Source organism: Dipodomys spectabilis, unplaced genomic scaffold (genome assembly GCF_019054845.1).
Source record: "Dipodomys spectabilis isolate Male_0828 unplaced genomic scaffold, ASM1905484v1 ptg000140l, whole genome shotgun sequence".
In the NCBI taxonomy this organism is placed as follows: domain Eukaryota; kingdom Metazoa; phylum Chordata; class Mammalia; order Rodentia; family Heteromyidae; genus Dipodomys; species Dipodomys spectabilis.
The window spans coordinates 9328556-10457500 of NW_024870817.1; the positions used below are offsets into that span (position 1 = coordinate 9328556).

The 1128945-nt window shown below is 35.6% G+C and overlaps 4 protein-coding genes, 1 long non-coding RNA gene and 1 other non-coding gene across 25 annotated transcripts in view; 3 read left to right on the plus strand and 3 right to left on the minus strand.

Annotated features, from left to right (window-relative positions):
- The first annotated feature begins 80431 nt into the window (after positions 1-80431).
- Mctp1 (multiple C2 and transmembrane domain containing 1) lies at positions 80432-496243 on the plus strand. Of its 9 annotated transcripts, none has more exons than XM_042690819.1 (22): positions 80432-80506; positions 174352-174466; positions 239045-239187; positions 260409-260488; positions 261689-261800; positions 271932-271970; positions 278777-278836; positions 293646-293816; positions 296675-296805; positions 311394-311580; positions 316325-316418; positions 333731-333833; positions 335538-335640; positions 335990-336091; positions 336493-336567; positions 338504-338623; positions 399181-399300; positions 418464-418517; positions 486495-486604; positions 491469-491578; positions 493101-493198; positions 494390-496243. In XM_042690819.1, exons 2-22 carry the CDS (start codon positions 174406-174408, stop codon positions 494459-494461), a joined length of 2145 nt encoding a protein of 714 aa, XP_042546753.1. In that variant the 5' UTR covers positions 80432-80506; positions 174352-174405; the 3' UTR covers positions 494462-496243. The 9 variants fall into 9 exon arrangements, with proteins under 9 accessions (XP_042546753.1, XP_042546751.1, XP_042546749.1 ...); XM_042690815.1 differs by lacking the exon at positions 80432-80506 and adding an exon at positions 123897-124097; XM_042690817.1 differs by lacking the exons at positions 80432-80506; positions 278777-278836 and adding an exon at positions 123877-124097.
- On the minus strand, positions 360164-360284 carry LOC122117401. Its single transcript, XR_006149148.1, has one exon. It is a non-coding gene; the product is annotated as a small nucleolar RNA SNORA28 (small nucleolar RNA).
- On the minus strand, positions 486656-502266 carry LOC122117161. Of its 3 annotated transcripts, none has more exons than XR_006149102.1 (4): positions 500539-502266; positions 499628-500445; positions 497930-497981; positions 486656-486798 (listed from the first exon to the last, which is right to left on the minus strand). It is a non-coding gene; the product is annotated as an uncharacterized LOC122117161 (long non-coding RNA). The 3 variants fall into 3 exon arrangements; XR_006149101.1 differs by having other exon boundaries at positions 499628-499685; positions 500342-502266; XR_006149100.1 differs by having other exon boundaries at positions 499628-502266.
- A 6615-nt stretch (positions 502267-508881) lies between these two features.
- On the minus strand, positions 508882-571757 carry Slf1 (SMC5-SMC6 complex localization factor 1). Of its 4 annotated transcripts, none has more exons than XM_042690968.1 (21): positions 571660-571757; positions 561809-561922; positions 561570-561645; positions 560219-560459; positions 550961-551123; positions 548061-548204; positions 546273-546419; positions 545377-545517; positions 542911-543033; positions 540093-540146; positions 538820-538978; positions 537437-537600; positions 534370-534498; positions 533711-533876; positions 524021-524168; positions 517597-517742; positions 516327-516490; positions 515166-515296; positions 512996-513088; positions 512417-512599; positions 508882-509826 (listed from the first exon to the last, which is right to left on the minus strand). In XM_042690968.1, exons 2-21 carry the CDS (start codon positions 561920-561922, stop codon positions 509345-509347), a joined length of 3168 nt encoding a protein of 1055 aa, XP_042546902.1. In that variant the 5' UTR covers positions 571660-571757; the 3' UTR covers positions 508882-509344. The 4 variants fall into 4 exon arrangements, with proteins under 4 accessions (XP_042546902.1, XP_042546903.1, XP_042546901.1 ...); XM_042690969.1 differs by having other exon boundaries at positions 561809-561925; positions 571659-571738; XM_042690967.1 differs by lacking the exon at positions 571660-571757 and adding an exon at positions 564649-564668.
- Positions 571758-571863: 106 nt separating this feature from the next.
- Kiaa0825 (KIAA0825 ortholog) lies at positions 571864-974637 on the plus strand. Its single transcript, XM_042691026.1, has 20 exons — positions 571864-571948; positions 618262-618393; positions 631635-631803; positions 635020-635689; positions 672828-672989; positions 682150-682244; positions 685172-685399; positions 686888-687153; positions 688522-688672; positions 692919-693109; positions 695921-696103; positions 717839-717949; positions 729736-729875; positions 747870-748049; positions 760755-760979; positions 767216-767621; positions 771651-771810; positions 776174-776332; positions 778209-778303; positions 972311-974637. Exons 2-20 carry the CDS (start codon positions 618263-618265, stop codon positions 972426-972428), a joined length of 3840 nt encoding a protein of 1279 aa, XP_042546960.1. The 5' UTR covers positions 571864-571948; position 618262; the 3' UTR covers positions 972429-974637.
- Positions 974638-981466: 6829 nt separating this feature from the next.
- The window catches only part of Fam172a (family with sequence similarity 172 member A), a 380050-nt gene continuing 232571 nt past the window's right edge, over positions 981467-1128945 (plus strand). For 5 of the 7 annotated variants that reach the window (XM_042691029.1, XM_042691031.1, XM_042691032.1 and 2 more), the window contains exons 1-6: positions 981473-981610; positions 1003931-1004054; positions 1020440-1020541; positions 1024832-1024932; positions 1070746-1070811; positions 1078659-1078850. In XM_042691029.1, coding sequence (XP_042546963.1) covers positions 1003949-1004054; positions 1020440-1020541; positions 1024832-1024932; positions 1070746-1070811; positions 1078659-1078850 — 567 coding nt within the window. In that variant the 5' untranslated portion in view covers positions 981473-981610; positions 1003931-1003948. Of the gene's footprint in view, positions 981611-1003930; positions 1004055-1020439; positions 1020542-1024831; positions 1024933-1070745; positions 1070812-1078658; positions 1078851-1128945 lie in introns of all 7 variants that reach the window. The other 2 variants (XM_042691028.1, XM_042691030.1) reach the window with 2 other exon arrangements.

A 1128945-nucleotide genomic window follows, 5' to 3' on the forward strand; every position in this document is an offset into this window, starting at 1 on the left:
TCATTTGGCTTTTTTGTTCAAAACTGTCACTTTATCACTTGAGCCACACCTCCAATTCCAAATTTTCACCAGCTAGTTGAAGATAAAAATCTCATGGCTGTTTCTACCTCAACTGATTTCAAACCATGACCCTCCAATCCCAGCCTCCTGAGTGTTGCTATAATTACAGAAGTAAAGCAGTCGCTCCTGGCACTCTTCTATCTTTGAGGTTTTTATCCAGTAGTGTTGGGCAATTCTTTCTTATTTTATTTCATTTTTCTTTTTTCATTGGTTTATCCTTGGCAATCGCTGTCTTTGATTCTGATACTGTGTGTGTATGTGTGTGTGTGTGTGTGTGTGTGTGTGTGTGTGTGTTTTGTGTGTGTCATTATGATGAATATATAAACAGAACTGACTGAGATTACATCCACCTACTTTTCATTGTGATCAGCTATGGAGTTTTGAACTAGAGATAACTTACACCTAATATAAACCCTTGGTATGCTGTTGACACTTGCCATGTATCTTTGCACCATGAAACTGTCAGTTACTTCCAAAGTAATGTGAAATGATGGCAGTTCAGATGTTTGAAATGATGGATGTTTGTGGTGCATCTGGATTCATCATTACACAACATTTTTACCATATATTTCATGAAGAAATTTTCTCCTTAACATGTCACTGATGAATAGAATACATAACTTTGCCAAGAGACATTTGATTCATGCATTTTGACAGTAATTAAATCTTCTGACCCTGAATGTAAGATGTTGTCAAAGGATATATGATACTTTATAAGAAAATTAAATTGTATATTTACATTTTCAACACTAATTCGGAATCAAGATGAAGTAGCGTTCTCCTTTAATCTGGTCAGATAAGTTAAGGGGCACATATGTGTAAAGATAAAAATTAAAAGTCATTTGAATAATGAGGGTTATGTAGATGAAGAGAAAAGAAATCATACTCTTAGATATGTAATTAATGTGGTGAAATTTCAGGTTGTAACTTTACCATGATTCCCTATTAAAAGAAAGGTTAAATTGTGGATGAAATACTATAGTTAAGAAGCATTTGGTTTTTTAAAGCCATAGTAATCAAAACAGCTTGGTATTGGCATAAGAACAGACCTCAGGACCAATGGAATAGAATTGAAAACCCAGAAATGAACCTACAGACCTATAGCCATCTAATCTTTGATAAGGGAGCTAAAAAAACAGAATGGAAGAAAGACAATCTCTTCAGTAAATGGTGCTGGCAAAATTGGTTAACTACATGTCGAAAACTAAAGCTAGATCCTTATATATCACCCTGCACCAGAATCAACTCCAAATGGATCAAAGACCTTGAAGTCAAAGCAGACACTCTGAAAACATTACAGGATGGAATAGGAGAAACCCTAGGTCTCCTTGGCTCAGGCCGAAATTTTTTGAATAGAGACCCGGAAACACAACAAATCAAAGAAAGGTTGGACAAATGGGATTGCATGAAGTTGCAGAGCTTCTGCAGGGCAAATGACATAGCTAGCAAGATCAATAGAACGCCCATGGATTGGGAGATCTTTACTAGCCATACAATGGACAAGGGTCTCATATCTAAAATATACTTGGAACTCAAAAAATTAAACCCCCAAACAACAAATCCTCAAAGAAACAACTGCCCAATAAATAAGTGGGCTAAAGACTTAAAGAGAAACTTCTCTGAAGAAGAAAGAAGGATGGCCAATAGACACATGAAGAAATGTTCAACATCCCTAGCCATAAAAGAAATGCAAATCAAAACAACATTGAGATATCACCTCACTCCAGTTAGAACGGCAAAAATCAAGAACTCTAACAACAACAGATGCTGGAGGGGATGTGGACAGAAAGGAACCTTACTTCATTGTTGGTGGGAATGTAAACTTGTTCAACCACTTTGGAAAGCAGTATGGAGGTTCCTCAAAAGACTTCACATAGAACTCCCCTATGACCCAGCAATCCCACTTTTGGGCATTTACCCTAATGTTTACAAACAAGACCACACTAAAGCTACCAGCACAACTATGTTTATTGCAGCATTATTTACCATAGCTAAGATATGGAACCAACCCAGATGCCCCTCAGTAGATGAATGGATCAAGAAAATGTGGTATAGATACACAATGGAATTCTATGCCTCCATCAGAAAGAATGACATTGCCCCATTTGTTAGGAAATGGAAAGGCTTGGAAAAAATTATATTAAGTGAAGTAAGCCAGGCCCAAAGAAACATAGGTCCCATGGTTTCCCTTATTTGCAATATCTAGTATATATATGAGTCAAGTGGAAAAGGTCAGATAATGTGATGTCAGGAAAATGAACCCTTAGATATGTATTTTAATGTTTTTTTCTTTCATGCATTTGTTTCTAACGCATTTATAAGATTATCTCTTTGTTGCTTTGTATGTCCCTCCCCCACAGTATAACTCCTGCTTTCACTATATTTGATGTCAGTATAACTTGTGGAGGAGATGGGGAAAAACCAGTTGTTTAAGGATACAGGTGGACCTGTTGCAACAATGAGAAGTACAAGTTGTCATGTCCAAAACGAGCTTTACGTCGGTGCGGGGGGGGGGGGGGGGGGAAGGGGGGAAGGGGGAAGAAGGAGAAGGATTGGGATTGGGGGGGAGGGGGGAGGCTGGGAAGGGATGTGAAGGGTAAACCAAAGGAGGAAGCTGCAATGCTTGGTAAGAAATGTACGCATTATCCTGCCCATGTAATTGTAACCCCTCTGTACAGTATGTTCACAAAATAAAATTAAATTAAAAAAAAACAATCATAAGATTTAAAAAAAAAAAGAAGCATTTGGCTTTTTAAATACTAGATGACTGCAGCTATTAAAGTTTCTATTTTCCATCTTCTTGCCAGCTGTAGTTAGCATAACTTTCTCAGTGTAGAATGTCTGGCTTAGAGTTAAGAGCATATATTCTGGAGATGGACTGAGTCTGAAACTCATAATATTCACTTTTTAGGAAGTTGTCATGTGCATTGAAGGGGTTACCACTTGGTACAGTTGGTTCAGTTATGATTTTTATTACCCGTAAGTGAGGACAGTCAGCCTTATAATGATGTACCTATGGATTTTTCTTGCCACAACTTGAGTGAGGAGCCCCCTGTGTAACCCAGGTTTCATCTCAGAATGAATGTGTATTTTAGAATGGATTCAGAGAAGGATTCATCTCTGTGAGCATGGGGTTTAGCAGGGAATTTGCTCAGAATAGCTGGTTCCAAAGACAGAATAAGTGAAAAGGGTATAACATACAGAAAAATCTCAGGGAATAATGGACTCAGTCTTCAAGGAGGCCCTGGAGACAACAGGGGTCACCACCACAGATGTCCCAATTGGGATAGAGTAGCCGGCATGGGTCATATTCCTCCATTTTTAGGTGTTGTTTAAGAGCATTATGGGAAGGCACAGATTCCTAAGCCATTTCTGAAGGTCTTGAATAGGAAGAATTTGTGTGTATCATTCAAGATAACTTGGCATTGTACATGATGTTAGGTTTCCTCATTCATTCTAATCTGTCGGGTTTGCCTTTAAAAATGAATATTTAAATAAAATATAGAGCAAATGATGCCATTCTGTAATTTAACTTAAAACACTCTTACTTGTTTCTCCTTAGTGTATATGGTGATGTTCAGAGTTTTTAATGCAGCCAGGAACCTTGTTGCATAGTGTAGTGAAAAGAGACATGTTTTCAGCTGGGTCACATTATGTGTTAGACATTATATGCTAGGCTATTGAAGAGACTTTGTTTAATCCTTACCACATGCATGTGAGTTAGGCATCATTCTAATTTTAAGACTATGAGCTTATATTTACCCAAAATCAGAGAACTGGGTAATTCAGAGAATGAAGAAGTCAATCCTTTTTTTTTCCTACTAGTTTCTTTTACTCAGGGTCTTATATTCGCTAGTCAGGTGCCCCCATCAAGACATGACTCCAGCCATTTTTAAAAATTATTTTTTGAATAAGACCTTGTTTTTTTTCTGTTTGATCTATCCTGAACTTTTGGTCTTCCTATTTATACTTTCCACATAGCTGAGATGACAAGTTTTCATGCCATCTTTTTGTTGGTTGAGATAGGCTTGCAACAATACATCTTTTTACCTAGGCTGGTCTCTGACTACAATCCTACCAATCTTTGTCTCTTGAGTACCTGGGATAACATGTGTGAGTCATTATGCCCAGCTAAGAACTTGTATATTCTGAATTATAAAGGCATTGTGAAAAGATGCCTTTTGTCTTTGATCCAGTATGGATTTTTAGTGTTTTTGAACTGTGAGACAGGGATTGTGTGTGTGTGTGTGTGTGACTGTGCACGTGTATGTGCAAAAAAGAAAGAAATTGTATAGCTGGTAGTATCCTCTTTCAGCGGGGAAAACTCCAACAAGCTATACTACAACATTGCTTGGAAATTGTCTATGTTTTTTGTTAATTACATGTAAACACACAGATGTTCCTTCTTTCCTGTAAAGGGGCATACTTTTTCTGAACTGAGAAAAAGTAATTCTGGCTGAAGGATAAGAAGAGAAAAGCATGTATCTCATTCTTCTCTATCAGAAGTAGAGCAAGATGTGTTCCTTCTAATAGGCTCAACTGCTTGTACCTAAAGTTTTACTGATTTGGGTCACAGGCTCTGTTGATTGCTTTCATGGCAGTTGTTTAAATGCAGAGAAATTGGGTTGAGGACGTATGTTTCAGTTTCACATGGTGAAGTTGAAGTTGGTGATAGTTGAATCTAACTATCCTTATAGATACTGATCAGGCAAAGCCTTGTTTGAGTTTTGTTTTGTTTTGTTTTTCCTGGCAGAGGAAAGTAGATGTCTGAGAGACTGATTCCCATCCCTGTGGTATCATAAGGAGCTGCTGCTCAATGTGGAAACTTGTTTAGGAGAAGTAATAGCTCACATCCCCCAGGCCTTGGCAGCACTCAGATACTCTGGGCCCACTGTGGCTGTAGAATGAAATTCCATGATGTGTCCTTCATGGTAGCTGCTGCCTGCTTCCCCAGGGCCATGCTACTTCCCATGTTGCTAAGGGCCAGAGTTTCCTCAGCTAAATTTCCCATAGTTGGTATGGTGTTTCCTGTTATTTAGGTACCTGTCTTAGAAACCTTTTTCAGCCTCATTGTTTACTAGGAAAATAACAGCATAAGAAAAAGATGTTTTTACTCAAGCTAATTGTGTTTTTTTGCTATGATTTCTTATAAGAAACTCACAGATAAACAGATCTGGGGTAAGGACATAGCTTAGAGACTTTAGATTCAGGGTGAAGTTCATTTCAAAGAAACAACAATCATTCTGTTACACCCAAGGAAAAATCCTGGGTATCATTGTTCGATTTCTTTCCATTTATGTCTCCTCATTAGTTAACATTTTCAGAATTTATATTTTTTATTGTTTCAGTATTATTTGCAAATATACAGAAGAGATTTAAGGGATTATTATTATTAAAACTTAAATAATGGCTAACAATTATTAGTGTCCTCAACCACAAGCTACTCTTAAGCAAATGTATTTGATTCTTCAAGAGGATGTGATGGTTCATCTGTGTATCAACTTGGAGATATTTTTTTCATGAGACTAGTGAACTTGAAGTAAGTAGATTGTTCTCTCTAATATAAGTGGGCCTCATTCTAATATTTAGAGGTTTGAGTTGAACAAATTTTCCAGAGGACCTTCTTTTGGAATTTGTCAGAACTATTGGATCTCCTAGGTTTCCAGCCTGCCTGCCCACACTATATGTTTTGGATTTGCCATTCTCTTTATTTGAATGATCCCATTCCTTGTGATAAATCTCTTTATACATACATTTTTTCAAGTAGTTCCTGATTAACAGTGGTTCAACTTATCATTTTTCAGCTTTAAGCTGGTACAAAGATGATACATATTCAGTAAAAACCATATTTCAAATTTTGATCTTTTCTCTAACTTGTGATAAGCTACTTTCTCATGATGCTGACAGGGTCAGAGAGCCAGCTACTGGTCAGTCATAAGATAATGAGGGTAAACAACTTAGGCTCTGCAGTGGGCTTTGATGATGAAAGGTTCAATACATTTGATGGATTCTGGACTTACAGTGTTTTGAACTTCACAAAATACTGATCAGTATATAACTCAACATAACTGAGAAGTGTATACATAGTGTTTATTCTGTTTCCCTGAAAAATTTGGACTAATATAATGTTAGAAATATCATTCATTGGCAGTGATGTTCTTTTTTTAATTTTTTTTTAATTTTAATTTTAATTTTTTGTGAACATACTGTACAGAGGGGTTACAATTACATGGGCAAGATAATGCGTACATTTCTTATCAAGCATTGCAGCCTCCTCCTTTGTTTACCCTTCACATCCCTTCCCAGCCTCCCCCGGGCAGTGATGTTCTATATGATATATAATGCATGAATATTAACTATGTTTAAGATGTGAAGTGATATATGCAATTTAATGTGACCAAACTGCTTAAAATATTCTTATCAATGTGATTATTTTAACTTAATCTAAAATTTGGATTTAATGAACAAAAGGAGCACCTTAAAGTTTACTTCTTACAATTTCATAAAAATTTTGCATTATGAGATAGAATAAAAAAATCTCTGAAGTGAAAAAAAAAAAACCAAAAAACCATGAGTGGCAATCTTTAAAGGTTGCGAGAGGGGATAGGACATTTTATGGAGATGTTGAATTTTGAGGAATTATATTGAATAAAGAGAAGAGAATACTTCTTTTATTAACTAAGAACTAATGATAAAAGATTTTTTTTTAAGTTAGCAAGCTTCAAATGTTAAAATAAAACTGAAGCAGGGGACTGCTGTTGTCTCTCATAGTCTACTCTTTTTTCTTATTCAGTAACAGATATAACGGACCCCCCTGATTTTTATCTGACATAAAGGTGCCTGGAATAAAGGCTTTATTTTCCAGTCGCTTGTAACTAGGCAATAAGCTGCAGTGTGGTCACAATTTGGTCTATAGAGCTTTCTGTGAAGATGCCATACTAGAACTGGGCTAATGAACTGCAGTCTATTTATTTTCTTTCTTCTATTTATTTTTTTGACAGAGAAAAAGGAACAATCATGTTTCATCAATTTATTTCCACTTCCTAGATTTAGACCCACTTTCAGAACTAGGTTACAGACATTAACCCCGGCTGATACACCAAAGAATTTTTCTTTTTGTTCACGGTAAAACAATCTTTCTTTGGTGTAAATAACTTCCTTGGAGTGGTTAAAGTTCAATGGCACCTTCTCTAATCAAGAACAGCAAGGGAAATCTGTTTCACAATAAAATATCATGTGTCCTTCAATGACTAGAGAAGTTGATTGAGTAAAACATATGAATGTTTGGTTCCTGGTTCCAGAAAATAAAAGAAATAGCTTATACTGAGTTTATTAAGACCTTATGCCTAGCAGTCATGGTCTGAATAATAACAGTTAGAGAAGACAAGGAAGAGTAAATATGTTTTGAGATTAAGAATGAATGCAGATTTTCTAAAGGTACAGGTTACAAGTACAGAAGATAAAAGCATGGTGGTTGTGATTCCAGTTTCTACTTTATCCTGTTATCATTGTCACAGTGATGATATTTCTAACACATGTCTTATAGGTATCCCATTAGGCATAACATTGGGATGCAGAGGACAAATTCACACAAACTGGAACTTCATGCTTTGGTCCCATAAGGCATTGTTTCTGTTTGGTCCAGACAGAAAAGCCTCAACAGAAAGGCTTTTCCCCAAAGGGAAACAAATATAAGCTTAGAAAACTGCTCAGGATGAAGGAGGTTTACTTGGTACATGGAACTTTGTATAACTTTTTCCAAGTTATAAATAGTCAAACTTGGAATTCTTATTAGCACTTTTAAGTGAAATTATTATGATTTCCTCTGCTTTATAATAAGCTTCATATTTATGTAACTACTACTCCCTTTTCAAAGTTTGTTAGCATGTTAGCTAATTTTCAAGAATCAGAGAAAGTGGAGCTGTGGCTCAAAGAGCTCAGAGCCCAGGCCATGAGTTCAAAGCCTCATGACCAACAAAAAATTGCATTAAAAAGAATTGAAACAATTCTGATTGACATGATTTAACATGCAAAATATTGGATCTATGCTAGACATATATTTTGTCGCATTAAAAATGTCATCCCTCACAATTAATGTCACCATAATTAAAAAGGCCTTAGGTCTTATTTAAAGTGTATTAGGTCCTTTCTGTATATTTTCCTTGCCTTTAGAGATGTCTGCAACACTTCTCAATTTAGTGCCATCTGTGAATCACTCAGCTTGCTATTTACTGTCTTCCTAGATCGTTAAAGGATATGTTATGGTAATAGATCTTTATTTACATGTCACTTTCCCAGAAACTAAAAATATATTTGTATAAATTATTGTATTAAATAAGGACATCCATGTAAAGCAAATAACTTTATATAGAGAACATTTTGACATTATGATTGATTTTAAATAGAAAAATATTCTCATGATTCTGGAGTTTAACTGTCTGTCACACTAGGTATCCTTGTGCTCTGAGACATTAAGGAAACTGTTGTTCTGGCTTCTGAGGGTGGCCTGAGGACATTTTGCTTTTTTCCTAGTTCACTCTCAGCTTTAACACTGGTCTAAATTATTGAGAAATTATTAAAAGTCAATGGAAAGCAATCTTAATTGGACAGTGGCTAACAGCTAATTACATTAAAGAAAGAAGGGGAATCAAAATAATCAGGTAAAGTAAATTATTAGAATGAAATGTACAATGATGGTGAAAATGATAAATGAAAAGTAAATGATAAAGAATTCGACATAATTTTTCTCTTCCTTTTAAATTATGCTCAGTGTTTCTACATGTTTCCAGAGGATTGCAGATTAAGTAATCCTTTTTTAGAAATGACAAAGACCACGATCCATTTTTATTACTGAATGTGCGCTTTTGTTATTATTCATTTAAGTGATGTATTGTGGCACTTAGTCTATGCCCTATTAAGCAGAAAACAGTTGATTTCCTTTCTTCTTCTTTTTTTTTATTTTATTTTATTTGAGAACATACTGTACAGAGGGGTTACAATTACATGGGCAGGACAATGCATACATTTCTAACCAAGCATTGCAGCCTCCTCCTTTATTTACCCTTCACCTCCCTTCCCAGCCTCCCCCCTCCCCCCCACCCAATCCTTTCCCCCCTCCTCCCCCACACCGACATTGTAAAGCTCGTTTTGTTTTTGTTTTTGTTTTTTTCACATCCTGAATCAAAATTTTTTTTTAAAAGAACAAATAGGGAAGGGGTGACATTGTCCAAAAAGAAATATACTCATTATGAAACAGTAACCCCTCTGCATATCACTTTTTTTTTTCTTCTTCTTTTTTTTTAAATTTTATTTTATTTTATTTGAGAACATACTGTACAGAGGGGTTACAATCACATGGGCAGGATAATGCATACATTTCTTACCAAGCATTGCAGCCTCCTCCTTTGTTTACCCTTCACATCCCTTCCCAGCCTCCCCCCTCCTCCCCACCCAATCATACCCCCCCTCCCCCCCCACACCAACATTGTAAAGCTCGTTTTTGACATGACATTTTGTACTTCTCATTGTTGCAACAGATCCACCTGAATCCTTAAACGACTTGTTTGTCCCCATCTCCACATGTTATACTAACATCAAACATAGTGAAAGCGGGGGTTACACTGTGGGGGAGGGACATACAAAGCAACAAAGAAATAATCTTATAAATGTGTTAGAAACACGTGCATGAAAGAAAAAAAACATTAAAATAGATATTTAAGGGTTCGTTTTCCTAATATCACATTATCTGACCTTTTCCGCTTGACTCATACATATACTAGATATTGCAAATAAGGGAAACCATGGGACCTATGTTTCTTTGGGCCTGGCTTACTTCACTTAATATAATTTTTTCCAAGCCTTTCCATTTCCTAACAAATGGGGCAATGTCATTCTTTCTGATGGAGGCATAGAATTCCATTGTGTAGTGTATATATACCACATTTTCTTGATCCATTCATCTACTGAGGGGCATCTGGGTTGGTTCCATATCTTAGCTATGGTAAATAATGCTGCAATAAACATAGTTGTGCTGGTAGCTTTAGTGTGGTCTTGTAAACATTTGGGTAAATGCCCAAAAGTGGGATTGCTGGGTCATAGGGGAGTTCTATGTGAAGTCTTTTGAGGAACCTCCATACTGCTTTCCAAAGTGGTTGAACAAGTTTACATTCCCACCAACAATGAAGTAAGGTTCCTTTCTGTCCACATCCCCTCCAGCATCTGTTGTTGTTAGAGTTCTTGATTTTTGCTGTTCTAACTGGAGTGAGGTGATATCTCAATGTTGTTTTGATTTGCATTTCTTTTATGGCTAGGGATGTTGAACATTTCTTCATGTGTCTATTGGCCATCCTTCTTTCTTCTTCAGAGAAGTTTCTCTTTAAGTCTTTAGCTCACTTATTTATTGGGCAGTTGTTTCTTTGAGGATTTGTTGTTTGGGGGTTTAATTTTTTGAGTTCCAAGTATATTTTAGATATGAGACCCTTGTCCGTTAGGAATTAACTAAAGAAGTGAAGGAACTCTATGACGAAAACTTTAAAATCTTGAAAAAGGAAATCAACACAGAACTTAAAAAATGGCAAAACCTCCCATGCTCCTGGATTGGAAAGATTAACATTGTGAAAATGGCAATACTTCCCAAGGCTATCTACAAATTCAACGCAATACCTATCAAAATTCCAACCTCATTCTTCAAGGAAATAGAAGAGGCAATCCAAAAATTCATATGGAACAATAAAAGACCCCGAATAGCAAAAACGCTCCTCAACAGAAACAACACTGCTGGAGGAATATCAATACCAGATTTCAAACTCTACTATAAAGCCATAGTAATCAAAACAGCTTGGTATTGGCATAAGAACAGACCTCAGGACCAATGGAATAGAATTGAAAACCCAGAAATGAACCTACAGACTTATAGCCATCTAATCTTCGATAAGGGAGCTAACACAATAGAATGGAACAAAGACAGTCTCTTCAGTAAATGGTGCTGGCAAAATTGGTTAACTACATGTCGAAAACTAAAGCTAGATCCTTATATATCACCCTGCACCAGAATCAACTCCAAATGGATCAAAGACCTTGAAGTCAAAGCAGACACTCTGAAAACATTACAGGATGGAATAGGAGAAACCCTAGGTCTCCTTGGCTCAGGCCGAAATTTTTTGAATAGAGACCGGTAAACACAACAAATCAAAGAAAGGTTGGACAAATGGGATTGCATAAAGTTGCAGAGCTTCTGCAGGGCAAATGACATAGCTAGCAAGATCAATAGAAAGCCCACGGATTGGGAGAAGATCCTTTCTTCTTTACAGTCGGTATTTTTACTGACTATTGAATAACATGTGCTACTAGCTGTTGTTTGGGCAACCTTGGCTCCAAGTCCTGTCCTTATTCCTAGTTTTGAAAGTCTGAAATTAAATGCCATTTGTTAACAGCTCATTCTACTTTTGCAAATTAGTTCTTGAAGTTTGGGCCTCTAATGTACATCTAATAGGCTGTTTCTGAATTCCTTTTGAGGTCTATCAGTTGCATATTATGGAGTTAAAATAATGACCATCCAAAAGAATTTATGATACTTAATACAAAGGATTTCGATCAGACTTTTTTTTGTGTGTGTGGTCATACTGGGGCTTGAACTTGGGGTCTGGGCACTGTCCCTGAGCTCTTTTGCTTAAGATTAGTGCTCTACCACTTGAGCTACAGTTCTACTTCTAGCTTGTTGTGGTTATTAGACATAAGAGTCTCTCTGAATGTTCTTGGCCCAGGATAGCCTTGAACTGTGATCCTTAGATGTCAGCTTCCTGAGTAGCCAAGATTACAGGCATGAGCCACCAGCACCAGGCTCCAGCTGATTTTTCACTTCTAACTTTATAATCTTGTACATTTTTGGTCAGATTAATTCAGTAACTTAGCAATTTAGTACTTCTAAATTAGCCTAGCCGGGCGCTGGTGGCTCACGCCTGTAATCCTAGCTACTCAGGAGGCTGAGATCTGAGGATCGTGGTTCAAAGCCAGCCTGGGCAGGAGAGACCGTGAGACTCCTATCTCCAATAAACCACCAGAAAACCGGAAGTGGCACTGTAGCTCAATTGGTAGAGCACTCGCCTTGAGCTGAAGAACTGAGGGACAGCACCCAGGCCCAGAGTTCAAGCCCCACGACCAACAAAAAAATAAAAATAAAATAAAATAAAATAAATTAGCCTAAAAGTAGAAAGTCAAGCGGATAGATAAATAGGGGAGAGTTACAGGCATTTCTCTTGTTAAGAATAAAAAATCTTATGGTAGATTTTGGGAAAGTATGGGTTTTTTTTTTCCACATTTGCAGTTAAATTGCTCACCAAGAAATAGAAGAGTGGATTTTGGTTTGTTTGGTTGACTGTTGCTTTAGCTTGCTGCAGCTGTTGGTGGGGAAGCTGTGACTTCTAGACTTGTGATCTATCTGTCCAGTGTACTAAGAGAGGGTGCTGAGAAGCCTAGACAAAGCAGACAGCTGCACTAGATCTTGTCTGTCTCCACTGAATGCTAACAGGACCTAAAGACCACATATGGCATCAAAGGCAATTAGAAGAGAGTCATGTAACTCAGTTGAATATTATCATCTGATTCTTGCCATATATATGTATAACATTTAATATTTACCACATTTTTCTTTTAAATCAGATCAGTCTTGTGGGAGAAAAGAGGAGAGTTTATATTACTACTGTTTAGAAAAATAAATATTACTTTACAAAGTAGATAATAACTATAAAAGGAAATAATATGAAAAGTACATGAAGTATTGTTTGAACTAGATGGTATTGCCTGGAAACTTTAGTGCCACCAAAGTACCTATCTCCAGTTACACAGAAATGGAGAGATGTCAATGACTATAAGACTTTTCTTCTTGATAGTAGAACATTTCAAACAGAAAACCTTGTTACTATCTGATGTCAGGGTTTTTAATACATTGTACTCACCTAAAATGACATCATAGACTATCTACTGAAGTATTACATACTTTGGGAATATTACAGAAAAGAAATTAAGGGGAAAACACACGATCAAATAACTCAAGTCCCTCCTGCATTCCCTGTCTTGTTCCCTGTCTCATTTTCTACTTCCTTCCCTACTTTGTTATATTTCTGAAACATATGAAGTTTTATTGGGGAGACAACCAAAATTTTTCCTCCATAAATGTAACCTTTCAATCTCTTTAATTACATACTCCGTCTTCTTAATTCTAGCTCTTTCTATCCCAGTTCTCTCATCTCTATCTACGCCAAGTGTAACTTATTTTAGGGACTAGAAACTCCTTACAATTCTTGTTTCTTCCATATCAGAGTAGTCCCTGTGCCTAAGGCTTAGCACGGTGTACCTTGAAGGCTCTGATTCTTGCTCTTATTCTCCAGGTCTCTCTAACAAGTTTGAGTAATATGTCAAGCCTCTTGTGCACTACCTGAATTCCTTGCATTATAAAAGAAGCTGGAGAGCTGGGAATCAAATCCAAGATTAGGCAGTTCAAAATCCTGATATTCTTTCCTTTATGGTGCTATTCAGTGACAAGCTTGGTTTCACCCCCACATGTGTTTTAGAACTTCAAGTACATTATCATACCTAAAATTTACCTGACAAAACCACTTCACTGAGAGTGGGTAATGCAATGTTTTATCACTAAACCAGGCATACCAGTAAGTGCTTTTGGAGGTTTCCCTAATTAAATTTTGTCTACTGTGTTATTATCAAGCATCAGAAGTTGTTCAGCTCATTTGAACTTCCCAGCTCATGACCCAGTATCCCCATCAATCACAGTAGGTTAATCACATCATAGACTATCTGATGTTACGGCAATTTATTATTAGAAATTTGGCCTTACATTCTGTAGTCAGAGGGAAAACAACGGAGGACAAAGGCAGCCTCCCCATATTATTTTTGGAATAAAAATAATTATCTGTGGTTAGAATGTAGAACTCCCAAATTCTATTTGTTGTTCTGACCAAACTTTAGTTAAATTATATAAAATGCTTTAGTAAGGAGTTTTACTTCTTCCATTTACTTCTTCTATATTTAGAATGATAATTTTTGACATCCTCTAGGGGAAGAAAAAATCTTTAAAATTCTGATGAAGGAAAAGTCACGAACAAATTTAAAAGTAGTGTTAAAGTTAAATTCCAGGAAAGAAACTATTTAGAGTATATGTGAGGAATATTTGGAAACAATACTAGGAAATATGATTGTACTAGAATGTATGATTAATAAGTATTTTTAAAGTTTGCAAGTAGCACATCTGTGGTCTCACACAGGAATGAATCTGTCTCTGTCGTCTGAGATCTTCTTGTATGTATCTTCAACTGTGAGTCCCCCTAGTACAGTTTATACTCTTATGCATTGCTAGAGTCATATATACTTTTGGCAGTTGATAAGAATACTGAGAGATGCTGAAGCCCTCTTTTTATTTAGTCATTCTTGTCCCCAGAGACAGCCTCTGGAGAGATGACACTGACTGCAACTCATATTTTACTAATGACAGTAATTTGGACATGAAGTCTTTGAAGAACATGGCATACACGTCAGAAGGGGACAGTTGCACAGTTTAGTGGAAAACGCAATAAGTATATGTTTGCTGCCAGATAACCCATCAACCTAAGGCACCTCTGTAATTTTTCACTGTGATATGACAGCATTTTATAACAAGGGTTTATAATTAGTCCCTTTCACTTGTGTGTGACCTTGTGGGTGACTGCTTCTGAGAGTGTTGTAGCATTGGATTCATTTGACATCTGGTAGAATTCCCTTTGCAAACCTTAGGAGAAACTCTATGACATACCAATGGGGTCAACTTAGCAGGTGCCTATCAGGTTTGGGAACCACATACTCTCTGAGCTGGAGAAATGCCAGTTGCACATTGTATAAAAAAAAAGGTATAGCAAGAGAATATTCTCATTCTGGATAGCTATGAGAGAAAAAAATAACCTATGGGATAGAATAATTTATTCATAATTTTCTAGAAAGGCCGCTGATGGGTTTTTCCAGCTCCAATTCCTTGGACCAAAGCCCAGGTTTCCTATGGATTTATCATAGCAAGAATCATTGGCAACACTGCTAATGTCTCTAATTGTGCCAATAAAATCATCTCTGAATAGAAAGAACATTGACACAAGGGCATTTACAGTGTCATGACTATTTAGTGTATATATTTTTTTCTCACGGGATAAAGGAAATCTATTTTTATAAGTTCTCAAATTATTGTGAGAAAATGTTTATAATAGATGTCACAAGATCCAAGAATTAATTTATTTGTGATGTCTTTCAGTTTACCCAAAGAAACTAAACTTTTGGCTTATCAAATCAAGAAATACGTTAAGCAAATATTTGTTCCAACACGTCTTCCCTTCAGGTAGATAACATTATTTGGGGGAAGGTATTAAAAGTGTATAAAGACCATGATAGTGAAAATTTTGAGGAAATCATATACAGTGTCTTCCTTATTTAAAAGTAAATCTCATAAGCAAGAAGTGATTTAAATTTGGTGAGTGAATATGACAGTTGTTGACTGAATTGCTGTGAAGACTCATACACTCAAATACTCTTGCCGTAGATTCAGAGGAAGGTTGGCCTCAACTTTTCAGTGGGTTAGCCCTGTTGCCTGTCTTAAGTATTTTTCAAAATATCTTTCAATCATTCTTGCGAGCAATCACTGGAGAAGAGAGATTGGCTGAAGAATGAGATAAAGAAGTGAAATCTGAAGTAATATTATTACAAACCAGACTTGGTTATACTGCACTGGGACAGAAGTTGTGCTTTCCATTTTTCTTTATAATATCTGAGTCTTTTGAAGTACAATTAAATCAACAGAGTGTTCACATTGAATTCCAAGGAAAAGCCCAGTGTAAGGCCAAATCTGAAGGAAAGGTGATAGAGAACCTAGCTTGCAATTGAGGTGTCTTATTAACTTGGAAAATAAAGAAGTAAAACATGTTTGTTTGTTTTGCTGTGCTGACTAAATTGAGGGTCTTGCACTTGCTTAAACAAGCACTCTTCCCAACTGAGCTAAATCCCCAACCTATGTGGTGAAACTTTTTTAAAACGTTTCATTCATTTAGGAGGAGACCCTGGGAGTTTGTTCTGAGGGAGTTTGTTCTGATCGAGGCCTGCTCTCTCTTCTAATGATTAAGAGGAAATATGAACTGGTTAGGAATTATTTTCTCTACTTAACAGAAAACTTGCTCGTCATACCAGTGGCTTGAAGGTTTTATTAGAATTTTTTAACTGGAAGTTTGGAGAAAAGGTGGAGGATTTCAGAGCTTATGCCCAACATATCTGTTACCCTTTGCATTGTGGTCTTTCATGGTTAAAAGGTAGCTGATTGATCTCCAATATTACATCTATATTTCAGGCAGAAAAAATGAAGAGATAAAAGCAGAGGGACTTACGATAGCTGAGGTTTTGTGGTTGTTTTTTTTTAAAGCCAACATTAGCTAAAATTGTGCTCCAGGGATTCTCCTTTCTGACAGAAAAACTGGTTATTGTTTTCTAGATCAGAACATTATGATCTCCCATTCACTAATTTACATTCTCTCAAGAGGGAAGAGGGAAAGGGCTAGGAAATTGATCCATTTCAAAATTCTATCATTGATATTACCTCTTAAGCAGTTTTTCAATCTACTTTTTATTTCCTATATATCATGTTGTACAAAAAGTCTGAAGTGTCAGATTAAACTGCCAACTGCCTCTCTGAATGTTCCCCTTTTCTCTCAGACCATCTTAATCAGAGGAAGCTCATTCATGCCAAATGATACAAGGCAAATAAATATTCTGTTGAAAATTAAAGGTTATAATAGACAACAGTGTCACTGGCAGGAACGAAACTACAAAGCCATGTGAAAATGGGGTCACGGCGGCTGACATGGCAAGTAGACCAAAGAGATGAGAGGCAGAGGAGGCCACACTCCAGGAAGATCAGAGGATTTTTTTATATTTAAATTTCACTGTAAAGATGGTGTACAGAGGGGAAATTATTTTGCATGGAGAAATATGTGGGAAAAAAGCCAGTGGGAGGCATCCCCCTAACACAGTTCCCAGAGGTTTGGCTGGATTTTACCTTTCTATGAAAATATGCAGTATCATTTCCAGCCATGTAAATTTTTCTCATCAGTGATCTGTATGTGTTTCTCTTTCTTGCTATCAGCCATGCCTTAAAAAAAGAAATATGATTGAATTCTATTCTTTCAATTTCCTGTAAAAGAAATGAGATTATATTAAATAAGGCAGATAATATACAAGTATGACCAACGATAAGCCAACTGCCTTATTTTGGCTTGATAATGCCTTATTTGAAAATAGAAAAATCATAGTATTGATAGTGAACTATTTTTAAAGATGAAACTTGGTATCATCTCTGAAGTTGATATAGATTGTCTTAATCTACTATTGTTTACTTATTAGTCCCAGTAATGAACTTTGTTCATCCTGTCATGATACTCTAGTAGCAAAGGATAGGAAGGCTATAAAAGATTTTTGTGTTTTTGTTAAGACTAGAACGTTTTCTAGGGGTCACTCAAGTTGATGTCTAGCAAAAAGACCACAATACCATGATTATGTAGCTTCTTGCTGCAGATGCCACAATTGCTTCTGGGTGCTAGTTCTGGGGCTTGAATTAGAGCTTCATTATCTCATCAGCTTCTTTTTCTTTTTCCTTGCCAAGGTGATGTACAGAGGGGATACAGTTACATAAGTAAGGTAATGAGTGGTCAAACTTGTCACTCCTTCCCTCATTTTTCTCCTACTTTCCCTCCCCCCCACTTCCCCTCCCTTAAGTTGTACAGAACATTTCCAACATATTGTCTTGTGTATATCACTATTGGTTGTCTAAGCTTTTTTGCTCAAGGCTAGTTCTCTACCACTTGAGCAACAGCTCCACTTCTAGCCTTTTCTTTTTCTTTATTTCTTTTTTTCTTTTGGTGTTAATTAGAGATAAGAGTCTCATGAACTTTCCTTCCCAGGTATGGGGCATATGTGATGTATTGAGAAGATGGGAATTTAAGAGACAAGGAATATCTTCTTTTCTCACATAGTCCCTTTATGCTCCCCTTCTTTGATTACATTCTGCTTATTTTCACTAAAGGAAGATGAAATAAATCATTGTGTACTGAGTACCAACTACAGTCAGGCTCTCCATGTCCAAATCTAATCAATCAACTCAGTGTCCTGTGAGGACTACATGACTCTGCCTGACAAAATGGTCCTCAGTGGATTGGTGTGAATTCCCAATACACCAGTGAGAATTAATCCTGGGGATTGTGGAATTATCAATACAGTATCCACTAGACAGAGAAATAATATATAGGAGAAAAGTTGCCATTTTCTGTGGTTGAGCACATTTTTGATTTATATTGAATGTATATATGTGTTATATTTATTTTTGATGATTTATATTGAATTTACATATAAATATATAAACATGTTTTTGATTATTTATATTGTGTATATATATTTCATTTCCTAGCATGTTTTTAAAAAGGCAAAAATAGAATGAATTTCTGAAAACCCAATTACTAGGAGAATTAGTACACTAATGAACACTGTTAACTGTCAAATTTGCCATATAAAAATCATCAATTACTTATTACAAGTGGTTTTCTGGTTGGAATTTCAGAATGTTGTACATGAATCCAGTTTGTTTTCTGCATCCCAGATAATAGTAATTAGCTTTATGCTAACATTGCATCAAGATATATGGGCTTTCCTTTACATGTAGTACCAATGAGTTATTTAATTTTAAAATAAAGCAGTTCAATTTAAAATTTAGTTGTTTGCTTTGAGAAGAACCTTACCTTCTCTTTGTAGGGATCGGCTTTTGCCTATATAATATACACTTAGAGACATGGTATATCACAGTACTTAATTTATATTTGGATGTGTTTTTGCAACTTGGACAAATTTTGGGAAGAGTTTCAGAGTTCTGATTTAAGTAAAATTTACAGTAACTTTCTAAGCACAAATTATTTTCTCTATTAAGTATAATATATGAAATTTTATAAATGTTAGCTTGTTATTAACACTGTTTTGTGGTTTTATTTTCCTTAGTTTCAATTAGTTTTCTAAGAATCATGGGAAAAATAACATGCTTTGTTGTGATAGTTAAACATATAAGAAAATCTGTGTTTATATTAGAGAATAAATATTTTAGTCATTAGCAGTGAGATGAATTGGTAAGTGATAATATTAGGTATAGTTGGGATTGTGGATAAGACAATGACATGAGTTTCTACATGAAAACTTAAAAAAGTATTTTATGGAGAAAATTATTATGTGAAACATGGCTTGGTATTCTGTGGGTTATGTAATATTTAAGGAATGGCCAGATACCACATACCACTTCTGGGTTAAAAACCCTAAAAATAAAGGTAACCCTAAATTAATGAAGTCCATGTAAGAATTCAGAGGGAATTCTTGTGACATTTAGATAACCTAACAGAAGTTGCTTTACTGGAGACTAAGCTTCCTCTTTTTGTGATTGTAAAGAGAAAAGATAATCCAGAGTCATTACTTTCAGAGGAAATTTATGTCAGTGATATTTCAGACATTCATAATTTTTAAAGTTTATGATTATGTTGTGCTTTTTGTACTTCTCAATACTATTAAAATATTTGGAGAATTTCCATTTGATTAGCAAAGGATAATCCAAAGGGCTTCACACTAAGAGCAATTAGTGCTTGTAATGCATCTGTCACCTCTTCCAACAACTATTAAGCTAAATATTCTGACATTGCAAGCCAACCATCCCAGAACAGGATGTTTGTGTTTAATATTTGTGCTCTTTTGCAACAGTGACATACACAATACAATATATTGGAAGTGATCTGTACAACTTAGGGGTGGAGCAAAGTAGGGGAAAAATGAGGGAAGGGGTAACAAGTTTGACAAGAAATGTATTACTACTTATGTTACTGTAACCCTTCTATGCATCACCTTGACAATAAAAAAAGAAAAAAGAAAATATATCTCACCTTGACAATTCATATTGTTATTCATTTCATGGCAGGCTTACTATCACTATGATCTACTCAACTCTGTGCAACTGCTGATCACTTCAGTGATCTACTCAACTCTGTGCAACTGCTGATCACTTCAGTGATCTACTCAACTCTGTACAACTGCTGATCACTTCAGTGATCTACTCAACTCTGTACAACTCCTGATCACTTCAGTGATCTACTCAACTCTGTACAACTCCTGATCACTTCAGTGATCTACTCAACTCTGTACAACTGCTGATCACTTCAGTGATCTACTCAACTCTGTGCAACTGCTGATCACTTCAGTGATAACTGAGAAGGGGAGAATAATGAAAGGGTGACACTAAGATTCATCGTCACAGACTGACATGTTTAACACCTTTGTAAAAAACAACAAAAATGAAATAAAACTCTCAGTAGTAAACATAGCTACCCATGTATGGTTTTCATTATTTGAGTAAAGAAAACATTTACCTTGGAGGTAAAATACCATGTTTCACTTCCCTGTATCAGAAACACTCTCCTATTCACTACTCCTGTTGTTAATTAAGGCTTGTGTATTCAGAATCTTCCAGATCCTTCACATGTTTTAGATGGGTTAAGAATACAAATTGAGCAGGGCAACAGTGGCTCACACCTGTATCCTAACTTCTCAGGAGTCTGAGACCTGAGGATCACGGTTCAAAGCCAGCCCAGGCAGGAAAGTCCATGAGACTCTTATCTCCAATAAACCACTCAGAAAACTGGAAGAGGCCTAGTGGCTCAAGGGGTAGAGCACTTGTCTGGAGCTGAAGAGCTGAGGGACAGTGCTCAGGCCCAGAGTTCAAGCCCCATGACCGACCAAAAAAAATACAAATTGAAAAAGACTGAGAAGGTCTGGGCATACATACCCAGTGCTACAATGCTTGCCTAGAATGCTAATGTTACCACAGCAAACACCCTTATATTTATGGTCTATAGGATGGAGGAAATATGACCTGTATGTCGGTGAGGATAAACATACAATTTTACATTCTAAAATTGCAAAATATTAATATTTAATACATATATTTATTAAAATTATGACTTGTCTTCAAATTCTATCACCTAATATAGACCTCTTTGTTTTTTTTAAAGGGGCATAAAATGGGGTGTGTGTGTAAGTATTCTTTTATATCTTCAATTCCTGATTCTGAGTGATGAGGGTCTTTTAAATTTTCTTTGAGATACAATTTATATGTGATACAAGTCACCTATGGCTGTGAAAAGAAATTCTGTTCTTGTTGCCAGCTATCTTCCATTGCCTCTTTGCCCCTTACCTCAGGCAACCACTAATCTGTGTCTTGTCATTATAGACTTTTCTATTTCTGTGTAGATTCTGTATAAACTCAGTTGTACACTACATAGTCTTTTGTATCTGGCTTTTTGTTTTGGCAGTACTGGGGTGGAACTCACTTGCTAGGTAATCATTCTAACTAAGGAAAGCAAAACACACTAGAATTTTTGCTTTTAGTTATTTTTCAAACAAGCCCTCATATTCTTTTACTGGGACCAGTATTAGACAAGGATTCTCCTGCTTATACTTTCTTCATAGATCAGATTACAGTTATGTATTTACCATGCCTGGATAGTTTGCTGATATTCTAATTTTTTTTCCAGGATGGTCCCAAACTGTTACAATTATGATCTCTGTTTTCTGAGTAACTGGATTTCCTGAGTAACAAGGATATAATAGCCAGTCCACTATGCCTGTTTATGTATCTGACTTCTTTAAATTAGCATACTGTTTTTAAGATTCTCCCATATGTATTAGTACTTCCTTTATTTTTATTACCATATAATATTCCATTGAATGGGCATACCATAAGGCCCTTTTACCAATTGGTCTACTTTTATACTCTTACGAACAACATTTCTATGAATATTTGTGTTTATTTTAACATGCTTTTATTGCATTTGAACATATACCTCTAGGTAGAATTTGTAGATAATTTAACTACTTTTAACTTTTAATTGAATTCTAGGCTCTTTTCTTGAAGCAGGCTCCTGCTATATAGCTGAAGCTGGCCTCAAACATGTGATCCTCATGCCTCAGCTTCCTGAAAGATGAAATTACAGGTGCAAGCTTCAACTTCAAACTTTTACATGTAGATATCCAGTTGTTCTGGTATCATATGATTTTTCCTATTGTATTTTCTTGATACTCTGGCTCATTCATGGACACTCAATTCTAATTCATTTATCCATGTTTCTCTCTTCATATCAAACTATCTTTCTTATTGTAGTTTTTCAACAAGTTTTAAGTTTAGGAATTATGCGCCCTTTAAGTATTCTCCTTCTTAAAATAATTTTGAGGTAAATTGATTTCTTTTTAGTTTGGATGTCTTTTATTACTATGATTATTATTTGCTTGTCATTCTGGAAAGAATTGTTAATGCAATGCTAAATTTTGGTAATAAGTGCAGACATCGTTGTCTATTTCCTTGCTTAGGAGAAAATTATACAGTATTTCACTGTCAAGTATAATACTAGGTATATCTTTACATGTGCCCTTAATCATGGTGAGGAGATTCTATTTCCATCCAAACTTCTTAAAAAAATTTTTTTTGCCTTTCTCTACCTAGCATTCTCTTTCTTCTATCTTTAACACCTTGATTTCTTTCTCATTCTTTAATACCAGCTAAAATGTCTACCCTCAACAAAGCTGATACTCTTCTCTTTTCCACTGCTGACCTGCAGGCTCATAGGTCATACAGGAATGAAAGAATTTGCATTACTGTTTAAGGTTTTTTTCCAATTTGGAAAATGTCCAATTATGAATTGAAAACACTAAAATTTCAGAGCACCCACAGATTCTTTCATTTAACCTATGCTGGAATCTATTTTCAAGCACAAAACTCAGTGAATTTACATAGCCAAAAGACAAATGGATCTACTTCTTTTTGCATAGTTAGTAATATATGTACTTGTAAAAATCTAACAAAATGTATCCTGAACATAATAATCTAAATGATAAATATTGACTTGGCAGTAGAGAAGAAACTGAATTATCTGATCCAGCAAAGTGAATCTTATATTAAGGTGACATGATAAGAGTTGAAGATGCATGATTTTTACTTAAGCTATAACTTCTGCTATTTCTCTTATTAGATAATGAAACTATCCAGTTTGATTAGGCAGCTAAGTTTTTAAGTTAATTCTACTGGTTTTCTTTTACTTAGCATTACCTTATTAATTTGTTAATTCCTTTATTGGATTAATTAAAATATATTTATGCTAATTTATATAGGAGATGAATATACTTTGGCTTTTAGATACATTGATCTAATTTCTGTCTAGCTTCAAATGGCCTGCCCCTGCATAGTAGGATATCTATTTGTATTCTAAGAAGAGACTGACCCAAACTCAGAATGATCTTATTTCAAGATCTTTAATTATATACATCAAGACTCTTACTCCAAACAAAGTTTTCCTCTGAAGCTCTGGATAGAAATATTTTGGGGGAGTACATTCAACTCTCTAAAGAAACATACTGAAGGAATGGAACACATGAGAGACCTGGGAGTTGGGAGTTACACTGACATAGCATAGGCATAAATTAAACAAAGTGGAGCTGTCCAGTCAGAATCAGTGTTCATTCAGATTTCGAAGATCAGTCCAGGGTTCCAAAGCTGAGAATAGGGGCAGTAGGAATCAAAGAAAAAAATACAAGAAAAAGATGGCAGGCTTAAGAAGAATTTAATTCTTGATTTTTCTTAAAGAATACAATAAACTCTCAGTATAATAAATAGTTAAAAAAATGAGGAGAAATTAATCTGAAAAATTCTAAAGGAAATTTGCCACTCCAAGAATAAAAGAAAATGTGAAAAGCTTCCAGTGAAAGTGAATTGCTTACAAAAAGATAATCTTATAAATATGGATCAGATTTCTTATTTTAATATCAATTCCTAGAACATGGAGTGTCAGTATTTTTAACCATCAGGGAAATTAGGAAAAACAATAACAATAAGATGAAATAAAGTCCCTATTTATGATTTCTAGGGAGTGAAACTGGGTGGTTGGTGGAATAAAAAAGACAACTTCATTTTATCTTTTTATACATAACAACATGTACATCCATTGTCTCTAAAATTAAAAAATAAACATAACAAAAGGGCAGCATGAGGTAATGCTTCTCACACTTCAATGTGTATATGATTTTTGGTAAAATACAAATTCTGGTTCTTTAGTTCTTGGGTAATAACTGAGGTTCCTGTAACACTAGCTGCCCTCACCAGTTGCTAGTCACAGACCATGCTTTGAGAAATGGAAGTTCAATGAAGGTGCAAAAATGTCTCAGTAGTCCAAATGTCTTGTGTGTGGGGAATCCTCCAGTGGTGTGTACCAAAATGCAATGTCCTGGGCCTCAGCACAGTAAGTAGTCTTGGGATGGAGTTGTGATGTCTGCATTTTCAATGAACTTTTCTATTAACTGGGAAGTCTGTGTGGTTTTAGCTATCTATCTATCTATCTATCTATCTATCTATCTATCTATCTATCTATCTATCTGTCTGTCTGTCTGTCTGTCTGTCTGTCTGTCTGTCTGTCTGTCTGTCTGTCTGTCTGTCTGTCTGTCTATCTATCTATCTGTCTATCTATCTATCTATCTTTGTTGTCGTGGGGCTTGAACTCTGGGGCCTGGGCGCTGTCCCTCAGTTATTCAGCTCAAGGCTAGGTCTCTACCATTTGAGCCACAACTCCATTTCTGCTTTTCTGAGAGGTTATTAAAGATGAGTCTCATGGACTTTCCTGCCCAGGTTGGCTTTGAACTGTGGTCCTCAGATCTCAGCCTCCTGAGTAGCTAGGATTACAGGCATGAGCCACTGGTGACCAGCTTAAATTTTAAATTTATGTTTATATTTAATGACTAGTTAAAGAAGCTGTTCCTAAAATGGCACTTTATGTTAAATAACACTTCTCTGTTCAAATTCTAAGGAAAAATCCAGGGCTAGAAAAGAGGGGGAGGGGGGGGAGCAGAAGGGGGGGAGATGGGAAGGGATGGGAAGAGGAAACAAAGGAGGAGGCAACAAAAGAAATAATTTTTTTATTGTGAAAATACCATATAGAGGGGTTACAATTGCATGGGCAAGATAGAGTACATTTCTTATCAAGCATTGTTGCCTCCATTTTTGTTTCCCCTACCCATCCCTTCCCATCTACCCTCTCCTCCCCCGCCCCAACAAAGTTGTAAAGTTCGTTTTTCAACGTAACAACTTGTACATGTCATTGTTGCAATGGGTCCACCTGTATCCCTATTTAAACGATTTGTTTTTTCCCTTCCCCTCCACAAATTATACCAACATCAAATGCAGTGAAAGCAGGGGTTATACCGTGGGGGAGGGACATACAAAGCAACAAAGAAATCATCTTATAAATATGTTAGAAACAATTGCAAGAAAGAAAAAAAACATTTGAATACTTATCTTGGGGTTCATTTCACCTAACATCAACTTATCTAACCTTTTCTGCTTGTCTCAGACATATACTAGTTATTGCAAATAAGGGAAACCATGGGACCTATGTTTCAAAAGAAATAAATTTTAAAAAAGAAAAGAGAATCCTAACATTAAATAAACCTTAATTTGCATTTGGAGATTCAGTCCTTAGCATCATTAACAAATCAATGAAATAATGCTGCCAATAATAAAAGAGATTTTAAGCTTTTGGTAACTATTTTCAAATGTCATCCAGGTTTTACTTGTTGGCCAGTACTGGAGCACATGAGTATAATACTTAAGGGAGTGCCATTTATTCATGGTTTATTTCTGTCTTAAAGTATTTTTTTAGGTATACACTTTAGCTGTTGGTAGAGGAGAAACTCCTCTTCCACTGACTTATCAGCCTTGCTTGGAGCCCCATTACACTAAATCTACATTAGAATAAGAAAGTTTTATCTTTCTTTTTAAAGGAGAGAAAAACATTGCTAAAATTTCAGGTAGAAAACTCGAATTACTGTTCAAATGAAATGTATTACATTAATTTCTGACACTCTGAAGATATATCTTGTTGTTTCATAATTAAAAACATTGCTTTTATTATACTAAATAATATACAAATGCATTTTACAACAATAAGGTAAATGGGACACATAAAGTCTCTCCTAGATACTATCCTTGGTCCCAGACTATGCATGTATGTATGTGCCTGTACATTTACACCTAAATATGTATATACTTAGAGATCTGTATATAAATATGTATGTGTATGATGTTTTTATATAATTGGTGTGTATGTTCGACTTATTCTTTGCTGTGACAAATAGGTAAGAGAAAAAAGAGGAAAGATCTACATAGGCTCTTGGACGTTTGAGCCATGGTTGGCTAGCTCTGTTGCTCTGGGCGTTGGTCAGACAGAACATCATGATGAAAGACAAAGATGGGCAAAGTTGCTCACATCATTGTATCAGGAGAACAGAGAAGGAGAAAGCCTGTGTTAGTGAGCTTTCTTCTTTTGGTTTTATTCCATCTGGACCTCCAATTTATTAGATTATGCTGCCCTCTAACCCCCTTCTCCACCCCATTGCACCCTAATTTAGTTAATTCCCTTTAGGAATGCTCTCACTATCCTGCTCAGAAGTGTGATTTACTCAAACTCCTAGGAATTTCTGTCAATTTAAGGTTACAATCAAGATTAAATAGCACAATGTCTTACTATATATTTTAATTAGCTTGGTAGTTTTTTTTAACATGTGTTGTAGATTTTCCATATTAGTACATATAGATTGACCTCATTGTTTTCAACTTCTACATGAGAATCATTAACTATTTCCCAACGGATGGTCATTTATATTGCTTCTAATTTTTTTACTGTTATAGCAGTGTTGCCTGCACATCCTTTTGTGTCCACCCATCAGAAGACTTTAATGGGTTAAACACTGAGTGGTCCAATTGCTTTATTAGGTATCACATTTTATGTTAGATACTTCCAAATTGCTAAATTAATTTGGGTAGACATAATCTTATCAATAATATAAAGTATTAAACCTTAACAAGTGGGTGTTATGAAAAATAACTTGTTCCTGCTCAGTTTAATTTTTCTCAGTGACACACTATAGTTCAGCAGCTAGGGGGAAGAAAGGAAATGAATTTGAAGTGAAGCTGTGGATGTGAACTATGTGTGATTCATACTAATGAGCTTGAGAATACTGCTTTGAAATATACAATGAGCCAATGCCCAAAGAGCCAGAATGCCAAATAAAAAAGCCAGTAGTAAATAATTTAATATGAACTTGAATGTCTCTGTCAGAGTTTCTTGAGATTGATAACTTTATTGTTTTTGAGATAGATTTGTGAATTTAATTAAGCAGTCCTCATGCCTCAGCCTCCTGAATGTTTAGTTGACTGGTATATACCACCATACCTGGATGGTTTAACTTCTTAATTTAAAGAAATACATCATCGCCCATGAATAGATTTTTAATGAAGGTTTTTTAAAATTTGAGTGAACATGGGAATAATGGGGACCTTGGGTTTACTTTGAAAAGTGACCATTTAAACTAGAATCTTCCTCATTGGTGATTTTATTCAGTGATGTAGTCCAGTGATGTTTAAAGTAGATTCAGTCAGTAAACAGTTCACCTTAGCTGGATAATATCTCCCACTGACAAACTGCTCCTTATCCTATGACACTTTGCAAAGGTACCCAACCTAACTGATCATGCCCTGGATATTAGTTGCTGAATCTTCATATTCATACATATTCTCTCTGCTTTATATATTTAGCTTTATTTCCCACATGGATTCTACTCTTGAAGAGTGAAGCATGCAATCCTAGCTGCATTTAGAAAGCTAGTGTTAAAGATGTAGTTGCTAGGTAGATCTCTATTCAAATTTAATTTTTGCCACTTTCCAGCTCTGTATCTTCCTGGCCAAGGACTCAGTTTCCTTTTCTGAAAATGCAGTTATGGGCCTTAAAGGATTGTTTGGATTAATATTAATATCTGCATTCTTGGCACATTATAAGCAATGAAATGATGACAGCTACTATAATAAAATTACTACTGCTGAAATAATTTAAGAGGAAACAGTCTTAAGGCTAAGTAAAAGAGGAGTAATACATTATAGAAATGAAACCAAAATATCCCAGTCACTTTTATTTTCCATTGTAGATAGTATATAACTTGATTTTTGTTTCCATCTAGCTGTAGCCCTACTTTAGATAGTTCACTGCAGAATGTAGTCTTGTTTCCAAGATATTTCTCTGCTCAGGCACTTGAAATTTGGCAGAGGACACAGAATTTGCTCTTAATAGTGATAAAAATATCCAGGAATAAGCTTCATACTGAGCTCAGTGGTCTCCTATTTGGACTAGTACAGTGGAGATACACCATATATAAAATAGATAGTTGAATATTTTCAGATACCAGTCATGGCTAGTTTTATTATTTTCCCAAGAATTTTTGCTTATGGAAACAAGTCTTAGAGAACATATAAACATATGTTCTCCAATATATGTATTAGGGAGCGCTCCTTAATACTCCTTGTAAATTAATACATGTTCTTCTGTATATTAAATTTATTTATTCTCACTAAGAGATGTAATGTGTCTCAGGAAATCTGGTTGTAGGAATTATTACTTGCTCCTTAGCTTAGTCATTTATGCTCCCTCTCTGCCATGTTTATTTCACAGATTCTAAGGCGACACAGTGCTTTATTGACTGGGCATTTGTAGCCAAGGCAAACCTTTTATAGCATCTGGCTGTCGGATTGATACTCAGAATCTGTCCTTGAAACTCTTTCTCCTCTCTCCTTTTGTTCTCCAATTTTATGTATCCTTTAATTTCCTCTTTGCTTCTGGAAAAATATACAGACCCTTGTTGTTTAGGATCATACTGTCTAGATAGTTCTGCTGGCAATGCTACTCAACATCACTGAGCTTAGATTTTTTTTTTTCTGACACAATAGTGTTTTTGGTTTGTCTCTCCACTTAGAAATAGATATGAAGGATGTCTTCACTGTTTTTGAAGAGGAAATTTTTATTTTCGCATCTCCTTGGTGCCTCTGTATGTGTCAGTAAATAGAAAGCAGATATTGTGGATCAAAATTGTCATCTAGGGCAATTTTCTCTAGGGCAAAACAGGACTGAGTGCAGAGACTATGTCTGGCTTTTCTGGAATCATTATAAGCCAGTGCATTTTCCCTGCCATTGATCATGCTGGCTCACTGAGGTATATTCTAGAATGTGCTATAGGGCTTGCTCCTGATGGCTCCCCACACAATTTCCTTGCTTGTCACTCCCTATCTGAAAATTTAAGGCCTTTGAGTCTTGATGAGACTCCATGCCATGCATTTCCTACTAGTGCCAAATGAATCAATCTTTTTTATTTCCATATTCCCTGCCTCCCCAGCCCCTCCCGCCCCCGCAGCTTTCCAGCAGTCTTCTGATTTCCTAGGTCTCTTACCCAATCTCAAAACCGCCAAAGCTTGCATTTTGTCTTCTGTCCTACTCATCTGGAGTGACCTATATTATTCCAGCTCCCTCTTTCTATGGGTACTCTCCTATGTGTTTGGAAGGTGCCACTCCATGCTATCCATTTCCTGCCCTGGTCCTCAGCCCAAGTGTGAAGCACTTGTTATCCCCATGATAGGAGTTGAAAATAAAATTGAACAATTCTGTATCTATCTCTGAACACCTGCATTTAATAAGAGGATGTTTGAAAACAAATGATTAAGAATTGAAACTTCTAATAGTAGAAAGTCAATGAAGTCAATGTTATATTTATCTAGCTTGTTTATTTTATTTTTTATCTCAAATCATGCCTGGTAGGTGCAAACTGATCATATGATAAAGCTTGACTTTCCATTTCTTCACACAACAGCTTAACTATCTTGGTTTGAAATTCTACTTTGGTTGCTTACTGAGATGTTGAATGATGCTTCTTAATCTTTGTTCCTTAAGCTAAAATCCATCTTATTATTATCTTGTAATGAAAAAGAAAACAACTCATAAATTCCATAACCTACCATCATGTCAAAATATCTGGGCTTCATATGATATAAGACTAATAGTTACCTTGGTACATACATTAAGCATGCTATTACTTTTACACATATGTTGCTTGTCTGTTGCTATATGAATGACTTACAGTTTATTCTATACAACAGCATTCCATACCAATGTTACCCAGTAAAAGCTTTTCAAAGAACTTTATAATAAAAGGTATTTTCTTGGTTTGTAAGGCCTTAAGAATATTCAAATTCTTACCCTGGTTTAACTCTATTTTAATCTATTTGTTGACTTCTTCCTAGCCTTTTTATGTGACTATATTCTGTTCTTTTAAAATGATGAAGCTTCAGTGAGCAAATCAGTGGGTGAAAATGTTTTGTAAACAGGAAAGTGCTATGAAAATATATGACATCTTGCTAACAAGCAGCCCTGTGGAGTTACTAAATGGTTCATATTTTCAAGTAAAAATAAAACTTCTGGGGTTAGATTCAGTCAGCAGGAAAAAAAACTGAGGACAATTTAAAGTGCATGAGATACTTGCTTCTAACTTGTTGTTCAGTAGCAGATTACTTAATTTGCTTTTTTGATAGCCTTAGGTCTTATTGAATATCAGTCATGCTTCAATGATTTAAAAAATATGTCTAGTGCAAACAGCATAATTGTGCTGCTTAAAATCATCTGTTAGGATAGAACTGTGTACAATATTCAGGAAAAGCAATGATCACTCAGCTTTGACAGGACAAGTGACGTGTTAGGAAATTTTCATATGATGATACTTCATTAGGTAGTTTCCTACCTGGCACCTGGCATAGCCTAGGTTTCCTGTCAGGTCTAAGCATATAGCAGCCATTCCCTCTGGACGTTCCTGCTGATAGGGAAAAACAGGGAGGAAAGTAACTGGAACCCTCATAGGCCTTCATAACTCCTGGCTGTAATATAATATTAATAAAAAACAGTTATTGTGCTCTCAGGTTCTTTGGTATTCTTTGATTAAAACCCCTCAGAAGGTCTGAAATGTGCAAATATGCAAGCTCAAATAAAATCTGTTTTATTTGATGGAATGTGATTTTTAAATGCATTTATATAGCATATTGAAGTATTTATGAACTTCTGGTAATCTGTAAAACAATGACAACAGCAACGAAAAACTACCCCTTTAGTTGTATTCTATCAATTCCCTGAAGGTTCGAAAAGGTTACAATATATAACATATACACAATGAACCTAATGAATTACTAAAACACAGTCCTCTATCACTAGAAGGAAAGGCCAATTTGCTCCAAAAGGCTAATTTAGTTATTCAGTGAGCAGTGGCCTTACTGAACTTTCTGTTTCCTTACAGCTAAGGTAGACAAATGGAAACAGACTGAAATATGTGTGTGTATGTGTATGTGTGTGTATTTTTTTCCAGTCCTGGGGCTTGAACTCAGAGCCTGGGCTTCTTTTGCTAAAGGGCAGAGCTGTACCACTTGAGCCACATCTCCACTTGTGGCTTTTTTTTTTTTAATACCTTAGTGGAGATAAGAGTCTTACAGACTTTCCTGGCCCAGGCTGGCTTCAAGCTGCAATTCTCAGATCTCAGCCTCCTGAATAGCTAGGATTATAGGCTTTAAACTCCAATGCTCAGATAAATTATATATTTTTATTTTAAAAAGCAATATAAAAATGTCAAGATTTTGCTATTACGAAGGTAACATACCAATATATCAAAAGTTGGAATGCTTGCTGACCTTGAATATAATCTATTTTCACTAAATTTAGCTTTTAATCACTTTTTTAGAACAAGATAAAAAGTTTCTTTTTTTCCCTGGGCATGTTTTCTCAATACACAATTTTGAGTAGCAATAGGAGATAGAGAAATCTTACCATAGGAAAAAAATGAACATATAGGTGCTTCTAATGTTTAAAGTATTGACTGCATAGTTAACATTCTGAATTATTGCAAGGTGATTAATGGTCTCAACACTTGAGAATTAAGACTGAAAAAAAAAACTGGTTTTAAAGATTGGCATTTTTTCTAGACTTAAAATTTATATCTATAATATATCTACTAGAATATTCCTGAAGCTCAAATCTCTTCAAAATAGAGGTCAGGAAAGTCGTTTTCTGTAAAAATACAGGGAGACAAATGGCTTAATAAATGGGAATAATACACTTCTGACAAGGCATGAGAGTCAGTTTAGGAAATATATTCTTCTTGGCTGAAATACATATGTTAGCAATATTCTATAAACCACTTGAGAAAGAATAGTAGAGAAAATATTTTCAAGCAATCTAATAAACTTTTACCTTTCTAGAAATGTCTGGAAAAATTCAAAGCAGCTTACTGGAGCTCATAATGTGAGAATCATAAGATGCATAAGATGGGAGTGGGGAGAAAATGAGAAGGAGCTTCTGCTCTGGGTGAGATCATGATGACTTGACAGATGACATCTTAGACCAATAACATTCTTTTCAGATCCACATGCTTTAATGATCAATGTTATGTAAATATTGATAATGCAATATTGAAATATACTCACACTTTCATTAGCATTGTTCAAGCTTTGTATTAGAAATTTGTGAGTATTTTAAAATGGTTTTGTTTCTGCTATTATCACATTTCAGTGTAAACACAGATACTATTTTTTTTAAATATCTTTATTGTAAAGGTGATGAACAGAGGGGTTACAGTCACAAAAGTAAGGTAATGAGTACATTTCTTTTTAAACACTGCTGTTACTCCCTCGTTTTCTTCCAATTACCCCTCCCTACTTCCTTGCCCACCCCCAAGTTTTATAATTCATTTCCAACATAATGTCTAGTGAGTATCGTTGTTGCGTTAGTTCATCCTTTGTTCTGCTGTTTCTGTGATTCCCTTCCATTCCACAGATCAGATAAACTTATATACAAGACAAAGAGTACAGAAAAATAAAACAAAAAATAACTGCATATAGGATATAGAACCTCTTGTTTCCGATTCGTGGCGTTCATTTTGGTATGCTTCATTAGCTTCATTATATATGGCCCTATGCACTTGGGCTGTTGTAAACACAGATACTTTTAATGTAAGCCTTTGAACAGGTACTTGAATAGTTCCCTGTCTATACTAGTAAGTATATTTTTAGGTTTCCATAATTAAAGCAAAATGGGCTTTGATCTTCAGTCTCCAGTAACTTACAGATAAGAATGAAATAAGCACCAGCCTGGTTACTTTGTTGTGTGTGACTTCTTTATGTTTGTCTGACTCAAATTTCATATTCTTAGTGCACCAAATTGTGAAGGTTAATTCTCAATTCCATTGGATAGTAAAGGTTTCAGATTTTAGTTCCATAGAATAAATTTTCATGAGTTATATTATCGAAATGAGTTAATTCTCAAACTTTATTAAGTTCACATCTCATTAAATATCTACCAAATAATACATAATGAAGCATACTTTATGCTTAAGGTTTATTAAGTCATTATTTTCTCTGCCTCATATCTTAATTTCCTCTCCCTCCCTTCCTTGTTCCTTCCCTCTTTCCATTCCTCTCCTTTCATTAATTAAGATGATGAAACCATTCCTAGAACTGACTTCCTGCAGGATAGTTGGAGGTTCCCAGTGCATAGCCATTAGAATTCAATGCTAATTCCAGAAGCTTTAAATGTTATAGGGCTGTTTGAATACCTACTAGACTTCTCTTTTAGGCTCTAGTATATAAGGAACCTTTGCCTTAGAAATGCATTCTATTAGCTTGGCACTAGTGGCTCACCTCTGTAATCTTAGGTACTCAGGAAGTTGAGATCTGAGGATGGTCACTTAAAGCCAGCTTGGGCAGGAAAGTCCTTGATACTCTTATCTCCAATTAACCACCAGGAAAGTGGAAGTGCTGCTGTGGCTCAAGTGGTAGAGCACTCTCCTTGAGCTGAAGACCTCAGGGACAGCACCCAGATGCAGAGTTCAAGCCATATGACCAATAACAAAAAAAGAAAAAAAGAAGGATTCTATTGCTTTATAAAAACAGCAGAGGTGAGGCAGTTAAAGACCATTAATTTCAATTAGCATAATTTTGTCCAGTCATATGATGTGTCTTTCTTTGGTTGTTGACCTTGTTGTCGCCACTGTACTGTATCTAGTTCTTTCTTCTTCTTTTACTTCATTTTTCTTTTTCCATTGTTTATCCCTGGCAATCACTGTCTTTGATTCTGGTACCCTCCACCTTGTATATACATTTATCTGATTTGGGGAAGGGAAAGGGAATAACAAAATGCTGAAACAAGAACAAAGGATAACCCATTGCAGCAACGATACTCACAAGACACTATGTCAGAAATAAACTTTCTGACTTCGGCATGGAGGTGGGGGAATGAAGGAGGGAAGGGTTAGTGGGAGAACAAAAAAGAAAGGGGTAACAATGTTCCACAAGAAATGTACTCATTACCTTATTCATGTAACTGTAACCCCTCTGTACAGAATCTTTACAATAAGATAAAATAATTTTAAAGGCCATTAATAAGCATGATATAACTATGATTTAGTCTCTGCACATTTCTCTCTCTTGCCATGTATGGACATTCATGTCACCAGTCAATATTTTCTAGGTCATTTAATCTCTTGGCCTATCAGTTCATACTCTGAACATGAATGGTAATCAGAAATGTACAGTCAAGGCAGAACATGAGAATTTAGGTCTACTTCTGAATTGGCAAACTTATTTTATTTACTTAAATCTTAACAATAACAACTCTGCATTTGTGGGGAAAATTATAGTCAGTGCAAATTATTTTACCATTAACTTCAGTGGTATCTCACTGAAGAAATTTGGTTCTTACTTCTAATGCATCTTGTGGTGTGGAGACATACTGCCCCACAGAAAGGATTTTTTTTCCTTTTCCTGGATGAATTGGCTTTTTAGTTTATAGCTCCCATGACCTTGATTGCTGTGCCCTGCCCTTAAAGGGCCCTTTGAGAGGAATGACAATTCCTCACTTTCATTCTCAGTTGTCCTCACCTCTTTTCTGACACTTCTAAAGTTTCCCGTAGAAGTATCTTACAAAATTGTAGTAACAGGAGTTTGAGATGTATAAGATTCATTGTTCATATTCAGATTTCCTGGTTTTTACATATATTCATGTGTGTGTGTGTGTGTGGTACATGCACATCTCCCACATTTCTTGTTGGCTGTCTTTTTCTGTAAAGCCAGACTAATATGCATAATATATATGTATTATATAGACATTCTTTTTCTCTTTTGAAATAAAAATACATTGGAGATAAGACTATGTATTGCTCATGATTTTGTGCCTAAGACATAGAGTGAATGGACATATACCAAATACTGGTTAAAAAATGCATTTTGTAGTTGGAAAAACAAAATTCTAACATCCTTTATAACCCACAAGCTTATTTGATCTTCTCAAGTATCCAATACACTTTATGAATAAGAATCAGCAAATTTTACAGAGAACAAAAAAGTAGACCAAGAAACATTTGACCATAGAGCTAGTTTCTTGACTTGTGATGCATGTTTTGTCCCTTTCGTCCTGATGTTCTTACAGCACTCCCGGAAAACAAAAAATAATAGAAGCATCAAGGGATTTTTGGCTTTGGTTTTGAGAAGAATCATTTAAAAATATTCACTTCTCTAAGGCTGAATTAAAGGTGCCAGGATATTGGAGTCTCTAACTTCTGACAGGTACATGGAGTGGGTGCAGCATTTGCAAAGCCCTCATGAAGACCACCTTGTTTATTATGTAGAGGAAATGTCGCTGCAGAAAAGCATTTCCCTTTACACTTAAAATGCAATTGTACTGAAAATGTAGGCCGGACCAGAAGCTATTTCATGTAGTTATTATCAAAAGCAAATGCTGTACTTCATATTTCCTATAATACAGCACTCAGGGTTTTGTTTTGTTTTGGTCTTTCCTATTGCTAGGCAGATTTGTCTTTGGAGAGTCTTCTAGTTCTTTCCACAGGCTAGAATTCTAAATATATTTATATTTTCTCCTGAGTTGGAAAGATAATTTCATGAAGGAGTAGAATTGAAGGGTGCCAATATTTGTGGAAGCAAGTGTTAATCAACCACACCCAAGGAAAAATAAACTGAGTCTAAGAACATGAAATTGGTTTAAAGCTTCTTGTGCTATTTCTTGGTATGTGCTCTACTGAAAGGCAGTGAGTGATCATAGCTATCTGTCATCATTTAAAGCATAATAGACAATAATGAAATGTGCTGGTCTAGATAGTCAGTAAAACCTGGAAACATAGTCAAGCATTTTTTAATACTGATGAATGAATTGCAATCTGATAGGATAATTTTCATTTATAACTTTTAATGTAAAAAAAGGGTCAAAAGCCCAAAGAGTTTATATTGTCTTGCCATAGTACTGTAAGAAAAACTTTAAACATTTTTATAATTTATTTTCCCTTTATATTTATTTTCTTATTTATTTGTACACAGGTTTTCAGTTCAGTATGTCAATTTATGATAACAATGCATCTCAATAAGTACCACCACTTTCATCATTCTCCTTCTTTCCCAAACCCATCAATTCCCTTAAGTTACCTAGTCTATTCTCATATAGATATGTATATATACATACACACATATGTATACTATATGTATACACATATATTCATATATATACATAGAATAAAATAACTATTTCCCCACCCTTCCTCTCTTTCTTTGTAGATCACCTCTCTTGACCTCACCTCTCACTGACCTCTAGTTCCAGCTTCCTGGTATTCATTTTGTTAGACTATAAATTAACAACTGTTTTCTTATAACCTGTCTTTCTGTGGAATTAAAGTTATTTGCCTAAGCATACATCCTCTGCCATTCTCTATACAGTTATTTAAAAAACTAAGTAGTGTCAGGTGCTTGTGTCTCATACCTGTAATCGTAGCTACTCAGGAGGCTGAGATCTGAGGATAGTGGTTTGAACCCAGCCTGGCTCTGTGAGACTCTGATCTTCAGTTTACCACTCAAAAACTAGAAGTAGTGCTGTGACTCTAGTGATAGAGTGCTAGCCTTGAGCAAAAGAGGCTCAGGGATAGCTCCCAGGCCCGGAGTTCAAGCCCCAGAGCTAACAAAACAAAACAGAACAAACAAAAAACAACTAAGTAAGAATGCTAATATTACAATAAATTTTAGGGTAAGGAAGATAAGGCGAAAAGAATTGCAAAAATATAGAGTATGGCTCAAATTATACACATTGGAAAGTAAAAATGGCTTTCTAATAATATGTATTATGTGAAATTCCTAAATACTTAACCATTTTAATCTTAGCATAAAAATTAGTTATCAACAGTTTATTGAGAGCTTGTTGATGTCAGGCTCCATAACTCAGAATTCGAATGGCAACTTCTGAAGTAGACTCCAGCACAGTTCCTATTTTGCATGAGTTTTTGAGGAACAGAGGTGAAGTAATTTGCCTGAGATCACATTGCTAGTCAGTAATGGAACAAAGAATAAAACAGACTCACAACACTTTCTAGATGGAATACTGTTGGCCACATAATTTACCAAATTATTGGCATGATTTTTATTCTTATCATATTGGTACTTTTCATGATGGCAATATATGTAAACAATTATTTTGGTATTGTGCCAAACAATTTCTGGATAAATTTTATAAACCTTTTCAGTTTTTAATCCAATGGATTCTAATTGAATAAAATAAATTGAAAAATATCAGTCAATACCAGTCTGTTAGTTATGATAACATGATATTTGACAAGAAATATATTTATTAGATTTAAACATTATCATCAAAATCCGTGCATACATATTACAAGATAAAGAAGTTGCATGTCTTTTTTTGGGATGTGCAATTGCTTAACAAGCTTTATTAGAAACTTATTTCAGGAATTCAAGCTGTACACCAAGAACTTTCCCTTTGAGTTTTTCTCTTAAGCCATTTTAAGTTAGATGCCTTAAAATCAAAAGCTGTGAACTTTTTTACATACTTATAGAACTAAAACAATGATTCTTAGTACTTATCACCTCAATATATTTTCTCATTAACCTAGATAAAATTTTAATTGATTGAATCTTTACTATTTTTAGTTTTATGACTTTGCAAATATATTTCACAATTGAGCCAAAGTTAATTTCCTTTCATGTGTAACTTGTGTTTCCTGAATATTTTTTTTCTATGTCCTTAGTTTCCCTTGAATCTATCTAGGGCTTCTTACATTCTCCAAGAGCTCTATAATTTTTACATGGTCAAACTTACCAAATCTGCTATTTATATTTTTGTTTTCTTTTTGGAGATATTTGTTCTGGAGCCTTCTATTCTCTAGCTTCCTTCCCTCTGAACTAATTGCTCTTTAGGCTTAACAAACCATTAGCATCCAGCAACTTTTCTCTGCTATCATCCTAGGAGTTCCTATTGCTTCTCTGTTAGGTTAGATCTACTACTTCATCAACCTTTTTCAGATCCCTCTGTTTCTGTTGAAGAATATCCTGCAGTAGTTTTGTGAGAAAAGATAAATTAGAAATATTCAACTACTTTTCACATATAAAGGTATATTTAATGTACTCTACCATTCAACTAATTGTTTTAGGCTAAGAAGTAATTTCTTTTAAAATTGCAGTCTTATTCTTTTAACTTGTAACTTCAAATATTTATTGAGAAGTTCAAATAATTTTGATATGTACTTGGTTTTTATTTGTGGATTTATGATATTTTTTCCTTGATTTGGTATTTCATAATAAAAAGGATATGTTTAGAAGACATTGGACTGGACACTCAGATAATGTTCATATTTAAGAAAATTCTTTTGTAGTTGCTCCCTTTAGTTGCAGGATGAAACTCTATCATCTTTATTCTATAATATGTTTCCAGACTGTTAGTGTACTTTTAGTACTTTTAGTACTTTTACTCTGTTGACCCTGCAATATTCATTGCTAATGTAACTTACTTTCCCAATGTCAAAAACAAGTTATATATATATATATATATATATATATATATGTGTATATATATATATATGTGTGTATATATATATATATATATATAGTTATTTTTATTTAATTCAAGGAGGTCCTGAGTTCTAATATAATGAAATCATTTGTGAATTTCATTGGCCCCAACATGAGTGAGTCAATAATGTGCTTTCCCAAGGTACATTTTTTTGTAATCGTTCTTTTGATAAGTAAACATTATGAGCTTTGGCTTCTATAGGACATCTGGAAAGCAATGCTAAAGAATAGAGGAAATATCACAGCTCTCCTTACTCAACTATTTATCTACTCAGAAAACATCTATTGTGTGTATTATGAAGTGCACACCTCTAAGTGAAAGCAAAATGCATCCCTTAATAAATCTCTTACAGGGCTTCACATAGTGCCAGACATTATACTCACATCAACTGAATGAAATATGAAGGATGTGATCATTCAACTGGCTCTGTGATAAAGTCCAGAGGGAATGTGTTGTCACTTTGATAGTTCAGTAGAGCACAGTACAGTACTTTGTAGATTCTTACTAGTACAGGAAGGTGTCTTAAAAGTAACATGAATTATAAGCTGCTTTTCATAAGAAAGCAAGTTACTGTGACTGCTGTCATAGTGGTATTTTCTAAGAATCTAGCTGTTAAGTGTTTTCATGTAAAACACATTTACCTGCCAATTTATTGCTTTGCTATTGGAGAGGATTATTTTATATAAAAAGCATAATAATGCTTTGGCTTATCTGGAGCATTTAAAGCTCTGAGAGAGAGAATGAGAGAGAGAAAGAGAGACAGAGAGACAGAGATAGAGGAGAAAGAGAGGGAGAGAGAGAGAGAGAGAGAGAGAGATTGAACATCACGAAGGAAAGTAAACACATTAAATCCGCTTCTCCCCAGGGCAGCAAGTGTGGGAAGCCAAGTCTCCCTGAGTCTGAGCAATTTTCACCTCTATATGGGACTGGAGCTCACTGTTAGTGATACAGAAATCAGAGGTGACCTTTTGTCACTTCAAATATGTCAAGAGAATGCTTTATAGTAAGACAACTCAGAGAATGCACCTTATCAATAGTAGCCACAGATTTAATAACAGTCCCCACAGAGACAGAAACTGGTAAATAAAATGTGCACAGTGGGGTTATGGAAACCTTGATCAGGAGCCCAGCTAGAAGGCTGTGTTGCGGGTCATGGGTCATCCTAAATCCTGTGAAGGAGTTAGATCAAACTAGTGTAAAGTTCTGAAAGTCTTTGTTTCAGTTCATCTCAGGCATGAGGAAGCAAAGAGGGAACTGAGGCTCCATTTGGAAGTATAGAATTTGGCAGGCTAGGATAGGTTGTAGCTCATATTTTCTGACTGAGAATCAAGGACCTTCAGAATTAACTGACATCCCAGAATAAGGGAGAATTAGATTTCTGGAGGTCTTTGCAGGAGACAGCCAGATCCTCTGAGGAGTCTCTACTATTAATATGAATTTTTATTTTTTATGAACACATAGTATTTAAGATCCTCAAATCAATTCATAACCATGAGCATGGTCAAGATAAACTTCTGACATATTGGTTTGAATACATTATCAGTTTTTTAGAAACAGTTTTACAGAGGATTACAATTACAGAGGACTAACAATTTTGTGTGACCAAATTGTTTCTACGACTCACTAAATGCAATAATATAAAGACAAGGTCCCACTTAGGTTCAGTGGTTTATCTCACCAAAGTACAAACAAAATGTCCTAAGATGATTATTGTTTTTATTTCCTTTCGTTGCATGCTTAGGCATGAATGAATGAGTTTCACCAAAAATGTCAGTCTTCTTATTTGTTACACTCAGCTGACTCTGAGAAGTTACTCCTTAGCAAGGGATTACATTTTAATCTCTGTTATATCTGTGTGGAGTCATGTGGCTACTTCCTACCAAAGAAGAATCTGCCATTGCTGATCAAGAACATTCAGAAAGTTGGTGTCTTATTTCTTACCAGTTTTCTGTTACTACAACAACTACATACCTGAGGTCACTAACTTACAAACTTCACATATTGGAGGTTTCAGCCTATGACTGGTTGGCCTTGTTGTGAAAAATGTGGCAAAGTAGCATAAGAGGCAAAAGCAAGGGATAAAGCAAAACTGCTTATCTCATGGCTAAGAAATAAAAGTGAGAAAGAGAAAGGACCAGAGTTCCACTTTCTTCTTCTGGGGTACTTCTATTGGCCTAAAGTACCTGCTGTAGTTCCCTTCTTAGGATTCACTCACTACTGAGTGAAAAAGCCTTTAAAATGGTCTTTGTATAAGATTCAAGGCCCAAAATATTTTTTGCATCATTCAACTGGAAGCAGGGGACTCCTTCCAAAGCCCATGGGATGAAAGAGTCACAAAATATGAGGGGTTTGAGTCTTTGGGTAGCACATAAAGACCATCTACTTCTAGAATCACTGATACTACAAAGGGAGAAATAACTTCTTTGTGTTAGATCACTTAGAGTTTGTGTTACAGTGATTAGTGTTGTTACTTTCTCTTATGAATAAGAATTAAGAAGAACTGACAAATTTAGCAAATAAAAATACAAATGTAGCTGGGTGGGGGTGGCTCATGCCTGTAGTGTATACATGTAATCCTAGCTACTCAGGAAGCTGAGATCTGAGGATCACCTTTTGAAGCCAGCTGGAGCAGGAAATTCCATGAGATTCTTACCGCCAATAAAATACTAAAAAGAGCCCTGAGCAAAGGAAGGACAGGGACAGTACCCAGGCCCAGAGTTGAGGCCTTAGACTGGCAAAAAGAAAAAAGAAACCAACAAACAAAACACACAAGAAAGATGCTCAGTTAAATTTGAATTTTTAGATACATAGCAAACAACTGTGATATGTTTAATCATTCAGAATAGAAATAATTTGTTGTTTATATTTATTCCTAATACATTATTATACTAAAACTATTATCTGAAATCCAAATTGCACAGGGCAAACTGTATTTTCTATGACAGCTCTAAAATTCTGAATAAATGAATTAAAGCATTAACGATATAATTTCATTTAGAGCATTTGTTTGAAAGCATTTAATTTGAAAGAGATTAATTTCTGATTAAAATAATTTTAAAAAATCCTACACTCTATGATGAATCACAGTGTAACCCTTTGATATTTATTGTTGCAAACTGTTTTTCACTGTGAGGATACCGTATAGAGGAGTTACAATTACATGGGCAAGATAATGAGTGCATTTCTTATCAGGCATTGTTGCCTCCTCGTTGCTTCTCCTTCCCATCCCTTCCCATACTCCCCCCCTCCTCCACACGATCCTCCCCCACCCCCCACCAAAGTTGTTAAGTTCGTTTTTGGACTTAAGGACTTGTACATCTCATTGTTGGAATGGGTCCACTTGTATCCCTAGTTAAACGATTTGTTTTTTTCCCTTCCCCTCCAAAAATTATACCAACATCAAATACAGTGAAAGTATGGGTTATACTGTGGGTGAGGGACATACAAAGCAACATAGAAATCATCTTATAAATATGATAGAAACAATTGCATGAAAGAAAAAAACAAAAAACATTTAAATACTTATCTTGGGGTTCATTCCATTAACATCAACTTATCTGACCTTTTCTGCTTGACTCAGACATATGTTAGTTATTGTTGCAGACTTTTTGTATGAAGAGAACTAAGGCCTCCCCAAGTTACCAATATGTTCCAAAGCCACAGGGTGCATTGGCCCTACAAATACCCTGTTCTCATTGTATTTGATGTTGTTATAATTTGCAGAGGGGAAGGGAAAAAACAAAATGTTTAAATAGGGATTCAGATGGACCCATTGCAAAAATGAGATGTACAAGACACTATATAGGTTAAAAATGACCTTTACAATTTAGGCTGGGGGGGCATGTAATTGTGGAGGTGGGAAAAACAAAGGATGAGGCAAAAATGTTTGATAAGAAATGTACTCATTACCTTGCTCATGTAACTGTAACCCCTCTGTACAGCATTTTCACAATAAAAAACATTTAAAAAATACCACTTTCATGATTTCCCTTGACAGAGAATTTCTGTGACAGATAATTCTTGTCATGGAAATAAACTGAGGAGGGAGGGGAGACTGAATTCCTTTTCTGCATTAAAACAACAAAGATCATTTTAGTTGTTTTGAAGAAAGCGTTGAACTCCCCAGTGATATATTTCTGATAAGTCAAGCATAATGCGTAAAAAGATTGAAGTGGTTTCTATGTTACCAAATATGCACTATTGTTTAACACCTGCTAAGAAATCCTACTGCTGTATAGAATGATGCAATACATAATGCCTTACAGTCCAATATATTTTCCCCATTTTATTTGGATTTTATCAAAAAGTATTAAAGCATATGTGGGATGCTCTCATAATAAAGGATATATTTTTTAACGTCAAACAAATGCTAACTCAAAAGCATTAGTACCTAGTAATTTTACATCAGGGCTACAGAACATTTAACAAACATTATCTCTCTAACCCAAAAGGTCACAATGTGTATATATGTATCTCATCGTGGCAACTAAGGCCTTGCTCTCAATAGTTATTGATTTCTGACCACTTGGCTGGCAGTATGCCATCCCTTGGCACAAAACATGGCTTAAAAAATTCTCCACTACATTAAATTTTTAGCTGCTTAAAAATAAATACAAACAGGATATTTGAAGTACATAGTAATTAGAGTCAGTTATTTAGATAAATTTATATTCAAAGGAAAGAAATTTTGATGTACATTTTTCAGACTTATAAGTAATTATTTTAAAGAGTCAATCGCAATAGCATTACATTTGAATGAAGGATACATACTTGTTCAAAGAGTAAGAAAGATACCTTTAATGTTCCTTCACATTTAGGCTATCTTTTAATTGGGATGTTTTATTTTATCCTTGTTTCTGCTTATATTGCATGTTTATTAAGCAGACCCATGAAATTGTTTCAAATGATGTCAAGCTTATATGTAAATCTTCAGAGAAAAGCACAAAGTTAAGTAATGTTTATTTTATTTTATTTTGGTCCGGTCATGGGGCCTGAACTCTGGGTCTGGGCGCTATCCCTCAGCTCTTCAGCTCAAGGCTAGCGCTCTACCACTTGAGCCACAATGCCACTTCCAGCTTTTTTCTTTTTTGCTTATGTGGTGCTGAGGAATCGAACCCAGGGCCTCATGCATGCAAGGCAAGTGCTCTACCACTGAGCCACCTTCCCAGCCCTCAAGTAATGTTTATAACTGACAGATTAACAGTGCTTGTGACATGGAATCTTATTGTTACAGAATGAAGTAAGTTCTTATTGTACTTTGGAAGAATGGAAATAATCTCAAATTTTCTTTGGTATCAGAATGAAGTGTTTACAGGTTTTCAGTTTCACATTGGGTCATAGGACTCTATCAATATTTTGGCTGAAATATTTTATAGAAATATGAGTCTCTTGGAATAACTCATTTAAAATATAACTTGAAATTGAGTATATTATTCATACTGTAATACCAGCTGTATAGGAGGCAGAAACAGAGGATCTGTTTTTTGGGGGGAGGGGGAGTACAAGACCCTATCTGAAAAGTAAATAAATGTCAAAAAGAGAAGTCTAGATTTGTAGTTCAAGTTCAACCAAGTTCAGCCCTCAGTTCTGGTAAATAAATAAATAAATAAAATTTAAGTTTGATGATATCTTGCTGAGATAATATATTTTGTAAATGTAGCCATATGTATAGTAGCTTGATTTTACCCAATCATCCATAAATAATCCAAAGGAGGAAGTCACACTGCATTTTTGTCAACAGTCTCTTTCCCTTGGGTTTCCTCTTTAATAATTTAAGGCCAAAATAAGTGTTGCAAGTTGTGTTATGCTTCATCCCAAAACCTGATAGGGACCCATCAAAGAAGGAGAACTAAAGACCTGTCTCTTTAATGAACATGGATGCAAAACTTATCAATAAAATTCTGGCCAATTGACTACAGCATCTAATTTTAAAAGTTATACACTGGGACCAAACAGGATTCATTCCAGGGATGCAAAGCTGGCTCAATATACCCAAGTCAGCTAATGTAATTCAACACATCAATAGGAGCAGGGACAAGAACACGATCTTCTCAATAGATGTAGAAAAAGCATTTGACAAGATCCAACGCCCTTTATGATGAGAGCTCTGGAGAAACTAGGAATCCATGGAATGTTCCTCAATATAATAAAGGCCATATATGACAAACCTACAGCCAGCATTATACTTAATGGTGAAGAGTTAAAACCATTTCCTCTAAAATCAGGAACAAGACAAGGGTATCCACTCTCTCCACTCCTCTTCAATATTGTATTGGAATCCCTAGCCAGAGCAATAAGGCAAGAGACAAACGTTAAAGGGATCCAAATATGGAAAGAAGAAGTAAAACTTCCCCTCTTTGAAGATGATATGATACTGTACTTAAAGAACCCCATAGACTCCTCTCCCAATTTATTTGAGCTGATCCAAAACTTTGGCAAACTAGTGGGGTATAAAATTCACCCATGAAAATCAGTAGCTTTTCTGTATGCTAACAATAAGAAAAGCAAGGCTGAAATTTTAAAAAGCAACTCCTTTTGTAATAGCCTCTAAAAAAATAGAATACCTAGGAATAAACTTAACCAAAGAAGTCAAGGACCTCTATGATGAAAACTTTAAAATTTTTAAAAAGGAAATTAAGCAGATTTAAGGAAGTGGAGAAACCTCCCATGCTCCTGGATTGGGAGAATTTAACATCGTGAAAATGGCAGTACTGTCCAAAGCTATCTACAAATTAAGTGTAATACCTATCAATATCCCAACAACATTCTTTAATGAAATAAAAGAAGCAATCTAAAAATTCACATGGAACAATGGAAGACCCTGAATAGCAAAAACAATCATTAGCAGGAAGAACAGTGCTGCAGAAATATCAATACCAAACTATAAAGCTGTAGTTATAAAAACAGCTTGGTACTGGCACAGGAACAGGCCTGAGGACCAATGGAATAGAATTGAAGATCCAGACATGATTCCACAGACCTATGGCTAACTAATATTCAATAAGGGAGCTAAAATTATATGATGGAAGAAAGACAGCCTCTTCAACAAATGGTGCTGGAAGAATTGGCTATCTACATGTAGAAAACTGAAGTTTTGTCTTTATCTATCACCCTGCACCAGAATCAACTCCAAATGGATCAAAGTCCTTGAGGTAAAAGCAGATTCTGAAAATATTGCAGGATATTGTAGGGGATATGCTAGAGCTCCTTGGTACAGGTTGAAACTTCCTAAATAAAGTTCCAGAAACAACAAATCAAGGAAAGGCTGGATAAATGGGATTGTGTTAAACTGCAGAGCTTCTGCATGGCTAAGGACATAGCTAGCAAGATAAATAAGACCAGAGACTGGGAGAAGATCTTCACTAGCTATACAACACACAAGGGTCTCATATCAAAAATATACCTAGAGCTTAAAAATCTACCCCCCCATAACAAATCCCCAAAGAAACAACAACCCATTAATAAGTGGGCTAAAGAATTAAAAAGAGACTTCTCTAGAAAGGAAATAAGAATAGACAATAGACACATGAAGAAATGATCAACTTCTCTGGCCACAAAAGAAATTCAAATTAAAAACACACTGAGATTCCACCACACCCCAGTTAGAAAACAATAACGATGCTGGAGGGATGTGGCCAAAGGGAACTCTCCTACACTGTTGGTGGGAATGTAAGCTGCTTCAACCACTCTGGAAGGCAGTATGGACGTTCCTCAGAAGACTAAACATAGAACTCTCTTATAACCCAACAATCCCACTCCTGGGCATTTATCCAAGTGGTCATAAACTATGCCACACTAAAGCTATCAATACAACTATGTTCATTGCAGCATTATTTACCATAGCTAAGATATGGAACCAACCCAGATCCCGCTCAATAAATAGATCAAGAAAATGTGGTATATATACACATGGAATTTTATGCTTCCATCAGAAAGAATGGCATTGCCTCTTTTGTAGGGAAATGGAAAGACTTGGAAAAAATCATATTAAGTGAAGTAAACCAGACCCAAAGAGACGTAGGCTCTATGATTTCCCTCATTTGTAATAATTAGTGTATGCCTAGGTTAGTCCTGGTAGAGAATCATAATAGCTCAATAACTATATACATATGACCATACAAAATGATGCTCATTGAACTCTAAGACATGAAAGCAACAGGTCTGTTTTAGGCTGTTGACCTTGTTGTTGCCAATGTCCTGTATCTAGCTCATTGTTCTTATTTTATTTCATTTTTCTCTTTCCATTGGTTTATCCCAGGCAATCACTGTCTTTGATTCTGGTACCTTCTGTCTTGTATATACATTTATCTGATTTGGGGAAGGGAAAGGGAATAACAAAATGCTGAAACAAGGACAAGGGATGACCCATTGCAACAGCGATATTCACAAGACATGTTGGAAATGAACTTTGCAACTTCACGGGGGTCGGGGGAAGGGGAGTAGAGGAGGGAAGGGGTAGAGGGAGGACAACAAAGGAGTGGGTAACAATGTTTGACAAGAAATGTACTCAATACAGTACTAACTGTAACCGCTATGTATAGCATCTTTACAATAAAATAAAAAAGGTTAGTTAAAAAAAAGTTGTTACTTGTTTATTTTTCAAAAATACTGTTTTATTTTCATCTGATAAATGAAGAGGCAACCCTATTTCCCAAAGAAATGAATATCTGTTTGTAATGAGATAGTTGTAATGAAATAGATGTAACTATATAGATATTATGCATACAATATATGATATGTACACATTATGTTATATATAAAGTATATAATATACAATATAAATTTAACATGTTTAATTATATTACTATATTAATATAATCCATATATTAATAATATATTGATATTATTAATAATAATTATATCAATTAAATATGACATATTGCTTATGTATATACAATACATATATATATATATTACACCCACACATAATGTATAAATAACATGGATTGGTTTCCTTATATTAGTAATGTTATTTTAGGTATGGTTCTTCTTACTACAGGCTAATTGTGCATCTCCTCTACACACCTAGTGGGAAGCTGCCTATGTGCCAATGACTTCCAATCCTAATGCCCGTAGCTGACTACAGACTTTCAGGTCCACATTGCCAACTACTCAACACCTCAATGAGCTTCTTAAAGTTAACATCTTCTAAAAGAATCAGTGTTTTTCTTGCAAATAGACCCTAATTCTGAAATTCTCCTATGCCTCTCCATGTTTCTCTGGTATAGTAGAGTATTTTAATAACCTAGGCTGCAAACAAGACTGCTTGGTTCAAATCCTGGCCTTATCAATTTCTAGTTTGTGAATTATGCAAATGTTCTAGAAATTGTAGCTATTGTTATGATTTCCAATGGTAAATAATATCTTCAAATTAGAAATCAATAGATCTCCTTTATAATCTATTTCATTAATATATAGACTATTTCTGCTCATCTTCCAAATGCCAATATTTAATTCATATTCTCATAATTTTTCACCAGGATAAACTATTTCCCTACTGCCATGTAATTCTCCCTATCTGTAATTTGTCTAGTCATGTCACTTCCTTGACCATAAAACTTTAGTAACTCCTTTTAGGCACAAGATAGAATCAAAATTTCTAGCAGAACAAGTTTCTTGCTTCTTAGAGTTTGGCTTCTTCTACCCAACTTTCCTTCTTCTTCTATGTTTCCATCCTCTTCCAGCATTTCCACCTGTATATATTTTATTCATAAATATTTACTAGTCTCCAAACATACCAGGCCCATCTCATGCCTTTACTTCTGCATTATTGCCTCTCTCTACTTGTCTGCAATGAGAATTTCTTATTTATTCAGGCTGTTGTCAAGGCTATCTCTTTAGAGAAGAACTCCCTAATTATAATAATAATTGATGATAATCATAATAATGATGCTTTCTTCCTTTTTTGGATTCTATGCTAAATTTCTTTGCTCTACACTGTATGGTTCATCTTAAACTTCAATGTAACAAAACAATTTTACCAGTGAAACTTGACAAATTCAAATATATGGTCTGATCATCATAAATTCTGATGTGCTAGGTCTGAATGCAACATAACACCTCTGTGCATTAATAAAATCCCAGAAAACAGCTGGTGGATGCTCACACTTGAGAATTATTGTGATGTTTTAGACATTCTTTTACCCTTAGAACCTAGCACAGAATTTAGACCAGCTATTATGGGCATTTCACAATACTTGTAGAAATAAAATATGACATTCGTACAGTATGATTCCTAGCACATTGTAAGATATCAACCAGTGTATAGTGTTTGGTGTATAAAAATTAAGTGAACAAAGGAATAAGTAAAAACACTTAAGGTCAATAGAGAGACACTTATTAACTTACACTCTGAGTCAAATATTTCGAATGCCATGTATGCTATCTGAGCTTTGAGTTAAGGATTTGGCTGATCTCTCTGAAAGCCGATTGGGAAAACTGATATTGTCCTTTAGACTCTAAATAAGTTGACCATCAGTTATAGTTCTGGCAATCTTTATGAAAATCATGTGCTATTGAATCCTTCTCTAGTTGTGTTATTTTAATTCAATAAACTTGCAGATGGAATGATTGCTTATGGACTGCATCAAATATACTTTCAAAAAACAATCTTTTAGGATTTTGATAAACACTCAGGAGAATAACGGAAAAAAAAACCCAAACCATAAAAAAGAAACAGCTGGCATGATAATGCACACTAGTAATCCCTGCTAATTGGAAGGCAGAGATTGTGAAGATCTTGGTTCTAGTCCAGCCTAAGCAAAAAATTTGAAGAACCAGTCTCAACAAATAAGCTGAATGTGGTTTATACTTATAATCCTAGCTTGGCATTGGTAGGAATAGGAGGCATAGAAAGAGAGATTATCTTTAAAATAAATAAAAAGTAAAAAAGGGCTAAGAGTGTTGTGAGTGGGTGGCTCAAATGGTAGTGTGTCTGCCTAGCAGTGTGAGGATCTTAAGTTTAAAACTCTACTAATGGAGAGGGGATAGAGGAGGAGAGGAAAAAATAGGAGAAAGAGGGAGAAGAGGGAGAAGAGGGGAGAGAATGAGAGGGATATGGAATGGGGGATAGAATTCCAGTTATGATGATTCATGCCTGTAGTTCCATATCTACTCAGAAGGCTGAGGCAGCAGTTTTTACTGGGTTCATGAATTTGAAGTTATACTGATTAAATTTGCTTTTGAACTTAATCACTTATTTAAAGTTGCTTATGTTCTTAAACTGTAAAAGCCATTGGGAAATCCTTGGAACACATTTGCTATTCCTTGTGTTGATTTTTTCCTTCTGATTCCTTAATTTGTCAGGAAGACAGATGTCAAGTCCTTGATCTTACTCAGTAAAAATATTCAGGATTAGACACACAGAGGAGTCTTTACACAGGAAAGATTTAAGCAAAAGCTAGACTTCATTAAAGCAGAATTGATCATAAAGTGATAGTAGACTTCCAGAGGAAACTGAAGTTTGGCAGATTGATCAAGCAGTCAAGTATATCAAAGTGCCAGTCTCAAGCAATTTTATCAATAATATTTCACCATTATGTTAAAGATTTGTATATAATTGTGGAGTGTTTTTTTAATAAAGTCAGCAAATAACTGATAAATTATATATTCTGGGTACAGTTCTGTCATTGATGGACATCTCAAACTTTAGAAATATTCAGTGTTTTTTTTTCCTGGAGTTGGTACTAGAATTTGAACTCAGGTCCTGAGCACTGTCCCTTAGCTTTTTCATTCAAGATAAGTGGAATATTCTACCACTTGTGCCACAGTTCCACTTTAAGGGATTCTAGACATCTTGTTTGTATGTTACTCTCTTAGAATATGAGACCAACAGTTGTTGTTTTTTTTTTTTTAAATTGTGTCATGGGCCTTATGTGGGGGCTCAGAGTTAAACAAATTAAGGTGTCAGGCTACAAAAGTTAGATTTTTCAAGTTATTTCCCTCTCCCTCTCCATCACATATATACTGATTAGTTTAAATGTTTAAGGTACTTTTGAAGGAATTTTATTCTTAGATTTTTTAAATTGAGCTCCAGAATTTTGTCAAAAACCTTCCTCAGAGTATAAGAATGTATGTAGCTGGATTTCCCAATAATGATACACTCATTGCTTCCTACCTTTCCCTTACAAGACATACACATCGACAATAGTCATTTAACATCAGCTCCACATCTCTTTGTGTCTGTCTCTATTCTCTACTAATGCAAGCCTTTCCTGTACTTACTACTGTTTTTCTGTATAAACTGTATCAGCTGAGTAGAACTCTAATATTGTTCGGCAACATAGAGACTGAAAAAAATTTTATTTCATAAATAATTGTTTACATTCCTAATGCCATCTGTTTTGTCTTTGTTCATATTCGTTATAAGATTATCTTGGTTTATGCTTTCTATTTATAAAACACAACTACTCAGCATAGTGCCTAAATTGTGACCTTCCCTATAAGTCATACAACCTCTCAAATTTCCAGCATTCTTTTCACATGCTGAAAAAGCACATCCATCAAGGTTCATCCTACAAAATCATGGGAAAAACAAAATTCAAAAATTTATTGCAGACTCTTTTTTTTTTTTTTTGCCAGTTCTGGGCTTGAACTCTGGGCCTGGGCACTGCCCCTGAGCTCTTCAGTTCAAGGCAAGCACTCTACCACTTGACCCACAGTGCCACTTCTGGCTTTTTCTGCTTATGTGGTGCTGAGGAATTGAACCCAGGGCCTTATGCATGCAAGGCAAGCACTCTACCACTGAGCCACCTTCCCAGCCTGAGATAAGGTGATGTTAGGGAAATGAACCCTAAGATATGTATTCAAATGTTTTTTTCATGCGATTGTTTCCAACACATTTATAAGATTATTTCTTTGTTGCTTTGTATGCCCCTCCCCCACAGTATAACCCCTGCTTTTACTGTATTTGATGTCGGTATAATTTGTGGAGGGGAAGGGCAAAAACAAATCGTTTAAATAGGGATACAGGTGGACCCATTGCAACAATGAGATGTACAAGTCATTATGTTGAAAAATGAACTTTACAACTTTGGTGCGAGGGGTGGGGGGGGTGGGGAGGGGAGGGTGTAGCGGAGAGGATTGGGTGGGGTGGGGCGGGGGGAGGATGGGAAGGGATGGGAAAGGGAAACAAAGGAGGAGGCTACAATGCTTGATAAGAAATGTACTCATTATCTTACCCATGTAATTGTAACCCCTCTGTACAGTATTTTCTTTTCTTTCTTTTTTTTTAAACTTTATTTTATTTTATTTGAGAACATACTGTACAGAGGGGTTACAATTACATGGGCAGGATAATGCATACATTTCTTACCAAGCATTGCAGCCTCCTCCTTTGTTTACCCTTCACCTCCCTTCCCAGCCTCCCCCCTCCCCCCCACCCAATCATACCCCCCCCCCCCACACCGACATTGTAAAGCTGGTTTTGACATGACATTTTGTACTTCTCATTGTTGCAACAGGTCCACCTGAATCCTTAAACGACTTGTTTGTCCCCGTCTCCTCCACATGTTATACTGACATCAAATATAGTGAAAGCGGGGGTTACACTGTGGGGGAGGGACATACAAAGCAACAAAGAAATAATATTATAAATGCGTTAGAAACACATGCATGAAAGAAACAAAAACATTAAAATACATATTTGAGGGTTCGTTTTCCTAACATCACATTATCTGACTTTTTCCGCTTGACTCATACCTATACTAGATATTGCAAATAAGGGAAACCATGGGACCTATGTTTCTTTGGGCCTGGCTTACTTCACTTAATATAATTTTTTCCAAGCCTTTCCATTTCCTAACAAATGGGGAAATGTCATTCTTTCTGATGGAGGCATAGAATTCCATTGTGTATATATACCACATTTTCTTGATCCATTCATCTACTGAGGGACATCTGGGTTGGTTCCATATCTTAGCTATGGTAAATAATGCTGCAATAAACATAGTTGTGCTGGTAGCTTTAGTGTGGTCTTTTTTGTAAACATTAGGGTAAATGCCCAAAAGTGGGATTGCTGGGTCATAGGGGAGTTCTATGTGAAGTCTTTTGAGGAACCTCCATACTGCTTTCCAAAGTGGTTGAACAAGTTTACATTCCCACCAACAATGAAGTAAGGTTCCTTTCTGTCCACATCCCCTCCAGCATCTGTTGTTGTTAGAGTTCTTGATTCTGTACAGTATTTTCACAATAAAAAAAATAAAAATAAAAAAATGAGACAAGTAAAAAAAATTTATTGCAGAATATCTCTATTGCTATTACACTACATTCGTAATTTTTAAAAACACAAATATTATTATGAAAGTTAATACTACAGAATCAGCTTTTATGATGCATTGGTTGCTCTAATTTTTCTTAGCTTTCTTTATTGTTGGATTCATTGAAAATACTACTCTATGATAGTATGTTAGCATGTGGTGACAATCTCTACAAAATTTTACTTAGAAGATTGAATAAGAGATGTGAAATAATTATACAAAGCTCTAGAACTTTTGTTTCTGTTGGTTGGTTGTTTAGTTTTGTGTTTGGCTTCTAGATAGATTCTATATAATTTTATTTTGAGGAAGTTCATTTATTAAAGATAAACCATTCTTCATCAATATATAAATGTATTAACAGCTCTTTTGTTCCTAATGTTGGATGCTAGAATTATACAGCTGAAAGGATTCTTATCCATCTCATTCTATTTCTATATTTCACACAGGAGGAAACCAATACTGAGGAAGTCAATATCTAGTAGAAATATGTTCAGAGGTTGAGAATGACTCCCTGGCCTCAAGTTTATGTTCTAGATGAGCATACTACACTTTCAATTATATTTCTCTAAATTCTGTGAGCCTTCTATAAGAAATCCTAAGTTCTGAATTTGCAACCAGGTTCACCACTGAGGGAAAATAATGTCTCAAAACTCTCTTCCTGGCTGAGTGAACACGAGTACATGCAAACAGCAGCAAAGATTTCTTCTGTCTGTAGTATCATTGTTAGGATATCAACTTCCAGGTAGACAAAATGGTAAATGTATTTAATTGATATAAAAAAGAACCTTTTTTGGTGCCAGTACTAGGCTTGAAGTACCTTGAGCTCTTGCTTGGCTTTTTCACTTAATGGTGGCATTCTACTAGAGCCATACCTCCACTGTGCTTTTCCTAGTTAATTGGAGATAGGAGTCTTGAGAATTTGTCTGCCCTGGTAGCTTTGTAGCAGTCTTCAGATCTAAGCCTCCCAAGAAGTCAAGATCACACAAGTATGAAGAACTAGTGCCAGGCACTTTTGGGGTAGGAAGACTAGTTCTGAAAGGCTTAAATTCAAGGGGGCTTAATGCTCTCCCTGGGCACTATTGCTAATGGCTTATGATCTACAACTTGAGCAACACCTTCAGTTCAATTCTTTTATCATAGGAAATTATTATTTCTTCTGGAAACATGATTTTCTGAAATGGAGATCGTTTCTTAGTTTGCAGGGGATAGGTTTATTTTTATTTTAGAAAAATGAGTACAGATAAACTCAAAGACCTCAAATTACTCATTCCCTTTGGAAAGAAAAAAAAGCATCCTTATAAACAAAGCCTGTTCCTAATGAGGCTTCACAGTCCTTCAGACATTCCTGGCAGAAAAAAGCTCCATTTCCTCTTATGGGAAAGCATTCTGGCTCACTGCCTCTTGATCACTCCTCAGAGAGAGTGCCACACAGCAGAAATAAAACTTTAAAACTTGGTGTATCTGTTAATGCTACGCTCAGATTTACAGACTTCTATGGAACTCTCACATTGGGGAGCATTTTCTCTCATTCCTCCTTTGAACTTTGTCAACATACATAGATCTGAGAATCAGATGGAGCAATCTCAGCATGATAGTGCGTGAGGCTATCATCCCAGCACAGTTTATTGTGCATTTAGCCTGATGAGCCTGTTGTTTAAACTGGCAAAGATTCATTTGGGGTTCATTGAACTTACAGTGTGTATGTAATGATTAGCACTATGGCATATTCTGGATATATTCTGCCTTTTTCCTCATCAATTTAAATGATAAATGTATAAGCCCACATACCTACATCCTTACTTCAGACCTATCTCCTCTCTATGATGTGGTGATCAGAAATATGAAAATGTGTTCCCTGTCTAGAAGGTAAAGGCTGTCTGGGACCACTGTTTTCTCTTTGTTGTCCTTAGCAAGTACGTGGGTCATCTCAGCCAACCCACCACAAAACACATGATGACATTTCTTCCCCTATTTGATTAGTTTCCCTTTGGCAAGCTCCACACACAACGCATGAAAAATAAAGCCAAAAGTTATTTTTCCTTGGTTACTCTGCACTTCAGGAATATTTACCAAAGAAGCAAAACAAAGGAGTACGGTTTTAATGGTAATATTAATTAATAAATCTCTCTAAGTCTAGATTTGCTCTCTGAGTCCAGACTTTTTTGATGTTTTTTTTTGTTTTGGTCATGGGCCTTGAACTCTGGGCCTGGGTGCTGTCTCTCAGATCTTCAGCTCAAGGCAAGTGCTCTACCACTTGAACCACAGTGCCACTTCTGCTTTTCTGATGGTTAATTGGAGATAAGAGTCTCATGGATTCTTCATGCCCAGGCTGCCTTTGAACTGCAATCCTCAGATCTCAGCCTCCTGAGTAGCTAGGATTACAGGCATGAGCCACTGGTGCCTGGCTTATTTAAAGTTAATTTGATACGATACCATTTCTCTCATTATTAACAAGGGGAATTGCTATAGATATTATTTACATATCTTTTATCTTTGAATCTACAGCAGCAATAACAACATCAAAAAATAGCTAAGAGCTAGGTCTCAAGGGATAAGCACCCAAACATAGGGTGTGTTTTTCTGGCTTTTGACTTTCAGTTTGATGTATGTAAGGCTTCTTGCCCAAATTAATTTCCATTGCATACTTAATTTGAAGATGCAAAAATAGTGGAGTAGAATCTGGAGTGATCCTGGTATTTTGATCAGTTTTAAATTAGGATAGGATCCAAATCATTTCATCTATTCTTTGTGAATTCCTGCTGACATTTGCCAGAGTAGAAGAGAGCAAGTGACATGATGGTTTTAGGCTTCCAGTTCACCTTTTCTTTAGTTATTGTTTTGACTGCATTACACTTTCTTTTCTTTTTTTTTTCTTGTCAAGGTGATGTACAGAAGGGTTACAGTTACATAAGTAAGGTGATAAGTACATTTCTTGTCAAACTTGTTACCCCTTCCCTCATTTTTCTCCTGCTTTCCCCCCTCCCATCCCCCACCCCCAAATTGTATGGATCATTTCCAACATATTGTCTTGTGTGTATCGCTGTATTGGTTTCCCTCTTGTCCTTTGTCTCGCCATTCTGTTGTTCTCCTTCCCTTCCCTAATTCAATTAAATGTCTGTACAATTTCACTTTATAAGCTGGTTTTTTTTTTTTGTTTTTTTGTTTTGTTTTTTTGTCTGGTCATGGGGCCTGAACTCTGGGCCTGGGTGCTGTCCCTCAGCTCTTCAGCTCAAGGCTAGCGCTCCACCACTTGAGCCACAACCCCCCTTTCTGGCTTTTTGCTTTTTGCTTATGTGGTGCTGAGGAATCGAACAGGGCCTCAGGCCTGCAAGGCAAGCGCTCTACCACTGAGCCACCTTCCCAGCCCAGCTGTTTTTAATTGAACCAAATATCCAAAAAGAAAAAAAAATCCAAAGATTTATTTCCCTTGACTGTTTAATCAACTTAGAGGGAAAATAAATGGCATATAACCTAGAATATTCAGCACTTAAATGTTGACATTTGTAAGTGCTGGCTGTCTCAGAGGAGCCATTTAAAAGTTGCTAGGTGTGTGTGCACTTGCATGTGTATGTGTGTGTGTGTTTGTGTCTGTCTGTGTGTCTTCCTGTCTGTCTGTCTGTCTTTCTGTGTGTGTCCATGTCAAAAGCTGCCCTGGAAGTTCTGGGCTCTTGTTAGAGGGAGGAATTGAGTCAAAAGATGATTGAGAAGATGCCAAGGTAAGAGACCACTTCTTGCCTGTAGAAGAAGGATTTTGTTTAAAAGTTTAAATAAGTGGTAACTGCTGGCCTTTCTAACTAATAATCAAATATCAATAAGCCTGAAGTAGATAAGGAAACAAATGGGTTGTAATCGATATGCAGCACTATAGAGGCCAAGGTGAGATCAATAGAGGGTTGTAGTAGAGGTTGTTTTTAGTACTATGTCCTTCTATTTGCCCAAGCTGTGAAATAATGGCCCTTTCAGAATCTGTAGAATAGTGAGCTTAATAAAATATTATTATATTTAAATATATGTATTATTTCCATGGTATGGTAATATTTTCAGGTGTTATAACCCTTAGATATATGAAACAGAAGTTCAGTGAGGGTTCTTTTTACTTTTTTAAAGGAGAATTGCTAAAAAGTTCTATTTCTGGTAACTTTATGGTATTAAAAATGAAATAATGAAATTTCTTTTAATTTATAACTTGGATTCTTTGTTTCTGTTATTCTTAGTTTTAAGTCTTTATTTTTATTTTTTAAAGAGCCACTAAGACTATTGATGAGAAAATTCAATTGAAGTTCAAGTTTGCGTACAGTTAATTGATTCTTACTTAGGAAAACATGAAGTGAATTTTAATTATCTTTTTCCCAAAGTGGTCAGAACCACCAGTTTGTAAGGAAAGTTTTGTTTCTTTTCCTCCTAGAGGCTTACAGAAGTTATAGTTTTTCAGGAGAAAACAGAACTTAGAAAGCAGACATCATTGGATTATTAACTAATAAAATACACCTCTGGCATTCTAGCCATCAGTAAAAGTTTGAATTATCATTAGCTTGTGCACTTAAACAAAATCACAATATTTTATTTTTAGAAGTTTTCATTAAAAATGTAAGAGCACTTCTTTTGTTACTTGAGGAATTGTTTCTATTTCTAGGAAACCTTATTTCTATGTTACAAATAGTCCATGCCACAACTTCCTACCAAAAGCATTGTTTGAAGATAACTGGGCCAATTTGTGGCCTATAGAATAGAAAAAAAAATTTCTTTAAAACTTCTGAGCTTATTGGTGAGGCTGGAGATTGTTTCCCTTGAAGAATAAGTAAAGAGAAAATGAACTTCATCTTGCTCTGGGTCCTTCTGCCAGGCATGAGTGAGTGGGTGTCCTGCAGAAGGGATTTGCCTGTGACACATGGTAATCATCCTTGTCAGTGGAAAAGATGATGTTTCTTAGAAACCCATATTTTTGTTACTTTTGGCCATTGGCCCTTCAGTATTTCTTGTTAAAATTTTAATTTTCTTGTCATTATGAGAAATAATAACTTTTATTCACACAGTGGCAATGAGCATTGATATATCTCTTCCATATCCATTGTCAGACTTGAAGCAATGCTTTTTAGCTTGAGTTTCTCCATGACTTCAACTATGTAGTTACTGTATCTTACTATGCTGTTGCTCCTTTTCATCTTTTTTTTCCCTTCTGTGCTACCAAGTGCTCCACTACTGAGATGCATCTTTAGCCCCTCTTGTTATTTTTTTTGAAATCTTATTTTGTATTACTGGATAATGTTTTATGCTATCCACACTAAGTTCATGGTGAAAGGATCAGTTCAATTACTGGCCAGTAAGCTCATTTCACTGACATGCAGGATTTTAAGTTTTATACCTTAAACAGAGGTTTAAAGATTAACTTTTCATGCCTATCTTCTGGGTCTATAGTCCCTGCTTATATTGTGTTTCTTTGTTTACCCACAGTGACAGTAATAATAGAAGGGGAAATTACAATTCTCAGTTTTCTGGGAACTGAAGGCTTCACTCACATAGATCTGCAGGGAAATATGACATAAGAATGAAACTTCTAATCCTGATGGGGATTTATCCTTCTGTAGAAATCTTATGTTTTAAGTCCTAATTATAAACTCAAGTACTATTGTAAAACGTTACTATGTTTCCTGTTAGCTTCCTTTCTTGGCAGGCATTCAAACTAGTAATAACAATGGACATACATGCTAGCCATGATTTTTGTTATCTGGAGGCTTGGCAAATTAGGAGAGTCACATGATATCTTTTAGAGACAATGACCAGGCTAAAGTCTGTATTGATAAAAAAAATCTTTCATACTTGAAATTATCCTTATATATAGCTTTCATGAGATCTATATTAAAGACTAGATAATTTGTTATAATGAGGAAATTCTAATGACAGGACAATTTGAGCCAATGATAAAGAAGGAATTTGTGAATATATTTTGAAAGAAATGAAAGTTTTATTCTATTAATTCATTGCTGCAAAATGATTTATAAGCATATAATAAATCACTACCATCATTTTATTACCTAGAAGTAAAAGGTTAATGTATTGATCAGGCTACTTTGATTACAGTCTTTACTAATTCTTTTTAGGGAAAACATTTGATCTAGCAGTGTATTCCTTAACATAGGTATCAGAACTGTTCTAATAAAAATTCTGGCCTAAATCAAGTTGGAAGTCACATTTCTATATAAACACTATCACTGACAAGCCAAAACCAGAAAAAGATGGTAAAGAAAAAACAGATTGTAAGAAAAGGAAGACATGAAGACATTTTCATAGACACTTAGGTTCAGATAGCACAAAATCTTAAACACGATGAGGGCTTTTAGGCCAAACTCTCAGAATGCTAAATGCTTACAGAATGGTCTCTCAACCCTACTTCCATGAAGATGAGGGTGAGACTCTGGGGTGGGGAGAGGTGTTAGCCTGCAAAACAGATTTTTCTTGATTTACTATGCAGATTTAGGTAATTAGTAGGTCTCTAAAATAGCTTTAAAACAGACTTTGGTCTAGAGTAACTACCATATTCCCATTGTAGCCATGTTATAATTTTAAGTTTTGCATGGTCAAATTATTTAAAATGTGCGTAACAAAAGCAAAGGCTAATGTTCCAAAAATGAATTGCAAATTTGTGAAAACTAATGAGATTTTAGTAAAATGTCCAAATTTATGTATCTTAGGTAACAAATTAGAGTCAATGGAAGTGGAAAAATGCTAATGCACATAATTCCGTTGTTAAGGCTTTTAGTAAAGAGAGAATATATGGGTGGCTGTCTCCCTGGTGCAGGGGAGTAGATGGTGCTCTGGACTAAGATAGAGACACCAAGTCCTTGGAGTGGTCTCTGTACTTCCTCTGTTGGAAAATGACTCTATTCTCTGTGGCTGAGATGTTTGAAACAATTTTTCATTTTTACATTTCTAACAAACAAGCAATGCTGTCCACTACAAGATGTTTTCCAAGGACCCTGTGCCTTAACTAATCCAGCTAACTTTTTAACTTTTGAGTTAAATGTATTCTTTCACTACTATAGGATTTTTTTGTTATTTATTTTGTGTCAGTCTGGAAGCTTGACCCTAGGGCTTATGCATTGTCCCTGAGCTTTTTTACTCGACCACTTGAGCCACATCCCTACTTTTTGCTGTCTAATTGAAGATTAGAGTCATATAAACTTTCCTGCCTGGATTGGCTTTGAACAAGGCTCCTCAGATGTCAGCTTCCTGAGTAGCTAGGATTACAGGCATGAGCCACCTGTACCCGGTGTATATGTAAAATAATATCCTATTTGCTTAAAATTTCCTCTTTCCTCTCAAAGTTTTTTTGCAATAAAGAGAAGTCATGAAAGAAGTAATTATTTCCAGTTGCTCTCGTTACTAATGGGTGTGGAAGATTTCAGTGCCATGGGGTAGTTCCAGGTTGCACACAGGACCTCATTAGTACAGGTACTTTGGGAAACAGACTTGAGGCAAAACCATGGCCAAAGCCAAATTTCACAAATAGAATCTTTAAGGGGATAGTGAATGATTACTTTCCTGAAGCAATGTACACTCTAGAAATGATGCACTTCCCTTGAAATTCCCAAAAAATGCTGCCATCTGGGAGCACAGAGGTGAGAGAAAGGTAGAGATGGTCATGCTTCCAGGAAAATGGATTTAGCTTTCAGTGAGGAGATTCCCACATGGAAAGGGATCTAGGCAGATTGTAGAGGTCTCGTTAAATGTGAAGTGTTTAAACATAACGATTAAAAAAAACACTTTTGTTTTCTGGATCATCTATTTAAAAGCGAAGTTGAAAGGGAAGTTGATCGCTTTCCCTTATTCATGCATTGTTCAGCCACTTATTAAGCTGCATGTGTCAGGCTGTGGATTAGATCATAAGGCAAAAATTAGTGACGATTTTCACTCTGAGGAAGTTCAGAAATTGCTAAAGCATGGAGCTAATACCACTTTATGTCCTAGAGGAAACAACGTGTGTGGATCTGCAGTTGTATAGATTTAGACTTGGATTCCTCTGGAGAAGTAGCTAGAAATAGGAATCTTGTCTACAAATTAACCTTTTAAGAGTAGTAAGAATTCTCCAATCTGCTATCAGGCTCAATCTGTCCTTATCAATCTGTCCTTTTTACATCAATTAAAGGTTGATAAAGTAAGGTTGGTTTTCAGACTCCTTTAAAAAGTTCTTCTGGCTAAAGTAATTTCAAACAAAGGACAAAAAGAAGCTCTCTTCTTCAAGTAAAAAGGCAAAGGTACTGCAGCAGGCAAATCTTCCTCTCACCTGCACTCATTTGACATGCTGCAATTTTTAGATCCTTTTATTTCTTTAAAAATTTGCATTTGCCAGAAAGACAGCCATGCAAATACCTGTAAATCTCCAACCTTGTTTGCTTCTGCTAGTTGTGTTCTCACAAAGCCTCCAAGGTTACAGACACTAAAAATAATACAGTTTAGAGCTGTTTGCTTTCTTTTCTACAGCAAATGTTTCTAGCAATTAGCATTCATCTCTATTTTTTCTATTCTTTGTATTTGTATTTTGGGCATTAACATGAGAGCCTAACTTTCTGGTTGCATATATTAAATCAAAATTAACATCTCCATTAGCCTTATATAAATGATTATTTGGAAGGAAAAAAAACAAACATTTCTTACAAGTTCTAAGAATCTCGAAAATATATATTAAAAGATCATACTCTAAGATCATACATGTCTATATGGACTACATACAGATATACGGAATTATAACTTCAGTTATGACTTTCAATACATTAACAAAACCAGTTGGAAACAACTTGTGATGAATCCACATGGTAATTAGCTTTGAACAGCCAAGCCAGGTAGTAGATATGATCTACCTTGTATCTTATAGGGACCATCTGAAATATATATGAGAAAAATATATAAATGATAATGTATTTTTATAACAAGGAATCCAAAATATGTTGTTAATGAAGCAACTAGCAGTGAGGACAGCATGATAGACAACTACGGAAATTGGCTTTCAGAGAAGGTATCTGTGAGGAGGTAATATTTCTTTTGTGATCATTATGGTAGAACTAGAAGGCTGATTCTTTGGTTAGAAACTCTGCTAACCCCTTCAGCAGGTCAGGACAGTTCCACATAGCACTTGCACAAAATTTTCATTCAAATAGTTTGTTGTTGATATAATCAGACATTTTAGAAAGGAAACTTAATCTGAAAGAACACGTTTGTGTTCTGAACATCTGTGTTCTGAAGCTATGATCGTTTGAATCTTGAAAGCCCATGTGGTTGGTGACAGCTAGTCATGCTGTTTGGAGGTGATAGGAGGTGGGACCTCATAGAACAAAGTCAGGTCATTGAAGGTGTACCCTTGGAAAGGAAATTAAAGTCCTTGCCCCTCCTCTTCCTGTCTTTGTTTCCTGTCATGAGAACCAATGTTCTCCCTGTAACAGAGCCCCAGCATGAGATAATGTGCTGCTTGCTCCAAGAACAACAGTGTCATAATCTGAAACACCTGAACTTGGGAGGCAAAATTTTCTTCTTATAATTTAAGCAGAAAGTTATTTTGAAAAAATATTTTGAAACAGAAGAAAAGTCCCAACTAGGTAGCTTAGAAACTACATAAGCTTGTTGACTTAGAAAGTTGGAGGATAGTATCATGAAATGGTCCCAAATAGAAATGGAGGAAGCTATGTTCTCGTTTAGCAAATCTGCTGCTATGTTATAGAAATTATGTGGACCTTGTTTTCTTATCTAAAATGTAACAGAACTGAGTTGAACCCTCTAAATTTCTATATAGATCCAAAGATGTGTTATTATTAAAGGGAAGTCATTTTATCTGTGGCTACATCTTGGTGTATAGATAGTCATGGTGAATTTATCACCAGACACAAATCATTCTTCAGGAGACTTAGGTATACTAATTAATGTTATTGTTCACGAAAATGTGGGAAAGCACTCCTTATTGAAAAATACACTTAAAATAATTTAAAAAGATATAAAATCACACAACTTTTGTAGAGCTGGAATTTTGACATTTTCCCTAGGACTTTCATTAAGTATTATATTCTGTGTAATTCAATATTCTTGTATTGATTTGCTAACCATCTAAGAATACATTTTGTGGAAATTACACAGCACAATTTAGGGGTGAACCAGCACATTCCTCACCTTAGATAAATCATCTTTCTTAATTATTGAGCAGAGATAGAACAGATCATTTATTGTTCTTGCTTCATCTCACAAGTAGTTAAAGCTTACAATGATATATACAACAATGCAAAAGTAATGAGGTTGAATAAGCAGATATCCTTCAAAGAAATGGAATTGCACAAAGATCCTAAGGTCAAGATAAGTATTTGTCTCTGTTCTTACTCACCCAAGCTAGGATAGAAACTTGGCAATTATAAAAAGGGTATGGTAATATTTTAGAAGATGTAAAGTCTCTCCTACAATGTAGAACTGAAAGAAAATTGCATGGAAGTTCTATCCTGGGAGATACTGTATGATGATGACATACTGAGTGATCATTTGAGACAGTACTTTAATGATTCTACCTCTAAGCAACGCTCCTTACCTCTAGCAGGAACCAACATCCTATGTAACAAAAAAGAAATACCTCATTAGATTTTATACAGCTATTGCTTTTTTGTTTGGAAAGTCAGTTGGGGGCATCACAGTGAAAGAATTCAGTGGAAGAATTTCTGCTATAAACTGAGAATGAATAATGAATATTTAATTAGTAATTGTTTTTATTGTTCAGGTTTAAAATGTAATCAGTCTAGGTGAATAGTTGGTATGACTGTACAAATAATCTTAATTAATGGAATTGGTTAATGATAATCTGATAAAATTAATCAGGACAAGAGAATGAAGGTATGTATTCTACTTGATTGAAGGGCAGGTCATAACTAGGCAGGAAGGCTTAATTGCTTATGCTGTGTGTTTGAAGGACACTGGTTAATGGATCACTTGTTAATCTACACATTAGTTAATGCAAAGTATGGATACTCACAGTATTTACCTTACAAGATTATGGTAACCTTAAAATGGTATGCTTTTTAAAACCTGGAGTCAGACATAGGCGCTCCATGAAAGCTTGAACTCCTGCTTTTCATACTTCTCTCTTTTCTTGGTTACCTTCTTTCTCTAATTCCCTCCTCTTTCTCTTCAACCTGCTTTTCTTCTTCCCTGTTTGCAACCCTCCATTCTCCTTTTCTCCCCTTCCTCTCCCCTCTCCTTTTCCCCCTTCCTCTCTAATTTTTCTCTTTCCTCTTTTCACTGAAGATTTTTTCTCCATTCTCTAGTCCCACTTGACCTAACCACCTAACATGTGTCTTTCCTAGATGGATATAGCCATGCTCTAGGAAATCAGCTCAAGCACTAACATGGTTGCCAGAAAATTCAAAGGTGTTGTGGGAATATTTAGGAGAGAGTTCTTTGCTTGGGAGACCTAGGGAAGGATACAAAAGAAATCATGTTTTACTGGGTCTTCAGATATAAAAAGGATGTTTCCAGATGAAAAGGGAAAGGAATGTGGAGGCATGGGAATAGTTATTGTCAAGAAATATACCTGTGAAAGAATCAAATCTTTAAATGCATTTGCAAGTAGGACACTCTTGCTATGGAAGAAATGAGCATAATAAATTGGTTTAGGATTTGATTTTTGAAACTTCTAATTACATTGACATCTACTCTAATTGCAGTCCTCCAAGTAGATGCTAGAGACTGGCTCTCCATATTTAGGTTATCCTCTAAATTATGTAGTGCTTAATGATAAATATATACCAAGCAAATTTTTTCACAGTTTATTGAGCCAGAACATTATGATTTCACTAAGCACCATCATATTTCATTGGCTTTGGGAATTCTTTATATGTGATTTAGAATTCAAACTATAAATAATAATTTTAAATAATAGCCTGAAGTTGCCATCATACTACATTTTTCATTATTGTGACTTTTTTGTGTTTTTCACAGTTACAGAAATTCACTCCATACTTGTTCTGCAAACACATTTTTCCTTAAGTTTTATTCCTCTATACTGGTACTGAAACTATGCTTGATCTAATGAAATATTGATTTTCACATACTTCAATGTCTGAGTCTGACCTTGATTTTTTTCTAATTTTGAAAAAAATTAATGCTACCATTGGCAAAATGAAATGAAAATTCTAGAAAAGAATGTAACACAGAGTTTATAAGGGACAATTGCTGTCCAGATATGGTACACTATTTGGCCAAAGACAGTAATTGCAATAGTATTTTGAAAACTGAGAAGAGGATTTTTTTAATTCATTTTTATACACTAGCAAATTGTCACAAGAGTAAATCCCAGTTAATGAAGCTTTCCCCTATCAGTGTCTCAGTTTAACTTTGAACTTGTCCGTGCAATTTGCCTTGAATAATAGGATATTAAGAAAATGTTGCAAGCTGAACCTTTAGCATTTGAGCCATTCTATTGTTGCTTTTAGAATTCAGCTTTTGTGCAAATAAGCCCAAGCTTACCTGATATGGACTTGTTTCCCAGTAAATAGACAGTACCAACACATATAAAGCAATGTTAGATCATACAGCTTCGCTGAATGTGTGAGTCTACAGTGAAGAACGGCCCAGGTGGACCCAGCCCAAATTTCCAATCCTCTGAAGTTTGAGTAAGGAAGGTAATTTTTAAAATTTTATTTTATTGTAAAAATGCTGTTCAGAGGAGTTACAGTTACATGAGTAAGGTAATGAATATATTTCTTGTTGAACCTTGTTACCCTTCCTTTGTTTTTCCCCCCTCTTTTGTTTTTAAACCACTAAATTTGAGTCACTTGTTACTCAATGATACTGGCACACTGAATGCTGTAGCTTTTTTGGTGGCAGAGGGCAGTCCTCAGGCTTAAACTCAGAGTCTTGGCATTGTTCCTAAGGGTTTTTTGTTGTTTTGTTTTTTTGCTGTAGGCTAGTGCTCTACCACTTGACCACAATTCCACTTTAGGCTTTTTGGTAGGTAGTTGGAGTTAAGAGTCTCAGACTTCTGTCTAGGCTAGCTTCTTTGCTTTGAATTGTGGTCCCATATCTTAGCTGCTTGAGTAGCTAGGATTATGTACATGAGCCACCAGTGCCCAACTGAATGCTATTCTTTTATATAAAGGCTTTCCTGTAATATAAGTTGCTATATATATGTATATATATCAGAATGATATAGATCAGAATGATATATATGTATCAAAATGATATCAGCATGATATGTATGTCAAAAGTATATAATATATATATATAGATATATATATAATATATCTATATATATAGATATATATATAATTAAGGCCAGATGAGATATTCAAATATTTTCAGTAATGTATGTTTAGTAACTCAGGATAGTTTCAAAAAGCAAAAGCTTCCCAAAATATTGGGAAAATACTTATTGTTTCCAATCTCACCTATTTACAGAATGAAATTAAATCATTCAGACCCAATGCCATTAAAAATAAATCAAGGGCTAGGAAGGTGGCTCAGTGGTAGAGTGCTTGCTTTGCATTCATGAGGCCCTAGGTTTGATTCCTCAGCACCACATAAGCATAAAAAGCCAGAAGTGACACTGTGGCTCAAGTGGTAGAGTGCTAGCCTTGAGCTGAAGAGCTGAGGGACAGCACTCAGGCCCAGAGTTCAGGCCCCACGACCAACAACAACAAAAAAAACAGTAAAAATTCTGAAGATTAAAGAAACAGATGAAGTGTCAACTATATACTAATAATGTAAGGAATTCAACTTTGATTCAATCTCATGGCGGCCAAGAAAAAAGTAGAAAATAATATGGGGCTGGTCCAGTTCTTAGTCAAATAGAAAGTACACAAATGCATCTGATATGCAACCATTTTTTTCTTCCCATAGTATACACTTACTACACAGACTTTAATTCCAGACAACAGACTTTTATCTAATGTTAGAAAAGCAATAAAAGTTAGAAAAGCAATATTGCAATGAACATGTCATATTCTTTTCTAATACATATGATAGAATCTTAAGATGGGATTTTCATATAGGGACCAGATAACTAGATGTGATAATTTTCATATACATTTCTCAGGTAAAGTAAGTAGCTTGCTCTAGCACTATTCAGGTCTTACTTCTCAAGCCTCTCATCTGGTTACTAGTAGGTTTCTAGCACTTGGCAAGTGAATAAAAAATAATATTTATTGACTACCTACTTGTGCAGTGCTCAGCAACAGGCACTGGAGATACTGTGATGAGTGAAGTTCTCATTGCCTATGACTTTTTGTTACTTAGAATACTGTAAAACAAGTGGGAACTAAATAGTCACCTGCTGTGATAAATTCCACAAAGCCAAATTTCAAGGTGCCTAGCATACCTTAGTGACAGAAGGCTCCCTGAGGCAGAAATGCTAGAGCTGGGATGTCCTTGGTGCAGCCAAATGAACTGAGGGATGGTGGGGACTGCACAGCTGGCAGAGGACAGAGCCATTTGCAAAGGTTCTGAGACAGAAAGACCAGGGAGCAGAGTAGTGAGGGTTCCAGGAAAAAACCAGTGAGCGTGGTGAGCAGAGCCACGCTGTGGGCAATGAAGCGGAAGCCCTCAGGCCTTCCTCTGGTTCACTTCTTACACACAGGGGCTTTCCATTCAATCACTGCTGTTATTCTAAGTGTCTTTCAAGTTTTCTGCATTTACCACACAACACTTTTGCACTGGAAAGGGAACTGCAAACACAGAGCAAAGAAATATGAAGACGTGTCATTTTATTAATTTTTCATGACTTTGTGCTTCTGGTACTACCCAACCCAGTGCACTTAACTTTTAAATTGTAATTAAATCTGCAAGAGATGACAAAACATACAGGTATAAAAGAACAGACTGTTAAATGTGATTAAGTGCCTCTTGAGAGATAGGAATTACGTTTTCTGCTGCAAATGTTATATGCAGGCTGTACCAGTAATAACAACGTGTGGTTGCTTACTGGTACTCCTTCAGTTCTGGTGATGGTACAGTGAGAGATTTTTTTTTATTGTTGTCAATTCTCTATGGAATCACTACAACTCTTTGTCCTTTCAAAGTCATGTGAAATGCTCTTCTATAGGAAAATAGATTACCACACTAAAAAAGAAAGATGGTTGCCATGAAAAGTAGAATATACACAGAAATAAGACTAGTTGCTTATGTGTCTCTTAAACTGAGGCCTAAGACATTCTAAGTATCTTTCTAATGACAGCATACATAAAATGAAAACAGAGGCCCCTAGGGTGACTTCAAGGGATGGCACAGTTATGTAATAATAAATTCTGTAGCTCACATAGAAAATTCCATTTAGTTAATTTGGTGAGACATTCATTCACTAGCTAATCTTATTTAACATATACTCTGAGACCAGCTCTATTCTAGGTACCTGGGATGTAGCAAAGAATAAAATAGGCAGAGGTTGGGCTGGGAAGTTGGCTCAGTGGTAGAGCGCTTGCCTTGCATGCTCGAGGCCCTGGGTTCGATTCCTCAGCACCACATAAGCAAAAAGAAAAAAGCCGGAAGTGGCGCTGTGGCTCAAGTGGTAGAGTGCTAGCCTTGAGCTGAAGAGCTGAGGGACAGTGCCCAGGCCCAGAGTTCAGGTTCCACGACCGGACCCAAAAAAAAAAAAAAAAAAAAAAAAAAAATAGGCAGAGGTTTTTTGTCCTCAAGGAGTTTATATTTTAGTGTCATATAAGCGGAGTAAGTTAACAAGTAAATAAGTAAATCATATATTGTACTAGAAGTTCTTATTACTATGAAAACAGAATATGGGACAAGGGGAATTACTAGGTTTGTGCACTCAATATTATAAAACCAAAAATGGAGCTGGGTGGCAATAGCTTACATCCGCAATCCTAACTACTCAGGAAGCTGAGATCTCAAGGTTTGTGATTTGAAGCCAGTCCAGGCAGAAAAATGAAAATCCATCTCCAAAAACAGGCTCAAATGGTTGAGTGCCAGCCAAGTGTAAAAGCTGAGCAAATGTACAAGGTGCTGAGACCAAACCCCAGTACCAGAAAAAAAAGTAAAAGGAGGAAACCTAATCATGATGATCATAAGGTCTGATACTTAGAATACCAAGCCCTGTTGAAAGTATTTGTGCAAACTTCAACTTCATGATCAAAACCTTTGCTATTTGTAAGTCTAACTCTTGGATTAAATTAGCAGTACTGAGAATGCTATAATGTAATGAGCAAAGGGAAAGTCTCTAGCATCTAATCTAGTGACTGGATCAGAACTCCATCAAGTAAAATCAAACCCTTCCCCGTTAAATTACGTACTCAGAAACTCTGTATACCTTTATTAATAACTGCTTCTCACATGCTTGCTCTCAATCTTTTGCTCCTGTCCCTTCTTGCGGCACTGTAGATTCAAGAGCTATGTGGAAGTAGTGCAAACAAAGGCAGGGCTTCTTTCCTTTTTCTCAAAGACCACTCTGACAAAACTGACATCTCAAAAAAAAAACCCTGTTTATTCTTACCAGTGCCAAAGAACTCCAATACAATAATTTTAACTTAAGAAAAAAACAAAAAAGTTCTGTAATTTTCCCAAAGCAAACTGTAAGACAAGAAAATATTTTAGAGTGAATGACTATTTTCCTTAAATTCTATTTTCATGTACCTGGCCAGTTGTATCCCACCGAGCTAATATACTGAAATCTTGATCCCAGTGTCTCAGAATGTGACTGTATGTGGTGAATTTTGGCTCGATATGACTGGTATCCTTTTTAGAAGAGGAAATTTGCACACAAGTTTTCACAGAGGGCAGAAAGCATATAAAGGCAGGAAGAAAACAGCTATCTGCATGGCTAGGAGCAAGAGAGAAGGAATAAAATCTGCCAACACCTTTGCTCTCTCAAACTTCCAGCCTCTTGGGTCTATTGAAAAAACAGAATTTTGTTGGTGAAACCACTTAGTCTGTTCCAACTGCTCTAGCAGACTGGTACCCTGAGAAATAGGCTCACTTTAAGATCTCTACATTGTTGGTCATTACAAACCAAAATAACGAGTTCCTTTAATAGACACATAAATGATCATTGTGATCATGCATCCATCTTTTTCATTTTATTTCATCTCCTCTTGTTGGAAAAGAAGCACTAGTTCCTTGAATGAATTTTTATATTAGAAGCCCATCCCACCTCATTTGCCATAATATTTCTTCAGGTGAGGAGAATTTGCTCACTACATTAGAATTTCCCAGAGAAATTGAATCAGTAGGATGTGTAAACCTATATATCAGAGATTTCTCATGAGAACTGGCTAACTTACTATGGAGGCCTATAGTCCCACTGTGAAGAACCATCTACAAATTCTCACCTCATTCATTTGGCTAATTAAGTTATCACTTGGAAGAAATGTTATGTCACAGCAGTAAAGAAATACTGAAAAATACAAGGCCAGGAACTTAACTGGGTCTATATATTTTCTTCTAGTTGTATTTCTCTATTGTAGAATGTTCCCAAGCTGGTAGTTACTAAAATATTGCATGAACTTTAACAAGAATTCTTTAATTCCTCTAAGAAACTAGATGCCTAATTTCCAATTACTTCCTAAATTCAAATATAAACTTCAAAATAAAATAAATTGGAACCATGGATGGTTAGCCATCTTTCATTTCTTTCATTATTCCAAACCTTTCCAACCTTATTTTTTCTGTCTTTTGGCACTGGTGTGTGTGTGTGTGTGTGTGTGTGTGTGTGTGTATGTGTGTGTGTGTGTGTGTGTGTGTGTGTGTGTGTGTGTGTGTGTGTGTGTGTGTGTGTGTGTGTGTGTGTGTGTGTGTGTGTGTGTGTGTGTGTGTTATGTGTGTTATGTGTGTTATATGTGTGTGTTTTGTTATTTTGCCTATTGTTTAAATATTGATAGTTCTCAGATTACCATTATATGGCCACTTAACTATGTTGTTGCTAACAAGACTTGCATCTACTCTTGCTTTAGACAGCTTTGTTGAGATAGAATTTAACATCATGCTTCTTATACATTTAGTGTACAATTCAGTGTTTTAGTGCAGTCATAGATTTCTGCATCTATCATTGAATTTAGAACAGGTCTATTGATCTGAACAGAAATATTGTATCACTCTTCACTTCTAATTTTTTTAAAATTTTGCTTCTACCCAGTCCTAAGCAACCTTTAATCTCTTTGTTTCTGTAGATTTGTAACATGTATTTTTGTATTATTAACTAGAATAGATACTAAGAGACAAATACCATTGATTTTGAAAGTGCCTAGATTAGGAGATAAAACAGTAAAAAAAAACTGCACAATGAACTATTCTTTAATAATACATGGATACTTTTCCTACCCCCTTCTGTACGAGACATAATGATCTACCTTTCAGTGTGTGTAATTTCAGTGTTGAAAACAATTCTTGATATTTGAAGTAGCTTTTTATTTAAGGATTAAATTCTAATGAATTCTAGATCTCGATGGTTGATCACTACTGAGGGATATTCAAAGAAAGATCTAGTGGTTTAAGTGTAATCTACTCAAGAGGAAGTGGTATCTTTGATGTCCAGATGAAAGTACTTTTAGGTTCTCACAAAACAAAATAAAATGGCATGCAGAAGATGAAAGTTATCGAGTAATGTAAGAAAGACTGAGATAAATATCTTTCAAGTCTCTACTATATTGTTTTGAGTAATTTAACTAACTGGTTTAGATATCACAAAGCCCAATAGAATGGAGTCATATACTTGTTACAAATATAGAGTACACATCTAGAAATTATTTTCTATGTTATACAAACAAAGAAATTATGCCTTTGCTTTTCTACACAGACTAGGATACTAGTCCACTTTTAGCACATGTTTCATAAATATATGATGGAAAGAGCAAGGATTGTATATCCTTTTGAATTTACATTTGAAGAGATGGCATTTTAAAACGTACTTCTATGATCTTTCTCATATTGATTAAGCAAGCACTACATGTTACAATTTAATATCTTGCAAATATTTGTATTAGAGTTCTTCAGATAACCAAAATCTAGACACTGAGGAGTTTACAATATATAATGTGTGTGTATGTATAATGGAATTAGTTCTCATGATTATAGAAGTACACTAGTATAAGTGCCTGTGTCTCAAGGCCCAAGAAGCAGGAGCTCTGATGTCTCAAGCCAAGATCAAAAGAAATCCTCCCCTGCCTTTTGGTCGATTCTGATCTGCATCAGGTTGGATGCTACTTTTTCACATAGGTGAAGGAAGTTCTTTCTTCATTCTACTGATTCAGATGCTAATCGTCCCTAGAAACACCCTCAGAAATAATGTTTTACCAGTTATCTGGGCATTTATCAGCCCAGTCAAGTTGAAACATAAAATTAACATTCGCAGCTTCAATCACTGGCATCCTGAAGCACACCATCAGAATGACAATTTATTCCCCCATTCTTTTCACAGCGTAAAGTGTTTCTTCTTGTTATATGCTTTCGTTCACCTTATCTCCTCTCAATTCAGTTCAAGATTGCTGCTCCTACCACTTTGGAATGGCTTCCTCTAAGATCAGTATCTTAGCTAGGTGCCAGTGGTTCTCACCTATCATCGTATCCTTCCATCTTGGGAGGCTGAGTCAGGAGAATGGCAGTTCAGGCTAGCTTGGGAACATATATGAGACCTTCCTCATCCATTAGCTGGAGGGAGTGGCACATACTAGTTATCCTAGCTTTGTGAGATTGGAAGTATCACAGTTCCAGGCTGAACTCAGCAAAACAATTATTGAGACTCCATTTAAAGAACAAAACTGGATACATGGTGACACATGCCAGTCATCCCAGCTATGACAGGAAACAAAATAGGTCGGTCATGGATTAGGCATGGACCTGGACAAAATTCAAGACAGTATCAAGCCTGGCACTGGTGAATCCTGGCCATTCAGGAGGCTAAGGTCAAAGCCAACCTGGGCAGAAGAATAAGAATCTTATCTCCAATTAACCACCAGAAAACTGTAAGTGGTGGTGTGGCTCAAGTGGTTGAGTGCTAGCCTTAAACAAAAAGAGCTCAAGGACAGAGCACAGGCCCTGTGTTCAAGCCCCATAACCAACAACAACAACAAAAAAAGACAGTTTCAAAATAGTACATAAAAGGTGACAGTTTCAAAATAGTACACGAAAAGGCAGGAGTCTTTGTTCAGCGGCAGAGCTTCTGCTTATCGATTATAATACCCTGAGTTCAAACCTTAGTACCACAGAAAGACCAAAAACAACAACATATTGCCAAAGTCAAAGGTAGAAATAATAAGAAAACTTACCATGTGTCAGGTATTATTTTAAGTACTTGATAATATTAGTATAATTCTCACAATGACTGCATAAATACGTACACTTACACCATCCATTTTACAAATGAGGAAACTGGAAGGTTGTCTAAATTGACCCAGGTCTCCAAGAAGATAAGTATTAGAGCTCAGGCAGTCTATCTCAGTATTCTCAGCACATTCTATTTTTTTCAGCAGCATTGAAGATGATCAATAGCCTGCTTCAGGAGCACTTCATTCTAGAGACCTCTGTGAACCATGCAGAGCTTTCAATTTTATTTGAAATAGTTTTATTTTCTTGCATTCTTGGCTATTTTTCTGAGTCTTATTTGCTGGCTGTGAACCTTCATCAGAACTCTCAAAGCTGTAGCTCTCTAGAGCTTTGTCCTCAGCCTTCTTTACTTGCACCATAGACTCCCAGCTTAAAATGCCATCTCTGCCAACTCACCACATTCTCTACTGAATCACTGGTCCCTATGTTGGCCCTCTTCCACAAGATACAGATAGTCACACAGCCAACAGTCCACCTATTTGACTATCTATCTGACTCCTGATGGTCCTCTTAAATGGAACTTAACATTGACCAGCACAAAATTCACTTTTCTTCTACCTAACCTTGAAAACAAAACTAATAATCCCTTTCTACAAGTCTTTTGACTCTGGATTAATGACAGTTATAACAAGTTTTAACTATATCTGTGGAAATTGAAGCAGATGCTCTTCAGAGTGCTTTTTGGATTCTCCTGGTCAGTTTCAGAATAAGTACTAAAATCCTATGGAGGTGTTCTGGCAGGAGAGTTATGAATGACACAGGAACTATCAGTCTACTGCCCATATGCCAACCAATGAATGCTGTAGATACAGTAAAAATACATTTTTGACTACAGTATTACAGCAGAATTTTAGGAGGGGATTGTGAATCACAAGATAAGAGTAGCTTTAAAGGTGATCAGAACATTTAAAAGCATTGACTTGAGTCCTTTGTTGAATCCACACACTTTTTGAGTCAGATTTTCCCACTTTACTAAGTGCTTTTTCCCCATTTATAAAGACAGTCTGACAGATAGTGTGTGCTTTCCCCCACAAAGCTGTCAGTTCACTCATCTTTACCTACTACACCCACCTATGGTTCAGATTTGAAACCTTTATGAAGTAGAGAATACCAGTCAGCTAGAGGCAGTTTGCTGAAAATTCAAAAGTAAAAATTCATCTAAAACTTTATCTGGGATCCTCACTGAGACACATTAGATGCCTCTGAGGGAAATGAAGCTCTTTAGTTTTTCAGGGCCCTTTTACAGCCCTGGGCTCCCTGTTAGGTTAGGTATACAAATGGCATCTTACTCTTAAATTTGTATACATTACCCTTAAATTTTCATTATGGATTGAGATAATCAAGAATGTCTCAGCAAACCCTTATTTGTATGTTACTAACATGGCTTTCTCCTAAAATATCAAATCTTGTTAAAATCGAAATGCTTTCTTGGAAACCAGAAGTATGAATCTTCTTCTGAATGGTGACTTCATGCTCTTTAGCAGAAGCCCTGAGGGGTCTTCCATGAATAAGGACAGATGCAATGTGGAAGTTTTTTTCCTTTCTTTTTTCCTCCCATATTCATGATGGATGTCATCTCTTGATAAAATGCCATCTCTTTTGAAGTAAATTATAGATCCCTGTGTAAACTTGGAGGAAGGCATATAATAATTTATATTCATAATTTTTACAGTAACTTTCCTAATGTAATCAATTAAATCATCCTCTTGCATAATTCTGTTGCCCAAATATTTTAGTTGAGGGATATTTTAATGATTTTATTTTTAAAATTTGAATAATTAATACATGGGGCTAGCACTCAGTTCAGAAGGTATTACTGAGCTGGATGCTGGTGGCTCATGCCTCTATTCCTAGCTACTCAGGCTAAGATCAGAAGATCGCAGATTTAAGACATGCCAGGCAGGAAAGTCCCTGAGATTCTTATCTCCATTTAATCCCAGAAAAAGTAAGATGTGAAGCTGTGGCTCAAATGATAGAGTGCTAGCCTTAAGCAAAAGAGCTCAGGAAGCCCAGAGTTCAAGCCCCAGGATGGGCAAAAAAACAAGGAATTATTGAATAACAACAGTGAAAATTCTCTTTTCTGTACTGTATTCTATTTTAAAATTCCCTCTGGGGAGAAAAGGGATTGCTCATTTGCATGTACATTCACTTATGCATTAAGGTGGTATAATTTAATGAATAAATTTAATTCAAGACTGTAAGTGAACTTCATTAAAAATATCTGCTTTCATACTTATTTATTCTTCTTAACTTACATTTTTATAATATATTTAGGACGTGTTACCTGTTCTCTGCCAAGTGTCACATTTGAGTCAATTCTAAGATAAACATTTTATTTCATATTTCAACATTTCAGAAATTGAAATATTTCTTTAAAAGTTGTTGGAAGTTGTAGTTTTGCCTTTTCATTCTTTTTAATGGGCACATAGTTGCATTTATATGTGTGGGATATAATATGTCACAAAATAATTGTCCTATACTATGTAAAATAGCTGTTTTCTCCTCTATTTCTTTAATAGGAATTAAATAAGGAAGAGGTTTCCATATCTCTACTTAGAACTTCAAGTAAAAATTAAAAACACTTTGAAACTTATCCCCAATCATCTATTGATTTATACTTCAGGCTTCAGTGTGATGGATACAGCTAACATTTTAAAAGTGCAGTATTCCTGCTTTCAAATGTCAGTGCATGATGTAGATAAAAACTGTGGACATGTGTAAGCCCAATGTTTGGGAAGGTAGTCACTCTGTGGACATTCAGCATGCCTGTGTTTGGGTATTTGTTCTATGTGTAGTTATATGGAAGGTAATGTGAGAGCTGTTCTTTAGTGTCATTCAGAGGAGAGCTCAGTTATTGGAGAAGTATCCAGAAGCACTTCCACTCTACTACCTTGTTATACGAGGGACATAAATGGAATTTTACCTATGTTGACATCTGGACACAACTCGCCCCCCCCACACCTATATTATAGATATGAGTCCTGTGGATAGTATTCTGCATGTGCATGTGCTTCGTTAAAATTCTGTTAACTTCTTTTTATATTCATGGCATTACTTTTTGTACTGGAGTACAGTAAAAAAAAAAAAAAAGGTAAATCAGGTAACGATGCTTCCTCAAAACCTTGGTTTATTAATATAGATAAGATAGATGTAGATAATAGATAATATAGAGATTCATATCTAGAAGAACAAAGTAGAGTATAATCAATGTGGTAAAAAATTCATAGATAAGAGAAAGCTTGATGAGTACTGTATTCTCAGAAAATTAAAAGTCAACATGAAGAAATTCATTTGTTACTTGGTTTCAAGTATTAGAAAAAACATTTCATTTCACTGATTTTGAATGTTCAACTCAGTTGAAATAGGCTGTCTTCCAAGATAAGAATGGATCTTACTTGATAAGAATAATGCAAAGTTAAAATGAGTAAAACTTCTTATGAATGTCACAACATGAGCTACATAAGCAACACTTGAGATTTAACAACCATAGTTGTAAGTTGATTTCTATGTGAAGTATAAGGATCTCTTACTTGGATATTTGCTCTGTCACAAACTGTTCAAAACAAAAGAAAAATGGAAAAACTCAGTGAGACTGACTACTTCGCTAATTCATTTCATGTCTTTTTGTGTAAGTGTACCAGAAAGGGAAATAAAACTTCCTAATCACATTTCTCCACTATTCCTAGGTCAACAATTTGCTCTTTCTCTCCTCTTTTCTCTTTTTCATTCCTCCCCCCTTTCCCCTCCCCTCTTCTGTTCCTTTTCTTTTTCTTTTCTTGTGTGTGGTACTAGGGCTTGAACTCTGGGCCTGGGTACTGCCCCCTAGCTTTTTTTGCTCAGTGCTGGCACTACCAGTTTCTGCCTTTTGGGGGTGGTTAGTTGGAGATAAAAGTTTCATTGACTTCCCTGCCTAGGCTGACTTCAAACCTCTGTTGTCATCAGCCTTCTGGGTAGCAAGGATTTCAGGTATGAGCCATTGACATCAGGATAGCTCATCTTTTTCTATTTGTTTTCATTTTAGCAAGGCACCTTTATTACTAGTTACTATTTACAGTTGTAAAATATACAATAAGCTTACCCATTAGAATTTAACCCATCATTTAAAGCAAGTGGTATTTTTGGCCATTACAAAAATTGTGTTTGTATGTGTGTCTGTGTCTTTCTGTCTGCATATGTGTGTACATATATACATCCATCATATCGTATGTATATACAATAAAAACAAATCACATTTATTTTTAGTTAGAATCTTGACACTTGAACATGTTTTTGGATCTTGTTTATTACATATTGTAAACTATCACCAGAAGTACCTGGAGATAGTACCCCTTAAGGTACTATGTCCCTTCACATGGAGCATACTATTGGGAGAGGATTATCTTGCCTGCAATTGCAAGATAACAAGTCCCAAGGAAACACACATGAATTTATTAGACTTAACAGAGATTCCATTTAGTAGAAATATGAAGTCAGATACAGTTGCAGTAAGCTTTGTCATCTACAATATTGATCAAATATAAAGTTCTTGTAAATTCTCAGATCGGTGTTAAGAACTTCTGAATTTGGCTGCACTTAATTATAGCACAACCATGGACTAGGATCTTGGGGGTGTGATAGGGGAGAAATTTAATAATAAATTGATGTATTATGTAATACATTGTTAGCTATTACTATCTAGGTGCCCAGAATATTTTCCCACTAGATATATCTAATAAAATCTATGTGTCAATTGAGGTTTTGCTAATGGCTATAATGGTAAGCCAAAAATACCAAAGTAAGTCTATTTCTGACTAATGTGACATCGAATCTGGGCTTTCCTAGGTTCTTTGCACCTTGAGATTGTGCTGTTTCCTACAGTCTTAAAATTTTCAGTGGTCAGACAGAAAAAGAAAGGCAGAGGATAGAGAAGGCACAGCCTCTTCTCATCCATCTTTTGCAGAACTTAGGTTCCAAGTATGAGAAGCAAGCATATGGCCTTTATTGAAATGCAAGAATTGCTAGACTGGTCAGCTCTTTAGAATATCTCTCTAGAATATCTTTAGAGAGATATTCTAAAGAGCTGACTAGTCACTACTTTCCAGAAAAAGTCTAAAGAAAGTGGATCCATTTTGTAGACTCACAGAATCTGTATGATGACAAGGGATCCATCAATTCTTTTAGAGAGTAAGCTTTCTCTGAACAGTTAAATTAGATCTGAAGTGATGCTGTAAAAAATCCAATTGTAATTTGTTTTGCAAAGCTGTGATGCTTTGTAGAAAATATTCCATGCCTACCAACTGGATGTTTGTAAATTTCTTGAGAGACTTAACTAGGATATATTGCCCATAAATACTCACCAATGTACTACCGTAATTATCTACTTACTATAAGCATAGTCTAGGAATGGACTCTGTTAGCTAATTCTATGGATCCAGCAAACCTACCTACTTTTTAAAAAGACAGTTGCATGTCCCTTCTAAAAGGAAATAGAAATTTATGCAAAAAAAACTTCCGAATTGTTTTGCTTGTCTGCACACATTTAATCTGATGAAGTATTGATATATGGAAATTATCTTCTGACAAAGGGATTAACCTACAGAGAATGTAATGACTGAGATCTGTTGGACTCAGAGACACAAGGTAGGTGTATAAGAAATAGCTGCCTTGTAAAAGTCTGTAGAATTATCCTCTGATTTTATTTTCTGGTTCTATGTATCCCCAGGCTGGTCCTCACTGTTCTCAGCTATAATATTAGACTTGAACTTGATGATCTAAGTCTGGCTCTTTCTGGCATTATAATCTTTATTCAATCTCTAGTTAGATACACTTAGAAGACTAAGAATTTAAATGGACAGATATTCCAAAGAACTGATTGTATATGGAGTAGAATGAAGGATTAATAAAGAGAATATTGATCACATAATGAGCAAAATAAGTTCCTATCTTCTAAGAGCTGATATTCAGATAATTTTTAAATATGTCAGTCTGGGAAGTTTTTGTTCCTCTCAAATTCTGTGTTGACTTCTCTTTACATTATATTCTGCCTTTTATTTACAGGGCATATCTTGCTGCAATGGGAAATACAGTTTTGTTTTTCTGGTGTTAGAGAAAAACCCCAAGTGGACAGGACTGTGTTGAGAATTAAGTCCTTGAACTCTGGACAGTCTGTAGTTTAGTCTTCTGTTAAAAAAACGACAACAACAACCCAAAACATATCATTGACCTTGGCTGGAGACAAGACCAGACTCTAGACTAACTGGTAAATGCATGGAATCCACCCATCAGCTACCTTTGTAGACAGATATTGACTGTCACAATGAAAACAATTGTATTTCTCTTCAGTGCCACATTTCTTTTGTGATTTTGTTGGGAGGCATATTATCATTTTAATTTAAAATATAGCACCTGGTATATAATAGATGCTGAACAATAGGTAGTGATCTATTATTGCCCCATACTTTACTTAATCTTCATCCTTTCAAGTTTATGTTGTTTCTTTGGTGTTTTTTCATGCTAAGATCTCTTTGCAAAAGCATATTGGAATCTGTTGGATATGAATATTGGTAGATATTATGCACTATTGGTTCATAGTATCAGATAATACAAAGGATACCTGGCTATGGATGATTAGTTGTTAGCAAGGCCTGATTTCCAGTATAGTAGTTGGAATAAATGCTATGGAATTGATTGAACTAGAGGAATTCTTTATTGATCTAAATAGTTTAAAAAATAACCACACCTTTGGTATCCATTGTAACATTCCATTCCTTCCACTTTGCAGTTACCTTTTTAAATATGTATACTGGCTCATGTTTGAGCCCATTAAGGTGGTTATTAATCATTAACGTTTTGCGGGAAGTTACTTTGTGTGGTCACAGTGAGGTGCATAAAGGCCTAGAATCAAGCGGGAAGGAGCTTCCCTGACTCCATTTCTGTATAATCCTCCTCATGGGCTGGCTGCTATCCTAGCTTTACCTGGAACAGCAAGGATAGTGACAAAATGTCTTTTTAGAAACTGAGGTAAGCTCTGTTCATGTTGCTAGGAAGATGTGGGGAAAGGAAAGTCTTGGCATATAGGACTGAGGAGATCTATAGAACATAGATTTCTTATCTTAACTATCATCCACAGACAGATTGCTTCATGGGTACCTCACCCTGGTTTAATTTTGGTATTGGTAATTAAATCCCCACATTCCCTTAAGTCACATTGCTATGGAATAGTAAGACTCAATACACTGAAGTGTTCCCATATTACCTAAAGAAAATGACTTTTTAAACTATATGCAAACATATGATTCTTCTACCTACGATTTGTAAGTGGTCAGTACTTGGATAAAAGGAGAGAATTATTTTTAGAATTTGAAAATCATTCCAGATTGATGGGGCTTGGGGACTTTGGGTACCTAAAGAGTGGCAGGATAACAGCAAGAGACTCAGAAAAGTAGGGGCTGAAGCTGAAGTTCATTTACTTCTTGGCCTTACTTCTTCTCTTACTTTACAGACTTAGTATTTTACTAGATTGAATTCTAAAACATCTATATGCAAATACTTATTTCTTTTCTACTAGTGATTTACTTTAGTAGAGTTTGTAATAAGGTGTTACTTTTTAATACTTAATACATTTATTTTCTTTATTAGTTTATTTATATAAACCATAGGTTTTGTATGTCATGACATTTTCGTGTGTGATATCAAGTATTTTGCTCATATTTTTATTACAAATGGTGAATAATGAATAATACCAGTTTGAGACTTGGGGAAAATGTCTCTTTTGGACACATCTTATTTTAGAAAATGTCTTTTTTTTTTGGAGAAAATGTCTTTTTTGACATATCTTGTTTATCAAGGGCATTGCTATGTAATTCTTCACTTATTAAGAGCAAATATCCTGAGGCAGTTTAATTCTGGGTCCTCCAGAGTCCATGATTCATAGTATGAACTAAGTGAATCTACGTGCATTTGGAAAAGTGAGCTGTATCTTGGTGTATTTTTAGATTTAAGATGAGTACTGATAAATCATATCGAGGTAAATTATCCAGAATATAAAACTACCTAGGTATACTCCTAAGTCCTTGTATACTTCTGTTTCATGGTTTCATTCTGTCTCTGGAGTCATTTATCTCCATCATAATTAGTACTACTGCAATTTAGCATTAGTTAATTTTTCCACATTGTTATTTTCAGTATAGTAGGCTTTGAATAAACCATTTACTATTCTGTTCTAGAAACATTCTGCTTCTCAAAGACAATTTTGTTGTTTGCTTCTTGTTCTGAACACATATAGCCAGGTTTATTTTTTTAAGCAGGCTTACTAATTGAGTATTTTTCCCTTGGCTTGCCCTTCAAAATGACTGTTCTGGTCCAGTGAGACAGGGTTGATGTAGACATCCATGAACTGCAACTTCAAAACAGCACATGGCCAGCTAGCCTGAAAGTTTACTGCTGAGCATAGTACTCTCATGAGGTCATCAACTCCATTTCATTCTGTTTGAAAGCTCCAGAACCTAATGCCAGCTTTTGGTAGTCCTCCATCAATCTTTGTTGAAGTAATTGGAAATACAGGCAAGTCAGTCAAAATGCTGTGGTTGTCAAATAATAGGAAAGCTACCACAAGCTAGCATGAGCAAAACAGGAATTCATTGGCTCAATAGCTGAAAAATTTCTGTGATACAACTGGTTTCAGACTCAATAGGAATCAAGGTTCTTTCCATTATCCTAAGAACATTGTGCTTCTCCTTTGTCCTTTCTCTGCTCTGGACTCTGCTGTCCTCGGGCCGGAGGGCTCCATGTGTATAGACACAAAGAATACTGCCAGTCAGTAGCTTCAGACTTTTGTTTTTCTGACAGATGGCCTGCTCCAGAAGAGAAGGGTCTCTGCTGATGGCTTCAGTACAAGTTCTTGTCTGATTCTTTTCATTCCAGTGGCCTATCTCAGGTGACCTCACCATTCCTGAACCTGTACTTTTGAGAAAGAGAGAAGTATATTCCCAGATAGGATCAGCTTATCTGTGGTCAGCTTACCCAGATCATTTGCTCTAAGAATGTGAAGTGCAGGTTCCCCAGAAAGATATTCCCTTAGGGGAATATTATGAAATAACACCTGGCAGCACTTGGCATCAGACAACAAAAGCCAAATTGACTGAAGCTTTGAAAATGAAATTAACTTCCTTCCCTTGAGCTTTTTGTTCCTGTGAGACTGGTGTTTAGGAGCTCAGCAACAGATTAAAGCTTCTTCTTATAGTTTCTTGGCCCCTAAATCTGTAAGAAATGATGAGAAAATTGTATTTTATCTCCTTAGTGTAAAGAATAGTGAAAAGCTTAATTGCATTTGTCCTGTATTATGTGTCCACCAGAGACTAAATTCCTTTCTCTTAATAATGAATCATGCTCTAATGGATACCTTGCAGCAGTCTATCTGGCCTAACGTTCCTTTCTGCTCCTCCTAATGGAGCTCCCCTAGGAATGGATTTTTCCCCTCAACAGTGCTCCCCAGACCCCTGGTGTACTCTTGAAAGATAAGTTCATGAAGCTTCCTAAAAGTTCCATTCCTATCAAGAGGAGTGCCTAAAGTACAGTGATGTTACAAAGATATGACATCATTTTTTTTTTCTGAATCCATTCCTAAGTCTTCTGGAGAGGTGGTAAAAGTTCCTAGGTAAAAGTTCCTTTGCTAAATACTTTTTTGGGTTATGAATGCTCACATGCAAATTGTTCTGTGTGTGTGTGTGTGTGTGTGTGTGTGTGTATGTGTGTGCACGCGCGTGTGTGCATGTGTATGTATGTATGCATGTTCATGCTCATGTGTGTATACAAGACCTGGGACTTGAATTCAGGGCCGGGTGCTATTCATGAACTTTTTGTGCAAGGATAATACTCTACCACTTTTGGCTGTTTGGTTACTAATTGGCATTGAGTCTTATGGATTTTCCTGCCTGCCCTAGATTTCAGTTGTGATGTTCAGATCTCAGCCTCCTGAATAGCTAGAAGTACAGGTGTGAGGCACCAGTGCCTGGTGATCCCATATGATGTCTGTGCATCCCAGAGTTCCCCAAGAGAAGACAAAATCTTAATAATGATTGAAAGTTCTGTGAGAATCTATTACTGAGTTAACACTGTGTATTTCAAGCTACTGATTTATGTTTATAAGATCTGACCCACCAAAAGTTGTACCTTTCAAAACCCTTTAAACAAAACAGCAGGCCTTCCTCCTTACCTCTTAGGTTGTAAATGTAAGATGTCCTGAAAGTTGTCTGGGAACCTCAGTTCCATCTGGGATATTAAATTTTGGTGACATTGATTCTGTGTGCATCTGTAAAAATCTGAAGAAAATACACTGACTAAGAAAACTAGTGAACAGGGTTCTGCTATCGCAAAAGATAATACAATTTCAGTAAATATTCTAATAAACTTAAGAGCTGAGGATGTGGTGACTTAGTGGTACAGCCCTTGTCTAATAAACTTGTTTTTATTGAGATGTTGATTGAATATTGATCATTATTTTTCCATTATTAAATATTATGCATATTTTATTCATTTGGAAGGCTTTTATATCAGTAACTATTTGTGCATGAATTAGCTTTTCCTAAGTACAATATATACAGTGATAACAAAATATATAACAATTTGATTTTTTAACAAAAAAATTAGTTTTCTGAGCAGTCACATACAAATTGAAACAATACTTTGGACAAAAAAGATTTTCACTAGTATATTTTCATATACTAGCCACAGAATTTTGCTATAAATTCTGAATGGTAAACTTTCATTTATCCTTTAAATGCATATATGGATTAAGCAAGACATATATGAGGATATGATGTTAAATATGCAACTCTGAATGGCTGTTAAGGAATGAAGTAGTCTTCTCATCCCTTACTAGTCAGCACTGCTATTACCATTATTTTTTTCCAGATTTCCTAAAGGACACTTGAGTCTACAAAATTTCATCTTAACACAATATTATATTTCTCCATGAAAGATGCAATATAGTATTATCACTTGTGTATTACATTTGCAGTCATCCTATGTCAAATCATCAAAACCAAGTAAATGACAAAAATGTGTCAGAAGTTTTTCTTTTCTTTTAATTTCTTAATATACCTATATTATTTCCTCCTTCTTTGTTGCTTCATTGATAAACCAGCAGCACATTTATAACAAGTATATATGAATCCAGTACTCATAAATATATCATGGATTTAAATATACACACTTGTTTCTATATCTACACACAAAATAATCAATCAATACAAATATTAACCTCTTCCTATGTTGTTCAAGTATCATGGTAATGCCCTCAGAGGTAGTGAGGCATATGACGTGGTGGCTAAGATCACAGATGAGCTAGGCTTCCTGAGTTCAGATTACACATCTATAGTTTAGTAATGTCACAAGCCACTGAAGTAGCTCTCATTTCCTGAGACCTTCCTGAGCATGAGAATTACACTAACTATATACCAGACTGTGGACTGTCATGAGACTACTTTTCGCAGATCTTTTTTTTTATTGTAAGAATACTGTACAGAGGGGTTATAGTTACACGAGTAAGGTAATGAGTACATTTCCTATGGAGCAATGTTACCTCCTCCTTTATATTTCTCCTACCATCCCTTCTCTCTCCACCTCCCCAATTCCTCCTTCCCTCCCCAAGTTATAAAGTTTGTTTTCAACATAGTGTCTTGTACATCTCATTGTTATAATGTTAGCAAATCTTTTAGCATCACCTGGGGTTCCATTAAATAGGCCATTTGACTGTGTAGCGCTATACTTAAAAAAATGTAAGTGATTTCAATCTTTAGGAAAGATTATTTGAAAATTAATCTCACCTGTGGATCTAATCTACCCGTTGGTAGGTTAGAGGCTTTAAAATTCCTGCAAGGAGCATTAGTTGTTGAAGGTGGAAACTTTCCCACATTGTGGTATAAATGCCTGTAAACATAAAAATTATGAAGTGACAGGGAAGTTCTCTGGTAAGAAGTCACTATAACATCATGATGGTTGTTTACAACTGTAGGAGGTCAGAGGTTGCTCTTGTAAAACTGAGTATAAGCATATGTATGGTAGAAAGAACTACTTGACAATTTTCATGTTAAATTTTAACTTTTAAAAGCTTTTACCATAAACTTCCATTTTTCTTAAAATTCACATTTTATAAACTTGGATTCTGAAATATTGAACAAAACTTCAAATCTAGGAAATTGAGAGCAACAAGAGTGCAAAATCAGCCTGGATTTTTGCTAAGCTGTGTAGTTGGTTAACTACTGAGTTTAAAGAGTTACTTTGAGGCCCATTTAGCAATAGAAAAATTTATTAAATTTTACTTCTGGGACTTGGGGAAGGTATGATCAAAGATACAGAGTATAAGATTTAATTTTGCTATGTATGGAATTGTATTATTCCCTTTATAAATGGCACCCAAAGAGTTCATCTTGATAATTATGGGCAATAGGTGGAGGAGTAGAACTGGCACTCTCATATGATGGAGAAGATGTAGGAAACAGTGTGGTATAGAGAAACTGGAGATCACAGGAATGGACAGGCACTAGGTTCTATTTTCTTCAGTGTACCATTCATGTCTTACCTTTTTTTTTTTTTTTTTTTTTTTGCCAGTCCAGGGGCCTGAACTCAGGGTCTGGGCACTGCCCCTAAGCTTATTTTGCTCAAGGCTAGCACTTTACCACTTGAGCCACAGCTCTACTTCTGGCTTTTCCTATTTATGTGGTAGTGAGGAATCGAACCCAGAGCTTCATGCATGCTAGGCAAGCACTCTACCCCTGTCGCCTTCCCAGCCCCATGTCTTACCTTTTTTAAATGTTGTCCTTAACTTTCCTGTTCCTTCCTTTCTCACGGAACAAGTGTTTCTAATAGATTATGCTCATAGAATCGGACCTTTTCCTTTGTTATAACATGGAATATTGAGTTGTAGGAAGTTGCCACCAGGGCTGGCTTGATGACTAGCTTGGAAACCACTGACAGTACGACCTGGGTCTTTTTACTTGGAATCCTAAATAATGGAAAAGTGTTGAGATTTAGAAGGCAATTAAAATATTGTTGAAAAATGAAATAGTGTCATTTCATGCCTACTTAAATATCAAGTTTTAATAGATGGTTTTCTAAGAAGACTTCTAATTCTAAACGAGGTCTAAATGCTAATTCTAAATGCTGTTCCTTCTGCTTAGGAAAAAATATTTATTTATGCATTAAAAAAACTTCCATATGAACCTCATGCCTATAATCCTAGCTACTAGGTCTAGATCTGAAGATTGTGATTAAAAGCCTGGGCAGGAAAGTTTATGAGACTCTGATCTCCAAGTAACTATTGAAAAGATAGAAGTAGAGCTGTGGCTCAAGTGGTAGAATGCTAGCCTTTGAGTGCATAAAATCAGGGACTGCACCTAGGCCCTGACTTCAAGCCCTAGTGGGGGGGGGGGGGGAGAGAGAGAGAGAGAGAGAGAGAGAGATGCTTTCCTTATAAGTATGGCCCTGAGTTCAAACTCTATCACTCCAAAGTAAACAATACAAACAGCAGTAAGACTACTCTAATTTGTTACTGAAACACAGAATATAAAAATTAAAAATTCATTCTTGAAAGCCAGGTGCCAGTGGCTCATACCTATAACCCTAGCTGCTTAGTAGGCTGAGATCTGATGACTTTGGTTCATAGCCATTCTAGGCAGGAAAGGATGTGAGATTTATCTCCAACTAAATACCAAAAGGTGGGAAGTAGAGCTGTGGCCTAGGGCTTAAGTTCAAGCCCAAGCACACCCCCAACCCCTGTTACACAAAGAATTTGTTTTGGGGATGAGGCCATAGCTCCAGAGATACAACAACTTCCTAGCAAGTGTGAGTTCAAACTGCCAATAAACAGATACACAAATAAGTAGAATTTGCTTCTTTTGAAAGTGTGTATATCTATATAGGTTTATGCATATACATCTGTACATTCATGTATTCATATGAATTTATCATGTTAGCAATTGCTATCATTAGGCATTGTTTAAATTCTTATAAATGTGTGTGTGTGTGTGTGTGTGTGTGTGTGTGTGTGTGTGTGTGTGTGTGTGTGTGTGTGTGTGTGTGTGTGTGTGTGTGTGTGTGTGTGTGTGTGTGTGTGTGTGTGGACCTGGGGCTTTAACTCAGGGCTTAAGTGCTATTCTTGAGCTTTTATGCTCACAGTACTCTGCCACTATAGCCACGGCTCTACTTTTCTGGCTTTTTTCTTGTTAATTGGAAATGAGAGTCTCATATACTTTCCTGCCTGGACTGGCTTTGAACCACAACCCTCAGATCTCAGCTTCCTGAGTAGCTAGGATTACAGACAGGCCTGAGCCACTACTGTCCAGCTTTGTTGAAATACTTTTAAATCCAAGGAAACAAAAAAGCAAAAGTCAAAAGACATGCTTATTATTATAGGCATATTAGATGATGGCATATGCTAGCACTTTGCATATATTATTTAGTTCTCAGTGGAACTCTGAACTAAATACTATTCATCTCCTTTTGCTGGTATTTAAGCTAAGACTTAGTGATTTGCTGAGGCTCATATAGGTGGTAAGTATAAGTACAAAGACTCCTAAGTAAAGATAATGCTATCTCCATCCTATTCCAGTCTCATTTTCCCAAGCAATTTCATTGGTAGCACTCCTCCATGTCTATACACACTTTCACCCCCTACTCATCTAGCTGATATTGCTATTTGGGTGGGTAAGGGAAAAACAAAGGAGGAGGTAACAATGCTTGAGGAAATGTACTCATTACCTTGCTCATGTAACTGTAACCCCTCTGTACAGCATTTTTACAATAAAAATATATTTATAAAAAAGATTTTGCCAACCTGTCCCCTCCTGAAGAACTTCCTCTGGCCTTGTTGTGGGTGCTGGGCATCTCTCCCATTATTCTAAACACACCACTCTTACGAATTGTTACCATGCTTTGTGTGAATAGCATCAAATTGTTTTCTCTTGTGCTAGCCCCAGAGCTGCTGTCATCACTCTCAATCCTAGTACACAGCAAGCACTGATATACAAGGGAAATTATATTTGGTGGATTCATCTCTTGTTGACGATTTATCTGGCTTTTGGTTGGAGTATACCTTGTAAATGCCCAGTAGTCACCAGAGATGATGGTGTGTCTGTTCACTTTTGCTATGAAATAAACCACTCCTGAAGTTTGTGGCTTAAAACAACAGCCATTTGTTTAGCCCATAATTCAAGTTGGCATTGTGGCTGGGCTGAGCTGAGTTTGTCCCTGATGTTGGCTTGTGCACTTAGGCATCTGCATTTTGCTGTTGGGTCAGCTGAGGCCTGCTAGATGGGAATGGTTTCTGTCACTTGCCTCTGATGAAAATGGTTTCTTGTGCTCCAGCTGGCCTGCCTGGGCCTTTTCACACCAGAAAATCTGCAAGTGCTTAAAGGCCTCTTGAGACCATGCTTCAAACTAGCACAGCATTAATTGAGATGTGTGCTGTAATTCAAAACCAGTCAGAGAACCGCTTCTGTTCAAAGGGAAGGAAAATTCACTTCTTAACAGGGGCAAATGCAAAGACATACTGCCTATGTGTGAACACTCAGAAGAGTAAAAGGTTGTGTCAGTGTTTACAATTTCCCAAACATCATGAGAAAAAAATAAAGCACACTCCCTGCTTTAAGAGAGTATGTGATCTAGTGATAAAATACCACAAAGAATAGTTTTGTTTTCCATCAATCACCTGACATTAAAAACCACCAAGCTATTTATTTAGTCTTTGACAGAGTATCCTTTTGTTAAGTCCTTACACTGCTGGTAAATAATTCAGGGTCTCCATTTCCTCCTTTCTGTGGCCAGCACAGTGTATTTCCCACAAGGGACTGGAAATGAAAGTCTGACCCATGAAGTTTGAATGGGGCTCTGTACATCCTTTCTCTTTGTCATGTTAACTTCATGTGCAGACTACCTAGCTCTAGGCATACTTACTGCCACCATTATTACAGGTACTGTAGCCCAAATTTTGACTCAGAATCTACACTAGGGTTATTGTACCAAGCACAAAACATTAACATATGAAGGTTGTTGGTTACTGTGGCGGAGAGTAAAGTCTGTTTATATGCCATCTGGTCTTTACCCAACTCAACCAAATAGTAGCAAGATGTTTTTTATCCTGTATATGCTAATTCATATCTCAACAGGAAGTACTATCTATTTTGACCTACTATCTATGGTTTTTGTCTCAATACACACAATTTTTAAAGTCTCATGCAAATATATTAGAAATGGACTTTCTGTTTAATGTTGATTTTTTAAAAATTTGAGCTGAATGCCAGCGGTTCACATGTATAATCTTAGCCACTCAAAAGGCTGAAATCATAGGGTAAATAAATTTGAGAGATTCTTATGTCTAGTTAATTAAAGAACTGAAGGTACGGCTCAAATGGTAGATATCCAGCCACGAGTGAAAAAGCTGAGTGAGAGCATGAGGCCCTGAGTTCAAGACCCCCTACTAGTACATGTAGACAGACACACACACACACGCATGCACACCCACATACACACACAAATAAATAAAACCTGAGTTCTGCTGCTTGCTTTATGTTTATTTAGCAAAATTGTTTTTGCAACATGAAGTGACCTTCTCTCTTTTTTTTCTCTCAAATACCAGTATGGACTCATATAGATATAGATATACATATACATATAGATATGTAAAGAGAGTTTCTAACATATGTCTGTTCAGGCTAGATTATTTATTCTTATTGCTTGTTTGTTTTTCTTTGCTTTATTTTACAATGACAGGAGTGGTGAACCCAGGATCGCACTTGCCATGCAAGTACATCTAACACCAAGCTATATCCCAGCTCTTGATTATATACTCTAATGGCATCATCACTATTGCTTTTTGACATGTCATCTTCAAACACATATATTTCCTTTGCATACAACCTAGAATCAGATATTTACTTAGAAATGCTTGGTTTCTGTTGGTGGAAATACTTGAAATAAGTGTTTTGTCTTTGTGGCTGTGGGAATTATCTGAGAAGCTAAGTTGTTGTTGTTGTTGTTGTTGTTTAAGGATTTGTTTTGGTATCAATTTGAATTCCAGAATGGTTGGTTTTGTTTTGCTTTCACCTCTAATGAGTTGATTTGATATTTTGAATTGATCTGATTTCATTTCCAGACTATGCAGTGGTGAAATGACATTACTGTCTGTGGGAGTTAGAAGCTTCTCAAGTATGTCAGCTGTGTGAGAGCACACAGAAACAGAAGCAGAAGTGTCAGGACTAGTGAGTGCAGATATTCTAAAGAAAGCAGAAGATCAAGTTCCTAGAACTCAGTCCCACAAAAGCTTCATTCAAGGAAGGATGTGGTTTGGATCTTAAATGTGCCTTCGAAAGCTCATGTGTTGAAGCCTTGATTCTTAATACAGCAGTGTTCAGCGGTGTGGCCTTTGGAAAGTGATTGAGTCATGAGTGCTCTCGCCTCACGAACGGATTAATCCATTATGGATTCCGAACTTAAAGGACTGTTGGGAAGTGGTGGAAACAGTACTTTTGTGAGGCCTTGTTGGAAGAAGTAGATATATCCTTGAAGGATATAGTCATCTGTCCCTTGCCTCTTCTTCTTCTCTTTGCTTTCTATATGTGGCAAGGTAAGGAGCTTTATTCCATATGCTTTTGACATGGTCATTTGGACTCAGAACTAAAAGCAACTGGGCATAGTAATTGGGTCTGAACTACCTGAAACTCCAGACCAATAAGCTTCTCTTCTTTTTGGTTGATTTTTCCCATGTATTTTCTCATAGCATTGGAGAGGTGGCAAGCATAAGTAACTATAAATAAATATCTAGCTGAAATACATTTATTAACACAAAAGAGTCATGAAGAAAAATAAATATTTACAAATTTTGATAATGTGAAAATTCAGTAGCTTTATATATACCAGAAAATACTAAAAGAAAAAGTGAAAGAAATGACAAATGTAGGTTGCATACAGATTAAGGATTAATATTCCTAATGTAAAATATAAGTTGGGGAAAATGTCTCAAGAACACATGCATTAAAATGTAGGCAATGGATCAAAGTCAGCTAAAGCAAACAGAGAAAAAGGTAACCAATATGTTTAGGTTTGGGTACCAGAGCTTCTAGGGGTACTTGTAAAAATGATATTACAGGCAATACTTATTTTCTTATCTAAATTTTTATAACTTCTTTAGAATGTACAATTAAGCATTGATTGGTGATGTAATCAAGAAAAGGAGCCATTAAAAAACATTCCTTCTTGCCAGGTATTAGTGGTTCAGACCTGTAATCTTAGCTACGCAGGAAGCTGAGATCTGAGAATTGCAGTTTGAAGCCAGTGCAGGCAGAAAAGTTTGTGAAACTCCAATAAAGTACCCAGAAAAAGACAAAAGTGGCTCTATGGCTCAAGTGGAGAGTGCCAGCCTTGAGCAAAAGAAACACAGGGACTGTGACCAGACCCTGCATTCAAGCCCCAGGACCTGCACAAAAAAAAATTAGAAAAAAGATTAATTCTCATGGTAGGATCCTACATCAGTCTACTGGAGAAGTAATCAAATATAATTCCTTAAAGCACCAGGAAGCTGAATAAACGAAATCACAAAGTTGTGTAACTCTGGCTCCCATTAAGCTATCTAGATCAATATTGCACATTACATATAATGAATATATATATATATATACATACACATACATATATTTCAGCATGGTTTAATACTCACTGTATTAAGACACTATTTTGAAAATTCATCTTATTCTTTCTTTGATCCATTCAATATTCATGAAAAGACTTTACATAATTAAAATGCTGCCCTTTTTAAGAAGAGATATTTCAGGCCTTTTATGGTATCTAGCTTTTGTTCCTGAAGTAACAGCTCCCATTTATATGTAGCTCTGTAAGTTTCAAAAAGCTTCTGTACTTCAGAATACTGTGTGAATTTGAGCTTCTTCCATTTATGGAAAATTTTTTAAGCAGACACATTATCTCGAGCACATTTTGAAGCAACCCTTTGCTTCTCCATTCCTCTTGTTTTGCTCTCATGATTCACGTGCTCTCCGTGTCTTTTTTCCTTTTCCTTCACTACTTTTAAGACTCAGGTTTCTCTCAAGAAAATTTTCTGCAATGAGAATATTGAATAATTTTGTTTTGCTGAAGATGTGATGTTTTGGAATATATCTTTCCCACTAAATCAGGTGGGTGATAAACATCATTTTCTCCATAGTCTTTAGTTGGAATTTCAGGTCCCATTCAGAATATCTTATGCCCCACATGCTTAAGACTTACCACCTTTCCTCACCAACCAACCTTTTCACCCATAGATCTTTCCTCACTGCCCAGGGTGCTTGCCTTTATTTCACCACCACTTACTAGTCCTTCACCTGATACATGAATTAATTTCCTTATTGGGTTTAGATAGAGCTAAATCATTGACTTCATGCAGTCTGAAATCCATAGAATGCTCAAATCTGAAGAATGTACAGTGAACAAGGAGCATTCCTCAATTTTTAGTCACTTATCATCACATAGTTTTAACCAGTTATCAAGAATAAGTCACATCTTACCATATGGGAAGAAGTAGAATAGCCTGAGATAATAGATCTTGAGATCAACCTAGGATTTGAAAGACTAGGACACCATCTTTTCTATGAGGTAGCACAACAGAGTGGAACATGGTGGGTTTTTTTTGTTTTTTGTTTTTTTACAATTTCCAAATTCTCACTGCCTGAAATAAACTAACCCTGCTGACTTCTGCTGCTGTTCCTCTGGTGCTTACTCTCATCTTTTGCTTCTGACTTTGCTCTTGCAATGTGAGGAAGGTGTTTGCTGAAACAAACAGCCCTCCCTTTAAACCTCTTTGTGCTAAGCACCTCAAATTCCTTAGAGAAATGGCTGCTGTAAAAATATAGCACAAATAATAAAAGAGAAAATAGTTGTCTCGGGATAGAAGTAACCTCTAGGAAAATTTAAAACAACACACACACACACACACACACACACACACACACACACAAACCCATCAAGAATATGTTATAGAGGAGTTCAGAAATGGTTGTATATAACAGAAACAATGATGGGATATTCAGGAAAACAATATACCTTATTTTAATAGAAAATTCTAATTGTAATTATAAACCATAATTGCAGTATTATTCTCAGGATATTGGCAATTACTTCTAACTCTATACTTTTATGTGATAAAGCAGAACTATATTTAAATTTATATTTCAATATTAAAATCGTTATTAAAGTTTAGGCAAAACAGTATCTGTTTATGAAGAAATGTGATAGTTTTTCATATTTCCTTAGTCATAGGATGTTTTCAACAGGGTTGTTTACCAATTTGTAAGTACAAATTATTTTAGCATGTAGCAGTTAAAATACTATCTCGGATTTTTTAAAGGGAAATCAGAAGTATTGTTAATTAGGTAATTGACAAAATATACATCTTATAATTAACTGTGATAACAAACTTTAACTATTAGTATAATGTTAAAAAAAACATTTTTACTTCAAAGTGCTTACAATGTCACGGTAGAAATTTAAATGAAAAAATGGAAGGTCTGAAATATGACTGGATCATATTTATCTTCTAAAAATTCCTACATAATGGGGAAAAATGGAAGACAAAATTCAGTGAAAGTACTCTCTCCTGCTACACAGTTGCCCAAAGCTTATTGACGTAAGATGACATGGATCATTTTGCTCATCAGTTTTGGCAGGGTTTGCCATGTATACCTAATCTTGCTCTGTGTACCAGTCAGTTGAGGACTAGACATCCCTCTTGAATATGGTTTAAAATGGGCTGCCCCAGGACCTCATTAATTGGTATTAGCCATTAAGAGAGAGCTGGGTTCTGAGTTTTTTTCCCCAGTGTGATCTTTCTCCATTGGCTGCTTGAGTTTCCTACGGTATGGTGGCTAGATTTTAAGATCACCAAATAGAATCTCTACCAGTTTTTATGACCTTGCTTCAGAAGTTACAGAACTTCACTTCTATTATTGTCATAATCTTATCCATACTTAGGGAAGGAATCTAGATTTTTCCCTTTGGGAAGAATAACCACGTCAAATTGTGAAAGGAGCAAGCTGAATGGGAAAAATATTTGTGGCCTTTGGCAAAGGTAGTCTTCTATACTAACCAAGCATAGGAAAGCAGGAGGCACCTTTAATCTACCCAGGTTCCTGTCCTGAATTTTTTTCAACAGTGTTTTGATCTTCTGCTGAACATTGTTCTTCAGCTTTTGCTTCTACCCTTTGGTTTCTAGGTCTTAGTCAACTTTTGTCTTTCATTTAAAAACAGGAGCACCAAATTCATTGCCCTTGTGTGTTATGTGTCCAAAGTCTACTTTTCATCATGTGTTGTCCCTATCTCTCTTAGCACGCACTAGTGCTTTTTAACGTGATGGGTTTTTCTATGAGTCCATGTCCAACATCCTCAAAGACAGTCCTCTGGTTAAGGCCCATGTGAAGTAAATTGAGATAAATCTTTAAGATAGTTAAAAACATATTGTTTAGAGGAAGGAATTTGTGAGAGTATACTTTTTAGATTCTTCAAGGTTCATTATCTTAAAAGCCTTAAGAGATGCTGACTTAGATTTTTCTGAAGTCTTAATAAAATTTTTTATAATTTCACCCTGGGTTATTATTTTCTTTAGCCTGAATCTCTTTCTTAAATTGAAAGGTTTGCTATTTAGAGAGGCTGAGAATAAGAAACAAATTTTTTTTAATCCAGTAAATTCTAACTTCTTTACTCTTATTATTTTTTCTTTTTTTTTTTTTTTCAGTATTCATGTTTGAACTCAGAGCCTTGTGCTGGTTTGGCATGTGCTGTACTACTTGAGCCATACCTTCAGCATTTCTGGCTTTAGTTAGTGATTTTTAGATAAAGTCTTACATTGTTGTTCGTTGTTGTTATTTGCTTTTTTATTTTGTGGCCTGGAGCGGGCCTTAGACCATGATCCTCCTATCTATGTTGACTTACGTAGCTGTGAACCACAATGCCCAGCTTATTTTTTGAAGTGGGGTCTTGCTAACTTTTTGCCTGGACTGGTTTCAAATTACAATCCTCCTTATATCCACCTCTGGAGTAGCTTAAAAGTACCATTTTCTGTAGTTTTGACTCTGAAGACTCAAGAATGCATGAGTGATTTTCCTGGACGATTCTCATCTGGCCCTCCCCACAGGACCATGCACATACCTAATACCTTATTATTAAGGCCATGTCTTTCCCCTTAAATCTTGGTGTAAGATAACTAATAGAATTTAAAACCCAAAACAAAAACTACATGAAGATATCCTTAACCAGAATTCAAATCTATTTGGTATACTTCTAATTTCTACATTATCACAAGTGAGTGATGCCAGATTTTCTACTTTGATATATTAAGGGATACATTTCTTCCAATGCTCAGCAGCTGGTGATGTCTTTTGAAATTTTTCTTTGAGCCCTTCCTGACAGCTTTCTTGAGGTCTGTAACTGACCCCAGCTAACTTCTGCTGACATTCCTGGAATGCTGGTCAACTTCTCCTTTCTATTTGCTCCAAACTTAATGACACAAGTAATTTAGATTTCTGTTATAGTACTCCTTGATTCTCTTTTGGTTGCTATTGCTATGTAGTAAATTGGCTGTAACTTAGAAGCCTAGCAAGGACATGAATAATTTACCTACAATGTTGTAGTGGAGTCCTTCATGCAGTTGGTATTCATATGAATCCTGAAGCTGGATCATTGTGGGACAAACACATGACAGTCATGAGAAGGTGCTGGTAGGCCAGACAGCCAAGATTCTGAGTCTCTTTGTTAAGGCCAGCTGGACTTCCACAAAGCACAGCAGCTCCCAAGCAGTCAGATAGCTGAAGATTCAAGACAGGCTGTTATAGCAAGCAAGAAAGTGATCATAGAATCTCTTAGGAGCTAATCTTGGAAGTGACATGGGATCACTTCTGTCATTGGACAAAACAGACAAAAGCCAACTCAACTTTAAATGAAGAAGACATAGCCTTCACCTCCTAGGAGCCTCATAAGCAGTTTCAGACATGTTTTTAAACTTCCACAAAAACATGAACTGCAATCACGTATTCAGAAAATTAGCCATATGGCAGAATTGTGTAGGATGAAAAGTAGCCTAAGCCAGAAGAATGAAAGGTATATAGGGGATTGGCTATTAATGACAAAAGACAGGTTCTGAATGAACTCCATTTACCTAGATTGGGCAACAGCCTTTCAATGGCAATAGGAAGGAGGCACAAAAGCAAGTTGGTTTGTAGTAGAGAGGAAGTGAAGCAGGAGAGGCAGGGGTAAATATAATTTCAAACAAGCCCAGTTCAAGATACCAGGAAGAGGGGTTCGGGGAAGATGGCGGAGGAGAAGCTGGAATCTGAACAAGCTCTTGCATAGAAAACAGTTTCAGAGTTCCAGTGAACAGTCCCAAGCCAGAGAATCACACCAAGTGTGCCATCACAGGACAGAGAGTTAGCCAAGAGAGGGGAAGCCAAGCAGACACATCTGAGCGTCTGCCAGCAGCTGCTGCTGCGGCGGCAGGGTCGCAGCGGCGACCGCAGCCGCGGCCATACCTGAGCGCTCACACAGAGAGTCCGGGACGAAGGAGCCAGATGCAGCGGGCGAGCGGATTCTACTCAACACCAGCAAGAACCGACAAGGAGCGGACAACTTCATCCTGCACTTTGCAGACCAGAGACGACCCAGGATCCAAGACTCGGCGTGAGTAGCCCCACTTCCTCACTCCTTCCCAGGGAGCAGAGGAGGGAAGGCCACCCCTCCCCCCCCAGCACCGGTGATCTCCATCTTGGATACCGACAAAGCTCGGAGGAGCGGCTAGCTCCAGCTCAGGCCTTGGAATAAAACGAGTCATTTAGCAGGTCACAAGAACTTAACGGCGAAGTGACCTCACAGACTCAGTTCCATCCAGGGAAAAGTCACCCAGCTCAGGCACCAGCCATTGGAGTGGCTCTCCTCACCGGGTAACCAGAGCCAGAGGCTGCCCCTCCCTCTAGCAGCCACCACAATCAATTGAAAAACAGAAACCCTGAGAATGGCTCCAGGCTGGGTGCTGTGAGTTTTTTTCACAAAATAGCCCCAGGGAAAAGCTACTGTTTGTTGAAAGGCCTCAACTCTACCCAGAACCTAGCCTCATCACTGCATCCCCCTCTTTTGTGATTCTCAAAGCAGATCACCCTCCCAGTAAACTAACCTGGGAGGGGGAATCTCAAAATCTTGGGTAAAGCAGAGCATTTTTCTGCCTGTTCCAACAAACTGACTTAAGAAACCAATCAAGCCACAGGACCTCAAGCTGACCAGAGACTCCAACCACACTCTGGTTACAGACAAAAGGGAGATACAGGACTCTTCCCACCCCTCCCCCCCCCCCAAAAAAAAAATCAAAGACTTTTTTTTTTTTTTCTTCTTCTTCTTTTCTTTTTTTCTTTTTTTTTGTTTTGTTTTTTTTTTCTTCGTTTTTTGTTACCTTATATATATAAAAAAAATTTTTTTGCTTTTCTAAAACTTTTATTAATCTTTAATTTTTGCCTCTTCTGAAAAAATAATTGTTTTCCATTAACTTTTTTTTTTTTTCTTTTCTCCTCTTATAATTTTTATTTTAGGAATATGTGAATGTGTGTTTTCCTTTCTTTTCTTGTCTTCTTTCTCTTTTTCTTTCATTCTTAATTATCTTTTTGTTTTTTGTCTAGCTCTACTGAACTTCTGATCTTTTCTTCTCACTTTCCTATCCTTTCCATCTTTTCCTCTTTGTTCTTCTTTATGTGACTTAACTCTTGTCCTGCACATCCTCAGATAAACCCATAGTTAACCAGTAGACCCTACCCCCCATTGTGTACACACTTAACCCACAAACTTATTACTCAATTCAAAACCTCTGAGACTTAAATTCATTAATAGCAGTACTACCTCTTTATACCTATATAATATTTTAAGCATTTTTTTAAAGTTTTCCACATCTCCTCTATGTCCCTCCCTTTCTCTCAACATATTCATATTCCTCTATAAATAGATGGTCTTTTAATCTCTAAAATAACATTAATTTTTACGTTTCTATTTTTTTTTCTGGTCTCTTTTCATTCCCCTTTCCCTTTCTTCTTTCTCTCTCTCTCTCTACTTGCATCCTACCCAACCTATTTCCTGCACTGTGATTAGGACATAGTTAACTCTCCCTGTGCCTCCCCACACCAATCTATTCCTATTTTTTACCCACATCTCTCCCTAACCCTAATAATTTCTGGTTTTCCAAATTCTTCTCTGCGGTTCGAAGTCCTTTAACATATAGTTGTTTGATGTCGAATAGATGTATCTGTTGAACTAGATTGTATCTGTAGACTATTGACTGTACAAATGCAAACTTTGCTTGATGGTTGCCTTAAGATAGTGTTCTAGCACAAAACTGGTGCTATCTTCATCTCAAATGGGCAGAGTAAGCCGGAAAAACACAAGAAAAATGGCAAATTCGGGTATCTCAATTCCCAATCTTGATAATCAGGGGTTAGAACAGATAATGAATAATCCAGAGGAGAGTTCCCAAACAGCTCTACAAACACTGCTGGCAAACATGATAAATGAAAAGTTTGACAATGTACAAAGGACTCTGTATGAGCGTGACAGGGAGAGAGAGGAGGCATCCCAGAAGTTTATACAGGAATATCATAAGCGTGAGGAAGCTACTCAAAAACTGATACAGGATTTGCGTGAACAACTTGAGAATACTCAAAGAGAAAGGGAGGAATAGCGTGAGCAGGCTGAGAACACTCAAAGAGATCTGCAGGAATCCCACGAACGGGAGGAAGCTAATCAAAGAGTAATACAGGAATTGAAAAACCAGGTAGAGAACACACAAAGATCACTAAAGGCATTCATGGAATCCATTAACAAAGAGCTGAAGGAAGTCAGGGAGACCACAAAGGGAATGCTGAATGGAACCCAACAGAAGGAATGGGAGCCCAAAGAAACCATAACCAATCAACTAAGTGATTTGAGGACAAACACTGAACACCAAATTAAGGAAGTAAAGAAATTCATACAAGACCTAAAACAGAGCTTCAACAAAGAACTTGAAGCCATCAAAACTGACCAACTAGAAGGAAAAGAGATAAAAAACAAAGTAGAGAGTCTTGACAGCAGGTTAGACCATGCAGAAGATCGAATCTCAGGGATTGAAGACAGCCTAGATATTATAGAGAAAGAACATACAACCATCCAAGACAAGTCCAAGAAATATGATAGATCTATCCAACACCTGGAAGACACCATCAGAAGGCCTAATCTAAGGATAATGGGTGTAGAGGAGCACCTAGAAACAGAAGTTAATGGTCTAGGAAATTTGTTTAACAGGATCCTAGCAGAGAACTTCCCAAACATGCAAAAAGATAGGCCTGTCCAGACACAAGAAGCCTTTAGAACCCCAAATAGACCAGACCAGAATAGGACATCCCACCGCCACATTATAATCCACACAGGATCAACTCAGAACAAGGAAAAGATCCTTAAAGCTGTCAGAGAGAAAAGGGTAATCACTTATAAAGGGAAACCAATTAGAATCACCTCAGATTTCTCAGCAGAGACAATCAAAGCAAGAAGAGCCTGGAACGATGTATGCCATGCCCTAAAAACAAACAACTATCAACCAAGAATACTGTACCCAGCTAAACTCTCCTTCATAACCGAAGGCCAAATAAAAACCTTCCATAGCAAAGAAAAATTGAAACAATACATCTCCACCAAACCAGCCCTACAAAAGATTCTTAAAGATGTCCTACACATAGAAAACCAACAAGACCGCAATAAAGGCCAAGAAACTGCACCCAAACTGAGAATCCAAGAACCATAGGAAGAACCCAGTATTCACAGCCCCCAAAAAGGTAGATAACATGGCAGGAACTCCCAAATACCTCTCAGTCCTATCTCTTAATGTTAACGGACTGAACTCTCCAATTAAGCGACATAGACTGTCTAGTTGGATTAAAAAACAAGACCCTTCTATCTGCTGCCTGCAGGAGTCACATCTTGCCCGTAAAAACAAACACATTTTCAATGTTAAAGGCTGGAACAAAATCTACCAAGCAAACGGACCGCATAAACAGGCGGGAGTTGCAATCCTAATATCAGATAAAATAGACTTCAAATTAAAATTCGTGAAAAGAGATAAAGAAGGTCACTACATACTAATTAAAGGATCTCTCCTTCAGGAGGATATTACAATTCTAAATATCTATTCACCAAACAATGGAGCACCCAAATTTATCAAAGAAACACTACTTTCCCTCAAATCCCATATAGACCCAAAGACATTAATAGTTGGGGATTTTAACACACCACTCTCCCCACTAGATAGATCAACTCGGCAAAAACTCAACAGAGAAACCACAGATCTAAACAGCTGCATAGATCAACTAGACTTAACAGACATTTACCGAACATTTCACCCAGCAGCATCAGAATACACGTTTTTCTCAGCAGCACATGGAACGTTTTCTAAAATAGACCACATTTTAGGCCACAAAGCAAACTTGTCTAAATTCAGAAACATTGAAGTTATACCTTGCATTCTCTCTGACCACAAGGGAATAAAATTAGAACTCAACACCAAAAGCCACCAAAGAAAGTCCGGTATCACATGGAGGCTGAACAACACACTGCTGAATCATGAGTGGGTCATGGAAGAGATTAGAAAGGAAATTCAAATGTTCATGCTATTCAACAAAAATGAACACACAAATTACCAGCTCCTCTGGGACACAGCAAAGGCAGTACTCAGAGGCAAGTTTATAGCTCTGAGCTCCTACATCAACAAATTGGAGAGATCTGAAACTAGCAATTTAATGACGCATCTAAACCTCCTTGAAAAAGAGCAGCAAGATAAACCCCAATCCAGTAGACAGAAAGAAATAATCAAAATTAAATCAGAATTAAATGAATTAGAATCCAAAAAAACTATAGAAATAATCAACGAAACAAAGAGTTGGTTCTTCGAAAAACTTAACAAAATTGACAGACCCTTAGCAAATCTTATCAGAAAAAGAAGAGAACACATCCAAATTAATAAACTCAGAGATGAGAATGGAAACATCACCACGGAAACAACCAAGATTCAGAACATTATAAGGGAATACTTCTCAAAACTGTATGCTAATAAGTTTGAGAACTTGACAGAAATGGACCTCTTCCTAGCAAATATTGACATGCCAAAACTAAACCAAGATGAGTTAAACTATCTTAACAGGCCCATATCAAGCATTGAAATAGAAACAGCAATAAGAGACCTCCCAGCTAAGAAAAGTCCAGGACCAGATGGTTTCACAGCGGAATTTTACAAGGCCTTCAAAGCAGAGCTCACACCAATTCTCCTCCAACTCTTCAATGAAATTGAAAGAGAAAGCTCACTACCGAACACATTCTATGAAGCCATCATAACCCTCATCCCAAAACCAGGCAGGGACTCATCAAAGAAAGAGAACTATAGACCCATTTCTTTGATGAACATTGATGCAAAACTTCTCAACAAAATTTTGGCCAACCGACTTCAACAATTCATCCAAAAAATCATACACCACGATCAAACAGGATTCATTTCAGGGATGCAAAGCTGGTTCAATATACGCAAATCAATTAATATTATTCATCACATCAACAGGAGCAAGAATAAGAACCACATGGTTATCTCAATAGACGCAGAAAAAGCATTCGACAAGATCCAACACCCCTTTATGATGAAGGTTTTGGAAAAATTAGGAATCCATGGAACATTCCTCAGTACAATAAAGGCTGTATATGACAAACCTACAGCCAGCATTATACTCAATGGTGAAAAACTAAAGCCATTTCCTCTTAACTCAGGAACAAGACAAGGATGCCCACTCTCTCCACTTCTCTTCAATCTAGTGTTAGAATGCCTAGCTACAGCAATAAGACAAGATGCAGACATAAAGGGGATCCAAATAGGGAAAGAAGAAATAAAACTCTCCCTCTTTGCAGATGACATGATCTTGTATTTAAAGAATCCCATAGACTCCACTCCCAAATTACTCAAGCTGATTCAAAACTTTGGCAAAGTAGCAGGTTATAAAATTAACCCCCAAAAATCCATGGCTTTTCTGTATGCCAACAATGAGAAAAGTGTGGCTGAAATTAGGAAAGCAACTCCATTTGTAATAGCCCCACAAAAAATAAAATACCTAGGAATTAACTTAACTAAAGAAGTGAAGGACCTCTATGATGAAAACTTTAAAATCTTGAAAAAGGAAATCAACACAGAACTTAAAAAATGGCAAAACCTCCCATGCTCCTGGATTGGAAAGATTAACATTGTGAAAATGCCAATACTTCCCAAGGCTATCTACAAATTCAACGCAATACCTATCAAAATTCCACCCTCATTCTTCAAGGAAATAGAAGAGGCAATCCAAAAATTCATATGGAACAATAAAAGACCCCGAATAGCAAAAACGCTCCTCAACGGAAAGAACACTGCTGGAGGAATATCAATACCAAATTTCAAACTCTACTATAAAGCCATAGTAATCAAAACAGCTTGGTATTGGCATAAGAACAGACCTCAGGACCAATGGAATAGAATTGAAAACCCAGAAATGAACCTACAGACCTATAGCCATCTAATCTTCGATAAGGGAGCTAAAACAATAGAATGGAAGACAGACAGCCTCTCCAGTAAATGGTGCTTGCAAAACTGGTTAACTACATGTAGAAAACTAAAGCTAGATCCTTATATATCACCCTGCACCAGAATCAACTCCAAATGGATCAAAGACCTTGAACTCAAAGCAGACACTCTGAAAACATTACAGGATGGAATAGGAGAAACCCTGGGTCTCCTCGGCTCAGGCTGAAATTTTCTGAATAGAGACCCGGAAACACAACAAATCAAAGAAAGGTTGGACAAATGGGATTGTATAAGGTTGCAGAGCTTCTGCAGGGCAAATGACATAGCTAGCAAGATCAATAGAAAGCCCACGGATTGGGAGAAGATCTTTACTAGCCATACAACAGACAAGGGTCTCATATCTAAAATATACTTGGAACTCAAAAAATTAAACCACCCAACAACAAATCCCCAAAGAAACAACTGCCCAATAAGTAAGTGGGCGAAAGACCTAAAGAGAAGCTTCTCTGAAGAAGAAAGAAGGATGGCCAATAGACACATGAAGAAATGTTCAACATCCCTAGCCATAAAAGAAATGCAAATCAAAACAACATTGAGATATCACCTCACTCCAGTTAGAACAGCAAAAATCAAGAACTCTAACAACAACAGATGCTGGAGGGGATGTGGACAGAAAGGAACCTTACTTCATTGTTGGTGGGAATGTAAACTTGTTCAACCACTTTGGAAAGCAGTATGGAGGTTCCTCAAAAGACTCCATATAGAGCTCCCCAATGACCCAGCAATCCCACTTTTGGGCATTTACCCAAAAGACCACAAACCAGGCCACACTAAAGCTACCAGCACAACTATGTTTATTGCAGCATTATTTACCATAGCTAAGATATGGAGCCAACCCAGATGCCCCTCAGTAGATGAATGGATCAAGAAGATGTGGTATATATACACAATGGAATTCTATGCCTCCATCAGAAAGAATGACATTGCCCCATTTGTTAGGAAATGGAAAGGCTTGGAAAAAATTATATTAAGTGAAGTAAGCCAGGCCCAAAGAAACATAGGTCCCATGGTTTCCCTTATTTGCAATATCTAGTATAGGTATGAGTCAAGCGGAAAAAGTCAGAGAATGTGATGTTAGGAAAACGAACCCTCAAATATGTATTTTAATGTTTTTGTTTCATTCATGCATGTGTTTCTAACGCATTTATAATATTATTTCTTTGTTGCTTTGTATGTCCCTCCCCCACAGTGTAACCCCTGCTTTCACTATATTTGATGTCAGTATAACATGTGGAGGAGACGGGGACAAACAAGTCGTTTAAGGATTCAGGTGGACCTGTTGCAACAATGAGAAGTACAAAATGTCATGTCAAAACCAGCTTTACAATGTCGGTGGGGGGGAGGGAGGGGGGGTATGATTGGGTGGGGGGGTGGGGGGAGGCTGGGAAGGGAGGTGAAGGGTAAACAAAGGAGGAGGCTGCAATGCTTGGTAAGAAATGTATGCATTTTCCTGCCCATGTAATTGTAACCCCTCTGTACAGTATGTTTTCAAATAAAATAAAATAAAAAATAAAAAAAAAAAAAAAAAAAAGATACCAGGAATATCTCCAGATAGCGTATGTCTTAGGAAATAATGGCATAGAGTATGTCTTCATTTGTTTGTGTGTGGGGGTGGGGGTGGGGAGCAGAGGGCTCAATGACTTTATTTACGTATGCAATAATATATATTCCCATACATATATAGTGTTATTAATATAATGTATACTTTAACAGACAGACCATGGGAGCACTTTCATGGGAATTATAATTCATGCCAAAAACATAGGCAGGGTTACGCTGAGAACATAGAGAAGCTCCCATCTTAGACTGAACCAAATTTAGACAAAGAATTATGGAAATGTATTTTTAAATGAAATATTTACATGATTTTCAAAATCAGAAAATTAAACTGCACTGATCCTAAAACTCCATATAAGTGCACTAAGTAGAACAGACATCAGAGCATTTTCAGATAGATAAGCAGCTGCGTCCACGTGTGCCACTTGTATGTACGAACACCAGACCTGCTATATTTCATGGACTAGGGGACCCCAGCTTCCTAGCAAGAAGGTGGGAAGCTGAGGCTGATGGCTTTAGGGCACAGCACTGAAGGACAGTAAGAATACATCAAAAGTAATTTTGTTTTAATATACTTTTACTACATGGCAATATTGCCTTAATCATTTAAGATCTCTAAAATTGCTTTTCTTTCTTTTTTTTATTTGGCTTGTCCTGGGGCTTGAACTCAGTGCCTGAGCAGTGTGCCAGAGCTTCTTTACTCAAAGGTAGAGCTCTACCACTTGAGCCACAACACTGCTTCTGGCTTTTTTCTGGTTAATTGGAGATAAGAGTCTCATGGAGTTTTCTGCCTAGGTGGCTTCAAACCACGATCCTCAGATCTTGGCCTCCTAAATAACCAGGATTAGGGCTGGGAAGGTGGCTCAGTGGTAGAACACTTGCCTTGCATGCCTGAGGCCCTGGGTTCGATTCCTCAGCACCACATAAGCAAAAAGAAAAAAGCCGGAAGCGGCGCTGTGGCTCAAGTGGTAGAGCACTAGCCTTGAGCTGAAGAGCTAAGGGACAGCGCCCAGAGTTCAGGCCCACAACCGGACCAAAAAAATAAATAAATAAAAATAACCAGGATTACAGGTGTTGAGCCACCAACACTTGGCTAAAATTGCCTTTTTGATTTGGAGATGAGTATAAAGAAGAGGAAAAGAATGAGAAAATTGGAAGTGGGTGTGATGATGAAGTAGATAGGCTGAAGTTTGAAATCAGAGAAGTCACACTGTTAGTAGAACGAGCTCTGTTTTGATAACCAAACTATATATTCTATTAAACAACAATAATTGAACTATTTACAGACAATAGAAAACTGAAAGTATCATCCCTTGTTCAGTGTCTGCTTATGAGCTAGCTGTGTGGCATTGCTGTATTTCCTAAGAAAATGGTTCTTGGATGGGAACTAAAACCGAGTATTCGTGTGTGTGTGTGTAGTATTCGTGCGTGTGTGTGTGTGTGTGTGTGTGTGTGTGTGTGTGTGTGTGTGTCTGCTGGTACTGAACTCAGGGTCTTACCGTCTAACTTGCCTTTTTCTGCTCAAAGCTAGCTGTCTACCACTTAAGCCACACCTCTACAACTTTTGGCTGGATAATTGAAGAAATGAGTCTCATGGACTTTTTCTGCTAAGATTGTCCTTGAATTGTGATCCTTAAATCTCAGCTTTCAGAGTAGCTAGAATTATATGTATTAGCCACAAGTGTCTTGCCCAAAGTATTATTCTTAATAAAAAGTCAAGTGTTTATAGTTGCCAATGTTTATTTTAAGTATATCAGAAGTTTAGTTTAAAGGAGGAGGTATCTACTTTTTTATTTTTTTTTGGTGGGTCGTGGGGCTTGAACTCTGGGCCTGAGTGTTGTTCCTCAGCTCTTCAGCTCATGGCGAACACGCTACCACTTGAGCTACAGCGCCACTTCCTACTTTTTTATTTTTTAATGTTTCTAATTTTTTATTTTTTATTGGATTCTAAAGGTGATAACAGAGGGGTTATAGTTATATAAGTAATGAGTACATTTCTTTCAAACAGTATTACCCCGCTCTCTCATTTTCTCCCACTGTCCCTTCCCCTCCAAGTTGTAAAGTTCATTTCCAACATGGTGTCAAATGAGTATCACTGTTCCATTGGTTCACCCTTTCTCCCACCATTTTTGTGATTCTCCTTCCCTTTCCTGAATCAAATAAAGTTACATACAAGACAAAGGCACCAAAATCAGAAACTGTAACCACAGGAAATAAACCAGAGGAGAAAAAAAGAAAGACAAAAGAAATAACTGCAAGCAGTACACTAAAAATGAAAAACAAAAGAAAAACAAAATAACCACAAGAAAAACTCTTGTTTTCATTTGGATTAGCATCATTTTCTGTGGTCATATGTACATAGCTATTGGGCTATTGTGAACCCCTGCTAGAACTATTCCTAGGCATATATTAATTATTACAAATGAGGGAAACCACAGATCCTGTGTTTCTTTGGGTTTGGCTTACTTCATTTAATATGATTTTTTCCAAGTCTTTCCAAGGAAATGCAATTTTTTTTTTTACTGTCAAGGTGATGTACAGAGGTTACAGTTACATAAGTAAGGAAATAAGTATAATTCCTCTCAAAGTTGTTACCCCTTCCCTCATTTTTTTCCTACTTTCTCTCCCCCCAACCCTCCCCACTCAAGTTGTACAGATCATTTCCAACATACTGTCTTGTGTGTCGCTGTTGCATTGGTCCCCCCCTTCTCCTTTGTCTTACCATTCTGTTGTTCCCCTTCCCTTCCCTAATTCAGATAAACACATATACAATACCCACATACCAAAATCAAAAACAGGGACTATACCATAGGGAGGGAACATACAAAAGAAACAAAAAAATCACATAGTACATTAAAAACAACAGCAAAGACAAACCTTTTTTTTAAATTTTTTTTTATTTTATTTTTTTGTGAACACACTGTACAGAGGAGTTACAATTACATGGGCAGGTTAATGCGTACATTTCTTATCAAGCATTGCAGCCTCCTCCTTTGTTTAACCTTCACATCCCTTCCCAGCCTCTCCCCCACCCCCCCACCCAATCCTCCCCGTCTCCCCCCCCCCCCACCCTGCACCAACATTGTAAAGCTCGTTTTCGACATGACAACTTGTACTTCTCATTGTTGCAACAGGTCCACCTGTATCCTTAAACGACTTGTTTTTCCCCATCTCCTCTACAAGTTATACTGACATCAAATATAGTGAAAGCAGGAGTTATACTGTGGGGGAGGGACATACAAAGCTACAAAGAGATAATCTTATAAATGCATTAGAAACAAATGCATGAAAGGAAAAAAACATTAAAATACATACCTAAGGGTTCATTTTCCTAACATCACATTATCTGACCTTTTCCGCTTGACTCATACCTATACTAGATATTGCAAATAAGGGAAACCATGGGACCTATGTTTCTTTGGGCCTGGCTTACTTCACTTAATATAATTTTTTCCAAGTTTTTCCATTTCCTAACAAATGGGGCAATGTCATTCTTTCTGATGGAGGCATAGAATTCCATTGTGTATATATACCACATTTTCTTGATCCATTCATCTACTGAGGGGCATCTGGGCTGGTTCCACATCTTAGCTATGGTAAATAATGCTGCAATAAACATAGTTTTGCTGGTAGCTTTAGTGTGGTCTTGTTTGTAAACATTTGAGTAAATGCCCAAAAGTGGGACTGCTGGGTCATAGGGGAGCTCTATGTGAAGTCTTTTGAGGAACCTCCATACTGCTTTCCAAAGTGGTTGAACAAGTTTACATTCCCACCAACAGAAGGTTCCCTTCTGTCCACATCCCCTCCAGCATCTGTTGTTGTTAGAGTTCTTGATTTTTGCCATTGTAACTGGAGTGAGGTGGTATCTCAATGTTGTTTTGATTTGCATTTCGTTTATGGCTAGGGATGTTGAGCATTTCTTCATGTGTCTATTGGCCATCCTTCTTTCCTCTTCAGAGAAGTTTCTCTTTAAGTCTTTAGCCCACTTATTTATTAGGCAGTTGTTTCTTTGAGGATTTGTTGTTGGGGGATTTAATTTTTTGAGTTCCAAGTATATTTTAGATATGAGACCCTTGTCTGTTGTATGGCTAGTGAAGATCTTCTCCCAATCCGTGGGCTTTCTATTGATCTTGCTAGCTATGTCCTTTCCCATGCAGAAGCTCTGCAACTTCATACAATCCCATTTGTCCAACCTTTCTTTGATTTGTTGAGTTTCCGGGCAAAGACAAACCTTTTGTGTCCATGTCTTAGAGGTCATTTTGCTTAGCATCATCTTATTTTTTTTATTGTGAAAATACTGTACAGAGGTGTTACAATTACATGGGCAAGATAATGAGCACATTTCTTATCAAGCATTGTAGCCTCCTCCTTTGTTTCCCCTTCCCATCCCTTCGTATCCTCCCCCCCTCGTCCCCCCCACCAAAATTGTAAAGTTCATTTTTCAACATAAGGACTTGTACATCTCATTGTTGCAATGGGTCCTCCTGTATCCCTGTTTTAACAATTTGTTTTTTCCCTTCCCCTCCACATATACCAACATCATATATAGTGAAAGCAGGGGTTATACCATGGGGGAGGGACATACAAAGCAACAAAGACATAATCTTATAAATATGTTAGAAACAATGCAATGAAAGATCTCTCTCTCTCTCTCTCTCTTTTTTGTCAGTTGTAGGGCTTGAGCTCTAGGCCTGGGAGCTGTCCCTGAGCAATTCAGCTCAAGGCTCATGCTCTACCACTTGAGCCATAGCACCACTGAGTTTATGGAAACAACCCAGATGCCCCACCACAGATGAATGGATCCAAAAATTGTGGTATCTATACACAATGAAATATTATGCAGCCATTAGAAATGACAAAATAATGGCATTTGCAGAGAAATGGATGGAGCTAGAAGAAATCATGTTGAGCGAGGTAAACCAAGAGCAAAAAGACAAACGGTACATGGTCTCCCAGATAAGTGGATGTTAAATCCAAAACGTTAGGTGATATGACAAAATTAACAGGACTTAAGAAACAAAGAACTTCCACTCATCTGGTCGAACCACTACTAAATATCCCCATGCTGCTGATCACATGTATGGTGTATATGTGTATACCGTTATATATTATAGACTGTGATAGACAATTTTCTCCAGGAAAGTTAGAATGAGTTTGTGACTTTAAATGAGCATCATTATCCCACAATACTGTGAAATTTGGGAAATTATGTCATTACTTAATCACAATAAAAAAAAACCACCAGAAAATTAGCATCATCTTATAATGGCATATGTATGTAGCTACTGAGGTATTCTGCTCATCTGATCTCTACTTTTCTCGTATGTATTTATTAACAAATGAACGTGGCTGGCTTTATTGACCTCTGTGCCGCCCATGCCCATCCACACAATGCCCCTGTGAGGCCCAACCAATGTGGCCTCTGATACCCTCTGATAGAGAGGCGGACAGGCAGTGACTCACCCAGGGTCACGGCATGGTGCGGTGCTGCTCTGCCTGTCTCCCGCTCCTGACCTATGTGGCACCTTCCCAGACACCCTCAGCCATATCTGCCTGGCATTTCCTGGTCTTCCTGACCAAGACTCTCCAAACGGCTGGGTGCCAGTGTCTCATGCCTATAATCCTAGCTACTCAGGAGGCTGAGATCTGAGGATCGCGGTTCAAAGCCAGCCCGGGCAGGAAAGTCTGTGAGATTCTTATCTCAACTTCTTTATGTTTAATGCAGTTTTCCTTTTTTTGTCGTGGGACTTGAACTCTGGGCCTGGGCTCTGACTCTGCGCTCTTCAGCTCAAGGTGAGCGCTCTACCACTTGAGCCACAGCACCACTTCCGGTTTTCTAAGGGTTTATTGGAGGTCAGAGTCTCACAGACTTTCCTGCCCAGGCTGGCTTTGAACCTCAGATCTCAGCCTCCTGCGTAGCTAGGATTACAGGCGTGAGCCACTGGCGCCTGGCTTGTTCAATGCATTTTATTATGAAATTAAACTTCCTTGGTTTCTAGAAAAAGATGACTTTTAAATTGAACACTAGGATATGTGCTTTATTTTAGATTTCTCAGAAGTACCCCAATCAGTCTTTACTTTCCAGGATTTATGAATGCAGAAATTAAAAGTTTTTCCTTTAATTCTTCCCCTGGGAATGGAAATAAAAAGATATCTACTTAAATTTGTTGTTCTCTTAGAACTATATCTACTAAACTCAATTATTTCCCAGCATGTACTATTTGATGTTGGTTACTTGTTCCATAGTTTGTAGATACAGAAAGGAAATTTGGGGCTTTCTAATTGGTGTATATATTAAAATGATATTTAATAGATTTCGTTCCCTAGTGTTTCCATCCACACCGATAAAAAGTTGTACTAATAATAGTATGGAAAGTAACATTTAAAAATGGACCCACATCATTTCTCCATGGAGAACTTTGTGTGGAGTAGCACAGGATTTGAGGGCTGTCCTTTGGGACTCATGACCTTGTTCAATCTACTAGCTCTGCAATCATTGGCAAAGAACTTAACTCCTCTTTGCCGCAGTTTACCTACCAGAATGGAGATGTTGTTATGTACCTTTCATAGAGTTTTTATGAGTAATAAATGAGTTAACATTAATAATAGCTAGAACAACATTTGGCAGAAAATTTCAAAATGCATGTTTGATGTAAAAATAAAAACAAGGGAAGAGGTGAAATGTACTCATGACCTGACTTATGTAACTGTAACCCCTCTGTACATCACCTTTAAATAACAAATATAATAAGTAAATAAGCCATAAGCATCTAAATTAAAAAGTATACAAACAATACAAAATAGTGCTTGAAGGCACAGGTTCTAATCCCAACTCCAGTATTTGTTTGATGTGTACATGTCAGATTATTAAACTTCTTCAGACTTTTTTCCTGTTGTTAAAAGGATTAATTGCTTTAAGTAGTACATGTTTCACAGAGGTTCTGTGTGGAGTAAATGGCATGATCTTTGTACATAGGACAGTGCCTGCTCCCTAGTGCCATGAATAAAAATGTGTATTCCAATTTCTGTGAGATTTATGTCCCTGTTTGTGGGGGTTTTGTTTGTTTGGTCAGTTTTCTGTTTTTATTTTTTATTTTTGGTATGTTGGTACTGGAACCTGAACTCAGAGCCTGGATACTAAGCTTTTCTTGCTCAAGGCTGGCAGTCTACCACTTGAAACAAACCTCTCCTTCTGGATTTTTATTGGTTAATTGGAGATAAGAGTCATAGATTTTCTATCCCAGGCAGATCTCAGCCTCCTGAGTAGCAAAGATTACAGGGGTAAGCTACTAGCATCCATCTTATTCAGGGGATTTGTATTTAATTCTTAATTTTACATCAAGAAATCTAGATAAGCACCCTTTGATATTGTTGGACATAGAAGTAGGGTGAAGATAGAAGATATAAGGAAGAGATTTGAATATCCCAGTAGGCCTTGTGGGTGAATTTATGTTATGGACTTTATCTCTATCCAGTCTGACCCAATGCCTTGTGGGCCTAGAAGCCACGTATGTACCAGGTTCCTTCAAAGCTGATTCACACTAGCAAGGATTAGACTAGTCATGTATGAGATCATGATGCCAGTGTTTCCATTTACAGTGGGAAGTGAAACTCTTGGAGTTGGGCAGCTCATGGGCTCACCCAGTCCAGTTGTGGCTGGAGGCAAGATACAGATGGTCAAGTCTCCACCTACTCTGTTAACTTATGATGAAAGGCAGCCAATGAACTGTTCTTCAAGTTGCTCAGTCTCAAGCAAGTGTTCCCTGAAGACATGCAAGAGTAAATACCAAAGTCTAATCAGGCAACAGTTTGCTGAGCATGGAATCAAAAGGACAAGCACGTTGGCCACAATTTGGATGACGATTACCAGTGGTCACTTTTGAGCTGGATTTTTTTTTTTTTTTAATTTTATTTTATTTTATTTGAGAACATACTGTACAGAGGGGTTACAATTACATGGGCAGGATAATGCATACATTTCTTACCAAGCATTGCAGCCTCCTCCTTTGTTTACCCTTCACCTCCCTTCCCAGCCTCCCCCCTCCCTCCCACCCAATCATACCCCCCCACCCCCCCCCCACCGACATTGTAATGCTGATTTTGACATGACATTTTGTACTTCTCATTGTTGCAACAGGTCCACCTGAATCCTTAAAAGACTTGCTTGTCCCCATCTCCTCCACATGTTATACTGACATCAAATATAGTGAAAGCGGGGGTTACACTGTGGGGGAGGGACATACAAAGCAACAAAGAAATAATCTTATAAATGCGTTAGAAACACATGCATGAAAGAAACAAAAACATTAAAATACATACTTGAGGTTTCGTTTTCCTAACATCACATTATCTGACTTTTTCCGCTTGACTCATACCTATACTAGATATTGCAAATAAGGGAAACCATGGGACCTATGTTTCTTTGGGCCTGGCTTACTTCACTTAATATAATTTTTTCCAAGCCTTTCCATTTCCTAACAAATGGGGAAATGTCATTCTTTCTGGTGGAGGCATAGAATTCCATTGTGTATATATACCACATCTTCTTGATCCATTCATCTACTGAGGGGCATCTGGGTTGGTTCCATGTCTTAGCTATGGTAAATAATGCTGCAATAAACATAGTTGTGCTGGTAGCTTTAGTGTGGCCTTGTTTGTGATCATTTGGGTAAATGCCCAAAAGTGGGATTGCTGGGTCATTGGGGAGCTCTATGTGGAGTCTTTTGAGGAACCTCCATACTGCTTTCCAAAGTGGTTGAACAAGTTTACATTCCCACCAACAATGAAGTAAGGTTCCTTTCTGACCACATCCCCTCCAGCATCTGTTGTTGTTAGAGTTCTTGATTTTTGCTGTTCTAACTGGAGTGAGGTGATATCTCAATGTTGTTTTGATTTGCATTTCTTTTATGGCTAGGGATGTTGTTGAGCTGGATTTTTTTAACCTATTTCTTACTCTGCATTTCCTACTGATGCATTATACCTGCTAGACACAATTTTTTCTCTAGGTAGACTACTGTGTTTAATCAGATTATTGTTATGTCTGAGGGTCTGAGACTGATTTATCCAGGGACAGACCTAGTCTTCAAAGGCTTTTGTTTATATCATACCCTGTAGAGGCTACAATTAAAAATCAAACATGTTCTCATGAAAAACCCACATTTATAATGTTTTTAGAAAAATCCAGGGATCTAGCCATTGTCCACATCAGGTTAATCATCTGGAGCTTAGTTGAGGTTGCCCCCTTTAAATGAATCTGAAGCTCTATCCATTCAGCTCCTACAGTAATTTCTATGCAATGTAGAACATTGGTCTCCATTGCCCATTTATAATGTGTGTGTCTCCAGGCATTCAATTTGCAGTCTTCTGGTAATTGAAGTGATTTCCATTTATCTATGATCTGAACTGTCCTATTTTTATGTCAAAATTTACTTCTCAGAAAGCACTCTTATTTTCTCATACTTAGAGTCACTTCGCTGTTACCCCCAAATAGGAAAAACACATTTGAGTGTATAAGTCCTAAAGGGTTACAGTTATATGCAGGCTGAGGTAGAAACGATAGCTTAGGGAAATAGAGTGATCTTAAATTTTTCCCCAGGAAACACATGATGTGGGGCCACCAGCATCACCTTCTTCTACTTCTAGTTCAAGAGTCTTTTCTTCCTGGGTGAAGAATAAGCAATCTCATTTTCTAGACTTTTTAGCACTGAGAGAAACATGTGATTATACTTATAAAAGATAAATTTGGGTGTATTGTTTACAATAAGGGTCTATTTTTAACTTCCATGTTATAAATTATTAATAATCTGATTCAGCAAGATCTGTGCATCATTTGTTATGATTCCTCACAGTTATAAGCTTTTTTTATGTTTTTTTTCCTCTAATGAATGAAGAAACTGATTAGATCACTGATTATTAAATGAGCTTGTCTCCCAAGGAAGCATTTTTCTTGAATATAATGACTTGTCACTCCCTTTAATTCTCTTGATCTCCTAAATAAATCAACATTATTTTCCCAGTGCTCTGAATACATCTCCTTGAAAAATATAATTGTCAGTTGCAAGTTTTACTGTATCTTATGGGTCCTCAAATTTGACCACTTATATCTTGTATGATCTTTGTGATGCTGGCTTATAATATATTCTTTTCTCACTGTAGTCATACAGTCTTGTTTGTATCTCCTGCAATAACATTTGTTTCCTTCCTCTTTAATCTACTGTTAAAATGCCTTAACACAATCAAACGCTGACACATGAATACTTCTCCATCTCTCCATATAAGCTTCATCTTTACTATCAATCTCACAAGAGATTGTGAGACTATAAATTCATTGATTTCATGGACTGCTTTGTGTTTGTTTCCACAAACACAGTATGGGGCTTATGACAGGTGTTCAATAAATGCATGGAACTGTTAATAGGAAATAGGAAGTCTCAGTTCCTTTTAGATATGTAATCTTTTTCAAGAAGTATTGATAACTATTTCTTATTTTAAAAAACCACAAACCTTCAAAAACAGAAAAGGGCACTATAAACAAAATAGGGATACAGGTTGACCCATTGCAACAATGAGATGTACAAGACACAATGTCAAAAAATGAACTTTACAATTTAGGTGGGGTAGGGACTTGGGGGAGGGGGGAATGCAATTGTGGAGGCGGGAGGGAAGGGATGGTAGGGGAAAAACAAAGGAGGAGGCAACAATCCTTGATAAGAAATGTACTCATTACCTTGTTCATGAGTAACCCCTCTGTACAGTATTTTCACAATAAAAAACTTATTTTTTAAAAATAAAGAAGCACATACTGAATGTATTAGACTGTCTCTGTGAGAAACTACCTGACAAAAGCAAGTTACAGGTAGGGAAGGTTTAATTTGGTTCATGTGATCTGAATTTTAGTATGTTGTCAGCTCTGTTGGTTTGAGCTAGGAGCAAAGTTTAACATAATGGAAGTACTAGGAAGCAGAGAGAGAATAAAAGGGTCCAGAAAAAGCATATATCCTTCAAATACATGTTGCAGAGATTCACTTCCACCCAACCAGGTTCTACATTCTAGTTTCTATTATCTCCCCCAAATGCTACCAAATCATGACTCATCAGTGGATTAATCTCTTGATTAGATCAGAACACTATTATCCAGTCACCTCTACCAGTTGGCTACCAAGCCTTCACAATATGAGCCAAACCATAACTCTAAAGTTATTACTATAACTCATAATTGTATAACTCACAAAACAATATGCAGTATAAATACCTCACTACATCTCTGGGTGTACTGGTTCAGGCCTGTAATGCCAGATACAGAAGCAGAGGAGGGGGGAGGGTCAGGGGTTGAGACTAGTCTAGGCAAAAAGGCAAGATTTCAAAAACATGCTTGATGTAAAATCCCAGCTACACGAGAGGTAAGATAATAAAAATTTGAGACTGACTCCAGGCCAAAAAAAATGAGTACTTATATAAAAATATATATAAAGTGGAAACGCCTGGAGGGTTCAGCTTACATGGTAAGGGATTTGCCTAATAATGTTTAAATTCCAGGGTCATGAAAAAAATATCCCCAAAGTATGAATGGGAAGAGTAAACAACCCAGTAGTGGAAAAGCCAATCATAAGTTAAAATGCTAGATTTTAGTATTGAAGATGGAAATCTAAATTAAGACATTTGAGATTATATACTAAACATAGACTGTAACAATGTCTAGATTGGGATGCCTAGACTCTTGATATTTCACCAACTACAATATCAATAGTATGGAGAGGTTTTGTATTAAACTGGCTCAAGAATTCTCATACCCTAATGACTGAATTGAAAAACTATATTTGGATGAAGTTTGGCAATATCAAGAAAAGATGAGGTTGTTCATATCCTAGGACCCTGCAACCCACCTCCTGTGACTGAGTATGCATCTTTAAAGAAATACTTGTACATGTGTGAGAATTAGAGTAATTAGATAGGAGGAATGAGTTGGAAATAATCTAAATATCCAGTAATAGAAGAAAGGATGCATAAATTGGAATGCTATGCAGAAGTTAAAAATAGCAAATTATATAGAACTATGTTTAATTCTCCAGAATAATGCAGAGCCAACTTAATGATCTATGTAAGGTGACATCATAAAATCTAAGTTATGTAAATAAATACCTTACTTAGAAGTAAACATATCTAATAAAGATATAAAAAAGAAATATAGGAATGACAGATGCTAGCCCAGGTGAATTTTTACCTTTCAAGAGAGCGCAAAAAGAGACACAGGGACATATATAGGCTTCAAACATATCTTATTGAGTTTTTTTATTCTTCCAGAAAATCTACACCAAATTTGGTATAATGTTAAGGTTTTAAGTGGAGAAAAAGGAAATATTGATGGACTTGAAATAAATAGGTTTTAAGAATAAAACAGAGAAATATTTGTGCCAGTAGGTCAACTGTAAAAATTCAGTTCTGGTCATTTATATTAAAAGCTGAATGGCCCTTTACTCCTGCCTCAGAATATAGAGTATGTAGTTTAGCTATGTGATTTAAAGGAGAATATGCCATAGAAATAAAGGGATTACCAAAGATTGAGATATTATGACTATATCTAAGATAATGTAAAGATTTTTGAGAATTAGAATAAGCCATTTAGAATTAATTAGGAAAGCAATTGTAATGAATTCATAACCATAAACTTTTCAATGAACAGTTAATACATAAATGCCCTAATTCCAACTCAAGAAAACCTAATATAGGTCATACTAGTATGAACATTGGGTGGTTGACTTGATTGTAGTTGAATAAACAAATCTGAGTTATCTTTTATGAAGCCAGCAAAAGAGGCCAAGTTAAAAATAAAGACCTTAGCCAATGTTAGGAGGTACATTGGCGATTCGATTGTAGCTTGCCTTCTGTTGCTGTTTCTGTCTGTCCTTAATTTCTCTTTATGGTACAGCCTTTAGTCAGACTGGAAAATCAGAGAAAACTTAAGTTGGGTACCAATAAAGAATGGATGAGCCGGAGAAGAGCATTTTCATTTTTGTTATGTTTGAAATGTATAATAAAGTAGTTCAATTAAAGTAAGTATAATGTAGGAAATATGGAAATATAAAACAGCAAATTATTTTTAATGTATTATTTTCTTTTCAAATTACCAATGAATATATTAATTCATTTTTATTTTCTAAGATTCATGAAATAGATAAGAAATGGATCAAATTAATTGACTCTCTCTCTGTTCTATCTCTGTCACCCCTAATCCCCTCCTTCAAATCTGTTTCTCCAACTTTACCACTCACCCACAATTGATAGGCAGCCCCCAGCCTCTGTTTTATAACTTCACACATGAAATTTCATGTACTCAAAGTGGAGTGGTGTATGTTTTGCCAGTCTTTTCATTCCTTTGAACACATTTTAGGGAGCTTCGCATGTAAGTACATAAAGCCTAAAGCTTGATGCTTTAGACTTTTTTGTATTTTTAATTTCTTTCATTTTTTTCTTGATGATGTTGATGATAATGATGATGATGTGGGGGGGACATTATCTATAAAGGGACATATTTTCTAAAGGGACATTATCTTAAGGAACATATTATCTAATGTCTGATGCTTTAGACTTTTGTATTTTTATTTTTTCTTTTATTATTATCTTTAGTAATACAAAGAAGTTGCCATTTAACAAAGCAGTTTATAAAAGATTATATCTTAATCAATGTCAGCCCTAAGGGGTCTTAATTCAACATGTGGGTATTTAAGTATGATGTATCTTGATCAATATCATTCTTTTCATCAGTGACAATTTTAAAAAATAGTTTTACAATATTCTTTTTTTTTTCATTTTGTGTTTTTTTATTGTGAAAATACTGTACAGAGGGGTTACAATTATGTGAGCAAGGTAATGAGTACATTTCTTTTTTTTTTTTACATTTTTTTTATTTTTTATTTTTATTTTATTTGTGAACATACTGTACAGAGGGGTTACAATTACATGGGCAACATAATGAGTACATTTCTTACCATGAATTGCAGCCTCCTCCTTTGTTTACCCTTCCCCTCCCTTCCCAGCCTCCCCCCCCACCCAATCCTTTCCCCCCTTCCCCCCCCACCAACATTGTAAAGCTCGTTTTTGACATGACAACTTGTACTTCTCATTGTTGCAACAGGTCCACCTGAATCCTTAAACGACTTGTTTTTCCCCATCTCCTCCACAAGTTATACTGACATCAAATATAGTGAAAGCAGGGGTTATACTGTGGTGGAGGGACATACAAAGCAACAAAGAAATAATCTTATAAATGCGTTAGAAACACATGCATGAAAGAAAAAAAATTAAAATACATATCTAAGGGTTCATTTTCCTAACATCACATTATCTGACCTTTTCCGCTTGACTCATACCTATACTAGATATTGCAAATAAAGGAAATGGGACCTGTGTTTCTTTGGGCCTGGCTTACTTCACTTAATATAATTTTTTCCAAGTTTTTCCATTTCCTAACAAATGGGGCAATGTCATTCTTTCTGATGGAGGCATAGAATTCCATTGTGTATATATACCACATATTCTTGATCCATTCATCTACTGAAGGGCATCTGGATTGGTTCCATATCTTAGCTATGGTAAATAATGCTGCAATAAACATAGTTGTGCTAGTAGCTTTAGTGTGGTCTTGTTTGTAAACATTTGGGTAAATGCCCAAAAGTGGGATTGCTGGGTCATAGGAGAGCTCTATGTGAAGTCTTTTGAGGAACCTCCATACTGCTTTCCAAAGTGGTTGAACAAGTTTACATTCCCACCAACAATGAAGTAAGGTTCCTTTCTGTCCACATCCCCTCCAGCATCTGTTGTTAGAGTTCTTGATTTTAGCCATTCTAACTGGGGTGAGGTGGTATCTCAATGTTATTTTGATTTGCATTTCTTTTATGGCTAGGGATATTGAACATTTCTTCATGTGTCTATTGGCCATGCTTCTTTCTTCTTCAGAGAAGTTTCTCTTTAAGTCTTTAGCCCACTTATTTATTGTGCAGTTGTTTCTTTGAGGATTTGTTGTTGGGGGATTTAATTTTTTAAGTTCCAAGTATATTTTAGATATGAGACCCTTGTCCATTGTATGGTTAGTAAAGATCTTCTCCCAATCCGTGGGCTTTCTATTGATCTTGCTAGCTATGTCCTTTGCCCTGCAGAAGCTCTGCAATTTTATGCAATCCCATTTGTCCAACCTTTCTTTGATTTGTTGTGTTTCCAGGTCTCTATTCAGAAAATTTCGGTCTGAGCCAAGGAGACCTAGGGTTTCTCCTATTCCATCCTGAAATGTTTTCAGAGTGTCTGCTTTGACTTCGAGGTCTTTGATCCATTTGGAGTTGATTCTGGTGCAGGGTGATATATAAGGATCTAGCTTTAGTTTTTCTACAAGTAGTTAACCAATTTGCCAGCACCATTTACTGAAGAAGCTGTCTTTCTTCCATTCTATTTTTTTAGCTTGCTTATCAAAGATTAGATGGCTATAGGTCTGTAGGTTCATTTCTGGGTTTTCAATTCTATTCCATTGGTCCTGAGGTCTGTTCTTATGCCAATACCAAGCTGTTTTGATTACTAGTATGGTTAATCAGTTATTTAACCTCTTGTTCAAGGTCCATTGAAAAGTTTCCAATTTTTCACTATTTCAAACAGTTCTACAGTGAACATTCTAAGACATCCATTTCTGTGGTAGCTGAAGGTGTGGCTAGTCTGGGCATTACAGTACTGTTGTCACAAATCTACCTCTCATGCCTTTGCCTTTTCTCTTGATTGGCTTCATTTTTAAGCAACCTTATCTCACATGGTAGCAAGTATGACTGTCAGAAATTCTAGGACTACATTCTAGTGCTATTTTATTTCCCAGTATCAGTAAAGTTGGATAAAATGGCTCTTACTGAACACCTTAGAACACACATTCATCTTTGACTCTACTCTTGTAGCTTTGGGGGTGGTATACAAAAATGCACATGCTAATCGTATCTAGATTTGTGTCACAGGGGCCTAAGTGTTCTAAGTATCTTGTAAAGTTTGGGTAATGAAACAAGTATGTTGTTTATGTATACTATTGGAGTGAGCAATGAGGTATGTTATAGATTGAGAATCTTTTATGTTTTTTCTTTTCAGTTTTCTTAACTCAGGTCCTTATGCATGCCAGGCACTTGAGCCTTACTTCCAACCCCTTTTTTGCCTTTGTTATTATGAAGGTAGTATTTCGTGATTTTTTTTTCTGGATGGTCTTAAATTAAGATCTTCTCTGCTATAGTCTCCTGCATAAATGAGCCCACAGTGTGTGCCATCACTTCTGATTATTGATTAAGATAGAATTCCCTAATTTTTCCTGGGTTGGACTCAAACAATGGTCTTCGTGTTCTCCCATCTGTCAACATAGCTGATATTAACAGATATAAAGTACCACAAGCCTGGCCAGTAACAAACTTAAAGGGAAACAAATTTCCAATTCAGTAAAGCCTTGCCCTTGAATATTCAGTAATGTGATCAACATTTTTCTTAGTATTTTTTCATGTGCCAAACCATAGCAGAGCTTAGATATTTTATTTGCTTATTCAATAATGTTTATTAAATTCTGCTGTATGCTAGTCACCATGCCAGTGGCTAGAGATAAAAATATTTAAAACAAAAAGATTCTTGCCTCAGGTTCCTTATATTATTCATTAGTATATATAAGTAAGCAAGTGAAGAAAGAATATTCCAGACTGTGACGAGGTCATCAAATAGAAAGGAATTACCAAAGGCTGTTTTAGGAAAGGTGGTCAGGGAAGATTTTCCTGACAGAGCATTTAAATTACAACCTGAGTAATGAGAATGAATCATAAACTTTATATCTATGTTATCCAATAAACAGACCAATAGCCACTGGTGGCTACTGAGGAGTTGAATATAATTAGTTCAGATGGACTGTAAAATGTACATCAATCTCCAAGGCTAGTACAAAGGTGGTAAACTATTTCATTAATCATGTTTGTGTCAATTAGATTTGAATTGCATTTTATATACACTTAGGTAGACATTATTAAAATTAATTTTTATGTCTCTTGTTTGTTACTAAGCAGGGTTCCCCCAGCAGATTAACTTTGAACTCATGATCTTCAGCTTTTTAAAGCTGAAACTCATGTTTCAGCTTTCTAAGTGATGGAATTATATCTACCATGACTTGATTTGTCTTTTTTTTTAAGTTTTTTTTAATTGTCTTTAAGTAGTTGTACAAAGGGGTTGCCAGTTAATAAAGCAGTTTATAAATATAAAATATCTTCATCAATGCCACACCTTTCCACATTTTCACACATCCTCTCAAGGCACCCCTTCCCTCACAATTCTTAATTTTGTAGAATATATATTGAATTACTAATTTCACTCTCCCTCTCTTCTCCTCTTCATTCATCTGTTTTACTCCTCTTGACCTCATCCTACCTCTTTCAAGTACCAGCTTCCTCGTGTTTATTTTGTTCAACTTTGCCTTTCTAAGAAATTACAGAGTTCTCCTTGAATTTACCAAATTTCAGTTACTATATTTATATATACTTGTATAGTACTAACTTACTTACTTGCAAGTTTTTCACCTAAATCTAGCTTCCATATATGAGGGGAAACATGCAACCTTTGTCTTTCTGGGTCTAACTTACTTTACTCAATATTATTATTTTTCAGCTCTTTCTATTTCTTTACAAATGATTCAATATCATTCTTTCTTACTTTTTTTAATTTTTTATTTTGTTGATCATGGGTCTTGAACTCAGGGCCTGAGCATTGTCCCTGAGCTTTTTCCCTCAAGGTTAGTGCTTGACTACTTTGAGACAGAGCTTTACTTCTGATGTTCAGGTGGTTAATTGGAGATAAGAGTCTCAGGCACTTTCCTGCTGAGGCTGGCTTCAGACTTCCTCAGATACCAGCCCCCTGAGTAACCAGGATTACAGGAATGAGCCAGGAGCAACCAACTTCATTCTTTGTAATGGATTAGTAAAATTCCATTGTTTACACAGTCCACATTTGCCTGGTGTCTTCATCCATTGAGGGGCATCTGGACTGATTTTATACCTTGACTAAGGTAACTAGTGCTGCAGTGAACATGGGTGTGTTGATAGCTTTACTGTATCCTCATTTGTAATCTTTTGGTTAAATGCCCAGCAGTGGAATTGCTGGATCATAGAGTAATTCTATGTTTAGCTTTTTGAGGAATCTCCACTCTGCTTTCTAGATTTTTTTTAATGCGACTTCTAAAATGTTTAAAATTACATGTGTGGTTCACCTTAATATTTCTATTTAGTAGCCCTGCTTTAGTAAGCTTCAGCCCATTTGTTATTGTATGTGTTTTTCGATCTTTTTTATTTATTATGTTGGTAGTAATTGAATTTATGTAGTAGACTTTTAGATCTGTCTGTATTTATTGATTTATTTCATCCAAATATAATAATTCAATATCTGATTAAGCTTAATACAACTCAAAGTTAAGTGCTAATGGGTGAGAGAAGAAACACAGAAAACTGCCACATTTACCAGAGGAGTTTGTCATTAGTCATGTTCCCTTAGAAATCTTCACAGAACAGATAAAGAAGACTCAGAGTTGGAGGAAAGGTAGGCAGAGCAAGCATCATAAGGTAATGACAGCATATGACAGGATTTCATGGGAAAGAAAAGATACCAGCAAGTCCCTAAGATCTATTTCTGTTCTTTGTTTACTGAAGTAGATTTTGTGTTGCATAGAAGTGCCACTCTTGCATGTTAAAATAGAGTTTTATTCTACACATTGTGTACTGATGGGAGTGTTATTGACTTAGTGTGCCTCTTTTATATCTGTCAGGTATTGTTAAGTTTATACACCTTTAAGAGCATTAAAGTAGTCCATTGCAGAGATCCAGCAGAATAGTTTTCTTGTTCAGTGTTACTATTCTCATTTCTGATTGTGACATGCACTGTGGGGAAGAGGTTGACCAGGTAAAATCTATGTTTGGTTGTACAGGTAATTAAAAAAATAGTTGATGAACATTTTAGAACCTCAACTATGATGTTTGTTATGTAATCTGTATTAACAGTTTTGTGAGGGGAAACTCTACCCCTACTGTTTGAGAGTTGAGTCATATCCTGAGAATCTGAAGCACCGGCATGGTATTTAAACATCACGGCTTCCTCTTATTTTCATTCTAAGTCACTGCAGTTCAGAGCAGCAAGTGCTCTCTGCAAAGAGGCTGTTGCTCTCCCTTGGAGGGAATAGACATTCTTGCCGGTATTCAGTGAAGAAAGCCAAGTCTGGATGTGCAGTTCTCTTACTGGTCTGGAAGATGTTTTTCTCATTTCTAAACAGCTATGCTAGATACCTACAAACTGAGAAGTGCCTGCAGTTTGCCATTTGTTTTTGATAAGGTAGGTACCAGATTTGAGTTTACTCACTGGTTTGTGGCAGCATTAGATAAGTGTGGCAATTTCAATACATGATTGTGCTTCAAAAATGCCTTCTCAAAGGGTATTGAATGTGGCACTTGAGATTCTAATGCATGTACAATCTACCTGTGAGATACAGCTTCAATAAATCAAAATTGCTTTCATAGTTAGTGGAAAGTATTGCCAGATAAATTGAAACATGGTTATAGCTTTCTACTGGTTTAGTTTTTCTTAAGGATTAAGTAGTAACAGTTTCTCCCCACCCCCCTTCTCTCCCTTCCTCCCTCTCTCTCTTTCCCTTTTGCTCTTTTGTTATTCTATGATCTCAGTAAAAGGTGACATATACTTGAGAGTCAGAGAATTTTGTTTGAGTTTTATTCTAACTAATTTTATTTCCCAAACTGTGTTTTTCCATTGAAATAAAAATGATATTAGAAAGTTTAAACTCTCTTGCCCTGTCATATTTGGATTTTTGCTTAAGGAGGGAGGATACCATATTTATAAACTTCTGGTTGATCTGTTTGTTTTAAAAATGTGTTTCTTTTAAAACATGTTTAACACAGCCTACATTCTCAGTTGCTGTTGCAGACAGTCATATACAGATTGTGTGCATAGAGAAATCTGAAATGAGAGACTTTATTTTTCAAATTCCTTAGGCAGAATATTGAAATGTTGAGGCTGAGGGAAGACAGGAATGCTGTCTTGGCTTTTTACTCATTAAAGAAATAGCATAAAATCAAAGTTGAAGCGAGATCTTATGTCATATAACTTTGGATGCTCATATTAAGGGCTTCAAATTTATTTGAGGTAATAAATAAGTAAGTTGGCTTTGAGAGGTATTGCTTTGAATTTACAAGATATAAGTGAATTGAGACTTTAAAAATGTACCCAATAGCAGTTGGTGTTATGAATCCTCTTAATTGACTCACTGTCATGCTTAGGAATGTTCCATTGCTATATAAAATTATGTCCACTATCAAATTGCTAGATTCTAAGTAAAACATAGCAGTTAATTTTTATTAGATATGCATTCAATAATAACATTTCTGCAAAGGCTAAGGGTTAATGAACTGACAGAAGGAAAGTGAATTCCCTCTTCTTTGGTGGAAAATTAAATTTTTTCCAGGACCCAAGTATATTTGAAAGCAGCATCCCATATTGGAGAAGTTAGCTCCCAAGAAAATAACTTAGTTCTTAAGAGCCTTTGGGACTGCAAGTGGAATCTTACTTGTCTCCAAAGATTATGAAATAAGCTCTCATATACAATGCTCTACTGCTTGATTATGTGCTATACTCAGCTTTTTGCCTGGGCAAGGAGGAAGCTATTCAAGTTCATCAAACATTTTGCTGGAGAATATTTCCTTCTGTTATCTGAATATAGCTCAGTGTTTATTAAAAACAATGAATAGAATAGAATACACCCACATCAAGATGAAAGCATGTCTTCCTTTTCTTGGTGTTGTTTCTGAGACTTCATCATGGATATAATGGCCATCAAACTGTTGCCATGAATGGCACCTGCAACTGATCTAACATTATCAAATCGAGTTGTTACACTATGCCCTGCCTCAAATAGGAACTGAGTTTTTTTAAGACATTGCAGAGCCCACTGGTGATTGCCTGGTGAGATTACTTAGCATTTTGTTACTTCTTTTTCTTGCCTCCTATGTTGGCTCCTTTCCTGCCTCCTTGTACTTGCAGAAGGATATAGATAATGGGTGGGAAAGAGAAGGGACGATGGGGAAGGAAAGTGAGCACATTCAAATAATATAGCCTGTTTTTTTTACCCTTCATATTGGTTTGATGAAGAAGTCAGAAAGATATAATTGCTAACATGAGTGTAATCTAAAGTCTATCTAAACATAACTAACATGAGGCAGCTGTAGATTTTGATGATCAGAGAATTCTTCAGCCTCTGAGATAAAAAATTATTGGAAACTTGGTAGTGACAGATTTTTCAGACTTTATCTATCTCACAAGATTGTTTCAAAGATGATGTAAAAATATTCTATTTAAGAAATACATCAAATGTGATGTTATATTTTACTATTTAAATAGTTTAGTATTTTAAAAAGGTTAGTTTAATATTTAAATGGTCTAAAGTATTAAAAGAGTTTAAATAGTTTAAAATATTAAAGTATTAGACATATTGTTGAGGAGCTACTTTTGTAAACATAAAAGTATTCAGAATTATACTCGGGATTCAGTTTATTTTATTTTAGGATTAAGGGTCTTATCTTTAGGAATAAGGGTCTTTTTCCTTCTTTGTAAATTACTATTTTTAATGTCCAATTTACATGTAAATACTTTGCACTGATATGTTTCAAATATTTTAAATAACTTTATTTAAGCCCTAGTGAACCTTCATATTTCAAATAGCTTAAGGAAACTCATTCTCAACAAGATAGTTATTGAGTTGCATGAATATTATTTTCAAGCTAAAGTCAATATTTACTTTATCTCATCTAGTGACTATATCATCCGAAGCACTATGTATTTTCTTTTAATTTTTTCTTTTAAAGAGGACTTGAATAGTCCATAATGAAGAAGCACAACATAGGAAGAAATTTTATTGTATTGTTATTATGACTCCTGAAAACTAAGCCTTTGCTTTTATATCCTATTGTCCCCATTGAATACTATTGGATATCAAAAGTAGAAAAGCAATTATGAAGCTCAAATGAGGCAGTTTTTGAAACTTAGTTATTATCACCAAGTAAGACATTAGCAATTGTACTTTGGGGTAGGAATATAGATGTTATCTCAACTCTAATTTCACAAAGAACGGTAAAAAAAGATTAAGATTTAAGGGCCATTTTCATTCAGTAGTTATCTGAGCAAAGAATCAAACTTTAGTCTTTTCTGCTTGTCCAGTTAACTAGAAAATAAGCAGAAACTGGTTGTTTCTCATATAATACTCTTGAGGTGGCCTTTGAAAAACAACTTTTCCAGATGCTAATGAACAAGCTCATAAGAAGCTATGCTATTTTAAGGATTTTTACAGAAGATATATACTTCATTTGCAGATTTCATGGGCTTAGAATTTTCTGCTTGGTCTAGTTCAATGAAGCATAGATTGTGGAATCGTTACCAAAATATACCATATGACTTTTGGCAACTTTTTATGCTGTTGTTACAGTAGAAAAAGTATTCAAGTCCACAATCTGAGAAAGTGAACCATAAACATAAACATGCTTAATGGATAGGGAAATACTTGGAGCTTTTAAAATTTTAGGTGGTAATATTTATTGTTTTGAGATATATGTTAAAAGTGAATCGCCAAAAAAATCTTACCCCAAGCTTTAACTTTTTTTTTTTTTTTTTTGTCGATCATGGGGCCTGAACTCTTTTTTTTTTTTTTAAATTTTATTTTATTTTATTTGAGAACATACTGTACAGAGGGGTTACAATTACATGGGCAGGATAATGCATACATTTCTTACCAAGCATTGCAGCCTCCTCCTTTGTTTACCCTTCACCTCCCTTCCCAGCCTCCCCCCTCCCTCCCACCCAATCATACCCCCCTCCCCTCCCCCCACCGACATTGTAAAGCTGGTTTTGACATGACATTTTGTACTTCTCATTGTTGCAACAGGTCCACCTGAATCCTTAAACGACTTGTTTGTCCCCATCTCCTCCACATGTTATACTGACATCAAATATAGTGAAAGCGGGGGTTACACTGTGGGGGAGGGACATACAAAGCAACAAAGAAATAATCTTATAAATGCGTTAGAAACACATGCATGAAAGAAACAAAAACATTAAAATACATATCTGAGGTTTCGTTTTCCTAACATCACATTATCTGACTTTTTCCGCTTGACTCATACCTATACTAGATATTGCAAATAAGGGAAACCATGGGACCTATGTTTCTTTGGGCCTGGCTTACTTCACTTAATATAATTTTTTCCAAGCCTTTCCATTTCCTAACAAATGGGGAAATGTCATTCTTTCTGATGGAGGCATAGAATTCCATTGTGTATATATACCACATCTTCTTGATCCATTCATCTACTGAGGGGCATCTGGGTTGGTTCCATGTCTTAGCTATGGTAAATAATGCTGCAATAAACATAGTTGTGCTGGTAGCTTTAGTGTGGCCTTGTTTGTGATCATTTGGGTAAATGCCCAAAAGTGGGATTGCTGGGTCGTTGGGGAGCTCTATGTGGAGTCTTTTGAGGAACCTCCATACTGCTTTCCAAAGTGGTGGCCTGAACTCTTGGCCTGGGCACTGTCCCTCAGCTCTTCAGCTCAAGGCTAGTGCTCTGCCACTTGAGCCATAGCATCACTTCCAGCTTTTTCTGCTTATGTGGTGCTGAAGCATCAAACCCAGGGCCTCATGCATGCAAGGCAAGCACTCTACCACTGAGCCACCTTCTCAGCCCCCAAGCTTTATCTTTTATAAGGAAACAATCCCTGAATTTCTAATCGTTTCGGTTATAATTGATCTGTATAGTTCATATTTGTAAAGTTTTACTCATTTTAAGGATAATGAGAAGATGACTTTTCATAGTCATAGAAGTTAATACTATATATCCTATTATACCAGTGAACACAAAAGAACTGAAAAGAAAATTTGGTTGTAATTCAGAGTATAGAGTATTAATAAAGGTAATTTCTTATTCCAAATAATTCAAAATGTTTTCATTATTCCCTTTAATAAGAAAATATCTGGAAAGATTATATGCTATCTTCATATCTTGTCTTAAGACATAGCTTCAATAGATAAGTAATAATTCTAATGAACTTTACATTTTCAGTGATTCCATGAACTATAGAAATAAATATGTTATGTAACCATTAGGAGATAAAGAAAAATAGATGAGATAAATAGATATGGATCAGACAACTTCTTAATGTTAGTACAATGAGATAGTTTGTGTTCTACAAGAATAAAAAAACCCCTTGGAGATGGGAGTTCGAGGATAAATCAATATTTCTTTGTAATATTGAATCTCTCCTCTCATTTGCTAGGTGACAAAGCCCTTACCTCCTCTTGATTTTGTTTCCCTATTTAAACAGTAGAGGAAACACTTATTGCTGGAAAAGAGCTGTACATCCTCCAGGTATAGGGCAAATATTGATTAGTCATCCTGTGAACATCAAGATGTGTGAAGCACTTTGATCCCTGTAGAAGTATCCATCAATATGCCTTTGTTATGAGTGCTGAAATTTGTAATGAATACTTTTTTGATAGAAGCTGGAATATAAAAAGCTCTGGAGATAGTTGGTCAGGTTTGTTGTTGTTGTTGTTGTCCCGCATGGGGCTTGAACTCTGGGCTTGGGCCCTGTCCCTGAGCTCTTCAGCTCAAGGCAAGCTCTCTATAGCTTGAGCCACAGCACCACTTCTGGTTTTCTAGCGGTTAATTGGAGATAAAAGTCTCACGGACTTTCCTGCTCAGCCTCCTGAGTAGCTAAGATTATAGGTATGAGCCACAGGTGCCCAGCTTAGTTGGTTAAGTTTTAATTCTATCTTATTTTAGTTGAGAGTCCTAAATTAATCATTTGGTCTCCTGACTCATTGTACTTGGTTGAATGGGATCAGTAATATTTATCATGGCAATTTACAGCATACCCAAATATAATAGATCAAGTACCAAGTCTATTGCTCTACCAGTGTTTTTCTCCAAAATGAGAATAATAGTGATGTCTACTACTTCACTCAAGCTGCAAATTTTAATAAATTGTCATTATTTTTATAACAACCTGTTACTCTTGACCTTAATATTATTATTGTCATTATTATTCCCTTTTTACAGATGAAGATTCTAAAGTATAGTGACATCAAGTGACTTTTTCCTTGCATCACACAAACAGTAGCAGGAAGACTAGAACATATGTAATCAGGATCTGAAGTGCAGATCCTTAACTTCATTCTATTTATGCTACCTCCACTTGAATCCCTTCATTTTAGGAACTTGAAATGACTGTTCTAAAGTGCTATAAAGGAGAAGAGAAAAAATAATATAACTACATTTAATCATTTTGATCACTGCAGCATTCTTATTCTTTGCAAAAACCCAGGCCTTTATGAACCACAAACTTACTGAAGTTGTTTGGAAATTCATAGAAGATGGGACTAGTATTAGTGAAAATATGTCTGGAATGACCAACCTAACTAAGAGTTTTGCTCGGGGATCATAGTCTGATGATGTAATAAGGTATCTTAATTAAATGAGGGGGCAGAAAATTGAGCAGAAGTTTTCTATAAACAGTATACCACCATCTGACATTGTTTCAAGAGAGAAGAATCTTGATGAAAATAATTATTTGAGTGAAAAAGCATGCTGAGTGAATGGTAAAATGGAAAAAAAATCTATATCTGTTATTCAACCTGGTTCATTGGTGGTGTAGACAATACTGGGATTTGAACTCAGGGTCTTAGGCTTCTTTGGTGTTTTGGCTTGGCTGGCACTTTACCACTTGAGCCAAACTAAAAAGCTCCATTTTTGTGCCTGTTATATTGGAGATAGAATCTAGTGGATTTTTCTACTCAGCTAACCCAGAACCAGGAACTTCCAGGTTTCAGTTTGCTGGAATACAGGATTTCAACTATTAGCCATTTCTACTATGTCCATTTTGATCTGTATTTTCCAGAGATTCCACAAGTTAGGATTGAAAATCTTGGATAGTTTTGAAACATTAAGGACTTCTCATGTCTTGCAAACAAGAAATTGTGTCACATTACTGTACAATCTTAATGTTAGCACAATGCCTACTGCCTAAAAGATCCCCAGTAAAACTTTCTGGCACATTGGTTAACTGAGTATCTTGATGATTGGATCAAGGAATGGATAGATGGATGGTTGGGCGGATGGTTGGTCCAAGACATGACACATGCACTTTGGCATAGGGTTGGGATCAGAACATTACTGAACATGTGATACAGGAGAATGATGTATAATGTGTATCAGATTTTACTGAAATTAATTTTATACTTCATCCTTTGATAGTTTTCAATATGGAGTGAACATAGCTATAAGTCATTTCTTATCTCATGCCTTTCTTACTATTTCATATTTTCTTCACTTCACATATACATACATAATGTATATATACTTTATATATGTATTCAGAAAGGCAGAGGAATTGATTGGATAATCAAGTTTATGGTCAAAATTAAATTTGAATATCTAAATAGAAATTATCAAAATTTTATTATTTTAGAATTTGCTGTGAAAATAAGCAAAATACAAAGGAAACAGTCAAGGCAGACTATCATAAAATTGAAAAGTTTTCAAAAAATACCTTCAGTATTGGAAAAAATATATTACTTTCATTCTGACAATGGAAGTTTTTTTGTTATTTTTTTTTGTAAAAGTCTTTTAGAGAAGTCAGACTCAAATGTCTGGGAATCAGAATTTATTTGGCATAAGTCAATTGTGAACTGTTTTCCAAAATGAAGATGATGACTAATGGCCTGAGTTAGATTCTGTATGTCTCAGAAAAACTATTAGCAATGTTATTGTTTTAAGTTTTCCAAGAGGTGGGGAAATTCCTGATTAAGCACAACTAAACAGGGTCAAATATATCCAAGTTTTAGACAATGGAAAAAACTCTATTGGGGAAATTGCACATTTGGCCTTGAACCAAACAGCCATTATAAACTAAAAGGAAAATCACACCAATAAGCATAGAATCACTGGAGGATTTTCTTTCCTCTGGTTGTAAATACATGGTCACTATTCAAAAATGTTTTACCTGCTATACGTAAATACCTTGTGTTATTGGAACTATATTTGATTTCTCATGGCTTACTGTCTCTGGGACTTATTTTATTATGTTAGTATTTCCAAGTTAAAACCAGGGAAAAACATTTTCCCAAAAGGAAACCTAGATTCTACATAACTGTGGTCCGAGATTCTGTTTCAACAACACTTAATGAAGGACTCATCCTCTTCTGCCTACATTTTCCAATTATTTTATGTCAGAACCTTTTACTTTCTCTCTTTCAACATAATGGATGCTGTGGATTTTGAAATCTATATACTTATTTTGGTATTGATTCTTCTAGAAAAAATTTGGTAAGCATGGAATTTGAGAAATGTTTGTGTTTTATAAAAAGGAATGAATGAATGAATGTCTTGTGGCAAATGTGTACTTTATTTTTTTTCTTTTTTGATTATTTTTTTATTGTGAAAATACTGTACAGAGGGGTTACAATTACATGGGCAAGATAATGAGTACATTTCTTATCAAGCATTGTAGCATCTTCCTTTGTTTCCCCTTCCCATCCCTTCCCATCCTTCCCCTGCTCCCCCCAATCCTCCCCCTCCCCCCCCACCAAAGTTGTAAAGTTCGTTTTCGACATAATGACTTGTACATCTCATTGTTGCAATGGGTCCACCTATATCTCTATTTAAATGATTTGTTTTTCCCCTTCCCCTCCACAAATTATAACAACATCAAATACAGTGAAAGCAGGGGTTATACTGTGGGGGAGGGAAAATGTGTACTTTAAATATATAAATAGTTACATTGAATTGTTAACAGACATAAGAAGACTTTCTTGTCATAATACCTATTTAAAGTTATTAATAAGTTACACAGTACATGAATGCTCAAGTTTTGAAGCTATATTACAGTCTCAAAGAGATCTAGATTACCACAAAGAAGCCTAGCTACTCTTGAGAGAGAATATTAAGAAAGTTTCAAGTTCCAAGGGAAGGAAACAGAAATAATTGTCCCATAAGAAATGCCCAGGGGATGGGAAGGTGGCTCAGTGGTGTCATGCTTGCTTTGTATGCATGAGGCCCTGGGATTGATCCCTCAATACCACATAAGCAGAAAAAGCTGGATGTAGTGCTGTGACTCAAGTGATAGAGCGCTAGCCTCGAGCTGAAAAGCTCAGGGACCACACTCAGGCCCAGAGTTCAGGCCCCACAACTGACAAAAAAAATCATGATCAAACACAAGTAAATAGGGTAAAAATATAGCCACATTTTAGACAATGGAAATAAGTCTGTTAGGAAAATGGACTTGTTCCTATATTATATGTGGTGGCAATAGAGAGTTGCAATTGAAAGTAGAATTCTCACCTAGATCATGTGTGTGTGTGTGCATACATATATGTTTATATGTGTGTATACATATATGCTTATATGAGTATATGCATGTATATGTTAAGAAGCAAGTTGACTAAAAACTAAGCACCAGTTTTATTTTAAAAGTTAATCCATTGGGGCTGGGAAGGTGGCTCAGTGGTAGAGCGCTTGCCTTGCATGCCAAAAGCCCTGGGTTCAATTCCTCAGCACCACATAAGCAAAAAGAAAAAAGCCGGAAGTGGCACTGTGGCTCAAGTGGTAGAGCACTAGCCTTGAGCTGAAGAGCTGAGGGACAGCGCCCAGGCCCAGAGTTCAGGCCCCATGACCGGACCCAAAAAAAAAAAAAAAAAAAAAAGTTAATCCATTAAGTCAATGTGGTTCAAAGTATTGAACCCACTGTAAAAATCCCATAGTCTTTTCCTTGACCCAAATAATATATAACCCCTTCACAAAATTTTAGAGTAAAATGGTGTTTTAGAGATTAGTTAGGTCTACTTTCTCATTATGCAAATGAAAAATTTTCTGCCACGGGCAAATTAAATAACTGGTCCAAGGTTGTAGAACCAGCTTCTGATAGAGCATAGCTGAGTATTTTTGTTTTGCCTTTATTGAGCGAGGGGAGAACTTATTTAATTATAGATCCTACATTGATTAATTTTTTCATATTTGAAAGTTTGCCTTTTAATTTTTTTATTTGGCACTGTAGAATCAAAAAGGATGGGCTCTACTGGGTGCTGGTGGCTCATGCCTGTAATCCTAGCTACTCAGGAGGCAGAGATCTGAGGATCGTGATTCAAAGCTAGCCCAGGCAGGAAAGTCCGTGAGACACTTATTTCCAATAAACCACTCAGAAAACCGGAAATGATGCTGTGGCTTAAGTGGTAGAGCACTAGCCTTGAGCTGAAGAACTGAGGGGCAGTGCCCAGGTCCAGAGTTCAAGCCCTATGACCAACCAAAAAAAGAAAAAGATGGGGTCAGGAGGCTGAGATCTGAGGATCATGGCTCAAAGCCAGCCTGGGTAGGAAAGTCCATGAAACTCTTATCTCCAGTAAACTACTCAGAAAAAGCCAGAAGTGTCACTGTGCTATAAGTGGTAGAGCACTAGCCTTGAGCCCAGAAAGGCCCAAGGACAGAGCCCAGGCCCTAAATTCAAACCCCAGGACCAGCAAAAAAATAAAATAAATAAGAAAAGCTGGGCTCACATTTAACTACTTATGTATATCTAAGACTGCTTGTACTTTTCTACCTCTTCTGGCTTTTCATATCTTAAAAAATGAATGCATATTCAAACTGGTAGAAAGCTTCATTAAGGCAATTAGTCTATGAGGAAACAAGATGATGTACCTAGTCTAATCATTTAACCAAATGAGTAACAACCATAATTAATTGATGCCCTATGGTAATTAATAAACCCCACTTTTGATGTGAAGGTAGTATGACCATACCAGTTGCCACACTGTTGTCCCTCTTGGTGGCTTTTTCAGTTGTTGAGGGGCCACATCCAGGCAGCAGAACTTCAAAGCATTGGAAGGACAGTGCCAAGGAGTTTGATCTTCTCCTCATAGGACAGTGATCTTTCAGCTGTATGGTGCAGCACATTAACCCAGAACCTTGTTTAAACTTCATGTCCTCATATTTGTGCCTGAAAGATTCTGATTCATTAGGTGATAGAGTTTAAGAATGCAAATTTTCAGAAAAGCATCCCACTGATTCCAATGGACATTCTAAATTGAGATCAGTTTGCTTGCCCAGAGAAACATCTAGCATGCCCACAGTGTATAGTACTGTCATCTTCATCCTCATTTTGGGGAAACTTTTTGAGTATGAAAAGTAGCCATTTGAAAAGACAAGATGCTTGAAACAAGGACACGGGAGGATGGAACAATGATACCCACAAGACAGTATATTAGAAATGAACTTTACAACTCTGGGAGGGGGATGGGGAGAATTGTGGGAGATGGAGGAGGGAAGGGATAGTGGGAGAACAACTAAGGAGGGAGTAACAATTCTGCACAAGAAATGTACTCATTAACTTATTCATGTAACTGTATGCCTTCTGTACAGCATTGTTACAATAAAATAAAATTTTTAAAAAAGACACAAGTGAACACACTAAAGCTACCAGCACAACTATATTTATTGCAGCATTATTTACCATGGCTAAGATATGGAACCAACCCAGATGTCCCTTAGTAGATGAATGGATCAAGAAAATGTGGTATATATACACAATGGAATTCTATGCCTCCATCAGAAAGAATGACATTGCCCCATTTGTTAGGAAATGGAAAGACTTGGAAAGAATTATATTAAGTGAAGTAAGCCAGGCCCAAAGAAACATAGGTCCCATGCTTTCCCTTATTTGCAATAACTTGTATATGTCTGAGTCAAGCAGAAAAGGTCAGATAAGTTGATGTTAGGGAAATGAACCCCAAGATAAGTATTCAAATGTTTTTTTCTTTCATGTGATTGTTTCTAACACATTTATAAGATGATTTCTTTGTTGCTTTGTATGTCCCTCCCCCACGGTATAACCCCTGCTTTCACTGTATTTGATGTCGGTATAATTTGTGGAGAGGAAGGGGAAAACAAATGGTTTAAATAGGGGTACAGGTGAACCCATTGCAACAATGAGATGTACAAGTCGTTATGTCAAAAAACGGACGTTACAACTTTGGTAGGGGACGGGGGAGGATATGAGAAGGAATGGGAAGGGGAAACAAAGGAGGAGGCAACAATGTTTGATAAGAAATGTACTTATTACCTTGCCCATGTAATTGTAATCCCTCTGTATGGCATTTTCACAATAAAAAAATAAAATAAAATAAGACACAAGTGAGCAAAAGTCCGTAGAACTCAGAGGACTGAATTCTACATCATAGGATAGTTGCTATGATCAGCTATTTTCCTACTCATTATTCAGGTTGAGGAGGGGTGTGCTGTGAAGGGGTTAGTGGATAAAGAGCTACCACATGCAGCAATGGCTGAGTCCTTGCAGCCCAGCGCCAAAGGCTTCCAATCAGATATCAACATAAAAGGGAAGCATGAATGTAGACGAAGAGAAAACTAATGAGCTAGGATTTTTCTGCAGACTGTATCTTTGGCAAGAGCTCCCATATGAGAATGGTTCCTCTTCTTCCCAAGGCTAAACATTATAATAAACTCTACAAAGGAGGAGGTAAAGCTGTACAAAATAAACAGGGTAGTGAGAGAAAGCCCTAGGAGTTGGAAGGTGGTCACAGAGCATTGTGATGAACTTGAACAAAATATAAACAACCATTTGCAAGAGATGTGGACAGGCTTGCAATAGAGCCTTTCTGGACACATAATGAAAATGGCCAGTAAGAAACTTTCCAGTTTCATAGCAATTGACCTGGATTCAAGTCTAGAGCTACCTGGGAACTTAACAGGTAGAAGACCTTGCTTAGCATGGGTGAGGACCAATTACCAGCACTGCCAATACAGACCTATCACATATTATGTGACTTTAAAACCATCATTTGACATTTCTGGGCTTAGGTACTTTTTATAAACTACCTGCTTTGAAATTATCAAAAGTAGGTCTGGCTTCAGAGGATAATGTAGGTCAATAATGTGCTGCCAATACCAATACACAGTCCCTTTAAACATTACTGTAATTTAAACATACATTAGTCTAATGTATATTGTGCCATCAATTCATATGAGACAGTCTAGGGCAAAAAAAGGAAGAGCTTGTACTACATGGGGTAAGTTTGACTGTAGGAGTGATTTATCAATATCTTAGACTCAAGCTCTTATTTATATTTTCTCTGCTTCTGTAATTTGTTTTCTTCAGTTTTTATCCAAGTAACGTTAGGATTGTACAACTGACAGAAGGCATATTAATCCTGATTTTGCTGAAACACAGGTGTAGTTTGTTGAACTCTGTTCTGGATATGGGGGATGGGGTCTGGAAACAAAGCCAAATATATTTAGTATCATGTGCTAACTAGTCCACCAGCCACCGCACACATGCAAATATGCATGCACGTGCACACACATATGACACACCACCACAAAAACTATAATGAATAGAGTCTCTGAGTCATTTGATAGTTAAAAAACCTGTATAACAGTTACTCTAAAGGAATACTGATTTTTCTCCTTGATCTAATGAAATTTCTCTAGCAGTGTTCCAATATGGGAGCACTGACAAACAACATAAACAGGATGACTTCCACATCTACATATTTACACCTCACCTGGTTTCTTGGAAGGCCAGGCAAAAATACATAAAATGTATAGCTCCCCTCCATTATGTGGAAATTTATGAAATCTAAATCTAGTCAGTGTTAAATTTTCTCTAAGACAATCTCATTTGTGAGATTATGGATATCATTCTGGATTTTAGAAATATTAGTCTGTGCAGAGTCACACTTTTAAGAAGTGAAATTTACCTCAGAGGGCATCTGATTATCTGATCTGTTGAGTACATTTTCTCTCTGTACATTCCAGGTTGTGAAAATATTTTTGAGAGCTAGAAATCGTAGTACTACAGTAGAAGGGACAAAATGGATAGAATGTATGCTAACAAAGAACTCTAATCACATTAATAACCAAATTATAAGCTACCCTGAGCATCAGTAGAAGCTAATATGTAACATCATTTAGGAAGTTAATTTATAGGTCAGAGAAGTCCTCTCTGAAATTGTCATTGTTAAGTAGAAACCAGAAATGTGCAGAGAATAATTTTGTCTTCATTTTTTAAGTTTTGTGAGGATTTCAGGAAATGTATGTGATATATCCAGTACTGTATCTGAAATACACAAAAAATATCCAGGAAATTCGGATCCAGCCTCTCTTTTAAATAATGAATGCCAAGGAGCCTAGCTCAGAGTCCAGCTCTGTGCTAACTCAGGCTGTGGATATGGTATACTATAAATGCACTTCAGGTTAGCCAAGGACCCAGCTGTCCCACAGTTAACATTCACTGAATGTGCTCTGTGTATGAATTTCTGTTCTGCTCTGCTTTGCTCAAACTTTCTCTACAGAGATGAGCATCCTTTCCCTCAATACCCCCATGTTCTGCTCCACTTGGTTTGGCAAATTCCTGTGAATATTAAATACATCTCCTGGCAACCCAATCCCATGGAACTTGTCTTGAACCAAAATGCTGCCACCTCCCTAGTGAGTAATTATCAGTCTCTTCTTCCTCCTCTCCCAACCATCTTAACCTACTGGTCAAGCCCATCACATGTGGTCTAGGTGGACCACAATTAGCTTTTAGGAATTAACTGCTTATAACAATCTGTGATTTCTACTTTTGCATTCCCTCCCAGGAGGTATATCTCATACTGGATGGATTCACCAAGCTGCAGCCCAGGTCTGTCTGCCTGATGTTCTCTCCCACCAGTGTGTCTGCCCTTGGTGACATAGCATCACACACAGCCACAGCCTGGTAGATAATTGATGAACTCTAAAACTGTAGCTTCCTGGATCTGGCAGTACAGGGCACCTTACCAAGGCTGAAAGGGATAGTGGCAGTGTTTGGATTAGTATCAGATCATGCTGGACTTTAGCAGATGGAAAGAGGCCATCATGCAGAATGAGCTTAAAATGGATGTGGCTTGGAATTGTCAGAAAATTGAGCATAATTGCAAAAATAATACACCAGTTACTGTGTATATCAGGAGATTTTGAGCTCCTTTATGGTATCTCCAAATCTTAATTGCAGCTTAGAAGTCACCTAGTAAAGGAATAAATGACCAGAGGCTAGAGCCAGTGTTGACGTGGAGAGTCCCCCATAGGTCAGTATGGCACGACTGCTCTAGCACCTGATTTCCTGCTTCATTCCTCCAAGGATGAGAGGCAAGCAGGGCTCAGGCAGCACAGCCACAGAAGGGACCAGTGGCTGCAGCCACATGGGCCTTTCATGAACCTTATGTCAGGCAAGTAGGTAAGAAGCAATGTATCACCAGATAGCATTTTGATATGAGTGATAGAAAGAACATATAGAGAAGGTTCTCTTTTCTGGAGTTTTGAGGCTTGTGATTTCCAGGCTATTGAGAGCTCTTCAGAGAAAGGATTGATTCTTTGGTTTTCTGTCTGAAACACCCCCGACAGGAAGGAGGCAAAAGACAAGGAAGTCAAATAAAAACATCCTTGGAGAAAAGATACCTTTGTTGTTTTGAATCCTCTCTATTTTCAGATGCATGCATAGGTAAGATACCAGATTCTGCCCCTGCAGGCATGTCACAAAAATGTAGCATATTTCTGCATTTCTATAAGTGTTAACTCTATTTAAAATATTGCTATGCTTTCAAGGAATGGGTTGATGAAGAAAGATGCATATAAGCAGTTTCTGTATTGAGTTTAACCTGATCAGGGTGGTTTCTGTCACAGAAAATACCTTCCCATTCTCCACTGCCAAGCCAGTGAAAATCACAGTCAGCAAAGTTGGGTGTGCCCAAAAATGCTTACACTTTTTAGACTTTTAAAGTTATGATAAGTTTCTCTTATCACAGATTTCATTTGCTGACCTATGAATGATTTGCCAGTGGTCCTTTATTGTTCTATTATGTACTGTCACCTTTTCCTTTTTTAGTAGTCAGAGAAAGTGATGAGAAGTAGGGCACATTTGATAGAAAATAGATGACAGTACAAAATTTTTGGCTGTCAAAATTAGCAATGAAAATTAAGATTTGGAGCATCTGTTTTAATTATGTATGTAACACAGGCTGCTCTGTTGTTTCGCAGTCTCTGTCTGAGAAAAGAGAAAGAAAAAGATACCTGCTAGTTTCTCCCAATCTTCCCCTGAAGCTAAGTCTAATTTCCCTTTCTGTAAGAAAAGCTGTAACTGATACTAAATAATGTCCTATATGTTAGTAACCTGTTTACAATTCCTTTTCTAAGCCACACGTTGTGAAACTGAAGAAGACAGATTAAATGCAGCTGACATAAATGTCAAAATCGAAATGACTGCCAAGTCTGTTAGCTTGGTGTTTAATTAGGCATAGCAGCTTGACTCTTCAATCCAGTCATGGAACCCAGAGCATGGTGTGCATCACTAATGCATCTGACTCTGAAAAATCTGCGGGAAACAGCAAAGCAAGCAAGGTAGAAAATAAATTTTGGCCAGTCAGGCAGCCAGAGACAATATATTTACCAAGTCCCTAAATGTTAGCCACTATAGAAAAATTAACCCACAAAGTTGCAAGGCTTCTTTACATCTGCTGTCAGCACTGAAGATGTTGATATATTAGACTAGGCTCTTCTGTTCTTTTGTTTAAAAGAGAAGAAAAGAAAAAAGCAGAAGCAGCCGCAGCTATGCTTGCAAAAACTGAGTTGCCTAAGAACAGTTCTAAAAGCGGTTTATTATGTTTAATATGATCAGTGTGGCTTCTGCCAGACAATCCCACAGCAGTAGTCAGCACTTAGCAGTACATAAAAATGCTTACATTCTGTTTTTACATTCTGTTTGTTTTCATTTCTCAAACTGTGCTCAAATCCCTATTTTCATTGCCCCTTAGAATTAAATTAAATTTGTATTTCCTTTTCTGTTACATTCTCTCTTCTTTCTTTCTCTCATGCACACAAATATCAAATCCATTTTCTGTACTATTTCTTAGAAGTTTATGTAAGATGTTATCTCTATTTTTGAGAAAATGCAGTCAAATATGCCTCAGTTTTATTCTTTCTATTCTATATTTCTCTGTATTTAATATTAATAGGAGCCAGGTGCTTCTGTAATCCTAGCTGCTAAGGAGAGGATCTGAGGATCATGGTTCAAAGCCAATCTGGGCAGGAAAGTCTGGGAGACTCTTATCTCCAATTAACTACCAGAAAAGCAGAAGTGATGCTGTGGCTCAAAGTGGTAGAGCATTATTCTAGAACAAAAATTGCTCAGGGACATTGCACAGACCCTGAGCTGATGCCCCAGGACTGGCACACACATACACACACAAAAAGTTAATAGGATAAATATCATTTCACTGGAGTAAAGTAATTGCCTGCTTTTTCCCTATCAAATCTAAAAAACTTTCTGGGCACAGCAGCACACAGTTATAATATCAGAAACTCAGGCTGATACAGGAAGATTGTTTAAACACAGGAGTTTGGAGCCAGCCTGGGCAACATAGCAAGACCCCATTCTTTAAAAAAAGAAAAACCTATTGTAAAATAACTTTACAGTTCTAATTTATTTTTAAAATTATAAAGAAATAATTGAAGTTTCTTTTAACAAAATATATACTTCCATATTTGAGGTATATAAATATAATTTATAAGCCAGTAGTAAATGTTATTTTAGTTCTGCATAATATTTTTAGCAAGTTATTATATACGTACATCTCCTTTTAGATTTCCTATAGAGTTAATCTATGACTACAGTCAATTTTTCTTTCTAAATGTTACATTTCCTTTCCTTCTTGGCTGTGGTCATGATCTGTAGAACATCGAGGAAGGGAAGGGGTAACAAGGATCGACAAGTAATGTACCCATTGCCTAACTTATGTAACTGTAACCCCTCTGTTCAACAGCTTAACAATAAAAAATTTTTGAGTGTTGAATTGACGTGATAGAAAGAGGTATCCTGTCCTTTTCTCTATTCCAATGAGAAAGCTTTTTAATGTTTTTTGCCCTTAAATTTTGATTTTGTTTAGTACATTGAGTTCTCTTGATATGATGACTCAGGTTATTTTTTTCTCCACTGATTAAAGAATTAAAAAATAGGAAGTACTTAGTACACAGCAGGTTAATTTGAAAGCTAAAAAGTAGCATGAAATCCCATTTCATGAAGGAGGGAGACTCATTCTCAGGGGAAGCTATATATAGGGTCTTCTATACTCTTGCTAAGGGTATATGCTCAGTCTGATTGGTTAAAGGGTGGACATACTCTGCTTGGAGTTTCATGATTGGTCCTCACCCCCAATTTTGGAGTACAAGCATAGAAGCTGCCATATAATTGGATCACCCATCTCTGTGCATCACTGGGAATACAAAATTTTATCAAATGCTTTCCCTATATCTTCTGAGATTTTCACAGTACATTTTACCTTCAATCTTCTAATTGGAGAATTCTACTTGTTAATATTTTAATACCAGCTTGCCTTCTATTTATGGGCTAGATCTATATTGGTTGTAATTTTTTTTATTTTATTATCTTGTACAGTGGAGTTGTCATTTAACAAAGCAGTTTATGCAATTGATGAATACAATGCCTCTTTCCATAGCATAGGTTGCTGGCTTTAGTTCAATAATATTTTGTTTGAAAGTTTTATATATATCATATATATTTGTAAGTGATCTTGGCCAATATATTACTCTGTCAACTTTTTATGGTCAATTATTGTCCCCAATTAAAGAGTAGATACTATTATTTCATATTCTAGTATAGTTTTTATGGCCATTCATATCTTGTTTAATTTTTTAATTTTTTATTTTCTTTAAGTAGTTGTACAAAGAAGTTCACATTCTTCAGAACAGTATATGAATACAACATTGTCACCCATCGCTCCTAATCCATCCCTTCTCTCACTTTTCTTCTTTTAATTGAGATTAGGTGATTACATAAATTTCACACATTTCACAGTGTTGTGAAATAGTGATAGTTAAAGTCACAAACACATTTTAACCTTCACAAGACAAATTGTCATTATCATGGTCTATAAAGTTTGTGAATTCTATGAGCTTTGACAATACAATGATTTCTTCCACATCAGGTGATATTTACAATTCTTTCCTTTTGCTTAGTGTAAGCTGTTCCCTCTTTCCCTCTCATTCCTCCCTTCCCATCCCTGTCTTTGGGTTGATTAGTTCATTTTCATCTATGTCTAGTGCAGCTGATGGGTCCCTCTATTGTATGTTTTCCCAATTCCCACTGATTCTGCATCCTCCTCCTAGCTTCCCTCTGTTGCGCTCATTATACATACATATATATATATATATATATATGTATATATATATATATATATATATATATACACACACACACATATATATATACCATATATCTATATATAGATATATATACCATATATGTGGTCAAGAACATGTAGTCATTTGGCAATGATATGACAAAGTAAGTGGCTGTCCTTTGCTTCTCGAGTCCTGTTTACTTTGTCATATCTCCTTGCATTTTGGCTTTAGCACCCACATGTCAGGGAGACCATGTGCTGTTTGTCTCTTTGCTCTTGGCTTATCTCACTCAAAATGATTCGCTCTATTTCCATCTATTTCCCTGAAAATGCCATTATTTTGTCCTTTCTAGTGGTTGTATAATATTCCATTGTATATAGGTACCATAATTTTTGGATCCTTTCATTCGTAGTGGGGTATCTGGGTTGTTTCCATATCTTGGCTATTGTGAACAGGGCTGCAATGAACATGGAAGTGCATGTGTCCTTGTGTCCTGCTTCCTGTTGCTCAGGATAGATACCTAGGAGTGGTATGGCTGGGTCATAGGGGAGGTCTATATTTAGCTTTCTGAGGTACTTCCAGACTGCTTTCCAAAGTGATTGTATTAGTGTACATTCCCACCAGCAATGCAGTAGAGTTTCCTCTTTCTCTGCATCTTCTCCAGCATATGCCTTTGGCTGGACTTAGGATGTGGGCCATTCTGACTGGGGTAAGGTGGTATCTCAGTGTTGTTTTTATTTGCATTTCCTTTCCAGCCAGGGATGATAAATATTTCCTCATGTGTTTGCCATTTTTATCTCTTCTTCTGAGAAGTCTCTCTTTAGCTCCCTTGTCCATTTCATGATTGGTTTGTTAGATTTGGGAGGGGTTAGTTTCTTGAGTTCCCTGTATATAATGGATATTAGACCCTTGTCTGATATTTTGCTGGCAAATATTTTTTCCCAATTAGTTAACTTTCTTTCTACTTTGGTTGCTGTTTCTTTAGCTGTGCAAACCCTTTTTATTTTAAGGTGGTCCCATTTATCAAGTCTTTCTCCAATTTGTTGTGATCTTGGGACTGTCCAGAAAGTTACTGCTTGTGCCTGTAAGTTCAAGTGTCTCTCCTACTCTGTCCTGCAGTAGTTTCAGAGTATCAGGTTTGGTGTTAAGGTCTTTAATCCATTTAGAGTTGATGTAAGTGCATGGTGGAGGTTAGGGTTCACTTTTAGTTTTCTGCATGTGGCCACCCAGTTTTCCAGCATCAGGAGTTGAAGAGGCTATGCTTCTTCTACTGTATGTCTTTAGCTCCTTTGTTAAACATCAACTGACTGTACCTATATGGTTTTATTTCTGGGGCCTCTAATCTATTCCTTTGGTCTTCAGGTCTCTTTTTGTGTCAGTATCTGGTATAATTTTTTATAATTCTGAAAAAAAATCCTTAGGTGGAGAAAAATTTTAAGTACAGGTGATATTTCTTAAATACCTTCAATAATGTTTGAAGTTTATGCATGATTCTTAAATTAGATTTTAATATATTATTTAGATATGTATCCTTTTATAAAGTTTTGAATGGATGAACACTTTTCCTTTTTGAGGAAATGTAGAAACACTAAATTTTTTTAGCAAAAAAACTAGACCAATATTCAGGAATGTTATATAAAGTGAAGTGGACCAGGATTAAATACTTACCTTCATTGATTAGCTAATAGAATGGCAGCTGTTGAAATGGGCATATTCAGCTAAATCCAGTAAGAAAATTACTAAATGTTTTCAATTTAATAAATTTGAAAAGTATCAGTTTCCAGGTGGAAGAGTCAGTTCTGTCTTAAAGAAAGAAACGTCTAGGGCTCTTACTATTCCATTCTTTTTCATGTTGTATGATGCGTTCTGTATGTGTGCATGTATAAGAGAGAATATGTGTATGTGTTTGGTTCTAAACCTAATGGCAGAAATATTGCCAGCAAAGAGTTAAGAATCAGAATAAAGTTTAAACCCAAATAATACAAAATAATACAAGGCATTAACTATGATGGTTTTTTTCAGCATCTGGTTATTTTAAACTACTGTATACACACACACACACACACACACACACACACACACACACACACACACTGGCAGTAAGAAATATAAAGAAACATAATGGATGCACAGAGATACTAGAGTTTCTGAGTGCAGTTTCAATTCTATAAACATATCAACAGTGAAAAAGCTAAGTTATTGTAGAGAATTAAATAGTTTTGAATCAATTTTATCATCAAACTCCATTTGCTAATTAAATTATAGAGATGACAGTTCTGGAATTTAAATCTTTTATTGCTGTTTTCTATTTTGAAGTTCAAAGTTGTTAACTAAGAGCTTCAATAACTAATTTAAGGTTCAAAGTTCTTCCAGAAAGCAGTACAGTGAGCTTCAGAGTCAGACAAGATCAAAGCCCCATCCCGCACTTCTCACTTGCAAGTATTTAACCTGAAGTACATTGACCTCTCTGTGACTCAGTGTCCTCATGTGTCAAGTGATCATGGCCATAAAACTGCCTGTGGGTGCTGTTCTCAGCTTAAAAGGAGACAGCTCTTAATAGAGTGCTTCCCACAAAACAAGCATTCAATACAATTTAGTTATTAAAAACAACCTTGAAGACAGTGTGTGACAGTTGGTTTGAAGTATGTTGGATGTGCATTTGAAACATAAAGGCAAAGAGAATCCTTTTACAAATATAACTTTCATTCTTAAGAGCTCTCCTTTGTAGTTATCATGCTTCTGATTTATTTCCTTTTTTTATAAGTTTTTTATTGTGAAAATATTGTACAGAGGGGTTACAGTTACATGAGCAAGGTAATGAGTACATTTCTTATCAAGCATTGTTGCCTCCTCCTTTGTTTTCCCTACCATCCTTTCCCTCCCACTTCCATAACTACACTCCTCACCTCCCCCCCCACCCCTTCACCTAAATTGTAAAGTTCGTTGTTTAACAGTGTCTTCTACATCTCATTGTTACAAAGGGTAGATCTGTATCCCTATTTAAACATTTTGTTTTTTTCCCATCCCCTCCAAAAATTATACCGACATCAAGTACAGTGACAACAGCGGGTATACCACGGGGAAGGTAACAAAAGCAACAAAAAAATCACATGGTACCTTATAAATATGTTAGAAACAATAGCAAGAAAGAAAAGACCACTTGTGCCCCTATCTTGGGGTTCATTTCGCATAACATCATCTTATCCGGTCATACGTACATAGCTTTTGACCTTTTCTGCTTGTCCCAGACATATACTAGTTATTGCAAATAAGGGAAACAATAGGACCTATGTTTCTTTGGGCCTGACTTATTTCACTTATTTGCTGAGTACATTCATTCACACTGCTCTTGCTCCTTAACATTTTTTTTTTTTCTGTTTGGCCTCCAGATTGCCCGTGAGGCTAACTACTTATTAACCCATCTTTCATGGCCAGCCTTGTCCTTGTCATAGGGAAATGGAGTTATCAAACAGAGAAGGGCTAACTAAAGCACAGTGATCTGATGCTGGGAATTAAGAATATAGAAACAAGCTGGGTGCCAGTGGCTCATGCCTGTAATCCTAGCTACTCAGGAGGCAGAGATCTGAGGATCGCGGTTCAATGCCAGCCGAGGCAGGAAAGTCTGTGAGACTCTTATCTCCAATAAACCACCAGAAAACCAGAAGTGGCGCTGTAGCTCAAGTGGTAGAGCACTAGACTTGAGCTGAAGAGCTGAGGGACAGCGCTCAGGCCCAGAGTTCAAGCCCCATGACTGACAAAAAAAAAAAAAAAGGATATAGAAACAGATGCAATATTGCGGTCAATTTTGTTTAAATTCAGTTTTAATATACTACCCGATAGACTCAGCAAAGGCCACAGAAGGTAAATATTTATAAACTGTGATAGAGGCAAAAAAGATATTCATTGGGCCTTTCTTCTTTCACTATACTTTAGTAAACCTGCAGAATAAACAATTTATTATTTTTAATTTTTTTCATTCTTCCAAAGTTTGGGAATAAGTAATTCTTTGAAAGATGGTCTACTAGATGTTTGGCTATATTTTGCATCAGATATAATTTTATGAAAAAATTCACAATCCTGAGAGCTTACAAGTCAGTTGAGCCAACAATTACTAACTATGCTGGTGTTGAGGCTCTCAGAGAACCACTGGAGCCTGCTATTCATAGGTTCGGGGCTGCCCTCTTTACACAGGGCCAAGATCTTCTATTCTTCATTTCCCCTTGCTCTCAGGTGGATTAGGCACCCTGCCAGCTCTAGGTACTTGAAGCAGCTGCCTCAAGGTGACTGCAATCTCATCTTGAAATGAGAGAAGCATGACTGAGGCTCCAGAGAATTGGGATACTAAACACAAGGAGAAATGAGAGAGCAGTTAAGTTAAGCAAAGAACAGTCAAGAGCTTAGTACCTGTGACCTACTAAAAATCACCTCTAATTTCAAGCAATCAGAAGTCAGACTCTGATTCTTTTTTGTCCCACCTATGACCCTTAAGGTTACTGCCTACTGACCTTTCCTGTTTCCCTAATTTATTCCTTCTAAGTTGGGTTTCTCTAACATCTGGGTTCACAGAATAGAAGTGTCACAGTTCCTTTTCTCCCTTGCCTAAAAACTGATAATCCCTTCTGAGAAAGTGTAAGGAATGTTACTCCAAGTGATAGAACAAAGCTGATTAGAAGGGAAATGTGTCCTGACCCTTCCCTTATTCCATCCTGTGTTATCATTATCACCTCATATGCTACCCTTTCCTTTCCTCTTTTATAATTTAGAGCTAGGGAAAATAAAGCTCCTAGGATATAAAATGAGCACAAGAGTTTTCTGCATACATTTCAGAGGATAGTGTTAACTCTGTTATTGCCTATGCTTGATACCAAAATGGCTGATGCTCTTGACCTGGGGGGGGGGGGCATGTGGAGGGGTGATCTTGGACACAAGCATCTGAGATGGAAGCAGCAGACTAGATCAACTAGATTAACTAGATCAACAATGAGGGCAACAAAGTATGGGGTTTAAAAGACTGACAAAAACAAAAACAAAAGCCAAAAACAACTCAGAACCACTGTATTTGATTCCCCGTGCACTGCATCTTGTATATACACTTCTTTAATTTGGGGAGGGGAAGGAAAAAAACAAAATACTTAAATAGGGGTACAGGTTGACCCACTGTAACAATGAGATGTACAAGACACTATGTTGAAAATGGCTTTACAACTTCAGCGGTGGGGGGAGATGGAAGGGAAGGGATGGTAGGGGAAAAACAAAGGAGGAGGCAACAATGCTTGATAGGAAATGTACTCATTACCTTGCTCATGTAACTGTAACCCCTCTGTACAATATTTTTACAATAAAAAAGCGTACCAAAAATAATGCAAAAATTGGAGTGAGGTACAAGGTAAATAATTGTGGATGGAGATCTGAAACAATGAGGTAGGAGGAGACTAGGGAAGCTTTCCACTCTCTTTACTACATAGCCATCTTTACCTTCAGCTTTTCTATTTGCTCTTCATTAAAATCCATGCTGAAGTAGAATATATTAAATTTGTAAACAACTTAGTACTCTCCAAAGTGTTTTCCCATATGGTGTTTCATTTGACCTCATAACAGTAGGGTAAACAGGCAAAAGATTTCTAGGAAGCCTTGTATTCTTGATAAAGAAGACAGGTTCCCGAAAGACTGAATTGCCAAAGGCCACACCTAGTGCAAAGTACAGATCTATGACCGCAATTTAGTTGTTCCTTCATGTTAGAATTCTTCCTTATAATTTAAAACTTGATTCATGAAATTAACAAAAATATACTAATGCAAGTTTAAATATTTTATGTTTGAAAATCGGAGTTATACATGTTTTGACTAAAGAAGGTATGGATTTTCCTTCAGTATTTTTTGAATATTGTAATATTCCATTAAATTCTATTTTTATAAAAATCAAGCATAAATAATTTAAGTATTTGAATTATTTGGAAGAACTATGGTAGTCTAAGAGAAAAAAATGCCTCAACTAACTTATTCTTTACCCCTTTAGAAAATAAATTGCAAGGGCTGGGAAGGTGGCTCAGTGGTAGAGCACTTGCATGCCTGAGGCTCTGGCTTTGATTCCTTGGCACCACATAAGCAAAAAGAGAAAGCCGGAAGTGGCGCTGTGGCTCAAGTGGTAGAGCACTAGCCTTGAGCTGAAGAGCTGAGGGACAGCTCCCAGGCCCAGAGCTCAGGCCCCACGACTGGAACCAAAAGAAAAGAAATAGCAAGTTTAAGACTGCAAATATCTCTAGGTTGAAGATGATTTAGTCAGAACATGGATTCATTCTGAGTAACCTGATCAGTTTTTATACCATAATTTAATTAAAACAGACTCCAAATTGTTCCTCCATTATAAACACACACCTTTAGTTTTAGAGTAAGTCTCATGAATAGAGTTGACAAATACACATTGTTGCTCAGGTAATAATATAGGTATGATTACCTCTGCCCTTCCCTTGTTTTTCCATTAAGACATATTGGTATTCTACCAGAGGCTGATAAAGGAGAAAGCTATCACACAGATAGATCTCAGAGAGCTGAATTTGTCATCACAGTCACTGATTGCTCCCAATAAAAACATGGGGGAGGCTAGGAGCATTTAAAGGTGTATATCAAGGTAAAGTTGGCAAGTATTTGTAAGATGGATCTATTCCTGAGGCAAATTATCAAGTAGTTTGGAGATCATATGCTGAGACAGAAGTTACCATCTTCTCTGAGAGAGTCTCTATCTCTATTTAATAAATACATATTTTCTGAAAACAGCACCTGGTGAGTCCCCTGTGATACCAACAATACAGAAAAAAATGCTTTCTTAAGAAACCTGAAGAGTGAAACAATGGCATGTACAAAATGAATTCTTCATGACTTATTTAAGTTGGAAAATTATATCCACTTTTGAGATTCACTATTTTTTTTTAATTTTGAGGGGAGAGGATTGAGTCATTTTAACAACCTATCCTCGAAACATTTTATAAATTTTAAGATTAAAAAAAATTAAATCTCAGTGGCCCGGAAGTTGGCTCAGTGGTAGAGCGCTTGCCTTGCATGCCTGAAGCCCTGGGTTCAATTCCTCAGCACCACATAAGCAAAAAGAAAAAAGCTGGAAGTGGTGCTGTGGCTCAAGTGGTAGAGCTCTAGCCTTGAGCTGAAGAGCTGAGGGACAGTGCCCAGGCCCAGAGTTCAGGCCCCATGACCGGACCCAAAAATAAATAAATAAATAAATAAATAAAAATTCCTCTTTCTTAAAAAAAAAAATCTCAGGCTGGGACTGTGGCTTAGTGGTAGAGTGCTTACCTAGCATGTATGCAGCCCTGGGTTTGATTGCTCACTATCACATAAACAGAAAAGGCTGGAAGTGACAACGTGGCTCAAGTGGTAGAGTGCTAGCTTGAGCACAGAGAGACTCAGGGACTGAGCCCAAGCCTCAGGACCAGCACACAAAAAAAAATTAAAAAATAAATCTCTGTTCTGATTTTGAAAAAGGTAGTCTTTAAAAATGAAGGAAAAAAATGTAAACATGTTCTGCTTAAAGGTGGAAACCATGGGAAGAGGGAAAGAGAGAAAGGATAGGGATAAGTGAAAGACTGGTATAGAAGAAGTACTTTATATGCATGTGTGAAAATAGAACAATAGTTCAACTTGTTTTAAGAAAGGATAGAAAATATAGGATTCTATGCATTCACAGTGAGACCAAAGGAGGATATTCTTAGGAGAGGATCACAAAGGCACAATACCTCTGTGCATCTGATCATATAATATTTATTGAAATGAACTCCAGGAAATGGAAACAAAAAGATTTTTCTTTATTGCTGTTTTTTTTTCCTTTTCTTTTTACCTTGTTTGTTCATTTATCTGTCTTTGGGAGGGTAAGAGAAGCACAAAAATGGAGGAACAAAGGGTGAACAAATGCAGCAGCAATACTCACTAGACACTATGTTAAAAAAAACCTATTCAGCTTGTGTTGGGGTGACAGGGAAAAAAACCTGGGAGAGAGGGAGGGAAAGGGTCACCTTGTCCAAAAAGAAATGTACTCATTACCTGATTTATGAAACTGTAACCCCTCTGTATATCATGTTTATAATAACAATAAAAAAGAAAAAAGGAGAAGAGAGGCTGAAGGAGAGTGATAGAGGGTTTGAATTGATCAGGATATATTGTTTACAAATATGAAAATATCCCAATAGAATCATTTTGTGATATCCCTTCATATATGCTAAATAGAAATGTTTTTAGGATGATCTTTTATAAAGTGTTCATAACATTGACAAGTATATGTTAAGGCCATTAACTCTTGTGAATTTTTCTTTGACTTTTTTATATATGGTATTTTGCTTGTTTGTTAAAAGCAATGCAGTGAAAAACAGACTCCTTAAGGAATTTGAACTGTACTTACAGAATGAGTGCAGTGAGTGCTGTGTTCAATCCGATAGTTAAGATACTGCACCTTTTTGTGAGGTGTGACATGATGAGACAAAGATTGATATTATTCACCATTTGCAACTGTATTCACAGCACCAAAATAACTATAATGGAGTTTCTCATATGATTAGGTTATAACTCTTGAGCTGTTAAATTATTCACAATATCTACATTGAGTTCCTCAAATTACTTTTTTTCTTTTATCAATTTCTATAATCTTTAAGTTGTGCATTAATCTACCATTACACTTAAGCCTTTATAACCTAAGTGTTGATCACAAGAAGAAATACTTTGAATTTGAAATTAAGCTTATGACATACATTAACAAAAACAAGTATATTGCACCCTGGGAATTCACAAGTACACCAAAGTCTACATCATCTGGAGGTATTAATGCAAGGTAATATTTATCTGGGAAGGAAATAAAGAAGGAACATTTGTTTGAGTTATGAATTCCTGTTTCCTCCTAAAAGCCATCTAAAAGAGCATCTTTTAGAACATCTCACAAATTTAAAATTTAAGTCAAAAAAGACATCCAAGGGAAGTAAGCAGTGGAATAGAAAGAGTGAAAGACAAAGACAGAGGGAGGAGGAAGAGAGAAGGAAGGGAACAAAGGGAAGGAAGAGAAATGGCTCAAGAGTCTGTTGAGCCACTTTGGATTAAGGTGAGTCCTTAATTGTATGTTCCTCTAATGGCTCAGACATGGATTTCACAGTGTCTAGGGCCAAAGAAACTACATTGTCTACTCTGGGCTTAGGCACTATCCCTCAGCTCTTCAGCTCAAGGCAAGTGCTCTACCACTTGAGCCTCAGCACCACTTCTGGTTTTCTGATGGTTTATTGGAGATAAGAGTCTTACAGACTTTCTTGCCTGTGCTGGCTTTGAACCTCCATCCTCAGATCTCAGCCTGAGTAGCTAGTATTATAGGCGTGAGCCACTGGCGCACGGCTACACAGATCTTTGCTTACTACAATACCACTTTTGTGGAGAGGAAGAGGTCTTCTAAAAAGATTATTTTTGACACTTTGAAATGTTGATAGATACATTTTACCTGGATTGTATATTTATATTTCTTATGTAGATAAGAATCTTGTAATATAAAATTTCAACCACATTGATAGTTTAATTTGATTTCCCTCAGCACATGTTTCTAAGGCATGATTCTATCCATCCTATAAAATTTCATGTTAGGAAAATACTATTATGATGAGAAAATTTGAAAAATGCATTAATATGATTTTTAAGTATAAGCAAATTATAGTGGATTTTTAAAGATCTAAAAATTTCCCCTAGGTAGAATATTAAATATGAGGAAATAAAGCCAGTCAACAAAAATCATTACATTCACAATTTTACATGATATTCCAAGTCATATGTAATTTACTTCTACCCTTTTGTTAGGGAATACTGACTTTTAAGTTTTGATTGATGTCAAATAAGTACTAAACAATTATGTAGTGTTCACAGATGGATAAATATTCATATAAAAATTTATGACCATTATTCTTTCACATAATTTATACCATGTTAAAGATTGATATGGCATACGAATCTGAAGTTAAATATAATACTGATTTTCATTCATGATAACATTATTTATTCATTTCTTTTAAGCCAGGCATTGTGGTAGTCTTATTATACATTGTTTCTAATTATCTAACCCACACCAGTATATGTTATTAATTCCACTGTTTTCTAAACTTACAAAACTAGGACTTAAAATTTTTAAGTTACTCAAAGTTTATTGTTTTTAAAATAATACTTTTAAGAACAGTGATATAAACAAGATCTAAGCCTTTATTTGTCAGATTCCAAGGCTCATGCATGATCATTCCTCATTACATAGTAGTACATGAAGGCTCATAGACTGGACGTGAGATGCACTTTCAGTCATATTGTATTTGCTTAGGTACCAACCTGTCTTTGATGTGAACTTGGCCATATAACCTCTTTTTGTCTCTTTTATAAGGATATTTATAAAGATTAAATCAGTTAATATTTTTACATAGTTATGAAAGTGTCTGGAACAAAGCAAATATTCATTAGTGGTACCATCAACAATTCCCCTTACCTTCCAGTAACTCTGGAGTAGTCATGGATTTGTTTTGTGTCAGCTCTCTTATGATCTATGTATGTATTGTTATGTATGTATTATACTGTATATCATGTATACTGAATGTTGTTTTCTGTATAGTGGAAATTTGATCAGTAGTTAATGGCTGTGTACTTTGTAAAGTATGCTACATCAAAAATTAAATCTGAGCTAGGAATGATTCTTTAAGTAATGGGCAAACTTGATTGTGTATGTTAAGTGAGTGATACCTAGTCCTCAGAGATACAAGGAAGAAATATAGCGATTTTTGTTTTATCCATTTTTGTGGGTCTTTTTCAGGATTTAAATACAAAGTCATTCATCAAATATATAATAATTATTAAATTTGATCATAATTGAATCTTTTAAAAATTCTCAGTAAGATAGTATTTTTAATTGTCATCCTCTGTTTCAGATGATTTTGTTTAGTTTTATAGCTATAATGTATTATTTGGTCTCTGACTCTGCTACTATACTATATTGTCTAGCCAGGTCCCTTGAGTTTTGGGACCTTCACAGTTCTCTTCTATTTTATTCTATTGTCTTATACAATACCATGTATATTGTAACATTTATACATATTATCACTAATAAAATATATTAAATGTTAATTATCCAAAAATCCTAAAAATAAAATAGAACCTTAATATTGTCATATATATATATATAACATATATATATATAACATATATATATATATATATATATATATATATATTAGAAGAACTAGCTGAATTGTGTGTTCTGATTGAACATCTCAAGTGTGGCCTTGGGTTTCTCTTACCATATACATCAGTTCATTTTCATGATAGGACCTTTGGAACATTTAATCCTGGTTATAGAACACAACTGATTTATAGCCACTGCTTTTGTAGTTATAAATAATTCAATTTTACTATTACTAGCCAATGAATTCCTTCAAGCTTCCCTTCAAGCTCCTCTTTTCAGTTTTCAGCATTTTTTGTGGATCCTTAATTATTTCCTTCAGTCTTTTGGATTGTAGAGGCCCAAGTTGGCTACACATGTCTGAAAGGATTGTGAGCCACTGCTTGGCAATTATTTCATTTCTCCTCTCTTTTCCTTTCTGACACAATGAATATTAAGTTAGAGCCTTGCTCTTCAAAGTGGACTCTTATGAACAGCTTGGAGGTCAGGCATTGCCCAGACCATGGAATCCAATCTGCACTTCGTGAGTCTCCAGTAAATCCTGTGCATATCAAGGTACAAATTTCAGGTGGTAAAACTCACATTTCTCACCACTAGCCAGCAAGAAGCCTGAAGATCATGACCTGAGTTCAGACTTAGTGTAATAGTCACATGTAAACAGAACATACATTATGATAACTTAATATGTGATTTGGGGTACATGATTTTATAGAAACTGTATGGTTTATCGCATTGATTTAATAAAGTTGGAGAGTTGCTTGTTTAAACCCTCAAAAAATAGCCCATCTGCCTCGTTCTGGTGGCCCATGCCTGTAATCCCTAGCTACTCAGGAGGCTAAGATCTGAGGATCGTGGTTCAAAGCCAGCAGGGGCAGAAAAGTTCCTGTGAGACTCTTAACCACTCAATTAACCACTCAAAAACCAGAAATGACAAAAAGCCCATATTTTATGTGTTTTTAGTAATATTTGGATATAAGTCTGTTATTTTGATCATTGACCTATACTTTGTACTTCTCCATAGTAGTTTTATTGCCTTGATTTCCATGTAAAAATATGGAATATTTATACATATGTGTACATACACACACAGACATATTCTTTTGTGCCTGAAAATAGAACTATTGCTCTTTGAATAACAAATTGACTTGTTAGTACTGGAAGTAATTCTTCGCCATGTTTTACTTTGCAGTGGTAACTTTCCAATGTAAAGAGCTATAAAATTCTTTTCCCTGATGAGATATTGATTTTTTAATTGAATTGTCAGAATCCAGAAATAGATAAAAAATTTTCTGAGTACTAAAACTCATGTTTAACTGGACACATGCCCGTGTCTTCCTTTTAATCAAACTAGCAATTTTTGTGTTTAGAAGTCATACATTAAATCTATAACCACATGATAAATTTAACCCGAGGCCTTTAAAGAAACAGACCAGGAGCATCCTTTACTGATTACAAACCTTGTTTACACCCAACTCCCATCCGAGCCAGAATCCAGAAGCTCCTCATATGCCTACTGTGTCTCCAGACAGAGGACTCGGGAGCTCTATAAGATGGCAAATTTAAAGGCTAAGACTGGGAACCACAATGTAAGAATGACAGAATATTTTGAGATTTAGCCATCTCTAAAATACTTAAAGTCAAATAAAATATAACATACATTATATATATATATATATATATATATATATATCAAATATCTATATATTTTTCCTGAGTCCCATTTCCTAATAGTCTGTATAATTCAGTAACATTAAGGTGGAGCTCAGGATATGGCTGTGGTAACAAGCTGATAAAAATGCCCTTGAGAATTACCTCTTGAATTCATTGTATTCTATAAGGTATAACTTATCTCAAAACTTCATAAGACTGATAGAAAATACCACGTTCCCAAATTTTCAGACAAAACTTCCCTCAACATTACATGCAAATGCTTCACTTATAGGTTATCTTCTTTCAGTTCATATCTTTTTTTCTTTCAATTTCTACTTTATTGAAAATGTACAAAGGCATAATATTTCTCAATTATATATTTTATCCTATTTCAATTTAAAATTCAAGGAAAGGAGATAGCTGAGACTAAGAGTTTACAACTCCCTTTCATAGATGATCAGAAAGTTAGAGATTAAAATTCTTTAACCTCAGGAGAATGTCCTGGTGGTTGAAGGAATGCTAGCATAGAAGACCTACGGTAGTTGGTCAATTCAGAGATGAGTAGCATAGCCATCTCAGGAATGGGGGCTCTCTGAGCCACCCTAGGTAATTGGGTTTATGACGATCTGTAGTTCTGTAACAATTGGGGCTCTTGGAGGATCTTCATATCTGAGGGTATGGAATCTTTGGCCTGTACAGAAGCTGAGACCAGGGTAGGTCTAGATTCTTTTTTAAACCAGGATAAAAGCAAACCAAAAGCAAGCCTTTGTCAAGCTTTGTTAAATCAGCACAGAGCCTAGTTTCTATAATCAGAGGTAAAGTTTAAGTAAATAAATACTAAAAAGGTCAAGACAATAGAGCACTGACTTGGTGCATATATTAATCCCCTAGGACTAGTTTATCATGAATGGAGTCACTTAAGTAATAGAAATTTATTGCCCATACCATTTAATGGTTGGAAATCCCAAACCTGAATGTCTGCAGAAGGCACTGGGAAAGATTTGAGGCCTCCCTCTCCACTTCTGTAGCTCCTTGGCTTGTGGTACACCTTTGGGGTTTGTCTCAGTGGTCACATTATCCCATTTTTCTTAGTCAGGATGCTGATCAGATTGGTTGAGGAATAGCCTATGCCAGTGTGACTTCATTTTACTATTCCATCAGTAACTCTGTTTCCAAATATGACTACATTTGAGGTACCAGGGATTAGGACTTCAACATTTGATTTTTGGCAAGACACAGTTTAACCTGCAATCAAGGACTGTGACCAAGTCCTTTCATAACTACTATTTTTTTCATCTTAACTTTGAAGTTTTTGTGCCCCTGAAGGCAATTTTGTTCACTTTTTGTTTTCCCATCTGGTATTACTTTAATTATTTAAATCTTAGAGTTTTGAAAATCTTTTGGAACATTCCAAATGTTGATTTGTTCATCTGAGCTCTCTACTTCCATTACCTTTGCTCTTATCAATAGGCAGTAAGTCAGAACTCCTCAAAAGAGCTTTGGCACCATGCTGGGAGATTGTTTTCCTTGAATGAGAATGTTGTTTCTTATGACTCAAATATTATGAAAACTTAATAAGAAGTGCTAAGCCATAAGTGCCATTCTGGCATTTTTTGTTTTGTTTTGCAGAGGAATGAGCTAATGTTTAGATCAACATTTTGAGTGCCTCATACTTGAGTTTGGCGAGGCAAATAAGACTCAGGGGGACTCAGATTTTTCATTGTTTAATTAAAGAAGATGTAATTAAATAAATTAGAGGCCTGAGAGCAAAACAACTAATGCCAAAACTTGGAAAGCTTTGCCATCAGTGCCTTTTAGAATTCAATATATCTTAATGTACACAAAGAGTTTCCATTAGTGCAAATTCCTGGCTATGCTTATATCTTCCCTGGTGACTGAAATGGATTTCTGAGGGAGTAGACTCAAGGAATCAAGAGCTCTGTGCTGTGAAGGTTTACTTCCTCCTCCTTTATTGGGAGGAGAAATGTGTTCGCATTATTTTTTGCCTCTCCCTTCCTCTCTCCAAATCCTCTGCCCCTTAAAGATGACACATCAAATTCCAGAAGTCAGTTGGGTGGGATGGTTCTATAAAACTAGTACTTGGAGATAGAAGCAGGTTGTTACAGGACAGATTGCCATACACAAATAAGACTTTGCCCTAAAATGAAAAGAAGTTGTAGAAGTCCATTAGTTATTGTAACTTGTTACAATAAATAATATTAGCTATGAAAACTTAAAATTTGCTTGCACTCAACCAGCCATTGAACAACCACAAAACATCAATGGGCTTCAGGTCTTCAAAGCAATGTCTAACATAGAAGGTTCTCGTTCCTAAATATTTCTTTGATAGCACCTTAGTTTGTTAGTAAATGGACATTAGTGTGTATTTCTTTGGGGGCAAGAATGAGCTCTTTTGACATCAATTTATCCATATTAGTGTCTTCTCATCTCCCCTCAGGGGAGATAGGTGACATTTTGACTAGATTCTGTAACAACAGTTATCACAATTATTTGGTATTCTCAGTATGACAATATTTAGCATATATTCTTAATGAAATAATCTCAGTGACACAGGAATTTTTTTATGATACTCTGTATCTCTTAAGGCTCAAATTCTAGTACATTTTAAGTCAGTCAAAATAATAATTTTCTTGTAAAACTTTCTTATAAACAATATGTTATACTTTTTATCTTTAGTTTATGGCAACAATTATAAGTAATGGTAGACAAAGATTAAAAATACCTCAGTAAATTATTCATATTCTAACTCCCAAATAATCCATTTATTTAAAAAATCTACTTCTTTGATGTTTGAGAAAAAGAAAAGCAATTATTCTGCAGTTATGTTAGTCAGTTTGTGTCATTCAAGCACAACTATGATAAGCTTTCTGTAGTTTAAATTCAGTCATTATGAGAGAGCTTACTTTGAATGATTTAATAATTTTTGTTTAACATCTTTTTTTAGCATTAGATGCATACTAATTTTATGAGCTCCCAAATGAGTAGCAGTCATGTCTTAATCCTCTTTTTAAAAAATCCATTCATTAGCCTATAATACTCTCATGGAGTAGTGGTAGGGGCGAGATGAATGAATTGATAAGTAAGGGATGGAAAAGAGAGCTGGACGTTGGGAGAAAGGGGAAGAGAGGGTAACTATATAGGCTGTTTGAAACTCGGTTTTTTACTTCCCTTAAAAAAAATAGCATCATAATTTCTTCGAGTAGGTGTCATGCTACTAAAATGCCACCAGTTTTAATTCCCCAGGACTAACCAATGCATGTATTCCACAAGGAGCAGTATGAATCTGCGACTTGTGCCTGAGTGATATCCCGTGGGCCATTAATACAGATTATGTGAGGTCCTGGGAGCAGCTGTCACAGAGGCCACATGTACAAACTCAAGAGGCATTTTGCAGCTACGAGGCACCTCTTCTGTCTCTCTAGTTAGTGCTAATTTGATACTGCTATTTAGTATTCTATTCACTTCACACAACATATCTGAATGTAGAAATGTTGACAAGATCACCCCCCCCCCAAAAATCCTAGAAACAAGATATGCGAATTAATCTTAGCTCTCACCTAGCAAATCCTGTGCCTGCTCTATGTCAGAGAAGCTTCCCTAAAAAGTGACACTGTCCAATGAACTCTGGAATTTCCTTTAGAACACTCATATTGTATGCCTTAAGGTAAAAGTCTGGAGACTGTTGATATTGTTTATACTGGCACTCTTATTCACTTATTCTTCAGTCCTTGAATATTTTACCATTTCTTCCTGAAGCTTGTACAAAAAAGAACAGAGTTAAATCAGTAGGGAGGCGATTAGCATAATGAAGTAATATCTAAGATGTTACCGAATATAACAGACACACTTATTTCCAAGAGCTTTCTCTCTAGAGAGATATAAAGGGGCAGTCAAACTGTGAAATTAGCTATTAAAGATAATACAGATTTTACATTCATTTAGTTGACCATAGCTTGGTTCAAGGTTTCTGTGCTTTTTCTAAGGAATTGTACATGTGGCTAATTAGCCTTTCAAATGAATTCTTTTCAGGGTATTAATAGCAATGAATTATGGCATTTTGATCAGTGCAGATTTTCATGAATCCCTTATGGAGTTGATTCATGGAACACTGTACTGCCAAGGGGCCTGTTTTCAGAGTTTATTCTTTCTCAATCAAACTTTCCTGGCATTTCTGGAACTCGAAAACTGATAACATCTTTATAGTGCATACTATGATTTTGACTGTTAGAAGCATTTGATGATTATTAACTCACTCAATTATCACAGCCCAATGAGGCATGACACATTATTACCTCAGTTCACCAAGGGCAAACCTAAGATATAAAGAGGTAATCTACTTGGCCAGGGTAAAACAACTAGAAAACGTTAGAGACAGGATCCAAATTCAAGTAGTCTGGATATTGTTTTATTTCAATAACCACTGTAGTTTTTTAAAAGTACACTTTTTCTGAAATTTAGAATGAGCACTCTACCCATGAGATTGTTTTGAAAACTTTAAATATCAGAAATTACCAGGTAACTGCGTAAGTATGTAAAGAAAACAAGAACGTGGCTCTTTTAACCTATCAAAACAGCAAACATTTTTTAAAAATCCTATGAGAGATGGACGGTGTTGAAGGTGTAAGCGTTCTTGACTCCTAATCACATAATTACAGCATTTTCATGTTCACTTTCTCCCTGTTCTCTACAACCACTGAGGAGGATAAGGGAAAGGAGTGACAAAATCAGGATATTTGTGTTAGGGAGGATCTCCAGCAAAAGGAAACATTGCCTGCTAATCAAGACAAAAGCCCTGGTATTGATGGGAATAATAAATAGATTTTAGGGTTGACCTCTGAGAGGATCAAGGGGGTGAGGATTAGTGCAAAGAAGTTTTGAAGGAAGTGGGAGGCCTTCTTCACAAGTGTTGACATACATTATAAAGTGGATTAAACTTCAAAATTTTTGAGAAGGTGAAATAAATAAGCTTCTGAACTTTTGAACTGGGCATGTTTAAATGTGGTCCTCTTTGAAAGACTGATTGGAAATATCTCATAACATCTATGCTTGGTGCTTGTGTGGGAAAGTCTCAGTCACTGTTAGTGGAAAAGTAAATTGGTTAGATAATTCAGGAGAGAGATTTTTAAAACATAGCAATTCCCTTCTTTGGGATTTACCCATTAGATGCTCCCAAAAGTATAAACCAGGATTTGTGTAAAAAGAATTACTTTGCAAATTGTAATAGTAAAAATAACAGGATATGAGTAGACATCTAAAAAAAAAACTATGTGTGCTATGCACACACTAAGCAGAATACTATGGGTCTTTTGAAAGGATGAAGTAAGACTGAATCTAAAGATTGCCAAGAGGCTGGCAGATTTTAAGAGGCAAAGTGTTTCTAAGTGAATACAGTATATTCACTCTTAAATTTGGTACATTTGAAAAAAGGTGTGTGTGCCCATTTTCTTTCTGGAGAAGACTCAAGGAAATGTTAATGGTGATTGCTTTGGGAGTAGACCACTGGAGTTCAAATAAATGGAAATTTTTACCTTTTACTTTGGATTTCTGATTGGAGCATAACATAGTGCTTTTATGTTGCAGAAATTATACCCTGATATAGACATTACTGGGAAGTCTACATGTGGGACTATTATGTATAGATTTGATTTGCCTTTAATAAGAAGGTTTATCAGGGTATTTTCAGTTCATTTTTTTCTTTGTTTATTTTAACAAATCGCTGTCCATGATCCATGGCACCAAACCAAGCCAAATAACAACAAAAACAAACAAACAAACAGGAAATCTGTGGAGCTTTCACTAGCTTCTGGTAATGATGAAACGTATGTCATTTATTCTGGGAGTAGTTTCATGTAAAACTAGTTGAATTCTCAAACGTTTATACCTTTTTAAAATTTTATTTTACTGTAAGGATGCTGTACTGAGGGGTTACAGTTACAGGAGTAAGGTAATGAGCATTGTAAGGTAATGAGTAAGTAATGAGCATTGTTCCCGTCCTTTGTTGTTCTTCCACTATCTCTTCCCTTCCCACCTCCTTCACTTCTGGGCCCCCCCTCCCCCCGCCAAAGTTGTAAGGTTCATTTCCAACATAGTGTCTTGTGAGTATCATTGTTGCAATGGGTCATCCTGTGTCCTTATTTCAGCATTTTGTTATTCCTCTTCTCCTCCCCAAATTAGATAAATGTATATACAAGATGCAAGGTACCAAAATCAAGTACAGTGACAACAGGGGATATACCATGGGGGAAAGAATATACAAAGGAAACAAAAAATCACAAACAATAACAACAAAGAAAGACCTCTTGTGTTGATATTTTGAGGTTCATTTAACTTAGCATCATCTTATATGGTCATGTGTTTGTAGCTTTTGAGCTTTTCTGCTAGTCTGATAAAATTATCCTAAACATATACTAATTATTGCAAATGACGGAAACTATATTTGTTTGGGTCTGGCTTATTTCATTTAATAAGATTTTTCCAAGTCTTTTCATTTCCTAACAAATGGGGTGGTGTCATTCTTTCTGATGGAAACATAGAATTCATTGTGTTAATATGTTTTTCACCTTCAAAATTGATACTCTCATTATAGCAGTTAGTGATCCAGTATTTAGGCCTAATGGCTATTTGATTTGAGTAATCAAAGTGCCACTTGGAAAACAAGGCTTGCACATGAAAATGACCATATAATTCAATGCATGTGTTCCAATTATATTTTAAAATGTTTTAATTATTTAATTATATATTTTGCTTTCTTAAGGAATATTTTCCTGCAACTTCTGGGAAGGATTTATGCAATATTTCTGTACTGCATAAACTGAAATAAAGTCAATGTGTATGATTGTTTATTTTATTTATTTATTATAAGACTGATTTTATATGTGTTGAAAGGCCTTTATCTAAAACAGTAACTAGTTAAGTAACTAGTTAATTATATCAAACTTATTTAATTAGAAGCTAATTACTGGAAGTAATAAAGAGGCAAAGAAGAAAATTTTTATAAGAAAGATTCCAAGTCTATGATTTAGAAACCCATGGTATTAGAATTTTTACCACTACCTCCCATTTTGATGTGAATTTTTAGATAAGTAAAATTACATAAGTCAGGCAGGGTAGTACATGCCTATAAACCCACTAAGGCAAAGGCAGGAATATCACTAGTTCAATGCCAGCCTGAGCTACATAGCAAGCTACAGGCTAGCCTATGCAATGAAGCTCTATCTCAATAAAATTATATAATTAGGGCCTGAGAAATTCAAATTACCATGTTGGTTCCAATGTATAATTTATCTTTTATTTCGCTGGTGGTGAGGATTCAACTCAGATCTTGGGTGCTGTCCCTGAGGGTTTTTGTTTTTTCTCAAGGTTAGCATTTTACCACTTGAGCCACAGATCCACTTCTGGATTTTTGGTGAATAACTGGAGATACGAGTTTCACAGACTTTCTTGCCTGGGCTGGTTTTGAACAGTGATCCTCAAATCACAGCTAGGATTACAAAAGTAAGCCACCAGCACTGGCTTTACTCTCTCCCACCCCCTCTCCCCTCTACTTCCCCTTCTCTCTCCCCTTCTCACTCTTCCTCTCCCCCTCTCCCTCTCTCCTGAAAGGAAAGCATGGAAATTGAGAACACAGGCTTTGGCATTACACAGTAGTGCGAATTCACTTTCACTTCCTGGATTAAGCAAGTCATACAAATTTTCCAACTTTCCATTTCCATCTATCTGCAAAACTAGGATAACAACAACCATTCTCAGGTTTGTTATACAAAATAAAGTAGGCTGTGTTTTTATTCCATCAGTGTTAACTATTTTATCATTAGGATGCTTTGGGCTGCAAATATAAAGAGCTACCACCCAAACTGACAAAAAGAGAATTTGTTGGCTGAAATAACTAGAAAAAACAGACATGAATCTAGGATAGTTTAAGAATCTAGTATGTTTTTGTCTCTTCACCTGATCTTCACTATTAATATCTTCATCTTACCTTGGTTCTGCCTCATGAACCAAGATTGGCTCTTGCACTGCCAGCTATATGTTTTCTCATCCAGGAGGAAAGACTGAGTCCCAACTAGGTTTACCCTGATTGAAACAGCTGAGGCCACATGCCTGGCCCTGAGTGAATCACTGGTTTATCTCTATGAAATTCTCTATCCTTTGGTTGAGGAGTAAGTCTCTTCCTCATAGCCACACTGGTAATCAATGGAAAGAGGAAATGGTAGAAACACATGCTGGGAATGTAACCAATACAACTTAACTATTTTACCCAGACATTGATTAGAGGATGCTCGATTTCCCAGAACAGGAAGTATCTGCCTAAGTGAATTTGAAAAGCACCTACATCCTAGGCTCTTCTTTTCAATTGATATCAGAGGCAGAACAACTCTACCAGGAGTGTGGGTTGTGGAAAGGCTTTAATGTGTCACCATGAATAGTATTTGTGTTCTGTTCTAAGACAAGGCTTCCTATAATGAATATCCACTGCTAAGAACATTTGGCCATCTATGGTTGGTTTAATGCTTTGCTATGAGGAAGTGACAGAGTTATCATCTTCTCATGTGATAGTAACCACAGAAGATCTCCCATCTTGTAAGAGATTGTGAGCAATTTCTTAGTGGTTATCCACTGTCGCAATGTCTCTAGGACTCTTAAGGAACGTCAGTTAACTGAATAACGCAAGCTCGGCTTCTCTTCTGCAGTCCAATCTATGTTTTGCAGAATTTATGTCATTATCAAAAACAAATCCTGCTTTCACATGTGTTCATCCTATAGATTGTACTTATGTATGGAAAAACCTTATAAAAGAACCTTCTCAGTGACAGACTAATTTACTGGATAAATAAAATTAGTACTCCCAGAATTATATTTAGCCTTTTAAATCTCACAAATGAGCATAAAAGCTGTTTCAAAAGGAAGTTGAATATATTTCTGAGGTCAAGGGGAAGATTTATATATCTGATTTCTTATGATTTAAAAAAAAATTGTCCTTGAACCTATAGCCTTTCTTGATCATTGTATGTATGAATAATTGAAAATTATCTCTTTGCTTAGAAAATCTGCACCCAGGGGAGAGCATTTCAGGGTGAAGACTTCAAAGAGCTGTTCAAATAGAGAAATTTCAATATTTCAGTGTTTTATGGAATGTCCTTGCTCTCTAGTTAGGGCTTGTTTGGCATCATTTCTCAGCCCAGCAGTTATAAGTTCAGTCAGGAAGAGCACAGAGTTAAAAGGCCCCGCTCACTACATCTTGTCAGTGGGGCACACTGTCAGCCTGGACTCTCTCTGGTGATGCTGACCTTTTCCCCTGGCTGTCCTTTCCCTTTCCCAGTCCATACCTGTACTCTTTGGAAGGTAGCTATGTGAACTTAACCAAGGGGAATTACATTCTACTGTCACAAAAGAGTCAATTATTCTGAATTCTTCTGCTCTATAAATCTGTTCATTCTCCTCCATTTCATGTATTTATTCAATCAATTTGCTTATGTTAATATGAAATCATAGATTTTATTTCATACCGTGTGTTATAATCCAATAAATTATTTGTTTTGTCTCTTCAAAACTGTTTAATTGCCAGGCACTGGTGGCTCATGCCTGTAATCCTAGCTACTCAAGAGGCTGAGATCTGAGGATTGAGGTTCAAAGCCAGCCGGGGCAGTAAAAGTCCATGAGACTCTGATCTCCAATAAACCACTCAAAAACTGGAAGTGGCGCTGTGGCCCAAGTGGTAGAGTACTGCCTTGAGCTGAAGAGTTCAGGGACAGCGCCCAGGCCCAAAGTTTAAGCCCCACAACTGAAAAAAAAAAAGTACTTAATAACTTTTTCTCTCAGACTTTGAGAAGATGGTAAATAAAATTCAAATGTTTTTTTTTTTCTTTCATGAGATTGTTTCTAAGATTATTTCTTTGAAATACCTCCCCCAAGGTATAACCCCTGCTTCCACTGTATTTGATGTCGGTATAATTTGTGGAGGGGAAGGGGAAAAACAAATCGTTTAAATAGGGATACAGGTGGCCCCATTGCAACAATGAGATGTACAAATTGTTATGTGGAAAACGAACTTTACAACTCTGGTGGTGGGGGCAGGGAGGATTGGGGGGGCGGGGGGAGGATGGGAAGGGATGGGAAGGGGAAACAAAGGTGGAGGCTACAATGTTTGATAAGAAATGTAGCCATTATCTTGCCCATGTAATTGTAACCCCTCTGTACAGTATTTTCACAATTAAAAAAAAATCAGTATTATCTGAGGGCTACTTTGTTCCAGACTCCATAGGCAGATCTATGTTGAACTTTGTACTTTCTATGTTTGTGAGGAATAGCATGCTATTTACACAGCTGAGTGTGTAAATAGCCCCAACTATAGCTGTGCACCTGTGACCATAAGATTGTTTAAAAGGAATGAAATGCACATGAGCTTCAATTAAACTCATATCTGAGGGAAAATAGCACAATGATGTACTTAACTCACGTGAGTACTTTTGTTGAATCAAATGTATGAGCTAGGGACAGTAGCTTATGCCATTTCAGCTCTCAGGAGGCTGAACTATGTAGAATTATGGTTTGAGGCAACCTGGAACATCAAAATAGCCAAAAACAGAGTTGGTGGCACTAGTGGAGCACTAGTCTAGCAAGGCCAAGGCTCTGAGTTCAAACCCCATATCGTAATATACTGTGTGTATAAGTGTGTATTCATGCATGTACACATATATACACACATATATAAATACAGATATATATGGATATGTATAAATACATATATATCTTTAGCACATTTATCAAAAGGTAGAAGTAGCAGATACTAATATTTGAGAATCCTTAAGGTACGCTGCACATCTGTTGAAAATGTGAAAACTTCTACAAGGTAGGAGTAAAGTCTCCATTAATCTTCCTCACTATATGTATTCTTTCATCTTTGTTCAAGGTACATATGTAATTAGTCTACTTCACACAATTTATATAGTTTTGCAACTGTTTTCACCTTTTCCCGAATATTTACCCATGCCATTACAAATGCTCCAGATTAATTACATTAGTGCTTTTGGAAATAAGAAAATATTACTTTGGCTCTTTTACTTTCCTACAATTTACTTTGAATGAAACAAACAACTTCAAAAAGAAACTTATATGAGGAATACTTTATAATCACTAACTAGGGGAGTAGTTGCATATGTGGAGTTCTGAAAGAAGTGGAATGGGCATTTAAATCTAATAAGCAGGAAGTTTTTGAAATTTCATTGAAGCTGATGAGGCTCTGGATCCCAATGTGACACTTTGTAAGATGTGAATATATAAATATGAATGCATTTTCCTAGCAAAATCTTACATGTTTAGCATCATAGTAAAATATCTGCTACATGTTTCTTCATTTAAGATTCTTATAATCTGAAAAAAATATCAAGCTCTGAGGAATTTTTTCTCATGTGTATCACTCAGATTTTGGAAATTTTCAACTTGTTTTAATTTGTTGAAACATTTTTTGACTCAAACATACATGGCAAGGAAGGCAATATCAATCACTAATTAATGGAGGATGCCATGTGTGTGTGTGTGTGTGTGTGTGTGTGTGTGTGTGTGTGTGTGCGCGTGCTGGTGTTAGGGCTTGAACTCAGGACCTGGGCTCTGTTTTTGAGCTTTGAGCTTCATTTGCTCAAAGCTAGCACTCTGCACTTGAGCCACAGCTCCACTTCCAGCTTGTTTTGTTTGTTGTGGTAGTTTAGTGGAGATAACCTCACAGACTTTCCTGCTCAAGCTGGTTTTGAACTGTGATCCTTGTATTTAAGTCTCTTGAGTAGTTAAGATAACAGGCCTAATTACAGTCAATTTTTTTAAGAAAAAGAAACTTAGGGAAGTGGTGCTGTGGGCGCAAGTGGTTGAGTGCTAGCCTTGAGCTGACAAGTTCAGGGACAGTGCCCAGGCTGAGAGTTCAAGCCCATGACCAACAAAAATTAAAAATTAAAAAATAAATCCTTGGGGCTGGGAAGGTGCTTAGTGGTAGAGTGCTTGCCTTGCATGCATGAGGTCCTGGGTTCGATTCCTTAGGACCACATAAGCAGAAAAAGCTGGAAGTGGCGTGATGGCTCAAGTGATAGAGCGCTCACCTTGAGCTCAAGAGCTGAGGGACAGTGCCCAGTCCCAGAGTTCAGGCCCGATGACCGACAAAAAGAAAAAGAAAAAGAAACTTAGGCCGCCAGAGCTCAATAATCTTTCCTGCTTTATGGAAATTTAACAGTACAGATAGACATATATCTGTACTTTTGTGCTCAAACTCCAGCAATATTTCCTTTGTGATACCATAGCACTCTTCCTCATCGTCTGGATAGCTACATAAATGTGAATAATTTCTAACCCTCAAAGCACTTTCAGGTATTTCCTCTTATAATCGAAACAATCCTTTTTGCAGTACCTATTACCATGTCTCCATAACTAGAAAACTAAAGCACCATCTTTAAGCTGAAGTTAAAGTTGCTTAAAACATGCTTTCATCACAGTTGGAGTCTTGTCAACGCAGCCTGGTTGTGCAAGGGATCAGTCCATGACATTCAGGATGGAGGAAAGAGAATTCTGTTTGCTTGACTCATGTTGGTTCACAAACTGTATGTGGAGGTGGAAAGGTTATCAACAATAATGTAGCAATGTTGCACCCAGTAGTTTATTTAGCAACAAGCCATGGTGAGTAATGAGCATTGTGGGGGGTTCTAGGAAAAGGTATTTTAGGAGTACTGAATTTGTACCTTTGTTTCAACAATGGTAAATGTTGCCAGCTTTGGTCTGAATGTTCATTGGTCCATTTTGCTTGGTTTAGGCTATTGGAAAATCAGAATCATGGGATTGAACTGAGAATTCTAAAACAAACTCCAGTAAGCTTTGATATGATGGGATGGTGTATTTCTGTTTAAATGAAAACATTAATTACTATAACCACGGATCTTAGTTTACCTCAGATAGTTTTATTTATACCTCCTGACTATGCCATACGAGTATTAAAGTTATTTAAAACTTTGAGTTGGTCATTTCTTTTTAAACTTTTAGGTTACCCCTCTCTTCCTTTCCTTATGCCTTTCAAAATATTTTATCAGACCAGTCATTTGGTTTACCAAAGGCTTGTCTGTAGTCGGGCTCTTCATTCTCAGGTAATTAAGTAGCTATTTCACCATCTTCCAGTTTCTGCATCATGTCCTCTATTAGTAACCAGATAATCCAGATGACCACTTCCCTGAAATCTCTTATCTGCATCTATTTCTACTATCAGTCATTAACAGAAGGCTTCTAGGCTGCAGAACATAGAATTTGCTTCAGATCATTTAAAGAGAAAGAAGACCAAAGTTGGATATTAAAGAGGCATAGAAGTATACCAGCCACCTTTGCCACTGGTGCTTGCTGTGCATTATCTGTGGTAGCAGGACTATGACGCCATACTTTGCCACAGCTTTCTTAGACTAGAAGAACCAAATAGTTCCTGAACTAAGCTTTTTAGAAAATTAGTGTTCACATCTATCTTCAGGTATATAACAATTCTAGAAAAGAAGAACAGTACTTTATAGTTTTCCAGTCTTATTACCACAGAGAAATGACACTCAGAGGGGTTTGGAATAATAGACATGGAGCTAGTCAACTTGCACTTCTGCAGTGTTATCAAAACTAGAATACTAAGAAGTGCAAAATTAAAGAGTGATTGACTAAACAACTTTAAAAAAGAAATTAAGTCCATACAGCACATGGTATTGCCTGAGTATATCTCTTGAAACCCTAAATGGTTACTTGATCTACCATTTGGGAGTATAGAACGTTAGGCTCAAAGATCAAAAAAATAAAATAAAATTGGACAGAAAAGGTGGATTTTGATTTGAGTACTAGGAAGAACTTAATAGGAGAGGTATTAATATGGTTTGAATGTTGAAATGTGGTTCAACTCATGTTGCAATTTACTTGCTGATGGGAAGAGGACCTTTAACAGAAATCATGTGAATTCTCACTCTCAGAAGCAGACTGTTGACCCTTATCAGGAGTCAGGCAGATGCCATGCCTTCCTGGCCTCTGGAACTGTGAACCTAAATAAGCCTCCTTCCTTCATAAATTACCACCTTCCATTACTTTGGGTACAGCAATAGAATGTAGCTGATGGGTAACCTATCTACAAAAGAGAATGTTTGATGGATAGATTGATTCTAGTTTCTAGCAATTTTAGCCAAAAGTGACTAGGATGTAAAGTTCTTATCTGGGAATGTCTGAGGTCAAAAGCCACAGTAGAGTAGTAAGCCAAGAGTGTGGCCATGGAAGGTCCCAGAAGTGCCCAGGTATCCTCTCCACCTGCCATTCAATACCTAAGATTCCATATCAGACAATCATCCCTTTACATTGCTGTTCTTTCTCTGATTACCCTCTGAAATTTCCAATGCTGCTCAAAGGAGATTTTAATTTTTGGACTCATCCATTTAGAAATATCCCTTACCAAGAACTCTGCTAAATGTTGGGGATATGTCACAGATATACCAGCAATAAACAGACATGGCCTCAGCCTTCACAGAGCTTACACTTTAGGAGGAAGGAGGAGATGAAAAATAGCTGCACAGATCAGTGAATTACCTCTTTATAATTGTAATAAATTCTGTGGAGTGTTATTTCCTCCATCTCGAAAACAGGCACAAGTAACAAGTTGCAGGTATCATTCAATATAGTTAAAATGGCAAGTAACCATGATTTTGTTAAACCTGTAGGTGTGCCTAGTACTTTGGACACATCTTTTTCAATTCATCTTTGCAAGAACAATTTTTATTATAATTATCTTTAGTTGTACAGGGGTTTCAATTGAACATGTTTGTTTATGAGTACAATGCATCTTAATTTATGTTATCCCTTTCATCATTCTCCCCATCTCTTCCAAAGGATCCTTTACAATAAATTCTACTGCTCTTCCATAATCACATGCTGATTGTCTTCTTTTTTTTGTTTTTTGCCAGTCATGGGCCTTGAACTCTGGGCCTGAGTGCTGTCCCTCAGCTCTTCAGCTCAAGGCTAGCACTCTACCACTTGAGCCACAGCACCACTTCTGGCTTTTTTCTGCTTATGTGGTGCTGAGGAATCGAACCCAGGGCCTCATGCATGCAAGGCAAGCACTCTACCACTGAGCCACCTTCCCAGCCCCTGATTGTCTTCTTGTAACCATTACAGCAAGCCTGAAAGGAGAGATCTTTTCATTTTCGTTGACAAGAATACCTTTGGAGCTTGATACTTCAGTGGCCTGGAACTTGCTCTTTCTCTCATTTGGCTATTGTACTTTCTCCTCCCAGGAGCTCAGCTCAAACTGCTCAAAATGACTCATTCACCCATTTCCTGAATCTGCCACATCTTGTCAGTTGGCAAATTCATCTGATTGCATTGCCTTAATATCTACCAAATCCATCTTTTGTTTCTCGTGCCTTCCACTAGATCATGTTCTTGTGACTAAATTGAATTGTTATAAAAAACTTTTTAAATGATCCCTACATCCACATTCATCCGTCATACAGAGGGGAAATAAAAGGTCCAGTTTTGTTTATCTCCAGATTCTAAGCACTTAGCCCAGAGTCTGAAGCATGAAAGACAGGCAGTGAGTGTTTATTAAATGAAGCTTTGTTGTACTGTGTCTCTCTTCAGAAGTCTGTACTGGTTTCCTAGTGCTCCCAGGCTGAAGCTATCCTCTGTCTGGTGTCACTGTACTTCAACCTTCTTCCTACCTTATTTATCATGCAATTCAGTGATACATGATACATTCTTTTTTAAACTATTCATCACTGGCTTGATGCTCCCTTCCTCCAAACCTTCATTTGTCAAAATTCTACCCATAATTTCAGACCCTGCTTCATATCATCTCTGTGGGACCTCTTCAGGTTATCTATTGTAATAATTGGTCTTTTTGTTCTTAAGCTCATAGTGACTTAATAACTTGATTATAATGAAGTTTTTTTTTTATAATTCCTGAGTGGACAGGATTTCAATTTAAATGCCAGTTTTGTTAACTGCCTGGAGAATTATATAGGGAAAGATTATAAGGATTTTATTCTTAGGGTCCTAGTGATTAGAAAAAAAGAGGAAAGGAACTAAACCCCATTAGATGTCACAAGAGAAGAGAGAACAAAGTACCAATGGCCAAAACAACTTTGTTATAGATCCTTATATACATTTTCACTCAGGTTGATCATGTGTTCTTGAAAACATCTATTCTGTACCCTAATACAGTGCATGTTCAGTTTATGCTTTTGCAAACTATTAACCAGTTTAAAATGGATCCCATATAAAATGATAAGTTTGACATCCATTTACATGCTTGGATATGACTTCTGAAGGTGTGAAAGGATACATCCCAAATTGCCAAGCTGTTTGAAGGTTTGATACAAATTATTATTGTTGATTTTTTTCTTTGTTAGCATTCAAACCTAGGCAGGGCCTTGTGCATCCTAATAGGTGTTTTATTACTGTCTAACTAAAAATCAAAAGCAGTTTACAAATTAATATTAACAAAACTGTAAAAACTATTAAAGTTCAAACTGACAGCAACAATTTATTATAACAAACTAGTTTTATTATATGTGGAGGCAGGTTCTCTATATTATACAACCCAATTTTATAGTTTGACTTCAATGAAGAGTAATGTAAAAAAATGTGCTCTTAATATGAATTTATTTCCTAACTTTATAATAGTCTTCCTATAAAAATCAAAGTTATTTTATTGAATAAGAATGTTAGAATATAACCCCTGCTTTCACTGTATTTGATGTCGGTATAACTTGTGGAGGGGAAGGGGAAAAATAAATCGTTTAACTAGGGATACAGGTGGACCCATTGCAACAATGAGATGTACAAGTCGTTATGTTGAAAACGAATTTTACAACTTTCATGGGGAGGGGCGGGGAGGGGGGGAGTGGGAAGGATTGGGTAGGGGGGCGGGGGGGAGGATGGGAAGGGATGGGAAGGGGAAACAAAGGAGGACTACAATGCTTGATAAGAAATGTACTCATTATCTTGCCCATGTAATTGTAACCCCTCTATACAGTATTTTCACAATAAAAAAAAAATCTTAGAATAGTTTTCATAAAGCCACATCTTTAAGTTGTTTAATATGGTGGCATTTAAAGGATCTGTGTGGGCATTTAATGCAGTTATTAAAATAATGAACACGAGTTGAAGATGTAATACAGAAATGGAATGTATGTGGTTTGGCAGCTATTTGGATGTGAGTGGGAGGAAATGGAGCAGTCAAAGATGGCTCAGCAATTTCCAGCCTGAGTGACTGGTGCTGCGGACTGGCGCTGCCGTTTATAGAAACAAGGGTATTATGAGAGGAGAATGTATCCTTTATTGTACCAGAAGAGAGGTGATGAGTTCAGTTGTCACTCAAAGTTATGTGACTTTTTGTTCTAAGTGATAATTGCTTCACAAGGAAAGCTGCTTATCTTGACATTAAAACCACACAAAATACACTGATTTATTCAAAGGATGAATTTATGATATGTGAATTACATCTCAGGGTTTATACTGCTGCTTTATAATTGTACTTCATGTGAATTAGGGAGCTAAAAGATCTACTGTTGTCTATTTCACCTTATCAATGCATATTTTAAAACAAAAGAACATTCCTTTTTGAATTAAAACATCATAAGAATTTAAAACAACTTCATATATGGGAAGAAAAGCCAGCTTTCCTACTGAGTACAAAGTGGCAGACACTATAAACTATGACCTGTAAAATTTTTACTGAATGTTTCTTCTACGTTACTTAAATTCAATTCTTCCTCTTGCAAATGGGTCTATAACTCTAGGTCTAGCTTATTAAGAGTATATCATTACTTTAAAAAAATCCATACAGGTAGCTTGCAAAGGGTTTGAATCTAGAAATAGCTTGTGCACTTTCTTTCCATAGAAAGCAGCATTAGAAATTTAAATCACTGAGAAATTGTTTCTTGCACATACTGTCACAATGCTGGGAGAATTTATTTCTATATAATTACATCATATTTTACATTGGACCTAAAATAAAAGTGTGTGATCCATTGGTATGAGATCTTTTGCATAGATGAATGAGTCAACGATCTCTTGAATAAATCATTTTCATTTTAACTTACAATTACATGGAATTAACTTATTTATACACCTTTATTTTCCACTCATCTTTGATTGTGATTTTACTTCACAGCTTCTTCCTATGCTAATTTCCTTAAATAAATCCTGTAGTGTCTTGTGTGGGAAACTTATGCCATATCATATTGGTTAGCTTTCAATTGGGTTGAAATAGTATATTTTAGTAACTAGCATGTTTTTGAGTCAAGAATTTCAAAAGCTTTAATGTACTAGGTGATTACAATATTGTCTGAAATCACAAAATGATTAGTTTATTGAACAATTCTTGTAGTTTAGCCTAAATTAAATATGGTTCGTTTTTGGAAAAATTAGAAGATAATAAATTTAATATTTTGTATATTTCTTCCAGAAGATCAATACTGTTGGAACCAGTAATGCAGATGTCCCTTTGGCTGATCCCGGAATGTACCAATTGGATATTACATTAAGAAGGGGTCAAAGTTTAGCTGCCCGAGATCGAGGAGGTAAGAACATAATTTTTTCTATGTTTGTGACAAACTTTGTTTTCCTTAGGAATGCTTAAGTTTAAAAATTAATTGTAATATTTTAATTTTTGAAAGCTTGGGTTCAAAGATATACTTTGATACGTATTTGATCTTCTGACCATGAATGAGAAAGAAGGTTTTGGCTCAGGTTCCACAGTTCTGACTCACATGGCCCATACAGCATGTTCCCACCAAAGTGCTGAAAACGTGGACTCTGCAGCACATGTAACTTTGAAACAATTAGGTACATACACAAGATGGATATTTGAAGTCATACCAGAAATTATCTTTTAGTAGAATCAAGGATATTTTTGGCTACCTAGATTTGTTCCTTTAAATCTAAAATTATATTATCTCATCAAGACTCAAGTTCTTCGCAACTGAGACTAGATTAGACCTGGTAGTAGCTTCTAGGTGAATTAAGTGTTTATACGTTACAAGAAAAGACAAGATAAACCAAATGTTCTTTAATTCCCAGATTCCCAACCCTAAGGCAATCTCCTGATGAGCTAGGCAGAGTCCCGTGAAGGATTCTTTAAGCACAGGCTAGAGGCATAATCAGAGAATAGAGATCCCCAGTAGACTGGGAGAAGTCATTGCAAGATCCCAATACTAGCTGTGTATGCGTTAGAGACCAGGACCGCCTTTAGAGCTGCTGGTCCCTCAGGAATCTGAGCTTGAGGTTCAACTCATTCTAGCAGAAGGTAGGAGACTCCAAAAATCTATGTTAGTCATTGTCAAGACACATGAAGAGGTTTCTGACCTCCCGTAATTCTCTCTCCTCACCCTAATTGATGCTCGTATTTAAGGAGTAGAAGAACCAGATTAGGATTATAGTCTGTCATTTCTGTCTTCTATCTCTAAAGAAATGTAATAATTTAATATAATAGTAGATTTTTTTACCATGTTGAAACTACAAATAATAGGTTTAATTTTAAGAAAAGCTAATAAATAATAGATTATTTTAATTATTTTATTAACATATTAATTATATAAAATGGTTCACTAATATTTTCTCTTTTTTCTATTTTTCTTTCCTTTTTGTTTCTCTGTCATTTTGACATGCTGCCAAGGAGTTTTGAGCACTTCCTCAGTTATTGGCAATGCAAAATATTCTAGACTCATCTTGTGCTTTTCCACCTCAACAATTTTCTCCAAGATCTCTAGTTACTTGTTAAGGAACATTGTGGTATAAATTTTTTTTTGTGTCAGTTGAGGAGCTTGAACTCAAGGCCCAGGTGCTGTCCCTGAGCTTTTTCACTCAAGGCTAACACTCTACCACTTTGACCTACAGCTTCACTTACAGTTTTTTTGGTAGTTAATTGGAGATAAAGAGTATCATGGATTTTCCTGCAGGAATTGGTTCAAACTGGCTTCAAATCCTCCAATCTCAGCTTCCTGAGTAGCTAGGATTATAGGCATGAGCCACCAGTGCCAGGTGCATTCCTGATTTTTATTGCTCTATTTTGACAATATTTCAGTAATTTGTTAATTATTAAATAAAATTGGGAAATGAAAAGAACTAAAAATAGAATACAACTATACCCCTTCAGGAAACCTCTAAGTCATTCTGTAAAATAGTAGTAGAATATATGTCGTTACATTCAAGATGAAAGGAACTATATACATAGATATGCTTTAGGGAAAGATCATGGTATATAAAACTGGTGTAATTGCTAGGAGCTAGCCTATAAGTAAACATATGGTAGACAATGAGAGCCAGTTTTCTCAGGGTTGGAGAATGAAGTTATAAATACCCTGTGTACCTTTATAAGAACAATAATAAAAAAGAACATTAAAAAATTTTAAAGTTACAAATACAGAAAATAAAAAAGGCTAGAATAAATCTTGAGATGTTGCAGGTATCAGTTCAGTTTTAACTGATGCATTTTACTGTCCATCAGAAATATACCAGAAGATCATGTAAATGGATGTGTTTGTGGATGGGTGTTTTCTTTTTCATTTTTTAAGATTTTTTTATTGTAAAGATACTGTACAGAGGGGTTACAGTTACATAAGAAATGAGTACATTTCCTATTGAGCATTGTTACCTCCTCCTTTGTTTTTCTCCTACTATCCCTTCCCTTACCACCTCCCCAACTCCTCCCTCCCCCTACAAGTTGTAAAGTTCATTTTCAACATAGTGTCTTGGACATCCCATGGTTACAATGGGTCAACCTGTATCCTTGTTTCAGCATTTTGTTATTTCCCTTCCCTCCCCAAATTAGAAAAATGTATTTAAAGATGCAGGGCACTGGAATCAAATACAGTGAAAACGGGATATACCATGGGGGAAGAACATATGAAAGAAACAAAAAAAAAATCACATAGTACATTAAAAACAACAGCGACAAAGATAAAACCTTTTGTGTCCCTATCTTGGGGTTCATTTTTCTCAGCATCATCTTGTATGGTCATATATACATTGCTTTTGACCTTTTCTGCTTGTCTTGTAAGATTATCCTAGATGGATACTATTCAGTGTATGTTTTCTACGTGTATGTTTAGAGAAGGCCTGAGAGCTAGCAGCATACCTAAGCTCCTCGTATTTGCTTTTAAATACAATGTTCCTTTTTTTAGGCTTTTTTTTTCTTTTTTGTGAACACACTGTACAGAGGGGTTGCAATTACATGGGCAGGTTAATGCGTACATTTCTTATCAAGCATTGCAGCCTCCTCCTTTGTTTACCCTTCACATCCCTTCCCAGCCTCCCCCCAACCCCCCCACCCAATCCTCCCCACTTCCCCCCCCCCCCCCACCAACATTGTAAAGCTAGTTTTCTACATGACAACTTGTACTTCTCATTGTTGCAACAGGTCCACCTGTATCCTTAAACGACTTGTTTTTCCCCATCTCCTCCACAAGTTATACTGACATCAAATATAGTGAAAGCAGGGGTTATACTGTGGGGGAGGGACATACAAAGCTACAAAGAGATAATCTTATAAATGCGTTAGAAACAAATGCATGAAAGGAAAAAACATTAAAATACATATCTAAGGATTCATTTTCCTAACATCACATTATCTGGCCTTTTCCGCTTGACTCATACATATACTAGATATTGCAAATAAGGGAAACCATGGGACCTATGTTTCTTTGGGCCTGGCTTACTTCACTTAATATAATTTTTTCCAAGTTTTTCCATTTCCTAACAAATGGGGCAATGTTCCTTAACAAGTAAGTAGAAATATTGGAGAAATGGTTGAGATGGAAAAGCATAAGAGCCTAAAACATTTTGCATTGCAAGTAAGTGAGGAAGTACTCAAAACTCCATGGCAGGGTATCAACATGACAGAGAAGCAAACTCAAGTAAATTCCTCATGGCCAAAGATTGTATAATTGTAGCAACAAAACAAGTAATAATTTCAATGAATACTAACACGTGGAATGAATTAAATATCTTCATAGTGATAAGTAAATAATTAAATGGATGAGTATATAGGAGAGAAGATGTATGTTTTCTTTTTAAAATTATTATCTTTAAATACTGTACAAAAATGTTTTTTGGGGAGCGGAAGGCAAAAAACAAATTATTTCTATAGGGATACAGGTGGACCCATTGCAACAATGAGATGTACAAGATGCTATGTCCAAAAACAAACTTTACAATTTAGGTGGGGGTGGGGGTGGGGGGGAATGTAGTTGTGGAGATGGGAGGAAAGGGATGGTAGGGGAAAAACAATGCTTGATAAGAAATATACTCATTACCTTGCTCATGTGATTGTAACTTCTCTGTACAGTATTTTCACAATAAAAAACTTATTAAAAATGTTTTAATTCAACATGTCAATTTATTAGAACAATGTGCACCACCCCTTGATGTCACTTTTGACCAGTGTCATCTGTGCTATCATTCTCCCCACCACCATCTATCTATCACAACCCCATTAATTCCCTCAAGTTTCCTAGTTCCATTTTCACTTGTGTGTGTGTGTGCGCGCGCGCACACATGCGCGCGCACATTGGAGCTTAAGCTCAAGTCCTTGAACTCTTACTTGGCTTTTTAAATTTTATTTTTATTGGATTTAAATGGTTATACAAAGGAGTTGCCATTCAACAAAGCAGTTTAGGAATACAATCTATCTGATCAGTATTACCCCTTTCAACCTTCTCATACATCCCTCTCCTGGCCCTTTCTCTTCCCTCCTTTCCCTTAACTTCAAAGGATATGCATTGGTTTTTTTGACTGCATTTTCCCCTTCTCCTCTTCATTTGTCTATCTTTTTCCTCTTGATGTCACATTCCCCACCTAAGTACCTGGTTCCTGCTGAACTTTGAAAGATCTAGAAAAAAAATTAAGTGAAGTAAGTCAGGTCCAGAAAGAGAAAGGATGCATATTTTCCCTTATATGTGGAAGCTAAATTTAGTTTATTACCTGTAAGTAAATATATTGGATGTTATGCAATTATAAGTAAATATATTGGATGTTATGAAATTATATAAAAATATATTAACTGAAATATGGTAGATTCAAGGAAGAATTCAAATAAGGTCATTCCTTAGAAAGAAAATCACTTGGTGTTTTTTGCTCACAGCTGGTACTCTACCACTTTCGGTTTTTATTTTGTTTTGTTTGTGTTTGTTTTTTGGGTGTTTTTTTTTTTTTTTTGCTGGTTAATTAGTATCAGACTCTTGAGGATTTGTCTGTGAAGGCTGGCTCTGAACATTGATCCTAGATCTCAGCCTCCTGAGTAGCTAGCAATATAAGAATGAACCACCAGAGCCCAGTGTTATAGGTTTTCTTATGGTAGAATTCCAGTGCACAAATGCAGAAGTGAAGATAGAAATAGAAAAAACACTCTTAACAAACACCACAGTCAAAATTATTTTATGAAGAGATCATCAGAAGATGTGAAAACTGTATGTGTTGAAATTATGATAGGGAGTAAGAGTTTCAGCACATTCAAGTATTTCTGTGTACAGTTTACAAAGTGAAAAATAGTGCTCACATGTGGAAAACCATAATCAAAACCACTCTAATGAAATGAACAATTTTGAGGAAGTAATGAAACTTGCAGGTATCATGTGCCTCCTGACAGACACCAAGAACTACATACAATTTTGTAGCACTCTTGTCAAAAATGCATAAGCTCAAATAATCATGAAAAAAACACCATGCCTGCTCTGTTACCAGATGACACCATTCTGAGCTGTGAAGCCTCTACCTCATAGATAGTGTGCAGTCTTGTTCATCTTTCCCTGGGCTCCACAAATCTGAGTCTGAATTTCATTATGTACTTACCACTACCTTTCTTATTGGATTCTCTACAAACATCTCTGCCAAAAAAATATAATACAACTTTCAGAAGAAGGAGATGTCACATACTTTAAAAATAGAGAAAATATTACTTTGTGAGAATGTGAAAGGGTTTGAAATGCTAACTCCAACTCAGTCTAACAAGTTTATTTTACTTTCATATTTGTAAAATTTCTTTTAGATAAAGATAAGAAATACTTAATCTAAGTTAAGTGGGGGTGAATTATCTTCTATCCATCTATGGATAACAGTTGTATTAAATACTGGATTAAATAGATCCTGCTGGGTTGTGAATTTACATACACATATTTTATACATATGAATTTATGTACATACATTCAAATGAGGTTTGTTTATATACATATAATTTGTATGGTAATTCCATGAAAATAGGTAGTTTGAAGTGAGAGGAAAGCCCTATAGTCAGGAAGTAATATGGTTTTGAGGGCTTGGACTGGGATTGTAAGTGTGAAAAGGAGAGTGGGGAAGAATGTGAGAAGATTCAGGAAAATGTCCAGTAGGATGCAGGAGGATTTGGAAAAGGGAACTGGAGCGGGGGAAAAAAAAAAAAAACTACTGAAAATTTAAGGTTGATGGTGCCTAGGATCCACATGAGACACTTGTATAACTAGGAGAATCAGTAGAGATTGCGCTATTGTCATCTATTATATCAATATCTTCACTTGCTGCCCAGCAAGACCAAGATGCTTGTGCCCCCTGTGTCTCAAATCCCAGATGAGTACACATAGTAGCAGAAAAGAAAAACTCAGCTGTCACCACCCCACCCCGTATTTCTGTGTTTATCTCCTCTCCTTTTTTTTTTTTTATAAAGATACCAATCATAGATTTAGGATCCACCCTCAATCTACAATATTCTTATCACAAGGTCCATAATTGTTTATATAAAGACCTTAATTCCAAATGAGGTCACATTCATTGGGACCAGAGACTAAGACTTGGACATATCTTGTGAAGTATCAAAGCTAATCTGTACAAGAGGATAATAATTATTTATTTTCATGTGTTATGAACAAATTTAAATAATCTGAAAGAGGGTGGGGATAAAGCAGTATGGTGGAGGAGTGTGAGCAAGGTACGTTATATGTATACAAGGATGCATCAAAATAAACCCCCTTGTACAACTAACTGATAGTAATAAAAAGAGATCGCTGTGAACTTATTACTGTATTTTTTGTTCAGGTCTTCGGAATTGAACTCAGGGCCAGGCCACACTCTTTGAGCTTATTTTGCTGATGGCTAGTGCTCTACCAGTTGAGCCACAGCTCCACTTTCAGCTTTTTGATAGTTAATTGGAGATAAGAGTCTCACAGACTTTCCTGCCAAGGCTGGCTTTTAAAAATGATCTTAAGATCTCAGCCTCCTGGGTAGCCAGGCTTATAGAACTGAGCCACTGGTGCTTGGCTATTATTACTGTATTTAAAACTGTTAGAAATCCCTGCATTGAGCTAAATTAGAGACTCTCAATAACTGCAGCTGAGACTCTTGGATCTACAGTGAGTCTGATGTCTGTGCTAAAAGAGAGTTTCTAAGTGGTATAAGAATCACATTTTCAGTAAGGATTATAAAAGCTCGGTGAAAGGAGAGAACTTAGATGTTTATCATCAGCAAAGCTTCCCTTGAACTCACCTTTTATATAAAGCTGTCAGATCTAAGAAAACCTAGAAAACACTTTTGTCCAAAGCAAGAAATTTGATTTAAGTAAATTGAAAATTTCTGAATTCTAAGTGTAAACAAGTCATTTTTCAAATTGGAGGGCCTGCCGGAACTTTTATCACTAAAATAGACATTGAGAAAACTTGTAAGATAAAATTATTTTCGAAGTGGCGAAACATGGTGATGTTTCTAGTGTATTTTAGGCGTCGGCAAAGTTCTTGTCACCTACAAATATTTCCTCCAGTCCTCATGCAGACTGGCTAAGAGCACTTCTCCCTGCTACCCCTGTATAAGCATTCACGGTTAATGTACAGATTCTTTGTTCTTCTTCCTTGGAAGGTATTTTTATGATAGAATAGGCATTTATCACAGTTTACCTGGGGGCAGATTGGGTTTTTTTTAACATGTTGATGGACACAATTTTAATTAATAGCACTCCATTTCACTCTCAAAATCTCCCAGTTTCAAACACATAGAATATACTGACGCTCTCTAAAACAAATCTTAATTTCATTAAAGTTCATCAGAAAATTAGGCATTATGTGGGTTGGAGATGTGGCCTAGTGACACAGTATATACCTAGTATGCAGGAGATCCTGAGTTCAGACCCTGGTGCCCAGAAACAAACAGAACGTGACAGACATTCTTTTTTTCCTAGATGAGCAATTTCTTTTTTTTTTTTTTTAAAATAATTTATCTTTTTTTTAATTGTGAAAATACTGTACAGAGGGGTTACAATTACATGGGCAAGATAATGAGTACATTTCTTATCAAGCATTGTAGCCTCCTCCTTTGTTTCCCCTTCCCATCCCTTCCTATCCTCTCCCCGCCCCCCAACCCTCCTCCCCCCCACCACCAAAGTTGTAAAGTTCGTTTTCAACATAACAACTTGTACATCTCATTGTTGCAATGGGTCCACATGTATCCCTATTTAAACGATTTGTTTTTTCCCTTCCCCTCCACAAATTATAACAACATCAAATAGAGTGAAAGCAGGGGTTATACCTTGGGGGAGGGACATACAAAGCAACAAAGAAATAATCTTATAAATGTGTTAGAAACAATCCATGAAAGAAAAAAATAATTGAATACATATTTTAGTGTTTATTTCCCTTACATCAACTTATCTGACCTTTTCTGCTTGACTCAGACATATACTAGTTTTTGCAAGTAAGGGAAACCATGGAACCTATGTTTCTTTGGGCCTAGCTTACTTCACTTAATATAATTTTAAGTGAAGTAAGCTACGTGTATTTCTGAGTAGGAGGAGCTCAATTCTTCTTAGCCCTTTCTTCAGATTTGCTCAGGTTTAAATATACTATGTTGACTAAGAACAGAACTGTTTACGTTGTATTTTGTGCTGATAGTGAAATGAATATGCTCCTAGTCAACTGATTTTTTAAATTTCTTATCAATGATGAGAGACAGACATCAGCTTGTGTACCTGATGGAGACACACTCATTTACACACATGTCACTGTGATTTTCTTAACCTGTCATTGCAGATTTCTTTTAAAAATTACAGTGGCAATGTTCTTAAATAATTTTGATATTTAAGTTGTTTAGGTCTTTAGTCAACTCAGGGTTAAAACATTCCATCTCCTCAGCCATTCATCATTTTTAGCTGTTGGAAATTTCATGCTCTTCTAATCATTTTGATACAGACCATAGGTTGGTTGTGCAAAAATATATAAATGGGGGCTGGGAAGATGGCTCAGTGGTAGGGTGCTTACCTCCCATGCATGAGGCCCTGGGTTCAATTCCTCAGCATCATATAAATAGAAAAAGGCAGAAGTGACACTGTAGCTCAAGTGGTTGAGCACTAACCTTGAGCTGAAGAGCTGAGGGACAGTGCCCAGGCCCAGAGTTCAAGAGCCACACCAACCAAAAAAATATATATATATAAATGCATAGTTGTATATCCACATTATATATAGTGAGTGTGTGTGTATAAAGGGTATGCATATGTGTCACTATGTATAAAACTTAAGATCTCAAGCTATATCCTCTCCTGTCATTTTCAGCAATATAGATGGAACAAGAAGTCATTATATTGAGTGAAACAAGCAAGACACAGAAAGACAAGTATGTGTGTGTGTGTGTGTGTGTGTGTGTATATATACACACACACATATATATATATTTGGTCATGGGGATTGAACTCTAGGCCTGGAAGCTGTCCCTCAGCTCTTCAGCTCAAGGTTAGCACTCTACCACTTGAACCACAGTGCCACTTCTGGTTTTCTGGTGGTTTATTGGAGATAAAGCCTGGGCTGGCTTTGAACCACGATCCTCAGATCTCAGCCTCCTGAGTAACTAGGACTACAGACATGAGCTAACAGCGCCTGTCTGACAAGTATATTTTTGTATCTGCAGAAAGTATATTGCAGTAGGTTGGGTATGCAGTATCCTCCAAAAGGCTCATGATCAGTGCTTAGTTCTCCATGTAATATTCAGAGTCCAGACTTTGGGGGAAGCGACTGGGTGGTGAGTGCTCTGACTTCATCTTTGGATTGTCAGTCGGTTACCTTGGTGAATTTTTTGGCATTATTTGGAGGTGATGGAAACTTTTCAGAGGCCTAGTTGTAGGAAGTAGGTCACTGGGAGGGTGGAGTTCCCTTGAAAACAATAGCTTGTCCTCAACCTCTGCCTCCTCATTTTAGTTCTCTGCCTCCTCACTGCCAGGACATGGGCCACTTTGCTCCACTACATGCTCCTCACCAGCAAAGATGCCAAGCAACCATGGACCAAAACTATGGACTAAAGCCAAAATAAATCCTTTTTCTCTTAAATTGTTTGCTCAGGTATTTCATCACAGCAAGGAAAGCTACCTGACACACATATGGTTTATTCTTTTTCACTGATTTATATTCAAGATGCAAAAAATCATGTGATATATATATATATATATATATATAATATATATATATATATATATGGAGAGAGAGAGAGAGAGAGAGAGAGGTCCTAATTGTGGGTTAATATGTATTCAAGTGTTATTTTTCTTTCATGCGATTGTTTCTAGCACATTTATAAGATTTTTGTTTGTTTGTTTTGTATGTCCCTCCCCCACCATATAACCCCTGCTTTCACTGTATTTGATGTTGGTATAATTTGTGGAGGGGAAGGGAAAAAACAAATCGTTTAAATAGGGATACAGGTGGACCCATTGCAACAATGAGACGTACAAGTCATTATGTCGAAAATGAACTTTACAACTTTGGAGGGGGGCTGGTGGGAGGTAGGATAGGATGGGAAGGGGAAACAAAGGAGGAGGCTACAATGCTTGGTAGGAAATGTACTCATTATCTTGCCTATGTAATTGTAACCCCTCTGTACAGTATTTTCACAATAATTTTTTTAAAAATGTAAAAAAAAGTACATTTTGCTGGTATGTTTATAAGACAGAATCTTAAAATATAACCATAGTATTCAAAATAACTGCTATTACCTATATCTCTTCTCTTTCACAAACTCCTCTTTTTTTCCCACTGGTCCTTTGTTAGTAATCTGTTTTCACAGTCACTTGCTATTGGGTCAAACTTGTTCAAGAAATCCTAATATTTTTAAGTCTGCTGGGCACCACCAGTCAGCTCTTAGATTACATTCTGAAGCCTGCCCCTAGGTTCATAGAGCCTCAATCATCTTTTCTACAAGGTCTGAAACTGCCTTCCTAGTTATTTCTCTTGAAGACACAATCTTTGGCCTGTAGTCAAGACTGGCAGCTGAAAGGCAAGTGTGAGGAGAGAAGAAGGTTGCTATTGGTGAAACACAGAACAACTCTGGTTGATTTATAACAGAAACCAATGATATCAGAATGGCAGCATACAACATCTCTCACTGGAAGGGAGAGCATGCACATGTGCACACGTGCGCGTGTGCATGAGCACACACATACACACACACATACACACACATACACTTGTAACTTAGGTAGTTACAGGAAGAGGGCAATGCACTTTAGATAGAGAGCCATGACAAATCTCCAAAGTCTTACAATCTGTGCTGTAAAACATATGCCAAAGACCTCTCTAATTGATCAAGGAATTTTTTTTTAACATTTTAGAAAAATTATTGTAAAGGTGTTGGGGGGGGTTACAGTTACATAAGTAAGGTAATGAGTATATTTCTTTTTAAACATTCCCTCATTTTCTCCCACTTACCACTCCTCACTCCCCTCCCCCACCAAGTTGTAAAGTTCATTTACAACATAGTGTCTAGTGACTATCATTGTTTTATTAGGTCATCCTTTGTTTCTGTGATTCAAAACTAAAAATCTACCTAGTAATGGTATAATGTCTCACCATTTCATGATGTGAAATGAAGTATACTTCCATTTAGTCCCAGAGAGCACGTAAGATATCAAAAGAATGAGGCTCTCCTATGCAAAATTGACTATGAATAAGTTGAACTTTTCACTTTGTTTTGAAAATGTGTCTATATCCCCAAAACAATATTTCCTGACTACTGTGTCATTTAGGTTCAATGAAACATCAGATTTACAAGACAATCTGGGCATACACTTGACAACAGTCTGTTCAAGGTGACATCGGACAGGAGCCAAAGCTCATTAGCATGAGATATCCTTGCTGTAGCCCATACAGAAGCTGCCACAGACATCTGGACATTTTCTACCTTGGCTCTTTAGGTAACATAGTACAAATACAGAAAGACAAGCTTTACACTGAGCAGTGGTTCCTTTGATGGAAGAACCACCCTGGTATAAAGGCCTGCTTTCTCATAGGATCCAGTATCTCTAATAACTACTCAGTGAGGCTCCACTTGCAACAGTCATTAACACAGGGAAGTCTAAAGATAGGGGCTTCCTATCAGATGTTTCTGCTTGTCCTTATCCAGATGAAATTTACCAGCCAAAGGGTCATTTTTATACAACGTTGCTTAGCAACAGAGTTGATATATTGTCTAATCAGGTTACCAGAGAGAAGGGAATTAACCAAAGGTCATATTGTCTGTTAAGATAGGGGTCAAGGTTTCCCCCCATCAGGGAAAATGCTGGTAAAACAATGAGCAAATGTGGAGCATTCCCAAATTATTCCTAATTGTATCGTGTAGATCCTCAGCCTTTTCATGCCCCAGAAAAGGTTTTATGGTGAGGAAAAGTAACCTTCCATGCCCCTAGCAGCTGTTCAAAAAGCACCAAGTTTTGTTTGTCCATAAAAATGTCCCCTTAGTTTTATTTCATGTTTCCAGATTTATGGTCTGACCTTAAATAACAACAAAATCAAACAAAATTTTCAGACAAGCACATATGCTCAAGGACAAGAAGGGCTACAATCTTGGCTATGTTACTAACCAAAGCAAAAGTACTTTATAGCAACCACAATACAGCTAATGTTATGGCATGTGAATATGTGCTCACTGATTCTAACAAATATGCCCATCTATGAGGATATTGACAGCTGGGGAGGATATGAGCTTGGGGGACATGGAATTCTTTATACTTTGTTCAATTTAATTGGGAAACTAAAACTTACATTAAAACATTATTCAGGGTTTGGAGGTATGACTCAACTCAAGGCAGAGTATTTCCTTGCTCAGCCTTCAAATCTCAGTACCACAGACAAAGAAGCAAAGAGAAATTTTTTTAAAATGCTACTCTGTACTGATCATGTCCTTTGCACTATTACCATTTTTAAGTCTCAGGCAGTAACCATTACACATTAATTACTTTAAGTCTCCAAGTTAATTATGAGTAATAGCATTGTAATTTATATTGATATTACCAAGCAAAATAACCACAGTTGATTGGATTGACATTAAGACTCAGAGAAATACAAAACCCTAAGGGTAAGCTTAATGAAAGCAAATAGAATACTGTATACCCATCTGAAGTGTGAAACAATCACTTTTTCTTAAAAAATAAAGGCGCTAAATTCCTATTTCAGTTTATTTTATACATTTTTGTATCTACACATTCTTAAATTTTAGCTTAATTAGTGGATCTTTTGTCTGGTCTATAAAATAAGTATAAAATTTTTTAGTTAATTAGGCTGTAAGAAAATAAATCTAATTTACCTGAATTAATGTTGACCTCATATCCCACTGAGCTATGTAGGTTGAGAAGACATTTAGCAGTCCTTTAAGCCATTTTAATGAAACCTAATAGATTTATCACTATCTATCATGAGGATAGTTAAGAGTGCTTTAAGTGAACTAAAAGATACTTTTTAATTATTCTTTTTTACTATTTAATAGTTACCTAGGTCAGATAAAGAATACAGTTCCTTTTGAACAAAGTCACCGCTACCCTCCACTCCCCACCTCCCAGTTTTTCTCTCCTGGTTCCCACCCGCAAGTTCATTTTCAACATAGTTTCTAGTGAGAACCACTGCTGCATTTGTTTACTTCTGCATTAGTGGTAGCTAGAATGTGCCTATAAATATGCAAGTAAACACACTGGATGGTAAAAAATAAATAAAGTATCCTTTTTTTAAATAACTTTTTTTATTGTGAAAATACTGTACAGAGGGATCAGAGTTACATAAGCAAGGTAATGAGTACATTTCCTATCAAGCATTGTTCCCTCCTCCTTTGTTTTTTCCCTATCTTCCCTTCCCTCCCCCTCCACAACTACATTTCCCCTTTCCCCACCCACCTAAATGGTAAAGTTCGTTTTTCAACATAGTGTCTTGTACATCTCATTGTTACAGTGGGTCAACCTGTATCCCTATTTAAACATTCTGTTTTTTCGCTTCCCCTCCCCAAATTATACAGACATCAAATACAGTGAAAAGAGAGGTTATACCAGGGGAAGGAACATACAAAGAAACAAAAAAAAAATCACATGGTACCTTATTAATACCTTAGAAACAATAGCAGAAAAGAAAAAAAACCACTTGTGTCCCTATCTTGGGGTTCATTTCACTTAACTTCACCTTATATGGTCATATATACATAACTTTTGACCTTTCTACTTGTCCCAGACATATACTAGTTATTAAAAATAAGAAAAACCACGGGACCTATGTTTCTTTGGGCCAGGCTTACTTCACTTAATATAAGTTTTTCAAAGTCTTTCCATTTCCTAACAAATAGGGCAATGTCATTCTTTCTGGTGGAGGCATGTGTGTGTGTGTGTGTGTGTGTGTGTGTCTGTGTGTGTGTGTGTGTGTGTGTGTGTGTATGTATATATACATATATATACCACATTTCCTTGATCCATTCATCTACTGAGGTGAAGCTGTCTGGGTTGGTTCCATATCTTAGCTATGGTAAATAATGCTGAAGTAAACATAGTTGTTCTGGTACCTTTAGTATGGTCTAGTTTGTGATCATTTGGGTAAATGCCCAAAAGTGGGATTGCTGGGTCATAGGGGAGCTTTATGTGGAGTCTTTTGGGGAATCACCATACCACTTTCCAAAGTGGTTGAACTAGTTTACACTCCCACCAACATTGCAGTAGGGTTCCCTTCTGGCCACATCCCCTCCAGCATCTGTTGTTATTAGAGTTCTTGATTCTAGCCATTCTAACTGGGGTGAGATAGAATCTCAATGTTGTTTTGATTTGCATTTCTTTTAGGGCTAGAGAGGTTGAACATTTCTTCATGTGTCTATTGGTCATTCTTATTTCCTCTTCAGAAAAGTTTCTCTTTAAATCTTTAGTCCACTTATTTATCAGGCAGTTGTTTCTTGTTGGCGGATTTAATTTTTTGAGTTCCAAGTATATTTTAGATATGAAACCCTTGTCCATTGTATGGCTAGTGAAAATCTTCTCCCAATCCGTGGGCTTTCTATTGATCTTGCTAGCTATGTCCTTTGCCATGCAGACTCTCTGCAGATTCATGCAATCCCATTTGTCCAACCTTTCTTTGATTTGTTGTGTTTCTGGGTCTTTATTAATAAAAATTCAGCCTGTGCCAAAGAGACCTAGGATTTCCCCTATTCCATCCTGTAATGTTTTCAGGGTGTCTGCTTTACCTCTGAGGTCTTTCGTCTATTTGGAGTTGATTCTTTTGTGAGGTGATATAAAAGGATGTAGCTTTAGTTTTCCACAGGTGATTAACCAATTTTGCCAGCACCATTTACTGAAGAGGCTGTCTTTCTTCCATTCTATTGTTTTAGCTCCCTTATCAAAGATTAGATGGCTATAGGTCTGTGGGTTCATTTCTGGGTTTTCAGTCCTATTCCATTGGTCCTGAGGTCTGTTCTTATGCCAGTACCAAGCTGTTTTGATTACTATGGCTTGGTAGTAGTTTGAAATTTGGTATTGATATTCCTCCAGCACTGTTCTTTCTGCTAAGGATTGTTTTTGTTTTTTGGGATCTTTTATGGCTCCATATGAATTTTTGGTTTGCTTTTTCTATTTCATTGAAGAATGAGGTTGGAATATTGATAGGTATCACATTGAATTTGTAATATTTTTGGGGGGGTCTGGTTGTGGGGCCTGAACTCTAGGCCTGGGAGCTGTCCCGCAGCTCTTCAGCTCAAGGCTAGCACTCTACCACTTGAGCCACAGTGCCACTTCCAGCTTTTTTCTTTTTGCTTATGTGGTGCTGAGGACTCGAACCCAGGGCCTCAGGCATGCAAGGCAAGCGCTCTACCACTGAGCCACCTTCCCAGCCCCTCACATTGAATTTGTAGATAGCCTTTGGAAGTATTGCCATTTTCATGATGTTGATCCTTCCATCCAGGAGCATGAGGGGTGGGGGGGTTGCACTTTCTAAGTTTTGCTTTGATTTCTTTTTTCAGATTTTTAAAGTTTTCATCATAGAGGTCCTTCACTTCATTGGTGAAGTTAATTACTAGATATTTTATTTTTGTGGTGCTATTACAAAAGGGGCTTTCCTGATTTCAGCCCCACTCTTCTCATTGTTGGCATACAGAAAAGCCATTGATTCTTAAGGGTTAATTTTATACCCTACTACTTTGCCAAAGTTTGGAATCACCTTGAGTAATTTGGGAGTGGAGTCTGTGGGATTCTTTATATACAAGATCATGTCATCTGCAAAGAGGGAGACTTTGACTTCATCTTTCCCTATTTGGATCCCCTTTATTTTGCATCTTGTCTTATTGCTGTAGCTAGGTATTCTAATGCTAAATTGAAGAGAAGTGTAGAGAGTGGACATCCTTGTCTCATTCCTGAGTTTAGAAGAAATGACTTTTAAGTATAATCCTGGCTGTAGGTTTGTCATTTAAAGCCTTTACTTTATTGAGGAATTTTCCATGGATTCCTAGTTTTTCCAGAGCCTTCAATATAAAGGGGTGTTGGATCTTGTCAAATGCTTTTTCTGCATCTATTGAGATAACAATGTGGTTCTTATCCTAACTCTTGTTGATGTGATGAATTATATTAATTGATTTGCATATATTGAAATGCAATCCTGAAATGAATCCTGTTTGATCATAGCTTATGATTTTTTTGGATGAATTGTTAAAGTCAATTGGCGAAAACTTTGTTGAGAAGTTTTACATCGATGTTCATAAAGGAAATGGGTCTATAGTTCTCTTTCTTTGATGAGTTCTTGCCTGGTTTGGGGATGAGGGTTAAGATGTCTTCACAGAAAGAGTTTGTTAGTGAACGTTCTCTTTCAATTTTATTGAAGAGTTCGAGGAGTATTGGTGTGAGCTCTGCTTTGAAGGCCTTGTAGAATTCTGCTGTAAATTCATCCAGTCCTAGGTGGATTCTCAGATGGGAGGTCTCATATTGCTGTTTCTATTTGAATGCTTGATATGGGTCTGTTAAGTTGGTTTAACTCATCTTTGTTTAGTTTTGGCGTGTTATTTGCTAGAAAATCGTCCATTTCTTCCAGATTCTCAAACTTATTAGCATAAAGGTTTGAGAAGTAGTCCCTTATAATGTTCTGAATCTTGGTTGTTTCTGTGGTGATGTTTCCATTCTCATCTCTGAGTTTGTTTATTTGGGTGTGCTCTCTTCTTTTTTGTGATAAGATTTGCTAAGGGTTTGTCAATTTTGTCAATTTCTTTGAAGAACCAACTCTTTGTTTTCTTGATTCTTTCTGTGGATTTTTTAGATTCTAATTCATTTAATTTTGATTTAATTTTTTTTTTTTGGAGGGGCGATCGTGGGGCCTGAACTCTGGGCCTGGGAGCTGTCCCTCAGCTCTTCAGCTCAAGGCCAACGCTCTACCACTTGAGCCACAGTGCCACTTCCGGCTTTTTTCTTTTTGCTTATGTGGTGCTGAGGAATCGAACCCAGATGCATGCAAGGCATGCACTCTACCACTGAGCCACCTTCCCAGCCCCTTGATTTAATTTTTATTTCTTTCCGTCTACTGGATTGGGGTTTAGTTTGCTGCTCTTTTTCAAGGAGGTTCAGATGTCTCATTAAATTGTTGGTTTCAGATCTCTCCAATTAGTTGATGTAGGAACTCAGAGCTATAAACTTGCCTCTGAGTATTGCCTTTGCTGTCTCCTAGAGAAGCTGGTAATTTGTGTGTTCATTTTTGTTGAATATCATGAACATTTGAATTTCCTTTCTAATCTCTTTCATGACCCACTGGTGATCCAACAGTGTGTTGTTCAGCTTCCATGTGTTCAGGACTTTCTTTGGTGGCTTTTGGTGTTGAGTTCTAATTGTATTCCCTTGTGGTCTGAAAGAATGCAGGGCATAGCTTCAATGTTGCTGAAGTTGGACAAGTTTGCTTTGTGATGTAAAATATAGTCTATTTTGGAAAATATTCCATCTGCTGCTGAGAAGAATGTGTATTCTGATGCTGCTTGGTGAAATATTTGGTAGATATCTGTTAAGTATAGTTGATCTATGCAGTTGTTTAGATCTGTGGTTTTTCTGTTGAGTTTTTACCAAGTTGATCTATCTAGTGGAAATAGTGGTGTGTTAAATTCCCCAACAATTAATGACTTTGGATCTATGTGAGCTTTGAGGGAAAGTAATGTTTCTTGGATAAATTTGGGTACTCCATTGTTTGGTGAATCCAAATTTAGAATTGTAATATCCTTCTGAAGGAGAAATCCCTTAATTTGTATGTAGTGACCTTTTTATTTGACCTTCTATTATGAAGGAGAGTTTAGCTGGGTACAATATCTTGGTTGATAGTTGTTTGTCTTTAGGGCATGGCATACATCATTCCAGGCTCGTCTTGCTTTAATTGTCTCTGCTGAGAAATCTGAGGTTCTATCACTTGATTATCATGAGTGGGAGTTGAGATACCTGGGCTTGCCATTTTTCTTGTGTTTGTCTGGCTTGTTCTGCCCATTTGGTATGAAAGTAACACCAATTTTGCACTAGAACACTATTTTAATGCAAGCATCAACCAGAGTCTTGTAGTTGCATAGTCAAAATGGCTGTAGCTACAATCTAATTCAATAGATACAATCTATTCACCATCAAAAAACTGATTAATGGGCTAAGAGCATCAAAGAGAGATTCAACAGATCAGAAATTAATAGGTTTAGGGAGAAATATAGGGGAAAATAGGATTAGAGGGAGAGGTAAAAGGAAAGAGTGAATTTAACCAAGTCTTAATCTCAGAGAGGAAATGGATAGGACAGAATGAAAGGAGAGAGATAAAAAAAACAAGAAAAGATGAAAAAACAAAAATTTAAATTTAAAAAAATGAAACACTTAAAGTTTATGTAAGTATAAAGAAATACTGATAGAAGAAAATGATAGGATGAGAGGAGGAGAAAGATAAGAAGGAAAATGAAAAAAATAGAAAATTAAAAATTAAAAAATGGAATATTTAAAAATTACATAGGTATAATGACATAGTACTACTATTAAAGAAGTTAATCCTAAAAGGTTTTGAATTGAATAATCAGTTTCTGAATTAAGTATGTACATAATGAAGGACAAAGTCTAATAATCGATGATGGGTATATATCTGGGGATGAGCAGAACAGCAATTAAATCATGTAACAAAGAAAAAAATGACCAGAATATTAAAAGAGATTTAAAGAAACACACACACATACACATAAAATAAAAAATTATGAAAAAAATAGAAAACAATTTTTTTAATTTTAAAAAATTAGGTAGAAAAAAGAGTTCTTTGATTTCTTTTTTTTTGGGGGGGGGGGGGCGGGTGGGAAGAGATCTTGTATCTCCCCTGTGTTCATAACCAGTCTCTTGGTAGAGTCTCTGCTCTGCTTGTGGTGTTTGGTTTTCCTGTGGCTTGATTGGTTTCTTAAGTCAGTTTGTTTGAGCAGGCAGAGAGAAGCTCTGCCTTACCCAGGACTTTGTGATCCTCTAAAGTATCCTTTTAAGCAGTATTTCTTTCCCTTTAGTGTTATAGGGAGAGTTTAACAGCTCTATATTCTAAATTTATATGCACCAATTAACTTAGGACTATTCAAAATATGAGCTCTATTCAATTTGAGTACATCATCTTTGCTGATGTTTTCTTTGTAGCCAGACAAAAGTACTTTGTCAAAAAGAAAAATTATCTTTTAAGGTAGTTTAGGGACAGCTCTTTTGCCCCAAGGAGCAAGTCATCTTGTTCAAATATTCTCTCTTGTAAAATTCAAAGCTATGTCTTCGTTCACCCTGAAGATAGTATCCATCTCTCTCAGGTTCTTATGAAATTAGTAATCTGATTTCATCTTATTTCACTTTTAAAGTATCCTTGTTCATTTAATTAGATACATTTATAACATGTTTAGTGTTCCTTAATTTTAAAAGATACATAAAATCAGTTATACATAAAAATAATTTTTCAGAGTTTTGTCCCTGGACCAGCACTATTAGAATCACTTTGTAATTTCCAAATTCTTGGGTTCCACTCCAGGACTACTGAATGGGATTAAGTTCCTTTCATCAATAGTAGGGATTTTTATTTAGTTATAACATCTTAATTGGACAAATTTAAGAGTGTCATTATGACATTTCTATGCATGCATACAATCAACTATATTTTAAAGTACCTCTATATAATTCTAATGTATACTCGACTTTGAGACTCACTTATACAAAATATGTTCAAAGAACCTGCCACCACCACCCCACCACTCCTGGGCATCTACCCATAATACAGGAGCCAAGATACTGTAAAGACACTTGTCTATCCTTATTCATTGCTGCACTATTCACAATAACCAAGTTGTGGAAACAACCCAATTGCCTACCAGATCCAAAAATGGAATTTTACACACCCCTTAGAAAGAATGTTACTATGTCATTTTCAGGGAAAGAGCTGGACTTAGAACAAATCATGTGGAGTAAGGTAAGCCAATTTCAGAGAGACCAACATCACATGTTTTCTCTCCTGTGCAGAAGCTAGATCTAAAATACATGAGGACATGATAACTATACAGGACTCCAAGCATTCACAAACAGTGAGACCAAAGGAGGATATTCTTAGGAGGGGAACACAAAGTACAATGTCTATATGCATCTCATCATATAAAATAATATTTATCAAAATAAACTCCAGGAAATAGAAACAAAAGTGTTTTGTTGTTGCTATTTTTCTTTTATTTCCTTTTTGTGTAGGTTGTTCATATATCTGTCTTTGGGAGGGGAAGGAGGCGAGCAGAAATGAAGGGGCAAAGGCTGAGCAAATACAGCAGTGGTACTCACCAGATACTAGGTTGAAAATTAACTATACTACTTGTGGATGGGAGGGAGAAAATGTGATAGAGACTGAGGGAAGGCATGGCATTGTCCAAAAAGAAATGTATTCTGTAAAGAAATGTATTCTGTACCTGACTTATATAACTGTAACCACTCTGCAAATCACCTTTATAATAACAGTAAAAAAAACTAAAAAAAAAAATCCACCATTTCATTTCACACACACACCTCCAAACACTACAAATAATCACTTGTAGTCGCATATGGACAAGCAGGAAGCCCCTACACCAAATATTACATATAATTTTAACCAGTTAATAAATGGCATATGGAAACTAGATGAACAAAAATGTCCTATAAGAAACTTAAAATACAGCCTAAAGATCGTAGTGAAAGTATTTTTTTGCTCTCTGTAGGCTCTCCTTCTAAGAGTTGCTCACTCTTCTGAAACACAGTAGATAGGTACTCCTCAAATACAAAATAGACTACAGAATTCTTCAGGTATACGCTCTTCAGAAGCTATAGTCACTCAAGGTTTCCCTTCATGGAGCACCTGAGGATGTCTGAATATCAAACTCTTTTTCCAGTTTCACCCAGGCCTAAGGGCCTAGTTCACTTCCACAAGGCCTAGATGAAAAGACATAAACCACAAAGAAGTAAGAGCCATTCAGATGTCCACTAGGCATGATGAAGCTCTGAACTCAAACTCTGAACCAGGTCATTTCACCACTCCATTTGTTAGGAAATGGAAAGACTTAGAAAAAATTATATTAAGTGAAGTAAGCCAGACCCAGAGAAACATAGGTCCCTTGATTTCCCTTACTTGCAATAATTAGTATACACGTAGGATAATCCTACCAGACAAGCAGAAAAATGTCAAAAGCTACGTACATATGACCATATAGGATGTGCTAAGCTATATGAACCCCAAGATATGGACACAGAGGATTTTTTCTTTGTTGCTGGGTTTTATTTATTTATTTATTTATTTTTGTCAGTTGTGGGGCCTGAACTCTGGGCCTGTGTACTGTCCCTCAGCTCTTCAGCTCAAGGTTAGCACTCTACCACTTGAGTCACAGTGCCACTTCCGGCTTTTTCTGCTTTTGTGGTGCTGAGGAATCGAACCCAGGGCCTTATGCATGCAAGGCAAGCACTCTACCACTGAGCCACCATCCCAGCCCTGTTGCTGTTTTTTTTCATGTACTATGTGGGTTTTTGTTTTGTTTTGTTTTGTATGTTCTTCCCCTATGGCATAACCTCTGTAATCACTGTATTTGATTCTGGTACCCTGCATTTTATATATACATTTTTCTAATTTGAGGAGGGGAAGGGAAATAACAAAATGTTGAAACAAGGATACAGGTTGACCCATTGTAACAATGAGATGTACAAGACACTATGTTAAAAATGAACTTTACAACTTTGGTGGGGGGAGGAGGTAAGGACGTGGGCAGGGAAAAGATAGTAGGGGAAAAACAAAGGATAGAAAATGTACTTATTACCTTGCCTATGTAACTGTAACTCCTCTTTACGGTAGCTTTTAAAAAAATACAAAAAACAAAAACAAAACCCAGGTCATTTGCTGATTAGAGGTTCTCTTTAAAGAGAAAGGAATTTCAAATATTCTTGTTTGGGTCCTAACTCAACTGGCTCATACCTACTAGGCTTTGGTATTCCCTATGAAGAAACATATGTTTTTGTTTTTTCCTCCCAGAATTGCAGAGGGCAGGGGCTGGAGAAATCAGTCAAACTTGTGTCAAAATGAAATACAGTCTTTTTTGGTTCTTTTGTAGGTGAAAAGCTAGCCCTCTGTAGGACAATTCTTAAATCCAAGAAAAATTTAAAATTTTTAAATTAAAAAATTTAGATCCAAGAAAAATCTGAAAACAAAGCAAATATATTTTACTCTCTGAATTTCTACTTTATCCTAAAAACCAATGCCAGACTTCTCAATCAGAGGTCAGGCATTAATTTACAACACTGGCCTCCATGTCTGCTCTGTCCTCTTCTACCAGAGGCAGTAAGAAGTCAGATGCACTCCCACAGATTCAGTGTGCTGGAGAGAAACCCCCCAATGTTATATCATTATTATTTTCTATAAAAACTGCTACATATAAGTCCCATTTCCCCACTTTCTTTTTTTTCATTTTTAGCAGTCAAGATACATGTTTGTCTAATTTGGAGAATGGAAGGGGAATAACAAAATTCTGAAACAACTACACAGGATGACCCATTGCAACAATGATACCCACAAGACAGCATATTGGAAATGAGCTTTTCAACCTGGGGGGGGGGGGGAAGAGTAAAGGAGGTGGGGGAGGGAAGAGATAGAAGGGAAGCTGTGACAATGCTGGCAAGAAATGTACTCAGCCTTACTCACGTAACTGTAACCCCTCTGTACAGCATCTTTACAATTAATAAAAGAAAAAGATATGTTGCTATCATTGTGGTTCTGTTAGGGTTAGTGTTAGGAAAAAGAAAAAAATAAGGGTTTGACTGCAATGTATTTTACAAGTGTGGATCTAGACCAAGTTAGAATGCATTAAAAATGAGTGTCTTGTGTTACTTTTAGGGTGTGGATATTTTATTGTAAGGTTAGTATGAGTGGAATGTGGGTATTATTATCATGAAGTTAGCATGAATTGAAACAAGAACTTTTTTCCTAGGGGTCATCATTTCTAGAGTATGGGTTTATTTTCAGGATTGTGTTGGGTTAGGGTTAGCACTTTCATTTCATAATGTATTTGCATGGAAAGTGTATTCATTAATCTTGAGGTAGCAGTCTTTGAATACAACAGGAATAGGAATCAGTTGTCATTCCCAAATGCAAATAAGGATGTAAGTAACATTGAACTGATTCAGAAAAGCCACACTGCTATTGTACAAAGTCTTATAAATCAGCCCAGACAAGAAATCTCATTAACTCTTAAAAGATGGAGTATCTTCATCTGAAGAATAAGATATTAACACAATTAGTATAAACCTTCAGTATTTTTAGCATTCCCTGAAAATTAAAATTTTAGCTTGGAAAAAAACTGTCTTGATAAATTTATGGTAAAGCACTGTTAAAGTAAGTTCATTGAAATATCAAAATAAATGCATATCGTTAGGCTTGGAGGAGACCACTGTTGAAACCTGAGCGTGATTCCGTCACATCCACAGAGCCTGTTCTTGATTCCAGGTGGGAATGCAGCTGAAAGTCAGTGCCTGTCACAGCAGCAAAAAGGAAATAAATTATTTGAGCTTTCTAATTTTTACATACTTTCATGATAAGAATATAATTACATGTGAAAGACCGAGGCGAACTAAATGACTCCATAAAACTGCCTGCATAACACCACACTCAAAACCAAAAGTAATCCAAGGAATCTCAGGAAATGTGAGAGGATTGGCGTTGGAGCTTTCATGAAGCAGGCATTTTCCCTGGTTAAAAATAATGCACTGTCCCCTAAAAACAGTTTATAGAGGTGACCAGTTGGTTTCTGTGCAGTACTCAGGAGGCAGATAAGTTGAAGGAAAGCCTGGTCTATACCTCAAAAGCAATGACAACAAAATTCTTATCTGGCATGAAGCTTGCCCTTCATTAATAAATACCCCACCCTAAATTTTCTACATCAGCCAGTGTGGTATTCAGAGATTTCCTACACATATGGCATGTGAATTGGTTCCTATAAACATAGCTTATTCAGTTCTTCTTGTCTCAGTCTCATTAGTTAGCTAATCTTGATCTTCCTGCCTAATCTTGATCTTCCTGCCTCAGGCTCCCGAGTGCTGGAATTACAGGCATGTCTCAACATGCCTGCATCAGTTCTTCATTTTAAATATTCCTTTGCCAGTTTCCCAAGAGCCTTTCCATGAGGAGTATGTTCTTTGCTGAAAACCAAGGATTCCATAACAAGGAAAAAGCCATCCAGACCATATAACAGAGCAAGGGGCACAAATAGAAAAAATGGGAGAGAGAGATGGAGGGTAGTATGCTGAAAACTTAGGATACTGACAACATGATTCAAATACTGGGAAGACTGGTATTTACCAGAGCAATTCCTCATTCTAGCTCTAGGTCTAAAATCTAGCAATAGGGAAAAGTTGGGAGAGTTTTAACAAAGCTTTTATCTATCTCACTTCCATGCAAGAAATTCATAAGAATTTGAGCAATTCAGTATTCATAACATATTACAAAATATTCTGAGCTCTGTTGGCCAATGGTAGAGAATGCTAGTTGTCCACTGATATCCAATTTCCCTTCCTTTCAGTCTAGCTTCCATGTTTCTGGTAGTTATAAGGTTATTCAGGGAGGGCTGACATTTATAAACTTCCTTGCAGGTAAATTCTAAGTTCTAGCCAATTGGATGTGAATAGGAGTAATATGTACTAGTCAGGGTGGTTCAACTTGTGGGCCATACATGGTTTGTTTGTTTGGAGCCAGCTGGAGGATGAATCTGGAGCCAGCTGGAGGAACAAGAGTAGCAGCCTTAGATCAAGGCACAAACTGAAAATGGTGGAGTTGTTTCTGTTGGTTCAGGGCTACCTAGCCCTTTCATGGTTTTGCAAAGAAATAATGAAATTCTCTCTAAGCCACTATATTTTTTGAATCTCTTTGTTATAGAAACTAGATAGCCTTCTAGCCAAAACATTGATGAGCTCCAATAAAAACTTTTATTAGATTCAAATAAATTTCCTCTGTACTTTTTTTTCTTCCACTATATCGTAACTATCTCTCTTTTTTGGTAGATGAAATTTTGGAGTGTTTATTACATAGTTGACAGGCTGTATGCAGCCAGTTGTTACAAAGGCCTGAAGCCTCCAAATACATATAATGCAGCTAGAACACAGGCAGAGAGGAAAGAAAGAACAAAAACAAAAACCAACAAACCAATTCAGCTCTCTATCAGGATGCCATGATGACTGGAGATGAGCCAGGAGACAAGAGACAGGACACAATCACGGAGGCACACATGGCATGGCTTCCCCATAACTATTTTTCTGGGAAAATTATTCATTTTTTATTCTTTGTAATTAGGTTAAAGCAATGCTTAATAGCTCACAGTTTCTCTGGGTCAAAAACCTGGGCATAGCATAGATCAGTTCTCTGCTTAGGGCTCACAAGACCAAAATCAAGGTGTTGTCTAAGCTGGGGGTTATTGTCTTCTTCCCTGCCCATTTTCACAGTGTCCTTGACAATTGGTCTGAAAACATTGTTTTTGCTGTCTACCATCCAGAGGCAGCTTTCAGAAACTAGAGGTCAGTCACAGGTCCTTTTCATGTGGATTTCTCCATCTTCAAGGGAGCAAAAACATATGAGACCCTGTTGCACATTTCAACTCTTGACTCCCCTTTCATCTAGCAGGCAGAGAATATTCTACTTTTGAAGGAAGTAAGACTACATCACCCTTGCCACCTCCTTACCACCTTAATCAAAAATTAACTCAGACTCCTCTTTGCCATATATATTGCATAGTCACAGACATAGCATCTCATCAAATTTACAGCTAGAGATTAGAATAAGAAATTTCAGGGTTACATTTAAGAATTCTGCCTATTCTAACACATTTATAAGATGATTTCTTTGTTGCTTTGTATGTCCCTCCCCCACACTATAACCCCTGCTTTCACTGTATTTGATGTCGGTATAATTTGTGGAGGGGAAGGGGAAAACAAATAGTTTAAATAGGGATAGAGGTGGACCCATTGCAACAATGAGATGTACAAGTCATTATGTCAAAAACAAACTTTACAACTTTGGTGGGGGGGGGCAGGGAGAGGATGGGAAGGGATGGGAAGGGTAAACAAAGGAGGAGGCTACAATGCTTGATAAGAAATGTACTCATTATCTTGCCCATGTAATTGTAACCCCTCTGTACAGTATTTTCACAGTAAAAAAAAAAAGAATTCTGCCTAGCATAATAGAACATTTGCCTCCAGCTCCAAATAATAGCTATCTCATTATCTGCTTGCTCAACAAATCATATTGTAAAAACTTCTCAGTGCCTTAACTAGGATATTTTGTTTAATAAATGTTGACAAATCTCATTTTATGTTATTCAATATCAGGATACGCAAAATAAATAATATTGACATCAAGAGAAGTGATAGCTTATTTTTTCAATATTTTGTATCCACATTTTTGAGGATATGATGTAGACATAAGCATAAGTACAAAACTCCATAGCTTATTAACCTTTAGGATGGCTGTGTCTAAATACTTCAGGTAAACTAGTCTGAACCTTATTATATTAATGGTCAGAAAACAGTATAGTTGCCCTTTTATAATTGGTCCTTTGAGTATATTCTATTCTTCAGTTGTGGATATATTCCTAAATCATAGAATAAAGTACTAAAAGTTCCATAATTATTCAGTTTCTCTTCTATTTCCATTTCAACTCACCTGAATAAAAATCTCAAGTCTATACTGAAGACCTACTAAGCCTTGCACACATGATGTGTTGTTCCACTAAGCTCTGGCTTCTTTTCCTGACACTCTCCAGGTTACTTGCTCTGTGCTAGAATTCTTCAGGACCTTAGTATCTTCTACTGTCTCCATCTGGAGTGATCCCTCATTGTTTGGGGTTCTTTTTCAAGTATCTGTTTAAGAATCTTCACCGAGCTGACCACAGTCACAGACCATGGGTGGCCTGGAAACCAAGGGAAAGGCATGAGTACCCCACAGACATCCTCACTACTCATGGAGCAGTGGTGGGAAGATAGCCCCTCCCCCACCACCAGAGAAGAACTCCAGCTCTTATACTGATAAAGACTGAGCCAGAGCAGCTAAAATATAACTCAGGCCTTGGAAGAAGGAGCAATTCATCAAGTCAAAGGAACCTGACCTAGGGGCTCAGCTCCACCCCTGGGGAAAGTTGCGCTTCCCAAGCAGAGGCAGTTCTGCAAGGGTGGGTCTACTGTCTTCAGTGGGTAGACAGATCCAGAGACTGCCCCACCCCTCTGCAGCTCTGGGCAGCAAATCTAGCTGCTAGAAGGTAAAAGAAAAACAATTGGAAACTGGTTAAACAGAAATCCTGGGAATGGCTCCAGCCTGGGCTGTCTCTCAGGAGCTAGCCTATCAGCTAGCTGCCTCACAGCAACTCCAAGCTAGAGGGAACAGTCATCTCCCTCTTTTGTGATTCTCAAAGCAGATCTCCCTCCCACTGAACTAGCCTGGGAGGAGAAACCAGTCAAGCCACACAGGATAACCAAACACCACAAATAAACCAGAGACTCCACCAAGAGACTGGTTGTGGACACAGGGGAGACACAAGATCTCCCCTTCTCCAAAAAAAAATAAATAAATTTTTCTACCTAATATTTTTTAATTTTTTAAAAAAATGTTCTCTTTTTCATCATTTTTATTTTAGGATTTTTTTAGTTTTTTCTTTTTTAATTCTCTTTATATTCTTTTCCCTTTTGGTCGTTTTTGGGTTTTTTTGCTTTACTTAGTTGCTGCTCTGTTCATCCCCAGATATATACCCATCTTCAATTATTAGACTCTATCCTTCATTGTGTGCATACTTAATTCAGATATCAATTACTCAATTCACTAACTCTCAGCCTTAACTCCTTTAATTTTAGTATTATTTCTTTATACTTATATAATTTTTTGTTTCATTTTTAATTTTTCATTTTTCTTTATCTCTCTTCTCCTTTCCTTCTATTCCTTTTCTCTCTCTGGATTTAGGTCAAGTATCTGTTTAGGGGTGAGCCTCTACCCCCACACCCTACATCAAATAGCAGGGTCCTTTGACAATTATCCTTCTTCTCTTTGCCTGATTTTATGTTGTTTTGTGCACTTGTCACCATACCAGCTGTTACACACTAATTTATTGGCTCATTACCTGTTTCCCTACATTAGAACAAGAGCTTCTACTAGGCAGGGATTTTGTTTTATGGAATGTTAAATCCCAAGTGCCTACCACATAATTGACATCCAGTAAATATTTTTGAATGCATTCATGTATTTCACAAAAGGAAAATTATACCAGCTAGAGGATTCATTCACTCTTCAAAGCAGCAAATCTTGTAATACACAAGAGCTTTGTCTTCCTTAACCACATAATAAGATGTTAATAGGAATTGAAAAATAGCATATCTGACAGAATCGCAAAGGCAATATAGAGTGGGTTTGTGGGGAAATATAGCATTAAGTCTGTTCTTCATCTTTTATTATACTTACTGATGCAGACCATAGACTTCCCACACTCCACCAGAAAGTTGAAGGAAATACTATGTGGAAGATAAGCAAGGACTCCAAACACCTACTACTAAACTATATCTGTGGTCTTTGCCTCTATCAGTGACGACATGCTGTAGCAGGATAATTGCAAGTTTTGAAGTCACTTGTCACATTAAACACTTATTAACTGTTTTTAGCATAAGGGGTGAAGTGGGTTTTTTTTAAATGTTGTTCTTCAAGTATTTTTGTTTTATTGTAGGTGTTAACATTTTGCTTTGCTTATCCTTTTTTTTTTACTTGTTTGTAAAACTTACATAATCATCAACTGTATCAAATAATAAGATAATTGGTGAAAATTTTGTAATCATTTGGGGCACAGAGGTAACTGGAATTATTCTCTTCAAGTTTTTCTTTTAAAAGAAAAAAATCTTGCTTTTTTACTTTTTATTATTTAATTTGACTTTTTATATATTATAAATGTATAATTTTCATCCATTTTGTACAGTATGCTATTTCAATATACATATACAAACTATCACCACAGACATTTATCATTTTGTTGGTCAACTCTTTTTCTCTTCTTTTTTCCTTTTTGTATGGTTCTGGTGTTCAAACCCCAGGACCTTATACATGCCCTTACTCAAGCAATTTACCATTGATCTACATTCTCAGTCCTATCATTTCTTTGTGTTTAGAATATCCAACCTGCTTTGAAATATATTGTCAGCTATGGTTACACTACTGTGGTACAGAAAATTAGAACTGATTCCTCCTATCTAGTTATACTTCTGAACCTATTAATTATTCTCTCTCAATCCACAGTACCCCAATCTTGAGATCGACTTCTTTAGCTTCCAGTAAAAGTGAATTAATGCAGAGGTTGTCTTGACTTATTTTATTCAATTTAATATTCTCCCCACTCATCCATGTTGCCACATGAGGATGAGAAGGGATGGGAAGGGGAAACAAAAGAGGAGGCTACAATGCTTGATAAGAAATGTACTCATGACCTTGCCCATGTAATTGTAACCCCTCTGTACAGTATTATCACAATAAAAAAAAGCTTTTGCATAGCAAAGGGACAATCACTGGAGAGAAGAGACAACTTATACAGTGGAGGAAATATTTTCAGAACATCAGTGAACATCAGTTAAGATTCCAAATATGTAAATAACTCAGCAGCACAATAATCTGACATTTAAGATGGGCAAATATGCCATTGAGAATAGACATTTCTCAAAAACAAATACACAAATAGCCAAACACATGAAAGAAATCTCTGCAACATTCATCACTGTGAATGATGAATTTAAACCACAGTGGAACTTCTCATTCAATTATATTTTCTATAAAAAAGAGACAAAAAATAACAAACTCTACAGAAGATATATACTGTTATTTTTCATGTAAATATTACTGCAGAAAACTATGGAAGTTTCTAAAAAACCAGCAAAATAGTTCTCCTTTTAATTACTAACATGTATTATTTTAATTGCTAATTGTTAATTTAAAAAATTCCCTTGTGGAATTTTTTTTCACTTGTGGCTTAAACTATAGTCCTAGCTACTTGGGAAACTGAGTCCTGAGGATCATGGTTCAAACTAATGTAGGCAGATATATCTGTGAGAATCTCATCTCCAATTGACCACTAAAAAAGCTGGAAATAGATTTGTGGCTCAAGTGGTAGAGTGTGTGCCTGGAGTAAAAAATAAAATAAAATAAAATAAAAATGCTAAGGGACAGTGACCGGGCCCTGAATTCAAGCCCCAGTACCAGTACCTAACTAAAATAAAATAAATAAATGTTTAAAAAAATTAGAGAAGAATGGACAGGATTAGCTTATTAAGTCTTTCTTTTAAAAAACTTAGTTGTATATTGTGCCATTGAATACATATGTGTAGTCATACATGCTTGAACAGGATGTAGGAAAGAGGACCAGCTATTGTCTTAAAATTCTAAGATTCAAGGAAGACAGATGAGAGATGAGCTCTATAAATTTATATTTTTACGACATACTTGCCAAAACAATTAAAATATAGTATTTAGTACATATGTTCAACAAATACTTAATTTAACTTTGAAGGGCTAAATGGAGAGCCTTCAAACTGCCTGTGTATTCCATCTACATGACTATCTGTCCTATGTCACTGAGTTTTATAGCTGGATGAGTTGTCTCATCAGATGAGTCATCTCTTAATTTTCTCTGTTTCTGTGATTACTTAGATATTACTTAGTTTTAAAAAGATGTTAGCGGTGGCTCACACCTGTAATCCTAGCTACTCAGGAGGCTGAGATCTGAGGATCGAGGTTCAAAGCCAGCCCAAGCAGGAGTCCGTGAGACTCTTATCTTCAATAAACCACTAGAAAACCGGAAGTGGTGCTGTGGCTGAAGCAGTAAAGCACTCGCCTTGAGCTGAAGAGCGCAGGGACAACGCCCAAGCCCAGAGTTCAAGCCCCACGACGGACAAAATAAATAAATAAATAAATAAAAAGAAGATGTTTACAAATGGGAAGGTGAATAATAAGCATAATTTGACTTTTCACTTCATTGCTATTACTAATTAAAGTAAATGAAACAATAAAAATAATCTTCCTGAATAGTCTGATGAAAAGCTAACATCCTAAAGACTTAGAATTAGTATTTATATTTTTAGTACTAACTTCTGGTAAAGTATTATTAGAGAATTATGAATACAAGGTTCATCTGATCACTTGAGAAACTTTACAAATTATCTTCTTCTAAATAAATCCCCTTTTTTGGTTGTACTTGGTTTTGAGATCAAGGCCTCATACTTGCTAGGCAGGTGCTCTACTATTTTATAGTTTGTGGTTTTACATTTAAGACACTAATCTACTTTTCATTTTCACATGTGTTGCCCTAGAGATCCAGTCTTATTATCCTAGATAATCCCAACACCATTTATAGAAGAAGGTATACCTGTTTAAACGTGTGGTCTCCCCATCTTTGTCAAAAAATTGAGGAGGAAATTCTTTGTCAGGTTTGTATATGGCTTCTGGTAGTCCTATGAACTATGAATCTGCCTACCACTTCATTGTACATGTCCAATATGTAATGATAGGAGTGCAAATATGGGAGAAACAGAGAATTTACTTGTCTATGAAAATCCTAAAATCCTCCATAGGCAAGTTTGATGAAGGACTCTTACTTCAATAATAGGGAAAATTTCTTTTTAAAAAAATGTGTGTGTAGGGGCTGGGAAGGTAGCTCAGTGGTAGAGTCTTGCCTTGCATGCATGAGGCCCTGGGTTCGATTCCTCAGCACCACATAAACAGAAAAAGCCAGAAGTGGTTCTATGGCTCAAGGGGTAGAGTCCTAGCCTTGAGCTGAAAAGCTGAGGGACAGTGCCCAGGCCCAGAGTTTAGGACCCATGACCGGCAAAAACAAAAAACAAACAAAACAAAACAAAAAAAAATGTGTGTGTAGGAGCTGGGAAGGAGGCTCAGTGGTAGAGCACTTGCCTTGCATGCCTGAGGCCCTGGGTTCGATTCCTCAGCACCACATAAGCAAAAAGAAAAAAGCTGGAAGTGGTGCTGTGGCTCAAGTGGTAGAGCCCTAGCCTTGAGCTGAAGAGCTGAGGGATAGCGCCTAGGCCCAGAGTTCAGGCCCCACGACCAGACCCCCCCCAAAAAAATGTGTGTGGGGGGTTAAGGGGAGTATGCATGTGGCGTGGGTGTGTGCACCTGTGTGCACATATGCACACATAGGTATCAGTCCTAGGCTGGAACCCAGGGCCTATTTGCTATCCCTTAGCTTTTCTTGCTCAAGACTGGTGTTCCTCCACTTGAGCCACAGCTCTCCTTCTGGCTCTTTGGTGGTTAATTGGAGGTAATAGTCTCATAGACTTTTCTGCCCAGGCTGGCTTTAAATCATGATCCTCAGATCTCAGCCTCCTGAGTAACTAGGATTACAGGTGTGGGCCACTGGTACCTGGCTGGGAAATTTCTTGGTTAGAATTCTGCTTTGCAGGAAGAATCCTTCTTTCACTGTTGCAACTAATAACTAGGACATGTAGTGTGTCTACTGGACATATAAAATAGTGTTAGGTAAAACCTGTCATAAGCATATTTATGCACTTTTATTTGTCATGGTTTCTAGTGATTTATTGTTCTGAATAAACTCCAATCAACCAATTAATTAAATAGACATGCTACTGAAATAAGATTGTTTAAATGCCTTTATAAAACTAGAACAGTTTGTCCATATTTATGAGTTACAATGGATGCCAATTACTATGTTTTCAGAAAATGACAATCACAAATACTTCCAGTTACAGGAATGGTAGCTCAATTATTTAATGATATTAGACTTTATATTTTTCAGATTCAGTATTTGAGAATAAAATTAAAATGAGATTCCTGGAATTATAGGGAAAAGAATGGAGAATACAAGATTGGAACATGAAGGGTATAACTTTAGTAATGGTTATTGCATTGACTTTTGATGCTATTTTGAAATAGTGCATACACTCCTCCATTCAATTATGCATATGCATTTTCAGTCAATGAACATTTGCTGATCACACTTGAGGACCCAGGGATTGGGAGAAAACTGGGAATCAGAAATAGACAAGGCCTTCCTGTGACAAGTGCTACAGCAAAGAGTGTTTGGGAGCATGACAAATGGACTTAATGTCCATGGTCTGGACCAGGGAAGGTGTTACACAACAGAGAGGCTTAAGTGCAATATTGAAAGATGATCAGGATATCTGATGGTGGCAAAGGATATTGGAGAAGAAGGGCCTGAGCACTAGAAAGAGCTGTAAATTTGAGATGCTGCAAGCTATTCTGTAGATGAGACATCTGTTGAGAAATGAGTCTGGAAAAATGAGCAAAGAGGAATTTGTATGATACACTGTTAGTCAGCTCAGCTGCTATAACAAGATGACATAGACTGTGTGGCTTAAACAACAGACGTATATTTCTCACAGGTCTGGATACAGTAAAGTCTAAGATAATGGTGCTGGCAAATTTGTTTCCTGGTTATGATTCCCTTCATAGCTAGTCAATAGCCACCCTTGCTGTGTGATTATTTAGCCTTTGGGCAGGGGGTGGGGGGGAGGTAGGGGGGGGGGGCGGCCAGGAGAGGAGGAGAGAGAAAAGAGTAAGAGGTGACAAGGAGGGAGGCAGAGAGGGAAAAAGAGAGGGGGAGAGAGAGAAAGCAAAGAGTGAGAGACATGGGTAGAGACAGGTGGGAGAGAGAGAAGAGAAAGAAATGAAGGAGGGGAGGGGGAGAATGTTCTGTGTCCTTTCCTTTTCTTAAAAAGCACTAATTCCTTATGGGGAACCTCACCCTCATGCTCTCATCTTAACCTAATTACCTCTCGGAAGCTCCCCCACCCCGTACTGAAAGAGGAGAGGTTAAGCTTTCAACACATGAATTTGACATGAAGTGAAGCCAAAAAGCATTCTGTCTAAATACTTGCTAAAATTGTCAAACTTCATTTTAAAGTCAGTGAGAAAACAATGAAGAATTAAAGTCAAATGCATACAGTCATATTTTTATTTTTGCGCCAGAAAAAATATCTAGGCATAAGATTTTGAAGAATGAATGGAGTGGGGAGATATGTAACAGTGAGACAAATAGACCACTGACATGTCTTTTTTTTTTTTTTTTTTTTCCAAATTCAGTATATGTACCTTTGAAGAAATGGGTTATTCCTCTACTATGGCCATTTTTTATATACTTGAGTGATATTGTAATATAACTGTATTAGAATTAGTTTAGTCAATACTAATTATCAAGACAAAACAAAATTATTTTGCTAATACACTGATTTTTTTATTGATGAATTTTTTTTTATTTTCAGGGACATAATATTGTTTTGTGGGTATGTTATATGGGTTTATTATGTTAATGACATATGTTATGATATTTCTCTATCCTTAGGTTTATTCATACAATGTTTGTAATTAATTAAAAGCTTTGCTCTTGATTAACAATTCCATTAGAATCGCTATCTCTACATAAATAGGATAGAGAAATCCCCTGAAAATAATAATTACTTTTCTACTGTAATTTATGTATTCTTAAATGATTAAAGAAAGTAGTTAAATAGTAACTATCTCAAATGAAAGAAATTATTCAGCATATGAACTCAGATTTGATACCGATTTCATGGGATTGTACTTCTTTTCAATATAATTATATTGATTAAGTGTTTAAAATTGTGATGTAATTATATGTTATTTTGTCTTTGGCTGGGTAAGATTAAGAATAATTCCTGATTAAATGTTCATATTGTACTTGGAACTATACCAAGTATATGATATATAATGAAACCACCACAATGACCTTCATTAAGTGTGTGATCACCTCCATTTGTGTCTAGGTCAGTGCTTTATTCCAGATCCACATGGCTAGGAAATTCTGGAGCCAAATTCTTTTCACCATAGGACTACAGAGCAGAGCTGTGTTAGAGAACCAGGAAGTAAGTTTCAGAGTCAGTGGAGGCAGCTGCTCTCAGTGGCCAAGAGATAAAAGGGGTTGGAGGCTAAAGAAAGGCCTTTGAACTTGGTATTTTTAAAAGAATATGTTTTTTAAAAGTTTGTGGTGACACTTCAAGGAAACCTTTCAAAACTCATTAAGATAGGAAAATAAGTAGAAAAGGGTATCAATTGAAAGTATCATTTGATTAATATTTTGACTTTTAAATAGAAAAGTTTTAAATAGAAAATAGTTTTTTTAAATTTTTTCATATTTGATTTTTTTCTTAGTGGGATGGTTGTATAAACTTATAGACTAAGGGAAACTTGTTTCCCTTTGTTAAAATGATAGTGGTAAAGAATATCTATTGTATTTATAGGTCAAAGCATTCATTACTGACCAAAAAGCAAGTCTGCAGCCTGCAGGAGTAAGGTTCTCTGGGAAGAATGAAATCTACTGCACTGTTATAATTGCTCTAGTGTACATATTGGAATGCAACTTATATTCAAATTGAAGTATTATAAGAAATTTATATACTATCTTCCATATTGTAGCTTATTTAAACTTTGAGAAGTTACCAGGAAATTGATCTGAAGGGAGACTTGAGTTAAGTCATACCCCTAACACATCATGAAAATTCTTTTCCTTAAATAGCCTAGGCTCTGCAACAAGATAAACTTAAGTCTAAACACTACTCACAAAAGTCACATATTTTCCTATTATTTACTCCGTAATATATAGTTTGTATAAAGTGCCTTCTCCTCAAAAAAGAATGGAATGCTTAGATATGTCCTATACTGTATTTTATTATAATATTATTTTTAATCATCCATATGCTCTGTCCCATTAATCTTATTAACTCAATTTTTAAAGAACTGTGGGAGAATGCAGTTGGTAACTCATTGTATCTCACACAATTAGGCAAAGCTAGGGGAGGGGAGCCTGCAAGGGATGGGTGAGAATGTTGAAACGGGAGACATCCATATGCACTGCATTTATAAACTACCTTTTAAATGGTGTCTACTTTGTGCAACTCCTTAAAGATAAAATTTAAATGTATTAGAATATGTTAATTTGATTTTAGTTTACTTTTGTTATCTGAAACTCTATGATACTATAAGCCTATTTAAAATTTAATATATGTAGCTATTTCACCTGATGAAAGGTTTCCAGTGTATAGTATTAATAGTTTTTAACAAAAAAAAAATGAAGGAATTTAACACATGAAGAAAGTACTTGATTTGAGGATTTCAAAATCATCGATGATAAAGATCTTTGATAGCACACTGGATAGGAACTCAGTCATGAGTGGAAATAAATGTGTATAAAATCATAATCTAACTAGACATGTAATCCTAACACTTGGGATTTTTAAAGGAATTTTAAAGGAAGAGAGGCTGCCATCTTGTGTATAGTGTGTTTATTGCCACATGAAAGTAGACTTGTATAAACCAAGATAGCTCTATGTCGAACCTAAATTATATGAAAGACTACACAATTGTATAACATGTTCCAAGTGTCTACTACAGATATAGCATGTATTCCTTTACTACAGATATCATCTAATGCCTCTTTTGCAAACAATTTGGTCATGGTGCTCAGATACAAACAGATGATATTCTCTAAAACTTTTAAAGCCAAGATTTATAATATAAAATAATTCTTTAAAAAAAACTAATTATCAAGTAACGATTTTCTGATGATAGTTAATGGAGTGTTTTTCTTACTTGATATTAATAGCAACAAATCTTAATTTTATTACAAGTTTAATATTTTACTCTTTTGTTATCATCATCTTGAGAAATATTTGTATGATAATGATACAAAAATAATAAAGCATATGTTATTAGAAAATGCCTAGAAACCATAAGCTTCAATAAAGCTGTCCTAACTTGTTTGATTAACAGTAGTATAGGTCATGCAATAATTTGATAAGTATTAGTGCCATCTTGTGGTATGACATATTGTTGCAACAAAATAGGACATGAATTTATTAACCTTTGAGTTAATGAGCAAACTGATTTTGTTTTAATTGCATATTTATTAAAGGGTAAACATCTGTTAGTGGCTTAGATTTATGGGAAATTTTATTACATTATAATAAGTTTACTAGAGAGTCTATTACAATGAAGTCACTTCTCAAATATATTAATATATACTTATATATATCTCAAATATATTTCTACAGAGCCTTGTGGTACATGCCTCTAACCCCAACATTTAGGAAGTTAAAGCAAGAGGACTACTAATTTGAGGCTAGCCTCTGCTGTGTAAAGAGATTCTCTCAAAAAACAAAAATAAGAGTTAAATAAAATAAAAAGGTAGCCTTACTGGGCTGAGAATGTGGCTTACTGGTAGTTTTTGCTCTGGGTTTGATTCCTCAGTACCACATGAAAAGAAAAAGCCAGAAGTGGCACTGTAGCTCAAGTGGTAGAGTGCTAGCCTTGAGCAAATGAAGCTAAGGGCAGTGTTCAGGTCCTGCGTTCAAGCACCAGCACTGGCAAAAAGAAAAAGAAAAAGACTGCATTTTAGGAAATGCAGTCTAAGAACTAATAGTTCTAAAAGTGTGCACCCAATAAAAAAAAATAGGTCCCTTACTCAAAGAGGTTTCACAAATTCTGCATGCCATTCACCTCCTTGGATAGTCAGTGTATGTCCGTCCCATTGAAGGTAAGAGAAATAAAATCAGTTATATTTTCTTCCAAGTAAGCATTTTTCAAAGATTCTGGATCATAGAACTTCTTTTCAAAAGTAACAAATTATGTTGTTATCACCAATAATATCTTGCTGAAATGAAATATGCAAAAAATTTCAAACATCCAAGAATATTAGATATAAATCTCTTCTTGACCCTAACAAAAATTCCAATGCAGCCAGCTGCATTGGAACCACAGTAAGTGAAAACTTTGAACTATTAAAGACTTTCATTAAGGGCACCTAAGTTAAAGACTTGAAAATGATTAGCAACTTATTAAAGAGTGGTTGGCTATTCGATATGATTAGACTTGGGGACAAAGGGTTTCCCTTAGTGGTAGAATACTTATCTAGTATACCTAATGCTCAGGGTTCAATCTCAGCATGGAAAAATAAAGTACTAAATTTTAATAATAATGACAAGAAGCCTTTAAGTGATAGTTAGAAACAAATATAGTGGAGGAGTTTATTTTATAAACTCAAAAAAAAGAACAATAGATGATTTCCCTGAATACATGCTGACATAGGTATCACCTTAAAATTAGGTAGCCCTGTGAAAAAAACCATGCATTTACAAAATAGTACACCATCCTAACATGTTTCAGATACCCACCAAATCCTGACACTAATCCTTGAATATCCGTGCCTATGTCAGACTCAGACATCTGTTCTTTAACCCTCACTGAACTGATAGACCTGTTCTTGTTGTATGGCATTTTCCTTTCTCCCATTCCTGAGTAGATGAGAACTTCCGCATGGATTCTGAAATCTAAATGTGCCTCTAGTCCTGTCACTTCTTCACTTAATAGGCTTGGGAATGGTTTGGGAATAAGTGACACCGAATCTCAGATTGCTTTTCATCTTAAATATAGGATGGTGATGTATGATTTCCCCCCCAACTTCATAGAGTTGTTGTAAAGATTATCTTAGTCTATTTGTCCTCCAATAACAAAACACCTTAGATTTGGGAACTGACAAATAACAACTTACTTCTCTTAATTTTGGAGGCTAGAAGTTCAATGACAATGGGTTGAGTATCTGGAGAGAGCCCAATCTCCTTTTCCATGATGGTGCCGTGTTCTCTGGAGGGAACAAACACCATGACCTTACATGGCAGAGAAGATGGAAGGTGAACTCAACCCTAGTCATTTTATAATATACCTCTCCATTCATGAGAGTGGAGGCTTCTAGGCTTGTCACCTCTGAAATCTCCCCTCTTAATACTGTTGCCTTGAAATTTTAGTTTCAACACAAAAACATTCAAATCGTAACAAGGATGCATCTGATAACTCTCGGTAGATTTACACATTTACTGAATCAGTCATAAATATTGAGACTAAGAAAAGTGACATGAACAAGATGGTAAAATGTGTGGCTTCACCCTACACCTAGCTGCAGAAACACTACTGTACACAAATATCCTCACATATAAAAATACGAGAGTTGTAGCTAGCACATGAGAGATTACAGCTTATTAGAAGAGTCCAGAAGTGGCAATGGCACAGTGAAGCAGGTTGCAAAGAGAGCTTCTCTCTACCCAGGTCATACTTCTCCCAAGCCCATCACAGCACAGGGCCTGTGGGGGACCTTTGTCTCATCCTGTTAGAGGTCTAACTTCCCTACAGACTCAGGTCCACCATGCATGACTGGTCCCACAGAAAGGAAAAACAGGAGAAACACTTTGCTGACACCTGTGAGGATAAAGTTGCACTTCAGTGATGAACGAGAAATACAGACATTCTGAGACAAGATAGAGCTAAAGGAGTTCATGACCACTATGCCTTCCTTATAAGAAATATTAAAGGGATTTTAGGATATAAATAAAAAATGCTTAGTAGTAACATGAAACTTGAAATTATAAAAGTTACTATCAAAGCTATGGGTTTTGCCAAATACAGAATAATATGATACTGGTATGTAAATAATTATATTGTAATACAAAAGTCCAAAATAGCAAATATAACTAGGAGCTACAAAATAAATTGAAAATGACAACATGGCAGTAGTAAATACTTACCAAAACATTTCTTAAATATAAATAGATTAATTTTTCCAATCAAAGAAACAGAATGGCTAAAATATTAATTAACCCTAACTATATGCTCCTATAAGAGACTTACTTCACCTTTAAGAATATGCATAGATTGAAAGTAAGAAATGGAAAAAAAGCATTTCATGGAAATGGAAAACAAAAGCAAAGGTAGCTATACTCACATCAGACACAACTGGCTCTCAGTAAAACTGCAAAGATAGGAAAAGGAAAGGAAATATTTTATCATTATATAATGATAAAGGGGTCAATTTTGTCAAAAAGACAATAATGATCATATATATATATATATATATATATATCATATATTAGCCCCTCTAACTTATAATGAAACAACAGTAAAGGATTTTTTATCACCTCACTTCTGACAATGGATTGTTATCAAGACAATCCATTGTTATCAAGACAATATATTGTTATCAAGAAAATACATAAGGAAATATCTGTATTAAACTCTACTCCAGACCAACTAAACCTGACAGCCACTCAGGACATAATTTGTCCAATGCTGAGGTACAGTATTAAAGTCCAGTATTATTACTGTTTTTCAATCTATCTTGATGACATTGGTCAAATAATATAAAGTTTCAATTTGGCAAGAGGAATAAGTTTAAGAATCCATGGTACAACACAGTAAGTTCACCTTGAAAGTTGCTGCTAGAGTTGCCTTTAAGTCAAATGTAATTGTAAGGTAGTACATGTGTGAATTAGCTTCATTTAGCCATTCCATATATACCATTCAAAACATGATGTTTTACGCTATGAACATATACAAATTGTTACTTCTCAATGAAAATGAAGAATGAACATAATATACTTAGAGAATATTATGATAAATGAAATAGTCTAGACACAGATAGACAAATACTACATTTCTCATATTCAAAGTGTAATAGTCAGAATCAGAGAAGTGGAGAGGAAATGGATCATCACCAGGGCTAATGTCGGAAGATGGAGGGAGATGACTGAATTTTCTGGAGTTCCATACAACATTGTGTGCATATCCTAATAGCGCTGTGCTGGATTTTAAATTTTACAAAGAGAATAGATTTGAGGTTAACTATTCTTACCATAAGTAATCATGCAATGAAGGCAAAAGGAGAAACGTTTGAAGACAATGGGTATATCTCTGGCTTGTATGCTGATGGTTTCACTGAGTTTTATACATTACATAAGAACAATGTCTTACGTGCCAATCATACTTTCAAAACTAGCTTTTAAAATAATGAACTATAAATAGCTGATGTTAAAATGGAAAAGCAAGATACACTTTCAAGCACCTGTTGTACCTAGACACTGTACCAAGTGGCAGAACCTTGGTCCTCATGGGGTTACACCCAGTGAAGAACAGCACATATAGACATGTAAATTACAAAAGTAGACACTCATAAAACTCATAAACCATCGGTCTTCTTGAAGAAAAGAACACATGCCATAGAGATAATACCAGAGATACCCTCCCCTTTAGATTGGGAGGTTGAAGAAGGCATCCTTGAAAAAATTCCTTGAACAAATTTAATGGGGGTTACAAATCATCTGTCAGGAAAATGGGAAGACAGCTTTTTGAGCAGAGAGGCTCCTTTACATGTACAAGACCAGAAGCAGAAGATAACATTACATGCTATGGGAAATGGAAGGGCATCAAGATAAAGCTGCAGAGGTGGCAATTCCTGTGGTTCATCATAATTTTATTACAGATGCCCCGTGGTGTGACTATTCTATGTCACCTCAGACCTTACATTTTGTAAATTAATCCCCATGAAGATGGTATTAAGGGATGGGTCTTCTGGGGATGGAGATGTACCTCAGTGGTAAGTGCTTGTCTGGCATACACAGGCCCTGTGTTTGATCTGCAGCAGGAACAGAAAGGGAGGGGAGACAGAGAGACAGAGAGGGCAAGAGAGAAGGAGATGCTTTCAAAGATTACTGGTTCATGAAAGGAGAGTCCCCATAAATAAAGAAACCTCATACAGGAAGGCCCAGAGAGCTGCCTTGAACCTGTCACATGAAGGCACATATCATTGGGCCCTTACCAGACAAAAACCCTGTGGCAGCTTGATCTTAGACTTCACTTTAAAAACTGTAAGAAATAAAGTCCTGTTGTTTATTTGTCACCCAGTTTGCTATATTTTACTAGAGTAGCCATAATAGATTAATAAATGGTATAGCTGAAAGTCATCGAAATATGTTAAGGAAAAAAAGATAGAAATTGATGGCTTTACAAGGTCAGTCTGGCCTCTGTACAAACAATTAACAGACAATACCTAAAGAGGGTCGGAAAGCAAGATATGAGATCACTATGGTAGTACAGGGAAGAATTTATGGTCACTTCACAGAGTAGAAGCAGAGAAGATAGATCCATATTGTGTTTTAAGGAAGAATTTAACTAGATGTGGTAGTGTTATGGATACAAATTATGGAGCAAAAAAAGATAATGGCTTCTAGTTTCACACTTGAGCAAATATTGAACCGCAATTGAGACATGGGATTGAGAATTATGTTTGAGAAGGTAGAGATTGGTTCAAGGCTAGTGAAGACAAAAATGTTCACAAGACTCTGTATCATACAATAAAAAGCTAGGCAGGAAGTATAAATAGGATGCTTGTGGCCCAGGCTGCCTAGGGCATAAACATGAAATCTTATTTGAAGAACAAGAAGAGGGCATGGCTCCGGTGTAGGTCCTAGCAAGCTTAACAATATAAAAAGAAAACAAAAAGGTTTTGGATGTGTTATCGTTGGGAAATCTATTTGACATCCAAGTGAAGGTCTTATAAAGCTACAGGAAAAAAGATTAGATATGAACACATAATTGATATTTAAAGCATGGGAATAGGTGAGTGCCTTGAAGAAGAAGTCAGAGGAGAAAGTGTTCAACATGTTGAATGCTGCAGATAGATTGTTGGACAGTCCCTTTGAAAGCATGGAAAACATGCCAAAAGCTATTCAGAGAAACAGACATTTAAATGGAATGCCTTCAAAGGTGAAAGGGAAATGAAAATTGAACAAGCACAGGGAAGACATTCATCAATAGTTTGATGGATGATCAACATGAGTCATACTTGGAGCTTGTTTGACTGCCCAGGAGGAAAAAAAAAAAGAGAAAAAAAAAAAGCCAAATGGAAAAGTGCAGAATTTGAACCCAGTACATCTGATTCCAAAATCTGGGCTCTGCAGTCAGCTGTGGTTGTACAGGTTGCATAAACAGATATGATCAACTGAAGATCAAAAATATTTGGAAAAAGGAGTTCCATGCGTTACAGAAAATGACAATGTCTACGTTAATATACTGGAACTGTAAGCAGAGTCAAGTCAACAATTAAAGGGAAATATTAAGTCAAAGCTGGGTAAAAGACAGAGTTGAGGCATGGGCTTGTGTCTGGTATAGAATCTGGTATCCTAAGAGAAACTGAAATGTGAAAGAGGGGAATGGAGTCAACTGTGTAGGATCAGAGCCAGAATCTGACTGGCAGCATGAGAGACAGCAGGGCAGGGAACAGATGCAGAATTATAAGAAGCATCCAAGACTACACAAATGAAAGCTTGGGCAAATAAATAATCCAAAAGAGTGTTAGAAGTCATGCTAAAGTAACACTGTCACAAGGAACAAGGACCTTATTCTAGCTTGAGGATGACAACCTTGTAGTCTTTTTAAATGGTTCTTAGAGAAGCATGAACCAATCCAAGCACAGCCATCCCATCAGTAGAACACTTAATCAGGAGAATCTTGCCTTTGGATGTCAGGCTTGAAGTCTGATGGTAAAGGGAACCCCATATGGCACTGATTAGACAGGTTTTGCCAAAGCTCTGACTCTGTGTATCTGCTCTTGTAGCTTTGCAAATTGGCTTATTGGTTTGATTAGCCTGCCTGCCTGCCTGCCTTCCTCCCTCTCTGCCTCCATCCCTTCCTTTATCCTTTCCCTTCCCTCCTTCCCCTAGTCCTTTTCTTCCTTTTCATTTTTGTTTCATGTTTTCTTTATTTTCTGCCTCTTATTTTCTTTTCCTCCCTTTTGTTAAATATATTTTTATTATCTTTAAAAGTTATCTTGAAATAGTCTCAGTTCAATATGTTGGCTGCTGAATACATTGCATCTTGTACAGACATCATATTTTCTGGTCTATGCAAGGGTTGCGTGAGTTGTTTTTTTTTTTTTTTATCTTCCTTCATATGAGGCTTATCAATCCAGTTGCCCTCAGCCACATAGATGACCACACTAATACACATACTATATATCCTTGACTTATATGTGACCTTGTGGAATATAAACCATTTTATATGATGGTATTTTTTGCATACCTGATATGCCATATATGTTTTCTTAAATATTTAGCATTCATCACTTTGCTATTTAGTTTTTATTGACAATGCTGTCTGATGAATGGATCCATTGTTTCTGTTTCCTAGCACTTAGTGTATCTACCATATTTTACTTTTCCCTCCCATGTAATAGACACCAGGTAGAAATAACCACAAATAGTACTGAATTATAAAGGTATGTATAAAAATATATGTTGGGTAGTGTATATAGAGAGGTAATTATTTAGCTTATATGTGTAACATAATATAGGTTATGTTTTTTATAGGTAATTCCCCTTTGTGCACATGAACATTACCAAAAAAAGATCCCAGAAAAAGGAATTGCTGGGTCATAATTTCATAATTTCATAAGAAGTTGTCAGATTGCTTTCCAAAATTACTAAAACAGTCTGTCCTTCGATCAACAGAACACACGGTTTCCCATCTGCCCCCATACTTACCAATGCAAGATAACATCCACTGTTTCACTTAGAGGTTGTGGCTATAAGCAGAACCTCCTCTAGGAATAAAAAAAAAAAAGAGGCATATTCAAATCTGTGTATAACATTTCAAGGCAAGAAATTAAGCTATCACACTTGCGTATTTGTGAGCTCCTAACACAATTTGTTGCCTAATAGGTAATTACAAAGACTTAGTTTAACAGCAATAATTTTTATTGTTGTTGTTGTTGTTCATAAGTTGAGGCATTAGGCAAACACCTCTGCTTCAAGCTGAAATAATTCCCTAGTCCACAAGACAGTGATTCTTGAGTTGTTAAACTGGCCAGATATTGAAAGACGAATTGCATGTCAGAACAACTGCAAGTTTTCTGAAGTAAATGTTCTAAAGAAAAGGAGGACAGAAATCTGCATTAGGAAGAAAACTATATAGAATTTAGTCAGGCTATGTAGAATGTTGGCTGGTATGTAAGACATAACCACAGGGAAGGGGACATAATTGCCACTGTTGAGTGAGCCTAAATTAATGGGGTTTCAACCACTGCCCTTGATATCTTTTCCCAACGTATTCCTCCACTGGCCCTCCATCATCACATCAGTCTGCTCCCTATTGAAGGGACATAGCTATCATTTCCCAAAGAATATTTCTCCTTCCACACGTTCTTCTTAAAATGTGACCTTAGCGTTTCTTATGTCAGGTAATAAGATTTGTGTCCCATTTCCTGTAATCTGAGCAGGATTATTGTTTAGTGTAAATCATTAAAATGGATATATCCTTAAAATGCCATACACTTCTCCCTTGCTACTTTGAAATGCTTGGTCTTGGAATCCAGCTGTCATGAGCCAAGGAAGCTAAAGCATAAGAAGAACACATGGACAGAGGCCATGTGCAGGTATTTAAGCAACAGATCACAGCTAACACCCTATAGCCAGTATATGAGTGCTACCTGTCTGTTTTCTATTGCTAATTGCATAGGGTAGGTAAAAATTAGATATATTTATTTGTTTTGTTTTGGCTCTTATTCCTCCTCTGGTTTAATGTCAAAGACCAACATTTGGAAAAGGCATTCCTGTTGGCAAAGCCTCAAGGTGACATGGGGCATAACAGAGTAGCAGACAAGAAGCTGATGTGTATATCCTCTGGCCTTACTTTCTCTTAAAAAGCCATCAGTATATGGTCATGGGGTCCCTACCCTGAAGAACTTATTCAACCAAAAGAAGGCCACAACTTAAAAATCCTAGTAAGAATTAATTTCTGCTCTTTTAATATCTCACAATGCCCATAAATTGGTACATAAGCCTCTAACACCTAGTTGTCTAAATTTTGTTCTTTTGCTTAATAATCATTTTTGTGATGCCCCTCAGTAGATGAATGGATCAAGAAAATGTGATATATAATTATATATATATATATATATATACATATATATAGTGGAATTCTATGCCTCCATCAGATATATATAGATATATGTATATATATGTATATAGTGGACTTCTATGTCTCCATCAGAAAGAATGACACCATCCCATTTGTTAGGAAATGGAAAGACTTGGAAGAAATTATATTAAACGAAGTAAGCCAGACCCAAAGAAACATAGGTCCCATGGTTTCCCTTATTTGCAATAACTAGTACACATCTAGAATAATATTACCAGACAAACACAAAAGGTCAAAAGCTATGTACATATGACCATATAAGATGATGCTAAGCAAAATGAACCTTGAGATAAGGACACAAGAGGTTTTTATTGTTGTTGTTGCTGTTGTTTTTAATGTACTATGTGATTTTTTTTGTTTCTTTTGTATGTACTTCCCCCATGGTATTACCTCTGTTGTCACTGTATTCGATTCTGGCACCCTGCATCTTGTATATACATTTTTCTAATTTGTGGAGGGGAAAGGAAATAACAAAATGCTGAAACAAGGATACAGGTTGACCCATTGTAACAATGAGATGTATAAAACACTATGTTAAAAATGAACTTTAGAACTTGGGCAGGCATGGGCGGGGAGGAGTTGGGGAGGGGGAAGGGAAGATACAGTAGGGGAAAAACAAAGGAGGGGCTAACAATGCTCGATAGCAAATTTACTCATTACCTTACTCATGTAACTGTAACCCCTTTATACAGTATCTTTACAATAAAAATACTTTAAAATATATTTTTAAAAAGCATTGTTTAACATAGCTAAGATATGGAACCAACCCAGATGCCCCTCAGTAGATGAATGGATCAAGAAAATGTGGTATATATACACAATGGAATTCTATGCCTCCGTCAGAAAGAATGACATTGCCCCATTTGTTAGGTAAAGGAAAGACTTGGAAAAAATTACCTTAAGTGAAGTAAGCCAGGCGCAAAGAAACATAGGTCCCATGGTTTCCCTTATTTGCAATGACTAGTCTATGTCTGGGACAAGCAGAAAAGATCAGATAAGATGATATTAAGGAAAATGAATCCCAAGATAGGGACACAAGTGGTTTTTTTCTTCCTTGATATTGTTTCTAATGTATTTATAAGGTACCATATGATTTCTTTGTTGCTTTATATGTCCCTCCCCCACAGTATAACCCCTGTTTTCACTGTATTTGATGTTGGTATAATTTGGGGAGGGGAAGGCAAAAAAACAATTGTTTAAATAGGGATACAGATTGACCCATTGCAAAAATGAGATGTATAAAATGCTATGTGGAAAAACAAACTTTACAATTTGGGGGGTAGAGGGGCCGGGGAGACGGGGTAGAGGGGTTAGGGGGGTTATAGCAGAGGAGTTGGGAGGGAAGGGGATGGTAGGGGAAAAACAAAGGAGGAAGCAACAATGCTGGATAAAAAATGTACTCATTACCTTGCTCATGTAACTGTAACCCTGTTGTACAGTATTTTCACAATAAAAAGCTTAATTTTAAAAAAAGAATAATTTTTCATTGTTTTAATTATTTGTATTTTTCGGGTTACTAGTGTGGTCATTTCTGTGTTTGATTATTACTTTCATTTTCCTCTTGTGAATTACCATAAAACATCCATTTCCCTATTGGATTTCCTGTTTTTTGTTTGTTTGTTTGTTTGTTTGTTTGTTTTGGTCAGTCATGGTGCCTGAACTCTGGGCTTCGGCACTGTCCCTCAGCAGTTCAGCTCAAGGCTAGTGCTCTACCACTTGAGCCACAGTGCCACTTCTGACTTTTTCTGCTTATGTGGTGCTGAGGAATTGAACCAATGGCCTTATGCATAGGGGGCAAGCACTCTACCACTGAGCCAATTTCGCAGCCCCTGGGTTTTTTTTAAGTTCTTTTTTTTTTGGGGGGGGGGGTCCGGTCGTGGGGCCTGAACTCTGGGCCTGGGCACTGTCCCTCAGCTCTTCAGCTCAAGGCTAGCGCTCCACCACTTGAGCCACAGCACCACTTCCGGGTTTTTTCTTTTTGTTTATGTGGTGCTGAGGAATCGAACCCAGGGCCTCAGGCATGCAAGGCAAGCACTCTACCACTGAGCCAACTTCCCAGCCCTTTAAGTTCTTATGTATTCAAGATAATAATCTCCTGTCAGTCCCAGCACTGCAAATATTTTCAGTGTAGCATCTGCTGGTTAACTTTTCCATGGTATACTCAGTGGAAATATATACAGTTTCTTTCTCTGTCTCTGTCTCTGTGTTTCCCTCTCCCTCTACCCCCCCTACACCCCTCTCTTTCTCTGTCTCCCTCCTCCCTTCCTCTTCCCTCCTTCCTGTCCCCCCACTCTTCATTGTTTTGCACCTTTAAATTTTTGATTATTTAAGAAATCTTTCACTGGACACTGGTGACTCACGTTGGCAAACCCAGAAACTCAGAATGCTGAAATCTATAGAGAATAGTGGTTTAAAGCCAGCCTTAAGAAGACAAGTTGGTTGGTCTGGAGGAAGATGGCAGAGGAGAAGCTAGAAGGTAAACAAGTTCTTGCATAGAAATCAGATTTAGTGTTCTGTTCCAGTGAACAGTCCTAGGCTAGAGAATCACACCAAGTGTGCCATCACAGTACAGAGAGTTTGGCTACAGAGAGAAAATCCAGGCAGCTTGGTCAAGGAGACAGATGTGAGCACTTTCTAGTGTCCATGGCGGCGGCGGCGGTGATGGCGGTGGTGGCGGTGATGGCGGTGGTGATGGCTGCTGCTGCCTTGGCCGTCATATCAACAGAGAGCCTGGGACAAAGGTGCCAGACAAGGTGTATGAGCGGATTCTACTCACTATCAGCAAGAACTGACAAGGAGCAGAAATCTTCATTCTGATATTTGCAGACTGTGGACAGCCGAGAAATCAAGAGGCTGCCCTATGAACCCCCAAGATATCCTCACTCCTTCTCAAGGAGCAGTGGTGGAAAAGTCGCCCCTCCCCCACCACCGGAGAAGAACTCCATCTTTGATACTGACAAAGGCCCAGCTTGAGCAGCTAGCTCCCACTCAGGCCTTGGAAGAAAACAATAGGAGCCATTCAACAGGTCACAGGAACCTAACCTGACCTGCCAGGTTCAGCTACACCCAAGGGAAGGTTGCCCATCCCAGGCAGAGGAATCTTTGCCATCATAGGAGTGACTTTCTTCACTAGGTAAACAGAGCCAGAAGTGGCTCCTCCTCACTGCAGCCTATGCAGCATGCCCAACAGTAGAAGGGGTAAAAACAAACAATTGAAATTCAGCAAACATAAATCCTGAGAATGGCTCCAGGCTGGGCTCTGTGAGTATCTCAGGAGCTAGCCCCTCATGGAAAAGCTACTCATTGCTGATAGGCCTCAAGCCTACCAAGAATCTAGCCTCATCACAGCAACTCCAAGCTAGAGGAAACAGCCATCTCCCTCTTTTGTGATACTCAAAGCAGATCTCCCTCCCACTGAACTAGCCAGGAAGGAGGATCACAAAGTCCTGGGTAAGGCAGAACTTTTTTCTGCCTAGTCAAACAAACTGACTTAAGAAACCAACCAAGCCACAGGAAAACCAAACACCACAATCAAACCAGAGACTCCACCAAGAGAATGGTTATGGACACAGGGGAGATACAAGATTTTCCCCCTCCCCCACCAAAAAAAATCAAAGAACTCTTTTTTCTACCTATTTTTTTAAAAAAAAATTTAGGTAGAGTGCAAGCCTTGAGCTGAAGAGCTGAGGGACAGCGCCCAGGCCCAGAGTTCAGGCCCCATGACCGGACCCCCCCAAAAAAAATTTTTTTTATTTTTTTCTATTTTTTCCTTTCATATTTTTTATTTTAGGTGTGTAGGTGTGTTTTAAGTCACTTTTAACCTTTTGGTCCTTTTATTTTTACTTTTTATTTTTTGCATGACTTAATTGCTCTTCTGCTCATCCCCAGATATATACCCATCATCAATTATTACACCTTGTCTTTTATTGTGTACATAATTTCTTTAATAGTAGTATTATTTCTTTATACCTATATAATTTTTAAATATTCCATTAAAAAGGTTTTTTTCATTTTTCATTTTTATCTCTCTCCTCCTCTCATCCTATCATTTTCTTCTATCAGTATTATTTCTTTATACTTATACAATTTTAAGTGTTTCATTTTTTAAACTTAAATTTTTGTTTTTCATCTTTTCTTGTTTTTTTTTTTTAATCTCTCTCCTTTCATTCTGTTCTATCCATTTCTTCTCTGAGATTACCACTTGGTTAAATTCACTCTTTCCTTTTACCTCTCCACATCACTCTAATCCTATCTTTCCCCACAATTCTCACTAAACCTATTAATTTCTGGTCTGCTGAATCGATCTTTGATGTTCTTAGCCCATTAATCCATAGTTGTTTGATGTTGAATAGATTGTATCTGTTGAATTAGATTGTAGCTACAGCCATTTTGACTGTGCAACTACAGGACTCTGGTTGATGCTTGCATTAAAATAGTGTTCTAGCATGAAATTGGTGTTATTTTCATACCAAATGGGCAGAACAAGCCAGAGAAACAAGAAAAATGGCAAGTCCAGGTATCTCAACTCCCACTCGTGATAATCATGTGACAGAACAGTTAATGAATAATCCAGAGGAGAGTTCTCAAAAAGCTCTACAAACACTACTGGTAAACGTGGTGAATAAAAAGACTGAAAACCTGCAAAGGGCTCAGTGATCTTGATAGGGAGCAAGATGAGGCAACCAAAGATTAATACAGGAACTTCATGAGCATGAGGAAGGTACTCAAAGATTAATACAGTTATTACATGAGCAGGCTGAGAAAAATCAGAGTAATAAAGGGATTGTGTGAGCAGGCTGAGAACAGTCAAAGAGTAATACAGGAATTGCATGAGCAGGAAAAGAATAGACAAAGATCAACAGAGCCATTAATGGAATTCATAAACAGACAGCTGAAGGAATCCAGGGAGACCATAAAGGGAATGCTGAATGGAGCCCGTCAGAAGGAAAGGGAGTCCAATGAAACCATAAACAATCAACTAAGAGATTTGAGAAGAAACATTAATACCAGATTAAGGAAGTAAAGAAGGCCATAGAAGATCTAAAACAAAGCTCCAACGAAGAATTTGAAGCCTTCAAAGCCGACCAATTAGAAGGAAAGGAAATAAAACAGTAGAAAGACTTGACAGTAGTTTAGACCATCTAGGCTTTAAAGAAAGCTGAGATATTATAGAGAAAGAACATACAATTATCTGAGACAAATCCAAGAAATATGAGATCTATACCACATTTAGAAGGCACCATCAGAAGGCCTACTCTGAGAATAATGGGAGTAGAGGAGCACCTAGTGACAGAAGCGAATGGTCTAGGAAATTTATTTAACCGGATCCTAGCAGAGAACTTCCCAAACATGCAAAAAGATAGGTCAATTCACATACAAGAAGCTTTTAGAACCCCAAATAGACCAGACCAGAACAGGACATCCCACTGTCACATTATAATCCGCACAGGATCAATTCAGGCCAAGGAAAGGATCCTTAAAGCTGTCAAGGAGAAAAGATCAATCACCTACAAAGGGAAATAGAATAACCTCATATTTCTCAGCAGAGACAATTAAAGCAAGAAGAGCCTAGAATGATGTATGCCACGCCTTAAAGACAAACAATTATCAACCAAAAATACTGTACCCAGCTAAACTCTCCTTCATAATGGACATCAAATAAAAACCTTCCACAGCAAAGAAAAACTGCAACAATATATCTCCACCAAACCAGCCCTACAAAAGATACTTAAAGATGTCCTACACAAAGAAAACAAACAAGAGCACAATAAAGGCCAAGAAACCGCACCCAAACTGAGAATCCAAGAACCATAGGAAGAACCTAGTTATCACAGCCCCAAGGAGGTGGATAACATGGCAGGAACTACCAAACACCTCTCAGTTCTAACTCTCAACATTAATGGATTTAACTCTCCAGTCTAATTGAACTAAAAAGCAAGATCCTTCTATCTGCTGCCTTCCAGACTCAAACCTTTCCCATAAATATAAACATAGTCTGAAAGTGAAAGGCTGAAATAAAATCTACTAAGCAAATGGCCCCCATAAACATGCAAGAGTTGCAATCCTAATATCAGATAAAATAGATTTCAAGTTAAAATTAGGGAGAAGAGATAAAGAAGGTCACTACATACAAATTAAGGGATCTCTCCTTCAGAAGGATATAACAATTCTAAATATCTATTCACCAAACAACAGAGCACCCAAATTTATCCAAGAAACGCTACTTTCCCTCAAATCTCACATAGATACAAAATCATTAATTGTTGGGGACTTTAACACACCACTATCCCCACTAGATAGATCAACTCGGCAAAAACTCAACAGAGAAACCACAGGTCTAAACAACTGCATAGAACAACTATACTTAACAAAACTCTACCAAATATTCACCAAGCAGCATCAGAATACATGTTCTTCTCAGCAGCACATGGAACATTTTTCAAAATAAACCACATTTTAGGTCACAAAGCTAATTTGTCCAAATTCAGCAAAAATGAACACACAAATTAACAGCTTCTCTGGGAGACAGCAAAGGTAGTACTCAGAGACAAGTTTATAGCTCTGAGTTCCTACATCAACAAATTGGAGAGATCTGAAACCAACAATTTAATGAGACATCTGAACCTCCTTAAAAAAGAGCAGCAAGCTAAACCCCAATCCAGTAGACAGAAAGAAATAATAAAATTAAACGAATTCAAATCTAAAAAATCCACAGGAAGAATCAAGAAAACAAAGAGTTGGTTCTTCAGAGAAATTGACAAAATTGACAAACCCTTAGCAAATCATATCAGAAAAAGAAGAGAGCACACCCAAATAAAAAAAAACTCAGAGATGAGAATGGAAACATCACCACAGAAACAACCAAGATTCAGAACATTATAAGGGAATACTTCTCAAACCTTTATGCTAATAAGTTTTAGAATCTGGAAGAAAGGGATGATTTCCTAGCAAATATCGACATGCCAAAACTAAACAAAGATGAGTTAAACCAACTTAACAGACCCATATCAAGCATTAAAATAGAGCAATAAGAGACCTCCCATCTAAGAAAAGCCCAGGACTGGATGGATTTACAGCAGAATTCTACAAGGCCTTCAAAGTAGAGCTTTGAAAGAAATTAAAAGAGAAAGTCCACTAGCGAACTCTTTCTATGAATCCATCTTAACTTTCATCCGAAAACCAGACAGGGACTCATCAAAGAAAGAGAATTATAGGGGCATGGGAAGGTGGCTCAGTGGTAGAGCACTTGCCTTGCATGCGTGAGGCCCTGGATTCAATTCTCAGCACCACATAAGCAGAAAAAAAGCCGGAAGTGGCATTGTGACTCAAGTGGTAGGGTGCTAGCCTTGAGTTGAAGAGCTGAGGGACAGCATCCAGGCCCAGAGTTCAGGCCCCACAAGTGAAACCCCCCTGCCCCAGAAAAGAAAGAAACTATAGACCCATTTCCTTGATGAGCATCGATGCAAAACTTCTCAACAAAGTTTTCACCAATCGACTTCAACAATTCATCCAAAAAATCATACACCACGATCAAACAGGATTCATTTCAGGGATGCAAAACTGTTTTAATATATGCAAACCAATTAATATAATTCATCACATCAATAAGAGCAAGGAAAAGAACCACATGGTTATCTCAATAGATGCAGAAAAAGCATTTGACAAGATCCAACACCCCTTTATGCTGAAGGCTCTGGAAAACTGGGAATCTATGGAATATTCCTCAATACAGTAAAGGCTTTATATGACAAACGTACAGCCAGCATTATACTTAAAAGTCATGTCCTCTAAACTCAGGAACGAGATAAGGATGTCCACTCTCTACACTTCTCTTGAATTTAGCATTAGAATGCCTAGCTACAGCAATAAGATAAGATGCAAAATAAAGGGGATCCAAATAGGGAAAGATGAAGTCAAAGACTCCCTCTTTGCAGTTGACATGATCTCTCCCTCTTTGCAGTTGACATGATCTTGTATTTAAAGAATCCCACAGACTCCACTCCCAAATTACTCAAGCTGATTCGAAATTTTGGCAAAGTAGCAGGGAATAAAATTAACCCTCAAAAATCAATGGCTTTTCTGAATGTCAACAATGAGAAGAGCATGGCTGAAATCAAGAAACGAACTCCTTTTGTAATAGCCCCACAAAAAATAAAATACCTAGGAGTTAGTGAAGGAGCTCTAAGATGAAAACTTTAAAAACCTGAAAAAGGAAATCAAAACAGAACTTAGGAAGTGGAAGAATCTGCCATGCTCCTGGATTGGAAGGATCAACATCGTGAAAATGGCAATACTGGCAAAGCTATCTACAAATTCAATGTGATATCTATCAATATTCCAACCTCATTCTTCAATGAAATAGAAGAAGCAATCCAAAAATTAATGTGGACCAATAAAAGATCCCGAACAGCAAAAACAATCGTTAACAGAAAGAATAGTGCTGGATGAATATCAATAACAAATTTCAAACTCCACTACAAAGTCATAGTAATCAAAACAGCTTGGTACTGGCATAAGAACAGACCTCAGGACCAAGGGAATAGGACTGAAGACCCAGAAATGAACCCATAGACCTATAGCCACCTAATCGTTGATAATGGAGCTAAAAAAAATAGAATGGAAGAAAGACAGCTTCTTCAGTAAATGATGCTGGCAAAACTGGTTAATCACCTGTAGAAAACTAAAGCTAAATCCTTACATATCATCCTGTACCAGAATCAATTCCAAATAGATCAAAAACCTCGGAATCAAAGCATACACCCTGAAAACATTGCAGGACAGAATAGGAGAAACCCTAGGTCTCCTTGGCACAAGCTGAAATGTTCTTAATAAAGACCCAGAAACACTAATCAAAGAAAGGTTGGACAAATGGGATTGCATGAAGCTGCAGAGATTCTGCATGGCAAAGGACATTGCTAGAAATATCAATAGAAAGCCCTCGGATTGGGAGAAGATCTTCACTAGCCATACAATGGACATATCTAAATATCTAATGGTCTCATATCTAAAATATACTTAGAACTCAAAAAATTAAATCCCCCAATAACAAATTCTCAAAGAAACAACTGCCCAATAAACAACTGGGCTAAAGACTTAAAGAGACACTTCTCTGAAGAGGAAATAAGAATAGCCAATAGACACCTGAAGAAATGTTCTACCTCTCTAGCCATAAAAGAAATGCAAATCAAAACAACATTGAGATTCCACCTCGCCTCAATTAGAATGGCTAGAATCAAGAACTCTAATAACAACAGATGCTGGAGGGAATGTGGCCAGAAGGGAACCCTAATGCATTGTTGGTGGGAGTGTAAAGTTGTTCATCCACTCTGGAAAGCAGTATGGTGATTCCTCAAAAGACTCCACATAGAACTCCCCTATGACCCAGCAATCCCACTGTTGGGCATTTACCCAAATGATCACAAACAAGACCATACTAAAGCTACCAGCACAACTATGTTTATTGCAGCATTTTTTACAATAGCTAAGATATGAAATCAACCCAGATGCCCCTCAATAGACCAATGGATCAAGAAAATGTAGTGTGTGTATATGTATGTATGTATGTATATATATATGTATATGTATATATTCTAATCCTCCATCAGAAAGAATGACATCACCCGCATTTGTTAGGAAATGGAAAGACTTGGAAAAAAATTACATTAAGTGAAGTAAGCCAGGCCCAAAGAAACACTGGTCCCATGGTTTCCTTTATTTGCAATAACTAGTATATAAGCAGAAAAAGTCAAAAGCTATGTACGTATGACCAGATAAGATGATGTTAAGCAAAATGAACCCCAAGATAGGGACACAAGTGGTTTTTTCTTTCTTGGTATTGTTTCTAACGTATTTATAATGTACCATGCAATTTTTTTGTTGCTTTGTATGTTCCGCCCACATGGTATAACTCCTGTTTTCACTGTATTTGATGTCGGTGCCCTGCATCTTGTAAAACACTTCTCTAATTTGGGGAGGGGAAGGGAAAAAACAAAATGCTTAAATGGGGATACAGGTTGACCGATTGTAGCAAAGACACTATGTTGAAAAACAAACTTTACAGTTTAGGTGGGTGTGTGGAGAGTGCAGTTGTAGAAGTGAGAGTGAAGGGATGGTAGGGGAAAAACAAAGGAGGAGGCAACAATGCTTGATAGGAAATGTACTCATCACCTTGCTCGTGCCACTCTAATCCTTCTGTACAGTATTTTTACAATAAAAAATATACTAAAATTGAAAAAAAAAAAAGATAAGTCCCTGAGACTCTGTCTCCAAAATATCAGCAAAAAGCTAGACTGGAGTTGTTGCTGAAGTGGTAATAATCCAGCCATAAACAAGCAAGCACTATTTTCAGTCTTCTCTGTTGTTTATTTTTCTAGATATTAATTCACATTTATTTGAGTAAGGAATCCATCTAAGCATATTGGCACAGGATTGGAATCTGGTCCCATCTCTTTTCCTTAGTTCAATTTCCCACCACCATGTTTTAACAATTTATCTTTGTCCCATTGGTGTGTGTTACCTTTATTGAATAAAATGTTCCTGCTAGTCTATTTCTGAAATTTGTAATCTAAATCAACAACCACTTGTTTTCATGCTCACATCATGTTCTTTTTATCCTCAGGGTCCATCTCTTTTTTGCTGTCATCTGTCATCTATGAGCTCCAACTATGTTTGGTCCATTTGCCCCCATTCCAAAATATTCTGGAAAACAAAACCTTTTGTAACAATTGTAACTTCTCTGTGAACATTAAGATTTTTTTCCCTTGATTTAAATCATTATTTCTTGCTGTTTTCTCACTGGCATCCTCTTGCTGCCTCATATTCTAATATACTTTATGCCAAAAATCTGTTACAATTGTTATGATTTTTGCCTCATCAGAATAAAAAGCAATAACAACAAGAAAAGGGCAGATACTTTGCACTTACTCTTTGAGACATCTGCTCCAGACACTTAGAAGACTTTCCTTTTCTCCTCCATTAGCCTCACATGGTACTCCAAGGGCAAAGGCTTTGTTGTGCAATGGACAGAATTTGAAGCTTGGGAACTCATCTCTGTAAGGTGATACCATAATGTTATTCCTAGGAACACCACAGATATTGAGTTACAGAAACTAACCTACAGCAGAGATTCCTTAATTTTATTTGCATCAAGTAACTTTCACATACTTATTTCTTAGTCTCATATCATTAAGTTGCTCATTCATTCATTCATTTATTCAAATTTGTACTGATAATCTTTAATTTCTCTCATTCTATATGAAGTGGTAGATATATTTTTAAATTGATGCAACGGAGCTTTAGTCTCATGAAAATTATTATAGCTAAGCAGGTGATAGTAATTTCATAGATCATTCTCAAAATCAATGACTATCTTTGTGTAGGGCATAACTGCAAAAATTAAATGGAAACATAGCTTTTAATGTGTATTGCTGCTACTTTCCATTCTAAGGTCTTCAATTCATAGTTGGAAACAATTATGTAAAAATAGCTATTTTAACTTAAATATTTTAGTTATATTGACTCCTATAAACAATTCACTGCGTTAGTTTTCCATGTGCTAGGCCACATTTGTACTTTTACAGTAAAATCAAGCTATCTAAATGAAATGTAGTTCAGCAAGGGAAAATAGAATCATTGTTTTATTAGGCCTAAGCATTCAAAAATAAGGGATTATATTTGAGGAGGGTCTGTGGAGAGCTTTGAGAAATCCCTCAAGGGGCTAAGTAAGGAAAGACAATTGTACAAGATAGTCTTTCTATAGCATGGATGTTTATGTATCATGGAGGGGAGAAGAATATTAAATGACATGGAGGATAAGTTTGATTATATCAGCTTCATAATTTTACTACCTAGCACTAAAAATATGCTTTACAAGTTTCAGAATACCACTCTTACTTTCTAAAACTAATATAGGCCACAGTTGTCAACTGAAGCTTCAATTTGGACAAAGCAGGAAGAAGTAAACCAAACTATTATAAGAGTCGGGCCTCATATAAAGAATCATTTCCTGGATGGAAGTGGAAAAAAATCATATCAAATGAAATAAAGCTCAGAATTATTTACTGTATCTAAGATATGGAATCAACCCAGATTCCCCTCAGTAGAGGAATGGATTAAGAAAAGGTAGTGTATATACACATCATGGAATTCTTTTCTTACATCAGAAAGAATGACATCACCCCATCTGTAAGGAAATGGAAAGACTTGGAATAAATCTAATTAAATGAAGTAATCCAGACCCAAAGAAACATAGATCCCATGGTTTCCCTCATTCATAATAATTAGTATATGTCTAGGATAGTCCTAGCAGAGGTTCACAATAGCCCAATAGCTATGTACATATGACCATATAAAATGATGCTAATTGAGATCATCTTCATGATATGGGAGCAAGAGATTTTTTTTCTTTATAGTGTAGTGTTTACACTTATTTCTTTTGTCTTTCAATTTTTTTCTCCTCTGGTTTGTTTCCCATGGTCACTGTTTCTAATTTTGATACCCTTTATCTTGTATATAATTTTATCTGATTTGGGGAAGGGAAGGGCAATCATAGAAATGGTGGGACAAAGGATTAACCAATGCAACAGGGATCCTCAGTAAACAAACACTATGCTGGAAATGAGCTTTACAACTTGAGGGGAGAGGTGTCTGGGGGAGGAGGGAATGTGGGAGAAAATGAGGGAGGGAGTAATACTGTTCTACAAGAAATGTACTCGTTTGTTATGTCAAAAAAGGAACTTTACAACTTTGGCTGGGGGAGGGATATGGGAGGTGGGGAGGGAGATGCGAAGTGATAGGAAGAGGAAACAAAGGAGGAGGCAATAATGCTTGATAAGAAATGCACTCATTATCTTGCCCATGTAATTGTAACTCTTCTGTATGTTATTTTCACAATAAATAAAAGAGAAAAAAGAAATGTACTCATTACCTTACTTATGTAACTGTAACCCTTCTGTGCATCAGCTTTATAATAAAATAAAGTTAAAATAAAAGAACACATATATGAAAAAAACACTTAAAGCTTAAGAGAAAGAAGTACGTATTTCCTCTCATGTGGAAATTAGATTAAATTATAAGCATAATTTAAAATGGGGGTAATACGCATATATACACAAATTGACTTAAAGTATGTTATACACAGAAAAAGATTCCAATGATGTAAGTCTTTCAAACAACAAACAGTTTAAGAAAATGAATACCTGGAAACTTAAATACGTTTTGTCTGGGGATTGGATTCAAAAGGAGAGAGGACAGGTAAATGGCAAGGAAGGGTGAGCTAATACAGTCATAATATTCAATGTACATATGTGAAAAAGGAACCAGATAACTTGGGATAAGTGGAGTTAGGAAAGGTGGGGGAGACTGATAGAAGAGTTGATATTAAGATACCCTGTACTTATAAACTGACATATGAAATGAAACCCCTTTTACAGGTACTAAAAGATAACTAAAATATTTTTAAGGGAATCATTTCCTGATGGTGAAGGTTGTTATATATTGGAACAATAACTTGGGATTATCACTTATTTAGCTTTTCTAACAATCTTTAATAATTCCATAAACAAGTCAAAATTGATCTTATCAACCTTTTGACTAAATGAAAAAATAGCATAAACATATATGTAGGTATGTAAATGAAAAATAGCATAAACATATATGTAGGTATGTAAAAGCTTTCCTTTTGGGCACAGTAGAAAAACTTCAAGCAATCAGAATCCAACAGCATTAGTTAGAACCCCCTCCGTCTCTCTTGCTAGATGTGTATTCATAAACAACTGATTTGATGTCCATGATTTTCTTTATCATCATAGGGAAGTTGGGAGGGGTTAAGGAATAATACAAAAGTATCAAGATCATTTAAGAGACATTTTCCCCTAGCCTTCCATAGGTGTAACTTTTCATTGATGAAGAAGAAACTTAAAGGGGGGAAATATTTATTTTAGTTTGTGGTTTTCGAGGATTCAGTCCATGGTCAGCTGGCTCCATTACTCTTCAGCCTGTGTCAGGGAAGAATATCACTGGGAAAGGACCTCACAGAGGAAAGCTATGGATCTCATGAGAGCCAACAAGCTAAGACAGGAAGGCACCATGTATTCATCTTTGAGAAGCATTGTCCATAAATGGACATATTAAAATCAAACACCATTGTACATCTACTTGATGCTAATTATATATGTGTGTGTGTGTGTGTGTGTGTGTGTGTGTGTGTGTGTGTGTGTATTATTTATTTCCATATTGGTATCCTTTGAAGGCCCATCTCAGTTGGCTTTCTTCATTCAAGCCCCACCATCTTTTTCTTTTAATACATTTTTTATTGTAAAGATACTGTACAAAGGGGTTACAGTTACATAAGTAAGGTGATAAGTACATTTCCTATAGAGCATTGTTACCCCCCCTTTGTTTTTCCCCTACCATCCCTTTCCTCCCCACCTCCCCAACTTCCCCCTCCCCCTCTCAAGCTGTAAAGTTCATTTGCAACATAGTGTCTTGTACACCTCATTGTTACAATGGGTCAACCTGTATCCTTATTTTAGCATTTTATTATTTCCCTTCCCCTCCCTAATTAGAAAAAAAATGTATATACAAGATGCAGGGCACCAGAATCAAATGCAGTGAAAGCAGGGGTTATACCATGGGGGAAAAACACACAAAAGAAACAAAAAAAATCACACAGTACATTATAAGTACATTAAAAACAACAGCAACAAAGATAAAACCTCTTGTGTCCCTATCTTGGGGTTCATTTTGCTTAGCATCATTTTATATGGTCATATGTACATAGTTTTTGAACTTTTCTGCTTGACCTAGACATATACTGGTTATTGAAAAATAAGGAAAATCATGGGACCTCTGTTTGTGTAGGCCTGGCTTACTTCACATAATGTAATTTTTTCCAAGTCTATTTCCTAACAAATGAGGCAATGTCATTCTTTCTGATGGAGTCATAGCATTCCATTGTGTGTGTGTGTGTGTGTGTGTGTGTGTGTGTGTGTGTGTGTGTATACATATACATATACATTTACATATATATATATACATATATATATATATATATATATGCCACATTTTCTTGATCCATTCAGCTACTGAGGGCCATCTGGGTTGATTCCATATTTTAGCTATGGTGAATAATGCTGCAATAAACATGGTTGTGGTGGTAGCTTTGGTATGACCTTGTTTGTGATCATTTGGGTAAATGCCCAAAAGTGGGATTGCTGGGTCATAGGGAAACTCTATGTGGAGTCTTTTGAGAAACCTCCATACTGCTTTCCAGAATGGTTGAATGGGTTTACACTTCCACCAACAATGCAGAGAGATCCCTTTTGGCTACATTCCCCTCCTCTCCCCCCCCCCCCACATCTGTTATTAGATTTCTTGATTCTAGCCATTCTAACTGGGGTGAGGTGGTATCTCAATGTTGTTTTGATTTGCATTTCTTTTATGGCTAGAGAAGATGAGCATTTTTTTTGTAATCCTAACTATGGCTAGGATTATATATGTGAGCCAGAAGCACCAAGCAGTTCATCATTTTGAAAATGACTATTTGAAGCCAGGTGCCAGTGGCTCATGTCTATAATCCCAGCTACTGAGGAGGCTGAGATCTGAGAATCACAGTTCAAAGCCAGCCCTGGAAGAAAAGTCCCCATAAGACTATTTTTTTTATTTTGAAAATACCATACAGAAGGGTTACAATTACATAGGCAAGGTAATGAGTGCATTTCTTACCAAGCATTGTGGCTTCCTCATTTGTCTTCTGGCCATTCTTATGTCCTTATGGCCATTCTTATTTGTGGTTGGGGGATTTACTTTTTTGAGTTCTAAGTATATTTTAGATATGAGACCCTTGTCCATTGTATAGCTAGTGAAGATCTTTTCCCAAACTGTGGGCTTTCTATTGATCTTGCTAGCTATGTCCATTGCCATGCAGAAGCTCTGCAGTTTCATGCAATCCCATTGTCCAGTCTTTCTTTGATTTGTTGTGTTTCTGGGTCTTTATTAAGAACATTTCAGCCTGTGTCAAGGAGACCTGAAGTTTCTCCTATTCCTTTCTGTAATGTTTTCAGGGTATCTGCTTTTACTTCGAGATCTTTCATCCATTTGGAGTTGATTCTAGTGCAGGGTGATATATAAGGATCTAGGTTTCATTTTCTACAGGTGGTTAATCAATTTTGCCAGCATCATTTACTGAAGAAGCTGTCTTTCTTCCATTTTATTTTTTTAGCTCCCTTATCAAAGATTAGGTGGCTATAGGTTTGTGGGTTCATTTCTGGGTTTTCAATTCTATTCCCTTGGTCCTGAGGTCTGTTCTTGTGCCTGTACCAAGCTGTTTTGATTACTATGGCTTTGTAATAGAATTTGAAATTTGTTATTGATATTCATCCAGCACTATTCTTTCTGTTAAGGATTGTTTTTGCTCTTCGAGGTCTTTTACTCTTCCATATGAATTTTTGGATTGCCTCTTCTATTCCCTTGAAGAATGAGGTTGGGATATTGATGCATTGAATTTATAGATAACCTTTGGCAGTATTGCCATTTTCACGATGTTGATCCTTCCAATACAGGAGCATGGTAGATTTTTCCACTTCTTTAGTTCTGCTTTAATTTCCTTTGTCAGGTTTTTAAAGTTTTCATCATAGAAGTCCTTCATTTCTTTAGTTAACTCCTAGGTATTTTATTTTTTGTGGGGCTATTACAAAAGTAGTTGCTTTCCTGATTTCAGCCACACTCTTCTCGTTATTGGCATACAGAAAAGCCATTGATTTTTGAGGGTTAATTTTATACCCTGCTACTTTGCCAAAGTTTGGGATCAGCTTGAGTAACTTGGGAGTGGAGACCATGGGGTTCTTTAAATACAAGATCATGTCATTTGCAAAGAGGGAAACTTCATCTTTCCCTATTTAGATCCCCTTTATGTTTGCATCTTATTGTTGTAGCTAGGCACTCTAATGCTAAATTAAAGAGAAGTGGAGAGAGTGAACATCCTTGTCTCTTTCCTGAATTTAGAGGAAATGGCTTTCGCTTTTCACAATTAAGTATAATGCTGACTGTATGTTTGTCATACATAGCCTTTATTATATTGAGGAATGTTCCGTGGATTCCTAGTTTTCCAGAGTTTTCATCATAAAGGGGTGATGGATTTTGTCAAATGCTTTTCTGCATCTATTGAGATAATCATATGGTTTTTATCCTTGTTCTTGTTGATGTGATCAATTACATTGATTTGCGTATATTGAACCAGTTTTGCATCCCTGAAATGAATCCTGCTTGATCATGGCATATGATATTTTTAAGAGTTGTTGAATTTGATTGGCCAAGATTTGGTTGAGAAGTTTTACATCGATGTTCATCAAAGATATGGGTCAAAAGTTCTCTTGCTTTGATGAGTCCCTGCCTGATTTGGGGATGAGGGTTATGATGGCTTAGTAGAAAGAGTTTGGTAGTGAACTTTCAGTTTCATTGAAGAGTTGGAGGAGTATTGGTGTGAGTTCTGCTTTGAAGGCCTTGTAGAATTCCACCTTGTAGAATTCCAGCTGGCCCAGGGTTTTTCTTTGGTGGGAGGTCTGTTATTGCTCTTTCTATTTCGATGTCAAGCCCCACCTTCTAATAATCAGTAAAAACTCATAAATGACTCACTGGAAAAATTAGCACCATCACAATGTAATTACTTTTCAATTCCACCACCAGTTTGAACCAAGCAGTTCATATCCAAACCATACTACCCCCTAATAATTCCTTTGCTTGAAACCTCCATCCCTTAATATTGTAAACTGAAACACTGAGCAAGAAAATATAGGACCAAAGATGAAATTAATCCACTTTAAAACAACTTTCCCTAACCTCATTAGAACAACATAAAACTTGAACAGATATATGTCTTTAAACCTAGTTACATGAACAGTCAACATCATTGATCATCCTTTTTAAAGTTGGTTGGATAATGCAAAGAGAAATGTCAAATTAGCTCTCTGACATGTAACTGGAACTAAATTTGTATATTCATTGTGCACTCAAGTTTTCTTAAATACCTGGACAGGGTTAAAAGATTAAGATTAGAAGATAAAATGATGATGATGATGATGATAATGATGATGATGATGATGAAACTTTGAGAGATACTTCAAATGATATATGACATATAAATACCTCTCTTCAATGTATAAGGAAAGATGTAGCAAAAGCACAACTTTATCTTCCTATATCATGTCATAATTAATTTGTCTCCCTTTGAATTTTTTTTTTTGTCAGTCATGGGGCTTGAAGTCTGGGCCTGGGCACAGTCCCTCAGCTCTTCATCTCAAGGCTAGCACTCTACCACTTGAGCCACAGCACCACTTCCAGTTTTCTGGTAGTTTAGTGGAGATAAAAGCCTCACGGACTTTCCTGCCTGGGCTGGCTTTGAACCACTATCCTCAGATCTTAGCCTCCTGAATAGTTAAGATTACAGGCATGAGCCATGGATGCCCAACTTCCCTTTGAATTCTTTCTGGTGGTCTCACTGAGCAATTATCTTGCTAATACAGAAAGGCATGATTAATTATTAATGTGACTCAATCTGTATCTGTTCAACAGGAACAAGTGATCCATACGTGAAATTTAAAATTGGAAGAAAAGAAGTTTTTAGAAGTAAAATAATACATAAGAACCTCAATCCTGTATGGGAAGAAAAAGCTTGCATTCTTGTTGATCATCTTAGGGAGCCCTTGTATATAAAGGTGAGCCATTTGTTTGCTTTTCCCTAATGGAATCTGACGTAGAAATCCTTGTTTAATGATTTTTTAACATGTCTCTCTGCCTGATGCAATTTTTTGACCAAAAATGTATTCTGCTACTCACAAATACAATCTATTGATGATGGATAGTAATGAGATAGAAGGAAGAGAAGCCAGCAAGAATATTTTTCTCCAGTAAGTCTGTTGTCTATCATTTAGGAGGATCATAAAGTGTATTTTCTCCTACCTTATACTGTCTGTCAATTTAATCTGTTTTAAAAGCATATGAAAACAAGTTTCTAAAAATAAAAAAAAAACAAGTTTCTAAATAATGGAGGAAAAGAAATGCTTAACCCCAAACTAACCTTTCTATTTAAAAGCAAACATTTTATTTAAACTTTTCTATAGGAGCTGCCAGGTTAGGAGATGACTATCTTCTTTCTACCATGACATGTTCTCATCCACTCCAAAGAGAAAAAGACTCCTCACCAAAATGCCACTTGGCTTGCTGTGTTCAAGGCTCCATTTGATCAGATATTATGACCATTGTTCACAGCAACCTGCACAAAGAAAATAACCCTGTGCTGTCAATGAATTAGTCAACAAATCAGACATTGTGATGTCTTAGCATCTAGCGAATCTGTGCTTCACACTGCCAGAGCTCACAGAGGGGAGACTCACTACTCAGCTTTCTGGCCAGGGTACCTTTGGAAATATGTATATTGAGGCCATGTGTTTGCACCAGCTAAAACCTAGTGGTGTTGCCATCAGTCATCCCAAAAGCCACATGCCCTGCCTTGCCTACTATGGTCTTACCAGCTCTGGTCATATCCAAAAGTCATTGAATGGAAAAAGTTCCAGAGGCTTATTTGGAAGTGGAAGATAAAGTCAAAGGCTATCCAAAGACCAAGGAAGGTTTCTTAGAAAATAAGTTTTTAGAAGTGAAATGAAAACTGTAATTATTTCAAAAAGGTCTATGCCCCTCAGTGACTAAGAGCTGGCAAGGGCAAAATCAGAAGCTAGCATTATATGTAGCCCTAAGGACAATGTACTAGGTATAATTCTATCACCAATACTTTTAGGAACATTCTGAATCTGTTCTTCACGAGTATGCAGGGCCATTCTGTGTTTGGACTGAAAGTGCTTTCTATCAATTAGATGAATTGCATGGCATTTAGCATAAAGTTGCTTCCCTCAAGAATAACTACAGCCTTCCCTTGAATATGATGATTGATACAGACATTAGAGTTTTTTTCTTTTGCTGGTCCTGGGGCTTAAACATAGGGCCTGAGTATTGCTCCTGAGTTTTGTTACTCAAAACAGCACTCTACCACTTGGATTCACAACTCTACTTCTGGCTATGAGCACATTTCCTATCGAGCATTGTTACCTCCTCCTTTGTTTTTCCCCTACCATCCCTTCCCTCCGCTCCTGCCCAACTCCTTCCCCCCACTCTGGCCAAAGTTGTAAAGTTTGCTTTCAACATAGTGTCTTGTACATATCATTTTACAATGGAGTTTCTTGCAGCTGGCTTTGAATAACACTCCTCAGATATCAGCCTCCTGAGTAGTTAGGATTTCAGGCAAGAGCTACCAGTGCCCAACTCAAACCTTAGAATTTTTAAAAGCAAAAGCTAAAAGTCCTCTGAAGATCACACAAGTTCATCAGAGTCCTAAAGAAGAATCCTAAAAATCAAGTTGAACCTTGATCTATGTACAAAAATCAAACACTGGAATATCATTCTTCACCAGACTAGGAATTAAGTGGATAAGACAGGAGCAGTACTGGAAGCCAAATCAGATAAGAAAGAAATTGCAGACAAGAAGCTTGTGGTAGGAAGAAAAATAATATTCTTGGTATTGAATAGCCTCAGTGAATCAGTATAGAGGTTTCCTTAGAAAACTAAAATAGACCAACTAATGACCCTCTTATAACACTATTGGGCATAGATCCAAAAGAGAGTAAATCAATGTACAAGAAAGTTACCTGCATACTTATATTTGTCACAGAACTATTCACAATGGCCAATTTGTGAAAACCAAGGTGCCCTACAATTGATAAAGAAAATATATTACATATATACTATGGAATATTACTCAAGCATAAAGAGAAATGAAATCATGTCATTTTCAGGAAAATGGGTTGATCAATAAGGGATTGGAGGGCAGGGAATGAGACAGTATTGGATAGGGTTGTTCTAACTGAAATATAAATATAATATATGTATATCTGAAGTATGATACGTGATACAATAAATACACACTAAAAGAAAATGCCAGGAAAGTAAAAACAGGTTGTGTTGCAGCAGGAAGAGAGAGGTCTAATGGAAAGGGTAAATGAGGATGAATATAATCAACATAGATCATTTGCATGAATGAAAATAGAACAATGAAATGTCTTGAAATTATTTTATCAATTAGGGAGGAGGGTTAGGGGAAAGAGGTAGAGGGAGTAAGTTTGAGTATGATACATTGTATGCATCTGTGGAAATGTCACAATTTATGCTAATAAAAATTGTGAAATATAAAAAGACAAAGAACTTAAATTCATAAGGAACTTAAGAAATCATACAATTTCTTGTAAAGATTCCATTTTATTTTTATTTGTATATCTGATTTCTATTTAATTCTATCTTTTAACATACAACTTTTTGTGCTTTTAATATCCAGTCAATTTCCCAATCTTTCTTTTTTTTTAACTTTTAATTTAATTTAATTAATTTATTTTTGGGGGGATCTGGTCGTGGGGCCTGAACTCTGGGCCTAGGCACTGTCCCTCAGCTCTTCAGCTCAAGGCTAGCGCTCTGCCACTTAGCCACAACGCCACTTCTGGCTTTTTTTCTTATGAGGTGCTGAGGAATCGAACCTAGGGCCTCAGGCATACAAGGCAAGCACTATACCACTGAGCCACCTTCCCAGCCCTTCCCAATCTTTCTCTAGTTTTCTACTATAGGACATAGCCCACCATTTTTTCTAAGTTGTCTCTGTTGACACAGGTCTTCAAAATCACATATAGTCACTCTCAACAAATTGGGCACCCTCAAACCTTCATTGTATTACTAATAGTTTTTCCTATATCTAAAGAAAGAACAGAGAAATAATCAAGGTGTTATTAAAATACAAGTAATACAGTTTATAACATTGAGGAAAAGAGTATCTTCTACATGCAGTTTTATATGTTTCTAGAAGGTATTATATTGAGAATATCCTATATTTTCATAATAAATTGTCTCAAATTACATTGGTAGACTGAGTGTGGTGGCTTATGCCTGTAATCCTATTTGGGAGGTAGGTATGGTTGGGGGAATCACAACTCAAGAACAGCCCAGGCAAACAGTTCATGAGTGAGGGCTCTATATCAACAAAGAGTTGTCTGACATGATGGTTTAGATTATGATAAGAAGACCATCATAGACAGGTCATGAAACCAGAAAGTAAAGCATAATATAATAGACCTTTTTGGGCAATACTGGAATTTGAACTCAGGGCCTCATAATTGCTAGGCAGATGCCCTACCACATGAGCTACACTCCCACAAATATCTTTTTTTTTCTTGCTGTTGTTTCTAACATATTTATAATGTACCATGTGATTTTTTGGTTTCTTTGTATGTTCCTCCTCCATGGTATAACCCCTCTTTTCACTGTATTTGATGTCAGTGCCCTGCATCTTGTATATACACTTCTCTAATTTGGGGAGGAGAATGGAAAAAAGAAAATGTTTAACTAAGGATACCCATTGTAACAATGAGATGTACAAGACACTATGTTGAAAACGAACTTTACAACTTCGGTAGGGGTGGGAGGGTAGTTGTGGAGGTGGGAAGGAAAAATAGGGGGAAAAGTAGGGGGAAAAATTAAAACGATTTTAAAAAACCAAAGAATTGGTGGGGTGACATGCATTTGTTACATGAGCACTGTGATCACAGTCCAAGTCTTGTGTGAAAAAACAATACAAAATTCTTTCTGGAAAAATAAAACAACAAAAACAAAAACAAAACACTCATGACAAAACAGTGGTGGAAGTAGATCAAGTTGTAGAACAAAAATTGAGCCCTGAGTTTAAAACCTAGTATTACTTGGGTAGGAAGTATATATTGGCTAAGAAAAATCAATTAGTTATGTCTTTTATTGTTTAGTGTGTGATGGCACTGTAATTATTAATGAGTACATGTCTATAACTAATTCCTCTCCACCTGTAGGGAAACATTATATGGTAATAAACATCTTTTCTCTTCTCCTGGCCTCTAGAGAGAAAGAAATGTCCACCTAAGAAAAGGGAGTTATCTCATTATAAAGAGCTGGGGCAGAGGATTATCAAAGGAAATATAAAAGACAAATGGGCTGTTAAGGAAGTTTCTTTCCAAAGGGGCAGTAAGAAGAGATGAGCTATGGCAGATACAGTGGTAAAGAAAACTGTGTGAACAAGAAAAGAAAGGAAAATAGTCTTCATACAAGAGTGATATGACTGTGCTGTCTCTTTAATATTACTGGAGAGAAAAATCATGTAAAAGAGAGACATTTCTTTTCAATTACTTCTGCTGTGAATCTTTACTGTTTCTTCAAAGGGATATTATTGCATAAAATTCTTTATAGATATCTAGTCTAAAAGACCACAAGTGAACTAACCAAAAGTGTATGATATTGTCTAGGTACTCTGCTAGTCTCTTGTGCTCAAGAATGAGTATTCATCTGTGTGGAAATTCTATTGTCAAAAACCCCTATTTAAAAATGAATATCTTACTAGTCTCAAAACAAAAACAAAAACAAAAAAAAACAAAGCAAAAAGCTCAAGTATGCAGAAAAGAGTAGTGGAAAATGAATGTGCTTTGGTTTGAGAGAGCAAAAATTATATATATACATATATATATATATATACAGATCTTTATATACTCTACTTTTGCATGTGGTTTGAGTCTTGTGTTTTTTAATAGAACTAACCTTAGGTCACAATAATTTTACCTCTGGATCCAAGTAGCTGGGATGACATGATTTTACTGACTTGCCCAGCTAATTTTTTGCTTATGTTTCTGTATAAGAAAAAATGATTAGGTTAATTAGAAATTTCCCCGGTTCCTCAGATACTAGTACAAACATTAGTTTATTTTATCTAATACATGTATTTTCCAAAAAACTTTCATATTTTCTAATTGCTTTTCATTTTCTATAAAATTTCTTTTTAGAAAATCTCAAACTTTAATAAGCTTATTTTTGTGTTATCTTTGCTTAACCTTGAGAACTCAATAAAAACTAAATGAAATCCATTGGTGGAAATATTACTTTTTCTATAATTTCATGAACATTACATCATTTTTATAATCTGCACACTATTGTGTGATTGACTTATTCAATTCTGAGATGTCTACCTTTCCCTGATGGATGATTAATCTTGCCCAAAAGATTTTTTTGAGAACTAATTTGATACATCATGGCAACTGATACATAAAAATGTAACTGTAACTATATGGTTAGAAAATACTAAGCCTTCAATCTTTCCATCTGTGGCCAAAGGATCAAGATGTCAATGTGTATCCTATAATCTTCTTTCTATCAAAATAACATTTACTGAGGAAAACAAAATTCATTCTGAGCAAAAAGCGTAAATACATTATACTTGCTTATACTATTTGCAGGATTTTTTCAAAAAGTTTTTACAGAACTTGGAAGTATCCTATTTTGTCATTCAATGCACAAAATGACAAAAATATATACTTTCCAGTTAGTTGAAGTTCATAAAGCTTTTTATTTTAATAAAAACATATTACTCCTTTGATTCTGAGTGGCTTGTAATAAGGCAACAGTGAAAGCAGGCTGCTAAAATGAAGAACTAAATAAGGCAAGGGCCACAAGAGCCAGCTGTGTACACACCGATGTTCCTGTACCTACTTTAGAGTGCATTCAGCACCTATTTCAGTTGAATTTATTGAATTTCTCCAGTGTCATCCATGGACAGTGCTATTTAGAACTCAGTGATATTTAGGATTATGCAAGATGTGAGAGTTATATAAACAGAAAAATTGGTGCTTATTTGTCTATGAATTGATGATGGGAATTTTTTCATTAATATTAAATTTATCTTAAATTACTATAGCAAACTTTATTTTCCTGTGTTATACTTTTTATTTAGAATATGCTAATTGTACAAAGAAATTTCACCATAGTAATCCACATGGGTCATCTTTTGTGTTTTAACACACTCATTATTTTGTGTGTGTACATATACAGTGCAGGTACTAGAGGTTGAACTAGAGCCTTTTGCACTTGCTTTGCTTTTCTGTTCAATTTTGACTCATTTAACACTTCTAGGTTTTTGCTAGTTAACTGGAAAAAAAGAACCTCATGGACTTTTCTGCCCAGGCCAGCTTCTAACTCTGATCCTCAGCTCTCAGCATCCTGAGTAGCTAGAATTATAAGCATGAGTTACCAGTGCCTAGCTTCAAAATCTTTTCTTACAACTTTTTAAAATAGTATTACATAATTTTCTCTGTAGTCACTATATGTGCCATAGCACATCAGAATGCCTTACTTTGATCCAGCACTCACCCTTTCTGTATTCCTCCTTTCTCTACTCTCCCAACCTCTGGTTATCTATCATTTATCTCAATTTCCATGAAATTTACTTTTTCAGATGAATAGGAAAAGTCATGTGGTACTTTCCTTTATGTGCCTTGGCTTATTTCACTTAACATAAATACTGGGAATATTTTGATATAGTTGGAAAGTTAGACTGTTTGAGGACTGTATTACTGTCACTTTAACAAATAACATTTTCCTTTTGCTTTGTTATAGAACACACTTTCTCTATCATGGGCCAACATTTCAGTCATAGACCTCCCGCCCTCAATTTCCCCTTCCTCCATCATAATCTTTCTCAAATATCATATATAACTAGCAGTTCTCATCACTCTTGTCTCATGACATATTTTCCCAAAGCAATCTACCACTTGAGCCACAGCACCACTTCCAGTCTTTTCTGCTTATGTGATGCTGAAGAATTGAACCCAGGGACCCATGCATGCAAGGCAAGCACTCTACCACTGAGCCACCTTCTCAGCACCCTCACCACCATTTAATCTGCAAATAATTGCAGATTTATCCATTTCTCAAGTATCTAGAATAGTACCTAGACTACTGATAAGAATTTACTCAATACTTTTCAAATCAATGAGTGAATAGATGGGCATAAATAGTTCCGTGTACAATCTCCCTTGAAGCCATATGCACACTTGAATTAGAAAATTCTTATTGATGCTCAGTCCGGTGCACTGACGTTTTCTGTAATTTCCACCAACCAAAAGCACTTTTACTGCTATCTTCCTCAAGCAATTGAATAGGTAATTGATCAAGATTCCAAATAAATCCATTGTTGAATAAAATATTTACTGTTTTAAATTCACTTGGAAATAAACAAAGATACTACCAAGTAAAGGAGCTTCTACCTAAAGATATCTAATGTTCCAGTTCACTGTATGGAGACACAAAAATGCAAAGATCTCAGGCTACTAATTCATGTGTCAGTTCCTGCTGCCTCTCCCACAGTAGGTGCCCAAGTTACATTTGCTAAATTTAAACATGCTCTGTTTTAAATTCAAGGCAAGATCTGAATGTTGTCTCTTCCTAGCTCTAGGATTTGAAGAAAACCGGCATAAAAGTTTACAGCTTTAGTTTTTTTATCCAGAAAATAACAGAGTACTTTGTTAAGTGAGCTATTTACACACACACACACACACACACACACACACACACACACACATGCTCATTTTTATAATCTACTCATTGTATAGTTTTAAAATATTCCTTATCATGGTCCAATATTTCAGTCACAGGCCTCTCTCCCTCATTACCTTGAGGACATGAGGCTAGCATAGTAAATATTAAATATTAACAAGCCTTATCTGTGCTAGTTATTACTGTACCAGTCTTCTGTGCCAATGCCAAGCTCAAAAAAAAAGTACATTATATAAAAAGTTCATCTGGGCAGCTGGGCCAGAACCCAGACCTGTGCACTGACACATATCAACATGAGATTGTGACATCCAGATATAGAAAACCTTCACTGCACTGCCTGTCAGCTCAAAACCAAAGCCACCAACTGACTTAAATGACATCTTGATGCTGGAATGCAGCTCTCAGCCCCTCTGAAAATTGACTCCAGTCCAGGACTCAGGGCAGAATGTCCTTCCTACTACAACTAGCAGAAATCTGCCAACCCCAGACACAGATCCTAGCTAAGAGATTAGACTGCTATGTAATGGAAACCCACTACTGGATCCAAACCAAGGTGAGGACACCAGACCACCCCACAAATCACAGAGTTCTCACAACTGACTAGGACACATTACACTATTGGCATCACTCAGTTCTGAAAATTGCCTAATGTCAAGTCTGATAGAGATTTGTCCAGCTAAATACATTCCACTAAAACTGAGTGGCCCTAACAGTCCTTGCACCCAAATGTCTAAATTGCATGGGAAGATTAAAAAATTCATGAACAATCAAGACAACAAACCACATCCAAAAGCCAATAACAATCCAAGAAAGGTCCCTATAATGAAAATGAAAAAGAGATGGAGGCCAAAAGAACCATCAAAGAAATGATGAGATAATTGGCCAATGAAATAGAAGAGGATATCCAAAAACAAATAGAAGAATGGAAAGAGAAAAGGAATGTACACTTCACCAAAAAAGATATGGAGAGAAAGAAACACTCACACACCTCATTAAAATATGAAAATAAGGCCAGGAGAATGACCTCAACAAACAACTTGGGAGCATAAAAGATACAATTTCCATATTGCAAACCACAGTTGAAAGCTTACGCAATAGAATGGGTGAAATAGAAAACAAAATATCAAGATTTGAGGATAAAATGGGATTTAGAACAAAAAAATCCAAGGAATGGGGAAAAAAACCCACTAGGAATGTGCCAAAGGGAAATCCAAAAATTAGCAGATTCAGCCAAAAGATCAAATTTATACATAGCTGGGATTGATGAAGGGGAAGAATTAAAAACTAAAGACATTGAAAACCTATTCAGCAAAATAATAACAGAAAACTTCCCCAATCTTAAGAGAGAAAATCTCACCCACCTGACATATAGAACTCCTAGTAGACAGGATCCAAGAAGAAATACTTCTAAACACATCAAACTCTGGACTTGAAAAATGACGAATTAATTTTAAATGCAGCAAAGTCAAAGAAGGTACTATATTATAATGGAAAGAAGATCAAAATCACTGCAAACTTTCAGTGCAAGGAGAGCTTGGAATGGTATAACTCAAGTCCTGAAGATCAACAACTGCCAACCCTAATTGGTATACCCAGCTAAGCTATCATTCACAATTGACAGTTAAACCAAACCTTCCATGACAAACAAAACTTAAAGGAATTCAAGAACACTAAAGCAGCATTACTGAGAATACTAAACGGGAGCATACAATCCAAAGAAAATAAAGTCAAGGAACACATTAGACAAAAGTCACTAAAAGACTAGTTTAATAAGCACAGGAAGAGAAAAGAAACAAAATATAGGAAATCTAGAAAATGGTAGGAAACATGACATATCTCTCCACAATAAATATTAACAGATTAAATTCCCCAACCAAAAGGAGTAGAACAGCAGATTGGATCAAGAAACAAGGTCAATCCATCTGTTGTCTCCAAGAGATCTATATCACAAAGATAAAAACAAATTGAAGTAAAGTGATAGAAAAAGATCTTTCAAGCAAATGCATCCTGCAAGAAAGTAGGAAAGGGTTTATTGGTATCTGATAACATAGATTTTTCACTAAAGGGAGTACAAAGAGACAAGAAAAGGTCATAACGTATTACTAAAGGGAATGATCCATGAAGAGAAAATCAGAGAGGTCAGTATTTATGCACTAAAGAAAGGAGCACCTGGGACTGGGAAGGTGGCTTAGTGGTAGAGTGCTTGCCTTGCATGCATAAAGCCCTGGGTTCGATTCCTCAGCACCACATAAGCAGAAAAAGCCAGAAGTGTCACTCTGGCTCGAGCGCTAGCCTGGAGCTGAAGAGCTGAGGGACAGCACCCAGGCCCAGAGTTCAGGCCCCACGACCATCAAACACACACCCACACACCAAGAATGGAGCACGTAAGCTCATTAAACCAACACTTCTGGACTTACAGAACATGATGGACCCCAAAAATAGTGGGAGATTTTAATACTCTACTCTCACCAAAGGATAGGTCAACCAAACAAAAGGTAAGTAAAGAAGCACCTGAAATAAATGATACTATAATTCAAATCGACTTAACAGATATCTACAGAGTATTCCACTCACCAAAGATCCAGTTCACATTCTTCTCAGCAGCTCATGGAACATTCTCCAAAATTGATCAGATCATTGGACAAAGAACCTAAGCAAAAACAAGAGGATTGAGATAACTCCTTGCATCCTATCTAACTACTGTGGAATCAAACTAGTTCTCAACAACAAAACATATTGCAAAAAACACCCAAACACATGGAGACTGAATAACACACTACTGAATAACACATGAGTCACAGAAAAAGTAAAGGAAGAAATTAGAAACTTTTTGCAATTCAATGAAAATGCATCATAGTAGCACCTCTGCGATACAGCTAAAACAGTGCTGAGAGGAAAATTGATAGCTCTAAGTACACACATAAAGAATGCAAAAAACTCCAGTAAAAAACTTCTAGAAACACAGCAACAATCCAAACCCAAACTACTAGAGGGGAAAAACAAAGGAGGAGGTAACAATACTTGATAGGAAATGTACGCATTACCTTACTCATGTAACTGTACCCCTCTGTATAGTATCTTTACATAAAAAATATGTATTTAATAAAAATAGATTCAAAAGAAGAAAAGAAAAGATCAGGGCAGAAATTAATGAAATAGAGACTTTAAAAAAAGCTATACATTAAAAAAATCAATGAAACAAAACTAATAAAATTGACAAATCACTAGCAAGATTGACAAGAGAGAAAAATCAGACATACCACAGGAAACATTACAACACATATCCAAGAAACTATAAAGGACTACTTTCAAAATCTACACCCAAAAATGAAGGAAATCCTGGCAAACATGGACAGATTTCTAGACATACAAACTGCCTAAGCTGAACCAAGAAAATATAAACCAGTTAGACAGGACAATAACACACAAGATTAAGGAAGTAATCAGAAGTCATCCAACAAGAAAAAACCAAGGCCCAGATGGATTTACAGGTGAATTCTATAAGACTTTTAAAGATGAACTAATACCAATACTCTTCTAACTTTTCTATAAAATAGAAACAGAAAGATCAATTCCAAACTCATTCTATGAAGCCACTTTAGAGATCACACTGATCTCCAAACCAGGTAAAGATCCAACAAAAGAGAACTACAGACCAGTTTCTCACATGAGCACAGATACAAAGCTCTTCAAAAAAATACTCATCAGTAGAATCCAGAAACTAATGACAAAATTCATACATTATGACAAAGTAGGCTTCAGCCCACAGAAGCAAGGCTTGTTTAGCATACACAAATATAATTCACCACATCAGCAGAGCCAAAAACAAGAACCAAACTGCCATCTCAATAGATGTAGAAAAAACCAACAACCATTCATGTTAAAAGCTTTGTAGAAACCAGGAATAAAAGGACTATTCATAAAAGCTCTATATGGCAGATGGATAGCCAGCATCATACTGAAAGGGGAAAGACTAAAAGCATTTCCCCTAAAATTAAGAACAAGGGAAGAATGTCTGCTTGCTCCACTCTTCTTCAATATAGTTCTGGAAATCCTACCCAGTGCAATAAGGCAAGAAAGGAACTTAAAAGGGATTCATATAGGGAAAGAAGTCAAATTATCCCTATTTGCAGATAACATGATCTTATACCTAAAGGACCCAAAAAACTCCATCCCCAAGCTCCTAGAGCTGATCAACCACTTTAGCAAAGTAGAAGGATACAAAGTTAATGCACAAAAATCAGTAGCCTTTCTGTATACCAACATTGTACAAGCAGAATGGGAAATCAGGAAAACAAACTCCATTTGCAATAAATAGCCTCAAAAAAAATGAACCCTAGCAATAAATCTAACAAAAGATGTAAAAAGCCTTTATAGATATATAAACTATAAAAAACTGAAGAATGAAATCAAATAGGACACCAGAAAATGGAAAGATCTTCCATGTTCATGGATAGGTAGAATCAATATTGTGGAAATAGCATGCTGCCAAAAATTATATACAAGTTCAATGGAATCTCCATCAAAATCCCCAGCATGATAGACAAAACAATGCAAAAATTCATTTGAAACAACAAAAGACTTAGAATAGTTAAAGCAATTCTAGACAAAAATTTTAAAAAAGCAATGCAGTCTGATATCACAATACCAACCTCAAGCTCTACTACAGAGACATAATAACAAAACTGGCACAAAAATAGACTCGAAGATCAATGGAATAGAATAGAAAACCCAGAAGTAAAATGATACAGTTACTTGATACTTGATAAGGGAGTCAGAGACATACAGTGGGAGAGCAACTAGCCTTTTCAATAGTTGGTGTTGGGAAAACTGGGCTTTCATATGCAGAAAACTAAAAGTGGATCTGTGTTTGATCAATTCAAAGTGGACCAAGACCTCAATGTCAGACCCAAAACTTTGAAACTACTATGAGAGAGTAGAAAAACAATAGAACTTATAGGTATATGTAGAAACTTCTTGAAAAGAGTCCCAGCGGCACAACAGGAGAGAGACTTAACAAGTGGAACTGTATCAAAATAATAAGTTTCTGCACAGCTAAGGACATAGTTACTAACCTAGAAAGACAGCCAACAGACTGGGAGAAGATCTTTATAGCAATAACCAGAAAAAGACCTAATACCTAATATATATGAGGAGTTCAAGAAACTAAGCCCCTCAAACTTAATAACCCAATCAGTAAATGGGTGAGGGAGCTAAGGAGAGACTTCTCTGAAGAAGAGGTAATAATGGCAAAGAAACACATGAATAACTGCTCATCATCCCTGGCCATAGAGAAAATGAAAAAACAACTCTGAAATTCCATCCCACCCCAGTTAGATTAGCCAACATTATGTATTTGAACAAAAACAAATATTGACAGGGATGTGGGAGAAAAGGAATCCTACTGCACTGTTGGTGTAAATGTAAACTAATACAACCACTCTGGGTAGCAATATGGAGATTGTTCAAAACACTAAACTTAGACCTTCCCTATCATCCAGCCATACCACTCCTGGGAAGCTACCCTGAATATCATGAGCCAGGATATGATAAGGACATCTGTACATCCATGTTCATTGCCACACTATTCACAATAGCCAAGACATGGAAATAGCCCAGATGCCCCACAATAGATGAGTGGATCCAAAAACTGTTGTACATATATACAATGGAATTTTACATAGCAATTAGAATAAAATAATGTCATTTGCAGAGAAATGGATAGAACTAGAACAGATCATGTTAAGTGAGGTAAGTCAAGCTTATATGGAGCATAATATCTCTGAGATGTGGGAATTAGATCTAGAATACACTGGGATATGATAAACACTACAGGATTCTAGATGTGTGTGCATAGTGGACCAAAGGAGGATACTCTTAGGAGAGAAACAAATCCCTAACTGCCTTATCATATTTATATAAAATAATATTTATATTGAAACAAACTCTAGGATATGGAAATGAGAGTTTTCTTTTTTCATTTTTTTTAGTTTATAATTTTGATTTTTTGACGATTCTGTCTTTATGTATGGTGTATTGAAGAGTATATCTTCAGAAAGGTTGAGGGAAGGGTACAGAACTCAAGGGGAAAAGGGTGAAAAAGTGCAGCAGTGGAGCTCACTGGACACTGATCAAAGTGAACTACTCATGGGTGGAGATGGGAGGGAGGAATTGGGAAAGAGTGAGGGAACAGAAGACACTGTGTAAAAGGAATTGTATTCATTACCTGGCTCATATAATTATAATCCCTCTGTATTGGGTCTTCATCCGTCTTTCGTGGGTCTGAGAAAAGGTAAGTGCACCACTCTCCCGTTCCCCGGCCTTCCTCAGCCTGGGAGACAATCAGACACAGTGGGGAGTCGTCTCAATCAGGAAGAAACTTGTTTATTAACACAGAGCAGCCCTTTTTAAAGCAAAAAAGAACGGGTGGCATGGCAGGGGAGGAAGAGGAACCAATCACTGTGAAGGTCACACCCTATCATGCACCTAAGCTTCCACGGGCTGGTTACACACTGAACATAAGGCAAATCGGGCTCTGCCCACTAACCTCCCTCTCAGCGCCATCTTTGCTGCCCATATGCTCTACAGTAAATTGGGCTCTGCCCACTCAACTCCCTCTCAGCGCCATTTTTGCTGCCCATGTGCTCTACAGTGTCCCCCCCCCCTTTTTTTTTAATGGCAGACCCACCTCCCAGTTAGTTATCCTTTTCCCTCCTCTGTAAAGGTTGCTTTAACAGGATTACATTGGTAAGGATAGCATTGGCTATTCAGGGGGTTTGAGACAAGTCTGGGGGTCGAGATTCGCCAGACAAGGATAGGGAGGGCCCTTGTTCATGATCTAAGAGCCCGTCCCAATTACCTCACATCCCCACCTAGCACAGTAATAAACATCAGTCCCATCACAGTTAGAAATGTCCGAAGCAGTTCAATTAATTCCTTGGCATATATAAAAGTCAGTATCTCATAAGGTTGTCCTCTTCAGAACATGAGAGCAGCCGGGGTATTGGGAGTTCCACACATGCTGCTCGGTGCATCCTCGTAGGCCCCCACACTTAGGCCATTCTATTATAGTCCAAAAAACAAGGAAAATTTAAAACAAACTGCAGACATAGCAAAGCAATTCTGGTGTCTTTTAAGTAAGCCAGTTCCTTGTATGTGCCTTTAAGCTAGCACAGGGGTCAAAATGACCTTTGAGCTTTACTGAGAGCTCCCAATGGCTCCCAGCATCTCCCCTGTCTTTGTTTAAAGAAGCAAACCGCCTGTCTTAGGTTGGGTGGATTGCCTTGTCTACCTTACCCGTCATCGGGAACTTCTTCAGAGCGAAGCTGAAGACCCTTTCTTAGGTTGGTCAGACTGACACCCCCTCTTACCCGTCTCTGGCTGCGATTCCTCTCTTGGAAAGTTCATTCACTTGGAGCTTGATCTTATGTAAGGCTGGCTAAGCTCGTAAGAATTTTGCAGTTTACGTATAATGCAAGGAAGTCATAGAAAAACCATCAGCAAAAGCATTACCAGACCAGGAAATGTCATTACCAGGCCTTTAACATTAGTCAAGGATGGGATAGCAGTCTTTGCCACTTCAGAGTCCAGAGGTGGGGCTTGTTCTAATCCAGCTATTTGCCTTGGGGTTGAAAAAGATCTAAACTGGAAGCATAACCAAAGGTGGTTGTTTAACAATAAGTGTGGATTCAATAATGCCACTATGTAAGAAATTAGTAAAAGAACAATTAGAGCAGGTAACATTAAAATAATTAGCGCCTACGAAATATTAAACAGTCCATACATAATGACATAGGGTGGTGATCAAAATGAAGGTCAGGCCACCAGGTTGAAGGGACAGTTTCTCTTGTGGTGCTATTGATGATTTCTGCATTGCCAGCATTGATCATTGCCCAGGTCACCCGTTGAGGTTGATGCAGATTCCGTAGGGCCATTGCTGGGACTAGGAGGGTCAGGACAGCCAACAGCTGGAGTATCGCCATCTGCAATTGTTAGAGAACACAAGAGCTTCTCAAGGGCTGGTTGCCCTTGGGGATGGTTAATAGTTATCTTTCTGGCTTTTCTCTTTTAAACACAAGCCTCAGCCACCATAGCCATTTTTCTTTCCTTGTTGGTTAGCTTATCCTTGGACATCCTCCTGTATAGAGGAGATGGGTAAAAACTTAAGGTTCCTGGCAGGAATCCAAATGGGGGGCTGTCTCCCCTATGGGAAAAACCGCATCCAAATCCCATGCCCATAACAACTAGGGGGTCAAGTCCTCTCCAATATTGTGTCAGGGGGTCCTTCCACCTGACTTTCACTTGGGGCTTAGGGTTTAGTTGTCCCCAGTGCTTCTGAAATCTGGATTCAATTGCCCCTTTTGAAAAATTTAAAATGTTAATGGTAAACAAAGCTATCTGTAACTGTATATGGGGGCTAACTCCCCATTTTTTTGTTTTATAGGCTATCAGAATACAAATTAAAGGGTTTTTTAATGTCCTGAAGGGCCATAATTATGGCTAGCATTTCTTTATATTGTGCTGACCCTTGCCAAGGTTGAAATCTTTGTTGGCTCGGGGTCTTGTGTTGCTCCTCAAAGGCTACATACGCAGAGCCTGCTTTACCTCCGTCAGTAAAAACATGAAGGGCGCCAGGAATAGGCGCAGGAGAAAATAGAGATGGCATTTGGAGGGGAAGTCACCATAACATGACAGTCCATTTGGATGGCCCATAATGACAGTCAATTTGGCCTAGAAACCCCTCCAAGGAGAGAGCAAGATGAGCATTGGCTCGAGTGAGCCACTCAACGTCTGCCATCCGAAAAGGAAAAATAATGGAGTGAGGGTCAAGGCCATAATGCCTTTGGGCTTGGGTCCTTCCCTTGGCAATAGCATATGCAAATTGGTTTGCTTGAAAGTACACCCGAGGTGTGCCCCCCAGGGGAGTGTGAACCTACTCTAATGGCTCCCCACTTTGAGTTAAAACTGCAGAAATTAATGTGACACCTGCAAACAACCAAAGAAAAATGGGCTCAAAAATAGAATACCTCTTTAGGGAAACTTCATCCAAGGCTTTTTGGAACTGCAAAAATATTACCCTATGGTTGTCTGTAATTGTAATAACTTCTTGTGGCATCCTGTCTTTTAGTAGGGCAAATAAGGGCACAAGCCTATCTTTAGGGACAGAAACTCATGGCAACAGCCAATTGATTTCCCCTAAAAGACTCTGAAGTTGGGTTAAGGTTAGAGAGGCTGGAACATCCAGCAAAGGCTTAAGGGGGCTGGCCTGAGTCAAGGAAAGGTGGGTCCCGAGCACCTTAAATGGAGCTACCTTTTGAATTTTATTAAGGGCTATGGTAAAACCCCCCTTTTTTAATATGGCGAGAACCTGGGCCAGAAGGCCCTCCAGGCAGCTCAGGTCTTGGTGCCCCAGAATTATATCATCCATGTAGGCATAGGCAAGGGAGGTATCTGAACCCAGCACAGGCCCTAAAAGTGTGGCCAAGTATTGTTGGCAAAAGGCTGGGCTATTGGCCATTCCCTGTGGCGGCACCGTCCATTCAAACCTCTGATCAGGCTGGCAAAAATTAAGAGAAGGTATGGAGAAAGCAAACTTCTCGCAGTCATCTGGATGCAGGGGGATAGAAAAAAAAATCTTTAATATCAATCACAACCAAGGTATGTTCTGAAGGAATAGCGGGAGTCCAGGGCATGCCTCTTAGGGGCGTTCCTACTAGCTCCAACCTTTCATTTACCTTACATAGATCTTGAAGCATATGCCAAGCCCTGGAGGCTTTTTGAATAACAAATACGGGTGTGTTCCAAGGACTCATAGAAGGGCGCATATGCCCACGGTTTATCTGTTCCTCCACCAGAAGGTGGAGAGCTACAAGTTTAGATTTGGTCAATGGCCACTGCTTCACCCAGATTGGGCTTCCTGGCTTCCACCTAATGGGAGGTACTGGGGGGGGGCAGTGGTCTTTAGGATTGGGGGTGCACTTGAGCAGGTCCCCTATGTTCTTCTCTGTAATTATGAAAGTTTAAAAAATCATTTTCCTTAACTCCCTCTAGCTCCTGTTTGAGCCTTTGTGCTTCTTCTCCATCCAGGATATCATTATAGGATGCTTGATGGTCTGTAGTGACCATGGCATCCATTTGTCTTAGCATGTCTTGCCCTAGTAAATTGGAAGTAAGGTTCTTTGCCACTAAAGGGCGTATCTTTCCCTGTTCTCCATCTGGGCTAGTCCATTTCATAAGGGCAACCGTCTCTTTGGGCTGGGAGTTGCCCCTACCCCCAATATAGGGGGCCCAGGTGCAAGCTTCCAGTCCAAGGGCACTTCCTCCTCCCTGAGTATGGTTCGATCTGCCCCAGTGTCAATTAAGCAGTGAAACCTCTTTCTGCTTATAGGGCAGAGTCCTTCCAGCAGGGGGACGGTCCAATGGGCCTGGGTCGCCCTGCTGCGAGGCTGCCTGGGCCTCACAGCAGAGGGGGTTCCTCCTTGAGTTAACGGGGCTGGAGGATGCCCCTCCCCTAGTTTAAAGGCTTCCCATCTAAATCAAACTTGGATTGACAATCCTTTTTCCAATGGTATCCCTTCCTGCACCTAGGGCAGGGTGTAGGGGGCGGTTTGGTCCCCCGGGCCGGTTATTCTCTGTTCGCACTCTGCATTCCTCCTTAAAGAAAGCACACCATTTAATAAACTGAGAACTAGTAAGGACGGCTTTGGCTACATCCAGCCAGTCCTTAGGGTCACACGGGTGATAAGCAGTGTCCTATAATAGGGTCTGGGCCCAAGGAGAGTTCGGGCCATCCTCTGCCACCACCTTGCGGAGCTCTTTAAGATCCTTATCTTCCCATGGATACCATTCCAAGGGCCTGTTAGCTCCTGGTAACAGATTGACTGGATACACTTGGGGAAACAAAGCCTGTGGCCTAGGGCCCAGGCTCTCAGGTGGCCCTTCCCTTCCAAGGTAGGCCCCAGGCCTCGGTCCCTCCATGGAAGGTTTGTAGGGGTCTGGGTCTTACAAGTCCCTCTTGCAGGTCGAGTAGGGCACCGTACCTCCCCTCCAATCAGGGGAATAGGGAGGGGGCCTACAACCGTCAGGGGCACCTGAGTCAGAGGGGGTAACTTTCACCCTCATTTTGACTTCCACTGTGCATGTTTCAGTGCATTCTCGGTTGAATTTGACCCATTCCTTTTCCTTCTCACTTCCCAAGTCCTCCTGTACTCTAGGCCTAATGTTGCCTCCTCCTCCTTCCTCTGTGAGATAGCATTACCCATACTAAGTGTTTCACTTATCCTGAGAGACCGCTTAGCCTCAGCCGGTATCTTTTCTTTTCATGCCCCACGTTGGGCACCATCCTGTGTAAGACAGACGGGGTCTGGGGAAAAGTAAGTGTGCCACTCTCCCGTTCCCCAGCCTCCCTCAGCCTGGGAGACAATCAGATGCAATGGGGAGTCAACTCAAGCAGGAAGAAACTTGTTTATTAACACAGAGCAGCCCTTTTTAAAGCAAAAAAGAGCGGGTGGCATGGCAGGGGAGGAAGAGGAACCAATCACTGTGAAGGTCACACCCTATCATGCACCTAAGCCTCCACGGGCTGGTTACGCACTAAATATAAAACAAATGGGCTCTGCCCACTCAACTCCCTCTCAGTGCCATCTTTGCTGCCCATGTGCTCTATACCTCTGTATCTCACCTCTCTAGTAACAATAAAGTTAATTAATAATTAAAAATAAATTATGCAATTTGGAACCAACAACTAATGATTTTATTAATCATTAGTGATCTGATTCTGATGTTTCCATTTTCCCCATATTTATGTTTTCCTTATGAATAGGAATTGAGAATTAAAGCAAATATCTACCAATAGAACTCTCAGAAGACTCTCATCATGAGCATAAAGCGAATTTGGATGTTGAATCACATAGTTGGGTTATCTTTAATAATTCACTAGATTTACAGATTTTTTTGTCTTATGTGTGGGTATGCTACAGGTATGCTCAATGATTTTATGCCATCTTATTTTCTCTCTACTCTAACAAAGACATGATTGGAAGACTGTATAAGGACTCTATGTTTTGGCATGGATTTTATATGTAAGATAAACTACTCCAACCACCTGAAAGTACAGAGATATCAGCTGCCTAAGATGTGCAGTGTGTGCATGTGAAATGCCACAGAGCAGGTGACAAAGAAGTCTAATTGATCAAAGAGAATATTTATTGCACAAGTGCTGAGCTTTCTACAATAAATGTATGCCGAAAGGTTGTATGTAAATCAAATGACTGAAAAATGAATAATATAAAAGGCATTAGGGAAGCTAACTACTTAAATAAATTCCCTCAAGACTCTTCAAGTCTAAGAATCCTTTTGTAATGTCAAGTATTTGTCTTTTTACTTAAAATCAATTTTTTGCATATGCAGTTTTTTTAATTGAAGTACACCTGTACTAGAGAAAAAACACTAGTTTAGGGAAACTGTATATAATATTGACTCTGCATTGTACTTTCTAACTGTTGTGCCAAGAACTTAGTACAGAAATGCTGGCCTATTGGCTCTCTTGGGCTTGTGGAATCTCTTATACTAGAGAGTCTAGTTGACTGGTTATCTATCCAGAAGCAGACCTATCCCATCATGCTGTGTTCAAACCCCAGTATCCTCAAAGAAGTAGCTCTACCTCCAGCTTTTTGTTGGTTAATGGGAGACAAGAGTCTCACAGACTTTCTTGCCCTGGCTGGCTTTCACCCACATACCTCAGATATCAGTCATTTGAGTAGCTAGGATTATGGGCATGAGCCACTGGTACCCAGCTAGTCAATATTCTCACTACTTGTCACCCAATATGGAAGGAATATTTGTTGAGTTTCATATTAACTCTCGTTGGTTCCATTAATGCCAATACATTTTCTATGATATAAGAAAAAATAATCTACACCTGTATTTTCTACATTTTTTGAAGATTAACAGTAGTTTTTTTATTTGGATTTATCTTCCTTAAAAGTTATTTGATATAGGGCTGGGAAGGTGGCTCAGTGGTAGAGCGCTTGCCTTGTATGCCTGAAGCCCTGGGTTCGATTCCTCAGCACCACATAAGCAAAAAGAAAAAAGCCAGAAGTGGCTCTGTGGCTCAAGTGGTAGAGCGCTAGCCTTGAGCTGAAGAGCTGAGGGACAGCGCCCAGGCCCAGAGTTCAGGCCTCATGACCGGATCCCCCAAAAAAGTTATTTGATATAAATCAATTGTATTAATAATGTAATTAATATAATTAATAAATGTAATATAATTAATAAATATAAAATGTGATTTACTTTGAATATTTCATGAGGCCCTAATATTTCATGAATATTTCATGAGGCCCTAATATTTCAAAGAACAGATAGATGAATTTTTAAAACCAACTATCAGCAAATGTCACGGTTTTGCTGTCATCAGTAACCAATATTTAATAGTCAAGAGGTTTTCAGTTAAAAGTTATATTGACTTACTTAAAGAATGCCTTTCTCTGTGGTTTTCTAGGTGTTTGACTATGATTTTGGCCTGCAAGATGACTTTATGGGCTCAGCCTTTCTAGATCTCACTCAACTGGAGTTAAACAGGTAACTTCAGTTATCATATTACCTTGCTATATAGCTGGGCCTGTAAAATAGGAAATAGTCTAGATTTTATCTACGAGTGTGTCACTTATATCTGGGAGGCTTCAGGCTAGCCAATCTTCTTGAAGTACATCTTTTTCACCTGACCGATGAGAATCCTAGCTTTTTCCTTGACTGCCTCATTCTTAGAATACTGCTCTATCCCTCCGAACTGTGCTCTAGAAAAATAGAGATTAAAGGTATATTTCTCAATCTCATGTTGCTCAGATGAATGAGATAAGGCATAAAGAAGATTAAGTTTGTCATCATAATTATTCAAGGGTCAAGCTGCTATCTATGAAAAAAACACATGCACTTTGCTTTAGAATAGCTTCTCTAAGATGTGTTCTAAAAGCAGAAACATACTGGTTGTGTTTCCTGTTACATTATTTGTTACTTCTTGACTGGTTGTAAACGTATATCATTTTTACTAGTATTAATCATTTCTTATACCTGAAAATGGTTTTCCACACGCATTTCAGCATAGAAACTGTAAATTGAATGTAGTGATGAAATAAACAACATGGTTCAATGAAGCTATAGTGCCAAACTGGGTTACGGGGAAGCTGTGAAATCTGTGATGGCTGTGAGAAGGAATTCCTGTTTGGGATCATCATGTTATATCCTGTGACAGAGATAGTGGTTGGGAAAACTGTGATAAACCAGACTATGATTTCTTTTTCTCTAATGTGGGTAAATAAAAAATAAGAGAACCCCCTTGTGAGCCACATGTACAACACGCATAGAGATGGCTTATTGATCTTCCAGTGATCAGATTTTGCTGTCCTTCATACACATTCTTCATTCCAACATAAAGCCTAAAAACTAGCTTATAGAACTTAGTTGACTGATGGCTTACCACCTTTGGAGAAAGTGTCCTAAGATCTGGTATAAATGATGCAGCCATTATCATGAAGACAGCTCAAACTAGAAAGACCACGTTCTTCTACAAAAGCTACAATTGCTTTCTCTACCAACTCTGCATTAGGATATACAGATTGTAAGATTTAATACTACCTATTAACAACTAGATCCTGTTTCATGGTCCTTATCTCAAATACTGAGGATGCTTGATTCATTTTTTTCTGTAATGCTCTCCTTCTGTAAAAGACTTTTGGCTTATTCGTTGAATACCATTAAAAATCTAAATATTTTCTATCACAGGTCCACAGATGTGACCCTGCCTCTGAAAGATCCCCATTATCCTGACCATGATCTTGGAGTCATCTTGCTTTCTGTCATACTTAGCCCTAAAGAAGGAGAACCTAGGGATGTGGTAAGTTCCTCTACTACCTAATAACAGCTCTTTCTTGTGCTCATTTTTCAAATATTGTGAGCCTTGTTTGACCCAGAAGTCATAATAAAGAAAAGCTACATAGGGCCATTTGGCCTGTTCTTTGTCTCGTGAGCATACCGATTATTGCTAGTCCATGCTTTTTTGTTTCCAACTCAAATTTCCTATTCCACACTCCAGATCAGAACCTCTTGTTATAAAATTGATTTATATTGTTTTACAATTTTATTTCTCAATCTTAGACTTGTTATATGTAGGCACAGATTGTGTTCAATCAGGGAATACAGTTAGAGTGAACTGAATAGTTGGTTTTCCAACTGAAGTACCCAGACCCTACTAGTTTGATTCTATTATCAGGTGTGGCATGTCAAAGAAAAAATGAAAATGGAATTATAACAGAGTTTCTGCTTTCTGGTATTTGTTTACTGAATGAGAAGCGAGTACCTTTCATTTTCTTGATGGATTTCCATATTGATTTTACCCATTCTTTAGCACTAACTCTTTACACTTCCTTGCATACCATGCTGCTGGGAGAAATTAACAAGGGATGCACAGGAGCCAATTACTCCACACCACTGAAGTGGCATTGAACTATTTCAGGTTTCACCCAGAGCAGTATGCTTGCCACTGCATTTTCTGCCACAATTTACCAAAGATTATTTATTGGACTCTGTGTGTATTTATGGACCTGGGAACTATACTAGCCCTAATTGTAACATGTTTTTGTAGTAGACATAATACCTTAAGCAAGTTCAAATACTCGATTTCAGCAATATGTGCATTTCTGTCTGAAAATGATGTGTGATAAAAGTTGGTATATATTGCCACTCCCCAATTGTAAGTAAAACTACTGAAATCCAACTTTAAATTTGGAAGCATTTTAAATTAATTGAAGCAATTCAAACCTTGAAAGCGATTTTTCTATTATTTTTTTAAAAAGAGTGAGTCCACAAAGTCATCTGTAATCTTTTCTAAGGATGAGTGAAATATTTATACTTTACTCACTGAGAAAGAAAAGTTTCTTTTTCAACAAGTATTGCCAAATATTCCCTACTGTGCTTGCTTGGTGAATCATATAGATGGAAGAATAGATAGAAAAACTTTGACAATGAGTATTGAGAAAAAGAAGTCCATCATTCCAAAGTCACCAGATCCAAAGATGTGACTTCACTCTGCACAAACCAGGAAGTAAATTCTATCTGGCTAGTTCAAACATATGAATAAATTGTAAATACTCATATTGTGCATTATTCAAACAATCCTCATATTCACTAGGAGCCTACTGAACACCAATTTCCCATGCTGGATACTTAGGCTATCATATATTTATACTCAATGCAGACATCAAGAATCAGATAATTACTGAAAGAAGCATAAAGTAATCACTGTATCTATATAACAGTGAACAGGAAAATTTTTAGTAAAGGGACAGGGATTCTCTAAAAAATTCAAATGCAAACTGTAGTTAAAAAGATGAAGTTAAGAAACAATCTAGAAGAGAAATGGTTCAAACAGTGGAAAGTACACATGAAAAATCCTGTGACTAGAAAAGCCATATTGCATTTGAAGAATTGAGAAGGTATTGAAGCTTTGAGAAGGCAGAATCAAAGAGAGTATGGGTGATCCTGCTGCTTAGTTCACCATGCATAATACACTGGAGGGGAAGGGAGATGGTCAGAGTATGGTGGGGGGGGGGGGAGCCTATTGTCCAGTTTAAGATTTCTGATCTTTTCCCAAAAAACTTCAGTTAACCATTGACCAGTCTGCAAATAGGAAGGGATTGTATTTGTCTGTTGAAAATATCACTGTGCTTACATTGTACAAAACAGATTGAAGAACTAAGAATGGATGCTTGGAGACCAATTAAGTGGCTTTTGCAAAAATCTAGTTGAGAGATGATAAAGATTTGGATTAGAACTCTCAGAGGTAGATATGGAGGAAAATTGGCAAGTTTACCTGTAGGAGGTTAAAAAAATATCAGCAAGACTTGGTGAAATAACATTACAGTTAGTCTTCTTTGTTATTTTAATGAAGGATATACTTCAGAAACAAACCAAGTACTTAAGGTCCTTTATATTCCCAAAACATGTACACTTGCAGGTGAATATTGGAATAGTAAGGCAGCTACCATAGTTATCTGGGTGATTTGATGACAATGGATAGTCTGTTGAGTTTTTACATTACAGAAATCTTTATTAAATTGGCTAACTCAAGCTGAGTGGTTGAAGGATCAAGTTAGTATAAAGAGACTTTACACTGAAATTGTTGAGTTACTCAGAACTAGACAAAAATATATTGAAGCATAAAAGCAATTAATTCTCAACTTTATCTTTTCTTCTAAAATATTCACAAAAATTCTTCAATCTCCATGGCTGCTCAAAGCTATATGTAAACATTAAAGAAGTATTTCTGATTAGAAAAAAATCTAAAAATATTACAGTAACCAGGATTTGTTTATTGAGTTTTCAAATGTAAATATGAAAAAGATGGGCTATATGAAAACTTTAAAAATCTGATTTAATTCGTCTTTTAATCCTTTTTTTCTCCTACTCATCTCTCTTCAGCCACCTTCACCTTTCACACAGATTTCTCCCTAAAATCCTTATGCCATTTCTTTGATTTAGATCCATTTAATGACACTAGACTTTTAAAAATCTTTCCTGAATGTTCGTAGTTTCCATTCACAGACCTACTTTCAGAGAATCAGATGGCACTGGATTTATTCTGCTCACAAACAGGAAATAGGATCTTTTTCCCTAACACCTTGTTTGTAACTCTCCCCTAGTTCTTCTTTAGAGAAGGATGTAGCTCAGCCAAGACTCAGCAATGTTCTAAACCAGGATCAGCCTCATCCTGGGAACACCCAATCACTGTCCTCCTGACACTGGTCACACACAAGGAGGCAGAGAGAAAAACTTTCTGTGTGGCTGTGCTGGCTCATCCTCATGTATGTGATCAATGACCAGAGCATGGGCCTGGCTATAGAGAAGCAAGCTGGGTGGCAGAAGAAAGTGTTTAAAAAGTGCTCAATAGGACATCCTACTGGGATCCAATTTCCTTGTCGTTCTAACATGCAAGATTGGAATCTGTGTTTCTAAGTTTATGTTTTACATTGTGAAAATTACAAGAACTGCGTAGCTTTTAAATTTTTATCTCTGTTTATTTGGCCTAAGCTGTTATTCAATTGCAACTTATATAAGATACTGGAAATGACTTATTTTATTTAACAACCCTGGTTATTAGATTTTGAAAACTTGAACAAGAAACATAAAGAAGTTTGTCTCATAGACATTTATCTCAGAGAAGTTAAAATGTACTGCATATGCCAAGAGCCAGAAGAAAAGGTTTTAAAGGATTTTGCTAAGACAAATGATTTGAGGAAGTAGGAAAAATTGCCCTGGTTTGAACAATAAACCATGTTTCCCTGTATAAAATTATCTCATAGTACCTACAAATAGTTCAATTTATATGTCAATTAAACCTAAAACATTACTCTTCTACTAAGCATTGTGTTAGGCTCAGTAAAATCCTCTTTCTTCTACTTGTTCAGTAACTTGTGACTTTCTCTAATTAAATGGAACTCCTAATGAGAGGATTTCAAGGTTCTCTAACAAATAACATATGTTTCCTCACTTGTAACTTCTGTTCTAAACACACAGACTTATTCATGGATCATCGTCTCTCAAATCCAAACCATCTTCATTGTCATCTGTGCTTAAGGATGCCAGTATTTCACCTACATCCTACATACTATCATTTGGGGTATATGTATATAAATACATATGTACATATATGTGTCATATATAGTATTATATAATATACAGAACTTTTTCTCTTTATTTTTTATTTTTTTATTTTTTAATTTTAATTTTATTGTCAAGGTGATGTACAGCAGGGTTACAGTTACATAAGTAAGGTAGTGAGTACATTTCTCGTCCAATTTGTTATTTCTCCCTTATTTTCTCCCTCTTTCTCTCTTCCCAACCCCCGCCCCCCCAAGTTGTGCGAGATCATTTCCAACATATTGTCATGTGAGTAGCACTGTTGCATTGGTTCCCCCTTTGTCCTTTGTCTCACCATTTTGTTGTTCCCCTTCCCTTCTCTAATTCAGATAAACGTATATACAATACCCAGAGTACCAAACTCACATACAGTGACAACAGGGGATATACCATAGGGGGAAAAACACAAAAGAAAAAATCAATCATGTAGTACATTAAAAACAACAGCCAAGAAAAACCTCTTGTGACCGTGTCTTGGATGATAATACCATTTTTAATTTAGTAATGTATATTCTCACTGAATTTACCACTTTTGTAAACTTTTTCAGTACTGTTTTTAACTGTTTTTATTGCATTTTTGTGTTTTATTTAATGATCCCAATTATTATTTTCATCATTTACACATGACTAAATATGTAATAATTGTACATATTTATGTATAATATGATGTTAAACATTTTAGGTAATGATAGAATTAAGGTAATTAGCATATGTCACTTAAATATTTGTCATTTCTTTGTGGTTTTCCATTTCCTCTTTTCTTTTTTTTTTCTTTTATTTTATTTGTGAACATACTGTACAGAGGGGTTACAATTACATGGGCAGGATAATGCGTACATTTCTTACCAAGCATTGCAGCCTCCTCCTTTGTTTACCCTTCACATCCCTTCCCAGCTTCCCCCCTTCCCCCCTTTTCTCTTTATTTTTTATTATTGTCATTATCATCTTTAAGTAGTTGTACAAAAGAGTTTCAATTCAACCTGTAAATTTATGAGTACAATGCATTTTGATCAATGTCACCCTTTTCATTATTCTTTCCTACCTCTCCCAACTCCATCCATCCCGTCATTTTTCCTAGTTCTATGAAAATATATGGATATATACGCATATATATGCATATGTGTACATGCATACATGTGTATATATGTATATACTTATATTTTGTATATATGTATATATTTATATTATGACTGCATTCTTCCACCCTTCCTCTTTTCATTCATCTACTCCTCCCCTTGGCCTCACTCCCTCTGACATCTCATCTTCCAACTTCATTTATTTTGTTAGACTGTAAGTTGGTTTATAGAACCCATTCATTGCCAGGTGCCAGTGGCTCAAGCCTGTAATCCTAGCTACTCAGGAGGCTGAGATCTGAGGATTGAGGTTCAAAGCCAGCCCGGGCAAGAAAGTCCATGAGACTCTTATCTCCAATAAACCACTAGAAAACCGGAAGTGGCGCTGTGGCTCAAGCGGTAGAGCGCTCGCCTTGCTGCAGAGACAGCGCCCAAGCCCAGACTTCAAGCCCCACAACCGACCAAAAAAAAAAAAAAAAGAACCCACTCATTATGACTTCTCTCAAAACTTAGTCTAGTGTTCTGTACCTACTGGTTGTTCAATGTGTTTTGGATGTATCTTTTTGAGTATTTAAAAGGCTTCAATGGACCAGGGAAGGTATTTTAAAGATACTTTATTCTTCTAAATTAATATCCCTAAGGTTGTCATAAATAACATTAAGTTGTGGTTAAATAATGATTTAATTTCATTTTGTAAGTTTTTAAAATTGCTATGTTAATGATAATGTTCTTCAAATCAAGCTACATTGTTCTTCTAAGGAATTCTAATGATTAGTAAATATATATTAGTAAATATGTCATTCTATGCATTTTCATAGTAATGCATTTGCATGCATTTTCTATGTATATGCCACAGTAAATATGTCACTCTATGCATTTTCTTCATTTTGTAACATGTATATTACTAGCCAAATATATTTTTCTGTGAAACATTTGAAATTTTTGGTTAAGACAATTATAGAGTTAATATTTCTTTGAATTAATTTTTTCTTGTGCCTTAAATGCAGAATAAACTGCTTCAGTGAAAATAGCATACTAACCTCTCACACTCAAAATTCAGCAAACCAGAAATCAACTACTGAATATTTCATAGTCCCATATAATATGAATGATGTACAGAAGATAGGTATGAAGAATAGTTTTGCATTAAGCTCTACACAGGAAAATGATAAGGGTGCCATTTTCTTTTGTTATTAGCTCAAAAATAACTTAGAAACAGAAGACTTTAGTTCCAAAACCACATTTATTTTTAATCCCTATGTTTATAAAACTTGGCAAAAAATATTTTACATGTATTAAAAGAGAGAATGAAAAAGCAGAGTCTCAAGAGCTTTTCATAAAAATTTCCCAATATTTAAACAGGAAGTAGAATATTAACATTAAGTGGGAAGGAAACAACTGGAAATATCAAGCACTAAGATTACAAAATGCTAAGATTTCTAAATCAGTTGTTTTGTGAGTTTTTAATGCACTGTTAAATACTAACAATATATTCCATGAATAATGCAGTTGCGATGATTTCTTCTTATTTGGATTGCACTTCTGGAAATCAGTAAAATGAAAGAATAAGTTGAAAAAAATCTATCAATCTACTGAACCTACTACAGCTCTGAAAACATGTAATGTCTAATTACAGTGATTTAAGGAATGTAGTATGAATAATAGCAGATGTATTTCATAGATGCCAATCTACTCCATTGAGCTCATGATTGATACTAAAAAAAAATTCCAGATGTGAATAGACATGTACCTCTATTTTTAAGTCTCCAGCATCATGTGTACAAGAAACCAAAACCTTCCTAGGCAGCATGCTGATGCATTGCATGGCACAGCTCTCATTTCTGCTTTGATCGCATGTCCTGTTTCAAAATCTGTCAAAATATGTAGTGCATATTTGTCTATCTATACGTGGTATTTGCGTCTGATAGTGTGTTTGAGTTCTTTCTGGCTCTTTTTCTAGCAGAGTTCAATCCACAGCTTTCTTCATTGGAGAATTTGTGAAATAAAAGTGAGTTATTTGCATTACACACTCTCTTAGATAACCTAGAAGTACAAATTGTATAACTAAGGCTAAAGAAACAGAAAACCTAAGAAACATACAAATTGATCTTAGTTCATCCTTGATGAACTATTTTTTTTTTTTACTTTGGCTTAATTTGCACCCATTTCAGAATTATTATACAACCAAAAGTTGAAGAGGAATTGCTGATAAAGGTGGAATATGAATGTTTTATAAGATGTATGTCCTAATCATTCTGTGATATGTTGGTATGTACATAAGCAGTACAGTTGCCTAAAATTACTATTGTGTAAAAAATAATTTTTATAGCTCTATTACTTTTTTATATCACTCATTCTTTTTATTGGCCTCAAAGACAGTTGAATTGCTAATAAATAGTTTATATTATAAAAATATTAGATACTGACACCTTCAAAAATTAATTCATATGTTTCTCACCTGAAGTTAAAAGCATAAAGCAAAAATTAAATCTTATTTTTCTAGAATTTGCTTCATCGCCTATCTCTAATGATCATCTAACTTCTATCACACATATCACACATTGCAAAAATACCAGTGTTAATGCCATATCAAATTGATTTGCTTTTTAACTTTTCTACTATTCCCCATTTTATTGAGTCTCCTTTAACTTAACTGCCTAAAAACTGAAAAATAAATAATCAAAAATAGGAATTTGGGTATTAAGTATGGAGTATTTAACCCATTGCTTAGCTGGTAGGTTTGGTTAAAAGAGGAAGAAATCTTGTTACAAAACTTAGCAGTGCCAGGCGCTGATGGCTCATGCCTGTAATCCTAGCTAATTAAGAGGCTGAGATCTGAAGGTTGTGGTTCAAAGCCAGCCTGGCAGGAAAGTCCGTGAGACTCTTATCTCCAATAAACAACCAGAAAACCAGAAGTGGCGCTGAGGCTGAAGTGGTAGAGCACTAACCTTGAGCTGAAGAGCTGAGGGACAGAGTGCTCAGGCTCAGAGTTCAAGCCCCATGACTGAAAAAAAGAAAGAAAGAAAGAAAAGAACATCTTGAGAATCACTGGATCTAGCTTTTGATGCTTAGTCAGGAAAATAATGAACTGATTCTCATAGCTCTCCAATCCTTCATATTTGTACTTAAATACATACCTAAATCACTAACATTTTGTTTGTGTCCTTTTCCCAATCTGAAAGACAGAGCCATACAACCTGCTTCTAAAAGTCTGTTTTTGAAAGACAGGAAAAATACAAGACCTGTATTTCATCTCACTTATAAAAGGCTAATAGTCTGTAGTTCTGAGTTGATCATCAGTAGTACTTCTAATAACGTCAGGGGTTGCTATAAGATTCTACTCTTCTGAATGACCTAAGCTCCTCTTTACAGCATAGTGTTTCTCATAGGCTGGAATTTATAAGGTTTTTAGATTGCAAACAATGGTGACAAAAGATCAGGGGTTATGAGATTTCACATTTTTGCTTATCTGAATTGTTCTTAGATGATTTGTTCCAAATGCTGTTTCTAGTAATTACCATGCTACAAATTTCCATTGAAATTCAGCTTTTTGAGAAAGTTGAATTTTATCATGTTGTATAAATGTGGACGATCACTAAATAATTTGGTTTCCAGTTGTCTGTTGGTGATGCTGAAGGAAGTGATGGTAGTGCTAGCATGGTGGTGGTGGTGGTGGTGGTGGTGGTGGTGGTGGTGGTGGTGGTGGTGGTGGTGGTGGTGGTGGTGGTGGTGGTGGTGGCGGTGGTGGCGCATTTGACACTGACTTAACCATATCTATTACATGTCCACTATATGTCCATATCTACAGCCAAGTATTTGGATTTTTTGTTTCAAAATGAGTTATACCTTAGTACTTAGAAAGTATAAAATGTGGCTATATTCGTTGATAATAATTCTTTGCAGTTTCCTAGCAGAAATAGAGGTGGAATTGTTAGAACCTTAGGGTACCTATTAATCTTCCTTGTTTCAATCACTATTTAGTATGCAGTGTATGGAGACAAAGTATAAACCAGAAATTAACTATCTTCAGAAAAAAGAAATGTATTAGTCTTTGATAATTTATGATTTTTTTTGTATTTACTATCCTGGAACCCCTATGTAATTCCGTTGTCTTGGTTCTGGCCTTAGTCTTATATGAAAATTTATTTCTTTTTTGTGCTTTTATAATCCATGAAGTTTCTGAAGGATCCTTCTTTAGAGTGAAATTCGTTGAGGGAGATAGAGTTCCTTTTTTTGGGGGGGGGGAGGGTAATGGGCCTGAATTCTGGGCCTGGGCACTGTCCCTCAGCTCTTAGACTAGCACTCTACCCACTTGAGCCAAAGCGCCACTTTCTGGCTTTTTTTCCTATTTATATGGTGCTGAGGAATCGAACCCAGAGCCTCATGCATGCAAGGCAAGCGCTCTACCACTGAGCCACCTTCCCAGCCCAGAGATAGAGTTCTTAAAGACCACCCTAATATGTTTCCTGCATGTATAAACATGACAAGAATTTCTATAAAAATTTCTCAAATATTTTATACTCCTTACTGCAACTTTTCAGAGGTAGTGTTAAAACAGACAGTATAAATAGGCTAATCAAGGCTAAGAACACAGTGGTCATTGAGATGTTTTAACAACAAAGAGATTTTTTTTAATCTTAAGGCTTTCTCATTGACATTACCAAAACCAAACAGAAATAAATTTCTCCAGGAATTTATTTGCCATAACTACCTCTTACTAGAACAAAGTAATTCAAAGGGAATGTTTTGGTAAAGGTTTAGTGGAAAGATGCATTAATATCCATCAATCTACTAATATGTAGCATTGTTCTCAGCTGAAAGTACTTGTGTACCATGATATAAAGATTAATTGGAAGCAGGGACAATTTTAAGATGCTACCAAACCTAGACTGTAAATGTGTTTGAAGAAAAAGTTTTTCATAAACTCAGTAAAGCCAAGTGTACACCCTTAACCCCCATTCCATGTATTTCTTCTAGTCAATAAAGTATTTCAAATTTTCCTTCCAATTTAAAATATACTGTCTCATTTCTTCATATAAATGATAAAGCAAGTGAACTCACAAGAAAGACTGTCTGGATGTTAAAGATGTTTCTCTAGCGGTGTGTATGTGAGAAACAATTTTTGTCTTGTGTAGCTGTTGGTGAAAGCAGTTTGCTATTTAAACAGCTAATAAATGTTATGTCTCCTCTAGAAAACAATGGCTGCCCTATTCTGTACTTTAGTGAGAAGATAATGAACTGCTTTATTTCATTTACAGACAATGCTAATGAGGAAGAGTTGGAAAAGATCAAGTAAGGTAATTCTTAGCATGTGATCTTTCAGCTTTTCTTGTTGAGAAGACTATCAGCTGCTTTCCCAAACCCTTCTCATCCTTTTTCAAGTTCTGCCACAGATTCTCATCCCTCCAATTGTTATTTTTTTCTCCATAAATTCTAAGCAAATCATGCAATGCTTTCTTGATAAGTAGAAATCACAGCAATTCAGAACACTCAAATCATCTTCTTGCTAAGCTCTGGTCATTTCTTGACCTCATTCTCAGCATCTGGCCTCTATAATGTGTAAACAGGGTCTAGAAAACCTCCCTCCCCAATGAACTGACAGGAGTAGGCAGGAACAAGTACTCCGGACAGAAGTAGTCACTGAATTTCCTATTTTGTTCACAGGAAATTGAGTATAAGGTTTTTCCATGTTCAGAATCCCCCACATTGGTATAACTGAGAACGATCTCCCTCCATGCCTCTTCTCACACCTGGAAATGCATTGGTCTTGGGAGTCAGAAATTTATGGTACCTATAATAGACTAGTCTGAGTTCTTCTTGTTACTTACAACACATATAAAACATAAACTAAGTGGAAGTATTGTTCTTGGACATAGATGAATAGATAATACTAAAATTTATAGCAAGCCTTGAAAAAATTCAGAAGATTTTATTTGTAAAAAAAACCCATGCTTGCTCAAATTTCTACTGAAAAAAAAATCAGTATTTCTTTTACAGAGTGATGAATTTTTTTAGACCCTGGAACATGACAATCCTTTTTTCTTCCATTCTGATCAAATCATGCTATTACTTAAGTTTGTTCTTTAATTTTGTCATCTTTATTTATTGTGAATTAGGGAATTACTCATACTAAAGTGTTTTTTATATTTGTGGTAATATTTTAATTAACAAATATTTCTTATGTACAGTTCCTTCCTAATTTTTACAGCAGTAATAACCAAAAGATAACTCGTCAAAAGGTCAGATCCCTAAATCACTTGCTTAGGATTCCTGAGTGTACACAGTGTTTTTATAAAACAAGTTTTAAAGAAATGTTTACACATTAGTTTTTGTATTACTTTCTTCTTTGTACTCTAAAGTTAGTGTTACACTAAAATTATTGTTAAATTTGTATGACTTGACTTTCCTTCATACTGTATCAATTATTATATAATTGCATAAAATACAATAATCCATAGTGTTGCAATAGTCTATCTTCCAGATAAATTTGACATGTAGTGCTAGAATAGTATATTATATAGTTTGGTATTAATGGGGATTATGTATTTTAATATAAAAGAAAGAAGTATATTTTAATATAAAAGAATATATTTTATATATTATATATGTTATATATAATATAAAAGAATACATATTTTAATATAAAAGAAAGAACCTAAAATAACAATAACAAAAAATGTTCTTAAAAGTACATCTAATGTAAGCCAGACAGCAGTGGCTCCTGCCTGTAATCCTAGCTTCTCAGGAGGCTGAGATATGAAGATTTAGGTTCGAAGCCAAACCAGGCAGGAAACTCTGGGAGACTTTTTTTTTTTTTTTTTGGGTCCGGTCGTGGGGCCTGAACTCTGGGCCTGGGCACTGTCCCTCAGCTCTTCAGCTCAAGGCTAGCACTCTACCACTTGAGCCACAGCGCCACTTCCGGCTTTTTTCTTTTTGCTTATGTGGTGCTGAGGAATCAAACTCAGGGCCTCAGGCATGCAAGGCAAGGCTCTACCACTGAGCCACCTTCCCAGCCCCTCTGGGAGACTTTTATCTCTCATAAACTAGTCAAAAAAGCTAGAAGTGGCACTGTGGCTAAAGTGGTAGAGTATTCAGCTTAAGCAAAAGAAGCTCAGGGACAGTGCCCAAGTCTGGAGTTCAAACCCTAGGACCGGTCAAAAAAATCATATTAATGTTTAAATTTAATCTTAATTATATGTTAAGTAGAAGTAAATTCACATATTTTCCTTGAGTCTTAAATGAATAATAAACATCTTATTTTGACTATTTATGTGTAAAATTCTTTGAGTTATTACCATTAAAAATCCATTTAATCATAAAAAGTGTTACATTGGTACAAGCATGCCTCTGAAGATACAGAAGCTCTGCATTCTAACACGCTACGTATTTGAGAACTTGGCAGCTTTTTACATTGAATACGTGTGTTCATATTACTTTGGGGTTTTAGTCTGAGGGATTTGGATAAAATTTAATGAGGATATTAAATGCAGAGTCAATTAAACTCAGCTCATTCATTTTATTCTTTTTCACAAGAACATAATGAACACCTCCTAATTCACTCAGATGTTCACTATGCCCTGAAACATTTGCAATATCCTGCCATATTAGTATTACAAGAGTACAGTGCTCAATGTTAAGAAGGGCAAGTTCGACATTTCAATGTGTACCTACCTCACCATGCTTCACACACACTACCAGGTAGAAACTGCTCTCTGGATCCTTTCCTCCAGTGCATTACACTTCCTGGGAAACTGGAGGATAAATGATGAGATTGTGGTTTCATACATTTTAACAGTGATATGTACATATGTCACTTTGCTCAAAATCAAAGATAAATTTTACATACAAACACAAGTCACTTTCTTCTTGGGAACTTTAATTTATAAAATGAAGTCTCTTGAATTCTGAGGCCAGGACGCTGGCATGCAGCCTTGGAGCACCAGTTGGTGAATGTAAAATTAGAGTGGTAGTGTGCCTGTCTTGCAAGAGAGGCTCTAAGTTCTAACCCACTTCTATGCAGGGACATAGATGAAACAGGGGAGGAGGGCAAAGCAGAGGAGAGAGACAGGGAAGCCATCTTGAAGTCAGGAAAATAAATCATAATTGCTGTTCAGAACCAAGTCATCTTATTTGCAGTAAGTGTGCTATCAAACGTAATAAAAGGTGGGAAAATGTACTTACCCCTATGTCTGAAGAGCAAGAATATGTAAAATACATGCTATATTCAGCAAGAAGTTATAAATTCTATATTTCATTTCCTCAGGATTGAAGCATTCTTTAAAACTCTGGTTTTCCCCAGACACATTTCAAATTCTCCCCCTTACACAGAAAAGGTAGAAAAATGTTGTATTGAGAAAAAAACATTAAATCAATGTCTCCACCAAATTGGGCAATTAGATAATTATACTGGTCAAAGAGTTACACTCATGCTATAAAATGAATTTTGATGGAGAAAGAGTAATATTTTGAGTTACTATAATATCATACTCTTTAGATGTAACATATCATTGATAATATCTCCTAAGTTCAAATTATTCATCAGGAAAAGTTTCATACGCTCAAAAAAAAGATTTGTATGTATTTTGAGAATAAATTTTGTTGTGTCAAATCAAAAATAGAGAAAAAGTGAAATAATTGGTTCTGTCAGATATCACATGGTAAGATTAAACAGTTTTATGCAATATTGTGTGAATGTGTGTGTTTGCATGAGTGTACATGTCTGCTAACCTAGAAGAATGAGTTTGCTACTAAAGTGGGATAATAATGTGTTTGCACATGTAAGAAATATTGTGATGATATACATGTTACGATTCATAGCCTCACAGTTTAGAAGTTTTATGAGAAGTTTATGTTTTATGAGAAGTTCATCTTTTTTTTTGGGGGGGGGGGGTCCGGTCGTGGGGCCTGAACTCTGGGCCTGGGCACTGTCCCTCAGCTCTTCAGCTCAAGGCTAGCACTCTACCACTTGAGCCACAGCGCCACTTCCGGCTTTTTTCTTTTTGCTTATGTGGTGCTGAGGAATCGAACTCAGGGCCTCAGGCATGCAAGGCAAGCGCTCTACCACTGAGCCACCTTCCCAGCCTGAGAAGTTCATCTTTTGAGTAATTACTAGGTCTTCTGTTACATGACAGCTTACATCATTTTTAATGCATCTTATTATAAAGATTTTATATAAACACAGCATAATTTTAATGAATAAAAAACAATTTATGCATTGGCTGAATGAAGCAGTGAACTTGGTTAGACTTTTGGGAAAAAAAAAGTTGTATCATTAATTTAAAGCAGAAAACTCTTGAATGTGCAAGTTACAGAGCATAGTTAAGCTTAATATTTTGGATGACAGATTAGTTAGTGAAAACTTGTAATTGCTTGAAGCAATGTGGGAGAAATAAAACCTTTTAAAGAATCTCATATAGTTAGACATAGTTATCAGATCCTTTCTACAAATGTCATCTCCTAAAAAGTCGGTGGTATTTTTAAGCTATAAAATTTGAAAACTTTTATATAAACTGATAAGTTGAATTAAAACCCCTTTGTACAATTACTTAATGATAATAATAAAAGAAATTCAAAACATTTTTGTTAAGAGCCTTCTCAACTGTAATGGACAAAATGATTTTTTTTCATATACCACATCTAGTTATTATATAATGTGTGTTTTTCACATCTAGTTATTATATATGTGTGTTTAAAAAATGTTATGTTTACATGTTTTGAAGATGACACATAATTTCATTTAGAAATCCTTACTTTGCCATTATTTTTGCTCTCATATTTATGTTTGGAAATGCCATAAGGTCATCTTCATAATTCAGATTAGAGATTCTACGATGAAGTAATGTCATTCTGTTAGAAAAGTGTATATTTTGACCCCAGTAACCAAACTTCTGAAATCTGTTACTTTAAAATGGATATATTTTCATAATTACAGTAGATATTTGATCACTGATTGGCCTTCACATTTAAGATATGTTAACTGATATGCTTACCATTTTCCCAAATGTCTTAATCTCTTTTCTTTTTGCACACAATTAGATCAATACCCTCTGCCTTTAACTGTGAAAGATTAGAAAGAATAAAATTTTAGTACAGTTAAATATGATCTATAAATTTTTTCACATGTAGATGCACATCCTGATTAATAAAAAATATTTGTAAATCACAGTGAGAGAAGTTTACAATTGAAAAGGAAAGCATGCAAATGTTCTAAAAGCTAGAAGAGGATTCTTTCAGTCAAAAATGTAGTAGCTGGGCGCTGGTGGCTCACTCCTGTAATCCTAGCTACTCAGGAGACGAGGCTGAGATCTGAGATCTGAGGTTCACAGTTCAAAGCCAGCCTAGGCAGGAAAGGCCGTGAGACTCTTATTTCCAATAAACTACTAGTAAACTAGAAGTGGCGCTGTGGTTCAAGTGGTAGAGTGCTAGCCTTGAGCTGAAGAGTGGAGATACAGCGCCCAGGCCCCACAACCAAAAAAAAACCAAACATGTTGCAGTCAACCCACTTATGATCTGTGCCCAGAATCCAAATGTATGTGTATCACTTTTTGTTATTAATGTGTAGAATCTGATGTGATGCTATGTCAAATTAAAACCATATGTGTAAATGTGAATAATAATAGCTAAGTGGTGCTGCTATACTACTATGTGAAATGCAAGAGTCCTAATGACCCAGAGGTCATTAGTAAGGCTACCCTCTCCCCCAACAAAAGAGCCTAAAACTCTAAGTAAGCAACTTGGAAAATATGATTAGTTTGTTTCATTGAGAAATGGATTTCAAAAGCACAAATAGGTTGCACAGATAAACTCTAATGTAATTTCAAGCCCACTCTTAAATTAACCAAATGGCTTAGCAGTTTAGTTTGTTTTTATTTTCTACTATAATTTTTGTTCTTGGTGGTGGTGGTTGTGGAGGCTGAACTCTGGGCCTTGGCGCTGTCCCTCAGCTCTTCAGAACAAGGCTAGTGCCCTACCACTTTAGCCACAGTGCCACTTCAGCTTTTTACTGCTTATGTGATGTTGAGGAATCGAACCCAGGGCCTCATGCATGCGTGACAAGCACTCTACCACTGAGCCAACTTCCTAGCCCTCTATTATGATTTTTTAAATCATGTTTGCTAGAGATCTATGGCCTTGTACAAATATTACTTTTTTTTCTTTTTTTGCTTATGTGGTGCTGAGGAATTCGAACCCAGGGCCTCAGGCATGCAAGGCAAGCGCTCTACCACTGAGCCACCTTCCCAGCCCCTACAAATATCACTTTAAGTGACGTTCAGTAATAGTCAACTAAAATTTACTGTGCACTTTCTATGCCTTGGATCCAACATGAGATTCTAGACCACTACTGTGAACACAAAAACCATAGATAAGAACATTGAACAATCAGTTCCTGTTCATCAGCATCGAACACTGAACTTTCCTATAAGTCTCATAAGTTTCCCATAATGTTATCATAACTGATACCTAGAGAGAGGATACAAAACTTTAAAAGCTCAAATGAAGCAAATTTAAATGTTCAGTTTAAAATTAGCTAACTAAAGTTTTATTCTCCCTAGTTTATAAAGGATTAAGTAATAAAATATCAAATTTGTATCTATTGTTTTATTTTAAGCCCAACAGCCACCTTTCTCAGTAGTAATTTCCTTAAAAATTTGTAAAAGAGCTATGATAATGAAGTAATTATATCAGGAAATTTGTAATTTTTGTAAGGAATTGACTAAGAGTTCTGCAATTATTTTTAATGTTCCCAGGGTCTGTGGTTAACATAATTTTCTGCTAAAAGGAACAAATATCTTGTATTCTATTTTTAAAATCCTAAAATATGCTTAAACAATTCTACTTTCTATAATGAAACAACAAACTCCAAGACATCTTAGTGATTAATGAAGAAGGTGGAGGTAAGTAGATTCCAAGCATCTGCTTTCAACTTTATTATGTGTCATCAGAGCATTTTATTCAAGAGAAGAAACTTCAAACATTCGAAGTCTCTTTTATTTATATTTTTTCTTGTTTTTTGTTTTTCTTTGATTATATTTTTTAATTTTGAATACCAATTAAGTATTCTCAATGCATCTTAAAATTTAGGTAACTGTTTGTTTGTTTTTAGGACCTCTCAGAAAATGAAGTGGTTGGATCTTATTTCTCTGTGAAGTCTTTCTTTTGGAGGGTAATGTCTACATCCTTTAATATGAATATTCTTAATTTTGGGTTCCAAAGAACCATTTTGAAAGTTCATCGTGATTTTAGAAATTCACTTTTCAAAACAGGTTCCCAGATTGATGTATTCATTTGCTTTCTTTATTAAATTCATTCTATATCATCTATTTAACTAACTTAAACATTTCTTCACTTGAAAACATAAAGAACTTCATATAATTAAAAGCATTGGTCTTTGAACAGACTCATTTTTTGTGATCATAAACAAAAGGATTCATTGTTACTACACTTACTATTTTGTCATTAGGAAAGTTCCTCTTTCTTTGAAAACCTTTCACATTGCAGTGACAATGCTAGACTCTTAGGGCTTTGCTATTTTCCTGTTTCTGCTCTCAAATTTCCCATGAATACTGAAAAATCAATTACCTTTGCCTTGAGGATACAGATTGCCAGGTTCCAGGTTAAGTCAGACACTGACCAGTGACCCAGTCTTTGAACACGTACTCATCCCTGCCTGTTGCAACACACACATGTTTGGCAGCCTTTTCTTGTTTTGAGGTTGTCTGAAGGAGTAGCCTTCTCACTGCCTTTCAGACCACTGCCTTCACTGCAAGCTTCCTTGCTAGAGTTATACTATGTCTTTGCTAAAATAATCGTTCCTTTTATATGATCCAATAGTATCCATGAACACACAGGCTACCTATTTTTGAATCCTTCCATGACCTTAGGTGGAAAATGGCTTTTTGTGCAAAAAAATTGTCTTACTGTTTTCTCACTTGAGAGAATTTAGGGATTTTCTGCGAGATTTGCCACCATGATCAACTCTAATTACTATGCTCCCCCCACTTTATTTTTAGGTTTCCCTTTCTCTTTCAACATCTTTCTGCTTTGCTCTTTCCAAATTAGACCCTTCCACTTACTCATGCTTCCAGTTTGATTGCATTTATCTTGCAGCATTCTCTAATAACTTTCTCAATCTTTTGAACTGTCTAACTTTAGAACAACAAATATGCAGGCTTAAGAGATGGCTTTCTTTGTATCCAAAGTATAGTGGTAATGTCTTTTTCTGAGCATACACAGGGGAACAGCAAATGAATTGAGTCAAGGGCAGAAACTTTACAGAAGCCATTCTTATTACCAAGGAGGAAATTAAGGCCCAGAGAAGTGATATCATTGTCCTAAAGTACCTAGATAATAGGATCTGCACAGTTACTTCCCCAGATGCCACAGAAATAAATGTTTTAAAGGACGTAGACCATTAAAATATCTCTTTGGGTTGCTTTTAGATATAAAAAACCATATTTTACAGCTTTTTCTCTCTTGCAGACTTGCTGAGTTGGTTGTTTCATTTACAAATCAAATAACTAGTGACCAATTCTTTTTTTTTTTTGGATGAGTATTATCTTGCATATTCATGTATATGTCACTTTGGTAAATTATCTCTTGGCTCTTTACCCAAGCTATATTGTCATAAGTATGTTGGATGCATATATAAAAGGAGGTTTCTTATGGGTCTCATTTACATTTTCAGTATTTTTTTTAAAAACTAGTTCAAATAGAATCTTGGATCAAGAGTTTATGAGTTAAACAAGATGTGGTTTGAAAAGAAATTATCAGCTTAATTTAGAAGGATCAATACACATGTTCAGGAGACACTAAGTGTTATAATGAAGAAAATGAAATCCTAGCAGAACTTTCTTAGTAAAAATGCCAGTACTATTTACTATATTCATAAAATCATAATAATGGGTAAAAAGATTTAAAAATTCTAATTTTCCAAATGCATAACTTTTATAATTCATCAAAATATCATATCTTAAGACACACAGCATTAAACAGTAAATAGGACAATCGCCATTTTGCTCATGAAATGGGAAATCACATTGGTTTACTCTAATTAGGTTAGCAATTCATTAAAGATTTTTAGCTTCTCATTAATGAGTCATTTAGAACAGTACTTCCAAATATTTGGCATATTTAAATTCTAAATCTAGTGATCTCTACTAAACAAATATCTAGACTCTCATAATAGAGTTGATTAAATAATACTGCAAGATCACATAGTGAATTGAAGAAAATGTTTAACTTTTTAAGTGAAAAGGGCTGTCAAATGCCAAAAGAACTCATAAAAATAAAGGAAAATACTATGACAAGAAGAGTACATAGAAAACACAGAAAATGGGGCTTATGTCAGATCACCCAGTATAGTTGGAACAGATGGACAAATGGTTGAAGGAAGTTTGCAAACTAAATAAGAGTTATTTATTTTGTGTATAAAAAATATAATCCGGTGCCAAAACTCATTTTGAACAAATTTACTATGTATAATATATCCTACCCCAATAGTCAGGTATTTTATTTTGGCACATGAACATAATCTCAAAAGTATTTGTAAATTTTAATTAAAAGTATACAAAGAAAATAACTGTAAGTCAAACAAAGCAGTATCATTCCTTATCTGTATCAGTGGTAGAAATCTGTAGATTAACAATCCAACAATATTACAATACGAATGGTGACTTTACATTAGCATATGCTTTGAAGAATACAGTTTAAGCTAAAGAAATTTTGTTTGCCCACAGTTAAAAAGGAGAAAGTTAAAACACCTTCAGTAAATACAAATACCTTCCTGGCACCACAAATTCTATCAAAAGCAATACAAATATGAAAAAAATAAGAAGAAAAGCCAAGAGAAATTTTCTAAGGATTACAGTGCCAGTGAATCATCTTCTAAGAAGAAAAGGGATTGAGGCTTCATTCTTAGAAAAGACACTTCACAGTAGGCTGCACAAAGCACTGGCAGGCTTTCTGTAAGGCAATCCTTCTTTGAGAGAGTGGATAGCTGCAGAACAAATCTACTTGTTGGACTTCATCATCCAACTGCAATTCACCAGAATAAACTCTGCAGGAAAAGGAAAAGATAGAACCTGCCTGTGCCTGGGATTGAGCTAATAATTGCCCCACACACTAGTTTGGGCTGCACAAAACACCCATTCAAAGCTGTCATTATCTTTCCATTGTAGTGGCCTGTGAATCATTTGATTAAATAAAAGCACATGCCACCTCTGTGTTGAAAATAGAGAAAAGAGCTGACTCCACACATGGCTTATTGTAAACACACAAGCAATGTCTTTCACTCCAGCTTAGCAGTATCTGAGGCTCATTTGAAAGGATTAGGTTTTGTACAGATACTACAATCCAGGGTAAGAAAAGCCAAGGATTCTTTGTATACATTAAGGAGAGGAGTGGTATACCATACCTGTATTCCCTTAGCCACATATTGATTTTAAATAGTTTTTTGCTTACATTTTTTAAATCAAGGATCTAGACTAATAGAAAATTCTGTCCTTAGTTATCCAGTTTTACTAAGAATAGTTGTAATATATTTTATTATTTAGAATGAGAATGTAGACATACTCTCAACCCATATGCTAGATTCCACAATTTCATCACCACCATATTGACAGACATTAGATAGATGGATAATTGAGTATAGAATACAATTATCTAATAAACTTTAATGAATAATATATGACAGTTATTAACTCCTGGCTCTTTTTGCTTCCTTGCCTGCCACTAAGTATCTTTCCTCAGTAATCTATAACCAGGATATATTTCATCTTTAAGGCAAATCAATTAAAAAAACTTGTGCCAATTAATTCCATTTTATATCAGAAAAATCACAGATTAGATAAGTAGCTCTAGATTTAATTCTTTCCCTGGTCAATCTCTAGACTTTTGGCTTTGAGTAGGGTATTTAATCTTCTCTGTGGTTCAATTTCTTTACCTTAAAAAGAGATGCTTCTCATCAAAACCACTAGAATGTGAATGTCTGGTCATACTCTAACTGCTTAATGAACATTGATGGATATTTTCACCTAACCCATCTTTCAGAGTGGCCTAATCCAATCTTTCCTATTTATGTTATTAAAGCTAATTCTTCTTATCCCTTCATCCCTTTTGTTTAAAAATGTTTTCTAGCAACCCTTGAAATCATTAATACAAACTTTGAGCTCCATCATGATTATTTCCTTCCAGGATCTCTTATTTGGCTACATATACCTTAATCCATCACATTCTACTCTTTGGTTTTAGTAGAGAAGAGATATTGGAGGGGGAGGGGTGGCTTTGGTTTGGTATATATTTATAATCACTCATTACTTTTATGTTTATAAAAATCGAGATTCTGATGAGCTCATTGAAGGGATGGTAAAGAGAAGAATTCAATGACCAGAAAAGCACTGAAAATCACTTATTCTGATGTTCTTTAAATCATGTGATACTGTGTTTCAAAGGTTTGCTTCTGCTGTATAGCAAATACATGAATGTCTAGTCCACAGATGAGTGGCGTCAATGCCACCTGAGAAACTTGTTCAAAATTCAGATTCCTTGGCCTTTTCCTCTAGATCAGTAGCTTCAGAGTGGAGCCCAGTACTGTAGTTTAATCTCCTCTCCAGGTGTCTTCCCTTCTGTTCTAATGCTGATTATGTAACAAAATTGCCCATTCTCAGACATGGATATTATTTATCCTATTGCAAGCCCTTCTTTAGTCCTACTTTTCTATTTACTAATCAAGAATGCAAAGTTTATTACTTTTCTTTATTGTTTTTTCTCATAGAATGTATGTTAAATAAATATTTATTGAAGCACTGATAATTAGTCAACCAAAAACTACTCCTGAGACTGTAACATTATCCCTCTGTAAAACCAGCATAACCCTACCAGTGTTTTGTTATCTAAGGCAATGTTCTCAACTAAGTCTTTGTTGGACTGGAATTCTACTTTGGGGATGGGGAGAAGAAAGAATAAAAGGAAAAATCCAATCCAAATTGAAAGTAGAAAAACGCACTTTGAAAAGACAGAATATTGAACCTTCAAGACAGTCTATAAATTTTAGCTGTCAACTTTTTTGTTGCAATTAGTGGGTTTGCTGCTTTCTGGATGTGATTAAGTTCTTGAGTAGAGTCACAATTTCATTTCAACCTGTACCCAGGTGATTCTCATATACACCAAAGCCTGAGATTCCTTCTCATAAGAAACATTTACCCACATTTAGAATTAGTAAAGAGTAACTAGATACCAGGTAAAACAGATATTAACGTATGAAGCAGTAGTCAGTGATATGTAGCTATAGGAAGATCTTAGACTAGTTAGCTAGTCCTTTAAGGAGAATATTAGTTTACTAATAAATTATTCCCTGAAAACAAGAATTCAAGACCTGAATTCTATTTCATATGTGTAAAATAGGTTTTCAGTACAAAAAGCTCTCAGAATTCACAGTTCATGCAAACTCAGAAAGGACAATAATAAATGAATGGAATACTTGAACTTACTTTCACATTTTGCCATCAAGGACTGTAAAGTTGTATTCTGTGGCAGCCCTGGACAGGAGGAACCAGCCTGCCACACATATGCATGGAAATGAATGATCAGAGCTCTATGGGAAAGCTTTGTGCTACTTGTTTCAGCAATCATAATTAATTTTAAAAATAAACTACTTGAAAATAATTGCTTTTCAAGTTACTGTCAGATGATGTCATGTAGCACAATAAAGTCAAATGCAATGGAACTCTATAGTTTCCAGCCATTTTTTTCAAAAGTAGAACAATGCTTCAATGGTCAAGAAAGTATAATCAAAAGATTATATAATGAAGGATTCTGTGTATATGGCTTCTTAAGAGATAATGTCAGAGAAAATAAATATAGCTAGAGACATAGCCAGAATTATTTTTTCAAGTCTTATGGTACAAATTGGTTTTTTTTTAGGATTTTTTCTGATATCAGAACAGTGAAAGGAATTAAAAAGAAGGTTAAGTGGAGAAGTAATAATTATTGTCACAGTAATTTTACATCCTACATGTGAATGCTTTATAATTAAAAAAATACTCCCGAGTAACAGAAATATAACATTTCTCTGCTGTCTTTGTGTGTGTGTGTGTGTGTGTGTGTGTGTGTGTGTGTGTGTGTGTGTTATAAGCTGCACACAGAAAAGTGTTTTCAATATACTTGAGACCTTGGAGAATAGTGTTGAAAACCAGTAGTAAGTTCCAGGAAGCAGCATTTCCAAATCCTGGAGAAATTTCTAGAAAGATATGAGTGAATATGGTCTTCATATCATGGTGCTGGGATGAGAGATCTCTCCAAACTTTTCCTCCCGTGGGCATCCAGATCTGCAGATGCTGAAGTCCTTTCATAAAGTGGCATAGTATTTATCTACAACCTATGTAGGAATCCTGTATATTTTAAATCATTGATAAAATACTTAAACTATCTAATTCAATGAAAACTGGCTGTTTTTCTGTATTGTTTAGGGATCGATGACAAGACAAAAATAGCTGTCCATGTTCAGCACAGAATCCATGCATATAAAACCAACAGAGGTGGACCAATTCTATTTACATGCCTGTCTTTTCTAATAATGGTAGCCTGCATTTATATCTTCTATCTTTATCTTATGATTTTATTTCAGTTTTCTATTCTTCATGACCTAAACTAAGTATGTTTAATGATTATGCAGTTACTTGAGATCATGTAGTCAATAAAATCTACAGCTGAATTAGGTTATAGAATTTTTTTAGAAATCTGACATTTTTGAGAGAAAAAAAGATTACTAGAAAATAAATCACCTTGAAATATGAATAGAATGGTCTGGAAACCTTTATTCTTCATTCTAGTCCTTTCAAGAGACCATCTTAATACCTAAATCCAGTAACTATCTTTTTGTGAAGAATTACTTTTTTTCCTTTTCTCCTTTTGTTTCCCAAACTATTTGAGAAATGTCCTTCCAGGTAATAGAAAAGCATCTCATGACAACTAAGAGCAATAGACAGGCTCCATTGTGTCCTTTTTTTCTGTGGAAGTATGAAAAATCCCATAGGAAGTATTCATTTCCTCTTTGCCTTGTTTGTGTTCTTGTGTAAAATATTGTGACAGAGCACCAATGGCTCTCGCCCATAATCCTAGCTACTCAGGAGGCTGAGATCTGACTATTGAAGTTTGAAGCCAGCCTGGGTATGAAAGTCTATGAGACGCTTTATTTAAAAAAAAAAAAAAAAAAACTACAAACAAATGGAAGTGGATCTGTGGTTCAAGTGATAGAGACCTAGCCTTGAGCAAAAGAAACAGGGAAAGTGCTCTGGCACTGAGTTCAAGCCCCAGGACTGGCACAAAAAAATTATTGGGAAGAAGAGCAAATAAGTGAAGGTTTCAGTCATGGTACTTATAAAAAGACCAGCAGCTTTCAGCACATATTAAATTGTACATAGTAAGAAGTTTTGTTGTGACAGTCATATTGTTCACTAATACCATTGAGCAACTTAGACTAGTCTCAGTACTAAGTATGACTTCTGCTTCTAGATAATATGTTGCAGAATTGAGAAAATTCTTCAGTAAGCTAAAATATTGCAAGCAAACTCTTATCTCTGAGGAAAGTAGGAGGTGATTCATAAATTAGTCATATAGGAAAATCTATATTGAAATGACATTCCAAATATAATCAATCCACTTAACTGGAAAGTTAGAGAGTACTATTTGTCAACATTATAATTCTACTTTAATTAACTATAAGCCTGTAAGAGAGTCTCTATCCTAAACACTCCTACTGGGATAAGCTTAGAAATAAATGACAGGAATTCTGGAGTTCTAATCATTCATCCACTTATTTATTAGTCTAACCACTCAGCCTCAAATTCCTCATTAGTAAAATGAAGCTAGGTAAGCCTTGCGTTTCTACTAAGTGTTTTTGTGGAAATCAAAGGCTATGATGCACATATATATGCTTTGAAAATTTAAAGTTCTACCTGAATGGTTGCTTTTAACTCTCTTCCCTTTGCTAAAACATTATTTGACTTGCCACAATGTTTGTGTTCCTTCTTTCCTTCCTTTGCCAATCATATTCCTTAACAAAACTTTCTGAAATGAAGTTGGGAGTCTGTCTGTTAGAGGCAGACGCCATAGCAGCAAATGTGGTTAAATCAACCACCAAAATCAACTTCTGTATTATATAATGATAAGTAGCATGAAGTCTTTGAACTAAAACAAAAGCCTTATTGCTTTGCGCAATAAATTCTAAGCAATTATTTTAACCTGAGAAACTCTTCATTCAAAAAAATTCAGTGTGGAAAACAAATACCTTTATATAAAACAAATGGGAGCAGAGGAACTGTTGTGCAGATGCTCCATGAACCATTTCTTGTCTTCCCTTGTAACTCAGAGGTGAAGATTGTGTGTTGATGATAATGTTCTGTGTTGATACTAATAAGCAATATTCAAAATTTGCTGTTTAGATGGATGCTAGTATCTCATGCCTCTAATCCTCCATACTTTGGAAAATGGCATCAGGAGGATCATGGTTTAAGGCCAGCACAGCACGTACTTGAAATCCCTTTTCAACCAATAGCTGGAAGAGTTGGTGCACCTGTAATCTTATCAATATGAGAGGATACCATGGTAGGATCACAGTTCCAGGCTGTGAGACTCCATTTCACCAGAAGAAGCTGGGCGTAGGGGCCTATAAATCTCATCCTAGCTACACTGAGAAGTGAAAAAATAGGAATGTAGCTCCTGTTACCCAGGCAGGAAACAAGACCACATCTAAAACAAATTCAAAACAAGGGCTGGATGCATGGGTCAGTGATATAGTACCTAAATGGCAAGTGTGAATCTCTGAACTCAAACCCCAGTTCTGAAAAAATTGCTATGCAAAAATTTGGGAAAATATCATTTAAAAATAATTGCATACAGGGCTGGGAAGGTGGCTCAATTGTAGAGTGCTTGCCTCACATGCATGAGGCCATGGGTTTGATTGCTCAGCACCACATAAACAGAAAAAGCCAGAAGTGGCTCTGTGACTCAAGTGGTAGAGCACTAGCCTTGAGCTGAAGAGCTCAAGGATAGTGCCCAGGCCCAGAGTTCAAGCCCCACAATTGACAAAAAAAATAAAAAATAAAAATAATTGTATTCAAATATTTAAATATTAGAACTATTGTCTGTTGATGAGTATTTTTCTAGTAGAGGCACTTTGAAATCTTATAATTGTTGATGACATACAAAAATGGTATGGCCCACTATGGTTTACACATAAGAATAAGTTCAAATGGGAGGAGTTGTATAGGCTGTAACTTTTTAATAATGAAGGAACTAGATAGCAAATAGAGCTTATCCATCATTTAGAAATGAAAGGACATTCAAATATTCCTGTAATGACTATAAGTGGAACAGGTGCTTCACAATATAAAAATAATAATTTTACAGTAGTACATGATGCTGAGTCCAGACTGAAAATTTTTATTTTACTATTCTGCTACTTCCCTGGTTTTGGTAATATGCTATTTAGTTAAAAGAAACTATGTGAATATTTTAGTAGACTTACTAATTTAGAAGATTCTAAAATTTTGTTCACTGACTTGAACATTATGATATAGAATTTGATCAAAATGAAACTCACTAAAGAAAAATATTCAAATCAATACTAAGCTACAATCTCTATCACACATCTGTCGTAATAAGAACAGCTTGGTACTGACACAAGAACAGGCCTGAGAACCAATGGAATAGAATTGAAGACCCAGAAATAAACCCACAGACCTATGGCCACCTAATCTTTGATAAGGGAGCCAGGATGGAAGAAAGACAGCCTCTTCAACAAATGGTGCTGGCAGAATTGGTGAAGAAAATTGAAGTTGGATCCATATATATCACCCTGCACCAGAATCAACTCCAAATGATCAAACACTTCAATATAAGATAGATAAACTGAAAATACTACAGGAAGTAATAGGGGAAACACTTAGGCTCCTTGGCACAGGTCAAACTTTCTTAATAAAGACCAAGAAACACAACAAATCAAAGAAAGGTTGGATAAATTAGATTACATTAAACTTCAGAGCTTTTGCATAGCAAAGAACAAAGCTAGCAATATAAATAGAAAACTCACAGATTGGAAATAGATCTTCACTAGCCATACAATAGACAAGGTCTTCATGTCTAAAATATACTCAGAACTCAATAAAATTAAATCCCCCCAAAAAAAAACAAATCCTCAAAGAAACAATCACCCAAATAATAAGGAATTTTCTGAAGTCTTTCTGGCCATAAAGAAATGCAAATCAAAACAACATTGAGATCCCACCCCACCTCAATTAGAATGGCCATCAAGAAATTTTATAACAGATGCTGGTGGGGATGTGCCAAAAGGGAATGCTGCTACACTGTCAAATGGAGTGTAAATTTGTTCAATCACTTTGGAAAGCATATGAGCGTTCCTTAAAAGACTAAACATAGAGCTCCCCTATGACCCAGCAATCCCACTCTTAGGCATTTACCCAAAAGACCATACACAAGACCCTACTAAAGCTACCAGCACAACTATGTTCATTGCAGCATTATTTACTATAGTTAAGATATGGAACCAACCCAAATGTCCCTCATTAGATGAATGGATCAAGAAAATGTGGCATGCATATTCAACGGAATTCTATGCTTCCATCAGAAAGAATGACATTGTTCCATTTGTTTTTTGGTTTTTTTAATTTTTTTATTGTGAAAATACCATACAAAGGGGTTACAATTACATGAGCAAGGTAATGAGTACACTTCTTATCTAGCATTGTTGCCTCCTCCTTTGTTTCAGCTTACTATCTTCCCCCCAACCCCCGCGCCAAAGTTGTAAAGTTTTTCGACATAACATCTTGTACATCTCATTGTTGCAATGGGTCCACCTGTATCCCTATTTAAACAATTTGGTTTTCCCTTGCCCTCCCCGAATTATATCAACATTAAATACAGTGAAAACAGGGGTTATACTGTGGGGGAGGGACATACAAACAACAAAGAAATCATCTTATAAATATGTTAGAAACAATAGCAAGAAAGAACAACCATGAGTCCTTATCTTGGGGTTCATTTCACCTAATACCAACTTATCTGACCGTTTCTGTTTGTCTCAGACATATACTAGTAATTGCAAATAAGGGAAACCATGGGACCTGTTTCTTTGGGCCTGGCTTATTTTACTTAATATATCCATTCATCTACTGAGGGACATCTGGGTTGGGGATGTGGCCAGAAGGGAACCCTATTGCATTGTTGGTGGGAGTGTAATCTTGTTCAACCACTTTGGAAAATAGTATGGAGGTTCTTTAAAAGACTCCACATAGACCTCCCCTATGACCTAGCAATCCCACTTTTGGGCATTTACCCGAATAATCACAAACAAGACCGTACTAAAGCTACCAGCACAACTATGTTTATTGCAGTACTATTTACCATAGCTAAGATATGGAACATTGCCCCATTTGTAAGGAAATGGAAAGACTTGAAAAAAAATTACAATAAACAAAGCAAGCCAGGCCTAAAGAAGTGTAGGTTGCATGGTTTCATTCATTGTAGTAACTAAAATTTATCTATGACATTCTTAGCAAAGGATCACAATAGCCCAATCACTAGGTAGATTTGACCATATATAATGAAGTGTATCAAAATGAACTCCAAGAATTGGAAATGAAGTTTTATTAGGTACTATCTGCAGTTATTTATAGTTTTTTTTTCAGTTTTCTGTACCCTTTGTCTTGTATATAAGTTTAACTGATCTGTGGAAGGGAAAAGGAATCACAGAAATAGCAGGACAAAGGATGAACTAATATAAACAATGATACTCACCAGACACTATGTTGGAAATGAACTTTACAACTTGGTGGGGGCAGGGAGTGTGGGAAGAGGAAAGTGTGAGAAAATGATGGGATAACAGTGTTCAAAAAGAAACATACTCATTACCTTTACAATATTTTTTAAAAGAAAAATATTCAAATACTAGAATGAGGAGAAAGTCCACCACCAGAATAGAAGACTCAGAAATAAGTCCACAAACATATAACCACCTAGTATTGATAAGAGAGCTTAAAAACACAGGTTGGAAGAAAGATGGCCTCTTCAACAAATGACAATGGAAAAAATGGCTATCCGCACGCAGAAAACTGAAGTTGGATCCTCATGTGTCACCCTGCAACAGAATCTATTCTAAATGGATCAAAGACCTCAATGTAAGGCCAGATAACATGAAAGATTACAGGGGCAAGAGAAGGGCTTCTAAGCACAGGTCAAAACTTCCCGAGTAGCTGGGTGCCGGTGGCTCACACCTGTAATCCTAGCTACTCAGGAGGCTGAGATCTGAGGATCGTGGTTCAAAGTCAGCCCAGGCAGGAAAATCTGTGAGACACTTAATCTCCAATAAACCACTAGAAAACCGGAAGTGGCCCTGTGGTTCAAATGGTAGAGCACTAGCCTTGAGCTGAAGAGCTGAGGGACAGCTCCCAGACCCAGAGTTCAAGCCCCATGACCGACCAAAAAAAAAAAAAAAAACTTCGCAAGTAAAGATACAGAATCACAAAGAAGGGAATCAAATCAAAGAAAGACTGAATAAATGAGATTTCATCACACTGAAGAATTTCTGCATAGCAAAGGACATAGATAACAAGATAATAGCCCAAAGAATGGGACAAGATTTTTACCAGCTATGCATCAGACATATCTCATATCTAAAATGTACTTAGAACTCAAAAAATTAACCCCTCCCCCAAAATAAACCCTCAACAACCCAATTAATAAATTGACCAAACACTTAAAAAAAGACTTCTCAAATGAAGAAGTAAGAGTGGGGCTGGGAAGGTGGCTCAGTGATAGAGTGCTTGCCTTGCATGATGAGGTTCTGGGTTCGATTCCTCAGCACCACATATGCAGAAAAATCCAGAAGTCGTGCTGTGACTCAAATGGTAAAGTGCTAGCCTTGAGCTAAAGAGTTGAGGGACAGCACCCAGGCACAGAGATCAGGCCCCCCAACCAACAACAAAAAAAAAAGAGTGGTCAACATCTTTGGACATAAATGCAAATCAAAAACACATTGAGACTCCATCTTATCCCAGTTAAAATGACCAATATCAAGAAAATTTACAACAGATGCAGGAAGGCATGTGGCCAAAAGGAAACACTACTACACTGTTGATGGGGAATGTAAAGTTGTTCCACCTCTCTGAAAAACATATGGAGATTCTTCAAAAGACTAAACATAGAGCTGCCATAAGACCCAGCAATTCAACTCCTGGGCATTTATGCAATAGAACACAAACAAGGCTGCACTAAAGCAAACAGCACAACCATATTCATTGTGGTATTGTTTGCCATACTCAAAATATGTAATCAACCCAGATGCTCTTTAGTGGACAAATAGATCAAGAAAATGTAATATATACACATATATATTATACACACACAATGGAATTCTCATCCATCAGAAAGAATGATATACCAGCACCATTTGTAGGGAAATTGAAAGACCTGGAAAACATTATATTAAGTGAAGTAAGCCAGACTCAAAGAAATACAGGTTGCATGTTTCCCTCATTTGTGGTAACTAGAATGTACCTATAAAGTAAACATACTGAATGGTTAAAAAAATACACTAGGACATGATAAATTATATAGGTCTTTAGACATTCACACAGTGAAATCAAAAAAGGATATGCATAGGAGTGGATCACAAAAGCTCAATAGCTATGCACATATGATCATGTAAAATAATATTTCATGGAATTTACTCCAAGAAAAGGAAACAAAAGATTTGTTGCTGTTATTGTCTTTTCCTTTTGTCTTGTTAGTTTATTTGTCTTTGGGCGGCGAAAAGAGGTACCTAAAAGGTACAACAAAGGGTGAACAAATAACAACAGTGGTACTCACTAGACCCTATGTGGAAAATGAACTATATATCTTGTGGATGAGGGACAGGAGGGAAAAGCTGAAAGAGAGCAATGGAAGGGGAGGCATGATTCAAAAAGAAATGTACTCAATACCTGACTCATGTAACTGTAATTCCTCTGCATATGACCTCCACAATGACAATAAAATGTATGTATGTGTGTGTGTGTATATATATGTTAAAAAAGAACATATCCAGCAACACACTTTCCAATGTAAATCACATTTAGTATTTTTAAATGGTTTACAGTATTTGTGTTGCATATTTCAGGCATAAGCAAAGGCATCTTGAGTGGATATAGTGGTTTTGTTGTTGCTATTCTGAGGTTCCTTAAAATAATTCTCTAGTGCTGAGCACCAGAGGCTCACTCCTGTAATCCTAGCTACTCAGGAGGCTGAGATCTGGGGATCACAGTTCAAAGCCAGCCCAGGTAGGAAAGTCCATTAGACTCTTACCTCCAATTAACCACTAGAAAACTGGAAATGATGCTGTGGTTCAAGTGGTAGAGTGCTAGCCTTGAGCTGAAGAGCTGAGAGACAGCACCCAGGCCCAGAGTTCTAGCCCCACAACTGACAAAATAATGATAATAATAATAATAATTCTCTAGTGAGCTGAAATTCAGTTGTCTTCTAATGTAGCAAAATTTCTGTCTTAATATAACTTGCAACTAATCTACTAGCTTAAAATTCTGTAAAAATCTATTTCTAACATGAGAAATGCTTTCAAAACCATAAACAATTAAAAATTAAATATCACTGTAAACATGGTCTTCAATATTTTAATAGTTATTTACGTGAGTATACTTAATACAAATGCAAACAATTCTCTAAAAGTATACACATAAGAGTTGAGAACTCTATAGATTATATTTGACTGTTATCTCTTTAAACAGAATATGTTTATCATAAGATGATAACCTCATAATTTATTAATGTAATAAATAATACATAAATTATAATTAATGTTAACTACCTATTTTTATTCTTTGGAAAACTGTAACAAGGGGGAGGGAAAGGACAAATGAGATGCTTAGGTTTAAATATGATAACATAACTTCCTTTCTTTACCAAAGTTTCAGACCCAAAGTTTACGTCTGTCAGACCAACACAGAAAATCTCATCTGTGGAGAGGAATAGTCAGTATTACCTTGATCGAGGGCCGAGACCTTAAAGCAATGGACTCTAATGGACTGAGTGATCCCTATGTGAAGTTCCGACTGGGACATCAGAAGTACAAGAGCAAGGTAGCTCTCTATCATCTCTCTTTTCTTTCTTCAATATTGGGAAGATATTGGCTAGTTAATATATGTGCTTCAGGAAATGACAACACTGTATAGTTTTAAATGCTTATGGATCCTTTGAACAAAGTCACCAATGCTGTGGTATTTCTTATCTTGGGTAAGCATGTAACTTCTCTGTCTCAGTTTCTTCACGAGTAACACAGGAATAATGTAAGAAACTATCTCTTACCATGCTAGTGCAGATTTAAAAGAAAAATAAAAGAACAGCACAAGGTGCACAGGGTTGGTTACCATTATTAAGTAGTGCTAGCATCCATTCTAAAAACACAGTTATTTTACATGCCATAAAATATTTATGAATTGCTGAGTCATTTTATTCAACCTGACTTGGACCAATGCACACTGCAAGATTTTGTGTTGATTTTATTTATATTGCAGACAAAAGATAAAATTCTGTGTGAGTGATGTGCCACTGAACACGTGGCTAAGTGTGCGCATGTATTAGTTTCCTCAACTGTAAATATGAGAATTAAAATAATCTTTAGAAATAAATAATAATAAGATAATATTAAGAAAGTTATTGAGAAGAGAAAATGAATGCATAGTCTGCATCTAAAGGGCTTACAGTATTGCCTTGGTCATAATAGTACCCAGTAAATGCTAAGAGCAGTAGTAAAAATTGTGGAGTACCAATGATATGCTTAGGAATACTCTATGAAAATATTAATATTCTATTATTGATAGCAGCAGTAGCAATTAGTAAAAGTCATTGTAGTCATAGCTATATTTTTGGCCCAGTTTTCTCTGCATTAAATCTAACTTCTAACTTCTCTATGATCAGTTTTCATAGTTGGTATTCATTGACAGTTGGGTCAAATGATCATCTCCATCTGTATTAAATAACTTATTCCACTTTGGTGGGAATTCTTTTACCTGATGGCATCACAGATGTTTTGATAAACAACATCAATAGTTTACATCTAGACAATAGATGGAAAGCTTAAAAAAATAATACATAAGGAATTAGAGATATCACAGAACTCGTTTGTTAACAGACAGCAAGAACAGCAATCTGTTTGCTTATCTAATGGGGTGCCTACATGGGAAGGGAAAGAATAATTTCTGACCTCAAGAAAATCATACAAGCAAGGCAATCCCAAAAATGAGAATGGAAAAGAAAGTCGGTTCGTGCCCAACTAAATAAAACAGATGATACCCTAAAAGACCATAAGAGTTCCTCTGAACCTGGCTTAAGAAATTGTGATTATCGGGCTGGGAAGGTGGCTCAGTGGTAGAGCACTTGCCTTGCATGCATCAGGCCCTGGGTTCAATTTCTCAGCACCACATAAGCAAAAAAGAAAAAAGCTGGAAGTGGCTCTGTGGCTCAAGTGGTAGAGCGCTAGCCTTGAGCTGAAGAGCTGAGGGACAGCGCCCAGGCACAGAGTTCAGGCCCCATGACCGGACCACCCCCCTCCAAAAAAAAGAAATTGTGATTATCAAGCATACATCCATTGCTACCCATAGCTCTTTTTTAATATTAATACGTTTTTTATTGTGAAAAATACTGTACAGAGGGGTTACAATTACATGAGCAAGGTAATGAATGCATTTCTTATTATTCACTGTTGCCTCCTCCTTTGTTTCCCCTTCCCATCCCTGCCCTCCCATCACCCCCCCACACACACACCCATAGCTCTTAAGAACAAATTTTAAAGCAGTTTCCAAAAGTGTCCATACTTCTGTCTTACCCTCTTTCAATTAACACCATTTCCATCTTCTACCAACCTTATAACATTACTTACTTTTATAGTTCTGCTCTTTAGGTATGAAATATGAAAGTCAGCTATGGACACATGTCTTTCTTTGCTCTTTCCATCCATGATCTATTGCTGGTTAATTTCAGATTATGAACTTTAAAAATTGTGATTCATTTGCATTACCTTTGCACATAACATACTTCATTGCTTTCAAACTCTTTACACCTGAAGACCTGTCTACATATATTAAAAAGAGAAAAGGCCACTACATATATTCTTGCTTTAAAAAGCGGGGGGGGGGGGGGGGGGGGCAGAGAAACAATAAGCATTATTTAACCAAATGGTGAGTAGAATTTTAAAACACATTGATAGCAGGAACTTTGTTTATTGCTTCTGCCAGATGTCTTATCTTAATACTTGAAGTCACAGAATTGCACTTTAGATATCTTTCTTGTATAGACAACATGAAGAATATACATTTCTTCTCAGCGTCTCCATGGTTATAAATGGGTGTACTGTCAAAAACAATGATATGTACTTATTTTACAATTACAATGCTGCAATTGTAAAATCAAAGTTCACCTGGCTAGCCTAAAGCTTCTGGCTTTTTTCTCCTGACCCCACAGAATGCTATTGTTTGCTTTTCATGTGCTAGGATTTAAAAAAAGACACAATATCTTATCGAGGGGAGAAAGATGTAAGGAGAAAAAAGAAACGTAGGGAATCTTCATCTTCGTTTTTTGTGAAATGATGAGTTATGCCTTCATCCCTCAACTGTGATTATGTAGAATGAATGTTAGCTTCTGAGTGATTTATTGTGTCTATCAGTGATCTTTTTGGTGTAATTCCTGTTTCTTATCTGATGTGTAAGATAATCAAGGAGTATCTTTTCATTTTTTGGGACATGTTCTTTAGGGTCTATCCTACAGTAAAGATACTATTTTTCTTTGAAATCTTAATGTCAACAATGCAATTACTTGATTAACTTAAATGATACCTAAAGTCTGATTTAGAGTCTCAAATTAATCTGTAAAGGCGTCTTTAAAAGCTAACAGTGAGGGGTTGTTTTTCTGTGTGTTTGTATGTGTGTGTGTTTATTTCCAGATTATGCCAAAAACGTTGAATCCTCAATGGAGGGAACAGTTTGATTTTCATCTCTATGAAGAAAGAGGAGGAATCATTGATATTACTGCATGGGACAAAGATGCAGGGAAAAGAGATGATTTTATTGGAAGGTTTGTACAATTTTATATTCTTGGTTTGCCTTAGAAGAAAAGTTTTGTTGAAAGAATGTTTGGTTATAGATAAAGTATCTTTACAGTTTGGAAGGGAGCGATGTTCTCACTGGAAAGCAGAGCTTGGATGAACTGAGAAATATATTCTAAGACTTACCAGTAGATGGCACTTTTGACTTATCGATGGACACAGGCGATTCCAATTTAATGTTCAGAAATTCTCTCCAGATGTCAGAATTATTGTGCAGAAAAGTTATGGGAGTTGAAAAAGAGGAATTCCATCTGATATGGGTTACCTAAATGAACAAAGAACATATTCACAGTGTGCAAAGTGATCTGAGATAATATTTGTTTTCATAAAGCATATTGTGACCGTAAAATGCATTATTTCCTATAACTCCCTACAAGGTAGAGAATCTTTATAATCTCTTAGGATTTCATAAATCTGTAAAGAGTTCCCACATTTTAGGGAAGGAAGCATGTAAGTGAGGCAGAGCCATGTTAATCTGATAATGCAGCAAAAAATGTATTCTGAGGTTTACTTGAAATGTTTCTACAAGGTCAAGGTTATTCTGAATGGCTAGTTCAACCATGTGAATTATTTGCTTCTTATAAAGTCTATTTTTACATTTTCAATAGTTATATATGTGTTTGTAATGGAACATATGGATACTAGCCAAGGCTGAAATAAAGCATGGTATACAGACTAAGTCATTAAAAAAAATAAATAACTTAATAAATAAATGAAACCTCCTTCACTTCAGCTCAAATGAATTCATATGAATTTCAAGATATCAAATTCACAATCCAGAAAAAAATGCACATTCAAATGATGAAAAGAATTTTCCTCTAGAAAACAATAAGAACAGAAACCAAGTCTAACATACTTATCTCTTAATTTTAATATTATTGTATATTTGTTTTAATCAGTATTTTTTACTATACACATAAAAAGAAAGGCCAAAGGACCACAATTAGATTCAATTAAGCTATTTTTGTAATAATGATACATGGACTTGAACTCAGGGCCTGGGCACTGTTCTTTAGCTTTCTCTGCTCAAGGCTAGCACTCTACCATTTGAGCCATAGTTCTACTTCTGGGTTTTTGAAGGTTCTATTTGGAGGTAAGAGTCTTACAGAATATCCTGGCTGTCCTGGCTGGTTTCGAACAGGGATTCACTTAACCTTTATATCAATTAACCTTTATGCCAATTAACCTTTAATATTCTGCTTATGATATGAATTTGAGGAAATACCAGTATAATCTAATACTATATATTTAAATATTTTTAAACAAAGATCCTATATGTTTTCCCTTTGGGATGAATTTCCCAATTTGGAAAATAAGAGAATTTCTCAGCCTATTTGGTGTTGGCCTTGCCCTTTCCACACCTAACAATATTATGATGTCAAAACCAAAAATGGATAACGGGCCATGGACCAATTTTTTCACCTCACTTTCTCGGGGTTTGTCCATATTCAGGCAAATTTTGAGAGAACAGTGGTAAATGGCTGACTAAAAGGCCACAACTATAATTCCAACTACCTTTTCATAAAGTCTAGAAAAGGAAAAAGAATCTATTTTTGGTATGTGCACATAACTGCTTCTGAAATTAACTTGAAACCTAAAATTTTAGAATACAGAAACAAGAGCACAGGTGTAGGAAAAGACAGCTCTCGAGTATCAGTTTAACTGATTTCCACAATGATGGGAATTCAGGTTGCATTTGTATGTAAACAAAGGTAAGCAATAGAAACATGTTGCCCACTCTGCTAGGGTAACAAATATGCCTTTGGCAGAAAAATCAAATGACTGTGGCGAATCATTATTTCAAATCCGTTTGACATGCAGATAGCACAGAAACCTGTAGTTATCAAACTTTATCTTTATTAAGTTGTGCTTTAAACACATACAAACACTGTTCAACAGTGCATTGCCTCTATGACAAATAAGTTGTGTTTGTTTATTTGAAAGCTGTATGGAAACAGCGGATATAATGCAGACGATAATAGACTTTCTAAATTCCTAAAATAGCTTAGACGAGAACTTACCTTTCAATTAAATTTGAGTTCTTGGAGTAATGTAACAGGAGTGAAACTGTCATTATGCTCTCTAAAGAGAGAGCCAGCTATCCTTGCAGTATCCAATGTCTGTGTTAACTTGAAAATTAGAGGCTCTTCTGGGAGTTGATGGGTGGCTGGTGAATGAATTTAAAGTTGGTCATGGAAGATAACCATCCCTTTAATGGTTGATAGCTCTTTTAAAGGATACTATCTAAGTCCCAGATGTGAGAATACTTACGTAGATTAAAGGATCTTGTAGGCTTGTTTATTATGTGATAATTTCATTACTACTCACTAATTTTCCATTTTAGATCACACATACTATTTTTTGACATTTTTTGTGAATGAAAATTGAATAAAGAGTCTTATTTGTTGATAACAAAAACAAGACTGAAGGAAAGAGCCGTGTTCACTTCTGCAGTGTTGAAATAGAAGTGCTTTAACAGAGAACATTAGCTTTTTTTTTTTTTGTCAGTCATGGGGCTTGAACTCTGGGCCTGGCACTGTCCATCAGCTCTTCAGCTCCAGGTGAGCACTCTACCACTTGAGCCACAGCACCACTTGCCATTTTCTGGTAGTTAACAAGAGATAAGAGTCTCACAGAATTTCCTGCCTGGGCTGGCTTTGAACTGCGATCCTCAGCCTCCTGAGTAGCTAGGGTTACAGGCGTGAGTCACCTGTGCCTGGTGAAAACATTAACCTTTTTCATCTCACTTAAACTCATGCAGCCAAGCTTCTGCCCTCAGCAGTCATCAGAACTGCTCCCATCCTGTAACTGTGAAAACAAAGCCATTTAATCCAATGGCCAGTTTTCAAACCTTCATTTTACCCAATGCACAAGTAGAATTGGACTTGGTTGATAGCTTTCTTGCCTTGAATCATGATTTTTACTTGGTTTCCAGGATACCAAATCTCCTGGTTTTCTCTTACCTTATGAATGCTCCTTCTTTGATTCTTTTGAAGAGTATTTTCTCATTTTGGTCATATTGTAATTCTGGAGAGCCTCAGAGTGGATGCCTGAGGCTTAAGCTTATACAGCTTATGCTTACATATATACAGACATTTCTGTACCTGCTCCTGCGGTGACTCTATCTCTGTTATAGCTACCAATGTGCACATCCAGACCACTGTTCATCTCTTGACTCAATATTCAAGATCTGATTCCCAGTTAATGTCTAATAGATTTCTCCACTTTATCGCTGACCTTTATTAGGTTGTAGAACATTCCTTTCATACATAATTTGTTCACTTTTTTCATTATAATTATATCTAGGAGCTACTGCCATTTACACAAAGACTTTTGCTATAAATAACTATCTGCATCAATAATAATGATTTGCAACTTGTTACTGTTTTATAAATTAGCTCAGTATTAGAGAATAACAAGAATGATTGGCATTATATCAATTTTACCAATGCAAAGAATGAGGCCAAAGTTGGCTAAAAGTTTGTTTACCTATTACGCAACTAGAGTAACCTGAGACTCAAATTTTGATCCCCTGGTTCTAACATGTAACCTCAATTCGCCACCATTTTAGTATATTTTCTTAAATCTTTAAATATTCAGAAAAATACCAAATGGCAAATATGCTAATCTAGGTAATGTATACCACATTGCAAAGTTGAACAGCAAATATTCCCTGTTGCTGATCTACAAATTTCAAGTGAAGGTGAAATAATATTAATCTGCATGTAATTATTTAACTTTCTGATCACCTGCATTTGGCAGGCAAGACGAACTGCCATCTTTACGATAACCAGCTAATAAATCCTCATGATGGTTGCACTTTTATGCAGAGCAGTAATCTCAACAAATTGGCTGCTGACAGCTGAGGTAAATTGCCAAGAATGAGTGCTGTCAGAGAACAAGTTGTTTTCATAACTATACAGAATAAGTAAATTCTCTGTCATGCAATTATATTCAGTTGGAGTTACTTGCAATTTAATATAGCAAGATTTATAGTATTATTTATTAATGTGCAAAATGCTTGTTTATCTTTACAGTAGCATTGATTAAAGGTGCATATATTTTAAGTTGGTGGATTGCTAGTGACTATTTGTTGTGTTGTTATCAGAGCCTGGGCATTAGTGCTTCCCAGCACAAAAAAAGAAAGTACTACATTGATAAGAAATGTACTCCTTATCTTGCCCATGTAATTGTAACCCCTCTGTACAGTATTTTCACAATAAAAAAAGAAAGTACTACAAATGTACTTAAATGAAGAGTTTAATTTCCAATAAAATTATTATTAAGTGATGTATGATTAGAAAAAGTAACCCTAAGTTAGCAAGTACTGATTAAAGAGTAAATGCCTCCCAATTCTACCTACCCATAAAAATGAGTCTATGTGTGTAAAGAGAATGTGAAGGAGAATGTAAGATGTATAAGTATACACATTTATATGTATATAGATTTAGTGTTAGTACTGAAGACAAGTCTTTGGCTTTGAATATTTACCCAATAAATGTTTTTGAGATTAAAGTTGAATATAGTTGATCATTTGACACTCTGTGACACATTTCTTGTTTGTGAAACCAAAACTACAATGATTTTATTATTTTCCATGTAAATAAGAACAAGTGAAATCTGGATGCATTATTCATTTGAAAGCACCAAGGCAAGTAGTGAGAAAATCCCAAACTGAAGAGTATTTAGTGTATGAAATCATTATATTTACTATTTTTATTTCTAAGAATTAAGTGGAATATTTCATTAGGAAGATAGACAACCTTTAAAGAATAGTGTCATGGATTTTATCTTGGTTTTTCATAAACACATCATGAATCAAATTTATTTTCATCTCTTGTTGCATGAGTTACTGTTTTGTTCTGAAGATTTTCTCAGAAAATTTATGTTCATTGAAATATTTCTTAAATAACAGGAAAAGTTTCCAGGATAATGTTCATTTGCCGCTTTGTATAGATTTTATAGTGTAGCTTGAAGTCAATGAATCGGGAATATTACAAGCATACAGAAATATGTCCTAAAAAAGGAATCTCTCCAAAAGTAACAACTTTGGACACCAGGAAGGCAGTCACTGCTTTTATCACTGCTTTTTATGTAATGTCAGAGACATGGAAAACTTCTACATTATCATGAACTGAAGACACACAAGTTTTCAATTTCAGAAAATACGTGTTGAATTCCTTCAAATGCAAACATTCCAAAGAATTATGAGTTAAATTGATTTATAAGATTGCATATTAAACTGATTTATGTTATAAGATTGCATAGTGTGCTATTAGTTATATATTAGTTATATTAATGTGAAGTAGTTCTCATATATTAAGAAATTTCAAAAGGCTCCATAAAATTTGTTGTTAAATTTGGTTAAACATTATATAAAATGGTAGTTTTGAAAATCTTTTCCTCCCCAAAAGAAATCCATAGAGGCTTTTCTTTATGTTTTGCAGGTTTCAGTGTTAAAAATATCTTGCTAATCGTACTCAACATAGCTGTGCCTCCACTGGCTCATGCCTGTAAACCTAGCTAGTCAGTAGGTTGAAATCTTAGGATTGTGGTCCGAAGCCAGCCTGGGTAGGAAAGTCCATGAGACTATTATTTTTAATTAACCATCAAAAAGCCAGAAGTGGCTTTTTGTAGTAGAGCTCTAGCTTTGGGGAGGCTGGGCAGTGGGGGTAATTTGCGGGGACAGCACCCAGACCCTGAGTTCAAGCCCCAGGACCAGCACACATACTCACAAAAATCATTAGCTAATACTTTAAGGCATAAGATACATTTAAAACTTTTCTTTTTTAAAGAGAATAGGTATAAATTTCCACTGGCTATTGTTTTGGCTAAGTTCTTTATTTTATTTTATTTTATTTTATTTTTTTATTGTGAAAATACTGTACAGAGGGGTTACAATTACATGAGCAAGGTAATGAGTACATTTTTAATCCAGCATTGTTGCCTCCTCCTTTGTTTCCCCTTCCCATCCCTTCCCATCCTCTGTCCCCCCAACCCCCGCGCCAAAGTTGTAAAGTTCATTTTTCCACATAATGTCTTGTACATCTCCTTGTTGCAATGGGTCCACCTTTATCCCTATTTAAACAATTTGGTTTTTCCCTTCCCCTCCCCAAATTATACCAACATCAAATACAGTGAAAGCAGGGGTTATACCGTGGGGGAGGGACATACAAAGCAGCAAAGAAATCATCATATAAATATATTAGAAACAATAACAAGAAAGAAAAACCATTTGAGTCCTTATCTTGGGGTTCATTTCACCAAACATCAACTTATCTGACCGTTTCTGCTTGTCTCAGACATATACTAGTTATTGGAAATAAGGGAAACCATGGGATCTATGTTTCTTTGGGCCTGGCTTACTTCACTTGCTAGGTCTGATTATAACTCCAATGGTTTATAAATCATAATGTGGCTGACACAGATCTCAAGGAGAAGTGTCAGCTCTGCAGGTTCTCATTTATCCTTGCTGTTCACTTGTGAATGTTCAGTTTTTATTATCTTCAGTCCACAATTCTTTTGCTGGGATCTTTTAAAGTCAATTGTCCATTTTGTGAGGATTAGTTTAAGTTAAAACTAGATTCTAAATCCGCAAAGCTACTTAACAAGACATGTACAAACTGCAATTCAGTGAACACAAACATTCAGAAACTGGTATCACTATCAACCCCGCGGTGCTGGCAATTCCTGATCTTTTCTTGAGATGCTTGTAGGTCACATGTGACACATTCAGTATAGGGTTATCTGTATTAAAACATATGTTAACTATGAACAAAACAGAAGCTCTGTCTTTTAAATGAGAACTAATGCCAAATATTTCAAACACTTCTTATACCCCAGGGAATCACTCAGGTACACTCAGGTTGCTAATCATAAGGCTATTTTATGTGGGAAAAAAATGTTACCAGCTATTGGTTCAAGGATGACAGAGGAAGAGTAGAGAAAGAGAAAAGGTGACCAGAACTCAGAATCCTCTCCTTTAACTCTTAGGGGAAAATGCCACTTACTAGACATGAGTAATATTCAACTCATGTGGCTAACTAGGACAACTATATGTACATGTATTTAAGGCACAAAAAATTCCAGTCATGACCTCCAAGTCAGGAAGCATTGTTCAAGCCCTTGCCATCCCTTCATTTCTCTTCATCTTAATTTCCAAATGGATGGAAGAAGAATAAATAAATCTCCTTCAGTGTTGAGTCTGTTTTGATTATTGTATTGGTTAACGGACTAATTGATAAGTTGGGCTTTGGTATAGAGAGTTTAACTTTTATATCAAGCAGGCACTGGTGACTCCTGCCCATACTCTAAGACACTCAGGAGACTGATATCTGAGGATTGTGGTTCAAAACCAACCTGGGCAGGAAAGGCTGGCTATAAGACTCTTATCTCCAGTTAATCACCAGAAAATGGGAAGTGGTGCTGTGACTTAAAGTAAAAGAACATTAGCCTTGAGCAAAAGAGCTCAAGGATAGTGCCCAGGCCCAAAAATTAAAGTAAGTAAGTAAGTAATTAAATAAATAAATAAATAAATAAATGGGGTTGTATAACTAGATATTTCTTAGCAATTTCAATTTATCAAAGAACTTTTTATCTATTATTCCTATGATCTTACAACTCTGTAAAACAAGGAGCCATATTTGTTTGGGTTTGTTTTATTTGTTGTTTTGGTCAGTCTTGAGGCTTGAACTCTGGGTCTGTTTCTCAGATCTTTCACTAAAGATTAGCATTCTACCACTTTGAGCCACAGCACCACTCCAGTTTTCTGGTGGTTGACTAGAGATAGGAGTCTTGCAGACTTTTCTGCCTGGGCTGCCTTTGAATCACAATCCTCAGAGCTCAGCCTCCCAAGTAGTAGCTAGGATTACAGGAGTAAGCCACTGGCGCCTGTCCCAAACATTATTAACACTTTCATTTGGCAAGTGAAGAAAGCTGAAACACAAGGATTTTAAGTAATTTTTATAATATCACAATACAAGCAATTGAATCTCACTAAAATTTCAGTGTCCCAAAAGCTTGGCCATGTTCTCTGATGCCAAAAAATTGTATTCAAAGCAGCACAGTCTCTGGTGGTTCTAGAAAAGAGACCTGAAAAGCTAGAAGGTTTGGTGGATCCCAAAAACCTAAGCAGATCTGACAGATGAATACTGAATGAATTAATAGGTGAGTGACATGAGTGTTGAAAAGAAATCAGACCACTCTCTAGGGAGACAATATAGAAGGGACGGGATGGTCTCATTACACACTAGTCCTAGCTCTGCCATTGTCAGGTATTGACACCTTTATTAAACTTCAGATCTTTCCAAGCCTCCATATCTCCATAAGTACTTTAATACTTACAAAGTACGAACTATATTCTAGGTGCTGTGCTAGATGTCAAGAATATGATATTGTCCCTGACCTCAAGCATATCAGGATATTGAGAAAGATACTTGAAAGTTTTTAAATTAGAATTGGTAGAAGAAAAAAAATTAACCAAACAAAGATAGGAAGATTCATCATCTCAGGCAGAGGGGGTGTCTCATCCAAACATAAAAATAGGCAAACCCTTGTGTAGATAAAAATTATAAGTCATCTGAAATGACGAGTAATACAAATGTATCAGCAAATGATACACAAGCTGACGGTTGATTGTGGAGGGCACTGTTGATTTGCTGAAGATATTTCATAGTTGGCAGAAAGCCAAAGGACAGCCAGGGGCAACCTTGTCATCTCCATAACAGAGAATCAATTGTATCAAAAGGTTTTTACCTCAACTCAGTTTCTCTAGAAACAGATCTTGAGTCCACATTTAGGTACTGTTAAAATTCCAGGCAGCAGGATGAGAGATAAATGGCACTAGTGATTCAAGCTTGTAATTTTTGCTACTCAGGAGGTTGAAGCTTAGAAGATTGTGGTTTGAAGCAAGCCCAGGCAAAAAAAAGTCTATGATACTCCATCTCAGTTGGAGAGATAGAGCAAAAAAATGGACTGGCAGATTGTCTCATGTGGTAGAGCACTAGTTGAGAGCAAAAAAAAAAAAAGCCAAGAAAATGTGGTAGACCTTGAATTCAAGTCCCATTACCAACACCACACACACAGACACACAAGAACACCAAGTAAAGAACAGAAAGCAATAGAAGGTAATATGTTACTGTCATAGTAAAGTTCCTCTAAGTTTCAGAGACATAACTGGTTGCTTAGTGGACACACTCAGTAACAATACACAGTCAAGAACTATAGAACAATCTTTTGGACTATGGGAGGGAAGAAGGTGTCTATGGGAGCGAAGAAGGCTTAGGGAGGTTCTCTTCTCATCTCCTATCCCACTGACCTAAGTTGATCCCTGAAAAAGACAATGTCATTTTCTCATCTACTTTCCTTAATAAGTGATCTGAGAGCCAGATCCCCTTCCAAAGTGGGGCTTTGCATCCATATGCAGTAGTGACCTTGGAACTCAGAAAGTCCATTTATATGGCAGCCAAGAAGAAGACCCAACCCCTTTGGGCAAAAAAAGATTGGTCACCTGTCATAAAAGACCTGTGAGAACCCAAGCTCAGTCAATTGCTCTTGGTGTTGGAATAAAGAACAGCTCACTGTAGAGACCAAATGAACCAGGGACCAGGGCTTCAGCAGATCAGGTATCTAGGACAAGTTTTCAAACCATACCCTGTCATTAAAAAAATATAGGAAGAATTGGTTTTTTAAAAAAAAAAAAAAGAAAAGGAGCATCTTGTTCTTCTTACTGTGTTTATGTACTGTGCGATTTTTTTTTTGTTTCTTTTATATGTTCTTCCCCCATGGTACAACCCTTGTTGTTACTGTATTTGATTCTGGTGCCCTGCATCTTGTATATACATTTTTCTAATTTGGGGAGGGGAAGGGAAATAACAAAATGCTGAAATAAGGATACAGGTTGACCCATTGTAACAATGAGATGCTCAAGACACTATGTTGAAAACGAACTTTACAACTTTGTTGGGGCGAGTGAAGGAGGGAGGAGTTGGGAGGTGGGGAGGAAAGGGATGGTAGGGGAATTGTAAAGGAGGTGTAACAAGGCTTAATAGGAAATGGACTCATTACCTTGCCCATGTAACTGTAACCCCTCTGTACAATATCTTTACAATAAAAAATATATTTAAAAAAAGAAGAAAAAAAGGAGCATCTACATCCCCTTTTCATATTCCCTCTGTGCTGATGTTAGAGGCATACCCTAATGCTCCATGCAATGAAATTTCAAATTAGATCTTGTCTTAAACTGTCTTTGATATATTTTTCGTATTACCTCTGAGAAACAATCATTTTCTATAAGATAAACTTCTCTTAGTTTCCATGTTTGTGGAATTGCAAAGCAAGGAGGAAGTAGCAAGTACGTACATGGATACAGTTATAACAAATGATAGGATTTGGGAATTTTAAAAATTTCACATTCAAGTTCAATTAGCTCATGGTTGCAGATAAGGAAAATGAAATTCAAGAGAACATGTTGTTATGCAACTAATTACTGGAAAACCAGTGATGAGGACTGTGACTCTGGCTGGACTTATTTCTCTGTGAACATTTATGAATTTGTACCAGTGCTTTTTCAAATGTTTGTACTTTTCTTCTGACAACAATGTAAAGACACTAATAATATATTCCTGTATGTACTGCATCAAAATAACCTCTTGTTACTTCTGAATTGAAACAGTGGTGAATCCCTCCTTTGTATCGAGCACCACAGTACAGGTGAGCCAAATGCAGACAAGGCTGCTCCAATGCAGGGAGCACCATACTTGCACTACAATAGTCTACATGACAGAATTCTATCTTCATAGATATTTGTTCTAAACCAGCAAATTTTGTTTGTTTGTTTGTTTTGTTCTGGTCTTGGGTCTTGAACTCAGGGCCTAGGTACTGTCCCTGAGCTTCTTTAGCTCAAAGCCAGCACTCTACTATTTGAGTTACAACACCACTACCAGCTTTCTTGGTTTCACAGACTTTTCTACCCAGGCTGGCTCCAAACCATGATCCTTAGATCTCATCCTCCTGAGTAGCTAGGTTTACAGGTATGAGCCATCAGTGCCCAGCTGCAAGTGGTTTTTTTATTCATTCATTCTCAGCAATAATTTGATACCCACACAGGCTACAATGCAAGCTTTATCCTCAAATTCACGGGACAATTTTGCTTAATTGTAAGTGATACTACATTTAAAATGTCTTATTCCTAATCAGAATATTTAGATAAATAAGAGCCTAAATAACCCAGCTGGGACCTTGAATTCATTTAATACTCTTGTGCCCAACATGTTTATGTAAGTGATATTCTTTACAATAGAATCATTAAAGCCAAATTTCTGAAACACTAAGTATAGGATAAAACCTGAGATTAACAGTGCCTGAGTATACTCACTATTAAACTTTAGTTGGTGTAAAAAATATAATTTTCCTTATGAATGTATATTGTTCATTTAAATATTATTAGATTCATGCTCTAAAATTTTTAATTTGCAAAATTTTTCTTGTCTCAATAACATAACTTATAGCCCATTTCCCTAGTTTATAGGTATTTTAAAGAAACATTAATATGAATATAAAATGCAAACAAGGTAATTTTATTCTTGGAAATTGTGATACTTTTTCCTACTGGCAAAAAGGCTTGGTATCACCACCTAGAGAACCAGTGGATGCAGACAGCACACTTCCTCCATGGGCACTCCACCGCTGAGAGACAGGCTAGTCTAGTGGAAGGAAAGGCGCAGGATTTCAATTCCAGAATCCCAGGTTCAAATTCTGGTTTTGCTAATAATTACTTGTGTCCATTAAGTCATGTATTCTCTGTCCCTCCTGTTTTGTTTTATTTTATTTTCATTGACAAATTCAGGATGAAGGAATTCCAAATCCTTCTGCTTATTGGAACCAGGTAGAGAGTAATTAAACAAAATAAACCATCTGTAACTATTGGTGACAGAAACTAATTTAAAGAACATTTATCTAGTACCAAAAAAAAACCCACTGTGAAACTTTTATTTAGCACTATAGGCAAAAACAGCAGATCTGTGGATTCAATTCCATCTGGAAGTTGCCCATTTGTGGTTTCTAGAGCAAATAATCTTTGTTGCACCTTTCCTAAGTCTAATACATTACTTGTACTGACTCTTTTATAAATGAAGTATAAGCCGCAGCTATACACCAGTGCAAAGTGGCAGTAGAAACAGGAGGAAATCCTCCAGAAGGCTTCAGTATGTTTCAGTATTTTAAGACTGATGCAGTATCATATGCAAGAAAAAGGCAAAGAGGAGCCTGCGCAATGTATGAACTAAGTAAGTGAGGGTAAAACAAAGCAAGCTAGAGATTCCTCTTTGTCCCAACTGATGCAACCCAAGGTTCTGTCTAGCTTGAAATTCCTGTTTAATTCTCTAGCATTACATTTCTCATCCAAGCCAGAGATTCATTCACATCCAACAAAACCACCATGGGCTAGGCATTGTGCCCAGTACTGGAAAGAACTCTAAAACCATACTCATTTCTTTCCTTTTCAGTAGGGAATACTTTTGAATGCTTGTTTTTCATTGTTATATAGTTTTTGCCCTCAATTTGTTCCAGGTGTTATTGATAAGAAGTTAATTCCAATTACAAGTGGAATATTAGATAAGGTGTTTGTTTTCCCCCCCACCTCTGTTGAGCGTTTGACAAGAAAGCATGTAATGTTTTTGAAACAGATGCTGTCTTCACAGAAACGATGCAGTTTCTGATGTGTACTCTAACTTTAGGAGGGTGTGTTCTAGTCTGTTACAAATTAATTTCTGACTTTCTGAAGAATAGTTTGCATTTAGCACAGAGACTTTCTGCCACTGATCAGAGTATTGCTTTTTATGGTCATTCTTTGTTTCTACACTTGTGTGGTCTTGTTCATGATAGGCACAAATAAAAGTTAATTTCAGGGAATAAGCCACAGGGGGGAAAAAGAAAAATAAATAACTGCAAACAGTACACTAAAAAAAAGCTCTTGTTTCCATTTCTTAGAGTTCATCTCGATAAGCATCATTTTATATGTTCATATGCACATAGCTGTTGAGCTACTGTGATCCTCTGCTAAGAATATCCTAGACGTATTTTAGTTATTACAAATGAGGAAAAACATACAGTTACTGTTTTTGATTTCTGTGCCCTTTATCTTGCATATAAGTTTATCTGAGTTGGGGAAGGGAAGCAGAAGCAGACTCACAGAAATGGTGGGACAAAGGGTGAAGCCATGCAACACTGATACTAGACATTATGTTGGAAATGAACTCTACAGCTTGAGGGGGAAGGGAGCTGGGTGGCGAGAAAGTGAGAGAAATGAGGGAGGGTGTAACATTATTCAACAAGAAAAGTCCTCTCATTACTTATGTAATTGTAACCCCCCTTTACAATATTTTTTTTAAAATAACTGTCAGCCAGTCACTGGTGGCTCACGCCTATAATTCTAGCTATTCAGCAAGCTGAGAGCTGATGATCGCAGCATCTTGAAGCCAGGTGTATCTCAAGGAGTAGAATGCTAGCCTTGAGGAAACAAAAAAGGCTTATAAACAGTACCCAGGCCTTGAGTTCAAGCCTGAGTTACTTGAGTGCCCATGTGCTTGCATGCACACATACACACACAAAGTAAATGTCAAACTTTGGTTCCATTTCTAAACTCACTCACTATAGATGTTTGTATTAACCTACAAGCTTCGAGGTATTTAATTAATAGATACTTAATTTTATACATATTTTCAAACATAATTTGAAAATAACAAATGAGAAATAAAAAGGAAGAAGAAGTTAGGCTGTCCCTGATAGCTAGCTGGTCATCCCATTTATGGTATATTAATCACATTTTTTCTTGTAATTGGCTGCTTCCTATTTTAAATGTATTTTGTTCATGGCTGCCTCCTTTTTCTCAGCTTATTAGCCTTGTAGTCACCACATTCTCTGTGACTTCAAAATCAATTGTTATTTTTATCAAAAGAGTTTGTGAAGTGTTTAGTTGTGAGAGTGTCAAATAGAGTATGGACTGGCCATGCTATGAATCCATGTGGACAGAACACTTGGGTTATATGTTTTTGAGAGATTTATGTTTATAGAGATTTAAATTTATAGAGTGTACTCTGAATGGATTGGCATGATTTTTAAAGGTAAAACTTTGAACATCACCATAGCACTATATAATAACATTTGCTATTTAATAACATTTATGATTGAGGGAAAAGGCCCTTCATTTTAAAAGTGACACAAAAACTCATACACCTCCCATCAGTCTTTGTGTTGACAAAGCCCTGTTGACCTAATTCTGAGCCCATCAAGTCTTGGGAAACCCCACCAATTCATGAGTGCAGTGACAGTGGTTAATGCTGACTAACTTCAGCTAAGTATGAGACTTTTGTATCTTACAGGAAGTAAGCAATTGCTGACGTTTGTGAAGAAATTCTTCCAGTGGCCCAAATAGTATTTCTATTGATTTATTTTTCACCTAGCACTAAGCAGCCCTTACTCTGTTTGATGTGGCCAAAAAGAAAAAAAAAAGGAAGAAAGAAAGAAAAGCCACTTGCTGATTCAAAACATTTGTTTCTAGGTGCCAGGTCGACCTGTCATCCCTCAGTAGGGAACAGACGCACAAGCTGGAGCTGCAGCTGGAAGAGGGTGAGGGACACCTGGTGTTGCTCGTCACGCTGACAGCCTCTGCCACAGTCAGTATCTCTGACCTCTCGGTCAACTCTCTGGAGGACCAGAAAGAACGGGAGGAGATATTAAAGAGATATGTACGTATGTAATTCTCCTTCCGGAGTCCTGTGTGACTAGATGAGGTTGTACGCGTGTAACGAGAGTGAAAGATGTGCTTCTGAGGAGAGATCTGAGAGAGGGGCGCAGAAGCAAAGCCGCTGGGCACACGTTCTAACCTTTTCAGCAGTCCTGGCCTTATCACTGAAGTCTAGGCATTCTTTCTTCCCCATAATCCATTCCAGAGCAAGTTCTGGGTTCTGAAATCCTACTCACTGAGATTGTACTCAGTGGTGTTTTGTTTTGTTTTGTTTTTTAATCATGGGGTGAAACTGTTCCCTAAAGAAAAAAATCAAATTCACATACCACTTTAAAATTACCTTTATGACTTTATATACTTGCAATGAATGTTTCTTTGTCTTTCCCAATTTGAAATGGGGTTAATTTGATACTTGATAACTAAAGATTGTTCAGAAAAGTGATTTTTTTTGTTTCATTTGCCCAGGAAAGGCCTTCATTCCCTTAATTTTTAAAATTGAATGTGAAGGGCGACTAAAAGGAACATTCTTCCTTCTGATTAAATGTGGGGTGAGGGGGTACAGTGGGGATCCACTTAAATAACTACCCTTCTCTAATTTTACCAACTCCTTCTCCCTATTTCCCAGTGTCCTCCCAGGTTTCCATGTAGTTACCATGCAGTTTTCTTGAATCAACAGAGAGGGGAGCTCTTACTCCACCATTTTCTCTCTGTGGAGTCTTGGAAAAAGTAAATGCCTGGGTACCCATGAAGCTGAGGAAAAAAGCTTTTCCACTTAAAATTACAAAGCTTGTATTGTACAATGCTGCCAGGTGTTTAGAAGACTCCTCTAGACACTCAGCCATGAAACCAAGCTCTGACTAACAAAGAACGGCTTTAAAAAAATTCCTATTTGCTGACTGACATGCTTTCAATAACTGAATTTAATAAAGATGTACCTTATCAGGCTGTGCAGATAACATGAAGTGCTAGTACTAATGCTCTACAATATTCTTCAAACAGATTAGCAGGATGTGGGCTTCAGCAAATTTATTCTGGCTATCTCCACTGAATCAGCTGTCTGCTAATGCTTGTACAACTTATCCACCAAGAGTGTTATCATAAACAGTTTAATAGAGGTGACTTAGCAAGGCTAAATAGTATATATTTTTAAACCAGCTAAGAGCCGAAGGTATTGTATGACATCTTCTAATATATAATTGCGATTATGAAAATTATTTCACATATTGGTAACCCTACCAAAATGTATTCTCCAGGTACCAGAATTGAGCACCATGAATTAAAACTATTGTAAAGGAATTAATTGGTCTATTAACATAAAAATTAGTCTAGATACTATAATACTGTGGTTAATGGATTACTGTTTTGATATTATTCCACATGTGAAGATAATCCTGAAACCTAGGTAATTAGAAGTAATACATCCATTATTGAATTTTTTATTGCTAGATGGACTTTCCTGAATTGGCCATTTCTATTTAAAAGTTGAATGAATGTTTCTTACCTTTTTTTCAAATATTAGTTATTTCAATAAAAATGTAAGATATTATATAGATGTCCCAGTTACTTTTCAGATTCTGTTCTACTCATTATATTAAAAGGAAGCTTATTGTAATATGCACTGAATTTCAGACATAAGCTTGTACCTCCCTCTAGAGATGTACCAAGAAGTTACAATATGTAAAGTAGCATTGTGTTATAATACAAGAACAATCAGTAATAGTAATTCAAGGGCAAGAAGCTAGAGTTTAGGGCTTCAGTGTGTGTCTTTATTACAGGTAATGTAAAATGAATGCATGTTGTATCATGTTTGAAATAGCAATTGTTTCAAAGAAACATATAAGGGAGGTTACTTGTTCAGAAAATTATTTATATATTTTCCTGTAAGAAAATATGTATTTCTTAAAGTTGTGGTTAAACTAAGGAATTTGATTTGGCGCTGGTCATGGTCAGGAAAGTAGATGTTGTGCCCTACTCTGATAGGAAACAGTACTGAAAACTCCTCATTGCTGTTGCTGAAGCCCCACAAATTTAAACAGACATTCTATGTGAGCCATTATTTGATCACCACATTCTGAAAAGATGGCTAATTCCATTTTTCTTTTTCTTTTTCCTTCTTTTTTTTTTCTTTTTTGGAGGGAGGGAAAGAGGGAAGGTCAATAGGGGGCGGGTAGTAATGGGTAGTAGACCAAGAGCGATTGTATGACCTTTCAGAACGGGTATGCTGAACCCTTGCTCCCCCTTGTCACAGTTTAAAAACCAGAGGAGCTAGTTTAGAGAAGAAGTTGTTAGCATTCCATTTTTATTATGACATTTCACAGTCATCTGATTTAATGTCCCTTGACCGGATTGTCCACCGTGAGACGATGGGCTTGAAATGTTATTTAGAGCATTGATAAAAGGTGAGCGGTTCTAAGATGACAGCGAGTCATAAGGCTGGTGGTGTGACATTAATTTTCTCCATAACAGAGATGGAATAAGACGTCATGGTGACAAGCTGTCAATCAGCTCTGGCCCCTCTGAGCATCACGATACCATAGGACGGGGTATTGCTTCGCCCGTAATAGAGCTGAACTCAGATGCTCGCCCTGACAGCTGCTGCAGCCATAGAGAAAATATATTATACAGGCTTTCATTAAAAAAATAAAGAGGACTCCTCTCCAGAGCATTTCAATCTTTTCCCATCTATTGAGGGCTGAAAGGATTCACAGCAAATCATGGATTCCTCTGCTATGGAAATTTCTGGCTTCAGAAGCCCATCCGGGTTTCGAGGCCTTCTAAAATAACCATAAATAACAAGACGGGAATACCTCTTGAAAAATCATTATGTAAACTTCTATTTTTAAGCCGATACATTTATTTTCTTTTTCTTTGAATTCTTATTATAATCTCCATGTCATTGACCTAACCAGTTGAAATTTGCCATAAATTGCTGAGTGTCAGCTGACTTGGAGAAATGAAACCTTCAAACAATAATTACTCTTCCAAATGAGAAACAGAGCAGCAGAGCTGATGCCCCAGAAGACGGTGTGTCTGTAGAATGAGCTTACCGGGATAAAATGATTCTCAGACTGATGAGATTTGTTTTACTCACAATGAAACTTAGTTTAAATTGCTTCTGGAAAATTAAAGTACTAGAATCTTTTGATAAAAGTATTCCTCATCATTAGGATAGAGAACGTTTCTAGTTTATTACACTGGGTATGCTCTGAGATAAGTCACCTCCCATACTGTATCGATACTGTAGAAACACAACACGCCTGCAAACCTCAGGATTATAATACTGTCATGTACAGCCACCAACATGAAAGCCTTAACTTACAGGAATGTAAGTGGAAAGAGAAGTGCATTTTCACTAAAGCCTGTCATTTGAGTATTTTAAACAGATTTTTACTGATAAATGACTGTTTAAAGACAATAACAGATTAAGAGTTAATCCTTGTGCTGAGAACTATTTTTTTTAAGTTAGGCTGAGATTACATATATCTGTATTTCCTCAGTATACTGAAATCACAGTTTCAGTGTAAACAATGTGTCATCATATGGGACTGACAAGGCCCTGTGCAGGAAGCTCTGTCTCCTCAGTGTTCGCTCATTAGTAATACAAGGATGCGAGTGCTGGAGTACCATTAAGTTTAGTATGTAAATGTGTACTATACTCTCTAGCCATAAAACACTTTAAAGGTGAGGATAAAGGTGGCTTTGATTTTTCTAAGTAGCCGCCCAGATTTCACCTTAAGAAAAACATTGTAATGTGTCAATAAACAAATGCTTATCAGTATCCTACAGTTTCATTTTTACTTTCAAGATATTTGTGCCCATTAATTACGTTGATGCAAAGTTATATAGGTTTTCCTATTCCAAGTCTTTCAAGACCTACATTTATTAAGATATCACAATTAATAATTTATGAAGTAAAGTTGCTTTTTAAATCTGATTCTTCTACCCAAATCTCTATAGGTCTATAGATCCAAAAATACCAAACACTACTATAAAGTAAGAAAAATTAGTGCTTTTGAATTTTACTTTAGTTGCCAAATTGACTTATTTTAAAAGATCATATATTTTAGCCTAAAAGGTTTACAAAATAAGAAGTCCTTTGAATTAATTATTAGCAAATAGTCTTCAGAGGCATCAGCCCTGTCTTAAACTATTAGTAAATAATCTGTAAATAATTTATCTCTTCTCAAGCATATGTACTTTCCAAATCTCATTAAAAAATAGAAAAAAGTAATTAGTTCTGTTTTGATGCCCCATACCCAACAACTTTTGTTTGTCTCTAAATTATCATACATACAGATGAAAGATTTCTTGGAATACTTTTATTAGAGATATTGAAAGACACAAACAGACATATCTACTTTATGCTTTTTATCCTTTATGTAGTATTCATACATATCTATTATTTATGGGAGAATAAATGTGGTAATTTTTATTCTTAGATTTGAAATCATTGATGATTCTCTGTGCTAAGCCAAGAATATTTTCCTAGAAGGGACAAATGAAGCTATTGTTACATTTGACTTGTGAATACCTTTTTTCTAGACAAGTCTAACAAGGCAAACTCATCTACATAATTATGCGTGTACATACATTCACGGTGATGGATGTGTAATCTTTATTGAAGAAACATAAATGATCCTTTGACCCCCCCCCTTAAGCAGCATAAAACTTAGTATTTCCTTAGCACACTCTTTGATATTTCTTAAGAGCTTTCTTTTCTCATACCCATGTTGGGATCTTTTCAGAGCCCATTACGGATATTTCACAACCTAAAAGATGTGGGATTTCTTCAGGTGAAAGTCATTAGAGCAGAAGGCTTGATGGCAGCTGACATGACAGGTAAGAAATTATAAGATTCACCTGTTGTACTTAACAAACAGCATGCAAGGCCTACATCATTGAATAATCCAACTCAGCCTTTCACGTGAGTGAATCATTGAATAATAAATTAAAAATTAAGTCATTAAATTAATTCATTCATTGAAGTAATCTATATCTGTATCTATATATTATATATACTAATATATATTGATAAAGATAGATATTGATTTAAAAAGATATAGACATGGGCATAGGTATATGTTCAGGGTTGAACTCACGAAGATTTTTTTTAGCCTCAGATTTTTGTATTAGATTTTCTTTTTAAGGCAGAGGTAAGATATTTAAGGTAATATATTTAAAATAAAAACAAAAGAATTGCCTAATAATTGCCCTTCCAAAAGTTTAATAAATGTAGTGGGAATAATTTTTTCAGATATTCTCAGTATGGCATATTGAAGCAATGCTGAACCACCTTCTGTCACCAATTTCTCCATAATACAAGCACTTGTAATTCAGATTTCAATGAAATCTGTTGCACAATTCACTGAGAAACTTATATGTATAGTACTCAATAGTTAGTATGAAGTCTTTGTATTAGGTTACTGTTTCAGTTTACTAGTTGTACAAATTCTTCAGCATATCCTGGAGATAATTCTGGGACTAAACTAAAAATCTAGATTATTAGAAATATTTCAGTCAGGAAATAGTCTTGTAAAAGATGCCATAACTTCATCCAAGTTAGTCTTGTCTCTTAAAGCTTCCTGATTTTTGGTACTGTTGTTTCTGTCACATATTAACAGATGGACTAATGGTTATTATCCATTCATGTCTAGAATTAAATAATTGCTTTAAGTTTGCTACTGTGACCATTCATTTATTGTTGAATTTCTTAAGTATTGGGGGGAATGTATGTTAAAGTTATCTACATCTCTAGGCCTGACTTGACCTGTTTGTACAAATTTCACTGTTCTGGAAAATGTCCACTTACTGCTTGTAGAAATATACCTGATATTGTAAATGTTAAGCAAGATGATCCTAAAGAAGTAGCACACATATTGGAAGAAATATACCATCCCATTAGACTCTGGGAAGATAGGAAAACCAAAGTTAACTGCCTTCAAACTAAAATACAGATATCATAATATTCTATGTATAGATGTGAAAATGGAACTAGGAAAATTGAAGGTGATGGAGAATAGATGGGGAGAAAAAGGAAAAGGGTGACATTGGTCAAGATACATTGTACTCAAAAATTGACATGCTAAATTGAAATTCCTGTGTACACATAATTAAAGATAAATAGTAGACGTCTGCCCCCTAAAAGCAATATTTTAAATTTTAGCATTTGCATATTGTCAAATGAGTATATGTGATACAAATAAAACCATTGGATACTTATACTTTTCTTGAAGAAGTAAATATCAACTCATTTGTAGCCAGGAAGATAACAACTGTCAACGTTTTTTTCAAATAGCAATACTTGAAAATCCTGCAAAAGAAGGTAATATGCAATCTCTTTGCATAGTGCTGATTTAGCTTCTTGTATTAAGATATTAATGAACATTGAATTTATCCATTTCTTTTTGGTGAATTTTCTTCCCTGTATGGCTATAATCAAATTAATTTGGGAATGATAATTTCTTGTAGAAAAATTCAAGAACCATCTACTTAGAAAGCTTAGCTACCTGCCCATTATTCAAGCTGACTGCAATTGTATAAGTTTGTCTTTTCTTAGAAAAAGCTGTCCTTGGTTTTAACACTTCATGAATATGCAAACTACGTTAACCTAGTTGGCCTGCATGCCACTAAGGAAGTTAAAGTATATGTTCTTTCAAAGCTGGAAGAAATAGAGATATTTCTTTCTTAGTGGTTCTATGCAAATTGATGTGAATAAAAATAGTCTTTCCCCTAAGGATTCAATGAGACATAATTTTGATTCGATAAAATGAACATTGATTTGGGTAATGCTAAAGAACAGTCTCATTTTTTTCCCTCTAGTTTTAGGGATATAAATCTAATAATTCCTCTCTCTGTGCTGACCTTATAATCTAATGGGCTCTGAATTGAACAAGAACTATTCAGGAGCAAGAGGATAATTCAGACTTGGACCTTGTTCACTCTTAGACCTTTTGTGGTCTTTATGACATTTGTGATGGTGGTAAAAATTGAAGACCATGTATTTAAGTCAGAAATGTCTGAAGATACTACCAATTTTTAAAATATGCTCTACTTCTGAAAAGGATAAATGCTTAGATACATACCAGTGCTGCTAGGTTCATGCTCGTTAATCTGGGACACAAAGAAGCTCTTTATATACTTCATCTCTTACTCATTGAAAGAAGAACTTAGAAGATAAGATATACATCTCAGTAGATAATAACAGTCAACCTCTACATAATATTAATCAATAGTCTGAAGACAGGGAATTGAATGCACAGTGCTGTCTTCAAATAAGCATCACTTAAGGAGTGTTGTGAATGGAGAGGGAGATTTTAAATCACTGATAATCCTTAGAGCTAAGCCAAGAATATTTCTGATCCAGTACAAATGGAGTTTATGGTAAGATATTTCATACTTCCAAATGGCTTTTACTAGACAAGTCTAGCAAGGCAACTCATATTTGACCAACTTTGGTCTATTTTAAAATACATTTAATGATGTCAACATGAAGTTGCACTTTCATGTTTTAAACAAAAATTTTAAATTTCTAATATTCTACTCTTAACCATAAGCAGAAGAGGGAAAGATTCTGTAAATCTTTTAAGTAGCCATCAATCTTACTGCAGTCACAAAGAATTTTTCCCTTTCAAAATGTAAAATTTTTCTTTTGTTACAACACATTCATTGAGAAACATTGTGATACTGTATTAACTCTGTGTGAATAAAGAGCAATTGAGACTCTCTTTGAATGAGTGAGTATAAAGCACAAATTACTTTTTAATGAAACCCTCAATTCTTTCCCTTTCCACAAAAAGCCTATAGCCTTGTTCAGCTGAACACTACTACAGTAGGTCACTTCAGTTAAGCCCCTAATAAACTGTTGATAGTCGAGGGTAGTTTTTTCTTCGGTCTCAATAGCCCAGTGTTGGACGGTGCACTTCAAATCATTAAGGTTAATACAGATTTAAAAAAGAGATTAACTCTGGTGGTTAAGGCCTCAATTTACAACTCCCACACATACACATGCATTGAGCAAAGCACCAGAGTGGATTGAAATTTCAGTCAAACTGTGGGTAGCTTTTCACAGCCTGAGAAAGTGGCTGGAAAAGTTGGTTGGCTAAATTCTTCGCAAGGGAAAAGTTGGAGTCACTAAGAAATATACTCCGTACAACTTACTTACCTTTTAGCTAACCACTGAAAAGGTTAATGTTTTTCTGCACCACCAGAGCAAAACCTAGAGATTGTCTCCCCCTATGTTTACTGGGTTAGAGTCTCTCAAACGTTAAATTGCATGTTCCTTAAAACTGGACAGATTGTGAGAAAAGAAAGGCCAATGGGATTTTTTTTTCTTTTTTCTTTTCTTTTTTTTTTTTTTTTGGGGGGGGGGTGCTGTGGTGGGAAACGGTTGGTCTTGTAATTTGTCTTTTCTAGCTTCTAATTATTCCTTTTCCTTGAGCAAGGCCTAATTTCTGTTTTCAACAGAACATTTCAAGCCTTCTATATTGAGTGGGGCTTTCTTTGCAGAGTTATTTAGACCTGGCCTATTGGGTCTTTCAAGTTCTAAGAGAAGAAAAAGAAAAGAGTTCTTCTCCTCAGCCCCTCCCCTTCATTTTCCCCTGGGTTGTATTTTTTTTCTCCCTTCTCCCCAGGAAGAGGTCGTAGCCTCCCCAGGGAGCCCAGACACTCAGCCACTCAGTTTCAGAAACAGTGATATGGGAAGACTTCAAAAGAGACCCTACCTTTCCACTGTATTAAAAGATACACCAATATAAAACTGGTTCACCCCAGGTGAATTGATTTCACAAATTAATGCCCCATCCCTTTTCAGGAAACAATAGAGGGAGAGGGAGAGGAAGAGGAAAAGGAAGAGAATTTTACACTTAATAGAACCTGTCATTGAAATTGTCCCATTAAAGGATCATATTATTTTTTCCCTCTAAAACAATCCCATGAAGACTTCCACCTAATCAGCGCTATAGTCTGGAAGTTATTAAGAGAGATGTTTACTACGCCTTTATTTGCATAGGCTTTTCCCATGTTTTCCTTTTGGAAAACTGTCTTCATTGTTGGAAAATATTTAAGTAACAAAACAGTAGAAAAAGACATGCTACAGTTTTGTGGGTTTTTTTTTTTTTATCAGCTTCCGTGAAAGTCTTATTATCTTAAGAAATAACAGTTAGCAGCTCAGATTCATTAGCAGAGCTAAATTTAAGCCCCATTTGACAGGCTGCCTAGAAAACATTTTGTTTTGCTGTCTGTGGGCTTTAATTAAGATGTGTTCAATTTCAGTCCTCTTCAGTCTGGCCCCCACCCCCAACTTGCTGTGTCACAGACCGGCGATCAGACACTTTCAGATGGTCCAGCCCATGACTTTGACCTTCTGCGCAGTCCGGCGTTCCCTGGGGAACCGTTCAACTCATGAGGTCTGATTTCACACTTCCAGGATGCCTCAGCTCTCTTAACAATGACAGGGAGACAAAGCCCTTTAGAGCAGGCCGCATGGGGACTTGTTTAAATTGGAAACCAGAGAGGAGTCAAGGAACAAGGTTAGGGGCTAGAGAATAGTGCTTTTAATAAAGAGCTCACAGCTCTGGCTCAGCTCAAAGAGGTCTACCTCTGTACAATTAATTGAGCCATTTATCTGGAGCATCTTAGGCCTCTACTTTCTCACAGAATTGCGTGGTAAATATCAGCTAAGAAGCAAATGAGATATGCATGAAATGAATTTTAACACTTTGATTACTGTGCCTCCAGTCTTCATTAAAAGTAAATTTATTTGTATTTCTGACCTCATTATCAGTAGGCTGTCTGCATTTTTATTGGTTCCTATGATTTCCAGCTTGAGTGTGTCATGAAGGTATATTTTATACAGAGATTGGAATTTATTATTCTTAGTATTTTTTCCAAATATTATGGATCTGTTCAGAGAAGTAAAGTTAAAAAAGAAGCTGTACAGAAAAAGGCAAATATGCTCTTGGAAAGACTTATATAAAGTAGGAGAAATATCAAGTTCGTGTGCATAGACAAGGTACTGTTCTTGAGCTGGGCACTGGTTGCCCACACCTGCAATCCTTGCTACTCAGGAGGCTGAGATCTGAGGATCATTGTTTGAATCCAGACCAAGAGAAAAATGAAAATTCATGAGACTCTTACCTCCAATCAACAACCAAAAAAGCTGAAAATAGAGTTGTGGCTCAAGTGGTACTACACTAACCTTGAGCAGAAACCTCCTGGACCAATGCCCTGAGTTTAAGACTCAGGCATGCTACACACACACACACATACACACACACACATACACACACACACACACACACACACACACACACACACACACACACACAATATTGACCTTTAAAAAGAAAAAAAAAATTTTTGTGGGTTCTTTCAGCAAAAAAAAAAAAAATCCATAAGATATATGTAATTGTTTCTCCAAGTGGCCCACAAAATACAATTGTTCTTTTGGAAAAAGTGCTAAATACTTCTTTCTAATAAGTGAGAATATTCTTTTCTCCCCTAAAACAAGGCTTTACGTGAAGTCTTTCAACTAATCAGCTCTACAGTCTGGGAAACTACTAGTTGTTAAGAGAAATGTTGACTATTCCTTTTTAGGATTATAGCAATCAGAACTTTTAATACCATCTGTTTGTTTTTTAGCTATTTTTTTTTCATTGTAAAAATACTGTACAGAGGGGTAACAGTTACATGAGCAAGGTAATGAGTACATTTTCTATCAAGCATTGTTATTTCCTCCTTTGCTTTTTCTCTACCATCCCTTCCCTCCCACCTCCTCAACTACACCCCCTCCTTCCTCTCCCCTCATCCCCACCTAAATTGTAAAGTTCGTTTTTCAACATAGTGTCTTGTATATCTCATTGTTACAATGGGTCAACCTGTATTCCTATTTAAGCATTTGGGGGTTTTTTGCACTATCATATTCAACAATATTAATGAATCTGATACATTCTGCCTTACATTTTATGTCTCTTACTTAAAAGCTATGTTAAAAGGAAAGAAATGATACCACTTTAAATTCTACACAGTTCTACTGGATAGACCATATGAAAGATAGTGGGAATCCTTCATATTTGTGGGCTATCAAGGGTAAAATAATTTGCCAAATTGAAGAGATATTCTTAATTCTTAATGTTTTGCTTTTTTAACATCTTAAACTTGTTACATTGCTTAAAGCAAAAACTCAGTTAACCCAAAATATATTGAAAATATCTAAAATTATATTTAATTTCCATTATATACACTTATATTGTTTCTCTTTAAATAATTACATTACAGAATGTGCATAAGCAGTTAGTACACTATAAGAAGACATTTTATCCAATTTATAATGCATTAATAATGACCAACAATCTTATCATAAGATTCTCACTTTAGAATACCATATTAACCATACATATGCACAGACTTACATGTGTGATAAGTGTACTGATACGTTGTAAGTCTCTTCATTAAGGATAAGACTAATCAGTAAAGCTCCACAAAGAAAGGAAAGATTATGACTTTTTCTTCCTTTAGGTCATGTCTTACCTAGAAATAAGTTACTTTCCTTTAATAATTACATTTTTAACTATTAACATGTTTTGATTAAAGACATGCATAAATGTTCTAAAAACGAACAGTTGATATTAAATATTTGTGAAAAGGGGAATGGAAATTCTTATTTAGAATAGGAGCTGGGGAGGCCCTGAGTCTGAACCCGTGTTTTCAAGGGAATTAGAGAAATCATCTGTGATTCATATGCAGGTCACGTGGCTAGAAGATAGAGGCTCTGTAAGGATGGGTGGATGACAAAAGAGATTAATAATTGGGTTTGATATGGTCTAGAGGTGAAGGACTATAAGCTGAGAAAGCAGTGGTCCCACTATCAGTATGAAATAAGGGGAAGAAAAATACTATAAAATAATTAATCAGGTTCTGTGGAACTAAGATTACAAAGTGATCCTATGAGTAAAAACATAGGGAATTGCAGATTTGCCTAGTAGGGGCAACCTTCAGGATTTCACTTGTGGCTTCACAAAATGCTTTCAGATGTTTCAATCATTTTAAATATAACTAGTATTACATATTTCTATATTACAATATAGTTTCATAAATAAACAAGACAGTTCTTAAAATAACAGGTCAGACAAATTCTGCAAATATCTAAATTTAAATGTTTTTAGTGAGAGAAGCTTTCTACAGTAATATTTGGGTTATTTAGTATCATTAGAATCATCATAATCCCAAAGAATGATTAAAAGATTGAAGTCAATGTGGATCCAGAATAGACAAACACAGGGTTCTGTCTTGGTCCAAATTGTTTATTTACTAATGACTTTGAGAAGATAATTGCTTCCTTGTCAAACTTGCCAAGAAGGCTAGCTAATTCATTTTTAATGAGACTAATATATGGACACAATATTACACATTCTTTTATATATCTGTGCATATATGTATGGATACAAATGTAAATTTAATCTGTTAGGGAATATATGTGTGTACAGACTGAAATAATTGGCTTCATTCAACAGAGTGAACATAAAAAAGTTTAAATCTTAACTCTTACCTGGGCTAAAAATAGGAATATAGATAAGGAAAGAGGCATTGAACCTATATATTGGCATACTGAATTGAAACTCCTTTGTACAGTTCTTTAAAGATAATTTCTGAGCTTTAAAAATTTGCCAAAAAGGTAAAAATGCAAATGTCTTATGTTAATCATAGGAAAGATTTTAAGCTGAGTTTAAGCTTTATGGAAGTCAGTTATACAAGTACTAATTCTGTTCCATTTTTTAAAAAAGTGGAATGTCGCTAATACTTCATTGTGGACCGACTGTCAGACATACTGCTGGAGTCGGAATCTAGCCCTGGGAGCTACTTCTGAAGACAGATACAAAGAAAGCAACAAAAACATATTTTCTACTGGGATATCTGAGGTTTTGAAATCATGGCCATTGAGAATAACTTGAAGATAATTGAAGATAATTATAATAAGAGAAATATTGCGTGAAACATTTTCCAAGCCCCTACCACATGTCAAAACTGTGATTTCTTTTTTCTTTTTCTTTTTTTTAAATTTTATTTTATTGTAAAGATGCTGTACAGAGGGGTTACAGTTACACGAGTAAGGCAATGAGTCCTGTCAAGCATTGTTACCCCCTCCTTTTGTTTTTTTTTTTTTTTCCCTCTATGGTTTATCCTCTGTTGTCGCTGTATTTGATTTTGGTACCCTGGATATTGTATAGACATTTATTGGAATTAGGGAAGGGAAGAGAAACAAGAAAATGGTGAGACAAAGGACAAAAGGTGAACCAGTGCAACAGCGATACTCACAAGACACCATGTTGGAAATGAGCTGCACAACTTTCCAGAAGGGGAGGATTAAGGTGAGGGAAAGTGGGAGAAAAATGACAGAGGAGGTAACAAGTTCGACAGGAAGTGTACTCACTACCTTATATATGTGACTGGAACCCCTCTGTATATCCCCTTGACAATAAAACTATTTTTTTTTAAAAAAAGAACCTATTCTGAGCTTGGCTCAAGGACTATCACAATCATATAACAACTGGATAAATACTATTATTATCTCCACTTTATAACTTAGAATCTTTCTAAGGTTTAGAAAGATGGACTATTTTATCCAGTCAAGATAATATAAACATACAAACACACACACACACACACCAACTCACAAATGGCAGACTAGGCATACAGATTCAGATCTTATTCTGTAGCCACTGACTTACTTATACTGCAGAAAAGAAGTTATAATGGGACATGGTTTATTTTGCCAGTTATGTAAAGCTCTGCTATGTGTACAGTATCCATAGGAACTGGCAAGGGAAGTAATGGATAAGGTTCAGTCCAGAAAGCCAACTTCCTTCTAGAAAAGTTAATCAAAAAGGGACTTATTATTGAATATTAAGTGGATCACAGAATCTTTAGGGATAGGAAGAATCTAAGAAGTCTAAGAGTCTAAAAATAGGGACTCTAACCTCAGTCTCCAGCAGTTAATTTTATTTTCATTTTTTTATTTTGTATATTTTTATTGAAAGATACTGTACAGAGGGGTTACAGTTACATGAGTAAGGTAACGAGTACATTTCCTATCGAGCAGTTTTACCTCCTTTGTTTTTCCCCTACCTTCCCTTCCCTACCTCCCCAACTCTTCCCTCTCCTCCAGTTAATTTTAAGGCCACATGGTAGAATAAATAGTTGCTCCTTCCTCACTAGCAATTTGTGAAGACTGTGATGACAACATACACAAGTTGCACTTATACAAGTCTGCATCAGCAAGATGAACATGTTCTCAGTCACTAATTTCTAATACTAAATCTTAGCAAAGTATACCTAATTCATACAACCCAATCCACATGTGTATCCCTAGCTGCAAGGGAGTCTGGAAGTGTGTCAGGATGTCTAACCTCTAAGGTTCAGAAAGACATTTTAGAAGGTAGTTAGAATCATATCCAGCACAGAAGGGAAGGAAGGAGCACCAATCACATACTACGGGATGGATGGTGCACCTTTATTTTATACCTATCATCTCAGTTAGATTTCAAAATTACTCCAGAAAGCAAATAAAAAATAAAAACAATGAATAGTTTTATGTTCATTATAAAAACTTTTTTCAAAAACTGTAACTGCCAAAAATAAATCCAAATATCTCTGTGAAGGAGGATCAGAGCCTCACTACTACTTCATTGCATAGGGGAAGGTAAGCTCTAGATGAAGTTTTAAATTTGGTCTTAAAACTTATTTCCAAGCCTTCAGACTCTCAGATACTGTAGTAGGTGTCAAGGTGGATAATACACTCCTGAATGAAATATTTTGCAGACAAGAAATAAAAGAGAGATGTCATTTTAAAGGCAAAGACTTCAATACAGCTTTCCATTATGTTTCTTTGATTATATGCTTATGTTTAATCACCTACTACAGTATTTAAGTTTTAAGTCTAAAAGGTTTAATTTGATCACAAGAGATCTCTCTAGGTAATTTACTTATACAAAAGTTAATCTGAAATCTTATGTTTTTCTGCAGGAAAATATAACTAAATACTATATATAGGTCTTTAAATACCCAGAAAGTTTTGTAAAAACAAAGGTACTTCAATACTTCTACTCATTTTTGGCCAAATACATCTATGTTTCTAATCTTGGTTACAAGTTACTTGCAAATATTTTTTATGTTAAAATGAATTGACAATGAAGATTTTCTATGTCTTTAAATTCTTAGGAGCTCAGACATTATTTTTCTCATGGCCTCTCCTCGTTTTATGTACCCACAGTTTTCCTCTTCTTTCTTTTCTAAGTTCTTATCTGTCTAATTTCTTCTCCTGTCATTTGCCATAAATTTAGACAAGATGCTTCCATTCTGTTACTCAAGAATACATCTAGTTACATGCAATCCCATCAATATTATTTTGCACTTAGTTCTAGACTCCAATAGAAAAAAACTTGCCAGTGCCTGAAACTCAGGCCTGCAATCTTAATTACTCAGGAGGCTGATATCTGAGGATCTGAGAATCAGAGATCTGAGGATCTAAGCCAGCCAGGGCAAGAAAGTCTATGCGACGCTTATCTCCCATTAACCACCAGAAAACTAGAAGTAGTTCTGTAGCTCAAAGTAGTAAAGCACTAGCCTTAAGCAAGAAAGCTCAGGGATATTACCCAGGTCCAGGGTTCAACAAAAAAGAAAAAGAAAGAAACATCAGCCCTTAAACTCATAGAACTCTATTTCTTTTGCTCCTATTTATTGTTCTAAAAGTTTAGGGTCAACTTCTCTGGATATCCCAAGATACTTTCAGTAGTGTGTGAAGATAAACTATGCCATTTATATGTTTACTTTCATTCTTTCAGTGTAGTTTCCTAAAGGCTATATGCTTTATCATTTGGGTAAAAATACTGTTGATTAATATTGTGAATTAATAACATTGTGTGTGTGTGTGTGTGTGTGTGTGTGTGTGTGTGTGTGTGTGTGTGTGTGTGTGTGTGAGTGGGGCGGGGGATATGTCTTTTTGGTGGCTAATTGGAAATAAGAGTCTCCCAGAATTTCATACCTGGACTGGCTCAAACTACTATCCTCAGAAGAGCTCAGATTACATTTGTGAGCCACCCACAACTAAAATGTTTAATGTGCCCTTAACAAATTCTAAAGTGTTCATTTTAACAGATACATCCCACATGAACAAAACTCTTTTGAAATCTTCAAATGTTTTTGAGTTTCTTCAACCAAAGCATATTAAGAACTGTTGCTTTAGCGCACTGATTCTCACCTGAGTTGAGACTGTATTGCCCCTTGAATGTTTCAGACAGTTTTTAGGGCATTATAATTGCCACAATGATTGGGAAGCACTATTGGTGCTGAAAATATAATATGCTATACAAAGTATTAGATAGTCTTAAATAATGAAAACTAAATATAGACATTGATTAGTTAAAATCTATTTCATAATTCTGTTTCATCTTGAAATGTGTATTATTTATTCAAGATTTAGGGATGCCTGCCATTTTGCAAGGTCCATCACTGGTATCCTAGGTAGTTTATGATCTGGTTCCCATTACTTTTCTGATTAAAAAAAAATCTCCCTATTGCTTACTGTGTCCCAAGCTCACCAGCCTTTTGGTCTAGCAGTTTGTGCAAGCAGTTTGGGCTTTCTGGATCACTCTTCCTCAGATATACTCTTCCTCTCTTCATTACTTCCTTTGATTCTTTTCCTAGATCTCATTTTCACAATGAGGCCTTCTCCAGCTACCTTAATCTATAAACTATGATGTTCCCCTATATTCTTCAAATTCTTTATCCTATTCTATTTTTTGGTTTGGTTTTCTTTTCTTTTTTTATATTCATATATATATATATTTTTTTTTTTTTGTTGAACATACTGTACAGAGGGGTTACAATTACATGGGCAGGATAATGCGTACATTCCTCTCTAGTATATCATGCAGTTTTTAACTAATTAATTATGGTCAAAATTTATTCTCCTCTCTCCTCCCCTCTACAAGTAAATCCCCATCCGTAGAGACTTTTCTATGTCCTGCTCATATAGCCCTTTAAATATTTGCTTAATAAATGAATATATGATTTTATTGCAAAGGAACATTTAATTTAGTTCTCCATCATAATAGAATTCAGGTATTACACCAGATTTTAAAATCATGTATATGTCAGTTTTACTTTCTTTTGAGGTAGTAAAGAGGTCATTACAGAATTTTTAATATGAAAGAAAGAAAAAGTATGTTAGCTTTACTGGATTGAGAGCCATGAAACTAGAGTATTAGCTGTACTCCACATTGGAACATTCCTCATGACTTAGGAAAGAGAAGCCCAATTTTTATTACTCCACCCCAGAATCAAATCTAATGGGGACCTAGTGAAGACTGTTAGTTAATGTAATTCTACCAGTCAGATGTTTAAAATATGCTTAGATAACTTGATAAGAAAGCCTTAGATCAAACCCCATCACCAGTGTTAAGGGAAATATTGGACAACCTTTTCCACCTGCATTGCTTTTTTCCAGTGTGCCCTATGGAATTCCCTCAGCTTTAGCAACACTCCCTGTCATAACTGAAAGTGGCAGTTTGCAGAAATGACAGGTGGCAACTCTGATTATATTTTTAATATTAAATATTAAAATATAGCCATTTCAAACTTTGTCAAATGAGGAAATTAAGATAAACCATGAAAACAGGTAGTAAGCAAGCAAAGGATGTACGGAGCAGATTTTCCCACAGATCTTTATCAATATGTCAATGTCAATGTCATGACCAGAAATAGCAAGGACTATGAGTGCGAATTAGCTAGTCAGCACACCCCCAGTGAATCTTTAGTTCTGTTTTGAAGATTGTCAGAGAAGATGCCCACTTGTGTCAGTCCTGATGTTTGTTCTTTTGTTGTAGGAATGACTTTTTACCGAAAGAAGAATTGGAGTAATAGAGCATATACTTTAAAATTTGTTATAGATTTAGTTTCATGATGTAGGGTAAAAGATTCCCTATTATTGATTCCTTTGAGAGATTTACTTCTTATTTTTTAAACCCATAGAAGAAGAAATAGCCTTTAATATTTAACTAGATTATGGATAGATGCTTCCATTTTAATGTAATAATTTTAAGGATCTGTTTTATAGTGATTATATTAAAGCCCACTTTTCTTTGTGGTTCTTCACTTTTCAAAATGCTGGCGGTAGAGATGTACAATCATCACATATCATGAGGGTCACCTCCACTGAGAAATATTCTCTATTTCCTTTTCTCATTCCTGTTTTAGAATTAGAGAATGATGTGCTTCCATCTCATTTCTCCCTTTACACTCTGCACTTACCTTTAATATAGTACTTAAAATCCTGTATTATAATTGTGTATTTACACGTCTATCATGCCTACTAAATTGTACATTCCTTAAGAGCTCAACTATGTCTTAATCATACTTATAATTCTGGGGTGAGCAGAGCAGCACTCAATAAGTAATGAATGCTTCAAAAGGCATTCCTAGTTCCCTCTAGAAAATTGCCAACATGCAAAATTTCCATGTTCTCAAAGATGGCTAAAATTCTCATCTAGCTGTCTTTGCCATTAAAGTAATCAACTCCATAGCTACTACCCTCACCCTGAAGCACTGCTGCAATTTCTGTCTTCCAGCCAAACCAAATTCTCTAGTTTCTTGCTTTGCTATGGACAGGGAAGGGCACTTTCTATCCAAAGTGATGAGAGTTAAGGGGAAAAAAAACTGTTGGTACCTGTAACTTTGCTTTAGTCTTAAAGGTGAGTGCAAGGAAGATAAAAGATTGTGTTCTCTGCTGGTCAGTGAAGATACACTCCTATAAACCTAGCTTACTCAGTGGGCTGAGTTCTGAGGATTTTTGTTCAAACCCAGCCTAAGCAGGAAAGTTCATGAGACTCTTACCTCACATTAACCACCAAAGCTCTGGAAGTGGAGCTGTGACTTGAGTGGTAGAAGGGTAACCTTGAGTGGAAATAGCTAAGGGAGAGTACCCTGGCCCTGCGTTAAGTACCAGTAAAGCAAGCACCAAAAAAGAAAAAGGAAAAAAAAGATGTGTAATTTATATTCTCATACATTTAAATTCTTAAAGTAGACAAAAATTACCAGACATAAAATGTACTTCAACCTTGGAAGCTTCCTTCAATTATTGTACTTTAGTCAAATGATGGTACTGAATAAAAACATGACAGGGGACCACTGTGTATCACTCCCTGGAGATTTGCAGAGTATAATACATCAAGACCCCATCCTAGAGTTAACCAGTTCAGGTACTCTCAGCAGCATATCACAATCTAAGTAGGATGATAAAAAAATGAAAGGAAGGAATAATTAAGAGATAATTAATGGCTAGTCCATTACTAGTATTTCTCTGATTGTTTTGATCTCTCTAAGTGGCAGATAATCAAGCACACAAAATTTACAAACTGAAAAGCCAGTCATTTAAGTCATTAGTTGGCAAGCTGAATAAGTACATTAACTATGTGTAGCCACTTCTTAAAACAAAACTGCAGTGTATGTTTGTAAATGCTAAGTTCAGATTTGGTATTATACATTTTTATTATTTTAGTTGGAAATCACTATTAGTTCTTAATTGCCCTCATTTGTACAGTGGCTGATGTGATGGATACTTTCTAAATTAGTGAAAAATAACATACTATTTAAAGACCTGGTATCTATTGCTTCTATTGTCAGGAAATAACATTTTAAGATGAATAAAAATTAAACATAAAATTATTCTCTTCTTTCCTAAATGTTCCTCTTTTTCAGATTTTTTAAATATGTCCATTCTATTTTTTCTCCTAGGGAGAGGGAGAATAAAAGGGACTAAGATAACTAAGTCCAATGAATTATTTTCCTTTCTGAAAGAATGACAGCGGGCATATGCTATTGTTCAATGTTGACATCTGTAAATCCTGATAGTTCTACCTTCAAGATACATTCGGAATCCAAATGTAGTAGCTCTAATCCTTCTCCTGACCTCTTCCATTGCCCCTTCTCTCTATCTCATTCTCCAAGTAGCCATCAGATCTTATTGCCCCTCGACTCAAATACCCCCCAAAAGCTTTATCTCTCATCTAAAAGTGAAAGGCAAGGACTTCCACTGCCACTTTCCTTATAGCTCCTTGTCACTCCCACACTGCCACCCTCAGTCCACCTCTTCACTTACACTGTCTTCCTGAGTATTTGTGGAAATACCAGGCACAGCCGCTCCTCTGGCCTTTGCAGCATCTGTTCCTCTGCAGAGCCCAAGGTTCATCATTTCACTGCCTACATATCTTTGGCTACAGTTAGTTTCTCAGCAAGACCACTCCTGTAGCCCTTTGGAAAACTGTATATATATCTATTCCACTTCATCCTTCCCTTTGTTATATTTATTTTTCCTGAAACACTATGAAATGTACTCATTATCATTTCCCTCCCTGTAAACTGCATGAGATCAGGGATTAAAAATATACTCTAAATAATGCTATCTCTCCAAAACGTAGATCACATAGAAGCATGCATATAAGCGTACTTCAAAATAAGTTCTTTCTGCCTTTTTATGCTGGTACAGAATTCTGTGGACGAAAATAAAGTTATGGGTGTGCTGAACAAAGCAAGTAACAATTTCTTTATTGATGGGCTAGAGACTTGAACACAGCGCTTGACTCATGCTAGCGTGCTCTACCACTGAGATATAGCCCCAGCTCTACAATATGTTTTCTCAAACCAAATTTTTTTTAACAATCTCCCATAGTATGTGTGAGTTAGAAGTGTGGCAGGTAAAGATAAGTAAAGGCAAGAAGAATGAATAAAGTTGGGAAGGGGAAAGATAACACAGATCCTGAACCAGCCTTGAAATGTTCAGTTCTCTATCTTTATTGAAAAAGATTCCCCAAGACCCAAAATTATAAAGGAAGTCACACTGTTAAATTATACAATTATGCAGGGATATATGATTACACTGAGCCAGCACATACATATTAAATTTGTTTTAATATAAAATTACTAAATTAAAGGTGAGTTAAAGTTTGCACAGCTTATGTTAAGAATTACAATATGGAAAGTAAACACACTACTATGCAGGAATTTGTAGCTTAGCTGTCACTGATAGCTAATAAATTCCTTCCCATTAAAATTTAATTGAAAATCTACAATGATATTTAAGCTTTCACACAAGTGTAAACTACTGTGACTACAAATCACAATGCATTTAAAACAATTATTCTTTATCATTAAAGTTAATAATATGCACATTAACCTCTTATGTAGTGTAAATCAATATTGTAGTTTGAAAGATATGACCTCTGGACAGCTTTGTCTAAATATTGATTTCATTGTCATTTGTATAAGGTATCAAACAAATTACATGCTGCACTAATATCATTAATGCTGCCCCCAAAGAGCCTATGACTTTATAGGTTCTTTTTAATACAGGATATGACATTACAGAAACATTGAGAACATCGCAAAGGATTATTGTTCAGTAGATGAGATTTGACTATGGCAGAGCAGAGGTGCTGTAAACAGATAACTTCCAAACCCAGTGGACAGAAAGGGGCGGGGGAGGGGGGAAGGGAAGCTCTTTACCATGCAGAGTGTTTGTTGATGTGAAGTTTGAAATGACAGAATTTTTTTTCTATCTCAGAGGGTCTAATTTACTTTGTTGCGATTACATACATATCTCAGAATAAAGTGGCTCGGCCTTAGATTTAAACTGTTATAATTCTGAAATAGACCAGAATTCTCAAATTTAATTTGCTTAGCAATTCCTGTAACACGTTACTAGCAAATCAAATGCGCTGAAAAATATATGTGCATAAGATTAAAGCAGGTGAACATTTCATATGGCCATTATAGACCTAAACAAACTGATTTAGGGATGGATCTATGCCATTTTCTCTTTGAAAATTGTTAGTTACAGTATTACTTTTGTTTAAAAAAAATTGTGAATTGAAATTCCGGCTATATTGGTTTCTCACTTTTTGCGGGTTCTAAATTCCTTTAAATCATAATAATTGCTAACCTCATCTAGTTGTATCTAACTTTGTTTTAATAGGATTTTAATATTTTTTAATGTTACACTTCATTTATTATAAATTTTGTGGGAAAGATTTATGATGTTGATTAGTACCATGAAATGGTAGGGTTCTGTTTATATTAACAGTGTTCCCCAAAATCACTTGTAGGTAAAAGTGACCCATTTTGTGTAGTAGAATTGAACAACGATAGACTGTTAACACACACTGTCTACAAAAATCTCAGTCCTGAATGGAACAAAGTCTTCACATTGTAAGTAGTTACTACCTTGATTTTGGGGCTCATTTCAGAATTGGTGTGAAATGACTTTTTTAAAAAAGATCTATGCATTTATTCTTCACTAATCCTCACAACTCAACACAATCTTCCCTGCTTTTACTTATAACCTTGTTTTATCACAAGGTTCAACCTTCCAAAGAGTGAAACCTTGGGAAGAAGGCGTACCATTTTTCTTTGTTTTTCACAGCCATTTTCTTTTTAGCTGCTTTTTCTATGATTTGGCTAAGGGTTTTGCTCCCATCAACAGATTCTCCATACTGCCTCTTCCTTTTATACTTTCTATTGAAATTCTTCCCAATTGCATTGCCACCAAGGAGGACAAAGCTCTATTTGTTCTATTGCTGAAATCAGCAAACAATCCTGTCTCGACTCCAGCAGATGCTTTAGTTTTGGTTTGTTTCATTTTAGCACAAGAAGAATATTAAGTATTTTCCTAGATAGCAAAACAACCTTTGAGTTAATTTTTCTTTGTTTTAAAAAGTTGGTAGATCTTTCAATCATGCCACTTTAAAAGCTGCTGATGCTACATCTTAGTACCTCCTAAGTCCACTTTTTGAAAACTGAGCTTTAGAATTGAACTCTGAACAAAGGAGAACTCTCCAAACAGAAGTACTTAAAAGTTTTCTAACACAGTTTTATTTTTGTACATGGAAAACTGCTAAATTCCTCATTAATTCCTTATAATGTCTCTGCCTAAGAACCAGTATCTAATCAGCTTTAATTATCTGACCAATTTATTTTTGAGGAATTCCACATTTTTATAAGAGATGAAAGCCTGGGTAGGCGACTTGCACTCCTAAGAAGGTTGAAGAGAATGTTTTTCTTTGGAATGCATAATTGAATGAATAGGTTTGATTATTATAAAAGCCATTAATTGATTGTGCCCTGATAAAGCCTCTTCTCACACGTGGTCGTGGGTTTTCAGTGATGAATATATTCTTTTGTTTTGTTTTCGCTTATTCATGTTTTCTTGGTAAACAATTTGATCAAAGAATACATGCTGTCAATAATTTGCATTTACTTTTCCAGAAACAAAAATATGAAGCACACACACACACACAGTTGTTTGTTCTCATATATTGTCTTTGGAACATTACTTGATTTCTCAATTCCAGGGTGGTACAAAGGCTATAAATGTTACATTTTTCTCTATTCTGTTTTTTTCTGTTTGTTCATTTTTACTATATACCTAACAACTAAGTTGACATTTTGGTGAAAGAAAATGGTCTTTATTATTGAAAATAATAATTGCCCCCCCAAAAATATACTGTGATTCTTTCTGATATCAAATCTGATGGTGAGTCATATGAAGATTATGGGAAGATGATGCTTTATTGTTATAATGAGAAGTTATCATCTAAAATTACCAGTATTACTTACTTATTTTTTTTACCTGCTTATTCTTTGTTCATCCAAAGGGGAAGCTATATTTCATTTAAAAAATTCTAACTTGAAATTATAATGGGCTTGAAAGTTTTAGGTAATAGAACCATCAATGTAGTCAAGTAGAGAGCATTCTGGGAAATTGTGTCACATACTAAGCTCTATAGGTGTATATGCAATCGACACATAAAAATAGAAAATCAGCAGGAGGTATCTAAATTGTCAAAAACATTCTCGGTGCTGTTTGCTACTGATGAAATCTCTTTCTTCCCCCCTTATACATGGATTATACAGCAACATAAAAGATATCCATTCAGTTCTTGAAGTGACAGTTTATGATGAAGATCGGGATCGAAGTGCTGACTTTCTGGGCAAAGTTGCCATACCATTGCTGTCTGTAAGTTTTATTCACCTGACACACTCTTCTGTGTTGCTTTTGCTCAAGTTTAAAAAAGAAAAAAGAGAAAGAAAAAAAAACCTTCAGCTCTATGTCTGTCATTTCTCACCCAAGGTCTGTAATAAGAACACTAAAATTTTTAACATACTCAATTCACGGCCATGTTGAATCCCATGATAGTTAATTTTTCCTGACAGACTTGATCCTGGTAATGAACAGGTACTTGTCAGAATTGCCACAGTTGTTTTGGGTTCTCTGTCAGTTTTAGCAGCTGGGGGTCAAAGGTCACCGAGGGAGTGTATTCAGTGGAGACCGCGAGACAGACGGCTGTCATGTCCTTTTCCCGCAGATTCAAAATGGTGAACAGAAAGCCTACGTCTTGAAAAACAAGCAGCTGACAGGGCCAACAAAGGGGGTCATCTATCTTGAAATAGATGTGATTTTTAATGCTGTAAGTCTTAACTTTGGCTTTTTTGTACTGCTAAAGAGTTCAGTTTCATGAAAGCTTTTGTTCCTGATTTGTAGAGAATTTCTGTCATTCCTCATTTTCTCTAAACCTTGATGTCTCCTGGAGAATGCGCTTCTGCCACTGCCTGGCACACCCACACTCTCTGTGATAGTTGGCGACTGCTCTGTGCTGTGCGCGGCCGCTGCCTGCCTGCCTGCCTGCCTGCCTGCCTGAGAAAGGGAAGAAAGCCCATGCATGTGCAACTGTATACATTTATATTTTATGAGCACAGCCACCAGGACTTTGAAACTTTCTAAATGATTGCAAATCGAACTGCGTGAAAAAAAAACTGGTAAACATTTGTAATCTATGAATCCATAACAGACACATATGTTGATATATAGGTGAAAGCCAGCTTACGAACATTAATACCCAAAGAACAGAAGTACATTGAAGAGGAAAACAGACTCTCTAAACAGGTAAAAAAAAAAAAAAAAAAAAAAGGCAAGGAAAGATTCCTCCCTCTGGGAAGACCTGATTGTATCTGTAAAACATCTTAGTAAATTCAAATAAATTTTGGAGGTCTGGAGGGGAGGGGAAGATGATGGGAAATTGTGGATCACCTACTAATTGAAAATGGCTCTTTTCTTTCCTTTACTCTTCTCCTTTCTGGAAAATCTCAAACAAGGACAATACCAAAGTAATAAATTGGATGGGGGTGGTCAGAAAGGAAAGGGGATACTGTAGGTGCTGTCTCTAATGGATATGTACTCATGCATTAGCAAAAGAGTGATCTTTTTGAACATAAAATACAGTTTGATTGTCATGGAGTGTGTAAATGAGAATGCTAAAAGCTGAGGTTCACATATATGTGCAGACCACCCACAGGTATGATGCAGGTGTGTGTAAATGGAGCCCCCAATAAAGATCTTTCCTCTAATCCACTGGTGGGTGGAGGATTTCCATCTTTTAAGGCAAACCTTCCTGTTAATTAGATTTTAACGATGATCTTTTAGAGGTGAACTTTCATTGACATTTTCACCAAAAAAAAGCAGGAAATCTGATTTTTTTATGATAAAGGAGTTTTAAATTAAGCTTGGAATCTATCAATTATAATTTTAACTTTAGTTTGATGTCAAGAAAGAATACTACACTACCTTATTTTTTTTTAAGATTCTATCCAATTAGCAGAGCTAAAAGAAAAAGTAGTTATTATGGCTGTAAAGTTTACTGAACTTATTTGTGCTCTGAAATATTTGACCGGTTTGGGGCTATTAAAATCTAAGAACATTTTAACTTACACTTTAATAAATTCACCATCAACAATAGGATCTCGGGTGTTTAAAGATAGCATATGTAAAGCAATTATCTAGTTAAATAGAAATAGAGATTATATTTCTCTACAATTGCAGATGAAAATAATAAAAAAAATGCTCTGGAAGAAAGGTGATAGGGGCCAAGGATGAAACACACAAGAAGATTCTTTGTGTGAATGGAATTTCAGTTTTAGCCACTTGTTATAACTGGTATACGCATATTTTGTATCTGTATTGACACATTATACATTTTGCCATAGTATTTCATTAAGCTTTACATAGCTACTTCTTTAAAATACCAGATCAGCATTGAAGTATATTTGGAGTGGCAAAACAATAACCTACAGACAAATGATTATTCTGTTAATATTCCTGTATGTCATCATTGTAACCATTACCAAGTACATAAGCTAATCTTTTTATTATTTAAGTTGTGGTAAAAAAAATTAAATTTATTTCAATTCTCATTTACTTTTCTAACAAAAAGATTTTTGTAAAGCATTTTGTCACTATAATTTTTTTCTCTAATTCTAAAATTATGGAAACAGTGAGGATATGTAGGTTAAACATAATGTGTGTGAAAAAGAGACCAAAGTGACAGGAGAGTAGAGAATATGATAGTAAGAAAGGAAGAAATCCTACAAAATTAATATCCTGTTTTCTATAATAAGCTATACTTTTTAGCTCTTTCCTTGAAATCTTGCAAGCTATTGATCTCACTTTGAAATCTATTGGAATTAAAACATTTAATTCATCTTAAAGTCACACACACACACACAAAAATGAAGTTTAAAATTAATCAAGGTCCATCATCTATAAATAGCAGAAAAATGGACAAAGGATTCCAACCAACATGATAGCATTGTTTTTAAAAATATGTTTAGCTAAGAGCCTGCTTTTATAAATCAGTGCTTTTTCTACTTTCTCCAGAAATAGTTCTTTCTCTTTAACTTGTAAGCCAAATTGCTTGGTATGTCCTTGCAACTTTTTTTTTTAACTTTTGAAGTCTCTTTTAAATGACAATAAGCTTGAAGAATTATGCGGTGTATCTGATTGTTTTCTCCTCTTGCCAACTCTGATGTTTCCATTTTCTTTACAGTTGCTACTAAGAAACTTTATCCGGATGAAACGCTGTGTCATGGTGCTCATAAATGCTGCGTACTACATTAATAGTTGCTTTGATTGGGATTCACCTCCAAGGAGCCTTGCTGCTTTTGTGGTATGATCATGCTATATTACTTACATTGTTATTCATTAAATTCAGTACTCATAGATGCATGTTTCTGTGGCTATAGTAACAGTTATGTCGATGTGGCCATTTAAAAACTCCTATTTTAAGACTTGACTGGACAGATTTGCTGTGGGCAGGAACCTGATGGATTGTTCAAGGTCTGAGTCCAAGAATATACCTCCCCCCCGCACCCCCCGAGATTTCCAAAACGCAAGACATCACAGCCAATGTATAATTTTCTCTGTTACACTTAAAAAGTAAAAATTCTGCATGTTGCATAATTCCAAATTGCAATAAGAGAGCCAAGAACAAGTCCTCCTTGTGAAAAATAATGATAGTAATAGTCTGGGCCAGTCTTCCTTTGATTTGATTCATTCTTGAATTTGGAATTTGTTTCTGCCAAAATATGAATATTATGGGTAGTAAAATTCTGGTTGGTAATACCTTAATATGTGAATCAATTGGAAGTGGATATGACCTATTTAACAGATATTTTATTATTTCTGAAATCTCCAGTTTTTAAAAAGTCACAAGTGAGAATTCAATCGATCTGAACAGTTCTACCAGTGTTCATCATGTAACCTTTTACTTTTGATTATTTAAAAACTGCTGATGAGACCAACTGGCAGAGGCAGAAAAATCCAAGAATATTATTTCCTTTGAGCTTTATCTGGGATTTTCTACTCTCAAGTATTTTCGCTTATTTATAGTATTTTAGTTTGAAGTGATGTTCATGTTTGTTAGCATTTAAGTACCTAAGCAGTTGCAGTTGCACAAAAAAATATGACTTTATTTCAAGGGCTTACAAGAAATGCCTTAATTATAGTAACAAACCAACATTTTAGTATTACCATTCGAATGAATGTCTGCATATCTGTTTAATACTTTGAGTTCTACCCTCCTCTCAGGCCTTGCAGTAGACTTGCATTAATGTCTGAGCACACAAACAAAGAATGTGTATGTCTCTTTGTGTTTTAAGTTACCAGAAAGTTAGGCAACCTGCTTCCCATATACATGTTTTCTCATTTAAAAAAGTAAGTCTTATCTTCATTAAGTTTTAGAGGAGGAAAATTTTTTTTTTACATCTCTCAGTACTTGTTTTAGTGGCTGCTTCACATAATAAATATATCAGAATACTGTTAAACAAACTTTAGCCTGATTTTTCACTAGCATAGAGGAGGTTTGTCAATGTTAATAAGAAAAAAATGACGCTGAGTTTCTAGGTCTACTTTATATCCTTCTTTCCAGGTTCTAGGAGGCCTTAGAGCAGCAATAAAATTCTACTAGAAAGGTCATGCTGCCATTTTTATTCACTTCTTCTGAAGCCATTTTCCACAGCTGTTTGTGAAATTTGAAAACAGAGAAATGTATAAAATTATATCATTTGTTCAGGTACATTCATTCTGAATCCCTGCGTAGCACAATGTGTTGTGTATGGCCTCACAAACTTCTTCCAGCTGCAGGAGTCTCTCAGGTAAAATGAATTCAAGATGGCAGCCCTTTTCACAATGTCTTTCTCATTGTAAGAAGAAATAATTTGAAAAAAAATAGTCACATGCACATATTACTTGACTGTTTTCACTGGAAGAGAGCAGATTTCACTAGAGGAAAAAATGTAATAATAATCTGTTCTATCTGGGGACCAATTTGTAGCAGATTCAGTCCCACAAAGTAAGCTGAATGCAAGAGGCTTGCAGAGAAAGAGAATAGATACAATGAAGATAGGGCAAGGCCTGCGGACACACAGGGTAACAAAGAGGTCACAGACCACAATGTGAGCACACACTGAGAGTACTTTCAAGAAGAAACAATAATGTTAGCTGCTTCATTTTTTAAAAAAAAAATCAAGAAGCATTCAATGATATTCATAGAAGCAAACTGCCTTTATGTGGACTTGAGCTGAGTTCCAGGAGAACAGAACCACGCCTTTTTCATCCTGCACTATAGCATCTCTACACTAGAGCAGCTGGCAGTCTATACACTCCTAGGAAAATATACTTCTAAATTAGTGGACCTACCATTGAACCAGCAGTCCATCTGAAAATTATTTCTGTATGGAGAACCTCATTCTTCAGTGATACCTGATAAATAAGGGCTGGGTGGGTTCATTGTTATATCATGACAGACACGCTTGATCCATTGTAGCAATTTTGCCTCTTGATTCCACTTGAATCTTAAATTATTTGGTAATCCTGTGTCAACTATCTATTTAACCTCAGATTAAACTATGATACACAAAATTTATGTGTAAATAGCCAACTAGTATTTATTAAGCATGTATTATATGATAAAGAACTATTTCTCACATGAAAAACACTTAGATACATTAATGTATTTAAGAGTCCTAACAATTTTATAGAGTGGATAGTACTATTTTCCCAGTATTTAAAGGAAGAAACTGATACACAGAAAAGTTAATAAGTGTACCGTAGGCAACACAGTAGATATTATTTCTTTTCTAAAGAGTCTTCTGAATATATGTCTTCCTATTTTAATATCATAACAATTCAGAAAAAAATCCCTGTTATATGACTCTTCTTCACCTTGTTGAAATTAAAAGTGATCAGTATTTAAAAACAACATCTTTCAAAGATCTCCTTGCATGACTAGAGCCTTACTAGGTCAGTTTATTGAAAAGAACTGCTTTCCACTAGGAGAATATAAGCAGCACCCATTGTTACAAACATATTGTTCCCACCATGCCCTGTTGATGGATCATGGGTCTATTATTATAATATTGGTTCCACTTGGCCCACTTTTTCATAAATGCAGCTGCCTTGTGGAACACACACATTTGTAGCATTATGTAGCTTGGTTGTAGGCCCAAATCAGTATACTTCATAATGTTTAAAGGTCCTTTTTCCTATTACATGTTAGTTTTCTTTTCTAATTTTCTTCCTCCAAATTAAAAAAAAAAAACCCACAAATAATCTTTTTTGTCTCACTGTCAATGAACATGAAAGCAGGAGAAATTCTGAGTGAGAGCAGCTGCCATTTCTGAAAGCTCTACCTGAGTGTGTTTGGGGGAGGGGTGGGGGGAAGATGAGGATTCAAAGTCAGCTGATGGCAGCAGAGGCTGAAACTGGCCAGAAAGGGGACAGTAAAAAATAAGCAAATGCATTTCTGGGAAAGGCTTTGTTTTTGAGTGAATTCAGTGTTTAATTTCGTTATGAATATTGTCTGCCTAAGAGCGAATGTAGACGTGGATGGTACAGAAGGCTCTACTTGTCTTGGTTATCATCTATTGTAGATGTGGAATGTCTCATAAATTGGACCTAATTTTCATCAGGCTCTTGACCAGACATTTGTGTTCTTGTGGATGTCAGTGGGTACAAAATGGGGAGGGGGAAGGAGTGCACATTCTCTTTTCAGTACTGTCATTTCTCACTGTAATGAGCACAAAAATAATTGGACAACTGAGCTATCAGTAAAAGGACACACTTCAGTGTGTGTCAAAGAATTATTTTACAGGACAAACTTTAATCTTTAAATGTGATTGTAGATAATTTGTGGTACCATCTGTCCATTTGGAATTGTTTTAGCCTTTTCTGTCGTTATACAGTAAGTGCCGCTGTGTTTAACATTAACATTTGATATTTTACACATTTAATTTCTGTTCTGCTGTGTGGTCCTTAGGGAATGGAGCGCTAGTGCTACATGAGAGAGACAAAGTATTGATCAGTTAACATTTCAGCTACATTTATGTATGTCGCAAAATTAATGAAAATGCCAGACAAAAATGTCAGAGTGCACAAAAAGGTAGAATTTAAATTTGGTACTTTAATGAAAAGTCTTAAGATGTGCATTATCACAAATGTCCTCTTGCTTTAATGTACAATTCCTAGCAGAACAACTAAAGGGAGACACATATTTTACTTAGAGGAACAATGAACATGAATTATGAAGCGATGTCAACTCCTCAAAGTACCTCGTGTTCCAAAACGGCATGTTTGAATGCTTTCACTGTTAAATCATAAAATGCTGTTTCTGTTCATATGTTTCTGTTCATATCTGGAGGGCTACTGGCTTCAGTCCCCTGGCCTAGCCAGTCTGAAACAGACTTCCTTCTGAGACTGTCTCCTTAGGTTTACTCTGTGTGTGTATGTATGTGTGTGTGTGAATTCTCTATGCGAAAATAGAGAATTCCCTCTATAGCAATTCATTTTGGTTTGTTACTCGTTCTTTCTGGGTCCTTTACAAATGCCTGGTTTTCCTTTGCATCCAGATAATTTGTGTTCTACCGATCTTTATTTTAGTAAAGGATCACACATGGAACAACAGATACCTTTTTAAAAAAAAAAAGAAGAAGAAGAAGAAGCTGGGTCATTATACAGGAAGGCACAGAGAAAGCAGGAGTGATCTATTCAAAGAATGACATGAGAGAGCTCTTTGTAGCCAAATGATTCTTTATTAAAAAATGGAGGAAGCCACAGGAAAAGAGTAGGACCTGGACTTGCAGAAGCTCAGGCAATGACACTGTGATATGATGATTGAAGACAATAGGCCCTTCGGTTTAAGGGTCCTTTACTTTGTACTTCCTCCTCCCTAGAAAGTCCACAACTACCAAACAACTTATGGATTTTTCTAAAAGTTATTATAAACCACAAGGACATTTTTTTAAGTTACCTTCACCATCAAGGTCTAAAAGTAGAGCATTGCTTAGGAAGAAATACCAATGTGAATACAAAGGCTTCTCTGCTTCACCTCTAGTTAAATCTGGGTGTTCATATTACTATACATTGAAATGCAGCATAATTGTACTGGACATATTGAAGATTACTTTCCATCTATTACAGAAATTTCTATTTAGCATAAGTCAGTAATACCACACCAAAAAATTAAGCTTCTAGTCCATGGCAATTTTCGTATTATTTTTATAGGTACTTTTTTTCGTTGGTGCTATTTTTGGAGATAAAATTACTTTCCAGAATTAGCAGAAAAATTGAAAATGTCCCATATATAATTTTTGATACTTTCTTTACAACAGCAAATCAGACGTGTCCCTAAAAATAAAATACAAAAGGAAAACAATCTGATTGATGATGCTATCCTTGTACTCATGAATTTTCCTAAAATTATATAGGTCTGAATGCCCAAGCTCTTTTGCTTACCTTTCTTCATTTGTGTTTCTGCCATACATAAATACTAAAGCTGCTAAAAATTTCAGTTTAGTGCATACACATTTAAACTATATTAAACATTTTCTTCACAGATGTGCATGGAAAGAAAAAACTTGCATAGAATTTTATTGATTTAGGGTATTATATGCTGTCAGAGTTGCCTAAAATTCATTTTACAGAGTCAAAAACTATTGACTTCCCATGTTTCTAGCACTACAATTTTCTTTTCAGTAGATTGTATGTCCAATTCATATGGACATTCTGGCACATCAAGCTGATCCTCAAAATACACATTTTTCTCAGATTTATCTGAATCCCAAGGAAGATTTTTTTTTCAAATGTTGCCCTGAATTCCAGGAAAAGTTATAAATTAGGTTTCCTTAAACATTGCCTTTCACAAAATGTTGCATATAAATTCTTTCAATTGTATTTATTAAAAAAAGGTGGCCAAAAGATCGTAATCCATCATTTATAAGTGAATAGGTTTTAGGACTGATCACTTTTAGCTGAAATCAAACCTAATTCTTAGGAAACATAGCAAAGTAAATAAAAATGAAGTAAAACGTTTTCTTCTGATCCTTCCTGAGGAGTGACGGATGCTATAGAATGCTACTGATCCTGGCAGTGTGCAGACCTACGTAGATGAAGTCATTTTGCCTTTTGTACCTATTGTATATACAACACAGCAGTTCCTCAGAACAGTGTTTCCCTCTCTTTAAACGATGCTAATGCCCTTTTTCGTTTATTTTAATAGATGTTGCAAAGGGGCTTTCAGGTCTTTGGAGGAAGATAATCACATAAGCTTCAGGGTCTGCTACTCTATGAAAAGCTTAGTCCTCTGAAATTTTGTTTCATATTTACAGTAAAAAGAAATTAATCCCAGTAGCAGATCCCACTCATGCATGCTCTCTATGATCTCTGCTTTACCTCCTTTTCCTCTAACATGGTAGGTAATAGGATGCTATAAGCTAGGTGAGATTTCTTTGGTGGATGATTGGGGAAAAAGAAAACAAACTCATTTGTTCCAAGGTGTGAATATTGTTGTGCAATATTATAATCAAACATAAACCACAAATATTACCAGCATTACCATAGTACCACATTGGATTCAAGAATTTCCCGTGGGAGTTAAGATGATGGAGTATGTCAAGGCCTCAGTGCACTCTCCCCTAGCTGTAAGAATATTGTCTGATTTCATCTCACACTGTTGCTTTGCACTGATTTATCAGATAGTTTAAGACCCCAAATCTTGGGGCTGGGAAGGTGGCTCAGTGGTAGAGTGCTTGCCTTGCATGCATGAAGCCCTGGGTTCAATTCCTCAGCACCACATAAGCAGAAGAAGCCAGAAGTGGCACTGTGGCTCAAATGGTAGAGGGCTAGCCTCAAGCTGAAGAGCTGAGGGACAGTGCTCAGGCCCAGAGGTTCAAGCCCCCATGACCAACAATAACAACAACAAAAAGATTCCACACCTTGGGAAATACATTGTGTGGTCCATATTTAACAACTGAATTGCCTAAGTATCAAAAAGTTATGAAATGATGAATTTGAGATGTCTACCTATCCCAAGATTCCTGTGTTTGAAGTTTTTTTGGTATTCTAAAGGATTTTCTACTTTCTAATTTCAATACAAATCAGAAGGGATATATTTGTTGAGGAAAATTGTATAAAGCATTTTTTGCAAAGGCAGAACTTTAGAAAAATGGTAGTAGTGGAGTTGGAGGTGTGGCTCAGTTGGTAGAGCATTAATCAATGAGTGAAAGTGACTAGAACTGAATTCAAATCTCAGTCTAAAAAATGATAGTAGTAAGGCTCAAATGGTTATAATTAATAAAAGGCTGGTATTAATAGGTTTAAGTCATTATATCCACTTTCTGTAAATACATGTGTTTGGATCAAGAGAACATTAAGCAATAGTGGCAGAATGATTTCTGGTATCTCATTTTATTTTGACTAGTTATGAAGATGTGCCTTAGAATTAAGAACAAACTAGACTTAATTTATTTACCAAAAGAGAAGGAAACATGAAATGTTGCTAATGAAGGTGTTTTCTTTGCTCCTTTTCTTGCCATCATTTTAGCACACCTGAACATTATGGTACGAACAGGCTAGACAGGCAGTGGCCAACCTTAGCCACAGCCAGTTCTTTGAGTTATGACAGTGCATGACACCTCCTGCTTTTGTTGTGATAACAGAGGTTCAGCACTCAGCAAGTGGTCATATTTAGAGATCAATAACAGAGGAAAGATGTTCACAGCAGTCGTTAGCTTCAGGCTCATATGGGGATGATGCAGAGAAGAGGAAAGAAGCAAGGAAAGGCAGAAAGCATATCAACGTGTAAACAGATATTTGGGTCTAAAAGAAAGCACTGATTTTAATGGAAGTAATAAAATATTATAGTGGAAAACCTTGGATTTTATTTTATACTAAATCAGAGTTCTTAATTTATTTTCATTTTCCCCTAAAGGAGAAATTTAATCTAATGACAGAAATGAAGTCTGAAGGGATAAAAATTGTCAGAGAGTACTGACTTTGGGAGTACCAAAATTCATTAAACTTTTGCAATATCCAAGTTTTAGCTCCCACAAGAACAAATTTCCACCCCATTGGGATTCATTTTCCCCCCACTGAGAATGCACACTCTAAATGGAGCATAATATAAGTCTGATGTTATTTTCATACTTCTGATGATAAAGTCTAGCTTGGAACTTCCATAGTTTATATATGATGCAAACCAGTCTGTATAAAGAGAATTTTGATCATTATACAAAATTATTGACTACTTTGAGTCTGTTTCAAAGAAAGATTTTATTTAGTTCTGCAGACATTGAGGAATCTCGTCTTCTCCTTATGAAAAGTCACATAAGTGTTTCCTGTGGACCCAGATTCTGCATTTCATCAAAATCTAGAAGTGAGTGAACATAAATTCTGGTCTAAGTATTGAAGCCCTCTTATCATAAGGGTGTGGTAGGGCTTGCCCATAAAGGTTGTATTTACGAGCAATAGCTAATCATTGTGTATAATATGTCAGAGTTCTAAAAGTATACTTCATTAGGCATACTTACCATTTTGATACCCATTAGAAAGTTTATAGTGTAGGAAAGTCATTTAAAATAGTTAAACACTTGTTTGTTAGACAAGATATCCTGCTTACCAATTGGAATAAAAACTTTATTGTTGCAATGATTACTCATATGTATATGATATTTTATACCCATCTTACCATAAACAATTCTGCATTTTCTCTCATTGATATTCTGTACATGAACAATCTTTAAACAAACTATAAACAAACTTCAGGTATGTTTCATCCAGTTTTGTCATAAAATATTGAATTAAATATTTCCTTTAATCAATTAAAGAAGTTTTTGGATGAAATATAAAATAGTAGATCACAGCTGGACACTAGTGGCTCACACCTGTATTCCTAGCTACTCAGGAGCTGAGATCTGATGATTGAGGTTCAGAGCCAGCCAAGGCAGAAAAGTCTGTGAGACTCTTATATCTAATAAACTGCTCAGAAAAAGCTAAAGTAATGTTGTGTCCCAAGTAATATAACGCTAGCCTTGAGCACAAAGAAGCTCTCAGAGACAGCACCCAGGCCCAAAGTTCAATCCCCAGGAACTGAACAAAAAAAATACAAATACAAATAGCAGACTACCAAGGATAAATGTAATCAACTAATTACCCACAAATTAGTACAAGGTTGTATCAGAGAGGTATAATATTTCAAAATATAACACCTCTATAATACTTGGTTGTAGAAGTTCCTAACCAAGTTCACTATGTCCATCTAGGCATCAAGATTGAAATTTAGAGCCAGGTACCAGGGGCTCATGCCCATAATCCCAGCTACTCAGGAGGCTGAGATCTGAGAATCACAGTTTGAAGCCAGCCTGGACAGGAAAGTCCCTGAGACTCTTATCTCCAATTAACCCACAGAAAACCAGAAGTGGAGCTGTGGCTTAAAGTGGTAGAGCACTACTCTTGAGCAAAAGAGCTCAGGGACAGTGCCCAGGCCCTACAACCGACAAAAACAAAAGAAAGGAAAGGAAAAGGAAAAGGAAAAGGAAAGGGAAGGGAAGGGAAGGGAAGGGAAGGGAAGGGAAGGGAAGGAACAAAAAGAAATTTAGGCATCAGTATATTTCTGGTTTTGTTTAATTTTTAAATGGAGTTTGGTTCCTCCATAGAAGAGCCTACTCTATACCTCAGTCAACAGACTAGTATTTTTATGACAGCTTTTTAGCCCGTGTTCCCTACTAACCTGGCTGTTTCCTATATTTTTATATACTCAGAACATTAACTTCCTGCCATAATTTAATTTTTCAGCCCTTAATCTTGGTTAATGCATATTTTAAAATTGAATGCTTTTCATACAGGCTTTCTACCTCCAAATAAGATGGAAAAGTTTGTTTGGTGAGACAGTTGTTTAGCCCTTGGAACACACTTTTTTGTAGAGGTGATATCATAGATAATGGCTTAGAACCACTTACCAAGTCTAATCCTAGAGTACCAAGTATAGAATGAGAAAGCACATCACATGGAGATGTAGAGTACATGGAGTCATGGCTTCTTAGAATGCTAGAAGCATATCTATGTCAACCCCAGCTTCAGGGTAGGACAGATTTCTCATACATATGAACTCATAGATTATTACAACTGAAACAGGGCTTAAAGATAATTTTGTAATCGTTTAAATAGGGATACAGGTGGACCCATTGCAACAAGGAGATGTACAAGTCCTATGTCCGTAACAAACTTTACAACTTTGGTGGGGGCGGGGGGGGGGGGGGGGAGGGAGGAGCGGGGAGGATTGGGTGGGGGGACAGGGGGAGGATGGGAAGGGATGGAAAGGGGAAACAAAGGAGGAGGCTACAATACTTGATAAGAAATGTACTCATTATCTTGCCCATGTAATTGTAACCCCTCTGTACTGTATTTTCACAATAAAAATAAATAAATAAATGAATAAAGATAATTTTGTAAAACAGGAGACTAAGATGAAATGAGGCAAATACTTAAGAATTATTGATAATAGAAGTCACAAACACAGCAACAATGAGAAGAAAGGCAAAGCTGTTTTAAGTTAAAATGTTATCTTTAATTAATGAACAGCAAATGTTTGACATTGTCCTATAAAGTTCTGAGAATAAACTCAAAACTAGACTCCTGATCTTAATATTTCCTGTTGAAGAATATACTGCAGGGGAGTATGTTGAAATTGTCTTTGTTTTCTTTCTTTCTTGCTATTTTTTCCTTTTTTTATTGTGAAAATACTGTACAGAGGGGGTTACAATTACATGGGCAAGATAATGAGTACATTTCTTATCAAGCATTGTAGCCTCCTCCTTTGTTTCCCCTTCCCATCCGGTCCACCCTGACCCCCCCCCCCCAACCCTCCCCCCCCCCCACCAGGGAAAAAACAAATCTTTAAATAGGGATAGAGGTGGACCCATTGCAACAATGAGACATACAAGTCGTTATGTCGAAATTGTCTTTTTGATACAGTAAATCAGTGTTCTGTTTAGCATTATTTCTTCAACTTAAGTCATATGAATGTAACTCATACTTTAGTGAATTTTCTGATAGTCAAGATTATTGTGCAGAGATGTTTATAAAGAAGACATAGAGTTTACTGTATATTTAAGGCAGAATTTAGACAAAAAATATTATTTTGCCTCTAAGAAATAAAAATAACATTTTTCTCCAAAGCACATGTTGATTGACTAAGAATATATTTCCTATGTTTCAAATACACATTTTCATTGAGTTGCTTAAACAACTTAAACTGTCTTTATTGATCCACATTGATTTAATGGAAGCTAAAATGAACTTCTCCACAGCCTAAATTTCTATCACACTAAAGAAAACCCAAGGGAAAAGTATGTGTATCTTAATTATTTTTTTTTAAAAAGGCAGAAAGAAACCTAGTAAGCCCACTTTATTGTAAGATTGTCTTCCTAGATTTCTTTAAAAGTATATAAATCCAAATTATTCCAGCATAACGTTAAAAGGCATAATGTAATATTATATTCTTTGTACAGTAGTGGCAATACTGAGACAATAATTAGGGCATATTTCAAGAAACTACTTGAATTTATAGGATGTTTTCCCCTTAGTTATATAGATTATTTAAGGCATAGTTGTAAACTTGGTGAACCATCTTTCTACCATTTAATTATTAGAGTGAAAAAGACAAATCAAATCATCAGTATGAAATGCCTGCAAGTTCTTAGGTAGAAGGGTGTATGGATAATTTACCCTTGAGTGATATATGTGTGTGTGTGTGTGTGTGTGTGTGTGTGTGTTTCTGAGATTGTCTTAAAATTTGTGTCAGTATGCAAAGGTATTTAAAGTTATAAACGAAACATATTCTATACTGGACTGAAAAATGGAGTTGCAATTCCTAGGGGAGAAAAAAAAAAAGTTCTATCAGTGTCTGTTACAAATGCATGGCTTGTTCTAAAATATAAACCAGCAACGTAGTTAATAATACTTGAGTTCTATTTCTAATTGACTAGAATGTTTAACTTAAGTTTAAGGAGCTAGGACATAAAATAGACTGTAAACTGAAAAATGCCATTTGTCAGTATTTTTAATCCATTACCAGAGCCAGTGACAGGAAATAAATTCAGGCTGTTCTGCTTGAGATGCATTTCAGTTGCCATTAACAGGTCTTCCCCTGTTTTCATGCACACTCAATAAAGCTGTGTGGAATGACTGACTCAGATGCCTTCCACAGCAAAACTCGAAGTTAACGCTGTGATATCGTAAGCAAAACCCTTAGCAGTTGTATCAGATGAAGCTGAGAATAAATGTAGTCTAGCAGGCATCATAAAAGGGCTGAATGGAGGATACATCTCTGCCCTCCTCTATCTGCTATGAGATTCATATGTAAGATTCCTGCTAATTATGTCTCATGATCATATTGAGATTGGTGTGAGAACATTTCTTCCCCTTCACTGTTGACCATCAGGAAGGGGTACTCCATTATTCCTCTCTCTTCCTTCCTCTGCTTCCTTTGTATTTTATTGGAAGGCCACAAATGTTAAATCAGTATGGCAAGTAGCCCAGAGTATCACATGTAAAGGTTTAAGGATGTTAGGTAGAGACCAATAAGCTCTCTCTCCCTCCCTCCTTCTCTCTCTCCCTCTCTCTCTCCCTCCCTCCCTCCCTCCCTCTCTCTCTCCCCCCCTGTCTCTCTCCCTCTCCCTCCCTCTCCCTCCTTCTCTCACTTTCTCCCTCTCTCTTTCTCTCCCTTAGACTTACAGACTTTTATCATCTCCTGTATTTCCCAAGGGGATTGATTCCACAGGATGGAAAATAGGGTACCTGAATGTTTCCTCTAATTGCTATCCTCCTTCTTGCCGAATCCACTGCCCAATTAATTTTGCACACAACCTTCCTAAGTCTGAATGCGAGTGGTTCTTGTATTCAGGCCAGACACGTGTCTGGCCTTGAACTCAAAGAGGTGAAATGGGCAGGTGACCAAATTCTAATGCATCTTATCCACACATACACTTTCAAATCTGTTGTGAAACAATCCCTATTTATAATTAAAGTTGCTAGAGAGATTTGTATCACATTTTAGATCACAGATTCCCTTCAACCTTAATCATAACCAAAAATTATGGAAATACTGAAATGATCCTAATGATGATGAATTTATGTTGTAGTCACACTGGTTTTCAGTTTTGCATTTCTTCAGAGGAATTCATGTGATAGAAGATTCCCTTTAACATGATTGAAGAATTTTTAAATAGGCATTTTTAATATTTGCCGCCCTCTTAATTATTACTTGTTTAATACACCACTGTTAGCACAGGGATTATGAGTTAATAAAAGTGTCATAGTATTAATGTATAAAACACTATATAATTTTCCCCAGGTAATGGTTAACAGCATAAGGCTATATTAACAGTACTCTTAGTGTATAGTCCCTAAATGTATTTGATTCTCATCCTTTGGAAAGTAATTTTATTCTGATATATGGTACAGAAATATTGGAGGGATTTAATTAAACTGCTTAATGTGACCTTATCAGGTACATGAATTGTTTTCCAATGGTTTATATTTTATTACTATGTAAACTATATCTTAAAACTCAATCTGGAAAATTTTAAATGTTGTATTGATATTTGTCAAAGCAACCTTACTGAGATTCATAGATAGGTTATTCATCTCACTGTACTATTAAAACAGCTGAAAAGTAAAATTAATAAGCCAATAGATCATTATTATGTAATGGTTTTGTTCAGATAGATAAATGGTTTTCCTTTTCCCTTTCTTTCAAAATAATCTTTCTGGCTTTGTTCATGGGTGCAGCAGGCTGTTAGTGTGTATCTTTATACCATCAGAATGAATGAGATATATCTGTATAAATTATTGATTCATTTGAGCTTACCTTGGTAATTCAGAGCTGAAAACTCTGGCAGCTTATCTAATAGAATGATATAACTTGCAGACTGAAGTTACCTACCACAGCAACAATTGCCAGTTGGGGGGTCAAATGCCCTTTTACCTTTCTACCTGAACATCTGCAAATTGAGCTGTATCCCATTCAGAATTTAAGAACAGGGCCATTGTCACAGGAAGTAGAGTTTGTTTCTTGGAGAAAATTATGCCAGTTCTAGCTTTGAATGAAAGACAAGGCTTTTATTACTCAAGGGATATTAGGGCTGACTGCTTTTTTGAGAAAACAAATTTGCTGTAACTTTATCTGTAATTTAGTCCTGAATGGGTGCAAATAGACTGCACATTGTATGGAACAGAAAGGAGAAAATAGGGGTTTGTTAAACTATACAAGGGCTATGTAACCATTATATTTCCGAGGGAAGTCTTATCAGAATATTTTGGTTACAGCCTTAGCACCTAACACCTGTTTTGAAATTTTGTTTAGAATAACATTGGAAAAGAAAGACTTTTTTTGTCTAAAGTTGTGGATAATGGAACACCCATCTGCTGAAATTTATCATCTAGACTATTAGATAGAGGCTGGCCCCATCCAAAACCTACAGAAATCAATACATATGTATGTATATATGTATCTATAATCTCTCTCTATATATAGCTTTATACCCTTCTCAAAAATGAATTCTATGCAACATTATTCTCAGAAGAGTCTGATTTAAGCTTTGCAAGGGTTCCTATTCAAACACTCAAAGACAAGATAAACATTTCGGTTAATGAGCCTCCGGGTCACACATTGTAGAGACTGTGGATCATATATTATTCCATATATTATTTGGGGAAACTCTTATCTCCAGTTGTTCTCCCACTCCTCAGTCAGCAAGCTCAATAGTTGTCATAGAAATGCTCAACTTCACAGTATTGTTGTTGACCAGAAAAATGGAACCAAACTTAGGTAATCCAACATCTTAGCACTACTCTTGTACTAAACTCCAACCCTGTCAATTAGCACATTTTCTATTTACTCAGTGCACCAGGTCTTTGTTAGCCAGCAGTTTCTGTAATTGAGTAGATGCATCCCCCAACTCTCTCTTCATTTCAGAGTCCAGGTATGAACTCTTACCCCTCAAACAAGCTGTTGGAGATTGATTCGGGGTTTAATATTTAATCTTCCTAATGATGCTTTGGCATATATAATTTGGCCCTTGGGGCTTCTTTTTTTCTGTTTATTACATAATGACTGTAAAAAGAGAGAGAAGACTTCTATAGGAAAGGAGCATTGTGTAAGCCATGATGTGTCTTTAAATGTGACTAGCTTTCTGCCCTTAAAACACATTCTTCTTGCACTGTTCCTAGTCTCACACCAGATACCCATTTGGGTATGATCCATTATCTGTGCTAGGATCTCTGCTGCTCTCTACCTGCATCTGCCATATTTTATGTCACTGTGACTCATCTGTACCCAGTACCATCCCTTAGGATTTGTTTTCTATAACTTCAGAATGTCTAACAGATCATCTAATGATCAAATCTGTGATCTAGAGGAGGAAATATGTCTGCCCCTAAATAATACACTCACTGACTTGTGACCAATACACTTCAGACTTTTTTAGGCATTCAAGTCCTGCTATACAAGTAAACATAAAAGGCTTTATATATTTGAGATATTTGAGAGCAGGCAGAGCATTGGATTGGCCACATAGGAAGTTTCTGGTCTACACTCCAAGGAGTACCCTTCTTCCCGAGGGGAAGTATACCTCTTCCTTTGCTATTATGAAAATAATAAATACAAAACAACCAGGAAGAGAATTTGTCAGAAAGGTTTCCTGGGCTCAGTAAGTTGTGCTTTTCTGTGTGTAAATCCTAAGCAAGCAAAAGCTGCTATCTTCATAAGAAGTATAACAGACTGCACTCAGAAACACAGCGTTTAACCTTCTCTGTATAATGAGGGCATTAAAGCTGCAAATTTTTAGTCAGCAGAATGGCACATGAAAAGAATGAACAGAGTCAAAGCCATTCCGTTCCATGGATCAGAGTAGAGTGCTTTTCTTAGTGCCTCCATCTTTGCTGGTCAACTCTCTGTGATTTAGATTTGGAAGCTGGATGTAATGTAAGAATATAAATTGTTTCAAGGAAGACAGATTACATATAGTTTCTCCCCCACATACTCACAACCTCCGTGTTCACCTTTATAGCAATTTTTTTTTCAAAAAGTAATGTGGTTTAAAAATCATTTTAAGTTGCCCAACGTAAATGATAAAATCAAATATTGGATTCACAAACAATAGCCTTTATTGGTTTGTGACAAGTGATCCATCTTTGTACATTAGTGCAGCTTTCTGAACCAGATTATTTTTCATAATTGATAATTTGTGAGTCATATATTTGTTATCTGTTCTTTTATGGCTTTGAAAATAGTGAATGATGTCAAAGATCACTAAGCTTTTATAAAGAAAATTATTTTAGTGTAGTTTATTGGCTGGCATTTTCTAAAAGTATGTTACAAGTAAGTTTTGCAGATAGAAGCTAAAGGTATCATCCGTTGCTAAAAAGGACAGTTCTGAAATTTTGATAATGTGGGTTCAGTTTTAACCATGCTATGAAAATACACACATAACAAAAAATAGGGCTAAATATTTGCATGCTAAAAAAATAACTTTATTTCATATATGAGCAATTTTCCCAGTACCTAATTCACAGTAGGGCAACATACACATTTAGTAGGCTACCTGGGTGTCAGCATTGTATCTATACGCATAGAATAATAACACTATTTCACATGATTGATGATTTTACTGATTTTCGTAGCCTTAGAAGTATCTACCAATTATAATACAATTTTTATTATTCAATTTTACATTTTCTTGCTAAAACCTTCTAAAATCTGATAGGAAAGCTCATCCCTTTTATTATGGTTCATAATTATGTTATAGTAGACATAAAGCTCTACATATAAATTTGAGACAGGCAAATAATAATAACTTTAAAATCTAGTTTGCCTAAGAAGGAAATATTAAAATCCTCTTTTTTAACAACTAATAATTCTCTCACATATCCTGAACTTTCTCACTAATTCTGTTCACAATTGTACTCACTAAACAATGTATAACTCAGTTTTTAAAAATGAATCTAATTTAGAGAAGTATATAACGAACGAAAGTATTTTAAATGAATTAAATATACATTTCATGGAAGATTTGTTACAAATCTGCTCTTAGATAGTATGTGCTTCTAGCTTCAATTTTATAAAATATCTCCTGAACAAATGAATTATAGAGAACTATTTCTAATAAAAAGATTACCTACTTAATTAAAATAAAACTGAGATCGTTTAATCATTATGTGATTAAATACCACATAGGAAACATTTTCTCTTTAGAGGTTTCTAGTGTAGGGAAAAGAAACCTGCAGGTTAACTACTTCCACAGCTAACATTATGGATTCTGTTACATATTGATTATACCTCCTCCTGGCTTAGAATTCATACTCAAAGAGGAAACACTGAACAATATACAGCTGTCTCTAAATCAGAATAGATTAGCACATTTATTTCTAGTAAGTGCTTTTTTGTAATCATTTTATTTGAACTCTTTAATTCATTGACTTTTGTTGAATATTACTACTTTTAAAGGTTTCAAAGCTATGTGATTTAAATTTTGTATCATTCAAAACCAAAATCAAGTATAAGAATAGTTCACTATTAAGGTTTTTCCACAAACCTGAATTTGCCCTAAATTCTGTTTAGAATTAAAAACATAAGAAATATCTTCATTGGATAGGCAAGCAGAATGTTAGATCATGTAAACAGCAGTATAAAAGATGGATAAATTTTTTTGTGTATCAGTTGACAATGTTATATAGCATCTAAAACACAATGAGATTTTAAAACACCTTGTTCTACCTTTTCAAATGTTTCTCAGGCCTCGTCTATGGCATGCACAGTAATAATATGATATGTTTACTTTTACATATGGAATGACAGATTGTTGATGTGTTTTATCCATAGCATATTATTCAGCTTTGAAGTCTAGTCTCCTCGGAATCAGAATTTTTTCTAATTGAAGGGAAATGCATTTCTAATGACTAGCCATTATAGATCTGCATTTTGAGAGTCATTTTCATATTTTAGAAAAATGTTATATAACATTTTTGGAAAATGTTATATAAATTACTGAAAATTTGGTAATTTTACCAGCGGAAATCAGATTTTTGTCTTGTAAAGGAAGGACAAGACTATTACCTGAGCTTTATTTTGTATTTTTCTAAGGAAATATCATTTAAAAATAACTATTTAAAAATATTCTAAATTTAAAAACATTTAAAAAACATCCTAAATATTTATGCAATTTTGCATAAATTTATCCTAAATGCTATATAGAATCACAGAGTATGTAATATACTCTACCTCCTTCCTTCTCAAATTTGTTCAAACCTTGGAACATGAACTCCAAATTTTATGATTAATCAGCCTACCAAAGTATTAAATTATCAACATAAATTCTATGGAGTCTCACAGAGAACAAATATAGGTTTAGGAATATTGTATACTTATTAGGAAGTAAGAGAACTTTTGCCCCACTAAGAAAACAATTCACATTTGCCAACAGATAAAGAAACCTCCACCGATGGTGGAAAAGGGGGAAATATGGTTCAAAAACTCTAAAATTCAACTATAGAATTAAATTAAAAACTATCGCAGCATACTTCAGTGTGGATCATAAGATGTTTACATCTTCCTGTACTTCTGTGGGTAAATAACATGCCATAAGTAAAATTGTTCCTTTCTCCCCCTCCGCACCAATTGTCTTGCTTGTCATTTTGAAGTATGGCCTGTAGGTGGCAATCTTGCACCACACAAACTTTTCATTTATTCATTGCTTTTAGCTGGAAAAGCTTGCACCATTAACAGATCTGTTCAATGTAAGCCGTGTTATTTGCATAAATTCCAGACTTTGATGATGGTCTGTAGTCTTAAAACAGTGGCCTACAGATTATTTATGCAGTTGTTTGGCCTTAAAGTTCACAATTTTGCTCAGGGGTGACTTTACTTTGCATTGTGACCTCGTGTAGGTGGCAGACAGCAGAATGGTTGAGTACATAACCTGGAATCATGAAAATCATGAGGCCTCTTGTATGAAAGATAATACTTAGGTTCTCATACAACCCTTCAGCTGAAAAGAAATTCATAAATCACCTAAATTATAGCACATTTTAGTACTTATATAGCAAAGATTACAAAAGAACATTCTTGAATTCAGGCATTCTCTCTCCCATGCAATGAAATAAATCTGTCAGCATCTCAAGACCTTATCAGCTTAGCCCTGTTTAATCCTATTTTTATGAAGAATAGTTAAAAGCCAAGGGTACCTGCATTAATATTGTGCCTAGTTATTTTTAAATAAATACTGCTATTGACTATATATTGTTCAAATGGCAAAAGAAGCTAATTCCCTTCTTTGCAGGAGTCTTTGGGATAACTGACAGCAGTGTATTAATTCAAACAGTTGCAGAGCATGTGTTCCATACCAAAATGTACCTTTATTTCTAATTCATGAATTGCAAATAGTACACGATGTTTTTAGAATTTAAACTTTTGGGTTATTATCAAAATGATAATCCCATTATGTTAGGACTGTTTGTCCATATTTTATCTACTTTTGTTCTTTTATTTCTCCTTTCCCTATTCTTCTCAGGTGCTCACTGGGTTGACAGGTACTGGACTGCAATTCCATATTGAGGATGGCCTGACCCCTGTGAAGCAAACATGGAGGCAGGCTGCAGAGAAATGAAGGTTATTTGAGCTAGGTCTTGAAGGATGAATAGGAGTTTGGTTTCAAATAAGGTCAAGAAAATAATTTCAGGCAGAAGGAACAGTACAAATTTATAGTTACCCCAGGAAAAAAAAAGTTTAAAAAATCGTTAAATTTAATAGTTACATGCCACTTTTAATTAATAGTTAAATTAAATAGCTAAATGCTATCACTTCCAGAATAAAATGTTTATTTTGTTCCATTATTGCTATGCAAGTAGAATAAAGTGCCCATGGAAAGTTCATGTTTTGTTATTAGTCATAATGAGGAGGAAAATAGAATTCATTTACACTAAATTCTCATCAAAAAAAAGTCTGCTGTAATACCTATGAATGTCTAATACACCTTCATTTCTGTATACATACCTTTGTTACCAAGGAATCCATTGGGTTTTATAAAATAGAGCCAGGTTTATTTCAGTGATTCTTTTTTTTTAAATGAAAAAGTTTCTGAATGACTGTATTTCTTGCCATGGAAAATTATATTCAGAAAGGACAGGCGCTAATTTTTGACCATCAAAAGCATGATAACACTTTTCATATTGCCCAAATTTTAAGTCTCAGGTGTTAATCAATAAAAACAATACGGCATATCTCACTTCGGCTTCCTGGAAGTTGTCCTGCATTCAGTTACCACCTTTGCTGATAAAATCCTCACCCACTTTTCTGAAGTTAGAAATTAATTCAATCACAATAAGAGCCTTATGGCTGGGATTGTATTTGGTCCTCGCCTTGCCTACTTTTTGATATTACCTTCGAAGGTCACAGAGCACAGCTCCAGGAACAAGAAGAGCTCCTTGTTTGTGAGGAGCAGCCTTTGATTCCATGGATCAGTGGTTATTAGAGCTGCAGCTGGTTCACAACAAATATTCACATCTTAAGTAGTTAGAGAAGGCATTTTCTCCCAGGGTGACCCCCATGGCGCGGAGAGCTCAAAAAGAAGTGATGAGAATAACTAAGGAGTCTTGAACAGTGTCACAACATACTGGGAAGAAGACTTCTTCATGTCTTAGTTTTACACTTTCGAATTTTAGACTTTATTTTTCAAAGACTGTGGCTGTAAGATTCAGTGATGTGTTCCTTTATTAAATATGGCTGGTTTCTGTATTGGTTGTAATCATATGCAGGCATAGTTTTAAAATCATTAGCTTTCAGCGTTCTCTTTATAACTTTGAAAATAATCTTCCTCTTTGTTACAAATATAGACCATCTGACAGCCCTTGCTTTGGTCTGCTCCCCCACCCTTCCCACCAGCAAGGCTTAGGCTAGGGTAGCAAACAGGTGAAAGACTGGCCTGTTCAAGCGATCAGTCTTATCTGAGCTCAATGAAGCTGAAGTAGCAGATGAAAATAACAGGGTGGAAAACAGGTGTTTGAGCAGGTGGGTTTGTGATCTTTAGCCATCACACTGGCCCTCCTGGTCTTAGAATAATCACAAGAAGTAACAGAGCTCCCTCTGTTACAGAGACATCTGGGGTATCCTCAAATCAGTGATTGACCCTGAGGGGTGATGAACTTGACTTGGTAAGGATGATATTTCCCTCTTTAATTTACTCAGCCCCAACATATATAAATACACACACACACATACATGTGTGTGTATATATATATATATATATATATACGTATATGTCTATATGCAAACATACACCTTGCTGTCTTAATTGTAGTCAATAAGGACATTTTTCTACCTCCAGAAACCCTTTCCTTTGTGTGGGAAAGAAGCAAAGGGCAAAGAATCCATCTTTGTTTTCTGACAAGCCTCTGAGGTCCCATTTCCAAAGGAATAACATGGATACATCTCTGAGCTAAAGAAAACATGAGGAATTTGACCTTTTAAGTCTTCATTTTCTCTAGAGATGTGAAAATACAATTAGAACAGAAACAAAGGCATTGAATATATACCTAGACCTGGGAACACATAGGGAAATCAACTTTGTTTATCTTTTAACAGCTGAAAGAATGAATGAGTTCCACTTTTGAGAAGTAAAGAAAAACTGCATGGGTTCATAAAAATCATAAAGGCCAGTTAGTGCATAGAACTTGGAATAAGTTTTGAGAAGAGTACTCCTCAGCATTGGGTGCACATGTAGTTCACTGAAGAATCTTGTGAAAATCCAAGATGTAACTCAGCAGGTTAAGTGTGCATTTTCCAGGCAATGGCAATGCTGCTTGGTAGGAGATTATTTTTAATACAGTTTAAGGCTATAAAATGGCTTATCTTGTGGAAGAGCGAACACTGGATTAGGTTAGACTTTCTTACTATAGCAAACACAAATTGTGGTAGAAGTTTTATATTAACAAAGGTATTGGTGGCCTTTGTTTTCAAATTCCAGTGTGTTTCAAAATGATGGAGGAGGTTCCTAAAAACCTAGAAACTTGGCCCCAGCTCCCAAGTTTTCTGATACAGTAGGAAGGGAGTAAGGATCAAGAAGTTGCTTTCCACAGGACACTGGTGGCTCACATCTGCAATCCTAACTACTCAGGCTGAGATCTGTGGATCCTGGTTCAAGGTCAGCCTGGACAGAAAACTTCCTGGAGGACTCTTGTCTCCAATTAACCACACAAAAAAAGAAAGAAAGAAAGAAAGGAAGGAAGGAAGGAAGGAAGGAAGGAAGGAAGGAAGGAAGAAAGAAAGAAAGAAAGAAAGAAAGAAAGAAAGAAAGAAAGAAAGAAAGAAAGAAAGAAAGAAAGAAAGAAAGAAAGAAAGAAAGAAAAAAAGAAAGAAAGAAAGTAGAGCTATGGTTCAAAGTTGTAGAGTGCTTGCCTTGAGCCAAAAGAGCTGAGGGACAGCACCCTTGTCCCAAGTTCAAGCCCCACAACTGACAAAAAAAAAAACCCAACAACAACAAAAGAAGCTGCTTTCCTAATACATTTACAGGTGATATTATGGGTGGTGATAAAGGGACCACATCTAGAACAACACATTTTATTTCTTTTCCACTTATACAGGTCCAAAGAACAAAATACAGTTGTCAGCAGGGATAGGGCTTCTGGGGGCTAAGGGAAAAAATAATTTCCTTACCTTTTCTAGAAACAGGCTGCATGCCTTGCACATGGTCCCTTCCTCCATTTTGAAAATTACTGATTTCCTTCAGTCCACACTACTGGATATGCATTAGAATTACCAAGAGTCTTGGTAACACACACACACCACCACCACCACCACCATCATCATCACCATCATCACCATCATCACCTTGCACGCATACATGCACGCCCGCATGCCCTCAAGCCTGCACACACTTTAGTTTTTGTCCTTCGGTGATTCTAATTTTGTTGATGTCCAATAGAGGCAGAGGTACAAGAGTAAAATCACAATCCTGTCAGGTTATTCGACTGTAAAATGGGGCCAAAGGGCCCAACCAGGTTCCTTCCACAAAAGGGCATAGAATAAATTAGAAAATGTAAAACTGAATCAAGGAAGGAGAGTTTGAAATGATGGCGGGGTGGGCGGGGAGAGAAACCGGAAGTCAGGTGCCAGTACTTGAGATCTGGGCAGAAAAATCTGTTAGACTCTTCTTTCCAATTAACCAACAAAAAAAGGCACTCGAAACACCACTTCAAGCAAGAAAACCAAGCAAGAGTGCTCAGCCCTGAGTGCAAGTCCTGGTACCAGTATCAAAAAGAAAAAAACCTACAAGATGCAGAGAGGGAGAAAATCTTTTGTTTGACATCATCAGTATAAACCAATTCCTGTAATCCTAGATTCTTGGAAGGCTCAGAGTGAGATTGAGAAGGTATGGTTCAATGACAGCCCTAGAAGAAAAGCTCTCAAGACCCCTTCTTAACCCATAGCTGGACACAGTGGCACATGCCAGGCCAGCCTAGGCAGAAAATTCTGAGAGACTGCATCTCCACAGTCAGAATCTGGGTGTAGGGGCACAGGCTTATGATCCTTTGATGGGAAGGCAAATCCCAGCTCAGATGCCCATCCGGATGGGAAGGGACACTGTACCCTAAGAACAACCAGTGAAAACCTAGACTGGAGGCATGACTCATGGGTATCACACCAGCCTAAGCAAGCATGAAACCCTGAGTTCAAACCTGAACTCACCAAAAAAAAAAAAAAAAAGTCACTATAAAGTAAAACTTGTGAGGGAAGGCAGTTGAGAAAAGTTTCTACAACTGACAGTTGGGGTGCTGCCAGGAATTCATCCAGGATGACATCCTGACACCTTTCAATCTGTCTTCCTCCTTCAATGCTATCCTGGAGACTTTTGTGGGCTCAGAGGGAAAAGCAGCTCTCTGGGTGGCCCTTTCCCCTTCACGGCACTTGGATGGGAGGAGGGTAGCTGGAGCAGTAAATTAATGAAGAAATTTTAAAAAAGATATCTTCACTTTTGCTTCCAATTTTTTTTTCTTGAAGATTTAAAACGTTTATCTCCCCATTGCCTTCTTTGAAAGAATGGGAAACAAAGAGCATGCTGTCCGTGGCCGTGTTGATGGAGAAATATCTAAAATGCAGATAAAGCGAAATATAGGAGAGTGATGCTTTGCAGTACTTGCTGGAACTTTTTATGTGTTGTATTTGAAATAGACTGAGCAGCTGCTTCTAGCTCTTTTATTTTCCAGGGCCATGACCTTTGTCTCTACCTCACAAATCAATCTCTTTGCCTCATTTAAATGGGGTGGGCAGGGCTCATGGTGGCAATTTCCAAAATGTTGCTCTCCTCTGGTGCCCACTATGAAACAATCTCTTACTTGTGCAGGGGTGGAAGTGCCAAGCTTTTGTACCTTCAGCTTTAGGATGGAGTATTTTCTTGGTGCTCTTATCTGAGCCACCTTCCCAGCCCTGCAACTCTTTTATCAGAGCAATTCTAACTATTACTTTACAAAGTCTGTCTTAATCAAGTTTTTTGTATTATTATTTTATAAATGTTCCTAAGCCCTTCTAGTTATTGGATATATTTTTATATTTTATTTTGTGAATGTGCTGGCCCTGGGGCTTGAACTCAGGGCCTAGGCCTTATCCCTGAGCTTTTCTACTCAAGACAAACATTCTACCACTGGAGCACAGCTCCACTAATGGCTCTTTTGGGTAATCAATTGAAGATAAAAGTCTCACGGACTTTTCTGCCTGGTGTAGCTTTGAACTGTGATCCTCAGATCTCAGCCTTCTGAGATTACAGCTAGGATTACAGCCATGAGCCACCAGTTCCTGGCTAAGGAAGAACATTATTAAATTGAATTTTTTTCCTTGTTTTCACCATTTGCAAAGGTATTTTAAGTGGAATATTTTGTGACTATTCCTTAGATTTTCCTGAAACTTATTATCAATGATTAAATTTGCTGAAAAATCTAAATAAATCAGAAAGTTGAAGTAAAATGAGAAATCAACATAAAATGATCTTTTTTTTTTTTTTTAGTGATTATCCAATCCATATGGTATCATTTAACGGAGAACTTGTTTGCTTCTAAAGTAAAGCACGCCTTTTACCAAGTCACAGTCTTAGACCTTGCATGAGAGTGTGTGTAATTTCATTATGGTCGGAAACAGAAAATCAAGACATTTTCTTACTAGAATAGTAAGAGTTTTTCAATAAATCCCCCTCATATCTTCTGGGGGTGGGAGCTGAGGGGGAGAGACCCTTGCACCTTTTAATTTTGCAGCTGTTTCTACACTTTTATTTCCTTTCGTTTCCTCCCACATTTACAAAAACCTTCTCAAGTCTCTTTTAAGCAGTGCAGCAACTAAATCAATCCTAAGTGGCAACCACTTCTCACAGCGTTGTGTACGACTGTGTGTTAATTAGCTCTAGTAGATTATCCCCTGGTGTGTGGTGGGGTGTGGGTGGGAACTTTTCAATGTGCTGAGAGTACTGAGGATTTCATGTTTATTTTCATGTATTGAGGCAAATTCTCAGTATGTCTTCAAATTATCTCCTTGGGGGTGTTTTTTCTGAGCTAATCCTGACAGAATCTTCCTGTCAGATATGCCCATCATCAAGAACAGTAGAACAGTACACATACAGGAACCTCTGTGCTCGGGGCTGTATGCAAATTTAATGCCCAGCTCATTTCTGTTTCTCTTACATGGATGACAGACATTTTAACAATGTGTTGCACCGTTCCCTCTGGGAATCCAGTTGGATTCCTATATGCATATGAGTGTACATATATATCATTTGGGATGTGTCTTTGAATATAATATAAGGAACATATATGCATAAAAATGTGTTTATATATGTACATCTGAGCACATTTATTATCAGTAATGTGGATAGCAAATGCATGTCTGAGGATAGGAAAGAATGGAGCAGCTCTTGATAAGAGTGTGTCTACATCCCAGGGAGACTAATCAGCTGCTGAAAAATAGATAGGGTGGAAGAACTGATAAACAAATCTATACTGAATATAATTCTACAACATGTGGGGTGGGAGTTGTGCCCGGTATGAGAGAGTGGGTAGCAACAGCATAGAAAATCAGCCTTGTTTGTCAGCTAATTTTAATAGAAAAAAATATATCCTGAGTTTTTCCCAACCTAGGAACCAATCTTTGTCATTTACCATAGGCTGATTACTCATGGCTACCATTTGCCATTATTGTCTGTGAAGTTGCCAGCATTTTAAATACATACTTCCCAATGCCATTGTTTTATTTTCCCCATTCTTGGCTTTGTCTTTGAATTTCTGTCTCCATTTCCTGGTGATCTGGGCGGGTAACTCTAGGAGGACACAGGAAGAGCCCATATACTTCGGGCCATTAAGTCTAGGATAAATGCCAAACAGCCAGCCTAGACTTTTCTGCCTCCTATGGCACTCCAATGTCAAAGATGCTTCCCATAATGAAAATCTGCCAAGTACTTAGGTGTTTCATCCAAAATGAAATGACTGAAGCTAAGGGTGGTACCCTCCACCATTTTTACAGACTTAAGGACATACTTGTCTATACTATATTTCAAATAGGCTATTTTGTACTTACAAAAGTAGTGGAATCCATCATTGAATCTTTGTCAGGAGTGGAAACTGAATCCAGTATATTGAAATCAATTGCTAACACGCCTAACTCTTGATAAATCCAGGTGTTTGAATACTTAGAGTGATGCTGTTTTCCTCTCCTAACCCAAAATAAGAAACAAGAGAAAGCAACAATGCTACATAAAAAGAAAGAGGGCCTTAGTAAACTAAGACCTTTCTTTGTTTGACTGGACTTGATGGTAGAAGCTTGTTATCCAGAATAACCTAAAAAGCAGAGATAGAATCACAGTCCAAAGTGAGGCCTGGGTAAAAACAAAGGACCTATCTGAAAAATAACTAAAGGGAAGGAAGGACTGGTGAGTAGGTGTTGTGGCAAAGTACCTATCTAGCACACTCAAAGCCTAAACTTAAATCTTGTACCACAAAAAAAGAGAGAAAGAGACAGAAAAAGACAGAGTAGAGCCATGAGAAGGGATCACAGTATATTATAATATCACCAAAGCCCCCTAACACTACAACTAAGGAATGAGAAAAGATAAGGGGAAGCTATTTGCCATCTCTCTCTTTCCCACAGCATATCTCATTATTCTTGATTTTGTCGCACTTCACTTAATATAGATTTGAACTCTGAGAGGAAGTAGTCTGTTCCTGTTCCTTCCATGTCAGCCTTGCTTATAAGGCTCCTTGAATCTCCCTGAGAGCTGGAGAAGAAGGAATCTCTCAGCTATATTTTCCAAGTTTAGGATGGATGTCAATTTGAACCTTAGCTTATAGGATCCATTCATGTTAATTCCAGGTCAATTCAAAGGCTGGGGGGAGGGGGGCTTTGGGTCCCCTGTGGTGTCACATGAAGCCATAATTCCAGTGCTTGCCGGAGGTCCTCGCTCTAGATCTCTAATTATCACCAGAGGATATAATTAAATACAGAACCGAGGGTCTAGGAACCTGAGAATTTGATTTGTGAATTTGTTTCTTTCAGTTAAGGAGATGAATATTTATTGAACATATATTATAGGTGAGGCAGTATGCAAATGTCATCATGTGATCATTTGAATTACCTTTCCAAAAGGTGCTATTATTTTCACATTTCATAGAGGCAAAAATCAAAGCTCTCAAGGAGAGACTGATTTGCTTGAGAGATACCAAGCAATTGGGAGATACCAAACCGGTCTTCAAGCCCATGGTGTGGCTGCTTCCCGACGCTTTGTACACACACCTCCTCCTCCTGTCAACTACCCATCCTATGAAGGAAGCCCAGCCTGAAAGGAATTATAGTGAGCAAGATGTTTATTTTGAAGTCTTGTATTGTTTTTAAATCTATATGACCTAGTCATTCCCTTCTGAAACTTTCTCATGCTTCTTTTGCAATTGTTTAAAAAATATTACCCCCCCAAAATGTTCCTATGTTGCTTAGTATTATCTCTATATATACTCAGCAAACTGCTATGGAAACCGTAGAGAGTTTTAATATTTCATTGTGAAATCTCCTGGAAAATACCATACATTATCTTGTAATCCTGCTGCTATGGGTCAGTGGGCTTCGGTAGTAATGTGATATTTACCTAAGGACATGGTTGCAGGGTTACAGTTGACTATAAAATTTTGAGGATTTCACTATGATGGCTTCACCTTGGCAATGATAGTAAGAGACAAGGACTGGGTATATACTAGAACATGTTTCAAATGATGGCATTTTGAGCATTTACATTTCTCTGGGAGTATATATTGGCTGTTGGAATGCCATCTAAAGGGAGTATTTTTCTGTCTCCTTGCACCTAGCACTTGGCCTAGTTGATCACTCATTGCTTGGTTGGTTAGTAAACTAGAAAGCATAGATCTTAGGCTTGGGAATTTGTTGGCTCATTTTTTTAATCGTAGCACTCAGGAGACATAGGCAGGAGAATTATGGGTCTGAGGCTAGCCTCAAACTGTTTTTATGAGACAGGATTTCATATAAAAATAAATAAGAATTTTTTTTAAAAAAAGAAAGGTTCTCCTCCTCCTACTCTTTCTCCTCTCCCTTTGTCTCTTCTTTCTCCTCTTCATTTTTCTCCTCCTATGCCTTCCCTTCCCATTTCCCTTCTTTTTCTTCTTCCTTCATAATATTTCAGTGGTATTAAATACTAGGAAAGATTATGCTGCAGTCTTTGCTGTAATTATACCATACTACTTGGAAAAATTTAACAGCTGAGCATCTTAGGATCCCTTTCGTCAAACTAGTCCTAGTCTGAAACCCATCATCACCTTTCTGGCCCAGCATCATTTTATTGTCTTTCCCATTCCTGAGCTTATCACATCTATGCTAAGTGCAAACTGTAGCACCCTATTATTTAGTAACAGGATATCCAAATATATTATGTATTTTTCCACTTGGCATTGATTTATGGAGAACTTCCATAATGCTAAGAAATAGGTCTGGTAATTGGAAGAGAATGTCAAGTTTAGGGGTGTGGAAGCAATGCTCAGGGACATCCTCACTGCCTGGACTTTTCTAATGCCTTTTACAGAATGTTATTGGAAATGACATCCAAGCCATTGTCCTCTAACTCTAGTGTTAGGGAGGCTAATAGCTTAGGTAATCATCTTTCAGAGACCCAAGATCATGATATTGGTCCTATGCGTCCCACCTGCCTTTAACATCATTAAGCTTCTCCATTTAGACATCCTTGGTTATTAGACCACTGACAGTATGAGACTATACTGATTTTGAGGAACTCAAATACAGCACTTCTCACAATGAAACAGAGCTAAGCCAAAACACAGCAGTCAAGTGACTGCCCTTTTGGCATTAGGGTTAACACCTCCGCCTTAATGAAACTTTTATAACTTACATAATATTCTGGCATGGTTGATGCTGGGTAAGTGTAAAGTCTGATGATGGCTGCTGCTGTTGCTTCTGTGACATTTGGACAACTTAAACCATATGGCCTAAATGTAACTCTAGATAAGTGTATAATTTTAGGTTGATTTTGTTTCAGAGCACTTGGAGGTCTGTTTGAATTAGGAGCCAAATCAAATCTCAGAAACAGGTGTATTTCCAAAAAAAGGAAGGGATATGTGTTACAGATGACCCAGTTAACAAATCACTGCCTTACATCAAGTGGGGGTATGTGAAGGAATGTTTAAATATCATTGCCAAAAGTCCTGTCCAAGAGCTGTGCTTTGGGATGGCTGTCTTTCTGACTCCTTGCAAGTGTAATGTTACATATATAAATGGATACTTTACCCTTCCAGAAGCACAAAGACTAGTCTGATTCGGGAGTTTTATTAAGGTTCATGCTACTCAAAGAATGAACAACTGCCCCAGATGCTCGTCTCTACCCCAAACCCAGATATTTACTTTCTCATCCTGCTGACAACAGAGTTGTTTAAAGAAAACTACTTCCAGAAATGGGCAAGGAACCACAACTGTTAGAACTGGTTTAATCTACATTTAATCTATGCTTCCCTTGTGCCAGGCTTTGTTCTACAGACCACAAATAGTAACTCATTTAACCCACATAACATTCATAAGTGATAGCTACTCTATTAACTTCACACATGGAAAAAAACCAACAAGGGATGGAGAATGAATTAATGTGCCCAGAGACACATTGCTTCTAAAGGATAGGTCAGAAATTGCTACCTGAATATTCTATGCTACACTCCTGCATCTTTAACAGTGGCACTCTGGTTTTCTGCCCAGCCTTCATCCAGACTTAATTTTGCTTCAAACTAATAGAACTTCTCTGTAAAGATGTTAGCAAGAAAGTTTGCTTTTTGGGAAAAAGGGATGACTAGCCTTACTACTGATTGTATATACAAGAGAACATATCAAAATCTCTTTGCTTTTCGGGACTCAAATGATCTCATTTTTTTTTAGTCTTAACTGAAGAGTAGGATCCAATAATTACCTTCCTTATCTTGTCCCTTTGTCTATGAAAAACGAAGATGTTATAAGTAGGAAATTGCAAATTTTATCAGCTGCGTTTTATATAAGAAACTGAGGTTGCTGCTTAGGACAAAACCATGAGCAATCAGGTGGGTCTTTTAAATCTGCTCCTAAGACAAAGGCTTAGACTGTGAAATCATAAAATCACTAGGGACAGGGAATTTCACAGTATAAACCTTCCAGCATTAAATCTCAACCCTGAGTGTCTTTATAAAGAGTCTGAGTTGATTTCAGCCTCCATGGTAACCAGAAAAGCACAGGAGACTGGAGAAGGTGAGAAATATAGTAATGAAAACCCCTCAACTCCTAAAGTGCTTTCTGTCTTTACCATTTATTCTGCTGCCTTACAATACTGTATCATGTTTTATGTATTATATTGGTCCTCAGTGTGTGTTTTCTCTCCCCAGCTGGATAGTGAACCCTTGAGGACTGGTTAGCATTTTGTATACCTTTGGCAACTCTCACTGACACAGTACAGACCGACAATGGGTTTGTATTTTTTCACTAGCCTCTTCCTACAATCCTCTTTGAAAATCTGTATTTAAAAAGTCAGTAAGAGCATTGACACAGGACAGGCCCCAGGTACAAAGTAAGACTCTGCCAAGAAAGACCATGATGCTCTGGGATCGTAGCCCTGGAGGAGGAACCTGTTAAGAAAGAGTTTGTATCAGGCCTCAGCCCAATCAAATTAGTGCATATAGTATCTCTGCTTTTGACAAGCAACAACTCTAGAGATAATGAAAATGGAGCCCAGAGATGTGAAGTCACTTGCCCACTGTCACCAGTCACTCACTAATAGGACAAAGTCAGATCATATCCTCCTTTTTGTACTATTTCTGACCTTGAACAAGTTATCTGATCTTGTTCTTCCTTTTTTTGCGAATGGGAAAGTCCTATCTACCTAACAGGTTTTGGAGGGAATAAAGTAAGAAATAGGTGTGACCCTAAGCCATTCCCATAAAAGACATTTGATTTCAAAAAAAAAAATCCTTTAGCCTTCCCTTTAAAATTCTCCACTCCCCCCCCCAGCACCCAAATTCTTAAACCTATCACTCTTAAATGCTGAGAAAATTAACTGCTCCTAGTGCAGTTACTAGACCACAAACTGTTGTATTTTTATTTTTATTTTTGTCTTTTGCTGGTCCTCAGGCTTGATCTAAGGGCCTGAGCAGCACCCCTGAGCTTTTGTTCTCAAGGCTAGCACTGTACCATTTTGAGCCACAAAACCATTTCTGACTTTTTGTTACTCAGTTGGAGATAAGAGTCTCATGGACTTTCTGTCCTGCCTGAGCTGACTTTGAAATATGATCCTCAAATCTCAGCCTCCTCAGTAACTAGGATTATAGGCCCAAGCCACTGGTGCCCAGCTCCAAATGACATTTCGTTTGTGGATAAGTTATTTGGAATTGAATTGTTTCTGGAAAAACTGAAAGTAACTGAAAGAAGTGTCCAGCCAGTCAGAAATGACTACTGCACGAGGGAATGTTAATGATCTGGGAGCAGGCCCCACACTGTTCACGGGTTTTACTCTGTAAACCCTCTGTGGGCTGCCATAGGATGTCTTTTTTGCATCATGCCCACCTTTCCTAGTCATTGTCTCCCAATTTAAAATATTCTAAATCTTAAAGTCTCAGTATATTAAAGCCTTTGTAAACCTTGCAATAAGGTTTCCCTTAAAACTCAAATGTCCAGTGATGAGTGAATATTATAAAAAGAGATAGATAGATAGATGATAGATAGATGATAGATAATGCGAAAAACAGATCTTGAGGTTAACCCTACAATATACTTGCATATTTGAAAAAGATAGCTAGTTATGAAAATGTGATCTGGGTGATACAAAATGACTTTCTAACTCTCGTGGAAGTGACTAACTTCCTATTTTCTGTTTTTGCACTGTGTGGTTTCTTTGATGTGAACATATAAAATAATCCACATTAAGGAAAGCATGCATCATTTCACAGTGGTAAAGTTCCCCTGCCTCAAGCCTGCATTTCTTACTTTTACCAACTTGTCACAAACTTCCACCATAATGTCCAAATCTCCCCTGAAGATTGTGCAAAACGAAAATCAAAATTCTTACACAGCTTTAATGATGACATCAGTGGTGAGAAAAAGATTATGCACGCACATACACAAATCCAGCTGGTCCATGAGCATAAATAACAGTCTGGTGACAGCGGAAAAGTATTGATGTCTTTCAAATTTGATGTCTTTCCCTGAAGAAATTTGCTGATTTGCTGTGTTGAATTTAGGAGAGTTCTCTCTTTTCTTGATAAAATCTATTTTTTTCTCACTTTCTTAAGTTATTATGCATTCGTAAACTGCATCTTGAAAGATCATAGTTGTCATCACCCACCCCAATTTTTCTTCTGTAGATAATCTCAGGAACTTTTTTAACCTTTATTTTGGCACTTGATGAACAGCAAGATATTAATACACTTACGCAAATGGGAAAAATAACTTGAATAACCAATATGAGTACTTCAGAGAGAAAAGTTTTGATAGAGCAAACAAAGTAATAATACTGGTGATAATTTATTATAAACTCGCCTCTAATTTAATAGCTAATTATCTTTTTGTTTTCATTCCTAAAAACAAATTTGTGGTTTCCATTAAAAATAAAAATGGTTACACCTTCTAGCAACCCCTTTGTTAAGCCTATACAAATAATTAAAATAAAGTAATTACCACATAATTGGGCCATATTACACATAATATATTATGCCTTTCAGTCTTCAGATAATAGTTTATTTGTATAAATAATTACTATAGTGCTTTGGTATTGTGAAGAGAAGATACATCATCTAGAATCAGAGAAACAATGTGAGTAGTTATGAGGTATTGACATTGCCTTTATTTTATCATAGCTACACAGGTTGATTATCATCATAACATTAGAACAAATCTGCATACAGTTTAAATGAAACATATTGCAAAAGAAAAAAAAGCACACAAAACCATTGGCCTGATTCAGGGAGTTCTGGTTTAACTGAAATTTTGCTTTAAAAATGTTCGTAACTCTTTTCTTGTGTATATTTTTGTGAGATTTGTTTTCTTTGACTGTGTCTCTTTACCTTTCTGAAAGATATTTATATCTCCCTGGGGTGCACCATCCTACTGAGATAACTGTGTTCTTGCACACTTAAAGACAAAGATGAACAACTCACTGGTGGTGTGTGGTTATCTCATTATCTCTACCCACTCCTTGTAGGGTATTGCTGGAGCTACAGTGAACTGTTTGCCCTGCTGGCAAACAAGCCCCTTGCAGCTCATGACACGTGTTTTAACCGTTATTTAGGCGCTCTAGTCACAGTGAGCCTGAATATGCCCTTAGGCTCCCAATGAAAAGGGAGCTTAATGATGTGTCAAAAATTGCACTGCAAAGGCCCACAATAAATTCAGACTTTGTAAGTGCAGGAGATAACAGGGCAGCTGAAATTTAAGGTAGTGTTCTGAACCAGACCACTTGTCATGAAGACATTCTAAAGGAGAGAGAGAGAAAGAGAGAGAGAGAGAGAGTTAACTCAGCCCAAAGAAAGAAAACAACCAATGTCAAAATAGCTAAGGCAAGAAGTCAAAGGATAAATTGTGAGCTATGAGTCAAAGAAGCCAAATGCACTTTTTCAAAGTACGTTGTAGAGGGAGATCTAAATGTTTAAGTTGTCAGTCAAAGGAATTATGATATATTTCCCCAGCACAAATAAAGTTAGGTAGAAATGAAGCTTTGAAAGTCAGGGTATGAATGCTCTTTCTTCATGGGGAGAGTGTAGTGATTGTTTGCAAACTTTCTTACACTGAAGAAAGCAAAGGTAAAACTGGCTAATTTTTCTCACTCCCTTAGCAATGGAAGTAACTTCTCATTGTATCATCTCTTAATCTAGTTTAGAGCAAATGGCTTGTGCAAGAAGGAACTGCATTATAAAAATAACACTCAAACATTTGTGTAGAGAGATGCAGACCTTTTATTTTCCTAAAGCAGCTGTTGAATAATGAACTCAAAACAGAATTAATTAAGGATACCACAGAAACTGAGGAACCCTTGGGATTGCCCCATTTTTTCAGAAGTCTCTAATACTCTAATCAAGCATCAGTGGGTTCATTAAAGAAGCTTGTCCTGTGATCAGTAAAGAATCTCATAAAGGTATTTCTCTTTCAGAATTTTCCTTTCTTCGTGCTAGCCTGATAATTGCTGACATTTTCAAATTCCTCCTTTTCATTGTTATTTGAAAGAAAGGAATGACATCAGAAAATCTATATATTCAGACTCAGTGACTATTATAAATACTTATAGTACGTTTGCCTCAGAAATGCACAAATACTGTGTTCTCACAAAATTGTTGTCGATATTTGTGTTCCTCGGTATGTTTATGTGAGTTTAATTTGTAAAGAGTATCTCAGAGAAAATTCATTAAATTTTAGGTGAATAACTTTATATAAGGGATTCTTATTTAATTACCTTTAGGAAAATATGTGCCCTGTCAACAGAATGAAATACCATGCTCAATGGGCAAAATGTCAGGTGTCTGTCAGCTGCAAGAAGGAAATTTTCAGTGTGTCCTTAAAGAACTTCCAAGGATTCCTTCTGACATTTACATTTGAGAGTCTAAAACCTGCAATGTGATCTTATATAATGATGTCTAGTAAACCTAATTGTATTTGTGTATTGTTACAAAAGGGGAGCATACGTTTCATGATTTGTTGCAATTTGGAAATAAGTTGCAGTGACTATACTAGATCATTGGCCAAGGCATATATGTAGCCCCAGTTGGCCCTTTGCAGGAGTATCCTTGGTGTGATGTCATCAGTTCTGAACTTTGTTAGCTGATAAGCATATGACGGCCTTTCTATCTGGAATTCCTGCTTCCAAGTTAACTCTCAGTATCCATTCTGCTGGCAGCTTAGTTGTTGAACTAATATTGGTGTTGAGTTCTTGATGTGACCTTGCCCTCCAGTAGTCCATACTTTTAAGGGAAGGTTGGGGCACCATGTGTTCTGATAATCTAATAGTATTCAATATATGTTAACTAATTGGCAGCAGAAGAATGAAAATTTGGTCTTTTATGTATATCTAGGTATGGACCTGGATCTGGATCTAATTATCTCCAACTTGTTAATGTTTTACCATTTGCAAAGCATGTTCACATCCATTACCTTCAAAATGATCTTGTATGGTTGGTTGAGCCATAGTTCACCCAAAGTGGCCTGCATGATGAGTTGCTAACCCAGGAGCAAAAAAAATGTTCATTACACCATTCCTCTCAGTGTGCTAAGAAAATTAGGTGAGATTTTTCAAATGTCTGATCTTGTCTATATTTAGAAATCTATCCCATGGAGAAAAGGAACAACTAAGGAGAGAAGCTAAGTATGAGCATAAAGTAGTGTCCCCGCATGGAAACCTGAATGTTCACCCCAAATATGCATTTCCTCCATGAAGTACAAGCTTGGTTTAAAAAAAAAAAAAAGAAATCTGGGTTTTATTTTAAAACTAAAAAGTCAGAGAATTCTTATATTTGGAATGCTGTGTTAAAAATAGGACTTCCATAAACAATTACATAACAAAGATATTTGAAGCTGGTAAACTTGATAATTCTAATATAAACTTTTTCTTTTTTCTTTCTGTCTTTCTTTTTTGTCAGTTATGGGGCTTGAACACAGGACCTGCACCTCTCTGTGCTCAAGGCTAGCACTTTACCACTTGAGCCACAGTGCCACTTCTGAGTTGATGAGTGGTTAATTGGAGATAAGAGTCTCATAGGGACTTTTCTGCCCAGGCTGACTTTGAACTATAATCCTCAGATCTCAGCCTCCTTAATAACTAGGGTTACAGATGTGGGCCACCGACACCTGGCTCTAAGATAAACTTTTAAAACCCAAGTCATCCTTTACTTCATAGCAGATCCTTAAAAGGTGAAGAGACATTTATTTTTTATGACAAACAGTAAATCCGAGGCTACTTAAACATTTTTGAGAGCTAATTACAAATTAAATGTTAAAGATAGCCAGGCACTGGTGGCTCACACCTGTAATCCTAGCTACTCAGAAAGCCAAGATCTGAGGATCATAGTTCAAAGCCAACCCAGGCAAAAAAGTCTTATCTCCAATTAACCACTATAAAACCAAAAGTGGCACTGTGGCTCAAAGTGATAGAGCACTAGCCTTGAGCAAAAGAGCTCAGGGACAGTGCCCAGGCCCTGAGTTCAAGCCCCATGGCTGACAAAAAAAAAGTTAAAAGATAATTTATTCTGAGAAATACATGATTGTGTAAACAGCTGTACTTGAGAGGGTGGATTTCATTTTTTCATGACCCCATCTGTGGAAAAACATTAAAAGATGTTGTTTGCTTGATATGACATTAAAAAATGTTGGTTTTCTTTTCTGATATCAGAAAAACAAAGGAAGTTGTCTTTATCATAATCTTTATGCTTCTATAGCTAGCAACAGATTTGAGATGAATACACAACACACATACACACACACACACACACACACACACACACACACACACACACACACACAGCAGGGTTTTTCCTGGAAGTTAAAATTTATCGTGGTGAATGGCCATCTCTGCCAAGTTACATATACAGAGTAGACCCATTGTCTGTCAGATAGTAGATACTACTCAGACATAACACAAAACAGAATGAAACATGATGCAGAGTAACATAACCTTGTGCAAAGGAATGGTTCAGGGAAGAAGAGAGCTCACAGTTTATAGTAAAGAGCTAGTGTTTGTGTATTGATAATGCTAAAAACTGTATACCTCCCTCCAAAAAAAAATCTTTCTAGAAACTTCAATTATATACTTTTAAGGCAGTGTTGGGAACACATTTTCTCTGTGTTCTGTGTTGATTTTCTACCTATTTTTTTAATTATTGTATTTTTATTTTACTCTATTTTTACTGCAAAGGGTATGTACAGATGGATTGCAGTTATATAAGTCAGACAATGAGTGCATTTCTTTTTGAATAGTGTCACCTCATTTTCTCAGTTTTTTTCCCTCCAGGAACCCTCTTTCCCACACATTGATTGTACAGTTCATTTTCAACATAGTGTCTAGTATCACTGATAATTTTTTATTTACTTTTGTTTGCTCCCTTTCTCTTGTTGAGTCCATCTTTTCACCATCTTTTCTTTTCCCTTTTACCAATCTCTCTTTTTATTTCCATCTATTGTATCCATCTGTTCCCCTGAACTGACCATAATTTGGAGCAGAAGAGACACAGCCATATAGTTAAGTGTTCAGCTTCTGGAGTCCACTGCACTGTGTGACCTTGGATATTTACCTGATGCCCCAAGTTTCTCTGATTCTCATTTTTCTCATCTGAAATAGGGCTATGATAGCCTAATTCACTGTTCTACAATCTATAGGTTGCAAAAGAAAACACAGTATGGCACTAGGCACAGTTTCTCACACATTCAACAATAAGTGTAGATGTCTTATTTCTAGTAGAAAATATGAACATAATGGAAATGGGTTATAAAATTAAATATGGTATAATGACTTAATTATATAAGTGATTACTCTGATCGTTAAGATGGTGGGAGAATAAATAAAATAATCTAGTGGTGAATGCATGTGGCTTGTAAAATAATAGCTTGAACACTGGACAAAAAGTAAAAACTTTGGGATCTGGGGGTCCCAGAGAATAAATGAAGGAAAACCCTATTGGTGACATGATTCACAATCTTTTTAATGTTTGTATATTAAGCCTGTTAGCTACTCAGTATAAACCCAACTATTTCCAGTCCTAAGATCTCAAAAGCTCTCATTTAAGAGGCTCCATAAATTGACACTGTATAATGTGAACAAAAAGTCTCCAGAGTTTAATGCAATGCCGTTTCATAGAAGTCTTTCTTCTGACTTCCCTCAGTAGAGGCTGCTGCTGTAACACCAAAAGGCAGCTCAGTGAAAGCAACTCTAGCTCTGTACCCAGGGCATGAAATTTGGAGCCAGACAGACTGTAGTTTGAATTGTATAAAAGGCAATTTGCTTGCTGGGTGGCCTTGGGCAAACGATTTGATGGTGCTTGGAAGTGTTCTGATCTGGAAAACATAGACATTAACCCCTACTGTGCATGGTCGTTTTAAAGATTATTACTAATGTATGAAAAGCACCTATCCCTGTGTATATACATGGTCACAAATACCTATTATGTTGAGGTGACATAGCCATGGGATACAAGTATGTTACTCTCCAATGGTTTGGCTAAGTCCAAAAATAAAGTGGAGAAGATCTAAAAGAGAGCGTATGTCCTTCAGGCAACCTTCCATAAATACAATTTCTCTCAACTGGTTTTTGATGGGCACTGGGCAGCAAGCATTCAGTGTTCGCCTCTTTTGACAAGTACTTGGAGTGCAAATATTCTGTTGCCAATTAGGGACAGACCAGGCTCTAAGCCTCAGCTGAGATGGGAATATAGTTGACAACTTTTTTAAAAAGTTGAGACGCCTAACCAAAACATAAGTCTGTAAAATGCCACCTCGCCTCCACATGGACATGGACTGAGAATGAGACCAAGATTTTTCTCACAAACCTCAGAATTCTATGCCAAAGAGCATGACTGTGATTATTTTAGCCTGCAAAATGTTCAAGAGGATGCTATGAAACTTCCACTACAATAGGCATAAAGAACCTTCTTTATGCCGATCTGGTGGTGGAGTGCCTGCCTAGCATGAGTTCTGGTACCAATAGAGTATCAACTAAACTTGCGGTCTCCTGAGAGTCCATCAGAACATGTTACCTTCAGGTGACAGTTATTCTCTTCAGATTGGTTAGTGAATTGAACATTTCAGAGCATCCAACAAAATTAATTATTTCAGCTTTGGAGTGAATAGGCTTAAGATTTTTTTCAGTACTCATTAAATAGTAAGGTATTTGTGTGTTAAGCTCACATCCATTTTTGTGACACTAAAGCCATGATGGAAAAGCATTAAGAAATGTTTTGTCTGTACTCTCTTTTGCTCTATATCCAGCTTGTTTAAAAGTGACAAGTTTTTAAGGTACAAATTCAAAACCCGAAGATGGGAGGTGGTGTGAGAGAGGATAGAAAGTATCTTTTTGCATCTCTATGGGAATTTCTGTCCATCAAGACAACTTCACTTTAAAACTTAAGATGAGGGCAGGCACTGGTGACTCATGCCTGTAATCTGGCTACTTAGGAGGCTAAGATCTGAGGATCACGGTTCAAAGCCAGCCTGGGCAGGAAAGTCCATGAGACTCTTATTTCCAGTTAATCACCAGAAAACCAGAAGCAGTGCTGTGGCTCAAGTGGTAGAGCACTTGCTTTAAGCTGAAGAGCTCAGGGACAGCACCCAGGCCCAGGGTTCAAGCCCCACCACCAACCAAAAAAACAAAAAACAAAAACAAATCTCAAAATGAAACTAAGGGACAGGTTCTAATTACACATAGAAGACCTCATGCTAACAGACTCATGCAATTCCTCTGTAAATCACCTTTACAATAACAATAATTAATAATTTTTAAAGACCTCATGCAATTTCTGTGTAAAGAATTCTTGTCTATTTTGAATTACCTGGGATGAACTATAAAAGGCATATTATTTGTGACTGTTTTCCCAAAAGGAAAACACTATACCAATACCTTAGGTATAATTTTGGTTTGGGAAGGTCAACTTCTTATGGGAAAAACTAGCTTAGATTGTCCAATAATATGAAAAGCTTGAAAATTTAGAGGATTAACAATCATATCTTTTGTATAGAATGGCCACACTGAGCTTACTATCTACACCTAGAGTTTACAGTACATGAATACATATATAAGAGTAGAATCCATCCTTAGGTAAATCTGAAAGCAGAAAATCATTCCTGAGCATTGTTGTTTATTACAACCTTTCTAAACAACTGCACCCTGATAAAGAACGTTCATGGAAGCTGAGTGCAAACACAGGAGGGGGAAATTAGAGTAGTTTCTAGAAATGAGAAGAGAGGGCTGATCATGGTATGGTGGTTTATATTTGTAATCCTAGGTACTTAGAAGACAAAGATAGTCCAAAGCCAGCAGAAGAGAAGAATTAGTGAGACCCTCATCTCAACCACTAGCTAGACACTGAGACTCCTGCTTGTCATCCCAGGTATGCAGAAAGAATAAATAGGAGAATTATGGCCCAGGTTGGCCTGGACAAAAATGAAAGACCCTATGATAAAAATAACTAAAGCAAAAAAGGCTATGGCTTCAGCTATGCCTGAAATAACCATGCAAGTATGGGGTTGTCAGTACAAATCTATTACTGCCAAAAACAACAAAAATCCTGGGGTAAGAAACTTACCCAGTTGATTGAAAGTTAGGAATCCATACTTTATTCACTTGACTCACTAGACTTTTATTGTTCTGTTCTCATACATGTGAACAAACTACTGTGACTATGTTCAGGTAGTACCCATCTCTTGCACAGCGCCAGTTTCTCTTTATCCACTGTCTACAAAACTTTCATAAACCATGTCCCCAGAATAACCCTTTGTTCTAAGTTTTAAGATACAACGAAATCAATTCCTTCTACGCAGTTTCCCTCAATATCCTAAAACAATGAGAAAATTGAAGTTAGAGATTTTTAGGTATTCTCTTCCAAATGAAACATTATCTTGGTCCTTGTATTTTGCTGACGAGTCCTAGTCAAAACAGGTAACCGAGAAAGTAAGATCCCATTTTCCAGAACACGGATGGGATTAGAAACAGTTTTAAATTGCCAGAAAATTATTGAAAGGAGGGAAGAACGAATACCTTTTTTCATTAAGAAGTTTCTCCTTAATAATTGCAACCTTTCCCTTTCTGGACTGGGAGAGGAGGGAGGGATGCTGGTATGGCTGCCAGAATGACAATTGCCTTGACTCCCTGTCTCCCAACTTGATAGTATGCTCTGCAGCAAGCCTCTGGGGGCCATGTGACCTGCTGATCATGTTGGAAACAGTGAGAAGCTTTGTGGATATGTATAACGATCCCCTACATTGGTGGAGCACCAGAAATAACTACAGAAAGTAAAAATCTAAACTTTCAGGTACCACTGCCCATGATTCTAAGTATATCTGGTGAAGGCCCAGAGTGTATAATGAATTTCACATTTTTTTCCCCAAGTGTTAAGAATTACATTGAAATTTTCTTTTTTTTCTTTTTTCTTCTTCTTCTTCTTTTTTTTTTTTTTTCCATCGGTTGTGGGGCTTGAACTCTGGGCCTGGGCACTGTTCCTGAGCTCTTCAAACTAGCGCTCTACCACTTGAGCCACAGCACCACTTCCAGTTTTCTGAGTGGTTTATTGGAGATAAAGTCTCACGGACTTTCCTGGCTGCGCTGGCTTTGAACCACGACCCTCAGATCTCAGCCTCCTGAGTAGCTAGGATTACAGGTGTGAGCCTGTAATGTACGTGGCTCATTGAAATTTTCTAATGGTCTTTTTAAAATTGTTTTTCTTTTGGATATGTACACATGGAAAGCTACATTATAGATTGAGACCTGTCAGGATAGGAGGCCCAACCATTCCATCAGAATTGATTCCTGTGCTTTGTCAGGTCTTTTCCTTCTATGTTAACATTGACCTTAGGTAGGATTTCCTTATGTAGCAATTAATAGTCCAAGGTTTACGTTCTTCAGGGGGGAAATAAAAAGCAGGTTTACACTGTTTACGCAGTTCTCTTTAGTCAGGGTAGTAATTCCATCCAGAGACACATAGTTGAGGCTTATTTGTTCTGACAGGTCCATTATTGAACCTATTGCTAGAACCAGAAGTAGGTGATGCCATTGGGTCTGAGTCTCAGGTCCATTTGGCAGTAGCCAGAGGTGGAACTGAGTCTGTAAAACCGTCAAAGGAAAGGAGAGAGAATTTCCCCCAATGAAAGCCAAGATGTTGAGTGAAAAAATGAGAGCTGTCAATCAGAGATAGATGGTAGATAGGCCACTAGATAGGATAGTAACTGTATGTTTGACTCAACAGCTGGATGAAAAAAGGAAATACCACAAATGGATAATGAACTGGTCACCTGATTTTTGAAGGTGCATGCGGCTCTTTCTCTCCTGCTATTAACTTTGCTACTTTCCTGTATGGCAGATCAACTCTGACTGCAACTAGAAGTTGCCTAGAATTGAGGTTTAAAAGTAATGAAAGAAACAATGAAAGCAATAATCTAAAACCACTCAAACACCAACATTATACATTTTGAACGGTAGTAAGTGAGGTATAAGATTTCTCTCTTACAGGTTTGCAGTCTCCATTATCAAGAACATTTCTTATCTTTGACACCTTTTATCTTTAACATGGGCTTTTAAGAGGGAAGGGAAAAGTTCTTAGAGCAGATTAATAAAACAATGCTCTTAAACCATAAAAAATAAGAATATTCTTTAACACCTAACAATCCTTAAAATATATATCTAGGATCTTCTCATACAATCTTCCAGAAAGGCCACAAAGGTTGTTTAAAATGCTGCTAATATTTGCTACCTTATTTTTGGAAATTTAGATTATAAAATAGAAAATTTTAATTCTGGCCACTGTAACGTGTTCAAAAATCCTTGATTCATCCTAAACTCAACTTTTCTATCTGCAATATCGGAATTAAAATATAAAAATATAATTTAAAATGAGACAGGAACATAAAATTATATGGTCTCTCCAGACATGCAAATACTTATAGTTATTTCTCCATGGCAATCACATTATTTAATTGAGGTTATATAAATTCAGCTTCATGTTTAATTCCTATTTATGTTTAAAAATAATAGAATTCCTTAAATATATTAACAGTGCTACTGTACTGATCCCATCTAAAAATTATTTCCTTGAGAGTAAGGGAAGTGACAGCAATAATAGAATATAATGGCATTGGATATTGTAACTAAAGTGATATTTTCATTCCACAATTTGAGAGATAGTGGCCCATGAAAAATTGCTTACTATTTATTGATATACATTTTCAGTGGTAAGACTAAAAGTAATGTAGGCATAGATATGGTATAAATTTATGTTACATGTATCATAACAAACATATCCAGATATATACTTGGTAAACATATTTAATTATACCTATTTTAGTAGGTTTTATCCTCTCCATTTCTGTCAAATACATTTTATTTTGCATAAACTAAGCTCAATCAATTTACACTTTTGCTCTCACTGCCAACAAGACCAAGATCAAGACAGGATCTTGAGCCAGGACCTTTCTAACTGAGATTCAAAAGCCACACACCTCTCTCTGCCCTCCCCTCGGCTGATCTAAAGCTAGAAAGGAGGGAATGTATCACTACCTCTTTATTGCTCTAGTAAACACTGAACTCAGAGTTGCCACTGAGTCGATGTCTTTATTAGAGTGAGAAACACAACGAACACTTCTGGACAGAAGAGCGGTCAAACATGTCTGAAAGGCAAAGACGGAAATGAAAGCAATGCCATGTTGCCACAACAGTGAGCTCTGAAAGAGGAGCTGGATTCTGCCCAGGGTCCTGCACTTTGAGGACAAAGCAACACCTGTCTCCCTGGGAGCTGGAATAGCTCTGTGGAAGCTGACAACAGAATAGAGAGCCAGTTTAGATTGCAGCAATTGATAGTGAGAATGTCTGTAAAAACAATGGGAAATCTGCCAGCGCTCACCTGCTTTGCCATGCTTGAGATAGTTTAGTGAACTTACATACTCATGTATTAAGATTTCTCAGGGAAAAAAAGTAAGAAGAAATGTTTTGTAGCAGTTAGAGGAAGATACAGGATTATCTTCGAGTGTTAGAAGTGCTCACATAAAAAAAAAAACAGTTGGAAGTGCTTTTCAGATTTATTTCACTCATCCTGCTGTGTTCAGCAGTTTTCATTTCTATTTTCTTGATATAATATACTGCGGAAAACAAAGCCATCCAGCCAAAGGGAGTTGCTGACTGTTACTGACCAAAAAAATAAAACCAATCCCCTTAACATGTATTCCGTGTAGTTTTGTGCATGAATGTGGAGGTGAGGAGTTTTATTTCCTGATAGGTGGTACTAAGGGTGTTGATGATAGAGATCATGGAGGAATGCAATGAAAACCTAACTCTAGGTTCAAATTAAAAAAGCTTCTTAGCATGATTACCGAATAAGAAAGCATCCTCAAATTCATCCAGTGGTGACCACTTCTGGACAGGGAAGATGACCTTGCTGCTCTATCCCCATTCTCTTGTGCAATGTTCATTTTTGTTTTGTTTGATTTCCTTCTCACGTGTTCTGGATGGGGAACATGCAGCCTATAGGCCCGGCAGGTGCAAGAAATCATTTAGTACGTGATGTGGCCGACACCTGTGCTTCTCCTCGGCTTCTCCATGGCTGCTGTGGCCCCCTGCTTATACTGATAATTTTGCATGGCCTAAAAATGATATTATAAATGTCCAAATGGTCTTTGTCAGGAAAAGTCTTCCCCATTGTTTTGATTTTTCTTGTTCAAATTCTAGACCAGTTCAGAGGGTGAGAAAATTCCATAATTAAAAATTTAACCAAGCCAAGTGCCAATAGCTCACACCTGTAAACCTGGCTACTCAGGAGACTGAGATCTGAGGATCGGGGATGGATAATAACATGGTCAGGAAAGTCTGTGGGACTCTTAATCTCCAATAATGTAAGAAAACTGGAAGTGGCGCTGTGACTCTAATTGGTAGAGTGCTATCCTTGAACGGTAAAACTCAGGGACAGCACCCAACTTCTGAATTCAAGCCCCACAACTCATACACACACACACACACACACACACACACACACACACACACACTTTCACAAGAGTCTGGATCTACTTTTATAATCGTCTTACCTTAGAGGGATGGCATTGTAATGACACTTTTCATCACCTGCTTCTAGGACTTCGCGTGTCCAGTTATAATTAGCAATGATGGATGTTGATATTTGATTTTGCTATTTCTCAGAAGCCTAAGTGGAAAGTCTCTGGACCCAAATGAGGAGCAATTATCTGAAGAATCATCACAAGCATAGTCATCTAAGAGCATTTTAAATTTTTGGGAGTGAGAAACATTCATTGTCTCATTCTACTTTCTCTCAGTAGAATGATGTAACATACATGATAGCATCTACCAGCATCAAAGTATGTCACTTTAAGAGGACCCCTCTTGCCCCTCTCTCTTCCCATATCCAGCCCCTGGCAACCCCTACCTGCTTTCTATCTCTAGTGATTGTCTTTTACATTGTATGGACAGAATCATATGTCTTTTATATCTGATTTCTTTTACTCACCACGATGATTTTGAATCCATGATATAGAAGGTGTCAGTAGGATCTTCTTTTTTTAATCACAATAATATTTCACTCTATGGATATGGCACAATTTTATTATCCATTCACCAGTTGATATATACTTTTTATTGTTTTCATTTGGAGGCATCGTGACTAATATTCTGTGAACATTCATGTGGAAGTCTTTATGCGGGCCTAGTCTTCATTTCTGATGTATAACAGAAGTGGAATTGTTTACTATGGAAAGTGCACACTAGCCTTTTAAAGAAACTACTAGCATGTTTTCCAGAGTGGCTATACTTTTATTCATTTCCACCAACAATGTCTAAAGGTTCTGATTTCTCCACATTATCACTAACACTTTGGTTTTTGTTTGGGGGGGGGTTCGAAATTATGTTTTTATGATCTTTAAGTAGTTGCACCAATGAGTTACCATTCAACAAATAACATTTAGTTTTGACTGTAGTCTCTTTTGTGTAGATGAAATGGTACTTCCTTAGGTTTAGTTTATATTTCCCTAGTGACTATTGACATTGAGCATCTTTTCATGTGCTTATTAAACATTTATATGCTTTCCATGGTGATTTTTTTTACTTTTGTGTGCTGTTTATATAATCTAATTTAAATTCTTTATATATGATTAGGAATTACTTTTGCCCAACATATGATAGACTTTTATTTACTTAAGGGTATATTTGGGAGCAGAAAGTTTTAAACTTTCATGAAGTTCAAATACATACATTATACATACATGTGTATATGTACACATATAATATATACACACATATCATATATATATACATACATAAAGAATGCTTTCAATGTTATGTCTGAATTGTTTGTTCACCAAAAGAGCATGATATTTGTTCTAATGGTTTTGTGTATTAACTTTTGTATATAGTACTTTTTTTTACTTCTAAAGATTAATTTAGGGGCTGGGAAGGTGGCTCAGTGGTAGAGCGCTTGCCTTGAATGCATGAGGCCCTGGGTTCGATTCCTCAGCACCACATAAGCAAAAAGAAAAAAAAAAGGATTTACTTTGAGGTAAAGTTAGAGGGCTTAAAAAAGGATATCTTACTCCTAGTTCATTAAAAACTTCATTAAAAAAAAAAAGATTAATTTATTCTATACTGCTCATTCCAACAAGCACAATGGGACATATCTCAAACTGCACCACTTTTGGACTGGTCTTAAACTTACTTTTTGAAATAATCACCAATGAGTCTATATTTTTTTTCAGGAGTATATTAATAATTTAAGAGACTGAGCAAAGTTTCCAGGAGCTGATGGCTCTCACCTATTATTTTAACTACTCAGGAGGCTAAAATCCGAGAATCCTAGTTCAAAGCCAACCCAGGCAGAAGAGACCATGAGATTCTTAGCTCCAGTTAACTAGCAAAAAGCTAAAAGTGGAGCTGTTGCTCAAGTGTGCCAACTTTGAGCAAAAAAAGCCAAGCAGCAGCAACACGAGGTGCTGATTTCAAGACTCAGTACCAGAATGAAAAAAAAAAATTGAACAACATCATCCTTTGCATCACCTTTCTGATAATGAGTATTAAATTAAATTACCAATATGAAACTGAAGAGCATTATGGGAGACCTCTGTGACCTCCATAGTATCACATCTGAACCCATACTTGGCATCTGCTTAATATCCAGTTGTTTAAAGGAAAATGCACTATTATTCTAGAAATTTATCATAATATACTGAGAAAAGTCTAGAATTTTTATTGTAAAAATACTTAAAGAGCATAAAATATTTGTTAACAGTCATACATGTCAGCATCTTGTGGCCCAATAAAATATACCCATTCCTGACAGGTCATTTTTAGAAATGAGATTTTATATGCAATCAAATACAGCAACAAAAATGCTTGAAAGATAATCCGTTCCTGCACCTCCGTGTCAGTGCAGGGAAAGATTTTCTGAAAATGAAATGGCCTTCTTTTAGAACTCTGGAATCCTAAATTACAAGACATTTCAGGAATTATTTTGGCTGAAAAATGATATGAGAGACTTGTCTTTTTCATAATTTTTATTACAGTGGAAATGGGTTTTGTATTTCTAACAGTTTGACAAGAGCTAATTACAATGCACTCATCTGTTTTGCGGACTAATTTGAGCCATCGGGCATCAACACCACAGACACGCAGCAGCACTGCAAATGATACGCATGCTTCCCTTGCTCCAAGAATTTGTACTTGCTATAAAAGAAAACAGATTTGGACAGCCCTGAAAAAGTTGGGTTTGGTTTGAAGAAAACATTTCAGAATTACATTAGAGCTGGCCTACAAGTGAACTAAAAATACCTGCTCATCTCAGTGGTCTTGGCCGTGGGCCTTTCCTTTTACTGTAAAAGTCAGGCTGTTTGAACAGTTGGAGTTCAGCTTGCTTGCTGTCTAAACTAGTGTTCTCTGATAAATTCTGTTACCATTGAAACACAAGCCCTGCTACATTTAAGAGAATGTTTAGAGGTGTGGAAAATAGCCAAAAGAAATGTATACTTAGTGCTCAAACCTTTAGGCTTCCAGTGCAGTAATGAGACCACTTAGATCTGTTAAGAAATGGGAGAAAGACATTCATCAGTAAACATTACACAGCAAGGGTAAAAGATGGAATGGAGTAAAGAAGGCTGTTAAAATCAGCTTAAGATGATTATTTGAATTGCAAAGAGAAATGTTCAGACATAGCTAGAGCTGCTAAACATAACTCTTGAAGTTTTTCCAGGACAGAGGGATTGGGGGAATGAGACCAGTGAAGGAGAAAATTAGAAAATTATAAGACAGAATGGGAGATGAAGCTTCAGAAGCTGGTAGGGTAGCTGAAATATATGATATTATTAGGTCTTAAATCTATTTATGAGGGTGAAAATTTTAAAACACTCTGCCTTTGGCTTTTTCCTTTTAAGAGTGAAATGAAGATGTTAAATCTGGACAAAGAATAATCAAAGAATAATCATGGAGGATTAAAAAGAGCAGAACTCAGAGTGCAGGAAGGATATTCGTGATATGTTGTATAAAGCTGAATGAGATAATTTGTGTGAAAATGACTCAGAATGGATCCAGATAGCCCCACAATGGGCAGAGTGTACCCTCTGCACATCAGGAATGACCAAAATGGATGGTGTGCTTTTTCAAAAGCATTCTTATTCAGCGAGTTAGAATGGAGAATACAAAGTCTGCAGGTCTCATTTTTAAAGTAACTTGTATCACAGACTTCACTAACATGTGTTTGGCTTGCTAGATGGCTGGGTATCCTATTTTCTGGCACAGAATATAGAACAGAGGGAGTTTCCCTCCATGAGCAACTGAAGTGCCAGCTGTTGCCCTAAATATTGTACCTGTTCATGATGGATATAGGTTTAAAGCCAAATTTCAAACTTAGGAAAATTTTAACATTTTGTACATCCACAAACATCGGTGTAAAATTTCTGTCTACCTAGATACAGCGTTTACATACACAAGGAGGCAAATTGACTAGGAATCTATTTCAAAAACAGTGGCAGTAACAGATTTATTACTTTAAAAGTTTAAAAGATAAATTTATGTAATATGGTTGGTACATCCTTATAGCACTTCTACTATCCTAAAAAATATATATAGATAGAAATAGTCATTTAAAAGAAAAGCTCCCTAAATAAGCAATTACACTTACTAGAGCCATTGTGTTTACTACTAGTTTAAGAACTTGGAAGGTAGAATCTTGCTTAAGGACTTGAATATCATGAAATGATATTCAATGGCTTTTTCATTGGCACTGGAGCATAAGGGGACAATTAACAATCACTAAAAATTATTGAGGAACTACAACATAGAAATACTTAAGAATCAGTTATGGTGATAAAGCTCGTTGAAGCTTGTCATTCTCTTAAGACTCTGTTTTCTTCAGGGTCCGACTCTTTCAGAAAAGACCCCTGGCTCTGTCACTAGCATATAAAGAACATTTCATGCTTTTGTTATTTCTAGGTAAGGAATAAAAAGTTCTGGTTCTCAATTTGTTTTCAGTTTTAGACAGATACTTAATATTCACAATCTTTTCATGGGCAAATCGTATCAATTTCCCACTAGATGTCCATATTTGATGATGAAAAACAATACACATGTGTGGCTCTGGATTCTGGAGAATGATTTTGCATGCAGCCTGGTTTTGAGTAACTCAAATAAACTCAAATAAAACTATTGAAATTAAAACATGAGCACTGTTTGATACCCATAGCAAACATTAAAAACCAGGAGGAAAAGGACTAATTTCTAGTGAAAGAGTCCCCTTACAAACTCAAGGCATCTATAAGCATTTGTTACTTTCATTCCATATCCAAACTTTGACTACCATTAATCTCACAACTTTGTCAGTTATTCATGTATAGTTAACATGATGTTCACGTTGGATATACCCTGGCTTTACATTTTGGAGTTGTCAGTTGTTCTTATAGCAAAACTAGACCCTTTCATCTCTGACTTTGATAAAAATAGCACAAAATGACAGTACAACTTGTAAGCTGAAAAGAAATCTAAATAAATAAATAGCCTCTCAAGTCTTTGGGCTGGCAGGTTCTACTGATACTTTATCTCCATCAAGAAAAGTAGTGTGCCTTATAACTAAGGTTATTTTGATTTGTTTTATTGTGGAGATTCTTCAGTAGGTATTTCCATGGATTATAGGAAGCAGGTCTTCAAATGAGTCCTATCCTGTTGTCATACTTGCTGCTTTCATAGACAGAGTCAAGCTATGCTTTTCAGAAAATATACATCTAATACATCAAGACACAACAAAACTCTAGTTACCTTGATATCTAGTTGATATTAGACAAAAGGAAGAAGTGTTCATTTAAATGGTAAAGAGAAATGAATTCCCCCCCCCAAAAAAAAATGAATTTCACTACATGGGCATGATAATGGGAAACAGCAAAAGAAAATGGAGAGATTCTGTGGGGCCAGAGGGGTCACCAAATTCTTGCTATTCTTCAAGTTAGAGAATTGTAAAACAAAAAACAACAACAATAAAAAAAACACCTATCTTCCAAAAGCAATACATTGCATAAACTAAACTAACTGCCCTGGATTGTCTACTGTTATTCTAGGCATTAACTAGGCTCCCTCTGCCTGTCCACTAACCCTTGATGCATGGAGGCAGTGGAAGATGCTTCAGTGGAACCTCCTAGAACTAAGAAAATCCTCAACACAGGTTGTGATGCCATCTGGCTACTTAAAGCAAAAACCACCTCCACTTCCCAGCAGGTTATGTTTTGAAGACTCTGATGTTGTAGTGGAGACTTGCCTTCAAGAAGAGTGAGCACAGGGTTTCACCTCCAGGTTTTCCACAGGCATGGCTGAAAGAAGTATTAAATATTACTAAGTGGCGAGACCATCTAATGTAAATGCTTATGAGTGTGTGCAATGTTTTCTTTGCTACTGATCTCTTCTCAATCTCTAAATCCCTAAATTATGCTATCCTCTTGGAAACATATCTAATCATATGTATATATACAGAGGTTTCTGTATATGTTACATATAATATTATATAATATATATCATATATATTAATTATAATAATTAGTATAATTATAACTGTTCTCTCCTTGGAAAACTAGCAGTGGTTCTCAAAGGGGAATACTGTTAGCATTGTGGGCAAGAAAATTTCTCATAAACTAAGAATGTATGTACTACAGTTTTCACAGTGATCCACAGGCTGGGATCTACCATCTAAATGCTGGTACAGTAGCTACCTTCTTTCCACCTAATCATTGTGGCTACTAAAGAGTCTCTACTTGTTTCCATATGTGGCCTGGGGAAGGAAGTGGCAGCGAGCACCTAATGAAAATGACCCCTCCTTTTTTCCCTCCCTTCCTTTTTTTTTTCCTCTAGTGCCAAGAAGGATCAAAGAAAGCAACTGGTGGATTAATACATTGGCTTTCATTGGATTATTTTCCCCACTGGAAATTTTCTGTACTCTTCAATCACATTTTTGATCCAAAAGTTTTATCTATTTTTCCTACTCTTATTAAGGCCTTCTTAAAAAAAGAAAACCTAAATGTTTTACGTCTCCACGTTCATTCCCTAGTTTTCTTGTTTGAGCTTCGTCTTATGGAGAAAGGTGAAACAGTTTCCTTTTTAGTATTCATTACCATAGCTACTTTTTAGATATTGCTAAGGACCTTGAAGGTCTTTTTCATTTTACATCATTGCCTTAAAAAATATATCCTCTGTATTTATCTTTCTAAATTGAAGCTTTTCTCATATGAGGGAAAAGCCTCATACAAAATGTTCTGTTACGACCAAAAAGTCCTTTTGGGTGAATTCTTGTAAGTATACATGTACCTTTGACACATTTCCTTCCTTCGTTTTACCTGAACTAGATATTATTGAAGGATGAAACAAACAGGGAAACGCTAGGGGGTGAAGATTAGGTGGAAAATGGGTTAATACTGTGAAGGCCCGAGTGTAACTGTGTGTTAAGTTCAAGAAATTAAAAAAAATGAATTGAAATTAGGAAGGAAAAAAGATTTTCTAAAAGGACCCTGAAATAATTAATTGTTTTGTAGGAGATGGCCTTTCCATGTAGGCAGCAAATTTTTTCTTCACTTCTTTCTGAAGAGACAGTCAAATAGAGAATCTCATCTCTTAATTAGAAAGAAAAATACTCATCAAACACATCTCATCACTGGAGAGCTAATGATCCACAGCTGTTAGTCTGAAAGGGCAGGCTTTTTTTCTTGAACAGTAGGAAGTGTTAATCATTTTGGATGAGATTTCTTTTTAAAACATACTGTAGTTTGCAAAAGAATAGGATATTCAATATTCCAACTTAAATGATTTTTTTGAAGTGGGCTCCCCCTGGGATACTGTCGCGTGTGGCCCTGAATGATCATTGAATGCCGGCATCTTCCAGGGCACTTCAATGAAAGCATCAATTGATGGGATGATGTGAATGACTGGGTCCTGTCTGAGACTTTTAAGCCCCCCAAACTCAAAGAAATAAAAATCACGTATATCTTGTACTTCCTAAGAAATGGCATTGCTATAAAATCTTAATATTTTAAAGCATTCACTTAACTTTTAGGTAATTTGCCTTGTATCTCCTTCACTTACGTTCTGAGTAAGACAGAAAGTTTTGTTTGCTTAATATTCATTTAAAACACTGGAATGCTTTTTGTCCAGAAAAATGTAATTGGCTCATTGCCATTACATCCTCCTGGCTAACCTCTTCTAAACATTTTGGACAGAGGAAAACTCTCTTTAATAGAAACCTTGTGACTGGCCAACTTTTGATTATTCAGAACCACACAACAGAGTAAGAGAAAGTAAGAACGACTTGGACTCCACAAACCTCGTTTCCACCATTAGTTCTTGACCTCTTTGCCATTCTAAACTTTTGTCACAGCACTCAAGAAGTATCTTTCTCTTCCATTATGTAATGCAAAAGTAGTGACCTCACAGAAAGGAAAGAAAGAAGAATTAGAGACATAGAAAACCTACAACCAGTCCAAATACAGGTATAGACCATCTAATATCATTTTCTAAATAATTGATACCTTCAAAGCACTAAAAGTCACTAGGAATTGTTCATCCTAGAGGCAGTGAAGTTTTGTTCAGAAAGCACTGGGTTACGAATCAGAAGGTCTGATTCTGCCACTCAGTAGAGAGTAGCTCTTGACAAATCTCAAGCTCCCCGAGCCTTCATTTCCTCATTTGTGAACAATGAAGTAATCTTGTGGTGACAGTGTCCAAGAAATGTTGTACTCAGTACCTGACATGGAATTGTAACCCCTTTTCAAAACTCCTTAATAATAACAATATAAATGTAAATTAAATTTTTTAAATGAAGTATTCTGCTTCACCTTTCATAGTCTCTCTTGGGAACATTCCCCCTACTTATTCCATGCAATGACATAAAATATTTGCCAGAACAAATTGTATTATTTTTCAGTTAGTAATTTTTAAAATTCTGAATATTAATTACTAAAATTTAAAATGATTTTAATATATGACCCAAATAGATACTTAAGTATTACACATTTGTGATGTTGGTACTCATTTTATGGACAAGACAGCAGTAATTTAGATAAATTGTATTTGGATTTACAAATATAAAGGATATGGACAGAAATTTATATTCATGAAATTTCTATTTCAAAGCAAGCTTTCCTTTTATAAGTAGGGGCATGGGATTGTTAAAAATTGTTTAAAACTTAAAATCTACTAGTTTTTACTCAGCGTTCCAAAATCTTCAATGTATGTGTGTGCCACTTACTAGTAATAATGAGTTTCTGTAAATAAATAACTTTTCCTTTTTTCCTTTGCTAATAAAACTTTTAACTGCAACTCCCTGTTTAACATAACTTCTACCTTTCAAGCAAGCACCTGTTTTCAGCAATCCAGATCCCACTGGAGAACACAGCCCAGCTTTTGTAACTACTCAAACATAGTTATCACAGTGGCTTACTTTAGAGCATTAGTTTATAAAGTCTTCACAATCTTTTAGAAAAAATTAAGTAAATATAAAAAAACCTTACATTAACAATATGCCTACATAATACTTTGTGATAAATCACTTTCATCTGCATTAAGTGAACAGTTAACTTGTGATATTCAAAGCCATATAAGAAAGTAAGAAAAATGAAAAATGAAATTGTTGCCACAAACTACAACTTCACCACTAGGTTTTGTTTTGTTTTGTAGTACTAGGATTTGAAGTATGAGAGCCTCATACTTACTAGACAAGTTTTCTGCCACTGGAGCCATGTCCCCATTAATTTTTTTTATCTTTTTCTCATATCAAATGGTGACCAAAATATTTATTTTGGGTTTCTCTGCACAGGCAAGCCACTATTAAAAATACAATATAAGCATTATTTAAAAAAAATAACAAAATAACCAATGAGCTTAGGCCCTATAAGGATCAGGTTTCTGGTATGATCCATGTCTTTCCATATCACAGTATCATCTTCTAGAGTGAATTATATACATCAGTTATATATTATATAATAAGCTACTCCAGAAGTAGTATGTCAGAACAGCATAATTTTGTTGGTCAGCCATCTAAAGCAAGTTGAACTGGGCATTTCTTCTGTCCTCATCTGGGCTCACATGTGTTTCCATTCAGGTTGGTAGCTTTGCTTCTGGATGCTCTCTGACTTTTCACTGAGATGGAGTTGACTCTGTCAAAAGGTTTTCAAACTTATATGTTTATCATATTTGCTACTCTGCTCTTGAATAAGTGGAGTAATATATCCAATCACAGTGTCAGTGTGGGACACCATGATAAAGGGAGACATGAATGCCCCCAAATGAAATATAAAAACACTGAAAACGGCATTCCTTTCATCATCCCTTCTTGTTCTTGTGGGCATGGCTCCACATAGCTCTTATTCTAGCAACAGTTATTAGCTACAGATCCTGGGGTAGCATAGAAAAGACAAGAAGCTGCAAGAAGGACCAAAACGTTGTGTGTTAATTGAGCCAATACATTCCTGCTTGCTGAGCACCTTTTGGTAACAAGCATTAGACTAGTTCCATCTCCTTCCACAAGTAGTATTGTTCCTACTCTTCAGATGATAAAACAAAGAAATCTAGTCACGTTCCTCTGGCCACATGGCAAGTGGCTGGGGAGGCTGGATGCCTCTGGGCCTGATGTGAGCACCTATGCTTTTCCCATTCTACTTGACTAGGACAGTTTCTTAAGAGATCCAATAGCCATGGCTGCCAGGCCAAAGCAGTTGAAAAAGAGCTTCAGGATAATGAAGACAAGGATAATATGTACAACCCTCAGTATCCTCTTCTAATGACAGAAGTTGTATGTGCCTACTCTCATTTAAATAACGTACTATGAATAAGGAAAGGATGAGAGGCTGATGGCGACGAATGAAATGAAGTATGGTATAACTTTGTGAGAGTCCTTATCACCTCATACAATATTGTATCACCTCATACAATATTATTATAACAATATTACAATATTGTTAGCTCTCCCTAGCTAACAAAAATCACAATCTTCACTATACCATAATGAGTAACTGATCCCGTGTTCAAAAGTAATTCTGAGCAATCTGAATCCAGAAAACATTTTGTCCTACTTTTGAACATCTAATATTGCATACCACATGGTAAATGTTCAAAAGTATTTTTACTGATAAAATGTATGTTTGTGTTCTTTCAAGAGTTTTTGTCATTTTTGAGTGTTAAAATATATGAACATAAGTGCTCTAGGTAATAGAACTTATTTCATAGAGCTTTATTTAATAGAACTTATTCAAAGCTCTGTTGTTCCTTCCATGCTTCCTCCTTTTTTCTTTTTTTCCTTCCTTCTCCTTCTTTTTCCTTCCTTTGTTGGTACTTTCAACTGTGGAAGCTCAATTATACAAGTAATAGGAGACTGTTTCCTATTGTTAGAGCTTCCCCAAAAGCTGGTGTCATTTTTTACATTGTTTCTCTTTTCTGTGTTTTTGCTGAAATATTTTTTGAAGACCATGTAGATAGTGTGTATGAACACGCAGGTATTCATGAAAAATGTGTTGGTTCTGAGTCCTATATTTTGAAAGAGCCTTTGGGATGTTGATTTGGATGTAGTGAGAAGATGGCTAAATTCCCAGAAATTGGATCTTGTTTCTGCTGCTTGAAGCAACTAGTTATGTCAAAAAGATATGATGATATCTTGATTACTAATAGGCTTATTAGCTAGAAAATGTTTTCTGTGTAGTTCTAGGGCTATAACAGACACCAATGCAAGGATATAGTAAGTGTATTTTGGGTAGCACGATGCTTCTAACACCACTGTGTAGACCTTACAAGGAGACTATATTTGTTCAACAACTTAAAAATGCTTACACTTGGTTATATTTAGCAGTAGGATAAACTAAGTCCTACTATCAGAGCAGAACACAACAAAATCAAGTAAAATGGCTGACTGCTGGTGGCTTACACCCATAATCCTAGCTACTCAAAAGCCTGAGATCTGAGGGTTGTGATTTGAAGGCAACCTGACAAGGAAAGTCTGTGAGACTCCCATCTCCACTGAACAATAATAAAAGCCAGAAGTGGATCTGTGGCTCAAATAGTAGAATACTATCCTTGAGCCAAAGAAGCTTTGGGACAGCAACAGGCTATGAGTTCAAATCCCAGGACTAACTCACACACAGACACACACACACACAGACACACACACACACAGACACACACACACACAGACACACAGACACACACACACACACACACACACCAAGTAAATGCAAGTATATGAGAAGGACCAAAAGGAAAGAATATGATCAGACCCTAATACATAAAACAATTCATGAGTATATAGCCAAGATGGAAAGAGAAGCTAATCTGAAAGCAGTACCTAAAGAAGACTTACTTGTTAGAAGGAGAAATTTGCTCATTGCATCTCAGATTATAACTCTACAAGCAGTTTCCTGAAATCAGGTGTTTTTGTTTTCATTTCTTTTAATTATTTTTGAGAGGTTTTATACTACTTTTACTAATATAAATAGTTAATCAACTTTTATTTAATGATTTTGGAATCCAGTGTTTATTCCAATGAACAGTAAATTTATTGATTACTTATTATACCCCAACTACTGTTCTAAGCTCTAAAAGCAACAAGAAAGAAGTCTGAGGATTTGTTGTTGGGGGATTTAATTTTTTGAGTTCGAGTATATTTTAGATATGAAACCCTTGTCTGTTGTATGGCTAGTGAAGATCTTCTCCCAATCCGTGGGCTTTCTATTGATCTTGCAAGCTATGTCTTTTGCCATGAAGAAGCTCTGCAGCTTCATGCAATCCCATTTGTCCAACCTTTCTTTGATTTGTTGTGTTTCCGGGTCTCTATTCAGAAAATTTTGGCCTGTGCCAAGGAGACCTATGGTTTCTCCTATTCCGTCCTGTAATGTTTTCAGAGTGTCTGCTCTGACTCCAAGGTCTTTGATCCATTTGGAGTTGATTCTGGTGCAGGGTGATATGTAAGGATCTAGCTTTAGTTTTCTACAGGTGATTAACCAATTTTGCCAGCACCATTTACTGAAGAAGCTGTCTTTCTTCCATTCTATTTTTTTTAACTCCCTTATCAAAGATTATATGGCTATAGGTCTATGGGTTCATTTCTGGGTTTTCAGTTCTATTCCATTGGTCCTGAGGTCTGTTCGTGTGCCAGTACCAAGCTGTTTTGATTACTATGGCTTTGTAGTAGAGTTTAAAATTTGGTATTGATATTCCTCCAGCACTGTTTTTTGTGGTAAGGATCGTTTTTGCTATTCGGGGTCTTTTATTGTTCTATATGAATGTTTGGATTGCTCCTTCTATTTCACTGAAGAATGAGGGTGGAATATTGATAGGTATAACGAATTTGTAGATAGCCTTGCCATTTTCACGATGTTGATCCTTCCAATCCAGGAGCATGGCAGATTCTTCCACATACAATGGAATTCTATGCCTCCATCAGAAAGAATGATATTACCCCATTTGTTAGGAAATGAAAAGGCTTGGAAAAAATTATATTAAGTGAAGTAAGCCAAGCCCAAAGAAACATAGGTCCCATGACTTCCCTTATTTGTAATAACTAGTACATGTGTAGGGCAAGCAGAAAAGGTCAAAAGCTATGTACACGTGACCATATAAGATGATGTTAAGCAAAATGAACCCCAAATATCTTTTTTCTTTCTTGCTATTGTTTCTAACATATTATAATGTACCATGTGATTTTTTTTGTTTCTTTGTATGTTCCTCCCCCATGGTGGAACCCCTATTTTCACTGTATTTGATGTTGGTGCACTGCATCTTGTATATATACTTCTCTAATTCAGGGAGAGGAAGGGAAAAACAAAATGCTTAAATAAAGATACAGGTTGACCCATTGTAACAATGATATATACAAAACACTATGTTGAAAACAAACTTTACAACTTGTGGGGGAAGGGGAGGAAATGGGAGGGGAGGTAGTTGTGGAGGTGGGAGGGAAGGGATGGTAGGAGGAAAACAAAAGAGGAGGCAACAATGCTTAATAGGAAATGTACTCATTACCTTGCTCGTGTAACTGCAACCCCTCTGTACAGCATTTTTACAATAAAAAATGTACAAAAAAAGTCTTTACCCTTAACGAGCATGCATTTTAGTGATTGATTAAAATAAATTAATTACAAATAAATGTGTAAAGAACTTATATGGACTCAAAACATTCTTATATGTTTTGATGCTATCAAATTTACCTTAACTCATTTCCTGAAAAAGTATATATTTTTTATTTTTTTTATTGTAAAGGTGATGTACAGAGGGTTTACAGTTACATAAGACAGGTAATGAGTACATTTCTTTTTGAACAGTGCCACCCCTCCTACATTTTCTCCCATTTTTGAAAAGTATCTTTATAAAAATACATGTTAATTATCATAATCATCACTAATTTATATAATTATTATGTAACTAATAAGGAAAATATTTTCTTTTTCACAAATTGCATTAATTAGAACTTTTTTTCAGGAACTTAGTTGTTTCTATGTATTTCTGTCCAAAATTCATTTCTTGGTTTACTAAACCATTCTTTATACTCTTTGGTATCCATTTAGAATGATGAATATCAGAAAAATTCAGTAAAATTCACATTTCTCAAATTTTAATGTTAAAATATCAAATGGTACAGTAATGTCATGAAGCCATTTTAGTAGAGTAGTGATGTTAGAAATGATCAAGTTTGTAGACCTCAGTCTAGATAGGAAAACACTGAGGCCAGGTGACTTCCTAAATCCCAGAACTATCTCTCTGTCCCTTAATCAAAGAGTCTCTCTGGCACTCCACAGTGTAATTTTCTCTGCTACTTGAGTAGCCTCCAGGCTTGATTGAGATTTTCTGAGAAGGCTGTAGATTGCTAACATTGCCTGACATATTTATCCTTAGGACCCTTCTCTCCTGACCTGTCAAATGTAAGATACTTATGTTCTCCTAGCTAGCTAGCAGAAATTCACAGTTGAGCTACTGTTCATCTAAATCTTGGTGGGCTGATAAATTTCAGATTTTTAACATTAGATTTTGAGGATCATAGGCAATAATTAATGTTCAATAACATTGGCATCATAAAAAACTTTGGTGTTTCTTTTTGTTTTGTTCATTACCTTACTGGCTACTGGTAATATCGTAATGTAGTTAAACTACATTTAGCTATTTTGTTACCACAACTATGAAGTGATACTTCCATTGTTTCCATAATATAGAGGAAGCAATTAAAGATAGGATATTGTAGAAGGTTACTCTTAGAGTCGGGTGTAGAATCCAGCTCTTATAATCCACCTGACTTAACATTACCTGAGTCTGACAGCAGAAGCCACAGGCCCAAGAAAAATAGATTATCAGTCCAGTATTACGTCTGGTGGGGGGGGAGGGGGTCACATTTTACATCTTAAGTCCTTTGCTTTACCATGTAAATGCTTTTAGAATGGCTCCATCTGCCACCCTGTGCTCATAGACTGATATTTGTGTTTTACCACAGAAATAGTTAATATACTTAGAGGAATAAATGATGTTCATAGGCATCTTAAATTTGTATTTGACAGAATTATGTTTGTGTTTCATAGTTGCTTGATTTGTATGTAATACTGAATATAAGACAGACTTTTTTTATACTTGTTGGTGGCAGGGTTGTTTTCTTTTTGTCCTCATATTGTGAAATCTTTGGGGCTCTCTGCTGTAGACTTAGCATTTTTGTCTGCCTATTATAATGTGTTCATTGTGTTATCCAAGTGAGATTAAAAGAAGAAGGAAATCCTTGATGTTTAATAGTGATTCATTCTTTGTCATTAAGGCAGATAGACCAGGCTATTCTGACAATGCAAAGGAAGCACATTTTGTTGCTTTAAAAAAAAAAAAAAAAAACTTTGTCTAACCTAACAATAATTGCAGTGGTGGAGAAAAATTAAAATTACCTCTTTGACAATGTAATGATAGCAGGGTTTCTTCCTTAATAGAAATTAAACAAAGTAAAATCTTCACACTAGTTTCCAGGGGTCAGTTGTGCTTTTAGAAAATACTTAAGTTCTCAAGGATTCGTTTTCAAGATAAATCTTCCAGATTTGAAGCATTTAGTTTTGTGGGTTTTGAAGTAGAGTATGAATAAGAGAGCCTGTCTAATGAAATTCAGAGTTGACTCATCTCTTTCTCTTTCCCCTCTCCTCAGCTCTTTCTCTTTGTTGTCTGGAACTTTGAGCTCTACATGATACCACTGGTTTTGTTGTTACTATTGACATGGAACTACTTCTTGATAATATCAGGGAAAGATAACAGGCAACGTGATACAGTAAGTCTCTACTTTCTTACTTGTGTGTGTTTTTGTACTTAGTTCTACTCTGTCTGACAAGATCAACATTGAATTTGGTTTTCCAAACCAGAGATTCTGTCTATGAATACTCAAGTTTGGAGAAAGTTTTACTAGCAGCTCTTTAGTCTTAACACAACAGAAAGTATTCACGTATTTCTGGCATCACTCCTGTTGGTAGGAACTAAAGCAGAGAGTACACCAAGGAATGAACTATGGGGGGGGGGGGGGGGGGAGGTTATAATTATAAAAGACTGTTAATCCAAAGAGTTGTCTCTTTTATTCTTTAGATTTGTTCTGTTCCTCAATTAATCCTGAAATAAGATGTACTATCACAAAGTTATTAATAAACAAACCAAATGAATGTATTTTATTTAAGGTAATTCTCTGTAGACTACCATTGGAACGAAGGAAGAGGTGATGGTTGTTGCCTAGGGAAGAATATTGAAGTATCTTAATTCAATAGATGTTCACTGAGCAATGGGGAAAAAATGCCCTCTCTGGCATTTTTGAAAGTCTTTAAAATGTGTGAGACAACCATTGCTTTCTCAGAAAGAATTTTACATTAGAAAGTGGAGCTAGCCGGGCGCTGGTGGCTCACGCCTGTAATCCTAGCTACTCAGGAGGCTGAGATCTGAGGATCGGGGTTCAAAGCCAGCCCAGGCAGGAGAGACCGTGAGACTCCTATCTCCAATAAACCACTAGAAAACCGGAAGTGGTGCTGTAGCTCAAGTGGTAGAGCGCTCGCCTTGAGCTGAAGAGCTGAGGGACAGCGCCCAGGCCCAGAGTTCAAGCCCCACAACCGCCAAAAAAAAAAAAAAAGAAAAGAAAGAAAGTGGACCTATCACACTATAATCACTTTTGTTATTCTTCTGCCAGGTATTATTTACCTTAAATTATTTCCATACTCCTAGAAAATACATTTCCAAAGGTTTTCCCACATATAAATAAATGAAGATAAGGGTTTCTTTTCCAAACATGACATTTGCAATTGGATGATTCAATGAACAACTGTTGAGAAGAATTTAATGGATTGTCAAACATAAGAATCTACTTAAGGGCTGAAAAGGTGGCTCAGTGGTAGAATGCTTGCCTTGTATGCATGAAACCCTGGGTTCGATTCCTCAGCACCACATAAGCAGAAAAAGTTGGAAATGATGCTGTGGCTCAAGTGGTAGAGCACTAGCCTTGAGCTGAAGAGCTGAGGGATAGTGCCCAGGCCCAGAGTTCAAGTCCCACGACTGACAAAAAAAAATTACCTCTTCAAAGTAATTTTTATGAATACAATGCATCTTTTAAAAAAATATTATATTGAAGATTTGTACAAAGGAGTTGCCATTCAACAAAGCAGGTTATGAATACAGTGCGTCTTGATTATTGTTATTCCTTTCATCTCATCCAACCCTGGCCACTCACTCCTTCCCTTACTTTTCTTAATTTTGTAGGATACATATTGAATTTTTTTGCCATTTAACAAAGCAGTTTATGTATACAATACACCTTGATCTGTGTGATCTCTTCAACATATTCACCCTCCTTCAACCCACCCCTTCAAAATAATTTAATCATTAAAACAAGAGAGAAAATGCTGATGCATACCCACCAAATTCATGACGACAACACACCATATTCATTTCCATCTTTCTCACTAAGTTCTGAGCTTAAAGGAAGAAATTCTGTTGTTGTTTTTAATTTACAACTTTCTCTGGCATGCGCTTTGAAAATTAAGAGTGTTCAAAACATTTTTTAGTAAACTATACAAATCAAATATGAGATTGCTAAGAGATTTTAATGGTTAGGCAGCATCAATAGAAGTTATTACCATTGGCAAAGATTTTATAGATACATAGTTTATTGTACACTGAGAGACAAACCCCCAAATACCTTAAGCACTGGTGTCATGGAAACTAATAGGTACTTATGTCAATTAATACAGAATATTCTCTCTAAGAAAATAGAACTCTTTCAGACAAGTGCTTTCTCGTCTCATTTATTGCAAGAAGATTTGTGTGAGAGAAGACTATGTTTCATTCAGTTGCCTTGAGACAAATTTGCAAACAAGATTATTTGCAAATAGGAAAAAGTAGTAATTTCGTTTTAGCTTCTTAATTCTATGAGGGAGAATGTCTTCAACATTTAGTCAACGATTTGAGAATTCTTAGTGAAAAATTCTGAAACCATGGAATTTGCTTGTTATATAATAGTATAGCTGTCCTGGCTGTAAAAGTCCACTTTTAAAGTGGAGGTTAAAATATATAATATATTCTCGATCGCATTTTTCTACTGGCTTGTAAAGTGAACTTTAAAATTCTCAAATACTTTATAAGTCTGTAGAAAAATTGAATAATGCATAATTAAAATTATATGACACATATTTTTTCTACTTCCCTTTATCTTTTACAAAACAAAACTCTGATAGAATTTACCTTTTTTTTCCCTTTAAGTCACATGTCTTCTAACAAATGCCCCCCTTTTAGCCCTGGAGAACATTTTATCTCCCAGTACAGCCCACTGTGAACCATTCTATAGTCTAACTCTCATAGAATGCCAACTACGCTCCATAACTCTCAGTAATTGCCTTCTATTTGTCCCAAACACACATATCCACATATTCTGTTCTTCCCAGGCACCAGAGCAGCAATCACAACGTTTCATTCAGCTTCTCATTCACTGGCTCAGTAGAGGCCTTACGTAACTCTTAAATCCAATTTGTTTAATTATGTGTTTTCTGGCATACCCAGCTGTGCATTTGAACTGGTTACTCCTTTTCAAAAGAAACCTGGATTATACTTTGCTGCTTGCAGATTGTGTATGTGTGGATTTGTATGTGCATGTGTGTGCAAATTAAGGGACAATGTTGTAGGGGTTGCTGTGTTGTGACTAAGTAACTCTTCTGCTTGGTACATAGCCCTGGAAGAAAGGTAGTTTGCCCTAAGCCCTTACTGGTATCCCCAAAATGTTGCAGAATCTTTCAGCATGTATAAAACTTTACAGAGTCTCTAAGGTACATTAATCACACAACAGCTAACAAGGGAAACCAGGAAGACTTGCTGTTTTAGAAAAGAAAAAGGAAGAGAAGAGCAGGGGGTGGTAGATAGGGAAGAGAAGAGGAGGAGACTGCTCCTATTCTGCCATTAAAATAATAAATACTGTTCATTCAGCTAAGAAAATTGATTAGGATGAAAAGTATAAAGGAAAAAATGTAAATGACCTTCAGGACTATACCGAAAAGAGACAAAAGGAAATAATAGTTCCATGATACAGATGTTGAGAGGAGAAAGCAAATAAATACTGTGAAAGAGGAAATGTGGGTGAAAATTCTGTCTTCAACAGACTGATTGATAGTTAGATTAATAGGAAAGGGTGGATGGTGTGTTGTTTATTAAGGAAAGCCTTGTCTACCTTGGAGATCCTCAAAATTTCAGGAGAATTTACCTTCTATAGTGACTCTTAATAAGAAAAATGATAATAATCCTTTCCAAATACATTTTTTTACATTTTATGACTAGAACACGTTAAAGATAGAGTAAGGAAGCACAGCCATTTGTGAGGCTGAAAATGTAGACTCCTGAGAAATGAGGAGCTCCTGAGGAAGAGGTGTGGTTAGAAATGTTATTTGACCTCCACTGTTAGACTTGTTAAAAATAAGAAATCCTAGGCCTGAATCTACCTAGTCTGGGATAGTGGCATTAACATTTCTAGCATGCGGATTGTTAGATTTTTCCAGAGGAACCTGTTTAATGCATGCTTTATTCAGCAATGTCCCCGGTATAAAAGGGATATAGATAGAAATGTCATCCTTCTCTTGGTTTCAGCTGTCACTCCAAACACTGAGGAAAATTCTCCCATGAACTGCCTATTAGGATGCTACCAACTCTACAGGTTACAGACACTGGAAGACAAAAATACCTTACATTGAAGGGTAGATACCTAAGAAATGATGTCTATTTAATTACTGAACCCTTATTAAACCCAGGTGCTCTGTGAAGTATTTAATGTTCATCCTATCAGCCTCTCTCAGGAGAGAAAAGGCCAATTGTGTTACCCCAGCCAGTGGACTGACTCCTTCTATGCCAGCTGACCCCTGGCCCTTTCATCTGTGGCAATTAAGGAACACACTTATATGGAGAAAAAAATTAAAAAGCTTCAGGAAGCTGTTCTTAAGAAAAGGGACCCAAGGAAATGGGTGAGCAGGCAAACAAGGGTCCTGTTGCACGCTCTGTGGTTGTCACTATATACCTATGGACAAACTTTCCCAAAAGGCCACAGTCTAAAGTTTGTACTGCTCCATCAATTTCATCTCCTCTTGGGGCTCTATTTTGCTATATCCCATCTTTCCCTGCGCAACTTTCACCCACAAATGACAGAGGGGAGGGGAGAGAAGTCACATTGACTCTACCTTATTAAGTAAGATCTCATTAAGTATGTTGTTTGTATCAGATATCTTGCTAAGCCTTCCAGAGACATCTTATTATATTTTACAATAACTCTATCGAGCAAATAATTCTAAATAGTTTTATCTTGATTTTATAAATGAAGAAAGTACAAATGAAAGAGGATAAACTAAATTCCACAGGGAAAATGTGATTTAATCTCTAAGTTTGCCCCTTCTTGAAACCTCGGGCTATTCTGTAGTATGCACTTGGAATGTTTTTCATATTAAGACACATTTTTAGCATCCAGGGCTTTTACACAAATCTCAAATGTCCTCAGATTCCTTCAAGGGTGCCTACTGATTTCTCTAGAAATAGTGCTGGATATCCATTCCTCAAATGCTTTTGCATTTGATGGTCTGGGAAACGATCCCCCCTCCCCAAAGAGGAGCATGGAAAGGGTTAATCAAAGCTGAGGCTCTTCCACATGAGTAAAGAAAGTCTTTGAATTTTGTTAACATACAGAAATTCTTCAAGCTGGGTTTTTTAATTATGCTTTAAAAGAACATTCATTCCTACTATCATGATATGCCTCCTACACAACAATCTCAGTTGTCTAATCAATGGTGGCATTAAAAGACTGAAGAGTGGAGCAGATCGATGAAATCACTCTCTGACTCATGATATGACTATGACACAAATTGAGACAAAGTCTGCCTTGCAGTAATGCTTTAGTAAACACTGAAATATTTAGTTAGCTCCCTCTGATGACAAAGCACTCAGTTCTTACTTTCCCCTGTAGAATAAAACTGAATATTGTTTCTGGTTGGGCTTGGTCCAATTAGGAACAGAACACTCATCTTTAGAAATGAAGATATAAAGAAAAAATTTCCTTACATCATAAATACTATTGTTGGAAAATTTAAGAATGTCTACCAAACATCTGGTGTTCGAGCTGAATTCCTGTCAATCAAACACATGTAGTATATTTTTTCCGTCACTGCTGTTGGTTACAAAGCAAACCACAATGGGATATTTGAAAAGGTGGAATAGTAACCAGTAAACTATTTCTAACAGGATCTAAAAGGCTAGCCAAGATAGATAGACTAGAGGACTTGTTTACAAAAGCACTTTGAATGTAAGTTAGATCCTCTCTACTTCAATAGAGTTTTATCACTCACTGCAAGTAGCATAGACCACAAGTCTCCATTTGCATCTCTGAACCAAAAAAGGCCACATACTCAATGCTCTTAACAGAAGCAGCATTGACTCATACAGCCTATAAACACATCTAAAAATGGATGATTACTCTTTTCTCCTTCATGCTTACTTCAACAGCAGTTTTCTCAATTTTTTCAGAAGGTCAACAGCTTGCAAAAATCTAAGGAGGACCATGAAAAAGCCAGACCTTTAGTTTTCCAACACAATCACTAGAGCAAAGAAATCGAAAATAGTCCCTCCCCCCACTCCAATGTGACCCTTGTCAAAGCTGTTAGACTTGTTAGCTAGTCACTCACTGTACAGAGTTGTGCCCAACTCATCTCAAAACCATATCAGGATCTGGACATGGACCAAATGGATTTCCACATTTTCTCCACTCATGTCCCCAACCACATTATTACCATGCTCTTATCCCCTTCCCAGATGACTGAGCCTTCTATTTAAGGTTTCTCTCCAATTGCATCTACAAAGTCTGAATTGAGCCCCAAGTTAGTATTTCCTAAAATAACAAATAAATGGACTGATGATAAATTAAGTTGGAATTTTAGATAACCATGTGATTTTGCAATTCCAATTTTATATTTATTTGGCAAGTTTATCACAATGACACCTTATATTCTTGCCTGTAGAACCATAGAGAAAAGATGACCCTGAAATAAAATTCTAATTGTAACATTGTGCTATTTTGCTGGTTCCCTAACATCTTTCAACATGGATGAGCCTATCCAAACCAAAGCTTAATAAGCTCTATTTCCCCATTGTTATAGGAAGATTCTTCCTGTAGAATTTAATGTTTTGGTTTTTAGTTGTTTGCATTTGTTTTCTTGCCTGTTTTGGTCTTTGCAATGTTTATTGATCAAAAGGGTGGGGATATCGGATCAAAGAGGGGATAAACACATGAGCCAGATATTCTCATGTTCTTCTTTTCATTTGATTCAACTAAACCATAATTTCTTACCATTTGGGAGAGAAGGAAACCAAGGCATAAAGAGGTCAAAACACTTTCAAATGGTTCATCAGCATAGCTAGACAAAATTCTAATTCTGACAGACTTTCAGTCCTACATCCTCTGCCTCTCTTCCTGTATGTCCATCCCACATACCCAGCAAAGGCAATTATTTTAACACAGTCAGCAAGAAGGGATGATGTTTATGTCTTTGGAAAAATAGGGAAACTGAATCCAAGACAGTCACTTTAGCAGAATCAATATATTTGAGTAGGAATGCTCTAGGTGAAACAGATGTGTCCCAGAGATGGGCAATGTCTAGTCTTGGACCATAGTAGGGCACCATAATAGAGATATACATGCTATGCCAAATCTGTGGAGTCTTGGGAGTCTTAGGAGCCAGGTAGAAGTTATGGATTGATATGTGGCATGGTTGTAGCACTGGACATCCTTAAAGCAAGGCACTTGAAAGACTTGATCCAAATGTGGTGCACTGTGCCTCTGTAGCCACAGAGGGCTTCATAAAGACTAAATGTGGTGTTCAGGGCAGTTTAGGCTAGACTACTCTGGGACTCCTCCAACTGTGACCTGTGTAGGATTTGTAGGGGATTCATTTTTCAGCAGTAAGAAGGGGGTGGGACTACACTGATGAAGAAGAGTTTGAATGAGAGTCTTCTACCTTGAGAAAAGAGGAACCTTGAGATGGGATGGATCCACAGCATCTGTGAAGAAGACCAGGGATGGTTTGGCCTCTGCTACAGTAAGAGCAGTAGGAGCAGAAGGTACCCCAAGATTCTATATATCCTAACTTGCTTTTCTACTCCTTAAAATATATTCACAAATGTTTGGGTTTTTTTATCATGTACTTTAAAATTAATCATAGTGAATCCATGGTGAGGTTACCTACATTTATATTCTATAATGGGGCTGGGTGGTAAGTGGTAGAGCATTAGCCAAGTGTTCAGGAGGTCCTGGGTTCAATTCCCAGCACCACAAGCAAACAACAACAACAAAATCTTCTGTATTTTATAATGGAGTTATGGTATTCTGGTATATTGCTGGAAAAACTTTGCTTTATAATGGTGGCATAATTTTCATTATACAAATACTATTTTTCCTTATTAAATAATTTTCTTTAAAAATGTTTCTTTTTGCCGGGCACCGGTGGCTCACGCCTGTAATCCTAGCTACTCAGGAGGCTGAGATCTGAGGATCACGGTTCAAAGCCAGCCCAGCGGGAAAGTCCATGAGACTCTTATCTCCAATAAACCACTAGAAAACAGGAAGTGGTGTTGTGGCTCAAGCAGTAGAGCATTTGCCTTGACTAAAGAGCTGAAGCACAGTGCCCAAGCCCAGAGTTCAAGCCCCACCCACAAAAAAAGTTTCTTTTCTTTTCTTTCCTTTTTTTTTTTTTTTTTGTGCCCCAAGGAAAAGAATCTTAAATCTTTAGGCATTTTGGCAAACTCTAGGAAGACATTTTGGACCAAAGTATATGCCTTTTGAAGATCTTTAAAAAAAAATGGTAACTAATAAAAAATTGCAATCTGCTAAACTTCAGCGTTTTATGTATATGTGCCTCTCTAATCATTAACTATTTCTTCTAGAAAAGCATTTCTTACTTCTTTTTTCCCTTTCCTCCCAGTTCTCCACCAATTGGTACTCTCAGAAATTAAGTCTTACAGTTGCTGCCTAGGCATCCATTTTCTGATCTAAGTTCTTAAGTTACTTGAAACCCACTGGTACCTGATCATCTCTGGCTAGTTAAAAATCTCCCTTCTTTGGGATTGTTTGTAATATAGCCTATTTTTACTTATCACACTAATCACAAATCCACACCCCTCACAGCTGCTGCCTACGATTAAACTTTATGGTTCACACCAGAGTCCTGTAAATAAATTCTTTGCACGTGCTTTCTTTAATTAGCCAGGGGATAATGCCTGCAGGCCCTAATAAAGGCATAGTCCCACAAGTCCCTGCTTCCTCCCAAATGCCCTGCCCCCTGGTGGAGCTCCTCACTGTCTCTGAATCCCCTCTGCTTCTCCCTGGTGACTCTAACCATTCCGGGACCTGTAAGTAAGATATTTCTTCTGTTTTACACACTTTTAGTGTCTCATTGTGTCTTACTTGGCCAACATGACTGAACCTCCCATATGTCTTTATCATATCTATGTCTGGTATCCGTATTTTCCCAGCAGAGCTCTCTTAGAAAGGGGTGGTCATGGCCTATGGCCTCATTTGAGGGAACCTCAAGACTAAATTAGAAAGAAACCATAATGATAAGAACTTAACTCTCTCACTGTGCTGAAATATTTAGCTGTCAGTCTTCCTTAGTAGCCTATAACTATTATACTTGAATTTAACTCCAACACAGAACAAGTTTCAGTTATAACTGCATAGTAATTGTTCAAAATATTTGATGAATGAGCAAATGTTTTAATCTGATCTTCTTATACAAATCAGAGACTTTATTTTTTGTCAGTCGTGGGGCTTGAACTCTGGACTTGGGCACTTTCCCTGAGCTCTTCAGTTCAAGGTGAGCACTCTTCCACTTGAGCCACAATACCACTTCCAGTTTTCTAGTGGTTTATTGGAGATGAGAGTGTCATGGACTTTTCTGCCTGGGTTGGCTTTGAACCGTGATCCTCAGATCTTAGCCTCCTGAGTAGCTAGGATTACAGGCATGAGCCACTGGCACCAGGATAAGACTAACTTTTTAATGCACAATTGTTTCCAGTCAACACATTAAAAAAATCTTATAAGTACTATCAGGGTTAGCTGTTTCAAGATAACAAAGGCCTATTCTTTACCCCCCTCTCCCCTCCCCAGTTTGTAACCTAGTAAGTAAAAAATAAATAGCTGGATGCAATAGGTACAAAGTGTACCTAGTTGTACAGAATGTATGAATGTGTGGTATGTAGAGAAAAAAATGCTAAATATCTAAACATCCATAGTCCTTACTTCCCTCCTCAATCTCCCTCCCTTCTCCCCCCTCTCTCTCTCCTTCTCCCCTTACCCTGTCTCCCTCCCTTCCCCCTCCCTCCTCCCTCCTCCCTCCAAACCCCCTCTCTCATGTTTGCCTTTAATACTTCTTGGGTTCACAGACTGTCCTTTTACTCTCTTCTCCAATTGCAGCTACACCTAAAATTGCAAAGATAAAAACTCTAGAGTGGAAGATGATGAGTGTTACCTGTACGTGACATGTTCAAACAGAAAAAGATGTAAAGGAAGGAAAACACTTCTATTTTTAAAAGGCAATTTTCTGAAGATCTCCTCACTAGAAAGCACAAATCTTAGTTTAGATCTATCAAGATTCAGAGAAGAAACTTCTGTTTTAAAGTTAGTGGTAGTGGCCCTAGAAGGCACTTTTAGTTACCTTCATGTATTAGCCCCTGCGTCTTTCTGAACCCTTCACATTTTGCTCAGATTGTCTAGAGAGGCATTTGAGAATGTCCCATAGAAAAGAGATACTATGAGTATTTATAATGGATTTCTCCCTGAAACCCAGCTCTTTTCCATCAGATGAATGCTTAGTCATGGTGAAGGGAACATGAAGATGTTGGTTGCATAAATGCTGACTTATTGAAAGGATTAATGTAGTTCTTTCAGGATCTGTTTAATTCTTGAGAGAGTAGATGGTTATAAAGAAAAGCTTACCCATGTGTGTTTACCTTGTTGTGCTCTGAGGCCGGTTCCCTTTCTCCTAAATCCTCTTGTGATGCAGCAAACAAAACTCTTGCTCCAAAATTGTGAATTAATGAACTTTTCTTTTAACCTGTACAAAGTACCCAAATGAGCATCAGCAAGTGTTGCCACCTGCACCTTTCCAAGTGGTAGAAGGTGATTTATGGGCTTAACTTCAACACCTCCTAGTTATTCACTATACAAATTCGTTCCTCTAGATCTCAATATCCTCTCCAATGCAATGGATCAACAGCTACTTTCTTGGAGATGTTTACCTAGGGATTTAAAAGACAACACAATGTATCAAGCATATAATGAATAAGTGTTCAATAAATGACAGATACCTCCTTGTGGGGATAGGTCAGTATGGATAGGATGGGGGCTTACACATTGTAAGCTGCTAACTCTGAAAGCATTGTCTTCTATTATTAAAAACTATTATTAAAGAGAATGGTTTTCCACAGCCTTAGTAGTTGTTTTTAGTTTTACTCATATAGGCAAAGATAATAGCAATGCCACAGTAAGATTTCCTGTGTCCATAATCCCCCTCGTGTATATATATATATATACATACCAGTCCAATATAAATCTCTGTATCATCTGAAAAAGCATATGAAGAAATTTGAGAAAAAAATCCTTTACAGATTAAAGCTTCAAAGAAACTGAAATATTCAGAAATACTATAAATGTATGTCTTTTTATACTATATACATGTATCTGTGAGAAAATAAAAATATTTTCCTGATTATTATACAACATACTTCTCCACCATGTACAGTGGATAGAGACAAAGGCAGGCAGCACCAGAAGTGAAGGACAACTCAGTAGAGCTGTCATGAAGCAAAATACTCTATTCAAATAGCCTCACTTAGGGAAAGGGAAAGGTAAACCTACAAGAGCTACCAAGCCTGGAGACAGGAACTAATGTTAATAAATCAGAATGAAACATGAAAATGTCAACTTAATCAAGCATTTAAATTTTATTAATCAAGCCTAATTTTTATGAGAGCAAATAATCACTGAAGCTGGACAAATTTGTTCTCGATTGCATCAGAAACATAATTTTAATATTTAATGGACTGATGAATTTAAATGGAGAATTATCTTTATGAAACATGCTCTTCATAATTTGCCATTAAGTGAGAAATAAAAAATCAGCATAAATCTTACATAAAGGTTATTTAACTAAATGTTGGTACTATAAATACTATAAATGCACAATGCAGTAATTTAACAATCATACGATATACCATATAGCAGAAATTGGACATGGACCGGGAAGGCTTTTTGCTAAGTGGGAAGATATAACTGTTAGCTGGATTTGTTTGAGGTTTCCTGGATATTCTTTTCATTCAGTCTTCTGAGCTACAATGTACTACTTACCACAAGCATTCTTTCAGGTCCAAATCCACCAGGGCTGTCTTTTGTGAATATCATTCTTTGTAAAATATTAATAATAATAATTTTATTGTTACTTATAGAAAAAGATAAAAACAAAGAACGGGTGTCTTCTAGCTATGTGTTTTGGTATTTAAAACATGCTCCTTTTATAAAGTTAAATGTCCCTAATACAATATTCTCCAAGGCCTTAAAGCATTGTAGGTGAAAAAAGACAAAACTCTCACGCATGCCAGATTTTGTTCTCTGCAAATGTATACCCATTCTACTCCTTCTCTCCATGACCCCCAGCATATTGCTTAAGTAGGAAATTCCTGTGAATTTTCGTAGAAGTAAAATAATATCTTAACCAGTCACCACAGTCCAAAGGCTTGCTAACATGAAGCTCTAAAATAAGTTTTTTTGTTTTCAAGTGTTTTTTTTAAAGATTTCCCACTGTTCCAAAAGTGTCATATTGACCTGTAATGCATTGCTAAATTATACATTTATCAGAAAAGAACTCGCCTATTGCAGTGTTAATGTTCCTGAGCAACTCTGATGAGGTTAGAGCCAGGCACCTTCTGAGCAGATGGCAGGACACTTGCTCTAACAAAAGTCACAGCAGTTTCCTCTTCTTGCTTTGCAGAAAATGTGTTAAATAAATAATAATGCAAAGCCTTCATTAGACAGACTAAAAAACACAAATTCCTTAGGTGGTTTTCAAAACGTCAAACATTTGAAATTGTGCCATGTTTTTAAAAATAGAAAGTTGTTTTGGAATGGAGCTGTGACTTTAAATAGAGAGGCTTAAAGAAATAACTTCCATTTTATTTGAACTTTATCATTTAAGCCAAAAATGTTTTGCTTTGAAAATATTAAATTTTATAAAACATTAGTAATGAGTCTAGTTATCTTTTCAACTTGCTTTCAAAGCACATTAAATAACTCATTGGGTGGGATGAATTTTTTAATATTTTTCAACCTGATAAGTAATACATGTTCACGAAAGCATTTTCTAGAAGAACATTAAAGGTTAATAGTTGACCTATTTTTCCCCACTCAACTGAATTAATATGCAATATCCTAAAGACTCCACGATTAGAATTTTCCTCTAAGCAAAATATACAATACATTGTGAAGCCTTTAGGTGGAGACATCACTCAAGTAAACACTAGAATTCTGTTCACAGTGCTTTGTGTAAGTCTAAGAATACTGAGAAGGAAATAGACAGGAAAAAATCATTTAAGATGTTTATGATTATTATAGAATTCAAACTATTTATTGTTTATAGTCTTTCTTAGTAAAAGAATATTTTTGCATATTAAGCTGACTCTTAAGAAAATAAAACATTGCATACTCCTGGCCAGTAAATTTTCTGTCTTCACACCTTATGGCAAAGCATAATATACTGCAAATCAGAATGCAGTTCTTGATGCAGAATACAGGCTGTATGTAATCAGTGGCATGAATCAAAAGTCATCTGATAGCCACATTAAAGCCACATTTTCTATTAAGAATCAGACAAAATTACAACATGGCACTTCCCAGAAAGAGCCAAGGAAATGCACTCTGCAAGAAATAATTGTATTTGAGTGTGTCTTTAAAAATCAGGAAGTCTTTTAGCAATAAGAACTAATGCGTTTCTCTTTTTGTCTGCCTTCTTTTGTATTGCAATATATTCAGCCTCACTTGCAAGCCTATCACACTAATTATTATTACATCTAGTGGCTCAGCTATCTCGATAACTACTGTAGCTGAAATATTTCAAGGTCAAATCCTTAATAGCGTGAATCAAACCAAGCCGCCATCATACATGCTTTCGAACTATACTCTATGAGACCTCACATTATCCCATTTGTGTCTTGGTATTCTTACAAATATGGAATAAATTGTATGTGCGTGTAATTCTACCATTCATTTTGCAAAAGTTTCTTCTCAGAAGTCTTGTGAGAAGCCTAACAGGTCTGCCCAAGCATGCATGTAATTATCTTACTGACGACAAAAGTCTTCGGCCAAACTCTGATAACTTCCAAGTAGTCCAAAATCACTTAAATGGTTATATGCATTATTCTCAATCATAGGCATTCCATAACTTCATATTATACTTACACGTGTACTGAATACATGAGCATGCAATTGCATGCTCTGCCTGGTTATGCACACACATGATATTAATGGACTGCTATTTAAAATTGCGGAAGAATACCATCCTGTCCTAATTCTTCCATTATCTTGGGTAGAAATAAGCATTTAGTATGTGATGTGTCCCATTATGAGCATCTGTACACATTTGATGTTCTGTGAATAGAAATTAAAACTGAATCTTCTTTTGTGCCACTTTTCTTTAATATTTTAACATTGCAGTTGCACAATCTAAACAGCAGTGATTTCTTCTTTAAATATGTAGCTTTTTTTATAGACTGCTTGAGTAAAGCAATTTGAATTGTGCAACTGTTTGTTCCACACATATCAAAACATCCATTTAATTCAAAGATTATTTTCAAGGAAATAAACATACAAAAGAAAGTAGTTTATGTCAGCATTGGCTTTCAAGGGGTATATTTTCACAAGATCTAGTATTTACAAGCTTAACATCACAATTTTTTCAGTGTTTTAGAGAAATGGAAGACATAGAAAATTATAATGCTAAGTGCCTTAAGAATTATTTGAAGTCTCCTTTTGTTACCTTAGGATTATACCTGCACTATCTATCCATTGGGATTAAAAAGCAGTAATTAATATTCACTGTCCTGTGATGATTTTAGAAATGCAATATACCTGAATCTACTATTCATTCTTATACTGGGTTGGTCTTCTTTCTTTTGTTGCATCCTTCCAGTCACTTCTGTGCTCCATCTTTGGTCAAGTAAAATTTTATTTCCTTGCAAATTACAAAATGTTCCATGGTATTGGGTTATATTGAAAATGTCTTAAAATATTGAAAGCAATGCTTTTACATGTATAGAGGATATATAGATACTATAGATGGGATTTGTTCCATTTTATAAATTGATTTTTAAAATGTACAGCCACATATTGCATTTTATATGTTAATGAAAAATGTTCAGCAAATATTGAATATGGAAGAAGAAATATTATCCTTTTTAAAATAATGTTATCTGCTTATCCTTTGGCTGTAATGTAGCTGGCACACTGCATTTGGGACTGTCTGTGTGTGTTTCTTAAAATGTCATCTTTATTAGTATTACATTCAAGGAATAGTAGCAAGAATCCGTTTCTTTCAAGACCTTCCTCCAGTGTGTGGCATATAAGTCTGTGACGAGCGACATTACAGAAGGTCATGTCACTTTTAACTGCTTGCATTACATCTTTCTGATTTCCCTAGTGTCCTTCCTTTGTTTGATTAATACTACTTGCTTTCAAGTAAGGTATCAGAAAGTGTAATTTGGAAAAAGAATTCTGGAGCCAACCTGAAAGATCTTCTCTTAAGAAAGAAAAAAAAAGAAACTTTGTAAATGTATCTTTTCTAACATGCATTTATGTCACTCTTTTCCTTTTTTTCCCTTTAAGGAAGGGTGTGTGTGTGTGTGTGTGTGTGTGTGTGTGTGTGTGTGTGTGTGTGTGTGTGTGTGTGTGTGTGTGTGTGTGTGTGTGTGTGTGTGTGTGTGTGTGTGTGTGTGTGTGTGTGTGTGTGTGTGTGTGTGTGTGTTATTGCTGACAAATGTTTGGGCAACTGGACTTTGAATACCTGAAAACAAAACTGTTGTGCTTATTTGGATTTATTTGAAGAGGAAAGGGCTGGAATTTGACACTAGGACTCCTGTATTTTATTTGTTTTCTTTAGTTAAGTGTTAAACTCCACCCGTCTACTTTTAAATAGCAGGTGTTGTTTGAGTTCTCTGGGAAAGGTTGCAATTTTGTGCAGTCATTAAATGCACTTCAGTGATATATGTGGTTTGTTTTTAAAAGCTCAGTTTGCAGTTTGAGTTCATTGAGTCTGGCTGAAGCTTGTGTCTAAAAGCACAGCTCAGCTTCTAACACAATCCTGTCTTCAGAGCCATTCATTTCACTGGACCACTAAAGCCTGAAGACTAATTGTGAAAGCATCACCATTTTAATTTAAAGTCCTTATGCACATCTGTTACTACACTTCTATGTGTTTCTTAGTGTCAGTGAAAGCATGAATCAGAATTTTGTGTGCCATTAAGAACATAGAGTATTTGGTCCAAGGAAAAAAGACACAATTTAATTTCCAAAAATTAATGTTGAATGCTCTACTGATGTTCTTTTTTATTACAAGACAACATTTTTGAGAACTTAGTTGGATACAAGAACTATGCTAAGCACTTTATATACATGCTCTTATTGGATCCTTAATCAGTACTATGAGATATAAGGGCTATTATCATCTCCATTTTCCATGGCACCTTAAGCTTCACCTGAACAAAATGTAATAGCACAGATACATTGCAGAGCAGTATGGAGGCACCAGGAAGAAACCATCTGTATTATAAATCCTCACTTGTAGATGTTTATGATGTAACATTAAAAAGCCACTAGAGAAAGGAAAAGCCCTCACTAGAGCGCTAACACACAACACAGCGGCCCTCACTAACACAACACTTTGCTGCCAAATGTAAAAGCAAATGGTTGTATTGGGTGGTTCTGGCTGCACATTTGTGGAGTAATTGTGCGTAGCCAATTGCCCACTTGAGTAGGGTAAGAACAGTTTGGGTTTTTCAAATGAAGAGCCTGATTTTATAGACTTCTTTGAGTCATACTTGAACATAAGATTCACAGATGATTTGTAGGATGTGTAGATGAACATAGTGCTTTCTCTTTTCTTTTCCTTTCTGTGTGTTTGCCTGTGTGTGTGTGTTGTGTGTGTACATGCCAGTACCGTGGCTTGAACTGAGTTCCTGCATACTGACTCTACAATTTTGCTGAAGGCTAGAAGTCTATCACTTGAGCCACAGCTCCACTTCACCCTTTTTGGTGGCTAGTTGTCAATAAGAGTCTCAAGGACTTTTCTATCTGGGCTGGATTCAGTCCCTGGTCCTCAGGTACCTAAGTTCTCAGTCTCCTGAGCAGCTCACAGGTGCGAGCCACTAGTGCCCAGCAATGTAGTATTTGCTTTTATGGTTGAAATTAATTTTATAAATTCCTAAATCTTAAAGATTAAATATTCCCAGGCTCCTTTCCAGGCTAATGTTTAAGGGCATTTTGAATACTTGCCTTTATTAATCTGTGCCATTGACTAGGTGTAAATCTTTTCATAGAATCTGAGTCAGGTCTATGGAATAAAGAAGAGGCACTAAAAGATTGTGTTCAAGCATATGAAGAATAGGAGCATTTGCCTACAATTAGTGTTTAGGAAGCTGAGACATGAGAAGTGTGAGTTCAAGACCAGTCTGGGCTTTCACAGAAAGACCCTGTCTCAATAAAACAAATAGAAAGATACAAAGGATAGATAATACATGTATCTATTCAACAAAAAATTTTTTTTCTTGAACTCTTGCTATGTATCTAGCAATCTTCTAGGCACAACCTGATGCCATAGTGCCTTTTTAACACAATACAATGGTATGCCATGGACAGGAAATTTATAATACATTTTTAGTGACAACTACCTTCAATGTGGTTTTAGTTTATTCATGCGAATAAAAGTGTAATATTTCATTTTCATTGACATACTTGGTATGAATGCATAGGGAGTTTTAGCAAAAAATACTATATAACTGAAATTTTGAATGATTTAAAATAATCATTTAAAAGTCTTCATAAGGTTGGGGGAATCGCTTTGATGCATTCCAATGTATTGAAACATTGTGGCTGATTTCCTTTTTAAAACTCTGTCATAAATAGTCCCATTTGGAATAGCCTGTGATAGCACAGCAATGAAACTTTGTCATTATGGTTTTGTGCGTATCTGTAGTATGATGCTTCAAGTTGGAGAAAACTGGATGTCAACACAAAGGCTTACCTGAGAGTCCCTCTTCACCTTCTGGAGAGTTGATATGAGTATCCATGAAGTACTTCAGTGATAATCATCTTAGAATTCCCACATTGCCTAGTATTGTGTGCCTTGGACAAGGGAATTTATTAGTGATTGTGGAGTAGCTGAATATAGTTAGAGAAAATATTAAGAGTTGTTCTTGTTAGGTTGAATTTCTGTATGTAGAGTAGTATAAATTATGTTAAGTTAATTGGAAACTAGATATTATGTTACTGGTATTTTTTTTTTCAAATGCTGAGTGTCCTAGTGAAAGGCCTTAAACTTCTATCATTTACTAGAACATGGAAAATGTGACATTAACTTAGAAATGATTTCACACATTTCACATGCCTTTGATTATATATTGGTTCATGTGACCTCGAAGTTTATATTAGGTTTATGTTTAAATCATATAAAGCTTTTAGAATATTTTAACTTGTAACTGAAAATCCTAACATACTGTATCAGTTTACACAATTCATGGCACAATATATTCAAGTTTTTACTTATAGGTTATTCCTGTTTATATTCAGGAGACACATAAAAGGGCTAAAGTATCCCTAAAGTTGTGAGCTTTGAGGGGATTCAAGCTATTTGATCACCATGGTTCTACTGAGTCTGCTTAGAGATATTCAGACTGAATTTAAAAAAGGCATACGCATTTACAAATTATATTAATATAAATGTAGTAAATGAGGACAAACCTAAATGACAAGCCCTCACCTTGGTTTTATTTTTACATTTGATTTTCAAGGGATGCAATTTTTGTGCCTGTAACAATTAAAAATACCCCATCTGAACTGAATTTCGATTCTTAATGCTTGAGGTAAAGCAGTATTACCTGGCAAATCCAAAATCATTAGCCCATTCCATTTATTACCTAATTCTAGGTAAACTAGAATATATTAAAAACATGCATGGCATATCCATGTACATAGAGCTCATATATGTGATATATATATGATTTTAGAATTCATTTTATTAACGATATCCATTCTCATAATCCTTATGTGAAAATCACAGCAAATTAAAATGAGTTTCAGGTAATCTACAAAATTCCAAAAATACAAAAATAGTCAAGTTGATTTTTATTCATAAAAATTAAAATTTGAGCCATGAAAGATGTGTTAATTTTGTGACATAGGCCAACAGAATGAATCAATTAAGAATGATAGCTTTTTTTAAAAAAAAATCCTTAGCGTCTAGAAAAAAAGTAAATTAGAAATAACAGAGCTGTTTCATGCTTCGTTATTTAACTCTAAATTTAGAGTGCATGATTCATTTAGACAGCAGCATAGGAAATTTCCTGATTTACAGGATTCCTAAATGAATGTTTACCTTACACATATTTCAAATTCTTTGCCACAAAACAGTTCTCATGTATGAGATTCCTTAATGGGGCTTCAGTTGCCTAATGTTTAATCAGTTAAAAGCAGAATCTTGTCCTGATCCTCATTCCTAGATCAAACATCCTCTCCCAGTGCAGGCATTTCAAATGTTAATAAAGTTTTTATTTCCAAAAGATTCAAAATGACAGAATAAAATTCTCTCCTTTAAGAGCACAAAAACGACTTCTGTTTTCTGTCTGCAGGTAGTGGAGGACATGTTAGAGGACGAGGAAGAAGAAGATGACAAAGATGACAAGGTAATTATCTTTCCCAGCACTTGGGTGCCTGGGGATGAGGGAATGGAGACATGACACTGTTTTCACAGACAGTTAAAAAAGGAGTTGAAGTGTTTGAGTTCAGAAAATTGGACAGTGCTGTTTATCATCCTAACAATGTCACTGCATGTTGCAAAGAGGGAGAGAGGGCTATAAATTCTCTTCGCTTTTGTCCAGAGCTGGGTCAAATATTTTTCTGCTAGGAAATATATATATATATATATATATATATATATATATATATATATATGTGTGTGTGTGTATATATATATATATATATATATATATAATTTTAGCTTGTCTGGAACTTGATAGCTCTCATGAAGATAACTGCAGTGACAACTGTTTTTGAAGGGCAAAATATGTGTCCTATCTTGAGTATTACAAATTGGTCTATACTTTGAAGGAAGAGGGGAGTGAAAAGGTAGCCGTCTGCATGAGTTGAACCATGGATACTGTCATGAGTAATTTTTGAAGAACAGCCCAGTGAAAGAACATGAGTATGGGGGCATTTAAATAACCCCAATGCTCATTGTCCCTGCCTACCTTGGGAGTGGCCCCAGGTACCTCATCAGGAAGGTCCTTGTTCAGAGAAGCTTATATTTTGATTGCTTCTTGGTTTAGGGGTGGTGACCACAGTAAATAACAGCCCATTTCTGTGGCTATTTGGATTGGTTGTCCCTGGGGAAAGAAGGCAAGGAAGATGAATTAGAAGGACTTTGTATCAGGGCAGCAGTGGGTGGTGGTGACAGAGCTGCTTTCTGTGGCAAGGAGGGCTGAAATGCTGTGACATCATGACTTCTGAGCATTTATAGAACTAAAATCTAAACATTCCTAAGGTGTCATCAGGAAGCAGAGGAGAGGATATTAATTATTTGCACATTGTTCGATATATTAAACCCGATTTCGACCTTCCCTACAATCTGACATTTTGTTATACTAAAGCAATGAAAAAAAAATGTTGAAGAGAACAACAGTATATCTGTTATATCCCAGAGTAAGAATTCATATTGCATTCAAATTTTTAAAAAATCACAATGACTAGTTAACCTCATAAACAATTTTTTCCTAAAAATAAGTTCTTGAAGGCAAAATGCAAACACACTTTTTCCTTCTAATGCTATTTCAAACACTTTTTAAATTGATAGAGCTCTTATGTGAATTTTTTCTTCTGTATATTATTTAGTCATTAGCAACATCATCAAATATAAAACTAAAAAAATGTCCTTCCTGCAAAAAAACACATATGTGCTTGTTTTTTAATGTTAAATAACATGAGCATACTCTTCTGGCAATAAATGATATGATTTATTGTTAAGGTCAGTTGTAGAGCTGTAGAGAGCTTGTATTTTAACTCAACATGTCAGTTTTGAATCATCATTTCTCTGCTGATAAACACTGAGCTGCCATCCATTTATGGCCATTTTCCCATGCTTGTTGCTGCTTTATTATTAAAGCTACCATAAAGATCCATCCCAGCAGCAGGCATTTGCCCAGAAATGTTAATAAATGGAAACCCTTGGTGAAGTCTACTACTTCAATGTCCCTGCCTCAAGTAAACCTCTATTTTAGAGCCAGTTTGTTGATGCTATTCTATTCCTTTCATCTTCCCTTTTTTTTTGGTCAGTTTTGTTTTAATAGAAAGGATGTTAGGCATGGGAATCAAATACATGCCTAGATAACCAGCTCACCATAACATAGACATCAAGTGAACATGCCAAAATGGAAATACCACCAAATCTCTAGAGTAGCATCTATTGTAATCAAGTGTTTGTTTGTCTGAAATTGAAACCCTGGTTCTAACACATTGTCAGATCTAGTTACCAAAGTTGACTGAAGGTAGATGCTTAAATTACTGTGTGAATTCAACTGGATTCATCTATACAGGATGCTGACTATGAAAGAATTGTGAAAGAACTGCAAGCTGATTCTGCATAAATCCAACTCTGTATTTGAATGCTATATATATTATAAACATATACATTAAATAAATATATAATATATATTGAACTCATAATGGAATTGATAGCATGAAAATGTCTGAACAAAAAATCTCAAATGCAACAAAATACAATAGATTTTTAAATTCTTGCATAATAGTGGAAAAGATAGAGTAGATGTCTTGAAATGCAGTTTTCACTCAAGAGATGGAAATATGCCTGTTTCCATTTACCAGCTTGTGTCTCTGGGCTGCCTCTCACAGCAGTAAAAGCTGTAAGCCTTAGCTATCAGTGTGTCTAAATGCAAGAAGGGTAATTTCCTACTTTAAAAAAATTCATTGGTTCCTCTATTTAAAGTTTGTGTGTAGAGTCATGCATAATGGAATTTCATGAGAAAACAAATGTGTTTTCTTGCCATATGAACAGGTACTAACCTCTAGCTCTCATTATTTCTCTGTTTTCTCATATGGTATAATAGTAGGGTCAGGTCAGTGGGTCTTCTTATAGGATAAAAGTAAAAAAGATTAATAAATGTGCCAAAGCCTCACTTTAATTGAACCTGAAGCACATGTTGCAAGTATGTAAAATATGTCCCAGATGTTTCACCAGGGCTAGTGTCTTGGCTTTCCCTGATTACCACCAGGCAGCTATTAGTCCTATAACCTTTGGACTTGGGGGTAAATGGGGTATTACGTGGCACAGAATGAGAGCACCTGTTTTCCATTCAGCAAAGACCCCTGGCAGGCTTTGCCTAAGCCCATCCATATGTTTTCACTTAGCAGATTGTTGGGCGATTATGAAAAGTGTCTTTCTTTAGAGCCAGCATTGATATTAGTCACTCACAATGAAAGGGCAGGTCATTGGCTACTTGACAAGGTCTGTGTGGGCATAAACCTTTATTTCATTTGAGCTTGAAGTGTTTTTGATAATTATATGCATGGAAAAGATGAAGATCATAATTACTTCACAGAATAACTTGGTAATAGGTTTTCTTTATGGACCTTAGCAGCTGGGAAGACTGGTTTTAAAGTTGGTAAAGGCTAAATCATACATGGGTCTACCTCGTTCTTGTATCTTTTCATATTATGGCTTTGTATTTTTTTTTTGTAATTGAGTTCCACATTTTATTAAAAGAGCTTATCAATACTCAGGTGAGAGTTTGTGAGGCCATAGATTTGTATTTCATTCTAAAACATATTGCTCACATTTTCTATAAAATAAAATTAGGTGGATTCTCTCTTAATCCAATCCCATGGGTTTTACAAAGGCAGAGAATGAGTTTTAAGTAAGGAGTTCTGGTTATGATTCATCAACTTGTTAATATTTTCGTTTGCCTGCATTATATAGTAGCACTATGTTAATTTAGGTTGGCGATGACATTCTTTTTTCTGAGTTAAGTGTTGGAAAGACATCATACTGTGTTCTCCATTCCCTTTGTTGTAAAGCATTCTCTCAGTCATCAACCACAAAGTCACAGTTTGACCTGATTTTTTGACCTGACATCAAATTCCACCTTTGTGGCTAATGGAATGTCTAAGCAAATAAAGCTTAACTAAATTGCCTAGGTGCAGTTATCAACAAGCCATATAACAGTGTTTTTCACCATGTTATATATCATAATAAGGTGGTTAATCTGCATAATCTTGACATCTAATTAATGAAGATCAGTCTTCCTTTTGTGGTTTAAAAAGTTTAGGCATGCTTCCCATGGTGTGTCCTACCCTACCCTTGTAATAAGATCCAGCTGCAGTCTCAGGAAGCAGAAACAGAATGCAGGTTTCCCTCAGGACAAGCAGGAATTCAAATGCATGGCATTCTAGTAATGTTTATTGATAAAAGATATTAAAATGTTCAGGCATTTATGCTTACATTGCTTCTCCTTTTTTTTCAACTGTTATGTCAAGGTTACTGTGTTTCAAGATAACCAAATGCAATGAATAGAACATATCTGAGTAACTTCAAAATCTACACATTGTTTGCTTTAATTCTTAAAATCTGTACTTTCTGGTTTCTGTGAACCAAACATGTACCTAAGATTCATACATCTCTACGTCTTAAATCAACTGTAGGAGTTGGCACAGAGAAAGATAATTCTAAGTGTTACAAGAGATGTTAATCTGACCAAATTGCCTTTTCCAGTTCCTCTCAGTGAAATCAGTGTATGATCAGGAAATAGATAAAGGCTTTGGAGAAAGGTGAGGTTAAAGGAAACAAAAATGTGTGTGTGTGTGTGTGTGTGTGTGTGTGTGTGTGTGTGTGTGTGTGTTAGTACTAGGCTTGAACTTATGGCTTCTTGTTCTTTCTTGGCTCTTTTGCTCAAGGCTAGAGCTCTGCCAGGTTTTTTATTGTTGTTGTTTTTGGTTTTCCTCCACTTCTAGATTTTTGCTGGTTAATTGGAAATAAGAGTCTCCAAGTAGCCGGGTGCTGATGACTTACACCTGTAATCCTAGCTATTCAGGAGGCTGAGATCTGAGGATCACAGTTCAAAGCCAGCCAAGGCAGGAAAGTCCATGAGACTCTTATCTCCAATTAACCACCAAAAAACTGGCAATGGTGCTGTGGCTCAAGTGGTAGAGCGCTTGCCTTGAGCTGAAGAGCTCAGGGACAGTGCCCAGGCCCAGAATTCAAGCCCCATGACCACCACCACCAACAACCAAAAAAAAGTCTCCAGGTTCTAGCTGCTTCCACTAGCCTCAGACCATGGTGCTCAGATCTCAGCCTCCTAAATAGTTAGGATTACAATCATGAGCCACCAGCATCCAGACCATATATATCAATCTGAGGCTACTTTTAACTGGAATACCCCTGTGTTCATTTATACATTTCCTAGCACTATATAACACAACTTACCACAAACCTAGAGATGTAAAATTCACTAGTTGATTTCAGCTGTCTTTCAGTAGGTAAGAAGTATGGGCATAGTGAGCTGTGTTCTCTGCTCCCCCTAAAGAATTAGTCAGGTTGAGTTTTCATCTAGAGGCCTAAGAGAAAAACTGTTTTCAAGTTCATTAAGGTTGTTAGTAGAATTCAGTTTCAGCCCTCAATAGTTGGAAGACTGGCTAGGAGCTGGTGGCTCATGCCTGTAATCCTAGCTACTCAGGAAGCTGAGATCTGAGGATCACAGTTCAAAGCCAGCCATGGCAGGAAAGTCCATGAGACTCTTATCTCCAATAAACCACCAGAAAACTAGAAGTGGCACTGTGGCTCAAGTGGTAGAGTGCTCACCTTGAGCTGAAGAGCTCAGGGACAGCAGTCAGGCCCAGAGTTCAAGCCCCATGACCCACAAAAAAAGTTGGAAGACTGATGCATTTCCTGATGGTTTTCTGCACTTCATGGCCACTTTGCATGTGCCCCTCCATCTTTCAAATGAGCATTCAAAAATGTCTCTTTGTGGGGCTGGGAAGGTGGCTCAGTGGTAGAGCGCTTGCCTTGAATGCATGAGGCCCTGGGTTCAATTCCTCAGCACCACATAAGAAAAAAGAAAAAAGCTGGAAGTGGTTCTGTGGCTCAAGTGGTAGAGCACTAGCCTCGAGCTGAAGAGCTGAGGGACAGTGCCCAGGCCCAGAGTTCAGGCCCCATGACCGGCCCCCCCCCCAAAAAAAGAATGTCTCTTTGTTAGAATCTATGACACATGTCAATTTACCGTTTTCAGGGAAAGGCTAGTATTATTTAAGGGCTCACCTGGTTAAGGTGCCAGAAAATGTGCCCTAATTGTGGGAACAACTAACTATACCATCATATTCCTAAACCCACTCCTAATACAGGGATTATACATGTTATATAGACCAGAGGTAGGAATCTTAGCCTCTATCTTCTGCATACCACAGCCATTTATACCCACTGATATTCTAGAAGTGAAAATGTAATAATTTTTGTGTTTCTTGAATATATCTATCCCTAGACTATGTCCTAATTATCCTACAATAAATAAGGAAGACCTGTCTATCTACATAGATCTTCAATAATTATAGGAACATCTCATACTAGAGATACAAAATAAACAATGTAAGATAGATTGATAGCTGACGACTGTAAAATCAATCATAGCATGCTATATTCCACTTACCAGTTATTTAATTCTGATTAGGCAACCTGACATCTGATAGATCATTTCTTTCCTTTTGTTTTGTCTTTCTGCCAAAAAGCAAGTAATAAAGTGAATGAACAGCAGGAAAGGCTACATTTGTCTTTTGGATCTTTTTTGGAGCTTAAACCCATTGGGCTGATGACCTCAAGTCTATAGGAATTTTCCACTTTTCTTAGAATTAGTGATAATTAATATTTGAAAGTACTGAAGAAATCTAACTCAACTACCTTCTTTAAAATGAAACTTAGGCTGTATGGTTTCCCTCATCTTCAATAATTAAAATGTGCCTATAAAGCTGGGCACCAGTGGCTCATGCCTATAATCCTCAGTATTCTGGAGGCTGAGATCTGAGGATTGCAGTTCAAAGCCAGCCTGGGCAGGAAAGTCTGTAAGATTCTCATCTCTAGTTAATCACCAGAAAACCAGAAGTAGCATTGTGGCTCAAGTAGTAAAGCACTAGCCTTGAGTTGAAGAGCTCAGGGACAGCGCCCAGGCCCAGAGTTTCAAACCCCATGACTGACCAAAAAAAAAAAAAAAAAAGAATATGCCTATAAATCTACAAGTAGGGAAGGTGGCTCAGTGATAGAGTGCTTGCCTTGCACACATGAGGCCCTAGGTTCAATTCCTCAGCACCACATAAGCAGAAAAAGCTAGAAGTAGCACTGTGGCTCAAGTGGTAGAGCTCTCACCTTGAGCTGAAGAGCTGAGGGACAGCACCCAGGCCCAGAGTACAGTTCCACTACTGACCAAAAAAAAAAAATCTACTAGTAAACCTAATGGACAGTAAAAGACAAAAAAAAATTACATTTTGTCATGATTAATTAAACAGAACTCTGAACACAGACCAAAGGAGGATATTCTTAGGAGAGGATCACAAGGGCTCAATAGCTATGTGCAAATGATCACATAAAATGATGCTTATTAAAATGAACTCCAAGAAATGCAAACAAGAAGTTTTTTTTTGTGTGTGTGTGTGTTTTTTTGTCGGTTGTGGGGCTTGAACTCTGGGCCTGGGCGTTGTCCCTCTGCTCTTCAGCTCAAGGAGAGCGCTCTACCACTTGAGCTATAGCGCCACTTCCAAACAAGAGGCTTTTTACTTTACTTGTTATGGTGCTTTTTTCTTCTTCCCTTTTGTTGCTGTTTTATTTATGTACCCTTTGTTTTGTATGCAAGTTTGTCTGATTTGGGGAGGAAAGGGAAAAGCACAGAAATGGTAGGACATAAGGTGAACTAATTCAGCAGTGATACTCACTAGAAACTATGTTGGAAATGAACTATACAACTTGGTAGGGAAGAGGTATGGAGGGAAAAAAGACTAGGAGAAAATGAGGGAGGGTGACACTGTTCAAAAAAAATGTACTCATTACCCTACTTACATAACTGCAACCCCTCTGTACATCACCTTTACAATAAAATGTTTTAAAAAATATATGAGGCTGCTTGGAACTGGGAATGTAGCTCAGTGGAGAGTATTTGCCTACCATGTGTAGGCCCTCAAATTCAACCTGCAGTATTACAAAAACAATAAAATGAGGGAAATAGTTGAGCAAACTTGAGTGCCATAGGGAGAGAAACAATAAATAATGCTGAGTTTCTGACTCCAAGTCTGGCATCTTTTCCTTTCCCTTAAGACAAGGTTTTCCTAGGGGAGAGTCAGGATCAAAGTACAGCTGCCGATTACTTTGGATATGACCTTTAAGTATTTAGGGAGTATAATAGGATATTTTTCCATCTAGGGGTTGATTTCCTTCTAGGTTTCCACAGCTCACTGTTGCACATCTAGCCCTTTCCCACTCTACTGGCTAAGGCAGTAAAGGGTAGGTGAAATTAGACTGTTCGTTCCCTAGTCCCTAGAAACAGAATATGTTGTGCTATATGCCAAAGAAGAAATTAAAATAGCAGATAGGATGAAGGTTACCCACTAGCTGACATTAAATAGGGGGATTATGCTGGATTATCTAATGGTCCCAATATCACAAGTATTTGTAAAAGTGGAAGAGGCCGTCAGAGCAGCTGGAGCCACCTCTTTGGCCCTAGCTAAGATCAAGGCTCAGGAAGAAGAGGGAAGAGCTGCTGAACAGCTGGACACCTGAAAACAGAGTTCTACCAGCTGTGTGTCACCGAAAGCCATAGGTGGCATGGGATCCAAAGTGCCCACAGCCTGTTGCTTTTTCTACATTAATTAACCAGGTGCTGAAAAATCTCAGGATATTTCACAAAAAATAGAAGTACAAGCCCTTGATTCCATAGCCAAATAAAACACGTGCCTGCACCACAGGACCGTGGAGCTGAAAAGACTCTGAAGACTGAGAAACAGCTGCGGAAGGACAGCTCTACCAAAGGAGGAAGCAAGTGGTCAAGACCTGAGCAGCATCACATCAATAAAACACAAGGTGGCTGGGACAGGGAGAAGGGACACACTGCTATGGCTTGGCAATGAAAATGGAAAAGGCCAAGAAAATATGGGCAATCTCTTGATACTGAAAAGGACAGGAAAAGAATTCTGCCTTGCAGCCTTGCCTAAGTCCTGACTGTAGCCAAGGGAGACCCATTTTGGTCTCCTGAACTACTGAGCTGTAAGATCGTAGAATGGAGCTCAAACACTAGGTTTATGGTCATTTCATTACAGAGGTAATTCTAAACTACTTTAGGTACCTTCCACCAGTATTTATACTTCTCCAAGAACACTATATTTTCAAGCACTAGACATGAGCTCCTAATTTTTCTTAACTTGATCCTTTTCTATTGTATGCACAATCTACAGCCATTCTTCCTTCAATAAGGAAACTAAAAGCAGTATTAGCAAAGTGAATATTTTTATCCAAATTTCCTTACTTTGTATTTCAGAAAATTTTCTTTTTTGGGGGGGGGAGGTCAGGTCGTGGGGCCTGAACTCTGGGCCTGGGCACTGTCCCTCAGCTCTTCAGCTCAAGACTAGTGCTCTACCACTCAAGCCACAGTACCACTTCCGGCTTTTTTCTTTTTGCTTATGTGGTGCTGAGGAATCGAACTCAGGGCCTCAGGCATGCAAGGCAAGCGCTCTACCACTGAGCCACCTTCCCAGCCCTCAGAAAATTTTCATCTAAAAATAGGAATGAGTGGTAGACCATCTCTGTACAGCTGTATGGTTTCCAGGTCAAGGATCCTAGAGTATGAGTTGATAAACAAGGAACAAGTCATGCTGAGAGTTGGTTTTCAATGGAAGAATTGCATTTCCTCCCATGATTTATTCCATTCCTTAAAATATGTACTGCACCAACTCCCAGTATGGGTAACAGACATATTAAGGTAACAAATCCTTTGAGAATTTTAAGAAAGATAATAGAGTTTTCCCCCAGAAGAACACAAACATTTTCATAGAAATTGTAAGTTACATAAATTTGTATCTCTTATATACTTAACATCTTTCTCTTGACATTAATTTCAATTTCCTCAAAGATTGGAGCTAATGCAAACTTTTTATTTACAAATAATGATTTTGTTCAAAAATAAGTAACTAGACCTTATTCTCCTGAGTAGGAAGCTTAGACCTAAGGATCATCATTCAAAGACAGCCTGGGCTTGAAATTGTAAGAATCTTATTTCCAATCAACCAGCAAAAAATCAGAAGTGGAGATGTGGTATAGTACCAGCCTTGAGCAAAAATGTCAAGGAAGAGCATGAAGTCTTGAATGCAAACCCTAGTGTACACACACACACACACACACACACACACACACACACACACACACACACACACACACACACACACACACACACACACACACACACACACACACACACACACACACACACACACACACACCCCATACAGAGAGAGAGAGAATGTGAGGGGGGGGACAGAGACAGATTCAAACAAAGGTCTGATTGAGGTGGGGGGACAGAGACAGATTCAAACAAAGGTCTGATTTTGATAGTCTGGAGTAGTTTTTGTTATACCCACAAGCTGGTTGACTTGCCTATTTGATTTGTCCACTCTTGAAGATTGAACCTAGGGCTTTGTACCCGATAAGTGTTGAGCTACTTATTCAGCCCTGTTGTATTTTGTTCTAAGATAGTACTTCACTAACTTTGCCTGGCCTGGCTTCAAACCCAAAATTCTCCTACCTCCATCTCTTGAGCCATGCCCAGCTTTTAATATTTGTTTGACTAACTTGTGACATCATGGGTCTTAGTGCTGGAATCACTGACTTGACAAAAGAAAATAATAGTAACCAAGTGGGACTTTATTAGATGAAGGTTAGAAATAGCAAAGGTTGATAAAAAAAATCTCCAAAATCCTTGTTCAATTCATATGTCAATGAGATCTGCTTCTGAAAAGTCTGCATCATTCATGCCTTATCATTTTAAAAAAGAAAGTTTAAATATTCATGGCTCTATCTTGAGCTTCTGAGAGACAGAATTAGGTTCTGAAAAGTTATCTAGTCATTCCAGTGGCCTCTGTCTCTATCTGTAAATATATTGACAACTTTGTCACTCCTGTTCCACATTGCAGAAATCCTGAAATATTTTGGTAGATATCTACCCCCTGAGGTGCCTTTCTAGAGTGGCAGTTGAACTGAAAATAATTGAAAGAGAAAGATTTATCTAGACCATTTGGCAAGAATCATCTACCAAGTAAAGCAAACTGTGAATGAAACTCTTTACAGTTGGTTTATTCTGATCGTTGGATTTCTCTTGCCCCAGGAAACAAAGTTTTCTTTTTTTTTAATATATATATTTTTTATTGTAAAGATACTGTACAGAGGGGTTACAGTTACATGAGTAAGGTAATGAGTACATTTGCTATTGAGTATTGTTACCCTCTCCTTTGTTTCCCCCTACCATCCCTTCCCTCCACTCCTCCCCAACTCCTCCCCGTCCAACCCCGAAGTTGTAAAGTTCTTTTTCAACAGTGTCTTTTTTTTGTTTTTGTTTTGTTGGTCGTGGGGCTTGAACTCAAGAGCCTGGGTGCTGTCCCTCAGCTCTTCAGCTCAAGGCTAGTGTTCTACCACTTGAGCCACAGCACCACTTCCGGTTTTCTGGTGATTTACTGGAGATAAGAATCTCATAGACTTTCCTGTCCTGGCTGGCTTTGAACCAAGATCCTCAGATTTCAGCCTCCTGAGTAGCTAGAATTACAGGCATGAGCCACCATCACCTGGCCCAACATAGTGTCTTATACATCTCATTGTTACAATCGATCAACCTGTGTCCTTATTTCAGCATTTTGTTATTTCCCTTCCCCTCCCCAAATTGGAAAAATGTATAAACAAGATGCAGGGCACCAGAATCAAATACAGTGAAAACAGGGGTTATACCATGGGGAAAGAACATACAAAAGAAACAAAAATCACATAGTACATTATAAGTACATTAAAAACAATAGCAAGAAAGATAAAACCTCTTGTGTCCCTATTTTGGGGTTCATTTCACTTAGCATCATCTTATATGGTCATATATGCATAGCCTTTGAACTTTTCTCCTTGTCTAAAGCATATAATAGTTATTGCAAAATAAGGGAAACCATGGGACCTATGTTTCTTTGGGCCTTGCTTCACTTACTATAATTTTTTTCAAGTGTTTCCATTTCCTAACAAATGGGGTGGTGTCATTCTTCCTAATGCCAGCACAACCATGTTTATTCACCATAGCTAAGATATGGAACCAACCCAGATGCCCCTCAGTAGATGAATGGATCAAGAAAATGTGATATATATATATATATATATTGTGTGTACAGATATAAAATATATACATATATATGAATATATATTATATATACATATATATAATGGAATTCTATGCCTCCATCAGAAAGAACTTTCTTTTGAAGACCAATCAGTGCCTTGGGACAAGTTCTCTGGGAAGTAGTTAACTTCTCTCTTGCAGCAGGGAACTTCCTCTTCCACTCCCATATCTTGACAAAAAAAAAAATCTTGAAATAGCAGCATGTCAACCCTGGCTCTCAGGAGGTTGACAACGTATGGAGAAAGAGACACGATTTTTTCAGGATTGTTGGCAGATCCGTTGACACCGGCTGACACCACTGCATGTTGAGAGGAGAAAAATGTTTCTTCACCAAAGCAGCAGAACCAGATGTGTTGCCAAGCATCACAGATGCTCCAACTGTACCCTGAGTGCCAAGATTTTCATTCTGCCTGAAAGTTTGTTTGGCAAAGAAATTCTTCACCATGCTAAAGACATTGACTCTGCAGATTCTAGAGTTCATGAAGTGAAAATTCCTCGTTGATTGTTAAGACCTTGCCAGCAGGGGTTGACTATAAATAGCAAACAAAAATAGACAAACAAAATTATCAGTTTATCAATTTAAGTGCAAAAGGTAAATATTCAAACAATATTCAAAATGTTGGAGGGTTGGCATCATTTGATGAGCATACAACTTCAGGAAATGTCTGGCTTTACCAAAATATTTTCTATTACCTGTAAATTATTGTTTATTGATGGTAGAGTTCATTATTTAAAAAATTCTTCAATAGAACTGCTTTTCTTGGGACAAATCCAAAGCCAGGTAAAGTCTCTAGGCTTAAAAATGAAGATTTTTTATATACATATAAAAATGTATATAAAATACATATATAATGGGTATATTTTTATATGTATATAAAATATATTTTTATATATTATATATAAATATAAATATATATTATATATAATATATGTTAAAAAATACATATAAAAATATATTTTTATATGTATATATATATAAAAATATACTCATTGTCTAATAGATTTTCAGAGTACATAGAGTAATTATTCAATAAGCTTTCATTAGCCAGCATTCTGTCACACAAAAAGTACTGTAGTTTTTGTATTCTATCACACTCCATAATTAATATGCAATCTAAATAAAAATTTCATAGTACTGATTTTTTTCTTTTGAAATTTTCCAACTTTTTAAGTCATATTCAAAGTAAACAAAGATGCGTGATTTATAATCAGTTGAGAAAGGAGTGTTTCTTAGATTCTCACCAAGAACTTGTCTAGCATTGTATTAGGATGGGGACAATAGAATCTGTTTTCTTAGGCATGATTATATTATATTCAGAACATACCTCCCTGCCCACTGATGTCAAGTTCGGCCACTTTGGCAGACATGCCACTTCCATGCAGAAGGTTCAGCAACCATCCTTGGTTCTGCCACCTCCTTTTTTTCTTTTCCTTCAGTGAAGCTAGAACTATCCTTTAGCCTAAATCCTGGTATGAAAATAACATAAAGCCAGCCCGTATGGACATGTAATGTGAGTGGAAAATACACGTTTGATTTCATAAGCCTAGAAGATTTTGAGATCTTCACTACAACTTTCCCTAGGCTGATAGATCCAGTATCCTATACAATTCTTTGTTGATCAGTAACAATGTAATTTGAAACAGAACATGGATTTTTTTTTTTTTGCAAAAGTAATAAAAAAAAAATCTCAGAAAAAAAGTCAAGAAATAGGTTGTATTCCTTGTAAATCACCCTTCTCACCCTTCGCATCCTGAAATTTCAATCTCAGATAAAGACTGAAATGAGATTTTGTGTGTGTGCATTTTGTTTTTTGTGTTTTTGTTTTGGTATTGGGGTTTGTTTGTTTGTTGCTTTTTTTACATAGAGTCCTTCTGTGATGCCCAGGTAGGCCTGCGCCTCTAAATTTTCCTGGATAGCCTCCTGGATGCTAAAATTAAAGGTTGAACTATTTTGCTATTGTGTATCTCTCATTGAAAAATGATTCTTTTGTTCCATGAATACATACGGAAAAACAAGTCACTATCGATAAAGATAAGATACTACATGAGTCTTTAAAGAGTCACTGTCTGTGTAAGCCAATAATTGTAATAGCATGAGGAAAATGTTACAAAGTTAAGAACACTTTTGGTGAGAAAGCATGAGGGTAACCATCTTCTCAGATTTGTTAGCAAATGTTCCATAAAGGAAGTGGCATGTAGTCTGGCTCTTGAAGTATGAATAAAAATGTACCAGGAATGTGGTATCGAAAATCGAGGATGGTGCCCGGTGCCAGTGGCTCAAGTCTGTAATCCTTGTTACTCAGGAGGATGAGATCTGAGGATTGTGGTTCAAAGCCAGCCGAGCAGGAAAGTCCTTGAGACTATTATCTCCAATTAACCACCAGAAAACTGGAAGTGGCACTGTGGCTCAAGTGGTAGAGTGCTCACCTTGAGCTAAAGAACTCAGGGACAGTGCCCAGGCCCAGAGTTCAAGCCCCGAGACCGACAAAGAGATCTGAGGATTGCAGTTCAAAGCCAGCCTGGGCAAGAAACTCCGTGAGACTCTTATCTCCAGTAAGCCACTCAGAAAACTGGAAGTGGTGCTGCGGCTCAAGTGATAGAGTGCTAGCCTTGAGCTGAAGAGCCAGGCCCAGAGTTCAAGCCCCACACCGACAAAAAAAAAAAGAAAGAAAGAAAATCAAGGATGGTGTGGTAAAATAGGAACATAAAATACAATAAGACCACTAGAGGAAAGGGACTCTGGTGATGGAATTAAAGAAACGCACTGGGATATAATAAATTATACAGGATTCTAGATAACAGTGAGTCCAAAAGAGGATAATCTAAGGAGAGAATCACAAAGGTTCAATGCCTAAGTGCCTCTTCATACTTTAAAATATATATACTGAAACTCCAAAGACACGGAAACAAGACTTTTTAAAAATTCGTTTCCTTTTTCTGATTATCCTTTATTCTTTACCTTATAAAGGGTGTATCATGTGTATCATGTGTATCTGTGGGAGAGTAGAGGGGAGTACACAGAATCAGAGAAAAAGGATGAAAAAGTACAGCAGTGCAGTATACTGGACATTGACGAAAGTGAACTATATAACTCGTGGATAGAGATGGAAGGGAGGGAATAGGTCAGAATGAGCGAACAGATACATGTACATGTAACCCTTCTGTAACTTTTTTTAAAAAAATGTGGAGGCTTCAATCACCATCAGAGGAGTCTCAGTTATATTCTCCAACTTATGAGGGATAAAAAACAATTTTAAAGCAATTTGAAGTGGGTATGATGGGTCACAGTTGTAATTCTAGATATTTAGGAGGCAAAGATTGTGAGGATTAAAGTTTAAGGCCAATCTGGGCAAAATGTCAGTCAGATTCCATCTCAGCTAGCAAGCCAGAGCAAGGCAGTTTGTACCTGCAGTTACAGCCATGTGGGGTATATTGGTAGGGGGACTGAAGTTGCAGTTGAATCCAGGGCAAAACGTAATACCCCATCTGAAAAATAACTAAAGGAAAACAACTTGGGATATGGTTCAAATAGTAGAGCCCTGCCTTGCAAGTACAAGACTTTAAGTTCAAAATCTAGTACCACCAAACAAATGTTGTAGTGTTCATGATGAAATTTGTACTCTAGAAAGCCTTTTTTTTTTTTTTTTTGGTCGGTCCTGGGGCTTGAACTCTGGGCCTGGGCACTGTTCCTGCACTCTTCACCTCAAAGCAAGCCGTTCTGCTGCTTGAGCCCCAGTGCCACTTCTGGTTTTCTAGTGGTTCATTGGAGATATGAGTCTCATGGACTTTCCTGCCCAGGCTGGCTTTGAACCTCGATCCTCAGATCTCAGCCTCCTGGGTAGCTAGGATTACAGGCATGAGCCACCAGCACCTGGCTTTAGAAAGCCATTTTAACCACTATTCCTATCTCCCATTTCCTACCTTCCCAGCCAATTAGAAGGGATAAATTGTGATGTCCTGTTACGCAAGAGTAATTATAGCTAACAATATTATATGATTCAAAATAGAAGAGGCAATTTTTGAGTGTTCTCAACACAAAGAGATGTTAAATATTTGAGTTGATAAGTATAGAGATGCCAGAAAAGTTACATGGTGCCCCATAAAGATGTAGAATCAATTTTCAAAATTAAAAGTTGATCATTGCTATAAGAAATGACTTTAGCAATAGGGCAGACCATGTGATAAGAAGGAAAGAGGGACTTGAAGTAGGAAAATATGCTATGAGGCATCACAGTAGCTTTTAATAAGAAAGGCATCTTTAGCAGGGTCTGGTCATTCACACCTGTAATCCCAGCATATGAGAGTCTGGGGTAGGAGGATTATGAGTTCAAGGTCAACCTGGGCTTCATAGAGAGACAAGAAAGGGAGAGACTTTAAACAGTAATTGTGATAAAAGAAAACATTTTTGAGAGAACGTTAAGATCAGGTTATAATACGTGTTGAAGACAGGGAAATGTTAGGATTGTGAGAGACTAAGAATTATGGCTGAAATATATTGGTGTGGCCCTTTCACATTCCAAAATACTTCCCCTTCTCACCCATTTATACTATTCATAGCAACTGTGTACTAGCCTATCAAGTGTCATTCCCATGCTCTAATATTCCTAGCAGTGGGGTAGTAGCTAGAAACCAAGTAATATGGAAGAACTTGAGACTGGAATCTAACAATTAACAATAAAACTAGGGATTTCACTTTTCTAGTGATGAAGAAACAGATCAGAGAACAACTCTTCTAACTTTCCTTCTCAACCACTTGGAAATGAGGGCAGTAGGTCCCCACCCACCGTTGTTTCCCTCTGTATTTTCAATATGCTGCACAGATTCAGTGTGGAAACAAGGGGCCAAATACAAAAGGGGGCAGAATAGTATCATTGTCTTCAAAGTTAGTTCTGAGGGAGCCGTGTCTGGCAATGTTTATTCTGGCTTCGATTTCACAGTCATTGGGACAATACCGTGTTAGCAGTCACTGCTGCTGCTGGTTCACAGATGTGAAGACAGGAATCTCTGAGACACAACTCACTAGAAATTCCTAACAAAGTGAAATACCCAAATTTAACCTACAAAATCCCCTCCTTTTTTTCTTTTTTCTTTTTTTGCATGAGATCAACTCTTTTCAGTCCTACCCCCAAACCCTTAGTAAACCTAAAGACATTGACCATTCTCTTCCATCATTCCAGGAGGTGACAGGGTTCATTCCCCTGGCTCATCTCCAGGTCAGACTCCTTAGGCTCTTGCCATCTGAAGGCTCACCCACACTGGATATTCAAGGTAGCTCAGGCAGATGACAGTGATTGTTGCTGACTTCTTATGCTATATGAGAGAGAATTCAAAAGCGAGTATTCTAGGAGACCCAGGTAGAAACTTCCTCCAAAATCCCAGCAGGTCACTCTGCCACATCCTATGTAAGTCAAGTGAGGCCTTAAGACTGGATTCTCCTTTAGTTTAGAAATCATAAAGGCCATGTTGAATAAGAACCTATGGGGTGAGCGAGATTGTAAGGCCCTCTTTGGAAAATGAAATTGGCAATGATTTTTAAAAGGCAGAAAAGGTCCTACTAAATATCATATAACATTAAAAAAAACCTATTGCTTACCACAAGACTCTCTTTATTCAAGGTAGGTAGGTTATCTCAAAAATAAACGTGCCACTTTCAAGTGACCTAGTAGGTTCAGGTTTTATCTTCCTATGCATATTTAGTTTTTGGCTTACAAGATTAGAAGCATCAAAGACTGAATTAAGATTTTCTACTTCCTTACTGAAGTTAAAAAAAAAAAAAGGATTATGTAATTCTTTTATCTAGCTTTCAGATAATGATTCCAACCAAACATGTCACCTTTTGTTAAACTGTACCTACATGTTGGTTGGGAATTAGGAAGGAATTACAAAGAACTAGTTTTTTAATTCCCATATGAATTGTAGTGACATTGTCCTGTGATAAAAGAGGAGAAAATATTAACGTTGTTCCTCATTGATCAAAGAGGACAAAATGTCCATGGCCTGTTGGGCTTTTCTTACCAGGGTTGGCTTCCAAAGATAAAAAGTCAAGAATAGAGGGAAGAAGATTGCGAAATACTTCCTTCTTAAAACATAATCGTTTCTACTTTATAGAAAAAGTAATTTGAAATTGCTAACATTTCACACCTGGCATTTTATTAATTTGCTCAAGGACATTCCTCACAGGCTTTAAAAGATCACTAATATCTTTGAAAATTTTGCTCTCAGAATGGTAAGAAACTCTGGAGACTCTTGCTATCACTGAAGCTAGTACTACTCTTCTGTAGTAAGAGCAGGAGGCAGATATGAAAATCAATACCTCACATGTTATGCACATAAATGCTTTTACTAGCTTCTGGTATCTCAGCCATGATTTGGGAGTAAAGACAGCATCTGTATGCTCTTTGTGATGCCATACTTGAATATTTTAGAGACTTATAAGGCAGTATGATAAACGAATACACAGCTGGGACAGTCTGAAAATGTAAGATTTTATTGATTATCCCAGAGTAACTACCCTGGGTGTTAAGCTGACTTGTCACAAACTTCAATGCTTGGGGTAGTTGAACAAGATCTTTTTTTTTTTCCCATGGAGCTAACCTCAAAGTCACATAGTTCTTGAATGAAGGTCCTCAGATTTCATACTTTGGCAATTTCTTTTCCCTCTAATGGGGTATATTAGAGAAAATGTGTCACCTTTTGCACCATGTAATACCAAATCAGATCAGAATTCATGCACAGTTATGTCAGTGGAAATCTAATAGTACAGTCTGGCTTATCTCTAGATAACACATGGAAAAATAAACTTCCACAGCTGACAGATATACCTGATTTTTTTTCCAGATAAGTTATTTGTAAGCAACCAAGCTAAAGAATATAACTGGATTATTTTTCATATCACCAAAAAAAATCAAACTCTCAACAGTAAAATGATTGCTAAGTATTAAATCTCTGTCACTGCTTTATTTCCTTCTTTTTTTCTTTGAAAAATTCTTGGCTAATAAATGCAAAAAAAAGAATAAAAGACATTTTGCATCAGCAATGTTTATTAGAACTAACAACTTTCAGAAAACATAACTTACATAAAGCACTTCTGTGAGCATAATAGTCCCTGGTAGCTAAAGGCATTTAAGAAGCACAGGTTATATATGGTAGCCTACCTCGGATGATATTAATTAGACTATCTAAAAAGCATTCATTGGTTCTGCTTTTCTCTTTTGTAATCAGAAAAAGTCAAAACCCATCAGTAATCTGAAGCATTCCTGAAGCCAATTAAAATAATTTAAGATAAGTTGTTCTCCAAATGTGCTTTTTAAGTGTTTTAGACTTTAGGATGTCTTAGGGATGTTGTAACCCCTTTTAACATGACTATTTATATATAACAACCATGTGTATAGTATTACACGTTTAATGCACTATATTAGCTGTCACTTGAAATTAAGTGCAGGCATGTTCTTTTCTGGCCTTCAGTTTCTCCTACATTAAACGTTTAAATAATGACACTAGCAATAAAAGGGTAGGTGGAATTCCCAGTGGAAAGCAGCTTCTGCATCTGGTGAAGTTGTGTTCGGGTTTCTATGCGAAATACATTGTAATATCAGAATCTTGGAGTGTTTACACACCTGGTGTCCAGAACCCTACCTGATGTCTTTTCTCAAGGTCTTAGTGGAATCAAAGCTTAGGGTAGGCATGTTTGATCGGTAGGTCCTGTCTGTGGAGATCTGGTGATAATTCCATCAAAATTTGTCCTTGTTGATTTTACACACACACACTTATGTCCTTGTACATCTTTGTTTCTTCACCAAATCTGTGCTCAAATCAGCATCTGTACTAGAAGATCAAGTTTTGAGGATTTAATAATTTACTTTCAAGATGTACTATAACTTGATTGTACCAGATATGGGTTTTCCCCCATGCATCATGAATTTTATAGCATTATGAAGAGAAATGCATACCTAAATTTATTAATGTCTGTCTTTAGATACTCAAGTGATTTCAAGAGCTTTTTCCTTATTTCCACAAATCATGTTGGCTTTTTGTGTTATAATAGTATTGTACAGACTTTTCTCCATGATTATAAAATAGTGTGTTTTCCAAACAAATTATCTAGATGAAAGTGACTTGGAGTCAAATAATTGAAATTTTTATATAATAATATAAAAATTAATTTTTACATTTATAAAATAGTAATGACAAATATCTAAATTATGATATATCTGTTTGTGTGTTTTTTCTTTTTTAATTTTTTTTATTTTTTGGTTGGTCGTGGGGTTTGAACTCAGGGTCTGGGCACTGTCCCTGAGCTTCTTTCAATCAAGGCTAGCACTCTACCACTTGAGCCACAGCACCACTTCCAGCTTTTATCTGTTTATGTGGTACACAGGAATTGAACCTAGGGCTTCATGCATGCTAGGCAAGCATCTACCACTAAGTCACATTCCCAGCCCTTTGTATGCTTTTTTATAACAGGTGATAATAGTAATGTTTTAGAAAGCTCAGTTTTTGCCTTAGAATTGATTAACTATCAACTTCAAAAACTTGTTATATACACACATCATAGACATGAGGGTAGAAATGTTTTCTTCTCTCTTTTCTTGTCCAACCTGTATACAACTTATCCCAATCAAAATTATTCCTTCATTCTCTCTTACCCCATACTCCCTTCTTTCGAAACATTTCAGCAAGTTTTATTGTTCTATTTTTAGACAAAAATAAAACTATTTTGAACATATTCATCCTCTTCATTAGCCTTCCTCCAACCCACCAATACCTCCTACATTTTTAGGGGGTGCTAAGGGATATCACCATGGTATTTCAGATATGCTTCTGTTTTATCAGAATAATGCTGTCTATTGATTTCTTTCTCCAGTTTATCAACCCTAGCTGATCAGCAATTTTGTCATTTCTTATGCCATTCTCATATGTAAGATGCAATGTGTTTTCAAATTATTCATCTTCTATCTTTCTTTTTCCCTTTCTCCTTCTCCTCATCTGCTAAACAGACCCATAGTTAGAATCTTAGAATCATATTTGATCTATGTGTATTTATATATGTGTGTATATATAGTTATATATATATGTCAACTCTATGCATCATACATTGACACAAGTTTACAGAATGTGTGACATTTTTTCAGTCATCATCAATCTCAGACATGTTCTACAACTATTGCTTTCATTTACTTCACAATTTTTGCTTAATTTTCATCTCTTCTTTCATGACTTTGAGACATTAATAACTTCCCTTGGCCCACTCCCTTTCTGAAACATGTAGTCTGATGCCTCCTTGATCACTATGTGCTATTCCCTTCTGTTTCCCTGTGTGCTCAGGATATTATTCCTCTAACACTTCACTTTCCTTCTTTGCTTCCAATCTGAGTACCTCCCACTTTTCTTTTTCCTTAGAATAAGCTTGAACTATGACATTAATGAAGATAAAGCAAAATTCTTTTGTTGATTTATTTATCAATACATCAAGTATTGAACACTAGGGCAGATTGATTGGAGAAAGAAACTTACCTCTGAAAGGAACTAAGCATCTTCTGCTTTTGCCTTTCATCTCAAGTCTGTTGTGACTTTCCATCCTCTTGGACATTGGAAGTTGTCCTATCATAATATGACATTCAGGATATTTCTACCTGAACTTGTATTCCTCCTCCAAGACTAGCTTCCTTTCATGGCTAATGGGCTTCTGCCAGTAGCATGGCCATTTTACTCCTAAAGACTTATTCAAATCATCTTTGATGGTCTCTCTGTCAAATGCATGATCAAAATTCTATACTTTTGCTTCTATAATATTCCTTACTTCGCAGTTTCCTCTTTGATTCTGTTGAGCATAATATTATGTACAATATTAAACAAAAAAGAAGCATTCAGTTGCCTATTTCATGAATGGAAGGATAGATATTAATGGAGAATAGCCATTCAGACATTAGGGTCCCAAACAGCCTTGCTGTTTGCTGGTTATTACTTCGTAAAAAGAAAGCTGGCTACCAAATTACCTTCATTTTGCCAATGCCTTTTTGTTCTCCTGTCTGAAATGTACAGCTGCTATAACTGCCATTGCACCTTCCATTGCCAGTCAGTAGAAAAAAGAACTTCTGATTCCCTGAAGATATCATTCATTTTTGTCCCCATTCACCAGTCTCTGAGACCAGTACTATTTGTGCTGCTACTAATGTCAGAGCTAAGAGCAGTTTGTGTACTCCCAGAGCTCCATTGTCTCCTTTCAGTCACAGCCTTTCCATTCCTACAACCCCACCTAGTTTTATTTATTTGTTTATTTTGGTCAGTTGTGGGGCTTGAACTCGCACTCTTCAGCACAAGGCGAGTGCTCTACCGCTTGCGCCACAGCACCACTTCTGGTTTTCTAGTGCTTTATTGGAGATAAGAGTCTCTCGGACTTTCCTGCCCAGGCTGGCTTCGAACAGCAATCCTCAGATCTCAGCCCCCTGAGTAGCTAGGATTACAGGCGTGACCCACTGGCACCCGGCTCCCACCGAGTTTTAAATGTCCCAAATACTAAATTATCCAGCTTCTAGCCACCATCAATACTAAATTACTAAAAATTTCTTGAGGCTGTGTCACAAATTACTAAAACTTTCTGAGTTAAGGATACTGGTTTCTAAAATAATACTGGTTTCTAAGCCAATAATGTTAGACAGGGAAATTCACCACAATCCCTCAGTTTCCTCATCTATAGAGTGGGTTTCATAGTAATCTCTCTAGAATTGTTATAAGCATGTAAAAATTAAATATATGTAAAGCTTAGAGCAATGTCTGGCATGTACTATGAATTCTGTATAATAGTATCTCTGCCATAGTTATCATTAGCAACAGCATTATCATCATGGATGTCTGGGAAAATTGTCGTATTATTAAATGGAAGAACAGTTCTGAGTAGCTATAGATTTTAGAGGGGAAGAAAATTATTACTTCTGTTTCTAACATGTTGAGTTCAAAATGTCACCAGACCGTCAAATTGGGTATTCTAGCAGATATTAGGAATAGAATCTGGAGTTCGAGGAAAGGTTATAGGCAGAGACTTAAATTTGAGAAATACCTGTTAAAGATCAAAAGTAATTACTGAAGCAGGGAATGCTGAGAGTAAAAGCAAGAGGGCCAAGGGCAATTCTGTGGAGAATGTCTTCATGTAAGAGAGGGTGAAGACAGGGCACTCAGCTGACACAGAATCATCAGGGTGATTGAATAGCAATCAGAAAGATCCCTATCATGAAAACCCAAGAGGTTTGAAATGAAAAATGTATCACTAGAATTAAATATGGCAAATGGTCATGGAAGATGATACTAGTGATTTCATTAGTCATAGCCTTGATGCTTGTCATTTCTCTGGATTGGTGAGAGCAAAATACAAAGGGCAAATCCAAAGTAACTATTCAGTACTGCCATTAGAATAGCTTGTCTCTGCACAGGTAAAATAGATAAGGATGTGGGAGAGAAAAAGAGTTGACAAGACTAGGAGTTTGTTTTAGTAGTAAAGAACTCACACTCTTTACAATATAGAAGTGAAGAAGGAGGAATCAGGAGCTGGAAGAATGAGGCATCAAGGTATCAGAAGTGGTGAGAGGGAGAGCAAGGGAGGACTCTGTTGGGATGTTCTGGGTAAGAATATGGGTGCACAGCCTTGCCCATACCAAGAATGTGGGAGAAATGGTCGCCTGCTGACTGAAAGTTAGGATTGAAAGCTCAAGAGAAGATCACTGGGGAGAAAGGAGAGCATGATGAATGAACAAACCAGCAAGTGACTGTGAGAAAGCCCAATAGGGGCTGCCAATATAACAGAAGGATAGTGTTACCCAAACCATCCAGCATGCCACAATGGCCTGTGCAGAACAAGTTCATAAGAAAAAAAATAGAGGCAGGTACAATAAAACATATATCCATTGGGAGAGGAGGTAGAATGCTCTGTAAACTTTAGAAGAGTTGAAATTGAATGTTTCTTTGGTAACTTTTCTATCTGGATGATCTAGCCATTCTTAAAACTGTTTACTAATAAATTAATAAACAGTTACTATATTGGCATCCATTTCACCCTTTGGATCTAATATTCGCTTTATATATTTAGGTGCTCTGCTATTGGGTACATAGACTTACTGCAGTTGAAGTGATCTCTTCATCATTACAAAACACCCTTTTGTCTCTTTTTATACACTGACTTAATGTCTATTTTATCTCTCTTTTGGTTTCCATTTGTACAAAATATCTTTCTCCATCCATTCACTTTCAATTCATGTGTGTCCTTAGAGAAATAAGTCTCTCTCATATAGTTGCCAATAACTGAAGCATGTCATTGAAGTAAAACCAAAATTAAATGAATGAGCTCAGAGAATGGTAAGGTATTGGGCAGAGGCAGCCTTAAAATCAGAGTGTTAGGGAAGACTCCCTTCCAAACCAAATTATAAATGACAGAACTATATATTTACATTACTATAGACCTTTAAGTTCTATTTCTTTGTGTCTGTGTGTCTGTCTTATTCTTCTTTCTTATTTGGTTATAGTAGAAAATTCTACCAGGATAATGATATTGTTTTACAGTTATAGCAACATAGTTAATTGTACTTTGACATATCAGAAAGCAATCAGACCAAGAAGGCAAGCTGAATTTTGTTTCTCCATCTTTAACTTTCCACCTATGGCTATAGATGATGTCTGCGTTAAAATAAAATGAAAGGGGGTGGGGAGGGGAAGATGTTAAAGCGAGTTGTAAATTGCAGAATGACATCTGCCATGCGGTTCTTCTGTCGCTCTCACTAATATTGCTTAGCACTCCAAGCTTCAAAAATAAAGCAGTTGTTAAGATTTAAAACTCTGTGGATGCTGAATATGCTTTTGAAAGTAAGACTTTTTACTATGCATAGCCAATTATAGTCCACTGAGAAAATGATGCATTTTTTTCAATACATTTTTATTATGTGCTTAACGGACGGACCTTCCCAGCTTCTTCATAGACATCCCACTCCATCAGCCACTGTACATAATATGCTTCTTAGGAATCTACTTAAATTTGTATTTACCTGTGAGGCTAGATTGGCTCCAGAGGACACAGTCCTTTTTTTTCCTTGAGTAAATTATACATATTTTAGGAAACTATCTAAAAATATATTTATCTCATATGGAGTTCTGTTCTCTGGGGTAATTAAGACCTGTTTTTTAAAAAGCCTAGCCAATACACTTTAACTCTCTCAGGTAAATAAGATATATTTTATAATCATCTAAGACCAATTTCTCTCCTCCTTCCCTTCTCTAGCCTTTCTCCTGTAACTATCACTTTGCTCCTTTCGTACACCTATTTAGTAATTATTTCAATGTTTCCTCTGATACTGCTCTACCCTAGAGGGCTTGCACACCAGTTAGGCTTTTCCTTTCCTTCCATTCTGTGCATGGTCAACGGCTCAGAATAGGTGTACTCTACTTTATCTATAACTTCCATAGGAGAAGTTACCTTGTGAAGATCCAAATTCTTCTGTATACATGTTTTTATTGGTCTTTTTGTTTTAAGAAGGCATTTCCAGTGTTGAGGATTTCACGGAGCTAAAAGTAGAATTTTATGTTGCTTAATTGAATGAAAATTATATTTTGAGATTATTAAAAATGGAAGTGATACATGAAGTAAACATGCAATAGTATTACTGTAATTATGTGCAAATACAGTAATATTATACTATGATTATTAAAACCAAAGAAATAAATGAAATTTTTAAGAAACATGTGCTTTTCCATTTACCTATATTGAACTCCTAAAATACCCTTTGCACATCAGTTTGTTTGCATATACTTACCGTAAAAATTCACAATCCATTCTTCCTTTGCCCTGCAACCAAGTTTGCAGTATTTTCCCCCAGGAAGAAAGCAGTAAACCAGTGAGCAACAATAACTGTTGGAGATTTGTGCAAATTCTGTAAGACTAGAATGAGAGATGTAGGGAAAGGATGTTTTCTAGAAACTAGAAGACAAGCATAAGATAATGCCTGGTTTGTTCCCCTTGTCTCTGCCTCTGAAGACCAATCTTTTACATTTCATGAGAAGGAGTCCTGAAGTTCCTATTGGAAAAAAAAGTCACTGCTCTGCACTCTAATACTGTGAGGTCAAAGTTCCTATTGGTCTCTTCCTTCTCAGGGTAATTCAGCCTGAGAGTTCATTCAGCTCTACCCTGCACACAGAGAGCCTCTGAACTAGATCCTCTGAGTTCAAGTTCATAGGACACTTTCTATTAAAATATTCACAGTGATTGCAAAGCTTTGAGATTTGGATAAGAACTTTCTGTTGGACTGATGGTTTAAATATTGAATAATTTAGGTGACTACAAGTTCTGGTTTAGATAGTCCTAGATTTTGCCTGTTATCTTGTATAATTAATAGTGTCTTCATTTCACTTTCTGAAGTATCCCAATTTAAATGATAAATGATATGACCTCTGCTTATAGGAGGTTATTGAACTGTGTTATTTCCTTAGGTGATTTTTGTGTTTGTGTGGTTTATGTTTATGAGAGGTTACATTCTTCTCTATTTAGGTAAATTTAAGAAGATTTTTTAAAATGTAAGCTCCAGTTTTTAAAATAATCTAGGAACCATGTTGAAACACAGATTCTCTATACGACCCCATGAGATTCCAATTCAATAAGGACAAAATAGGACCAGGGAATCGTTTTAACTTGATGGTGGTTAAGCACTTGAATTTTAGAATTTTAGTTTAGATAACTATAAACTTCTGAAGTATTTGATCCTTAACCTGAGAACTTTTGTACATGTAAAGACCATGACTATTCCAAAGTACTATGAGCATTTGGTTAAGTTGATCAGCTTCACTCTGGATAATGAAGACAGGTTTGAATGACCTAATATTTCTGCAGCTAGCTCATTCTAGATAAAATTCATTTAGCACAATTCTTTACCAACTCTTCTGCCAGAAGCACAGGACATTGCTTCAACCAGGTAAATAATAGACATTAATAATAGACTTCCTGGGGAAAGTTTTTTTGAATATTATTCCAAGGAGAGTTGTATGCATAGATTGAACAGTGGCTTGTTTTTATCTGGAAGGTTGATCCTAGAATATAAAGACAAGTCATTAAGTGATTCAGTTCGTCCTCCTCTATTCCTTCCTGCAGCGTGTGCACCATCAAGGACACATGACATTCAACAGCAGCACTCTGCCGACACTGTGAAAGTCCTTCTTTCATAGCTGTCAGTGCTCTACACACGTTATACATTCCTTTTGGGCACTTGATCTTCACATTCCACCATGCAGGAGAAGCAGGCACCTGAACAAAAGGAACAAGGACTCTTGGCCTTGCAAAGCTCAGGGCTCTAGGCCTTGCACATATTAACAAACTGTCATTTACATTCTCCAAGTCACTTCTATTAGTCTTTCAAGGGCATGTGCCTTTCAGCGGCCTTAATTTTTTCCCCCTCTCATTCAGCCTCACCCCCTCCCTCCATCCCATCTTGCCCCTTCTCCTGCACACTCTCTAGCATGCCTGGGCTTTGTAGAAAGAAATTAAACTGTGATTTGGTATGCTAAATTACCTGAACTAAAAACTGTAATTTGCAATATTATTAAGTCATCACTGTCACAGATTTCAATTTCTTTCTAAGTTCCCAACACACCGCATCACTCTCTTTGATTATTACTAAAAGGAAAAAGAAAAGCCCTTGGTTGCTCCATTGACTTATGCCACCTATCAGCAAAGTTAAAATATTATGCTTCTGAGTGGTGATTTCATCTTGGCCAAACTGGTTTAAAGCTCCAGATTGCATTGAAGGTGGACATGTTCATGACTTAGCACCTATAGGAAAGACACCGCACGTTGGGGGTGCTTTGAACAGTTTGGGTCAGTTGCAGAAATTGGAAATCTCACACTTTTCTTTCCAGAGAAATTCTAACCAGGTTTCACTTTTGGATAATGAGGACTTTTTCTTTCTATACTTTTTCTTTCTAGTTCTTTTGGAAACTTGGATATTTCTTGTTAGTTGGCAGCCTTGACAGAAGTCAAAACTGCCAGAAATCTAATCCCCTTCTGCCATATTTACCACGCTGCTGCTTTAAATCAACATCTTCTGTAAAAGCAGACCCTTTAGCATAGGCTCTGTCTGTCCATTGTAATAACTCCACATTTCAGGTGCTTAAAACTGCAGTGCATTTTTCTTCTTAACTACATGTTTGCCACAAGTGGGCAGGGACTTCTTTTACACTTTCACCTAGGCCCACATATTCTACTTTGGGGAATATTACCAATCACCAAGTCAGAAAAAAAAAATTAAAATGTTGGCCCTTGGAGTTATCTCCTGGAAGAAGCACAAACCCTTCTGTTTACCTTTCTTTGGACAAAGCAAATTGTTTCCAAGGGGTAGAAATAAAAAAGTGTAGGGGCTGGGAAGTTGGCTCAGTGGTAGAGTGCTTGCCTTGCATGCCTGAGGCCCTGGGTTCGATTCCTCAGCACCACATAAGCAAAAAAGAAAAAAACCCGGAAGTGGCGCTGTGACCCAAGTGGTAGAGCACTAGCCTTGAGCTGAAGAGCTAAGGGACAGCGCCCAGGCCCAGAGTTCAGGCCCCACGACCGGACCCAAAAAAAAAAAAAAAGTGCATTGCTTCCTCAGAATCAGAAAGAAAGAGCTAGAATATTGGTGCTTGGCCTTCATGATTATTAAAAGGACCAAGTGGTCTAAAATAAGGAAGGAAAGACTGCATATGAAATCATTTCATTTACCCGAAAATAAATAATTCCCATTATCAACATCACACTTCTGCTTACCCTAGTAGTATTAAAAGGAGCAGAGTAGCAGTAGGAAAGCAATGAGGAGAGCTGGCTGTGGGTCCTTGTGAACGCTGTGTCCTTCTGTGACTGCCTCAGCATGCATAGCAGTAGCTCAGGGTAGGATTTCCTTTGTAATAGCAAGGAGCTAGGAACTGGGACTGGAGCATGATATTTCCTCTGTGTCTCATGTAACACCTTCTCCACTCAAAGATCTAGATTCTACTAAATGGTCATACAGACTGGCGCAATGGTCCATTTGGACTCCGGAGTCAGACTTCTTCAATTTGGATCCCAGCTTTCATGATTTACTAGCCAAATGACTGTAGATACTTTTAACTACTAGATAACTCACAGTTTTCTTTAGCTGTATGATATATACAATAATGGTACTTACCACATAGGATTACATATATATACATAATATATATACATACATACAATCATACATACATTCAATACACACACACACACACACACACACACACACACACACACACACACACTTAACAGCCTTTTGTCCAAAGCTCTTTGGTATTATGCCAGGAATCATTGATAATTTTCTTACTTTAATACCAATATACAAAGACAAGGATACTAGCTCTTCTTTCACTGGAGAAAATATTTTACATGATTTTTCTTCTTTTAAAAGCAATATTTGAGGCAATGGCCTGCATGTAAAAGTTCTAGGACCCCCCTATGACCCAGCAATCCCACTTTTGGGCATTTACCCAAATGATCACAAACAAGACCATACTAAAGCTACCAGCACAACTATGTTTATTGCAGCATTATTTACCATAGCTAAGATATGGAACCAACTCAGATATCCCTCAGTAGATGAATGGATCAAGGAAATGTGGTATATATACAGAATGGAATTCTATGCCTCCATGAGAAAGAATGACACTGCCCCATTTGTTAGGAAATGGAAAGACTTGGAAAAAATTATATTAAGTGAAGTAAGCCAGTTGCAAAGACACATAGGTCCCATGGTTTCCATTATTTGCAATAACTAGTATATGTCTGAGACAAGCAGAAAAGGTCAGATAAAGATGATATTAAGCAAAATGAACCCCAAGATACGGACACAAGTGGTTTTTTCTTTCTTGCTATTGTTTCTAACGTATTTATAAAGTACCACATGATTTTTTTTTTGTTGCTTTGTATGTCCCTCCCCGATAATATAACCCCTGTTTTCACTGTATTTGATGTTGCTATAATTTGGAGAACGGAAGGGAAAAAAATTGTTTAAATAGGGATACAGGTGGACCCATTACAACAATGAGATATACAAGATGCTATGTTGAAAAAAGAACTTTACAATTTAGGCGGGGGTTGGGGGCATAGAGCAGGGATGTAGTTGTGGAGATGGGAGGGAAGAGATGGTAGGGAGAAAAAGGAAGAGAGAGACAACAATGCTTGATAAGAAATGTACTCATTACCTTGCTCATGTGATTGTTACCTCTCTGTACAGTATTTCCCCAATAAAAAACTTATTTAAAAAGATAAAAGTTCTAGGAAGCACCACATATAAGACACCTCGTCACCCACAGCAAATAGTATTTAGATCTATCAGGAAAATAATTATTTTTCTTTAATCTCCCTGATGATAGATTAATTAGTAAACGTTATATAGGCAAGTGAGTATTCTGAACTTCTTTTAAGGTTAATCGAAGTATTTAAATATGATGCACATAACCTAATAAGATATGGATGTGCAGAATCAAACCATAAATCCCAGTCATGACCTAACTCAATGACAAGAATTCTCTCAGGCTACAATTATAGCAGGAGCATGAAAAATAGATATTTTTATTGATCTTCTAGAGTCAGATCATCTCCTGTTCCTCTGTGTGGAGTGCTGATGTTGAGGCTAACCAGGCTTCTGTGGTTTGTCCACTATGTACAAAGTAATAGCATCTTGTCTTACCCATGAGAGTAATGTATGTAATATTTAATTTGTCTCTCTGATTTTCTACAGTTTCAGGACCTATGAAGAGCTGGGAGGGTGGTTACTAGTTCTTCTAACTTAAGCCTTTTGTCAGGCTGTTGGTATCAACAGGGATTCTTGAGACAATCAGAGAGCAACGTAGAGTTTAGTCAATAGTAACGCTGAAGAAGTAAATATTCAGGAGACTATTGGCCACATTTTCCATGGCATGCAGTGGTTATTAATAGAAGGAACAAAGTTCATAGAGTGACAGCTTTTCCTGCAGAAGTTTTATTTCTGTTCAAAGATTTCAGTCAATAATGCAAAGCTGTTTCATTGTAGAGTATGGAGCTAAAGAGGTCAAATAATCACAGACTTTTGTTCTGAAGACACAAAGGAGTGACCTACCCTTTAACCATGTCAAAATACCTCCTGGTAACATAGGAGGCCAACTTAGAAAGTTGGCAGGAAGCTATGTGTATTCTGTACCACCCCCAAGGAATTCTGTCCAGGTAATACTGTCCTGATAAAGTGTTGGCAATTCCATAATCACCAACCAATGCTGTTTTTTAAGGGCACTGAGTCCTAATTAAACATTCAAATATGGCATGTATTTATATAAATGCTCTTATCAAAAATAAATAAATGCTCTTATCAGAAAATATAAACAAGGAATGGAATTAAAAGTCTATTTGCCTTCAAATCCACAAAATGGAATAAAAGCACATCAAATAATGTGAATCTAATCTTCTGAGTCAAAATAGTCTAATTTTTCAAGAGAGCAGGTTTATCTTATAATGTCCAAAGCTTGATTAGTACAGAATAACTATTCCAGTTCGGTAGTTTAAAAGCATATTCAATCAATTAAGCCTGAATTCAAGATTGGCCTCTTTCATTGAGATGGCCTTACCTCTCTTGGCCTTATATTTGAAATGGGGAATTTGAACTAGAACAAAAATAAGCAAACACAGGAACCAAACACAGCTGGCTAAGCTTATGTCTGTGTAAAACTCTACTGGAAAACAACTACAATCATTTTCTAAACTCAGTATCTGTGATTGCTTTCATACTTTTAGTAACAGAGTTAAGTAATTGCAACAGAACTATAAGGAATATAAGGCCTAAAACATAATCATTTATAGAAAATAAAATGACAGACCCTTGGATATGAACCTGTCTTGTCTTTCTGCTATTTCTTCAGGCAGAACCTATTATATATATTATTGTAAAGATACTGTACAGAGGTGTTACATTTGCATGAGCTCTTTTTTTTTGTCGGTTGTGGGGCTTGAACGCTGGGCCTGAGCAATGTCCCTCAGCTCTTTGGCTCAAGGCTAGCGCTCTACCACTTGAGCCACATGCCACTCTGCTGTTTTTTCATAGAGTAAGAATACAAATATCACTTACTACAAATTATTATAAGGATTGTGTGACATTGCTGAATTCCTGTGTGGCAAGAGCTATATCATTATAAAATTGTTAATTCAATGATAAGCCTGATGACTATGTCCAGCTCTCAGCTTCCCAATGACAGGACTAGTTGCTGCTGCACTGCTCTGCTGTGGGGGGAAGGGGCGGGGGTGGGTGGTGGATGGACAGGATAGCAGTTAACACATGTGACTCCTGAGCAACTGAAATAACAACACTTGATACTGACAAACATACCAAAGGCAAACTGTGTTTCCATCCTAAAGGATGTTGGTAACCCCACTCTGTAGTTACCAATTTCATACTTGAATTAGCCTTTGAAAACGAAGTCAAATTCAAAGAAGCCAAATGCAGAGTTGAAGGGACTTAAGGTCAAGGGAATTGGGATGCCCAAGAAACATTGACAGGACAATGAACATAGAAGAAATTGTCCAAAGGAAAATATTCTGATTCTAGAATTTTGAGTGACAGAAGTAAATATGTTGGTTGGGACCCATTTATAGGATTTTGAGCACTAGTGCAAAGAACGTGGCAAGTTCCTTAGGCCAAATTAGCTCCACAAGTCTTTTATGCTTAGAGAATTAGTATTACTAAAATAATTTCCCTGTCTTTATAGAACAGGTGCATTAGAGAAAAAAGAAACAGGAAAATTAGCTCCATTTTATAGAGAGAATTTCAGTTTTGACTACACTGTTGTTACATTATAAAAATGTTTTCTATTTGTTGTTTATTCCCTCTTGCTCTCCTTGAAACTTCATCTTAGTTTTTACCCAAAGTGCTTAAAATGAAGTAGTAGCTAATGCACAAATCTAAGGACAGACTTGTAGGTTATTTTCTTTCTATAACTACTTTGAAAGCATCATTTACAGTATTTTCAACAATATTCATCAATATTTATTTGGAACCTTGTATTTAGAGAATATGAAGAAAGGAACCTTCACTCTGGAAAGAAAATACATGAAAAATGAATTAATACAAGGCTACAGATAATTTGGGTTTACAGAGAGTGAAAGAAAGGCCTCCAACAAAGTGGCTTATATTATTAATTGCCTCTCCAATTCATACTTTTCCTTTCTCTCTCTGCTAATGGAGGACTTACTAGAAATCTTTGTTATATATTATTTTATTGCCTGTATATAGTCATCTAATCAAAGTTCTGACCAAAACAAAAAAGATGGAAGAAAACATTTTCCACAGAATCTTGGAAACACCTTTTATTAATAAAAGAAGACAGATATTGCTGGCCTCATTCTTCCCCCTTTCATCTGACCTTGAATGTGGATATAATACTTACAGCTAGGGTAGCCAGAAGGCAATAAGCACAAGGACAATGGAAAGATAGAGAGTTCTTAGAGCTCCCATGATACTATTGAACACCTATTATAGGAAGAAAATTGCTTTATTACCTAAATGATTGGTAATGGATTTTCTATCATTTTGCAGCAAAATGTTAAAATATTATTTGAATTTATGTTTACTCACCTGTACAAATAGACATTTCTTTCTTTTTTTTTTATTGTGAAAATACTCTACAGAGGGGTTATAATTACATGGGCAAGATAATGAGCACATTTCTTATCAAGCATTGTAGCCTCCTCCTTTGTTTCCCCTTCCCATCCCTTCCCATCCTACCCCGCCCCACCCCACGCAATCCTCCCCGCCCCCCCCCACCAAAGTTGTAAAGTTCATTTTCGACATAATGACTTGTACATCTCATTGTTGCAATGGGTCCACCTGTATCCCTATTTAAATGATTTGTCTTTCCCCTTCCCCTCCACAAATTATACCGACATCAAATACAGTGAAAGCAGGGGTTATACTGTGGGGGAGGGACATACAAAGCAACAAAGAAATAATCTTATAAATGTGTTAGAAACAATTGCATGAAGACATTTATTTCTTAAACAACTATTCAACACATTTATTTCCTCAACAAAGATTATGAAACACCTACTATGTGTCACACACTGGTATAGGTGCTGGGAATACAAATATAATTACTGTACCTTTTTTTCCTGCAAGAAAAATCTGATCATTTGTTCACCAATTTTTAAATTTTAATGAACACATAATAATTGTACTTAGTTATAACGTACGCTGAGATATTTTAGAACATGTATACAATGTGTAATAATCTGATCAGGATAATTGGCATATCAGTCACCTCAAATGTCATCTCTTTGTGTTGGGAACATTCAAAATCCTCTCTACTAGTTATTTTGAAATATACAATTAGAAGTTAAAAATAACCGACAATTGTATTGAAGATACTCTGGTGGAGAACAGTATGCTTCTTTTCTCTCCACTTCTATCTTTCGTATCACCCTAACTTACCTTTATCATCTACTTATTTGATCCTTGATGACACAATAAAAGCAAAGCCAAGAGGAGCTGTAGTGTATGAATGTATGCGTGTGTGTGTGTGTGTGTGTGTGTGTGTGTGTGTGTTATACATGACCCCTTCCCATTAAAAGGAAGATAGTAGGAAAATTAAAAAAACTAGTTCAACTCTATTACCCCTCCTTATTTGCAAGAGAAGGCATTCTCTGAGCTCTAGAACATTATAGTGCACCTGTTAAGGAAGAGGCTAAACATCTCTTAGTAAACTTCTCACCAACAGACAGGCAGCCATTAAAGTAGTCCTCAATTTCAAGCCCCAACTTTCTCTCATCCCATGGTATTTTGGGGGCTAAGATTCTACAGTGATGGAACTATAACAGATCGATGTGTCATTTACCAAAACACTGCTAGGATAAACTCAAATCATCTTTCTCACCAACAAATGGGTATTTCCTCTCACTTTTCTTGTTTCTGTCACTCCAACTCAAAAACCTGAGTCCTGCCAATGGCATATGTTGCTTCTCTCTCCTATTGTCTAGTGATTTCATATTTTGACTCATCATCTTCTTGACCATCCCATTACTAATGCCTGAAATCAGACTTTCACTGTCTCTTGCTGGAAACTAGTGATAGCCTATTCAGTCTTCAATCTCTTCAACTCTAGACTCCTACAAGTCAATCCATATCTGTGGCCTAACGCTTTTAGCATATAAGTTCCATAGAGTAAGGACCTTGGTTGTCAGCTTACTATCTACCAGGACAAATTATAGTGAGTGGCACATAGTAAGCCCTTGATAAAGACGGATTGGATGACAGCATCAAAAATAAGAAGTACTTGAAAGGGATGCAATTGACATTAAAGGGAGAGAGTTAGATGAATGAATAGCGGAAGGAGGAGAATAAAGTCACTAATTCAATGTATATCACAAAATTAGAAAAAAGCAAGGGAAGAGGTAGGTTGGGAGAGATGGGTGGGGATGTTGAAAGGGATGACATCGATCAAGACGCATTGTATCCCCAAACTGCTTTGTTAGATGGCAGCTCCTTTGTACAGCTACTTAAAGATAAAAAAAATAGTGGAAAAAGACAGCGAACTCTTTCACACACAAAAAAAGAGCTCTGATCTGACACTCTCTCAAACACCTCCTTTTCTCCAATGTAGAGTTCAAGCATCTCTAAGACTGCACCCAAGGAGCCTGAGCGCTTGGGCCCCAGTCTGTGATTGTAACACTGACTCTTTCACACTCCATGTGCTGCGCTCTGTTCCAGCCAAACAAGGCAGCATTATCTTTCCAAGGCAGGATCTTTGGTTTCCTTTTGTGGTTGGCACCTTTCCTTTCCTCTCCCTGAAACATCTACATGCCCTCCAGGTCATCTGTGCCAGTCAAAATCCTATTTCTCAAAAACCTGCTTTCATCCCTCTTTTTTCTTGAAGGTTTCTGAAGATAAAAATAAACCTGCCATTTGTGAGTAACTTCCTACAAGCTAGCTCACATTTTCTGCTCAGCAAACCCTTGTGAGGCAAGGTTTTTTATCCTCAGTTAAAATTCAGAGCCATTTCAACGATTCAAACCAGTTTGCCTGGCAGAAGCAAAGCAGGACTTGAACCCAATGTTCAAGCCGTGGTCCTTCACCCTGCCTCAGGTTGAGTTGCCCCATGATCCACCCAAAGGACTCTGTGAATACTTTGAAAACACAAAGTGCAAACTGATAGCCAAGGGAACAAATTTATCTGTGGACATAATTTTAGAACAATTTTCAAAAATGAGGAGAATTTGGGGGTGGGGGAGGATTGACTTGATCTTCTCTTGAAAAATGGGAAGGTCTGACAACATTGCAATTGGAGTTCCACATAGCCATGATCTGGGGAACTGAGCCATGAATGCTGCCCCTCCATGGGGCCTGTGTTCTCTTCCCAGCCTGGCCTATGCAGGTGTTTGTATCTCTGATAGCCCTTGTTGGCACCCTGTCATAAAAAATTTGTCATATCCTCTTTTATCTCGCCTCATCTTCCAGAGCCTGTCTTTCTGTCTTCCCTGCTGTCAGTGTTTGGTAGGCTCTTCCATTATAAATATATTTTTAATTGAATATTGGTAGGTTTGTAGATTTGCTAATGAGCCCACTATCTCATACTTCTCCAAATAGAGCTTTAGGATTAATTTTAGTACAGTGAATCCTTTATTGAAGTCCTATTTGTACAAATATATGAGTGGAAAACCAGGAAATAATCCTCCAGATTTTCTTTTGACATTAGATTGCATTAATGTTTTCATTATATTTTCATTTGATCCTTGTTCTTGATTGTTCTGTTTTGAAGATGTGAAAATCATTTTACTCTCCTTGTGAAGTCTTCTGGCTCCTGCTAATTAGGCGTTTCCCCACCTCTCCCTACCTCTACGATGGGATTTATCAGATAGCATCCTAAGGATTTATTCACTAGCCTAATCCCCTTATGGGCATTATTAATCTTTACATCTCTCCCATTCTGCCTACTGCCTAGTTGATACTAGATGTTTGATATGGTTTCAATGACTAAGTTATTGCCTGAAGTAGATATACAATAAACAGAAAGATGATCATTATTGAAGTTTCTTTAGTCTGACACAAAGAAACAAACACTTCCTCAAGTTAAACAATGGTATTGATAGTTTAATACAGTTTTATTACCTTATATTTCTTTTCAGTTAAGAGAAATGATAAGCCAAAGATGGATGTAGTCATGTGAGATTGCAATCCCACCCCCTTGAGAAACATAAACAAGAATCTGAGGTTGTTGTGAGCAAAGTTAGGGATACTGTACTTCAAAAATAAAAACAAAGCCACGCTCTGGTGGCTCACTCCTGTAAGCCTAGATACTCAGGAGGTTGAGATCTGAGAATGGCAGTCTAAAGCCAGCTCAGGCAGGGAAATCCCTGAGACTCATCTCCAATTAACCACCAGAAAACTGAAAATGGCACTGTGGCTCAAAGTGGTAGAATGCTAGCCTTGAACAAAAGAGCTCAAGGACAGCACCCAGGCCGTGAGTTCAAGCTCCATAATCACCAAAAAAAAGAGCAAGGGGTATAGGTTAAGTGATAGAATGTGTGCCTACCAAACAAAGGCCCTTGATTCAATATTCAAAACCAAAACAATAAAAACCCCAGTGTTAAATTATAAAACTATAAAAGAATTGTTATGCTAAATGTTTGACAAAATCGAGAGGCTTCATAAGTTTCATCTGCTTTCTTCTAATGAACCAGTTTGATAGATAGGACCAAAGGTCATACTTTGCAAGCAAGCTTTCTTCAGTTTGATCTAAGCCTATGAAGCACTGCAGTTCTTGCATCACTCTGGCTTCTTGACCAAAACAAGCCCAAAGTGGAAAAAGATCAGTAAGATAGGCTTTCTATTTTTTCCCCTGCTGTTGGGTTATCATAGAGTAATTTTTTTTATAATTTTTTACTTTCTAGGGATTTTCTTCTGAATAGTGTGTTGTCATAATTATATTCAAGATTTTACCTTTAACTTCACAGTTCATGCAATATCATTTGACATCCTAAAAAAAAAGCACTACTATTTATAAAGATTTGGACATTATAATTGGGCCATAGCATGTGATGCTTACAATAACTGAGCAAGAAGTACAACTATTAACCCTGATCTTACATGGAGAGCGCAGATATTTAGAAGGAATCATGCTATCAGAGCCAGTAAACCACAGAGTGGAATTCAAATCAAGCCCTTCTGTCTCCAAATTCTGCTTTTATAGGTAAGGATTGGAGAAATTCCTTCATCCAAAAGTTCCTTCATCAGTTGCTTGAGCTGCTAATATTTACCAAATTATAAGGCATCTGAGAAGAAGCTAAACAAAGTTAAGTCACTTCTTAGATAATGGACTTAGTAGCATTAGAATCTTCCAAAGGGGTATCAAGTCTGAGTCTTTGAGCTTATATGAGTCCTCTCTTTGCCGCATTAGGTTGATGTCTTACATACTATCTTGAATACAAAAAGAGAATACACTCATTAGTACAAAAAAGAAGTAAAGGCATTTTATTGGCCAAAAGCAGATATAAATGTTCGAAGCAAAAATGTCTTTGTCTAAGGAAGAAGGGTAGTACGAATGCCTAAATCATGTTCCATCTTTATACTTCTATTTTAAGAGTGCATTATTTCTTTTTTGAATTCAGATTTTTATTTAGGATTATGTGACTTATGTAAGAGTACCCACAGAAGTCACGTATTGTCAGTAACATATCCGAAATTCTATGTTTTTCACAGCAGAGTTGTGAATAAGACTCTAATTACTTCTTGAGCTTCTCTGATATCACACATAGCCTGAATATGAACATGGAACATTTCTTAGTTTAAGGAGGAAAGAGGTGCTTCCTAGTCCAGGTTCCCACAGAACCTTCATGTAGGTTCTGTTCAGCAATTTGGGGACATGAAACTCCAGTGTCTTCTCAAAAGCTTGGCCAACTACATTCTGTGCACAGAGGGTACTTAGACTGAGTGGTTAAGGAAACAGAGGCAGGACCTCTCTCACAATGAAGTCCCACGTGCTTTACACAAAATTGTTAAGGTATCTCGAAGAATGTCTCCATTCTTATTAAAATTATGAAATCCAACAGTTTCTACCACTTACAATGCACCAGATTTATTCCCAAGGGGGCAGTTTGTTCACTGGGAAAACCTGACTCAGCAGGTTTAAATTATTCTTTTGAGCCACTTAACTTCTAAATTTCCTCATTCAGTGGCTTCAACTCGACTTTAATACTGCATGCACTCAACACATTTGCATTTAATTGCAGTAGTTGTATGTTTCCCCCGTTGGCATCTGAAACATATTCATTATCAGTGTCAGGCTTACGCTGAGAGAGTTTGGTTATTTATATCTAAAAATCAAATTCAACAAAGATAACTGAAGGCATGTAAGTAGATTTTTCTACTTTTTTTATTGTAAGAATATGCAGCCTGTAGCTACACAAATTCAAATCCTTGGCTAATCCTGTTTTCAATGACTGTTTGTCTAGAGATAAATGGATGTGTGTAGAGAAAGTTATTAAGAATGATAAGCCAACATGAAATTTTATTTTTGAAATGTAGACATACAGATATATTTTAAAATATGTGAAGAATTCAATAAAATATTGTCTGGCAAAGTCACTGTGGTAGCACTGCTTGTGTGAAGAGGTCTGAGCTTTATAAAAAATTATCTTAAAACTATCTTAAACTTTTCTGTTAGGTTAAAGAGCATTCAGAGTTACAACTAAAGGGCTAAAATTGAAGTTTGAGAGACCAAGTGGCTGAGTGTGCACTCCTTGCATTATCTGTTTTATTAAGACCAACATGTCTTCCTATTCAAATTCTGTACCATTAGGGAAACATGGGCAAGCTAAATATCTTTTGCTATTTCAGGTTGGACTTAAATTAACTTCAGCAATGCTGACTTATTGTTTGTGTACTAGGTTTTTATGTATTTATTATCTTTAAATAGTTATACAAAGGGGTTTCAATCCTACATGTCAGTTTATGTGTGCCAATGCATCTTGATGAATGTTGGTGCAGTCATTTTAATCAGAACCAGAAAGGTGCTGCCTCCTACATGAATAAATGTTGATCTCCTGAGTTCTATGATCTGTTGATCAAACCACATTCTTGACTAATGTGTTTGTAAAATAGTACAAGTTTCTCTCTTAAAAGATGGAAGGTAGCCTCCTTAGGATTGATGCATTTCGAAGATAGATAGTGACCTTTGAAAGGTATTCATTCATCACTCGCAACTGGCCTGCAGATACAAAGTGAAATGAATAAATGAGACAAACCTTGCCAAAATGTAACCCCAAGTTTTACCCAAAATGTCCAGGTAGTCAAAGAAGAACTATGCTCTTGTCCTCTATTATTGAGAAGGTTCATGCCAATTTATGGACATTTGTGGATTATGCAGACACATGGACATGTAGCTACTCCTGCTGTTGAAAAGATCACATATGTTTCAACTAGTAAAGGATGACAAGGTGATCTGAAGCCACACCTGCAAGACAGCTGCACCGTAAAAGATCAGAATAATGATAAGCTATTAAGGACTGGTGGGTGTAATCCTCAAGTATATATTGAGTTTGGGGTTCCTTCTGAGCTACAAACAATATGGAAGTTTTTTTCCTTAACACATAAGGACAACCATCCTCAAAGGGTGCAGAAATCCTTTTACCATCAGACAAACCATCTACTAGTCTGCAGACCTAATAGAGCCTAACAGAGGGGCAACAAGGATAAATCAGTGGTCTATCTCGAACCAATTCTTAAAGTTCAGAATGTGGAAAGATGAGTCATCTGCTTTGAGTGAAGCTTTAGAGTTGGTGGAAGTACCCAGGTAGAGGAGAGGCAGAAAAGATACTTCAGATAGGGCATGCAGTATGCAAAGCCTTGCAAGTATGCTGTGTGCTCATGGTAATCATTCAACTTTCTTGTTAGAATTCAGATTGTTGCACAAATTCAACAATCAACAATGCAACTGGATACATTGCAAATATCTATACTTCAAATCTCTTACGTATACAAAAAACATGAAATGTCATGTTCTAGAAGTGGATGGATAATCTAGTCAGAAGGCTTGTACAACTGTGCCAAGATGAGCTGAGGCTACTTGATCTAGATAGCACAGTAGAAATTGAAATGGAGAAGAAGATAACTTGTCCTGATAAACTTTCATGTGCTTTTTAAAAAAATCTCATAAATTATCTAAACCATGGGCATTTACCATAAAGCTCCTGACGTTATCCATGAGTTGGGTGATCAATGTACTGAGTGCAATACACTGCAGTTTGCTACAAGTGCCACTAGGTGGTGAACGTGCATTATTCATGGCTCAAGATTAGCAGCTTCTGCTGGATGGGATTTAACTAATTCTCAGAGTCAAGTTCTAATTAAATCAAATTAGATTTTCTATTAGTGAAATATAAATTTATAGTTTGTGTGACCAGTTTTTAATAGAAGAAACTAAAATATTTCTCAACAGTAGCTATTTCTAACATAAAATAACTTGTTTCCAAAATTGGAGCTATCTAAAACTCCTTTGGGAATGTGTGCATGTGTGTGTGTGTGTGTGTGTGTGTGTGTGTGTGTGTGTGTTTATCATTTCCTATTCAATTTCTCTATCAAGACACATCGTTACTTTATATTTAAATGGTGACAATAAGTGACACCAAACCATTTGGGTGCTTAGATTTGGGAATTGTATTACATTCTAATATCTAAGCTAACTGTGTGGGATAAATAAAGCCTATTTTTCTAATTAGCTGGTTTCCCTAATAGATTAGAGAATTAGATACAGCTTTCCCTTGTCCAACAATGCTGCTTCTATTTCTACCCTGGACGTTCAGTGAAAGTATATTACTGGTTCTATCTCTCCCAGCATGTTTTACCACACTTTAAGCATCATAAAGGCAGAGTCTATGTCTGCTGGACATAGCATTCATTCTAGTTCCTGGTGTAGTACAAATCTAGAGTGGACCCTCAGTGGGTTAAGGAACTTTTTAGTCTACTCTGAAAGTACAGCAGTGTCCTTCCTGTGTGAACTCAGTAAATATGACTGTGTATTTTTGCTAATGAGGTGATCAGAGTTTACTCCTATTATTTTCCAAGACTGATTCAAAGGAAGTTCATATAAAATTTTCAATATACACTTTGTTTCTTGTGTTCTTTCACTTTGAATAAGCATGGGGAAAGCGAATATGGGTCTGCATGTGTGCATATATGTAGTTAGAGGCCTAGCACTTTGGTATTTATCTCTCCATTTAGCAAGATGGTGATCTGCACAACAGGTGAAGGTGGCTTACACTTGTAATCCTAGGCACTAAGAGACTATTGGAGTATCTGAGTTCAGAACCAGCCTGGGCAGATGCTTACCTCCAATTAGTCAGCAAAAGCTACAGTACAGATGTGGCTCAAGTAGTAGACAGCCAGCCTTGAGGCAGGGAGGAGGGAAGGCTAAGCAAGAGTACAAGGTCCTGAGTTCAGGCACCAGTACCAGCATGCCTTACCCCACAAAAAAAGATTATGTTTTGGATTGTGCTAAATTATAGGGTTAACTTCTATTCGTATTACTTACTTTATATATGCATATATATGGTGCATCTATATTACAGTAAGTCAGATAGGATATTTGGAGTTGAGATTGGGCTGCAGTAGTGACATTACTACAAGAGTCAGTAGCAATTCATACATGTAATTTAATCCTTAACCAAGAACTACAAATCCTATTTTATTGATAAAGAAGATGAAATTTAGGGCTGGGAAATAGCTCAGTGGTATAGCCCTTGCCAGGCACTTGCAAAGGCCAGGGTTTAATGCCTTGCAATGAGAGAGAGAGAGAGAGAGAGAGAGAGAGAGAGAGAGAGAGAGAGAGAGAGAGAGAGAGAGAGAGAGTTAAGATATAATAAAGAAGTTTGGCACACAAATCCAAACTTAAGGCAACAAATTGAACTTTGTCCAAATACAGGGCTATTTGGTCTGGGCACTTCACTGGAATACCATATTGTCTGGACAACTATGTTTAATTTTCCTGCTTGAAAATCCACCAGAAGCAATAAAGTAAGAGCATTGTATCAGGCATACTCATAGGATCATCCCTTAAGATTTAAATCACAAATGATATTTTAAAATTTTTTTCAGGCTGCATTGGCGGCTCAACACCTGTAATCATAGCAACTCAAGAGGCTGAGATCTGAGTACTGCAGTTCAAAGACACCCCAGGGAAGGAAAGTTTGAGACTCTTATCTCCACTTACCCACCAGAAAAACAGAAGCCGAGCTGTGGCTCAAAGTGTTAGAGTGCTAGACTTGAATAAAAGAGCTCAGGGACAGTGCCTAGGTACTGAGTTCAAACATCACTACCCACAAAAAAAAAAAAAAAAACTTTCTATATTACAGCCACTGAACAAGGAAAATGCTACTCTTTTAGTTTAGATGCTATTCATGATCTACTTTCTGTTACTAAATACTCCCTAGCCATTTTTATAGCCAGAAAAGAACTTTTTTGTCTAATGTATATTATATACTCAATCCTATAAGCTAAAGTCAGTACCATTACTTCAAAACACAATGTAGATAAATACAGCTAAACATGTACAAACTGACCCATAGGATGCACCCTAGCAACGAATGTGGGTCTTCAAATATTCTTGCAGCCTGGAAGAAAGGAGGAGCATCCATGCTGCAGGCTGGCATGGAAATCAATCTCTCCATGTCCTCCCCGCGGGAGTGGAAACTGTACAATCTCTTTTGGAAGGTAATTTGCCAGTAGATGCCAACATTACAAAAACACAAATCCTTTGGCCAAACAATTTCACTTCTAGGAGCTTATCCTACAGATACACTTACACATGGGTGAACTATTACCTATACAGAGTAATTTTTATTGCTTCCTTTTTTTAGCAAAAAAATTAATAAAGACCTTAAGTGTCATTAAGAGAAAAACTGAGTGCATAAATTATGGTACATCTATACCATGAGCCATTATGCAGTTATAAGACGGAACAAGCTTTTACCACTAATATGAAGCAGTCTCCAAGGAAATACAAAGTAGGATTTTAAAACATGGAGATATTATGATATGATAACTATTTGCACCGTAAAAGAAAAAAAGGAAATAACCCCAACATATACAGAGTGTGCATCTGTATTTGCTTGCCTATGCACAGACTAATCTCTGGAAGAATGTAAAGAAATTGGTGACAATTTTATCCAGGGAAAGAAACAAATTGGTTAGAAGCCAGGAAGTGAAGAAAGAGTTTTCCATCCCAAATGAAGCATGTATTATCTTTTTTTAAAGGTTTTGTTTGTCTGTTTGTTGTTTTGCTTTTCAACACCTTTTAAAAGATATATTTTTCAATAATGAATTTCAGCCAGGCACTAGGGCCTCACATCTGTAATCCTAGCTGCTCAGGAGACTGAGATGTGATGATTGTGGTTCAAAGCCAGCTGGGACAGTAAAGTCCATGAGACTCCTTAGTTCTAATTAAGCACAAAAAAGCCAGAAGTGGAGGTATGGCTCAAGTTGTAGAACACCAGCCTTAAGCAAAAAGGCCAGACTAGTACAAGGCCCAGATTTTAAGCCACAGGACTGGCACTCACACACACACACACACACATAATCAAACCTTTACATTCAAAGATATTCTTTACATCATTATTTAGAATACTAGAAAGAGAAATCACTGAACTGGCATTCAGAAGTTAAACACAATAACTGTGTTTATATATATTTGTACTATACATCTTTTAAATGCAGCAAATATATAAACCAATCAGAGTTTGAGCTCACAGCATCTGACACTATGCTTGCCATACTATAATCATGTGATTGAAAATTAGCAAAGAGAAAAGACTGAAAGGATACATACAAAAATGTTAACAATCTACCATTGATTTTTACTTCTACATTTACAGTAGACCCTTAGTGTCTGTAGGTATATATTGCTCTTGAGAAAAAGCCATGACTACTTAGGATGCATAGAGTTTATTACTGTACTGCAGATCCTTGATACTTTTTTTTTCACAGTGTCATCAACTTCCACTAAAGACATTCTGTCTTTCATCAAATCTCAAACCTACCTTATTATTTAAACACATGAAATTGTTGTTGTTGGTGGTGGTGGTGGTGGTGGTGGGTCTTGAACTCAGGGTCTGGACACTGTCCCTGAGTCTTTGTGCTAAAGGCTAATGCTTTACCATTTGAACTACAATGCCACTTCTGGTTTTTGAGTGGTTAATTGGAGATATGAGTCTCATGGGGACCACAATCTTCAGATCTCAGCCTCCTGAGTAGCTAGTATTACAGGCCTGAAGCTACCAGCACCCAGCTAACACATGGTTTTGGAGTACCTTGGTTTTGGGGCACGATTTGTCTGTTGGGAAGTATACTTTCCTGAAATTAAGGGCAGAGAAACACTCGGTAGGTCAGATTAATTTAAACACATCAATACTGTGAGGCTGAGAGTTTTTCCATGTGGATGGAGCTGCGTAATGCAGGAATTGGGAAAAAATGTTTGCTTCTGAAATTCTTTTTTGTAGTTTTAAAAATGTTTTGTATTTTTGTCTGTCCTTGCTCCACACCACGGGTAATAATTTTGTCTAAGGTGGGCTTATTGTGTTGTCTATACAGGAAAATAGTACATTAAGTATTATAAGAGCACATCCTAAAAACATCCACATTTTCCACACTATGTCTGTCTGCAGAGGAATGAATAGCTATTTTAATGAGTGTGTCTTTGCTCAGCATGGCTCACTGAAACCCTGAAGAGGAGTAGTGTACATTTAGCGAGCACTGGAAAAGTATATGGGGGAGAATTTGAATGTTGCTTACAATTGCACTCTATACTTACAAGACATTGCAGGACTAGAACTGGAGCTACTTTATGAACATGGTTCAGTAAACACTGAGAGATTTTTCCTCTCAAACAGTAGACTTAATTTTTGCTTCTTCCAAGTCTTTGCCTATAGATAGATCTAAGGTTTTGTCCTCACTTGGCCCCTTCCTCACACACTCTGTAACCTTCTGAAGAATATATTTTTCTATTTGTGAAATGCAGGTAGTAGTATAGTCTTTGCAATACTACTTAGGGAATGTACCCCTAATATAAAAGGTATAGCACAGTACCTGCCATATAGTACACATGGCTCATAGGATGATTTCCCCACCATTTTTTTTTTTGGTGGCACTAAGGTTTGAACTCAGGGCCTCACAGTTGCTAGGGTGGTGCTCTAACACTTCAGGTATGCCTCCATCCTTACTTTGCACTTGTTATTTTGCAAATGGGGTCTACCAAAATATACTAGGCTGGCTCAGGCCTCAGACAGCAATCCTCCAGATCCCAGCCTCCTAAGTGACTAGAATTACAATCTGAGCCACACCCACCTGACAATCTTCTCTCCTTTCTCTTTCTCCCATAGTTACCACTGTGTCTTTAGTATAAATCCAGCAAGTATAAATTGGCTTATAGATGGAGAAAGGAGATTATTTTCTAATTGACCATTTGACTTAATCCTAGTAATGTTCCATAAAGGTATGACACTCTCACTTTATTGATGTGGATGGGAATATTTCCCAGATGCACAATCACCTTGCTACTCCATGATAGTCCTCTGCTGTGTTGATGCAAAACATGTACAAACCTGCTTGGGGCTCTGAAATTTTGTTCTAAGGGAAGAAGATGGAGCCTCTCTGTCAGTTGTATCGTTATACCTAAGGATGCTGGTGAGTTTCTTACATTAGTATGGGTTTCGGATGTTTGCCTAAAGCTACACACTTTTTGATGTCTACTCTCTAGTTCTGAGAATTTTTCATTATTCATCCTTCTTACAAATATGATAAAACGGGACTTACAACAGAAAATTTTGTTCTTCTTTGCTCTGACTTCAATAGCATCAAACATTTTTTGAAATCCAAATTTCATGAAATGCTTTTTCCAGTGTTGTTCCAATTTTTTTAACTCTGCCTAGCACCACTAGCCTCTTTAAAGAATGAAGATGTAAATGGTCAAATTTGTCATATTTGGAAAAGATGAATCTACCCTGTAAGTAACTAGGCAAAGTTTAACTTTAAGCTGGGTGTTGGTGACTCAAGCCTATAACCCTGTAAAGACTCAGGAGGCTAAGCTCTAGAGAAGCAAGATTCACAGTCAGCTTAGGCAAAAAGTCTATGAAGCTCCATCTCCAGATAACAAGCCAAAAGTTGAACTAAGAGAATGACTCCATGGTAGAGCACTAGCGCAGTAAACGAGATAAGCAAAGTGTAAAACATGGAGCTTAAGTGTTGGAACTGGGGGAAAAAAAACAACTTTAAACTATATATAACACTTTAATACATAAAAACAATATTGTAGCTAAGCATTGTGTCACAAGTCTGTCCTTGAGCTTTTTGTACTCAACACTAGCACACTACCACTTGAGCCACAGCTCCACTTCTGGCTTTTTGGTATTTAATTGGAGATAGGAGTTTCATTGGACTTTCCTACCCAGGCTGGTTTCAAACTGTGATCCTCAGATCTGAATCTCCTGAGAAGCTAGGATTTCGAGCATGAGGCCCAGCTCCCAGCTCCAAAATGTTCATTTTTAAGAAAGGAATACAAATATTTGGTCTACAACATCATACTTAGGTGATCTGACTGATTTTTCTTTTTAAGCAACTAAAGCCAACTGCATTTCCAAAGCCAATAAGACACGAAGAAAAAATACAAACCTCCAGATGGGTGAGAATTTTATCCTAGAAGAATAAAGCAATAGCAGTCATCTATACTAAAGAACACTGGTTCTTTGACAGAAATCCTCTCTCTATGTAGTATACTTTTCAAAAATATTTCTAAGAAAATGTTTTTGTGGCCTCTCACTCTCTTTCTCGCCCATACTGATGAAAATCAGAGATTTTTACTAATAGGGATGTTCATTCACAATGACCTTACAGGAGAGAAGCTACCTACTATCAATGACTTCATTTGTAACTGAATTATGTCCATCATGTCTGCCAAATTAAAAGAGTAAATGTCCATTTGCCAAAGGAAGGTATTTAAATGATTCTCAAAGAAAAAAAAAAAAAGGTAACAATGCAGAAACTGCAAGGTCAATTTTACCACTGTATTCGTAAAGTGAGTAATAGAATTTTTAATATTAATTTATAACATTCTTTATTCTTAAAGCCATCTATCTGTCTGGAGAATGCTATTTCTATTTGTATTTCTGCATAGCAGCAGTTTGGCTCCGAAAAACATATCTAATTCATAATACTGGTATATGTGCCAAAAAGTCATACAAACCAGAAGGTTCAAAATAATTTCTATCAACTCTGCACAGTGTGTTTGAGGAAGAGCAGATTGTTGTAACTTTCATGCTTACAATCAGGGAGCATTCATAAACAGAGGCATTTAAACATTTGTGTATATCTGATATCATAGACACAGCAAAAATCAGGTAAAAAAAGTCAACATTTTTTTGGAATCAACTCCTAACACTTAATGGTTATAGTCACAACAGTAATCACATGATAACAACATTTTGGGAAATATAAACTGAGCAGTGACCTAAGCATTTTACAAACTTGATTAATCTATGCTAGTAGATTTTAAAGCAATTCTAAGTGGCTCCAAGTACAGAGAGTTTTTCAGTTACTCAGTTCTTGCTGTACTTAGTTTTTCTTTGTTGCCTAGAATGTATTTTCACAGAGAATAAGAAGAAGTAAGATCACCTTCCCTTGCAGTAGCAGAATAGCCCAGTGCCTGTCTTCTTTTCCTTTCCTTTTTTTTTTTGTCAGTTGTGGGGCTTGAACTCTGGGCCTGGGCTCTGTCCCTCAGCTCTTCAGCTCAAGGCAAGCGCTCTACCCTTGAGACACAACGCCACTTCTGGTTTTCTGAGTGGTTTACTGGAGTTAAGAGTCTCATAGCCTTTCTTGCCTGGGCTGGCTTTGAACAGAGATCCTCAGATCTCAGCCTCCTGAGTAGCTAGGATAACAGTCGTGAGCCACTGGCGCCTTGCCTAATGCTTGTCATTTAAACCATAACCTAGGCTCTTTTTGCTTTGGTTACTTTTCAAGTAGAGTGTCATATTTTTTTTCCTAGTCTGCCCTCAGAGCATACCTGGGATTATTGTATCTGCCACCGTGCTTGACTTATTGGATGAGAAGGGGAGGGGGTTCACAAATGTTTTGTCTTGGCTGGCCCCAAACCATCAACCTCCCAATCTCACCCTCCCAAGTAGCATGCCATATCTGCCTTTCTTCTTATACTTTTAACACAGGTACTGGACTTGTTGGTCAAGGTCTCTTGAAATTTGTGCATGAGTGCATGCATATGTGTATGTCTTTGACTATAGGTGCTGACATCAACTGCCATCCAGATCCCAAAGTATTATGTTTCTAGGAGACATTCCCAAATAGTGATATTTCTATTTCAGATCCCCCCTGAAACACCTGGCATGGAGAGTTAACAGGTAAGAAGGGTGTCACAGGATGAGAGGAGTGAGAGTTATAGGCACTTCACAGTGAGACTTGCATGGTGTCCAGGGAGCTGTGCTGTCTATAAGACATGGCTTTAATTTTGAAACTTAAAAGAAAATTTTTGCGGGGCTGGGAAGGTGGCTCAGTGGTAGAGCACTTGCCTTGCATGCTCGAGGCCCTGGATTCGATTCCTCAGCACCACATAAGAAAAAAGCCGGAAGTGGCGCTGTGGCTCAAGTGGTAGAGTGCTAGCCTTGAGCTGAAGAGCTGAGGGACAGCGCCCAGGCCCAGAGTTCAGGCCCCACGACTGAACCAAAAAAAAAAAAGAAAATTTTTGCCAATCCTGGGGCTTGTGAACTCAGGGCCTAGGCAACATCCCCAAGCTTCTTTTGCTCAAGGCTAGCACTCTACCACTTGAGCCACAGCATCACTTCCAGCCTTTTCTGTTTATGTGGTACTGAGGAATAAACTCAGGGCTTTGTGCATGCAAGGCAAGCACTCTACCACTGAGCAACCTTCCTAGGCCTAAAACTTAAAGAGAACTTTGAAGTTTGGGGTGGCTCCTAACCTAGGATTTTCTCTGTCACTAACTAGTTCTAATGGCATAGAAAAGAAAATCATCCTCTTACTTGATGCCAGAGTATCCCTCACAAATAAGATGGGGAAAGGGGGTGAAGGTCCACTTGGTCCATATTCTTGACCAAAGTAACATTTCCCTCCTTTTTGTGACCAGTTAAATGCAAATGATTGCAAAAATTAATGAAGTCCCTTTATAACAGCAGCAGATAAATTCCCAGATAGACAAAATATCATTCCAGCCAGCTGTTCATTTACTTTAGAGACTAATTCTCCCTGACTAGATTAGTAAAATGAAACAAATCACTGATGATATCATTAAGTTCGATATTGTTTATCAAGTTATTTATCCATTTTTTTGGGGGGGGGTCGGTTGTGGGGCTTGAACTCTGGGCCTGGGCACTGTCCCTCAGCTCTTCAGAGCAAGGCTAGTGCTCTACCACTTGAGCCACAGCACCACTTCCAGTTTTCTGAGTAGTTTATGGGAGATATTTCACAGACTTTCTTGCCTGGGCTGGCTTTGAACCGAGATCCTCAGATCTCAGCCTCCTAAGTAGCTAGGATTACAGGTGTGAGCCACTGGCGCCTGGCTTTATGTATTGTTTTATTGTTCTTGTTTGGGATTATGTGGCTCGAACTCAGGGCCTGGGCTCTGTCCCTGAGCTTTTGTGCTCAAGACTGGCACTCTACCACTTGGAGCCACAGCTATACTTCCAGCTTTCTGCTGGTTAATTGGAGATAGGAGTCTTGCATCACAGCTTTTCCTGAAAGGTCCAGCTTCAAACCAGCCTCCTGACTAGCTGGGATTATAAGAATGAGTGCCCAGTGCCCAACTACTATCTTCTTAGAAAGAGCCAGGAATTGATGAGTAAACAAAATAGCAGAAGGTATTTTCTTGTTATTTTATGATAAGTACCAGGTTCCACTCTGCTGCAGGGTAGATGGCCTCCCTTCTGCTGTGGAAGAGCCTAGAGAGGCAGGGAGGCTTTCTCTTTCAAGAGAAGAAGAAATCATTTGCTATTGAACACAAAACTAACATGAACCTAAAGTGTGTGATGTCTCCTTAAACTTTATACAAGGAGGCTAAATAACAGAGTCCATAAGATGGATAGAACTTAATTTTAGCAAGGTAGTGGAAAATATATATGCAAATTCATAGCCAGTCATTAGTGGCCAATGTCTTCAATCCTTGCTGCTCAGGGGGCTGAGATCCGATTATCTAAATTCCAAGACAGTCCAAGCCAAAAAAAAAAAATCCCTAAGATTCTTACCTGCAATTAACTACCAAAAAGCCAGACATGGAGCTGTGGCTTAAGTGGTAGATTACTACCTTGAGCAAAAAGCTCAGGGAGAGCACCCAGGCTCTGAGTTCAAACCTCTGAACCAGCACATGCGTGTGCACACACACATACATGCGCGTGCACACATATGCAAATTCAGTAACTAATAACGTAGTGCCATATTGATACAAATCACTCCCCCGAGTCTGTGAACAGCCCAGAGGTGGAAGATGATATTTCACAGCAAACAATCTCACATCTGCTGCTGTCTCCACCAACCTCCTCATCAGCCTCAATCCCAATGGCTCTGCTTTTTACATCATGGAGAATAGCAGCAATCAGAACTCCAAGATTTCTGCATCTTCTCCTCACCAAAGCTAAGCGCTATCTTACCTACACCACTGTTTTTCCTTCCTGCTGGCCACTTCCTGCTTCTTTCTGCTGTCTTAACCCTTTCCAAGCACATCCCATCTCAAGCCACAATTGTCCTCTGCTACATCCTTTCTCCTCTCTGCAGATCATCCAAACACAAGGAAATATGCTCCAGGGTAGCCCTTTGGGAAAGAAAATGTAGATCCAAATTAGATTCAATTTGTTAGACTCGAACTTGAGAGCCCCCCCCCCCCCCCCAGAGACCATGATCAATGCAAACAGCAAAAGAGTCGATCGAGCCTGGACTCACAATCATTACCGACACAGTGGGTCAGAGTTGTGAGCCCTGACCACGTGTTCAGCAGGGTTCTTATAGGGTTTCCAGCAAATAGGTGGGGTTTAAGTTTCGCTGGCTTCTACATAATTGGTCAGCATTTCATGGGCAAATTTTGGGTCACCCTAACCCTGCAGCTGCTTCTACAACCCTGCAGCTGCTTCTACCAGCTGACCATCCCATCCATTTTCCAGTACCTGGAGTTGTGTTTCTCAACCCTTATCTAACTGGCAGTTGCTAAGGGTATAATGGGTATAATTGCAGTTTAGATTGCGGGCTGAGAACCTTCCAAGAACTGTTTTTTCCAATAATTGTTTTGTCCCTTAAGTTTAACCTGAGGTCAGTTTTACAGGAGATGATGGCTTGCTTTTAGAATGAGGTTAGCTTAGTCCTTCATTCCCTCCTCTTCTAGACACGCAGGGGCCAATCATGGTCCCTGGGCTCTCAACCCTAGATGGGTTTCATTCATCTCTTCAGAGTGTAAAGGGTGATATTGACTCCTAGGTACCATTAGTTCGATGGTATTTACCTGGTCCTTTACGAAAGTTATGAGTCTATTTATCACACAGGGGCCTATGGTAAGCACAAATAAAAGTACAATAAGTGGGCCTAATAGAGTAGAAATTAAGGTTGTTAACCATGGGGAGTAGTTAAAACATGATTCAAACCATCCTTGAGATTGCTCTCACTCTCGCTTTCTCTTGGGGTTACTCTGAGGGCAGCCTAGCACAAGATGGCAGGGTTAATCTCAAAATGGAGTTACTTTGGCTCTTTAAGTAGAGTATTCTTCACCTCAACAAAGAAAAGAAAGTTCTGCCTTGATTCTATATGTGTATTCTCTAGATCTTTCTCTGTTTTGGGTTTTTTTGTTTGTTTTTGGTTGGTTGTGGGACTTGAACTCTGCCTTGAGCTGTCCTTGAGCTCTTCAGCTCAAGGCCAGTGCTCTACCACTTAAGCTTCAGGGGTTCTGGTGGTTAATTGGAGATAAGAATTTCACCAACTTTCCGACTTCCCAGCCTGGGCTGGCTTTAAACTGAGATTCTCAGATCTCAGCCTCCTGAGTAGCTAAGATTACAGGCATGAGCTACCAGCACCTGGCCCTATCCCTGTTTTTAAGCCACTTTCCTTTTTTAACCTCTCAATTGAGTTTGAAAGGTTTCTTCTTTTTTTCTCCTTGAAACCTTTTCTTTCTTTGACTCCTTTGGTGGTGCCTCCAAATTTTTCTCCCACCTTAGTGTTTATCTTGTTTGTTGGCTCCTTCTGTCCTAAGTTTGTCTGACCTTAAGGCTCTGCTCTGGCTGTATCCATCCATATTCTTTTCCTGGAGACTCCTTCCATTCCTACAACATTAAAGGGCCTAGTTTATACCAAGGACTTTCAAATCTGCATCTCTTATCCCTCTCATCCCCAGCTATTCTGGCATTTCACATCTTTTCATAGCCCAAATGCAACTTTTTCCCCCTAGTCCTGGGGCTTGAACTCAGGACCTGCGTGTTGTCCTTTTGCTCAAGACTAGGGTACTACAGCACCACTTCCAGCTTTGACTGAGTAGTTCAATGGAGATTAGAGTCTGACAGACTTTAATACCCAGGATGGCTTTGAATAGTGATCCTTAGATCTCAGCCTCCTGAGTAGCTAAGATTTACAGGTATAAGCCACCAGAGCCCAGCTCAAATACAACTTTTTATCTGCTCTTTTCCTAAGCATGTCCTTTCTCTATTCTTCAACTAAACAAAATCTGGCTCATTTACTTAATTTCTGAAGCTAAAAAATGTAGGTTAATTCCTGGAGTTTTCTCTTTTATCACCTTCTAAATCCAATCTAATAACAGGTCTGTACTTTTACAGTACTTGGAATACCACCCTGCTCTAAGCTGTCTTCCCTTCCAAGAATAGTACAATAGCCTTGTTTTTTCCTGTAAACCTTCTGCCTAAATAGTCTTTTTAAAATACAAATTAGATCTTAGCTCACTGTCCCTTGGTAGAAACATTCCAATTGTTTCCCATTACACTGAGAATTAAACCCTCACTCCTACCTGGTTTACATCACCCCTCTGTGGTGTGGCTTGCTTCTCTGATTATGTTCCATTCTTCCTTCACTGACCACTATGCTCTAGTGGACATGTTTTGTTTTCTCCAGGCAAGCTCAATTTGCTTTGAGGTTAATCCCTACCTATCCTTCTTCTGTAATTTCCATCCCCACACAGCCTGACAGTTGGCTAATGGGAGGCATTGGAAGGAAGAAAAAAGAAAAATGGCACCTCTTAGTATATCTCCTTGCTTCTGGGGACATTTTTCAGTAGTGACTAGGTGGTTGGATCTCCTCTGTATTTTAGCCTCCCACCAGGTGGATCCTCTATAATTGCAAATGCTGCCAAACCCTACATGTCTTTGACTCCTGCCAATAGATAGTCTCTGTGATTTAACATCTGCCTTCAGTGGCTTCCTGCATGAACAAAGTCTGCCATTCTGTATTTGATTCTCCATTCTTCCACCACCTGGGTAGCTACTTTCTTGGAAATACCTAGAGTAGTTTGTGTTTCCTAGACAAAATAGTTCTCAACTATCAAGTGTATCCTCAGAACATCCCTCCCTGACCATTAGAGCCCTCTCCAGATTGGGGATCTTTATTTTACTTTTCCACTTTCTAAGGAACACTACTACGTTTCTTTTTTTGTTTATATATTTGTTTGGTGCTGCAGTAAGAAGACCCCTACTCAGACAGGCAAGCCTGCCTAGTCGTCCAGAGTGACAGAGCCCACCACAACAAAGTTGTTTAACAAAAGCAACTTTATTGAGAGAGTTCTTTTTTTTTAAATTTAATTTGATTTTATTTGTGAACATACTGTACAGAGGGATTACAATTACATGGGCAGGATAATGCATACATTTCTTACCAAGCATTGCAGCCTCCTCCTTTGGTTTACCCTTCACCTCCCTTCCCAGCCTCCCCCCTCCCCCCCAATCCCAATACTTCTCCTTCTCCCCCCTTCCCCCCCCCCCCCCCCCCGCACCGATGTTGTAAAGCTCGTTTTGGACATGACAACTTGTACTTCTCATTGTTGCAACAGGTCCACCTGTATCCTTAAACAACTGGTTTTCCCCGTCTCCTCCACAAGTTATACTGACATCAAATATAGTGAAAGCAGGGGTTATACTGTGGGGGAGGGACATACAAAGCAACAAAGAGATAATCTTATAAATGCATTAGAAACACATGCGTGAAAGAAAAAAACATTAAAATACATATCTAAGGGTTCATTTTCCTGAGATCACATTATCTGACCTTTTCCGCTTGACTCATACATATACTAGATATTGCAAATAAGGGAAACCATGGGACCTATGTTTCTTTGGGCCTGGCTTACTTCACTTAATATAATTTTTTCCAAGCCTTTCCATTTCCTAACAAATGGGGAAATGTCATTCTTTCTGATGGAGGCATAGAATTCCATTGTGTATATATACCACATTTTCTTGATCCATTCATCTACTGAAAGGCATCTGGGTTGGTTCCATATCTTAGCTATGGTAAATAATGCTGCAATAAACATTGTTGTGCTGGTAGCTTTAGTGTGGTCTTGTTTGTAAACATTTGGGTAAATGCCCAAAAGTGGGATTGCTGGGTCATAGGGGAGTTCTATGTGAAGTCTTTTGAGGAACCTCCATACTGCTTTCCAAAGTGGTTGAACAAGTTTACATTCCCACCAACAATGAAGTAAGGTTCCTTTCTGTCCACATCCCCTCCAGCATCTGTTGTTGTTAGAGTTCTTGATTTTTGCCGTTCTAACTGGGGTGAGGTGATATCTCAATGTTGTTTTGATTTGCATTTCTTTTATGGCTAGGGATGTTGAACATTTCTTCATGTGTCTATTGGCCATCCTTCTTTCTTCTTCAGAGAAGTTTCTCTTTAAGTCTTTCGCCCACTTATTTATTGGGCAGTTGTTTCTTTGAGGATTTGTTGTTGGGGGGTTTAATTTTTTGAGTTCCAAGTATATTTTAGATATGAGACCCTTGTCCGTTGTATGGCTAGTAAAGATCTTCTCCCAATCCGTGGGCTTTCTATTGATCTTGCTAGCTATGTCATTTGCCCTGCAGAAGCTCTGCAACTTTATGCAATCCCATTTGTCCAACCTTTCTTTGATTTGTTGTGTTTCTAGGTCTCTATTCAGAAAATTTCGGCCTGAGCCAAGGAGACCTAGGGTTTCTCCTATTCCATCCTGTAATGTTTTCAGAGTGTCTGCTTTGACTTCAATGTCTTTGATCCATTTGGAGTTGATTCTGGTGCAGGGTGATATATAAGGACCTAGCGTTAGTTTTCTACATGTAGTTAACCAATTTTGTCAGCACCATTTACTGAAGAGGCTGTCTTTCTTCCATTCTATTGTTTTAGCTCCCTTATCGAAGATTAGATGGCTATAGGTCTGTAGGTTCATTTCTGGGTTTTCAATTCTATTCCATTGGTCCTGAGGTCTGTTCTTATGCCAATACCAAGCTGTTTTGATTACTATGGCTTTATAGTAGAGTTTGAAATTTGGTATTGATATTCCTCCAGCAGTGTTCTTTCCGTTGAGGAGCGTTTTTGCTATTCGGGGTCTTTTATTGTTCCATGTGAATTTTTGGATTGCCTCTACTATTTCCTTGAAGAATGAGGTTGGAATTTTGATAGGTATTGCGTTGAATTTGTAGATAGCCTTGGGAAGTATTGCCATTTTCACGATGTTAATCTTTCCAATCCAGGAGCATGGGAGGCTTTGCCATTTTTTTAGTTCTGTGTTGATTTCCTTTTTCAAGATTTTAAAGTTTTCATCATAGAGGTCCTTCACTTCTTTAGTTAAGTTAATTCCTAGCTATTTTATTTTTTGTGGGGCTATTACAAATGGAGTTGCTTTCCTAATTTCAGCCACACTTTTCTCATTGTTGGCATACAGAAAAGCCATTGATTTTTGGGGGTTAATTTTATAACCTGCTACTTTGCCAAAGTTTTGAATCAGCTTGAGTAATTTGGGAGTGGAGTCTATGGGATTCTTTAAATACAAGATCATGTCATCTGCAAAGAGGGAGAGTTTTATTTCTTCTTTCCCTATTTGGATCCCCTTTATGTCTGCATCTTGTCTTATTGCTGTAGCTAGGCATTCTAATACTAGATTGAAGAGAAGTGGAGAGAGTGGGCATCCTTGTCTTGTTCCTGAGTTAAGAGGAAATGGCTTTAGTTTTTCACCATTGAGTATAATGCTGGCTGTAGGTTTGTCGTATACAGCCTTTATTGTATTGAGGAATGTTCCATGGATTCCTAATTTTTCCAAAACCTTCATCATGAAGGGGTGTTGGATCTTGTCAAATGCTTTTTCTGCATCTATTGAGATAACCGTGTGGTTCTTATTCTTGCTCCTGTTGATGTGATGAATAATATTAATTGATTTGCGTATATTGAACCAGCTTTGCATCCCTGAAATGAATCCTGTTTGATCGTGGTGTATGATTTTTTGGATGAATTGTTGAAGTCGATTGGCCAAAATTTTGTTGAGAAGTTTTGCATCAATATTCATCAAAGAAATGGGGAGAGAGTTCTTATACTGACCAGTCAGAGCCGCAGCTGTGACCCAGAGCTACCCACATACTTTGGTTTATAAAGGCAAAATTCATGAGGTTGAGCCTGTTCACACGCAGGTGACCAATGGGATTGTTACACACACAAAAGATTGTACAGTCAAACCAGACCACATGCAGGTAGCCAATGAGATTACAGTTTGTCTGTAATGGCTATTTAAACCAGCCTATCACTTTGGTTTAAAATGGCATGCAGATTTAGCGAGTAAGGCAGGGTTTACCTGTTGGTGGGCAAAAGGAGGAATTTACCCTAACCACATGCAAAAGGCAGAGTTTACCATAAGCAAGTGGTGTCACCAGTTTGAGCCCGATTGTAGCCTATCAGTTTTATCGTTCAGTCTTTATCTGAACAATCAAGGGGTGGGGGACCAGATGCATTTTTTTCATTCCAGGAACTAGGCCCATCAAGTCTAAAGTCCCTAAAACAAAGGCAAAGCTCAAAATGGAGTCATACCAGCTTTGGCTCCATCTCAGGTTCCACTTCAGTGCAATCTCATCTATGTATCCTGAAGTTTAGTATTATCCTCAGAACCTATGAAAGTGCCTCAAACTATTAATATTCAGTATTTATTAAATAAATGAACAAGGTATTTGTGATGTGAATTAAAAGAATGAAAAGCAGAGCTCTATGTACAGATTCTAGGCAAAGAAAGAAGAGGGAGAGGCAGAAATGAGACAAGGAAGAAGCAAAAAATAAAAAGGGGGAAATATTACCCTTTGGGAAGAAAACATTAGTGAGTACACAGAAAGAAATAATTACATAATCTAATATGTCAGTGCTTTGCACAATACTTAGTGATTGACATTGCTAGCTAGACATTGTCTCTGATGGGAAAATTGAATATTTGTAGGTTGAGTAAACTATCTAAATTCCCATAGTTTGTAATAAGACCATGTAGGATTCAAGTTCACAACATTTAGCTGTCTGATTAAAACAAGCCCAGAAAACTATACTGTAGCCTCAACCCAGGTCCATCCTACTTTTATTTTATTTTATTTATTTATTTATTTTTTGTCGGTCGTGGGGCTTGAACTCTGGGTCTGGGCGCTGTCCCTCAGCTCTTCAGCTCAAGGCGAGCGCTCTACCACTTGAGCTACAGCGCCACTTCCCCATCCTACTTTTAATATAGGAACTCTAAATGTAGATACATAAAATACCATTTTGGTGTTAGCTCTTCATCAGTATGGTAAACATCTACAATGACCTAGAAGAAGAATGATTTTAGCCCATGATATCAGAGATCATGGTTGGCTGGCTCTATTGTTTCTGGGTCATGTGAAGGAGAACATCATGGAAGGATGTGAGACCAAGAAGAAAGGAGGGGATGATCAGAGAGTGAGCACCAGGTACAGGAGTTTCTTCAACACCACTGCTAGGGAACTACTTCCCCCAACCAAAATGTCATGCATGGAAGTTGGAATCCATCAGTGGACTGGTGAAGTCATAGTTCTCATGGTCCAATTATCTCTCAGTGATTGGTTTTTACCAGCTGGTGACCAAGCCTACAACACTTGAGCATTTTAGATACTAGTCATTCAAATTACAGTAATTTAAAATCATTTATTTTTATCTTACCATAACCACAAGGTCACATCGTGAGACTTTGGGACCCTTTTTCGGATTCCCTTGCTTTTTTTCAGATTCGTCTTGCTTTTTTCATCTTTTCCTTGACCTGCCCCAAAATTCATTGAAAAGCCATCATTCACACAGCTAAGTAAACTAATGTTGGCCTTAGACAAAATAATCATTTGGTGTTTTTTTGCATGCCGACCTTAGAATGAGCCTGTTTTAGTGATTTAGTCTGCAATAAGGAAGAAGTGTAGGGGATAGACCTGCCCATATATCAAAAGCATCTCTTAAGAATGCTCAGTTGTTATTCAAGTATGTGCTACATATGGCATCAATAGAGAAAGATGGCCTAGCTCCCTCCAGATTTGCCAAGCCCTTTATTTGTACTGACACCATCTCTATTTTAGTAAATTTCATTGAGGAATTATCTTCTAAGGAGGTTCATTGAGTTTAGTTCATAAATATGGTTTTCTATTTTTATGCCAAGGTCTAAGAATTGCAAATGATAACTGCTATGCTGTTTATAGAAAAATTAGGAGAGAAAAACCATAAAAGGTGGAGCAAATACTTTTTTCCATAATAATCCCTTTGTTTAGTGGATTCAATTCAGGCCATTAACAAGACTTCAAGATTGCTTTTTTCCTGATTTGTTCTCAAGATTTTTCCCTATCCTCAAACATCATGTTCTGAGAATACTGATATCTACAGCAAACAAATCATGGAAATTAAATAGCAATAAAACTGTTGTTGGCTTCATATAAAAAATATTATCCAGTATTTAGATGGCGATTATTTCCAGAAACTTGGCAATTGTAACCATACAAATGATGAAATTGATTCCAGTCACAGTCCATCTTTGTTTGGAAAGGAAATACTAGTAGTGTTTGAAAAATGGATTATTAAAGACCTTGGTTTGCTGAAGGTGGCTCATATGTTCTATTTGCTAACACAGCATCTTGTTGGGGAAAAAAATAAGTGCAGCTTTTCCCTACCCCAGATTATTTTCACTACAGATCTTTAGAGCAGGAAATAAAAAACAGCTAATGGTTCATGGGGCATGTGGAATTAGTTTAAGCAAAGCCGAACCCTGGTCCTGCTGACCGCCTCCTCTTTCCTGTGCTTGTTTTGTCTATGCTGGCCGTAGAATATGTCAACAAATCTCTTTCAAGCTCTGTTGGGAGAAGGGATGGTGATTCTGTCTCTTCTGTAAGGGAGTAATTTACAACAGATGTGCTTTTCTAGAAAGGTACAAGTTTGTCCTATAACTTATTTGTAAAGAAAAACAGCCTAAGGGTTTTACAAAATAATTCTTGTTTTTGGAGATGTCACAAAAGAGCATTTTTTTTTTTTTTACAATACTAATATGATTCTTTTCACACACAATTTAATTATAACTAAGATTACTCTTTGGGAAGAGCCAAGTTCAAATGGCTAAGGCAATGTAGGGGGGAACACAAACCATATTTGACTCAATTTTTTTAGCAATGACCCCAAAGAAGCCCAATTTTGATCATAAGTGATAAGTTACAGTGCTAGAAATTCTTTTTACCTAATAATATCTTAGCTTTCTCCAATCTTCTTTTCTCTTAACTTCTAAAGTAGGGCAACCACCTTCCCCTGCCATCTCAAGTGGGAAGATAAATATAAAATGCCTTATAAAACATGTCCTTAAAAAGGAAATGGTTAAGAAAAAATTGAGGGTCTCATACCATGTATGCATGCATGTATGTATATATATATTTATATATGTATCATCTATCTTTGGAAACTGTGCCCATTAGCTGAGAATGTACCTCAGTGGTAAGAGTCTGCTGAGCAAAACTGTGCCAAGTAAAATTAGAAAGTAGATTGGCAACAGAGCTTGTGTTGTGTTAGATTAATTCTGGCCTTGAATCATCTATGAAGTTCATTGAGCAAATCACTGATTCTAAGGGGCAGCTTTACTTGCATAAGCATTGACAGGTAAAATCATGTGATGCACATGATAAATGCATATGTCTTGCATGAATATGATCAGTGGCCTGTGGAGGACATAAAACTTTCAATGGGTGAGGAATACTGGGAATAGACGATCTTTCTTCTCAGATGCCATTTTTACAATTCCACATCCAGGTGGGAACAAATACCAAGAAACACCAAGAATGTGGAGCAGATTGAGATAGAAGTGTTGGGAAAAACTTAGGCAATGGGTCAAATAGAGAATGAGAACAGCTGCTGTTGAATCTGATTGACTGTAGAAAGAGAACATGAAATAGATGACAAGAAGTAAACATGAAATAATATTCATGAGTATATAAAAAAGAAAATTCTATCCTTCTCATGTAGATTTAATGCAAACAGCATTTAAGTTTTATAGTATTCCTTTTTGCAGACTCTGAAATGGTTGATATTGACTAATATTTACTGCACGTACTTACATTACAGATGTTTATAGTAAATGCTTTAAATGGATTAATTTTATAACCATTACAGAGGTATGTTCCCTTATCATCTCTGTTTACAGAGGAACTCAAATTTCTCAAAATCATGTAGCCAAGGAAATCATATGGGAAGCTTTTGAGCCATGCTTAACAATAGCCAGTTATTAAGTAGTCTCATAATTTTTTATGGTACTGCTCTCCCACTTGTCTCCTCTGATCTTCCAAATAAATTACAACTATCTAGGTCATAGACTGTCCACAGCCTTCTCTAACTCTTGGCTGCTCTCTTAGTTCTTCATCTGATTTCATCCATATCTATCATAATTCTCTAAAATGAGTTACCATTAAGTCATCAAGAGCAAAACTAAACAAACATAAAATGTTCTAGAGTGTTGGCCATTCCAACTAATGTTTCAAATAATAAGAATAAAATATAAATAAAATAATAACTTTAATTCTCTTTACTAAATAATTATACCCATACTTTTCATTGCTACTGTAGCTTACAGTTCATTTGTACCAGGCATCATAGTAGAATTATTTTAGTTCTGAAATTCAGATGTTATGGAGAATTATTGTTTTAAGGGAAAAATATACTTTTAAAATATATCCTTCTAACTTTAAATATCTCTCTGAATATTTTAGTGTCTCAATAGAGGGTCCCTATTTTTTAGGGCTAGTATTAGGAAAAGAGCCAAGCTAACCAGCAAACTGGATAAGATTGGATACATATAATTGGGTGAGGCATGTAGATAAGATTCAGTAGCCAAGGGATTCTGAGTTGCCAAGCTGCTCTCCGAAAATTTCACTATTCTAGATTTCAGGCTAAAATGCACTTTTCTATATCTGAAAAAGAAGGAATGTTGGTATAGAAAACATTTGATCACTTTGTGTGCCTTTATTCAGCCTATATGTTATATCTAATATATTTTTTTTATGTTAGAGGTATAGGACTTAATGTACTAAAAAAAAAAAAATGGGAGTGGACCCAAAAATCATAGGAAACAATTTGCAAACACAATTATAGACTTCATGGCATGTGAAGTTATACTTATCCATGGAAGAACTGTATGTAGTCAATAGTAATTATATCTCAGTGAATATCAATCTTATCAATGATCTTTGGGTAGAGGTTATGTAGCAAGATTTTAAGGAAGCAAAAATAGGATTTAGATTAGCTCTTTGCAATAGAGTATATCTCACATTGGAATACTTCTTCCAGGAAATAATGTGACCACATACTCTAATTTTTTGGCACAGTCTGTTTTATATTACTATCTTGGTATAAAATAGCTCCCCTTTTCATTCTTAAGTCACACTCAAGCATGAAAAGGAAACTATAATTTTATAAAATAGCAATATTTGTACAAGAATATACTAAATACCTGCTAACTATGACCAATACAGCACAGATGTTCAGCAGATTACTTTCCATGATGCCAGCAGGGCTGACAATTAATGACAGTGGCAGAATGGAGTAGGGCATGCGAAACCAATCCCAAAGTACACATTGAGCATATCTATTATTTCCTTTTTATTTTTCTAGTTAGAACATAGTCAATGAAGTGGTGCATGTGTCATTTTGTCTTGACAGCTAATGAACAACTAAACATATAGGGCACATATTTAGTACCTATATTTTAGTATGTCTTCAGATTTTTCTAAATATCTCAATATACAAAGTAGCTGCAATTTTGAAGAGAATCTTAATTTTAATAGGTGATAATAAAATAGGCAAATATTACGTAATCATAGTTGTAGTTGATGTTTTGTGAACTATTTAAATCTACAGAAGCAAGCTTTAAAAATAGTGTAGAATTAGCTGGGTGCTGATGGCTCACAGCAGTAAGCCTATTCACTAGGCTGGGATCCATAGGATAGTGGTTCAAGGCCAGCCAGGCCAAAAAAGTTCACAGGACTCCATCTTCAAAATAACTAACAAAAAGTTGGGCTGGATTAGTGGCTCAAATGGTAGGGCACCAACCAAGAAAACTTGAGGCCTTTAGTTCAAGCCTGGGTACTTGAAAAAAAAAAATACTGTAGAATGGGTTTTTTTTTTTGGGGGGGGGGGGTTGGTCATGGGGCCTGAACTCTGGGCCTGGGCGCTATCCTCAAGGCTAGCTCTCTACCGCTTGAGCCACAGTGCCACTTCTGGCTTTTTCTGCTTATGTGGTGGTTAGGATTCGAACCTAGGGCATACACTCTGCCACTAAGCCACCTTCCTGGCTCCAGAATGGCTATATTTTATGGTAGTTCTACCTTTAGTTTTTTAAGGACCCTCCATGCTGACTTCCCTAGTGGTTGAACTAGTGGGAAAGTTCTTTTCCTGCCTTCTCACATCCTTATCAACATTTATTCTTTGTGTTCTTGTCTCTGGCCATTTTGATTGGCGTGAAATGAAATCTCAGTGCAGTTTTATCTTGCATATCCTTTATTGCCAGAGATGAAAAGCATTTCTTCATGTATTTCTTAAACATCTGTCCTGCTTTTGAGAATTAAACATGGAGCAATGAAGTTTATTGAGATTGGCTGGCACAGGGGTAGATGTGGGAGAATGAGAGAGGGGTCAGTGATCAAGGTACATTGTACATATATATGGACATATGATAAGTCAAAGTAATCCTCCCTTGTCTATGTACTCATATGTACTAATAAAATGTAGGAAAACGGCATAGAATAATTTGTAGTTGTGCAATATAAATATATTGTCATAAGATCTCAGATTTACAGTTACAGCTATTTTGGGGGGCAGTAGTTTTTTTCATGTTCAAGAGAAAACATAATAATGCTTTTTTATTTTTTTCAAAGAAACTAGTGTCACTACCTAGCCTTTGGATGATTAACTACCCTAAGCTATTTCTTTCATCCATGCTGGTTTATAAAGGAAAGCAAAAATGACAATAAAAGAAATGTACCAATTTATTCTCTACTAATAAAGTATTGAACATTAGGAGAAAAGTATGAAATATTGGAATGCAACACAGAGCAATTCCATTACCCACTGTAGTTCTGGGTCATATACTGTATATAAAGAGTAATTACTACATTTGTTGGAGACCACAGTAGAGGAGTATAGATCTGATGAAAGGTTTTAAAGTAAAATTTATGCTTTGCTCCCCCAAATTTTAACATCACAGACATACCATCCCCTGGTGGCTAAAGATATAGGAGGGGCATCTGGGCTGGAACAGCAAGAAAGCTGAATAAAATTAAGGGTAATCTGACTTTAAAAGAATTTTAGCCAATAATCTTATACAGCAACACTTGGAATTTTATAGTGCTACTAAAATCCTTTGTACTTGGCTTAAATGACACATTCTAATAATGAAGGCCAATTTTTAATGCCTGTGCATCACATTGTTGACATTAAACAGTGTGTTCCGAGTCAGGGTCTTGTTGCTTATGCCTGTAATCCTAGTTGCAGGGGAGACTGAGATTTGAGGACCAAGGTTCAAAGTCAGTCTGGGGAGATAAATCTGAGACTCTTATCTCCACTTAGCCAGTAAAAATCCACAAGTGGAGTGGTGGCTCAATTGGTAGTGTGACAGCATTGAGTGAAAAAGCAGGAAGTCCTGAGTTGAAGCCCCAGTATCAGCATAAAAACAAAACAAACTGCCACCGTCAACAAGAAAAACAAAACCATACCTTTCAGTTTCCACCAATGAATCAAATTTTTAGATGTCATTTTCTTGCTGCTTGATGAGCTTCAAGACTAGATCATGCTGTCTACACATTTCTAAATACTGTATTTCCAGCTTTTTTTTTTTCTTCTTTATCTTGCTGTGCTTCTGGTGGAAGAACTGAAGCTGTCTTGGATAGGAGAGAGAAATAACAATATTGTGGATAGACTCTAAAGTGGATCAGTTACAAACTCAGTCAAATGTTTCTAGAGAAAAATAGTGAAGCAGTTGCCAATGAGCTATGTGAAAAGCACTTTACAGTGTGTGTGTGTGTGTGATGGTTAGCTTGCAGATGGATGGAGTGTTGAGGATGTATCTGCCCAGACTGGCTCTAAACCATGATCCTTTGTATTTACGTCCCCTGAGTACCTAGAATTACAAGTCTGAGTCACTGGCATCCTGTTAAATGTTTTGGTTTTATAATTAATTCCACTCAGTATGTTAATGATTTTGTTAAAAATTAAAAACAATTCACATCTGAAAATGCATGTTTACATCCATAATTTTGAATGTAATTATTAACTACACTAGAAATAACATCCCATCATTTGTGTTAATTTCTTATAAATTGCTTCCCACTTAGCCTTTTTAAAAAATCCAAGTGATTTGCACATTGTAATCCTGAGCTACATCCCAACTCCAGCTGTGGTTAGTTTATACCTTTGACATAGTTTTTAATGTAACCACTGCTATCAAAATATTTAAGTGCTCAAGATGCTTTCCTAGTATGAAGTTAGTAAAACACCTGTACTTTATGATTCATTTTTCTTAGGGTATTTTTGGAGATATCTGAGGTAATCTAGGTAGAGTTTTGGTTATCTCAAGTAGTTTTTAACATAATATTCTTCAAGTAGTTAATACAATTGCTGAGTAATATACTTGAAACCAAATTATTCATATTTATCTATATTTAACTGAAAAAAACTTTTCTATTCAGTACTGTAATATAGAAATACAGTATCCATTTTCATAGATTTTGTAAATTTCTTGATTATGCTTAAGTATGTTATACATTTTGTCACTGTGAAAGAGTAACACAATTTTGAACTAGAAATACCTTATTCACAATGGACTTTAATTGAAGAACCAGAATGGTTGACTTCATTTTTTGTTTCTTCCTTTTTTTTTTTTTGTTCTAAAGATTGAACCCAGGGCCTTGTACATTCCAAGCATGTATTTTACCACCACTGACACCCTTCTCCCAAGTCTGCTAGTTCACTTTACTATGTACAGAATAAATCGTTAGAAGAGTACCTTGCCTAAAAGACAAAGAACTTAGCTGTGCTTAAGAACAGAGGAACTGGGTAGTTAAGAATCAGCCAGACCCAGTAGTTAGCCATTTTATTCCAAAGTGTGCAATCAATCACATAAGTAAAAGTAATGTTTGATTAAACGAAAAGGAAGTAAACAAAATGGATGCATCTAGTTTTATCATGGTCATGTGATTTTGGAGATAATAAAAACACTGATGAGTAGCTAGTTGTTTCCTACACTGTTAAAACAAAACACAAAAAACCTTTGTGCCAGGTGCCAGTGGCTCACGCCTGTAATCCTAGCTACTCAGGAGACTACACGGTTCAAGGCCAACCCAGGCAGGAAAGTAGATGAGACTATCATCTCCAATAAAACACTAGAAAACTGGAAGTGCGCTGTGGCTCAAGCAGTAGAGCGTTCACCTTGAGCTGAAGAGCTGATAGCACCCAAGCCCAGAGTTCAAGCCCCACGACAAAACAAAACAAAACAAAACCTTTGTGTCTCATGTGCTTCACTGACAAACTGTTTTGGTAATCCCCTTGGCAATTAAATTTGAACTGCTCAAAGTAACTGATGTACTAGGTTTGGTCCATATGCCGTTGGTCCAGTGTACCACTTGTTCCTTGGAAGATATCTGTATATCCATGCTTCATTCTTGCTTGGTTTTTAGGTGGCCAAGTGTTCAGAGTGTAAAAAGTGCTCTCAACTCTTCTGAAATAAAAGTATGTAAATGTGCAACATGACATTATTATTCTAGCTTCCTGGCTGCTTTCAGCAAGCACTGACTGCCACATGAGGTCTCAAGTGTTCTGGCATAGTATACAAGTTTTCAAAAGATGTAATGAAATTGGATCTACATTTCCATAGATGTTCAAGTTGGCAAGGAGGAATGGAGTCATGGAATCAGGGTTGGATGGTCTCCATCAAACAGCCTAGGCAAGCGCCTGTGATGCCAGGCTACTAAGCAGAATTTTCAATTGTGAAAGGCCACCACTAGTTCTTCCTCTGGGTCTAAAAGTACAAAATATGTGCACATTTTAGGCTCATACCACTTTTCTGGATGCTTCAGGCTTAATCCCAACTCCCCCATTCCCTGAAGCTCTGTTTAAATTGGGCAGAGTTGTAAAATGAACCAAGTACAAAAGGAGGGGAAATGCTTAGACTCCTGACTAATGTATAGGCTACTATGTAACAGATGAAAGTATTAAAGAGGGAGATCAGGCTGGGTATGTCAGAGGGTCTCAGTTGATTTTAGATGCCCTTGTAATTGTTTTGTTTAAATTGCTCACAGGTACTCTTAACAGCAACCAGCATTTTCTGCTGTTGAAATATCTGGAGCCACAAACCAAATTTACGACTCTGGGTCATGGGCTAAAAAATTTAGGATTGCTGAGTAGAGTCATGGTGCGTCCCGGCTCAGTGCAACAAATACCAGCTTCTCAGACCTTCCCTCTCACACCTGGCCCTCCAACTCCCATGATGCTTCTGCTCACCAAACAGAATTCAAGTTCAATATTGTGTGGGTCCATAATGCTGATTATCCTTTTTCATGATCTTTCTTTTGAAAATTTTATAAGCTCCAATCATCTATTTATCTATCCACAGATAAAAAACCCAAAGAATCCAAGCACTTTATAAAGAATACCTTTTACTCATACAGAATTTCTTATTTAATTTTAGGACAGTGAAAAAAAGGGATTTATAAATAAAATCTATGCCATCCAAGAGGTATGTGTTAGTGTCCAGAACATCCTAGATGAAGTGGCTTCCTTTGGCGAAAGGATAAAAAAGTAAGTGATGCTGACATGTAAGCCTTGGCCTTCTATGGGACAGGATTTCCATTTGTTTCTCAGAGAGTGAAATGCCACAGTTTTTTTTTTTTGGAAGGAGATACTTCTTCTGGGTGATCTGTAGCTTAGTTTCATCATTATTTACTTTGTTTCTGCCAGTCTTTGGTTTTATGGAAGTTCTGTCAATTTCCTTCCTGAAATGGAGAACATATTGGTTGGAAAGAAGTTAGTTTTGAAGAAATAACACTGTCCTAAATTTTAGCACATTTTTCACAGTGAAAGACTGTTCTTAAATACAAAATCCTGATATAAGGAAAAAGCAAACAAAACAAGGATTCAGGTAATCAGATACCTGCATTTTATTATTATTCTAGTTATTCTGATCAGGATTTTCTAAATTACAGAATTGGTACTAATTGTAATAATCCTTAATTTTTTAAACAGCTGAAATTAATAAGCCAATGTTTTATCATTTAGAAATCATCAAATTTTTAAAATAAAAATAGAATCCCTTTAATTTTTAAAAATATTGAAATTAAGACACTTTCTTAATTTTACATTGTGCTCTATTTTAAGTTTTATTTATACATTTTAGTTTCTAACAGAGCAGTTTATGAATACAATGCATCTTGATCAATGAAAACCATTGTTTACTTACAAAAAGGTAGATTTATAATTGATTATGAGTTAAAGATATGTGAAAAGTGGCCTATATAACAATTCCTAATGACCTATTCAAAAAATGGTGTTGTATATCTGGAAAAACCACGTTTTGTTTTAGTTTCATATATCTATGCATTGTTTATCATCCAAACCAAAAGTTTCCTGCATATTTAAATGTAAGACATACACAGAATTTGAAAGGAGTAAATTATTTAAACTAAAGGTAGAGTCATTCATCTGGTGCCTTTCACATTGCAAGGGATAATGCATTTTATGTTGGATAATTTTTTTATTTAATATGTTTTCACATATGCATGTGTGCTGAGTTTCCACTTTCTTCTATTATTACCTTAGAGAAAACAGCCTTCCTCTCATTCTCAAATGTGCCTCTAAGCAACTTAGTCTGACTTGTAAAGAAAGATACATTCCTATGTCTTTTCTCTCTTCTTTTGTGTTATTTGTATCCCTAAGAATGTTCCCTTGCCCCACATACTTTATTATTAAGTATTAGGTATGAAGCCCTAACTTTTGGACAATTCTCTGGGACTACAATATATGCTAATGAATGCTTGAATGAGAAAAGACAAATTTGTAATTGTGTGTGGTTGGAGAGTTCTGAACAGATGTTTGGCTACAAAATCTGATGGTCAGAAGAAGGATTAAGACTGGATGCTTGTGGTTAGAACAGTCTTGGGGAAATCCTGATGTTGTAGAATTTGCCATGCTAAGATACAAGTATAGTAATAACAGCTAGTGAGTCCTGTAGGCACCATCTTTTCTGCATAACAATAATAAAACTGTAATTCCAAAACACATCAAGAAAGCAGATTCAGATGCAATCTTTAAGCACAAAAATCAAGTCTCTATTATAAATACCACATCTTGTTACTAAATAATCATTCCAGAACTATCTTGGGAAAAGAGCGTTTTCTTGATTTAGATTTCATAATGCAGAGTGTGGAAAAGAAAAAGGGCAAGCCTTTTCCACCTACCCACCTTTAGCTACATGGTGAGAATTCTTTACCATTTGTCCTTCCAATACGGAGTCCTTCAGTGGCTCTGCCCAAAAAGAAGGTTTTCTGATTGAAATGCCTTCACACATGGAGTAGTGTGATGGGTATCTCTGAACTGAGCCACAGGAAAGCAAGCGGACTCTCAGCCTTCTATTTTCACAAAAATCAAGGAAAGAACCAGTGTCCATCAAGGAGAGAGGTCATGATCCTTCACTTGCTGACAGTTACTAGGTACTGATGTTGACCATAAGAGAAAGATCAAATACAGAGAAGCCAGCCTCTAGCTGGGTATGGTGACAAATATCTGTAATCCCTTCACATAGGAGGGAGAGGCAGAGGCAGAAGGATTGAGAGTTTGAGGCCAGCTTAAACTTCAGTATGAGACCATCTCAAAGAAAGGAAGGAAGCAAAGAAAAAAGCCTGACTTCTAAGGGTTACTGAAATCATGCAAATCAGAGACTCAACTATGGATCTGTACTAAAAAAAATTTTTTTCTAGTAAAACAGGTGATGAGCCACAAAACCTGGAATAAGCACTTTACCATAAAGCTAAGGAACAACTCTTTTTTTTTTTTTTTTGCCGGTTTTGGAGCCTTAACTTTGGGCCTGGGCGCTGTCCTTTAGCTCTGCAGCTCAAGGCTAGTTCCCTACCACTAGGGTCACAGCACCACTTCTGGCTTTTTCTGCTATATGTGGTGCTGAGGAATTGAACATAGGGCCTCATGCATGCAAGGCAAGCACTCTACCACTGAGCACCTTCCCAGCCCAGGAACAACTCTTAAGTGTTAGTTTGTGAATGAAATTTCTTAGAGGTTTTTTTTTTTTTGGTTGGTCATGGGGCTTGAACTTAGGTTGGGCACTGTCCCTGCACTCTTCAGCTCAAGGCAAGAGCTCTACTGCTTGAGCCACAGCGGCATTCTGGTTTTCTAGTGGTTTATTGGAGATTCACAGACTTTTCTGCCCAGGGTTGGCTTTGAAAAGTGATCCTCAGATCTCAGCCTCCTCTGTAGCTAGGATTACAAGTATGCGCCACTAGTGCCTGGCTAGCAGTTTTTTGTTTTTTTTTTAAATAAAACTTAATCAGAACATCCTACTCCAAGTGACAAATAGGAAAGCAAAATTAAACATGAACATTTATCTGCATCATGTACAATTTCCTATTATTCTGAAGTGTCTTTGGAGCCCTTCTTAATGCCTTGAAAGAAATATCATACTTCAGAATCCTACTAGAGTTGATTATTTCTAACAGTAACACTGTTGTTGCCCTTTTTTCATGTAGACTTGGGACTGAATCAAGTGCTTTCAAGTGCTCATCACTTGAGCAATGTCTTCAGCCTTTCTTTTGTTCTAAGATAAGGTCTCTGGAACTTAGCCAAGAATGGCCTCAAATTTTGCCAGGGCTGGCCTCAAAATTTGTGTTCTCCTACCTCTGCCTTCTTCTGTAACTAGAATTACAAGCCTGGCTATAATATGACCTTTAAGTATGCAACTCTAGATGGAAAGCTCTTCTTATGTTATACAGGAAGAAACTGAGGAGTAGGGGTTGATGCAACTAAAATCATATAATGGAATCTAGTCTTTGAAACTGTGCTCAAAACCTGCAAGCTTTTTGTTAAATTGTCATGCTAAGTCAATGAACATAATGTTAGTTTCTTTCTGGTAGTTAACATTAAGATTTCAAAGAATGCCATAGTGTGCCATGATTTATGTATTCACCCATTGCAGGCTCCACAGTCATTTCTTTTTCTTTTTTTTTCTGGGGGGGGGGGGGAGGTTACAGTCGTGAGGCCTGAATTCTGGGCCTGGGCGCTGTCCCTCAGCTCTTCAGCTCAAGGCTAGCGCTCTACCACTTGAGCCACAGCGCCACTTCTGGCTTTTTTCTTTTTGCTTATGTGGTGCTGAGGAATCGAACCCAGGACAAGGCAAGGGGTCTACCACTGAGCCACCTTCCCAGCCCCTCCATAGTCAATTCTATTCATATGTGATTTTGTTACTCACTCTTAAAAATTATCAGATTAACCACAGAAATTTTACAAAAAAAGTTTTGTCTTTCCATTCTCCATATTCCTGATTCTCTACCTCATTTTTATTGCTTCCATTTTACTTTTTGTTCCATTAAATTATTTTGCATTTCCATTTCCTTAATCATCTTATTGTAACTCCACTGCTTCTGGTCCTTGACCTTGGTTCTGTGCTTGTTACAAAGTTACTGCCAATACTAGCCTTCTCTTGTCCAGCCCTTCACAATTTCAATTACCAGCAGTACAGCAACACTGCCTACTATTAGTCACACTTTTCTGGCTTGAACTCCTTTACAGTTTTCTCACAAAAATCACTATATACTATAGCCCTCCTATGCCAGACATATACATGCAAAAGAGTAAGCAATGCTGACTTCATTTTTAATTATCCATATACTTCTGGGGAAAAAGGCAATGTTAGCAAGTTTAGTTGTACTAAACTAACTCCTTTGTCCTCTTTTTCTTTCTCTCTCTTTTTTTTTGGGGGGGGGTCTGGTCATGGGACCTGAACTCTGGGCCTGGGCACTGTCCCTCAGCTCTTCAGCTCAAGGCTAGCGCTCTACCACTTGAGCCACAGCGCCACTTCTGGCTTTTTTTTTCTGCTTATGTGGTACTGAGGAATCGAACCCAGGGCCTCATGCATGCAAGGCAAGCGTTCTACCACTGAGCCACCTTCCCAGCCCCTTTGTCCTCTTTTTCTGATTTCCAGTTTCATGTGAAACATAGCTAAGTAGGAAGTGAGTCCTTAAATGACATCTAAAATTCAGAGGGTTTACACAAACCTGTAAGAAATGCATGCTCGATAATTACTGGAAGCATTCCCAGTATTGGGGGATACTGAGAATGTGTAGGGGATACTGAAAATGGTAGGCCTTGAAGCATTCCATTGTACACAATTTTAATGCTAGATACTCATTTTAGCAGTAGAAAAACAATTTTAACCATTTGGAAGGCATCAAAGTAGTGTAATGCCATCAGATGCTATACTTGGGAGTAGAAGAGCTTACGAGTAACCTGCGTCCTCTGACAGTATACTATAATTGGCTTTTACTCCATAGAGAAATGCAAATTAACTAGATCCCAAGTCAGTCAGAATCAGTTATTTTAATTTTTGTTTGAAAAAAGGTGTGAAGTGCTCAGATCCCTGATGTGTTAATTTTTCATTCAGTACTTTCAACTGGACTGTCCCATTCTTAAGTTGGCTGGCCATTGTAGCCCTCTGTATGTTCACAGTCATCCTGTACTTCATCCCACTGAGATACATTGTCCTTGTCTGGGGTAAGTAAGACCTTTCTTTTTCTTTTCTAAAAACTGTTGTAGCTGCTAAGAATAAACTATTTTTAAGGTATGAGTTATACTGCCAGCACTTTCTTGTATTTATGGTCATGTAGCTATTCCATGATGAAAAGAGACAAGTCAGTTAAAAATCACATCAGTATAAAGATTTAGATCTACTTTCAAGATGCATTTTTCTTATCCATCACCCTAGGCTCCATCATACTACAAACACGCAGTTGTGCAGATTCTTCATATATAAAAGTGTGACTTTTGTCTAGATATCACTCTGATTTATTTTCACCACTTATACACTAACAGAGGCATTTTGATCCATATAGTGTGTTTAAGAAAGTATTGTTTGTGCTATGGTACTTTATCTTGTGGAAGTCTATGTAAACATGGTACTTATCCAGAACTCCTTACTTAAGAGGTCACCTTTAGGATTCAGGAAAAGGACTGTTGATACTTAGGAGCTCAGGGACCAACAAACTAACAAAAAAAACCCCAAACAAACCCAAAATAAACACACATACATGCAAACCTGCTAAATAAGAACGCTTCTACAAAAACCTACCTTTAAAGGTAATTTTTAATGCAATTTTGCTGTGTGCCAACAATTCTTATGCACATAGGCTCCGTTTAGGAGGAAGTGTGTTCCAGCATCCTTCTCAAATGGTTTTATTTCCATTTCTCTGAAACTGTAGACTTTCACTCACTTTCATTCCTTTTTCTGATATTTAAAGCAACACTGTTTTGTTAGTATCACCTAAATACTTATGGTTAGACTTGCTGTATCTCTTGTGATAAGTAAGACTTTCCCTTTCCAGATTTTTAGAAACTGCAGCTCACTGGAGACATCTGGCCATGTAATCTGCAGTGGCCTTATTTGGTAGTTGTCTTAAAAGTATGTGTTTCATCGGATGAAATAAGAATTAAACAGTATTACTTCAGTGGTAGGTGACTGCTGAAATACTGTCCAGAAATCGAAGACCTAAGTTTTGATGAACTACATCAAGGGCCAAGATGCTCTGGCTTATGCCTCAGTTTCTTCAACCAGTGTTATCTTTTCTAAGAGCTGCAGCAATCCATCTTTCATTACAGGCTTGAAAATAATCAAGGTTATGCATTTTCTAGATGTTTGTATTATAATAAGCATTTATATATAACATCCCACCCCCAAAATTAGATGGTCTTGACTAAACAATCTGAAGCCAAACTTCATCACAGATAAAACAAGAAAGAAAATGTGTTTTCTAAACCCTAACAAAGAGAGAAAAAGCACAATATTGCTCAGTTCTTCCATCCAAATAGCCTTGCCTGATGGGAAGGAGCTACTAAAATGCAGAGAGAAAAAGCAGCCACTGGAAGAAGGGGAGAGAATGAGGAAAATGGTAGGAGAAAGGGTGGAGCTAGATGGAGAAAGAAGCCTTGGTTTCTCAATAAGCCTATATACAAGCTAGATCTTCAGAGCAGTCACAAACTATGGATCTCAGTAATATTTGACCTATCACTTTTTTTTTAGGCATCAATAAATTTACAAAAAAGCTTCGGAGCCCATATGCAATTGATAACAATGAACTACTTGACTTCCTTTCCAGAGTTCCTTCAGATGTACAAGTGGTATGTAGGTTTCATTATTATTACTGCTATTTAATGTAGTGTGGCACTGGATTTTAACTTTTAAATCCTTTTAATGTGAAAGGCTTTAATCAGGTAAGTTAATAAATCCTACAGCAGATTTTACCAATCAGAAAAAAAACTTTCAAATAACCAATAACTTTCAAATGCTAGTAGATTTTTCATATAATCTACTCTTATTCTGTTTATCTGTTCCTCTGGGAAACTGACTAAATATATTTAGGTTCCAAAAAAACCTACCAATAATCTTGGGGAGAATCCTCCTCCAAGCTAAGGTCAACTGAAAAGGACATCATCATGACCTGAGGGGAGAATAGGAATATATAATATACATATATATTATATATATATATATATATATATTTTTTTTTTCAATTATGAGGCTTGAACTTAGGGCCTGGCCACGTCCTTGAGCTCTTTTGCTCAAGGCTAGTGCTTTACCACTTTGAGTCATTTCTGGTGATTAACTGGAGATAAGGCTGGCTTTGAACTGTGATCCTCAGATCTCAGCCTCGTAGGTAACTAGGATTACAGGCGTGAGCCACTAGCTCCCACTGAGCATAGGAATATTTTTAGACGGTAAGTGACATCTGGTAGGTTTGGGTTTTTATAAAAGAAACCATTTTTCCACAAACTATTTGTCCATATCACACAAACAAAAGATGCATGCTGACCCATAATTTCAAAATCAGATAGATGAGGAAGAAGTTGACTACCTTTTGAATACTAAGGCATATCCTAGAGGAGTTAGAGCCTACTACCATCAACTGAGTAAAAAATACTTTATAAAAAAAATCCAGGAAGTTATGTATATCCAACGAAAGTGGTATTACTGCAACTAAACAGTGGGCTGAAAAGATATGATTATTCAACAAAGTGTAGAATCATTGTCTAATCTTTCAAAATTAGATTGAGATGATTTTTCTTTTAATGTAATGTTATGGTTATTGAAGACTCTAACACTAAGTTCACATAAGGATTCATGAAATCGCTGGCAGGTTTTTCCTTCTGATTCTAGCTCTAACACTGTACTGTTTTCTGTATCCTAGCTGGAGATCCCATTCAGCCTCGAGAGAGTACTTTCCCCTCCAAGCAGTCTCTCATTCCTTTGCTTGTCAACTTCCTCAGAAAGTGGCCACCTGACCAGTCTTTCTCTGAACTCTGTTTAAACAGGTGCAATACCAAGAGCTGAAACCAGATCCTTCTCATAGCCCATATAAAAGGAAGAAAAACAATCTTGGCTAGCCAGCTCACAGAACTGAGGAGACCAGCATCTGTTTGGGAAGATAAAAGAAAAAGCTTTCAGCCTCAGCAGAATTTCCTTTCTGCTTCGTATTTATTTTGCCTTTTTATCATGATTGAAAATTTATAAATAGTGTATAAAGGCGTATGTTTTTGAAAATATACTTCCATTGTACGGAATTGATAAAGGTATTGCTAGTAGTCTTTGAAAGCCTTGTTAGCTATGGGTAATTAATATGTCAGAGAAAACTGTAAGGGTGATAACACTGGAAGATACACATTATTGTGTTCTGATTAAATCTACATAAAATAGTTTGATTTTAGAATTTTTTTTAAATGTCACTATTTTTTATCTGAAAATCCATTACCATTTTCTATGTTTTATATTCAAAAAGGGGAAATCCCAAAGCTGTAATCATAGATACAATTCGAATTAACTTAGATCCTGACTTTCACTCCTGTGCAAATTACTAACATATGATTAGGTTGGTTTTAAGCTAATAAATTCAGGTATATTTACCCTCAAGACAATCTTAGATCCTGTAAAGCAAACTTAATAAACTTAATGAGCCTTCTATCATTCCATCTAAAACCTTAAAATCTCTCCAGAACTATGTAACGTAAATACTGCCAGGTTTATAAGTGATTGCCTATCTAAAGTTTTATATTTACCACTGCTTTAATTTATACCGAGTTAGTCACCAACCAATTCAGTTGTTATACATAGTAGCAAATGAAACTCATACTGCTTTTGGTAAATTATACTTTTGTGCATCTAAATGTTCAATCTCAAATGTTCAATGAAAAAAAGTATCTGCTGTCTTATTAGGTTACTAAAATGCTTTAATGCATACTTCGATTTTTGTGTTTTTTTTTGTGTAAAAAGAATGCAGTGTGCTATGACAACATTTCATTACATTCATTTAAGAAAAAAGGCCATCATTCTTGATAATATGAATGCATGAAATATTGTTTTGTAAGATAAACTGCTTATGTGGGGTTATGTTAAAAACATTTCAGTACTTACCACAGAATCTATACTTAAAACACTGCAATCCCAAGACTTATCATAGCTTTTATACTTAACTAACTCCCTGATGTATTAAGGAACATAACCTCTGGAGGAAGAAATAATTCGATGTGTAACAATGTCTTACTTCACTGACTTGCTCGGGGATTAATCTCAGTTGAGATTGCTGCAGATAATGTTTTGCACTACTTTATTAATAAAGAGGTCAGGGTAATGATGGAAAACAGAAAAGTAGAAAGCAAGAAATATATTTCAATCTAAGAAGATTCTTTAAATCTCATCGAAGCTGATTTTTAAAGTATTTTTATTTTAGAGATATGTTGTTAAATAGTATTTCTTAAAATAGAACTATTTTGATCTATTTATACTATGCTGGAAAGAATGTCAATTAAATTCCCTTTCTACAGATAGAGCATATTGAGGTCAAAAACAATTATTTAGTGCATCATGTTTAAAAATGTCATGCTTACATCTGCATATTATCACTGTTTGTTGCAAAAACATACTACTATTTTATGCAGCTGTTACTAAAGTTTACTGAGACAATGTGTTTTGGATTAACCTTTGATTATATCTTGTGTGAGATTTGTGTTGACAATGTCTACTCAGATATTATAAGGCTGATATTCTACAACCTCAGATGTGAATAGTAACCATTAACAGTCAACTAATTTGTTTCCTTGTATTGGATTTCAGATGTTTAGTTCAATGGAAATGTTGTGTACACATTCACTGCATTAAATACAAAAGAAAAATTTATAATCAGTACTGTTTTTTTTTTCACCTGGGGGAGGTTAAGATGGGGAACTGTACGCATTAAATTTTTTTTTAAGATATAAAAATATAGAGAGCTTATTTAAAAAATATTTTCATCTCTAAATAGTTGTACAAAGGAGTTGCTATTCAACAAAGCAGTTTATGAATAGAGTGTGTCTTGATCAATGTGACCACCCCTTCAACATTCCTTCTTACCCACCCCTCCCAGCTTACCTCTCTCCCTCACTTTTCTTAATTTTTAAGGTATTTACTTTTTTCTTTACTATCTAACAACTGCATATTTTTATAAAGAACACAGAGAAATGTGTATTTGGTTTGAAAAAGACAAGGCTTTTCCTGAAAGCCTGCCTATTATATAAAACTGGAGTAGTGAGGTATCCATTGAAGTCGCGATACAAAAATAGCTTGAAGCATGCATATCAGGCAAAAATCACTGCTTTTATAAATTGCTGCATTCACAGCCTGAGAACAGACTACATCTGGTAAAATTCTAATTTTTTCATATAGGTGCATTTTTGTTTTAAGAAATGCTTAATTTGTTTTGGGTTTTGAGAAACTGATCTTGAGATAAGATGAATTTAGTCACTAAATTCAAAGTCATCACCTATATATATTCCAAATTTTTATAACTATTGTGTTAATACAGAAGCTATCCATAGCTATTCATATTTTAACTTTTTCCTCACCTACAAAAAAACAATTTGAATATAGGATAGAACTGAAAAAAAACCCCAAAGTACCACGTTGAGTTCTGGGAATTCAAAGTTATTTTTGAAACACCATTCTAAGACAATATGAGTAAGAAGTTTTTTTTAATGACTTTGCTTTGTGGTATTATTTATTGAGGACCTATTATATTAATTGTCAAAAGCAATGGCCAAAACAGCCATTAAATATTAAAACCAAACCTGGAGTTTAAGAACTTAATTATGTTTCTGATAACAACTTTTATAGGATTTTTTTCTGCATTTAAAATGAAGAAAAGCTCATTAGTATACTTTTTATCCAGAGACAGGAGTTTTTGGTTTTGTTTTTATTTTTTTATTTTTGGGTCCGGTCGTGGGGCCTGAACTCTGGGGGGCCTGGGCACTGTCCATCAGCTCTTCAGCTCAAGGCTAGCGCTCTACCACTTGAGCCACAGCACCACTCCGGCTTTTTTCTTTTTGCTTATGTGGTGCTGAGGAATTGAACCCAGGGCCTCATGCATGCAAGGCAAGTGCTCTACCACTAAGCCACCTTCCCAGCCCCTTGGTTTTGTTTTTAATACTTGAATTTCAACATCTAAAAATCTCTAAAGTTGACAAGAGCCCACTTTTGTATTAGCAAATCTTATCCAAGCTATACAGTTTGTAAACTTATCATATGATGCTTAATGTTTTTTTACGCTATAAATTTTGTACTTAGCAATAAACACAAAATGTGAGGTACTTGATGCTATAGAAATACATGGAAAGAAACACCATTACAATTCGTGGGAAGGCTGGAGGTGTTGTTAAATTAGTATGAATTTAATTGGGGCTTTAAATGTCTAATACTGTGTGTAAATATACAGATAACTGATTTGCTTTATTAACTGGTTTGATTAGAGCATGTAGTCAGACTTTTGTAACAGCTTGGTTGAGTATGAATTAAAATCACATAAAAATAATGTAACGAATACTTACAATACTGTCACTTCTTTCTTTTGTAGTTTTTTCCCCAGGATAATAAGTAGACCTCAAAAAAGAAAAAAAATTGTCAATTTCTTCTGGTAAAACTATTACTCTTATATCATAGTTTCTACATTCACATGGTGGTGGTAATTTATACAGTGGCAATCACAGATCAGGATTTAGTCCAGCTGAATTTCTGAGGTTCAAAAATTTGAAGAAAAATATCTTATTATGGAAAACACTACACAAATAAATAAATATCCAAATTATTTACATAATGTAGAAATGAGCAATGCAATTTTTGTATTTGTACTATCCTAAGGGGATCTGGGTTAAGAACCAAAAAGAAAATGTTACAAAAAATCAAACTAAATATGTAATTGGTCACATCCTTCTTTTACATTTTAAGCCAACAAAACCCTCCAAAGTGAACAACAAATGCATACAAAAAATATTAGTTTTAAAGACACAGTTCTAAGTTTTTTTGTTTTGCCAGTCCTAGAGCTTGAACTCTGGCACTGTCCCTGAGTTCCTTTTTGCTGAAGGCTACACTCTACCATTTGAGACACAATGCCACTCTTGGCCTTTTCGGAATAGTTTATTGGAGATAAGAGTCTCACAGACTTTCCCAACCTATCTGGCTTTGAATCTCAATCCTCAGATCTCAGCCTCATGAGTAGTTAGGATTACAGGTATGAGCCACTGGCACCCAGCTTAGTTTTAAGGTTTTACAGGTTAGTTTTGTCTTCAAATGTCACCGAGAAATTATGACTCCTTTTCCTTAAAAAGTAACAAATGGCACTGCTATTCTGCACTAGTCAATGAACAATTTTAAAGTGCCTTAGGCAGGGTTAGGAAGGTGGCTCAGTGGTAGAGTGCTTGCCTTGCATGCATGAGGTCCTGGGTTTGATTCCTCAGCACCATATAAGCAGAAAAAGCTGGTAGAGCGCTAGCCTTGAGCTGAAGAGCTGAGGGACAGTGCCTAGGCCCAGAGTTCCGGCCCCACCACCACCACCAAAAAAAGAAAAAAAAAAAGTGTCTTAGGCAGAGAGCTTTACAGGTATTTTAGGTGAGTAGCTATGCTATAGTTTCAGTAGGCACTTAGTACCCTTGTAGACTTTTCACTGTTTATTCAAGAAAAGGAGTGGTAAACTTGAGTTTATGAGCAACAAAAAAATCTCAATTTCCCAGGAGGACTGAATTTGGGGAGATCCTGAAACCCAAGGATGAAAGCTCCCACTACTAGTGAGGAAAGATAATATAAGCACAATCTGGTCAAAGACAAGCTTCAAAATTGTTTGAATCAAGTTGTATTTTTATTTTGCCAGGACTCAAATGATGACAGGTTTGGAGGAAAAGCTAAATTCATATAGAAAGAAGCACACTTGGCTCCAGCCATTCTTAATGTCTTCGCATTACTGGAGACACCTGAGACAACAGTCACGACCACAGAAGAGAAGCAAATGGAAGGAAATGCCAGTATCTGTCCCAATTCCAGAAATCCTTTTTAAAGCTATTACCAAACTGGAACCACATAATTATATTTCTTATAATTGTAATCACTACTGTATTAAGAAAAAATGTAAGTCAAAATCTGTGTAGAAGTTTCTAGTTCCTATTATATGGGGAGGATATGTTTATTTTATAAATTCTGTTATATAACAGGAGACATAGCTAACACTAATTTCTGACCATCTACCTATCTCTTACCTTGTCCTGGTATAATTACAAACATATGTTTCTCTTCACAGAAAGACCTTGCAAGAACCTATGCAGAAAAGTCAAATATTATGCATCAGTTGAAGTTTTAAAATAGAATAATGAGATGTCCATTTTATTTGAAATGTGTGATTGTTTAAAATTTCCTTCTAGGGCGTATAAGGGAAAAAGTAAACATTTTTGGGGCGTGGACCACGAAACATTTTGTACTTAGTAATTTAACTAAGATCCAAACACATCTACTCTAATGGGATGACCAGCATATACCAACCACTGGTTCCTATGCACTATGATGCTAGCTCAAAATTACACATGTACTTGGGCTCTGTGACAACCCTAACAGCTGAGAAATCATTCCACCTAAACAGACTGATATTTGTTAGTGTATTGTACTTACAATGTGGTATCCAGTGTATGTATATACCACTTTGAGCTACACTACATTAAAACAGTACCTAACACAGGAAGCCACTTTTCTGGTATTCACATGAGAGTTGCAGAACAGCATGTCCTAGAGAGCAATGCTAATTCTCTCACTAGACAGCTGTTTCTATCCGCATTTATGTTGTAAATAGTAAGTCATACAGTAAAAATTTCCCCCCAAGATCAATGATGAAGAAAAAAAAATTCCTAATATCACAGTAGTGAACTCCCTTCAAAGGCAGTTAGGCACAACCTTTGAAAAATATAGTTATTTAATCATACCATTTCTCCTTGTTTGAATTAAATATGAAAAGACTTCTCAGACAATATATATAATTCTTAAGCTGAACCACAGTTCCACTTCTCTTAAGCTTCCTTCAGTATTTCTAAAATCAGAAAAGTAAAAATAAGTGATACCATGATTTCACATGAAAAGCTCAATCTTTAGCAAATTAAGAATATTACTAAAGAGTACTGACTTGCAAATTGTCACCCAAACATGAGAAGAGTTCCAATGTAGCTGAAAATGAAATCTAGAGAAAGCTTATTATGAAGTGATTATGATTAGTCATATTTACTTTCTAAGCAGTAGATAGTACAAGTGAATTTGAAATGCATATTACATATTAATTGTATTTTAATTACATTCCACATTGAAGAAAAATTGAGTATTTTAAAGCTTTGTCTTAAAAATAAATTCATTACTATTGTAAGTAAATACAAATCACTAACAAAAAAAACCTTGTAGCTAGCTGTGAGAATCCCAGCACTTAAGAGGCAGAGGCATGAGAAAAGTGAGTTTTATGCCATCTGGAGCTACAGGTTAAAGTTCAAGGTCAGCTGTACAATGAGACATTTAACCAAAAAACAAGAGTTGAAAAGAAACATCCAAAGCAAAAGTTATATAGAAAAGTTATATGAAATCTACTACTAGCGTATTTACTAATTTAGAACAATTTTAATTGCATTTAGATAATGGGTGTTTTTAGTGATTATTTAGGGAATTGTTAATAAATGGTTTTCAACCTGTTTAAAAGTCCACCTCTTTCAAAAACATGTTTGAGTAGTAAATAAAAGTATTTTTTAAAAGTTTAAAAGAACTAAAATGGTGGGAAAGAAATAAGACAAATAGACCTACCTAATTTAGGGTACTAAGTATTTTTCTTTTTTACAAAACAGCCTGTTTCTATGATACCACTGAAACTGTATATTTTCATTCATTTAATTAAAAGAATGAATCTTACCTAATAGTAGCTAGACTCTTCCTTTACTAAAATTATTCAAATTTTCAAAAAAAAAGTTCATTCTTGATACCATACTGGGCTGTATGCGTTCAGATATTAATATATTAAATAGCATTTGGAAATTTTTCTACCATAATTTCTTTTTTAAATTTAAATTTTTATTGTGAAAATACCATACAGAGGGGTTACAATTACATGGACAAGATAATGAGTACATTTCTTATCAAGATTGTAGCCCCCTTCTTTACCATAATTTCTTTATTATTGACAGTATTGGGTTTAAATTTAGGATCTTCCTCTGTCCTTTTTTCATGTTTCCAGTCAGGCCTTAATTTTTGTCTGGGCCAGGCTGGATCTTTTTATTTCCACTTCTCAAGTTGCTGGGATGACAGGCACACACCACCAAAACCCAAGTCTTGAGAACTTTTGTGTGGGCTACTCTTGAATCTCAACCTTATTCCCTGGACTAGCTAGAATTATAGAACTGCACCATCATGTTCACCTCCTTGAGCCTAGCAATATCCAGTTTCCTTATCCGTTTGCCCAGTTTTCTTCTTTACAATTTTGTTATTATGTTTACACAGAAAGTCCTTTAAAACACATTATAACTTGCTCAGTAATTCTGTTGTAAAAGACAATACAAAGCAAAAAATGCATCTTTAAGGCAAAGCTACATACCTAAGGTGTACCTTCTCTAAAATAAAAACAAGCCTATTGCATATCAGACCATTCTGGCAATTAGAAAAAATTACCAAGGGTTCTATCATAAACCACTGTGGACCTGATCTTGAAAATCAGAACCATTGACAACAAACTAAAATCTTTTATCTTCAACTAGACTGTTACATTTAAGGACAGAGGAATGGAGAAGCAATGCTAATTTTAATCAATCTACTCACAAGACAAATGACAGTAGGATAGGTGTGAATTCCAAGCTGGATTTCAGATTTTTCAGTTCAGAGCAACTTGTCTTCTGGATATGCTAAACAGTTTAACCTCTACTATTTGAGAGAATAAGTTCATGTATTCCAAAATAGGGAGTCATTCTCTATTGACATGAATAATGCAGTTATGCTCACTTGATATTTGGGAAGGATGATGATTAACTGTGCTAAAGCTGGGTTTAACATCCCCAAAAGAACTAGGAAACAAACACACAAAAATTTTGAGAAAATTTTCAATTCTAATTGAAGACAGTTATTTGAGTTCTATGCATTTATTAAGGTCTATGTGTTATATATATACACACACAAAACTATTTTATTAGGATTAGTTTTTGTAATAAATCACTGGTCATTCTGATGACTTAAATATTTGATTTTAATTCAGCAGTAGCTTTAAAACCTACATAAATATCCAAGTATACATAACGTATTAACTGAAATGATAGATTTAAGGGAGAACTCAATGTAATTCCTTTGGAAGACTAACAGTCCAACAAAATACATAAAATACAATCAGATACTCAAAAGTGTGCATGCACAGAATCAACTCCAAATGGATCAAAGACCTCAAAGTAAGCACAGATACCCTGAAAATATTACAGGAAGAGATAGGGGATACACTAGGGCTCCTTGACACAAGTTGAAACTTCCTAAATGAAGATCCAGAAATGCAACAAATCAAAGAAAGGCTGGATAAATAGGATTGCATTAAATTGCAGACCTTCTGCATGGCAAAGGTCATAGCTAGCAAGATAACTAGCCCACAGATTGTGAGATCTTCATTAGCAATACAACAGACAAGGGCTTCATATAAAAAATATGCCTAGAGCTCAAAAAATTAACTCCTCCCCCCCAAACACAATCCTCAAGAAAACAACCACCCCATTAATGAATGGGCTAAGGAATTAAAGAGACTTACCTGAAGAAGAAATATGAATAGCCAATAGACACATGAAGAAATGCTCAACATCTCTCGTGAACCAAAGAAATGCAAATCAAAATTATATTGAGATTCCACCTCACGTCAGTTAGAATGGCCATTATCAGGAAAACAAATAACAGATGCCATTGGGGATGTGGCCAAAAGAGAATGCTACTACACTCCTACATTGTTGGTGGGAATGTTAACTGGTTCAACCACTCTGGAAAGCAGTATAGAGGTTCCTCAAAAGACTCAACATAGAGCTCCCCTATGATCCAGCAATCTCACTCCTGGGCATTTACCCAAAGGATCACAAACAAGGTCACCCTAAAACGACCAGCACCAACTATGTTCATTGACTCTATGACCATATAAAATGCTAATCAGAATTAACTCCAAGATATGGAAACAAGAGGCTTTTTATTGTTTCTGTTTTTGCTTTTTTAATGTACTATGTGAAGTTATTTCTTCCCTCTCCCCCTATGGCTTATCCCCTGTTGTCACTATTTTTGATTTTGGTAGCCTGTGTCTTGTATATAGAATTGTCTAATTTGGGGAAAGAAAGGGGAATAAAAATGATGAGACAAAGGACAAAGGGTGAACCAATGCAATGGGGATACTCACAAGACACTATGTTGGAAGTGAACTTTACAACGTTGGGGGAGAGGGGAGTTAGGGGGGAGGAAAGATGGGAGAAAATGAGGGAGTAAAGACAGTTAAACAAGGTATGTACTCATTACCTTATGTAAATGTAACCCCTCTGATATCATCCTTACAATAAAAAAAATAGGTGTGCAGGAAATCAATGGAAAGGTGTTAGACAAATGAAGGGGAGCAGGAATGCATTTATAAAATTCAATGCATATTCTACAAGGTTTTTCTTTCTTGCTATTGTTTCTAACATATTTATAAGGTGATTTTGTTGCTTTGTATGTCCCTCCCCCAACATCACTGTATATGATGTTGGTATAATTTGGGAAGGGGAAGGGAAAAAACAAATTGGGATACAGGTGGACCCACTGCAACAATGAGATGTACAAGATGCTATGATGAAAAACAAATTTTACAACTTTGGCACAGGGGGTTGGGGAGTGTAGTCATGGAGATGGGAGGGCAGGGATGGGCAGGGGAAAAACAAAGAATGAGGCAACAATGCTTGATAAGAAATGTACTTATTACCTTGCTCATGTAATTGTAACCCTTCTGTAGGGTATTTTCACAATAAAAAAAAACTTATTAAAAAAATCTGAGGGAAGGGGTCAGGTTGGAAGAGATGGGGAAGAATGAAGGGGTTACATTAATCAAGATTCATTGTATTCATATACTACTCTGTTGAATGGGAACTCCTTTTGTACATACAGCTACTTATAGAAAAACAAGTTAAAAATAACAGCAAAAAGTTCACTGTACTTCTATCATAGATTATATATAAAGTGTACATGTGTCCATATTTTAAAATGTTCTTTATTTAAAAAATATACTTAATCTTATGTTTGTCACTTGTATCTAGTGATGAGGGTTATTGCTTAGGCTTTAAAAACATTTTAAAATAATTTGTTGTTGCTGGGCACCAGTGGCTCCCACATATAATCCTAGCTACTCAGGAGGCTGAGATCTGAGAATCGTGGTTTCAAACCTGTCTGGCCAGAAAAGTCTCTGAAACTCTTTATCTCCAAAATTTACTCAGAAAAAGCCACAGTGGCGGTGTGGCTCAAGTGGTAGGGTGCCAGCCTTGAACACAAAGAAGCTTAGGGACAGTACCCAGACCCTGAGTCCAAGCCTCAGGACCAGTAATAAATAAAAAATAATTTGTAATAAAAACTATACACCTGGTTGTAGGAGCTTATAACATAAAATATTCTCAAAGAAAAAAAATCTGGATGTTATCAGAGGCTAACAAGCCTATCTGGAGTAACTCTAGAGAAATGCTTTCTCTTCTCCAACAATTAACATAATTACGTGTCTCTAGAAACAAAACTAGATATGGATCTATGCAGTTTGGTGTTTTTATAAGCTGTAAAGTATGCTATAATCATTCGGGATGTTCTGTAAAATTCAAATTTACCATAAGAGGGAGAATTCTATACAATATGAAATTCTTTTAACCTCTGAAAATGTCGTCTTTGAATAGAACCTAAAAATGTATGCTCAGAACCAAGTAAAACAATACAACTTTTCTAATTCATTTATAGCCTAGTGATTTCTACATCTTTACCAGAGCAAATAACCAACAAAATACATCCTCTTACTGCAATTTATTTTAACATACAAAGTGAATTTCTTGATAATATAATCTGACTTATAAGGAATAGTTAATTATGTCTCCAGTTTTGACATTACCAGGCACAGCCTCATTCCAGTAGTATCATCATTGGTCTTTCTAACTCAGTACAAATTATAAAAAAATTATTATTCTGAGTTTTGTAAGTTCCAGGAGGAACTTAAGCAGGCAACCATTCCTCATGTCCCTCTAATAAGATCCCTCTCCCCTGATCAAGGACAATGACAGTCTCTCATCAAGTTTATCGCTAAACTACAAAGTTCTACAAAGGTATGAGGACTTTACATTCCTCCTATCTTCTTTTAAAATTTGTCGATTCTTTTTAGCCAGTCCTGGGGCTTGAACTCAGGGGCTTGTCACTGTCCCTGAGTTTCTTTGCTCAAGGCTAGCACTCTACCACTTGAACTACAACAGCACTCCAGCTTTTTCTGTTTATGCGGTACTGAGGAATCAAACCCAGGGCTTCATGCATACAAGGCAAACACTCTACCATATATTCATCTGACTTTCTCTAATAAGGAGAAGGACAAGTATTTTCTGCAGCTTATGTAAAATAGTCTACTGTCAATACTAATATATTCCTAAGAATAAGGAGTAATTCTTAAAACTGCAAAACCATACCTTACCTGCTATCTATACTAAAATGAATCTGCTAAAATAATATTGATCAAAGAATTACACATGACTATTTCATATTTCAAAAGTACAGCAGAGTACTGTTGCTGAGAATTTTAGAAACATATAAAATGAATTTTATTTTTAAAAGAATATATACAACACATCTCACAATACTTACTCCTAATTTACCTTCCCAGATGGTAAGCCTTTTCTTCTTTGTAGAGTTAGCTTCTGTCATGCATGCCACCTGGTACATGGTAGGTGTTCAAGAAATGTTGAATTCAAAATAATAATTTTACATTTGACTTACATAGAATAAACACATTTCTGGTCATCTTGAGGTGAGTGAACTATAAAAATACATATATGGACCACTTTATTTAGCTCAGTGAAATTAAGAATTAAGGACCCAGAATACCACAGAAAGATATTTTCTACAGAAATGATAATAAATATTGCATGGGGGAAAGCTGAATCTTAACAGCTCAAAAATCTCCTCCCAGGGTTTATTTATTTATTTTTATGGTGTGGTAAGGATTCTTAATAGGGTTTTATTTTGTTTTTGTTCTTTTAAAATCCTATGGAACTATGATATCAAACCTGTCAGGGTATAAGGAAGAATAATAGCATTACTCTACTTTTTCTTCAGTTATAAATTTGAGACATCTCCAACTGAAAGGCTAGGGCTCAGAAGTACTATTCTAGCTTTAAGAATTTATTTCCTCTACTCCTCAAACAGATTTAAGGCAATTATGTATTTAAGGCAAATCATATATATAGTATATATTGTGTGTGTGTGTACACAAAGAACAAACAAAATTGGGCAAGCACAGAGGCTCACATTTATAAACACAATTATTTGGGAAGTAGAGATTAGATGAACCATGGTTGGAGGCCAGATCTAGCAAACAAACAAACAAACAAAAAACTGATCTAGTGAAACCCCATCTCAACAAACAAGGCAGGTACAGTTAGTTCACGCCTGTAATGACAGCTATGTGGGAGGCACAGTTAGGAAAATCACAGTGACCTGTGTCAACAAAAATGTCAAGACACTCCCTGAAAAACAGCAAACAAAAAAGAACTGGGACATGGCTCAAGCTATAGAGTGCTTACCTGGTAAGTGCTTACCAAGATCCTATTCTTAGAGGCAGAGAACTCATTAGCATTTGAGTATTTCAAAGCATATCATCAAGGCTTTTAGTTGGCAGATATTACAAAATGCTAATGATAATTTCAACCAAATGAGTATTTCTTAAGGAACATCAAAATTTGAAAATTAATTAAAACTAATGTTAGGGTTAGCAGTCACCAACTTAAACTATTACCATCTTTCTTTCTGTTTTAGGTGATTCATTACAACCAAAACAGCAGGTAAGAACTAGAAAGACAGCAATTTTTATTGTCAGATAATGGCAGTCTAAATTCTATAATGACAAGGTTACTTGTTATTTGCAAGGATACCTAAGAAAAACAAAGCTCACTTAGACTGCTGCTTCTAATTTAGTTATTAACAAACTAGACCAAGATTTGAAAATACATCTGATATCAAGCTGATGGTATCTGTTTATCAAAGAAATCTAATCCTAGGTAGTTACTTTACTAGTAAAGTAATAAAAGCACTTTTTTTTTTTTGGGTTGGTCGTGGAGTTTGCTTGAAGTCAGGGCTTGGGCACCGTCCTTGAGCTGCTTTTGCTCAAGGCTAGTAGTGCTTTACCACCTGAGCCACAGTGCCACCTGTGGATTTTTCTGAGTAGTTTATTGGAGGTAAGACTTTCCTGCCCAGGCTGGCTTTGAGTCATTAACCTCAAATCTCAATCTCCTTAGTAGCTAGGATTACAGACATTGAGCCACTGCTGCCTGCTTCCACTTCTGTTTTTTAAGTGGTTAATTGGAGATAAATCTTATATCATAGACTTTCCTGACTTGGCTGGCTTAGAATTGCCAGATCTCAGCCTTCTGAGTAGCTAGGATTACAGACATGAGCCACTAGCACCAGGGAATAAAAGCACTCTTATTACATGGGGAACTACAATTAAGATCTTGTAAGGATTTTAACACTTTTAGTCTATGATAGGTAATATCTTCTGTGAAACTTTGGCAGACTAGATAAATAATAGTTAAAAAAGGTTTGTGTGATGTCATACTTGAAGGCTAAATAAATATTTATTTTTATTTATTTATTTATTTTTGTTTATGTGGTGCTGAGGAATTGAACCCAGGGCCTCATGCATGCGAGGCAAGCACTCTAAATAAGTATTTATGTAAAAATGTAGAAAAAAAAATCTGGTATTTTATTTAGCTAATATAATGTAGCAGTTTTCACTTTAGATATAAGCCCAGTAAAAAGATACAAAATATTTCCTTATTAAAAGATATATTTTAAACATAAAATAGAAGAATGCCTCCTGAGCAGATTAAATACTGCAAGAACACCTAGTTACATAAAGGCAAAATGGAAGTTGGATGTTTCTTTTCCAATTGTATTACAATGTATCTTATTCCCACTAGTAAGCATTCCAATTTCAAAAGTGGTTATTATCCATGGCCCTTCTTTTAGTTTTTACTATCAAGTGGCTGTTAGGAAAAAAAAAAGAAACCTGCAAATGGAAACATTATTACTCTGTAATTCCTACTGCATAAAATTTTAGATAATCTTAAGTCTATTACTTATATGTCAGTTGTTAGCTTAATAGTTAATAAAATCTATTATGCAGCAAAATAACACATTGTAGTGAACTGTTAAAATGGAACAGATTAAGGGACTCAATTGTCAGATTAATTAACTACATTTAAAACCCAAATAATAAATATTAAAGTTTAGAAATGTTTATTTTAGAAATACACAAAACTATAATTCCTGCAAAGAAATGGAGTTAACAGGTTAGTAGTTGAATATTTACATGAATATCCTGCCATGATTATATGACCTAAAACATCTATAAGAGGACATTACATTTTGTTTTGAAAAAAATATTTAAGTTATTTCTTTTACACATACAATATAAATAAATATCATTTTTCAGAACAAAAATTCTTGAAAATTAATGAAAGTTGTTTGTACTTAAAACTTCTGACCCCAATTCTACACATTGGAAAAAGTTCCATCCTTTATTTATGCAGATGTTTAATAAGTGCTTTTAAAATTCAGCCAGATTAGAAGGTCAATAAATAAGTCAAAATTAGTATTTGCCAGTAAGCTATGACACTTATGATGCCTATACAAAATGACAAAACAAGCTGGCATCATCATGCCTGGCATAATGCCTGGCATCATCATGAAAGCTCTGTGACTGACCGACACATTATGTCCAATGTTACCAGTAAGGCCTCAGTATGTACTCCTGGACACAGTTTCATGTTCTCAGGCAGATCCTTAAGAATACCTGGGAGCTTCTGTAATGTCTTAATATTTCTAGCATAAAGATCCAATAACCAGTCGGTACGAGAACTAGTGGTTTCTTTATAACTAATACAAGCCATAAGCAGCTCATTTAGATGAGTTAACCCTTTGAAAGCTAAAATGAATTCTGAGGATAAATTAAAAATAGAACAAAAATTCAGCAACATTCTACTAAGTAAAAATGAACCAAATTCAAGTTGCTGGTGATAGATGTGTTTCTCTGTTTGAGCATGGAAGTTCTCCACTGTATCTTCTATTTTTGTAATAGCAAATAATTCTTCCTTGATTTGAGGCGATACTACATAATCCAAGGGCAATTCTCCTTTAGAGTCTCTCTGCTGTAAAAGCACTGCGCCTATGAAAATAATAAAATACACAGTGTTAATCGTAAAACTTTATTTTGGCAAGTTAACAGCTGTTTTCTCACCTTTTTTACCCAAATGATGCAGTGCTTTTTCCAATCATGTTTGCTATTAATTCATGTTGACATAATTAATTGGCTACACATGTTGATTGTTTAGTAAAGTGTATTTTTTAAAAGTGAAATTCTAGTCATTTGCCCAAAATTTACCTAAAAGCCTGTATCTTAAATAACTGAAATTAAAAACTTTCATCTTCAATATCATCTTAAAATAAGAAATTCAGTATTCCCAGAACAAATTAACTAAATTCATTATCCTAAATTCTATATAAGAATCAAAGCTATATCATGAACAAGAGGAGTAAATTCCCCTTTCCACTGCTGATAAATTATTCTGGCAGTGAAAAATGACAAGCTTTGAAGACAAATAACACATTACTTATTGTTTGCTTATGTTTAACGTTAGTATGGATAACTTACAAAAACGGAAGTGTCAAACTCAGAGTAAACCATTTATTCAAGCTATATCTAACAACAAAATACTGAAGCTAGAGTTTATCCCCTAGAGAATGAAGGATGTGAGGAGCAAAACAACATTGACACAATATCTAATAACATGGCAAAACACTCCAGTATTTTGTACCTTAGTCAATCAGATTTTATAATTTTTATGTATTTGGCCATAAAAATGTTACAAAGGATATAGATATACTATCTGAAACAGGATAGATTTTAAAAGCTTAAACTTTTTTTTGTTGTTGTTGGCCGTGGGGCTTGAACTTTGGGCTTGGGTGCTGTCCCTCTTTAGCTCAAGGCACACGCTCTACTGCTTGAGCCACAGTGCCACTTCTGATTTTCTAGAGGTTTATTGAAGATAAGGGTCTCCTGGACTTTCCGGTCTGGGTTGACTTTAAACCGTGATCCTGAGATCTCAGCCTTCTGAGTAGGTAGGATTATAGGAGTGAGCTACCTGTGCTTGGCTAAGAGCCTAAACGCTTAATGATGACTTTGACCTGATGGATATAAAGAACTAGGTAAAGTGTATTTAAAATAAAAGATCAACTGTTGATGATCTATAATCAATGTGTAATTTATGGAAAAAGAATTTTAAAATCAAACTTTATTTTTCCTTGTGTTGTCAAAACAAAAAATATGTTCCAATTATTCATATGCAATAAAAGTTTTACTGACATTAAAAAGTGGAACAATATGAATACTAACAATGATAATATCAACTTGTGATAGGCTCAAACTCTGAATCTGACTAAGGCAAAAATAAGCATAATTGCAAAAGGATCTTGATAAATACAAGTAGACTTCCTCTCTCACATCAAGGAATGTACTACAGTTCCCTAGTAAAATTGCATCGATTGGTGCAATACTGTATTTTACTAGGAGCTACACTTACTACAAAAATGGCTATTATATTACTTACATTATTCAAATCAAGACCAAATACTAGCTTGAATGTCAGATACACAATTGAGCAGAAAAATAGTTAAAGAGGAAAAACACTGTATTTTGTAAACAAACCATACTAGAAAAGAAGACAGAAGAAAGGAAGTATATATTGATTGTGAAATGGTAACAGTAAAACAGATATACTAAGGCCTTTAGGGGGCAGGAGAAGACTATAAATAACCAAATATCTTTAAGCTATCTTGCTGTACAATCTTTCTTACATATATATCTGGCAAAACAGATATCTAGCCTTTTTGTCTTTATACAGATTTAGATGATTTAATTGCAAAATAAAATTACGTTACACTCTAAGTTGAAAATAGCACAAATAAAAGCAATACAAGATTTATACAAATCTTTGATTTCATATTACAAGCTTATCAACAGCTTTTTTCTTTTGAAAAACACAAATCAGTGATTTAAGATTTATAACATTCAGTTCAGATTTAAGAATATCCGTAAAAAGGAAAGGGCTTGCTAGAAACAAAGATTAAAAAATCAGCAGAAAAAGCAGATGAGTATCAAGCTTAATTTGCCTTCTTAACAACATCCCTGCATGTCAATTACTACTATTTGCAAACCCTCCTACTTCTCTTAATTGACTGTAAAATGTGAATAGAGATAAATATTCTTAGGTTATCTTTTCATAGCCTATAATGAAATGACATAGTGTGTAATGAAATGCCTTATAAAAATAACACCAAGTTATTAGGTAGATATACAAAATAAAATGAATGGAAAATCCAAATAATCACAATAAACAAATATCCATTTATTAATAAGCTTATAGAAATGACAATTTACTAAGATGCTACATATATTAAGTAAAAAGACTAATATTAAATTCAACATATTCAAATAAAAATATACTCACATGAAACTCAACATACAAGCACACATTCATACATATGTACATATACACACATATATAAAGTATGAAAGAGTTCTTATTATCAAGTACTAAGTCTAAAGATTTTTCTTCCTTATTCACTAGTATGCAATAAAAATCATTTTTCTGTAGATTTTAAAAATAAAATGCTATCTAGCTTCAAGGCTTCCATCAACCCCCCACAAAACAAAACTGGGTAATTTATCAAAACCCATTTAGCATAAATGCACTCACCCCCATGTTGTAGTAGCAGCTTGCCAATTTCTACATGTCCGTTTGACAGTGCATCATGCAAAGGAGTCACTCCGTCCACTTGAGTGAGCAGATCTACCTCTGGACAACGTTGCAAAATTTCCTGGACACATACTGTGTTGCCATAGTTACAAGCTTCATGCAAAGGCGTCCAGCCAGCATTGTCTAAATTAGAAATCAAGGCAAGTTTTAAAACAGTAGTAGTACTTTTGGCTATAAAGTATTGATGCTGTACTTCTTTCAGTATTACTCTGTGTTTCATCTACAAAAAAAGAGCTTTGATAAAAACGACCAAATTGCAACCATATTTCTATTTTTAAGAACATTTAAGTTAAACAATAATTTAAAAATGTTAATGTTGGGATGACAAAAATATAAACATTAATTCTTATACTATTAGTTACAAATCATTATACAGTGAAATTTATTTTGTTTTGCTAATGGTAGTTAAGTAAAAATAAAATTCTCACAAATTTACTTGGACTATTTTTCTTAATGTGACATATAACTATTCTATACCAGAAATTCTAAGACATGACACCACAAAGATATAGACCTTACCTTTAACATTGATGTCTACTCCTGGCAAAGAGAGAAGAAGAATCAATTTTTCCACTTGGTTATTTATGCAAGCTCTATGCAGGGCTGTTTCTCCTGCCATAAAAAATTAATAGATTATTCCAGAGAAGACAAGATATCAACTAAAGAAAATAATCAAAGGGCATGAACTAGAAGGTCTGGCCTCTTGCCAGAAAATTATTTATTGAGTTTTTCTTTTGACTGTTTTAAACATCTCTTGCATTAGAAAAGAGGGAAGGCAGAAGAACCTCACCAATCCACAGAGCTTCCTGTGCTATCAGCAATTCAGCAAGGAAATTCTACAGCAAAAGGTTTAACACAGGCATTGTCTCCCCGCAGTTCAAGGTTTAAAGCTTCAATCCTGCTATAAAAACCCCAAATGATCACAGAACACTGAAAATACTCGATTTTGCAGCAATAAAAGTTTAGAGTGCAATTGCCCCCTCTTAAATTTATTCACGAACCTACGTTAAATGTACGGCTCTTTTTATACAGCATTTATAGCTTAATTCAAACGACTGTTTCTGGCTAAGCACGAGTGCCTCTACACACTCAAGTATAATTCAGAACTTCAAATCCATTAACAGATGGTTTGCTGCTTCTCAATAGGCTGTCTGGCGTGGCTACAGCAGCACAGAGAGGAAGAAATGGAAGAATCTTAATATAAATAACACACACACACACACACACACACACACACACACACACACACACACACACACACACACACACACACACACACACACCCTACCTCTAAGTCATGAACACATTAAAAAAAAATCCCTAGTACCATTTAAAGCTGTCACACACACACACACACACACACACACACACACACACACACACACACACACACACACACACACACACACACACACACACACACACACACACACACACACACACACACACACACCCTACCGCTAAGTCATGAACACATTAAAAAAAAATCCCTAGTACCATTTAAAGCTGTATAGAGTAACAAAGAGAATGGTTAATGTTTATCCTAGGAGCAATTAGTAGCTGCTGGTTAAAATTATCAATATCTATCTCTGTTATAGACAAGATAAATAAAATACAAGTGATACTTTATGGAAAATTATTAGAAACTTATAAAAAGTAATTGCTTAGGAAATAAATTCTGAATCACATTTGCTCTTGCTATAAAATATTAAGTAGCACATTTTTACAGTGTTTTGTTTTTTAGATCATCTCCAACGTCTAGCAAAACATTTCCTTTATATGTTTAGAAAAGCTTTTCAAATTTTCTCTATTTCGCAGTTCTCTTCTAGTTCCTTCTGCTTATCAGCTTAAAGTCATTCATATTCATTTTGCTTTCTGAAACAGTAAAACAAAGAACTGATTCATGAAGTTAATATCAGGTTTTCATCTAATACACTTTTCCTATTTTCGGCCAAATGGGCAGTTATTTTGACTCAGTTATAAGCCAATTATGAACTTACTCATATTGAAAGAGTGAGAAATTCATCACCACTATTATTACTACTTATAATACAAAATGGCTTATAAGCAATGAAATTCAGTAATTAATTTTGGACATGTATGACTCTTCAAGTATAATTTGTATTTTTCAAATTAAGATGTATTTAAGTAAAAGAAATGCCAGAGTGACTTATTACAACTCTATTCTTGTTATTTCATCCTGAGGGTACTTAAGTTCCAGTACAGTTAGAACCAAAAGCCAAACACATTTCATAGTCTGGGCTCTGCGCCTAGAAGAAAAGAGCCCATATGCTTAACACAGCTATGTAACATAGCCTACTCCTCATTCTTTGTTCACAAAATGTCTAGGACTGAAAGAGATGAAGCTCTGAATTATACTTTCAAATCAGATGACACTGATCCTGAGCAGCAGAGTTGAAGTGGAATAGAAAAGTAAGGCGGGCAAGTCTAGAATGACTTTAGTATCTGGAAAGGCAGGGGGAAAAAGATATTACACCAGGTATTAAATGATCACTTTTTTTGTGTAGATGACAGTTCAAGAAAATAACATGCTATCCAAGAAGGTATTTCTTGGACCTAGTCCAATATTTAAGTTCTAGTATTCATCAGGGCAAATAGATGATTTTGCAAGAACTGACTACAAGCACAAAAAGTTCTTGGCATAAATTAATTTAAATGCTTGGAATACCTTTTAAATTAGTCTTGCGGAAATTCATCTTCGTAACTATGGAGGGGCAATTCTCTTTAGAGCATGATAATTGTCCTTCTGACTTCTTTTTCAACTTTTTAAATGAGGAACATTTAGTAAGGGTCAGCTCTCTAAAAGCAAAGAAATAATGAAATCTTATTTTTCAGTAAGGTACATAAACACAGATGATCAGTTTTATTGTTTTGTAGTTAGACTCCTTTATAAGCCACCTTACTCATACAGAACCTTTTCTGCTTTCTAACTTTAAACTGATAATGAATTGATAGGAAACATTCGTGTTGTGTGTGTGTGTGTGTGTGTGTGTGTGTGTGCGCGTGCGTGCATGAGCTGGTACCAAGGCTTGAACTCAAGGACTCAAGTTCTTTCAGCCTTCTTGCCCATAGTAGGCATTATGCCATTTGAGCTATACTGCCAGCTGGGCATTTTACTGGTTAACTGGAGATTGAAACTCACAAACTTTTCTGCCCAGGATGACTTCACACTGTGGAGTTCCAGGTTTCAGTAGCTAGGATTAAAGGCATGACACACCAGCGCCAAGCTATACAAACAATTTTTAGGCATACTTTTTTGTGTGCCTGTATGGGGGCTTGACCTTTGGACCTTGAGCTCTTGCTTGGCTTTTCACACAAGGCTAGCTCTACTGGCTTTTTGGTGGTTAATTAGAGATTAGCGTCTCCGGTATGTTTGCCTGAGCTTGGCTTTGAATGTGATCCTCAGATCTCAGCCTCCTTAATAGCTAGCATTACATACACAAGCCACCACTGCTTGACTTTGTACAGTATACTTTTAGGGGAAGTTTCTCCTTTTGGAGAAATAATAATTTCAAGTATTTCCCATGGCCATTAAAGGGTCTACATTATAGAAAAGTTAACAATTTAAATCACAGACCAAAATTTACATAATATAATTTAAGGAATAGTTTTCAATGGGTGGGGGGGAGAATAAACATTTAATGTTCTTGTGGTACAGAAAGAGGAAATGTTGATTGTGTGCATTCATAAATCTAAATTGAATTTTGTTTGTATGAATATAATTTAGATAGCATTTCAGAAAATAGAAAAGTTCAAGAAAGGTGTCAGAAAAAAAAAAAAAAGCTGTACTCCCAAAACACAGTAGAGCTCAGATAACAACATCACTTACGGTAACTCTGGCAGCCCTTCAACTTGTTTCTGTTTAGCACCATTCAACATTAGTAAGGCTCTCTGAGATTCAAGGCAAGGCCGCTGTCCTATTTTCTTTAATATCTGTATCTTTCCAACTCCATGAGCACCAGTTTTCCCCAAAGCCGGCAAATAGGAACATACCTGTTGTAAAATGGTATTATATGTCTTTTTCAATTACAAAGAAGTAAAAAGAAACTACTTGATCCATTTAACCATTAAGTGAGTGATATTTTCTTGATTTTACTAATAAATATAGTAAATATAGTTGCTGTTTCTATGCCATTCAATCATTACCATCTACACAAGAAAGGAAATGCCTTTTTGAAAATCTTTTTATAGCTCTGATACTCATTTATGAAAGTTCTTTTGATCAGTCTTTTATGTCCAACTAATGATTCATGTGTATATTTTTAGACTTAGGACTTATGTTCAACAAGCATTTTGTTATTTCCATTTTTATAATGGTTTTATTCCACAAAATGCCTGGAATTAAGTAGAATAAAAAGCTAAAATATCCTTAAAGGCAAATATTGGTGCCAATTTATCTAATCTGATCAAGAAACTTGTTACTCATTTGCTGAAGAAAACATTACATCCTAATAATACCTACACATAGCCAGAACAAAATAGAAAGCCTAGTATTAAATATAGCTTACATGTTGATGTACCTAACACATATTATTTGTAAATTTTGCTTTATAAACACCATTAAATACCACATAAGATTTTTCAGGCTTTAGTTCCAAAACAATATTAAGTACTATAACAAGTAGGAAGCAAATATTCTTCTATCATTTTTCTCTTATTAACCTTTACTCACAAAAAATAATCAAAATGTCTATTAATTTGTCTTATTTTTGATGTAGTAGTTTTTTAATGGGTTCAAAAGATTAATGAATTATGCTGTCTACCTATTAAACCAAGATAGTTAGCTGGGCTCATGCCTACCTATTCAAGGAGCTGAGATTTGAGGATCACTTTTCAAAGCCTGTGCAGAAAAGTTCAAGTTCCAGAAGTGGAGCTGTGGCTCAAGTGATAGAGCACTAGACTTGAACAAAAAAACTCTCGTCATCCAGGTCTTGAGTTCAAACCCAGAAAAGGAAGGAAGGAAGGAAGGAAGGAAGAAAGGAAGAAAACAAATGAAGGAAGGAAGGAAGGAAGGAAGGAAGAAAGGAAGGAAGGAAGGAAGGAAGGAAGGAAGAAAGGAAGGAAGGAAGGATGAAAAACTAGAATAAAGCATTACTTACCATTTTCTGAAGAGTGAGTGGCTCAGAGGCAACATTGCTGGAGTTTTGTAAGCACAACTTTTTAAAGACTGCCTCTGCAACAAACATTTGAAGCCATGAAGAGGAAAAGGAGCAAATGAAAACTTCTAATTCCTGTGAAGAAAAGTCTATAGAAAACAAGAGAAGTAAATAGTTATTGCTAATACTGTATTGTTTTTCTCTACATGCTATTTCCTCTGTGGACTTAATTCTTTGCCTTCAAGAAAAAAAATTTTTCTGGTGAATGTTTAAACATTAAAAAAAATCATTTTTATTTTGCCAAATCAAAGTCTCAAAATTACATCCATAAATACAAAAAATACATAGAATAGCTAACATTATAACATTGTGATTGTATTAATATATGAAATATACTTCCTTTAATAAGGTTGCTTTTTTGGAAAACAAGTATAGTTCTTTTCCCTTCTTTCCGTTCCTCATCTATCTACCCATCCATCTATTAGCCACCCATCCATCCATCTGTCCATCCATCATGTAGCTCAATTTGTCTCTGAACTCCTGTCTCCATTTTCTGAGTGCTGGAATTACATGCATACACCACAAAACTTGGCTCTAGAATACTTAATTTTAAAATAAACAGCTATGTTTTTAATTTGCAAAGATCAGTCTTAAGTTGATTAAAAAACTATACTGTATTCTCTGATAACAACCACAAATCTTAGAATAGAAGAAAAGATATAAGATAAAAATTGTAAGCAAGAGACTGTGTAAAGTTTTCAATGGATGTTTGCATCCATTCTATTACTGAAGTAAATTTAAATGATGTAATTTAAACAAAAACAATATTCCAAAAGCCTCAAAACTCCTGTATAGAAAAACTTCAAGTGCTCCAGTAAGATGGAAATGCATTAATACATACATATATTGATATGAGGTCATTCATCTAAAAAAGGAGCCCATCTGGTAGGTTTACAGAAGATAATAAACTATTATACAGAGCATGAACAAAAAGATCAACATGAGAATATGAGAAATAGTCCAGGGCTAAGTTTGTTTTTTGGAAGTACTGTGATCAGAACTCAGGGCGTCATGTTTGCTAAATGGAGCGCTACTACTAGAGGAACTCTGTCAACTCCTTTTCATGTTATTTTTGAAAAGTTTCCCAACTGTGCTTCCTAAGTAGCTGGGATTTCAGGCTAGAGCCACCACACTTGACTTGGAATGTAAGATTTAGAAGGGCAGTCAATTTTTGAACCCCTTATGTTTATTACTAACCTATGTACAATGAACATTTAGTAAATGACAAGTAACAATAATTCATAATAGAAAGCCACAGCAGGAAATCATTTTAAAAAAGCTGATCAGAACTTTTAATTCCCACTGTAGCTTATAAATTTCTTATTCCTTTCTTTGGCCTTATTCCAATCACTCTTACTGATGTTACAATTATCCAGGTACCAAAAGGCTTCACAGAGTCCTAGTGCTTTTCCACTTTAGAATTTTGATAAATATCTGCAGCTAGAACACTTGCTCATGATTCTACTAAACTTCTACTTATTCTTTAGATCCTGTGTTCCATGATAATATAAAGTAAGTTCACCAATCTCAATAGTTACCTTTTCCGAATTTATTTATATATTTATTGTTTTTCCTGGGACTTGAACTCAGGGCCTGGGCACTGTCCCTGAGCTCTTTTGCTCAAGGCTAGTGCTCTACCATTTTGAATTACAGCACTACATTCTGTTACTTGGAAATGCCCAGGCTGGCTTTGAACCTTGATCCTTAAATCTCAGCCTCCTGAGTCACTAGGATTATAGGTGTAAACCACCAGCACCTGGCCCTTGAGCCTTTTTTTTGGGGGGGGGGGGCTAAATTAATAAATAAATAAGTAAATATATATATATATATACATATATATATATATGGTAAAGATACTGTACAGAGGGGTTACAGTTACATGAATAAGGTAACGAGTACATTTCCTATCCAGCATTGTTATCCCCTTCTTTGATTTCCCCCTACCATCCCTCCCCACCTCCCCCGGCCTTTTAAGGCCAGTACTATACTACTTGAGCTACACTTCTAGCTTTTTGGTGATTAATTGGAGTTAAGAGTTTCAAAAACTTTCCTGCCCTGGCTGGCTTCAAGCCTTAATCCTCAAATAAAAGCCTTCACATCAAGCTAAGATTACTGGTGAAAGTCACTGATACCAGGCTGAAGTTTTTATTTTTAAATGTTGTACAGTGATATATTTACATTAAATAAAGACTAAAAGCTAAGGATCATGTTTTACTTACCTCTTTCACCAGAAACTGTTTAGCTGAATGCCTGTTACAATGCCAATAAAAATTAATTGAATAAAGGAGTAGAAAAGAAACACTGTCACTGAGATAATCAGTAAAATAATAAAAAAGTACTTGTTGAAAAGGACTGAGCGAAGATTAAAAAAAAAGCAAAATTGACGGGGCTGGAAAGGTGGCTCAGTGGTAGAGCACTTGCCTTCCATGTATTAGGCCCTGGGTTCGATTCCTCAGCACCACATAAGCAAAAAGAAAAAAGCCGGAAGTGACACTGTGGCTCAAATGGTAGAGTGCTAGCCGTGAGCTGAAGAGCTGAGGGACAATGCCCAGGCCCAGAGTTCAGGCCCACAAAAAAAAAAAAAAAAGGCAAAATTGAATGCAACTTAGAAAAATATCAGGAAAAGATAATCATGCAATCCAGGAAAGTTAAAGTTTATTAAATGTCTTTTTAAGATGCAAAAATACACTAAATTTTAATATTTTCTTTTCAATTAAAACAAGAGAAATAGTAGTTGAAAGTAAAGGATTAGCAAAGTATACATTGCTGTCTGTTTTTATGAATAAAGTTTTACTGGAAGACATGTTCAGTTATTTATTACTTGTAATTACTTTCCTATTATAACTGCTACATAGTTGAGAAAGGCATTCCCTACCCTCTGAAATATTTTACAACCTGGTACTTTACTTTTTTTTTTTGTCTGGTTGTGGGGCCTGAACTTTGGGTCTGGGCGCTGTCCCTCAGCTCTTCAGCTCAAGGCTAGCGCTCTACCGCTTGAGGCACAGGGCCACTTCCAGCTTTTTTCTTTTTTCTTATGTGATGCTGAGGAATCGAACCCAGGGGCTCATGCATTCAAGGCACGCGCTCTACCACTAAGCCACCGTCCCAGCCCCTGGTACTTCATTTTTAAAAAAAATTTGTTAGACCTAAATTAAGCCAAAACATCAAGAATTTCAATTAGGTAAAACATAAATTTTAGATAGTTTGATGCTTTAACATATAGAAAGGAAATTCTATCTAGTGTTCTGAAAGGAAAGAACATGGTATCTATATGGAATTGAGGAGCATTAGATCTCATGGAAAAGAGAATGGTTTTTGTTACTTGTCCTCTCAAACACTTACCTCTTTAATCTTTGAAACAAGTATAAACTAAGAGCCACTACATTAAAGTTAAAATGAGAAAGAATAAATTTGTTACTATAATTTTACTTTGCTTATTAGCTACAGCGAAGGTATTTTATACTCTTAAGGTTATTTACTTATTTCTGTCTCTTGACAAAGTTAACAATCAAGCTTGTACTAACTACAGAACTAAAAGATATTAAACTGAACTAATTTTACAACTATATAAAAGGGGTGACATTGATCCAGATACATTGTTCTCATAAACTGACATGTTGAAATGAAACCCTTTTACTTGAGGATAATAAGAAAAATATGTGAGAAAAATTTAAAGAGCATTCCTATTAGCTAATTTGAAATCTATGAAATCAACCATCTAGGTAGGCATAAATGTATAATGTTTTCACAAGAGTAAGGCTTAAAAATACTTATCAGTGACATAAAATATACATCATCTAGTTTTAAATATGAGTGATTACAAAGATCCTTGACACCAAAGTAATCATGTGTCAACAGGACTGTACAGTAACATTAAGGTTGTAATTTTGACTCATTACTTTCAGGGTTTAAAACTCTGGATAACAATGCATTGCTTCAGAGTGAAGGGAAATTCAGAGAATGAGTAAAGCAAACATTGAAATGGAGGTATAACACATAATAGTTAATACAAGATTCATTATTTCACACATTAGGCTAAAGTATAACATTTCATTAAAGGCAATCACATAATAAGCCAAATATTTAGTCTTTATTTTAGCCAATAATACCAGAATTCCATTATTTCTTAAAGGATAAATAACACCAAACTACTAGTATGAATAGTGGAAAAGAAATGGTAAGGGTTCTGAAAAAAGACTGAATTTGAACTAAGAAATGTTAAAAATGTACTTCACAATGGATAGATAGTCCACAAAAGAAACAGTAATCATTCCCTCAGCTCAAGGAAAAAGAAAAAAAGGAAGGAGATAAAATGCTTTAGATAAAAATCTTCTAACTTTGGTAGCATAAAAAAAGACCTCTCTTTGCAGAGGGCATCATTGAATAACTTCTGAACCCACTTGTAACCTGGATTCCTATTTTAGAATCTTTCTTTCAAAGTATTATAGGAACTGAAAGAAGATTTAAGAACTTTTTAAAAAGAATTTAAAAAATTAATCATGTCTCTCATTTGAAGCCCATAGAAGTCTCATTTGTTTTAAAAAAAAATGTCCATTTCCAGAATGTGGGGTTACAGAAACAAAAGAAAGGGAGGACGAAGGGATGAAGGTTAGAGGAGACACAATTTTCCTTAAACTGTGAAGTTAGAGAATGTATATAAGGTCTTAAGGAAGCCTCCCTCTACCTGTAGACCTAAAAAATTGAGAACTTTTCAAGGAGTGACAGAAAAAGAGTTCTGTCATTGTATTTCTTAAATACTACTCTTTCCAATCAGCTTAAGAGGAAACTTTAATAACAAGTAGGTACTGTGGTGGAGTGGAGGAACAATACATGTAAGCAAGTTATGTTTATTTCTTGTTAGAGAACATTAAGTGCTGGGCACTGGTGGCTCACACCTGTAATCCTAGCTACTCAGGAGGCTGAGATTTGAGGATCATGGTTCAAAACCAGCCTGGGCAGGAAAGACTGTGAGACTCTTTTTTTTTTTTTTTTTTATTGTGAGAATACCATACAGAGGAGTTACAATTACAAGGGCAAGATAACAAGTACATTTCTTATCAAGCATTGTTGCCTCTTCTTTGTTTCCCCTTCCCATCCCTTCCCATATGATTTTTTTTTTCCCTTCCCCTCCACAAATTATACCAAATTATCTCCAATAAACCACCAGAAAACTGGAAGTGGCGCTGTAGCTCAAGTGGTAGAGTGCTAACCTTGAGCTGAAGAGCTGAGGGACAGTGCCCAGGCCCAGAGTTCAAGCTCCACAACCGACAAAAAAAAAAAAAAAAAAGTTTTCAACAGTAGAACTTGTTATACAGCAACAGATACTAGGGGAAAATGTTATAAGTCATAATATAAATGGAATACATACAAAAGTCTTAATAATGAGCATTCTGATTTCAATGAGTTTTATTCTTTACCCTCACCTAACTGTTATTAGAGGAAAAGACCTCAGAATTGTTCTCATGTCACTGATAGGATTAGAGACTGGTAATACTTTCAACTTAACTTGATTATAAGTGTTAAGGCATTGAAAACAGTTCTTACCCTGATTCTCATACATTAAAAAAAAAATCTGACATTGTCCAAAAAGAAATGTACTTTTTACCGTATATAACTGTAACTCCTCTGTCCACCACTTTTATAATAATTAAAAAACGATAATGGGGGAAAAACTATCTTTACAGTGAAATAGAAAAATATCTGTTTATTATAGAAGATGGTACATAATTTTTAGCTACAGAATGAGGGAAATATTTACTAATATTATATACATTTTTTTCAAGCAGTACTTTATTTTCCTTTTTGGTTTGACTGGGACAAGATCCTGAAAATATAATCTAGGCTGGCAGTACTTTACTATATAGGCTAGGCTGACTTTGAACCCATAATCCTCCTACCTCAGGCTCCCAAGTGCTGACATGCCTCACTTCCAGATAATATTTTCTATACTATCTAGTCAATTTATATGAAAATCTTCAAAACAGTAATTTTGGATCATCAATTATATATATATATAATTATATATATATATAATTATATATATATATATATATATATATATATATATATATGAGGAAAGGATTCTGCAATGTTTATAGGACAAGAAAAACACAAAACTGAAAAGACAGTGACTTCAATTACATAAAAATATTTATAAATATCAGGAAGACATTTTTGTTATGGGTAATTATTATGGGTACATTGGGGTAACTTTTATCTTTTTTCTTAATTCTGTCCTTGATATATATATCTATGTGTTTACGGTTCTATACCTACTTTAAGGTAAGCTTCACATAAACACAGAATTAAGATTAGGCTGCTTAAAGGAAAATTTCAAGAATGAGTCTTATAAAATCGGTATACTTACCATCACAAGAAAGGGAAATATAACTTCCTAAATCATCAGACATGTGTCGCATCACATTTCTGCCCATCTTCAGACCAGAGAAGATCCAGTAATCTATTGCTACTCCAAGAATTCCAGTCAATAAATAAGCCAGTTCATGTTTGAAGACCTAACATTAAGATGAGAAAAATGTTTACTAATATCTATGAAAACATAGGCTCAATTTTATTAGCATATTTTATTAGAATATACATACTGCACAAAGATATCATTGTAATAATTGTATATATGCATATTAGTCTCTTTTTTTCTTTCTTAGCCTCCATCCTCCATTTTCACAACAAAATACAGGCTTTAGGTAAGTTTACTTTCAAAAATTGTTGAGAAGCAAAATGCAACTGATTTCAAACACAGGGAATGCTAATGCTAAAAGAACTCTAGCAAATCAACTCCCTTTGCTTTTCCTTTCCTTTCTACACAGACACAGACACACATACATACACAGAGTTTAGATATCTCCAATATTTAAAATGGCAAACTAAATAAAGCAGGATAATGATGGCCCATTTCTCTAATCCTACCTACTGAAGCTGAGGTCTGAGGAAAGTAGTTTGAAGGAAGCCTGAGAAGACAATCAGAGAAACTAGTATCTCCAATTAATCAGCAAATCAGAAGTAGAGGTGTGGTTCAAGTGGTAGTTCATCAATCTTGAACAAAAAAGCTAAGCAAGAGTACAAGACGGAGTTCAAGTCACAGAACCAGTACACACACACACACACACACACACACACACACACACACACACACACACTCACACACAGTAAGACTACGAAGGTTTCCGAATTTAAATACATACACACAGTAAAACTTTGCAGTGATTTTGGAGAAAAGATCCAAGTCTAAGTATAGTCTAATCACTATTTTATACACACCTTATACATATAATTTGAAGGTAACTATAAACAACTGTAGTGGGCCTACATTTTGTGACCTATCACATGAACACAGGTGTGCATTTTTCACTTGTAGCATATGTTGGTGTTCAATAAATTTTGTATTTTAAGGTATTTAGGATTAGGATTACCCAATTTGTATTTGGCAAAGTAGTTAAAAAACAAGTATGTATGATAGTATACAATGAAACAAGATGCTTTTATCAGGTAGTATTTTTATTAAGTATTAATTATTAAGTAAGTGGCTGTTGTGGATTTCTATTAAAGTTATATGGCTACAAAGGACAGATCTGTCATCCTTACCATTCAAATACAGAACTATTCTTTAAATGGCATTTTCAAAAAACGTGACTTGAAAAACATAATAAAAAGTTGAGCATCATTCACTTACACACTCCTCCTTGTCCTTTCTCTTCCCCTTCCATCTCCTTATATTTTCACTTTTAGAATAAGTATTGTTAAATTCTTCTAAGAAATATAGCAATGCTTAAAACATTTTCAGTATGTTTTACCCTGCTACTTAAAACTATTTTTCTAATCTACAAAATCAGAATAAACTATGAAACTGAGAAGTATAAAAATATTTTTAAACACCTTGAAATATAAACTCTTTATCAAAGTGACAGTTAATTTTGTTGAAATTCCTATATTATTGCTATATGCTGTCTAGGTATGTTATATATGAAAAAACTTGTTAAATTAACAACAAACAAATTTAAAATATATGAAAAGATTTTAATAAGTATTATAGCATCCAAATACTATAACTGTATGTTCTAATAACATATATGGGATTAGTGAGAGAAATACCTAGCAATATGAATCCTCTGGCTACTGTTCTTTTTCCTGCTCCCACCAAACAAGTTTTTAATAAGTATATGTAACATTTAATTATAAAATTATTCCTTACGATGCCATTATACAAATGACTTCAAAATGGATATTTTATTTCAGTTCTGATGTACCAATACAAATAGTTAAACAGCACATGTATCAGGCTTGCCTAAACAAAGGATCAGTAGCAGATGCTCAGGTCCTCCAGCACCCTATCACTCTGGAACACTAGGCTGAATTCTGGCAGGGCTGATGTTATAACCTAGGATATTAAAGCATGGAGCTTACAAGATTTAAGCTGCATTTTAGAACTTACAGAAGCAATACCCTTGTTTAGATGTGTTCTAAGACCACAGTAAATGGGCTGGTCCCATGAGGTCTGAATTCATGCGTGGACAACTATACCACTCTCTCCCAACTTGATTAACAAGCCTAGTTTAAGTCTGGCATTTCAGTTGTGTGTCATGGGAGGTAGAAAATGAATGTCCCATCCCATCAGCAGCACCAATATTTCCTAGGTATGATCTGGAATACTAGGGTCCAATGCCAGTCTAGATAACTTTGCAGGAAAGCAATACCAATCTTTATAATGCCAACAGGTATTATCAGTCTGAGCCAGTTAGTACTTATCTTCACACATGTTATCAAAAGAACATAATACAAAACAGTAAAAATAAACTAATTAAATTCATTCTGTTTTTATATATACTACAAAGTATTCTTCCCAATACAATGTGTATATCAGCAGTTGCATTACTCGGGAAAGAAGAGAATGGTAAATTTTGATTTCTGAGAGTGATCCCCATCAAATATATAGTAAATGAGTATCACTTGATATCAAGTCCTAAATCTCTTGAGTCAGGAATCAAAGACATTAGCCTATAGATATAAGGCTCATATAAAAAAAAGAGGATGCACTGAAGTGTCTAAGAAAGCAGGTGTGAGCCACATGAGGCTATCTCAGACTGAAGCCAGCCTGGGCAGAAAAATCTTTGAGAACCTAGACTGCAAGTGGCTCAAGCAGCAAAGCACCAGCCACAAGCAAGAAACCAAGAAAGCTGAGTGAAAACTTGAGGTCCTGAGTTCAAGCCTTGGTACTGGAATAAAAATAAGATGAAATAAAAATAAATAAATCTAGGTTTACTTAGACCTGAAACTGCAATTCAATATGACTATTACTGTGATATTAAAGTTACCAAGCAGTTAGAGATGATAAAAGGTTTTCTTTAATGATTTTGAAGAGTAACTAGACCTAGATAAGGAACAGCCTGCCAAAGTTACTCTTATCTGTGTATCACCACCTAAACATGCACATCTACATTAGTAAATTTCTACCTACAAAGACACTTTCAAGTCTAGTTTTTAATCCTTTCATTATATAGATGCATACATAGGTATGTACATATATACATATTCATTGGAGCACTAAAAGATAGAATGCAAAGGCTTAAGCTTATGAGGCAAGCACTCTACTTGAGCTATATTCTTAGTTTTTGAGATAGTGTTTCAAACCTGGGCTAATTTTGCTCAGGCTGACGTCAAACTTATATTCGCCTGTCTGCCTCCTAAGCAGCTAGGTTTGGGTGTGCCCAACCACACCCAAACCTTCACACTATATTTTTAGCTAAAACACTATAGCCACAGGACTAAGACACTGTACTACAGATTTTATTTACTGTCACTTTTACAGTTTATAAACAATGCTATTATTTTCTAGTTTGGTAAATATGTATGCTCCAGAAGTCTATTAGTAAGAAAATAGCAAATAAATCATCAAGGGAAATAAAGCTTCTTGGAATCCTGAAGTGCTGAAATGTTTGTTTGCTATAGATCAAAGAGGAGAAAATGAATTAACAAAAAAATAACTAAAGACAATTTACAAATGCCAATTTACCTTAGAGCATCTAACATGTTAAATTCTATTATCAGACTTTCTGTCAATACCATTCTCTGTTATTTGCCAGTACAAGCAATCTCTAGTTTGTAAACTTGGCAATTATTCACAAATTGACTACTTTATAATATACAACAAAATTTGCCTCCTAACTCTTAGGTTAGGGATTTCTACGATGTTTCCCTGTGAGACAAGACAAACTATTCTGTTGGAAAGATGCAAACATAATGCACACAATGTACCTCTTCATGTTTTAAAGCTTGGCATTTGAAAATGAGAAAGTATGTAGCAAACTTGGCCTCTAGTCATGGGCTGTGACACCTTAAATAAGTTACTTAAACTTTAGTTTCAATTTCCTTATCTTTAAATTCAATCTAGCCTCCATTTCCACCTATAATTATAGAGTTATGCTTAAATAGCACTTGAGGGCATTTCAAGGGAAAAAAATGGGACTAGCCACTAAAGCTTCATAAAATTCGTACCTCTTCCATAACCCATACCTCTGTTCTTTGCCAAGGAGAGCCCAAAGCTTTCTCTGATTAATGACAATGAAATTCACTGCCATCGTGTCACTCTGTAATATGTTCTGATTGACATTATGACAAAACAATATTAGCATAAACTGAGGACTTCTGTTTAGCTAATGACTTAAATTGAATGCTTCAACTCTGCAAATCAAGAAACAAATGCTTTACAGTACAGAAAATGATGTCTGTGAACATGCATGGAATTCTGAAACTAAAAACTGCCAAAAAAGATTTAATTAAGTACAAGAATGAATTCTAGGAGAAAGGTATTATAATAAAAAAAGCAGTTTATGTAAATTTAAACAATTCAAATGTTAAATATTAATTTACAAAATTTAAAACCAGTTTTCATATTAAACTGATGCTACAATTTATTGCAGATTGCTTCTCAAATGGCTTTATTTATAAATCTCCAAAAAAACTTCAAATATGTGTAAATCTGTTATTATTTACATTACTATTTCCAGAGTTATCTTTGTTGTCCTCTAATGATTTAGCAACTGTGAAACTGGTAGTTTCATTACTGATTTCAGTATAGATGAGCAACTTCATTTATATAATGGTTCAATAACAAATAGCTTTGAATGACTATTGTATAAAAAGAAAATAATTTATAGAGAAACTATAGGTTTTAGATTAGAAGTATTATACTGCAGTGACAATGCTGTATATTCTAGCAATGGGCTCTATTCTGGTTGAGTATTATAATTTTTCTGCCTACTTGCACATTCATACAGGTTTTCAAAGCCAAACAAAGCCCACAAAGCTAACAAATCTTGCCCTAATTCCTTAGGCTGCTACTATCAAAACACCTAATATACAGAATTTTGCTTTTTGGCTTTTAGAGGAAAGGAATAGAAAATTTTCTGAGATAAGGGCATATGTGTGTGTGTGTGTGTGTGTGTGTGTGTATCCATTGTATAATAGTAAGGTTGAATTAATTAACATTTGTATTATGCCACATACTTTCTCTTGTATTGAGAATTTTTAAAATATGTTTTTAGCTACTTTTTATTTTTGTGTGTGTGTGTTACTTCCTGGGGCTTGAATTCAGAGTCTGTATTTTAGCTATTTCCACTCAAGGCTAGAATTGTACCACTTAAGCCATAGTTCCACTTCCAGTTTTTTTTGTTTTTTTTTTCTTTTTTGGGTCCGGTCGTGGGGGGCCTGAACTCTGGGCCTGGGTGCTGTCCCTCAGCTCTTCAGCTTGAGGCTAGCACCCTGCCACTTGAGCCACAGAGCCACTTCCGGCTTTTTTCTTTTTGCTTATGTGGTGCTGAGGAATCAAAACCAGGGCCTCATGCATGCAAGGCAAGTGCTCTACCACTGAGCCACCTTCCCAGCCCCGCACTTCCAGTTTTTTGATGGCTTAATTAGATAAGAGTCTCATGAACTTTTCCTGCTCAGACTGCTTTGAACCACACTCCTCAAATCTCAGCCTCCAGAATGGTCAGGATTACAACCATGAGCCACCAGTGCCTGACCAAGTCCTAATTCTTACTTAATAAGATACTAATAGACTTCACACTTGAGTAAATCAAAAGCAAAACTCCATGTATTTGTAGTCTTTAAACTCATTTGGACTGTAGAGGGTTGCTCAGACATAAACATTGGATGAGAAGTCTGGTTGGGAAAAGATTATTAGATTTTTTTTGCCAAAAATTGTTTCAACAAATATTTCTTCAAATGCAATTTATAGCACATAATAAAAGAGAAATAGTAGAAACAATAATAAGAACAGATCAACACAAGACCTTGGATGTAGAAATAATTGGACAGATTAAAAAGAAAACTGAAAATTCTTTAAGTACTAGAAACGATAAAAGTCACAGAGGAAAACAAACACCTCTACACAACTACTTAAAGATAATAATTTAAAAGAATCCTCAATGGTCATGTTAAAAAACATTAGATAACAAAGAAGAAAACTAGTAAAGTTTGATGAGTCAGACGCTGGTGCTCATAACTGTAATTCTAGCTCAACAGATCCAAGATCCAAAGATGGTGGTTCGAGGACAGTCTTGGCCAAAAACTTTACAGAACTCCACCTTCAAAATAAACATCAAAAAGCCAGACTAAAAGTTAAGCTCAAGTGGCAAAGTGGTAGAGTGCAGAGCAAGCACCTCTAGCAAGTGCAAGGCTTTGAGTTCAAACTCCAGTACTATAGAGGATGGGGGACAGGGTTCAAACACTTACATACAATGCTGCACGAATAGAAAATACACACACACACACACCCATGGAAGCATGACATGTAGAGGAAGTATAAGTTCAGTCAAAATTTAAATAGTACAGGAAAAAAACAAAACTGAAGAAATATTTGAGGAAGACGTTATTCTTTCTTACAACCTAGTCAACTTTATTGGCAGTCTGATACCAGACTGATACCTAAGTACTGTTCACTGTTTTTGAAGAAAATATGGCCTAACTGCTGATTATGGGATTATAACTACCATTTACATGACCACCAGTTAGAATTACCATACACAAAGAATAAACTGTTAAATAAAATACATCTATAAATTAGATTCAGAAGAGGTGATTGAAACAATTGTTAAACTTAATCTAGTAGGTGACCAAAAGCACTGGAAACTAGAGAAAACACATTGTGGTGCCTACAGTTCATTAATTTCCAGAAGTCAGAAATCATATAAAGCATTCTTTAACTGTAACTTAACAGTTAGGAAAACACACTTAACTTTCATTCACAAAACAAGAATCCATCCATTTAGGAACTTTAAAACACCTCTTTAAAATATGTCTTTATAGCAAAGGAAAAATCAAACTTAACAGAAACAGAAGTAAACACATCCTACAAATAAAGCACCAAAATCAATAGAATGAAGGTCAAACTGAATTGCAAAGGTAACAAATAAAAAAGACTAAAAAGAAAAAAGAGCCAACCATTGGAAAGACAGAAGTAAAAGAATTAAAGAGAGGGGAGCAGAAATTAATGATACAACATGCACGTGCACACACACAAATCGACAGTAGAACCTCAAAGACTACTTTCAGAGGAGAAAGGTCACAAGTATTTACTAGGTACTCATTCAAAATGTACCACAAAGTATAGACTGGTTTGGGTGGATGATAAATAACTATTTCAGAATATATTTAAAATGCTGTATGTTTTACATGTTTTCTTTATTTGCCAGAGTTTGAATTTTTGAACCAAGAGCTTTGTATTTTCTAGGAAGACACCCAACCACTTTGTGCTATAGTGTCCAGCCCTTTCTGGTTTGATTATTTTCAGTTAGGATCTGACTTATATTTGATGTCAGACATGGCCATGAACTGTGCTCTTTCTACCTATACCTCCCCACTGAGTGAAGATTACAGACATGATTCACATACAATTTGTTAGTTGAGATGGGGGTCTCATTAACTTTATGCTTGGATTGGCCTCAAACCACAATATTCTTTGGAATTCCTCCCAAGTAGCTAGGATTAAAAGCATGAACCAACACACCTAGCTCCATTTTTCTCTTTATACACTAAGATTTTATTGCACAAAATTTTTCCATTTTATTCCCCAGCTAACATGTAATAGATTTTTCTTATCAAACTGTCTAAATAGAACAGAGATTTGAATATAATTTAATAATGTCACAGTCAACTAAAATTTAGTACTTCAAAACTCTCTTTCTATAGACAAGAATAAACTCTTCCCATTGGATTCTAAGCAACCTAATATATTTTAAATTACAGGTTTAAAAAGCAGAGAAAAAAATTATACTCTAATTTATTTAACAATAAACACAGTATCATAAAGACTAGATTGCATTGTCTAGTGAGTCTTAAAAATAAAATTCAATTGCCTTGCAAACTTACAATATTTATTTTAACCTTTTTGATTTTTTTTTTTAGTTTTACTACTTATAAAATCAAATTATCAGTATTCTCATAGGCTACTGTAAGAAATGACTGTTAGGATACAATGAGTCTTACTATAAAACTGTTATATATTTTACAATTTTCATATTCTCTTCATGGAGTGATTATTTTATATTTGTGAATTGACTTAAAAACTCATGTATACTTTTAATTGGGGTTACTGTCTTGTTAGTAGAAGACAGCTTAAATTTTGGTACCCTATTTTTCCAAAATGTCTTTCTTCATGTAACTCAAATTTACATAAATATTTATATTTATGTTGAGATCCAGCTTAACACTTTACAAACTGTCTTATTGCATTTACTTTTCCAATTCAGGCAAGAACAAAATACATTGAAAACATTTTGGTTAAATTTCTATGACAGGCAAAATCTTTGAAGAAAGAGTTCAGAATATAACTTACCAAACAGCAAAGGTTAAAAAACAATCAAAATTTTGATTATAGCCGGTACAGTGGCTTGTATTTATAATTCTATCTACTTGAAAGACTGAGAGGGCCACAACTGCCAGGCCAGCCTGAGCAAAAAGCTTGCAAGACTCCATATTGCAATCATTAAAAAATTGGGTGCAATTGTTAGCACTTGTCATCTCAATTATGAGTAAAGAATAAACAGGATGATCACGGTCCAGGACATCCTATTAAAGAAGTAATGAAAGCAAAAATGCCTGGCAAACAAGGTAAGCTTAAACCCACCAAAGGACCAAAACACTAAACCAAATAAAAACCAAGTCTACTTTTTACTGTACTACCACTCCAAGAATTGTATGGATTGATTCTTCTGTTCTTCCTTTAATATCCTTATAAAATGAAATACACTGTACTAAAGGACTTAAAACTAATTATAAATTTAGACACGATGATCAAATAATTATAGATCTAAATAAGAGATAAAGAAGGACCTGAAGGACAGACACACTAAATATAAAACAATGACATAGCCAGGAGCCAGTGGCTCATGCCTATAATCCTAGCTACTCAGAAGGCTGAGTAGCTTGAAGCCTGACCAGGCAGAAAAGTCCATGAGACACTTACCTCCAATCAACTACTCAGAAGAAGCTGGAAATGGAGGTATGGCTCAAGTAGTATAGCACTAGCCTTGAGCACAAAGAGGCTCGAGGACAGTGTCTAGGCACTTAGCTCTCAAGCCTCAGAACTAGCAAAAAACCCAAAACACACTAACAAAAAAAAAACAACCACAAACCAAAACCAAAACCCCCAATGATTGGATTTATTTTAACTTTTTCAAATAATTATTCTGTAATGGGAGAAGGTACTGCAATCCTTCAGAGGACTGGTTCTAGGACTCAGCTCATGGCTGTTCAAACCCCTAACAGTAAATAACAGTAAATAGTATATCCTTCCAAACACTTCAAATCATCTCTAAATTACTTATAATACCTAATCTGATCAAACATTGCATAAATAGTTTAACAATATACTGTTTGAGGATGTCAAGAAATAGTCTGTACATGTTCAATACAGAGCATTTTTTCCAAATATTTTATGTATTATGGTTGAATCCATGGATGTGGGACCTACAGATTAAAAAAAAGAACCAAATACAGTTTATCTATGGACCAATATTTATTTGTAAATTAATCTACTTACATCATTTGACTTGCATTTTTCCTTGTGAGAATATATAGTCCATTCCAAAAGCAGATTTACTGGCTTGGTCAAAAGCCCTGAGGTCTCACTTCCTGACCAGAAGATTTCAAGAGGAATTGCCTTTCCTGTTATTTTCAGACTCTGAGAATCTGACCAGTCATACAACCTAATAAAAATCCGAACAAAAAGTGAACCTTTATGTCCAGTTTAATTGTGAGTGTTAATAATATCATTTGTAAGATTGAAAAAAATGTTAGCAATTTTTGGACAAAGGTGATAATGTATCAACATTAGACATACAAAAAATGGTCTAAGCTTAAAAAGCCCAGTAATTTATTTTGTAGTTTAAAACTACAAAACTTACTGGCATTATAAATAGTTGTTTAGGATAACTTCTCACTTGGGTACTGAGTTACTAAAAAATTAAAAAATATATTAATCATGAAAGACAACAATACTAATCCAAATAAAATGTAATAAAAAATATGAAATAAAGAAAATAAAGAAGGGTACTGGGGTTTACCCGAAAATGTTCTTTAAAATAAATCTACTTGAAGACAAAAACAGGTGACTTTCTAGAAGTATGATTTCGAATGATTATAAAAACATAAATAAAACAAAGATACACAAAACTGTTGTTTCTTGTTATTAAAACTTACTTTTGACTCAAATTCCGGACCTCAGTTTCAATTAAATTGAAGAAAAATTTGAGCAGTGTAAGGTAGAGTACCTTAGAGCCAATACTTTCTGGAATTTGATGACAAAAACTTTCATTGAAAAGGCAAGACCTGAAAAATATGAATCCAACAATCCATAATACAGAAACAAAATCACTAAGCAATATGTGGACAAAATATTTTTTAAAATGTTGGAACTGTAATAAAATTCCTTCTGTTAAAATATAAAGCTGGGCACTGTAGGCTCATGCACAGAACCCTAACAACTCAGTAGGTTAAGATCTGAGGATTGTGGTAAAAAGCCAGCTGGGCAGTAAAGTCCGTGAGACTCTGATATCCAATTAACTAGGTAAAAGTAGAGGTATGCCTTCTAGTATTTCTGAAAAGGGACAACATAGATACTAAAGTTCTTTTCTTTCTTGCTTTAAATATTATAGTATATTAAAATACATACAGGGCTGGGAGTTGGCTCAGTGGTAGAGCGCTTGCCTTGCATGCATGAGACCCTGGGTTCGATTCCTCAGCACCACATAAGCAGAAAAAAAGCCGGAAGTGGCGCTGTGGCTCAAGTGGTAGAGCGCTAGCCTTGAGCTGAAGAGCTGAGGGACAGTGCCCAGGCCCAGAGTCCAGGCCCCACAACTGGACCAAAAAAAAAAAAAAAAAAAATACATACAAAAGCAGAAGGAACATTATGCAGCTCATTTATGTTCTCATCACTTCTCTGAAGTACCATCCTGCCCCAAACACCCTAAATCACAACTACTTTTTTACAAAACCTGGGTATTTCTGCTTTTTAAGAAGTCTACTTTTAAACTGCCCTAATTCCCTCTCCTGTAGCATCTATTAATTCATCCGAGCAATTCTAGGAGCTTTTATGTTATTTTTAAGCATTATTATGATCTAGTCACTAGATCAATGTGTGAAACAGCACCTGCGTTTAAGATGTGTGAAACAGCACCTGCGTTTAAGACTGATGTGAGTAACAACTCAGGAACAGGTAGACAGGAGATAGGAAATGATATGTGACATGTTAAAATGGTAATTAAGAGTAGCTACATGTTTGTAAGGTGGCAGCAATGTAGGTATATTCTTTAGCAGATAAAACATAAGGGTAAAGGGAAAAGAAATGGCACTAGTTAACGTACATATTTGGGGAAGTAAAGATGAGAATGGAGGTGTATGTAACAGTTTTACATGATTTGGTATTTGTTCATGCTTTTTTTTTGTTTGTTTGTTTATTTGTTTTTTAAAAGTGTCTTGGCTAAAGAAGAAAGGCTGGCAATTTTCCTGCATCATGAATGCTGGAATTAGAGGCATGTTAACATCACACTGTTTGGTGTTATATGTTTTCCTAAGAAATGGAAACAGTCTTCTAGATGTAAGTCAATAAAGGGCCTTTAATCTGAAATATGACAAAATCATTTTGGAAAGCGCATACTGGGGCACTTGAAGACAAAGAATCAAGATCACTAGATCAAGTGATAGAATATAGATGCCTAGTAAGTGTGAGATGTGAGACCTTGTTTACGCGCGCGCACACACACACACACACACACACACAAAGACCAAGTAGCTATTACAGTGTGAGAAGACATTGAAACTTTAAAATCAAGGCAATGGCAGTTAAAAAAAAAAACACAGAAATTAAAAAGGATTCTACCCATCAAAACCATATTGTCTCTACCTATGGGCTAATACTGTTGTGATGGTATTCTGTTATATCTTGGTTACATTTCAAACATAGAAATTTTAATTTTATCTTTTTATTCCTACAGTGTGTAGTGTCTGGTGAACATTTGCTGAAATAACAAATGCAGGGTAGGTAATGGATTCATTCACTTCAAATATATTACAACTAAGTTTATATAAAGTGAATTACAATGATCTCAAGAAGCTAGCTTTCAGCTGGTTAATTAAATACCCTTTTTTTTCTCTACTATAGAGTTGTTCAGACACTTAGACAAAAAGAAAGATCTTTGCAGACATAAGAGAGATAGTAAGTAGAGCACTGAGTAGAAATGGAAAAATGATTAGGTCTTATAGGAAAAGAAGAAAAAAACATTAAGGGTTTTTGGAATCAGTAATATTTAGAAAAGGGAAGTCTACGCAGATGACAGTTTGTACTGAGGCATGAAAGATGTAATGTATTCAGGATAAACTGAATCCTGTTTCAAAATTTAAATTTCTAGCTGAAAAAATATTAAAAAATACTTCAAAGCAATACTGTATTACTGTAGTTACAAAATGTGATGCATATTCTTAAAAAAAATATACTCATTAAGTGACTTATGTAACTGTAACACCTCTGTACATCATCTTTATAACAAAAAACTAAAAACATAAAAATATGCACATTTATAATTTTGTTAAAAAATAACATTGGGCTCTACAATTAAGTCTATTTCATGATTTTGTTATACTCTTTTTTAAACATGATTGACAAACATAACCTATGTAGACTCAAACTTGCCTTTTTTATAAGTTATAAGCAGAATTTTTTTTCTAAAAATACAAATATACATCTTTCAGTATCTAATAAAAATACACAGTATAAGAACTATTCGGGGCTGGGAAGGTGGCTCAGTGGTAGAGTATTGCTTTGCATGCATGAGGCGCTGGGTTCGATTCCTCAGCACCACATAAACAGAAAAAGCCGGAAGTGGTGCTAGGTAGAGAGCTAGCCTTGAGCTGAAGACCTGAGGGATAACTCCTAGGCCCAGAGTTCAAGCCCCATCACCAACCAAACCAAACCAAACCAAACCAAACAAAAACCAACAAAAGAACTATTCAGATTACAGTGCTGAAAAAATCCCATTTGTTTTTCTTTTTTTAAACTGTGATTAATAATTTAATTTTTATTTTTATGGCCTGTAGGTCAGCAGCACAATTAAAGCTAACAAAATGGAAGGCAGGTAGCTGGATGCTTTGGAATAGAATATTAGAAACATGTTATCTATTTTTACTTCAACTAATTTCTATAAACCAGAAAAACAAAACAACAAAAGAATACTCAACAAAATTTAACATCTTCATGTGTGAAATTCCTTACCTGATAAGTACTTCTACTAGAGACCAGGATCCTTTCATACATGTTGGACACTGAAACAACTGTAAGTAATATCTTGACATGGCTGGTGACTCCCAAGGAGGATGTAAGTGAAGAAGAGCTGACAATATATGAAAGTATCGACCAGAAAACGTATCTATATTATCCTATTATTTAAAAATAAACAAACAAATAAAACACTATACTAGAAGTACAATTTGCCAGCTAATTCAGCCCCAAAACTGAAGAATTAACTGTGGCCTAACATTGTTTTCCCATATATAGATAGATAGATAGATCTATCTATATATACATATATATATATATTTTTTTTTTTTTGGACAAAGGAGGTCAGATGGAAATGTCATGAGGCATACTTATAAACTACAAGACTATGAGTTGAGTGCCGGTGGCTCTTGCCTGTAACCCTAATTATTGACAAGACTGAGATCAAGGATCATAGTTCAACCGATGAAGGGAAGCTCTGAGATTTTTTTAAAAAAAAATAAGATTCTATCTTATTTATAGATTTAATCAGTTTTATCATTCTATCTTTTAAAAATTTTATTGTCAAGGTGATGTACAGAGAGGTTACATAAGGTAGTATGTACATTTCTTGTTGAACTTGTCACCCCCTCCCTCACTTTTCTCCCACTTTCCTTCTCCTTCAACCCCCACTTCAAGTTGCACAGATCATTTCCAACATATTGTCTTGTACTGCCTCTCCCTTTGTCTCTGTCTTATTTCTAATTCACTACCAAAACAAAAGCCCAAAGTAAAGCCATGACTCAAGTGGAAGTGCTAGCCTTGAGCAGTGACAGTGACCAGGACTGGAGTTCCAGCTCCAGGACTAGCACCAAAAAACAAAAGAAAACAAAAACAAAACAACAACTAGTATATATGGAATATCCAGTTTTTATTTCATAATATTGAGAATAATAGTTCTGAAAAGTCACTTAAGAAGCAGCAAAGGTACGAATATTTTTAGCAATATTCTAACTTACTTTGAGTCTGATATATTTTGTTTGTCTTATTTTCAAATCAATAGGTACCTCTCAACAGCCCTTCACATGGTTTACTAAGGACTATGCTCATTCTCTCTGCATAACCATGAGTGAAGTGATTACTATCAGGGTCTAATGAAGTAATTTACCAAACAGCATACTAGATCATTGAAATCTGATTTTTGTATTAAACTCTTTACTGCCATGAGAAATATCAGATTTCTTGGGTTCTGAGAAAATAGTAACAATCTTTCAGAATAGTGCCTAGATATATTTCAGAAGTAGGAAAAAAGTGGTAACATTTCCTAGTAAAATGAGAAGGAAAAATTGCTATCTTCTCTTTTTTGATAAAACATGAGCAACCCTTAAAGACTGTTCTTACTTGCAGAATGTTCTCTAGAAGAGCATGAAGAAGGCATACAGGAGGGATGTAATGTGCTTGCAAAGAAGAAAGTTCTTCAATTGCTTCATTAAAAAACTGTCCTTCTATGAGGCTTTCAATTAAATTTAATACACCTCTGGGAAATTCAGCATTCTTAATCTAAAAGAAAAACAACTGCATGATTCATAAAGGTAAAATTCTGAGATCAACTCTTGAATTATTGAGGAACTTTAATTTCCTCATCAGTAACATGAAGATAATTGCCCTTGTTACTTGATAAAGTTATGTAATTCAAAAGGCAGATGTAGCCAGGCACCAGTATTTTATGTCTGTAATCCTAGCTACTAAGAAGGCTGAGATCTGAGGATCATGGTTCAAAGCCAGCCCAGGCAAGAAAGTCTGTGAGACTCTTATCTCCAATTAACCACCAGAAAACCAGAAATGTGGCCGTGGTTCAAGTGGTAAGAGTGTTAGCCTTGAGCTGAAGAGCTCAGGGACAGTGTCCAGGCCCAGAGTTCAAGCCCCACCACCAATCCCCCCCCACCCCCAAAAAGGTTGATGTATATGATTATTTTACAAGTAGAAAGCAATGCAAAAATGTTGTTATATTTATAATTTTCAATGATCTAAAATAAGAAATATCCATCTCAAACTAAAGCATAAAAGAAATATGCAGAAATATGAGAACTATAGCTACATAGCGTTTAGGCATAAACTTATATTGTTTTTTTCCTCTGTTTATTAGAATAATCTAAATATATTAAGAGTATCAATATTTGTGAAAATTGTTAGAGAAATATAAAATCATTATTAATGATACACATTAATGTAAGTAACTCTAAAACTTTCAAAAAATTCGTCTCTGGTCAAATTACTTTTATCAATAAAAGTGACAACTATGAATTAACTGAGAAATAAAAAATATTCAGAAAGACAACATAAAATAACACCAAGTTTGAAATAATAAATAACAGAGAATAATATACTTTGGAAATACATGAAAATTGCAATCTGATAAACAAATTTCACCTGTCAAAAACACAAAGTAAAAAATTTCAATTTTTATCCTGTTTATGACTATAGAGAATTTTTGTTTTTTAGATTTGAAAGAACTATACTTTTCTTTTACATTTTTGGTTAGAGACACGTTTCAAATTAAATAGGAAATTTTGTCATGCAAGTAATACATTCCTTTAAAAATTAAAAAAATTTACTAAAAATAACCAAAGACAAAGTTTTCATCACCATCAGCATGCTACTCCAATTCCCTTACCTCTCCATTGCATACTGGCTGTTTATCTACTCTAATGCAGTTGTATCTGACAGCCTACAAAACAGTAACCATATAATTAAAAGTTAGCATGTAGAAAAATACAGTTCAGTTTAAAAGCACAAAAACTTAGCCAAACATACAAAACAGAATCAGGAATACATTAATAGCTATAATTAATCTGATACACCCACATTTGTTCAAATTAGTAACTTTCACCATTTTATGGTAATAGCACTTTTATGAGTATGAACACTTGTTTTCTCCTAAACTAGAATAACTTAAGGTCAGTTTCACTTTGAAGATATGAAAAGGTGTACTGTCCTTATTACTTTAATAATTATTACTTTTAACACTAGTTTATGTTGAGCATGATGATAATGCATGGTTTTAATCCTGGAAGCTCAGGAGATCAGGAGGATGGAGTTTCCAGGCCAGACTGGGCTAAAAATAGCAAGAATCCCTTCTCAACCAACAAACTATGTGCCAGAAATAGGTAGCAGGATAATAGTTTGAGGTTGATCTAGGCAAAAAATGTGAGACCTTATCCAAAAATATTTAAAACAAAAAAGGCTCAAGTGTTAAGTTCCTTAGGAACTTAGCAAATGTGAGGCCAAGTCCAAATCTTGGTACTGCTAAAAACAACTATAAAGAACCCTAAACAAGGGGGGGAAGGTGGCTCAGTGGTAGAGCGCTTGCCTTGCATGCATGAGGCCCTGGGTTCGATTCCTCAGCACCACATAAGCAAAAAGAAAAAAGCCGGAAGTGGCACTGTGGCTCAAGTGGTAGAGCGCTAGCTTTGAGCTGAAGAGCTGAGGGACAGCGCCCAGGCCCAGAGTTCAGGCCCCATGACCAGACCCCCACCCCCAAAAATAGAACCCTAAACAAACAAAAATCTTGGGGGTGGGGGAGGAAGGGAGAACAGTCATGTTCTCTATACAATCATAAATAAAACTTCTGTTATGTAATTGCAACCCCTCTGACAACAAATTAAAAGAAGAAATTAAAAAGAAAGGGTACTGGGGCTGGGAAGGTGGCTCAGTGGTAGAGGCTTGCCTTGCAAGCCTGAGGCCCTGGGTTCGACTCCTCAGCACCACATAAGCATAAAAGAAAAAAGCCACAAGTGGTGCTGTGGCTCAAGTGGTAGAGCGCTAGCCTTGAGCTGAAGAGCTGAGGGACAGCACCCAGGCCCAGAGTTCAGGCCCCAACCGGACCCCAAAATTAAAAAAAAAAAAAAAAAAAGGGTACTGTAAATGGGTGAATCTGATCAAAGCATAATATTCGAATGTATGTAACACCACAATAAAATCCTCTTTAAAAATTAATTTGTGTTACTAAGTAATATTAAAGCTGAGCAATATAAATCATGCTTGTACTCCTAGCTACTTGGAAGCTCACATCAGGACTGCAGTTCAAAATTAGTCTATGACAATTGTTTGTAAGATTCCACTTTAGCTAATAAAAAGCTGGGCATGCTGGGTGTGGTGGCTCATGCTTGTAATCCTAGCTACTCAGGAGGCTGAGGATCGTGGTTCAAAGCCAGTCAGGGCAGGAAAGGCTGTGAGACTCTTATCTCCAATAAACCACTCAGAAAACCGGAAGTGGTGCTATGGCTCAAGTGGTAGAGCTTGAGTCTTGAGCTGAAGAACAGTGCCCAAGCCCAGAGTTCAAGCCCCACGACCAACGGGGGGGGGGGGGGGGGGGGGGGGGGGAAGGTTGGCATTGTGGTATACTCTGTCGTCCCAGCTATGCATAAGTATAAACAAGAGGATCATGGTTCAAGCTGGCCCAAACAAAAAGTTTTATTTGAACATGTACAAGAGCAGAAGGAGCTGGGGTATGGCTCAAGTGGTAGAGTACCTACTTAGGAAGTACTAGGTCTTAAATTCAAAATCCCAGCACAATAATAATAATAATAAATAATTAACAGCAACAACATTAAAACATTTAAAAACATTCTTAGAAAATTATCTGCTAATATGATTAAGAAAAGATTCTGATTTCAGAAATTTCTAGAAACAAAGCTTTAAAAACAAGCAATCCAATGAAAAAAACCGGGAAAGATGAGTAAGCAACTGGCAGAAGAAAATCATAAATGTCCAAGAACAATAGAAAATGTGGTCTATCTTGTTACTAAGAAAAAAACAGAAGACTGATAATTCTTTGGCTTCTATTTTTTTTTTTTTTTCAGTTGTGGGGCTTGAATTCTGGGGTCTGGGCGCTGTCTCTGAGCTCTAGGCGAATGCTCTACCACTTGAGCCACAGCGCCACTTCTGGTTTTCCTAGTGGTTTATTGGAGATAAGAGTCTCAGGGGCTTTCCTGGCTAGGCTGGCTTTGAACCGCAATCCTCAGATCTCAGCCTCCTGAATAGGTAGGATTACAGGCTTGAGCCACTGGTGCCTGGCTTTGGCTTCTATTTTCAATGCATAAAACTGCTAAAAGTAATCTTACATTAACAAAAAAAACCTGAATGATCTATAAAACCATAATTTTTCTTAAGCTTATCACAGATTAAAGGTTGTGGTGTAACCAGTTAAATGGAACTATAAGACCATCAGGTATCTAGGAATATTATAGCAGTCTTTAAAAACAATTTATCTGTGACATTACAACGATATAAACAGCAGAAAACTTAACAATATGCAAAATGTCTTCACACATTACTGTTCATAATAGAAAATTAACCAAGAAATTATTTTGATATTATTATACATACTTTGGAATAACATACTGTATTTAAATATATTAAAATATAATTATAATTTGGTATACTAGAGACATGTAAGAGCATAAAAACGTTTAGTGTGCTCTAAGTTTTACCTGAGTTCTATATATATGCCTCTTTAAGGCATTTTTCATTTCAATGATATCCACATCTGTCCTGATATCCTTGGTTTTTGATTCACTGGCATAATCAGCAAAAACAGAAATCTTCATTTCTTTCTGTATACATGTAAGAAAACTTTAAAACACTGCACTGAAGATCATTGCCAATACAGATAATAATAAAAAAGAGTAGAACACATTCATACAATGTTAGCTACAGCACAAGTGCTCATAATTATTTATCAAGGTTTTATGAGAAAAACCTTAAAAAGTAAACACTTCAACTTTGTGACTTTTTATCTGATATTTACACTTCTTAAAGTCCTTCTCTTCCTTTTAAAGTGCCAGATAAAACCAAGAGCCAAATAAACACTAGATAACTGAACTATGATCTCTGCTCTTTCAAGTACTTTTTGTTTTTTCTCAGTTGTGGAGCTTGAACTCAGGGCCTGGGTGCTGTCCCTGAGTTCTTTTGTTGAAGGCTAGTGATTCTACCACTTTGAGCCACAGCTCCACTTTTGGTTTTTGAGTAGTTAATTGGCCATAAGAGTCTTATGAGACTTCTCTGCCTTCCATGGGTTCAAACCTTGATCCTTACATCTTGATCCTCACATCTTGATCCTCACATCTTAGCCTCCTAAGTATCTAGGATTACAGTTGCCTAGCTTTCTTTCAAATACTTTTCTTTTTTTTTTGGCTAGTCCTGGGGCTTGAGCTCAGGGCCTGGGCACTGTCCCTAAGCCTCTCTGTGCTCAAGGCTAGAACTGTACCACTTAAGCCACAGTACCACTTCTGGCTTTTTCTGTTTATGTGGTACTGAGGAATGGAACCCAGGGTTTCATGCATGCAAGGCAAGTACTCTACCCCTAAACCACATTCCCAGCCCTCAAATACTTTTTTTAAACTCTACTAAATCTTTTCTAATACCTCTTTTTTGTTATTGTTCCTATGTTTACCATAAATAAAACTTTTATTTAAATTTATCATTTTCTGAACTTCCTTTATTTGCTCAAATTTTTTTTTTAATTTAGAGCCTTGTGCTTTAACTGGGGATTTTACATTCATGGCTCTGTTATACCACTTGAGTCAAGTCTCTAGTTCTCAGTTTTTGCTGGTTAACTGAAGAGTTTCACAGGTTTGTCTGCCTAGGCTTGCTTTACCACGATCCTCAGATCTCAGCCTCCAGAATACCTAGGTTTGTAAGTATAAACCACCAACACCCAGTTCTGAATGTCCTTTTAAATATCTATGTCTGTCTCTGTCTGTCTGTCTGCCTGCCTGCCTGCCTGCCTGCCTGCCTGCCTACCTGCCTACCTTACCTTCTACCTACCTACCTACCTACCTACCTACCTACCTTTATATGCAGATTCCTTATCTGAAATACTTGGGACCATAAATATTCCACATTTTGAATTTTTTCAGTTTTGGAATATCTGAATATTTATAATAAAATTTCTGGAACAGGACCCAAGTCTAAACACAAATTCATTTATGTTTTATGTATATTTCACACACATACACAAATATATACAGAAACAGTTTTTTTGTGTGTGTTGGTTTTGGGGCTTGAACTCAGGATCTGGGCACTGTCTCTGAGCTTCTTTTCTTTGTTCAAGTGCAGTGTTCTACCACTTGAGCCACAGCTCAACTTAAGGCATTTTTAGTACTTAACTAGAGACCCTCAATGGACTTTCTTGTGTGAGCTCACCTTGAAGCATAATCTGCAGATCTCAGCCTCTTTGAGTACCTAGGATTATAGACCACGAGTCACTGTGCCTATGTGAGTGTAAGTGTGAGTGTGTGTGTGTGTGTGCTTGTGTAATTTTATACAATATTTTTATGCCTAGGTCCTAATTTTTATTGCAATCTATGAGTTCATGTGTTATTTTCTGCTTCATGCCACAAAATTACAGCACTGAATCCATTACAGAGTGTTGGATCATAAAACATTTTAGGGCTTGTGATATATAGATTAGGAATGCTTAACTTATAGAAACATGTTGCAGCTTAGAACATAAAGTTAAATTATATTTTCGGAATAATTTATCTAAGAAGAATCCAATTTAAAAGATAAACTTTTATTATGAGTGGTATGTACACTAGGAAAGAGCATGATTAATGACCAAATTTCTAATAGAATGCATTATTCAAATTACGTACCAAATTTTAAAATGTTTTTGATTTTTAAGAATTCAATCTGCCTTCCAAAATTTTTGTTGTTATATTCATGAAAAACAAAATTAAAATGAATATATTAATTACTAACTGAAATTTTTTTTGTATTCATTTAAAATATTTCTACTAGTGACCATGTTAATTATAACATTAATGTTAGATTAATTAAAAGAGATCCTTTCATAAGTCATATGAGTGATATTTAATGCATTAACAAAACGTAAAACTATGTTTATCTGTCTAGGTTAGATTAGGAAAAAGAAAGAGATGAATCTAAAATTTTACCTGATCTCTGTAATATATGTGCTTTTTAAAGGAACTTTTGATTGTATCATGTCCAACATCATTCTTGCCCTCAGTTTCTTTTCTGCGTTTTCTCCTCAAAGTATAATTTCTTTGAATATCTTCTTTTTTCTTTGTTTCCTTCTACACATATTTTTACAATTATATAAATTACAATATGAATTATACATGCTACAAACCAAACAAACTCAAAAATAGTAAGTTACAATACAATAAAAAAGCCTTAAAAATAGGAAATTTACTGTTGTAATGTTTATTTTTAAGAACATTTAGGTGAAGAGTTGAGCTTTACCTAGTATAGATGAACATGCCCCATATTTTCTATCCTAGGAGTAAACCTTAAGCTAGAGAAATGCCCAAACATGCATATCAAGATTCACATGAGAATGTGCATTGTTCATAATTTCATAAACCAATCAACCAACAAAAGAATCTCAAATTCTTATCAGTAATCGAGGACATAATTGTGATACTGTCAAACAATGAAATAAAGATAACAGCAAAAAATGTCTATAAATTGTATGAAACAAAATATTCATATATGTAAATAACATGATATATTGTTTGGAATAAACTCAACTGGTAAAATTATAATGAAAAACAAGAAAATTATTAACACAAATTCTAAAATACAGAATAATTTGGGTAAAAAGAAGGGAAGGACAGAAAACATTCTTCAAACTCTAGTAATGCTATTTTTTTAACAGTGGGTACAAAAACAGTCATTTTAATCTATGTTTTTGAAAGTCTACAAGACATCTTATAAATATATTTGCATATATAATTCTCAAGTAATTTGATCACTCACTATATTTGATAAATATAGAAAACAGTTGGGGAATATACATATATTTATTTTAAATTTGTAGAATTTTTACCTGATTTCCATATGTATGCCTTTTGAAGGTATTTCTCATTTTAACAAATTTCAAATCTTTACTGGATTCTCTGAATTTTTCTTTTTTATGATGTTCATGTAAAACAGAACTACTATTAACGTCTTCATCATGATTTTGTATTTCTTTCTGCATGTTTATAAAATTACTTTTAATTAGACTGGATTAAACAGACCCTCAACAAAAACAATGCAAATCACAACAAAAAAAGTCAAAAAGATAAATGCTGTGAAACACATATACAAGAATATAAAAAGCAAAAGTGTCCTGTGAGTTACAGTACACATTATACCAGATGAAGCAGAAAGATTCACTAGGGCTTTTACTAAATTTATATCCTCACTTAATTTTTGTTTACCTGTATGCATAATACAGAGAGAGTAAGGAGTATTTCAAACCATTTTGCTTATTCACTAAGAAATTTAATTTAGAAATAAAAATTCTGAAGTTTTATATACATCGCAGAGGCACTTTAATAAATTCATCAGTTTATAGTTCTTTCTATATCTAAACATGTCAGCCAACAAAAAATTAATAAAAATGTCAACTCAAAAATCCTTTTGTTAAAACATGTTCATGAGATCATAGAATAGTCTGTGCTTTGGAATAGTCAGGAAAAAAATATAAGAAGTATTTTCTGCCTCGAAAGTTCTAGAAAATCTTACCATATATGATTTCTTAAAGAATTATGCAATTTAAAAGGTTCTAAATTATTCCTAATTTTTTTTCAGAAGTAATTTTGGGGCTGGGAATGTGGCTTAGTGGTAGTGCTTGCCTAGCACGAATGATGCCCTGGGTTTTATTCCTCAGCACCACATACACAGAAAAAGCCACAAGTGGTGCTGTAGCTCAAGTGGTAGAATGCTAGCCTTGAGTAAAAGAAGTTGTAGGAGTACCCAGTCCCTGAGTTTTTAAATTTTCTTTCTTGTTACAATGAAGTATTTTATTTTAGACTAATGTAAGTTAGTGATCATTTTTAATGATTGAATAAATTAACTACAGTACATTTATAAATCAAGGTATGAAACTAAACATAAACTAGTAATAGCTCTTCTATGAGTACAACCAATAATGCCATTTCTTTGCATATTGCAAATGAAAAATGTATTTGATAATTACTGTGTCCTCTGTTCTTTTTGTTTATCTTCTTTTTTAATATATATTTTTATTGTAAAGATACTGTACAAAGGAATTATAGTTATATGAGTAAGGTATTGAGTACACTTCCTATCAAGCATTATTACCCCCTCCTTTGTTTTTCCCTACCGTCCCTTCCCTCCCCACCTTCTTCCCCCTCCCCCAATTTATTTTCAATGGTAACAAAAATTCAGTTTTTTCAAAGTTTGTTTCTACATAATGTAAATACTTGAATTTAGGTGTTGAATTATGAGTACACAGAAGGTTAAAAAAAAGCTTTATAGAACATCACAGTAAAACATACAGGGGAGTTTTAAGTAATTACTTTGTGCTGAGAATATAGTACATATGAGGGATTTTGTTTCTTTATATGATATATATGTATATATGTATGTGTATGTGTATATATATATACATATATATATATATATATATATATATATATACACAACAAAAGTTCCTACAGATATTTTCTATAGTAATTTTCTAGTATGCTCAAGTCAGACTAAAGATACAGGGTTCAAATATTAAGCTTCTAGATGACCATTAATATTATTTTCATCAAGTATAGACTCTCAAACAATTCTGTATGAAAAACCAGAAAGGTACACTATTGGACCTATGAGATTTTACCTGGGTTCTAGACATGGTCTCTCTTAAAGCACTATTTATTTCAAGAAACCTCATATCATTCCCAAAATCTTTGCTTTTTTCTTGATTGCCATGTTCAGTCCAAAGAGATTTGGTTTGGGAATCTTCATTATTCTGAATTTCTTTCTGTATGTATGTATAAATGTTTAAAACAATTAATTAAGTATAATTTCAACATTATAAACACCTTACAGTATTCACCTTAAATAATAATATAATACTTAAATAAACAAGTATATATGACATACCCATCCAAAACAGATTTATTGAACACTGGTAAAAATCTTTCAAGGAACCAATTACTATAGAAAAAGTTCTGAATAACAAATTAATTTTTGTATGTTTCAAGGTTAAGTTTTGTCTAGTAATAAGTATTTTTAATAATGAAGATAAAAATATTTTATGTAGTCATTATGCAAGCTAAAGTCATAATCTACTTTAAATTTTTTTTAGATGTATGAACTGAAATTTGGTAGATTCAAGGGAAAACTCAAATAGTCTAATCACTTAGAAAGACAAAGTTAAAGTTAAGCAAAATCAAACACCAGGAAGTAGTATTTGAAAGGATAACGGACAGGGGTTGATAAATGAAAAGGCAAAGAGAAGAAGAAGGCAGTCAGGAACCCAATGCATATCCTACAAGATTAAGAAGAGTAAGGAAGAGGTAGTTAGGGGGATGAGAATGTTGAAAAGGGTGAAACTGATCAAGTATACTGTATTCATAAACTGATTTGTTAAATGGCAACTCCTTTGTACAACTATTTAAATTTAAAAAAACAAACAGAAAAACTGTCAGATTATTGATAGAATTATAGACAGATTGTTTCTTGGATTACTTTTCTCAGTTGTTAATGACAAGAATTACCACTTGTAAGATAGCAATTCTCTTGAAAGAAAAAACATAAATAATTTTATCTATACATCTGCTGTCTATAGTGTTGACTTAATACTATAGGTAGTAAAACTCATGGTCAAAGAATGGCAACTACTAAGACTTTAAATTATTTTGATCTGTGTTGACATCTCACAGAACAAGCTTGTCAATGGTTCTCTTTTTTGAATGAGGAACACTCTCAGCTCTTACATACTTCTTTCCATGTCTAATTGACTGAAATGATTCAGTTCGTTCCTAGACAAATTGCTGTGAAGGAAAATGACATTATCCATAGTCCAAGTAGATCCATTCCTTGAACTAAGGTAAAATTCCCAATCTACATAGAAGATACTCACTAGAGAAAGGTAATTATAGAATGATATATTACACATATCCTTTGAAGACTCAAAAGGCTTTTACAATTTCTCTCTTAATCTAACAATTAAATGAGAACCCATTTTCCAGGCTCTATGTAAAGTGATTATGATATATTAAAGATAGATGTTATCTTTCATGTTGAGAAGCTTTAAGTAGGGAAATAATAGTTAATTAGTTAATCACATGTTAATTTTAAGTATTATGAAACAAAAAAGCTATAAAAAAGGCTACGTAGATGAATCAAAAGTATCAAAAATACTGATCAAGGGGTCAACTGGATTTCTTTAAAAGGCCTCAACAGAAATATGAACAATGAAGAAAAAGCAGAAAGCAAAGGGAGTAAAATAGTAGGAAAGACTTTTTAGGCAGAGAAAATACATTTGGGAACATACCTAAGTAAGAAGTGGCTTTTCTGTTAAGAAACTGACAGGGAATTTTTGTTACAGCACAATGAACAGAAAAAAGCAGTGGACCAGGGGAATAGTTGAAAAGGTAGGAGGAAGAGAAATTCTGTAGAAGTTGTAAATGTTAAAATATTTAAGAACTGAGGGTTATGGAAAGTTATTGAAGGGTTTTAACTAGGGAAATGACAGATAAGAACTACTTCATAAAAATTTTTGAATAAACTAGCAAAGAAAAAGGCAGGTGTAATTAATAAAAATGTAGAGTATTTGGTATATGCCAGGAGCAAAACATTATGAATTTAGTATGTTGTTGATACAGAAAGGTCAAAATGGTCTGATTCAAGAGACATAGGGTTTAGTAGTTGATAAGATGTGAGGAGTTATGGAAAGAAAGGCTTCAAGAGTTACTTCAGGTCTCTAACATAAAGTATTAAGTAAAAAAATGAAGTATCTATTGAAAAAAACATAGTGAATAAAATTGTTCTGAATTAAGGTTGGTTTTAGACATACTAGAGATGTCTTCTAGAGTTTGATTCATTATCCAAAAACTTGAAAATTGGTATTTGTATCAAGTAGGGAGATGGAGATAGATGGAAAAGGTAGAAAAATATAAGCCCTTAAAATACCTTTCCTTTCCAAAGGGAGGGGAAAAAAAACTTTTGAAATAATATTTTGCTGCTATTTTATTATATTCTGATATTAAAATGCTCAAAATTATTTTGATGTATATACCACTAAAGCACTAAAAACAGAAGTAGAAACTCAAGATAAGCTTCTTTCAAATCTGCAAGAGGTATTCTTGAATGTTTAAGTAACTTAAAAATTATTTTACTTCTAATTATGATTGTTTTCAAAATTTGGAACTTAGCTTCCTTCTTGTTATGGCTCCATAAAGAACACAGTGTAGTACCTATTTACATAGCATCTACAATCTCTTAGTCTTTACAGTAATCTAGAGGTGGTTTAAAATATACAAGAAGATATATATATATATATATCTTCATGTATATATATTTAGAGAGAGAGAGAGAGACAGAGAGAGAGAGACTATATGCAAATATTGGGCCATTTTATATCTAAGGGACTTGAGATATGAACATTTATGGTTTTTGCTATATGAAGGGTATCCCTGAAATCAGTCCCTTGGCAAAACAGAGGGATGACTGTATTTTACTATATTACTACTTTATAAACATTTAACAATGTCTACTATTTAGTTTACTCACCTCTAAAAGAAAATCCCCTAGATACTGAATTGGATAAAATGGAGCCTTAAAGTTATCTTTTTCTTTCTCAGCATTGATTCTTGCATTACTGGCAATCACATGAGTTATTCCACTTGGTGAACTTTTTGGTAAAATAATATTTGCTTTTCCCGCCTCCAAAACCCTAAATAAAAATGTAAAAAGTGTTTTAGAAAAATTGTCTATTAGTCAAATTATCTGTATCAATGACTTCCTAAGGGACTAGGATCTAATTCTTTAAAGTATTAGATTCTTCAGCACAGATGTTATTTTTACTTACCCATATTGATACAGGAAAGGATTTAAAAAATCAAGAATATTAACTTACTTCCCACTGAAATAGCAGTAAGTCAGAAGAAAAACAAAGGAAGTTCAAGGAAGCAGCTTACCCAGGAAGGCAACGTATCTTCACAAACTCATTCTGGACCACAGAAGATAAAACCAATCAGCAAAATCCTCTAAAAAGCTTAAAAACTTTAACTCTTAAAATATTTGGGCTGGGGAAGTGGGGTTGTAGCTCAAGTGGTAGAGCGCTAGCCTTGAGGTGAAGAGCTGAATGACTGCGCTCAGGCCCAGAGTTCAAGCCCCACGACCGACAAAAAAAAAAAAAAAAAAAAAAATATTTGGGCTGGATCTAAAATATACTTGGAACTCAAAAAATTAAATTCCCCAACAACAAATCCTCAAAGAAACAACTGCCCAATAAAGACTTAAAGAGAAACTTCTCTGAAGAGGAAAGAAGGATGGCCAATAGACACATGAAGAAATGCTCAACCTCCCTAGCCATAAAAGAAATGCAAATCAAAACAACATTGAGATACCACCTCACCCCAGTTAGAATGGCTAAAATCAAGAACTCTAACAACAACAGATGCTGGAGGGGATGTGGTCAGAAGGGAACCTTACTGCATTGTTGGTGGGAGTGTAAACTTGTTCAACCACTTTGGAAAGCAGTATGGAGGTTCCTCAAAAGACTCCACATAGGCTCAAAAGACTCCCCTATGACCCAGCAATCCACTTTTGGGCATTTACCCAAATGTTTACAAACAAGACCACACTAAAGCTACCAGCAGCACAACTATGTTTATTGCAGCATTATTTACCATAGCTAAGATATGGAACCAACCCAGATGCCTCTCAGTAGATGAATGGATCAAGAAAATGTGGTATATATACACAATGAATTCTATGCCTCCATCAGAAAGAATGACATTGCCCATTTGTTAGGAAATGGAAAGGCTTGGAAAAAATTATATTAAGTGAAGTAAGCCAGGCCCAAAGAAACATAGGTCCCATGGTTTCCCTTATTTGCAATATCTAGTATATCTCTGAATCAAGCAGAAAAGGTCAGATAAGTTGATGTTAGGGAAATGAACCCTAAGATATGTATTCAAATGTTTTTGTTCTTTCATCCCTCCCCCACAGTATAGCCCCTGCTTTCACTGTATTTGATGTCGGTATAATTTGTGGAGGGGAAGGGGAAAAAAAATCGTTTAAATAGGGATACAGGTGGACCCATTGCAACAATGAGATGTACAAGTCGTTACGTCGAAAACGAACTTTACAACTTTGGTGCGGGGGGGGGGGGGGGGGGGGGGGGGGGGGAGGGAGGGCAGGAAGGGTGGGGGGGAAGGATGGGAAGGGGAAACAAAGGAAGAAGCTACAATGCTTGATAAGAAATGTACTTATTATCTTGCCCATGTAATTGTAACCCCTCTGTACAGTATTTTCACAATAAAAAACAAATATTTGGGCTGGAGACATGGCTCAAGTGATACATCACCAGCCATGTAAGCAAGCTGGTCAGCATGAAGCATTGAGTTTAAGTCCAAGAATCAGCCAAAAATAAATAAATACATAAATAGTAACCTTTAGTTTTTCTTTAGACTTAGAAGACAAAAACACACATATCAAGAAGATTTCAAGAAGTTCTGCTGCTGTTTAAGCTTTACACTACTATCTAACAATAAGAAAAAGCCAAATGATCTTCAAAGTCATTATTTTCCTGGCATTCACAAGATAACCAAGATAAGAAGTCAATCAAGTAAGCTGATTTCCAAAGAGTAATGAGCCCCTTTATGAAAAAGACTGGCTATCCAAATGATTTCACTTTTAGCAGAAAGAAGTAGCTGTCACTACAGTACATGAGAATTTGGTAAAACTTTTAAAACATTTAAAGGCAGAGTATAGCTAATATGACAGGTTAGAAAACTGACACAGACCTTCCCTCCCCCACTCCCTGGCATCATTCACAAACTCTGCAACAAGCCTCAATTAAATGCTCATGAAAAAAAATGGGGGCAGCCGGATGCCAGTGGCTCATGCCTGTAAGCCTAGCTATGCAGGAGGCTGAGATCTGAGGACTGTGGTTCAAAGCCAGCCTGGACAGACAAGTCCGTGAGACTCCTATCCCCAGTAAACCACCAGAAAACCGCAAGTGGTGATATGGCTCAAGTGGTAGATCACTAGCCTTGAGCTCAAGAGCTGAAGGAGAACATCTAGGCACCACAACCGACAGACAATAAAATAAAATAAAATAAAATAAAATAAATTGGGGCAGTTAAAAGAGAACCTGCTAGGTAGGTACAGGTGGCTAGTGAGAACTGGATATAACTGAAATATAGACACAAGAGCATTTTCCTTTTCTTCTCTCATACAAAGCAAAAGCCTTTAGATATTTGGAGAATAAGATTCTTCCCTCCTCATACCACAGCAGGGAAAACACATTGCTTTTCTTGGAATGATAGAAGGTATAGGAAAACCTCCTGCTTCCCAGTCTAGAAAAAGACCCCATTGTTCTTAAACAACAAAAAGCCAAAATTATTTATACCAAAAAAGTGATAAAACTGCCACTTAGGGCTAGGACCTCCTAATCAACAAACAGCAGAGGTCTAATATTGGGGGCAAGGACCCTCTGAAACAAGGCAGTATTTGACTAGGTGGGGGGGGGGGGGGAATGAATTGCACAAATAAAAACGCAAATGCTAACATGGCCTGAACCTCATGGACCAATAAATAATAGAGAATGCTTATGACTGAAGAACTGAAAATATAACAATCTAAACCCTTGGCAGAAAAATGATCACAAGGCAAAGAGCATTGAGAGTCCATATGTAATCAAGTATTATGTAAAAGATTGTTGAAAGGGGAAGGTAAAACATAGACAGATGGTAGATCCGAAGTCCACATTAAGCACAAAGAAACTAGAGTCTGCTACTGTAAGGTAAAGTCATTCACCAAATGAAATTGTACCAATAGCAAAACTCAAACCCACCCCAACCACTGATAAGATTAGATAAACAGCCTTACAAAAGAAGTAGGCTAACTTTGGATATGAATATTATTCACTCCAGCCTGTATTACTGTACATTCTTAAGATGTCTGGTATACAACAAAATGTAGGACCAAACATGTTGACAAATGCCTAGAATCTCAGCTATTTGAGCAGTAGAAATCAGGAAGACCACAGTTCGAAGCAAGCCCAGGCACAAATATGGGCAAGACTCCTAGCTTACAAACACAGTGGGTATGATTGTGTACAACTATATCCAAGTTCTAATGGAGGCACAGAAATATCAAAGGAAGATCACAGTCCAAGGCTGGTCCCAAGCAAAATAATGTGAGACCCTATCTTCCTTCTCACCCCACCCAAAAATAACTAAAGCAAAAAAGACTGGTTTGAGGTAGAATGTCTGCCTAACAAGGCTTTGAGATCAAACCCATGAAAAAAAATAGTAGTAAAAAGTATAAGACATACACAATGGGGCAAGTAAACCCCAAAATCATTATTAAGAAGAAATCATAGTACACACTAACACATGATGCAGATGTTACACCCAGCTTGAAGGGCTGTGTGTAGAAGTCAAGTCATAGAGTGGTTGTTTGGCATTTAGAAGGCCACGAATTTTCCCATGCACCAAACATTAAAAATGTTTGGCTCTCTAGAAGGTTTCCTAAACCTGCCTTTTCAATTTCTTTATGGAAGTTTAATTACATAGGCATTAGTAAATTCTTAACTTACTTTCTGAATAGACTGTTTTCCAATCAAAAGACATAAAATAGCCAATGCAAAACAACAAAAACCAAAATATTTTTAACCAAAGTATATGTTACCTATTAGGGTAACATTCAACATTTAAGACCACACTTTGAAAACAAAGGAATACAAAAGGATAATTAATACAAATAGAAAACAAGAGTAAATATACTCATTATCAGACAAGAGAGACTTCAAGTAAAAAACTACACAAAAAGACAAAGATCATTATACAATAATTAAGGGGTCAATTAAGAGTCTGTAAGAAAATATATGTATTGAATCTTAGAGCATCTAAATACCTAAAACATATAGTGAAAGATCTAAAGAGAGAGAGAAATTATAATTATAATACAGTATTACAGTAGAAAACTTCAATGTACCATTTGCAACCATGGACACATAATTCAGACAACTTTAAACAGCTGAACTTCAATTATACTTTAGACCATATTTACCTAAAAAAAATATTAAGAACATTTCATTCAAAAGCAAAAAAATCGTTCTTCTCAATGTAAACAGAACATTTTCTCATACAGATCTTATTATGCAACAAAAGAAGTTTGAATAAACCTTAGAAGACTAAAATCATATCAACCAACTTTTCTGACTACATCAATTTAAAAAATTAGAAAATCCACAAATAAGGAAATTAAACAACATAAGCCAGATCAATGGATTAAATCCGAAATAAAGAAATTAAAAAAAACAACATTAAAGACAAAGGGCTAGGGATAGATATTATGTGAGGCCCTAAGGTCAATACCAAGCATTACAAAACAAGAACAACAACAACAAAACTTTTGAGACACATCATAGTGGAAACAATACACAGAACTTACAAATTTTCCAGTTAACCTAATGCTACCCCTTAAGAAAGAGCCTATTAAATCCAAAATTAGCAAAACAAAATGAATTATGAAGACCAGAGCATAAACACTAAAACTGGATAAAAGAGATTAGCATTGTGAAAACTTGTAACCTCAGCTTTCTGAGTCAGAAGGGTCATGAGTTATAGGTGAGCCTGAGACCATTAAAAGATCCTCTGTCAAAATCAAAGAAATAAACAACAAAACAGAGACCAGAAAAGAAAAAATGAAACCTGGTCTTTCAGTTTATGAAAAGTTAAAAATGATAATTATGCATATTAAGAAAAAGAGAGTAAAGAAAAAAAGGACCAAGTTCAGATGAAATAAAAACTACAAAAATATGAGAGACTATAGTGAATTTAGAACACCAAACAATATGTGTACATTTTATATAGATAAAACCTACCAAGACCAATTCATAAAAAATTGGAACACCTAAACAGACTAGTAACTAAAAATGAGATTTAATCAATAATAAAATAAGTCTCCCATCAAAGAAAAGCCTGGATCTAACAGCTTCACACTTGTATCCTACTAGTCACAAAATGAATATTACTTCTTTTCAATCTCTTTCATAAATATTGACAGGGAGAAAATTTTCAAGCATTCCACAAGGTCATTATTATCTTGATGCCCTATCAGAAAAGAACACAATGAAAAAAAAACAAACTATGGGCCAGCATCCTTATTGAACACCAATGCAAAATCTTCCAGAAAGCTCTAGGAAACTGAATTCAACTGAAGATTATAAAGATCATTTACCATGATTAAGTAGGAGTCATCCTGGGACTTCAAGGATGGCTCACCAATTGCAAATCAAATCAATAAACATGTTATGTCCTGTCAACAGAATAAAGGACAAAATCATACGATCATTTAAATGGATTTTAGAAAGAATAGTTTAAAACATTTGATATCTTTCATGATAAAAATTCTCAATAAACTAGATAGAGTGGGAACATACCTCAACACATAAAGGCTAACATTATACTAAACAGAATGAAACAATGGTTTTCTTCTGTGATCTGGAACAAGACCCACTACTTTCATTCAACATGGTACTAGAAATCACGATCAGATCAATGAGGTAGGAGAAACAGCATTTAAGCTGGAAAGAACACAAACTTCCAGCTTGCAGAGAAAATGACCTTATATAGAGGAAACTTTAAGGATACCATCTAAAACTTACTAGAAATAGTAAATTAACTCGTTAAGGTTGCAGAATAAAAAAATCAGCATACAAAAATCAGTAGTGTATGTATGTGCTAATAGGGAATTAAATGAAAAAATTATCCCACTTATAAGTTACAAAAAAAGAAGACAAAATAAACTTAACCAAGGTGGTGGAATAGAAACAATGATAAAAGAAATTAAAGAAGAGTCAAGATTCAAGTAAACAGAAATATCTTCTTGTTCCTAAATTGGAAGAGTACTATTAAAATGTCTATACTACCCATGTACACATTCAATAAAATCTCTTTCAAAATACCAATGACATTGTTCACAGAAATTAAAAATAAATCCTAAAACTAATGAAACCACAAAAGATCCTGAATATCCAAAGTACTCTTGACTACAAAGCACAAAGCTGAAAAGTATACTACTTGATTTCAAAATATACTACAAAGGAACAGTTACATACTGTACCTTTGGCATTAAAATATACACTTGTATTAAAACCAACACACAGACTAGTGGATCATGTTAGAGCCTGGAAACAGATACATTTATGGCCAAGTCATTTTCAACAAAGGTGCCAAGAAAATTCAATAGGAAGAGGACAAGCTCTTCAATAAAAGAAGGAAAACTCAATATCCAAATACAGAGAAATGCAATAAATCCTATGCTATATTAAAAAATAACAAAACCAATCCAAAATGAATCAAAGACTAAACTATTAGAAGAATACATAAGAAATGCTTCATGACATTGAGCTGGACAGTGATTCTTTTGGATATGACCTCTAAAACACAATAAGTTAAAAGCAAAAAACTAGACAAATCAGATTCCATCGAACAGTAACTTCTTCACAGCAAAGGAAATTAACAAAGGGAACAGACAATACATAGGAATGTTAAGTATAATCTGGGTTAATGACTGGAATTAAATGAACAAACATTTCTCAAAAAACCAATGGCCAAAGATGTTTAACATCACTCCTCAGGGAAATGTGAATCAAAACTACAATGAGGTATAGCCAAAGATGTTTAACATCACTAATTAGGGAAATGTGAATCAAAACTACAATGACAGGTGCTTTAACACCTGTTAAAACACTATCCAAAAAAAAAAAAAAGTAAATGCTCACACTCTGTTTGGGGGAATATAAATTAGTGCAGCCATTATGAAAAAGAACATGAATATTATAACTACAATATAATAAAAATCCCATCACTGGCTATATATCCATATGATATGAAATTGTCGAAGAGCTATCTACAGTCCCATGTTTATTACTCTATGATTCACAATAGCTAAGACACAGAATAAACTCAAATGTCCTTCAAATGATGAATGGACAAAGAAAATGTGGTATATAAACTCAGTGGAATTCTAATCAGCCAAGCCATAAAAAGAATTCCTTCACTTGGATGAAACTAGAGAATGTTAAATGAAATAATACACAGAAAGACAAAGACTGCATTGTTTTAGTCACATATTGATCACCTAGAAATAAAGCAAGACAGTAGTTACTTGAGATTTGGGTTATAGAAAGGTAGAAGGATATGAGGATATTTTAGTGAAAGGATTGAGAATGCAGATGAGTGATTGATTGCCAGGTCCATCACAGCAGATGATTTTCAAGGTAAGGAGAGTAGGGAGGGGAGTAAAGAATGAATAACCATTGATTGTTATGTACCTTTTGCATAATGACAGTGTGCTTGCTCTGGCAGCAGATATGTTAAAACTGGAATAATAATGTTCAAATAGTAGGTTGATTATAGAATAAAACTTTAATGATAAAAGCCAAAATACTTGGAAAGACACATGGTCCACAGATAGGAATGCTCAATAAGGTTGTTTTCTCCACTGTGAACAGTATAGGAAAAAAAAAAAAAATCACAAAATCTAAACTTCCCTGTTAATAACTGGCAAGGTGATTCTAAAATATGTATGGAAACACAAAGGACCCAGAATTATCAAAATAGTGATTTCATGACTTACTACAGCGTGACCGAATCAGTGTGGTGATGTATCAGTATCAGGTGGGCATAACAGAAAAATCATATAGAACAGAACATAAAATCAAGAAAAATATTACACATATATGGTTAAATGATTTTTCTCTCCTATACTACTATTGGAAATGGAAAACAGTGCAACTGCTTTGGACAATAATTTGGTATTTTCTTACAATGTTAAATATACAATTACCATCTGAAATAATAATTTCATTTCTAGGGGCTGGGAAGGTGGCTCAGTGGTAGAGTGCTTGCCTTGCATGCATGAGGCCCTGGGTTCAATTCCTCAGCACCACATAAGCAAAAAGAAAAAAGCTGGAAGTGGCGCTGTGGCTCAAGTGGTAGAGCGCTAGCCTTGAGCTGAAGAGCTGAGGGACAGCGCCCAGGCCCAGAGTTTAGGATCCAGGACCAGGCCCCCCCCCCCCCCCCCCCCCCCCCCCCCCCCGCCCAAAAAAAAAATTTATTTCTAGATTTCCTAAGACAAATGAAACCAAGTCCACATGAATACCTGCAATCAAAAGCTTCCAAATGACCACCAAACAGCCTATCAACAGTGATATTTCTATATGGTGGAATACTACTAGCAACAAGAAATTAACTATTGAAACATTCAACAACATGGCTAAATCTCTATTATGTAAGGCAAGTGATGCTATATCAAAGGAATATATTCACTTTGTTCCTATATGTATAAATCTCAGGGGAAAAATAGACAAATGTAATCTGTAGTGACAAGAAGGAAACCATTATTGTTGGTCCAAAACTTGTATTGTTGGTCCAAAATTAAGGGAACATAGGATACAAGTATATTGATATAGTGAGGCTAATATGGATGTATAAATTTGTCCAAACATCAAAATGTACACTTAAAATGGAAGCTTTTCACTATCTATAAATTATACTTGTGTAAAGGAGTTGGCCAAAAGAAATAACATGTACACTAAAATAGTGAACACCCAAATATTCTAAATACTAGAAGATAGATTTTGTTCTATTAGATACATATGTTTACATAAAGGATTGCCTAAGAGATCAAAGAATAAATCACTATAGTTCATTCTGACTGTTAATTGAAAAAAAAAGTCAAAGGGCAATTTTGTGCCAACACCGTTTTTCCATTCATTTCCCTGGAATTAATGAGATTTCATCCTACCTTACAAGAGAATCACTGCGTTTATCAGCTCTCACAAGGAGGACAACTTTCCATCTGTGGAAAGCTCCTGGAGCACCAGTGCGCTTTAGCTCTTCACGCCATCTTTTAGGGGCAGACTGCATTTGAGGTGAAAAATGAGAATCCTTTTCAATTTTATATCCCCATTCATAAGTCGTCTCATCAAGCCACCTGCCACTTCTGGCACTATGAATTATGTAGTCCTTAGTCAGAACCCACTTTCCTGAAAAGAAATGAACAGTTCATCACAGAAAGAATTTTGGTTCTGATAAATAATAAACAATAAAGATCAAATCAAATCAAAGCCAACATTTTCAACATGTAACAATTATGCTGCCAACATTACCTCTGAACTACATTTTGAGAATGAGGCTTTTTATCATCACTGAACATTGTATGTAATTGTTTCTTTTTCAAATAATTACAAGTGTTACTAAGTGAATATAAATCTAAAGCTTTAAAATCCAAAAATATAGTAGTATCTGAATCATTACTCATTTGCTATTTGTATTACATTTATATTTTTCCTCCTATGCTAAGAATTTTTTCAATAATGTCCACAGCATCATTACGGATGTTAAATTTGTTTATAATTTTCATAGAACAACATTCTGTAGTTTGAGTATCAATAATATTTTATTAATCAGGGAAATGCATGCTATCATTTGTGAAGTTAACAATAAATCCACATAGTTTATTTGACAAATTAATTTTTAAAAAGTAAGCTTTCCTAGTTATATACACTTAAAAACTTGTTTTGGAAATCAGTAGACTACAACATCAACCATAGTAGAGAAAGACATAGTAATATTAATGATGACAAAGGAGACAGTAGGACTACGTCCTAAACAAACTTAGTATATAGTAAACTAAGAATGACTATTGCTTCATATCAAAGAAAGGAGAGGAACAGCAGAAGGAGAACAAAAACACCGATTCCTTGCAATGACAAGATGAAGGAAAAGGAACATGAGAATAACTAAGTCATCAAAAGAAGCTTATTCTTTTGTCTTTTATGTCAATCTTTCCGTTAAAGTGTTTTCTTCTTAGATGTACACACTAAATCTCTGGCAAATTATTATTTCTATTTACTATATTTTTATGAGTTTTATAATTTTATAAATTTATTTATTTTATAAATTCATAATTACAAAATTTTACTCAGAGGAAAAATAAAGCAAAAATGCATCAAATTTTCATTAAAACAAATTTACAGAAAACAAATTTACATTTGCTATAATAAACATGCTAACTTTCTAGGAACTAAGGCACTTTATCTTTAGCATTTAACATGAAGTTTTTTTCAGGGGCTAGAGAAAGGTGGTTTACCTACCTGCTGCACAAGCTGCTAAAAATTTTTCACTCTTGCACAGGCGTTCAGCTATAAGATGTGTACAATTTTTATATTTCTGAAGGGGAAAAATTCATGTGAAGAATATTACTAATGTGATATTTACTTAATAACACATACTATTCTTACAATTATCAAGTGACACTATATCATTCTTAAGGCAATATTTTAATTCTATTTTTTCAGCTACAATGAACATTTTGAAAGATTTTAGTACTTACCTCACTCTTAATAAAAGTGCAATCTAGCTTTAAAAGCAATTTTCCTAGAGCTTCCTTTTCTTCCATCTTAAATCCTGTCATTTGGATGATATGCTTTGGGGCACCATCTTCCATCTAACATAAACCCATGCAAAAGACAACAAATGTTAAAGTTCACTAAGTTGAATTATTTTTCTTAAATTTCTTAAATTTGAGTGTCTTAAATAGGGATTAAAATTAAATGTATAACAAATTGAACATGTAAAGCTTAACTGTGTGAAAGAAGAAATAGTTTTAAAAAGTGATCTTTGTAGGACACTGGTAGTTCATGTATGTAATCCTAGTTACTCAAGAAGCTGAGATATCTGAGGATGACAGTTCAAAGAACTTGGGCAAGAAAGCATGTGATACTCTTATCTCCAAGTGAATGTCCAAAAAAACTCAAAAGTGCAGCTGTGGTTCAAGTGCTTCACCTTGAGCTCAGGACAATGCTCAGGTCCCGAGTTCAAGCTCTAGAATTAAAAAAAAAAAAAAAGAAGAAGAAGAAGAAAGAAAAGAAAAAGAAAAAAAAAGTGATCTTCTCAGAATGTGACCTTAAAATGAAATTTTCTTCTGGACACTGAAAGCTTGCATTACTCTATTGCCTGTCACTACAATAATAAGATAATTCTTGGGGGGAAACAAAACAAAACCCAGCTAGTTATTAGCCTGATACCAGCCTTACTTTTAAAGACTTTTGTATGTATGAGTGCATGCGTCTGTGTGTGTTTTCATGTGAGGATATTTGAATTCAGGACCTCAAGCTTGCTAAACAGATAGTTAAAGTTGATTCATATCTCAAGCTTTGATTTTTTTGCTCGATATTTTTGAGACTGGTATACCAGGGCAGAAATCTATCTATGGTCTAACAATCCAGTTGTTAGACTTCCCAGTAGCTAGGACAACAGGTGTTCTCTACCACGTCTAATTCCCCTCTCAGAAAGAATCTGGTTAACTGTTCTTCCAAGCTATCCTTAAATCACAACCCTAGCTTCCCAAATAGTTAGGATTATAGGGTGAGCCACTAGAGTATTATTTTTTTGTTAAGAGCTTTTGAAACATACAGACTGTGGAAAAGAATCTTATGCTGATTTTTAAACAGTCTGTAGGCACATGTTTATTTTTATTAGCATAAATTGTAAAAACGAGCTTCATTGTAACTTTTACAGCATGCATATAATGTCCTCTGATCAAATTCTATCCATATTACATTCTTAATTTCTCTTATGTTCCCCTTCTCTAGTTTTTGATGGATTTTATTATAATGTCCTCTGATCAAATTCTATCCGTATTACATTCTTAATTTCTCTCACGTTCCCCTCCTTTAGTTTTTGATGATTTATTTTGGTACTTACACACACACACACACACACACACACACACACACACACACACACAGAACAATGTACAATGTATTCCTATTACATGCACCCTCTTCTAGCTCCTTCCCTCCTACTCATAAATCCTTTTCCCAAACAGTCTCCTTTTGCAATCATGGCATATTATTTTTAGGCCTACTTTTTTATGTACAAGCCACTGGAGAAGTTGATAGCACTAATTCTATAATACTTCTAAATAATATAGTTTTATTTCTAATTTACATTTCTTAACTTTGCTACAAATACACACACAAAAACTTACATATATAAATCATCAATTACAAGGTATACTGAAAAGCTACATAGCCTTTTCTAGAGGAACCCTAATCCATACTTAAATATACATGTAATTTGTTTTAATATAACACAAAGTGTTTCTAATTAGAAAGTCAACTTTAGTAATTTGAAACTATTTGAGCCCAATACTAATAGCACAAAATGGGTAAAATGAAGAATGTTCTTCATAGTCTAAATACAGACAATAGATTTGGGTTCTACATCTGCAGATTCAATAAAAAATTGAATTGGGGGCTGGGAAGGTAGCTCAGTGGTAGAGTGCTTGCCTTGCATTCTTGAGGCCCTGGGTTCGATTCCCCAGCACCACATAAGCAAAAAGAAAAAAGCTGGAAGTGGCACTGTGGCTCAAGTGGTAGAGCGCTAACTTGAGCTGAAGAGCTGAGGGACAGCGCCCAGGCCGAGTTCAGGCCCCACGACCAGACCCCCCCTCCCCCAAAAAAAAATTGAATTAGACACTATGTTGAAAATGATCTATACAAACTGTGGGTGGGGACAAGAGGGAAAAACTGGGAGACAGGGAAGGGGTAAAACTGTCCATAAAGACTTGCACCCATTACTTATGAAACTGTACACATGACCTTTAAATAAAAATGAATTTGTAAACCATATAAAGATATTTCCTTTCATCACAATTCCCTAAACAATACAGAATAGCATTATCTGTATAACATTTATACTGTATTATTGTTTTAAGAACTTTATCTAGAGGATGTACGTAGCTTGCATATAAATATTACCATTCAGACACTACAGATTTTGGTGCCTGATGAGGTTGTAGAACCAAACCCTCTAAGATACTTTGGGAAAACTATTTGAATGTCTGTTAATATATTTGTGCGTGTGTACTTAAAGACTGAGATTCTATATAGAATAAGACTTTAAAGAAATTTTCATTATAAACCATTGAAGGCATTACTAAAAGTTAGGAGTGAACTTTCTTTTCTTTATTTGAAATATCTAAGAAGAACTTCAGTTTATGGTAAAGAATTGATTCTCTAACCCTTCATGTTGTCCCTTTCAGAGGAGAAACTCCTTGAGAGCTACATGAATATGCTTTGCTCAGCATATCTGCAAATTTGCAAAGAAGGTTTATATTAATGCTTTCTGACACATCTAAGGAGTTGCCAGTAGTAGTCTTGCACTCACTGTGTGTGGGCAGATCAATTCAGAGGTCATGTGTTAAGCAGCACACTGGAGTTTCACATCAAAGCCATTTCCTTCAAACCTTTTACTCGGTACAAAAGCTGAAATTTTCAGTTCACCTGGAAATCTTATTAAAATGCAGACTTTTTTTCATAATAAAAGCTGTTATTTTGATCTCAATTATTCAATTTCAAGTATTTACAAGTTGGCTCCAAAGAGCCCAAAAATTGCAATATATGAAACTTCTAAAATTCTAAAACTTAGAAAGTATCTTTAAAAATAAATCTCTTCAATGACACAAATGCTTCTTCAAGAAGTTATGAAATACATACATACAGTAAGATAGGATAGCTTATGAATTAATGATACATGTAAAATATTATCATCAGTAAAGTAGCTTCTTGCCTAAGGAACGTTTAACTAATATACTTTTTGTTTTTTTGAACCCATTTAGATGAGCTAAATGATACAGTTAAGTGAAAACACATATCAAGATGGACTGGGAATACATACAAACTTTGAAAAGAATAGGATCTGCTGCAAGAAATTGAGTCAGTCTGATTCGGAACACATATAAACATTAAAGCAGCATGCATTATGCAGCAAAATTTTATAAAGAAAATGTTTTTGTTAATTCAAGAGATTTATCCAATGTCCTTTAGAAAATGATACTTCTGGGCTGGGAAGGTGGCTCAGTGGTAGAGTGCTTGCCTTGCATGCATGAGGCCCTTGGTTCGATTCCTTAGTACCACATAAACAGAAAAAGCCAGAACTAGCGCTGTGGCTCAAGTGGTAGAACACTAGCCTTGAGCTGAAGAGCTGAGGGACAGTGCCCAGGCCCCACAGTTCAGGCTCCATGAACCAAAAAGAAAATGATACTTCTAAGTTCTTCCAAGAATTCTTAAAATTCAACATATATTAAGTATTAATTATATATTTAATCCATCATTGTTTTTAGAGTTCTCAAAAGTTAGTTTGATCAGAGGAACATGATGTATTCTTTTTCGACTTCAGGAAATGCTGTCAAAGAATAGAAGTTGGATTAGTTATTTAAAACCAAAATCTTATCCTGCAATTCTAAAATATTAATACATTCAAAATACTATTAGTCAAATTATTTAAACAGCAATAAAATTTTGTTGACACTATTATCAACAAATTTTATTTAAAAAATTGTTTTGTTATGACTTCTGAAACTAAATGTTATATAGAAACACAAGGAAGAAATCTATCTCATTGTTCTTACTATCATGTTAATAGCTATTTAACAATTTTAATGTCTATCAAACAATTATCACTAACCAAATGACATATTTATGATAAATCACTGAATTATTTGGATTTACTAGAGTCAGTACATAAAGCAAAGTTTTCGCCTCAAACCACATTGTCTTTGTAATAGAATAGGTTAGGATGGAAATAATCTCTGTATAGTTAGCAGCCATTTCTTTAAAGCAAGATCCCACAGTGAGGTGAAAATAGGTCCAACTGTGTCTAACATACATAACAAAAATCTTTTGAAGCCAATTTCTTTTCTTTGAAAACGACTAACTATGAAACTGAAACTAATCATGTAGAAGAGGAATAGGAAGTAAACAAATGAAAAGTAGGATGTCTTAATTCAAACATTATGAAAATATGAATGTGCTTTAACGACTAATCATAATACAGGACACTTACTCATAAATTTATCAAACAAAATGGGCTATAAGCTATACTCAAGACCCTGGTAATGCCAACGAACTCAAACACAACACTATAAAATGTTTCTTAATGCATATTAATAACCTCCAAATTCTTAAACCAATAGGGTCAAGTTTTATACATGTAATATATCCAGTAATATGATGTTCCAACAGTTAACTTTTAGAAATTTACTAATACAAGAAAGAAAAGTAATATGTCATCATGTAATTGTATCAAGGCTTTTTAGAACTTAGGCTGTTAAAAGATACACATATATACACATACATACACACACAGGAAGAGAAGGAAAGAAAGCATCTATTTTTGACAGCTAAACTTATAGTATATTACTAGTTAATATGCTTTTGTAGTAATTTTTTAAATTTCATATCAATTTAAGCATTTTTACTCACTTTACTCACCTTAAACCATATAACACACAACTAAGGAGATAACAGTTGCAACCAGGGCTGGCCTTTATATGCATAGATAGCAACTGTTTCTGTGGTGTGGCTTTCCCAAAATATCTCCCACTTGGGCCTCTCCCCAATGCCTAAAATTCTTTTGCAGTTGGTGTCAGTCAGAAGTACAAGTAAACCAATAACATTTGTTGTGAATATATTTTAGTATATATTATTATTTGAATATTTTGATCAATTTTGAAGAATGACATAACTAAAATATGATAGAACAAGAGAGGCAAGAATGCAGTTTAAAATGTACTCATTACCTCATTTATGTAAATGTAACCCCTCTGTACAGCATCTTTACAATAAAATGAAATTTAAAAAAAAGAATACATAGGCTGAAAAACACCCCCAAAAAACACAAATATAAAAGTCTGATAGAGAGTTAGAAGGATCCTTAGTTAGAATTTGATAGGATATATAGTGAGATCCTTGGGGGAAGGAAGACTACAATAGTTAGACCTAGAAAACAGGATGAAACGGTATAAAAGCTGAGTTAAAAGGAAAAGAACAGCAGAAAAGAAAAAAAAGAGACAGTGATGCTTAATGAGATCTTTGTAAGGAAGTAATGATGAATATTTCTTGTTTGCCATTAAGAATTTCTTCTGCAATAAGCCTGCTATATGTACTTAAGAACTATTTTTTAACTCCTTCCTCAATTTTTTTTTTTTTTTAAAGAAAGTCCTTTATTTATTTAATTTATTTTTGCACATTGTGGGGCCTGAACTCTGGGTCTGGGCGCTGTCCCTCACCTCTTCAGCTCAAGCTAGTGCTCTAACACCTGAGCCATAGCGCCACTTCCGGCTTTTTTCTTTTTGCATATGTGGTGCTGAGGAATCGAACCCAGGGCCTCAGGCATGCAAGGCAAGCGCTGTACCACTGAGCCACCTTCCCAGCCCCCTTCCTCAATTTTTTTAATGATCATTTTTAATATTTCAACCAGTGCACTATTATTTTGGAAAATCTAAATACTATAAAAATAAGCATTAAAATCTCTAAGTTCTTCACCATGGGGCGGGGAGCTGGAACTCTGGGCTTGGGTGCTATCCCTCAGCAATTCAGCTCAAGACTAGCACTCTATTGCTTGAGCCACAGTGCCACTTCCGGTTTTCTAGTGGTTTATTGGAGATAAGAGTCTCATGAACTTTCCTTGCCGGGGCTGGCTTTGAACCGTGATCCTCAGATCTTAGCCTCCTCAATAGCTAGGATTACAGGCGTGAGCCACTGGCGCCTGGCCCCATATAACCTTCTACTATGAGCATGTAAAGGAGGGATGACTTTCAGGTTTTATATGTATGTGAATTTATGTAATGTATAACAAAATTTAGTTATGTGTTATGTAAACTAAAATTGCTTTATTAACTGATTACATAAATTCATGGTATTGTGGGATGATACTTAAGTAAAGTCACAAACACATTTTAACCTTTATAAGGTGAATTGTCATTATCATGGACTATAAAGGTTATGAACTCTACAAACTTTGACAATACACTATTTCTTCCAAATCAGGTAATAAGTACATTTCTTTCCTTTTGCTTAGGGTAAGCTGTTCCCTCTTCCTCTCTCCTTTTTCATTCCCTCCCTCCCATTACTGCCCTTGAGTTGCTTAGTTTATGTTCATCAATGTCCAGTGCAGCTGGGCCCCTCTGTTGTATTTTGTCACTTGTTTCCTTCTGATTCTGTGTTCTCCTCCTAGCTTCCCTCAGATATGCACATATATATATATGTGTGTGTATATATATATATATGTATATATATATATATATATGTATATCTATACACACACACCATATGTGGGGTCAAGAATTTACAGTCATCTAAAAATGATGTGACAAATTAAGAAGAGGTCCTTTGAAAATTTTGGTTTTAAAGCCACATGATGAATACTTGTGTTCTCTTGGTTTCAATTATTGTTTTAATTTTAAACTTATTTCTAGGGAAAGAGGGAAAATCAGCTGAAATTCTTAGCATATACCAAGGCTTAAATACAATTCTATAGTTGCTTTAAATGCAAGAGTTTGAAAGCATGGCATGATTTCTTATTGAAAACACCTGAAAATTAAACAAATGTACTAAAACTGGAATGGGTTAAATGTTGGATCTCAGCTTAATCAATATTGCAAAAGGTACACTCACATCACAGTGCTCAAACTGTGTTGAGTGAAATATTATTTGGCTCTTAATACTGTACCTTCATGTGGAGTTTTCCTGTCCCATCCTTCAAAGATACGATAGAAGTATTTATTTGACAGAGATCTCCAGTGATGAAGACTTGAAAGGTATTTGTGTCCTCCAATGGCATTGAGAAAGGAGTAGTCATTAGTCCCTCTGACTGTAACTTTAGCAGTATAAGTGAAAAAAATACAGAACTGGTATCTACATTTTGTGGTGAGGAAGAAATAAGAGGCTAAGAGAACATGTGGGGATATCTTATCCATCCAGTATATGGCACAGATTGAACTGGAGATATAAGTTTAGGGATAAAGGTCCTTAAGGAAGAAGCAAGTTAGACATGAAGGATGAGGTTCCAGGTGGGAAAATGGATGGATAATAGATACTGGTTACAAACCTGCTTTGTTGTCTTAAAAACTTTGAATTACCTCCTATGAGGAACACAAGTCTAAAGTTGAAGAAGCAGGATTTAATTTTCATTCAGAACCTACTGTGTTCTACAAACAATAGTTCATTTCCTTCTTCACAACATCTGTGCTGTTATCCTTCATACAAAAGAGAGCACTGATAAATAGGATGGATTTAAAAAACTAGCCAGAGGGCTAGTGGTATAGATCAATGATAGAGTGTGTGCTTAGCAGGAGTAAGGCACTAGTTTCCATCCCAAGCAGAAAAGGAGGGCAGATAGTCTTAAACTAGTGCTAGCTGACCCTATCTACTAAAACCAAGATCGAAAGGTGTCTGTTTCTAAAAAATAACATGCCTACTTAACCAAACCAATTAGATAAATTTCAGAATTTAGTCTAATACTCTTAAATGTATTATACTTTTACAAAGCAATTTATTTCCGATTGTTTCAGAAAAAGTACATTGCATATGAAAAAATCTATGGGGTAACAAGACAGGTAAGAAAGACTGAGAAGATTTAAGCAAATTATTTTAAGAAAATGACACCAATGTTTAAAATTTCAATGCATTTTTACAACTCATGTAGAGTTTCACTCTGTTTCTTAGGTGAAAACAGTTTTGATTATTTTCCTCTCACCAGGCTTGGGATCAATTAACCGTTAGTGTAATCCATGCTTTCTTAGCAAAAATAACAAAATAAAGTATTTTTAATATCAGTGTAATTTTGCTAGAAAGTAAAACCTGAATGATTTAAAAGTTTGAGATGTTTTACTTTCAATAAATACGTTTTTAATGAGGTATGAAACATTTGACGTGTTTTCTATCAATGTAGAATCAATTATAAGGGTAACAGATTATGCTCCCTTTATATTTTTGAAAAAGAGAATCTGGTGCTTGCTTTGGTGGCACATATACTAAAATTGGAACAATACAGAGAAAAAGAGGGTCAGTCCATTTCTTCAAGTTTTATAAGATAGCACTTGCATAGAATTTTCTTATTTAAAAATTTTTTTTTTAAGCAGAGAAAAGACATGTAAAATAATATCCTCAAGCGACATATAATAATGAAAATATTGCCTACGTAAAGCCATACTATCCGTTTCTTACAAACCAGTGTGTCGGAGCATCAGTGGAAAGTGTGGATGCCTAAAATGAAATCTTAAGAGTTCTTAACCTTCATTATGAATAAGCAGATGAAAAACAAGAATGCCCCGAGTTAACTTAGAAATAATCACGTGTTGGCTCTTCCACAAACCCACTCCAAACTATTAGGTAACATGCTGAATACCTGTAATAACGGTTAGACAAACTTCCTCTACAACACACCTTGCCCGAATGTCTAGCAACTGAGGCACTAAAGGGTAACAAATTAAAAGTCCACAAGATGCAGTGCCCATTACACACACACACACACACACACACACACACACACACACACACACGTCAATCCAGTATAAATGTTCATTCCCAACGGAACTTTTTTTTTTAAGCAGAGTACATTTTTTTTTTTAAGCCTTAGTAAATCAAGCTCCATCTACCTCCGAGGTCATAGACCGATATGTAATCATTTTTCTCCAACATTTAATCGGGGATTTTGGAAGTGGAAAAAATCTTCAGGTAAGCGCTCGGTCTTGTCTCCCGCCTTCAGGTAGCTGAGATACAATTCCAAGGGCCACAGACCTTCCCTTTATGGAAAACCTGTATTTATGTTCGGGTTTAAAGGCCTACAGCATCCGCGGAGGGACGCTCTGGCTATTTAGTGTTACCATTGTTTTATTTTTAATTGACCGGGGGAGGGAAGGAGAGGAGAGAGCACGATACCATTTTTCCTCGCCACAGGAACCGAGGCCTGGGAGATCCCTGCCACCTTCACTGACCCTAAATTACGGAAAGCAGCCAAGGGTCGGGGCAGCTGGGTGAGGCGTCCTAGTGGGTTCTATGGAAACAAGAGACGCGGGCGGCCTGGAGCCTTAGGGACAGCGGGCCAGGACGCGGCCGCAGGACCGCGCCGGGGGGGGGGGGGGGGGGGGGGCGGAGCGAGGACCCGGGGAGGGCGGGCGAGGACGCCGGGGCACCGATCGCCCCGGGCTGCAAAGCTGCAGCCGTGACGGAGGGAACGGACACCTGCGGTGGACGGTGCCCGAGTCCGGGCCCGCCGCCCCCAGCTGGGGGCGGTGCAAACTTCGAAGGAACGTCCGGAGGGGTTGGAGGGGATTAGCGGGGTGAGAAACACCCCCAGAATAGGGTAGACTATGTCTTTCAAGCTGAGGCCCTTTACCTTCCCGGCGGCACCTGTCCGGGCTGCTTCCCCTCGGGCGGCGGCGGTGGAGGCGGCGACTAGGGGTGACGACTGCCGCGGCAGCGCTAGCTTCCTCACTAAAGCGGGCTCCGGGAAATAATTTCCCGCCGCGCGCTCTGGGCAGCTCCGGAAGTGATCGGATCATTTCCGGGTGGTTGTCAGTGACGCTCTCGCAGCCGTCGCCAAGGTGGTCAGAGCTGGGGTCGGAGCTTGGCTCTGGCCGGCGTGGAGGGCTTTCCGCTGCGTCCCCGTCGCAAGTGAGATCCTGGTAAGTGACTTTTTTCCTCCCTTTTTCTTTTGGTGGGTTGTCTCCTGGACTTAGTGTAGTTCGGACTAATTGCGGCATCTTGACCGAGACCGGGCGAGCGGGAAAGGACTGAACTAGAAGTCCCCCTCCGTCCCCGAGGCGCTCTTCCCTCCCTGGGGCTGGCGAGGGCCCCGGGATGCCGGTCCGCCGTCTTCTCCTCTGCAACCAGCAGCCTCAGCTGGCAATCCGCGCTTGGCTCTCCAGACTAAACAGTTGAGCCTAGTTCATTCTTCTCTCTACCAATGTACACGTGTCGTCCTTACTATCTTTTACTATAGTGACAGGATTTGATCACCCTCCGTTCTTAAAATTACTTCCCCCACTCCCCCCCCTCTCCCTCTCCTCCTTTCGCTACCCCTCTCCCTCTCTCCTCCTCCCTCTCCCTCTCCCTGACTCCCTACCCGCTTTTTTTTTTTTTTTTTTTTTTCTGGAGTAGTTGAAATAGTTTTGGACTTCCATGCCTAGGAGTCAGGCCTTCGGTTGAAGACTACACCTTTGAAAAACACTGGGCAAGTGGAGTATCTGAGGTCGTTCCCGAACTGGAATTACTGTAATTTCACCTTTCCCCGCAGTTTTGAGTGGAGAGAATGGTCACCCCTTCACCTGGCTTTTATGAACTAATGAGGTCGATAAGTAGCAGGCTTATAATTTCAAACATAGGCTTCAGGCGCATGTTTTATCTTCTGAAAAACCAGTGATCGGAATCAGGTATACTTTCACAAAGGAATTTTCTCGCTTTGCTTCAGGCTTTTCTAATAATGAAGGATTTAGGAGAATTTGGGCGGAGATCTGACATAGCCAGAATAGTTATAAAAGGAAATTGCTTCTGATGAATGATGTGAGGAAAAGTAATTATTTATTCAGAGATTTGAAACATAATGTAGTGAATTTGGCAACCTATCCTTGCTTGGGTAAAGCTGTTTCTCCAGGTAAGTAGTTTTCATTCATCACCTTATATTTCAGTATCAACTTTTTCTCTTATGAAAAGCAGCTGATTGATTTTTTTGTGAAACAGCCCTTTATACAAGCAGTTCTAAGGATTAATCTACCATAATAAAGAGGTGATATGTTAAAGCTTAGCCAAGTGCCTTTTAAGAGCAAAGAAAACATATTTAGGACATCTTTTTTTAATATAATTTCTCCATTGAAATATTCTGATGTTATCAAATCACATGGTATTCTTTTCCATTATTTCTTCAGTTGAAAAGATTGAAATTTATTTTAGAAAGATTATATGTTATTTCCATATAGTAACTAGTTTTGAGACAGCAGTTTTTCTTAAAACATTGCTCTTAATTTGTAATTTCCCCATTAAAATGAATAAGCCAACCCTTAATATATACCACAGTATCTACTGTACACTAGGCAATTTGCATTATTTTACTTAATGCTTACCTTAAAAAGAAAAATGTTTATCTGTTTATACTTTTATACTGTTTCGTCGACTCTGATTTCTCACACATTATACTTAAGTGACATAACTAATACTTGAATCTAGTAGTGTGTTCTGTACTACTTCTTACACCACAAAATCATTCTTTTTGCTCAATGACAAAATGGAATAAATAGAACATTACATTTAGAAGTCACTATGTAGTAAAACATGAGGAAAAGGGAATTAAGAAATATGTTCATTAGCATAGGTAATTTTCACATGTCAATTATAAAATGTCTTTTCTGTATTGACCATTTTAATAATCATAACTCCTGAGCATAACAATACCAGCAACTACAGAAAAAAGATACAATATAAAAAGATACAATTGTCCATATACAGCTAACTTAAAATACTGATGTCTATTTGTGTACTTTGTATTGACTTAACTACAGGAAACATATTTGTTTCTGCATATCACATGGAAAGATCTCAGGGGTATTTTGCTTTGTATCAAATTTCATTGCTTATAGTACTGTTTAAGGAGATAGTATAAATTTTAGGAGGTGGAGTCTAGCTTGAAAAAGTGAGTTACTGGAGTTGTGTCTTTGAAGATTATATGTGGTCTTCCCTCCACCTCTGCCTATCCTATACTCTGCATCAAGTTAAGAATCTCCTCCACAATATGCTCCTGTTACCAAAGTGCTCTGTCCAAGGTCATGGTATCAAGTACCCAGGGACTGAATTCTGAAATGCAAGCCAAAATAAATCCTTTCTCCTTTAAGATGTTCTCAGGTGCTAATACACCCAGCATCTAGCACTGTGGCTGATAGAAGCTTAAGAAACAACATCTATTGGATAAATGATTATTTTCAAAAATACTGTTTACCCATCAAGAAGTATTTGTACGTGTGTTTAAAAAGACTTACCATATAAATAAATGAGTGTTTGCTTATTGTTACTTACCTTGGCCTTGCAATCACTTGTTGGTAAAAAGAAGCAAGTATTCTATAAAGAGTGGACTGACAGGAAGTGGTGCTGTGGCTCAAGTGGTAGAACACTTGCCTTGAGTTGAAATGCTCAGGGACAGCGCCCAGGCCCAGAGTTCAAGCCCCACCACCAAAACACAAAACAAACAAACAAAAAAGAGTGGACTAACAGCAGTATAATTGTGAATCCTCACTCTATGCATATTGTCATAGTTGACATATAATCATTACTGGCTTATCACACTTATGACTTGAACCAGTTTGAATCTGACTCTAAGGACTAATTTATTGTGGTGGTGATACTGGGGTTTCAACTCAGTGCCTTCCACTTGTTAGCCAGACATTCTACCACTTGAACCAAATTCCCAGTCCTTTTTTGCTTTAGTTATTTTTCACATAGGCTGGTATTTTTCATATCAGGCTTATTGTCTAGGTCCATTGTCAGACCACAATGCTGCTCCTACGTATGTCTCTTACATAGCTAGGATTACAGGTGCATACCATCATGCCTAGTTTATTGCTTAAGACGGTCTGGGGTTTCTCACTATTTGCCCAAGCTGATTTCTAACTGTAGTACTCTTGATCTCTGCCTCCCATATCGCTAAAGTGTACAGGCACTGACATACCACCATGTTTGGCCTCAAAAGGCCATAATCTTAACCAAATTTCTATACTTCTTACAATTCAACTACTATGTTTGAAGGGAAATTTATCTAAGGATCTAAGTCACAGAGTCTTTGGAAGCTTGTGTCATATGTAAAATGGATCCATAGAACTACTATAAAAGTGCATTTATATGGATAAATGCTTTATATGCTTATGATAGATAAGAAAATGCTTTATAAATTAAAGAAGAGCCTAATAGGAGAGATAAAGTTATTATACAAATAGTTATTACCTAAGGGTCAAGTAACAAACATCATTAAACAGAAAACATAATGGAATGCAGAGAACAGATATTGTGATTCCAGGAGGGTAGATGAGAAAAAATTTGATGAAGAAGGTATTAGTTAACATGGATCCAAAAGGATCCTGAGGATTTGAGCAATGGGACAAAGGAAAGAATGTTCCCTTTGGAGATATAGGTGACAGGAAAGAGAATAGTGACTTAAGTCACTCTGGATATGTAGGATCTTGAAGACTAATAATAAATCAAGATCAAAAGCTGAGTTCATGACAAATTGTAGGTAAGAGATGGTAGGCTAGCCGGGAGCCTAGAAGACTGAGATCTGAGGATTGCAGTTCAAAGCCAGCCTGGGCAGGAAAGACCACGAGACCTTTATCTCCAATAAACTACCAGAAAACCGGAAGTGGCACTGTAGCTCAAGTGGTAGAGCACTAGCCTTGAGCTGAAGAGCTGAGGGACAGCACCCAGGCCCAGAGTTCAAGCCTCAATTGACAAAAAAAAATTAAATAAAAACATTATAGGCTAGGGTTGGGAATGTGGCTTAGTGGTAGAGTACTTGCATAAAGCCCTGGGTTCAATTCCTCAGTACTACAAAAACAGAAAAAGTGGCGCTGTGACTGAAGTGGTAAGAGTGCTAGCCTTGAGCAAAAGAAGCTCAATGACAGTGCCCAGCCCCTAAATTCAAGCCCCAGGACTAGCAAACACCACCACCACCACCAACTTTAAAAGATGGTAGGCTAGCTGGGAAACCTGTGGCTACATGTTAGCCTTTTCACAATAAACAGTGATTTATAAGGATTGGATGGAGGATGGAATTGGCATTTGTCTTTTTGTTGTAGTAAAATACCATTTGTTACAGAAATACTAGAGTTTAAGAATATACAATAAAGAAAAATATTAAAAATTGTCCAGAATCCCACTAAGAAATTTCTATTTTTTCTTTGCATTCTTAGATTTGTATATTTTTAATAAAAATGATTTAATACTCTACATTTTATTTTGTGATCTGCTTTTTTTTATTTGATATACCATGAATTTTTCTGTATCAATAAATTTGTTTCTATAAAACGACCTTTTGGGTCCTGTATACTATTCAGTTTTATGAATGTTTTATCACTTTTATACAGACATCCTATTTTAAATAATAGTATAATTATGTAATAAAATATTTTAAAACATTTAGTTACAAATTATGAGAGAAATGAGAGTGGGTCATGTACACATGTTATGCTTCTCAAGTATATTTTATATTGTTATTTTTACTGAGTATATTTAAACCTGATGCCAAATTCAGAAAATATGAAGGGGCATATAATGAGATATCAGCCTCCCAGTCTCCCCTCTTTGTCCTCTTGAATTCCAGCTTGTCCAAATAGCACCTTGTTTGAACTGGAGAAGAGAATTCCCTTCTGGAGATTTCTTGTGGACATGTTACAGAACAGATGACACTTTTCTAAGGACTAAGAGAAAGCTTCTTTGCACTCTTAGGTGACAGTTATGTGACCAAATTCTGAACTACATTTCAGACTCTATTCACACTGATATTTGGGGGGCACTTTAATGAAGAAGAAGTTTGCTTATCCCATGATATAGCCTGGTGATTGTTTCCTTTTCCAAAGATAACCACATGTGACCAGTTTCATTTGAACTCTTCAGAGGATGAAGAACTGGCTTTGCATGAGGTGTATAGCTTTATGTATGCATCTTTGATTTATCTGTGTGTGTGTGTGTGTGTGTGTGTGTGTGTGTGTGTGTGTGTGTGTTTGTGTAACATCTTGGGCAAATTATTAGCATGTTCTAGAGAGCATTGAATCAAGGAGTCTGAAGTCAAGCAAGATTACTTCAAGCATACAGTGGGCCTCTCTTTATATATACAACTGGGATAGCTATCCTGGAATGCTCATCTTTATCCTAGTGTCTCTTCTTAAACATTACAGTGGGCTGACAGGAAATAGAACATGTACACATTGTACTTGTTAGTGAGGTAAATCATTGGCCACACAACAGGTTAAAGGAATAATTTTCAAGTAGCTGCTTTATTATTTATTTTGTAAAAGCCAACACAAGTGCCAAATAAGGATTTTGTTCCAATAGAGACTAAGGGCAAAGGTTAAGGGCATCCCTACCCCTATCCCTATGTATACAATCATATACATCTCATATAAAAACATGTAATAGCAGCTGGGTGTGGATGGCTCACATCTATAATCTTGGCTACCCAGGAGGCTGAGGTTTGAAGTGAGTCTCCACATGGAAGTCTGTGAGACTTATCTCCAATAAACTACTAGAACAATAAACTACTAAAAAGTCAGAGCTTTGAGCACAAAAGCTCAGGAACCATACCTAGGCCCTAAATTCAAGCCCCAGAAAAGGCACAAAAAGAAAAGAAAAGAAAGATATAATATTAATAAAGCTAGAAGGGACAATTGGCACTTAGATTAATTAGGCAATGCTGTTTAATATAAACCACTGAATTCATAATGGAATGCTGGTAGGTTGTGTGCTCAAAAACATTCAGGTAATGATCTTGAAGAGGTTACTTAAATGCTCTAAGCCACAATGTATCTGTAAAATGACAATATCTATGTAGCTACTAGATTAAATGTGACTGTATAAAATTTGCAGACAAATCAAAGGCTATATTGGGGGCTATCTACTTGTTTTGGTAGTAGGTTCACTTTGTGTTTGCTAGGCAGGTTCTTTATAGCTTGACCCTCACCTCCAGCTCTTTTACTGATTTTATTATTTTTGTATGTGTGTCAGTACTGGGGTTTGAACTCAGAGGTTGGGCACTGTCCCTGAACTTTGTTTCTCAAGACTGGCACTCTACCACATGAACCATACCTCCTCTCTGGCTTTTTTTTTTAATGGAACTTTATTATTAAGGTGTCATACAGAGAAGTTACTATTTCATAAGTGAGGTAATGAGTACACTACTCTTTTGGGACAATATTACCCCTTCCTTTGCTTTCCCCTTGTTTTCCCCTCACATCTCTGTCCACAAATTAGGAAGCTCATTTTCCACATAGTGTATACTGAATAGCATGACAGCATTTGTTCACTCTTCCTCCCTCCCTTTTTGTGTTCATTTTCCCCCTAGAAGAAAAAAAAAATCCAAAGGAAAAACAAACACCACTACCATCACCACCACCACCAATAATAACAACAACAAAAACCCCATGTTTCCATTTCTTGAAGTTTGTGTCAATAAATAATATTTTATATGTTGAGAGGTTATATCTTTGTGTTCCTCCCCGAAGGGTATCCTCCTTTAGTCTGACTGTGAGTGACTAACTGCCTAGAGTCCTATATAGGTTATCATGTCCAGTTTCCACTCTGGTTTTTTGGTGGTTAATCAGAGATACAAGTCTCATGGACTTTTCTGCCTGGGCTGGCTTCGAACTCTGATCCTCAGGTCTGAGCCCCCTGAGTAGCTAGGATTATAGGCATGAGCCACTGGCGCCTATCATGCTGTGGTTATTTTTGAGAAAGTGTACTTTTCACCCCAGCGAGCTTGGCCTTCCATCCTATTTACAGTTTCACATGGTAGCTGGAATGACAGGCACTTAACATCACAACTGAACTTTTTTTTTTTTTTTTCCAGATAAGGGGTAGGTTTATTCCTCGCTCTGGCTGGCACCAGGCCATCTTGGCCCTCCACGTGGTGGGGAAAGGCCTGAGAAGGAGAGCTGGGAAAGAGAGAGAGCTGGGAAAGAAGGCATTTGGGCCTGCGCTAGGGTATGGGGGGAGAAAGGTGTGGCCACATCAAATTCAGTTGTGACCTCAGTGGATGCAGATGTGACCTCTTCCAGGTGTGCCAGTTGCCTAGGTAATGCAGGTACTGGGTGGAGACTTTGCTGTGAGGAGGGTGGAGTCTGCTCGCCATCCAGGAGAGGACCTTACATTCCAGCCTTTTAATAATCATGAAATAGGGTGCCGATTCTCTCTGGCTACTTCCTGCTGAAAAGGGGCGTTGACATTAGGGTTAAAGGCTGGAATTTGGTCCCCTCCCAGAGAAGGCAGCGAGCTGCAGCTGTCCCTTGGTGGCATGAGTCCTTAGATGAAGTCTGGAGAAGTCTCATGAGCATTGAGGGGCTGGAAAAAAAATACTAGAGAGCAAATAAATGGCAAGAGGAAGGACTTGGGGCCAAAAATGTTGGTAGAAATGTCCCTAGCTACTTATGATATCTATCTGGAGACTAGGTAGAGGAGAAGTCAGGTGATAAAGGCAAGAATATAAATTCCTGTTCAGTTAATAGGTAGTTAGGTATAGACATTAGATGGGCAGGCTTCTTACTTCTATTGATCTCCTGGCTCTGGCTAATTTTGAAAGGGCAGGTACAGAGAGGCTGATGTGACATCATCTCCTCTTACTCCTCTCCATGTTCCCTTGTTCCTCAGACTGACTGAGTCTAGGTGCTTGTTGCTGGGATGGCTTGTCCCAGTTGGTATTCAAGGAGGTTTGAACTCAAGGCCTGGGCACTATCTCTAAGCACTTCTGCTCAAGTGCTCTACCATGTTGAGTTATAGTACCACTTCCAGTGTTTGGCTGGTTAGATATAAGAATCTTGAGCCATGCTTCCAGCCTGGCTCTTTGCAGGTTAGTTGGGAAATGGAGTCTTAGGGATTTTTTGGCCCGGGCTGGCTTTCAACTACAATCTTTGCCACAAAAGCCCTTTATTATTTCCAATTAAAGCAACAAGGAGATCAAATAGAATAAGTAGAGCTTACCTGCTCCTTATCAAGAACTAACCAAAAATATTGTGAAATGACAAAACTCATTAGATGTGATGAGAATTTTAGCACAGATATGCCCAGTATTTTAGAACCACAGTCACTAGTAGAATACACAACACAAAACAAAAAAGGCAAAACTCAAAACCTAAAATTTTTGACAACAATGTTTAGACATCTTTGCTAACAAAGAGCATCAAATGGTTGGGCCTCAGTTACCGGGGCCTGTGAAAAGATCAACTTGTTAGCAAGGCACCTTAGAATAGATGAATGGAGTAGTAAGCTCGGTGGAAGGTTAAGGGTCAGATGATACCAAACCCTTAACCCACAATGTGGCCAAGATGGCAAACTCAAGATGGCGAATTTCTGAAAAAATACGAAGAAACCCTGAACAAATAGATCAACCTACATTGGCTAGCCTTTGAGAGGGAACCTAGAGGGGGATCCCCGGGACCTAGCCCGTGTCACACTCTTCAGGGCACAAGCCGAAATGTAGAAAAGCGAAAGGGAGAGATAGGGAAAGTTGGACATGACTGGCAGAGAGAGAGCAAAGAGAGCCTGAAAGTAAACAGACTTCTGACCATTTACCATTGCAGTGGCAAAAACTGTCTACATCTGAGAATGGCATAAAAATTAGTCACTCTGGCTTTCCAAGGAGTGCAGGAGGCATTTCAAAGGGGTTTCACAACTTGGGCGTGATTTGCAGCACCCCATTAAATGTGTAGGAGAGTCAGTCTGGTGAGTGAAGGAGAGCTGACCAGGCAGAAGTGGTGTCTGGACTTCCCCCAGAGCCCTCTAGAGAGAAATGGTCAAGCCCCCAAAACCAAGTGTCCTCAGCTTCAGAAGTGACCGGCCTTTCAGCTAAAGGCCGTAGGAGCTCTCTGGCGTGGTGCCATGTCTGGACAGAGACTGAGCAACAAAGAACCATAGAGAGTAGTTTCACTCACCAGAGTAGAGAAGTGGTGTGGACGTGGATGTGAAGGCCAGCAATGGTATCGATGCGCTGTGTCCGCAGCAGACAGATGGGTTTGCAAAAGGCCGTCAGAACAGTGGGTATTCCTCAGAGCAAAAAGGGGAAAAAAAAAGAAAAAAAATGGAGAGGAATCCCATCTATCCTGACTTTAAGCCCTTCCCGCATTTCGGACCATTTATGTTAGGTTTTAAAAAGAGGTAGCTGAGTAAGAATAGTATTCAGGTAAGGGGTAGGTTTATTCATCGTTCTGGCTAGCACCAGGCCTTGTTGGCCCTCCACGCGGCTGGGAAAGGCCTGGGAAAGACCTGGGAACGAGCTGGGAAAAGAGATGGGAAAGGGAACAGGGAAAGAGAGAGAGCTGGGAAAAAGAGCTAAGACAGCTGGGAAAGAGCTGAGAAGGAAAGAGCTGAGGAAGAGCTGAGAGAGAGCAACTGAACTTTTTTTGTTATGTATCTAGTGAACTTTTTTGCTGGAATCCTCAATTCCTTTGACTTCAACCTCCCACATAGCTGAGGTGCAGCCATATGTCACTGGTTGAGATGGAGGTTTTTATTAACTATGCCAGAGGACGGATCTGATCTTTTCAGTCTCCATTTCTAAATTAGGATTGTTTTGTTTTCTAATCAAGGTCATTGTTTCAAAATAAGGTCTGTGACTTCATCTAAAGTCAGTCTTCCATTCAAGTCCTAACTGTCACTAGTTGTATGATGTTAGAAATATTTCCTTTTGACTTTCAGCGTTTTGTCCTTTATAAAGTAGGACCAGTAATGATTTCTTCTGTGCACATTTGTGAAGGTTACATGAAATGCACACATAGTATGTGAGTGATGGCTGGGAGTGCAAGCATTTTGTTTATTTGAATGCCCCAAGGAGCTGATGCCAAGAGACTATGTGATTATGTACAAGAGATTTTGGGGGAAAACAGCATAAAAGAGGGAGAAGGAACAGGAGTAAAGTATCTCCAGGCCTCAGTACAGACTTCACAAACTGAAGAAAAGGAGAGAGGGAGAATATAATTTCTGCTCAATTCTAAGGAATTTTCAGTGAGAGTTGGGAAATTGTTTTCCATCAAGTTGTTCCTTAGAGGAATTCCATGTCTCCAGAGTACTCAATATATGATCTACTAATAAGCATAATCAGTGGTGTCATTTTTACAAGTCTCTTTGTATTTCAATTGTTTAATTTTCTTGCTTATCCCTATCCCTTCTATCCCCAAGAAAAGTACAGTCCTCACTGCTGACATTAACATTTGGGGCATGTGTTCATACACTGCTTATGTTTTACAGTACAATTTTGTTAGCCCGAAGCACAGTTTAAAAATCAAAAGATCTGTTCCAAATAACCATTAAAGAACAAAAACATTAGTTAAGCAACTGATTCTTTAAGTGATTAAACACAAACTGCTGCCTAAATTTCTGAATTCAGGTGGCCAAGAAATGAAACAGCAGCCAGATATGGTAGCAATTACCTATAATCCAAGCACATTAGAAGCCGAGGCAGGATAGCAAATTCAAGGCAGATCTGGGCCATCTCCATCCCTTTCACTCCCCTGCCCATGTCCCCCCCCCCAAAAAAAAAAAAAAAAACCCAAGGAAAACAACAGAAGTTTTAACTGAATAAATACCACCAATCTTTTTTTTTTTTTTTTTTTTTTTTTTGGGTCCGGTCGTGGGACCTGAACTCTGGTGGGCCTGGGCACTGTCCCGCAGCTCTTCAGCTCAAGGCTAGCGCTCTACCACTTGAGCCACAGCACCACTTCTGGCTTTTTTCTTTTTGCTTATGTGGTGCTGAGGAATCGAACCCAGGGCCTCGAGCATGCAAGGCAAGCGCTCTACCACTGAGCCACGTTCCCAGCACCAATACCACCAATCTTCAAATAGTTAAGTACTGTTAATATTTATAGATTCATAGCTTGGATATTAGCCATTTGATTCTCTCTCTTTTTTTTTCTGCTTATATGGTGCTGAGGAATCAAACCCAGGGCCTCATGCATGCAAGGCAAGCACTCTACCACTGAGCCACCTTCCCAGCCCAGCCATTTGCTTCTCTAACTGGCTCAAAAGACCAAAATTGTAGCTCCCATTACTTTAAATGAGATAGTATATAGACCTTGAACTATGTGCAATGCATTCCCAATGGCAAGTTATGCTCACAATTATTTGGTGAGTGGTAGCCTGCATTTGTATTTCAGACAAGTGTTTTCAGTATATAAATTGTATTTGTTAAGGGGAATCACAGTTAGATTAGCTTTTTTCCTTAAATAAGGAATGAAGACTAAAGAGGTGATTCACTATTACTTGAACTAGATGCTAGGCCTTAAAGAATCTAAATCAGGGCTCTTTTACATCATGCTTCCAGAAAAAGCTTCTTATTTGCCATTCCTATGTCTCCCCAAATGGTTGATATGATCTTTTCTATCAATCATTATTTGTTTGCTGAATTTTATTGAAAGAAGGGTTCCTGCAACTCTGGCCATTATGTATAAGAGAGATTAAGTAGGTGATGCTGTTTCTAGCAGTCAGCTCCATAACACCCCATGTGAGTTTCTCACTGATTTCTTGCTGGGGGCATGTAATTCAACAGTTTAAGTCTGGAGTGTGCCTAATTTAAATGAAGAGTGATAAAAACAGTTTTTGAGGGGCAGTATACTGATAAGGTCTTAATGTTTTGTGGAACAAGTAAATATTACAGCATGCTTCATTGTTTCCTGACCCATCCTGCTTTTTTATTTTAAATAAAGAAACCTCAGCTCACCAAATATTTTCAGTATTAAGCTGTAGAGCTTGTGTATTAATCACTTGATATATGTGTGTATGTCAATGTTGATAAGTGTATATATATTTCTTTATTTTTTTAATCTATTCCTACTTGCCCTCAGAAATATCTAGTTGCGCTACTATTTAGAATTTTGTCTGGGAAAGAATTTAGCGTGGGCTGTTTGTACAGAAGGCTCTGTACAGGTACCCTCTGTACCCTAGCTGCCTGTGCTCATTATTTTGATTAACTTTATTTGATCATTATCTTTCTGAGCCTGCTTTTCAGCAGTTGTCAAGGTTTTGTTTCAGGACTCTTTTATAGTATTAAGAACTACTGAAGAATTCAAAGCTTTTTATTTATATAATTTTGTCTACTTATGTTTATTGAATCACAAGTTTAAGTATTTAAAAATATTTTTCAGTATTAAATCACTACAGGTTAGTATAAGGAACATTTTTAAAGTGTTTTTTCTTCTCAAACATAGAAAATCTGGGATAATAGTGGTGTTGTTTTTACATTGCCAATTTCTTTAAAAAGTCCAGCATGATAGAAGAGAGCTGAATTTCAGATCTTGTGTTTTCAGGAAGCAAGTAAACAAAGTACAACCTTACATTTACAGGTAGTTGAAAAAAAAGATGTGCTTGAATGACTATTACACATCTCTGTGTTCCTCTTTGATCTTACACTGAGACATAAGTGTCTATGGTTTCCTAAAGTATATATTCAATATATGATATCACATCAATTTACCTTTTCTATTCAGATATTTTAAAATTCTTTGATTTATCTTTTTTTTTTTTTTTGGCGGGTCATGGGGCCTGATCTCTGGGCCTGTGTGCTGCCCCTCAGCTCTTCAGCTCAAGGCTAGTGTTCTACCACTTGAGCCACAGTGCCACTTCCAGCTTTTTCTGCTTATGTGGTGCTGAGGAATCGAACCCAGGGCCTCATGCATGCAAAGCAAACACTCTACCACTAAGCCATCTTCCCAGTCCTCTTTGGTGTATCTTATAGGCTGGATGACTCTTGTGTATGTTTGTGTGCGTGTGTGAGTCCTAGGGCTTGAACTCAGTGTTTTGTGCTCTTTTTTTTTAAAATTCAGATTTTTTTTTTTTATTGTGAAAATACCGTACACAGGGTTACAATTACATGGGCAAAATAACGAGTACATTTCTTATCAAGCATTGTTGCCTCCTCCTTTGTTTCCCCTTCCCCCCTTCCTATTAATCCCCTCCATTCTCTCCCCCCGCCGCAAAGTTGTAAAGTTTTTTTTCGACATAAAGTTTGTTTTTACATCTCATTGTTGCAATGGGTCCACTTGTATCCCTATTTAAACAATTTGTTTTTACTTGACTTCATTCCTTAAGACTGATGTGCTACCACTTGAGCCACACCTCCACTTCCAGCTTTTTACTCATTAATTGACGATTAGTCAGTAATTATGATTAATCAGAGTTTTCTGCCTGGCTAGTTTTGAACCACAATTTTCATATATCATCTCCATGAGTAAATAGGATTACAGGCATAAGCCACTAGTGCCAGCCATGGAATAAATCTTTTACAAACACATGATGCTATTACATAATATACTAGTCTTTTGGTAGTGTATCAATTAGTAGTCTGATCTTCCAGATCAAAAGTTACATTTCACTACATTATATATATATATATATATATTTAATATTACATATCAAAAACATATATTTCATACACATTAGAAAATTTCACTTTACAGAAATAAAAACTTTGTTTCAGAGGATACCAAGAAAACAAAAAGGCTCAATACAGTAGAAGGAATTGTGAATCCTATGTCTTGGGAACTGGTACAACTCAATAGTAAAAAGACATTTGTATTAATAATGACTAAGGATTTGAATAAACATTTTTCTAAAGATCTACAAAGGACCAACACATATCATTTATCATTAGAGAAATGAAAATCAAGGTCCTATGATTAGCATGTTAGGAAAGGCTCTAGTTCAATCCAAAGTACCACACAAATGAAAATAGAACACATGAGCTATCAGCTGTTTTTTGAGTAAAGGTTGCATTCAATGTACAGATCAATTTAAGAAGTTTTGCTACTCTACAGCTCACTAAAATGACAAAAGATAACCATAATAGAGTGTTAGGAAAGATGGAAAAATTCTGTACAATTTGCCCTGTCAGTAAGCATACTTCTTTCATTTTACTTTGTACTTTATGAGTATTTATGTGATTTCCTCTGACTTGAAAGCACATGAAAACAAGGATTGGGTCTCTTTTCCTCTCCAATGTATAGTTAGTTTTATCAACACAGCCTGAATTGGGCACTTGCCACTTTGTGCTGCCTTTCATCATTGACTTCCTTACCTTCTCAACTACTATATCATTTTTTTTAAAGTGTCTTCTTGGAAGTGGTGCAGTGGCAAAGTGGTAGACCACAAGCCTTGAGCAAAAGAGGTTAGGGACAGCATACAGGATCCAAGTTCAAGCCTCATGATTAACAACAAATAGTATCTACTTTCTTTATATTCGTTTTTTTTTTTTTTTCCTTCATGAGTATCATTCTGACTGAGGTGTGTTGGAATTTCAGTATTATTTTGATATTCATCTCATTAATAGTTAAAAATGTGAACATTTCCTTATGTATCTGCCATTTTTTCTTCTTTTGAGAATTAATTTGCTTCCTTTTTGAATTTAATTGTTAATTTGATATTTAATTTTAAAGCTCTTTAATATATTCTAAATATAATCTTTAATGAATAGCAGGCAAATTTTCTTACCCATTTTGGAGGTTAACTTTTGATTTAGATAATTGTTTGCTTAGTTATGCAGAGACTTTAATACTATCCTAAGTGTCAATGTTTGCTTTTATTTTCCTAGCAATTGGAATGCTATTCAGAAGGGCCTTTCCCATACCAATATGTTCAAGGGTTTTAACCAGTTTTTCTTTAGCAGTTTAACACTATCAGATCTTGGATTAAGATTTTGGATAAATTTTGAATTAATTCTTATATAGGAGATAGGGGATTATTATTATAAATGTGGATAATTTAGTTTAGTCTACAACATTTGTGGAAGAAGCTACTTACCTTGAACATGTATTTTTTGTGTTGTTGCGAAAAAACAGTTGGATATAGCCATGTAGGCCTGTTTCTTGATCTTCTATATTATTTCATTGGTCTGTATGTTTAGTTGTTGTTTGTTTTGGAGTTTTCACATTTGCAGCAAATACCATACTGTTTTGTTATTTTTGTCTCTGTGGTCTTATTTGAAATCAGATTTTGCGGTAGCTACAACATTACTCTTTTTGCTCAGGAATGCTTAATTTATTTGAGGGTCTTTTATGATTTTATATTAATTTCTGGACTCAAGTTTTCTCTCCAAAATAATGATACTGGAATTTCTATGGAGATCACATCAAATCTGTCCTTATCGCTCAGTAGTATATACAATATTAATTGTACTGATCCCTGAACATGGGGCATTTTCCTTTTTTTTTTTTTTTTTTGGGTCCGGTAGTGGGGCCTGAACTCTGGGCCTGGGCACTGTCCCTCAGCTCTTCAGCTCAAGGCTAGAGCCCTACCACTTGAGCCACAGTGCCAATTCCGGCTTTTTTTCTTTTTGCTTATGTGGTACTGAGGAATCGAACCCAGGGCCTTGAGCATGCAAGGCAAGCGCTCTACCACTGAGCCACCTTCCCAGCCCAAATGGGGCATTTTCCTATGTTCTATTGTCATTATCTTTTTCTAGATGCATTAGAGTGTTCAGTATGGATATCTTATGTCTCCTTTGTTCAGGTTATTCCTAGGTCTTTAATTTTTTTCTTAAAATGTCTATTGTTTTTTTTTCTGATTTTTTCACAGCCTATTTATTATTGGCATGAAAAACTATTGATATTAGCTGTTTTTGCTGGGAGTGTTTATCTGAGCTAACTGTTTTCTGGTAGAGTCTTTAGGAATATCTTCTTTGCCAATAAGGGTAATTTAATTTTTCCTTTTTTATTTATATCCCTTTTGTTTCTGTTATTTTATTACTGTGGCTAAGAATTCAGGTGCCATATTGAATAATAGTGGAGAGAGGTGACAATCTTGTATCACTCCTGACTTTAGAGGAAATCATTTCCGTTTTCCCCCATTTACCATACTAATAGTTATAAATTTTGTTGTATATACCCTTTATTATGTTGAGATAGTTTTTTTCATTTTTTGGGAAGATTTTGCCATGAAGTAATGTTGAATTTTGTTAAAGGCTTTTTCTTCATCTACTGAAACTATCATGTGATTTTGCCCCCTTTTGTCTGTTTATAGTTGTATTTATTTGTATGCGTTGAACTCTTCTGTTTTTCTGGAAGTAAGCCAACTTAATCGTATGTATAATCTTATTTGTTTTTGAGTTCACTTTTCAAATTTATTTAAAATTTCAGCATATGTGTTCATCAATGAAACTGATCTATTATTTCTTTTCTTCATGCCCTTCATATTAAGTAATATATGCTTCATAGAATGACTTTATAATATTCTTTACCTTTGTATTTCATGGAATAATTTGAGGAATATTTCACTTAGGTTTCTTTTTTTTTTTGGTTGGTCGTGGGGCTTGAACTCTGGGCCTGGGCTCTGTCCTGAGCTCTTCAGCCTAAGGCGAGCGCTCTACCACTTGAGCCTCAGCGACACCTCCGGTTTTCTGGTGGTTAAATGGAGGTGAGTCTCATGGACTTTTCTGCCTGGGCTGGCTTTGAACCCTAATCCTCAGGTCTCAGTCTCCTGAGTAGTTTAGAATTACAGGCATGAGACACTGACACCCAGGTTTCACTTAGTTCTTATTTAAAGGTTTGCTAAAATTTGTCACTGAATCCATCTGGTTCTGTGCCTTTCTTTGTTGGGAGACTCTTCATCACCACTTCAATTCCATTGCTTCTTACAGGTTTGTTTTGATGGTTTATATCCTCTTGATTTAATTTTAGCACATTGTATGCATCTAGAAATTTACTTCTTCTAAATTTATCTTTTTATTAGCATATAAAACTTTAAGATATTCACTAATGATACCCTGTTTCTCATGTCTAGTTTTTTGTTGTTGTTTGTTTTTGCCAGTCCTGGAGCCTCAGCACTGTCCCCGAGCTTCTTTTGCTCAAGGTTAGCACACCACCATAGTGCAACTTCCAGCTTTCTCTGTTTAATGTGGTACTGAGTAACAGAACCCAGGGCTTCATGCATGCTAGGCAAGCACTCTACCACTAAGCTACATTCCCAGCCCTCTAGTTTTATTAATTTAGGTCTTCTTCCTCTTTCTTTGGGTTTGGCTAAGGGTTTGGTAGGGTTTTTCTTTTTTAATTTTTAAGTAGTTGTACCAAGAGATTTACAATTCCGTAAGTTAGGTTATGAGTACAATGCAATTTTTTTGTGTGTCCAAGACTGGGACTTGAACTCATGGACACTTTACTCTATTTGAGAGCTGCCCTATCACCTGAGCCATGCTTCCAACCCTGTACAATTTTGATCAATATTATTGATTTTTTTCAAATAAACAACCTTTTGGAAGTTTTTTCTTTCATTGTCCTTTTATTCTCCATTAATTTCTGCCATGATCTTTAATTATTTCTTTCTGTCTACTACTTTGGGTATTGGCTTATTTTTTTCTTCTCTAAGAACTTGAAGTGTATCACTATGTTATTTGTCATGTCTCCAATTTTTTAAATGTACATACTCATAGCTATATGAGCCACAGTACAACAGTCTTTACTGCTAAACGCAGTTTTTCAAATTAAAAAAAATTAGATTTATGTTCATGTGGTCATTTCTATACTTAAAATGTTTGTCACTTTGCCTAACTTTACAGTTTTTGGGGGAAAATATTTTGTGGGTTACACTCAACCACTGTTGGAGTCCTACTTATGGTCTTTTTTCATGCATGCAATTATTTCTTGTCTTGACTCCTTCTAACTTGATGGAAAAAATATACATGTTCTTTTAAGTGATTTATTCTGTTTTCTTTGAAGTACATTTTTGTTTTAGCTAGGTCTCAAGTGTGATTTTTCCCCTTTTACCTGTTTAGTGGGTTTTTGATTTTGTATTCATATTAGAAAAAAGAAAACAAAAATACTGTATAGAAATTCTATTTAGATGCCACTGATTTTACTGGCACAGTGCTTTGGAGCGAATAGATAGGAAATCATTAATATGCTTGAAGTCAACTTTAAGGCCAGAACAAGGAAGATTTTTCCTTGGGGCACCAATACCCACAGTGCCTTTCCTGGTTTTCAAGATAGTTAATTCTCTTCTTTAATCACAGAACTTTATTTACTTATTTTTATCAATTTTCAGATATTTAACTCTAGATAGGAAATATAGTTATTACTTATACAAAAGGTGGAGAGGAGAGATTGTGTTTCTTGGCTAAACATTTACCTGATTTTTTTTTTCACATACCTGTCAAGGATAGCACGTCATTCCATTAATTTCAACCCTCTCTATTTGTTCATTTCTTTATTTTTATTTTTTTATTTTTATTTTTTTGTCAGTTGTGGGGTTTGAACTCTGGGCCTGGGCGCTGTCCCTCAGCTCTTCAGCTCAAGGCTAGCACTCTACCACTTGAGGTACAGAACCACTTCGGGTTTCTGGTGGTTTATTGGAGATAAGAGTTTCACAGACTTTTCTGCCCGGGCTGGCTTTGAACCGCGATCCTCAGATCTCAGCCTCCTGAGTACCTAGGATTACAGGCATGTTCATTTTTTAGATCAACATTTATTATTTAAATTACATTTTTTATTACCTTTGAGTAGTTACACAAAGGATTTGCCATTCAACAAGGAAGTTTATGAATACAATGCCTCTTGATGGATGGCACCCCTTACATTATTCTCCTCCATCCTGCCCCTCCCCTCAATTTTCTTAATTTTGTAGAATATTTATTGGATTTTATGACTGTATTCTTCTCCTTTCCTCTCTTCATTCATCTAGCCACACCCTCTCTGCTTGACCCCACCTCCTACCCTTCAACTATGGGTCTCTTCATGCTTATTTTGTTGGACTGTGAGTTCACCTTTGTAAGGAATTAATCCATTTGAATTCTTCCCTGCACCTACCATAGTTTGCTTAATATATGTACATATGCTTGCATACTAAGTGAAAGATTTTTCATGTGTTTTACTTTTTAAAACTGATTCCTGTGAGTTTATCTCTTTCTTCCCTCAGCATACCCTTTTGTGTTACTAAGGGAATATCTATCAGGAATAAGGATGTCCAGCTTATAGGCTGAATTCAGCCTGCACAATTACTTGGTATATGATGGGATAGACCTGTGTGCTTCCCACCAGCTGCCCTTGGCTCTCTGTCTGTATTGAAAATTTTGCATAGCTCCCAAATTATGTTATAAATATCAAAATGGTCCATGGCAGATAAAAGATTTTTGACCCTGAACAAAAGAAAAACATACTCTGTTTTACCTTCCTTTCTGCTATTATTTCAATACAGTTTGTTCCACCCAAATCTTTCTGAGACATGTAACATAGTACAGCATGTAAGCAATATTTTCAATTATGTTGAATATCTTCAATGGAGAAAAAGATATTTTTAAAGAATACATATAAATAACATTAAAGTTGTGACATAAGCACCAAATGACAGAATCTAGGAATCTATTTTCAACAAAATTTCCCAGAACAGTGGGAAAAAGATGGTCTTAATAAACAATCTGGGGCAATTGGTAACTATACAGGAAAATAATTGGATTGAACAGCAATGCTTGTTTCACAAGATAAAACCATGCCTTACCTCTGAACTACATTTCTTTAGAAATGATCAATTTTTAGTGAAAATAAAGCATTTTACTAGGTGCCATACTTAGTATCTGTCTATATGCTGTGGAGCATCTTGTTAATAATATATTTTAGGTACTCTATCTTCAGCAGGTTTTCATGATTTCCAATATATCTTGTTCATGGCACAAGTTTATGTGTTATAACTTAATGACTGAACTTTAATTGCCAGTGTAGACAACTATAATGTTGAGAATGTCTCCTTCTTTCAATGTGACAGTGATAAAGCTTTGTCAAATTATTTTTTAGGAACATTTTGTAGGTTTTGCCAAAAACCTGCTAAAGATACTGAAGATGTGACAATTATTAACAACTCATAAAGGTTTTTTTTTTACCTGCTTAAGATTAGAAAGCTAAAATTAAGTAAGAAATATTTGTCTTCATATTTTGAATAATTTGCACTCAGCTTCCTTCAAGGATTCCTTAATTCTATTCCTTTAGCCTCTGAGAGAATACAGTTAGGATTTTCCTTTAGGAAAGTCGGTGTGCCAGCCAGCTGTCACCTTTATGATATACCTGATCTCCCATGTCAGGGGAAGCACAATTCAATTTTCAACCAAGTTTTCTGCATGACAGTGCAGCAGGGCTGCCAGTATCTCTCTTAATGTTGCGTTCTTTGAAATTCTCCATTCTGCACAAACAGTATACATTTATTTTAAAATCCTTTGTGCAACATGAAACCACTATTAACTGACTTTTCTTGTTTTTAGTTAAAAATCAATGGATGGAATGAAATAATTCGTATTTTGGTTACCCCTTTTTATTTCTAGAATATAAAATACCACTGCTTATTTAACTTGTGACTTGTCTAAACATGTTGAAAGCATTGACTCTAAGGCATAACACTCAGGCTCTGAAAGGGAACTGTGACAAGTTCAGTCAAACGGGAAAAGAGGAATAATTTATAAAAGGCACTACAGATAATGATGCCAGCCAGTTATTTTAAAAATGCATCCATCTCACCTTTTAATGAATTAGATTTGTCAACACCAAATGTTTTATGCACTACTTCTAATAAAGTGGCACACTTGGAATGCAATGCTTTGAGGTTGACTTCTTCAAAGCTTTAGAGTATCTTCAAATCAAAGATATTTTTTAAATAATAGATATTAAAAATATATTTAAATAATATTAAGGTTGTGACACAAACACCAAATGACAAAATTCAGCAGTTCAAAGCAACGGCTGACATGCCTTCACTATACCACATAGTAATGGCTTTTTAAATTAGGTGAGTAATAGACTGACTTGGGGATTTTGTGTCAGTTTAACTTTTAAATTCTCTTGTTGTTTTGGTTTGTGTCACAACCTTAATGTCAAAGTTTCAAATAGGTTTCTACATTTCCTTTGGTTCGGGGTCATTAAAAAACGGATATGATAAATCTAAGAGGCATAAATAGGTCATATTCAAGGAATTTTTTTCTTCCCTGGTGTCTAGACTACTTGTAAGTAGAAAAACTTATCTCAACCATTTCCAGTATATGTTCCTTTTTCAGATATTTGATTTAAAAAGTGTGAACCCAAATAATATGTAATACTGATAGAATTCTGTTTGGTCTGTTCTTCATTTATTCTGATTTCTAATGATTTAATCATAGTGGTTATTACCTTTAAAAAGACTAAGAACCACAGACCCCAAAACTGATTTTTTTCCCTGAAAGCCCAATGTTATTTTGTTTGACAGAACTTTATTTGATATAGTTGAGTCCTACTTTATAAACTTCCAAATATAGTATTTGTATGCAAATATTTTGATTAAAATTTTATTTTTTAAAGTAATTTGTTTTAAAAAGTACATTATAAAGTAAAAACAGATGAGTGTGAATTACAAATAAATTCTAGTACCATACCAGTTATTAAGGAAGCTGAGAGAGAGGAGGGAAAAAATAAATAATGACCCATACAAATTCCTCCTTTTCGCTTGGCACTTATCTATCATCATCTTTGGGCAAGTTTGTATTACCTGTGTTGAATCTAGCTTTAATTTAGAAAAATGAATGTAATAGACTGGTTCCACAAATTTTAAAATCACCTGTTAGAAAAATAAAAGATAACAAGATAAGCAAATCACTTACTGATCTTTTCTTTCAGACTCTTTAATAAAGATATCCATCAACCAAAACACTTCATAGCTCTCATTTCCTCATCAATTAAATCAGTGTTTTACCTCTTCTGGTTATGCCAAGGAAAACATTAGTCTTTATTTTGCAACCCCACTCCTCCTATGTTTTTACTTTATAACCACTGTTAAATTTGATTACATTTCTTACAGTGTTCATTTAAGAAGGTGCTGTGTAATTTTGTCTTTATTTCTGATCCTAACTACTTTTTCTGCTCATTGGTTCCTTTCATATAACATGATTCTTAAATCACAAATAAAGGAATGGAAACCGTGTTTCCACAAAAGTATACAAAAACTATCCTAGCATTGAAACAAATATACTTTTAAAATCGCTCATGCTTCCTCCAAATTTATCTAGCACAGTTTCAGATTTATGTATTTAATAAACCTAGGTGGTGGATCTAGCTGCTTGGTGACTGCTTGGGAAAGAATGATATTTGATTTAGTGTTCCTGATAGATCAATTCTACAAAACTGCTTGCTAATGAGATACAATGCATGTGTTTAATATTTCTCAATAATACCAAGAGATGACATTTATTGAGTTTTTTTTTTTCTTATACCAAGATCTGTCTACCTGTACATTCACTCATGTAGTCTTAATAATAATCGTTTACTTACCCTCCTGATTTACAGTTGTGGTAGAACTAATGAGCAATAGAACTGGTATTCAAACACAAGCAGTTCGTTGCCAGGGTTCAAGTTCTGAACCTGTACTACTGAAAATATAATCCTAAGCCAGTTGTTAAACTATCACATGGGAAGTTGTGGAAATGCATAAACTCAAACCTACTGAAATCTGAAATTTTATCAAGCCAGTACATTAAAATTTGAGTAATACAGTTCTAAACCACTATGTTGCTGTTATACATAAAAATAAATATCTTTTAAAATAAATTCTTAGTTTTATGAGGTACTTTATAATAATTTGGGGATGTTCATCATATTTCAAATGCAATATCCTGAGATCTAATGGCTAAACGTAAGTAGATATAAGTTAGACCCAAGGTCTTGAAAGCAATTGTATAAAGAGTAGCAAACATTTCTTGCTACAGAGACAGATAAGTGTTTCAGCATCTAAGACCTTGATATAGCAGTGTAGAATACTGACTTTGATTATATAGACTAGAGATGTGTTACCTGTGTTTGAATTTCTCCTCCTATTTCTACTTGTAGGATCTCAGAAAAGTTATATGACTATATTTCAGCCTTTCCCTCTGGAAAACAAGGTCTTAAGCCATACTTTACCTGCTAAAAGGACTAATGAGTCCTTTTAGCTGGGAAGGTGGCTCAGTGGTAGAGTGCTTGTCTTGCATGCATGAGGCTCTGGGTTCGATTCCTCAGCACCATATAAGCAGAAAAGGCCAGAAGTGGAACTATGACTCTAGTGGTAGAGCGCTAGCCTTGAGTTGAAGAGCCAAGGGACAGTGCCCAGGCCAGAGTTCAGACTCCACAACCAACCAAAAAAAAAAGGAGAGGACTAGTGAGTGAATGCATGCAAAGATTCCCTTCTTTGAATAGAATAAATTTATACCCACACTTCTTGGTTTTTCCTTAGTTGACAAATAAGTTTATGTTAACAGAACTCACCTCATAAGATATATTTCCTATCAGAGTCCAAAGCACAAACTTCAGCTTTTGTATGTTCTGAAAATGTTTTCCTGTGGTACTTTCTGCTTTTGAGTTCTGCTGAATGTCAATTTGACTATGATGGTTACCCAGTTAAGTCCAATGTAATCAGCTCAAAATATAAGTGAAATATGCCGTACAATACACTGTAGTTTTGGATATGTGCTTCTAACCTGAATAAAGCCCCTTGGCCAACCTCTTAACAACTAATACATAAAAAAATGGATGGATAAAGAATGTTTGTTTAGAGACAGGGTGCTACAGAACCTGGCTTGTTTCACTTGGGTGACCATAACTGAAATAATCTTGGTAGACAAATAATGATTTAACATGCAAATACTCAACAACTTTTTGAACACACATCTAACACATCAAGTGAGACTGCATGTTCTTGGAAGGTAACTGTGTGAAAGATTATTTGTGGAAGACATTGGAATAAAAATGTTTGGGTAGAAGAAAGTCCTAGGAGATTTCCAATTTGACACTTTGGGTATCCACACCCACATAGTTTAATTTATTATACCCAGGCAGTGGGTATAGTAATTTCCTATATAGTATAGTAATTTACTATATAATTTACTATATTTGGGTATTTACTATACCCAGGCATTCCAATTTTTAAGAAGTGTCTAGTTCAGTTTCAATATGTTTTACTGAATTCATTTTGCTATTACTTTTTTCTAGCCTCTAATTCTTTCTGTACATTCTTCTGGAATTTTGTGTGTACATATGCTGGTACTAGGGCTTAAATTCAGGGCCTTGTGCTCTTACTTGGATGTTTAGCTCAAGACTAGAGCTTTACCACTTCTGTTCCACTTCCACTTCCAGTTTTTTAAATTGGAAATTAAGGAGGATAGCGAATTAGTATTGATGAAGGCAATGATGATCAGGAAGAGAATGTGGTCCTCAGGGGAGAAAGGGCAGATTCTAAATGAATTTTCAGGATATGAATAAGTATATTGGAGCCAATTAACTACCCAAGTTAATTGGAAATAATTCTCATGGACTTTTTTTTGCCCTAATTAGCTTCAGATCTCATCCTCCTGAATAGCTGGGATAATAGATATGAGTCACCAGTACCTTGTGTTTATCAATTTTATCTCCACTATAGTTCTACAGAATGATCACAAGTCTCTTTTAAATCTAGAAATTTCTTAAACCATACCATAGGTACTGAAATCAACTTAGAATCTGTAGCAGCACTTAAAGAAGTAAAGAAAAGGAATAAAAGTGAAGTAGAAGGAAGAAAACAGTTTCCTTGGTTGTAGTATTTTGTAGACCTTTGATCCAAGATAAATACACACATGATTACTTGGCTATGCATTTTTTAACCTATAAGTCATTTTTCATAAAGTTAGAGCAATATTGTCTGTATGTTAGTCTTCTATACTGCAGTGTAACATAAGCACATCCTTTTGTCATGCATCCCTCTTGTACATATCCTCTATTTCTGTTCTAGCGATTTCCATTTGTATGGTGCACTCAAAATCATCATGTCTAATACTGAATTTGCCTTGCCTTTTTTCCCCTCCTAGGGATTAACTGAGGACCTCTAAGGAAGCACACTACCCTCTGAGTCATGGTCCCAATCCTCTGAATTTTTCATGCTTTGCTGTCACCATTTTCTACCTAAAAAAAATATTTTTGGTTGGCTTAAATTTATTTGATCTTAATTTCCTTTTTGGAATGCAATTTTTAGTATGTTGTTTCTTCCTCCTTTTCCTTTTCCCTCTTCCTCCTCCTCCTGTTCCTTTTCCTCTTCCTCTTCCAGTTTCTCCTCTTCTTTCTTTTTTTTTTTTTTTGCTTGGTCACAGGGCTTGAACTCTGGGCTTGGGCGCTACTCCTCAGCTCTTCAGCTCAAGGCTAGCACTCTACTGCTTGAGCCACAGTGCCACTTCCAGTTTTCTAGTGGTTTATTGGAGATAAGAGTCTCATGGACTTTCCTGTCTGGGCTGGCTTTGAACCGTGATCCTCAGATCTCAGCCTCCTGAGTAGCTAGGATTATAGGTGTGAGCCACCGGCTCCCAGCTCCTCTTCTTTCTTTTTATACTGGGGCTTGAACTCGGGGCTTCCTGCTGGACTACTTCAGAGCTCTACCACTTGAAGCACACTTCTATATTTGGCTTTTTGCTGCTTATTTGGAGATAAGAGTCTGAAGGACTTGTCTGCCTTTGAACCTCAATTCTCAGATCTTATCCTTCTGGTGGCCTGAGTCACTAGGGCCTGCCTGGTACTTTCTTTTTTTAATTTTTTTTTTATTGTAAAGATACTGTACAGAGGGGTGATAGTTACAAGAGTAACGTAATGAGTACATTTCCTATCTAGCATTGTTACCCCTCCTTTGTTTTTCCCCTCATCCCTTCTCTCCCCACCTCCATAACTCCTCCCTCCCCCTCCAAGTTGTAAAGTTTGTTTTCAATATAGTGTCTTGTACATCTCATTTTATTATTTCCCTTCCCCTCCCCAAATTAGAAAAATGTATATACAAGATGCAGGGCACTGGAATCAAATACAGTGAAAACAGGGGTTATGCAATGGGGGAAGAACATACAAGAGAAACAAAAAAAATCACATACTACATTATATGTATATTAAAAACAGCAGCAAGAAAGATAAAACCTCTTATGTCCCTATTGGGGTTCATTTAGCTCAGTATCATCTTATATAACTACCTAATTTTTTTAAATCATTTCATAAACTACCATTTTCTCATTTTGATTAAAAATTTAGAATTTTATTTTCCCTTTTTGCATAAACTTTGCAAAACCTCATCTCTATATCCTAGCCTATCTTGAGACTTCATTTACAGAAAACTATATGGACACCCATGATATTCACTCCTTCTTGATCCATCTTCAGTCCCAGTTTATGCAACAAAGTTTTCTAAGTCTGCTTTGAGAAAGTCTGCCAAAGCTTTTTTTTCTTTTTCTTTTTCTTTTTTTGTTGGTCATAGGGCCTCTTGAACTCTGGGCCTAGGCGCTGTCCCTAAGCTCTTCAGTTCAAGGCGAGCATTCTACTACTTGAGCCACAGCACCACTTCCAGTTTTCTGGTTGGCTTTGAACCGTGATCCTCAGATCTCAGTCTCCTGAGAAGCTAGGGTTACAGGTGTGAGCCACCAGCACCCTGCTTGCCAAAACTTTTGAAAACAAGTTTTCTCCGCCTTGGAATTATACTTTATTTAGTCAGTTTATTTTATGTTATTTATTTTATTTAGTCATTTCTGTCTTAATTTGTCTCTTTCTACACTGACTTTTCTGGTTGAGAAGAATTTTACACTTACTAGTTTCATCACTGACAATGAACTTTCTGCTTCTTAATATGCTTAATATGCCTTTATAATTTTTAGAGTAGCCTATTTGTTTTTTATCTGATGAATTGAGACTCAAGCCCAAACTTGTCAATGCATGGAACATGTACCAACTTCCTAGTTTTCTCTCAGTTATAATTGGTTGCCTTACACAATAGCTCCAACATACCTATTCTTATCCTGAAAATCCATTTCAAAAGCTGTCCTTTCTCCCCTGAGGACCACATTTTCTTCCTGATCATCATTGCCTTCATCAACACTAGTTCACTATCCTCCTAATTAATCTTCCTAACCCTGTATCTCACTTCACACCAACTACCTCAATATCGTGTTTTGTAAATATTTGTAAACCATAGATTATGTACTTTCTATAACTCCCTAATAAACATGACAATGCCCAAATATTCTTTTCTTCTGGCTTAAAAACTTCTAACCATAGCATAGCACTGCCATTTTATCTTTTACTGTTCTCATCCATGAATTTTTTTTTTTTTTGGTCGGTCGTGGAGCCTGAACTCTGGCCTGGGCACTGTCCCTCAGCTCTTCAGCTCAAGGCTAGCGCTCTACCGCTTGAGCCACAGCCTCACTTCTTCCATGAGTTTTTAGTTCATAGTTTCACAGAAATTTTATGCAAAGATATATATATATATACATACACATATATGTTTTAGATGTGTAACATTGTGAAATATAACACTGAGAATTAGATATCAAACATATCACATCATAAAATGGTTTTAGTAAAATTAGTCTATAGAGATAACTATATTTGAAATGTGTTTTAATATATATGATAATTTGCAGTTACATCCAAGAAATATGTCTTATTCCTGTTAAAAAAGAAATGTACTCTATACCTGACTTATGTAACTATGACCCATGTACATCACTTTTACAATAACATTTTTTAAAAAATGAAATATTTTGATATTCTACCAATGTAGTAGAAGACATAGGTAAAAAAATCAAATTTTTTTTTCTTTTTTTATTGTGAAAGTACTGTACAGAGGAGTTACAATTACATGGGCAAGATAATGAGTACATTTCTTATCAAGCATTGTAGCCTCCTCCTTTGTTTCCCCTTCCCAGCCTCCCCCGGCCCCCCACCCAATCCTCCCCGCTTCCTCCCCCCCCCCCAAGAAAGTTGTAAAGTTCGTTTTCAACATAACGACTTGTACATCTCATTGTTGCAATGGGTCCACCTGTAGCCCTATTTAAAGGATTTGTTTTTCCCCTTCCCCTCCACAAATTATACGGATATCAAATACAGTGAAAGCAGGAGTTATACTGTGGGGGAGGGACATACAAAACAACAAAGAAATAATCTTATAAATGTGTTAGAAACAATGGCATGAAAAAAATATTTAAATACATATCTTAGGGTTCATTTCCCTAACATCACCTTATCTGACCTTTTCTGCTTAAAAATTCAAATGGTTATACAGAAAATAAACAGTCAAATTTTATGATGAATTATAGTTGAACAAAACCACTCCAAAATCATGTTAGTGTATTTTCATCTTTTTGTAGTTTACAAAGATTTGAAACGATGCAAATTGACTAAAGTGAGCCAATATGATTTTTTTTTTTTGCAAAAATTCTGTCTAAATTTGTCCTGCAGTTTACTTAGAAACCACTAGAAAGCTGGGCGCCAGTGGCTCAAGCCTGTAATCTTAGCTACTTAGGAGGCTGAGATCTGAGGATGAGGGTTCAAAGCCAGCGTGGGCAGGAAAGTCCATGAGACTCCTATCTCCAATAAACAACTAGAAAACTGGAAGTGGAGTTGTGGCTCAAGAGGTAGAGAGCTCGCCTTGGGCTGAAGAGCTGAGGGACAGTGCTCAGGCCCAGAGTTCAAGCCCATGACCGACAAAAATGAAAAACAAAACAAAACACTAGATATAATCAGCCAAAGCTTCAATAAATGAGAGCAAAACTTTATGTGAAGATTTCAGGAAGTTGCTAATATTGGGTTAAAAAACACAATAAGCATGAAGAAAACTTAAGAAATATAGTCTTCTGAAAATATTAATGAGAGATAGATGTACCTTAAAAAAGATGGAAATGTGTGAAAATGAGGATGGGAATATAATTTGTGACAGAGACATTACATAGCATGTGCAAGGGCCTGGGTTCAATCTCCAGCACTGCAAACCTGTAGATGATAAATTATGAAGATGCATAAAAAACATTTGTGTATGCTGTTATTCAAATAGTATAAGTATCTTTTCTGACAGTCAACTTTTGAAAATATTTTTAAAGCAATTCTCAATGCAATTATTGTACAAATCCACAAAATATAATAAAACCATTTAAGTGGTCTTAATGTGAAATATATACATTTCAGAATTTTTCCATGTGTTTAATTATTTTTATTAAAAAGACAATTCTTGGTTTGGGATGTAAATTATAAAGTCTTTCTAAATATATCTGTGTTATTCATTGTTTCCCAAAGTCCATTGCCTCTTTTCCAAATGTTTACTAAATATTTATACCTAATTGTATTTCTTGTGCTTCAAATTCCTTAACCTGAATTGAACACTTTCCTGAGCATTCATCAATAGATGAATGGACAGTGGTTTTACATACTCACTACTCAGTAAAATGTTCATCAGCCTTACAATAAGAAAATGTCATTTGTATAAATCCATAGTAATCAAAACAGCTTGGTACTGGCACAAGAATAGACCTCAGGACCAATGGAATAGAATTGAAAACCCAGAAATGAACCTACAGACCTATAGCCATCTAATCTTCGATAAGGGAGCTAAAAAAATAGAATGGAAGAAAGACAGCCTCTTCAGTAAATGGTGCTGGCAAAATTGGTTAACTACATGTAGAAAACTAAAGCTAGATCCTTATATATCACCCTGCACCAGAATCAACTCCAAATGGATCAAAGACCTCGGAGTCAAAGCAGACACTCTGAAAACATTACAGGATGGAATGGGAGAAACCTTAGGTCTCCTTGGCGCAGGGCGAAATTTTCTTAATAGAGACCCAGAAACACAACAAATCAAAGAAAGGATGGACAAATGGGATTGCATGAGGTTGCAGAGCTTCTGCATGGCAAAGGACATAGATCAATAGAAAGCCCACGGATTGGGAGATCTTCACTAGCCATACAATGGACAAGGGTCTCATATCTAAAATATACTTGGAACTCAAAAAATTAAATCCCCCAACAACAAATCCTCAAAGAAACAACTGCCCAATAAATAAGTGGGCTAAAGACTTAAAGAGAAACTTCTCTGAAGAAAGAAGGATGGCCAATAGACACATGAAGAAATGCTCAACCTCCCTAGCCATAAAAGAAATGCAAATCAAAACAACATTAAGATACCACCTCACCACAGTTAGAATGGCAAAAATCAAGAACTCTAATAACAACAGATGCTGGAGGGGATGTGGTCAGAAGGGAACCTTACTGCATTGTTGGTGGGAGTGTAAACTTGTTCAACCATTTTGGAAAGCAGTATGGAGGTTCCTCAAAAGACTCTACATAGAGCTCCCCTATGACCCAGCAATCCCACTTTTGGGCATTTACCCAAATGTTCATAAATAAGACCACACTAAAGCTACCAGCGCAATGATGTTTATTGCAGCATTATTTACCATAGCTAAGATATGGAACCAACCCAGATGCCCCTCAGTAGATGAATGGATCAAGAAAATGTGGTATATATACACAATGGAATTCTATGCCTCCCTCAGAAAGAATGGCATTGCCCCATTTGTTAGGAAATGGAAAGACTTGGAAAAAATTATATTAAGTGAAGTAAGCCAGGCCCAAAGAAACATAGGTCCCATGGTTTCCCTTATTTGCAATATCTAGTATATGTATGAGTGAAGCAGAAAAGGTCAGATAAGGTGATGTTAGGAAAATGAACCCTAAGATATGTATTCAAATGTTTTTTCTTTCATGCATGTGTTGTTTCTAACACATTTATAAGATTATTTCTTTGTTGCTTTGTATGTCCCTCCCCCACAGTATAACCCCTGCTCTCACTGTATTTGATGTTGGTATAATTTGTGGAGGGGAAGGGGAAAAACAAGTGGTTTAAATAAGAATACAGGTGGACCCATTGCAACAATGAGAAGTACAAGTCGTCATGTTGAAAACGAACTTTACAACTTTGGTGGGGGGGGGGAGGCTGGGAAGGGATGGGAAGGGAGAAAACAAAGGAGGAGGCTACAATGCTTGATAAGAAATGTACTCATTATCTTGCCCATGTAATTGTAACCCCTCTGTACAGTATTTTCACAATAAAAAATAAATAAAAATTAAAAAAAAGAAAATGTCATTTGTGATAACTTGGATGAAACTGGCAGACATATTAAGTGAAATAAGCCAGACCCCCAAAAAAGACAAATGCCACATGTTCTGAGAAGTGGGATGTAAATGATTGGAATCATTGAGATACACAATAAGTAGATCACTGATGTTCAGGTGCTTGGGAAATGTTAAAATGGGGAGGTGCTTTGCAAAATACTAAGTTTCAGTTAGGCAGGAGGTATAAACGATAAGAATTTAAGGCAAGGGCATGATAATTAACTTGATTGAATCATTTTACTGTGTGTACATATATCACATTACTTTGTATTATACAATTACAATTTTTCAAGTAAAAAATTAAAATTTAAAAATAAGTTCACCAGCCGGGTGCAGGTGGCTCTTGCCTAGCTACTCAGGAGGCTGACATCTGAGGAGTGCAGGTCACAACCAGCAAGGCAGAAAAGTCTGTGAGACTCGTATTTTCAGTAAACTGTTCAGAAAAAAACAGAAGTTGTGCTGTGGCTCAAGTTGTAGGCACTGGCCTTGAGCACAAAGAGGCTCAGGGACAGCTCCGAGGCATTGAGTTCAAGCCCCAGGATTTGTGAAAATAATATTAATAATAATAATAAAAATAATTTTCCTACAAACTAACTTCACCTGATTTTTATAGATACAATTATATTCATGTAATTCTTAGTTACTAAGACTTAAAATCTAGTTTTTTAAAATGTAATTTAATATTGTAAAGATGATGTACAGAGAGTGGTTGGTTACATAAGTAATGAGTACATTTCTTGTCAGTGTTACCCCCTCCCTCCTTATCTCCCATTTTCCCTCTGCCAACTCATTTTCCCTGCCCCCAATTCCCCTGAATTCATTGTAAAGTTCATTTCCAACATAGTATCTTCTGAGTATCACTGCTGTTGCATTGGTTCACACTTTTTCTTTTGTCTCATCATTTATTTATCCATTGGGCATCCACTGGCCCAAGTCAAGAGTCAGTGCTTAAAGCAAAATCAGCATCTAAGTCCCTATTTCAGTGTCAAAGATGGAGGTGAAAAAGAAACATTGCTCTAAGAGCCAATTGATTTACTTTAAGGAAAGCACTTAAGACTAGGGTCAAGTGTAGTATGTTGGAGGGAAAAACTGTCTTTAGGGAGAGTTTGGATCTAGCTTAGAAAGAAAATGTTGCTAGAAATATTTTGCAATTTGAAATCTTTTAGATATATCTAATAAACTTTAAAGAGATAATACTTCATAAAGCTTTGTATACTAGCTTTTATTCCTCACATTTTTATTTTGAATATTTTGAAAATTTCACTGTATATGAAGGGCATATTGTTCAGTATGTAGAATTTTTTTTTTGCAAAATAGAATTTTTAGAAATCTGAGTTTGAAACTGAGTCATTCCAATCAATTTAAAAATTCTCCTTAAATTTTATTATTAAAACCTGTTTCTCAATGATACCTATAAGTAAATTTTAAATTACTTTATAGTTTGACATATTAGTTATTTTCAAATTATAAAAGAAGTGAATTATATAGAGTTCATCTTCAATAATGAAAGTACCCAATATTAGTAGTTTTTCCCTTACCATCAATACCTACACATTGCCTGGTTTATATTCATTTTGATCCCTCAGCTTTGGTATGTGATGCATCTTTTAGTAGATAAATGCTGGGTTCTCTCATCACAATTACAGTCATTGGTCTGGTAATCCTGTGAGTCAATCTACACAAAACAAGAAGCTCATATCAAACTCCTGGCAGGTTTAGTTAAAATTAAAATGCATGCTCAACTGTAGAGATTGTCAAGTGTGGAAATAATATTTGTCCAGCTGGACAGCTTTCTTTTGTAGTTGCTAAATGAAAGTTGAGATTCTGTCTGCTCCTTGAAAGCTTATGTGTCATGAAGGTAATTTGGACTGTTTGTGGTTTGACAGGGATTATTAAAATCAGATGAAGTGAAGGGAAGCAAGTGTGAGAAAGCAAAATTGACACTGACACTCTCTATTATTTGCAGCTTGCATCATGATGACTATGTGGATATGATAGATTCACTGCTGAGATATGTTAAGCAGCACATAAAGTAGAGAGCAAGTATAGTGATAGATTTTTAGATTTAACATAAAGAATTCAATATTTGCTTTCACTGATTGCTTTTAAAAACAGATTTTCAAGTTGTTTTATATGAGTTTGTCTAACCCTTGACAAATCATCTTTCTATTAAACTGTAGGATTAAAAATTATACTGGAAAGGCTACGTCATAAAAAACATTAAACACTATTTTTCTTTTTGTATTGGGAACTTACAAACCATTTCAAGGCACATATTGTAATTTTATTTGAGGGCTTAAATGTTAAATCCCAATTATTTTATCACAGATATATTTTCTTACCTTTCCATTTACTCAAAATTATTTTGTTTTTTAAAAGCACTTTAAAATGATTTTAGCCACAATATGTGAAACTTCTTTCTGTTTAAAGATAATATATAACTTACATTATTATAGATGTGTTGCATTTATATAGCATCATCTACATGAAATGTATAGCTTCATATAATATAAATAATACAAATATAATATTCATATGTACAAATATAATCTACCCTAAAATTTTTTAGTTAAGGGAACTGAAATAGGCTGTTTCAAAATTTCAGTCAAGGAAAGTTACAGTAAATAATATTGTTTATATATACACATATGTATATCATATCATATATTTATCATATATATGTGTATAGATACAAATATATAATAATGTGTATATAAACACATATAATAGAAAGAGATGGGGGAGAGAGACAGACAAATCAGAGTAAAGAGCTTGGTATTATACCATGCATTGTAGAAACTTTGGGTGTTATTTAAATCAAGTAGTGAAATGACAAGTTTTAGTTTGTAAAATGAAAAGTCAAGTGCCCATATGCAAGGCAGACACCAACTGGGTTTCCCGCAATTGAATGCATTTTAATTTAGACACAGACTGCTGGAGGCATACTCCACAAGACTGCCCTTACTTTGGATGCCAGCTGTATGTGGTTTCCCTAGATGACCCACACATTTCAGTCTAGCTTAGTAACAACTGAACACCAGGTTAAATAATTCATTAGCATGTCTCACAGAAATCAGTAAAGTTCTGTACTTCCAGCTATATTTACAAGAAAGGAGGCAAGTGAGAAACAGCTAAATGGAGGAAACACATAGGACCAAATAAGGATAGATATTGTAGCAGTTTTCCTCTGGCTCTGCTAGACTCTAGAGACATGAGTGTGTTTGACAATGGAGAAGCTCCCTGAACCTCTGCTCAAATATTTGTTCATTTATTATGAAGGCATGATTTATGAAATCATTTGATTCAACAGTCAAACCCGTTATCCCTCTTTGGAGGTTTCGGCAAATGGGAAAACAAGGAAGCTTAAAGTTCCAACCCTCTGGTCAGCTGATTGGTTCTTTTGGTGACTTGTTCCCATCTTGAAGCCTTCTGAAGACCCTGAAAGAATAATTTATGGCCAGGTGCTGGTAGCTCATGCTAATAATCTTAGCTACACAGGAAGCCAAGCTCTGAGGATCAAGGATCAAAGGTAGCCAAGGAAAGACAAATCCTAGAAACTCTTATCTCTAACTTTTGTGGTAAGGTGAATCAGCCAAGAAGCCACATTTTGGAATATGAAATACTAGAGTCTTTATTATAATTAGCAGGCTGCAGGCAGCCCATTGTTACAAAGGCCTGCAGTCCCCCAAATACACATAACACAGCTAAGAAACATGCTAGAGAGGAGGAAAGAACAAAAACAATACCAACCATCTAATACAGGTCCAATGGAGATCTGAATTGGGACTCCATGACTGGAGACGAGCCAGGAGACAGGACACAGGATACGATCATGGAGACACACGTGGCTTAGACTCCTGGCTGCTGGGCTGGTCCTGGCCTCAATAGGTCCGTGCAGGGGGCAGATCCACAGGAAATTCCCAGTCCTAGGCACTGGACTGACAGATCCAGTAACCTATCAGCCAAGTGCCCACCCCTGCCTCCAGGGATCCGGGCACGCCCATCCCCTGGGAGGCAGGTAAAGGTCAGGAGGTTTCCTTCCCCCAGCATGAAGACAAGATGCCAGACCCTAACAATCCACTATGTGGCCAATATGGCGCCAGCCAGACCTGATCTCTTTACTTCAAACTAAATACCCAAAAGCCAGAAGTAAAGTTGTGGCTCAAGTGGTAGGGTATCAGCATTGAGGGGAAAAGCTAGGCAAAAGGCAAGGTTTCTGAGACCAAGCTCATTACTGGTGTGTGCGTGCGCACGCACCCACCCACACACACACACACACACACACACACACACACACACACACACACACACACACACATGTAGAAGGTCAGACATGAATAACGAAGGACACAGCATACCCGGGAATTCAAAAGGTTTTTGGCATTCTGTTCCAGAAAAGAGGAAGATAAAACTCCAGTAAATATACGTTATGTACTGGACACTATGTTGAAAATGACCTATATAATTTGTGGATGGAGATGGGAGGGAAAAACTGGGAGAGCATGAGGGAACAGGTGACATTGTTAAAAAAGAAATGTACTCTTTATCTGACTTATGTAACTATAACCTCTCTGTATATTTCCTTGATAATCACAATAAAAAGTAAAATATTTGTTATACCAGGACATGTGTGTGTCTGGGAAGCCAGTAGGAGTTATTCCCATCATTTTCAGCAAAACATATCTAAATTTAGGACACTAGAAGCAGAGAGATGAAAAAGGCAAATTTGAAAGCATTTGGTGACCACTTAAGACAGGACTCAGAAAACCTTTTCTGTTACAACTAACCAGATAGCAAATGTTATAAATATTTGTGGCCCAGATATGACACCAGGAATATATTCCATTTTTACTTTTTATGTTTGTAGCACCCTAGAAATGTAAATATGGTTCTTAGCTGACAGATCATACAAAAAGAAGCTGATACTGATTTAACATACAAGGGCAAAGGACAAAAAGATAGGTAGCTGTTCAGACTCTTATGTAGAAAAAGAAGTTAAAGAAAGGGTTTGAATTAAATTTTGGGTACGTGTGATTGCCTGGAAGTATGTGTTGAGGTTTTGAAGGAAGGACTAGATGTAGAAATACAGACTTTGGAGTTTCCGCAGAGTGGCAGTAGAGGAAAAGAAAGGGACACATGTAGAATGAAAAGAGGACATCAACTCCAGCATAAAAAGTATAGGAAAGAGAAGGAAGTGCCATGGGGTTGGAGGCATGGCTCAGTTGGTAGAAAGCTAGCCAATGAGCAAAAACAGCAGGTACTGAATTTGAGTCCACATCTCAGACTAAAACAAAAGCAAAAACAAGAAAAAAGAAAAACAACCCTTTAAAAAAAGTTGAGGTTTGATGCATGGCTTAGTTGATAGAGTGCTAGCCAATGAGTGAAAGCAGCAGGTAACTGAGTTCAAGTATAGATCTCAGACAAAAAAAAACAAAAACAAAACAAAAACTAAATGAAATGTCATAGAAGGAGAATAATAATAATAACAACAATAAACCCCTGAGGAATTCTATACAATGGGAACTATTAGGGAGAAATTTTATGAAGTCTGAGCAAAAAGTTGATGAATAAGAATAGAATAAAAACATTTCAAAAAATGAAGTATTAAGAAAAAACAATCTATTATAAAATTGCAGAAAAGAAGAATAATTTGCATGAAGAAATGTTTACAATAAAAAGCAGTTATGTACCTTTCCTCTATGTTCATGTCTGAGGCCCCTATAACAAAACAAAAAAAAAACAAACCCAGATTTTTAATAGGAAAATGTAGAGTAGTGTAATAGAAATTTTACATAGCACAAGAACCTTCAGAAATGAATATCACAAATAACAGGGAAATTTGTGTGTTTTATGAGACAACTATACAAATGTATGATAGGAGTATGAGCAGAATGATTCATTTGTCAATGAATAGCATCCATTTGTAAAAATGTGCTCATTCAGATTCTTCATTGTGTCTTCAGACAGCTCTTTCCTTTCCTTATGGTACAGGGAGGGTACTTCTAGAATGAAAGTTTTAGGTTGTCTTCAGCCCTTTTGGGGAGAGGATAGGAAGAAAATAGGAGAGGCTTTTCTGCTTTAACTGTATTCTCAAGGACTAAAGGCATATTTGGGGATAACATTCTCTGAAGTCACTCATAAGTCTAGAGACTTATGTGGTAAGTATCAGCATTTAATGCAGGGATTGTCCTTGAGGCAACCAAGATTAGTTTATTAGCTTAATAAAAAAAAAAATAACCACTTTGTTTAAAAAAGTGGGCAGTAGATTCGTAAAAGTATATATTTTATACATCTCACGGAGCCAAAACAAAACTATGCAAGCAGTCAGTACAGAGTCCTCAATCAACAGAATCCATTTGTGTCCTTCTCTTGGGAGGCTAGAATTAGGTTGGTTGGATTATTAGTAGCAATTCTCTGTCCCAGCCTTTGTTCTAAACCTTCAAATTCATTTAGTGTGGTTCGACCATCTGGCTGGCCTAACCCTGAAGCAATTGGTTATGAGTAGGAAAGATGCGTAATATAGCACAGATATGGACACCATTTTATCTCTGCATTTTGTATATCAGATTTAAAAAAGAAAAGAAATGAAATGTCAGGAGCTGGCCAAGTTACACAAAGTGATGTCTCCTACCAGGAACCTGTGACCAAATAGTGTGTGAGACTAGAAGAAAACAAGGAAGACATAATACTTAGGAAGATTGTTCAAGATGACACAATTTCAAGAAAGGAGTAACTATCAGTGACATAGTGCAAAGAGACTAAGGATGTTGGAAGTGAAAAATGTCAGCTTCATTGTTTGTCAGATGGCTGAGTTGAGAAATAGTAAAAATCACAGAATTGTGAAATATAGGCTACTATTTTGAGAAAAGGATATGAAAAAGAAGTAGGCTGTAGACAGAGTCTGTCAGTTTCCAGCCAGCCAGAAACTTAAACATGTTTATAATCAGCAGAAATGGGTATTAGTGAAATATAAAACCAGTGACAATTCATGGAGCAAACTCTAGAAATCACCAGAGTATCACAATGTGTAGCATTTTTCATAAAATAAATGTTAAGCTAATTTATCATCATTCTAAATGACTAATTTGGTTTACCTTTTAGGACAAATTTTTAAACCCCTGGAATATACCTTAAGAACATAAATCCTTTAGATTTACACCAATTTTGATAGAATGTGTCTTAAGTTTAAATAATTATTATCTATTTAATTAGAGAAGCCAGGAGCTGGTGGCTTACACCTGTAATCCTAGCTGCTCAGGAGGCTGAAATCTTAGGATAAGAGTTTGAAGCCAGCCTGGGCAAGAAAGTTCCTGTGACTCTTATCTCCAATAAATTACTTGAAAAAAAAACTGGAAGTGGAGCTGTGGCCCAAGGGGTAGAGCACTAGCCTTGAACACTAACGGTCAGGGACAGAGCCTAAGCTACTGAGTTTAAACTCCAGGACACACACACACACACACACACACACACACACACAATTAAAGACGAAGTTAGCATCTCATAAGCTATATTTATTATTTCCCTTGGATACATAATATAACTTCCTTTAAAAAATGGCTCCATGATTAAACATTCTGCTAATGTAGATATGCTCTCTTAAATTAATATGCTTTTACTCTAAAACTTTATTAGTTATCTGTTAACACCATGACTTGAGAAATGATTTCTTCTAATTTCAAAATATATAACTATGACTGTGAAATCATGTGAAATATATTAACATAATTATGGAAATATCAAATTAAAATTTATTTTCACTTGGTTTGACTGTTCTTTTAAAACTTTAGTAACTAGGACTAAATATTGGAGATTAGAGAATTATTAAAATGAAAATATTTTTGAGAAAATAAGTGCATTGGAAAATAAAGCCATGTCAGATTTGGCAAGTAAATCATATGACAATTATTCTGTTTGCTTTTCAAACTACAGTAGTATATTTTCACTGATCCTGTCAATTTCTACTTCTTTCACACACATATATAAATCATTAATAGAAGAGTTAGGATGAAGTATTTTATTTTAAAAGGATGACTGTTAATGGCTATAGTATGTTAATATGAATATTTATGGGATTTATATTTTAAATCACATAATAAGCAGAACTTCTGTAATTATTAGCAGAAAATATAGCAGTCCATGAAGGAAAACATAATATGGAAAACTGTTGAACAATAATTTGAATGAAATAACAAATTCTGTCCTTCCTGCTATAAAGTCTCAATGTGGATTTTTTGTTTTTACTTTTTATTTTTATTATTTTTTATTATCTTTAGTTGTACAAAGACGTTCCCATTCTAATGTAGAAAATGTTTTAAATAACTATCAACAACTTGAAATCCACTTGAATCTTGTTCAATCTTTTGGGAAAGCTAAAACATTAAAATATAAAATATTAATGAAAAGAAAGATGCTTGTGACACTTATGCAATATTGTAGGGGAATAGCTTGCCTTAAAAAGAATTTTTGTTTTTGCTTTCTTGTCATTACATAAACTTTGTAATAAGCAGCATTTATAATTGTTCTAGAGGAATCTGTCAAATGTATGTGACAGAAAATAACTTAGTATATATAAGAAGGAAATATTTTTTAAAGTATTTGTCTGAACGGAGAGGTTGTTTCTAGCATTGTGATTCAAAGACAGCCTTTGAAGTAGTCTGAGTCCCAGCTTTTCACTTTCTATGTAAATGACTGATCAAGTCCTGAATTTTTCTGTATCTCCTTTTCTACATCTTCAACATGCAAATTCTAAGAGTATCTTTCCCATAAGAATATGTTAAGATTTAAATGAGTCCATCTCTATTAAGTAGTTATCACAATGCTTTGACCCACCTAAAGTGCTATGTAAAATATAGCTGTTATCATCATTATTTTGCCATCATAACTTGAATCTATATTTCAGTGAACGGGTTCACTAAACTCCATAAGTTTCAAGGCCTAGCAAAAATTAATTTAGGAATGGAATATATAACTTGAAATATAATGCAGAAAGGGTGTTGTGAATGATGTAGGAAGAATACTTATGACTATACATGAATGGGAAAGTAGAAAAGAGCCAGACCGGAAGAAAAGGCTGGTCTGGGTTTAAGAATGAAAACATTGTTCAGTTATCTTTGTGGTTTTTCCAACCAGCAATACAAACAATGCCAGAAATACAAAGAATAATACAAGTATATATAACACACAAAATAGTATATCAAGGATACATAATGACTTGTGCCAGTATGATTCCTGTTGTTTTTCTTTTCCTTGTGTAGGAATGTAAAATGTCAGTTGGCTCCATACATGTTGAGTGAGGAGTTTGCCAAGTTAGAGGAGCTCAGGCACATGAGTTAGCTGCTGCTTTGAATTTTTTAGGGCACCAAAGGGTAGGTGGTAGTGTAAGGAATCTGTTACTATAAGAGGAGATCCTGCTGCCTCACATTTCCCCTTTTTGGATTATTTCTTCCTTTAGCTATAGATTCTATTTAATCTTTCTGTGTGGCAGGTGTGGGAAGGAAAAAGATGACAATACCAAAAATAGCATGATGCTGGCCCCCAAATAGACACAAAGATTAATACAACATAATGGGAGATGCAGAAATTCATGCAGCTATAGCCATCTGACTTTTGACAGAATATCTCAAAATGTATAGTGGAGAAAAACTAATTCTTCAATGTATACTCAGAAAATTGGACAACTACATGCAGAAGAATGAAACTACATACCCATTTGTCTTTCTCTATACTAATAACAATAACAGTTAAAGTGGGTCAAATTTTTAATGTAAGACCAGAAACTTTAAAACTACTATAGGGAAGAATAGAGAAAACACTACAACATATAGGCATAGATAATAACTTCCTGAACCGAATTCCAATAGCTCAGCAAAAAAGAATAGGAATTAACAAATGGGATTGTATCTAACTAAAAAGCTTCTGTGCAGCAAAGGAAATGGCCTGTAGAATGAGGAGAAGAAGGTTTTTAAAACAGGAGAAAATCTTTGCTGTCTATATATTTAATAAGATTCAAGCAATTAATAACCAGAATATGTATGGAACTTACCAGACTGCTAAAGAACCAGCAGTTTAATAAATGGGCAAATGAATTAAACAGACAATTCTCCAAAGAAAGACAAATGGCCAGTAAATATATGAAGGAATGCTCAATATCTCTAATCATCAAGGAAATGTAAATAAAGTGACTTTAAGATTTCAGCTCACTCTAGTCAGTCTGACCATTGTCAAGAACACAAAAAATACTGATTTAAAAAAATGGGCAAAAGGAAAATTTATGCAATGTTGGTGGGAATGTAAACTAGTGCAACCATTATGTAAATTAGTGTGGAGTTTCCTCAGATGAAGGTAAAACTACTCAAAGATGAAAGTAGATCCAGTGATACCATTTTGGACATATATGCAAAGAGATGTAAGCCAGGCTATAATAGAGGCATTCACATATCCATGTTCACTGCAGCACTGTTGACAATAGCTAGGCATTTTTTAATCATATGGATGCTAGTCTTAGAAGAGAAATAGATACATGAACACAAGAGGATCAGATAAATAGATAGATAGATAGATAGATAATGTTTGTAATTGTGGGAATGTTAGAGGGAAATAAAGAGAATGGGGAAAGGGAAAGAGAAAAAGTGAACAATGCTGTGTGAACATACAGAACACCTATGAATGTAGATAGCAAAATTAGACTCACTGAAAGTTCTTGAATGGCGAAATGGAGATGGGGAAAGTAAAAGTAAAGGAATCAATTTAATTGAAGTACAGTCTTTCCATGTGGAAAATATATAATGACCAAATAGTACACACCTTAAAGACTGACAGGAATGCGAAACATCCTGTAGTGTGGGTGCTAATAAGAGGAGGGGAGAATGAATGGGGATGGTATAGAAGGGGGAATATGGTTAATATACTTTATGTACATGTGTGAAAATAATAATAAAACTGGCTGGGATTTATTTGGAAAGAAGAGGGGGATGAAGGAGAGTGAAAGAGGGGTAAGTCTCATCAAGGTACATTATATGCATACAGTATATGGTCCAGATAAAGTCCCTGTATATCTAATTGAGTGCTGATAAAAAATTACAAAGCTAACCATGGCTTCTTATAAATACTGGAAAGTGAGACGTATCTCGCATTTCCTGAGAAAGGCTGAGCTAAGTCTAAGCATGTCTTATGTTCTCTAAATATTGAAGTTTGTCATTTAATAGAATAAATCAAATTTTTCTATGAAAAGTTAACTCTTGTTTTAAAAAGAAATCATTTGACATATTAAACTTCGCAGCCAGACAGAGCCTGGAGAGGTTAAAATGTTTTTAAATGAATTTAAAATGTTTACTATAGAATAATATGAGCCAGATGCCAGGTGCCTCTAATCCTAGCTACTTTGGAGGCTGAGAACATAAGATCATGATTCAAAGCCAGCCAGAGCAGACAAATCCTAGAGACTCTCTAACCAGCAAAACCTCAGAATTAGAGGTGTGGCTCAACTAGTAAAATACCAGCTGAAAATCAAAGAGCTATGTGAACACACAAAGACCCGAGTTCAAGCCCTAGTACCAGCACACCACATGCAGACATACCCAACACCCACCCATACACACACGCACACACACACACACACACACACACACACACACACACACACACACACACACACACACACTATGTAATTTTAAAAAGCTCAAAAAACTCTGTAGCAGGCATGAGTGGTGCATGCTTGGAGCCTCAACTACTCAAGAGACTACGGCAGGAGGGTAGCCTAGGAGCTCAAATCCAACTTAGGTAATATGAGACCCTTTTTAAAAAGTTTTGAGAATACAAAGGAAAAATGATAGTATTTAACAAAATAGGTCCATTGTGGCTCTTAGAAATGTGTCCTCTTACCACCACCCCTTACAGAATACAACAAATTAATAACTAGCAGAATCATTAAAGCATAATAAATCTACCCACTTCATTCTAGAGATAAGGAACATGATGGCTTTTCTTCTAAAGAGATTTGAGTTATCTTTCCAAGGTTACTTATATTAGCAGAACCAAGAGCAAGCCTTATATCTCCTGATTATTAATTGAATGCTGTTACTGTTAATTCATCACAATATACCATTTCATTGTTATGCATATTAACAGTGTTCTGAATTAGACACTGATAATGAATGCAGGACTTCATAGGGCTAGGGCTAGTAGACACATTGATGTCATTTGTTTGCAAATCTAAGGAGGCATGTGAAGTTTCTCACCAGGCTTTTCCAAAGAGATTACATTACTTCCTCCTAATGTTTCTCTTTTTATTTACTCCATTTCAGGGTGGAGTTCTTCCCAGTGTTGTTTTTGTTGTTATTGTTTGTCTTTTTAATTGATTTTTGTTTGTTTCCTTCCTTCATCTTTTATTCCTTTTTAAGAAAGTATTGGTTTGGCATATAGAAGTGGAACTTGTAAGTTTATTACTGAAGAAACAACAAAAAAAGTAAAATAAGAATTCTTGATATTGTGTAAGTTTAAATAAAATGACTGAAGGATCTCTGTTCTTTTTTTTTTTTTAAGGATTTCTGTCCTTATTTCAAAATATTGACTGGGGACTGAGAATGTGGCTTTGTGGTAGAGTACTTGCCTAGCATGCATGAAGTCTTGGGTTCGATTCTTCAGTATCACTTAAACAGAAAAAGCTGGCAGTGGCACTGTGGCTCAAGTGGTAGAGTGCTAGCCCTGAGCAAAAAGAAGCTCAGGGACAGTGCCCAGGCCCTCAGTTCAAGCCTCAGGATTGGTAAAAATAAATTAATTACAATATTGACTGGTGCTAGTGGCTCAGCCTTGTAATTCTAGCTATTCAGGGGGCTGAGGTCTGAGGATTGTGGTAAAAAGCCAGCTCAGGCAGGAACGTCTGTGGGACTCCTATGTCCAGTTAACCACCAGAAAGCCTGAATAGATCTGTAGTTAAAATGTTAGAGCACTGGCCTTGAGTACAGAAGTTCAGGGACAGTGGCCAGGCCCTGAGTTCAAATCACAGCACCAGTATAAATAAATACACATAAAAAATATGGCAAAGGGCAAGTAAGCTTTCAGACTTTTAAAAATCACATATGGCATTTTAAAACTGTTATTATAATGTTTTTTGGTAGTGTTTATAGTATATTCATTTTTTCTTGCAGTCACTGTTTTGGGGAATTTATAACTCAGTGGTTATAAATTTTATAATGTAATTTTTCCCAGAGCTAAAATGTGCTTTACAAATGTTTGTCTTTGATATAACTTTTCAAGCAAAACTCTTTAATCATTTTAGAAAGCAATATTTATTATTAGATTGGCTGTTAATACTAGATTGAAAACTTTTTTACATCTTACAGAAAAAACTGATTAAAAACACAGAAAGTTTTAAAGCTTTTTTGTGTTGTTGTGTTTTTTTTCTCACTGTTGTTACTATCTCTACTCAGACAAGAGTGGTGATTGAACGCTGGGTCCCCTCTAGTGCATGTTGAATCACTGTCCTGGTAACACAAAAATCTCTCTCCAAACATTGGCATCAACTGTTGCATCAGCCACTGCCCTTCTTTTTCTGCCATTTTAGTCATATGCCTTCCTATTTAACTCAGGCTTATTTGCTTATCTTTTTAGTGATTTTTGTGGGGTTTTTTTCTTTTTAATAGCACTGGAGATAGAATTCAAAGCCTTTGTCAGGCAGGTGTTCTACTACCAGGTCCCTTTCAGCTTCAGTTTTTCAGACAGTGTCTCCCATTTTACCTGGGTCTGACCTCAGACTATGATTCTCCTACCTCTGCCTTCTGGATAGCTGGGATTATAGGCATGTATCACCAAACTCTATTTTGCTGGCAGGTTTTACCTTAGCTTATGATAAAGCATCATAATCTAGCTGGCACTAGATGACTTTAGTTTCATCTATAAAATTAATCATAGATATGGAAGTATTCACAGATTTAGTCAGCTCACATTAAAACTCTGAAACGTCATCATTTGAATACTTTAGTACTATTGTCAGCTGACATTTCTTACAGTTTTGGTGTTTGTTGATTATTTTCCATACCGAAGTTAGACTTAAAAAGTTATATACTGCCGAGCGCCAGTGGCTCACGCCTATAATCCTAGCTACTCAGAAGGCTGAGATCTGAGGATCACAGTTCAAAGCCAGCTTAGGCAGGAAAGTCTCTGAGACTCTTATCTCCAATAAGCCACCAGAAAACTGGAAGTGGCGCTGTGGCTCAAGTGGTAGAGCGCTCACTTTGAGCTGAAGAGCTCAAGGACAGTACCCAGGCCCAGAGTTCAAGTCCCACAACCACCACCAACAGCAACAAAAAAGTCATATACCATGTTAGATAGGGAAACTAAAATCATGATCATCAGCCTTATCAGAATGCTAAATAATGTTTCAGTCATTATTGTTTCACCCCAGAACCAATATCAATAAAAAGTATAAATATACATTCAACATAAAAATATCACAGAATAATCGCAGAATAACTGTGTGTGTGTGTGTGTGTGTGTGTGTATGTGTGCGCGCGTGTGCGTGCGTGTGCATCCGTGCGCATGCTGGTCCTGGGGCTTGAGCTTTAGTGCTCAAGACTAATGCAAATGCCACTTGAGCCACAGCTCTACTTCTGACTTTTTGGGTAGTTAATTGGACATAAATGTCTCCCAAACTTTTCCTGCTTCAGTCTGGCTTCAAATCATGAGTTAAAAGTCCTTCCTCCCTCTGGAGCAAAAACTAAATAAAAGCAAGGGTTTTTGGCTTTCTGCAGCTGTATCTGAGCTTTTAGAGTAGTGCCTGTTACTAAGCAAACATTAAATAAATACTGAATGAATGAATTTGAAACATTGACACTGAGAGCCTTAGGTCTATGCCTTAAGGAGAAGTATACACTGAGGTTTTCAAGGCATTGCTAGGGGAACCTTTATATGATTTTCCCCTTTTACATTAAAATAGGCCCAAGGAGAATGGGCTTAGAAAATTTAAGTCTACAATTTCCAGATGAGAATATTGAGAAGGATGGAGAAAAGTGTGAGTTTCTGCTGCATTCAGCTGTGTTTACAGTGATTTCCTCTGTCATTCTTGCTTACAGTAAGCAGCAAGATGCTTACTGATACTCTTGGATGAGGTGGCTGGTTTGTTGTTCAGCTTTCATACCGCAGAGAAGTGTGAAACTTAAGTCACACCTCATGACAATTATATAACAAAATACTCCAATCTTTAATGATACTTTGATTTTTTTACATCTATAATTCATTGTGTCTGTAAATGGAAATTATTATTTGTATTATTTACTGTCACAACTTGAGATGATTTTCCTTTTCTCCTCCCCTATTTGGGGGGAACTGACATGTTTTATTATTTATTCTTTCCTCAGAATGGATTGGGTAGATGAATATTCCCATAATTCCTTTGACCTACAATGTTTGTTAGACTCATTCCCTGGAGACTTGGAGTTTAAGCAGATTTTCAGTGACATTGATGAACAGATCGAACAAAATGCTGCAAGGTAAATACTACTATTTATTTAAAACAAGTACTTTTCACATTTCATCCATGGGAAATTTACCTAATGTGTTTTAAAGGTTGCCTGCTCTAATATAATTTTGGGATTTAATTATCATTTCCTTTTATGAAAAATACTGTTTATCATTCTTTTCTTAAAATTTAACATACTTGCTTTATCTGATTAATATTTTTAAGGAGTAAAAAATATGAGCATCATCATAAAGTAGATACATTATAGTTGATTACATGAAATACTGTCATCCTAGATTTTCATTAATTTGTTTAGAGATAAGCATTGTGGCTTAAATGATAACCACAGAAATTAAAATGAAATTAAGGTATTAAAATGGTAGTATAAGGTCACCATTGCTGAGTTGCTGAAAACAGAACATTAAAAATGAACGATTTTAGAGCCAGGTATTAGTGGCAAAAGTCTATAATTCTATAATTCAGGAGATCAAAGCAGGTTGTTTGTAAGTTCCAGGTTATCATTGGCTAAATAATAATCAAGACGGTTCAAATCTCAACAACAAAAACCTTATTTTGAAAAAACACATGGGTACATGATAAACTAAACATGTCTCTAGGCATTCACACAGTGAGACCAAAGGAGGATATTCTTCGAAGAGGATCACACAGGGGCAATAGCTATGTGTATATGATCATATAAAATAATATTTATAGAAATGAATTCCAAGAAATGGAACTAGAGGGTTTTTTCCATTCTTTGTTGCTGTTTTTGTTTTCATTGCCTGTCGTCTTTTTGTTTTTTTTTTTTTAATCTGTCTTGGGAAGGTAAAAGAAGGCACAGAAATATTGGGACAAAGGGTGAACAAACACAATTGTAATACTATACACTATGTTGAAAATGAACTATATAACTTGTGGTTAGTGACGGGAGGGAAAAATAGAAAGAGAGCCAGGGAAGGGGTGACATTGCTCAAAAATAAATGTACTCTTTACTGAATTATGTAACCATAATCCTCTGTACATCACTTTTACAATAAAAGTAAATTTAAAATAAAACAAAAACTGTTTTGCATGACATTTTTCATTTTGAGTTCTTTTCTCTCACTAAAATAAGAGTCTGACTTCATGAATTGTACCCCAAAAATTATGTCACAAAATACTCCGAATTATATATAACATGGTGGTTTTCCATTTATTCCATGTTCTTAAATAGAAAAGATGTTGTCTTTATAATCAAGCTATTCACTTATTTGATCATTTTGTTCAAAAGTTCTAATCTACTGGATCAGGGTTACATATGTGCAAACCACATTAAAAATTCTATTGTTTAATGATGCATTTACTCTTTAAAGTGTATTATTTCCTTCTTTAAGGTATGCTTAATTGGTTCAAAGAAAGTGAATCAAGTGTGTGAAATGTTCCCACAGTAGTTTTCTTCCAGATTACATGAGAAAACTGTTGGATTCTTTATCATGAGTGGGCACAAATACATTAGAAAGAGAGCAAATTATTAAGAGTTAAAATTAAACACAAAAACATATGCATTCTCAGAAGTCTTCTTCATGTAATTAGTAGAGAAGGAAAGCAATTATTTTATTGAGCACCCTAGAATAGAATGTGTATGACAGGCAATCAGAACTTTAGACCAAGCTGAGAGATCTTACCACCTTAGAGAGCCAAGCTGACAAATATTCCAGGACAAACAATTTGATACTCAAGTAAGAAGACTTGATTGTGCATTTTGTCACACATAGAACATTCTAACTTAACCGTGGATTTGGGGAGACAACTTGTGTTAGCTAACATGAGAAACAAACTTCTCATATCCTATTGCAGTAGGGAGTTTGGTAAATTGGAACAAAGTGCTCACTGAAGATAGGCTCCTATCATTTCAACTGGAACTGAGGGAGCTATTGCTATTGCTATTTATTTCTATTTCAAAAATCTTAGCTGCCAGATTCTTGAGAAGGACACTTCTGGGCCACATAGCTGACAAGGCATATCTACTTTTCTAAGGCATACATGCCAAAGAGAGGAAAATACTTGCAATTAAGTTTTTTCTAAGGCAAATGCTTTATGAGAAAGGAGAAGAGGAAAATATTTACTCTGAATATTAGTAGGAGAATTGAACTCCTTATTTTTGTTTCATTTTCTTGTTTAGCATGCATACATAAAATTGTATATATGTGTATATGTATAATGCTATGTATGTTTGCATATGTTTAGCATACATACATATGCATATATATACAATTTAAAGATAGCATATAAGTGACTTTACCCTATACTGTTGTGAGTATATATTTGATATTAAAGGACATTACACATAAATATAAAATGACTGTATGACTTTACTGTAATGATGTATTTATAGAATTTTGTGTTATATAGATAAAACAGAATTTCCTAACTAAAGACCTTAGAAATACAAATACTATTCACTTAAATAGATTATCAAATCACTTACTTTGTTGGATGTTAGTGGCTTACATCTGGAATGCTGTCTATTCAGTAGACTGATATCTGAGGATTGTGGTTTGAAGCCAGCCTGAGCAAGAAAGTCCATGAGACTCTTATCTCTAATTAACTACCAAAAAGCCAGAGGTGGAGCTGTAGCTCAAGTGTGGTAGAATGTTAGCCTTTAGCAATAAAACTTAGACCTGAGTTGAAGCCCTAGAACTAGCTCACTCGCGTGCGCGCACGCACACACACACACACACACACACACACACACATCACTTATCTCAATTTGAGAGATGGTGTTTTATATACACACATACATGTGCACATATATACATACACGTACACACCACCATCTCTCAGGGTCTCATTAGACCCATACTTCCAATTTTTTTTACTTTTATTTTTCAAATTAGGGCTTGTTTTTGCTTGGGGCTAACCTTGAATACAGTCCTCATACCTATGCCTCTTGCTTAACTGGGATCACAACTGTGCACATGCCTTGTTTATTGAGATGGAGCTTCATTTTTGCCTAGGCTGGGAATAAACTGCAATCTGATTGATCTGATCTCCACCTCCTGAGTAGCTGGAATTACACAGGTTTACACAACTGGTACAACTGTACCCACTGGAAATTCTTTTAAAAAATTAATTTCTCTCTTCACAATGGCCTTTAGGCTATATCAGAACAAAGGGAATCACTGAACTATTGTTTTTACTTTGTTTTTATTCGCTAAACTTAATTTCCTACTCTACTCGATCAATAAAAAAATCATATTTAAAAATATAACAATGATTAAAATATTGTATTTTACATTCATGAATTATGCTTTAGGTTGAAATTCAGGCATTATTATTAAAAATAAAATTCAGTATGGAATAGAAGGATATAATTTCTAAATTAAAAATATTTTATTGCCCATATATTAAAAGAAACCTGCAGCCAGAACCACCTCAAGTGACCATTGATCTTCACAAGGGATATAATAAGAGGGTCTCTGTATGTGCTATACACCACATTTAGAATAAAGTCTATTTTTCATCAAATTCAATTATGTTTTTATTATACTCTAGAGAATAAACATAATAGTATAGGGTGTATATATATTTTTAAAAATAAAATACTGAATAATAACCATGGTCCAAAAGAGTGTAAATCATTTATTACTCATTTATTGCCTTCTAACAGAATAGCTTTTAGAAAATTGTATGTCACGGCGAATCAGTTATACCACACTTAGACTGCAGTGGTTGAATTACCCTTGGCACTTTCGTATTCTAACAGTTCTATTTATCTCCCAGTTGTGTACATTGAATAAGTAATGAACATCTGTATGATATGGGTTTTCCACAATACTTTTTAAAAGAAGAAAACATTAGCAATTCATTTTTAAATATAGTATTTTTTTCTCACACTTGAATTTTTAAAACTGTATTTCTTCCAGTGACCCTGACACCTCAAGTGTGAATTCTTTCCCTCTTCTTAATATCATCAAGTTTTATGAGCCACAGGGTCTTTCACCTCCCCAAAGCAGTGATTCACAAGAATGAACCAATGTGCCCACAGGTCACTGAACCCTCACCTGCCCTTCAGGAGAGGCAGTCATTCTTTCAAACCACTTTCACTTTTACATCTTCCTTTCCAGTCAAGTCAGAAGTGAGTGACTTGTAGTTCTGATTATAGAAATCAGTAATGATGAAGCACACATAAAACCTGATAACAAGAGTAAATCTCCTGCTATGAATGCATAGACTAACTAACTGAAAGCACAGATTTTTTTTTAGCTGACTGGAACTTATTACTGTAATAAAATACTGAGATTCAGAAGTTCTTTTGAGCTCAGAATCTAATATGAAATGATATTTGTTCTCTTAATATTTATTTGGGTGGTATTATTGCATGTTAAGAGCTTATTTTATTTTATTGACTAATTATAGACAACCTCTGTGTGTACCTCAGGAAGCAAATTTATCAGGTAATTATGGAAGATATCTACTTTTAGTTTTTTAATCTAAAGAACAAGTGGATAGGAGGGTAAAGGTTCATGGGAAAGATGGGAAAAATGGTAAACAAATACAGCAGTTATACTCACTAGACACTATATGGAAAATGAACTATACAACCTGTGGGTGGAGATGGGAGGAAAAAATTGTGAGAAAGCAAAGGAAGGGGTGACATGGTTCAAAAAGAAATGTCATCAATACATGACTTATGTAACTGTACCCCTCTGTACATTACTTCTACAATAATAATAAAATACGTTAAAAAAATAAAGAACAAAGTGCTACCAGGAAAAAAATACCATGTCTTAATCTCAGGTCTGGGGAGAAGAGGAAGTATATTGTGAGAGCATATTGGATAAGTAATCACTGTAAATTTATCCATTAGTATTAATAAGATGATAATTCAAGTGAACTAATAGATTTACTTATTTTTCACAAGTGCTTAAATATTTGGTATATCTAAAAGTTTTCTTCAAGGTTTTTACTATGGCAGCTTAAAGGTTTCAAAGAGGAAACTAAAAAACATCTTTAAGCTTGATGTCACATGGTTCACACCTGTAATCCCAGCTACTCTAGAGTTAGAGATCAATAGGATCAGAGTTCAAGTGATCCTGAGTTCAAAAAGAAAACCTTAAATAATCTACCAAACTTGGACTTCCCATGACAGAGCAAGCCATAAGTCTGTTTTTGGACACACACACCATAAGTCTGCTTTTGGATAGACACACACACACACATCCTGTTTTTAATTATTTTTTATATTGTATACCTATGGAAATTATGTAAAATGAAAATTTTTACACAGACTGTATATTTATTTCAAGTTGTTTGGGAGAAGTATAACTAATAATAATAATACTTAATTATACCAAGAAGATATAATTTAATATGTACTTGAGGTTTTTTTCCTACTTTATGTAATTCCCATCTCTTTTACCCATACACATCCTAAAGTGTGATAAAGATTAACCATCACAGTTTTCACACCACAGTCGTTGCTAATCATAATCCTAAATTTAGATTGTTGGGACCAAGAGTATCCTCCTCTGGGATCTAGGATGAGAGCTGAGAAGAGGGTGGAAGCTGGTATCTTGCTACTTTACTTTCAAGGCTTTTTTTTTTCATCTCCACTTTAAAGACGTATTGTTTATCATCATATAACCACTGCCTAAAGTAATAATTAAAAGATAGCCAATAATCATGCATTAGGTATCTTGTTAAGCCTCTCGTGTTTGACTCATTTTAAGTTACAGTAAAGCTGGATGAGTAGAATATGATAGATGAGGCTGTCTTCATATGATAGTTTTTTTTCTTTAAGTGTTTTTGATTGTACATTATAATATTTTTGGTAAATTTTCTAATGCTAGAGAAGAGCACAGATAAGGAAGCTGCTGTTCTTCTCTGTCCCTCTTAGTCTTATTCTTCAGAAGATACCTGCCATGGTTAATTATCACTTAACTCTTTAGAAACATTCTCTACTTCTACATGTATATACACAAAATTATACTGATTTGTGTATGTGTGGGTGCTGGTCCTGGGTCTTGAACTCAGGGCTAGGTGCTGTCCCTGAGCTTTTGTGCTCAAGGTTAGCACTTTATCACTTGAGCTACAGCTCCATTATTGGCTCTTTGATGATTAATGGGGAAAAAAGACTCTCATGATCTTTCCTGCCTGGGTTGACTTTGAATGGTGAGTCTCAGATCTCAGCCTCCTGGGTAGCTAGGATTACATGCATGAGCTACCATTGCCTGGGAAACCCTTTCCTTATATCTTTTCATTCTTATTCAGAGTTTCATCTCTGAGATAGTTTGTTAGAAGTTGCACCATAGCTAATACAAATTTGTTCTTCAGTAAGGCTGCAAGTGGCTTCTTTCCCATGGCAGCATGAGAGAATATCTGCTATGTGTTTTACCTCTTCATACCCTGATCATGTGACTTATTTTAATATTAGATAGAAAGATGTAGGCTACATGCAGGTCTTAGATCTCTTCTGATCTCATAGTTACATAGGTTCTCCTCTTTATTTTTTATTCCATCTCTCTTACTGTCTCAGATGGATTCAATACAGACTAAGTACTGGTTCAGATTCACTACATTTTTCTCTATTTTTAATTTATAGAGTTACCTTTAGGCAGATCACATTCTTATTTTAGTAGTTGTGCTAAAATTATAGGGCAAGTCTTCATAGATTAAGAAAAAATCAATTATTTACTTATGCTTGCATAAGTAAATAAATAAATTAGCGTGACCTTATATACCCATAAATTTTTGACACTTGTGAAAATTTTGTACTGGTAACTAGGCTTGTTCCTCTTCTGTCTTGTTCCTACCATCCTACCACTACAGTCTATGAAAATGGGTCCAAACAAGGGCTGGGAAGGTGGCTCAGTGGTAGAGAGCTTGCCTTGCATGCATGAGGCCCTGGGTTTGACTCTTCAGCACCATATGAGCAAAAAGAAAAAAAGCTGGAAGTGGCGCTGTGGCTCAAGTGGTAGAGCGCGAGCCTTGAGCTGAAGAGCTGAGGGACAGCGCCCAGGCCCAGAGTTTAGGCCCCATGACCGGACCAAAAAAAAAAAAAAAAAAGGAAAAGAAAGTGGGTCCAAACAAACAAACAAAAAAAGAAAATGGGTACAAATAAGATGTAAATTGAGGAAGCAAAATACAACATGTCACTGTATGTCTTCCTACAGATATAATACAGGCTGTCTGTTGTCAGTCCCCATTGGGAATTTTGGTACTAGCAGTACTACTTTTCCATTAACTGGACTTTGAGTATGCTGTGATGTATGTATATATGTTGTGATTGTTTAACTTTTTACAAAGAATTTTAGATATTTTAGGTTGACCCAGGTATTCCAAGGATCTGAATTTTCTCCAAGCCACCTGGGGCATTCTAGAGCCTCTTGGAACTTTTTTTTTTGTCAGTTGTGGAGATTAAACACAGGCCTGGGTACTGTCCCTGACCTTCTATGTGCTCAAGGCTAGTGCTCTACTAGCGCCACTTCTGGTTTTTGAGTGGTTAAATGGAGATGAAAATCTCACAGGGACTTTCCCTGGGCTGGGCTGGCTTTGACCTGTGATCCTCAGATCTCACCCTCCTGAGTAGCTAGAATTACAAGTATGAACCACTGGCACCATTGAACTTTTATTGTAAGAGATACGAAGCAACAAATCAATAGAAGGCCTTAATTCTAAGGATTCTTTCATACTGTGCTTTTTATAGTAAACTCTTAATGAAAGATGGGCTATCAATAGAAGGGCACTTCAGATAGCTATTAATATATAGTCCAAATGAGAGATGATTAGAGTTTTTCAGAAAATGAGTAGGAAAGGAAAGATACATAGGAGAAAGATTTTTAAAATATTGTGCTAATAGAATTTGGTATCAAGTGTTTTTTTCCTTAAAATGAAGTTATAACTTCATTTTAACAGAATACAGTTCAGCATAAATGCTTAGTTTCTTACATGTTATAGCTATGAAAGTAGTTGTTTGAAGAGTCTTTTCCTTGACCTTAAAAAATGTTATCTACAGAAAATAAGTTTTTGTCCATGTCTGAATTACAGTTTAATTACACACTAGTTTTTATAAATTAGCTCACTTTCCTACAAATTACCTGTTGATCTCAAGCAGTTTTAATGATCTTATTAGATAAACCTAGCTAATCCAAATACTATAAAGTTCTATTTACTTCACACAACTATTTGTGCTTTTAAGTATATGTGATAAAATTGAAATACTTTTCTTTAAACTGAACTAATTTTGTGGATAAGAAATATAATAAATAATATCAAAAATGTAAAAGCTTGCCAGGTTCAGTAGCTCACACCTGTCATCCTAGCTACTGAGCAGACTGAGATTGTGGTTCAAAGCCAGCCCAGGCAGAAAAGTCTCTGTGAGGCACTTTTTTTTTTTTTTGCCAGTCCTGGGGCTTTGAGATGAATTGCTCAAGGCTAAAACTCTACCACTTGTGCCATACTGCCACTTCTAACCTTATTTGTTTATGCAGTAATGAAAAATCAAACCCAGGGCTTCATGCATGCTAGGCAAGCACTCTGCCAGTAAGCCACATTCCCAGCCTCTGTGAGATTAAATAGTAAAGAGTATTCTGAATCTTGCAGGAGCTTTTACAGTAAGTCTGTGTTTCAAAATTATATGTCATAATTTTTATCCCTTTTTCTTAATTTCTCTCCCTACCCCCCAACTATACCTGCCCCAAACCAATAGGCTTTTATGCTGTTGTTACTGTTCAATGCCAACTTTTTATTTTCAGGGCATCAATCATTTTGGAGGTAAGAATGCATCTTTCTGTGCATGCAGATGCATGTATATGCTTAAATGTAGTTGTGACCTTAAAATAAATTTGCATTTTTAATATCCCAAAATAGAGTTATAAAGTGAGACATCATTGAAGTTATAGGATCAATAATGGATTCTTTTAAGGCCAGATGTTAGGAATTTTATGTTTTATGTTCAGTGATTCTTCTATACAATCTCTATACAATCTCTTTCTAAAAAGCAATATTTATACCCCTCACAGGCATATTATCTCCTTTCTGTATACTCCTTCAGCCTACTGTATATACTTCTTAAAGTCTTAATGCATTATTATTTGTTCACAAGTCTGTCTCGCTCACTATACACAATCTTTTAGGGATATGATGATGACTATGTTTGGTCCCCAATATATGACACTGTGCCCACCACATAGTCATCATTCAGTTTATGTTTATCAAATAATGCCTTCAATTCAATATGCAGGTTTTATAGAAATGAAAGAGAACCATTGGGAAAATCACCACAAATATTCTTTAAAAAGCATACTCAACATTTTAAATGATTTATAAATTGATTTATACGCAGCACCTCAGAAATGCATCTACTTGTACACACCATTAACTTGGATAATTTAGACTCATTATAATTAAAGCACATTGGAGTTAAAATTTATTAAGAAGTTTTGAGTCACAGGAAAAAGGATAGAGTATTCTGGTAAGTACTCATGTGCTCACTGTCCAGTTTAAGGGATAAAATATTACTAGTCCAGCTAAGTCTCTTTAGGATCCCCTCCCAAACCGCATGTCACTTCCATCCCACCCTGCCAGAAAGTGGGGTAGGATCATTCCAGTGCATTTCTCACATTTCCACTGCCTGTGTTTATAATCCTGTGATGAATGTGGATTATATGGCATATTCTCAAATTATTATAGGATTGATACCATACTGTGTACTTTCTCCTGATTCGCATTGTATTTTATACATGTATTTACATTTTACCATCCATTTATATTTACATATATTTCAACATACATGTTGATAAATACGATTCTACTTTCTTTTCATGATTAGATTCTACCAAGTGAACTGCTGGTTCATTTAGTCACTCTGTTGATGTCAGGTTTATTCTAGTAGGTTTAATGTTAGAAATAGAGCAAAGAACTTGTTTCAAGAAGTCCTTGCTAAATAAAATCGTTCTTAACTTGTAAAGTTAGACTATTGGGGAAGCGAGCCTACTGCAGTCATTACCATAATGTTTGGGATTTTACAATATGCAGGTTGGTTATATTTTCATGACTGACCTTGGTTCTAAAAAATTAGAAGCAATTTGCAGTTAAATAGAAAACAATGCAAAATAAAGGCAGGTGTTTTTATTTAATTTTTAATTTTTTTTTGCTTGTCTTGGGGCTTGACCTCAGGGCCCAGGTCCTGTCCTTGAGCTTCTCTGTGCTCAAGGCTAGTGCTCTACCACTTGAGCTGCAATGCCACTTCTAGCTTTTTCTGAGTAGTTTATTGGAGATAAGAGTCTCACAGACTTTCCTACCTTGGCTGTCTTTGAACTGCGATCCTCCTATCTCCATCTCCTGAATAGCTAGGATAACAGGTGTGAGCCACCAGGGCCCAGCTAGATGTGTTATTTTAAGAAAACCTAGATTAAGATCTTACATCTATGAATCCAAGAATACATCCTTCCCCAGATTACCCTCTCCATGAATTCCTATGCATACGTGAATATAATATTTGAAATGTGACACTTGAAAACATTGCCATAAATATTGAATGTTAATTTAATTTTGACCTCAAGATAAATTATTAGACTGCATATTAAAATGACATTCATCTTTTTTATTTGTTTGAGGAAAGGTCTCACTCTACAATACATGTTTGTCTGGAAATCTCTAGGTAATCTAGGCTGGCTCTTGAGTTTGAGATTCTTCTCTTTTAACCCTTTAATTGCTAGGATGATAGGCATGACATTCATTTTAAATATTAAAAATATCCCTTTGTTTAAAAATTAGACAAGCAATAAAATGAGTTTTAAAAAAGAGATTATGGACAATGTTGAATGACATATTGACAAGATATTCAGCCATTTAATTGTCAAAATAATTTTTATTTTTATTATATATATTATTGTAAAAATACTGTACAGAGGTATTACAGTTAAACGAATAAGGTAATGAGTACATTTCCTATTAAGTATTGTTACCCCTCCTTTGTTTTTCCCCTACCGTCCCTTCTCTCCCCACCTCCTCAACTTCTCCCTCCCTGGCTCTTCCCCAACCCAAGTTGTAAAGTTTGTTTTCAACATAGTGTCTTGTACATCACATTGTTACAATGGGTCAACCTGTATTCTTATTTAAACCTTTTGTTATTTCCCTTCCCCTCCCCAAATTAGAAAAATGTTTATACAAAATTCAGGGCACCAGGATCAAATACAGTGAAAACGGGTTATTCCGTGGGGGAAGAATATACAAAAGAAACAAAAAAAATCATATAGGACATTATAAATACGTTAAAACCAATAGCAAGAAAGAAAAAAAAAACACTTGTGTCCTTATCTTGGGGTTCATTTCACTTAATCATTTTATGTGGTCATATGTACATAGCTTTTGACCTTTTCTGCTTGTCCTACACATATACTAATTATTGCAAATAAGGGAAACCATAGACCTATGTTTCTTTGGGCTGGGCTTACTTCACTTAATATAATTTTCAAAATAATTTTTAACAAGAAGCCCAAGTGTCTTAATTTATCTCAATGAGGGGGTCTCTTGAAATGCAATAACTTAATCCCTTTATCAGTGTTTAGACAAATTACTAAAATATCTAGCTCTCCTGAAGGCTTTACCCTATTTGTACATTGTCATTTTTGGCCTCTATCCAGATTCAGATGTTAGAGATTAGCCTAAAAGCTGAGTCCTGATTGAAGCAGATTTAGGTAGACTAACTGCGGAGCCTTTCCAATTCACATTGCTGCAGTCTATTAGGTTTCCTTGAGTGAGACACATGAGGATGCTATAATGCAAACCTTTGATAAAGGATCCTGGAATCAAGATGTATGCCTAGGGCATTGTGTTTCTTGGTCCATGGAAGTGCTTATGTAAGTTGGAAAGCACATGCCAATCTCTTGTCGGATTGAACTGGTATTCCTGAATACCTAAACTCTTCCATCAGGAAATTAGGTGGCCTGTGGCCAGAGGAGGTATTATTTTTCTTCTAAGTTCTTGTTTTCATGAAAAGGCTCTTTGATTCTCTATTTTTTCCAAGGTAATTTAGTTTGAATTCACTCATGCTCAGAAGTCTCTCAAAAAACTTTAGTATATAATATTTACACTATATGTTTTAGAGGCAACCCATACCTGATGAATAGTATCAAAAGATGCTTTCATTTAACATGAGCTTTAATAATCAGAGCTTGGTTTATAAAACTATGCGGTTGCATCATATGGAACCTGCAATTAAAAGCAATTGTCCTTTCAAAACGGTAATTTTAACTTGTTATAACAATGCTTTCTTTAATACTATTAAGCTGCTGTCAATTTTATAGCTGTCAATTTTGGATGAAGGGATTCAGGTTCAAAGCCACTCACTTTTGTACAAAAGCTTTCTTGCAGTTTAGATGTGCTGCCATCAGGTGGTGGTAATATATCACTTCCGTACTGCTCCATAGATGGCACGATGTGAAAGGTCACCAGTTTACCTCGCAAAAGTTTATAATTATGAATGTATCTACCCTCGCAAAAGTTTATAATTATGAATGTATCTAATTACATGTGGGAAATTACATAATATATATCTTTTTTATCATACCAATGGTTTAATGGAATTTAATACATAATTCAAGATTCTGTTCAATAATTTTTTCCTCAATTTAGTTTTTGGTAAAGAAACAGGAAATACAGAAAAGTAAAATCTAAACCTCATGTAATTTTCTCATAAAAATATACTTATTATTAGTGTTTCACTTCATTTACTTTCAGTTTTTCATGAAATTTTCAGTATATGTTTCGTTTTTTGGGATAGAGTTGGTTGGCAACAAAATATTTAGTGATAGTAACATTTTATACTGCTTGTATCCTTTACAACACTTAAAACTAAAATCCCTTTAGAACTGTTCCTGAACTCCTAATATTCCTTTGATTAAGCTTTTCCACAACTTACGCTGTAATTCACTTGTTAGTACATAATGTATAGTCTGATGTTCACAATATTTTTTTCTATGCCCCTTACCCATTGCCTTGTTAAGAATGCTAATGTTCTATTATGCTTGGTATTAGTGTTAGCACAAAAGAATTTCTAACTCATCTCTAAGTTATTAAATATTTAATACTTCTGCTATTGTATTTTCTTCAGCCAGAAAATCAGAACTTTCACATTTCAACCAAGCAATAATATTTTCCCTTATTATTGTTACATCATAGAATTTTAAAATAATTTTATAGATGTTCAACAAGATACGACATGTAAACATTTTATAATATGAAGTTGTTACCTACTTCCAACCAAAATAATTGTTTGTTTTTTTATAGCATAGAACATTGCATTAAAGAGATACAGGCCAAAGTTAGCAAGCAGTATTCAGATGTGCAGCTGCAAACAACTACTGACTGCTTGGAATGGCTAACTGATTTTGACTATAATACAGCTAAGGCACCTTCCATCTTCCATGGAGATTTAATAAAATTCCTCAAGACACTGGTAAAAATATTGTCATTGTTTTATAATAGAGTGGGGTGGGTAAATGAGGTACAGCTCATTTCATTTATCTATGTAAATGTCAGTGAAAATATTAGCCTGCCAAGTGTAGAGCTATTGTTTTAGTTTTGTTCCTATATATCCAATAGAATCCAGTGAACGATTTAGTTTTTCACTGTGATTTTTATGAATACACTCATAGTAAAAATAAAAGGGAAGTTAAATACTATAATCCCTAGATGATTTATATTGTGATACATAGCATATCAATAACACAAAATGTATCATTGTGTATTGCAGTTGTTTCCAGAGTTCATATTCATTATATTTCTTCCTCCTTCATAACACCACTTTTCTCGATGCTCGGTATTAAGCATAATAAGATCTCCATCAATTATATCTAATAGGTGATCTTGTCTCATTCTCTGCATTCCCAACCTACTTCTCAATCAAGACAGCAGTGTATACCCAACCATTTTTAATTGATTAAAAATTATTACATTATACATTCTTTGATGCTGGCCACTGTCTATAACCTTGCACAGCACAGCTATTTTATTACACCTACACCTACCAGGGTGACTAGCCTACAAAAACAGATTCCCAAAGGCATGGCACAATTGTTAGAAAGCAGTGTTTCTGGAGCCATGGTTTTAATTTAATTTAGGGGGAAAAAGGCACCATTTTTGTCTGAACATCAGACACTAACTAAGGCAGATGTGGAAAATATCTTGAGGTTATAGATGGCTTAGGAAGAAAGATCAGATGAAAATAGTTCTTGGCTGTTGCTATTATTACAGATGTCCTTTAATGTTTACAAAGTAATAAAAGGAAGAGAAAGGAAGACTACATGCCCTGAAGCCTTAATCTTTTAAGAAAATCTTCTCACCCATTATCTCTTGAAGGTGGAGCCTTGAAGAATAAATATGGAAATAGTTATTCCTTTAATTTCTATTAAGAGCCATGTGTATTGAATTTCATTAATATTGATGTAATAATGCTTTCTCATTTAATTAAAAGCAAAAGCATTTAATTATCTTTTAATCTGTCACACATAAGTCACTCTCTATTCACTTCAGGGCAAAGGCCGCCTTAGTTTTGTTCAAACTCATTATGCTGATAGGCTACTGCCAGACCTAGAATTTTGTTACTGTTGTTGTTGTTTTTTAACATAATTGTTGATATTGCTTTAAGGAACAAACCACATTATGAAAACAGATCCAGATTAAAATGACCTTATTATCAAGTTTCTGTTGGCTAAAAGTGTCAATCTTTTCATTTTTCTTATACCTATTTTTTATAGAAGATTTGTATTATTTCTGTATTTAAAGTAGAAACAGCTTCTCATTCTGACAATTATACTGCAGCAAGTTTTCAAAATATAAATGCAGAAAAAATATAAATGCAGAAAACATGTGTTTTTTGTCTCTGTAATTAATTATTCTTTGATCAAATATTTATAGTTATTAAGTGACTTAAACCCAAGGCTGAATCACTAATATAATTCATTTACCTCACAAAATTGACCTTAGTGCTGACATGTCCTACCCTCTCTTTATGGACATTTCTTTTCCAGAAGTATCAAAAGAACTGAAAATGAGGAGAAAAGAGAGAAAAAAATGGTACAGAAAAGTTACACGTTCTTTGGTTCTGTAGTGTGAAAGAAGGCAAATATGCCGGGTGTTTGTAGTTCATGCCTGCAATCCTGCCTACTCAGGCCGAGTGTTGGAGGATGGTGATTTGAGGTCAGCCCAGGCATTAAAATTCACTAGGCTCCATCTCTAAAAATAACCAATGAAAAGCAGGGCTGGAGGTATGGCTCAAGTGATAGAACAACCTATTGAGTATGAAGTCATGAATTTAAACCCCAGGACTACTTGCCTCCAAATCCCTGCTTTACCCCCCCCCACCCCCCAATAAAAAGAGAAGAGAATGAGCTTGAGGTCTATTCTTCCTTCTGTGCCTTATTGTATATGATGTTTGAAAATTCACTTAAGCGTGTTTCAAATTATGTGTAAATTGGCTTTTTCTAAGCCACAGAGTTTTCATTATGAATAAACCAGTGAACCTTGTGGAAAATACTTTTTATATAATAAAACATAGAGATTTGGAGTATAATTATTACCAATAGAACATTAAATTTGGTATGCTGTGCTTACAGTGACTGAGAGCAAATTCCAAGAATCAGTCTTGGAACTGTTTGTTATTCTCAATCACACATAGTACCTGTGGCATCAGTAAGAAATTTCAAAGACAGACTCACTTTTATTCACTTGGGCTTTGCTTCCATTTCTTTTGTAATCAGCTTGTTTCTGCTTCAAGATATAAACTAATTTTAGTATTAGCTGAAATAGATATAAGTATGAAAGTCAGCATGTAAAGAATATGTGTAATTCTAAGTCCAAAAAGAAAACCATTTTGTCCTTTTATTATTTATAATTTTACTCACCATTGTTTTCTATCACCACAGAACGTATAAAGGAATAATTTTATATCATCTTTTGGGGAGCGATTCTGAGAGAATCTTTATCCTTTTTGAGTCAGTCATTTCTTTGGAGAGAACAGAAATATTCTCAGATTAATTTTCAAAGTAAAATCTTTCTTAACATGGTTCTCAGAAAGGAATTTAAATGAAAGGTGACATTTTTCAATGTATTAAATTTTACTTCTCAGAATGGTAGCTATTAGTAGCCCCAAATCACATCCCGTATTTAAAGATTTCTGCCTTATTCAGAGTGATTTTAAACAGTATATATTCATTTGGGGTTTTTATAATAACAAGTACATTGATTTGTGCATAAAAATTATCTACCAGGAATTTATTATGAGTATCTTGAATTTATTTTGTCTTGGGAATACAATTCAATGAATGTTGTACTCAAGGTTTTTATTTAGAATTTTTAAGTTATACCTTTCATCCAGCTCAGGTTATATTAGAGGTAGGTAACACTGAAAGCTATTGAAAGCCTATATGTCTAAAAGTCTAATTGACTGAATAGTTAATCAACTGAGCTTTACAAAATTAAAAAAAATCATAAAATATAACATTCTAAAATATTGCATTGACCCAATTCCAAATGCAAAAAAAATCTTGAAGCGTATCAGAATATTGATTCTCAATTGAAATAAATGGTGAAATTGTGCATGCCTATGGAAGTAATTTTTTATTGTATGCTTAGATTTGATCACATTTCTAATGGTATAATTTACTTTTATTAGCAAGATTTGTTGACAAAAGAACAAAATCAAGAAGAAATGATACTGGATTTCCTTTGTGACCTCTCCTGCCAGAGCAATGTTTGCTTCCCATCGACTCTAAGCGGAATATCTTTCCATACCCTCTCTAGGAATTCCCTTCATTCAGTTGAAGATCACTCTTCTGTGGAAGTAAAGTCTATATGGGATGATGTAAGACTGCATCTTCGACGGTTCTTAGTGTGCAAATTAGAAAGACATAATGAAATAAATAACCCACAGCAAAAAATTTTATTGAAAAATCAATGCATACAAAAACTATTGTTTCTTTATCCAGAAAATGAAGTTATTGTCAAGTACCAAAACATACAGAATAAACAGCTAACAAAATTTCTGCAGGACTACTTTCCTTCTTATAACAGAGATTCGAATTTAGACGTAATAGTGCATGAATATGAAAGTACCATGCTTAAGTTATACTCAGTGATAAAAGAGGATTTTAATACGATATGTGAAATTTTAGCGCCATCCTCAACAGTGAAATTTATTAAAGAAACATACCTGGATACGATTACAGAAGAAATGGCAAAATTTCTACAAAATTTCTGTGAGCTGCTGTTCAAAGAAAATGCTGTTCGTGTGGTTAAGACCAGCAAGAGCTCCAGCAAGCATAGAGGAACAGTGCATGCTTTGGGTTAGTGACATTTCAATTTTGTTTGGTTTCATTTAATCCTTTGATACTTTTAAACTTTCTGGGCTGCTATTGTTGTTGTTTAGCTAACTATCATGACAAAATTGAAAATAAATGATAGAAAATGAATGTAATGAAATTTTGTAGCATGCATTTTTCTGATGCTTTCGTTTTTCTGTAAGTATAGTCATAGAAGCCTTTGCTCTCTAATCCAATTTTTAATGATATTGAAAATGTAAGCCAAAACATTTGCAAATAAGAATTTCTTTCCTCTTGATTGCATATGACAAGTGGTAATATAATGGTTGAAGCTATGTTACACATGTACAACACCAAAGAGTAAGTTTTAATCAAAACCTCATCAGGTAAAGATGAGTTGTTGAAAATTTCCTGAAATGTACATGAATTTAAATTAGAGGCTGAGAAATTGTAACACTTTAATCAATTCTAATAAAGAGCAGTTATAAAATATTTAATGTAAAATGACACATTTTAATTGCTAAGGAAGATACAACATTTTAATTGGAGCTAATTTTGTTTCCTCTAATATTTTTCTGAGAATGTACACTAATAGGTAGTTTAAAATTTTCTAATATTATTCAAAAGAAAAATAAGACATTATTATTCTATAATATACTTAACCATAGTTCCAATTTTCCATTAGTGGAGAAAATCAAGGTGAACTTATGATTATTTTAAAAATGATCATTAATCATGAAATTGAACTATATTTCTAAATTGGATTTCTAAACTATATGATTTAAGTATTTGAAATTATCATTTGGTGAATTATTATAGATCTTTTAAGTTACAGTCATTTCATATTACTAGTTACATAATGTTTTACTTATTTTCATTAATCAAATAGCTGAAGGCTGAATTATGATAGATGGTTTTCCAAATAAGCTAGTATTTCTCTTGAAGCTTTGTTTTCTGAGATCTAAATCCCATTGCAGAATAAAGTGCCACAGACAATCTGGGTCAGTTAATTCAGAAAAGTTGCAATTTTCTTCAAAGCAAATACTTTCATTTTTAACTTTTCACTCAGAGCAAGGTATATATGTCCACTTTAACACTAGAATTGGAAACATGTCCCCCAACTCATTACTGTAGATAACAGGGGTTGAAAAGATCAGCTCTGTATGCTTAAGAAGACCTATTCCTTATTATCCCAATTCTCTGGACAAGGAAAGAAGCTTGTTAAGTTGATTTGCCCTGGATTATGTTTTATTGAGTCAGGATTTGTACACAAGTCTTTATGTCTCTTATACCTATATTCTCAACCATCATCATCATTGGATCTTGACTCAAAAGTACAGGACTAAAATCCTCAGTCACTCATGAAAAAAATTGCAAAATTTTTTCAGTTCAGGATAACTACCGACAGGGAAATTCAGCTATATTGACTGTCTCTACTACAACCAAGACATTTAATATGTTTAAGATTCTGAGCTAACCATAGAATTGGGAGGAAAATGAGTGTCACTCCTACTATGGAAGAAATGCCCAAGAAGCTCAAAAGACCAATCATGTTTTTCACTAATATTTGGCCCAATGACCAAATTTTATTAAAGAGATACAGTTTTGAAATGAGCAAAAAATAATTTATATTGCTATTAGAAAAAAACTACATTTGCTTGAATTTGTTGTTATTTTCTTGTTTGTTTTTTCAGTAGTGGGATTTGAATGTAGGGCTTTGTACTTGCTGGGAATGCATTCTATCTCTTGAGCCACTCTTTTTACCTGCTATTTTTCAAATAGAGTATCTGTCTGTTTACCTCTTTGTTTTTGTTGCCTCACTTTCTCTCTCTCTCTCTCTCTCTCTCTCTCTCTCTCTCTCTCTCTCTCTGCCAAAAAGAGTCAGGACAATGGCCTCCTCTTTAACACTTTGTCTTTCTGTGCCACAGCAAGGATGACAAACACGCAACACTGTGCTCAACTTTTTATTGGTTGAGATAGGTTCTCATTAACTGTTTTTCCTGGGTTGTCTTTGAACTTCAGTCTTTCTGATCTCTACCTCCAGATTAGTTAGGATTGTAAGTTCAAGTCACTAGGTTCAGCTATATTATCATTAACAGTTCTGCATGTTTATTCTTTTTTTCTCACAGTTCATTTTTTTTTATTGTGAAAATACCGTACAGAGGAGTTACAATTACATGGGCAAGGTAATGGGTGCATATCAAGCATTGTTGCCTCCTGCTTTGTTTCCCCTTCCTATCTACCCCCTTCCCACCCCCACCCCCCCCTGCCCCGGCCAAAGTTGTAAAGTTCGTTTTTGGACATAAAGACTTGTACATCTTGTTGTTGCAATGGGTCAACCTGTATCCTTATTTAAACGGTTTATTTTTGCCCTTCCCTTCCACAAATTATACCAACATCAGAAATAATGAAAGCAGGTTTATACCATGGGGGAGGGACATACAAAACAACAAAGAAATCATAAATATGTTAGAAACAATCTCAAGAAAGAAAAAACATTTGAATACTTACCTAGGAGTTCATTTCACCTAACATCAACTTATCTGACCTTTTCTGCTTATCTCAGACATATGCTAGTTATTGCAAATAAGGGAAACCATGGGACCTGTTTCTTTGGGCCTGGCTTACTTCACTTAATATAATTTTTTCCAAGTCTTTCCATTTCCTAACAAATGGGGTAATGCCATTCTTTCTGATGGAGGCATAGAATTCCATTGTGTATATATACCACATTTTCTTGATCCATTCATTTCTTGAGGGGCATCTAGATTGGTTCCATATCTTAGCTATGGTAAATAATGCTGCAATAAACATAGTTGTGCTGGTAGCTTTAGTATGGTCTTGTGATCATTTGGGTAAATGCCCAAAAGTGGGATTGCTGGGTCATAGGGGAGCTCTATGTGGAGTCTTTTGAGGAACCTCCATACTGCTTTCCAAAGTGGTTGAACAAGTTTACATTCCCACCAACAATGCAGTAGGGTTCCCTTCTGTCCACATCCCCTCCAACATCTGTTGTTATTAGAGTTCTTGATTAAAGCCATTCTAACTGGGGTGAGGTGGTATCACAATGTTGTTTTGATTTGCATTTCTTTTATGGCTAGGGAGGTTGAGCATTTCTTCATGTGTCTATTGGCCATCCTTTCCTCTTTAGAGAAATTTCTCCTTAAATCTTTAGCCCACTTATTTATTGGGCAGTTGTTTCTTTGAGGATTTGTTGTTGGGGATTTAATTTTTTGAGTTCCAGGTATATTTTAGATATGAGATCCTTGTTCATTGTATGACTAGTAAAGATCTTCTTCCAATCTGTGGACTTTCTATTGATCTTGCTAGCTATGTCCTTTGTCATTCAGAAGCTCTGCAATTTTATGCAATCCCATGTGTCCAACTTTTCTTTAATTTGTTGTGTTTCTGGGTCTCTATTAAGAAAATTTCAGCCTGTGCCAACAAGACCTACGATTTCTCCTATTCCATCCTGTAATGTTTTCAGAGTGTCTGCTTTGACTCCGAGGTCTTTGATCCATTTGGAGTTGATTCTGGTGCAGGGTGATATATAGGGATCTAGCTTTAGTTTTCTACAAGTGATTAACCAATTTTGCCAGCACCATTTACTGAAGAGGCTGTCTTTCTTTCATTCTATTTTTTTAGCTACCTTATCGAAGATTAGATGGCTATATATCTGTAGGTTCATTTCTGGGCTTTCAATTCTATTCCATTGGTCCTGAGATCTGTTCTTGTGCCAGTACCAAGCTGTTTTGATTACTATGGCTTTGTAGTAGAGTTTGAGATTTGGTATTGATATTCCTCCAGCACTATTCTTTCTATTAAGGATCGTTTTTTATATTTGGGGTCTTGTATGTTTATTCTTAAAACTGGAGTTTTTAGATCCCAAGCTTCCAATCCAGGAGTCCAGTCTTTTTTTTATGAATTGGATTAATTTTAAGATGATACAGAATTCAAGAGTCGAACAAAAAGCAGAATATGGGAGGAATCTAGGCTGGATTTACTTTAAATTTACAGCTGAGGTAGGTATGGCTGACAAATGAGGATTTTTGTTTTAAAGGTGGTTCTTAATGTTTAGAGTCCTAGACAAAACTCCATTCTATCTATAGTTGTAGAGATATTATGGCAGGAAATTCAGATGTTGAATGGGAATGGAATCAAGGATCACCATCATCTCAGGGACAAGGAATAGCATACTTTTTGCAGATTTCTTACACCTACGACCAGGGGCCTTCGTTTCCAGCTCCTGGAGTTTCTTCTCTCCTCATTCTGTTTCTGCTTGCAGGCGTTGTTTTCCACATCATTGTCTTAGCTTGCTTCTTGGATGCTTTAAGGGATTTATCTTGCCACCCTCAGGAATGGACAGGATGCCAGCTGTGCCTTTGTCCAGACTCTGATCCAAAGGAAACTGGAAGCAGGCCGCCCTGTGCTTGGCTCCCTAGGCTGTGAGGTGTGCTCACTGATTGGCCCCCTCAGTCTTAATACTATAGAAGGAACATACATTAACTAACAGCAGTTAACATATATTGGTTCAGACTGGAATATGCTTTATCTTATTTAATCCTCTAACTTCCCTACAAGGGAGATGCCATTATTATACAGGGAGAAAGCAAAGATTTTTAAGTGATATCCTCAAAGAGAAAGAGTAAAGTCAAGACTCAAATTCAGGTCTGCCTGAATGTAGTCCTTAGTTTATGATGATGTTATATTGACAAAAACTCAGTATAGGAATCACATATCTAATTTAAAGATAATTCTCTAAATTTTCTCTGTTGCATCCTCCATGACCGCGTTTTAGCTGTGTTCCTCCTCCAAACTATACCCTAACCTGCATTGCTGTCATTTGAAAGCTACTTTTGCTTACAGTTCCTCTTTAGTGGTCAATTAACATACCTTAAGCAAGATTTCTATGTGTAGTATAATTCTAGCAAGCTGATTTTTATCTACTTGTGTGTATACTGCCTGTATTCTTGATGAGCTAAGACAGTTGAAACTGACTAAGCTTTAATTGCCTCTGGTTTTATATTTAGATTGAAGATTGATTGTTCTTTCCTGAATGGTCTGTAAATTATCTGTATTACTTGAACATCAAAGAAAATGATTGCATATCATTGTGTATGAGACATTGCAAGACTTAATATATATTAGTTCATTTAATCTTCTGAACAACTCTTCATATTCTTCACATATTATATATGGGAAAACTGACACTCATGTAAATATTTTCCAAGGTCATACATCTAATTAGCCAAATAAAGGGGCTTCCTCTGTTTTCAATGATTTAGTATATTATTGTTACTTCCTCCCCCAACCTCACCTCCCAGTACTGGGTATTGATTGAACTCAGGGTCTCTTGTGGGTTAGGCAAGGGCTGAATCCTCAGTCCTGGTCAATTACCTAGATATGCCACAAAACCCTGTGTCAAAAACAGAGATTGGTGCTGCATCTTAATATTAAAAATAATTGACCAAACATTTTCTCCTGTATTCTATGCTAAATTCATTAAATGTTTTTGCTTTTCTTTTTATTGACAATGACTCATAACTATGATTCATAGCTGACCTTCTCATTCACTTGGGATTATTACCTTAGAAACTGAGTAGGGTAGTTTTTATCCTCTTAGCCTAGCCTAGCCTAGCCAATCCCATCTCATCCTATCCTGACAGTTGGCCCTTTGATATTAATGCTTACCTGGGTACCCTCCAGTGATTTCTGCCTGCAATCCTGCCTCTCCTGGGCAGATATTTAAAATATGGTGAGAGTTCTCTGACTATTTTATTTGTGATAAGGTACTAGTTAGTTATCCATAGACTTCATTTCTTCACCTTGAAATTGTACACTTTTTTCTCCTTTATATTCATATGAGTTTGAATGTTTTGAGAGCATGTACTAGGTTTGTATCATAATAGATTTAGAATTGTATACCTTGTATTTTTTGTTCTTTGAATGAAATGATGAAATAATGCTTCCAAGATTATTATAGTCTTTATAATTTGGTGATCATATTTAGAAGAGAACAATATTGTTTTAGAAGATGGTTTTGTTTTGCGGTTGGTTTGCTTTTGAGACAAGGTGTCTCTGTGTACCCCAAGCTAGATTGGGTCTTCCCATGTCAGCATACCAAATGTGGCTGGAAATGTGCATGTGTGCTGTCACACCTGGGGTTTTTGCACAGTTCCAAGAGTTATTGAAAACTATAACTTTCTCAATAACTAATTTACTAATCTGCATACTTTCATTTGTCTTCTAATATTTTTGAGGAAAATTAGAAATTATTTTCTCAAGATTTATGATATAGTATTTTTTTCATAACTTTCGGGAAGCTAGAGACTTACAGTGGGCATTTTGACTATCACTTGATTTTTTTTTAAACTGAAGGCATGTATCATATTTAACTATATGTATATGTATATACATATACATATTATATATGTTTATACAGATGTCATCCTCATTTCAGAAAAACTATTGTCATTGTTACAGTGTAACATTTTTCTATATCTACATTTGGAATGTGCAGTTGATCAAATTAGTTTTAATTATAAAATTCTATTTCCTTTTGATGTAAGTGCTACTTTTCTCAGTCTGAAAAAAGAAAAGTGTGAGTAGTAAATTTCAGTTAAATACTCTATAATTTAACATGAAGGTGCAGTTTGGAGATTTTGATTCTAAAATAAATTTCATAGTTTCTTTTTTTTTTTTTTTTTGGTCAGTCGTGGGGCTTGAACAATATCACTGCCTCTTCAGCTCAAGGCGCGCACTCTACCGCTTGAGCCACAGCGCCACTTCCGGTTTTCTAGTGGTTTATTGGAGATAAGAGTGTCAAGGACTTTCCTGCCCGTGCTGGTTTTGAATCGCGATCCTAAGATCTCAGCCTCCTGAGTAGCTAGGATTACAGGCGTGAGCTACCGGACCCGGTTTTCCATGATTTCTTGTATATCTAATACTGGGCTCTTTTTGACGTAATTGTTAACTTAAAAAAGAAAGTCTTCAGAGAATATGATACATGTTTTGAATATTTGTGAGGTTTCTAAAAATCCTCAGTGGATGAGATTTTGAACTGAAGACCTTCTAAAAGCCTCTTCCTTTTTTCTTTTCTTTTCTTTCTTTTTTTTTTCCCCCTCTTGGAAGACTTTGGCCCTTTTAGCCAAGATGCTTGAGAAGGAGTTAGGGAGAAATCCCTCAGGTTGCCAAGTTCTTACGTTTAAGGAAGCCCTTAAACCAAAAATAAGATACACTTCTTGACTAGGGAGATACATAACAAAATTTGAAAGGAGACTGGTGGAAAGCTACCTTACTTCCTAAGCCACTCTGTGCCTCCAGTGGCTGTGGCCATTTAGTGGTGGTATTGGGAAAGAGTTCTGTATGTGTGCAGACAGACATGCACATAGCATGCAAGAGAAAAATCATGTGAGCAGTTACAACAGCATCCAATCCTCTTCTGTTCACTCAGGCAGAAGTAAACACCTCCTCTTGTTTTCTGATGACATCTATTTTCTAATACCAGACTAGTAGAAGGTAGAGTTTTAAGCAATACCAAATAGTACATAGCATAATATCAACTTGGTTGTCATCAATTTCTTTACAACAAGAATATAATTTTAGGTTTTTGTTTTAATTTGTACTGTACCTCAGGTGAGAACACTAACATGTTATTGTTAGCCCGCTTTTCTCTATTGTTGTCTCTGTTTTCCATGGAAACACTGGGACATCCTTGGTTTAAAATTACTTTGGTCTAAGTGGAAAGTACAAAGTCAGTCTGATTGTGAGTTAAATGTGCTTGTCCTGACTGATTTATTTACCAGTTGGCTTGTGACTGCAGATGAATCACTGAACAGTTTTGAACCTTCCTATTCAATAAAAGGAAAGAGTTTCGCTAGGATTCTTTTAAGTTTATACTTTTACCATCATTGATTACAACCAGAAATTAGGCCTGTCATTTGACATTGAAAACTACCACAATAGTTCTTCTCCCAATTGACAAGCTTATATATCAACTGGATAAGCAAGTGGCATGTATGCAACCATGAAAGATAGAAAAGCTCCTGTAAGAGGTCTATATGAATTTTCCTCCCCTTTGTTAATCTTGCAGACAACAACATTAAAAAAAAAACCCTCTCTTCAGTCCTTGAATATGAAGGGCTGAGGAGGCTGTGGGTGATCAAGCAAAAATATGATGTTCAGTTTTTCCTTCTAAAAGCTGTTGCTAGTATTTTTTTTCCTTTGCATTTTATCTCACAATCAAGTGTGTTTTGTTTTTAGTTTCCAATCTTTATTTTTTATTGGAGGATTTTTAAACAGGTAATTGAAAACTAAGATCATATGAATTAGAAAATTACTCTATATTGTTGATTGAAAAGAAACCCATATCTTTTTTCTGGCATATATTTAAAGTAGTAGGGATTTAGTAATGGTTTGAATTGGTTTTGTTTGTTTGTATGTTTGTTTTTTAAGGGAAGAGACACAACTCATTTCTTCAGGCCAGAGTCAGGAAGCAAGGACAAAACTTTTACACCAAAAGCATTTCAGATCCATACATATTAGGCTTTAGAAAAATCTTGAGATGCTTATCTCCAATGAACAACTCAGAAAAGATACAAATGGTGCTGTAGCTCAAGTGGTAGAGTGCTAGCCTTGAGCACAAAGTGGCTCATGCACAGCACCCAAGCCCTGAGCCCAAGCCCCAGGACCAGCAAAACAAACAACTAGGCTTTGTAAAGAACAAAAAAGGGATCTAGTCATGCAAGGTAAGAATTTTTATAAATTTAACGAGTACACTGAACTTATTAAATGTTTACAAATAATCTTAAAATACTTTTCAGCCAAGTTACCCAAGTGAGAACTTGAGTTTTAGAAGAATTGATCATTATGTATTTCTTTTATCTGTTGCCTTTTTCAATTTTCTAGAATATTCTGGGATGACCAGGCCATGCTCAAGAAAAGGAAGCTTCTTTTCTTCTAGTCAAGGAATGCATTCTCCCTTCTACCTGATTCCCTTCTGAAGTATTGAACTTTCTATAGTAGAAGTTCACAAGGTACTTTACTAGAGTAAGGGTAGAACTTAGAACTGTTTATTTGTTTAATTGATTGTTTGCTGCTATCCAGCATCACATTTGCTCAGGTCACTTGCCCAGCTGGCGCTCTTCCACTTGAGCCATACCTCCCAACTGGCCTTTTGCTGGTTATTTTTAGAGATGAAGTCTCATAGATGTTTGTGCCTGGACTGACTAAACCACAATTCTCTGGATTGAATCTCCTTAGTAGCGAAGATGACAGGAGTGAGCCACCAGCACCTAGCCTGAATTGATTTTTTTCCCTTGTAAAATGGTTTGAGTATATCTGAGCAAGGTAATAAGTATATTTCCTATCAAGCATTGTTACCCCCTCCTTTGTTTTTCCCCTACCATCCCTACTGCATTGTTGGTGGGAATGTAAACTTGTTCAGCCACTTTGGAAAGCAGTATGGAGGTTCCTCAAAAGACTATACATGGAGCTCCCCTATGGCCCAGCAATCCCTCTTTTAGGGATCACAAACACGAGGCCATACTAAAGCTACCAGCACAACTATGTTTATCACAGCATTATTTACTGTAGCTAAGATATGGAACCAACCCAGATGCCCCTCAGTAGATGAATGGATCAAGAAAATGTGGTATATTTACACAATAGAATTCTATGCCTCCATCAGAAAGAATGACATTACCCCATTTGTTAGGAAATGGAAAGACTTGGAAAAAATTATATTAAGTGAAGTAAGCCAGGCCCAAAGAAACATAGGTCTCATGGTTTCCCTTATTTGCAATAACTAGTATTTATCTGAGACAAGCAGAAGAGGTCCAAAGCTATGTACGTATGACCATATAAGCTGATGCTAAGTGAATGAACCCCAAGATAGGGACACAAAATATTTTATTTTTCTTGCTGTTCTTTTTAATGTACTTATAACGTGCTATGTGATTTTTTTTTGTTTCTTTGTATGTACTTCCCTCATGGTATAACCCCTGTTTTCACTGTATTTGATTCCACTGTCCTAAGTTGATTTTTAATACAAAGTCTCCTGTAGTTTGAAGAGTGAGTCTCATTTTAGCCAGTTTTTAGAGTCAGATTTAGATTTTTCTAGAATTATGACACAATTTATTTCTCTACATAGAAAATTAAACTTAACATTTTATACTGTGATAGCAATAGACTTCAAAGTTCTATCTCTGTGCATTTTCTATTTTGAATAGATTTGGAAATAAAAAGTCAAGCTTTGCATATTCATACAGGGAAAGGGAAATGATACTGTAAACTTTATTTTTTGCCGGATCCAGGCAACTAGTGCTTTACACTTGAGCCACACCTCTACCCTGACTTTTTGTTTGTTAATTGGAGATAAAGTACCTTAGACTTTTCTGCCCTGGCACACCTTGTTGATCTTCCAGAACTCTGGCTCCTGAGTAGCTAGGATTATATGCATGAGCCACTAGAGCCTAGTTCATTCTGTCAGTTTTCTAATTTATTATTTAAGAAGTATCTAGATGGAGAATCTCCTTTTATCCCCAGAAATGTGAATAAATTTGCTACACCTCAATTTTAAACCACAGTTAATAATACTGTTACTGAAATGCTTGAGCCAATTGTTGCCTGGTTTCAGATCATTCATTCATTAATAACATCAGTTGCCATTATGTTTGTATGATATTTCCACATTTTTGGATTATATTTTCTTTGCTAGCTCACCAACTAGAAATTAGAATGTGCAGCAATTCTGGACATTGTTTCATGGAAGAAAAAAGGCAGTTTGACTGATTTAGAAGCAATCATATTTGCAACAGAATTAAGGTCAGAAAAGATTCTGTCTAGAATGTCTCAATACCTCCTAAGAATGTAAGTCAACAATCACACTCAAAGGTTTTCTTCTTAAGAAAATTCTTATGTTCATGTTTTTGCTGTGAAAGTTTGTTTCATGTCTGAAAATTATATGTCGGATTTTAAAGCCATGAGAACTACATGGCTGTTCACACCCGTAATCTGAGTTAAGGAGGATCATGGTTGAAGGTCAGCCCTGGGAAAAATTAAGAGACCTCCATCTAACAAATAAGCCACCTTCATAGCAAACATGAGGCCCTGTGTTCAAACCGAAGACATAAAACAAAAAACCAAAAGCAAATGGGCCGGGCATGATAATACATGCCTTGAGCCTCAACCACGTGGAAAATATAGGTGGAGGCTACCCCTGCAAAAATATGAGGTCCTATGTTATGAACATAACTAATGCAAAACAAGGGCTGGGGGTCTGGCTCAAGTGGTACAGCACCTGCCTAGCATGTTCAAAATCCAGTAGTTCCAGTAGACAACCCCTGCCAAGGTAAATTAACAGTGGAAAGAAATGACTGGATGTATGTGCAATGCAGGGAGGTGTTATGTGTTTGGGCAGAGGGGTGTGTGTGTGTGTGTGTGTGTGTGTGTGTGTGTGTGTGTGTGTGTGTACGAGAGGGGTGTGTGTGTGTGTGTGTGTGTGTGTGTGTGTGTGTGTGTACGAGCGCTGGGTATGCCTACGCATTTATATGTGTGTGCATATTGTCCCTTGCTCAGACTTTGCTTTCTGCTGCATGTTCTCCAATTTCTGGCCTTATTTAGAGGCTTCTCATTTTCTGCAGCTTCTCAATCATTTTCCTTGAATAGAGAGGCGACAATGACTAAAAGTATATTCAGGGAGAGGGAATATAGATGTAAAGTTAATTTTAGTGACATTGTAGCTAATATGCACTAAATGTATTGACATGAACTTGCTCTTGGTTATCCATCGGTTATCCATCTACTTCCTCCTTTGGAGGAGTAGAAGGAAGACTTTCCTTGCTACACTTCACTATGACATTCACATGCTATAGATGAAAGATTAAAATAACATTGCTTTGGTTTCTTCAGAAGGTCTAAGATTTGTATACCATGTTATCCATCTAATAACATTCTTAAAAACTGGAAAAGGCAAAGGAGGAGGCAACAATGCTTGATAAGAAATGTACTCATTGCCTTGCCCATGTAATTATAACCCCTCTGTATGGTATTTTCACAATAAACAAAAAAAAGAAAAGAAAAAAACTAGAAAAGGCTTAAAAAATTAATGTACTGAAAATGTTTTTTTTCTTTTGGTGCTAGAGCCTCACACATATGAACATATTTGACCATAGCATCACACCTACGAAGTCAAACATTTGATCCAAAACAAATCTGCCTCAAAGTTGTTGTCATTTGATATCTCAATCTACTTTTTTTAATCTTATAGGATAGCATAGTCTATTCAAACAAAATAATAAAATTACTCTTGGTTAAGCGGACATAAATAACAACAGTTGTTTTCCTGAGACAGAAGCTTTCACATTCAGAGGTTAACATACCAGCAGAAGTGATGTGTGGTGAGGTTTTTCTTTCTGATCTACAGAGGCAGACCTTGGTGTTCTCAAATGGCAGAAGTGGTAATGGAGCTCTCTGAAGTCTTTTCTTAAATAAGAGCATTGATTCTATTTATAATGGATTAATACTGGTGATCTAATCACCTTCCAAAGACCCAGTCTCCAAACACTATTACCTTCTCAGAATTTCATCCTATCAATTGTGGCCAGAGAGAGTAGAGGTACACACATTCAGATCATAACAGGCAAAATCTGTCTTTTATACCTGGTATAATTTCCAAGCACTTTTTGAGTATGGACTGATCTTTACATGAATAGAATTTTATAAGGGAGAAAATAGTAGTGGCATTGAGAACTAAACCAATCAATTCCCTTCCTGCCAACAGTGGGAATGAGAAACTAATCCTTAGCTTTAAGTAAAATGTTCAAAACTCAGTGCAGTTTTCAGTAAGAAATTCTTTTGCTTCTGTCATTGTTAAAAAATTGAAATTTTACTCTTTTGCTTATAAAATTTTAAAATTTGCTTAACCAGGCTTTCATAAGAACTTTAATGATTGCTGTATCTAAATGGATATCTAAAATACATGTAAGGAAGTAGAAAGTTATTTTAAGTGGTGCAAGAGAGTATGCTGCCTCAATCAAATGCAAAACCTACCAGTGTTTTCTTTGACAACTTCTTTTAAACACTGAATAATAATAGAAAATCCTTGTCTATTATATAGAGAAGTATGATTTACCCTCTTACCAGTTGAATCTCTTTTCTAACATGTAGACAGGAAGTAGCCAGGATAGCAGGCAAGACAAAGTCATATATAAAAACTTAATAAAGTCTTTGTAATTATATGATGCCATTGAAGTATAAAAGATTAAATAACTTGAAGGTTTAATATTTAACTTTCATCACATGCTCATACTGAGCTAATTTTTACAATAAATGCCATTTTGTTGCCCAAATCATACTGAAATCAATTATCATCATCATTGCTAATTCTCTTTTGTGATGCAATAAAACAGTAATCCTTTAGCCATTTGAGAAGGGTGTATTTTTCTTGGTCATGATCACCAAAGCTATTAAGTATACAGTTGTCATGTTTGGTGCGATTTAGTGGAAACTGAATCCTGAAAAGTATTAGGATGATGCAGCAGTTATAATCCCATTAAGATTTAATAGCTAAACTCTCATGTATAATTAGAATGGAAAAACGAGGAAAACCTTATTTTGGATTTATGTTAAAGGTATTACTATACTACACAGTTTGGGTTCAAGCTTTACATTTTATGAGCGCTCTTTATTGAGCTTAAGCATTTGGCCTTAATATCTCATTATTCAGACATATGCAAATTAATACAAGTCTTCTATGTTTAATGGTAGGTAGTAGTCTTGGATTCTGCCTTATTTCTATAACCGAGACCAAAATGCAAAGTGTAAGGCCTTTATATTTTTTAAGAAACTTATTTGTGGTGATTTTACTTGCAGAAAATGTTTACTCTGACATTGATGTCTGCATTTAAAAACAGGGTTGCTAAATTTGAAATTTTTCTTTTAATATTGTGTTAGCTTTGTCATGTGCCACGGTATCTGAGACATGAAAAGCAGAACAGAAATCAGATAGGTGCTAAAAAACATTAAACACCCTGATATGGTTTGTATCCTTGTGGTTTTTGTTGCTGCCCCATGAGTTCTTTAAGGTTCTGTCATTTTCAATCAACAGAGGGAACATGTGATCAGTATATCTGATAAACTTGTCAATGCCTCTTTAAAGCAGGATTCCCCACCCTATTCAATTCATTTCAAGTATCATTGTGATAAGACAGAGCTGTGTCACAGGCAGCTGTGTATAGCCAGCTCTGTCTACAACTAATTTGTGCAGGAAAAAATTAAATCAGGAGGTAAATTATTTCATGATTGCTCATTCCCAACAGAGTTGGGCATCATTCTGAAGAAAATATCAAATAATTGATTTCAGGCTGTGTCAGACACATGCAATTCCCTTCTCTAATGGCTGTGTGTGGTAGTACCAGGCCTCAGGGGTCAGCAAGGAACTGGAAATAGCTTAGTGCCAGGCACGGCAATAGAGAGACGGAGCACATAGGAAATGAAGTGGCAATAAGTGCAATCCATAGGGGAAATGTGCTTCACTTGGAGTTTAATATATTGGTTCAGAATCTGGCAGGAAGCCATGCAACAATTGTTTACCTTTTTGTCAGCATCTGCATCTGTTCTGTTTTGTAAACAGCACTTAACTCTCAGTGGGTAAATGCTGGAATCAATAACAACTGTTAAGGGATTTCCATAAACCCCCCCAACCCCCCGCTTTTCATATTTTATAACAAATGCACACTACAAACAATGTTTGCCTTAGATTAACAAGGAACAGACATTAACAGGGTCAAAGGGAATTGGTTGGGAACATTTTATGGCTTCTTGGGCCTACAGTAATTATATCTGTGTGATTTGGACGTATTTTGTAACCTATCCAAATTAAACTATTAGAAAAAAGCTCTAACATGCAGTAATGAAGATGATTTTTTATAATTATCTTAAATACTGTGTATAGAAAACTGCTGGCACTGTAATAATTTAGTTCTGTGAAATATTGTGTGTTACATCTGGTCTGAAGAAATATTAAGTTGCCTTTTGCAGTTTTAGGAAATTAGTTATTATATCCAGTAGTACTAATTATTTTAAACAAACAGTTAAAAGAAAATACACACCACAGTGAGATATAAGAAAGGCCAATTTGTGACTTGTCTCTATAAAACTATTTCATTAGGAAACGCAAAAGAAAGAAAAACTAGCACTACTTTTCTGTTTCCTGTCTTAAGGATTTAGTAGATGAGTAGTACTATGATAAATGCAGGATTGTTTGAATAGTTGTGGAGCCACATAAAGAGAATAGTGCAGAGATCAGAAGACACTGTTAGTGCTGCAGCTAGTTATGATGCATACATTTCCTCTAATTTGGAAGTTCATTCCTTAAAATGTCTACATTTGTCATTTCTTTTATTTTCTGTTTTTTACTGTCAAGGTGTTTTACAGAGGGGTTACAGTTCTGTAACTAAGGTAATGAGTACATTTCTTGTCAAATTTGTTATCTCTCATTTTACATTTGTAATTTCTAAGTCACCTTTTTTTTAATATAAGTTCATATATAATTTTAATTTAAGCCTCATTCTGATCACAGAATATTTTTGTTTTTGATTTTCATATGACGAACATTCAATTTAATCTTTTTACAATTATTTTAAAAATGTATGTCTTTCTTAAATTTTTGGTTGGATTACCATATATCACAAATTAGGCTTTGAAGTTACCTGATTGATTCACTAAGTTCAGATTTGCCATTTTCCCCCTGTCTTTTCATTTATTTTTACATGTCTAAATATTCAGTGAATTTTTCAAAATTGGGGGATGAGGGCAGTGTTAAAGGTCAAACCCAGGGCCTCCAATGCTCTAACACTGAACTACATACTTAGCCCTTTTCAGTTGTTTTTAGAACAGTGTTTCACTTATCTAAATTATTTTGGCCTAGACTTCAAAAAGTAATTTGTCATTGCTTTATGAAATAGATTTAGTCATAAATAAGAATTTCACAATTTGGTAAAAATAACTTATTTTACATTTATTGAGACTATAAAATACTTAGGAATCATTTTCTAAATATTCATTTATTTGGTATTCTCTTCTTGTGTATATTATTTATTTTATGATAGTTACATGCAACTATAAAATCTACACATTGTAAATTCATTGTTATCTAGATATCATGTCTTTCATCATCACAAGAACTGTAATTCATATCATATAAGTTTATACTTCAAATTTTTATTGATGTATTTTAATAAAATATAGCATGTTTTCAGGCTTAGAGACTAGGTAAGCACTGCCATTTGTAAGTACATTCTAACCCCTTTGTACAGCTACCTATAATAAGTACAGTCTATACAAATAATAGCAATATACTTTATTAATAAGTCTGTAATGACATTTCCATGATTCTGTAAAAATAAAATGACATTTATATTTATGTTTATTATATTTATATTTATGTTATATTCTTTTATGTGTAAATAGGAAGAAAAGATATCTCTAGATTAGAAGCTTTTATGAAATTCATGGACAAAATATAGAAGCCAACTTTAATCTTCTGTAATCTTCTGTAATTTCTTTGCTAAAAGAAATATGACCACATGCTTCCAAATATCTCTTGAAAATTTAATATAAAAGTGAAATAGTTTAGCCCTCAATAATTATACTTTACCTCTTTTACATGCATTTGATAGAAATGAACATCTCATTATTTTCAATTCATGTTAAATATTTTAAATTGAATCCTAATCATTTAGCATGTTAGTTTCAGGCTATAGATTATAATTTTTGTAATCCCAAAGTGTTCAAAGTTTTGGGGCTCTTAAGAATAATCAAAGTATATCTCCTGCATTTTGTATTCGAATTAAATTTATGTATGTGTAAAAGGGTTTGAATAATTATAGTTATTATTTTTTTGTTTGTTGGTCATGGGGCTTGAACTCAGGGTCTGGGTGCTATCCCTGAGCTCTTTGCTCAAGTTCGGTGCTCTACTTTGAGCCACAGCACCACTTCCGGTTTGCTGGTAGTTAATTGAAGATAGGAGTCTCATGGACTTTCCTTCCAGAGTTGGCTTTGAACTGTGATCCTCCAATCTCAGCCTCCTAAGAAGCTAGGATTACAGGCCTGAGCCACCAGTGCCTGTCAAAGTATCTCTTAGTTGACTGTGTAAGGTATTTCCTGTGTTGTGTGGATATTGTCCATGGGTTATTAGTTAAGTTTTAAAAACTGAATTGCTTAAGGTAGCCTGGTGGGAAACATCTGGCCTGTGGGCCATATATAGTCCTTTGGTACAGGATAGGGGAGACACATGTTTTTCTTCAGCTGCTTGCATCCATCTGCCTGTATTGATAATTTTTGTATGGCCCATAATGATGTTACAAGTATCTGGTGGCCCTTGGTAGAAAAAAGTTTCCTGAGCCCTCAGCTGCAAAGGGAAATATAAGTGCTAATTAGCAAATTATGAAGTGCGCAATGGTACTTAGAGCATAATGAACATTTTCCCACTAGTAGCATACATTCATTAGAGACAATAGAGTCAACAAATTGTTGCTATGTTTTTCACCCCTACCTTCCCCCAGTAAGTAAAATATAGTGATTATTCACCATCACGGCAAAGATTTCTGTGTTAAAATCATAACCTGAATAAAATTAGAATTTGGGGAAAAACTATTATTAGTTAAAACTTACCCTGTTTGCGACTACATGTAGTATGCTTGTCGTTAATTTGGTCCTTTCTTTTAAGAACTTGAAGCCTCTGTTAAATTTGGTTTTCTTTCCTTAATTTTCTTCCTTCTCCTGGTGTTTAGGATGAACCTTTCAAAAGAAGACAGATATAGCCATCTTCATTTTAATTTTAGAATAATTTGAATGCAATTACTTTTCGTAGTCATCCATGGAGAATGACTTCATTATCTGTTTTCACAATTTGAATATCTATTTTTTTTTCTGGTGATATGGTAGAACTAACATTTTATGCTCTTAGTTTTTAAGGTATACTATTGAATCAGCCTTGAAAATTCACCCATAAGTCTTAATACTCTCTTCTTCTCTCTCTCTCTCCCTCCTTCTCTCTTCCTTTCTCTTTATATCTCTCCCTCTCCCTCCTTTCTGGTGCTGGGGATCAAACCCAGGATCTCATTGTGTACTAGTTATATGCTCTATCATGAAGCTATATCTGCAGCCCCATTTAACATATTTAAAGGCTCAATGGATATACTCCTGTTTGCTCCACAGATTTGTAAGCTAATCTAGTAAGACACTCTCTTCTTTTAGGTACATGCCTGTGATCATTTTCCTTGATACATAGGCTGGCATAGTAATCTTCTTCTGCATGCATCTGTAGTACCCTGCCATTATTAACTAGAGGTGAAAGTGTTTGGGATGTAGCACAATGGTGTTACTTAGTATGCCTGAGGCTTTGGGTTCAATATTCAACCTGAAAAAAGGAAAACAGAAAAAAACAAACAAAAGAAACAAACAACAAAAAAAGTAGCTCTTCTTTCTTAGGAAGATAATATTTGCTTTCCAAATAAAGACATTCCTTTTAAATTCTTAGGAGAGTTTCTTTCCTTGGTCTTCTCTAAAGTTAACCAAGAAGGGAAGAATACTTAAGATATGAACACAAGCTTAAAAGTGGGAATGATAATTACCAAGTGATGGAGAAGTAGTACTCTTAGTGCTATAGAAAGAGCTGAAATGGAATGAAACATTCCTGTTATCAACTGTAAAACCAGAGCCATCTGCAGCCTGACTTGTAAGACAGTGCAGCGTCTACCTGGGCCTTCTCAGTCAAAGTAGAAAAAGAAAAGCAGAAACAACCCAACAAGTTGTGTGTTCATGAGAAAATTAATAGAACCAGATTATATGGATGCCTTCCAAAATGTACAATGAAGCATTTCTGGAGCCATAGTTTATTTTTTCTTTGCTCAGAAATAATACAAATTGATGAAAATGAAAATTTGAAGAAAATCTTAGTACTATCAAAGGGAAAAGTAATAAATTGAGATTGTTTAGATTTTTCTAAGAAATGCTATTTCATTTATTCATTAGCTAGGAAATTATGTGAAAAAGGCCAGAGTTACATTATGGGAGTGAGAAGAAAGAGAAAAAATAGGAATTCTGAAAGTACATTCAAGTACCTTTTTGGTACAGTTATTACCATTAATAATGCAATGTTATGATAAGCTATAAATTTCATAAAGTTTATGAATCTGAAATTTTTTTCTTAGATACATTTATAGGATCCATGATGTTAGATACTTACAAAAATCTCTTATTTGTTTATTTAACTTTTGTACTAGTACTGGGGTTTGAACTCAGACCCTTGCACTCTTACGTGGCTTTTTTGCTCACAGTGCTTTACCGTTTGAGCCATAGCTTCACTTCTGGCTTTTTGTCGGTTATTTGGAGATAAGAATCTCAGGGTTTTTCTGCCTGAATTGGCTTTGAATTGCATTCCTCAGAACTCAGCCTCCTGAGTAGCTAAGAATATAACTAAGAATATAAGCATGAGCCACTAATATCTGATTCTAAACCCCTTATTTAAAACTCTGTGTGTGTGTGTGTGTGTGTGTGTGTGTGTGTTGCTGGGTTTTGAATTCAGGCTTCAAGTGCAAGGGAAGTGCTGAACTTCTAAGCTGCATCCCAAGCAGATACTTAAAATCTGATAAAAGTGATCCATTAATAAAATATATTATTAGGAATGTTTTCTTATTAATTTAAAGAAATTATGAATGCGTTATTATTTTTAAAATTGAGCCAATAAAATATATATTAAAAAAGAAGATCTTCTGATTGTTGACCCTGGAGTGACCACTGTTTTTATACTTCATTGAATAGTCTAGAAAATTTTTTGTCCATGTAAGAATTAATGCACATTCTTTTAATTTTTAAAAATAAGATCAAGGAGCTGAGAAGAGTGGTAGAATGCTTGCCTTGCATGCATGAGGCCCTGGGTTCGATTCCTCAGAACCAAATAAGCAAAAAAAAAAATGGAAGTGGCACTGTGGTTCAAGTGGTAGAGCGCTAGCCTTGAGCTGAAGAGCTGAGGGACAGCGCCCAGGCTGAGTTCAGGCCCAACTACCAACAAAAAAAAAAAAGAAAGAAAAAAAGAAAAAGATCAAACTAGACATACTGTTCACCACTCTTTCATGACTTCCTCCCACTTCAGTGCAATTGGGTCTGACTTCTGGGACTTCATGGGACTTCTGACTTCATAGGACTCTATAATGTAGGTGTAACATGATGCATTTGCAAATAGCTAATTTTAAATTGACATGATGAGATTTTAACTCACTGGAATAGAAAAAATATTTTTTCTTTAAAATGTATAACCATTTCTGTCTGCTACATAACTACAATGACACTTACAGGTATGTAAATATACATACATGTGTTTATATATATAATTTTTATAGTTTGTACAGCAACAAGTGTTACATGTTTCTCCTTTAGTATTCTGAAGTAATCCTTGTTATGTTTGTTCTGTGTCCTTCCACACATGAACATGTACATTCTATACATTCCTATATAATATTTTTATAACTTACTATATCATGGATCCATTCTGTATTAATAATAAAATATTTAATAAATAATGATTTGCATTCTTTTTTCAGGCTGCAAATTACGTATTACACCTTTATTCAGTGATTTAATTAACTACCTACATAGGTAGTTTTCCTAATTTCTTTTCCTTAAATACTGTGTAACTTAAATTTTATAACAGGGAGGAATATTACTGGGTCAGAGAATAGGCTAATGTGTAATGTAATGTATAATGTGTAAGTGTGTATAAGTGTGTGTGTGTGTGTGTGTGTGTGTGTGTGTGTGTGTGTGTTGGTGGGGAGAGGGCAACCTTCAAGTTGTCCTGTGAATATACCTATAGATTTTAACTACAATTACTCAAAAGAATTAATGGATTTATTCATTTACATATTGATTCATTAGTTATGATTTTAAAATAAATACTGAAATCCCTGTGCTTGCCTGCCTCCTTCTGGATAATCAAGGTTATTGCTGTCTTGCCAGCTGTCCTGTCTTTGCTGCAGAGACCTGAGAGAAGGATTGGCAGTGATGGAAATGTACTGAATGTATAAAGTCCTGTAGCTCTTAGGAGCTTTGGAGCCAGGCTTTGCATTCCAGCTTTGGCAGGTAGCAGCAATAAGACCTTGCATAGAGTTTTCCTATGTGTGCCCATCATCGAATTTAGAAGATGGAGTCAATTTAAAAGATAATTTAAAATATCTTGCTTCCTGGGGTAGGGGGGAGGTAGGGAAGGGATGTGAAGGGTAAACAAAGGAGGAGGCTGCAATGCTTGATAAGAAATGTACGCATTATCCTGCCCATGTAATTGTAACCCCTCTGTACAGTATGTTCACAAAAAAAATTAAATTAAAAAAATGAAAAAAAGAAAAAAAATATCTTGCTTCCTATTGGCTTGGTATTAATAGATTTCATATCTGACACATACTCAAAACTTTTTATTATATTTATTTAAAACCTGAATACAGCCGGACACCGGTGGCTCATTCCTGTAATCCTAGCTACTCAGGAGGCTGAGATCTGAGGATCACGGTTCAAAGCCAGCCAGGGCAGGAAAAGTCTGTGAAACCACCAGAAAACCGTAAGTGGTGCTGTGGCTCAAGTGGTAGCATACTTTCCTTGACCTGAAGAGCTTAGTGACAGTGCCCAGATGCAGCGTTCAAGCCCCACAACCAAAAAAAAAAAAAAACAACAATAACAAAAAACAAAAAAAACCCAACCTGAATACATATATGCATATATATACATACACACTTGAATATATTACCTAAATTATATATAGTGAATAAAATTGTATTCACATATTAATTTGCTGTGATATAGTAATGAGTTGCTTCCAAATACAATTACGTGACAAAAGGCTGAATATTTGATATTTAAAAAAAATCTTACGTATGACTTTTTTGCAGCATTGAGGAAGCATTATATAACAGTTTTCAATTTAAAAATAAACACTAGTCATAAAATAAAATAATTAAATATGATAAATATAGCCAGACATTTCACTTGCTTGTCCTCATGATTCTGACCACATATTAGACTCACTATATATGAATGATGGCCACATGGAGCTCAGCACTGATCTCACCCAGGAATATCAGACTCCTGTAGTTAAAAGCTTGCTGATTTGCTCCTTTTTTGGCTCCACAGGTCCTTCAAACATAGCAGGGGTACACCAGAATTTACCATTCCCTGATCCTGCTTCTTTTTCTCAATCCAAAAATGTCACTACTGATAATCTCTCAATACAAACTACACTCAGTGTTTTGTGTCTTTGCCATCAAAAATATCACTAAGATGTGTGTGTACATGTGTGTGTGTGTATTGCTGAGCAATCAAGATTCTTAGTTTTACCTTATCACATAAGTCTTTTTTTATTAGTAAGTTTATTGTGAAAATACCGTACAGAAGGGTTACCATTACATGAGCAAGGTAAGGAGTACATTTCTTAGCAAGCATTGTTGCCTCTTCCTTTGTCTTACCATCCCTGTCCTCCCATCTGCCTATTCCCCAATTCCCGCCAAAGTTGTAAAGTTCGTTTTTCAACTTAACGACTTGTACATGTCATTGTTGCAATGGGTCCACCAGTATCCCTATTTAAACAATTTGTTTTTTTTCCCTTCCCCTCCACAAATTATACCAACATCAAATACAGTGAAAACGGGTTATACCATGGGGGAGGGACATACAAAGCAACAAAGAAATCATCTTATGAATATGTTAGAAACAATCGCATGAAAGAAAAAAAACATTTGAATACTTATCTTGGGGTTCATTTCCCTAACATCAACTTATCTGACCTTTTCTGCTTGACTCAGACATATACTAGTTATTTGCAAATAAAGGAAACCATGGAACCTATGTTTTTTGGGGTCTGGCTTACTTCACTTAATATAATTTTTTCCAAGTCTTTCTATTTCCTAACAAATGGGGCAATGCCATTCATTCTGATGGAGGCATAGAATTCCATTGTGTTTATATACCACACTTTCTTGATCCATTCATCTACTGAGGGGCATCTGGGTTGGTTCCATATCTTAGCTATGGTAAATAATGCTGCAATAAACATAGTTGTGCTGGTAGCTTTAGTATGGTCTTGTTTGTGATCATTTGGGTAAATGCCCAAAAGTGCGATTACTGGGTCATAGAGAATCTCTATGTGGAGTTGGTTGAGGAACCTCCATACTACTTTCCAGGTAGTTTTATTTGAACAAGTTTATATACTCCCACCAACAATGCAGTAGGGTTCCCTTCTGTCCACATCCCCTCCAGCATCTGTTGTTATTAGAGTTCTTGATCTTATCACCTAAGTCTTTACAAATCTCTCTGTTCCTCCTCAGTCCTTTTAGGACCAATTTTGCTCTTTATCATCCTTCATTTAGGCTGTTAAAAATGGTTATGTTTTGACTTTTAATTGGATTCCCTGTGCTTATTCTTATTTTCCTCTATGGCATCTGCCAAGCACACTTTACTCCAGGGTTTATAGCCCTTCAGTGGCTCCTCATCACTGTCATCATAAAGCCTTAGCATTCGGTGTTGGAGAGCTAACCTTCCTTGACCTCGTGCTTGCCTCCTCAGCCTCATTTCATGCCTGTCTCCACCTCATATTTTTCATTCCAGCAAAACACTGAACTGACAGAAAGTCTTGCTGCCAGTGTGCTATGTATGAGTTCCTATCCTTTTCCTCCCCTTCTTTGCCTAATTCCCATTCATGCTTTCTGACTGCTCATGTGTCATTTCTTCAAGGAAGCTTTCTCAGAGCCAGAGCGCCTAATCCATGCATGCTCCCGCAGCATCTCCATATGCCTTTCTCAAGGCTCTTAGCATATTCTATTAAAATATCTAATTAGGGGTCTGTCCTCCCATATGGACTCTAAACACCTCAAGGGCAAGTATTATTTATTTTCTCCAGCACCCAATCCACTGACTAACACATGCCAGGAGTTCAATGCATACTATTTTAACTGAACCATTTTCTTAAAATAAATCAGTATCTGGAGGTATAATGGTCTATATTGTTAGCTAACTAATCAACTAATTAGTTGAGCCCCTACTACTAAAAAATATTTCACTAAGATTAATGGAAATTGCAAAAACGAATAATATATTTGCCTCCTATCTAGATCAATCAATAAAATGTAAATATATAAAAAGCTCCTGGGAGTCATGCAGACAAGCATTTTCTGAGTTCTGAAAAGAAAGTGATTGCAGAATAGGGGCTCCTTTTGATTTCAGTCTGGGGTCATCAACATAAAATGAAGCTGTGTTGGTTATGGGGTGAGCAAGACCTGGAGATACAGGCAGCAGGAAGTGATAAGACATTTGCTGTCTGATGTTTTCCTGTCCTCAAGGAAAAATATTATCTCTGAAATAGAATTCCAGCTGAGGATGTATACAGAAGATAGGGTTTATTGGAAAACAAAAAGAAAAGCAGAGCCTGTTTCTCAGGTCTTCTGGTTTTCTTCCATCTCATCACTCAGAGACCTGAAAGTTGCATCTGATACCTCGTTCTGAAGCACAGTCCCACTTTTTATCTTCTCTTCCCACCAGCCTTGGAGCTATCATTTAAGGAAACTGACCCACAAAGCAACAGGAGTGGGAAAGCATAGGAGACCATATCAAATTAGTACCAAGTCATTTGTTTGTGATTTCAAATGTATGAGGAAGTCAAAAATTGAGCTGAAGAACTGAGGGACAGTGTCCAGGCCCAGAGTTCAGGCCCCACGACTGGACCAAAAAAAAGGGGGGTAAGGGACATTTTAGTATAAAAAGAGAACAAGCCAGAAAAACTTCATGAAGATTTGGACTTGAAGTTTGGCAATGAGTAGACCCCACATAGGCAGAAGGAAAGGGAAAAGACCATTTTCCTTTTCTTTTCTTTCTTTTTTTTTGAATCTAGACACATAGCAGAGGCAGTTGCTTGTTGGAGGCAAGAGAAATATGACTGACACTTATGAGCTATTCTATAAATAATTGATGAAGACATTAATTAGAATTCTATAAAGTTACAAGTAGCATCTTTGCTTTTCCTCATCTCTGATTCTGATGCAAAAAAGAAAGGACAATTATTGAAATAAGAATATAGAGTAGTTCATACAATAGAAAGAAAACTTAAACAACTTCTAGAAGGAAAGAATGTCTCAAGATCCAAGCAGCAGAAATAATAGCTTTGTAGCTATAGTTCATTTTTAAACTTTGTTTTCTCCTATGTAGAATAGATTTTTTTCCACTTTTCAGGGGTATATGGTTCTGTCAACTTCATGCTGACATCCTGTTGCCTTGTTCAGAAAGTTTCAAAGAATACTTCATATTGTCCAAGGGATAAACTTGTTATTGCAAGAAGAAAGAAAGAAGTACTGGCCAGAAAAACTAAGGTATCACATAAATGGGCAAATAAATGAATGGTGTGATATCACTAAGAGTCTTGAAGCTACTCTTTGCTGCTTAAATTACATATTGTTACAGGGTTTTGAGTAGAAAGGTAACTAGAGCAAACTGTTTAAGAAGTAGAATTGATGTGTAAGATTGCCTAAACAAGGAGAAGGATATAAAGCAATATTGCTAAACATTTTTTCCCTTCAGAAATCCAACCGTGAAGTTTAGTTAAAGTTTATTCAGGGGACAAACCATAAAAGACTGGGAAGCCTATGTGGGAATACTAAGAAATAATGGAAAGATAGTAAAGCAATGGTGTTCAGAGGGTGGTCCTCAACTAAGCAGCAGCAGCCTCTGGAACAAGTCAGAAAATATCTCGGTCTCCATTCCAGGCTCATTGAACAAAAAATCTTGGTGAAGGGTTAAGGAATCTGTCTTACAAAACTCTCCATGTGATTCTGATGAATGCCAATGCTATTGTTTGGTAGCTGTTATAGAGTTTGGGGCTACAATGTCTTCATTCAAGTCCTGGTTGCTACTTAAGAGCTTTGTGACCTTGTGCCTTAGAAATAAATGCTATCATGCTTTTCTCACTGAGGTTGGAGAATTAAATTAGTCTTAATATGTGGGAAATGCTTATTACAGTACTTTGCACATAGTAGCCATTACATAATTTTCTATTATTATCATCTCAGTATTTGAAACATGTATTTGTATAAATGATAATGTGGGTTGATACATACATTGTCTTTTAGTGACTACCAAAAGGTAGTGACTGAGAACTCTGAATTCAAAATTCAATCTAAGTTGATTTTAAAATATTTGAACTACACATTTTTTTTTAGCCAGTCCTGGGGCTGGGCGCTTTCCTGAGCTTCATTTGCTCAAGGCTAGCACTTTACCACTTGAGCTACAGTGCCACTTCTGGCTTTTTCTGTTTATGTGGTAATGAGGAATCAAACCCAGGGCTTCATGCATGCTAGGCAAGCACTTTACCACTAGGCCACATTCCCAGCTCCTTAAAATATTTGTACTCATTAACAAAGCTTGTTATAATATAAAAATCAAGTAAGCCTAACATTTGACTGTATGGTAAAAAATGTTAGCTTACATAATTTTGCATGTGTTTTCTAGTTAGCTTTTCAATTAAAAAATGTTTCCCTGAAATGAATCACAACACAACAATAGGAATAATATTGACTATTTCTATCAAAACAGCATGACAATCAACTACTGTTGTTTTTTTTTCCTTTTAGTTTCTTATCCATAGAAGAATTGGCAGTGAAATTTTCTTATATGTTGAGTATAAAAATCTTTCTTCTTGGCTGAGCTAGAACAGATAGAGAAGTGAATTTACTATACAAGACAGGCAAGAACACAGCAACTGATGGGGACTTGTACAAGTCACCACTCTCACATCCACTTTGTGCCTCTCTCCTGCCATCACATAAAGCACCAATCACATGGTTCTTCTACACATCTCAGGGACAAGGCCAGTCTCTGTTGAATTAAGAATTAAAATCTGCTTAAAAATGCTTCCTGTAAGGTCAGCTCTACTTTGATGATGTAAAAGATGTGTGAAAGATAATAGCTGCTTCTATCACTGCCTAATCTGATGTAAAGGTTTCTGCTTCCAAAGATGTTCGGTCATATTTGAAGTTTGAAGAAATATGACTCTGTTTTTATGATTGCATAACTATTTTTTCTTTTCTATTTTTGTGCTGATACTGGGTCTTGAACTTGGGCACTGGGGTTGGAATTTAGGAGCCTGAGTGCTGTTCCTTACCGTTTTTTCATTCAAGACTGGTTCTCTACTACTTGAGTGATTGCTCTACTTCCAGCCTTTGGGTAGTTAATTGGAGATAAGAGTGTTGCAGCTTTTCCTGCCCAGCATGGCTTTGAGCTTTGGTCTTCCAATCTCATCTTCTGGAGTGGCTAGGATTACAGGAGTGAGGCACTGGCATCCAGCTTTGCATAAGTATTTTTTAAGTGAGGAAGACAACTAAGAAGGAAAGATTAAGTATCACACCTGGAAAATGTCTATTTGAAAGGCCTACAATGTCTTCTAATAGAATAATATGCTCATTAGGATAACTTTGCAGGTAGGTACAGGATATTTCTATTATCACCAAAGCTACCTCTTTTTAGAGTAATTTTAACATACATTCACAGGCATTATAATTTTCTCCGTGGCAAGAAGAAAGTATGAAAAGAATCTTATACTTTAAAAGGAAAAATGTGTAATCTCCTTTAAAAGGTTATGATTCAATTAGAAAATATATTAGAAAGCACTCTCAGCAGGTGTCTTAACTTAAATCCATCTTTTTGATGATGGCATTATTTTTATTCCTGTGCTAAATTTTTAAAAATTAATTTTTAGCATGTTATATTAGGAGCTGATAATGTAACTTGACTGTCATGGCATATTCCTTTAAAAATGAAATATCAGTTCTCAGATACAACCTGAGGCTATAGTAAAAATGAATTCTTAGCTTAGTTTAAGTTTTCCTATAGGTTAATTTTTACTCTTGATAAGATAAAGTAACACATATGATAAAGATATAATTGACTGAACTCCAGTAGAATTTGAGACTGAGAAAAGGATATTAGGAAGATATTTCATTAATAATGTACCATTAGCATACAGTGCTTAAAATTTAAAACTCATTTCATTACACTAGAGCTGTCTTTTTATTGAGATGTACCCTGAAAGGGTCAGCACGTCTAAGTATTTACAACTTGGAGTCTAACCAGCATAAAGCAAAAGAAAAGACAGCTGAGAAACTATTCAAGATTTTGTTCTGGGTCCAGTTCTCTATTCTGGCTACATTTGGATATGGCCCAATCTTTGATTAGTATCTTCAATTAACTGTGATCCTACCAACAGTCAGATATTCTTGCTCATGTTCTCTGTCAAAAATACAAACACCAAAAAATAACAACAAAAAAGAATATAGGAGACGGGCAAAACTATAATGCCCGTGATAATTGTGAAAGAAGTCAAATCTCTTGCTAATGAATACAGACAACTTCAGGCAGAAAAGATGGAATAGAATATGAGAGAATGTTATCATTCAACAGCAAGTTTAGGTAACATCCTACTGAGCCAGTGTTGGCCCATGGAACCAGTGTTCACCTGGGAACAAGAGTGATTATATAAGCAGTTTCTCTTCAGTTTTTCTCACTGACACAGAAGAATGTCTTCAGGTGACCCTATCTTTACTCTTTGCAGCCACTTAGGTTTCTCTTGGCATGTGAAACAAAAAGATATTTGCTTTCCTGGCCCTTCAGAGGGAATAGCAAACCTTCCTTGTCACATGGGTTTGAGAATGTATTATAAACCCTGTCCATGCATCATCTTTTTAGATCACAATCACTAATCACCTGGTAGCAAAACAACTACTTGATTCAAAAACAGTTATAGAAGGGATGTATAGAAAGCACAGAGATAATATAGAGTAGCAATTCAATTTCTTCTGTCATTGGAGTTATCATATGCTACTATGAAATCATTAGACACTTTCTATTAATCTCTGTGTTTGTTAAATTGCTCAACCAGTTGAGACTATTAATTATTCCTTACTATATCATCAACACCTTACTCAGAGCCTATGTTGTATTAGACTAAATGCAGTATGTAAAGAATTTACTTTTATAATATGAGAAAAGCCATAGGAGTATATGTAGTAGAAGCTGGACTGGTTCCCTGCTACTTTGTCAAAGTTTCGAATCAGCTCGAATAATTTGGGAGTGGAGTCCATGAGGTTCTTTAAATACAAAATCATGTCGTCCGCAAAGAAGGAGACCTTTACTTCAGCTTTCCTTATTCGGATCCCCTTTATGTTTGCATCTTGTCTTATTGCTCTAGCTAGGCATTCTAATACTAAATTGAAGAGGAGAGGAGAGAGGGGACATCCTTGTCTTGTTCCTGAGTTTAAAGGAAACGGTTTTAGTTTTTTGCCATTAAGTATAATGCTGGCTGTAGGTTTTTCATACATGGCCATTATTGTATTGAGAAATGATCCCTGGATTCCTAGCTTCTCCAGAACTTTCATCATAAAGGGGTGCTGTCAAATGCTTATTCTGCATCTATTGAGATAATCATGTGGCTTTTATCCTTGCTCTTGTTGATAATGAATTACATTAATTTATTTGCATATATTGAACTAACTTTGAATCCCTGGAATGAATCCTGTTTGATCATGATGTATGATTTTTTTTGATAATTTGTTGAAGTCAATTGGCCAAAATTTTGTTGAGAAGTTTGCATAGATGGCCATCAAAGAAATGGGTCTATAGTTCTCTTTCTTTGATGTGTCCCTGTCTGATTTTGGGATGAGGGTTATGATGGCTTCATAGAAGGAGTTTGATAGTGAACTTTCATTTTCAATTTCATTGAAGAGTTGGAGCTTCTCTATGACCCAGAAATCCCACTTTTGGGCATTTACCCAAATGATCACAAACAAGGGTATACTAAAGCTACCAGCACAACTATGTTTATCACAGCATTATTCACCATAGCTAAGATATGGAACCAACCCAGATGCCCTTCAGTTGATGAGTAGATCAAGAAAATGTGATATATATAATGGAATTCTATGATTCCATCAGAAAGAACAACACTGCCCCATTTGTTAGGAAATGGAAGACTTGGAAAAAATCATATGAAGTGAAGCTGGACTGGTCCTATTCTTGCAAAGGAAACGCTTGTCAGGAATACATGTGGGATCTGATATTTCTGATAAATTCAGACAAGTCAAGATCATTTAACCAAATGATCAGTACAACCCTAAGACTATCACCTATTAGGATATGTGCAAAACATTGTTTTTATGGGTATAAATGCAGAGTTTATGGTAGACTCTAACAAAGATTGTGCACACACACGTACATACACAAATACAGAAAGCCAAAGAATTGACATAGTAGAGATGAAATGGAAGGTCTTGCAAGAGGGTAACTACTCAAGTTTATGAATATTAATTAACCTTGTAGATAAAATCTATTAACTAAAATAATATGTAAAGTACTTATGATAAAACTGATCTCTAATATAGCACTTATGGGTATTTCCAATTCTTTCCTATTTAAGGTAGTATATAGACATTAACATGAAATAGAAGTTATTTAAAGATAAACAGATAATTTAACATGAAATAAAGAGATCTTCACACTGAACACATTAATAAAATGTTAATGAATAAAGCTAAATGTAATGAGCTGAAAACCACTAGTTTTATTTCTGACACCAACATGAATCGTTCATCTAGGCAATCTGATCGATAATGGGAAAACAATAATGATGGAAAAATATAACCACCTGTGCTTATCAAGAACTTAAAGTTTTAGGAAACAACTCCCAACTTAACAACTATAATATGACACAATATATGCTAAAGTGAGGGTATGTGAGAGTCAAAATATTCAGGAGTATGAAGATTACGAGTCTAACCTGGCCTGGGGTCTGGACAGACTTCTCAGAGGAGATGGTAATATCTGCCACTTACACAACAATTCCTGCCTCCCTGGCACTCCACCCTTGCACTATTGAGGTTTAAACAAACTAAACAACCTATCCAAAATCATGAGGTTAGTAAGGAGCTGTGACTGGACTTGAATCCACGATTCCATGTGTTAGCTATTCCATAAACTATCTCTGATACTCCTGATTGTGGCACTAGAGGAAGCACTCACTTACACCCATTGTAAAATGGATGGTGGGTGGTGGTGGTGGAGCAAGGCAGAAAAAGAGGGAGGAATTCAGTTTTTTATTTCAAATAGTTAAATGATTGCTGAATTTAAATTCAGAGTCATCAACTTCTAAATGCTTGGATTCCCTAATGATCACTGTTCTTTCTCTACTTTCTCACCATTTACAGGAAGGGTTTTGGCACCCGTGGGAGATCTGAATTTTCCATGTATTGGACTTTTGTCAGATTCTGTTGCTATACAACTTCATAGGTATTTCATAGATAACTACATCTTTTAATCATTTATTTACTCATTCACTATTTCCTTGTACCTTATGTACATTGGTTGATACTTACAAAATCCTCTTCAGAAGAGATAAAATGTAATGTATCCATTTCTGAAAAATAAAGAAATGCTTTCTTAGTCATATAAATTTGCAAAACAAGTAAAGGTTACAAAGATAATGCTGGAGAAAAAGGGAAAGACAGTTTCAATTTCTTCTTAGTGCATGTGGTGAAAACATTGCTTGTAGATCTGCCAAGATTTTTTTTGCTACCTATTAGGCTTTCATGACAAAGAAGTTCTGTACAGACTCAGGGTTGTGGTGTTTACATTTTGCTCCCTCCCTGCTGGGATCCCATGGAATCAAGCATTCAGGGAGGCCCAGCCTTCTTCCAGGCCTCTCATAGCCCCTTAGTGAGTTCCAAGTTCCACCTGCTCTCAGGAAGTGACTTGGATCCTGAGAAAAGAACTGCTTATTATTTGTACCTAATGCGGCTCCTGCTGACTTCATATTATAATGCTGTTTAAAAGTTTTCTTTACTGGAACAAATATATTCCATTTGGATTATGTCATGAATTTCATCTGAAATAATAAGACTTTCAAAAGCATTTGTGTGTCACCTCTTTTTGCATCACTTGTCTGGCAGCACTGAGAATACCTCCTCACTGAAAATGGATCCATTTACAGTCAATAGCAGGGAGGCTAATGTTCTTTTTCTTGGAAAAAGTGAAATATGTGCTCTTTATCCTATTATTCTCATCCACCAGCTTCAGATTATCTGATTTTTGTAGATTCTCATTTTCTCCAGTATCTTAATGCTATTATTAACAAGAATTATGTTGCTAATGGTTTTAGAAAATTATATGTGTACTTTCCATTGCTACCTGGATTTTTTCATAGTTCATCTGAATTAGCTGGAGTTGGATATGTATTCAGAATCGTGTTTTGTTGCATAGCAAATGAAAGGAGCTTTAATATTTCTCTAGATTTATGCTCAATATGCTAAATTTTACTAGAAGACAATGAAGCTAATATTTTTTTCAATCAGCCTCTAGGTGAAAAACACTTAAATATATGTCAGTAATCTGTATTCATTATGAGGAATATATCTCTATATATGAATATAGACACACAAAAATATATTTCATCTTAGGACTAGCTGCATATGAATAGGTGGATATGAATCTATGGTGAAATTTTTCCTAAAGTATACTTTTTAACACCCCCAAACCATATCTTAGATTGAATTTCAGCAATATGCTTCATTAGGTTCTTAGCCAGTAATCTTCGAATTTATCTTGTCAAACTCTTTATAGGATACTGTTATTTTCTTCATTTCCAAGCTTAAATATTTATTATTTTCAATAATACATTTTAGGGTTAGGTATAAAAATCTTGGTTTGGGGCCAAATCTAGCCATTTCTAGGTCTTAGATGATTTTATTTATTTTTTTTATTATGCCAATTTAAGTGCCTACCTTGTGAGAACTGATTTTGGACCCTGAAAACCTGCATATAAATGAAAACAACAATAGCAACAAAAATAGGATATAGTCTCTGGCTTTATGGGAATAAATTTTGATGGTATGTGTGTAAACAAATTTGATTATTTTTTTTCTGAGTAGTTCTTATGCTCAGATCAAACATATATAATAATATGTTTTAAAGACTTCTTCCAGACTTCTTTTGTGAACAGGTGGCTCTTACCTGTCATCCTAGCTACTTGAAAGGCAGAGAATGGGAAGACTGTCATTCTCCACTGGCCCAGGCAGAAAGCTTCCATGACACTTTTTTCCCATAGCTGAGCACAATGGCATGTGCCTGTCATCTCAAGGTGAAAGAGAGGTGAAAGTGGGAGAATCATAGTGCCAGGACAGCTGAGCAAAAAGATCCACGTGTCTCCATAGACAGTGGTATGCACCTGTGATCCCAGTGATGAAAGGAAGTTATATAGAAGGAAAAAAAACAAACTCCTCAACTATGTAGCTGTTATTTATTTTCATTGATAGTCAATAGTAAATTTTTCTTTTATAATGTTAATGAGATTTAAGTGACATTTGTATTTTGCAAGAATCAGCACTCAATGTACAAACACCAATCATTTATTCAGATGTTTTACAGCAATGATTGGCAGGCAGACCAAACATAGTTTTCTGTCTAAAAACATGTGTGTCCAAACCTTTTTGGAAGCAAGATGATTCCCTAGTGATTTATTTAGATAAATTAGATGGATAGATAATTTAATGATAAAGAAATAAAGGCCATGTTGATAGATGAGAAAGTTGTTTGTTGGATTGACATGATCCTGATGAAGTTTTCTAGGGATAAGTTTTTCTGATTGAAAGTGATGTGGGAGTAAACAGAAGTCATGTTGAAAAAGAAGAGGGAAAGAAATTAATTTAATGAAGGAAGATGTAAAAGAGAATTTCTGCTGGGAAAAATCCTTTTTTAATTTGGTTAGGTGTGAAGAGTCTAAGGGACAGAAAAATAGATGTGCTTCAGCAAATAGGAATTGTGAGCTAAGGTGTAATGATTAGGGCTCTAGTCCTATGAGATACTGAGGGGAAATAAGTCAAATAAGTTTGGGAAATGCCATCCCATCCTTTGTGTTTAATTTTGCTTTAATTGGCCTTTCATGAAATGAACTTATCACTGAATTATTTTCCCATAAATTAAGAATCCTTATAAAACCCCTGGGGAAAATACTGAGCTAATAGTGATAGGAAATAAGGACTACTAATTAATGGGCTTCTACCATAGTCATTGCTTCTTTGGGGAAAAATGATTAGATTTAGGTCATACATATTATTTTGTCTCTTTTATTAATAAGTTAGAAAGAGTCATTGAATTAAAAAGGATTTGCTTTTCAATATTGGCATTTTTCTGGAATACAAGGCCCTTCTAATTCCAGGTTATGAAGGTAAGGCCTCTCTCTTCATGTAGATAGCTCCAGACTCTACATATAAACAAGTAACATTCAGGCTGTAGTATTTTGACTCAAAGGTTTTTCTTGGAGTACCTCTTTGTTTATTCTATAAATACAGTATTTTCAAAAGAAATGAGCTAATAAAGGTTTCATGAGTGATAAGGGAGTGATTTGCTTAATAAAGAATAATGAAACATTCTTATAGTCATTGGAAATTGCTTTCAAAATGTTTGGTACAATAGGCATTTTTAGATTTGGAAAGTTAAGCTAGTCTCTTATCTCCATAAACAAAGCTTAAAATAAATCAATAAACTAAGCAGGCCCAGTGGGAATCAAGTAATGACTAAATAGAATACAATTTTTTTTTCATTTTTCCTTTTTATGTGGTGGATAAAACCTCTGACAAAATCTTAGTTATGTTTCTAGCTGTATATTTTATGTGCTTTGGCATCCGTTTGGAAGAGTGATAGGTAGGGCTGTTTATGGAAATAGGTTTCAATAAATGTAAGATTATGGTTAATGGGGCTGGGAAGATGGCTCAGTGGTAGAGCGCTTGCCTTGCATGCATGAGGCCCTGGGTTTGATTCCTCAGCACCACATAAGCAAAATGAAAATAAGCAGGAAGTGGCGCTGTGGCTCAAGTAGTAGAGCACTAGGCTTGAGCTGAAGAGCTGAGGGACAGCGCCCAGGCCCAGAGTTCAGGACCCACGACTGGACCCCCCCCCCCAAAAAAAAAAAAGATTATGGTTAATGAAGAGATGAAATTGAGTTTTTGTAGATTTATTAAAGCTTTAAAAAACTAAGAACACGATTTAATGATTGAAGTTAGTACATACCTTTATATTATCTGTAAGATATCATTATATTTTTGGTCCTCAGTGAAAGGCTGTGCCATAATGACATTTGTTTGATGCCAGTAATTAAATGTTTCAATGAAGTGGATTGCCTATAAAATCGTTACATTTCTGGAACTTTCCTTCTGTATCTATGTAATAAAGTAATCTTTTTTCACATGTAGTCATCATACAATTTTTGATGGCACTCAATGTTTCTAACAACATTTTATTGCTTACTTTGTAAAAGCTCACAAATTTTTCAATTTATAATTAGTTCTCAAGACATTCTTTGAATACCTATTATAAGAAGTGTTAATCATAAGAGAAAGATTCCTTAACCATGACATCATGGCTAAAACTACCATTAGGTAATATCAATATAAACTGGAAGCAACAAAATGGATATTTTAATAATTGAATTGTTCCTTGTACTCTTAATGTATTTTCTATTGAAATGAAACAGTAGGATGACAAGAGGTAAAAGTACATCTTAGTTTTACATTGTATTATTCTCATATAGATAATAGATATCATGATTATTTAGACAGGAGTGATTTTTGAAACATGATTTCATGAATTATGTAGTTTATGTCTAACTAATAAATTTATTTATTTATTTATTTTGTGATCATGAGGCCTGAACTCTGGGCCTTGGCTCTGTCCCTCAGCTCTTCAGCTCAAGGCTAGCACTCTACCACTAGAGCCACAGCACCACTTCCAGCTGTTTCTGCTTATGTGGTGCTGAGGAATCAAACCCAGGGCCTCATGCATATGAGGCAAACACTCTACCACTGAACCACCTTCCCAGCCCCTATTTGTTATTTTTTAAACACATAGACACAGTACATATTAAAATTTGGAGAGTTAGGATGTCATCTGATACTCCTTTCAGTTTTTCGTTTAAGATCTACTTTTTTTATATAAAAAACTGCCAAAATAATACCAATAATTCCTAATTTTCCTTCTTAACCGGATTTTCTAAGTGTTAATAATTTACCACAATTCTACCTCTTAGGGTTTCTCTCTTCTCCTAACAATTATTTTTCTTGAACTGAAAGAAGGTTGCAAACATTTATTCATATATATTTTAATGTGTTTTATGAATTCCCTAAAAACAGAAATGTTCTTTTCGTAACTACATGCATGCAAGGCAAGCGCTCTACCACTGAGCCACCTTCCCAGCCCCTTGGAGAATATTCTTGTTTTGAGTTTTTGTGATATTTTCACATAATTAGATTCATATGGTAGACTTAAAAAAATCAAAATTGTGTAGGGTGTGATCTTTTTTTTACAACAAAAATTACATTGCTGTTTATGACTCAGAAAATGAAGCTTATGGGCTGGGAAAGTGGCTCAGTGGGAGAGCGCTTGCCTTGCATGCCTGAGTACCTGGGTTCGATTCCTCAGCACCACATAAGCAAAAAGAAAAAAACCGGAAGTGGTGCTGTGGCTCAAGCCTTGAGCTAAAGAGCTGAGGGACAGCGCCCAGGCCCAGAGTTCAGGCCCCACGACTGGACCAAAAAAAAAGAAAAAGAAAATGAAGCTTATTATTTTTCATAATTTCACTAGACATAAATTTTATCTCCAGTTTCTCAGAAGGAAATATTTTCCTATGTGCTGGTTAATGAATCAACTTGCTGTAATTTTTTTGTGTGTATGCCAGTTTTAGAGCTTGAACTCAGAAGCCTGAGGGCTGTCTCTAAACTTCTATGCATTTTCTAGCTAAGGGTAGCATTCTACTACTTGATCCATAGCTCCATTTCTGGCTTTTGTTTGTTTACTTGCTTAGTGGGGAGAAGAGTCTTACACACCTTCCTGCCAGGCTTCAACCTGTCATCCTTAGATCTCAACCTCTTGAGTAGCTAAGATTAGAGCGCTCAGCCTCCTGAGTAGTTAGGATTGCAGACATGAGTCACTGGTGCACACTGGTGTTAGTTTGATGTTTTTTTTTGCAGTCATATAGATCATCCTAATACTTATTAGAAAAACACTAAAATAAAAAGCATTACTGATCTCTTCACAGTTACTCCAGAAGGCCCAGAGAAAGGAAGAGACTTATCTCTTTCCTTCGATGAACTCCAGTTCTTGTCACACCTCGTAAAATCCTTGTTGAAGCTGGAAAATGATGTTCAGGAATTGTTTCAAGGAATGTTTTCATCACTTTTAGTTCCAAGGAAGTCTTCAGGTAATATACTAATTTATAAATCTACCATTTATCTGTTTGGCTTTATGCTACTTTGAATCTATGCCATTATTTGAAAACAAATTACAAAATAAAATTCTTTAGATAAATTTAGTGTACATTTCATTTTTGTCTATCTTTTGTATAACTTTTTTCTCTTTTACACTTGTCTGACTCCTTAAATCAAATTAGCAAATCAACTATTTAATAAAATCAGATCTTTTTTGCTGGTCCTATGGCTTGAAGTCGGGGCCTGGGTCCATGAATTTTTGTGCTCAAAGCTAGTGCTCTACCACTTTGAGCTCCTTTTCCAGTTTTTGGGTAGGTAATTGGATATTAGTCTCATCGATTTTAGTGCCTGGGCTGGCTTTGAATCATAATCCTCAGATCTCAGCCTTCTGAGTAGCTATGATTACAGGTGTGGGCCACTGGGGCCCCAATCAGATCAATTTTTTTTAAAAAAGAACAAAACTGATCTATGGAGAGATTAAGCACACTGGATGATGTACTGGTACTTCCTTCAACAGATGATCTTGAGCAGAATTTTTTTTTAATTTTTATTTTATTGTAAAGATTCTGTACAGAGGGGTTAAGGTTATATGAGTAAGGTAATGAGTACATTTCTTGTCAAGCATTGTTACCCCCTCCTTTGTTGTTCTCCCACTACCCCTCCCTGCCCCCCCTTTCTGCCTTGAGCAGAAAAATCTTATTCAGTGTCAGATTTTAAGTAATCATGGAGGATTGCTTTAGTTTTCTTTTTGTATGGCTGTTTAAGATTAATTGCTTCTGATTCCAATATTATGTAAAATTGTGACAATTGAATGATTTAATATATATAAGTAGAAGTCTTGCATATCATGAACAGTAAAAGTGAGTTGTTAAAATTATACTGTAACTATTTTAATATGCTAACCTAAGTTTAGTTAGTCTTTACAAAACATTGAAGAAAGCTTTGCCATGTGGGCAAATTCTACCTAAATGGTAGAATTCCAAGGCATAGTGCTATCTGTTTAATGTTTACTGTATATTATGTTGTGATAACCATATTTAATAAGGATTTTTATTGTAAATCTTTATAAAAAAATTATAGAGTGCTTTTTTTACAAGGTATCATTCCAATGGAGAATACTTCATCTGAAAAAGGAAGTAAAAGAGGCAAGAAATTAAAAAATAATTGAAAATTTCAACCCCCAAACCCAATGTCTTAGTAAAACTTACATGGAGCTTTCTCAGCATATATGTTTTTATATTGCTTTATTTTTACCTTGCCTCACAAAAATATTGCTATTACAGTTCTAGGGTTGGAGTTTATTTTATATTAAGCATAGTTCACTAGTATTCTATGTTTCAGGTTAAGTTTGGGTTGGGATTATTAGAAAATAAATTCTGTAGAACAAAATATTAGGCATTATCTGTTGCTGTGACAAAATGCCTGAACATGTGTACTTTGTAAAGGAGAAGGGCTTATTTAGCCATAATTTGAGATGGTGAAAGTCCAAATGTATGATGGTGGCTCTGATGAGGGTTCTCCTGAGAGCATTTCTTCCAACGATTTCCACTTTTATACTATAACACTTATGACAGAGCTTACAACACATGAAACTTTATGGAGCTTATTTAAACTATACCCAAGCCATAACAATTCTTCTTCCAGTCCTGGAGCTAATTTGAAGAATACAAAAGGTAGATTATAGATTTTTAAATCTGAAAAAATAAGATAGTACAGAAAGTATAATAATTATTTAAATGAAAGAATGAAAAATGGATTCAATTAGGAAATGACTTCAAACCTACTAAGTTTCCTAGATGGAGCTAATATATGGTCACAAAGCTCTGTATAGAGCAATAGGGCATCCTATTGATGACATTTGGTGCTTCCAAAAGTTGACGTTTGGTCATTCATACTGCCTAGCTAAAATAGACATCTCTCATCCAGCTCTTTAGTAGATGTTTTCTGAAGATCAAGAAACAGAATGAGCTGCAAGACATCTAAGACTCTACCTATCTGGAATTATCTTATCTTGATACTGAACCAGGCCATTGGAAATCTATATCAATTCTAAAACATAATTTTAACATTAAAATTCCACTAGAAAACAATTACAAAGTTAAAAACTGAAGTGATCAAGAATTGAAGCAAAGATATAACTTGTTGATTTAAGGAAACAAGAGATAAAAGGAAGAGCTTCTTCAATCACATGAGATTAAGATCAGTCAGTGTGGAGAATTGCAAATGCTGTATAGTTGAGAGCAACAGTTACTATTCTTGCAAAAAATCAACAAAACAAATATATAATTATGCTACAAATAGTGTCTTACCTCATGTTTGTCAGCTGTGTGGCAGATAAAAGCAACTTCACTATGACATTAATAATAGTGTAGACGCAAACATATTTGTTGATGATTACAAATGTGATCATCTACAAAAGGAGTTTTGAGTAGCAGGTATAAGAAATGTCTCAGTACTAGACGTCCCCTAGTAATATCTATATATCTATATGTATATATAGTTTTTGAAAAGAATATTTGTGTAAGAAAGCTGAGTCATTTAATCTGACATAAATTTATATAAGTGGATTATATAAATTTATATAAATGGATCTCTGCAAAGAACTATCTTGAAAGAAATTGTCAAGAAAAATCTTAAATATTTTATTCAGCATACCTAAATTAATTACTTAATATCAAAGGCATTGGTTTCTTAAATAAGGAAGAAAAAGAAATGGATCCCTCATTATCATTGAAATGGATAATGGAAGAAACCAAATTAATCTTAAACTAACTATGGAATATTCCTGATTGTTAATGTTTACTTAAAAAATCTTTTGTGGGAGAAAATGAGAAAAAAAGAACAAGTCATTTAGTTTCTAGTTTGTTTTGAATGGAGCACATTTTGTTAACTAGGAAAAAGTTGCGCACTATATCTATCAAACCCAAACAATATGGCAAAAGTAAAGATTTTATTTTTAAATATCCAGAAGATTTTAAAACATTCAAATGCTTAACATCAGGTAGATAAAATATAAAAATGATTAGCTACATTTATTATTTCCTCTTTTGATATTTTCTACTGTATTGTCAACCAGATTGGAAGTTCTCATAATAATTTGAATTTGAAGAAGAGGTTTTGTAGAGACCAAAAAATATTTTCTGAGAAAATAAAGGATATTTAATACTTTTATTTGTTTGATCTTGTTTGATTGTGACTTACAGTTTTCTAATTTCATTATTTCAGAGAACGATAGGATGTTATTTGATGTTATAATGTCTTACTGTGTTTGTTTTAGGTGATGATATTTTATGGATTGGCCTTGGGTTTGATTTGTGGTGCATTTCTAATACTCCTTCAAAATAAAGTTGTCCTCCGAGCAGTTCCTCGATTTTTCCAAAGGTGGCATCTGAGATTTATCTAAACCAGGATATGTCTTGGCCCTCCTTTTTCTTTAGCCCCAGCAATGACAAAGCGCAATGGCTGCTTCAATTGGATGTAAGAAGAACACTTAGGGTTTGTCTCAGAAGAATCAAAGATTTCAGATCTTCTAAAAGATTGTTTGTACTCTTAGGGGGTCTTAAGAGGGGTCAAATGGCTTCTAAGAGTTCCTTAGCTAGATGGTTAAGGGATTGTATTAGGGAGGCGTATGTAGTTAAGGTAAAGAGGCTCCTAGGGTTTGTAAAGCTCATTACTCTAGGACTTTAGCTGTTTCTTGGGCAGAGAGGTCGAAGGCTTCCACATTGGAAATTTGCAAGGTGGCCACCTGGGCTTCTCTTCATACTTTTTCATGGTATTATCTCTTGGATGTAGTCTCTTCTACAGATTCAGCTTTTGGTGGGAGGTTGCGTGTGAGCCAGAAAAAAACAGTGAAGAAAAGAAAGACTAGTAGTTCCCACTTAGAGCTGCCAACAAGGCAAGTTGCTTTGAAGTGCACACAATGGGAATCTATGAAGACCAATTTGGGTGTGAAAGTGGATGTCACAGGGAAGTACTGCCAACCTCCACTCCCTATGAAAGAAAGCAGCAGTGTGGAAACTAACCAGAAGTGTAAAATGAACCAAAGAGAACTCTGTAGGGGAAGCTGTTGAGCAGCTGCCATTCTTGTGACCCTCTGCACTCTCCTGAGGTTCTTAATCTAGGCATGCTCTTAGAGAAACCATTGTTGATCGCATGTAGATAACTATATTTTACAGTGGTGAGCCAAAAATTGACAATATTAAGTGTATTGAAATTTCAATATGTTTTAAAACATGTGCAGTAATTTCTCAAGTGTTCATGGAATCATAACATTTTACATTGCCAAAATTTGAAGTTGGCCATTTTTTAATCCTAAAGAAATATAAAAAGGACACAATTAAATCACAAAATATTTATTGGTGTAGGCTTAGTGTTACTACTAATCTTACCTTACTTCTCCACTCCATTTGTCTATGGTATATAAATTAAGCTTTTTAAAAAAAAATATTTTAAATTTAGGGGAGGGGAAAATTGTATTTTAAAGGTTATCATAATTACCTGATAATTTTCTCATTCTAGAAGTAGGCACCAGGAAAAAGAAAGAAAAAAAAGTGTTTAAAAGTTTATAATTTTTCTTACTCATCTTGAAAATAGGCAGATGGTTTATATAAACATCAGAGCACATTACATTTAATGAATAAACATAATGTATTTGGGAATGAAATGATAAATAGAAGATAATTAACTTTTTTCCAAAGATACAAACTACCCAATGGCAGGCAGTTATTTCCATAAAATGATCTAGGACAATTTTACTTCAAACTCATGTTATTCTTCCAGAGTAAATACCTTCTAAATTAGCTAGTTTTATAAGCTTTCTACAGAAATAGTAAAATGATATTAGGAATCCAAGTCATTTTACGTGTCATTAACAACTTGAGCTTTATGATTTTTTTCTTCTTTCAAATTGTTTTGAATACGACTATATGAATATTATAGAGCTTTTGAACAGGACAAATGACATATGGTAAAATTGTGATTTATTTTTCTACTTTACTCTTCTACATTCCAGGAGGAACTACCTCCACATATATTCCTATATAACACTAACATTTTATGAAGATATTCTTTATGAACTATGCAGAAAATGAACATAATTCCTTCTACTAGCTGAATAATTTTCCATTGGTACATACAGTTGTCAATTAAATCTATTCATGTATGTAAATTTTAGGTTTTCTTTTTCTTTTTCTTTCCTTTTTATTTTTGTCTGTTATGGGGCTTGAACTCAGGGCTTGGGTGTTGTCCCTGAGCTTCCTTATGCTCAGGACTATCATTCTACCACTTGAGTCACAGTACCACTTCCAGGTTTTGAGTGGTCAATTAAAGATAAGAGTCTCAGGGGACTTTCCTGCCCTGGCTTCAAACTGTGATTCTCAGATCTCAGTCTCCTAAGTATCTAGGATTACAGATGTGAGCCAGCAGCACTTAGCTGGTTTTATTTTTCTTTATTGCTATCACAGTAATAATATGAGAGACTCCTTTAAACTGTGTCTTTAAACTGGAAGGTAAATTTCTCAAGTGATCAAGCAAAAAGGTTTGGTCACAAAGAAGATGGAAATCTCCAGACTTAAAAAAGAGAACTGCAAAACACATATATGATAAAGAATTTGTACCCAAATTATACAAAGACTTTTAAAAACTCAACACGAGAACAACGTGATTTTAAAATATCTGAATAGAAAGCTCACCAGAGACAATATACAGATGGTGAATAAGCATATGAAAAGATATTCAGTGTGATATGTCATTAAGAAAATGTGGATTTAAACAAGATACTACTACACATCTACTAGAGTGGCTAAAATCCACCATCAGAGTAACTAAATCCACCTATTAGAATGGCTAAAATGCTTAAATGGCTAACGTGTTAGCAAAAGGATTTCTCATTCATTGCTGTGAAGAATGCAAATGGCATAGCCTCTTTGGAATAGAGTTTGACAATATCTTATAAAACTGAATGATATGATCTAGCAATTTACAATCTTATATTTATCCAAATGAGGTTAACAATCTGTCCACATTAAAACCTATATATAAATATTTACATTAGCTTCATTCACAATCGCAGCTCAATTGTTTTTTTCCGTAGATGAATGCGTTGTATATCAATGCAATGGAATAGTATTCATTAGTATAAAGAAATAAGATATCAAGCCATGAAAAGACATGAAGAACCTTAAAAATTTATTGTTAAGTGAAAGAAGGCAATCTTAAAAAGACTACATACTGTATGAAAGCAAAACTATAGAGACCATGAATAGATCTTATTTTCTAAAAGTGGAGGTGAAGGAATGGGAAATGAGGGGGGAGGAAAGGGAAAAGAGGAAGGGAGTATGAGAAACAGATACGTGATATACAGGGGATTTTTAGAGCAATGAAATTATTCCATGCAATACAGTAGTGGTGGATATACGATACCATATATTTAACAAAACCCACAGAATTTCACATCACAAAAAGTTAGGAGGCAAAGTATAACACAAAAATGGGTGATCATAGAAGTATATTAAATATATTTTAAAAATAGCCTAATGAAATCCACAAAAATGGTTAAAAAGAAGGGAGTAGGAGACAGAGGGGTTAAGAAGGAATAACATAGATAGGGTGACTTTGATCAAGGTACATTATGTATGTGTGTTGTAAATATAATAACAAAGCCCCTTTGTACAATTAGTTTGTGCTAATAATTTTAAACTAATGAACCAGAATGAAAACCATAAACATCAGTTTGTAACATTAGAATGGCATTTCAACTTAGGTTCATCGATTGTGACGAATAGACTCCATCATTGTAAGACGCTAATGACAGGAACACTGAGGGTAAGAAGAAGTTTATGGGAACAGCTTATTTTTCTGCTCAACCTTTTGTAAACTTAAATTGTACATTTTTTGTACAATTTTAATTGTAAAAATGCTGTACAAAGGGGTTACAGTTACATGAGCAAGTTAATAAGTACATTTCCTATTGAGCATTGTTGCCTCCTCCTTTGTTTTCCCCCTACCATCCCTTCTCTCCCACCTCCATAACTCCCCCCCCCACCAAAGTTGTATAGTTTGTTTTCAACATAGTGTTTTGTACATCTCATTGTTACAATGGGTCAATCTGTAATCTTATTTAAGCACTTTGTTTTTTCCTTTCCCCTCCCCAAATTAGAGAAGTGTATATACAAGATACAGGGCACTGTCATCAAAATGAAGATTTTTACAGAGTCTGATTATTAAGTTTAGTAAATTTATTTGGACTGCTGATAGTGTCTTTGTTGTGCAGAATTACTTTATGAGACCTACTCTTTGTGCCTGGAAACCTTCTTTTAAAAATATTGCAAATTTTACTTTAATAGATGTCTAGTTTTATTTTTTACCTTTAAAATATGTGGTCAGTTTGGATTTTAGCTCAGTGTTAGAATTGATCTTATTTATAACTCTCACCTTAAAAGGACATTATAAACTATGTCATAAAGAACTTTTCTATATTGTGAAGTATCTTGAGAAATACAACAGGATTCTTAAATTGAAATCCACGGGCTCCTGGAGATGATGAATAAGGTTGAAGGGGAGCCGAGAGTTCTCACATGTGTGTGTATGTGTGTATATATGTGATTGTGTGCGCATGTGTCTATGAGCCAGCCATATTGTATATTTTGTATGGAATGTCTCATCACTTTAAACAAATTCTAGATTGTGTTAAAAATCCATAAAAGTTATGAAATATAAAAATTGAAGAGACTTTTCTTATGAGAAACACTAATAAAACTTCCCTTATGGGTGGTTATGTTAGTCAGCTCTGCATCATTGAAGAAAAGCTTCTTTGGGCTTATGATGCTTCACATTTTATTCTGTAGTCCTTTGCCCTGGCAGCAAAGTACATCATGATGGGACGCGCAAGGTAGACAAGATTGCTCACCTCATGGCATCCAGGAGGAAGAGAGATGGATGGAACTGAAGTTTATACAACTCAAGGGCCTTCCCTCAAGGATCTAACTTGATTCCATGATTCTGCCACGACTCCATGGCTCTACAGGCTGGCGACCAAGACTATAACACATAAGCCTGTCAGTGACACTAATACAAACCATAGCACTGATATTATTGTCTGCCAGATAGAATATTTACCTTTAGTACACTCTAGGCACAAGAGTATTGAAACTAACTTGAGAATTAGAATGTAGTATTTTTATTTCTGTGATCAGAATCCCTACTGCTAAAATCAGCCAAATTTGAAATTTGCTTAGCTTAAGGAAAACAGAAAATCTCATTATTAAAATTCCTGATAAATTTAAAAATAAAATGAAATTTAGAACATTGAGTATAATTTATCATCTCATCTAAACAACAAAAAGGTAAATATTAAATTATTCATGGAATCAACCTGAGATTAACTTTAATGGAAATGTGGAAGGATTTCTTTTTATAATATTAAGTTTTTCTAGATTTAATTTTTTCCAGGGAAAAGAGTACCTTAATTATTAAAAATATAAGTAAAAGTTGGACAAATTTTTCTGCTTTTGGAGTTTCTGATTATTTCATGTTTGTTTCAGAGTTTTCTTTCTTCGAATTAAAATTGATATAATTTAGTTTATATTTTTCCTTAAATTCTTATATCTATTGATGTTCTTTTGTTTATGGTTCTTTCATAAAAGGAAGTGTTAATGTGCTATGAATAACCACAATGTAGAAACCTTTTTTTTTAAATCAAGGTGTCATTCTGTAGCATACTTTGTCCTTAACCTTGCTATCTCACTTCCTCAAGCTGTCCAGTGTGTAGATTATAGACATAAACCACTATGTCAGGCTACAATTTAACTTTTTAAAAGGACAAGGAAATTAATGTTTATTTTCTACTTGTAATTCATTCAACGTTGTCAGCATGTAAGTGACCTAATGACAAACAATCTATATTTTACAGGTTTTTTATGCATGTTGTTCATTATAAATATGAGTAGCATATAGATTTCATCAAATTGTATATAAAAATTTTAATGTTATTGTGGGCATGACTCTACATCTTCTTGCCTGTGTTCCTTACATATTGCAATGTATGCGTATTTGTATCTACTGTGCATAAAGCATTCCTACAACATTTTAACCTGTGTTAACATTTAATATTTTTCTTTGTAAAGATTTGTTTATGTTTGCTTTCTTCTCACTTAGGAGTTTTTGAAAAATCTAATAGAAAAGTTATGATAGAGAAAACAAGAGCAAATGAACCCAGTATTCTTTCAGAGCAATTGCTACCAGTAAAAGAGGTGAGGATTTAAAAAATTTGTATGTCTTGAAGTTTACTCTTCATCACTTTAGGGAGTTTCTTGTGTGTGACACTGAGGTTTGAACTCAAAGCTAGGCTTGCGCTTTACCTTTTGAGCCCTGTCTCTAGGCCTTTTTACTTTATTTTTCAGATAGGGTCTGTTTAAGGCCAGCAACCTTGGATCAACTATGCCCTTGTATAGTTGGTTTTATAGGTGTGTGTCGCCATAAGTGGCTTATTGGTGGAGAGGGAGGTCTCTAATTTTTTGCCTATGCTGACCTTGAATCATGATCCTCTCAATCTCTGCTTCTTCAGTAAAATTCTTGATTACAAATTGACCTACATGTTTTGGACAAAGTGATTTAGTCAGGACACTGTTCTCTTGCATAATGAGTCTTATGAGAGGAGTAGAGAGATATGTCGAACTCAAGAAAATTTTGTTTCTATCTTGACTTAGGATCTTCATTTTAAGAATGTGAACTGTAGATAGTTGTTGAAAAGTGACATTTAAACTGGCACATTTCCTTTTCTTTGTTCTTCCAACCATAAAGAGGATTATGGTTTCCTGTCATATTAATATTTGTTATGCTTCATAGCTCTGTTTAGTCTCTTAAATATAAAGTCAAGGTAACCAATACTCTATATTAAATTATTTCATTTGGAATAACTTGAATATGTCTATTGGTTAATGGATCTTGACATATACTAGGCAAATATTTTAAAAGGCAAAAGAAGTTTTAACAGTTTTAGGCTTTAAGCAAGGGAAATAATCAGGAAAATTTTCAAAACTATATATCTTGATATAACCAGAAGTAAAAATGAGAACTCAGAAATTATTGGTAGGTGATAGAATATCAGATTCAATAGATACCTGCTTGTTGCACCAAGGAGAAAATCACACAATTCCCTCTTTTTGTTCTTAGATCAACTAGTAAGTGTTGTCTAACTAGAACGTGTGATGCCACATACTAGATGAGAAGAGAAGTAACATCTTTCAAAATAGATTTTTATAAGACTTTTAAGCAAAGATTTTTTGAAGGGCTACTATTAAGGTACTTTTTCCATAGTTGGAAACAGTACAGGTGGGCCAACATTTTACATTTATCCATAAATTATCATTGGACAAAGTAATCACCATTGTAACAGAATGGTGAGACAAAGGACAAGAGGGGGAACCAATGCAACAATGATATTCACAAGGCAATACGTTAGAAATGATCTGTACATGGGGGGCTGGGGGAGGGAAAGTTGTAGAGTAATGAGGGAAGGAGTAACAAGTTTGACAAGAAATGTAGTTATTACTTTACTTATGTAACTGTAACCCCTCTGTATATCACCTTGACAATAAAAAAACAAAACTAAACAAATAAAAGCCTTATTAACTGCAACTATATCACTTAACAGAAAATTTTACCAAATTATTTTTTGAATGAATGGAAAATTTTAATAAATACAGGCATCCAAAGGTAGAATAAAAAATCAAGATTAAAAAATATTTTGTGGAGATATGTTTCTTTTTATATTCTTATCATAAATCTAAGATGATTAGTTAGTATTTCACATCAAAAGTTTCACTTGTAAGAAAGCAGAGTCCACCTTTGTACAACTACCTAAAGAAAATAAAAATATATTTAAAAATAAAATAAAATAATTTTCAAGAAAAAAGGAGAGTCTATACTCTTACTTGATTTGACTACTAGTTAATTTTATGAAAATATAAGAGAAACATGCTTGAGTTCCTAGAATGTTAAGGATTCAACTAAGCTTTACATATAAAAGTTTAGTAATATTAGCATAGTGAAGCTAAGAGCCCCTTTTATAGAATTATGTAACCATAGAACTCTAGATCTAGAAAAGGAATCATTTTTATTACTTTCTATTATATATAAAAAGCATTAATGCTGAATGGAGTGTGCGTACAAGAAAACTAGGCTAATGTTCATAATCTCAAATAATTTTATACTGAATAATCATCAAATTTAGCTCTTATTTTTGTATTAAAAGGCTCAAGACCAAGAAAAATATGTAATTTAATCAGACATACCAAGCTCACAGTAGAAGTGACACATTAAGTGGCAAATTACCAAGAACAAAGAAAGTTAGACTAAAATAAGAGGAGTGCTTCCTTAGCAGAGATTTTAACCCTATTCATAGCGTTCTTTAGAGAACAGTAGGGATTTTTAGGAAAATATATGTTTAAAGATACATTGCCATAAGAGAAAACAACCAAATAAAAACAAAAAGAAAAACAGAATAAAAAAAATAGTGCTCCAAACACACCAAGAGTACATGTAGGTCAATTTTTCATCATTGCCTAGAAGAAAAATGATAGTGCCTGACACTTTGTGCATGGAGAAATTCAGTAAAATTCTAAGCAAGTCTAAATCCAGAAAGGTGCAATGGTTGTGCTTTCTCAGAGAAATTTATTTTGTATTGCTCTTTTGGGGGAAGTTGACTGGAATTCTGAAACTGAAAAAGAAATCAAAGATTGAATATTAAATGCAGTCTTATGTTGCAATACTTGTTAACAATAAACTATAAAATGATAAAATCTAATTTAGACTTTATTAAATATATTGAATTTAAAGGTTACTTTATGTGATAGATTGTAAGTGCAGCTTTCGGCTCTCATAAAGATGGCCTTATTGAACTAGATTTAAGAGATCAAATTTTGAAAGAAGTTTTTTTTATTAAATTCACTGATGATGTAAAGTGAAATGTCAGTATATTACTGTGTGTAAAGAATGCACATTTTGTATATTGTTTCATCTACTTGGTAATATTTTTCAGGTTGGAAAATGGTTTTTAAAGAATATCACAGAATATTTATATTCAATATATTGAATGAAAATAATAATTTTATGTGTAAGACAATAGAAACCAGTTGTTGCTAGTGTTGATATGACTTTATGTACATTTACATTTCAGGCTACATTATTAGATTTTGGCTGGAGAAATGCATTTAAGGAACTATCTCTTCCCATGGCATATTGCATAACAACTACAGTTGAAAATTTTTCCACAAGAATACTCCAACAGGAACAGAAAGAAAGATCTTCAGTTATGAGCTATGCTATGAACCTTGTAAGTGCTCAGGGAGTTTGGCAAGATTGCCACATGTTTCCTGAGGAAGAACAACCAAAGAAAATTGCAAAGGCATGTATCAAATGAAACCCTTTCGGACTGCTGATGAGTACAGTGAGATTTCTTTTCTTTCCTTAGTTTTTTATATAAGGCATTGCAAGAACAACCTAAAGGTCTAATGGTAAAGTCTGTTGACTAATGCTTGGATATAGTTTTGTTCTCTGGTGTCCATGGGCCAGTACTACCAATAAGAACGTATCCTCTTCACAGCTCTTTACCCTATGACTTTAAGGCAATTCAGAAGGCTTTTGTGTTATCATAGAGAGCTAATAATCACTGGAAACTCTGCCTGTTCAGTTCTATACCTTGGAATGATTTCAAGAGAAATTTAGATGGTTAAAGAAGATCCTGTCTGGTGTGGGCAATTTAAAAATCTTTTATATACTTAAATTAACATTTCATTAATCTGACCTCTTTGCCTCTATCCTGAAAAATCACAAAACAGGGAGAAAGAAAGAGAGAGAGAGACAGAGACAGACAGAGAAAGACAGAGACAGAGAGACAGAGAGAGAAGAGAAAAGGAGAAGAGAAGAGAGGAGAGGGAGAGAGAAAGCTAATACAGACAGCTACTTGGCATTAAGTCCACAATACTTTAGGAATCAATGTTAGAGAAGTTTTTTTAATGAAGTTTTTTTATTGTGAAAATACTGTACAGAGGAGTTACAAGTTACATGAGCAAGGTAATGAGTATATTTTTTATTTAAATTTTTATTGTGAAAATACTGTACAGAGGGGTTACAATTACATGGGCAAGATAATGAGTATATTGCTTATCAATTAGTACATTTTTTTATCTAGCATTGTTGCCTCCTCCTCTGTTTTTCCCCTACCATCCCTTTAAAGAGTTAGAGAGATAGCCTCATTCAACTTGTCACCTGAGGTTCTAGAATTTTTTTTTTAGGCAACTCTGCTGGCTGATTTGATATGGAAGTAGATTTTTGCCTTCCCGTCCACCACATCTCCCTCTGCAATTAGAAGGAGTAGATACATAATAAATAGTGAAAAGCGAGACAAACCATATCTAAAGACTGCCAACTCCTTACCAATAAGAAGGTGCTGTATGAGATTGTTTCTATTGCTCCTTAATTTAATCTGATATTTATATGTGACATTTAATTTAAAAAAATCTATGGACATCGAGCAAAAGAAAATAGTAAGTTTAAAAATAATGTCAAAATTAGTTTCAAGGATACATTTTTAATATTTATGAACTAGAAATAAAGGAATTGTCATGGGAAAGTGGTTTGTGAGGTTTTTAATGGTATTTTTCCTGTGAGCATAAGATTTGAAGGGTTATATATAGAGAGGCATCATTTTGGTATTTCCTTACTTGACGTGAGACATTTAACTTTCTACAACTGAGAAATTGATTATTATAAAGCTGCATCATTATATTTATGTTTAATGCCAAATTCATTTTTTAGGAATTTGGTTCCACTGTACATAAATTACCCTGTGTCATGGAACAAATAATTCAGCGCCACATTTATTTCTCCCTAGTTTTGTTCTAACATCATGGAAAAACTTGACACAATACTTCCACTGGCTCTGGCATGCAGAGATGATTCTTTTCAGGAAATTAGAGCAAACTTGGTGGAGGCCTGTTGTAAAGTGGCAACAGCTGTCCTGGCAAGACTGCAAGAGAGAAGCAAAGAGGTTCCTTCCAAAGCACCCCTGAAAAATGTGCACATCCTACTCTCCACAGCGGTCTATGTCCTCCAGCACTTCATGCAGTATGATCGTTTTATGAAAGAAACTACTAATAAGTGAGTATCATGTGAATTACCTTGGCCCATGCTTTAAAGAAACATGTAATCTTTAAAAAATCACAATAATAACGTTTTGGTGATTGTATTTGAGAGGAAGAAAATAGTATTTAATATGGCAAATTCTTTTCATTTTTCTTGAGTAGAGTAGGTCATATTTAAAGGAATATATAGATCAATCCTTAGAGCAAATTATGTAGATAGTTGCAAATGTAATCTCTAAAGACACATTCAATGGAGCAAGTATGCTCAAGATGGTGTTATGACAGAACCAAATTTCCCCTTCTCTTTTATAAGGCATATTATCCTGACCACACTGAAAAGGAAGGATAAACTTTTTTGTCCCATGTATAAACATGTCTTGTCTTTTGTTTCTAAGCCAAACAGCCTTTTGGACTTGCTATAATGAATAAATGCATTTTAATCTATTCTAGTGACTAGTATAAACACATCACAGGACATCTATGTGGTAATAAAATACCCGTAATATTTGAAGAGGAAGCATCTGCCAATCTTATTTCTTGTTATTAGCAATCCAAAAATATGGAATTCTTTCTATATAGCGATAAAATTGCAGCAGCTTTTAACAAATGGTCTTTTGGGTTAGATTTATGCTGTGCAGAATTTAACATGGCCCCTCAGAAAGGAATGTGTGGCTATAGCATCCCAGAGTGATTTCGAGAATCTATTCTATATTCTTAATTCAGCCTTCAGAGTCCTTTGGTTATGAGAAAAAGCAGTGCAATATAAAGAGCTAAAGAAATAAAAAATGAAATTAATTTGGCTAGATGTACAGCAATGATATTTCTTTAATTTTCATAAGTAGTCAGATGTTGTGATTCATCCTTGAATTTATAAACAAAATGTGCTGAAGTCTTTATTTCTGTAGAATATTTTAAAACAGTTTAGAGGATAATTGACAGCTACAAAATTGCAATTTCTTTTTTAAAGAAGCTGTGTTTGTGGGATGTATGATTGCTTTATTAAAGTCGTTTGTGACAAGTATATGTTGTTCCCTAGTAATAACAGCAACTAATGCCTAAATAACACTCTGATCTCTAATAATAGACCTACAAAGAATACTTTAGTTTTGAATGATGCATTAACAACCAAGTTTATATCAAGTTTGAAATGCATATTTAGAGAACAGCAGATGTATGTTTTCAAAGGACATGCTAAACAAAAACCAGCTTTAGTTATTTATTTATTTTTACCTTTTTGGAAAGTGAATGTGGATGCAGACTTTAGTATTAAGAGGAAATGAATGATTGATATCTAATAATCAAAACCATTTGTAGTGCTGGAGATTGTTACCTCCTACTGCACAGGCTTTAAATCTCTGTCTCTTTGATCATTCCCTCTGAACAGACCCATGTTCCTGGTGCCTGTCCAGAGATATCAGGAATTCATCAACGCGCTACAGTTTCAGGTTACGAACTACTGCGTCAGAGTTTGTGCTACAAGCATTTTACAGGATGCTGAGAGCCACCACTGGGATGACTACAAAGCTTTTTATGAGGTGTGAAGTTAAGTTTACTATCCCTCCTTTTTACACAAATATGTTTTACTGCCTACCTGCTTTCTGGCTAATTAGAAACATGAGCCTGGCATTACTAACACATGAAGACTGTTAGGATAATATTTTTTAAATATTGAATTTGTACTTTGGAAAAACACTGTTGTTTTTTTTTTAAATGAAATAAATTAGACATCAGAACTCTCCTTCTGCTGTAAAGTAAAAATAACTTAATTTGAGCTGCAATGCTGCAGTGCTATGCAAGTTGGAATATAATGAGATACAATGAGAACTCAATAAGATCACAATATCAAAGTGTTGTGAACTCTTCTTCCAGAGGTACCAGTTAAGAATATTTGTACTTTTCCTTATTATTTATTTTCATCTGGTTTAATACTTTACTAAGCAGCTTTGTTCTTTATACTCTTTGTCCCCTTCTTAATGTCCCTATGAGTATACATACTGTAAGACCCAATTAATCATTTATAGCTTACCTATTTTCATTGGCCCTGCATTTTGAAATTGAATTTTTTTTCTACATTAAAGCCAGGGCAATCAAATTGAGTATCAGTTAAACTATTCATGATTGGGTTTTACATATTTATCCCAAATCCCATAGATTATATGTAGACTACAATATTTGAAATTCCTTGAAGTGGATTCCATGAACAATGAATATATCTTCATAAAGATACTTGAAGATTTACAAAGAATTGAAAAGCCACACTCAGCTTAATTAGCATTTCCGTTGCACCCTTTCTTCATTAAGTGAATGACTTTTTTTTTTTTTTTGACTATCCTAACCACTATGGAGTATTTAGAAAAACAAGAAGTAGTTTTATGGTCACTCTTGTCATTTCTTTGTGCTCAAACTTCCTGTGGCTTTGTTTATGTCAACTTAGTCAATGTTGCCAGGACACAGAAAAACAGCTAATAAGAAGATCTTTTAAAGGACTTTCCACTTTTCCTAGGGCCATTTCATCTCTCCTTTAGAGTCCCTTCCAGAGAGTTTTTCTTTTTGCAAGAGCATCTATATAGGGCTTTCCAAATCCGACATACTTACTTCAAACAGGAGTGGTTGAAGTGAGCAGAATGAGAAAGTGGTATAGTACAGCTGGTAGCTTGAGATAAGAATGAAAGTATTGGTCTCCCCTCTCCTGGCAGTATCCTTCTTATTTGCCTTGAGGTAAACAGAGAGGTGGAAAATAAATCCATCTAATGTTTCAAACTCTTCCAAAATGTCAGGGTAATAATGAACAATTTCATGTGATATTTTTAGTGAAGGACAGGTATCATCTCAGTATATGTTCAACACAGGGACATTTTGTTTTCTCTTATACAAATTGGGAAGTAGTGTAATTGTACAGTATAAATAATAAGTAGATGCACTAAGAAGCTGTTATTGAAGTTACCAAGTATTAAAAAAAAAAAACAAATTACCATGTAACACACAGCTTAGGACAAAGCTATGGCTTCAAAGACAGGAATAACGAGATAGTTACCCTGTGATTACATGGTACTGTAGCTTCCATATACTTACATGGTCAGTAGTTAGGATTTAATTGCAGAGTTAGCAGGTGTTATTTATGCTCAGGAAAATAAAATGATATTGATTTTCTATTTACAAAAGCTAAAATCCTTCTAAAAATAGCAAAGATTTTAAACTATTTTGACAAGTAGTGTACCTGACATGGATCTTGTTCATTGTACCCCTTTCTCCTCCTCTTCCAATTATTCCAAATGACTTGTGAAACAAAGTCAGTATGTTTTTGGCAAGCCTGTTTTGAGAGGAAAGGAGATGACAGTCCTGACTGGAGACAAATGGTAGGATAGTGATCTCAGAGGAACCTATCATCATGTAGAGAGCATAGTACAGGTAGATTAAAAGAAGTTTACTTATGTTTCATAAAAGCAAGTTAGTCTTACATGTGTTATTCCCATTTCCTAAACTCTCACTTTGCACCAGTCAAAGAGTTGAGCATCTGATGTGGTACTGGTCAGATGGCACAGTGGCTGTTCAGATAACATGTTTAAAATTAAATGTTTAGTATGGTTGACATCTGCTCAATTTCAGGAACTTGTGTTTTTCAATAGTTGAAGAATAAAGAATTGTCTGTTCAAAAATAATATTGATTGGCTTCTATAATAAAGACCAACTGCTTGTTTCTAGGTATATAATCTAAATAAAAGCTCACATCTGTTTATATTATAGTTGGTCTGCAAGAATAACAGATGTTTACTAGCATAATACTTTTGAAATGACAACAAGTAGGGAAACAGTTCAGAAAAAAAAATAAATGAATCAAATTTGGTTTCATGAAAACCCACGCACATACTGATAGTGTATTCATTTTAAAGAGAATAGTTAGAACAAAACCCTGTTCAGAATATTTTTAAGGAAGCATGAGGTTAAAAAAGTCCTTACATGAGTATGTGGATAAAGTTGTTTTTGTTTTCTTATTTATTACTAGAAGGTATATTAAGGAAACTTGATTTTTGTATTTTGAAAATCATAGAAATCCTGTTGATCACATTATTATAAGTACTCAGCCATTGCTATAGAAAAGGTTAAGTAATTTACACTTACTGTATTGGTTGGCACTGCATTGGTTGGGCTCAGATTTGACTTATATACAACACATAAAATTTGAAAGAATCATGCTTTAAATTTCCTTTCTTGGTTTGAAAAGGAATAGTCACAAAAAATGTAAGAAACTGGAATTATGTTGCATCATCATTAAATAAATATATACATACACATTTGTTAACAGTTTAGGTAGGAAGTCAGATATCACTAGGCAAAGTCCCCTCTCTGTGTGTGTGTGTGTGTGTGTGTGTGTGTGTGTGTGTGTGTGTGTCTGTCTGTCTGTCTGTCTGTCTGTCTGTCCTGGAGTTTGAACTCAATGGCTGGGCGCTTGTCCTTCACTTCACCACTTGAACCACAGCTCCACTTCCGGCTTTTTGGGTCCTTAATTGGAATAGAGAGTCTCACAGACTTTCCTTCAAGGGCTGGCTTCAAACTATGATCCTTAGATCTCAGCCTCCTGAATAAGTAGGATAACAGGAAAAAGTTACTAGTACTAATCTGGTTTACATTTTGATGCCCTTGCTTCTTATCCAAGGAATAATAATTTTGCTAATTTATGAATGTCACTTGAAAGTCAATAGAGCATACCTATTTAGAAATCAAAGAAACTGTCAGGTAAATAATATGTGAAGAAAATACAGGAGGATCTACATGAGAAGCTGTCAACTTTTGGTTTAACAGAACAGTAGCTATTTTTAAGATAACATTTATTTGGAGATCTAATAGTGGATAAAAAATTTTAACAAAGAGGATTACTTAGAGATGAAAATAGGAAATCATACTAGTTTAAATTTTAATGTTCTGATATCACAAATGATTCTGTTTGAAGAGTACATTCTACTCTTCATATTTTTAATAATTTTTTAACTCTGGCTTGAGGAAAATGAAGTCAAATAACTAGAAAACCTTCCTTAGAGCATCAATGCTTACAAATCACCTGAGGCTACCCCATCCTTTCTGCCTGTACTGCTTGGCCTGAATTACTGTTATGTTACCCTCTGCGGTCAAAGCAAGTTTAGTGCACATAGAGATCTATATAAGAGTGGCAAAGAATGAGAATCTGGCCCCAGGCTTTACAAAGTCATAAAATTAGACTGCTGTGGTATCTGATGCTAGTACCGTACTGTTACCAAAATACTATCAATGACTAGTGCAATGTAATAATCTTCAACAGTTCCATACCCCCTGGCCACTACAACATTACTCCATGAATGCTTGATAAGATGACAGTAAGTTTATTTCACTCCTTCACTTCATTATAATATGAATCTGAAGGATTTATTTATAAAGTTAATTCAATGATGCTAATAGTCTAGAAAAATATACCTATTTAAATGTACCCATTTTAAATAAATTTCAATTTTAAAAGAATCAGTCATATTTTAAAGTTGCTAGCATGACTTGTTTAGCAACTAAGAAAGAGGATTGTTTAAAAGTAAAGATGCTAGGTTGAATGCTTGTGGTCTGGTTTTGAGCTAAAAATTCTGATCTCATAACAGAAATAAAACATATGTTCCTATGTCAATAAGAATGTTCAACATCTTGTCAAAAATCTTTCTTGGTCATCTAGTATGTCAGACTTTCCAGCTATTTCCTTTCAGCCTGAACTAATTAGATTTGGAAGATGAGATTCTATTGTTTAATGTGTATTGGTTTTGCCAGGGGGAAAGATGCTCCTTCTCACTCCAGATGTGGCATTATTTCTACTGGGCTCTTCAGCATGATCTCTGGACCATACTTCCCCCTAAGTTAGCCCAGGAGATTCTCACAGAAGTGCTGGAGGAATCTTTGGGTCTGTTGGCCTCCAGATATGCTCGGGCCAATCCCAGTTATAAGAGGACTCCACAGATACGGTAATTGAAGTTCTGAATACGATTGATATTCAAGAAAGCATTTGCATCACATGATATAAAGCAGAGTGTAATTCTGAATCTCATGATAAAACTCTTTGTATATTTAACATGTTTCTAACATCTGAAAGGAAATTGTATTCAACTCTCCATGGGTATTTAAATGGAAATGTGCAACTCAAATTAAAATAACTTTGCTCTTTTTTTTCTCCTTATAATTGTATATAGAACCCACTTGTTTCTAGAAAATTATTCAATATGTCTTGTAATCTAGGACATATACACAAAGGTTAATAAGATAAAGAGAGAAACTTAAGATCCTGAATAGAGAAAAAAGCAACCGTGCTGTGATAGAGCAGTTAATTTGACTTCGAACTTCTAAGCAACCAAGGTTTTTTGTTTTGTTTTGTTTTGTTTTAAAGCCTAAAAATGTGTAGCTTATCTTTATTAGGAAACTGGTTTGTGTACTCATTTTTGTTCAAAATATATTTTAATTTCCTGTTCTTGCTTTTCTTTTTCTTTTACTATATATTATCAAAATCCAGTTTAAGAAAATGTGACATTATAGAAATGAGCAGCAACTGTCACTAGGTAAATCAAAGGCAAAATTATAGTACAATTATATGAGGTTTTTAGGCACTGAATAATACACAAATTAGCTTACATGACAAAATAATCAATATGAAAAGGCTTTTGTTTTATAAATACTCTGTCTAATAAGATTAAAACCTGCCTTTTAGGTATATAACAGGTTTCTTAATACACATCAGGAAGACCTTACAGACATCAGAGACATTATTCTCCTCCTTTTGGCTGGAGAAATTATTTCCTGCTCATGTCCTGTAAAGTATGCTGCAATTTGAAGGGCATTTAGGTCCTGCCACAGTGTTTCATAAATATGGTACTTTAGCATAGCCTGTTTCAAAAAAACCTGAACTCTGAAGAATAGATGGAGAATCGTCACTCTTTTTCCTATATAGCATGAATCACCTTTGACAATGAAGTAGCAAGTCATTATGACATATTTGTGAAATCAGATTTACTATAGCTCATGAATTAGGTAATATATTTAATTAATAAACTTCACTATGGAGACTTAGGTTTATTTTCTGGATAGTTGCACACAAAATGTCATGCAAACTTAGAACTATTGTTTCTAGCTGTTATAAGTATATATATATATATATATATATATATATATGTTTTATATATGTGTATTGTATAGATAGAGAGATACAGCTTTGAATGGTTAATCTTAAACTACTACTGTTAAAGTCAAAATCAGATTATATGGATTTTAGATTAATAATTGTTTCTTAAACAGAAAAGAAGTGAGTGAAAACTATAAACCTTCCTAAGATGATTATTGATGTTTTAGTATTCTGATCATCTGTAGCAACAACCATATATATGGCTTGCATATATGTTTATATTATTATACATAAAATTTATATTATATAATAAATTAGAGTCCTAAGTGGCATTTTTGGGTTTTTTTTTTGGTGGGTTGTGGGGTTTAAACTCTGGGCCTGGGTGCTGTCCCTCAGTTCGTCAGCTGAAGGCAAGCACTCTACCACTTGAGCCACAGTGCCACTTCTAGTTTTCTAGTCGTTTATTGGAGATAAGAGACTCACGGACTTTCCTGCCCTGGCTGGCTTTGAACTGTGATCCTCAGATCTCAACCTCCTGAGTAGCTAGGATTACAGGCATGAACCACAGATTCCCGGCACACTGAGTGCCTGGGTTCTGTCCCTGAGCTTTTTTTTGCTCAAGGCTAGCACTCTACAGTTTAAGCCACAGCTCCCCTTCAGTTTTTGAGTAGTTAATTGGAGATAAGGGATTTTTTCTGCCTGGGCTGGCTTCAAACTGTGATTCTCAGATATCAAACTTCTGACTAGCTAGGATTACAGGTGTGAGCCACCAGCACCCAGATGTCCAAGCATTTTTCATTACTTTAAACTTTAGGAGGGGGGTCAGGAGGGAAAAAAACTGGGAGAAAATGAGGGAGGAGGTGACGCTGTTCAAAAAGAAATGTACTCATTGCTTGACTTACGTAACTATAATCCCTGTATATATCACCTTTACAATAAAAATTATATAAATAAAGTTTAACCTCTCTACTTTCAATTTCTTTAAGTCTTAATTTAAGAGAGAGAATTAATAGTCTGTTCAACTTAGTCATATACCAAAAAGCTTTAAAATATCTTCAAGTTTCTATTAATATGTAAGAAAAGGAAAGAAATTGATGAACAGATAATTTATGGATTTGGGGGTACAGTTGGATCAGAAGTATAAATTTTATTTCTCTGTAGCATATTAAGGTAATGATGATTAATAAAATTAATTAAACATTTCAGAGTAATGAGTAGATTTTGAACATTCTCAATGCAAAGAAGTGACATATGTCTTAAGATTATCACCAATATGCCAGTTATCCTGACTTGATTATTATATATTGCATTCATAAGTTCAAATGTAGCAGTATACTCCATAAATGAAAAAAATTAAGAGACATTATTTTAAAATATAAATATTAAATTATAAAATAAAAACTCAAAAAAGATGGAAACAAAGAAATGGTTATGACTAAAATAAATAATGTAGCAGATTTTATACAAGATAAAGGAATTGTAAATTAGCTTTTACCTGGAATCTCAAAAGATATCTCATACTTTTTTTTTCTGGGCTCTATAGATATGATACCTAATCAAAAATTTCTGTTCTTACATATCCTTAGTACAAGAAGTGTGGATGAAAGTGTTCATGCTAGAAGATTACTTGTTTCATATGAATTTTTCTTTTTCTTTCCAATAGACTTGATGTCACAACAATTTTCACATGTACGGAGAATATGTTATGGTCAATTTGTTCATCTGTACAGGAACTTCTGAATCCTCATGTACATAAAAATGATAAAATTTTAAAAATTCATTCCCACTGTAATAATCTATTTACAACATTAGCCATTTTGACTTCACCATTAACAGAATTATATAAGTAAGTATCCAATACACTTTATTTTTAACTTTGGTAATATGTACAAAAATTAGCAGTTATTTTCATACTACTGTTGAATTGTGGTAAGTACCAAGTGGAATTTTTAAAGTGACTTTTAAATATTGTGGCATTATAAAACTACTACCAATCAATTGGAGTTTCTTAATTCTCAAAGAAGTTGAACTTCCTCAAATATTACTTTACTCTAGGTCAATCCATTCAGCTGATAAGCATCAAATCCAATTGGGAACATTTTTAAGTCTTACTTTTTTAGGTTAAATGATCCATTCAGTTGATAAGCATCAAATGCAGTTGGAAACATTTTACGTCTTTTTAGGTTAAATGATCAGGTTATTTTAATGGATTAGTAATATTAGTCATTGCTTTTTATCCTATAAAAAAGAAAATCACATCTAGTTGCTTTTTGCAATTTAAAAAAGTGTATTTTACTGTCTTCAATTTTATATAATGTAATTTGCTCTAATTAAAAAAATATTTTAACTGAGGTGCTGGTGATTTAGATCAATATTCCTAGCAATTTAGGAGGCTGAGATTGCGAACGCCATGGCTTTTGGCTAGCCCAGGCATAACATGTGACCCTTCTCCACCAATAGCTGGGCATGGTGGTGTATGCCTGTCCTCTCAGCTGTATAGGAAGAGTCTGATATTGGGGGAATCATGGTTTTAAGCCACCCCAGGCAGAAAAGTTCACAAGACTCATTCTAATGGAAAGAAGTTGAGCATGTGGTGCTCCCATGTCATCCCAACTATGACAGGAAGCTTAAAACTTGTGGATCAAGGTACAAGCATAGGTGCAGGAAGGATATAAGGCCATATCTCAAAAATAACAGTTGTGGCTCAAGTGGTAGAGTGCCTGTCTGGCAAGCATAAGGTCCTGAGTTAAACCCTAGTCTTGCCAAAAGAATTTTTTTATTTTAAATTGTTTTACCTATTGCACTGTTGGTGTGAATGTAAACTAGTACAACCACTCAAGAATGCAGTCTGGAAGTTCCTCAAAAAAACTAAACATAGACCTTCCATATGACTCAGCCATACCACTCCTGAGCATCTACCCTGAATATCATGAGCCAGGGTATGATAAGGACACCTGTACATCCATGTGGCTGTATTATTTACAATAGCCAAGATATGGAAACAGCCCAGATACCCCACAATAGATGAATGGATCCACAAAATGTGGTACCTAGATAGCCATTAGAAAGAATAAAATAATGTCATTTGCAGGGAAGTGGGTGGAACTAGAACAAATCATGTTAAGTGAGGTAAGTCAACCTCAGAGAGACAAACGCATGGCCTCTCTGATATGTGAAAATTAGAGCTAAAATTCAATGGAATATGATAAATTATACTAGATTCAAGAAACTCACATCAAAAAGACACAATGCCTGAGTTCTTCATATTTATATAAAATAATATACATACTGAAATGACCTCCAAAATATGGAAACAAGAGACCTCTTTTGTTTGTTCTTTCTTTCTTGCTTTCTTGCTTGCTTTCTCTCTCTTTCTTTCTCTCTCTCTTTTTCTTTCTTTCTTTCTGATTTTTAGTTTTTGATGGTTCTGTCTTCTTTACCATATATACGGTGAATTCAAGTGTACATCTTTTGTAAGGATTGGGGGAAGGGTACAGAACTTGAGGGAAAAAGGGTGACAAAGTGCAGCAGTAGAGCTCACTGGACACAGATGAAAGTGAACTATACAACCTGTGGGTAGAGACAGGAGGGAGGGACTGGGAGAGAGGGTGGGAACAGAAAACACTGTACAAAAGGATATGTACTCATTACCTGATTCATGTAATTGTAATCCCTCTCTGCATCACCCCTATAATGAGAATAAAGTAAATTAATAAAAAAAAACAGAAGAAAAAAAATTTTCTAAAATATACCTAGCTCTGAAAGAGACTGATGGCTACACCTTTCAGTAAATATTCTTTAGACTTGCACTTTTGACAGTAGCCTTTAGTGTCTCAAATAATGAGGAATAGAAATTTGTAATTATATTGGAAAAGTTATTAGAACATTTTAGGTAAATAAGCTTTGGAGAAATCTACAGTTTTTCAACTTTATTTCTAGTTAATTTGATTAAAACTTGTAATATTATGGAAGCTGGATTAGTATAATTCAAACATTAAATATAATTTTATTTATTTCTTCCTCCAAAATTGTTTTTTTTTAATATTGAATGACTACATAGGTATTGAACAGCACACAAGATAAAATTCACATAATTTGTCTATTATATCTATTTCTTTTTTATTGTCAAGGTGATGTACAGAGGGATTTCAGTTACATAAGGTAATGAGTACATTTCATCTATTTATTATTCTGAAGTTATGCTATAGTGTTTTGGTAATTTATTTTTATTTTTCAATAAATTTTTGAACTTTCATGTTAGGTATTCTAAAAGTAATTAACAACTTAAAACATTCACTTACTTCTTGACTTTTAACAATCCTATCATTAACAGATGGCAACCCTTGAGAACTGACTTTAGAGATGGAGAATTCTTTCATAAAAGGGAAGGAGCAGAGATGAATCACCATAAGGTTGAGATTATGTACATAATGGTTCATGATCATAAAAAGCTTAAATCTGAAGCCCATAATAAATCCTAGTAAATGAAACTGATTTACCATAGATGAAAAAATTGCTATGCTCTCCATTCAGTGGGTCATTTCATCTAAGAAGAAGGCCCTGTGAAAATCAGGAACAAAGTAGACAAATTTCATGGATTGGTCATGGTTAGCAATATTGAATTTCATGGTCTGTCACAGATGAATTGAAATTTTTTAGCCCCCCAACACATTTGTAAAACAAATAAATTATTACCACAGATTGGATATTTTAATAATAGCAAATATAGCATATATTCATTACTATTAACCTATAGCTTTTTGATACATTTAAAAATAAGTATGCACATACTCACATATTTATGATTTGTGTATTTGATATTGCAGTGTAACCACCTTTGGCAAATTTAAATTGCTAATGTTAGCCAGGATTATAGAACATTTTGTACCAAGCACTGCCTCCAGCTTTTCTTAATAAAAAAACATAGACAGCTATATTATTTTGAAACATGAGGAAATTCTAGATATATTTTCATTCTTTAAAAAAATTATTGTTATTATAAAGGTGATGTACAGAAGGGTTATCAAGTAATGTGTACATTTCTTTTTTTTCTTTTTCTGGCACTTCTGGGCACTTCCCTGAACTTCTTTTGCTTAAGGCTAGCACTCTACCCCTTAGCCACAGTGCCACTTCAAGCTTTTTCTGTTTATGTGGTACTGAGGAATTGAACCCAGGGCTTCATACATGCTAAGCAAGCACTCTACCACTAAGCCACATTCCCATGTGATATTTCTTTTGAACAGTGCCACCCCTTCCCTTGCTACCTCCAAGTTTTACCTTTCATATTTACCCAGAAGTTGTACAGTTCATTTTCAACATGGTTCTAGTAAGTACCACTGTTGCATTTGTTCACCCTGTGTCCCTCCATTTCTTTACCCCACACACACACTCTGAAACACAGATAAACAAACAAGACAAAAAAAAAAAACTACCAAAAATAACGAAGCCAAAACCATTTGTTTCCATTTCCTAGAATTCATTTCAATAAATATTACTTTATATTTCAAAGGCACATAGCGTTATGCTTGGTGTTCCTCCCTTAAGAGTATATTTTCATTTTTAAAAAACATTTTCAACTAAAAATATTACAATTCATCTTGATTATAATATTATTGCTGTGTTTCTGAACAATGAACTTAATCTTTTTGAAATATATTTTGCTTTTTGATGACAAAGGAAATCTTACAGGGCAATATGATCTTTACCAGCTAGGGAGAATTCTATATGTTTTGAAAGAATCCTGTTGACTTACTGAACCTCACTTCCCAGCTGGGAGAAGAAGTTGTTGTATAATTAGTATTTTAGAAAACGATTTTCCCTATCTCATGTTAAAAAATAAAATCATATGCTTTGGGAATTGGTGAAAAGTAACAATCACATGTTGACAGTGTTGAATTTTCATAAACTATACCTGCCATTTGTCATTATGTAAGATATACCTTCTAGCCTTTCTGGAAGGTGACTGCTTTTGTTTGAAGTATTTCTGACAGATAAGCTGAATGTGTTTTTTATTCAAAGCTTAGTATAGGACCACTAAATCCCAGGGCAGGAATATGTGATTTTAGAAGTCTTTTCAGGAAGAATGGAAACTGTTTGTAAAAGTGTGTGTTCTTTTTTAACTTGCCTTTGTAGATTTCTGTTAGAATGCTAAATGGAGTATTTTAGATTTGTCCTCTATTGAAAAAAATTTGCTGAAACATAAAATATTCACCATGTATTTTCCAAAATGCTTATCATTTGTAGGCTTTTGTAAAGGCAGTGAAACTATGTTCAGAAGAATACATGCATGAACATTCACATGCATATGATTTTTATGCATCATTTTGCTTGCATAGAGTATTAGTTTTGCTTTGTATATAGTAAGCTAAAATTAATTCCTAAAGGGGTTAGGGATATGGCCTAGTGGTATGAGTGAGGTTCTGGCTCCAACCCCTAGAGCCTTGAAACCTTAGCACGTAAAACTGAATTCTTAGGTATTTAGGTAAATGTAATTTGATTTCAATTCCTATAAATAAACACAAGGTATATAGCAGTAGGCAAGATATGAAGCTGTCTTCAAGGAATTTAGGAAGGCTGATAAAGTTTAAATAAATAAAACAATATTTTGCATAAATAATCATTGGAAATCATCATGTAAAGTGAAATAAGACAGTCTACAAAAACCAAATATAGATTTTCTCTCTCATAAGAAATACGTAGCATTAATAAATTGATGGGTGAAAATGGGTGGACTACCTAGAGGTGGAATTCAGTAGGTGAGGAGAGAGCCAGAGAAATGGGTAACAAAGCATAAATGTGGAGTGAAGTACTTCATATGAATGTATGAACATAGAATAATGAAATCTGTTAAAATTCTTAAAAGTCAGGGTAAAGGAAGTAAGAGAGGGTGTGAATTTGATCAAAATACATCGTATCTTATATTTGGAAACCTCACAGTTTGGAAACATTGTACGTTTGGAACCTCCCTTATGCAACTAATATATGTTAATAAAATAATAGAAAAGTTAGTTTACCCTTTCAAAAAATATTTCTTTCTTCTTTCTCTCCTTCTCTCTCTTTCTTTTCTTTCTTTCTTTCTTTCTTTTCTTTCTTTCTTTCTTTCTTTCTTTCTCTCTCTCTTTTTCTTTTAAATCAATCATGGCTTGAACTCAAGGCCTGGGCAGTATCTCTGAGCTCTTTTGCTCAAGGCTAGAATTCTACCATTTTGAATCATAGCTCTACTTCCAGTGTTTTGATTGTTAAGTGGAGACAAGAGTCTTATGAACTTTACTGCCTGGACTGGCTTTGAATCACGATTCTCAGATCTCAACCTCCTTGACTGGTTCAAACAGGCTTGAGCCACTAGCACCCAACTCAAAAAAAGTTTTGATGTATTCTAAGTGTAGAATTTTGAAAGTTGACTGTTCTACCACTTAGTAATAGAGAAGACTGAGATTTCAGTACAAGGACCAACATACAAGGCAAAAGCTAGAGTCATCACAGTATTGATTACTAAGCCAAAGAATAGCACATTTACTTTGGGGTTAACTGGAGGTTCATTGTTCCTCAGAAAACAAAATATATTGATTTATAAGGTAGCTTTTCATGTCTCAAGAATGGCTGGCATCATTTCATAAAGACACAGTTTCTCAAAATATTAAGTCTCTGGAAATACAAGGTATGTTTATATAAAATGTCAATCATATGGTGTCATGACCCAACGATGAAAGCATATATCCATGCAGAGACATGTACAGGAATGATTATAGCAGAATTTTTCAGAAGCACAAAGCAGGAGCTACTCAAATGACCTTCAAGTGGTAAATTGATAAACAAAATGTGTCATTTGAATAAAGGGGAATGTTATTCAACAATAAACATAAATTACATAATGGAACATGCCATGATATATTGATATAGAAATAAGCCACACTATCCAAATTGTGAAAGAATCCAGACAAAAGACAAATTTTTTTATTTCAATGATTAGGAATACCAGAATAGACAGATCCATTCAGACAAAAATTATGCCAGTGGTTGCTAGGAACTGAGGAGAAGGGAAGGGGGAGAGATTGCTAACAGATACAAGATTTCTTTAAGTGATAAAGAAATGTTCCAAAATTAGATAGTAATGAAGGCTATGTAACAGAGAGTATTAAATATGTCATTATGTCATTTAATTCTACTTTAAATTCATCTTTGATATGTGACTTATATGTCATAAAGCTGCTAAAAATGAATATAGCTTGGCCTGTCATGATGACACATACCTTAATCCCAGCACAAAAGAATCTGAGGCAGGATTGTGAGTTCAAGGCCATAGTAAGACTCTATTTTGAAAAATAAACTAAATATAAACTGAATGGAAATAAAAAAAATTATTTAAAACATCCAAATTACATGTTTTGTTGAATATAAAATGATCTAAAAATTGAAGCTTTTTTATTCTTAGTGCTTTGCTTAAAGAGAAGTTGATTTCTTTATGTCCCTCCTTCTAAATGTTACTTTTATAGGGAAATATCATTAAAAAGAAACAGACACATCAGAACAATCAAGCGAATCAGGTTGGGGGTAGGAGGCAGTGATGTTGGGTGCCCATGGCTCACAGTGGTAAGTCTAGCTACTCCGAAGGCTAAACTCTGAAGGTCAAAGTGTGAAAGCCATCTCAGGTTGACAAATCTGTGAGAGTCTTATGACGAATTAACATGAAAAATTTTAGCCAGAAGTGGGGATGTGGCTCAAGTACTAGAGAACCCATCAGCCTTGAGAAGAAAACACTAAGCAAGACTCTGAGGCTCTGAGTTCAGAGAAAAGTAACGGGCAGTCATTAGATTTGGAGGTTGCATACTCTGGGTTTTGGACTCACTGTTTTCTACTTTTATTGTGTGATCTTCACATGTCTCCCCTAATTCATCTTTTTTTCTTCTAAGCAAGGTCTGAAAATGTAAAATGCTCTCATAATTTCCCTCTCTCTGTCCCTGTATCTGTTTCTGTCTCTCTGTTTCTGGCTCTCTCTTTCCCTGTCCCTCTTTCCATTTGTATCTGCTATGGGCCTATGGACCAGTGCCCTAACCATTTTCCAATTCAAAATCATCTCTTTCTAAGAATATTAACTTAACTAGAATTGCACAGGGAAAGTATAAACCCAGCTAAGTCTTTTTTGCTTTCTGTTGTTCTCATTTTTGATATGCCTTGGATATATTTTCTCTTAGTAGTTGGCTACATAAGTAGCTCAAGTACTCAAGAACCAATCAGTTTGTTAAGGAAAAACAGAAAGAAAGAGGTGAGGAAGGAAGGAAGGAAAGAAGGAAGGAAGAAAAGGAGGGAAGGAAAGAAGGAAGAAGAGGGAAGGAAGGAAAGAAGGAATAACAAAAAAAGCAAAGAAAAAGGAAGAAAGCATACAAGTATATCAGAGAACCAAAAGCAAATAACTTTAGGATAAAGTGCTAAAGTGATGCTGTGAGCAGCCCAGAGAGACAATGTGGGGTTAAGAGAAGAGAAGTGACTGGTTTACTGATGTCATCTCAGAAACGACTAAGGCAAGGAATTTTCCCTCAAGTTATTTCTCTCCTTAAGCAAAGCTACCTTTATTCACAGTATGCTAATTTTGGAAGAAGAAATGTGCTATTTCAACCTATGAGCAACAAGTATTTATTTCAAAGTGATATTGTATATCAAAATTCTTTTATGTTCTAGTAGAAAATACAATGCTGTGGTACTTACGATTGTATTTTACTCTCTGCTATAAATTATTCAGAGCATCCTCTCTTTTAACTGTATACCAAAACATCATTAGAGTTTATCTAATAGCTTGCTCATAATTTCATTCCCCCATTGAGGCTTGTGGGCCAATTTTCACCCTGTTATACTCTCCAGAATAGTGAAACTAATTTGGGATCGTGCTGTGGAATTAAATGCTCATACAGATTCCACCCCCTTTGAGACCATAAACATCTGTCATAACATCTCTTATAGCCAAATACCTTTCTTATTTCTAGTACAATTGAGAAATCATGGTGGAGTGCACGACTATTTCCTGGCAGAACTGTTCAAGTAAATACTGTTTCATTTGGTATCAATGAATCATTCTGTTATATCTGATCTTCCATTGTTTTTGTTTCTTTCTAATTTTGAGAATAAAACTCAACCAGACAACCATTTAGAACATTTGGAATCTCATCTCTGTTTTGAGATAGTCATAGACCTTCTTAAGAAGTCTGTAAACCTGTTACCATACATCTAACCTCTGCTTAGCCTTTATTGTATTTAAGGCATTTTGCTAAATCCTTTTTATGTGTCATCTCACAGAATCCTCCCATTCAACTGTTCATTTTTATTTTATAATTGAGAATATTGATACTAAATAAATTGCCAACTAATATTACATAAAAACTAACAAATAGCACAACTAGAATACACCCAGGCTGTCAGGCTCTATTGTGCCCATACATTGCTTCTAAATATTCATAGTAACCCTACCCTTATGGAGCAGTCAAAAAAGTTAAAAAGTAGAAGGATTAAAGTACAGTACAGTCAAAAACCATAGAGAGGCTATGAGAAGGGACTTGGATTAAACAAAGTAGACAGTAGGATTGTTACAGCAGAGTTTACATAAAGTGATAAGGGGAACTAGCTAACCATGACCAAGAGTGCATTCCAAACAAAATTTCCTTCTAGAAGAGATTGCTGGGAGGGCGGGAAGAGGATGGGATGGGAAGGGGAAACAAAGGAGGAGGCTACAATGCTTGATAAGAAATGTACTCATTATCTTGCCCATGTAATTGTAACCCCTCTGTACAGTATTTCACAAGTAAAAAAAAAAAAGATATATATTGCCCTACATAACAAATAGGAATGTATGCAAAGAGCTCAAGGAAGTAGTGGAAAACTAGGCATAGGCTATGTTACTATGTGTCTTGATCCATCCATTTTGATCCTTAACTCCATTTCTGGTTTTCAGGTGGTTAGTTGGAGAATCTCATGAACTTTTCTTCCAAGCTGGCTTTGAATTTAAATCCTCAGATGTCAGCCTCCTGAGTAATTAGGATTACAGGAATAAGCCACCAGTGCCCAGCCTTTTTTTGTTTTGTTTTCAAGTCCTGGGGCTTGAACTCAGGGCCTGGGTGCTGTCCCTGAACTTTTGTGCTCTAGGCTAGCACACAACCACTTGAGCCACAATTCTACTTCCAGCTTTTTAGGTGGTTAATTGGAGATAAGATTCTCATGGACTTTCCTACTCAGGCTGGCATTGAACCACATCATCTGATTTCAGCCTCTTAAATAGTTAGGATTACAGGTGTGAGCCACCAGCACCTGGTTCATATTGATTCTGAATAATTGTTCTGATTTTACCTCCACATTCCTTAATTAGCATCTCATAAATGTGTTTCCTTTCCCAGTCAAAGTATATCCTATTACATGAGCTCCAGATAACATTTATATCCTACTCCTCAGTCTTTTAAGCATTGTTTCTTTCTCCTGGCTCATTTGCCTGGGTGTCTCTTGTATTTAAACCATTCTTCCTTTACCATTTTGTTTGCATTCATTGTTTTTACTTTTTTTTTTAATTGTGAAAATACCATACAGAAGGGTTATAAATACATGGCAAGGTAATGAGTACATTTCTTATCAAGCATTGTTGCCTCTTCCTTTGTTTCCTCAAATAAACAAACTCAGAGATGAGAATGGAAACATCACAGAAACAACGAAGATTCAGAACATTATAAGGGAATACTCCTCAAACCTTTATGCTAATAAGTTTGAAAACTTGGCAGAAATGCACCTTTTCCTAGCAAATATGGACATGCCGAAACTAAACCAAGATGTGTTAAAACATCTTAACAGGCCCATATCAAACATTGAAATAGAAACAGCAATAAGAGCCCTCCCATCTAAGAAAAGCCAGGACCAGATGGATTTACAGCGGAATTCTACAAGATCTTCAAAGGGGAGTTCACACCAATACTCCTCCAACTCTTCAATGAAATTGAAAGAGAAAGTTCACTATGGAACTCCTTTTAGGAAGCTATCATAACCCTCATCCCAAAACCAGGCAGGGACACCTCAAATAAAGGGAACTATAGACCTATTTCTTTGATGAACATTGATGCAAAACTTCTCAACAAAATTTTGACCAATCAACTTCAACAATTCATCCAAAAAAATCATACACCACAATCAAACCGGATTCATTTCAGCGATGCAAAGCTGGTTCAATATACGCAAATCAATTAATATAATTCATCACATCAACAAGAGAAAGGATAAGAACCACATGGTTATCTCAATAGATGCAGAAAAAGCATTTGACAAGATCCAACAACCCTTTTTGATGAAGGTTCTGGAAAAATTCGGAATCCAGGGAACATTCCTCAATACAATAAAGGCTGTATATGACAAACCTACAGCCCGCATTATACTTAATGGTGAAAAACTAAAGCCCTTTCCTCTTAACTCAGGAATAAGAAAAGGATGTCTACTCTCTCCACTTCTCTTCAATTTAGTATTAGAATGCCTAGCTACAGCAATAAGACAAGATGCAAACATAAAAAGGATCCAAATAGGGAAAGATGAAGTAAAACTCACCCTCTTTGCAGATGACATGATCTTGTATTTAAAGAATCCCATGGGCTCCACTCCCAAATTACTCAAGCTGATTCAAAGTTTTGGCAAAGTAGCTGGGTATAAAATTAACCCTCAAAAATCAATGGCTTTTCTGTATGCCAACGATGAGAAAAGCAACTCCATTCGTAATAGCCCCACAAAAAATATAATACTAGGAATTAACCAAAGAAGTGAAGGACCTCTATGATGAAAAATTTAAAAACCTGAAAAAGGAAATCAAAACAGAACTTAGAAAGTGGAAAAACCTCCCATGCTCCTGGAATGGAAGGAGCAACATCGTGAAAATTGCAATACTTCCCAAGGCTATCTACAAATTCAATGTGACACCTATCAATATTCCAGCCTCATTCTGCAATGAAATAAAAGAGGCAATCTAAAAATTCATATGGAACAATAAAAGACCCTGAATATCAAAAACGATCCTCAACAGAAAGAACAGTGCTGGAGGAATATCAATACCAAATTTCAAACTCTACTACAAAGCCATAGTAATCAAAACAGCTTGGTACTGGCACAAGAACAGACCTTAGGACCAATGAATAGAATTGAAAACCCAGAAATGAACCTACAGACCTATAGCCATCTTCAATAAGGGAGCTAAAGAAAATAGAATGTAAGAAAGACAGCCTCTTCAGTAAATGGTGCTGGCAAAATTGGTTAACTACTTGTAGAAAACTAAAGCTAGATCCTTATATATCACCCTGCACCAGAATCAACTCCAACTGGATCAAAGATCTCGGAATCAAAGCAGACACTCTGAAAACATTACAGGACGGAATAGAAACACTGGGTCTTGTTGGCACAGGCTGAAATTTTAATAGTGACCCAGAAACACAACAAGTCAAAAAAATACTTTTACTTTTATACCTATCATTCACTCACTGTACTGTAAGTGGATGCAACCTTCATCAGGCCTCACAAACAGGGCAATATCATCTATGCATTTGTAATCAGTAACTCCAGTAATCTTTTTCTCTGTACAAATCTCTCTGCAGCTTTTACACTATTGTTCATTTCTTTTCTCTTGGTTTTGCCAATATAATTTTCTCTTGTCCCTTTGCCTACTCCTCTGATTGTTTCTTCTCATTTTTCCTTTGAGTGCCTCTTTTTATTTATTTCATCCTTAAATGCTGGCATGTTGCATAGAACTTTTTATTTATTTCATCCTTAACTGTTGGTATGTTGGGTGAATTTATCCACTCCTATGGCTTCATATTATATTGATGACTTTCACATTGATATCTTCAAACCAGATAAAACTTGTATGTACTAGATCAGCAAAGTGAAATTCCTATTTGGTGTACCTCTTTGGGTGGATCTGAAATGTCTAAAGTCCCTTCAACAGACCTAATATGAAACAACATACCTGAAAATACCTTGGACTATTATTCCTTTTCTTCAACTCTTACTTTCTATCTTCACCCTCATATATCTTGAATCCCAATTTCATTGCGGAATAAATAGATTTAATTCTATTATTTTAGTATTTATTCTATTTGCTTCCTAATTACTATGCTCTCTTCCTCTTCCCTTCATTTAGGTTCTTACCCTCTGACTGGTCTGTGCAATACCATCTTCATTATCCTTGATTTCCTTCTAATCCATTCTTACTCTAATCCTCACTACTACTGAAATGATTCTTCTAAGATGCAAAAATGTTAATTTCACTCTCTTGCTATAAATACTTTAGTGATTCCTCACTGCTGGCATTAAATTCAAACTCTTTAGAGAAGCAAATCCTGGTACCTGCCTACTTCTGTAGCTCATGCATTGGATTGTGTGGGATGGATGTATTACAGCCTGTGAGGGATATGTAAGGAATTTTGTCCTACTCTGAAATTTAGTGAGACAAAATAGGACTTTCAAAGAAACGATGATATATTAAAGGTCTAAAGAAATTCTAAGTAAATTTAGTTGACCAGCAGGACAGGAGAAGTAAAGGGTCAAATGTGACGGGTGGGGATACAAGAAGCCTGGATGTGGAATTAAGACATGGGGCTTCAAAGTGGAATTCTATTCAATTTTGAACATTTGTGATAAAAAAGACATTGTTGCTTCTAAACTAAATGGAGAGATTGGGCTATTTTAAGTAATTCCATTTCTAAAGTATTCTCAGACATCACTTTTAACTATATGTGGGAATATAGTCTACAATTGTACAGTTTTAATTAGTCCAATTAGCTACAATAATTTTTTGTAACAAATTTTTCTTCTTGAGATTTACAGTTGTATTTCAGGCCAAACATTGCAAGCACTTCTACAAATGGTTGTAGAACTAATACTCTGTAAAAATATCCTAAATGTTAAGTCGCACTAATGTATAATTTAACTAAGTTGTTTTTATGGGGGGGCGGGGTCTTCGTGGGGCCTGAACTCTGGGCCTGGGCACTAACCCTCAGCTCTTCAGCTCAAGGCTAGCACTCTACCACTTGAGCCACAGCGCCACTTCCATCTTTTTTCTTTTTGCTTATATGGTGCTAAGGAATCAAACCCAGGGCCTCAGGCATGCAAGGCAAGCACTCTACCACTGAGCTACCTTCCCAGCCCTAAGTTCTTCTTACAGACACCTTTTAGATCCATAGAAGTATATACAATTAATTGTGAATCCTATTGATTGTTTAGAATACATAAATCACTTTAGCAATTAAAAAGGGCTACCTCATGTTAAACGTTTTTATATTGGTGAAGCAAATGTGTCAAACTATTAGCATTAATTGGATGCAGGTTCAGGATTCAGGATGAGTAGCGAAGAATGCTACTTGTTAGAGACACAGACAGAGTTCATTGTGCTTCCTGCAGGCATCTAACTTTGACAAATATGTGGTTTAAAAAAATTAAATAATAATATTGTCACACATGCAAGTTTAAAGTTCATTCATTTTTAGTTTTATAAAAAGCCTTTCTTACCTTGCTAGTATTTTTCCTAGCTAGTTTGATTGGTCTTTGTGGACCCTGAGCACATACTAATGTAAAACCCAGATGTGAAGAGCAGGAACATTGTCCAAATAAAGATAATACAGTTTTATATTAAAATATTTAGTGAGAGAGTTCCGGGAAGATGGCGGAGGAGAAGCTGGAATCTGAACAAGCTCTTGCATAGAAAACAGTTTCAGAGTTCCAGTGAACAGTCCCAAGCCAGAGAATCACACCAAGCGTGCCATCACAGGACAGAGAGTTAGTCAAGAGAGGGGAAGCCAAGCAGACACATCTGAGCAGCTGCCGCTGCGGCGGCAGGGTCGCAGCGGCGACCACCGCCGCGGACGCATACCTGAGACGCAGTCCGGGACGAAGGAGCCAGACGCAGCAGACGAGCGGATTCTACTCAACACCAGCAAGAACCGACAAGGAGCGGACAACTTCATCCTGCACTTTGCAGACCAGAGACGACCCGAGATCCATAACTCCGCGTGAGTAGAAGCCCCACTTCCTCACTCCTCTGGGAGCAGAGGAGGGAAGGCCACCCCACCCCCCCAGCACCGGTGATCTCCATCTTGGATACCGACAAAGCTCGGAGGAGCGGCTAGCTCCAGCTCAGGCCTTGGAATAGAGCTAGACATTTGGCAGGTCACAGGAACTTGGCGGTGAGGTGACCTCACAGACTCAGTTCCATCCAGGGAGGGGTCGCCCAGCTCAGGCACCAGCCATTGGAGTGGCTCTCCTCGCTGGGTGGCCAGAGCCAGAGGCTGCCCCTCCCTCTAGCAGCCACCACAATCAATTGAAAAACAGAAACCCTGAGAATGGCTCCAGGCTGGGTGCTGTGAGTTTTTTTTCACAAAATAGCCCCAGGGAAAAGCTACTGTTCTTTGAAAGGCCTCAACTCTACCCAGAACCTAGCCTCATCACTGCATCACCCTCTTTTGTGATTCTCAAAGCAAATCACCCTCCCAGTAAACTAACCTGGGAGGGGGATCTCAAAATCTTGGGTAAAGCAGAGCATTTTTCTGCCTGTTCCAACAAACTGACTTAAGAAACCAATCAAGCCACAGGACCTCAAGCTGACCAGAGACTCCAACCAGACTCTGGTTACAGACAAAAGGGAGATACAGGACTCTTCCCACCCCTCCCAAAAAAAAAAAAAAAAAAATCAAAGAACTTTTTTTTTTCTTCTTCTTCTTCTTTTCTTTTTTTCTTTTTCTTGTTTTGTTTTTTTTTCATTTTTTGTTACCTTATATATATATAAAAAATTTTTTTTGCTTTTCTAAAACTTTTATTAATCTTTAATTTTTGCCTCTTCTGAAAAAATAATTGTTTTCCATTAACTTTTTTTTTTTTTCTTCTCCTCTTATAATTTTTATTTTAGGAATACGTGAATGTGTGTTTTCTTTTCTTTTCTTGTCTTCTTTCTCTTTTTCTTTCATTCTTAATTATCTTTTTGTTTTTTTTTTCTAGCTCTACTGAACTTCTGATCTTTTCTTCTCACTTTCCTATCCTTTCCATCTTTTCCTCTTTGTTCATCTTTATGTGACTTAACTCTCGTCCTGCACATCCTCAGATAAACCCGTAGTTAACCAGTAGACCCTATCCCCCATTGTGTACACACTTAATCCACAAACTTATTACTCAATTCAAAACCTCTGAGACTTAAATTCACTAATAGCAGTACTTTATACCTATACAATATTTTAAGCATTTTTTTAAAGTTTTTCTCATCTCCTCTATGTCCCTCCCTTTCTCTCAACATATTCATATTCCTCTATAAATAGATGGTCTTTTAATCTCTAAAATAACATTAATTTTTACGTTTCTATTTTTTTTCTGGTCTCTTTTCATTCCCCTTTCCCTTTCTTCTTTTTCTCTCTCTCTCTACTTACATCCTACCCAACCTATTTCCTGCATTGTGATTAGGACATAGTTAACTCTCCCTGTGCCTCCCCACACCAATCTATTCCTATTTTTTACCCACATCTCTTCCTAACCCTAATAATTTCTGGCTTTCCAAATTCTTCTCTGCGGTTCGAAGTCCTTTAACATATAGTTGTTTGATGTCGAATAGATGTATCTGTTGAACTAGATTGTATCTGTAGACTATTGACTGTACAAATGCAAACTTTGGTTGATGGTTGCCTTAAGATAGTGTTCTAGCACAAAACTGGTGCTATCTTCATCTCAAATGGGCAGAGTAAGCCGGAAAAACACAAGAAAAATGGCAAATTCGGGTATCTCAATTCCCAATCCTGATAATCAGGGGTTAGAACAGATAATGAATAATCCAGAGGAGAGTTCCCAAACAGCTCTACAAACACTGGTGGCAAACATGATAAATGAAAAGTTTGACAACGTACAAAGGACTCTGTATGAGCGTGATAGGGAGAGAGAGGAGGCATCCCAGAAGTTTATACAGGAATATCATAAGCGTGAGGAAGCTACTCAAAAACTGATACAGGATTTGCGTGAACAACTTGAGAATACTCAAAGAGAAAGGGAGGAATGGCGTGAGCAGGCTGAGAACACTCAAAGAGATCTGCAGGAATCCCACGAATGGGAGGAAGCAAATCAAAGAGTAATACAGGAATTGAGAGACCAGGTAGAGAACACACAAAGATCACTAAAGGCATTCATGGAATCCATTAACAAAGAGCTGAAGGAAGTCAGGGAGACCACAAAGGGAATGCTGAATGGAACCCAACAGAAGGAATGGGAGCCCAAAGAAACCATAACCAATCAACTAAGCGATTTGAGGACAAACACTGAACACCAAATTAAAGAAGTAAAGAAATTCATACAAGACCTAAAACAGAGCTTCAACAAAGAACTTGAAGCCATCAAAGCTGACCAACTAGAAGGAAAAGAGATAAAAAACAAAGTAGAGAGTCTTGACAGCAGGTTAGACCATGCAGAAGATCGAATCTCAGGGATTGAAGACAGCCTAGATATTATAGAGAAAGAACATACAACCATACAAGACAAGTCCAAGAAATATGATAGATCTATCCAACACCTGGAAGACACCATCAGAAGGCCTAATCTAAAGATAATGGGTGTAGAGGAAAACCTAGAAACAGAAGTTAATGGTCTAGGAAATCTGTTTAACAGGATCCTAGTAGAGAACTTCCCAAACATGCAAAAAGATAGGCCTGTCCAGATACAAGAAGCCTTAGAACCCCAAATAGACCAGACCAGAATAGGACATCCCACCGTCACATTATAATCCACACAGGATCAACTCAGAACAAGGAAAAGATCCTTAAAGCTGTCAGGGAGAAAAGGGTAATCACTTATAAAGGGAAACCAATTAGAATCACCTCAGATTTCTCAGCAGAGACAATCAAAGCAAGAAGAGCCTGGAATGATGTATGCCATGCCCTAAAAACAAACAACTATCAACCAAGAATACTGTACCCAGCTAAACTCTCCTTCATAACTGAAGGCCAAATAAAAACCTTCCATAGCAAAGAAAAATTGAAACAATACATCTCCACCAAACCAGCCCTACAAAAGATTCTTAAAGATGTCCTACACATAGAAAACCAACAAGACCGCAATAAAGGCCAAGAAACTGCACCCAAACTGAGAATCCAAGAACCATAGGAAGAACCCAGTTTTCGCAGCCCCCAAGAAGGTAGATAACATGGCAGGAACTCCCAAATACCTCTCAGTCCTATCTCTTAATGTTAACGGACTGAACTCTCCAATCAAGCGACATAGACTGTCTAGTTGGATTAAAAAACAAGACCCTTCTATCTGCTGCCTGCAGGAGTCACATCTTGCCCATAAAAACAAACACATTTTCAATGTTAAAGGCTGGAACAAAAATCTACCAAGCAAACGGACCGCATAAACAGGCGGGAGTTGCAATCCTAATATCAGATAAAATAGACTTCAAATTAAAATTCATGAAAAGAGACAAAGAAGGTCGCTACATACTAATTAAAGGATCTCTCCTTCAGGAGGATATTACAATTCTAAATATCTATTCGCCAAACAATGGAGCACCCAAATTTATCAAAGAAACACTACTTTCCCTCAAATCCCATATAGATCCAAAGACATTAATCGTTGGGGATTTTAACACACCACTCTCCCCACTAGATAGATCAACTCGGCAAAAACTCAACAGAGAAACCGCATATCTAAACAGCTGTATAGATCAACTAGACTTAACAGACATTTACCGAACATTTCACCCAGCAGCATCAGAATACACGTTTTTCTCAGCAGCACATGGAACGTTTTCTAAAATAGACCACATTTTAGGCCACAAAGCAAACTTGTCTAAATTCAGAAACATTGAAGTTATACCTTGCATTCTCTCTGACCACAAGGGAATAAAGTTAGAACTCAACATCAAAAGCCACCAAAGAAAGTCCGGTATCACATGGAGGCTGAACAACACACTGCTGAATCATGAGTGGGTCATGGAAGAGATTAGAAAGGAAATTCAAATGTTCATGCTATTCAACAAAAATGAACACACAAAATACCAGCTCCTCTGGGACACAGCAAAGGCAGTACTCAGAGGCAAGTTTATAGCTCTGAGCTCCTACATCAACAAATTGGAGAGATCTGAAACTAACAATTTAATGACACATCTAAACCTCCTTGAAAAAGAGCAGCAAGATAAACCCCAATCCAGTAGACGGAAAGAAATAATCAAAATTAAATCAGAATTAAATGAATTAGAATCCAAAAAAACTATAGAAAGAATCAACAAAACAAAGAGTTGGTTCTTCTAAAAACTTAACAAAATTGACAGACCCTTAGCAAATCTTATCAGAAAAAGAAGAGAACACACCCAAATTAATAAACTCAGAGATGAGAATGGAAACATCACCACGGAAACAAGCAAGATTCAGAACATTATAAGGGAATACTTCTCAAAACTTTATGCTAATAAGTTTGAGAACTTGACAGAAATGGACCTCTTCCTAGCAAATATTGACATGCCAAAACTAAACCAAGATGAGGTAAACTATCTTACCAGGCCCATATCAAGCATTGAAATAGAAACAGCAATAAGAGACCTCCCAGCTAAGAAAAGTCCAGGACCAGATGGTTTTACAGCGGAATTTTACAAGGCCTTCAAAGCAGAGCTCACACCAATTCTCCTCCAACTGTTCAATGAAATTGAAAGAGAAAGCTCACTACCGAACACATTCTATGAAGCCATCATAACCCTCATCCCAAAACCAGGCAGGGACTCATCAAAGAAAGAGAACTATAGACCCATTTCTTTGATGAACATTGATGCGAAACTTCTCAACAAAATTTTGGCCAATCGACTTCAACAATTCATCCAAAAAATCATACACCACGATCAAACAGGATTCATTTCAGGGATGCAAAGCTGGTTCAATATACGCAAATCAATTAATATTATTCATCACATCAACAGGAGCAAGAATAAGAACCACATGGTTATCTCAATAGACGCAGAAAAAGCATTCGACAAGATCCAACACCCCTTTATGATGAAGGTTTTGGAAAAATTAGGAATCCATGGAACATTCCTCAATACAATAAAGGCTGTATATGACAAACCTACAGCCAGCATTATACTCAATGGTGAAAAACTAAAGCCATTTCCTCTTAACTCAGGAACAAGACAAGGATGCCCACTCTCTCCACTTCTCTTCAATCTAGTATTAGAATGCCTAGCTACAGCAATAAGACAAGATGCAGACATAAAGGGGATCCAAATAGGGAAAGAAGAAATAAAACTCTCCCTCTTTGCAGATGACATGATCTTGTATTTAAAGAATCCCATAGACTCCACTCCCAAATTACTCAAGCTGATTCAAAACTTCGGCAAAGTAGCAGGTTATAAAATTAACCCCCAAAAATCAATGGCTTTTCTGTATGCCAACAATGAGAAAAGTGTGGCTGAAATCAGGAAAGCAACTCCATTTGTAATAGCCCCACAAAAAATAAAATACCTAGGAATTAACTTAACTAAAGAAGTGAAGGACCTCTATGATGAAAACTTTAAAATCTTGAAAAAGGAAATCAACATAGAACTTAAAAAATGGCAAAACCTCCCATGCTCCTGGATTGGAAAGATTAACATCGTGAAAATCCAATACTTCCCAAGGCTATCTACAAATTCAACGCAATACCTATCAAAATTCCAACCTCATTCTTCAAGGAAATAGAAGAGGCAATCCAAAAATTCATATGGAACAATAAAAGACCCCGAATAGCAAAAACGCTCCTCAACGGAAAGAACACTGCTGGAGGAATATCAATACCAAATTTCAAACTCTACTATAAAGCCATAGTAATCAAAACAGCTTGGTATTGGCATAAGAACAGACCTCAGGACCAATGGAATAGAATTGAAAACCCAGAAATGAACCTACAGACCTATAGCCATCTAATCTTCGATAAGGGAGCTAAAACAATAGAATGGAAGACAGACAGCCTCTTCAGTAAATGGTGCTGGCAAAACTGGTTAACTACATGTAGAAAACTAAAGCTAGATCCTTATATATCACCCTGCACCAGAATCAACTCCAAATGGATCAAAGACCTTGAACTCAAAGCAGACACTCTGAAAACATTACAGGATGGAATAGGAGAAACCCTAGGTCTCCTTGGCTCAGGCCGAAATTTTCTGAATAGAGACCCGGAAACACAACAAATCAAAGAAAGGCTGGACAAATGGGATTGTATAAGGTTGCAGAGCTTCTGCAGGGCAAATGACATAGCTAGCAAGATCAATAGAAAGCCCACGGACTGGGAGAAAATCTTTACTAGCCATACAACGGACAAGGGTCTCATATCTAAAATATACTTGGAACTCAAAAAATTAAACCACCCAACAACAAATCCTCAAAGAAACAACTGCCCAATAAGTAAGTGGGCGAAAGACTTAAAGAGAAGCTTCTCTGAAGAAGAAAGAAGGATGGCCAATAGACACATGAAGAAATGTTCAACATCCCTAGCCATAAAAGAAATGCAAATCAAAACAACATTGAGATATCACCTCACTCCAGTTAGAACAGCAAAAATCAAGAACTCTAACAACAACAGATGCTGGAGGGGATGTGGACAGAAAGGAACCTTACTTCATTGTTGGTGGGAATGTAAACTTGTTCAACCACTTTGGAAAGCAGTATGGAGGTTCCTCAAAAGACTCCACATAGAGCTCCCCAACGACCCAGCAATCCCACTTTTGGGCATTTACCCAAATGATCACAAACAAGGCCACACTAAAGCTACCAGCACAACTATGTTTATTGCAGCATTATTTACCATAGCTAAGACATGGAACCAACCCAGATGCCCCTCAGTAGATGAATGGATCAAGAAGATGTGGTATATATACACAATGGAATTCTATGCCTCCATCAGAAAGAATGACATTTCCCCATTTGTTAGGAAATGGAAAGGCTTGGAAAAAATTATATTAAGTGAAGTAAGCCAGGCCCAAAGAAACATAGGTCCCATGGTTTCCCTTATTTGCAATATCTAGTATAGGTATGAGTCAAGCGGAAAAAGTCAGATAATGTGATGTTAGGAAAACAAAACCTCAAATATGTATTTTAATGTTTTTGTTTCTTTCATGCATGTGTTTCTAACGCATTTATAAGATTATTTCCTTGTTGCTTTGTATGTCCCTCCCCCACAGTGTAACCCCCGCTTTCACTATATTTGATGTCAGTATAACATGTGGAGGAGATGGGGACAAACAAGTCGTTTAAGGATTCAGGTGGACCTGTTGCAACAATGAGAAGTACAAAATGTCATGTCAAAACCAGCTTTACAATGTCGGGAGGGGGGGGGGGAGGGGGGGTACGATTGGTTGGGAGGGAGGGGGGAGGCCGGGAAGGGAGGTGAAGGGTAAACAAAGGAGGAGGCTGCAATGCTTGGTAAGAAATGTATGCATTATCCTGCCCATGTAATTGTAACCCCTCTGTACAGTATGTTCTCAAATAAAATAAAATAAAATTTAAAAAAAAAATATTTAGTGAATTCTAATAAAAATATTTCATAATCAATGCTTCCCTCATATTCTGAAGTCTTTTGTATGTTTTCCTAGAGCCTTTCAGCATGGTATGGATGAGTCAGCTTCAGGCTCCTTGCAAACCTTTTTCAACCAACCATTACATTGGCTTTCCTGCATATCACATTTCTACCCTTCTCTACTCAGGTAAGAACTCTGCCACAGTTCTTGATATAAATTCATTTTTTACAAAGGGAAATTACAACTTTTTACAATAAGTTAGTTAATTAAAGAACTATGCTCTTTCTCTAAGCTCAAGAATTCAAGTTGCAGCTCTCATAGTCATATGTAACTCATAGCTTTAGTGATGTCAGTCAAAACAGTGAAATTTTGGAAGTTGATTCCATTTTAGTTAATTGCCTAGCCATTTAAAAGTCCTTCCTTCTTGATCTATGACAGGATTTGATAATTCCCCAGCTAATTATCACACATGGATATCAACAGTTGATAATCCATTTGATGTAACTCAAAAGCCTTAGATAGAATTTAAGAGAAAGATAACTTTTATAACTTTGAACAGTTCATTTTTATTATTTAATTAACAGCATTTGAAAACAAAATAAAGATCACAGAAAGTGAAATATACTTCCAGAACAATCTGATGACATTTTGTGGCATTATGAAGAGTGGCAATTTGATTCTTGTGTGGAATACTTCACTAGGAAATGCCTTTTTCTCTGGTATCTGAGAAGAAAAATATCATGAATAGCTAAAGGAGATATTGTTAATCTCAAAGCATTCTTGGTTCATCTTGGAAATATGTTGTCAGCGATTTCAGCATCAAAGATGACTATTTCTTGCTCTTGAAGAGCAAGATTTCCACCCAGAAATAGATGGTATCTCTGGGTTGAGGCCTTCATCTGAATTTTCCAAATTTTTTACAAAAAGTACAATTTAATTTTATTAAAATAAAAATAAATTCCAAGCAATGCTTTAACTAACCTATATTATCTTTACAGATTATTTTCATTTCAGTATTTCCAGTTTGGTGCTTACCTTTCCTCTAGCATTATTTGTTCAGTTTTCTGTATTCCTTTTTTGATCTACTATACTAATATAAAAGTCAAGTTAATGGCTTCCATGGCTTTTTCCTCCATTCAGCCTTACCTACCAGGAGTGTCAGTGTTCATAAAGGCTTCCAAGATAGAGACATTTGAGTTTTTCTTTGCTTTTCCCAGTTTATCATCATGCTTAATTGATTCTTTCTCTGAAGTCCTTAAAGTCACCTTCTCCATGACTGACCAAAAAAAAAAAAAAGGAGGCCGAGAGCTGAGAGAAGAGATGACTGAGATAGTTAATATGATGGAAGAGCTTAACAATATATATTCCTCTGTGGATTCCTTTTTGTTTTTCAGAAAAGATTTGAGTCAGCTTTCAGCAATATTAGATAAACATAATTAAATGTACATGAGAAATAAAAAAGAGAGCAAAGAGAAGGACATCCAATTCAGACTTAAAATGAGTTAAAAATATATAAATAGCTACATGCAATGTAAATTTGTCTTTAAACTTATTGGAGAAACCTTGGAAGTATTTCAACAAACAAAACTAGAATATTTTCATGCTCTCCAAGAACCCTGGGAATATGGATAAGAAGAGCTTGTCTTATGAAAAACAATTTTTTTAAGTAGGAAGTAAAATATACTGTATTCAATGTCCTTAGCAGTGGGCAGTGGTATACGCTAATAATATGAGTTGATTTAGAAAGAGTAATCGGTTTCAAACAAAATTAAACTAAGGCATTTGGAGACTATATCAAACTCAACATTAACAGTTTGACACCACACTATGCTTTTATATAAATGTTCAGGAAGGAATACTATCATTGTAATTTAGAGTATTTTTCATTATAATTCTTCTTAGTATTTTATAATTTGGGGCTGGGAATGTGGCTTAGTGGGACAGTGCTTGACTAATATGCATGAAACTCTAGTATGCATGAAACTCAGTACCACATATATAGAAAAAGCTGGAAGTGGTGCTATGGCTCAAGTGGCAGAGCACTAGCCTGGAGCAGAGAGATGCTCAGGGACAGAGCTCAGGCCCCGAGTTCATGCCCCAAGACCAGGAAAAAAAAGGTAAGTGTTTTACAAATTTTCATCTTCTTGTAGTTCTTTAAATATTTCCAAGGTTTTTCATGTCTTCCTATGCTAAGTAGACAATAATTGTGCTAGGCAGCCAAGTAACCTAACCAGTTTGAGTAAACAGTGCATTCATTTTACACTGTTCATTTTTGTTTATAAGAACAACATTTTGATTCAAGGCCAGTCCATCCTCAACTTTAAATATTTCTATTAAGTTTTTGTTTCTCATTGTGTTTTTATATAAGGTAAGCCTGGTTTAGATTTATATATCCATTTTCTCCTTAAACATATTAAGCTACCTTTGGCTTCATTATAATGGTATGCCATGAAGGTTTTTTTTAATTCCTTGTCTTGGTCAATATAATATAATATAATTCCTGGAATAAATGTGTTTTATAAACTTTTTCTATAGAAAGTTTTGTGCTGGTTCTTCATGGAAAAAGGAAGGCATGAGGTTTGAGATAAAATCCCTTTCCTCAAAGTCTTACATATTGCTGAAGAACAGAACTGAAATTACCTAGTCGACCACAGCATATACTACCATCATGTATTTCCTCCACCTTGAAATATTCTACTGGGAGATGCTCTCACATTTTTTTTTTTCCTTTCCCGTTGGCTGCTTCTATCTCCTTTGTGGCTCATCTGCTCTAAATTGTCCTTGAAATACTGAATATCTTGAGTCATCAATCCCTCTCTTAAGTCAATCCCTCTCTTAAGAGTCATCAATACCCTCTCAGTATATCCATCCAGTTGTATGTTAGAGCCTAGATGCTTCCTTTTTCTCCCTTTCTCCTATATATATATTGTCTGTTACTAAGTCTTGTTTATTTTATTAAAATTTTCATTGTAAAGGGTTACAGTTACATAAGTCAGGTATTAAGTACACTTCTTTTTGAACAGTGTCATCCCCTCCCTCGTTTTCTCCCAGTTTTTCCCCTCCCTTCCCCCACAAGTTGTATAGTTCATTTCCAACATAGTGTCTAGTATCATTGCTGACTTAGTTCACCCTCTGTTCTACTATTTCTTAATATCTGATGCCCATAATATTTCACATTCACCTAATCCAAACCACTATTATCTCTCTTAAAACTATTGAAATGACTTGTTGGCCTTTTTCATATTTATATATTGACTTCTATTTCCAATATTCTTCAAATCACACCCAGAATTTTCTCAAACCCAAATCCATTTTGATAACTTTGTTATGCCAACAGTTAATCCTCTTTATTTTAATTTGTATGCAAAAAATAAGCTAGGAGTGCCCTATATAATCTATGTAAATGTGGCCTTGCCTGCTTCTCCAAAATCCTCTCACACCCACTATCCCGAAACCCTGTTTTCCACATTTTGTTTTTAACATTTCCTTGACATACCATGTTCCTTTCTGCCAAAGAATCTTTGAATATGCTTTTCCCTTTCCCTAAAACGTGTTCCTTCTTCACCAGATGAATGCTGATTTATACTCATGTATCAGTTCAATATGACTTCTATGAGGAAGCCTTTCATTAATCCCAAAGACTTGCTTTCCTCAGCTGCGTTTTCAATTATTTTTGTTTTTATTTGTATGATCATTTAAACTATATATGTATCCTTTATTTCATTCTATAAGAATAAGGACTTTCTGGGGTGGATTTTTGTTGTGGTAGGTTTTTGTTGTTGTTGTTGATTGTTTTGCTTGTTGCAAATTGTCTTCACAATTGTCTTCACAATTTAGTATATAGAAACCAGCTAGCAAGTATTAGCTGATGAATTACAACTTGGGGGGGGGGGATGGGAATAGGGAAGAATGAGGGATGAGGTAACAGTGATTAAAAACAAATGGATTTATTACCTTACTTATGTAATTGTAACCCCTCTGCTCATCACCTTTTCAATAAAAATAAAATAAAAACAAAAGAAATAGTGAGTGAATAAGTAAGTTCACAGTAGATGAGTGCTATATTAAATAGTTCAAGCATTTGATTTTGGTGGTAAGCTCCAGCACGGGAAGTGCCATCTTGATGAGGAGCTGACTTCTAGTTTTCTTAGGAGAGACCATGTAGACTGGGGGAAAAGAGTCTTTCTGACAGGCTGCAGCATAGAACTGAACAAAAAAGCCCATAGAACTTCTGCTTTGATAAGATTTCAAGTGTTATATACAGCCTACACCCACAGGAGAAGTAATGAGAGGCATTTGTTTAACAATACTGAAGTTTGAATTCAAGGTTTCATGCTTACTAAACAGGGTTCTCTACTGCTTGAACCACACCTCATCTCTTTAGCTCTCGATATTTTTGAGATAGAATCTCACTTTTTGCTTGGGGGTGATCCTCTTATTTATGTTTCCTGTTTTAGATTTAATGCCAGCTTTTATTAGTAAGATCAGTTCTTACTAACCTTTTGTCCACTCTGGCCTCCAACTATGACTCTACCCATATCAGCATCCAAAGTTGTGATTACAGGTTTGAGCTACCATGCCCAACTACTACAAAGCTCTTCATGGCTCTTTCAGAATATGGGTGTTAAGACGTTGGATCTTTGTGTGTTTTTTGTTTTGTTTTGTTTTTTAAGATTTTCAGAGGGCAATTAGTGTCCATAAGATATTTACTAAAAAAGTGAAAATCTCAGTTGAGCCAGATAGTTCATTTTATATAGGTATTTTAAGAATATACTTTTCCTTTTCTATTTTAATTTAAAGATACTATGTAATTAGTACAGAAATAGAGCCAGTTTACTTTCTTTTCTTTTCTTTTTTCCAGTCCTGGAACTTGAACTCAGGGCCTGGGCGCTGTCCCTCGGCTCTTCAGCTCAAGGAGAGCGCTCTATCACTTGAGCCACAGTGCCACTTCCAGTTTTCTGGTCATTTGTTGGAGATAAAAGTCTCATGGACTTTCCTGCCCAGGCTGGCTTTGAACCATGATCCTCAGATCTCAGCCTCATGAGTAGCTAGGATTACACGCGTGAACCACCAGCACCTGGCCAGCCTACCTTCTAAGTTTTTATTTAGAAAAGATGTGGTTTGGAGATTTGTTTAGTTTCTCAACCTTGTAAAATAAGTTAACCTGTGTGAGTTTCGATTTTATTTTATATATTAGAGATTTATGAGACAAAATTTCTATACATTCTTACTGATATACATAGAAATACCATGCAGTATCATTGTCTACTTCCTCCATCTTGAAACATCTTCTACCCTCTACTTCTGGAATGTTCTCAAGGGAGGATCAGGAGGATTACATGAGCTAAAGTGCCTCCAAGGCATGTACCACAGAAGTGCTTACTACACAGTCATTGTAATTGCTGGCTTAGTAATGATCCATGTTTCAGAAGCTGGAAATTTTTATCAATTAGCTACACTTGCTAAAAAGGACTTAGTAGAAATGATAAAGTGGAAAGAATACTAAGCTACTTTCTCACTGGCTGTCTACATTCATCTAAAGTGTATCGCTAAAGGAGATCTTTCTTAAACTTCCAACAGCAGGGCATTATTTGGTAGATAGGGACAGATGATACTCCACAGCTCCAGAAGGGAGCTGTTCCTCAGAAGGGATTGCTGAGGGGTTCAGTGGTGTCTAGTATCATACTGATTCAGATGCTACACTAAGGTGTCAAAGAGAGCCCCAGAGGCTCAAATGTTATTTTGCTTTAAAAATTAAAAAAGGGACACCTTTAATACTTTTAGAAATGAAATATACTATTTTCTTCTACCATTGGAGTGTTTATAAATTTTAATGCTATCTTGGGGTGATTATTTTTTTATTGTGAAAATACCATACAGAGGGATTACAATTACATGGGCAAGATAATGAGTACATTTCTTATCAAGCATTTTTGCCTCCTCCTTTGTTTCCACTTCCCATTCCTTCCCATTCCCCCCTGCACCTCCTACCCAATCCTCCCTCCCCCCACCAAAGTTCTAAAGTTCGTTTTCCAACATAACAACTTGTACATCTCATTGTTGCAATGGGTCCACCTGTATCCCTATTTCAACGGTTTGTTTTTTCCCTTCCCCTCCACAAATTATACCAACATCAAATACAGTGAAACTATATTTGAATTTAGAAATAAATTTAAATTAAAAAAATACAGTGAAAGCAGGGGTTATACCGTGAGGGAGGAACATACAAAGCAACAAAGAAATCATCTTATGAATATGTTAGAAACAATCGCATGAAAGAAAAAAAACATTTGAATACTTATCTTGGGGTTCATTTCCCTAACATCAACTTATCTGACCTTTTCTGCTTGACTCAGACATATACTAGTTATTTGCAAATAAAGGAAACCATGGAACCTATGTTTTTTGGGGTCTGGCTTACTTCACTTAATATAATTTTTTCCAAGTCTTTCTATTTCCTAACAAATGGGGCAATGCCATTCATTCTGATGGAGGCATAGAATTCCATTGTGTTTATATACCACACTTTCTTGATCCATTCATCTACTGAGGGGCATCTGGGTTGGTTCCATATCTTAACTATGGTAAATAATGCTGCAATAAACATAGTTGTGCTGGTAGCTCTAGTATGGTCTTGTTTGTGGTCATTTGGGTAAATGCCCAAAAGTGGGATTGCTGGGTAATAGGGGAGCTCTGTGTGGAGTCTTTTGAGGTACCTCCATACTGCTTTCCAAAGTGGTTGAACAAGTTTACATTCCCACCAACAATGCAATAGGGTTCCCTTCTGTTCACGTCCCCTCCAGCATCTGTTGTTATTAGAGTTCTTGATTATAGCCATTCTAACTGGGGTTAGGTGTCATCTCAATGTTGTTTTGATATGCATTTCTTTTATAGCTAGAGAGGTTGAGCATTTCTTCATGTGTCTATTGGCCATCCTTCTTTCCTCTTCAGAGAAGTTTCTCTTTAAGTCTTTAGTCCACTTATTTATTGGGCAATTGTTTCTTTGAAGATTTGTTGTTGGGGGATTTAATTTTTTGAGTTCCAGGTATATTTTAGATATGAGACCCTTGTCTGTTGTAAGGCTAGTGAAGATCTTCTCCCAATCGGTGGGCTTTCTATTGATCTTACTAGCTATGTCTTTTTGCCATGCAGAAGCTCTACAATTTTATGCAATCCCATTTGTCCAACCTTTCTTTGATTTGTTGTGTTTCTGGGTCTCTATTAAGAAAAGTTTGCCTGTGCCAAAGAGACCTAGGGTTTCTCCTATTCCATCCTGTAATTTTTTCAGGGTGTCTGCTTTGACTCCGAGGTCTTTGATCCATTTGGAGTTGATTCTGGTGTAGGGTGATATATAAGGATCTACCTTTAGTTTTCTATGAGTAGTTAACCAATTTTGCCGGCAACATTAACTGAAGAGACTGTCTTTCTTCCATTCTACTTTTTTAGCTCCCTTATCGAAGATTAGATGGCTGTATGTCTGTAGGCTCATTTTGGGTTTTCAATTCTATTCCATTGGTCCTGAGGTCTGTTCTTGTGCCAGTACCAAGCTGTTTTGATTATTATGGCTTTGTAGTAGAGTTTGAAATTTGGTATTGATATTCCTCCAGCACTGTTCTTTCTATTGAGGGTCATTTTTGCTATTTGGGGTCTTTTATTGTTCCATATGAATTTTTAGATTGCCTCTTCTATTTCATTGCAGAATGAGGCTGGAATATTGATAGGTGTCGCACTGAATTTGTAGATAGCCTTATGAAATATTGCCATTTTCACGATGTTGATCTACTTGGGGTGATTTTTATGAAATGGGATCATTCACTAAAATTAAGAAATTAGCATAAGTTTTCCTAAGTGGAATGCCTACACTCACCAGGTAAGAGTTGTTTTTAAAAAGTAATCCTCAAAACATAAGACTCCTTAAAAATTTCAATGTGTATGAATGGACAAAGCTGTTTTTAAAATTAGGGCAAATACCCTATGCAAATATAGATAGGTAAACTTTGACTGATTTATACTTAATCATCTCTAATCATAATGATCTCAGAGATTTTTGGCTATACCCATTGCAGAGATTAAATACATGCAAATATTTTCATGGCAAAAGCACATATAATTTTCACACTGTGGGATAAAGTGATGCAGAAAATATTTTGAGTTTCTTTCACCTCAACTTTTTCCTCAGATATTAAAATTGTCTTCTTGGAGAAAAATAACAATTTTTGAAAGAGAAAATTTGAAAGATAAGTTGGAAGAGACAAGAGTGAAGCTATAATGTAGAGGCTCTTCTGCTTTTGTTTTCCCACATCAAGGATTTACCTTTTGTTTCTCTTGATATGCCTTTGCCCTTGTTTTCTGAAACCTGGCCTTTGGTATAAATTCAGCCTAGGAGTCTATACCAGGAATCATCTAGTTGAAATCAATTCTTGCCTTGAATAACATGACTCTAAAATAGAAAGCAGCCCTGAGATCATAATACAGCTTACCCACCAAATATTCAGGTGTTTGAATTGGGTGGAAAGCTCAAAGTAATGTAATGGAAGTGGCTTTGAAAGTCAGAAAGACCTAGTTTGAAGTTTACCAGCCACATTCAAAATCTAAATCACTTGGGACTATTTTCTCAATATTCCTGAAACTGAAATAGGGAGTTAGGGTCTGGCTGGCGCCATCTTGGCCACATGGTGGATGGTAGAGTCTGTCACTTTGTCTTCATGGTGGGGGAAGTTGAAGCCCCTGCTTCCCAGGTGATGGGCATACCTGAATACTTAGAGGCAGAGGTGGGACTTGGCTGATAGGTTACTAAACCTGTGAGTCTATTGCCAGGGTCTGGGAGTTTCCTGTGACCCTACCCCTTGACCTGACCATATTTAGGCTCAGACAAGCTCAGGTGCCATTTCACCATGCCATGTGTCTCCTTGTTCCTGTACTATCTCTTGTCTCCTGGCTCTTCTCTATAACCATGGTATCCCACTTCAGCTCTCCATTGGAGCTGAATTAGCTTGTTGGTATTGGTTTTGTTCTTTTTTTTCTCTCTGGTCTTCATGGCTTAGTTTCCTAACAGTGTTAAGTGTATTTACTGGCTGCTTGTCTTTGAGACAGGGGTCCACCATGAAGTTGCTGGCCTTTTAATAAAGACTCCAAGATTCAACCTCTCAAAATGTGGCTTCTTCATTTTCTCACCTTATAGCTAAACAAGTATTGAGTTGAACTGTAGGTTCCTATCTGCATGTTTCATTTTGAAACGGACCCTGAAACAAAGATTCAAGTGAACATAATTCACTTCTAATAGGAGGAATGTTGTAAAGGGAATAGGTAAGCAAAACACAGGGACATCATCTCAAGCCTATTATCCAAGCAGTGAGTGGAACTTATACCTTTGAGGAAAATTCTGAAAACTAGTGTAAAGTGTCTATTTCAAGGCATTCTACCAAGATGCTGCAGTTTTTATATACTAAATCCCTTTCAACATTGGTTGAGGGATACTTAGGAGTTATAATTTCTTGGCAGGTTATAATTTCTTGTCTTGCTGGAAAATAGAGAAATAAAGGTTCTAAGCATTCTTGCTTCTTTGTGTCATCTGCATCAGTGAGATCTATCCTCTCTTTCCTGCAAAGTTCTCTGAATGTTACCATCCATCCTTCAATGTGATGACTTGTTAGACTTTCTTTTTTGTCTAAATTTAATTGTGATATAACCTCAGATACTCCCTGTTACAGTTACTTCTGAGTCTGTAAATGTTATTAGGATCATCAAGAACTTTGGTGAGAGGGCCCTTTTTTGCTTTCACCTGCTGGTATCCAGACCCATATGGCTAGCCAACAGTTTTGCTGTTTGTTCAAAGTAAATATCAAATCGTATTCCAACACTACTGAATGCTCTTCCCAAGCTGTACATTTCAGACTCCATTCCAATATTCTACTAGACTAGATGCTTCCATACCATACATATAGGAGAACATATAGTAAAGTATAAATGAATCCCATTATCATATAGCCTGAGCAGACGTACAGTAGGGGGAACCTACTGTAGAGCCTTCTCTTGGCCTAGGCATAACCAACAGAGTTGCAAGTCAGGACATTGTACACTGGTATATCTGAGATTAAGAAAAAGAACCTTTCTATTGAAATGAAAATTGTAGATGACATACTCAGCAAATAGAACTAAACTTTTTCATGATAGTTCTATAAAAATAATTCAATACTTTCATAAACTAACCAGTTGAAATTACTACCTGAATTTGAAAAAGTCTTGTGCCAAGCCATGCCCTCAGAAAATATAGCATATACATTTAATGGCGGCCTTTAGTCTGGGTCAACAAAGAGTTTTAAAAGAAAAAGTACCATGTGATGTTCCACAGCCTGGTCCTGGGGAGGGACTTAGTACAACACATATATATGTATGCTTATACATATATATGTATAACATTTCCCTTTTTGTCATTTCTTTTGAGGCTAAACTTACTTTCACAGCTCCACCAGCTCAAAGTGTGAGGGAACATATGTGTATCCATACGTGCAACACAGGCTCCTCCATGCATTTATTACCCAGAGACTGGTGATTGAGGAATATTTGTACTATATTCTTTTTACTCATGGTGAGTCATTTTACTGTACATTTCAAAATCTGTGATAAATTGAAAGTTCCAAGAATATTGGTAATTTTCAACAAACAGCTTCCCATCTAGAAAAAGAGGGGTTTTATTTATAACCAGTATTCAGTTACAGTGGCAAAAAATTTGTCATTCAAATTATTTTGTTTCATTACATAACTGAAGGGCTAAGTAAAAACACTCAATACCTCCACCTTAAAAAATATTCTTCAATTATTTCAAAATCTGCACTTTGTGATAGTGGTCTGGCTTCTGTTTCTTCCTTTGGACTCTCTCTCTTTAAAAAATATTATCTTTAAGTACCAATTTCTCAGTTTTATTTTGTTGAACTGTGATTTTTGTCTGTCTAAGGAATTACACTGTTTGAGTCTCCCCTACATCCACCATATTTCAATTAAGGCATTTATGTACACTTGCATACCACCCAAGGTTTTTACTTACATATTTGTAAACTAATTCTACCTTCCACATATGAGGGAGCGTATTGAACCTTCTTCTCTTGGGGCCTGACTTACTTCACATTACATAACTTTTCCAGATTTTTCCATTTCTTTGCAAGTAATGCAATATCATTTTTTCTAATGGTGAGTAAAATTCCATTCATCCAGTGAGGAGCATCTCTTCTTATTCCAAATTTTGGCTATGGTTGTGCTGGTGGTTTTACTACATCCTAGTTTGTAATTTTTTAGATAAATGCCCAGGAGTGGTATTATTAGATCATAGGGTAGAACTAAATGAAGAAACATTTAGTTTTTTTGAGGAACCTCCATGCTACTTTCCAAAGTGGTTGTACTTCCCATTCCCAACAGTGACCTCTGGCTTATAAACAGGTAATGAAAGTGCTAGGGACCTGATTCTGATTTTCTGTTTAACACATGACAGTTTTGCAAGTAGAAGTTTGTTTACCTTGGAATTATTTCTCTTTGATGAAGTGATCACTTAACTCAGTAGAAAGGTGACTGTTAGTCTTAGTTCAGATAATTGCATGTTGTGACTGAAAGTTAAATGTACATAGTAGGCACTCCTTATGTGTTGATGTTTGAATAAATGAAGACCTTCAAAATAAATGTATAAATGATATTTCTCCATGAAACAAAAATAGACATGGTCCTGTGAAATATAGGCATGATTATTTTGTATCACTTTAAAATTTGGCAGGCTACCAAATGTTAATTTGCTTTTAGCTAGTTGAGATTAAATGTAATTCCTTCCCAGAGCAACCCTAACATAAGTAAGCATGAAAGCATTTTCAGAGTAATCTGGGAGGAATTGACATTTAAAGGAGTTAGCATTACATTTGTACTTTAAGGCTATTAATTTCATAGATAAATTAACTTCATTATTCCATCTTTATCTTGCATTTTGAAAGGACTTCATCAGCTGGAGGACTGAAAGTGGAAGGTCAATTGAAACTGCTCTTATCCCAGCCCGGTTGTAACTGGAACCTGCTTCTTGAAACCCTGCTGTGTAATGATGGCCTTTTACCAAGAATCTTGTTGAGAAGCTCAAGTGAGTATTTGTAGTTAATAAGAATGTCCTCAAAAAACCTAGTCCTTGCTCTTGAGTTGGATGAAACTTTTTTCCTTCTTGAATATTAGCCAAAGGACATTAACTAACTACATGAATTAACAGTGTATGTAGTGACCAACAGGCAAACTTCTGAATTACTTTACCAAAATATATGATTATACTGGAGGTGAGACTCTCAATGAGGCAAAGTAATATTTTTATATGACATAATTCTATGAGAGCTGCCATTATATGGATGTATATCAATATTCAGGGTTTGAAATACCTGAAAAAACTGGAAGAAGAGCATTATACTTCAAAAGCATAAGTCTAAATTAGACAGGCAATAAATAAAGAGATAGAGAAAGATTGCATAGAGCAAGACTGGAAATTTTAGTATATCCAGAGAAGTGCTTATGCAATTTATAAGCTAGCAAGCTGTGGCTGACAATCATATCCATTGGGGCATGGAGAAGTAAATTCCTGAGAAAATGATGAAAGGAAAATTGAGGAGTAAAGGAAATCCATACTTCTCTTAATTCTTTTTTTTCTCTGTAAATGCTACTTTTGAAAATTATAAGTAAGGTTATGACAGTATATATTCCATTTCTCTACCACTTCTGTTAAGTCTTCTAACCTTTCTCACATACTCCCATGCATTAATTTCACTCTGTACCACACACAAATTCAGATTATTTTCATCTATTACTAGTTTCACTGCAGATTTCCCAGATCAGAATGTTTTTGTTTCCACCATTCAAATATGAACCTAGACTAGTTTTCTGTCATTTCTCTCAGGATTCCCTCATATACATCTTCTACTGATCCAGCTCTTTTCCAGACATTTCCACTGAAGCTCATGTATGTCCATCCTCTATATCATGGCTCACCTATTTTCCTACTTAGAGTCCCACCCCAGACATCTTGGCCTTTACCAATCCTCCAGAACCAGTGGAGGCTACAGATCTGTGAACATTCTGCCTCACATTGATTTTATTCTCCCTAGAACTTCTCAGTGCCCTTTATCTTGACCACTTTATTTGCCCCTACATGCTATTATAATTATAATTATCTATAACTGAGACCCTATAAGCTTGCTGGTACACAAACAAAGTTCATGGCATTCCTGTCCCCTTTCCCTCCCATTCAAATTGCTCTGGACATTTCTGATATTTTTTGTTTTTCACATCTGCACAGGACTTGTTTCCTAACTTTTTTCTCTTTTTAACTTTCATGTTTGTTTCCAAGAGGCCAGTAAAAGAAGGTACCTCTGTGAGATTATTGCTTTTTCTCTGATATTCTCAAAACCATAAAACCATTCAGTGCCAGAGGTCAACAGAACTCCCCAGGCCTCAGTGTGCTGACTCATAAGTTGCAGATTGCCCCACTCCTGAACTCTGAACCTGATATCCACCTGGTCTCTAAGCAGTACTGTTTTAGTGTCCAGTCTCACAAAGTTCACCTAAGGGCCTTTTTTTGGCTCCACACTGTAATTTCATTCTCATAAGGAGTAATTAGAAATAAGGAAACCAATTCCTCAAATAACTAGCATTTTGTGTACTTATTAGAAGGGAAGAAATATGCTAGCCACTTTGTATTTATTATATAATTTAATCCTTCTTATAGCCATATGAAGTATATACTTTTACTGTTTAGATCTTAAATGTCTCATAAAAGCTCATATATTCAAGGGTTAGTGCTCAATTCAGCAATGTTCAGAGGTAAGAATCTGGGTACTGATTTGTATTGTTGGTGCTCTGACTTATTCACTGAAAGGTGGAATTCTGATGGGCTATTGGGAGATGAAGGAAACTTGGGAGATGAGACTTTGTTGAAGAGAGTGAGTTCCTAGGAGTTGTATCTTCCCCTTGCCTCCTTCTTTCCTCAGGCTTTCTTAAGCTCTCTTAGCTTTCTTGCTGCCATGAGATTAAACATGGTTCCACCACACACTCAACTGTGTTTGTTCCACCACGTGCTCTCTGCCATACTGTTCTGCTTCCTCACAGCCCAGAAACCATGGAGGCAAGTAAGCAGGAACTGAAATCCCTGTGGAACTGTGAGCTAAAACAAATCCGTCCTGAAGTTGATTTTCTTAAGTATTTTGTTACAGCAACAGAAAGCTGACTGACACAACACTATTACTATCTTTAAGTTAAAAACAAGGCAGGCACTCAACCACTGAGCCACACAACCAACCCTGTGTGAAAAATAAAGACAATGGAATTTGAGATACATGTTGCTGATCTTCTGTATCTGTAGGTTCTGCATTTATGGATTCAATCAAATCAAGACAAGAAAATGTTTGGAAAGAATTGAACTTACACTAATATGTTCAGACTTTTCTTATTAGTCATTATTCTTTTAACACTATGACAATAGTTCACATGGCATTTTCATTGTGTTAGGTATTATGAATACTCTAGAACTGATTGAAAGTATAGAGCAGATACACATAGTTTCTATGCAGATAATATGCTGTTTTATGTAAGTATCTGGGTCACCCATGGATTTTTATCATGAAGGTTAAAGGGCTGTATGACATGGATAGTATCTGACACAAATGAGACAAATTTCTCTGATATAATTACTAACACTCACAGACATCAGGCCCTAAGAGAAATGGTCTCCAATTGATAGAGTTATGTATAGCAGTCTGGGCAATCAGTTATGATCTAACCTTTTGATTCTATTGATATAAGCCACTAAGTGCAGTGAAAGCACACTTGTGAATATTTAACATTCATACTTCCTTATCAAAACTGTGGTAAAACTGTTTTCTCATCTCTGTGACATGATGCTACTTTGAAGGGAATGCCACTTGAGTTGTTTTATTGTATGATCTCTAGTTACAGTTCCTGTCTAATACAATATTGTATTTATCTAACTGTTCAAATACCTATATTATTTTCCAAGAAATTTTTTGTTGTTGTTGGTCATGGGGCCTGAGTTCTGGGCCTGGGCGCTGTCCCTCAGCTTTTTAGCTCAAGGCTAGTGCTCTACCACTTGAGCCACAGCTCCACTTCCTGTTTTTTCTGCTTATTTGGTGCTGAGGAATCGAACCCAGGGCCTCATGAATACAAAGCAAGCACTCTACCACTGAGCCACCTTCCCAGCACCATGAAGATGAAGTGACAGCTCAAGTGGAGTACTAATAGAAACACTATGCTTACAGAATTTGATTAACTATGAAAATTGGGTTTATAAGAATAAGTTTGTAATATTTTGACTGAACTTTTCATTTTTTTATAAGCTTTACAGTATCTCAGAAAATCATTTGATAACTTAGAAGTCTGTCATTTTTATTTATTTATTTACTTTTAGTTCAGGTTTTTAGTTTATTCCTGTATGGAAAAAAATAGGAATATTGAAATGAAGTGGGTTTTTTTTTGTTTTTTTGTTATTATTATTATTATTGTTGTTGTTGTTGTTGTTGTCATGGGGCTTGAACTCTGGTCCTGGGTGCTGTCCCTGAGCTCTTCAACTTAAGGCCAGTGCTCTACCACTTGAGCCACAGCACCACTTCTGTTTTTCTGAGTGTTTTATTGGAGATAAAGTCTCAGAGACTTTCCTGCCTGGACTGGCTTTGAACCGTGATCCTCAGATCTTAGCCTCCTAAGTAGCTAGGATGATAGGTATGAGCCACTGGTGCCCAGCTGAAATATTTTTTTAGATTACAGTTATATTGTAAAGGTGATAAGCAGAGTGGTGACATAAGTAAGATAATGAATAGATTTCTTTTAAACAGCAGCCTCATTTTCTCCCAGTTTTCCTCCCTGACCTCCACCCCGCTCAAGTTGTAAAGTTCATTTCCAGCATAGTGTCTAGTGAGTATCCCTGTTGAATTTTTTCACCCTTTGTCCCACTGTTTCTGTGATTCCCTTTCCATTCCCCAAATCAGATAAACTTATATACAAGATAAAGGATACAGAAATTAAAAAACAGTGATAACAGAAAATAAACCAAAGGAGAAAAAGAAAAGAAAAAAGAAGTGCCTGAAAACAGTTCAATAAAAAACCTCTTGTTTCCTTTTCTTGGAGTTCATTTTGATAAGCATAATATTATGTGGTCATATACGCATAGCTATTGAGCCATTGTGATCCTCTCCTAAGAATATGCTCCTTTGTTATCAGTGTGCAGATGCATAGAGTGCTGTTTAATCGTGTTCATGTGTAATTTTTTGTCTCTTACTATCCATTGGATTAACTTGTAGATTCATAGGCATATTATAGTTATTAAAAATGAGGGAAAGCAAGCAGCCTAATTTTCTTTGGGTCTGGCTTACTTTGCTTAGGTCTTTTTTAGGTTTTTTCTATTTCCTTAGGGCAATGCCATTCTTTCTGATGGAAGCTTAGAATTCCATTGTGTATATATGCCACATTTTATTTCATCTACAGAGAGGTATCTGGGTTGATTCCCTATCTTAGTTATGGATGCCTAATCTCTCTGTTCCTCTTCAATATAGTATTGGAATTCCTAACTAGAAAAATAAGAAACAAACATAAAGGGGATCCAAACAGGGAAAGAAGTAAAACTTTACCTCTTTTGAGGTGATATGATCATGTTTTTAAAAAACCCCAGAGTCTTTCCCTCAGTTACTTGAGCTGATCTTAAAAACTTTGGCAGAGTAGCAGGGTATAAAATAAACCCACAATAGCTTTTCTGTATGCCAGCAATCAGAAGAATGAGGCTGAACTCAAGAAAGCAACTCCTTTGCAATAGCATACATATAAATATATATATATATATATATATATATATATATATATATACACACACACACACCTAGGAGTTAATTGAAGATATGAAGGACATCTATGATGAAAACTTTAAAAACCTGAAAAAGAAATTAATACAAGAAGTGGAAAAACTTCCCATGCTCCTGATTTGGGAGGATTAGCATTGTGAAAATGGCAGTACTGCCCTAAGCTATCTATCATATTTTTAGGAAGCAAAATTTTTGAGTAAAATACTTTGAATTAACAATTTTAAGCAATATAAAAATCATTTTATGAGTATTTGTCTAACAAATAATAAGCTTATCTTTACTGACAAAATGTAACATTTGCTAAATTAGATTAGGAAAGAGGGAACTGATAATGTAAACACATATTTTTATACATAGGATAAAAATAGGATGATCTTCATTCAATAAGCAATTTTGAATTATGTTTGACATCATTTTTCTTGATAATCACATTATAAAGATGAAAATTATTTCATAAAGAGAATGACATCTTTTGGTCTATAAAAAATTATTTATCAGCCAGTAGCTGGTGGATCACGCCTGTAATCCTAGCTACTCAGGAGGCTGAGTACTGAGGATCAAGGTTCAAAAAGCCAGCCTATGCAGAAAAGACCATGAGACTCTTATCTCCCGTAAACCACCAGAAAACTGGAAGTGGCACTGTGACAAGCATGCTAGACTTGAGTCTAGCGGAGCAATGGTGCCCAGGCCCAGAGTTCAAGCCTCATGACCAAAAAAAAACCATTTATCAGAATGTTTAATGGCTTACTCTTATTATATACTCAGGAATCTGAGATATGAGAATCATGGCAGCCCAGGCAAAAAAAGTTATCTAGACTTTATCTCCAATTAACAAACAAAAAGCATAGTTCACATGGTAAAGTACCAGTCAAATTAGTATGAGAGCCTTGGTTCAAACCTCAGTACTAAAAATAAAAGAATTACAAGAACAAAATGCAAATGACTATTTTCTCCAAAGGTAATAAGACAGAAAAATTTAATAAGTGAATGCTACATTTTAATTTATAATAATTGTACATATAATTTAGAATAAATTTATAACAAACATTGTAATTTATAACATTTTAATTATAATAAATATTTTATAATAATACAGCTTCATATGATGTAAACTTCTAGACACAACCATGGTTATGTTGTAGATAAAAATTTCTCTTATATAAAAAGAAATGTATAATAACATCTTCAGGGAATGATTATAATCCTAAAATCGGATAAAAATCAAATGATTTCCATCATATGTGTCTGGTTGATTTTTAAGTAGGCCATGTTGAATTCAAAAGTAAAGAAATCAACTTTTGATAGAGGACCTTAGGACATTATTTGGGATTACTGAGTTTAAAATCTGAGAGAGGAGTCTTGTTGATTATCATGCTGAGGCCACTTGTCCTTAACAGGTTTCTTTACGTGTACCTTCAAAGGAACAAATATTTGGTGATTTCCTCAGCAAGGGGCTCTTCCTGATAATGATATTTGAAGAAAGTATGATTAACATCCTTTCCTTTATCCCATCGTTCTACGAATGATTTCCAGTGAAACTTCTTGCTTTCTGGTGATATTCAGCTCAGCACACTGGCAAATACATATTTGCCATTGTTCTAGCCATTGTCTTTGAGTACTTTAATTGTGTTCATTCAGAGTCTTCATAACATCATTCTGTAGTTAGTACAATTACCACCTTTATGTAAGAGTTGAGGAAACCAAGACACAGAAAAATACAAGTTACTCACCTAGTAGGAGCATGGTTGTATCCAGATAGCTGGCCTCCACCTCCAATAGCACATGACATCTTAGCAGAGCCAAGGAATGTTTACCTAATAGCAGTGTTCCACAACTCAAGGAGCACTTGCCACAGTGGATACTTTTGATAGTGTGTGTTGTACTTTTCAACTTTGTTACAGAGTAGCTAAGGATAATCAGGAAAAATGTTGTTGAAAATGGTGCATGTGTTTGTATATGTGTTTATATGCCATTTTCTAGGTATATAGAGGGTCATTTTATGGCAGCCTTAAAGGTAATGACCTAAAGTAAAACTATGCTACTTTAGCTCACCTAACACCAATGATATCTTTGCTTATTTCAATAATAACATCTACACTATAGGATTCAGATTTGATTTTTTTTTCTCTGCAATCTAATCACTTGGAAAATGACTATGTATATGTACGTGTGTGTGTGTGTGTGTGTGTGTGTGTGTGTGTGTGTGTGTGTGTGTGTGTGTGTGTGTGTGTGTGTGTGTGTGTGTGTATCTTCCTAGCCTGGCATTTTTCCCCTCTCTCCCAAGGTCTGTACACGCCCACTGGGCAGATGGTTTGGTATCTACCCTGAGAAATAATTTCCCCTTGAAATAGGTGTAAGTATCAATTTATATGAAATTCTAATGACTTTGAATTTAGTGGAGGAGCACAGTAAGAACAGAAGAGACACTCTCGAGGACCAAAGAATACAGGCCAATTAGTACATAGTTGTGGGCAGTTATTCCACCTTACTTATCTGTGGTATCATGACCTTTTCTGTATTAAGGGATATTGTCCACTTAAGAGGCAATACCTTTGAAATCTATTCTTTTACAAATTTTTATATATTTTTTTATTGTAAAGGTACTGTACAGAGAGGTTACACTTACATGAGTAAGTGAGGACATTTGCTATCCAGCATTGTTACCCCCTCCTTTTTTCCCCCCTGCCATCCCTTCCCTCTCCACCTCCCCTACTCCTCCCTCCCTCCACCCGAAAAGTGGTAAAGTTCATTTTCAACACAGTGTCTTGTAAATCTCATTGTTACAATGGGTCGACCTGTATCCTTGTTTCAGCATTTTGTTATTTCCCTTCCCTTCCCCAAATTAGAAAAATGTATAAACAAGATGCAGGACACCAGAATCAAATACAGTGAAAACAGGGGTTATTATCATGGGGGAAGAACATACAAAAGAAAGAAAAAAAATAACATAGTACATTAAAAACAACAGCGACAAAGGTAAAACCTCTTGTGTCCCTATCTTGGGGTTCATTTCTCTTAACATCATCTTATATGGTCATATGTACATAGCTTTTGAGCTTTTCTGCCTGTCTGGTAAGATTGTCCTAGACATATACTAGTTATTGCAAATAAAGGAAACCATGGGACCTACATTCTTTGGGTCTGGCTTAAATTTTTCACTGTCTTTCCATTTCCTAACAAATGGGTTGGTGTCATTCTTTCTGATGGAAGCATAGAATTCAATTATATATATATATATATATATATATATATATATATATATCACATTTTCTAGATCCATTCATCTACTGAGGGTTCCATATCTTAGCTGCGATGAATTTTGCTGTGATAAACATAATTGTGCTGGTATCTTTAGTATGGCCTTTGAAGTACATGGCACAATGCATTATGTATTATAGTTAATATGATGTAAAATAGAAAACTAAAGCTTACGTCTGTGTAACTGACACTTGTGACAATCGATTGTTAATTGGCTCCACTAAAGCATTATACATTGTGAACTTATAGCAAAATATCCCCTTATCACCTATACATATGCAAAATTGTAAACTAAAAAAAAGTGTGTCAAAACAGAGAAAAGCAGTAAAGATGCTAAATAAACATCAGGCCATACTATGTTTACATAAACTGAATGGTGTCATAGGTTTCAGCGCCTTGGTAAGGTAGGATGGGTAAACTGGAAAGAGCCAAGATAGATAAGTAGGAATGGTAAGCAGTTTATTAGCACTGGGCTGCTGAACTATTTGTGTGTCACCCACAGCCAGTGGAAGGCTGGACGCAGGCATTGTGAGGTTACTGGGAATTTAATATCCATCATGTGAGATCTACTTTTTCAATTTTCAAATTTCATCAAAACAACAAAAAAGTCTGAGAAAAGAAAATTTCAAATTGTCATAGAGGTGTGGGGGGGGGTATAATGCTTTTATTTCTTTTTTTAATACTTTTTATTGTAAAAATACTGTACAGAGGAGTTACAGTTACATGAGCAAGGTAATGAGTACATCTATCAAACATTGTTACATCCTCCTTTAAGTTTTTCATGCTTCAGATTTACAAGAGAATTTACTGAGACAAAGTAAGAAAAAGCAGACATCTATTAGAGGCTCTTATTAGACTGACACAGCAGGCAGCTAGAGTAAGGAGTATTGTATGCTAAGATAGTGTTGGGATTATACCTTGATTTAGCCTACTTTTTGATAGACTCCTTTTCTTTCTGTAGACTTCACTGAATATTTATCTCTTTCTCAGAAGGATCATCATTCAAATTTCTCAGGCTGAGAGAATCTCAAGAGCTCAGGGTTTTGTTTTTTAATCCAAATTCTATCTGTTCCATTTTGAGTGCTTGTCTTATTTTTGCTTTTAATTTGGAACACTTTGCATAGTTGACTCACTTCTGTGTTTCACCTGGCCTTTGGTGTTTTTCTTTTCTTTTCTTTTCTTTTTTTTTGTCGGTTGTGGGGCCTGAACTCTGGGCCTCCTTGGACACTGTCCCTCAGCTCCTCAGCTCAAGGCTAGCACTCTACCACTTGAGCCACAGTGCCACTTTCGGCTTTTTCTGCTTATGTTATGCTGAAGAATCGAACCCAGGGCCTCCTTTGGAGGGCCTCCTCCACAATCATCACTTATCAACAATGGAAACTTGTAGAGACAATGTCTTTATAATTAATATTAGCCTTTTATACAACTAAGTAAAATATTACTAAACTATTTCTCCATTTCTGTTACTTTTCGTAGTGAATTAGATGTAGCATTCACATTACCTTGAAATTGTGTTTTATGTGATATATCTTTTTCCTAAGATTAATTTATTTTTTAGGGTGTTCTGGGTTCTGTCTTTGTTTTCTATACTATGTTTCTTATTCACATTCCTCCTGGTCCTGGGCTTGAATTCACTGTCCCTGGGCTTTTTTGTTCAAGGCTAGTTCTCTATCATTGGGCCACAGATCTATTTCTGCCTTTTGTATGGTTAATAGGAAATAATGATGTCAGAGTTTCCTGCCCAGGCTGGCTTCGAGTCATGCTCCTTAGATCTCAGTCTCCTGAATAGCTAGGATTTACAGCTATGAACCTCTAGTTCCTGGTTATACTTCTTATTCTTGCTTTTTATTAAATGCCTTTGTGAAAAGTGAGTCTTTCAGCGTCTTCTCTTTAGATAATATGCTGTTTGCATCTGGCTACCTTAGCACTTCTAAGCTCATGGCACACTCTTTCACAATATTGCTGCCAAACCCATCTTAGCCACTCAGTGGGAGCTTGTCATTAACAACATTCTTGTAGAAGGTAAAAATTAAACAGACTTGGAAAGTGGAGTGCTTGTGTTCCATGCAGGAGTAAATCTTTTTATCCATAAAACCAATCTTCTGGTGGGTAGGTCCTTTGTCTGACACCTACTCTCATTATAAGTTTGAATTCTCAAAAGGAGTTTAAAAGAGTCTCTAGTATAAAGGACACTTTAGTGGTATTGAATCTTGTATTTGTTTATATTCTACAAAACATTGATAAAAGAGAAGGCAGATTAAATTTAAAATAGCAGCTTTGCTACTGGTATTATTACTGTTAAAGCATAGGTCAAGTAATAAGGATTTAAATATGCCAACTCCACCCTCCATAATTAAGTTGATCCTCATTTTTGCTGACACCCCAAGCTTCCAACTTACTATTCCCCAAACCACCAACAGAGTTTAAAAACCAGGATGTCCTTTACTTGGCAAAAGTCTGACTTAGTGGAGGGGTCCATCAGGCCAGAGGGTAAAACTTAGCAGTCAGATAGGCCTCAAGGTGAGATTTTTGGGCTAAAGTTAGCCATCTTTTCCCAGAGACTAGTTGCTTCCCCTTCCTTAGTGTAGCGAGGGGTGGGGAGAGTCTAGTACTGTGATTCACATTACTGAGGACAATGACATTTCAGGTTTGGCTTTGATGTTCTGATGGGAAGGTACTTATGGGGTTAGATCATTTATTGAAGAAGGCAAAGCAGATGGTGCTTGTTTAAACAATGGATACTTTAGATTTATCTGGAGCTCATTGATTCATATCTCTTTCGATATTATAAGAAATCTTATATACACACCTGGAAAATCTTATTTTTTGTACATTTTTATTGTAAAAATACTGTACATAGGGGTTGCAGTTACATGAGCAAGGTAATGAGTACATTTCCTATGGAACATTGTTGCCTTCTCCTTTGTTTTTTCCCCTACCATCCCTTCCCTCCCATCTCCACAAGTGGAAAATCTTAGTTTTGAAAAACCAAGCCAATGTCTGATTCAGAAGGCACAGGGAAAGGAAAATGATAGGACTAGACCTACATTTGGAATAGAAGGGAATATACTGTCCTTCAGCACCCATTGTAAGATTCATGGGTAAGAATGCCACTTATAAAAGGCAGATTGACCAAGGTATAGACTTTTATTTAATGTAATTTTTTTCTTTTACAGTACTGGGTTTTGAACTCAGGGCCTTCATTGTAGTCTTCAACTTTTTTACTTAAGGCTGACCCTCTGACATTTGAGCACAGCCATACTGGCTTTTTGCTGGTTAACTAAGAATCACTCAGACTTTCCTACTCTGGCTGGCTTTGAACCTTGATCTTTTGATTTAAACCTTTTGAGTAGTTCAGATTACAAGTGTGAGCTACCAGTACCTGGGATAATGTAATTTTATTTTAGATGGGAACAATCAGAAATAAGACACAAAGAAATAAGGAAACCTGCATAGGCTTGGCTTTCCTGCAGTGGAGTACAAGAGTATGATTGGACGAAGACATTATGAACTAATGAAAAAAAATAAAAAAAAAACAGTGAGAACTTAGCAAGGATTGTTTGTTAGATTTCTCTCTGTGTTTGTTCCTTAGAGATAGGACTTCTTTTCCTCCTAGCACAGGAGAGCTTCCAGAAGTGTTCTGGAATGAGCTCCTTACCATCTTACTTTAGAGGAAAGTCAGAATTCTTTTATGACATGCTTCCAGGGAGAAGTACAGGAAAAGGTCAAAGAGTTGCCTCTTCTGTTTCCTAAATGTCAAGATGCCATTCTTTAAAATAGTGTGTTGTGACCTCATCAGGACTACCTTAAAAAGCAATTTGAAATAATACTGAAAAACATGGCTAGTTTTCCTGAAAGCAACATGGGACTATCAGAATGAGAGACAGCAAAAGAATATCCCAATAGCCTAAGAAATTTCAAAGTTAATAGAAAACCTGTCAAAGGTTTTGGGTTTCACCAGTTTTCTAGCTATTAGAACACCTAATATCTATTAAGGGTATCCCTATGAAGAAGAGGAGGAAGGCAGGCATGTATTTTTATCTTAGTATAGCTAAAAATTCAGAGTAGGACTAAATACTGCCAAATCCTGGGGCCTGGGGATAAGCAAGTGATAGTGATGTCCTTGTTAGAAATACTGAGAAAGGAGTATGCAAGGGCAAGATCAGAGCTAGAATGAACAACTGGAATGTTGTATATAAAAGGAATCGTTGGAGTCAAAGGATAACAGAATTGCTGGGACATATAAACAGTAAAGCTAGAAGCAGGAAAGGCCAGAGTTTCAGGAAATACCATGAACAACTGACCCTCACCTCACCCACTTTTTTAAATTTTATTTTTATTTGTATTGTGAAAATACTGTACAGAGGGGTTACAATTACATGGGCAAGATAATGAGTACATTTCTCATCAAGCATTGCAGCCTCCTCCTTTGTTTCCCCTTCCCCACCCAATCCTTCTCCCCCCGCAAAGTTGTAAAGTTCGTTTTTCCACATAACGACTTGTACATCTCATTGTTGCAATGGATCCACCTGTATTCCTATTTAAACAATTTGTTTTTTCCCTTCCCCTCCACAAATTATACCAACCTCAAATACAGTAAAAGCAGGGTTATACCATGGGGGGAGGGACATACAAAGCAACAGAGAAATAATCTTATAAATGTGTTAGAAACAATCACCTGAAAGAAAAAAACATTTGAACACATATCTTAGGGTTCATTTCCCTAACATCAACTTATCTGACCTTTTCTGCTTGATTCAGACATATACTAGTTATTGAAAATAAGGGAAACCATGGGACCTATGTTTCTTTGAGCCTGGCTTACTTCACTTAATATAATTTTTTTTCCAAGTCTTAACATTTCCCAACAAATGGGGCAATGTCATTCTTTCTGATGGAGGCATAGAATTCCATTATGTATCTATACCACATTTTCTTGATCCATTCATCTACTGAGGGGCATCTGGGTTGGTTCTATATCTTAGCTATGGTAAATAATGCTGCAATAAACATAGTTGTGCTGGTAGCTTTAGTGTGGTCTTGTTTGTAAACATTTGGGTAAATGCCCAAAAGTGGGATTGCTGGGTCATAGGGGAGCTCTATGTGGAGTCTTTTGAGAAACCTCCATACTGCTTTCCAAAGTGGTTGAACAAGTTTACATTCCCACCAACAATGCAATAGGGTTCCCTTCTGTCCACATCCCCTCCAGCATCTGTTGTTATTAGTGTTCTTGATTATAGCCATTCTAACTGGGGTGAGGTGGTATCTCAATGTTGTTTTGATTTGCATTTCTTTTATGGCTAGGGAGGTTGAGCATTTCTTCATGTGTCTATTGACCATCCTTCTTTCCTCTTCAGAGAAGTTTCTCTTTAAGTCTTTAGCCCACTTATTTATTGGGCAGTTGTTTCTTTGAAGATTTGTTGTTGGGGGATTTAATTTTTTGAGTTCCAGGTATATTTTAGATATGAGACCCTTGTCTGTTGTAAGGCTAGTGAAGATCTTCTCCCAATCCGTGGGCTTTCTATTGATCTTGCTAGCTATGTCCTTTGCCAGGCAGAAGCTCTGCAATTTCATGCAGTCCCATTTGTCCAACATTTCTTTGATTTGTTGTGATGTCGGCCTGTGCCAAGGAGTCCTAGGGTTTCTCCTATTCCATCCTGTAATTTTTTCAGGGTGTCTGATTTGACTCCGAGGTCTTTGATCCATTTGGAGTTGATTCTGGTGCAGGCTCACCCACTTTTTTAAAGTCAGTTTTATCCCAACATCATCTTGACCCTTCACTTACACATTGTCTGTGTCTGGTTATGTACTACAGGGTAGAACAGAGTTGAGATAAAGTCCAAATGACTTCTCAAAGGTAAAGTATTTAATATCTGTCCTGTATAGGGAAAGTTTGCTAACCCCAATTCTAGATGGTAAGTAAGGAATAGCTTACCAAAATAGATATGGAGTAAATCAAGTAATAATAGAATAGATATGTAGTAAATCAAGAGATAATAGAATTTCAAAAGAGTGGGTGGAAATTTAGGGCACCTATTCAGGACATGAGGTAAAGTCAATGCAATTCCATATAACCAATTTTTAGGTGGATCCAACCCTAGGAAAACAATACTCAAAAGATAATTTTTTGTTGCTTGCTTCTTTCCTTCTTTTAAAGCCCTCTCTTCAAAAATATTAGTTAGCCTGTAATACTAAGCAGGTACTCTTAGAAGACATCTAAAGACACTTAACACATAAAAAATATACATAATAAAAATCATAATAAAATAGTACTAGAAATGTAAGAATTATGTATATGAAGATTTGGAATGCTACATGAAATTATTTTGCCATAAGACAACACATTTCCATAATGTGAAGGCACACTATGAAAAATGTGAGATTATAGTATAATGCAAACAGTAAAAGCAAACATTTACTATCTTTGTGACCTTGGTTTAAGTTACTTAATTCCTCTCAATTTTACTTTATTCATTTCTAAAAGTGGGATAATTGACATAGATAGAGCATTTTGAATATAAAATAAAATGTAAAGCAGCTTATGTGATGTTTGGCATATATTAAGTACTTTGGTAGATAGTAGCTTCACTTTTTAGGGAGCAGATATGAATATCAATTTCTAAATTCAGATTGCAAGAATTGTCAAAGTAACTTATTGTATTCATGTCAACTTTATGAGGGTGCTGAGACCTATCTTATTTGGCATTTAACCCTAGATATTCTTAGGGCTTCCATTCGTCCCCAGAGAGGCTTTAGTGAGCCTCAGTTATATGATCTCCCTAAAGGGCTAAGATCCTCTCTTCATGGTTTCTCAGAGTACAGCAGTCCCCTTGGCTGAAACCTTTGATGTGGTTAAGGATCTAATTTCCCTAGGTGCCTCCCTTACCCAGGTAAGCCTTCCTAAGCAACCCAGACAACCAAGGCAGGTGCTTTCATCTTCTAGACCCAGAGGTTTCTGTCCTGTCTCAGAGCATCTCTTCTCTCTGACTCATCCAAATTCTTTTGTCTGCCCTCTGGATGGGACACATACTTCCCCATGGTAGTCAATGTTTTACCTTTGGAGGCCTATAGCTACTTTATGACATTAAAGCTAATAACTATTCAATAGAGTTGGCTTTTCTTTCTTGTTTCTCCACTTCAGTCTACAAAGACAACTAACTTCACAAATTTGATGTTTTCAAAAAGTGGAAATCTCTGAAGGAAACAAATAGAATAGTCTGGGACAAAGGAGAGAGAGAGAAAAATTATTAAAACTGTATAGAAATATCTTCCATTTATTCTTCCATTTATTCATCCCCTCCCCCTGCGCATTGTTACTTGTTTTTACTCACATATTGTTGATCATCTAGCTCTACTTCCCTCCGTGCTCAACAGTCACATAATGGAGTGCCTTTTTCTCTTCATTACATCAACTCTTCTTCCTATCTCACTTCATCATAATAATAATTTCCTACTTTTTACAGACTTGGCTAAAATATGAACTTCTCTGTGACTTCCTTGTGATTCGTCAAAATAATGCAAACAATCATTCTGCACATTTCTGTGTATCTCATACTTATAGCACTTAGTATTAGGTAGTAACAATATCATCCAATTTGGGCTGCTTCTAAGAAAGATGATAATAGAATTTTATGCCAGAACTGCTGACATAGCCAAGACTCTTCCAAGCTAAGCAGAAGGCAGTTACTTCATCTGTTTGTAACCTTGCTATAGTGATTATTTAGCAGTCTACATACTCTTTCTAGAAAAGCACACACACACACACACACACACACACACACACACACACACACACACGTACAGTCAGTGAGTTCTGGGAAGGTAAAGACTTCAAAATTTTGTCCAATGACAGGTAAATTGTTAGCAGGCAACCAGTAAATCCATTATTGATACTTTAGAGGATATTACGTTAGAGGAGATATTACCATAGGCAACAAAATTAAGACAGAAGAACATATTTTAAAGCAACAGCAAATAAACCATTCTATGTAGAACACATTTTGGGGGTGGAATCAAAATTTTAAACAACAACAACAAAAACAACATTGTGGCAATTCTGGATCATCAATTCAGTAGAGTATTGAGAAGATTTAGACATGGAGATGATATGAGGGATAATTGGCTAGTATAATTTTTTTTAATGAACTTACAGGTAACATGGGGGATTTAATTGTTACATTTTTATATGTGTTTACAATATATTCCAATTAATCTCACCCCCTTTACCATGCTCCTTTTCCCATTTCCCCCTTCCCAAACCAATTTCAACAGGTTTTATTGTTCTATTTTTATAGATGTAAAAACATTTCCTTTGAGGATATTTTTCTTCTTACATCATCCTATTAGCCCAACCTCCTCCCACTAGTACCCAACCACAGAACCTATTTCTCGTTCCCCAGACCTTCCAACTCCCATTAAGTAGTATTTTTCATTGTAGTTCTTTTTTTTTTTCTGGTCATGGGGCTTGAACTCATGGCCTGAGCACTGTCCCTGAGCAATTTTGCTCAAGGCTAGCACTCTACCACTTTGAGACACAGCACCACTTCGTATTTTTGACTGGTTAATTGGAGATAAGAGTCTCATGGGGAACGTATCCGTCCAGTCTGGCTTTGAACTATGATCCTTGGATCTCAGACTCCTAAGAGCTAGGATTATAGCTGTGAGCCACCAGCACCTATCTCATTGAGGTTCTTCATGCTGCTTTTGTAAATCATTGAAATTTATTTCAAAATTGTTATTCTCTTTCCCCTCCTTCTCCTGGGTAATTAATTATTATATGTAACATGAATTAGAGAAACGGAAAGTATATCTTCAGATTGTTTAGATTTAAAAAATGAAATTGTGGGTGCCTGACTTACTTAAAAATATATTTGCCATTTAATTCTTGATTTAAGGAAAACATTAGGATCCTTTTGAAGGTAAGTGACAGAAATCTAAATTAACTTGATTTATCCAAATAAGTTCAGCTAACATATATCTATAGGCAGTTCTGAACCCACATTTTCCAATAATGCTATCTCTTCAAGGATCCTCTTTTCATCTTTTGAACTTGATTTTTCCTGCAGCACATTCATTCTTAGGCAAGATTTTTTTCAGAGTGGCTATAACAACAGCTTCCAGTTTAGCTATGTACATATGATTATATAATAATCATTTATGAAATGAATTCCAAGAAAACAAAATGAGATAGTTTCTAGTTGCCATTGTTGCTGTTTTTGTTTTCTTTTCCTTTTGTCTTGTTAGTTAGATTGTATTTGGGAGGGTAAGGAGGTCACAGAAAACGTGGAACATAGGGTAAACAAATACAATAGTAGTAGACACTATGTGGAAAATGAACTGTATTTGTGGGAGGGTACAGGAAGAAAAAAGTAGGAGAGAGCAAGGGAAGGGTTCAAAAATAATTGTAATTACTTGATTCATGTAACTGTAACCCCACTGTATATTAACTCTACAATAATAATAAAAATTCCAATAAAAGACAAAAAATAGCCCTTATTATATGGTCTTGCTTATATAGTTTTATTGACAAATCAATGGGAAAAAAAATCTTCATTGTGAAATAACAGTGTCAATGAGTTTGAGAAATGTCCATAAATTTATTTTACAGAATTGTCATATTCATAAAATGTTATAAATATATACTACTCCTTGATACAATTTTTAAAATAATTCCTAGAGTGAATGTGAATAACATTTAAGTGAGAACCAGTTCTTAAATTTTTTTCTTAAGAGAAAGAACAATTCTGAATACAGGAAGCTAGCATTGCCCTTGGTGGCTATTTGTTTTTGTCAATAAATATCCATGAGTATCCCAGACATAATATTAGACTAGATAAACTGAAAGAAAGTAGTATTTGTCTTTTTATCCAAATACTGATCACACACATTTCACAGTGTCAATGATAGGCTAACAGAAGAATTTAATCACATTCACTGATGCTTGCTTTATTATCATCTGTATTCCTTTCAAGAATGCAACTTTCAAGAACAAGCTTCTGAGACAGAAAATAATCTGAACCAAGCACCCAGTGTGGTAGAAGCCACCTTTAAAGTACTATACCACTGCAGTCTTTCTCCACAAACATTTGGAAATGTTTTTGTGACCTACATGGAAGAAGAGCAATTATGGGAGTTTTTGTATAACATTCCAGGTATGAGAAATTTATTAATTATAAAATAAGTACTTTGTAGATACTTAAAATGTCTGAAAGATATTTTTAAAAGTTTTGTTGTTGGTTTGGCTGAATCTCTTATTAGCAAAAGTTTAGCTTCCATCTTTTCATTGTAAAGGCTCCTGTTGGAAACCATTAGCCATTAGATTCTGCTAAACATGATATACTCAAAATAACGTGAGAATGGCATACATTGGAGCAGGAAGTGTTAGAATGCCCATCTTCGAGCCACATACAGATTCTTACAGTTTTGTCTTTAATAGTCTGCTTTTAATTCTCCAAATTTACTACTTTGGGGAAACAAATGATAAGAACTTAGAGATCATTCTCATTATCCTGTTACATATAGATTTTTTTACAAACCAAATTGGAGCCAGCATTTTAACAAAATATTTCCTAGGCTCTGACTGGGAATTATATTTTTATTCATCCTGGACTTCTGACTATCTACCACATATTACTTGAATTTTAGCATCATTATGTTTCATTTTTCTCTAGGTTATTATTACTCCAAAGAAGTAATAGTGAACCTTAGATAAGAGTTTCAGAAATCCACATCTATCACTTAATAATTTTATCCCTCTCCTTCCTACCTACCCAAATGAATGGCAGATTTCTAGGTACAAACATTGACTTACCAAGTTCTTTGCTTCTCATGTCTTTCCTGAGAAAAGAAAAGCAACCTGGCCCAAAGAAACATAGGTCCCATGGTTTCCTTTATTTGCAATAACTAGTATATGTCTGAGACAAGCAGAAAAGTTGATGTTAGGTGAAATGAATCTCAAGATAAATATTCAAATGTTTTTTTCTTTCATGCGATTGTTTCTAACATATTTATAAGATAATTTCTTTGTTGCTTTGTATGTCCCTCTTCCACGGTATAACCCCTGCTTTCACTGGATTTGATGTTGGTATAATGTGGAGGGGAAGGGCAAAAACAAATCGTTTAACTAGGGATACAGGTGGACCCATTGCAACAATGAGATGTACAAGTTGTTATGTCGAAAAACGAACTTTACAACTTTGCGGGGGGAGGGCGGTTCAGAGGGGGGAGGGGCGGTCAGCAGGGGGAAGTGGGCTCTGAGGGAGATGGGAAGGGATGGGAAGGGGAAACAAAGGAGGAGGCAAGGACGCTTGATAAGAAATGTACTCATTAGCTTGCCCATGTAATGGTAACCCCTCTACGTTATTTTCACAATAAAAAAAAAGAAAGAAAGAAAAGCAACCTGGAAATCCCATCTGTTGTTTCTAGTCATTTTGGGGAAAAATTGGATTTTCTCAAAAGATTAACAAAAATCAGTGATTCTCCTTCTTCAATCACAATTTGTCCTTTAAATATTCTATGCCCAAGCCACTTTTGACAGCATAAAACTCTATTGAAAGTGACCTAGAAGAGATCAGTGGTCTTTAGGAGCTGAGAAGAGAGAATAAAATGGCTACTTGATTATAATTTTTCTTCTAATCACCTATATACTGGACAAAAGTCTCCTGTAGCAAGTCCAACAAATATGCAGAAAAAATATATTACACAGATTCACAGAGCCTAAACTGAGTGTAGAAGCTCAAAGGGGTAGAATTTCAGATTGGTTAAACATCTTTGGCTTTTGTACAAAAAAAAAAGTCTCCATAAATAATATTAGATATTCTCTAGATCTGGAATAGTCTCTGGAGCCTGAGATTTGTCCTTGTTAAAGTTTGTACCATTATGCTTTTCCCTTCTGAAAGTTTCAGAAATTTACCTTTCCTTCTGTAGCCACCTCACCCCAGTTAGAATGGCTTTAATCAAGAAATCGAATAAGGACAGATGCTGGAGGGGATGTGGCCAAAAGGGAACCTACTGCACTGTTGGTGGAAATGTAAACTTCTTCAACCACTCTGGAAAGCAGTATGGAGGTTCCTCAAAAGTCTACACATAGAGCTCCCCTATGACCCAGCAATCCCTTTGGGGCATTTACCCAAATGATCACAAACAAGGCCAAACTAAAGCTACCAACACAACTATGTTTATCACAGCATTATTCACCATAGCTAAGATAGGGAACCAACTCAGATGAATAGATGAATGGATCTAGAAAATGTGGAACATACATATATATATATATATATATATATATATATATATATATGTATGTATGTATACACACACACACACATACTGGAATTATATGCTTCCATCAGACAAAATGATACCACCCCATTTGTTAGGAAATGGAAAGACTTGGAAAAAAATTATATTCAATGAAGTAAGCCAAACCCAAAGAAACATAGGTTTCATGGTTTCCCTTATTTGCAATAATTAGTATCCATCTAGGATAATCTTAGCAGATGAACAGAACAGCTTAATAGCTATGTACATATGACCATATAAGATGATGCTAAGTAAAATAAACTCCAAGACATGAACACAAGAGGTTTTTCTCTGTTGTTGCTTTTAATGTACTATGTGATTGTTTTTGTTTCTTTTATATGTTCTTCCCCCTATGGAACATCCCCTGTTGTCACTGTATTTGATTTTGGTATCCTGATTATGTATATATGTTTATTTGAATTAGGGAAGGGGAAGGGGAACAACAGAATGGTGAGACAAAGGACAAGGGGGAACCAATGCAACAGTGGCATACACAAGACAGTATATTGGAAATGATATATACAACTTGGGGCAGGGGTTGGGGAAGGAAAAGTAGGAAAAAATGAGGGAAGGGGTAATAAGTTTGACAAGAAATGTACTTACTACCTTACTTATGTAACTGTAACCCTTCTGTACATCACCTTGACAATAAAATAAATGTACTCAAAAAGAGAATAAAAATTGTTTGATTCCTTATAAAAAAAGAAACAAGCTATTATACCATACTAACTCATAAGAAAATAATACTTGTCTATGATTTCTGTTTCATTTGAGAATATAACATGTTAAAAGACCATATGGCTGAAACGCATACACATAATTCCACAATTTTTACTTTACTATTAATTCAACCATGCTCCAGTAAATACAATTTACCTAGATCAATTTAGTACATTATATTAGATTTCATTAATGTATTTTCTTCCTGCTAAAATAAGTGCCAAAGATCTTAGCCTAGTTTACCTGTAAAAACACACACAAAAAAACCCGGGTCTTATCATTTTAAGGTAGAATGGCAAAAGATGAAATAGAAAGTATTTTCATGGTATTGCTAAGTAAACTGAGGCTGAAGATATTGAAAAACTTACCTAAGAATAGAATCCAAGAAAGAACCCAGATCTTAGGCTGATAACATGGGCCAAATTATGGAGCACCTGTCTAATAAGTGCTAAGCCCTTACTTCAAGCCTCAGATCAAAAAAAGAAGAAAGAAACCGGGCACTGGTGATTCATGCCTGTAATCCTAGCTACTCATGAGGCTGAGATCTAAGGATCATGGTTCAAAGCCAGCCCAGGCAGGAAAGTCCATGAGACTCTTATCTCCAATAAACCACTAGAAAACCAGAAGTGGCACTGTAGTTCAAGTGGTAGAGTGCTCTCCTTGAGCTGAAGAGCTGAGGGACAGCGCCCAGGCTCAGAGTTCAAGCTCCATGACAAAAAGAACAAGGAGGAGGAGGAAGAAGAGGAGGAGGGGTAGGGAGAGGCGGGGAAGAAGACGAAGAAGAAGAAAAGAAGCAGGAGGAGGAGGAGGAGGAAAGAAAAGAAACAATATTTCATAACTTTTAGCCCATGGTATTTCTCTTTGCTTTTTTGCAACTAAACTTTGAGATGCTTGCTTAATGAGCACATAAATAATGAACTATAAAATCATATTTTATAATTATTAATCTTAAAAAAATGAGCCAGATCAAAAAATAAAAGAAACATCCACCATATTAATAAATGGGCTAAAGAATTAAAAAGAGACTTCTCTGAAGGGGAAATAAGAATAGCCAATAGACACATGAAGAAATGATCATAAAAGAAATGCAAATCAAAACTACACTGAGATTCCACCTCACCCTAGTTCGAATGGCCATTATCAAGGAAACAAATAATAACAAATAATATCAGGGATGTGGCCAAAAGGGAATGCTACTACACTATTGATGGGAATGTAAGTTGGTTCAACTGCTCTGGAAAGCAGTATGAGGGTTCTTCATAAAATTAAACATAAGCCACCCTATAACCCAGCTATCCCACTCCTGGATATTTACTCAAAGGATCACACACAAGACCATACTAAAGCTACCAGCACAACTATGCTTATTGCAGCATTATTTACCATAGCTAAGTTATGGAACCAACCCAGATGCCCCTCAGTAGATAACTGGGTCAAGAAAATGTGGTATATATACACAATGGAATTCTATGCTTCCATTAAAAAGAATGACCTCACCCCATTTGTATGGAAATGTAAAGACTTGGAAAAAAAGCCAGACCCAGTTCTTTTCCTCATTTGTAATAATTAGCGTATGTCTAAGATAGTCATAGCAGAGGATTACAATAGTTCAATAGCTATGTACATATGACTATATAAAATGATGCTAATCGAAATGAACTCCAAGATATAGAAACAATAGGTTTGTTGTTGTGTTGAATGTACTGTGTGAATCTATTTCTTTTTTCCTTTGGCTTATCCCCTGATGTCACTGTTTTTGATTTTGGTACTCTCTATCTTGTATATACATTCATCTGATTTGGGAAAAGGAAGAGGAATAACAGAATAGTGAAACAATAGCAATACTCACAAGACACTATGTTGGAAATGAACTTTTCAGCTTGGGGGGAGGTGGGGTAGGTAAGGGAAAGTGGGAGAAAAACAAGAGAAGGGTTAATAATGTTCGATAATAAATGACCATTCTTATTTCTTCTTCAGAGAAGTCTCTTTAAGTCTAGCTCATTTATTAATTGGGTTGTTGTTTTCTTTGAGTATTTGTTTTAGGGAAGTTAATTTTTTTTAACTCTGAGTATATGTTAGATTAGAGGCCCTTGTCTGACGCATAGCTATTAAAGATCTCCCGTTCTATGGGCTTTCTATTATCTTGCTAGCTATATCCTTTGCCATGCAGAAACTCTGCAGTTTGTTATTTTCCATTTATCTCATCTTTCTTTGATTTCTTGTGATTCTGGATCCTTTACTTAGGAAGTTTCAACCTGTGCCAAGGAGCCCTCATCTACCCCTTATCCTTTCCTGTAAATACTTTTAGTGTATCTAGTCTTTCACTGAGGTCTCTGATTAATGTGGAGTTGATTTCAATGCAGTGATATATAAGGATCTAACATCAGTTTTCTGCATGTCTTTAGCCAATTTTGCAAGCACCATTTGTTGAAGAGGCTGTCTTTCTTCCATCTTGTGTTTTTGGCTCCCTTATCAAATATTAGGTGGCTCTAGGTCTGTGGGTTCATTTCTGGATCTTCTATTCTATTGGTCCTCATGCCTATTCGTGTGCCAGTCCCAAGCTGGTTTTCTTTTATTACTACAGCTTTGTAATAGAGTTTGAAATTTGGTATTGATATTCCTCCAGCACTGTTCTTTCTGCTAAGAATTGCTATACAGGGTCTTCTATTATTCCATGTGAATTTTTGGATTGCTTCTTCTATGTCATTGAAGAATGTTGTTGGGATTTTGATGGATAGGGTATTGAATTTGTAGATAGCTTTGGGTAGTATTGCCATTTTCATGATGTTAATCCTCCCAATCCAGGAGCATGGGAGAATTTTCCACTTCATCAAATCTGCTTTAATTCCTTTTTCAGGTTTTTAAAGTTTTCAACATAGAGGTCCTTGCACACCGTTGGTTAAGTTAATTCCTAGGTGGTTGATTTGCTTTTCTGATTTCAGCTTTGTGTTCTCATGTTGGCATGCAGAAAAGCTACTGATTTCTGTGGATTAATTTTATACCCTGCTACTTAGACAAAGTTTCAGATCAGCTTAAGTAACTTGGTAGGTTCTTTAAAAATAGCATCATGTCATCTGTAAAGAGGGAGAGTTTTTCTTCTTCTTTCCTTATGGATCCCCATTATGTTTGTCTCTTTCCTTATTGCTCTAGCTAGGAATTCCAGTACTATGATGAAGAGCAGTGGAGAGAGCAGACATCCTTTTCTCATTCCTGATTTTAGAATAAACGATTTTAACTTTTCACTCTTGAGTATAATGCTGGCTGTATGTTAATAGTACCCATTTTAAAAGATTATAAAATATAGAAACTAAAATATAAGGAATATGTAATGGACATCTGAAAGCTCAAGTACTGTGTGGGAAAATGATTTGGTAACAGTCATTGCAAGCTATGTCTTCACAGTAGATCAAGTCCTCGGACAAATGAGAATATCAGAGCATAAATTACCATTGCTGATTTTTAAGCCAATGCCAAAAATGGTGTATAAATGAGGAAAATATTGCATAAAGTGTTTTGTGTGACATTATAGCAATATACCTAATAAGTACAGTTAAATTGGCACTTCAAGATTGCATTGCATTGGCCTTTATATAGCTTTTAGGAAGAAAGATTTCAAAGACGTGGCAAATATTCCCAAGTAATATTTGAAACCAAAGTCTCCACTTTGGTTCTGTTCCCATCCACCTCAACCTCAATAAGCCTTTAAGAAGATCTCTTTAGGATGGCTTTAAGATAAGTTGTTTTCTTGTGGCTAGTCTACAGAAGTTTACCAATATATCAGGCACTATGAATTTTTCTGTTGCCTATATAAATTCTTACATGTGTGGGCAAATGGTGTACATAAAGTTTTAGAAACTGGAAGAGTGTCTTTTTTTCTACATTGTAACCATTTATCCTGAGCTTTTTAAGTTCAGTCATCTATCCAGTGTCTCTAATTGTAAACCACATATTAAAAACTGAAAAAAAGTTGGGAATATTTTACATATGGCAAAATTCACTATTTCAAAGTAAAAGTTCATTAACTGATAAATTTAGAAACCTGTGTGACAACTACCAAAATAAAGGTATATAGACAATTTCCATTGTCTCCAACAATCTTTTCATTCCCCTTTTATAATCAGTTCTTTCTTTAAGAAGCAAACTCAGAAGGATTCTGATAAGCTTTCTGTCATAATAGGTTAATTTTGACTACAAACTTGCATAAGTAGAGATCTATCTATTCTTTGATTCTGTTTCTTTTGCTTAGATTACATGATTTCTTTTCATGGTGAATAGCTCATCAGTGAGTATTATTGCACTGATTAGTATGTCTCTGAGTAGAATTTTCTATTGACTTTAGTAAATGGCATTCTGGGTTATTTCTGCAATCAGCACTGTTGGACAAGTTGTCATGTGACTATGTTTTAATTTCCCTTTGGTAACTACTTAGAAGTAGAAATCCTTGGTCATATGGTAGACTATACATTTACCTTCAAAAGAAACATCTAAATTGCTTTTCAAAGCTGTGAGACCTTTTCACATTCCTACCAATATATGAAAACTTCATCCATATCCTTGCCAACACTTGAAATTGTCTTTTCTATTTTGGTTATTTGAAGGAGTATATAATATTATCTCAAACAGTTTTAGTTTACATGATTAATGACATTTAACACCTCTTCCTGTTCTTATTAGCTATAACCCCTCTGTATAGTATGTTCACAAATAAAATAAAATTATATTAAAAAAATAAAATAATTGGACCTGTAAAAAAATAAAATAAAATAAAATAAAAATATTCTTTTGTAAAATATCTGTTTAAAACTTTTGACTATTTGAATTGCTTATCTAATTGACTTGTTAGAATATATATATACATATATATTTACACACAATATTTTTACACACATATATATCTGCACATATATCTGTCTATATTATATAATATGTTAAATATATATATATTACATAATTATATCACACATTAATAATATACTAATATAACAATGTAACATACACATATTTTATATTTGCATATATCTTTACATCTATAATCTGGATATATGTTCTTATCAAAATAAAAAATATATACATTTATAAATATATATGAGAACCTATATCTTTACACATATATCTAAATACCTATATTCTGGATATTTTTTCTCATTAATAAATGTCCTTTGTCAAATACATATATTGATAAATTTCCTTCCTGCCTATATCATACTTTATTGTCTTTTAAAGAATTTATTCTTTTCTTTTTAATGATCCCAATAATTGTATAAAATAACCTTTCATCATAACATTTTCACACCCATTTTACATACTTCGATCATGTTCACCAACTCCATTCCCCTCTCTTATTCTTCCTTTCATTTTCTTTACAAGATCTGCTGGACAGAAACAGCATATCCTTGTGTGGTTACTTAGTAGCTGTTTGTCACTATCTGTTTCATTAGTTTCTTTATCTAAAAAATGAGATCAACATGCATTGTATATTTGCAACATGGCTGAAGTTCCTCAAAAGACTCCACATAGAGCTCCCCTATGACCCAGCAATACCACTTTTGGGCATTTACCCAAATGTTTACAAACAAGACCACACTAAAGCTACCAGCACAACGATGTTTATTGCAGCATTATTTACCATAGCTAAGATATGGAACCAACCCAGATGCCCCTCAGTAGATGAATGGATCAAGAAAATGTGGTATATATACACAATGGAATTCTATGCCTCCATCACAAAGAATGACATTGCCCCATTTGTTAGGAAATGGAAAGACTTGGAAAAAAAATTATATTAAGTGAAGTAAGCCAGGCCCAAAGAAACATAGGTCCCATGGTTTCCCTTATTTGCAATAACTAGTGTATGTCTGAGTCAAGCAGAAAAGGGCAGATAAGGTGATGTTAAGGAAAATGAACCCTAAGATATGTATTCAAATGTTTTTTTTTCTTTCATGCGATTGTTTCTAACGTATTTATAAGATGATTTCTTTGTTGTTTGTATGTCCCTCCCCCACAGTATAACCCCTGCTTTGACTGTATTTGATGTCGGTATAATTTGTGGAGGGAAAGGGGAAAAACAATGTCGAAAACGAACTTTGCAACTTTGGTGTGGGGGAGGAGGGTTGAGTGGGGAGTGGGGGAGGGAGGAGGGTTGGGTGGGTGGTGGAGGAGGATGGGATGGGAAGGGGAAACAAAGGAGGAGGCTACAATGCTTGATAAGAAATGTACTCATTATCTTGCCCATGTAATTGTAACCTCTCTGTACAGTATTTTCACAATAAAAAAATAAATAAAAACATAGCTGAAAAATTCAATACATAGCCTAAAATTAAGTAAAAGAAGGAAGAGTGTGTTGAGAGGGTTGAGAGAGAATGTTGAAAAGGGGTAACAATGATCAAGATGCACTGTATTCATACACTGTTTTGGTTAATGGCAACTCCTTTGTATAACTACTTAAAGATAATAAAAATATTTAAAATATCAAGATCCAATTATGCCCAAACTTAATTTTTTGTTTCTATCATCTATAGTCTTGAAGTGTCAAAGAAAATCTTTAGTCAAAAATCAAGAAAATGTGATATGTTTTGTAAGGATTTTCAATGCTATTTTATTACTTTGACAGCCTAATTACATATGTTACGGAAAACCCTATATCTCATGCCCCCTGTTTAGTAAATTTTTAATAGGATACTTTCTGTATCAAAAATTTTACTCATAAACACAGTCAGATTTAGTTCCCATTGCTTTTATAAAGCAAGTTAAGTTATTATTTATTGCTTAAAACATCTTTCTTACAGGTATCTTGGAAAGCTCTCACTCAATTTTCTATGTTCAGATTTTTTGAAATTATAGAATTTTAAAAATAATAAAGTTTCATTTTTTATGCCCTGCCAGATCTGTTATTATCAAACTTTCAAAGTATGTTGATGAAAGTAAAAGTTTATATTTTAAACAAATTAACTGATTTTGTTTTATCAATCTTCAAATTGCTGCTGCATAAACTCTGCGCTCAGTTTTGACTTAGACTATCATTCACCTTCTTTCTAGGGACTCCTGATTACTTGCTGTGAAAGAAAAAGTATAGTCACAGATCTTATTGATTTTGTATGTACTTGACTGTGAAGTATTTTCTTTTTAGTAATCTGAAAGACACAGTAAATGTAAACCAAGAACACCCATAAATAACTTCATGTTCTCTCTCTTTTATAGGTAATAACACTGATGTCCCTCTTAGATTAAGTAAAGTTTCTTAATGTTGATTTGAAATATTACCAAAGTAGATACTGGATGAGCAGAGTTTATAAATTGCATGTTACAGCTTGAACTTTTTGTTTATTTACCTCTGTTTCAGTTAATATATAACAGAAAATCATCCATTTAGGAGGATACCTTGTTTGCTTTTCTTCTTTATGTTGGTAATCTAGAATTAAGATTTGGGTTCACAGCAGCTGGACTTTATATACTCTCTATGCAAATATCTTGGAAATCCATACCCACTGTAACTTTTAACTGATGAAGAAATTCATGGTAAAGCTATGAAGCCAGATGGCCTGACCATGTGTCCATCCTATCTTTTACTTACTTTTCCCTGTTCCCTCTGTCTCTTTATTTTGCCTTTTTTCATTCTTTATCTGTATCTTATTTCTACCATAAGCATCACTTAAAATTCCATAGAGGATCTATTGTTCAAAAGATCTCAGGACCTCATAGCAAATGACTGTTGGCTATTTCTAAACTGTAACATTTTTATTTTCAAAACAATGCTTGCAGATCTTAATATGAATATCTTACATAGACTATGTATCAGTTATTGTTCCAAATATTTTACATCAGTCTACTCATTTAAGTTTTAAGTAATTCTTAGAAAACTATTTTTCCTATCATTTCCAATACCTTGATTTTATTTGATAACTTTTTTAAACAAAAGGCAAACATAATTTTTAATAAAAGGAAATAGGTGTTTCTGGGTTCCTAGAATTTTCAGATTTACATGTAACTAAGATATAATACATTTAATCCACAGCTATAAAAGCTCAACCAATTGAATACTAATTATTGATATAGGATAAAAGCTTCATTATACCATTTAATGAATAATGGCAGGAAACCATATAAAGATAAATTATATGAATGTTCAATAGAAGTATAGGAGAAATGAAAGGAAGTAAATGAGAAAGAATGAAACAAAGAAGGAAGAAAAGAAGAAAGGAAGAAAGAGCAAAAGACAAAGGAAAGCCAGGAGCTGGTGGCTCGCCTGTAATCCTAGCTACTCAGGAGGCTGAGATCTGAGGATCGCAGTTCAGAGACAGCCCAGGCAGAAAAGTCCATGAGACTCTTATCTCCAATAAACCACTAGAAAACCGGAAGTGGCGCTGTGGCTCAAAAGGTAGAGCACTCGCCTTGAGCTGAAGAGCGCAGGGACAGTGCCCAAGCCCAGAGTTCAAGCCCCACGACCCACCAAAAAAAAAAAAAAACGACAAAAGAAAAAGACTACTCAATAATCACAATTAACCTTGACATTAGAAGGTAAACTATATATATATATATATATATATATATATATATATATCATATAAAAGTTAAAATAGTACATTGTACCCTTTCCTAACTTATTTTAACTCATTTAACTACAAGATTTATAACTTACTGTACAAATGACTACTGTATGAGGTGTGTGTGAGTGTGTGTGTGTGTGTGTGTGTGTGTATGTTGGGGGGGGCGGGTATGTGGCAGTTCGGGGTCTGAACTAAGGGCCTTGCACTTTGAAGGCAAGCATTCTACCACTTGAGTTACTCTACCAGCCTTGATGTGTGGGTTGTTCTTTTGCAATAAGGTTATTCTTTATGCCCTTGCTTGCCTAGACTTTGATCTTCCTATTTACACTTTTCTACATAGCTGGGATGACAGGCACCTACTCCAGTGTACAGTGTACAAACAGTGTATAGTGTAAGACAGTGGCTGAAACTGAATCCCTATCTAGAATTTTCAGTCTTTGAGACTTTTCTCCTGCTGGACTTGAACCAAGATCTGCTGTTCATTACTTCTGATATAGTATTTTAGGCTTGAGGCCCCAAGCCTGGCTTATGAGAACTAATTTTAGAAATCATCAATTATTCTACATTCATAGAGCTTCTAATCTTCATGATTTACATATATTAATTTCTTCAGGAATAGATTTAGTCCTACAGAAAGGAATAAATGAGTCAATCCATTGGGTAAATAAAATGTTATTTTTTTTCTCTCATTACATGTTTTCTTTTTATAGTTCTAGGGATTAAATTCAGGGCCTTGTATTATACCTCCAGCATAACATTTCAAAATATTGCCAAAAACTTGAAATTTTTAGTATTCTGCAAATCTAAAGAAAGTCATACAAGGGCTGGGAAGGTGGCTCAGTGGTAGAGTGCTTGCCTTGCATGCATGAGGCCCTGGGTTTGATTCCTCAGCACCACATAAGCAAAAAGAAAAAAGCCGGAAGTGGCGCTATGGCTCAAGTGGTAGAGTGCTAGCCTTGAGCTGAAGAGCTGAGGGACAACGCCCAGGCCCAGAGTTCAGGCCCCACGACCGGACCCAAAAAAAAAAAAAAGTCATACAATTTATATTCTACCACCAGGGTCCAAAACTACCAGTAAATATTGTTATTTACTATTTTTGAATTGTCATTTCTTTACTACCAAGATGTAGGAGCTTTACTAGATTATGAACTGAGTACCAATTATGTAATTTCTCAGTTTAAATCAGCTGTCCTTTCTTACAGCTTTAAGATTATTGTGAATACCATTCCCAGGTAAAGAATGCATAGCTGATTGCTGAATTCTGCTAACCATAATGCCCGTCTCATTTTAAAGATTCAACAAACATGGAGTCTGAGCCAGAGGTCGTCCAATGCTTGAGACTGGTACTGACGGATGCTGTCAAAGACACTGTGCGTCTGATAATATCTGTGATGAACCCTGGGAGAAACTGTGAAACAAGCCTAAGCAAACCCAGAGTTCCCAGTTGCTTGCTTGAAAGCATTCCACAGGAATGGAATTATATTCCAAAAGAAACAAAAAGGAAAGAGCCAAACAAAGGTAAATTCATTTGTCTCTAAGGAAACAACCCCTAAGAAAAAAATTTTCTAGATTATTCAGGAATATTCTAGGATAATCAATAAAAATTATAAGATTGGTAATTTTTATTCTATCAAGTACATTTAGGATCCTTAATTTTTCTGTTTTACTTTGAGCCATATGAACAAGGAAACCAGAAATTACAATGACGGAAATATTAATCTTTTAAAACTATCAGTTCAGAGTCCTCTGTGATATTTTTTTCCAATATTCACATATTTGTTTCATGATTTTGACTAATTTCCTTTGACTGTAGTGAATAACATTTCTACCCTCAAAGTTGCTATTTGGCTTATTCTTTCCTGTAAGTTTTTCCCTTGCATGCACTAATTATTACTCTCTTTTAGCACACCTACTTGTGCAGCTTTCAGGTCCAAAATAGCACTCATTTTGGAACTACATGTATTTTTTTCTGACAGAACCTATGGTTCTAAATTTAATGCATTGATACTGTTCAGAACAGTGTCTCTCTACCAAGTTTATTTTAAAGCTATTAGCTGTTTACATTAGTCATTTATTCTACTGATAAAGACCTCCCTTTTAAAAAGATTTTCTCCTTCCTAGATGTTTCATTTTAATAGAATTTTAAGGAAATTTATTTGACTACATACTCTGTATTTGAAGTAAAACGATTTCTCTTTCACATTCCTCTTAACAAAGATGAATAAGGAAACTTTCAACAATAAAATACTCCAGCTGAACTCACAAAAGTCAATTGAAGGGACTAGCCTTTCTTTTCCATGGAGATCCTAAATAATGTGGCTTTTATCCAGCGACCTTATATTACAAACTCAAATCAATTATCTATCTGTGACCTTTCATAGTAATGCCTTAATTCTGTCCAAGCCTTATTAAACTGCCTTTGAAACTAGTAAAGCCATTTAATTGAAATTGTAAAATGTCACCTTCTCATTACTTAAGTTCTTTATGTAAGAGTTGTTGCCATCCCTCCTTCATTCTAGCTTTTGGATATTTCATTCATTTTGAGCGTCTCAGGAGGAATGGTCTATAGTGAGCACATCATGACACATGTGTAGCATTCTTTAGGTTGTGGCTTTCAAGAAATTCTACTCGTGAAGAGTTTTGCTTTCTAAAGAGCAGTTTGGAATTTCTCCATGTTCTTGCATACCGCCTCTGGTTTCAAAAATTACTTACCTTTTAGATGCCAGTTCTTAAGGTTCTTTTTACTTAATAGTGTTTTCTATAAAATTCTCACGAGGCGTAGAAACATATACAATATGTAGACAACTACAGATGGGTGTCAGGTCACATAAATGTATAAAAGAAATTAATGGATGAAAATGACTTTATGAACCTATTTGTGTATCCTAAATAGATACATTAATAAAGACTTCTATTGTTCTTCTTTTCCACCCTCTGAAATGCTAGATTTTAGATTGCCACTTTTCACCTTGATTTTCACTCTTCACCTATGGTTTTGTTTCCTGCAGTTTCAGTTACCATCAGTTGTTTGTACTCTTTCAAGAGAAAGAATAACAAAAATTAGTCCTTATATATGATTTTATTATAGTAGATTATTATAATACTTATGATTAATTTATCACTATGTTTAATTTATAAGTTAACTTCATTTTGTAGGTATCTACATATAAGAAAAAATATAGAGAATCCAGTACTATCTGTGGTTTCCTGCATCTACTATGGGCTTTGAACTCTCCTTTAAGATAAAGGAGAAACTGTTGTACAAGCCAGATAATATTTATATTGTGGCCACTAAAGCATTTATTCATTCAATAGATATTTGCTAATGAGTAACTGTTACATCCAAGCACTGTATTTAAGGTTAGACATAAACTAAATAAGCATACAGTGTCTTCATTTGGTGGTTGGAAACTATTTCAAAGTGAGTGGATATATTTCAAGGCAAGTGCAGTTCTTTGGTATGTGGTAAGAAAGGAAGGAGTTACATTTTTTTATATCTCACATGGAGATTATCACTGGAGCCTCCCTAAGTAGGTAAGTAAGATAGTTGTTCGTTGGGGATAGCCTGAGAGGAGGCTCAAGGTGCAGGAGAACCATAATGTTAGGCAAGAGGCAATAGGTACATGACCTTACAACTTCTTTAGCTTTCTGAATTTAGCAATGCATTGAAGCTGTCTTTTGTATTGTGTTGTAGAATCCAGTTTCAACAAAACAATCCTCCCAAAACATACTAGTAATAAATTAACAAACCATAATACTAGCAATTCAGTGAAGTGTATACAATGAGAATATGAAAATATTCACACTTATTTCTGTTGCTAGTTTGTACTTTTCCTCAGCCATAAGGTACAACAGTGATGATTTGATCAGATTTAGGCGGGAAAAGTATAAGAAAACTATTTGAAATATTGTTTCTGAGCATTATGCTTTGAGATACTAGCTAACAATAGTTTGAAGTTGTCCTGATTAGGAAAACATTTCACAAGTAGGTATCTCAAACATGAAGATAATCCTGTATAATTTTTTCTCACAATATTTTAAGTCAAGTTATACATAATCATGTTCTTTGTAAAAGATGCCTAAACAGTGATACATTGTAAAGTCTCCCTTTTTAAAACAAAACTAACTTATTGAAAGACAAATAACCAGAACCTAGGGAAACATTTGTCCTTGACATATTGAAAGTGGCAAAACATAGGAAATACTATGGTGACAAACTAAAATGAATTTATTTAGTTGTCAGCAAATACTACTCTATGAAAAACACTGAAGATTAAAAGAAATAAATATTACAATAAATTATACAGGGTAGGAGGTTTGCCATACAGTTGGGTAGAAATTCAGGTGTTTCATACAAAGGTTAGCCATTACTGTGCTCCATTACATTTCAAAGAGCAAATGCACAAGGAACTAGTTTTGTTTTGTTACTTTAACAGCAATTAAATGAAAGATATGCTTGAGATGGTATTCTCTCAATAGAAAATTATGCTTTAATGAAAAGAATGCTTTATATGAAAACTGTTTGGAAGAATTACATTAACAGAAACAATGAATCCTGGAGAGGGCAAAGAGAGATAGCAGCCCAAAGAAAATACACCTGTGAAAAATTGTGAAAAAGAGTAGGAACCAAAATACACAAAGTACTATAGGAAGTCATTAACAGAGCTTATTTTATAAAAGCTAATATAACCTGAAAAACTACTATCCAGACTTTGGTAAAGATTTCTCTAAGGTTTAAAAACAGTCTAAGTGCCTGGGTGATGGTGGCTCATGACTGTAATCCTAGCTTCTCAGGAGGCTGAAATCTGAGGATTGCAGTTCAAAGCCAGCTCAGAAAAGAAAGTCCATGAAACTCTTACCTCCAATAAACTACTCTGAAGAAGCCAAAAGTGGCACTGTGGCTCAAGTGGTAGAGAGCACTAGCCTTGAGCAAAAAGGGAGCTCAGGGAGAGTGCCCAGGCCCTGAGTTCAAGCTCCAGGATTGGCACACACACATACTCAAATAGTCCAAGTGAAATTTCAGCGATCCTTAAACATTTTCCTTAAAAATATAAAAATGAAATGTTAAATCAGTTTGTAAGAACAACTGTTATCATGGATGAATAGTAGATTTGTCTCGATAAGATTGAATATATATACATGCTACCGTTGTATAAGCACAATTAATAATATACTTGTTCTGTGTATAATAATACTCTGTTCTGTGTTTGTGTGGTGACTTTCTCCCCTGTGAGAGCTGTTACAATATGGTATTGAAACATGACCTGTATATGATAAAGTATGAAGACTAGATTTTAATCAACATAAAGCATAATACAGAAGCAGTACTGTGGCTCAAGTGGTAGAGTGGTCCCCTTGAGCCGAAGAGCACAGGGACAGTGCCCAGGCCCAGAGTTCAAGCCCATGTCCAACATTAAAAAAAAAAAAAAGAAGAATTGATAAGCATATTAAGTCACATTACCATCATTTAACATATTCTTGATATTTTCTTATGTTAACAAATAAAAAATTTAGAATTAATTTTAAAACTATTTTTATTTATTGTAAATTTTCTTTTTTCATGTTCTATAATCCATAGATGTTATGAAACTAATATACAATGAAGAAATGATAAAACTTGAGTAATTGGAATCCTTGGAGTTTATATATAAAATATCAGTAGCAGGCCAATTATAAAGAGTATTGGTAATCTTTACCTGCTATCTCTTTAGGTTGTGGCACGTTTGCTTATATCTATGCTTAGGCCCTCTTTAGGACACAGGGAAGATAAACTACAATATTTTAAATAAAATACCTGACAGTAAAGGAGAGTATATGAATCATAAACATATAAAGAACAAGACATTTAAAATAATTTTCAAATGCAAAGAAGTCAGAAGAGAGTTTTAAAGTTTGTTTTTTCAACTTTTTAAACTTCCTCTATAGCTATTCACGTGAATAAAAAGAAAAAGATATAGCCTTATACTCTTGAAACCTTACAAAGACATAAATAATAAGATTGTGATATTTAATCCTTTTTTTTTTTTTTTTTTTTTGGTCGTGGAGCTTGAACTCTGGGCCTGGGCACTGTCCCTCAACTCTTCGGCTCAAGGCGAGCACTCTACCACTTGAGCCACAGCACCACTTCCGGTTTTCTGGTGGTGTTCTGGTGGTTTATTGGAGATAAGAGTCTCACAGCCTTTCCTGCCCGGGCTGGCTTTGAACTGCGATCCTCAGATCTCAGCCTCCCGAGTAGCTAGGATTACAGGAGTGAGCCACCAGCGCCCAGCTTGATGTTTAATCTTGATTGGCAACTAGATTGGTTATAGAAGTGTCTAGAAGATTAGCGAAACACACTTATAGGTATGTTTGTTAGCAAATTTCCAAAGAAGATTACTTGGGGGGAAGATCCACCTGAAATGTGGGCAGCACCATCCCATAGAATAGAGGCCCAACCTGAATAAACGGAGCAGAGGAAGTTAGCTAGTGCTAACTCTCCAGGCTTCCTGGCTGCATTATGTGAGCTTCTGTGCTCTAGTATCCTCTCCCTGATGTGATGATCTGAAACCATAGCCAAAACAAAGTCTTCTTTCCTTAAAGTTGTCTATGTCAGACATTCTATCATAGCCATGGAAAGTCTAACACAATGATATATATATAACAAAGACACACAAAAGATTACCTAGCATGGTGCATTATGATTCTGATTACCAACATGGTCATGTAGATCATATTATTCAAACAAAGATAGTCAAATACATTTATTAGAGTTATCACAATTGAAGGGTATGTTACTGATGTTTAGTGGGTAGAAATCAGGGATACTGCTAATCATCCTTCAGTGTGCAGGACAGCTCCTCAAAACCAAGAACTACCCAGTCCAAATGAAAAACCCTAATATAAAGAAGGAAGATTGATACATCCTTTAGAGAAACAGACCAAGCAGAGAAAAACTACAGAATCATCAACCAAAGGGCCAAGGACTGCTAAACATGCATGTACATTTAAGAGGTATTAGGAAAATGTGGAACTAGTTTCAGACACAAAGACAAGTAATAGAGTTGAACAGAAACCAGATTATTGACTTATTTATTCAACAGATGTTCATTGAACAACTCCTCTATATGAGGTACTCAATGATGGTATTCCAGTACTGCTCTCCTAGAGGTGGTATTCTAGTGGAGGTTGACAGATAATGAGCAAAGAAAATTTTAATTAGGTGATGGTGAGGAAACCAAACAAGTTATATGATAGAAAAGGACTGAGGGCTGGGATGGGAAGAGCATGATGGGCAAGCAAAGTTCTCTGGGGAGATGTTTAGGTTATAAATGAAAAGAAGTTGATCCAGACCTGAGAAGAGCTGGGGTGATTGTGTCACAGATTCCAGAGAAAGAGGAGAAAGGTATAAAGGGGGTTCAGTGCTATTGAAAGTTATAAAGAGAGAGAGAGATTGAGCAGGGATGCCTTTGCATTAGTTAGTGAGGCATCTAGGTCCTTCAAAGCTGCAGTCTGAGATAAAACTACAAATTATAATTCTGAATTTTCTAATTGCCATTTGTGGAGAGGAGGAAAAAAAATACTAATCTTGGAATCTGGGGGAATTTAGAAAAGCCAGCAGGAAACCCCAATTGTGTTCTGTCAGAATATGTCAAGAACTTTTTCTTCTCAACAATTTTCTCCACAAAAATTAGACATCCCTGTACAGCACAAAACTATGCAGTGATGGAACTTAAATGCTAATATTAATCATACCTTTTCTGTCTTTTCTTCCACAGGCTTCACAAGGTTTGCTGCTCAGGCAATATCTATTGTAATCAGCAAGCTACCTACAGTGATTGCATGTTTGCCTCCCTCAATTAAATACTTCTTTTTTCTGTCTGAGAGAAAAATGTCAAAAAACTTTGTGGAATTGAAGAAAGTTGGCCTGCTTGTCTGGAACTTGGTTATAATTACATGTCGGATATTTGAAGATGGAAACACTGTGGAACTCTTAACAGGTGCCTCCCTTGACAGATGGAGTAAAGAGAAACTCAGTTTAATTTGTGCATGTTTGGAAAGCATCATTCAAGGGCACAGTAGCCCTAACCAAAAGATTCAGAAGGTCACACAGAGCATCGAGCAACAAAATCCCAACTGGATAGAACGCCAACTGTTGAAAGCAAGGAAACTTAGCACTGAATGGTAAAGTCATATTTTTTCTACCACTGAATTTCATCAGCTACTTTCACAGTAACAAAATCACCAATATACAACAGCACCAAACTATTGTCAGATGGGTGTCTGTGATCATTTGGCCTAAAATCATGGGAGCTTTGATGAATACAAAAAAAAAGATTAGTATCCCAACTAAACACTGGGGGTTTTAGACACTCCTTGTTTTCTTAAAATTCAAACCCTCTTGATATAATGGAACACTATACTTTATTTAGTCACCATATTAAGGTTTCTGATTAAAAGGGTGTTGTTAAACCCAAGGGAATTTAGTTTCACTTCTTTTCAGTGTGCAAACAAGTATCTAGTGGATAGCCTAGAGCATTTTGTAAATGGAGTGGGCATGGAGATTAAATTAAGAAGGAATTAATGGATATAAAAGGCTTTTTATTGCTTTCTGTGTACTCGATTGTCAAAAAGGTACACATTTTTCATCTGGTAATGTAAGAATCCCAGAGGGCAATTGGGGCATATCACACTGGAGCCATAAACACACCCAGCTGTTTCAGTATGAAAATGTCAGCCCTCTCATAGCTTTGTCATCAAGAGCTAAGTGATTTGTAGTACTGCAAAGATTTTTAAGGGTCCCTGGTGAATTTAAATATGTACATGGAGTTCTCCTGTCTTAAAGTTAGTTTTCAGATATAGAATTACATGATATTGATCAAGTAATTCCGGTTCAGGTGGTCTAACTCTGCCTATTTTATAAAAACCTTGCCCCAATGCCCTCCACTCTTCTAAATTATATTCCTGTCACTAGCATATTCTAGTATAACTTTCTGCCTGAAACAACTAAAAGTCATTTGAAAGATGGTTATAATTATTTGTAGATTATAGGTTGTAGAGTTAGATGGACAAGTATAAATCGCTTGTAGATGGGCATCTTGTTCAAGTTAGTGACTTTCTCAAAACCTCAATTTCATTGTGATACCCGAATGATGAAATTTTTTGAAAAATTGAGTGGCATAAAGTTGTTTGCATCAGGCTTAGAACTAGTAAGCAACTGTTATATACTAATATTCTTGTTTATGTTAGTATGTAAGACTATATTAATCTAAATAATGAAAGTAGGCTATCCTAATTGTCATGCGGACTTCTAGAAATTTACTTCTGAGAGGTTCCTTGGGTAGGAATACTAACAGCAACAGTCAGGGAAATGCTTAGTAGCATTGACAGTGACCTTCTTATTCTTTATATTTGCATTCAATACTAATATATAGGCTTTGATCAATGACTAAAAGATTAAGGTCGGATGTCATCATATGTGGCAGTGGTTATTAAAAGAGAGGAAGAAATAAATGGAAAAATAGTTGTCTGATTAGTTATAAAGTTGATTATATCTACTGCTGACTTAGGAATATATATATATATATCAAATAAAATTTATTTAAGGCAATAGCTAAATAATATGCTTAGACCTATATACAGTAATTAGTAGGCTAGTTAGTTTTTTCCTAAAAAGGTGTTTTTAATTTAACACATATTATCTCTTATAGTATTGTCAACATAATGTTTAACTGGTTAGTTAATATTCAAAAGTGGTACTTAGCTATCACTTACAATATGTACTAAAATGTGGAATTGTTAATTTTTTTTAAATGTGCTATAGCATTCCAAGATTCTGAATAAGTATCACAATACTATGTCTTTTGTAATTTCATAACTTATAGTAATACACAAAGTTGCAAAAAAAGTTATTTATATGTGTGTAAAAATTTCAACTTGATTTTAACTTACTTTAGGTAACATTCTCATAGGCTTTGGGTGCTATAGAAATGTTTATTCTTGTCCTTGATTTCAAATTGATTACCTGATATAGATATAAACTTCTACAGCTAAGTCTTTCTCATAAATTGATAATAATTTAGTTCGTACTTCTACACTATGAGGAAAAATGTATTTCAAATTATGATGTCTATGTTAGATAGAAGGTTGCCTTGGCTTTATCCTCGTTTTTTTTTTTTTTTTAAATAACACCAGCACAGAAATTAAATTGTTTCTTCTGGTAAGATAAATGAAGCCTTAATTCCTCATGAAGATTATCTTGGAACCAATATCATTTAGCTAGCTTTATTTTACTAGAATTCTGATTTAGCTTTGATTTTATGGAAATGGTGAAAATAACTAGTTAAAAAGGTGGCAGCTATAAGCCTTGCCTGTCTTGCATACTGCCTGAAATCATTACTATTCATTAAAATAACCTTCACTTTGTACTAACTCTCAAGCTGTAAACAGTCAACTTAGATTTTTGAGAACACACAGCCCCAAAAGTAAAGAAATGTCTGTCTTTGCAAAGTAATTTGTCGAGTTGAAGATTATTGTTTTTCATCATGGTGACCCTGACTTGGCTGGCTGGGTGCATATACAGATTAAGATTAATGCAGTTATTCCTTGGCTAAGGTCTGCGTCTTTCAGGGCACATTCTCCCTAATGACATGATTGATAGGCAGTCCCAAATCCAGAGAGGAACTCATTAATCATAGCATTGACTGAATCCAATCATTTGCTTCACCTGCACAGTGATGGGCAGGAAAGGATACAATTCAGGAACGGGCATGAAGGTACTCCTTTGTCAGAGGGCCCCAACTTTTTCAATGTCAGCCTCTACAAAACCTTAACAAGAAATTTTGCTTGCATCTTGTATGTAGCTTACAGAAGATATGCAAAAATTCCCATTACTGTAACACATGTCTTTTGTTTAAAAAATAGTTTGCTCTAAGTAAATCAGAATTGGCTTTATTTTTTTCTTTTAGCAAGGCTTATATGATCTTAAAGTTACCATTTTTTTCGAAAAGGATTTCTGAAGCTACATGTGGAAGCAATATCATAGTTAATGTCCAGCAGCTGGGTATCATTTGGTTCAGTCTTCAGGTCAGCAACACTGACTCTTAGCAGAACTAATTTTATAATCATGGCAAAATCTCAGTAATGAGCTGCAGTATACAGCTGATTACACCATGAAAAATTTCATTTAGTCTGGGAAATAGTGAAAAACTAGGAATATTCCTAAAGTACTTACATTGAGGACCCTTATATGATCTAAATAGCAATTACATGAAGGAAATTAGTGTGGCATACATATATGATGTTTGATACATTGTTTTACACAGCTATAGACTGAGATGTTTAAAATGTATATGTCATCCATTATTAGCATGGGAACAATGTTCAAAACAAGAATAAGTAAGTAGATGATCATTCAGGAAGAAATGTTTCAGAGATGGAATTGTTGCTCAGGAGTAGAGCACTTGTGTAAAATGGACAAGGTCCTGGGTTTGATTCCAGTACTGCAACAAACAACTCAATGTTTCAGAACTGTATTTTCAATGTTTTGGTAGGGTAAAAATAGACCCTTGTACTGAAAGAATGACCTGACTTTTCTTAACTGTCTGTTATAGGAAAGAAGCAGGAGAGAGAGCATATAGTTTTAAAAAGCAACAAGTGTCAAAGGCCAATTAAAAATATCCAATGATAAGCACAATGCTTAGAAAGACCCAATTTATATTTAGCTTACCAGGCTCTCCCTCTGACACTTTAATTAGTTTTTAATGTGTTCTATGACAGGTGTAAAGAGAAATCTACAGAAGACAGAAAACCAAAGCTATTTCTGGCATCAAAGATACTTTTTAATTCTCCTAGAAAAAATACCAATTATTTCTTACCTATTCTTAAAAAGAAAAAGAAATGTTTTGTTTTTATCCCATGATTATAGCAATTTCAGCAATTGTAGTGATGTGGAAGTGTTTTGTAGAAAGGAGTGTAAATGTAATAAAGAAATGGTTTAAAAGAAATGATTCAATTTTAATAAAATGCTTTCAGAAACTTCATTCTTCCACCATTTGTATAGCAGCAGTGATTTGGGAAGACTTACCTACTTGAGTGAAATTTTCATGGGTACTCTGAGTATGAAATTTACATCTCTCTCCACACTCAATCTCTGGTTATTTTCCAGCTCCAGTTCTTTTATCACAGATACATATTTGCTTCCTTTGTATTTAGTGCACTTATGACAATGGAGAAAAGCACAGTTTTAGAAGAAGGAGATGCTCCTCTTGAACTGACTGAGCAGAAAATAAACACGATGGTCCTGGATCTCTGCCACAAACCAGGTGGCAGCGAATACCTGAGGCAAATTTATCACATCATGCGGCTCAATGAGGTAGGGAAACGGCCTTTTTACCGAGCAATTAGGTGTGTACTGGCCTGAGGCAGCGTCTGCTGGCAGCTAAGGGTTAGTCAAGGAGGTGATAATACTTCTTAAAGTCAATACCAAACTCAATATTGCATTATTAATAGAATCTATTCAGCCCCGGCTGTTCTGCATTTGTATAGAAATAGCACCACGGAAACAGTGTAAGTTTTATTTATATGATTTAAACAATAACACGGCTCATAAATTCAGTTCAGTTCTGCATTGTAGAGACTAAAGGTGTAGTTTGGGAATTGTGTGTTTGTGGCTGTTAAGTTGATACTAAAATCTAGCATTATGGAAATGAAACATTTTTTGAGGGGAGACAGTTATTTTCCTGAAAGCATCATGCATATATGTTGGTAAAATTAGCAGTTTTTAAAAAATGTAATGGAAAAAGAAAACCTTCAGAAAAATATTCAACCATATTTGGGGCCAATCAGATGAGCCCAACAAAATTCATTTTAATACACTGGTTGGGAAAAAAATGTTATACTTGTCCATATCTTTGCGCTGTTAAATCTCTGACCCCACATATTTTGGACTATTCAGAAAAATGTAAATAGAGGCGTTGGAAGCTATTCATTTGAACCAATGTAAGTTTGCTAACTCAGTTTTTATTTTGATTTGTGTCTAAATTAGAATGTGGCATCTTCAATTATGTTCATATTCATAAATGCATGAAAATATTTTTTGAAAAGTAAAGATTGCGTAATATGAATAAGGTTAACATATAGAATTTTATTTTTATAATACATAGGCCTTAAAAACCATAAGGGCTGGGAAGGTGGGTCAGTGGTAGAGTCCTTGCCTTGCATGCATGAGTCCCTGGGTTCGATTCCTCAGTGCCACATAAGCAGAAAAAGTCAGAAGTAGTGCTGTGGCTCAAGTGGTAGAGCACTAGCCTTGAGCTGAAGAACTGAGGGAGAGCACCCAGGCCCAGAGTTCAGGCCCCCTGACTGGCGAAATACAAAAACAAAAACATATGTAACTAAGGAATTAACTTCTATAACATTTTACAAATCAGTCCTCTAAAAGTTCTTTCAGCCAGTATCTGTCTGAGAATTACTTTGTCATTCTTATTTCCTGGATTTCATAGAGTTAATCAACCAGTCAATAAACAGGTGGCATGACAATACATTCAATGTTGTCCCAATACAGGAAATTTGGTGCTGTCAGAAATGACCCTGTTCCTAAGACACCAAAAATCAGTAGAAATTGCAGCAAAGTAATACAGCCTACTTCCTCTCGTCAATGACTTGCCATAGCCTGCTTTGTGTTTGTATTTGGGGAACTCTGGAACTCCTGGCCTTGGCTAAATGAAATATTGTTTCAAAGCCAGGCTCCTCAGTAGTAGGTCTACTTGGTTTCCCAAAGTGGCCAAAGTAATTGCAGTTACTACTGAGAAAAAAAGGTTGCAGAATGATTGCACTGGTAACCTTCGTAAAGTGGCATTGCAACAGTTCAGAGGATACTAATAACTGGTATAGATTGCAAAATGGATAGAAAACTCAGAAATGACCAGTAAACAAAAGCACCTGATACATTCTTCCTGCATTAATCTTGTGTAGCTTTGAACAAGTATGCAATAAGGTCTTCATTGAGGTACCAGTAAATTTTGACCAAAGAAAATCAAAATTCTGATTTTTCTTTTGTTACATGTGAATAAATTTGCCACCATGGCACTATCTAGCTTAAGGTTGTTGAGCTAAGTATTTACAGTTGTACTATACTGGGTGAGGCGTGTGCATTAAAGTAAAAGGTGTAATGTTAGCTAAACCCAAAGGCATAGCAGGTAGGAGATATGTACCTTCTGGATATTACAAAAGCATAGGCCCCAAACTCAAATAACAGAAGTTGACGAACTGACTTGCATAGTATTTGTTATTGCTTTCAACATTGGGCTCATAGTGCTGTAGGTGAAATTGAATTAGTGGTGCTTTACATACACCACTAGATGTTACTAGAAAATGTAGATGTAGAAAAGCCTTTGTGGATATATACCTACAGAGAAGTTATGCAGGGAAATTAAGTTAGAGATTTATTTTTTAAGTGAAAAGTAACATGTCTGAGCAAGAACTTAAAATTGTAGCTGAGGTTCTGGGCATGAGCACTGACAAGAGAGGTAATGGTTGTAGGTTTGATGGTCTTCAGTAAATGTGGTAGTTGAGTTCATCTGAAAGGAAAAACACTTAAGTGGTGCTTAAGTGGTGAGAAGAGAAAATGTGAAAGGTAGAGAAAGAAGCTTTGATGTATATATTTTGTTAATTTATTATTGATGTTGAATAAATTTATAATTGGTAATTTGATTATAGGTAAAATGAATATTTTAAATATTGCTACAAGAAATGATTGGTTCTTTTACCATAAAAATGTACATGTCTGTGTACTCTTCAAGTTTCAGCTTTAGTTTTCTACTCTGGAAGAATATGTAGTTTAAAAATGTCAACTGAAACTTAATTTTCTTGGTTTCTTTAAAAAAAATTTTTTGTTTTTGTTGGTCATGGGGCTTGAACTCTGGGCCTGGGCACTGTCCCTCAGCTCTTCAGCTCAAGGCTAGCGCACTACCACTTGAGCCACAGTTCCACTTCCGGTTTTCTGGTGTTTTATTGGAGATAAGTGTCTCATGGACTTTCCTGCCCAAGCTGGCTTTGAACTGTGATCCTCATATCTCAGCCTCCTGGTTAGCTAGGATTACAGGCACCAGACTAAAATATTTTTTAAAATATATTTTTATTATCTTGAAGTAGTTATAGATAAGACATTGACAGGATAATTATTACCTAGTGACAAATTGTTGAATATTAAATCATGACAAACAAAGCTTTTGGTTAGATCTGGTTACCTAAATTTAGGTATAAAATTCTTTTTGGATGGCTTCATCATATCAGATAGTATTTAGGAGATGCCTATGTGTATTCTACACTACAGAATTTATCTTTCTTTTTTCTTTTTCCTATTTTCAAGGTGATATACAGAGGGGTTACAGTTACATAAGTAAGGTAATAAGTACATTTCTTGTCAAACCTGTTACCCCTTCCCTCATTTTTCTCCTACAGAATTTATCTTTCTAAAGAGATATTCTCCACAATGAATAAGTTTAAGATATAGCTAACATTGCTACGTTTACCAATGGTTTCACTAGACTTTTAGGGCTATTAACTTCTGAAATTTGCCTTCCACAAATGATACAGTGAACATTTCTAAAACTATAGAAGAACAAGGGGAAACACACACACACACACACACACACACACACACACACACAGTGAACTGAGACTAGACATGTGACCCTAGCCTCAGTAATTATCCCTCACAGGTCTCTGGCCTCAGGCTTGACTTTTGCTCTTTCAGAGCCAAGAATTGAGTGTGATACTGAGCTAGATTTTCTCAGTTTTTCATATTCTTCCTCATCTCTTGGGAATTCCTGTTACCAGACAGAGTCTGATTTGGTAGGGAATACAATTTTGTTTTCTAACAAGCTCCCAAGTGAGGCTGACTCTGCTGATCTATGTACCAGATTCTCAGTAGTAAGAGTTTACAGATGATCCCTGAATTTCTTTTAGCTCCAACATTCTGAACCTTATTCTAAAGGAAAAAATCCATTGTTACATATAATCTTTATTTTTATTCATTAAATAAGCATTTGTTAGTTGATGGTAGACTTCTTAGTCATTTTAATTTGTTGTCTTACAAAAATAGTCCTACAAACTACATTCACATTATTCACCACATGTATTTAGAGGAGGGAAATGAGGTATAATGCAATAAGTTTACCTAGAACTGCATTGGAACTTGGAATATTTGAGTGATGTATTTTGAGCTTTTATTGAACCTTGATAGCTTTCAGTCCAGAGCAAGGAAATGGTGGTTGCATTATGAATAATTCTGCATAGAATAACATTACTTGGAATAAAATATCAACATACATAGTGATGTGCTAAGCCTGGAGGAGGGAGCAAGTACACATGATCACATGGTGAAAGGAGAAGCAATCCTTGTCAGGCTCTGGGATCAAGTTTTGGTAACCAGCATGGCAAAACTCACGAACCAATGATAAGACAATGCCTAGGGAGAAGATGCTGAAATATCCAGCATTCACTCAAGTATAAAAGAGTTTATTAATTTTTTAAAATCTGTACCCTACATTAAATAAACCTACTTTTGGTAAGTTTATTGCAATACTGATTGATACTCTACTATGTTTCTTCCTAGGCAAGTCAGACACTATAATCTCACAAATTGAGGGTCAAATGTGGGTTTGGATCAGTTAAAAAAAAGAGTGTATTCTTTTTAACATCCTGACTTGTACTTTCTTTTTCCCCCCATGAAGGAATATTTAAAAGAACAGCTGTTTTCTATGAAGGGTTCAGAGGAAAAGCCATTGCCCATCCAGCCTTTAAAGATGCCCTTAAGGAATGTGGAAGATGCGCCTTCTGCCTTTAACCCTTTCCATGTGAATAAGGTGTTCAGTGAACACATGGTAGATCAAGTATGTGTCCATTAAGTGGAAAATTTAATTTAAATGTATGTTTTTTTCTGCATGGGCAAAACAATGCTTTGTCTGTGAATATTTGCTCATAAATTGTATTTGTTAGGAAGCATTAGGTCATGTGCTTATTTATATGACCAGCCCAGATTAACTTTTGAAAGTTATTTTGCTTCTTTTTTTTTCTCCTTTAAAATGACTTATTATTTCAGAGTATCATAGTATATAATGCACTTAAAAACTAGTAATTTTTTCTTTTTTATGAAAGTAATTGTACAAATGGGTTTAGGGTGATATTTCCATACATGTACATAACGAACCCTTTGGTTAAATTCACTTGCTCTATATTTTACCTTCTATTTGTGAAACTGATTTATAGATCTAGAAAACTTAACTTCTGACTTGGTCAGTTGGCCGTGGGCAAGGGAATATTTGCTAGGCTGTAGCTAGAGAAAGCCTGAAGAAGCAGACATTTTATATAATGTCCTTCTCTATTTGGTATCCTAAATTTCCCACTGCCAATATACACAGTCACTACAGACATTGAATCGCCCAAAAATGTATCAGATAAATGTATATATTCCTTACATTTAAAGTGAATATTCTCATCACCATAGAGCCAAGATATTTAGAATACACTAACTTTGATGAACACAGTGAGTCTTTAAATGACAAATTATGAAATTGTTTAAGCTCTATGTTTCACTAGTTTCAATAAAAAGATCACTCCTCCACCAAAGTGTTTGAAATATGAAGTTGCTTTAGCTTTATTTATCTCTGGCTGGCTTTTTCCCAGAAACTTCTTGACAGAGAATTTGAAATAACAGGGGAAAAGAGAAGGATTGCTTGACCTAGAGCTCTGATGAAAATGAGAATTAAAACAATGGCCTAATTCAGCATGCAGATAATATTTTTACCATGCCTGTTACAGCTCGTGCCTGCATTCATCAATACTGTGGTAGAATAAGACCTTCAAAGGCTGACAACCTGGGGCAGAATTCTCCTGCTCTATGACAGCATTGTAGTGCTCAATTAATCAGCAGGTGACAAGGGATAGCTCTTGTTGGATTTTAAGCATCAGACTGGACTCTTATTATCCAAACTATTTAGTTTTAAGGAACAGAAACATCAATAATACTTTAAAACAAAATATGTTATACACTTAGAGTTGATTGCCTGCCTTCCTACATTGTACATTACTTTTCTCCAAACCATAAATAATTATTGTAGCTGTTAAATTATCCTTACTTCATTTAAATAAATGGCATGTTTTGTTCAGTTCTGAATTACGAGATTATTTTTCACAGTAATTTTTCCCTTTACTTCTCTGTGAAATTATCTATTAATGAGAAAAAATCATTTATGTTATTTATATTTGATGGTATTTATGATGTTCCTTTTAAAGCATTTCCTTAACCAAAAGGTAATATTGATATTGTACTCTCACTAGGCTGTTTCTTGTATTTTCAATCTTAGCACTTCTTAGCTTTTTAAATAGAAAATTTAGGTGTTAACAAAGAATCTACAAAGTGATATGATACATGAAAAACTTGCCAATTATTTTTCTTTGTTTCTCAAAAAAGCACTCTCCCAAAGAAACTTGTTGAGTAAATGCCATTAACACTCAGAAGAATAATGACTCAAGAAACTGATTTATATTTTTATAAATAATGACTACATCCCAAATGGATTTATAAATTAATTGCTGTCTTATTGGAATAAAAACCTTTTTCTATGGACATGATTGATGTTATCTGTCTAAGTCCTTGTTCTAGACCCCCCTCCTTCTTAGTTAGTCTATCACAGCTGGAGCTTTAATTTACTGATCATATTAACTCTGATTAATAACTAACAATAGTGTCTTCTCATTTATCAACAGTCAGCCATCACAAAATGGAGCTGGAATTGGTCAAACTTACTGCCAAATTATCTGGGACTGGATAAGATGACCTTCAGTGTACTGCTCAAAAACAGGTAATAAGATTGTTGATATAGAGTGGTGGTAATGTGTGGTGTGGATATATGTGTGTTTGTGTGTATGTGTGTGTGTGTGAGTATTTGAGTGTATGTCATATTTTTGGAAAGTGAAACATTGTATAAGTAGGGGAATCTCTTTTGTTTTCTTCCTCTTTAGTCTTTCACCTTTAAAAGAAAGTATGACAAAAAGTATATAACTAAAACTTCTAAATTCTGTTATCCATAACAAGCATGTGCAAATTTTGGTTTCAGAATGAAGTTAAGTTTAGTATTAATTTGAAGCAGCTTTGATTTTGTGAATTTAATAGTTCACTATTATTAACATTAAAAGTTATTGATTTGAACATCTTTATCATACTTGGTCTTTGCCTCTAACAACTTAATGAGTACTCACAAGATGCCAGACAAAATCAACTCACCTCATCAGGGAAACATATAAGGAAAACTGCCATGAATGATTTTTTTTACCTTTTAGTCAGTTATTTTAGCATTTTGCTATAGCTTCAGTTGCATATTATTTTGTACACATGCAAACTAACTGGTATCATCCCATAAACTAGTAATATGAATATAGATCTAGATCTTATACTTAAAATATATATAAACTTCTTTATATTTTGCATCAATTGTTTAAAATACCTTAAAAGCTTTTAGTGAAAACTCTAAGACATAAACCTTCAAAACTGAATTTTACATTTTCAATCATTACATTTTCAAATCACACACACACATTTGTATAAAGCTGGTTTTATTTTCACACATCATCTCTTTACTTGTAGCTGAAAATTATTTTCTGTTCAGTCTTTGTAATATATTTCCATATCTTTTTGCAAAAATGTTGACTACCATTTTTCCTGAAAGAGAAAATAATGACAATGACGTAGTAAAATTATCAAATCATCCTGGCAAAACCTGTGTACATGTAAGAAAACATCATAAAAGAGGAGCAATAGAAGTACTTTACAAATGGAGTATTTACAGAACAATTGTTAGCTTGCCAATGAAAATTGTGGCTTAGATATGTGGTCATAATGGTTTTCTTAATCTGAATTAACATCATCCACCCACTATGGGCCAACTTGAACAATGCAGAACTTCCACAAGAAAGGCAGAGATGCCCCAACTATAGACTTCTACCTGGCAGTGCTCTAGAGAGCACCAAATCCATGTACCATGCACTTCAGTGGTGCTCAGGCTGTGCCCCAGAGTTGTTTGGAGAAGTAAGACTTGGAGTTGATGAAGGAGAGAACTCTGCTGAAACTCTAGTTTCATGATATATACAAAACATTATAGGCCTGTCTGGAAATAAAGAGTAGATGATACGTTTTTCCCCTGCTATTTGAAATGTTTGAAGTTCATTTAGAAGTGTATTATAGTCTACTATTTTTTTCTTCAGCTGTGAATCATTGCTTCTAATACAGTAAATGATAGTCTAAAGGCAAGACATCCTTCAAAACTTAAAGCATTTGCAATTATGTAAGAATCCACTTCTAAGGGAATTTGTGTTTTAACCAGAATTATATATTGTTATTTTCATTTAATAATTAATAATAGATATATTTTAATTAGATAGTAATCATTAAAATCTCTATCCCTGAAATATATATAGGAGGGAGTGAAAGAGCTCCCATGACGGTAGCCAGCAGTATCAGGTCAAAATGGTTCTCCTGGAAAAGGGTCATGAATTTTTAATAAAAGCAGCTAGAATCTCATCTTAATAAGTGCCTTAGATTTTTCAAGAATGGTATGAAAAGTATTCTGCCACCAACTACCACTTACCACAAGCCACAATGAACCTAATTGATCTCCTTTAGAAAGAGGAAGACACCTGAGAGGATTTAATCTCTTCTCTCACTTGCCCATTTTTTTTCCAGAATCTTACTCATGAGTTTGGATTGCTATTGAACCAGTAAGGAAATTCTATTCTCATTCTCTTTTCCTTTTTTTTGGAATTTCCTGAAAATATTTTTTAAATGGATCTTTAAATTTTGGGCCAATATAGTAATCTGAAAATCAAACCCCAAGAACACTGAACTTTTACAATGAGAGTTAAATATGCCATTCAGCATCTAGTAGATGTAGCATTTATCCATGATCTTTGGTGTTAAGCCAAGCTGCAAGAGAAGTCTAGAGCAGCTCAGCTAAATAAATGTCCTTACTTCTTTCTCTTCATTTCACTAAAAAATAGCAACATCTTCTTTTTTACCTTCTTCCTTAATAGTATACATGTATTAATCTATCTCCACATTATGGCTATGTATATGAATGAACTTGTGAGTTTTGTCTCATATCATAATGTTGCAAAAAGAAATGTACTCAAATACATAACAATGAATAAGTTTGAGAAAAGTAAGCCCATTGGATTTACCTTTTATATTCCACTGTGCCTATATATAATAAGCAGACCACTGTGAATTTAACTATTTTGAGATACTAGGAGTGAACCAGGCCTCCTTCAACACACACACACAAAATGGAGATGGGAAAGGTTCCGTGGGTTTTCAGGAACTTATATTTGACTATAGATTTCCTTAAAAAAAATAAGAATAACTTTATAGCTACTTCAGGTCAATCGTTGAGACAACCAAGAGTGTTAAAGCTTAAAGGAGTATTTTGAAAAGTTGAAAGCATAAAACATTTTTTAAAAATAGTAACATCAGTGTTTGTTCTGGTCAAGTAAGGAAATAGTAAAGCTCATTAAGGATTTGTTGTGAAATCAAGCCCTCAGACCACCAAGCTTATGGAAATTCAAGATCTAAATTAATAATGAGGGTTAGAACAAGAATCGGGCCAGGCCAGACCAGGAAGTGGGCCCATAGGTCTGGAAAGCCAAGTGAGAAAATGAGCAAAAAAAGGAAAACAGTTTAAAAGGCCAAGAGTCCATCCAAAGATAAAGGCTAAAGAAGTGAATAGTTCAATCCATGAAACAGTAAATATGGGGAGACCAGCAATATTTCTATCTGAGACAATGCTGACCTTTGTTTCCCAGGCTGGTCCTGTGCTGATTCCAAAAGCAGAACAAACCTTTATGTAGCTGCCTGAGTCTGGGCAGAAATATGTTCTTTATTCATTGTATGGCCTCTTCTATAAAATATTTTCCTTCAATTCATGATGCGCTAAGTAGGTTGCCCTTCTCCATGTTCTTTGGGTTCTTTAATTCTTTCCCATTTTTATGGTCTTAGAACTTGTCATTTACTTAGCAATTCACATCATCTTCACCATCTACATCAGGGGCTAAAAAAAAAGTGATATTTTCTTCTTATCTAAAATGATTCTCCTAGTCACTCTATTTTATACTCTACTTTGAGCTCTACTGAGTTAAGAAACTCAGTTCTTAATAAGCTCAAGAAATCATAGATTATATGAGGTTGCTACATAGATATCTGTAATACTGCAGTTAACTCAGGGGTATGGCTTAAGGACTACAGTGCTTCCTTAATAAGCATAAAACCTCCAGTTCAAACTCAAATTTTATCAAAGAAAAAAGTATCCAACCTAGCCTATGTAAATTAATTAAGTGATTGTTTTTGTCCTGTTTCTGGGGATTGAACTCATGGCCTGGACACTGTCTCTGAGCTTTATTGCTCAAGTTTGGCACTCTACCACTTGAACCACAGCTCTACTTCTGTCTGCTTGGTGGTTGATTGGAGAAAAGAGTCTTACAGACTTTCCTGCCTGGTATGGCTTCAAACAGTAATCCTCAGATCTCAGCCTACTGAGTAGTTAGGATCACAGTCATGAGCTGCTGACATCCCACTTGATTTTGAGCCATTAGAAGACACATATAGTGGCCGAGACTTTAGTAAGAGACTCTGAATACATATTAATGATATATGTGTTTCAATTTAGAATGTTTGCCATTGTAGGAAATAAAAACTCCTTAGAGGTTCAGAAAATCAACATATATATCAGCTCTACAGTTTTACCTTTAATGCTCTATAAGAATAAATACAGAGATTGTACATTGATCTTTTGGAGTAATAAAAGTACTTTTCATAGTTTCTGGTTGTTCGTTCTTAGCCTTCATTCTCACTCACTTCAAAATAAATTGAGACTAGCAAATGAGATGGTGATTGCATTTTCAGGAGAGGAACCAAAGAAACCTTCTATTCCTTCATTCATGGCGGATCTCCAGATTGCCATTTTGATATTGTTTTCCTTGTCACTGAAACAAATTTATGGTGCTTCTTTTTTTCTTTATTTATTCCAGATTAATTCCCAAGAATTTTGGTATTGAAAATAATCTGTGAATACAGTGTAATGCTATGCTATTTTAACCATCTAAATATACTGCATATGAGTTTGGCTTCAAGTTGAGCAAACACAATTAAATATGATGGCAGGAACAGCAGAAGGGGTGGTGGTGGCAGATTTCTGGCTATCACATTGGGACTTTTCCAGGTGGACAATAACCATGCATCTGAGAGGAAACAGAGATTAGAAAACACGTTGGAAAAGAGCCATTGATCTGTGGAGTTGATTGTTTGCTTTTAATAATAATTATTATTCAAGTGCCTTTCCCCTATATCAGATGATAATGTAACCCTGTGGTGTGCAGAAAGTAGAAAATATTGTCTCTGGCCTCAAACTGCACTCACTGTACTCTCCAGTGACCATTCTCAGCCTGTGTTTCCATTAGCACAATGTTTATGGTTGCTTGTAGCTGTAAATTCCTGGAGCAGCAGCAGGCTTCCTGGTGATGGAAGGGTGGGTTTAAGCAAAAGGGGAGGCTTGATTTTATGAGTGCACACCTCACAGCCATTACATGCATTACATATGTCATCACATTCAAATTTGGTTGTTTTTTATTTTATTTCATGCTCCACTTCCCTAAAGAAACATTTCCACTTCCACTCAAAGGCTGAGAGTAAGTGATTCCCTACCAGTACAGAATGCATGCCCATCCCTAAGTCCTACAGCAACATGGCTTTGCCTAGAGATAGCTAGATGTGTAGTAGTTAGAATACATAAATTTAGCCTCAGACCTCTTAGAGCTAAAGGGTTTGGCATCTGAATCAAACAGACTCATAAATATATATTTTATTATTCTGGCAGAAAACTTGGGATATGTCTGTGATCCTTTGTAGTGTGTAAAATGTTTTCCCATGAAGCTCCTTTGACCCTCACTACAACCATGTAATGAAAGACAGGTATGAGCAAGGTTGGAAAATATGAAACTACAGGCTCCAGGTCACAGGTACCAAGTCTGTGCAACTGGTAGTTAAAAGGAAGACTCTGACTCTGTATCTAGTGTTTCATCTACTATGCCATACTAATAGCTGTCATAATTCTGATGACAATGAAGATAACAGCGATAATACTTTGGCACATGCCTGGCATAATTTACATGAAATATATAGAGATATTCAACCATAATCCTACAGTAACCTTGTAAAGTACATGTATAGTATCATTCTTTCTGCTGAAGGAACAATGGCTCAGAGAGCAGAGCTCTGAGTGAAAGTGCTCAGATTCTGGCTCAATTCTGGCTACTAACCATTTCTCTGCAATGCCTCTATAGGGCTTTGCTTGCTTCACTCACTCAACCAACACTTTGGAGCACCTCCTGTATTGAAGCCATGTATTTCAAATGAAATTAGTATTTACTATATGTTATGCTGTATGTTGGGCAACCAAGGGACCACATATCTGATGGCCATATTAGTTTGTGTAACTCTATGATGTTTGCGAAGTGACAACACATTTATCAGAACATGTTCCCAACATGGAATAACACATGAATTCTTTAACACTAATCCACAGTTTTCCATCCATTTGAATTTTTACTGTTTGCTTCCCTATTCTGACATGTACATCTCTCTCAGAAACTAGCTTGCTACTACCTACTTTAACAGGAAGTGACTCTCCCAGACTTCTTTCCTCAATTTCAATTTTGCTTCTGTCATATCCAATCATTTGGAGAAAGAGAGCTCTCTTCTATTAAAAACCTGAGAGTGTCAGTGGTTACTGAGGTCGGAGAGCTCTTCAGTTTGGACTTGCACTGTTATACAAGAGAGCACCATCTTGAGGCAGCAGAGTGACAGGAACAGGAACTTTAAGACAGTGTGATCACCCAGGTAGATAACCAAAAGGAGGATGGCTGTGTTAGAAACTGTGGCTAGGGACTGAGGGAGTGATAATCCATTACAGAAAGAATACTTACTAGGCAAACACTATACCACTTCAGTTCCTTTTTCTTTCTGCTTCCGCTCCTCTTTTTGTCAACTCTCCCATAACCTGCCCTAATGCTCCCTCTCCTTCTGTATCCTCTTCTCACCTTTCCTCTTCCCTCTCTTTCCTTTTCTTCCCTTCCCCTTCCCTCCTACTTCTGCCTCCCATATAACTGGGATTTTAATTGTTGCCAACACTTCTAGTTGGTCTTTTTAGATGAGATTTATTAACACTTTTGCCTAGACTAGCCTCCAATTACTATCCTCCCACGTAGTTGAGATTACAGGCTTGAGCCACTACACCTGGTTTAGAAAAACAAAACAAAACAAACACCATTTTGTATTGCCAAAAAGTAGATGTGATATAGTTCCTCTTTGATACAATGTGGTTCAAGGGTTCTTAAGATAGAGAGACGCTGTGCTTCCTATTCATCAGACTATGTCCCTTGCTTTTATTCTAGCTGCAAAGAACTTCACACACTTCACAATGTTGTTACAAATGCCATAGAAGATGTACAAGCATGAGATCTGGGCCATTAGTCAGCTATGTTACCTGCAGGGAAGAGATTCCCTAGTAGAAAGAGAGACCAATTCTCTTATATTTGAAGAGATTTTGTGAATACATATTATTTAAGGTAATAGATACAATTAAATAAAAATACCTATATTTCTTTGATAAGAAAGCAATCTAAATAAATACGTTAAATACTATTGGTAGAAATGTAGAATTGGCAGTATTTTGAAAAAGAAGTTGTAATATTTTTCTTAAATACAGGCATGGGAGAATTTTATGCTTGTCTAAATGAACCAAAATTCACTTTGCAATGAATTTCTTCTACCTAATTATTCATTAACATGGATTCTTGTCATAAATCAAAGCTATTTAAAACATGCTTGTGTAGAACACATTCTTTGTTTCACTGATGATTCTTTAAGCATTTCCCGTGTCAAATACTTTTCAGATCCCAAAGTCACTGTTTCCTACAAAATGTTTTAGCATAGGTTCTTATGAGCAGGTCTACTGGTTTAGACCGCAAATGAAGAGTATTGAAGGCTTTAGGGATTATTGATCATCATTAAAGATGTTTATTATGTTGCTGTGTCAACACAAGATGAGGAAATGTTCTTTCAAAGTATTTTTACTGTGGCATAATTATGAGAGAAATTTAATGTCTGCAACTAAATTAGAGCCACAACTAATAATAATGTTCATATTATTATGTATAACATAGTATTATTAATATTTTGCAAGTAATTATGTATAACAGTGTTATTAATTTTCAGATATACCATAGTACCTTTGTACCTATAGTGCTTTCTTGTACTATAAGCGAAATTCACAGGATGTATTTAGGGATTGAGCTCTAAAGATGGCCTTGTTTTTTCAAAATTTGAGATCTTTAAGTTTTATAATTTAAATATTTTAAGATCCAGACTATTCATATTAATATTGAAATCTGTTTTACAGTAAAACATTATCTTATTATGTAGTTTCAAATGGTACAAAAAGATATGAACTATAAATGATTCTCCTCTAGCCCTTCATACATCTCCTGCCTTAGTTGTAACTACGCAAAGCATTTCTGCTTTTATTTAATTTGGTTAAGTTTAAGGAGATGGTACATTACTATTTTTTATAAATTTGTCTACCTAAAATTATATCATTGATTTCATGCAGGGGGAGAAAACAATTTAACTTGTACTACCAACATTTTTCTCCTCTTTTGAAAACCTTCAATAATAATATTAACTTCAGTTCCTTTCCAAGTCACCTTTATGTGATATGATAAAACCAAGACAACATACTCTTTCTTTCAGAGACAGGATTACTCATCATTTGCTAGCAGGACTAAGGGTTCCTTCAACTGAGAGACTGAGTGGAGGCTACAGCTGGGAAGACTACAGCTAAAGTAAAATGACTCACTAATTAGAAGTTAAACACTTGCCTGCATTTTGGAGTGATAGTTTCTTCATTGCATTTCACTTTTAAATCACTTCTATTTGCATCATATAGGCACAGTGAATGAATGTTAAGCTGCTTAGGATCACGTTAGAAAATGAACTGACTGATGGGGGGATGGGGGAGAAAGGGACCATGCCCTATTTAGACCTATGAATAGAGTATTGAGTTAGTTATAGATAGTTTCATATTCTCTCTGAAGGCTCTCAGGCATGTGTAAGCAATTGCAGAGCCTGTGTAATTCATGGATCAAATGGCTTTGTAGTTTATCACTAAAATGCTATTTGCCTTAATTTTATAGGGCTTCAATGAGAAGTTCTTCATGGGGCACTCATTGTGTGATTGATGGCTCTTCCACCAAGATGTGCTAGTTTAACAGTGGCCTTGGTCAGGCAGGAGAGGTATACCTGATCTGTCTTGCTCTTCATCACTACATGCTCTTGCAGCCTGTTCTGGAATTGCACAGGCTGTTCTTTAGGGCTCAAGTATGTCTCTTACTCATATCAGTAACTTGATAGAATTAGAAGATCCTGGGACACTTCCACATTGTATGTTTATGTCTGCTGCTTTGAACTGGCTTATGTGGGATAAACTTAAACTGAACTTACTGGTTCCCAGGGGTTTCTGAAGAACAAACCAAGTGAAGTTGTTTCCTAATTAATTGTCTATTTTTAACTTTTAGCCCACAATGTAACAAGCATTTTAGGATGAAATTTGACTTCAGCCAAATAGTGTATACTTTTACATGTCTTTTTTATGACAACTCTGAAAATGTGCATTATATGTGTGATTTTAATGCATTTCTTAGAAATAATGTTGCTACAAGGAAGAATATTTGCTTCCTCTCACACACATTTTATTTAATAATTTTACTTCTCTACAAGCAAAACAGCACACAATTTGAAAATGAAATTTCCTCAAAGTATTCAGTTTGCTAATATGGTTTTCATTTTCTTCATTATGCTATGGTGGAATGTTGCCATACTCTGAAATGTGCAGTTTATCTCCCCGGAGGCAGCAGATGGTGTGATGAATCTGTCTTTTGGTATAGTATTTACCACTGGAGATGGTATCTAGGACTGCATGAGACAGAAGCCTTGCCCTCACAGAATATTGACTATCTTGTCTTAATGACACTATATTTATTATTTTTAAATATTAAAAAAGGAAAAATTTAGAGGTCCTTGTACTTCTTAAAAACATCTTTTTTCTTAGTTTATATAGGAAAATATAGATACTATTTTATTATGTATTACTTAGTTTTCTGTTACTATAAGAAAATAACTGAGAAAATCAACCTAAAAAGAAGAAAGGTTTGTTTTGGCTCATAGTTTAATGGTTTCCATCCACAGTCAGTTGGACCTTTTGCTTTGGGACCTGTAGCAGCATGTGGCAGAGAAGAATATTCACCTCATCACTAGGAACACACAAAAAAAGCTAGTGAGACCAGAGTCTACCATTCCCTATGAGATGACAGCCCCTAATGACCTAACAGAGGCTGCCTAAGAATAAGGTAGTTAGGACTTCTGGAAATACATAGCTTTGTATATAAAGGAGAGTTCGAACTTCTTGATTATACAAAGAAAATATTTGCTAACAGACAATAGTATTGTGTAATCTACAAAATATATTGTGCTGAGGGGAGGTTGGGTCAAGGGGAGGCAGGCAGACCAATGAAGGAGAAAGGTAGGGAGAACACAGGCATAACATTCAATGCAAATCCTACAAAGTGAAGAAGATCGAGGGAAAAGATGGGGTTAGGAGGGATGGGTGAGAACGTTGAAAGAGATGACATTGATTAAGAAGCACTGTATTCATAAACTGGTTTGTTAGATGGTAACTTTGTGTGTGTGTGTGTGGACATGGGGCTTGAACTCTGGCCCTGGGCACTGTCGCTCAGCTCTTCAGCTCAAAGAGAGCATTCTATCACTTGAGCCACAGCACCACCACTTCCGAGATGGCAACTCTTTTTTATAGCTACTTAAAGATAATAAAATAAAAATTTTAAGTGGGGAAAAAGGAACACCTCCATCACATTATTGAGTCCAGCATGACTTTGAATAAATACACTCACAATCCATCAGATATTCACTGGGTACAGCAGGTAAAGAGATAGGACAAATACAGGCCAGGCTGTCCATTAACTCAGAGGATAGCAAAGTACAGTGGGTTATTCTTAATGGAGGCTCATGCAAGTTTCCATAGAATTACAATGAAAGAGCACAAAGGAGAGAAAGGAGATCCAAGCCTAGAGTTTCTGACTTTTGGTCCAAGATATAAACAACAACAATAGATCTAAGTATTCCAAAGAAGATCCACAATTTTATTTTCTAGTTCAACTTGAGAGATATTGGTCTGTACTATAGGATTAAGTGTTCTATTCTTTTTGGTAAGCAAAATAACCATAAAGATATCCTGTAGGCTTAGGACACTGAAATAATATAGAAGAGTATTTAAAAAAAACTCACAAGCCTCTTTCTGATCAATTAGATCAGAATCTCTAGGTAAAGCTTCAATCGTTATTTTTAATTTATTTTCATGTCATTCATATTTTTCAGTCATTTGTAGAGTTTAGGCCTAAAATGATGATGATGACGATGATGATGATGATGATGATGGTGGTGATGATGTTGACGACTAAGCCGACAACAGTGAGGATAATAGAATGAGTATGTAAAGGAGAGACAGTCAGGGAGAAAAGGAAGTAAGAAAAAGGAAAAGAGGAGAGGATACTGTGGGGCTAACATGTATGTTAGGTGTACATGTATATATAAAGTGTATATATGTGTATGTATGTATATCTTGTAATGAAACCCATCAAACATTGAAAATGGGGGGGACAAGGGAGGGAGAAGTATAAATATAATGATAAATTTGTTCAAAGTACACTATACTCAGTTATAAATTGTCAATGACATCATCCCATATTACTTATGCTAATGAAAACATTAAGTCATGATATAACATTGAATATTTGTTGAAATCATAGAATACTTTATGAATGCTTGAGTAACCATTGTTAACACTATCCAGTAAAGTTCTTAAAGGAATCAATATTTTTTTCAGCCAAAAATTAACCCTTCCAACTATTTTCAAATAAAAGAATTACAAATTGAGTTTAATAGATAATACAATCTTATTGATTCTACAGTTCTTACTGTAGCCTCAAGAAGGAAATTGGGTAGCAATGATTATGATGATATTTAAGAAGTTTCATAAGACTAAGCCATGATAAAATAAAGGCAAATATTTATTTTTATAGTGTTGGTATATGTATGGGAATATTATTTTTATTCAATCAATTTCAATTATCAATGAATGGAAACTTGGTAATAGAGGAATGGAAACTTAGTAATAGAGAGCTGAATAATTACATCACAATGCCATATAAGGCTGACCCAGGTTGGTCTTGAACTGTGATGCTCCTGTCTTGGTGGTAGAGATCTGAATAATTGCATCACCGTACCATACAAGTGGTCTAGTCACTGGTAGCATGAGTACTGATACAGTACAGTATCTTTACAATAAAAAATATACAAAAAAAGATTTCTTAGTCTAATGGCTTAGAAGATGAAAACTGCTAGAATAGAATAGTTATTTGCTACTCATTTATTGATAGCACTTAGAGTATTGTGATTCCGTCTGCCATTTAAATATAGTTTATACTGTATATGTAGCTAGCTGAGTTTCAAATCTAAAATAAAGAGTAAAAGGTATTTATATTTAAAATGAATTTTAGGGCTTCAGGTATTGTAGCTTGTGCTGGCAATCTCTGCTATGTGTGAAACAAAGATGGAAGTTCAAAAACTAAAACAAAAGCAAAAGTGGGGGAGGTGTGTATAGGATTTAGAGCCAGCTGTGGTGGCTCACATCTGTAAGCCTAACTACTTGGGAGATAGAGACAGTATACTCATGAAACCCTATTTGAAAAATAACTTATGCAAGAAAAAAAAGAAAAGAAAAGAAAAATGGCAACAAAGGAAAAAAACCTCTGGCTTCTATTTCCTAGAGTTCATTTTGGTAAATATTATTTTATATGATCACATGCATATAGGTATTGCACCTTTTTATTCCTCTCCTATGAATATCCTCCTTTGGTTCAACGGTCTGTGAATGCTCAGAGACCTGTATAATTCATCATGTCCTGGTGTATTTTTTTTAACCATCCAGTGTGTTTACTTGTAGATTTGTAGGTACATTCTAACTATCTCACATGAGGGAAACCATGTACCCTATGTTTCTTTGGGTCGAGCTTACTCTGCTGAATATAATTTTTTTCAAGTCTTTCCATTTCCTTACAAATAGTATGGTATCATTCTTTGTGATGGATGTTTGTTTATCGGTCTTTGGGAGAATAAGGGGGCACAGAAATGGAGGGACAAGGGGTAAACAAATGTAGCAATGCTACTTAATAAACGCTAAGTTGAAAATATACTCTACCTGATATATGTAACTGTAACCCCTCTGAACATCACCTTTATAATAACAATAAAAATGTTTAAAAAAAAGGGGGGGGCTGGGAAGGTGGCTCAGTGGTAGAGCGCTTGCCTTGCATGCATGAGGCCCTGGGTTCGATTCCTCAGCATCACATAAGCAGAAAAAACAAAAAAGCCAGAAGTGACACTGTGGCTCAAATGGTAGAGCGCTAGCCTTGAGCTGAAGAGCTGAGGGACAGTGCCCAGGCCCAGAGTTCAGGCCACATGACCAGCCCCCCCCCCAAAAAAAAATGTTAAAAAAAATACCAGTGCAAAATAGGCAACAGGTATGGCTCAAGAGATCCCTTAGCTAGCGTTCAAGCACAGGCCCTGAGTTAAAACTTCAGTACTATTAAAAGAAAGAAATAGAGGAAAAGAGCGGGGGAGAAAGGAAGAACAAAAAGAAAGAAAGGAAGGAAGGAAGGAAGGAAAGAAGGAAGGAACAAGCAAACAGAAAAGGGGCTAGCTGTCATAGTGCATGCATATAATCCTAGCTATGTGGAAATTATCATCTGAGGCTTTTGCCCTGGTAAAAAAAAATATGAATCTTTATTTGCAAAAATACAGTAAAGCAAAAATGATTTGGGTTGGGGATAAAGTGGTAAGTTGCTTGCCTAGAATGTGCAAGGCTCCAAGTTTAAAACTGAGAACTGCCAAAATAAATAAAATATAATGAATTTCAGTATGTATTTGATTATTGTTGGTGTTAGAAATACAAAAATGCTTCGACAATAAAACTATAGTGCAGATCCTTGAAGGGAAACAGATTCCTATCATCTCAAGCTTCATTTCCCCCTACCGTGGCCTGTCCTAGACTGTACTTTAGCTTTAAACTCTGGTTTAGTCCCTTCTCTTTGTCCCCTCTTACTTTCTTCTCTAGTTCACACTTTAAGAAGAAGGGAGTTAAATGTATATTTTCAAAAGCTTTTAAATTTCTAGAGCAAGATTGGAGAAAGTCAGTCGCACTGCTTTCTTGAGCTTGAGAGAACATTCTAAGAATGTCAGCCACACTTTCTGTGGACCATGTGAAGGTAAGCAATGTGAAAAATTAAGCTGAAAAATTTCCCCAATTAGATCAATCATTTATAGATACTAAAAGCTAAATGACTGTCTCATCATGAATTAGAACCATCCTACTTCTGAAAACATACACTCCATATAGCGAAAGAGCAGTAGTGTAGAAGTTCTCCTAAAGCACAGAGAATTCAGTTACTACTCTAAAAGTTGACACTATGAAGTATGTCATTGAGGAAGCTTTTTTTCATGTTATTCTTTGAATTGCCAGGTCATGAAAAAACTACCTTCATATTACTTGAATATATCTTGTGTCTAGTTTTACATGCTTTTTGACTTGTCTAGAAAATGACATATTGAGGTTTTCATTAGTTTTAACCAGGTGTGATTTTCTTATGGAAGATACACGGGCAGGACTGCAGTTTAAGACGAAGAAACCAGTGAAGCTCAGAAAGGCCACAGCCCTCCTTCAGATGGTAGCAATGAGCTGAAGGACTCATTAATCAACCACAGAGTCACAGGTGTGATGGCTTGCCTTCAAGCTGCCTGCGACAGACTGTGAAAGTCACATCGACAGGCTAAATTGTCAAGCTAGACCCATCCATAAACATTTTCACACAGCAAAATTCCAACTCTTTTGTCTTTTCAGATGTGATTTGGAAATGTTAAATTTCTTCCAAACCATCTTCGAAGTGTTATTTTGTCATAAACTTCAAATTTTTGAAAAAGAATCAGATTTAGCATTCTTTTCTTCCATAAATTTTTATTTTATCTTATCTTAATTGTTATTTTATTTTATCTTTCTTTTATTATTTTTCCTAATGGTTATTTGTTCTTTTACTTTAGAAATCCATCCTACATTATGTGAAAAGTGGGAAGATGGATTTGCCTGTATCAAAGTCTTACCAAGAGGGAAATTCATTTTTAACATGTGTGTGTTACCTTAACATGTTCTACTCAGAAGGCTTTCATTCATAAGAAAATGTCTGTAGATTTAATAGAAAAAAAAACAGATTGTAAACTGCCTTTTAAATTTTTTTAAAACTAAAATTATCAACTTCAATTAAGGTACATGTATTTGGAGCCTTTAAAAGAAAGTTCTTTTGAACTTTTCAAGGAATCAAAATTTTGTTCTAATGTAGTTTACAAAGAAATGGTGCATTACGGAAGTGGTGCTGTGGCTCAAGTGGTAGAGCACTTGCCTTGAGCTTAAGAGCTAAGGGACAGCACCCAGACCCAGAGTTTAAGACTATGACAAAAAAAAAAAAAGGCACATTACTAAAACATCCAATAAAGTTCCATTTTGATATGTGGTTTTGCCTGGAGTTTTACAATAAAATTGCAGCTAGTCAGTTTTCAGATTAATATGTAATTTATGTTCCTGCAAGGTTTTTTCATGAAATCCAGTAAAATACTTGTGATAGTCTCAAATAAATCATATCTTTCCATATGTACTTGATGTAAATTCTTTACAATGGGAGTTCTCATAGGTAAACTATATCCAAACCCTATTTAGTTGTTTAGCCATTTTAAGCAATATCAAGAAAAGAAACATCTACTTCTTTTAATGGAGTTAAAGAACCTCAATAAAATTGTTTGAGGTAAAGCTTGATCTCCTAAACCCAGCTAACAGAACATTATATAAACAAATACCAATAATACTAGACCAAAACATCTACTCTATATATAGTTAATTCTAAATATATAATACATGTATAGGAAAAGACAGATTGTTTTTTAAGTACATCTTTGTTCATTTGCCTTACAAATGTAAGGCATTTTGATGATAAATTCCTAAAGTTTTATTTTGTTCTTTAATATTTTGATATTGAAAAGAACAGAAACATTCTTCAAATTAGCAAGAATTTACAATATCCATCTTGAAGTTCATTACTTGAATTAAATGCTTGCCTTCATAGTTAATTCTGATTACAAAATAAGGTGAGTGAAGTATATTATGTTTTTCTTTTCTAAGTTGTTTCTCTTTCCATGGGGAAAAAACTGAATAAGTATTTGGACTAAATAGACTGTGGAATGCAAAAAGGGAAATTGAGTGTACTCTGCCATACTGCCATTAATGTGGGTTGTGTCTGGTCTCCAAAGTTAAGCAAGGTAGGGCCTAGGTTGTACTGGTATGAGAGTTTGTCTGGGAATACCAGGTGCTACAGGGTGGGGTTGGAGGAATGGCTAGAGTGGTAGAATGCCTGGCTAGCAAGTAGGAGGACCTGAGTTTAAATCCCAGTGCCCCCCCCCACACAAAGGAAATTGAAATCATCCTTAAGGGGTGCGCATACTGTACCTCAAATTATTGTCCATTTTTGTCTTACCAAAGTACTGCTAAATTAGAAGCAGTAAATGAAGGAGCCTTGACATCCATCCCAGGGGACCACACAGAGTCAGGAAGACACAGGAGAAAGATTATTACAAGGTTTATCAGAGAAGCCATATATAACCCCTGGAGAGAGATCACATGGCACCCTCCACTATCTAGGTAGCAGCAGGGTCTGGGGCAGGAAGTGAGGTAGATGGGAGCTCAGGTGGGTTTGGGCGGAGAGAGGGAGGGACCAGCTGTTGTATGGCAGGAACTCCAGGGTTGAGAGGAGGAAGCTCAGGTCTGGGTGGAGCTGAGGACCAAAGGTGGGCATAATGCTTACAGTAAATTTCATTCAACATGAATGATGGCTCTATATTGACCTTAAATTGATATGAGAGGATTACTTTCAAGGAGATCTTTGTAACTGAAAATTAATAAGAATGTAATTTGTAGCCTATTTTATGGTAACTGAATTGCACAAGCCAATATCTTCACAATCTTGGTTATTGGTTTGTTTCCTAAGAAGTTTTGGGAGGAAAGCATCAGGCTGTTTTTCTCTGCCATGAAAATGGAGTCCTGCACAGAGGAAGTCCTCAGTAATCACTTGTGTTGACTATGGAGACTTAGCAGGGTGCCTGGAGTGTAAGCCTGTAATCCTAGTTACTCAGGAGATCTGAGGATCACAGTTTGAAGCCAGCCTGGATAGCAAAATCTATGAGCTGGAAGTGGAGCTGTAGCTCAAGTGATACTGTACCAGCTTTGAGAATATCACACAAGCCCTGAGGAAAGAAAGAGAGAGAAAGAGAGAGAGAGACAGAGAGAGGAAGGAAGGAAGGAAGGAAACAAGGAAGGAAGGAAGGAAGGAAAGAAAGAAGGAAGGAAGGAAGGATGAAGGAAAGAAGGAAGGAAGGAAGGAAGGAAAGAAGGAAGGAAGGAAGAAAGGGAAGGAAGAAAGAGGAGACTCAACAGTGGTATGATTTCAACAGAAAAGGAATGACTTAATTCCAAAATTTGTATCTATAGTCTTTATTTAATAAGTTTGATGGAGAAAAACAACTGATTTGATGTAAAATCGTGGAAACAAATAGTACTATATAATAAAGGATAAATTTCTAATAAATGTTTGACATTTCCATTTATTTATTCCCATGTTACTTTCAAAACATTGGTTTCAAGAGTCCTGTGACTGCTCCTTCGCCACTTTGCTGCCTATATACCACCCCCCAAAAATAATGTTTAGTGACTGTTGTTTTTTGTTGGCAATGCCTACAAGAAACAGCTGTCACTTCACAGTTTCAGATAAAATATGTAACTGTATTAACATTAGTTGTCATTGAAATAATTGATAAGTATACCTTGAAGTAAATTAGCCAATTTTTGTTTATATTGTTAATAGCTAATAATTTTATGTTTTAATTGTGATTATATACTCTCCCTCAATAATATGGAAATGCTCCCTTTAATTGTCACAATAAAATCCTAAGCAATGTATTTAAATACATCTACACTCCTACCAGTAAAGTGTTAATGAAATTAATGATAAAAAGGTATAATGATTTCTACTGGGATAATTACATGGGCAGTTTAACAGTAGATTTGGGTAAAACTAGAAGCATTTGTATGATACAGAGTTAAAGTCCCATAAATGGCACATAGAATATCAAAGACTCTCTCATTGTCTTTTGGGTACAAAGGGAGTCTTTATAATGTTAAGTGAAAGTAATTTTGGAAAGGTAAATTTTAACCTATCATTGTTCAAATAAATAGCTCTTTAAAAATATTTCACTAATTGTTTTTCATTACTTCATTGTCTTTTTTAAATATGTAATTTGACATAACTTTAGACTCTTACAGCCAAGTTAATAATCTAGCCTGATTGTTGTTTAAATTGATCAATTAAAATGAGAGAATAAAATGCAACTTCTCTCAAGTAACTGACTTGGGGGCAGTTTTAATTTGATTTGTATTCTGTAGGTGACTTCCATAAAAGAATATTCTCAACTAGCGAATAATAACAAACTCAAAAGTGAGAAGAAATTGTTTCTAACAGAAAGAAAGCAGAGCCTATTATGTTTAGAGTACTACTTATTTGATTGGTAATACGCTGTACATTTTTTGGTACAACATTTTAATCCTTAAAACAACAAAACACTTAGCATATTCTCAGTTAGGAAAAAAAGATTCAAAAAAGTAGGGATTTAAGTTCAAGGTAGCAATTGATCCCAACGTCTATGTTTTTCCTACTCAAGAGTGGCAGCAAAATAAAAGTTGTAATGACATATGATGAGGATTATTTCATTTTCTGAAAACATGCATTCAAAGTATTTAATGTTATATTTTTCAAGGTCCTATCTGATAATATGATAGATAATGTCATAAAACTTGAATGTGACAGTACAGGCCCAAAAAACATAGGTTCCATGGTTTCCCTTATTTGCAATAACCAGTGTATGTCTGAGACAAGCAGAAAAGGTCAGATAAGTTGATGTTAGGGAAATGAATCCCAAGATAAGTATTCAAATGTTTTTTTTTTCTTTCATACAATTGTTTCAAACATATTTATAAGATGATTTCTATGTTGTTTTGTATGTCCCTCCCCCATAGTATAACCCCTGCTTTCACTGTATTTGACGTTGGTGTAATTGTGGAGGGGAAGGACAAAAACGAATCGTTTAACTAGGGATACAGGTGGACCCATTGCAACAATGAGATGTACAAGTCGTTATGTCGAAAACGAACTTTACAAATTTGGTAGGAGGGGGGAGGATCGGGTAGGGGGGAGTATGGGAAGGGATGGGAAGGGGAAACAAAGAGGAGGAAATAATGCTTGACAAGAAATGTAATCGTTTTCTTGCCCATGTAAGTGTAACTCCTCTGTACGGTATTTTCACAATAAAATAAATAAATAAATAAATAAAAATATCATAAAGCAAATATTAATTCAATCACCTCTGATAATCTATGCACAGGAATGGAACCTGGCCACCATCTTTTAAACTCCTCCCAACTCTTCAAACACCAAACACCATCCTTTACCTTCTCCTGTCTAATTACCAATCTTTGTTTTCAACATTTCAGTTTTCTTGCGCGAGGGGGTGGGGGGGGGGGTGGGGGGGGGGGGAGGTCTGGTCATGGGGCCTGAACTCTGGGCCTGGGTGCTATCCCTCAGCTCTTAAGCTCAAGGTTAGCACTCTACTGCTTGAGCCACAGCGCCACTTCTGGCTTTTGTTCTTTTTGCTTTATGTGGTGTTGAGGAATTGAACCCAAGGCCTCATGCATGCAAGGCAAGCGCTCTACCACTGAGCCACCTTCCCAGCCCCAACACTTCAGTTTTTTATGGTAAACTATGGTTTAAAAATGTTACCATTTAATCATTTTAAGTGTACATTTCACTGACATAAAGAACAATCACAGTTTAGTTTTCACAGAATTGTTTTCAAACTGTAATGTTGTACCCATTAAACAATAGTGCTTGCGATCCTCTGTCTTCCCAAACACTTGAAAGAACCCTTCTATTTTCTGTCCCTATGAGTTTGACTATCTGAGGTATCACATATAACTGCACAATATTCTTCTTGGATGAGTTGAGCTCATTTAACACAATGTCTTCAAAGTATGCTCATGCTGAAATGAAGAATCAGAATGAAGTGTCAGAAGAAAGTGTCCTTTCTTTTAAAGGGCAAGCAATTTTCCTAGTATATGTGTACCACAATTCTTTTGTCCATGTAGGTCAATGTACAACTTGTAGCACTTAGGTTTCTTTTGTCTTTGACTATTGAATAATATAGCCATTACATGGCCACACATAATGGAGTTACTTCAAATCCTATTTTTATTCCTTGGGCAGCATATCAAGGAGTAGAATTGCTAGATCATATGATTAATTTTAAGCAAGATGCCATATTGCTTTCCAAAGAAGTCAACACTATTTTATATTTACATCAGATAGAGAAAAGTTTTGATTTCTCCATATCCCTGCCAACAATTATTATTTTCTCTGATGTTTATGTAATTTACTTTTTTAAAAACTATAAAATCATACATATTTTCTTTTCGTATGTCTTTTTGTATTCATTCATGAAGTTAACTGTAGTTAGAATAGTAGGGTTTGTTACTGTATAATATTCCATTGTACCTATAAATTTATTATACATTCTATGGTTAAATGTTTGGATTTTTATACTTTTTTGGAAGGGGGTTGTTACTGGTGTATAAACTCAGGGCTTCTTACTTACAAAAGAAAGTTTCAGAAGATTTTATAAATGGCTTTTTATTATTACTGGGACTTTAACTTAGGGCCTTCCATTGGTTAGGCAAGTTCTCTATTACTTGAGCCATGCCTCAGCACTAGGATATTTTAAGGTTCTTAATTATTAAGAATAATGTCTTTGGGAATATTAGTCAATGGGAATCTCAGTGGCTGTATGGAAATTTTGTTATGTACTAAATGTAAAATTGTTGGGCATAGCATATACCTATGTTCAACTTTATATTGGGCCAAATTATTTCCTAAATATTATATTTCTTCTAGAAATACAGAGGAATTCTTCTTACTTCATATCTTCACTAACACAAATATGGTTTCTCCATTTTGTTGCATAACAATAATACTGAATATTTTAATATGTATAATTAGTAATATTTGACACTTTAGTATACTCCTTAAGTGAGTGAAATACCTTTAAAGAATCCTATTTTTCTATTAATTTCTGGGTCTTTATTGATTTGTATTAAAAGAAAACAATAAGAAAGATGATAATTGGCTGAGAGGATTGATGGATGGATGGGTTATACAAAAATATATCTTTGACAAATACCTTTTCTACTTCTTGGTTACCTCTTATCTTTTTTAATGGTGTCTTTCAATAAATAGAAGTTGTTAATGTTAATATAGATAAAAATGTATGCAACTATTTTCCTTTATGGATGGTGGCTCTTTTGCCCTTCTAAATAATCCTTTCTACCACACAATCATAAAAATTTTAATAGTTGTCAATTAAAAAAGATAACTATTGAGAATATGATTGAATTATGTATTAATTAATTAATGTAGGCAGTACCAGTGCTTATTATACTCAAGGCCTTACACTTGGTTGGCTAGTGCTCTACATTTGAGCCACACCTCCAGCCTGGCTTTTACTGGTTAATTTTTGGTTATGCAGTCCCATAAACTTTTCAAGATCCTTATTTCCAATTAAGGTTTATGAGACACTTATTTCCTATTAACCAATTAACCACATGAGCTCTACCATATAGTTCATGTGGTAGAGTGCTAGCTTTGAGCAAAAAACCAAAGGGACAATCTCAGGTCCTGACTTCAATCCCCAAGACTGACAGGGGAAAAAAAAAAAAAAGAGGATCTGGACACCCATGGCTTAGTCCTGTCTATCCTAGCTACTAAGGAGGCTGAGATCTGAGGATCACAGTTCAAAGCCAGCCTAATCAGAAAAGTCCAGAGACTTTTTTTAAAAATAAGTTTTTTATTGTGAAAATGCCTGTACAAAGGGGTTACAGTTACATGAGCAAGGTAATAAGTACATTTTTTATCCAGCATTGTTGCCTCCTCCTTTGTTTTTCCCCTACCATCCCGTCCCTCCCACCTTCTCAACTACCCACCCCCAAATTATAAAGGTCATTTTTCAACATAGCATCTTGTACATCTCATTGTTGCAATGAATCGATCCGTATCCTTATTTAAACACTTGGTTTTTTCCCTTCCCCTCCCCAAATTATACCAATATCAAATACAGTGAAAATAGGGGTTATACCATGGGAGAAGGATATACAAAGCAACAAAAAAATCACATGGTACCTTATAAATACATTAGAAACAATAGCAAAGAAGAAAAAAACCACTTGTGTCCCTATCTTGGAGTTCATTTTGCTTAACATCATCTTATCTGAGCTTTTCTGCTTGTCCCAGACATACACTAGTTATTACAAATAAGGGAAACCATGGGACCTATGTGTCTTTGGGCCTGGTTTACTTCACTTAATATAAAGTTGCAGAGCTTCTGCAGGGTAAATGACATAGCTAGCAAGATCAATAGAAAACCCACGGATTGGGAGAAGATCTTTACTAGCCATACAATGGACAAGGGTCTCATATCTAAAATATACTTGGAACTCAAAAAATTAAACCCCCCAACAACAAATCCTCAAAGAAACAACTGCCCAATAAATAAGTGGGCGAAAGACTTAAAGAGAAACTTCTCTGAAGAAGAAAGAAGGATGGCCAATAGACACATGAAAAAATGTTCAACATCCCTAGCCATAAAAGAAATGCAAATCAAAACAACATTGAGATATCACCTCACTCCAGTTAGAACGGCAAAAATCAAGAACTCTAACAACAACAGATGCTGGAGGGGATGTGGACAGAAAGGAACCTTACTTCATTGTTGGTGGGAATGTAAACTTGTTCAACCACTTTGGAAAGCAGTATGGAGGTTCCTCAAAAGACTACACATAGAACTCCCCTATGACCCAGCAATCCCACTTTTGGGCATTTACCCAAATGTTTACAAACAAGACCACACTAAAGCTACCAGCACAACTATGTTTATTGCAGCATTAATTACCATAGCGAAGATATGGAACCAACCCAGATGCCCCTCAGTAGATGAATGGGTCAAGAAAATGTGGTATAGATACACAATGGAATTCTATGCCTCCATCAGAAAGAATGACATTTCCCCATTTGTTAGGAAATGGAAAGGCTTGGAAAAAATTATATTAAGTGAAGTAAGCCAGGCCCAAAGAAACATAGGTCCCATGGTTTCCCTTATATGCAATATCTAGTATATGTATGAGTCAAGCGGAAAAGGTCAGATAATGTGATGTTAGGAAAACGATCCCTTAAATATGTATTTTAATGTTTTTTTTCTTTCATGCATGTGTTTCTAACGCATTTATAAGATTATTTCTTTGTTGCTTTGTATGTCCCTCCCCCACAGTGTAACCCCCGCTTTCACTATATTTGATGTCAGTATAACTTGTGGAGGAGATGGGGACAAACAAGTCGTTTAAGGATTCAGGTGGACCTGTTGCAACAATGAGAAGTACAAAATGTCATGTCAAAAACGAGCTTTACAATGTCGGCTTTTGGGGGAGAGGGGGGGAAGGATTGGGTGGGGGGGAGAGGGGAGGCTGGGAAGGGAGGTGAAGGGTAAACAAAGGAGGAGGCTGCAATGCTTGGTAAGAAATGTATGCATTATCCTGCCCATGTAATTTTAACCCCTCTGTACAGTATGTTCTCAAATAAAATAAAATTAAATTAAAAAAAAAAAGAAAATAACCAATCCCCTGAAAAGAGGTTGAGTCCCTGGCTCAAATACTAGAGTACCAGCCTAGGAAGTGTGAGGCCCTGTGTTCATTCCTCAGAAAGCAAACATCAGTACAGTCAGAGTTCACTGATACAAATGATTGTTTTAAAGTTGCACTTTAAATGTTATAAGGTTTGTGTAGTAGTTCTAAGCATAGAGACCACTTACTTTTAGAAGAACACAAGTTTTGTTCTGCTAAAATTACACTATGCTAAAATAAATTTAATATTTTGGGTCTCATAAAGTTTATGTTAGGACACCAAAAGTCTTAAACAAAACTTACTAAACTAGTACATTTTGATTCTATCATGAAAAATAGAATTGAAACTAATTCCATGAACTTGGAGACAAAGACTTCCTCACACTTATCTCCCAAGCTCCTGGCAAATCACCAGATTTCATGGTGATCTGTTGCATAAATGTATGAGATGAAGCATGAAGAAAAAAAATCCACTGATGCTAAAAGAAGAAATACATAAGACATTCAGTCTGACTGAACTTTTGAGTTTGCAAAAATTATTTTCTGACACTTAGATTTTAAATATATTTTATACTTTTTATTGTGAAAATACTGTACAGAGGGGTTACAGTTATATGAGCAAGGTAATGAGTACATTTCTTTTTCTTTAATTTAAATTTTTATTTTTTTTTGTGAACATACTGTTCAGAGGGGTTACAATTACATGGGAAAGATAATGAGTACATTTCTTATCAAGCATTGCAGCCTCCTCCTTTGTTTACCCAAGCATTTTGTTACCTCCTCGTTTGTTTTTCCCCTACCATCCCTTCTCTCCCACCTCCACAACTACACTCCCCCCCCCCCCCCCCCGCCTAAACTGTAAAATTCATTTTTCCACATAGTGTCTTGTGCATCTCATTGTTACGATGGGTCAACCTGTATCCCTATTTGATCATTTTGTTATTTCCCTTCCCCTCCCCAAATTAGAAATGTATATACAAGATGCAGGGCACTGGAATCAAATACAGTGAAAACAGGGGTCATACCATGGGGGAAGAACATACAAAAGAAACAAAATCACATAGAACATTATAAGTGCATTAAAAACAACAGCAAGAAAGATAAAACTTCTTGTTTCCCTATCTTGGGGTTCATTTCTCTTAGCATCATCTTATATGGTCATACCTACATAATCTTCGACCTTTTCTGCTTGGCCTACACATATACTAGTTATTGCAGATAAGGGAAACCATGAGACTTATGTTTCTTTAGAACTGGCTCAATTCACTTAATATAATTTTTTTCCAAGTCTTTCCATTTCCTAACAAATGGGATGGTATCATTCTGTCTGATGGAAACATAGAATTCATAGATAGATAGATAGATAGATAGATAGATAGATAGATAGATAGATAGATAGATAGATAGATAGATCTCACATTTTCTTGATCCATTCATCTATCTTAGCTGTGGTAAATAAGGCTGTGATAAACAGTTATGCTGGTAGTTTTAGTATGGTCTTTTTTGTGATCGTTTGTGTAAATGCCCCAAAGTAGGATTGTGGGGTCATAGGGGAGCTCTATGTGGAGTCTTTTGAGGAACTCCATACTGCTTTCCAGAGTGGTTGAACAAGTTTACACTCCCACCAACAATTCAGTAGGGTTCCCTTTTGGCCACATCCCCTCCAGCATCTATTGTTACTAGATTTCTTGATTATAGCCATTCTAACTGGGGTGAGATGGAATCTCAATGTTGTTTTGATTTGCATTTCTTTTATGGCTAGAGAATTTGAGCATTTCTTTATGTGACTCTTGGATTTTTAAGAGAACCACAACCCTCAAGTCAATGAGAAAATAATCTGCTTCCATTATTCTCTCTTTTCCATTAACAAATAATAATAGGTATAATTGGGAGATTACAGTGATTTTTTTCTTTGTAGACATTATAAAACATTCTCTCTGCTAACTAATACATTTATCACTTACCTATTTATGATTATTAACATGATTAGAATGTTTAAAATGTATTTGAACAACTTTGAAATATACATCACTACCAACTGTGGTCAGTCTGGAGTACAGATAGATTGCTAAATTTCATGCCTCTAATCTACCTGAAACTTTGTATTCCTTAAACAATGTCTTCCCATTTTCTAAACCCCACCATTCAGCCTCCACTTTCCCATCCTTGGCTAACCACCATTCTATTTTCAAGTTTATATTTTTTCAAAATGAAATTCCGCATATAAAAGGGAGATCATGTAGTATTTGTCTTCCTGTGTTTGGCTTATTTCACTTAGCATATCATTCTTTAGTTCTGTCCATGTTGTTGCTGATTATATAATTTCCTTCTTTCTAAAAACTATGTAGTATTTATTTCAATGTGTGTGTATTTATACATATATTATCTTTTCTTTATGAATTCATGTGCTGATGCATACTCAGGTTGCTTTCATATCTTGGATACTATGGATAATACTATGGATAGTGCTAGTAATCTCTATGTATACTGATTTCAGTTCTTTCAGATACATAACAAGTAGTGGGGTTTAATTGATCACATAGTTATATTGCTTGTTTTTCAAAGAACCTCCATTCTATTTTATAATAGCTGCATTAATTTAATATCTCACCAACAATGTGGAATGAATTGCTTTTCTCTATGTCCTTACCAAAGCTTGTTACCATTTGACTTCTTGAAAAACAGCTGTTTTGTCATGCTGCAGGTAATGTCATTGTGCTTTGAATTCATGTGTTCATGGTGATTAGAGACATTGAGTTTTTTTTTCATGTATTCATTGGTCATTTGTGTCTTTTCTTTTGAGAAATGTCTATTTAGTTCATTTGCCCATTTTTAATTTATTTCTTTTTTTTTTCATGGAGCTGAGTTCCTTATATATCTTGCATATTAGCTCCCTATCAGATAGATTGTTTGAAATTATGAGAAAGCTGCTTTTAATCAGCCACAAAAATCTTATGAAATTACAAATGCCAGAGATATAAAAATCTACCTCCAATTTTTAACAGCTCATCATACTAAAAGTCATCCAGGGAAAATATTTGTAAGAATTAAGGCACTATAGTCATAAAGTGGCACTGTTAAGAAGCTAGTCATTTTTAGGGATTAGTTTATTTCCCTCAAGTCAATTATAGAATTTTCTGGCTTTCACAACATCATGATAGTAAGCCACTAAGTTCAGAAGGAAATGCTACATAGCTTCGAATGTATTATTTTTCCAGGATGGTATAAATAATAGTGCTTTAATAGTGCTTTTGTGAAAGAGTACTGTTGAGATTTTTAAGAAAAGAAGTCAAGATATGATTTAAGTATCTACTAACATGCTTTGACATCTTTATATATTTGACAACATGTGACTATTTGAATGACACTGATTTGTTACTCTGTATAAATGAATAGACTGTTATAGTTCTGTTTATGATGATAAAATGAAGACATTTTCTAACTCAAATTTTATGCCTCTAGTAAACCTTTACATTCATATAAAGAGAGTTATGGAATTATAAATGCATATACATATATACTCATGTATAAATTAAATGGAAGCATGAAGGTATGGTATTTTATACCTTAAAAACTCAAAATTAAATTAAAATAATTATATTTTGCATAAAAGTACAGTTTTTTTACATAATGAACATTTAGATAACTATGTGAGTAAAAGAGATGCCATCATGAAAGATGTCAAATTGTGGAGCTTGTCAGCTTTATGGCTCATCAGTGGGTCCAAAATTTGATAAGAGAACCATATTGCATCTAGTCACACCAGCCAGAAACCTAGGCTTTATAATGAAGCCTGTCATCTATGTCTCTTACTTCTTCTTTTTCTTTTCTTAGTGGTTTTGGGGCTTGAACTTGGAGCTTCAAGCTTGTTAATCTGGCACTTTATCACTTGAGGTACATTTCAATCTGTTTTTTGTCAGTTTTATTGTTTATTTTATTTATTAAAAATTTTTTAATTGTCAATTCGTTTTCATGATGAGGTCTTGTAAACATTTTTCTCTGGCGTTACCTTTAACAGTGATCCTCCAAGTCTCAATCTCCCATAACTTCTGTCAAGTTTGGTTTTTTGTTGTTGTTTTTTTTTTTTATTATAGATTTTCTTTCTCCCCCAGGTCTTCTCACATAACAATTTTGAGTCAATCTCTACTCCTACCCTGAGTGTTCAGAAACTAGAAATGAATAATCTATTTGCCTTTTCTGGACATTTATAAAAAAAAAATCATAAAGTCATCTGTACTTTTACTGTACAGTAATAAGTAGCTCATTATTGTTAAAGAGTAATTTTAAAATATTTATTGACATGTAATGACCCAGCATATATTGTGTCTTAGAGAAATTCCATGTGTACTTAAAATGAAGTATACTTTACCATCATTAGGTGCTTAACTCTATAGATGTAAATTAAGTCAAATTAATGGATAATTTTGTTCAGGTATTCTACATAGTTGCTGATTTTCTATCTTTTTCTATCAATTACTAAGAATTGCTTATTCAAGTCTCAAGTAATTATTCTTTTCTCTTCATTCCTGTCACTTTTTACCCCATTTATTCTAGAGCCCTGTTTTTAAGTGTATATACATTTAAAATTGCTGCTATTGTTATATCTTTATCAGGAACTGATTCTTGTGAAATGTTAGTTTTTGTCTCTAGGAATATCTTTTTTAAAAACTTTAAAAAACTTTAATAAACCATTCCAGCTCTCCTATAATCTCTGCTCACATAGTCTATACTTTCTCAACCTTTTACTTTCAGTCTCTGAGTGTCTTTGAAACTAAAGCAGATCTCTTGTAGGCAGCCTATAGCTGATTCTTCTTGCTATTGCCGTTTGGCCAGTGTCATAATGAATTACTTTTGTTTGGATGTTTAATAAATTCACAATGATGGCAATTAATTTATTCTTCAGTGTAATTCTGCTGTTCAGTGTTTTTTACTTCGTGTATCTCTCCCATATATTTAAATTGTCCTGTTATTAACATATTTTTCATTATATTTCTTAGTATAACATTGAACGTAGTCACTCAATTGGATATTTATATTTTTGAGTATTTTAATAGTTACTGTGGATGTTTAAACAAACATTTTTTTCAAGTTTTTCCAGATTAATTTTACTTTTTGTAAAATTAGAAACTTTAGTAAACATTTAGTAGAAATAAGGAAATTAATTTGGCTTCTAGAAGACCAATCATTTTCTTTATTCACAAAACCTTTTAAAATTATATTTTTATCAAGTGGTCTGTTTTTCCCCTGGTCATAATTTTCAAAATTCTTTTAAATCTTAGTTCTATATTTAAATGAATTGTCAGTCGTGGGGTATGAAGTCAGAGTCTGGGTATTGTTCCTGAGCTTTCTCACTCAAGGCTAGCACTCTACTACTTTGAGCCACAGCACCACTTCTGGTTTTTTGGTGGTTAATTGGAGATGAGAGTTTCACAGATTTTTTTTTCTGTCTAGGCTGGCTTTGAATGGTTATCCTCAGATTTCAGCCTCCTGGGTAGCTAGGATTACAGGTATGAGTCAATGGCACCCGGCCATAAATTTATTGTCATCTTTTCACTATGGTTTTCTATTTATCTCTCAACTGAAATTCAGGCTTTAGTAGTTTACACAAGATGAGATTATGACAGTTGTCTTCCTTTAACAGTGTACATATATACAGTATATACTATATAAATATAGTATACAGTATCTCATATATAACCTTTTATCCTTATTTATTTATTTATTTAGTCAGTTATTGGGCCTGAACTCTGAGTGCTGCCCTTTAGCTCTTCAGCTCAAGGCTAGAGCTCTACCACTTGAGCCACAGTGCCACTTCTGGCTTTTTTTGCTTATGTGATGTTGAGGAATCGAACCCAGGCCTCATACATGCAAGGCAAATGTTTACCACTGAGCCATCTTCCCACTACATAGCCTAGACTGGTCTCTTAACTCAGGAATATTCCTGAGTGTTGGGATTATAGTAGTGTGATACAATGCCCAGCATATATGTTGCTTTCATACTTGAATAGTTGTACAGCTTTTGAGTAATACTTTAATTTCCAGGAGACTTTGCACCATAGCTTTGTTTGTATAGATAGCTCTAGAGCCCAGCCCATCTTTCTTCCTCTGTTAACCTGTTGTTTTCATTAAAAGTTTTAAGATGTATTTTGTTACCTAAATTAGTTATTTCACCAGCATTTGTCTTGGTTTTTATCATTTTCTATGCAAGTGCTATGCATTCTCAATGTATGTATTCAGAGCTTACATTATTTTTTGGAAAGTTTTCTTAAATTATATCATTGTATATTTTCTCTATTATGTTTAGTTGGTTCTCTTCTTTTTTAAACTCTTAAAAAATTATTATTATTACAAAGGTGATGTTCAGCGGGCTATTACAGTTATGGGTCTTTTCTTTAAAAAAACCAATTATGCTTATGTTCGATCTCCATCAGTGTCTTTCATACCTTAAATATCTCATCTTTAGCTGTTGGTTCAATACTATTACTCAATTTTCTTAATCCTTCTGTATCTTTTCCCCTTTTTGTTGCTTCCAGAACATGGCCTTCACAAAATAAACATCTCTCAAATGCTTAGACATTATGATAAAATTTCTAGTTTATCTGTGTGTTAGGAGTTGAAGAAAGGATGCATTTTGATAATTCTTGGCATGAATCCTGAAAACGTCATAGTATTTATTTCTCATAGCCCTTCAAAATATTGTTTCTTACAGAAACACTCAAGATAAAGTTTTTTAGGGTTCTAACTATATTTCTTTAAAAAATACATGTACAGTGATTTTAAACATCTTTTTAGTTTAATACCATAGAAGGATTGTGTATTTGGTATTATTCTTAATCAAAATAATTGCTTAAATTTTTGAAATGATTTGATATTATTTTAAATGTGTACCTGTGATCATTTTATTTAAGTTTTATTGTAATGTTTATTTTACTAAGTGCTATTACTTCACTCAGTATGTTTCATTATTATGTGGAGTTTATTATTTATCAAACCATGTATTATTATTCACAATATTATAAAATGAGACAGTGATGATAGATCATTATATTTATTCTTCATATTTCTTTAAAAACAATGCACAGGAGCTGAGCACTCCTGGCTCATGACTGTAATCCTAGCTACTCAGGAGACTGAAATCAGAGAATCACAGTTTGAAGCCATCAGGGGCAATAAAGTTCCTGGGATTCTTAGCTCCAATTATCTACCAAAAAAGAAAAAGCTGTGGCTCAAGTGCTAGAATACTAGCCTTGGTTAAAAAAAAAAAAGTTCATGGATATCACTTAGGCCCTGATTTCAAGCCCTAGTACCAACATGTGCTTGCACACACACACACACACACACACACACACACACACAAACACCACACACATGCACACAAATAATAATAATAATATAATGTGCATTAAGCTTTTTAGAATATCTTACTACTTTCTGAATCAAAATTTTTTAATGGTAGTAAGAGAAGGCAACATCAACCAGTAGTAACTTTATGGTAGTATATGGTCCTGTATAATTTAAGTGGAAATAATGGAATAATTTTTAAAGATAATTGTATTCATTGCAAATTTTAGTGTAAAAATACTATCAAAGGGATTTATTGCCACCATAAAAGCTATATATATCCAATGGAAGACAACCGAGAACTTTCTAATGTATACAACATTTCTACAATTGCAAATAAATTATCAACACTTTATAAGGGGTTCATTGTTGACATAAGATCTCACTCTGTTGTTCAGCCCATCTCAGCCTGCTACACTCAATGATACACCAGCCTCAGCTTCCTGAATGCAGACATGATAGGCACATGTCACCATGCCTAGTTCAAAGTTAGTGTTTATTGTTGGTTACACATGAAAATAAATCAATTATGACACATTAAATTTATTTGAACACAAATTAGAAATGTATGCTTAAGTACAACAAATAATGGTACTGTGGCAGAAGGTATCCTCTACTATCAGTTACAGTGACTGCATATAAACTATTCACTTGAAAAAACTCAGAAATAAGATAGATGGTTAAATATTGGTGATAGCCATGTGTCCATGGCTCACACCTGAAACCCTGGCTACTCAGGAAGCTGAGATATGAGGATCACAGTTTGAAGTCTGCCAGGCAGGAAAGTTTGTGATACTCTCATCTCCAATTAATCAGTAGCAAGCTGAAAATGAAGATATAGCTCAAATGGTAGACACTGACCTTAAACACAAAATCAATTCAGCGGTAGCATGAATTCAAGCCCCTCAATCTGGGCGCACATGCGCTGGTGTGAGGGCACACACACACACACACACACACACACACACACACACAATATTGGTTATAAAATTGATATCTAGCCAGGCTTCAGTGGCTTAGGCCTATAATCTTAACTACTCAAGAGGCTGAGATCTTAAGATCATAGTATGTGCCAATATGGTCAGACAAAACAGAGATTATCTCCATTTAACCAACAAATGCTGAGACTGAAGGTGTGTCTCAAGTGATAGAACACCAACTGTGAGAGAAAAAAACACCATAAGCATATAAGAGCACAAGGCCCTGTGTTCCATTCCCAGTGCTAGCACATGCACATAAAAAGTGATTAGGTCTTTTCTTTGGAAAAAAAATTGGAATTATTAGCTGATAGGTTATAATAAATATTTAAGGTGATGGTTAAAATTAGGGCATCAACATTGTATATTTGTATTTGGTCTTATCGCTGTCAAGTGTGCTACTGCACCCAGACTCAGAATGAATGAAATATCAACTATATAACACAAATAATTTTCTTCTAAAAGGCAAAGAATTAGCAAAGTCATGATTTTTCATTGTGGATCACAAAAAGGCCTGTACAGGGTGATGAAAAGATGAAAATGGGTTTTTATTCCCTTTCCTCATACTGAATTGCCTACAGAACAAGAATAGGAGTCTGAAGGACAATTTCTTTCTTCTGCATAAGTAATATTCAAGTTCTGTGCTTTTCTGAAAATATAAATAAAGGTAGAGAGCAAGGTTCAGTATGGCTGGATTAATCATTTAAAAAGCAACTAAGAGTGCATGGAGACACACACCCTGTGATTCAGCCACTTCTCTCCCCTTGTTAACATTTGCTGAGCATCAACTTACAGCATAATAAAACAGAGCTCTCAGATCATTGAAAGCAATCTCGTTGGAAATAGCTATGTAGTATCCCTTAAATGTGAGTACTATAGGTACCCTATACATCAGTGGGCAGTTTCTGCATGGAGCACTTAGCATATTTCTTTCTTCTCTATAGTTTTAACTGTGTGGGAACATGTGATCAAGGTCCTTTTTATATTCAAAATGGGTCAGCTTCTGTCTAGAAAGTGTTTTATTGTCATGATGTCACCACATCTCAAGATTTGTGACCTTTTGCACCATATGGATTCATGGTAGTCCACATCTTAGTTTACAGGCCAGAGTGCTTTTGTGCCCCCACTAGGGGGTATCAAAGGCTTTGCACTGGAATTTCAAGTACCGATAGATTTGGAAAGACAAAAAGTAATTTTTATATATTCTAAGGACCGCCAGATGTCGCAAAGGCATCATTGAAGAAGAGGTTTTTATCCAAAATGTGGCACTTATATAAGGAATACTAGTATTGTGTTTGAGAGTTGCAGAGGCCATAACAGGTCAGTGAAATGTCCTTCAAACATCTGATTTTTACATTCAAGAATGGGCCAAGATGAAAAGATAACCACATATCTGACATTGATGTTGCTACCATTTAGACAACCGATTCAATTGCCTTCGTGGGATCAATCAGGGCTTTTCTTTGAGAAACCGAAGAAATGATAGAATTTTTCTTTTTCTTTTTCTTTTTTTTTAAGGTGATGGTTTGGAGCTAGATCCCACCACTATATATTATCTGTAACTTTAACTGCTTTGTAGAAGTACAGGAAAACTTTGGTAACTCTCTCTTTCCCCCTAAGTGTAAAGCATTTTATGAGATGTACAAAATTATAATAATGAAAGAAATGGTGCTGAGTGAATTTCTGCTGAGCCAAACTGTATGCATAAATTGGCAGTTTAACAAGTAAAACTTGGAAGCAAGCATTTGATGATTGATTTTTTTATTGAGACAGAATAAGCATGATAGTGGGTAAAGTGATTTTCCTTATTGAGAGAAAATATAGTGTTTTTCAACATGTCTCTAGCATGAATAGAAATCTTGTCAAAAAATGGAGCAACACCTAATATCTTTAAAAAGGCAAATTAACATAAGTATATCACTTATTTTATGGATCAAATTTTGTACTTGTCAGTTTTATTCATAGTACCATAAAGTTTATATTATAAAGGTGTTATTATTACTTTTGTTATGTCCTCTAAAAAACTCTGATATTAACTGCTTTGTAAGTAGATTATAAAATATATTTATATATTCAATGCAGTAATAAAAATTAAGGCCAAAATATGTATTTATGTTTAGTTCTTATGCAACTCCCCAGTAATTTTAAGTACTTGAAATACATTATTCAACAAGTAACCTGCTATATATTTGTGTATAAAGGGTTTAGTTTGAGAATACAAAAACTGTCAAGGTAAAAATAAGAAACATATATATACATATATATACATATATTTGTGTGTAAAGGGTTGAGTTTGAGAATACAAAAATTGTCAAGATAAAATAAGAAACATATATCATTCTACTTATAATTCACCAAAAAAATCCCTTTCTTGTAGATACTCCAAGGAGATACGTAAACTTGCTAATATGAATAATTGTATACTAAATTTAATTGAGATTTGCTGTTTAAATTTTTATGTAGATTTCTATTGCTTAAAGATTGTATGCACATGCATGCATTCAGACATAAACATGCATGTTTACATATGGAATATTTGATTTGTGTATATTTTTCTTTTACTTATTTGAAATTTTAAATAAATACTCATTTATATATGTAATCATGCTTAGATGTGAATATATTATTTCCATTTGAAGTAAAATACATTACCACCTAAGAAGGACATGCTGATGTGTGGTTTGGGTTATTTTTGGGCTTAATTAGTGGGCAACCTATGAATCCATTATATGTGAGTATGTATATCATGGGTCTATGGTCTATGTGAAAGATTATCTTTATTTTATTCTAAGAATTTATGTATATTTAACCTTTAATTTGACTAGCAGGTTGTATGATTTACATAAAAAATAGATCAGCTTTGAATTCACTGAATGTTATTGGTATAACATAATCAATCATCTCTAAATGTTAATGGTGTTAAAGAGCAATGAGAGCATATGTCTCATATTTGCAATCCTGTGGATTTATGAAATGATTTGGGATGTCTAAGTGCATTAGATCATGGCATTTCTATGTGGCTAACAATTGAAATTTTTAAATGGTAGATATCATTCTATTAAAGTAGAGAATCACCCGAATAATAAGTATTTCTTTTAACCTTGCAAGTACCTGGATAACTAGAGCACTCATTCTTATGATGCAAGTATAGGTAAACCACACCACAGTGCTTAAAATGCAGTGTGACTTTGCCTTTCTCTTTTCCCTATCTTTTAATAAAATATGACTTTCATATTGGTGTTATCCTAATTACATCGTGCTCACAATTCCTCAATGAAATAAAAAGTCAATATATGAATGACAGTAGTAAGGGGAAAAAAATAGGAATTCAGATGGTAAAACGCCTGTGTTGGTAACAAAGACTGAATCATTCCCTGTGTTGTGTAGCAGCTTGATCATATCTTTAAAACTGATAGTAACAAAGAATATTTATTTGTTGCTCTGCTGTTGTAGGATTTATTTTTATAAACTCAAATCCCAATTACCAGGAAAATTGTATCCTCTTTATCTCACAGAAGGGCTTGCTGAATCATAGCATATTTGGTTATTGGAACTATAATATTGTTACCTTGCTTGAAACACATGGTCTCTCTTGATATACAAGAAAAAAAACTGAATCCATTTCAATAAATTAATAGGGATGAGAATCCCAATCCATCCCTTTTTTTCAGAGGTTCACATACATTGTAATGAAATGCATTAGGAGTTTTCTTCACTTGAAATCCAAATGAGACTCATTTTGGCTCACACCCTTGACAGTCTCTTTTATAAGCATTGCTGTCTCCTGTTCTTGTGTGGGCCTAGTAAAATGCTTCCTTTGTAAGATGCACAGAGACAATATAATGCCACGAAAGACGAAGGTGTCAAAACACAAAGTTAGAGGCAATCTAATCAATGCCTCCTGATTTAGCCTTTGAAGGCTCTCTTCATTAAAACTCTTTAATGGTGAGGCTTATCTTGAGGTAGAGCTGTTACTTAATATTTTTCAGTGTCATTCTTTGGACAATCATTTGTACCTTTTAAATGTATTTTCAGTATTCATTGTTTAGTAAATTGGATGTCTTGTTAGCATGGTGGTGGTATGAATGACTTGCATCAAAATGATTGAAGGTAATAGAGTGTAAATTCTTAGTAGATTTTTTTTCCTATATCCTAATCCCCATCTTTCCCTCCAACAAAAAATCTTAATTTATTTTCTTTCTAAATATTAGGTATGGATGTCATTAGATGCTTTCCAAAAAAACAGACGTATAGCTGTTTTCCATCCCCAAGAATTTGACTGGAATTCTAAAAATCATTCAAGGCAATTAAAATTTCTATTTAAAAGAATTTCCTTGTCACTACCCTCTTTTTTTACACTAAATGCAGTCATCAAATTAATTTTCTTTTTGTCTGGAAAAGCAATGTCAACCTTCTTGCTAAAGTGATAGTAAAAAATCCTAAATGTCTCTTCTCTTCTGAGTATTTAATTTGGGGTGAATAGATTGGGAATACTGAGAGATTGGACAAATAATACTAACCAATTCTACACTTAGGGATTGTGTCCATATGAGAGTTTTAAAGATTATATTTTCTTAGGTGTAAATGCAAGTATATAAAATGTTTTCATCGGTACTGTACAATAAATGGAAAACACATTTTTGTGAATTCTTTTGACATGTGGATCATATGGCATCATGACTTGAAAAAATATATAGAAGAATATTTTATAAATGTATATGTATCTTTATTTAGACTCATGGAAAATCGTACACATAGAATAGTAAGTAGGCTTTAATTTTGTTTGCTTATTGATTCACAGAACATGCAATCTTTCCTGTAACAGATTTATCAAATGCATATGCTTTGGGATCAGCACATTTATTTAAGCCATTAAAAAAAACCTGAGACATTGAAATATTAATTTCTTTTAATATGTTTAACTTAAAAAGAATAAGAAATCCAAGAAGCCCTTACTACCCTCTCCACCTCAATTTATAATTATCAATATAAATAATTCCTAGGATGAAGAAAATGGAAAAAGATAAATGCCACAGAATTTATGCACTGGGTATCTTAAAAATGGAAGAGAATTCAAGCAACTTTGACCTGATTTTTAAATGACTCTGTGGTGACTACAGCTGCTCTAGCTTAGTAATTATTTGTGATAGGTTGTTTTTGAGTCCCATATGTATAGGAGCTCCAGGCCCAGTTACCTCATTTGCTGGCTCACAAACAGATTCTTCCAGGTGCTGAAAATTAAATTTTAATATATTATTTAAATATTAAGAGAATTACCGTTTCAGTAATTTTACTACTACAGCTGGAGTACAAAGCATGCCTATAGAATGCAGATAATTGGCCAATTTAGTGTATATAGAAGTCTAAGGTGATTTTTAATAAATTAATCATTTGTGTATTTAGTGCATATTAATGGATATTGGGCAGTTAACTATATATAGGCAACTTTGGTTCTGTTATTTGGTTCTAGTTATTTGGGCATCCATTCATTATTGCAAATGATTATTCATTGGTCTTTTTAGATTACAATGACAAAGATATTTAAAATATTTAAAATATGAATAAGAAATCAATACCTAATGTAACTTAGCACATCTCTATTATTCTGTTCTGAAAAGAGTTTTAAAAACTGAATATTATTTTTGTCTTTCATTTCTACTTTCCAATGAGATTGAATTCAAAGCTGTTGGAAATCAGAAAAGCTTTAAAATTTTTTACTCTTGAAGACCCTGAAGGCAGGATTCATTTTTAGCATTCCTCTTGATTTTTTTTCTTTTTGGTATGCCTTTTGACCTGTTCAAATTATGTAAAACCAACTTACATAATGTTTGTGTGGTAAGCTACATTTTATAAGTTACATGCATTCATAACAATTTTCTGTAATAAAAGTTTTCCTTTCCTAGGAAGTGTGTTTGGTACAACCCCATGGCAGTGTACTTTACATTCTCTAGAGCCAAAATTGCTTAGATTCAAATCTCAGTTCTACTACATTTGAGCTGTGTGACCTTGAATAGCCAACCTTTCAGTTTCTTGGTTGATGATGATGTGCATTTGAAATGGAACTAGTTTGTATTGTTGTTTCAATGGTTAAAAACTTACCAATGAATTAAAATAATACCTAGTCAAAGAAAACATTCTGTAGGTATCAGTTAATTAATAGTATTCCCCTTCCACCACCACCCCCAAAAAATTCTGAAGCTGGATACAGATGTCTCATTCCTATAATCCTAGCTACTCTGGAATACTGATGCTCCCATGATCGAGAGAATCATGGGTTAAGGTCTGCCTGGGCAGAAAAAGTTCACAAGACCACCCTCTCAATAGAGAATAGTGGATATGCCTGCTATCTTACCTGTGATAGAAGGCCTAACTTAAGGAGATTGTGCCCAGATACTTTCTGGGGAAATAGCAAAACCCTATCTTAAAATTAATCAGCAAAATTTACAGCTGGACTTGTGGCTCATCACTAAGAGCCCTTGCATAGTAACAGCATATGAGTTCAAACCCTAGTATTACCAAAAGACAAATAATATGTTTGTTTAAATATTTAAAAATATTTTAACAATCCTTAATTTCAAATACATGTTATAAGCAAATAAAAATTCACTTTTATAACTCTTTGAAGACTAGCATTTTTTTCAAAAATACTTGTATAAAATAGACAATTGGGATATTTAACTCATTCATACAAATATACTCGTTAGCCTTGGATTTACTACTTTAGATCATAATAGTAGGCCTATTATAGTTAAGTTCATAACTCCACATATAGTGTGAAAAACTGTGACACACACTGTCAAATAGTAAAACATTAAACAAAGTCTTACTAAGAAGAGTTACATAATTACTTCTTAAATCACAGAGCACAGTTTAAAAATAGGAGTAAAGAATTTGTCAGGCTTTTCATTTCTTGTCTCCTGTAGTGTAATTCTAGAAAAGTACCTCCTTTGAAGTCTTCTTTTAAAAACCCAACTAAAAATCACTAACTGAAAAATAATCATGCAAATTATATTACAAAGGATGAACTAAAGTACATGTGAAATACAATTTTCCTTTGTAATACATGGTTTCTATGTGTCCATGTGAACAACCAATACTTTCCCAAGGTAAGGTTCAGGGTGTCAGAGTAAAGGAATTAAAATGTTTGCTGAGTATCTACTACTTTGGGTCGGGAATGGGTGTGTTGAGAGCAAGTTGGATAAAATTTTTACCTTCATAAAGTTTACATCCTCACAGACAGCAGACAATAAACTGATGAATAAAGCTGTTAACATTCTATCATAAAGGCTATGAAGTAAACTTAAAACACATAAGGCCAAACAGAGAATGGCAACACAAAATCTTATTCAAAGAGATTAAAAAATAATAACAACAACCTCTTTTCCATAGCCCAGGAAGAACAATACAGAGTGAGGAGAGAGGAGAAAGGGAGGTGACTTGAGGCTAGGTTGAATGTAAGGCTGATTTTGTATGATAACACATCTGTGGAGTGGGTTAATCTTCCAGGGATGAAATAAAAAAAAAATATCTTGCAAACACTATTCTGACTGCTATGAGTAGACTTTTAGGGTGAAAAAAGTGGAAACAGAAATTAGGAAACTACTGTAGTTCCTGCTGGAGTAGGTGAGTAGAAGTGCTTGGACTTTGGCATCTCCTTTGAAGATACTGAGCTACACAATATGAAAAATAGAGCTTGAAGGATTGCTGGCAGATTGAGTGTGATGTATGAAGCCACAAATCAGTGAGGTGTCCCAAGATTTTGGCTTGATCAACTATATGAATGAGAGCATGATTTATTGAGATGAAGAAACACAGAGAACTGAGGATGTCTTCTTGTTGTTGTTATTGGGAGGGAGGGAGTAAAGGGTTCTCTTTTAGAACTATTATGCTTGATATGGAATCAAGACATCAAGGAGGAGTAGGAGATTGACAAAATACTAGGGAACTCAGATGAAAGATTGGGATTGGAATTAGTGTAGCACTAATCAACATCCAGATGGTATATAAGAGCTATAATGGAACTGATTAGGATCTTCTTGATTAGCATCTTCCTGAATTGAGAGCTGAAATCTAGAGACTCTAGCATCCAGATGTTGACATGATGAGAATCCATTCAGAGGAATAAGAGTGGCTAGTGACATTGGAGGAAACATGGTGTTTTTCCCTTTGGCAGAGAGTTGATTTATAGCTGACCCAGGAGTAGCTTTTTGAGAACAAGACAGCCAAGTGTTAGGAAGAAAACATCCTTCTCCTGTTTTCCCACAAACCATGCTGCCATATTGCCACTGTTCCTGAGCCTGTCCAGGCTCTCCAACCTCTTCTCATTTTCTCCAAGTCCCAGCCTGCTCAGTTCTTGTATGTAATGTTATGTACTCTAATAATTAGTGACACTCATTTCTACACCAAAAAAAGTAGCAGAGGTGATCCCTGTATTCTGTATTTGTTACTGATCTGTTGATTCTGTATCTTTCCTCTGAAAGTGAAAAAATTTACATCTGCTCTCTCAGAGCTCAGACCATTGTGCCACCCTCCCTTTCCAATTCTTCAATAAGGGAAGAAGAGGGGGAAGGGAGTGGGGAAGTCTGGCTTTAGCAAGGGCTGAATTCCTTGTCTCTCTGTGGTTAATAACTCCATGGAAATCAGGGGTCAGATGGAATTTTTTCTGAGGTAGTCATAGCCCACCATGTTGTTTCTCTGATAAAAAGGTATCTCAACTTCTTAATAAGCAATTTACTAATAAACTTTTAGAATACATTCAAGTTAAGGACTGCTTTGTGTCTTACATTCATCTTTCCTAATTTTGTATCTATCACATATAGATATTTATAGCTATTTCTATCTATCTATATTACATATAAAATTAGGAATAATGACAAATCTGTTTAAATTTATGGGAGCATGTAAGCTAGAAGTTTTGTGTCAAGATAATTTATTCTATAGTCCTTTATAGTTTTAAATCCAATGTATAAAAATGTTTGCCTTTGATTAATCCTATCTACGATATTATATATATATATATATTCCAGACATGTTTCGATCCAGGAAAAAGTGGTGTATAGGAATTAGACAGTTAGGCATTGTTAAACTTAAATATTTTATTAAAAAAAACAACAACAAAGACCATACCATAAAGGAGTAATTTTTTAAAACTAGTACTTCAGGTTTAATGTGATGTGTTATTAGGCTAAATTAGTTAGCCATGACTGAAAATGTAAATTTGATAGATTTTATGGAGAAATGTAACATATAGCAAAATCAATATATTCATTGTAGTTTTTAAAATGCAGATAATGCATGCTCAAATGCAACCTTGTTTTAAAAGCACATTTGAATCTGTTCTCTCATTTTTGCTGCACAATAACTATGAAGAAGGCTGGCATTATGATCCCTATTTTGCAGATTAAGACTTATGGTTCAGAAGAGGTCACCTAAGGTCTAGGTGGTAGTGAGAAATGTCTGACCCTGTCATTCTGATTCCAAATCTAGATCTCTTTCCAATGTTCCATGTTGCCTTATATTTTCTGTGGCAAATTGTCTTTAGGTTATATCCCTGCAGACGGGAATGCTGCATAGCCTTCAGTAACCACGTGATTAGCTTTTATTTTGGCTTGCTGGATGCCGTGGAGCTGATTTAAGCCTTGAGCACCAGGGTCAATGAGCTACTCTGTGTTTAGAGCAGATCTGTGCAGTGCAGAGCACGCAAAGGCACCATCAGACTTTGTATTTCCAACATATTTTAAACATTTAAGAGCAAGGCTTTCTTTTTAGGCCATCCAACATGGTAATATGATACTCTGCTGAGTAGTGTGTACCATCACTTTTCCATCATTACTTTAGGGCAGTAGCTCAAACAGACCTTGGAAGAAAGGGAGAATTGTCAGGGTTGTGACATAGTGGTATAAGTAGCCATCTGAACTCACTTCCTCTAGACTCCAGGAATATGACTTTTGTCGATTAAGAGGTAAAATTGTTCTTCCTGTTTTCTTACTATCTAATTTTGGCATAGGAAAAACATAAGCATCTCTGTTTTCTCTTTTTTGGCATACCACTTTTCATCAAAGATCACAAGGGAGGGGGATAATGAAAAGTGCCATGCTTTCAAAAAATGACTTAACAGGAAGATCTAAAAGAATGTATAATCCATTGTGGGCTTTCAGATGTTTTTATTCTAAACATATATTGAAATTTCTCCCTAAGGCAACACTTTTCAATATTTTTTTAGCATTTGTTCAATTTATATTTTTGAAAACAATTAAACAATTTTAAATAGAAAGCAAAGACGATATATTGCTCCAATAAGGAGGCATAAGCAAGTGATCACTGAGAAGGTACAGTGTAGAGTTCAATCAGAGGGACCTTTTCTGTGACTCTCAGGACACCAGATGGGGTAGCCCTACCTCCAGGCTGTGTGCTTCCAGAGGGAGCTTCAGGAGGCCTCTGCCCTCAATAAGCTCTGAAGTAGATTTGAATTTTCTGTCTTCCCTGTAGTGAAGTTGGTTGGAAAGAAAAGTGTTTACTTTCCAATAGAAACTGAGATGTTTTTGACTAGTCCCCTGCAGTGTTTCCCCTAAATGTATTTCTGAGAGTTTACAAAGTGTGTGTGTGTATGTATGTATGTGTATGTGTGTGTCTGTGTATGTGTGTGCTTGAGTTTACTGAGGTATATGGGTATGTGTGTGTGTGTGGTGCCTGCCTGCTCCCGCATGTGTGTGTATTTTAGAAAACATTGTATTTCCCTTTTTATGGAAAAGCATATTGTTTCATGTAGTTTTACAACACCACCTAGAATAAAACTTAGACTTATTTTACTTAGACTCTAGTAACAGAACCATTATATAAAAGTAACATAAAATATAGAAATTCATGACTTTTTTTTTACTATCTTTCCCCTTCCACACAAAGTTTTTAATATGTACCATGTAAAAGCCAAATTTAACACAGGAAGAAGTGTATTATGGATACTCACTACCACGGGGATTTAATTTAATCTCCCTTCCCATCAGTGTATGTTCTGACATTCTAAGAATTAAGCACAATTTCCTTTAGACAAACAACAAATACACTTGGAGTAGCTTGATTTTATTATATTGACCATTTTTGCTCAAAATTAAAGAAGTAGCATCATTTGCTAGTTAGTATCAAAAACTCAAGTGTTGAACTCTTGTCATATGACACAATGAGTAAGATATCAGAAAAATGAATAATACTAAAGATAAAGTTTAAAGAATAGCAAAATTTATCTTGTTTTTAATGACCTTCATAATGTGATTATAGATTGTAATATCAGATCTTTGAAGCTATCCAACTGTACAGTGATTGTCATTGTTCGCTGAGCCCACATGGTGTGTCTGAGGGGAAACAATAATTAATATAACTGAAATTGTAAAGTCATGAATAAATTAAGTTTTAAAATACAATGGTAATTTATATCACATATAGAAGTATTTATTTAGTGTTTTCTTTATATTTCAAATAACAAGAATTTGAAACCCTGACCATTCTAAAATAATAGTGGTCTGTAAAACTTATGTTCACTATCCATCCCTTTTTCTCAGGCTCAGTAATTAAAAATGGCTATGGGCATTTTTTTATCCACTGAGATTTACCAACTGGTACAGCACTCAACATTTATAGAAGGATTTCTACACCTGCTTTAAAAAATGAAATAGCCAAATATCACAGCAGCTTTAAGTGTTTTCCTTACCAAAAAAAAAAAGAAAAAGAAGAAGTAGTTTACCTCTAGGCCTCTGGTTTTCAGCAGATAGAAAGCGCTATCATTAGCTTACCATCCGTTTTAATTTGAAATCCTCAGAACAAAAGTCATTTATAAGTCCTTTGTCATGGATTTTAAAAAAGAAGATGCCTTTTTAGTATTTGTATGTCATCATGCCAGGCCTAGAAAATTAGACTAATTTATTATTTAAAACACTGGTGGGATTCCTAATTGCATTCATCATTAGATATGACACATTTAGAACTGAGAACTATATCCAGTGAGAATTTTCCAGTTTGAATTTTGAAATAAAAATATTTTTCAAGAGATCCCTAGCTATTGCCTGTTACCATGGCAACAGTCCTATTTGTCTGAGAGCTCTGTCCGCTGCCAATGAGAGAGAGAGCAACGTCAACTAAACATACGAATACATCAAAGACAAATTCATATGCTCAATCTGATCAGCTCAATTAATGTAAGAACAGAAGCTGAAGGGGGTTAAAAGAGGGCACCCATTCAGGAGAGATGAAGCCCCTTTTAGCAGAATATACATATGCCGGCCTTTTGGGGGAGGAATTTAGCACACTGTCAAAAACATTATCAGAAAAAGAAAGTAGTAGGCCTCCTACACCTAACAGATATGAAGCTGTCAGACAAAGAATAGCACTATTCATTAAATGACACTTATTTTCTCCCACTTTACAAGAATACAGGGAACAAAACAAGCAGCGGAGCAGCTGAGAGAGACACTTTTTTCTTTTGCTAGTGATGACAGACATGCAGCAATTATGGTGATAACTAAGGAATACTAAACAAGAAGCCAGCCTCCATTCTGTTTATCACCTTAAATTTTATGTTACTAAATTTGCATGCAACTCCTGTTTTGTTTTATTATTTATGTCAGAGAGAAATTAGATGCCTTTGTTTTTAACATCGTGAGCGCCTTGAGTTTGGTGTAGCATACCTCTGCAGTCTATGAATCCTTACACTTTCTTGTTAAATGGCCATATCAGGTTGATATGCTTTTGAAGTAAGACATTGCCAACACACAACAAAACTGCCGTTCTTCACGTGAGCTGTATGTTGGCCTTGGGAGATTGGTTCATTAGTGCAAAGGGAGATATTGTATATTACTTCTGCGCATTTTTTTCAAGAGATAGAGACAAAAGTTCTACTAATTGCTACCCTTGCTTTCATGTTTCATTTTATATGATGAAATGTTATAGTGCTTGTCTGTCTGGGTTTAACAGATCCATTTTTCCCCCTTCACAGAAGTTATAGGTGGTAGGTAGTAGGAAACCCAGCATGTAGAGTTTGTAACAGGTACAGATTAGTAGGAGTTCCCCTGAGATTACTGCCCTTTAAGAATCTTATGCTTAAACCATGATGATCTGATTTAAGTCCCATTATCAATAGCCTGCTACTTATATCTGCATGATCGTGGACTGATTGATACTGACTTAGTAGCCATGTGCTCCATAATGTGCTGTCAGGAAATGCTGACAGATGCAATGAAAGAACAATAAATGTGGGGCAGCCGTAATGTAAAGGTCCAGCTAGGCTGTATGAAAACTGATAGCTAGGATATTGGCTCCTATGTTACCATATACGCCAGTCCCTCTGAGAGTTTAGCTGGTGAGTGAATTAAAATGGTCTCCTGATACCTAGAAGGGGGAGGAAAAAAAAATCTTCATTTAAGGAATTGCCGACTTTGCCAAAACATTGCTTCATAAGGACAGGGCCAAGATTTTTTTTAAAAAAGAAAGAAAGAAAGAAAGAAAGAAAGAAAGGAAGGAAGGAAGGAAGGAAGGAAGGAAGGAAGGAAGGAAGGAAGGAAGGAAGGAAGGAAGGTAGGAAGGAAGGAAGGAAGGAAGGAAAAAGAACTCTTATACTTGAACATCTAAGCATGTCTGACACATCTGAGAAAGTATTTCTTAAAAATCAATATACAAAAAGAGCCCTGTATCCACCTTTTGTAATACCTAATACATTTGTATTAAATTACAAGAAGACACATTTTACTAGAATTCCTGCATTAAGTGTATGGTATTTGATACTATTTTTTTTTAAATCTTGATCTTCAACTTGGTGCATGAATATCTCTGGCATTTTGCCAGTGCTGGTTTTTAACAAATGACTAAGAGGAAAAGTCAATTTATTCATAGCAAACCAAAGAGGTTACTCTCTTTTTCTTGACTTAAATGTAGCTTTAAAAGAGTTAGATTGAACTATAGTTTATTATTTCACCATACCATTCTTCCTTGCATATTATTTTATTAGATACTTTCTGTGTTAATAGGCACCACTTGGTTGCTTAGTAATTAAAGGTGCAATCCACAGTCCAAGATTCATGTCTTAAATAATGTAGAATTCTAATGCATTTTAACAAAATATTAGTTACAAAATAACATTGTCATTTATTTTAATGTCTTTGAAATCAATATAACATATGATACATAACCTCTTAATTTTTTTCTCTCCTTTGGGTAGGAAATGTAAAGTATGATGGAAACTTAACATATTTTCAGCTTGATCCCCTTGTGGTATCTGCATGTATTGATGTGAATTAAGGTCAAAACTGCCTTAATAATTTTGATTTGCGCCCTTCAGGAAAGACAGAAAAGGGTATTTTCTTTATTTATGAAGTTATCTAAAATGTTTTTTGGGGACTTTGGAAAATCTAGTTTGACTTTAAATAGTTTATGAAAATAATATAATCAGATGAATTTAATTTTTGCTTCAGATCTTATGGTATTAATTTGCTACATATAAAATAGCATTCACAATACATTTTTAGAATTAAAAAATTATAGTAATATTTGAAGTATGCTATCTGATGAGACTGCTAAGAGTGTCGAAACTGATCATTTGGTTAAAAAAATACCTGATACCATAATGGTATAAATTCTGAAGAATGAGTTTTATACCACATTATTGTCATAACAGATCGAGTCATCATTACTGTCTGATATGCAAAGGCCTGGTTTAGAAGTCTTCTGTGGGTCCTCTTTAGCACACAAAATATTGACACAATAGACAATAATGGCTCCTTTGGAGCTATTAGGGACGATCATGTCAGGGCCTGTTCAGGCATTTCTTAGCAGGTAGCAAACAGACTTTTGACATGATAGATCATAACAAGTCCAGAGAAATAATTATCATTTCTCAGATTGTACCATACTTGGGAATTTCATAATTTATAATTTATTGAAATTAAAATATATTGTCACTAATGTGAACTTTAAATAACACATTAATTATATTCTTAATATTAAACATGTTATGTATTCATGCCTATACCATGTACATTATAAGCTGTACAAACAAGCTAGGTCACATGTGGTTATTTACACTGATCCCTGCCTAGAAACTTAAGTCCACCCTGATTGTTATGAATATTCATAAAAAAATTCATTCTAAGCTTTTTACCTTTTATGCTGAGAGTCAGCCTGGAGCAGATTTTTAATGTCCATAGCATAAACCTTTGAAAGTAGACATGCTAAACTGAGAAGAGTGGGGCTGACTGATGGGCAGGAGTACTGGTGGGCACCCACCTAATTAGACCTTTTGTGTGGTCCGCTTCGCTAAAGCAGAACTGGGTTTTTTTTTTTATAAATGAAACCTTTTGAAAAGAAACCTCATTCCCCTCAAACTTTCACATGTTTGCTAAGTACAGAGATAAAAGTATAATCTGCAGAGAAAAATTCCCTGGTAGTTTGATTTATATTATCTAGAATAAAAAAAAAAAAGATTAAGGACATGATGTTGGATTGTGTTATTTTTTTCTGTGTAGTTCTATTATGTTGAGATGAGAGACAAATAGAATTTTTAAAATAAAATGTCGCAAGCCATTAGCTTTTTATTAAAACAAGAAATTCTATCCATAGGGAAAAACCTTTTAAACTTGAAGACCTTCTAAAATTGTGTGTTCCGTTTTGTGTAGTGTTTATTTGATGTATGTGTCAGTTAATTTTATCATATGTGAGGTATTTAAAGAATGTCCCTTAGATTATTCATCTCAAAAAATGTAAATTCAGCTTTGTCTTAAATGTGTTAATGAATACAAATGCTAACCAGACCACATACAAGAAAAGTGGTTTTCGAACTGATACTAGTCACAGGCTCTATTCCCATGGCCTTTGGTGTTTTCAGATTCCAAACTTCAAAACAAACAAATAAACAAAAATTAAAGGCAAAACAAAACAAATGTTTTGAATGCAAAACTTTATTTCGACATAAAAATTTCCGCTTATTGTTAGTACTCTTAGAGAACTGGAATGGGTCAGTGCAGTTTCTGTGAGCGAAAACTGCAATGGCATAAACCTATTGCACACTGGAGGTCACCCTTGCTATTTACAAATTTTCCACAGTTTTACAAGACAAAACTAGACCCTGCCTACTTTCAATATGCACTACAGTCTTGATACTTGGTATAAATACATGGATATTATGTGTCTCCCATGTATAGTTAGTCATATTAAGTGCAATTAAGGAACCCATTATGAAAATCTTATGGTTGTCTGATTTTTCTGATGAAATAAGCAAATGACAAGAAGCTTTTCAAAATGAACCTAGAAGTTTTCATTATGTATTCCTTTAATAGGTTTTCAAAATCCTTCTAAATGGTTACAACAGAATTCTAGAGTAGACTTCATATGTTTTGCTAATTTAGTGATTTGTCAGATATAATTTTACCACCTCAATTCCAGGGAATAAATTTACCCTAGTTAATACTACCTATAGATAAAATTATTTCTGTACTAACTTTATTTTCACAAGATTTATTCATAAACAATTGGCCTGATTTTTCCTACCACTTTATTTTCATTTTTTCAAAATCATCTATAATAAGAATCTTAAGTATAAGAATTATTTATTAATAAGGCTTTCTTTTTAAAGAATTAAACTCACAAATAAGTCTCTGGCTTTTGTAATTGTATGAATGACAACACATGAAACTATGGATTAAAACACTTTATAATGAAGAGATGCAAAATGGGATAGATTGATAGTATCTGATTCAATTTGATTGTGATCTAAAAAATGGGAGGTTTTCTCATCTGCGAACTGTCACAACCAAACTGCAGAGCTTCAGGTGGAGCCCGTCACCTACAAAAAAAGAGAGTAAGATTAAATACTAGCAAAAACATTATTTCGGGAACTTTTTTTTTTCCTAATGAAAGAATAGGCATACCACTTTTTTGGTATATACATAGTCAATTTTTTCAAAATTATTTCATAGCACTTTTCTTAATGTTTCATTAAAAATTCTTATACCTAATTTATACATGTTCAGTATAATAGGTCAGTTTTGTGGCACAGAGGTCAGAGATCAGGTGTGAGTTACAATGTGAAAGATGGCCTTAACGGATTCATATGAGGTAACAAGTTCAAGAGAGCAGAGAACAGATGATCATATTTCCCATTTAAACAAAGTCTGCCAATATTAAGGGATATTTGTCCGCTAATAACATCTGAACCCCTCTTTGCTGTTTATACCATGTGAGGCCTCATCCACTGTCCTTGTCATTGTTTAGGGTTCATTGGAGGAAATTGACAAGCCATCCTGCAGGATCCAGATGGTTGATATTTTACAAAGAGAAGCAACTACACAGCCTTTTTTCTCACCTTCCTTTTTGAGACATTGCTGGTGTCATACCTTATGCCTGTAATCTCCCTTTTCAACCTAGTCATTCTGTCTTGTGTGGAAGGCTCACCACTGTTCCTGTGAAGCCTGTTCCAAACAGTCTTGACATTGATGGCTTCTCTAGAACAACCTTGGGTATATCATTTGTTTTGGAATTAATGCCTGTATCTTTGAGATTTTAATTGAAATTGTGTGTGCATCACTTTCATCAGCCAGTGAGCTTTGTATATCCAGCTGCAGCAAGGACTCTTTTTTTCCTGTAATCCCTTCTTGTGAGAGCACATCAGTGGATGCTGAATTGTTAGAAGTAATCTCTCCCTCCTCTGAACCTTCAGAACATTTCTTTTGTATCACTTCTGTAATGGTTATTACTCCATATTTTGTATTACAGTTACTAGAGAATGTGTTTTATCTCTCTGCTAGGATGAAAATGTTGGGTAGCAGAAGTATGTGTTATGCATTCAGCATTATCATTGCTGCAACTATGTTTAGCGCCATACTTTCAATGACGATTTTCAAAAAGTTAACTGGTATTTATCAAGTACCTTGGTACAGAGCAATTGCCAAGAATGGTACAGCACAGATTATCATTGTTCATAAGATCAAGGAGGCTACAATACAGTGAATGAGAGAGAAATGAATAGGAATAATACCAGAACATGACCAGGGCAGAGTGAATGGAGGGAGCATTGAGCTGTGGCTGGGAAGGGAAATAGCCAGTTTCAAGCTTCCTAACAGAAAGTTGGCAATGAGGTATATGTCTTCTTTAAATCTAATTTAAATGGCATAGTCTAGGGCAAAGAGTTCTCCCTCTGGGGATAAGAAAAAAAAACTTGAATGGAAAGGATTTTCATTCACTCTCATCCTTCCCAAAAGCAAAATAGCTGAAAGACCTCTTACGCTTGAGTGCCAGAAGAAGTCTGGCATTATACAAAGTCAGCCTTCAAATACTTGTTAAACAAGCGAATGAATGAATGAATGAGTGCAGATACTCACTGTGATTTTTCTTGACCTATCAGTCCCATCTGAAAGCATAAACATTCTTTGTATTCAGATGAGAGGTCTCTACCTCTTCTCTAGAAAACCTAATTTCTCGAGGCTAATTTATGTTTACAGTTTTCTTCATGAGTGGTGATACTATTATGCATTAATATGACTGTAATGAATTCCATTTTGCTCTGGAATTGTACTATTTTGTCTTTAATTTTTCAGTCTAGTAACTGCAGTCCTAGAATCAAAGTTCCTTAACAGAAGAGGCTGCATGTCCTCATTTTCTGTCTTAGACTTTTTAAATTTGTTTTAGATCAGAAAAAAATTTCCAGAGGAAAGATTATTCCTTTGATTCTGTGTGTTTGGCGATCCATAAACATGGAAAACAACCATTAAAAATGTAAGTTATCAAAATGATTGAAGGAAGATTATATAAAAGTTCATGAAAAGGGTTTGGTTGGGGTACTTTAAAAAAGAGCCAAGACCACAGTGGGAAAAAAAAAAGGGCAAGGAAATATTGAGCTGGAGGCATGATTCAAGTGGTAGAAAGAGAAAGCTAATCAAGAACACAAGGCTCTGAGCACAAATCTTGTGTGTGTCCTTGGTACTAACATGCGTTCCCCACCCTTCCCACTCCCAGAAGATAGCTGAAGTCTGGTACAGAAAGATAACATGTTTATAAGAATATAATATTTTAGGTGGAGTATTTTAAATAATTCTCAACATTTTCAAAATCTACAACTCTCCACACCTACCTTTGTATTTTATGAAAAGGAAAGTTGGTTTATGACTCTCAATAGTGATTAGAGAAATACAGACTGAAAGTTTGGAGAAAACCTAACTGAGAGGATGTGACGCAGTCTCGTGTTAAATTCCTCATCCATATCATAGGGAATGAGCAGCAAGTATTGGCTTTGTAATAATCACCGGTAGAAGGAAATATGATTCATAAACCCAAACTTCATTCATGTTATACCTAGTTTAGAATGAAACCCAGATAGCTTTGTATTTAATCAGCTCTGTAAACAATTGTTTCACTGCAATTTGTTCTTTCTATTTTGTTTTCTTCACATAGTATCATGATCAACCCCATAAACTATGGGAAAGACTACTGAGTATAAATTCATACTTAAATAATGATATCAGTATTGTTAATGGTATCTTTGTTAATTTCCCTTAATGTCTAGTGATCAATTAAGTCTTAGAAGGAAGTAATTTACATATGTATTACTGAGTTTACCTGAGAACTTAATGAAACGATGGTAAAATTTGGTAAGAAACTAAGCTATCTGATCAGATCAAGATAGTCTTAGAATTCTGTCAAAGTGAAGTATTTTACATCCATCAAAAATTCCATTTTCCCCTGGAAAACACAAATGGGATCTTTAAGTATACCTCTTCCCCAATTTGGAGAAGAAAGGACTTAGTTTGCACCCTTTTTGGATATTAAAAAAAAATGCCTTACGTTTCATGGCTAAAAAAAAAAAAAGTTCCCATTCCTCTATGCGAAGAAATAGAACATTTTTTTATATGGTTCTGGAGTTTTTCAGACAGTTTAATCCACTCAATCATTTTTTTTTTATCAATTTTAAATGGGATATCAAAATGGAATATCAAAAAAGGGAATATCAAAATGGAGCAAATTCTTTTTCAAAGCATTTATCATCTTCTGAGTTCAAGATCTTCCATTGTAGTAAAGATTTTATTATTATAATTTAATTTTAACATTTATTTATTTACTTACTTATGTATTTGTTTATTTACTGGTTCTGGGGCTTGAACTCAATGCCTGGGCTTCATTTGCTCTCAGTTAGTGCTCTACTACTTAAGCCGCAGCTCCACTTGCCACTTTTTTTTTTTTTTGGTAGTTTTACTGGAGATAAGAATCTCACCAACTTCCTGCTTGGGCTGGCTTTGAACCATGATGTTCAGACCTCAATTTCCTGAGTAGCTAGGATTACAGATGTGAGCCATGAATGCCCAGCTATAAAGTTGTTTTCTATGTTATACTTTGTTAGTATGGACAATTCTCAAAGACAATAAGATGAAATATATTTTTTTATTTTGAATAATTAGTGATGTCATTATTTTTTTAGAAAATTAGCTCTCCAATTAATCTCACATTGCCTCCACTTATTTCTAAATGTAAATCAGCATACATAAAACCATGTGATAAAGCCATGTGATCATATGGCTATTTTACATGAATTATTCAAAACGTCATTGTTTTGCTTTCTTTTTATTTTGTTTTCTCTTCCAGCAATTTTTTTTAAGCATTGGGATCTTGAGGCCTTGGGAAAAGAGGAGGTTGATTTAGGGAGATGTAAAGATGCTATGTTCTCCAACAGACTGAAGATAACTAAGCAGGCTTAAATATAGTAATATCTATTATAAATTTTCTATGACTTATTAAAATTAAGATGATTACCATTAGACTTTAGCTTAGTTTTAGCACAATTGGAATCTCTTGATATCTTTAGACCCTTTTATTTGGTATTTGCATAATCACCTTTTATATTGACAAATAAGTTACTGAATCTCTCCAATGGTAGTCATGAAAACAAATTTTAATTGAGTTTGGCATGTCAAAACCCTTTCTTGGGTTTTATGTTTGATGTACCATGCCACATTTTCAATGAATAGAAAACTGCCTTCTTGCATATTTATTACACATTCTCAGTTACTGAGATTTTGTTACACAAGCAGTTGCCTTATTATTTTTTACACCTGCACTTTGATATCACAGTGGTTCATTGTCAATCGATGTAATGTATCAGAAGTGGCACAGCTAATGAGCACACAGTTGCCTTTAGTTCATTTTACATTGTGAAAGCCTACTGGGGAATAGGCTATAAAAATTGAGGGAGGGGTTCTGACATTTTATAAATGTCATATGTCAATCCTACATTGTGGTGGCTGTGAAACATTGCATTCTGATGATAGCACAATCATGTGATGGGCCATTCTCACTAGCAGGCAACCAGAGCTTTTTAGCACTAAAAAGAAAATGATGTGTATGTGAGGGAGAGAGAGAAAGGGAGGAAAGGAGAAGAGATAAAGAGAAGGAGTAGAAAAGGGAAAGAAGATACATAGAGATTTGGTTTATGAGTTAACTCTAAACCTTTTGTATACATGAATCTGTTCAGATCTAATATTTCTATAAATGGGCAGAGACAAAGTTTTGGTGACTGTAAAAATTACTGATGTGGAAATTGCAGTTTAACTTATTCATATTGGATAAATGAAAACATCAAGGAACATAGTTTAAAGTTAGCATATTTTAAGGAATGTTTCAAACTGGTTCAAGTTATGGGATAGTAATAGGAAATTTTGCACAAGGACTTGGACTTTATAAAGAAAATCACATTCTCAACTGCAAAACAAAAAATCTGTTTTCATTTTCCTGCTGTTGAGCATTTATAGACCATCCCTTGTTTTGTTTCAACTGTAGAGCTATGAACTCAGGATCTGATAGCAGAGTAGGCAGAGTCTTTTCCATTCCAAATGTTTTTATTTTTAATTTTTGAGCTACTCAATTTTGTATCTGAATGGTTTTATTTTGAATTGAAGATTTTGTTCCTTCAAGATAATTTGTATGTGTCTGTGTTTAATGTTGTCAGGGAAGTCCTTGAATGGCTCACTATGTCCTTCTTCTGTCCAACCAGAAAGCAAAGAGAGGGCAAAAGGGGATCACATCTAAAGATTGAGGCCAGGAAACTATGGCAAAAGGAAAATAATAACACAGTTAAACGAGAGTCAGCAAGCCTTCAGATCTACAAAGGCTTTTATTAGAAACCTTTGTTAACCAGGTCAACCTCCTCTAGTGTTGCCTTTCCTGTGATTGACTTGGGCCACCCCCCTCCCAAGTGATCCCCTTTTTTCAGGCTAAAAGCTGAAGCACACTACCTGGCAATTTTGCGATGTCTTATCATCATCAGAGCACCTTGACTTACAATAGTCCTTACCACACACTGCAGGGAGGCAGGCATTTTTTTTCTATTTCAGAGAAATGACTTGTTTTCATTTCATGTAACTAATAAAAAGCAGTGCCAGGAATGTAGCATGACTTACCATTTCTAGTCCAGTAGTCTTCCCACTACACCAAGGCTTTGTCTAGAAATATATTCAGATTTCTTCCCATGCTGTACATTTCTATATTCATATATTCTATATTCTAAAATTTGTAAAAAAAAAAAAGTTTTATTGGTTATCTTTTAGACCAACTATAGTGCATGACTTGGGCTCTGATTGTTTTGCTTTCTGGGCATGATCTAATTTTGTAATATTCAGTGATTATCATCCAATATGGTTTAAAAAATCATCTGAATGGTATGAGAATACTAGCCTACAACTTATATAACAAATGTCTTTGTACTCTGGCTTCACTGTGGTGTCAGGGTGAGTCAGTTCAGCTTGGGAATTCAGGGTCTATTTTATTAGACAAGAGTTAAGTAAGAATGCAAAAGAACCTCATCATAAATGAATTACCACCTCTCCCTCCATCTTCTCCTAGCACCAGCATAATGCTTTTACTTTACTTAAAATAAAGTAGAACTGGGAGATGTATTGCAATGAACTATTTTTTAGTTCTAATTATCACTTTAGCTTACAAATTTGAATATAAACATTCCACTTTATAGGCCTCAACCCTTCTTTATAATAAAATGAATACATATTTCTAATTTTTTAAAATGGCACTCTAAAATGAAAACTGACCTAAAATGAAAACATACTAAAAGGTTACTTTGAATGGAAATACTAGAATTATATTTATTAGCAAACATTGTCATTAGAGCTAGAATTGTCTGTCTACTTTGTCTGTTGTTTTAAGAGGGCTGTTTGTTCCTCCTTTATTGCAATTAAAGATTTTTCTAACACAGGGACTGGTATCCATCACTAAATAGTTATATATTTTCTATTCCTTAGATTTCCTTTTTTTATTTTAGGGTTCTTCATTTCATATTTTAAATGTAAGGTTCTATGTTGGTTTTGAGACATTGCTGAAAAAAGTTTAGATATAACTTGAAGATTTAGAAAATTTCTATTTGAAGTAAAAAATGGATATTTATGTTAAAACAATGGAATATAAGCATCTACATATTTCGTGTGGTGGAAATTAAGCCTCCATTGCCTTCCTTATTTTCTGTTATCAAGTTGTCTCTTTGGCAAATATGTGTATATATAACATACATTAGCTGAACTTATAAACAATTTTAACTTTGTCTAGCATTGAAATACTTTATGTGAATGACTTCGTTTAGAAGGAAGACTAATATTAGTTTTACTCTTGAAAGTATTTGTTAGTCACCAGCGCTTGTTGCTAGTCTATCAGTAAATAATTGTAAGTTATAACTTCCATTTACTTTAAATGAAGGAGGCAACAATTTGAAAATATATTTTTCTCTTGAAGCTGAAAATAAGAACTGTATTTTTGGCAGTATTGTTATAAATAATCTGCCTAAACTATTAACTGTAAATACATTGTTAGAGACATGCCAAGAGTAGACAACCCATTAAATTTCCTTTGTTTAAAACTATCCAGTTCTGTTGTTGGGCAAGAAAATTTATTCATGCAATCATATAAAAATCATATTTAATAAAGAACAATCCAAGGCAAAGAGAAAAAAATGTCTTTATCCATAACCAACCAGATGAGAAATGGATTTTTATTCAGTCAGATCCTTTTAGTCAATGAAACAGCATTTTCATGCATATTGCACTCAAGTGATAATTAATATAGTCTAATTCAGGACATGATGCTTGAATTGATGTACTGTCATTGATACCCAATGTTAAAATCAAACCTTGACAGGGATTTAACACCCTGGAACAGGTCATCATATGATAATACTTTTTGCCTCTCAGTATTTGTCTTCAACCAAGCAAAGTATTACAAGATGGAGTAAAGGGGGGAAAAAAGGAAATAATTACAAATGAAGAGTGACGCGGGCTGTGAATAGAACATATGTTAGGCTAGGCAGAGGCATCAGTGAATTATATCATTTCATGATGAAGCGGCACTGGGGCTGAACGGGCCTATTTTAAACCTTGATGTATTTTATCTCTACTGTATTTCGACTGTCATCTTTGGAGAAAGACTTGGTATAATTGAGAGTCAACTCCAATCTGCATGACTCGAGCCTGAAGTGGGGGCCAGATGAGGACTGCGAAGGGTCCAGGGAAGTTTCTAATAAGATAAAATGAACAATCACCTTTTATGCGTTGCCGTTACAAATGCATTCGGTGAGTTCAGTTTTTAGAGTTATGGCTTCCAAATGTCATTCATCTTACAAAGTTCAAGGAATAGTCTAATAATTACAGTAGAAAGAAGTCCAGTTCATTCTGATATTCATTTTAGAATAGGATCAAAACTTGTTTTATATTAGATTTTTCTTATGCAGACTTATTAGATATAATCAGCATAATTTGTTCATAATGAGTTCTCATTAAGTTTGATTTTATTTGGCTTTAAAAAAAAAAACTAAATCCTTGTCATTGTTCCATAATATTAAGCTAACTACCCTCACATCCTCTTTTAGGTACATTCTTTCTTGGAATTTATCCTGATAGTTTTCTGATGGAATAAAGTTCTCCCTTCTTTGAGAGGTACTTTAAGCACTTAGTCCCATGACTGTTTTCCTTATTTCATAATGCTCGCTCTCTGTTTAGCACATGCGTGTACAAGTTTTATCTCCTCAAGGCACAAGTCACAAATCACAGCATGTATCTACCACAGTGCTAGGAACACCACCTTGTCCACTAGTGATTAGCAAATTTTGATAGCTGAGTGAATCATTTGGATCTCTACGTAAATTTACTAGATCTATAAAGTCTATTCAATTTGGGAATAGTTTAGTTTTTTTTATTCTAATTTCTTTCCAATTAACAATGCCACATTATTTTGTTGGAAAAAAATCAAATGTCTATTTGACACTCCTTTGAGGGCTACAAGGCTAGCAGTTTGAAATGCATGAACAGTTATCACTAAGGTCTATATAGAATTTACTTTTTACTTATGAACAATGGACTATCAGTAGGAAATAGCAGTAACTCAATTTCAGATCTCAAGGGGAATGGCTCAAAAGTGGAATATATTGTGCCACATTGGCAGTGATGATGATGGTCAGAAAAGCTCCCATATCCATATGAAGTCTCCCCAAGCCATGTTTCTTATATATGTTTTACCATTTGCTTTTTCTTTTTTTGTCATTCTGGGCTTTGAATTCAAGGTCTTGCTTTTGCCAGGCAAACATTGTGTACTACCATTGGGCTGGACTTCCAGCCCTCTCCTCTGCTGTCTATTTTTAAAAATCATTTTAAAATTATTATTATAAGGTGATATACTGAGAGTAATAAGCCAGGAAAAGAGTACATTTCATTTTGGACAATGTCACTCTTTCCTTTGCTCTTTCCCAGTTTTTCCCTCCAGTCCCCACCCACAAGTTGTATAGTTTATTTTCAATATAATTTCTACTGAATACCACTGCTGCATTTGTTCACCCTTTGTCCCTCCATTTCTGTGTCGACTGTCTATTTTTGACATAGGGTCTTGCTTTCAGCTGAGACACATGTTTGGATATCAATCAGCCTCTCTTTGCCTTTCTGTTATAGTTGGAATGACAAGCATGTGCTTACCACACTCACACTATTGTCCCCAACACTCCTAATCTCAGCTTCCTAAGTAGGTAGGATCACAGGTGTGAGGCGCTGGCACCTGGCCCATCATTCACTTTTTAATCCTTTGTCATGAGAAAAATGTGCAGACTCACCCCATCAAAATAGATAACCCTGGTGCCTCAGTCAGCTTTTCACCCTACATTCATCTTTCCTGCCCCCTAACAATTGTTTACTTGGCCATTTGCAAAGAAACTTTACTGATTTTACCTAAAATGCTGGAAGAAGATAGCAAATTCAAAAGTTTTTGGATAATACCTAGTCAAAAACTTTGTTCAGCCATGGCCTTTGAGTTTCGTCCTTTGTACTGGCAAATGCAAGCAGATGTTGCTCTTTTCATTTTCTTGGAAGTTTTATATAAACTTTAGTTTGACTGATAAAATGTTCCTCTTTCCTGTGCAAGCATTCCATCTGGCAGGAGTGTATATGTGCTGTTGCCATCAAATATAACTGAGTTATATCAATTGCTATCTTACTTCAAAAACATTCCACAGCCCCGATGTTTAAATTTCTTAATATTTTTTTGTCAATCCACTTACTTCAGAAAAATTAACATTAATGAGGAGACAATTTACTATTTAAAATATGCATGAATTTACAATTTAAAATATGCATAATATTAGAGCTATTTGCCATTGCTAACAAAATGCCTAATATAAAAATAAATAAATAGATTTCATTATCATTCTGGCATAATTTAAACCAAAGTTAGGTATATTTACCTTTACAAGAGAATTAATCTTTACAAAGAAAGACAGATTCTGCAATCTTAGTGTATACTATTGTTTTTTTATCTCAACACATTATTTGGGAATATATATCTTGAATATATGATCTCTTAATAAGTGTAAATTTATTGAAATGTTTTTATTAGGTGAGAAATTATTTATCCTATATTTTGGTAGCAATTTGTCACTTAAATTTTCAGTAATATGGTTATTCACTTGAAAATTTATAAGGAATGTCCCTGAGGCATGCTCCCTCTTTCTCTTTCTCTCTGAGGTATACATTCTCTCTCTCTCTCTCTCTAAATATATATACAGTCTCTTTTTATATATATTGCCCATAATTATTTGTTACTTTATAATTTTTATTGATCAGTTTGTACACAAAAATTAAAGATTTTTTTTTAATTTTTAGGTATGTACTCATATTTAGATGTGAAACAGATACAAATATTTAATAATTTTCATCATAACAACTGAAATAGTTAATGGCTCCAGCAAAGGAACTAATGAATGCTGACACCTTGTTCCTTGTTCTAATACATTTCAAAAATAAATTATCTCCTTTTACTTAAGCTCCCCAAAGTCATTTAACTTTTGTAATTATTATTAGCACTATATCTCTGCCTTTGGTATTAAACTTTTAAGTGTTAAAATAAAATCCATATTAGAAATTCTAAATAAGGAGGGTAGAATTCATCTTAATTTAATAGTTGTGGATTTGAGTAATGCTATATATAAAGCTGAAACAAAATGCATTTACATACAGATATATTCCCATGGAAAATTGAATCTAGTTTGCCCAATTCTTAGGAAATTTTACATCTTAGTTTATATAGATCTTAATTTGTCAACTAGGGAAAATACATTTATAAATCAATGGAAACAAAAATGAATTATTCTACTTTCTATGTGATGTGTAGCATGTTGAAGAGTGGGTCATGAAGCTAAGAGCAGTAGCTTATATTTTTAATCCTAGCCTCAAGAGGCTGTGATTGTGAGGATTATGATTTGAGGCATGCCTAGACAAAAAGTTTATGAGAATCCTATTTACTGTTATTACAGATACACAGGAAGAGTAAATAGGATTATGGTCCAGGCTGGCCTAGGAATAAAATATTAAAAAATAACTACAGCAATAAAAGGGCTGGGAGTATTGCTCAAGTGATAGAGTGTCTGCCAAGCAAGCAAATCTAGTACTGACAAAAGAAGAAGGAAGAAGAGAGAGGAAAAAAGGGAGATAAGGAGGAGGAGCACGAAGATGAAGTGGAGGAAATAAAGGAGAAAGAAGCAAAAGAAAAGGAGGAAGAAAAAGAGGACGAAGAGGAGGGAGGAGTAGAGGAAGGAGGAGGGAGGACATGAGTGTATACAATTTGAATTATTGCACATATACAAAGTGTCATCTATTCCACAGCTGAGACGAGGAAAGCTTAGGTCTTGCCAAATATTTCTCTATGGTAAAATATTTTAATCTCTTCATAACCTTACCAGTCGATTCTCTAGCTGATTAAATTTTTTTTAATGACCTTAGAGGAATGTTACTGCTGGTGCTTTTTGGAAAGAGACAGAACATCCATGGAAAAACTAAAATATTCAGAAGAATATTTTAGCCCCTCTGTAGTTCATTCTCCTAACTTCTTTTAATGCAGAAGGACAGAAAGCTACTTGATGGTGGGGAGTAAAGGAAAAGTAGTAGTAAATGAATCTAACAAGTAAGTAGACTCTTCATAATTAACTACAAATATTCCCTAGGGATAGTTCAAATTAGTTTGTCCTGTTCCGAAGTGAAGAGTATTTAAGCTTTGTGTAAATAATTTAGGTAGTCTTAATCTTGGCCTCCTCTGAGCTGATAGCAAGTTGAAGTTGAAGAGATTCAGAATCCTGTCAGTCATCTAAATTGTGTATTTTTCTTATATCCACATGTTCTAAGAGAGAAGAAAGTACTGACACCAGTTAGATATTCAAAGCTTATACATGTCAGTGGTGCACCAAACACATTTCATACCTGAAGCACTTGGAATTCTATACAAAAAATTATTATTACTATTATTATTATCAACATCAACAATAATATCGTTATTAATATAGAATATATTAATATATTCTATATTAATATTATTTTATTGGTCATGGGGCTTGAACTCATGGTCTGTGCTCTTTCCTTCAGCTCTTTTGTTCAAGACTACTACTCTACCACTTTGAGCCACAGCTTCACTTCTGGTTTTCTGGTGGTTAATTGGAAATGAATCTCATTGGGACTTTTCTGCCCAGGCTGGCTTGGAAACATCATCCTCAGATCTCAGCTTCCTGAGGAGCTAGGATTTCAGGCATGAGCCACTAGTACCAAGCCAAAATTATTTTTATCAATTTTCAAACAATGAAACTAATGATAGCAATGATAATGGTGTCTTGGGATGAACAGGCATATTGAATCTTTTCTGTTACTTATAATGTCACTTGTTCCATTTATTAAGCCACAATGTCAGTAAAGCTTTGAATGTCAATTAAAAATAATATTTCATAACGAGAAAAAGAAACACTTTTTAATTAACTCCTTTATTTACATTGGTATACTTTTAGAAAAAAACTTTAAAATGTTGAACACAAAACCTTTTTTGAAGCTTATATCTATATTATTAAAATTCAATTCCCACTGTAAAGAATGTTTTATTATTGGTATTTAGAATTCCCAGTACACTGTGATAGGAAAATACACCTTTTTCAGGTGTTTTCTTATATTAAAATTCTCTACCAACAATATACCCAATTCCTGCCTGATCCTAAGGAATATTGCTCCCCTCTCCTTGCCTTTCCTCTGCATGGGCTTGAGGGATTAATTTGTTGGTTTTACTAATGTAAAATGACTAATGTCAAAAAAGAGAATGGCTTTTATCTTCCTGTACAGTGTTGAGGGTTTTTTTTTGTATTTTTAAATTGTTATATTAAAGGTGATATGTAGAGAGGTTACAGTTACCTAAGTCAATGTAATAAGTGCATTTCTTTTTGGACAGTGTCACCCTTTCCTTTACCCTCTGTTAGCACCCAAAAAGTTGTGTACTTTATTTTCAATGCAGTGTCTAGTGAGTATCACTGCTGCATTTGTTCATCCTTTGAGTCTATGGATGAATAAATATAAAATAATGAGTGCCTTTTTTGAGTAGTTTTTAACAATAGTTATATTGCATTGGTTATTTCATTCATTCATTCATTTTAAGACTTCCATCAATTTGTTTTTTGGGTTTTTTTGTTTTGTTTTGTCTCTTTGGGGGCTTGAACTCAAGGCCTAAACACTGTCCCTGAGCTCTTCTGCTGAAGGCTAGCATTTTACCATTGTGAGCCACAGCTCCAGTTCTGGTTTTCTGATGGTTAACTGGAGATTAGAGTCTCAAAGGGACTTTGCTTCCCAGGCTGTCTTGGAGCTATATTCTCAGATCTCAGCCTCCTGAGTAGCTAGGCTTACAGGCATGAGCCACTGGCATCTGGCATCAACTTTATTTCCACCAAATTTTAAAAGACAATTAATCTTCCTGTCTTTAGGATGGTTTTTTTTCATTATCATCTCCTAAAAGTGTGTTTGCATCATTAGAGTCATCTAAGAAATAAGGGATACTTTTCTGTCTTCTATAATATTACATTCAGCAGACAACTGAAAGCATCTGAAAGGATGGTTATAGAAAATAACTCCAGGATGAGTAATCTCGTTCTCAGCCAAAGACTTTTTCCAACATGTGATTATTCAGAGGAGACAAAGATAGAATAACAGGTGTGGGCTTCACATGACAACCCAAAGCAACAGGAGTTTCCTAGCATGGGTGGATCAAGAAAAGGATGGGATCAGCACATAGCTCCCATAATTGGGGACCATCATAGTAAGTGTCCTATGGTCCAGTTGCAGTTCATGTGGCCTAATGTGGAAGCTTTAATGTAATTTTAAGAAGTAACTGATCAAACTGTAATTATTCTTATATTTAAATAACCTCTCATGATTGCCAGAATATTCCAGTTGCAGCTTTCACAGAATTTGCACAATATTATACTTGACAAGTAGAGTGTTTTAAGCTGTTTTTGCAAAATTTTTCATTATTTTTGCAAAACTTGCCACAGATTTCAAGTACCTCCCCCTACATTCCAAATGTATGTGTCTGTTTATGGACAGATAAAATCAAAAGAAAAATAGAGAAGCATCCCAGGTTTTATGCTAAATTGTACCCAAATAAATATGAAATATATACTGAAAATTCTTGCAATTAGAGTTGTAGATACACATGTATATTTGATGTAGCCAGACTGACCTCTGATTTCCCTAACTAAAAATTTTCCTCCACAGTTATGCTTTTTGTCTCTCTCCATACAGGCATCTTGTAAGTCAAAGGAATTTCTATTTGACAATGAACCCAATAAGAGATTTATTTTTATTTCATAACTTTTTCCTTAAAAATGATACTTTTTAAAAACACATTTACCTTTAGTTGGTCAATGGCTGCCGATCAATGCTGGGGAAAAAAAATCTGGATTGATATTTCTTAGTTAGGGGATGGTGAGCACTTGCAAACTTACAGAGATACTCATCTACTTCCTTCCAGCAAAATTGGCTGAAAGTAAGGTTAGAAGTTAGTCTCAAGAAGTTTTATCATCTTCTCTAGAAGATGACTTATAAAGAAACACAAGGAAAAGGCATGGCTGGTGATCTTAATTAAAATCGATAAGGTGGCTCATTCCATAGGAGCTTCCATAGGAAGCTCAGTGATGCTCAAGGGTATCAAGATGAAGAGGAAGTCAGGGAGGTTGGAATCTCTAGAGCACCAGCTCTAGAAAAAAACATGACAGACTGAGTTACTGCTTGGCCTTCCCAAACAGTCTGGCACTACCAATCAATAATTTTATAAATGCAGCATTTATTGGCAGCCACTAAATGTTTAGCATGCATTTCTTGCACTTCAAAAATTCTTTTATTGAGATGGTCAGAAGGAAGGTGTCCCTAATATCATATTTTCATTGGTTTCTAAATATACTTTCCAGAATTAATAATGAAAAAAGCTTTAGTTTAGCTCATAGTTTCTCAGGCATTTGTGGTTTTAACTGAGAATATAGAGAATGCTTTTATGAATAGCTAGTAATTTCTTTAGAAGTACTGGTTTGACAAGGTATCTCAGTTCCTGGAATAATTATATTTGCTTTCTAAATAGAAGGATGATACAGCAGCTGACTGGTTGCCCATTTTTACTCATAAATAATAATTACTGCAAGACATGGTGAGTAAGGAAGGGTTCAGGAAAGAATACTTGCTTGCTTTTAAGCATTTAGTAAAATACTGATTTTTACATGTCAAGATAATATTGCAGACCTTTGGATGTACCTGAGAAGATTCATTTTTAATTACGTTTCTAGTTAAAGTCATTAGCTATCATTCTAAAGACTGACCCATATAATGTGTATCACTATAGATAATGCTAGTAGATGTAATTTAATCATCATTTAATTATCATTTATTAACCTAGTAGAGATTATATAGATTATCTTGACCTTTTGAGGAATGGGCATTATTATTCCATTCAACAAATGAAGATACTTTTTTCCATAGTACATAAGCTATTCAAAACTGAGCAAATTCCTACTAATATTCTAGACAAATGGAAGTTTGGATCTGGATTTCAGATTACATAGAAGTATGTGGGACTGGCCTTACATAACTTACAGCAGTTAGAACTTAGAATTACCCTAGAAAATAAGTAGAAGGTGAAGGGGCAAACCCTGAATACCACATACACACACTGAGCCATGGCCTCCATGGTTGGAGCCAGAATTTCAATACACTGTCTTGCTTGAAAGCTGCCTTTATTCCTTCCATGACTTGTGAGTCACTAGATGGCAAGCACTATGGAATCCAGAGATGCGTATTTGAATGCCCTCAAAGAGCCTGTAGTCCAAAGGAAGATACTGATACATAAACCCATAATAAAATGAATCATTCATGATAAGTGGTTAGAATGGGCTTCGATGGGATTGTCAAGGACCAAGACGTAGCAACCAATGAAAGGTTTCTGGAAGATTTATATGAACTGAATTTTAAATAATTGTTACACACACTTTATTGTTACACAAACACTTTATTTTGCTATGCTACTTTGTCTGAGTCTCCTAACCAGAGGGAAATAGAAGAAACAAGAAGTCAGATTTTTTTGCTTGGTTTGACTTTGAAGCCATGTTGACATTACATTGATCTATCCTTATCCTAAACAACATGCTGACTTCTTGATTAGAGGTTTCTGTTTTGTTATCAGTGCATTAAGCAATGTGCCACTCAGGTAGCAGAATTTGATTATAGTTTTCATCTTTGCTTTCCGAGTTGCTGTAGGTTTTCTGTAGCATTGGATGATATATGACCTTTGCAGTTTTTTATTTAGAAAAGTTTCTTCAAGAACTAAGCAGGATAGACTAAACCCCACCTTAGCCCCCGCTTCTGGTTTGTTCTTTCTGGTCGTAGCTGCATGGACTGTGTTTAAGAAGGCTAAGCCTATGATTACATGTTTCATCTAAGAGCTGTAGGTGGATCAAAAGCAATACCATCAGCCTTCACATTACCAGTCATTATCTAATGGACTCTTCACTCTTCAGAACGTTCTCAGCCCTGTTGAAGCTGGAGAATGCCCAAGGGAGTTTAAATCTGGTGATGAACCTTACTTAAATGTGCTCACAAGCCTAACATATAGACAATAGCTCCCTTCACCACTGGCAGCCTAACATCATATATCTTTTCAAGAAAGTTCAATTACAAAGATATTTCAGTAGGCAAAACTCGTACTAAATTTAGGCAGTTTGTATTTTTCCTATATCTCTTTAGAGATATTATCAGAGGTATATCTAATAAAATGAGATTGAAGTAGCTATCTTTAACTGAAAGAAATCAGTGAAGAAATTGAGGGTCAGATAAAAATCTAAAGACTAAAAGGCAGAGCATGTTCTAATGTGAATGTTTTTTGAAATACTTTTTAACTTAAATATTTATTATTGCATAACTAGCCTTCCTTTAGGGACTTGGGAATATTTCAATGAAAACAAAATAGATAAAATTTCATGCCTTGAATGCATCCATATTTTAGAATTATCTTCTAATTTTTGAGGTTAATATTTCAATTTGAGACTAAGCTATGAGTAAATAAAATTATGTATGTAGCTTTTGGCTTTATTTCACCAATTTGAGACTCTTACATAATATCTCTACTTCTTTGTCTTCTACACTTATTATTTCATTTAATAATTATATACTGAGTACCCATGCAAACACTAGTCCATAAACAGGATAAAGATTTGCCTGAAGGGATGGGAAGGGTAAACAAAGGAGGAGGCTACAATGCTTGATAAGAAATGTACTCACTATATCTTGCCCATGTAATTGTAACCCCTCTGTACAGTATTTTCACAATAAAAAAAAATTTTAAAAAAAAGGCTCAATCCAAAGGCAAAACTTGAGATTTGCATACAAATAACCATATAGAGATTGGTGATTGATACCTTTAGTAAAAGTGATACAATATTTTTACATAATTAAGAGAAGACTGGGCAGGGGAACTGCATGAGTGGAGAAATGAAAGAGGTTATCAAGGGACTTTACACAAAGAGGGTGATACTTAAAGGACCATATCAAACTAGATCTATTATTGTCAGACCACCTTGATAAAAAAAGAGACAAGGGGAAATGGGCCTGATGTATTTAAGGATCAGCAAAGAATACAACTTGACCAGTTTGTAACAGCACCAGCAAGTTTTATCAAATCCAGATTGGGAAATAATTTGATGATGTGAGCAAGTTTGTACTTTTTGAACAAAAGTGAGGAGAAGAAGTTCCTTGAGTTTGGGCTATAGAAAAGATACTAAATCCAGTAGCTTGTCTGCAGAAAGGTTGGTACAGCCCCAGTCACCTTGCAGTAGAAGTTAGAATGGAGAGGATCTCTGTTCAATGGCAGTTTCTTGTACTACATTTTTTTAGGCTAGTCCTAGGACTTGAACTCTGGACCTGTGCACTGTCCCTGAGCTTTTATGCTCAAGGCTAGCACTCTACCAGTTAAGCCATAGCTTCACCTCCAGCTCTTTTATATTTTTTTTATTGTAAAGATACTGTACAGAGGGGTTACACTTACATGAACAAGGTAATGAGTATATTTCCTATCAAGCATTGTTACCCCCCTCCTTTGTTTTTCCCCTACCATCCCTTTCCTCCCCATCTCCCCAACTCCTGCCTCCCCCTCCCAAAGTTGTAAAGTTTGTTTTCAACATACTGTCTTGTACATCTCATTGTTATAATGGGTCATCCTGTATCCTTATTTTAACATTTTGTTATTTTCCTTCCCCTCCCCAAATTAGGAAGATGCATTTACAAGATGCATGGCACCAGAATCAAATACAGTGAAAACAGGGGTTATATTATGGGGGAAGAACATACGAAAAAAACAAAATCACATAGTACATTATAAGTACATTTAAAAACAACAGCAAGAAAGATAAAACTTCTTGTTTCCCTATCTTGGGGTTCATTTCGCTTAGCATCATCTTATTTGGTCATATGTACATAGCTTTTGATCTTTTCTGCTTGTCCTAGACATACACTGGATATGGCAGATAAGGGAAACAATGGGACCTGTGGTTACTTGGAGATAAAATTCTCACAGGCTTTCTTGCCCTTGTTGGCTTCAAACTACGAGTCTCAGATCTCAGCTTTCTGAGGATTACAGGCTTATGCCACCTGGGCCTGGTTTCTTGTACGGTATTTTAAGGTATAATTGATTATTATTTGGACCAATTCACAGTGGAGTGAAATAGGCAAGCCTGTTCTTATACTTTCAGAGTATAATTCTGTCAAAATGACACCTTTAATAAAGAAAAGGCAGTTACAATTAGATATTGAGAAACTATAGAAAATTTGACAACATGAAAGGGTTAAGAAAAGAAAAATAGAGATGTAGAAGACGTTATGTCAAAAAACGAACTTTCAACTTTGGCGGGGTGGGGGTGGAGGGGTGGAGAGGGGAAGGGATGGTATGGGGAAACAAAGGAGGAGGCAACAATGCTTGATAAGAAATGTACTCACTATCTTGCCCATGTAATTGTAACCCCTCTGTATGTTATTTCCACAATAATAATAAAAAAAGAAAAATAGCAAATGGGAAAGTTACACGTTATTTATGCTATCCTCATTGTGGTTAGGCAATTCAGCCCAAATATATAATTTTTATATATATTTTTATGATATCTATTTAAGAGGGCAGTATTGAATGTCACCATTTTTATGCTTATGTCAAACCCAATGGACACCTATTCCTTAATATTCTTTTTTTTAGAATCTGTTCAATAGTTCTACTCCCAATGTTACATAACATTATGTGATAATTGGAAACATTGATTCACCAGTCACCTGAGGCACAAATCTTGGCTCCTCCATTTTAAATCCTTGTAATACAGGACAGCATTATCTCTTAATGCCTCAGTTTCCTTATTTATAAATGAAGACTTAAAATATCAACCACACTGAAAGGTAGACTAAATATGGTCCTGAATAGCACCTTAATATTCTTTTTTATCAAGAAATGATCACCAAATTCTATTCAGTAAATAATTTAAAAACAGTTGGGTTCCTATTTAAAAATATATTAACATTACATCCAATTCATACAGAAAGTCTGTAATTGTTTAACTCTATAATTGTAAAATTAGGCATTCAGCAGTCAATTTGTGTCTAATTGGTAGCAACCCTCTTATGAGTATTTAGACATAAAAAATACTGTTGAGTGAAAAGCCATAAAATGTATATGTTTATTTTTTGTTTGAAAGTAGTTGCTTCCAAATACTAGTTCAAATTGTATGTATGCAGCAATGTAATGTTTATATATATATATATATATTATACATATATATTGGAGTAATTATCCCACTAAAATAAAAAAGAAGACAGTTAAATCATTATGTAATAAATTGAGTTTTAAAATTTAAGGTTAAATTTTGCCTCCTAATTTGTTGATTGATACTGAAATTTTGTCATGTCTACATTTATCTTGTTTATATAATAAGCTCATTTTTTCTGAAAGTATTTCAGTATTCTGTTAACTTTAAATTATCTTGTCAGTTATATAACATGAGCATGACCTTAACTGAGGTATGATTTTTATAATTATTCTTGAAGAATCTACTTTATGCCTGTGGTTGGTTAATTATAGATCATTTAGCCTGAGAAAGAAAACAGTCCCTGCCCTTAATAGCTAAGAACTTTAAATTCTATTTTGAGCACTACTACTGATTAATTATGACAATAAACTACTCACTTAAGTTCTACACATCTCAATTTCTCCATGTGTTAGAAGGAAATAATATCTGTCACAAGATATTTCAGAGTACTTTGGAATCACTTGTACAAAAAAATCAATAAATCAAGTGTAGTATTGTTATTACTCATCCAATATTAAATAAAAAATTTTAAATGTTGTAACCATTCAGATTAGTGTTAAAGATGAAGTATCTGAATTTAGAACTCCTACCTCCTCCTACCTTTTGGTTCTGAAGGTTTCCATTATTTCCTTCAAGCTTCAATCCTCTAAAGGTAATTATTGCATTCTTCTGCTTTGTTGAGAATCATTTTATTTTATAGCTTCCCTTGGCTTCTATTTTAGGTACTTTCTTCTTCATTATCCACGCCCTCTCTCCACCCCCAGAATTTTTACACCTGTGTCTCTTTTATACATTGTGCTTTTTATATTTTCACTTGAAAATATTCCCTGTGATTTTTTCCCTTTTAATAGACAGTCATATACCTTGAATCAACTTTCTGTACTTTTGAAAATTAAATTCAGAGTTATTTTCCTGTCACTGGTCATACCTATAAATGCTCTTTTCTTCAGCATCCAGCTCTAAGTCAACTTGGTGTTTAGAATGATGGGGGAGGGGGAACAGTTGAAATTATTTAAGAAGAACAGTCACTATGAAATTTCATCTTTTATATCAAGAAGTTAAGCTGTCCATGATTTCTTAGTCACCTCTTCTTTCTAATAAAACTGATTTGCTGTGCTACTTTCTCTTCCCATCCCTGTCTGGTACGAGATGCCATATACAAAAACGTCAAATCTATCATCTAGGAGTTTCTATGAATACATAACATTGTGTGATTCAAACTCATGTCAAGAAACAACATAATCGTCACTTTAGAAAGTCTCCTTGTGTTCCTTCCCAAGATTAAATTCATGGGTTAGTATTTGAGTCTTCTAAGTTGTTTCATTCATCAGCTTGTCTGTCATTGTATCAATTCAATATGATTTTTAATGTTATGGTTTCATTGTGTGTCTTAAAAGGAGTCAAGATACATACTTTACATGTATTCAGTTTTTTATGGCTCTATTCCTCAAAGTAAACTTTAAAGTAACTCTGAATTCTTCAAAAAACCCAACTGGAGTTTGGGTTGGAAAATTGATGTAGTATTAGGTTGTACCTAAAGCTACCATATATTGCCTAGTGAAGTAAAGAACTTCAATAGGATAGTATTCTAAATTATTTAAAATGGAAACAAAACTTCTCACATTAAAAGCTTTTATGGGTAGCTCAAACCTATAATCCTAGCTACTCAGGAGACTGAGATCTGAGAACAGTGGTTCAAAGCCAGTCCAGGCAGGAAAGTCCCATGAGCCACTTATCTCCAATTACTTCCCCACAGCCAGAGGTGGAGCTGTGGCTCCAGTGGTAGAGAGCTAGCTTTGAGCAAACGACCTCAGAAACAGTGCCAACACACAGAGTCAAGCCCAGGACCAGCACAAAAACAAAAGAGAAAAATTTCTATGGTTTTGAAATACTCAAAGGACATAGTTCCTTCATTCTATCAATGAGTTTACACTCTAACTGAAAACAACTTCCAAAGAAGAGACAAGAATATTTACAAAGCTAACCTCTTGTGGCAGGCATCTTGACTTGACAGAAGGAAGGGGAAGTCAGATGGGATGGGATCAGAGAGAGACTTGTTTGCAGAATACTTGATTAAATCATATCCAGAAGGTAGCGGAAAAATGAAACAAGGAATGGGCAGTTTGGAAGAGAACAACAGCAAAACAGGGAGGACACAGGTAGGCTTGCATACAGCAGCTCTGAGAGTCAGCGAAGAGGGAAAGAAGGACATTATTCTCTTAGGACGGTGTTCTCAATCTATGTCTACTTAACCTCCTCCAGGGGACAAATGTTAGTGTTACTACAATGAAAGTATGAGGTGTAGCTACTGACATGTCCTGGGTAAGGCCAGAGAGGCTGCCAAACTTTCTACCATGGACAGGACATCCTCATTATAAAGCCAAAATGTGAGTAGTATGGAGGGGAGAAACCCTGCTTTTAAAGTAACTTTACATCCTGGCTGTACCTCAGAACTTCCTGAGAAAATTAAAAAGGCAGCAACACCAAGGCTTTACTCCCAGAGGTTCTCACTTCATTGCCTCACAGTCTTCTTGATCATCAGTGGTTTTAAAAGCCTTCTAGGGCCACTGCTGTAAAACCTTGTAGTTGAAAAAGAGAAAATTATATTTAAGGATTTAAAAAAAATTGTGCTTTTTCATGCTACTTTTTTATTCTCATGTCTATACTCCAAATAATGCAAAATGAAAGAAAATTGCTTTTAGGCATGATGTGTGTATGAATCACTTAACTACTTGAGTTTATATTTTGATTCAAGAAGAATGCATGAATATAGTTAAAATATCATATTCTCCCATATCTCCCATGTCTCCAAATGTCTCTTCTGTTCATGCTGGTCTATTTTAAGTCTATTTATTAATTCACTAAAGCATCCAAAATATTTCTGTATACAAAGATATTAGAAGTATAATATGAACACAAACTGAAGTGCCAATACTTTTTTCTCAAGGTATTCTGCTATTTAAATATGATTTGAACAGTATCTTCTTGCTCAAAACAGTGACACAATTTGGTTTCTTATATCCTGGTGTTATGTTGTTGATTTTCAAACAGGCTTCTTTTTCCAAACTCCAAATCTATGGAGCAGCTGGTAGTGTTTAGTGACCGTCTGCACCAGCAGTCTCATCTTTTTAGCATTTAAAATTAATTTTTCTCATCTTGGCACATGAAGAACTCAAGTGTGCCCCTTACCTCATTACCTGAAATGTTATAGTGGCACCAGCAGTGGGGAATGTGATGGAGAAACTATTTGAGCATCAGCAGTAGCTACATTGAGATGTAATGCAGGAAGAGATTATGCCAGGGAGGCATAATCATCCTACACTGTGGATTCAAAATATCCTATAACCATGAATGTAACACCATGGGGTCTGTAAGAGAATCCTCCCTTGCCCCAAATGGCACATCTCTATATGCAAAAGATGAGTATGACATGCCAAGTTTTCATGATGAGTGAATATTGAATTGACTTACATTTAAAACAACAACAACAAAAAATGGAGATGAACTCTAATCTGGTCAAATGATCTATCCTTCTTGCATCTGTCTATATTTACATCTATGTCTATATGATGCCACAACAGATAAGTTGTAATTTTACCATAGAGCACTCAATTGTATTTCTGGTATTCTGAGAGAGCTTGGGACTGGGAGTGAAGAAAACGGGTTTGGTTCTGGATCTATTGAGCATGTTGTTTAATGTTCTCTATTTTATGATCACCACATATTAATTATCTCACCTCCAGAATCTGGTAGAAAAATATTACCAACTGATCTTCCAAACTCATTTCATTCTTCTTTTATCCATCTACCTCTCTTCTGCCATCATGAACCTTCCCAAATATAAAACAAATCCTGTCACTCTCCTGGATGACAAGTGTAGGTGTATAGAACATGTGTATAGCTATCATTTGATGCTTTCATCTTTTTCTTTTTTTATTTTTAATATATATTTTTATTGTAAAGATACTTGATAGAGGGGTTACAGTTACATAAGCAAGGTATGAATCCATTTCCTATCGAGCATTGTTACTCTCTCCTTTGTTTTTCCCCTATCATCCCTTTCCTCCCCACCATAATTCTTAAACTGCAGAAAAATCTTGCAATTAATGAAACTTTTACAAAGTCAGCAGAGTACCAGAGGCTCATGCTTGTAATCGTAACTACTCAGGAGGCTGAAATGTAAGAATCACAGTTCAAACCCAGACCAGGTAGGAAAGTCTATGAAATTTCTTATCCCTAATTCACCAGTTAATAAACAGAAGTAGAGGTAGAGCTCAAGAGGTGGTGTACCTAATGTGAGCAAAAACCACTAAGGGAGAATGGCCTGGGCCCTGCTTTCCAGCTCCTGTACCATTCCCCCATCCAGGCATCAGACCCAAATACACAAAAAATACATAGAAATCTCCCAAGGGTCTCCTGACTCTTATGACTGTTGCCTACCTCAAGAATTTGCTGATTGAATTTTATTTCTTCTGTTCTAGACTTCCATTCTTAAGTAACTCTCTCTTGATCCTAACCCTTGTATCTTCTCACTTCAGGACTCTGTGACTAGCACTCCAGCTATTCCTGGACACTTTCCATTAAAGATGGGAATCAGCTTTCATCTTTTTCTTAATTAATCCTATATATGTTTTAAGATACATTTCAGGAATTCCCTCAGCCAGTGAGTCAGCTGATTTCAGGTGCCCTTCCTCAAATTTCCTGTTACTCCTGATATAATTATCATTTTTGTTTGTATTTTTTAAAGTTTTATTGTAAAAGTGATGTACAGAGGGGTTACAGTTATATAAGTAAGGTAGTAAAGATATTTCTTGTCAAACTTGTTACTCCCTCTCTCATTTTTCTCTCCCCCCATCTTCCCCCCACAGTTGTATAGATCATTTCCAACATATTGTCTTGTGAGTATTGCTGTTGCTTTCTTTTCCCCTTTATCTTGCCATTTTGCCATTCCCCTTCCCTTCCCTAATTCAGATAAATGCACATACAATAGAATGAAAAATTATCTGGTCCTTCTGTAAAGATGCTGATGTTCTCTTTGGTGAAAGGTATCTGATCCTAATTATCTTCCCTTGATATCTAGCATAATGCCTAGCAAAATCATTAAGTAGAGAGCAGTAAGTATAGGAAGGAGAAAAGAAAAAAGAAAAGATAAAGAAAGAGTGAGGAGGGAGAAAGAAGGGAAGATATAAGATGGGGAATAAAGAGATGAGTGAATAGGATAGGAAGGAAGGAGGAAAATGGATGATGTAGTGGGTCTATCCTTTCCAAGAAGCGATCCATTTTAAATGAGTTTTTGATCTGTATTATTACTGTAATCGGTTCTTGCCATGATTTTTTTCTATATTGTGCAGTCGTTATGCATCATTCTTGGGCTTTGAATGAATTTTCTATCAATAGATTTATAGTAGAGGGATAATATCAGGACCATGAAAATGACCAAGCCTACACAAACCTTATAACAATTCAAGCAAGTTTTGAAATGTTACAACCAAAAATGTTCTAATATACCTATTCTTCTTAAACCATTAGGATTAGGGCAGTTTAACTTATACTAGTAATTGCAAATAAGGGAAACCATGGGACCTATGTTTCTTTAGGCCTGGCTTACTTCACTTAATATAATTTTTTCCAAGTCTTTCCATTTCCTAACAAATGGGGCAAAGACCTTGGAGTCAAAGCAGACACCCTGAAAACATTACAGGATGGAATAGGAGAAACTCTAGGCCTCCTTGGCACAGGCTGAAATTTTCTTAATAGAGACCCAGAAACACAACAAATTAAAGAAAGGTTGGACAAATGAGATTGCATGAAATTGCAGAGCTTCTGCCTGGCAAAGGACATGGCTAGCCCAGGGATTGGGAGAAGATCTTCACTAGTCATACAACGGACAAGGGTCTCATATCTAAAATATACCTGGAGCTCAAAAAATTAAATCCCGCAACAACAAATCCTCAAAGAAACAACTGCCCAATAAATAAGTGGGCTAAAGACTTACAGAGAAACTTCTCTGAAGAGGAACGAAGGATGGCCAATAGACACAGGAAGAAATGCTCAACCTCCCTAGCCATAAAAGAAATGCAAATCAAAACCACATTGAGATGCTACCTCACCCCAGTTAGATTGGCTATAATCAAAAACTCTAATAACAACAGATGCTGGAGGGGATGTGGACAGAAGGGAACCCAACTGCATTGTTGGTGGGAGTGTAAACTTGTTCAACCACTTTGGAAAGTAGTATGGAGGCTCCTCAAAATATTCCACATAGCACTCTCCTATGACCCAGCAATCCCACTTTTGGGCATTTACCCGAATGATCACAAACAAGACCATACTAAAGCTACCAGCACAACTTTTTATTTCAGCATTATTTACCATAGCTAAGATTGGAACCAACCCAGATGCCCCTCAGTAGATGAATGGATCTAGAATATTTGTGTGTGTGTGTGTGTGTGTGTGTGTGTGTGTGTGTGTGTATGTGTGTGTGTTTCCAAAACTGAAATTCTTAATTCTCTTGTCTGAGTTTTTTTTTTTAACAATTAATAAGTTCAGTTACTACTCTAAAGTACATAAATTAAAACAAAAGTAACACAGTCAAACTCATAGATGGTTGTATGAAAAAGGATTGGAAGAATAAAGACCAAATAAGGAGAAATAAAAAATGTGAGCGAACAAAGATTACATACAAAGTGTTCCCTACAAATACCTCCATACAACAAATTCTTTCTAAATTATTAATCTCTATAGAATTCCTGTGTCTTTAAGTTGATATGGTAAACAAAAACTATTTAATATTCAATAATATTTAATAGTGCATGTCTAGCATGTCTATGTATTTCTCTTCAGCATCTTCTTTCCTCTTAAATTGATATATTTCTATTTATGCTAATATTAATTTTCTGAATCTGTCAACTGCATCTTCAAATTTACAAATAAGTTGTGTGGTGGTATTATTATAATGTTATAGTAACTGATTCTCAAATCAATCCATAAAACCCAACTTGGCCCATATTCAGTTACACAGTCATGTGAGCATGACTGGTCCATTTGTGGCACTTGAATTGCAAAGTCTGTAGAGAATTTCTCCCTTAATGAACCACAGCCATCACAATGGTGAAGAAAACCTTGCCTTTTTTATGTTTTCTTTCTTGAACAAACAAACTAAACTTTCTCTAAGTTCAACTCCTCTTTGGCCTAGTGTTTGTTTCCTTTATTTAATGTCCCTTTGTTTTCCTTTGTTATCAACCTTTCTTACAGCATGTTTTTACATAAATAATTATGATTGATGCTCAGTAGGGCTCCACTTGTGTCTACGATGTATCCCAACACTAGAATAATGAGTAACATAACTTTCCTTTATAATTTTTCATATTGGCTACCTACTTTATTATGATAAATATGTATAAGACTGTGTTTATGTCTGCATAAGCTGCCACTCAGTCATCATTTCTTCCTCTTTAAGTCCTTTCTTATACATGTAAGTAAGAAATTTCTCCTCTCCTCTTTTGAATGAACCTCCTCACATGTGATTTAGTAGAGGCCAAGGCTGACAGCCTGTTGGTCCCTGTATTTCTGGTAGCTTGCCCTCCATTCTGTATTCTACACTTCATTTTCAAGCATAGACCTGATAATGTGCTTCTAACTCAAATTGTTGTCAGGATCAATTCTGACTTCTTCATAATACAGCGCATTAGTGCATTAGTGCAGCTAACCCTAGAGTCATGTTTAGGGTCTTTGTTTATTTTTTGTTTAATCTTCCACGTTTGACTCTTCTTAAACTAGAAAATGAAATACTTGGCACATGGTTTGCCCTGGTTTTTCTTTCCTGAAGTTCAATTTACATCGGAGCTCCAGCACTACTCCACCAAAGACAAGCACCCACCCTACCCCCAAAGCTTTTGGCCTTCCTCCACAGATTGCCTATTTGGGCTTCTATCTTGATAGAAACTTGTATTTGCTGCGATTTTTTTCTCCAGAAAAGGAACTATTCATCACTGGTTCTTTCAGATCTAGCACCATATCTGGCACATCATGCTAACCAAAGTCATTTAAAAATATTCATCTACTTCTTATCATCTAACAATAATGATCACGCAGACATTTCCCAGTTAGTCATTGTCAAGTGAAAAGAGCCTCACCAGTTACTAATTGTGGCTTAAAAATATTCCCCTACACTACTATGATAAGTAGCAGAACAAAAACATATCATCTAAGCTTGTCAATCCCTAAACTTGCCTATAACCTCTAACTTCCTGCAACATATGACCTGCAACGTCCCTTTACAGCTAAAGGGGACTTTTTCATATTCCACGTAGAAACATCATCCCTATTTTTAACAATTCTCCTTTCTCAGGAAATCAGTCTGTGTTAGTTGAAAAAAAAAAAAACCACACACAAAACTGGTCAATTGGAAAGCCCAACAGGTAAATATTTAAGGAAACAGCTATAAAGTCAAATGTAACTTTAAAACAATAAATAACACAAAACAGGATATTGAACAATATTTGCCATGTCTGTAACTACTCACGTTCTTAGTCCAATTTTCTTTCATCAGACTCTGAGTTAGACTTCTATACATTACTACACACTTAATAAAGATATTTCATTTTTCCTGGTGTGCTTCCAGAGACCTTGCATGCAGTGAAGGTTTTATAGTCCTGTGCAGTGCAGCAGATGTCATTCCATTTGCCTAAGTCCTGCTGACATTTGGAGATGTGGATTAATTGAGCTACAGAATGAAATTTAATTAAAATTAAATACAGATTTGGCCATTGTATCTGTTCATTTCCTGCACTCTAGTGTGTGTGTATGTGTGTGTATGTGCAGGCAGTGCCATCGTTAATTTGTTTAATCAGGATGTTCTGTGGGGGAAGCTGCACTTTGTTTTATACTGAAAGACTGAGGGTGTGGTGGATGCCAGGTTGGGTTTCATTCCACATAATGTGAGCTGTGTAAATGATGCTACTGAGGGCTACCTGAGGGAGCAACATGGCCCCACCGAACCCATACAGACACAACGTTCAATCATATCTCTCAATTTGACATTACACGACCATAGGAATCACATCAATTACCAAGTAACATGTTGTCATAATATTTGTCCATTCATCCACTCATTCAACCATATTTTTTTCAGTTACTAAAAAAAATAGTTACTGAAAAAAATCATGGTGAATGAATTAATGGTCTTTAATTTAAGGAAAATAGTATTAATAATAGTAATCATCTTCTTTCTGCCAATAATCCTAGTTAGGGAAGTTTGTTACTTAGTTAAGATACATTCTTTAGGCAACAATGTTGCTCATGTATAGTATTTTTACAATAAAAATGTACAGAAAAAAGATGAAACAATTTTTAAAGTGCATATCTGGAATGAGGAGAAATTATCTTATTTTTTGCTAGGATGAAAATTGCAAGGAAGATGGACTATACCTTTCCTTTGATATCTACTTGAAAAGTCACTTTGTAGAGAGAATGATAGAAGAGGCAACAGTGATAAAAAAAAATCATTATGCTAATAAACTAATATGTTGAATTGAAATACTTTGTACAAACACATAGGATAGTATAGAAAAAATTTAAGTCACTTCATCTTAGTGGGGAGAGATCCTGATACTGGCAGTGAAAAATTAACTCTGGTCCAACAAGTCTTAAAGTATATAGGAGTTCTTCTTTGTGTTTGTCTATATTCCTATCTCCCGTTCTAGCTTTTAAGTTTTAATTTAAAAGAAAGATTAAACTACTGCATCATCTCCAGAATTTGTCCATAACTGGATATATAATCAAACATGTGTGTTCCTGGATAGCCGGCATTTGCTGCTTCTGTCAATTTTGCCTCCCTCCTTCCTTTTTTTTTCTTTTAAAAAGTTTTAAAATTTTATTGTTAAGATGTTGTACAGAGGGGTTACAGTTACATGAGTAAGGCAGCGAGTACATTACTTTTCTATCATCGTTACCCCTTCCCTTACTTGTTATTGTCCCACTATCCCTTCCCTCCCCTACCACCCACACTCCTATTCCCCCTCCCCGCCTGGCTGCCTGAAGTTGTAAAGTTCATTTCCAATATACTGTCCTGTGGGCATCCTTGTTGCAATGGGTCATCCTGTGTCCTTGTTTCAGCATTTTGTTAGTCTATCTTCCCCTCCCCAGATTAGACGTTTGTATATACAAGATGCAGGATACCAAAATCGAGTGCAGTGACAACAGGGGATAGGCCATACCTCCCTCCTTTTTGACACAACAGTATTAGGACTTTGCTTTAGAGAACCATATTTCCCACTCCTGTGTACCTCAGCTAAAGGTGAGTGAGCTAGATTCTGAACCAATCAGCGTATTCTACCTCATCAACCTCTGAAGGCCGAACCAGTGATTAGTTCAAAAGTGGCCATGTGACCCAAATGCAGCCAATAGTTCTATACTCTAAAGCATTGATTTCTCCATGAAAGCATGCAAAACTCATAGAAAAGGGGTAATTGTCTAAAAATGGAGCCAGCCCACAAGTATGGGTTGACTGAAATGAAAATATTACCTCACCCCCCTCCCCATTCTTCTAATACTGATCCATTCTCAGGCAATTGACTTGCTTAATTTGATTTCAGTGTCCTTTTGGCAGCATAGAAAAAAAAAGAAAAACATGATCAGTTTCATTATAGTAGTCCTAGATTGCTGTAACTGCTCATACTAAACTCCCTAGGCTACATTCCTTAAAACAAGGAGTTCATCTCTCATCTACTGACTCAGTACCTGGACCGTGTGCCCTCAGTAATTATTTGGTTAAAATGAAAGGATAAATGGAATTCAGATGACTATGTAACAATGCCAATGAATACTTTTTTGTGTGAACCTTGTAAAATTAACATATTACTAACAAACCCCACTTCTACTTTCTTTTACACTATTATCCATATGAAAGGAATCCTATAAGGTGATTCAATCACTTCTTGAGAGGGAGAGAGATAGTTTAACCATCTCCTGTTGATACAGACTCCTATCAAACTCCCCCAGAGAAAGAAATATCTTGACCCCATTCTGTTATAAATGCCAATGTTAACTATATGGCTGTGTTAACTATCTTAGCACCTGGAAATTGCTCTTTATATTCCCTACAAGGTACATAAAAATTGTGAGTTCCTGTAAATTCCAAAGTAAGCTTTTTCTCAGTTGAGCTACATTGCTTCTAGCTATGGATTCAAATTGGCTCAATAAATAGGCCCAGCATGTTTTTCTTTCCTGGTACATATTTCCCATTCAATACCAACTATACCTATTTTATATGAACAATATCCTCCTAATCCTTAAAATTTGGCAAAACCTACATATTTGCTCCCTTGTGTATATCCTTTGTAAATTCAATGTGTCTCTTTCTAGCTCTCTTTATTTTCCATAGACATTTATGTTTTGATAAATATAACCACTGCAATTATATATAACACATTATGATTTTTTACCTGCCCACCATCACATCAGACCTTATAATAACAATAGAAAGCAAATATTCTCATCCCTATTTTTAGTAAAAGAAATATTAGAGTGTAAACATTTAAACTCTTCATACCTTTAAGAAATTTGCTGAACTATAGGATATACAGAACCTTAGAAGAACCTTTAAACAACTATGATTTGAACATAAACATCAAAATTCCAGGGCCACATTGCATATCCATTTAGGAAAATATCTAGTAAGTATCCTATAAAATATGCCCCTGTGTTAGTTTTTGTTCTCTTTTTTCAGTCAAAGGAGATCCTGTTCTGTTACTAGCATTTTTTTTTCTGTTAGTGACTATGATTTCTGGGAGTACTACAGTGAACAGGTAGGAATGGGCCTTTCTTCTTGATTATATGACAACGTACAGTAAGCCGATCAGGATATTCCATCCCTTTGGCCTCTATGACTGATTCAGAAATCACACCAAGCCACATACAAGAAATGCAAATGTTTCTTTGTAGTAATCATTATATCATGTATTGAATCTAAGTTTTAAGCTATCACAGGTTTGTCATTTGGTTTCCAAATCTGAGATGACTTTATTAGTTTAAAAAAAAATCTATTATAAATGAAAACAGATAAGTAACTGATTCGAGAAAGAAGCATTGGTTTTCATAACTTACTGATCTGTTGATCACCTTTGTAACACAACAAATATTGTCAAAAGAAAAAAATATTAGGATGTTTATTATAACTTAGTTAGCTCTCAGTACAAAAATTGAAATTCTAATATTAATTACTGAGTCACTAGAGGAAGTTTGAATGTCTAAAAACACCTAGAAAAGTACCTTGTATGTGTGGTAGAGGCTGGATAAACCAAGACATGAATAAAGCCATGACAGCAAGGTTTTTGACAGTTTTGTTGATTTTATATTTCATAAATTCAATGGTCAATAAGTAGCAGCTACAATGTGCTACAGACTTAGAGGAATCAAGAAGCTATAATAGCTTTACATAAGAATAACTAGAAATACTGGTTGTAAACAACTCATTTTATAAGACACGCAAGTAAAATATCAGTGGGAATTCTCAGAAAAGGACGTATACTGCATCTGAATGTCACTCACTCACCCAAGTACTTCATTTTCAATATTGGGCTTCTGATGACTCCTGTGCATGTGTGACTGAATAGAGAAGTAGAGTATGACCAACAATCCTTATACCTTAGGCTACGTGACCTTTGATTTGGAATTACAGCTGCTATTCTCTTAGTGTCATTTGGCTTAATGCCTTTGCTGAAAAAGAGCTACCCTGTTTCTGTTTGTAGCCTCACAATCCAGTCTGTGAGGCTACTTTGAAGTGCTGCTGCTGTGCTTCCCTTGTAGTTATCTCTCTGCTTCCCCTGCTTGCCTGCATTGCCACTGCCCTTCTGCACAGCAATCCCACAGCCCTCCCACCCATAGGAGCTGTGTGACAACACAGTTTGGATAGGTGTTTGTAAAATGACTGATTTCCAGTAGTATGCACTTGGTGAACAAAACTCTCAGAAATTATCCCATGAAAGTCAAACTCATAACTTACGGTTTTAAAGCCAATTGAAAGGAAGGCCAAGAAGTCCAAAGGCGGTCTTAATAATCTTGCCTGATACTTAAAGAGAGGTTACAGATGCAAACACCATGTCTTTTATTATTATTATTATTATTCAGAACTTTGAAAGTCTACTCTTCTATTTAACAGCAAGCTTAAGCTTCAGATTCGTCTCTGCTGGAAGACTTCACTGCTCTCTGAGTAGCAGTTAATTATTACACATTTCTCAGTGTAGTGACAGCCAGATGTATTAGGCAATGTAAATGCAAAACTGAGCTCCATTCACACAACTAAATTTGTATAGGGACAGCCTTACATGGCTTTGTTGATTGACTAAGTTGCTGGATGTTTATTAAGCTTTTACGGCACTTGGTTTCAAATCTTTGGTCTCCAGACTTCTACATTCTTAAAAATGACCAAGGACTACAAAGAACTTTTATTTAAGTAGAGCACACCTATCAGTGTTTGCCATATCAGAAATGAAAATTTAGAAGCGTTCAAAGTATTTAATTCAATAGAAAATAACCAGTATGGATGCTGGTTTTGAACCACAAATGTCCTGATCTTCACCTTCTGTATAGCTGAGATTATAGGTGAGTATATGTGTTTCCCAACAAAAACAAATAATGAGAAGGATGGCATTGTTTTACATTTTCAGAAATCTCTTTAGTGTCTGACTTAATAGAGTTGGACTTCTTTTCCTCTGCTGCTGCATTGAACTGTTTCATTTTTTGCCTTGGGTAAAATATATGATAAAAATCTTCTAGCATTTATGCACATAGTTGGAATAAAAAGGAATATTTTTATTACCACTTCAAATAATTTTGATTGTTCTTTTATAGTAGTGTGCCAAATTTCTTAATGTTTTCTTGCATTGTAAGCTTTGAAGCTGTGTCTTGCCTTTTTAATACATATGTTAACATATAACAGCCCATGTCCATCGTACAGAAGGTATTGAAACAGTAAGTCATATATTTCTTCAAATATTACTGTATTTAATTGCATAATATAAAAATTATAACTTCAGACATCATTGATGTAATCTAAAAATATTTAAATAGTCAGAAGTTTTGAGTATATGATGGCAGATTCAAATATTCTGAAGTTTGCTAGGACACTTAAATTTTATTCCTGGCAACAAGTTTAGTCAGTAGATGTGTGTTAACTATCTTTCCATTACTCTTTCATTGAAAACTAGTCTTCCATGGCAAATGTGGCAAGTTCAGACTACACCTACCACATGAGTGCTTTTCCCCTCAGCCACCACTGTACTTCAGAACTTAGCTGAAGTGTTTCATGCGTACTTCCCATTTCATCATGCAAAGTATCAAAAAGATTCATACTCAGGATACAGAGTCAATAAAATTGATTTTTTTACTACTTTATCAAGGGCATTCCTAAATTGCATTGGCTTAGAAAGCAATAAGCACAGGGCAGTGAAGAGCACAGAGTGCTCACAGAGACTGTCGACATGCACAGGCCACGCACCTGCATGCAGGCTTTTATTCGCCACTGGTTTATGCCATCGGGGCTTATTGGAATACAATGTTTTCTTGCCATTATCAAAATGGTTCTGATTTCTTGAACAGCTGAAAAGGTTTGGGGACCCACAGATATCCATAAACCTCACTTTAAAAACCACATAAGAGCTGTGCACCGGTGGCTCATACCTGTAATCCTAGCTACTCAGAAGGCTGAAATCTGAGGATCACAGTTCAATGCCAGCCCGGGCAAGAAAGTCTGTGAGACTCTTATCTACAGTTAACCACCAGAAAACTGGAAGTGTTGCTGTGACTCAAGTGGTAGAGTGCTTCAGCCTTGAGCTGAAATATTGAGGGACAGCCCCAGGCCCAGAGTTTAAGCCCCATAACCAACAAAAAATGAATAAATAAAAATTCTCTGTGTAGCATTCTGTCATGAATAAAATTTAGGGCAAGTAAACACAATCTATAACACTATCATAAAAATTACATGTATCCATTTCCTGGAGTTCATTTCAATAAATTCATTTTACATGATCATAGCTATTGAGCCTTTCAATCCTATCCTAAGAATATCCTCCTTTGGTCTCATTGTGTTTATGTCTGGAGTCCTATATAATTTATCATATCCACATGTATATTTTTGTCTTTTACCATCTAGTCTGTTTACTTGTAGATTTATGGGTATATTCTAGTACAACAAATGAAGGACACCATACAACATATTTCTTTGGGTCTGGCTAACTTCACTTAATATAATTTTTTTCCAAGTCTGTTTGTTCCCTTATGAATGGTACGATATCATTTTTTCTGATGGAAATGTAGAATTCCATTGTGTATGGATACCACATTTTCTTGGTCCATTTGTCCATTGAGGGGCATCTGGATTGATGCCATATCTTGGCTATGGTTGTGCTGATAGCTTTAGTTTGTCCTCATTTGTGGTTTACTGCCTAAATGACCAGGAATGGAATTGCTGTGTCATAGGGAAGCTCTATGTTTAGTTGTTTGAGAAAACTTCATACTGCTTTCCAGAGTGGTTGAACAAGTTTACATTACAAGCAACAGTGAAATAGCACTCCCTTTTGGCCACATCCCTGCCAGCACCTTTGTACTAGTTTCCTTGATAATGGCCATAGTAACTGGAGTGAGGTGGAATTCCAATGTTGTTTTGATTTCCATTTCTTTCATGGACAGAGATGATTTTTGTTTTGCTTTGATTTGTTCTGGGGAGCTTTTGCTTTTTGTTGTTGTTGTTCTCCTTTGTTGCTGTTTCATTTTTCTGTACTTTTTTTTATTATTATTTGGTTGTGGGGCATGAACTCTGGGCTAGGGTGCTGTTCCTCAGCATTTCAGCTCAAGGCTAGCGCTCTACCATGTGAGCCACAGTGCCACTTTGGTTTTTTGGTGGTTTATTGGAGATCAGAGTCTCACAGACTTTCCTGCCCAGTCTGGCTTTGAACCATGATCCTGAGATCCTCAGATCTCAGCCTTCTGCGTAGCTAGCACTTGACAATTTTCTGTACCTTTTGTTTGTAAGTTTATCTGATTTGGGAGGGGTAAGGGACGAGCACAGAAATGGTGGGAAAAAGCGTAAACAAATGCAGTGATGTTCACTGGACACTACGTTGAAAATGATCTATACAACTTGTGTAGAGGAATGGGAGGGGAAAATTGGGAGAAAGTGAGAGAAAGGGTGGCGCTGTTAAAAAGAAATGTACTCATTACCCGACTTATGTAACTGTAATTCTTTTTTTTTTTTTTATTGTGAAAATACCATACAGAGGGGTTACAATTACATGGGCAAGATAGTGAGCACATTTCTTATCAAGCATTGTTGCCTCCTCCTTTGTTTCCCCATACCATCCCTTCCGCTCTCCACTCCCATCCCCACACCCCCCTACTACCTTGTCACCCCCCCTACCCTCCACCCCACCAAAGTTGTAAAGTTCTTTTTTTGACATAACATCTTGTATATCTCATTGTTGTAATGGGTCCACCTGTGTCCCTATTTAAACAGCTTGTTTTTTCCCTTCCCCTCCAATTATATAAACATCAAATACAGTGAAAGCAGGGCTTATACCCTGCTTATACATACAAAGCAACAAAGAAATCATCTTATAAATATGTTGGAAACAATAGCAAGAAAGAATAAAACATTTGAACCCTTATCTTGGGGTTCATTTGTAGCTGTAATTCTTCTGTACATCACATTTACAATAACAATTTTAACAAGAAAACAAATATATGAAGTATGGAGGTTGAACTACATGAGATCTCCATTTTTCTTGGCAATATTGGCAATTTCTCATGGTTGAACCTATACAATGTATGTGTATGTATATGTAACGATCCATATCACACAAATGACATAAATCTAAGAATGAAAAATTAGTACACTACAGCATGAAATGTTGAGAATGTTTCTAAGTTGAAGAAATGTTTTTACTTAAAATATTATACAGGTGGAAGAGATAAAACATTTTCTAAGTAGGGGCTGGGAAGGTGGCTCAATGTTAGAGCGCTTGCCTTGCATGCCTGAGGCCCTGGGTTCGATTCCTCAGCACCACATAAGCAAAAACAAAAAAGCCGGAAGTGGTGCTGTGGCTCAAGTGGTAGAGTGCTAGCCTTGAGCTGAAGAGCTGAGGGACAGTGCCCAGGCCCAGAGTTCAGGCCCCACGACCGGACCCCCCCCCCAAAAAAAACAAAAACAAAAACATTTTCTAAGTAAAAGTAATAGTACAAGTGAAAGTTCAGAAATGGAGATCTATATTTTTTTTTAGAAAAGGCACAAAGTATATTTTAGATATGAGACCCTTGTCCATTGTATGGCTAGTGAAGATCTCCCAATCCGTGGGCTTTCTATTGATCTTGCTAGCTATGTCCTTTGCTATGCAGAAGCTCTGCAACTTCATGCAATCCCATTTGTCCAACCTTTCTTGATTTGTTGTGTTTCTGGGTCTTTATTAAGAAAATTTCAGCCTGTGCCAAGGAGCCCTAGAGTTTCTCCAATTCCTTCCTGTAATGTTGTTTGCTTTGATTTTGGGGTCTTTGATCCATTTGGAGTTGATTCTGGTACAGGGTGATATATAAGGACCTAGCTTTAGTTTTCTACAAGTGTTTAACCAGTTTTGCCAGCACCATTTACTGAAGAGGCTGTCTTTATTCCAGAACTCCCCTTTGACCCACCAATCCCACTTTTGTGCATTTACACAAATAATCACAAACAAGGCCATAGTAAAGCTACAGCAATATTCACCTTAGCTAAGATATGGAACCAACCCAGATCCCCCTCAGTAGATGAATGGACCTAGAAAATGAGGTATGTATATACAGTGGAATTCTATGCCTCCATCAGACAGAATGACACTGCACCATTTGTTAGGAAATGGAAAGACTCGGAAAAAATTATATTAAGTGAAGTAAGCCAGCCCCAAAGAAACCGGTCCCATGGTTTCACTTATTTGCAATAACTAGTATATATCTAGGACATACAGAAAAGGTCAAAAGCTATGTACATATGACCATATAAGATGATTTTAAGTGAAATGTACCCCAAAATAGAGACACAAGAAGTTTTATCTTTGTTGCTGTTGTTTTTAATATACTATGTTATTTTTTTCCTTTGTATGTTCTTCCCTCATGGTAAAACCACTGTTTTCACTGTATTTCATTCCAGTGTCCTGCATCTTGTATATACATTTTTCTAATTTGGGGAGGGGAAGGGAAATAACAAATGCTAAAACAAGGATACAGGTTGACCCATTATACAATGAGATGTACAAGATATCATGTTGAAAATGAACTTTACAAATCGGGGGGGGGGGGGGAGGGAGGATTTGGGGAGGAGGAGAGGGAAGGGATGGTAGGGGAAAAACAAAGGAGGGGGTAACAATGCTTGATAGGAAATGTACTCATTACCTTACTCAGGTAACTAACCCCTCTACAGTATCTCTCTCTCTCTCTCTCTCTCTCTCTCTTTCTCTCTCTCTCTCTCTCTCTCTCTCTCTCTCTCTCTATATATATATATATATACATATATATACATATATATATATATATGTATATATATACATGGCACAAAGTCCTGTTTCTGAAGTTTAAAAGATAAAGAAAAATATGGCATCAGGGAAATGAATTTGAACATTCTTTGATTTCCGGTCAACAAGAAAATATAAATCATAGAAATTTGTTTATTAATCCAATAAATCCACATAGGTGTTTACTATGTATCAATCACTGTACTCAGCTAAACTCATGGTTTAGCTACTGATGTCAACATTTAGCCATTAAAACAGCTTAGTAGGACCTGTCCTGAAAAAAAAACAAACAAAAAATTGATCAGAATACATGGTTATATGTGTGCTAAATATATTATTAGAATACAGATGAGAGGCCATCTAGCTTATCTTGGGGGCAGAGAGAAAATATTTCATATAAGAGATGACTTGTGAGATTAAATGAAAGGAGAAATAGGAGCTGGCCAGATGGAAAGGGGGGAGGCATATGCTGGGCTGAGGAAATTGCATTGGCAAAGACACAGAAGTGTGGGAAAAAACTTGGCACTGTTTGAAAATAGAGCATGGTTCATTGTGGTGAGAAGGTAGGAAACATGGAAAATGTGGTTGGAACAAGCTTGGAAACATCATCTGGATTCTGTTAAAAAGAAACCCAATACACTATACTTTGATAATTCATTAGAAATTTCATTCATCTGTGTGGATATAGAGATACTTATTAGAGAAGATGGTCTTGACAAAAGACAACATGTCTTTTTTGGAAACAGGAGAAAACTCAGGACTGAAACATGAATTTGGAAGTCATTAGTGTGTGAGTGTTGAACAAATGGGAGAAAATGATCACCAATGGAGAAAGACTATGAAATGGAAAAGAAGACAGTGATAAGGTACAGGAATTTTAATCTGGCAGATGTGAAGAAAAAGGGATCCTATATAAGAAAGAAGGAAGTCAATGGTCAAGTACTTTTCTAGAAAGGAAGTGACAGAACTGAGATTCAAAATTGTCATGGAGGTAATGGGAAAGGGCAGATATGACACACCATTTGGGGGAAAGTAATTGAACTTAGGTTCTGGAAAATGAACCAGAGACTATTAATGGTGTTGCAACTAGATGAAAAAGAGCAGAACTTTCCTACATTAATTTTCTGTGATTAGAAAGCTTGCTTTTATATTGTTTTAAGATTTGGCAAGTATATACTGGCCTAGAACAAAACTCTCCTCTGAAAGTTAGAAAGTTAGAGCATCGTGCAGTGCTCAGCACTAAGGTTTTTGTCCCAAAGCTCATAAAGAACAGTGGGATACACCTTTAGTTTGCATCAAAGGATCCACTTCTTGGAGAGCAGAGTAACACTGGACTGGGTCTGACATAAAGTTGCAGGGGTAACTTCCCTTCTAGCAGAAGAAAAACAAACATTGTCAGGACACAACACCACCACTTCACAGAGCTCCTTGCCTCTGCTTAGAAAGTCTCTCAGTTCCTAGTCCCATCTGTCAGCCTTATATCAGGAAGAAAGCAAAGATCAAGTTTAATGCTTCACGTTCATCAAGAAATCTACCCTTACCCATGATGGCCATTTGGTTCCTTCTCATATTCCACACTTTATCTTTACCTTTTGATCAGGTTTTAAATATTCATGTCCCATTTATTTACATGTTTGTAGATATTTTGGAGTTTTTGCCTCCTGAAATACCTACTGTCAGCTCATTCATTACTTAATCTTTTACTTCCAAAGGATTTGCTATAGATGCTGAGACCTGAGTCCTTTATTTATATACATCTACATATTCAAGGGCTACTAAGAGAGTACTTACTAACATTATATTATCACTGTGGTTAAATTATTAATGTGATGTGATACCTGTTTTCATGGAGCTGATAGTCTAGTAGATGGAAAGATGTACAATTAAATATGAGATATGATACATGCTTTTAAAAAGAGAGAGAAGAATATTGAAAAAGACTTCCTGGTTTCTATCAAGCCGAGACTTGAAGCATGAAGAGTTAACAGGCAAAGATAAAGGACTTCACTGACACTAGAGGTCAAATCTGAGAGAGGGTGTGATACATAATTTCACTGTGAGGCTAGGACAGAGTCTTCTAAGCGGAAACACTTTCTCAAGTCAGGGATGAAATAGCAGTATTTGTAAGTTTATAGCTAGCTATTTTCAAAGAACAAAAATGACAAAGCTTCAAAGAGCTCCCCAAAGGCAATTTCTGTGAGTACTTCTTATGTGTGTTTTCAGAAAATATCGCTCTGTTCATACACGTGTATATATGTGTGTGTATTATTTTTATACAAATAATATATTTTAGAAACTTTTTTTCTATTTTACATTAAGACATTTCTATATGTCTATGTGAAGATCCATCCTATTCTTCTTAACTTATTCTTAGTACTCAAGATATGGATTTTCATGAATTATTTAACCAAGAACCAATTTATGAATATTTAAGCAATCTTCCATTTTTTCTTCTTATAAAATTTGCTGCCATATGCATTTTTACTTATCTTTCTATGGGTATGCTAGTATTTCTGAATATATATTTACATGTATGACCACCTGGTTTAAAGCAACTAGTATGTAAATATATAAGTTGAGTTTTAAAATTTTAATAAATATTCCAAATTTCCCTCTGAAAAGTTATGCTAATTTGCATACCATTAATAGTATATGATAGCTCTTCTTTACGACACATGCTCAAGCTTTTAAATCTTTCTCATTCTGATAAGTGAAAATATCTAACTTTAATTTGTGTTATCTTTTTTAGACATGCTAGTCATCTTTTTATTCTGATAATCTATTTTTTGAATATAGATTAGCTCCTTAATTCCTTTATATTTTTTACATAATGACTTGTATAAGTTCTTTATTGATTAGCAACATTAACTCTTTGCTATATGCATTACAAGTATTTTTTCTAGCTTTGTTATTTGTGTTTTTATTTTTTCCTAAGGAAATTTTAAAAAGAAATTTTACAGAAAGATGATGGTGGCCTGGGTCAGGAGGATGGGACAAGATTTCATTGACAAAAACAAGTTTGTAAAATAGGAAGTAGAAACATCTGATCTTGAAGATTGATTGGATAAGGGGGAGGGAAAAGGAGTGCTAGGGTTGCTCCATGGGTTTCTGATTGGGCAGATGAGTAGATGGTTCACAAAGACAAAGAACATCTGGGAAAATGTCTTTGATGTAGAGGAGAATGTAGTTAATTTATTCCATGTGGAGGAAATTTTGAAATGCTCATGGATTGTCTGAAGATAAACACTTGGTAACCAGATAGTTATCAGGCCCAGAGTTCAGTAAAAAACTAGATTTGAAGGATTGGCACCTAGATGCTACCTGAAACCATGGAAATGGAGGAAAACACTCAGTGTTGGAAAGAGGGAACAGAGGAGGAGAAGGAGGAAGGGGAAGAGTAGGAGGAGGTAAAAGAAGAGGAGAAGGAAGAGGGGGAAAGAGCAGGAGGAAGAAAAAGGAGACCACAATATTAAAATACTATTGCCCACTAAGACTGAGAAATAGGAGAAAACCTGATGAGAATTCTGTCTTTGAAGTGAAGGAAAGGGAGAATGGTGTATTTAAGATCAATTGAATATTTTCAGAGCTGGACCTATATATTGCCTATCTGTAATCCCTTTACTGGACTCCAGTAGATTAAAGCTGTACTCAAGTTTTAAAACAAAGGTGGCAGCTTGGAGCAGTGGCTCACACCTGCAATCCTAGCCACTCAGGAAGCTGGGATCTGAGATTGCAGTTTGAAGCCAGTCTGGTCAGAAAAGTTCGTGAGACTCTTTATTTCCAATAAAAAAAAAACAAAACTGGAAGAGGCATTGTGGCTCAAGGCTCAAGTGGTAGAGAGCTAGCCTTGAATACCCAGGCCCTGAGTTCAAGCCCCAAGACTGGGAAAAACAAAAAAATGGCAATAGGTGGTCAAAGAAGAAAAACAAAATAATATTGTATGATACTGTAATATTAATTGTTATTATAGCAGTTAATTTGGATAATTATACATTGTTTTCTTTGTAATTTCTTTGGACTATAACTACTCTATGCTATATAGAAACTTTATTTTGAAGATGACCATTATCTGTTTGTTTTTGCAGTCTTATATCTCTACCAACACCATTTTTTTTCTATAAAGTTAACCTTTCCCAATTAAACTCAGTATTTTGTTTCTTTGCACAGATAAATACTTAAGTGGAACATTTAAGATAAATCTTATATTTAATATTTCTTATTACATTGGTATCTTTATGTTTCCAGTCAATTAAGTGGATATATTGCATGAGATTTCAACAGGAAATTAAGCCATAATCTACTGGATATTATTTAAACACTAGTAAAATGAATTATAAATACAACAAAAATGCTAGCTTCTAGTTAACTTAAAAATGAAAGGTGGTATTTGGGGTGTTTTGATTTTGATTCCTTGCTGTTGATTTCCTTTGCAAACACCCCAATTGCAACTCCTTTTTCTTTAGGTGAGTGTTGATCACATTTGTTTAACTCCATGAGCTTTCTTACCTGTTTGCAATAAGAGGCAGAGACCATATTAATCCGGACTTCCTTGTTCTATATTGTGTTTCTGTAACTAAAAAATGCACTGCCTGGTAGGAGTGACTCATGCCTGTAATTCTAGTCATTCAGGAGGCCCAATGCAGGGGAATCACTACACAAGGTCAGTGCAGGTGAAATTCCTATCTTGAAAGTAACTGGTAAAACTAGGGCTGAATGTGTGGGTCAAATAGTGGAGGGCCAGCCTGGCAAAGCCTTGAGTTCAAACCCCAGTTCCACCAAAAACAAAAAAGAAAGCAGTGTCGTGATATTGAATGTATATTGGTTTAAGAAACATAATTTAAAACTGAAGACCCCTAGAACTATTTATAGGAAAACTTTTAAATCTGGACAACTTCCTGTTGTTATGAAGACTGACCGGGCTGCTGAACTGTAACAAGGTTTTATATAAGACTGTTTTTACTAGAACCTGTTTGATATAAGAACATACTTAAAAAGCTAATTTCTTTTCTTCTTTTTTGCACTGCAATCCACAAAGTGTGACTAATAATAGATTTAAATTTGCTAAGTGCATTCACTCCTTTGTGCCATCATAAAGAGAATCTATTACTGTAAAATTGAGGCTTAGTTCCAAATTGCACCATTATGAAGTTTTCTTCCAGCAATGTTTTGTCTCTAATACACTTCCCTCATTGTAATTCTATTGCAAACCTGATGTCTAGCATCAAGTCTCACAATAATTATTTTAAATTGCTACTAGGAGCAGTAGTCCTGGTGGGATATATTACTACCATTCTAACAAGATGAATTTCAATGCACTTGTAACCATATTATAGTATACTATGATGGAAAAAGATTCCTTGAGTTTTATATCTACAGACATGTATGTAACATAAGAAAGCAATTCTTATAAACTTCATACTACTTTATATTGAACTCTACTTAGTCAACCAGGACAAATTAGGTTTTCTATCTACATTAATAGCATTAATGGCAGGCTGTGTAATTTGACATAAATAAATAATATTACAATAATAGTAATGCTACTTTTTAGAATAATTATGCTTGACAATATGTTTATATGGTGTATTTTAAAGATGATATAAGTCAGATTACTGCAGGAGAAAGACACAAAAAACATGAAGCTAGCATGAAACTTAATTCTTGATTTGATCTTCCCCAAGGCTTAGAGAGCAATTAAATAAATGGTCTATCCAAAAAGTACAGTTAAAAGAAATATGTTATAGAAACTTCAAAAAATGTAATATTTGAGAGTTAAAACACTGAATCAGATATTTTTGTTAAACTTCTGTAGATGGGAGATTAATGTGAAAAGCACTGGAAAAAAATCTTAAATCTTATGGAACCTCAGGTGATTGGTGATGTTAAATGACACTGTGTATCATAAGTTTACTGTATGTCTTTACTAACATTATAAATTCCCTTTATTCATAAGTTTGTCTACCAGCTTACAAACAAATTTTTTTAATGATCACTTTAAGCTCACTAAAAATAATGAATCTTGAATTTGGAGCACAACAAGATTATTATAAAGAAATGGTAGAATCAAGCTGCTTGGTCATAGATAAAATGATTATAAAGTGGTGGTTTGAGATCAAAAGCCATTTCAATCTTAATAATTTAAATAAATTGGTATCTTAAACTGTAGAAGAGATTCTAAGTAAGAATTCTGTATCTGCAAGAATTCTTTTTTAAAAAATGTTCACATACACCCCAAATGAAAATCACTTAGTTACCTAACGAAATCGAAAGTTACTCCCTGGAGTTGGTCAAATGGGAAAAGTTAATCTGCATACTCTACAAAAAGGAAAAGCTGAAGTTACATTAACAATTCAGCATTTTACCTTCAATAATAATTGAATGAACAACATTACATACCAGGCAGAGTGGAATTACCAGTTGAGTAGCTGAATGGCCTTCTATTTTTAATGAACTGCTCCTCAGGCAATAACAAACATCTTGTAAAATTTCTAACATATAGGATAATCTAGAATTATATCAAACCTACCTGGTCTTTGCCTTTTAGAAATCTAAGAAAGGGATCTTCTTACCATTAATTCATCTCTAAAAATGTTGAACTGTTTTGTAGATTAATTGCATTCTCTTTCAATGACCTAGATTTTAAATTGCATATTATTGTTTCTGAAACACAAGTACTTGTCAATTAAAAAGAAGTGTTATTTGTGAATTGTTATCTTTACATTTACTTCTATATTCATGTATATCCTTTATGTTTAAGTTTATCTTTACTATTACTGTTTCTGGAAATACCCATTGATAGCAATGTTTTGGGGCATAAATCGCTTCTCCAAGTGGTCAAATATAATTTCATAGTGTGTTAGCAAATGCATCCATATAGCTAAGTAAACAAATTTCACTTCCCATTTTCAGACTATGGGAGAAAAGTCCAAATGAATACAAAATGAATAGAGGCAGAAGGTGTCTTAGCTCTCAATTTTGTTAATAAAATCCCCTCATAAACCTCTTATATTTTTCAAACACTGCCTTCCCCTTTTCTTTTGAATTAAAAGCTTTTTGGATAGTCAAGAGCATGCATGACTAAAAAAATTATGTTTACCCTGTGCTTATCAATACCTTTTGAAATCAGCACTAATCTTTAAAGGACAATAAAGAAAGCTGTTATTTTTAATATCATGTACAGATTCCCATTGCTTACTTTTCTTGGCAATAGAATTTGAGTTAACTCTTCGAATTCTATGTTGCACACTCACCAATAATTAATTTCCTGATTGGCAATGTATTCTCCCAGTCTTTAGGTAACATTGTGTAATATATTAAAACTATAGTAATTAATATAATTAATTAATATCAGATAATTTATTATAGCATTATATTCATTATATTAATATCTTATATAAAGTTATATAATCTTATGTATTATAACCTAATATATTATACATGATATATTATATAGCTTTATATAATATAGTAAAAAGCTTCAGAAGAATGGAACTATATAACACTACTCTAAAATCCCCAAATTCTAAGAGATTAAAATTTTCACATTGTTTTCAGATTGCACAAATGCGTGAGTCTCCTGAGTCACTGGTTATACTCTGTATTCACACAGCCATTCCCTAACAATTGCATTTGCAGAGACCCTGGATGCATCTTAACACATCTTAAATGTGTTGAGAAATATTTGCACTTTTTGTATTTAAGAAATTTAGAGTAACTAGTAGTTAAATAAAACTTTCAGAATTGGGGTAAGGTCAATATGCTGTAGAGAATATAATAAATTGATGTCACAAATATAAACAAATGAATTCTCCAACATCTCATTCTCAGTGTATGTATTTCTATACGTGTGTGTTCAAGGGTTTTTTTGCTTCAAATATGTTTCATTTTTATATTTTTGTGAGTCACTAGGATTTAAACTCGGTGCCTTACACTTGTTGAGCTACTCTGCTGGCTTCAAGTTTTTCTTAAAAAGCTAGCTTAAGTTCATTTCCAGCATAGGGTTTTATGAGTATCACTGCTGCATTGGTTCCCTCTTTGTTCTTTGTTCTGACATTTCTGTCATTCCCTTTCCCATCCCCAAATTAGTCAAACTTGTTTCCTTACTTATTTAACTGTAATCCCTCTGTACATCACCTTTACAATAAAAAGCTATGTTACTTAAGCATACATTGGGTCTTAAGAGGTGTACAAGCTAGTTCCATCCATTTCCCTGCAATGACACTATTTTATTCTCTCTAATGGCTGTTTTGATGATTCTTCTTTACCTTAGGTATGGTATATACCTAAGTATATATCTTAGGAAGGGTTAGGGGAAGGAAAAAGGGTGAAAACGTGCAGCAGTGGAGTTCACTGGACACTGATGAAAGTGAACTATACAACTTGTGGGTGGAGATGGGAGGGAGGGACTGGGAGAGAGCAAAGGGACAGAAGATACTGTACAAAAGGAAATGTACTCATTATCTGACCCATGTAATTGTAATCCCTCTGTATAACACCTCTCTAATAACAATAAAATAAATGTTTAAAAAGAGATGTATGTGATTGACAAAGAAGTTATTTATTTGACATCTTTGAAAGCAAAAAGAAGAGATTTTAAGCCCTGTAAAGACCTTATGAGTTCTAGACTAGCATACCACCCACATCCTAGTAAAAATTTCTTACAAAAAATACTGCCTATATCTTAAAAAGAGGATTTATTTTTTCTTAAATCTTAAGGAAAGGCAAATTTAACTGTGCCTGTTCATTTTTCCAGTGAATATATAAATATTATAATTAACACAAATTTTGGTTAACATTTATTCCCCCCTTTTTAATTACACTTGGTTATCTTTATTTTCTTCTTATATTTTTATTGTTCTTATAAAGGTGATGTACAGAGGAGTTACAGCTATATAGGTCAGATAAAAAGTACATTTCTTTTTGAACAATGTGTAAAACTAAATATATGGGGTATGATGCAAGTGTATACAGACATGCAAATTATACCCTCACTCTCTCCCCATTTTTCCCTTTCATCCCCACTCACAAGTTGTGTAGTGCATTTCAACATGGTGTCTAATGAGTACCAATGCTGCATTTATTTACCTTTCCCATCATTTTTGTGCTCCCCTTTACCCTCCGAAAGACAGATAAAAGAACAATTATGACAAAAGGAAAAGAAAACGAAAACAACATTTTTGTTTTCCTGGAGTTGATTTCAATAAATATTTAATGTGATCAGATGCACATAGGTATTGCACCTTTGTGTTGTATCTTAACATTGTTTCACAAATCAGTTTGTAAGTTCAGTGCATATTGATCCATACCACCCTTTCACCACTCTGCTCCATCCTTTCAATCCACCCTTCTCAATTTTCTTAGCTTCACAGGATATGCATTGAACAGTATGACTATATTCTTTCCCCTACTCTTCCTCTCTTTATTTCTCTGCTCCCTCCTCCTGAGCCACCCCGAACATTTTTATTTTATTTTATTTTTTATTACTAATAAGTTTTTTATTGAGAAAATACCGTACCGAGGGGTTACAATTACATGAGCAACGTAATGAGTACATTTCTTATCAAGCATTGTTGCCTCCTCCTTTGTTTCCCCTGACCATCCCTACCCTCCCATTCCCCACCTATCCTCACCCCCCCGCCCCCCCTCCCCCCCCCCCCTCGCGCCAAAGTTGTAAAGTTCATTTTTCGACATAATGTCTTGTATATCTCATTTTTGTAGTGGGTCCACCTGTATCCCTAGTTAAACAATTTGTTTTTTCCCTTCCCCTCCACAAATTATACCAGTATCAAATACAGTAAAAACAGGGGTTATACCATGGGGGAGGGACATACAAAGCAACAAAAAAATCATCTTATAAATATGTTAAATCGCAAGAAAAAAAAACCATTTGAGTCCTTATCTTGGGGTTCATTTCACCTAACATAAATTTATCTGACCATTTCTGCTTGTCTCAGACTTATACTAGTTATTGCAAATAAGGGAAACCATGGACCTATGTTTCTTTGGACCTGGCTTACTTCACTTAATACAATTTTTTCCAAGTCTTTCCATTTCCTAACAAATGGGGCAATGTCATTCTTTCTGATGGAGGCATAGAATTCCATTGTTTATATATACCACATTTTCTTGATACATTCATCTACTGAGGGGGATCTGGGTTGGTTCCAATCTTAGCTATGGTAAATAATGCTGCAATAAACATATTTGTGCTGGTAGCTTTAGTATGGTCTTGTTTGTGACCATTCGGGTAACTACCCAAAAGTGGGATTGCTGGGTCATAGGGGAGCTCTATGTGGAGTCTTTTGAGGATCCTCCATACTACTTTCCAAAGTGGTTGAGCAAGTTTACACTCCCACCAACGATGCAGTAGGGTTCCCTTCTGACCACATCCCCTCCAGCATCTGTTGTTATTAGAGTTTTTGATTATAGCCATTCTAACTGGGGTGAGGTGGTATTTCAATGTTTTTTAATTGTGAAAATAGCGTACAAAGGGGTTACAATTACATGGGCAAGGTAATGAGTACATTTCTTATCAATGTTGTTTACATTTGCATTTCTTTTATGGCTAGGGAGGTTGAACATTTCTTCATGTGTCTATTGGCCATTGTTTCCTCTTCAGAGAAGTTTCTCTGTAAGTCTTTATCCCACTTATTTATTGGGCAGTTGTTTCTTTGAGGATTCCCAACATCTTTTAAGTACCAGTTTCCTAATATTCCATTTGTTGGACTATGAGTTATTTTTCTAAGGAATTACACCATTTGAATTATCTCCTGCAAATATCATTCTTTCATTAATGAGTTTGTGTACACTTGCATCTTAGCCCATATGATGAGTTGTATACTTATAAAGTAGATCTAGCTTCCACATCTGAGAAAAATCGTGCATCCTTTCCAGGTCCACCCATGTCTTTGCAAATGATGTAATATCATTCCACCTAATGGATGAGTAAAATTCCATTGTATAGAGATACCATATTTTTTTATTCATTTATCTACCAAGGGGCACATCATTAGCATACTTTTATTTATCGTATGTGTATCTTTCTTTTCCTGTTTGAATAACAATATGCATATTCATTTAATTTAGTACCCAACAAATTCATTGAAAAAATTAAGTTGAACTTGGAAGAATTTTTCCATTTTTTTTATTTATTGGGGTATGAACTCAAGACTTTGTGCTTGCTGGGCAAGGATTGTACCGCTTTGAGCCGGTCTGTGTTGTTCTTGTTTTGAGATAGGATCTCACCTTTTGCCTGGGCCAGCCTGGACTTTGTCCACTATTTCAGTGTTCCCAGTGAATCTGCGATGACAAGCACATGCAACCAGGCTTTAGTTTTTCTGTTAAGATATAATCTTGTAAGGTTTCTTTTGCCTGCAGTAATCTGAATCTTCCTGATCTCTGCATCCTAAGTAATAATGTGTGTATGTGTGTGCGGGCGTGCGTGTGTGCCCAGCCAACATGTCTTAAATTATTATAGCTAATTGACTATTAACTTTTTACATGCAAACATAAGCTGATGATCAGCAATAATAGTTCTTAACTTTTTGAAACCAGTACTGCTTTGATGTTCTCGGAGTTCTCTAACTAGACACATGTGACATTTATATAACTCCAAAAGGTGCCTGGGCCATGGCTGTCACTAGGATAATGAGCACTAATCTGCTAGGAAGAAGCCACCCCTGGAATACAGTGAATTTTTATATTGTTCCTGCAGGTAATTGGACTTGCATTCAGTGCTTCAGTTTACAGACTCATGGCTGGTTCTCTGCCACTTATATCAACCTAGATTTTTGCTAACATCAAACTATAATCCTCCACTTCTCAGTCTTCTGAGTAGCTAGTATTATACGTGTGAACCATTGACACCTAATGTATTTGTGTGTGTGTGTATATATGAATATATACACTTTATATATACTGTATATACAATATATGTGTATATATATTTTAAGAAGGGAAATCAAAGCTGAAATAATATAGTGTTTATTTGTTAATATTTACCTTTTTAACTAGAAGATAAAAATTAAACAATATTGCCCATATCATTATATTGTAAATCTGTATAGCATGAAAATGAGTGCTCTATTTTACCTGAGAATAAACATTAGGTGGTTTTAATTGTTCTAGCTTTTATCAAGTAGATTTGAGACATGAATTCACATGTTCTAAGAACGATTTCCAGAATAGTGATATGTAAGGAAAGTAGTGTTTTTCTAGAATAGTTGGTGGTAAGACAAGTCCATAGAATTCAGGTGGAAATTTCTTGAGGCATACCTGCCCAAAGGTTTAATGATGGAGATGAGTAGAGAGAATATGTCTCTATTGAAATGAAAAGCTTGTGATGAAGTATTTCTGAGAAGCAGGCACATACTGCTCAAATTTGCTGCTAAGGCTATTTCCTTCTTAGATATAATTGGGGTTAGGACCTATTTGCAAAGCAGCTCATTTTACAAAGCAACCCCAATATTTCTTGACTTCCTCCTTCACTGAGGAAATTCAAATCAATTTCCAGGGAGAAATTCTACACATGTTCACTTTAACTCACAAAATTGTCATATTTCTGAAAAGTTCTAGGTAAATCAATCTTATCCCAAATAAGATCACTTCAGGCATGAGAAAAGCAAACGACTTTAAAATACCTTATGAATAATAGTTTTATAAAATGAAAATGTATTTCTTGCTCTCAATATCATGTGTTTCTCTTCTGTAATACTGAGCAACGAATTTCCCCACAACACCAATCCACACCGATCATCTTCCCTTTCACAGTACAGCAGACAGCCTTCTCCTGCCCTGCTCTTATTCGCCTCACCAATATAGGCCCTCCTCATACTTGGAATCCAGAGTATGTCCTAAGTAGGTACTCTTATAAATCTTTTCACACAGTATATCACACTAGAATTGCTAATAAGAGGAAATCTACTTTTTCCCAAATCCATGAAGATTATCTCATCTGCTCTGTTGCCATTTCTATATAGGATATCTCTTCTAATGAGATGACATTATTGTGACCATTTATCAACACCTTCTGTGGATTCAGAAAGATATGTGTGTGACATAGTCTCTGTGCTCACTATCTACTTGGGAAGTTAGGACATGCAAAACAATGATTAATAACACAGTGAAATAGATGAAATAGCACAGACACGCAACACTCTCTAATATATCTGTTCAGCACATCCAAATTTTCTGGCATTTATGTTGCTTAAAGGGAAGTACATCTGTAATCCTTGCCTCACTGTGCCTTTTCACTAATCCGGGTCTTCTAATATAATGAAAAATAATATGATAATATACTGACACATTTCTGTGATTTCAGGCTGTTTTCATGAAGGCAGAGGGGTGGTCTCCCGGTACCACAGTAGAAGGAGATTGCGAAGACAGGGATTCTAATCTGAGAAATGCCCCTAACATTTTATATGACCTCAGACAAGTGACTTAACCTCTCACTTTGAGCTTTTTCATCCGGAAAGTTAGCTTAATTAAACTTGCCAACACTGTAGAGATATTATGAAGTCTAGCTAATTAAAGCCCACAAAATGTTTTGAAGCAACATAATATTTGCCTTATAGCCATAAACAGTAAGTGAATGTGGCAGCATTTTCTAAAACGTAGTAATATTATAGGGATGCCCTCTAGTTTAGAGATGAGTTTGTGATGATCTGTCCATACTCTCTAATTTGGTTATTTTGATTGCCAACTTAAGACGTCCTGGTAGGATTTAGTATAGTATCTGTCTGTGACCACAGAACAAAGTCAGGCTAACTGGGACACCCAGAATTAAACCAATGACCTAGATTATGTCTCTTTATCTGTCCGTCTGTCTATCTCTATCTGTCTGTCTGTCTGTCTGCCTGCCTGCCTGCCTGTCTTCCTGTCTAATCTATCTGCGAACTGCCTAACCTAAGTTTTTATATTCATAATAATGTACTAGAACATGGTTTGGGTTATTTTTTCCAATTTTAATAGCTATAAAAGTGGTTTGAATAATTAGAGTCAATGACAATAGGCTACATACTATGAGATGCAACTAACCACTAAGGTAATAATTCTATGGGCTCTTCCCCAGGGCCTATAGTCCTGCTCAGGCTCTCAAACGTTCTAACAGTGAAGTTTCAGTATGGCAAGGTCATCAAAGCCAAGTTCCTTTATGATGAGACCAGCAATGGCTCTAAGCTATCTCTTGTTCACCAAAAATCTATTGGCAAGAATTAGAACTCTGTGAGTTCTGTGGAGGCTATTAACAATGAACATACAATAACAATGAACATACAGTAACAATGAAGATACACTATGCTCTAGAAACAATCCTAAATACTGAATTAAAAAAGAAAAAACAGCTGGGAAGGTAGCTCAGTGGTAGAGTGCATGCCTTGCAAGCAAGAGGCCCTGGGTTCAATTCCTCAGCACCACATAAACAGAAAAAGCCGGAAGTGGCGCTGTGGCTCCAGTGGGAGAAAGCTAGCCTTGGGCTGAAGAGCTGAGGGACAGTGCCCAGACCCAGAGTTCAGGCCGCATGACCTGCAAAAAACAAAACAAAACCAAAAAAGAGTCTCAAGGACTCAAAGTCCTCAAGGACTTTGAACCTCAATCCTCAAAAAAGAAAAAACACTGAACACTGAACTCATAACTTCACCTTGTGGGATTGATTATATCTTTGGGCTGAGAACCTTAATGAAGAACTAGTACTAGGTGGGACTGTTTCAGTAACTCTTAGTTGCTTAGAATTTCAGGCAAGGTTAGTGTACATGCTATTTTGAAGAATAAAGCAAAATACATAATATTGAAATATTCCCTTTCTAGAAATACAAGAGTAATAGAACCCTGCAGTGCTAGCAAAGTAGCATGTAAATCTTAAGGCATATACTTCAGATTTCAAGTGGAATGAATGGCTTATTTGGCCCAAATTAAGGTAAACTTGCATTCTACAGAGCTGAAGTGCTAGAAATTGGCCTCATGATGTATTAACACATATAATCACGTTCCTGACGTAAAAAAAAGATGGAAATTAACCATGTAGTTATGAATACCGCGTCTGCACAATGTGCTGCATGCGCCGCATGTGTTAGAATTTCTTCTCAGTTCTTTTTTTTTAATCTTTTATTCATAGCATTGCAGGTGATGAAAAATTTATGCCTTGAGTCTGGCATTGAAATTAAATGCAAAATGAAAACAGAAGCAGTTTATACTGACAGCTTAAATATCTTTATCTAGCATACGGTTGCACTATAAAAAAAATCACTGGGTGACTTTTTAAATCTCCCATATGTAAAAAACCGAGAGTTGTACAATAATGAATAAAGTTATATATCGAAGGTATCAACAGAAAAGTTGTATTTTATTAGCACTCTTTGTTAATTTTGTTTTGCTCGGTTTTGCTGTTTTTGTTTAATGAGTACAGACAGATGAATGTAAGCTTTTTAAAAAAACTGCACAACTTAATCATCGATATTAATTCCTCACAGTGGCAGGAAATAATCGATTTTTTGCAGTATATTTAATGAGTGTGATTTCCCTGGTAGGTTTATGTCTTCAACTGAATGGAAAACATTAATCTGTATGTACGGTAGTAAAGGTTAATTATTCAGGTGAATCAATTTGTTCATCACTCTATTACTATGAGGGATGCTTTGGAATTATGACAATAATTACAATAAATTCATAGTTACTAGGAATGTTAGTTTTCAGGTGTATTTCTTTCCTTAGAATAGTTGAATGTAATTTTGTACACATTATTTTATTAGTCACAACTCTATTCAACAAATGAGTTTCCCGGTGAATGGTTACTATTTTCTGGATATGTTGAGTCTTTTGTCCTAGGCAGATCTGTATATGCTATGCTACATTAAAGTTCATCGCCACTATTGTTGATGAACTAATGCTGAATTTCAAATAGTTAGCTCCGGAAGTAAATTAATTGAGGAAAATAATTGCCTCTTGCATTTGTGAATAATGTATATGGCTTTAAAATACATTCTACGTGTTTTAAATAGTTCTTTTTTTTAAAGAACTATTTAGTTATTTAGCATTTAAATAAGTAAAGCATTTTAAAACAGTTTGCAGTTATGTAAAGCATCAATAACAAAACAATCACTGAGATTTCCATATTTAGAAGACTTCAGCTAACTGTTTCAAATATTTTATACTCAGTCTCTGGTTTATAGCTCTTTGCTGGCTGTTTTATGTAAACACACCGTGTATAATTATGCAGATAATTTTATACAATACTAATTGTGCTAAGAGTGCAGGGAAAGTGTGTTTAATTCAGTAATTCATTTACATGTTAATGATTTTAATAGCATAAGATTACCAAATCAAATTGAAATATCTCTGACCATTATATATTGTTGTGTAGAGAGTTCAATGGTGTTATGTCATATTATTCAGAATTTATTTATCACATCTTGTCAGAGAGGACCAAAGATAATTTTAAATGCTCATATTATAATTTGAAAAATACTTTCAATTCATTTCAAAATGCAATATTCAATATACTAAAATAATGATACCCAAAAGCTGTGCCATATCAGATATTAGATTTTAAGGCACATTTAGTGTCTTTTTTAGCACATAGATTATCAAGTAGTCTGTATGTTTGAAACACAGATGAGGGAAGCTAATACATATTTTTGAAGGCAACCTGTACAAGAAGCCAAATACACTTAATTTATTCTCTTTTAATGGAGGAAGAAGGATTTCAGGTATTTATTGTGGAAGCAAGTGAATTACTAACTTTTACACATAAAGAGAGCATCTGGAACCGCTCTCCAAACCAACAAATTTCAGGTTAGCATTTCTTCTACATTTCTTTCATCATGTACAGATTTAATATCATCAGGAATAAATCTAAATTGTTTTCTTCTTTCCTCCTAATTCCTGAAGCAATGTAAAAGTCTAGAGAGGTTTGAAGTGACAGGATTACAAGCAGTCTTTTGCATACATGGCCTTTAGGGATAAGCGGCTACCTTGCATCTAATAAACAAGAAAGTGAATTCGTTGAATAATGAATTAAGTGGCATAAGTTGTGATAACAAGGAGCAAATGTAACTTCAGACAAATAGTATTTGCTTTGTGGTGGGGTTATCTGAAAGGGCCGATGCTCTGCCAGGGGAGACTGAAAAAAGGCTCATTATATTAAGATGTTCTTTTCAGAACACAGTCTAAAATGATCTTGCAGGGTTTTGTTTTGTTTTGTTTTTTTTCCCTCCACCATTTGCTGAACCCCTTTGTGTGCTTCTATCAAATCAACCAACTCCACCAGGGGGATAGCTAGGATTCTTTCAGACTGTTGAGTGTTGTTTAAAATGAAAATTCCTAGTGAGATTCAGATGGGTCACCCAACAATTAAATAGAGATGTTTAATTGGTTCATCCATATTAGGGTCAGCAGCTGGTTACAGAATAAAAGGTTGCAGTGCCCTATTGCACAGTTCTGAGCCAAATTAAATTATTAATCTACTCTTTGCTTCAATGTAGCTTCACGGGGATTCCTAACCTGCCATGCCAAATAAAACAGAACGACTGCTTTACATTTTCATTATGGAGAATTATATTTTAAATTGCAAATGTTCTTCTGTTTAGTTTGCATTACATATCTCATTGGATATGTGAAATGTCTTCAATAGTCAGAACTTAAAACTTGTTTTGTTAGTTTCTAATTGTAGCTAGAAAATTCTGAGACCACTAAAACAGGATCTGTGTTTAGCACTAACTTAGACCAGAAGTAGTTGAGCCAGCAAAAGCAGTGAAGTCTTAAGGAATCATTACCCTTGACACCTAAATTCAGAAGAAATAACTACCAAGTATGTTTCAGGAGGCTTTATAATCTACTTTGAGCTCCCAGTTAACTGAACAAAGGTCATTCTCATGATAAGGGGTCAAAGCTTTGTGACCTTGTGTAATTATTTGAACATTTTTTTGTCTCTTTAACCAAGCTAAAGTGAGTATTAAATTTGTGGGAAATTATAACTGTATTTTGTGATAGTATTTACTTGTATCTTGATAATTATAGTCTGTTATCAATGGTAGATATGGTTGTTACAAAAACATTCACTGTAATTTCTTAGAAAATCTTTAATGAGATTTTTTTCTACCAACATTAATATGAAATTAGTTGTACTCTTACTTTCAAAAAATTTATATTGTGAGATCCATAGCAGAATTTAGTTTAAAACATGGTAGAGCTTTAGAATGTAGTATGATATTTTAATAGATAAGTTCACATAATAACTGAATGAGGACTCTGTTTCTATAGATTGTATTTCTTTTTTCTTTTTTTTGCTCAGTCATAGGGCTTGAATTCTGGGCCTTGGTGCTGTCCCTGAGCTCTTCAGCTCAAGGTCAGCACTCTAGCCACAGTGCTACTTCCTATAGATTGTATTTCTTAAGAAATCTTTAATACAATCTTTAAATTTCATTTGTTGGCTCATTTGTATGTTTATATGCATGAATCTTACATTAACTAAGTTTCTTAGAATATAAAAACCTGATGACCAGTGAAGTTCTACTGTTTGTAAATTAGAATATAAAGCTAATCTAGTTTTTTCATGTATTCATCAAAAACCTACATGTATCAGGTACTATTAGAGAGTTCATGTGAGCCAGAAGAAATGAATAAGAAATAATTATTCTGTTGAGGACCTTACATTCCAGTTGAGAAGAATTAGATAACAAATATGTCTCGAAATAAATTAACAAGAAAACAAAAGTCAGATATTGGGGGTAAAGCAAAATAACATGATGTTACAGAACGTACACTAAAGTACTTTCTTCAAATAGGGTTGTCACAGAAGGCCACTATGAGGACAGAGTATTTGAGTTAAGACCTTAGCTATATGAGAAAGGCATTACAAAATGAAAGAATACCAGAGGCCAGTTTGCTGGGTGCTCAATGAGCGTACAAGAAACAGAAATGGCTTCATCGACATGCACCCTGGTGGTTACACAGCAACCCATGCATAGAAAGGCTCTTGATGGCATAATCTTGAAATTTTTTATTTTTATCAAGAAACATCATGTTGGCACTGTAAATTACGTAGTTAGTCTCAATAGAGCTCCCCTATGACCCAGCAATCTCACTTTGGGGCATTTACTCAAATGATTACAAACAAGACCACACTAAAGCTACCAGCACAACTATGTTTATTGCAGTATTATTTACCATAGCTAAGATATGGAACCAATCCAGATGCCCCTCAGTAGATGAATGGATCAAGAAAATGTGGTATATATACACAATGGAATTCTATGCCTCCATCACAAAGAATGACATTGCCCCATTTGTTAGGAAATGGAAAGACTTGGGAAAAAATTATATTAAGTGAAGTAAGCCAGGTCCAAAGAAACATAGGTCCCATGGTTTCCCTTATTTGCAATAGCTAGTATATGTCTGAGTCAAGCAGAAAAGGTCAGGTAAGTTGATGTCAGGGGAATGAACCTCAAGATAAATATTCAAAATTTTTTTTGTCTTTCTGCAATTGTTTCTAACATATTTATGATTTTTTTGTTACTTTGTATGTCCCTCCCCCAGGGTATAACCCCTGCTTTCACTGTATTTGATGTTGGTATAATTGAGGAGAGGAAGGTCAAAAACAAATCGTTTAACTAGGGATACAGGTGGTCCCACTGCAACAATGAGATGTACAAGTCGTTATTTCGAAAAACGAACTTTACAACTTTGGTGGGTGGGTGGAGTATGGGAAGGGATAGGAAGGGGAAACAAAGAAGAAGAAACGATGCTTGATAAGAAATGTACTCATTATCTTGCCCATGTAATTGTAACCCCTCTGTACGGTATTCTCACACACACACACACACACACACACACACACACACACACACACACAAAACCCAGAGCAATCAGAAGAAAGGAAATAATAAATATCATAGTGGAAACAAAAAAAAAGAAAATATTAATAGCTAAAGTATAGTAGAAAGGGCAGAGAGAAAAGGGGAGAGATGAGGGAAAACATGAAATGAAATAAATCAAGCCAAGAAGTAACACCCCTGAGTACTTGTGGCAATGGCCCCAAATTATGAAAGATTACTTAGACTTTACAATGCCTCCATTTTTTCTTTTATGTAGAAAATTAGAACTACTTTTCTTCTATATCTAGAAAAAGATAATAAACAGATAATAAACTCCTCAGGGGTAATGTTGGTCTTTTCTCTATATTGTAGACACTTCATGGCAGCACATAACTATTCTTTTTTTTTTTTGATTTTTATTGTAAAGATGCCGTATAGAGGGGTTGTAGTTGCATGAGGAAGGCAATGGCTACATTTCTTGTCGAGCATTTTACCCCTTCCCTTGTTGTTCTCCCACTATTTCTCCCCCCCCCCCCTCACTCTCTCCCTACCTCCCACCTGAAGTTGTAAAGCTGATTTCCAATATACTGTCCTGTGGGTATCATTGTTGTACAAATACTAATTGTAACTGAAAGGAATTAGTCTTCTCTTTCTTGAAAATAGAGTTTACACTTTAATTCTTGCTTTCTTCCCATATTATAATACAGAAACTGTAAAACCATTTAAAAATTAAGTTCAGTTCCATGAAATTGCTTATTTTTAACCATGTTTTAACATAGGCAATGGGAATTTCAAAGGTTCACACTAATTGAAATCACAGATTTAAGGAAGTAAAGTAGAAATCTTATAAGTAGGTTTGCAAGCTTGACATATTTCCCTCAAGGTGTGAGGAGGGGGAGACACAACAAAAAGCAGTTGAGGGTGGTTCATTAGAGCACCACAGTGCACAGTGCTGAAGGGTTGATGGTGATTATATCCTTAAAGACAAATCCACATTACAGCAAGATATTCTGCTAGTCAGCTCCTCCTCCTCCCCAGTCTCCTAAGGAATAGCAACCATTATGTACTACATTCTGTGTTATAGCAAGAAAGTCATTGCTAGGAATTACTCTGTGTGGTTCAAATCCACAACACAGCTCAGAATTGCAACAGGTGACTGAGCTTTGACTAGAAGCTGTGATTTATTAGTGACCTTTCCTGTAAGCATATCTATTTCCATTTGTTGATGACCATAATGATTACAAAGTGAATGAATTATGGGGTTATGTGACATAGTCTAGCCAGCAGAAGTTTAATTGTAGAAAATCATGATACAATTTCTCCAATCAGGACAAAAAAATGATCTGATCACTCAAAACAGGCATTAAACTGACAAGTTCTCAAAACAAAACAACAACAAAAAGCCCTCCCATTTCTTTTGGAAAAGTTGTCAAGTTATTTCTTAACTGGCATTCTTCTGCATTTTAACAAAAGTCAAAAATCCATGTGTTTATCATTCTTCTGTTCACAAACATGCTTCACTTCGCATGCTTTCCTGAGGTTTTCCACACTTTGAACCATACATCTCTCTGTACTTGTTTTGAGTCACTAGTGGAATTAAGTATTCCATTCATTCATAAACAGCCCAAATGAAAAGCTTCTGTGAAGTTTTCATCTTATTCAAAAATATTTTTTATGAATGGATTAGCTAGTTAATGGCAGGAAAACTGCACCCTGCACAAAACATTTAACAAACTCCATTAATTTACCAAGTCTAAGGTTTCCTGTTCTTTTACATTCAGTCAAAATTGGCCAGTGTATTTTGCTTGATTCATATTCAAATGAAATAAATCTCCCATTAAAAACTTTTAATATATTTTAATATATAACATAAGTATATTTTAAATACATTACAAATATATATGTTATCTAGTCAAGTCTAGGTAGCAAAGAATATGCTTGCCTCTTTTTATCCACGCTCAAGCCACCAAGCCTTCCAAATTAAAAGTGAAACAAGGTTAGCCAGGGTTTATTCACACAGAAACCACAAGACACTGTGGAAGCAGGCCTCTGGGATATGACTAAATGTGCATGGTTCCAGTGGAGCTGGTCTGATTCTTGAGGATCCCAGGTTAAGTATTACAATCCTGCCTCCTATTCTGCTCTTTCACACTCCCATAGTGCCTGTCCTTCTGGGCATTTAGCTCACCTCTTTGAGTTAAAATCCTAGGATGTATCATTATTTGAAGGTTCAGGGAATTACTCATAATACCATTATGATATTACATAATAGTTACATGATAGAAAAGAATTCTTAGTAATTCTTTGAAAATAATATCAGAAAGAAGAGGGAAAAACACAATAACATTTGATGTCTTAATCTGTATATTCCTCCTAAACCTTATGCTAGCAATAAAAATATTTCTTAAATGAATAAATGCTCTCAAGGAATTTACTGTCTGGTGCTAAAATTGCCAGATAATGAAAGAAGAGCAAAAAGGTTTTGTAATAAGGATTTAAGAATGCACAAATGCTCAGAGTAAAGGCTCACTACCTCATCTTAAGATGTCAGAGAATGTTTATTAATCTCTGAGCTAAAATTAAGACTGTTTTAAAGTCTGTTCATGGCTCACTTTTCCTTGCTCCATTCAAATCTAAACCAAGGCTGAACTTCAGGATGACATTCCAGGTCCACAGAGAACAATGACAAGTATTCTCCTTCCTGGCTGCTCTGTTCTATGGCTACAAAGGCTTTAAAACCACTTGTGCTTCTTTATTAATAACTCAAAGTGGTACGTTTGTCTGATTTTTGTGTATGTGGGATACATAAATCTTGGAAAAAGTTTTTAATGAAATAAAGTGTCTCATATCAACATTTAGAGACAAGTTCTAATGAGACTCTCACGTACAATGGCAGGTGGATGGGAATGAGTGTTTTAGTCAGGAGCCATTGAGGAGCTTACTTGGTATTCCACCAGGTAGGAAGGTGCATAACTTTATCACCATTTTCTACATCAGGAACCAATTTTCTTATATATCTTCATGATGGAAATGGGAAAAATAAAGGTGGAAAGAAAGAGGAGGATGAGAACAATACAAAGCTATAAGAGAGACAGAAATATGATTAAGAAGAAATGATCAAATTCCATTTTGTTCAAATCTGTTTCTGCCATTTCTTAGAATAAGTTGCATCTTTATTTTATGCAGTAGAGACATGGCATGTCATTGCATGAAAGGAGAATAGACTTTATAGTAATGGAAATTTGGCTTCATATTTGGTTTTGCGACTTACTAATCATGTAATAATGGACAAGTCACTTGATCTCTCAGACTTTCAGTTTCATTCAGATACTAGAATATCAATACTCTTTCACAAAACAGACATGAAAATGAGATGACCAATGTCTGTCCTATAAACGCCTGATTGGTATGGAGTAATTGTCATCATCAGAAAATTGCCATAAAAGCGTATATGGAAAAGAGGACCATTATTGTAAAACTGAAGAAGATAACAAGTATGAACACTTTTCATTTTGGGGGAAATTCCTTGGCGTCTTCATTGCTCATTTAATACACACTGTCCCAGGTAACCCATGTCATCCCTAAGGCCACATACACTCTTTCAAACTTAGTAAACAGACAGGAGAAAGAAGAGAAGACTGTTGATTTGCTATAATAAGCTTGTCAGTATTAATCCTCCAAGACAAACTATATATTATTCACTTCTTTCACAATATGTAAAGGAGACGATTGCTCTGGGAACACCACTTCTAATGCTAGACACTGTACCCAGAACAGAGAAGAGCTTTTCCATTTAAAAAAGTATTTTCCTTTACAGTACTTTCCTTCCAGAAGGAAAGTAACTCACTGTTATAATGATAACCTCATATTTTACTGTCTCATCAAAACAATAAAATGCTCCTGAAAATTTTTCTAAGGTTCTGTTTTATATATCTATATATCTATGGATAAATATATAAATATATCTGTAGATATAGATATATATATAGAGAGAGAGAGAGGAGAAAAACTCATTGTTGAACTGAAATATCATTATTGTGATATTATTGACTCTTTTTTCTTTAAGGATTAGGCATTCCAAACTGGAAGTGGATTATGATTCCCTGTTGTGCAGTGCTGGGGTCACGCTTAAATCTTTTAAAAGGACTAAAAGGGCTATGTAACTTGGAAAGTTGCTGAGTCAGAATCTCTCAACAGCCCTGGTAGGATTTTAAAGAAGAAAGAAGGAATGAAAAGCCTCCCACCTCCGCATCTCTTAGAAGTCAAGGGGTCCACACTGAGTTTGCTCAAGGCATACTCAAAGACCATTCCAGGCTGGGCACTGGTGACTCACGCCTGTAATCCTATCTATTTAAGAGGCTGAGATCTGAGAATCGCAATTCAAAGCCAGCCCGAGCTAGGAAAGTCTGCAAGACTCTTTATCTCCAATTAACCATGAGAAAACAGGAAGTGGCGCTGTGGCTCAAGTGGTAGAGCATTCACCTGGAGCTGAAGAGCTGAGGGACAGCGCCTAGGCCGAGAGTTCAAGCCCCACGCCTGACCAGAACAAAAAAAAAAAGGAAAAAAAATGACCATTCCATGAAAGCAGAAGCCATCGCTACACCATGTAATAGATTGTGGCTGAAGGTGTCGGTGGTCAAACACTACGGGCTAGCTAAAGAGCTTATGTTGCTCACTGAGAAGGTGACTTCCTTATAAATGGATGACTTAAAATCTGGCTAATTCAGACCACTATCAGGGAAAGAGAAGAAAGAAAGAGGGGAGGGACAGAGAGAGGAAGAGAGAGGGAAAGAGAAGACTGAGAAGTCAAACTTGTTTTTCTAATTTATATATAAGAATGAGATACTTTATTATTTTTCCTACTCAGAAATCCAGGTTTTATTTTTAAACCATGCACCTCTCATTTCTTGAGTAAATTCTGAATATACTCAACCAGAGCAAGCATATTCTGAGGGACTTACTAAAAATTTGGAGGCAATTTCTGTTAAGCATTTCATTTTAGCATAGTTGTGACTGCACTAGAGGAAAGTTTCATTAGATACCTTACAAAATCCTGTCTCACTATCTTGACTATGCTTCCAAAATTCAAAAATTAGAAGGGAAGTCAGAAGCTTAGTGGTTTCATCAATCTCATTTTATCCTACCAAGGGATTTTTTTTTTTTTTTAGCCTCTGACTTTCAGTTTCCTCAATTAGATCAGTGTTTTGTTTAAAACATAATTTCCAATATTAACTAGCACTGAACAAATAGTATGTTTGCTTTCTATAATAGTTCATGGCAAAGCACTTCATTGAGTTTGCAAATATTAAGATTACTAAGTATGCTACTTTTAAAGATTAATTATTTGATTAGGGATGTTGAATGAGTACATAAATATTCAACATAAAAACATAAATATATGGAGTATTCATGATTATATCAATGTGTATATTCATGAAGGCTAGACTACAGATGTTATTAACATGTTTTTCATAGTCATTGGAGGGGCAAATTATCCAATTTATTCCACAATATATGTTGAGCACTTTGTGTTAGTTATATCTGTTCTGTGAACTGAGTGTCAGTATTTTTGTACTTGAGTAAAACATAAGCTCAGAGAAGTTACTTGTTAGAGAACATACAGAAAAAAACAAGATTTGAATTCCAAACCCTTAAATCTATACATGTTCAATACAACACAGTGTTACCTAAATCAGATAGGGCAGAATGTAGAACACAATGCCATTTATACTAAGAAGTAAGCTAAATACAGTTTGGAAGGAAAGAAAATTATTTCTAGTATATAAAAACAGACTTGGCTAATTGGGTGGGGATTTTTTTTTCATGAAAGATCTTTTCTGTATAGTTGGGTAGGTAAAGCTGAGAATATTGGCAGGTGCCAGGACCCTATGGATAGTTCCAGAAGGACAAGTAGCATAATTACTATGACAGACCTGGAAGTTTACCCACAGGTTCTGTGAATTGGTCTAGGAAGAAAACTAGGAAGTAGTAAAAGTAGTGTCATATCTCCTGAGAGGCAAGCAAGCACCAAATATCATAAGCCAATTTATAATTAAAAACTGTTAGGTAGTAAAATTTGTAAATGCTTTGGATGTTTAGATAATAGAAAGATCTTTTAGGGCCAGATTAGTCAGAAAGTCGGCATTAGGGACAGGCTTCTTAAATTCATAAAGATGGATGCAGACAGAGTAGATGTTTCTAGATATTTGGTTCAGGCAATGGGATAATTAGTGTGAGGGAAGATCAAAGACAGGAAAAAGCCTCTTTGAAACACTGAAAGTTTATAGACCTACAAAGATAGTAACTAAAGTATCAGAGGATAAGTAATACTTTCTAAGGAGAAAATGAGTAAAACATTTCAGGGGCAGGGAAACCATCAGGAAGTACTCTAAACGCTGAGAAGAGGATTGATGATGTCCTGGTGAATAAAGAATATGGAACCCTAATTTGGGGAGTGATTAAATGGAAAATATCATTATCCTGGGAGATACAAGATAGCCTAAGGTTGGGAGGCATGCTATGCAGCAGAGTCCTTTAGAAGGACGTGACAGTAGTCGAGGGCATTGTGAGTTCATTACATGGACCTTTCTTGCCACCTAGAGTTAGATTGAGTTACGTTTTGAACCCCTCCAGTGTAATGAATGACAAGCTGCATTTATGGAGGTCTTACTATGGGCCAAGCACTCTTCTAAGCACTTTTCTTTCCTCTAATCTTAATGACTACCTGTGAGAATAGAAACTTTTAAACTGCCTGACTTCCCACCTTTAAAAGAAAGTATTAAGCTTGCAAATGATAAGGGCCAGGAGATGAAGCCAGGCAGTGTGGCTCCAAGGTGTTCAACACCTGGCTCACCACCCAGGATCATGAGTATTGAAACACCAATGGCAATTATAATTGTTCTTTCAATATCTGAATGCTAAAACATATTTCAATTCATTTCTGTGGAAAGTAATATAATAAGCAAAGACCTGATGAATGTTCACTGTTCATCAGACATTGCTCTGAGTGCCTTACAAGGCTCATTTAATAATCATACTCTATGAAGTAATGATAATCCTGATTTTAGAGAAGAAACAGGATTCCTTGCCCACAATCAAACAGAGTAAGTGGCAAAGATAGAATTTCTCTCATGTTGTGATAAGGCAAATAGAAAATTGCTCAAGAGACTTGAAGAGAATACTAGTGGAAATGTATGAGGAAATGACATTTGAACTGAGATTTGGAGGAAGAGAAGGATGGTGAAGGGCATTTCAGAATGTGGGCTGAGGGACCAGAGTAGAAGGATTATCGGAAAGACTGGAAGCAAAGTGGCCACTCATGTTGCACTTTGAAAGAATTGTTGATAAATGACATGGTACAGGCACTCCCTTTCATGGTAATTGAAAGGAGAATAACAGAATAACACAAGAGTTGTCATACGGGTAGACTCTACAAGATTTAGCAATTGATTGCAATTTTGAAAAAGGGAACCAGTGGAAGGGAATATTTCAGTTTGGGCAAGGTGGATCTGAAACGGCATCAAACATATTTTGAAATGTTTATTGAAAGGGGGAAATAGCATTTGAAATTTGGAAGCAGGACTATCAAATACAGTTAACTCAGTTTCTAGTGTTGCAAAGTATTGCTTAAAAAAAGAAAGGCTTGGAAAAGCCTTTTAGACCATGTCAAATTTTGTGCAGTGCTACCTTCCCATATAATTGAGCTATTTGCTTAAAAGAGGAAGAAGGAATGAGAGACAAGATAAAACAATCAATTAACTGGTAACAAGAAAACTGCCTTATTTGAAGAGAAGGTTCACTGTTTGCACATTTTAAATAGCTGTCTTCCATAAGGCAGTCTTGGGATTATATACAAAGTGAACAAGATTCAGCAAAGGTGAGTTGTAGCCAGGCCAATTAGTGCATTTCTTTTTGATGCTGAAGTTCTGGGAACCTGATTTCCAGTGAGAAATTTGAGTTAATGTTCTCTGTGATAAGCATTTTAAATCTGTCTCCATTTAGACAATAATAATAATTTAAAAATAACAGTAGGCAGCTGTTTCAGGGAGGGGGGTGGGGGAGCTGTACCTGGAATTTTGTTATTAACATGACCTCCTTGGAACTCCACAAATGTAGGCAGAGCTTTTGAGTTTTGTTATTTAAATGCTTAAAAGTCTCTACATAGACTGGAAAAAGAAGAACAGATGATTCATTCAAAGGTTGATCGTCATCAAGTTCAACATAGGCATTTTCCATTGGATCGCTTTCTGAAAATTACTCACCACCCCACAGTCTATGTAGGAGAGTTGTCTGCAATAGGTAATTGCTGGCAAAATTAAGTTATCCGTTGATACAGATTGGGGAGCTTTGATCTTGCCTCGATGCTAAGGCTTCAGATGTTAACGATGACTATGTAAAACAGTCCAGTATGGAAGCATCTAAGATAACATTCTTGTAAATCTTTGGCAAAAAACCTAAAACTTGCTTCAGTCTGTGGCTGCAATTTTGGTGCCAAATTAGAAGGCACTTTGCTGGCTCCATTTTTATAGAAGGGCCAAATGAGAGAGATTGGAAATATGTACTTTGAACAGGCAGGCAGAGTCTCAGGAAGTTTGCCAAACAAGATTTCCAAATAAAATGTTTGGGAAAGAAAACAGGAATGGACTTTGCAGATGCTGGATGGGTTCCACCAGCCATCTGTGAAAAGCATTACTTGGTGTATCATATCAGCTGATAGCTAAGAAGAGGCACAAAACTATCAGCAATAACTTCATTGATAGATAGGTCCATCCATTTACCAGGCAAACCCATCTTTACCAAGACAAAGCATCTCAATGTATCTGCGTTTCCTGTGAGCAACAATGAAGATGACCAAAATTATTTAAACATAAGGGAATTTCAGCAAACTATTACCTCGGTGCTAATGCATTAGCCATTGAGGAAGGCAGATTAATTTACTTACGGTGAGCTAAGTGCATTCTTGGCTCACAGAGGGGAATCATTTGCTCACTTAAGCCAGAGATCCCATTTTTGACGGCAAATGTCACTGCCTGGATTTCCCTTTGACAGTCTGGCAACCCCACACCCCTGTTATAGTATCCATTTATTTGTCTTATTTTCAGCCAGATTAATCCATTCTGTTTTGACAAGAAGACTGATGGGTAATTGATAACTGTGATAGACACAAACAGAAGAGTTGGATGCTGAATAATTCAGCACTTTTCAGTATCAATAAGAGAACAGGTTGAAGAATTTGTGTCTCTATTTACACTTAAACTAAACTAAGTCAGCCCAGACATTTATGCTGCCAGTCTATCAGAAAACCAAACAGTGTACATTCGGTTTCCACCCGACAAAATGTTTTATAAGCTTGTAACAATATGTGTGAAGCTGCCAGAATAATAAATAGGTACAGCAGCCCATGCATGCTAATGTTATGTTGTAAGCAGTTTTGTTGACAAGTGCTAATACTTCTTTCATACTATCATCAAAAGCAGCTAATACAACAGCCATTATTTGCTGGCTTTCCAAGCAAGACATGATGGATTGTGACCTTAATATGGGTTAGCCGAGTTTTGAAAGTTAAACAACTTGCAATAAATCATAGAATTATTACAATGCAGTTTAATTGGTTAAGGACTGTTTATTTCCTAAACAGGGTGAAAAATTTCTGTTTCGGCACTTTTAATTTGCAAAGTGCATTTTCATTATGAATGGCAGTTTAATATTCTGCTCTTTTGTCATGCAAAATATGCAACACACAGGCAATCTATTAATTGGACAAAAAATGCATTGCAAGCGTAAATTATCCTTTATATCATCACTTGTGAGCTTTTACATCTATTAAATGTGTTAAATGGGACATAGTTAAAGACTACACAACTTGTGGACTACTTCTGAAATTTAAGTCCAGCTTCAAGATGATTTTAATGACCTTTATTTTCAGCAAAGTAAAGTAATTAAGTAATTGTAAATAGAGAGGGCAAGTGAAAGAGTTACTCTTTCCTTAAGACATTAGTGAATGTGTTTTCTTGATTCAGCAGTCTCAGGAAACAGATAGTAGCACTGTTTCACATTGGTAATGTCTTAAGAAATGGAATCCAGTCCTATATACTTACTTATCTCTTTGTTTATACTATAAATTCTAGAGCAAAACATGTCATTGGCAAATGTGTAGAAACAGGTGAGTAAGTGAGAAGCAAAATGATATTATTCAGTGTTGTGCCTTTCCATGGGCTACTTGGAATATAGGATGTGTAATCAGATACTTGTACTAAGAATGCTGATATGAAATATGGTTGACTTGAAAAACACCACATCTCTCAATGTGTTCCTGTAAGAGTACCTTAAAATATATGTAACTATTCATTTACACACAACTCTGGGCCCATTTCTCATATTTGTTGATATCTGTGTAGACCTTCAAATTGGCTCAGATGAAGCATGGACACTGGTGTTATCATTCCAAGACCCCTTCAAACATATCAGTGGTCAGAAATAGAAAGTTAGTAGGGCTCCAATGGCTTACACCTGTAATCCTAGCTATTCAGGAGGCTGAGGTCTGAGGATCGTGGTTCAAAGCCAGTCTGGGCAGAAAAGTCTGTGAGACTCTTATCTCTAATAAACCACTAGAAAACCAGAAGTGGTGCTGTGGTTCAAGCGGTAGAGCGCTCACCTTGAGCTGAAGAGCACAGGGACAGCACCCAAGCCCAGAGTTCAAGCCCCACGACCGACTAAAACAACAACAACTACAACAAAAGAAATAAAAAGTTAAGTCTGTGTTTTGGGTAGGTATTCCATTCCACTCATTATTTTTTAGAGTGAAATGTTAGTGAAATAAGACTGTATTTATTGCTTTAAAAGAAAAACAAAAGAGCAATTGATCATTCATACAAGGAATGCATTATGAAATAAGCTGCCTAGGGTTTACATGAAAAAAAAGTAGAAACCAAATGTTGGGCAAATTGAGAAAAATCTCTCATCTTTATTTACATTACACAGAAGCACAATTATGTTTATGCTTAGACATTCATTCTAATTCTAAATTCATTCTCTTAATTTTTATCTTGCATGAATAGTTGATCATTTCCTCTCCATTTAAATGCTCAGCTGTATAGTTTTCTATGAGAGTGAAAGAGAAAAAGAGAGACAGTGGAAAGAAAGATGGAGGTTAGGGATAGAGAGACAGGAAATGACTGGCTCTTTTCTGTTGATGGTACTTACTGGTGTCATTAATGATAAAATGTGAATGTAAGGATGTACTACTCAATATATAATACATGATTTTAAAATCAATTGTTATTAAGCACTATGCACTGTAATTTTAATGATTTAATTCTTAACTATATTTTCTGAATTTTATAGAAAATAAAATTTTATCCTCTGTTAAAAGTTATGAACATAACCAAAATGTTTAACTTTCTATTGCAATAGTTTAATTGGTTACACTAATCTAACATCTTTTTCAATTCATAAATTGAGTAAGTCTGTATCCTATGTAAGGATTTAAATATTTCCTAAAAACTCAAATATATAATATTGAATGTTCAGTGGCTATGAACTAAATCATTTCATTAATATAGATTATTGACCCTCCCAAGTAACTTTTTCCCATAGTTTATTGTGAAAAGTTTCAAATACACAGAAGAGTTGACACAATTTTATATTACACGGCCAGTTCCATCACTTTGATTCTTCCATTTTCTGTACCTACTTTATGACATATTTCTTCCTCTATCTTTTTATCTATCTACTAATCTTATTCTTGTTGCATTTTAAAGTAAGTTGCAGTATTCAATATACTTTTCCAAATTTGTTTACACTTTTTTAAAATTTTTTGTGAAGATACTGTACAGGGGCGTTACAGTTACACGAGTAAGGTAATGAGTCCATTTCTTGTCAAACATTGTTAACCCCCTCCTTTGTTTTTCTCCTACTATCCCTTCCTTTCTCCACCTCCCCCACTTTCTAACAGTGTCTTGTGAGTATCATGAGTCATCTTGTGTCCTTGTTTCAGCATTCGTTATTCCCCTTCCTCTCCCTAAATTAGATAAATGTGTGTACAAGATGCAGGGTACCAAAATCAAATATGGTGACAACAGAGGATATACCACAGAGGGAAGAACATACAAAAGAAACAACAAAAATCACATAGGAAATAAGACTGGCCAATAGACACACAAAGAAATTCTCAACTTCTCTGGCCATAAAAGAAATGTAAATCAAAACAACATTGAGATTCCATCTCACCCCAGTTAGAATGACCATAATCAAGAAATCTAATAATAGCAGATTCTGGAGGGGATGTGGCCAAAAGGGAACCCTACTGCACTGTTGATGAGAGTGTAAACTTGTTCAACCACTCTGGAAAACAGTATGGAGGTTCTTCAAAAGACTCCACATAGAGCTCCCCTATGACCCAGCAATACCACTTCTGGGCATTTACACAATGATCACAAACAAGGCCAAACTAAAGCTATGAGCATCACTATGCTTCTTGCAGCATTATTCACCATAGCTAAGATATGGAACAATCCAGATGCCCCTCAGTAGATGAATGGATCAAAAAAATGTGTGTGTGTGTGTGTGTGTGTGTGTGTGTGTGCGTGTGTGTGTGTGTGTGTACATCCATCAGACAGAATGACATCACCCCATTTGTTAGGAAATGGAAAGACTTGGAAAAAAATTACATTAAATGAAGTAAGCTAGACCCAAAGAAACGTATAAGATGATGCTAAGTGAAATGAACCCCAAAATAGGGAGGCTTTCTTTGTCATTGTTTTTAATGTACTAAACACTTTTTTTCTTTTGAGGAGGAATTTGCCTGCAATGGCATGTTCAGTTCTGAAGTATACCATCTGATGCTTTTCCATAAACTTTTCATGAACTCCAGCCATGTTAATGAATCTATTCCTTATCAATACAAGGAAACCCAAGGTTTAATTAATAAGGAAACCCAAAATTCCTGTATTTAAACTACTCAACATTACTTATATGAGATAATTTATAGAGTCACTCCCCATTTGGGACAAGTTTCTTTTAAAGGGCACAAATTTACTCTATTTGGTAGGAAGGACAGTTGATATTGATGGACTCCATCCATATACTTCTGTGTGCCTGTTAATTGAAAAGCATTTTTTCTAAGATCCCAAGAGAGTACAAAGAGGTCTTAGGAGTCCAAGATGTAGAATTCATTGAAAATCACTTGATAAAAATAAGTAGAACTGCCAAGCAATTACTGAGTTCTTCATATTCCTCCACTTCCTCTTCATCACTCTTGGCCTGCTGCAACAACTCCTCTGAATTACATTAGCCTTGTAACTATCATGAAAATTATACTCAGCCTTGTGGGAAGGAAGGTATAGCCTCGAAACTAAAGAAAACAGAGTTTTCAAAAATATTACCTGCTTACTGACATCTTCATAAACATGAAAGATTCTTGTGGTACCATGTAGACTAATACACAAACACTCAAAGAATGCCAAAATCAAGGGATAAAAAGAAAAATGACTAATTTGTATTTTGTAGCTGTTAACTACTTCTTTGAAAAGGTCATTTCAGTCTCTCAAATGTTGATTACTGTTTTTCATTCTAAAATGTTTGTTAATGACTCCTTCATTCTTCTGCAGTTGTCTCAATATTTCTCTTAGGGAACTATGTCAATTTGAGTTATGATACATAATACTTAGAGTCAGTAGAAATAAGTTTAAATAGGAAATTGGATCTTTTCAAAGCTGTTCTTAGATGAAATGAAATAGAGTCATCATAACACACGAATTTGTACCTTTATAGTCTTATATTACTTCTTTTATATATTGTTCTTATATATTGTTATATCCCTTGTTCTTCTATATTGTTAAAACAGTATATAACTTCCTAGGCAGGATTTGAATCCAACATGCTATAGATTGCTTTTTAATAATATATTTTTAAAATACCCATTACTCTTTGGTCCCTAATAACTTTACAAAGAAAGTCAAACAAAGTTATTAAGATAAAGAAAAATATACACTTTTGAATTGATGCAGAAATGATGTGTCTATAGAGCAAGAAGTGTATTTGTATGATTTTTTCCACTGCAACTATGGATTCTTTCACAATATTTTAGTAAATTGTAATATTGTTACTTTTATTCCCCAAGGATGAAAAGAATGCACTTGCTTTTTGGCAAAGCAAAAGAAAAACAGGAGTTAGTAAAAAATATTAATTACAAGGATGTCTACCCTCAAAGTCACATTCATTTTTGTTTGTTATTGCAAGTTATTAAAAGGCTTCCAGGCATGCATATAAAACCTGAAACACAACAGTTGAATTTATCATATTAAATTAAAATCCCTCCATAAAAATATAAGCCCAAGTAGTTGATCAGTTAGGGAATGCCTTACTGCCCCAGAAGTCAACACAATAAGACTTTATTAAAACACAACTAAAATGAAGTTCCACAGGAACTCGCCATGGGAATGATCCTGCCTCCATTTCAGATATGAAGGATAAAAATACATCTTCTGACCTTAATTCCCCTAAGGTAACAAAGGTAGAAAAGAAAAGCGAATTCCATGGTTAACAGCTGAACTTATACTTGAGAAAGAAAGCACAGTCTTGGAAAGACTATGTGAAATCACTGCACCTTCAGTTAAGCAGTTTTCTGCTTTCAGAGTAGACCACTCACAGTCTAATATTTGTCCTAGAGATAAAGTTTTTTGAATATTTGTGTAGCACTTAATGTTCTCCTACACTAATGCTTACAATTTACATAGTTGTAGATCTAATCAGGTGAACATTATCACTGTCCTTCTGAAAGCTGATGTTCTGTTTTATGTTAAATGGCTACAATTCATGGAATAGATATCCCAAAATATATAATATGAATCACTTATAATTGGACATTTACCTACTCTGTACTATTTTGTATAAAAAATTGCCTTGATAAAAAAAACTCTTGATATAAAAACTCTTAAACTTAGACCTGGTGTTATAATACATGACTGTCATCCCAGCCACACTGAAAGTGGAAATCAGAAGGACTCCAGCTCAAGTCAAGCCTAGGAAAAAGTTAGTAAGACCTCCATCTCAACAAATAAGCCAGGCTTGGTGATCATGCCTATTTTCCCAGCTATGCAGGTGACAAAAGTAAGAGGGTCATAGTCCAAGGCCAACCCTGGGAAAAATATGCAAGATTTTATCTAAAAATAACTGAAGCAAAAGAGGACTGGGGATGTGGCTCATATGGTAGAGCAAGAACAAGGCACTGAATTCAAAACCCTGGTATTATTAAAAGAAAGAAAAGGAAAAGTCATGGACAGCCACTGTGGCAGGCACTGGTCTAACACTAGGAAGCCCTTCACAACCCCCTTTACTTTTGAGTTCTTTGATGTAGAAGTCTGAAATTTTTAACTGTTCATTTTCCTAAGTATCGTGAGGTCTATAAATGGCCCTGTGACTTCTCTAGGACAAGGGAGATACAGGAAGAACTGAAGAGAATCTCTTGAAAAAGCAGGTATTCCTACTAATCATGAGGATAAGACCCACACCTTAAAATGGAAAAAAGCCTGGGCTCTCAGTAATACTGAGTGTCCTAAACTTATTGAATAAATAGTTATACCTGAACAAGGAGTCAATAGACAATATCTAAAGTTAATTGATTGGCAGATACCTACAATAGCAATATTAACAGCTTATAAAATATGGAGACAAATACTAAAAGAAATAGTTTTATTTCTGAGGTATAGAAACAGATGAGAAAATGATCTGTTTGGTATTCTGCATTATTTGGGATATTACATCAATGGAATGTATCAATTTGAAAAAAAATTATTGGTAATTTAAAGTACTCAAAGGTACAAACTAATCCTGAGAGGATAGTATTGAAATGGTATCCTGAGGTTAAAGACTTAAAAACAGTCCTTGGAACTTATACATAGAGTTAAGCCAGTCTATTTTTCAAAAATTAAACCTTCCTAAAACATATTGGCTTAAAAAATAAAAGCTTATTTCTTAGACCAACTAAGACATAATTTGTTCCTCCTTGTTTCTGTAAAACTTGTTAGAATTAATTTTTGCTATGAAATTTAATTGTTTTCCCACTTGGATAAGCCCTAGATGGGTGGCTTAAACAAAAATGTATTTCTCACAGGTCTACAAGATAGGAAATCTAAGATGAAGTGTCACTAATCTGACATCTATTGAAGGCCTGTTTTCTGATTCACAGGATATTAGATCCTCACATGGTAGAGAACATAGCAAAGAGAACAAACTTTAAAGACATGAATCCATTTACGAGGGCTCCACCCCTGTGAATAATTCCCAAAAGTTCTACTTCCTAACGCTCACACTGGAAGTTAGTTTTGTAACATGGGAATTTAGAGGACAGAAATACTTATCTGTAATGGGGTGAGAGGATCAAGGTCAAAAGTTTTAAAGGTGAATAAGATGATGTCTAGTTATATTGAAAACAAAGCCATTTACTTTCTTCCAGCAATAATTTCAGCATGTTCTAGATTTATAATTTTCTATTCTTGTCTTTGGATCACAGAAGTATCTGTCATTTATAATGATTCTTTTGTTTATTTTTCTAACATACATCTATAACTTTAATCATGTCTGTTAATTTGAATCTAATTGAACTGGTTGTGTCACATAGAATTGGAATTTCAATGTACTTCATTTAGGAGGATTTGTAAACTTAAGGCAACTAATAATAAAAGTAAAACTTGGCGATACAGGGCAAATACGGGTTATTTTAGGCAGAAGAACAGGTAATCCTCTCAGAGAAATGGCAGCTGTGTCTTCATAATAATCAAAGTAAAGCAAAGTGGAGAAATGAGTCAGGCAAAAGGTTAGAGACTAGGCTAGGGTTTCCTGAGTCAGATAAAAAGAGACAGGTGCTGTTTCTTGAAGAGTAGGAGCAGGACTAAGACAATCTCAAGTAAATGAGGGTTAGCTATTAGCAGGACCCAAATGAGAACCTATAAAGTAGCATAGATCACATAAAATATGTATCTGGATGCCCAAGGTTTGGTGTTAGTCCATAGCCACGGTTAAGCCTTATTGGTATGTTACTCTTTGTTAAGAATATAGCAGATGACTTAAGCCAGAATAGTCAATAAAACTAATCCATAGTAATTATCAAAAACATTAGTAGTCACCACTTCAGAGGTTAGTTTGCCCTTCTTTAGTCCAAATTAATTGAAGCAGGGAATCATGGGACCTTTGCTGGTGGAGAAAGAGTTTAATGCTATTTAAAGAAAATTAAAAATATATTCTTTTCTGAAATTTGCATTCTGATATTTTATTTGTATATTTTTAATGTCATGGCAAGAAATGGATTTGATTTTGAAAAGAAATCATTTTGAATAATTAACCATAAATTACTCTAATTAGCAGAAAAATAATTATATGTTGGACATAAGCTCTTTTGAATGCAAAGGAGAGTAAAAGACTTGGGAAAATAATGCCACCTGATAGATGTTGAGATGAATGTAAACGCGAGCTTTTCTTTGAATAAATCTTCAACTAAGGCATTTTAAATGCCTCCCATTAGAAAACATTCATGTTTCTGTAAGAGAAAAATTATTAGTAAGCATGTGTTGTTGGTTAGAGTCTTTAGAGTAATAATTAAAGAAGACATCTTTCTAATACTTTCTAAAAGAGAAAATATATTTTCCCTTGTTATTTTCATAACACTTTCTGGTTCAGAATAACAATCTCAGCTACATTCTGAATATTCGTCTGTTATAAAAATGTGTAGAAAAATTTGTGTGTAGTTTTACATGCTTTCCTTGGAAAGTGTCATGTGTTTGTAACATAACAAAGTTGCACCTGGGACTGCTATTTCCTGTAGGGATAGACATGAGGCAAACTGATAAGAAGCAGTAATGGATAGATGCCATTTTGACCAGTTTCTGTTCTATAAAGATCAAGGGAAGGGAAGGGGAAACAGGAGGAGGCAACAATGCTTGATAAGAAATGTACTCATTACCTTGCCCATGTAATTGTAACCCCTCTGAATGGTATTTTCACAATAAAAAAAAATTAAAAAAAGATAATCAGTTCTAAATTCAAGCCCACAAAAAAGGCACATTCCACTTACTGTCAAACCTCAGGACCAGGGAGAAAAGAAGACACTATACTTTTTATTTATCTAAACACCAAAGGCCTACTCTCTCTATTGGCTAAGCAAGCCACTATCCCAAAGAATTAGTGAGGACCCAAGAAACTGGTTGTGACTTGGGCTCAGATTCATGAACACAGATTTATTTTAGTGGGAAGTTTGAGCCATGCTGAAGGGCATATACATGTGAGGTGCTGAGCTATGCCTCAGAATCAGAGAGGGAGACCAGATATGTGTGAGTACAGGTTGTGATGCTAAGATAAGTCAAAGGTAAGGCACCAAAATCAATCAGAGCTCTGCACTCATCCTTTGCACTAGCTGCTGTGGTGTCACTACTTTGTGCACTCTCAGCAGGACAGAGATGTCAGTAGAAACAGCCACTGCTCAGAAATTTCCCATGATCAGACAGAGTACCTGTGGTATAAGGAAGCTTCCAACAGGGCATCTTTGGGATCTTTGGGCTCTGCTGGCCTGACCTGTTTGAGGAAGGCTTTTGCACAAGAATTCAACCCAGCAAGGCAGGGCTCTTTTCAGCCAGCACAGAACTCTTTCTGATCTAACATGTTTGGATTTCAGAGAGATAAAAAAGTCTCCCACTCTCCCAGAAGGTAAACTAGAAAGGATAAATCTGGTGGGGGGCAGGGAGCAGAGGATCTATATTTTTCTCCAGAAGAAATAATAGTCAAAGAAGAAGTGTGTGTGTGTGTGTGTGTGTGTGTGTGTGTGTGTGTGTGTGTATGTGTGTGTGCTTGGGCTTGCACTTAGGGCCTCATGCTCTCACTTGGCTTTTCACTCAAAGCTAGTGCTCTGCCACTAGCTTGAGCCACAGCTCCATTTCAACTTTTTGGTGCTTAATTGGAAATGAGAATCTCATGGACTTTCCTGCCTAGTCTGGCTTCGAATTGCAATCCTCAAATCGCAGCCCCTGAGGAACTAGTACAACAAGCATGAACCACCTGCATCTAGCTCTTCACGTACTCTCGAAATTTTCTTTTCATTTTGACTGTTCTTTCACTATGCTTATTGTATTTCCCCCACGATTATTTCTGTACTTTTCTCTTTCCTATCTTCCTTATTATCTTTTGTTCTTTACCCATGTCCTCCTTTTGCCATTTAATGTTTAATATCACTTGTGTTGTTAATAATGTTTGAACTGCTAGTGTTTTCTATAAATATTTTAGTTTCTTTCTTTTCTAACTTTATTAATGGTATAGTTGGTATTCCCATGTATTTTATAACATTTAAACATCTGACTCATTGTTAAAAAATTGTTACTGTTGTCTGCTTTCTCACCTCTGAGTAGTGGGAACTGTAAGCCCAACAGAAACCTCTCAACTTAGAAGACCCCCAGAAAAAATCTGAAAGAGACATCTATACTATTAGATATGCAATAGTATAGATACTATTAGATATGCAAATTATAATGTAGAAACACAAGAAATATGAAAATTAAGGCAATATGATTCTGCATACAGCCCTTAGCCATCCTCCAGAGCCAAGCTCATGCATACTGAAATGGTTTAATTGCTAGACAAAGATTAGTGACATCAAAGAAGAGACAAATAAACTGATGAATTAAGCCAGTTTAAGACCTAGACCAGAAAGTCAGCAAAACTGCAGGAAATTTGCAATTCCAAAAATAGCATAAATAAAACTAGCCAGGTGCCAGTGGCTCATGGCTTTAATCCTAACTACTCCAGAAACTGAGATCTGAGGATCATGGTTCCAAGCCAGCCCAGGGAAAGGCCATGAGACTCTTAAATCCAATTAGCATCAGAAAACTAGAAGTGACACTATGGCAGAAGAGTTCAGGGACAGTGCCCAGCCCTAAATTCAAGCCCCACAACTGACGAAATCCAAAACAAAACATAAACAAATAAATACCTAGAATGTTGCAAATAAAAATCTCAATAAATCAAATAAAAATACAATGGAAAGCTTTATTGGTAGAATAGATCAAACAGAAGAAAGAATATCATGTTTTGATTACAAAATTAAGGAAATATTATGTTCAAACGGCAATAAAGAATAAAAGAAAAACAAACATGAAAGCATGACCACAACTTTTTAGGAACCTTAAAATATGATCAAGAAGCCAAACATAAAAATCTATGGAGTAAAACAAGGAGTTTACATAACAACTAAAGTCACAGGAAACCTATCTAAGGAAATTATAGCAGAAGTTTCCAAAATCTAGGAAATGCTATTGATATCTAAGTACAGAAGGCATTTAGAAACACAAGTAGGCATGATTGGAAGCAAACATCACAGTCAAAATGCAGACTATAAAACAAAGCAAGAGTATTAAAATATGCCACAGAAACTTGACAGAAGTATATCACATGTCTCAGCAGAAACCTTAAAAGCCAGAAAATCATGATAGGATATAGCTCAAGCCCTAACAGTAAATAACTGACAATCAATATGACTAATTTTCAGTAAATTTATCTATTAAAATGATTAAAGAAATAAAGTCCTTTCAAGATAAGCACAAACTGAGCCATTCATCACAATGAAGCTAGCATTAGAGAGGATAAATGAATGAATTCTATACAGTGAAATTAGGAGGAAAAAGACAGTTACAAACACAAGAGCTCAGAAAAGGAACAATTTTTACAATGAGAAGAAATAAATGAGAATTAGTAAAAATCAAATATGTTCAATTTAGTAAATCAGTAAATTCCTAGATGAATAAGAAGGAAATAATAGTACTTGAATCAACCAGGAAAAACAAAATAAAATTACAGGAATCAGAAAACACTTCTCAAATCCAAAACGTCAGGTGATACGACAAAGTTAACAAGACTTAAGAAACAAAGGACTTCCACTCATCTGGTTGAATAACCACTAAATAACCCCATGCTGCTGATCACATATGTGGTATATGTGTGCACATGGAGGGAAACCAGGAGGATGACACAGAACTAGAGGGAATCAGGGAAAAACATACAACAGTGGGACCCATCAGCTGCATTGGACATTGATCAAAACGAACTAAGCAACTCAATGGCAGTGATGGGAGGGTGGGAACGAGTGGGAAAAAGGGAACAGCTGATGCTATGCAAAATGAAAGAAATGTACATATCACCCGATGTGGAAGAAGTAACTGTATTGTCAAAGCTCATAGAACTCATAAATGTTATAGACCACGATAGACAATTTGTCCCATGAAAGTGAGAATGTGTTTGTGACTTTAACTAAGCATTACTCTACCACAATACTGTGAAATTTGGGAATTAATGTAATCACTTAATCATAATAAAGAATTTTTAAAAAGATGTAAAAAAAAGAAAACAGCTCTCAATAATAACTTGAAACCTAAGTAGTCTTAAGTCTCCAATTAAAAATATGTGGAAGGGTTTATTGGATTGTTAAAAACTGAATATTGTCTGCAAGAAACACTTTGTTGGCAAAAGCACAGACTGAACTAAATATGACAGAATGAAAAATTATAATACACACAAGTAGATTTGGGGCCAAAATTTTTCGAAGAGATAGACATTAATTATTGTTAACATTAACTATTGCTAACAAAGTTAACAATCCAACAAGAAGATACAAAAATTATTTATTTATGAAATTGGCACACCCAGTTTCATAAATTTTACTGGACATAAAAAATCAGATACATGCATTAATAGTGTATACAGAAATAGTCAACTCTCATCAATAAATAGATCATCCAGACAAAAACAAACTCTAAAGATAAACTGCACCATAGATCAAATGGACTTAACAGAAATTTAAAAAACATTCCATCTCAAAGCTGCAGAACACATACACTTCTCAGAAGCCCATGAACTTTCTGCAAAATCAGTCACATTTTTTAGCATAAAAAAGTCTTAAAAATAAAAAGGAAATAATGTATTGTATCTTATCAGATTAAAAAATGAGATAAAATCAGAAGTCAATACAAAACCAAAAGAAAGAAAAGGAGAGAAAGAGAAAGGGAGAAAGGGAGAGAGAGAAAGGGAATGAAAAGAAAGGACCTCCTTGCTTTATTCCTGTTTTTAGAGGAAATTATTTCAGTTTTCTTCCATTTAGTAGTTAGCTATATTACATATATATATTATATTAAAGATTTTTTTATTCCTAATTTCCTGAAAATTTGTATCATAAAGAGATGTTGAGTTTTGTTGAAAGCTTTTTATACAGCTACTAAAATGGTTACTTTATTTTAGTTCAATATACCAGTATATCGACTCCTGTATTACATTTATTGATTTGCATATTTTGAACTAACCTTGTACATCTGGAATTAAAGTAACTTGATTATTGTGTATTTAATGTGCTGTTGAATTGTTTGTAAATATTTTACTCAAAGTTAGTGCTCTATCACTGAGCTAGAGTCCCACTTCTTAGTTTGTAAACATTTTATTGAAAATGTTTGCATCTATGTTCACCAGGGGAATTGATCTATAATTTTTGTTATCATTTGTTTATATCAGCTGTTTATATGTGTCTCTCAGACCCAACGGTTTTCTGGAGGAACCTTTTGAGTTCTTAAAGAATTATACCACTTGCAAATTGAGATACTTTGATTTCTTTCTTTGGTATTTATATTTCTTCTTCTTTCCTGTATCTTCTTTCTCTGCCTAACAATTCAAGCACATATTGAACAAGAGTGGAAAAGGGGGCAAGGCGTGGTGAGTCATACCTCCACATGCTATGTAAAGATAGGCAGATTGAAGTTCAAGGCCTGTCAGGACAATAAGTTAGCAAGACTTTGTCTCAGAATCAAGTGGGATTGGTAGCTCACACTTTTTAATCACAATTACTTGAGATGGGGATTTAGAGGAAGAGCAGGATACTCAATTTTAAAACAAACCAATGCAAAAGTTTTATTTTGTTATATTTATTTATTTAGGAAAATAGAACTGGAAATTATTGTTTAACAAAATAAACCAAATTCAGAAAGAAAAACTACTGTATATGTCTCATATGTGAAATCTAAGCACCGCTTTCCTACATTAAAAAAATAAAACATTAAAGTAGATGGAGTACTATTCTGGGTGGCACATCAAAGGGTGAGGGTTTGGGGATAAGAGGGTAATTGGGATAAATATGACTGAAGCACATTGTATACATGTATAAAAATGTCCTGATGAAGCCTATTATCTTGTACATTTAATATACACTTTAAAAAAACCACAAAGAAGACTTCATTGCTTATCGATATGATCTGGTCAGACTACTGTCCAAGCTGCGACTGTAAGTAGATAATTACATATCTACAATAAAACTGTACATGCAAAAACTCTATAGCATTGTCCACTCAAAGTATGTTTTAGTCTAAAAACAGCTTATCATGAGGCCTGAGAGACATATGCCCAGATGTGGCATCACAGGTAATTAGCTGGTCCCTGACTAACTCGCTGACTTGAGAAAGTCTCGCCACACTTCATTAACTGATTCTTTATGAGTAGAACCATTTATCTGACAAGACAGTAACATGTTAATAATGGCATGTAAAATCAACTTTTGAAAGTTAAAACTGAGAGTTAAAGAAGTTAAAGACTGTTTGGCCAAGCATAGATTTTCTGTAAGTATGGGGAAGAAATAAAATTTTAAAATGTAGGTCAAAAAACACATCACCCATTGCCCCATTTGTTAGGAAATGGAAAGACTTGGAAAAAATTATATTAAATGAAGTAAGCCAGGCGCAAAGAAACATAGGTCCCATGGTTTCCCTTATTTGCAATAACTAGTATATGTCTGAGACAAGCAGAAAAGGTCAGATAAGTTGATGTTAGGTGAAATGAACCCCAAGATAAGGACTCAAATGGTTTTTCTTTCTTGCTATTGTTTCTAACATATTTATAAGATGATTTCTTTGTTGCTTTATAGGTCCCTCCCCCACGGTATAACCCCTGTGTTTTTTTTTTTAACTGTATTTGATGTTGGTATAATTTGTGGAGGGGAAGGGAAAAAACAAATTGTTTAACTAGGGATACAGGTGGACCCATTGCAACAATGAGAGGTACAAGTCATTGTGTCGAAAAATGAACTTTACAACTTTGGTGCAAGGGGTGGGGGGGTTGGGGATGGGAAGGGAAACAAAGGAGGAGGTAACAATGCTTGATAAGAAATGTACTCATTTCCTTGCTCATGTAATTGTAACCCCTCTGTACAGTATATTCACAATTAAAAAAACATAACCACAGATACATAGTATAAAGAAATCTACAAATCTAATATAAAGTACGAAGGTTATATTCAGTATTATGATACTGTATTAGTCAATTTTGCTGAATAGATTTTAAATGCTTTTGCATGTTTGTTTGACATTACTAACCACTTTACTGTGTTTATCAGCATATTATGTTGGCTGGATATGATGAGAGGTGTATGTAACCCACCATTCAGAAGTCTAAGGTAGAGATCATATGTTTGAAGCGAGTTTGAGCAAAACTAGCTCATAAAACTCAGAAAAAACTAAATCAAGCAAATAAACATCCTGTTGTGCATCATAAATGTATTCAATAAAAATTAAGTTTTAATGTTTTGATTTTTTACTAAAAATATATTAATAGTGTTAGAAATGAGAATGATCCACACATGGCTAAACTATAACTGTTTTTACTGTGAAAATACTGTACAGAGGGGTTACAATTACATGGGCAAGATAATGAGTACATTTCTTATCAAGCATTGAAGCCTCCTCCTTTGTTTCCCCTTCCCACCCTCCCCCCGCCACCCAATCCTCCTGTTACCTCCCCTCCCCCCCCACACCAAAGTTGTAAAGTTCATTTTTCGACATAACGACTTGTACATCTCATTGTTGCAATGGGTCCACCTGTATCCCTATTTAATAGGGATACTATAACTTATTTTTATATGAATAATAGAAAAAATTGCTTTCTAACACAGGAGCATTTTGTGATTAAGAATTTGGCAAAGAAATGCATGCTATGTTTGCAAAGAGATCCACAGGTATGTTTCTCTTATTGATCACAGTCACTTGTAATAGTTCATCACAATTTCCCAAGTAGGTTCCATTTTAGAGAACAATGCTATTTCAACTTATATCACCTTTTAATGTATATTATTCTTCTGATACCATCAAGAAATTCTCTTATCTTGTTATGAACATGGATGTAGCCCCATGGTAGAGCACTTGCCTAGCATATGAAAAGCCCAGATTCAATCCCAGCACTGCAAAAAAATTCATAATAACAATAATAATGATGGGGTAAAACCTTTGTAAAGAACAAACAAATGGTCTCACTTGCTGAAAAACTTACAGTCACTCTTTTTCAAACCACCTTCTCCCCTCTTTTATCTACCCTCCTTGCCTGAAATATTGAACGAAAACATCTTCAGTGATTCATAAGTAAGATGTACTATGTGAAGTTCTTTCTTTTTTTTCTTTCTTTTTTTCCCTTTGTTTTATCCCCTTTTGTCACTGTTTTTTATTTTGGTACCCTGTGTCTTCTATATATGATTATCTGATTTGGGGAAGGGAAGGGGAATCACAAAAGGTGAGACAAAGATAAAGGGTGAACCAATGCAACAGCAATACTCACATGACAATATGTTGGAAATGAACTTTACCACTCCGGGGGGGAAAGGAGTTGGGGGAGAGGGAAAGTGGAAGAAAACAAGGGAGGGAGTAACACTGACAAGAAATTCACTCATTACCTTATTTATGTAACTGTCACCCTTCTGTACATCACCTTTTCAATAAAATAAAATTTAAACAGATAAAAAGATGTATTAGTTTCTTGGGAGATGAGAGAAAAGCCAAGACTTCCCATAATCTTTGATTGTCTGTTGACACAGATTCTTTTATGTAATTTTCTGAGCTTTTAAATTTGGGCAAGTGAATTTCAATAGACTATGTCTAGTAGTTATAAGTGACTTTTGAGGCAGAGTGTTACTATGTAGGCCAGGCCAGCATCAAACTTATTACTGAAATTACAGTCATGCACCACCATACCTGGCTAAAATGAGTGATTTTTTTTAAGCTTCCTTTTCTCTGAAAATGTTTTATTACAAGTAGTCCTGTGTAGCCTAGGGATGTAAGGATTATTACTAAATGGGAGCAATAAGAAAAGATCCTAAAGGAGAACTGTGCACTTCACAAGTTTATCTGGAAGTAGAAGGAAAAGGCATGTACAACACAATATCTAGAAGGCCATATACATTCTACCTTCCCAACTTTTATGCTGATTCTTACAGGGAAGGGTAATAGGAGTCAGATGTTTCATTCTTTTAATTTGCTTTTCCACAACCTAAAACTCTTGGGTACAGAGTAGATTCTGACTGGAGTAAGCAGAGGCTATAATATTTTCCATTTCTCTTACCCACTGGGCATGTTACCTCATTCTGATTTCTTGGGGTAGATTCCTGTGGTGAGGGTAGTAGGGAGAGCACTTCTTGCATTTTCTCATACCTCTCACACTGCTGAGGGCCCTGAGGCACTTACTGACTATGTAGGATTTCTCAGCCTAGTTACAAACCTAGTTTGGTGGAGTTCATAGCCATCTGTAAGAACACCACAGAAATACATACCATTTAGTTAGAGGCTATAATAGTTTTGTGGATTGTATAGGAATGACTTAAGTGGTATTTCCACCTGTACCTATGAGTAAACCCCTCAACATCATAGGGATTGACATTTTCAACATCCTCTCAAGATGGGTTTGGAACAACTCAACACTCCTCTTGAAAGAGAGAAAATGAAAGAAAATTCTAATAACTAACATTGATTTCTTTTTATTCAAAATTAGTAAATAATCAAAATTTTAAGGAGCATATAAAACATCATGCAACTGGATCAACAAAATCAATCCAAATTGTTTGTCACCCTAATGCATATGCACTAAAAAGTCTAGTTTAATGTTTAGAGTGGGTTGATATTTACAGCTCTCATTCCCAATTTAAATTAGACCTAATACTTGATGTATAGATTACCTTCTTACATTTTATTATTTACATATAATGAATAAAAGAAGATCAAATTATTAAAAATTCTTAATAAAAACTAGGTTCACAAGATTTATTTGTTAGTCATCTCTGATATACATTTATATGCTTTAATTTGTGAACATGTGTATAATTTTATAATCTATTCATATTGCTAATTTTATTATACTTATTGTGATTGTGGAGGTGATGTACAGAGAGATTGCAGGTACATAAGTGAGGCGAGGAGCACACTTCTTTTTGAACTATGTCACCCCTCCCTCATTGTCTCCCACGTTTTAAAATCTGTTCATATAGCTCATGTTCATGTTTTTAAAAGAAAGCTTTTTTCTTATAGCTCATAATCTACTCATCTTAACTTTATAATCAGTTTTCAACCTATCATTGCCAAGTTACAAATTATTTTGCCTTCAGTTAGTTGCATTTAATTCAAGAATTATTTCCGGAATATTTTCTGAGTTCTTTTAAGCTTAGAGATAGCTAAACTACTAAGTAAGACAGGAGTTAAACCTCTGTGTGTGTATGTGTGTGTGTGTGTGTGTGTGTGTACCAAGAAGCAAATAAGGTAAATATCATGAACAAAAATGAATTCATGGACTGTTTTCCAGTTGGAAAATAAATAATTACATGGAGAACTAGGATTTGGAATCATAGGTAGGATTCTAGTAGATGGTGTTGAGAAAAATATTCAGTAAGGAAGAAATAGCATAAATCCACACTTGGGGACAGGACCTATGCAGTAATTCATTGAAGAACACTCTAATTTAATCACAGCACTAACTATATACTAGCACAGGACTAACTATATACTAGCTTGGCCATCTCTCATTTCATCTATCTTTTTCTGTCATAGTTACTTCTGACAATTGTCATTCCAGTCATTCCTTGGATGTTCACTGGGTGACATCTGAAGATGTCTTAAAACAGAGGAATTTGTCCTCAAATCCATAAAAGTGGGGGCAAAACCTTGCAAGTCTTATGATTAAGGAAGTTTACTTAGAATACTGTTGGAAGGAAAGGATACCCAAATCTGCCTTCAGAGTCAGAATAGACTTTTCTCAAAGAGGACTGGTCAAAAATTGAAAAAGCAGAAAGTTGGTTTAAAAAAAAAGAGGTTTAAAAGTTTTAATATACCACGTTTTCTTGATCCATTCATCTACTGAGGGGCATCTGGGTTGGTTCCATATCTTAGCTATGGTGAATAATGCTGCGATAAACATAGTTGTGCTGATAGCCTTAGTATGGCCTTGTTTGTGATCATTTGGGTAAATGCTCAAAAAATGGGATTGCTGGATCATAGGGGAGCTCTATGTGGAGTCTTTTGAGGAACCTCCATATTGTTGTCCAAAGTGGTTAAGCAAGTTTACTCCCATCAACAATGCAGTAGGGTTCCCTTTTGGCCACATCCCCTCCAGCATCTGTTGTTATTAGAGTTCTTGATTATAGCCATTCTAAATGGGGTGAGGTGGAATCTCAATGTGATATATATATATATATGTATGTATGTATGTATGTATCACACACATACACACACACACAATGGAATTCTATGCGTCCATCAGAAAGAATGGCATCGACCCATTTGTTAGGAAATGGAAAGACTTGGAAAAAATTATATTAAGTGAAGTAAGCCAGGCCCAAAGAAACATAGGTCCCATGTTTTCCCTCATTTGCAATAACTAGTACGTGTGTAGGACAAGCAGAAAAGGTCGAAAGCTATATGTGATGATGTTAAGCGAAAGGAACCCCAAGAGAGGGACACAAATAATTTTTTTCTTGCTATTGTTTCTAACGTATTTATAATGTACCATGTGATTTTTTTGTTTCTATGTGTATTCCTCCCTTATGGTATAACCCCTGTTTTCACTGTATTTGATGTCAGTGTCCTGCATGGGAGGGGAAGGGAAAAAAACAAAATGCTTAAATAGGGACACAGGTTGACCCATTGTAACAATGATATACACAAGACACTATATTGAAAACGGACTGTACAACTTTGGTGGGGACGAGGATTGGGGGGTAGCTGTGGGAGGGAAGGATGGTAGGGGAAAAACAGAGGGGGAGGCAACAATGCTCGATAAGAAATGTACTCATTACCTTGCTCATGTAACTGTAACCCCTCTGTACAGTATTCTTACAATAAAAAACTACAAAAAAACTTTAAAAGGTTTACAAGAAGTTTAAAAAGTTGGTTTAAAAAAGAGAAAAGCCAAATATATTCAAGACACAGGGAAAAAACATAAAATGAAACCACGAGTATAAAGCAGCACTTAGGTCCAGGAAACTCTAGATCAGGATTCAGGAAGCATTCATCTCTGCTGTTTCTGAAGAATGTCATTACAGTGATAATGTGGTACTGGTTGGAGTATAATTTTATGGCTTCCCTTATAAACTCCATACTCTGCTTTTTGGAGCTACTAATAGAAGGTCTATGTATTTATATTAACATAATTGCTAATATTTTACTATGTGGTACATTTGTAACCATAGAATGCATTCAGTATTCTTTGAATTTCATTGCCTTGACTTAGTGAGCCCATGATTATATATTATTCATCAAGATACCTAACAGTTATTAGAATGCCCAGCAATGAGAGCCTTGCAGCATTCCTACCTTTGTTTTGATAAGAAAATATATTGCTTTATATGAGACTCTGAGAACAATTGATCCAACCCCTTTATTATCAGGCACTTCCCAATCTCATGTATATTCTTATGTTCTTACTACCAACACCTTTAATCCCATAAGAAAGTATTCACACCTTTAAAAAAAATACTGATATCTACATATATGAAGAGCAAGTGTTCTCCCCCAGTGTATAGTTCTGTCTTGCATATTCTGGTCTAGCTTCAAAATAAGTTTAAAAAAATGAAATTTAAATTAACATTGTCATTTAAAATATAGGTCTATCTAAAGTCTAACTATGGCTGACCAAATATGCTATTCACAGACGGCCGCTTTACCACCTGTGTATCCTGTGTAGGTAAATAGCATGTGCCTGCCAGGCTTAGTAGCTCATGCTTTATAATCCCAGCTAGGAAGGAGGATCACAATCCATATAAACTAAAACAGAAAAAGACTGAGGATATATATCAAGTAGTAAAACACCAAACTAGGAAGCTTGAAGCTTCAGTTCAAATCCCACTAATGAAAAAAAGAAAAAAGAAAAAAGCACCACATCATGGTTTTGTAGATTGCTCTGTTTTATGGCAACTGGGGATCACTTGGAACCTCTGCTTTCATGGAGGCTTCTTAATGGAGCAACCTGTTAGTCAACAATAATGGAAAAGATGCACAATCATACATCACTGAGAATGTGCACTCTTCATGGTGAAGAATTTCATTCTCTTCTTTCATTATATTAGTCAATTTTAAGATGATTTAAAAAATGACATGTAAGTCATTTAATACTGGCTCACCAAATAAAATATGAAATTAAAATGTATGAATAATTTAAATGTGAAAAGTTTCCTTCAGTTATTGAGATATTTGAGCTCTGAAATGTTTGAATAATTGCCTCATACGCCTACATGTATATATAGTAAAAGAAAAAAAAGCCTCTGAAATGTTCTTATTTTCTTCTTATGTCAACATGGATATGTCATAATATTTTTTGTTTTATGGGACTCATTTCTAGTTGATGCAGAATTTTAAAGCGGAGATAATCACAATAATTAAGGAGTAAATGTGTAAATGAGAGCTGATTTGAGTTATTTAATTAACACAGATTCATGGAAATTTGGCAACTGGAGGATTAAAATATGGATTTTAATTTAATCTGTTTTTGTACTTTTCAGTCCTCCTAAACTATCACCAAATAAAGGGCAATTGTAGAGAATTAGAAATGTGTACAAAAACATCAGCAAGCTAATTTCTTGCTCCTTTGTGGCTAGACTAACCTAATACTCCAGCATAGGGAAGCTGCTAGAGGTAATTCTTATTAGTCTTTTCTATGTAAGGGAAGTGAGGGGCTACAGAAAAATATTTCTCGTCCCTAAATGAAGGGCTAATGGGGATGATATTAATCTGCTCAGGACAGATCAAGGACTCTAGTGTGAGGAGGAACCTGGCAAGCTTGACCCAAGGTCTCTAAAAACTAGAAAATCACTGCCTTCTATTTCCTGTTACCACACATCAATTACTTCCTTCTTTCTGACTAATGTAACAAGCCAAGTTTTTTTTTTTAAAGCCTAAAAACAACTAAATCTAACCCCCCCTCTAATCAAACTGGATAGGTTTCTGCCAAGGATTTTCCCAGAGTATCGTTATGTGTTCTCTATTTTTCCAGTTCCCCCAACCCTTGTTACCTCATAGAGTCTCTAACTATATTTCTAGAATCAAGCCTAATCCCTGTAATGACTTCCACAATGATCTTGCTGAAATGTTGATTTTAATGTATTCTTACCCTGCTCTCTGCTCCCCACAATCCAAGAGTGATACCTACTTAAGATCAGATGAATCAGCTGGCCTTTATGTCCAGGCTGACAGAATATTGTTAAGTTGATAGTGGGAGAGCCTCTTTCAGATGGTGTACACTGACTTGCCTTACCTAAGTACAACAAACTCACAGTAGAGAAGGCCCTTGGGATCAAGAGAAGGAAATGAGGCAGTGAGATCATTTGGACATTAAATCTGAAATGTCAGAAGTTCATCTTGGTGAAAATGTCTAGTTTTATATGGCTGTAGATTACTTGGGAGTTCAAGGTGTGAGAGTCCTGAAGGATGCTTAAAGATTGATATGCGAAGGTGCTGAGAAAGCCAAAAAAGTGTTGTTAAGCTGAGAAATGAGGCCTAGATGTAGACGAGAAAGTACTCAGGGGAGTTTTGTTTTTTCAAGACCAGGAGGACAAACAGGAGAAAACAGCACAAGGAGTCAGGCTCAATGGGAGTTTCAGCCAAGAAAGAACGTGCATCATTTTAGATTCCAGAGAGGTCAAGTTGCACTAGGGCTGAAAAGTAATTGTTATGCCAACTACCTTGCTATGATCACAAGAAATTTCAACTCTTCATAAAACTTGTTAGAGAAGAAAAATCATCAAAACACTACAGAACAGAAGATAAGACAGAGACCCAGAAAAGATAAGTAGGATGATGAAAACAAATGGCTTTTAGAAAGATTAATCAGAGAGAAAAATTAATCATGGAGAATTAGAGGAGAATGAGGTACAAAAGCAGGTAGACTACTTAGGCAAATGAGTGTAGCAATAAATAAATATAGGAGACTTTAATTCCTAAATCTTCCCATCTTCATATTTATTTCCAAATAAAAACATGTCTGTATATTCTTTGTCAGTATTTTAATTTATCATTTTAATAAAAATATTTGACCTACTCCAGTGGAGCCACCAGGATCCAGTAAGACATTGTCTAGTGTTCTCTTTGGGGAAAAAAAACAGACGAGGAAGGAAATGAAGTTTGATTAAGGCCAAAGCAAAGAAGCCTAGGAAGATTTCTCCAATAGAGGAGGCCCTCAAGCCAGTAGAGTAGAGCGCTTGGAGCAACTAGACTCAGCAGTAATACTCCAGGCATCTAATTAGGGAAAGGAGAAGGTGCTGTTAACATCAGGAAAATATTTTGGAGTAATGAGAGGCTAGAATGAAAAGTAACTTCGTGTTGACCATCACTTTACTCAATGAAAAATTCATTTTTAAGGTTTTTTTAAATTGTCTTTCTTTTTGATCATTTATCCCCATTTTCTTTCATATACATTATTTCCTCAATTACTTGGTAAAAGGGAAAATCTTCATAGAAACTGCCTCAATCCTGCATCATATTAATTGCAGAGGGAAACTATAGGAGACATTGTTTACTGCTTCATACCCATTTATTCAAAATTCATTGGGGCTGGGAAGGTGGCTCAGTAGTAGACTGTTTGCCTTGCATGCATGAGGCCCTGGGTTTGATTCCTTAGCACCACAGAAGCAGAAAAAACTGGAAATGGCTCTGTGGCTCAAGTGGTAGAGCACTAGACTTGAGCTGAAGAGCTGAGGGACAGTGTCCAGCCCCAGACTTCAGGGCCCACAACCGACAAAATATAAATAGCTAGCTAGATAACTAGATAATAAAATAAAATAATCCAGGAACCTGGCTCTAACTAGATATTTTGGCACTTTGAAGAGAAACATAGTTTCTATCTTCTTGGAGTTGAATGTATGTGGATAGACAAATAGGAAGGCAGTTACAGTCTAACTTGCTAAATGCCATGATCAGAGAAGTACAGATTGTGCCTGAAACACTGAAATTTAAAAAAAGTGGCCTCCACTCAGATCAGGAACCACAACAAAGACTTCCTATCAGGAACAAGTGTAAGAAAATTACCCAGGATTTCCAGAAATGTCTATGATACATTTGGATCACTGGTAGCAAGCAGAGGTGTTTTAGTGTTTTAAACCATAGCTGATAATTTCAGTGGCAAAAGTGAAATTCTAAATGATCATGAGAGGCTGGGAAGGTGGCTCAGTGGTAGAGTGCTTGCCTTGCATGCATGAGGCCCTGGGTTTGATTCCCCTGCACCACATAAGCAAAAAAGAAAAAAACCGGAAGTGGCGCTGTGGCTCAAGTGGTAGAGCGCTAGCCTTGAGCTGAAGAGCTGAGGGACAGCGCCTAGGCCCAGAGTTCAGGCCCCACGACTGAACCGCCCCCCTCCAAAAAAAACTAAATGATCATGAAACTGTGCTGAGAGTAATTGTAAACTGTGCATAATTTGAAAGTTTAGTTGCGTACTTTAGGGATATCTCTGGACTAAAAAATAAAGACAATAAATGAAAAATAATCCACAAAGAAGGTCAGAAAGAATGGAAGCCAAAACATTCAGGTGTTCATCTTTCTTATTAGTATTTTTCCATCTCTTATTCCTGGATGGTAATAGAAAAAGAAAAGGCAATAATAAAAATGGCTTACAGGGCTGGGAAGGTGGCTCTGTGGTAGAGTGCTTGCCTTGCATGCATGACATGGCCCTAGGTTCAATTCCTCAGCACCATATAAGCAGAAAAAGCCAGAAGTGGTGCTGTGGCTCAAGTGGTAGAGCATTAGCCTTGAGCTTAAGGGCTGAGGGACAGTGACTCAGAGTTCATGTCCCACGACTGACTCCCCCCCCCCAAAAAAGGCTTACAAACCCAAAGAAAAGCCAGTCACATGATCTCCCTCATTTGTAAGAACTAGAATATGTAGAAGATACTCTTAACAGGGGATCTCAAGATCCCAAATGCTTAGTGCAAAGGACAATCTATAATGAGGCATATTAACATGAACTCCAACTTATGGAAATAAGAGGCTCTCACTAAACCCTATATATAGTCCCTTCTTTTTTCTCTATTGTTTTTTTTTTCTTTTTCATTTCTCTGAGCTTTTTGTACCTTGTGTTTTGCATAATAGACAATGCAATATATGAAAGGGAAAGGGAATCACTGAAGCAGCACGTGAACCACAGCAACACTGATACTCACTTGACACTATGTGGGATGTGGAACATTAGAACTTGTGGGGGGATTGGGAGGAGTAAGTGGGAGATAAAGAGGGATTGAATAATGATGATTAAAAACAAATTTACTTATTGTTTTACCTATGTAACTGTAACCCCCCCCAGCTCATCACCTTTTCAATTAAAAAATGAAAAAAATGGCTTAGATTTGGAAACATGTCCAAAATAAGAACATCAAAACAAAACCCTATCATATTTAAGAAGTAAAGTATCAAGCACTTTTTACTTGCACATTATGCCTTTGTTTTTTGTTCTTATAGGCAAATCCTCTTGCCATTATGTATAATGTATTATGTATATAGGCAAACTCAAATCCACACCATTTTTAACAGTTTTCTCTTTGATCTAGTGCATCTCTGAATCTAATTATGGATCCTGACTTGATACCTGCCATTGTATTGTTTGTTCTTCTTGCTCTTTCTGTGTTTTGTAAATGAAAAATAAAATCTATTTTAAAAAACAAGGTCATTTTTAGTTCATCGAAAGATGTCAACTTCTACTTCTTGGGTCCTTTTCATTCTTTGTCTCAGGAACAGATACAACTACTGCTGCTACATTCTGTAAATACAATTTATAGAGCAGAGTCTCCTAGGCATGATGAGTACTCCATTACATCTCCTCATTTGCCTCCTTCCCAAAGAGATTTCTGATATTTCTCAGAACATGCCTTTCAATATAAAGCCACGCAACATCATTATGTTATGAAGATTTTCTCGTGCAGCAGCAAGTGCACTAACCTTGAGTGAAGCTATTGCTAATCATGTTGCACTAAGCAAATAAAAGTCAGAGCTGACCTAATCTTGCTTGCCTAATATCAGGTTCTGCAGACTTCAAATGTAATGTTCTAATCACTGGCACAAAACAGCCAATTAATTTGATTTCCCTACGTGTTTTTACTGGCCAGGATGCATAGGGGAGCAGTGCATTCGGTCATAATCATGCTCCACAAAGATGGGAAATGTTCCCTTTGAGCTTCCAATCATTAGGCCAGCTGAAGTGAAGACAAGCCCATTGACAAGTGAGAATGGCAATAATTTATTTTCTATTGATGGCTTGTGACAAATCATGGAGAAGCAGGGGCTGCATACTGGGGGGCTGCGCAAAGGAAGGCTGTGATGGGCAAAGATGAAACCCTTCACAGCTCATTTAGTCCAAATGTAGCCACCTGGGTGGCGAATCGGTTCAACATACCAGCCCAGGCATTCCAGCACAAAATTAGATCGCTAACAGGCAGGCCATATAGGGGTTCCTAGAAGGCATTAATCAACAGGGTTGAGCTGTCAAAAATGCAGAGTCTGAAATTAAGAAACACCAAAAGAATGAAAATGGGGAGACGCTGTCAAAAAAATCAAGAATGTGATTCCTGCCACAGGGTTCCAGCCACCATTAGAAAAACTTAGAAGAAAAATGAGTTATAAAGGGAGCAAAGAAAGAAATTAGCCTGCTGGATTTTTTTTCTCCAAAGATTTTTACACATGTTAATTAGGGAAAGCAGTATGAAGATTTATGAAGGCATGAGCACACCCTTTTCAACTCAACACTGACAGGTCACATTGTACATTAGCTCGCCTCACCACCCCACAGCAGAGTTCATCTCTTATTTAAATTTCCCTTTTACCGAGACCGACTGAGGTGCCAAACATTTGATGTTTTAGCTGCTGCTGAACACTGACACTTCATAATGTAGAATTCTTGGGCTTGCATAGCTTATTTTCTGAACACTTTCTTAGTAGAAACAGATTTCTTGAGTCTAGTTTGTGTGTGTGTTTGTGTGTGTGTTGATTATGTGATTAAATGTGATCAGTATATTGTTGTTTTAAAGCTCATTATTTCATGAGCCCTTCTGCTATAAAAAAGGCCCTCCTTGTGTTATAAAAAGTGTTTAATGTAATAAGCAAATCCAAACTTAAGCAAATGTAAAGATTCTTCTGTCTAGAAACACAAAGGCTAAACCCAGAATTGTTTTCCAAGCCCCATTTGTGTACCTCTGAAAGTATGGTCTGTGGACAACACAGAGAAATCAGAAGTTAGAGAAATCTAGAGCACTGAGGCTAGGAATGTGGCTTAGTGGTAGAGTGCTTGCCTAGCATGCATGAAGCCCTGGGTTTGATTCCTAAGTAGCACATAAACAGAAAAAGCTGGAAGTGTCACTGTGGCTCAAGTAGTAGAGTGCTAGCCTTGAGCATAAGCTTAGAGACAGTGCTCATGCCCTGGGTTCAAGCCCCAGGACTGGTAAAAAAAAAAAAAAAATCTGTGCCAATGCACAGACCCACTTCATAATCTGGGATGAGTCTTAGAACTAGAAGCTTAACAGGATTCTCAAAGCAATTTTGAACATATAATGACATTTGAAGATTATAAAAGCTTTGGTCCATTTTCAAGTTCAAACACTTCACCACCGTCTAACACAATTACTTTCTTGGACAATTTGTAGTTCACACTCTTTCTTTGTTTGTTTGGTGGTGTTTTGGATTTTTTTGGTCAGTTGTGAGGCTTGAACTCAGGACCTAGGTGCTATCCCTGAGATTTTTTTTTTTTTTGTATTTGTTTTTGTTTTTCTTCAAGGCTAGTACTCTACCACTTTGGGTCGCAGCTCTACTTCAAGTTTTCTAGTAGCTTAATTGGAAGTAAGATTCTCAGGAGGACTTTTCTGCCTGGGCTGGCATCCAATCACAACCCTCAGATCTCAGCCTCCTACATCTAAGACAACAGGTGTAAGCCACCAACACCCATCTACCCAGACACTCTTAATACAATCACAGTCCTTTGCCGTTGATGTTGTTGTACCCTCTTCATCTAGAATGCCTTCCCAACTTGCAGCCCGGACTTCACCATTCTCCTCCCAACATTCCCTTCCAAATTCAACTCAAATACTACCCCCTAGCACAGGAAGCTGCTTTTGTGTCTCCATTTGATAGAAAGACTGTTTTGTGCTTTTGTTTGTGCATTTCATGACACTGAATTTTAGTTATCTGTGTATCTTATCTCCTAGTCACCAAGTGGTTCACTCCAGGAGGCTCATCTCATATGTCTTTTAATATGCCCTTGGACCTAATTCATTGTCTTTTATAGTGAATGTCTGTAAAATTGCACATAGTCAAATAGGTATCAGTTCATTAAAATGTTTTACCTGTATGGTAGCACATGCCTATAATCCCAAAACTCAGGAGGCAGGAGTATTAACAATTTCAGGTCAGTCTGGGCAATATAGTGAGACAGAGTTTCAGGGAAGTGTCGGGTAGGGCAGAGCAGGGAAGGAGAGGGAGAGAAGGGAAGAAGAAACAAAGTTTAACCTTTATACTTTGAGTCTTTTGTGGATGTAAGTATTCCCACTTGCTTTATGCTCAGAATTCTCATTAGAATCCTGAATTAGAGTGAAAAGTATGTGGACCCATTTTGTTTGTTTTACTTAGCTGCAGTTTGTTTGTGAAATGTTGTTCTGCTTTATACATTCTAAATCAGCTTTAATAGATTTCCCCTGAAAGAATATTTGTTAATATTTTAAGTCTTTGCCTGAAACAGATTTGTGAAATGAATTAATTATACTAGGAAAAATAAAGACCATTACTGTGTACTACTACAACCTATTTGTTTTGTAAACATTTCAAATATGCCCAATAAGAGAAAAAATTGGGGACTATATGCCTTAATATATTCAGTAGCTTAGAATGATGATTAACTGGCATTCTATGGCTATAACTGTTTCTGAGTTGACTAATATCATAGATCATAATGAAGCAAAGCACCATATCTGTTTCTTTTAGAACATGAGAAGCCAGGTTGGCCTGCTTACAAGCAAAAATTACTTTAAGTTCTACTATATTCTAGAAGTGCATGACACATTATGAAAAGAAATGAGCAAATAATCAGTTTTATTGTTCTTAAAGGTAATATGTCATGATGTGTTATAGTGCACACCTGTGATCCCAGCTACATGGAAAGCACAGGTTCAGAGGATCATAGCCTAAAGGTGGCCCTTGTCAAAAAGTATGAGGCCCTATCTGAAAGCAGCAAACCAGGGTAACCATTATGGGCTCATCAGAAAACCGAAACTCTGTGACTCTGTGACTCTGCTATACAATTATTGAGCATTCATAAAGAATGAATTTTGTTACTTGTGAGAACGTGGATAGAACTATAGACATCATGTTGAGTGAGAAAAGCCAAGCTCAAACAGCCAAATATCAGATGTGTTCACTCACATGGGAATTTAGGTAGACCTAAAATAGTGATGATGATGAAGATGATGATGACGTTGACGACAAATGACAATGATGATGATGATGATAATGATAACAGGACATGATGTAAAAGGGGGACTGAAAGATGTTACATATTAGATGTATATGTAGAGAACATAATGAAACCTACCAGACACTGTTTGGAAAAGAGTGGGAAAAAGGAAATACAATCGAATGGATGAAATGGTCCAAAGTACACTGCATCTATCTATAGGATCACCACAGAAGAACCTCCTTGAACAATTAATGTACCTTAGTAAAAACACACATGGCAGCGGAGAACAGGTGTGAGGACTAGAGACTTTCCGTGTGAATTTAAAAAACTATTTCCACAAAAAATGCAGATTGCTTTTAATAATTTATATTTGTTTTATAAAGAAAAATATCTACAGCAAAAAATTGATGAAAGTAAGGTTCAAGCATGAAAGCACCTGCCTAACAAGCTCAGACCCTGAGTTCACACCCCCGTCTCACCAGAAAAGTATTAATATGTCTCTTTAATTACTCTTGAGGCACAGCAGCTGAGATGCTTCCCACTTCGACTGCCAAAGGTGATGCTGGCAGACTAGAACTGGAGTGAAGTTGTCTGGAAAAGTTTAGGGAGAAGAGTGTTGGGAGACTACTCTTTTTCAAATCTTGAGTTATTTAGAATTGATATGAAAAGTGATTTCTAGGGACCACATGTTTCATCAATGTTTTTGTCACCATTTCATAACCATCTCAGTGGGTTTTGCTTTGACTCAGTTGATAATTAGCATAGAGTATGATATTGCGTTTTTATTGGTATTAGAGTTCCTGATCACAGGCACCTAAAGAGCCTCTAGGTATAGCTGAAACCTAATTACAAGAAAGGAACATTGCTGTCTCAATTTCTGACTTGAAGAATAAAAGAATCACAATTATCTCTGAGATTAGCAGCCAAGATCATTTCAAAATAAATAACTAAAACTAAGCTCTTTAGTACTCCAATCAATCCTCAAAAAGAATGTCAATGTTTTGTAGAACTGATTTGATCCTCTGCCAATTCAATGCCATCTCCATTCCAGAGGTATATAATTTCTAAAACTATTTCCATAAACATGAGATATCTTTTGAGAATGAGAAAAGGGTACTGTTCCACAAATAGTCTGGGAAAGAAGAAGAGTGTGAAGACATAGGGAAAACTCTGGAAGATATAAACACAGCTAATTATTTTCTGACTAGGACTTCAATCATTCAGCACATAAGAGCAACAACAGATAAATAGGACTGCATCAAATTAAAAAGGTCTACACATCAAAAGTAATAACTACTAGAATTAAGAGACAACCCACAGAAAGGGGAAAATCATTGCCAGCTATGCAATGAATAAAGGATTGATACTCAGGATGTACAAATAATTAAGACAGCAAAAGAACAAATAATCCAATTAATAAATGAGAACATGAACTGAACTGATAGTTAACAGAAGAAATACAAATGGCCAGTTAATGTATGAAGAAATGTTTAACATTCTCAGCTAGTAAAAATGCAGGAAAAGAAATTCTAATACACTATTAAGGTGAATATAAATTAGTAAAACCATTATGGAATTAGTAGGGGGGGTTCCTATTTTCTTAATTGACCTATATTATGATACTACCATAGCATTGTTGCATGTATGTCAAAAGAAGAATAACCCACACACCCATGTTTAGTGAAGTTCTGTTTACAATAGCTGAACTGTGGAACCAACCAAGGTACCCAACAACTGCTGAATGCATAAAGTATATAATAATATAATAATATATGTGTGCACATGTGCATAAATATGACTCACATATATAACACATAGACATCATGGTATATTATTCAGTACAAATAAAAATGAAATAAAATTTGTAGGAAAATAGATAAATCTGGAGATCCTCAGGTTGAGCCAGATAAGCCAAACTTAAAAGAACAAATATCACATGTTCTTGCTCGTTTGTAGAGTATATACCTAAAATGATGATGATATTGATCACAATGATGATAGTATGATTAATGGTAGTAACACTATAACAGGTAGACTGTCTAGGAGATGTTTATGGGAGGGGGAAGGAAAAAGGATGGAATGCTAAGAAGATTGAAGGACATTGCGTGCGTGTATGTGTGTGTGTGTGTGTGTGTGTGTGTGTGTGTGTACAGCATAATGAAACCCACCAAATGCAATTTTAAAAGGAGTAGGAAGGAATGGCAATGTGGAAGAAGGGGTATATTTGCAAAAAGTACATAGTGTACATGATTGAAAATCACAATAAAACTTTCTCACATAAGAAAGAAAAACAGTAATAAAAAAATCAAAGGAATTCATGAAAAACATACAAAAAAGAATGTGATACATAAGCACCGAAAAAGGAAAAAGATAAAAAGAAACCATTGTGAATTTTTTAAAAATCTGTGATGTGTGAGAAATATTTATGTTCATAACAGTTACCTCATGCTATTCATGACACAATAATTAGAATAATGAGAAACAAAATTATAGTAACAAATATATCCAGAGCCACAGAGCACATGTAAGCAAATGAAACCTGTCTGTATATAACAGGTATTCTCATCCCACTTCCCTATCAGCAAAAGTAAATCTACTTTGACCTATGCATAAAACCTGGGAGAAAAAGAAGGCATAAATAATGACAATTAAGGAATAAACTTATTAATAAGATTGACATAGAGGAACACACAAGTGTTCAAGACAATAGCTCTCCAGAAGCAACAAAGGGATTACAGAAAACGACACTAGAAATCAATTAAGACAAGTTCAGAGAGTGACACAGTAAAAGAAGACAAAACTGATCTGGAAGTGTTAGAGGAAAAGTGGAAAAACTATAAATCATTACAGATATGAGGTACTCATTAAAATCACTAAAAATAAGTCTGGCGCTGGTGACTCACACCTGTAATCCTAGCTACTTGGGAGGCTGAGATCTGAGGATTGCAGTTTGAAGCCAGCCAGGCCAGGAAACTCTTATCTCTAATAAAATTACCACCACCCCCAACTCCTCTCCTATCTCTCCACTGCCACTCCACTCCCGCCAAGCCTGAAATGGTGCTGTAACTCAATTGGTAGAACATCTTGAGCAAGAGAAGTTCATGGACACTGCCAGGCCCAGAGTTCAAGCCCCAGGACCAGCAAAAATAAAAAAATAAGTCACTAAAAATAGAATATTTTTAAAACTCTTAAAAACAAAATTATCTGGGTTAGTTCCTATCTTAGCTATGGTGAATAATGCTGCAGTAAACATAGTTGTGCTGGTAACTTTAGTATGGCCTTGTTTGTGATCTTTTGGGTAAATGCCCAGAAGTGGGATTGCTGGGTCATAGGGGAGCTTTTGAGGAACTTGAGGAACTTCTAGTGTAGTCTTTTGAAGAACTTCCATACTGTTTACCAGAGTGATTGAACAAGTTTACACTCCCACCAACAGTGCAGTAGATTTCCCTTTGGCCACATCCCTTCTAGCATCTGTTGTTATTAGAGTTCTTAATTATAGCCATTCCAACTGGGGTGAGTTAGAATCTCAATGTTGTTTTGATTTGTATTTCTTTTATGGCCAGAGAAGTAGACATTTCTTCATGTGTGGATTGGCGACTCTTATTTCCTCTTCAGAGAAGTTTCTCTTTAACTCTTTAGCCCACGTATTAATGGGGTGGTTGTTTCTTTGAGGATTTGTTTTTTGGGGATTTAATTTTTTGAGGTCTAAGTGTATTTTAGATATGAGGTCCTTGTCTGTTGTATGGCTAGTGAAGATCTTCTCCCAATCTGTGGACTTTTTGTTGATCTTGCTAGCTATGTCCTTTGCCAAGCAGAAGTTCTGCAGTTTCATGCAATCCCATTTGTCCAACCTTTCTTTGATTTGTTGTGTTTCTGGGTCTTTATTAAGAAAATTTCAGCCTGTGCAAAAGAGCCCTAGAGTTTCTTCTATTCCTTCCTATAATGTTTTCAGGAAGTCTACTTTTACTTTGAGGTTTTTGATCCATTTGGAGATATGAACCAACCCAGATGCCCCTCAGTGGATGAGTAGATTAAGAAAATGTGACACCACCTCATTTGTTTAGGAAATGGAAAGACTTGGAAAAAAATCATATTAAGTGAAGTAAGCCAGACCCAAACAAATATAGGTCCTATGGTTTCCCTTATTTGCAATAATTAGTATACGTTTAGGATAATCTTATCAGATGAACAGAAAAGGTCAAAAGCTATGAATATATGACCATATAAGATAATGCTAAGCAAAATGAACCCCAAGATATGGACACAAGAGGCTTTCTTTGCTGTTATTTTTAATGTACTATGTGACTTTTTTTTGTTTCTTTTGTATGTTCTTCCCCCTATTGTATATACCTCTTGTCACTGCATTTGATTTTGGTACCTTGCATCTTGTACATACATTTATGTAATTAGGGAGGGGAAGGGGAAATAACAAAATGCTGAAACAAGGACACAGGATGACCCATTCCAACTATGATATTCACAAGACACTATGTTGGAAATGAACTTTACAACATTGAAGGGGAAGAGTGGGGGAGGAGGGGAGGGAAGGAATAGTAGGAGATAAACAAAGGAGCAGATAACAATGCTCAACAAGAAATGCACTCATCCTTGCTATTGTTTCTAACGTATTTATAAGGTACCATGTGATTTTTTTGTTGTTGTTGCTTTGTGTGTCCCTCCCCCACAGTATAACCCCTGTTTTCACTGTATTTGATCTTGGTATAATTTGGAGAGGGAAAAAACAAATTGTTTAATTAGGGATACAGATTGAGGCATTGCAACAATGAGATGTACAAGATGCTATGTGAAAAATGAACTTTATAATTTAGTCAGGGTGGGGGAATGTGGTTGGGGGAAAGGGAGGAAGCAGGAGGGAAGGGACGGTAAGAGGAAAAGCAAAGAAGGAGGCAACAATGCTTGATAAGAAATGTATTCATTACCTTGCCCATGTAAATAACCCCTCTGTACAGTATTTTCACAATAAAAAAACTTAATTAAAAAAATAAATGCACTCATTACCTTGCTTATGTAACTATAGCCCCTCTGTACAGCATCTTTACAAGAAAATAAAATTAAAATAAATAAATAAAGCTCAGTTTGAAAAACAAAGTTATCGAGGCTAAAATTGAAAAGTAAATATAGAGAGAATGAATCTTACAAACCAAATTAGCAAAAAAGAATCCAGCTGGGTGCCAGTGGCTCAGGCCTGTAATCCTAACTACTCAGGAGGCTGAGATGTGAGGATCACAGTTCAAAGCCAGCCTGGGCAGGAAAGTCTGTGAGACTCTGATCTCCAATAAACCACTAGAAAACTGGAAGTGGCCTTGTGGCTCAAGTGGTAGAGTGCTCTCCTTGAGTTGAAGAGCTGAGGGACAGCGCCCAGGTCTGAGTTCAAGCCCCACAACGGACAAAAAAAGAAAAAAAGAATCCGTAAATAGTGTCACAGCATAGGATTTATGTGGCAGATAGTTGCACAATTCAACAGTCACAAAATTATTTTCTGAAGAAAAGAGCAAAAAGGAAAAATACAACCCACAAGAAAACTTTCCTAGGAAAGATAGGCTCTGTATCTTGCAAGAGCCTTTTGTATCTGAAAGACCTTAATACAAACTAATAGGTACATTACATGAGCAAGGTAATGAGTACATTTCTTACCAAGCATTGTTGCCTCCTTCTTTGCTTTTCCTCCTACCATCCCTACCCTCTTGCTTCCTCCCTTCCCCCCAACCACCTTCCCCCGCCCTGCCTAAATTATAAATTTCATTTTTCACATATTTTAATAACTTTGAGTCTCTAAGAATAAAATTATAGGGGCATTTTAGCTGGGAAAGCAATCACAAATGGAAGGAAATGTGAATTAAACTTTTTCAAAGTAACATTTAATGCCAAAGAACAATGAGTACATAGGAACTAAGTTCCCAGACCAATAAAGTATCATTCTACATATACACACAACTATGGTGACACAGGTAAGTGTTTAGCAATTTTAGTATGTATGATAGAGATTTTAGTATCTATAATTAGAGATAAATCAAAGTAAAAAACAGTACCTAAAATATCCAAGATTAAACAAGCATGATTAAATAGTAAATACAAATCTTAAGTGTAAATATACACACACACACACACACACACACACATACACATATGCACATTCTTACATATCAAATATTGATAAGTGGAGAAACATAGAATCTGAAAAAAGTACCAAAAATGTGTTTGCACATATTTGACAATTGACTCCCAAATCCTATTTTAAGAACTGAGTTCAGCTATTTAAAATTTTCCAAAGTGTTTTTAAAAGACGTGTGTGTGTGTGTGTGTGTGTGTGTGTGTGTGTGTGTGTGTGTGTGTGTTTGTTTCTTTGTACTGGTCTGGGACTTGCATTCAGGACCTCAATGTTGTTGCTGATCTGTTTTGATCAAGGCTAGTACTGTACCATTTGGGCCACAACTTCACTTCTGACTTTGGGGGGAGAAGGGAGGGTAATTAATTGGAGGTAAGAGTCTCATGAACTTTCCTGCCTAGGCTGTCTTTGAACTATAATCTTTAGAACTCAGCCTCCTAAGTAGGTAGGATTATAGGCATGAGCCACCAATGTCTGGCTAAAGGACTTTTTAAAGAATCTGATATAACATAGTGAAGAAACAGTTTCTCTAAAGTCCAATTTTTGTTCACTTCTTTTTTTCTTTGACTTTTTGCTTGTTATTAAAAATCAACATTTATAAAAGCTTTCTATTTCTAATTATTTATTTCTCTAGTTTCTGTAGTTCCATTAGGAATAATGAACCCTTTACATGTTTCTTTGTGCACACATGAGTGACATCATTAAAATTAGAGCCTTTGTGTGGTCATAGATGCCTAGAAAGACATTCAACCAACATTGCGATTATTGGATGTATGATTTTTAGTGATGCTTAACTGCTATCTATCCATAATGTATTTTATGACAGAATAGTTTCAAATACTCAGAAAAAAATGAGTGCATGTTTGTGATATTTTCCTTTGTGTATTCTTCTTTTTTGTTTCATTCTGAAGAAAAAAAAAGAGAGAGGTAAAAGCATTCAGAACAATGTATGGAGGATAGACATAATTTGGAGGTACTATAAAGAAAGCTAAAGACATTTATTTTTCAATAAAGAACGTAGAATATAACTTGGTTGAATATGTTTTTCGCATTTACTTGAATGTGATGGTAACTTTGTACAACAGATAAACATTTTGCAAAGAATCAGTGTGACAGTTTTTAGGTAGATCTCTTCTTCCTCATTCACACACACACACCACCATTCTCTTGTCCAAGTCGCTGGTAATATTATATTTGGGGATTTGAGATATAATACAATGTGATTGTAAGTTTCTTGAATATGAACCTAAATTCTGAAAGTACAAATGTTGTTCTATGTGATTAGATTTTACGAATTTAGTCTGATATATAGCTCAAGTCACTATTTTGGTTTAAAAGAAATCTCTGAATTGACAATGACCAAAGTACATCATGGTCATAAACAACAATACTCTAAAATCTGAATGGTTTTACTTATTTACTGTGGCCTACATATTAAATCATTTGTTATTGCTCTGGTGAACATTTTAAAATGAATTTGTTGTTCACAGATTAAATTGTCTATCTAAATGTTTCCTTACAATGTCATAGAATTTGGTTGTTTTTTTCTTTCCTAAATAGACTGTCATGTTTCTGAGATTCTTTTTGCATTGTCATAATGGAGTTAACTTCCTTTACATTGTTGTCCCCTTGATAGAGGCTGAAATTTTGAAGATTATGATATCATTTCAGGGTTGTCAATGCTTTCAGCATGACATATGATTTCTGAAAGCTTTCAAAAGATAGGATAGAAAAAGGAATCAGAAATTCTGTAATAAAGAGATAAAGAACTATACTTAATATGATAGATAATTTACAATATCTGTGAAAATCAAGTGAAATGCTCAAGTAACTAATGGGTAGCTTTCCATTCAATTACACCTGCTTTATGATCCAGTTTACTTCTTTCTTTTCTTTTGTCCTTTCTTTTTTTTCTTGTTACTTTAAACATCTGGTTATCACCATGTGAGACATCTTTACGTAGGATGTAATCTTTAATTTCAGAATGGAAATGCTTTTGTAAATTAGTAAGTTTTTTGAAGTTGATCATGATATAATCATAAAGCTGATCAGTCACACTGAGGACAACTAATACCTTTTAAACATGCAGTAACAAATTGCCCACTGTGGTTGCTTTTGCAACTTTTAGGTTTGTATATTATCTTGTCCTCCAAGGCAAAATGACAGAGTGAGCATATTGCATAAAAACCAAGATCATCACTCTTTCACTGCCTATCACTCTCTTTCTGCTTAACCAAGCATTTATTTATTAGTTCTTAATGGTAAGGGCTACAAGGTTACTACACCTGAGAGAAAAATCTGTAAGACAGGCTTCCTAATTAATCACTGGGAGGGTTCAGGAAGGTCTAGCTTTTTCTGTAAACCGAAGCATTTATGCACTCTATGGCAAGTGTTGATCATGAAAGCAGCAGGTAATGCTTTATTTCTCTACTTTCTGTAGTTCCATTAGGAATAATGAACTCTTTACATGTTTCTGTGCGCACACATGGGTGACATCATTAAAATTAGAGCCTTTGTTCACCTGAGGATGGATATCGGGACTGATCTAAGAAAATCATTTTAGTTAAATGCCACCCTCGGTGCTCTGAATTGAAGACCCGCGTTGTCTCGCAACACAAGATTCAGAGACAAGGAAACCATTATCAAGAAACTTTGCTACTGAAGACTTACATATCTAGAACTATGTGTGGCTAGAGTACATGCCACTGCAGTTAATTAAACTATGTTCACCAACAAAAACTGCAGTGCCATTATCAGCCATGTGCAGGTGAAGTTGTAACTTAATTGATAGTGCCTAGGCGCCTTCCTAGGTTGGCTCCAGGTCACTGGATATACAAAATGTATTTGTAAGTCTATTCAGTAACTCATACTTTTCTCTCCAGCCTCTGGCATCTGCTTTGGTTCATTGCCTGGGGCAGTCAGAAGAGGAATGTACAACAGATCTTAGATGTCTGTGCTCCAGCCTGGTTCCAGACATTGGCAGAAGTCACCACAAAACCTACATTGCTGATACTTTTTATCTTTTACACAGTATGAGATCTCGATTAAGTAATGTTGATTGCCTAAGTTCAACCTATGTAAACAGCATGCCAAATCGCATTCTCCCTGATCTTAGATTCATGGCTGGATTCATCCATGACATTCAATCCTCCTCCCAAATTATCCTTGTGATGGTTATCCTTTCTCTCCTCTCCTCATTTTTATTATTTGTACATTTTTATTTCACTTTCATAAGATGCAACAAATACTGTCTTTTAAATGTTGGACAGCTGTGTACATGCTAGCCCACTCCTGGCAAGACTAAGCCGATGGTAAGACCAAAGCTATGTCCCTGAAGAGTTACTTTGTATTATTAAAGAAAGGCCTCTTACCTGAGGGTCATGCATCCTGTGTTCATATCAGCCAAGAATTCTGAGTCATCCATAGAGTCTCTAGCACCTGTGCTTTTACTTCAACCAAAACCACTTCATTTCTTTTTGCTTTACACATGATTCTCCCATGAAATATTGTTGTGCACTTACTGCTCTAGTTTAGCAAAAAGAATTTGCTCTAAAAATTCAAAGAAATAGTTTCTTAAGGGATGGCAGGGGAAAAACAAAGGAGGAGTTAACAATGCTCGAAAGGAAATAGACTCATTACCTTACTCGTGTAACTGTAACCCCTCTGTACAGTGTTTTTACAATAAAAAAATATATAAAAAAAGAAAAAATACCAGCTTTAAGGAGTAAAAGTATATACTCTAAACAAGGAATAGAGTAAATAAGAAGAAATCAAAGAGAAAATACTTTTATATAAAAGGAAACATAAAGATAAGAAACAGGAGTTGAAGATAATATTTATATTGGTATAAGATGGCTTTTTTCCTTGTTAGTTTTAGTTTGCTTTTAGCAAAAATAAGGGTAAATTCCACCATGAGATATATACAATTTCATGAAAAGTGCATGTTCTTCAGTTTTAGTGTTGGTTCTGTTTTATTTGGACTATTACTTTCCTACTTCCTTTTCCCTAGTCCCATAAGAACATACCAGTAGCAACATCAGAAATTTCAGCACTAGGAAGTAAAGCAGCAATGAAGGTTGTAGATCTTCAGAAAAACACCTATAGAAAAATAAGAGTGTGCTGATTTAAATATTTTGACATTTGGTGCTATTGTGGTTGCTAACTTAGTTAGCTTCTGCCAGAGACAGAATGAGAGATGAGGAATAAATGCATATGGTTATTTAGCAGTGTAGATACATCATCAAGGGCATGTTTAGCTAATCCAGCTAGCCAATGAACAAATAAAATTTCCTCTTTGGATTAAAGCCTAATAAACCACACATAAAAATTAATCTGGCCAAGAATGTATTTCTGTTTCTTCAACCTTCATTCTTGGTAAAGGCCACTTTACCAAGAGACTGTAAATCCCATGGCATTGGCAAAGATCTGGAGAAAGCCAGTTTGCTCCATGTCATTGAGTAGTTCTCTTCCTCCTCCTCCTCCTCCTCCTTCTCCTCCTCCTCCTTCTCCTCCTTCTCCTCCTCCTCCTCTTCCTCCTCCTCCTTCTCCTCCTTCTCCTCCTCCTCCTCCTCCTTCTCCTCCTCCTCCTCCTCCTTCTCCTCCTCCTCCTCCTCCTCCTTCTTCTTTTTCTTCTTCTTCTCCTTCTTTTCCTTCTTCTTTTCTTCTTCCTTTCTCTCTTTTGGAGAGTACTGAGGTTTGAATTTAAAATGCCATGCTTTCTAGGCAGGTCTCTGTCTCTGTCTCTGTCTCTCTATCCCTGTCCCTGTCCCTGTCTCTCTCTCTCTCTCTCTCTCTCTCTCTCTCTCTCTCTCTCTCTCTCTCTCTCTCTCTCTCTCTCTCTCTCTCTTTTTCTGAGGGTACTGGGGTTTGAGATAGTGTCTGATTTTTTTAACCTGGATAGCTAGGGCTGTATATCCTATTTATGCTTCCTACCAACTGGGAATAACAGGTATACACCACCAAGCCTAGGTTTTACTGTTGAGATTTCTTTGAACATTGATTCTCCTGATATAAATCTCCAGAGTAGCTGAGATCACAGGTGTGAGTTACCATTTCCAGTTTCCTTTATCCCTGTTAATGTCAACATCTTTAATCTGAGGAATATAAGGAAATCTTGAAGAATCATCATAAGGATTTGGTGAAGTGATGTAGGGACAGTATTTTAGTACCTGACATGCAGATTGTACTTTACTTACCATCGCTGATGGTCAGGTTGCAGGGCACAGAAAGACTAGGTGCTCTGAGGGAACATAGGTAACTCAACTGTTCAAAAGCATCTGTCACTATTGTCATCTCAATTTATGAGTAAGACTATGGAGTAATATAGCCAATACTATTTTTGTTTAATGAAATAAAGGAGACAATTCAAATGCATGATAGGTTTCTTTTTGAATAATGATTATGGTAACAAAACTTGTCTTGGTTTTCAGTCATTGATAATATAATACTTGGTTTTGTATATAATAGAGTTTTTGTTAATTTTATACAACTTATACACAATTATTATACATTACATTTATTTGGTGACTGCTTAAATATTTCAAAAGGGCAAATTCACTTAAAATTTGTAATAAGAATTTTTGTGTTCAGTTTTGATGATGCAAGTGTATATAGCACTTATTTGATTGGATTTGTTTATACAAGTCCTAAGTACACAATTTATATAGTCATTCTTTTGGGTCTTGCCTTGTTCAAAATAGGATTTAAGGTGAATAGCGTGTATGTGTGTGTGTGTGTGTGTGTGTGTGTGTGTGTGTGTGTGTGTGTGTGTGTGTCTATTATCACTCAGATTCCTTCACAAGGAAAAAAATCAAACCAATGAATTTGAAATTTTAAATTTAAGTAGTAGGACCCAGCACAACATGGGAGTGGAAAAAAAATAGTGATTTGTAATCAGAGAAGATTATGTATAAAATTCACCTTGCCATTTTGCCTGTGACATTGATTAGGTCTATTTTGTCACTTAATCTCAGCACCTTTTTCTCTAAAATAGAGGATATAAGGAAACACCCCAGTGTTATAGTATTTAGAGAAATGATGTCACAACAGTACTCTAGTATATATAATATATACTCAGTTAAGGTTAACTAAGGATTTGGATGAATACTTGTTTAAAATACAAGATTAGTGGTGATTAAATGGCATACTTTGTGACATAGGCATTAAATGTGAAGGAGATGAGAAGTCTTCAAGAGCTGAAATAACCTGGAAAGGTTTGCTTGCAAGTAAATGAGGCAGGATTTAGTTTAGGGGTAAAGATGAAATTTGAGGTTCATCAGCTCCAGGTTATCCTACTGCAGCCTAATGTCTCCTCTGGCAGAGAAAAAAGAGAATATGATTAGCTAGTAAACAGAAAACTTACTCCATTTTGGCTTTCTAGATTTTAGGTAATGGAAGAATGGCTGAATTCACCTCACATAGCTGTAAATGGGGTTAAGCATTCTGGAAAAGCTACAGGGTTAGAGACATCTGTTGGTAATAAATGCAGTGAATTCTTGTGAGAGAGAGGAAAGAAAACCTAGCATGGACTGAAATTTACAGAGATACTATAGGTCGTAGGGTCAGAAGCAAAAGAAGCACAATCAAAACTGAAAGACTGATCAGGAAAACAGCTAGGACAGTGATGTGGAGGCCAGTTGAAGGCTAGCCTTCATCTGGAAGCCTGAGGAAGACACAGAGGGAAGAGACAGTCTGCAACTGCTTTCTCTCTTAGAAAGATGAAACCAGGAAAGTCCTGGAAAGAGAACCTTGCCCATGGGGAAAAAAGAACTCCTCTGCTTCTGTTAGGTTCACCTTTTCCCCTGCTTTCATTCACTAGATGATGTCTGTTGTATGTTTGCCTATTTCTTATCTTCATGTCCCTCTACCCACCCCGCTCTCCCCTACAAGCACACTGTGTAGTACTTTGGTACCAGTGGGACAAACAATCCCCTTATAACAAGTGGAGCAGGCCAAATACGTAAGAAGAGACTGCACAGAGTTTAAGAAACAACAACAGATGAAGAAAAAACCCAAATAGGAGGTAATATGGTGTGTCAACTCCAAAAGTGGACCACTTTGGTTCGCCAATACTCCCTTTTACTAGTTTTGTAATCATCAAGTTACTCAACCTCTCTATGTCTCAATTTTCTAGGCTGGAAAGTAGAAACAGTAACAGTACATACTTCCTAGATAAAGCTCTTACATGAATGTATGGCACATTTTGAAAGTATTTGCTATTATATAAGCATAGAGCACCAAAAAAAAAGAAAAAAGAAAAAAAAAAGAACAGTATACGGGATTAAAAGAATAGATATTGTAGCCAGTCTAAGATCAAGCTGCTTTCTAGCTCTGTTACCATGAGCAAATTATTTAACCTCTCTCTTCCTCAGTTTCTAAAATGTAAAAAAATGAGTATTTCCTATATGTGAGAACTAAGAGAATCAATGCAAGAAAGGTGTTCAATATGCACTTCAATAATTAATGTCCACTTTTATTTGCCAAGTTGCTTATCAATGAAAAATTCTAGTTGCTAGGGGTCACAAATGCTGACCCACTGCAAACCCAGTAGCAGAGAAAAAGAAACCTCCCCAGGGAGACAGGCACCAGAGATGTAGCTTCTTTCTCGTCCTTAACTCTACATAATTAGGCAGAAGATGCATGGACCATCCATTCTCTCACCTATGTAAAGGTGCTCAAATTTCCTTTTTGAGTCCTATTCTTTTCTATAGTGCTTATGTGTTGATCTCAGCCTTGAAATGAGCCTTTAAATCAACTAACAGAAGTTTTTCTTAGAATAGATAACATTTTAATGTAATCTATGAGACTTGATTCTCATGTAATATAATTTAAACATAATAAAAAAATGAAGATAAGCTGGGTACCAGACAAGTTAGGCACCAGTGGCTCATACTTGTAATCCTACATGCATGGGAAGCTGATATTACAGGCCAAGGACAGCCTGGGCAGAAAAGTTTGTGAGAACTCTTTCTCAACCAATAACTGGGCAAAATGGTGAGTGCCTGACATCCTAGCTATAATAGAAAGCCGAAAATTAGCAGATCATGGGTCTGCAGTGCACACAGGCAGGAAGTGAGACCTATCTCAAAAATAACCAGAACAGCAAGAAAAAAGGGAGTAGAAAGTGAGACTAAAGAGGTAGAGTGCCTGCCTACCAAGCACAAGGCCCTGGGTTTAAACCTTATTATTTCTACTGAAAAAAAAAGAAGTTCAGTCATAGGTATAGGTGGGTGAGAAAGAAATATAACATTGCTCAAGGAATTTTAGCGATATAATCTCTAAAAATCCCTTTTCTGTTTTCACATCTAAGAAACCTGTGAATGGTTTTATGGCAACGAGCTGGGGTTTTTTTGTTTTTTGTTTTTAAAGCTGGGAGCTTTTCAAACCAGGGAGAATACACCTGAGGAGAAGGAAACCTTGCATTAGTAAGATCCTATGCTCCGCTCCATCCTCCCAGAGCACCCTTTCGTCATTTGCAATGTGTATAGCAGATAGGGCCAGTCTGATTTACTATCACCAAACAGCCATTCTGCCATCAGCACAGACAACTCTAGATCAAAGAAAGCTCTTGTGAACTGAGTAGAGAACTATCCTTAGGTCCCAATCATTTGGATGCTTCCACTTCCAGATGCCTTACAATCAGCAAGTATCCATTTGACAAGACACTTTAGTCATTTCCTCAAAACAACAATCGATAAAACATAAATACTAAATTCCTTTTTACCATAAAGGAAAATTAGATTATCATAAATAGAGGCTATAAATCATATGTGATATGTCTGAACATTTTATGTGCTACAATAACTAATCACTTGGATATCAGAGCCCTGGGGAAATTACAATAAATTATATCTTGTGGGATATGTACCACATGAATGAAGCCAAGACTATTATAGAAGTGACCTTCACCTGGTGTGATGTCATAGAAAAAAAGCTGATGCTGCCCTAATAACTTCATAGAGTTCATTTGTTTCAGAGAACACACAAGAGGCAGCGATGTCACAGAGCTTTTTTATTTTCTTTCCCGTGGGAAGTTGGGCTAATAAAAATGAGAAACATTTCAAGTAGCTAAGTAAGAAAGAAAAGTTGCACACAGCTAGAGGAAAATGCCTTAGCGCTGTTCCCCTCCGTAGGCCCAGTTTTCTTTCTCTGTAAGTTGCAAATCTTGTTCTTTTCTCGGACAGCTTTTCTCATCATGTGGGAATCTGAAATAACCATTGTTTGCCAAAACCTACTCCAATGATGGATTTTTTTTTTTTTTTTAGTTTGCAGATGAACATGAATCCATTTAATCAGATAGGGAATTCTGCAGATAAGGAGACATGTATCTGTATAAAAATATGCCCCTTTGTTTGCTCTCTCTGCTTGGATCCCCAGTGTGGTAGGGAGGTAAAGTTTCCACAGTCATGCTGATTTCAGATGAATAGGTTTGCTGCAGCACTCCGCTGGCATCTGGGGTACAGAAGGCTAATTCTTCTCAATAGCACCATTGATGATTACATTTTGGGGAAACTTAATCATACAGTAATTAGGCTTTAATTCTTACAAAAACTTACAATTAATTGAGTCTTTTATACAACTTTTTTGTTTGATTTAAAGTATCATGTAGGTTAGTTATAGAAACTTAATTTCAATATGCATTTAATTAGAATTGTTTTGTGATTTTAATGAGTCTTAAAAGTCTTTTGATAGGCAGATTGTATAATTATGGTATTTTAAATGATTGGCTAAATGCATACTTTTATAATTTACCTTTCAGGAAACTATTTTTATGGAGGGTTTTTTTATGATTGTTTCATTTAGTGTTCAATTTTAGTGGAGCTGTGTCTTAGATCTTCTGCTAATCACCCAAATGTTTTCTTTCGTAGACTCAAAAGCATCAGGCTGTAACCCATTACAACAGTGAAATTTAATCACAGAAATTGTTTTGTTTTAGTATAAAAGTGTCTGAAGCACTGCTAAAAATTTAGCTACAAATTCAATTATTCTACATAACTAGGCACAAACAAGTTGTCTGAATACAAGTTCTTTTTCTGTAGGAAAAGTAGGTGATTTTTAGGCAAATAATTTGGAGAATTTTTTAATAGAATTCAGTATTGAGTTGTCAACAACAACTAGAACTGAGTGCTTTCAATAAATGTGAGAGATTATTTTAGAAGAAAGGAAAATATTAGAAATCTCCCATTTGAGTGTGTTCCTTTCCTGTCCATAGTAAGTCAGATGATCAGTATTTGGTATTTTTCTGATATTTTTAAACTTAGGTAAGAAAAAATGACATATGCTTTTATTTTCCATTTTTTAGTGATAGTATTACATTCTACCCTGTTATGTGCTATCTTGCACTTTTTCCAGCTTGGGTCAAATTATTTACATGTGCCTGCAAATCAATTAGTACAATTCACTATATTAGAAGAGTACAGGGAGAATGGAGAGAACCATATGGTCATTGGCAGAGTAAAACCTCTCAGCAAACTAGGAATAAGAAAATGATTATTGAAAGGTATGTAATTAACAAAAATCAGGAAATAAGCAAGGATATCTTTCTCACTGCTTTTACTTAATAATATACTGAGTGTCCCATTCAATGCAATAAGACAAAAAGGAAGATAAAAGTCATGCAAATGGGAAACAAAAAAGTGCAGCTGTCCGTATTTACAAGATGCCATGATTAGATACATGGACAACACCAAGGAATCTATAAGTTAACTATCAGGTTTAATAAATTTAGCAAAGCCTCAGGATACACAATCAATGTGAACACTTCGTTTTTACATTTCCATTTCCCAATCTCCACTTCCAGAGTAGTTTGATTACAGGCATTAGCCACCAAACTGGGCCCTGATATTCAGTATTTTAAAAATAAAAATCTGCCACCAATTGTTCTGTAATTTTTATATAATTACAATCAAGACCCAAAATTATTTAAAAAAATGAGTTAAAATTTATATTTTAAAAAGAATTCAGAATACCCAGAGCAATCTTGAAAAAGAAAAATTAGCTTGGAGAAGTTACCTTAACTTCAACTAAGAACAAAATTGCAGAGTAAAAATTCGTACAAGAAAAGTTGTATAGGATCTTAGTAGCAAGTTCCAGAATAGCTCCACAATTAAATGATCAATTTATTTTTGATAAAAGTGTCCAAATATTTCAATAGTGACAAAAATAGTCTTTTTAATAGATGTTACTGGAACAATCAGATGTCTATTTGGGAGAACAATGAACCCTGATCCTTCTGGATACTGTATTAGTTTTTCTATTACTATATCAAAATTGTGGTACCTGAGTAACTTTGTAAAGGAAAGGTATTTATTTAGCTCATAGTTCTAGAGGTTTAAAACTATGAGCCAGCATCAGTTTGGTTGTATTGAAGACTTCATGACAGATGGTACCACAATGACAGGGACATGTGAGTGGGAACAATCACATAGCCAGTCAGAAAGCCAGAGACTGATCCAGGTTTGTATTACAACTTGCTCTGGTGAGAACTAATTTAGGGTCCCACAAGAACTACCTCAACCTCTACTGAAGGCAAGGCCTTCAGTGAGCCTCCCAGTAGACCAATAAGCATAGTAAAGATATGCTATACCAATAGTTTAGGGAAGTGCGATGATAACCACAGTTGGAAACTGCTGCATGCTTGTAAGAATGACTATAATTAAAAGGACTGACAGAGCTGTGGAGTAACTGGAACTTCTACACAGTTCTAGAAGGGATAAAAACAATACAACTGCTTTGGAAAAATAGTTTTAATGATGTTAAATATTTAACAGTTCCACTCGGGTAATTTACCTGAGTAAAATAAAAACAGATGTCCATGAAAACCTGTGGTTGCAATTGTTCATAGCTGTATTATTCATAATAGTCCAAATGAGAAACAACCCATTTAATTGCCCATCAACTATTAAATGAACAAATATAGATGACTAAACCTTAAAAGCATGTTAAATGAAGCCAGGAGCTGGTGTCTCACACCTGTAATACTAGCTACTCAGGAATCTGAGATCCAGAAGATCTCTATTCAAGGACAGCCTGGGCACAAAAGTTTGCTGTACTCATCACTGAAGTAACCAACAAAATTTCAGGGGTGGAGAAGTAGCTCAAGTGATAGAGTACCAGTTGAGCAAGCAGGAACACCTGAACTCAAACTGCAGCATAATATATGTCACTTTAATATAAAATTTCAGGGAACAAAATTACACAAGAAAGCAGAGCAATGGTCTCCTGGAGCCAAGACTGAGCAAGGCTACTGAATACAAATCTGTGAGAAAACTTTTTTAGTGGATGTAAATTAAAGAGATATCAATATAAAGAAGAATCTAGCAATTAGCTATTAACTGCTTATTGAGTAAAGTGGTCTAAATATTTGCAAATGAAATAAATGCCTTGAAGATACTTTCTAGACAAAGGTTTATGATTCCTCTATGTGCTCTGAAATATCATGTTCTAATTAATTTCATTTTCCCATGTTCACTGTGGATAACTCTTCAGGTTTTTGTTCCATATTTAGTCAAAAAAGAAATCTTTATAAAAATGTGCTCCAATTTTTCTAGTGTACTGTCTTGTTTAAGTTGCACATTAGCTCTTCTCTGTCTCTGAACACATGTTTTTCACATGAAGTTTTATCTGGATGGTGCTCAGTCATCTTTTCCTATCCAAACTGGAGTCATCCTTTAATTCTACTTCCTTCACAAAACTTACTGTCCTGTCTCACAAAACCTTTGCCCCCATCTATAGCCACCTGTGTCCATTGCAATTTCCAATAAATAGAAACCACTGCTCTCCTAATTGCTCTTGCACTGTTACATAGTAAGTCAATCTTTGAATGAGACCATGAGCTCTCTAAAAGGAAGGACTAGATATTACATTGTATGTTTTTGTCCAAAGTGTCAAACATGATACTAGAGGCATCAAATACAGTATCCTTCACTTTGCAGAACATTTTAATATGTATTTTCTAATCTAAATTATATCCTATAAATAACCTAGTTAAATACTGATTTTTTTTACTGCTTATCATTTGTCTCCTTGTACATCAATTCATTCACTATCATTTGTTGACCTGGAAATATCCTCTTCCTTCTTTTCTTCTTTCCAATGGAAATATTATCCACTGATTTATGAAAGTCAATAAATTCTGACATTGGTATACCAGTAAAGAAATAAAGCCACAAAAATGCAAGGGTGAATAAACTGCAATACACTGTATAAATCTGTTACAATATCTATTAAGGGTGTGTGTGTGTGTGTGTGTGTGTGTGTGTGTGTGTGTGTGTGTGTGTGTGTGTGTGTGTGTGTGTATTGGGTCATTACAGTTTTATAGAATGAAAAATCTTTGATTTCCTATATTCTAAGAAGATTATGAAGCATTGAGTGAACTGAGGGAGCTTTAAATTCTGGTTTGGCACTGTTCAGCTTTGTGACCTGGTAAAGATTATATAAACACTTCCAGGATCCTTGGTTATAAAAATTAAGATTCTAACATTTACTTGAAATAGTTCTTGTAGGATTAAATGTAATAACAGTTATGGAAGAGAAAACACCTCACCCATTGCACTACTAATGCTGTTGTTGGATCTTGAAAAATCAGCCAGAAACCCATATGTCTTGGTCCTCAGCTTGGTGCTATTGGAAACCTTTAAGAAGTGGGACCTAGTGTGACATTTCAAGCCTTGGGTGGGTGGATCCTCAAAAATCATATAATACAGGGTTCTGGTATCTTTCTTTCTTTCTCTTTCACACATAGCTAGGAAGTGAATGGTCCTCTTCACTGTATACTTTCACCAAGATGTATTGTGTTACCACAGGCCCAAAGCAATGTGGCCAATAAGCCATATGGACCAAACCTCTGAAACTCAGCCAAACAACCCTTTTCTCCTTCAAAGTTGATTAATCTCAGTTACTATTATAGCAATGGACAGCTAAGCAACACAGACTATTTGTTTTTCTTGCTTCCTCTCTCCCTTCTTTTTATCCTTGATATTTCTAGGAAAACTATTTTTCTACTCACTACAATTCTGAGCTAAATATTTGAGCTTAAACACCAAGCAGTTCTCCAACTCTCTGCAGACACCAGCTGGGTGTCCTACAATTTAATTTCACTCTGATACTATCAAAACCTAATGCAGATCCCCCAATAAGAGCTCAGTCACATAAGTGTGCCAGCTCAACGTCAGATGCCAATCACAGGTAGTGGGTCCCCAGGTTATGACAGTTCTAACCAACTTGACTATAAATCCAGGGTTTCCACAGCCCCCCCTTAGGTTTCATAATTCTTGAGACTCTTCCACAGAACTCAGGAAGATACATTATTTATGTTAATCACTTTATTAGAAAGGGATATTGTAAAGGATGAAAACGAATACTGGATGAAGAAGTTCAGAGCACGAGATCCAGCTGGGTCCTGAGCATAGGAACTTCTGTCCGGGATCTGGACTGGGCCACTCCTCAGCACATGGGTGTGTTTAGCTACCAGAAGCTTCTTGTTGTTTTATGATTTTCATGACAGAAAGTGCCTTGTCATTTAGGAGTTTTAATTGAGGTTTTATTGCATATGTATGATTGATGAAACCAGTGGTTATTGGCAATTGATTTGATTTTTAGTTGGTTTCTGCTCCCTGTAGTTTACAGGTCAAACTGGAATTTTCAATCCTCTAATTAGAGCCTTGTAGGGAACCCCAACCATCAGTCATTTCATTAGCATACAAAAAGACGCCTTTATTACTTTGGATACTATGAGGCTCTTAGAAGAACCTATGTTTGAAGCAAAGGACTAAAAATCAAGTAAGACAAAAGATGTTTTCGTATTTCTTATCACTGAGAAATAATAAGAGTTTTCAAAGTTTTATGTCTGCATCCTGGGCAGACATGTTTACCATGGCATCAATAACAATTTTCCTAAAGAGCAAGCCTGGCTATTCAAGTTGGGGTCAGAAAAAAAGAAAAGCAAAGATATACAACCTGTCCTCATTGCTCTTCTGTGTGCCCATGTGAACAAGAACTCATGGAGCAGGATATGGAAGGTGGTGAGCATAGGAAAGCCCTTAACTACTCAACTCCTGTCCCTTGCTTTCTCAGAGATATGGCTATACAATCTGCCTATATAAGTGAATAAACATTCATTTACTCCCCAAATACTTGTTGAGCTGTGTTATTAAGTATTTCACTAGCTTCTGAAATTACTGATTCACTCCTACCCTTGAAAGGGAAGCGAACATTAGAAATTTAAAAATTAATTCCAAATAATCTCTCAAAATATGTAATCTTAGAAGTAAGCAATAGCATACTTGAAATTTGCTGAAGGAAAGCAGAGGAGACAAGAGAGCACAATGAACAGACAAAACTTGGCAAAAGAAATGACATTCAAGTTAGTCTTGAAAGATGTCTACCTCACAGGAAGTAATCAATCCTTCTTCTCAGTGAGTAGCTACAGAGTGAATGGGAGCCATCAGAGGCTATAGAAAGAAGTGGAGGTCTTACCCAGGGATTGGTTAGAAGAAGCATGAAGGAAGGTAAGTCTGAACGGGTGAGCAGGAAGCCCGTTATCAAGATGGTTGTATATGTTGACAGAGTTCAAGTCTATGTCAGCAGTGACAAGTCACCAAAGAGGAATCATTAAAGAAATGCAACAAGTTTAGATTGCAGCTAGTACCCAAAAGGCAGAGAGAAGCCAAGTTACACATAACCTGGAGACATAATTTGTTCTACATTAAGTCTTGTTTAAGTCAATTAATGCTTTTTAAATCTGTTAGGATTATCCATCTTCAGCTATTGTGATATTGCAAAGAATGAAACTGATGCAGCCCACTTATAGTCAGTGTTTTGTTTCTCTCTTCAGAGCAAGTTTTTACAATATGCGTGGCTCCGTCCTCTTTACCATGATGTACAGTAGTCCTACTGTCTCCTACTCCTCCTCATGGTTGGATGTGCTACGGATATGCTACTGTAGTGTATTAGGTTAATAAAGCAATTATTTAATTGATTCTAATTTTATTGGCATTCTGATTAGCTAAAGGAAAGTGGTTCAATCACTGTTTACATTTGAAAAGCCAATATTGTGGTTTAAATTATGGCCTTTGGATGAATTTGAAAATTGAAGCCTGATAATCCTTAAAGCAATATTTACAGAAGAGTCCTTGTCTTTGTAAAGAATGAAGACAATGGAGGGCTTCAGGGCTTTTAAATATGCATTTTGCAGTCAGCTTTGCTGCTTTTCTGGTCATTATCTAAACTTCATAATTCTTACCATGCCAAAAAAACCACAAATTTCTTGTTCTAGTTTTCCTGTGAAACTCTTTTGCAACTGTAAAGCACAGAAGTCCAAGATATAATGCCCCACTGCAAATGTTCTTCAATAGAAACTTTGCTAAAATTCAAATTTTTTAAATTATATGTTTTGAATAGCTTCTAATTTCAAACAACTCCTTTATCACACACATTTTAATAAACTCTTCCAATCACCCAGTGAAATATGTATAAAAACATTGGAGTTGACTTCACAATTGTGAAAGTACCCTATAAGGAGACCTGTTGTGAGTCATTTTTTAGAAATCCACAAGATGGTGAAAGTGGTATAGAAAGCATACTCTCTCTCTGACAATGAGTAGCTAGCGCTGTTGTATTTAAAAGATATTATAATTCAAAGTGTCCAAATGATGCATGAGAAATCATGCTGGTGCAGTTTAAAACAAAGCAAAATAACTCTGGGGAAAAAAAGACTACTGAAACATGCGTTATATGAGGATCAGACAAAATATAATAAACAATACTATTAGAATCTTCATTTCAATAAAATCAGATTAACAATATATAACACCTAGTTAATTTCAAGAAAGAAAAGAAACAGATTTAAGGTATCTAGGCAAGTACAAAACAAAGTAGAGCACCTAAAAGGGACAATTGGAATGGCTTTAACCTTCGTTGGCGCATTAAGTTCCACAAGATGGGGGCATGACATCTACTGTATAATTTAGTACCATGTTTTCTTGTTTGATTGACAGAACACTACCTAGTTTCCCATGTATCCTTCCCTGATTTCCCTTTTGCTATTGATTCACATAACCAAAGAACATTTATCAGAACTAAAAAAAAATTCACCTTGGTGTTGACAGTGCTATTACATAAGCACAGAACTTTTTCAGATTTCATTGGTGTTTCCATTAATGACCTTTGTTGCTTAGGATTCCATTTAATTTCCCTATCTCCTTAGTCATCTTCAGTATATAACATTCTTGAATCTGGCTTTGTTTCTAGACTTTGACACTTAAAAAAAAATTTTTTTTAGTGCTGGTTCAAGAGTGTGAACTCATGGCCCGACCGCTGCCCCTGAGTTTTTGTGCTCAAAGCTAACTTTCTACCACTTGAGTCACAGTTCCCATCTGGCTTTTCTTGGTGATTAATTGAAGATAAGAATCTCACAAATATTCCTACCAGTGTTGGCTACAAACAATAATCCTCACATCTCAGTGACTATCTTCATGGCCACTTTTATGTACTTTTAAATGAGTAGAACAAGGTAATATATGTGTGATTACCAGTTAATGCACATGTATACATGTGCAACCATACACATTAAAACCAGTGTTTGGGATTACCTCTTTTGCTCTTCTTAAAGAATCTAGTTAACAATATGTTAAAGAATCTAGTTAACAATATCTCTTCCAAGTTTATTAGGTCAGTTTCTTTCTCCCATCCTCTTCAGTGTAATTGTTTTGTTTATTTGCCATACATTCAGCTTCCCTTAATACACTCAGCATTGTATTCATTCCATCCTTTCCTCTATATCATGGTAGAGTTTGTTTTTGTTCTTTTCACTTAATAAGTTTTATTCTTTTGTGTATGCTGTTTTAGTTAAACTTTAGCACTGCAACATCATAACCTGAACAAAATGATTCACAGATTCCAAGGTGTCAGTTCATTATAGAGTGAGTACATGGTGGAGTAGAAGAGAACGGTTCATATCATGACAGCCTGAAAGGAGAGAAAGAGGGGTGGGGGGAGGAGAGAAAAGGAGAAAGAGAGAGAGGGAGAGAGAGAGAAGATAATTATTATGACTTTACTAACTGCTTTCCTCTTTCTGAGTCTTCAGCCTATGGGTTGATGTTGCCTGAATTCAAAGTCTTTCCTCTTTCATTAATCCTCTATGTAAATTCCCTCATGGATACACCAGAATTGTGCTTTACTAACCTCCTAAACACCTCCCAATCAGTTCCAGTTGCTATCATGATCAATGATCCTGTGTGTTTTGGTTCCTTTTGTTGTTCTCATTTGTTTTTTGTTTGTTTCTTTGTTTTGCTGGTACCAGGGCTTGAACTCAGGTCCTCACACTCATGCTTCATTTTTTTTTAATTTCTCTTTTTTCTTATTTTATTTTATTGTAAAGGTGATGTACAGAGAGGTTACAGTTACCTAAATAAGATAATGAGTTACATTTCTTTGTGAACAGTATTACTCCCTCCCTTGTTTTCTCCCATTCCACTTCTTCCCCAAAGTGTGAAGTTCATTTCCACCATAGGGTTTTGTGAGTATCATTGTTGTATTGTTTTACCCTTTGTCCTTTATCTCACCATTTTGTTATAGATGATGGCACTCTATCACTTGAGCCATGCCTCCAGCCAGGAATTTGGTTTGTTAATTGAAGATAGTCTCATGGACTTTTCCACCTGATTGGCTTCAAACCTCTATCTTCAGATTTCAGCCTCTTGAGAAGCTAGGTTTATAGATGTAAAAGAGCAGTACCTGGTTACTTCTGTTTTGACACATTTGTAGAGTCTTGTTTCTACCACTATGACTCACTATTATCATCCACAGAACATCCACAGAACATTAACCTCTCATGGAAAATCTTTCCTTCCACTCTTAATTCCTAGCAATCAGTTGCTTTCCTGCTTATAGTGTAATATAGGCTAGAGGGGACATGGCTCAAATAGTAAAGCATATGCTTACCAAATATAAGGAGCTGAGCTCAAACCACAATACCACCAAAAGAAAGTCTCATTTAAAATCAAGTCATAGAACATGTAGCTGCATTACCCTGTTTTCTTTCATTTAGAAAAACACACTCATATTTGACTCAATAATTTTATTAACATGTTCCTTTTTAGGACTTTTGATATTTGTATAGAATGACTTTAGAATATCAGTGCTAGTTTGGGGTTATGGTGAATAACTCACTGATGTTTATAAGATTCTGAAACTAAATTTCCATTTCTTTTAGGTAGCTAAGTAGGAGTAGTATAACTGAGTTACATGATAGGTGTATATTTAACTTTTTAATAAACTGCCTAAACACATCGGGAAGTGGGTGTGCCATTTTGCATTCATATCTGCATTTTAAGGGAAAAACTTACAACCTAATTTTGTTTGCTCTCTTATATGCTATTTATATTTTATGGCAGCAGAATTCTATTATTCAACAATTCAAAATTGTAGTTTTTCTTTTTAAAAGCAACTTCTTGATGAGATATTCTACCTGAGAGACAGGGAAATAATTTCCAAACTCATAAAAATCACCCTTGACAAAATTTGAAGGGAAAAATATACTTCTATTTTTAAAAAGTATACACACAAAGAGAAATCTTGTAATAGTAAGAGGAAATCCAAAGCCTAGAAGTACTATTTTGCTCAGTTACTTGTTCTGTGTAGTTTTAAATAATTAATAATATTCATTCACAAGTAACTTATCATTTTTAGATGGAAGTCTAGACTATATAATTTCCATTGCCTTGCAAACTGTAATTCACACTGATTTAACTACACACAGAATCATGACTCTTAGCTTGACATGTGTATACCACAGTCACCATGTTCATTTTTTTATGTTCAAAATTAATAGTCTTCACACAATGGGAATTGCAAATGTAGAAAAATTTAGATTTGGAAAAAAACTGCATTAAGTAAGTCAGACTGGTAGAGGCAAAGGATGCATGCTTCCTCTTATATGTAGAAGTTAGATTTAACTTATAAACTCATAAATAAATAAGTTGGGTGGTAAGAAAGTGTATACAAATGTATTAACTGAAATACAGTAGATTGAAGGGAGATCACAAATAGTGTAATTCCACATAAAGACAAAAATCAAAGTTTAGCAAAATAAAATAACAGGAAAGGAAGACTGAAAGGGGTTGGTAGGGTGGGGTAGGGTCAAGGGAAAAAGGGTAGACAAATGAAGAGAAGAGCAGGGAAATGCAGACGTGTAAATGTATATCCTACAAAATTAAGAAGAGTGAGGAGTAGGAGAGGAAGAGGGAAGGGATAGATGACATTGATCAAGGTATAGTGTATTCATAAACTACTCTGTCAAACGGCAACTCTTTTGTACAACTACTTCAACATAATGAATTTTTTTAATTTAAAGAAGAATTTAGAGTTTTAAAAATGTTTCTGCTCTATGAAAATGACCATATTTCTATTATTTCCATTTTTATATCCTTAAAGCAATCCTATATGTTAGCAGCAAATAACTGGAACTAGATTATAAATTTTAGTTAACACAGAAGAGGAAAAATTTAGAATAGAAAGCCACCAAACCTGAATCTTGAAGAGTTCTAAAGTTAGCTAATTGACAATGAGTGATCTGTCAGTCTTGATGGCTTGCTCCCAGGTACCATAGACTTTAAGATGACTAATGGTTCCCAGTATCCATTATTTGACAGCTAGTTTTATTTCATAATTAGTTTTGTTTCTCATAAATTGAGTGGTAATATTTTCCTAGGCTTTAAAAACAAATAAATATCAGAACCTTGTAGCTGAAAATAATATTTTATTGATTAATCATTTCCTAGTGTTTTATTGTCTATGAGTGTATATACGTTTGCAGAGCATGAGGATTTTGTATAGTAATTTCTCAGTTGTGCTTTTAAACAGTGACTTCTTTTTTTTTTATTGTCGGTCGTGGGGCTTGAACTCTGGGTCTGGGCGCTGTCCCTCAGCTCTTCAGCTCAAGGTGAGTGCTCTACCACTTGAGCTACAGCGCCACTTCCGGTTTTCTGGTGGTTTATTGGAGATAGGAGTCTCACGGTCTCTCCTGCCCGGGCTGGCCTTGAACCGCGATCCTCAGATCTCAGCCTCCTGAGTAGCTAGGATTACAGGCGTGAGCCACCAGCGCCCGGCTAAACAGTGACTTCTTAAAAATAATAGTAATGTTAATGCCGTCGCTACTTACCGAGAGAACTAATCTACATTCTATGGAGGTGCATTGAAGTTTTCTGAAATTGAAATTAGACTTGCAGCAAGTTTCAGCAGTAATGAAGTTGTTTATGTTGTGTAAAACAGCATAAGGTTAAGGTAAAGCAATTTTTCAAAGTCAGTACTTTTTGATGGTCAAGTATTCCACTGGGTCATTAATGAGCTATATTCCCAAAGTATTCTTTAGGTATAGTTTATCTTCTTGCTGGCGCTAAAGAAGAATTTGTCTATGAGAGAATTTCTGTATGTTTTCATGATAATTCTGAATTGTTAAACAAGACCCTCTTGAATGTATCTTATTGCGTCTAAGTGAAAGAACCAACAAAATCCTTGTTGTTAATCACTGGATTTTCAGCGAAGTTACACATTAAATATCAGTAGATACTATCAACTTATCCATGTATTCCTGAACAAAGAAAAGGTTATAGCAACAAAGATAATTTAATATTTATATAGAAATTGGAATTATAATACTACATCAAGAATTCAAAACATAAATTTAGGTATTTATAAGGATAGTAGTTGCTTAAAATTAAGCTTTCATTTTGGCTAAATGTTTAGGTTATAATTGTTTGTTAATGCTTCCTGGGTGTTTTATTCAACAATGACAGTTATTCAAACTTAAATTTGTATAGATGAGTATAGAAGTATATTTTCTTGGGAGTCATAGAAGATCATAACATGGTACTTGATTTTTTCTGGTGCCCCAAACTGTGGAGTTGTCAATGAGAATTTTCTGTTTATGGTAATACTTACAGTATCCCTCACTGCAAAAATAGGACATTCTTAGAGGTAATCGTTTTTTTCTTTTCAGTTTATTTTAATGTCAAGGTGTTGTACAGAGGGGTTACAGTTACATATGTAAGGTACTAAGTACATTTCTTGTGGAACTTGTTAGCCCCTCCCTCATTTTTCTCTTACTTTCTCTCCCCGACAATCCCCACCCCCACCAAGCTGTACAGATCATTTCCAACATATTGTCTTGTAAGTGTCCCTGTTGCATTGATTCCTCCCTTGTCCTCTGTCTCACCATTCTGTTGTTCCCCTTCTCTTCTCTAAGTCAGCTAAATGTATATGCAATACCAGGGTACCAAAATCAAATGCAGTGACAACGGTATAAAGGAAAGGAGGAAGAATACACAAAAGAAACAAAAAATCACATAGTACATTAAAAACAACAACAACAAAGAAAACCCTCTTGTTTCCATGTCTTGGAGTTCATTTTGCTATAGCTATTGAGCTATTCATCTGATAAGATTGTCCTAGACCTATACTATTTCAAATAAGGGAAACCAGGGGACCTATATTTCTTTGGGTCTGACTTACTTCACTTAATATGATTTTTTTAAGTCTTTCCATTTTCTTTTTCTTTTTTTTTTTTTTTTGTGTGGGGTGGTCCGGTCGTGGGGCCTGAACTCTGGGCCTGGGCAATGTCCCTCAGCGCTTCAGCTCAAAGCTAGCGCTCTACCACTTAAGCCACAGTGCCACTTCCGGCTTTTTTTCTTTTTGCTTATGTGGTGCTGAGGAATCAAACCCAGAGCATCAGGCATGCAAGGCAAGCGCTCTACCACTGAGCCACCTTCCCAATCCCCCATTTTCTTACAAATAGAGCAATGTCATTCTTTTTGATGGAAGCATAGAATTCATATATTATATATGCATATATATGTATATATCACATGTTTTTTAATCCATCATCTACTGAGAGGCATCTGGGTTGGTTCCATACTTAGCTGAATACTTAGGTGAATAATGCTGCAGTAAACATAGTTGTCCTGGTAGCTTTAGTGTAGCCTTGTTTGTGATTATTTGGGTAAATGCCCAGAAGTGGGATTGCCGGGTCATAGGGGAGCTCTATATGTAGTCTTTTGATGAACCTTCCTACTGCTTTCCAGAGTGGTGGAACAAGTTTACCCTCCCACCAAGTAGTGTTCCCTTTTGGCCACATCCCCTCCAGCATCTGTTGTTATTAGATTTCTTGATTATAGCCATTCTAACTGGGGTGAGGTGGAATCTCAATGTTCTTATTTGCATTTCTTTTATGGCTGGAGAAGTTGAGCATTTCTTCATGTGTCTATTGGCTATTCTTATTTCCTCTTCAGAAAAGTCTCTCTTTAAGTCTTTAGCCCACTTATTAATCAGACAGTTGAGGATTTGTTTTGGGGGGATTTAATTTTTTTAGTTCTAACTATATTCTAAGTATATTTTAGATATGAAGCCCTTGTCTGAGGTATGGCTAGTGAAGATCTTCTCCCAATCCATGGGCTTTCTATTGATCTTGCTAGTTATGTCTTTTGCCATGCAAAAACTCTGCAGTCTCATTATTTGTTGTGTTTCTGGGTCTTTATTAAAAAAATGTTGGCCTGTGCCAAGGATCCCTAGAGCTTCTCCTATTCCTTTCTGTAATGTTTTCAGGGTATCTGCTTAACTTTGAGTTCTTTGATCCATTTGGAGTTGATTCTGGTGCCAGGTGATATATAACTATCTAACTTTAGTTTTCTACAGGTGTTTATCCAATTTTGCCAGCACCATTTACTGAAGAGGCTGTCTTTCTTCTGCCCTATAAGTTTGGCTCCCTCATCAAAGATTAGTTGGTTATAAATCTGCGGTTTCACTTCTGGGTCATCAGTTCTATTCCTTTTATCCTCAGGTCTATTTTTGTGCCAGTACCAAAATGTTTTGATTACTATGACTTTGTAATAGAGTTTGAAGTTTGGTATTGATATTCCTCCAGCACTGTTTTTCTGCTAAGGACTGTTTTTGCTATTTGGGCTCTTTTATTGTCCCATATGAATTTTTGGATTGCTGCTTCTATTTCATTAAAGAATGAGGTTGTGATATTGATGGATATTGCATTGAATTTGTAGGTAGCCTTTGGCAGTATTACTGTTTTCATGATGTTATCTTAGAGGTCCTTACTTCTTTGGTTAAGTTAATCCTTAGGGTTTTTTTGGTGGGGGGAGGCTATTACAAAAATAGTTGCTTTCCTGAATTCACCCATGCTCTTCTCATAATTGACATACTGAAAAGCCATTGATTTTTGAGGGTTAATTTTATACCCTGCTACTTTGCCAAAGTTTCAGATCCCTCTAACTTGGGAGTGGAGCACATGAGGTTCTTTAAATGCAAGATCATATCATCTGCAAAGAGAGTTTTACTTCACCTTTCCCTATTTGGGAAAGATGTTTGCATCTTGCCTTATTGCTCTAGCTAGGCATTTTATGTGTGTGTGCTGGTTCTGGAACTTGAACTCAGGGCCTGGGAACTGTCTCTGACCTTTTTTACTCCACCTGAGCCACAGCTCCACTTTTGGATTTCTGATCATTAATTGGAGATAAGAGTTTCAGAGACTTTCATGCCTGGGCTGGATTCTAACCATGATTTTCAGGTCTCAGCCTCTTGAATAGCTAAGATTACAAATGTCAGTCACCTACATCTATCGGTAATCACAACTTTAAGCTGTGATGACAGATGTTGGAATGACTATAAGCCATTGAAGGGGAAACGGTCACAGATGGAAGCAAGGAGACAAGACTATTTGGGAAAATAATCTGTTCTCTGTAAATTATAGGTTTTTAAAGAACAAAAGATAATGGGTGAGACAATTAGAAGGAGTTAGCGTGGGGCTAGTGTCTAATTAAATTGATAGCATGTGAAGGATTTTATTCAGGGAAAATGCCATTAGTCTCAGTTGGGCAACCCTTTGGTGCTTTCAACTCCACAATGAGAACCCTGCTGGAAGATACCTCATAAACAAAGGCTAGAAGGATAGCACTACTTTGGGGAACAAGTCTACTTTTAAAGTATCTATCAAAATAAATGCCATACCAACTGATAACGTGTTCTTCCATAACGGAATGAAATAGAACAGTGAAAGAAGAAATAAGAATTAAATGGGAAAATAATACAATCAGAAAATGGATTTGGGGTGCTAACTATGGGAGCATAGAAAGATGATGTTTAGACATAAAATTCCTTTAAGAATTAAAGGACATCCATGCTATATAATTACACCCATTTGTCAGAAGACAAAATAAAGGGAATAGCCCCAAAGGCTGAAAAAAGGCAGAATAAATGAGAAAAGTATAGAATATTTTTATTTCAAAAGAATAATTTTCAGATGTCATTTGACCACTTAAGACAGAATAGGGTTGATAGCTTTTCTAGCAATTCTCATATCTGAAATAGAATCACGTACATTTTTAGCTAGTGCTCAAGCAAGTTCCATATTCTATACAAATGGGGAAATGTAATCCATAATTGACAAGGTATGAATTTTTTATATTTTAAACCATGAGACTGCCACATCAACAAATGTAATTCCTTAGCAAATATGTCTTATGTTTATATTTATGAAATGTACACAATTGACACAGAACCCAACAGGGAATAAGTAAGCATTTTAAATATACTTTGATTTACAAACGCCATTCTGGGAAACATTTATTAAATTAGAAACAAGGAAAGGATGCAAGCAAAATGTTCTTAGAATTTCAATTTGTCTTGAACCTGCTCTTAGTTTTATGGATTTTTACCAAAGCTTGGACTTCCATTGACTGAAGGGTTGGCCTTTCTTTGTTTGGTTTATTGTTTTTCTTTTTTAATGCATAGTAGTTTCTTTCAAAAATGAAAGGGATAAATTATTAAAATTTAAAGGCTCTAAAATGCAAACCAGCAAGTTGTGATGGGTCACAAAGGAACATGTGTACACGTGTTCAAATAGTTTCTATGCTCACCTTTCTTTTTTATATATTTTTCAATGTAAAAATACTGTATAGAGGGGTTACAGTTGTATGAGTAAGGTAATGAGTACATTTCCTACAGAGCATTGTTACCTCCTCCTTTGATTTTTGTTTTTTTTTTTACCTCCTCCTTTGTTATTCCCCTACCATCCCTTCCCTCCTCTCCTCCCCAACTCCTCCATCCCCCACCCCCTGAAGTTGTAAAGTTCTTTTTCAATATAGTGTCTTGTACATCTCATTGTTACAATGGGTCAACCTGTATTCTTATTTCAGCATTTTGTTATTATGCTCACCTTTCTTATTCAAAGGTCTCTTCTTCCCTTCTCTAAGCGTGATTAGTTGTATTTTTCAAAAATGATGACAGCAGTATCATCTGTGCCACTTTTATTCTGCAGACTTGACACTCCCCCAGTAAGAGGTAGAGCAAAGTTTTTCCCCTTGAATCTGGGAGTTTGTGACTCCTTTTGTAATCAATAACATCCTATGACAACAATGCCAATGTGAATTTCAAGGCTAGGCTATAAAAAACAATTCAACTTCTGAACTGAATCACTGTTGTTGGAACCTGAGCTATGCAATAGAAGTCCTACAATCCAAAGTCTGCCATGTTGCCCAGAAGCTAGAACCACATGAAAAGACCAAGCATAGACTAGATATATGACTAAATGTGCCTCACATTGAGTGTCCCTCAATCTCTTCCTAAATCTCTCAAGTCTTCCCACCAGACATCATAGTTAAGACATAATCATCCTTACTATGATCCTTCCAATTATTTTATTGTGCAATAAGGGTACACTAGAACTAGAGAACACTAGAATTATTAAGCAAGATCCTGAGAGACTCCTAGTATCTTTTATACTTCACTAGTTTCTCGTATTTTTTATAATAACTGAAGTGTTGCTATTTTTTTACATCTGTTTAAGTTGTTTAATAACATTTTGTAACTTAATTTTACTGTTAAAATAGCAACTAAAGCACACAAATGTTGGGTGAGGTAACAAATGCTTACTCTTTTACCCTACTGAGTATTGAAGTGATAAATGGTACTGAAATGAATAGCTAATATGTGGACTTCTGAAGAATTTCTGCAGTTAATTCTGTAGCCAGTCAACGGTTTTGCTTTCTGAAATTTTATTGTTTAACCTGCTTTCCAGCCATGTTGCAAAAATGATAGCCCTTTTCTTGAGCCTCAGGAGAATCAATGTATTATTGCCGCTAGTAAGGTATAGTTACAATGAATTCCAAAGAGTCAACAATGCTGACTTTAAGTCCCAGAGTGAATGACAACCTTATATAGGTAGAATCCCAAGATCTCCAAGTTCCTTTTCAAACTAGAATATGCTTCAATCTATAATTGTTATTTTTCCATATAAATTGTTTTCATGTTTCTATTATGTACGTGGTTTTTCTTAACTCTGTGGCAAAATATTTCCCTAAAGTCTGAGAATTGCATCTCTTCATCTTCAGTATAGAATTCTGACGAGACAGTCACTGTTGGAATATACTGAGTTGTATTATTGGTGTCTCTTTTGTCTTTTCTTCTAAATAGATTGTGATGTATGGAATATCCTTCTGCTTTACTCTCTCTTCGCATCCTCTACAAAAGAAGTATAAATACATTTCCTTCCACCTATTTCCATTGGCTGAATTAAGTTATCATATAAGTACATTTAACTGTAATAGGATTGAAAAGAGTTCAAAAAGAAAACATCCCAAATAACTACTCTGGCTAAGGAAACCTATAATTTAGTAACTTTATACATGGACTGGGAACTGGTGGTTTATGCTTGTAATCCTAGCTACTCATTAGTCTGAGATCTGAGGATTATAACTCGAGGCCAGCCCAGGCATGAAAAGCCATGAGACTGACTACCCACTAGACTATCAAAAATAGCCAGAAGTGGAGCTCTGGCTCAAATGGTAGAGCTCTCTCTCTTTGAGCAAAAGAAGCTCAGGGACAGAGCCTGGCCACGAGTTCAAGCCCCAGTACTGGCACACACACACACACACAAACTGTATACATTGTAAGCTGAGATTTGTTTTAGAGAAAATTTACTTCTGCTAACATTTTTCTGAAGGTGGATCATTCATTAAACAAATATTTACTCAGTACCTGTTATTTTTCAAACCATATTCTAGGAAACTATTTACCCTTATAGAACTTACATCCAAACAGGTATCAAAGTTATGTACAGAAATTTTAGTGATGTTTTCAAGGTTTCAAAGTCTATTAACATTGGTGCTACTTTTGAATGATTCAAAAGTTCTTTTTATGTAGTTACTGATTCTATTTACCAAATCTTTTTACCTTCCTGATTGATTAATCACAACACAATGAAAGGGACACAGGATACAAAATATGAACAAATGCTCCATGTAAAACTCAGATTTCTTGTTTGAGGATGTTCTCTCAATTCCTTGGAGCAGTTTGAAAGGGGAAAAGGTTACTTTCTAGGCCCTAGTTATATTTTATAATTTTGGAAAGTTACTATATTTAGACCTCAGTTCTTCATAACCATCCATTCTCTCCTTGAAGGGGTTTTATAAGCATCGAAGAAAATAATAGTTTTAAACTTCTTATTATTGAACTTACTGTGACAATAGTCACAGGAAGGCATTCCATCCTCACCAGGTGAAATAATGACAATTATTTGAGAGATAGCTAATCTTCCACTGGTTTGAAAGTAATGGTAACTCAACACTAGTGTGTCTGAAACATACTCACATGAGTTCTTCTGGCATTGTACATGGAGTGCAAAGTGACTGATTTTTTTGCATCAGTTCAGTTTCTTACATGAGCAAATTTATGATTTCCACAAGAGCAGTGTGCATTTCATTTGATAGTCTTGGAAACCTAGGTTGTTTGAATGACACAGATTGTAGTGGTAGATTCAACACACTGAATAAAAACATGGACTCCAGAGCAAGCCTTTTGGATTCAAATTCTAGCTGTGTCAGTGAACCTGTAGATGGCATTGGTCTATATCAATAATAACCTAATAAAGTTATGGGAACTGACATAGATAATATATATAAAATTCTTATAAGAGTGCCTAGTATATTGAAAGTGCTAAGAAATAGTTGTTATTATTGTCAATATTATTTACTTCAAAGTCCCATAGTACCCAAAGCAGGGTATTATTCAGTTAATACTCTGGATGAAAAGCCTTTGGAATCTACATAACTGAACATAGGCAGTAATTCAATAAAAAATGATGGCAAACCTGCTATTTTCTCCTGGGTTCCAGATCAGCTTTAAGTTTGTAAATTTTTAGCAAATTTCAAGCAAAATTTGAACCAAGTCTATATTTTCATTCCTTTTCTAAACACAATATTACTATTAATTTGAATAACAGAGTTTCCAACAGGCTCTTCATCTGATGGACCATGTGTTTCTAAGTGGTGCTTTCATTCACACTCATCACTGGAAGTGGTTACTGCATGGCCTGGAGCCAGTGACGTTGACAAACAATTGGCTTGCTTTTCATGGACTATTAAACACAATTTTAATTTTTGATAATTTTGGATCTGTAAATATGTAATTATTTTCTTCTTGATGCAAAAGAGATCTTTTTGTCAATACTTCACACCGTTTAACTACATTTTAACATTTAATCATTTAAAGTATGGAGTAGACACTGAGTGTTTACGGAACACAACCAGTGGAAGTTTGAAGTATGAAGTTTAAAAGAAAGAAAGACTTGTTTTGATGCATCGGATTATCTATTACTCTAAGGAAAACCAGTAATATACTTCTGGCAGCATAGAATGGTCTTGACACTTTTCTTCATAAAGGGCAATTTTCTACCTCAGCATTAAATGCTAGCCAAGCAGTATGACCTTGACCTTCTATCTAAACTCTTGCAATTTTTAAAAATCTGCTGGTGAAAATGAAGTCTCTGTGGAGATATGGATGATTTACTAATAACAGAAAAGTTCAAGTTTCATTACTACTGATGGCTGTGTTTCTGTTTATGTTCTTCTTAAGCCGTAACTATTTAAAATGTTACCATTAGCATTCTAAGTTCCCCATTTGTTAGTATAGAACTCTCATACTTAAACACATAGAACAAATCATATTAATTAAAATAAATTGCTTGGACAGTTGAGTTGTGCTCCAGATTGTCTCTGAAGGCTATAAATTCAAATTAAGGGTTTTTCTGCTTATTCCTGAGCTTGGAACAATTCCTTTTAGTGCATTAGTAGTAGCTTAAGAAGTCAACTACCTTGCAAAAGAACATTTATTTAAAATTTTGCAGAAATAGTTAGATAACCTACAAATCTGGCTATTTATAATAATCATGCAATGAAATCTTGGCTGAAGCAGGCAACAAATAGTTAATTCATGATAACAAATACTGATATTTTATAGAATTGAGTGTGGATTTTCATATACATAGCTGTGTTTATTCCTACATATCTTAAATACATACTTGTATGTATTTGCATTTATTACATTTATTTCTATGTATTTGTTTTATATTAACTATGTATAGGGAGTTCAGAAGTTATATGTAGTATTTCTATTACAAATTATATTTTTATAAAACAAAGGGATTCTTTTTATGGATATTAAAGAGTTCTGTTATTCAAAGTAACTTGAGAGTTGGAACAACTCATTACCTATGTTAAGAAATGTCTATGTTTTGTAACTCTAAAAAGCAAAGACCATCTGCAATATTCTGTAAAGTAAATTTAATGTCCTCTACATTTCATGGAAAACTCCATTACATTAAAAAAAATCAAGAGACTGGAGGCACAACTCAGTGGTAGAACACCAGCCTTGAATGACAAAGAAAAACAAAAAGCAAGAGTGTGAGGTCCTGAGTTCAAGCCTCAGTACTGGCATCAACATCCAAAAATTAAACCAAAACAAACTTACCATCATTAGATTAAGGAGATAACTACATTGAGTTAGAAAGAGGTTTATGAAGATTTATAGTTGTTTATAGAAATGAGATTTTGCCTTCCACTCATTTCTAAATTCCCCAACTGAAAAACATTATGTAAGACCTTATAACTTTCTTCTTGTAGGAACCATATTATTTACATACATCCTCTTTATGTAACAGACTGAGTAAAAGATCAGAGGAAAACAAAGAGTATAAAGTATTAAAAATAGCATATAAGAGATCTTTAAGTGATTCCAATTTAGTGAGAATAAGATTGAGCGATAAATCCATTGATTTAAGTTACATACAAAGAATAATATCTATTTCCTCTTTTTAAAAAATATCAATGTATGCTACAGAGGATAGTCTAAAAATACACACATTTCTTAAAACTTAGGTCTTAAAACAATGACCTCGTTGTTTTCATTATCTACACAACATACTAAAGGATAGGTTTTCATTTAGTAAATTTCATTAAGTAAAAATTGTTGCTATTTATAATAGATTTGCCACAACCCTTCATAATCACAAAGTATAGGGCCACCTTATATCTATCCCTTCCCTAAAGTTGGCCTTTAAGACTATGCAAGTTGAAGTCACTTTCCTAAAGAAATATATTTGAAAACAATTATGCAGTTCTATAGTTTCCAGTTCCATTATAATTTAGTAATGACTATCCAAAAATTCTGGATTCATTCTGTTATTTTCCCTTTCCAATAAACAAAGATAGCCATGAATTATTCTCTTTTTTTTATTGTGAAAATACCATATAGAGGGGTTTCAATTACATGGGCAAGAAAATGAGTACATTTCTTATCAAGCATTGTAGCCTCCTCCTTTGTTTCCATTGCTTTATGAATTAACGAAGAAATGCTTGAATTATATCAACCTCATAAACAATTCTAAATTGAAACCTGAGGAAGTGACACCAGTTCCTTTTATTACCTATTGACATTTCATCCTTAAACTGAAATACTGCACAAAATTGTAAAGTATTCTGAAGACAGATTTGGAATAACTATCCAGTCCAGCCCATATGATGAGCTCTTTCAGTCTGATAAGCTTCCTGCGGACAAGGGCCCATTCAGCACTAGCTGCTCAATAAATGTTTGCTGGATGAATAAGCAAATTAATTACATGCAAAAAACTGTCTAAATGTGGCTCATTGTGATACATTTTAAACAAGACTACAAATAATCAGATCTCTCACTACATATGCTATATGTTCTAATGTGTACAACTCTCTCATTGCAGTTTTTTCCCTGGGCTCACTACATTTATTTCTTACCACTACTATACATTAAGACAGAAATTAACACTTAGATATTTGATAGTCTATATGAGGCTTAAACATTTTGTTAACCAAAATTTGCTATCAAATTTTTTCATCGATAAAAATACTAGTCAATGGCCAAATGAAATTATATTTAATTTATCAACTCATTCTAAAAAAAGGAAATGATATGGTTAGATTTAAGTAAATTTTCAAGAAGTTGTTTTAATATGATCAATGAATTTAGCCTTAAGAAGGAATAGTGTTATAGAAAGCGAGCAAGGAGGATGACTTTTGAAGTTGTAAGAGCCATCATTCTATGACTCATGTAATTAAGAATTAAATCATATTTATATAAAGTAATACACATACTGAATGAATGCCAAGACATGGGTTTTTGGTTTTGGTTTTGGTTTTGGTTCCGGTCGTGGGGCCTGAACTCTGGGCCTGGGCGCTGTCTCAGCTCTTCAGCTCAAGGCTAGTGCTCTACCACTTGAGCCACAGCGCCACTTCCTGCTTTTTTCTTTTTTGCTTATGTGGTGTGAGGAATCGAACCCAGAGCCTCAGGCATGCAAGGCAAGCGCTCTACCACTGAGCCACCTTCCCAGCCCCGAATGCCAAGATATGGAAACAAAAGCATTTTTCTTTTATTCCTTCCTTCCTTTCTTCCTTTCCTCCTCCTGCTCCTTCTCCTGCTCCTCTTCCTTCTTCTATTTCGTCTTTTTTCTTTTTTCCCCTTTTTTCTTCTTTGTTTTTAGTTTTTGAAGATTCCCTCTCCTTTGCCTTATATCTTCACAGGAAGAAGGGCACAGAACTCAAGGGAGAAAAGGTAAAAAAAATACAGCAGTAGAACTCACTGGACGTTGATGAAAGTGAACTATACAACTTGTGGGTGAATATGGGAAGGAGGGTCTTGGAGAGAATGAGGTAGCAGAAGATTGTACAAAAGGAAATACACTCCTTACCTGACTCATCCTTCTGTATGTCACTTCTATAATAACAATAAAGTAAATTAATTTAAAAATAAAATAGAATTATTTGAGATGCCATATTCTACTGGTAATGATAGTACTAGTTGCAGGCTATTTCTATAATCTGTCTAAAAATAACATAGAGACACCTAAACTTCTGACAAATACAAACAGATATGGGTTTTGTTTTTGTTTCTGTTTTTTTTGTTTTTGTTTTTGTCGGTTGTGGGGCCTGAACTCTTGGCCTGGGCACTGTCCCATAGCTCTTCAGCTCAAGGCTAGCGCTCTACCTCTTGAGCCACAGTTCCACTTCTGGCTTTTTCTGCTTATGTGGTGCTGAGAAATTGAACCCAGGGCCTCATGCATGCAAGCCAAGCACTCTACCACTGAGCCACCTTCCTAGCCCATTTTATGGGTTCTTAAATTGTGCCTGTTACTCCACTGTTAACTGGTCTAAATGAAAATTAGTTATACCTTAATATATAAGAAGCCAGGAGCTAGTTGCTCACGCCTGTAATCATGGCTACCTAGAAGGCTGAGATCTGAAAGTCATGGTTCAAAGCCAGTCTGGGCAGGAAAGTCCATGAGATTCTTATCTCCAATTAACCACCAGAAAACTAGAAGTGGAATTGTGGCTCAAATTGGTAGAATACCAGCCTTGAGCAAAAGAGCTCAAAGACTGGTCCTGAGATCAAGCCTGAAGACTGACCCAAAGAAGTATGCAGACTATAGAGAGCTACATAATTTGAAATATATCATTTGAACTAGCCTAAGATATTTGGTCATATTTAGGAGTGACCTCTGAAGTGGAGGTTAGGACAGGTTTATATTTGCTTGCTTGTTTGTTTTGGAAAAATGATGCGCTAGAGCTTGAATTTTATTTATTTTCCAGCATCTATCTATCATCTATTATTTATTTGAGGTAGTATTAAGGCTTTTTTTTAAAATTCAGCATGTTACATCTGCTAGGAAGTTGCTCTATCACTTGAGGCATACCCAGGGAGGTTTTTTTGGGGGGGCTTTACTAAAGTTTTGGATAAGGTCTTGTGCTTTTGATTATGGCCAGCCTTTGACTGTGATCTTCCTAATTATTCTTCCCATATAGCAGGGGATACTGATATAAACTACCTGTCAGCTATTTTTTGAGGTGCGGTCTTACTAACTTTTAGCTTAGTCTGTCTTCAAACCATGACCCTCCTGATCTTTAATTCTCAAGTATCTGTGATTACAAGTACTACTATGCCTAGCCCTTTTGCTTATATTTTAGAAAAATAAAACAATAGAAAATTTCCTTGAATAATGGATAGACAAATAATATCCTTACTTTGTGGCAATTAAAAAGCATAATCAAGGGCTGGGAAGATGTCTCAGTGGTAGAGTGCTTGCCTTGCATGCATGAGGCTCTAGGTTCCATTCCTCAGCACCCCATAAGCAGAAATAGCCAAAAGTTGCTCTGTGGCTCAAGTGGTAGAGCACTAGCCTTGAGCTGAAGCACTGAGGGACAGTGTCCAGGCCCAGAGTTCAGGCCCCACAACCAACAAAAAAAATGCATAATCAAGCTAGGTACAAATGTCTCACACTTGTAGTCTTAAATAATCAGGAGACTGAGATCTGAGGATTGTGCTTCAAAGCCACTCCTAGAAGGAAATTACTTGAGACTATTTTCTTAAAATAACCACCAAAAAGCCATAGCTAGAGCTGAGGCTCAAGTGGTAGAACACTATAGCCTTGAATCCAAAAGCTCAGAAACAAGCCCTGAGTTCAAGCACCAGGACCAGCACACAGATTTAGACAGTTGAGAAGGACAGCATGGAAGTGGCTGGTGGGCCAAATATGAGGAAGAATGAGCAGATTTTGCATTGATGGAAAGGCATTTCAGGTGGCTAGAATAGCAAATGCAGAAATAGTGATATATGGGAAAACAAAAGGTAGGAAACATAAGGAAAATAATTTTCTCCCTAGAAAGGTGGTAGCCACTAAACAGAACATCTACTATGCTAGCTAGGCATGTGACTCATGCTTATAACCTTAGCTACATGAGGCAAAGTTGGGAGAATCATAGTCCAAGGCTGGACTGTGCAAAATGTGAGACCCTATCTGAAAAATAACTAAGAGTAAAACAGGCTAGGGATGTGGCCCAAGTGGCGCAGCAGTTGTAAGGTAAATATGAGGCCTTGAGTTCAAATACAGTGATACAACCAAAAGAGAAAGAAAAGAAGGGAAGGAAAGAAGGAAGGAAGGAAAGAAAGAAGGAAGGAAGGGAGGGAGGGAAAGAGGGAGGGAGGGAGGAAGAGAAAGAAAACAAAACTACGCCAAGCTAAACCATTACAAACTTTAAATTATCTAGACAAAGTAGTCATTGCTACTTTAATGCCAGCAGTGGCATGGGGTTTGAGAGGTTAATAGCTGGAGACTGTTGCACTTTTCAGGCCCTGAAATTATGAGCATTCCAACTGTGGACTAGTGGCAGAGGAGTATATATGAATGTGACCATGATTGCAGAGTCCCTTGTCCCTTCACATAGAGACAAGGTTGGGAAAGAAGACATAAAAGCATGTTGTGAAATATAGACCCCTGTGGTGTTATTGAGGGAAATGTGGGGGTCATGGTCAGTTTGAATCATTCATTTATATACATAAATACATTCATTTATATACATAAATATATATACATATATCTCTATTTAATAGAATTGGAGTGAGAGTGAAAATGACTCTCATGAAGCAGAATTTAGAGAGCTTGGGACAAAAATTTAATTTAAAGATAATTACAGATGTTGAGATAATGTTTATATACATGGGCATAGATGTGTGCATTCAGAGGGAGAAGAGAGTATGATCTAAGACTGACCCTGAGAGGCACAGAGCAGCAGGAACAGAAAAACAGAAGATCTTATTCACTGATCTGAACCTCCCTCTCATCCTGTCTGCACTGTGCTGGGCAGAAGAGGAGAGGACAAATAAATCCAATACAGCTTTACTTTTTGCTGCTCCACTACCAACTGGTAGGACAAATTGCAATAATTAATTTGGCCAGATGGTTAATGTTGTTTAGCAGTACAAGCAACTGATAAATAACTATAAAGCACTTTGTAAATACAGAGTTTTACATAAATGTTTAATAATCATATTAAATCAGGAGGCTCATTTCAAGTTATATTTTATGTGAGTATTTTATTGGTGTTTCAGAAGAAATGCCAATAATATGGTCAGATGCCATCAGTATAGACTGCTTTTGAAAACCACAGCAAAGGGAGTACAGAAAACAAAAACAACTTTGGCTATGCTGGGATGAATAAGGCAAACCAGCATGAAACCTGTCCTCATGAAAGAAAAGAGGGAAAGATGACACAGTTGTAGATACGTATAACAGAATACCGAGTGAAAGCCTTGTAATATTTACCTCCCCTGCCTACATACAAGGAAGAGACAGTGTCAGAAATAAACAATATAAAGGACACAGAGCAGGACAAAGAATATCAAAACAGGAATTCTAAGGAAACGACTCAGTACAAATAGAATATAGCACAATAACATGTTTTGTAAAGCACTTGGCATTCACAGCACATCTACTCTTTCCAACAACATATTGATAGGTGCACTGGATATTTTGCAAATGAAAAAATTGTTGCTCAGAGAGATTAAGAAACTTGTCCACTCTCATATAGCCAGTAAGCAGTAAAGTCAGCATTCACATATAAACAGCATGACTTCAGTACTACTGGGAAGACTCTAGGGAAGGTTATGTCATCCTGATGAAATGAAACTAATGCAGCCTTCTTCTTGCTGCAGAACTTGCATGAAATGGCTAAAGTTGCGATTTCTCAGACCAAAGAGACATCTCTTCTGCTGTGAGTTTACTTACACAATGCGGACACTTCCTCAAACTTTATGATTTCTTGTTACATGAGGAAACCCTCACTACAGTTAGATTTACCACATGGAATCTTAACCAATGTGCAATACATATCTGATAATAGTAAGAATAGTTATGACTCATTAAGTACTGACAATTACCCAGGCTTTATTTTGTTCTGTGTGTTTTTAGTCATTTTATCCTCATCATATCTCTGTGAAGAAGACACTATTAGGATTCCCATTTTATTGCTTAAGTATTGATGCATAGTTATCTGGCTTTCCCAAGACCACCTTTCCTCCTTCAGCAAATAATAGCATTTTAAGCAGCAAGACACTAAAATCAGAAATTTAAGTTAAAAATTAAACTAAAATCAGGAATTAGATATCTATCCTTATAATTTATTAATATGGATGTTACTATTCAATATGATTTGGAAATCCCAGAGCTAAATAGCAGGCATACTGTTGAATAACAGCTTCTCATTGTGGGGGATTGTTGCAAGAACCAGTTTCCAGCTCTGTTTCTGGATCCCAGGAGAAGCACTCTATGGACACAGTATCAGCTGAAAATGCCTACCGTATTTCCCTAAAGGAAGGCAGGACCACCTACTAACTTTCTAGGGTAGAGATTTCGACAGATTTTGTTTAAGTCTAAGTAGTAAATATTTTAGGTTTTGTGAATTATGAGAGTCTTGTTTCATCTCAATCACAACTAGTAACTCTAACATTATTGAGAGGATCAGCCATAAATTATGCACAACCCAGTGAGTGTGCTTCTATTTCAATCCAACTATTCTGACCCTATATTGTACATATGACTGCTGTTCATTGATCCTTCTTACACTAGAGCGCCACAAGACTTGACTCATTCAGAGCCTGGCCTGGTGCATCATACTTGACCACATTCTTAATCATGGCTCCTCTGATTGATAGGCTGTGAAATACAGCCATCCACAAACAGCAGCATCCTCATTCACCAGTCTATAAAACTGATCACTACAGCATTTATTCATTGATCCATGATTGTTTTTATTTAGCACATTTCAAAACCTCATTGTAGGGAATTGTTGCTCATTTTAGTGGGAAGAATATAATGTTCCTACCCAATGTTTGGCACATGAAGAGCTTGACAGTGAGTTCATAGGACATTCAGAGTCACAAGCAGATACCTTAGTCCAGCCATGAGTATGTGTATAAATCCAGAAAAAAAGATCAAGGCTGAGAACATGAAAGTCAGGCATGGAGATGCAAGTTGTGGGTTCTGAGAGTGAATATCTCAGTCCAAGTTTTGGAGTCTGTGCTGTGTTTATATAGGAAAATGACATAAAGTTTAAAATGTCTGTGACCTTAATTCCACTCACCTAAGAGCCATGTGATCGATATTTGGGATATCTGAGATATTTGGAATACTGATCAGTGGGTTTGCATTGGCTTTCCTTGCTTGTCAGAATCTAAAGAGACATCATTGTCACTGCCACCAAATGGAATCCAGGTTGAATTTCTTATACTGTCATAGGCAGGTGGGGATTTTACCAATAGTGCTAGAAATAGGCTACCGAAATCAGGAAACACAAAATTATAACCACCCTCATAATGTTTTTTAGGAAGAACTAAAATATGATGGTTATAATATTATTTTATGGGTTTTATAGGGACACACTTCTATCACTGATACTAAATGTGTTAGGTGAAAGTACAGATATTACCTTAACATATTTGCAATTATGTTTAAGAGTGGGTTAGTTTTTCTTCCAAAAGCTTTTTTAATAACACAGTTGGGGGCTGGGAAGGTGTCTCAGTGGTAGAGTGCTTGCCTTGCATGCATGAGGTCCTGAGTTTGATTCTTCAGCACCACATAAGCAGAAAAAGACGGAGGTGGCACTGTGGCTCAAGTGGTAGATCACTAGCCTTGAGCTGAAGAGCTAAAGAACAGTGCCCGGCCCAGAGTTCAAGCCCCATGACTGACCAAAAAAAAAAAAAGCATAATTGAGTTGATCTTCTATTGTGTAAACCATTAGAGAGAAACTTTTCTTGACACATGGTGTCTGTGAAATGTAACAATGCTTGTGATTAACATACATTTCCGAAAATCTAATGCTTTAATTTAATAAGAATAAAATTATACAGGTAAAGAGTGCATTATTTTTACACCTATTTTTCTATATTTCTTATCCTGTTATGAAATGATTTATTCTTAATAAGCACAAAGAAAATATGAGAAAGCTGTGGTACATAAATAACTGCATAATATCATTAATTACTAAGCTCAATTATACTGTGAAGTACCTACAATTGTATGACGCTGCAAAATCCTTATCATGTATTATATTATGTATATAATTCATTTAAATTACATTAATTATACAGATTTTAATGAAGCAGAGACTGCTTTCAATTTTCACAAGTAGAGACAATGATCAAAATATTTATATGTATATTATATGTTTTGTTCTACTGACTTTCTTAAAATAACTCATTTACTCAATATTATTGGCACCTTTACATTAGAGGGGAAAAGTAACACTTTTTTGTAAAAGTATATAATCTTAAATGGTTATTTTATTTAATATCTACATGATTCATGAACCAATTTTGGGAAAATGAAAATTTATCTTATTTTTGTAGTAAAAAACAGTACTTATAAAATTATCTTAAGGTCATTATTCTTATCAGTTTTCTAAGTCCATACTGTGAAGTTCAAATCATAAGGTATTTGGGCAAGTGACTTTTAACATTATATGCCTCGGTTTACCCATCAATAGAACTAGAATAGTGATATTTAAAGAACTATATAACAAGTATTTAAAACAATGCCTAACCCAGAGTTAGTGTTATGGAAGTATTTTTGATTATTTATTTCCTGCTTGGGAGCTCAATGTAGCAGGTTCAATAACAAAGTCCACGTTAACATATATAAAATGGGTTGGGTGCATTTCAAACTTTTTTATGGTTTCATTCACATTAATTAGTTGTGCAAGTATGTTTCATTTTGACATTTCCATAAATGCAAACAATATATCCAGATCAGACTCACCCCCTCCATCACTCTCCTGATCTTCCTTTCTCCTTCCCAAAACAGTTTCCATAAGATTCATCATTCCAGTTTCACACATACTTTATTTTGACCATATTCTTCCTCCTTCACATTGTTTGCCTGGCCCCAAGCACCCCCTTTCTAATAAAAACCTATTTTATATTCCTGTCCTCATATTTTGTGTACCTGCTACTTGCTCAAAGGGGTATTTCACACATTCATTTATAGCAGTTTAATCAAACTCAACCACGCACTTACTCTCTCCCCATCCTCACCATTCCCTTATTCTACAGCTTTCAATGAGCTTCATCTTCATTCACAGATGTAGTGTATTTCTATATTGTTCAACCTCTAACGTCTCTTTGACTCAGTAGTGGGAAGATTTGTAACATTAAAATTCCATAAATGCAGTACAATGGAATCTTGTGGGCTAATTTGTAAATTCCAAAGTGCTAATATAAGAAATTTTTTCTCACATGATGTAGATATTGAACAGTGTAACAGTGAAAATTCTCTTTATCCTTAAAGTTATTAATAAAACCTGTATGACCCATGAGTTAACTCCAACCATATGGGAAAATACAGAAGAACCAAAAAGGTCAGAAGTAACAGATTCAGATCCAGAAAAGTTTGGATGTAGGAAGAGAGGAGAATCCAGGCAGGGATTAAAAAAGAAAGGTAAATTAATGCCTTGCTATCTCTTACCAATTCCTTCTTCTCTTTTGGATACCATTGCTCAGGTCTGGCCCATGTTAATGAAGCTAGCACTCCAACAAGGAAATCTGTGTAGGAACAGGCATTATAGGAAGAGGTTTCTGCTTTCTTTTCACAGCTCAGGTGAAACCAGGAACCCCACCTAAGCTCAGCATGCTTTCCTTCATGTAAGACAGGCTATTTTTTATCCAGGGGTTCTGGCTCCAATAAAATACGGGCTTCTGGAGGACACTCATGGAGTACTTGCTAATGACTTTGTAACAGAGCCTTTTAAGATATATGTCCGCATTGGAATTAAAATCCCTGTTCATATCACAGTGAATGATATGAGAGCTAGTAGAAGATAAATGAGGAAAATGGAAAGGACATATCTTCAAAAGATTCCTTGTTGGAATTTCTGTGGTCTGTAAACCTTGAAATCCTAGGGAGAGAGAGAAAAGATAGAGAGGCAGAGTTAAGTATATATCTAGATTCTAACATCCTGTTTCCTTTCTCCTCATTGATCAGAATTAGACCTTTAATTCTTTTTTTAAAATTTTTTTATTTTTTAAAAAAAAATTGTGAAAATACCATACAGAGGGGTTACAATTACATGGGCATGATAATGAGTACATTTCTTTTTTTGGGGGGGGGGGGCCCGGTCATGGGGCCTGAACTCTGGGCTTGGGCGCTGTCCCTCAGCTCTTCAGCTCAAGGCTAGCGCTCTACCACTTGAGCCACAGCGCCACTTCTGGCTTTTTTTCTTTTTTGCTTATGTGGTGCTGAGGAATCAAACCCAGGGCCTCATGCATGCAAGGCAAGCGCTCTACCACTGAGCTACCTTTCCAGCCCATCAAGCATTTTTGCCTCCTCCTTTGTTTTCCCTTCCCATCTCCCCCTCTCTCCCCACGCCCCCCCCCCCACCAGCCAAAGTGGTAAAGTTTGTCTTTTTTTAAAAAAGTAAATGTTTCACTTAGGATCATCTTGTATGGTCATATTGCTATTGACCTGTTCATCTGCTAGGACTATCTTAGACATATGTAAACAAGAGGTTCTTCTTGTTGTTGTTTTTAAGGTACTATGTGATTTATTTTTTCTTTTGTGATTTTTTTTCCTATTATTCCCTGTTGTCACTGTATTTGATTTTGGTACCCTGGGTATTATATATATGTTTACATGAATTAGGGAGAGGAAGGGAAACAGCAAAATGGTGAGACAAAGGACAAAGGGCAAACCAATGCAACTGCAATACAAAACAATATGTTGAAAATGAACTGAATAACTTGGGGGAGGGATGGGGGGAGGGAAAACGGGAGAAAAGTGAGGGAGGGGGTAACAAGTTTGACAAGGAATGTAGTCACTACCTTCCATATGTAACTGTAACCCCTTTGTACATCACCTTGTCAATAATATTAGATTTTTTAAAAAGTAAATGTTTATGGAATCTTGCTAATCATTGGCAACTTGGATGGGGTGATTTAAGTTTACTGCACCAAAACTGATCACATTACTAGGAACAGATCAATCTACCTTTAAAATATATTCCATTTAGCTTGATGGTTTTCATGTTGCCAAGGTCTTTCTAGCAAAACCCTCCCTGAAACTTAGAGCCACTGATATGTTGTTCAGTGAGAGAAAAATACCAAATATACTTTTTAAATCTAGGAAATACAGAAATCTCATTTGACACAATTCTTTAAAGCTTCATCTGAAAGTGGACTCTAGAGTTGGATTCTATTTTCTTTGCCCATTCTGCTGGCCTAACTTTCAGTTGTTCCAGTGAATTGTGTTGCCCAGAAGACTGTCCATAAAGAGTAAATAAGGAAAACAGATGCCTTAATAAACTCGTGACTGTATATTCAAGCTTTCAATAACTGACTAGTGGTTGGAAGTTATAGAAGTACTTAGATGTGATTTTTCTTTCAGGTGGGAAATGAACAAGGAAGAAATGCTAGAAGAGGAAGAAAAGGCAATGCTGGAGCATTTAAAACAAATTTGCATCCTACAGACCTCTTCGGTCTCAGATAACACAGAGGAACAGTAACCTGCAGGAAACAGAAGCAACCTTATTTTGGGAAACAATTCCATATAATAGAGTAGGATTTTTTTTTTTTTAACAATAGTCAGGATGCACCTTAGATGTGCTGCGAAGCATGAAACCAATGATGGAACAATCCCTGTACTGAAAAAGAATACAGCACATAAACAATAAGGTGCTTCATACTTAGATTTTAAAAATAATTTAAAATGTTTTCTTTCTTCAGTCTTTTTCTTTATTTGATAAAACTGCTGCCATCTCGTGTTCCCTTAGAATTATTTTTTTCCTTCCTTTCAGTCTCGAAGTATCTATGACAACAGGCAAAATGTTTGGAAATCATTTCCCTATGGATTTCTTAATACAACATTTGGATGTTACATTGAATGGAGTCATCTGAAAGTTTCCATTTAATCTTGTTGCTTAGCCCAGGTCTAGGCCTTAATTGCTTTTACTACCCGCTATTGGACTAGCCTCCCTTCCCACATAACGTCTTCTTCATTCAATTTACCTTAATCACAGCCACAAAAAACATTATTCTTGAGCTAGTAGTTTTAGTCACATCACTGTTTATGGTAGTGTTCAGGCCTCCTCCTAAGTCTGATTCAGACTTCTACTCACAATGTTTACAGGCTCCTATCTGAGATGGCTCCCATTCAGGAAAATGCCTGCCATCCTTTAGTCTCAAGTCACATGCTTGCTATGTTTTCCAACCAGAAATCTTTATCTGAAAATTATACTTAAAAGTCATCCCAACATTCTCCACCCAGCAGTTCATAATTTTGGTTACTTATATCCATTGTATTAATACACACACACAAATAAAAAGGTAGAATGTATTTAAATACTCTCTACCAAGAACAATTATAGGTTTTTTAAATTATCCTTTGTATCAGTGTCTGATATTATAAAGACCTGGAAGGCCTTAGATATAATATAAAGTCTCTCTTTATACATCACCATATGCCACTGCAGTGTTATTTATCAAACAGGCAGTTAATAAACACATTGATTAAATGACTGCATTGAGAGAAGACTGCAAAAATGTAACCTTCAGTACATCTAAGAGAAGCCATATATTGGACTATTTTAGACCATATGACATCAAACATCATGCTTTCTGATGTTCTCAGATATATAATAAACTGTCCATGCTCCCACATTCTGTGATTTTTATAAAATATGTGTAGGCTACATAGTTTCCAAAGTAAAGTACTCATGCATTTTCAAAGAAATAAAAGTTTGGAGTGCAGAGGAGGCCACCTAGAGAAATGTCTTGCATTTTTACTTGAAATAAAACTCATAAATGGCCATGTAGCCAGATGCCTGCTAAATAACACATTTTATTTTTAAGAAATGTACTTTACTTGGCCAGTATAATCACGAACCAAGTGTTTTAAGATATGGCTGAAACACTTTCTAAAAACTCTATCAAGGCCATTTGAAAAATTATAAGACAATTTTATGAAAATTGGACATTTCATCTAATCTAATCTATAAGCAGCTAGCCTGACAATGGACAGAAATAAAACGAGTTGACTATTCCTTTGGCCAATTAGTATTCTATAACTGAATATGCATCATTATACTAGACTAGGCATTAAAATGAAAAGTCAAGATAAAAATAAATTAATCTAATAAATGAAACAAAACAATCTTGTAAAGTTACAAACTTTCCCATTTGGATTGTCTTCTAATGTATTTAAAGGTCATCCATTAAAGCTATTTTTTATTGAATCTATATATTTCTATACTAATCCTAGGAATTGAGTCAGTTCCTTAAGAAAAGTAAACTTCCATGGCATCATTTTGAAAGGAAAGAAATATAGAGCAATCAAAGTTGAATTCTCTTCTGTACTTGTTCAGAAACATTACAATAGCCATAATACAAAAAAAAACCAAGAATAATAATAACCAAGAAAAATAACCAAGAGAAGTCATTGAATGAATAAATTATTTTGACTTCATACTTAATATGATTTTTAAAGTATGATGAATAGTATTGCCAAACAGTTGTTGTTTCTCATATTTAGTTTGCACTTATATAAATAAATAAAAGTAACAAAGTTTCTAAGTCTTCAAATGCTTAGTACAAAATTTCTTCTTCTGTATTACAGGTAACTGTATTTTATGTAATTATAAAGAGATATTTATTTTATTATTGGTTTATCAGTTACTATGTAGAAATATAAATTTTAATAGAATAAAAATATGTCTATTTCAGATGTTTTGTATTGTATTATCTCCATGATTCTTTAGAACAGACTATTGAAAGAGGTGACATTGAACAAGAAGTATTGTATTTATAATCTGCTTTGTTACAGCATTTTGTTATGATATTCACTAGACACTATGTTGGAAATTATCTTTACAACTTTGGAGGGGAGAAGTGAAGGTGGGAGAGGGAAGGGATAGTAAGAAAAAAAGGAGGGGGGTAACAATATTCAACAAGAAATGTACACATTACCTTACTCATGTAACCATAACCACTCTGTATAGCATCTTTACAATAAAATAAAGTTAATAAACTGCTTTGTTAAATGTCAACTCTTTTGTACAACTAAAGATAGTAATAAAATAATTAAAAATAAAAACAAAAAAAGATTCTTGTAGAACAAACCAAAGCCACAAAAACTCACTTGTTTTTATCCTTAATATGTGCACACATATTGTCTTATCATCCAGTTCTCATATTGCTGAGTCACAAGGAAGTTCAGAAATTTTGTAAGTATCTTTCCCAGCTAAGAAGAGTTTCAAGTATACCTTCTTTTAAAGTATTTCATAATACAAGCAGCCTTAAAATGGCTGTACTATGAGACAAAATAGACAAAGTGAATAGACCAATCAGGAAAAACAAACATGATATGATTCCATTATGTAAGCCATCTAAATGAGTCAAATTTATAGAAACAGAAAAAAAGTAAATGGAAAGAATGGTGTTTACCAGAACCCATTGGTAGAAGGCAGAGTTTTTGTTTAATGGGTGGAAAATCTTCTATTTTTAAGTTCACTATTACAATCTTATGTAACATCATCACATGTGCCATCACCTTTACCTAATTCCATTGATTAAAAGTAAGTCACTGAGTTGAGCAACAGTGGCTCTTGCCTATTGCAGTTCTAACTCAGAGCCAGCCCAGGCAGGAAAGTCTGCTAGACTATTATCTAATTAACCACAAAAAACCACACACACACACCCCTGCCCCTCCCCAAACCAGAAGTGGAGCTGTGGCTCCAGTGATAGAGCATTGGCTTTGAGCAATGAAGCTCAGGAACAGCACCCAGGCCCTGCATTCAAGCTCTAGTATTGGGCATAAACACACACACACACACACACACACACACACACACACACACACACACACACACACACACACACACGTATGCACGCAAGCACGCATCCCTAATTCTCACTTATTCCATTCATGGAATCACAAAAAGGGAGGGAATCACAAAAAGCATGAATGTGGAGGTATCATGGGAGCTCCCATCCCCATTAATAGAATAGTCTTTGGGTATGGTACCCCAAGATTTGGACCCTGATCATCCCTGGGCTGTCTCAAGAGGTATGTCAAGAAAGGCAATTTGTTGTACTCATTATCTTGCCATGTAATTGTAACCCCTCTGTACAGTATGTTCACAATAAAAAAAAAAGAAAGGCAATTTGTATGAAGCCTAATTTGCTACTTTTATTTTTCTGTTGATACTTTTTTATCTTAAGCAACTTTTGTTTATTCTGAATTCATAGTTACCGTTTTGTTTTTTTTTCTTTTAAGGCCTATGACCCGTATTGAACTTTTTGTATATAAGGAGAAATAAAAGGTATATGGTGGAAGCTTCAGAGTCTCTTCTGCAGGAGCCTGTGGATGAAGTTGCTGTTCCTCAGTCTTGTCAGCTACTTTTCTGCTTCACTTTTGGGCTTTCCTGTTTGTCTTTTACCATTCTTGTTGTTCTTCCTTAGTTTATCTGCATAGGGTCTCTTCTTTGTTACTCAGATTTCTATTGACAGAATCCAACGAACTTCTACTCTACTGTCTTGCCTGGCATCCTCTAGAATAAATGAATTAAAAATAAATAATCTGCCAAATAGAAGCAATTATGTTTGGCTCGGATACATTATGGCTGGATTTTTTGCTCTTGGCTGGCATGCTGAAATGAATGACTCCCTAGTCATACTGAAAATTCTGGGAAAGAATAAATCTGCCCAGGAAATATCTTCCTGGAAATAATGTAGGGTTGAGTTCTAAAACAACAAAAACTAGTTGTAGTCGCACAATGATCTATTTTTCTTAGTCCTCAGCAGCATGGTAGCTATGAGTGGCATTGTATCTAAGTATTGACCAGTGAGATGTAAACAAAAATGCATTTTACAACTTCAGGGAAATTCTGAAAAGGCATTCTTCTTCTCCTTTTGCTTCCAGCTAGAAAGTGAGCGCCTAGGTGAAAACTCCTGTCTTGTTCAAATCACTATTATTTGGAGTGCAGTGTCACAACAGGCAAATCTTCCCATCTTACAAATACATAATGCAAGAGGAAAATAATATAGAGCAGAGCTTGATGTTACATTGTGTCTCTGAAAAAGATAGAGAGTTAGGAGGCAGGCAAGAGCAGTGAAGACAGACCAGAAGGGAAATTATCCTTGACGAGAATAAAACCCTTAATTTGACAACTGTGGGAGAGACCAACTGGCATATCTATTTTCCACCTTTATCTCCTAAAGAAAATTATGACTACTGAGAAGCCCAATTCTCTGTCTGAGGCACTCATGCTATGCTGGTTGCTGGGCCTCCTTAGAAATGCATGCCAATGTAAGAGGAGAGAGTGTACATTGCCAAATGAGAAGTTATAGAGGTCAGGTCCGTGAGTTCAAGCCCTACTGCTGCCAGACAAACTGGAAGCCATAGATTTATTCCTCCTGTTGATACTCCTATCATCTGACATGGGAATCTTCATCGAGTAGATGTTACCGTTATTGGACTTTCAACATTCCAAACTGGGAGCTAAAATAAAGCCTCTTTTCTTTATAAAGTTAATCTATTCCATGGATCTCATTATACTGACAAAAATATAGAATATTTCCAATTCCTGCTTTCCTTTTCTCATAATATGATTGTCCTTCATTTTCCTATCCATAATCTATAATTATAGAATACATCATTGTTTTTATTATTCCGAATAAACCATGTGTTATATTATTTAAGAATAAAAAACACCCACGGTTTTTTTATCCTCATTTAATCATTTCCTAAAATGGATACACACACACACACACACACACACACACACACACACACACACACAAATTTAAAATAACTCACGCTGAGTGCCAGTGTCTGACTGACACATGTAATCCTAGCTACTTGGAATTTTGAGAATGGGAGGACTGGAGTTCCAGACTGGCTTGGACAGATACACTGTCTCAGTGGAAGTTAGACAAGGTGATATGTTTGTGATTCCAGGCTTATTTTACCATGCTGAGGCAGAATAACTAAAGGCCTCATGCATGGTAAGCAAGTACTCTACCACTGAGTTACATTCCCACACTCCAAATCACTAACTCAAATCAACTAAGAAGTAAAGCTAGAAGGTTCAAATGAACTTCTATGTTTGAGAGATCCATTATGAAGGAGCTGAATTCTTCTCTGACAGACTGCCTGCCATCTGAGTTGGTCACAGGGACTTACCCAGGGCATGTCTTACAATGAATGAGATTTTTTTCTTGGTATCACTATATTTTCACTGTTGAATATAAAATGAATCTAAAAAAGAAACCTTGCCATTATTATGCCACACATCGTACATACCTACTTGAAGTTGGCCAAAGGCAGGAATGTTAGGTAATTGTCCAACTTTAACTCAGGAATCAGACCTCACTCCAGTAGAGTTGGTTAATGTAAACAGAACTCTGCCCTCAGCAATTCACATCTAATAAAATTGTTTCCTTTAATGAATTTGTCTGAGCTGCCAAAATATTGAACCTGGGTTCTTAATCAAGGCAAGTGGGTTTTAATTTATTTTTAATTTAAATGAAGATGTAATTTGATAACGTTTGTCTATTGTGGTTATTGAGATAATTTGAAGTGAAGGGTATGGTGGATTGATAAGAAGATGGATGCCTAAGGTGGTGGCCTGGAACAGGAGGAAGAAATGCCAAGTATGGTATAGGGTATTTCTTTGATCACCCCAGTGATCAAAGATAGGCCAGCTGTTAGCCAGGAGGGAACAGATCTCCTTTCCTTTTCCTTTATCTCTGTCATATCTTGATGTGCAAAAGAAGAGAGGTGGGGAAACAAACCAGAGTTTCTGGTGTCCCTAGAGATGTATAAATTAAAACTATAAATAAGCTAGCTTGTAAAAAGTAGATAGCTGCTGTTGAAAAGATTGGACCATTTGTACCATATACAAAAAAGAGAATTTACACTAAATATGTGCTCTTATCGTAATAGTTTTTGCTAAGCCATACACAGGGTGTTGTAATTCTAACAACACATTTACTCCCACACAGAGTTTTGAGGCTTTTTCTTTCTCCTCACAAATCTGTAGAAGACAGTTTTATCACTGGGTGAAGCAAGAGTCTATGCCACCATTTAATGCAGACAGGAGTAAGGGCTCATTTGGTTTCAACACATAATCACTCTTTGTTGTGACTCCACTAAATAAATAAAGTTTCCCATTCATTGTTATAACAACATATTTATTTCTTTTCTTGAACAACAAATCATTTATAATAAATCAACGCTATATTCTTCATTATCTCTAATTTTCAGAATAGGATGCAGGTTTGGCTTGTTGTTGCTTTACAAAATTTGGGATACCTGCTGAAAGGCTAAGGGAAAGGCTAAAAGAGTCATGCAAGGCTCATTCATTTCTGTGTGAGTCTAGCTGACCTATTGGCAGAAACACCCACAGGATCAATAATAAATAAAAGTATGAAATTCATTTTTCTAATCTTTGAATGGACCTCCATCCTGCATTAACACTGAAAGGTCATGTTACCCTTTTATTAAATAATTTTTATTGAGATTAAGTGATTATATAAATTACACAGTATTGTGGGATAGTGATACTTAAAGTTACAAACACATTTTAAACTTCACAAGGAAAATCATCATTCTCATGGTCTCTAAAGTTTGTGAATTCTACAAGCTTTAACAATACAACTGTTTCTTCTCAAACTGGGTGATGAATACATTTCTTTCCTTTTGCTTAGTGAAAGGTGTTCCCTCTTTCTTGCTAATTCCCTCTCCCATCACTGCCCTTGAGTTGCTTAGTTCATTTTTATCAATGTCTAACTCAGCTGATGGGCCCCTCAGTTGCATTTTTTCCTGTTTCCCTCTTATTCTGTGCTCTCCTCTTAGCTTCCCTCAGATGCATGTCATCTATCTTCTGAATTAGTTCCATGTTTTATATAAACATTGATACATTATGACTAACTAAACTTTATATTTTTGTCCTGACTGGATGTCAATTGAAGTTAGTCTCAATAGTCACCACTTGGAGCTGAAGGTTTCTCAGACTTTTCTCTTGGTGATCTTGACTGGAGGAGTACTAGTCAGCTATTTTGCCTGCTATCTTTCTCATAATTAACAACGATTATGAAATTTTAATATTTTTTTCAGTTTCCAGAATCTACCAAATTAAACATGTGTTGTATTTCCTCATCTTTTAAAAAATTCTTTACTTTCCTTGTGAAAGGAAATTGTGCAGCACAATTGAAATTATATCACATGGCATACAATACCTTTTAAAATTTGTCTTCTTCAGTTGAAAATACTACCCTATATACTATTAGAGCTTTGGCTACAAATTAGTCTTAATAGTCTTGAAATCCCCTGGCTCCACAGTCAGTCTTGGCTTATTCTGGTCGAGTTCATCTTTCTGTAATTATGTTCATTTACACTGCTCTTCTTGTACCTCCAAAATCCTCACCTCCAACCCAATTTTCAACACTCTTCTTCTACATACTACCAAATTTTTCTAATCTAGCATTTAAGATTCATTCAGTGAACATTTATTGTGTATTTCTTGAAGGCATGTGGATAGTTGAGAATATGTTAAATAAAAGAAGATAAGGTCATTGCTCTCACTGAGTTTCATTTTAGTGGGGTGGATAATATAGCAAAGAGATCAAATTGTCCTTTGTTATGAAAGAAAGAAGGAGCTACAAGTAAGTCCAAATATTGTGGGAGTACAGTGTTCTCAAAGAAGCCTGGGATCTCCTCTGAAGAAATTGTAAATGTTTCTAGCTGACAGCCTTTCCTTCCGCTTAGCTGAGGAAAGAAACATTCTCATTCAGTTTTATGTCTAATCAGCCTTAGTTTGTAAATTACCAATTGTGGAATAAAGTGGTTTTTAAAAAATATTATTTTTCTTTCAAGGAGAGTAACATCTAAAAGGCACTCACAAGTTTCCCATCAGCAGTTTCTGAAAAGAGTGATTTTTGACAGCGTTGATCTCATTACATTTCCCTGTTGTTTATTCTGGATCTACCTTTAAGACAGACAACTTTCAAACCTATGCTTTAGTAAAACAACACAGACAGCCCTAAAATTTCCACTTGCTCAAGTATGGTAAATTCCAACGGTCATTAGGACAGTCCTACTTTACACAAAATTTAGAGGGAAATTTATTTTTCCAAAACTAGTCCTGTTCTATTTTTATTTTATTTTTCTGGGGTTGAATGGACCAGGGAAAACCAGATAATCCATGAGCAAGGGTGTAGAGAATTTACTGTAAGGATATTGAATGAGTTTTGAAATTCTGCTTGCAGAACAAGGGCTGGGGGTGGTTTATCTTTTAAGGATACCCATGCAGTCTTCAGAAGGAAGGCTGAGCACAGCCCTTGTACAGAAAGAAAAAGATGGAGAGAGAAGACATTGAGGAAGGGAGAAGGCAAATCAAGGACATGGCCCTCAATAGTTTCTACTGCTTTCCTTCTACTAATCCACTCAGCTCCCCAGGAACCAAACTAAGGGCCAGGCCCCGCCCACTTCCGAGTTGTCCTTGCTGCCGTCGCATGCGTGATGACGTTTTAGCCTCTCTCAGACCCCGGAAGTGCAACTCGAACTTGGTCGCGGCACGGATCCCGTGAAGGAAAGTCCTCCCCGCCGCCCGGAGTTGCACTCGCGAGCTGGACGGCCAGGCCTCCCCGACCCTTCCCCCTCAGTCCTGCAGCTGGGGGCAGAGCTCAGGTAGGAGCTGGGTGGGCGAAGAGGAGCGCTCCGGAGGAGGCCTGGGTTCAAACCCGCGCCGGGGGCTGGGCTGGTCTGTCTGGGAAGGGGAAGGAGACACCCCCAGGGCCCAGCTGTCAGAAATCACGCTCGTTGCCAGGGCATAGCCCTGCCTGGGGCCTGCTCCCGGGCCCCTCGACGGACAGCCCCCCCCTGCCATTCTACTCCCCAATATGGGGGTGACATGTGTATTCCTGGGGCGCTTCACGGTCTAAACGAGCACTCGATGTTCTGGGAGCGCTGAGGACGCCCAAGAGTCCTGGGCCTTGACTTTCTCACGGGGGGGGGGGGGGGCGGGAGCTATTGAAAAATCTCTCGTACACGTGTTTGATGTTGTTCGTGCAAAAATGTGTTAACTGCCAAAAGCTGTATCAGGAAATCTGTTCCCTGCAGAGAGATGAAAGCGCCGTTAGAAAACGCTCTCTGACCCTCGAACAGGCGTGCACATTGGTGGGGAGTTTTAACGGGATGCCATAAGGAGTCTTAGAGGAACACTTTTGTCTTTGAAATAAAGTCACGTGTGTTTTGGAAGCAGTCTTTTCTCATCCAGGTTCTTAACATGCTCTCTTAAGTATTCCAAGGGTTGTGTATCTGTTGGACTTAGTTACTGGTTTTGGCCCTGTTGAAGGACAAGCAGTATTGTGTGCTTCTCCATTTTCCCAAGTCCTCAAAAAAGCTGTGGAGCGAAACGTGTGTGTGTGTGTGTGTGTGTGTGTGTGTGTGTGTGTGTGTGTGTGAGTGTGAGAGAGAGAGAGGGGGGAGAGAGGGGTCTGCAAAGCCCTTCTAATGTTTTTTAAAACGCGTGCAATGAGATGGTGGTTACCCAGTTCATAGTTTTTGCCTCGAAGATGAGTCAAAGCTATATTGCTTGTTCTTATTTTCTATCCCTTCTGGTGAAGGACAAGTATACTGTATTTGTTTAGAATATTTAGAAACTGAATCTTAAAGCACTTTTTGAAGTGGCAAATTGCATCTTGCTTTCAGTACTAGTACTAGGCTTCTTTCTTTTTTTGGTGAGAGTCCTGGGGCCCGACTCAGGACCTGTGCGCTGTCCCGGAGGTTTTGTGCTCAAGGCTAGTACACTACCACTTGAGCCACAGATCCACTTCCAATGTTTTGGTGATTATTCAGAGGAAATAAGAGTTTCAATGGACTTTTCTGCCCTGAACTGGCGATTCTCATATCTCAGTCTCCTGATATGACAGGAGGATTGCAGACATGAGCCACTGGTTCCCAGCCTTTCTGGCTTTTAATTTACGTATATTTCTTATCCAATAAAGTCCACCTTGCAGAGCCAGGGTAACCGTGGGTGGCTTTTAGGCTGTGGATGCTGTAGTACTTGTAAATAATTGCCAGTACTCAGGTAAATGTCTGTGAAACTGTAAGCATCCATCTATTCATTCATTCAAGATTTTTTGAACATCTTCAATATGCATGGTAATGTTCAAAGCACTGAGAAAACCTTAGAGAAGAAAATAGGATGTCCTTATGCACTTGGAGTTTTCATTCTGATGGGTGAAGGACCATCAATAAGTAATGTAAGTAAAGTAATAAGTAATGTAAGTAATGTAAAAAAAAGTGGCAAAAAGATCTATAAAAAGAAAAAGAAAGCAAAAGGAAGAGAGAATGAAGAAAATGCTATTTTAGATAGGATGGGCAGGCTTAGCATCTTTAAAGGAGACATTTGTATAGAGACCAGAACGAAGTGTGGGAGTGATCTCTGTTGGTATGTCAGTGTGTATTAGGCTAGCACAAACCTTACACATCCTTACTGCTTAAAAATCTTGTGAATATTGCCAGGCACTGGTGGCTCACACCTGTAATACTAGCTATTCAGGAGGATGAGATCTGAGGATCATGGTTCAAAGCCAGCAGGCAGGAAACTCCGTGAGACTCCTGTCTCCAATAAACCACTAGAAAACTGGAAGCTCACCTTGAGCTGAAGAGCTGAGGGATAGCGCCCAAGCCGACTTCAAGCCCCATGACTGACAAAAAAAAAATCTTGTGAATATGATTTGTAGTGTGCATTATTCTGTGTGTGCGTGCACACACAGTAGGAACTGTCATTCCTGTTCATCTTCAGACCGTTCTCATCTTCCCTAGCTGAAACTGTATCAATTAAACTTTAATGCACTGTTCTCAACTCCCTTCTGTTCATGGAACAACAAGTGTGCTATCTTTATCTGTGAATTTGAATACTGTGGGTACCTCTTTAAGGCCAATATTGTAGGCATGCAACACTGTCCTTTTGACTTCGTTTAGAATGTCTTCAAGTTTCAGCTGTGTTAGGGCTTGTGACACAATGCATTTTCTTTTTAAGGCTGGATATAATTATATATTACTTTTTATTTATCCATTTGTTTATCTGTGCATATGTGGAATTTCTTCCGCTTTGGTTATTGTAAATAATTCTTTCTGATATGTGTGTTAAGTATCTGTTCTCAGCTTTCCATTTTTTGGTGTATCTATTCAGAAATGAAATTGCTAGATTATATGGTAATTTGCTATACTTAGAATCTTAAATGTTCCCCCAAAGGCTCATATTTTAAAGGCTTGGTCTCCAGAGAGGCACTATTGGGAATTGGTGAAACTGTTAGGAAGTACAACCTAGCTAAGTGAGGGTCTGGCTCAAATGATAGAGCACATACTTGCCAAGCTCCAGGTCCTGAGTCCAAACCACAGTAACACATACGTATGCGTGTGTGTGCACGCACACACAGAATAAGAAGAGTCTAGTAGGATTTTAGTTTATTGAAGTTATATCCTTGAAGTGGATAGTAGAATCTTTCAGGCCACTATGCTTTGCTACCTGGCTATCAGCTAGTGGTTTGCTCTGTAACCTGCTCCATTCTTACCATAGGTCAAAGGCAATGTGTCCAACATCACATACTGAAACCTATAAAACTGTGAGGCAAAGAGTCTGTTCTCATTGAAGATTATCTTAGTATTTGATGTAGCAATTGAAAACTGAATAATGCAAATTTTGTTGAATTTATTTTAGGAATTGATACCACAGTAGCTACTCCACCAGCAATATCCAGGGATTACAATTTCTCTCAAACGTTACCAGCATTTTTCCACATTCTCACCGAGGCCTTGGGCCTTGAACTAACGGTGCTGTCTCTGAGCAGCTTTTGCTCAAGGGTAGCACTCTAACACTTGAGCCACAGCTCCACTTCTATCAGTTTTTTAGTAATTTATTGGAAATAGGAGTCTCATGGCCTTTCCTTTCCAGGGTAGCTTTGAACTGTGATCCTTAGCCTGAGTCACAACACTTGGCCGACACACACACACACACACACACACTCACACACACACACACATATACACACACACAAACTCATCTATATCTATATCCATATCTCTCTCTTTCTCTCTCTATATATAAATGTCCATTCACATGGGTATTATTAGGTCAGGAGTATCTGTTTTTTATTTGATGAATGGGATGTTAAGCTTCTTTGGTTAACAGATATTATTTGGTTCTGTTAATTTTTTGTTTTTGAGACAGGCTCTCACTAGATAGCTTTAGTTGGCCTGGAACTCTGTGTAGCACATAATCCTCTTGCATAAGTGCTCTACCATAAGATCAGGTTTTAATAACAGATTTTTAAGATTTATCCACCAAGTTTTTAGAGTTGGGTTGCCTTTTAAGATAGCAGCTATCCTGTATCTTGTTGCTTTTTAAACCCTGAAGTAAATATAATTGTAAAAACTCTCAATTGTATAGACATACTACTTGCAATAATGCCAGACCTATAAATAATTAAAAAAAAAACAAAACCTAAAATCCTTAAGGCATTTTTTATACAATGAGCAAACTTTGTAACACCAGATTGTGATGAAAATAGTTCAGGAAAGCCAAAGGTCATCCTGACCTGCTTCGGTTTATTCTTTTTAATTGGAAGAAAGGAGATATATAGATAGGATAGCTATATCTATGAAATAGACTTCTTTTGTTGGCCTCTTGAGAGGCAGGAAGAATAAACAGAAAAGTCAACATATTGTGAAAAACCAGAGAAAAGATAGGTTGGATAGAAACCTAGCAGGAGGATATGACTTGATGGGCAGTGGCAAAGGAGATCAGTCTCAGTGATAAACAATGAGCACTGTAACTGACAGCAGAGGAGAGGGGAGCCAACCACAAAGTGATAGAAATGAATACAGATCCACTAACTGGAGTGGGATGGAGAATAAATGAAAGTAGGCAAAATGCATACTCAGAATGTGTGCTGCAGGGGAACATTTGCCCTGAGTAATCCAATAAAGTCTACTGTATATCACGTAGAACTTGACAAGTCCTATGGTCAACAGTCATAATTTGGAAGATACACAGTGTTATATAGCCCTACAAAAACAAACTTAAGTTCTTCAGACAATTGGAGTTAATCCTAGATAGTACAGATTAATAATCTCTAATGCACATGTTCTGAAATTAAAAAAAAATTGAGCATCTACAATGTTACCTAAGCATTTCAAATTTTGTATTTGGGTTAGGGATGCTTATTCTGTAAAATGAAAATATTCCAAAATTTGAAACACTCTAATGTCTGTAACACTCTGGTCCCAAACATTTTGGAGAAGAAATATGAAGCCTGTAATGTTATACCCCTTTATTTATCTGAGTGTAAATATGGTATTTTATGAGTTTTTTATTATTTATAAGTTTTTTAGTGTGAAAATACTGTACAGAGAGGTTACAATTACAGGAGCAAGGTAATAAGTACATTTCTTATCAAGCATTGTTGCCTCCTCCTTTGTTTTTCCCCTACCATCCCTGCCCTCCCATCTCCACAACTGCACTCCCCGCTCTCCCCCCGCCCCAAGGCCACGCCAAAGTTGTAAAGTTTGCTTTTCAACATAGCATTTTGTTCATCTCATTCTTGTAAAGGATCCATCTGTATACCTATTTAAACAATTTGTTTTTTTTTCCTTCCCCTCCCCAAACTATCCCAACATCAAATACAGTGAAAACAGGGGTTATACTGTGGGGGAGGGACATACAAAGCAACAAAACAATCACCTTATAAATAGCAAGAAAGAAAAAACCACTTGTGTCCTTATCTTGGAGTTCATTTCACCTAACATCATCTTATCTGACCTTTTCTGCTTGTCTCAGACATATATTAGTTATTGCAAATAAGGGAAACCATGGGACCTAAGTTTCTTTGGGCCTGGCTTACTTCACTTAGTATAATTTTTTTCCAAGTCTTTCCATTTCCTAATAAATGGGGCAATGTCATTCTTTCTGATGGAGACATAGAATTCCATTGTGTATATATACCACATTTTCTTGATCCATTCATCTACTGAGGGGCATCTGGGTTGGTTTCATATCTTAGCTATGGTAAATAGTGCTGCAATAAACATAGTTGTGCTGGTAGCATTAGTGTGGTCTTGTTTGTGACCATTTGGGTAAATCCCAAAAGTGGGATTGCTGGGTCCAAAAATTCATATGGAACAGTAAAAGACCTGAATAGCAAAAATGATCCTTAACAGAAAGAACACTGCTGGAGGAATATCAATACCAAATTTCAAATTCTACTACAAAGCCATAGTAATCAAAACACCTTGGTACTGGCACAAGAAGAGACCTCAGGACCAATGGAATAGAATTGAAAACCCAGAAATGAACTTACAGACCTATAGCCACCTAATCTTTGATGAGGGAGCTAAAAACATAGAATGGTGGAAAGCCTCTTCAGTAAATGGTGCTGACAAAATTGGTTAACCACTTGTAGAAAACTAAAGCTAGATCCTTATATATCACCCTGCACCAGAATCAACTCCAAATTTTATGAGTTTTAAATGAAGAAATTTCAGGTATAAGCATGCATATATAGACAGTAAAGATCTAAGAGCTGAGGAATATAATATTATATTTGAAAGTTTATTCTTTTATGCCAAGTAGTGTGACCAGTAGTTTGCTTATACTAATGTAAGAAAGGGATGTAGTTCAGTTTTTGCAATAATGGGAGTAATTATGTAAGTTTGATTTTGGAAAATAATTTTTATCTTAGACTTTCTGAGGAATTATCAATCGAGTCATTGGAGTGTTTTGTTTTTATTACTGATATATCTCTTTTTAGGTTAGGTGTTTGTGAGCCATAAAGGAGACTATTAGAATATTATACTCTATAATACTGTATAGAACCGGTTGTGGTGGTGCACACCAGGCATCTCAACAGTCTGAGGGACTGAGACAGGAAGGTCACAAGTTTGAACCCAGCCTGGCAATTTAGCAAGATTCTTTCTTAAGATGAACTGATTTTTTAAAAAAAGGTTGGGGGATATTGATCAGTGGTAGAACATTTCTCTAGTATGCATAAAGTTCTGGCCTCACTGTACAGACATTTCTAAGAACTCCAAAGCCCTGAGCTCAGTTCCCAAGACTGAAAAAAACAAAAACAAAAAACAAGTACTGACAAAAACAAATAAGCCCGGCAGAGTTTTCAGTTTGAGGCTAACAAGCCTGAACAATTTTAAAATTAAAAGATTAGTTTCCATCTAATTTAGCAAAAGTCTATTTTTGTTTTCTGTGAAAAATGTAAAGTTCCTGTCACACTAGACTCTCATGCTGTATGGCAGCAATAGGACAAGTCGTCCCTCTGGTTTTCCACTGCTCCTACTGTGTGATCTCATGACAACAGAAACTCACTTCCTTTTTAACTTTCTGAAGCCTGTAGGCATTCAGTGTTTTGATCCCTACATTATGCAAACTTTAGTAAGAGTACTGTACAGTTTGTCTTTTCCCTTCTATAACTTTCTGCCTCCCCTAACCCCCTTATTTTTTAAGTACCTTCTTTATTTGGAGTATGGTGTTGAGAGTAGACTTCCTCTCTGAGTAGTAGCTTATAGTCTAAATTAGATTCTTGCCCCTTTGTTTTCCAGTGTTTTCCTCTTAGCTGCTGACAGGTGATGGTTTGTTCTTTCAGTTAGGTTCTAACCGAAATTTTAAACAGATGTCCCTAGGTTTTGTTCTAGGATCAACAAAATTCATTTTTTTAAAAAACTGGAGTCCATTTGGAACTTTTTACTTCATCATTAAGCACTTTGATCTGTACCCTGCTTGTAAAGATTCTTTTGCTATTTTTTTCTAGTTTGTCAAAATATAAAGTCAATTTGTGTTAATGTATTTGACAGGAAATTGTGATGAACATTTATTGTTTAGAAGTAATGGTTAATTATGTTGGAGCAGTGCAAGTGATTGTGATGATAAAACTTATCTGCATTTGAAGTACTACGAAGACTGCTAAGAAATTGGATATTTTAGTCTCATCATTGAAAACAAGTTGTTTAAAATAACCATATTTATTCTGGATATTTTTTGAACAAGAAACATGTACAATTATTTATATCAAAACAAGCATATGCGTTTGTGTTTTTAGCTGTGTTAATTAAGAATGTGAGGTTGTTCATTCTCAATTTCATTCTGTTTTTATTTCTTAAAACAAAGAAAGACTCTTAGCCAGGTCAAGCTTTATTACTGCAAACTTAGAATTATGTAAGCTGATTATATATATATCTATATATATATACACACATACATATGTATATATATATGTATGTACATAGGTACATATATATGTATTTAGATAACGTTTTTCCCCCAAAGACTGTTAGACATTCATTTGGCAAATTTAAAGAGTGCTCCTTCTTCCCATGGAAAATAAATTATTACTGAATTGGAAAAATCATTAGACAATTCAATAATGATGAGAACTAATGAATCTGGATGCTTAAGTGACATCTCCTAGCTAATTAAAGATTATAATATATGTTGCCTGTTGCTGTGTAATAAATTACTCCAGCCTCTGGCATCATGAAACAAAAGCCTTTATCTCACACAGTTTCTTAGGGTCAGAAATGTAGGAGCCACTTAGTTGAGTAGTTCTAATTTAGGATCTTTGAAGAAATTAAGGTGACAACCAAGGTTGCAGATATATAATTTGAGTCTGTAGGATCTGCTTCCGTGTTTACTCATTTGGCTCTTGGCAACAAGCTTCAGTGGGCATCTTTGTGTAGCTGCTCACAACTCAGCTTCCTAAAGCGTGATCTGAGAGAAAAAGAGCACTAAGAATTGTCACAAACGTTTACAACATAAATTTCAAAAGTATCATACCATATACGTTTATTTGAATTAGGGATGGGAAGGGGAATAACAGAATGGAGAGACAAAGGACAAGGAAGAAATCAATGCAACAGTGATAATCACAAGACAAAAATATGTTGGAAATGATCTGTACAACTTGGGGGCAAGGGGTTAGGGGGAGGCAAAGTAGGAGAAAATTAAGGGAAGGGGTAACAAATGTCCTTAGTACCTTACTTATGTAACTGTAACCCCTTTTTTGTATATCACCTTGACAATAAAAAAATGTAAGAAAAGGGCTGGGAAGGTGGCTCAGTGGTAGAGCGCTTGCCTTGCATGCCTGAGGCCCTGGGTTCGATTCCTCAGCACCACATAAGCAAAATGAAAAAAGCCGGAAGTGGCGCTGTGGCTCTAGTGGTAGAGCGCTAGCCTTGAGCTGAAGAGCTGAGGGACAGCACCCAGGCCCAGAGTTCAGGCCCCATGACCGGACCCCCCCCCCCCAAAAAAAGAAAAAAGTATGAAAAAGTATCATACCATTATCCCTCCTATCAATTATTGGTTATGCAGACCAATTCTGCTATAGTATGGGAGGAAACAATATGAGAGTAACCCCCTTTTCATCACTTAGGGCTCACTAAGGGAACAGCTTAGACGTTGGAACAATCTACCCTCCAGTCTCCATTGATTCATATCTTTCTCAAATTCATTTCCTTATTCCCTACTTCCCATGGCTCTGATGTGTCTTAACATATTACTATGTCATTTCTAAGTCCACAGACCATCATGCATATCAGGTCTTGGTATGAAGGAGGCTTCTTGGATGTAGTCTTTTGCATAGAGCTCCTTGATTACAATTCTTTCCCACTTGTTTCTCTATATTCCTAATAGCCAACATAAAGTTGTACAGGGTAACTGCCTGTATGTGCCTGACTCTTAATTTGTAACGAGGACCAAGTGATGATGTGGAGAGGGCAACACTTTGAAAAAAGAGTTTAATGTTGCTGCTCATAGTTCCTTTGGAAATGTGAGGCATGGATCCACATACAAGGCTTCAGAAGAAACACCAGGTTTTGGTCAGGAAGCATGCAGATTAAAGAAAAAGCTTAGATAAACAGTTTAGTATTGACTGGTTTGAATAATTCTGTGTTAAAGGAGTGAGCTTTAACTTGATTGGTAACTGTATGGGATAATTTAGGGCAGGCAAGAGAGATGTTAACCTTATGAATTTGATAAAGATTTACTTGGATATGTAAGTTAGGAATCATACATTTGTATAGGAAATTTTTGTGCTTATAGGCAAATAGGAATTAGCTACTTTTGGGGAGAACTATCTCTCTCAAGTTCTATAAGGGCTCCAAATGTCAGAACAGCAAGGAGCAAAGGCAATTCATGTAATGGGCTCAGTAATGAATAGGTGCCAGATAGATTAGTACAGAACCTAAAAAACAAAACAGAACAAGCAAACAAAAACGTCCTCCCAAAACCAAAATGCTACTCTAGGCATTCTTTATTCCAAATGAAGGAACATGGGACATAAAAATGTGTCTTTGATTTACAGCAGTTATAAAAGTCACAGGAGCAAGTAACAGTTGAAGCTCACTTATAAAGAAGGTATGCCCTACAAAAACAACTGTGAGTGAACATATGGAAGTGGAAAATGTCTTTAATACTCTTAACTTATTGAACATAGCTTAGCAGCGCCATTTACTGCAGTGTAAAGGCTCTCTCTTGTGATGGCATGGACAGGGAGCTGCAGCCTACTCCAATATCACAGGAGCACGTGGAGCTTCATAGCACTAGTTGGAAACTCATTCAATCCAAAATTCCAAGTATCGCTTCTACTGAATACATATCATCATAAACTTGAAAAATCTTAAGTTGAGCTATCAAACCATGAGGATCTTGTGGACTGGGAAGGTGACTCAGTGGTAGAGCTCTTACCTTGCATGCATGAGGCCCTGGGTTCAACTCCTCAGCATCACATAAGCAGGAAAAAAAAAAGCCAGAAGTGGTGCTGTGGCTCAAGTGGTAGAACACTAGCCTTGAGCTGAAGAGCTGAGGGACAGCGCCCAGGCCCAGAGTTCAGGCCCACGACTGGACCCCCCCCCCCCCTAAAAAAAAAAACCCACAAAACTTGAGGATCTTTTGCATTGGAAGTTCCTTGGTTCGTTTTCAAGCAAGTCTGGGAATAATTCTCCATAGTTTTCATGGTGTTGATTTTTAACCTTCTTCCCTCTTCCCTCTTCCCAACCCTCTCCCTTTCCTTTCTTCTTTCCCCTACCCGCCTTTCTTTGCCCCCGCTTCCCTCTCCAGTGCTACCATTAATATTTTTCAAATTTTAATAAAACATTTAAATTGTTCTCTCATCTTCCTCTTTAGCTCATGTTTTCTTGGAAATCCCTTGGATTTAATATTTTTCCAGCACAGTAGGAATTGTGAGTTTAAGAAGTCAGCTCACAGTAGGATTTTTGAGTTTAAAAAGTCAGCTCCAAAATGCTCGTATAATGGGTCATTTTAAAAGGGAAGCCATTGTATGATGTTTGTAATTGTTTTAGTGCCTGAGCCTTATTGTAGAGAATATAACTATTGCAGAATTGAGAAAGAGCTTGCTTCTATGTAGTTCCAATTCTGTGATTTTATGTATGGGTTTTTGTTTAGGTTAGTTTTAGTTTAGTTTTTGGCTTAATTTTGAGACATAGTGTGTACCACAGTCCAGCCTTGACCTCTCAGTCTTCCTGCTTGATCTGTAAAGGGGTCCGGGGGAGGGGATTCCTCGTCCCTCTTGATGGGGGTTCCATGTCCCACCATAGTCCACCACGCAGAGACAGTCTCATGCAAAAAGATGGGTTTCTTGGGGAAGTGGGTAGCGAAATAACTGGCCAGAGACGCAGCACAGAATCCAGAGCTGAAACTGTGACCCTGAGCAAGTCCTCAAGCTGGGGTTTTTAAGGGGTAGGTTACAGAGAGTTACATAGGCTAGCCATGTAAGGCAGGTTTGGCACATTTTTATTGGTTATAGTTATTTGACCTTTAAATTCATTTGTTCTTCATGGTAAACATCATATATAGATATAATATATGTATATATATATATATATATATATATATATATATATATATATAATTTGCAATAGGCAGCCAGCCCATAGTGGGACCACTCGGTGGTGGTCTTGAATTGGTGGACTTAACGCCCTGTTACTGAGGCAAGCAAGCAAGGTTACTGAAGCAAAACCTAGCAAAAACACAGCCTGAGCCACAGGAGCTAGGCAAAACTTAATCTTGACTTGGTCAGCATGACCAGTACTATCAATGCTATTGACATTGGAAATTATTTTTATTATAAGCTCCTGAGTAATACTGCAACTCAAAGCAGCTAGTGATACGTCTCACGGTTGCCAGCAGCAAAGCTGCAAAACTGCCAGCTTGGTAAACGAGTGAGGGAGAGGTATTCTTTTGCTTTTTAGCAAGGATGGAGAAGGGGCAAAGGCTGACTACTGGTCAGCCTTTATCTGGGGTTTTTCTTTACCAAGAGGTTTTGCCCTTTATCAATAATCTTGTTCTGTTTTCTGATTTCACATTTTTGTTCAAATGGATATTCTTTTCTCAGGGAAAAGGGGGTTGAGGGGAGAGAGTAAATTTCCTGTTAACAGAAGAGGGACTGAGGTCAGACAACAGGAGAAACTTTCTGCCAGTGAATAGCAACTCAAATATTACACAGCCTTCCAAGTACAAGCATGAACCACCATGTTCTCCTTGTTGTGTAGAATCGGTGTGTTTGTATGTGTGTATGTGTGTATGTGTGTGTGTGCGTGTGTGTGCGTGCATGCATGCGCATGCACATGTCGGTGCTGGTGCTATGGCTTTAACTCTGGGCTCTGAGCTCTTGTTTGACTTTTTTTTTTTTTTTTGTCAGTTGTGGGGCTTGAACTCTGGGTCTGGGCGCTGTCCTTGTGCTCTTCAGCTCAAGGCGAACGCTCTACCGCTTGAGCTACCACTTCCGGTTTTCAAGTGATTTATTGGAGATAAGAGTTTCGTGGACTTTCCTGCTCAGGCTGGCTTTGAACCGTGATTCTCTACTTCTTGAGCTATACCTCCACTTCTAGCTTTTTACTGGTTAATTTGAAAGTAAGAGCCTCTTAGACTTCTTCCTGGTCTGGCTTCAAAGTGATTCTCAGATCTCAGCCTTCTGAATAATGAGATATACAGGTATGAGCCACTGGAGCCTGGCTGATCTGTTGAATCTTTAATTACTAGTGTGCACAATGTCCAACTTATTTTGGTACCCCTGGGATATATTTATATGTAAGAGTAATTTTAAATAATTATTAATACGAGCATTTTCCGTAAAAATAAAGCCTGTTAATTGCTTTTTTTTCTCCCTTTCTTTTTCCTTCCCTCCATCTCTCCCTCCCTCTCTCTTTCTCTTTTCTATCTTTTTTTCTCTCTCTCTCTCTCTCTCTCTTTCCTTCCTTCCTTCTTTCTTTTTTTTTTTTAAAGGAAAAGTTCTGATTTATCTGTAGTCAGATTTCAGGGACTCAGTGCTTGAAGTCCTCTAGCAAAATTAGTGTGTACTTTGAACGAACACAATATAGACTTATTTCATAGCAAGTGTAAACCTTCGAATATACATGTACAGTAAGGTTGGTGCTAATTCTATGTCAGATTAAGCAGCTTTATAATTTTATTACTGACAAAGCAGCTTTATAATTTTATTATTGTTAATTTATATACAAAAAGGGAATGAATCAACATCTGCTTTTCAGAGAAAGGAAGTTTAACTCATACTAGGAAAAGTATTTTCAGAATTTGTTATTGTAATAAATAGAAATGAATTTAGCAACATTTTATGTTCAGAAAGAGCACCAGATGAAATGTTTTATGCTTGTTTTATTCTCATTCCAATATCAAGTCCTCCCTCCAGTGGCTGTTGTTACAGCATTTCCCTTTCTTACCATATTTTAGAAAAGCAAGAAAAGTCATTTTCTCCCCTCAGGATTAAAGTCCATTTTGCATTATGTCAGAGTACTGTCTGATAATCCTCTGTGGTAAATGTTGTCTTATGATTAGATGAACCTAACATTTAGCAGCCTAGGGAACAGATTATTCTGAGTTAAACTTTTAGGCCCTATCATACATTTACAGCTTGCTTATTACTATTCTTTATTTCAAGCATTTAAAAATTTATTGATTTGTATCTTCTTCATAGGCATGTTTTGATTACTGTACTTAGGAGTGGAGGAATAACAACGGGGGGGGGGGAGGGGGGAACATAAATAACAATTGTTATTTTCAAAAGTGCATCATTATTTTCTAAAGTACCATATTACCAGGTTATAAGATACATTATTTTTTTATTCAAATAAAAAAAACCCTTACTTTGTCTTTTTAATAGCAGGTATAAACACTTCTAACATTTAATCTTTATACAATCTATTAGCTCAATTCAAAATAGGCAAGGAATCAGTTGGGTTTCCGAAAGAGTAGTTCATCGTTATGAAACTACTATTGAAAGCATTCCCAATTCCTGAATGTCTTTCAAATGTCAATAGCTCCTGAATGCTTCTGTTAGGGTTTATCTCACAAATTTTTGAGTAAATAGATGGGATTAGACTCTCAATATTATTACGGAAAAATGACCCAATGAAAATTATAAATGCAATGTTATGAAAATTATATTCTTTTATTTTTATTTATGTAATATATGTATATTTGTATTATTTTACATTATATACAAATATGTGTACACATCTATATTTCTATATATGTGCATACATACAGTGTGTGTGTGTGTGTGTGAGCGTGTGTGCGCCGGTTCTGGTGCTTTAACTCAGGATTTGGGCGCTGTCCCTGAACTTTTGTGTTCAAGGACAGTATTGTACCACTTGAGCCACAGATACACTTTTGGCTTTTTGATTAATTGGAGATAGCCTCAGGGACCTTTCTGCCTGGGGATAGCTTTGAATCAGATCTCAGCCTCTTGACTCTTTAGATTTATAGTGTCAGCCATCGGCACCTTGCATTAAGTATATTTTTGTAATTAAAAGATGATTATGTGTAACCAGGATTATTGTGAGTGGTTATACAGATACTATATACTGATAAACAAGTAGCTTTCTTAATATGCAATGCCTAAGTAACTCTTGAACCAAACAACATGATTAACATTTGTATATTCACCACTAAATCATGACTCCAATTAATAACATATACTATCTTATGTGTTTTTCCCCATTTCATGTCTTTTTTCCTTCTTGGCAGTAATTACTATTTAAAATTTTGTGGTTAATGTCTCATTTTTTGGGGGGTGGGGGTCTGGTCGTGGGGCCTGAACTCTGGGCCTGGGCCCTGTCCCTCAGCTCTTCAGCTCAAAGCTAGCGCTCTACCACTTGAGCCACAGCGTCACTTCCGGCTTTTTTCTTTTTGCTTATGTGGTGCTGAGGAATTGAACCCAAGGCCTCATTCATGCAAGGCAAGTGCTCTACCACTGAGCCACCTTCCCAGCCCCATGTCTCATATTTTTAATCACAATTGTAATATAAAAAGTTGTTTTAAATTAATTTGTTTTAAATTGCCATATAAATAAGTGGTATCATACTGTGGTCTTCTAAAACTTGGTTATTTATTCAAAAATTAATCCATGTTTGCTAGTGTAATTGTGATTTCATTTTTACTACTGTATAATCTTCATCTTTGCCCTGTTGATATACAAAAGTGTGCCTCCTCTCCAATAATTATAGTAGTTGCTTTTTTTCCCCATTTGTTGTAGCTGGCCTGAAAGGACCACCCCCCCTCCCTCCCACCCAGTGATCTTTTTGTCTTTTTGTGTAGAAGCACAAAAGCATAGGGCTGCCTTCTGTATCAATAAGAGTATCAAGAAAATGATGGTGAAGTTTTATTTGCTATTGTGGATTTCTTCTTCAAACACGTCTTATGGAAGTCCTCAGGCAACCTATGATGGGAGCTACCCAGGCCTTTAACAACGATCAATACCAATAATATATTTCTCTGAGTAAGTCTTCTTAGAAGTAGTAACTTCAGACCTTCTGCACTTCAGAAACTTATAGAACTTATCAAGGTATTTTGAATGCAAATTTAAGAACCCCAGTGAGAATCCTTGGCTGAGAGAAATTGGAGTTGGCCTGGAGTTGTGTGTGTGTGTGTGTGTGTGTACATGTATATATGTGTGTATGTATGTATTAATTTTACATTGATTATAAAATGGCATATACATTTGACCCATGTAAAGAGACTGCTTATTGGCATATTGTTTTTCTAAAATTTTGAGCATTGAATATTCTTTTTGAGAATTACTTTATCCTTAGCTACAGTTCTGCCATTTCTTTTATACAGTGAAAACTTCATCCAAAAGACCATTTAAATTCTTTCTTTTGACAGGCTTCAAAATTGAGAATTGTTTTAGTTCTTATTTAATTCTTCACTTAAGTTGTAACATTGTCTTGTATGAGATTTTCTATTCTAATCTTCTTGAGTATCTCCTTTTTGGTAGATGAAAAGAAATATGTAATTTAGCAAGTTGATTTCCAATTTTGGAACTTATAAAAAGCAGTGTCTTTTTAATATTATTTTTTTCTAAAACCTTTTGATTTTATTCTTTAAGTTTTTCTTTTTGATGTTTGATTTCTGAAAGCATTGTAAAGAATAGTGGGGAGTATTTTTTTAACCTTAGTTTCAATTCTGAATGGTAAAATGAATATTCTCGGACAATTTTGGTTGACAGTTTTAATCTGTTAGATAATTATATCAAACTTGCCTAAAATGACAAATTCTAACACTTCCTAATAACATAAAATAAGAGTATGAACCTTCTATGTAAAAAGTACTGGAATTATTTTTCTAGTGAAATTATCCTTTGTTTGACTTTACCAGAATGTTCTGGAAGATGGAGGTCATAATGAAGCACCCCTTACATTTTAGGATGCTTTAGGCTGATTTACTTGGTTCCAAAGCTGAGAATTTTTCATACTGAGATATTTCTCATATCTGTCACATCACTCCAAGTATGAGCGATGACCTATAAGATAATGGGTATGAAAGGAATTGATGACCTTTAGACCATTGTGTACTTTTAGGAGATAGTAGGAATGGTGTTCATTAGTCTTTAGGAAACACTTTATGTGAGCTGGGCACCAGTGGCTCACGCCTGTAATCCTAGCTACTCAGGAGGCTGAGATCTGAGGATTGTGGTTCAAAGCCAGCCCGGGCAGGAAAGTCTGTGAGTCTCCTATCTCCAATAAACCACTAGAAAATCGGAAGTGACGCTGTGGCTCAAGTGGTAGAGCGCTTGCCTTGAGCTGAAGAGTGCAGGGACAGTGCCCAAGCCTAGAGCTCAAGTCCCAAGACCTACAAAAAACAAAACAAAACAAAAAACTTTATGTGAAGTTGGGATATACATACTTAGTCTTTGACCAGATAGACCTTTAAGTAAAGTTCAGAAGGAATGTGAAAAATGAATTGTTCCAAAAAGCTAATTTCTATTATGATTGCTTTTTTCTATGTCATCTGAGAAACTTGTGTCATCACAGAAGATAGTATTCTTATTGTTTGTTCTTAGGGTGCATCCAAAAACACATATCAACATCTCTTTTATATAAATGAGATTGATTTTAGTATCCTTCCAGGATTTTCAGCATAGTTAATTGGAACTTACTTTCCTTCCTTCCTTCCTTCCTTCCTTCCTTCCTTCCTTCCTTCCTTCCTTCCTTCCTTCCTTCCTTCCTTCCTTCCTTCCTTCCTTCCTTCCTTCCCTCCCTTCCTTCCCTTCCTTCCCTCCCTTCCCTTCCTTCCTTCCTTCCTTCTCTCTTTCTCTTTCTTTCCTTCTCTCTTTCTCTCTCCTTCCTTCTTCCTCTCTTTCTTTCTTTCTCTCTCTTTCTTTCCCTTCCTTCCTTCCTTCCTTTCTTTCTTCCTTTCTTCCTGTCTCTTTCCTTCTTTCTTTCCCTTCCTTCCTTCCTTCCTTCCTTCCTTCCTTCCTTCCTTCCTTCCTTCCTTCCTTCCTTCCTTCCTTCCTTCCTTCCTTCCTTCCTTCCTTCTTTCTTGACAGGGTCTGTGTGTATCCCTGGCTGACTATAAGCTCCTCATGATCTTCCTGCCTCAGCTCCTGATACTTGCCTGGAATTAGGCACATGTCATAACCCTGGATTTAAAAAAAAATTTCTACAAGAATTACTGATGTTTCTTCAGGAATTTTTGGTTTGAAAATAATTGCATGTACATTCTTTCATGGGAGCTCACCTAGCTACTAGGTGGTAGAACCACAATTTCTCTTTCAATGTTGTTTGGTAAATTAAGGAATTAATTTGGATCAGAAGCATGTATTCTTTGGTTGAACTAAGGTTTGATCTAAACATAATTGCATTTTGTGGAGAAGCTACTTTTTTCTATGTACCAGGAGCCTGTATTACACTTGGGCTTTTTCTTCTGTGTCTGCTCTTCAACCATACTTCCTGTATATTTGCATACCACACCTCAATAAAACATTATCTGTCTATCTATCTATCTATCTATCTATCTATCTATCTATCTATCTATCTATCTATCTATCTATCTATCTATCTATATTTTTCTCTCACTATTGCTCTAGAATTGTATGCTAGCTAGTTTTAGTTTGACGGTAACTTCATTGGTTTTTTTCTTTTTTTAAAAAAACTGTCATTTAGATAGGCCTTTTGGTTCCCCACACATCCTGGTACCAGTTTCAATTAGTGTACTTTTAATTGCTGATTGGCTGTGTTGGGTTTGATTTCCAGAGCCTGACTTACTGAGCATGGATTGTTTGGGGTTAGCCTAGCATTAGAGCAGTCCCAGGGGTTTCAGATAATTAACCCAATTTACTTGTCCTATACAACACTTTGTACTTTCATTGTATCCAAATGTGAAATGCAAAGGGCTCTCTGCTACTCCCCCCACCCTCAGCCATATAGTCTATATCTAGTTTTATATTTAATATCTACCTAAAAACAAATACTAAAAAGTAAGCCTTGTGTTTATCTTTCTGTACATTTTATAAGTGCTCACACTGTATTTTGAGCAAACAGGGAAAATGTTGTACTGTTTCATGTTTTGAAATGCTGACTGGATAAAGATTACACATGACAAGTTATTTATAGCTTTATTTATACATAGTGGATTCTCGGTTGGAATCATAGAAAGGAAAAAGATATGATAATTGCTTTGTGTAGTTCACAGAATGAAATCTCAAACTGAGATGTTTTGAATCTAGTTTGTACTGTAACCATTTCTAGGAAACCATATTTAAACCTCAGTGGTTATCATGAAGTATACAACATGTCAACTGTGTCCCAATTCACATCAGTAAAAACCTTCCACCACTTTATTCCCTATAACCTAACCTCCATCAGATAATGCTAAATAAACTGTGTTGAGTGCACATATTAATATATATCAAATGTACCAAGCGGCTTGCTGGCTGCATTTTCAGGAGTGTTTATCTGTGGTCATGCAGGTTATAACTCTGAATTTTTATTAGGAAAACTAAATAGAGATTTTATAATATTCCTGATTTAGCTTTACCAGCTGTGCCACAGTCATGGAAAATAACTCAAGAGGGTAAAAATCTAACAGTATGGAAGAATGCAACAGAGAAATTGCTTTTGCTTTGTGCTTACTTGCTCTGCATCTGGTATTATAAGGTTTAGGGTCATGTGAAGTAATTAATAGTCTCCTAACTTACATACTGCTACTCCAGTGAACTGAATTTTTAGATTGTGTCATCTAAAATAAAAACAATGGTTATAAATTGGTATTTTATCTTAGGAATCTTGAAAATACTTCTTTACAATGTGACTGTCAACAACATATATAATGTTGCCTTCATTAAAGGAGCCATAATGAAATAATTATGTACATTTCTTTTTATTTAGGAATCAGATAATTTGGGCCCATTGAGGAATGATCAAATAGTATAAATAGAAGAAATACTGGATTACTTGAAAGATAGAATTAAAATTGTAAGGCACTTCTTGTAGATAATTTATTTTTGGAATTGTAGCAAAGGGCACTGTGGAACCTCTTATAATGAACATCTTTCTTAATTTCTGAAACAGGATATGCATAATAAAAGATTGCGAGTGAAATTTGTGTACTTATTTATGGGACTCTTCAGATCTGACTAATTTCTGAATGTAGGTAGATAGCACTTATAAGTATTGCTTTGGTAACATAAATGATCGCTCTAGGTCTGTCTACGTTATTTGTGGCGGCTTTGCAGTTTAATTTCATCTAGTCAGGAAGCCCCTAGACAAGCAGTGCCTATGTCTATTTAATTCACTATTGCAGCTCCAGGGACTTGCTCACTGCCTAAACTATACACTAGGATATGTTTCTCCAAGGAATTTAGATGCATTTTATTCCTGTTGAATTTATCATTTCGAGTTAACTATTCACAGAAGAAAAATAACAGCTACTTCCATGCTAAGTGAACATGTTTTCTCTGTCAAAAGTGATGTTAGACAGCTTTCTGTTTTTATGATAAAATACCTGAGATAGTCAACTTGAAGATTTATTTTGGCTCATAGTTTTGTAGGCTTTAGTTTATGGTCATTTAATTCCATTATTTTGGGGCCTTTGTCAAGGTAAAACATCATTGTTAGGAACATGTTGTGAAGCAAATTATTCACTGTGTGGTGACTGGAGAGCAAAGAGAGAGATAGGAAAAGGTTATAGAGTCTCACTATCCCCTTCAATGGCATATCACAGTGACTTAACTTCCACTAGGTCTTACCTTCTAGATGTTCTTCTATTCCTAATAGTGACTTAGGCTGGTGAGCCTCTGAGGGACTCTTTGGATCTAAACTATAACAGTTGTTTTATATTTTAGGAATTCTTTTTAGGAGCAACGATGCTATTGTATAGCAATAACAGTGAAAATTATACTGGAAATTGGATACTCATATACACATACTTTTATATACTTAATTTTCAACCACTATTATATATTTCACATTTATAATGAAGAAAATGAAGTTTTGGGATATTAATTGACTTGTCAAATGCCAGAGATGTATTGTTAAATGGCGAAGCTAGGACTCATTTACACCAGTTAAAAATATGAGACCTACTATTGATTGAGCACTTAACTACAGATAAGATACCACACTACATGTTATTGTTTAATCTTACTATGAGCGAAGGATGATATAACTTCCATGTAACAAATACGGGAAATGAAGCACAGGAAACTTAAATCATTTGTCATAGATTCATGACTAACTCTACTCACGGCTGAGCTATATCACAGTACCTACAGTTAGAGTTGAGATACAAATAGCACTTGTAATAACCAATATTTTTGTAGCTGCACATAGCTTAAAGATATTTTTCAGACCAGGTGTGATGGCTGTAATCCTAGCTACTCAGGAAGCAAAGATTAGAAGGATTTGTGGTAGAAGGCTAACCTGAGGAAAAAATGTTGTAGCAAGGTTCCATTTCAACAAACAAGCTTGGTGTGATGATTTCTGCTTTAATCTCAATTGTGTAGGGGGCATAGATAGGAAGTTTGTTGTCTGAAACTGTCTCTGGACAGAAGCACAAGACTATCTGACAAAATAACCAATACCAAAAAGGGTTTGGAGACATGGCTCATGTACTAGAGTGCCTGCTTAGTAAATACAGGCCCTGAGACCAAACATCACTACTACTAAAAAAAAAAAATTACTTTCAGTGTTAAGTTTTTATGTCTTTACCTATTTGCTGAAGAGGTACATTTTAACCTATTTTTCGTTGTATTCTGCTGATTTAAAAAATGTCTTTGTAGTTAAAGAGTGCTATATACTTATGAATGGAAACTGAAGTTTGCCTTGTAGAACATGTCATTGGTTCCTCAACCAGAGTAATGAATAGTCAATCTTAGTTTGCTATTGTTATCAGTGTGCTTTTTGTTGTTGTTGCTATTTGTTTTCTTTATTTGAGTTTATTTTTATTGTTGTTATAAAGGTGATTTAAGGAGAGGTTATAGTTACATAAATCAGATAAACAGTACATTTCTTTTTGGGCATTGTCACCCCTTCTCTCGTTCTCTCCCAGTTTTTCCTTACCATCCCCACCCACAAATTGTATAGTTCATTTTCAGGATAGTGCCAGTGAGCACCACTGCTGCATTTGTCCACACTTTGTCTCTCCATTTCTGTGCATTTGCTTAAGTTTTAAGACAGGATTTCCTTGTGTAGCCCAGGCTGACTTTTAGCTTCCTAAGTGCTGTATTACAAGCATATATTACCACTCTTGGATTCAGTGTAGGTTTTATATATGGTCTAAATCTAGTTTAAAGTTTTCTATTTTATGTGATGCATTTTGTTTCCTTTTTAACTTCTGTTTACTTTCTTATTTGGGGCACCATTGGAAAAAATCATCCATTTATAGTTTTAATGCTTCCCCTTTAGCCAACATAGAGAAGGATTCGATTTTAATAAATCACAATTTTATATTATGATTGGTTACTGGAATACCACTTACAGAGCAGTACTTCCTGGTATTAAGCTTAAGATAGCTTCATTTTTAAAAGGGTTATTTTTCCCATAAAGTTTAATTTTAAATTTATACTATAGGTACTTAATGATATTTTAAGAATTTTATATATGTATCTCTTCTGTTTGCATATTCTAGGAGAAAGACATTCTAACTTTATAAGTAAACATTCTTACAATTTACTTTAAAAGAAATCTCAAGTGTTTGAAATTACTTGATGTTTTTAAAAAGTATTAGAGGACCCAGGACATTAGATGCTGAGGCAGGAGATCATGAGTTTCAGTTCAGCCTAATGCTACAAAATGAGGCCTTATCTCAATAAACCAAAAATAAAACAAATCATTAACAAAACCCATCAGATAATAAGGAACTAACTAGTAAAGTTTGGTTACATTGACTTAATCAAATGTACATAAACATGTATCTTTAAAGTATCATGTTCAATGAGATGGGAATTACAATGAAGACAACAACTTGAGATCTATATTTCTAGAGCCAGAACACTGTAAACCAGATTGAAACATAAATAATCTAATGCAAAGCAGGCAGTAATAAGTACAATGGCATAGATATCAATAAAATATAGTGACAATCAAGATAGGAGACTTATCTTGCATCTGGAGGATCTAGTAAGTTCTCATGGAGTAGATAGGACTGAGTAGAGCTTAATTTATTGCTTTCATTCATTCTAGACTGTCTTCTGAAGATTGATGTCTATTTCCTTGATCTCTTTAATTTTCTTGCCAATTTGGATAAAAATGGCTCAAATCCAGCAGGGAGGTCCAGATGAAAAAGAAAAGACCACAGCACTGAAAGGTACATACTTCATTTGCTCTTTCAGGAAAGTCCCATTGTGCCTACCAAAGATATAGGAACATTTACGTGACCTCTCCTATTTTAATATATATTGGTACCTAAGCTATTTGTAATTATTTGTATCCTTCACAGCAACCACCAGTGTCTGACATGTAGTTAGTTCTCAGTAAATAATTCATAAAACCATGATTTTTATAGGTATAAAAATTCTTAAAGTTCTTGTTCAAGGAAATACATTTAATTGTAAAGCTAACATTGTGTTTTGAATTGAGATTAGTGCTTTTCCCTATTTTTTGCTGATTGGAATGCTATAGTGGGTTAGAAAAATATGCTAATTCCTATATTGTCTTTGGCATTGGCATTAGGATATTTCAACACTTCAGAAGGAATCTGCCATGGACATGGTTAGGAAATTTCGTGTTTTAGAATATTTTATTTGTTTTAAATCTGCTATCTCTTGTCATTTTACTCCTCAAGAAAGTATCCATTGTTGAGCTGTAGTTTTCATTTTCATGCATTTCAGTCTATCTAGTAACTTGCTGGAGATTATCTGTCTTAAAGTTACTTTAATTTTTTCAAAGCTTTAGTATGGAATTATTTTAGTATAGTGGGGTTAAAGTAGGGAGAAATGGAGAAAGAAAGGAACATTTCTTTTTTTTTTTGGTCCGGTCATGGGGCCTGAACTCTGGGCCTGGGTGCTGTCCCTCAGCTCTTCAGCTCAAGGGTAGCGCTCTACCACTTGAGCCATAGCACCACTTCTGGCTTTTTTCTTATGTGGTGCTGAGGAATCGAACCCAAGGCCTCAGGCATGCAAGGCAAGCGCTCTACCACTGAGCCACCTTCCCAGCCCAGAAAGGAACATTTCTTGTTCCCCATGTAGTAAATGGGAGTTATAGATTCAAGAAGGTAGTTCTTATCCATAGCTGTTCTTACATGTTCAGAGTTGGGCACATACACATGATGCTGTCAGTCTAGTAACCCCTAATCTTTAGATAATGGTTCTGAGTGGGTAAGGTGGATGAAGCCAATACAAAACACGGGCAATTTTGGAATTCCTTTTGTTAAGTATGTCCTTATTCTTTTTTTTTTTTTTTTTTTGGTCAGTCATGGGGCCTGAATCCTGGGCCTGGACTCTGTCCCTCAGCTCTTCAGCTCAAGGCTAGTCTTCTACCACTTGAGCCATAGTACCACTTCGGGCTTTTTCTGCCTATGTGGTGCTGCTGAATGGAATCCAGGGCCTCATGCATGCAAGGCAAGCACTCTACCACTGAGCAACCTTCCCAGCCCCTTTCATTCTTTCTTTCTATAACCATTTATGAAGTGTTCCCAGATGTTTACCATTGCAAAGTCTAAGACATTTAGAAGTACTTCCTATATTTCAAAGGAGAAAACAGATTTAAATAGTCCCTCCCTTATTTCTTAATCTTAACTTGACAGTAAAAAGAAGGACTATTTAACCTGTTTTTCTTTTTTTTTAATCTTAATTCCTGGTTTCAACCTCTAGTCTGTTGCTGAAAATAATATACTTTTTGTTTCCTCATCTATCTAGCTTGCTTCAGTTCCCCTTCATTTGTTGCTTCAGTTCCTTTTAATCTTAAAAGAGGTGTAGGAAGGTGTAGTCCATTTTCTATAGCTGCTCATGCAGAGAGAGAGAGAGAGATATTTTTAATCTATTTAATCTGGGCTCTTTCTGTAACTTGGTTATGGTACAATAAACATGGTATACCTTTTGTATTCTGGCTTGCAGTTTTTTTTTTGATAAATGCTTCTTAATGGTATCTTTGGATCAGAGGGTAGTTTTTGATTTTTAATTTGATGTGCGATTTCCATACTTCCTTTTTTTGTTACACTAATCTACATTGCCCCAAAAGTATATTAGAGTTCTTTTTTTCCTTAATCATTTCCGACATTATTGTTGTTCATATTCTTGATGATGGCCATTGCTGACTGGTATATGATGGAATCTCAGTATTGTTTTGGTTTGCATTTCTTTTGTGGCTAGAAATATTGAGCATTTCTTCATGTACTCATTGGCCATTTGTAATTTTTTTTCAGGAATCTCTATTTAGCTCCTTTGTTCATTTACTTTTGTTATTAATTCTTTAGTTGTTTAGTTTTATGAGCTCCATGTATATTCTGGTTATCCAGCCCTTGTAGATGTGTGGTTGGCAAAGATCTTTTCCCATTCTGTTTGTTGTCATTTTAGCTTAGTGACTATACCCTTCTCTGCGCAGAAGCCTTTTAGATTTATGTAATCCCATTTGTCCATTCTTTCTCCTGTGTGCTGTGCTCCTGGAATTCTATTTAGAAAGTTCTCACCTATGCCAATAAGTTATAGTGTTTCCCTACTACTTTCTAAGGCTTCAGACCTTACATTGAAGTCTTTGGTCCAGTTTGGATAGATTCTAGTCAAGTTGAGGGACAAGGACCTAGTTTCAGTTTTCTACATGTGGATATCACAGCACCATTTGTTAAAGAGAGTTTTCATCTTTAAGCCTTAAATACTATTAGAAGAAATGAAAATATTTTACATTTACATTGATGGGGAGAACAAACATTAAATTTAAAAAGTTTTAAAAATCTATTTTCTAAATGCTCAGATGTCAACTGTCTTAATTTGTTTTATTCTAATATGAGCGAATATAAAAATGGGGTAAATTATAACAAGCAGAAGTTTATTGATCCACATATCTGAAGGCTGGGAAATCCAATGAAGGCACTAGACTTCCAAAGTCCTTCTTTCTGTATCATTCCATGGTATAAGATGGAAGGATCATGATTGTTGAATTTACCCCTTTATAGCAACAATAATCCCACCCTAGAGAGCAGACTTCATGGCTCAATTACCTTTTCAAAGTGTTATGAAGGCAGTTAAAACCAATGTGAGAGCTAGGCACTGATAGCTCATGCCTGCAATCCTGCCTACTCAAGAGACTGAGGTCTGAGGATCAAAGTTCAAAGCCAGCCCAGGCAGCAAAGTCCATGAGGTGCTTATCTCCAGTTATCCACCAAAAAAGGGAGAATGGAGCTGTGGCTTAACTGGTGGTACAACAATGTCACTGAGCAGAAAGCTCAGGGACAGGACGGTAGGCCCTAGTTCAAACCCAGAACTAGCACACACAAGAACAAACAACAACACAGTGAGAGGTTGTTTTTTGGGAGGGGGGGAAGACTATTGAAATCATAGTGCCAGCTATGCCAGGTATTAGGTTTCCTTTTTGCTTGATCATGTAAGTGTATGATGTCTTCAAGGATTGCAAGATATCTTTGTCCCAATTGCTCCAGCTGAATATGTACCATACAGGCATAACTATAGCTGCTTCTCTGAATCCTTGCCTGTTGCTCTATCCCTGTGTTCTCTGCTAAATAATAATACTCCAAGACTTTCTACTACCTCTATTATTTATTTATTTATATCATGAAAGTCTCAAGCCATTTCTTGGGACAGTTTATGTTGTTTTGACCCTTTATTTAGAGGTAATGTAAGCCATTGAGGAAATAGTCCTTATCTAAAATACTAGAAAATGCCTAAGATGATTACTGTCTTTAGGCCTTTGTAAACAAACTCTTCTCACAAGTGTGAAACTTAATGATGGTTTGAATTAGATTGGTATCAAAGCGATGAAAAAAATGGACATTTTCTGATGTTTTAAAGATTTATACCTGAAACAGTTCCAACATAGGTACCATCAAGTAGATTGAAGAAACATTGGGAAAAGCAGATTAGGGGTGGTAATGGTGAAAAGTAAGAGACAGGCTTTTGATATTACATTCAGATGCAACTTAAACATCAAATTTTATAAATGAAGTTGGAGATGTGAGAGAGTTTGAATTTAAGATTTTTTTTTAGGAATCAGAATATATATTATTACAGTCATGATCTTAATTGATATCAGTGTAGCTAGAAAAGAGAACTGTCAGTGAGGTATCAATATACCTAGAAAAGATAAGTCTAAAGATTGAGCACTGGGCACCCTTTAGAATTATAAAGATGAGAGGAACCAGTGACAGAGGTCAAATGGAATTTCTACTAAGGAACTAGGAACTAGGAACTACTGAGAACTAGGAACAGGAAAGAGATCTCTAATAAAAAATTGGGGATATTATTTATGACATATGATGGGTAAAATTAGATGAGGACTATGAATTCACCTGATTGGTGAATTTGCACTAGAAAATGGAAGAGAAGAACTGGAAACCACCATAGAGAGGTATGTGAAAGGTTTTGATGTGTACTTACTTGTATGGTCATGAGAATGATCTAGCACATTCAGAATAATGTATGATTTAGGATTGATGACAAAGAATATATGTAAAACATTCTACCTAACTGGATGTGTAGCATTTCCATCTAGATATATTTTGTTCATTTTCAATTTTACTTGATAATGTAGAAATTTGATCCTAAGTTGTAGTTTTAATTTATTGCTTCTATAAACAGTATGGAACATGAGGTCAGATTGATTTGGGGGAATTTTAGAGGTGTATAAGGATGCTAAGAGTGTAGGTAGACTCTAGAGCTAGAATTATCCAGATTCAAGGTCAGACTTTTCCCTCTTACTAAGGACAATTTGCTTAACTTCTCTCAGTTTTCTTTATAATTGGAGTAATTAGTACACATGGGGTCATAGGAATTAAGGAATCAATTTGGAAAGATAGGTGTTGACCCTCAGAAAACGTATGTTTGAATTATGTTGGTCAGTTTATCCATCAATTTTTTTCACACTTAAATCAATTTGCTAACACTTTCAGATGAACTGTATATCCTAGAATTGTAAAAAAATAAATAAGAAAAAATATGATAAAATATATAGTCTATTCTATCATTTCCTGCCATAAAACATGCACAAGCATAAAATTTATGAATTTATCAAAACTTACACTAACGTAGACTATCTGTGGTACTAACTGCAATTGAGAAAATGTAAATAAATGCAAAGATGAAGTATAACGTCATGCATAAAATGAACATACTATTTAACAAATATAATGGTAAAATTTTTGTGTCACCTGTTTCTACTGTTGTTGATTCAAGGGCTGCTAGTGTCTACTTAAAATTCCATATGATGTGTAAGCAGTTTCCAATAAATTGTGTGAGGCAGAAGAAATGATCTTTTATGCATCTTCAGGTTTTTTTTGTACATATAATACATATAGCTCAAAAAACATGCTAATATTGAGGACATCAAGCCCAGCACCATGGACATGGACACAGATAGATTTATCCCTGACAACATCTCCTCATTAGTGGCCATATAGAGACAAGAAGGTTATCCAAGGAAGGTTTTGAGAATCATAAAATGACTCAGGATAAGAAACTGATATAGCATAGTCAGTGAGAATAATATCAAGGTAGATATATTTATAACAGAAAACTGCTATAAAGAAGAAATACCTTTACAATATAGGTAAAAGAGATACTGCAGTTTGATTTATTTTAAAAAAAAAAAGACAATCTTAGCTGGGTAATAGCGGCTCATGCTTGTAATCCTTGCTATTCAGGAGGTTGACTTCTGAGGATCCCAGTTTGAAGTCAGCCTGAGCAGACAAGTCCATGAAACTCTTTTCTCTAGCCAGCAAAAATCTGGAAGTGGCTTAAATTGTAGAGTACAGTCTTGAGGGAAAAAGCCAAGCAATAGCATGAGGCTCTGAGGTCAAACTCTGGTATTGGCACATACAAAAATTAAAAAAAAAAAAGAAAAAGACAACTGGACTGCAGGCAAAGATTTCCTTCCTATTACTTGCACAGATCTTATGGGAGACCATATAGGTAGCAACATTCTGGTGCATGGAAAAGTGAAGAGACACTGATAACTAGGATGCAGGAGGACCATAGACTACAGAGAATGTGTTTGAAGGTTGTTCATCCTCACCAAAGACAAATATAGAGGATAGCAGTTGTTATAGAGTGGCTCTGTAATGTCACTTAAAAAATCTCATTTTGAAGGCTTAGTTCCCAAAGCAGCAGTGTGCAGGTTATTCAATCATGAGGGCTTTAATCTCCGCAGTAGCTTAACCCATTGTTGGATTCATTGCTGAATGAGGTGATTAGAAACTAGAAAGTTATGGAAACTAGGATGGGCCTGTTAAGGGGAACTAAGTAATTGGGTGCATGCCTTGAAATGGTATACTTGTCCCCATATCCTTCCTTATTCATTGCCTTTTTTTGTCTACCTTGAAGTGAACAGCCTCCTACATCACATGACTTCTACTCCCCACGGTCTTCTGCCTTGCCTCAGGTCCCAAGAAATGGAGTTAATTAACCATGGACTGAAACCTCTGAAACCGAACCAAAATAAATCATTCTCACTTTAAAGTTTTCCTAAGGAATTTTGTCACGGCTAAAGAAGATGAGGAAAATCAAGGAGAAGAGACAAAAAGTCAGCAGTCACCTCACCCTAAACCACAATTAGGCTTATACTACGTCCCTTCCACTCCAATCCTGTAGAATATCTGCATGTTTCCATAGTGCCTTTATTAAAACTTCTGGACATCGTTGGACATCAGTGGTAACTTATTATTATCACATAGGCTGCCTTCACTATAGTTCAGTAAGTACTATCTTCTTTTGCTCTCTTGATAGCAGTATATTTTCCAGCCTCATCAATGAAGACTTTGGTATGGTATTTTGTTTTTGTGAATGGGTTGTGTGTTGATATGGGTTGTGTGTTGATGTGAAGTGGTACATTACTAGTAGACATGAGGCAAGGAGAGCTTGCTATAATTTGGTCTGGAATGTGAAGACTGTCTTTACTTTTGAATTATTGAAAGATGATATAGACCTTTAAAAAATTTTATTGTAAAGATACTGTACAGAGTTACATGAGTAAGGTAATAGTACATTTGCTACCGAGCATTGTTACCCTTTTGTTTTTCCTCTACTATCCCTTCCTTCCTCACTTCCCCCAAAAATCCCCCCCCCGAAGGTGTAAAGTTCATTTTCAACATAGTGTCTTTTATTACTCATTGTTGCAGTGGGTCAACCTGAATCCTTGTTTCAGCATTTTATTACTTCCATTCCCCGCCCCCCAAATTAGAAAAATGTATATACAAGATGCAGGGGACCGGAATAAAATACAGTGAAAACAGGGGTTATACCATGGGGGAAGAATACAAAAAAAAAATCACATAGTACATTAAAAACAGCAGTGACGAAGAAAAATCCTCTTGTGTCCCTAATCTTGGGGTTCATTTCACTTAGCATCATCTTATATGGTCATATGTACATAACTTTTGACTTTTCCTGCTTGTCTGGTAAGATTATCCTAGATGTACACTAGTTATTGCAAATAAGGGAAACCATGGGTCCTATATATTTCCTTGGGTCTGGCTTACTTCAGTTAATATAATTTTTTCCAAGTCTTTCCTTTTCCTAACAAATGGGGTGGTGTCATTCTTTCTGATGGGGGCATAGAATTCTATTATATATATGTGTGTGATATATGTGATATGTGTGTGTGTGTGTGTGTATCTATCTATATTTATACCACATTTTCTTGATCCATTCATCTATTGAGGGGCATCTGGGTTGGTTCCATAGCTTAGCTATGGTGAATAATGATGCTATACATAGTTGTGCTGGTAGCTTTAGTATGACCTTTTTTGTGATCATTTGGGTAAATGCCCAAAAGTGGGATTGCTGGGTCATAGGGGAGCTCGATATAAATCTTTAAGAGGTGATTTCTAGGAGGAGATTTTAGGTCATTAGGATGAATGTTATAAAAGGAATTTGGAGATGCAGACTTCCTTCTATCTCTGTTTCCTGGCACCATAGGATCCAAGGCCTCCTTTGCTTTGTGATCCTGCAGTTAAATACTCTGCTCCAAAAGCAGTGGAATTAACTGAATATAAACCTCTAAACCTGTGAGCCAAAAGTAACCTTTGCTATCTTTATCTCAGGTATTCTGTTATAGTAATGGAAAGTCAACAAACACAACCTCGCACTGTGGTTATGTGATCTGACTTGTAAACTGTTCAGCTCTTCCCTCTTCTCCATGAACAGAACATATTCCAGGTAGTTAGTTACTAGTCTAGTGAGGATAAGAAATGTTGGAGTTCATCTCTATCTTGTCTGCAATCTAGCTTTCAGGAAATTACACTGAATCATTTTCAAATGTTAGGGCAATTTCATATTGCTTTAATAAACTATTTGAACATGATGTATTACCTCATTTATATATTACTGGTTTTGCTGACAATTTTTTACATGTATTTAATATTCAAGAAATCAGATCAGGTTTTGATAGCACAATATAGCTGGTCGAAAAGTATTCTAGCAATGCTTTCTGGATGAGTTTGCATAAAAATGATATTTCTGTTTCAACTACTGTGTAAAGTTTGTCAGTGAAATTATTGTGGGCTAGATTTTTTTTTATATTCCCTTCCAAGATGTGCCTCTTCATATTCCCTCTGAATATGCCCTGGATATTCCCTGAAAATGCCTCCTCAATACAAGTTGTACCCCACAAGCAAGATCAAAGTGAATGTGAAAGTGGAAGCGTTCATGTCAGGTATTGTCTACATTTGAAAGCAAGAAAAGTTTCAAATCAATTATCTAAGCTCTTTTAGGAACTCTTACAGAAAATTAAATTGAAGTTACTGCCAGCCCTGTACTATCTGTTTTCAGTTTCAACTTTGCTTTTACTCTTTTCTTGCTATCTTTGGATTACTTTAAAAAATTAACAGAATATTTTTAGAACAATTTTAAGTTGCAAAAAATTGTAGGATTCACCAGATACATGAATCAATAGGATATAATATGCATAGTCATGAATTGCTTAATGTTGGGGATATGTTCAGAGAAATAAATTGTTAGGTAATTTCATTATTTTTGAACATTATAGGTTTACATTACACAAGTGTAGGTGGTATAGCTTTCCACTCACCCAAGCAGTCTATTATGTACCATCATATATGAGGCAATGAAATGTTGTGTTTGTGTGTGTGTGTGTGTGTGTGTGTGTATTTCTGTACATGCAAAGAGAGAGATGGAAGGGAAATTGACTTTAGGAATTATCCTGTGTGATAACAGGGAGTAATATACAAGCATTAACAGATCCAAAATACATAGGGCAGTCTGGCAAACTTGGAGTTCAAGGAAGAGTTGATGTTACAGGGTTGAGACTGAACTGCACAGTATAACAGGCTGGAAATTCAGGAAAAATAGCTTAAAGAATATGGGGTATTTTTGGGGGGGTCAGTACTGACATATGAACAAGGATTCTATCAATTGAGCCATACTTCCAGCTCATTTGGCAGTATTGCTTTGTTGCAGTCTTGATCAGTCTATTGTGGAGAATTTCAGTCTTTTCTATTAAGGCTCTTAAGGCTTCCAACTGATTTGATAAAGTGAACCCATGTTATAGTTTGATAGTAATTATATTTGAATGTTTAGGTAAGTTTGGGAATAATTATGTCTTTACTATATTGACTCTTTCAATGCACATATTTCTTCTTTAGTTAGATTTTAATTTCTTTCATGAGCATTTTGTAATTTTCAACATATAAGTCCTGTACATGTGTTATTATATTTACATGTAATATTTAATTTTTTGAATTATTGCAACTAGTATGCTCTTCATTTCAATTTCCACATATTTATTTTAACAGTTCATAAAGATAATAGTCACATTTTTCTGTTGATATTTTTATCTTGTATCTTACTGTATTTTCTTGTTAGTTATAAGAGGTTATTTTAGGTAGATTTGTTGTGATTTTTTATGAGGACAGTCATATAAACACAGTGAGGTTTATTCCTTCCTGTCTGATCTTTATACCTTTTATTTCTCTCCCTGGTCTTGTGCTTGATAGAACTTTAGGTACTATGTTGACTAAGAATAGTGAAAATGATATTCTTTCTTGCTTTTGACCTTCAGAACCCATTGTAACAATCTTCACTATTATTTTGTTTTGCGAGATTTTGTGTGTGTGTGGATACTCTTATTAAATCAGATATCCCACTTTTCCTTGTATCCTGGGACTTTTAAATTATGTTTAGGTGTTAAAATGGTAGATTGCCTCTTGATTTTTCTGGAATTAATCTATTCTTGCATAATTTATTCTTGCATAATTCTTACTTAATCCTAATACTTATAATTCCTATTTAATCCTAATCTTACATATTGCTGGTTTTGATTTGCTAATTTTTTTGAAGTTTTTTAAATATGCAGCTATATTGACTTGTGATTTATTTATTTATGCTGGTAATGGGGTTTGAACACAGAGTCCTTGTGCTTGCTCAGGGGTGGCACTACTTGAGGCGTACCTCCAATATTAAAAACATTTTTTCTGGTTAATTGGAGATGGAAACTAATCTGATTCTCCAGGTCTCAGCATATTCATTGACATGACTCACCACTTCCTGTCTTGATTTTCATTTTTTGTACTGTTTTTGTATAAGATTGATATCAAGATAAAACTGGTCTCCTAACATAGTTTTGGATATCCTTTTTTATTAATTTTCAGAAAGATATTGATGAATTGTTAAATTATTTTAAAATATAGGATGCCTTCTCTTCTCTAGTGGAAATTTCTTGACCTGGAAACATTTTTGGAAGATTGTAATTACAAATTATTTTTTTAGTAGTCATAACACCATATTGTTCATTTTATTTGATATTAGCTTGATAGTTTGAACATTCTGTGGATATGTACCCTTAATCATTTGTTACTTTATTTTATTTTATTTATTTTTTTGTCTGTTGTCGTGCCTGAACTCTGGGCCTGGGCGCTGTCCCTCAGGTCTTCAGCTCAAGGCTAGCACTCTACCACTTGAGCTATAGCACCACTTCCAGCTTTTTCTGCTTATGTGGTGCTGAAGAATTGAACCCAGGGCCTAATGCATGGAAGGCAAGCACTCTACCATGGAGCCACCTTCCCAGTCCTCATTTGTTATTTTATATGTGCAGAGCTTTTGGTAGTATTCACTTCAACCTTTCAACAGTTTCAAGATAATTCCTCTTTACCATCACCTATCAAAAGATTTTAACAATGAGAAATTAATGCATTAATTCAGCCCCATCTGTATGTGTGTGTGTGTGTGTGTGTGTGTGTGTGTGTGTGTGTATGTGTTTGTGTGTGTGTGTGTGTGTGTGTATGTGTATGTGTATGTGTTTGTGTGTGTTCCTTTCTTTGTGAAGTTGCTTGTACTGGAAATTTATATCTTATGCAGATTTTGTAAGCTCTTATGTGTTTGGAAAGTGTTTTGTTTTTTCTTTTCTGCAAGATGCCTTTGATTATTAAGAATTCCATGTTGATATATCTTCCTTTCCTTCCCTCCCTCCCTCTTCTCTTTCTCTCCTCCCTCCCTCCCTCCCTCCCTCCCTCCCTCCCTCCTTCTCTTCCTTCCTCCCTCCCTCCCTCCCTCCCTCCCTCCCTCCCTCCCTCCCTTCCTCCCTTCCTCCCTTCCTTCCTTCCTTCCTTCCTTCCTTCCTTCCTTCCTTCCTTCCTTCCTTCCTTCCTTCCTTCCTTCCTTCCTTCCTTTCTTCCTGTTGAATATATATTATTCCTTTTTCTTCTGGTTTGGATTTCTTCAGAAATGCCTTCTGTTCTTATTATCTTGATTTCTCTGTATGTAATTGACTTATTTTAATTTATTTTTTATCTACTTGTAGGATTTTATATGAGAGATATAGCACAGTATCTTCTGGAATTGGGACCTACTTTTGTTTAGTTGTGTCAGTGTTTATTCTGCTTATTCATTGTGTTTGTGAAAATGATTAAAATATTTTTCTCAATTCCCAATATCCCTCCTATGTTGATTTTTAAAAAGCGGGGTCCTTAATGTTTTATTTTAGATGAACTGACATTTCTTTACAAGTCATTTGACATTTTTTGCTATTATTTTCTCCTGTGGTCTTACATATAATTTGTTATTAGATCTTAAAGTTTACTCCTTTTGTAATTGTTTTGCTATTAATTTAAGATCTTAAAAAACTTTTGAAACTGTGTTTCTTTGAATATGAAAACTTTATGTTCATTTTCTAATTATTTTTTTCTGCATTTTAGAGTAGATTAATTGAAGTCGATGTTGAATTATCTTTCCTGTTAATTGTTCATTTTTATCATTTCTAGTTTATTAATTGATTTCTTCTCTTTGCTTGTGTATTATAATTCTATGCTTGTTTGTGTGCCTGGTTATTTTGCATTGATGCCATAGGCAATTAGTTAGACAGGGTACAATCCTTTTGTGGCTGTGTTCCGTTCTTTCTCTGTCTCTGTCTCTGTTTCTGTCTCTGTCTGTCTCTGTCTCTCTCTCATTCTCACTCTCTGTCTTTCTCTAACCAGTTTCTTTTGCTCTCATTCTGTACTCCTGAGCCCAGCCACCTTGAGTTATTAAGGTGTCTTTAATTTAGGCGTCTTTAATTTTTTTGTTTTTGTTTCTCCTTCCTATTGTGCTTTCAACTGTTTCCAGATAATAAAGGGAGGTTAATCAAGGGTTTTATGCCATGTTTCTTATAGTTCTGTCTGTTTTTTGTCTAACCTCTGAAAAACTGTTGATTCACATATATTGTTCAGATTTCCAGTTTAAGGAGAATGGGAATAATAAAAATTCAATACATTTTGGCTCCAAACAAAGTTCCAATGATGTTTTTGATATTCATTTAGCTCTTAAAGGTTTAATAAATGAATATTTAAAATGGAATTTATTTAATCATATTAAGTTATGTGTGATATAAACTTAGCCATCTTATTTTATTTTTAATTGTGAAAATACCGTACAGAGGGGTTACAATTACATGGGTAAGGTAATGAGTACATTTCTTATCAAGCATTGTCGCCTCCTCCTTTGTTTCCCCTTACCATCCCTGCCCATCTCCCCCGCCCCTCCCCCAAACTTAGCCATCTTTAATTGTATGGTTCTATGGCATTAAGTACATTCAAATTGTAACATCACCACCCTCCATTTCCAGAAATCTTTCTGCCTTATAAAATTTAAACTGTATTAAACAATTACTAAACTGTATTAAACTGTATTAAACGATGATTTTTCATCTCCATCCTCTTAGAAATACCATTCTCCTTTTTCTGTGTATGAATTTAATTATTCTGGATGCCCCGTATATGTGGAAGCATACAATATTTGTGTTTCTTGTGTGTAGAATCATGCATGATAGCTACATCAGCATACCCTTCCTTTTTCAGGGAGAATAATATTTTATTGTATGTCTATACCATATTTGGTTCATCCATTTATATCAGCCATAGTTTTCTAGAGAAACAAATTGTGTGTATATATATATATATATATACGTATGCATATAGGAAGAGATTTGCTATACAGGATTGGCCCATATGATAATAAAAGTTGAGAAATATCAAGATCTGCAGTGGGCAAATCCAAGGCAGCTGGTAGTATGGTTCTATCCAAGTCCTACAGCATAAGGGGGAGACCATTTGAGTCTGAAAGCAGAACAAAACTGGTGTCTTAACAGAGATAGGCAGAGACAGTGCATTTCCCCCTGTATTTTCCTCGCTTTTAGGCTTTTATAGGATTGGATTGTGGAGAGACTCTGCTTTACTTACTATACCAAAATCAAATGTTTTGTCCAGTAATACCCACATCAACATTTCTGGAATAATGTTTAATCAAATATCTGGATATCCTGTGACACAGATTGACACATAAAATGAACCATCACACCATTCATTTCTTGATATATACTCTGTTGCTTTCCACTTGTGAATACTGAGTTGTGACTACTTTATATAGATCTGTTTGAGTCCTTGATTTCAATTCTTTCTGGAATGGAAGAATATTATTTTTTTTTACAATTGTTGCATTTGCTTAGGTGATATTTAAAATTCTTCCTGCTATATCACCTTAATCACCAGAGCCAAGTTTTAGAAAACACAGTTATGTTATATCTAATGCATATTTAGGTTAAGATAAATTCAAATCTACTATATTTCATAGGTGAGTGAAGGGATTTTCAATGTAAATCTTACATTGTGCTTGATTTTTGCATAATGGACTGCTTTGAATCACAGTTTCAGAGTAAAATGCAACTTTACAGTATGGCTTTCCTTTTGCAGAAAAATATTTTCTTACAGTTCTTTTCTGTGTCCTTTCAATGCTAGAAAAATTAAAAATATCTGTATCAGATTCTTGACAGGAAAAATTGAGAAATAACTTTTTTTTCTCTTTATGTCAAAAGAACATTTTGAACAAAACATAAACATAGTTTTGTGTTTATAATCATTCATTCTTTGTAATGGGAGAAAATGGGGGTATGGAACATTATTAGGTTGTGTGGCATATAGAATCAATGTGTTGGTTTTGAAGGAGCAATGAGGTTGTGAAAGACGTGTTTATAATTCTCACTGTTAAGCTATAATTTGGAGAAGTCATTTCACTTCTTTCAGCCTATTTTCTTGTTTAAAGATAGTAAGGCTGATAATGCTTGTTACTGTTTCATAGGATTGTGCTGATCAAAAGAGGTAATGTTTGTGAAAGTGCTTTGAAATATTTAAAGTGGTATGTAGATATAAGGCTGTGTTTTAAGCTGGTAGAAACAGAAAATGGCTTTTAGACATAACACATCTGTTCATGTATTAGATGGTTTCTGGGTATCTAATTTAAAAGGTTTCTGAGTTTTGAGTTGTAGAAGATAACTGTGAAGGGAAAGAATTTGATTTTACCACAGAATATTAATTCATTAGAAGGAGAAAAGTGAATCTTTTTAAGCCATTATAAGCCAGTATATTTATTTGGAAATATGTATCTTTACTATGTTTTGTAAACATTTACATGTATTTAGAACTTTATTAATAAGTGTGGAATTGGCAGCAGATGTAGCTTTTATGGCTCAACACATATATTATGTGTCATTTCTGTTTTAGTAGAATTTGTGAACATTTCTATGTTGGAAATTTCTGTACTTTTTTGAGTTTTATTGATAACAAGTTTGAATATTATAAAGCTGTGTGCTCTGGCCTACCTTTGTGCTCTACAGAGAAAGACTAAAGACTAGAGAATGGAGATGAACAAAATACCTTTTTCTCCAGTATATTTTGATAATATTTCATAGTAATGGATTTGTTTTATCTCTGTAAGAGAAATAAAGTTACTTCTGAGATACTTTTGTAGGAAAGGGAATAGTTTGCCTTATGACATATTCTAGGAGAGTTTGTGTTTAGAAACTTGAATTAGAAAACAATTTCTGATTTTGGTAGTAATTGTGAAGATACAGAATTTTTATGTCACCTGAATGTGAGCGTGAAAACTATCATTAAATACTTATTGATGAGATGATTCAAGAGCTGGTGTGTAGAAGATACAAGATAAGCTTGGGGCAGCTAATAATAATAGAAATTGAGAAAATGCAAAAAAAGAGATAAGATTATATCAAAAGGAAACAGGAGACAACTGAAAATATTTACAGTGGCTATAGCTGGTACAATCTAGGAAACAATAATTCATTAATATACTATTGTGTACTTACAGTGTATGGTGAGTGTCCATGAGTATGTAATTATACAAATAAGTGATTGAATATTTGTTTAAATTGAAAGAGATGACTTTTCCACACAAAAGGGTTAAGTAATATATGGGGTGTTTCTTACTACAGAGGTAGAACATAATTCCTTCTCTCCATTATTGAGGGAAGGTCAGATTTATCACCTTTGAATAAGAGGTTAAAGAAAGAGAAATTTAGTCACCTTTAAATAAGGGGTTATTGAAGGAGAAATTCTGTCTTTATAGTGGGAAAGTCTGGTAGATGATACCTCAATCACATGATAAAGATGAATACCACAGAGATATAATGTGTATATCATATTCCCTTTGACATGACATGATAAGAATTTCAGTTGAATTCAATGATATCCTTTCAAAAGCTCAGAACTCTAAGCCCAGAGAAAAATATGAAATATTTTTTGAAAGAAAATATGAAATACATCCAAATTGAAGGTTATTTTAACTAAATGCAGTACATGCTTCATTTTCCTCATGATTGCCAAGGTCATAAACCACTCTTTGGTTCAAATTCAAGATTCAGTGATCTATTAAAATATCTGAAAATTTTTTTTTAATTTAATTTAATTTTATTTGTGAACATACTGTACAGAGGAGTTACAGTTACATGGGCAGGATAATGTGTAATTTTAAACTATAGAAAGAGGTTATTAAGATAAGACTTAATGGCTGAATCATAGTGATTTTTTGGTATCTGAGTTGTGATGTTTTGAGGATTACAATTTTGAGTGTTCATATTGTATCACAAAATAGCATTTTGGGAAGTTAAATTTTATAGCATTATCAGGTAAAGCAACAATAATATTAGCATAAAAGGACAAAATAATACTTTAACGTAAGTTAAACTATAATGTTTGTCATCAATTATGAAAATAAATGTAAGTAAATTTTGTATTTTTTTTTTTTGTAGATTTGCTATCTAGGATAGATTTGGATGAACTAATGAAAAAAGATGAACCACCTCTTGATTTTCCTGATACCCTTGAAGGATTTGAGTATGCTTTTAATGAAAGTAAGTGCTATATGCTATATTCAAAATACTTTTATTTAAAAAATTATTTAAAAATTTGTTTACCTTATTTAATAAATGCAGTCATAGAATAGATATGATTTGTTACTCTTAAAATGCAGCTGTTTGGTGGGGTTTTTTTGTTTGTTTGTTTGTTTTTAATCAGTTGTGGAGGTTGAATTCAGGGCCTGAACTCTGTCCCCAAGCCTCTTTGTGCTCTACCACTTGAGTCACAGCTTCACTTTCAGTTCTGGAGTGGTAAATTGGAGATAATGTTGAAAATGAACTTTACAGCTTGGGCAGAGTGGGGGAGGAGGTGAGGAGTAGTTGGGGAGGTGAGAAGGAAGGGATAGTAGGGGAAAAACAAAGGAGGAGGCAACAATGCTTGATAAAAAATGTTCTCATTACCTTCTTCATGTAACTATAACCCCTCTGTACAGTATTTTTACAATAAAAATCGTATAAAAACAAAACATAAAGAGTCTCACAGGGACTTTTCTGCTTTGGCTGGCTTCAAACCTGCAATCCTCAGATCTCAGCCTCCTGAGTAGGTAGGATTATAGCACCCGGCTGGTGGTGTTTTGAGGAATAATAACTTGTCTTTATATGGTAAAATCCTTTACTTAAGGAACAAAACCAAGTAAGAATTTTCTGTACTTATTCAGGTATGGTGGCTCACACCTGTAATCTTAGCTATTCAGGAGGCTGAGATATGAGGATTGCAGTTCAAAGCCAGATAGACAAGGAAGACCAAGAAACTCTTATCTCCAATTAACCACCAGAAAACTGAAAATGGAGCTTGGCTTTAAGTGGTATAGCAGTAGCCTTGAGCGAAGGAGCTCAGGGACAGCACCCAGGCCCACTGAGAAAAATAATTTGTTTTTCTATACTTGTTGAATTACATAAAGTTATGAACATGATTTAGTTTACTTCTATCCTGAGCACTTAGTTCCCTGATATCCAAATGGAAATTCCTAAGTTCTACAGAAAGATGTTATTTTTGGCCTGCTATCTTTTAAAAAAAATTATTTTATTGTAAAGGTGATGTACAGAGGGATTACAGTTATGTAAGTAAGGTAATGAGTACATTTCTTGTTGAACATTGTTACCCCTCTCTTATTTTTATTCAGCTTTCTCTCCCTCCAACCCTTCCCCCAAGTTTTAAAGTTAATTTGCAACATAGTGTCTTATGTGTATTGCTGTTGTATTGGTTCACTCTTTGTCCTTTTCCTCACCATTTTGTTATTCCCCCTCCTTTCCCCAAATCAGATAAAGGTAAATACAAGACACTGGGTATCAAAATAAAAAACTGACAACAGGGGATAGATCAAAGGGGAGAAAGCAAAAGAAAAAAGAAATAATTTCACACAGTACTTTAAAAACGAAAACAAAACCCCCTAAACCCAACTTGTTTCAATATCTTAGAGTTCATTTAGATTAGCATCATTTTATATATTCATATGTACATATTGAGCAATTGTGATCCTCTGCTAGGACTCTCCTAAGCATATAATAATTATTACAAATGAGAGAAACCATGGAGTCTATGTTTCTTTGGGTCTGTCATACTTCACTTAATATGATTTTTTTCCAAGTCTTTCCATTTCCTTATGAATGGCGCGATGTTTATTTTTCTGATGGAAGCATAGAATTTCACTCTTTCTCTCTCTCTGTACACACACACACGCACGCACGCACGCACGCACGCACGCACGCACGCACGCACGCACACACACACACACACACACACACACACACCACATTTCTGGATCCGTTCATCTGCCATTTTGAATGAATTACCTAGGAATCTTTTTTGTGACAGTATTTTAAAGAAAATACTCAATTTTTATGTTAAATTTTTGTTTAAAATTTCATTAACTAAGCTCTGAATAAAATAACCTTTGTGTTTGGGATGTGATAGAATATGCTACATACTGTAAGTATCTATCTGAAACAAAGAATTGTGATTCATTGAATTAATACTCTACTATTGTAGTTGATGGTAATGTTGCTACAAAGTAGTTAGGATGGGAGTTGTAGTTTCTATCTCTTGCTTTGCATCAACTGAATTAGTGGTCTGTCATCTTTAATGGCTATCCTTTTACATTGTCAATTATAGCTGTTGGGACTTTAGTCTCTGGGTACTGGAGTGTTTAAGTGAGTTTAAACAGAAGATACTAGAAATTTTGATGTTTTCTCAGGTATTAATTTTTATAGTTTTCACAAAGGGTATTTTGTGACAATGTATGTACAAGTAGTAATATTTTGTTGCCTGGAGGCAGTATTAAAGCTATTGGCCTGTGGTCTGTGTCTGGAAGAATATTCCTGAAGAAAGGAAGAGGACAGATGGCCTGTTTTTTCTCTTGTAAATATTCTAACAATTGAATCGTTTAGTAAATGCAGATTCATATTTGCCATGAGGAAAGTCTTTATGGATTTATTTATTTTTTGTCAGTCATGGGGCTTGAACTCTGGGCCTGGGCACTGCTGCTCAGCTCTTCAGCTTGAGACAAGCACTCTACCACTTGAGCCACAGCCCCATTTCCAATTTTTTGGTGGTTTATTGGAGATAAGAGTCTCACGGATTTTTCCGGCCTGGGCTGGCTTTGAACCACGCTTTTCAGATCTCATCCTTCCGAGTAGCTAGGATTATAGGCGTGAGCCAGTCATGCCTGGCTGTCTATAGATTTTTTAATTTTAATATTAATAAGTTTTTTTTATTTTGAAAATACCGTACAGAGGGGTTACATGAGCAAGGTAATGAATACATTTCTTATCAAGCATTGTTGCCTCCTCTTTTGTTTCCCCTTCCCATCCTTGTCCCCCCGTCCTCCCCTCCCCCACCAAAGTTGTAAAGTTGGTTCGTTTTCAACATAATATCTTGTATTTGTGCAATGGGTCCACCTGTATCCCTATTTAAACAGTTTGTTTTTTCCCTTCCCCTCTCCAAATTATGCCAACATCAAATACAGTGAAAACAGGGGTTATACCATGGGGTAGGGACATACAAAGCAACAAAAAATATCTTATAAATATGTTAGAAACAATAGCAAGAAAGAAAAACATTTGAGTTCTTATCTTGGGGTTCATTTCACCTAACATCAACTTATCTGATTGTTTCTGCTTGTCTCAGACATATACTATGGAATTTTTGGATGACTGGTTTAGCACTACTCATAAATAAACGTAGGCTTTGATATATGAGATGTATTTCTCTAAAGAATACCACGTAAGTACTATAAATCTTTGATACATAAAAGAGAAATATTCTATAACCAAAATACTTACCAGTATGTGAGAAAACGTATATGCCTCATTTGAGATCACATGTATTTTGAGCCAGAGTGCTTCCCTGTAAGAGAAGAGAAAAGGAGGAGAGTTCTCAGGTCTTCTCAGATTCCCTTGCTTTATCTGAGCTGTTTGATAACTTACTCTGTTGAATTGTTAGTAGAGCTTAGTTATTATCAATTTATTCTTTTTTTTTTTTTTTTTTTTGGGTCCAGTCGTGGGGCCTGAACTCTGGGCCTGGGCGCTGTCCCTCAGCTCTTCATCTCAAGGCTAGCGCTCTACCACTTGAGCCACAGCGCCACTTCCGGCTTTTTTCTTTTTGCTTATGTGGTGCTGAGGAATCGAACCCAGGGCCTCAGGCATGCAAGGCAAGCGCTCTACCACTGAGCCATCTTCCCAGCCCTAATTTACTTTATTCTTGTATAACTTTCTGAAACATTGCTTAGCTTTTTAATATATCTACTTTTATTCTTCTGAGGAGGCTAGGGCTATACTCATGACATTATTTGGTAGCTATTCTTACACATAGGAAGCCTTAAATTGTTGCTTATAGTGAGATCAAGGATAGCTTTTGAGTTATTTAGAAAGCATTCTTTTATTCTGTTAATAGGTTTGCAGCATATTAACATTTGAACAATAAAACAATCTTAGGAAATAAACTTATGGCAGGTGCCAGTGGCTCATGCCTATAATCCTAGCTACTCAGGAAGTTGATTTGCGTATAACATTTTGGAGTCAGCAGATAAATATGTGAGACTTTTATCTTCAATTAAACAAGAAAAAGTTGGAATAGAAGGCACAGCTCAAATTGCAGAGTACCAGCTAAGAGCAAAAAAGTTAAGCAAGAGTACAAGGCCCTGAATACAAGCCCCAGTGCTGACACATGCACAAAAAATATGTAAAAACAAGTTTTGGAGGAAGTTTAAATTTTAGTGACATTACATATTGTATTCCCATGTTGTTTTAAGTGTAATTATAATCATAGCAATATTTTTTATCTTCTAGGAGGGCAGTTAAGACACATAAAAACTGGAGAGCCGTTTGTTTTTAACTACCGGGAAGACTTGCATAGATGGAATCAGAAAAGATATGAAGCTCTGGGAGAGGTATGTCATATACATTCTATTACCTGTGATTTTTAATTTTAAGTACTCACAGTGAAGTTACTGAAGACATGGAAATTCTATAAAGATTAACAAAAAATATTTACATCTTTAGACTTGCTTATTTTAAGCACCAGTTTTAGCCTTTATATAAATATGTCCTTTCCATGACCTTCATATTTTGTAATGAGTCATTGTATAGGCAAACAAATTCATGCCAAATTTTAATTTTATTTTAATTTTTTGTGGGTGTGGGGCTTGAACTCGGCCTGGGCGCTGTCCCTCAGCTCTTCAGCTCAAGGCGACTGCTCTATTACTTGAGTCACAGCGCCACTTCTGGTTTTCTGGTGGTTAATTAGTCATAAGAGTCTCATAGACTTTCCTGCCCAGGTTGGCAGGAAGAGCTAGGATTACAGGCGTGAGCCACCCGCTCCCGGCTTTAAAAATGTTTTTAGGTCCAAAGAACTTGGATCTAGTCTATTTACCTTTGACTTATTAAAGAACTCGGACTCATAATCCTTCTGGAGCCCACGCATTATTCCTAGTAGGGACATTTAAATGTTATTTGTCACTTTAGTGAATGTTTTATTACAACTACATGTTTTACTCATCTGTAACATATTTAAGTCTTATTTTCAATAAAATGCATATGTTTAATGCATAAGCACATTTGTTTAATCTGTTAACTAGACAGCTATTTTATTTTCCTAAGGAAAACTGAAATTTCTATATTCCACTTTGGCATTTTAGTAAAATAGTCAGATTGTATTACTTTGTTAAAAATAACATAAAGAATATATGATAACATAAAGAACTTATAATGTGCTAAAAGACAATTTCCCTTGGGACTCTTGCATTTCTGCATGTCTTTGATGAAAGGTTTTCACAGCTTTTGTCCTGGACTATCTTTTCAGGGATATTTGTATAGAGAACAGGCTTCAAAGATAGAGATTATATCTCCCTCCAAAGCAATGGACAGATTTGTTTGTCCAAGAGAATAAAGATAGTGCTCCTCCTTTTCCCTCAGGTGCCAAAGAATGACAAGTTTCTAACCTTGTGAAATGTGACTATAGGAATTTGTTGTTTTCTTATCTTTAAATCATTAAAAAGTACTATCTTCAAGTAGCTGTACAAAGGAGTCACCATTAAATAAATCGGTTTATGACTCCAAAAAAAAAAAATAAGAAAGAATGACAGTCCCTTATAAAACTGAATTTGCTAAGTTTGAGGCTGCTTAGCTGCGGGGGCTGTCCAGGCCTATCCACATTGCTTCTTTGAGATCTGAAGAGCATGAGGAACAGATGATTACATGAAGCTCATGCTCTCTGATGTCTCCTGATTAAAAAGTTTTTTGTTTCTGACCCAGGAGTTTCCTATAAGATTGTTAGAGTAAGCAAGCAGTATAAAATCTCACAGTTAAAGACCCTTCAGTAGTTTTTGATAGTATATGCTATCATTTTTAACATAACATTATCCAATGACAAAATAACTTTACATGTAAAAAGCTTGCTCATTTCCACCTGAATTATATGCCATGAATTGGTTATATTCTGATTATAGAATAACCATATTAAAATAGCCTTAGGGAAGAATTAAAGTGAAACTTACATTTTACTCCTTTCCATAAGCCAAGATTCTTTTGTGCATTTTAGTTTTTTTCAGATAAGATTAGTCTTGTTGTGTAGCCTAGGCTGACCTCAAACTCCTGATCTTTTTGAATCAGTTCACCAAGTGGTGATTCCAAGGATGTGCCACCATGATATACTTACCTTGTTCATTTTGGAACTGCATCTTTTTGTCTCTCTTCCTGTATCCTTCGACATCACCTGTACTGAAATTCAGTCGATGTACTGTGTTTAATCATTACATATGTAAATGATTCCTTTCTCCTTTAGTTTAGGTGGGCCTTGCTTTACTTTAGTATGGACTGTTTATTTCAATGATTACTAATATAAAAAGGGTATAGTCTATATTTTTTATATTTAAAATATTCTGTGTTTTGTATTTTCTGTATTTTCCACTTCTGTATTTATCTTCATTCATGTTCCTAATTAAGTTGGTCCTAAGTGACTATCAAAATCATAGCACTTTATCTATTTTTCACATTCTATTGACAAAAGTAAATGTATATTTTCTAATATAAAACTAAACACAAAAGACAGGGATGAGAGAGGGCATGTCTCATTCATACAGTGTTTGTTCTATACCCATCTTTGTCATATTTGGAATACTTGTTTCATTTTAAGTTTGAAGTGGTTTATTAATTCAATTTAATTTTTTACCTTAGGAAAGACGTCTATTATGTATTAATACTGGCATAGTTTTCACTATAGTAAGTTCATTTGTGGACACATCTCTTCATTTTTTTTTTTTTTTTGGTCCGGTCGTGGGGCTTGAACTCTAGGCCTGGGCACTGTCCCTCAGCTCTTCAGCTCAAGGCTAGCGCTCTACCTCTTGAGCCACAGCGCCACTTCTGGCTTTTTTCTTTTTGCTTATGTGGTGCTGAGGAATCGAACCCAGGGCCTCAGGCATGCAAGGCAAGCACTCTACCACTGAGCCACCTTCCCAGCCCCATCTCTTCATATTTCTAAATTTCCATTTCTGATTTATACTTTCTAGAAGTTAAATTTAGTCAGCTCATTTCTTCATCCATGTTTTGAGAGGGTGACAGATACTGGGGATTGTACCCAGGGTTTCACACTTGGCACTCATCATTTGATACAAGCTTCCAGCCCCTTTTGTGTTGGTTATTTTTGAGGTATGGTCTCATTTTATATCTGAGCTGGCCTAGGCTGTGATCTGTCTGCTTGGGCTTGTTCAGTCCTTTAGGATGACTGGCGAACCCCACTATCTTCATCTATTTTGCCTTCTGTCATAGCTGGGGTAACAGGTGCATACTGTTGTACTCAGTTTTGGTTGAGTGGAGTCTTGTGAAATGTTATAGCCTTGAATCAACCATAGTCCTCCTCTCTCTGCCTCCTGCATAATTGCTCTTTTACCTTATACTATTTTCTCATTTTGAAATACCTTCTGCCCCTTGTTGTAAGACCTTAACCTTCACTTTCCTTCTAATTTTCACTTTTAATATCTCCTTCATTAGAAAAACTCCCTGAATTTCCTCTGCTACAATCTTTTTTCTTTTTTAAAAACATGTCTTATGTGAAAAATGATTTAAAGTTATTAAAGATCCTATCATTTTAAATAGAAAGTACAGTAAAAGAAAGTACAGTAAAAAAGTGAGAAAATGTTGATACACTGAAGGCATTACTTTCATTGTATTTTTATTTTTCTTTTGTACATTTTTTATTGTAAAAATGGTGTACAGAGGGGTTACTGTTACACGAACAAGGTAATGAGTACGTTTCCTATTGAGATTGTTGCCTCCTCCTTTGTTTTCCCCCACCATCCCTTCCCTCCCATTTCCACAACTACCTCTACCACCACCACCAAAGTTGTAAAGTTCGTTTTCAACATAGTATCTTGTACATCTCATTGTTACAGTGGGTATCTTTATTTAAGCATTTTATTTTTTCCCTTACCCTCCCTGAATTAGAGCAGTATATATACAAGATGCAGAGAACTGACATCAAATACAGTAAAAACAGGGGTTATACCATGGGAGAGTAACATACAAAGAAACAAAAAAATCATATGGTACATTATAAATATGTTAACAAGAAAGCAAAAAGATATTTGTGTCCCTATCTTGGTGTTCATTTCACTTAACATCATATTATCTGGTATATGTACATAGCTTTAGGCCTTTTTTTTTCTCACAATTCTTTTTTTTTTATTGTTAAAATACTGTACAAAGGAGTTACAATTACATGGGTAAGGTAATGAGTCTATTTCTTATCAGGCATTGTTACCTCCTCCTTTGCTTCCCCTTCCCATCTCCCCCCTCCCCCTCCTCTCTTCTCTCCTCTCCCTGTACCCCCCTCCCCCGCACCAAAGTTGTAAATTCTTTTTTTTTCTTTCATGCCTTTGTTTCTAACGCATTCATAAAATTATTTCTTTGTTGCTTTGTATGTCCCTCCCCCACAGTATAACCCCTGCTTTCACTATATTTGATGTCGGTACAATTTGTGGGGAAAAACAAGTCATTTAAGGATAACTGTGGACCCGTTACAACAATGAGAAGTACAAGTTGTCATGTCGAAAATGAACTTTACAACTTTGGTGAGGGGGGCGGGAGGAGGAGGCTGGGAAGGGATGTGAAGGGTAAACAAAGAAGGAGGCTGCAATGCTTGATAAGAAATGTACTCATTATCTTGCCCATGTAATTGTAACCCCTCTGTACAGTATGTTCACAATAAAAAATAAAAATTTTAAAAAAAGCTTTAGGCCTTTATGCTTGTCCTACACATGTATAGCTCCCATGGTTTCCCTCATTTGCAATATTTTTCTTATGCAGCATATGACTGGTCATTAGATTGTTTTCAATACAGTAAACATTCACTAATCCATAAGCCCCAAAAGAAAGTTGAAAAAATTTTCAGTGTGATCATGATATTTATTGAAAAATAAATACAAGTGATGGAGATACATAAATTGTTCACTATAAATTCTGAATATGTGCATTTTAGAAAATTTCTAATTGTTCAGAATTTGAACATAAAAAGATGTATGTTTTCTTATTGGGAGAAAGGAAAATGGTTATGGTAGTTTTTTCTGTTTGTAAAGCTAAACAGTATTAAATACGTTCAGTTTCCATTAAAGTTGAGAAGTGTCAGATTGCTAAAGCTTTGCTACTTGAGATTATTTTTAAAAGTAAACTGTACAGTAGACCTTGGTCTTCAAGTATATAGTTCCAATGAGACTGCATTGAAGAAAAACTTTGAATGCTGAAATAAATAGAGTTTAGTACTCTAAAATTACTCAAGTTTAGCTATAACATGCTTCAAGTTTACCTAACCAGGTATTGGCTCCATTATTATCAAAAAAGTTGTATACACTAATTTTGCTTACCAAAAACTACTTTATTTCATGCTCTTTATCTCAGTACCATAGATGTTTGATCCAGTTTTCCTGTAATACTGCCCAACTTTTGTTAAAGGCAGGCTGCCTTTAAATAAATCTAAATTTTCTACTTGATTACTTAATATATTAAGCACATTATCTCACCTTTTTTGCTTGGGAGAATTCCCATAACTACTTTGTGTTTGGGGCATCATTTGAATTTGGGGAACATATGTTTTCCCAAAAATAAGAGCAGAGTAACAATGAACAGATCACATGTGATTTAAATACAGCGATTATAATGCTGGAACCACTAAGAGGTTTTCCACATCCACCGACTATGTGATGTATATGCAGGAATTTAAAATTATTGTTTATGAAATTTCTTAAGATTTTTTTGAAATTTATTTGTTTATCATATTTTGTCGAAACAACAGTAAAAATCTGTGAATAAAATGAACTTACTGTATTCTGTTATAAAATTGTAACTTTCATAGTTAAGCTTCAGACTTTATCATAATAATTTAGAAAATACAAGTATTTGCAGAACTGCCCACAGTTTAAATCAACCCTTGTATTTAAATTCTGGAAATCACATACTTTATGAGACCAATAATATCTTGAGTTATACTAAGAGAAGAGGTATGGAAAGCATATTTCAAAGTCCTGTACATAGGAACACTGATAATGTTCCTCTTTCTTCATCAGTGGTTAAGGGGAAAGATTCAAAAGATAGTGAAAATTTGAGTTGCTGCTGTAATAAACTACTTTTGATACGTGTGAAGTTGAAATTGTAACGGAACATTTTGCATTCCACCAGCAATTTAAAAGAAATCCCCCCCCTTTTTTTTTAAACGTTTTCCTACTAAATACCACATTTTGTCTTTAACTGAGAGCTACTATATATGTTCCATAACTGCTGTTTTAGTTTATGTTTATTTCTATCTTAAAGGGATTATTATAGCAGTCATTCAGCAGAAATTGTTTTGAAGACTTGTTCCTGAAATGCTCTATCATTTCTATGTAAATTAAACTTATTGTGTAAGTAAAATAAACTGAGATGTCAGTTTGTTTTTAGAATGTAGTGCCATAATATGAAAAAGAATATCCTACATTCACAGTTGCATTTTACAGTCAAAAAATGCTTTTGCTAATATGTATGAATTTTTGTAGTATCCACATGTAACTTAAAATACTTAGCCCTTAATAAATTTGAAATTTTTCTCTGTTTAGGAAGATTCTGACAGCTTATAGTGGTGCTAGAATAGCGTGGAATGGTAATTTTCAAAATAGAAGTCTTGAGTATATGTATATTAGAGTTGAGTGTCAAGAAATAATGTTTCTTTTACACTCAATCAGATAGAATAAAAAGGCTATCATGTTAAGTAGTAAATAGTATGGTACAAACAACATGTTACTTGTAAAATTTTCTTGATAATCTCTTTCATGTCAATACTGAATTACTGTTTTTTTTCTTTGATGCAGCATCTCACTGTGTAGTCCAGGCTGGCCTTGAACCCAGTATGTAGCTCAGGATGGTCTGGAACGTGCAATCTTTCTGTTCCAACCTTTGTACTTATAGAATTATAGGTGTGTACCACTATACCTGACTTTTGAATTACAATTAATTGGAAAAATTATAATGTAGCAGAAATTATAATGAAAGATTTTTTTCCCCTAATTTGGGTCTTTATAGTTTTTGTTGTTGTTGTTTTATATTGTCATGACCTCTGTAAGAATTAATAGTCAGTGTGCTTAGTTACAAAACACTGGAATTAGGTAGTCTTGTAAGCTTGAGGTTTTTTTGTCCGCTACCCCTCCCACGCCCCCATACCTGGGTCTTGAATTCTGGGCCTGGGTGCTGTCCCTGAGCTTCTGTTGCTCAAGATGAGCTCTCTGTACTTTAAGGCTAAGCACTACTTCTGGCTTTTGGGAACCATTTAGTGGAGGTGAAAGTCTCATGGACTTTCTGGCCCGGGCTGGATTGAATCTCAGCCTCCTGAGTACCTGAAGGTATGTGCCAGCTCCTGGCTAAGCTTTTTTAAGCTTCTTTATTAAGGCTTAGGATAAATACAACAAAGGGCTTAATTTCCCTACCCCCTCATTCAAATTGATAAGCTGTCTTATAAACTAGTAGAGAAGTACCAAAAATTTTAGATCTTTGTAAGTGATATAATGAGATTTTTCAAAAGATATGAATCAGTAAGATCTTACAGGATAATCTACTTCCGGAAGTACAGCTTACTTGCTTAAATCCGGCAAGCTACCACTTGCTCTGTGCTTAGACCCCAACTTTTTCTTCAGTAAATGGAAAAGGAGTCTTGAGGGTTTTTGTTTTTGTTTTTTGTTTTTATTTTTTGGTCTGGGCTGCCTTCAAACTGTAACACTCCAGGATTACAGGTGTGTTGTGAATCTTTAGCTCCTGGCTTAATTCAATGAGTGTATTCAGCTATTTGAAATTAGGTTGAATTTAAATACAAGAACAATATGAATTATCATTATTTTAATGCTAAAATATGTGAATATAATACAATTGTATATAACTAAAACTTTCATCATTTAAAATTCATGCATTCTTTTACTGTATTGGCCATCAGGAGATCTAGGTCAATCACATCTGCGAAATTTTAGCAAAGTATTTTCTAGTCTAAAATGAGAGTACAATTATTTGTAAGTTTTTGAAAGAATAAGATCATACTTTCCATGTCATTTTTATACTTTAATATGCCATGCATATGTTAGGAATATGGAAGAAAAATAGAGCTAAATTGTTTTAAAAGAATTCTAACTTTATATAGATATATGGAAAACAACAGCAAGAAAGATAAACCACTTATGTCCCTATCTTGGGGTTCATTTTGCTTAGCATCATCTTATTATATCATCTTATTATATGTACATAGCTTTTGACCTTTTCTGCTTGCCCTATCATATACTAGTTATTGCAAATAAGAGAAACCATGGGACCTATGCTTCTTTGGGCCTGGCTTACTTCACTTAATATAATTTTTTGCAAGTCTTTCCATTTCCTAACAAATGGGGTGGTGTCATTCTTTCTGATAGAGGCATAGAATTCCATTGTGTGTGTGTGTGTGTGTATGTGTGTTTACATATATTTGTGTGTGTGTGTGTATATATCTATATCTATCTATCTATCTATCTATCTATCTATCTATCTATCTATCTATCTATCTATCTATCTATCTATCTATCTATCTATCTATCACATTTTCTTAATCCATTCATCTACTGAGGGGCATCTGGTTGGTTCCATATCTTAGCTATAGCAAATAATGCTATGTGATTTTTTTTGTTTCTTTTGTATGTTCTCCCCCCCTGGCAAAACCCTTGTTTTCACTGTATTTGATTCTGGTGCTCTACATCTTGTATATACATTTTTCTAACTTGGGGAGGGGAAGGGAAATATATGCTGAAATAAGGATACAGGTTGACCCATGTAACAATGAGATGTACAAGATACTATGTTGAAAATGAACTTTATGGGCGGGGATGGTGGCTCAGTGGAAGAGCGCTTGGCTTGCATGCCTGAGGCCCTGGGTTCAATTCCTCAGCACCCCATAAGGAAAAAGAAAAAAGCCAGAAGTGGCGCTGTGGCTCAAGTGGTAGAGCGCTAGCCTTGAGATGAAGAGCTGAGGGACAGTGCCCAGGCCCAGAGTACAGGCCCCATGACCTGACCCCTCCCCCCCCCCCAAAAAAAAAAAGAAAGAAAATGAGCTTTGTATCTTTGAGTGAGGGGAGAAGAGGGAAGGGAAGGGATGGTAGGGGAAAAACAAAGTAGGAGGTAACAATGCACAATAGGAAATGTACTCATTACCTTACTCAAGTAACTGTAATACCTCTGTACTGTAGTTTTACAATAATATATATAAATTAAAAAATAAAAATAGCCAGTCAAAACCTTTATTATTTATTTTACAAGGGTTTTAATTTTTTTTGCTTTTCCTTGTCCTTTTTCTTTGTCTATTTGTGTTTATTAATATCAAGTTTACCTTCAGTATTAGAGTTGAAAAAATGACCATTGGCCCAGAGTTGGTTTGTAGTTTCTTTTTAATTCCATCTTATCCTAGCATCCATTTTATAAATGGCATACTACATCTAGGGTGGAATTAGCAAATAGACACTATAGAATTGAAAAGAAAATGTCATTGAAATAATTTTCATGTTTTGTGAGAGAGGAAAGCTATATACCTCTTAAAAATAATGTCATTACCATATGAGCAGACATACAGACCAGTTGAATAGAATATACGTAGAGAAATACTTTAGTTTAAATGAAACCAGAAAATGCTGTAAAAAAGTAGAACTTTTACTAATTGATGGGTCACCATACATAAAACATACAATTTTGCTATTTACTACAATGTACATTAAAATGAAGTACAAATGAAGTAGATCTTAATGTAAAAATTGAAATGGAACCTACCATACCCATGATTATGATCTAGAAATAGCAACTTAGTAGCAATGTTTGTGGCTTAAAATTTTCATATTAAAACAACATGAGTTCTTTAGAGAAATGTCAAATTCCAATGTAGAGCAAGAAATGAATGTTGTTGCCTTGAATATTTGTTTTATCAAACAGCAAGAAGACTTCAAAAGTTTAGTTGCTCTTCTCAAATTTGAGAACAAGACAAAACATAACTAAAACTCATTCCCCTTGGGCTGGGAAGGTGGCCCAGTTGTAGAGTGCTTGCCTCACATGCATGAGGCCCTGGGTTCAATTCCTCAGCACCACATAAGCAGAAAAAGCTGGAAGTGGCACTGTGGCTCAAGTGGTAGAGTGCTAGCCTTGAGCTGAAGAGCTGAGGGACAGCGCCCAGACCCAGAGTTCAGGCCCCACGACTGACAAAAAAAACCAAAAAACAAAAAAGCAAGCAAGCAAACAAACAAAAAAAGCCCAAACTCCTATAAAACTCATTAATACACAGTCATGAACTAACAGTTAACAGAAAAAGACTTTTAAAAAACATGGGAAGAGATCTCTAACCTCAATAACTATATTTAATAACCTCACGGGTTGATGAGCTACACAAAAACAAGACTGCTATAATGTTGTTGGTAATATAAAATAAGAACATTTTATTTTGGACTTTTCCTCCAAGACTGTTACTTAGAATAGAATTATCCTTTGATATTCCAGGGATAAATCTTCTCAAACACTTAGGTCCATCAATATTAGTACACGCAGAAATCTCTTCTCTTAAATTGCAAAATATTTGTATAAAACCTATAAGATCTTCTCATATACTTTAAATGGACCATTTGTTAGATTGTATTTTTAGCATGCACTCTTGAGGACTGAAGTGATGTCTCCTTCTAGGACAAAACAGTGACTTGCTTGCCACTTGGTATAAAATTATAGACTTCTGTGCTTTGTACTTCTGTGTTTGATCCAAACCACTGTGTATACAGTATCCATCTGCATTTATGTAACATTCCCCCCATCCCCCAGACAGTTGGGGTCTAGGCAAATAATGAAAATTAGATTGATGCTATGCCATGAGTAATAAAGGTCTTCTTTTGTCTTTTACCCATGAGTCTTGTATCTGAAGTCAACATCCATAAAACAGTAACAGGTTAATTGATTTGCTTATAGGTAGGGCAAAATCAAATCGCAGACCTCTTTTGATGATTGAGTCCTTAGTAGATATTAGTAATTCTTATATGTTCAGTTTGACTTCTCACTTCTGCTTGTAAATTGATCTGCATTTTCAACATCTGAAGACCCAGGAGTTCTGCAGGGCCCTGCTTGTTCTGGTTATCTGGGTAGTACTATCTTTTTTTCAGTTACTTACATGAGAAAATTCATTATCCTTCCATTCCTTATGTTTACCTAATGAACCTTTCTTGTCATTTTACCTTCTTAGCATTCTGTCTTTCGGTTTTCACTTTTATTGGTTTAGTTTAGGTCTGTATAATCCCTTAACCAGATTACTTAAAGTTCTTACTACTATGCACTGAATTGTACCTGTGTGTCCAAATTCATATTTAAGCCCTAATCCCCTTGCAATTGTATTTGAAGTTAGGGCTTTTAGGAGGTGATTAAAGTGAAATGAGATTATGAAGGTGGGGCCTTAATCCAGTGAGACTGGTGGGTGGCTTTAAATGAAGAAGAAGAAAAGAAAAGTCTTACTCTTTGTGCTCATACTGAGGAAAGGCAATGTGAGGACTCCGTGAGAAGATGGCCATCTGCAAGAAAGCCTCCACCAGAACCCAAATTAGCCTGCATCTTGATCTTGGACTTCTGTGCCTCTAGAACTAAGAAACAAATTTTAGTTGTGTAAGCCATCCAGTAAATGGTATTTTGTCATGACAACTCAAGATCACTAAGACATTTCCTTCCCATATGATCCTTCCGCTGCCACCATTTCTATTTCTTTGTATCTATTCTTACACTTGCTATTGGAAATACCTTTGAAAGATATGTTCAGTTTTGTCTGTTTTTAGAATCTTTATGTGTTTTTCTAAAAAATGAAATTCAAAGTACCAGTATTGTTATACCTGAACTTTTATAAGTTGACCTTTTGATATTTCTTTAGCTTTGGTAGTTCCCTTTTCTCTTGTATGAGATCCTACTTGTCCTATGTTTGAGCTATATAAACCTACTTACATGTTTTAGTATCTTGTGCTGTTTTAGATCTCAGACTCTACTCATGCAGAGAGCATTTGGTGCCAGGGATCCTGCTTCACCACCCCTTTCCCATCTGTTTGCAGAATATTTATTCATCTTTTAAGCTTAGACCAACCTCTGAAAGTTCCTTTTCTGATCTGTGTAGGATAGAATGACCTTTCTCTCCTTGGTGCCTCATTACATGCTTTTAAAGAAGTTCTATTGTAGAATGCATAATATTTTATTTCTCTTAGTTCTTACTATTTTTTTTCTGCCCTAACTAGATATCAGGTCAAGAATCTTGACATACTAAGGCTAAGTGGATAGTTAAGGTTCTTCAAAGAAACAGAACCCAGTTTGAATCATACAGGTATATCACACACACACACACACACACACACACACACACACACACACACACACACACACACACAGAGGTATATCAACACACACACACACACACACACACACACACACACACACACACACACACACACACACACTAAGGCTAAGAGGATAGTTAAGGTTCTTCAAAGAAACAGAACCCAGTTTGAATCATACAGGTATATCAACACACACACACACACACACACACACACACACACACACACACACACACACACACACACACACACACACACACACACACACGTTTTAAAGAATTACCTTACATAGTGTTAGAGGTCAGTAGGTCCAAGTAATGGGATAAGTAGGCTAGAGACCCAGGAAAGAGACATTGTTTTATTCCAAAGTTAGTTTATTCTCAGAATTCTGTCTTTGGTAAAAGTCAGCCATTCCTCTCTTAAAGCCGTCAAATAATTAGATGAGGGCTACTCAGATTATGAAAGAAGTCTGCTTTGCTCAAAAGCACCAGGTTATATGCAAATCTCATCCAAAAACAATCTCACAGAAACACCTAAAATCATGTCTGATAAAAATATTTGGGAAATATGGTCCAGCCAAGTTGATCTATAAAATTAATCATCACAGACAAATGATCACACCAAAAGATAGAATTTAGTCTAAGTATGCTAAAAGGTTTTGTATACATGATTATTGCTTTATTCTCACCAGGAACTCTTTCTTTTTATGTTGCTTAGTAGCTTCCTGCACACAGAAATGAGGTTGCTATGCATTTCAGAATACTATGGTATGACAGACATGCAAGAGCTCTTTTGTCCCTTATAGACAAGAATCATTCTTAGCTTTAGTCATTGAGGTTTAATCAATCTGGTAGAAGTTTCATGCAGTATAATTTGATGGCCAGGCAGGGAGCAGTTCATGGAAATTTCTTCCCAGAAGATTTCCTTGGAGGTAGAAGTAACTGGAAGAATAAGAGTAAAAAAATACTGTGTATATCAGAGCCCCATTTACTTATCAGCAGTTGGTGCTATTCATCATCATAGTGGATGAACAGAAGGTCTCCAGTTTGATGCCACTCAGGTTTTCAGATTTTAGACCTTTCCAGGTTCTAAGCAGGATTTGTCTTCAAACATGGCTTCACCCTTTCAGACATCTGGTATAGTGTTTGAAAATACAAGGCCCTAAACTAATGTTGAGCTAAGTGGATTGCAGTCTTATTTACTCATTCATTTACCTTCAGTTACTATTTCTCTTATATATTTATTTGTTATTTGTTTTAACTAGAACTAGTCTGGCTTCTAAAGGGATATCGAATTTTTCTATGATGCTGGTCCAGTTTGCCAGTAGTGTTTCTACTTCAGTGCTTTATCATTCAGGCAACATGGGATTATATAGATAGAGAACTCATGAGCTTTTTTTTCTTGCCACTGGACAGTACAGATGCAATTACTTGTTGACTCTAGTTTTGCCACATGGAATAAAGACATAATTCATCCCATCAAGCTTATAGATATGTCATAAACATTTAAAAATATTCTGTGATAAACATTTAATGCTGTAATTACAGTTTCTTGCTTCTAGCACCCATAGTTCAGATCTCAGTCTTGGAGACCACTTCATCAAATAGAGATCGAGAGTGGAGGATGCACTCTTTGGTTCCCATATAGATATGTGGGCAGTATCTTGTGTAGGCCTCTAAGCCAGTCCATTATACTTTTGTTTCTATTACATGGTCCAAATTTCTATTTTGAAGTTCTTGTTTCATCTCACTCTGATGATGATAAGAAATGTGATAGGTCTATTTGATGTCCTTTTTTCTAACCCATTGTTGCACACTGTATACCATACAGTGTGTTTTTTAAAAATCTGAGAAATCATATCTTGTTTCCAATTGGTATGTTTTTACTCCTCTTTTATTGTGTGTTGAGTATTTGAATATGCCACCAGGTTCACAAAGTTCTGAGTGCATGTTCCTGCCATGCCCATGATAGTCTCAGGTCCTTTATTGTTTACTTGTGAGCTGTGTACAGAGCCTTCACTTTAGGGAATTTGTCTTGCAGACAGCTTTTCTTCCTGGGATAGACAAACTTGTCATTTTTTCCTCAGAGTATAAAGAATATGCTGGTAAGCAGTCACCACTGCATGACTGCAATTCTATAAACTTAAGTGACTACCTCAGGGGAGCACATTAACATATTTACTTTGTATTTCCAATCTGTTCTGCTCCTGTTTTGATCTGTATCAATATATCCTACTTCGTTAGTCCCTAAAATTCCATGGAGCCATGTCTTATACACCTAGGCAGCACTCAAGGGTTTTTGCCATAGACTTTCAGACTGTATTTTTTCATTACTTTAGTACTCTAGTTTTCCATTATCCATCTTCTTAACCTCAGCCATTCACGACCACTCATTGGTCAGAATACATGAGAGCATAAGTCTCTCATGGTGCCTGTCTTAATTGAAAGCACTGCTTTAACCCAAAAGACTGTAAGTATCTCAGGTTTCTAAAGTTATTTTCTTTATCCACCCAAAGCAGTTTTAATTAATGAACTATATAAACTAGTGTCCTTCAACAAGAATGTGCGGTATTGTGACACTTACTAATGTTCTTATCCAACAGCCATTTCTGGGCAACATTCATGGGCTCTTTGTCTTAAATTTCAGTGCTTTGTCAGAAATTTGCATATACTTCCATAATTAAAAGTGTGGATGTTGAGTCCCAAAGCATTGATCAGCTTTTACTAGTTCAGAAATAGCCTGTGTTGGAATATGGCTCTTTTTTCATAGCTTGAAAGATTAGAAGTTATTGATATTTCCAGGTATACCTATGTGTCATTTGTGATCACAACCTAACCAACTGTTGTGCTTTGTATTAACTTACAAGTAGGTAAGGATAGCTATTCTTACTTGCTTGTTAGATACTATTAGTGGCTACCACCCAAGTTATTCCTAAAAGCTTAAAATTTGGGTAGGTCATTGACTTTTTACTTTCCTGAGTTTGGTTACTGAGTAGAAGAGCTAATACGATAAGCATAGTAAGAGTTGAATGGCTCAGGCCTGTAATTCTAGCTACTCAAGAGTCTGAATCCAGAAGATCACAGTTCAAAGTCAGCCTTAAAAGAAAAGTCTGTGAGACTACTTCTCCACTTACTCAGAAAAAAACTGGTTTGGAAGCATGGCTCATATGGTAGAGTGTCAGCCACGTAAGCTGAGCAAACCCGAGTATATATCCAGTACTGGCATAAAAAAGATAAATGATAATTCTGATACTAAAAACAAGAAAATTATACTACTAATTTCAGGTAGATAATTTGAGTAGCTATTTGAAAACAAGATAAGGATGTTAAAATAATTTATAAATTATATTGAATTTGAGTGATCTAATAAAAAAATTTCCTAGGATAGTTTTCAATCAATGTTTACAAATTTAATGAGGGAACAATTTTCAACTAATGTAGCCAACCGAGTACCTAATAATTAGATAAAATTAACAAAAGAGATGACCTAAGGTAGGGTGGCAATAAGAGTTCTCTTGGAGTCTGATGACAGATAGCTGTCACTTCTTACCAAATATTCATTAAGATTCACATTGGTGTCATTTGTCAATAGTCCATAGCATTAGACTAGAGACACAAGCCTTGAATCTGCTGAAGTAGCTGTCCACTCCTCTATATGCAGAGATCTATGATAATGTGTTGCATTTTTTCAGAGCCAGAATAGGCTTAATTTGCATATGGTCCTGAAAAGTTTAAAAGCAAAGAAATAATTTATTGTTTATTACCAAAATGCATTATTTCGGTTTCATTTTTTTTATTGTAAAGATACTATACAGAGGGTTACAGTTACATGAGTGAGGTAATGAGTACACTTCCTCTTGAACATTGTTACCCCCTCCGTTGTTTTCCTCCTACCATCCCCTCCCTCCCTACCTTCCCTGAGGTTCTTTTTTTTTTTTTTTTTTGATTGTGATTAAGTGATTACATAATTTCCGGAATTTCACAGTATTGTGGAATAATGATGCTCATTTAAAGTCACAAGTTCATTCTAACTTTCCTGGAGCAAATTGTCTATCACAGTCTGTAACATATAACGGTGTTCACATGTTATATACCATATATGTGATCAGCAGCATGGGGATATTTACTAGTGGTTCAACCAGATGAACCACTTTGTTTGTTTCTTAAGTCCTGTTAGTTTTGTCGTATCACCTAACATTTTGGATTTAGCATCCACTTATCAGGGAGACCATGTACCGTTTGTCTCTTCCTTCTTGGCTTACCTCGCTCAACATGATTCCTTCTAGCTCCATCCATTTCCCTGCAAATGCCATTATTTTGTCATTTCTAATGGCTGCATAATATTCCATTGTGTATAGATACCACAATGTTTGGATCCATTCATCTGTGGTGGGGCATCTGGGTTGTTTCCATATCCTAGCTATTGTGAACAGTGCTGCAATAAACATGGAGGTGCACATGTCCTTGTATATTGGTTCCTGTTGTTCAGGGTAGATGCCTAGAAGTGGTATGACTGGGTCGTAAGGGAGGTCAATCTTTAGCTTTCTAAGGACCCTCCAGACTGCTTTCCAAATTATTTTAAAGTATTTTTGTGCTGGTTTTATGCACGAAGTGCCATCTATTAATGATCTAATCTCTTGTATAAGTAGACTACTATTACTCATACTAAAAGTGAACTATGGTAGCGTCCATCTTTTGTCCATTTCGACCTTGTAAGTTGTTTCATCTGAGTATGATGGTTCAGGCTGTTATAAGAAGGGTGAGAAATAGTGATGGTGTATACACATTGTCACTGTTAATACACTGTTTTGATATTACTTTGTTAATTGCTACAGAAGTTCCCAAACAATCCTAATTGACAGCAATTGTTTATAAATTATAGATAAGACACTTTCAAATGAGAAATTTAAAAAGAAATTTGCCTGGCTTCTTTTTCTCTTGTGTTTTGTTTTGGCTATACACATATGCTGAGGCCCACTTTCTATCATTCATCTACTTCTTCTCTCTTACATTCTCTACTGGCTTTTCTCAATAAGCATTTGAATATGTATGCACGTGTCTCCTATCTTAATGTGCTTTTACTTTTGTTGGTCATTTAGCAATATTTGATATTGGGATTTTTTTTCTTTTTTTGTTAGTGCCTATAATCATACAAAGATTTCTTATTGTGGTATTTCTATTAATGTATACAATGTACTTTGACCAAATATAATCCATTTACTCCTTATCTGCTCTTTCCTTTTAAACAACACTAACAGGTTTCAGTAGTTTATTTTGATATATATGTATGAAGTGCTTAGATTATATTCAACTGCCACTTTTGACTTTTTTTTTTTTTCCAGTCCTGGGCTTGAACTCAGGGTCTGGGCACTGTCCCTGCTTTTGCTTAAGGCTAGCACTCTACCACTTGAGCCACAGTGCCACTTCTGGCTTTTTGTGTGTATGTGGTACCGAGGAATTGAACCCAGGGCTTCAGTGCATGCTAGGCAAGCACTCTACCACTACACCACCTTCCCAGCCTATCCACTTGTGACTTTTTAAAAAATATTAACTACAGTCTTGTGTTAGTGTTTTCCTACTTTCCTTCCTGCCCTCTTTTAACATTCATTTTCTATCTCATTTGCAGCTTCTTTTACTATTTTTTGAATCCTTTAATATTAGATTTGCTAGTGCTCTGTTTTGAGTCTTGTTGTTTTGCTACTTTATTCATTCTTCTTTGATGAATAAATCTACTCTAGCTTCTAGCACCACACTGGGACATTGAAAATCCATTGTATACCTCTATCTTTCTCTGCTCTGGTCTTAAACATCATAACTATGTCCTGCTTTTTGCTGCCTATTTTGTAGATGGAGTGTAGTGGGTTTTTCTTGAACTGTGATCCTCCAGATTTCAGTTTTCTAAATAGCTAGGATTAGGTATGATCTACCCTAGAGCCCAGTTTATTTATTTGTTGAGACAGGATCTTGCTGTGTAACTTAGGCTCTTACATTTGTTTAGATTAAGTATTTATTTAAAAAATCTAATTTTTAAAGACAATACTTTTTTTTTAATATTGGTTATGGGGCTTGAACTTGGTCTGTGTGCTGTCCCTGAGCATCTCTGTACTCAAGGCTAGCACTTTACCACTGGAGCCACAGTGCCACTTCCAAGACACAATACTTTACATGATCCTGACATTTTTCAGAAATCAAATTAGTTTATTCCCAAAATGCAAATTTTCACAACCCTGTTAAAAGGAGTTTATTCTTTGAACTTGTACAGAAACCTACATATTGCTAAAATGTTATCAAAAGACCTTTTAAAAAGTGCCAAGAAATGAATTATATATTTAGGTTTATTCTTAATACTAGCAGCAGGAAGAGCACATTGTGAGCTAAATTAGTTAATTGAAGTTGGAATCTGTACTACCTTTATACATAGATCATATACCAGAAGATAATTAAGAACTGCATTAAGATAATCTTGAGGATCAATATGCTCCAAATATTTTATATGGTAAAAAAGCACATAAATATATTATGTAGAACATACATTAATAAGAATTTGCTTATGGTTGTTACTTGAGAATAAAATTTCTAGTTGTTACTGGCGACAAATTGAAGGCAGTATGTATGACTAATTTAACGTTTGTTCTTATGGAAAAAATTAAATCTCATCCCTTGAACTATTTGATTTCAGTGGAAGTCTACTGGGCTGGAGTCGCTCAAGTAGTGTGGTCGATCACCTGTCTAGAAAGTACCTGAGTTCAAACACCCATAGATCTACTGCCCCCCTACCACCACCAAAAAACTATTTTGGCCTTTTTTTTTTTTTTAATGTATCTACTCAAAGCAGTTTTAATTTTGAAATAGTTTGTAATTTTTGAAAATACTTACAATTTGGTAATTTATCTTCACCACTTACTCTCTAACATCACCTAAACCTAGTGTACTTGTGTCTACATTTATACTATTTCCACATGGTTAGGAGTATATTGCAGTCTGAGAGACACTGATCAACTGTTTTGACCAATTGTGAGTTTGAGTAACCTATATTGCCTTGCTTTTGGCTAACATTCTTAGAAATTTTAATTAAATTCCCAATTATTTATCAGTTTTTTCCTAACATTTAAATGATGTCCCAGAGTTTTAAAGTTAAATGTTATTATTTTGTTGTTTAAAATAGCATTTACAACCTCTCTATAGAATAAAACTATAGAGAATTATTCTTTCTTTGTAGATTCTAGCCACAAACTTAAATTTGTAGTAAGGATAAATACTGGATGCTTGTTGTGGTGTGAATGCACACTAATACTTAATTTCTTTATGTACTTTGCTTGCAAAAAAGAAAGATTCTGTTTGTCTGTAACAAAACTATACCTGCTTGGTTTCATTTCACTCACCGCCTTGCCCTCTGGAATGGCAGAGAGCTGACATAAATATGCTGCCCTGGCTTGCTGTGTCATCTCATGCATTTCATGGCTTTTGCCAACATCCTTGAAACCATAACACTTTAACTTCTTAGCTTGCAAGTAGATGAAATCCCAAGCCCTTCTTTAGAGTTGATTAAAATAGATGAATCCAAGTCATAAGTTTCCTACAATAATCTGATACAAATATTTAAAAATTTATTTCAGGTAGTGCTGTTTATTTTCCTTTTGCCTTTAATCTTTCTTAGTTAATATATGTTATTTCCACACATAGAAAATTTGGACAAAAAAATGGACAAAACCTTTTTCTTTATGACTTTTATGGCACTGTATGATAGAGATACTGAAAAACGAACACATTGGCATCAAAGTAAAACCTGTAAGTTTTCTCTTTGATTTTGTTGTTGTTGTTCCTGGGAGAAAAAAGGGGAGTTGCGACTTTTTGTCCTTTCTCTTTCTCTCCTTTTTCTCTCTTTTCCCCTTTCCTCCCTCTCTCCCTCCATCCTTCCTTTTCTCCTTAATTCTTGTCTTTCACAGATGATTTTCTGGAATAGTAACTACTTCTATATTATATTGTTATGATTCTTTATAACTAAATTAAGGCTATCCTAGTATTGTATAACCAAAATATTTTTTATTTTTAGTAGTAATTTTGAAATAGCTAGATTTTATTTTCTGTTGAAAAAAGAAATAATAGTGACTTTGTTATTGTCTATATGGAAGCTTAAAAATAACTTTTGTTGTATAAGCAGTTTCACGTTTTATTTTATGACTTTACCAGAGCTTATGCTTTTCACCAATTAAAATAAACATTCCTCTTTTAACTTAAATTTCTTTAAGTGAAATAAAGAATATGTGTTTCACAACTTCAAATTTCTATCAGAAAAACTTCTTGTAGTTGAAAATGTTTAACTGTTTTCATTAAACTTTAATATGAAAATTGTATATTCTTTAAGAAATTATATAATACGAAGACATTCTGTGGGCCTTTCCTGTTTCACCCCAATACTAGCAGCTTGCAAACTTAAAATACATTATCATCTGTAATATAGACAGAGGCACAGTCAAGACAGCACAGTGCCATCTCTAGGCCCTCTTACTAAAGACACATAGGCTAACCCCCCACCCCCCTTTCTAAACCTCTGTAAGTCATTGATGTTTCCTTGCATTCTATCCTCATCATTTCAGTACTTTTCCGTAAGTAGAGTTATTGAGTAAGTATATAATCTTTGAGAGTAACTCTTTTTTACCAATTTTCTGGAGATTTCTCCAGTTAATTGCATCTATCAGTATCACTGCGTGTATCATTGCGTGTGTGTGTGTGTGTGTGTGTGTGTGTGTGTGTGTATGTGTGTGTGCATGTCCTTCTTGGGGCTTCAACTCAGGGTTTGGGCCCAGTTGCTGAGCATTTTTGTGCAAGGCTAGCACTGAGCCATAGTTCTGCTTCCACCTATTTTGCTGGTTAGTTAGTAATGAGAGTCTCATCGACTTTTCTCCCCACACTGGCTTTGAACTGTGGTTTACAGATCTCAGACTCCCGAGTAGCTAGGATTGCATGCATGAGTCATTGGCACCTGGCCTGTATTTTTGTTAGCATATATTAGTTGTATATTTTTACTACTGAACATTATTTTGTAGTATATGCAAGTACATACCTCACAGTTTAACTATTCACCACCAGTTGATGGAATCTGAGGTATTTCTAGTTTCAGACCATTATAATAAGGTTGCTGTAAAAAAAAATTGTGTATGGGTTCTATAGCAGGAATCTTTCTGGAATTAAAGCCCAGGAATGTAATTACTAGGATGCAGAGTAGTGAATTTTGATGGTTGGTTATGTTTTTGTTTGCTTTTTTGTAGACTTACTGTGTAGCACTGACTGACCCTAAACTCACCATCCTGTTGTCATAGCTTTTCAAGTGTTGACATTACAGGTGTGCACTACAATACTGGCCTTTTAGTTTTTAAAGAAACTGACAAATCTTTTCTAAATTGACTATAAATTCTCATCAGCAATACAAAAGTCATCTAGTTTTGCTTTGATGTAGTCATTAGTTTGTTTTTGTTTTGGCTATTCTGATAGATGAGTATTGATGCTTCAATGTAGTTTTAATTTGTATTCTTCCTAAGGGTTTCTCATGCGCTTATTTTATATCTGTATATTGCTTATTTTCTAATGAGATTATTTTTTCCTGTTACAATTTGAGAATGAATTTTTATATATTCTAACTATCACTTTTGGAATATAAAGTTTACAAATAGATTCTCACTATTGTTCAAATTTGACTACTTGATAAAATTTGTTACTACCAAATTAATATTTGTGACACTTTGCAGTCTTTTTTAAGGAGGCAGTGTGGGATTAAAAACTTGAATCTTGGGGCTGGGAAGGTGGCTCAGTGGTAGAGCGCTTGTCTTGCATGCATGAGGCCCTGGGTTCAGTTCTTCAGCACCACATAAGCAAAAAAGAAAAGCCGGAAATAGCGCTGTGGCTCAAGTGGTAGCGCACTAGCCTTGAGCTGAAGAGCTGAGGGACAGTGCCCAGGCCCAGAGTTCAGGCCCCACGACTGGACCCAAAAAATAAATAAATAAAATAAAAATAAAAATAAATAAATAAAAACTTGAGTTTCTGACTACATGTTCTAGAGGTTTAACCCAAAGATACTCAATCCTCTCATTTTACTTCTATTATTGGGAACGAGTACTTTTTGGGGTACTTCATCTAAATAATAGTAGTCATTTATTATGTCATACATTTTTCAAGTGTTCAAGTGGTAGAGCACTAGTCTTGGGAAAAAAGCTCAAGGACACTACCAGGCCCCGAGTTTAAGCCCCAGGACTAGCAGAAAGAAGGAAACCCCCTCCTTCCCCCCCCCCCCCCCAGCAAATTAGAGTTTGGATATAACTGATTATATTCATAGGCAAAAGAATCAAAATTGGCAACATAGTATTGAGAGAGTAAAACCAAGTTGAAAGACTGACACTATCCAACTATGGGGCTTCATGTAAAGCTATAATAATCAGGGTAATAACAGGGAATTCATTGAGTGCAACAATAGAAAATTCCTAAAAATAGACCCATATGTAAGTGACCAACTGATCTTTGCAAATAAAATGGAGCAAAGATAGTCTTTTCAATAAATGCTTGTAGAGCACCTGAACATACGCATGTGAGAAAGTGAATTCAAGTATAGACCTTATACTGTTCACAAGTGTAACTCAAAAATGATCATAGACATAAATATAAAATGCAAAATTGTAAAAGTCCAGAATATAACAAAAGAAAATTAGTTGATGTTTGATATATTGATGAGTTTGTAGATTCTACAACCAAAGTGTGATCCATAAAGAATGAATAGAAAACGAACTTTATTTGAAATTGAGTTAATTAAAATTAATCCTTGCACTATGGTAGTACACACCTGTGGTTTCAGCATGGAGGAGACTAAAGTAGGAAGATGAATTTGAGGTCAGCCTGGATTACACAGTGAGATTCTATATCAAAGAGGGAGGGGCAGAGAAGAAAAGTCACAGAATAAAAATATTTGGAAAAATATACCTGATAAGAATCGCTACCACAAAGGTATAAAATATCTCTTAAAACGATGACTATTTATTTTAAAAAGGAGCCAAACACCTTCCTTAATATCACTTCATCACTGATGATGTACAGGTAGAAATAATCATACAAAAGGATTGTTCAGTTTCATATGTCTCTTACCAGGAAATGCAAATCAAAACAATAATGAAATACTACTGTCATATGCTAGAATGACCGAAATGTGAGACACTGATACTAAACAGTTGTTGGAGTGGGAGCTCTCATCCTTGCTGATAGCCATGCAAAATGGTTTTGCCACATTGGAAGGTAGTTTGGCTCATAGATAAGTTAGATGATAGATAGATAGGAAGATAGATAGATAGTCAGATTTATAACAGTTGCATTCATAATTGCCTAAGCTTGAACACATTCAAGATGTGTTTCAGTAGGTGAAAGAATACATAAACTGTAGTCTCTCTCATATTATTTGGTGCTGAAAATAAACAAATAGTAAGCCAACAAGAGACAGAGAACAATTTTTAATATAGTGTAAGTGAAAGAAACGCATATAGAAATGCTATAAACTTTGACTTCTATTTGAAAAAAGTAAATATATAACAAGAGTTAAATTAATGTTTCCAGAGATTATAGGAAAAGACACAGGATTTTTAGGGAGTAAAAATTCTGTGTATGCTACTGTAATAATGGATATATGTAATTGTCCAGGGCTATAGATGAAACCCAGGTAACTATGAGCTTTGGGTCCTTATGAAATGTCAATGTAGATTCATCTACATTGGTGGTACCAATGTACCACTTTAGTGGTCCTCTTGTGGAATGTTGACAGTGGAGCATCTGTGAATATTTGAAGACCAGGAGTATATGAAAAGCTTCTGTACATTCCTCTTAATTTTATTATGGACCCAAACAAGTAAAAAAGGCTTAAAGAAAAAATCATTTTCTGGGCAGTAGATTCTATAGAATAATTTTCATGTTTTAGATATATAATAAAATGAATTGTTTAGTACCTTATAAGTTTATTATTAATTACATCATAGACAACTAATATCCTTCAAAATGGATTCAGTACAGACATTTGATCATCTCCCCTTTCTAACCCTTGATAATACTCCAAGGTTTGCTGCTGAGTTTGAGAACTCAAGATAAGCCTTAAACTTGGATTCTCTCTGAAGGTATAATGAGCTACCACCCCAGCCATTTGGCACATCACCCATGTTATTTTAGAAAAAAATGCCTTTCAGTGGAATGAGATTATTTTACTTTAGCAGTTTTCTATGTTATAAAGTTTAATTACAAGTTTAAATGAACAGAAGTAAATTTGTACCCATATGGCATTAAAGTATGTTAACTTTAGGGGAGAGAAATAATATGAATAATGCTTAGAGTTGTTTTTCTGTGCCAGAAATAAATGCATAACATTCTTAAAATTGTATTTGCAATAAAGTATACCTGTTTAAGAAAAGAGTAATATGTTTTATGCTGTTTGTTGTTGTTCTCTTGGATCATGGTCAGTTCCAAAGTAGATTGAGAATTGCAGCCTAGTAATGGTTTTATAAGTATCATAATAACTGGGAAACTAATCTATTGTGAATTTCCTATGTGTCTATTGATGTCATTAAACACAAGCATATTGTATTTCAAAATCATTTAGTCATCTTCACTCTTACTGACAGTTGGTGCATTAGTTCATGTTAAATGGAGTATCTCTTCAAACTACCCTTGGCATTTTCTAGATTAGATGAATTATGAATTTGATTATTAAAATTAACCTTTTATGTTCATCTGGTATGTTGTTCTGAGCCAATGTCCTTTTGTACTAAATTTTTATCATCTTTCTGTGCTCTGAAAAAAATCTTTATTCAGGTAGATATTTAAATGCAAAATATATTTTGTATGAAATGTCATTTTAGTATATGTAGTTTGATTTTTACATAAAAATATTTTGCAAATATATCTTATTTAAGCCAGAGGAAGGACAGAAATAGTCTACATTTGTATATCTTTTCATTTTCATCTTTCATTCCTTGCAAAAATAAATATAAAAATTAGGTTAAATTCTAACATTCTCTAAGAAAGATAAATAGTATTTTTTTCCAAAGTGTATGCTAGTTGATATCCTCACTCCATCCCTCATCCCAAATTCAATACTCTCTAGGTTTTAAGAACATTTTGTTAAAGGGAAAAGATTCTAAGAAATTATGTTTGGCTATTATGTCATAGGCAGATGGGCCTTCTCATTACTCTCTTTATTTTATTCCTCTTCATGACTTTGCCATTTTTTTTTCCTGATTTTTACAGGAGTGCTTGCACAAGTTGTTAGTTGAACTGAATAGAGTCCTTTGAGGATTCACTCATGTATCCTCACATATCTGCATGTGGGTGTATGTATATTTATTTGTATATACAAACATGGATGCTGTTAGATTTTTCTTTGAACATTGGTAAATTTTTGTCATAACAATAGGATTCTGGTTACTATGTAATAATTTACTATCGAAATATATTTTAACTGAGTATTTAGACGTCAGTGTAAAATACTTAAAGTTGAATAGTATATCTTAACAAAACTAGTATATCTTAACAAAACTAGTACATTATTGACTAGAAGTTGATTTCAGAATGCTTTAAAATACAGAAAATTGTGTTTGGTTTATTATTACATATAGTGTCATCTGAGGAGGAAGGTAACTTGATTACATGAAATTATCACATCCTGAATTAAGAATTCATAAATTTCAAGGAAATTTGAATTCCTTTTTATAGTAACTTTTTCTTAGAGTTAGAGCAGATGTGGCTTGAAGGACAGAAGACTAGTTTGTAAAAATGTTTAAAGATAGTAGGTTTCTGAAACCTAAGGTTAAGTGTGAATTTTGATACAGAGTATGTTCCATGAAAATATTGTATATTTGCCTAGGGTTCTGAAATATCATATTAAATATAGAATAACTAACTGAACCTACACCACGTTGTTTAGGAAAGATTATTCATTATTCATTTGTATTCTCCCATCCAGTTCTTAGAACAGTTGTCTTAGTGATAAATGTTAGTTTTACAATCAACTGAAGTCACAGTCAGTGTACAGGTAAAATATTTGCAGAAGATGAGTTTGGCTGAGCTAGACATCCTTTGGAGTCACACAATTTGCTCAGATAACTTACATTTTGTGATGGTAATTTAGTGGAAATTTTAAAGAATAAGTATTTTAACAACTGTGAATTAAAATCAGCTGGCAGTTTCAGCTGGTACTCAGAAACTATAGATGAACGGTTTAATCAGGGATTATGTAGCCCCTGATTCATTTGTTTACTTTTAATTATCTGTCTCCTGAGAGCAGATACTCAGTGCCAGTGCTCTGGATCTGTAGCTGACATATCCAAGCTTCTCAGTAAGTATTTGTCAGTTGAGCCACATTACCTGGCAAATAGAATTAAGTTTCACATTGAATAATGTCATATGCATTGCTATGATGAGAGTAGTAGACTTAGCCCCTGATTTCACTGTATTTGATGTTGGAATAAGTTGTGGAGGGGAAGGGCAAAAACAAATCGTTTAACTAGGGATACAGGTGGACCCATTGCAACAATGAGATGTACAAGTTGTTATGTCGAAAAACAAACTTTACAACTTCGGTGTGGGAGGGGGAGGATTGGGTGGAGGGAGGTGGGGGGAGTATGGGAAGGGATGAGAAGGGGAAACAAAGAGGAGGCAACAATGCTTGATAAGAAATTTACTCATTACCTTGCCCATGTAATTGTAACCCCTCTATACAGTATTCTCACAATAAAAAAGAATAATTTACATGAATAAAATATTTTTAGCTTTCTTTCAAACAAGATAATGCTAAGTATCTCACAGATCATTTATGCTTCAGAAAACAATAAGTGTATGCTGTTACAAATGGATAGCATTTTTAAGGCATCATGTATTTGAATACAAGGACTAATGATTGAAATGTATAATTTTATGAAAGCAGTTACTTTTTCAAGATTTAGGTAGGATATATCACTGGAAGTCATTGTTTAGAGAAGAGATTAGCTAGATGCCTTAGTGCACAATATTTGTTTGAAGTATTGGAGGGACTGGTATGAAAATCCTGACTTAGATTTGTGAAAGAATCAGTATTTATATGGGACATATTAGTGCAGTGAACAATTCTACTGATTTTGGACCAGCAGAACATTCTAGTAGCATTCTCACCCAAACTTGGAGTTACAATCTATACACTTTCTGTAAGTTTTAAAATCCCTGTCCATTGTTTTAGTGATTCCATTAAGGTGGTTGAACATACTTGTTACTTGATTTTTAAAGACCAGTGGTAATCATCATAGAAAAATTTAATTTTTGTAAGGACAGAAATATATTTAACACCTTAACAGTCAATATATATCTGCCTGTGAATGTATCTATGTATGTATATTTGGTAATATGTATATGTACATAGGCATATAGATATTATTAAATCAAAATGTTCACATCCTTCCAAATTAGTTGTAGCTGCTAAATAATTCAAAAGTAATTTGGGATGACAGTCTTGGCAAATATAATGTGTTCTAAGAGGGTCTGAAAAGAGATTTGTTCTCCACATATTTCTTTATTTTCAAGCACTAAACTGGTATTTGAAGAAAAGTATTGAAGAGGATGGAGAAAGGCATCTGTGAATTCTGTTCCAAATTACTACATACCTAATAAAATACTTCTAGAAGTTTATTCTAGTTTCAGCAACTCTTTCATGTTGTGCTGATTTGAGGCCAGACTATAAAATTTGTTTACTTATATTTATAAATTTATAATAACAAATGTTTTATAAGAACATTAATGTGTGAGTTTGTTTTGTTTTGTTGTTCTGCTGGTACTGGGGATTGAAGTCAGGGCCTCATGCTCTTGCTCTGCTTTTTCCAGTCACAGTTTGTGCTCTACCACTTGAGACATACCTCCAGTTCCATTTTTCTGGTTAATTGGCGTTAAGAGTCTCAATGATTTGTCTGCCCAGGGTGACTTAGAACCTCAAGCCTCAGATCTCTTGAATAGCTAGGATTATACATGTGAGTCATTATAGCCTTGCTAGTATGAGTGTTTTGAAAAATATTTAAGTACACTATGTAGTTAACTATAGACAAATTTTTGTTTGTCAGACCTCCAAAATATATTCATTTTGTCTAAGTAAAACTATATACTTGTTGAACAGTGCCTCCCAACTCCCACCTACCTCCAGCTTTTGGTGACTACCATTCTATTCCATATCTGTGAGTTTGATACTATCCTTCCTTTGACTTATTTTATTTAACATTATGTCTTCCAAATTCATCCATGTTGTCATCCATCCTGTATGGCAAGATTTCCTTCTCTTTGAAGGTCAAATAATAGCCCATGTGTGTGTTTCTTTATCTGTTCACCTATTGTTTCTGTATCTTGCCTATTGTGAATAATGCTTAGTGAACACAGAATGCAGATTCTCATTTTCCATTATTTTGAATATATACCAAGAAGTGGGATTGCTGAGTGATATGGGGACTTCAATTTCAATATCTTGAGAAACTACTATATTGTTTTCCATAGCGACTACATGAGATTTTCCCTTCCACCAACAGTGTACAAAGACTCCAGTTTCTCGAATTTTAACATTCTAGTTCAGTGATTTGCTCTTGGAATGTGTATAAGTAATGTGCTTCTGCTTCAGATAGCCCATACTTTTTGTTATAATCCTTTTGGAAATAATTTGTAAAGAGGATTTACCAGTACTAAAAACACTATATTTAAAATGGACTTTCCATTTTTGAAACCTTTTGGGGGGCCAAGGCTGAGGCTTGAACTCAGGGCCTGGATCCTGTCCCTTAGCTTTTTTGCTCAAAGCTAGCCCTCTACAATTTGAGCCACAGCTCCACATCTGACTTTTTGATGATTAATTGGAGGTAAGAAAATCTCATGGACTTCTTGCCTGCGCTGTTTTTGAATCTTAGTAGTAAAGTCTCAGCCTCCTGAGAAGCTAGAATTACAGGTGTAAGCCATTAGCGTCTAGTGATTTTATAACTTTTATATTTATTATCTCTGATTCTTATAGGTCTGCATGGTCAATCTCTTTTTTGGAGTTGCTATTAGAAAAAAAGAACCAATGATACATTTAAATTTGAGTTTTACAAAGTTGTAAACCCTTTATTTACATTGCAACAGAAACTCTTCATTTTGAAGTTCTAATTTCATAAAGATAGCTCTGTAATTTACGGGTCTTGAAAATATACTTCTGAAATCATCTTTTACATCAGTGCATTTATAATATAAAAGATTACATAGTAAATGGTAAAAATGTTTTACTTCGATTCTATAATGCAAGAACAACTACAGAAATGATTGAGGAGTTCTGTTATGAGCTAGCAAATCTGTGAGCTTAATTTCAGTTCTCTGAAGAAAGTGGACTTCATAGATTCAAGTTAATGAACCATTTCACTTAAAATATTCTATACTGTGGGAATTGCATACAGTTAGAACTGATAGTTGGGAACGTGCTGAGTTAGGGAACTTTAAAAAGCAGCTGTTTCTCTGGGCACATGGTACCATCTGATGAGACTATACAAAGGAAAATATTTCAAATAAGAAGACAGCTTTTAGATGTCACTGATGTTACATTAATATTGAAGGTAATTTTTTTAAGTTTACCTTGAGTCAAAATATAGAGATATTAAATAGCAGGTACAGTTTTTCATGTTGTCTTTTCTTGTACTGACAAGTAATCCCCTTAGTTTTTTTCATTAAAGTCATATATTAGTCTTTGGAGATTACTGTTTAAAATTGTCTGGAAATCATTGGAGAGGTGTTTTGTTTCTTATATGGGCTTTAGAAATAGTAACAATATTTTTTCCCGTTAGTTATTTATATCACTGTTTATGTCACTGAATCTTGTTATTATTCTTATTTTTTTATATTAGACTGATAAAAAATATTTAAAGCCAAGGGCCCGTGGCTTACATCTGTAATTCTAGCTTCTAGGAGGTTGAGATCTGAGGACAAATTCTCTAGCCTTAACTTGAGTTCATCAATGAAAAGCTAGAACTGGAGACATGGCTCAAATGGTAAAGTACCAGAGGTGATCAGAAACATCAAGCAAGACCATGAGTCCCTGAGTTTATGCCCTACTCCTAGTGCCAAAAGGAAAAACTAAATAAATTTGTAAATATTATCTAGGTATTATCTGAGTGGGAATCTATTACATTTTTGGCAAATGAATCAGCTTTCTATCACTGCAACAGAATACTTAGTTCAGTATCAACTTGTAAGAATGAAAGATTTATTTTGACTCATGGTTTCAAAAATTTTAATCCATGACTAGTTTACTCCATTGTTTTGGGGCATGTTGTGTGGCACATCATGGCCAATAACATGTGGTAAAGCAAGCCTACTTGTTTTCTGGCAGCTCCGAATGAGAGAGAAAGAGGTCCAGGAAGTAAAGGGTCTGAGGAAGCAGGGTCCCAGTATAAACTTTAAGATCACCCTCAATGACCTAACTTTCTTCCACAAGATTTTTGCCTTCTAATGGTTTCACCATCTGTCAGTACTACCACAGCTCAGTGACCAAACCTTTAACACATAGGCTTTTGGTTGGCTTTTTGGATCCAAATGTGTCATATTTGTTCTATTTTTAGCATATCTATGTTCTGAGATGCTTAAGATTTTGTATATGAAGGAACTGTATAGTAAATGTCATACTAAAAGAAGTAGGCAAAGATCTTGTGTGTATTTTTCAGTAGAAGTCTATATCGTATGCATACAAACTTTTCTCATTCTGTAAACAATATACAGTATAACAACTATTTGCATAGGATATACATTATTTAAGTATTGCACATAATCTAGGGATGATTGAAAGTACACAGGATGATTGTGTAGGTTATATGAAAATGGTGTACCATTTTCTTTAAGGATCTTGAATTCCCATGGATTTCAGTGTCCTGAGTGGGGGTTATATTCTCCATGGATACTTAATGGATTTTGAGGGACAACTCTACTGTATACATGATTCTAACTCATTTCAGCCATCTGTTATCTTATTAACTTTACTTCTCTTAGTTTTCATATGATTGCTAGAGGTATTTTAATGTCTATTTTTAACTCTTTTTAGTCTTTTTCCATCTATTATTTTCTTAATTATATTTTTATTATCTTTAAGTATTTGTATAAAGGAGTTACCATTCAACAAATTAGTTTATAAGTACAATGCATCTTGGCCAGTGTCATCTCTTTCATCATTCTCTTCCATCCCTCCCAACCAAACTACTCTCCTCATTTTCTTAATTTCATAGTGTATGAACTTAATATTATGTCTCCATTTTCCCCCTTTCTTTCTTCAATTATCTACCTTTTCCCCCATGATCTTCTAAGTACCTGTTTCCTGATATTTATTTTGTTTGTAACCTTTTTTCTAAGGAACCAGTGCTCTACCACTTAAGCTACACCCTAGTCTTGTATGTGGAATACCAGGTAATAGTTAATTTTTTCTTGTATTATTTTTAAAGTGTTAATTCCTTTTGCTTCAACTTGTATAATTTCTACTGAGAAGTCAGTGGTATTTTTTACCTTTATTTCCCTGTATTTTATATTCTTTATCACTGCTTTCCATCAGTTTGGTTTGGAATGTGTGTTGGGTTCTTAAGTTATCTACTTGTAGATTGTCTTTCTTCAGTTATCTGCTTATAGATGTTCATTGAATTTGGAAAATGATATGTTCTCATTTTTTCAAATATTTTTTCTCCCTTCATATACCTGTATTTAGCTACTTTCCATTGTCCAAGACAAGGCACTGTTTATAATTTGTGTTTTCTGCTTTTCATTCTGAACATTTTTTATTGGAATGTAATATACGTGGATCTGTTCTTCTGCAGTGTCTAAACTCCTGTGAAAACTATCCCCTACATTTCTTAATTTATATGGTGTATTTTTAATTCTTGGAACTTTGTTTTTAAACATTTCATTTCTCATTATATTTTATTTTTTGAACACTTTGATAATGGCTAGTTTCATATACTGTCTATTATGCAATTTCTATCATTTCTTGATCTTTATTTATTGCTAGATTCTCTTCCTGGGTCATGGATCATATTTTCTTCTAGTAATTTGTAATGGATATAGTGTCTCCTTTTTAAAAAAAAGTTGTTGAAAGTTAAGCACTGGTAGCTCAAACCTGTAATGCTACTTAGGAGGTAAGATCTGAGAACTGCTGTTCAAAGCCAGTCTAGGCAGGAGAGTCCATTTGACTCTTATCTCCAATTAATCACAGGAAAAGCCAGAAGTGGTACTGTAACTTAAGTGGTAGAGCACTAGGCTTGAGCAAAAAGAGCTTTGGGACAGTGCCCAGGCTGAGTTCAAGGCCAAGGACCAGCCAAAAATAACAAATTAATTGTTGGATTTCATTTTGGAAACAATTATCTTGTTTGTGGAGAAACGCAATCATTTGGGATTTGTTTCTGTGCTCTGTTAAGATGGTTCTAGACGAAGTTTAAACATAGCATAAGTTTAGGTATAACATTTCTCTGATTACTACACAATACTCTGGTTATTCAGTAAGGCCTATGTGAGTTGGAACTTGAATATCTCCTAGCTCTATATGAGCTCGAGAAATTGTTAAACTTTAAGTTTAATTACTCAGAATTTTCCTTGTCTAGCCTCATGTAGTTTTATCCCATGCATGTACAGGTTAACATTCTGCCAAAGACTTAAAGGTATAACTAATGTAGATTGCTTCTTTTTCTTTTCTGCTTAATTTTCTTTTCTCTGATACTGTGTCATGCCAACTCCAGCTGTCTCAATTTCCCTGAACTCAAATATCTTAATTCTGTAAGTTTACAGTGTTCTCCTCTCTGGACCACAGCCCAAAAGTTGACTTCAAGCAGAAAACCAAGATGATTATATGAGTCTCATTTTTTTTTTCCTTCCCTCAAAGCTCACAGATTAGTGCTATTTTCATGTTATAGAGGAATATTGTTATTTATTATAAGAAGGGAAATTAAAATGTTGGAAAGAAGAGTTCAAGTTCAAATGCTACAACCTAACTGAAGTTGTTGTTCTAATTTATTTGTGCATGTGTGAGTGCGTGTGTGTGTGTGTGTGTGTGTGTGTGTGTGTGTGTGTATGTGATGGGGATTTGAACTCAAGGCCCTTATTGCCCTAGGAAGGCACTGTAATACTTGAGCTGTGCCCTAGCCCATGTACTAATATTTTTGTTGTTTATAATATAGGTAGATTGGAGGAAAATGATGTCTTACCTTCCTCAATGGCAGTGGTTATAAAAGAGTAAACCCCATTAAGACTATGATCATATAAATCTGTATAGTGATAAAAAAAATCACTTATCATTTTTAGTATATGTTACAGAAAAAATAAGTAATTAGATATTTTTGCTTCTGGGGCTAGGGCAAAGAATACTATGGAAAGGACCTATAGGCTATGGATCAAACGGTAAACGAGGATTCCTTTTATTAGTTTTACATTTAATTTTATTTTAACCACACACATTTATGGGGCATAGTATGATAATTCAGTACATGTCTATGGCTGTGCAATGATCAGACCAGGGTACTTACCATTTTCATCTCCTTAAACAGTAAAAAAATTAACATTTAGTATATTTTTATGGGCTATAGGATATTTTCTTATGTGTATCTAATATGTACTGATCAAGTAATGATAATTACCATTTTTTTCTTAACATTATTTTGCATTTGAAACTGTCATGATCCTCTTTTCTTGATATGTATAAATTGCACAATAAATTACTGTGAGTTGTAGTCACTGTACTGTTGTGTAGAACATTAACACCTCACTTGTATCTGTACTTTAGTATCTATTATACAACCTCTTCACCCCCCCCCCCCCCCCCCCGCTCCCAGCCTCTGGCAATCTCTAGTTTTACGTTCCATTTGCCTTTTTATTGAAGTCCATATGTGAAACAGAAAGTGTGGTACTTTTCTTTCTAGATCTGAATTATTTCACATAAAGTATAAGTCATGAATTATTGCTATTTATTCACCAAATTCTAACTCCCTTTACATGAACTAGGCCCTAGACCTTTGACCCAATACAAATAGATGTTAAGCTTTCAAAAGCTTAAAGCCTTGTATCAAAGACAGATGGAAAACTACATTATTTATTATATAAGTGTCTATTAGGAGGAATATAAGATTTGTAGCAATATCTTAAAGAGTAGATAGGAAGGGTGAGGGGTGGGTCAACCAAGGAAGATATTAAAGCTGAATAAGCAAAGAATGAGAAAAACATTTAGAGCAAACAATGTCTTTTGCAAAGGATATGGAATGAAAAATTGCTAGAATTTAAAAGAAAGTGAATGTGGCCACGATATAGAAGGTGAGGAGTATGGTATAGTATTAAACTACAGGCGGGGGCCAGATCTTATAGGGCTTTGTGCAATTTAGGATTTGGGTAATTTTTCCTAAGGGTATTGAGAGGTACTACACTTCTCATTTTTTCTAACTCCACAGAAGAGGATTTCACTCCTCCTATCACTTTCCCCTCTTACATTTTAAAAGGAGTGTTACAGTTTCAGATTGTAGCTGAAGGACATAGCTAACATTTGATAAAGTGAAATATATACAGAGGCAGAATGAATGAAAGGAAGAGATATTGATAAGACTAGAGGTGACAATGTAAATAGAGAGACAGAAATATTTCAGTACAATTGTCCCTTTGTCTTAGGTATCTGTGGGTTCTGCATCCACAAATTTACCAAACACAGATCAAACATATTTGGAAAATAATTTCATCTGTATCCAACATGTAAAGACTTGTTTTTCTTATCATTACTTTATAAGCAATACAATGTAACAACCATTTACATAGTATTTATGTTGCACTGCATGTTGTTAAGTAATCTGAAGATAACATAAGCTATATAAAAGGACATATGTGGGTCCTATGCAAATTCTATGCTATTTTATCTAAGAGAGTAGAGTATATTCTAATTTTGGTGTGCAGCCAGTGCCCACAAATACTACACAACTGTGTTAGATGGAAGGAAGGTATGAAGAAGAAAGAGTGAAGACACTGAGGATCTGGCTTGAGAGACAAGAAAGTCATAATGTCATTTTGGGGAGGTGATGAACACATAGGAAGAGGAGTACCTGTGAAACTGTACAGATGGATTATGTTTGGAAATGTGGAGGGGCTTCAGTGTTTAACATTAAGGAGCCTGTGATGTTAGTGGGAGTAGTTTGTTGGATACATTTACAAATCCAGGGCTCAGATGAGTTATTTAAGTACCTGGTTATTGTAAAGAAAAGGGTGAGAGAGAGTATAGTCTCTTCTGTGGAAAAGTTAAAAGCAAAATGTAAAAACAGCTGTGAAGCTAATCTAAATGAAGGGCATTTTGGGATATAGAGTAGTACCTTAGAGAATACTAATGAAAAGCTGGAGCAATGAACTTTTTTTCCAAAAAATGATGAAAAAGCAGTTACTTCAAAAGATTAAAGGTTTAAAATGTACCCACCAAAAATGAAGTATAAAAGGTTTTAAGGGGGAAACTAGAAGTGAACTGGGGATAATTTTTGTGAAATTTTGAGATGAAGTTCTGACTTAAAAGGATATGCATCCAGGGTAAAAGTGCTTTAGTTCTAATTAGATAATTCATTGCCATTCATAGCATACTCTCTTTAATGTAAAGATGCTAGAGGAGACCGCTTTGGTTTAACCAAACTGACATTATTGAATATTAAATCTTAATTATTGAGAAATTTTGTTTCTTGCCTTCCTCCTTACTGACATTATTGAATATTAAATCTTAATTATTGAGAAATTTTGTTTCTTGCCTTCCTCCTTTTCCCTCCTCTACTTCTCCCTTCCTTTGTCTCCTTTTCCCTTTCTTCAATTGTTTCTTATTTCATTTCATCCTAGGAGAGTTCAGATGGATTATAGAGTGTTGATAAAAAGGACTTGAAGAAGGAAGAATATTCTGCCTCCAAATAGTAGTTTTGCTTATCTGATTTTAATAGGATTCAATAAATGATTCTTGTAGCTATATATATTATTAATAAATATGCTAATATAATTAAAATGGGACATTATAGTTATTTTAAGAAGAGTGACAGTTTTTATACCAAGAGGTAGTTCACTGAGATCACTTTTGGGACAATAAATTAGCAAAGTACATTTAGTAAGAAAAAGAGAATAATAAAAAATACATTGATAGCTGGGTACTTGTGACTCAGGTCTGTAATCCTAGCTCCTCAGGAGGCTGAGACCTGAGGATCACAGTCTGTGAGACAAAGCCATAAGTAGAGTTGTGGTTCAAGAAGTAAAGCACTGGAGTTGAACAAAAAATCCAGCCCTTGAGTTCAAACCCCAGGACCTACACACACACACACGCACGCACGCACGCACGCACGCACGCACGCACGCACGCACGCACGCACGTGCATGTATGTGTATATGATACATTTGCTGCACTGCTTAGTTTTTTGCTTTGGTGTGTAGAGAATTCTCTTATCAGTCTTCCTTATTGTGCTGAGCTTATTCAGTGTGACTAACTGCAAATTATTTTTTCTTAATAGCAGTAAATAATTACATACCAGGAAATCTTTAGCTATGATGTGAATGCCTAGTGTATGGTCAGAGGAGAATGTAAATTTTTAAACAACTTATTACATTGGCTCCTAGTAACTTGACCCAGGCATCATGCCTAAGATTGTCTATAGGAGCCAGTGAGGGGGAACACTGTATATACTCTCACATTAAAAAAAAATTATATCATTTTGATTTTTCAATATAAAAACTAATTTTTAGGTAAGTTTCTTATACACCTTTATAAGCTATGGCATGACACATCTGTTAGATTCAAGGTGTTCATTTTTTGACATAAGTATTTTAGCTGTGATCTTCTATACATTTGAGCATATTATCAGAAGCATGACTTTTTAAATTTATTGTAAAGGTGATTACAGAGGGGTTACAGTTACATACATAAGGTATAATGAGTACATTTCTTGTTAAACATTGTTACCTCTCCTTGGGTTTTCTCCCACTTTCCCCCTCAAGTTGTAAAGTTCATTTCCAACATAGTGTCTTGTGATTATCACTGTTGCATTAGTTCACAATTTGTCCTTTGTCTCATCATTTTGTTGTTCCCCTTCCCTTCTCCAAATCAGATAAACATATATATGTATGTGTGTGTGTATATATATGTATACACACACACACACACACACGACACAGGGTACCAAAATAAAAAACAATGACATCAGGGGATAAACCAGAGGGAAAAAAATGAAAGAAAAAAGAAATAACTTAGCACAATACATTAAAAACAACAACAATAACAACAAAGAAAAACCTCGGTTTTCCTATCTGGGAGTTCATTTCAATTAGCACCATTTTATATGATCATATGTACATAACTATAGAGCTATTGTGATCCTCTGCTAGGACCATCCTAGATATTTACTAATTATTATACATAAGGGAAACCATGGAGCCTATGTGTCTTTAGGTCTGGCTTACTTCACTTAATATGATTTTTCTAAAGTCTTTCCATTTCCTTACAATGGGGTGATAACCTTTTTTCTGATAGAAGCACAGAATTCCATTGTGTATATATACCACATTTTCTTGATCCATTCAGAAGCATGTGATTTTGATTTCTTCTACCACTGGTTGATGTCTTCCTGTGTGAAATTACTATTATTTTTCTTTTTATAACTAAAAAGTTCTATGGGGATGGAGGCATGACTTGTGTGGAAGGGCATCTGCCAGTGAGTGTAAAGCAACACTCCTACTGTTGGCTGTATATTCAAGGGAAATGAAATGAGTATGTCATAGAGACTCCTATGCTTACATGCTTCTAATAGTGCTATTTACAATATCAAAGAAGTGAAAACAACTTATGTTTTTAGCAGTTGATGAATGGATAACAAAAACAGTCTAAATATACACATGGAATACTATTCAGTTATGTAAAGAATTGATCCGGTCATTTGCAACAACATTGAGGAGACTGCAGAGCATATGTAAAATGAAATAATGTAGATTCAGAAAGACAGTTACTGCATGATCGTACAAATATTTAGACTCTAAAATAGTGTATTTAATAGAGATTGAAAGTAAATGATTTTTATCAGAGCCTGGGAAGAGGAGGGTTAGGAAATGATAGAGAAAGGTTAATCAATGGGTACTAAATTATAGTTAGCTAGAAACAAGAAGTTCTAGATTGCCATAGTATTAAGGGTAAATATAGGTAACAATAATGCATCACATAAAGGAAATTATTTGAAAGTTTTACCAAAAAGAAAGAATTAATGGACCAGTTTCAGTTATTGACATTTGTAATCCTAGCTACTCTGGAAGCAGAGATTGGGAGGATCTCAGTTTGAGGTCAGCCTAGCCTCAAATGCTGGGTAAGTACTAGACTACTCTACCACTTGAACCATGTCCTTGCACCTGTTGTATTTGTTTTATTTACTTGAGATTTATTTATTTTATTTGCCCCTGCTGGCCTCGAACTTGAGATCTTCCTGTGTCTACTCCTTGAGTTGCAGGGATTATGGATGTGCACCACAATTAAGCCTGGCTTATGATAAACATGTTCTTTGTCAACTTATTGCTTGCTCATAGCCCAAATTTTTGCCAATGTCATGTTGTATCTTTAGGGAGAAAATCAGTAAGAACATTTTCTTTAATGGTATGGGATTTTTATCAATAAACAAAGTGAAACTAAGTAGTGCAGAGTATATGCAATCTCAGTAAAGATGATTTAAAAGCAAGTCTTTCTCCAAAGTATCATTACTACTTTCACTTATCTGTCTTTGGGAGGGTAAGGGGGAGCACGAAGGCTGAAATTGTGGGACAAAGGCTGAACAACTGCGGCAGTGATATTCACTAGACACTGTGGAAAAAGAACTATATAATATGTGGGTGAGGATAGAGGGAAAACCCAGGAGAGATTGGGGGGAAGGGGTGGCATTTTTCAAAGAGAAATGTACTCTTTATCTTCTTATATGACTGTAACCACTCTGCACATCACCTTTACAATAACAATAAATATAATTTTTAAACTGTTTTCAAATGTTTAAGTATATAATGTAAAATTAGGTACATAGTTATTTTAAGCACTGGTCTAAGACTAAATGTACTAATTGCCAATAATTTAATTCCTTTCCATTAATTAGAACTAGATTTCTGCTAGATAATAATTGATTATCCTAAGGCTTTAAAAATATTTTTTCTTTAAAATTATTTAAATATGCCAGGGGCTGGTGGGTCACACCTGAATCCTAGCTACTCAGGAGGCTGAGAGAGGATCACGGTTCAAAGCCAGCCTGGGCAGGAAAGTCCTTGAGACTTATCTCCAATGAACCACTAGAAAATTGAAAGTGGTGCTGTGGCTCAAGTGGTAGAGTGCTAGCCTTGAGCTGAAAAGCTGAGGGACAGTGCCCAGGCCAGAGTTCAAGCCATGATGGCCAAAAAAGTAAATAAATAAAATAATAAAAAATTAAATATTTCATTTAAAATTTTTTTTAGTGTTTGAATTTCTTAAAATGTTTTTACTGTTCTGATTAAGTCAGTTTGATTTCTAAGATTTTCCTTGATTTTAAGGATCAAAGAAGTTCGTAAACTTGAGTTTTATTTTTAATTGTTCATTCACTCTTACACCCAAACTCAGGATTGTTGTAGCATTTAGGGGTGGATATAACTTAGTTTATATTAATATTGATGTTTATATTGATATCTTGGGCTGAAGTTCTTAATTTTCTAATGCACTCAATAAAATGTTTTATCTTACATAGTTAATAAACTTGTGAAATAAAAATTGTTATTGCTGTTAATGAGGCCAGATTTACTAATGACTTCAGTGTAAAAATTAAAGAAAGCTTAACTATCAAGTAATAAACTTTAAATATTTTAATTAAAATATTTATCTCTATTCTCTTCTTATATATCTATCATTGCTTTTATTATATATTTACAATTTTTATTTTCAAATTCAGTCTGAAAAAGGTCCCAAGCATTGTTTTAGAGGCGTCATACTATATACTTTATTCCAGTCACTTAAGTTACAATCTACTAAAATAATCACAGCACTTTTACTAGAGTAAAGAATATCAGTGCTGGATTATTGCTTAATTAAAGTCCAGAAGTGATGATGAAATAAATGAGATAATGATAATTACACAGTAACTGGTAACTAAATGTCTGGAGTAAATTTATAGCATGATGAATATGAACCCCTTCTGGGAGGTACTGTACCAAGTGATAAAATTTTATTTTTCTTATTCCTATGTGTACTCTTATTTCTTTGGTCACTCTTACTAGAAAAATAGTTTAGACTTTATTTTAGTGTATACTACTCTATTGGTAACCAACATCTTTATTTCATGAATATATGATTTCAAAATCATTTCTCTATACCCTTCTTATGGATTCATTTACTTTTTACTTTCTTTATGCATTTTATTGTTATTATAAAGGTATGTACAAAGGGGTTACAGTTTTATGTCATTTACTTTTATCTATATTACTACTTCATTGGAATTTTAAGAAATCCACAAAAATGATAAATTGTAGTAAATGTTAGCTTCCCATGTTTTTTCTGCTAACAAATAGACCTTCTCATGGGTAGAACAAGTACTCTGATAATAGATCATTATCTCACTTCCTGCTTCTTTTCATTGATAGCATTTTTTCATTCCTTTCACTTCAAATACTTTGTTTTATTATTATTCTGAAGGGATGATTACCTGTTAGATTAGTTAAAATACAAGAAATAAAAGACTTTATCTTACCTTACCATATTTCTACTTTAATATCCTTCTATCCTTGGTATGTAGCCCAACATCTGACATACATCATTTTCCTTTCCTCTGAAGTAATTTGACATTTCTTGCAAGGTTTACTGGCAATTTTTTTTTTCTCAACTTGTCTTAACAGATTATTTTTCAGCCAGGTACTAATGGTTTATGCCTGTAATTCTAGTTACCCAGGAGGCTGAGATTTAAAGATCATGTTTAAAAGCCAGAAAATGTGTGCTCTTTTCATAATAAACTATCAAAAAAAGACAGAAGTGGAGTGGTGGCTCAAGTGGTAGAGCCCCAGCTTTAAGCAAAAAAGCCAAGGGCCAGAGCTCAGGTCCTGAGTTCCAGCCCCAGTACTGGGGGGGAAAAAAAACGTTCACCTTTGCCAGATAATTTTTTAAGGTATAATGTTATTTATGAGTAGTTTTTTGTTCTTATAATTTAGCCTGGGGTTCCTTTTCATCACTGTATATTGTATTGCACCTTCCTTTTGCTTGCGTAGTATCTAAGAGGTTTTCAATGTAATTCTTACCCAGATTCATTTGTAGTAAAGGTTTCCTTCCCACATCCTTAATTCTGACTTCTTTCATGATTTTCCTTTCTTTGATTTTCTACAGAATGTGATAAATACAGTTGCTTACAGTTATCCTGTTTGGTATTTTCTATATTTCCTGGATTTATCCTTTTGTATCTTTCAGTAATTTTGAAAAATCATTACTTCAAATAATTACTTCAAATAATAGTCTTTTCCTTTGTTCTTGTATTATATGTGAAATTTTTACTTTTTTGCAACTGTGTCATGATTCTCTGAAAATGTCCTCTTACTCTTGTTTTTTATTAAAATTTTAGACATCTGTATTGACTTATCTTCAAGCTCCATGATGCTTGCCTTGGCCCTGACCTGTCTTCTAGTGAGCCCATCACAGTCATTCCTTACGTCTATTACAGTGGCTGTTTTGTTTATTGATTAGTTTCCATGTTTCTACTTACATTGCCCGTGTTATTTAATATATTGTCCATTTTTCTAATTTATCAATTAGCATATTAATTGTAGTTGTTAAAAACTCTCAGATTGATAATTCCAATATCTGTTCCACATTTGTATTTGGCTCTGATACTTGATGTAGATTTGATGTTTTTATGTGTTGTTGTCTTGTTTGTTTGTTTTTCCTTTTAGCATGCCTGGTAATTTTTTGTTGAACATTTGATGGGATATCAAATAGATGGGTCTGTTGTATGAAATTTTATGTGTATGTAACCAGTAGTTAAGTAGTGTTACTATTTGCTTTAGTTGGGTTGTGTGCAGCCAAAATTTCTTCTTACATTCAGTTTTCAAATTTCTTCTCATATTCCCATGTTTATCTTCTCTGTTGTCTCTCTTTCAGTGAGCTTGAATTTAGCATTTTACTTCTGTCCATATTGGCATATATAAAGCAGTAATATGTTACTGATGGAAACAAAGAACAGGATTATTTCAAATTGTTATTTCTGTCCTTTTTGTTGTTGTTTTTTGTTTTTTGTTTTCCCAGTCCTGGGTTGTGAACTCTGGGCCTGAGTGCTGTCCCTGAGCATTTCAGTTCAAGGCTAGTGCTCTACCACTTGAGCCACAGCACCACTTCTGGCCTTTTCTGTTTATGTGGTACTGAGGAATTGAACCCAGGCCTCGTGCATGTGAGGCAAGCCCTCTACCACTGAGCCACCTTCCCAGCCCCTATCTTTTTTTTTTTTGGGGGGGGGGTCCAGTCATGGGGCCTGAACTCTGGGCCTGGGTGTTTTCCCTTAGCTCTTCAGAAGGCTAGCGCTCTACCACATGAGTCATAACGCCACCTCCGTCTTTTTTCTTTTTTGCTTATGTGGTGCTGAGGAATCCAGGGCTTCGTGCATGTAAAGCTCTACCACTGAGCCACCTTCCCAGCCCCTATCTATATTTTTTTACAGTGAGACCCTTCTAGAAACAACCCTCACAAAGTTTGCCACACCAATTATGAGGTCAATATCTTTTAAACCTTAAAATTATCCACACTGATTATTTAAACTGATGAATCCATCGATTTAAAGTGATCCTACCCAGTAGTATCATGACTGAGAGTGTCCTTTCCTGGGATTTTGCTCCCAGTGAACTGATTCTCTGTATGGAATTGCTTTTTTCTCCAGGTTCCAGGGAAGTTTGCCTGATAATGTTCTTAAATCTCCTATGGATCTCTAGAAAGTGTTAACTTTTAGTTTGTTAAGCGCTTTACTTTTTGTGAGGTCTGGAGTAACTACTTTCAGGCTCTTTGAACATTAAATTGGAAATGAAATTCCTGTGTTTCTTACTAGAACAAAGATAAATGTTTGAGAATAGTTGGTTGTCTAAGCCTTTTGTTTTCCATCTTTGAGCAGTTTCTCAAGAATTGTTGAGCACAGATAACATTCTGACAAAAACACTTTTTTCATATTTAAAATTTTTTTCCAAATGCAGATTGCAACCCTATGCAATCTGGAAGACAATGAATTCTTGATACCTTCTTTTCCTAAGCTTGATTCAGCAATTAGGAAGATTTTTAAAAATTGAAGACACTTAACTTCCTAAAAAGATGTAGACTGAGTGGATGGGGAGAATTCTTGTACCATGTTAAATTTGCCAGACAGTCTCCTTTAAATAATAAGAAAAAGGTTAGGATACTGAAATCACCATCTTCTGAGACTAATTGTGTAGCAAAAAGGTAATTGACATTGAAATAGTGTGTTCAATGATAAAATTCAATCTTGTCCAGAGGAGTACTGAGATGGACACTTTACCCTACCCCAGAAGGTTGGGTATAGCAGAGAAAGTTAACTGGAAAAGTTGCCATGAGATATATTTCTGGGACAATGATTAGGGCAGAGGAAAAACACTGCCTTAGAGAGACATGATTCAATCTATAGTTATTTTTCTTTTGTAGTCAGGAATTAGAGAACAAAACAGATCAGGCAAATTAGATAATGTTTCTCCAACTCCTGCTGGATTTATCACTATATTTCTTTTATTTATTTTTTTTTGGGGGGGGTCTGGTTGTGGGACCTGAACTCTGGGCCTGGGCGCTGTCCCTCAGCTCTTCAGCTCAAGGCTAGCTCTTTACCACTTGAGCTTCAGCGCTACTTCTGGCTTTTTTCTTTTTGCTTATGTGGTGCTGAGGAATTGAACCCAGGGCCCAGGCATGCAAGGCAAGCACTCTACCACTGAGCCACCTTCCCAGCCCTATTACTATATTTCTTGAACTGATATATTACAAATTTTAGAACAGATACTTGCTCTCTATATCCAATGTAAGGATTTTCAAATTTGGTATCATCCTTTTTAATCAAAATTGAGAATCTTACAGTTCGCATTGATATAAGATTTAAGCAGTCAAAGTAGTTTACCTTTTAAATTTCTCTTATGTTCTATCTCTTGCATAGTGGTAGACTTCAAGTTTACTTTTGTTGTTGCTTTAGCTATAAGCATATGTTATGCTTTTATAGAAAATTTTAGAACATTATACGTTTTAGCTAATCTTATTTAGTTAAGCACTTCTCTTGAAGTGGAGTAAGGCCATTATGTGATTTCATGGTTTTATGTTTGAGTCTATATATTTAGTTTACTGTTTCAAGTACTATAGTATTACTACTTTCCAGTGAAATATAATAAACATAATTAAATTATTGTATTCAATATAGGAATATTAGTAGATTAATAAACCAGACAATTATTACCTAGTTTAATGTGGTCTCATAACTTTGAAATTGCTGTTAACTAACCAAGATAAAGTTGTACTAGCATACGTTTAATATACTGACTGTGTGTATATAGAAGAAAGAATTTTTGACTCTGTGAAGAAAACTAACAGATCTATTGTGGATTACAGAATATAGCATCAAAGCAATTGTCATATTAATTTTCTAAATAAAGAATTACTTTCTCATTTTGTTTCACAAAATTTGTATTTTAATTATGTTCCTAAAGTTATTCTGTAAGATATTTTGCAAAAAACTATTTTAAGGAGGAGAAACACTCCTTAAAGGGCCATTAAAATTATCCATTAAATATTCCTATTCCTTGTTTACTTTTTACAATTTACTGTTTACAATTATAATTTATATTAGGATAGAAATTATATATTAGTTTGTTGATGCTGTAACACTTGCCAGTTGTTGCTTAAAACAACACAGACTTACTGTCTTTTAATTCTGTAGACTAGAAGTCAAATTTGAGACTCATTATACTAAAATCAAGGTATAGACAGAGTTTGTAGGCTATAGGAGACAATGCATTTATTGCTTATTTGGGTTGTTGTATGCATTCAGTTCCTTGCAGTTCTAAGACTGTGGTTTCATTTTCCTACTAATTACAAAAGCCAAACTTCGTTGGCTTTTGACTATTTCTACTTTTAAAACCAAGAGCAGCTAATTAAGTCCATCTTACATTCTATCTCTCTGACATATTTTATTTCTGTAATTTTCCACTTTTGAGGATTTAAAAGATTAGAAAGAACCCACCATGATAATCCTGGCTAAATTTTTCAAGGTTTTTAATCTTAATTATATGTGCAGGTCTATTTACCATGTAACATAGCACTCACAGGTTCCAAGAATTGGGACAAAGCCATCTTTGAGGAGACTGTAACAGGACTATTATGCATTCTATAAACCTAGGATTGAAAATACTGTATTATTTGCTTGCAATACCAGTGACATTTTTCTCCTTGATTTAGTGAATACAAATAAGTCTTGAGATTCATACTTCACAAAATTATATTGGCTATAATATCTGTAGTGATATTGTAAAGGAAACAGATTCTAGAGACATTGGAATGGGGGAAGAAAAATACTTTAAAAGTATTCTTTTTCAACAGAGAAAGTCATAAGTTTTCTGAGTTGGTGTGTGTGTGTGTGTGTGTGTGTGTGTGTGTGTGTGTGTTTTAATGGCTCTAACCTTGAGTAGAAAGGTGCTCCACAGCTCTGGAAAGTCTGTTAATGTGCTATCAAAGCAGTCTAAGATAGAGATAAGCTTACTCAGAGCAATAACTTTCAATTTTATAAACTTGCAAAGTGAATGAAATTGCATCTTAATGTTTTATTTCTTTCCTTCTTAGATCATCACAAAATATGTTTATGATCTCCTGGAAAAGGATTGTAATTTGAAAAAAATCTCAATTCCAGTAAGTAACATTTTTTAAGTGTATTGCAAATAAAATGTAACTTCTCACTAAGATGGTTTGCAATTCAGAAGAAAACTTTAATTTTTAGGTTAACTGTGATAATTTTATACTTAAAAGGTTCTATTGTGCTTATATTGGTTATGTAAAATACCTATCAGTATCTTACATCTCTGTGTAAGAGCTCTTTAAAGTAATAATCTTCAATGTTAAGAAAAAACTAAGAGTACTTGCTTCCACTCTTTTTTGTTCATGTGATAAGAGATAGTATTGTAGATAGTAGATAGTAGATTATAGATAGTATAAATCCTTTTACATTTTTCTGAAATATTTTTATTTAATTGAAGTAAATCAATATTCATTACTTTAAAATATATGCTATTTCTTCATATACATTACATATACACATTTCTGAAATCTTTTTTCGTAGTTATCATTAATTACTTGTATAAAGGAGTTACAATTCAACATGTTAGTTTATGGGAACAGTACATCTATATGTTGTCTCTTTCATCATTCTTCCTTTTCTGTTTTATAACACTGTTCCTTTCCTTTCTGGCAGAACACTCTAGATATTTTGTATATTCTATTCTTTTGGAGTGGAAGGTTTGATAGGTTCAAATTCTCTGGTTGAACTTCTTAAACTACAGCAAATAAAAAACTTCTGTTTTTATTTAAAACATGAAACATAAAGCTTTCAAGTGATAAAATAGTAATCTATGTGAAATGATGCTCTAATTTTGTGATGTATATGAGTCTGGAAGACTTAATCCAAAACCAAAGCTTTGCATGAAAATTTTTCATAAGATTTTCAAATTTCTTGAATAATGTTATTCTAATACAAATGGAAGGCTTTGAGGATTTCTAAGTGCTATTCATCACACAGATTGATATAGTTCAATGGAAATGGTTTACATTTTTATATTATAGGTAAATTCACTTTCTAGGTCACACTATTAGTGATTGATTCATTGAAAACAATGATCATTATTCTGTATATTTGTCAACCCTTGGTTTATTTGGAAACATCCTTCTTTAAGAAGTTTTGATGCTAGATCTAGAAAAAACACTGCATATTCGAATTCTTAAAGTGTTCACCATAGAGGTCTTTCAGATTTTTTGTTAATTCCTAAGTATTTATTTTGGGGGGGGGGCAATTGCAAATGGGCTTGCTTTCTGATTTCAATCTCAATCATTGTTGGCATACGGAAAAGCTACTGATATTCGTGGTTTGAGTTCATACCCTGCTACTTTGCTGAAGTTTTGGATTATCTCTAGTAGGATGGGAGAGGAAACTTTAGGGTCCTTTAGGTACAGGATCTTGTCATCTGCCAAAAGGGATAGTTTTACTTCTTTTTTTTTCCATCTTTGGGTCCTCTTTATGTCTTTCTCTTGCCTATGGCTCTTACTAGAAATTCCAACACTATATTAAAAAGGAGTGGAGAAAGTGCATACCCTTACTTATCTCCTTCCTGATTTTAGAGGAAATGTGCTTGCTTCTGTTTATATGTTGTATTACATTTATTGATTTATGTATGTTGAACCAGCTTTTCATCCTTGGGCTAAATCCCGTTTGATCATAGTGTGTGATTTCCTTTATTAGTTGTTGGATTCAGTTTGATTCAGTTGCCAGTATTTTGTTGAGAAGTTTTGCATCTATATTCATTAAGGAAATTGGTCTAAAATTCTCTTTTCTTGATGTGTCCTTAGCTGGCTTTGGGATGAGTGTAATATTAGTTTCATAGAATGAGTTTGGAACTGATCCATCCTTTTCTATTTCATTGAAGAGTTTGAGGATTATTGGTGTTAGTTCTTTAAAAAATCTTATAGAATTCAACTGTGAAGGCATCAGGTCCTGGGCCTTTTCTGGAACATAAGTCTTTTATTACCAATTCAATTTCATTACTTGTGGTGGATGTGTTTAGTTGGTTTATGTTGTCCTGGCTCAGTTTGGGCATAATCAATTGTCTGGGAATGTATTCATTTCTACCAGATTCTCCAGTTTATTTCCATAAAGGCTTGTAAGGTATTCCCATATACTGAATTTTACTTGACTCTATTGATGTTTCCCTCTTCATTTCTGATTTTATTTATTTCAATGACTTTTTAGTCAAGTTTTCTAGGGACCTGTCAATTTTATTAAAGAACCAACTTTTGGTTTTGTTGATTCTCTTTAAAATTTGAAATAGGAAATTGGAAAAGATTTAACAAAATGTAAAGACTTTCCATGCTCCTGGATTGGAAGAACTAACATTGTGAAAATGGCAATACTTCCCAAAGCAGTTCACAAATTCAATGGAATCCCAATCCAAATCTCAACATCTTCTTGATTAAGATAAAGAAAACAATTCAAAAATTTGCATGAATAACAAAAGACCCCATATAGCAAGAGCAGTCGTTAGCAGGCAGCACAATGTTGAGGGAATTATAATACAAAACTTTAAGCTCTATTACAGAGTCATAGTAATGCAAACAGCTTGGAATTGGCACAAAAATAGTACTGAGGACTAGTGGTACAGAATAGAAGATATAAAAATGAACCCACAGACCTATAGCCATTCAATATTTGATAAGGGAGCCAAAAACATAGGCTGGAAGAAAGACAACCTCTTCAACAAATGGCAAAACTGGTGCTGGTGCAAAAAACTGAAATTAGATGCTAATACACCACCTTGCACCAGCATCAATTCAAAATGGATCAAAGACCTCAATGTAAGACCAGAAATCATGAAACGTTTATAGGAAGGGATAGGGAAATCACTAGGGCTCCTGAGCACAGGTCAAAACATTCTAAGTAAAAATCCAGAAACACAATAAATCAAAGACTTGATAAATGGGATTACATCAAATTTAAAAGTTTCTGCATGGCAAAGGACATAGCTAACAAGCTAACTAGAAAGCTCACAGAATGGGAGACTTTTACCGGCTATACATCAGACAAGAGCCTAATATCCAGAATATATTTAGAGCTCAGAAAATTAGACCCTAAAAATTTAAACCCTCAGACAGACTCAGAGTAACAAAGGTTGTATGGTTTCCCTCATTTGTGGTAGCTAGAGTGTACCTATGAATCTGTAAGTAAGCATACTGGGTGGTAGACAAGTAGTTACAAATGAATTTAACTGAAGTATAATTGACTTATGAGAGCTCAAGTAGTGTAATTTTGTAGGAAGATTAGATCAAAACTCAACAAAATCAGCACCAGGAAATGAGTACACCCAAGATGAGAAGTGGGCCCATGACAGAGGGGAAGATGAATGAAGGGTGGAAAGGGGAGAATACAAGCAACAATTCATTGTATATACCACAAAACTAAGAAAACTAAGGGAATGGGTAGATCGAAGTGGGGTGAGAATATTGAAGGGGTGACACTGATCAAGATGCGTTGTATTCATAAGCTGCTTTGTTACATGGCACTGCCTTTACACAACTCCATAAAGATAATTTTAAAAATAAATTTTAAAAGTTAAAAAAAACTGCATCTTGAATTTTGTCTTCTGGAAAGTTAAGGTAGAATTTTATCATGCTGGCCCATCTTCCTGTCTTTTTAATTTTGCTTCTTGCAAAATATATGAAGAAATGATAGAGATTCTTAGGGTAATCATTGATATAACACAATTCTTATTGAGTCCTTTAACTCTGTTACCTATCTGCCTCGATGGAACTTTGAAGGTGACTTTAATTTATGGATTTCAAGTATGAATTACAATATAGTTGCAATATAGGTTGTATTATATATTAAAATTTAATTTTCTTTATGGAAAAACTGAAATTGGATAGAGGACTTGGTTTAATAAGTATAGTTCTTTTCTTATTTTAAATTTAGGCAATAAAACTATCAAGAATATAGAAAAATTTATATGAGACCTAGAATAAGTATCACATCTATTTTTGGTTTAAAATGTTTTCCATATTTTTTGAACTTAAAATCCAAATTCTGGGTGTTGGTGGCTCAAACATGTAATTCTGGCTACTTGGGAGGAAAGTGGTTTGAGATCAACATGGGCAAATGTTCACATTTCAACCAATCATGGGGTACTGTAACAAGACCCTATCTTCTCAGCTATGAAAGAGGTTGAAATCACTCAGATTACAGATGTAGGCCAACCTAGGGGAAAAGAAAATTGCAAGACCCCATCTCAACAGGTCTATTTAGACTTTCACATGTATGTAGCTTGGGTGTGATAAGAGGTATTGTAGTCCAGGCTGACACAAGAAAATAAAAAGGCAAAATGACTAAAGCAAAAATGGCTGGAGATGTGGCTCAAGTAGTAGAGCATGAAGTCAAAGCACTGAATTCAAACCCCATTTCTGAAGGGGAAAAATAAAGGAAAAAAACTCAATTTAGTATCTATCCTAAATTATCCTGTATTTTACATATTAAAATTTTTACTAACTTTTTTTTCCCCGAGTTCCCTTAAATCCCAGAGTTGTAGTGTTATAAGGTGAAACACCCCAGAAGCCACCTTTTGGAATATGAAATAACTGGAGCCTTTACAGTTAGCAGGCTGCAGGCAGCCAGTTGTTATAAAGGCCTGCAGCCCCCAAATACACATAACACAACTAGGAAACATGCTAGAGAGGAAAGAAAGAACAAAAACCAATACAATACAAGCTCTCTCTGTTGGAGAGCTGAATTGGGATGCCATGATGACCGGAGACAAACCAGGAGACAGGACATAAGACAAGATCTCTGAGACACGGGACATAGTATCTTTGCGGCTGGGTTGGGCCTAAATAGGGCCCAAGCAGGGAGCAGATCCACGAGAAGTTCTCAGTTCCAGGCACTGGAGTGACAGTTCAGTAATCTATTAGCCAGTGCCTGCCCCTGCCTCTGCCTCCAAGGTTCCTGTAAGCCTATCACCTGGGAGGCAGGTGATGGACAGGGGTGTTTCCCTCCCCGGCAGCATGAAGACAAGATGCCAGACCCTATCATCTACCATGTGGCCAATATGGCACCAGCCAGACTTGAACTCCTTACTTCAGTAGCAGAGGTGGTTTTTTTTTTTTTAATAAAGATGTTCTTTGTTACTAAAAATAAACTATCAAATCTTTTTTTTCCCTGATAATGAACCGGCAGTTTTGTAGCTAAACTATTTAAAAAGGAAACCTTCCTCCCTTTACATGACAGTACTTGTGGAAACCCATGATTTGACAGTAAAGAGTGTGATCATGTCTTTGGCTTATATTTCACGTAAATAAATGCAAAATGTTCTAGATTATGGTATCTCATACTTGTGAGACTGTTTGATATGTGAATTATCTTGATAATCACAAGTTTTCACTGTTTATTTTATGTTTAAGTGAACCATCATAGTTTATGCTAAAAATGACTTGTTAACTGTTGTTTATTTATTCATTTGTAGTCTTTTAAATTTTCTAGAATAACATTATATATAAAAACATTTTATCTTAGGAAAATAAGCCTTCTTCCAATCTAAAAATCATATTCCTGCAATTCAAAGTAGTAACTTTGAATTGTTTCAAAAATTGACTCCATTTTCTGCCTATTAAACAGAGACTTGGTCAAATAGAAGAACAGAGACAATGATCAGTACCTTGGACAGTTTGTAGCCACAGATGATTTTCTCTTCAAGAATAACAGCTATCATTTCTGTGGCCTTTCGTGTGTGTGTGTGTGTGTGTGTGTGTGTGTGTGTGTGTGTGTGTGTGTGTGTGTGTGTGTGTGTGTGTGTGTGTGTGTGTGTGTAGAATGAGAACTACTGAGGCTTCAAGCAGCTTTGCCTTTTACTTTTTCTCTCTTGTTACCACCATTTTCTTTAGCCACTTCAAGTGGTTCTCCATTTTTATGTAATGTTCTTAGGCCAAAGAGAGTTTTCTTCCCAAGCCTCTTTTCTTCTGGCTCTCACCAACTTCTGTTCTTATGTGGCTTTGGTCATGTTTCCTTTCATCATCAAAATGTGTTTGGCATGTGCAGAGCATGTAAGTGAAGCTAATGTGACTGCATTTCACTTCATATCTCTTTTCCTGTATTTAGTTACTTATAATAAAGTTATATTTAAGTCATTTCAATCCTTAAAATTGTGTAGCTCTTTTGAATTTCTTAATAATTATACATTTAGTTAATCTTCAACATATGCTTTATGAAGCAGGTAACTATTTAAAGAGGATGCATTATTCAGTTAAATGCTTTTTATTAGAGGAAGTCACTGCCTGTGCTGGATAGATTCCTTTCCAAAACTGTATTCATTCTTTTATTTACTGAATACTGGCAACATGCCAGGCTTTGTTCGAGATACTGAGAATGTAACTGAATACAAGATAGAGAACTTTATGCCTTTGTAGACATATTCTGGTGGAGAGATCCTTAGGAGAATAAACAAATACAAACATACATGAACCCTACAATATATTGGAAGTGGTGTGTACTATTGAGGAAAGTGAGACAGGAAAAGAATCATAGGATTCTTGGGGAAGTATCCAAAATCAGAAAAGACTTTACTAGGAAGATGGTATTTTTCTTAAGCCCTGTGGCCATTCTTATTTTGCTAAAAGAATTGCCTTTGGTCATCTTATTTATACAAATAGTTAAGGATTGCCGGGCACCAGTGGCTCATGCCTGTTATCCTAGCTACTCAGGAACTGAGATCTGAGGATCATGGTTCAAAGCCAGCCTGGGCAGGAAAGTCTGTGAGACTCTTATTGCCAACTAACCACCAGAAAAATGGAAGTGATGCTGTCGCTCAAGTGGTAGAGCACTAGCCTTGAGCTGAAGAGCTCAGGGACGGGGCTCAGGCCCAGAGTTTAGGCCCACAACTGACCAAAAAAAAAAAAAAATAGTTAAGGATCTACATGTTTTAGTAGAGAAATTTTATTATAATTTTCTATTCACATGAACAATGACTAGAAATATTTAGCATCTAGGGCATTTTAAGAATTTGAAGTTTTCCTTACTTATTTTGGTAGTTATATGAATATATAATGTTCATAAAATGGAGAACTAGTGCATTATACTGTCTTTGAGTTGATCTGGTTGTGAAGGTGTGTTTGTGTTACAAGCTATCAGGATGCTATGGCTGGCCTATACAAAGTCTTCCATTCCCATTTATGAAATACCATTTAGTGTGCACTATGACAGATGAAGTAAAAGATTGGGAAATTATCCCTGTTTGAAAGTCTTATGTCTTTCAAATTTTGTTAAAAACGTAAATAATTGGCATAAACAAAATGAGTCAAAATATGCATTATTGATCCCTAAGTAACTGAACTCACAATTATTATTATATAACGCTGTGCTTACAATCCAACTGAAAATTTTAAGTCCCTTTACCTAGAATAGTATATGTTTGAATGTTAAGTAGTTATAGTACAAATTATAGTATTCCTGGCTACTCTATATTTTTCCAGCAAGTGAATGTTCCAGTTAAGGTTTTCTATTTTCTGTTACATGTACCATATATTTTAGACAGAAAATTATTACTTGGTGATCTTGTACAACTTACTTAAACTTACTTACATTTTAGTTTCTTTTTCTGTTGATAAATGTTAGAAGCTTAGGCAAAGTTAGCTGGAGGTCCTATCTGAAAATCTAAAACTAAAAACAAAATGATTGAGGCATTGCTCAAGTGACAGTTATTTTTATTTAGGATTTTATATTGTTAAATAAGTATAATGTACACGGTCTTATTTCCAGTATTCATTTTCATGTATTTTATATTTAAATCATTATGTTTTGATCATTTGCCTGATATGTAATAACTAATCTCAAGTGAATATTATTTTTTTAATCTGTAATAACCAGTATTTTATAGTAACCTTACCTGTTTATCTCATTTGTGTGTGTTCTTGATCAGAAAACCTTTATTTATTTAATTTTTTTTTAATTACAGGTAGATGCCACAGAAAGTGAACCAAAGAGTTTTATCTTTATGAGTGAGGATGCATTGACAAATCCACAGAAACTGATGGTTTTAATTCATGGTAGTGGTGTTGTGAGGGCAGGTCAGTGGGCTAGAAGGCTTATTATAAATGAAGATCTGGACAGTGGCACACAGATACCTTTTATTAAGAGAGCTGTGGATGTAAGTGCAATTTCTTTTGTTTTGGGGCATTTTATAATTCTATTATATGTTATACATTATTTTAATCATGTGTCATTAAAAAGTATAACCTATAAACATACTCTTCTCATCAAATTGTTACTACTTAACTTCTATGATGACTGTTCTAAATTATTTTGCAATTATGAAGAAGTGCATATATATCTTAACCCTTAATATCTTTAAAATGAATATTTCCTATTCTACATTTTGTTTTTATTATGTAAAATGCCGTTTAAAATATCAAATATTTATTCATCAACATTGAAAGTACTTCTGACAAAAAGATCATAATTGTTTTTGTAAGACTTTGCTTAACAAATTTAATGAAGTTGAAGTCTAAAGGAGATCTGCTAGCTTAGACCAGTCTCTTGTTGTTTATAGGAAAAACAGAGAAAAACTCAGATTTTTTGTCATTAATAAAACTGCAATACCCAAAAATAAGATGCTGTAATCATAAAACAAACAAACAAAATGGAAAATTTCTTTATTTTTATTAAATTCAAACTTTTCAAAAATGGTTATCTTAAAATTTTGCACAAGGCTTTATTTTTTACTGTGATAAATAATAAGGTGTTTTTCTGACCCAGTATTGTTAGAGCTTAATGTTCATCTCGAGTTGCTTTACTTTTTATTCTTAACTTCTGTATTGAAAGCCAACTTTGTCAAAGAATGGATGAGTAGGAATCTTCCTCAGGAAAGTATGGTGTCATATAAAAAAATTTAATATAAGATTACAAAAGTATTTAGGAATAGTATGTATGTGTATATATATACATATATATATACATATAAATGTACTTAAGCTTTTTTGTTTCTAAGATTGATATTAATACATGTTTGTGGTTAAAGTTGGAAAAGTTTCCTGATTATACAGATAACTGCAAAATTAAAGATAAGTTTTCTATTCTATTGACTCTGATCAGAAAATATCAGGTCTCAGCCCAGGTCCTAAAGGACATTTTTGTTAATAGATTTTAGTTAATATTTTGTAAAAGCTGCGAGTTGAGTTACTTAGGTTAATTACATTTTTTATAATTTTCATAAACAAGGAAACTATATTCACTTTTGGCTTGGTTTCTCATTTCAATTATTTGTTCATTAGTATTAAAATAACTGAATATTTCATTAAATAAAGTTTTCGACTGAAGCAGTGCACCATTAAACTATTTTAAACTATTTCACATTTCAGGATTTGCACAGATAACTTGATAGATAAAGATTGTTCTTCATTTTTTGTATGTTTGAATTCGTGAAACTAATAAATTTCTATTTCTAAAATTTTTAATTTATTTTTATTGTAAAGGTGATGTATGAAAGGGGTATAGTTAATTTAAGTCAGGTAATGAATACCTTTTTTTAAAACCATGTCATCTCTTCCCTTATTTTCTCCCAGTTTTTTTCTTTTTAAGAATTTGTTAATTGAAATCTCTATAGGTTAAAAAAAGAAGAAGAAGAAGAAGATTCCCTGGCCCATCATTATTCCTGTTTTTCAATTTACACAGAATAACTCAGTTTAAAACAATAGGACTTTTCTCAATATATCATCTTCCTGAAGCTCCCAGATATGAGGGTAGGGACAGAATGTGTTCACTTAAGCTAGCCGTCTATACCAGAGCAGTCACTGTCTCACCAAATCCCTGTAATGGGCTTAAATCTTCTGGGGAAGACATAGGGTTATCCTGCCACTAGATTTGACAGTCTGTCACTAGGGTTATCTAGGTTACCTTGTGATTGAATCTCACCTTCACCTTTACATTCCAGAGAGCCGCAAACTGTGTGCTGCTTTTTTTCAGTTGCTTCTGTTTCTCCATGATTTTTTCTGCTGTCTTGCTCCCTCTTCCTGGTTCCCAGTGTTCCTCCACCATTTCCCTCTTCAGGATGTAAACTCTCTTGTGTTATCTGGCTCTTCTCATTCATGGAGTCAGAACAGTGGATGTTCTAATATCATCTTTTCCCACCTCTTTTTAATTTGTTTGACGTAGGATCTGACTGACTTGGCTGGAGCTGGACTAAAACATGTTCCTCCTGCCTCTGCCTCCTCAGTAGCTGAGAATACCTGTATGTACCACTGTGGCTGGCTTTGATCTGTGGTTTCTTGGTATATGCTCTCCTTTTGTTGGAACCATCAAAAAGTTAATACAAAATATAATTTCAAATCTTGCATTTCTTAAAAATGCATTTAGTCTACTTTTCCACTTGAATAATTCAATAGGCATCAATTTACAGGTTGAAAATAATTTACATTCTGAAATTTGAAGGCTTTTTAAAAATTATCTTTGGGTTTTTTTAAATTTAGGTTTGGTTTGGGGAGCTTTTGTGCTCAAGGCTAGTGCTCTACCACTTGAGCCATGGCTCTGGTTCTGGCTTTTTGGTTTTTAATTGGAGATAAGAGTCTCATGGCCTGCCCTGGTCAGGCTGGCTTCACTCTGCAATCCCAAGATGAGCCTCCTGAGTAGTGATTACAGATAGGAGCCACTAGTGCTTGGCCAGGTAAATATTGTTATAATTGAAAAGCCTAGTACCATTCTGTCTGTTGTTTACTGTGGAATCTTACTCTCCTTTCTGATAAGCATTAAATCATATTCCCAGGTATAGTGGTTCATACCTACATTCCCAGTAATAGGAAGTAGAGGTAAGAGGACAGTGAATTCAAGACTAGATTGGGTTGTATCATGAGACACTGTCTCAGAATTTTTTTTTCAGTATTTGTTTACTTTTGCTTTTGATTGTTTCTGCTTGGCAGTTAGTGTGGGTTTTTTTCTGCATTTAGAATACACACTCATGATCCTTAATGTTGGGAAGCTTTTTGCTTAGAACAATTTATTTGAGCCTTGTTTCTTTTTCTCTTCTGTGTTCTGATGTCCTTATTCCAGCCCTTTTCTGGATAAGTTCTACAAAGAAAAGAAAAAAAACAACTTGCTATCTATTACAGGTCTAGCCACCCAATGTGAGATTATAATATGCTTTGTACTTGTACTTGTTAATTTGGGGAGGAGGTTGGTCATGAATTTAAAACATGTGTCTCTGCTTTTAGTCATAAGCTTACCTCTTATTTCCACAGTATCTTGCTTACGTCTCATTTCTGAATCATTCTCAACTTTTCCAGGGTAATAGAAGAAAGGTGATAAGATAATACAAGTAAGCTAGCTAATTTCTTTTTTTCCTCTGATTGGTACACCTGTAAAACTGATTGGTTGCAGGGTTAGAATTTTTCATGAATTTCATGGGGTCCTGTTGTATAATGATCTAGAACAGGATATGACTTTTTTCCTAGTAAGTTGGATAATAAACTTTTTGGTTATACTTCAGCTCGTACCTATAATTCCTGTTCTATCAATTGTATATTACAAATTGTATTTCAACAATATCCTACAAATATGGTAATGGGAAATTTTCATAAGATTTTAATGACTATGATGAGTATTAGATAATAGAAAATAAGAATATTATATTAAAGTAAGGCATAATTACTTTTCTAACAGGAATAATGTCATATAGCAGCTTATAAGAAAGTATTGAATTCATAATGCAAGCACAATAAAGACTATGGCAAGAAATACATGTTTAACTTCTCAGAGACCTCAGAATCAAAACAATTGCACAACATTTTAAAATAAATATTTTGGACTGGGCGCCGGTGCCTTATACCTGTAATCCTAGCTACTCAAGAGGCTGAGATCTGAGGATCGCGGTTCAAAGCCAGCTCATATAAAATTTTCTGTGATAATATAGTTATTGGCTTGATTATTTCTGAAAGATTTTACAATTTAGTAAATGTTTAACTATAAACCTGAAACCATCTGCTTAAATAATTATTTTTTCCTTTAAAAATGAAATTTAAGTCACTGAATTTCCTTTAAATGCTCATTTTTGGGTACATGAATATGAAACTATTGAAGCCAAGGCCAACAATTCTAAATTATAAGAGTACACTTTAGACATAATATAAATTAATTAAAGAAAATGTGTTATTTTTTCCATTATAGACTTCATAAAACATGTTTGGAGTAAAAACTTGAAGAAGGTTAAAGCTTGGTACATTTCTGAGCTGATAAGACCTATGTGGTCACACCAGCTCTCACACCACCAGCAAAGAAACAGTGAGATGACAGCTCTAGTGTTTGGAGAGAGGCTGCTAATGACAGCTTATTCCTTTATGATTTCAACCCCTGACAGAAGACAGGTCTGCTTGTTGCATCATGGCAGGTATATCATTACCTTCTGGCCCTGTCAGTTATGACTGAATTGGGAGAAAAACTGTGTTCAGTTTTGAAAATCCAATTACTTTCTGGAATTTTGGTCACAGTTTCTGAGATGAATAAGATAAGGTACTCTGTGATAGACCCTTTTGTCTATAGATTGTTTCTGATACTGAACTAATCAGCAAAGCAGCAGTAATGCCAGAACTTAAGTTCTTCCTAGAGTCTAGCAAAAAGTTAGCTACTGTAGTACAGAGAACCATGATATCACCCCAAGAAAAAATATTATAAGCCTTTTTATGACTAATATCTGTACCTGATTTCTAATAACTTTCAAAGCAGACCTAGACTTATTCACTAAGAACAAGAGGAAAAATACAGGGATTTAAAATGAATAGGCACCATTTTTTACATGAGAAATGATGGTTATAATTGTAATTTGTTTATAGTTGGTCTTTGATTGCTAAATTACATATATACTTGAATTCTTCAGGCTTTTGGGTGGCAGTCTAATAAGTCACTCTTGAGACTTAAAAAGAGAGGGTGTGAATTTTTGTAAGTATGTCAAAAGCCTTGGGGTTTTGTAAGACCAGAATTTCAGTTCATATTCAGTTTCAATGTGTAGAAAGGGAACATAAAAATTCTTATTTAGTTTCTGTGGCATCCTTTAGAATTGCTCTAATATCTTTTCCAAATCTTTTTTTTTTGCTCGGTCTTTACACTACTATGTCTGCGATCTGGATCCTTTTTGTCCTTTTGATTTTGTCCTTTGATTTTGTTTGAACTTCTGATCCCTGTTTGGTGCTCCTTCCTTGAATCAGTTTATGTAGTGTGAATTGCTGAATTAGAGATGTCTGGGGAGGGAATGTTTGAGTCTATGTGGATAGAATGTGAACCTCCTGTTGTTATAATCAATTTTCTGTACACTTTCAAACATTAGAGAAGCCACAATGTAATCTGGAATCAAACATTTTATTAAAAAAATATATTTTTATTATAAAGATACTGTATAGAGGGGTTACAGTTACATGAGTAAGGTAATGTGTGTATTTCCTATCCAGCATTGTTTTTCCCTACCATCCTTTACCTCCTCACCTCCCAAACTCCTCCCTCCCCCTCCCAAAGTGGTAAAGTTCGTTTTCAACATAGTGTCTTGTATAGCTCATTGCTACAGTGGGCCAACAGCAGCAAGAAAGATAAAACCACTTGTGTCCCTATCTTGGGGTTCATTTCGCTTAGAATCATCTTATATAGTCATATGTACATAGCTTTTGACTTTTTGTTTGTCCTAGACATATACTAGTTATTGCAAATAAGGGAAACCGTGGGACCTATGTTTCTTTGGGCTTGGCTTATTTCACTTAAGATAATTTTTTCCAAGACTTTCCATTTCCTAACAAATTGGGAGGTGCCATTCTTTCTGATGGAGGCATAGAATATATATATATATATATATATATATATATATATATATATATATATATATATATATATATATATATAAATTCTCTCTCTCTCTCTCTCTCTCTCTCTCTCTCTCTCTCTCTCTCTATATATATATATATATATATATATATATATATATATAAACATTTTCTCAATCCATTCATCTACTAAGGGGCATCTGAGTTGGTTCCAAATCTTAACCATAGTGAATAATGCTGCTACAAACATAGTTGTGCTGGTAGCTTTAGTATGGCCTTGTTTGTGATCGTTTGGGTAAATGCCCAAGAGTGGGATTGTTAGGTCATAGGGGAGTTCTATGTGGAGTTTTTTGAGGAACCTCCATACTACTTTCCAGAGTGGTTGAACAAGTTTACACTCCCACCAACAATGCAGTAGGATTCCCTTTTGGCCAAATCCCCTCCAGCATCTGTTGTTATTAGATTTCTTGATTATATCCATTCTAACTGGGGTGAGGTGGAATCTCAATGTTGTTTTGATTTGTGTTTCTTTTTTGGCTAGAGAAGTTGAGCTTTTCTTCATGTGTCTATTGGACATTCTCATTTCCTTTTCAGAGAAGTTTCTCTTTAAGTCTTTAGCCCACTTATTAATTGGGCAGTTGTTTTTTTGAGGATTTGTTGTTGGCAGAGTTAATTTTTTGAGTTCTAAGTATATTTTAGATATGAGACCCTTGTCCATTTTATGGCTAGTGAAGATCTTCTTCCAATCTGTGGACTTTCTATTGATCTTGCTAGCTATGTCCTTTGCCATGCAGAAGCTCTGCAGTTTCATACAATCCCATTTGTCAACCTTTCTTTGATTTGTTGTGGTCCTGGGTCTTTATTTAGAAAATTTCAGCTGTGCCAAGGAGCCCTAGAGTTTCTCCTGTTCCTTCTTGTAATGTTTTCAGGGTGTCTGCTTTGATCTTGAGGCCTTTGATACATTTGGAGTTGATTCTGGTGCAGGGTGATATATAAGGATCTAGCTTTAATTTTCTACAGATATTTAACCAATTAGCCAGCACCATGTAAAGAAAAATCTGTCTTTCTTCCATTTTATTTTTATTTTTTGGCGCCCTTATCGAAGATTAGTTCGGTAAAGGTCTGTGGATTAATTTCTGGGTCTTCAGTTCTATTCCATTGGTCCTCAAGTCTGATCTTGTGCCAGTACCAAGATGTTTTGATTACTACTATGGCTTTGTAGTAGAGTTTGAAATTTGGCACTTTTCTTTCTGCTAAGGATTGTTTTTGCTATTCAGGGTCTTTTTTTGTTCCATATGAACTTTTGTGGTGGTGCTTCTATTTCATTGAGGAATGAGGTTGGGATATTGATGAGTATTGCATTGAATTTGTAGATAGCCTTTAGCAGTATTGCCATTTTCACAATGTTAATTCTCCCAGTCCAGGAGCAAGGAAGATATTTCCACTTCCTTAGTTCTGCTTTAATTTCCTTTTTCACATTTTTAAAGTTTTCATCATAGAATTCTTTCACTTCTTTAGTTAACTCCTACGTATTTTATTTTTTCTGAGGCTATTACAAAAGGAGTTGCTTTCCTGATTTCAGCCGCGCTCTTCGCATTGTTGGCATACAGAAAAGCCATTGATTTTTGAGGGTTAATTTTATACCCTGCTACTTTGCCAAAGTTTCAATTCAGCTTGAGTAACTTGGGAGTGGAGTCTGGGATTCTTTAAATACATTTTCATTACATCTGCAAAGAGGGAGAGTTTTAGTTTGTGTTTCCCTATTTGGATACACTTTATGTTTGCATCTTGTCTTATTACTCTAGTTAGATAGTCTAATACTAAATTGAAAAGAAGTGGAGAAAGTGGACATCCTTGTCTCATTTTTGAGTTTAGAGGAAATGGCTTTGGCTTTTCACCATTAAGTGTAATGATGCCTCTAGGTTTTTCATACACAGCCTTTATTATATTGAGGAGTATTCCATGTATTACAAGTTTTTCCAGAGCTTTCATCATGAAAGGGTATTGGATCTTGCCAAGTGCTTTTTCTGCATCTATTGAGATAATCATGTGGTTCTTATCCTTGCTCTTGTTGATGTGTATTAATTGATTTGTGTATATTGAACCAGCTTTGCATCCCTGAAATGAATCCTGATTGATCATAGTGTATGACTTTTTGATAAGTTGTTGAAGTCGATTGGCCAAAATGTTGTTGAGAAGTTTTGCATCGATGTTCATCAAAGAAATGGGTCTATAGTTTGGTGAGTCCCTGCCTGGTTTTGGGATGTGGATCATGATAGCTTCATAGAAACAATTTGGTAGTGAACCTGTTAAATAAATATCCTAGACCTTTTACTTCATCTCTAGGCCTTCCTATACACCCATTAGCCTTAAATTAGGCTTCTGATGGTGTCTTCTAAATGTTGAATAAATATATCATATTTCTTGGATTTGTCTTGAATACTTGTCTGGTTTTTTTTTTTATAAAGTCTAAGTTGTCTTCAACCCCAGAGATTCAATCTTCCCCATGGTCTAACCTATTGTCAAGACTTTCTGCTTTGTTTTTATTTCCTTTTCTTCTAATTGTCACATTTGATGGCTTCAAATTCTTTGTTGGAGCTTTGTTTTAGATCTTGTATGGACTTCCTTACCTCCTTCATTTGTTTTTCAGTGTTCATTCTCCAGTCCCTTAGTTGCTTGGTTATAGTTTCATTGGACTCCCTTTCTTTGTATTGGGCTTCATTCAGCATTCCCCTTGTGGCCTCCATGGATTCCCCCAGCTTTCTGTTTGTGGATTCCATGAATGCCTTATTAATCTTTGTTTATTCTTACCTGCTCATGCAATTCCTCAGTTAATCTTTGATTAGCCTCCTCACCCTCGCAGAGTTCCTGTATTAATCTTTGGTTAGCTTCATCAAGCTCATGCATTTCCCTATCATGCTCATACAGAGACCTTTGCAGACTTTCAGACATTTCATTAAGCATGTTTACCACTAGTGTTCTTAGAGCATTTTGGGAACTCTCCTCTGGATTATTCATTAATTGCTCTGTTGCCTGATTATCATGAGTGGGAGTTGAGATACCTGGACTTGCCATTATTCTTGTGTTTCTCTGGCTTCTTCTGCCCATTTCAGTATGAAACCAAAACAAATTCTGTACTAGAACACTGTTTTAGGAACACATCTATCAGGTTCCTTTGGCCTGTTCTATGGCTCCTATTGTCTTCTTCCAGGGTTATGGGCTAGCTGCTGTGGCCTAGTCTTTGTCAGTATCAAAGATGGAGTTCTTCTCTGTGGTAGAGGAGGAGCTACCTTCCCACTGCTGCTCTGTGAGAAGGAATGAGAATATCTTGTGGGGTACTCAAGCCTTTCCCTTGGTTTCCAGCTGTCCATGGTTTGCGACTGTCTGTGGTTTGCGACTGTCGTGGTCAGTAGTCTGAAGATTTCTGCTCCTTGTCAGTTCTTGCTGGCCACGAGTAGAATCTGCTCGCATACCTCCTCTGGCACCTTTGTGCCAGGCCTTCAGTGTTGATATGGTGGCCTTTGCAGCAGCCGCCATAGACACCGTGAGTACTTGAATCTATCTCCTTAACGAAGCTGCCTGAATTTTTCCTGTCTGGCCAAACTCTGTACTGTGATGGCACACTTGGTGTGACTCTCTAGCCTTGGACTTTTCACTGGAACACTAAAACTGGTTCCTATGGGAGAGCTTGTTTAGCCCCCAGCTTCTCCTCTGCCATCTTCCTCCGGACACCTGGAATCAAACTTTTAATATAACTTTCCTAGACAAGATGGTTGTCATTAAATCAAATGATTATCTGACCATTCTTTAACCTAGGACATTCATAGCATTTGGGGAATAATCTAAACTTTTACTTGATATACTGAAATAATAAATTATGAAAGTAGCTATTTGCTTATGAAATTAATAGTTTACAACTTTATACCTAATCCAGTGATCTCTAAGTATATTGCCTTTACAATTAATTGAAATAAGACATTTTGAAGATAACATTATGTAGTTCACTAATTTGTGGGTACATAATTATTTGCTTCATAAGGGAAGCTGTTCAGTAGCATTTCATGCACCTGACACTACTTGTTTCTAAATTCTGACATTATTCCATTTTGTTCAACAATAACACAACATAATGAAAAGGTATTTCAAAAATACTAATACCAGTATAAATGTCCTTCTTTGATACATATTAGAAATTCTAACAAACTCCTAATTTATAAGTTAGACTTAATATGAAAAAAAGACCTATTAGTTTCTTATTTCTTATTTTCAGGTGACTTCCTTAAATTCAGATCAAGTGTCAGCAGTAATTTGTATGATATCAGTACAGTGTTTTAGCATCATATATCAAGAACATACAGGCTTTCATAGATAGAAAACTAATTACTACTTAAATTTTGTAACAAGGTTTTATCATAACTAGGGTGAATATTAGTCTACTCTGTATATGTAAAAATCTTAAAATGAAGTGTTATAGTTTACTCCTAATGATAACATAACCAACAACCCATACTACCTAGTATGTATTAACATCTCTAAGATACATGTCGTTGTTTTGTTTGTGTAGGCTTTATTAGTAAGGAAAGGAGATGGTACCTTTGTGAGATGGATTTACAGGGGTGCATATGTTCTATGAAGTTTGAGATTTTGGGATAAACGTAGATAATTAAGAACAAAAATAACAGTGTGTTCTGTATTTTACATGTTTTAAAACCCTGATACAAGATGGGCACACCTATAATCCTAGCTATTCAGGATACTGAGATCTAAGGATCAAGTTTTGAAGCCAGCCTTGGCAGGGAAGTCCATGAGACTCATATCTACAGCTAACCAATAAACTATTTACAAAAAACTGGAAGTGGCACTGCTACTTGATCACAATACATTTTCAAGGTCACTACATTTATCCTTTGTCAGATTGTAAGATTTTAAGCCATTGATTAAGAATGGCAGGTGGACCCATTGCAACAATGAGAAGTACAAGACCTTATGTTGAAAAGTGGACTTTACAACTTTGGTGCAGGGAGGGGAATGGGGGTGGGGGGTGGAAGAGGGGTGCCAGAGGAGGGGTGGGGAGATGGGAAGGGATGGGGAGGGGAAACAAAGGAGGAGGCAACAATGCTTGATGAGAAATGTACTCATTACCTTACCCATATAATTGTAACCCCTCTGTATGGTATTTTCACAATAATAAATAAATAAATAAAACATGCACATTAAAAAAAAGAATGGCATAGTTTAGCAAACAATTATTTTTAGCTAGAGTTTAAATTACATTATAATTTTAAGATTCTGAATGAGAGTAAGTTATTTTACAATTCATGATTTTATCACAAAATTATAGAATGAGAAAACTAATACTTGGGGTTTTTTTTTTTGTTTTTTTTTTGGTGGTGGGGGTGGTGGTGATGGTCATGGGACTTGAACTCAAGGCCTGGGGCTATCCCTGAGCTCTTTTGCTCAAAGCTTGAGCTCTACCACTTTGAGCCATTGTACCACTTCCAATTTTTTGGTGGTTAATTGGAGATGAGTAGCAGGGACTTTTCTGTCCCCACTGGCTTTAATCTACTATCCTCAGATCTGACTCTGAGTAGCTAGGCTTGAGCCATGAACATCTGGTTTACATCTTTCTTTTTGTTGTTGTTATTTTTTTAAAATGGAGTCTTACAATGTAGCCCAGGAGTAGCCTGTTGGCCTAGTACTCTATGTTGACCAAGTTGGCTTCAAACATCTGCTTTTTATGTACAATATATGTACTTTCATACCTAGGGAAAGTTAGTAATGGTCTTTTTTTCCTCCCCAGAAGTTAATGAATTCCACTATCAATGCCTGATGCAGGAGGAGGTAGGCAGGAGGTCATCTGCAGCTGCAAGGAGACTCTCTCTCTCTCTCTCTCTCTCTCTCTCTCTCTCTCTCTCTCTTCCCCTCTCTCCCCCTCTCTTCCCCCTCTCTCCCCCCCCCTCTCTCTATCCCCGTCTCCATCCCCCACCCCACCCCCACCTCCACCCCCACCCCAGGATGCATTTGTCTAGTTTCTTGTACTTTGTGCCTGTGGCACATTGTGGTCAAATTCAAACTTTCTCTTTAAGGATCTTCCTAGTGAAGAATAATATACAAAATTAATAAACAATGTTGCCTTTTCATTATCACCCAACCAAGCCCATTTGCAATGTTCACTTTAGAGGAAGCAAAAAGAGGGAATATATAGGAAACACTTAACAATGCACTAACAAGTTTAAAGCCATGAGCAAGTTTTTAAAAGGAAATGTATGTTGAGATAGTTAATGCTATATAAACAACTTAAAATATTGAACCAGTAGTTTCTCAGAGCTCTTACAGTTATTATTTTGGTGTCATAAAAATGGAAATTATAATCTTGAAATGAAAATCAGGTACAGTGTTTATGTTTTATTATGAAATTAAATTAGTTCATTAAACCAGAAAGGAGGCTGAGTTATTTGAATTTTCCTATTAGAAATTTTATTTTCACACTTCAAGTGAATCATTGATAAAGCATTTTGTTTCAATGTATTATAGAAGCAATTTTCTTAGAAAGAAAAATTGGCCCCGATAGTGCTGACCTGTTATATCGTGTACTTCACTGTTATATCATATACTTCATGACACTCGAATATCTATAAATGCTACTGCAGTGGGAAGCAATAATGCTCCTGAAAAGAGGCTACATATATATACATAATATATGTATGACTGAGTCTAAACATTTATTTGAAAATATATTTATATATGTGTGTAAGACATATTTTATTGGCTGTAATATTGCTCTTTAAAGTCACTACCATGTCTTCCTAAACTACTTGTTTCACATAATGTGTTGGAGGGTACTTTCTGATCTCCATTGTACTTCTCATTCAATGATAAATGTGCTGGATCATGCAGATACTTGGAATTAATTTAGCTATGTTATGTCTTTGCAAAATCAGGTATACCTAAGTATAAATTAATAGTATCTCCTATTATCTTGCAGGTTAATTTTATGCTGTTAAAAATTTGCTGTTACTTTTTTTCTTTTTTTGTCAGACTCGGAGGCTTGAACTGGGCTTGGGTGCTGTTCCTGAGCTTTTTTGCTCAAGGGTAGTGCTTTAGCACTTAAGCCACTGCTCTACCTCCAGGTTTATCAGTAGTTAATTGGCAATCAGTGTCTCATGGACTTTCCTACCCTGTATAGCTTTGAACAATGACCCTCCAGTCTCAGCTTCCTGAGTAGCTATTAATATGAGCCATCGTACCTGGCATATGCTGTTACTTTTGTATTTTCTTTTCTTTGAATCTCTTTGTTGAAAACCCACTAAGGCCCTGATTAAATACTAGTGGAAAAACTGTGAATGGCAGCTGATGTTGTCTTATAAAGCATCGACAAGATTGAAGAAACATTTTAGGTGTTTCATGTGTCTACTTGGATAAAATTGGCCTACTACCAATATACAACAATATAGAGAAAATTGTGTAGGTACTTAACACACTAAACTTTGGCATTTATAATATTGCAATAGTGTTTTTGTACTCTTCTCTCCCAAAGTATTAACTACTACATTTAACTTTTAAATTATATTATTTTCTTAATAATGTAAGTATAATTTCCTCATCACTCTAATGATGGTGATATAATGAATTAGTCTTTTGAGATCTTAAGTCAATTTTATAGCTTTTTTTTTTACTTTTATAATAGGTTTTTTGTGCCATAGGATGGCTTATCTTCTTAAAAATATTCTATTTTCCTTGTTATTAATAGACAATTACCTGCTTAGGGAATGGGAAGAGGAAATTCTTTACTAAATAAAGTGCTACTGTTGGTGGAAAATGCAGAACTCGTAAAGCATTTGGCATGCTTACATATCTAGCAGCTTTTGCTCCTTATCTATTTCTAGTTCAAAAATTGTAAGCAAGTAACAAGTTTTCCATGTCTAGATAGTCATAAGTAAGTGCCTCTTAGAAGACAACTTTGAGTAAGTAGAGGTTAGATTAGATAGTTTATATCTAGTTAAATACAGATCTTTGTTTAAAAAGAAATTATAAAGGCACAGTTAGACATTTCAGTGATTTAGCCCTGTATAGAAAGGAAAATAAGGGGTGCTAATGGTTGGTGAACTCTAAAGAAGCAGACTTCAGAAAGTAACCTGTTTTTAAGACAGAATGCATACATCCCTGGTAGGATAAAGAATATGTTTATTTTCTGTTTGTTTTTGCATTTGTATATTTTGTGTATTTTTAAGCAGTTTTTTTGGGAGAGCAGCTTTTAGGCCTTTTGTTTGCTTTGGATTCCCTTCTGATAATCTGTGTTGTTTTTTCTAAAGTTACATCTGGAACACAGTATATAGTATTTCCTTGGTTTGTAAACCTAATTCTCTCACTCAACAAATTTGACTTTTTCTTGGAATTTAAAATAGTCACTGACCCTAGGTACACATTCTTTTCTCCTTCAGAAGGCACACTTAAGATGAACTTAAGGTGGTTATAGCATTGCTAGCTTTCAGGAACAAACAAGCCCAGATTTTATATTTATAACCCTCTATCTATAAACCTCCAGTTGAATACCATTGTGAAAATCATTTTTCTATATACTATAAAAAGTCAGGGAAAATTTGTCATAACCCTTTTATTTGTTGGTTGACATTTATTTATCAAAGATGCCTGATGTTCAGTGCTTCAGTAAAGTTATCTACTTGTTAGTAGTAGCATTAGTGAAAGTACTTTCTTAGTGTAATATGTCTGATACTTTGAAAAACCGTTGATTTTGTCTATTGACATCATAGGTTAATGTAGTTGAAATAAAAAGTGTTTTTCTTTTCTAAGAATATTTTCTTATTTAGGACAACTAACCTGAAACATTCATAAGCTAGACTGTGAAGTAAACAAATTGCATAATAGAGCAACATGCTGATAATTTTCATAAGGCTACATATTCATGAAATTCTTCAAGTTTTGTTATCCTGTTATTTAGAGAATGAGGCATGATTCTTGAAACTGAAATGAATTTATTTTTAATCGAACCTTGTGGAAATTCTCAACCTTGATTTCAGTTTGTGAACTTCAACATATCCAAATCTTTAAACTTTTTCATGCTAATATCTGATGTTTCTAGTTTTAAATAATAAAAGATGACTAGTAGGTATATCCTTACTCAATAGTGAATACTAGAACAACTTACATGAAAAAGAAAGTGAAGAAATTCTATTGGATAGAATGATCTATTACAGCTATACAATTCCTAGTTTAATTACCGCCATCAATTTTAAATCAGTATGCCTATATTGAACCTTTATGTTGTTTTTTTAGTGCCTAAGTCTTTCTGATGACATGTTTGGAATTAAAACAAACCAGAACAACTGATGGTTTTTGTTCTCTGAAGATCTGATCAAAAAAGTCAATAACAGGCCTTTTAAAATGTACTCCTCCCAAATTAGTATTTCCCTTGTTGAAAACTAGCCTTACTGTTGCTTATGAAACCTCATAATAAAAGAAAAAAAATTATGAAAGGAAGTAAAGGAAAGTGAAGAATATAATTATGTTCCAAAAGTGTCCATCTTTCTTTTATAGCATGTAATATGTGCCGGTCACATATTCACAGTGAACAGTTACATTCAACATGTATACTGTTTTGATTACTTCCAAATGAGATTAGTTCACTGTTTCTGCCATTGAAAAATTACTGTTTATCATTATGTTCAGATGTTTTTTGAGAATAAAATTTGTATCCTGGGTAAATTAATGAATTTTTTCTTAAGACACCATTGTCTTTTTGCCTAAGCTTCCTGTTTTCCTATTTTTTTCTTTTCATACATTTTTCTTTTTGAACAAGATCATTCCTACTCTCTCCCAGCTTTTCCTCCCTGTCTCCACTCTCAAGTTGCATAGCTCATTTTCAACATAATGTCTATGCTGCATTTGTTCACCCTTGGACCCAGGATCTGTACCCTCCCCCGAACAGGTATTTATGAGAATGAACTCCAGGAAATTGAAACAAGAAGTTTTTTTCTTTATTACTGTTTTTCTTTTCTTTTCCTTTTGTCTTGTAGGCAGGGTGTTAAAATAAATTTTTTAAACTTTTACAAAACTTTTCAAGTTCAGCATTGGTTTTTGTAATTCTTATTTTGTGTTCTAGCAATCACTAATTTCCCCCTCCTTCCTTCCTTCCTTCCTTCCTTCCTTCATTCCTTCCTTCCTTCCTTCCTTCCTTCCTTCCTTCCTTCCTTCCTTCCTTCCTTCCTCTCTCTCTCTCTCTCTCTCTTTCTTTCTTTCTTTCTCTCTCTCTCTCTCTCCTCTCCCTCCTTCCTTCCTTCCTTCCTTCCTTCCTTCCTTCCTTCCTTCCTTTCGTTGGTTGTGAGGCTTGAACTCTGGGCCTGGCCGCTGTCCCTCAGATCTTCAGCTCAATGCTAGTGCTCTACCACTTGAGTCACAGAGCCACTTCGGGTTTTTTAGTGGTTTATTGGAGATGAGTCTCACGGGCTGGCTTTGAACTGCCATCCTCAGATCTCAGCATCCTGAGTAGCTAGGGTTACAGGCATGAGCCACTGACTCCTGGCTCAACCACTAATTTTGAATGGAGAAATAATTCTGAAGAGACAAATTTATATATATATATATAAATACAAAGACAGTTTTACCTAGAAGAAATTGAAATGTTTGGGGATTTTGATTTTGCTTCTTGCTAGAACAATAATTTTTATTTTTTTTTAGTTTAATGGTGATATATTACTATTTTAAAATATCCTGTTGTTCTCCCCAAGTTCAAGCATGCTAAATATGTTGAAATTGCTCAACACAAGTACAATTTAAGAAATTTCATCATTGCTATCAAAATAACCTTGTACTTCATTGGAAACCAATGAAATAGCCCTGAGTTCACTGACATTTCCCCCTTTATTCTTTACCTTTTGTGACATTATCCTAAAGTCAGTAGATTGTCAGTGTATGTGGGGAGTATAATCAATAAACAGTTCAGATTTTTATCACCTTTGTTTGTTTCATAAGAGCAAAATGAGTACCTCTTGAGATATATAATGTTCTGATTTCAATGTGTAGCTTAGAAACCAAATTTGTGCTTTCATGTATTATGAAGACTTTGGACACAACATTGGAACATATAGATTATATCATAGATCAAGTTCAATCTAGATCAAGAACAGTGATAGCTATGCTATGTTTATTCACCTATTCTCCCTGAATTCTTTTTCTTTTTTTTTTTCAATCCAGAATATACAGTTAAATGGAATTGGTTAGGTTAAACATTTTCTGAACTTTATTGTTTGCACTCCTGGTCAGTAATTCTTTGCCCTGCATTTTAGTATATTGAGCTGCATCTTTAGACTTCATCCATTGAATGCAGGTGGCATTGCTTGGTTTGTTACAACCAGTATATTTCTACACATTGTTAAGTATTCTCTGGGAGGGACAAGAATGCTTATAATTGGGAAACACTAGGTTAAATAATATAACATAGCACCACTATGTAGATAGTTGTCTGTGATTTTTTTATATCTAGAATTTTTTTTTTTTTGGGGTCAGTCATGGAGCTTGAACTCAGGGCCTGGGCACTGTCCTTGAGCTTTTCAGTTCAATGCTAGCATTCTATCAGTTGAGCCATAGTGCCACTTCCAACTTTTTCTGTGTATGTGGTACTGAGGAATTGAACCCGGGGCTTTATGCATGCTAAGCAAGCACTGTACCACTAGGCCACATTCCCAGTCCCATCTAGATTTTTTTTTAATTTCACATATTGGAATTGGACAACATCTGTGTGTATGTGTGTGTGTGTATGTGTGTGTGTATGTGGATGATGATGATGATGATGATGATGATCCTGAAGCTTGAACTTGAGGCCTAGGCATTGTCCTGAAGCCTTTTTTCACAAGTGCTCTACCACTTGAGTCACAGCTCCAATTCCAGCTTTTTGGTAGTTAATTGGAGATAAAAGTCTCATAGACTTTTCTGCCTGAGTTGGCTTCAAATGGATCCTCAGAGTACCTGGCATTATTATTATGAGTCAGCAGCAACTGGCTTTTACAACATCATTATGCCATATTAGAGACTGTTTATCGAGTGAGAGACTCTGTATCAGTGAGAACATTGACATTGTGGTAGAGGTATAAATAACCTTAATCACTTGGAAAACTAGGAAAATCTGTTAAAACTAAACCCTTCTATTTCCAAATAGCAATAAATTTTATGTACCTAATTTATTTTCATAAAAGGCCTCTCTTAGTGGGTGCTGGTGACTCATGCCTGTAATACTAGCTACTCCGGAGGCTCTTAGGATCGTGGTTCAAAGCCCAGGCAGGAAAATCATGAGACTGTTATCTCCAATAAGCTACCAGAAAACCGGAAGTGGTGCTATGTCTCAAGTGGTAGAGCCCTTGCCTTGAGCTAAAGAGGAGGGACAGTGCCCAAGCCCACAGTTCAAGCCCCAAGACTTAAAAAACAAAAAACAAAAAAGGTCTTTCTTGATATTTTACTTATATTCCTAGCCATTCAGTGATTACAGTGGATTATCAGGTGTGGCTTGATATGAAAAATACTTGGTATTCAATGTAAATGAATAAAGGTGGGGTCTTTTTTTTTTTTTTTTTTGGCCAGTCCTAGGGCTTGAACTCAGGGCCTGGGCACTGTCCCAGAGCTTCTTTTGCTCAAGGCTAGCACTCTGCCTTTTGAGCCACAGCAATATATCTGGCTTATTCTCAGTAGTTTATTGGAGTTAAGAGTCTTGGGCTTGTCTGCCTGGGCTGGCTATGAACTTCAGTCCTCATATTTCAGGCTGAATTGAAAAAATATGTTTGGGAAGTAGGTATCAGTGTGTGGATTTCAGATACAACTATTGAGATAGAGCCAAAGCCCACCCTTAGTGATCACAAAGAATTGTTTTCTTTTTGTGTGTATTATGTACTTTAACTGACATATTAACCATTCCTTGCACTCTGCTGGAACTCTCACATGGCCTCTACTCTTCTTTTGGTCCTTACTAGCTTCAGACTAGCCTCAGGCTCAGATGTTAATCTCAGAGATTTTATAAACTTGTATCTGAAAGCCTTCATCCTAAACTTTGCCTATTAGCATTTCTTAATATTCTTTTAAAACATAATTCATTTTTCAAATGTAATATGTCTCATTTCAGTAAGAGCAGTTCATCTTTTCCCATGTAAAATTTAAAGATTTATATGAAAGTAGTGAGTTGTAAGTTTCTGAGGTCAGCATTATATCAAGGTTTATATCATGTTTATCTGTTTGCTGGAGAGTTTGGATGCTGTCCCAGACTTTGACTATTACATCAAGTACAACTTCCTGCTTCTTGTACTATCAGTTATTTCCATTGTCCATATCATAACTATTCAGTACAGCTCTCATAAAAATGCCTTGTCAGAGACCATACTAAAGCTACCAGCACAACTATGTTTATTGCAGCATTATTTGCTAAGATATGGAACCAACCCAGATGCCCTGAGTAGATGAATGGATCAAGAAAATGTGGTATATATACACAATGGAATCCTATGCCTCCATCAGAAAGAATAACATTGCCACATTTGTTGGGAAATGGAAAGACTTGGAAAAAATTCTATTAAGTGAAGTAAGCCAGGCCCAAAGAAACAGGTCCCATGGTTTCCCTTATTGCAATAACTAGTATATGTCAAAGACAAGCAGAAACGGTCAGATAAGTTGATGTTAGGCGAAATGAACCCCAAGATAAGGACTCAAATGTTTTTTCTTTCTTGTGATTGTTTTTAACATATTTATAAGATGATTTCTTTGTTGCTTTGTATGTCCCTCCCCCACAGTATAACCCTTGCTTTCACTGTATTTGATATTGGCATAAGTTGTGAAGGGGAAGGAAAAAACAAATTGTTTAAATAGGGTTACAGGTGGACCCATTGCAACAATGAGATGTACAAGTCGTTATGTCTAAAAACGAACTTTACAAATTTGGCGGGGGGGGGGGGGGGGAGGGGAGGGGAATGGGAAGAGATGGGAAGGGGAAACAAAAGAGGAGGCAACAATGCTTGATAAGAAATGCACTCATTACCTTGCCCATGTAATTGTAACCTCTCTCTGTGGTATTTTCACAATTAAAAAAAAATAAAAAATAATGCCTTCTCAGGTCTAGGAAGGTGGCTTAGTGCTTGTCTTGCATGCATGAGGCTCTGGGTTCGATTCCTCAGCACCACATAAGCAGAAAAACCTGGAAGTGGTGCTGTGGCTCAAGTGGTAGAGCACTAGCCTTGAGCTGAAGAGCTGAGGGACAGCGCCCAGGCCAGAGCTCAGTCCTTACAACTGACAATAAAAAAAAACAGTTGCCTTGTCATCTGCCTATTATCGATCATATTTGAAATCATTTTGAATTCAGCAAAAGTATAGACAGTAGGAAATTTCCAATCCCTTTTATGAGAGATCTTATAAAGTACACACACACATACATATGATTATATGGTCAACCATGTTATGAGGGGCAGTACTGTATTAATACATTTGAGACTTATTAATTTAAGATTGCGCATTCAAAGCAATCTTAAACATAATTGTCTAAGTCTGTCTTATTTGGTGGAGGGGACAAGAAAGAGTAATAGAGGGTGTTAATATGAACAACAAACATTCTAAACTGTACAATAATATGTGCTAGTTTTTTTAATACCAAATTTAATTTGAATCTAGATTGTGTTAAACTGAGAGTTACTTCCTGTCTGGTCATGTAAATATCATGAAACTGTAGATGAGTAAAAATCAGGTTGAGCCAGTTGGTGTCTGTGAAAGGCTGATGTCATCCCTCAGTATTTACCAGGTCTCTTACAAACATCCTCCAACTGATATGTTCAAGCCCAGTGTAAGATTGTATGGTAGTGGCTTAGAATTGCTAACTGCCATCTTGAATAGATTTCTTGGACATGAAAAAAACCAACAGTTTTATTTTCCTAAGCAATGTGCATTCCTTATACATTCCATGCTTCTAGTGTTATCACACTTGGTTTTTACTAGTCTCTCTTACATTTCAGAATTTTAGATTTTTACAGTGTAAAGGTTATAGGCAAATAGCCAGCTGTCACATTCTTGAGGTCAAATACAACTACCATATATGAGATGCACTGTTTTGGCTTCAGACTACTTGCCAGATTGCTAAGCAGATGTTCTAGGCTATAATGCAGGAAACTGGGACCTCTGAAACATTCCCTGAGAGTCATTTTTGACATCTCTGAATCATTTATTTAAAGGTAATTAGTTCTAGTAAAAATGAAAATGCATTGATAGGAAAAGAAAAGAATTATTTTAAAATGTTTACAAGTTGTGGCATGATTAGAAAGTTTATTTTGTAAATGTGTTTAATGGTAGAAAATTATTTAATGTAAGCATTCATTACAACCAAACACTTTCAACTTTTTTAATTTGGATGCTATTACAAAGAGACTTATCAATCTATCTATCTAGACTATAGATTGATAAGTCTCTTTGTAACAGTATTGACTAGATAGATAGACTGGACAGATTACCAGGTGACTGTTAACCTTGAGAAGTGTAAAAGCTTTTCATATTGATGCAAAATTATGTTTAAGAAAACTACAAGAATATTATTTCTTCCTTGATGTACACTAGCACGTCTTGGTATTTTTTCCATATACTCCATCAATATTTTTCTATTGTTTCTGAAATTTTTGATAATAAAATCTTTCCAAATTTAGAACATTTATAAAAAAAACTTCCAAATATGTAGGGATTTTTTTGTCCTGTGTATCTGTCATTAATATGCTAGTGGTACAAACATAAAGATTTAACCCAGGTTAAATAGTTGTACAGAGGAGTTGCCATTTAGCAAAGCAGCTCGCACGTGCGTGGTGTGCACAGGCACGCATGCACGCATGCATGTGCACTGTTTCTGGGCTTGAACTCATGACCAGGGCTCTGTTCCTGAGCTTTAGTGCTCAATGCTAGCACTTGAGCCATAGCTCCATTTATGGCTTTTGTTTTTCTTCTGGTTAATTGGGGATAGGATTCTCACAGACTTTGCTGCCCCAGTGGGCTTCACACCATGATCTTCAGATCTCTACTTCCTGAGTAACTAGAATTACAAACATTAGTCACTGGCACCTGGCTTAGCCAAACAGTTTATGAATACAGTATATTAATTCTTGTCATCTAAGTGTAGGTTCATATATATGTTCATTTGGATTTCTTTTTTAATATATAGATACTAAAGAAGCCATGTACTTTGTGTTTGTATCAGTATTTTACTTACTATATGCATTGTGCTTTGTAGACATGTATTTTACACAAAAATGACATATCTTGTTACTGGGACAATAAGAGGAAATAATAGTAATAATCATCTCAATATTATTTATATTTGCCTATGAATGAATTTGAATTTAAGTTAGTGTAGGTGCAGTTGACATTCAGATTACTCGTCACAAACACATCAGTCAAATTAATGAAGTCTCTATAAAAAAAACAGACTCTAAAATTGTCTTTGTTCTTTCTGCTCAAACAATTATTATTTCATATTTTCCATCTTATATTTTGGATGAAAGCATTACAATGAGAATGATGCAAAAGGCCAGCATTTCTTCCACAGTTGTAGGACACTAGTTAAGGTGCTAATTCTCAATAGATATCCCATTTTCTTAACCTAAATGCTTATTTCTGCTTAACTTTTCTTCACTTCCAACTCATGCTACATTATTATAGTTTAATAAGACAAAATAAGGGAATTGACTATGTCAGTTTTAGAATGAAACTGGTGAACTACTGTGTGTACAAATAATTTAATGATATTTATAAATACACCCTTATTTGAGTAACTCATAGTTGACTATTAGTAGTCTGTATCCCTTTCTCCTTCCTCTGTTTCTCTCCTTTCCATTTTATCCTCTCCCACTTATTATAGATGTATACACAGGTAGTTCTATACATAAATATACATAGATATTTATACACAGATGATATATGTGTATATATATTTATACATATATAGATTGGAAGTCATAATACTAGGATATCAAATCACTGTTTTGTCAACCCTAAGGTGCACCTTTTCTTTATATTTTAATATCTTAAATTGGATGCCACTATCTTTCTCCACCCCATTTTAAATGGAGTAATTAATGGCAAAATAGAGCTTATATGAACATATAGTCTTTTTAACTAATACATAATAAGTGAAATAATAAGAGGGGTCTGTCAGCCATGCCTGCTAGCTACTACATCACCTGAGAGTAAGGCAGACTTAGCAGTAGGCATCCCATATGAAGCCTTTGTTTCTGAGGAGCAAAGCCTTCCTTTTTCTTAGCAGCTAGTTATTGAGGGTCATAGCAGCATTTTACTACTCAAAGATCATTCCTTGAGTGAGGAATAGTGAGCAAGGAGGAGAAGCAAAGAGGTAATTGTTAGTATATGTACAGACTAAGTTAGGGATAACTATTCCCCCAATTTAGTGAAATCAAGATCTGTAATTCAGATCTTATTCCAGAGCCCAGCCCTTCATTATCCTTTTCCAAATTTTCACAACTGGAATTTGTGTTTTAAAAATACAGATTCTCAGAGCTACACTCCTCTATGGAGGCATATTTGTTTTATATCTCTCGTTCTAGGCTCTGCCTCATCTACTTTCTAGTTTTCTGTATGACTTTCTACTGTGTGTGTGTGTGTGTGTGTGTGTGTGTGTGTAAGAAGTAGGAATTAGGTCCTTTCCTAGTATAGTCTAGACTCTTTGGAGATGAGCCTTTTCCTTTGAATGACCAGCACATTGAATCTCTTGTGTTTTCTTGCTCTATCTTTGCTCATGTTGTCCTGCTCAGTTCCTTTGAGCTAAGCTTGACCTCATTTTGACCTTACTACTGTCTCTATACCTCATCTATGTTTATTCTGCTATACAACTTTCTCCTAAATGGGCAAGAAAATTCACTTATACAAGAAGCTTGTTAAGTGAGGGAAGAAGAGAAAGAGAAGAGAAAGAAAAGTCACTTTATTCAAATCATATGACAATATCCTCATTTGATACACCTATTATGCCATAGGATTGGCTTCTTTCTTGAATAATTAGCTTTCAAGAAACCTACATTTGCATTTTATTACATCTGCCATTGCCCATCTGGATTAAACCATCATTTCATTGTGAAATTTTCAGTGGAGGGTTTTGCTATATGAAATCTCTAGGTAAATACACAAGAATTAGTAATTCCTAATTCCTTTACTATGAAAGTTAATGTATGCCATATTTGCCAGAGTATAAAACATTAAAATTTATTTAAGAATTGGAAATTTACTGTCTGAGGCAGGAAAAAAATCTTGTCTGTTCATGTATGCATGCATAGCCAGGCAAATGGAAGTTGTCTTCAGTGTATTACATTTTATATTTTTATGGCTGTGATTTAAAACAATATCATAAAGGTACGCTTACTGAGGAATTTAGTGTTTTCCACTCAAATACTCACAAAACTGATCGTGTAACAGAAAGGAAGTAAAGATAGTTGTAAGTCAGAAAAGCTGGTCTTTAATTCTGAAAAACATATGTCAGTGAAACAGGATTTGGGCTCCTTTCCAAACTTAGTTTTTATTTGAGATTCTTTTTCTCACTAACTATATCAGAGATACCAGAGATACATGTTTCATTTTAGTTTACTCATTTTAGTGTATTCATTAGTATTTATTGAACATCTGGCTGCACTGAGGTAGAGAGGGGAAGAAAATGAGTTGCAAATTGGAGATCACCAATCACTGAAACTCTGCTAAGAAATGGGGATGCATCGGTGAATGGACAAATCCCTGCTTTTGTGAAACTTTTCATTCTGCTGCCATATTCGAAGAGAATTTCCATTGTGTGTGTGTGCATGTGAGTGCGCAGTGTGTGTGAAATTGCGCATGCACGTGCTAGTCTTGGGGCTTGAACTCAGGGCCTAGGCACTTTCCTTCAGCTTTTTAAAAAATAAGTTCTTCGTTGTGAAAATACTGTACAGAGGGGTTGCAGTTATATGAGCAAGGTAATGAGTACATTTCTTTTTTTTTTGTTGTTGGTCGTGGGGCTTGAACTCTGGGCCTGAGTGCTGTCCCACAGCTCTTCAGCTCAAGGTGAGTGCTGTACCACTTGAGCTACAGCGCCACTTCCGGTTTTCTGTTGGAGATAGGAGTCTCACGGTCTTTCCTGCCCGGGCTGGCTTTGAACCTCGATCCTCAGATCTCAGCCTCCTAAGTAGCTAGGATTACAGGCGTGAGCCACCAGCGCCCGGCCATGAGTACATTACTTTTCAAGCATTGTTGCCCTCTCCTTTGTTTTTCCCCTACCATCCCTTCCTTCTCAACTATTCTCTGCGCCGCCCCCCCAGTCCCGCCTGCCCTAAATTATAAAGTTTGTTTTCATAGTGTCTTGTACATCTCATTGTTACCATGAGTCAACCTGTATCCCTATTTAAACATTTTGGTTTTGGTTTTGGTGTTTTTTGTTTTTTGGGGTTTTTTTGCTCAGAACTAGTACTCCACCACTTGAGCCACAGCTCCACTATTTGTGTTAATTGGAGATAAGAATCTTACAGACTTTCCTGTCCAGGCTGAATTCAAACTTTGAATTGCCATCCTCATACCTCAACTTCCTGATTAGCTAGCATTACAGTTATGAGCCACTAGTATCCAGCAGAAATACTTTTTTTTTTTTTTTGTCAGTTGTGGGGCCTAAATTCTGGGCCTGGGCACTGTCCCTAAGCTCTTCAGCTCCAGGCTAGTGCTCTACCATTTGAGCCACAGTGCCACTCCCAGCTTTTTCTGCTTATGTGGTGCTGAGGAATCACACCCAGGGCCTCATGCATGCAAGGCAAGCGCTCTACCACTGAGCCACCTTCCCAGCCCAGCAGAAGTACTTGTAAGTATGATATTTTGTGATAATTAGAAAGCTGGTTCTTTAAGTAGTAATGATATTTTAATATTGTAAGGCATAGCAGTCACATGTCAGACTTGATTCCTTCTTGTAAGGGAAGAACTGCTGGCTGGTCCTCTCTACAGTTCTGCTTAAGAGTGGCATATTGTCACTCACATCACCCTATCAGAGCAGTCACAGATAAACCCAGATTCCAGGAAGAGGGTCTTAGACCTATCATCTTGATGGGAAGAGTATAAACGATTTTATGACCATCTTTAAAATGCCACAGACACCAATTTACCTACCTACTAGGATTTGTGCTTGTCTCTAGAGTTCATGATTCTGAAGCATGGGGCTCAGTGTGGCAGTTTTGGGAGGCCTAGTATGAGGTGTTTGGGCATTGGCCCTCACCCTGATGAATGGATTAATACTATCTTCTGTGAGGTTTAGTTCTTTTAGGTACCAGGTTGGGTACTAGATTTGTTCTGAAGTAAGGCCACCTCACATGTTCACTCACTCTTGTAAACAGCCATTTTCTTTGTGACACAGGCCAGCTGTCATCTCAACCAAAGGCCAAACAGATAAGGCATTTAGTCTTATGCTTTCAGCTTCCAAAAGAATGAGGTAAATAAACTTTTTTTCTTCTTAAAGTCTTCAGCATCAGTTATATTTATAGCAACACAAAATGAACAAAATGATTAGCTATGTGACTTAGGAATTTCCGTTAGCTGCCTGAACCCAGCAACTCTAAACTAATCCATCTTAGTGTGTCACGGGGAATGTGAACATACTTTGTAGGAGCACAGGTACTGAGGAAATAATGGGCTGTCTTTATTGTTTACACAGTCTAATGATTCTAGCATAAGCTGTTTACTACAGATTTAATTTGGATATTTTAAATAAACTGTATGTTACTCATTCTCCAGGGTCATTATAGTTCCTTATAGTCTCAGACTGGTACAATACTGTGTGTACTTGACAAATTAAGGGAGAAGTAGCAAATTACTATGTCACATAAGGTTTTCTTCTGAATGTCAGATGGCTTCCTGGGACTTAATTGTGTCTAAGTTGTCCTCTTATAAGCAAAGGGTTCAAACAGAATAAAATACAGTTTATAGTACTCTAAACTTCACTTTCAGTGGGACAAAAACCTTTTAAACAGTCTTTAAGTATACCTTCTGAAAAAGTTGGATATTCCTTCTTATTGCTGGTATGATTAATCAGCATAATCTAGTGGTACGCATTCAGGAGGAGGATTTAGAGCTATTTTATATTTGACATCATCCAGAATCTGCACTATATCTCCAACTGTAGGGTTGATTGTGTGCTTGAGTGATGATAGTGATTTCTGTCATTGAGCTAAAGTAGACTAGGAAAAGCAGAGGTCTTCTCAGAAGCCTATAGTGCTTTCACAGTATTGCATGCCCAGTTTTGTTTTGTTTTTTAATTGCATTGTTCTCTTCCCCTTTACCTCCATGTCCTCAGTCTAAAACTTCTAGGTAGGGTTACTTAACAACTCTTTCAACATTTGATAATGTTTGGGGGAGCTACTCATTCCTATTTGTTTTTTACTTGCAGGTTGTATCCTCACCATTTGATTCTCTTGATTTCCTTTCTCAATTCCTTCTTCTGTCATCTTGAAAACATTTGTTGGTAATATATATTGGCAAATAAAGCCAATTATTGGTTCACGGGAACTCCCAACTCTGGGAGTGTTAAAAGCTGTTTTAATCATTACAGATTGGCACTCTCCACCATTCTTTCTCTTATCAAGAGAGATCCAAATGACCTATATCTCAGTTTTCATTAAGGAGATTCGCATTCATTTGTCTGGTTATCCATATCCAGTATCATTTCTCAAGGGACTACAAGAAACAGTGGCATATGGTAGTTATAACTTGGGTATTAAATCCTGAATTTAGTACTGTGTTTTAACTGTTTGGTTGTCATTTTCTCCTTTCCTTCCTTTTTTCTTCCTATTTTTTTTTTGCTTTCCATCCTCCTTTTCCATCATTTCCTTTTTCTTGCTTGTTCCTTCCCTCCCACCAAGGATTTGTTTGTATTTCTAATGATCTATGAAGGCACATTGACTATTCGTTGTATAGCCCCAAGTAGAACAATCTAGGGTCACCTCACACATAGTGTATCCAAATAGGCTATCTAGTTTTTGTGCTTTCAAATGGCCATACCTGGTCCCAAATGATTAAAATTTTCTAAAAAAAACCAAAAACCCACATACTGGATTATATACCTTTATTATTCCTGGTCTTTTTATTCATTCCATATTCCATTTTTGATCTCTCTCTTTTATTTACATTGCTGCATAAGTTCCTGTGTATTTTCTTATGGATATATACTACACAGAAAAACTAATGTTGGAAGACCTTAAAAAATTAACTTCTAGAGCAGTTAGGTTTCATTTGAAGGATGCACTTGTATGTATTCAGATATGTAATTGTGTACTTTTTTCTTCTCTTTTAAAAAGTTACTTGGAAACATTGAAAGGAAAATAAATTACTTAAAATTCCTGTTTAAAACAACAAAAAAGAAAGTCTGTGGTTAAGGCTTTAGTGATAGAACTCTTGACTAACATGTTTGAGCCCTGCATTCAATCCCTAGCACATCATATATAGTGTATATATATATAATATATAATAATATATATAATATATTATATAGTAAACATACTATATAGATATAGTATATAGTATATATCCTTTCTTGCTATATATCTATAGATATAAATGTATCTATAGCTATAAACATATCTATAGATATCTATATAGTGTGAGAGAGATGGAGAGAGAAGAAAAAATTCACCATAGTCCATGCCAGATGCCAGAAATAATCTTGATTAATAATATGATAAACATCTTTCCAATTTTCTGCTGTATGTGTGCATATATTCATGACTGTGTATATTTATTACTCTAGGAAGCAAAAATTGTGATCATTGCACATTTTCACTTACATAGAAATCAGTCTTGCCAACCCTCAGGGTTCTCATCTGTAAAGGAGAGATGACAATAGCAAGCTCATTACGAGTGAAGATAGTCTGTACAGATCTTCAAGACAACATAGCTAACATAGAATCAGCTCTCAGTACTGTTCCAGAGTAAGAGCTTTCTTTCTTTCTTTTTTTTTTTTTTTTAGAGTAAGATTTTTTTTTTGGGGGGGGTCCGGTCGTGGGGCCTGAACTCTGGGCCTGGGCGCTGGCCCTCAGCTCTTCAGCTCAAGGCTAGCACTCTACCACTTGAGCCACAGCGCCACTTCCGGCTTTTTTCTTTTTGCTTATGTGGTACCAAGGAATCGAACCCAGGGCCTCAGGCATGCAAGGCAAGTGCTCTACCACTGAGCCACCTTCCCAGCCCCTAGAGTAAGAGATTTCTAAGTAAAAGTTTTTACTTAGACTTTGTCTCTCTCCCTCTCTCCCTCCCTCCCTCTCTCTCTCTCTCTCTCTCTCTCTCTGTTAGTTTTGGGCCTTGAACCCAGAGTCTGGTCACTGTACTGGCTTTTTTTGCTCAAGGCTACCACTCTACCTCAACTACACTTCCAGCCATTAGAGATAAGAATCTCATGGACTTTACTGTTTGAACTGGTAATCTCAGCCTCCTGAATTGTTAGGATTACAGGCTTGAGCCACCATTGCCTGGCTAACTTGTTTTTTGAATAAAGAAATTACATATGAAAAAGCAAGATCCCAAGATTTCACTTCCTTACACATATAAAGGAGTAAAAGGGAAGAGATGAATTTTTTTTTTTTTTTTTTTTTTTTTTTGTCGGCCGTGGGACTTGAACTCTGGGCCTGGGCGCTGTCCCTCAGCTCTTCAGCTCAAGGCGAGCGCTCTACCACTTGAGCTACAGCACCACTTCCGGTTTTCTGGTGGTTTTATTGGAGATAGGAGTCTCAAGGTCTCTCCTGCCCGGGCTGGCTTTGAACCGTGATCCTCAGATCTCAGCCTCCTGAGAAGCTAGGAATACAGGCGTGAGCCACCAGCGCCCGGCTAAGAGATGAATTTAACTTTATATTCTACCTTGTAAAAATTGCACTTCAGACAAATTATAGCACTATCTTCAGGAAGGAATTCAATTCTCTAGTCCACTTGTTTTACAAATGCTCATAGCTTTGGTTTATGTTAACATTTTTTTTTTTTGGTTGGTCGTGGGCCTGAACTCTGGGCCTGGGCACTGTCCCTCAGCTCTTCAGCTCAAGCTAGTGTTCTACCACGTGAGCCACAGTGCCACTTCTGCCTTTTTCTGCTTATGTGGTGCTGAGGAATCGAACCCAGGCCCTCATGCACGCAAGACAAACACTCTTCCACTGAGCCACCTTTCCCAGCCCCTAACATTCCTATACTATCTTTTGATTTTCATACTGTGCTTTGTGGAACTTATTTGTTCCTCACCTTTATTTTTGTTGCTTCCTGTAATGATCTATGAAAAACATTTGCCATGAATATTTCAAGTAATGGTGACATTTTTTAAATGAACATTTCTTTAGGATCTGCTTAGAGTCCATAGAAAATACCCTTGTATGAGATATTCCTCTAGTTTTCTGTTGTTAACTCAGTCAGCAAAATATACCAGTTAGAGGCTTCTGGGGGAGGTGGGCGGTAATCATTTAGGTCTCTGATGCACAGACTTCAAAGAAACCAAGACATTTTGCACTGAAGTAACAAAATATGACTACTAATGCTATCCTAATATGCGTTCCTATGTTTGCCTCACACTATACTTGAAACTCTTCTTAAAGCATAAATGCTGTCAGTTTGAAAAACTATTTAAAATGACTTAAGCTTGGTAGAGCATAGATAATGTATAGTATTAGTCACTGTTTTAATACATTATAAATATAGATTTCATACTTTCTTTAAATTTAAATGTATGCTTGATGATAGCAGCTTTGCTTTTTATTTGGCATATAACTAAATGCCAAAATGCATTTAAATAGTATTCCTTAGTTTCTGCTTCTCGGTTATTGTCCTGGTAAAATTCTTCTGGTTGATAGTTCTCTTCTGCCTGTTTTTTAAAAACTGATATTTTTTTTCTCCCAGTTCACCATGATAGAAGAAAAGTATACTCATATACTAACATTTAATGTTCTTATTTTATAAGAATAAATTAGATATATTTTTAAGTCAGGGTTTTGCTATTTAGTCAAGACTGACACTAAACTTGTCATTATCTTATTTCAGCATTCCATATTCAGGAATTACAAAGGTGGTACCATCCTGCCCAGCTTAGTTTTTAATTTTGAGGCAGGATCTTTTTATGTAGCTCAACTGGCCTGAAACTTGAGGTCCTCATCATCATCTCAAATGCTGGTATTACATGTTTCTGCCATTTGATTAGTAGTAATGGTGGTGGTGGTGGTGGTAGTTCCTATTTCAATCATATGTGGCCTTACGTGTGAAGACAGATGAACAGCTTCTTATCTGCAAAGCAGGGGTAACACCTATACATCAACTTTACCACATTATGTAAAGCACCAAACATAACCTCCCATCTTTGGAAGAACTGAAAATAGTGAGACTACATTAAAGGAACTGTGTATTACAAACAAATACCACTTGAAAATGAGTAAATATCTTTCCTATTTTGCTGGTTTCTTTATTTCTCCCCTCTACATTACTTCTGCATAGACTCATATCACAATATTATACACAGCATAAAAACGTCTTTTTTCCATATCACCTTTCTTTTAAAGCTTACATTAGTTATACGGAGGACTTTATTGTTACATTTCTACATGTGTTTATAATATATTCCAATCAACTGTATCATTGCTCCCCCTCCCCACTAGCCTCTTCCCAAAACCATTTAAATTGGTTTTATCACTTGATTTTCATAATGGTAAACAATCTATTTTATCTTTATTCATCCTCTTTCAAAATGCTTTTTAAAGTTATTCACCCTATAGTTATCTTTTACCCTTTTCACTTCCCTATGTCCTCCTGAATAGTCTCAGTTTTGTGTTCATTTGTGTATATACTTATGCATGTAGGTATATAGGTCTATACATGTCTGTAAGTATATATGTCTTTTAAGTCTACATATGAGTGAAAACCTACAATGTTTGGTCTTGGAGTTTGATTTGTCTCTCTCTCTCTCAGTATAAAGCTTTCCAGTCACATCCATTTTCCTTCAGATGACGTTTCATTATTTTTTCTTTATGGCTGTGTAATATTCCCTTTTATATATATATATATATATATATATATATATATATATATATATACATACATATACATATCCACACACATATATATGGACACACACACACACACACACACACACACACACACACACAATCTTCTTTATCCATGCATCTGTTGTTGGCCGCCTCAGTTAATTCCATCACCTGGATATTGAGAACAAGTCTAAAATAAACAGATGTGTGTCTTTCTGGTATAAGTGTTTACTTTCCTTCAGATATCCATATCATCTTCTCTTTTAAAGCTGATATTTGGAAAAGTCTATTATATTCATATTATTTAACGGTCTGAGAGAAGGAGTAGAAAGTTAATTAAATTATGAAATAGCTTTTTCAAGGTAGCTTGTCTTCAAAACCATATTTGTGATTGTATTAGTGGGCTTTACATGATTGGTCTTCATAGGATAGTTTTTGCATGTGAAAAGCTCTACTTTTTTCTTTATATGGTCATAATTTTCCTAAACCCATAGAAACTTTCTTTGAAACTTTCAATGTTTGAATGTTCCCTTTTTTTGAAATTTTGAACCCGTGTTTGCGACCTACTAGACAACACCTTTATGGTTTTCTTGCCCAACCAAGAAATTTGATCATGAATAGATGATTATATGAGGGTTAACAAGTCTTTGTTCAGATGGATAACAAGTTGTTCATTATCTAGCATGCTCAGTTGTCCAACACTGCATTGTCCTCAAAAGCAAATGAAAGTATAGACACAAAATATGTATTTATGCCTGTAGTTAGAAAAATGCAACTTGCCTTTGATGTTCTTTACCAGAAATATTTTTAAGTCCACAAGATGGCAGTATTACCTTGTAAAGGTAAAAAAAAAAAAAAAAAAAAACCCAATGAAGTGCATGATTGCTTGGTTTTCCAGTACAACTAAAGGAAGTTTCTGACTGCAGCTGAGAAACTCATGATCCTTGATTAAGTATGGAAGACAGTGTGGAAGGCAAGAGAACATCTGGGCAGAAAACTACTTACTCAGTAAATTATTTAGTAAAAATAGTAACCATGCCAAGTGATATAGATCTTTCTTTTTTTCTACTTTTCTATGTTTATGAAAAAAGAGACAAGCATTAAGACAAAAGTTTTATAAGATACCCTTGATCTTTACCATATTTGGTCCAGTATTCCACATCATTCATAACTTAAAAAATAATAAATTAAGTCATCAGGGTTCACTTATCATGAACCCAGATACCCAAGTACAATTTCTTATTTACCTCATTTACTGAGATACATTTCAGAAAGATTTTTCACAAGCTAAAATAACAATTTAATTGGTTTCAAGAATAAGCTCTCAACACTTATGGATTCAGTCTACCTTTCAACCTTGCTAAACTTTGTACACATTTATAATGCACCATAGAGTACTGTGACTTAAAGACAAATTCAGTATCTTATTTTCCAGTCTTTTTGCTCACTTCTACATTATTTTCAGAATTAGTACTCGTACTCTGGATTAGCCAAGGTATCAAATTAAAATATCACTATTAAGTAAAAAAAAAAATGTAGATTTCCAGACCCAACTTGACCACTTTTAAAGACAGGTGATAAAGATATAGCAGATTTATTAGATTTGGGGTTACTTACTCTGACTTCCTTTGAATAAAATCTTGCATAGAAAGGGTACTCTGAACTAGGGGATTATCAGCCCAATAATGGGAATCTTCTTTGGAGGGATATATGTATTTAGGGAGAATATTTTTTAATACAAACAGATTTTTGAAGTGTTTATTTCACATTCAGAGGTAAGCTTTATGTGGTTCATTATTAAACTAGTTTTGCATTAAATTGATGCAGTTACTATTTTCAGTATTGCAATAGTTTAATCACATAATAATTCTGAGAAATAGTCCTCTTTCATATTTAGCTGTAACATAAAATTCTTGAAGTTAATGTTGTACCAGAAATCATACGTTTTAGTTTGCTTTATAAGCATAAAAGCAAATATTAAGAAATTGGCATGGACTAATCAAAAGAAATTATTCAGTCAATATCAAAGTTGTGTATATGGACATTTTTTCGTGCCATCATGCTATAATTCATGAGAATATGAACCTGGGACAGGGTTAGTAGTGGAAGAATCCTGGTTCTCATTCATACGTTTCTAAAGAGGTAAGCATTAGGCCAGCAAAACTTAGAATCAGTTTTTCATTCGGCTCATGGTCCAAGCTATTCTCTTGTGCAGATTCTGTCGTTATTGGCTCTAGTATCTGAGGAGGATAAAGTAATGAAGAAAAGTGACAAGGTCATAGAGGTAGAAAAGGAGAAGCCCGCAAGAATAGAAAAGTAGGAGGTTATATCAGTCTTAGTTGTACATGACCCCTTGCTCCCTGTCCTTGATGCTGATAGTCTGTGAAGACATTTCATAGCACAGGGGAGTAAGAGCATCATAACTGACTTTTCTCCTGGATAACTGAGAATTCTGTTCATTAGTTAAAATGCAGAAGGAGGCTGTTCCAGGCCTTTTTCACTGTCGACACTCTGCATATGATGAGACCTTTTAGCAAAACTGTGTAGGAAATGAGAACAGTCTGCCACATCATCTCTCACCAGCCTGAGAATTAGCACCAGAAAATAATCCAGGTGAAAGGTGTAACTGGGAAAAATAATGCCAAAGCAAACCCTAGAGGAAGAAACGAATTGCCTTTGAAGGAATTTTGATAGGGTTACTTAGGACCATACTTAGGACTGGATACATATTCAAAGCATATATATGTACATATATATATATATTTATATATATATATATGTTTCAGTTTTTAAAACTACCTTGCTTTACATGAGGAAATAAAAGATGGTAGAGCTTTACCAGATTAGCTTTGGAAATCATAACTACCTTTTAAAATATTATGTTGTGCTAAATAAGAATGTAAATAATTATTTGTCTCTCTTTATCCTTGTGAAGTACTTGAAATCATGCAGTGAAAATTTTACTTAATTTTTAATATAGCATTTAGGAAACAAAGTATACTAGTTTTTCTTTAAACATTTTATTTGGGAAATTTGCCATTTTTGCATATGTGACTTTCTCGGAATCAAAGTAAGTATCTTAATTGTTAGGTTTAGTTTTATTCTGTTACATTGTAAGTGTGGTCTGATTGCAGTCTTACTGTATCTGTTTTACAGGGATTTTTAGGTTAAGGTGATATAAACTATACAGTAGATGTTTAAATCATAGTAAATTAAGCCAAAAATGGATAGGGTAGAGATTTTACATTTTAAAGTATCCGTTTTCAAAATCCAAATTATATTTTATATTCTAGAAATGCAAATTTATTCTGGTGCTAATAACCTTCATTCTGGTTTGGATCCTTATTTTGAACATTTTAGGAACAAATAAATAATTAAAAATGTCAAAATTGATGAGTTTACTACAGAGTATGAAGAGCCAGACTGAATTAGAATTCTGCTCACTAAGTGCCTTATAGCTTATTCCACCTGACTCATCAAATGAAAAATTCATCAATTAATCCTCTGACAATAACGATATATACACAAAAATCAATCTGGAATTGATTTTTTTTTAGTCTGAACATGAAAACCAAGTCCTGACTTATATATAATGTGAAATTTCTCTTCATTTTGACTTTATTATTGAGTATAACAGCTGAAGTGTTCATATAATTATTTGTTCTGAGTCAACTATAAAAGTGTGATTGTTTGAGTAGAGAGGGTATATGTGCTGTGGAGATGTTCTGAAGCACAATCTGAGTGAGCTAATAAAGTTGTCAGAAGCATGGAAGAATACAGCTGATAGGAATTCCTAGAAGGCAGCCAGTAGAAGGGGACACCGATCACTAAGCCCTGATGGGAGACCACCCAAGACACTTAACAGTGAGCTGAGTACTGAAAAAGATCAAAGAAAGAGAAGAGTAACATACAATAACTTAGATCTCAGATGCGGATTTAAAAGAACATTGTTAGGGCTGTAATTTCTATGAAGTGTGTGTGTGTGTGTGTGTGTGTGTGTGTGTGTGTGTGTGTGTGTGTGTGTGTGTGTGTGTGTGTGTGTGTTCAGTAAACAACATAAACTGCAGAAAGGTGAATCCCTATTTTGTCTTATTTCCTTCCTAGATAAAATGTATCAGAATGCAATAAGCACTCAAATGATTTTATTTACTTCAGTAATTTAATGTAGTCCGTCAGAGATTTCCAAAGAAGTCTTCTTTCAAGCTCTTTTTTAGTTCAGTTTCTTTCTCTCAAAGTTAGTACCATATACATGCACATGTAAATATCTCAAGAGACTAATCAGAGCCAAATAATAGTGGGTTTTGCTTTGTTGTATAGGTTTTTGATTTACAATATTTGGGGGCAGTGTATTGAGATATATAAACTGTAAAGCAAATGATTTGTAAGAGGCAAATTTAAATTTAGAGTATTCTAAGTCTTCTTATCTGTATATGAGGTCATAAAATTTTCAAGTCTGTATGGTTGCTATCAGATTCTTCATTTCTGTAATGGCAGATTATGCTTTGAATTATCAAACTGTATAGAAAAGTTCTCTGTTGTTACAGACAACTTAATGACATTCTAAATGCTGTATGTCAGCATACTATAACAAAAAGAAATGTATTTTTCTAGTATACAGTAATGTTAAGCAACAATGAGAAGATTCAGGGGAAATGTTAAGCTGGGGAACTCTGTCAGTATTACTTATCTCACATGTAGTAAATTTTGATGACTCTCTTCTGAATGTGAATTCTTGTAGGAAATGAACATTGAACTGTTTTTATGTTTTATAGATGTACCCAAAAAAAAGCTGAATACATATGATTCTGAAGCGATTAGAATTTTTCCCCTTGTCATAATAGCAGTAAGAAAATTGTAATAGAAATGCTTTCTTGAGTGCATAGCATATGAAATAATGTGTTTTTCCCTGTAGTTTAAAATGTTAACTGTATTTTAGATTTCATTCTTTGCATATGCCATGACAATTATGATTGCTTGATTAAAGAAAAAGCTTTTGTGCTAGTTATATGTCACAATACCGAGTACAATGTATCTGAATAGTATTTATAATGTTCTATTTTTGATCTGGTCAGATATGTCTGGTAAAAAACTAAAGTAGAATAGTATATTGTTAAGTTCTTTTGTTATTGAAATATTTGTCACTTATTGTTTCTCTACTTCTTTAATCTGGGAAAATGTGAATTCTTACCTAAGTAATGTATCCAATAAAATACCCCTTACATATTAAAGTATTTTAATTAACTTTAAGAGCCATATTGAAAAATATCCTATATTATTTAATTTTTTATAAAAACATTGATGCATGCTTTCTTCAGTATTACAGTCTTTGAATCAGATGCATTTTTCAAGGCCTATGAAGCATTATATAGTTACATAATTACCACTCCTGGGAAATAAATTTTATCACCGAACAAGTAATAAAGCATAAGTTTTAGATTAGAAGCATATCTTTATCTTGTTTCTGTGTCTACAAAGTTGTGTTTTGTTTTGTCATTCAGTTTTACTGGGATAAATACGTTGTATGTGAATGAGACCAACTTTTTGTGTTGCTAGTTAAAGAATATATACAACTCTAATAACTGACAGCTATGTTACTATAGTATAAATATTTGAATATATTTAAAAGCAAGTCAGATTTCTTTTAATTTATATAGTTAGTACTTCTCTTTTTGTTTAATCTTTTTCATCAGTAGATTTGAATAGCTAAAATTAGTCACTTTCTTATTCACAGATAATTATCTTTATTTGAAATTTTTAAATGTCTTTTCTGAGACTTAACCATTTTTTATATAATTGTATATCACTTAATAGAAAGGAGTTGTATTGCTTTTGTTTTTAGATCTATGTTTTCATTTAGGTAAAGGGACCTGTTTTATTCTGATTACTCCACAGCAAAAAATAATAATAATAATTAATAGGACAGGTAAATGTTTAATTTCTTCAAAAAGATCATTTTAGACATTTGAAGAGAATATTAAAAATCATATGTCCTAAGAGTTTTTACATACCTATTTTATTTTTAAAATATTAGACTCTGATTTATAGGCAGCAGAGGTTGTAATTGATGGTCATAGGGAACTTGTGGAGTTGAACCACAAGACTAAGGAACATTGTTTTAGTAGTCTCAGATATCAGTCTGGTGAAACTAAAATGTTACAATAATTGCAACATGCATTTAAACTGACCGTGATAAATACCTTAAGCATTCACCTAGAAAATCTATTTTTAAAAGAAAATGTTGACCAGGAAAATAATAACATTTACATTTTAACAATCTTAGCATACTTTTGTGATTTAAACTGATATTAGGATTAAAGCTATCATATATGCATGGCACTTGACACTTTTATTACATTCTACTGTACATTTCTTTTATGAAGCTGAGGATGCAGCAATTATCAGTAAGTCCATTATGCAGATGTGGAAACTGGGGCTTAACATATTTTGTAGAATTTGCTCATGATGTCATAGTAAGTAAAAGGCAAAGATGAAAGTAGAAAAACAAATCATCTGAATCTAAATCTAGTTTATGCCCTTGTCATCATCTCATAGTTTTTCTTTGTGCTTTAAAAGTAAGTGGTTTATGGATTCATAAATATGAGAGGAGAAACATAAAGGCAAAATTTGTGTAGGAAGATAATTGGAATACTTCTTTTAATTTTATAAGCTAGGTTTTGTTGACTGGAACAGCAGACATATGTCTGTTATGAGAGAAAATATGAAATGTAAAGCAGAAGAATCTTGCTTCTTCAGTTCATGTCTAAGTTGGCTGATTATAGTAAACATTTTTAGTTTTGTCTTTTTTACAAGTTTCTCTTACCATAAGTAATACAATAATGAAATGTAGTGTTGCAAAATATCCTTTCTTTGTAGGCCACTAAAGTAGTATTAAGGGGTATAGCAGCATTTGATAAAAGTTTTTTTTTAAAGTATGGTTTTTGTTCAACTCTGTCATAAAATAAGGAAATAATATCAATATATTACTTTTTTCAATTTATATTACTATATTATGTCTGTACCTAAATAAATATTATTACATGTTACATTGACATGTTAGGATATTTGCAGAAAGTTTAATTTCCATTTTATAGAAGATAGCCAATGCTACTGTAATCTAAAAAAAAAAAAATTGAATTTGTTTAACCAGGGTAACTTAAAGAAGTATTGGTAATGATTTTTACCTATTACTAGGCCAAAAAATTGAAACTTAAATTGTAAAATACTGCCACATTTTGGGAGGAGATAGAGGAGACCCCCTTACATATAGAGGCAATCATCTTTATTAGAGCCCACATTATTAATATCTTACTCGATAGGCCTACTGACAGAGTAGGTTTGCTTTAAAATGCTAGTTTCATAGTTGTGTGTACTAGATATTTTAAGTAATATAGAGGGTTTTTTTTCTAAAACAAATCACTGTTCTTATTGGTTTGGACAGTATCATCTCTTTTGTATTTTCTATGTGTTAGAATCTGTCTTTGCATTCCATTATATTATTGACATTTACCAATTTTTATCTATAAACTGTACTTTCAAGGAGGATTGGAATAGTAGCTTGTCTACTAGTCCTTTTTGTCAGCATTTAACTCACTTCATAGTTGTCTTCTGATTCTTTTTTTGTGTGTCTTCTATTTCTTACCTAAGTTTTCTGCGTGTTTTAAATTGTGGAGCCACTGGTATATGCACACGCACACACACACATACATTTGTGTGTATAGATAGATATAGATAAAGATATAGATATAGATATACACATACATAAAGGGAAAGAAAAAAAGGTTTTCTCGGGTACTGTCCATGTATTTCTACACTCAAAAATACTTGATTTAAACTCTTCAAGTAGTACTGTCTTCCATAGATTTGGAGCAGAGGACCGTCAGTAGGACAGAACTTGAATAAAGGTTTCAAAACAAAAGTGCACAATGGAGGAATGCTATTAATTGTAGAGGTAGAATGAGGAAACAAATACTGTTTTGGCTGTCTGAAATTTTTGTTTTGTTTGGTTCCTTAGACTTGTGATCTCACACATGTGAGACATCCCTCCTTCATTGAAAATTTTTATCAGGTGTGTTAGTAAATATGCTTTTCCTCTGGACATTAAAGTTTTAGAATTCTACCTTTAGACATGTGACTAAAACCAAGCAGTTATCTTTTATAACTTCAAATCTCCCATTTTTAAGTGAGATTGAAATAAAGGATAAAACCAAAAGCAGAGAAAACAGATTCCATTTGTGGCCAATTGAATTCTCTTTTAAAATAAACCTGATATGCCCAAATCATTTGCAAATGTGTTGTATGATCCATGTATTTTTAAGATTTAAGAATAAAATGTAAGAGTAAAATCTTAGTTACACAAAACGATTTTTAATCTGCAGTCTCAATTTCTGGTTTCAGAACTGATACTAAATTTTAGATTAGTTCTTAACTGGAGCTATGCTTACTACATGGCTTAACAAGAATAACTCTAAAACATTCCGCAGAATTCTAAAACATTCTACAATAAAGAACATTACCCATAGAAGATTTAACCTAGCCATTTTCTAGAGTAAAGCAGAGATTTCTTTCTAATAGAATCAAGTCTCCTTAAGGTATATTGGGTGTAGTCAGCTGGCGTTAATTGAAAGAATTTGTTCCCATCAGGCAATAATTTTCAAGCATAGTTATTATATGGTACCTGATACACCACATAATCTACAGTGTCCAGGTTACTATTAGCCCTGACATATGAATGACTGTACCACTTAGCAACTGCTATTCCCTTTAGAATATTTGATGATACAGAAGTCTGGCTGTCACCTATTTGCTTTTCCCTTCCTGACTTAGAAGTAATGTATTTTCTGCCATTAGTTAGGACTTTTTAAATCCGTTTCTGCCTATACCTCTCCAAACTCTCATCATTTGTTAAAAGATATCCAGGATAAAACAAACACTAATCAAACTTAGACTGAATTGTGCTTGAGGAAGGAAATGGTTCAGTGTCATGCACTATATTTTGTTTTCACTTTACTCATCTTCAATCAATTAAGTAACAATATTCACTGTTGTACTGATTTTGTACAAAGTCATCACTTCTGAAAAATCTTCTGTGTGATATATGGAATTTGTACTTCAATGGTTGGCAGTCCATTTGTTCATTTGCTCACTATTCTTTGAATAATTTCTGTGATATATCAGGATTAGCTCTCATTTATTTTATATAACTTTCCGAGAAAACCAGTATTTGAAATGTTGTCCATCAGATTTACTGATAATTTCATAACACAGGAATGAGCTAGTTTTAATTTTGAGAACACTTTTAGGTTTCTGTTATATGTGAGTTGTTTTTTTATGAATATATACTTTAGCTCATATAAGTTTTATATTTTGATATTTAAAACATTTCACATTGTTATTCTTACTGATATCTCATAATATTTTTAAAGAATTATAGGTAGGATTAAAAATTTTAATAGAAAAGTTTCATTTAGTAATCATATAACAATATTCAATTCCCAGTTGTCTCTATTAAAATTACAAGCACTATGAGTGAAATGATCCCAATGCATTTGGTTCTACTTTGAAAAATAGCAAATAACATAAATGTCCAGATACCTTTGCTGTTGTATAGAGAAAAGCAGTATTATGAATGCCCATCAAAATTCCTGAGAGGTATTTTGGACATACATCTGACTATATTATAATTTTATAAGATGCTTTAGCCCAACTTGAATTCTCAACATGTACTAAGAAAAGAATTCATCCTTACTAAAAGCCTATAAGAATAATGGAGGCAGGTGTACCACAAAGCTTTTGCTTGGCTGGCCCTTGTGTGGGAACAGTCCTTTTACTGTCCTTTTGAAGACCCCACGTTTGAGGCTGAATCTGGTAAAGTGACATCTGCAAGACTGGGCAGGTGGTAAAGCTGATGCTTCTAACTGCATACCAAATAATGACCCTTCTTAATAGCTTGGGTGGACACCAGATTGAGGTGTCTTTGTGGAAATAAAGAAAAGAGTAGCTAATCGTACATTTGGAGAGACTTGTACAAGCCACATCTAAAAGAAAACTTATCTTTTTACAAAATGACATCTGATCCTCTTAACTAATCTGCTACTCTCCTGATGCTGCTTTCTTCACCCAACTTTCTCTCAACAGACTTTGCAGCATATATTTAGATTTCAAACTCCTAGCCTTCTATTCTTTTTATGGCCTATGTAGGCTGTCAACAAACCTCTTGTACACAAATTCTGCTCTAATTTGATATGGGAAAGCATGTAACCATGGAAACGTTCTTTGTACCCTATCTCAAGCCCTGACTGCTTTATTTACCCTTTTTAGAGTAGAACAAATAATCTACATACTTACTATTCACTTTTTTACTAATTCCCAGCTAAATAGCAAATATATGGCCAAAATATTTCTTCACAAAGGTAAAGTTTTTAATCAGACTACTGTTACTAATGTGACATTATTTGAACTAAAAATTGAATAGCATTTAAAGTAGCTTTTCTTTCTCCACAGTAGTTATGCGTATGTTTTATACGAATGATTTTGATGATGGTTTACTAAGAACATTTGGATAAAATAGAAATATCCATAATTTAATAAATTTGCATTTTATTGCACTAAGTTTATATTGTATTATGATAACTATATGTATAGCTCTTATATTTAATATCTTACGTTCTGTGGCTGAAGTTTTTTAGATTTTCATTCTTCCTTTCCTGTGAAATAATTTTGGATAAGATGCTTTTCCAAACATGGCCTAGTTTACACAAATCAAGATTTAAAACACTCTTAACTAATCTTGTTAATTCTCCATATTTTTTTTGTTGCTCCAAATTTAATTTAACTCTTAGGAACTGTCATCTTTGAAATGCCATCCCAATCTTGTTTTTTGCCATAAGAAGTCCTGCTCTGGAAGCTATTAGGCAAGTACAAATATTCATAGAAATGAACAAAAGTTTGTAAGCTTATTCATGATTGTAGATTGGTCATATTGAAGTACAAGAAAAAAAGTGTCATATTCATCCTCAAGTACCAACTAAATGATTCCCTATTATATTCCTGATATTAAGGACACTTAAGTCTAAATGTGCAATAAAAGAACTAGAAAATCCCCAATTAATGATGATATATTTGAACTTCTGGAAGAAATTGCACTTTAGAACTTTATATGCATCTTCATAGTTTTTGAGGTAGAACAGAATCTTTATATGTGAATATTTATGAAAACACTAAACTATAGAATTATAGGCTCTTTTTTGAGACAGGTTCTTGCTATTTATCCAAGACTGGCCTTGAACTTTCATTCTACTGCCTAAGCCTCTTGAATGCTGGAATTACAGGCAGATGCCACCATCCTTGGCTTCTATAGGCTTGTATAGTACTAGATGCCAAGCTAAAATGTGGACCAAGATAATGTATGCTTTCTCAGATTTCCCTGAAGAAGATGGATATTTTGCCTTATATCTTTTCTACTTTTCAGATTTACTCTTACTATCATTTTGGATTTCCAAGATCATGCCTTTTCTATTTTATTATAGTTCATTCTTTTAATTTATTTCTGTTTATTAGGAACTCGGATGAAATTTAAACAAAAGTGAGTAGTTGCTCTTTTAAATGCAAAATTACATATTTCTGAAAGGATAGTCGGCACTATTGAACCTATATCTTTGTGAGCAAGACCCAATTCTCTCATATCAGATTAGCAGAAGAGTGGGAGGAAACCAGAACTAATTAAGCTGGTAAAGAGAAAAGTTGTATCAGTGAAAAGCCAGACATTTTGGAATATACATAAGCCAAGAATCATTCTCAGATGTATGGGTACTAGTCAGTTTCAAGTGAAATGACTAATTCTAACATTACTGTTGTGACTTTTCTTCTTAAAGTAATGCATCAATCCAGAGAATTTCACAATTAAAACCAACTCTTAAGGACGTTTTAATCTTACATGTTATTGCTCAGTTTTATTTCTGTTTTTCTTGCTTCATTTTGTTGTATTTCTCAAAATAATACTCCTTGAAGAGGTATTTCAATTTTTATAATGTTTCTCACAAAGTAAGAATTCAGAAACTATGTGATTGATCTCTGGAGTAGATAGGCACATTGGCTTGGTTTTCTAAAAAATTATTATATATGTATAATCAGCTCTTTGATATTTATTAAAGTAATCACATTATGCTTTATTTAATATGTCTATTTTTATTTAGTTTTTTTATGAGGGCCAATTAGTCTTTAAACTGTATTGATATAAGAAAATGCTTGTGTTTCTGTTTATTTTTTTTAACAAAATAATGTTTTTTATGTATTCTATGAGGCACTAATAAGGGAAAAAAATTAAGAATTATACCTTTGTCATTAAGATTAAAGTGACCAATACTGGCAGAATCTACTAGATGACATTTTACTGACCTTTTTATTAAACCAGAGAGTAATATAATAAAATTGTTCTAATAAACCCATCTACGTGTATTTAGTACAGTCCTTGAAATCACAATTTAGCTATAAATGAAATTATTGCCTTGAGTTCTCACATAACCTTATACAGATTTCTAAAGTTAAGCAAAACACCATGTCTCTCAAACATTATCTTTCACACACACACACACACACACACACACACACACACACACACACACACACACACACACACACAAATGCTTCTGCCTTCAAATGCAAACTAAAAGCATAAAAACTCATTCAGCTTGTGATAGCAACTCACTTTCAAATTTCACTCAGAAAAATAGAAATAAATGAAATATTTTTTCAGATGTCTCATCCCTTATCTCTTTGTATTCCAAGAATATAAAGGGAAATTTGATTAACATTACCAAAAGCAACTTTTTAAATACATTTGTCTTACTGTAGAAGTCTTTTCAGAAGCCTTGGTGAAGAACACATAAAATGCCTCATACATCTATACTTATTTTGGCTGGCATTCAGCAATGTGACAGAAGTTATAGGTAGATTTTGTTGTTTTTTTATGACTTGCTTTTTAGCTAATGTATATCAACTAATTTCACCTTTTATAATATATCTGATCTCTAGGGGTGACAGATGGTCATTATGGAGCTAATATCAGATGAGCCACCAACCTATATGATCTGTAAAGTCATGAGATTTGTCACTTAAGAAATATACACCAACAATATATATATACATATATATATAAATACGCACACATATACATATATACACATATGTGTGTGTATATATATAATGAATTAAATAAGGAACTACTTAATGCTCCTAATTTAATACACACTAAAAGTAGTAACTAGGGGCTGGGAAAGTGGCTCAGTGGTAGAACGCTTGTCTTACATGCATGAGGCCCTGGATTTGATTCCTCAGCACCACATAAGCAAAAAATAAAAAACCAGAAGTGGCACTGTGGCTCAAGTGGTAGAGCGCTAGCCTTGAGCTGAAGAGCTGAGGGATAGCGCCCAGGCCCAGAGTTCAGGCCCCCTGACCAGACCCCTCCCTCCCCCAAAAATAAATAAAAGTAGTAACTATTATAGCTCATATTATGTTGGTAATGATGTGTGTTCTGATATTCACTGGCTTTGATTCCTGTGCTACTAGTGTTTGCTGTGTTAACAGCTGTAAGAGAGGTATACCAACAATATCTTTACCTTTCAAGATTTTAAAAATGATTAAATGAGAAAATGTTTGCAGATTTCTTTATGTGTCTGTCACATAGGTTCACTCAGTAAGTGTAAGCTATTGGTACTGTTTATAAGTTTTCATTCTTTAACTTCTATTAGGTTTTCTAATGGCTGTTTAGTGACATTATGCATCCTGTGCATGTGGGTTAAAATCACGTGCTACACTGTCACATGGACTCAGAAGGAAGACTACGATGTGCACATTTTTATGTAGCAATTAGATTGACTTTGAGGTTTACTTAGTATACATGTGGACCTTTGTACATCTATGTACTGCATTCCAGTGAGATTTATCACTACTAAGAACATCTGTTATCCAAGACAAAGGTAAATCCCTAGAGAGTAATGATAAAGGATAAAAATGAAAGACTAGGACTAAGAAGTGCATAAAATTAAAGAAAATACAGGAAGGATAATCCATAGAAGGACGAAGCCTCTACCCCCCCCCCCAAAAAAAAATTTGCCACTTACTTTGTAAGTAATGAAAATAGTGATGATTAAAGTCTGATTTGTCCCAATGCATGTAGATGAGAACTTACTTTTAAAAAGTAAGTAGGGCTGGGAGTTTTGGCTTAGTGGTAGAGTGCTTGCTTCACATGCATGAGGCCCTGGGTTCAATTCCTCAGCACCACATAAACAGAAAAAAGCAAGAAGTGGTGCTGTGGCTCAAGTGGTAGAGTGCTAGCCTTGAGCTGAAGAGCTGAGGGACAAGGATCAAAGAAGGATGATAATGAAAACAAGAAATACCTGCAGTAATATATAAAATAATATATATTATATATAATATAATATATAATTTAAAATTATATCTCATTTTGGTCATAAAAATATTCATCTAATAATAAGAATTAGAATATTGTCAAGAGTGGAGAAGAGGAATATGTTCATTCTTCCCTAAAAGCATAGATTTCACAAGACTTCTCAAATCATGGATACATCCTTCTTGCTAGAATGATCCAATTATAAATTACCTTGAATCTGGGAACTTAGTTCAGCAAGAAATTAAGAAGTTAGAAGAGGAATTTTTCTCACTATCTGAAGTTATAAGAATGGAGATTTTAAATATCTCTAGTAATCTCAGAACCTCCTTAGACCAATCATAACCCTTAAGCATGTAGGCTGTCTTGTCTTTTCTTGATTGTATAATTAAGTTTTTAATTGCCCATTGGTGGTAAGAAAATCTGACAAGTGGTTATATCTGCAAAAAAGCAAGTATCTCTGCCCTGAATATTTTTAGCATAGGATTCAGGCAGTAACTCAATAAAAGGTACTCCGTAGAATTAGGACAGAGCTACTTTTCCTTTGGATAAAATAGATACTAGTATGCCATTTTAATATGTAGGTAATCTTATTTTCTCCCCCTACTTTGCCATCTTTTGAGTGGGTTTTCACCAATTTTAAATTGCCTCTTTTAAATTAAAACTTGTGTAGAATAAAAGAACTTTAACAAATGACTAAGTTCTTTGGCCTTTTGTTAATTATTAGGAGTATGAATTATTATTTTTAATAGGGCAACAGGTGAAAATAGGAAAAAAAGTAAAATTTCATTTTCTCCTACAAATTTTCTATAAACATCTATGATTTCTTAAGTTCTCTCGTATTTATTTTCCATCTTTTCTATAAATAGCCACAGGAAACTTTTAATTAGTAAATGGGTATGTTGTAGCTTTTACTTTTGATTAAGTTTGGGTCATAAAGAACAAATTGCCTTATTTTCTCCACTCCCTCCCTTTCTGTCTCTCCCTTTTTCTTCTTGTTTTTCTCCTTTTATTTTGTTAGTTTTTGCTGTGTATTCAAGCTGGTCTTAAACTCTCATTCTTCCTGCCTCACCTTTCCAAGTGCTAGGGTTGCTTATTACCATTGCCATGTCTGCCTTAAACAGTTTGCTTAACAGTAAAATTTTTAAGGGACATCCCTGCCTATTGATATTTGGGAGGATATCAAGTGATTTTATATGTCTTGATAGTTGTTGTTGGTATTTTCCTTTTTTTTGTTTTTGTTACTGGTCCTGGGCTTTTAAACTCAGAGACTGGGTACTGTATTTGAGCTTCTTTGCTTAAGGCTATCACTCTACCACTTGAGCCATGGCTCCAATTTCAGGCTTGATTTTTTTTTTAGTATTATGTATATAACAATGTATAATTTGCTTTATGTTTCAAACTTGACATAAAATGGAAGAGTCTATACAAGTTCTGGAAGACTGAAGATACAGTGCTCTACACACTTATTAGCATTCCATAGAATATGAAAGTTTATACTTCTCGAAGAAGAAGTTAACAGGGTTTTTTTTTTTTTTAATCCATAATTGTAGTGTTCACTTAAGTGCAGAAAAAATGAGCATGTCACAGTGGTTGTAGGGATCTGCTCAAGATACTACCTTTTGAACTTTTGTCTGAGTTTGCATTGGGAATTATGAATTTAGATTTTACATTTAACAAAAAAATTGAAGTTTAAAGTCATTTTACCCACTGAAATAATAGATGTGACTCTCCCTCTTTTTCTTAAGATGGGCTATTTCTCCCCTCTCCCTGATTATTAGGATTATTATTAGATCATTGGCATGCATCTCTCTTGTGAGAATTATTTTTTTTCATTTGAACTCTAGATCAACTACTTTATGGGCATCCATTACTAAGTCTTCTACAGCCATCTATTTAAGTTTGTTAGGTATGGATATCTTATTGAATATTATTCATATTGTATCATATTCTTTAAATATTTATACCATTTTCCTATACAAAACAATAATGGATCCTTTTTTATGTTTGCTTAATGGAGTTTTTGGACTTTTATAAGTTTCTTTTCTCCCAAGTATTAATGACATCTTTAAAACTCTGCTATTTGTTATTTTTTAAAATTAAAAATTAGAATATGTAGATCCTATAAAATTTAGAGTGATTTATATACTTAGCTTTTATTGTGATCCTTTAATATTATTAAATGATTTAAACTTTGCACCAAATTTTGTGGTAAATAGTTTGGAAGAGAAATGTAATTTGTCTATACTTCAGAGATTTATCATATTTCTTTATTCAATTATTTCTGTGACTGCTAATTACATATTTTTGTGAATGATGTCTGTTTCTGATTGCAGATTTGGAAAAAAAGCATATTATGATATAATATGCACATATAGCCCTAAATGTTGTTGATTTTAGTTTATGAATTTTATGCCATAATAACTATATTGAAATATGTTACATATCTATTTTTGTAAGTATTTAAACAGATTTTATGCCTTTGATTCAGAGTACTAATGGCAGTAATTCCAATTTAAAATTTGGGCAAATTTAAACTTCTAAATAGCTATCAGGTAAACTAGGGAATTCATAATAACTGATAGTACAATTCACTTTTCTATAATGCAGTGTTCAAGTTCTTTTCAAATGTATACTACTTTCCTTATTTTTGTCCTTCTATTAATACCCACTTGGAAGACTTGGAAAGCAGAAAACATCTCCTACATATCCATGATCAAAAATGAATGGCTGATGGCCTGAAGGTTGAAATAATTATCTCTGGTGGCCGTGCAGATCTCAATGTCAAAGCTGAGAACCACAGGGCAGCTGAATTAAAGCATGAAAACTGGCATGAGCACAGACAACTGCTTGAGGCTCTTTATTACTGTTTGATACAGCAACCCTTTGTTGAGAATCTTGTTTTCTTGGTTCGAAAGCAACTGTGTGTGTCTAATCTTGCATTTGCCTTTATCATCAATTCCATTCCTGTGATATTTACAAAACTAAGCAACATCACATGTATTTATCCCGATTTCTGAATTAATGTTTCTGAAGCTTTCTGCTAATCTGCAGATAGGTGGCACCGTTCTATACAGATTGAAAAAGCAGTACTTTTCCTGTTCACACTATTCCATGCTGTAAATTAACCTGTCACTTTATTATTTGACAAGATCTTCATTTTTATTCATCAGGACTTGGGCCAGGATGGGTGCATTTATGGCCATTTGCTTTGCACGGCTCTCAGCTGAGTTTGTAGGTATTGTAAGTGAGATCCATTATCCCTGTTACAAGTGCACACAATGCAGATGCTGATCTGCGATGATGATGAGAAACCAAAGTCAGTAAAGACCACATAAGCCACCCTTGATGAAAAGATAAATGAATGCATAAATAACATTGTGCTCTGCTGTGTTTGCTGAGATCAAGGATAGATTTTGAAGGTTTTGAGAGATCAGATATACAGAACCTGGAAAAATTCATCCTTCTTCACTTTGCATTCAGCAGACATTTCACTGTGTACAGAGAAGCTGAGGGACAGTTTAATACATTACTAGAAGCTCAGAAATGTTTAGACACTTTATTTTTTAATGTAAAAAACCACAAAGAAATGCAAAGGCATTAGGGTTAATAATAATTAAACATGATACTAAGAAAGCCATGTGTGCTTTAGACAATTCCTAACTTAGTTCTTTATGTAAATACACTCATGTCTATTGTGTTCTAATTATAAATGTAATTATAGAGATAAATTAGTAAATTATGTTTGTAATTGTATTCATAAAGATTAATGACATTTAAACAGACATATGCATGATAACATAAGATATGTGTTTAAAGGATATACTTCAACCTTATACAACAGATGTATTTTTAAATAGTCTATAAATATAATTGAACTAATGAGTACATTTTTTAAAAATTGGCAGCACAGTGGCAGGCACAGGAATCTGTGCACTAGACTATATGCTGCTATATGTTCATCTGTGTGATGTCTTGAAACACAGAATTCGAAGAAAGTTTAGTTATATAGTCCCC

Excerpts from the sequence above, each read along its gene's own strand:
- Mctp1 (XM_042690815.1), top strand. The coding sequence starts at position 124,041 with ATGCTAGATACCTACAAACTGAGAAGTGCCTGCAGTTTGCCATTTGTT. Across the intron at positions 261,801-271,931 it reads AAGGAGAACCTAGGGATGTG|ACAATGCTAATGAGGAAGAG; the intron begins GTAAGTTCCTCT and ends TTTCATTTACAG. Across the intron at positions 486,605-491,468 it reads TTTGGCGAAAGGATAAAAAA|TACTTTCAACTGGACTGTCC; the intron begins GTAAGTGATGCT and ends TTTTTCATTCAG.
- Slf1 (XM_042690968.1), bottom strand. The coding sequence starts at position 561,922 with ATGGAAGATGGTGCCCCAAAGCATATCATCCAAATGACAGGATTTAAG. Across the intron at positions 560,460-561,569 it reads TTTAGCAGCTTGTGCAGCAG|GAAAGTGGGTTCTGACTAAG; the intron begins GTAGGTAAACCA and ends ATTTCTTTTCAG. Across the intron at positions 545,518-546,272 it reads GGCATACATATGGAAATCAG|AAGGAAACAAAGAAAAAAGA; the intron begins GTAAAAATTCTA and ends AAATATGTGTAG.
- Kiaa0825 (XM_042691026.1), top strand. The coding sequence starts at position 618,263 with ATGGATTGGGTAGATGAATATTCCCATAATTCCTTTGACCTACAATGT. Across the intron at positions 618,394-631,634 it reads ATCGAACAAAATGCTGCAAG|CATAGAACATTGCATTAAAG; the intron begins GTAAATACTACT and ends GTTTTTTTATAG. Across the intron at positions 682,245-685,171 it reads AATTGCTACCAGTAAAAGAG|GCTACATTATTAGATTTTGG; the intron begins GTGAGGATTTAA and ends TTTACATTTCAG.